This window comes from Pelobates fuscus, chromosome 8 (genome assembly GCF_036172605.1).
Source record: "Pelobates fuscus isolate aPelFus1 chromosome 8, aPelFus1.pri, whole genome shotgun sequence".
NCBI classification, from domain to species: domain Eukaryota; kingdom Metazoa; phylum Chordata; class Amphibia; order Anura; family Pelobatidae; genus Pelobates; species Pelobates fuscus.
The window spans coordinates 149840255-150993687 of NC_086324.1; the positions used below are offsets into that span (position 1 = coordinate 149840255).

Genomic DNA, 1153433 nt, shown 5'->3' on the forward strand with positions numbered 1-1153433 from the left:
GGCTTTAACCCCTTAAGGACACATGACATGCGTGACATGTCATGATTCCCTTTTATTCCAGAAGCTTGGTCCTTAAGGGGTTAATGCCATATTAGCCCCAGGGGCCATCTTTGTTTGTCAATTTCAATCGTGATAATATGAGCATTGAGATGATTAATGGAAGAAACAATAGAAGATAGATCGCCCTACCCCTCTCCTGTCGGTCCCAATTCTTAAAGAATCCTGAGAACAGGTCAGACCAGGCTATGCTGTATGTTCCCTTTGATTTATCAGAACAGAATTTTCCTATAGAATCATGTGGTAGATAATCCGTGTCACTGTATAAAAATCACAATGAACACTGTAATTTTATATGGATGGATTGAAATAGATTAGGTTCGCTAGTGTTGCACCAAGGCTGATCGGGTTAATCAGTGTGCAGAGAACAAAAACAGATGGTTAAAAAGGCTTTTAACACTTCGAATTATGCCACAGGTACAATGCAATGGGGAACAATCTTTGTTTTTTTATCTTTAAATGTCCTTGAAACTATTTTTAAATGAGACTTTTAATCCTAGTTTACTGTATATGTGTGTTCTTTTATTTATTCTGTTTACCTTTCTAGAGTGACTGTAGACTGGTGGAACAACTTTGGGATAAGCCGTTCAAAAATGGTTTAACCTTAGAAGTTAAGACAGCGCCCAGTGATTCCAGTTCCCTTAATAAGTATCCCTTTAAAAGGGGTTTGAATCTCTCAAAGTAATAATTAAAATATATTCTATGTTGGGCCATGTGTTGAGAGTGTGGTGGAATCTCAGTAAAAATAAATTTACTAGGACAAGATTGCCATGTGGCATATGTGTAAATGGTGTATCAGTTAGTTAGTTTCACGTAGCTAAGATACAATCAACACCGTATTGAGCAAATGCAGGAATGCAGAAACTGAAAACACTTCCCCCCTCCTCCATTGTTCTGGGTGAGCCATGTGGTCTAATAAGTAAGGGAAGTTAGGCTTTGTTCAGCTGATTGTGTAAAGAGTATATGGGGGTAGAGTTAACTATAGGAGGAGCTATATGTCTATATCATGCATTTACACAGTTAGTTCTGGGCTCAGATCTTGTTGTATTTTGGTGACATAAGTCCCTCTGAGCCCCGGTCGGTGAATCGAATAAAGAATCTCTTCCTTCCTGAAGAAACCTGTGTCCATCTCTCTGTGCTTGGCTTCCGTCAGTTTCTCCGGTATCAAGAGGACCTTAAAATTTTTGTTTTGTTTTTGATGGCAGCCCAGGTAGCCCAGGAATCCCCCTGGACAATTAGGGATGATGTTGGGCTGGGCATAGGATAAAGATACTATGTTGTAAGAGGGTTTATAAGAAGAGGTGACAGGGTGTGGCTTACCAGTTGGCAGCACAGTTTAGAAGACTTACCTCTGTCCCTGTCTTGTGTTCTCCATCCCTTGTCCTTTTGCAGGCTGACTCTGTCTGCTTGGCTTAGTTAGCTAGGGTTAGAAGAGAGTTATAGTTTACAGTTATACTTACCCTGCACATAGTTTATAGGGAGACATCTAAGACCATGTTGGTGGCTTACCAACAGCTGAATCAGCCCTGTTCTCTGCAGGATCTGTTTTTCAGTCCTATGGGTCTGAAGAGTCTCCTAGGGGCTGGGTGAAGCAGCATATGAGTTCCAGGCACAGCAGGCATGTGTCACGCATTTCTCTAAGTCCAATGGGCTGGGATAGCAAAGGTTCCACTGTCTCTCCTGGTCGAGATGTGCAGGAGGATCCAGACAGCATTTTATCTGTGGTGGGAGCTGGAGGAAGTCAGCTCAGAAGTAGTGGGCCTAATGGAGTGCAGGCCCAAGATGGCAGCAGTCGCCATCATTCCCACATTTCTCAGCTTCCTGGTGAAAACAGGGCTTATCTTCCAGTGATGCCGGAAGAGTCATTACACTGGCCTCTGGATGGCACTGCTTAAAGGAGATGTCGTGGCATGTATGTGAAGTCGCCACTCGTTTAAATGGCTGATGGCCAGGTGCAGGTGAAGTCTGTGAAGTTATTTGCCTGTTGGGTATCACCCAACAGCGGACAGGTTTAATGTATTGATGGTATTGTTTAATAAAGCTCTGGCCACTGCCCTATCCACAATGGTAAAAAGATGTCTGTGACAAACCCTGTAATTTCCCTTTCCCCAGTAATTTTTTCCTGCATCTGTAGTTAGATCTACCGAACACCGACCACCCCCTTGGTTCTTTTAAAGGGACACTCCAGGCACCCAGACCACTTCTGCTCATTGGAGTGGTCTGGGTGCCAACTCCCACTACCCTTAACCCTGCAAGTGTAATTATTGCAGTTTTTCATAAACTGCAATATTTACATTGCAGGGTTAACTCCACCTCTAGTGGCTGTCTATTAGACAGCCACTAGAGGTCACTTCCTGGGTTCTAGCACAGGTTTCCTGTGCTAGAGCGTCGCTGGACGTCCTCACGCTCAAAACCCCATAGGAAAGCATTGAAATGATTTTTCAATGGTTTCCTATGGGGAGACGTAATGCGCATGCGCGGAATTTCCGCGCATGCGCATTAGGTCTCCTCGGCCGGTGAGCGAGATTAGTCTCGCCCACCGGCCAACGTAATCACTAGGAGGAGCGTCGCGGAGGCGGAGACAGCGGCGAGGGACATCGCTGCTGTCCCAGGTAAGTCACTGAAGGGGTTTTCACCCCTTCAGTAAACGGGAATTGGTGGGTGGGAGGGAGAGGGACCCTCCAGTGCCAGAAAAACGGATCGTTTTTCTGGCACTGGAGTTTCCCTTTAACTTCAAAGTAACAAAAAAATGAAGTGCTCTCTTTGGGCAGGCAGCGTTACTTGGTCATCGAATGTCTGGAACTCTTCAATCTCGCATACACCGGTAACAAACACCTGCTTCTAATTCCCAACAAGGCAGGAGAGCGTTATTCAGTTTAAAGGTACGCACGAACTAGAGGAACAATCGCTACCTATGAGCCAGGGGAACCGTTCAATATTTTGTTTGTTTTGGGACCCCTGAAAGTGACTGACTTAATCCGGTGTCAATTCGGCTGTATTTGTGGCATCTGATCGCTATTTGGACACTTTGTGCGCTCAGATCAAGGCTATCTATGGATATAATATTATGTATGTTTTGGGGTGTTTTATGTTTTATTCTCTGTACCTCTAGTGCCTGGGAGATAATTATTTTAAGTAAAGTACACTCAATTATCTCCCAGACACAGAGACTCCTGGATGTGTTTTACTATACTTGTGCTGGAGACCCCATGCTGGGGGTCGGTGCATAAAAGTGGGCCATCTGGCCATATTAAAACATTCCAGTTGACTTAATCAAGTCTTGACTGATGTTTGGGTATGCGAACAACGAAAGGGCTTGATTTTTCCCACGACCTGCTTGGATTTCGGAAGAGTACAAATTAGCGTCCTATGCAAACGGACTATAATCACTTAACCCTCTAGTAGTTCGGAATGTGCAAACAAACGTTCTATATGAAGTGCAAGGGGTTCGTTACAGTGTCAGTGTTGTTTGTGGGCAGGGGGTGGTTTTGGATCAGGCTGGGATTGTGGTAAGCAGCCCAGATTATCAGTCTATCCCTCCCTGTGGTCTCTTTATTCCCCTTCCCTCCCTGTGGTCTCTTTAATCCCCCTCCCCCCTGTGGTCTCTTTACTCCTCCTCCTTCCCTCCCTGTGGTCTATTTACCCCCCTCCCCCCTTCCTTCCATGTGGTCTCTTTACTCCCCCTCCCCCTGTGACGAGAGCAATCTCGCCACATTGCATTGGAGAAGCCTGGTTGCCCGCCTGCTGCCTTTGGACTATGGCCCTGGGAGATTGGGCCCTTTAAAAACCGTATTCGGCCCTAACAGAGTGCATGTCACTCATTCTGGCCCTTTAAATACAGTGGGGTCATTCGGTACTTGCCCTGTGTGAGCGGTGATACCCCAGATAGCTATGCCATGGAGCCCATTCATATAATGAAAGACTATGGGAAAGACTTTAGCTCCATGGCAATTGAACTGTATGTGTGTGGTCTGAGCACCATTCGATAATGTGCGCTCAGACCTAAGCTATCTGGGGATATGTTGCATGTATATGTTTTATGTAGTAATTGTGGCATTGTGTAGTTTTATGTCTTTTTGAAACCATGTGCATAATGGAGTCTGGTCTCTGTCCTGGGAGGTAATTGGATTACTTCTCCATTGTCTCCAGGAGAGAGGGCTCTGTAAAACCGGTCTGAGCAGGAAAGCCATGCTGGCAGGGGTTTTTAAAAGATACTTTGCTAACTTTTGAACCCCTGGTCTGATTCATGTCATTTTTTAATATGTTGTTCCCCTGAATGGATTGATTGGGAATATGTAATTTTTATGTGAATTTGATGTATGGTTTTAGAGTTGAGTTTCCTCTCAGGATAAGGGGAGGGAATATGTGGGATGTAACTGTGATGTGATTGGTTGTTTTATACCTCCCTGTGGGCGGTCCTGTATTTGAAAAGACTGTAATAAAAACCAGGCTGGGTGTGCCAGCACCTGAGACCACTGCTTGACCCTCAACACGGAGCCTTGTCTCGTTCTTGGGGGGATTCACTGTATGCTGTTGGAGACTGATTGCCAGGAGTGTAAGCTGATGTATGCTTTTCCTGTTCGTCTGCTAGCAGCTATTCGTGAGGTTCCAGTTTGGAGTGCTATTTTGTATCCAGTTCGGGAGTAGCTGTGCCTGTCTCTCAGAAAGGGGATTATCGCCTAAACGGATTTTAACCCCTTGTCTGCTGAAACGGTCCGTTACACACACCCCTTTCCATCCCTATGGTCTCTTTACTCCCCTTCCCCCCTTCCCTCCCTGTGGTCTCTTTACTCCCCCTCCCCCCTTCCCTCCCTGTGGTCTCTTTACTCCCCCTCCCTTCCCTCCCTGTGGTCTCTTTACTCCCCCTACCCCTACCTCCCTGTGGTCTCTTTACTTCCCCTCCCCCCTTCCCTCCCTGTGGTCTCTTTACTCCCCTCCCTTCCCTCCCTGTAGTCTCTTTACTCATCTTCCGCCCTCCTCCCCCTCCCTGCCCCCCTCCATGTGGTCTCCCTACTCACCCCCCCTTCCCTGTAGTGTGGCCGAGCTCACCTTCGGTCCACGGTACAGGAGTTTCTGTTTCCTGTACCCGGCCGGTCAGTCCTGTCAGTCCGGCCGGGTCGCGGACCGGCGAGGAGCTCGGCCATGCTACAGGGAAGGGGGGGTGAGGAGAGAGGCAGTAAGGGAGCCACCTGAGCGCTCTATATACAGCGCTCAGGCAGCTGCGGTATTTAAAGGGACGGTGATGGGGGCGCAGGGTGCCCCCTCCTACATGGCACCCTAGGCGGCTGCCTAGTTCGCCTTATAGGAAGTGCCGGCTCTGATCACCACACGCATCTGCTAGTGTCTCTCCTAGTGTCCTACAGTAGCAGAGAAGGAACACAGATGCTGCATGCAGATAGGTGGGTTCTCTACTCAACTCTTTCCACATTGCTCTGTGATCGGCTGCAGAACGCACTATAATTAGCATGAGCTAAGCAGTTACTCAGAGGCAGCAAGTAGTATTTACTGGGATTAGCGCAGTATTGTAAACACTCTTCCTGATACCGTGAGAAAGTGCGGTTCTGTCAGGTGACCAGGAGGAGTGTTAGCACATTGTGTGTCGCCATTGTGTGTAGACCATGCTGTCCCCGAGTCTCACAGTAGTCTGCAGCAAGAGTGCTGCTCATCCATAGCCCGTGGACAGCGGCGGCTTGTCAGGAAAATTTTAAAGCGTGGAGAAATTGCCTTTCTATAAACTTATGAAATAAAAAGAAGAAGAAAAAAAACTGAAGACAATAAAAGTTCTACTAATAAGTCACATTTCAAAAATTTATAAAAATCCAATAATCAATAGGTAAAACATAATTGTTTTCCTGTTAAGTCTTAAGTAGGTTTAAAATAGATATGGACTGCTATATTTTCTATTTTGTTAAGGATTCCCTTTACTATTAACGGGACACTTAAAGCACCATAATCACCACAGCCAATGGTGGTGATAGCGCAAGCCTAAGGCAGCGGTTCCCATCCCAAGATGGAATATAACAGGAAAATGCCTAAATCCGGGATTGTTGCTGTGCTTTGTTATTATTATTATTATTTTTATTATTATTATTTATAAAGCGCCAACAAATTCCGCAGCGTTGTACAATGGGTGGACTAACAGATTGGGATGGTGCTATTGTTGATTGTGCTATTGGCATAGACCAGGTTTGACTGAGTTGTTATGTATAACAAAATACATAATTGTTTGTAAGACAAGAGGAAGTCTTCGGGGCAATATATTCTCTATTTAAGGGAAATATTCTATATTCATTTTTTAAATTATTTTTTTATCACTGTGGGCACACAAGTTTTGTGATTGTTACAAAATTGCTGCATGATCATAAAACAGATTAGACCACGATTACGTGTTCTGGTGGCAGAGAATACGCGCTGATTTGCTGGTGGTTGAGAATATGTTTGTGAATGTGTCTGTCACTTGTTGTTGGCTGTAGAAATGGGTCACGTGTGATGATTGGTGACAGAGTGGTCCAACGTAGGTGTTTCTTGCGTTAGGGGGTTTGGGTGTCTTAGCGTATATGTGAGGCAGAGTACACTTTTGTTTGAAAGCCTCAGAGAGCAGACCTTTATCGTATACTCAGCCTCGTTAGGCTTTGTTTCGTATAAAATGCACAAGTTTCAGTGTTTGCTAGCTCACTCTCACTAAATGAAAACGTTATTTCTGTAAAAACATAAACTTGTAATCTCCCAGGAACAAACGCACATATTTATATATTTGTTTTTGATGGACCCATGAAAGTGGCGTGGAATTATTCTGCATAAGTGATCGTGTCCGCCAGCACCTGGTTCCGTAACTTATGCACAAAAATTTCACACTCGTCATTCGATCCTACATAGGCCGCACTTCAAACCCAGGCACGTGTCATAGGAAGACACATACTTAGCATAACTTGTAATTAGGTGAAAACCTACATTTTAATAATGCATGACCTCACATGCAAGATGGAATTCTAAAAAAAGGTTTTGATTGAGATTTATTTATTTATTTTTATTAACAAGAATAAGTATATAAGATTTATTCATGCAGACCAGTTTATTTATGAAATCCATCTACTGTGCATTAAGACTTCCACCATGCCGAGGCCCCCTGTCTTGTTGTATGTGTCTTGTTGATGTGCCAGAAGCTGTCAATCTCTGTTTTAATGTTCTGTTACAGTTAATTGTATGAACGTATTATAGCCCTAGCACAAGGCTTTTCAGATAGCTGGCTCTGCTCTTTGTCCAGACAGGCTAATTCTGCAGCTGCAAGAGGTCGAGACAGGATAGAAGCTTGCATATGTAGTCATCTTCGAAAGTCCAAAGTTGTTGGGTTTTTTTTTTGGGGTTAATTATGCTGAACTTGCAACCGTACCAAAGAAAAGCACATTTAACAAAATACTGAAAACAATGTTCCACTTTACGTCACTAAATCTATCACTCTCTTCCTTTACCCTGAAAGAGTGCATGGATCCTGGCTCGTCAGAAATGTTGTTTCCTTGTCACTATTACTGGAGCTTGACAACTAAAGGTTTCTTTTTTTTTTTTTTTTTTGTGTATATATACTTTGTTCTTCTGTCAATGATGGGTATAATTTAAAAGGAAGTTGGTTTATATACTGCTAGGAAATGCACTGGTCAAACGTTCTTAATTAACCAACCTATGCCTTTAGATCATTTAAACCAGGTCATCTGTTAAAAATGGTACTAAACTAGAGTAACCAAGACCATTGCTTCTTAGCACTATCCCACCAGACTATCCCAAGCAATGGTTTATGGCCGGCCTGTCCAACCTGCGGCCCCTCAGATGTTGCTGAAGTACAACTTCCATCATTCTTTCAATGAAACAGATAGCCAGGGAATCATGGGAGTTGTAGTTCAGCAACATCTGGGGGGCCGCAGGTTGGACAGCCCTGATTTATGGGTTCAGGGAATGTCTAACTGGCCTGCTCACAAATCCACAATTATTATAATGTTAAAGAGCAATATATATATATATATATATATATATATATATATATATATATAAATTATATATATTTTTTTTACAAAATAAGATAATTAAAAAAAATTTTTTTTTGCTTATTTCTTTATTAAGTCTATTCAGTAGTTTAAGCTACGTTTCTCTAAATGTATTTATTTCTTTATTTATTGTTCAGCAGCAAAGAAAGTATATTTAAATATTAATAGAAGAAAAAAACAAGTACCCTCAAAGGGTTAACCATATAACACATTTAGCCAATGAACACAGTCCACGTTCCACCCTAAGCCACTCCTCTTTCTTAATGATGCCAAAGCCAAAAATCAACAAAACTGTATCAAGGAAAACAGAAATTAACAACACAACCAAATAGTCGAACGTCTGGTGCCGGTGAGAGGACATCCTCCGAGGGGGACGGATCCAATTAAACACATCCGTTGCCACTGTGGAAGGAACCAATCCAGATTAAGCCAAAGTGATGTATCAAGCTGAAAAATGAACACAAAAAGAAGTGGTCAAATATATTCTTAATTAGTATCACCCAAGTTATAAGATTAAATATGTAAAATGTAATACAGTTTAATGTAAAAAAAAAAAGAAATCTTAAGTATAACTTGGAAAAAAACAATACTCCTTTATTTCTTCTTACAGTCTCTAAAGTAGTTTAAGCTAAGTTTCTGCAACTGTTAGAGACAAAAGGTAATCTATATAATGTCAAGTTTGTTATATCTCCCAAGTGTCTGAAATCTAGCATAGTAGCCACAATTTAGAGGATTAGACAAATAGCCGGCCCCACCTGAGTTAAATTTTTGCACAGAGTGCCGCGACTCCAGGTTTCATCAGTTTCACCAAGTAGGAGGGTTGATGAAACCAATCAAAGGATTTGACCGAATTATTGAAATCTTAGTTTTCCCAAATTGCAGTTTGGCATTACATTCTGTACACAAGCCTTTAATATATATAGATCATCTCTGTTTATGCTAAAAAAAAAAAAAAAAAAAACATTCCAAACATTACACAATTCTAATGAAATTAAAGAATTATACATCATAAATTGTAGGCATGTGCTTGGGGAAAATTTCCTGTTCGGTTCTGCATTCCGAAATTCGGGATTTTCGCAATTCGGGACTTCGCAATTCGGCACTTCAAGACTTCGGAACTTTGGAAACTTCCGCACTTAAGCACTTCGGAACTTCAGGACTTCTATTGCAGACGCTTAGTAGATAACTCCCTAATTCCCACGGTATTAGGGAGTTATCTACCAAAAGGCTGAAAGACCTAAATTGGTCTTTCAGACAAATTTACTAATACTAAATAAAAATGACTTAGTATTAGTAAATTTTGCCCCTACTCGCTATACCGCGAGTAGGGGCATGTCTAGTAAACAGTGAGCAGCCTGTGGCTGCTCACTGTTTAAAAAATAAAAAATAAAAAATAGGGTCCCCCCTCCCGAGCCCCTGCCGCTTTTAAACTAAACCTAATGTCCTCCCCCCTGGCCCCCACCCCTGAGCGGTGGGTGGGGGCCCTAAATACTAATGGGGGGACCTAATTTCCTCCCCCCCGGCCCCCACCCCTGTGCGGCCGGTGGGGGCCCTAAAAAAAAATGTCCCCTCCAGGTGACTAGGGGTCCCCAAACCCCTAGTCACCCCCTCCTCCCCCCCAAAAAAATTATCCCCCTACCTACCCCCTCACCCTAAAAATAATGAGGGGGGACCTTTAACTAAGAACCTGTAAAGAAAAACAAAAAAAAACTTACCATTCAGTGTTTTCTTTCTTCTAAAATCTTATTTTTTCAGCCCCAAAAAAGGCCAAATAAAAAACCATAATGACCGACGCAAAAAAACGAGCGCAACAAAAAATTAATCCATCTTCACCCGGCGAGCGCTCTGCCCAGACTGAGCTCTGCAGGGCGGGGGAAGGCTTATAAAGCCTTGCTCAGCCCTGCAATTAGGCTCAGAGCACTCTGATTGGTGGGTTTAAGCCATCCAATCAGAGTGCTCTGACAGGTAAATGAAGAGACTGACAGGTAAGTCTCTACATTTACCTGTCACAGCACTCTGATTGGTTGGATTGAAATCCACCAATCAGAGTGCTCTGTGTCATTTTACACAGCGTGGGAAAGTTCTTTGGAATTTTCCCACGCTGTGTAATTTGACTCATAACTCTCTGATTGGTTACTTAATCCACCAATTAATTCAATTTCATGGGGTGGGGGGCAACGTAATTAGCAGTGTGAGGGTTAAAAAATTGTATCTTGTAAGAGAGCAGCATATTGATTTGTATTTAATTTTAACCCAACAGGGCAATTTTATTTCTAAAATTCAACATGAGAATTTACTTCCAAGCAAATCTTGAGCTAATCGGCCCCATCTCTGAGTCATTCATTTCGGATTAGCTTAGAGAGGCTCCAATTCGGGCTCATTCAGATGAACGTGAAGGTTGGTTTGCAAAATGTGGAGTATCATACATTCAGCATCTTTGGAACTTGAAGCGAATAACCAAACATGTACTCGGTACATTGCTTTACAGTATATTATAACAAGAACAATGTAGTTCTATAAAAATTCTAGTTGGTGTCATTGTTTATGCCGTTTGGGCAACCATGATTCTATTGACCACAATTGAAGATGAAGAAAAGATATTTACGAAATCATTACTTAAATTTATCAAAGGGATTTAAAGTAACACTTGAAACACCATAACCACTACAGCAAGTCTAGTACCAAGGGTGCCCTGACACCCCCGATTGCAAGTAGTCAAGCCATCTACTGAGCACTTCTTTCCACCTTTGGTACTCACACCAGAGAGCTGGATTCTCCTAAGCTTAGCTGATCACCCTAAACCATGGAACACAATTCTGCAATGCATGACATCTTGGAAGATAACAGAAACTACAGATTAGGAGCTTCCAGCATTCCAGTGTTAGTAGTAGATCAGCTGAGTATTTAGTGTTCACTGTTTTTAGAATAGTGTAACTGTGAGTGTAACTGTGAGTGAGTTTGTATGTCTGTGAATGTGTATGTTTCAGTGAAAGTGTGTTGGTTAAACAATGTGTGTGACAATGACTGTGTATCTGTGAGTGCGTGTCAGTGCATGTATCAGTGAGGGTGTGTGTGTGTGTGTCTGTCAGGAAGAGAAATTTGGAAGGGGTGAAGGGTGGGGGCGTTCCTGAGTTTTGTCATGCCTAGGACAGTACAAAACCAGAATACACCACTGTAGTAGATGTGAAGAATAATGCTTGGCTGACCCCAGATAAGAAATCAATATGTTCAAATCTAGTGGACTACCTAAAATAGGAATAGGGTACGGGGTTCCGGAGAACTGTAGTGGTTGTGGTATTTCTTTAATCACTGCACACCAAACTGCAGTGAGTTGAAATCTGAACTGCAAGATTTAGGGGAAAATAACCAAACTGTGACGTGAAGCAGAATCTTAATTCTTCCAAATCAGCTTTTTTTTCAGTTAGTTTTAATTGGTTTTAATTAAATTGTTTCGGTGCAGCTAGAAAAAGTTAAAGCTGAAAATAAAATCACAAGTTCCATTTTAGATTTCAGCTGAGTAAATTAATTTTTTGGAACGTTTGTAATATCGATCATAATCAAGGATAGTATTCAAATTGAATGTAGCCATGAGACCACTAAGCGTCTTCAACAAGTCTTTACAAATAGTTTGAAACACAGCACTTATTCTCAATGTATAATTTAGCATTCCTCGATTTAAAATCGTAAGGGAAAAATAACAAAACAAAATAGAAAGACTTTTTTTCTGCGGTGCACTGCTGAGCCATCAAGCACGAGATAGGTCAATATTAAATATGCTGACCACTAGCCTCCTAGAGTCCAGGTGAAGATAATGAGATGCAGCGAGAAGGACCCCAGGGAGATGGTCTTAAGAGCAGGTGTCACATGCAAACATAGGGATAGCATTTGCTGCAGACGAGAATAAGGCTGAATATTCTCCGGTGGAAGGTGTGGAAGGTTAAAACAAGGCATATTATACAGTGCAGAGTCTTGCCGCTGGCACAATGCCAGGAGTACACACTGCTATTCCCTTCTGTGAGTCTTTAGAATTATACTCAATAACGTTAGCCGCAGGCAGTGAGACATAAACCTTTGCTTTCTGTAGCACATCATCCCATTTAACCTGAATTTAAGGTTCTCAAAAGGTTCTAGAATCATTAGTATCACACCAATTCTATCCAAGAAGTGTCCGAGAGATTGTCAGATTGTAAAAATAAAACGGGGTGATGTGCAATGCCCAAGAATGAGGATAACAGGAATGTACTATGATGGTCATTATGTAGACATGAAGGTTTATTTACTAAAGTGGGAATTCAGAGTGAATTTAAAGTGAATTTCCAATTTCCGGTAAGAGTAGCAGAACCGAAAGCAAAGATGACTTGAGAAATTTTCCAAGTTCGGCTATTTTTTACCATGAATTTGAAATTTCATTTGCATGCATTGTAGGGCCAATGCATAACACACACACACACACATACACACACACACACCCATTACAGACACACACTCTGCATTACAGACACACACTCTGCATTACATTACATACACAGAAACACACATAGCATCCCTTACACATGCAAACACAGATTCAAACAATGCATCCCTTACACACACACACACACACACACTACATCCCTTACACAAACTGGTATCCCTATACACTACATTCCATAAGAACACACACGCATTACATCCTCTACAATAACACATAACACATCCCCTACACACATACACTCTACTCCCTGTGACAGAACTCATGTGCAAAGGGCCCCCAAAAATGGAGCTGCTTCCTGTTCGTTGATGTTTGTGAACACTGCCTCCAGAGAGCCTGTTTTAATACCAGACCAGTAGAACCAGACTGCAGCCTAAGCCCATCATCATCATCTTGTCCTCATCTGCTGGTAAGTAGGCAATCCAATATATTATTAGTGGCACTAATCTCTAATTTACCTCACATTAAAGGGACACTACAGTCACCAGAACCCTCTAAAGTTTGATGTAGTGGTTCTGGTGGCTATAGCCTGTCCCTGCAGGCATTTCTAATGTAAATACACTGCCTTTTCAGAGAAAAGACACTGTGTGCAGCACCGGCGTTGGCTCACATGGCAGATCATATGGGTGGGACATTGTGATGTCATATGGGGGGGCAAAAATCCTTGCACCGGCCCTGCTCTTACACGATGTACAAGTTAAACTCTTAATGGTGTTAGATGGAGAAACATATTTTTTTTCCTAAGAGGAAAACGATGGTGACTCTCTTTCTTCAGATATTCTTCAGAATATTCTGTTTATCAGTTCTACTTAAGCTTGCCTGTATTGAGCCAGAGCAGAATATCACACTGTTCGGCAAATTGCTAGGAGGTGAATAAACACTCAGGAGACGCATTGTATCACAATTTGCATCACAAATGGAGTGTAAGAAATTGAAATCACGTCTGGACCACTTTACAATTTAGCATTTCTGTAGCTAGCACCATTATACAAATCCTGGCATACAAACAAAGATGAAGACTGGAGAGGGAATGGAAATAATTATGACATAATTAAATTATTTAATAATAACAATTATGCCCATTTACAGCAACAATAATAATTATTTACATTTTCAAATATTTTAATTAGAGAACATGATTAACTTTTCCCATTACTGCGACTTTTTCAAGATAAGGTGCTATTTCATGACGGTTCTGGCAAATCATCTACAATGATTAAGAAAATAAAATATATATATATATATTAAAGTCAAAATCGTCATGGTTAGATATGGAACAAATCTGCAAACATCAGACCGTGTTTACAGATAGCTGCCCTGGACCAACAGCTTCCTGTACTAAATTTAATTCATCTTTTGCACAGCCTTATCTCTCTTGTAAGTTATCCAGTTTATCGGACACACATTGCACATGTGTAAGGAGTGAAATTTTGTGCACCCACGCAAGTGCTGAATCATTAGCATATTGAGTTTCTAATCGTAATTAATTATTTTATCAATTACCTTGAATAATTGTATTATCACTAGATTCAAATCATTAAACTTTGAGTCTTAATTATTCTTTTTATGGAGCTAATACCAGGCATAGATTTATTAATAGAGGCTGAGTTCTGCTGCATAATTCTGCTTACAGAAATCTACTACTGCAAGTAATTCTATAATATATGTATATATGTACTGAACAACTCTGCATACTGGCTAACAGCATCCATAATACTAAAAACGTGGGAGACTCTAATCTCAGTGTGATGGACAGGACACTTTGCCAAGCCTGGACAGTGGGGAAGATGTGGGTAAGGGAAGGACCCTACAGGACATAAAGCAAAACCACATTAAGCCCCAAATCCTACCACCTCAAGTTCTAGTAAATCTGCTGACATCAACAAGACTTTATTTAGACGTCTTCGATGACCCTCTTAAATTTATAATTCTCCAACCCAGGCTGCATTATATACATTTTTATAACCGTTAACAATTTGGTAATGTACATGACCGATTTTACTGTAAGGGGAAATCTGAATCTGCATACACTAGGGCCAAGCCAGATCTTAAATAATTCATATTTTAATAAAAGAAAGTAATCAACATTGCTATATAAAAATAACATTATATTTACTATAACAAACAGTTAGACATTAGAAAACATGTAAACAAAAATAATACTATAGAGTGCATTCACAATTCAGAAACAAAAAAACTAGTTGAATCACAACACATAAAACATTTCTCTGTAGGAATCTCTGGTAAAGTCTTTGCCAGAATAATATCCAAAGATGATTCATAGAGGTGTTGATTGTATCTCAATGAATAGCAAGTGTTGTGTTGTCTGTCTCAAGCACTCCCTTTCCAGGTCAAATCACAGGATCCTGTCCAGATCCATCAATCAGCTCGTGTGCCACATATCTAATTTCTGATATAATTCTTTAGAAGCTTCTAGTTCTGTGGACACCAAACATGGACGACTATGAAACTTCTCACCTGGTCTAAGATGACGAGGAGAAGGTCATTGTCAGAATGTTAGCAAACGAAGAGAGATGGTAGATGAGATGGATATGGACAGGTAGGGAAGGATCCTCTAATTTTGGTTATTTTGCTTGAGAAATGCAGCGCAAGCTCTAAAACATTAAGAAGAGAAGGGAAATAGGTGAAAGAAGGGGGCATTTTTAGAAGATTGTTTAGAGGGCTTTACTTTGCCGTTAATGTGGAGAGAGTGGGATAATGAGGGATTTGTAGTAAGAACGTTTGCTGGCTACTTGCTGCGGGTGTAACAGACAGCACCAGGACTAACGTGTTTTTCCAAAACTAGAGGGGTTTATGCTGTCTTTGCCGTTTTAATTCAGCCCTCTCTTGCTAGTAAAATGTTTGTCATATGACGTTGTAAAAAAAAAATGGGCAAAAGCTTAGAGAAACTCAGTAGCTTTCCCTTTGGTTACTCACCACTCAGGTGTCAAAAATCCTCTTGCTCACTTGTGCCAGTACAAAGAGAACCTATACCATTTGTATATCAGACTGATCCCACCCATAAGGGCAGTTGAGAACCAAAATGCTGGCAAGTTCTCTCTGAGAGATACAGCAACCCTCGATGATAGTTTTGGCCTTGTTTGGGCATCGTCAGCGAGATGTTCATCAGATTAGTTGTGGAAATTTTTATTTGTCTTGTCCTTACATCTGCAGCCTCCAAATGCCTAGGTATAGTTAGTCCAGCAGCTGTAGCCTAGCAGCAATGTGCTCTAACTCAATATGTGCAACATTTCAAATTGAACCACTGTACATACAGACTCCATGCGTCTTAAACTTAGATTGCTGGTTTCAGGAAGTGAGGTTATATCCCACCGCACACTGTCTATTTAAATTGCGATGTGTTATGAAGGAGGGAAGGTTGTGCTCATCTGTAGAAATCTACTTGCTACTACCTTAAAATACCCACGGGAGATGTCAGCGGCAGAAACGTCAACGAGAAATAAATAAATAAAATATGGTTTAATATCTATTTTTTTTTGCATATATTGATTTAATTAATCAGTTACAAATATCATTTCTGAATTATATTAAGAACATGAATATGTAAATCTGTACATTTTATTCCTGCTGATTTGAGCAGCCTTTTGAGTTACCTTGATTATTCCATGCATGTCAACATTCTGTTGAAAGGATATAAAATTTAAATTTTCCAGTTTCGAAACCGTCTACTGTTTCACCATACCATACCAAACTGGAATGACGATATGGAGTATGGAGGATACATAATTAAGAAACATGTATTGTGAGAAAATATTGCCAACGAAGGGGTCTAAAGACATCATAACAAACCATGAGAGCGAAGGTCAAGCATTATTTTCCTATAATGCACACTTTACCACTATACATGGCATTTTTAGGTTACATAGTTACATAGTTACATAGTTACATAGCTGAAAAGAGACTTGCGTCCATCAAGTTCAGCCTTCCTCACATATGTTTTTGCTGTTGATCCAAAAGAAGGCAAAAAACCCAGTCTGAAGCGCTTCCAATTTTGCAACAAACTAGGAAAAAGTTCCTTCTTGAGGCCAAAATAACAGTCAGATGTCTCCTTGGATCAAGCAGCTATTACCCCACTAATTAGAAATTATATCCCTGTATGTTGTGTTTTTGCAAGTATTTATCCAATTGCAGTTTAAACATCTGTAATGACTCTGACAAAACCACCTCTTCAGGCAGAGAATTCCACATCCTTATTGCTCTTACTGTAAAAAAAACCCTTTTCTTTGCCTTAGATGAAATCTCCTTTCTTCCACCCTAAATGTGTGACCTCGTGTCCTATGTATAGCCCTGTTTATGAATAGAATTCCAGATAATGGTTTGTACTGGCCCCGAATATATTTGTATAATGTTATCATATCCCCTCTCAGGTGCCGTTTTTCCAAAATAAACAGATTTAATTATTTTAACCATTCTTCATAACTAAAATTCTCCATTCCTTTTATCAATTTTGTAGCGCATCTCTGCACTTTTTCTAGTGCCATGATATCGTTCTTTAGAACAGGTGCCCAAAATTGCACAGCATATTCAAGGTGTGGTCTTACCAGCGATTTATAAAGAGGCAAAATTATATTTTCATATAAGTTTAATGTATTAGGATAGTTACAGTCCAGGGCAGCAGCTATCTCCGCTGCCATCTTTAAAATAACAGAAGATGTCAACCTGGAGTTTAACTCCCATTAATTAAGGCAGACCAGACATCCTGAGAGGAGGGCCCCAGGCGAAGTTGTGGACTGTGCATTATCACATGTTTATTACAAGGAGGGGAAGGAGCAGTAAGTAGGGTGATATTGATGCATACCTCCTAACTCCGGCATCCTGAGAAGCACAAGGGACGCTGGTGGAAGAGGGGTAAAGGATCAAACCTGCTGGAATGAGGATGTGTCCACCCTGCTAATCAGTCAAGCCATCCAATTGGGGGAAGGACTTGCAGGCAGCACTGCTCCAATGCTTTCTGCTGTGTCCTAATGCCATGAGCGTAGCGCAAGTGAATCTAATGATGTGCTTGTGGTATGCATGTTGGAGACAGTTTCATGGGATGGCAGGACAGGACCTAAAAACAGGACTGTCCCACTGAAATTGCGACTATTGGGAGGCCTGCTGATGATGTGGTGTTGGGTATGTCAACTTGTGGTGCATGTTTATGACCAACAGCCCTACTGGCAAGTTCCTCAGTATATCTCATTTGCAGAGTGGTACTGGAGTTCTCATAAATGTGCAGGAGAATCTTAAGTTTGCTTTCATGACGTGCTTTTGCTGCGCTGGTAGCATTCTAATTTCTGGTGTCCTCAGAAGCCGGACAACAGAGAAAAAATGATGGCTTAATAAGTGTCTGAAACTAGAACTGTCCATCAGAGTGTGCAAAAGGAGTGAGACAAAGAACAACTTCGACCAGTCGGGACAAGCTTATTTTAACCATAGAAACTTCTACAAAGGGACAGTTATAATAATGAAACAAGAGATGAATTGCTATCACACAAACATATAAGAAAACAGCTATTTTGTGTACCAATAACTTTCCAGACAAGCATGCAAATATAACTTTTAAAAAATTAAAACATTTTGAAAAAAAATGTTTAGCAGCATTCTTCATTTTAACCCTTTCTCATTTGTCCAAACTCCATCATTCTAAAAAAACATAATTCTTGCTGGTTTACGTTGAATTCTCTTTGAATTCCTGATTATTTTGGGAATGATCCTGGCAGTGATATTCAGGACAAAGTTAAAATATTTTTTTATCGAAAATTATACGATTTTTTTTCCATTTTGAATCCTTCTTTTTCTGCCCAGCTCAGTACAATATTCTCCTGCTTAAACATTACACTATGACATTTTACTCATTTAAAGATTATTCTGACAGTAATGTTTTGGAGATGTACCTTGACTTTTATTCTTCTGCCTGATAGCGTGTTTTACCTACTTTTCCAGTCTTTGATCTGTGTTCAGTAACTTTCGAAAAAGTGCAAATTGTGTTATATCTCAAAATGGAGTAGTATTTATGATAGAATGTGGTCATAAAACCAAATGTATTGGTATCACGGGTGACATGAGCAATCACGATATAGGTTTTAGAATATCGGTTTGAATATTTGGAATATGCAATATTGATTAGCAACATGTCATAATTGTGTACAGTAAGATTAAATTATGCTGAGTTTGCTCATAATAGCAGGTTCTCCAGCCAAGTTAAAATAAAATAAAAAGATGTTACAATGCCAAGCTCTGCCAGTCGTGCATCTTTAGTAGCTTTTAAAGCACTGATGACATTATAAGTCTTCAGCAAATTCTGAGTCTCAAAAGGACACTCGATGTCATAGTTGAACACTTTCCTTTTGTCCATAGATGTGGCATTTATGCATTTCAAAGACCATAAAGTGGCTGTTGTTTATTAGCCTGTCCTGTTTTCACAGACATGCCAAACATAAGTAAGGGGTAATGATAATGAATGGATGCAGAGAGAATGGAAAATGGTGTCCTTACACCATAACTTTTCAAGTAAGTGGTTAGGATTCTTGGAGTGTCCCTTGAAAGATGCTATGAATTTATTTACTATGATCTGCAGAGTTGCTATTATGCAATATGTAGTTGGTACAGCTATCCTGGTTTATGCATAAAAGGCCACCACTGGGTGTGGGGGCGACAACCAGTGCTCCCTTAAGGACAGTGGCGTACCTACCACACTCCAGAGGACCCAGCCGTCCGTGGGCCGCCGGCATACCTTTTGGGATGTGGGAATGAGGGAGGAAATGGACACATGGAGGGGAGGGGAGAGAGAGGGAGGAAAGAGACACATGGAGGGGAGGGGGGAATGAGGGAGGAAATGGGCACATGGAGGGGAGGGGGGAGAGGGAAGAAAGAGACACATGGAGGGGAGGGAGAGAGACAGAGGAAAGGGACTCATGGAGGGGAGGGGGAGAGGGAGGAAAGGGACACATGGAGGGGAGGGAAATGAGGGAGGAAATGGACACATGGAGGGGGGGAGAGAGGGAAGAAAGAGACAAATCGAGGGGAGGGGAGTGAGAGAGGAAAGGGACATATGTGGGGGAGGGGGATGAGGGAGGAAAGGGACAGATGCAGGGGAGGGGGGGAAGGGAGGAAAGGGACACATGGAGGGGAGGGGGAGAGACGGAGGAAAGGGATGCATGGAGGGGAGGGAGAGAGACAGAGGAAAGGGAAATGTGGAGGGGGAGAGAGGAATTGGACACATGGCGGGGAGGGGAATGAGGGAGGAAATGGACACATGGAGTGGAGGGGGGAGAGAGGGAAGAAAGGGACACATGGAGGGGAGGGAGGAGAGAGGGAAGAAAGGGACACATGGAGGGGAGGGAGGAATGGGATACATGGGGGGTCTGGGAGGAGGGTATGAGACACATGGGGTGCCTAGGGGAGGAATGAGATACATGGGGGACCTGGGGGGATAAGACACATGGAGGGGCTGGGGGGGGATGAGATACATGGAGGTATTGGGGGCGAGGGAATGAGACACATAGGGGGGAAGAGGTGCAGGGCAATTTTTGCACCTGGGCCCCGTGGTTTGTAGTTACACCTCTGCTTAAGGATCCAGGTCAAGGAATGGAGCTCCAGTGGACCAGCCCCTTAACAAACTGCATTGAGTGTTAGATGTAAGAGGCAGGGCCGGCGCTACCATTAAGGCGGACTAGGCAGCCGCCTAGGGCGCCCCTTGGGAAGGGGCGCCGCCAGGAGCGCCGGCCCCCCTAATGCTGCAGCCGCCCGAGCGCTCTGTAGAGCGCCTCAGGCGGCTGCAGCTTCGCCCGGGCTGGTGCGTCCATGAGGGCGCACCGCCCGGGCGCAGCATGAGGAGAGGGGCTGACAGGAGGGAAGCGCTCATCGCTCCCTCCTGTCACTCCCTCACTGTAGCGTGGCCGAGCCCTGTATAGTCCGCCGGTACAGGGAGCATTTGTCTCCTGTACCCGGACGGACTAACCGGAAGTGAACACTGAGTGTTCACTTCCTTTTAGTCCGGCCGGGTACAGGAAACAAAAGCTCCCTGTACCCGCGGACAGTACAGAGCTCGGCCACGCTACAACACAGGTAGGGGGGGGGGGGAGAAATAAATGGGGAGGGGAGGAGGGAGAAATAGAGGGGGGGGGGAGAAATAGAGGGGGGGAGAAATAAATGGAGGGGGGTGGAATAAATGGAGAGGGAGGGGGGAGGGGGGAGAAATAAATGGAGGGGGGTGGAATAAATGGAGAGGGAGAGGGAGGGGGAGGGGAGGGGGGCAGGAGAAATAAAGGGAGGGGGAGGGGAGGGGGGGCAGGAGAAATAAAGGGAGGGGGAGGGGAGGGGGGGCAGGAGAAATAAATGGAGAGGGAGGGAGGGAGGGAGGGAGGGGGGAAATAAATGGAGAGGGAGTGGGGGAGGAGAAATAAATGGAGAGAGGGGGGGGGAGAAATAAATGGAGAGGGGGGGGGAATAAATGGACAGGGAGGGGGGGAATAAATGGACAGGGAGAATAAATGGACAGGGAGGGGGGGGATAAATGGAGAGGGAGGGGGAGGGGAGGGGGGGCAGGAGAAATAAATGGAGAGGGAGGGGGGAAATAAATGGAGAGGGAGTGGGGGAGGAGAAATAAATGGAGAGGGGGGGGAGAAATAAATGGAGAGGGGGGGGAATAAATGGACAGGGAGGGGGGGAATAAATGGACAGGGAGAATAAATGGACAGGGAGAATAAATGGACAGGGAGGGGGGGATAAATGGACAGGGAGGGGGGGATAAATGGTCAGGGGGGGGGAATAAGTGGACAGGGAGGGGGGTAAATGGACAGGGAGGGTGGGGGAATAAATGGACAGGCAGGGTGGGGGGAATAAATTGAAAGGGTGGGGGGAATAAATTGACAAGGTGGGGGGGAAGTAATTGACAGGGAGTGGAATTGACGGGGTTAGGAGGGGGAATGAGAGTGGGGAGGGGAGAAGAGAGTGACAAGGGAGGGGGGAGAAGAGAGGGACACGCAGGGGAGAAGAGAGTGACAAGGGAGGGGGGAGAAGAGAGGGACAAGAGGGGGGAGAAGAGAGGGACAAGAGGGGGGAGAAGAGAGGGACAAGAGGGGGGAGAAGAGAGGGACAAGAGGGGGAGAAGAGAGGGACAAGAGGGAAGAGAAGAGAGGGACAAGAGGGAAGAGAAGAGAGGGACAAGAGGGGGAGAAGAGAGGGACAAGGGGGGGAGAGAAGAGAGGGACAAGGGGGGGAGAGAAGAGAGGGACAAGGGGGGGAGAGAAGAGAGTGACGAGGGAGGGAGAGGGGGAGAAGAGAGTGACAAGGGAGGAGGGAGAGATTGACATCCATCACACACACACAATGCACCCCTTGCACACAGAAAAACACACAATGCATTACACACACAGACACACACACACACAAGCAATTCAACCCTTACATACAATGCATCCCTTACACACACAGAAACACAATGCATTCCTTACACACACTCAATACACCCCTTACACACACTCAATGCACCCCTTACAGACGCACACACTGCATCCCGTACATACACAGAAACACACATTGCAGCCCTTACACATACAAACACAGATTCACACAATGCATTCCTTACACACATATCAGGACATCCCCTACTCCTGTGAACAAACTATTTGGTGGAACATGAAGGTGGACCCTGGGGCCCAGACCATGAGCTGTGTAAAGGGCCTTTAAAAAAATGGAGCTGCTTTCCGTTCTCCCAGAACACAAACAGCCTCCAGAGAGCCTGTTCTACACCAGACGAGTGGAGCCAGACTGCAGCTAGAGCCCATCACCATCCTCATCTGATTGTAAGTAGGCAATCTAGTATATTATTCGTGGCACTAATCTCTAATTTACCTCACATTAAAGGGACACTTTAGTCCCCAGAACCACTGCAGCTTAATGTAGTGGTTCTGGTGTCTATAGCCTGTCCCTGCAGGCCTTTTAATGTAAACACAGCGGCACTGCAGCACTTGCGTTAGTTAACATGGGGCATTGTGATGTCATAGGGGGGGGGGGGGGGGCGGCAAACTTTACTTTTGCCTAGGGCGGCAAAAATCCTTGCACCGGCCCTGGTAAGAGGTATCTCTATGAGTGTGAATCTCAGTGTGTTAGCCTGAGTGTGTCCAGGAGTGTGTGTTGCAGGGCCCCAAGAGATGGTTTGTAAGAGGCCCTAAGAATCGTGATAGTCCTTGTCTGCAGGTAGATATCAGATAAATATAAGGAACAATTGTTTTGCAAGCAAAATCCATGCGAAGAGTTAAACCTTAGGGGTCAGATATCCATTCATCAGATGACTATACAGAGCAGCAAAATCTCAGACCTCTATGGAGCTGTGATAATTTTGAGTGCTGTAAGTAGATGCTAAATGTCTCATATATATTTGCTACATGGTGTATCCTGGATCCCACTGCCTTTAGTTTCTACAAAGCCTGCCCTTGGACAGATACATCTCTACCTTCTTTACCCATGATACAGCCCCACTACAGAGAACATTAGGCAACAAGATTTAGTTTTGTATTGTTTCACACCTGGTAAAGCCATTTTTGACCCTCGTTTGATCTATTCTTTCATTAAGCAAACACCACCATTTCTGTGTTTGCAGTGCGGGGGAAGGGGGGAGGGTTTTCCACTAACTAAACGAAAAAAACTTTCCATTAGTTATATCTAAAAACAGTTCATCTTGTCTGTAGCCTTTGCTGCCTCTTGAGTTTAGCTTCACTGTACTAAGCAAACCAGGAAGTAACAAGAACTGATTATCTGAGTGACAGCCAGAGGGGTGTAACAAGGTGCAGCTTTAAATGTTGGAATGCACCAGTGTGCAACAGCTAACTTAAAAATGTCACATTATAATATAAGGTAAAAAGTAGACAGAATGATTAAACGCCAAGCAGGATTGTATTCTGTTTCATTAAAATCAGCATTTTTTGTAAAATGAAAAAAGGAACACACTCTGCACACAGAAATCACTTCCGCAAGCTTGAATGCTTTAGGAGTCCGGTGTGTTAATTTAAAACCGAACAGCTTTTAACACAAGTAAAACATAGTATATAAATAAATGCACAATATCAGCAATGCATTTTTTTAGGATAGTCCGCCTTTAAGCCATAAGCTTATGTTGCGACTGACAGCATAAGCCGAGATTGGATAACACGATACCCAAATATTCGCTTACCATGTCAAACAGGTTGCCTGATCATGGCAAGAAAAAATCTCCAGCCTTATGCGGGCATCCTGCTGTGTTTAGAAATATTATGCCTCCCGACTCCTCTAAAGTACAATTAAAGTAGAGAGTGCTGTTGGAAACTGTTAATTATGGTGTAAAACGGCAGTAATCCCCTCAAATCAGTCATTAGCCGTAATTTTGTACATCAAACAATTAAATGAGTCGGCATACTTAACGATTGTTTAGCCAACGCCATAATCCTCTCAACGTCACATTGCAACTGTTAACTAGCCACTGGTATACATAATTACGCAGTGATAAGCGTGGACGTGTTTTACGGGAAAACGAACAGCATTAAGCCAAATACCTAAGGCCAGGCATTGAAGTGTAAACGGCGCAAAAAAAGGCAGTTTGTCAGCATTAGGGAGGCTACAGACAAGCTTATGTTTATCAGCATCAAGTTGAAACACTTGTGACATTTAAATCAAGTCATTGTTATACAAACGAGCGACTCCCTCCCCCTTCCATCTCTCTTCCAGGCCTTCCTTAAATGGTTTTATTTCCATTCTGCTTGGCAGTAAGAACGAAGGGGATTTGACAAACTATAACGGCAGGTTTATTAAATCAAGCCAGAAGAGAGATGCTATCTGGGGAACTTTTTATCAGCTTTCCCTTCTACAACATTTCCGTCATTTTCCCTTCTCTCTTAAGCTGGAAAAAAAATCTCAAGATAAAGAACGTGGAAGGCTGTCACTTATACTGCTGCCAGTGAAAGTCATCACAGAACTGTGTAAGAGCAAGATCAGAGCACGGAGCAATCTGTGGCGCCAAGAAGATGGATGATAGGAATTACAGTCCGCAATAGACACTAGTAGATATAGAGTGTGTTGTTAGGAGGGTAGAACATAAACCAGGAATTAAAGGGACACTCCAGCTACGCACATAGGATAGGTGATTTGTGCAGTTTAAAAATAAGGGCTCAGTTTTAATATTTTTGAATAAGCTGTTCAATTGATTTAATATTATGAAAACTATTTCATTTTGCAATATTTTTGTATTTTTGATGTATTGATATAGTTTTATATATATATAATGTCTTTTTTGAAATTGTAATATTTTGAAAAATTTTTCTTTTTTTTTTTTAAAGTTTAAAGCTTATCCAACAATATTAAAACGAGTTTATAGTCAGGCCTGTTTTTTAATAAATACTTTTGCACAATAGGCCTGTTTTTTAAGTCCCCCCTGCCAAGGTGGTGAATAACCTGATCCCAGCGCCGATGTTCGTCAGCGCTGGGTCGCAGCTCCGCCTCCTCCGACGATTCTCCTTGAGGTGACACTAATGCGCATTGGACCTCCCCATAAAAAAAGCATTGAATCGATGCTCAAATCGCTGCCATTTAAGAGTGAAATCACTTTTGTTTCTGTTTATTCAGCCCTAGCCACACCTCCCCTGGCTGTGACTCACACACATCACACACAGTAGGATGCTGCAGGCTCTAGCAGGCAATTAACAGAGCAGCAGATAAAACCACACTGCGCAATAATGAAAGTTTAAAAATTAGATATTTTTTTCAGGTATGTATGGAGCCTATATTAGTCACATCTAGGAGGGGTGTGGCCAGAGACAGCTTTCGGGTGTGTGAATTATGTGGCTGCACAAGGTGCTATGGCAACAGAGGCACTAGGTGGCCCAACACAACTTGCAACAGCAGTCTGTCTGAGCTGTCGCCCTCACTGACAACCCTTAAAGCGGCTCTGTCACTTTGCAGGTTTTGCGTTTATATTCATGATTTTTAGCCCCTCTTTTGCTCCTTGTTCTTATTTTTTTTTATTATATATTTTTTAATTAATTTTTTTTTATCCAACCTTTTTAGCTATACATAAGAAAAATCTCTTTTGCGGATTTAGGCAAAGAGCAGAGATTATGCAAAATTCCATTTCAGTCGCTAAGCTGATTTACCCACAATCCATCAGTCAAAAAAATCCGACAGAAGGACAGACTGCAGACATTACGGACAGAGAACAAAATGGTGGCTCCCAGGTATTAAGATTCGGCGCAAGGAGGAAAAGATAATAAATATAAATAAAGTCAAATGGCAAAGAATGGCAATGACATTAAGATGCAAGGGGCATAAGGAAAGGAAAACTGAAAGAAAAAATAACAAGACAGAGATGCTTTAAGCCAGGCCCCCCACTACAGACAGAGGGGACTCTCCATGCAGAGAGTCATTGGCACATTAGATAGAAACCCTGTCTCATTTATATTTATAATTTGAAAAGGAAGACTGACTGGAAGAAAAAAATAACCTAGATCCACCTTTAACTGGAATCAGCCTGGGATCTGATAAAACTCAGACAACTGAACTCCCCGTCCGTGTCGGACCGTTACATAGAACTCCCTTATGTACCAGAGATACAGGTAAATGGACTTGCACTACCAGCAAAAAGCAGAAGGAACATGGGTCAGTATTTCTGAAGAATTGGTAAGCACACACTACTAAATAAGCCAATTGTAGATTATGCTAGCTTTAGTGTACCTATAATCTTAATTTTATTAATGACAGGAGGTGAATATTTGCTTAAGTCTCTCTTTACTAAAACTCCACAGCAGCACATTACCACAGAGAGAGAAGAGCAAACTTAGCCAAAAGCTGTCGGAGGGACAGGTCGTGATTGTCCGGCCAATCCTGTAGAAACAATAAGGCCATGTGTACGTCCCAGAGTGAGGAGTACTTAGGTGTTGGAGGACGTGTAAGGCCGATGCCCCTGAGAAGTCAGCAAACCAATGGGTCTTGGCCAATGGAGAACCTTGGAGAGGCACATGATTCGCTGAGATCGCCGACTTGACAACGTTAACCGAACAATACGACCATCCCTGGTTGAAAAGGTGAGAGGTTCAAAACACTGGATACAGGGGCTGTAAATAGATCGGTATTCCGCTCCAGGCACCAACGACACCAAGAGTTCCATGCGGATAAGAACCATCTCCTAGTCCCAGGAGTTCCAGAGGAGGGTCCTAGCTGACTGCGATAGGTCGGTAACATTCCAGGTTCCCCTGAAAGAGTCCAGGTCACTAAGGAGATGCGGCAGTCCACCACGAGGGGATGAGGGTTGCCTCGCGGGTCCAAGAGGAGAGTCTGTAGGGATGGCAGGAGGAGTGGGTCCTGATGCGAGAGTTCCAGAAGCTCCGGGAACCAGGCCTGGCCTTGCCAAAGGGGAGTCAGTAACACTAATGACACACGTTAACAACGTACTTGCAGCAGGACTCTGGAGATCATAGCAAACAGAGTCGGGTCCAGAAGCCAACTGAAGTAAGTTGAAACCTGGAAGTTCTAACTGGAGTTGAAAAGATCCACTGTGAACGGGCCCCTTCGGTCCGCGACCTTAAGGAAAACCGAGCGATGGAGCCGCCAATTGCTTGCGTCCCTCCAATCAGGGCCAGCGCTTCCTATAAGGCGAACTAGGCAGCCGCCTAGGGCGCCATATAGGAGGGGACACCCTGCGCCCCTATCGCCGGCACTTTAAATGCTGCAGCCGCCTGAGCGCTCTATAGAGCGTGCTCAGGTGGCTGCCGCACTGCCTCACCTCCCCTTCCCTGTAGTGTGGCCGAGCTCTTCTCCGGTCCGCGACCCGGCCGGATTGACAGGAAGTGCACTCTGAGTGTGCACTTCCTGTCAGTCCGGCCGGGTACAGGAAACAGAAACTCCTGTACCGCGGACCGGAGAGGAGCTCGGCCACGCTACAGGGAAGGGGAGGTTAGGAGGAGAACTGGGAGAGGGGGGTAAGAAGATCTGGGGGAAGGAAGGGGGTAAGAAGAAGAGGGAAGGTGGGGGAGTAAGAAGAAAACAAGGGGAGGGGGAGTAAGAAGAAGACAAGTGGAGGGGGGGAGTAAGAAGAGGGGTGGGGGGAGTAAGAAGAAGGGGGAGGGGGAAGTAAGAAGAAAGGGGGAGTAAGAAGAAAGGGGGGGAGTAAGAAGAAGACAAGTGGAGGGAGAATAAGAAGAAAGGGGGAAGTGGGAGTAAGAAGAAGACAAGTGGGAGGGATAAGAAGAAAGTGGGAAGGGGGAGTAAGAAGAAGACAAGTGGAGGGGGAGTAAGAAGAGGGGTGGGGGGAGTAGGAAGAGGGGTGGGGGGGAATAAGAAGTAGAGGGGTGGGGGGAGTAAGAAGAAGAGGGGGGAGTAATAAGAAAGGGGTGGGAGTAAGAAGAAAGGGGAGAGGGGAGTAAGAAGAAGAGGGGAGGGGGGAGTAAGAATAAGAGGGGAGGGGGAGTAAGAAGAAGAGGGGAGAGAGGAGTAAGAAGAAAGGGGGAGGGGGGAGTAAGGAGAAAGGGGAGATGGGGAGTAAGAAGAAGAGGGGAGGGGGAGTAAGAAGAAGAGGGGAGGGGGAGTAAGAAGAAGAGGGGAGAGAGGAGTAAGAATAAAGGGGGGAGGTGGGAGTAAGAAGAAAGGGGGGAATGGGAGTAAGAAGAAGAGGGGAGGGGGGAGTAAGAAGAACACTGGGAGGGGGGAGTAAGAAGAACACCGGGGGGGTGAGGAGAGGGGGAGGTGAGAATAACACAGGGAGGGGGGAGTGAGAACAACACAGGGAGAGGGGAGTGAGACGAACACAGGGAGAGGGGGGTGAGGAGAAGGGGAGGTGAGGAGAACACGGGGGGAGGTGCGAAGACACGAGGATGGGAGGTGAGAAGAACACAGGAGAGGGGGTGAGGAGAAGGGGAGATGAGGAGAAGGGGAGGTGAGGAGAACACAGGGAGGGTGGGTGGGTGTGAGAAGAGACCCCTAGGGGAGGGTGGGGGGAGAGGAGAGACCACTAAGGGGCAGGGGAGAGCTCTAAGGGACAGAAGGGAGAGCTCTTTCACACTACGTGCACACACACACACAATGCATCCCTATACATACACAGAAACACACAATGCATCCCTTACACACACACGTGCAAACACACACACATACTGCGTCTCTTACATACACTCAGAAACACAATGCATTTCTTACACACAACCACAAACACACACTGCTTCCACTACACACAAACACACTGCATCACCTACACAAACTGGTATGCCTATACACTACATTCCATAAGCACACACATTAGATCCTCTGCAATAACACAGAACACATCCCCTACACACTACACTCCCTGTGAGCGAATTTAATGGGTGGAACATATAGGTGGACTTATGGGTGGGCCTTATGGGCATACTCACCGTCAGGCCTTGGGGCCCAGACCTTGAGCTGTGTAAGGGGCCTCAAAAAATGGAGCTGCTTCCTGTTCTCCCAGAACATTGAATTTTGTGACCGCAGTTACAAACAGCCTCCAGAGATCCGGTTCTACACCAGACCAGTGGAGCCAAACTGCAGCCAGTGCCCATCACCATCTTCATCTGGTTGTAAGTAGGCAATCTAGTATATTATTAGTGACACTAATCTCTAATTAACCTCACATTAAAGGGACACTATAGTCCCCAGAACCACTACAGCTTAATGAAGTGGTTCCGGTGTCTATAGCTTGTCCCTACAGGCTTTTTAATGTAAACACAGTGTGCAGCACTGGCGTTAGTTCATATGGCAGATCATATGGGTGGGGCATTATGATGTCACATGGGGGGGCAAATTTTTCTTTTGCTTAGGGCGGCAAAAATCCTTGCACCGGCCCTGCCTCCAATGTCTGGGGAACCAGTCTGCCATCAGGTTCGACACTCCCAGGAGATACTCCACCTGGAAAGTGATGTTGCATTGGAAACAAAAGCTGTAGATCTCCTTAGTTACCTCAGAAAGTATGCGAGAGCGGACCCCTCCTAGGCGGCTGATGTATTGCACTGCTGAGATGTTGAGTAGAATGCAACAATCTGATAGGTGGTTCGCAAGGCTCCATATTGCAAACAAGCCCACAATCAATTCTAGGCAATTTATGTGGTATTCCATCTCCATTTCCAACCAGGGGCCTCCCGTGGAGCCGTTTACACAAGTGGCTTCCCAACCCCAGAGACTCGCGTCCGACTCCAGTATGAAATCCAGGGTCGGGTGAAAATCGCTTTGCTGTTCTAGGCTGACATGTGCAGTAGTCACCAGCGAAGCTCGATCTTGACCTCCAGTGTGAGAGGGATCACTTGATTGTAGGAGGGCCTCCTGCACAGGAAACTGGCCTTCAGGTGTTGCATGGCCCTGTGGTGAAGTGGTCTCGGATAGATCGCCTGGATCGATGCGGAGAGGAGACCCACTATGCAAGCCAGCATTCGGAGTGGGATCCAGTCCTGCCTCAGAATCCTTAGAGTTTCCTTCCGAATGGTGGAGATCTTTGACTGAGGAAAGCGTAGGAGGCACTCTGTCGTATCTATTTCAAAACCCAAGAAGTCAATTATCTGTGTCGGTGCGAGGATCAATTTCTCTCGGCTGATCACGAAACCCAGCGACTCAAACAAGGAGATTGCAGAAAGTATCTGAGATTTCAGTCTGGAGGGTTCCTCGCAAAATATCAGTAGATCGTCCAGGTAGATGATACAACAGACACCCCTGGACTGAAGTCGTGCCGTCACCGGTTTTAGCAGTTTGGTGAAACACCAAGGTGCCGAGCTGAGGCTGAAGGGTAGGCAGGTGAACTGGCAAGGTCTGCCCCTCCAGAAAAATCGGAGGAATCGTCAGCACATTGGATCCACCAGTACGGACAGATAGGCGTCCTTCAGGTCCAGTCGTGTGAACCAATCCCTGGAGCGGAGGAGGTCCCGCAGTAGATGGATGCCTTCCATTTTGAATCTCGGTAAGTGATGAAGGCATTCAGGTTCCTCACCGGGCGGAAGTCCATGGATTTTTTCATTACCAAGAATATCGAGCTGAATAAACCCTCATTGTCTGGTGCCCACTGGACTGCGCCCTTTTTGAAGACGGCCTAGATTTCAGCATCTATTTGAGACTGACGTTCCCTTTACAACATGGGGATTGAGGGAAGGTGAACCTGTGTCAGTGTGGAATAAAAGTCTATTACGTAGCCCTGAGCCGTCTGAAGCTCCCACGTGTCTGAGAAGACTTCCTGCCTGTCAGGGTACCTGTGGTCTCTACCTCCGAAAGAGGTAGAGACTTAGCCGTTCCTCCATCCAGACGGTCTGATGGCTTCCTTCCTCGCGGTCTATCCGGTCATGTTAAGCCGGCCGCGAGGGAGTGACTGCCTTTTACTGCATCACGACCGGAAGTCGACGGCAGGACGCTACCCGGAACGACCTGTCAGTCAATTGCTGCAGGACCAATCAGGACGCCTCGGAGGCGTGGTTACTTTCCTGAACAGGGTATTTAACGGAGCATCTTTCTTTAGCTCATTGCCCTGTCGTGGTTCTAGCTTGTTCTAGTCACTCAGTGCTTGTTTTCTGCTTATTTCCTTTTGGTTTTGACCCGGCTCGTTTATCCTACTCTGCTTACCTCTGTACCCTTGATTCGGCTTGTCTCTCGCTCACCTGTCTTCTGTTACCCTCGACCTCGCCTTGTCTTTGACTATTCTCTACAGTACTACTTACGTTAGTCCGGCCATTCTAAGGTCCGGTATACGTATCTGGCTACTGTTTGTACGCTGCGTGTTGGATCCCTGTCCCGATTCTGACACTGCCACCTGTCTATGCAGTGATACAACCTGCCCGCATGTAACAGAGTGGAAAAAAAAATAAGCTTTTCATCGATGTTTGGGCTTTGCTCAGAGTAGTGTAGAGGTTCACGTGCTTGTGAAACTCCTTGATGAAGGGTTCTCCGAAGAGCAGACCCTTGACCAGGGGTCCTAGTTTTTTCGATCCCAAGTCCGATAGTTTTGCATCCATGCGTAAGAGGACCGCCTTTCTCCGCTCTGTGCAGAGCACCACATTGTTGTTGATAAGCAGGCAAATGGAGCACAGGGCCCAGTCTCGTATGGTAGCTGGGTTCAGGGTGGCACCCTGAGAGAAAGCCTCATCTGCCAGCATGAGGATTCTGGCCAGCGGGCCCAGCATATCCAATAGCTTATCCTGCACCACTCGGAGGCTGCACTCGAATCCCTTTCTTATGGTCACACCCGGTACGAGTCATGTAAGTGGAGAACATGGCTTTAAATTCCAGGGTCATGGCGACCTTATCCGGCAAAGTGGGTCTGGGGCATTCTGCCCGTAACTTCTTTCATACCTCCCAATCTAGAGGTTTGCGGACCCAATAGTGCACGAACTGTGCCAGGTGGTTGGTTATTGACCATTCAGAGGATCTGGGATGCCTGATGGACCACTGGTCAAACAGGGGCTCGACCATAGCGTCCAGGAACACATCTATGTCCAGCAGAGAAGTGGGTGCCATTTGCGTAGAAGGGACTCCGGAGTCTCTGGGCCACATGGGGTTGTCTATTTCATAATCTGAGGGTAACTGGCCTGCCCGCCATTTATCTAAGACGGCTAGGGGTGGGGGCGGTAAGGAGTCCTCCTCCTTGTCCGAGAGGCGCCTATGACGGGTGGGCGAGTCTGGGACCACTGGTCTCGGACGCTTCGCTGGAGCCTTGCCCTTTTGAGTGCGTGGCTCAGGGCCTTTAACCTTCCAATAGCACTTGCCTGTTCTCTCCTGGGAGAGTCCTACTATGCAGAGTCTTCTGTCGTGTGGGGGGGTCCCCCTAGAGCCCCTATCCTGTGGGGCTTGTGGGAGGGCCCTAGCCAGGGCTTTCTCCACAGAGGCGGCCACTGCCGCATTAATCAAGGCCTGCAGGCTTTGTTCTTGGGCCGAGGGGTCCATAGTAGGGGAGGACGTGCTTGTAGCATGACACCTAGTGTAAAACAGGGCAAGTGTCACAAGCAGAATAACCGGGGCGGCACCCCAAATACTGCGGCAGAGGCAAGATGGTTAGTGTATGTAAACTATATATGTACATATAGGAATAGCCAAACCGGGGGTCACCCAGTGGCAATGGCCAGAGGCGGCTCTCTAATTAGGCGATTTAGGCGGCCGCCTAAGGCCTCGCGCTTATGGGGGCCTCGCGGCCGCCTAAATCGCCTTAGGGCAGTGTGACAGGTCGGGTCCTCGGTCAGAGACCGAGGACCCGACACAGGAGGGGGCCCGGCGGCTTGCCCTTAATGCCGCCGGGTGCGAGGCCCCTCCTATGCCTGCCTGGGAGAGAGCCAGCCTGTCTGCAGCTCCGCCGAGCGCAGAGCTGCAGACTGAGTGGCTCTCGCGATCTCAGCCAATCAGAGCGTTGCCGCGGGTTACCACGGCAACGCTCTGACTGGCTGAGATCGCGAGACTAAACTTACCACGTGGTCTGCAGCTCTGCACCCGGCGGAGCTGCAGACCGTAAAGGGAGCCCACCGGACCACCAGGGAAACAGCCTGGCCGCCCACTGGACCACCAGGGATCCTAAGGTATGCCTCCGCTCCCCACCCTGCCCTCCTACCACCCTCCGTCCCAGCCCCCACACCACCATTGCTCCAGCCACCCCACCACCACTGCCCCAGCCACCCCACCACCATTGCCCCAGCCACCCTCTGCCCCAGCAAGCCCACCACCACTGCCACCCCACCACCACTGCCCCAGCCACCCACTGCCCCAGCCACCCCACCACCACTGCCCCAGCCACCCTCTGCCCCAGCCACCCCACCACCAATGACCCAGCCAACCCATCACCACTGCCCCAGCCACCCCACCACCACTGTCCCAGCCACCCTCTGCCCAGCCAGCCCACCACCACTGCCACCCCACCACCACTGTCCCAGCCACCCTCTGCCCCAGCCACCCCACCACCCTCTGCCCCAGCCACCCCACCACCCTCTGCCCCAGCCACCCTACCACCACTGCCCCAGCCACCCCACCACTACCCTGTCACTGTCCTCCTACCACCCCCTGCCCTGTCATAGTCCCACCTACCGCCCCAGCCACCCTCTTCCCTCTGCCCCAGCCACCCTCTGCCCCAGCCACCCTCTGCCCCAGCCACCCTCTGCCCCAGCCACCCACTGCCCCAGCCACCTCAGCCACCCACTGCCCCAGCCACCCCAGCCACCCACTGCCCCAGCCACCCCACCACCACTGCCCCAGCCACCCTACCACCACTGCCCCAGCCACCCTCTGCCCTCCTACTACCCTGTCACTGTCCTCCTAGCACCCCCTGCCCTGTCATAGCCCCCCCTACCATCCCAGCCACCCTCTGTCCTCCTACCAACCCCTGGCCCAGCCACCCTCTGCCCTCTTACCACCCCCTGCCCCAGCCACCCTACCACCCTCTGCCGTCCTACTATCCTATGCCCCCTACCATCCCCTGCCCTGTCACAGCCACCATACCAACCTCTGCTCCCTACTACCTGTACCCTGTCACTGCCCTCCTACCACCCCCTGCCCAAGCCACCCTCTGCCCTCCTACCTCCCCACTACCCTGTCACTGTCCTCCTACCACCCTCTGCCCCAGCCACCCTCTGCCCTCCTACCACCCCACTACCCTGTCACTGTACTCCTACCACCCTCTGCCCTCCTACCATCCTATGCCCCCTACCATCCCCTGCCCTGTCACAGCCACCCTACCACCTTCTGCTCCCTACCACCCCGTACCCTGTCACTGCCCTCCTACCACCCCCTGCCCAAGCCACCCTCTGCCCTCCTACCTCCCCACTACCCTGTCACTGTCCTCCTACCACCCTCTGCCCCAGCCACCCTCTGCCCCCCTACCACCCCACTACCCTGTCACTGTACTCCTACCACCCTCTGCCCTCCTACCATCCTATGCCCCCTACCATCCCCTGCCCTGTCACAGCCACCCTACCACCTTCTGCTCCCTACCACCCCGTACCCTGTCACTGCCCTCCTACCACCCCCTGCCCAAGCCACCCTCTGCCCTCCTACCTCCCCACTACCCTGTCACTGTCCTCCTACCACCCTCTGCCCCAGCCACCCTCTGCCCTCCTACCACCCCACTACCCTGTCACTGTACTCCTACCACCCTCTGCCCTCCTACCATCCTATGCCCCCTACCATCCCCTGCCCTGTCACAGCCACCCTACCACCTTCTGCTCCCTACCACCCCGTACCCTGTCACTGCCCTCCTGCAACCCCCTGTCACAGCCACCCTACCACCCCGTACCCTGTCACTGCCGTCCTACCACCCCGTGCTTTGTCATAACCCCCCTGCCCCAGGGGAACCCTACCACCCTCTGCCCCAGCCACCCTCTGCCCTCCTACTGTCCTCCTACCACCTCACTACCTTGTCACAGCCCCCCTACCACCACCTGCCCCACCACCTCCTGCTCCAGCCCCCCCACTACCCCTTGTCCTGTCAAAGTCTCCTACCCTCTCACAGCTCCTCTACCCTGTCACCCCACACCCACCCAATCACAGCCTTCCCACACACACGCACTGTCACAACTTTCCACCGCACACCTTGTCATTCCCCAACTGGACCCTATCATTACCACACACACTGACATCCCCTTCACATACACTATCACCATTCCCAAACAGTTCAGACCCCACACAATGCCGCCCCCTACACCCAGCCAAACTTACATAACCCCTCCTAATCCTGTCACTCTCACCCACTGCAACCATACAATACTCCTTGCTTTGCCACACCTACCCTATTGCATTAACCCCCCCCATCAACCCTGTCAGACTCACCTTCTCTTGCACTGTCACACTCACCCCCCGACCCTGTCACTCATCCTCTATCAGTCTGTCCCACTCACCCCCTTCACCCTGCCACACTCACCCTATTACATAAACCCTTACAATCCTGTACTCCAACTGTGCAACACTCACCCCAAACCCTGTCACACATAGGTAGACAATGCCAGATACACTCATATATACATATTCCGGCACTTATGTATACACGACTGCAAGGCTATGTAACCATACCCCTCAGTCATGTATAAACGATTGGCATAATTGGTAATTAAATTTGTTTATTGCAAATTAAGTTAGTTTGCATATTATGCCATAACTACAGTCAGAGAGATCATAATGCGGCGGCACAGGGAGCCGCTACACTGCAAGCCTCTGAACGATGAATACAGAGACTAGCTCTCTGTATCCAGCGCTGCAAGCTCGTCCTTAAATACAACAACAGCTCCTTATACACACAATGCAACCCCTATTTTTAACTTTAGGTGTTAGTGGGGGCCTCAAGTTTGAGTTTCGCCTAAGGCCTCACAAAGTCTAGAGCCGCCACTGGCAATGGCACAGACAGTGCAGGCCAATCCTGCGTCACAGACAAAGCAGTCCAATCACGGGGCACAGACAGAGCAGGCCAATCCTGGGGCACAGTTAAAGGCAGGCCAAACCTGTGTGTTGGAAAGAACTGAGCTGTAGATCTGTGCACCAATAACTGCAGTTGGGGATAAGCAAAATTAAAGTCTTGCAGGGATAAATTAGGACTTAGTGTCCGAAATTCAGGCTATAGTCAACTATTGTGCTGCCATTGCTGAAATATGGATTCATGTCACAGTCCTCCTCTTTGCAGCAGAAATTACCAGACAGTGTGCCTGTAAGCGCACTAGATCCCCCCAGCACCAGAAAAACCTAAAACTCCCCGACCGAGGTAATCTCCTGGGCCGGGGGGGGGGGGGGGTGGTCACAAGGTAGACCGTTTTACAGTGGCCCGGCGATGGGAGAAAGGAGGCAGTAAAGGGAGAGAGGTCCCAGCAAACGGGTCTTGACTAATAAGCTGCGGGATCCAAACACGTGGGGCGCTGGAGACGTACTCCGTGGCCCCGGCGCTCGGGAGATCAGTGGAGGCGGCTAAATAGCTGTCTCCCACGATGTCCGAGTTGAGACCAACATGGATGGCCATAAAATAAAGGAATAAAAAGTAAAAAAAAATGAGCAAACGAAAAGAGGAGGGAAAGGGATGAAACAAGTAAAAAGGAGATATAAGTAAAGCCTAGTTACAGAGAACAGGCACAATATGAGATACAATCTAGGTACTTAGCAAATTAGCTAAAACAATAAAGACAGAAATATAAACTATATATATATCTACTTAATCCCACAGCCACCCACAAAGTAATAGGAGGCAGTGGTACTCCGACCTGTGCTTGATGCGGAGCAGCAAAGAAAGAGGAAGTAGTTGGTCGGGAGGGGACTTTGATTGTGCATTACCTTGTTTTCTGATTGGTTGTTCTCTCTCTATGTTAATGTACTGCTGTGGAGTTCTAGTAAAGAGAGACTTAAGCAAATATGAAGCCTCCTGTCATGTTAGAAAATCACAGTGTCATTAGAAAAAAAGAGAACACTGTATACCAGGCTTGCAATGTAATGTTGACATGAAGAGAAATATTCTGTTCATACCACCTTTGTCATAAATGCATTTGAAATTACAAAATTGGTAGAAATTTGAGCCACAACAGCTCCATAAGCACACGTATCAAAAGACCTCTGATTATTTTTACCAAATCGGCTCATTTTGGTAATCTCCGATAGATTTGGATGTTAATTCAAGACACATACAAGGCATGTAAATGTTGCTAGTTTGGTATATACTTCTTTAAAAATATATATATATATATATTTTTTTTTTTTAAAAGTGCACAGCCTATATACACCTTTTAAGAGAAGCTTTATGTCAAAACTGTATGTTTATTAGTGTATAGGGCTTGACATTTGCACAGACGTTATTCGGCATGTGCTAAAACTTTATATAAACCTTTGCACAGACGTTATTCGTCATGCACTATAACCTTATACTAAATAAGACACGGACACAGTTAATTCTGTTGGAGTACAAAGTCCACAGCTTTTATTAATTAAATTATTAATTACATTATCATAAATTAGCATAATGAACATAATTTAGGGTCATTGTCCAACTATACATTAAATTACTATACCCCCCACACAGTACCCCTGACAATGACCCTACCAATTGAACAATATATAACCAAATAACAATTAACTTGAAACACGGCCTACCAAAGAGGCCCCACATCATATTGATAACTGTAGGGGTGTACCTCAGACACCCCTACACCCCCAGGTTCGTCGCCACCGAAGAGCTAGAACCAACCAGTCCTTAATTCCATCAGGCCTACACCTCGGCCTGTCCAGTTCAAACTCCACGCCAAATTCCAATTTTTACTATGCCCTGTTCCGCCGCTGTGACTTAAACGGAACTGCTAAACCTAGGGAGGGTGGGTGGGACAATTTACAGGTAAGAGAGGCTCTGGTTAAAATGGCCCCTATTCTAAAATGGCTGCTCTTTATACTCCCTGTCTCTGCCCCCAAGCACCATTAAACTAATCCAACCCCCAAACACTAGCACCTGCCCACTCCCTGGCTCTGTCAAGGCCCACTCCTCCTACTGCGTTGTTCCATGGGCTTCATGACATTTGCACAGACGTTATTCGGCATGTGCTAAAACTTTATATAAACCTTTGCACAGACGTTATTCGTCATGCACTATAACCTTATACTAAATAAGACACGGACACAGTTAATTCTGTTGGAGTACAAAGTCCACAGCTTTTATAATTAAATTATTAATTAAATTATCATAAATTAGCATAATTAACATAATTTAGGGTCATTGTCCAACTATGAAAGAGAAAAATTACCCAACCCGGGTGTCTTATAGTAAGGCAACCAGATGGGTAAAGGCCCAGTCCAATCTTAAACTAAACGTAGCAAAAAAACAAAAAAACTTTATTGAAGTCTATTAAAAGACTGGGTCCGCTTAGTGATGGACAAAAGTCCTATAAGGAGAGCGATAGCTGCATAGGTAGTCAGCTTGCAATAAGCCGATTCAATTACATAAGCCCCTTGTAGATCGAGGCAGTATACTAAACCATGCAGCAAAATCTGGACTTTTGACCCCCCATTTCACTAGTGAAACGTAGATTGAACTCGTTATTATTCAACAGGTGTACGAATTCCTTGAATCTATCTGGTGTGTCTAACCATATCAGAAACACATCATCGATGTATCTTTTCCAGTAAAAAATCTGATCGATGTATGGTTTCAAAAAAGCGTGTTAACTGGGGCTTATGTGTATGGACTTAGTTGAGTCTTAGATTAGAACACCCACGAAGGTGTTATTTAGGAGAATTAGGGCTAGCACAGGACTTTAGGGGTTTTGTGGGGATTATTCACTTTATTTTTTCTCTCCCCCCTCCTGTCCTTACTGCTGTCTTGTTTCCCAGATTGCTGCATGGTTTAGTATACTGCCTCGATCTACAAGGGGCTTATGTAATTGAATCGGCTTATTGCAAGCTGACTACCTATGCAGCTATCGCTCTCCTTATAGGACTTTTGTCCATCACTAAGCGGACCCAGTCTTTTAATAGACTTCAATAAAGTTTTTTTGTTTTTTTGCTACGTTTAGTTTAAGATTGGACTGGGCCTTTACCCATCTGGTTGCCTTACTATAAGACACCCGGGTTGGGTAATTTTTCTCTTTCATGTTTATAAATTCAGGGTTATGCCCTACTACCCAGTCTAGGTGACCATCTCTCCTGGGGTACGGAAGTTGGGTTTGGATTTTTCTTCCCAGTCTTCTGGCCCTTAGAGGCCTTTCATTTTTTCTCTATTTCATTGTCCAACTATACATTAAATTACTATACCCCCCACACAGTACCCCTGACAATGACCCTACCAATTGAACAATATATAACCAAATAACAATTAACTTGAAACACGGCCTACCAAAGAGGCCCCACATCATATTGATAACTGTAGGGGTGTACCTCAGACACCCCTACACCCCCAGGTTCGTCGCCACCGAAGAGCTAGAACCAACCAGTCCTTAATTCCATCAGGCCTACACCTCGGCCTGTCCAGTTCAAACTCCACGCCAAATTCCAATTTTTACTATGCCCTGTTCCGCCACAGCACATGGCTTGACCTCCTTAAGCGCATGTGCGACCCCCACCACACCTAAACAGGGCCTGCTCAATACCTTCGTGGAAGCCAAGGTTCAACAAATCATTCCCCACATCTGACAGGTGTACCCCGTCCCTCCTAAAATACCCAGGCAACATGCCCTCCAACTCCCTGTGCCGCACCACTATGCCCCCAGAACGTCTGATAAAAACTGCCATCATCTTATTAATTTTACCCCTTGATCGAGCTATTGCAGCCGGATCCCTGGCGTGTCTCCACGCAAAGCGCGGAACCATCTCGGACCACACCACCACCACGCCAGGAACCAGCTCCCTCAGCCGATCCACATCCCTTTTCATCCTCCTCACCAACTCCCTTTGGGGAATCCCACCTAAGTCGTTCCCCCCTCCGTGAACCAACACTACATCCGGGACCGACCCACCAACCACTTTTCGAAACAAGAAACTACATAAACTCTGCCAACTAGCGCCCCTAAAACCAAACCAAGATAGAGTCACTCGTTCCAATGGAAAGCTCAGCTGTGATCCGCTTCTGCGAACTGCGGCTCTCTTCTCCGCCCAGTACACATACGAGTGGCCCAGCAACCAAACTTCCAAACCTGAAAAGAGACAAAATTAGTGGCAGAAAAAAGGCAACGTCCCCATCCCAAATTCTTGCACCCAAGCAATTACACCAACTTATCCGGCCTTACATACGAGCGGAATCGCACGGATTCCCACCTCCCTATTTGTTTGATCCTCTCGTCCCCCAAACCTAAACGCGCAGCCTCCGTCGCTGCCCCAATGCGAAAAGAGTGCGTCCCAAATTGACTCGGTTCCAGGCCCATCTTCTGCAATCCCATCCTAAAGACCCGCAGAAACTGAAATCGTGACAATGCCGAGCCAACGGCGTGTAAAAAGAAACAACCCTTCCGTTCCGGCCGAACCTCACAGTACCTTGTGCCGCAAGCCACCGGGCAAGCCCCTGATCCTGGCAACTCATACAGCACCACCGCACATCCCTTGCCGTCAACGTCCGTTTTAGACCGGCGCAGCCATATCTGCACCCGATCACTACCTATGACCACGTCCTCGAACATCAAACCGCCGTTCCCCAACTTGTTGGCACTCACCAGCTCACTAATGCGAAAAGCACCAAAAAACGCCCAGACAAACGCCCCAGAAAATAGTGCTACTTCGGAAGGGGAATTACACAGATCGATCAACACCCCTAACAGGTTTTGCAAGACCGAAAACGACACTGGCCGCCTCGGGTCCGCGAGCTTCTTACCCCTCTTAAAGCCCTTCAAAGCCTGGCGTATTAGAAAATTCTTCGTAATGTCCTCCCACCCGTTGAACTTGAACAAAAACGCCATGGCAGACATGCACCTATCTATCACGGCCGGTGACGCCTGTTTAGCAAACAAGCGACACAGTACCCACAACAGCACGTCCACCCTCTGCCCCTGCGAACTGTCACCCCCTACCTGCTGTACCGCCTCGTCCCATTCTTTCCAAACCTTGACGTAACCCGACCAAGTGCTCGGCGCCAGAGAATTCTTTATACACTCCCCAAGCATGCGGTCCCGAGCTGCCACATCTCGCCAGGGCAAGCCTGCCCCTGCGCCATAGCTTCTGGCGCCGCTTCCCGAAATCATTCCCACTGAAAACGAGAAAGCGCATCAGCTACCACATTCAACATACCAGGGATGTGCCTAGCCCTAAACACCAAATTGAAAGACATACAGAGAAGGACAAAACGCCGCAGCAAACACAAAACAGGGGGAGACGACGCAGACAAACTATTGATCGCCTGTACTACAGCCATGTTATCTGAGTGAAATACAATATGCTTGTTGGACAACACCTGTCCCCACAAACTCACCGCTACCACCACCGGGAATAGCTCCAGAAACGCCAGGTTTTTAATCAGCGAGCTCTGCCTCCAGGCCTCAGGCCATGGCTCGGCGCACCAGTGACCCCCCAGGTAAGCCCCAAAGCCTATGCTACCAGAAGCGTCGGTGTATAGACCAACAACCTCCCCTGATGCCGCCGGCTCTCGAAAAATCACCGTCCCATTAAAAGCCTGCAAGAACCGGTCCCACACCATTAAATCCGCCTTCACATCCGCCGAAACCCTGATGTAATGCGACGGCAGTCGCACCTTGCTCGTAGCTTGCGCAAGGCGCCTACAGAAAACCCTCCCCATGGGTATGACCCGGCACGCGAAATTAAGGCTCCCCACCAGCGATTGGAGCCCACGCAGTGTCACCTTCTTGGCCCTCCCTACCGTTGCCACCAGCTCGCGCAGCCGTGATAATTTGTCCCCCGGTAGCCTGCATTCCCATTTACCGGAGTCAATTTCTAAACCCAAAAAACTAAGGCACGTCGTAGGCCCCACCGTCTTGTCCTCTGCCAGGGGAACCCCTACTTTGTGCGCCACCCATTGAAACACGTCCAATATCTGTTTACAACGGTCCGAGTCCCGCGGGCCCACGCAAAGAAAGTCGTCGAGGTAATGCACCACCGCGCCCCCTGCCGACTCCGTCCGCACAACCCACTCCAAGAAGGTACTAAACCTCTCGAAATAGGCGCATGAGATCGAACACCCCATTGGCAGGCACAGGTCAACGAAAAATTCCCCCTCAAAACAGCAACCGAGCAGATGATGGCAGTCCGGGTGTATCGGGAGCAGTCGAAATGCTGCTTCCACATCTACCTTTGCCATCAGCGCACCATGCCCCAGCCTCCGAACCAACTCGACTGCCTTGTCAAATGACGTATAAGAGACGGAGCTAAGGGCCGTGTCGATGTCATCATTCACCGAAGCTCCTTTCGGGTACGATAAATGATGGATCAACCTGAATTTGCCTGCCTCTTTCTTGGGGACCACGCCCAGAGGGGATATTCGCAAATCGGGCAATGGCGGTGACGAGAACGGTCCCGCCATCCTCCCCAGTTGTACTTCCTTACCTAGCTTTTCCCGCACTACCTCTGGGTGCTCCCGAACTGACTTGAGATTCCCACATAACGTACCAGGTCCCCTAACTACGTAGGGAATAAAGAACCCCTCCCGAAAACCCCGCCACAAGAAAACAGCATCTTCCCTGTTAAAGTATCGCCTTAGCCAAGGCAACATCACGTCTATTTTCACCGGAGACACTCCCAACGGAAGCCGGGGTAGCCGCCGCCCCTGCGGTCCCACCTCCCCCGCCAGACTTACCCTTTTTAAAGCAACGGTTGACACCGTGGGTTCCCCCGCAGCCTGAACATTTCTTCCTGGAACCTGCAAGTATTACCCCATTTGCAATGTCCCTCGTTGAACATCCAACAGAAACCTTTCTTTTGCCCAGCCGACCCGGCCCCTGAGGCCGCGCCGGCTGCCCCGGGAAAGGGCGCCGTCTTCTGGGCCATCATAAGGCGCATCCATAACGGTAGGTCCATTTGGTCCAACCGCATGCTCGCATTCGCTGCCAGCCGTTGACGAAATTGTTCGTCGTACCTCCACCAAGCCAAACCTCCGTAGGTTCGGTACGCATCTCCTATCCCATCCAAATAACAAAATAGTTCTGAGCAACGCCCTGGAGCCTTCTCCCCGATTACACTAGCTAGAATGCAGAAGGCCCTCAACCAATTCCCAAAGGTCTTAGGTATCTTGCGATACCTCCGCCTTTTTTTTTCCTCCTCCTTTTTGGCATCCTTCTTATCCTCCTCCTTCAAGTCTAAGAACTCCTCTAGGGGAAGGAGGGAAAATATCTCCACAAACTCACCTTTCCATATCTTCTCCTTCACTTCCACTTTTAAATGACATCCGAGGGGGCCCGCGAAGGACACGTGCACATTCTACCGCGCCGCATCAGGGACATCACCCACCTCACGCTCCTCGCCCCCTCCTTCCAACCCAGACAACTCAGCCCCCGCTCCTGACTCACCTCCGCCGGGCGCGGACAACCGTGTCCCCCCGAGCCCCGCCGCCGTGTCCCGACTACTCTCTCGCGCCCACACCTTCCCGAATTGCGCAGGCGACCCCTCCGTCCCAGACCAAGAATCTAAAAATGTTCTTAAATCATTTAACAACTGTCCCGGGTGTCGTGTGTGTGGGAACTCACCACTCGAACCTCTGGCCGCAGCTGGCTGCAGAGGCGCCGTCCTTCCGTCCACCTTTTCAGGCACCGGAGAATCCCGTTGTCGCCGACTCCCATCTGCCTGGACTCGCCTCGAGACCGTAGGGGTATTGCTCCGAGACCTGTAGGGAGAAGGAAATCTGGGTAGTCTGTCCTGAACCGTCCTCACCCGCCTTTCCTCCCTACGTTCCTCCCAATCCTCCTTAGCAACGCTTCGTCTCGCAGGGCGACTGCCCTCACGAGGTGGTCCCCTCCACCGATCACTGAGCCTCCTTCCAGGTGAACCTGATCTTCTCCGCTGACTCCTCCTCCCGCTATCCCTGGAATCCTGCCTCCTGCAACAGGATCCTGCTACGCTGCACCTGCTCCGCGCAGGTGATCTTTCCCTGCTCCCTGAACTCCTTGTTCTGCTCCTCGAGACGCTGCGCCTGACGCCAGAGAAGCGTCGTTCTGCTCTCCACCCGCTCCCTGCGGCCTCCATGTCATGAAGCTGACCCTGAGAGCGGCCAGATGGGCCCTCTCACCTACCGCTGACATCCTGAACTAACATAACAGGAGAAGCACCCTGCCCCCCAACTGTCAGTGCCGAGCCTGGCCTCTCCTCGGCCGTCTGCCCCAAGCCAGATTCAGCATCACTATCCTGGCAGACTGCCGTGCGCCCAGACCCACTCGCTTCCTGTGAGGTCCCCTTGTCCCTGCATCTGTCTCCCTGCCCTGCCTCAGCCTGAGACGTCCCTGCCATGACTCCGCTGTCCTGGCTTCCCCCCAAGGCCTGAGGGGCCGTCATATATCCGCCATCACCATCACTCCCCTGCCCTCCAGCACTCGCACTAGTGGCTGACTCACCGGGACGTGTCTGCTTCGTGCCGCCGCTCACATGACCCCCAGCCAGCCTGGCCTCCGTCCCGGCCGTCTTCCGAGATCCGCCCGGACCGTTCCTCCTGCCAGCCGCGGAACCGCGTGGCTTGGATCCTTCCGCCACCGTGCGCTGTATGGCCGTCCTCGCCAGGCCGCTGCCGCGCCCACCGGAGCGAGCCGTGCGCCTGCCTGGCTCTGTTGACCGGGCCTCACCCGGACCGTCGGTCACACCACATCCCGCCGAAGGGCTCCTCCTCCGCCGCGCTGCGGGCCCAGCGCCCGGGCTCAAACGCTGAGGTGGTCTCGTCCTCCTCGCCGGTCGACGGGCCGGTACCGCAGGAGCAGGCCCGGCAGTCCCCAACTGCTGATGAAGCCAATCCAGTCCTCTGTCCTTCACAGCTGCCCGAACACCGTCCAGGATCTCATCGAGCGACGCCATAATCCTGCAGAAACGACAAAGAAAAAGAACCTCGCCCGCTGACACAATTTACAGGTAAGAGAGGCTCTGGTTAAAATGGCCCCTATTCTAAAATGGCTGCTCTTTATACTCCCTGTCTCCGCCCCCAAGCACCATTAAACTAATCCAACCCCCAAACACTAGCACCTGCCCACTCCCTGGCTCTGTCAAGGCCCACTCCTCCTACTGCGTTGTTCCATGGGCTTCAGTATTTTTGTCACCACTCCACTTAACAAAAATAAAGAATTATAAAATTTTAAAAAATCACAATGAACTGGGTGCACATCATATATATTAAATCACAGTGAACTGGGTGCACATCAAATATATTAAAGGGACAGTATAGTCACCTGAACAACTTTAGCTTAATGAAGCAGTTTTGGTGTATAGAACATGCCCCTGCAGCCTCACTGCTCAATTCTCTGCCATTTAGGAGTTAAATCCCGTTGTTTATGAACCCTAGTCACACCTCCCTGCATGTGACTTGCACAGCCTTCCATAAACACTTCCTGTAAAGAGAGCCCTATTTAGGCTTTCTTTATTGCAAGTTCTGTTTAATTAAGATTTTCTTATCCCCTGCTATGTGAATGGCTTGCTAGACCCTGCAAGAGCCTCCTGGGGAGGTGTGGCTAGGGCTGCATAAACAGAAACAAAGTAATTTAACTCCTAAATGACAGTGAAATGAGCAGTCTAATTGCATGGGGAATGATCTATACACTAAAACTGCTTTATTTAGCTAAAGTAATTTAGGTGACTATAGTGTTCCTTTAACCCCTTGAGGACCAAACTTCTGGAATAAAAGGGAATCATGACATGTCACACATGTCATGTGTCCTTAAGGTGTTAACGTTGAAGTTTTATTTGTAAACATCCTTTGTCTATTTAGGTATCAATGTGTGTTTAGTTTTACTGTTATTACTATTATTGAGCAAATTAAAGTATTTTTATTTTATGTTTTTCAAGGATGACAGCTGACAAAGTAACTCAACCTAGACTTCTGTTGTATCTGGCACCAAAACATAAGCATCAGATCCTTTAAGTCCTGCAAGTTGTGAGGTGGGGCCTCCATGCATCAGGTTTATTGTTCCAGCATATCCCACAGATGCTCAATACGTTTGTGATCGGGTGAATCTGGAGGCCAAGTCAACACTTTGAACTCTTTCTCATGTCTCTTCAAACATTCCAGAGCATGTTTTTGCAGTGTGACAGGTCGCATTGCCTTGCTGAAAGAGGTCACTGTCATCAGGGAACACCATTGGAATAAACATGATCTGCAACAATCTCTGGTTAGGTGGTACGTGTCAAAGTAACATCCACATGAATGCCAGGACCCAGGGTTTCCCAGCAGAACATTGTCCAGAGCATAATACGGCCTCCACCAGCCTACCTCCTTCCCATAGTGCATCCTGTCACCATCTCTTCCCCAAGTAAACAATGCACAAGCACCATGGTACAGTCCTGACGCTCACATCCCCATTGAAGGCACTTTCGGCAGTGGAAATTTGTCATCATGGGCACTCTGATCGGCCTGCTACAAAGCCACATAAGCAGCAAACTGCGATACACTGTGTGTTGTGACACCTTTCTACCATGGCCAACATTACATTTTACAGCAATATAAGTTACAGGATAGCCGTCGCTCCCCATTTGCATCAATGATCCTTGGGCTCCCATGACCCTCCCGTCAGTTTACTGGATGTCCTTCCTTGCACCATTTATGGAGGTAGGTTGTACCACTGCATACTAGGAACACCCCACAAGACTTACCATTTGGGATATTTTCCAGTCATCTAGCCATCACTATTTGGCCCTTGTCAAAGTAATTCTGATCTTTTCGCCTGCCCATTTTTCCTGCTTTCAACACACGAAATTCAAGATTGTTCACTTGCTGCCTAATATATCCCACCCCTTGACAGGGGCCATTGTAATGTTTTAATCAATGCAATTCACTTCACCTGTCAGTGGTTTTAATGTTGTAGCTGATCATTGTATAATGGAGAATCAGGGATGTTTTGCATTATATTTAAATGGGGCACAGTGCCAGTGGCATTTTGTATTATTTTCCTTCGACTTGGTTAAGTTTGCCAACAATCAGAGCTTACATTGGCAGTGCCAGCCAGGCAGGATAAATCTACTAAAAGAAATGCTCTCTGCTGATGACTAGGGAGCATTAGTCTTTCCCAAGAAGAAACAAACTAAGTCCAGTCTGCATCGTACAACTCACTGGGGTGAATGCACATTTATGCTATCTGTTGAAACACTGCCACATAAGCTTTGATAGCTGACAAACTGATCAAAATGTTACCCTTAAGGACCAGTGATGGTATTATTCTGTCATAATCTGGTCTTTGAAGATTTCTTATATCAAAATGGAAAGTTCCGCTTATTTTATCGACTGCAGGACTGCACAGAGATTACGAAGATATACAAGCAATACATGCCACGCTGGCACAGTGTCTCAAGAGAACAGATGATGGCATGAAATGTCAAGGCCCCCGAGGGGTTACCAACCATAGGATTAAGATGTTTGATTTAAGAAAAAATCACTGTGAATAAGATATCAAGCATAGTATAATCTAGCTTCTCAGTTCTATATTAACCATTTATAGTCTAGGTGTATGATCTACATATGTAATACCTCTGCGCAAGGAGTACAGACAGGCAATATTCTCTGATCGTGTGTTCTAGATATTCAATTTTGTTTGAGCAAACAATCTAGATATTCAGTCATCTTCACGCATATAGGGGGAGATTTATCAAAGCCAGGGCCGGCCTTAGGCCTTTAGGCGCCCTGTGCGAAACATCTTTGCAGCGCCCCTCCTCCCCTGTCATCCATGTATAGTGTGTGTATAGAAGTGTAGTGAGTGTATAGGGGATTCATTCAATTAATATTGATTTAAAAATAAATATTCAATACACACACACAGAGTTATAGGCAGACAGTCACACACACACACACACACAGAGTTAAAGGCAGACAATTACAAACACACACAGGTACAGATGGACAGTCACGTACATGCAGCCACATATAGACTGTCACACACACCGTTACATGCAGACAGTCACACACACACAGGCAGACAGTCACACACACAGGCAGACTGCCACACACACACACACACACAAGCAGTCAGCCACACACACAGGCAGAGAGCCACACACACACACACACACACACAGGCAGGCAGTCACACACACACACAGGGGCAGACGGTCACACACACAGTCAGACAGTCACACACACAGGCAGACAGTCACACAGACACAGGCAGACAGTCACACAGAGGTAGACAGTCACTCACACACACAGACACACACATAGGCAGACAGTCACACACACAGGCAGACTGCCACAAACACACAGGCAGACAGCCACAAACACACAGGCAGACAGCCACACACACACATGCAGACAGTCACACACACACAGAGGAAGACAGTCACACACACAGGCAGACGGTCAAACACACAGGCAGACAGTCATACACACACACACAGGCAGACAGTCACACACACACACAGAGGCAGACAGTCACTCACACACAGTCACTCACACAGACACACACACACACAGGCAGACAGTCACACACAGGCAGACAATCATGCATAGTTACCTCTATTCATTATGGAGGTGGAAGTAGTGCAGCTCCTGGATTCTGGTTGTTGGGGAAACAGGGACTCCTTCCTGCTTCCCATGCAGCAATTACCCGGCACTTCTAGCCCCACCCCCACTGTAATTTAGCCCCGCCACCGACACACGCTAAGCCCCGCTGCAGTTTTTTTTTTAATCCCGGTTGGAGAATAATGAAATCCTCTACCCGGGTAGCCGGCAATGTGTGAGCTGTGTTGGCCGCGGGGCGCCCCCTGCTCCATGGCACCCTGTTCGCACACCCCTAAGGCCGGCCCTGATCAAAGCTTTGCAGTATTGCTACTTTTTGGTGCAGTTTATTAAATCTGCAAGGTGTTTTGTTTTCTTAAAAATGTTTTGCCTCGTTGATGCCCTAACTATTTTTAATAGACATCGTTTTGGGGAAGTGCAGCATTTTTATCAATCTTTCGGGCAAATTTGTTGGGTTTTTTTTTGTATGTGTGTTCTATTTCACTTTTCTTTTTCTCTCAGCTTGCGTTTTGATTCATTTAATCAGAGCCAGACCAGAAGAAACATTTACAGTAGCCTGCACCAGACATTGCCTAACATTACCAACAGGATCAATCATTAACCCCCACTGGACCACCAGGGATCAAAGCCAATTGCAGAAAGATAAGCATGAGGAGGACAAAACAAACTTTTCTCTATATAAAAGGTCAGCGCCGTAGGTATAACCTGTAGTTGTGAGAGGGTTTAACCGGCCTATAAATTCTCAGCCCACCCCTGCCTGATTCAACCCACCGCTCCCTTTATTAAACCATTCACTTGGTGTACCTTCTTTTTACAGGCCTACCCGGAACACCACAACCGACTTACACCACCACGAGTATAACTTGGCTTATTGTTCCCGACCACAAATAATAATTATGAAAATTAAATAAATATTTGGGAAAGCAGAAGTCATAACACATAGCCTCCCCAGACATATCAAAAACAGCCATGTGCATTCAGTCACATCACTCACAGCACTGTGAGCCTTTGTAACTGTGCAGTCTGGTGAAACACTCATGCAATTTGAAGATTACTGTGAGTTCTGTTGCCGTAGAGTTCTTTGATACACTTACACACAGCTACATATTTTAAGGGCCATGGTGCTCTGTGATATTTCTATATCACTCAACACATTACTGTGAGTTGTATGGCTAAAGAGCTCTGTGATCAGTTCATACATTCAGCACGTTACTGCATGCTGAATGTATTGCTGAGGAGCTCTGTGATACATCCATAAACTTTGCCAATAATGGAGTTTTATTGCTCATGAGCTCTGAGATTTATGGCCACTGAGGCCTGTGTTTATACTATACTTCTAGTCCACAACTAAAAATCTCAATAAGCCATGCATGTGATAGGAAAACCGAGAGCTCTAAATAAGGAAAACTCACAGTATAGTGAGTATCAAGGAGCTCCAAAGTAATAATAATAATGTGTTTGTATGTGCTGTGTCTGCGTAAATATACCGTGTGTGTCTGCCACTATTTCAGTAGAGCTTAATGCCCCCCCATTCTTGTTTTTGTCTTTATCTGAGCCTCCCCTTAGTATGATTTCTCGAGATGCCACTGTTTCCTGCCAGTATACATATTATTTGAGATCTCCTGATCTCCACAACCAGGTCCTAAGCCAAAGAACATTGTAGCCCACAAAGAATTTGCCCAGTTAGCCCGAATGGCTGTCTGGGAATGATACCAGAGGTTATATTATTACTACACAATACACCCACTTTTCTCCTTATACAATCCGGTAACAGTCATGTCACTATAAAGTTGCAAGAAAAAGTATGTGAACCCTTTGGAATGATATGGATTTATGCACAAATTGGTCATAAAATGTGATCTGATCATCATTTAAGTCACAACAATAGACAATCACAGTCTGCTTAAACTAATAACACACAAAGAATGAAATGTTGCCATGTTTTTATTGAACACACCATGTAAACATTCACAGTGCAGGTGGAAAAAGTATGTGAACCATTGGATTTAATAAGTGGTTGAACCTCCTTTGGCAGCAATAACTTCAACCAAACGTTTCCTGTAGTTGCAGATCAGACGTGCACAAAGGTCAGGAGTAATTCTTGCCCATTCCTCTTTACAGAACTGTTTCAGTTCAACAATATTCTTGGGATGTCTGGTGTGAATCACTTTCTTGAGGTCATGCCACAGCATCTCAATCGGGTTGAGGTCAGGACTCTGACTGGGCCACTTCAGAAGGTGTATTTTCTTCTATTTAAGCCATTCTGTTGTTGATTTACTTCCATGCTTTGGGTCATTGTCCTGTTGCAACACTCATCTTCTGTTGAGCTTCAGCTGGTAGACGACAGATGGCCTTAAGTTCTCCTGCAAAATGTCTTGATAAACTTGGGAATTCATTTTTCCTTCGATGATAGCAATCCGTGCAGGCCCTGACGCAGCAAAGCAGCCCCAAACCATGATGCCCCCACCACCATACTTCACAGTTGGGATGAGGTTTTGATGTTGGTGTGCTGTGCCTCTTTTTCGCCACACATAGTGTTGTGTGTTTCTTACAAACAACTCAACTTTGGTTTCATCTGTCCACAGAATATTTTGCCAGTTCTGGAACATCCAGGTGCTCTTGTGCAAACTGTAAACGTGCAGCAATGTTTTGTTTGGACAGTAGTGGCTTCCTTTCAATTTTTTTTTTTATTATAGATAAAATTGTTTTCATAACAGTAAGAATAATGATATAATATCAATATATACAGAAATAATATTAATTTTAAAAAAGAGCCAAAAAAATGTCTTTAAAAAAATAACCGGGGAATATAATTTACACATATCATCCAATATAATAATTAATGTTTTTTCAGTATAGTCAGTACTAAATAAATAAATAAAAATGACAAATGTGTTACGTGCAACATGGTGCTTCAAATAAGATCATATAAATAATGGTAATCTGGTCAGGTCCAGTTATAATTTATATCGATTCTTGACGTCCCATTCTCAGAGTTCCCATTCATATTTTAGTACTTCAACTGTATTGGAAGGTGGTCTAAAAGCTAATTCACATATCTTGCCTTCTAGAGTATTATGCCATTATCTGCAATGCTGATTTTCAAACTAGAATTTAGGGCAATGAAGAGCTTAGACGTCCAAAATCAGTTCCTAAGTAGAAACCATTTTTGCAAAACAATTTTAAACAGATAAACAATTACGATTAGAGAGTTAGGCAAAATTCCTTGTTAATCTGACAGTCCTGGCATTTAATTGCTTCAGAATTGTTTAAAATAGGGAGCCAGAACCGCATATAAAGAAAAGGAAAAAAATAAAAAGACAACTGATTATGAGTACATGAGTCATATTTTCCTTTATTGATCTTTTTTTAAAACCTTTACTGAACCAGACATATAATTAGATCTCGGTGTTTGAGAGAATGCATAGAGAGCTTACAGGATTAGTTAGGGGGCAAGTACAAAAGAGAAATACAACACAGAGGGAAAGATAATGTTTTGCTAAACACACAATTAAAAAGTTTAAAGAGACACTGTCATCATTATTTATTTTTTTTATGTGGTAAAGGTAAACAATTCCAATCCCTTAAAAAAGTGTTAGAATTGGTGGAGTATGGCGACAACATAACCAGAGTCCCTGATAGTATGATCCACTTAAAGGGTCACTCCGACCACCATGACCACATCAGTGATTTGAAATGGTTATGGTGGTAGGGGGTCAGTAAGTGCAGTGTTTCAGATTAAAACACTGCACATACTGAGTTATTGGCAATTATGTACAAGGGGCAATTTTCACCCCCAGCACGTTTGACTTAGGCATGCCAGAATTCTGTCTCGGCTGCCTAATGTTAATTCTGTGCAAGAATTACGTCTGTAATCACTGCAAGCTGACAACACACATTAAAATCTTCCCCCTAAAGCCGCTCTCTCCTCCCATCCTCCCTCCCTGAGAGTGTTCTCTCCCACCTCACCTTTCGTCTCTTATATTATTATTATTTTTTTAAAACCCTCCCTCCTCTCCACTCCCTCCTTCTACCTCTCTCTCTCCCCTTGCCATCCCGCAGAGCACAAATTCACTCTGAGCCTGCACATTTTTCCAATCACAGGCATATCTATTAGAAGCCTGTGATTGGACCGCACACGGCCCAGTGATTTCACAAGTGGGTGCGGAAAAGCAGGGCACGGAGCTTTGCCAGGAGCTGTATTTCAGGTAAGTAAAACATTTTATTTTCAGGTTTTACAACGAATTGAGAAAGGCAACCTTCTCCACAATGCCCAATAAGGAATATTACATCAGGAAATGTGCCCCCTCTCAAAGGGTTATAGTAACCCTTTAATTACAAGAAAAAAATTAAATTGTCATTAAAAGCATTTGATTTGAACACATTAAATACATTATATAAAATAAATTATTAACAAATATCTATTATGTTGTATAGTTTTGCTTGTTGAGAAGTAGGTCTCCCATTTCCATCCACTATAAGACAAAGCAGAATTTAAGCTACCTCTGACAAACTATTTCAGTGTTGAATAACCTAGGTAAATGACCTTTAGTCAACTTTGGCCAGCTCCTGCTCTGCAGCAGTGAGCCGCATAACAATTTAAGGAGCCTAACAACAATTTAGGATTTCAATTCCCGTGACTCAATGAGGCCGCGTCTTCATTTTCCGCCATGTTGATAATGTTGTGTGTGCGGAGAATACTGATGCATTGTTTCGCACAGCGCTGCTGTCCTTTCAAACCTGAGGTCATAAAAAGTTAAACGTTACTTCAAAGAATATATAAAAGTGATGGAAAAAGGAGAAATAAAAATTGGAAAGCTCCGTCTACCTGCTGCCACCAAACTCACCCACATACTATGATAGAGAAAGTATATATTAAATAGATTCCTGTTGTAGTTCGTTTATTGTAGAAATAAAACATTAACAGGGTTTATCTACTAAATTGTGAATTGCTTGGAACTCAAAGTAAATTCAGAATGGATTTCATATTTCATATTTACAAAATAGCCCAACTAACAACATAGCTGACTTGGATAATTTTTACACTTTTGCTATTTTAACCAATTTCTCTATGGATCACTTGGAGGTCGCCCATTCTATGCTTTACTTTGGAATTTTAAAGTATGTTTGATTTTTTTTTTTTTTTTACCATTTATAGATCAGATCTGGCATAATGAGAGTATGAAACAGCTTTCTCGAATGATCCCGGGTATATAGTGACATAACGAATGTAGAGAAGGCCCTGGTAAAATATATTTTTTGGTCCCCTCCCACCCAACATTCGGCTTTTAATGTGTTCCCCTGGTTGTTTATTTAAGAGTACAAAAGCACGGCAATATATTGTATATACTAAACTATTTCTTCACAGTTATGGACTGTATTTAATTTTTTAGAGTCTTGGATTGTACCACTGGAGTACAATTCACAAATGTTTCCATAGCAACAAGAGTCAATTGTATATCAAAGACGTTGTTTGGAATTATGTCTTTTTGCCTTGGTAACTACACGTAATCCTTTGTGAAACACATACTGACCTCAATTTAATAAACTTTCTAGATGATTTAATACTGTTAGAAAAAAACTTTCTGAATTTTTAATCTACAAAAGTCACAATTAAATTCTATGGGAATTCTTGTCAATCACAGTTTTTATGGAGGTGCAGTATACTACACTTAGCATACAGTACCAATATACAACATGGACCATTTAAGGTGAGATCACAAGCAATACACGTGTATAAAGTGGGGAACTAGGGCACCTCATTATTAAAATAGAGACAGGTGATTAAAAGGCAGGATAAACAGTGTACAAATAACAACAAGAAATAATTAAACAGCACACGCATTAAGAACAAAAGGAAACGTAGAAAAATATCTCCAAAATGAAACACAAATAAGCTTTTAGGCTCATATTAAATGTTAGTATAGTGACCTTACTAAAATAATCATATTGCGGAATGAGAATTAACTAAAACACACCTCTGCTCCACGAAAATGTGGTGCCTCAATAATCCAACCAACTCCTTGGTGTAGGGTGATCAGATTTTGTAATAGCACATCATCGTACAGGCTTGAGCTGCCCACATGTTCAGGGCCCAGGATCGAGAAGAACTGAGAGCAGTCACCAATCAGCCCCCAGGCTATTAGGAGAGCGGTGACACAAAACCTCCCAGCCAAGATGCACTAGGCATCAGGGTCTGTCCCAGTATTGGAGCCAAAACATTGTCGAGAAGGATAGGATGACCTGGGGCGCTATCATGCTCCTTTTGTGGGACCTTGCCCTTTTGTATCCTTTTGCAATTATAAAGGTGTAAGGTGACTGGGCCTCGGGTGCCCGCTGCCCACAAAAAATTGGAGAATCCTGCATAGATTCACCATTCGGATTATGTGTAGGGGTTGCAAGCAGGGCCGGATTTCCCTATAGGCTAACTAGGCTTCAGCCTTGGGCCTCAAGATCAAGAGGGGCCTACATTCAAATTGTTAGCAAAATTAAAATTACACTATTCTAAAAACAGTGAACACTAAAACACTGAACCGAAAATAAGGAGAAATTCGTCCTAATTATTTTTCAGTTCCTGTACATGGAACATGGTGTCCTTGCAATTACATGACTCTAATTGACGAGATTGGCTGCAGGGGGACTGCCTCTTATGTCAGAAAGTCCCCCCCATTCAGATCCAACGAGGAATTTGAGTGTGCGAACCAGAAGGAAGGCCCAATCATTAAGGTGTGCTATGCAGCCCTAACGGCGTTAAAACCCTTCCTTTCTTTGCAGAACAGCACAGCACGCCCTAATGTCAGGATATTTTACTAATTTACTAATTCTAGCAAATAAGGGCAAATAATGTATAAAAGTCTTGTTAGCAATGATAGTGATGTAGAATTATTAAAAAACCTTTATTGATCCTGTATTGAATTTTTGTACTAACTCCATTTTAACTACATTACATGACAGATTTTCCTAACAGCATTTAGAATATTGAATAGAGAATGTATTTTCTAGAAGGACATGACTAACACCGGAATTATCAAGTTCCTGTAATATGAAACAAAGTATACTATAGCTAGGCCATGTGAAAACTGCTCTAATGAAATGTTCTTTCATAAAAAAGACCCTGAACCTGACCCCGAGTCTGACATCACTGACTACCCAAAATGACGCCCAAGCCCCCCTTCCCACCGAGTAAGCCTCGTGCTGGGTAAGATGGCGCTTGAGCCATCTGTCCACACCCGTGTCCAGAATGACGCCACCTCCCGGTGGGAGGACACCTAGCCAGCCACTTAGTACTTGAGCCAATAAATAATATTGATGGGTGGACATTGACATAGCCACTTAACACCTAATCCAATTAATGATGTTTATTTGTTGTTATCTTGATATTCAATGATGATGTAATTTTGCTCTTATAAGGGTCTGCAAGCCCGCTTTTAACCAGATGCCATTCAATTTTCTCGAAGTGCTTTTAACCTGAACTCCGTGTGTCAGTGTGAATTTACTTCTGCGTATACGCAATTTAATCATCTCAGATTTGGACAGGAACAGATAGACATTTGAACATATTTGTTTATTTTTAAATTAATCTACATCAATTTGGCGCCCAACGTGGGGCATCGGGCTATGGCCTCTGGCCGGTAAGCCGTCCTAAGGAAGACGCTGCTGGACGGAGGAATCCTGGGGGAAGGAAAGGAGACTGATCACCTCCCAGTACACGGTAGAGACTACTGCAGAGCCTATCCGGTATGTTCCAGACCCTTTGATTGACCCGTCCCAGTGTCTGTTACTGCTACCGGGAGGACATCAAAGATAGGTAATATCTTGCCCGGTGCCTTCTTGTTACCCATCTGTTTACCTGCATTTAGTCTATCTGTTGCCTGGGTGTGTTTGCATTGGTCTGTCTCTAGCTTAAGTGCCCGGGTGGAGTGTTTGTCTGTGTGCCCCTTTGGGATAAAGGGGGGTGGACCTGTGGTGTTTGCCTGGGGGTCCTCTGTTGCCTGTTTACCCCTTTTAGGAGCCACGCGGCTGTGGCTGTAGGGAAAAAGGGGGGTGGACCTGTGGAAGTTTTCCTGGGGGTCTTCTTTGCCTGTTTACCTCTTTTAGGTGCTGGGTAGCTGCAGCAGTTAGGAAAAAGAGGAGGGGGAATCTGTGGAGGGGTGTAGACTCATTGCTTCCTGGGGATTCCCCATGGTGTCACTTTGATAGCCTAGCTAGCCTCATTGTGCACATAACTCTGCTTGCAGAGAGGTGGTACCCTCCAGCTTCGAGCGCTGAGGCTGGTGGCATTCCAATTTTATTTGTGGCGGGTGGATTCAAGCAGGCATTGCTGTCTCCAGCACCACGTGGTAGTGAGACTTACGGGTGGGTTCGTAGGGGCGCTACGGGGGTGAGGATAGTGGTGGCCACACTTAGTGGACCGCTGTAACGTGGGAGGCTATACAGGATTTGGGTCGGAGATGGTTGCTGTTTCCTGTGGCCGCTGGTAGTGAGACTTACGAAAGTCGTTCTCCGAGCGGGGACACTACGAGGTTGAGGGAGGTGGCTTTGGTCACATGAGTAAAGGAAAGGGATTACTGTTGAATTTATTTGAACTGTGATGCATGCACTGTATTTCAATTGAATTGTTGTTTTAATTGTGAGTCATTCAAACTCCTGTGTCTGTCTCTACTTTCACTTTACTTTTACCTTTTACTCTACTTCCTGTGTTATTTACACTTTCCACTCCTATTTCTCTTGTGAGAGAAGTGATTGGTCACACACTTCTCACCTCGCTCCAATCCGTGGCTACCTCGGGTAGGCGGAATTAGTGACTAGTCTACGTTTTGGGAAGACGCACTTGGGGGGACCCACCCTTCCAAGTGGCAGTCGAGCATTGTAGACACTCTGTTTAATTTTCCTTCCTCTATATCTGGGACGCCTTTTATAGGGGGGATGGGACAGGAATTAGGGAAGCCCAGTAAGGGCTGGTTAGCGTGTGATCTAGTTGAAGACAGAGAGGGAGAAGAGATGGTTAAGGGAATTGAAAAGATTGCTAAAGTGTGTAAAATTGCTGTGCCTTCATGTGGTAGATTGCAGCCAGAAAGCTGGCGTAGATTACTGACAGAGAAGAAAGGCAAGCTTGCAGATAATGATTTACTACGTACTTGTCAGGATCGGGACAGGGATCCAACACGCAAAGTACAAACAGGTACAGGATACGTATACCGGTCCTTAGAATGGCCGGGCTAACGTACAGAGAGTATAGAGAATGGTCAGAGACAAGCCGAGGTCGAGGGAACGAGAAGACAGGTAAGCGAGGAACAAGCCGGGTCAAGGATAACGGAGGTAAACAGAGTAAGGAAACAAGCCGGGTCGAAACCAAAAGGATAACTGAGAAACACCAGAGCACTGTGTGACTAGACAGGCTAGAACCACGACAGGGCAATGAGCAACAGGGCGAAGTATGTTTAAATACCCAGGCTAGAGAGGATAGACACGCCTCCGACGAAACCTGATTAGTCTGTCTCGGACTGAGTGACAGGTCGTTCCGGATTGGCGTGATGACGTCGGCCTCCGGGCACCATGCTACAAAAGGAAGAGACTCCCTCGCGGCCGGCGTTTGTGTGACCGGGTCGACCGCGAGGAACAGAGGAAACATGGCGTCCGGACGGATGAACGTCTAAGTCTCTACCTCTCTCGGAGGTAGAGACTTCAGGTACCCTGACAGTACCCCCCCCCTCAGATACGCCCACCGGGCGGAAAGAACCGGGACGAGATGGAAAGCGAGAGTGATACGCCCTGCGGAGACGAGGAGCATGAACATCCTCCTGAGGTACCCAACTCCTCTCCTCAGGACCGTATCCCTTCCAATCGACCAGATATTGTACTTTCCCCCGGGAGATACGAGAATCAATAATAGAGTTAACCTCATACTCCTCCTGACCCTCCACCTGAACAGGACAAGGAGGGGCTGTTGTGGAGGAGAACCTGTTACAAATAAGAGGTTTCAGCAACGACACATGAAACGAGTTAGGGATGCGTAAGGTATCAGGAAGAGCTAGACGATACGCAACTGGATTGATACGAGACAACACCCTGTAAGGTCCAATATAACGGGGAGCGAACTTCATGGAGGGCACCTTTAAACGGATGTTCCTCGTGCTCAACCATACCCTATCACCCGGAACAAAGAGCGGAGCCGCCCTTCTACGTTTATCAGCATGTTTCTTAACCAGCATAGAATTGTGCGTAAGGATTTGCCGAGTTTGATCCCACAACTTCCTCAAATTAGCAACATGAACATCAACCGACGGCACCCCCTGGGAAGGAGAAGCCGAAGGAAGAATAGACGGGTGAAAGCCATAATTCATGAAGAAGGGGCTTGAATGAGTAGAATCGCAAACGAGATTGTTGTGTGCAAACTCTGCCCAAGGAATCAAACCGACCCAATCATCCTGGTGTTCGGAAACAAAACATCGCAAATATTGTTCAATTTTCTGGTTGGTACGTTCAGCAGCTCCATTAGACTGAGGGTGATAGGCAGAAGAAAAGTTCAATTTGATACCAAGTTGCGAACAGAAGGACCTCCAAAAACGGGAAATAAATTGGGAACCTCTGTCAGACACAATTTGAGAGGGTATCCCATGTAGGCGAAAAATCTCCCTAGCGAATATCTCGGCCAATTCGGGAGAAGATGGAAGTTTAGGCAGAGGAATGAAGTGTGCCATCTTAGTGAATCTGTCAACCACGGTGAGGATAACAGTCTGTTTTTTAGAGATAGGTAGATCGACAATAAAGTCCATGGCCAAGCAGGACCACGGCTTCTCTGGAACTTCTAAGGGGTGCAGGAATCCACAAGGAAGCGTATGAGGTTGTTTGGTCTTAGTACAAACCTCACATGCAGCGATGAAATCTTTAGTATCCCTACGTAAAGCAGGCCACCAGAAATCCTTAGAGATCAACGCAAAAGTCTTGCGAATACCAGGATGTCCCGCCATCTTGCTGTTATGGAAACACTGCAACAGTTCCAGTTGAAGAGCAGGAGGAACGAAATGTCGACCCACAGGAGTCTGTCTAGGTGCTAAATGTTGTAGCTTAACGATCTCGGCCAGTAACGGAGAATGAATCCTGAGATTCGTATTAGCAACAATATTGCATTTCGGAACTATAGAGGAAAGGACCGGCTCAGGTACAGTAGAAGGTTCATACTGGCGAGATAAGGCATCGGCTTTAGAATTTTTTGAACCAGGTCTATAAGTCAGCACATAGTTGAAGTGAGTCAGGAATAAGGACCAACGAGCCTGCCTAGAGGACAGGCGCTTAGCCTCCCCAATGTAGGACAAGTTCTTGTGGTCCGTCAGGATAGTAATAGGATGTAAGGTTCCCTCTAATAAATGTCTCCATTCCTTTAAGGCTTTAATGACTGCTAAGAGTTCTCTGTCGCCGATGTCATATCTGCTCTCAGGACCCGAAAGTTTCTTAGAAAAAAAACCACATGGGTGCAATGGTTTATCTACCCCCAATCTTTGTGAGAGAACCGCCCCTACTCCTGTCTCAGAGGCATCGACCTCGAGCAGGAACGGTAAGGTCGTATCCGGATGGACTAGTATTGGAGCAGAAGCAAAAAGTTCTTTGAGACTCTTGAAAGCAGCTAGAGCATCAGTAGACCATGTCTTAGTATCCGCCCCTTGTTTGGTCATATTGGTGATGGGCGCAATAATAGACGAGTAGCCCTTAATGAAGCGTCTATAATAATTAGAGAAGCCAATAAATCTCTGAATAGCTTTGAGTCCCTGAGGCAATGGCCAATCTAAAATAGACTGGAGTTTGTCAGGATCCATCTTAAAGCCCTCCCCAGAAATCACGTATCCAAGAAAGTCTATCTGGGTCTGGTCAAAACTGCATTTCTCAAGTTTACAGTACAAACCATGTTGTAAAAGTTTGTGTAATACCTGTCTGACTTGTCGATGGTGTGTCTCAATCTCTTTAGAGTGTATGAGTATGTCATCCAGGTAGACAATAACACAATCATGTTGAAATTCCCTAAGAACTTCGTTAATCAAATCTTGGAAAACTGCAGGTGCGTTACAGAGGCCAAAAGGCATGACCGTATACTCATAATGACCATAGCGGGTATTAAACGCTGTCTTCCACTCATGGCCTTGCTGAATTCTCACCAAGTTGTACGCCCCTCTGAGGTCCAACTTGGTGAAAATCTTAGAGCCCTTTAACCGATCAAAGAGTTCTGTAATCAAGGGGATAGGATAGGCATTCCTGATGGTTATTTTATTCAACCCTCGATAATCGATACAAGGTCTGAGTGACCCATCCTTCTTCTTAACAAAAAAGAACCCAGCCCCGGCAGGAGATGAGGATCTCCTGATAAATCCCTTGTCTAAATTCTCCTGAATATACTCCTCTAAAACAGCATTCTCTTTAGTGGATAGAGGGTATACATTGCCCCTAGGAGGCATGGTACCAGGTAATAGGTTAATTTTACAATCAAAGGACCTGTGTGGAGGTAGAGTATCAGCGTTCTTTTTATCGAATACTGCCTTTAAGTCCATGTACAAAGGAGGTATCTGTCTCTCTTTAGGCTGGGTAGTAGTGTCAGGTGTGTAAATTACAGCCAAAGGGGATACCTTCTGTAAACACCTCTCCTGACAACCCTGACCCCACGAGAGTATCTCCCCTAACTCCCAATCGATAGTAGGGTTATGTCTCTTTAACCATGGATACCCCAGGACTATGGGAACGGAAGGGGACGAAATAAGCATAAGAGATATACTCTCCTCGTGTAAGATACCAACAGACAGGCTCATGGATATAGTCTCACGAGTAATAACAGGCTCGAGTAGTGGTCTACCATCAATGGCCTCAACGGCCAAGGGGGTCTCTCTTAACTGGGAAGGAATAGTGTGCTTAGTGGCAAAGGCTTGATCGATAAAATTCTCAGCAGCGCCGGAATCTATCAATGCCACGGTCTTAAGTACTTCCCTCTTCCATGTTAAAGAAACTGGTAGTAAAAGCCTGTGATTTTTGTAATTATGCGTAGAGGACAAAATAGAAACACCCAAGGCCTGTCCTCTAGAGAAACTTAGGTGCGGGCGTTTCCCGAGCGAACAGGACAATTCAGGCGTAAATGACCTCTGACTCCACAATACATACACAATCCCTCCCTTCTCCTGTACAGTCTCTCCTCTTCTGAGAGATGAGTATTGCCTATCTGCATAGGTTCAGGAATTAGTGAGGTATTGGACTCAGGACTTAGAAATGCGGGTGCTAATTTAAAGGCAGGTCTTAGGTTCCTCTCTCGAGTGTTCTGTCTTTCTCTTATACGTTCATCAATACGAGAAATGAACGAAATTAAGTCTTCTAAATTCTCTGGTAGCTCCCTAGTAGCAATTTCGTCAAGGATAACATCTGATAACCCGTTCAAGAATACATCCATATAAGCCTGTTCATTCCACTTAACTTCTGACGCCAGAGACCTGAACTCTAGTGCATAATCCACTAATGTTCGGTTCTCCTGTCTCAGGCGCAACAGTAATCTGGCTGCATTGACCTTTCTACCAGGGGGGTCAAAAGTTCTTCTAAAAGCAGCTACAAAGGCAGTATAATTGTATACCAACGGGTTATCGTTCTCCCATAATGGGTTAGCCCATCTCAGAGCTTTCTCAATGAGTAAGGTGATAATAAACCCAACCTTTGCCCTATCAGTAGGATAGGAGCGAGGTTGCAATTCAAAGTGAATGCTGATCTGGTTTAAAAAACCACGACACTTCTCAGGTGACCCACCATAACGTACAGGTGGAGTAACACGGGAAGAGGCACCTACAGTAGCTACCTCTAGGCCTGAACCTACAGGGGAAATAGGAGTAGGACGCGTCTCCTCTGGAGGATTATTAGCACGAGACAACAATGCCTGTAGTGCTAAGGCCATTTGGTCCATTCTGTGTTCCATGGCGTCAAACCTGGAATCAGAGGAACCAACCTGACTGTTTGTACCTGCAGGATCCATTGGCCCTGTCGTAATGTCAGGATCGGGACAGGGATCCAACACGCAAAGTACAAACAGGTACAGGATACGTATACCGGTCCTTAGAATGGCCGGGCTAACGTACAGAGAGTATAGAGAATGGTCAGAGACAAGCCGAGGTCGAGGGAACGAGAAGACAGGTAAGCGAGGAACAAGCCGGGTCAAGGATAACGGAGGTAAACAGAGTAAGGAAACAAGCCGGGTCGAAACCAAAAGGATAACTGAGAAACACCAGAGCACTGTGTGACTAGACAGGCTAGAACCACGACAGGGCAATGAGCAACAGGGCGAAGTATGTTTAAATACCCAGGCTAGAGAGGATAGACACGCCTCCGACGAAACCTGATTAGTCTGTCTCGGACTGAGTGACAGGTCGTTCCGGATTGGCGTGATGACGTCGGCCTCCGGGCACCATGCTACAAAAGGAAGAGACTCCCTCGCGGCCGGCGTTTGTGTGACCGGGTCGACCGCGAGGAACAGAGGAAACATGGCGTCCGGACGGATGAACGTCTAAGTCTCTACCTCTCTCGGAGGTAGAGACTTCAGGTACCCTGACAGTACTGCAGAAGCCTGGTACAAAGTAGCAAGAGCTATTCAACAGGAAGGTTGGGTTGAGGAAGAAATAGATCACAAAGGTGTAAAATTGTATGTATATGATAATAATTATGTTGCTGGGGCATTCCCTCAGCCAGCGCCCCAAAATGGCGCCCAGGGGATGTTTATCCCCAAGGTTCAGTCAGCAATGAGTGACAGCCAGCTGACCATGTTCCCCACTCCCAATCCTCCCATCACCCACCCCGTCATTGCCCCTGTTTGTCCGGTCCTGAATTCTGATGGATCTTTATTCTCCCCACCATCATCCCTAACACTCCCATCATCCTCATCCATCCCTACACTACCTTCTCTGTCTAAACCAAATATTTCATCCGCCATTCCTTCTCTACGCTCTTTCTCCGGCAATAACCCTACCCTCCCACTTGCAACCACCCAGTTCCCTAACCCCTCCTCACCCGCTACTGTCAATCCCACTACACCCACTCCGGCTCCTCCTACTACACCCGCCTCTGCTAATCTCTCTCCGTCCTCTCTCCTGCCTATTCCTCCCACAGCCCAAGTTCCCTCCCCTTCAGCTTCATTTCCATACCCCGGATATTCCTCCTCCTTTCCTAATCCCTGCCCAACTAACCCGCCCTCCCCAGGTTCCACCTCAGCCCCTGCCCAGATGACCTGGCCATACCCCTTCCCTTACCACATGGCCCTGCCTTATCCAAACCAAGCCTACTTCCTTTCCCAAGCCACTCCCCAGACCCCGTTCATGCCCAATCCGGTACAGTCTACCCCGGATGTGCCCACATCCAACATGGCCGCCACTACCTCCCTTAACCCTAATGCAGCTTCCTTTACGCCTCCAATATGGCGGCCCCCAGTTATCCAGCACCCCTAATGCCGGTACTTCCCGGTGACTACTCACCCCAAGCTCATAATCCACTGGCCACCCCGGCATCCGGGATTCCCGCATTTCCCCCGGTTCTGACACCTCAAGCGGCCCCACTACTCAGAGGGGTCCAGGTCACAGACGAAGATGAGTATGAGGAGGCATCCCAGGGCTCACAGGATGCCACGGGGCCTCCGCCTCGCCGTTCCCTCGATGATCCTTTCGGACATACGGGCCGAGGGGATCAGGCCCCTCCTAAATATGTAGCTTTTAATCCTACTCAGGCTAGTGCTCTGATGAAATCACTCCCTGACCCAGAAAAGCAACCTATTCCTTTTTACCGAGGGATAGTTCAAATTCAAAAGACTTATTCCGCCGCATGGCGTGATTTACTGAGCATTTGTGCAATCAAAGCCGGAGATGCATACTGGCCCAGCATTGCCCGCCACCTCAACACAGATTTGCTTATAAGTGACATTGATTACCCCTCCGGAGTAGCATTCTGCAACCAGCTAAAGGAATGGGCTAAGGACAAACTTGTAGATCAGGCTGCTGGCCTTACTGATATTGTACAGGAAAAAGGAGAATCAGTGGAAAAGTTTCATGCAAGACTGTTTCAACTGTTTACAGATTTGGGATTTGATCTCACAGACAAGATCCATTCTCAAATGCTGTCTGGTTCATTTGTCCAAGGTGTCAAAGACTCCATACGCAAGGGAATCATTGCTGCACGCCCTGAATATAAAGTAGTCCCTCTGGATACCTTACTCTTAGTTGCTAGGGGTCTGGAATCTGCCCAGACTCCTAGGAGGCCCAATTAAGCTCCTCTCATGGTGTCCCGCCCTGGACCTGTTCCAAAAGGTACCAAACCCGAGGATGGACATTGCTTTAATTGTGGTGCTAAAGGTCACTTCAGGGGTGAATGTCCAGAACCCAAGAAAGTGACAAAGGCTGCACATGTCCCCAAGGCCTCAAAGACAGTTCCAATTGTAGAGGAACCAGAAGATTAGGAAATTGGCAAGCCTGTGTCATTAACCCCTGTCATGGCAGTGTCTGCAGGGGATAAGGGGGGGCCACTTGCCACTGTGACTCTACCCATTGAAGGACAACCTACTACATTTCTTGTTGACACAGGTGCAGCCGAAGTGTTCTACGAGAACAAGATCTGCCAGACCCATCATTTCTGTCAAATATTGATGTCTCTTGTGTAGGAATGGATGGCCTACCAAGACACAGTCCTTTAACAACTCCATTACGAGTTGGCAACTATCCTAGCTTGCTTGCTCGTTTTGTGGTATCCTCCACATGCCCCATTAACCTGTTAGGCACTGATGTCCTCTCACGCCTGCAGGCATCCATCATCTTCACTCCAGATGGACAGGTAGAGCTATCTACCCCTCTATCTGTGTCAGACACCTCAGCCTTGTGCTCCCTGCCTCTGATGCTCAATTTAGAAAATCCCCATGAGGATGCAAAGGAACTGAGGTCCAATTTCCCGGATTCACTAGACACAAGTACCTGCAAAACTGTGGTCCTCAGGCCCAGAGGACATAGGTCACCTAAAGGTTCCACCTGTGGTGGTAAAACTCATTCCAGGAGCAAAGCTACCAAGGAAACCACAATACCCTTTAAAACCAGCTCAAGCTGCAGCTATCTCAATTCAAATCAAAGCACTCTTGGAGAAGGGTGCTCTTGTCAAGTGTGAATCAAAATGCAACACCCCTTTGTTTCCTGTGAAGAAAAAGACTCCAAAAGGTGAACCAGAGAAGTATAGAATGGTCCAAGATCTCCGTGCAGTGAATGAAGCAACAGTCCTGGACACCCCTATTGTACCAAACCCACACACTCTGCTCTCTGGGGTCCCACCTTCTGAAAAATACTTCACAGTCATTGATCTGGCCAATGCCTTCTTCAGTGTACCCCTGGATCCAATTTGCCAATACCTGTTTGCCTTCACACATGAAAAGCAACAGTATACATGGACTGTCATGCCCCAAGGGGCACAAAACTCTCCAAGTCAATTTGCAAAGGCCATGTGCTCTATCCTTGATCCATGGCAATCAGACCATCCAAAAGTTGTCCTACTCCAGTATGTGGATGATTTGCTGCTCTGTGGAGATGATATACCCACAACAGAAGAATGTTCAATTAGTCTCCTTTGCTATTTAGCAGACCAAGGATGCAAAGCTTCACTTCTCAAGCTTCAATTCTGTCAACCAACTGTCATCTTCCTTGGCCATTGTCTATCCCAGGGTACTAGACATCTCATTCGTGACCGAGTTAGAGCAGTACTGGAAATTCCACCTCCAAGGACTTCAAAATCTCTACATGCCTTCATAGGCCTCATTTCCTACTGCCGAGCATGGATCCCAGAAGCCTCTCTGCTCATGCAACCACTCTATGATGCACTCAAGTCAGACCCATTCTGCCTGACCAATGAAGCACAAGACAACTTCTGTACACTAAAACGTGCCATTGCATCTGCTCCTGCTCTAGGCCTACCAGACTATACCAAACCCTTCAAGTTGTTTGTCTCTGAAAGACAAGGCCACGCCACAGGAGTCCTTACTCAAACAAATGAATTGAGAGGCCGTCAAAGGCCTATTGGATTTTTCTCCTGCCAGCTGGATATTGTGGCCAGAGGGACCCCTCTTGCCTACGGGCCATTTTTGCAGCAAGAGAACTTATTGAAAGAACTGCAGACCTGGTCCTTTGCCACCCTCTAGTTGTCTTGGCCCCTCATGACATTTCTGCCATCATCAACCAAGTACAACTCAAGCATGTGTCTCCTGCAAGACACCTACGTCTTCAATGTCATCTCCTGTTACCTGACAACATTACCATACAAAGGTGTCAAGTTCTCAATCCGTCCACTCTTCTCCCACTACCTGAGGGAGGTATCCACTATGGGTTTATCATGGATGAAACCTACATCTACCTTCTTACTGGTACCATCAAGAAAATGCATCCTGATTTATCCTTTCATGATGGACAAACACCTCTCTGCGAGGGAGCAGGATATGCCTTATGTACTATGTGGTACAAGTCAAACATCACTCCTGAACCTTGCTATGAAGATGAGCTCTATCATCTGGTGGAGGTGAAACTCACTGCACAAGACTTCTACTGTGACTCTGAAGGCAACAGCATGGTCCTGATTCTTCAGAACTCAAATACTTGTATCGTCATTGGGACATTGCCGTCCCACATGTCCCTGTCACCAAGCTGAAAACAAGATCATGGAATGATCTTGGACCCATGGCAAAATTATGGGCCACCATGGATGAATCACAGCTACAGGAAATTGGCATTGTCAGATACCCAACAATTGACCATCTTGAAGCATGGCCACGCCACTTCCTGGAAAATGAATTTCAAGATCTGGTCATAGTGAATGACTATGACCCAGAGACACCTCATGACTGTTTTGAACAGATGAAAATGGAGACAATACACTTACCAACTGTACATGAGGATCCATTAACAGATCCTGATCTCACTCTGTTTGTGGACAGTTCAAGGTATGCTGATGAAGAAGGAAAATACCACACAGGATATGCCGTAACCACAACAGATGAAGTTATCAAGTCATCATCTTTACCACCAACAATGTCTGCACAAGAAGCTGAATTGCAAGCCCTGACTTCAGCATGCAAGATCTTCGAAGGAAAACGTGCCAACATCTACACAGATTCAAGATACGCTCTGGGTGTGGCACATGACTTCGGACTAATTTGGAAAACAAGAGGATTTCTTACCACTGCCGGTACGCCAGTCAAACACAGTTCTGCAATCAAGGAACTAATGGATGCCCTCCTACTCCCGGAAGAAGTGGCCATTTTGAAAGTAAAGGCACATGGGAAATTGGATACAGATGAAGCAAAGGGCAACCACTTAGCTGATCAGGCTGCTAAGCAAGCAGCAAGGAAATTGCAGGAAGTGGATGAAGAGGTGTCCGGACACGAAGAAACTCCTATTTTTACCTTGCAGACTCTTCCTACTGACCTAAGAATTCTACGGGAACAGCAAGCTACAACTGCCCCTGAAGAATTACAGAAATGGAAGAAGAAAGGAGCAGTCCTAAAGGATGGAGTATATTACAACAACTTTAGATTCTGCCTTCCTAAAAATCTTTATCCAGCAGTTGTCCAATGGGCACATGGACCTGCACATCTGTCAAAAGACTTAATGGCTGCCCTCATACAGAAGTATTATGAAACACCTGGAATTACAACATTGATCAACAGCTTCTGTAGAGCCTGTGTCATTTGCGCAAAATGCAACCCAGGAAAACCAATCAAAGTGCCCTTGAAACACCTGGCTAAGCCTATCTACCCATTCCAGAGAATTCAGATTGACCACATACAAATGCCCAAGAGTGGGCCTCATGAATATGCGCTAGTAATAGTGGACATGTTTTTAGGCTGGCCAGAAGCCTATCCAGTGGTCAATATCACTGCCAAGACAACAGCAAAACGTCTACTTGCAGATATTGTATGTAGATTTGGACTTCCAGAAGTCATTGAAAGTGACCAGGGCCCAGCCTTTACAGCAACAGTGACTAAAGAGATTTGGACTGCTCTGGGGGTGACCCTAGCTTTTCACACCCCTTACCACCCACAAAGTAGTGGTAAAGTGGAACGCATGAATGGCACCCTAAAAGCCAGAATGTTAAAAATGTCACAAGAAACAAAGATGCCCTGGCCAGAAAGCTTGTCAATAGCTTTATTCAGCGTTAGGCACACACCTAGAGGGAAGCACTCACTATCCCCATATGAGATTCTATTTGGGACTGCACCCAGGTTAGGTTGTTACTACCCTCAACAGTTACAGCTTCAAACTGATGTTTTAGTAGATTATGTAACTGAACTTGCAAGTGCCTTGAACAAAATACATGCCCAAGTTTTCTCTTCAATTCCAGATCCCGAATTTGATACGGGTACCCACAACCTGCTTTCCGGAGATTGGGTTCTTGTCAAGAAATTTGTGCGGAAACATACCCTGGAACCAAGATTTGACGGACCATTCCAAGTTCTTCTGATCACTTCAACCTCCGTCAAGTTGGCCGGCAGGCCACATTGGATCCACGCTTCCCATTGCAAGAAGACTCCTGCCCCAGAGGAAGCAGATACCGCACAACCATGTACCCCTGGTACATCATCTCCTTAATTAGCCTAATTAAGGCTCAACAAGTAGCCATTACTAAAGATGCCAGTGGGTATACCTTCTGGTACAATTCCTCATGTACCCGTGTGGCTACATATACTTTTGATTACTGTGACATTGTAGACTGCCCATTTCCTACGTCACAAATTCAAACTATCTATAGAGATATCCCACATGTAAAGGACCCCTATGTTTGTGTAGTTGACAAACAATGGGGGCATAACTGTAACCATTGGGGGGCTGCAGGGTGGAATGCTGGGCCTGCCTGGGGTTACAAACCCAAAAGTGCCTTATCTAAGGTAGATGACCATGGTAGATCCCTCCTCCAAAGAATGACCCTAAGGAAGTCTGGAGGAGGTACACCCATGAAATTAATTCTAAACATAGAGCATCCCAGTCCAACGGATGCAGACCAGTACGTAATGGGAATGCATTGGAAGAAAGGTTCCTATAACAAATTGGGGCACTTCTACCTAAAAGATATGTGCCACTCTCCAGAGTGGTAAGGGGCCACCCACATGGTCCCAAATCCATTAAAACCACACATCCAGTCCTTTAAAGACATGATGGCCATCGCTAACCCTACCTTTGAAGATACTATGGCCGCTGAAACAGGTTTTAATGATGTTAATTTATGGTTAGAATGGATGAAATATAATGCCAACAAACATAACAGAACCGCATGCTATGTGTGTGGTGGTGCCCGGCCTCACCTTGGCACCGTACCTTTGACTTTGCCAGTAGATATAGAAGAATGTGTTTTGAGTCTTTTTGCCTACCACTATAACTTTAATAGGTCCCTCTGTGAAGCATGGGCAGTAGAATACCCTCTCCTAACCAAGGATGTCAAACCCCCAGATGGTGTTACAGTTTACAAAGGAAACTACACCTGTTATGCCAATTATGATGGAATTGGTAAGTTCTTCGGTAATTTCTCCAAAGGGTATTGTGCCACTTACAGAACTGTCCCTATGTACCTGTTGCAATTTCATACTAGGTCATTAGGGGATATTTACTGGTTGTGTGGGGATTTACAGCTAAGATCCAGGATGGACAAGGAATGGTGGGGGGAGTGTACTCTGGCTAAAGCCATCATGCCTATACATATTATCTCTGACACACACCCTGACATACATGAGTCCATACACACACCAGCCAAGGTTAAGCGTGAAGCCCCAGTAAAAGGCAGTTTTGACCCCCACATTTACATTGATGCCATTGGGGTGCCCAGGGGGGGTGCCTAATGAATTTAAAGCAAGAGATGAAGTTGCTGCGGGGTTTGAATCACTTTTTACCATAGTTACTGCAAACAAGAATTTAAATTGGATAAATTAAATTTATTACAACCAACAACGCTTTGTTAACTACACCAGAGATGCCCTCCAAGGTTTAGCCGAACAGCTGCAGGCTACATCTCAAATGTCCTTCCAGAATAGAATGGCCTTAGACATGATTCTAGCTGAAAAAGGGGGCGTATGTAAAATATTGCCCGACACCATGACCTGTTGTACGTACATCCCAGAAAACACAGGTCCCAATGGTAAAGTCACCATGGCCATAGAGAAATTAAATAAACTCTCTGAAGAATTAAAAAGGAACTCTGGGATAAAAGATCCCTGGGAAAGATGGTTTGGTTGGATGACAGGATGGCAAAAAGCTTTAATGCATATTGGTATGGCAATACTAATTTCTCTTTTTATTTTCGCTCTTGTCGTTTGTTGTGTCCTCCCCTGTCTGAGAAAATTCCTACAGAAGACTGTAGACCAAGCGGCACCAACTTTTGCACATCTGACAGTTGATGACCAAGATTTCCAAGATTTCAACTCACCCTGTATACCACTGCAAACTATCCCTTTTACTGATAAAGTGCAAGAGTTCTAGGTAGGGAACTAGCTTAGGGACAGCGTCCGTCTCTATGGAACTGACTGCCGTGCGGAGATGTGGTGGATAAGCCACCGCAGGTTACCAGTGGAGTGAAGAGATTTCCTGACCGTACTGACGGATGTGCTGCAGCCTGTTAGGGAAAGGAAGGGACAGAATTGCACTTTGCAATAACACCTAGCTAGCGGTCACTGGGTTTCTGTGCCTTTGGGCTAACATGTCTTCTGGTATTAACAAATAAAGTTTATCTTTTTTAGAATCTAACATTTCATAGGGGGGACTGATGTAGAATTATTAAAAAACCTTTATTGATCCTGTACTCCATTTTAACTACATTACATGACATATTTTCCTAACAGCATTTAGAATATTGAATAGAGAATGTATTTTCTAGAAGGACATGACTAACAGTGGAATTATCAAGTTCCTGTAATATGAAACAAAGTATACTATAGCTAGGCCATGTGAAAACTGCTCTAATGAAATGTTCTTTCATAAAAAAGACCCTGAAACTGACCCCGAGTCTGACATCACTGACTACCCAAAATGACGCCCAAGCCCCCCTTCCCACCAAGTAAGCCTCGTGCTGGGTAAGATGGCGCTTGAGCCATCTGTCCACACCCGTGTCCAGAATGACGCCACCTCCCGGTGGGAGGACACCTAGCCAGCCACTTAGTACTTGAGCCAATAAATAATATTGATGGGTGGACATTGACATAGCCACTTAACACCTAATCCAATTAATGATGTTTATTTGTTGTTATCTTGATATTCAATGATGATGTAATTTTGCTCTTATAAGGGTCTGTGAGCCCGCTTTTGACCAGATGCCATTAAATTTTCTCGAAGTGCTTTTAACCTGAACTCCGTGTGTCAGTGTGAATTTACTTCTGCGTATACGCAATTTAATGATCTCAGATTTGGACAGGAACAGATAGACATTTGAACATATTTGTTTATTTTTAAATTAATCTACATCAATAGGATAACAAGTTGTGTGTGCACACAAAAATTTGAAATATATGTATATATTTATACACAAACATATGTATGAACATACATACATAGAAATAGGCAGAAAATATAAATATACAGGTGGCGAGTAGTGATGTACCGAACTATTCGCTGGCGAATAGTTCCTGGCGAACATAGCGTGTTCGCGTTCGCCACGGCGGGCGAACACATGCGCGGTTTGATCCGCCCCCTATTCATCATCATTGAGTAAACTTTGACCCTGTACCTCACAGTCAGCAGACACATTCCAGCCAATCAGCAGCACACCCTCCCTAGCAGACCCTCCCACCCCTGGACAGCATCCATTTTAGATTCATTTGGAAGCTGCATAAATTTTTTTGTTATTTTTTTTTTTTATTTTTTTATTTTTGTATTTATTTATTTATTTATTTTTTAATTCTTTATTTTTGCAGTGCATGGAGGTATAACAAATGAGCATGTGGTACCCCAACTGCATTCCTCATGCTTTTCAAGTAACAATTGTAACAATAGGGTATATGTTCATGGGTGAAGATGGATTCATTTTTTTTTGTACTCTGGTTTTTTTTTTTTTTTTTTAAGTTCGACGGGTATGATGGCTTTCTATTTGGCCTTTTTTGGGGCTGAAAAATGAAGATTTTAGAAAAAAGAAAACGTTGAATAGTAAGTTGAATTTTACTTTACAGGGTAGTAATTCTATTCCTCCCTCACTATATTTTAGGGTGAGGGGGGTAGGTAGGGGCTTTTTTATTTGGGTGTGTGACTAGGGGCTTGGGGACAGGGGGGATTTTCATTTAGGGCCCCCACCCGCCGCTCAGGGGTGGGGGCCGGGGGGGACAGTAGGCTCCCCCCCCCCCTTATTGTTGTTTAGGGCCCCCACCCGCAGCTCAGGGGTGGGGGCCGAGCGGAGGACAGTAGGTCCCCCCTCTTATTGTAACTTAGGACCCCCACCCACTGCTCAGGCGTGGGGGCGGGGGGGAGGACAGTAGGTCCCCCAGTAGGTCCCCCCCATTATTCTTTTATAGGGCCCCCACCCGCAGCTCAGGAGCCATGTTACTCTGTATATAGAGGGAGCCATGTTTACACTGTATATAGAGGGAGCCATGTTACTCTGTATATAGAGGCAGTGGCGTACTAAGGGGGGGGCGGCGGGGGCGATCCGCCCTGGGTACCACTCACTAGGGGGGTGCCCGGGGCAAACTTTCGCAGGGGCGGCGAAATGCCGCCCTGTGTCTTGTGTAAAGGGACCGGCCGCTAATAAGACTATCTACCCGAGTTTCCCATCCAGCAGCAGCAGGGTCCTCTGTTCTCGCGATCCGCCGTGGGTTGCCATAGCAACGCTCTCGCAGATCGCGAGAACAGAGGACCCTGCTGCTGCTGGATGGGAATCTCGGGTAGATAGTCTTATTAACGAGCATGGAGAATACTGGGCCCCTCTAAACTGCCCAGTGATGCTGTGCCACCGGACCACCAGTCGAGGAGGACGGGAGGGACAGGTAAGTGGCAGCACTTATTCCACACAACATACACACTGCATCTGCATACACTCTAAACACACTCTCCACACTCTGCATACACTGCATACACTCTACACACACTCTACATACACTGCATACACTCTACACACACTGCATACACACTACACACACTGCATACACTCTACACACACTGCATACACTCTGCACACACTCTACATACACTGCATACACTCTACACACACTGCATACACACTACACACACACTGCATACACTCTACACACACTGCATCCACTCTACACACACTCTACATACACTGCATACACTCTACACACACTGCATACACACTACACACACTGCATACACACTACACACACTATACACACACTACATACACTCTACACACACTATACACACACTGCATACACTCTACACACACTATACACACACACTATACACACTCTACAGACACTGCATACACTGCACACACACTGCATACACTGCACACACACTGCATACACACTATACAGACACTGCATACACTCTTCACACACTGCAAACACTGCACACACACTAGGCACACACTGCACACACTCTACACACACTGTACACACTATACACACACTGTATACACTATACACACACATTACACACACTGCACACAATATACACACACTACATACACACTGCACACACACTATACACACTACACACACACTATACACACACTGCACTAACTATACACACACTATACACACTGCTTACACACTATACACACACTGCATACACACTATACACACACTGCACACACCCTATACACACACTGCATACACACTATATACACACTATACACACACTGCACACAATATACACACACTACATACACACTGCACACAATATACACACACTACACACACTGCACACAATATACACACACTACACACACACTATACACACTCTACATGCACTACACACACTGCATACACACTATACACACACTGCATACACTATGCACACACTATGCACACACTATACACACACTGCATACACATACATTTAAAAAAAATTGCAGTTGTTTTTTAGATTTCAAAGTTGGGTAGGGGGGTGCCAAATAAAGGATCCGCCCCGGGTGCCAAATGCTCCAGGTACGCCCCTGTATAGAGGGGAGCCATGTTACTCTGTATATAGAGAGGAGCCATGTTTACACTGTATATAGAGGGAGCCATGTTACTCTGTATATAGAGAGGAGCCATGTTTACACTGTAGATAGAGGGGAGCCATGTTACTCTGTATATAGAGGGAGCCATGTTTACTCTGTATATAGAGGTAGCCATGTTACTATCTGAGGTGGTTGACTATGATTGGCCCTGGCATGTTTGTTAGTCTGGCCTGCATGGTTGTCTGGCATGAATAAAAGTAGCATGTTTCAACTATATTAGTAGTTAGACTAGTTTGCACTAAAACATGTGCAAATGGGGAGTTTGCGGTTGTGCAAATGGACTGTTTGCGTTTGTTTGCGGTGCGTTAAACGGGGAGTTTGGTCTGTCACTGTGAAGCGGGCGTAACCCTTACACTACCTGATCATACCTGATGTTTTAAAGCATGTTATTCCAAACAATTTAGGAATGCTAGGTGATTTATGCCCTTTATGGATTAAAACCAGACTCTGCATCAACTATGTAATTTTCCATGGGAATTTTGCCATGGATCCCCCTCCGGCATGCCACAGTCCAGGTGTTAGTCCCCTTGAAACCACTTTTCCATCACTATTGTGGCCAGAAAGAGTCCCTGTGGGTTTTAAAATTCACCCGTTCGCAAACATTTGCGGAGGTTCGCGTTCGCCGTTCGCCAACCGAAAATTTTATGTTTGTGACATCACTAGTGGCGAGTTTAATCTTTCAGAATTGAATAAGCCTTCCAGAAAAAGCATACACGGAGCTCTCAGATCATTTTGCTAGGTGATTAGTTGATACCTGTAGTGAATTTTGTACAGATTACAAGGAAAGGAGAATTAAACTGCAATAGGATTAGTCATTTTATTTTTATTATTGTGGCTAAACCCATGAGATAACGTAAGAAAACATACTTATATGACATGTCTGCTGGAGACGGTGATTTCTGAATGTTATTATTTCTGAAGGGTCTACTTAAACTATGCGATACATGTAATTCTATAATGAGATTTAAAATCTATATATAAACTACACAAGACCTGTAATATTATTGGCGTTTATTGACTGCTTAAAGGGGAAGCATTAAATTTCAGGATTTTATTTTTATTTAATAGTGCTTGGCAATAATATCAGATATAATGTTACAATATCAAGAATGAACAAAGCAAGCTTGGCAAAAAATTAAGCAACCTATATATGCCGATCTACTCCTGCCGTAGATAAAGATACTCACCTAGTGGGATTTGGCAACTGATTTAAAGCTTACTATTAAATAAACACTGATGTAATATTTCTAATATTTTAGTATAATCTTTATGTTACCATAAACCATCTCAATACTTTTTTTTTTTTTTTTTTTTACTATTTTGCTGCAGGCAGAAAGTGAATGCTCACACAATTATAAAAGGAAGAAGGTAGAGAAATGTTGAGCACTGGGTCAGATAAGTGACAATCCGGCCACAGGTGTATAAAGATGGCTGTCAGAAAGGAATGTGAAAGGTAGGCGAGATATTTCTTTAAAAGTCTCAAAATACATATAGTATATGTACAGACACAGATATAACATAAGTTTTATATTATCATACATTTAAAATGTTGTTGGTGTGGGGGCGGGGCCGGACCGCCGAGCTGGACGGTCGCACTCGACACCAGCTCCTGCAAACTAGGCCCGAAAAGGCACCAAAACTGCAACTTTGGGCAAAAAACAACGTCCAGCACTGGTGGCCCTCAGCGGGTTAAGAGCCCTGGATCTAGGGAGAGGCTGGCCAAACGGGCTTCAGTCCCCAGGAGGAGGGTTCCTCATCGGCACCTTACGGCCTACTCAGGCGGTGCGAGGGGTGGACGGCCGCTGCCCCACTGCCCGCCGAACAGCGCTTAGCCGGGAGTCGGACCTGCGGGGAACTGGCCCCTAACCCCCCCCCCCTGGACCGGGGGGTGAACCCGGTCCTCACCCTCAGGACCCGAGCAACACGATGCGCAGTAACTGGGCCGTCAAGATCCGCAACCCAAGCAAAATGGCGGAGGCCACATGCGATGGCACAAAGAACACAAGCAGACCGAAACCACCTGCATACACCAGCGAACCCAAACATGCTACTCACCTCCGCAAAGGCTGGAAACTCGGTGGCCTTCTTCTTCTTCTTCCTCTGGGCAAAATACAGGAAGACTTACTGATCCGCCGGCTGCCCGCAACCGCTACCACGCCACGGGGCCTACCGACACGTGGTGAAGCAGCAGTCAGGCAATCACCCAAACCCCTGCTGCCAAGGAGTGTATCACAGGCTGCTAACACCCAGCAGACTACCAGCATAGAGAACGGCACCCAGCGACTGGAAGCAGACCGGCACCCTGGTGCGCCAAACCGATGGCTGACAGAGATCTACTCACCACAGGCTCCAAACGGCACCGGCTACAGGTGGCACCTCTTGAACAGAGACTTTCCATCAGCAGTGGACTCTAAATCGTGAGAAGCGCACATCTACCCCCAAAAAAGCATTGGATGTGTCAACTCAAGAAGGGGACTTAATGTCTGTTTCTCTTTCCTTGTTTTTATAGGACTCAAACCTGTGTATTATAAATCGCATTGGGGGCCTCCCATAAGTCCGCACAGTCTCTACTCACAATTCAGTGCTACTATAGGTACCAACCATAAGCTAACTAAAGGCTAAAGCATGTTATAATCCACTCACAGGAGTCTGACATATATGGTTTACTTGAATATGACATATACACATAGTTAAGCGGGGAACCTGCATATAACTACATCTTTATCAGTAGCCAACACTGTACACCCTGTCATACCCTGAAGTAAAGTGACCTAGACATAGCCTGAATATAGCGTTATGCATTAGAAGCACTAGCCTGTTACTATAACTAGCGATGTGTTCCTGCTCCATTATGGTTTTTTTTATTGTCTATTTGCAAAGCTTTAGTTTACCTTCCTGATGTATATGTTGCACCAGCATAATTTAGAGCATTTAAAGCTAAGTCATCGCATTGACCCAGCCTGAATTTACTATGTAGCTGCATTTACAATCGATTGTTTATACCTGTTATTGATTTTAAAAAATGTGCTTCAACTGTCACGTTGATTTCACCCCTGATGAAACTATGCTTTGTAAGTTTACAAAATGTGCACTGTTTAGTTTTGATCACTAATTTCTATATGCATGCTTTGTCCTTAAGCTTGCTCTTTATATACAGTACAGCTTTGCTAGCATAATGTCTCGTTCGCTTGTTAATCCTCGGGATATGATGGATGTACAACTGTTATTACTACTATGCGACCGTACTATATAGCAACGTAACAACCCACTAGTTTTGTTTAACGCGAAAATGTCTAGTCAGTTATGTTTTAATCTATACAGACACTCACGCCACTATTAAGCATGAATACGCATATAGGGACGCATCTATGGCGTAAGGATAAGCCTGTACCTAAAAATCTAAAAATGCGCATGTATCGCTGCCACTGTTTAATTTGTTAATATGCACATATATGCTGTTGTGGCGTTCGTCAATAATTCTGTACCCACCTGCGCAACAAAAATAAAGAATTAAAAAAAAAAAAAAAGAGGACAAGCTGAGCCACATCTTATTTGGGCTATAAAAGTCAAGCCTAGCTATTTCTTACATCACACGGGAGTCTCTCTCTGAAAAAAAGATAAATAGGCAATACCTTGACTTGGAAACTAGCAAAAAGAGCTTGCAAACACAATACAAAAAAGAAAAAATTAACACGAATCACACATGCTGTATAGAAATGCTTAGAATATGGGTTAAGCAAACATAATTTAACTTGTTGCTTATAAGAGATGTGGTTGTATAGCTGTACAATTTTTTTTTTTTACTGTAAATTCAAGATGAAAACTGCTTATACTATTTTTTTTAATACAGGATTCAATTGTTTTAGATTATTGTTTAGATAGAATGTTGCTTTTAACATGATGATTAATAAGGTCATACAAGGATCTTTGTACTATGATGCCAATTGACAGTTTTTCCTCCCCCCAAACATTAAATAACCAGTCAGACTAAATGAAAAGACAAGTCTCCCCAGCATAGTTTGGCACATTAACCAATTAGTCCTCCACGGTGTAAAAAAATCAATCAATTATTACCAATGATTGCAGGGTCAAGGGTTAAAGCAACATACTGCACTTCAGAGACCATGCAAAAGTTCTGATTTGTCAATTGCATCTATGTAACCGTGGCATGTTTTTGCATTTTTACGATTTTCTGGAGTAATAAAATTTAAATAATGGAAAATGTTGTTGGTGTTCCTTTAAGAACTCGTAGGCTACATCGTATATATGAACGGATAATCAAAATTAAGGATTATATTAAAGCTAGTTCATAACTTCGGGATGTGTATACAGATCCTCTATTTTAAGACATTAGTTAAAACCATACACAGCAGGCCATACACAAGGTTGGTAAACCAAAACGGCACAAACTGTTTCAACCCCTGTTTTACTTTGAACGTTAGGATCTGTGCCAATTCCTTCAGCAAACTCATTCAGCTGGGTGGGTGAGCAGCTGCTCTACCAAATTATTCATATCCATTTAGAGTTAGTAGTATGACACTGGGTTGGGCATAACAGCTCAATGGGAAAATCCCAGTTTTAAGGTGATCGTGTGTCGTGGGCCTGTGTTTTGGTGTTGGTTTGGTTCTAGCAGTTCTTGGTAACTGCGAAGAAAAGGCTGGTACTCATCTAGAATCAGCTTGCTTCTTGTAAAATTCTGGAAATCTACATGTAATGACAACTCTCTGAACTCTGTCTGTAGCTAATGTTCTATCCAAGAACAAGAAATTGTATCCAGACCAATTTCTTTTAGTTTGAGCACTAACCTATTGTGAGGAACCGTATCAAACGCCTTGGCAAAATCCAAGTAGATCAGATCCACTGCAACACCCTAATCTATACTTATACTTCTTTGTAGAATGCAATTAGGTTAGTTTGATATGACCAAGGTTGTTCCCAATAAATTTCTGAATATTATTCCTTAATAACCAAATGCACCTAGTTGATTGCAAGCATTAGCTTTCAATTAACATGGTAACTGGCGGCAACGCTTGTTAATACCGGCTCTCGCAGGAGGAAGAAGCATGGTCTATACCCTGCCGAGGTACAGACCAAGTAACCAGTCCACAGGACCACCAGGGACGGTCATCAGCATGCTCCCCTCGACCCCAGGAAGGTAATAAGAGAGACTGGAGTGCGTTATATATATTTTAATGAGCAAATTAATTAAGCAGCCATATTACCCCTATTAACCCACTAAACCCCCTGCCATCATACACCCTATTTACCCACTACACCACCTGCCATGTATCCCTATTAACCCACTACACCTCCTGCCCTCATATATCCTATTAACCCACTACACCTCCTGCCATCATACCCCCTCTGTTAACCCACTACACCCGCTGCCATATTACCCCCTCTGTTAACCCAGTACACCCCCTGCCATATTACCCCCTCTATTAACCCTCTACACCCCCTGCCATATTACCCCCTCTATTAACCCTCTACACCCCCTGCCATATTACCCCCTCTATTAACCCACTACACCCCCTGCCATATTACCCCCTCTATTAACCCACTACACCCCCTGCCATATTACCCCCTCTATTAACCCTCTACACCCCCTGCCATATTACCCCCTCTATTAACCCTCTACACCCCCTGCCATATTACCCCCTCTATTAACCCACTACACCCCCTGCCATATTACCCCCTCTATTAACCCACTACACCCCCTGCCATATTACCCCCTCTATTAACCCTCTACACCCCCTGCCATATTACCCCCTCTATTAACCCTCTACGCCCCCTGCCATATTACCCCCTCTATTAACCCTCTACACCCCCTGCCATATTACCCCCTCTATTAACCCTCTACACCCCCTGCCATATTACCCCCTCTATTAACCCTCTACGCCCCCTGCCATATTACCCCCTCTATTAACCCTCTACGCCCCCTGCCATATTACCCCCTCTATTAACCCTCTACGCCCCCTGCCATATTACCCCCTCTATTAACCCACTACACCCCCTGCCATATTACCCCCTCTATTAACCCACTACACCCCCTGCCATATTACCCCCTCTATTAACCCACTACACCCCCTGCCATCATACCCCAATTAACCCACTACACTCCCTTCCAGGTTACCCCTATTAACCCACTAGACCCCCTGCCATATTACCCCTATTTACACAGTACACCCCCTGCTATCATACCCCAATTAACCCACTACACTCCCTTCCAGGTTACCCCTATTAACCCACTAGACCCCCTGACATATTACCCCTATTTACACAGTACACCCCTGCTATCATACCCCATATTAACCCACTACACTCCCTTCCAGGTTACCCCTATTAACCCACTAGACCCCCTGCCATATTACCCCTATTTACACAGTACACCCCCTGCTATCATACCCCAATTAACCCACTACACTCCCTTCCAGGTTACCCCTATTAACCCACTAGACCCCCTGCCATATTACCCCTATTTACACAGTACACCCCCTGCTATCATACCCCAATTAACCCACTACACTCCCTTCCAGGTTACCCCTATTAACCCACTAGACCCCCTGCCATATTACCCCTATTTACACAGTACACCCCTGCTATCATACCCCAATTAACCCACTACACTCCCTTCCAGGTTACCCCTATTAACCCACTAGACCCCCTGCCATATTACCCCTATTTACACAGTACACCCCTGCTATCATACCCCATATTAACCCACTACATTTTTATTCAGTAGGATGATTTCCAGAAAAGCAATGATTTTCTGTACTTGTCATTTTTTTAATTTTATTTTTAGAATAACAAAATCATTCATAGGCTTCTAGGTAAAGCCTAAATCCTATTTAGAAAGCTAAACGCTAACATTCTATTTATATTGTGAGAACGGACAGCTGTACTAATACTCCATTAACCTATGGGATACCAAGAGCAATTCCAGCCATTTCCTGGTTTTTGAAGATGTCACTGAAGAATGAACAGATCTTGAGGAGTTGCATCTTGGTCATCTGGAGACAAGCCATTTATTTAAAGTCTGTATTTATCCTTTAAATGTCAGCTTTGTGGAGGAGAAAAGTGTTAAATAAGCGATTTGTTTATCGAAAAATAGACATAAAAAAAACAAAAAACACTGGCATTATTCCAGATTTCTCTGTGATTTGGTGTTTTATCTTATTGCTGTTATTGCAAAAATTTTGATAGAAAAATATCCCGCATCTGCCAACTTTTAATTAGCAGTTTAATTAGCGATAAGTTACTGTAAGGGAAATAAAGACGTACTTTTTCGTACTTTAAACTTTAAACATCAACAAATGTCTTCAAATCTCCTATTTAAAGTGAGAATTCAAAGTGAATTCAAAGTGAATTTGAAATTTAACATCAAAATAGCTGAACAGCATTAATTCTCTAAGTCAGCTGTGCTTTAAGTTTGCCAACTTTGGCCTTAACTTCAAATGACCCCTTCAGAAAATAACCCTGTGAACATGTAAGGTTGTCCCATCGGGCTGATTAAGGGCTTTATTTAAGAAGTGTTACAAAACACTCACACACCAGGGATATTCACTATAATGTGGATTGTTGGTCATGTGCAAATTGTACGTCAAAATGTGGAAACCAGAGAGAGGAGTTTTGCATGGTGTTGACTTATAATAAAAGTATTGCCTAATTTGATGGATGATGGGATGTGGGGTGGGGGAGCTGAAGTACTAAATTAAAGGGACACTATAGTCAGCAGAATAACTACTGGTGAGTATAATAGCTCCCTTCAGACATTTTCATGTAAACAATGCCTTTTCAGAGATGGCCACTGGAGGCACTTCCTGGCTCAGGGCTGCACAGTAAGCAGCCTTGCCATTCAGCGTCCATACGCTCTGCATGGGGACGCTGAATTTTGCTCAAAGAGATGCATTGATTCAATGCATCTCTATGAGGAGGTCCTGATTGGCCAAAACAACATTGGCCTCGCCCCGTGCTGATTTTAGCTGATCCAATGCTTTCCCTACGGCCATTTTGATAATGTCACAAAGGGGGCTGAGCCAGCGCCGGCGAACCCACGTTGCGCTGGGAATAAGGGGAGTTTTAAACTTTTATAGGGGGGCAAGCCACCTAAATGGTGGGGTTAGCACTATAGGGTCAGGAATACATGTTTGTGTTCCTGACCATATAGTGATCCTTTAAAGTAAAACACTATTTATAAAAGGTTGACGTAAACCTTTAATAGCTGCATTTTGATGACAAACATAGAAACAAGTTGTTAGAGATTTTTACCTGAAGCGGAAAGAGGCAAGATGAATAGTTAGTGTAGGACTCACCTAAGAGGTTTACCTTGATGTGACAGGTGAGCTTACACTTAAATGGCCACTGAAGTGATACTAAAAACCTCCAGGTATTTAAATGTGCGTGGGGATTTGGGATAGTCCACAAGTAACTCTTTTCTTTGGTTTTCATTGAAACAAGCTGCGCCGGGATCGAAATGTCCTTTGCTAAATGTTTATAAATGTAAAAGAAAAAGGAGCATGACACAAAAACTTTATATAGTGATTTTTAATGATTTATTCATTAGTATAATTTCTATAAAATGTACTGGTCCCCTTTAAGAAATCTTTACGACTTCATCATGACAAAAAGGTCACAACATCCACTAAACATGTGAGGCAGTGTGATGCTCAGCGATGTTCATTTGTAGGTAGTCTGATATGTCCACAAAAGGCCAAGGCATCATTCATGCTGGAAAATAAGAACACTTTGATTAATTGAGAGACAGAACGACGGCTTTGATATAACTTACAATTCTCATGTATTCGTTCATATTTAATGGTATCTAGGAGAAGATAATTACAATGGCACACTTACCTTCGCAAACGAGCTAGAACCAGGAAATGAGCCTTGGGACTCCAAGAGATTGTGTTGGCCTGCTCTCTGTCATAGACATCAGCTGTGGGGGGGAAAAACTTACTTAGAACCTCAATCTTGCTGTTGCTCTTGACATGGTAGAAAGAAAGTGATATCCTGTGGGTTGCTCCATGTAATACTACAAGCCTCTTTAGTTGGGTTTCCAAGTAAAGGCAGTGATATCATCTAACAAGACAAAGCATTTATTAAACAAATGAGCAAGTGCTGTGCTGCTAGGTGCAGAAAACAATCTAGGGTTAAACTCACACAGAAAAAACATAATAATAAAACCTGTTATTAATCTGTAGTCACATTGGAACTAAAGTATATCAGGCCCTGGGGAGATAGCGCAGCTAAGCGGACAAGGGCACATGTATGAGAGTGGGGATAGATGTGTGTGATTAATTTTGTGTAGGAATGTGTGGGTGGGATTATGTTCTGTGTGAGTTAGTAGGGGGGTGGTCTTACCTCAGTGCTACTTGGGATTCGGGCCAGCAAATAGCTTCCCTTCCGCCCGCCCCATTGGTATATTTAGTCGCAGCTAGCCAGGGGTATGACCTTGCCAATTAAGTTTGAGGCGGTTATGTCAATATGTGGAATGAGGTGGTCAAGTTTCAGGTCTCAACCTCCCCTGCTCTAAAAGGTTAACCTTAGGTTGCCTGTTTTGACATGCCCATCGAGCGAGGAAAAGGTCGGCTGGTGGTAAGCACTGGAAGGAAAAGGAATTTATGCCGAGGAGGGAGGTGAGAGGAAGTGGTACGTAGGCTCATGGTCAGTATATTGGCAAGGATGCTTGGGTTATACTGTATGACACTATGTGTTAAGTTATATGCTAAGTTATGGTTATTTATGTTTGACGTTTTGGTTATATATAAAAAAAGAATATTAAAATTAATTATGGATGTGTTATACAGTATTTGTCATATGTTGTAATAAATGCTGTGACCTGTTTCATCTATACTACGTTGTCTGTCATTATTGAGTGGTGATTGGGTTGGTTCTATGTTGGTATGCTCCATCACGATTCCCCACTACGTACATACATGTAATAAGCAGAATGAAGATCTCAATGATTCACTACTGTGAGAGATTAAACAGAATCAGTGCATGTAGGTAAATTATAGACAGCACTGCTGAGCATTCTATTTAAATATGGATTCTATACTTCTCCGAAACAAGAGGACAAGTTTCTAACCCGAAGATGAACTTGTTAAAAAGAGTGACTGAGTTCCATAAAGTTCATCCTTTCATAGTACAGATGGGCCGTGTAGGCATCACTAACTCAAAAGAATCCCAGAGGTCATAAGATCATGCTTCAACAGGTCCACAGAGGTGATGATGTCTGATTACGTTGAGCATATCACATCTGGATGAATAGGGACAAAATGGACCACTAGGAATAAATCAGAAACGTGATCAGATCAGCCACAGAAAAAGACCAGGGAAGTTCTCTCAGCATTTTGGGTAAATGTCACGGTACCCAAGTTAGTTACTCGCCTTTCATTTCATTGACAGAATCTATTTCTTCTCATTTGGAACTTGGAAGATTTAGAATTTGGTTTTCATACCCTGTTAATGAAAATATGTCATCAGGAAATAATCTTTTAAACAGATTCCATATAAGCATTTTTTATTATGCACATTAATTTACCCAGAAGATTTGGGCATTTTCCCTTAGGTGTTTTGTCGATCCTGACATAATACACATTGAGTAATGGGCAGAGGGGGATAGTTTGGTAATACATAGAAGAGTGATGTGCAGTGGGATAATGCATAGATGGGGTGATGACCAGTCAGGTAATACACAGAGAGTTGATGGACAGTAAAGTAACATATAGAGGGGTAAAAGGCAGTGGAATAATATACACTGTTGGTAATGAACAGAGGGATAGTTAGCAGTGTTAAAATAAACAGAGAGATTGTGGGCAGTGAGCAATACAGAGAGGGGTTACCGGCAGTGAGTACTGCAAAGAAAGATAATGGGCAGTGGGTAATACACAGAGAAGGAAAATAGACATTGGGTAATACACAGAGCGATAATGGGCAGTGGGAAAGAAGAAACGTAATAACCTGGTAAAGGCAAGGGTGACGGGGGAGGGGGTTGAGATGCTGCTTCACCAGATTGGGTTCCATGTTGGCACGCTCAGGCTTGTTCCTTCAGTTATGGTTACCCATGCAGAGTTGAGTTTTTGCTTGCCCTGCTCATCTGGGGTCGGGTGGTCTGCGGGTCTAAGAGCGCTGTGGGGCTCTGTTCACCAGTCCTGACCATTTGGACCAAATCAGGTCATACCGTGCTAAAGTGCCCTGGATCGTGTGTGCTATTTTCTCGAGTTGCTGCGCGTGGTTCACTCTACTAACTATTACCGCTATTTCCGGAGCTGAGGCTGATTTCCAGAGGAAGGCAATGCAGTGCTTGGCTGCTAATGTAATGTGGGTAGCAAGCACCACCTCAGGATGCGAAAGTGATTTGGGCAGCATGTGCAGCAAGTAGGCCTCCAGTGTGAGTGGGACCTCTTTCAGTATAGTACTTTGTATTAGCGACCTGCCCCCAGAAGGTGTGTAATACACGGCATTGCCAGAATATATGACTCAGAGTACCCGCTTGCTTGCAGCAGCGCCAGCATATCTGTTGTGCACCTGAGTATTTGAGGGCCAGTCTCTGGGGGGTGAGGTACCACCTCATCCAGAGTTTATAAGCCGCTTCTACATGATCTAGGCAGTGCGTGGCTCTTTTTACGAGTGCCATTGCTGCTAACCATCTGCCCTCACCCAGTGTGCAGTTGAGTTCAGTTTAACAGTGTACCATGTAGCTTAACCTATCTGGTTTTTCCACCTCTCTGAGTTTGCAGTAGCATAGGAAAGTTTGCTGAAGTTCTGGGAACTGCCTAATCTCCTTACCCTCCATGAGTTGGGATACCCTCACTATCCCACTCTCTTTTCAGTTGTCTAGAGCCAGGTCGTGCGTGAGGTACTGTAGGCTAGTCGTGGGGGCATACGTCATCAGAGGTGAGGCTAACAGTTTTTTGGGGCCCACTTGTGCCAAGTGCGGAGAGATGTGTTGGTGGTCATAAGCAGGTCAGATTTATGGGGCTGTGACTTGGGTGGGACCCATAGTAGGTCCAGTAAGCTGTGTGGCGCAATAATTGCGGTTTCTAGATGGTACTACAGGGGGCGTCTTGGGGTCAGCAACAACCGTGCTGTTTGGGATAGGTTTGTGGCTATATGGTATTTGGTGATGTTGGGAACACCCACTCCCCAGGGTTATGCTTGCTGTAGAAACCCATGGTGGCTTCTTCTTCCATATATACGCGTTTAGCAGGTGCTGGAATCGTTACAGTAGCGACTTTGGAAGCTCAATAGGGAGTGCCCTGAAGAGGAATAGTATTTGTGGGAGTATGATCATTTTGATGGAATTTATCCATCCCAGCCAAGAAGAGTTTTTGGCCCCCCAGCCCTCCAGCAGCGCCTCTGTCTTAGTCAGTAAGGTGTTGTGGTTGTTTCAGAGTAGGAGGCGTCGCGAGGGTGCTAAACGTGTGCCTAAGTAGGAGAGAGTGTCTTTCCTCCAGTCAAAGGGGTGTTGGGCTCAGAGTGGGTCATGTCCAGAGGCAGCACCTGGGTTTTTGCCCCATTGTTTTTATAGTAGGGTTCTTGGGCATAGTTTTGTAGTAGGCTTAGGAGGTGCTTTAAGGAGTCTGTTGAGTTAGTCAAGAATAGGAGGATTTTGTCAGCAAAGGCGGCTATTTTTTGGGGTCCCAGTGGTGAAGGTACGTCTGTGATGCACTGTTTGTTTAATTCTGCATCCCTGTCATGTGCCATTCGTCAGAGCAAAACGTCGGGAGGTGAAACCAGAGTTCATGACCGTGGCCGCCGGGGAGGAATATTGTGATAGCAGGCCACTGAGAAATTTGTTGGGGAATTTAAATCTGCGGAGGACTTCCGTCATGTAGCCCCAGTGTAGCCGGTCAAAATCCTTTTCCGCATCAAGAGCCATTAACAGTCCCTGCGTCTTGTGTTCTGTCATGAGCTCCATTATGTCCAGTGCCTGCCTGATGTTGTCCTCCACCTGACACTCCGGGACAAAACCCGATTGTTCCGGGGAGACAAGCATACACATGCGGGGGCGTATCCTGTCGGCTAGGACTTCCGAATCAGCATACATTTTCTTACATTTTCCGAATCAGCATACTCCAAATACAAACATATGTCAAAATCATCCAAATTGGTCCATCGGTTCAAAAGATAGACTGAAGTCCTTTGTGACCAAATGAAGCATGGCTTTTCTGCCCAAAACCAGTTCCACAGAGTCTTCTATCCTGGAGATAATTGAGAAGTAATCCAATTATCTCCAAGGACAGAGGCAAAACTCCATTAAGCACATGGCAGTAAAAAGACAGTAAAATACAATACAATATACAAGGTTACATTTATTACATAAAATACAGACATTCTACCTATCCCCAGATAGCTTAGATCTGAGCGCACATTATTACCGGCGCTCAGATCACATACATACAGTTCAATCGCCATGGAGCCAAAGTCTTTCATACAGTCTTTCAGTATACGGCTGGGCTCCATGGCATAGCTATCTGGGGTAGCATGGCTTTAACAGTCCGCAGAAAGGCACAAACCAGCCTCTCTGCAGGGAAAAAGAACAGGGGCCATAGTCTAAAGGCAAGAGGTGGGCAAGCAACCCCCTCCAAGGACACGTGGCAAGGTCGGTTTTGCCACAGTGAGTTTCTAAGTCAGCCCTGATCTTATTGACTTCCCGTCTGGTCGCGTCAGTGGGTGATGATTTGTGGAGGTCCTCAGCTAGTTTCAGGTCCCTGAGCAATGCATTGCTAGTCTCCGCTAGTTTGCGTTTTAGTGTCGCTCCAGTACCCCCCGTACCACGGCCTTATGGGCCAGCCACGTCGCGGCCACGGTTGTATCTTGGGGCTGGTTGTCTGCGAAGTAATTTGCTATGGTTTTCCTCACCTCTACAACCTGTTCAGTGCGGTCTATAAGCGACTCATTGAGGCGCCATGTGCCCCGTCTCCTCACCGGGTGTAGTGTGGTGGATGAGGACAGCAAGGGAGCGTGGTCTGACCAGGTGATAGGGTCAATGGTGACTTAGCCAGAGTGACCAGGGTCTTCACATCCACAGGGCACATGTCTATGCGGGAATATTGGTTGTGGACGTTCGAGTAGAAAGTATAGTCCCTGGTGGCTGGGTATAGGGAGCACCACGTATCATGAAGGCCATGGGAGTGTAAGAGGGCAGAGAGCTTGTCACTAATAGAAGCAGAGTGGAGATGGGAGCTTGGGGTGCCTCATCTGTCAAGGTCTGGGTCAAGTACGCAGTTGAAGTCCCCGCATACAAATGTTTGGCCCTGTCTTAATCTGTCAAGCGTTTTCAGGGATTTCCTAATGAAGTCATATTGGTTGGTGTTGGGGGAGTATAGGTTTGCTAACATTACGGGGACATCATTAAGCCTACCCACCAGAATCAGTTGCCTGCCGTCGGCACATTTATACTCTGTTGAACAGTTAAAGGTCCAATCCGAGTGGAATAATATACTGACTCCCCTGGATTTGTTGGGCGCTAGGGTGTGGTAGGAGGCAGGGTATCTGGTCGAGAGGAATTTTGGCGGGGTTAGTGACCGAGAAATGGGTCTCCTGTATGCAGGCCACTGAGGCGTGCAGCATGCGGAGGTGGGAGAAGGTGAGCCTGCGCTTTTGCAGGGTGTTTAGGCCATGGGCGTTTAGGGATAGGAGATTAAATTAATGCGGGGGAGTCATCTGTTAAGGCCAGGGGGACCCTAAGTATTACCTAGGCGACAACACCCTTCCCGACTACCTTTCTGTAGTAGTGGCTTCAGGAGGTTGGGGGGGTGTCCATAGGTTCCCAGTACGTCCATGGCCCAGGGTGATCAGCATCTTTAGTGGGGTAAATAACCAGGGATAGAGCATAACATGGGGAAGAAAACAATGAACATAACAAAAGTATATACAAGTCAATGAGCTTGACAGCAAATTGGGTATAGGTTCTTATAGCGGGCACAGCGGGGACACCAGGCGGCGCTTCCCACCCCACCGCAGCGAGTGTAGAAACCACTGCTTTTTGGCAGGGGTATAGCTGGTATCGCGGCTAGGTGGGACGCGCCGCCAGGCACTCCAGCAGGCAGCCCCGGGTCACATGGGGATTCTTTTGTTCCAGACAGCCGGGAATTAAGGCCAGCCTAGTGGCTGGAGGAGGTTGCCTATGGCAAAGGCTGTAATGTGCACCATGTGGGGCAGTGGTGTCCCGGCCATGGGGTGCATGTGGGTCATCTCTTATCATACGTACTCACGTGGGGTTCATTGTGCATGTGCATAACCTCTTTTAAGCTTTTCCCCGAAAAGGGGGCAAGTCCATCTAGAGTCTTTTACCCCTTGGTAGGAGGGGGTGAGTTCACCACACAGGGCAACAGGAGGCCTGGTATCTCAAACCGGACAGTCCGTTGTAGTGGGGAGGATCACGGCAGTTCAGTCATTTCTTCTTTTGGACCTTGGTCCACTCTTGGGCCACATGTCCCGGGGATGCAGGGGTGCTGCTTGTCACTTGGTCCGGGAAGAGTCCCAAGGCTTTCAGCTTGTTCATGCCTTGGTCCGGGTCATCCAGCTTTGTTAGGGATCCGTTGCGCCAAATGAGCAGTTTTGTGGGGAAGCCCCAGCTGTAGGGAATCTTGTGGTTGCAGAGGCATTTTGTGACATTGATAAAGTCTCTTCTTCATGTCATTGTCACAGGGGACAGATCAGCAAACAGGAAAATCCCGCCATAGCTGGATGGCATCGCCGTGGATTGGCGTTGCACTGTGAGTATGACCCTTCTTGGCGCTGAAGTAATGGAGTCTTGTGACAATGTCTCTTGGTATATCATGTGCTAGGGAAGCAGGTTTGGGTACTCTGTGCGCCCTGTCTAAGCGCAAGTCTGTCAGTTCCAGGGTAGGCTGGATAGCTTTGAAGAGCTGTTGGATATACCCTGGGATGTCCGCTCCCAAGATAGACTCCGGGATGTTGTTTCGGCACGATCGGTCTTCTGGGTCCGCTAGTTTGGTTGTTAGGCGCACTTGCTCTGCTTCCAATGTGCGCATCTTCTCCAAAATGCCGTAGTTGGCATGGCATAGATCATCCATTTTCTCCTCGAGGGCGTTTAGGTGGCCCCCCACCTCGTGTACCTCTCTACGGATGTCGTTTACCACCAGTTGGATGTTCTCCTTCATGGAGCATTGCCGCCATTTTTTTCTCCGACATGGAGATATCCCCAGGGGAAGGCTGCGGGGCTTCTGTATCCAATCCCGGATCTGAGGCAGACGTTGGGGAGTGTGAGCCGCCGCCATCTTGTTTCGCCCGCGTTTTGTCTCGCCGACCTTAGCGGAAGTAGTCCGATGCTCGCTGTGCTTTTGGTGGCGCCATCTGGCAGGGTGAGATCCCCTCAGGCCCGGGCCCCTGTTCGGTCAGTTTTAGGTCCCAAAGCCGCTGTAATTTGTCGCTTTAGGCTGTTCCGGTCTCGGAGCTCTCACTCCATGCGACTGTTCCGTGAGACCGGAAGTCCTGCCCCTTTCCTGTTTCTTTATTGCTTTTTTTGCATTTCTTTCCTTTCTTGTTTTTCATTTTATTCTCTCTCTTTTTTTCTTTCTTTTCTCTTACTTTTCTGCTTTCTTCACCGTTTCCTTCATTACTCCTTCTCACATTCCAAATCCATCCAAATATGCAATTAAAATGGCAAATTACAACTTCCTCCATCTCTTCATCTTCAAAATGTTCAGTTACAATTGGTGGTTTTCCTGTAACCTTTTCTTTTTTGTTATTTATGTCTTTGCTCTTTTTATTTTCTTTGATTTCTGGTTCTTCTGGAATTTGTCCAGTGAAGAATTGATATGACTCACTAGGGGTTACGATTCCTCTCTGCCTTCTTATTGCAATCTTTTTTTGCAGAGCTTCTGTAAACCTCTTTATTCTGGCCTCCACAAGAGCTTCTTGCTCCACCTCCATCACAGCCTCCATTTCACCGCCTGGACTCATCATCTCACAGTCACAAACATATATTCACAGTGATACCTGCCAGTGTATGAAATGTTAGGCTGCTAGGCAACAGCATCAACAGAAGAACAAAAGTAACCATGGCAACATAACAATGGAATCTCTCACCTAACCTCTGCATGTATTGCCCAGTGAACTGGACTAGCCATTAAGAACATTAATAATAGTCAGTGACAAAAAATTATAATTGTATTAATAGTTTCAATTATTGGAGGTGCAGAACAGCCATTACTGGGAACGGTAGAAGGAAACCCCTACTCATTTCTGCTTTGTATTTTGCCAATGTAATGTTGAAATATTGATATATCATCTGAAAAGCCTACTCAGTTTCCAAATATGAGATATAACACATTAAATAAAACATTTATTTTACATTAGTATTTTGTTCTTTTTTTTTGTTTTTTATAAAATGGGTAATTGTGGAGAATCAACATTTGTTAGAGCACCATTTCAGTAATGCTAAATTAAAGCAATTTGCAGCGACATTAGCCTAGAAAAGGAGGTTACTAATTCAGAACAGGCAAGTAGAGGAGAACAGGTTTTGAACTTCACTTGTCCTTACTCATAGACATCAATATAGTTATGGCTTCAGTATATGGGAGGTGTACCGTTACCTGTGTATCTTACTAAATAATAACCACTTGTGGTTATATCATGAACATCAGCAAATGGAAAACTGAGAAAGGAAATTTGCAAAATACTCTTATTGGAAATATAACTAAATTGGAGAATAATTCTAGTGGAGGTATTTCTACCTACTGTTGGCCAATTTCTGGTCAAGGCTCCATAATGGAGAAGCTAGACAGGATTATAATGGTATGCTTTTTTTATTACCTGCTCCAGGGTTTTGGTTTCGGTGCAAACTTCCCCGTATAGTGACATCTGATAAAGGTTTTGTTGCGTCCTCTCCACTTTATGTTTTGGTTCAATATTCTGCCAGACAGCAGGCACTATATGTATTTATTTTTGTCCCTTATACGTGTGATTATTATTTGAAGGATGAAGTCGATATTATAGAAGGGATACAGTGTCACCTGCCTTGTAGGACCCTGAAGGTCTGCGATATTTTAATGTGGATAAGTGCAAGATAATGCATCTAGGACATAAAAACCCAACGGCAGAGTATAAAATATTTGATAGAGTCCTAACCTCAATATCTGAGGAAGGGGATTTAGGGGTGATTATTTCTGATGACCTAAAGGTAGGCAGACAATGTAATAGAGCAGCAGGAAATGCTAGCAGAATGATTGGTTGTATAGGGAGAGGTATTAGCAGTAGAAAGAGAGAAGTGCTCATGCCATTGTACAGAACACTGGTGAGACCTCACTTGGAGTATTGTACGCAGTACTGGAGACCGTATCTTCAGAAGGATATTGATACTTTAGAGAGATTTCAGAGAAGGGCTACTAAACTGGTTCATGGATTGCAGGATAAAACTTACCAGGAAAGGTTAAAGGAACTTAACATGTAAAGCTTGGAGGAAAGACGAGACAGGGGGGATATGATAGAAACATTTAACCCCTTAAGGACACATGACATGTGTGACATGTCATGATTCCCTTTTATTCTAGAAGTTTGGTCCTTAAGGGGTTAAATACATAAAGGGAATCAACACAGTAAATGAGGAGACTATATTTAAAAGAAGAAAAACTACCACAACAAGCGGACATAGTCTTAAATTAGAGGGGCAAAGTTTTAAAAATAATATCAGGAAGTATTACTTTACTGAGAGGGTAGTGGATGCATGGAATAGCCTTCCAGCTGAAGTGGTAGAGGTTAACACAGTAAAGGAGTTAGAGCATGCGTGGGATAGGCATAAGGCTATCCTAACTATATGATAAGGCCAGAGACTAATTAGAGTATTTAGGAAATTGGACAGACTAGATTGGCCCAATGGTTCTTATCTGCCGTCACATTCTATGTTTCTTTACTTGAGACAATGTAGGAGGATTATTTATCCAAAGGCTACAGTTACATTCTGTCATTATTTTTTCCAAATCATTCTATTGCAGTTTATATTAAGTATTATTGGTGCCAACGTTCCATAACTAAATTTAGTGACTATTTTGATCATATTTTTTTGAAGTGCTCTAAAAGTGACAATTTCTTCATAGTAAATTCTGACCATTTCCCCATACATTTCCATTTTAAAAGACTGGTGGTAAAAAGAGAAGTGAAACAAAACACTTTTCTTCACATTTCTTTCAAATGTTGGCAATTCTGCAGGTCTCAGAACGGCAAGTCATATTCTACTAGCCAGCCCTAAAATGTAATCGTCATCTCATAACATCGCATTTTAGTTTCCATGCAAGAGCAGCGGTGCCGTCTAACATGACAAGGCATTTATTAATCAAATGAGTAAGTGCCGTACTGCTAGGTGCAAAAATCCATACAGGGTGAAGCTGACTCAAAAAAAAACTTGCTCATAACCTGTAGTCATATTGGAGCTAAAGGAAACAAATCAAATGTAAATGACTTGCAGAGCGAAGATCTGGATGATTCATTCATTACTGTGGGAGATTAAAGAGAAACATGTGCATATGCACAGACAGTACTGGTTAGAATTTAATTGAAATATGGACTATGTATGAGTTAACACAAGTACATCCTTTTATGGTACAGATGGACCATATAGGCAACATTAAGCTCAAAAGAACTCCAGAGATCATAGGATATCACGTTTCAACAGGTCCAACGAGGTGATGATGGTCTAGTTATGTTAAGCATGTAACATCTGGATGAATAGTGGCAAAATTGGCCACTAGGAAGATATCAGAAAACTGATCAGATCAACCACAGAAATAGGCCAGGCCAGGGAAGTTCTATCAGCATCTAGGGTACATGTTGCAGTGACCGCGAGGCACCCAAGTGGGTTACTTGACCTTCATTCCATCGACAGAGACTTGACTGCCGACCAGATTACAGTCCCATTACCCCCCAATAATGACATGACGCCTGCTTAGTATTGGATAAGGGCAACGGCCACAGTTTTATTTGATTTAAGTTTAAACACCGCCAGCATTATCACCACCTGTCGGCTGTTGGGGTGACTACCTAACAGACAGATAAAACCGTATATTTCCAGAGTCCGTACAGCCTGCCTTCTGCCAATCAGCCCTAGCAGGCTGCGACCCCTCAAAGCCTTGTCTCGTGAATTACTTGCGCTGGCCAGGAACTCCGCCAGAGCTGTGACAAAAAGAGAACAGAAAAAACCAACACCACAGAAAAAACACCAACATCCATAACCATAGGGAAGGGAGGGAGGGAAAAACCTGTTCCAGCCTATTCTTCTGCAAATATTGAGTACCCTCCCCTCTACACCCCTTCTTATACAGTCCCCTCTCTGAAACATTGTCTCCCTCTATATCCCACCTCTTACTGTAGGGCAGCAGTCATCCTTACACTTCAATACAGTCCAGAGGATCCCTTTATTTTCTCTCATTTGGAAGATTTCTAATTTGGTTATGAAATCCTGTTAATGAAAAGATGCCATCTAAAAATATTCCTTCAAACGAATGCCAAAAAAAACATTTCTATTACACACATCAATGAACCCAGAATAACTTGGCGGCTTTTTACCTGTGTTCTTTTAGGTGTTCTGTTGATCGTGACATAATACACAGGAAGTAACAGACAGTGGGGTAATGCATTGAGGTGTAATTCATAGCGGGGTAAACAGCAGTGAGATAATACGCAAAAGGGTGGTGAGCAGGGGAAAATACACATATTAGGGATGTGCACGGGCAAAAAATTAGGTCCGGTGCTTCCGAAATTCGGGACTTCGGCAATTCCCTAACCCTGCCCCCTACAGTGTTGCCTGCCTTGTAGTACTCTGAAGGTCTGCCCTACTAGAGCCAGTATAGCTCTAGGCTCATAAAAGCATACCTCCAACATTGGGAGGTTGGAGATAAGGATGGGTGGGCCATGGGGGCGTCAGCAGTGATGGAAATTGCATAATTGGTGATGCCTATAATGGTCAGGCTGGCCTGGACACTCCTGACCACTGAAGAGATATTTCAGTCTCATGGGAGACATTAGGGAAGAAAATCAGAACTGCGGATAGGACCCTAAAATAGGGATTGTCTGCCTGAAATCAGGACAGGTGAGAGGCCTGGAAGTGTGTGAATTTGCTACTATTCTCATATATAAAATATGATTGGGGCAATATTATTTGTGTGTGTTTTTATATGTTGCAGGGTTTCTATGAAAAGATAATATAAAGTGTTATAAGTTATGAAAATAACTTATACGCATATTGCACTTTATTGGTTACATTTATTCAATTTGTGGCACAGTTTTCCATGTTGATATATAGAGTGTTACACTTTTATTTTAATAACAGAGTTATTCACTAAAGTGAGAACTGCTGGGAAATCACAGTGAATTTCAGATTTAAGGTCAACATAAACGAACTGGAAACATTCTCACAGTTAGCCTTGCTTCCAGGTCTGCTACTTTTGCCTTTAATGTTAAATTCCAAACATGTCTTACTTTAGTAAATAATCCTGCTCAGCTATTCTGGCCTGGCATTTGCAGTTCCCACGGGGTTCAATACCTCATTCAGTAAATTATCCGAAAGCTTTAGAATAATCTGGTTTTGCTTCAAAGCAGTGGTAAGGAAATCCTTCATATATTAAAAAGTGAATCAGGTATCTTTATAATGGACAGCTATTTTATTATGGTCATTATGCACTGTTACTGTCACTTTAACTTCCTATAACCACCACAAATAGCACAAGCATGCAGGCCTGGGTTAAAAAGTGAGGGGATAGGAGGGTTAATAAATTTTTTGTTAGAATCCAGAGCCTGTCAGTAACCTCCATCCCTGCAATTCTCACTCCTTGGGGACTGTGAGCTCACTGACTGAGAACTGAAATCTGTAAATCAGGGATGTCCGAAAAGCATCTTTGGAGTCGTAGTTCCAGAACAGTTGGAGGTCAACTTTTCTCGTAACCCAGCATAAAGCATATCCTTTAACTGAACAGGTTATCAGAGATAAACAGAGCAGGATTAACCATGTGATGAACCTAGGGACCAGGGATTAGACAGGGGCCACAAGACCAGGAATTTGCTTGGTCCCATTAGCCATCCCTATGTGACGAAGGGAGGGTCCCCAAACTGGTGACCTGCCTAGGGCCCGCGGGATTAAGGCATGCCACAAGAAGCAATATCTGCCATTAGTCAAACTAAGTCCAGCGCCAGAACTGTATGAGAATCTGTATGTGTTTAGGTCCATTGACATCTATAACACCTTCTCTATGCTCTCTAACCTTTTTCTATTCGCTCCTTCTTCGCCATCTTTGTTAATCTTTCATATGCTCTTTTCCTCCAGATTAAACCTGGCAATGTATTTTTAATACATTTCAACACAAAGGATACTGTCACAGTCCATTTAATTACATGACTTATTCAAGTACTGTGAGAAACCAGATGAGGGTTGAGAGTATAGCGGAATCTCAATTTGTATTTTCTACTTAAAACTTCTCTACCTGATTAAAAAAAAGGAACAATATGATGGTACAACTGCCTTTGGGAGCTTTACACGGCTTCTGCAGCAGAATCTGCTACTGCATTGTAACCGAAGGATTATTTAACATACACGATCTACAGCTACCATTTACACACAATACATAATCGTGTAGTTATTGCACTTGTTTTCTTCATTCTGGGCCTCTCATTAGTTAGGAATCACAGTTACAGAGATTCAATAGTGTAAGGAATACAAATCTTACACTATAACTCCCTCCACTCCCCCCCCCCCCCCGGTATTGAAAGGGGGGACAATTGCGCATGCCCTCCACATAGGAAAGCTTTGCTTCAATGCCTATAGGGGATTTACTGGTGCTAGATATCCTCATGCAGGGCGATCAAACGTCACCTAGACACCAGGAAGTGCCTCTAATGGCTGTTTGATTGACAGCCACTGGAGGCAGTATTAGTCATGCAACGTAATCATTGCAGTTTCTCTAAAACTGCAATGATTTACATTGCATGACCAAGAGGGACAGGGGGGGTGGTGATTGACTTTGGGACTTCACAGACTATAGTCTGTAAACTATTAATGAGTAGGCCAGTCATTATAATTTACCACAAATTAGTTACTAAAATTGTGGAATGGTGGAACATCAGCTGGTTAGATCAGTCAGACCACTTTACCAGCAGGGCCGTCTTTAATATTGATAGGACCCTGGGCAAGCATTTGCTTGGGCCCCCTGGACCCTGCCGCCCTCCCACTCCCTGGTATGCAATCACGCCCTACACTCCAACCCAGTGGCGGAACTAATGTAGAGAGGGCCCTGGTGCAAGAAAGTTGTTTGGTCCTCAACCTCTAAACCTCTAATGCAAGAGTGGCGAAAAGATAGATCCTCATCTGTCATACAACTCCCAGAATGCTATGCCAGAAGTTGGTGTTTGCATATAATTTGGGCGTTTTAACACTGGGTTTTGTTTGTATGTAATATTTGCCTTCAGGGTTGTGATTGGATGTAGTGTTGCCTTTTAAACGTGTTTATATATAAATTTGGAGTTTAAAATCAGGGGCGTGTTTGTATGTAATGTTTGTGTTTGCAGGGATGTGTTTGCATGTTGTTTTTGATTGCTGGGATGTATACACATACACAGATACATACACATTAACACACATATAAACATACTAACACATGGACATACTTTGACACACAGATACACACACTGGCCCTAGGCAGCACAAAACCTGCCCCCCCTTCCAAATTTCTTCTTCCTGACAGACACACGCTCAGGGGTGGGGGCCAGGGGGGAGGACATTAGGTCCCCCCCCCTATTAGCATTTAGGGCCCCCACCCACTGCTCAGGGATGGGGGCCAGGGGGGAGTACATTAGGTTCCCCCCACTTATTAGCATTTAGAGCCCCCACCCACCGCTCAGGAGTGGTGGCCAGGGGGGAGGACATTAGGTTCCCCCCACTTATTAGCATTTAGGGCCCCCACCCACCGCTCAGGGATGGGGGCCAGGGGAGAGTACATTAGGTTCCCCCCACTTATTAGCATTTAGGGCCCCCACCCACCGCTCAGGAGTGGGGGCCAGGGGGGAGGACATTAGGTTCCCCCATTAGCATTTAGGGCCCCCACCCACCGCTCAGGGGTGGGTGCCAGGGGGGAGGACATTAGGTCCCTCCCTTAGTAGTAATTAGGGCCCCCACCCACCGTTCAGGGGTGGGGGCCAGGGGGAGGACATTAGGCAACTTCGGCACTTCAGCACTTCGGAAATTCTGTAATTTCGGAACTTCGACAATTCGGTCACATGGCAGAAGCATAGGTTGGGGGGCACACAGCGGGGGCTCTGCAATGTAGGGCAGAAGGAGTGAGTGGGGGCACAGAGTAAAATTATGTGAATGGGGCACATAGTAGAAAGGCAGTGAGTGGGGGAACAGAGTAGAGAAGCAGTGCGTGGGTGAAGGCAGGAGCAGTGAGTGGGGGCACAGAGTAGAAAAGAGGTGAGTGGGGGAAGGCAGGAGCAGTGAGTGGGGGCACAGAATAGAAAAGCAGTGAGTGGGGGCACAGAGTGGAAAAGCAGTGAGTGGGGGCACAGAGTGGAAAAGCAGTGAGTGGGGGCACAGAGTAGAAAAGCAGTGAGTGGGGGCCACGGAGTAGAGGAGCAGTGAGTGGGGGTACGGAGTAGAGGAGCAGTGAGTGGGGGCACAGAGTAGAGGAGCAGTGAGTGGGGGCACAGAGTAGAGGAGCAGTGAGTGGGGGCACAGAGTAGAGGAGCAGTGAGTGGGGGCACAGAGTAGAGAAGCAGTGAGTGGAGGCACAGAGTAGAGGAGCAGTGAGTGGGGGCACAGAGTAGAGGAGCAGTGAGTGGGGGCACAGAGTAGAGGAGCAGTGAGTGGGGGCACAGAGTAGAGGAGCAGTGAGTGGGGGCACAGAGTAGAGGAGCAGTGAGTGGGGGCACAGAGTAGAGGAGCAGTGAGTGGGAGCACAGAGTAGAGAAGCAGTGAGTGGAGGCACAGAGTAGAGAAGCAGTGAGTGGAGGCACAGAGTAGAGGAGCAGTGAGTGGGGGCACAGAGTAGAGGAGCAGTGAGTGGGGGCACAGAGTAGAGGAGCAGTGAGTGGGGGCACAGAGTAGAGAAGCGGTGTGTGGGGGCACAGAGTAGAGAAGCGGTGCGTGGGGGCACAGAGTAGAGAAGCGGTGCGTGGGGGCACAGAGTAGAGAAGCGGTGCGTCGGGGCACAGAGTAGAAAAGAGGTGAGTGGGGTAAGGCAGGAGCAGTGAGTGAGGGCATGGAATGGAGGAGCAGTGAGTGGGGGCACAGAGTAGAGGAGCAGTGAGTGGGGGCACAGAATAGAGGAGCAGTGAGTGGGGGCACAGAGTAGAGAAGCAGTGAGTGGGGACAGGCAGGAGCAGTGAGTGAGGGCATGGAATGGAGGAGCAGTGAGTGGGGGCACAGAGTAGAGGAGCAGTGAGTGGGGTAACAAAGTAGAGAAGCAGTGAGTGGGGGCACAATAGAGGAGCAGTGAGTGGGGGCACAGAGTAGAGAAGCAGTGAGTGGGGGCACAGAATAGAGGAGCAGTGAGTGGGGGCACAGAGTAGAGAAGCATTGAGTGGGGGAAGGCAGGGCAGGGGCAGTAAGTGGGGGGATTCCTAACTAAGCTTCTCTTAAAACTATCACAGCTGCAGCCATTTAGCCAGAAGGAAAGGATCAGGGACTGGACACACTTACCTTCATCTAAACTTGGTGCTGGCTGAGGCTGATGGGATTGGGAATGAGTGTGTATCTGACTGTGTGTGTGTATCTGACTGTGTGTGTGTATCTCACTGTGTGTACATCTGACTGTGCGTGTGTGTATCTCACTGTGTGTGTGTGTGTGTGTGTTTGTGTGTATCTCACTGTGTGTGTGTATCTGCTGTGTGTGTATCTGGATGTGTGTGTATCTGGCTGTGTGTGTATCTGACACTGTGTGTGTAAGTGTGTATCTGGCTGTGTGTCAGTGTGTTTTTATCTGGCTGTGTTTGTGTCAGTGTACATGTACCTTTGTGTCAGTGTGTATATGTACCTGTGTGTGTATGAGTGTCAGTATGTGTAAGTGTGTATCTGTGCGTGTGGCAATGCATACATCCCATCTAACATTGCACACAAATACAACCCTGCATTACAACATTAACAATGCACACAAATACACCACTGCATGTGTATCTGTGTTCCTGTGTGTATCACTGTTTGTGTGAGAGTGCATATGTGTGACAATGCATACATCTCAGCATTCCTACGCCAACACTGCACACAAATTCATATGTATTTGTGTATATATCTGTGTAAGTGTGTATCTGTGTGTGGATGTGCCAGTGTCTTTATCTCTGTGTGTGCACGTGTATTTATGTATATGGCTGTGTGTGTATACGCCAGTCGTTGTCAGTGTGTGCATGTGTCCAGATGTTTGCATGTATCAGTGTGCTAATGTGTATGTATATCTGTGAATGTATATCATTCATCAAGGCAATCAAACACAACATGCAACCACACCCCTGCAAACATTACATACAAACACACCCCTGAATTCAAACTCAAAAAGTATATAGAAACACATCCCTACACTTAAACACAAATACTACAACCTACATGCACACACATACTGTATACAACAACATGCTCACATTCAAATGCACAAACACTGCTCACAAATACAGCCCTGCAAGAATGGTCAAATGGTAGATCCCCAGCTGGCATAGCATCGTGGGAATTGTACAACAGATGAGGATCTATCTTTTCTCTGCTCTTGCGCTAGAGGGAAGGCTCAAAACAATGTCTTGCACCAGTGCCCTGTCTACATTAGTTCTGCCACTGTGTTGGGGTGGAGGGTGTGATTGCATGCCAGAGAGTGAAAGTTTCGGGGGAGGGCGAGGGATGGCAGGATCCAGGGGGCCCAAACAAATGCTTGCCCAGGGTCCAATCAATGTTAAAGACGACCCTGCTCCACATGCTGCCTCCTTCCTCCTGCGGTGCTTTCTTCTGAAGCTGGGAAGAAATGATCTCTGATCTCCCCTCCGGTCCGTGAAGGAACATTGCACGGCTGGCGCATGGACAGTGTCAGCCCTGCATTAGCCGGCAGGGGAGAACCTCGGAGGGGGGAATGCCCCCCTTGGATCCGCCAGTGACCCGACCAGGCCCCTGTTCAGCGATACCCATCAGGTGGCCCTAAATGTATGGACCACCTGATGAGCCTCTCCAAACTGTTGTGAACAGTGGGCCCATGGAGCAACTGAGTGACCTGATTGCTCTTCAGATGGAAGTTCTGAGTGAAAGCCCCGGTATTAATCCAAATCTGACTTTGAGAAACCAAGTTGGATTGTGGGAGTCCTTTCTGTGTTCACAGTGTTTGATTAGCGTGCATTTAAACATTTCAGGCCATCTAGGAAGTTTATATGAGATTCAACCTTTTGTATATTGGATAAAAGGGGATATTAAACTAAACAGTGATTTATTAACAAGTGAGTGAAAATAATGATGGGTTTAATGTCTCCTTGAATAAGTTAAATATTTGACTGAGGCTCTTTAGGAGAATTTAATTATTGATGTAAATAGCAAGTTGATTATTTAAAAAAAAAATATTTTAAACAGTGAAATACATTTATTTATAATTGTAATACAAGTTGCACATCTTCTTGTCTTTTTTTTTGTAAACGGTTTAAAATCAGGACTGTCCCACCAGATTTGGGACTCCTCGCAACTGTGGATTTAGTGTGAGCTCATTAGATGCCAAGATAGAAAGGAAGAAAACAAGAAAAAACTAATAAAATACATATTTCCTTAAAAAAAATCGAAGTCTGAATAATGATCTGGAATTTGGAACAAGTAGGGGCCTGAGACCATATAACAGAACCCCCCCCCCCCCCCCCCAAAAAAAAAAACAGGTGCAGTGTTTGAGCTCAGCAAAAAAATAAATAAAAAAACAACAAAAAAAACATGGTATAACTGGTGCAATTTGTGTTCCTGTTTCTAGTTTAACCATAGTTCTTTTTTATGAAGGGATTAATTAATAATCCATACCTTTCGTTGAGATTCCCTTGTATGTATGTATTGCCCTTTACCACGCTTTGATGTGTCTCAGAATGTGGGGATTTTGAATTGCAAAGCTCTGAATACAGCCTTAGCTAAGCACCTGCTTTAATTCAGAGGCAGTTTTTTTTCCTTTTTTTACATTTCCACCACTTTCCATCTCTGCCTAACACATCGCTCTGTTCGTCTTAGATAGGGGCCTCATTATAAACCTATTAATTACTTAATTTATCCTTCATAGCGGAGTGGGAGAGATTTGCAGTGTCAGTCAGACTTGCGCTTTTGTGCTGGCTCGAAAACAGGCCAATGCCTACGTCACAGTTTTCATTCATGGCTGATGGAGCCAGCTAATAATGCTGCTCGTCCAAATATGAATCACAGCCTTTTCCTCTGGTGGCAAAGAGTGGGCGATCCATCTTTCAAAAGGACGTGAGTTACTGTACACAGGAAAACGAATGTGGCTTTGTTTCTTGACGACAAAATGGCTCTGAAATGCAGATTTCATCCGATACTAAACAGTACATTAGCAAAGTTCAAATACAGAGAGAGAAGTTACGGAACGTTTCGGATTTTAATGCCACCCATGAAATCTACCATCAGTTTTGCATCATTTGCTAAACATTTGGCCACAATTTGCATTCACAGCTTTATCCCGAATAATTTTCTAGTGCATACTATGCCAATCAGGATATTGCTGTGGATTAAAATGTATCATTTGGTCCTGTGCATTTCTTTTAATAAGAAAAAGTTTCATACTTTTTACCTATGCATCTGACCTGGGCAGTGGCGTACATACCGGGGTCGCGGCTGCGACCGGGCCCGGCCCACCAGGGGGCCCGGCCACCCTGCGACCCCGGTATGTATGTCACTGGGCCAGCCTCTTCTCCTGGGGGGCCCAAGAGCCGGCCACCTCAGGGCCCCCCGAGGCTGGCCCTGCTGTCACCCGGCTGGCCGGTCCTGCAGGCGCGCGAGGGAGCACTGTCTCCTAGGTGCTTCCTCTTCAGCTCCCTCGCGCACCGCACTGATACCGGAGCCGGAAGATGACGTCATCTTCCGGCTCCGGTATCAGTGCGGCGCGCGAGGGAGCTGAAGAGGAAGCACACAGGAGACAGTGCTCCCTCGCGCGCCCGCAGGACCGGCCAGCCTGACTGCTCGCCGGGTGACCGGCCCCCCAGGAGCCCAGCAGCACCACTGGACCCCAGGGAATCCCCTCAGCTCTCCCACAGGTAAGGAGGCTGGGGGGATTTAAAAAAAAATGTGTTTGTGAGTGTTAGTGTATGTTAGTGTTAGTGAGTGTGTGTGTATGTTAGTGTGTGTTTGTGAGTGTGAGTGTATGTTAGTGAGTGTGAGTGTATGTTAGTGTGTGTGAGTGTATGTTAGTGTGTGTGTGAGTGTGTGTTTGTGAGTGTATGTTAGTGTGTGTGAGTGTATGTTAGTGTGTGTTTGTGAGTGTGAGTGTATGTTTGTGAGTGTGTGTGAGTGTATGTTAGTGTGTGTTTGTATGTTAGTGTGTGTTTGTGAGTGTTAGTGTGTGTGAGTGTATGTTAGTGTGTGTGAGTGTGTTAGTGTGTGTTATAGTGTGAGTGTGTTAGTGTGTGAGTGTATGTTAGTGTGTGAGTGTGAGTGTGTGTTAGTGTTAGATTGTGTGTGTTAGTGTTAGTCTTAGAGTGTGTGTGTGAGTGTATGTTAATGTGTGTGTGTGTGTGTGTGTTAGAGTGTGTGTTAGTGTGTGTGTCTGTTACTGAGTATGTTTGTGTGCATCTGTTAGTGAGTGTGTATGTATGTCTGTCACTGAGTGTGTGTCTGTCAGTAAATGCGTGCGTCTGTTCATGAGAGTGTGTGTGTCTTAAGCACTTACCTTTCTCCAGCGCCGGACTCCCTTGGCGCTGGGAATCTCTCCGCCTCTCAGCTCCGAATGCGCATGCGTGGCAAGAGCCACGCGCGCATTCAAACCGCCCATAGGAAAGCCGAACCGCCCATAGGAATCCACAGAATCGCAGAAAATCCTCTAGCGGCTGTCAATGAGACAGCCGCTAGAGGCTGGATTAACCCTCAGTGAAACATAGCCGTTTCTCTGAAACGGCTATGTTTTCAGCTGCAGGGTTAAAACTAGAGACCTGGCACCCAGACCACTTCATTGAGCTGATGTGATCTGGGTGTCTGTAGTGGTCCTTTAAGTGTATGTGTTTATGCATGCACTGGCGTACATACCGCGGTCACACAGGTCGCAGCCCTGCGACCCGGTGCCCGCCGCCATGTGTTGCGGCCCCAGCCCGCACAGAGTAAGCGCGCGGGGGGGCCCACGGATCAGTTTTCGCACCGGGGCCCCATGGGTTGTGTGTACGCCACTGGACCTGGGTTTATATAGAGAAACAAAATATCACCTGATATCCCTATAGACAGGGGGGGAAGGGCGATCTCAAGTCCTGGTATTTAGAAAGTGGTCTACTTGGATGGAATATAGTATTCCTGGCACTACTGATCCCTCTGCCTCCACACTTTCTTGTGCCCCCTCCTACCCAGCAAAAAAAGGGTTACAAACCCTTTATTTACTTACCTGAACCCAACGTGGCCCCCTCCTCCGTCACACGACGAGTGGGGTCTAATACACATGCGCTCGCATTAGACCTCCCCATAGGAAAGCATTATTTAATGCTTTCCTATGGGGAAACATCTGACGCTGGAGGTAACGGACCAAAAGTCTGATGGACAGCCACTGAGGGCAGATTTAGAGCTGCAATGTAAACTTTAGAGTTTCTCTGGAACTGCAATGTTTAATATTGCAGCACTATGTGCAAAAGGGACACAGCACCCAGACCACTTCAATGAGCTAAAGTGGTCTGGGTGCCTACATTGTCCCTTTAAGTCCAGTAGGGAAAGACAGTTACGGATTAGCTGTATAAAATAACCATTTATGAGAGACTCATCCAGGCTTTATTGTGCATTGCCTAAGAGGTTACAACATTCATTAACTGCTAATTAAATTGAGGGATAATGTTTAGATCAAAAAGTTAGCAGCCTCCCTATCCATGATTGTAACCAAAAGTCAAAGTAGACACCTACCAATTAGATATTCAATGCTAAAGAGAGCATAGTTATAACTATATAATTGGGTGTGCTTTAAATGGTATCAACACTCATGGACAGAGAAAAAAAGGAATATCCACTAAGCTATCAATTAGACTAAGGAGTGCATATATAGAAGGATATAATTATTAGATACGGAATATATGATAAGAAGCTTAGAGCCAATTATTTGGAAAAAAGTACCTGGGAACGTAATAGACATAATGGCTCAAACCTTGTGAGAAAACATGTAGAAGTATTCAATTAGAGGTTCATTCTACATATAAGAAAGTATGAGCCCAGAGCATAATAATCAGTCTAATTCCCTTCACTCCTAAGTTCCTACAAAGTAGGAGGATGAACAAAGGATAGTATAGTGAAGAGGAGGCTAGATTTAAGATAGCTTGTAGTAGTAATATGCTTATACGCACTCTGAATATACTAAAATCTAGTCACCTATAATCTAGGTTCACTGTGTATTATAACTATCCTACGCTCCTATTAGCCTCAATCACTATGCTTAGTGCACTTAAAGGGACACTATAGTCACCAGAACAACTACAGCTTATTGAATTTGTTCTGGTGAGTAGAATCATTACCTTCGGGCTTTTTGCTGTAAACACTGTCTTTTCAGAGAAAATGCTATGTTTACATTACAGACTAGTGATAACTTCACTGGCCACTCCTCAGATGGCTGTTAGAGATCCTTCCTGGGTCATGGCTGCCTAAAATGCATCCAAACATTCAGTATCTCCTCCCTCTGCATGCAGACACTGAACTTTCCTCATAGAGATTAAAGGACCACTCTAGTGCCAGGAAAGCATACTCGTTTTCCTGGCACTAGAGTGCCCTGAGGGTGCCCCCACCCTCAGGGACCCCCTCCCGCCCGGCTCTGGAAAGGGGAAAAGGGTTAAAACTTACCTTTTTCCAGCGCTGGGCGGAGAGCTCTCCTCCTCCTCTCCGCCTCCGTTCCTCCCCGTCGGCTGAATGCGCACGCGCGGCAAGAGCTGCGCGCGCGTTCAGCCGGTCGCATAGGAAAGCATTCATAATGCTTTCCTATGGACGCTTGCGTGCTCTCACTGTGATTTTCACAGTGAGAATCACGCAAGCGCCTCTAGCGGCTGTCAGTGAGACAGCCACTAGAGGAAAAAGGGGAAGGCTTAACTAATTGATAAACATAGCAGTTTCTCTGAAACTGCTATGTTTATAAAAAAATTAGTTAACCCTAGCTGGACCTGGCACCCATACCACTTCATTAAGCTGAAGTGGTCTGGGTGCCTAGAGTGGTCCTTTAATTGATTCAATTCATCTCTATGAGGATATGCTGATTGGCCAGGGCTGTGTTTAAATCATGCTGGCTCTGCCCCTGATCTGCCTCTTTGTCAGTCTCAGCCAATCCTATGGGGAAGCATTGTGATTGGATCAGGCTACCACTACTGATGATGTCAGCAGACTGCTCGTTTTTATGAGTTTAGAAGTATGCAGAGTTACAGCTTCTGGCTTGAATACAGTAAGATTTTGCTATATTTAGGGAGGCATGAGGCCCAGGGGGGCTAGATGGTGGTTTTAACACTATGGGGTCAGGAATACATGTTTGTGTTTCCGACCCTATAGTGATCCTTTAATCAATTTGTATCCCTCAATACCCTTCCATTCCCAAACTACAGGTAAATGTGAACAAACTAGTAAGTCATTGCCTAAAAATGAAGTAAAAAGGATGCCAGAAGCAATTCTGGTAAAATGCTCTAGATCAGAGATAGGCAACACTTGGCACTCCAGACATTGTGGACTACACCTCCCCTGAAGTTTCGCCTGCTTAATGGCTGTTAGAGCATTATGGGAGTTGTAGCCCACGACATTTGGAGTGCCAAAGGTTGCCTGCTCCTGCTCTAAAGATATCACCATGGAAACTGTTGGAATGTTATTGCTGATTACGCCATTTTAACTAAAGAAAAGTTCTTCATACAACACCCCTGAGTGCTTTGACACACATTACAAGTATATGTTAAGGCATTACTTTTCCTTTAAACATTTTAGCATTATTTACAGTTTCATAGGGGGTAAAATGTAACTACTCCGAGCATTTATTTCAAACTCATGACCACAATGATCTGTAGAAAGATGATCAGTGTCCCATTACCTGCTTTATTTAAAGCTTCCAGAGAATATTATACCGTAACGGTCTGTCACGTCTTCTAGAGAACATCAAAGGGAAATCAGTTGTTAACGTTGATTGTGTAGGACTTGGATTTTCTAAAAATTGTGTTGGCAGACAGCTACTGCTATAAGGCAATACAGAGCGGATGGAACAAAGTAACACATCCTGCCTTCCTCCACACTACGAGAGCCATGAAAGCCTTTATATGGAGCTCTAAGAAGTACTACGGGTCACTAGAGGCACTTCTGACGAAATAGTAGAGTAAAATGCAACTATTTCAATCAGACAGTCTCACAGAGACCATCTGATTGGAGCAGCGTACCTTTTGCTATACACGCACACTGGTCTCCCAATGCTTTAATGTGTGAAATTATTGGATCATCATAGTTGGGGTGACCATGAAAAGAGCAGCACAGCGTGGGAGTAAAGCTATAGAACAGATCATTATAACCCTGGGGGTGGGGGGCAGTCACCACGTTTCCATTCCTAAAGCTGTAGTGGTCCTTTAATGCAGGGGCACATTTCACTGGTTGCCATGCAAAGTATACCTGCATAATATTGTAATAACTTCACCTGTCTCAGAATTCATGGGGAGTTTTAACGTTTGTAGAAAAGATAACTACAATGCACTGCAGTGGTTATGGTGCTTATAGTATCCCTTTAAATATAGAATCCATCCAAGTTAGAGTTCAATGAAGACACAAAACATTTACCAATGTAGAAAATTGTGTTTTTTTTTATTATTAAGAAAAATTAGTCACATAAAAGTCATTACAGCTCAGGCCGAAGTATTACTGTAAATGCACTGAGGTGTGTGTGTGGGCAGTATTTAATGGGAAGGACAAGGGAAACATTTCCTACTAAACTATTAAAGAGAATAGATACAAAGCTATGTTAAGGACAGGTGTTACAAGCATAAAATGTTCTTTACATGGAGCTACGAGAAGGCTAGAAAATACGAGGCTTTCGGCTTTATCGTATCCTTTACTGATCAGCTTCACTATGTAGCCAAATGTAACAGTTCGGCAACGCCACTTAAATATCTAATACATTGTTACTTTCCCAATACAGTTAAATATTTGTATCTCGTTTTGATGCAGAACGTAGAATTCAGTGAAAATATACAAAAAACACCTCTTTCATTCTGATTACCAATGCAATGAGAATGTGTGTGTTTGGGGGGGGGGGGGGGGGGGCAGAGGGGGCAAAGCATCATGGTAGTTTGAGTTTCACAAAAGATTATTAGCTGCTTTAAAGCTATTACTTTATTGTGGAATGCTTCACAACCATTTCAGAGATATATTTCAGAATACTCATTTAATGGGGTCAATTAGGAGGAATGTTGAAAAGCAGGTTTATACTCCGCAGTAGACTTTTGCTTGCGTTGAGATATGTAAAGAACATTAGATGTACAATGTAATTCATGATGAGATCTAAAGTTACCTTTTTATTTAATTTTTTTCTGGGAAAGAAAAAAGAGCAAATGGCACTTTTCATATTATAGATATGTTAAAACTTTACAAGCAAACCGTTTTGTTATATAGATTTTTTATTCCATAGCGCTTGGAATTCTGGGTAAAGAGTTTAAGATGACCAAACGGATGCATCAGATTGTTCGTGGTGACCTTTGTGTTTAAGGGTTATTTATTAAATACTAAAAACCAAATTGGAACATATAGGTAAAACTAGTTGAAGAGGGAATGTCTCCAACCCAGCTACAGTTATCATGCGATTACTTTAGCCTGAATGTTGTAATTCATTTTCTAGTTCATCACAATTCCTAATCATTGAAGAATTGTTTGAATGCTTTTCTTTGCTCATCAGTGTGTGATTTGGTGACTTTAACAAGCAAACATTTTATTCTCTAAATGGTTAACTGCCAACAAAATAGTTTTAAATAAAAAAAATAAATCCAATCTGGCAATTCGTTTGTCATTCAGAAATCTACTTTTCAAACATTTAAATACTAACACTGCAAAATAAATTCCCTATTTTTATTAATATCTAGGTAGGATACAAAAAAAACTAACAGAAAGTCTGATGTGGCACACTATTATTTGCAACAGGTGATGTATCAAATGGTGCAAAAACACATGTTATAGAGATATTACTAGTTATTTCTACAGGGCGAGATCTATGAAAAATACTAAAAAAATGTAAGGTCACCTTTCAGTAGAATGCAGTAGGCTCATGCATTTAGTATAAATGTAATATTGTAAGCCACAATTTAGTTTCACATGTTGTGTAGTAACACAATAAATGGACATATTTATGGTGGCAAACGTGATCTAGGTCTGTGGTGGCCAGCAGCTGTTGGGGACCTTTACGTCACAGGAAGCCTTAATTCCAAGAGCAGGCGTAGCAAAGGGTTAACAGTCATTGAATGAAGTTAAGAAGTAAAACTCGGCATGGCCACACAAGGAGGGAAAAGACACTACCCACTACCTCAATATCACAACGCCAGGCAGGCAATAACATTCAATGCATATATTGTGCTACTGAATGTAATAGCAAATGTATCACTCCAATTCTGTTTTGACCTAGAATTGTCTTCTCAGCCACTATATTGTGCCATGTATGTTTAAATAATGCCCCTGGGTCAGTCTCTAGGGCAAAGTGTTCACAAATCAATTTAATTATTTTGAGGGCAAAAGATATAAGCTGTGAAATGCTGTACTAAGTGATGTTTGATCTATACATTTGCTAGCACAATGCAGAAATAAAATGCATCATCTTTCAAGAACGACCATGTCTGTTTTGCATGACAGATAAACTTTAAAGAATTCATTTTCAAAGAAGTTACCCCTCCCTACATATTTACTGATGTTGGAGTGATTGTCCATCATCAAAAAGTCATGTGACTTCTAAAAACGCTCCATTCGATCCACATTGCCTGTACAGAAATCCAGTGTGTTTAACAGTCAGAATAGGTTAGAACTAATTGAGTGGTATATGGCCATGTGCCCCATTAGTCATGGGCTGAATGACACAAAATCTGGGATATTTCTATGCAAAGGTCTGGCGACTGAAGAGGTCCAACGTGACGGCGCTGAGGAAAGCCGGAATACTGTTCTGGTGGTGAAGGTGGAGATCAATAAAGTCACGCAGGGTCAAAGAGAAGTCTGTTTCTAGTAATTGCAGTTTCCCTCCTGAGGTGGCCGCCTGTTAAGAAAAAATAAACATTAAAAGGATTTTTGATCAGCACGATAAATTGAGTTCTCAGATTGGAAGTCATTCAGTGGTTGTCAGTTGCTCGGCCTGATAATGGGATCCACAAAACACTTTGTAAACAGTTACTTCCTTAGCACATATCCTACACATATATAATAAGATCCCAGTTAGACCTTTGGCCGTGTAATAATGAAATGTTACACAAACCTTTCTGAGAATTTGAATATGACAATCTAGATTTTCTTACTCATATGATGTTTCAGTTTCCTTAGTGGTTTTGTATGTACAGACAGGATTTGGTTACAGAATTATAGAATATAGAATTCTCAGAGTTTATCACACCGTACACCTAACATCGGTAAGGCAGGATAAGCCGAATGTACGTGAAAGAATTAACAGTTTGATTCCACCTTATTCAGTAAGTAATTTCCTACAGGCGCTTGTCTATTATCATCCGACCGGGAAGTGGGAGAGCTAATGCGCATGAGCTGCGTCAGGCCTTCCCCTATGGAAAGCATTGCTGCAATATTTTCCCATGAGGTTTTAATTGATGCTGGATGTCCTCAAGCAGAGCGTGAGGACCTCCAGCGTCAGTTAGGAGACCAAAAACCCTTAACAAACAGAAAGTGCCTCTAGCGGCTGTCTGAATGATCGTATTAGTCCTGCAATGTAATCATTGCAGTTTCTCAAAAAATGCAATACTTACCATTGCAGGGTTAAGGGGACAGGGACACTGCACCCAGACCACTTCAGCTGAAGTGGTTTGGGTGCCTAAAGTGTCCCTTTATTAGAAATTGCCTGGCACTATAGATTTCCCCTCTGTCAAGGACCCCTCCCGGGGCGCTAAAGGGGTTAATAACATTGGACATCGGCGCAGGCGAGCCGTGCTCGCATTAGATTTTCCCCATAGGAAAGCATTATTCAATGCTTTCCTATGGGGATTCCGGTGATTCTGGAGGTCCTCATGCATAGCGTGAGGACGTCCAGTGTCGTTTAGACGACCAAATGTTGTCTAAGAAGCTGGAAGTCCCTCTAGAGCAGGGGTGGGGAACCTTCGGCCCTCCAGATGTGTTGGACTACATCTCCCATAATGGTCTTACAGCCATAATGCTCGCAAAGCATCAAGGTAGATGTAGTCCAAAACATCTGAAAGGCCAAAGGTTCCCCACCCCTGCTCTAGAGGCTGTCTGGTAGACAACCACTAGAGGAGGAGTTAACCCTATCAGGTAATTATTGCAGCTTATAAAAAACGCAATAATTACCACTCTAGAGTTAAGGGTGATGGGAGTTTGCACCCAGACCACGTCAATGAGCTGAAGTGGTCTGGGTGCCTAAAGTGTCCCTTTAACCCCTTAAGGAATAAACTTCTGGAATAAAAGGGAATAATGACATGTCACACATGTCATGTGTCCTTAAGGGGTTAAGATGCCTATGGGTGCAATGATTTATCCTATTGCGTTTAATTGGGATTTCTGTAAACATCTTGACTTCTGAGGCTTAGTTTAGAAACATAGAAACATAGAATGTGACGGCAGATAAGAACCATTCGGCCCATCTAGTCTGCCCAGTTTTCTAAATACTTTCATTAGTCCCTGGCCTTATCTTATAGTTAGGATAGCCTTATGCCTATCCCACGCATGCTTAAACTCCTTTACTGTGTTAACCTCTACCACTTCAGCTGGAAGGCTATTCCATGCATCCACTACCCTCTCAGTAAAGTAATACTTCCTGATATTATTTTTAAACCTTTGTCCCTCTAATTTAAGACTATGTCCTCTTGTTGTGGTAGTTTTTCTTCTTTTAAATATAGTCTCCTCCTTTACTGTGTTGATTCCCTTTATGTATTTAAATGTTTCTATCATATCCCCCCTGTCTCGTCTTTCCTCCATGCTATACATGTTAAGATCCTTTAACCTTTCTTGGTAAGTTTTATCCTGCAATCCATGAACCAGTTTAGTAGCCCTTCTTTGAACTCTCTCTAAGGTATCAATATCCTTCTGAAGATAGGGTCTCCAGTACTGTGTACAGTACTCCAAGTGAGGTCTCACCAGTGTTCTGTACAATGGCATGAGCACTTCCCTCTTTCTACTGCTAATACCTCTCCCTATACAACCAAGCATTCTGCTAGCATTTCCTGCTGCTCTATTACATTGTCTGCCTACCTTTAAGTCATCAGAAATAATCACCCCTAAATCCCTTTCCTCAGATGTTGAGGTTAGGACTCTATCAAATATTCTGTACTCTGCCCTTGGGTTTTTACGTCCAAGATGCATTATCTTGCACTTATCCACATTAAATGTCAGTTGCCACAACTCTGACCATTTTTCTAGTCTACCTAAATCATTTTCCATTTGGCTTATCCCTCCTGGAACATCAACCCTGTTACATATCTTAGTATCATCCGCAAAAAGACACACCTTACCATCAAGACCTTCTGCAATATCACTAATAAAAATATTAAAGAGAATGGGTCCAAGTACAGATCCCTGAGGTACCCCACTGGTGACAAGCCCAAGCTTTGAATATACTCCATTGACTACAACCCTCTGTTTCCTGTCACTCAGCCACTGCCTTACCCATTCAACAATATTGGAATCCAAACTCAAAGATTGTAGTTTGTTGATAAGCCTTCTATGTGCAACAGTGTCAAAAGCCTTACTGAAATCGAGGTAAGCAATGTCTACTGCACCACCCTGATCTATAATTTTAGTTACCCAATCAAAAAAATCAATAAGATTAGTTTGGCATGATCTCCCTGAAGTAAACCCATGTTGTCTCTGATCTTGAAATCCGTGTGTTTTTAGATGTTCAACAATCCTATCCTTTAACATGGTTTCCATCACTTTCCCCACTACTGAAGTTAGGCTTACTGGCCTATAGTTGCCCGACTCCTCCCTATTACCTTTCTTGTGAATGGGCACAACATTCGCTAACTTCCAATCTTCTGGGACTACTCCTGTTATCAATGATTGGTTAAATAAATCTGTTAATGGTTTTGCTAGTACACCACTAAGCTCTTTTAATAGCTTTGGGTGTATTCCATCAGGTCCCATTGACTTATTTGTCTTTACTTTTGACAGTTGAAATAGAACCTCTTCCTCTGTAAACTCACGTGTAATAAATGACTCATTTATCCTTTTTCTTAACTGAGGTCCCTTTCCTTCATTTTCATCTGTAAATACCGAACAAAAATATTCATTGAGGCAGTCAGCTAGACCTTTATCCTCATCTACATACCTTCCTTCTTTTGTTTTTAATCTAACTAATCCTTGTTTTACTTTTCTTTTCTCATTTATGTATCTAAAAAAGGTTTTGTCCCCCTTTTTTACTGACTGTGCTATTTTCTCTTCTGTGTGTGATTTGGAAGCTCTTATAACTTGCTTAGCCTCTTTCTGCCTAATCTTATAGGTCATTCTGTCTTCCTCACTCTGGTTTTTTTTATAATTACTAAATGCTAACTTTTTGTTTTTTACTATCTTGGCTACATCTGTGGAGTACCACAGTGGTTTCTTGAATTTTTTGCTTTTACTGACAAGCCTAATGCAATTTTCTGTTGCCTTCAGTAGTGCAACTTTTAAATAATCCCATTTCTTTTGGACTCCATTTAAATTGCTCCAGTCTGATAATGACTCCTTTACACATATTCTAATTTTGGAAAAGTCTGTTTTTCTAAAGTCTAAAACTTTTGTTTTTGTGTGGTGTGACTCAGTCACTGTTCTTATATTAAACCACACTGACTGATGATCACTGGATCCTAAACTTTCACCTACAGTAATATCTGATACCAAATCTCCATTTGTTAACACTAAATCTAGTATGGCCTCTTTACGAGTTGGCTCCTCAACGACTTGTTTTAGAGACAATCCCAGTAGGGAGTTTAGAATATGTGTGCTCCTGGCACAAGTAGCTATTTTTGTTTTCCAATTTATATCAGGAAGATTAAAGTCACCCATGATGATAACTTCCCCCTTCATTGTCATTTTAGCTATTTCTTCAACTAGTAGATTATCTAACTCTTCAATTTGTCCTGGGGGCCTATAAATCACACCTACACGAGTTACTGTGTGATTACCAAATTCTAACGTAACCCAAACTGACTCTATGTTCGCCTCACTAACCTTTATTAGACTAGATTTTATGCTATTCTTTACATACAGGGCCACCCCTCCCCCTTTCTTGCCTTCCCTGTCTTTTCTATATAAAGAGTACCCTGGTATTGCTATGTCCCAGTCATTTTTCTCATTATACCATGTCTCAGTAACAGCGACTAAATCTACACTATCAGTTGCCATTATTGCCACAAGTTCATGGATCTTATTCCCTAAACTGCGAGCATTTGTAGACATGACTCTAAGCTTATCATTTTTTAACACACTTGCTACAGGCACCTTCTGTCCTTGTTTTGGGGGACAATTGGATTGATGTTTTATCACCCTTTTGCCCCCCCCTCCTAGTTTAAATACATCCTAGCAAAACCTCTGAACTGCTCACTGAGAACATTTGTTCCCTTTTGAGAAAGATGCAAACCATCTTTTTTGTACAGTTTATTTCCATTCCAAACAGAGCTACCATGAGCAATAAAGCCAAATCCTTGCTCCCGACACCATTCACCAAGCCACAAGTTAAAGTCCCTAATACGCATCCGCCTGTCATTCTGAGTGTTATGCACAGGCAGAACTTCAGAGAATGACAATGTGGAAGCAACCTGCCGTATATCATTGGCAAAAACACTAAAAACTTCCTTAACCTCTGAAACCTCATTGCAAGCCAAGTCATTTGTCCCTAAATGGACAAGTACATCCAATTCCCCTTCCTGCTTTGCTTGCTTAACAATATTACCGATACGTCTCCTGTCTCTGTGAGCAGTAGCTCCGGGAGCAGTAGTTTGAGACCTGTGACGCACATCATAGATTTTCAAAGTCTGTCTGAAGGCCTGCCAATAAAGCGTACATTTTCACAACTGCATGTGGACAAATTGGTGCTTCATTTACTCTAAAACAACTCTAAACTTTCTTTCATCATTACGAGAAACTATATTTAATTATATATAATGCGTATGCCGGGTAAGATACCCCAGCCATACTAATTTAGCTCCATTGATATTTTCCTCAAGGCCAGATTGATCAGCTAATAAAAGGTTACCATAGCAGCAGTAAAAAAAAAAAAAAAAATAATAGGTGCTGGTGCTATTTTAATGTGCTCAGCATTATTAAATAATGAGTAAAGAGAACAGAACTGCTTTAAAATGCCCGGTTAATGTGTCTTCAATGTATAAACATGTTGGCTTCCATATCATATGGTTTATGTAATTAAAGAAACTTGGACTCTCATATCTTTTTGCGATGTTTAATAGCCTCCTCCGAAACATCAGACCTACAATTGGCTAATATTACACTCAATCCAAAACAGGGCCAACCTGGATCCATGACAGTTTTGCCTGGTTTTCCCGCTAAATGTAGATATTAAAACCCTGTCTAGGTTTATAGCAAACAGACTTAATCCATACCTAGGGGGTGGAATACAAGGACCAGGTGGGTCTCATATCAAACTGACAAACCATTGGTAACCCTGATTCCTGTTTGACTTGATTCAGCATGCCAGACATAGTCCCAGAAAACAAATTAGCTTCTAAGATGGCCTTAGTGGTATGGAGGACAATGAGAGAGAAGTGAGTAGATAGCCAGGCCACTCTGTTGGACATGGTCTGCAAGAAAGCGATGGAAAGGGATAAGATGAAGGCCTAATTGCGTAGTACACCATAAGTGTTTCACAAAATTGTCAATCTGTTGTGGTTGTAGTTGGCACATTACCTTTTATCAAATACACTATTTTTTTTTTATTGTTGGTATTTGCTTTTTCAAAAAATCGGCCCTAATTATTGCAGACATGTTCTCTTTTAAAATAACCCTTTCTGTGTTTCTTCTGTTCAGTTCAATACTATCTTCCCTTTCTCTATAAATATGATTATATCCACTTCCTCCTCCTTTCTGTTGATTTAACCCCTAATCATTGCCTTTACACAATCAATTAGGCATAGTGGTTCACCTTAAGCTTGGTATATTGATAAATTCCAATTTATCAAGAACTACCATTGAAGGAACACTCCAAGCACCATAACCTGATGTTGTGGTTATGGTGCAATGAGTACTCTGGTGCCTTCTCAAGGCAAGCAGGTAAACAGTTTCTAAACAGTTTGACAACTAACCTGGGGTCACCGGGCGCCAGTAACAAAGTCGGAAGCTGTCGCATTAAGCTATGCCTGTGAGTGCAGGACTTAACTCATAACAATTTGATTATTTACCCAGGGAAGGCACCAGAGAGTTCATAGCAGCATTACCAATACAGTGGGCTATAGTGATTATGGTACTTGGAGTGTTTGTTAATTCCCATCCCATGTTCCTGCTGGGCTGCATAAACTCACTACAAAATGATCTCCTTCCCTTTCCTGTTTAAAGTTTAGCCCTTTGTTTGAGGCACAAATTACATATTTAACACTGAATACAGCTCTAAGGTTTGTTTGTTTTTTCCACCGGTACTTGTTGGTAATGTCAAAACATATTATTCTGTTTTGTTTGATATACGTAAATCTGTATTAAAGAAAATAATTTTCACAAAAAGAAGCACGTCCTCTATAGTTATTTTTTTTTCTTCCTCTTACACAAAAACATAATTAAAGTACAATTTGTGTTTGTATGATGGATGACTTCCGACTCTGCAACGAGAATAGTAATCAGATAGCGGCTTTATTTGTGTTATCAAGTTATCCACAGTTTGAATTAGCAACTTTTGACTGCGTGCGTAAAACTAAATACGGCTCATAAACAAATATTTACAAACCGACTGGAGCAATGCATCGATGAATAAATAAAATAAATGCCATAGTAAGATTTCGCTAGAAATAAATATAAGAAAAGAAAAAAAAAAATATATATTCAATATTCTAATGGTCTGCTGGCAAAAGATTATGATGTGAAATTAAGAGTATGAAAATAATATTTGAATTAAAGAAGAAATTTTACTAGTGAGATTTGTGCAAGATATATATATATATATACAAAATAGAAAAGCTTGGCACTCTCCTTACTTAAAAGTTTGAAAAATATATAATCTTGCCTAGGTGCTACCCGCGTTCAGAAAAACATTAGTACATCAAGATCTTGAAAAAGACCCTTAGGGGTCGAAAATGTCGATTTTGTTCACAGATGTACTAATGTTTTTTTTCACCCAATAAACCAGTTTTTCACTTCATTGAAGACCTGTGAGTGCACCCCTTACTTTATATTTTATATATACACACACATACACACATATATATATATATATATATATATATATATATATAGCTATATACTCCTTAGCATTTCGTAATTTACATGCCCTGTGTAGCTGTTTCGCCAGGACATGTAAATTAAATTAACTCCTGCAATACCATTCATACTCTTTAAAGAACGTGCCCAGAGCATCACCAGCCAGCACATATGGCTTGACTATGGACTAAGGTAAGTGTGTTTTTACTTACCGTTGCTGCATTATACACTCCAGTAAAAGCATTCACTAGTATATGGGAACAATAACCTTCTACTTCTGCTTTAAAAGGACACACCGGGTTGATGAATCCAAAGAAAGGTGGCACAATATTAAAGGACCACTCTAGGCACCCAGACCACTTCAGCTTAATGAAGTGGTCTGGGTGCCAGGTCCTACTGGGTGCCAGGACCTTTTTGCTGTAAACATAGCAGTTTCAGAGAAACTGCTCTGTTTACCTATGTGTTAATCCAGCCTCTATTGGCTGTCTCATTGAGCGTCCCTAGGGAAGCATTGAGAATGCTTTCCTATGGACTGGCTGAATGCGCGTGCGGCTCTTGCCGCGCATGCGCATTAAGCCGATGTCAGCGAAAAGGAGGAGGAGAGTTCCCCGTGCCGAGGGAGCCCGGCGGGGGGAAAAAAAAGGTAAGATTTAACCCCTTCAACCCCCTAGAGCCCGGCGGGAGAGGGGCCCAGAGGGTGGGGGGAACTAGAGACCCTATAGTGCCAGGAAAACGAGTATGATTTCCTGGCACTATAGTGGTCCTTTAACAACCAGTTTGCCATGTTTACATAGCTTTATCTTAATGCAAAGTTTGTATCTGCTATTTTGCAAGTAGTCTGATTATTATTGAACGTCAACAAGTCGGTTTTATTTCACATTGTGGCTTCACGAACCTCTTATTTATTTCCCTCTAATTCTTTAATATCTCTGGAGCATACTGAAAATAAAATACAATTTCAATTATCTTTTTTTTTTTTTTTTTCCTGATGAATTAGGTCACTGCATTCATAGAGTGTGGCAGAATATTGCCGATCTCCACTCGAAGTGTAAAAACAAAACAAGCTGTAGGATTAGAACAATAGCAGAGCCTTATTTAACTGATGTAGTACATTTAGCTTTAATTAAAAGTTTCTTGATGAGCTGAAAGTTTATTGAAAGGACTTGAAATGAGAGCATCACACATTCAATCTAACTAATCTCAGAGCTACTACAGATTGCATCTCGCTATTCATCGTTATCCTTCGAATGAAAACACAAAGAAAATCATTTTCCGGTTTCATTTTTTGCAAGGTCATAGATGAACTCGACAAGACAATATAGAAAACATCTTACAGCAAGCACAAAAGACGTTGGAATACGAAAGCAATGCAGTATAGAAAGGAATAAAAACAATATTTCTTAAAGAATCAGCATTTTATCTAGATCACAGTACAGACCCATTATCGGTCCATTCACAAAACTAATATCGAAGAAAATGACATACAACGGATTTTTATTGTACAGCGACAAAAAGGGAACGCTAAAAATCGAATAGATGGCCCAGCCTAAAAATTGCATCTATAAGACTAGCTATGTGTCCCCCCCCAAAAAACAAGAAAATACAAACGATAGATTAAGTCAGTTTAGTGACATTGCAAACATAAAATTAATCTAAAAAATATATCCAAATTTGGACTGCTGTATGTATTTATGTATGTGCATATTCTTGCTTGGAATGTATTGTCTGAGTACAGGGAGTGTATGCAGCTGTGTAAATGTATACAGGAATAAGTATAATGTTGGAAGTGGTTATGGTACAAGAGGGTAAAGTTCTATAAAGGTTAAAGGGAAACTATAGTTTGATTTCCTGACACTATAGCTGCCCCCTCCCTCTAATGTCCAGAATGTGCGGTATGCACTCTCAAATAAAGGTAAGTAACTCATTTGAGATATTTTTTTCATTAAGAAATTAGTTGTCATAACTCTAGAATATATATTAGAGACAAAGGACTTGTTTCAAAATAATTGTACTAACACAGTTAGTTAAACTAAGGATTGTGGGAAAAAATTATTGTTTAGGGTACAGGCATGAAGGATTATTTGCAAAGTACTTGGCCTCTAATGATTGATTGATAGAACTGCAATCGCTATTATACAGTGTGCATCACTCAATGCTGTCCCTGCTGCTTCGCAAGGCATTCATTGTTAGTGGGCAGATGGGAAGTGATACCTTCTACCTCCTGTCCAGCCTCATACGCAGACTCTGGAGGAGCTAGGACCACACTGAGTGTTACACCCTCTATAAATGTTCCTTTTAAGACAGACCTACTCTGTCTAATGGAAACCCCGGCTCTGGCTATGCATCATCCTATCTATTAATCCACCAACCTATCCATTCACCTATCTCCCATTCAGTTAACAAAGAAGGACATTTTAACTTTAGGGGTGTGAGTGGATGTGTGACCAGGGACGGGGCAGTTCTGAGAAATTTTAGGCGACTTACTTACAATTTATGCAACTAAAATGTAATTTAGAAGAAGAACAATTCATCTTATTTACACAGACTGATTTATAAACACATTTATTAAATTTTAAGGAGACATTACTGGGAGTATTATTACTGTGGAGCTCTGTTATACACTCAGACACACCAACAATATGGGGCTTCTAGAAAAGACATTAGGATAAAAAAAAAAAAAGAGGGACGATGGGATTTAAGCCCAAATTAGGGACTCCCCCCTCGTACATATGAACACTTGTGAGGTATGCGCTAGCACAGACCTCTGTAACCGGTACCTTAATAATAATAGAAAAGAGGGACATTAGGACAGCAGAGGGGCACCTGGGAGGTATGCATCTGAGAACCACAGATTTAGCTCAGTGGAGCACACACTAAAAGATTAATAGCAAACCTAACTGAATATGGTTTTGTATTTCATAACTTGACAATATAAGAATATGTCTCTCACTGTCCACTTACATCCATAAACCTATTTTCTCCTCAATCTCTGTAGATTCTCAATACAAGAAATTTCAAGCGGATGTACAAACCACCCGCAGAGAGCTATATAACCTTAGATATATAAACAATTACTGAATTATTTATGGGCAGTTATTGCTTAAGTCTCTTTCCAAAGCTTTACACATTTGTAATCACTCCAGAACCTAAAAAAAAACTGAGCATTTAATCAGTGGGAAGGAACACGCATAGATTTTTACATAAAAATCTACAACAAGAGCACTTATTCAGTAAGCGCTTTTATTGCCTACCAACTAAATTAAGCCATTGTTGATAAAGTGAGATTGAAGGAAATGGAGAGGAATGCTACTTAGAGGAGTTGCTTTGGGAAACAGGGTAAAAAAACGTGAATATCTATCGAGAATTAGAAAAAAAGGGACTTTTACACATATGCGGCACAAATCACAGGGTATGGCATATTTAAAGAGGCACTTCATGCACCATAACCACTACCACTCAGTGTAGTGATTATGGTGCAAACAACCTAAGAGTGCCGTCTAATGTTTCAATGAGGCTTCACCCAGAGACCATCCCCCCAGCTGCATTAATAATGGATTTAGCACATTAAAAATATAAATTTCGTCCATGCAGGGCGACTTTTAAAGCCTACGAGTGCTGGGTGATTTGTTCTTGTAATGGTGCTGTGATTTGCTGTATTTTTAAGACTGTGGTCAGTGTAAGTGAAGAATCTTACGGATTTGTAAAAAAAAAACCATTTTTTAAAGCTATAGATCCTTCCAGATCTTAGGAATATTTGCCGATGTTCCTGCCAGTCTGTCCTGAAAATCATATATCACAGTTCTCTGCTTAGCTGCCAGTCAACCAACAACAACTTAAAGGATCACTATAAGGTCAGGAACACAAATATGTATTCCTGACCCTATAGTGTTAAACCCACCATACACTATACCCACTATAAAAGTTTAAAACTCACCTTATTTCCAGCTCCACGAGGGTCTGCCTGCGCTGACTCCGTCCCTTTGTGACATCAAAATGGGCGATTTTTTGCCAATCCAATGCTTTCCCATATGGTAAATTTAGTTGTAGTTAAATCAATGCATCTCTATGAGGAAAATTCAGCATCTCCATGCAGAACTTGGGGACGCTGAATGTCAGGGCTGCTTACTGTGCAGCCCAGAGTCAGGAAGCCCCTCCAGTGGCCATCTAAGGAGTGGCCACTTGAAAAGGCAGTGTTTACATGAAAATGCCTGAAGGGAACCATTATACTCACCAGAACAATTACATTAAGCTGTAGTTGTTCTGGTGACTATAGTGTCCCTTTAAGACATGGTTCATCTGTTTGGAAGTAAAAAAAAATAAAAAAAAAAATATATATATATATATATATTCTTTATAAGACTGTAGTATGGAGCTGGTATTCAGTTACCATATGCAATCCACCATCATTTTGACACTATAAGGGTCATTGTCAAACAAAAGGCAAGACAGCCTTAACAAAGGCCGTCACATAGCGGAAACGTTTCTTGCTCATTCATGGTAATTTTATAAAAGAAACAACTCCATACTCTTCTGAGATGCATATGCACCACAGAAGAAAAGAAAGTAAAAAACAAAAAAAAACAAAAAAAAAACATCTCCACACTATGGTAGTGTATGTAGTGTTTTTGTTATATATATTAATATTGAGGACCGAGATTGTTGCATCACAATCTGCACCCATCTTTGACAGAAGGTGTGCACTAACCTTCATATTGGGGGTCAATTTTATTTTTGAAGCTGGAGACCAGGATTGGGGCTATTTGTTTTAATTCATTTGCAAGAACTCATCTACTCTGAGCTCAGGTGAGTTATTATGCCACGACCTTGCAATAAAGTTGTCCTGGTATCAGGAGTGCCTTTTGTTTGAGCTATCCCTTATATATATATAAAACCTACATGTAAAACTACATTACCAAACACAACATATCCCTTCTCCTCCCATCACAAATCCCATTTATTTTGTGCATTTTAAATAAATCTTGTCATACATAATACCGGTGTCTTTTTCCTGGCTTCCACTATAAATTTACCCTGTTTATGGCATATTGCTCTCGTATCTCAAAATACAACATGATCACATTTAATTTCAAAACTCAAAAAAATACAGAAAAATAAAGAATATGACCTTTAAACTAGACATTTCCTTTATTTCTGCATTATGCCTTTCATTTCTTTTTTTTCTCTGAGATTTTTCTAAATGTCAAAAGTCCATTTCCACAAACACGCGGCAGTAAAGAAGTCGAGACAGACAGACGCGGGGAGAAGCAAGCAAGGAATAATGAGCGTAGAACACGGGCATTTACATAATACGCAGTGTGTGTGAGTTGCAAGAGCAGGTGTGAAATATGCAGGAGAGCGATAGATCTTTGTACAATCTAGCTCGGAAGACATTACTGTAAATACTGCAAATGTTCCAAATACAAATAATTACAAGCTTGCTACGTGACAGCTTCATACTTGAAATGCGTTAGGCGCAATTTGGGAAACAGTTCTTGAAAAACTTTCAGACTCTTCCCCCTTTTGTAATCATAACATTGACTTAAAAGAGGTTTGTTGCAGAAGTCAAACTTGTTAGCCAAAACAGGGGATAATTCATTTAACAGTGAATAGAAAAAAATCAAACATTAACATGCTAAGCAAAATAGTGGTTTTTGGAAAATAGCACTGCAATTTAAACCTACATTCCAAATGCATTTTTCAATCATAGTGCACTGCTAATTCATTTATAAAAGGCAAAAGAGGAAATCTGAGTTTAAATGTGTGTAATTACCTCTCCCTCTCTCTATTGAACAGTATAAATGAAGACCACAGATTCAACATTTTACTTTTTTCAAATGGTCACTCAAAGCAGCATCTTAAATTGTAAAGGTGATGGTGCACAGAGCAATCTGCAACTAGTCTTAGTTCTGACAGTGGCTTAAAACTTCAGGGACTCAATGCCAGCCCATCAGACCTGTCAATCAGACAGACAGAACACTTAATTCCAGCTGCCTAATACTAATTTTGTATCAGTGATCTATTTCATTTATGTAGCTGGAGGGAGAACTTAAATACAGACATCTCTTCACCAGGGCCCTATGATACCAGTGTATGAGGTCATAGCTCGGCTCTATTAGTGATTGATTGCTTTAAAGTTCTGGAGCGTCAATGATCAGGGATTACAATGTTCTCCTATGTGTCCAATAAAAAGCTTTTAAGGCAGGTTAAAACGGTTATTTAATAGGCATTATTTTTCTTTTAACGATTCCTTTCCTCTTTTTAATGTGGGGCATCGTTTTTCTTCTGTGGATGCGGATTGTCAGAAACTGCTGGTTTAATGCAGTGCTGTTATGTATGTAATCAACAGGATCATACTGTGCTAATATCAGAGACTTGGAATTTTAGTATGCTAGTAGTCAAACTTGCATTAAAAATAGTCACCTGAATTAAGTCTTGAAGAGGAACGATCATGAACAATTGGATTTTGATCCGCTGCAAAAGCACTTTTAAAAAATGTTTGATTTTTTTTTATTTTAGTTGTTCATAGGTTAGACATGTACGTTTGCAAAGCCACAACAGCTATTGCGAACTTGTTCAAGAGACATAGGAATACAGTTGTTAGCATTTGATGACACTGCACATTTTCTATCAAGAGAGTACAAACTTGTCATTAACTTACTGCAATACACATATATATTAAAATTCATCAGAGTATATGGCTAAGCTTAGTTATTATGGGAGGCCTCATATGTGGGACTGACACATGCTATATGCACTTTATTCTTTATTCCATAAGCTCATACAATGAAGACGTTACAAGAGTTACGAGCTCAACTACCTAGACAGGGGGTTAGCCAAGTTTAAATACACGTCTGTGTTATCTAGCCATGTTGAGATATGGGTAAGGGTATGACAAAAGCTTTTAAACAAAATAATCTACAGTAACCGGCAAGTTGCAAATTAATAGTAAATAAAGACAACTGGGTATGAGAATACATCTTAGAAGAGCAGGTATTTCACCCCTCTTAACAGGGGGAGCTGCTTTTGATTATCGACTAGCCCAGCCTATACCTATCGTATAATGCACTGTGACCTGGTAGTTATGGTCATCGGGGCCTGGCCTTACTGCAAACCCCATACCCTGAGCCAAAAGACAGTCCATGGCACTCGCATCCCCGGTCCCTTGTCGTTCAGCAGTGTTGGGTCTGAGTAGCAGGCTTCTGCAATGCTCGCTGAGGAAGAGCCTACCAAGGGTGCGAGCTACGGGCGTCTCATTTTGAGTTGTGGCCCATAAGCCGCCCGGCTCACAGCCAGATCATGTTGCCAAGATTGGCGCTGTTGTAGAGGCCTTTGTCTCCTCACCCTCCACGCTGCGCCTCGTGGTGGGTCTGGCTGGGGTAATGCTGCTGCCCGTTGTCGTCGCTGGGGTCGTACCCCTATAAGCCAGGGGCAAAAGCACTTTTAAAAGGAGATACTTTGCACACTTGTAATGGTCATCAATATTAATAGTTTGAATGAGATTGAGACTCATGTTGGGTTGAGGTGTTGGGTGATTGTCCTTCGTCCATCAGGAGCTGCTAGTTCTGGCTTGTTCTCCAAATGGTAATCATTTTGTCTCTTTGGTACAGAAGCCTAAATTTCACTGCTTAGAGGAGGGGCGCTGGCCAGAATTGTTGGGTATTAACCGAGGAATTGTAAATTTAAAGGACAAGATAATGTATAATTTTACCAGGTAATTTAATTATTTATCTCCACATAGTCAAGATAAATGTATTTTGTTAATATAGAGTGTTACATTCACTGGTTAGTCACTTGCAATTCCCAGCTCAATTATGTTTTCAAGGAGGTTGGGAAATAAAATCGTAATATTTCTGAATTGAAAGGGCTATGGCCATTAAAAAAAGCAGAGTTTATCAATAGATTGCTACAATATAGCAAAAGTTAACTTTTCATGATAGCTTCCCTTTAAATGGAGACCCTAGGCAGCATAACCACTTTATCTCTCTGAAGTGGTGATGGTGCCGTAAGTACCTCGGTACCCTCCCACTGGTCAGTATTAAACAGTATGCAAATGTCATACATACTGGCAAGGCGCTAAGGAGCCCAAAGCATCCTGGGGCTTTCATTCATCACAGAACAGTGGCATGGTGCTAGGGTGACTCCAAGCACCATAACCAGTTCAATGAGATGGGGTGGTTATGGTGCATATAGTGCCACATTAATGTAAATTTTCTCTAAACTCTCTTAGAATTTGTGTAGTAAGGGCATAAAATATCTGTTTTTTTTAGTGACCGTTTGAAAGAACCAGATTCCAGAAGTTGGGAAATTGAATAAGAGGCTCTCAGCTCTGACTGCACGCTTGATTGAGAAAAAAAATTATTTGTGCAATAATGAAAACTACTGTATAATTTTCATTGCCAAGTGCTGCTTATATAGTCTTCCCTGCCAAATAGATGCTTTATTGACCACAAGGCATATAATTCAATTTATACACTGGAAAGGAAAGAAAAAATGCAGAGAGTTCGCTCACTGTCAGTGAACAAAATCACAGACGGAATCTCTCAATTTAATTATATTTGATCAATAAAACTGTTACAATAATCTCATTAAATCTGCTGGATTATGCATCAAAATCATTGAAATGAAAGAGTTTGTCACATGGAAAAAGGCAGTTTGAGCTATAAATAACGAGGCATAAAGAAGTTGAGAGTTAAATAAGGAGTAATGGATCCATTGGGTGCATATGAAGCAATCTGCCTCTAAATCACCCACACAGCATCTCACCATGCATGCAGCGCGCATGCTGCACAACATCCATGTCAGCCATCTTTGTATTTCTCGGAATTCAGCATGTAAACATTATTAAGCATAATTTGTATATAAAACACTTGTTGTGTCAGTGTTCATGTTAATTAATCCTCTGGTTAAAGGGACACTATAGTCACCAGAATAACTACAGCTTAATGTAGTTGTTCTGGTGAGTCATCAGCCCCTACAACTTTTTTTTGCAGTAAACACTGCCTTTTCAGATAAAACACTGTTTTCATTGCTCCGCAGTGTCACCTCTAGTGGCCAATCCTCAGAGGGCCACTGGAGGTGCTTCCTGGGGCAGTGCTGCACATGCTCTGCATGGAGACGCTGAACTTTCCTCATAGAGATGCATTGATTAAATGCATCTCTATGATGAGATGCTGATTGGCCAAGCCGGAGTATGGCCCCGCCCCTCCCCTGCCGACAGAAATCATCAATTCTGATGATGACAGCCCAGGGGGTGGATCAGGGCGGAGCCAGCGCTGGCAGACCCGTGTGGCGCTGGAAATAAGGTAATTATATGAACTGTTAAGGAGGGTAAGGGGGAGGGGTAAGCCAACTAAATGGTGGTTTTAACACTAGAGGGTCAGGAATACGTGTTTGTGTTCCTGACCCTACAGAGTTCCTTTCATTCCTCCTTTAATGTGCATTGCAGAGATAAGAAAAAAAAAACACCCTTTTGAAAATCCATCATCTGCTACAACTCCATAGAAACTGCAGCTTTCTCAATGTGGCCTCCTTAATCCAGCACCCTCTGCCAGCACTAACCTGTACATCTCTTAGGCCTGACTAATGTAGGAAAAACATAAATGGATGAAGAATCTCGGTGTGTGGCAGACACAAGTCAACTTCCGTTAATATTCAGTGTAGCTTCTGGCAATGGTTTTTCATTTTAATGAAAATACTTACAGCTGACCTGTTGTGCAGCACACATCACACAAACACACAAACACACACATACACACACTCTGTGCAAGATCAGACACCATCCGTCTGAGGTATCAGAAGTACTAGGGTTGGGAGATATCTGTAAATTGTCAAGATGAAGACAGCGATAGAAAGGAGACAGAATCATGTACTGTACGAGCTAGATTTTGTTTTGGCGAGGTGCTCTTTATGATCTATCAATGTGAAAAACCCTATGTGTGTGTTCGCATTACATCAGTGTTATACCCCTTTTGCTGCTCAGTGATTTAAGGACCTCTTCGTCAAGACGTGGTATAACAATGATCTAGATTAGTCATCAAACCATACATATCCACATTTTCTATCACACTTTTTTTTCTTCCACGTCAGCACATGAAAGTAAATTTATGAAGCATACAGAGCAGAAACACGGACTGCTTCTACTAAGATTGGAGAATAGCGGTGGAAGTAATCCGATATTGGAAAAGCAGTTTTCAGTCGAAGCCCCTACTGAGTGATTTATACATTTTCTCATTCTTCTGACACTCCGATTCATTTGCTTTACTTTTCAGTTTTAATGGGAGAGAAACGTAGGAAAACAGCGCAGTTGAAGACAATATTTGAATGTATTATAAGGCCAATATGTCAATTTACTGAAGACGTCGATTTCTCTGGAAGGACAGAGCCGCGAGAGATATCAAAGTGAATTCATACATGTCTCAGAGGCTTATGTGTGGACATATTAATTCACAAGAGATTATGTGACCACGTTGCTGCTTAAACATGGATGTTTATAGTCATTTTTTTTAAATGTATTTATTTATGAAGTGGATATTTTCATACCCTCAGCGGATTCATATTCACAATTCTTTCTTACTACCTAAACAAAAAAACAATAGAATATCAATCTAAAAAACAAACAAACTGTGCTTCCCATTCAAAATCACTTGTGGAATATCGATGTGGAGAGTGTCTCGAAATCATGCCTATTTTTAAAGTATACAGCGATTTAAAACATATATACAGATTAGAACATCTAGCTATTTTAAAACTACAATACCCATAACACTTTGTCAACAAAAACTTTTTTTTTTTTTAACAATAACGCATTTGTAAATTGTTTGTATTTGTATTTACCTCTATATCGGAACTGGACCTCTCCATCATGGCTCATTGTTAGAAATGCAGCCCCCTTCTGACATTAAACATAGTTAAAGTGGAGAAACAGATACAATGTTTCTATTTTTCTCCTCATTTGCATTATGTGCCCTGACTGTACATGGACTAAACTGGATTTTGATGTCCTTTGCTAAATCTTTTAATCAAATTGAAAAATGGATAATGAGAGTTATAGGTGATTTTCAATATTTTATTCAAAGATGTGATTTCCAATGAAGTATCAGTTCCCCTTTAAAGCGGTCATAGTATCAATATTCCAAATATTCAATTGTATCTGATTATGCCGACACCTAAGCACACCATAAGAGAATACAATATTGTTAGACAAATGGTTACTGACTGGGTATATGTAGTTTACTCCCAGCCACTAGAGTTCATCTTTGTCTATTAATCTTAGGGAAGTCATCCAAAGACGTAACGTAAGGATCAGCAGCATACATATTCAGACACTGCCACAGCTTAGCTTCCCTGATGGAGGTCTATGATTAACCCCTTAAGGACACATGACATGTCTGACATGTCACGATTCCCTTTTATTCCAGAAGTTTGGTCCTTAAGGGGTTAATGGACTCAAATCCCCTAAACAAATATGTATTTAGAATTTTATTAAAAGGTACAACAGTGCAAGAGCAGCCCTATAGATATGTGGGGATGAGGATAAGAGAAGAGGAACATCAAAGGCTATCAGCAGAAGAGAGAAACCTTGTTGTGTTAAACTTGGTTGTCACCTACACAAGATCCACCAACCTATCACAAACTATATCTTGCTCCTAAATAGCAAGATTTGAAATCTAAACAGGTATAGGTAGACAATGTAAAGATCAACAGAGTATCAAGTCTGCCCAGTTTTCTAAATACTTTCATTAGTCCCTGGCCTTATCTTATAGTTAGGATAGCCTTATGCCTATCCCACGCATGCTTAAACTCCTTTACTGTGTTAACCTTTACCACTTCAGCTGGAAGGCTATTCCATGCATCCACTACCCTCTCAGTAAAGTAATACTTCCTGGTATTATTTTTAAATCTTTCCCCCTCTAATTTAAGACTACGTCCTCTTGTTGTGCTAGTTTTCCTTTTTTTTTTTTTAAATATACAGGAAAGATTCACCTAAATCACAATAAAGTGGATGAGGTAAAAACTGGAAAAATGTAATCAGTATCCTGAGGTAAATGGGATCACAGTCCATTCTGCATGCAGCAATACATACACAAACCACATGTATCCCCAGTGCAAGTGAAATATACTAGCCGTGTAAGGCTACTCCTCTACCTAGTATAGATAATGGATAACCATTGGATTATCCAGTCAGGTGCTTAACATGCTAATATACCAGCTTTATTAATGAGGCTTATTTGTAGCACTTTTGATAACCCTTTGTAGGTAAGTAGTGCCCTGGAAAATAAACCAGTGTACCAAGGTAGACAAGGGGTTAAACCATAGTATTAGTGTTAAAAACAGGGATTAACTAGAGGTCAACCCATAGTTCTGTCTGTATAAGGCAGCAAGTTAATAGTACCTTTGTTAACCCTTGGTAGGTAAATAGTGCACTGGAAAATTATACCAGTGTACCCAGGTATATAAGGGGTTAAACCATGGTCTCAGTGTTAAGTAACAGAGATTGACTAAAGGTTAGACCATTGTACTATCCAAGTGAAGCATGAATAAACATAGATTGGGTAATAGAGTACTATAGTATATTCAGCTGCAACCTAAAATATCAAAAAAAATAAAAAAAAATAAAGTACAATGTACAGGAAAGTGATATAGGAAATAGGTCGAGCATAAGACAGTAAAGTGTAGTAAAGCCTCTCTCCCTGTTAAACTGACTGGGATAGGCAGAGGAGTAAAAGAATAAAGGAGTGAGAAAAAAAACAAAAAAACTAGTGAGAGTGAGGCATGTTTATAAATCAGATAGACATCATACAGTGCTTGTGATAAGTGCCCTAAAAAAACGCCCGAAACACGTTTCGGTGCAGTACAATGTGCACCTTCGTCATAGTCTCCTCCTTTACTGTGTTGATTCCCTTTATGTATTTAAATGTTTCTATCATATCCCCCCTGTCTCGTTTTTCCTCCAAGCTATACATGTTAAGTTCCTTTAACCTTTCCTTGTAAGTTTTATCCTGCAATCCATGAACCAGTTTAGTAGCCCTTCTCTGAACTCTCTCTAAAGTATCAATATCCTTCTGAAGATACGGTCTCCAGTACTGCGTACAATACTCCAAGTGAGGTCTCACCAGTGTTCTGTACAATGGCATGAGCACTTCCCTCTTTCTACTGCAAATACCTTTCCCTATACAAACAAGCATTATGCTAGCATTTCCTGCTGCTCTATTACATTGTCTGCCTACCTTTAAGTCATCAGAAATAATCACCCCTAAATCCCTTTCCTCAGATGTTGAGGTTAGGACTCTATAAAATATCCTATACTCTGCCCTTGGGTTTTTACGTCCAAGGTGCATTATCTTGCACTTATCCACATTAAATGTCAGTTGCCACAACTCTGACCATTTTTCTAGTTTACCTAAATCATTTGCCATTTGGCTTATCCATCCTGGAACATCAACCCTGTTACATATCTTAGTATCATCAGCAAAAAGACATACCTTACCATCAAGACCTTCTGCAATATCACTAATAAAAATATTAAAGAGAATGGGTCCAAGTACAGCTCCCGGAGGTACCCCACTGGTAACAAGCCCAAGCTCTGAATATACTCCATTGACTACAACACTCTGTTGCCGGTCACTCAGCCACTGCCTCACCCATTCAACAATATTGGAATCCAAACTTAAAGATTGCAGTTTATGATGAGCCTTCTATGTGCAACAGTGTCAAAAGCCTTACTGAAATTAAGGTATGGTAAGCAATGTCTACTGCACCACCCTGATCTATAATTTTAGTTACCAATCAAAAAACATCAATAAGATTAGTTTGGCATGATCTCCCTGAAGTAAACACACATTGTCTTTGACCTTGAAATCCATGTGATTTTAGATGTCAATATCCAGTGTCAATATTTAATATGGGACTATACAGCATAAAGTAAATGGAAAACTAAGCATGCACTTTAATAGTTACGGAGGGAGAGCATGAGTATGTGAGGTACAAGTCAATAATTAGAATAGTACTATGAATGTAAATGGCAGGACGGCCTGTTGCATCTGCCTGTAAAGTAGACTGACTTGGTTGACTTGTGCTGACACAGGTAGGTAAGAGAAGAAGCTCGGTCTAGGAGTTCAGGTGCTAAAAATGGGCAGACACGAACTATCGAAGGACATAGGCCATGACAAGACAGGCAGATCTCTGTATAAATGGCATAGCGGAGGCAGCGGATGCTAAATGTAGACTGAAATTTGAAAAGGAATACTAGACTTCAATCTCTGATGTAGAGGGCAATGTAAAGTGTCAAAAGAAACAGCATTTGGGACAATATTAAAAAAAAAATGAGAAAGAAGAGTATCACAGGTCAAATGTACAAAGTAGCGGGTGGCACAAAGTATGTTAGAACGAACAAAAAAAATAGCATGATGTATATACACAGATATGAGGTAGACAGACAGACAGATATGAGTGTACTTGCGGATGTATTTAGACGACGGTATGTATTTTAGTAAGCTTAGAAAACTATCAGATTAACTATATTCACAGATATTTCTATCTTGATGTCATGATCTCCTGTCTGTAGAAGCATTGTTGCGGATTCTGTTGTAAGGTGACCCGGACAATACCGTGTACTAGAGAAACACTCTGAAAAGGCTTTGTGTGAAAATAGAACCATCGACAGAGACTACTTGGGATATTATAGAAGGTACAATTGAAACTGTGAGAATGTGGAGAACAGTAGACCACACAAGAACTTTTTTTTTTTTTAAGAATTTGTTAAAGATAGGAAGACGCATATTCTCTGTTGAAAAGGAAGAGCTGAGTGGAATGTCATCACTCGCTTTGTGGAGAGAGACAACAAAAAGAAGATAAAAAATCCTACATTTGAGAAAAGTACTTTATGTCATTGTTAAAATGAATTCTGCTTCCATATTTTTTTTCCCCCCTGTCATGGAGCCACTGACATCAGAACAAGGACTTTTAAAAAGATCTAAGTAGGGAACACTCGGCTCTGACACTGAAGCTTCTTTCTTTAGCCAATTTACGCATTAAAAATCTCTGAAGGACTTAATTGGCCTCTCATTGTTAGTCGTCCTTATTTTATCTGAGCATGGCAGAAAGCTGCAAGCCTTGAACAGCAAGGGAAGGTGACACCCAATTTCTTTTTCCACTAATAAATACTCGTTGCAGTAAAATAATTAAAATCATAGATATGTCAAAACAAGAAGAAAATAGGATTTCAGAATTAGCTATAGTCTCCGCTAATAATTTAGAAATGTCTATACCGATATGTCAGCATTCCAGTCTATATCCACATGTAAGGCTTCCAGGACACATCTAAACTTTAAAATACTTGGGGTAGGTTTTCAGTCTGAATATTCACATAAGCGTTCAGTGTTAATCTTTAAGAAAACATTAAAGTCTATGACAGCATATAAGTCCTCCTGTCTGCATCTATATGTAGGTATTCCAATCTCTATTTCTCTGTAAGCGTCCCACATTATAACTAGATACTAGCCTTTCGATGCTGTATCTGCAAGTAAGCATTGCACTCTATCTCGATGTAAGAATTCCAGCATGAAATCTCATGTAGGAATTTTTGTCTGCACCTGCATGTAAGAATTCCCCCCCCCCCCCCCAAAAAAATAAAAACAGTAAATGTGGACCATAAACAATACTTATAAAGTATAAACAGTATGTAGTATACCTATACAAGTATGAACACAATTGCCAATGGGATGATTTGAGTATAAATTATCCTAAAATACTCATTATATATCCAGAAACAGAATATCTGAAAAAGAATAAAGAGAAAATATACATAGTGTAATCTGTAAAGGAATATTAATTGTTAATCTGTTTTCAAATGACTCACATTTAGAAGAGCCATATCAAGCCCTATATAATGTGTCCAACGGTTAAAAAAGCCAATCTCAGGAATATCCATCCCACTATTTCATTCAAGGCCTTTAGTCTGAGCCAGCTTTTTTGAGTGGCTCAGCAGCATGTGAGTGAGACTAATTATATACTGGGGTTTACTATTAAAAATATATAACCCTATGGTTCTTTTTCTGTTGTTACGGGTCTACATTCTGTGTAAAAGTTGTGGTAATATTCTGTATCTAAATTGTGTGCTCTCACCAATTTATATTTATAAATGTGTCCAAGGGTGCCCATCCAGACCTCAATATTTCCTCCGGATAGAAGGGATAGAGAGCGTAAAACTCAAGTATATATCTTAAAAGATCGAGGAGTTGCATTAAAGAAGTTAAATGTACTAAACTGGGAATTATTTTAATCGAGAAAATGGATTTTATCCATTTAGATATTGTTTAGCCTGTCAATTTTTTTTATTTTTTTTTAAAGAAACCAACCATTTTCATTTCATTCAATTAATTAAAATGTACAAAATTAATAAGTGTTTTATCTTCTCCTCTATACATCCCATCCATGTGATCTACAGTATATAGGGAGGATCTCTAGGAGTCTAGAACTTCATGTGGAGAAACATGTGAGCAACATCCACAGAACATTACATGAAACACGGTGTTCCTCCAATGATGTATTTAGTATCTGTGCCGCCCTAGGCATGATGGAACTTGGGCACCCCCTAATTTACATTTGCCCCACCCCTTCCTGACAATGCCACACCTCTTCCTGTTAAACAACTAACACAAACTTTGACTGCCAGACACACACTCAGATTTGACACAAACAATCACTGACACACACAATCACTGACGTACACACAATGACGCAGGCACACATTCACTGACAGACACACAATCACTCAGAAACAAACACATTCACTGACAGCCACACAATCACTCAGATACACACTGACAGACATACACACACTGACAGACATACACACACTGACAGCAAGGCACACACAATCACTCAGGCACACACTGACAGCCAGACACACACTGGCAACCCCCCCCCCCCAAACATTAATTAATAAAGATTACTTTTTCTATATTAGTTTAAATCCACCCAGCCTCCCTACCTTTGGAAGAGCTGGGTGTATTTATTTTACCTGGGGACCAGTGGGTCTTCTTGCAGGGAGGGAGGCACTGGTGAGGGAGCACTGATTTGTGAGCTATCTGCTCAGCTCCCTCGCCAGCGCCTCCTGCCTGGATTTTTAGTTAGCCGAATGCCACCAGGATAACAAGGTATTTGCTTGGGCGTTTGGGGGCAGGGTGTTTTGCCGCCCCATGGAAAATGCCGCCCAAGGCAAATGCCTTGTTTGCCTTGCGGCAAATACATCCCTGTGTTCCTGCCTACGTTTCCTATAATCATAATGGAGATCCTTCCTTTCTGAGTTGTATGGTGATATATAAAAATAAATAAATTGTAAGGGGGGAGAGGAGGGGGACGAGACAAATTTTGGGAATTAATGAAAATTTAAACATTTCCCTAGGTTTTGAATTACCGTACATTAAAAGAGCAGGAAATTTGGGTATAAAAGGAAGTGAAGTTTCTGTTGAAGTGATCAAAGAGAAGAAGACTGAAGTAGAAACGTGCATGCTTTCTTCATTGTATCAGCGTATACTGCGAAATGCCAGTAGTAAGACCTTTCTTGTGGCACTTTGATATTTATCACAGAAGGGAATATGGTGCCTAGAGACTGTAGCGCTCTAACAACTCCATTGAGTGAGAGTTATTATAGGAGATGGAGTCATGTGCAGATTTGAGAAGATAAGAACTACCGGTACTTTTAGTCCAAAACAGCCAAATTTGGAAAAATATGAACTCGGTCCATCTAGCTTGGTGTATTCACTGTGTCCTCCACTCCCCCTTCCCAGCAAGGACATAACATGTTTTATTTTAACTTGGAAGGAAAAAAAGGTGGTGAATATTATTAAAGAAGATTTATTTTCCTGCCTTTCAGTTGCTAAAAGATGCGCACGTTAAGTCATGGTGACGGAGTGCACAGTGCAGTCATTGAAAATCTAGTTAACTTCTTCCCGGTATAAGGTTTGAGAAGGCTTTCATCAGCGCCTTAGCTTGGAGTAAAGACTGCCGTACTACAAGTCCCATTACAATGACCCGCTCACATATAAGTCAGAATATAGGTACCTTTCTTATTTTCTTCTTAGTTTTTTGAGACAATCAGGATGTAGGATGTTAAGTTGTGACACAACAAGGATCCCAAATCAAGATTGTTCTTCCAAAATACATTTTACATTTCATTAAGATGGATATTATTTTGAAGCTGGAATACAATACTCTAATAAGTAATACTTCAAGGGATACTCATTGAAGTGGTCTGGCTGTAATGTCCCTAACCCTTTTGTCCTGCAATGTAAAACATTGCAGTTTTTGAGAAACTGCAATGTTTTCATTGAAGTGTTAAGACTGCCTCTAGAAGCCGTCTACCACACAGCCACTAGAGGAGCTTCCAGCAGTTTGACTCTGTGAAACGACGCTAGACGTCCTCACTCTGTGTACGAGTACGTCCAGTGTCTCGCAAATCCCCATAGGAAAGCAGAAAGTCGATGGTCTCCTATGAGGAAAGCCTGATGTGCATTACACCAACTGATGTCGGAGGAGAAGGAACATGACCCAGCGTCAGAGCACCTTGGCACTGGAAATGGGTAATTGTTTAAAAGTTTTTTGTTTTTTTTACATTTCATTGATGGGATATTCCTAACACTAAAGTGTTCCTTTAACCAACTCTTTAACCAAAAACATCCATGTGTCTGTCACATTTACAAGCAAATAGACGACGAGAGACTGTACAGATATCTCAGACATGCTCACTGCTTGAAGGCACTGATAATGTGCCTGCAATCTCCCATCACACCTCTGGTCTACTTATTCCTTTGGGCCCGCAGTGCCTTTAGTTAATTTTTTAATGAGTCTGCTATTGTGATATAAATCCCTCATGTTATCTTGTAAAGAGTTCTACTTGAGCCTGCTGCTATATCAAGACAGTTATACCCAGATACAATTTTCCAGGGGGAAGAAAGTCATATTCTCCATTAAATCGAACATACTGAGGATTTGCCTTTTAAGCTGCATATAAAAAAAAAAAAAGTCAACTTGATGGCAGTGCGATCTTTTACTCATGCACCCAGACCTGCTTCTGACCTTGCCTTCTTGATTGGCTGCTCAAATTAGTTTATTAACCCCTTTATGACAAGAGGTGACTTGGTATATCTTATTTCATCATTGCACGCATTGTGCACCATTGGTCATGAAGGGGTTACTGTTTTGCAATCGGTTTTAGAACAAGCTTTATCTTTATTTAATCTGTTACATTAAACCTATTATAATGCCCCCAAATGCCCAAGCAAATACCTTGTTAGCCTGGCGGCATTTGGCTAACTAAAAATCCAGGCAGGCGGTGCTGGCGAGGGAGCTGAGCAGAGAGCTCACAAATCAGTGTACCCTCACCAGTGCCTCCCGTCTGGATTACAATTAGCCGCCCAAGTGCCTGCATGCCTGCCTCCCTCCCTGCAAGAAGACCCACTGGTCCCCAGGTAAAAAAAAAATCCACCTGATATATTAAAAATAATTTTAATAAAAAATAACCTGACACTATGGGGGTTATAAAGAAAGAACATGCCCAGCACTCCTTTTCAATTCAAGTGATATCCCTTTACTTTTTACCCGTAAGTAAAAGCAATGTTTACATTTAGTGTCTTTAAGTTTATTGATTCATTTGCTTGAAAAGGATAATTAGTCAATGGGGCGTAGAAATGGACCTGAGTGGACGCATGCAGTTTGAGCTCTGCTATGCTCTTGTGAAAAAAGGTAGATTACCCCAAGAAAACTACTCTGAGCAAGAAACACTTCCACTGGCCATCAAGACGCCCAACCGTCACGATGTAATCGATGTCCTCAGACAGGCGCACCAGGCCACTTAGCCTAATATGATGCCGTATGAGGAAGTAGCATCCTACTCGTCAGAGGACTTTCCTACAGACATGGGTGCAGGAGCTTTATTTATCTATATGTTGACAATGTTCTTTTTTTTTTAACCTTGTTTTTCTACTCTACTCATGTGGCTCATTCTTCCAGCCCCTCCGCCCCCATGTATCTTATTCCCCCAGCCCTCCCAATGCGTCTCAATCCCCCACTCACCCGTGTGTTGCATTCCCTCCGCCCCCCATGTGTCTCATTTCCTCTCCTCCCTGGCCCATGTGTGTTTCTTGCCAGGGTTAATTTTGGCGACAAATTTCAATTTAGTTTTAGTCATAGTCTTTTGACTAAAAAGCCATTTTAGTTTTAGTCGTATTTTAGTCATCTGAATTGTTGTAGTCTAGTTTAAAGGGACACTATAGTCACCTGAACAACTTTAGCTTAATGAAGCAGTTTTGGTGTATAGAACATGCCCCTGTAGCCTCACTGCTCAATCCTCTGCCAGTTAGGAGTTAAATCCCTTTGTTTATGAACCCTAGTCACACCTCCCTGCATGTGACTTGCACAGCCTTCCATAAACACTTCCTGTAAAGAGAGCCCTATTTAGGCTTTCTTTATTGCAAGTTCTGTTTAATTAAGATTTTCTTATCCCCTGCTATGTTAATAGCTTGCTAGATCCTGCAAGAGCCTCCTGTATGTGATTCAAGTTCAATTTAGAGATTGAGATACAATTATTTAAGGTAAATTACATCTGTTTGAAAGTGAAACCAGGTTTTTTTTTCATGCAGGCTCTGTCAATCATAGCCAGGGGAGGTGTGGCTATGGCTGCATAAACAGAAACAAAGTGATTTAACTCCTAAATGACAGTGAATTGAGCAGTGAAATTGCAGGGGAATGATCTATACACTAACACTGCTTTATTTAGCTAAAGTAATTTAGGTGACTATAGTGTTCCTTTAAGTCAACTAAATCTCCAAAATGTTAGTTGACGAAGTTAACACAGAGTCTTATTTGATTCTATGCCAGGGGTGGCAGAGTCTGAGACCTTGCACCCTTATTTTCACATCTGATGTGGGTGGTTGCTCTTCCTGAATTTACTATATAGCAGACTATGGAGGCTGTGTCTAAGTAGCACCTTGTGGCAGCACTCAGAGTGGAGCAATTGGCAGAACCATTTCATGGTTTCCCATGGTGACTGACCCACTATTTGTCTTAGAATTGCACATTACAGATATCATATAAACAATAACAATCAGTGACTGTATAATAATGTAAAAGTTTTTTTGGGGGGAGGGGATACCAACTATAATTGTTATTGGTGCTCTAATTTTGTTTGTTTCCAATTGTTGTTGTTGTTGTTTTTTTTTTTTTAATAGAGCAAAATAAAACAAAATACCACATTTTATGACAGATATAAATTTGTATTTAAATAATTGTATTTATTAGTACAACATTTTGAATTCTAATAAAAAGAAATTTGCTTTGTGGAATTACTAAATGAATGCTTCAGAACACCATAACCTTTATGGTACCAGGAATGCCCTCGGCACTCTCCCAGAGTATAGCAGGATTTGGGAACGAGCTACAACGATGTTTCAGACATATAAGAATACACTTTATCTGGGCATTTAGCCTATTAAAAGAAAATGGCTTTTTGTTCACAGGTCTTAATCAGGAGTTAACGACTAAGGCTTGCGGTCTGAAATGACATTTTCTTTTAACGGGCTACATGCCAAATAAATCACTTTGTGCCTCAGACATCGTAGCCCACTCCTTATTCTTATTGTCTTATAGTAGATTCTTGGCAGAACCCTCCCGCCCTTTCCCCAATGCAGAGCTCCGTTGTGGTTTAGACATCCTTAAGTGCTGTGTCCGTGCTACATTTTAGTCTTCTAGAATAGTCAAACTCTTTAAGAAAAGTTTGATAACTTACGTGGGTCCTTCTAAGCACGTCATGTCCCAATTCCATCCCACCCAATGACAGGAGCTGCACTGCAGCTGCTTGAGACAAATATACGTAGACATTAGGTGGCCTACAGTACCTGTTATACATTTTGCTGCTGCAAAAATCCTGCATGTCACAAAAAAAATCATCAGCGATGCATTAGTAATAAAAAAAAAAAAAAAAAAAAAAAAAAAGTGCACTCATTTAAACTCAAATCTGCGTTCTGATGGTTTGGCTGGTGTTTCTAGCCATACATGCTATTTCTAGACTTCAAATCACTGTCAACCACATGGGGCAATCAGATGAGATCTAATTACTGTTCGCGTCTTTTAGAAAAATTAGGGGAAATAGAAAATTCCATATACCGGTATACTAAAAAATATATATATATATTTTTTCAATAAATGTAACTCAATTCAATGCGTTTCTGTGCCTTTAATAGATCCCACGATTCCCATTCTATCATTGCTATTTTTTTTTTTTTTTTATGTGGAATGATATTCAATTTGCAGGGAAGGGATATTCGTATTCGCTGGCAGCGTGGGAAGGCGGTGGGTGAACGGAATGTGCTGAAATGAACAGATTAAAACAAAAAACCCACAAGCCATATCTCCATGAAAATGACTGTGTACAGACACTAGCTTTTGATTAATCCTATCTTTCTGGATCTATTTTATTCTCGCTAAAATGTGTTTTTCTCGTTAAAACGTGTTGACAATATGAAACTGATTTCACATATTAAAATAGGAGTGCAGGCTTTCTAGGTCAGAAATATATACGTAACCAATAGGGATCTTACAAAAAATATATATATAATAGTGCTGCACAGCGCTTCTGCCAAGCCTGCAAATCCCATTTATCTCACTTAAAATTTCTTATTTTCTCCATCCACTTTACATTCAAAGAAAGTGTGAGACTCAAGGTCAAGAACACAGAGGCGCGAAGAAGGGCAAAATAACAGAAAAGACGGGATGAATTTCTTTCCTTTCCTTGTTTTCAGCAAAAAAACCCAGAAGTGACAAGTGGAACAGTGAATTGTTACCGGTTTGACACATAAGGAGTTTGTTTGAGCAAAGTGTTACTTTTTCAAACTTAGTTTACTTTCTCAATTTGTTTTAATGGCCTACAAACGGCACCGAGATACTGCAGCTGAAACCCGTTTCAGAACACAAAATGATTTGAATGAAAAATGAGGAGATTGGCATCAACGTTCTAAAATATGTAATAGAACACTTCAAGCACCATAACCGAATCACCTTGTGTTGTTTATGATGCAAACACGTCTCTCCCTCCTGTCTGCTGTCTCAGAGTCACTAATAACTGCATCAATTTGCACATTGCAGCAACGACATGCCCACCTACTCCATCTGATTTGTCAAGGCTTCTACTTGTCCTGAACATACAATCCAAGTCTCAAAGACTAAGAGTGGCTCCTTCATAGCTTTCTGTGAAATACCTGGTAATGCAGTCGCACACATGTGCCATTGTGTATGTAATTTCATTCATGAAAAAGCTGTTAGTAGCTTGGGCAGCAGTTTCTCTCATCCCTCCCGATAAATGGACCTGCCGGGAAGTGTTGAACTATAGATCATAGACAGGGATGCACAGGTAGAAAATTATATACAGCATACCATAACCATATAGGGATACTAAAGGTAACACAACAACTTTCAAATCATTTTTGCATATGCAGCCATTTTCTGTGACCTCTGCGTAGGGTCTGTTAATTTAGAATTTCCGATCTCCTGCTTTGGTAATAGCCTGATAGACCCTGCAAGAGCCTCTTGTGTGTGGTTAATGTTCAACTAACAAAGCAGGACATAAAAAAACAACAACAACCTAAAGTAAGTTAGATCTAAAATGTTTTTTTCATGGAGGTTGTGTGAGTCACAGCCGGGGGAGGTGTAGCTAGGTCTGCATAAACAGAAACAAAAGTGATTAACTCCTTAATGGTAAATAATTGAGCAGTGAGACTACAGAGGAATGATCGTTACACCAAAACATTGTAATTAAGCAAAATGTGACAAAACTAGACATTAGCATCACCTGATGCAACCATAACAAAACACAGACATTAAAGCAGTGGCGTACACACAACCCATGGGGCCCCGGTGCGAAAACTGATCCGTGGCTAACTAACACACTCACTAACACTAACATACTCACTAACACACTCACACACTCTCACTAACACACTCACTAACACTCTCACTAACACACTCACTAACACACTCACTAACACACTCACTAACACTAACACTCTCACTAACACACTCACTAACACACTCACTAACACACTCACTAACACACTCACTAACACTCTCACTAACACTCTCACTAACACTCTCACTAACACTCTCACTAACACTCTCACTAACACTCTCACTAACACTCTCACTAACACACTCACACACACACTCACTAACACACTCACTAACACACTCACTAACACTCTCACTAACACTCTCACTAACACTCTCACTAACACTCTCACTAACACTCTCACTAACACTCTCACTAACACTAACACTCTCACTAACACTCTCACTAACACTCTCACTAACACACTCACTAACACACTCACTAACACACTCACTAACACACTCACTAACACACTCACTAACACACTCACTAACACACTCACTAACACACTCACTAACGCTCTCACTAACGCTCTCACTAACACTCTCACTAACACTCTCACTAACACTCTCACTAACACTCTCACTAACACTCTCACTAACACACTCACTAACACACTCACTAACACACTCACTAACACTCTCACTAACACTCTCACTAACACTCTCACTAACACTCTCACTAACACTCTCACTAACACTCTCACTAACACTCTCACTAACACTCTCACTAACACTCTCACTAACACTCTCACTAACACTCTCACTAACACACTCACTAACACACTCACTAACACACTCACTAACACACTCACTAACACACTCACTAACACACTCACTAACACACTCACTAACACACTCACTAACACACTTTTTTTTTATTTAATCCCCCCAGCCTCCTTACCTGTGGGAGAGCTGAGGGGATTCCCTGGGGTCCAGTGGTGTTGCTGGCCCTGCTGTCACCCGGTTGGCTGGCCCTCCTGTCACCCGGCTGGACGGTCCTGCGGGTGCGCGAGGGAGCACTGTCCCCTGAGTGACATCTTCCGGCTCCGGTTTCAGTGCGGTGCGCAAGGGAGCTGAAGAGGGAGCACTCAGGGGACAGTGCTCCCTCGCGCGCCCGCCAGCCGGGTGACAGCAGGGCCAGCCTCGGGGGGCCCGGAGGTGGCCAGCTCCTGGGCCCCCCAGCAGAAGAGGCTGGCCCTGTGGGTACATACCTGGGTCGCAGGGCGGCCGGGCCCCCTGGTGGGCCGGGCCCGGTCGCAGCCGCGACCCCTGCGACCCTGGTATGTACGCCACTGCATTAAAGGAACACTATAGGCTCAGGAATACAAACATAGAGCTCAATACTGTACTCTCGCTACAGCAGTGACATTGGTGCTAAAGCACCAGGAGCTGGAGAGGGCCTACCAGGAGAAGATGGTGGTGTCTGCGAGTACAGGTTAAGGTAAGTAGAACTCACCTTTCCTCCACCCACCCTCGCCCATTGGACCCCCTGGGGTGATGTCACCATCGGGGGCATCTTGGCAAATTCTGTAAATTCCCCATATGGTTACAGTGCAGCTTTAAATTAGTCTTGACAGGAGAAATCCCCACCCCCACATCCTTAGTACTGATATTGTATTTAGCTCTCCTCTTTTGTGGACAGTTATAATCATCCAAAAGGTTAAGGATAAGTTCGTGATTGTTACATGACCCTATAGTGTTACAGTCACTATTTAGGTGGACGACCCCCGTGTCTCCCTTAAAAAGGTATATAAAAAAAAAAAAGTATCTTTTTTCTAGCATTGTGTGGGTCCGATGGTGCTGGCTCCACGCCTTCCCCTTTGGCTCAGCTCATCAGAATAGACAATCTTAGCCAATCCACTGTGCAGCACCGACTCAGGAAGCACTTTTAGTGGCTGTCTGAGTGTCTGCAGGCAGTAATGTAAAGGCAGTGTTTACATTAAAAAGCCTGCAAGGACAGACATTAGGCACCAGAACAACTACATTAAGCTGCAGCTGTTCTGGTGATTATAGTGTACCTTTAATTTATGCTATGACACCTTATTACACCTGATTAACCACACTATTTCTTTTCATCCTGCAAAATTATACGGAGAAGCGAACATCACACAAAAATATAGTATAAATATCTAGACCAATTATTCTGTAAAAATAGAATAGTAGAATTGAATTTGTGAATTTTAGTTACAAAGAAAAAAAATATATATTTTTGTCGTTCTAGCTCATATACAACATCAGCGTCTTTGATATAAAGTTTAATCAGCATGACGTTTCATGGTCTTCTTAAATATGGGATTACAGAGCTCCTCAGAGACGCACTTTCTCCGTTCATGGTGTTATAGTCCACTTTAATCTTAAAATTGATTTCACGGTAATCAATAGAGCATTCAAAACTGTATGTATTGTGTGTTCTCACACAAAAGCTCAGCAGTTTCAAATGTGTTTTCTGATCGGTCTCTACTTCATGGTCTTCTTAAATACCAGGGAATCTACAATTAAAGGGACAATTACACCAGCTAGGGGAAATATGCAAATTATTTTCTATATATTATGGCTAATATTGGACTACTAGAAATTAGATAGGGGAAAACTGAATGTGCCTCTTCAGTCATATTTTATCCCCTCAATTACAGTGCTGTGGATGATAATCATCTAATAACACGATTCATACTCTGAAAGACATGATCAATTAATAGATCCATGTAGCAATAAGCAATTCTTTAGATGGCTGTAATATTGTGTGACAATGTCCGTAACACTCTCTGTCATCGTGTTTGGTTTTACACATCTTTTTCACCTACCCTTGGTTGGTATTTCACCAAATCCCGTCTATCATACACAGGAGATCTGTATTCCACATTCCAGTTCCATGGTTCCAAGTACCATAACCACTTCCATGGTGGTTAGAGCCTGTAACTGCATCATTTCACTATTAAACACTTAACAGAGTTAAACCTCTTGGGCTTAGAGTTAAACACATTGGCCAACCAGAACACGAGTTGCAGACTGCTTAATTCTGACAGGCTATTGTTAATTCTGTGCATAGTTAGGTGCACGAAATCCCATTCATTGGCTAAGAGCGACCAGCTGACACTCTTAACCAATGGACTGCCGGTGGTACAAAAAAAGGTTTGCCCCACCACCAGGGAACAGTGCCAAGGTTATAATACCTTCATAAACGCTACAGCTGGTTTCAGTGGTTATGGTGGCTGAAGTAACTCTTTAAATCATTTATTTGAATTTCTACTTTAGCCTTTAATCCTACACTGACGTAATGGAGGTAATTAACATAAATAGGGTCATCCACCCCCAACAGCTTAGTGTGTGCTATCCAATTGTTCCTAGTGAGAGGTGGAACGAGGAAACAACCTTCAGGTAAACTTAAGTCAGGGATGCCAAATCTCAGAGTCACAAGTTCAATTCCAAGCAAGGTCAACTAACCCTTAAAAGATAACACCAAGATTAGAAATAAATATTTATCACAATGATTTCACTGGAAAAAAGAAAGAAAAAAAAAAAATTAAAACATCTGCTAATTTCCAGTGCCAGGAGAGGAGCTCTCTGAAGCTCCAATCTTCCTACCTTTAAGTAATAAATACTGATGGCTTGCGCCCAATCAGGTGCTCCTCATAGAGAAGCACTGGAACACGTGGTCAACCGTAGATCGCATTGCCTGAAACCATTGATTTTCTAAGAGAAACTCCCACTTCCAGCTGCATTTCACAGTGAGCGAGGCAGGAGACTCTCTTGGCTGCCTGTTTGACAGCTGGGAAGCGTTAATACGGTGTTCTATAAAAGTGTTACAGGGGATGCATTTCCATCAAAAACATTTTAAATTTCAGTATTTTGCTTAGTCTTTATTCTCTAAACTTTTTATATAAAAAAAAAAAAAAAAAAGTTTTGCTCTTAAGAAGAGCAAACAACGCACTTAGTTAATGACACTTGGAAGCACAAGCATGCACTCCATTTTGAACAATCTTAAAAGAACACATATACAGAATCAAAGTTTATTTGGAACACAAGGATTAATGCCTCATCTGCCATCATCAATAACCTTTAGCCCACAATATTGGCTTTTTTTTTCGTCATTTTCACCGTATAAATCTTGAAATGGCCCGATTAGCAACTTAATAAGAACGTCTAACCACCAGGACATAGATGACAAAAAATGTAGAGAGCTAAATGTATGTTTCTGGATTTAAATACTTTGTTGTTATTTCCTTTTTTTAAAATTTTTTTTAATTTTTAAATTTTTTTTTTTTTTTACCAATTTCGCCAGTGCAATGGGATTGATCAATATACCTACTGCCTTACCATTCATGCATTTGTTAGATGACGGATCCATGTTAAGTTTTACATTAGTGACAACATATCTAACTGTTAGCATAAGAAACGACTCTTAAATGACAGGTACTCAAGGTCAGTTTGTCACTGTCAAACAAGGTCAGGGCTACCCTGTCAAGGATAAAAAGTAGATTTATGGCTCTGGAAAATCATGGTATTGAAAATCTTACAGCTAGAGGTATGTGTTTAATTACTGTATCTCGAAGACAGATGTGAGACTAGGGTCACAAACAAATATAGATAAACATATTTGTTTTACACGGTCAATTGTCTCATCGACAGAGAGTTCTTTAAGATGAAGTAATGTTTTCTTTTGCAGAGTTGGTTTTAAAACATTAGTTAGATGAGCCCCGCAAAAACAAAGATCAATCACATGTAAAGGGAAATTGGTGCATAAAAAATGATCACCTATTCTTTTTAAATACAATACAAAGACAACGCATAAAATAAACTAAAATCAAAAAAGATCCATGCCTTTAAAAAGTAATTTGGTGCACTGTTAGTGGATCAGAAGGATGACCACCCCACACCAAGAAGAGTTTATGTGTTTTATTTCCAAAGAGTATTTAGAAAAAGTGGAACCGCTCTGTATACTGATATTTAGCCATACTCCAGCTGTTATCAGTTTACCATAGCCTGGATCACTGTTTAGTGATGTATGAAGCATTGCTATGGTAGCTCGTCTCGAGATGAAAGATCTGCCCAAGTTGTGTGTGGAGGCAACATGCAAAACTTGGATAACATTAATATAGTCAACTTTGCAGCTGGCTGATTGACAGCAGCCAGAGGTGGAGTTATAACCCAGCAACGTTTTTCTTTACTGAATTTAAATTTAGCCCTGTTTTAGTTTATTAACAAGATCACAAATTCTGTTTTCATTTTGGTGGCATTCCCATAAAGCGGTTGCTGTTAGGTGTCATTATATTTGACACCAAAAGTATGAGAAATAAAAGCAAACACTGAAAAAGACACATTAGTCTATCTGCAAAATAAAAAAGCAAAAAATAAAACATTGCGGTATCTTGTAATGCAGAGCAGATAATAACATACAAGATATTCACAGTTTCGATAACTGAATGTGGGGGGAGAGATTGGCTGAAAGAGATAGCAATTAATAGAGTAGAGAAATAAATGTCAGCTCAAATATGTGTGTGTATTATTTATACATACCTCCGCCCACACATGCTTATGTGTATAAAAACATAAGAACAGATGGTTCAATAGATTCTTTTGCCAATACACAAGACTGGTAGTGAATCTCTTTATAAGGGATCATCAAATCAATTAAAGGGGCAGGAATTGCAATGCTATAATTATATGAAGGTCTGAAAACTGTCACCAATGGCTAACCGTTAGCTTTCCAGCTGTTGTGGACTCTAGTGAGACACTAATCTGTCTCGGTACCTGGTCTACAGCAGCTGGAGAGCCAAAGGTTACCCCCATCCCTTACCTGTATCATAACACATCCACTCAGCTGTAGTACACAGCCCGGGGGAACTAACAGGGCTAACATACAGTAAATCCTTTCCAAGAAAGAATGCATTGAGATATTGTCAGAATACCCTATGGGTTATATCCTGCAATGAACTTTGAGGGGCACATCATTCACATTTTAGCGGAATGGTTCTTTGTTAGCCACCAATTCTCTGCAGGATTGCATGGCAGACCATGGGAGGGCAACATTTTTAGGAGAGTTATCATAATTTGTTATATTTAAAGATATAAAAAAAAAAAAAAAAAAAAAAAAAAAAAGGTCATTGCCTTAGATGATATGATATATAGTTGGCAACATGTTGACTGCTCCAATGGTCATGATCAATGAAAGGTCCAGCCACTAAGCCAAGGTCACTTATAATAAGGATTACTTAATTTAAAACAGCAGTCCAGGCACCATAACTACTATATGCTGATGTAGTCAATATGGTACAGTTAGGTTTCAAGCACAATCCCTGGTTCTTGGTAAAACCATTTTCAAGTGGTTTGGCTAGAACCAAAGGTCACTAAGGCACTTGTGCCTATCTTCCATTCATATTAGCATTATACATATCATCCAAATGATAGCACTCCATTGCCTGAGCCCATCAGGTGACACACTAAGTTAATAAATAGTATTAAAGGGACACCCCACTGTCAACAAATAAAAACACACACATTCACACAATCTCTGTTCAATAGATATGCATTTTTTCACTGGGGATATATCTAAAAACAGCTTATAGGTCTCATCTAAAGCCTATGCAAGCCCTCAACCTTTATCCCCAGCTCAGACTTTCTGTGGCTATCTAATCACAGACTTTCCAATGCAGTCTATGCAGGGCAGGTGCCCTGGGCAATTTCCTGCTCTTGAGTTTAGTTCCACTGAGCTAACCAAACCAGCAACAGGACCTGTTGTTTGACTGACAACCAGGGAGGTGTCAAGGTAAAATTACAATGTGCGAATTTCTAATAAAATCTGCTTTTTTTGCAAAAGGAAAAATAGTGGACACACTTTAACCACATAAAGCATTTCAGCAAGTTAAAGTGTTGTAGGTGCGTGGAGTGTTAATTCGAAATAAGGGTGAAACTGGTACTGCTGTAAAAAGTACTTCTTGCATTACCAATTCTGGCAGGTCAGGGCAGTGCTGCATGTGCCATGGGGACCCCGTTTGACCAAAAAACTAGGTAGTGGTGCCTGCAGCCTGTTACTACAATAACTACTACATCAGCATATAGTAATTATAGTGTCAATACTACTTCTTCAATGCATTCATATTCCTTAATGTGCACTCAGGCAACATATAAACTTCAGAATAACTCTGCTTTATCAAGATTAACCTATTTGCGTTCTTTAATTTGTAAGTGGGAACATTGTCCTTTTTTTCAGTAAGACAAACCTAATTGCTATTATGACTTCATGAATTTATCATCATGTGCACGTCAACTTTTCACGATGTAACGCATTGAAATGTGAAAGTTCTGATAAAAAAAAAAAAGGATATATATATATATAAACACATTTTCCTGGAGGAGGAAGAAGAGATGTGTTTTCTTTTTGTGTTGACTACGTGTCAATCTTTTGACAGGATGGGGAAAGAAACGAAGCCCTTTTAGTCCGTGCTATTTTGACATCCTTTCTTTTGGCATGTCGTGTCTCCCATCAGACAGTCTCTGCTTGCCTGTGCTCTTCAGTTTTTGCCGGAGGTGCATCGGGGAGAAGATTTATGCAGACACCATCTCTACAATTATGAAACCAGAGGAGGATACTCCCATATATGATACAAATTGATGCATTTTGCCACTAGGCCTGTGTGCCCAGTCTAGTAACAGCTGTCATACTGCAGTCTCACAAACAATCTTGGTTTTCTCAAAGCTACATGGAGATTTGCTTTCTTCAATATTCTCCTGGTTTGCAACCAATTTATCTTTCCAGATGCTACAGAAAAAAAAATCATCCAATATCATCCAACATTCTCACTCTGGATAAAACTAGCAAGGCCGCTTTGCACTGGATTAAAATACAGCTAGCTATCTCAGATAACAGATAATTAGAAACAACCTCAGATTGGCCCCCGCAGCTGCTGTCGTGCTCGCGAGGACTATGTGGTCCCTCAGTAGTTTTTCCCAGCAAGTCACATTTGTCACAGACCATCGATAAAGATGGGTAAAACATGTCATGTGAAATTCTTGTCTAGCCCTATTAATCTCAATTGTCCCAATTACCATATAGAGCTCTTTTTTATAGTGTTTTCTTTGTGCAAAGACCTATCCAGGTAACATGTCTTTTGAATTGTTTCAAAATTTTGATTTTGCCCCACTTAGTCAATTGTTTATGGATTGTAGTATATAAGTCTTCATAGTTTCGGTGCAATATATTCTGGATAGTAAAAGAAAGTTTGATACCCAAATATTCAATATAGTACTCCAAATTCCAATTAAATTGGAATTTAGGCTTGAGTAAAGATAATTCTGCCTCAGATATATTTAGCACCAGAATTTGCATTTTTTTAATGTTTATTTTATCATTTGAAAAATTTACATGTTTCTCAATAGTTTTTTTAACCTCTGGAATAGAGATTGAGGACTTTACTAGGGACAAAAGCACATCATCAGCAAATAGGGAGATTTTGTATTCACGATCAGCTGATTTAATCCCATGTATTTCTTTGTTCTCCCATATAACAATAACCAGTGGCTCAATAGATAAGATATAAAGTAATGGAGCCAATGGACAATCTTGCTTTGTGCCGTTAATTAATGGAAATATGGATGATTCAAAGAAAGGATTTATAATTTTTGCCTCTGGCTCCGTCTATAGTGACATAATTTGCTTAAAACAAATAAACAAAGTGATTTAACTCTACGCATGATATATGCACCAAAATGGCATCATTAGTTTTCCTGGCACTGCAGGACCATGTAGTGCCCCTCTCCCTCCCACCCCCATCCCAAAAAAAACCTTCAGTGACTTACCGGAGTCCAGCACCGATGTCTCTCTGCGCTGGTCAGGCTCCCCCTACTCTCCTCCCCTGCTGACGTCAGCCGGCGGGGGAGACCTAATGTGCATGCTTTCCAATGGGGATTTCACCAACGCTGGAGGTCCTCACATAGCGTGAGGACGTCCAGCGTTGCTTAAAATACTTTTCGTGTTCTAAGAACACGGAAGTCCCTCTAGTGGCTGTCTGATAGACAGCCACTAGAGGATGACTTAACCATGCAAGGTAAATATTGCAGTTTATAAAAACTGCAATAATTACACTTGCAGGGTTAAGGGTAGTGGGAGTTGGCACCCAGACCACTCCAATGGGCAGAAGTGGTGTGGGTGCCTGGAGTATCCCTTTAAGCTAAATTATTTTGGTGACTACAGTGTCCCTTTAATGTTATATCTATCTCCATGCAGTTTGTCAATTTACAACAAATTTACATAACCTTTACTTTGTTACAGAATCTTATGTAATCATACAATGATGAGTGTCAAGGTAGGACTTTCTTTTTAAATGCTGTTGTTCATATTTATACGAAATTTTGAGCATTAGTATCTGTGTGATCAGCATTCAAACGGACATCGTTTTTAATAATTATATGGGGATTTCTGCTGTAAAACAGTAACAGAGTATAAAACTACATTAATTTTATTGGCTCAACAGTCATATATCATGGTAGAGTCTGCCATGATCTATAAATCTTCTTCAGCCCATTTATTTTATTGAAGATGATATTTAAATATCCAATTTAAAAAATGTTCTCCTGATTGTTTTCCAAAATTCCAGGCCAGCTCAGATGACTACGTTTCATAAACGTAAGTCTCCCAAAACTGAAGTGTGAAGTAGCTTGCGTCTTTGAACCCATGCTCTAATCCAATGCAATATTTACATTTAAATAATGACCTGCAAAAGATTCATCATAGGTAGCCCATGGCATAAATAATTCTATCCACAGCCATTATTACTGCTCTGAACGATTGGTCAGATATTATTGTTTTAAGCTCACAAGTAGTGATTTATTTAGTGGGTAACAGCAGGGCAGGTGCAAGGATTTTTGGGTACACAGGAGAAGATGATTTTAGATATCCCCCCACCCCATTAAAAAAAAGCATCTTCACCTGTGTCCCTCTTAACCTGCTTTTTGTTTCATATCCCCTTTTTAAAATGTCTTACCCCCTATTTTTTCCCCATTGTGTGTCTTACACCTCCCTTGTGTATCCCCCTTTGTGTTTCTTACTCCCCCCAGCCTCTGTGTCTCCTCCTCTCCCAGACCCTTTGTGTCTTTTACTCTTACCAGCCCCTTTGTGTTTCTCTTTCACCACCAGGCCCGTCTATTTCTCCCAGCCCGTCTGTGCCTCTTTTTCCTATTCTCCAGCCCCTCTGTGTCTTTCCACTGTGGACTTTCTCACCCCCAGGCCCATCTATGTGTCTTTCTCCTCCCTCATGTCCCTCTGTGTGTCTTTCTCCCCACTCCGGCCCCTCTGTGTGCAGTTTCACTCTCCCCTCCATGTCCATTAGTGTTCCTCTCTCCTCCCCTCCATGTCCATTAGTGGTCCTCTCCTCTCCCCGTCCCTAAGTGTTCCTCTCCCCTCCCTTCCCTGTCCCTTAGTGTCCCTCTCCCCTCCCTCCTCTGTCCCTTAGTGTTCCTCTCCCCTCCCTCCTCTGTCCCTTAGTGTTCCTCTCCCCTCCCTCCTCTGTCCCTTAGTGTTCCTCTCCCCTCCCTCCTCTGTCCCTTAGTGTTCCTCTCCCCTCCCTCCTCTGTCCCTTAGTGTTCCCCTCCCCTCCCCCTTACCTGTCTCTTAGTGCCCCCCCATTCTCCTTAATGATCCTCCCACCCCCCCATCTTAGTGTTCCTCTACCTTCTCTTTTAGTGGTCCCCCCACTACCCCAGTGTTCATTTTCCCTTTCCCTGTACCTTAATGCCCCCCTTAATGTTCCTCTCTCCACCCCTAGTGTTCCTCAACCCTTCCTCTTTTTTAGTGTTCTCCCCCCCGTACCATAGCATTATTTCCCTCCCTCCCTCCCCTGTCCCATAGCGTTCTTTCCCCCACTCCCATAGTGTTCCTTCCCCTCCTCCCATAGTTTTCCTTCCCCCACTCCCATAGTTTTCCTTCCCCCATAGTGTTTATTCTCCCCCCTCCCATAGTTTTCCTTCCTCCCCTTAGTATTCCACTCTCTCCCTCCTTTGTGTCTCCTACCTTTCTTGTAGCGTTGGCGAGCGGAGCTCTCAGTGAGCACTTCCTTTCAGTCCAGCCGGATACAGGAAACATAAATTCCTGTACCGTGCCGCTCTACACAGAGTGCCTGGCAAAGGGGAGCGCTGTGCGCCCACCTCCTGCCGGTCACATCAAATCTAGCACCCGCCCCTCCCCCCCGGGCCGGTGCGCCCTAAGGAGACCGCTTGTGCCGCCCTATGGATGCACCGGCCCTGAGTGATAGTTCAATAAACTTTTTATACCACAGCTAGAATTTATTTATCATTTGAATACTGCCTTTCAACCCTTTGCCCCTCATAATGTACCTGTGCAATCAGACAGTCGATGACTTTAAACCATTGACCAGAATCACACAGTAAACTGATTTTACAATGAGAATTAGGCAGAACTTCCATTAAAAAATAGGTGGGGGGCTAGGGGTGGGTATAGGAATACATTCTTGTATGGCGGACCATTGATTCTGCTTTCTCTTCTTTTTCTTCTAACCTTCTCTCCTTGGTATCTTCTAAACTTAATAGCTCTTCAGTCCAACTACTGATTAGTCGCCTAATGATTCCTTTCTTAATATTACAGAGGACAGCAGTTTATCCCTTATATCCTTAATATTGTGTGATGGTGTCTCCTGCTTTGGGTTAGTGTTTGTAGGTACCACATTTTGTACTGCTAAAATATCAATAAAATGTTAATTACAAAAAAATATAAACTTATTCTGCAGTCTGTAACTTCTCTGAGATTAACGTAGCATCTAAAAACGCAGACTTTACTGGAGATGACATCTTACAAAGGTGACATTTCAAGACACTTTATAATAAAAATATGCACGTTCTTAACCTCATTTACAAAACTATACTTGAATCTACCTGGTACTATTACCCTAGTTAAATGAAACAGGTTTAAAATGTAGAATGAAGTACACATTTAAAACGATAGTTTGGGAATTGACGTAGACATAATGCAGCACTTTCAGCATTCCCTGGAATGCTTATACATGCGCAGGCACCCACTAAGAAATGGCGACCATCAGGTTTGTTCACTTATACCTTCTCCAGTCACATACAGGTCAGGAGGTGCTTCTGTGCCAGCTCAGAATGCATATATACCAGGTTAATATAATCCTTTTAGGTACATTGATACATATGTGTTTTTTTTTTTTTGTTTTTTTTTTTAACAATTTTGCCATCATTAAAACTAGGACACTCATGCTCCTCTCGTATGCACATGAAGATAGATCTGAATTATCACTCTAAATATAAAATAATTTTTGAATCTAGCACGAAATAATAGCTCTATTTTCCACTTAAATTTTAAAGTGGTTTTATTCTTGTTGATAATTTGAGATTGATATATTACTCGGATATCACAATTGTCTCTATAAAGAACAGTCAGAGCATTTCATGCCAGAATGTACTTATTTTTTTCCACGATTCGCTCTTACTATCTGATAGTGTCACTGCACAGAGCACTGAGCTGGCAAACCTTTGAGGGGATTATGGGGTCTTCTTTTCTGTGCCAAACTCGCAGGACACATTACTGGCAAACACACAAAGACAAGCGAAACATGAAATACAATCTCACTGCACCAGAAAATACGTTACTGTGCGAGATATGACCTGTGTGTGCCTCTCAGATGCAATGTCACACTACGGATGATGGACACGGATGAACAGAGATGGGTGGGTGGACGGACATACAAACAGAATGAACACCACAAATAGCAGCTTCCTTTATATGCCCAGATTTAAAATTGTTTTGCCATGGAGCTTCTACGCAGTTTTAGTGGAACCTACCACATCTACATGGCTTCTAAGATAAACCTATATAATCACTAGTTTGTAACAGATTGTAACTTGACTTGGTCATCACCCTTCTTAGATCCCTCACAGAGAAAAACTCAAATACATTATTTCATGCAGTGAGTTGTTCTTTTCGGATAATCAGACATATTACCTATGGGTCAATAGATCAAATTCTGTGATGGCACAGGAGACAGAGAGAAAGAATTGAGGCCCCGTTATATATTTCTAAGCAGAACCTGCAATCTTTCCTGTTTGTATTTCAGGGCTAGCATATTTATTATCACGCGGCTAGTTCTCTAGGCTGACACACTGCTGCCGATATATATTTTTTTTTGTGCTAGACCTGGTAAGAATCAATATTTCTCTCGAGTTGATTATAATGATGGCTGTTTTGAAAGCTATACTGCTGACAATTAAGCCTACTAAAAGCCAGTATCATGAAAACAGAGAAACTCTGAGGGGGAAAAGAAAATCTATTCTGGTGATAGCCAACTAAAAGGAAGGATATATTAATGACGGCATCAAAGCATGAATAGCTGGAAATCACAGAAATAATAGGTTTTACACGTTGTATAAATACGATTCACCTATTAGGAACACATGATGGTTTAATCCTGGTGTTGAACGGATGATGTTGGAATACATTTGCCCTTTAATTCCCTACCAAGCAAGGATTATGGGATATGTAGTCTAATAGCTCTTGAGAGCGAGCTTGCTTTAAGTCACCGTAAAAAGGTTATTCCTAATTTCATTCTGAAGTTCTATTCAAGCAGTCTCAACCAATGAGTGCAGTGCTGTATCGGGCTGTGTTTAGCTCAGAGGAGAGATCCAGTTTCTCCTGCAGGAGAAGTAAGACACAGAACTGACAATCGGGGTCCTAGGTTCTTAAACAGTTTGACTACGTAGCCTGAGAGAGCGCTAGGGCACTGATGGCATCATAAACCACCAAAGCTGGATGTAGTGGTTATTGTGCGTTAAGTGTCCCTACCGCACCCTTTTTTTTTAGATCACAAGTCATAATTTTGCAATAGGTGAAATATAGCTCTCAACTACCCTGTATCTGCAGAGTCAGTCCTGATATAGCCTGTCCGTGACATCCAAGTGTCAGATCTAGATGCCTTCTCCAGTGCCCCCCAAAAAGCTCTCACTGTGCCGTCTACCTGTCAGATGTTAATGTTAGAAGATATGCATAAAAAGATGCCTGGTTATAGGTTTGTAAATTCGAAGCTCCGGAAACAATCCGAGTGAGGTTTCTATCACGAATGAAACTAATGTTCTGTATGCTGTGAAAGAATCTGACAATCTAAATAAATAATATAAAGATGTTAAATAGAGCTCTCAGCAGGCGTGCCTGTGGGTGGGAAGCACTGTAAATGTAAATTGCAGTTTGCTACAAACTAATCCAACTAATATTTGTAACCCCCCTCCCCCCTTATTTGTATTTTTAAATAAAACCCAGAGGTTTCAGAAGACTTTCTTTAAAAATCAATTCTTTTTACTTCCATTCCATTTCCCATTTGCGCTACAAGCGTCATTTGGCAAATAAGCCTTTCAAATGTTAAATCAAACGAATGCGCTACACTATTAATTAAGAATAGCGTGATCAAATATCAAGTTAATAAGAAGTAGGAATCTTGATCACATATTTAATTCTTAATGGGATAAGTTCCCTTTTCTATATATTTTGCATTTTACGGCCACGCAGAAGAGGAAAAATCCTTATAAATGAAGTTTAAAATATTTTTCATTAAGTGCAATTAGCAAACGTGTATCCTAATTAATACTCCACGCATTATGCCATTTAGGAAAGTAACTTATTTTTACTTTTGTTTCTGTTGATGGGGCACATACCTCAAATAAATGAAATGGCCCATTTGCTTTGAAATTAGAATCATCATTAAAATATAATTAAATGCACACTTAGATACCCAGTTTAATGCTTTAAAAGCTTAATTTTCGAAATACTAAGCTACGGTATGTTAGAGAACAGAATTCATATGTTTTTATTGCGTTATTTACTGCTAGCTGAAGGTACGCTACAGTATATTCCAAATAATACGCGGAGAGGTAGTTCCTCATCGTGTCGGACGGTTTTATCTTTAACTTAAATTCCCAAGTAATAGAGGGAGCGAATTCTAATGATTTTAACTAATGCTATTAAGCATTTATTAGACACCAAAAGTAGACCTTGCAAGGTCTCTGCCCCTGTGGATATTTGACACGTTTTAAGCATCACAAATAGTTTTGGCTTATATATCATGTCAGTTTTGGACCTAAATTTTAGACTTCACTTTATAAAATGAGGCAAAAAAATAGAAAGTGGTCTAGTCAATCCAGAGAGAGAGAGAAAAAAAAAGGCAACATTTATTGAACCCACCGCCACTCACAACGTTTCGACCTGAATGGTCTTTGTCAAGCTTGTGAGTGGCGGTGGGTTCAATAAATTTTGCTTTTATTTATACTCTTGGTGCTGGGACCGGCCTGGTTGCACCCAGATTCATATTACCATGATGATTGAGTGCAGTTTCACTTTATAAAAGACATAGGTGAGGCCTAACTTGAACCAGTTGGGTTTGCTATGTGCAATACAGTTAGTTTTATAGAGAATCTGAAATACATACATTTTACGGGTGTGCGTTAGAGCTATGAAAGCTCAGTGAAATTCCTACGCAAAATATAATCAGATTTCCCCACTGATTCTACAGTTATGAAAAGCTGAGAAGTGAAAGGTCCTCTTTAAGTGGGTAATTATACTGTGGAATGATTTGAAGCAGCGGCGGATTGAAATAGAGTCAGAAAATTAATTACCTGATCTGGATTGTATGTAGTAATCATGTGAGGCTTGCATACAAAGTACCATACATACAGAGGCTGAAATTGGAAAACAACTCACATTCTGCGAACTCAAATATTTTTGCTAGTACTCGCTAAAATGTAAATGTGTTAAAACTGAGATAATTAAGGGACAATGTAAATTTGCACGTGTATCGTTATTTTAATTGTTGTACTACATGCAGTTTCTCATATTTTTCAGAAAAAAACTGGAGGAAAATGCAAAAGCAGTAGAAAATCACATTAATTTTAGTGGCACCTAGTGTAGCAGCCATTGACCTGGGAATTAAATAATTGAAATTTATTTTGTGTGTTTTGCTGGCCCTTACTGGAACAGTTATTACACTGGGAATTTGTATTGGTTGTGGGGTGAATCATGTCACTAGGGTCTCTATTTGAAATTGCTGTAAATATTGTTTACGTGAAATTAGCTTCCGATGTGAGTAATGTATGTTTTGTTGCTATGAAGCTATCTGCAGCACACACATATTAAAGGGATTCTCAAGTGCCAGATAAACAATGCCATTTTCCTGGCGCTGTAGAATCTTGGAGGGCTCCCTTCCCGCCCTCCATGCCACATCGCTGAAGGAGTTAAAACCCCTTCAGTCACTTACCTGAATCCAGCACTGATGTCCCTCGGCGCTGGGTCAGGCTCTGCCCATGCTCCTCCCCCGCCGACATCTTCCGGCCGGGGAGACCTAATGCGCATGCGCGGCAATGGCCGGGTGCGCGCACGCCTCACTCCTTCCCAATAGGAAAGCAGGCGACACTGGAGGTCCTCATGCATAGTGTGAGGATGTCCAGTATCAAGTAGTCTAAGAAACTGGAAGTCCCTCTAGTGGCTATCTGGTAGACAGCCACTAGAGGAGGACTTAACCCTGCAAGGTTATTATTGCAGATTATAAAAACTGCAATAATTACACTTGCAGGGTTAAGGGTGATAAGAGTTGGCACCCAGACCACTTCAATGGGCTGAAGTTGTCTGGATTCCTACAGTGTCCCTTTAATATGAGTTTAATATGTTCTGTGATACAATCTTTTACATTACAAAAATATTGCTGTGGAACTCTGCGATACACACACTGTACATTTCTGTGAATTTTTATTTTTATTTTGCTGTGCAGCTTGTGACACACATTGCATATTGTTGTATTACTTACTGCTGTAGAGCTCTGCCATTAGCTTATACAGAAGGGTGACACAGTCACACATTGTACTTTACAGTGAGTTTTATTGCTGTGGAGATATATACCATACTCACAACAAATTACTGTGGGGCTTTGTGATACACAAGAACATACCGCACTGTGTCAACCTTTACGTATGCTAATTATTACTCCTTCCAGTTGATGGAGAAGCTAATAATTGACTCAGATATGCATTGTTATTGCCATTTATGTAGCGCTTTACAATATTATAAGAGGGGGGGATTTACTATAAATAGGACAATTACAAGAAAACTTACAGGAAATCTATTTTGAAGAGGACACTGCTCAAACAAGCGCGTACAGTCTATATGCATGCGTTCTTATAAAATAATTAAAGAAACACTAGGGTCAGGAACACAAACATGTATTCCTGGCCCTTATATGATAGGTGGCCAGTCCACCTTGCCCTCCTTAAATAGGGCTAAATCTTACCTTTATCCGTCAGACGCCGCTTGTTCCGCCCCACCTCCTTGGCTGAGAACATCAGAATTGACAATCTCAGACAATCCAATAATTTCCAATTCTGATGATCTCAGGCAAGACGGTGTCTCCTTATAGAAATGCATTGAATCAATGGGAAAAGTTCAGCTTGGAGACGCTAATCATCAGAGCTGCACGTTGTGCAGTACTGACACAGGAAGCACCTCCGTCAAGGCCGTCTGGGTGACTACCACAAGAGGTGTTCTCTGAAACATTAACATGCCTACAGGGACATACTATACACACTAGAAAAACTACATTAAGCTGTAGTTGTTCTGGCGACTATAGCGTCCCTTTAATTATTTCAGCCAATTTCTTCTTTGCTGTGAGCTCTCAGGATATGCTGCAAATCTTGGAGACGTGCTGCTAACATGGGAACTTCAAAAACATGGGAACTTCAAGTCCTTTAAAAAAAAGAAATTCCATATATATAAAAAAAACACAACCTAAAAACACACATTAGGAAAGTCTGGGCGATTAGGAACAAGCATAACGGCAAGGTAATTTACAATGTATAGATTAAATGTAGCACTTCATTAAATCTATAGTGCAATAAAACATACAGCATATTCAGAGCGATGTATCCACCTGTAGTGTCAAGCCCATGGTCACACGCCTGGGGTTCTTTTTGTCCTGCATTAGTGAAACAAGAGGAGGCAGCTCACAGACAGTGTGTCATTGCTGCATACTGCTGATCAAAGACAAGGGGCCTTGCCAGCCAGCCTCGGGAGACTTAATGTTCCCACGTTAGCATCTGTCTCTAGGTGTACATATTCTATGGATACTGTATTAACGTACAAAATTTCTTTCTTTTTTTAATTCCAAATTCTTATGTGCAGCTTACCTAAAGTTCAATGTCGTTAATCAACGGCAAAGTTCTCTACACCACAGCTGAGAATTTAAAGTGTTAATGTCTTAAGGTTAAGACATATAAGGATAATTCCATTACTTATTTATTTCAAGAAACAGCAAGCTGCAGTCTTTTGGTAGTTCGGATGCCAAGTAAAAACGACACTCTATATAAATGTATATGTATTGTCTTTATGACATATAGAAAATACATTATGAAGAAGGCTGTTACTTGGCATAAGAATAGATACAGGGGCACGGAGCTAGGTTTATGAAGCACAATTCTAGGGTACGCTAATTGTGTAACGATCACAGTGGAAGCCAGTACAAATGATTGCGACTGTTTTAGTAGTATGAAACAGAATTACTCTTTATTCACATATCTCCCCAAATTCACAGTTTTACAAGACGCCCATGTTCCACTGTCCCAGGGTTCTTCTCTTCCAGACAGATACCAGAGACAGGTCTCCAATAAGTTCAGCACAAGTCCATCATCAGACACGTTGGTACTGTGCAAACTATCGTCCGCGTATTCAGCCGATGCACAGAACACTTCAATAATGCCCTGAACGCTAGCTACTCTGAGATGGGCAGTCCAGCATGACCATTAGTCAGCAGTCATGCCCTTGTTTTGTACAGGACTGCCCAGTTTCCTATGTGGTCACGCTCACTGCTGCATCAATTTTGGGAGTTATATGTACATATGACCCATTGTTCTCTGGACACACACACGCAGAAGGTTTGACTGTATGTCACAGAGAAAAGCAATCCACCTATGGTTTAAGAGTTCAGATTTTTGAAAAACATTTCTAAACAGGTGACTGTCTCTGATGGTGAAAAAGGCTGCATGGGTTGACTGAATAAAAAAAAAAAAAAAACAATTATGGACTGCAATATTTATATACACATATATATGAACAAGTATCACGCAGAATAATTATTATAAAAGTACATTTTCTACATAGACATTAATGTTAAAGTATTTCCACTAGAGGCACTTCAGCTGTTCTGACAGAGTTAAACTCCGTCATGTGACGTGGAAGCCACCACAGGAAAGCACTGATTCAATGATTTCCTATAGGGAGGCCTGGATGCTTGCTAAACATGCGCTTTAGACCAGAATGCTCTTCTTTGAGGAACAGGCTCGACGCAGGAAAAAGGTCAGCAAAAACCTTCCTTTAATTATTTTTATTGGGCACATGAGGGGGGCTATATAATTAGGGATAAGAACACTTAAGTGTTAGGAATACCATTTTGTGTTCCTAATGCATTAGTGTTCCTTTATAAAGCAAACATTAGCAGCAGGCGTGGGATGCTCCATACTTAGAGCAGCACACATGACTGATACTGTAGGAGGCTTTGTACAATGGAATTATGTTAAAACTGGGAACTTCAGATATTGCTGACACTCAAGGGCTATGCCTATGTAAGAGGACTAACTCTCTTAACGATTGTGGCCTAATACCTTATCGCTCTAGTGCCACATGGGGAATGATCACTTTAGCTAGCGAAGCAAGGGAAATCAAAGCTAATTATGTATTTTATGTTTCATAAATTAGATTGTTTAGTTTTTGTTTTTGTTCCTTGCTATTAAAGCAATTAAACGAAAATACCAATCCACAAAACATGCATTTGGTGTTTAATAAACATTTTTGGGCAAAATGCTAGCTACCCCTTACATGGCCGCTCATTTCTAATGGTGAGGTAGTGATACCTTTGCATCTGTTTAACAGAAATTTGTGTCATAGAGGTTAAACTTGTAATTTAGCTACGGAGCAGAAAAACAAAAAAGGGCAATTATGTCTCAAATATGTTATTTTCTTGCACAGGTTTTCCAAGACTAAACAAACAATGTCTTTTCTTGAATTTGTGAGAGACGCTGTAACGCTCACGGCCAGTCTCAGAGCTAAGGTCAAAATAACAGCTACATTTATTGAATTCAATTTTCTGTAAACTAAGTTCAATCATACAATGTTATAAAGGGAGGGGGGAAACGGAAAAAAAGAACAAAAAGTGTGCATTCAGTGAATTTGTAATTCCTCGCACCCTTTGCAACCCTTACTTCCATCAACTGTGCAATCAGGGTTATTTTTAGGTAATTCAAATCTCTCCATTTAAAAGGCTGGGATGTGCATTTAGAAGTTCTATCAGCCAAACACTGCCAAGGTAACCGACAGGTTCCCTCTGTTCATCTGTTTTCCTAGCTTTTTTTACTATAGCAGATATGCCACTAAAAAAAGTGCCTGCCTTCGAGTTTAGCTCCATGGAGCTAAGCTACTCTGAATAAACAAGGTCTAACAAGGCTCCTGTTGAAATCAGCACTTTGACAAGCTGAAGTGCTTTATGGGCTTGGAATTTTGCTTCAAGGCCCCTGATTTGTAGTCCTTTCTTTCACTAGCCAAAGCCCCTAACACTCCTTATGAACAAAAAGGGACACTTTGATTTTTGGGGTATTAGTAGAAGTGTGGCCAGAAGGAAAGGAAGTCGTTTTGAGAAATTTAGGTGACTTACTAATAACAATTTATGTAATTAAAATGGAATTTAGAACAAGTACAAGGTATGTTATTTACACAGAGTGATTTCTAAACACATTTATTGTAGTTTAAAGACACATTATTGTGAGTATTATTGCTGTGGAGTTCTGTTATAAACTCTGTTATAAACTCAGACACTCCAATAATATGGAACTCCTAGAAACGTGAGACATTAGGATAGAAAAGAGGGACAGAGGGATTAAAGCCCAAATTAGGGATTGTTCTTCCTAAATAGGGACAGTTGAGAGGTATGCACTAGCACAGACCTCTGTCATGGCTACCTTGCAGTTTAACTATGTACGTATGTTTTAGTAATGGAGAGTGTTGTGGTGCGCATTTCACAATGGGTTACATAGGAAAAGTCTGCAAATGTCTGTTTCAGCACAAGCAGAGACCAGCACAGTTCAAAACTAAAACCAATTTCACATCGATTAAACAACTGCCTTTTAAAATGGCACCAGCAGGGTATTACATGCAAATTAATGTACACTTCCCACAATTCCTATCTGACCTAGAGCACAATATTAATATCCATGTGGTTTCCTCTGCCTGTTCAGACCACTATAGCTCAATGAAGTGGTCTGGGTGCCAGGTCCATCTAGGGTTACCCCTGCCTGCTGTAAACATAGCAGTTTTAGAGAAACTGCTATGTTTACATAGGGGTAAATCCAGTCTCTAGTGGCTGTCTCATTGACAGCCGCTAGAGGCGCTTCCGCGCTTCTCACTGTGATTTTCACAGTGAGACGACGCCAGCATCCATAGGAAAGCATTGAGAATGCTTTCCTATGGACCGACTGAATGCGCGCACGGCTCTTGCCACGCATGTGCATTCAAAAGAAGAGGGAGGAGAGTCCCCAGCACCGGTGGTGGAGAAAGGTAAGTAATTAACCTCTTCCTACCCCTAGACCCTGCGGGAGGGGGGGACCTAACGACCCTATGGTGCCAGGAAAACAAGTTTGTTTTCCTGGCACTATAGTGGTCCTTTAAAAACAAAGGTAGTTCAGGGAAGAAGGCTTGCATAAAGAGAAGACATGTTAAAATGAATCAAAACAGAACCACACCGTATGCAAATTAGCACACGAAGGTGAGTATTTTATACATCGGTGTTTGACATTTGCAGTAAATAGATCACCCATATACAAGCGCAACAACTTCTGCAGGTATGTGTGCAGTACTTTCAGTCTAAACTCGCTCCCAGAGCCAACTGGCCTTGGAATAAAATGACAACAAATTCCTCCGCACGGAGTCAATATACTTTCACTGGGAGCTACTTGTAACAAAACTTCATTTTTACTGCTTTCAGACTAGGCTGGTTGGACAAATGATTTGTGGTGAGAGCCTTGTCTTGAAGATCGCAAATCTGCATTTATTACTTTTACCAGAAAGCTTATTTAAAGAAGTCTCTTACAACACCTTTATCTTCCCTTCAGCCCATAAATCCACTTGGTGTCCTGCCACAGGCAGCAAAACCTGACACAGTGATTGCAATGAAGCCGGAGTTATCACATGCTGTGGGTGCCAAGCGACTCTTGTTATGTTGTCTGATATATTGTGTACTCTTCGGAGTGCTAACTGCCGGGTACCAGCAAAATTAAATACATTATGAACCCGCGGCATCACCAGCCGCTGGAGACAATAGGATATGTGAATCTGCCATAACAGGACCCAAGGTATGAATAATACAAATTCACATAATAAACTGGAGCGGAACAGATAAATCAATTACAAATCACAAGATGGATAAGACCATTCCTCGCCATTAGGCTTTTTTTTCACATTTGAGAATGCTGGGGTTCACAGAACATTAAAAAGGAGATAACGCTGGGTCAGGTAATACAGTATTTTACCCAAAATGCTACAGGGCGCAGCTATCCAGAGGTAAAATACTCCTTTGATTATTTCACAAAAACTATTTAGCGATAAGTGAGGACAACAAAAAACGGACAGTTTAGGCTGTGACCGTTTTACACAAACATAAAAGTGGATACGGAATTTTGCAGAGCATATTTAAAAAAATAAATTTTCCCTTCCCTGGGTTTGTACCCCGGGGTCTCACATATGAGAACAAAAGGGAAATGTGTCTAATAAGTACAGGGCAAGAGCTTAGATGGAGAATATTGCAAAGTGTAGCCTTGGGGCACAGAACCCTGCTTGGGATTAGCCAGAGAGCCTGCCAGCTCTCTCACGGTGGCATCTGCCCTCACCGCCTTTTTTGCTTGTGGCCGGCTGAACGGTTCTACACTTTCAGTGTTGGTAGGCATGACAGATCCACATTAAATAATGTACAGTATTTTTAATTTTTGTGAACTTGTGTATTCAACTCAGAGTTCAACTCAATTTCACCAGACTTGTTCCAGGATTACCGGGGTACCTCCTTCTCCATGGTGGTATAAGTAATTACCAACGCAGTCTACCTGTCAATAGTCATTATAAATATTAACAAGATCTACACTGGGAACAGTTTTATTGCATTACAGTGAAAAACGATCAACATGTCATCTGGTGGTTAATCACAAATCCCCCTTTGACCAGCAGCACAGACAATACATTTAGACTCAAAATGTATCTCATATACAAGAAAAAAAAAAGCTGAACTACATATTTTAAACAATTACTAGACATGTAAGATTACATTGTATTTTGAAATGTATAAAAGGATTGCAAAATAATATAAAATTTGGAAAGTATGCGTTACAATCATCATGAACAAGTGTCAGACAAGCCAAGGAGAGGTGGGATGGGGTGATACCACCATGTAGAGGTCAGGGTACAGATGCCCAATTTAACAATATCTATTTGAGATGTGCTAATGCAGACTAAGTTAACCGTGGGGAACGTTCTTCATCTCGTCTCATGTTATTTGCTAATTGAAGTTCTGCTTAATGGCGTTGAAGGCTGTTCACTAAATCATAACCCCAATCAGTTGTCTGTCCCAGCTGAGCATTCGATGTCCTCAATTCTCAGCATCTTTTGAACAGGCATACTGACATCGTAAATTAAGAATAAACGCACTTAAAAGGACAGAACGCTGCTTATTTTTGTAGGTTTTTTTGTTTTAAGTAAATATAGAAAGCATTGAAATATAAGGAATTTGTTCATGCAGATATGTCATGAAAGAATATACCAGAGAAACATAAATATACAGTGTTCAAATACAAAGTATAATGTTGCCAGTCAACCATATACGATCATACTGTAAGGGAACAATACCGCATGAAACCTTGCAGTAAAATAAAACAAAAACAATTAAGCACAGAAAAAAAAAAAAAAATGAAGATGCAACCAGAGTCTACCAACCACCATGGACAATCATACCAGTCAGAAATGAAAAATACTCCGGTGTAAGACCACATGACGATTGTGCAAACTGCTCATGGACAGACCCATATTTAAGGAACTAGTAGTAATATACCGTATATACTCGAGTATAAGCCGACCCGAATATAAGCCGAGGCCCCTAATTTTACCACAAAAAACTGGGAAAACTTATTGACTTGAGTATAAGACTAGGGTGGGAAATGCAGCAGCTACTGGTAAATTTCTAAATAAAATTAGATCCTAAAAAAAATATATTAATTGAATATTTATTTACAGTGTGTGTATAATGAATGCAGTGTGTGTATATTGAATGCAGTGTGTGTATAATGAATGCAGCGTGTGTATAATGAATGCAGCGTGTGTATGAGTGCAGCGTGTGTGCGAGTGCAGCGTGTGTGCGAGTGCAGCGTGTGTGCGAGTGCAGCGTGTGTGCGAGTGCAGCGTGTGTGCGAGTGCAACGTGTGTGCGAGTGCAACGTGTGTGCGAGTGCAGCGTGTGTGCGAGTGCAGCGTGTGTGCGAGTGCAGCGTGTGTGCGAGTGCAGCGTGTGTGCGAGTGCAGCGTGTGTGCGAGTGCAGCGTGTGTGCGAGTGCAGCGTGTGTGCGAGTGCAGCGTGTGTGCGAGTGCAGCGTGTGTGTGCGAGTGCAGTGTGTGTGTGTGCGAGTGCAGTGTGTGTGTATGAATGCAGTGTGTGTATGAGTGCAGTGTGTGTGTATGAGTGCAGTGTGTGTGTATGAGTGCAGTGTGTGTGTATGAGTGCAGTGTGTGTATGAGTGCATGAGTGCAGTGTGTATGAGTGCATGAGTGCAGTGTGTATGAGTGCATGAGTGCAGTGTGTATGAGTGCATGAGTGCAGTGTGTATGAGTGCAGTGTGTGTGTATGAGTGCAGTGTGTGTATGAGTGCAGTGTGTGTATGAGTGCAGTGTGTGTATGAGTGCAGTGTGTGTATGAGTGCAGTGTGTGTATGAGTGCAGTGTGTGTGTATGAGTGCAGTGTGTGTGTATGAGTGCAGTGTGTGTGTATGAGTGCAGTGTGTGTATGAGTGCAGTGTGTGTATGAGTGCAGTGTGTGTGTATGAGTGCAGTGTGTGTGTATGAATGCAGTGTGTGTGTGTGTGTGTGTGTGTTGCAGAGCCTTGGTGGGGGGTGGGCAATATTTTTTTTTATTTTATTTTTATTATTAAAAAATTTTTTATTATTATTTATTATTATTATTTTTTATTTAGTTTAATTATTATAATTTTTTTATTATTATTTAATTTAATTATTTTTTTATTATTATTAATATATAATTTATTCGTCCCCCCTCCCTGCTTGATATATGGCAGGGAGGAAGGCTCTCCTTCCCTTGTGGTCCAGCATTGGTAGTTCAGTGGGGGCTGTGGGGGCTGCAGAGAGCGTTACTTACCTGTCCTGCAGCTCCCTCCTCCTCCGCGCCGTCCATTCAGCTCTTCTGTCAGCTCACACTGTAAGTCGCTGACCGAGGTGCTGAACGGACGGCGCGGAGGAGGAGGGAGCTGACAGGAGCTGCAGGACAGGTAAGTAAACGCACACAGCCCCCACAGCCCCCAGTCTGTATTATGGCAATGCAAATTGCCATAATACAGACTATTGACTCGAGTATAAGCCGAGTTGGGGTTTTTCAGCACAAAAAATGTGCTGAAAAACTCGGCTTATACTCGAGTATATACGGTACTAGGGCCATGGCCCCCAGGATAACTTATGGAAGGCCAAGGAGGCAGAGATATAAGAGGACATAATGTTCCAGTCCTACTGTCATTACCCTTGTAAAGCACATTCATTAGAAAAGGATGATGGGTCTGGAGATTTCCAGGCCTGAGTATACACAGTTGGGCTACTATGCAATAAATGATTATTAAGAGTAAAAAATGGGTCGCAAGAGAATACTGAGAACGGGCAGCAACTGAAATAGCCTGCCCTTCGGTCGGTCACCGCTCAGTTCTCAAGCTGTTTTTTGCTCATCTTGTGCCATTACAGAGAGAACTTCTCTGAAACATATCAGACTGGTCCCACCCATACGGGCAGTCCAGATCCAAAATGCCAGCAAGCTCCCTCTGCACGAGAGACACAGCAACCCCAGACGATCGTTTCAGCCTTGTAAGGCATCATCAGTGAGGCATAGCTGATATCTCCCTAGGCACCGTGAGCAAGGGGTCCACGTCTGGATTACCCCTTAAACTTGTGAAGAGTAAAAAATGGGTCGCAAGAGAATACTGAGAACGGGCAGCAACTGAAATAGCCTGCCCTTCGGTCGGTCACCGCTCAGTTCTCAAGCTGTTTTTTGCTCATCTTGTGCCATTACAGAGAGAACTTCTCTGAAACATATCAGACTGGTCCCACCCATACGGGCAGTCCAGATCCAAAATGCCAGCAAGCTCCCTCTGCACGAGAGACACAGCAACCCCAGACGATCGTTTCAGCCTTGTAAGGCATCATCAGTGAGGCATAGCTGATATCTCCCTAGGCACCGTGAGCAAGGGGTCCACGTCTGGATTACCCCTTAAACTTGTGAAGAGTAAAAAATGGGTCGCAAGAGAATACTGAGAACGGGCAGCAACTGAAATAGCCTGCCCTTCGGTCGGTCACCGCTCAGTTCTCAAGCTGTTTTTTGCTCATCTTGTGCCATTACAGAGAGAACTTCTCTGAAACATATCAGACTGGTCCCACCCATACGGGCAGTCCAGATCCAAAATGCCAGCAAGCTCCCTCTGCACGAGAGACACAGCAACCCCAGACGATCGTTTCAGCCTTGTAAGGCATCATCAGTGAGGCATAGCTGATATCTCCCTAGGCACCGTGAGCAAGGGGTCCACGTCTGGATTACCCCTTAAACTTGTGAAGAGTAAAAAATGGGTCGCAAGAGAATACTGAGAACGGGCAGCAACTGAAATAGCCTGCCCTTCGGTCGGTCACCGCTCAGTTCTCAAGCTGTTTTTTGCTCATCTTGTGCCATTACAGAGAGAACTTCTCTGAAACATATCAGACTGGTCCCACCCATACGGGCAGTCCAGATCCAAAATGCCAGCAAGCTCCCTCTGCACGAGAGACACAGCAACCCCAGACGATCGTTTCAGCCTTGTAAGGCATCATCAGTGAGGCATAGCTGATATCTCCCTAGGCACCGTGAGCAAGGGGTCCACGTCTGGATTACCCCTTAAACTTGTGAAGAGTAAAAAATGGGTCGCAAGAGAATACTGAGAACGGGCAGCAACTGAAATAGCCTGCCCTTCGGTCGGTCACCGCTCAGTTCTCAAGCTGTTTTTTGCTCATCTTGTGCCATTACAGAGAGAACTTCTCTGAAACATATCAGACTGGTCCCACCCATACGGGCAGTCCAGATCCAAAATGCCAGCAAGCTCCCTCTGCACGAGAGACACAGCAACCCCAGACGATCGTTTCAGCCTTGTAAGGCATCATCAGTGAGGCATAGCTGATATCTCCCTAGGCACCGTGAGCAAGGGGTCCACGTCTGGATTACCCCTTAAACTTGTGAAGAGTAAAAAATGGGTCGCAAGAGAATACTGAGAACGGGCAGCAACTGAAATAGCCTGCCCTTCGGTCGGTCACCGCTCAGTTCTCAAGCTGTTTTTTGCTCATCTTGTGCCATTACAGAGAGAACTTCTCTGAAACATATCAGACTGGTCCCACCCATACGGGCAGTCCAGATCCAAAATGCCAGCAAGCTCCCTCTGCACGAGAGACACAGCAACCCCAGACGATCGTTTCAGCCTTGTAAGGCATCATCAGTGAGGCATAGCTGATATCTCCCTAGGCACCGTGAGCAAGGGGTCCACGTCTGGATTACCCCTTAAACTTGTGAAGAGTAAAAAATGGGTCGCAAGAGAATACTGAGAACGGGCAGCAACTGAAATAGCCTGCCCTTCGGTCGGTCACCGCTCAGTTCTCAAGCTGTTTTTTGCTCATCTTGTGCCATTACAGAGAGAACTTCTCTGAAACATATCAGACTGGTCCCACCCATACGGGCAGTCCAGATCCAAAATGCCAGCAAGCTCCCTCTGCACGAGAGACACAGCAACCCCAGACGATCGTTTCAGCCTTGTAAGGCATCATCAGTGAGGCATAGCTGATATCTCCCTAGGCACCGTGAGCAAGGGGTCCACGTCTGGATTACCCCTTAAACTTGTGAAGAGTAAAAAATGGGTCGCAAGAGAATACTGAGAACGGGCAGCAACTGAAATAGCCTGCCCTTCGGTCGGTCACCGCTCAGTTCTCAAGCTGTTTTTTGCTCATCTTGTGCCATTACAGAGAGAACTTCTCTGAAACATATCAGACTGGTCCCACCCATACGGGCAGTCCAGATCCAAAATGCCAGCAAGCTCCCTCTGCACGAGAGACACAGCAACCCCAGACGATCGTTTCAGCCTTGTAAGGCATCATCAGTGAGGCATAGCTGATATCTCCCTAGGCACCGTGAGCAAGGGGTCCACGTCTGGATTACCCCTTAAACTTGTGAAGAGTAAAAAATGGGTCGCAAGAGAATACTGAGAACGGGCAGCAACTGAAATAGCCTGCCCTTCGGTCGGTCACCGCTCAGTTCTCAAGCTGTTTTTTGCTCATCTTGTGCCATTACAGAGAGAACTTCTCTGAAACATATCAGACTGGTCCCACCCATACGGGCAGTCCAGATCCAAAATGCCAGCAAGCTCCCTCTGCACGAGAGACACAGCAACCCCAGACGATCGTTTCAGCCTTGTAAGGCATCATCAGTGAGGCATAGCTGATATCTCCCTAGGCACCGTGAGCAAGGGGTCCACGTCTGGATTACCCCTTAAACTTGTGAAGAGTAAAAAATGGGTCGCAAGAGAATACTGAGAACGGGCAGCAACTGAAATAGCCTGCCCTTCGGTCGGTCACCGCTCAGTTCTCAAGCTGTTTTTTGCTCATCTTGTGCCATTACAGAGAGAACTTCTCTGAAACATATCAGACTGGTCCCACCCATACGGGCAGTCCAGATCCAAAATGCCAGCAAGCTCCCTCTGCACGAGAGACACAGCAACCCCAGACGATCGTTTCAGCCTTGTAAGGCATCATCAGTGAGGCATAGCTGATATCTCCCTAGGCACCGTGAGCAAGGGGTCCACGTCTGGATTACCCCTTAAACTTGTGAAGAGTAAAAAATGGGTCGCAAGAGAATACTGAGAACGGGCAGCAACTGAAATAGCCTGCCCTTCGGTCGGTCACCGCTCAGTTCTCAAGCTGTTTTTTGCTCATCTTGTGCCATTACAGAGAGAACTTCTCTGAAACATATCAGACTGGTCCCACCCATACGGGCAGTCCAGATCCAAAATGCCAGCAAGCTCCCTCTGCACGAGAGACACAGCAACCCCAGACGATCGTTTCAGCCTTGTAAGGCATCATCAGTGAGGCATAGCTGATATCTCCCTAGGCACCGTGAGCAAGGGGTCCACGTCTGGATTACCCCTTAAACTTGTGAAGAGTAAAAAATGGGTCGCAAGAGAATACTGAGAACGGGCAGCAACTGAAATAGCCTGCCCTTCGGTCGGTCACCGCTCAGTTCTCAAGCTGTTTTTTGCTCATCTTGTGCCATTACAGAGAGAACTTCTCTGAAACATATCAGACTGGTCCCACCCATACGGGCAGTCCAGATCCAAAATGCCAGCAAGCTCCCTCTGCACGAGAGACACAGCAACCCCAGACGATCGTTTCAGCCTTGTAAGGCATCATCAGTGAGGCATAGCTGATATCTCCCTAGGCACCGTGAGCAAGGGGTCCACGTCTGGATTACCCCTTAAACTTGTGAAGAGTAAAAAATGGGTCGCAAGAGAATACTGAGAACGGGCAGCAACTGAAATAGCCTGCCCTTCGGTCGGTCACCGCTCAGTTCTCAAGCTGTTTTTTGCTCATCTTGTGCCATTACAGAGAGAACTTCTCTGAAACATATCAGACTGGTCCCACCCATACGGGCAGTCCAGATCCAAAATGCCAGCAAGCTCCCTCTGCACGAGAGACACAGCAACCCCAGACGATCGTTTCAGCCTTGTAAGGCATCATCAGTGAGGCATAGCTGATATCTCCCTAGGCACCGTGAGCAAGGGGTCCACGTCTGGATTACCCCTTAAACTTGTGAAGAGTAAAAAATGGGTCGCAAGAGAATACTGAGAACGGGCAGCAACTGAAATAGCCTGCCCTTCGGTCGGTCACCGCTCAGTTCTCAAGCTGTTTTTTGCTCATCTTGTGCCATTACAGAGAGAACTTCTCTGAAACATATCAGACTGGTCCCACCCATACGGGCAGTCCAGATCCAAAATGCCAGCAAGCTCCCTCTGCACGAGAGACACAGCAACCCCAGACGATCGTTTCAGCCTTGTAAGGCATCATCAGTGAGGCATAGCTGATATCTCCCTAGGCACCGTGAGCAAGGGGTCCACGTCTGGATTACCCCTTAAACTTGTGAAGAGTAAAAAATGGGTCGCAAGAGAATACTGAGAACGGGCAGCAACTGAAATAGCCTGCCCTTCGGTCGGTCACCGCTCAGTTCTCAAGCTGTTTTTTGCTCATCTTGTGCCATTACAGAGAGAACTTCTCTGAAACATATCAGACTGGTCCCACCCATACGGGCAGTCCAGATCCAAAATGCCAGCAAGCTCCCTCTGCACGAGAGACACAGCAACCCCAGACGATCGTTTCAGCCTTGTAAGGCATCATCAGTGAGGCATAGCTGATATCTCCCTAGGCACCGTGAGCAAGGGGTCCACGTCTGGATTACCCCTTAAACTTGTGAAGAGTAAAAAATGGGTCGCAAGAGAATACTGAGAACGGGCAGCAACTGAAATAGCCTGCCCTTCGGTCGGTCACCGCTCAGTTCTCAAGCTGTTTTTTGCTCATCTTGTGCCATTACAGAGAGAACTTCTCTGAAACATATCAGACTGGTCCCACCCATACGGGCAGTCCAGATCCAAAATGCCAGCAAGCTCCCTCTGCACGAGAGACACAGCAACCCCAGACGATCGTTTCAGCCTTGTAAGGCATCATCAGTGAGGCATAGCTGATATCTCCCTAGGCACCGTGAGCAAGGGGTCCACGTCTGGATTACCCCTTAAACTTGTGAAGAGTAAAAAATGGGTCGCAAGAGAATACTGAGAACGGGCAGCAACTGAAATAGCCTGCCCTTCGGTCGGTCACCGCTCAGTTCTCAAGCTGTTTTTTGCTCATCTTGTGCCATTACAGAGAGAACTTCTCTGAAACATATCAGACTGGTCCCACCCATACGGGCAGTCCAGATCCAAAATGCCAGCAAGCTCCCTCTGCACGAGAGACACAGCAACCCCAGACGATCGTTTCAGCCTTGTAAGGCATCATCAGTGAGGCATAGCTGATATCTCCCTAGGCACCGTGAGCAAGGGGTCCACGTCTGGATTACCCCTTAAACTTGTGAAGAGTAAAAAATGGGTCGCAAGAGAATACTGAGAACGGGCAGCAACTGAAATAGCCTGCCCTTCGGTCGGTCACCGCTCAGTTCTCAAGCTGTTTTTTGCTCATCTTGTGCCATTACAGAGAGAACTTCTCTGAAACATATCAGACTGGTCCCACCCATACGGGCAGTCCAGATCCAAAATGCCAGCAAGCTCCCTCTGCACGAGAGACACAGCAACCCCAGACGATCGTTTCAGCCTTGTAAGGCATCATCAGTGAGGCATAGCTGATATCTCCCTAGGCACCGTGAGCAAGGGGTCCACGTCTGGATTACCCCTTAAACTTGTGAAGAGTAAAAAATGGGTCGCAAGAGAATACTGAGAACGGGCAGCAACTGAAATAGCCTGCCCTTCGGTCGGTCACCGCTCAGTTCTCAAGCTGTTTTTTGCTCATCTTGTGCCATTACAGAGAGAACTTCTCTGAAACATATCAGACTGGTCCCACCCATACGGGCAGTCCAGATCCAAAATGCCAGCAAGCTCCCTCTGCACGAGAGACACAGCAACCCCAGACGATCGTTTCAGCCTTGTAAGGCATCATCAGTGAGGCATAGCTGATATCTCCCTAGGCACCGTGAGCAAGGGGTCCACGTCTGGATTACCCCTTAAACTTGTGAAGAGTAAAAAATGGGTCGCAAGAGAATACTGAGAACGGGCAGCAACTGAAATAGCCTGCCCTTCGGTCGGTCACCGCTCAGTTCTCAAGCTGTTTTTTGCTCATCTTGTGCCATTACAGAGAGAACTTCTCTGAAACATATCAGACTGGTCCCACCCATACGGGCAGTCCAGATCCAAAATGCCAGCAAGCTCCCTCTGCACGAGAGACACAGCAACCCCAGACGATCGTTTCAGCCTTGTAAGGCATCATCAGTGAGGCATAGCTGATATCTCCCTAGGCACCGTGAGCAAGGGGTCCACGTCTGGATTACCCCTTAAACTTGTGAAGAGTAAAAAATGGGTCGCAAGAGAATACTGAGAACGGGCAGCAACTGAAATAGCCTGCCCTTCGGTCGGTCACCGCTCAGTTCTCAAGCTGTTTTTTGCTCATCTTGTGCCATTACAGAGAGAACTTCTCTGAAACATATCAGACTGGTCCCACCCATACGGGCAGTCCAGATCCAAAATGCCAGCAAGCTCCCTCTGCACGAGAGACACAGCAACCCCAGACGATCGTTTCAGCCTTGTAAGGCATCATCAGTGAGGCATAGCTGATATCTCCCTAGGCACCGTGAGCAAGGGGTCCACGTCTGGATTACCCCTTAAACTTGTGAAGAGTAAAAAATGGGTCGCAAGAGAATACTGAGAACGGGCAGCAACTGAAATAGCCTGCCCTTCGGTCGGTCACCGCTCAGTTCTCAAGCTGTTTTTTGCTCATCTTGTGCCATTACAGAGAGAACTTCTCTGAAACATATCAGACTGGTCCCACCCATACGGGCAGTCCAGATCCAAAATGCCAGCAAGCTCCCTCTGCACGAGAGACACAGCAACCCCAGACGATCGTTTCAGCCTTGTAAGGCATCATCAGTGAGGCATAGCTGATATCTCCCTAGGCACCGTGAGCAAGGGGTCCACGTCTGGATTACCCCTTAAACTTGTGAAGAGTAAAAAATGGGTCGCAAGAGAATACTGAGAACGGGCAGCAACTGAAATAGCCTGCCCTTCGGTCGGTCACCGCTCAGTTCTCAAGCTGTTTTTTGCTCATCTTGTGCCATTACAGAGAGAACTTCTCTGAAACATATCAGACTGGTCCCACCCATACGGGCAGTCCAGATCCAAAATGCCAGCAAGCTCCCTCTGCACGAGAGACACAGCAACCCCAGACGATCGTTTCAGCCTTGTAAGGCATCATCAGTGAGGCATAGCTGATATCTCCCTAGGCACCGTGAGCAAGGGGTCCACGTCTGGATTACCCCTTAAACTTGTGAAGAGTAAAAAATGGGTCGCAAGAGAATACTGAGAACGGGCAGCAACTGAAATAGCCTGCCCTTCGGTCGGTCACCGCTCAGTTCTCAAGCTGTTTTTTGCTCATCTTGTGCCATTACAGAGAGAACTTCTCTGAAACATATCAGACTGGTCCCACCCATACGGGCAGTCCAGATCCAAAATGCCAGCAAGCTCCCTCTGCACGAGAGACACAGCAACCCCAGACGATCGTTTCAGCCTTGTAAGGCATCATCAGTGAGGCATAGCTGATATCTCCCTAGGCACCGTGAGCAAGGGGTCCACGTCTGGATTACCCCTTAAACTTGTGAAGAGTAAAAAATGGGTCGCAAGAGAATACTGAGAACGGGCAGCAACTGAAATAGCCTGCCCTTCGGTCGGTCACCGCTCAGTTCTCAAGCTGTTTTTTGCTCATCTTGTGCCATTACAGAGAGAACTTCTCTGAAACATATCAGACTGGTCCCACCCATACGGGCAGTCCAGATCCAAAATGCCAGCAAGCTCCCTCTGCACGAGAGACACAGCAACCCCAGACGATCGTTTCAGCCTTGTAAGGCATCATCAGTGAGGCATAGCTGATATCTCCCTAGGCACCGTGAGCAAGGGGTCCACGTCTGGATTACCCCTTAAACTTGTGAAGAGTAAAAAATGGGTCGCAAGAGAATACTGAGAACGGGCAGCAACTGAAATAGCCTGCCCTTCGGTCGGTCACCGCTCAGTTCTCAAGCTGTTTTTTGCTCATCTTGTGCCATTACAGAGAGAACTTCTCTGAAACATATCAGACTGGTCCCACCCATACGGGCAGTCCAGATCCAAAATGCCAGCAAGCTCCCTCTGCACGAGAGACACAGCAACCCCAGACGATCGTTTCAGCCTTGTAAGGCATCATCAGTGAGGCATAGCTGATATCTCCCTAGGCACCGTGAGCAAGGGGTCCACGTCTGGATTACCCCTTAAACTTGTGAAGAGTAAAAAATGGGTCGCAAGAGAATACTGAGAACGGGCAGCAACTGAAATAGCCTGCCCTTCGGTCGGTCACCGCTCAGTTCTCAAGCTGTTTTTTGCTCATCTTGTGCCATTACAGAGAGAACTTCTCTGAAACATATCAGACTGGTCCCACCCATACGGGCAGTCCAGATCCAAAATGCCAGCAAGCTCCCTCTGCACGAGAGACACAGCAACCCCAGACGATCGTTTCAGCCTTGTAAGGCATCATCAGTGAGGCATAGCTGATATCTCCCTAGGCACCGTGAGCAAGGGGTCCACGTCTGGATTACCCCTTAAACTTGTGAAGAGTAAAAAATGGGTCGCAAGAGAATACTGAGAACGGGCAGCAACTGAAATAGCCTGCCCTTCGGTCGGTCACCGCTCAGTTCTCAAGCTGTTTTTTGCTCATCTTGTGCCATTACAGAGAGAACTTCTCTGAAACATATCAGACTGGTCCCACCCATACGGGCAGTCCAGATCCAAAATGCCAGCAAGCTCCCTCTGCACGAGAGACACAGCAACCCCAGACGATCGTTTCAGCCTTGTAAGGCCTCATCAGTGAGGCATAGCTGATATCTCCCTAGGCACCGTGAGCAAGGGGTCCACGTCTGGATTACCCCTTAAACTTGTGAAGAGTAAAAAATGGGTCGCAAGAGAATACTGAGAACGGGCAGCAACTGAAATAGCCTGCCCTTCGGTCGGTCACCGCTCAGTTCTCAAGCTGTTTTTTGCTCATCTTGTGCCATTACAGAGAGAACTTCTCTGAAACATATCAGACTGGTCCCACCCATACGGGCAGTCCAGATCCAAAATGCCAGCAAGCTCCCTCTGCACGAGAGACACAGCAACCCCAGACGATCGTTTCAGCCTTGTAAGGCATCATCAGTGAGGCATAGCTGATATCTCCCTAGGCACCGTGAGCAAGGGGTCCACGTCTGGATTACCCCTTAAACTTGTGAAGAGTAAAAAATGGGTCGCAAGAGAATACTGAGAACGGGCAGCAACTGAAATAGCCTGCCCTTCGGTCGGTCACCGCTCAGTTCTCAAGCTGTTTTTTGCTCATCTTGTGCCATTACAGAGAGAACTTCTCTGAAACATATCAGACTGGTCCCACCCATACGGGCAGTCCAGATCCAAAATGCCAGCAAGCTCCCTCTGCACGAGAGACACAGCAACCCCAGACGATCGTTTCAGCCTTGTAAGGCATCATCAGTGAGGCATAGCTGATATCTCCCTAGGCACCGTGAGCAAGGGGTCCACGTCTGGATTACCCCTTAAACTTGTGAAGAGTAAAAAATGGGTCGCAAGAGAATACTGAGAACGGGCAGCAACTGAAATAGCCTGCCCTTCGGTCGGTCACCGCTCAGTTCTCAAGCTGTTTTTTGCTCATCTTGTGCCATTACAGAGAGAACTTCTCTGAAACATATCAGACTGGTCCCACCCATACGGGCAGTCCAGATCCAAAATGCCAGCAAGCTCCCTCTGCACGAGAGACACAGCAACCCCAGACGATCGTTTCAGCCTTGTAAGGCATCATCAGTGAGGCATAAGCTGATATCTCCCTAGGCACCGTGAGCAAGGGGTCCACGTCTGGATTACCCCTTAAACTTGTGAAGAGTAAAAAATGGGTCGCAAGAGAATACTGAGAACGGGCAGCAACTGAAATAGCCTGCCCTTCGGTCGGTCACCGCTCAGTTCTCAAGCTGTTTTTTGCTCATCTTGTGCCATTACAGAGAGAACTTCTCTGAAACATATCAGACTGGTCCCACCCATACGGGCAGTCCAGATCCAAAATGCCAGCAAGCTCCCTCTGCACGAGAGACACAGCAACCCCAGACGATCGTTTCAGCCTTGTAAGGCATCATCAGTGAGGCATAAGCTGATATCTCCCTAGGCACCGTGAGCAAGGGGTCCACGTCTGGATTACCCCTTAAACTTGTGAAGAGTAAAAAATGGGTCGCAAGAGAATACTGAGAACGGGCAGCAACTGAAATAGCCTGCCCTTCGGTCGGTCACCGCTCAGTTCTCAAGCTGTTTTTTGCTCATCTTGTGCCATTACAGAGAGAACTTCTCTGAAACATATCAGACTGGTCCCACCCATACGGGCAGTCCAGATCCAAAATGCCAGCAAGCTCCCTCTGCACGAGAGACACAGCAACCCCAGACGATCGTTTCAGCCTTGTAAGGCATCATCAGTGAGGCATAGCTGATATCTCCCTAGGCACCGTGAGCAAGGGGTCCACGTCTGGATTACCCCTTAAACTTGTGAAGAGTAAAAAATGGGTCGCAAGAGAATACTGAGAACGGGCAGCAACTGAAATAGCCTGCCCTTCGGTCGGTCACCGCTCAGTTCTCAAGCTGTTTTTTGCTCATCTTGTGCCATTACAGAGAGAACTTCTCTGAAACATATCAGACTGGTCCCACCCATACGGGCAGTCCAGATCCAAAATGCCAGCAAGCTCCCTCTGCACGAGAGACACAGCAACCCCAGACGATCGTTTCAGCCTTGTAAGGCATCATCAGTGAGGCATAGCTGATATCTCCCTAGGCACCGTGAGCAAGGGGTCCACGTCTGGATTACCCCTTAAACTTGTGAAGAGTAAAAAATGGGTCGCAAGAGAATACTGAGAACGGGCAGCAACTGAAATAGCCTGCCCTTCGGTCGGTCACCGCTCAGTTCTCAAGCTGTTTTTTGCTCATCTTGTGCCATTACAGAGAGAACTTCTCTGAAACATATCAGACTGGTCCCACCCATACGGGCAGTCCAGATCCAAAATGCCAGCAAGCTCCCTCTGCACGAGAGACACAGCAACCCCAGACGATCGTTTCAGCCTTGTAAGGCATCATCAGTGAGGCATAGCTGATATCTCCCTAGGCACCGTGAGCAAGGGGTCCACGTCTGGATTACCCCTTAAACTTGTGAAGAGTAAAAAATGGGTCGCAAGAGAATACTGAGAACGGGCAGCAACTGAAATAGCCTGCCCTTCGGTCGGTCACCGCTCAGTTCTCAAGCTGTTTTTTGCTCATCTTGTGCCATTACAGAGAGAACTTCTCTGAAACATATCAGACTGGTCCCACCCATACGGGCAGTCCAGATCCAAAATGCCAGCAAGCTCCCTCTGCACGAGAGACACAGCAACCCCAGACGATCGTTTCAGCCTTGTAAGGCATCATCAGTGAGGCATAGCTGATATCTCCCTAGGCACCGTGAGCAAGGGGTCCACGTCTGGATTACCCCTTAAACTTGTGAAGAGTAAAAAATGGGTCGCAAGAGAATACTGAGAACGGGCAGCAACTGAAATAGCCTGCCCTTCGGTCGGTCACCGCTCAGTTCTCAAGCTGTTTATTGCTCATCTTGTGCCATTACAGAGAGAACTTCTCTGAAACATATCAGACTGGTCCCACCCATACGGGCAGTCCAGATCCAAAATGCCAGCAAGCTCCCTCTGCACGAGAGACACAGCAACCCCAGACGATCGTTTCAGCCTTGTAAGGCATCATCAGTGAGGCATAGCTGATATCTCCCTAGGCACCGTGAGCAAGGGGTCCACGTCTGGATTACCCCTTAAACTTGTGAAGAGTAAAAAATGGGTCGCAAGAGAATACTGAGAACGGGCAGCAACTGAAATAGCCTGCCCTTCGGTCGGTCACCGCTCAGTTCTCAAGCTGCTGGCATTTCGGATCTGGACTACCCGTATGGGTGGGACCAGTCTGATATGCTTCAGATATGTTCTCTCTGTAATGGCACAAGATGAGCTAAAACCAGCTTGAGTTCTGAGCGGGGACCTACCGAAGGGCAGGCTATTTCAGTTGCTGTCCGTTCTCAGAATACTCTTGCGACCCGTTTTTTCTCTCCATAAGTTTAAAGGGTAATCCAGACGTGGACCCCTTGCTCATGGTGCCTAGAGAGATATTAGCTATGCCTCATTGATGATGCCTAACAAGGCTGAAACGATCGTCTGGGGTTGCTGTATCTCTCGTGCAGAGAGAACTTGCTGGCATTTCGGATCTGGACTACCCGTATGGGTGGGACCAGTCTGATATGCTTCAGATATGTTCTCTCTGTAATGGCACAAGATGAGCTAAAACCAGCTTGAGTTCTGAGCGGGGACCTACCGAAGGGCAGGCTATTTCAGTTGCTGTCCGTTCTCAGAATACTCTTGCGACCCGTTTTTTCTCTCCATAAGTTTAAAGGGTAATCCAGACGTGGACCCCTTGCTCATGGTGCCTAGAGAGATATTAGCTATGCCTCATTGATGATGCCTAACAAGGCTGAAACGATCGTCTGGGGTTGCTGTATCTCTCGTGCAGAGAGAACTTGCTGGCATTTCGGATCTGGACTACCCGTATGGGTGGGACCAGTCTGATATGCTTCAGATATGTTCTCTCTGTAATGGCACAAGATGAGCTAAAACCAGCTTGAGTTCTGAGCGGGGACCTACCGAAGGGCAGGCTATTTCAGTTGCTGTCCGTTCTCAGAATACTCTTGCGACCCGTTTTTTCTCTCCATAAGTTTAAAGGGTAATCCAGACGTGGACCCCTTGCTCATGGTGCCTAGAGAGATATTAGCTATGCCTCATTGATGATGCCTAACAAGGCTGAAACGATCGTCTGGGGTTGCTGTATCTCTCGTGCAGAGAGAACTTGCTGGCATTTCGGATCTGGACTACCCGTATGGGTGGGACCAGTCTGATATGCTTCAGATATGTTCTCTCTGTAATGGCACAAGATGAGCTAAAACCAGCTTGAGTTCTGAGCGGGGACCTACCGAAGGGCAGGCTATTTCAGTTGCTGTCCGTTCTCAGAATACTCTTGCGACCCGTTTTTTCTCTCCATAAGTTTAAAGGGTAATCCAGACGTGGACCCCTTGCTCATGGTGCCTAGAGAGATATTAGCTATGCCTCATTGATGATGCCTAACAAGGCTGAAACGATCGTCTGGGGTTGCTGTATCTCTCGTGCAGAGAAAACTTGCTGGCATTTCGGATCTGGACTACCCGTATGGGTGGGACCAGTCTGATATGCTTCAGATATGTTCTCTCTGTAATGGCACAAGATGAGCTAAAACCAGCTTGAGTTCTGAGCGGGGACCTACCGAAGGGCAGGCTATTTCAGTTGCTGTCCGTTCTCAGAATACTCTTGCGACCCGTTTTTTCTCTCCATAAGTTTAAAGGGTAATCCAGACGTGGACCCCTTGCTCATGGTGCCTAGAGAGATATTAGCTATGCCTCATTGATGATGCCTAACAAGGCTGAAACGATCGTCTGGGGTTGCTGTATCTCTCGTGCAGAGAGAACTTGCTGGCATTTCGGATCTGGACTACCCGTATGGGTGGGACCAGTCTGATATGCTTCAGATATGTTCTCTCTGTAATGGCACAAGATGAGCTAAAACCAGCTTGAGTTCTGAGCGGGGACCTACCGAAGGGCAGGCTATTTCAGTTGCTGTCCGTTCTCAGAATACTCTTGCGACCCGTTTTTTCTCTCCATAAGTTTAAAGGGTAATCCAGACGTGGACCCCTTGCTCATGGTGCCTAGAGAGATATTAGCTATGCCTCATTGATGATGCCTAACAAGGCTGAAACGATCGTCTGGGGTTGCTGTATCTCTCGTGCAGAGAGAACTTGCTGGCATTTCGGATCTGGACTACCCGTATGGGTGGGACCAGTCTGATATGCTTCAGATATGTTCTCTCTGTAATGGCACAAGATGAGCTAAAACCAGCTTGAGTTCTGAGCGGGGACCTACCGAAGGGCAGGCTATTTCAGTTGCTGTCCGTTCTCAGAATACTCTTGCGACCCGTTTTTTCTCTCCATAAGTTTAAAGGGTAATCCAGACGTGGACCCCTTGCTCATGGTGCCTAGAGAGATATTAGCTATGCCTCATTGATGATGCCTAACAAGGCTGAAACGATCGTCTGGGGTTGCTGTATCTCTCGTGCAGAGAGAACTTGCTGGCATTTCGGATCTGGACTACCCGTATGGGTGGGACCAGTCTGATATGCTTCAGATATGTTCTCTCTGTAATGGCACAAGATGAGCTAAAACCAGCTTGAGTTCTGAGCGGGGACCTACCGAAGGGCAGGCTATTTCAGTTGCTGTCCGTTCTCAGAATACTCTTGCGACCCGTTTTTTCTCTCCATAAGTTTAAAGGGTAATCCAGACGTGGACCCCTTGCTCATGGTGCCTAGAGAGATATTAGCTATGCCTCATTGATGATGCCTAACAAGGCTGAAACGATCGTCTGGGGTTGCTGTATCTCTCGTGCAGAGAGAACTTGCTGGCATTTCGGATCTGGACTACCCGTATGGGTGGGACCAGTCTGATATGCTTCAGATATGTTCTCTCTGTAATGGCACAAGATGAGCTAAAACCAGCTTGAGTTCTGAGCGGGGACCTACCGAAGGGCAGGCTATTTCAGTTGCTGTCCGTTCTCAGAATACTCTTGCGACCCGTTTTTTCTCTCCATAAGTTTAAAGGGTAATCCAGACGTGGACCCCTTGCTCATGGTGCCTAGAGAGATATTAGCTATGCCTCATTGATGATGCCTAACAAGGCTGAAACGATCGTCTGGGGTTGCTGTATCTCTCGTGCAGAGAGAACTTGCTGGCATTTCGGATCTGGACTACCCGTATGGGTGGGACCAGTCTGATATGCTTCAGATATGTTCTCTCTGTAATGGCACAAGATGAGCTAAAACCAGCTTGAGTTCTGAGCGGGGACCTACCGAAGGGCAGGCTATTTCAGTTGCTGTCCGTTCTCAGAATACTCTTGCGACCCGTTTTTTCTCTCCATAAGTTTAAAGGGTAATCCAGACGTGGACCCCTTGCTCATGGTGCCTAGAGAGATATTAGCTATGCCTCATTGATGATGCCTAACAAGGCTGAAACGATCGTCTGGGGTTGCTGTATCTCTCGTGCAGAGAGAACTTGCTGGCATTTCGGATCTGGACTACCCGTATGGGTGGGACCAGTCTGATATGCTTCAGATATGTTCTCTCTGTAATGGCACAAGATGAGCTAAAACCAGCTTGAGTTCTGAGCGGGGACCTACCGAAGGGCAGGCTATTTCAGTTGCTGTCCGTTCTCAGAATACTCTTGCGACCCGTTTTTTCTCTCCATAAGTTTAAAGGGTAATCCAGACGTGGACCCCTTGCTCATGGTGCCTAGAGAGATATTAGCTATGCCTCATTGATGATGCCTAACAAGGCTGAAACGATCGTCTGGGGTTGCTGTATCTCTCGTGCAGAGAGAACTTGCTGGCATTTCGGATCTGGACTACCCGTATGGGTGGGACCAGTCTGATATGCTTCAGATATGTTCTCTCTGTAATGGCACAAGATGAGCTAAAACCAGCTTGAGTTCTGAGCGGGGACCTACCGAAGGGCAGGCTATTTCAGTTGCTGTCCGTTCTCAGAATACTCTTGCGACCCGTTTTTTCTCTCCATAAGTTTAAAGGGTAATCCAGACGTGGACCCCTTGCTCATGGTGCCTAGAGAGATATTAGCTATGCCTCATTGATGATGCCTAACAAGGCTGAAACGATCGTCTGGGGTTGCTGTATCTCTCGTGCAGAGAGAACTTGCTGGCATTTCGGATCTGGACTACCCGTATGGGTGGGACCAGTCTGATATGCTTCAGATATGTTCTCTCTGTAATGGCACAAGATGAGCTAAAACCAGCTTGAGTTCTGAGCGGGGACCTACCGAAGGGCAGGCTATTTCAGTTGCTGTCCGTTCTCAGAATACTCTTGCGACCCGTTTTTTCTCTCCATAAGTTTAAAGGGTAATCCAGACGTGGACCCCTTGCTCATGGTGCCTAGAGAGATACTAGCTATGCCTCATTGATGATGCCTAACAAGGCTGAAACGATCGTCTGGGGTTGCTGTATCTCTCGTGCAGAGAGAACTTGCTGGCATTTCGGATCTGGACTACCCGTATGGGTGGGACCAGTCTGATATGCTTCAGATATGTTCTCTCTGTAATGGCACAAGATGAGCTAAAACCAGCTTGAGTTCTGAGCGGGGACCTACCGAAGGGCAGGCTATTTCAGTTGCTGTCCGTTCTCAGAATACTCTTGCGACCCGTTTTTTCTCTCCATAAGTTTAAAGGGTAATCCAGACGTGGACCCCTTGCTCATGGTGCCTAGAGAGATATTAGCTATGCCTCATTGATGATGCCTAACAAGGCTGAAACGATCGTCTGGGGTTGCTGTATCTCTCGTGCAGAGAGAACTTGCTGGCATTTCGGATCTGGACTACCCGTATGGGTGGGACCAGTCTGATATGCTTCAGATATGTTCTCTCTGTAATGGCACAAGATGAGCTAAAACCAGCTTGAGTTCTGAGCGGGGACCTACCGAAGGGCAGGCTATTTCAGTTGCTGTCCGTTCTCAGAATACTCTTGCGACCCGTTTTTTCTCTCCATAAGTTTAAAGGGTAATCCAGACGTGGACCCCTTGCTCATGGTGCCTAGAGAGATATTAGCTATGCCTCATTGATGATGCCTAACAAGGCTGAAACGATCGTCTGGGGTTGCTGTATCTCTCGTGCAGAGAGAACTTGCTGGCATTTCGGATCTGGACTACCCGTATGGGTGGGACCAGTCTGATATGCTTCAGATATGTTCTCTCTGTAATGGCACAAGATGAGCTAAAACCAGCTTGAGTTCTGAGCGGGGACCTACCGAAGGGCAGGCTATTTCAGTTGCTGTCCGTTCTCAGAATACTCTTGCGACCCGTTTTTTCTCTCCATAAGTTTAAAGGGTAATCCAGACGTGGACCCCTTGCTCATGGTGCCTAGAGAGATATTAGCTATGCCTCATTGATGATGCCTAACAAGGCTGAAACGATCGTCTGGGGTTGCTGTATCTCTCGTGCAGAGAGAACTTGCTGGCATTTCGGATCTGGACTACCCGTATGGGTGGGACCAGTCTGATATGCTTCAGATATGTTCTCTCTGTAATGGCACAAGATGAGCTAAAACCAGCTTGAGTTCTGAGCGGGGACCTACCGAAGGGCAGGCTATTTCAGTTGCTGTCCGTTCTCAGAATACTCTTGCGACCCGTTTTTTCTCTCCATAAGTTTAAAGGGTAATCCAGACGTGGACCCCTTGCTCATGGTGCCTAGAGAGATATTAGCTATGCCTCATTGATGATGCCTAACAAGGCTGAAACGATCGTCTGGGGTTGCTGTATCTCTCGTGCAGAGAGAACTTGCTGGCATTTCGGATCTGGACTACCCGTATGGGTGGGACCAGTCTGATATGCTTCAGATATGTTCTCTCTGTAATGGCACAAGATGAGCTAAAACCAGCTTGAGTTCTGAGCGGGGACCTACCGAAGGGCAGGCTATTTCAGTTGCTGTCCGTTCTCAGAATACTCTTGCGACCCGTTTTTTCTCTCCATAAGTTTAAAGGGTAATCCAGACGTGGACCCCTTGCTCATGGTGCCTAGAGAGATATTAGCTATGCCTCATTGATGATGCCTAACAAGGCTGAAACGATCGTCTGGGGTTGCTGTATCTCTCGTGCAGAGAGAACTTGCTGGCATTTCGGATCTGGACTACCCGTATGGGTGGGACCAGTCTGATATGCTTCAGATATGTTCTCTCTGTAATGGCACAAGATGAGCTAAAACCAGCTTGAGTTCTGAGCGGGGACCTACCGAAGGGCAGGCTATTTCAGTTGCTGTCCGTTCTCAGAATACTCTTGCGACCCGTTTTTTCTCTCCATAAATGATTATTAGCTTCATGTGGGTTAGGCAGAGACACGATAAATAACAAGAAATACTCTTGTTATGAATTTATGGGATCAGAATAGTTGAAAAATGGGACAGAGCCACCAGGTATAAAACAAAGTTCTTTCCACATTTTGACATCTCCAACAAGCTGAAGGAACATTGATATACATTTTATGCAAGTGGGATGGTGGTAAGTACCAGCATCAGAATAGTTTCTAATGCATATTTAGGAAGGTGATATACTTCAGTATTCTCGAGAGAGAACTGAAAGAGTTTCACCACTTTTTTTGGAAAATGACATCCCAGGTTGGTCTCCCATATCTGCAGTCATAGACGTTCTATTCATGGAAGTAGATGCCAATTATGGAGTAACAAATGGGAAGAAGTTTAGTCTTAGTAGAAGGAGGATATCTGATATCTAGCTACTAAAGAGGAAAGAACCTCTGAAGCACGCGGACTGTACATAGGCAAAACTTACTTATTCAGAATACCTACCAGATATAGAAACACGTCTTGTGAGTGTAGCCCACATTTTTAGGCTAAAGAAGGATCTCCTTAGCAAATTATTATGTTGGCTATAGTCCCGGACCACCAACATTTAAAAAACAGGTTAGGAGCTAAAAAGAAATCCTTTAACCCCACAAGAAGACAAATATTGATCCTCTATGGTGACTGCATAGTCGCAGAGAGAGAAAAAAAAATATTTTGTTTTTCTAAAACTTTTAGGTAACCACATACAGCACACAACGAGGTATGAGATAAATAGCTCCTCTCCATGTGGCTCCATTTTGCGGTATTGTCTACAGTGTGCAATCGAAGAGTGAGATAAGTGTGAAAAAATTAAATGACATTCTCGGATGTTTGGTACCATCAATCCACACATGAAGGATTGACCCCAAATGAATCTTGTAAATAATTGTTGGATAGACTGAAATATAGACTTAAAACCAATTTAAGTAATATAACCATTTTCAAAGTGCTAAATCAGCCCAGACATGGCAATGTAACAGTTCCAAGAGTGCAAATCCCTCTCCGTATGATGGGTAAGTGGGAGATAATTATACATGTCTGCAATCATTATCCACATGGCCAGACTGGTAGACACATATTATTTATACAAATGAATGGGCACAATACAGAAACTGCTTCCCTTCAGTATATAGAAGTCACATGGTGCAAGTAGTAAATCAGGTGAAAAATCAATCTGGAATCCTGCAGCATATACGTTATCCATTATACAGGGCAGAATTGTCATGTGCTGCCAATAAACATGACGGAATTATGTGGGTCAAAAAAAACATGGTGGATATGGCAACCCTATATATAGGCATCTTTCACGGATTACAAATACCTATTTATTGTGGTTGTAATGTGTTAAGAATCTATATATTGTAGCGAAAAAGTTCACCTTAGAGTCTGATGAGATACTGTATTAGAAGCTACAATTAAGCACAATGAGAGGGTACTTCATGATATGCAGTTATTAAATCTAAACAATTAAGTTACAATGCTTGGCAGATACATCTTTTAAATGCCACCCTTGAGATGATTGCGAGTGTTAGGTCACAGCAGGCACACCGAGTCAACCAGCCTGTAAGAACACAGTGAAAAACCAAATGCCGAATACCCCAGAAAAGTGAATCCGCAATGGCCAGGCACGTCCAACCGAGAGAGTATAATCTCAAAAAAGGAAAATGATCTTGCACTCTTACAAAGCCTTCATATTACGGTTTACAGAGGTTAAATGTTCGTGTGACCCCTGTCAGCTATCTCCAGTCTTAAACTCTTATCAGACAGTCGCTATTCTGGGATTAATAGGTTGCTGTCATTGACAGAAATACTCCCTAAAAGTTTTAAATTTTTAACCTAAACAATAGGAATGTAAATATACCCAACTTGATATTTTCTGATTGAAAGGGGAAATGGCACTACCCAGGATTTTTAATATTACGTTTACTTATCCTTGTGTTTAAAGGGACACTATAGTCAACAGAACAACTGCAGCTTAATGTAGTTGTTCTGGTGAGTAGAATGGCTCCCTTCATGCATTTTTATACAAACACTGTCTTTTCAGAGAAAATACAGTGTTTACATTGCCTCTAGGGACACCTCCAAGTGGCCACTCCTCAGATGGCTACTGTAGGGGCTTCCTGGGTCAGTGCTGCACGTTCTGCATGGGGACACTGAATTATCCTCATAAAGATGCATTGATGCAATGCATCTCTATGAGGAGGTGCTGATTGGCCAAAACAGTGTTTGGCCCCGCCCCGTGCCGATTTTAGCCAATTCAACGCTTTCCCCACGGGGCTGGGTTAGCACCGGTGCAACCGCACAGCGCTGGAAATAAGGGGAGTTTTATTAACTTTTAAAGGGGCTAAGGGGGGCAAGTCACCTAAATGGTGGGTTTAGCAGTAGTACATGGTTGTGTTCCTTTCAGAAATATGCATTTGTGAGGTGTGAAAAATACAATTAATTGCAGAAATCCACACACCTTTATCCTGCACCTGAGCACCTCCATCTTGGCTCCTTGTGAACCACAGCTATTTTGCATCTGGGAGTTAGCAAAGAGAAAGAATGAAACAATGTTTCTATTTATCCTTCTCATTTGCAATGTGTGCCCTGGCAGTGCCTTATCTTATCAAGATTATGATGCCATTTGCTAAACTTGTTCAATAAATGTAAAAGAAAACCAAGCATTTAATGAAAAAAGATTAACACAAGTTATGTGTGATTGTAAGTGTTGTATTTAATGGTGTAAATTGCAGGGAAGTGACAGCTCATCTTTAAGATGTCCAGCAAATGGTAAAAATATTTAAAATATGGGAATTTTAATTCATAAATTATTTTATTTCTCGACATTAAACATAACAGAGCTGCTTTTACTAAAAGATGTTTGCTAATCATTCGGAGGAGTAAATGTTCACCTGGCCAGGGGGGGCAAAAGTCCTTTTCATGGTATTCACAAAAATCTTTACATTCGATGACAGAAAAGGTTTAGTGAATATAAATTGTGTCTGAAAAATAAGTGTTACAAAATAAATAAATAAATCATAAAATTGAATCTGCTAAATTAAATCTCTTGCAGCAAAGGGCAGTTTCTGAATAAATAGATTTCCAAACTACCTGTACGGATAAAAATAATTATTGGTAAAAGTCAGACATGTATAAGTTACAAAAGTAAAGTTAAACCTCATATCTGCATTTGCCATGGAGACTTGTACATTTTTGGATGGATGCCTCATCTACAGACCGATTCCACAAATTCCCAACCTAGACCTACTTGCTACTGTCTAAGCAGGCCAACTTTATACGTATTATAATTTAACTGCTCACCAAGATATACCTCTTTGCCACTAAAGCTATTTATTCTTCATCTACCTCTGAATATTTTCCCAATTAAGACCAGTACATTTATCCCTGTGATAAATACAGATAATTCCCCTTATTTGACAGCTGACGATGCAAAAAACAGCATACATATCTCCGGGGCTCCATTCATACCGATTCTGGGCTTTTACATACATCATCTTAATTTCCAAGTTGCACTCCATGTGTGCTTTAATTCTCTTTCTAATTACCAGTGTAATCTATGACAGTCACGTTGGTGGTATGTTTTAGGTTTTCCCTCTAAAAAAAGCCTTTCACGAGAACAATCAGGTCCTAGAAACTCATGAAATCTTTCCTACGGACTGGTTAAAAACAAAACACACTTTTATATATGGAACGGAGTAATTGGCACAAATGGATATGCTGTAGACTATACAGTGTTGTGAAGTCATGTTTCTTGCCAAGGTTTAGTGTGCTATATACAGGTCAATTCCACAAGGTATTCGACTTCTTGCGCTTACAAGGGTATTTTTTAATATTGCTGGTTACACTGGAATTCAGCACAAGTCAAAGTGTCCTTAGAGAGCATAATGGCTGGAAAGTGCCAAATGCCTTTTGACAGCTTAGCAGCTAATCACGTCCCTGTTAAAAAAATATATATATATATATATATATATGTATAGTCTTCAGCCCTTTTAAAGACGCAGGTCGGCTTTGCTTCACCAATACCAGCACTATTAACAATAGTATTGTCATTCTTCTAGATTCTAAATAATATGCTTCCTTAGCTACAGATTATATTTACAGATACTAGATAATGCCACTATCCTGTCCAGATCTTATTAAGGAATTTGATTAAATTCCCTGATGTGTTTGTTTGAGATTCCTGTCTGTCCAGACTACTTCCCACTCAGTCAGGAAGCTGGCTATTAGGAACAATACAAGAACATTATATTGTCTGCATCTTAATTATGTACATTATATGGCTAAACGTCATTACTCGCATATTCATCTGCTGGGACCAACAACAAAATGACTTTGTATATACATATCCTGCTCTTTATCTTTATTTATTTGATCAGTTAATAATGTGTCAAGACCGCAAAATCTCACGCATTTTGTGAAAAAAAAAAGGCTGTTTTTACCCAATTTCCATTGAATAGATTTTCCAGTAATATTGCTCTCTCTTGTATGCCAACTAATGTCTATAACCTCAATGGGTTGGTATAACGTTTTCTATAAAATAAGCCAAGTAAAAAGGTTGATGAACAGTTGCTCGGTTATCCTAATCGTAAATTCAACCCTACAAAACAAGAATATTGTCTGATATGAAAGTAATGCCCTTTAAAGGGGGCATTACTTTAAAAAGTTTGACTCCCTTTCAAAAGTTTGACGTTTAAAGAGTGAGTGTTGTCACAGTGACACAATAACAGTGTGGCGTAAAAAATGTGAAGTCCTATTTTAACATTTAGAATGGTTTATTTCACTATATGCCTGTATGAATTCCATGGCACCTCTAAAAAATATCAATATTAGTCACTGGCCTAACCAGCCTTAAGTGAAAACTGCCTCAAGAGTCATATTGAATAAACAAAAGAAATAAAAACACCGCCGCTATTATTTTTCAGTGGAACTAAGAATCTATAAAATATTCTGAATTATACAATATGTTGGTCTCAACCCACTTCCAGTTGGTTATATGAATATTGTCTGGCTGGCAGGACCTTCCCTCAAACTCCTGTTTTACCATGGACAGTCTTCCCCCATTCTATCTGATCTCATGGGGCACTTAGCTGAAGTTAGTTCAGGCTATGGTAGTTCTAACTGTACTTCTGGTTCAGCCTAGAAAATGGCTGCTTGGTATTCTCAACTCATTTTTGTCTATAGGGAAGACGTTCTAAGCATTGCTAATTATCTTAGGTTGCAGCTAGCGAACATCATCTATTACGGAGATAGAATTATTTCATTTTCATTGTAAGCAGCAATATTCAGCAATGAATCTCCTGCTACATATTTATATTAAAAAAATAAAGGTCAGGGGGCTTTAGCAGATTTAATAGCTGCATTAAGAAACGCTTTGGGCAACAGTTAGAGAACGCAGGGTGAGCCAAGGGATACAAATGCTTCCCATTGCAACCAGGGACCACCACAGTAGAAGCACATATCCCTAATGATTGTAGCATGGGAATTCTGCGTGAGAAGGTGATCTAAATTAGCCAATGGCTGGTCAATGTACATCATTCGCCCTCCCATCCCCATTCCATCCCCTGGCATGCTTATTATCCCTGTTGGATATATAGTCCACTTTACACAAAATAGGTGTAATTTAAATTTTCTGCTTATATGCCCTGTCCACGTTTATATTTAATAGAGTGAAAATGAAGCTTAAACCACTGACGAGTTAACATACACATATTATGACACTCTGCTGATTAATATACAGTTACATCTATTTAAATTGTCCCTAATGACCCTATGTTGTAGATATGGGAGCTTAATGTAAGTCTGATATTTTGATTTTAACATGGTAACCAAGCAGATGAAGACTAAGAAAAAAAAAACAAAAAAAAAACATTAATCGTGCCATGAAAACGACCAGCAAATTCCAGTGCTGAGAGTATTCATGCAAACAGGAGCAATTTTATTATGATTAAAAAGGCAATTAACTTTAAAAAAAGTGCAGCAATTTATTTAATGCGCCTTGGTGTCACCGAGCCCTCCACGCAGCAACTTGGTGACATTTTGCAAGCGTTGTTATTTATCAATGAGAAATGGGGGCTCCGATACAGTCCAGCGTAGGTACTAAAACACATCAGAAATTGATTGTAAAAAATTGAGTTTGCATTGACCAAAATTCTATCAGGAGAAAGATCCTGCTAGTTTTAATTATCAACAGGTGAGCAGTCACAGGTTTGACTAACACTGCTCAAAAGATTTGCAGTGAATTCCAGATCAGATAAATTTAGAAAAGAATTAAAGGCCAGAATAATGTATTTTTTTTTCCTTTAAGAAATAGCCATGTTATATTACAGACGCCTACCTTTTCCTACAGACTAGCAGCTATAGCCTATTCCTGCATGAGCGAGAGCTGAAACTGCACATTTTCTGTTCTCGCTGCAATCAGCTGAACACACCGCATTCTAGCGTACCTTATTGAGGAATATTTTGTATTGGCAGCAGAATCAAATCAGGACTATAAACAATATCTTCAACTGTTCTTGTTGAATGACGCAAAAGAACAAAATAACCAAAATGATTCAAATATGCCGAAATTCATAAAAAGCACAGTGTCCAGAATAACGTAGCCAATAAAGGGGAACCTTGACCAAAGCTTGACTTTAAGATGAAAACGTAGGTGAGGAAAGTCATGAATAAGGATGTTTGCACTAAACACATTTGCTAACAAATTGAAAAGTTATGTAAACATTCACACCTCCCAGCTTTGGGACGTATGAGACCAGGATGTGGTGCGTGGCCCCTAAAGGGGGTCTCGTTGTAGTGTCTGCTTATAGTGCAAGCGTGTCTAATGATCCACTCTCGCTGTGACCTGGGACAGAAGGGAACTAAACCAGGATTGCAAGACAGGACCCCAAAATCGAGACTGTCCTGCCAAAATCGGGACTGTTGAGCGGATTGAACAGTATATTAAAAATCCTGAGAAGTTTCCCTTTAATCTAAACTAGTGAGGACAAAAAAAAGATTCACTCAATAAATACATCTGAACATTCATTTATTTTTTTATTTTTGCTAGAAGCTCTTCATAAACCTTAAGACAAAGTCTTGATGATACTCAAACTGAGATATGCTGTCATGAATTTAAAACTGATTGATGTATATTTCAAGGTTACAAAGATGTATGTAGGGAATTATAATGCGGGAATAAGAAGCACATCATCTCATTTTCCTCAATTAAACGAGCACTAAAATAACCTTCGGTCACCAACAGAGCTAGAAAGGGGGACAAAACTCAGCATAATTGCTCTCGGGTCAGACAATGCTCGCCTCCACCTATCGATTCTCTTTCCCGACCTGCAGAAACTTGAAGTAAAAGTTTCTTGATACTTCTACCCAGCAAGGGCACATCAGTGTCAATTCATCTGTGGTAAGTGACATGCAAACAGGATTTAGTTTCTTGAGAATTAAGCACCGAAGTCAGGTTCACAGAAAGCAGACAGATGTTCAACATTTATCTAGAAGAACATCAATGTATCTGCAGGTCCGGAGTAAATCGGGTTCATTATAATGAATCGTCACATTCTCTGACAATGTAGACTATATCAGAGAAGGACTAACACAAATGCAGGACTAAAATTAAAGAGACAGTTCTACCCCAATCTACAACGAGTTTATATAAAAACTTCAAACATATGGTTAAAATGATGTAACATGGCTATTTTTTTTTTAAAAAAATCTTTTTTGGTTCAAGGTGTGTTCTTTTAAAAAGCAAGTGATGGCTTCCATTAGAATATTCTCACAGACCATTCTGAGAGTTCTAGCTATATTCTGATTGGAAGAACTCACCAAGCAGCCAAGCACAAATTAACTCTGATTTAATGTAGGACACTTCTTCCAAAACCTAAGAATGCTTTTTATTTAAAATCGGTATATGATAGCCACTTGCCACTTACGAAGTCTGTCCGGAAAGTATCCAGCCATGTAATATAAAAAGTAGAGACATTTAAGATACATGATACAAGCAACATAGGACAATGATGCCTCAGTCCACTTCAAAGCGGGCACCTTGGGACCTTACACAGTTCTTCCAGCGTCTCTTCCACTATTCAAAACACTCTGCTAAATCTTTTATTTAAATCGCCATTAGCTGCCTTGTCGTATTTACCTGAATCTCATTGACGGTCTGAAAACTCTGCCCTTTCAAAGGTGATTTTAGCTTTTGGGAAAAGTCAGAAGTCACAGGTTGAGAAATCTGGGCTGTATAGGGGCCGAGTCACATGGGTAATTCTATTTGCGCTGCACTCATTGCATCGTCCTTAAAAGTCTTCGGAATAATCCAAATAATTTCCACAGAGTAATGTTCAAGTTTAACACAAAATTTAATACAGATTCATTGCTCTTTTTAAATGCGACAGCCACACAGTACACATGCTCACTCAAGACCTCTGGCACCCCCACTGACTAGTACAGTAAAGTCCTATTGTTCACGCATGCGCATTCCGGTCCACTCTCCTTGGCTGCCAGGTTACATCGATGTCGCGCAAGCCATTCTCGTTATATTAACAGTGGCTGGATGCTTTCCGTACAGACCTCGCATTTTAGGACATTCATCTCCTTTTGAAGGCCAGGTGTGTGCAATGCATTGGTGGACAGGTTGAAAGCACTGCCTCTTCTCCTTTCTGTGGCTTCTCTACAGAATCCACTTAGTGACACTGAATGTGAATTGGCTGATCTAACATATTTAACCTAAAGTGGACTGGAAAGCAGATATGTAATGGCACCTTAACTCCATTTTTGGAACCACGACTGTTCACCATCACTGTAAGGAAAGGAAAGAGGGACAGTTGGGAGAGCATTAGGTAGTCAATGCAATCAAGATAACGTAAGGGTGCACAGTGATTGCCCCCCCCTCCAAAAAATAAAACCACAATCTCCCCCCAAAAAGGAGGATGTTTCAGCAACTGAAACTTCCCGTTGGTTATCTGGAATGCTGTATGTTAAGTTGAAAAAAATTGTGGGAAGTCCTCTATAGGTGACCAGGAGCAATTTGAAGAGAAGGTAAACTAGTTGTCATCTGAAAATGTATACATACTGCCTTTAGAGCCAACACATGTACCACTTTATAGCCATCAGGGCAAAACAGGAGGGTTGACCCCAGGGAGGATCCAACTCAGTAATATTCAAAGGCTAAATAAGGCACTGTCCGTGCCAATAGCAATTGTGGTCTCAAATAGGTGCAACTCTGCCCAAATTGTGTTGATTTTGGATGCTTTGCTTACTCCTTAAAGGTGAATATATATATATATATATATATATATATATATATATATATATATATATTTTTTTTTTATCACTGCAGATTGTAAACTTTGTTAAGCAATTTCGTTATGCAATTAATCTTTATTTAACCTATTCTGAATAAGAGGAAACAAAATAAAATAAACAAAAAAAAAAAAAGGAAAACACTGGTAAATTGTTTAACCAAGAAGCAGATGTTTGAAATCAATCTAAATATATTTGTCTTTTTGACATCTGGATACTTTTCTATAAAGGAGAACTGTCACTTCCCAGGAATTTTAAACATTATACTTAACAAATATGTAAACAAGTAAAATTAAATGTAAAAATCCACATCTCAGTATCTTGCAACTGGGGGCATCCATATTGGCTCCCTGTCAATCACTGTTATAAACTCAGTCCTTGCACCTGGTGACTAGCACAGAGAAAGGATACAAAAGGAAGAGATTAAACAATGTTTCTATTTCTCCTCTTCATTTGCATTGTGTGCCCTGGCTGTGCCTGGGCAGACCTGTATTGTGATGTTATATCCAACACCTTCAGTATAAATCTAAGAGAAGTAGAAACTGAAAAAAGAAAATACAAAGAAAGTAACAAGTCATAGGAGCTATTATTGAACTGTGTGAATGCCTTTTAACATAAAGGTAACGAAGTATCCAGTGGAGCCCAGAACAGCCTGAAAATCTTTATATTTAATTACATTGGTGGCATGCTGTTGATGCTTATGTCTCTAATGGGCAACTATAAGGACAAGAAAACTTGAGGAAATGCACTCACTTCACCACCTTACAGACTGTGGAAGTGACCTATCCTCGATACTCCCATCGGATGCTGGCTTGTCAACGTAAAATGTTGTTGAACAAACATATGGCGCATGTAAAACTTGCCGGCTGACCTTGGCATTAGATATAATAAACTGAATAAAGAAACTACCCAATGAAAAGGAACACACACCGCTGTTCTTACAATGCCTGCAATTCACACAGTACTGGAAATTGAAGACATTAGCAAAGTATATATTTTTTTTTTATCAGCCACACTTATTTGAAAATCATTTTCATGAATATTCTAGTAGCGGAATCAAATAATAGCTGGCATATCATTATTTGTAATGGTTATACTGTAAGAAAATATTCACTCTCAGTGGTGAAACGACATTGAAAATGACCAATTTCAGATAGTTACGGTTATACCTAATAAAATTTATACAAGAAAAAATTGTAGTGTGTGTCAATGAATGTGGAACCCATAAATGGACATGAATGGCAAATATTACCCTATTTATCATTAAACATATGCCTTAACGTTCTAAAGGAAAATAAGCCAGTCTGCATAAAATTGTTCTCCTTTCACTGTGCTAAGGCAGGGATTCCTAAATGGTAAGACCTGGCTACCATGCTAATGGATCTTATCATGGTCAGGTTTTTCACTAAAGTGTGCATTGTTGTGAATCCATAGAGAATTAGATAATTTTCCAATATGTGTATTTTATTCTTTTTTTAGAGGTAAATGCCAGGTAAGGCCATTGTCCATTCCAGATATTTGTATAGTGTAGGTTTGAACATGCTACATGGGGGAGCTCAGTTCAAGCCCCCAATTCTCTTGCTCTATGATAGAAACCAAGCCATGGTCGCACATTTAATGACTCAATCAGCACAGCTACACTCACAAAACACTGAAAGGCTCTTTCAATAGACTGATAGCAGCTACTAGCAGCTTGTTGGGTAGTTCCACTTCTCTTATCTAATGAATATAAATGCTGCCAGAGGGCTGAACTGCATATCCCATAAACACCTACTGGATATATTTCCCGATCACATAGATAAGAATGAAATCCGGATCTACCATGTCCTGGTTTATGGATAAGCAATGCTACTGCTGCATGAGAAATGGTAGCAATAGAGAAACTTTAAAGAGAGTATCTTTTTATTTAAAAGTATTCTGTGTATATTTAATACATGGGTAATGGAAATCACTTGAAGCCTGGCTTATTAATACATGGGTAATGGAAATCACTTGAAGCCTGGCTTATTTAAAGTGTACAATGTAACCTTAAAGGGACACTATAGTCACCAAAACAATTTCAGCTTAATGAAGCAGTTTTAGTGTATAGATCATGCCCCTGCTGTTTACTGCTCAGTTCTCTGCCATTTAGAAGTTAAATCACTTTGTTTATAAAGTCCTAGCAACACCTCACCCGGCATGTGACTTACACAGCCTTCCTAAACACTTCCTATAAATAGTCATCTAATTTTTACACTTCCTTTATTGCACATTAGGTTTAATTTAGATTTTTCTTATCTCATTCTCTGTTAATAGTTTGCTAGACCCTGCAGGAGCCTCTTATGTGTGATTAAAGTTCAATTTACAAAAGCAGAAGATATACAATTAACATCTAATTGAAAATTAAACCATTAAACAATTTTTTTCAAGCAGGCTGTGTGAGTAACAGCCAGGGGTCTGGTCTGTGTGCCAACTCCCACCACCCTTAACCCTGCAAGTGCAATTATTGCAGTTTTTATAAACTGCAATAATTAACTTGCAGGGTTAAGTCCTCCTCTAGTGGCTGACAGACAGCCACTAGAGGGACTTCTCTGTTCTTAGACCACAAAAAGTGTTTTAAATGATGCTGGACGTCCTCACGCTATACATGAGGACCTACAGCGTCGCCGGAATCCCCATAGGAAAGCATTGAATAATGCTTAAAGGGACACTCCAGGCACCAAAACCACTTCTGCCCATTGGAGTGGTTTGGGTGCCAACTCCCACTACCCTTAACCCTGCAGGTGTAATTATTTATAAAAACTGCAATAATTACCTTGCAGGGTTAATGCCTCATTTAGTGACTGTCTACTAGACAGCCACTAGAGGGCACTTCCGGGATTATAGTACAGATTGCTATAGAGTTGCTGGTCCTATGTGAGGACCTCCAGCGTCGCTAAAATCCCCATAGGAAAGCATTGAAAAGCATTTTCAATGCTTTCCTATGGGGAGGTCAAATGCGCGTGCGCGGCATTGCCCGACATGCACACTAGGTCTCCCCCGCCGGCTGACGTGATGAAGAGGAGGAGCGTGGGTGAAGGAAGAAGCAGTGACAAGGGACATCGTAGCTGCTTCTGGTAAGTCACTGAAGGGGTTTTCACCCCTTCAGCAACCGGGGATGGGAGGTGGGAGGGAGAGGGGACCTGCAGTGCCAGGAAAACAGATTGTAGAAACCCCTTCAGTTACTTACCTGAGGCAGTGGCGATGTCCCTCGTCGCTGCCTCCTCCTCCGCGCCGCTCCTCCCTGTGATTCCGTCGGCCGGTGGGCGAGACTGATCCCGCCCACCGGCCGAGGAGACCTAATGCGCATGCGAGGCAATGCCGCGCATGCGCATTAGCACTCCCCATAGGAAAGCATTGAAAAAGGTTTTCAATGCCTTCCTATGGGGAAATGAGCGACGCTGGAGGTCCTCACACAGCGTGAGGACGTCCACCGACGCTCTAGCAAGGAAAATCCTTGCTATAAATCAGGAAGTGACCTCTAGTGGCCTAGTGGTAGACAGCCACTAGAGGTGGAGTTAACCCTGCCAGGTAATTATTGCAGTTTATAAAAAACTGCAATAATTACACTTGCAGGGTTAGGAGTAGTGGGAGTTGGCACCCAGACCACTCCAATAAGCAGAAGTGGTCTGGGTGCCTGGAGTGTCCCTTTAATCTTTGTTGTTGTTTAGATATACACAGAAAATACACAGTTAAATCTTCCGAACGTAAGCCCTATTGGCCACTGAACAAAATATGCTTGCTTCTGTCTTTTGTCTACTACATTCTACATGTGCAAATATGCTGGCACAGTATAAACACAAGAGTATTATAATAACAGAGTGACATCCTGGGGAATATTGGGAATTGCTAAACATATGTATAATTCAAAAGATAAATGTCTGCCAGAATAACGTTCAAATGCACATATTGGGTGATAAAATGAGATGTGGGGAAAAAACGACTTTGAAACAAATAATCAATTTGAGCTTTTATGAAGGACAGTATACGCCAAATAAAGGAAGAAAAAGCAATTTCAGTAGGAAAAAAGGCTCCCTGGTTTCACAGATAATGTAGTGCTATTCATTTTGATCAAATTTCTTACCTGGTAATTCTCATTCTCATTACGAGACCATCCCAGTATAACCTTTACCCTGGGACGCAGATGAGTATATGCATTCACATATCCACAAACATTTCCCCTGATTACTACTCAGCTTTTCTTTATTCCTTTTGATTATGGCACTAAAGTCCACTACTCCTAAATCTACAAATATTCACGCGGGATATTGGTTAGTCCTTGATGGCGTTGCGTTAAGCTTGCTGAAGTTATAACATGGTAATTTTCAAAGAATATCATTTAAAGGTATTTCATATTTCAAGGGGAAAATTGCTCGCTAAACTCACCAAGGCAGCCATCAGGAATTGCGGATTTCCCTTACAAACAATTTTGAGGAACCCTTGGCAAACACTGCAAGATATACACATAGATATACATTCTGAGAAATATACACTCAAGGCACACAACATAACAAACAAGTACACAATACCAAACACACAGACTCACACAGGGTGTGAATTGGGTGAATTTCTAATTAATGTGCTCAATAGCCAAACTGAAAACAGAAAGAACCTGGAAAATGTTCTAAATGTGTCAATTCTGGCCTATATTTTGCACTTTGAATTTTCCAGTAATTTGCACTTTAGTGAATAAACTGATACACTGCTACACAGTCCCACAAACATAACAAACTGACACACACACACACACACACACAGACACAGACAAGAATAGAATCAATCGATTTTTAGACACCATAAAGTTTTCCTATCTTCTGGTTGCAGGACGGTGCTATCCCCACAGACTGTAGCAGTTTGTTGGCTCCTGTCTCCAAATGTGGAATCCTGTATGTTCTGGGAGGAAGTTATGTTAACCATTTCCTCCTAGAACTGTCCATTGAGGGAACGTTTAACTTGTTCTGGTCTGTTCAGCAGCCAAGGTCAATGCGGCTGATAAATTAGGTCTGGTTTGGGAATATATTTTTATTTCCCTCAATAAACTGCAAAGCATTAAAAAGTCCCAGGGTTTGTATGGGCATCTGAACGAGTATGTGCTCGAATGCCCTCATGACAATCTTGAAACTCACTAGGTTTCTTTTTCAAATAGGCAGATTGAATGCAAAGTGCACTAAAATATTATTTGAGTTGCTGGACTTTGGGGGAGGGGGGCATATCAGCTGTTAAAGATGTGTTTCTCCCCAAGGTGTGCTCCTCATAAGGGTTTGGGGTTTGCACTCAGCTTGAGAATCCTGCATGGTCTCTGAAGATGTGACCAAAATTCTATGTCGTTAGAGCTGACTTAATGTTATAAGAATCAGCACATTTTCTTCAGAAGATGTGGAATTTATTTTTAGGTGTCTACTGTCCTTCTCAACTGTTAAAGGAGGTCACGCTATAATTTTCTACAGAATGCATCATGAGAAGGACTTTTATATAACACCAGTAGCACTGACCTACATGATGGTGATGGTCATTAATGGTCATAGTCCAAGAAAAGATGTAGCCAAAAGAGGTAGCTCTCGAGCTGTTGATTAGTTTCACCTACCATGATTTTCAGCTAGTAATTGGATGGATTCCAGTACTGGATTGCCAAATGATGAGCTAGCTGGTGGCTATGCAACAAATATGATTTGTATCAGGAACATCTACGGTACATCTCAACATAAACAACATCAATAATGATGAGGCGGCATCAAATGTGAAGTTGAGTGATACAAATTGCATCACCACATAGTATTTATAATTGACTAACATGAGCCCAATGGCACGTAAATACCTGATAATTTATGAAACACTCTATAAGGCTGTTCGTGTTATAAATAAATTAAAAAGGACATCACTAATATTTAAACAGGAAAGTGGCTTTTACGAGATTGGTAGCAGCGCTTTCTTACTTGAATTGTTTTTGGTTTGGTTTTTGAGTGCATTGTCTTACTAATTGACCCTTTTTGCGTTGGGTTTTATCGCTCTGAAAATCTCACACGTCTTACTAGAACAAATTTAAATTTAGATCCGCAAAAAAATGTGAAAGCAAATAAATTAACACCTTTCAGCGAGATACAATGTCAGCAGGCTGTGAAGAATATCTTTAAAGTATCAAAATAATCACATGACAAATAAGTTAATTACTACACTCTGTGCGCTCGCTGCCAACCAAATCTGAATCCATTCACAAAATTCCTCCATTAATGTCATTGTTATTAGTTATGACAGATTTCATAGCAATTTTACACGGCCAAGGGGAACAACACAGAGAAGCTGAAGAATAGAGAACGGGAGATTGCTCCCTAGAGAATAAGTTGGTGCAAAGTGTACCCTTAGAAAACCAGAGAATTCATAGGGGCTGCTAAAAAAAAAAAAAAAAAAGCTTATTATGGCTCAGTGCTTAGCGTTAAAGGGATCTTAGATAACATTAGATGATTTAAAAGTTAATTAAACTGAGTGATATAGAGTATTACAGCCCCAGGTGTTTATTTCAAAAGCGCTTGCGTCTACAATGTTCAGAAAGAATGAGGAAAGAGTGAAAGAAAGAAAAAAAATATCTTGTGAAGTGTTACATTAAGCAGTAATCCTGCTGTTAAATCATTCCAGTTCGGGGGCCCTCGTACTAATAACCACAAATCTCCCTGCCTCTCAACAGACCTGACTCATTTACATTGTTCTGTTTTCTTCCCCTTTTCTCATGAAGCAGATTAATTCTTTCAAGAATCTCAAAAGAGGAGACATACTTCTTGAAAGAGGCTGCCTGCGGAGACCTGGCTGTAAAAGAGCCTTCACTTTTAGTTTATAAGCCTCAAACCACCACCACCAGCCCACAAGCAACATGAATAAAAGGAAGGTAAAAAATGTAAACAAATCTATTAAAAGCAGGGAATGCACTGCGAATTCTAGAATAAAGTTTGGAACATAAGGGGGAATGCATAACAGATTTCAGACAACAAATGTGAAAGAAACCGACAGGAGAAGATTGAATGGAGCAAAGGCTCACATGAGGTAACGCGCAGTCAGATGACGGATGGTTAAAGGAGTGATACATCACATGATGTATGATCAAAGGAGTGAGATACATCATTGGAAGGTAGCAGAATATGAGAGGTGCATTTAGCACCAAAAGCTGTACATGTTTTGTCTTGTGCAATCTTTGCAGGTTGGCAATATCCATTGGTGAGCGAAAGGCAACAAACGCAACAGAACCAGGAATGGGCCCAAGTTGTCTATCAGATGAAAACCCTCTAGATGATGTAGTTAACAGAGGTAGGAAACTGTGGCAACATCAGATGTTATGGATTACATCTCCCATAATGCTCTTTATATCCATAATGCTGGCAAAGCATCAGGGGAGATGTAGTCCATAACATCTGGAATGCTGAAGGTTGCCTGACCCTGGTGTAAAAGAAGGGAAAAGATGATCACCACATTTTGAGGGACAAGTCTCTTTCCTGTTGTTGTTTTTCCACTAATAAAACTGTATGTGCCTAGATTGAATACCCTTTACCTGTAAAAACATATAATTAAAGAAAGGTATTTGGACCCCATTAGGTGGCTTGGTGTGTCTGTTTGTTCTCCACTCTTCCTCTTCAACATACGATGGATATATAAGGATTAAAATCTGTGTTATTAAAGCAAAATATCTGCTGGGGATTGTGTTTGGGGCATTCCCTGTAGTGAGGTTCAAACATCTTTTACTTAATTGATACTCCTGGCTGTGAATCAGTCAGCTCCGGCCTAACAGACATAAGACTCCAGCTGGGGTAGGACTTGCTTTGTGCTAACTTTTGATTTGGTCTGCTGACATACTTAACTGGTTCATTTATCAAGGGAAAGGCTCAGACTACATGTGTACAAGAAAGACTGTCTTTGCCTTTAAAGTTACACAAGAGAGCGAAGGGGGAGAGTATATGCTAAAATGGTACTTATTCTGCAATATCGGTACGAAGAGAAAAATAGGCTTGTCTGCAACCCTAAAGGCTTTTTGTTGGACTCATGCCACCCAAGATGGAAATGCAAACCTCCCGCTTGTTGCTGGGTACCCTTAGTAAGCTATCTATGGCAGTGGGCAAATACTAAAGGAAGTTTTGAACAATTCTAATCTGCTCTGAAGATATATGTGAAACGTCAGAATTCTGACAAATGATATCATCTAGAGAGAGAGAGAAAAAAATACATTTTATTGTTTTTCTTTGTAGATTTCCTTTACACAATAGCAAAATCTGCCATTCAACAGATGTTCCACGTGGTATTCTGTTAAACAAAAAAATAATGGCATGATCCATCTGGGATGAGCAAGAGACTTAATGAGAATTATGCAAATCAGTCTTGCAAAGCATTGAAAGAAATATAAAATATATGAATCCATATTTACAACTATTGTGTTTTATAACTTTAAAATACGGAGAGAGAGAAAAAAACATTTCTAACATACACATTTTATGAGGAAAAACAATACTCTTAAATTGCAGGATTAGATGATTATTAATTGCAATGTGAAATATAATGATATTTTGGAGCCTGCTTTTCTTATCAATCTTAGAAACAATAGCTTTTTTTTTGTTAATACGACAAGTTCAGGGCACACAATTCGATATAGGAGCCTGTGTACTGTTGTGTTGTTGTTTTGTTAACGTTCGTATAACAATTTTGCAACCCTGTTAAAGTGACAGAAGGCTTGTGCACAAATCCTTCTCAGGTTACCTGAAAAAAATCAAATGCTTGTCAATCTATGGACGAACAAATCAATTTGTCAGGCAGATATGAAGGAATCGTTTTGTTCGTCCGTAGATTGACAGGCATTTCATTCATTAACACACCTGAAAGGGATGTGTGCACAAGTGTAGAAAGTAGCATAGTCAATTATGGCCAGTTTGGGTAGAGAACCTACCACCATCTTTTCCTTTCCTGAGACATATCAAGGTAAAAACTTCATTAAAAAACAAAACAAACAAACAAACAAAAAAAAAAACAGTTTTTAACAGGTTTAAAATTATAAAAAACATGACTCATTTACTAAAGTGAGAATTTAAAGTCAATTTCTATTTTAAGGCCAGAGTAGTTGAAATGAAAGCATAGCTGCATTAGAGAAATTTTCCAGTTTGGGTATTTTATTCTTAAATGTGAATTTCACTTTCAATTAGTTTTAGTTTCTCACCTAAGCAAATAACCCTGTTTTAGCTTGTGTTTGTTTGTCTTGTCCAAGTAGTGTAACAGTTTGCCCTGGCAGAGTTGAGCACAGAGGCAATCATTTTAAAACATTCTACACAAGTCAAATATTACAAATGTGACCGTTCTAACAGGTAAAAGGTCCGTGCACTAATAGAAATAGTAACATGTTTAATCATTTAAATGAGTAGGATAAAACTAATGGTAAGACATAATATTGCAGTAATAAGTAACTATACAACCAGACAGACAATCGTTAAGTGTATAGAAGTCCCCGAGGAGTATTAAAGCCTGGATATAGTATTATATATGTAGTTTATAGCCACTGCTGGAGGTGTCCAGCAATTACCAGAGAAGCAAAAAGAGAAAAAAACGAACCGCACTCCAATTAAGTGAAGATCCGGGTGCTAAACTGGACCAAGGGCCAGCACCAGCCCCAAGGAGTAGATATCAGTGGTAGAAAGAGGATCCAGTCACTCCAAGTATCTTCAGTTTGATTTATTTGGAAAAGTGAGAGACGGAAACGTTTCAACCCCTGAAAAGGTATTTGTCAAGCTTGATGATTTGATATGTTTGGATAAACATTTAAAACGAGGCTTTTCATTCACATTATTAAAATATCAGAAAATATATCATATACAAAATATATTAATATTTTAAACATATATTAAAAGTGTTATTTTTAAAAAAATCTTAAATAAATGTAAACATTTATTGAAACATTAAAGAAATTGGAAGCTTATCCAATTAAAACTGCCTCTTGCTCTCTCCTAAAGGGCAGCACTCTACTCTCTCCTCCAGCTCTGCTCCACTCCCACCTTATTTGACTTCTTTCCCCTGTCCTAATGTGTTTTATACCCCACCTCCTATAGACTGTAAGCTCGTTTGAGCAGGGCCCTCTTCAACCCTTCGTTCAAGGAAGTTTTCTTGTAATTGTCCTATTTATAGTCAAATCCCACCTCTAAAAATATTGTAAAGCGCTACGGAATCTGTTGGCGCTATATAAATCGCAATAATAATAATAAATGTGTTAAATGAAGGCAAAAGTTAGTTTTAGGTAGTTTCCTCATACTAATCGAAAGAGCCATCAAGTCCCAGAGGAATACTTGGTCTTGGAGACAGTCCTAACTGGAGATAGCGAGATTTATAGCTGCATATAGATATGTAGTTCTTGCCACAAAGTAGCCAGGAAGTAGTCATTCCCTTTGTTCTCGTCTCCTGACCATAATAGTTTTCACAAAACATCTCTCAAAAACCTCCCATATGTGACAAATTAAGCTTTGATAATTAGTTAATGGAACTGTTACTGTGTGATATAAAAATATGATGCAATAATATATAAATATCAGTCAGGTATCAGCATTAATATTATCTAACGGTCTGCTTGAAATAGAGGGAAACATTTACTTAGTATAGGTTTGCTCTGCTGAGTTCACAGAAGAGTTAAACAAAATGAATAAATGACAATAAAACACGTTTTGTTGCCCACCAACAATTACCTCCACTTTAACTAAAAAAAAAAAGAACTTGAAAAAATATATAAAATTATATACGCACATATTGCAAACTGCTAAACAAAGAATACTGGCTGATGCTCTCAGGGAATGAGCTGGTCCTGCATAGAAGATTTTGGCTTTCCTTCCGACAGAGAGGTGTGTGACGGTCCCTAGCGGAACGCAGGTAGAAGTTCAACCTACTAAATGGTATAAGTACTTATATAAGAAGGGGTGCCAGGCACTTCTGCATTCTGTTGTAGGTATAGTGCCTGGAGTGTAGATTTCATTAAATATAAGCCCGTTATATCAAACATTAGACCAGGACTTCTGGTCTAGTTTAAAAGACTTGGCATTAAAATCTAGCTGCAGAGAGATGACCTATTTAGAATTTAAAAAAACGCTGTATGTATCATAATTAAACATTTCTATTTGACTAAGGTTCTGTTTTTAAGACTTTTTGGGGAAAATCACTCTTTCCCTTGATAAATGTGAAGTCATGCTCTTTGCTATACTATGAAACACTCCATTATTTATATTTCTTTGTTCAACAAACCAAAACATGTCAGTGATTGGGTTTTTTCCCACAGATTTATCACAATTAGGTAAATGAATTCACAATAAGATCAGTTATAATTTACTGGAAACTTGAATGCTTACAAACTGGCAAGGACGAGGGAAGCAACAGGCTCTCTGCCCACCAAGCAAGCCCACCCCTAGTAGCTAACAATTCTGGAGTCTGCCAGATCTCTTCTTGTAGCTGATAACTTGAAAGCCTACATATTGATTGCAGGTGGCTACATAATATAAGCTGTGAGATCTGGAAGGATGGATTCACGCGTTTGCCATTGTGCAGTGATGAGCTATTGAAACCCGTCTGAAGTAGCTAATGATTCTTGGTTGAATTGTATGCAGTCTGTCCTACTCTGTCTTCTAGATTAAATTTGGTGGGAACAAAAATGTTGTACAAGTGTACCATACTCTTGTAAAGATATATAATGCTGCTTCTCGCTTGGGTCATAAAATAGACAGGAATGTATGAATTTAAGGAGTACTTTTGACACCAATTTAAGCAAATCCATTAACAGTGTGTGAATCAGAGGGGCGATATATCGGGCTTCATGTGGCGTATTCACTCTGTGATATACTTATAAAGGAAGCAACACGCAAGAACTTTTATTAATTTGTTAGTGATATTTTGTAGGAAGGGGTTGTCATAAGAGGTCATTGATATTAGTTATCAACGTGCTAGAATTCATTTACTCTATAAATTGCACTCCAACATCACCAGCAACCTTTACTCAAGCAGAACAACTAATATCCACCTAATGACGGATATAATATGGAGCCTAGCTTTGCCATGTTACCAATTCACTTTGTAAAAATTGTTAGTGTAGAGCTCACCTGAAAAGTTGGCGTTGGCAGGGTAGGCGAGCTTACAATTTAATGGCCATTGGAGTGGACCTAAAAACGTGGGTAGGGGTTTGGGATAGTGCACAAGGAACTTTTTTTCTCTCTATGTATTAGGGTTGATGAACACTATAGCCACCCCCAAGAGCAGGGTGAGTTTGATCACAGGGGTTACTTTAGGGTGTCCTATTAAGTGTTAATAAACATGTAGGGGCTCAGAGAAATACCTCTGTCTCATTAAGGGGTCTGCCTTGAGGGGGTAGGTGAGCGTAAACTTTAATGGGCATTGGAGTGATACTAAAAACTTCTGTAATTTAAATGTACATAGTGATTTGGGATATCACACAGGTAACTTTTTTGCTTTTGTTTTTAAATAATGACTTTTGTCCCTCTTCCCTCCCACCTAAGATAATGTTTTATCCTTGTTGTTGTTGTTGTTTGGCACCAAAGTTTCTGAGATGAAAATAAGGAATATACAAAATGCACACAGGTCCCCAAGTGGAAATCACACATCAAGCCGGCCACGGAACAACTGGAGTGACCGGTCCAGATTTTCTGGAACCCAAAGAATTAAAATGGGTGTCCCCAACAACATGCCTGTTCTCCGTTCTAAATTCCATTCTACTGCATCTTGCATAATTTATTCTAACTTTGAAAACACAACTTGTCTTAATTCTTCTGAACTGGACTAGCAGTAGGCAGCAGAGTTTTACACAATAATTCTCCCAGCATAATAATAACATCAACAAACAGTGAAACAAAGATTTCGTATTTGGTTAATTCTTTCACTTTAACTATAGTAATCTGATTAATAAGGAGTGTTAAGATCAGTACCCTATAGGCATAAGTACATCAGGTATTTTCCATAAAGACTTAATTACTGCAGCGCAAGTTCAAGGTTTAAGACAACATTTAAGCAAACTTTATAAAAAAAACAAACAACAAAGTAGCAAGAAACTCGATTTTAATATTTATGTGTTTAAGATGACCCTGGACAAGCTGCTCATTTATTCAGTTTTACAATGTAATCCATCATGAGGCAGGAATACCTGGCATTGTGGTAGACCGCTCGCAAGTAATAAATTGAATGCAATTAGCATCTAAAATGAAGCTACTTGGAGATGTAGAAGACAATTATGCTATTTAACAGTGGAGGAGCATGAAAGATCTAGGGAGCCAATGCATATTGGTGTATTTAGCGGAAATCCACAGGAAAATTATTCGTAAGTGACTGTATGTATGTTTATGGCATTATTGTGACATGAATCAGTGACTGCTTAAATGCCCAAGAGGATATTGTGTAAGCTGTATTAGCAAGCTATTAAATGAAAATAACTGGAGGTTCGTTCGTTTCAGAATGTCCGCACTCCAGGTAACAGACACAGAAAGTCTCAGTCATTCAGAATGATCTGCCACAGATTCATCACAACTCGTACCAAAGATGAACTTTCCTTTGTGTATGCATTTGATTTTGTCTGGTGTGTAGGAAGAGACATTATTATGTATTTTACTGTACAGAGATTCTGTTCCATTTTTTAGGACAGGGGTAGGCAAAGGTTATCTACTTCTGTTCTAGAATATCTGCAGCTCTCAAAACATGAAATATATTCTACAGATCAGAAGTCCTTGAGCACTGGTTTTGCATTAGACTTGGGAGCCACCCATGTTTTTTGTTTATTAGATAAGAAGCTACTAAGACGCTGAAAGACAAAATGTATGACGAAAAAAAACCAAAAAAGGTAATGCTTAATATTAGTAAATAAGGGAGGTTAAACCCTCCCTCCTGCCCCTACCCGCCATGCTACGAGTAAGGACATGCCGACAAAACAGCGATCAGTCAATGGCTGCTCACTGTTATAAAAAAAGACTAGCGACTGGGTAGCTATTGCTGCCTAGTAACTAATCCAATATAGGGGGACCTGAAAAGGTCCACGAGAGTGGGGCATCTATTTAAAAAATTAACTGGGATGGACATAGTGTCCCACGAATGGGGCTTTTTAAACTAAACGGGGGACCTAGAGTCCTTTACAGCCAGCATGGGTGGGGAATTTAAATAAATGGAAAGGGTGTACATAGTAATTGTATTAGTCCTCACCTCCCTCCAATACAGGGGGCTGCGGAGGACAATAGGTCTATCCTCCATTATTATTTAGGCCCACACCGCCAATAGGTGATGACTAGGTGGGACACTAGGTCCACACCATATTATTATTTCGGGCCCCCTGCCAATGGGTGGGGGTAGGATTGGCACAATAAGAATCCCCGCAGGTTCCTCTTTATTGGATTAGCGCCTGCTGCTTTTGAGCTGGTAGCTCCCTCCTTGTTATAAACTAAACGAACAAAAGAACGAATTGCAGGGCGATATTTTGTCCAACAAGCAATTCGGTCTTCCGTTAATTTGTTGTAAATTCAATCGTCTTTCGCAAGAATGGATGAACAACTGAAATTCGGACCAAAATGAATGCCTAAGTCTAGTTCATGGTATGTCAAACATCAGCAGGGATAATGAATGCAAATCCAATGAATGCAAAGAACGTCATCTACAAATTGTAATATCAAATACAATTTTTTTGTACGAATGATACTTACAAAGAAGCTATACCAAACAAGAGGCTGCTGTCAATTTAATGTCCCTATATAACTATAGTACCTGCTAGAAATTTATAGATTACTTGACTATTGGCCTTTTATACTGGTTATTAGAAAACAAGTGGCTAGGAATCAAGAACTTGCTAGGGTTTCAACTTGCTCTTGTTAGTTTGGCCAGTGCATTTCCTCTGTTGATATATTCTGTCATCTATAGACAGAATGAGAAAGTCCACACTAAATTCTACAAATAAACACTTTCTCAAAGCAGGCTGACACCTCTGGCAGAAAAAAGGGGTAATCCGGCATTTTTTGCAGTCTTCAGACTTTCACGTCTAAGGTGCAGCACCGATGTTGGCTCTTGCTATTAATATGATTCTTTGTGAAATGTAATTACAGTATCAAAGTGCGTCAGGCACATTTATCCACGCAGAACATTTGCTGACATAAAACTCCATCATTTAACATGCTACCAGCATTGTAACGATCACTATAGACTCGGAAGGTTTTTATTTTTTATTTTTATTTTCATGATTAGAAATAAAGAAATATGGAAATACAGACAGAGTAGCGGAATATGATGCCTCGGGTTACAAGGTATAATGTAATGCATAGAGCACAGAACAGTGTGGCTAAAAAGGGCGCTTTAAAATCTTTAGTTTATATTTTAGTTTAGCTGCTGGATACACTCTGGGCGTACTCCCAGAATCCCACCACAATATCAATCACCAAAAAAACACAAAACTTCCCAGCTGGAGTGCAGCGCTATACAGGTGTATTTAAAGGTGTATTATACAGGAATACTTACCCCTTTAAGAATGTTTTAGGGGGTATTCATGAAAAATAAGAGACAGAAAATAGTACAATATTGTTTGATACAAGTGGACTAATTCGTATTTGGCAATGAGTGGAAATAAACTCACATTTTTAAGAGCCTTTTTTTATGAATTTAGGCTCTAAACTCAAGCACTTGTGTATTTAAGGTAGACAAACAGTACCCCTCTTATAGCTGGGTTTCTCTCTGCTCCTCTCAACGATGTATATAGAAGGGAAAAACAAATAGAAAATCTCTGGGTGCAGTACTTCCAATTATAAAGTGGATTTACCCAAAATATAATAAAGGATAGGTGCTCACCTTTTATAGAGCATTTTGGTAACTGGGTCTAAGTATGCTGGCTTTGTGTCAATTTATAGGGTGACACTACCCTTACCGGAACCAGGTACAGGATGCAAATAGAGGTAAAAGATGAATTTATTGTAGATTTATTAAAATTAAAACATAAAATAATACCATTAGAAAATTATAAAAAGTATGCAATGTAAATAAATAGTCCTCTTTACGCCAAGACACGCTTCGCCTTGTTTTTCGGCTTCTTCAGTTGGCATAGTCTCCATTGTACTTCGTCCGGTTTTTGTAGCGTTCGTAGTTCCCGCCTTCCTTCTAATGATCGCATCGAGTCATTTCCGGTTTGCTTTCGGTACTACAGTTCCCGAAATGCTCTTCAACTTCCAACCAGTCCCTCAGAATTGTTAATATCCTAAACTACCAGACCCATAATCCATTGGGTAAAAGTTTGTAAAGGGGCCTCAGATATAATAAATATCCCTCATTTGATAAAGGGGAGGAGGAATTCATGGAAGAATGGCAAGAAATGCTAGAATCGTTTTCCTTCACTACAATGAATGTGATCATTAAAAGAAGGAAATTTACGTTACAAAAAGAAATAAATGAAATACAGAACCAACTTTTAATTCATACAACGGAAGAGTATGAAACAATAACCAAAAATATCCAAAAACAAACAGAAAGAACAGAAACAGAGACCATAGAAATAAAAAGAAGAAAGTACAAAAAAGATAGATATGACTATCACAACAATCAATACACAAGATCCAGCGCACTCACTTATCCACTAAACAGCAACTTCAATGTTGACAGATTTTATTAGGTTTTTTTTTTTTTTTTTTTAAAAACACCTAATCTAGGCAAATATAATGGGGGTCTAGTTACATTATATGATCATACATTGCATAAACCTGTTTTATATAAATGACAACAATCAAGTCAGGTCCTACGGCAATTTATATCATCTAGATTTTATTAAAGACACGGAGGCTCATATTATGCATAACTCTTTCTTTATTTCCTCAGCAGCAAAGATAGAGGAATATAAATATTATCAAAAATGAAAGAAAAACTGTACAGGCACAACAGGCAGCCAATCACATAATAGAGGAAGTAGATATATAAGTCCTGTGTCTCCCACAATCCCCCTCTTTCTTTGCTGCTTCCTCAGACAGCTAAGTATTTTACTTGAGCTCTCCTACTCATTGCATTTTGTTTTGTGATGTTTACTTGTGGTTCATGTTTTCTGACTATGCTTATTACTATTATTGTTGTATTTATTCACTGTTGATATTTTCTGGTACCTACATCGTTGGTGTATTTAGGGGTTCCCCTGGGATTTTGCCCGCCGCCGCGGGCTGTTTCTTCCCCTCCCTCCCACCCCTGTTTTCTTTTCTCAGCGCTATCACACTGCCGCGTGGGTCCTTCTCTGTGACCGCGGCTGAGTGTGCTCGTTTTCCCCTCTCGCGGGCTGCCCGCGCGGGTAGGTGCACGCGCCCCTTCCCCCGCCGGGAGCCGGTCCGCGAGCGCACTATGACACGTGCGGCGGCCATTTTGGGCGGTCACTCGCATCACCCTGTTCTGCCGTGCGGTCGGTCCCTGTTCTTCTCCGGGTTCCCCTGCTACACCAACGATCAGGTTTTAGCTTGTATTCTGTTCTGCTGGGTTAATCAACCCAATTTTCTAGTGTTTTCCTTTTCGGCTTATATTAGTGCCCGTTTTTTCTATAGTGCATCATTATGCAGGATAGTAAGGATGGGCCTACTGACCCCTCTGGGGATTTCCCAATAGATAACCCTGAGGGTGCTATGGCCTCTCAGGAGCTCCAGGCCTTATTAGAGGCTACTATGGCCTCCTCCCTTCAAAAGGCTATTGCCTCCGCTATGGGGGCTGTCTCATCCTCCTTTACCCAGTCACTTCACTCTGTGTTTTTGCCTTCCATGGCTACCCCTATCCCCCTGGGTGTGGGGTCCCCTTCCCCTGCCCAAACTGTGGGCAGGGTGCCCGTAAGGCGAAGGCAAAGTCTCGACATATCGGCTCCCACTCCTCGATGCAGGCTTTGCCTGCCATGACTGACACGCCTCTGGCGGTCGCAGATAGCGCGCATCCCACGCGCACAAGAGCCCCTGGCCGGGCTAAAAAGGCTAGATTGTGGAAACGGGCTAGAGCCCTGGATGATGGGTCGGATACCGACCGGAGTGTGGAAGATGATTCCGATATGATGGAGTATGACTCCTATGTTGAGGGCGAGTCAGTCGAGGATCAACCCCCTACGGGTGTAACCCCTTCTGGGTCCTCTGCCAACCCCCGAGGGAAAGTGCCAGGCCCCGCTGGGGACGATAATAAAGGGCTTTTAGACCCACAGGGTAACCCCCTGTTTGACCCGGACGACCTACGTCACCGGACGACCTGCTGAATGGGTCCCTCCGGACCATATCGCCCAATATGTGGCTAAACGGATACGCACACCTCTGTCCAAGGAAGGCCGCAATAAATTGTGCGCCGAATGCCCACGACCTTCCCTCCCTGGCGCTGCCTGTAAGACCCCAGACGTTGACCCTCAAATTGCCCAATTTTTAAATAAGTCTGGGTGGAAACCTAAAAAGGGTCTTGATCACTCCCTGAAAGGGTGCCAAGACAAGATCCTAGATACTTTGGGCCCCCTGTCAAAACTATACGAGCTTCTCGATGCCGCTCGTACTGGTGACTCTGTTTTGGATGTCGATGTGGCCATCGGGTGGGTCCAGCGGGCTATTTGCCTTATAGGGAATGCTAACACGGCCATGTCTTCCGAGAGACGCAAGGCAATTCTCTTGAAAATAGACCCTAAACTGGCCGCTATGACTGTAGCTGAACCTGATTCAGCCGATGAGGGGATGTTGTTCGGCACATCCTTCGTAAAGGACATGGGATCCTATGTCAAAACATTTACAGTGATCGACAAGGCGCAGGCAAATATGAAGCGCGTATTCGCGCCCAAGGCTTTCGGAGGGGCCGGGCGTAGCAGGAACCGTCCACCCGGCCGTGGTTTCCGAGGCTCGTTCCGTGCCACCAGAGGTTCCTTTTTCCCCTCCCGAGGGTTCCAGGATCCGAAAACGCCTCCCTTCTTTCCGGCAAGAGGGAGATCGTGGGGCTCCAGATACCCCCGTGGTGGGTCTTCGGGCAGACGCCCTTATGGTGAGTACCCTTTCTTCCCCTCTCGATCAGGTTCGGGTGGCGGGGAGGCTGGCTTTATTCTACCTAAGGTGGGCAGATATAACCTCAGATGCTTGGGTTCTGCAATGCGTAAAGGGTTATCAACTAGATTTTGTCTCCCTGCCTGTTCAAATGTATGCCCCCAGGGAATTGTCTCTCCCACAGGAGCAGGACGCGATGATCTCCGCGGAAGTCGAGGAGATGTTCTCGAAAGGCGCCATCGAAGAATTGCCGTTCGCCACTCCAGGCTTTACGAGCAATCTCTTCCTAGTGCCCAAGAAAGGGGGCGGAGTCTGCCCAGTGATAAATCTGCGCCCTCTCAACGCCTTCCTACGCTACCAACATTTTCAGATGGAAGGCATTCATTGTCTCAGAGACCTTCTGAGACAGTCGGATTGGATGACCAAGTTGGACCTGAAGGACGCGTACTTCACGGTTCCAATAGCAGTAGAGTCAAGGGACTACTTACACTTCACCTGGCACGGACGGCGTTGGCGTTTTACATGCCTGCCGTTCGGTCTCTCCTCGGCCCCTTGGTGTTTCACCAAGGTAATGAAGCCGGTGGTGTCGTACCTCCGTACCCGAGGGGTTCGACTGATTATTTACCTGGACGACATCCTAATCATGTCCCAATCGTTGGAATGCCTGAGACTGCATTTGGACTGGACAGTCAATCTCTTACAGAACCTAGATTTTCTGATCAACTGGGACAAGTCGGTCCTGACCCCCGCCCAGTCTATGGAGTTTCTGGGTTTCCAGGTGGATTCCGTACGGCAGTTCCTGTACTTGCCGGAATCCAAGATAAAAGCCATCCAGAAGGAGCTTCGTCGAGCTCTTCGTGCGTCGGACTTATCGGTTCGACAGTTGGCAAGGATTATCGGTCTACTGGCCTCCTCCATTCAGGCGATATTCCCAGGCCCTTTGCATTACCGGGCTCTCCAGCGGCTCAAGGGGTCGCACCTACGTTCGGGTCACTCCTACGAATCTCGGATATGTCTGGACGAGGAATCCAGAGACGAGCTGGTATGGTGGCTAGCACACATGGAAGCCTGGAACGGAAGGGCGATTTTTGGTTCCATTCCGGACGTGATCATAGAATCAGATGCCAGCTTTCACGGCTGGGGGGCTCGTTGTGGCAACGTTTCCACAGGAGGCAGATGGTCCGACACAGAGAAGTCGTTGCACATCAACTGCCTAGAACTTCTGGCAGGAGCCTTTGCAATTCGCAGCCTTACCCCTGGAAGGGCGAACTGTTGCGTTCTCCTCAAGCTAGACAACGTATCGGCGGTCCGATACATAAATCACCTGGGCGGCACCAAGTCCAGGATGTTAGCTCTCTTGGCGAAGGATTTTTGGCAGTTCTGCCTTTTCAACAACGTTTCGGTGACGGCGGAACATATTCCGGGTCTGGAAAATTCAGGTGCGGATTGGAACTCCAGACATTTAAGAGACTCGGGAGACTGGCGCTTGCACGCCTCGGTCTTCCAAAGCCTAAACGAGTTGTGGGGGCGAATCGAGATGGACCTATTCGCCTCTCGCCTGAATACTCAATTACCGAAGTACTACAGTTGGAGACCGGACCCGGCGGCCGTGGCGACGGATGCCTTTCTTCAGGAATGGCCGCCTGTATGACTTCCCTCCATTCAACATGATTGCTCGTACGATCTCGAAGCTGGTTCGTCACGACTGCTGTCTGGCTCTGATCACCCCTCTGTGGAGATCCCGTCCGTGGTTCCCTCGACTGATGGAGTTGTCCATAGGCTTCCCTCGTCTATTACCGAACTTTCAGAACCTCCTTCTGGATCCGGATGGGAACTCGCACGAATTGGTACTACGGCACCAGTTGCCCCTGGTAGCGTGGTTCCTTTCAGGGGACGCTGGGTTGTCCCTGACGTTCCACAGACAACTCTCTTGCTCCTCGATAACGCCTGGGCTCCGGGCATGCGATCAGCTTACCGAGCGGCATGGAAGTCTTGGTCTGATTGGTGCATGGAACGGGCAATGGATCCCGTATCTGCCCCTCTTCATTTGATCCTGGAGTTTCTCACTGCCCTGTTCGACTCGGGCAAGGCGTACAGAACTATCAATGTTTTTCGCTCGGCCATATCTGCCGGTCACGGGGGTTTGGAAGGTGTACCCGTCGGCAAACATCCTTTTGTATGCCGTCTTCTCAAGGGTATTCCCCTCATCCGTCCACCTAGGTCGCGTTTTTCGGCCTTTTGGGACGTCAACATTATGTTGCGGTTCCTGTCGGCGTGGTATCCTAACCATGACTTGACCCTTAAGAAGCTATCCTCCAAGATGGTTATGCTGCTTTGCCTGATCTCTTGTAAGAGAGTCTCCGATGTCAGGGCTCTTGACTGGGGTGCCTTTGTGTTTACTCCTGAAGGCGTTACTTTCAACATATCTAGGAGGACTAAGTCGGCATCCAAATCCTTCGTATATCCTAGATTCTCGTTATGTCCAGCACTCTGTCCGGTGGATTGTTTGAAGGCTTATCTGGATGCTACGCGAACGTTGCGTTCGTCTGACCGACATCCCCTATTCATTTCATTTAAGGCTCCTCATCGTCCAGTCTCGACACCGACGCTAGCGCGTTGGATTTGTTGGCTTTTATCAGTAGCGGGTATAGACACGTCTATCTTTACACCTCATTCTGTACGAGGTGCTATGGCCTCGAAGGCATCCACAGTTGGTTGCCGGCTGGAAGACATCATGCGCGCAGCGGACTGGTCCCGAGAATCAACCTTCAGGGACTTCTATTTCAGACCAATTGAACACATCGCATCTCAGGTGATAGCACAGCTTTGAACTTGCATAATATGAGCCTCCGTGTCTTTAATAAAATTCCCAGATTTTACTAGTAACATGACGTAAAGTCATGATTTTATTAAAGACACGGAGGCGAGTATTATTCCCTCCCACCCTCCCGGTGTGGATTTGGGATAGGAGATGCTTCGATACTATGCAGGTATGTTCTCAATTAGGTCTGTATTTGGATCATGTATTTATATCATGTAATTTTATCATGTTTGGATGATTTTGACCGTTTTATACTGGTTTCTAATTTTATATATTTTTCTATTCCAGAATCCAGTTTCATGTATGACTCCTCACGGTTATGTTTGGTAAGTCTACAGTTTTGAGTTTGGAAATTACCATATTTTTCTATCTTTTTTAGCTTGAAGTTATCGCATTGTTTCCCGTTTCCTGTTTGGATCAAGTGGGACATCGTTCATCTTACCTGGTCTTCGGTTTTCGCAAGAAAGAGGGGGATTGTGGGAGACACAGGACTTATATAGCTACATCCTCTATTATGTGATTGGCTGCCTGTTGTGCCTGTACAGTTTTTCTTTCATTTTTGATAATATTTATATTCCTCTATCTTTGCTGCTGAGGAAATAAAGAAAGAGTTATGACTTTACGTCATGTTACTAGTAAAATCTGGGAATTCTCAACCGAATAGATATTGAGTTCATCAATAGAAAAAAACTTCAACACTCAACATGAGGAAACATATTCAGACGTAGTAAGAAACGGAAGAACATCCTCAAGGGGTAGGATATACTCCACTAATAGGAGAATCCCCTTGAGAGGAAGACATAATATTTCCAACACTAAATCACCTAATAAACACAACCATCATCAAAATTACCAACCCAGACCAATTAAACCAGTTTTTGAGAAAAGCAAAGGAGATAATGGTAGACTAAGAAGGAGTGATAGATCCCTAATAATAACTAGAAACAGAAAATAAATCCAAGCGAAACACATTTTACCACAACAGATTTGAAGCCCTTTTGGATTCACATAGAGATGATGATTTTTTTCAGGAAGGACAACAGAAAAGGAAATTCAAAGCTATCCAATTCCCTCAATCCCCTCAAGATATAACCCCGCCCCAGAAACGACCCTCCAAAAGACAAAGGAATATAAGAGAAGGGGAAATAGAGGAGGTCAGAAATGTAAAAAGATAAAGAAACAATCCCTAGAAAAATCTGTAATTTTCTATTTAACAGAAACCCCCCTAACCTATGCACAACATGTTTTTAATAAGGGATTCAAATTTGTTCCCACAAAACCTCTAGATAAATTTGAACTATTCATAGTTTTAAATAGATTTGAACGCCAATTATGTTTAAAAAAAAAATGCTTTATGAGAACAGATAGATATCTAGACCAAACACCAACCTCAAAGTATGTCCGCACCAACCTTAAATAAAAATCAACTTTCTTTCCAAATTATTTTATTTCTAAAGAAATTACATCTTTTGAACAGTCAGTGATGCAAGAAACTAATAAACTTAAACCCCCCCAATAGAAAAACATATGAATCTGAGCAAGAAGGAATGGTTAGCCCTCAAACAATTACAAAGAGATCGGAATATGGTAATCAAACCGGAAGATAAAGTGGGGGGTATTGTCATAATGGACACAAATAAGTATATACAAGAAGGACCTAGATCGGTCAAGGACCCTAATACATACCAAAAACGTTGAGGAGATCCTACTAATGTAACAGCAAATAAATTTGATACCTTGTTTCCACAAGGGAAAGAGGCAGACATACTAAATTAAAATGAATTTAGATATCTGAATATTAGAAAACCAAAATCACAGGTTTTCTTTTTTTTTTTATTACCTCCCAAAAATTCACAAAAGTCAGATTAACCCTCCAGGTAGACAGATAGTCCCGGGAATAGATTCAATTTCAAGTAGACTATCAGAATACCTGCATAGGTGCTTACAACCAATAGTTCAAAACAAACAAAGTTATTTAAAAGATACTTTTAACATCATCCAATCTTTACAAGAGATACAATGGGAATCACATTTCCTCTTGGTGACTGCAGATGTCAGTTCTCTATATACCCTCATTTCCCACAGAAAAGGTATAGAAGCAGTTGAATTATTTTTGAAAAAGCAAATATTTACCCCGAAGAACAAATACGTTTTATACTATAAGGCATAGAACTCATCCTCTTAAATAATTATTTGTGGCTTAATAACTAATTTTACTTACAAAAAGACGGTATCGCTATGGGGACCAGGTTTGCACCTAGCTATGCAAATTTATTCATGGCATTCTGGAAACAAAAACGTAGATTACAAAATGATGCCTGGAGTGCAAACCTGGTTTCCTATAAGCGGTACATAGACAATATCTTTTTTATTTGGAGAGGCACAATAGAAAATCTGGAGACATTTTAAAACTTTTTAAACATAAATGAATGGGGGATAACTCTTACCACAGAGTATAGCAAGGATAATGTACATTAACCATTTACATAGAAGACAACCATATAAAAACAAACTTATTTTAAAAAGGTGGCTGTGAATAATTACATTTATTTAAACAGCTGTCATTTCTCCCCCTGGCTTAAGAATGTACCAAGGTCACAATTTCTCAGGATCCGCAGGAATTGCACAGACACAAGCACTTTTCAATCACAAGCTATGAGAATAAAAAAAATCAATTCACTGAAAAAGGCTATGAGGAAAATACACTAGTAAGCACTTTAAAAGAAGTAGAAGAGATAGATAGATCCTCCCTTCTAAGGTATAAACCTAAAAAAGAAAATGAGATGAGGACTATACCTTGTATTTGTAATTTTAATCAATATAGTAATAAAGTAAGAATAGTGAACAAATACTGGCCAATTCTGAGAAACGATCCAATGCTACACACAATATTGCCAGAAAGACCAAATATCCCATATAGAGGAGCTCCAAGTTTGAAACAGAAACTGACACCTAATCATATTAAAGAGAAAAAACAAACAAAAAAAAACCAAACTTTTTTTTCAAAAATATTTTTTTTTGGTTGTGGACAATGTTTGGCATGTAGAAGTGCAAAAAGGAACAAAATACACATAACTAAATTTTTAATCCACATAAAAAAGAATATAAAATAAAATATATGATTACATGTTTTACAAAAATAGTAATCTATGTATTAAAATGTCCATGTAACTTACACAATGTTGGAAGAACAAAACGCCCCTTGCACATTAGGATAAACGAACACATACGGAATATTAAAAAATGGATATGACAGACATAGTGTTTCTGAGCATAAAAGTGACCCACAACGTTTTTAATTTTTTGCCATCCAAAAAGTGGAAATGAACTGGCGAGGAGAGGATGAGATAAAAAAATAAATAAAATAAAAAAATAGGGAAAATAAAAACAAAGTGGATTTTTAATTTGAATACCCTCACTCCGTTTGGTCTTAATGCAGATTTTGAACTATGCCATTTTTTCTAAATATGTTTTTCATCTAAACACCTACATTTTTAAGTATGTGCACATGTATCCTATATATACATAGTGCAATATCCCAAATAGATATTATGTTTCTAATTTTGTTTTTTATTTAATTATGTTCATATATTATACAATATGAATGGTTCAAAGCTTTCATGGTGAGCACACACTCTCAAACTAAAAAAATATTTCCCTTTTTGATACAGAAAATATTTATATATATTTATATAATAATATAGGATATATAATCTATTATATTATAAATATGTGGAATTTTTTTGATACCAACTGTTTAAATACATTTCGCAAATGTTATTTATTACTATGTATTTAACATCTGTTTTTTGTATATACATGTTTTCTTTGGGTCTTTTTATATAGATATGAATAAATAACACGTAAATATAGATTCCGTTATGGACTGCTAAACAGAACGCAAATCAGACTTCTACCCAATGGATTATGTGTCTGGTATTTTAGGAAATCAACAATGCTGAGGGACTGGTTGGAAGTTGAAGAGCATTTCGGGAACTGTAGTTCTGAAAGTAAACCGTAAATGACGCGAGGCGAACGTCATTAAGAACTACTGGAAGCTCTGGATTGGATAATTAGAACCGGAATAAGTACAATGGAGACTAGGCCAACTGAGGAAGTCGAAAAACGAGGCGAAATACGTCTGGGCGTAAAGAGGACTATTTATTTACATTGCATTCTTTTTATTATTTTCTAATGGTATATTTTATGTTTTAATTTTAATAAATCTACAATAAATTCATCTTTTACCTCTATTTGCATCCTGTACCTGGTTCCGGTAAGGGTAGTGTCACCCTATAAATTGACACAAAGCCAGCATACTTAGACCCAGTTACCAAAAGGCTCTATAAAAGGTGAGCACCTATCTTTTATTATATTTTGGGTAAATCCACTTTATAATTGGAAATACTGCACCCAGATATTTTCTATTTGTTTTTCCCTTCTATATACATCGTTGAGAGGAACAGAGAGGAACCCCACTATAAGAGAGGTACTGTTTGTCTACCTTAAAGACACAGAAGTGCTTGAGTTTAGAGCCATAGAAAAGGCTCTTAAAAATGTGAGTTTATTTCCACTCACTGGACAAATACAAATTAGTCCACTTGTATCAAACAATATTGTACTATTTTCTGTCTCTTTTTATTTTTCATGTATGCCCCCTAAACCATTCTTAAAGGGGTAAGTGTTCATGTACCTATTCCTGTATAATACACCTTTAAATACACCTGTATAGCACTGCACTCCAGCTGGGAGCTTTGAAGGTGGCAACACCAACCAGACTTAGTTTTGTGTTTTTTGGGGGGTGATTTATAATGTAATGCAGTTGGACAGTAATCAAAGGGTTAAGAAGTTACCTATAGATGCCTGTTTAAGACATTTGAATATCCAGATTGCTAAACAGCATATATCAATATACACACAGACCTATCAAAAAGTTTTTATTTTTAATGCTATTTTTCCGTTAATTACACCCATTTATCTTGCACACTCATTTTCTCATTTGACTTCTCTCTGTGACATGAATTTCCTTGACAGTCGCGTAAATACTAGAACTACACTTACTACAAAACAAAGACGTATGTAAAGCTAGAGACAAGAAGGTATGTTATGTTTTTCCTAATGTAACCCAGAAATAAGAGTTTGTTTAACATGCTGACATGTTTTTGTAGCCCCATGTAGCCAAAGCGCAGCTCAGCGGAAAAGGGCCTTGACAGGGGTTAGGAGGCGGGCTTAGGAGGAAGCGGCCAGGACTGATGGGTTGTGGGTAAGGGGTTTGGCTATTTAAATAAGCAGCCATTTTGGAATCAGCACTTTTAATTACCTACCTGGCTGAGTTTGTGTGCACCTTCGGTGTGCGCTTGCTGAGTCGGGTAGGTGTCTCTCTCTTTTGTTTTTCTGCAGGTTGGACGAGTCGGAGTGGATGCTGGGGTCCAGGACAGCAGTGGGTCGTCTGTCCGGCTGGTGGCAAGAGAATCTCGAGTGCACGCGGGCGGCGGCGAAGATGGCGGCAGATGGGGGCATCCAGCACAAGCCAGGAGGCTCACTCATCGGCCGTACACGGGCTGAGGCTCTGGTGCAAGTGACTGGAGGGCACGAGGTGGCCGAAGCTAGCTGCGAACCAGGAGGCAGGCTTGGATGGCGCATGGTCGAGGCTCTGCCTCCCGGCGCATGGTCGGAGCCCCCGGGGGGGTCGGCGTTCGCGGGCGGCAGCCCGGTGATCTGGCAGCATGGGGGGGCCAAGCTTGGAGCGGGAGTGCCGCGGGCGGCGGTGAACCCTCAGGAGCTGGGTAAGTGACGGGGCCGTTCGGGAGGGCGGCCCCAGGCGGGAGCACTGTACGTTGCAGTCTGTCCGGCTCCAGGGCCCCACCCACGGAGCCGGGGGTATACAGCTCTGTGTGTGCGGGGGTTTGGGCTGTGGGTCCCCTTCGGGGGGGTGTAGAGGAGGTTTCCTGGGACTGGTCAGGGGGCAAGGGGCCACCCTTCCCCCCCCCCCTTTTTTGGCTGGCTGCACATCACCCCCCCCCCACACACCCCCCACACCCCCGTTCGGCAGGAGGGATTTTCTGCAGCCAGGCATCGGCCTGGTTTGGTGCAGGGGACTGGCATACCTCTCCCCCCCCCCTTTTTCTGATGAGTGGCGGGCGGGGGTCCTGTGGCGCTACGTGGATGGCAGGCGGGTTATTCGGACCGCGCCTGGCCGCCCCCCCCCCCCTATATGCATGGCAGCGCCGGTCCGGCTCCGGTAGCTCGGCGGGGGGATCGTTCTGTGCGCCCCGTGGTCATCCGGGGGGGCGGCATTGGCTACCGCGCTGGTATCAGGCTCTACCCCCCCCCCTTTTCGGATGATTTGCAGGCGGGGACCCGTGGCGCTACGTGGTTGGCAGGCAGGTTATTCGGACCGTGCCTCGGGGGGTTGGCGTCCAGCTGGAACTGCAGCGGCGGCAGGTGCCCCCTAAGGGTCGCACTTTGGCGAGGGACGGGTCGTCTGGGGGACGGGCCCCTCCTCTATATGCATGGCAGCGCCGGTCCGGCTCCGGTAGCTAGGCGAGGGATCGTTCTGTGCGTACCCGGGCACGTGGAGGGGGGCTGGCCATCCGGGGCGGCGGCAGGGGGTACCGCGCTGGTGTCAATCTCTGACTGACTCCCCCCCCCCCCCCCCCACACCCACCCCCCACCCCCTCCGGGTCGCAGCGGGAGGCCCTGGTTTTCTCATTCTCGTTTCAGGTCTCGGAGCCGCTTCTGGTCATTTTCGGCATCGGCTGGGCTCCCCGGTTGGCGGGCAGGCAGCGGAGGTCGAGCTTCCTGGAGCCCATGGACTGGGCGGAGCAGCCCCGTTGAAGGGGCTTGGCCGGTGAGTCCCACATGGCACTACTCTTTCGCACGTACTTAGCAAGTTGCAGTTATTTCTTACCTTTAAGGGCCGGGGGTGTGCGGGGGCGAGCGCGGGCGCTTTGGATGCATGGGATTGGTGTTGAGGCACACGCGGGGTCGGGTGCAGGTATAGCGGCGGGGATTAGCAGAGGCAAGGGACGAGAGGATGGGCTGACGAGGGGCGTCCTGGAAGGGAGGTACATCCCGGGTTGGGGCAGGACCGGGTGCTTGGGGGTGGTGAATTTTGCAAAATTTTCGGCGTTCTCCGTCGGTGGGGCTTTATAGTCCTCAAGGCGGGCGGGGGGCGAGACAGATGTGGTGGAGAGTATGGTCACCGGAGGAGTTATCGTGAGATACTGACATCGTTCGGCGACTGGGGGCGGGCGTTGTTTGTCCTGCGTGTCCTCGGTGAGGACTCGCCGGGATTGTGTATATCGTGGCGTTGCACTCTGGAGGGGATATGGGATTCTTCTGTTGAGGCCATAGTATGACGAACTTGCGGGGTGGGGGGTACTGGGCAGTTTTGGCACGGGGTGGCAATTCCAGGTGGGCGGTGGTTCCATCGAACCCACCCCGCCGTAGGCGGCTGATGAGGGCATCGGAGGCGAAGCCTCCGCCTCGTTTGCTTCCTTTTTCAGGCTGGGTCAGCGTACTCTGGGGGCCTGCGGTTGGGGTCAGCATGGGCGGTTGGGTGGAAGAGGCCCCTACAGCCCGCGTAGGGGGTTTCTAAGGGGGTAAGTCGGGGAGTCGGCATCGACAGGTGTTGCGCCTGCTGTCGCAGGCTTCGCCTCAGTGAGGTTGCAGGGGACAGGGCCAGGGCTGCGCCGATACGTTGTTGGGGCGGTTGCGCAGTTGAGGCGCGAGGACTTCAAGCGGGTTTCCTTCTTTTCCCTGCTGGATAGGGTGGGGTCACGGGGGTCCCCTGCGGTGGTTCGGGTACGGTTGGACGAGTGGAACTGTTGGGCAGGAGGGCGGGCCGCTTTCGGCGTGCCATCTCTGGAGGATGTGCGGGGTTATCAATTGGGTGGCCCCAAGAGTGTAGGCGCCGGGGGCATTCGGCTCCTGCGCCGTCTCTATTACCCAAGGGGCGTCATCGCATGATGCCATCCCTATGGAGCTTTGCTCGGTCTCTTGCGCATCATTTGACCAGGCGGTCGAGCTGGTTGAGTAGGCCGGGCCCTGGGGGGGCTTTTTTGATGGCTGCATATATCTGGCTAACCGTTCGCTCGGTTAGCAATCCCTTGCTGGACTGTCTCTGGGGAGGGGGGGTCAGACTCCTCTGCCTGCCCCCGCAGGTTGTGCGACCGCGATTGGTGGCGGGGCAGTTTGGTGGTCGCTGGCAGCAGGGGAGTGAGTGGCCGGAATAGAGTGTACCCATTCTGGGCCGGGGTGTTGGTTCTGACTCTGGGGGGCGTTGGCTGCCTCCGGGTATGCTGGTAGGGTGGCAGGGTGTGGTGGTTGAGGTTCAGCGGAAGCCGGATTGGGGCTTCGGCGAGGGTGCGGGAGTGCGGTTGCCGCACAATTTCGTTGTTGGGTCGTCACCGGTGCTAGCTGATCTGCTGGTGCGCGGGGCGGTGGTCAACGGTTTCGGAGGGAGGCTCCTCCTTGAGACCCGGGTGTTTGGAGGTTCTGCCCTATAGGGGTGGCGCTGGCATGTAGGGGGTAACGGGCTTTAGGCCCCCTACAGCGGTTCTTCTGGGCGGACTGCGTGGCAGTGGTGCACATGGTCGACGACCGTTTGTGTTGTTGATTCGGTGGTGCGTTTTCTCATGGTGCCTCACTCAGCGATGTGGGGCCCCCCAGGTGGTTGTCACGTACAATGGGTGCTCGTTTTTTTCGGGAACGTGGTGGTTGGTGCTTTCTCTCGGTAGGTACGGTCCTGGTTTTGGCGGGTGGCACGTGGAGGTTCTGCTTTTAGGACGTGCGGTTCTCAATGGCACTCGGGCTGCGGGAAGCGTCCTGCTAAGAGAATGCGTGAGAGCTTCGTGGCTCCAAGGGCCACGCATGCACAAGGCTGGGGAGCGCGGGACTGCGCATGGGTTGGATTGGTTCTGTCTCTGGTGGGTGGCTTGCGGTGCGATGCCGTACGATGGTTTACGCTCAGGTGGTTAGCCGGGACTTTTACGGCGGTGGTGGGCAGGTTTTCAAGGGGCGCTTCTCCTTGGGTCTGGATCGCACGGTTGGGACGAACTTCGGTGGACCTTCTTGATGTTCCGGTGCCCCAGAGGTCAGATAGGGCGCGGTGCTCTTGACGCTAGGAGGCCGGGGTCCGTGGGGTGTCGGGGAATCTCATTTGGGGTTACCTGATGTTGGCTTGGACAGTTGACCGGGGGGCTGCTGTTTTGTGTGGCATTTCTACTTTCGGATTGGGGGAGCGGGAGTGCTCCAGTCGGGGTTGATGGGGGGAGTTGGGGCGTCTGACGCACGCTCGTCGTCCGGTCCGCGACCAATATCGGGGGGTTAGGGCTTGGACGTGCTGCGGGGTGAACTCCCTGGTTCAGCGCTGGGTGCGGCTGCCTCGGCGCCGCCGTTTTGGCAGGGGGTCCATTAATTGGCAACGGGGTTTTTTCTGGTGTTGCAGGATGGTTCTTCCCAGTCTAGCTTTTGGTTATGACGGTTTTGCGTTAGGCTTGGCAAGCCAGGGGTTATGAACGGGTGTGTTGGGGTTGCTATCCTTCCGCGTTGAGGCGGTTTTCGGAAACAACACGGGATGGCCTAAAAGGGGGGCCTTGGCCTAGGGTACATGGAGCTCCCGCTTGCGCGTATGTCTGGGAACGGTTGAAGTGAGTTGGGGGGTCCCTAGGGGTCCGAAGGGCCAGGGTTACAGTTGGCTTGTCTCACTAGGATATGGTGATTTGGTTATTCGTCGTTCCCCGGGCCAAGAGGAGGGCTGCAGCTAGAGGTGAGGGTCAGCAGCTGGGCTTTCCGGTGGGTCGGGTGGTGACTCGGTGATTGGTTGCGGGGTATTGATGGGGGATGTGTGTCCCGCGGTGTTTCGGAGACTCTGGCGTGGTGTAGGCCTGATTTTCTTGTCCCACATGTGGGGGTGAAATCTGTATCCGGTACTGCAGCGTCGGCCAGCAAGATGGAGGGGGTAAAGGGGTTTCAGGATTGGGAGGCCTGCTTCCCGTGACTTTGGTGGTGGTCGGGGACGGTTCCCTGAATGGCGGGGAGCTAATGTCGTACGGGAAGCGGGCGGCATGGTGGCAGAGGCATGGTCATAGGGACGGGGGTTGCCCCGTTGTTTTCACGAGGATGGAGTTCTCCTTTTAAACAGGGGTGGGTCCTTCGGGCTCTGGATTGGCAGGGATGGCTGCAGAAGGCGCTGTTTCCTCGGGGTGGGGAGCTCAGACGGCTTAAGGGTTCAAGGTCTGAGCTTGTGGCGGGATAGGGAGCTGAATGAGAGGAAATAGGCTCCCCATGAGGAAGATTGATGGAAATGGAAAAATTGTGGTGATTGGTAAGTTGGTAGGTTTCGAGTCCTGTCGGTGGCTCAGAACCTGGTGGGGTAGGGGTATCCGGGTATACCCCTGCCATGGTTAAATTATGTTTGGTGTGGGTAAGGGTATCCGGGTATACCCCTGCCATGGTTAATTATGTTTGGTGTGGGTAGGGGTATCCGGGTATACCCCTGCCATGGTTAATTATGTTTGGCACTTTAAGTTATGTTCATGTTGAAATGATGTTGGAAGAATGTTATATGTATATATATATTATGTGTTATTTATATGGGGGTCATTGCCTTGTATATTAACTGAAGGATACGGATGAGAGGGCGGGGCATGGGGCAATGACCCATGTTTTTTCTATGTTAAGTTATTATCATTATTATAGTAGTATGGTTATTATCATTACATATATATATATATCATAATTATTTAATAAAAGCTGTGGACAATTTGACCCATATACCCTAGTGTCAGCGTTTTATTGGGGAAGGTATGTGGGGGGCTTTTGTCCAAGGTTCCGACTGCCCATATGGCGACTATACACCGGTCATGTGCTTGCATATTTGTGCTTCTTTTTATGCAAAAATACATGGCCTTATGTGCAGACATTTGAACATGTCATATTGGATGTCACACTTAAAACGGTGAGTTTTAAAAGCCCAGGGATGCCATGGGATTGGGGCAGCCTTAGCACCAGTATGTTGTCATTACAGCGTAATTAGAAACAGCACTGTTTAAAAAAAATGCCTGCAAGAGGCCATGGGCTATAAGATCTACAATTCTCAGCTTGGCTAAGAGTGAGGCTTGTTATAGTCCACAGCACTTTTAAGCTAGATCCACCTTTAAGTTCCCATCTTGCATTGAGCCCCTCAAACCTAATCAAATGCCCTAAGAATCAATGCAGCCCAGGTACGCCAGTGTACCCCATGCTGTACCAATGCTGCTGGGGTACCTACAGAATATTTCCATAACGATGTAGACATGGTAACATTGTCAACCTCAAAATATCAAGTGAATTTTGTGTACGAAGCAAAGTGGCAACATATTTAGGCCTAGCATTTCAACGTTTAAAGCTTATGTACAAATCCAAAATATTTCACATCACAAAATGAACTTCCTGCAGGTTCTTCCATTAAAATCTTAGCATGATGGCCTTTTCTAAAATACGCGAGTACAGACGGGAGCCGGGACTTGTGCAAATGCTTCAAAAATAAATAAACCCACTGGGGAATCAATTAGATACTACACTGTGAGCAAAATGAACGGATTAAAGTGGCTCTGTCATCAGAAATGTTCTGTGCGTCATCACATAGCACTTTAAAAACGGAATGTATACCTTGCTTTGTTCCTTCTTTAAAAAGGATTAGAATTTTATTTATATTATATACACACACACACACACACACACACACACACAACCACCTGTTTTCTAGCTCGTCTTTTTGTGTTCTCTGAACAAGGGAATGCTGGGAGCTACTCGTCACAACACAGATTCTGATTGGTTGCGGACAACACATGCTCCCTGTATTTCTTTTTTTTACCTGTATTCGTCTTTATGGGTACCAGATCTCCAGCGGCAATTACAGCTATATATACTACAGATGACAATAACGTTCATGTATTGCCAATGCTTATTTAAGGAAAGAAGTTTCAAAGAGTAAACACTGCTTTCATTTTAACAGAATCAAACAAATAATGCACTAGTGGGAAATAAAGTGTAACTGACATGATAATAGCTCACAAAAATAAGGCTTACCCATAACAACAGTGCTGGGAGCTCCCCTTCACTACATTATTTAGAATGCAAGTTATGAATTGACGCTAAAATTAAAGAAACTTAAAGAATGTTTAGCCAGCTATGGCCAATAGGCTGAGAAGATCAGCAGATGACATTCACTGGTCTCCCACTGAGAGACCATTGAGTTGAAGTTGCTATAGGATTAAGGATGTTCCTTTAATGCATATCTTCATACATTCAAATGAATTAAAGCAGGTCTGGGATGAGTAGGGCTGGAGTGGCCTGCCAGTGACACATAGAATCCTGCTGGCCAAATTCGTCTGAAACGCATACTTGGCTGGCTTACTGGAAGCCAAAATGCACAGAGCTTTCCCAGGGCTGCGCATGCGTAGAGGGCTCTTCTAGATTCTCCACTTTTGGAAAAAATGCTTAAGGAGATCATAACTGAATGTGAGAGCTTGAAAAATTAAAATGTGCATGTATTTAATAATGCATTTTCCCATTAGGGATATATCTAAAAGCAGCTTGCAAAAACTGTAGATCTCTTCTTTACAGCTTTTCCAAGCCCTACCCTGACTTTCTGTCCAATCACACACGTCCAAATGCAGCTCAATGGAAAGTCTTTGCAAGACAAGTGCTCTAAGCAATTGTTACCTCTTGAGTTTAGCTCCACTGAGCCAACCAAACCAGGAAGTAGCGGGGCAGGGTATCTGATTGAAAACCAGTGGTGTAACACTGCTAATTTATAAGAGTGTCAATTTCTATTGAAATCTGCACTTTTTGTAAAATGAAAAAAAGAGGACACACTCTTCACACATAAAACACTATAGCAAGCTGAATGTTTTCAATTTAATTTAAAGAAACAAATGGTGGAAAGATTCAATATATCAACTCAAAATATAGGTGGGCTTTTAGAATTTGATGATGCAAAGGAACAGAGCCACTTTAAATAGGCCAGTTGTAATTAATCACCATTCATGTCCACTTGTGCAGCTGTACAACTGTTACCCCATAGTGACTCATACAAATCCTTCTGCTATACCAGAGTAATATATATATATAATTCAGCACTGTTTGCACTAAGTCATTCGCCAGACAGCTCCGAAGTCTGCAAACATGGCCTGCTTCCACGGGACATCCAGCAGGGAATACTGTGACGTTTACAAAATGGAAAATGATAGACGTCTACTTAAAATATATAGAGAAATTTGTTTTGGCTCCATCTGTTGAGGCTAATTTGTTAATTATTAAGTAGATAATTTATCATCTCTGCCTGCTTGATCTGTTTTATTACCCTGCTGTCTGCGGAATCTGCGAATGTTGATATAATAAAGGCTGAATTAATTAAAAGTGGAAAGTCCAGAAAATAGCTGTGCTTTCATAGATTAGGAATGCTTCCCGGCACCTAGTTTGCTTTAAATACAGCATAATGCAGCATATCAGCTATTGTGGTACACGGCACGAATGTATCCTTGGCGGTTTGGGTAAACAGGCAAATTCTGGCTCTACAGATTAGATGAGGAGTGAGCAAAGGATAGGCCACATGTCGATGCAGAACTAAAACTCTCAGCATGCTTTAACAGTCTTAAAATGGAATCTTCATGTTTAAAGAAATCTCACCAATGGATAAAACAAAACAAAAAACATATCTACAGATTGCTTTTTTACTTCGTGACAAGATTTCGTTTAAATGTATATTAAAGATTTATCGAATTACCTCAAAATCTAGTTCAGTTCAATCATAGTCAGGGCACACTATGCATTGGAAGAAAAAGAAATACATGTTTTGTCCTCTCTTTCAGTTTTCCCTATACTGACTGGCATGTGTAAAGGTGTTTATAACAATGATTTACAGGAAACTAAGATTGAGACGCCCACCTATAGGACAAACTGGTCTGGATTTCAAGATTTAAAGAAACACTATAGGGTCAGGAACACAAACATTTATTCCTGACCCTACAGTGTTAAAAAAAAAATACACTAGTTCTCCTTAAATAACTAGAAAACTCACCCTATTTTCAGCACCATGCCCTGGCCAATCAGCATCTCCTCATAGAGATGCATTGAATCAACGTATCTCTATGAGGAACGTTCAGTGTCTCAATGCAGAGGGTGGAGACACTGAATGTCAGTCACACTGTGCAGCAATGCCCCAGGAAGCACCTCTAGCAGCCATCTGAGGAGTGGCCAGTGGAGGTATCAGTAGGCTGTAATGTAAACACTGCATTTTCTCTGAAAAGACCGTGTTTACAGCAAAAAGCCTGAAGGTAATGATTCTACTCACCAGAACAAATTCAATAAGCTGTATTTCTGGTGACTATAGTGTTCCTTCAAATATATTTTTGCACAACACACATAAATTTGTTAAATATAGAGAATTAAAAAAACATATTAAAAAAAAGGGAAGTAATAGTTCTCTTTTTAAGAAGGATAACTCTAGATTACCTTTTGACCAATGGGACTCCAGATTACTGCAATAGAATACCTAAAGTGATAGAGGGACCTGATTGTGAATTTTAATGCATAAAAAAATAAAATAAACATGTCTTGGTTTATAAAACCAATTAGTCTTGATTACGAATTTCAAACACAAATCATGTTTACTTATGGCTAACATACTGGTTAACATTGCTGCATGACTCTCCTGTGCCATGAGCTAAGAAGACATTTAACATATCTCTATACAATTCAAATGGTTAAAGGAGCACTATAGTACTCCTGGTACTATAGGGTACTCTAGGGTTATTAGGTCCCCCCTCCCTCATGGGCACCCCTCCCGCTGGGCTGAAGGGGTTAAAAGCCCTTCAGCCACTTACCTTAATCCAGCGCTGGGCTCCGTTTGCGCTGGTGACCTCTTCTTCCCCTGCCGACGTTACCTCCGAAAGCGCATGCGCGGCAAGAGTAGCTTGCACATTCAAACAGCCCATAGAAAAGCATTACTCAATGCTTTTCTATGGACGTCAGAGTCATCTCAGTGTGATTTTCACAGTGAGAATCATAGAAGCGGCCTCTAGTGGCTGTCAAGCAGACAGCCACTAGATGCTGGATTAACCCTCAATGAAAACAAAGCAGTTTCTCTGAAATGGCTATGTTTACAGCTGCAGGGTTAAAACCAGGGGGACCTGGCACCCAGACCACTTCATTGAGCTGAAGTGGTCTGGGTGCCTATAGTGGTCCTTTGAGGGCAATTTTGCTTTCGCTGAAGTGGTTAGGGGCTGGGCTAGGAAGTGAATTGGGTTTTAGAGGACTTCATGACCTTGTGATACTTATTTAATTAAAGTGTTTTCAAAAAGCACACAAAAAGCACAAACCAATGTATATGAATATTAGTGCTTAGCATACACTCCTGAGTTTTTATCTATACTTAGTTCACAAGAAAAGTTGGACAATTGGACTGTGAAATCACTCAAATCTTTCATCAAGTCAGACAATGAGAAGAACAAGACATAGAGAAATGGCCCTTCATTAAGTCATGAAACCATGACTAAAACCATGATTTGATGTAAGGGAACAGGAAAGGTGAAGAAGAAGAAGGCCAATAATTATATAGAGGATTTCAAGGTAATGAATAATATACCCAACAATGGGAGTGAATGTCTAGGCATTTACTTACAGGTCTTTGTACTCGATTTAGGTAGTCTGGCGGGATCATACCATCACCAGGTGGGACCACTCCCATTGTAGGGAGTAAGTTCTTCTGTTTTCTTTTTCCTTGTAATTTGACATTTAGAGTAAACCTAGGACAGCCCTGGTCTGTCCAACTGGTGAGTTGGATCTGTAGCTGCGGAAGTAACATTTGTTTTCTGTCCTTGAGTGATAAATAATGCCACTTCTAACATCAGGAAAGGACCAATGTTTCTGTTTTGGCTAAGAGAGTCTCTCTGATATCATTGTACCTTCTAAATTTTATGGCAAGTTTGAAAAGTGTTTTCATTGAAGACTTAATTCTACCTTAAAGTAGTACAAAGCAAAAGATAGAACCTAAAGTAGTCATAAAGATAGAATGTTGGTGGAGGCTTTAAAGGGATCCTAATGGCACCCAGACCACTCCATCTCAAGTACGTGGTCTGGGTGCAGTGCCCTTGCCATTTAAACCTGCAGCGTAAATCACTGCAATTCTGTAGTAACACCAATATTTAAACTGCAGAGTTAACACACCTCCTTCAGACAGATAACCAAAATAGGCAAATCTTCTGCTATAACGGAGGAAAACTTTGATGATCTGAGCCAAGGAGGAGACAGAAGCGGTGAGGGGTGAAAGGTAACAAACTCTTCATTTTTTATTGCAACTGGGGGGAAGGGAGGCATACCCTAAACAGCAAGAAAAACACTATTGCGGTAGGAATACATGTTTGTTTTTGCTAATGTTATAATGTTCCTTTAACTTCATACTTAGGTTGGCAATCTGAACTAATGGTGGTTACGGAGATTGGGCTGATGAAGGATATACCCACCAGGTGAGGCCAATGTACAATGGTCATGAGATACGAACACTAAGAGTCAATTTCAAGCCAGGTTAGCAACATGATATCAGGAGATAGACATATCAACTTATTGTAAGGAACAATGTGTTATCTGGAGACAGGACTCTCTGTAGGGACAGGTGAAGTCAACGACTCTAAGTCAGAATAATGGATAATACTTGTGACGAGACTAGGCATGAGATTAGCAAACAGGACAGGATATTAGAAGTGCTACAAAACGTAGCTATAAAGAAGAAACCTGGACACAAAAGCATCGTCCCCTTAAAATTCTTAATTTGCCTTGTGTTAAATGCAGTGAATGGCCCGACCAGCATGCAAGTGGCTGCCTCTGTACTCATACAAGGCATTCCAGAAGGAAGAAGAAGAAGTGGCCACCAAGACCTGATCTGGACCTGGAGAGGGACCTTGCTGTTGTAATATTAGTATTAGATGGACCCATCATTACAGTGGTCAGTAATTCTAGCAAACATCTGAGGCTGAAAAAGGTCTATCCAAGTAAGAAAATGGCTGGAGAGATATTACAATCTAATAAACACTAGGGTAATTTTGTAGTTAACTGTAATTAATAATTTGTTAAGTAGGATTTAAATTTGTCTAGTTAATTAATTAAACCATGTATTAGTTTAATTTGATAAAATATGTTAAAAGCTAAAATTACCGATGAGATTAGCTGCATTGATTATTTCAGTAATTTTCTATGCTCTCTGTGCAATGCAAGAAAAAAAAAAAAAAGGTGTAGGGGTTAAGGCAGAATCCGTAAAATCTTAAAATCAGAGTAGGATGCATATTCTTCTGAAGCTTCAATGCTTAGAAGGAATTCAACAACTACTCTGAATAAACAAAAGACTCTAGGCTGAATAAATTAATTATGACAAATTAAACAAAACCTTTTTAAAAATGCACGTTTCAAATGTGATTGCTTTTTTTTAATGGGTTAGTTTAACATTTAAAATTTGATTCAATTCATACTTGATTTTCCTCACCATAGGGTCATGCTGACAGTAAACAAGAATCGGTAACAAGAGATTAGTGCAGATGGCAAACTCTCTAAGGGTTTCTGCTTTTTTTGGTCTCCCAGATTTCCGCTATAGTGAATCTTATTCCCCTTGATCATTTGTTTTAAATTAGCCACTGATCAAATCTTTGACAGTTTATCATCCGTAGAATACTGTGCAATGATATTTTCTGAGTTGCATGTAGTCATTCCTTCCAGTGGAACAGTAATCAGGATAAAGCAGGAAGGAGGAACACACTGATAGATATTTCTTATTAAAACTCACCATAGCAGGATTTAGAGAAGCAGTAAAGAAATATTCTCATGATTTGATTTACCATACAGGTATTATTTTCATAGGAACTCAGTTGACTCCTCATATCACGAGTTCCATGAAGGATTCTGACCAGGGAGGACACTGCTTAGCACCCATGCATTATAAGTTTGCAAGAACATGGTCTCAGTATTATCCTTTAATTAGCAGGGTTTAGGACTGAGAGCCCAGGATAAATCCCATGAAAACCAACCTATTTGAATGTCCATGCAGTCATGTAATACCGGATGTCTTTCTTATTGGTACAATAAGTACATTTTAAAATGGCACTATAAGCACCAAACAACTTTAACTTCATAAACCAGTTTTAGTGTATAGGTCATCCCTACCAGTCTCACTGTTTGATTTTCTGCCATTTGGGAGTGCCATCCGTTTGTTTATGCAGCCCTAGCTACACCTCCCCTGGACATGACTGACATGGTTCCATCTTTAATCAGATCTTACAGCACAGTGTGTTTACTTTAGACAGGCATATCTCCTGCTCTGTTAATTGAACTTTGAACACAGAGGAGGCTCACGCAGGCTGTAGCTGGCAATTAATAGAGCAGGAGATAAGAGATTCTAAAGTAAATGCACAGTGCAAAAAGGGAAGCTAAAAAATGTAGACGTTTTAGGAAGGGTGTAGGGAGGCTATGTGAGTCACAGACAGGGGATGTGGGACTTGGGTGGCATAAACAAAGTGATTTAACTCACATGGCAGGGAACTGAGTAGGGCTCACAGTTACTCTACTTAACCCCTTAAGGACCAAACTTCTGTCATGTGTCCTTAAGGGGTTAAAGCCAGTGAGAGTTCAATGAGTGTTCAATGGGCAAACAGGTTTCCCATAAAGCCCTCCAAGGTTGGTAGCCCGATTCAAGTTAAAGTACCTCTCCTAACTACTTCACTCATAAATCCCCAAACCCACACCTATTTTATGCTGCTTTCATGCATTCTCTTTCAATTTGTCAAGAACCACCACCTTTCTGTATCTATGGGTGGAATTCTCTGAGTAAATGGACCAGAAGGACGCACATGACCCACATTTGGCAATAGTGTGGGGGATTTTTCCAAGATAGCTTGTGACCTCGGGTACCACGTAAGATAAGCATTGCTCATCTGTGATTTTTTTTTTCTTCTAAAATGCAGGGTGCAATAAGCCATTATTATTTATTTCTATAAGATCTTTGCCATGAATATTCATTCCATTTCACACACTGCAAAAATAAAATAAAATTCAATTGTAGAGGGATTAAATACATGGCTTCTGACCTGTATCCTAACATGTAATTCAATGAATGTATACACTTATATAATCATAACTTGTTATGATTTATGGAGGGCAGCTTTCAATTTACACCTCTATAAAAAGTGGGCTTGTAAATTCATTCCAAACATTCTAAATAAAATGAGTGTAATTTATGATTTGTTATACGTCCGTAGCTTTTTTTTCCTCCATATATTGTACCTAAAACGGTCTCTTCAATATTTTTCTTTTGCTTTTTGAATGGATCTGGGGGCCAGTCCTCTATGCTCTTAAATTTCAAAGCTCTCGCTGTTATGTCAAAACTTTGTCAATCCCAGTCTACAGATAAAGGGGAGTGAACATAAAAAACAGAATGCCGAGACTCACTCTGACAGGGACGTTATTATTTTCAACCTTGAACAGAAGGACTAACACGTCGCTTTTGGATGTTGGTTCTCCCCCCTCCCTTCGTTGCTACCCCTTCTCAGCTGCCTTGCAGATTGTGTGCGCTGCCTACCCAAGCAGTCAATTCCTCGCCCCAGCTTCATTTACCATTAATCATCTCTTTTCACTAGACGATCGGAGTGCAATTGCAGGCATATTTTGATTTGCTCTAAATTGACTAGTAATGGTGGGTCCAGACATCAAAAATGATTGTAATTACGTTCGTGTCATCTTAGTACACTTGGCGCGCTGGATTTGACAGCAAAGAGACAGCGAGAAAGTGTCCCAAGGTAGAGATTATTGGAAGAGGAGAAAAAATAAATAAAATAGCCGTTCAAAGATATGGGCGATTTAAGCTTATAAATTCATCTGGTTTCTACAATTATAATATCAAGTGTCCAGGCCCCAGATTTATAGATGAGAGAGAGTGGGTGATCGAGACAAAGGCAATTACATTGGAAGAATTATTTGCACTGACTTGTGATTGTTTATTTACAGGCTATCAATTCATATTCAGAGGAGCTTCACCTAAAAATTACGTTAATGCGTACTGCTGCAGTATAATAATCTCAAACTATCCGACACAATTTTCTGCGTGCATTTAAATTAATAGAGCTTGCTGGTAGCAGAACATTTATGCTGCTAGCTTACATATTAAAAAAAAAGAAAATATTGCATATTGAATGAATGGAAAAATAAATCTAAATAAATTGCCACTCTTTGATTGGTGGAGAAAATGTTGAGAGATAGAGGTATGGTCACAACAAAGCAACAGGCATAAGACAACCTGATAGGTGGCTGATAGAGAAGTAATGGGTAGGATTGTCAAGAACCCCATGAGTAGAGGTCTTCCTTGTTCAGTCTCTTTGGTGCCTCCTAGTGAAACGTACGTGTAATCTCAAACTGATCCTTGGGCTCTGATTGTTCATATGTGAGGCCAACTTTCAAAATACATAAAGCATAGTGAGAACTTAGAATTGGAGGTTAAATAGAGTAGCAAATCACACAGTCTTAAATACAGGAGAACAACATTTCTGACCAAAGCACCTCTATTTAGTCTGGAGACATCTCTTTTTTGCCTTGGACATCATCTTCTTTCTCCCATAGGAGGAGAACTGGGACGATCTGAGGACAGGCAGGACAAGTAAGTTACCCATTAGTTTTTGTTCTATTTTTAGTTCTGCTACGTGGCCTCTGCTTGTGGACTGGATACAGACAATTAGTCTTTTGATTTGCTAAAAAGTATTTAGAACCTAGCTAAAGTGCTCGCGAGCACCCACCCAAGAGGATGTAATCTCATATATATGAAAATCTTGCCATTAGACAGGGACTATGTGCTACACAGATAACTGACACACAGTGCATTTAGAGTATTTAGAACAGGGTGATAGTAGTGAGCTCATAACGGTTCCGCCGTTCTGATTTTGTTCTTAGCTGTGCCTCTCTGTGGTCACCAGGGAACTGTCTATGGACAGCACAGCACACTCACTTTCCATGCAATCCACCCATTGTGGGTGTTGCCAGTGACGCAATTTGCATTACTGGTGAAGTCCCCTTGATCACCCATCCCGATTTCATAACTCCTAATGTAAGGAGTATGTCGGTGATCAGCAGCAGTTTATGCAAGAGTGCAAATATAGATAAAACCTATTTCCACACCACCTATCATAGCACCAAAAACATACACCATAGCAAACAATACGTGTTCACGACAAATAATAAAAAAAAAATAAGGTTGATGGTGTGACGGACTGCCTGGCACACTGACTGGGTGCCTCCGTCAATCGCTGCTTCCTAGTCGCCTTGAGTACTATAAGCACCGAACCGGACACCATAAGCACCGTAGCCCCTTAGCCACCGCAGCGTGGCTGGAGTCTCGCCGTCTTCCACCCACCCTGGACCTAAGACAAGGATCAAGCTTCCAGTGGGTTAACCTCTCCTCCTCCAAAGAGTATTGCAGGTATAGCTGTGTAGTTCTAACAAGAGCTAGTGATTATAGCCAGTATAGTAATCCGAAGCAGGTATAACTGTTGCCAACATGGTAAATACACACAAAATACAGTTAACTGTTTCTTAAGTCTACAAAAAGGTATAAAGTGTACACCAATGCATGCAACATAATGCACACTATCCCTTTAAATGTGCAACCATTAAAACTCCAGGAAGTAATCCTCCATGTTAGTACATACAAAATTATAAAAGCCCATTCACCATAAGATAAATAAATGGAATTTACTTAAGCCTTTTATCAGGGCTGGTGCAAGGAATTCGGCAAAGATCCATTTTGCTGCCCCTCATGAGATAGATGCATTGTGTCGCAGGTTTATTCACTAAACTCCAACAGGAAACATTCACTGATTTATTTTAACAATTTAGTAGATTTATCCCCCCCCAGAAGCTTTTTTGTTGTCAGAAGCCTCTGCACTGGAGCCGCAATTGTGTGCATGCACACCCAATCACAGCTATGTTTCTTATTGAGCTTTACTACAGCTCGTTGATAAAGGGGTAAGGCAGGCGCACGCTATTATGGCATGTCTGACTCCACTGTTGGCTCTGTGGAGCTAAAGGAAGGGGAATAAAACCTTCCTAGCTGTGTGATAGACAGAGGGGAGGTTTATACCCCCAATTATAAAAGGTCTGATTTCTATGCAAGCTAACAAACTTTGTGTGTGTAGCATTCCTCTCTTTTAGCAAACTGCGTTATACATATAAATACACACACTGCCTAATACATACATACAAATATGTACACTGTCAAATACATATATAGTGAAAGTGCCTTATATATACATGCACATAAACTGCTAAAACATGCACACAGCAACTGCTGAATACATACAAACACCAACACACACACAAACTGCCTCATACTCACACACTCTTCCTAATATATACACTCAGACCATATCTAATGCATACATACACACACACTGCCTCATACTCACATACACAAACTACTTTGTAGATACATACTCACAAACTGCCTAATACATACAAACACACACTGCTTTATAAAAAACATACATGGGTATAAAATTTAAGACAAAAAATAAATAAATCTACGTACTTGTCCAAGAGACTAAAGAGGATCCTTACAGAAACACACTGCCCTATCCAGAAACACACTGCCATTAACACTGACCCATACACAAATACACTGACACACACACTGCCCCATACACACCACACTGACTCACACTGCCCCAAATACAAACACACTGCCATTAACACTGCCCCATACACAAACACACTGACTCACACTGCCCCATACACAAACACACTGACATACACTACCCCATACACACACAAACTACACATTCTCTGACACTTACATACAGCACAGATTACCAGCAGCAGCCTGTCCTATGCTTACTCTGCCCTATACAGGTTGTTGGCTGCCGGGTATGAATGCCACGCTAAATCCCAGAGGCCATGAGTCCTGAGCATTGTGAGAGGCGGTTGGATGCTACCGCTCCTCACACCCCACTGTGACCAGTTACAGCGTCCCTGTATGCCTACTCCCCCCATACCAGCCCTAAAAGAAGAAAAACATATTCCTGCCCAATGTCTGGAGCAGAATGTCCCAGGCGATAAAAAATATCCACATCCCTGATACTCACACACTGCCTAATACATACACACACAGTCTAATAGACACACACACACAGTCTAATAGACACACACTTCCTAATACATACACACACAGCAAACTGCACTCCTCTGTTGTCATGCTTGCAGTCTGTCTATGCTCCCTCTCGCATGCAGTCCAGGAACAGGACATGTGGAGCAGCACATATATGCTGTACCCTTGCGCTGCTCTCTTCTTCTAAGTCATTGCTGTCTGGAGGCAGGATCTTGGGAGGAGGGGCCGAGGCGGGTTGGGTTACATGTTTGGGTTGTGGCAAGGCAAAGTTAGCCGCAGGAGGGATGGGATTAATGTTTTGTGGGTAGAGGTGGAGTTACTATCGTAAGAGCAATGCTCTCTTGAAAGCATTTTAAAAAGCCAAAGGCAAGAGCAGTGAGGGCAGGGCACTGCTGGCAGTTCTATCACAGGGGGAGGCAGCACATGGCAGCACCTTCTCATGAGGGATCCAGACAAGCATTATAGTCCCTGCGGGGTCCCCTCTTACAGAGTGTCCTAGAGTACAGAGTGTCTTGCATGCTCTCCCTCTGTTCACGGTAATGTATTCTCCCCTACTTTCCTTGGGGCAACCAAGAGCCGTGTAGGACAGTGTTGCGGGGCACCAATAACATGCGGCTCACATGCTAAGTAACGCGTTTCGCCCCTCCCAGTGGGCTTTATGGAACTGCGGCTACTTGTTACTGAGAAGGAAGTAGGGGTAAATAACTTAAACAGAGGGGAGAGAATTCTAGAGACTGAGTGGAGTGAACTTTATACAAAAATAAAAGTGCATATTGTAAGTTTAAAACCTAGTGCAGGTCCCACAAACTCTAATGCAAGGCCTTTAAAATGTTTTTAACCAATATATATATAATATATATATTGGTATACAAAATACCCATTTTGTCTTGAGTGCCAACATTTGCTGTCGTACGTATTTACCATCCACTTTACTTTTTATTAAGAGTGCAGATATGGATGCAAACACATAATTACCAACAGTCTGGAGTTTAGTGGAACAGACCCAATTGCAGGGTCCTCCTCCGCTGTCCTGGTTTGGTTTGCAGAAGTGTGTCAACAGGAAAATGTATGGGTTGGTTAGTTGAAGATATATTTGGAGTTGGACATTTTCTTCATTCAGCAATGACCTTTTGTCAGTTCAGCGCGGGCTGCAACTTTTGTCCAAAAAAATATACATGTACTCAAATGATGCATAATTAACTGTCATTACCAATTCTTTTTGCCTGCTCCGTTCCATTTTAACCACCTCATTAGTTATTTAATTACTTCTTGCTAATCAGACGTTATTCCAGGACATGATGAGGAGGGGAGAACGACTCAATATTATATCAGGCAAACTAACATGCACTTCCATGATCATCTCTACAAAATAATTAAATAAAATTATGTTTTCTCCTTGTTAAGGTCCTAGACAAGCGCGTTCTGCGCTGTAAGATGTAAGTAGACAAGACAAGGAAAGGCCATCAGAAGTACCCCGGGGGCTTCGAGTTAAAGAGGGAGGGAGAGACTGCTCAGCACAGTGGATTTCTGGTGGGTGGATATTTTTGACGAAGAGACATAACAAACCTGAGGACCAAACAGCAATTCCTGTGGGTGATGCCCCTGCCTCACTTAGTGCTGCCTGCTTTCAACACTTTTTCGTCTGCTGCCTGTCAGACTGAAGCAGTGAGACTTGGCGTCGATACCACAACGATTTCAAAACATGGAATATACATTTATAGACACTGGGATCTTGATGTAAAATAGATCTACAATCTAAAACATCCAGTATGAGAAATGTTAGTGGGTGGTGGATGGCAAGAGAATGACCATGGTATGTTGAGTAGTAGATCGATGCTTACTTTCCTTTATCAGGAGAATGTAGCCAGCAGTTATTGATCTTGTGGATGATTTGCCTTTTGAGATTGATTATCCACGAAAAGGCAGACTACGTATTATGTGGTTGCACCTCTGATAGACGGATGATCAGTAAGAGGGCTAATTTGAATACTAATCGATCTTTTAGGGTATAAGGAATATGTATAGTGTTATGCATTACATATGCATTTCTTCCTATGAGTAAAGATAGCTGCATCATTACACTCACATCTTTTGTGACACAGATAGCCACATTCCTCAAGCAATGCTGCACTAACACTAGCGTTTGATACAGTTAAAGTTGCTTTATGGAGTGTATTTCTGATTTACAAATCTGTGTTTCAACAAGTCAAATATCGTAGCCATACTTCTTCAATCCATTCAGACCCCATCTTCCACCTAATCTACGGGGAGACATGCATCACAAAGCCCCCTTGGGCTATTTTGAGGTTCGATCCACATTTTGTTTTTTTTTGATCCACTGTTCAATGCTTGCCAACTGAAGGTCATCTGGATTAGCAAACTTCTTAAGTATCTCTCTTGAGAAGGGACATTCCTTGACTTTGTGAGTCAATACTGCTGTCCCTCTTTTTTACACGCGAGTCCCTCTTTTCTATGATTTTCTCTGTACAATCAGATGTGCTTAAAAACTGCCTTTCTTTCTATAGAAGAAAATAGGGGCCGTTCAGTAACATAGACATCCCTATGAACCAAGAACTAACTGAGTTTTGAAAGGAAAAATAAAAACAACAAAATACCTTTAAATGTTATGTCTCCTGGTATTTTGAAGCATCAGACTAAACAAAGTGACAGCACAGAGCTGTCCTCACTTCCTACTCGCTGCGTGCTCGGTGTGAAATTCCACGCAAATGGCATTACTTCTGCAACTTCACGATAAGTTCTCCCCACAGAACACTTAACATTGTATCCCTGACAAGACAGCCAGTCAAGTGAGCAGAAAGGATTCCTGCAGCAGATGGGGTGGAGTAAAGCAGGGATCAGAGGACTGTGCATGACAATTTATTTCGGTTTTAACACTGTTTTATCAGGCAGATCCTTCATCCCATTCTGAACACAGGGGTGACTCCCATTTTAACACATGATCTTCATTTTTTATTTATTTTTTTAAAGGTTTCTTTTAAGAGAATGAGTAACGTGAAAGGTAAATGAGGATGACACGTATGTACACTTACAAAACGAATACTGACAAGTTGTTTCTCCAAGTATTTACTAAATAGTGCGTTACGGATAGTGGATCTTCCAAGTTGCGAAATTTTAGCCAAAAGAGCCAAACTAAAAATCAAGCAGAGCCTGCAAATGTTATTAACCTATTAAAATAAACAATATACCCTTAAAATATTTTTAATAACACACAAAAATACAGGCTGTTTCCATGTTATTCATTATAAAATTAATGCCGCTGCTTAAATGGACACACCAGGCACCCAGACCACTTCTGCCCATTGGAGTGGTCTGGGTGCCAACCCCCATCACCCTTAACCCTGCAAGTGTAATTATTGTAGTTTTTATAAACTGCAATAATCACCTTGCAGGGTTAAGTCCTCCTCTGGTGACTGTCTACCAGACAACCACTAGAGGAATTTCCGGCTTCTTAGACGACTTTTGGTTGTCTAAATGACGCCAGCGTCGCCGGAATCCCCATAGGAAAGCATTGAATAATGCTTTCCTATGGGGAGGTCTAATGCATGCACGTGGCCATTGCTGTGCATGCACATTAGGTCTCCCCCACGCTGGATTCAGGTAAGTGACTGAAGGGGTTTTAACCCCGTCAGTAACATGGGATGGGGGGGGGGGGGGGGGGGGGGTGGAAGGGAGAGGGGTACTGCAGGGTCCTGCAGTGCCAGGAAAATTGACATGTTTTTAATAAACATGGGCTAATCCAAGCACTAAAAACTACAAATTAAATTCCACAGTCACTGAAACAGTATATTGCACCTGCACATGATGACGACATGGAATGTCACTTAGCAATAATGAAGTCTAGCTATTTCACTACTGGTTGATTTCTACAGTAATAAAAAAAAAAATTCTTAATCATACGGTGAGTCCAGTCAGTTTTATTGGTGGATTTGGACTCCACACACTGAGTCCCTAGTGGATTAAGTTCACCTAGTACCACATACTGCCCATGTTTGCATCTACAACATCTGGAATTCGTTTATAGATTCAGCAAGATGCTGATAGCATTCTTAGTAGTTCTGGTCCATTCTGACCAACTGAAGCTGCACGGTTCACACAGGATTTTTAGCCACACATAGTGGGATGCGTGCCTCCATATTACACCACCATCTGAACCAGTGATATAGAACAGGATGGACCCATATATTAAAGCATTTTATTTTAAATTCTGATCTTTCCATCTGCAGGTTAGGTCAATCAGATCAGGATATTTCCAATCTGTATAGTGTTGGTAATTAGATGCCAGCAGTATCTTAAGTGTAGATCCTAACCTGTTATATCCCATTCACTTATAAGTACAAAATATTTGGATAAAATTGACGTGGCAGTTGGGCGTACACTTTTATAGCCATAGGAGTGATACTAAAAACCTCCAGTTATTTAAATGTTCATAGGGACTTGGAATAGAGTACAGGTAACTTTTCATTCTAGGCTCTAGAGATGGTTTAACATGATTATACTAGAATTTCAGATGGTTCTGCAATGTTGGAACTATCAAGTCTGTTACCAAAAACCAGACAACGGTGTTAGACAACACATGTTATACCTCCCAAAAAATGAGAGGTATGAATTCAGGATGTCCTGTGATGTTGTGTTTGTTGATGAATGCCAAAAAAGTGGTGGTGCCAGGCCACCAATCCAAGCAAATGGTGCTGTATGTGTGCAGAGCATTAGAATATCCGGTTGGGTAGAAATCTTTCTGGCACGGTTCTTCTTGGCAATTTTTTATCTGATGTCCCCTGAAGCTGACACCAGAGAATAAAAAAACCTAGAAGGCGGCAGAGGTGTCCCAAATTAGGAGTGTAATCCCCTGAAACCAGGACAGTTGCAAGGTGTACTTAATTATGTGCACCAAATAAAGTGCCCACATGGTATAGGTCTATTAATACACAACCATGCATCAGTAGCATCTATACCAATTCAAAATGAAACCGCGTATATAGTGGATATGTTTCTAAAATCAAAGGAAAATCAATCCATTTATTTGCAGCTACTCCCGATACGGCTCTTGCAGGTGTCTACATCCCTTCCTCCATGATATGCAGATCACGCAGTCAAAACAAAATCATACTTTTAACACAGCAATAACAGAAAATAACCTGTCATTTTCAATGAGCTAATGGGAATCAGCATTTCCACCTGCCTTTTCCATCATAAGAAAAAGGTTGCATAAAAAAAAATAAAAAAAAAATGAAATCATAACGTTTATATTTTTCTAATGAAAGGTCAACCCATTAGTTGGCCGTATATTTTGAAATCTGAAGAGCCAATGTGTCTGTACGTGAATCGCTGTGTTTTTATTTTTTTAATTCTGGAATTACTGTAATTAAAGGCGTTTTGCGCTTGGATCGATGCCAATCACGACGAAGCCTTAGGCACGACCCACCATGCCGGCAAGTGGGCAGTGCCGCTCCATTAACTCTGGGGGAAATTAACTGTCATTAACAAGGGTATGTGCTCTCGTTGGTGTTGTCAGACTGCAATCAGGCAGGGTCGCAGGTGAGGCGTAAGTACTTTCCAAACGAGCACAATTACAGCATTTACATTTCATTACGGAACCTGCCTTCCACGAAGGTGGATCGTCTGCATTCTTTCGCTTGATAGATGGCGTTTCACATAATTTAATAGGCCCAGAGACTGAGCTAATTGCAACTTCCTGCCAGAGAAAGAGGTTTTTAACACTTTATTGTAAAGATTTCCCAAAGTAACACAGAATATTCAATCGTGTATGAGAGTCTATATTACATCCGGTTCGCTTCAGATCATTTTGTGCAGTGTGTTTTCATTTAGAAACCACAAAAGTGTGCGACCAGTGAAAGCAAAGATTTAAAAGGTTCCTATTTCTAAAAAACAAAACAAACAAAAAAAAAAAACTGTGGATTTGATAACACAAGGTAAGCAATGCAATAAATGTAAAACAACTTTTTATATTTTAGAATAGTACAAAAAATACAGAAATGAACAGTAAGTGTAACGCTAAGTACTGAGAAGACCCTTGTTGTCAAAGGGAGCCCTTACAAGAAAAATGTGGTTAATTATTTTGTTATTTAAACTGTTTGCATCGCAAGAAGTAATGTAAAAAGCAATATAAAAAAAGCGTCCAACTTAAAAAAAAAAAAAAAAAAACACCTAACCTTTTCAGTGTTCCTTAGGCAACTGAAGCAGAACAGTAGGATCGCATCGACCAGAAGAGACTGGCGTAACTTTTGTCGGTACCCCTTTACGCAGCAGAAGGTATAACATTAGGAAACACCAGTTGTTTCTGGAAAATGCCTTACAAAGAAGAGTATGAGTGTCTTCAAATGTATTCTAAAAACAAAATTATTCGTCAAAACAAAACAATAATTATTCCTTAGATTGGTTCCCAGCTCGTTACTAGAAGTCAGGAAATGGGGCAGTTGTAGTTGACTGCCCTATGTGTAAGTTTATATATTTACTCCCATTTGAGTTTTTAGAGGATCCAAAATGCTTTGTAGGTATATTACAAACAGAATATGCATTCCCCAGCATCTATACTTAATGTTTTTGGATTTATTTTTTTTGGGTGGTTTTGAATATTGTACATAGTGTCCTAAGTCAGTATCTTCAGAGTAGCAGTATTGACCCAAGTGAAATAGTCAATTTGCGCATGAATAATTTCACAGAGTTTCTGAATGGTGAAATAACTTGAATCCCCCGCCTACAACAACACTCCAAAAATCATTCAATCCTGGTCTTCTAAGTGGATCTGCCTATGGGATTGACAAAGACCAGGTTTTGTTGAAACGTTGCCAGTTCATGGTGGGAAGGAGAAAAGATTACCAGTCATATAATCTAAGCTGGCAGCTGATACAGAAATGCTTTGTACACACACTGTAAAAATAGTTACACTATCCCTTTAACAAAAACATTTGACGAAGCAAAGTAGTCCAGAGGATTGAAGGCTCTTTTTAAACATTATTATTATTCTCGAGTGGCTGTATGGGTTCAGCACCTTTAGAAAGCTTTACCGGTTTGAACGGATCATTATCTGACAGAAGCGAAAAGTCCTGCATTACCTTGTAGTTCAGAGGGTAATGTATGCACTGGGGAGAAAGGTTACCTAGTTACGAAATATAAGCGGAAGTCTGGTAAAGGAGTATCCCATAATAATGACAGTTTATAAAAGTGTCGATATCGATTAGAAATCATTACTTTTATAAATAAACACTCCCTGGCTGTCAAACAGGGGTGGGGGGGGGGGGGGGGGGGGGGGTGGGGGGTGGGGGGAGGTCTTTGTGCTTCCATTAGCTCCCTTGAGATAATAGAAGTGGCAGGTGCGTTCTCCTGCCTCCCCCTCTGGATTCCTCACATCAGTATGCTGCTTGTGTGTGCATGGGTACAAGCTGACGCAGAGGGAGACCTTCATAGACTTCTCAATGAGTAGCCTCTGAATGGCTATTTCCCAGTCTTCCCGGGTAAAAGAGGAGGGCCTGCAAAAGCATACATGTTTTTATTGAGGGTGTATCTACTAAAGAGTGAGATGTATTTTTTGTCCTAACATGGGCAGTGGAGTGTTCTTTTAAACTGTGATTAGAGAGGAAATAGCCAAAAGCATTAGTAAATAATAATTTTATTTAGTGTGGGATACAATTGCCAATAACTGTCTAACTAATGAACTGTGATTCTATCTACATCTACTACCGTTCTGCTAGCAAATATATAGATGAGGAGGAAAACCTATTTAAAATAGGTTTTCCTCCTAGCTGTCCGTCAATGCCCCTGCGTTTGTGAAGACACTGATTGACAAGGGAGAGCTGAAAAGATCTCCCACAGGAGGTCCCTCTGCTCTCCACCCATAGCAACCACAGGTAATGTGCTGTGGTTGCTATGGAAACTTCCTAGGTGGCGCTTTTATCAGGGATTATATAAACTGGGTGATATGTCAGTTCCGATGCTGGCACAATGGCAACGAAACCAGCGTGCCATGTCACTTTTGATATTAGCCCTGCTTGGGGTTTCATCTCAAGCAGGGCAAGTCAAAGAAGAATAGAGGCAGAGCGTAGGCAGAGCGGAGGACGACCCGGAGGTGGGTGTTACATGAAGAGTAACACCCACGAATTGGTGCTAGAACAGAGGAAAAGTGAGTAAATCTTTCTAATTTACATTGAATACACCATGTATCTTTGTGATATATGGTGTATTCAATTGATATGGGTGCGATTTCAGACAAGTTAATTTTTCCATAACATGTTCACCTAAAAGGGAAACCATAGTCCCAAAACGGACAATGTTATTTGGGGACTATAGGTTTCCCTTCTGTCCACCCTCCTTTGCGGTGTAAAATAACGTAAAATAAAATTAAGTTTACTCACCTTGTTACCAGCACTGGATCTCGAAGCTGCAGGCTCCAGCTTCTCCATTGGTGTTCTTAGCATCACCTGAGAACTCCTTCAAAACAAAACTAGGCATGCATGGCAAAATACTGAGCTCCACCAATCACATGCTCTTATCAGATGACTGCCACTAGAGGTGGATTTAACTCTGCAATGTTTTATATCGCAGGGTTAAAATGACAGGACCACTGCACCCAGACCACTTCACTGAGATAAAGTGGTCTTGGTGCCTATACTGTTCCTTTAAGCTAATTTATCTTACCCTGTTTTTGTATATCTAGCTTTATCACCAGAAACATGCAAATAATATGAATGGAGCAAGTCTTAAAATTACTTGGTTTTTCTCGCAAACTTCCATTCAGCACATTGTAGAAGAAAAGTGGGAAATCTCAAAGGCATCGATCTTAGAGACAAACGATAAAAAAATGCAAAGTATCTTTTCCCGAGAGCAGTTCCAGCATTATTACTTAAAAGGCCGGTGATTCAACAAGTGTTAGTGTCTGGTATTTATTGCATCTGCTTACATAATTTAATCATTTATAAAACGCCACGCAGCCGCGACAGGGCCGTACAGAACAGCCGTGAAAATGCTAGGGCTTTTAGTATGGTAGACAGAAAGCAAAAAAGGTACAGACTGAGCTGTGCATATATATATATATATATATATATATATATATATATATATATATACACGTTAATCTAAAAATGATCACGACTGCAACTCCCATTCCCAATCCCTGTTATTGAATAGGTCTACCAGGTTTCAAAATATTGAAAACATTCCAAAGAACGAACTATGGAGATAAAAATCCATGGAAGAGAAAGTCGGATAACTGGGTAATATGGGATAAGAGTTAATATAGATAGCTAAGAGTTCCTTGTTAAATATAAATTACGGTTTAGGAGTATCTTAACTGCTTAAAGGACCACTCTAGTGCCAGGAAAACATACTCGTTTTCCTGGCACTAGAGTGCCCTGAGGGTGCCCCCACCCTCAGGTCCCCCTCCCGCCCGGCTCTGGAAAGGGGAAAAGGGGTAAAACTTACCTTTTTCCAGCGCTGGGCGGGGAGATCTCTGCCTCCGATCCTCCTCCGTTCCACCCCGTCGGCTGAATGCGCACGCGCGGCAAGAGATGCCCGCGCATTCAGCCGGTCGCATAGGAAAGCATTGCTCTCACTGTGATTTTCACAGTGAGAATCACGCAAGCGCCTCTAGCGGCTGTCAATGAGACAGCCACTAGAGGATTTGGGGGAAGGCTTAACCCATTAATAAACATAGCAGTTTCTCTGAAACTGCTATGTTTATAAAAAAAAAATGGGTTAACCCTAGCTGGACCTGGCACCCAGACCACTTCATTAAGCTGAAGTGGTCTGGGTGCCTAGAGTGATCCTTTAACAACAATAATTTATTTTCGTTAACACTATAAAAAAATTATATTTTGTTGTTTTAACTTTTTTTTTTTTTTTTTTTTTTTTTTAAGTAGAGGGGTGATAACATTTAAGGAGCATTGATAATTTAGGTAGGCCATGGAGAAACATTGATTATATTGAAGATTTTAATTTTTTTTTTTGTTTTATGTACTGCAGCATACTACTCTACATGGGGAAGTATGCATTCAGGAAATGAATGCTTACCGGGGATGATGAGGCATTACTGGGGATGAACTGTTCAGAAGAGAGGTGATACTACCCAAAAAGAGGCAAATGTAAATCTGACATGCATGTAAGCCTAACTGGCAGCTGAGCTGGTCAGCCTCACACAGGGCAGTCCTTACTCAAATTGCTAAAGAAGCATTCTTTAGGAGGTTTGCAAATCATTAAGAGAGTGTAAGGATTAGTTACCCATATACTTATTGGGAAAAAAAATTCTGATCTCCCCAGATGTAGGGCATGAGAAAACACAAGCAAAATATGAGCCTTAAAGGAACACTATAGTCACCTAAATTACTTTAGCTAAATAAAGCAGTTTTAGTGTATAGATCATTTCCCTGCAATTTCACTGCTCAATTCACTGTCATTTAGGAGTTAATTCACTTTGTTTCTGTTTATGCAGCCCTAGCCACACCTCCCCTGGCTATGATTGACAGAGCCTGAATGAAAAAAAAAACTGGTTTCACTTTCAAACAGATGTAATTTACCTTAAATAATTGTATCTCAATCTCTAAATTGAACTTTAATCACATACAGGAGGCTCTTGCAGGGTCTAGCAAGCTATTAACATAGAAGGGGATAAGAAAATCTTAATTAAACAGAACTTGCAATAAAGAAAGCCTAAATAGGGCTCTCTTTACAGGAAGTGTTTATGGAAGGCTGTGCAAGTCACATGTAGGGAGGTGTGACTAGGGTTCATAAACAAAGTGATTTAACTCCTAAATGGCAGAGGATTGAGCAGTGAGGCTGCAGGGGGCATGTTCTATACACCAAAACTGCTTCATTAAGCTAAAGTTATTCAGGTGACTATAGTGTCCCTTTAAACCAGGGCTGTCCCTCTGCGTGGGACACTGCCAGAAGATCCGTAAAACTATGCTCATGAAACCAAACTATAAATACTTAATCCTCCAAATCTAGTTGTAATAAAGAAACATTATCACAGAGTACAGCACACCTTCCACCGCCATGATGGACCATCAATATAAATCATGCTATAATGGCACGGAGAGGATAAAACTGGTCAAGTGAGACAGGAGCCCCAAACTGGAAACGTCATTCCAAGCCTGGCACTATTGGGAGGAATGCTGCAGTATCATGAGTACTTATCCACCGATTCATTATTCTGGCAGAGGGTGCTAAGCTACAGCTGGATAAATTAACGAGTGAATATGACACAGGACTGTGACACTGCAGTAAATTAGAAAACCTACAGCTAATCATGAATACCAGATATTTTGCTTGCAATTCCATCCAAGGCACTGCTTTAATATCATGCATATTTGCTCATTAAATCACTGCATAGGTGAATATTACAACCGACCGAGGAGGAATTAAGAGTGGAATTGTGTCAAGCAGCTGCTACCATCATCGTGAGTGCTTTGACATTTAGTCTTAGCAGGTGAATTTTCCTTTAAAGTCTAATGCTTCTTTCTAGTCCTTCGTGAAAGTTCAGACGTGTGTGCCCTGGACACAGTGCCGTGGGCTTGTCTCTCCCACTCGTTTCCATAAACGACACAGACAAAGCCTAACTGATGAATCAGACTATTTATTTAAAAAAAAAAAAAAAATTAATGACAGCTGTTAACTGGTTGGAAAGTTTTCAAATTCTACACTGCTAATGTGTTGCGATCTTTAGAACAGTATATATCCTGTCTTGTGGCATTAACCATCTCTAGAGCCCACCTCCGATTGCAAATTACCTTTCCAGCCACAGATCACTCTGACTCCATCCCTGTTGCAGGTCTCCCCCTACAGCTATCGGCCACAAGCATCAAGCCATGTGGCATTGGGGTTCGGAAAGCTTGAATGCATAAAACTGCAGTATTCAATAATAATATCATCTGGTTTCTGTAAAAGGCCCGTATCTGGAGGCAATCACGTGCAGTTCTGAGACAATCCGTAGAGATGTTTTTTTCTGAGAAACTTTGGTGTAAACTAATTAAGTGTGCATAGATAATTAGTTCAGTTTGCCTAAAACAGCCTAGAGAAAACAAAGTTACGATAAAAGAGTGGGTCTCCTTTGAATTTCTGGTTGCTACATCTGTTACAATCCTACACCTAAATCCCATCCCAACCACTCCTTCAGTACGCTATTCTCATAACAGCATGGATGCGGAGATCATTAAATAGTACACAAACTGTTTTCCAAGTGGAATATTTTTGAAAAGGTTTGTTCCACCTAAACAAATTATTAGTGTTATGAATGGTAGCATAGAAGACTAAAAATATTAAATAAAAAGAATCATGTATTTGTATTTACTTCGGGACTTAGTAATTCTAGCCAAGAGTCATGTGACCAGTGCAGAGGGAACTCAAAGACTTTGTTGACAGAGCAACAGGGAAAGGCATCATTACATCTTAAAGGAAAAGTCCACTACCAAAACTACAATCTCTATGAAGTTGTTTTGAGAGCTGGGGTCCGAGGGCAAGTAACAGTTCAAGCGATAGACAGAGTCAGCTGATACCCGAAGCATCAATTCCTCTGCTGTGCATCAGTTGAGCAGCGCTGAAGGACGCACAAGGACTCGACAAACAGTTTAACACTTTAACGTAAGACGGCACACGCATGGATTCATTTAGATAAAGTTCTTTGGAGGGTTTAGAGACCCTTTAACACAGCTCTATCACCAAATGTGACATACCTGGTTTATTGCAGCAACCAGGGGCTGAATATCATCTGACCTGAATCTCTGGTTTGCAGGCACTGCTATCTTGATCTCAGTGACGCGCATCTACCAGGAGCCGGGTCAATATCGTACTATAGATCAAGCATAAGCATGCAACATCCACGGTGGATCCTGTTAGTCCAGATCAAACACTGAAAGCATGAGAACATGCCCGTCGCTAGTGACGGCTGGGGGAATTGACAAGATTTGGTGGTTACTTAAAGGACCACTATAGGCACCCAGACCACTTCAGCTCAATGAAGTGGTCTGGGTGCCAGGTCCATCTGGGATTAACCCTTTCTGCTGTAAACATAGCAGTTTCAGAGAAACTGCTATGTTTACACTAGGGTTAATCCAGCCTCTAGTGGCTGTCTCATTGACAGCCGCTAGAGGCGCTTCTCACTGTGATTTTCACAGTGAGAAGACGCCAACGTCCAAAGGAAAGCATTGAGAAATGCTTTCCTATGGACTGACTGAATGCGCACGCAGCTCTTGCTGCGCATGCGCATTCAGCGGATGATGTCGGAAGAGGGAGGAGAGTCCCCAGCGCCGAGGGAGCCCGGCACTGGAGAAAGGTAAGTGATTAACCCCTTCCTCCCCCTTCAGCCCGGCGGGAGGGGGACCTAGAGGGTGGGGGGACCCAAAGACCCTATAGAGCCAGGAAAACAAGTTTGTTTTCCTGGCACTATAGTGGTCCTTTAATTGTGACAGGGTGATGACAGAGCTGTTTTTAGTTTTCTTAGGAAGTGAAAACAAAACAATTTATAGAGAAGAGAATATGAAACAAATACCAATGCATAATTACCAAAGCATGTTGCTTCAATTTGCCTTGTGCGCAATTTTGGTGGGCACAATGCTTAAAGCAAAACTTGAATGACATAATGAATGCAATAGGCATCGATACAAACTGTGATTATCTTGGCTCTAAATGCTATTATATTCATGATGGCCCCACATTCTGATCATATTGGACATATCGATTGTTGTGAGCATAAACAATAGATAGAAGTAAGTGTTGTGATTACAATCTTGCAATAGAGCTCATGGAGGTGTAATGTACACAGCTTTACTGATTATTAAAGGACCACTAAAAGCACCCAGGCCACTTCATCTCATCAGCAAAGTTCACATTGTAGGATTAATGTGCCTCTGTAAGCTGCACTCCAGACAGCCACCAAAGGTGCTTCCACTTCTACAACTTAGTGAAACTTGGTTATGAGGTCAAATGACTCTCCTAATGCACTAGTGTTCCGATAAGCATTAGACAGGAGCCAAAATCAGGCCCTCCATTCTATCTCTGTGGGTCACACTGGCTGGGATAGACTAGCAACAGCCACATCATGTTCATCGATCCTCTGGAATCTTACTATAATAAATGGATTATTGTAGTGCTAGTGGTGATACATGGAAACACAGAATGTGACGGCAAATAAGAACCATTCAGCCCATCTAGTCTGCCCAATTTTCTAAATACTTTCATTAGTCCCTGGCCTTATCTTATAGTTAGGATAGCCTTATGCCTATCCCACGCATGCTTGAACTCCTTTACTGTGTTAACCTCTACCACTTCAGCTGGAAGGCTATTCCATGCATCCACTACCCTCTCAGTAAAGTAATACTTCCTGATATTATTTTTAAACCTTTGTCCCTCTAATTTAAGACTATGTCCTCTTGTTGTGGTAGTTTTTCTTCTTTTAAATATAGTCTCCTCCTTTACTGTGTTTATTCCCTGTAGAATTTATCTTCAGTAAATGTAGTATATGAAATGCCATGTACATAAATGCACCTCTATTAAAAAAAAAAAATAATAATAGGTACAGAATTGTTCAATTGATGTTCCTTTAACATATATTTATATTTATATGTGTGTGTGAATGAAAAAAAATATATCATATTAAAAAATATATCACATTTAAGTTTTCACATAGAGCATAGAAAATAATCCATTATAATGATGCAAATTTCGTGTAAACAAATGAACAATAATAAATGAAAAATGCTATGTATTGCCTTTTTCATTAACACATAAAATGTGTAAAAGGCCCAATTTGCTGATAATATTATCTAATAGATACTGCCATCTTTAAAATGTGAGAATTAAACACTGGTGAATTAATTAGCATTAACTTTAACCACTGCATTGCTCCAAGAGTTTGACAGTAGAATGTGTCCACCCTTTTATGGTTTTTGAGATTGCTGCCACCAGCCCAAGAACAATAAGGATGCATATTACCCTACAAAATGGTGGTTTGGCAAAAAGGGACAACCCAATGTACCTTTCGCAGCAGTTAGTCAGTAGCAGAATTCTTCTATGATGCTTCTAAAGTAAATTGTCCCCCGCTAGACTTCCCCTGCGCGCTTATACTTACATAAATTCGCCTTCTCAGGCGAATAACCCAAGCAGAATCAAAGCTTCGCCCCAGACGTTCGTCTTTGCTGGAATGCATTGTTAATTCCAAATGTTGCTATCTCATTCCTACACACAGGTAGCATTAGGTATCAGGTCATTCAAACTATGTTTGACATCAGGAAGGCACAATTAGCTTTTTTTGAGATTGCACTCACCCCCTGCTAGTTTAAGAGAAAGGAACATATTATTTGCCCTTATCTAGAAGAACAGGCTCCAGAATTCCGCTGTGTAAAATTCTTGCCTACAGGGCAGATAAATGGAATAGACATTTCTTAATGTCTAACAGTTTGGGTGTCCACCCGCTACGAAGGCAGATCAAACATTGTGCCCTGATGCTCCAACGCAGCAGATATCCATGGCACAGTTACTTATCGGAGACTTTAAAAAAAAAAATATTTGGCGATTTGTGGTTCATAGTATTTATTAAGGATTACCGAGGATTAAGGACAAATATTAAAATAAAATGATATAGACCGGAATCACAGACATGGGTATGGATATTTGAAGGTATCAGAAAATGAAAGATTGTGTGCCCAAGTACATGTGATATCTTGCTACACATTGAATTGCAAATATATTGCAGCTGGTTTGGTCCTTTTACAATGTGAGTACCTTGAAGAATAGTCAAAAGAATTATAGTAGTACAAATGATTTTTTTATGTTTTTTTTATTTTTATTTTTACATTAAGTTAAAGTAACTAATTTTACTACTTCCAGTTCACAGGATATTATATTATTTTTGTTTGAAGATAACGCACGCAGGAAGCGCGTCTCCACAGGCAGAATGATAATGAGGTTTGGAAGACACATGCGCAAGATGCGCATCATGACGGACATTAAGGGATAACTGATGTGATCCGGAAGTAATACCCTGGACACTAGAAATTTTGAGGATTTAATTACTAGACTATTCTTCATGAATATTATACACTTGACAAGGACTATGTCGAAACGCGTTGTGCTTTTATTTTGTTAACTGTTCATGTACTTCTATGTTTTATTTTATTTTTATGTGGCATTTTGTAGTTAGATTTGTTTGGTGATTAATTATTAAAGTATCTTTATTCCATTTACCTGGTGTGGGACTGTGGTGAGACTGCTAAACCAAACTCCATGATTACAATACCAGAGCCTGCTAGATGATATTATATATTTGGTAAATGGTTCTATAAAAGGCTTTTTATATTCAAATGATACATTTAATAATATTACACAACAGGAGTGTTTTTTCTTAGGTCTTTGTACAGATTCAAGACTTCTACTTGTAACATTTAAAAAAACATGTATTTATTGAAGACCTTACTAAGTTTTATTAATCGATTTATTGTGCGCCCCCAACGTGTGTTAATTTCAATGTCAGACCTAGACGACTGACTGAGAATAGAACGAGCTACATTCCATAGTATTACGAAGGCAGGAGGAGCAAGGGACTGTCATTTTCTGAGAAGTAACCGTTCCACATTTAATCAATGGTTCAGATTATTGTTCTGCAATAAAAACCTAAGGGAAAAGCGACATTTTAGGAAGACATGGGAGGAAATCAAGATGATGAATTTGTAGCATTCAAGTAACTGCAGAACCTATTTTGCTCCCATGATTAAATAGGGAGCTTAAAGGTTTATCCAAGTGGTGTCACTCTTACAATGTCCCAAGCAGTATTTCCTTTCCGATGGATGTATCTGACGTGTAAAACTATATTTTAAATAAATGTCTCTGCAAGACACGTTTTTCTCTCACAAAGTTAAATAATTTAAAAGTTTGCACATACTTGATCAGCTGAAAACTATGCTATTGTGCCCTAGTATACAAAAATAAAGGGTCATATTGATCCCTGGAGGAAAAATTATTTTGTTTATACTGTGTGACGCAGCGCTGTAAGATTGTGGGTTCAAAGACTTTGCAATCAATATTTTCAATTCTTCCTGCTTAAAATCATCTCTCGCTGTAAGATTCTGTGCAGTCTAGTCACTATTTGATTGCAAAATGTAGGCAAAAATTGCCAGTTTGGATAAATTCTCCAACTCGGCTAAAATGAAAGTTTGGCAATTTTAGCCTGAATTTTGCAATTCTGCTTCAAATTCACTATAATGTTGCATGGATGGGGATTTTTTTTATCGCCCAATGCCAAGAGCTGGACAGGCAGGTTTTTTTCTGCTTTAAGCCTTTCCGCAGGCAAGTGGCAAGGCTGCTCCTGGGGAGGGCATGTATCGAGCAGGGAGCGTAGCTGCCTGTACCTCCTGTAGATTGCAGACCTCAGTAATTGCTCCCTTGTGGTCTGGAGCTCACTGCTGAGTCAAAGCGCAGCCGTTGGGATTCCCACCATGCACTCTTACTGTGACACACACAATACAGATAGCAAGTACACATCACACACGACTACACATGGCTGGAGCACACCACACACAGAGATTACACATAGCCGGCACACGGACACACAGTACGCACAGCCAGCAAAACATGAATATATTTCTCTGTGTGGTGAATAAACATGGGAATATGGGACGTGATGGCAAGAGAAGCAGTGATCAAAGTCTGTATTCTCTTGTATTTGTTTCCAGAGTGATGATTGGGACCACTTTTTATGGCAACCGAAATCCAGGATCCCTGGGTGATTGCCATATGCTCAGATCCGGATATTCAGACCAAACAGAAAAATTATCCTAGCAGGGATAGCCAACGTCGGAACCCTAGATATTTATAAACCACATTGCCACAATACTTATTTATCCAGACAAAAGACTTGATGAGCATCGTAGGAATAGTGGAGTGCCAGGATTTGCCATACCAGATCTACAGTAGGTGGCAGTCCACAGCAACCTCACTAGTTGTTCCTATTTATCAGCTATCATTATATGGTGTCCACAACCACAGCCAAAGTCTGGATAGTAGGACTTGAAGCCCGCTCTTTGCAATTGTCAACAGGTTACATAATGACTAACATGTTATTTCGAAAGACAGAAGCAGAGCTAAAACCTAATCAAATGCAACTAATTATGGGAGGTTCACGAGAGATGCAACCTTTAGCAATTTAAGCAATATTATTGTCACTGCAGGAGGCTCTGTGTGTTGCAGCCATGGAAGACCGCAGCCTATAGGGAGTAATAATCCAACCTCCTTACATCATAACTAACAGCCGTTAAACCTTGGAGCAGTCACAAATCGATGGGCCGCACAGTGATTTATCTACTGCTGAACCACATGGAAGCGGTTCAGCATTATGAATTTATGACTTCAGAACAGTGAAGCATGAGGTTAGGTATACATTGTTCACCCTCCTCCGAATTCAAGGGTTAGAATTTGATCAGGAAAAGGATGCAAACTACTCATGAATAATGCAACCTAATTTTTGCAGCCTTTTTATTTGCTTATGAAAACACAAGCTTGGTAGATTTCACTGAGTTGTTTTTTTTTGTTTTTTTTTAGCATCTATGGCACCAATTTCATAGGCCTACCTCTAGAGGAATTTCAAATAGATTTTTGTTTTGTTTTGTGGTTTTGCAAAAAAAGACTCCTAGATCTTTGTGTGGATGGTGGTACCAACGTAACACGTGTGTTTGGCAGATGGAGGCTGTTGGAATTTTGAGGTATGGCATCATATTCCTGCAACCTCCATCAGTATGACCTGTAGAGAATGATGAAGCAATCACAGACATCACACAGCTGGTTTCCTGCGACTCTACTGCCACCAATGACAACCTTTGTGTCTAATGAATCTCTCACAAACTGTCTCATCTCACCCTGCAGTCACTTGTAAACACATATATACCCACCACAGTCAAGCAGGGAGATAGGCCCCCAGAAACTGCAGTCCAACGAGCCAGTACAGCCATGAAAAACACTGAGATTCACTTTGGAGATATACTTATCGGTCACCTACCCACACGTTGTCCAGCTTGCAATAGCAATGGACAGTCCTGCCTGCTGCTTCTCTCCTGGAGTACCTTTCCAGTAGGCATCCCAACACACCACCTGCTATTCTAATCCGTAAAAGAGTGGTATGATTCTGAAGCCAACAACCCCTGTGTGCTAGTGTCCAAGAGAGGGCGCAGTTGCCCAACATGCTCTCCTTGAGAGTCATCCTATGACAACCTCCTTCGTATCATACGGCTTTATTCTAGGAGCTCCGTATTTTCAGTATTAATTGCAGCATCTAACAGGGCTGAAAAACATAATCGTGTACATTTAAAGACACGGTAGGGAACCTTCAGCCCTCCAGATGTTCTGCACTACATTTCCTATAATGATCTTACAGCCATAATGTTGGCAAAATCAGGAGGGCCGAATGTTCCCCACCCCTGATTTAAAGGATTAGTAAGCCACTAAAAATACTCCCCTTTATGAAAGGGTCCAGGTTTATGTCTAGTAGGCATTGACCAGCACTGGCAAGCATGCAATCCAGTATTTCCATATGTTAGTTCCACGGGGTAGACAAGAACGTTACTGTGTTTGTGCGGATTACTGCTGCTTTAAACCATCCTGTGTTTATTAAGGGTGAGCAGCATTGAAATACTGTTATCTACAATAAGTCGTCTAATTAAAGCAAATAATAGGAAGATGCAACACAAAAGAGGTTTACCGCTCGCACGCTCATTTAGCTCATAAAATTAAAGTCTCTCATATTGATAGAGGACGCCTCCATTGATCTCTGCAATCAGACTAAACTGCTGAGCATTCACAAGTAACTAAAATGAATCAAGCGCCAAGTATTCAACATACAAATGAACGCCCGCGCCCCCCCCCACCGGATTTGCAGGTTTCTCATGCCCTTGATTGGCACATTATGAGGATTACCAAATTGGATAAAGCAACAAAGAATTTGAGTGAAGCTTCTATTTAGATTTTATCATTTTCAGCATGAAATGACAAAAGTAAATCTTTTCAATATTGGATAATTAGAACAATTGTGTCATTTCTGTTCCTAATACAGGATGCAAGCACGACCTGCTGGCTGGATTAAACAGAGGGACAGTGAGTAAAAGCGCACCTACCTCCACTGCATTTTGGCCAATACAATGTGCACACAGTTGGCCAATACAACTTACGATCATGTGCTATACTTAAGGAGCCATTGATCATAACAAAAAAATAATAATAATAAAAATCTCTCACAGACACATACGAGATCAAATCTCAGTAAAATGAACATTTTGTAAATGGAAAAAAAAAAAAAACTTTTTTGAATGCCTATATGCACATATTACAGTCCTCTTTTAGGTTTAATAACAAAATTGTGCTTAAAGGGACACTGTAGTCACCAGAACAACTGCAGCTTAATGTAATTGTTCTGGTGAGTATAATGGCTCCCTTCAGGCATTTTCATGTAAACACTGCCCTTAGGGACACCTCCAAGTGGTCACTCCTTAGATGGTCACTGGAGGGGCTTCCTGGGTCAGTGCTGCACAGTAAGCAGCCCTGCCGTTCAGCGTCTCCACACTTTGCATGGAGACACTGAATTATCCTCATAGAGATGTAGTGATTCAGATACATTGATTGGCGGAGTCAGCACCATCTGACCTGTGTGGCTCTGGAATTAAGGTGAGTTTTCAATTTTTATAGGGGGGGGGGCGGGGCAAACCACCTTTATAGTGGGTTAAACACTATAGGGTCAGGAATACATGTTTGTGTTCCGGACCCTATAGTGTTCCTTTAAGATTTGAGGATATATCGGTCGTGTCTCATGCCCCCAAACTGTCAATTTAGAACTCCTGTCTTGCCACCCAAATTTCGTTCCCTGGCGTCCCGCATACAGGGGACAGGGAATAGAACCATCCGTACAGCGACACATCAGAAGCGATCACACAATGCTGAGGGCTGTAGGACCATGCAGAGATGCACATATTTGACTTGAGTGGGGCCAGCTTGGAGGCCGTTAGTTTGGCATTCATGCCAGGCTGACACACCCTTTATTTGGGTAACTCATTTTGGGCCTGCCACTTCCAGTCCTGATTTAACACCTCACAATGTTGATAGCTATGCTTTCCTTGCTAATCACGGCACCATCTACTCATCATAGGATTGCAGTATCTGCACTGCAACATGATACCTGCTCTGCATAGCACTGTGGCATTCATCCTGCATAGCTTTGTTGTATTTATTATCGATATGTGGCATTGGGCTATATCCGCCCTGCAAAACAACAGGGTATCTGCCCTGCAAAGCAGAATTTGGAAAACACTTTCTGTTAACTTCTAATTCCCAGCTTCGTTATAAATTGAGATGTGCAAATTAACAAAATATTGCTGACATGTTCACCCTTTTCTGATGGTAATTAGTCACCTGCCCCATCTAAATTAGTACAACACAAAGCATATAAAAATATATCACTCCTGTATCGGTTTAAGAATGATGTGACATAAAGCAGACACAAGATGTGTAGCAATAAAATATACGATAAAACAAACTAACTAATCCTAGACATCATGCTGGATAGAGTTTAATCCTCCCAAGGACCTGCAGAAAAGAAGGGCTAATAAAAATAGCCCTGCTAAATATCTGTGCATTGTGTCAAGGGCAAGTGAGTTATGAGTTAATCTGCTGTCCAGTGAGTGGCCCAGGAGAGCCGTAAAACGGCAGGCCAGTGTCAACGGGAGGAGGAGAAAGACGGAACAAGGGCACCACTTCCAAATTAATATGGTTTTAATTCCATCTACCCGGCGGCCACTTGTAAGGAACGAGTTGCTCTATCTTGCATATTATTAAATAGCCAGGTCAGGGCCTGTGTGATTCACACTATGCAGAGGGAGAATGAAGATTTGAAGTGGCCAGATAGAGAGGTGAAATACTGCAGCACTTGGTTGCAAGAAAAACGTCAATGTAAGTCTACCAGTACGGGCTGGGAAATGGTCGCCTGCCAATACTGGACTTCAACTCTCATCACTGTCAGAGTGTTTCGGTTAAATCCCAATAAGAAGCATTATTGAGATACATGTCATCATAAAACTACTAGACAACAACTCCCTTCTATACCAGAGCATTTGTTTAATGCCACTTGCTTTGAAATTGTTTACCCTGGGCATTTTAGCCCTTAAACACTTTAGCAGGAATTCAGACTATTATCCTGGCGTTTTGGTATGGTACGTCGTCAGTTGCATTGCTACCCTAACCAATCACTTTCCTATTTTCAGACCGAGCAATCCTGGCAAAAAAAATAAAAAATCCTGGAGAAGAGAATTGATTTAATGCTGATAAAAGGTTGCATGGCATGAAAGTGCACTTTAAATAGGCTCCGGGGCTTCAGACTAAAATATCCACCAACCAACCATTGCTACCGCAAGTGAGCTGTGACGATGTGTACTTGTGCGGACAGCAGGGCTGTTGTAGCCTACCTGGAGCCAAACCAGGTCCTGTACATCACGGGATGGCAATGTGATAAACATTGATATACTCGCTAATCAGAATGATTTTTTTCATGCATGGTACCTGGTGAGAATTGAGTGCTTTGTACTAAATGGCCGTGGATGTTCAAGCACAGATTTGTAAACCACCACGGGAGAGGGACCCTCCAGTGCCAGGAAAACTGATTGTTTTCCTGGCACTGGAGTTTCCATTTAATAATAATAAAAAAATAACAACAACATAATCCTGTGCTATCACAGCAGTGCAAGTATGTTAAAAATATTTAATAGGGAAAATAACGAGCTAAAAAAATAGAATAGAATAGAAAGAAAGGTGAAAAAGAGAAAATACAAAGAAACAAAATAACAAGTATCAAAGAAATGTATAACATATAAAATAGGTACTAAAATCATTTGTGTAAAAAAAGCAAAAACAAAAAAAAAACCTTTGTCACTTTCTGTTTAGATGTGCTAATGCATGCGTATGACTAATGTTGCTTCTTCCTGATATCTACAATCACAGATGGCATAGAAAGTCTTTAAATTCATGTTATAAATATAAAACCCTCCTATCATTTGGGATTAGTGACATGCATTATAAATACATTTACAATATGTGAAAATCACTTTCTCTGATCTCTGTAGATTTAATTCTTTCCTTCCATATGGCATCTAAACGTAATTTTTTTTTTTTTTTTTTTAAAAAGCACATTTGCTTTATTACAAATTTTGCTCAATTTATCCATCCTGTATCAATCATTTTCAAATTGCAGTTCTGAATGCGCATGAATATTGCACAGATAGTTTAATTAGAGCTGGTGGCATGCCAGTGCCATATATATTCACTAGTGTTAGAAGATTTTCAATCTAACAGAGCATGGTAGCAATAAAAATCACTTTCAAAATATTTCAATTAGAACACAGCTCGCCATAATGATTATTATATATTATATTTATAATCTGCAACCCACTGGACTTCCCGAACAGAGGCACATCATGGTACACTCCTAATTCTTGTGGACACTAGAATTGCTGAGGGCTGCCTCCCATTATTCTTGCATGCATCCCAACAGTCTCGCTTTTATCAATACAGTCCCAATTTTGCATCCTCTAACCATGTCCCTGGGGAAACCAATGATGCTGTAATAATACTCCACTGTTACTTATTCAGCACCATTACAATATCTCACAAATAACTATCTATATTTCAAACTCGCTGAATTTGGATAACACCATTTTCAATGGATGCATGAAAAAATCCCTGGTGAAGGGCAGCAATGATTTTTGCGCAGCACCCCTCAATCATACGCAAAATCCTTTCTTGCCCATATTTTGCTAAGATAGGTGGAATTGAAGTAGCCTTGTAGAATTTAAAACTGAATTTTGGTTTCCGTGTGTTTGCACTGTTCCCTAATCTGTATTTTTTAAATATATTTTTGGTCTTTTTTTAAAGGCGACACCACTACTCAGAAATGCCTGTTACAGGTGTGCCCCCAATTCCCTTTTTTTCTGTTTAAATCAGTAAGCAATATTTTTTTTTTAGATTTGGAGTTTATAAGCTTGGAAGGGAGAGATACTTAACAGCACACAGACATATAATGTTTCCATCGAGGGTCTAAACCTTTAGGAGACTAAAGTCTAAGAGATAAAGGAGACTGCAGGATGCTTTAACCAGCCCCAAGGTGTGTGTCACGGAGCACTGAGTGCAGCCTGATCATATTCATTATTCCCTACATGCAGACTCCCCTTCCTTGCTTTGGGTGCTGATAGAATGGGTAATCGAGAAGCTGCAACTAATTTGTGACCAAAATGAAGGTTTCGACCCCTCCACAGCTGTACGGTCTCACGATAGGCTGCAGCTAAATGAAGCAGCAGTCAGGAGACTGAATCACAGGTGTCTGGATAGAGGGATCGCTGACCTTGAATCACTCTGCAACAGATGCTTTTCTCTATATTTTATTTTCATACTTTTGTTTTTTTTCCATAAACCCCCCCCCCCCCCCAAAAAAAAACCTCAAATGTGTCCCCGTATCCGCCCAAAAAACACTAACAACAAAATAAAGAAATTAGCCATGTGTTCAAACTTCCAGTACTCTTGGGAGGCAGCAATGCCTAGAATATGCAATTGCATGAATGCACAAAACCATCTCAAATCCCCATTAATATTTAAATAATTACTGTAATGGTCATTAGTGTAAGCTCATCTGCCAATGTCAAGGGAAACCAGCTAGGTGACAGTCCTAGGCTAACAATTCAACTTGCTGCTTTCAGCTAAAGGACAAACGTCCCTAATGAGACATAAAGGGGTATTCATATGAATTCCTACAAATTACAACACTCTAAATAGGGGAACCATGGAGGTGGTGGTGGGAACAGGGAGGTGGGGGTGGGGGTGGGGGGGGGGACAGTGCAATAACATTACATGGATGCTAAATACAAAAGCTAATAAAACACACAGAAACGAGCAGTGTTCAAACTCCCACAATGCAATGGCTATAGTAATCAGTATATAGGGGCAATGGCTATAGTATTCATCAGTCCAAATGCATAACCAATACAAACCCATACAAAGGTTAGATGTGCACTGCCCCAAATCCCTACGCACATTTAAATAAAACAATACACCCTCCTCAATCTAATTAGAAATGTTTTTTTTTGCTGAAAGCATCAAGGTTAATTGTTACTAAAAGAAAAAAACTATTTGAGCATTGGAGGCACCAATCTTACTATCGGAAAGAAGGGGATATTTGCACAGTTGACACTTGGGAAGAGCAACCATACCCTTAAAACAAAACAATAAAAAGAATTGTTGGCGGTGGTGTCAAATTGTTTTTTCCCCAAGAGTAATTATTAAGAGCAATCTCCTCCAACAGTTTTCAATGTTCCAATGTGTTTGACATGAAGCTTAAAATTCTACAGTGCGGCCTGTATATCAATAAGATAAATGCGGACAGGCCATACTTGGTATTAAAGCTCGGGGTGCTATGAAAAGGTTTGTAGTATCCCCAGGCCTACAATTTTACGAGTCTTATTACTCTTGCATGTCCCTTAGTGATAGGAGTGTGCTAATGTGCCATGAGTTATATCTGAGGTCGAGCACAGATAATTGAAAATAAAGAGTAAGGGACCAACCAACAGAGGAAAAGAAAATGTAATGAAAAACGTGAAGCTTTGGGATCGTATTACGCAAACAAGGGTCTTATGAGTTAGGTATACAAGAAGGGTCAAAGTTCCAAATTATTATACAGTCTTCAAGCAGATGAAAACGAGGAAAATAGTGGATTTGAAGATCTCTGAATATTACTGTACAACTACCTTAATGATGACCATGTGCATGATTATTCTGAGTCATCAGTTGAAGGTTAGGCAACATTGAGTCAGTTTTAGTCTATCTACAGTCTATTTATGATATTAAATGCAAATACATTTAAAGCAAAGCACAAAAATTACTTCCAGGAGACAACTTGATGGCTGACTTTTGAAGTTCTCTGCAAAACTGGGTGTTCAACTTTACCGGTGTCTTAACCAGTGATTTAGATCAAAGCAAACTTTGATTCATTGTCTATCTACTCCTTTCTAAATTGATTGTGCGCATGTCTTCTGGAAGTAAATCACACCGGACACTTTGCAGGTTTATGAAGAACTCCAGAGTGGCCTTTATTGCAAGGGGTGCAATTCCCTTTTAAAGCAGAAATACGTCGTGTACAGTGTCACAGTTAACATAAAGTATACATTCATCAATTGGTTAACAGTCTAAGGGGTCTTGTCTTTTACCCATAACACCAGGACCGGAAGGACCTGGTGGTCTAGTTTACAACACTCTGAAGTTAAGCAAATGGACACATTAGGTATGATCTAATTCTGCATTTACTAATAAAACTAAACATGTGAACTTCATGGATCCACTGTGATCTAGGGAGCAGTGTTACGTGCCGCCACAACCCTCCCCATTCATTACATACCCTTTATCCTACCTATACCTCCTATCCATACTTTAGCAGATGTCCAAAGTCAAAAGGTGGGATTATTGAAGCCACTGATCGATTGATGTTTCCAGATACACTTATGTAACAGAAAGTGAACGAACAATGTAAAGAAGATTCTTGAATCAAGACTTCTGTGTCAGCCCCATTATGACTTATTATTACTCCACCGTTGAGGCCCTAAAAATTCAGTAGAGAAGGACGGATCTGAAGCCATCATCTCACTCTTCTAGATAACAGGTCACAGTGCTTGTACTACAATATTATTTATTTAATGAGACGCCTACCCTTCCAGTCCCAATTTGCTTCGCTTCAACCTCTATAAGCTGTGAATTATTTACTAGTGACTTAACAACATTTCTGTACATTCTGCAAATGTAAAATATTTAATTTTAACCAGCTTAACAACATTCCTCCGTCTTTCTAAAAGTCTGCCCAAAAAACCATTTGCTAACCTTTCTCTCTCCCTGCAATGTTATTATTCCCTGCATTAATTATTAATACCAGCTGGCAGTAAAAAATTGTGGCGCCTGTAAAATTAATTCAATGATTAAAATTTAAGTCCCTCGGAGACAGAGGGAGCTCCTGCAATCTGTGGATGTCCTTATGGTTTGGGGGGGACTTTGGCAATCTGACAGCATTTTCTCTTTTTTGAAAACAAGGTAACTCCCATTTAAGACCATCTGAAGTTACTTGTGAAGTCAATAGACAGGCAACAGTTTAAAGGGTCTTTGAACTTGTCGCAGCCCAATACAGGAACGAAACTTCCTCACATCTGTTAAATAATCCGAGGCTGCATGATTTGCATGTAGATATGACTAGATTCTTTTGTGCCACTCCGCATTAACCGCCTTTACTCCTGGACATGTATCATCGTACCTGAGGCTTTTAATAATGAGATGATCTGAAGAATCACACCAATATTAACCCTACTATTTACCAACTTGGCACATTGTACTAAAATACATGGGCCTGTGACTCTAGAAGTAATAATTTAGGGTGATTGTTCCATCAATTAAAATAGTTCAGCATTAGCCTTTCTATAGAAGATGAGTGGTTAAAATTAGATTTTTAAAAACACTGCACAAAACACCAAAATGCACTTATTGCATACCTTGTCCACAGTGTGACATCAAATTATATTTTTGAAAATGGAATTTAGATGGCTGTAATCTACTTGATTAAGCTTGGCATTAGACAATTGAGACAACTAGTCTTGTTGTGTTGTTATTTTTTATGAAAAACAGATTCAAATGAGCTGTCATGAATTCAATCTCACAAGTTGTGGGACTCATGGTCTCACGAGTCATGTAGCTTGTTCTGATGGCCGCCATGTTGTCACTTAGATTAAATGTTTGGAGTCAATCTGTAGTAATTTCTGCTGCCAGACATTGCCCCTTCACATAGTTTTCTCCACTCAGTTCCAAGCATCAATCAACGATTCGGATGAGTCATCTGAAAGCCCACATTCGCATGCATTCTGGGGATCCATGAATGGACCTGGCCAATGTAACTTCAATACGAATAATATAAATTTTGTGAACAGACTAGATATCATTTATTAATCCAATAACGAGCTGTGCCCCTAGGTATCCTCTATTTGGCTTGTTTACTTGATTATATGATTTCTGACCTGTTGTAGGTAAGATATTTGACCTTGATGTTGTACACTACATCTTTTATAATGCTCTCACATCCATAATGCTGGAAAAGCAACAATACAAAAAACAAGGGGAAGGAAGATAGTACAATAATCTTACTCCTGAGTGGGGGTTAACCCCTAGTGCAACGAAATACACTATAAACTAAACAATAAGGAAGGGAGACAGGAGAAGGGACAGGATAAATGATAGAGTGTCCTGCAGAGTGGTAGTTGCCTCGTTATAGAGCGGTGACCTTAGGAAAGGTTGGGCTCGGGGAGATCACAAAAGAGGAAAGATAATTAAAACTTCACTTTTAATGTAAATAGTTAAAAGGGGGGTATGCAAACAAATTTTAGTTCAAATAGCTGTTGTAAGAAATCCTCAAGTGATACAGTTACACTTCATTCAAATGACTGTTGTAAGAAATCCTCAAGTGATACAGTTACACTGCCTGTTAACAGAGCGAAATGCCACTGTGGGAACGACAGCTACAAATTAGTAGTGTCAATAATGTATCGATATACCAGTATCCGGGCTCAAGGAAAAATAGCCAAGTCTCAGTGAGCTGCACTGAAGCTGTTAACAAAGCTGATAATATTTAACGAAACTGCGGTGTCTGGACTCCAAAACAAGCTTGGGAGTGCCATTATACTGCAGAAAATAGCCTCTCAGAAATGATGACAGGGTCCTGTGTTAAATATCGTGAGAAATGGCATCTAGAGGTATGTGCTGGCGGGAGTATCTGCAATATAGTAACTAGGAGGTGCAAACTGCAAAATGTTGCCTGGTAGATTCTGCAGGGACTGGCTTAATGGCCAACAGGCTATGGGTAGAGAGGGGTTAACTACAAAAACACTGGAAATCCTAGTGTTATGGTATGTGCTGGCCGGAGTATCTGCAGTATAGTAACCAGGAGGTGCAGACTGCAAAGATGTTGCCTGGTATATTCTGCCATAAAACTACAAAAACACTGGAAATTCTAGTGTTATGGTATGTGCAGGCGGGAGTACCTGCAGTATAGTAACTAGGAGGTGCAGACTGCAAAGATATTGTCTGGTAGATTCTGCAGGAACTGGCTTAATAACCAACAAGCTATGGGTAGAGAGGGGTTAACTACAAAAACACTATGAATCCTCCTATGCTTGTGGTCCCTAAGTACTTGTGCCTTCGAGGGCACCCCCTTGGCCAAAAGCCTACAATCTCCTATGAAAATACAAACATAAAATTTCCCACCAACACTGCTACAATGAAAGAAGTGTGCTGGAAATGCCTAGACTTTGTAGGCTGCTTCAAGTGCTGCTGGGTATCGGCCGAGCCGGTGCCGATAGAAAGCTCTAATTGGTATGGTAAGTAAAGAGGTCACTCTTAGTGCAGTGACAGGTCACTCTTAGTAAAGTGACTGGTGGATAGCGCCAGTGATGTTTCCCCTGACGCGCGTTTCACCTCACAGGTCCATCAGTTGGCAAAGCAACAACACCTAGACTGACAATGGCTGCCTACCGCTGGTATAAACAGTGTGTTAAGCCAGTTACATTAGATACATGTGTTATATGTAAACACATATTATCCAACATTCTATGCAATGTTCTGGCTTCTACCTTGAGATAACAACTTAGGTGTAGATACTGCATATTTGTGACTAGTGTCAATTTTGGCGGCAAACTTTAATTTAGTTTTAGCCATAGTCTTTTGACTAAAAAGCCATTTTAGTTTTAGTCTAGCTTTAGTCATCTGAATTGTTTTAGTTTTAGTCGATTAAATCTCCAGTAGACTTTAGTCAACACGACTAAAATCTAATGACGGAGTCCCTCTGTGTCTCTTTGTGTCCTCCCAGCTCCTCTAGGTGTCTCTCTCCCAAGCCCTGGTCTGTCTCTTTTGCCCCTTTGGGAAGTGTTCATTTTGGCGGCAAACTTTAATTTAGTTTTAGCCACAGTCTTTTGACTAAAAAGCCATTTTAGTTTTAGTCATATTTTAGTCATCTGAATTGTTTTAGTTTTAGTCAACTAAAATTTACACTGTTTGTGACAAGACACACATTATTAGTATTTATGTAAATCCAATATATTCAAAAGGGCTGTACATCTGACAACTAACTCAATCCAGCCGAGGCTGCTTTAACCTAATTTTTTTAATTTTGTCTTCAGCTCACCCAATTCACGGTTCAGTGAAGATGACCTTCTTGTATATTATGATATTAAGATGTATTTCATAAAGGGATTCATTTAACCCTGTCAGTTACGTTTGTCTCCCTACCTCTGAAAAGGTTATTTTTTTTATAAACCGATTTACCAATATGGGATGCCAGTGGTGCAACAACAAACCTCTCAACGGTTAAACGAGGGATCTTAAACAGGACCATCTAAATAAATGATCCAATGTCTGTTGAATGGTATTTCAGATAGAGAAAAAAAAACAAAAAAAAAAGCAAAACATACCTTTCAGAAATATATTGCTCGTCCCCGAAGAGAGTACATTTTCCACCCCCGCATTATGGGCAGACTTTACTATTCAGCTGTCATTATCGGAGGGAAAAACAAAGACGTTATGCATGGATTTGGCATATTAGATTCGAAATGACAGCTGTTTACATGTGCTATACCTTACTCTGCTTTAAGCAAGTTCTCCCTTATTGGAGTTTCATTTTTTTTTTTTTATTTCCACATCACTAAGCGGCATAGTACTGACTTTTAACATTTAGAAAGTTGTTGTTTTTTATTAGCAAAATAAAAGAATCAAACAAGTCCTTTTTCAGCCATTCATGAACGCTTGTGTATTCCAGCTTATGTTGCAATGTTTTCTTACATAGGATGCACATGTAGGATGTACTAAAAGCCTAATTGAATGTACATCATCCTATACAGCCCTAAAACATGCAATCTGCAGTCACTAATGTGCTCGATAAAAGCAATTCATTGAGAATCTGAATAGATGGGGCAGAGGAGGGAACACTCTACCCGGCTCATCTCTGATTGGCTACAATTGGTTCACACGCAGAACACTGATCGGTAGATACAGTTGCTTTATAACAAATATCCATAAAAGAGATGGTGATTGCTACAAAGATTTCGTTTTTATTCCCCAAACACCATATTGTGTGAAAGCTTTCATAATCAAAGGATTTTGTTTTTGCATTCTTTGCCAGAGGAAATAAAAGTAATATATATAAAATAATATATATATATATATACATATATATTTTTTTTTAAAGTCACGGTCTGTGTAGTGTTACGTTAAAACAGTATTTTTTTGTGGGTTTTTTTTTTGTTTCTTTTAACACGTTTCAAAGGAATGGTGAAACAGGTAGAACTGTATGGCAGAAAGAAAAAGTGCCCTCCAGAAAGCATTTTTCAATTTTACCACTTTGAACCTGTCAGTCATAACTCTTGTAAACACCCAATAAAACCTTTTGATCTGTCACTACAGTATTTCAGGCCACATCATCTAATGTGTTGAAGTCTGGGGGGAAATAAATTGCTATATTTCATCCATTTTCTGTTTAATCTTCACACCACTGATCTGACGACGGAATAAACCTTGTCTTTAGGGTTACAAACCCCTATTTCACGGATCGTTAAAGAGATATCATGATTTCCAAAATACGTGGTTCCATTGTATGATGAATACCTGGAGCAACGTGCAACCACGGCAGCAGGTCTCTGAGCTCAGAACGACTGGCTTTGGAATATCATTGAAAGATGAACTGGCCAACATGCACCATGATACCTGATGTATCAGACTCACATGAGTCTTTCCTAAATCCACTCACCACCTTGTCTCTCTTGACACCTTTGTGTCTGTCCTTTTTCCCTTTAGTTCCTTGTGTGTCTTTCCTTACTCGTCTTACCCCATTCTGACTCTCCTTACCCCTCTTATCCCTTGTGTTCTTAATTACCTCCTTGTGTGTTTCCTTTCCCCAATACCTACCCCATTCTTTCCTCACCCCTCCAAGTCCTTACGTGTCTTTCCTCAATCACCATACCTTTTTTTGTCTCTTCTAACTCCATAACACACTTATGTCTCCTTCCCTCCCCCCCCCCCCCCCCCCATCGATTTGCACATCTCACCTTACCCTCCTACCTCTTTATGTGTGTCTCCTAACCCCTTCACACTCCTTGTGTGCTTCTTCCAACCCTCATTGTGTGTTGCCAACTGTCCGGATTACAGTACAGTTGAACAGGAACAAGTCAGAGGTTATTCACGATCCCCTGCCCAGTCTGTCAGTGCAGCTCAGAGCACACGGCGATCAAGTTGAGTAGAGAGATTAGGTCAGCAATGTACAAAGGAGTAGAGTTAGAGAATGGCTTGTGAATTAAGGTGAGGAGTTTAAACTGTTTTCTTGATGATATGATAAACAAAGACAAATGATGAGTGGGGACGATCAGCTGGGGAGCAACATTATGTTGTAGATTGATGATGAGTCATTTGTTTGTTACGATGGCCATGGTTAATAAAAAGAAGGTCACAGTATTTAAGACGGGATGATAGATGAATGAATTTTGCATATTCACTCTGTAAAAGGATTGAGTCACTCTGAAGAATATGAATTAAAACCATTGAGCTGTTTATTTAGTTGAAAAACAGCAACAAAACAAAAAAAAAATACAAAATCCTAGCAGTGAGATCAACCAGACAAGGAAGTGATCAACCAATAAAGATGTTCAAATTACCTTCTACGGAATTTTCTAAATTTATACCATAAACGGAGTTTCATGGGCTACTAAAAGTTGGAGGAGAGCTACAGACTAATTCAGTTTTTTTTTTTTTTTACTTTTGGAAACTGCTAAGCTGACCTACAATCCAAAAAAAAAACGTTTGTTGTGCTTCATGATGACAAATAACTAAAGTGCATATCAGTGGTAGAGAGAGGATCCAGGCACTCCAAGTATCTTCAATTGTATTTATTAGGACAAGTGAGACAGTGCTCGAAACGTTACGGTGTCTCAGTTATCCAAATAAATAAAATCGAAGATACTTGGATTGGCTGGATCCTCTTTCTACCACTGATATCTACTCTTTGGGACTGGTGCTGGCCCTTGGTCCAGTTTAGCACCCAGATTTTCACGTGATTGGACTGCAGTTCATTTTTTTCTCTTCGCATTAACTAAAGTGCAAGCAGAAAAACACTGAAGGAGGCAGAATTAAGTATTTTATAAATGGAGATGTGGAACACATGAGGCATGGTTAAAGGGATACTCCTGACCCCTAAAGTACTTTAGCTCGCTGAAAAGAGTGTCCTATTTTTAACTTGTACAAAAAGTGTAGATTTCAATAGAAATTGGTACTTTTATAAGTCAACTTTGTAACACCCCACTGGCTGTCAATCAGATAACCAGTCATGTTACTTCCTGGTATGATTAGAGCACCTGCCCTGTAAGTACTCCTCATAGTGCTACAGTAGACAGTCTGTGATTGGATAGTGACAGAAAGTCCGGGCGGGGTTAGAAAGGGAGGACTTGTAAGGGCAGCAGACAAGAGATCTGCAGCTTGTGCAAACTGTTTTTAGATCTACCCCTAATAAAAAAAATGCATGCAAGTTTTCATTTGGGGTATTTATCCTAAACAGTGATTTTTTATTATTTTGGCAGTGAAGTGTCCCTTTGTGGCACATACACACATTGACACATACACACATTAACACAGACACACACACATACTGAAATACACACACACACTCTTTGACAAACACATACACTCTCACTGACAAGCACACATACAAACACATATACACTCACTGACAAGCACACATAAATTCTCACTGACAAACGCATATACTCTTTGACAGACACAAACACATACAAACTCCCTAACAGACACACATATAATTGTTTTTATTTAATTTTACTCCACCCAGCCTCCCAACTTTCGGGAGTGCTGGGATGGAGCCTCTATGACCCTGTCATCCAGTAGGGCTGCAGAGCGGCTGGCATGCGGGCAGCGAGGGAGCAGTGATCCGCCTGCTCAGCTCCCTCGCACGCCTCTTGGTGATGCCGGAGAGACATCATATTCCGGCTCCTGCATCACTGCTGTGCACGCGGTTATTTTGTTTTTAGAAATTTTGTCGGAACACCAATTGCGAAACGCTGCCTTAAATCACTGACATGAAGACATAGAAGAGGCATCAATACAAGTAAAACAAGTCTGTATTTTGTGAGGATCCACTTTGAAAGCAAATTTATATAAATTGTGTGAATAAAGAGAGAAAACACAGCAAGAGACCCAATAACCTTTAAGCAACGACTGAAAAGTACTTACAGGACACTACCTTGAGGGACAGAAGTAAATCCAAAGAAGTTCTTGTTACGCATCCAAAGATTCAGTCAACCAGAAAGTGAAAATCTGTACTCATCTTCCTAAGGTTTTCTGTCGCATATTGTCACATATATTGTATAATCTTTTGTCTAGAAATGGCACATTAATGGCTTCTTAGAGTCATTGCTCTCCACGAGACTATTGTTTGTAAGACTTCTGAAGTGTAAAGCACCACCTTAGATGCCAGTATATTATGTCATATTTACAAAGGATACTTTACCTGGAAATATACTTACAGTGTATATGTGTAGGGCCAAAGGCTGAATTGTATTTGCTACAAAACAACCAGAAGTTTAAAGGGATACTATAGTGCCAGGATTCAAAGCTGTATTCCTGGCACTGTAGCTCCCTCTGCCTCCCCTCTCCTTCGCACCTCTCCCTCCTGATGTCCTTGGTGCTGGGATCACAGCAAAGCTCCATTAGAGCAACATCTCACGGCACTCATCCTAACACCTCGCTTACACCTCTTACAAGCTAGATGTGATACTTTACTAAGCTTTGCGCTAATCTGCCACAGCTATGTAAGCATATGATAGATGGCTCACGATAAAGCGTTACTACTGCTTCTCTCACCACTCACAATATAAACACTGTAGCCACACACTCCAAACATCACTCACCCATGTCACGTTATATTTTCGTAGGCTTCAGCTAAAGGTATGCTTCAGCGTGCTAACCTACTATGAAAATAAGCACACTCATGTTACTTAGAAAATGTTGTGCTAATATACCAATGTTGCACTGTTAACCATTTCAAACATGTTACATTTTTTTAAATTTTATTATTATGCTGTTGTGGCATTGACGACTTGAATGTGCAATCACAGCGCTACAAAAAATAAAGCATTTAAAAAAAAATAAAAATCTGAGTTCAGTGAGTGAGTATACTACTGATAAGTATCCACTTTTTTTAATTACACTTTATTGCACTTTGTTTCATTGTTTTTCAAAGGCAATTATTATTAATGATGCTACAAGCTGCTTTGTAACCTGACACTACCTTTAGGTTCCGAAGGACGCTCTGTTCATTGAATAATTTGTATGGTAAATTCTAACAGAGATGGTATGTTTTGTTTTCGACATCAGAAACACTTTCATTTGACACTTTGTCTTTTATGAAGAGGATTGAAGTGCTTGTGCTTTACTGTAATTGTCATTTTCTGTAACAAAATAGGAGGCATTGTTTTGCATGATTGCGGAGTCTGTCTGCAGTGTAAGAGCTGATGCAAGGTGTTGGCTCTCCGACAGGTACAAGTGTATCTGATTGTGCTATATGTGTTGACAGAACCAATTAAGTACCATGGAGTCTTTTGCTAAAACATATATTCAGGTGTTAATTCTTCAACTTTTATTTCACTCCTCCAGGAACGTGTTAAAAAACAAAACTAAATTTAGGAACATTACTGGTTAAATGATTTTATATTGTTTGTCTTTTAACTCACTATTTTGTTTATTTATTTTAAATTCTTTGTTTTTGTAGTGCTTCGCGTGAAACAAGGTATACGGAAGGCCGTCATGTCATAATAAACAGGAATAAGGGTTATATATGGCACAGACACAGCACAATTTTATATTTCAAAATGTGTGCATGCAAGGTACCACTGTGCGGTCAATGTTATGGCTAGCGCCGTGTATGAGGGACAGAGCCCAGGAGTCCCCTAGATAGGAGAGAGAATATGCTTGTGTCACTGATGTAAGGGAACAGGGGCGAATTAACATGTAGATAAGAGTATGTACATTATGAGTCAACCCAGTGTGTTGCGTTTGAGTGGCTATGAGAAGCAGATTTGAGATGTGTGATTAGATTTAGCTAGGAAAAATTTGTAAACTCAATGTCATCCCTTATAGGTATGAGAGAAAAGAGCTTGCTACTTTGATAGCAAATGTTACCCCTAACCAATGGTGCAGCGGAGAGGAGGGGTGAGGGGGAGGGGGGAGATGCGAAAGTGTCGTCTGTCACCTGTCAGACACGGCCTGGGTGAAGTCTCCTTTTGGCCACTCCAAATATATGTGTATCCAGCCTTATGGACAGGTTTCAGTGAAAACACAAATCAAGAGCAAAAACAAGTACAGAGAAAAAGGAAAGTAAGGTTGTAAAAGAAAACATTTGCCCAACATGTAAGCACACCAAAACTATGAATTGACACTGAGCATATGCGGAGGCTTTACCGCGATCTGAACGCTATTTGGACAACTTGGGCGCTCAGATCCAGGCTATCTGGGGATATAAGACTTGTGGGGGTTCCTATTAAAATTGTGTGTGTTCTATGGTGTTTTATGTTTTGCTTATTATACCTCTAGTGCCTGGGAAATAATTAGTTTAAGCAAAGCAAATTCGCTTAACTCCTAGACACAGAGACGCCTGGGCAGGTTTTACCTATGTTTTTGCTGAAGACGCCATGCTGGGTATCTGTGTATATAAACAGGCCACTTGGCCATAATAAAACATTCCTTTGTACCCATCATCAAGTCTCAACTGATGTTTGGGTATGCAACGTTTAGAGCTAGCTAATCACACGACCTTGAACGAACATATAACTCAGGATACAGGAGGTTCGTTACACTCTGCCGTCAAGGTGAGTGTGTGGGTGGTCCCATTGCGGGAGGACTAAAGCAGGGCTTGACAAATATCAGATGCAAGGTCTAATAATCAGATGCATGGCGTCTAATAATTTTCTCCTGGCGCCTGAGATTTGCCAGCCTGTTCCCTCCTTTTGTCTCTTCATCTCTTTGTGCCGGGAGGAAGTGAAGTGAACTGTAATTACTTCCTCCTGGTGTTGAAACCATATAATTGAATGGCAAGCTGGCAGGATACCAGGTATAGACACCTCTGCTAACTGCCCGCCCCCATTCCACCGAGCCGGCTGCTCGCCCATCCCCGTGTTCCTTTCACTTCCTCCCACGCGCACAGAGAGAGCTGCGTGGAGATATAGAGACAGGTGGGAAGAGAGCCTTAGCCTCTCCCATCAGACGCAGCCAGCCCCACTTTTACTGCACAGTCCCACTGGACCCCAGGTACCAACAAATTCCATCCAAAGAAACAGAAGGGTGATCTTAGGATGCTGTGGACTCAGAGATACCTAAGTATGATTACAAAACTACCCCCCCCCCCCACTCTGCACCCCCCGACAGCACAGCACACGAGGACGACACTTCTTCACAATGCCATCATGTGTCAGATACTTCTCCAACTTAATTTAAACTGGAAAAAAAAAAGTGCCGCTATTATATAAAACACCATCTAACAGAATTCAGTGTAAAAGTTCAGATATAAAATTGTGGTGTTCTGTTAATTTAACAAACTAGAAGCACAAAATAAATAAATAAATCCTTGTGCTTTTATTATTCTGCAAAGTGTTGGCTGGCTGGACACAAGCGAGGTTTGATTATTGTTAAAAGGCAGATTGCCAAAATCCTGCAGACTGGCCGTGTGATGATGGATGCACTGCTGCCTCATCTTTTATATTCTGGCTAAATTCCCGAGGAGGAGGATCAAAGCATCACACTGCAGCATTTGTATGGGAAGAATAAAAAATAATCTATTAAAATAAAAATAAAGTATGAAAAGTTACCAGTTTTCTGTCTCGCAATTATGCAAACCATCCATAAATTATAAATGAGCCAGTCAGAAGGAAATTAATTCTGAACAGGATGCGTCACGATGGAAAAAGGAAATTTAGAGGGAATAAAGACTTGTGTTGCAGCCCCACGGGGATCTATCAGCAAATGCTTGGAGACTATTACCACAGTGGGTCGCATTCCCGTGAATACGTTTATTTGCTATCACATCTCTTAGAGGGACAAAAAAGTACCCCAAAAACGTTTTGGGCCATATAACATATCTGTTACACTTCAGATTTCGTCTTTTAAAATTAAAGGGGAGCTGTCACTTTCCAGAATTTTAAACATTATGTTTAGTTATCCCTATATCTAACAATATGCATTTGTGAGTTGCGAAAAAAAAACAATTAAATAAAGAAATCTATATCCCTTTCTCCTGCGACCGGGTGCCTCCATCTTAGCTTTCTGTCAATCATTGTTATAAGCTCTGTCCTTTACACCCGACAGTCATCATGTAGAAAGCACATGGGGAAGGGAGGGGGGAAACAACAAAGCAATAGTGAAACAATGTTTGCTCAGACTTTGCATTGTATGAACTGGTTTATGAGGTTATTTGCTAAATAACTGTTTTTTTTTTTTTTTTTTTATTTAAGTTTTTATTTTATTTTTGCAGGTATGAAAAGGAGTGTTACAACATGTCACATGAAACAACTACAAATGATAAGCAAATATCATATTATGACAGGGTAATTGAGTCACATGATATAAAAGTTAGTTGAGTATTCTGACTTAGAATTCAGCAAGTTAGAATCTGTGAGTCCGGTTGAATAAACAGAAATGCAATTTTTACATTCAATGTAAGCGACATGAAATAACAATAACATAACAAGAAAGTGAAGCGTAGTTGATGCAATGATACTGGTCAAGGAATTAAGTGCTGAGGTATGTTCCTCAATGAGCTGGTGTGGACAGGGTCGACTGTTTTATGCGGGGAAAATCGTTATCCGTGTATACGGGGTCCTTTTTCTGGACTGAGCGGCTAAATACATTTTTGTTTTTCCAAATCAGCACTTTTCGACAAAACTTTGCAATCCAGTTTTACGTTCTCTACAATTTGATGTTTAACATATAAATACCAAATGTTTCTAACAAGCTTACTGTTTTTGGTAAAAAAAACAAAAACATTCACTTTAAACTTCAAGGTGCATTTTTTAATTACTTACCGTATTTTTTAAAAATAAATGCTTGGTTATCACCTCACCCAAACGGACCTTCCCTCCTTTCTACCTAATACTCCTCACGGTGCCAGGGAATATTGGCATCCAACAAAAAGATGAGATAAAATAATGTGAAGGAATATTAAAGCAATATGAACCTAGATTGCTGTCCCTATTAGCAGGGGCGGACTGACAACTCGGGCACATCGGTCATGGACCGAGGGCACAAGACAGTCAGGGGTCCGGCCGCACAGCCATGCTCCAGCTGGAGAAATCAGAGATCTCTCCAACTGGAACCAAAAAAATAATAAAATAAAACTATTTCATTGGTAGGTTGTGGGGCCCCTGATGGAGTGCAGGGCCCCTGATGGAGCGCAGGGCCCCACAACCTACCGCTCTGCAAGTCACCCCCATCCTCAAAGGAGACCTGGCAGCTTCACCAGTTCTCTCTGCCAGGTCTTCTTCCTGTCCCACGCGGCTCTGTGTGATGGGGAGAGGCGGGGCCAGGACGTGACATCACTTCCTGTTTACTCCTCTCACACAGAGCCGATCAACGAGGTGAAGGAGCAGCAGCCAGGGAGAGAAGAGGAAGCAGAGAGAAAGGTAGGCACTAGTCATCCCCAAACTGTGTCACTAGTCATCCCCCAACTGTGTCACTAGTCATCCCCCCCACTGTGTCACTAGTCATCCCCCCACTGTGTCACTAGTCACCCCCTAACTGTGTCACTAGTCACCCCCTCACTGTGTCACTAGTCATCCCCCTCACTGTGTAACTAGTCACCCCCCTTGTCACTAGTCACCCCCCCTCACTGTGTCACTAGTCACCCCCCCTCACTGTGTCACTCGTCACCCCTCCTCACTGTGTCACTCGTCACCCCTCCTCACTGTGTCACTCGTCACCCCTCCTCACTGTGTCACTCGTCACCCCTCCTCACTGTGTCACTCGTCACCCCTCCTCACTGTCACTCGTCACCCCTCCTCACTGTGTCACTCGTCACCCCTCCTCACTGTGTCACTAGTCACCCCCCTCACTGTGTCACTAGTCACCCCCTCACTGTGTCACTAGTCACCCCCCACTGTGTCACTAGTCACCCCCCACTGTGTCACTAGTCACCCCCCACTGTGTCACTAGTCACCCCCCCCACTGTGTCACTAGTCACCCCCCCTCACTGTGTCACTAGTCACCCCCCTCACTGTGTCACTAGTCACCCCCCTTGTCACTAGTCACCCCCCTCACTGTGTCACTAGTCACCCCCCACTGTGTCACTAGTCACCCCCCCACTGTGTCACGAGTCACCCCCTCACTGTGTCACGAGTCACCCCCTCACTGTGTCACGAGTCACCCCCCACTGTGTCACTAGTCACCCCCCACTGTGTCACTAGACACCCACCCCACTGTGTCACTAGTCACCCCCCCACTGTGTCACTAGTCACCCTCCCCACTGTGTCACTAGTCACCCCCCCACTGTGTCACTAGTCACCCCCTCACTGTGTCACTAGTCACCCCCTCACTGTGTCACTAGTCACCCCCCACTGTGTCACTAGTCACCCCCCACTGTGTCACTAGTCACCCCCCCTTACCGTGTCACTAGTCACCCCCCCTTACCGTGTCACTAGTCACCCCCCCTTACCGTGTCACTAGTCACCCCCTCACTGTGTCACTAGTCACCCCCTCACTGTGTCACTAGTCACCCCCTCACTGTGTCACTAGTCACCCCCTCACTGTGTCACTAGTCACCATCTTACTGTGTCACTAGTCACCATCTCACTGTGTCACTAGTCACCCCCCCTTACCGTGTCACTAGTCACCCCCCCTTACCGTGTCACTAGTCACCCCCCCTTACCGTGTCACTAGTCACCCCCTCACTGTGTCACTAGTCACCCCCTCACTGTGTCACTAGTCACCATCTCACTGTGTCACTAGTCACCATCTCACTGTGTCACTAGTCACCATCTCACTGTGTCACTAGTCACCCCCACTGTGTCACTAGTCACCCCCTCACTGTGTCACTAGTCACTCCCCCCACTGTGTCACTAGTCACTCCCCCCACTGTGTCACTAGTCACCCCCCCACTGTCACTAGTCACCCCCCTGACTGTGTCACTAGTCACCCCCTCACTGTGTCACTAGTCACCCCCTGACTGTGTCACTAGTCACCCCCCGACTGTGTCACTAGTCACCCCCCACTGTGTCACTAGTCACCCCCTCACTGTGTCACTAGTCACCCTCCCTCACTGTGTCACTAGTCACCCCCTCCCTCACTTTGTCACTACTCACACCCTCCCTCTGTGTCACTAGTCACCTCAGTCACTAGTCACCCTCCCTCCCTCTGTTACTAGTCACCCCTCCCTCACGCTGTCACTAGTCACCCCTCCCTCATTCTGTCACTAGTCACCCCTCCCTCATTCTGTCACTAGTCATCCTCCCTCACTGTGTCACTAGTCACCCCCTCCCTCACTTTGTCACTACTCACACCCTCCCTCTGTGTCACTAGTCACCTCAGTCACTAGTCACCCTCCCTCCCTCTGTTACTAGTCACCCCTCCCTCACGCTGTCACTAGTCACCCCTCCCTCACGCTGTCACTAGTCACCCCTCCCTCACGCTGTCTGTAACGGATCACCTGGCACCCTGACTTGGTACCTCCGTTAATGGATGCTCCTAGCGCTTCCTGAGGACTCCAAGCACTCTGGCAGACACCATAATCACCGAATCCGAGAAACCTTTAAATTCTCCCAAGCGTATGAATGCTGTAGACCATTGAATAGGAACCATACGAATCGGCTTGTACTCCTAGCAGTCAACTGGAACAGCATACATTAAATCCTTCCCCCAATAATGAGACGACACATCACTTTGAGGGTAAAACAGGAACTCTGGACTGGCTCATCCAGCCTGGCTTTTATTACACTAATCCACATACAGGCCACACCCAGGGGGAGGCATAAAATAACCAATCACATACATGGTTCAGCCCACACATCCCCTCCCCTCAGATAACATTAAACTCAATTATCCGGTACACTTTTTCAGCCAAGTTCTGTATGTACCCCAAAACCCGGGGGTACACCTTTAAATCCAGCATCGCTGGATAGCCCTTATTCAGGGGGACAACATATCCAAAATTCAAGTAATTCGGATGAATGGTTCGTGAGATATGGGGTTCCAAAGATTTGACCGACCGCATGGGTAAAGTATCCGAAAACAGTTCCATGCATTTTGGCCCTGCGGTCGGTCACAAACAAGGGAATGAAAACAGGCGAATTGCCTGTGTTATAGAGCCTGGAGAGGGTTTGAATGAATTCCCTTGTTTATGGGGCTCTTTCTACCGAACGGCGGGTCATTCGGTAGTTTCCATACGAATTTCTGGAAGTATGGAGGTCTCAGCGGTGTTTGCCTAGTCAAGTGTCCGATTTTAGTTCCAGACACTCGACGGCAAAACACCGCTGTTCGGTAGTTTAAGATGGCCGCCGCCACGTGTTTGTTTCCCGAATGGCGGCCACCCAGAGGACAAAGACCACACTGCACTGATTGCCAATTACCTGTTTGCAACATTGTTGCAAACGGTAATTGGAGGCACACTCATTCCTGGGTGGTCTGGTTGTTCGGTAGTTTCACTCAATATACTGAATGGAGTGATTCTACCGAACAATCAGATGAATGTTGCATACAAATCACCCAGGATACACTTAACACATCTATAAATACATATATAATATTACAGGCAGTACACTCGAATATGCTTCACAGTCTTAAAGGGACAGTAGTCCCAAAAGTCCCAATATGTCCATAGATGCTGTTAAAAGGGCCAGTAGCAGCAATATACAGTACAATATGCCCCAAATAACCCAGGGGCCATAGTCAGTAGGTAGGAGGCTAGCAAACAGGCTTCTCCAGGGCCCAGTGGCGAGGTTGGTTTCGCCACATTTCTCCCCTTTTCCAAACAGACTAACAGGGTACCTGACCTCTTGCCGGTCAGTGCCCTTGTTAGTCCAGCAGCCCACCCACAAAACAGAAACAGCAGTACAGCCCACCCACAATAAATGGTTACTACACCTGAGTAATGGAAAAACTTGTCCAGGTCCAGGTGCCTCACCCCGGCTGTGTGGGGGACTGGTAGGCTGTTTTGGTGGGTTGCTGAGTGGGCAGAGACCAGCGGTACTCTGCCCTGGTGCCAGCACTACTACAGGAGTAGTCTGGTTGGAGCCTGGTTGCTGGAGACCGACTGTCTCCCCTTTAGCTGCGCAGCTCTGCTGCTGGAGACAGACTGTCTCCCCTTTGGCTAAACAGCCCTGTTGTGGGGGGGCAGGACCGACCGTCCCTACCCCCTGTGCTGGAAGTGCAGAGACCACGGTCCCATCTGCACAGGTGTGGGGCTTACAGTCTCCCCCTGGTACATTAAGCTGCCGCTGGGGAGAGGTGGTAACCAGCTCCTCTCCCATTAGAACACTCTGCCCATTGATGATCCGCCGCTGGGGAGAGGTGGTAACAATCTCCTCTCCCATGCCTACTTTCAGTCTTTGTGGAGGGAGACCGACTGTCTCTCCTCCCAATTCAGTGTCCTGCTGCTGGGGAATAGAGACTGGGCTCTCTATTCCCAAAAAATCACGCTGCTGCTGGGGGGTAGGACCAACTACCTCTGCCCCCTGTAACTCAGCCTTCCGCTGGGGAGGGAGGACGCTGCTCTCCTCTCCCTGCACTTCACACTGCCTTCCCGGCATATCACTCTGCTGCTGGGGGATAGGACCAACTACCTCTGCCCCCTGTAACTCAGCCTGCCGCTGGGGAATGGAGACTGGGCTCCCAATTCCCTGCAATTCACACTGCCGCTGGGCAATGGAGACTGGGCTCCCAATTCCCAACAAATCACTCTGCCGCTGGGGAGGGAGGACGGCCCCTTCAGCTCCCTGTAACTTGGGCGCAGAGACCACGGTCCCATCTGCGCTGGTGTGGGGCTTACGGTCTCCCCTTGGTGGGTTAGGCTGCCGCTGGAGAGAGGGTGTAACAAGCTCCTCTCTCTGAACTGTGACCTGCCACTGGGGAGCAAGGATGGCCCCTTCAGCTCCCTGTAACTTGGGCACAGAGACCACGGTCCCATCTGCGCTGGTGAGGGGTTTACTGTCTCCCCTTCGTGGGTTAGGTTGTCGGTGGGGAGAGGGGGTAACAAACTCCTCTCCCTTACACACCTTCAACCGCTGGGGAGAGGGGATAACAGGCTCCTCTCCCTGCACCGTAGACTGCCGCTGGGGAGCAAGAACGGCACTTTCAGCTCCCTGTAACGCACACTGCCGCTGGGGATCTGGGCCGACTGCCCAGCATCCCTGTAGGGCCGGTAGAGAGACCGCAGTCCCATCTCCACCTGCCATCTGTGGGTCTTCCCAGGACCAATCCGTGAGGCCCCTCAACATTTGTGAGTAAGGGCCACCTGCTTCCCCACCTGGCAACTCTGGCTGCTGCTGGGGATCTGGGCCGGCTGCCCAGCATCCCGGTGGGCCCGGTGGAGAGACCTTGGTCCCATCTCTACCTGCCTGTTGTGGTTCCTCACAGGACCAGTCTATGAGGACCCCCACTTCGGGTTCCTCCCGCCGCCTCAGGGAAAGACGGCTAACCTCCTCGGATGCAGCCTCTACTCGGCTGCTGTAACGCTCCTGCTGCTGAGCATACTTCCTCTCTTTCGCCAACCGGAATTCTCGGTCCAGCCTTGTGTTTCGCTCAGCCATGACCTGGTTCCAGATCACCCGGCGTGTCTCCATGGGTATATCATCCCCATACTCGGCCACTCGCTGCCTCACCTCGGCCAGCCAATCATCTCCAGAGCCAGAACCTTCCATACTAGTCTGCTCCCAGGGGCGCTGCACGACTGCTAGCGTTGCCCTCAATTTGTAAATCCAAACGTACTGTGTCTCCGAGCTGCTTTACCTCGCACTAGGACGCCATCCCACCGCTGCCACCAATGTAACGGATCACCTGGCACCCTGACTTGGTACCTCCGTTAATGGATGCTCCTAGCGCTTCCTGAGGACTCCAAGCACTCTGGCAGTCACCATAATCACCGAATCCGAGAAACCTTTAAATTCTCCCAAGCGTATGAATGCTGTAGACCATTGAATAGGAACCATACGAATCGGCTTGTACTCCTAGCAGTCAACTGGAACAGCATACATTAAATCCTTCCCCCAATAATGAGACGACACATCACTTTGAGGGTAAAACAGGAACTCTGGACTGGCTCATCCAGCCTGGCTTTTATTACACTAATCCACATACAGGCCACACCCAGGGGGAGGCATAAAATAACCAATCACATACATGGTTCAGCCCACACATCCCCTCCCCTCAGATAACATTAAACTCAATTATCCGGTACACTTTTTCAGCCAAGTTCTGTATGTACCCCAAAACCCGGGGGTACACCTTTAAATCCAGCATCGCTGGATAGCCCTTATTCAGGGGGACAACATATCCAAAATTCAAGTAATTCGGATGAATGGTTCGTGAGATATGGGGTTCCAAAGATTTGACCGACCGCATGGGTAAAGTATCCGAAAACAGTTCCATGCATTTTGGCCCTGCGGTCGGTCACAAACAAGGGAATGAAAACAGGCGAATTGCCTGTGTTATAGAGCCTGGAGAGGGTTTGAATGAATTCCCTTGTTTATGGGGCTCTTTCTACCGAACGGCGGGTCATTCGGTAGTTTCCATACGAATTTCTGGAAGTATGGAGGTCTCAGCGGTGTTTGCCTAGTCAAGTGTCCGATTTTAGTTCCAGACACTCGACGGCAAAACACCGCTGTTCGGTAGTTTAAGATGGCCGCCGCCACGTGTTTGTTTCCCGAATGGCGGCCACCCAGAGGACAAAGACCACACTGCACTGATTGCCAATTACCTGTTTGCAACATTGTTGCAAACGGTAATTGGAGGCACACTCATTCCTGGGTGGTCTGGTTGTTCGGTAGTTTCACTCAATATACTGAATGGAGTGATTCTACCGAACAATCAGATGAATGTTGCATACAAATCACCCAGGATACACTTAACACATCTATAAATACATATATAATATTACAGGCAGTACACTCGAATATGCTTCACAGTCTTAAAGGGACAGTAGTCCCAAAAGTCCCAATATGTCCATAGATGCTGTTAAAAGGGCCAGTAGCAGCAATATACAGTACAATATGCCCCAAATAACCCAGGGGCCATAGTCAGTAGGTAGGAGGCTAGCAAACAGGCTTCTCCAGGGCCCAGTGGCGAGGTTGGTTTCGCCACATTTCTCCCCTTTTCCAAACAGACTAACAGGGTACCTGACCTCTTGCCGGTCAGTGCCCTTGTTAGTCCAGCAGCCCACCCACAAAACAGAAACAGCAGTACAGCCCACCCACAATAAATGGTTACTACACCTGAGTAATGGAAAAACTTGTCCAGGTCCAGGTGCCTCACCCCGGCTGTGTGGGGGACTGGTAGGCTGTTTTGGTGGGTTGCTGAGTGGGCAGAGACCAGCGGTACTCTGCCCTGGTGCCAGCACTACTACAGGAGTAGTCTGGTTGGAGCCTGGTTGCTGGAGACCGACTGTCTCCCCTTTAGCTGCGCAGCTCTGCTGCTGGAGACAGACTGTCTCCCCTTTGGCTAAACAGCCCTGTTGTGGGGGGGCAGGACCGACCGTCCCTACCCCCTGTGCTGGAAGTGCAGAGACCACGGTCCCATCTGCACAGGTGTGGGGCTTACAGTCTCCCCCTGGTACATTAAGCTGCCGCTGGGGAGAGGTGGTAACCAGCTCCTCTCCCATTAGAACACTCTGCCCATTGATGATCCGCCGCTGGGGAGAGGTGGTAACAATCTCCTCTCCCATGCCTACTTTCAGTCTTTGTGGAGGGAGACCGACTGTCTCTCCTCCCAATTCAGTGTCCTGCTGCTGGGGAATAGAGACTGGGCTCTCTATTCCCAAAAAATCACGCTGCTGCTGGGGGGTAGGACCAACTACCTCTGCCCCCTGTAACTCAGCCTTCCGCTGGGGAGGGAGGACGCTGCTCTCCTCTCCCTGCACTTCACACTGCCTTCCCGGCATATCACTCTGCTGCTGGGGGATAGGACCAACTACCTCTGCCCCCTGTAACTCAGCCTGCCGCTGGGGAATGGAGACTGGGCTCCCAATTCCCTGCAATTCACACTGCCGCTGGGGAATGGAGACTGGGCTCCCAATTCCCAACAAATCACTCTGCCGCTGGGGAGGGAGGACGGCCCCTTCAGCTCCCTGTAACTTGGGCGCAGAGACCACGGTCCCATCTGCGCTGGTGTGGGGCTTACGGTCTCCCCTTGGTGGGTTAGGCTGCCGCTGGAGAGAGGGTGTAACAAGCTCCTCTCTCTGAACTGTGACCTGCCACTGGGGAGCAAGGATGGCCCCTTCAGCTCCCTGTAACTTGGGCACAGAGACCACGGTCCCATCTGCGCTGGTGAGGGGTTTACTGTCTCCCCTTGGTGGGTTAGGTTGTCGGTGGGGAGAGGGGGTAACAAACTCCTCTCCCTTACACACCTTCAACCGCTGGGGAGAGGGGATAACAGGCTCCTCTCCCTGCACCGTAGACTGCCGCTGGGGAGCAAGAACGGCACTTTCAGCTCCCTGTAACGCACACTGCCGCTGGGGATCTGGGCCGACTGCCCAGCATCCCTGTAGGGCCGGTAGAGAGACCGCAGTCCCATCTCCACCTGCCATCTGTGGGTCTTCCCAGGACCAATCCGTGAGGCCCCTCAACATTTGTGAGTAAGGGCCACCTGCTTCCCCACCTGGCAACTCTGGCTGCTGCTGGGGATCTGGGCCGGCTGCCCAGCATCCCGGTGGGCCCGGTGGAGAGACCTTAGTCCCATCTCTACCTGCCTGTTGTGGTTCCTCACAGGACCAGTCTATGAGGACCCCCACTTCGGGTTCCTCCCGCCGCCTCAGGGAAAGACGGCTAACCTCCTCGGATGCAGCCTCTACTCGGCTGCTGTAACGCTCCTGCTGCTGAGCATACTTCCTCTCTTTCGCCAACCGGAATTCTCGGTCCAGCCTTGTGTTTCGCTCAGCCATGACCTGGTTCCAGATCACCCGGCGTGTCTCCATGGGTATATCATCCCCATACTCGGCCACTCGCTGCCTCACCTCGGCCAGCCAATCATCTCCAGAGCCAGAACCTTCCATACTAGTCTGCTCCCAGGGGCGCTGCACGACTGCTAGCGTTGCCCTCAATTTGTAAATCCAAACGTACTGTGTCTCCGAGCTGCTTTACCTCGCACTAGGACGCCATCCCACCGCTGCCACCAATGTAACGGATCACCTGGCACCCTGACTTGGTACCTCCGTTAATGGATGCTCCTAGCGCTTCCTGAGGACTCCAAGCACTCTGGCAGTCACCATAATCACCGAATCCGAGAAACCTTTAAATTCTCCCAAGCGTATGAATGCTGTAGACCATTGAATAGGAACCATACGAATCGGCTTGTACTCCTAGCAGTCAACTGGAACAGCATACATTAAATCCTTCCCCCAATAATGAGACGACACATCACTTTGAGGGTAAAACAGGAACTCTGGACTGGCTCATCCAGCCTGGCTTTTATTACACTAATCCACATACAGGCCACACCCAGGGGGAGGCATAAAATAACCAATCACATACATGGTTCAGCCCACACATCCCCTCCCCTCAGATAACATTAAACTCAATTATCCGGTACACTTTTTCAGCCAAGTTCTGTATGTACCCCAAAACCCGGGGGTACACCTTTAAATCCAGCATCGCTGGATAGCCCTTATTCAGGGGGACAACATATCCAAAATTCAAGTAATTCGGATGAATGGTTCGTGAGATATGGGGTTCCAAAGATTTGACCGACCGCATGGGTAAAGTATCCGAAAACAGTTCCATGCATTTTGGCCCTGCGGTCGGTCACAAACAAGGGAATGAAAACAGGCGAATTGCCTGTGTTATAGAGCCTGGAGAGGGTTTGAATGAATTCCCTTGTTTATGGGGCTCTTTCTACCGAACGGCGGGTCATTCGGTAGTTTCCATACGAATTTCTGGAAGTATGGAGGTCTCAGCGGTGTTTGCCTAGTCAAGTGTCCGATTTTAGTTCCAGACACTCGACGGCAAAACACCGCTGTTCGGTAGTTTAAGATGGCCGCCGCCACGTGTTTGTTTCCCGAATGGCGGCCACCCAGAGGACAAAGACCACACTGCACTGATTGCCAATTACCTGTTTGCAACATTGTTGCAAACGGTAATTGGAGGCACACTCATTCCTGGGTGGTCTGGTTGTTCGGTAGTTTCACTCAATATACTGAATGGAGTGATTCTACCGAACAATCAGATGAATGTTGCATACAAATCACCCAGGATACACTTAACACATCTATAAATACATATATAATATTACAGGCAGTACACTCGAATATGCTTCACAGTCTTAAAGGGACAGTAGTCCCAAAAGTCCCAATATGTCCATAGATGCTGTTAAAAGGGCCAGTAGCAGCAATATACAGTACAATATGCCCCAAATAACCCAGGGGCCATAGTCAGTAGGTAGGAGGCTAGCAAACAGGCTTCTCCAGGGCCCAGTGGCGAGGTTGGTTTCGCCACACTGTCACTAGTCACCCCTCCCTCATTCTGTCACTAGTCACCCCTCCCTCATTCTGTCACTAGTCACCCCTCCCTCAGTGAAAGAGTGAGGGAGGGAGTGACTAGTGACAGAGAGAGGGAAGGGGTGACTAGTGACAGAGTGAGGGAGGGGTGACTAGTAACAGAGGGAGGGAGGGTGACTAGTGACTGAGGTGACTAGTGACACAGAGGGAGGGGGTGAGTAGTGACAGAGTGAGGGAGGGGGTGAGTAGTGACACAGTCACCCCTTCCCTCCCTCACGTTGCCACTAGTCACCCATTCTCTCACTCTGTCACTAGTCACTCCCTCTCCCTCCCTCTGTCACTAGTCACCCACTCCCTCCCTCTGTCACTAGTCACCCACTCCCTCCCTCTGCCACCACCCCTCACTGTGTCTCCCCCTCACTCTGCCACCACTCAACCCCTCCCTCCCTCCCTCACTCTGCCACCAGGTACCCCCTCACTCTGCCACCTGTCAACCCCCCGCACTCTTCCACCTGTCACCTGTCACGTATGCATTCACACAGACTCAAATACAAACATGCATTGATACACAGGTCTTTACAATATACACATCCAAAGGAATGCCGTATTATAAGTCATATTTAACATTTATTTAATGCACATATATTTGGCCTTCAAAGGGCCTGGGATCTAATTTTGCCTGGGGGCCCCAAATGCTCTCAGTCCGCCCCTGCCTATTAGGATGCTGTGTGATGTATGGAGCCAGCTATTACTTTAAAATCACACTCTTGAAAGCATTTTAAGGAAGAAGTTTGCAACCTGTTTACATAAGAGAAACCGTCTTCCTTGGAGATTGAGATATATATATTCTAACGCTTAGGACAAGAAATGGTGAAAGAATACATATGTTTACGTTATTATAGATTATTTTTAAAGGATCACTATAGTGTCAGGAAAACAAACTTGTTTTCCTGACACTATAGCATCCTTAGGACCCCCCCTGCCCTCCCCCCCCCCCCCCCTGAGGGTTCAACTCCCTTGGTGCTGAAGGGGTTCAAACTCCTTCAGTTACCCCCTCCCTTGGTGCTAAAGGGGTTAAAACCCCTTCAGTTACTTACCTTAATCCAGCGCCGGGCTCACTCGGCGCTGGTGACCACTCTGACGTCCGCTCCCGAGTGGAGCGGAATGCACGTGCGCGGCAAGAGCCGCGCACGCGCATTCAAACAGTCTATAGGAAAGCATTTCTCAATGCTTTCCTATGGACGTTCTGCACGCTGGATGCAAATTTCACATCCAGCGTCGGGGGAAGCGCCTCTAGCAGCTGTCAGGAAGACAGCCACTAGAGGCTGGATTAACTCTGCAATGTAAACATAGCAGTTTCTCTGAAACTGCTATGTTTACAGCTGCAGGGTTAAAACCTGGGGGACCTGGCACCCAGACCACTTCATGGAGCTGAAGTGGTCTGGGTGACTATCGTGTCCCTTTAACTAAAAGGATGCAATAATGCTATAGGCAGCACACCAAGGGTTATTGTCTAAAACAAAAAGGGATGGTCAGGACTGCACGTTTTAGTTCAGGGAGGACCATGTCTACATGATAATATCACCCTATGTATAAGATATTTTCCTCAATGAGTCGGGTCCCGCAGTCTGTGTTAATGCCGATTTTTCGCGTTGAATATTTGTTGCGATATGCAACCACCTGATCGAGTGCCAAATTTCTTGGAAAAAATATGTCTGCCTCATACTAACTTTTTGTATGTGAATTTGTATGAATACCTGCTGCAAACTGCTTCAGCTCAGACCTACTGAAAATTTGTGATTTGAAGACCAGACCACCATGCTGTCAGATAGGGTAAAATGTCAGAGAACCCTGTACAAAATCCTGGTTCGGAAGATGATGCACAGATGACACAGGAGGATGACGAGAGCATACATCTACTACACGAGGTTCACAAGTACTGCCATACAACGACATGTTCTACGTTTCATAGGGAGTCCAGGAATTGACTGATCCTAGTTTCTGTTTCGGAAGACACAACTTTATGAGGATATTTTTTAACATTGATTTGTTTAAAAAATTTGATTTGTTCTTCCTTTAAGGGAGAACATTTCTGCTTGAAAATAAAAAGATAAACATTACTCCGGAGTCCAAAAGACTGAAGAACATTGTTGAGCACAAAAGAAAATAAGCGCCACATTTTAGTGGATAAACGCTAGTGCAGTTGTAGAGTTTAAATTAAAGTGCATGTGTTTGTTGCCTGTCGACGTTTGCCAACTTTCTAGCCAGTCTTTTTTTTTTCTTTTACATGGACAGAAGTTAAAATGTATTTATTGTGTAAAAAAAAAATAAAAAAAAATTGTGATCATGCATAACCTTAAAACGCTCTATTTTTTTCTACAATAGGCACTTTATCTTTGGATTTTGCTCCCCCCATGGACATTACAAATATTGCCTTGCTGAAACAGTTGCAGAAATCAAACGGCTTGGCTCTATTAAATGTGATGATGCATTTACTCAGAAACATCTCTGAGATCAAGGGTGTTCTGAACATGATGTACAGTACAGTAACAGCGTTACTTAAAGTTACACATTTTTAATACGCAATGGGGGTCGCTATAGGGATTCAAAAACTACAAACTGCAAAAAAGATGAAGGCGGCACTGCTCAAAATGAGCTTAATACCTCAATGAAGTGGGTTAAAACACAAAATGAGCAAGGCATCAGAGAGAAACAAGAAGAAGGTTTAGAAGAAAATTATCCATTAAGTTGCTGAAGATGAGCCTTTTAGGGACCATTTAAAGGAGTGGAGAGAAGATGCAAGAATGAGTTAGTGATGAAGGTATGAACAGATGACAATGAACAAGGTTGCGGGCAGAGTGGAGTAAGTGAGAACAGGTGGTATTGTGAATTAAAGAAGAAATTTAGTTTGGCTTAGGGTTTTTGAGAACTTTGAAAGCTGGTGTGAGTGGTTTATGTTTGACACATGCATTACGGAAGCCAGTGGGAAAGACAATGAAGTGGGTGAGGATTAGAAGGTAAGATTATGAGACTGGAAGCAGCAACCATTACAGATGATAGCGGGGTAATGTGGCATTCTGTGGTGAGATATTTAGGAGAAATAACTCTGAATAAAGTGTAATATGATTTGTTATTTTTTTTTTTAAGAATTTTAATGTAAAACTAGAAATTGTTTAAGTAATTGATGCTTTATTCCAAATATGGAGACATTAATATAAACAACACATATTGTGATTAGCCGCTTAACGTGTTGCAAAAATTAGAGCATAACAGAGGAAATATTGAGTATATGTGTACACGTCTCGGGTGCTGTTTGGTGCTGAAGAATTGCATGGCCTTTAGATGGCCTGGTGAACCAGGCAGTAGGGCTAATAAATCAACTGGGACAAGCAATGGACAAATACGTAACAATCTTGACATATATCCATGATGGATCTGTGAGGAACAACGTGGAGTGAGTGTCCAGAGATTGGCGACAATATTTGATTTTGCTCATTACAATGTTGGCATTATAGAGGGAATAACTTTTATTTTTTTTATAAATTCTTTATTTATGTCAAGGAAGAACATTACAATAATTGCATATCAAAACGATCCGATACAGGATATTGTTACATTATATATGCATGGTTCACATCGTATTTGGAATGACCTTAAACTATCCCTCCTAGTAAACCTTCACTTCACCAACGTATCCTGGAATGCGGCTATCAGCTTTTAACCAGTCCTTCCCAGTTTTTTATTTTTAAAATTTTTAAACTTATAACATAGATGAGAGATAAGCAAAGGCAGTAATAAGACAAAAACAGAAACCAATAAGGCAGGTCAAACAGCACCATATATGTCATACTAGTATGTTCGCATGTTAAATATGTTTAGGACATGCCCTATTTTCCATCCTGTGTTTCCATGATAATCTAACAACTCGTTTGCTGTTTTATATTTTTTGTTAAACTCTTACAAAGTTCTATCCAATTGCACCAGTAAGCCCATGTCCCAATCCTTTCGTGGTACTAGTTATTTAGTCTGCCTGGCTTTCGTGAAATAATTAAGAAGATCTCACAAGATAGAAGGAAAGGAACAGAGAGATGAAAGTAGATATCAGAGTGTGAAAAAAGGAAAAACTAGGGAAAGAAAAAAAAAAAAAAGGGGGGGGGGGGAGGAGGGTGACGTCAGGAGGGTCCGGCCATCCCATGTCGTGTGAGCTAAACTCACGTATTGGCTGCGCTGGCCTCCCAAGGGCCCCAAATTTTTTCAAACTTTTTCGTCGTACCCCTAACTCGAGCTGTGAGGTCATCCATGAGGTAATTATCTTTAATTTTCCTGATCACCATATCAATCCCTGGGGCCTCCTGTTTCAACCATCCCTGTGCCAGAGCTCTCCTAGCTGCCAGAGTCACCTTATTCAATAGGGTTAGTTGCGCTTTGGTCCAGTTATCTATAGGTCTGGCTAACAGGAACACCCATGGGTCTAGTTTAACCTCCCTCTCAAATATGTCTCGTAGCAATTGCGCAATTTGTCGCCAAAACACTTGTGCTATTGGGCATTCCCACCACATGTGGACATATGTGCCCTTGAGACCACATCCTCGCCAGCATAGGTCTGTAGTAATTTGATTCATACGGCTCAACTTTACCGGTGTGGTATACCACCTAAATAGCGTCTTATAGGACTGTTCCTGCAGGGAGACACACATAGAAGCCTGCGCGGCCGCCTCCCACATCTCCTGCCACTCCACTCCCTCTAATGTCTCTCCTAATTCCGCTTCCCATTGGGCTATGTATGTTAGTCCTCCCCATTCTGAAGTGTTGTGGCATAAATGTAAGTAGATAAGTGAAATCATTTTTCCTGGGAATCGTTCTTTTGCGCACATTCTCTCAAAGAACGTCATGTGCCTCTGCGGCTTGTTTAACCTGGATGTTACGGGCATAATCCCTGATCTGAAGGTACCTGAAATAGTCAAAGGGTCGCAGAGGTGTTTTATTTTGCAGATTGTCAAAAGTCACGATCGAGCCCCCCTCGTATAGCTGAAATAACCTTTGCAGTCCTGCCCTTTCCATGCCTCTAAACTCCCGGGCCGACATCCCTGGTAAGAATGCTTTGTTCCTCAATAGAGGGGTCATCGGTGAGGGGGAGGACGCCAAGCCATACTTAGGTGCAGCCGTGTCCCATATTTTCAGCGAGTTAGAGATCGCTGGACAAGTCACTGTTATGTTCGGTCTGTGCTCCTTCGGGGTCCACATATAGAACTGAGGCATATCCATCCCCATAAGGGATGCTTCCAGGTCAACCCATCTTCTTTCCTCAGGCGGGGAGTGCCACAGCGCCACCTGTGCCAGTTGGGCGGCAATGTAATAAAAGTGTAAATGTGGAAGGCCAAGTCCTCCTCTGCCCTTAGCTCGATAAAGAATGTTGCGTGATACCCTGTGTTTCCTGTTTTGCCATATAAATTTGCCTATGGCTTGCTGTAGCGGTCCTAGGTCTGATCTGGATACCCTTATCGGAAGTGCCTGGAACAAAAACAATATTCTGGGTAGCACATTCATCTTTACGGAGTGTATCCTGCCGATCCAAGAAATTGCCTTTTCCATCCATTTCTCCATATCCGTCATCAAGGTCTTAATCAGCGGAGTGTAATTCTGTTGGAATAATTTAGATGGGTCCGCTGTCAATCGTATGCCTAGATATTTTATGTGATCTCTCGATATTCTTAACTTGTAGGTTCTCCCTATGTAGTCTGTGTCCAGCTCCGGCATCCCTATGGGTAACACACTGGATTTATCCATATTCACCTTGTATCCGGCCAATTCTCCAAATTCTCCCAAAACGTCTGCCAGTGCCGCCATAGATCCCCTCGGTTCAGTTAGCGTCAGTAACACGTCGTCGGCAAATGCCGACACCACGTATCGTTTCCCTCCGACATCTACCCCTTTGATATTCGGGGCTGTGCGTATTGCCTGAAGGAGCGGCTCTAAAGACAGGGCGAATAATAAGGGCGACAATGGGCATCCTTGTCTCGTGCCATTGCTAAGACCAAACGGTTTTATCTTTGCACCCGAAATGCGGATTTGGGCTCTGACGTTGGTATACATTGCTCGAACCGCAGTCGTGAACTGAACCGGGAATCCAAGGTGATCCAGCATTGTAAATAAGTAAGGCCATTGAACCCTGTCGAAAGCCTTTTCGGCATCCAACGATAGTAATATCGTCGGTATCTTCCTCGTGGTTTGTCTCCATATGAGGTCCACGTTACGTCGAGTATTCTCGAATAGTTGTCTAGTTGGTATAAACCCCACCTGGTCAGGGTGAATCAGCTGAGGTAGGATCAGATTTATCCTGGTAGCCAGGATCTTCGCTAGTATTTTTGAGTCGTGATTGATAAGGGAAATCGGGCGAAAGTCTTCTGGGGTCGACAAATCTCTGCCTGGTTTCGGCAGTAAAACGATGTCTGCTAGTGACATATCCCTATCAGGCGTTCCTCCATCTAATAATTCGTTAAGCCAATCAACCAGGTGTGGAACCAGTTCTTCCCTAAAGGTTTTATAATAAGAGCCATCGAATCCATCCGGTCCCGGAGCCTTATTACTTTTCAGGGTATAGATTGCCACTTCTACTTCCCCCTCTGTAATCGGTTTCCTCAAGGACTCCACTTCCGCCCCATTTAGTTTTGGTAGATCCAGCCCGGCAAGGAAGGCTTGTATCTTGTCCCTTTCGTCGCTGATTCTGGCGGGGTCTGTTGTGGAGTGGTTGTATAGTTTAGCGAAGAATTCCGTAAATACTGTAGCTATATCTGTGGGGTCTGTGCGGTATTGACCTAAGGCATCTCTGATTTTAGTAATGTGGGGTCGATGCTGTCGTGGCCGTAACGTTCTCGCCAGTAGGGTATCCATCTTGTTGCCCTTTTCAAAATAGGTCCGTTTAGATCTTACGATAGCCCGTGCTGTTTCGTCTATCATCGTTCCTTTAATCGAGGCTCTCAGTTCCCGCACCACCTGCAAGTTAGCAGGTGTAGCGTCGATCTTATGTTTCAGTTCGGCCTCACGCAAGGACTCCAGAAGGGAAGATAGCAGTTGGGTTTTGCGTTTTTTCTTCAGCGTTGCTGCACGAATCAAAACGCCCCTGATCACCGTTTTATGAGCCGACCACACCGTCACCTTTGATAAATCCGTGCCAGTTTCTCTAGCGAAGTAGTCAAGCAATTCCTTCCTAACCTCCTCAACTATTGCCGGATCACGCAGCAAAGAAGTGTTCAATTTCCATGACCATGGGGACATAGCACTTAGTTTATCCAATGTTATGGAAATGTCGGCGTGATCAGACCAGGTTATGGATCCTACAGTCGATATCGATACTTTGGGCACTGAGTGAGTATTAACCAAAAACAAGTCAATTCTCGAGTAAGTATCATGGGGTGCAGAGTAGAATGTAAAATCGTTGTCGTCCGGGTGTTGCGCCCTCCAGATATCTACTAAGCCTGTGTCCTGCATGAAGATATGTAATAATTTGTCCTGTCCGCCCCTATTATGCGATCTAGGAATACCTTTACCTGATCCCCTATCTCTCGCCGGGCATGGCGCTGCATTGAAATCGCCTCCTACTATTATCATGCCATGTGGTAGAGTGTTAATCATCAGTGTCAATTCCGCCCAAAACTCCTTAGAGGGGTCATTGGGGCCATAAAGATTAATAATATGTATGCTATGGGAGTACAACGTTCCTGACAGGAGCACAAAGCGGCCCCCCGAGTCCGCATGTACCCTAGTAACATTAAGCGGGCATCTGTGGTGTACCAGGATTGCAACGCCATTCCTCTTATTGAGCGCTCTCGACTCATACGTGGTTCGGTACGTACGGTCTCTGAGTGCAAATTTCGCCGAGGCCTGAATGTGTGTCTCCTGCAGGAAAGCTATATCGGGGTTCAAACGGTTGAGATCCCTAAACATGAGGCGCCTTTTTTTGGGTGCATTAAGACCTTTAACATTCATGGACAATATCTTCACCGGCATGGGTCTATCCCGTGTGAATCGCTATGATAAAACCCATTGTGAAGCCTGCGCACTAAATGTATTTCGTCTAACTTTCTCTCGGTAGGAATAGATAATCTTCGCCGGCGCGATCTAGCTTGCATAGTAAGCGCTGCTCCTGTCATTGAAGTCTCACCAGTTACGTTCCGGCCGTTCCTAAGGTGCATTCCCCCAACGTCACCCTCCAGGGCTGGGTAAGGGAAGGTATAAGAAGGGATAGAAAGGGGACAAAATAAAGAGGAAAAAAAAAGAACAGTAAGTAGAAAACATATTATGTACAGTAAATGCCTGGTCTTATCTAAAGCCAGGCTCTTATGGGGTATGAGTCCCTGTCCCTCCAGTGATCCTAAAAGGCTCAACAGGGCCAGGGATTCAGACCAACCTAAAAATAATTAAAACCGCAGCCGAATAGAAACGATTGGTGGCGGTCATTACAAATACATTCACCTAGGTAGGACGCCCCACCCCAGGCTCCCCTTGGGTATCATACCCGTACTCCTTCTCGGGCATCCCTTGCAACTCGACTTTACACTCGCCCTGTGATCCCCTCGCTGCTCCCTGCATCCTATGGGTGGAAAGAGTTTGCCTTGCGTGTTATTTAAATCAAATGGGAAGACATTTATATAGGCCCGACCGGGGTATCCAGGGTTCGTGCGACTAAATATGGGCTATAGCCCTGGGGATATCCCACAGCTAATGGAGCGTGAGCCGGGGGCGGGAAGAAATAAGGCCTAAACCGACGTCCCCCCTCCCCCGTAAAGAACAAGCAGTATGCCCTTTGCCTCAATTGTTGGGGACCCCCCTCATCCCTAGCTCCCCGAGTCAGCCGGAGTGGAGCATACGGGTGCCAAAAATTGGTCTTGGTGGATTTCAACTATCCACCTCTATGCAGCCCAACATGTGGCCGCATCTAGTACCTGGTTGTGGGTACTCAAGAGTGAAAGAGGAAGCATAAATACATAGAGGGGGATACGAAGAAAAAACTAAAAACTGTTTAAACATGCCTATAACCGAACAATAGGTGTGCATAGTACAAATACAAATAACCCCTCCGTCGGTGCCTACCCCACCGTCCACCCCGCTCCCGCCGGACATATTAAAAGTCAGGGTCCAGACCTCTCAACAATAGCGAAAACGTTAACCCATAAGCAGGCAACCACACCGTGCCTCGATTGTATGCTGGGCGCCGCCTTGCAGATGCGTCAGAATCATGTCCCCAATATGAGTATATAATCCCACACCTTTCCAGAAGGAGAAGCCCTAACCCTCCCCAAAACACAATGGAGCCCCCCCCCGGATATCAACCCCAGGCCGAGCAAAAATCACTCGCTCCTGACGGGTACAAAAACCTTTAAATTAAAATAGATATAAGTGCCCGCAGAAAAAAGACCCCCTCCCAAAAAAAACAGGATGCAAAATACCCCCCACAAGCCGTCCCCAATGGGGCACTTCTTCAAGGGGCTGGCACCAGAAAAGGAACGTAAGGGAGCCCCCCGCGGACCTCACTCACCCGCCGTGTACCATTCCCGAGGGAGGGGATGTACCGTCGCTGTCGCAGCTCCAGGCATTGCAATGTCGCCTGTGTCTTGTACCCCTAGGTCGTGCAGGAATGCCGCCGGATCGCCCCCAGGGTGTAGGATCTTAGAGCGCCCATCCTTAAAGGCCATCAGGCGGAACAGATGGCCCCACGCGTATTTAATAGAGTGCTGTTGGAGCAATTCAGTTATAGGCCTCCATTCCCTCCTCTGTCTCAGGGTGTCTGGTGTCAGGTCCTGAAATAGGGCCAATTAAGCTCCTCTATACTTGATTTGGTTTTCCCTTCCATATCTCATCAAAGCTTCCTTTGTTTGAAAAAACTGAAATTTGATGATGATATCCCTGGGTCTGGTATCATTTGGCCGTCTGACCCTGAGAGCCCTATGAGCCCTCTCAACATGCCAGAGGTTTTCCGGTATGTTTGGTAGCAATGGTTTAAATATGGCGAGTACCACCTCAATCAGGGAGCCTTCCCCCTCTCTCTCTGGCAAACCCCGCAGTCTGATATTGTTCCTACGCGAGCGGTTGCCCAAATCTTCTAGCGCATGTTCAGCCACCGCTAACCTGGATGTTAACAGGTTAATTTGCGCAGCGGCTGCATTGTGAGCTTCCACTGTGGACTCCACTCTTTGCTCTAGCACTGCTGTTCTATTGCCGAATGCCTGTATCTCCGCCTTAACTTCGGCGGTATTTCTAGCTATCTCTGTCGCTAGGTAGGATCTTACCTCCGCCAAGGTAGCCAGTATCTGTTTGGCGTCAGGCTCTTGGGATCCTGAAGTCCCGCTGGATGCCGGGCTGGAAGGAGATCGCGGCCCTCCAAGGCTTTCCCGTCCGCCATCTTGGGTGTTCCTCATGGCGCGGGAGGCCGCAAAGAGATCTGCCACCGTCGCTCCTTGTTCAGCCTGTTTTTTGGTCGGCTTCTTAGGGGCCCGCTTTTCCATCTCGGGTCTCCCTTCAGTTTGATCCGCAATCGGTCACGGAATGCCGCTTCTGTTAGCCGTTGATCCAATGGTCCCGGCGGAGCTCACACGGACACGTCCAGCTCGCTCCCACCTCAGACCACGCCCCCAAGGGAATAACTTTTAAAGTACACAATTTATAGCAAATATAATAAAAATAGAATTTTTGTTTTCTGCTATGTTGCCTTTTTCTGTAGATCACCTTAGCTCTCATTATTGACACCCAAAAAGGCCTTTGAATGCCTCTGGTGTTGTTAAAGGTTGGCGTGTTCTAAGGTGATCTACAGAAAAAAAAATGTACAGGCCATTAAATATGCTATAGTTTGATGGATTAAGCAATTTTTAGTCTATAAGTATTGTACGCACAATGCATAGGGGTAATGTTCAATGACCTAAAGTTAGACTTGGCACCTACACATTTGTTCGATGACACTTTAAAAGACACTCATTGTAGCCAAGTGTACATGGCACTCTGCTCATCAGTGGGGAAAAGTCTGCAAAGTTCTCCTTTCATCTGGCAGCCACACTACAGACCAGGATAAGTGGAGAGAATGGTTCGGAAGCAGCAAATGGAAATGACTAAGAATAGGCTGAGATATATATATATATATATATATATATATATTCACACACACACACGACTATCCGTGGCTGAGAACTTGATAGCGCCCCAGATTCCCATGAAAGAAGGCCATGGAGAGTTCCTCTCACTGCAGTAGGCAATTTAAATAACAGCATTATTATTTTATACTATGCCATCTATCTGCCTCTACAAAGTATTAATATTTAAGCGATTTATACAGGTCTGATTTTTGTCTTTTCTTATTTTGATGCTTGAAATCTAAATTATGAATATTTTTTTTTTTTAAAGTCGTAAAAATACTTCACACTGCAAAGCATTCCAGCCTGGCAGTCAAACATGGTGGGGAGGAAAGAGTCAGTGGGAGCAGCCGCCTTGTACTAAGTGATGAAGGTCTCGGCCAGAATGGACAGAAGGTTAGTGCAGTTTACAGCCTTAGCCATTATCTGCTCATCATATATTTGCAGGGTGCCTAAAACAGTGCCAACGAAGACAATTAGCAAAGTAACACTCAGACAGATCATGGAGGCTGTAAATATACCCTTGGTACCAATATTCTTTCACAATCTGAGAATTCATTATTACATGCTCATATAGCAATGTATCATACACCCAAAACACTAATGTTAATACATATATCTTCTGTGGATGAATCGGAAAAAATGTCTTCAAATGTCCTGCACCATCGATAATTCACAAGTATATACCTATATTTTTTTGTGTTTTTTTATTTAATAATTAATTTTATGTCTAAATTTGAACTGTTCCTTTCCAGGATTTTAACACTAAACTTACTATCCCCTATAGAAACATATTTATTTGTGAGGTATGAAAAATTTAAGGAAATCTAGTAATCCACAACTCTTTATTTGTTAACTTGGTGCCTTTAATGTGGCTTCCTGTCCATCACGTTATAAGTTCTTGCTGCAACAGGAAGGAATAGAAAAAAAAAAAACACATAGAAGGAGAAATAAACCATCCAACATGTGCCATCACAATGCATGGACTAAACTGGATTGTGCTGGTATTTGTTAAAACTTCAATATAGGGGGCGGGGCCTGACCGCAGAGCTGGGAAGAAGCAACCTTTAACAGCTCCTATCACACGCGGTGAAAAAGCGAGATTACTAAGCCCACAAGGCGCTAAATCACAGCGAAAAGGTGCCCACGAGAGAGGTGACCTTGCCCTGAGCACAGTGATACTGCTTAAGTGCCACCTCAAGCCACACTCACCCGACGGACATATGGGGCCTACAAACTTACCAGGCGCGGGAGAGACGGCCGCTCTCCCGATGCCGCGACAACTCGAGCCGCTGCTACAGGGCCCTCGTTCCCCCCCCCCCCTGGACCGGTGGGGGTCACCCCGGTCTACCAAGGCGGAGAAAACCCTCACCCTCTAACAACTCCAGGGCGCGCACCCAAACACTGGGAGACACGAGGCCTGACAAAGATGGCCAACGGCCCCACTACACACGAGGAGCGACCAACATTCTGTGACTGGGCAAAAGCTTTCCAGAAAAAAATTTGATGACCTCTGCAAGCATTTCTGGGAATGCCTGGTGGAAAATCAACAACCACCAGCACTGCCAACGGTTAGTACCAGGGTCAGACCACCCAAAGCCAGACAACTAGCCAAAGCCCCGGTCCCTACAATTGGTACAGCCGGGGAACAGCCGAAGAGGCCCCACTCAGGCATTTATAACCTTAAACCTGCTTCCCACAGCACTACTGGCCCACATGGGAAAAGAGCCGCAAGGGCCATAGCCCCTACACCCCACTCACACCTGCGAAGGAAAAATAGACACATGCACAAGCCCGGGAAAACAGCCCTCCGCAGCTCCACACAAAGGATGGACTTAACCCCAGGACGGCGGCAGGTCCGTGACACGGCAGAAAAGGCTCCAAGGAAGCCCCAGAGCAGAGTGGGCGCCTCATCCAGACTGCGCTGGGATACGCACGCAGACAAATTGGGTGCCGATAAGAAGCTAAGCAGTCCCACCAGCGACACCTCCAGACAAGCACCCGCCACTTGCAGACTGGGGGTCGGCTGACCCCCCAGAGACTGACCTGGTATACCTCTCACGGTTCGTGCATGGGCACCTAATGTGAGAACTCTCCAAATGTCTTCCACTTATGCATATCACATTGACCTTTGCCTTCTAACACAAAAGTCTAGCACCTCTAGCAAGCAGAGACTATAAGCGCTGAATTAATTTAACCTGTTAATTTTCACTGTCAAGCTAACAATCTGCTTAACAAGTACTACTAACGTTGACCTTTAACTTTTTGTAAACACAGATTGACATGCAGAAGTAAGTTTCTTGAATAGCCTGGCTAGCATATACCTTATTTTTTCTGTTCATTGATACTTCTCACTCATGTAGTCAGCCAGCGGAACGTATGTTTCATTAACTGCAATGTTAACTAAGTGAATGTACCCTATTGTTGTTAATAATCAGACATGCCTGTGCACTACCCCGCTCACCCTCAAGCAGGTCTCACAGATTAGCCCTCCGAGTGACTTAACTTGTATACCTTATCATGAACCATATATGTTTAACAAGCCGACTACTCATTATTCAGAACACTCAATGGTTATACTCAAACTACGTATTAATCTTGATCCATAAAACAAAAATGTGCAGCTATCTCAAATGTCACATATGTTTCACTCTGTGTTATTAAGCTTGTTGATGCTGTTGTGGCATTGCATGCACGTATGTTAATTATTGCACAATAAAATAAAGAATAAAAAAAAAAAAGAAAACTTCAATATAATAAAATAAAATAAAAAAAAAAGGGAAAAAAAAGTGTTGAAAGACATTACCATTACGAGTTCCCTTTACTACCTATCTGTTCCATCTCATTTAAGCCACATGTTCACGGTTCCATCTTTCAGACCGTTCTACATAGCAAGCTCTTTATATTTAGTTGGATTACTGAAGCAAACCATGATATTCTTCACTTTACAGTCTTACCAGATCGTATACAAAAGATGCACTTTGAATCATTTTCTGGAACAACATGTGCGTAGCTGGGGAAGCCAGCTCAAACAGCAGGAATGCCTGCACATAAAACTAGAACTTGCCCGAATGTACCCGAATATACGCCCCCTTCATTACCTATGAATATTGTACAGTTGTGGCATGGGCGTCTTTTAGTCAGATTAGAATGCAAGCTTCAAAGAAAGACGTGAGTCATGCCTATACGTCTTATCACAGATATATTCTGGATCATTGGTGAAATAAACACAAATCCCTCATTAGACCTTGGCTGGAATATGTTGACCTGAGGAGGTCATGGACATGATAAAAAGTCACAAACACTTCAAGGAGGCACTTTTTGTATTAGAGGATAGAATCTGAAGTTGAAAGACAGGCATTTTGGGATAAAGGCAGTGGGGAAGAGCTCATGAAATCCTGGGATGGATCTGTCACTGTGCTGAGCAAGAAAATGAGAAAAATAAAAAAAAAATGTAAGAGAAATATTGGCAAGCTAATTAAATTCCTTGTGGCATTTGACTTTTAACAGTACATATGTGGCTGCTTACCAGGACTTCAGGACAAATAACAGCTGGTGGAGTACATGCTCGGAGACTGATTAGACTAATGCCATATATGGTTTCAAAACAGCTCATACAATTTTTGCTCCCCAACTTAGTGGATTAGATGAGCCAGAATACGGAAGGGCTCTGCTAGTCTGAGTGAGGTTGGTTTGATATGGATGGTTAGCAGTCCGAGATTAATTGTACAGATGCAGATACTACTTTGTTTCCAGAACTCTAGAGAGAGCAAGCGAGATGATAGCAAGGTACCTTCCAATGCAGTTTTGAATAGTTGCAACATATGCAACATGGAAGCTTTCTTGCGGTCCTAAAGATAAATTTAAGCGGGGGGAGGGAGGCACTAGCTTATAACTCCCTAAAATAAAACCAATACTCCTCCCACAATAATAAAATATATAAATGTACTATCTCTGCTTTTATCATCCGCTATCACTTAGTGCTTAACAGATCCCATAATGAGCAATATTACAGTGGACCTTTAAGAGAAAGTTTAAAATGGATGGCTTTTCCGTCATATCTTAAACATAAAGCCAGCCTTGTGAGTCTGCAGTATAAAGCAAGCTCTATTATACAGTCCCTGGTAAACAAGTCCCCATGCATGGCTCCCTTGAGCTTTGCACAAAGCAAGGATGATTTAAGTACTAATTGAACCTGCCTTGCCAAGGAGGTGGAGTGCTCCCGCATGGACAGTTAACGTCAGATACTTCTCTGGCAGCACAAGGCGAGGGTGTTATCACTCAGCACTTTCTGTAACCATCTGGGACATTAGAGCCGCAGTCTGTATTAATCCATACATATTTAATGAAATCAGTTTAGAGGGTAAAACAGAGAACGTAAGGCCCCACCAAGCCATCAGTCTGGAAAAAGGGACAGGCGTGAGTTCAAGAGACGTAATTCATAAACCAGGAAACCGTAGATGCCGTCAGTAAACATATACGATGGCAGAAGTGGCTTGGTAAAATGTAACAACACAAACAAAATACAGCCTATTAAATGCAACAGCTGATATAAAGGGATATAAAGGGATAGAACAAGCTGTGCTCTTGTTTCCATTAGTGCGTAAATCCAATTTTCCTAAAGTAAGTGCCACAGTAGCACATTTCTGTAGTAGAGTGGCATTATTCCGGAATGAAGATGGAACTCTCAAAGAGGAATTTATGTTTAAGGAAAAGTCCCATCATTTTTTTATCATTACAATAATAATAATAATAATAATAATATGGTAGGTAATTATATAATATTTCATATTATGTAGTAATCAATGAACAGCATACAAAGAAAGTGTCCTGGTGCTTCCCATTGTAAAGATCAGAAAATCAAGTAAAATAGTCAGCACACAAATAGTGGGTTTTTAGGAGTGGAGCATGCAATTGTAAATTGTAAAAAAAACAAAGAAAAAAAAAAAAACTTTTGCAGTTAGCAAAAAAGGTCAAACACACTTATTATTTAGATGACTATTTAAAGAGGAAGATGTGTGCGGAGATATGTGTTTTTTTTTTGCTATCTGCCGGGTGCTGCTCCCTGTCTCCCCCACTGATAATGGAGAGCTGGAAGCTTTCTGCCTTAGCTAAGCAGTCAAAATGGACGATAACCTGCATTTGCAAATGACAGAAAAATGTGTAAATGCACACTAGCTCTTTATTATCTACACAGTTTTGTCTAATAAACTGAGCTTCCATCCAAAAATTGGCTCCCCAAGAGTGCAAGAGTAAACCTGGAAATGCACTGAAAAGGGCACATTCAGTTTTCAAGCAAATAATTGGACTTATAGATATTCTATCCAAGTACCCAACGTAAAAATACTGATTCTGCGCTTTACAATATTGAGAACTATCCACTGAGAATTTAATGGTGAGTCACTTGGCCTCTGAAAAAAGGCACAGCCTGGGCACTTCATTTAAATCAACCTATATTTCCTATGATTTCTGTCTCATGTTTTACCAAGCTTCTACAGTTACCAAAAGGAGCCTACAAATCTCTAGGTACCTTTGGGCTCTTCTCCCCAGTGTGAATACCCAGAGAGCTACACTTTAAATCTCTTGTCCCTGCATCCATGTAGATGTTTTAGGCTAGTTGGAGACCATGACATCCCATCATGGTTGGTATTAAACTTTATGGTGGAGGTTCTTCCCAAACTCTGTCTATAAGGCCTCTGAATGCCTTGCTACATGTTGGTTATATTGCAGCAAAGGGGAAAAAAAAACTTGAAACTGTACCTAACATATTTTCTACATTTGTGTGTTACAAACATGATGGCCAGATTATGTTCATATATCATATATTTACTATAAATATTCAGGGGTTTCATAAAACACTCCCGCCTCTCTGAGTACGGATCAGTGCTGGAACAATCTGTGATTGAAATGTGGCCTGCTGTGACAATCAAAAATTCATTTTACCTCTGATAATCTATATTACGTGGAAAGTGGAGAAACAATTGTAGAGGATTTGGAAACATACTGACATCTAATGTGACAATGAGACATTTAAATCACTGCCCTGCTTACCTATTTAGCCTCTCACTGTGCGTGCATTAGGCAAGCTGCTGTATAAAACATGTGGATAGCAGAGTCAGCTTCAGGTAAATATGCATGATATATTTATTGAGTCAGTGAGATAGCCTGTACGTGTAAAAACCTGAATTATGCAAGCCTCCAAGATGTCTTCCTGAAACGGATGCAAGTAGATTCCCAGGCAGCATTTACACAATGCATGATGAGCAAGTCAAGTCAGAAGCGTTGGGGCAACCTCTTGTAAGTGAGAGACAACAAGATGGAGTTTGAGGGCCTCTTGGTTCCACATTAAAATATATGCTTTTGTCATAGCTCACAATACTTCATTGACCATCGCTGACATTTAAAGAGGAAGCGGATCTCTTTCTTCCATCCATTCAAATGTTTGTACGGGCTACAAATGCTCATTTCCCCTGACCACTAACGCTAACTCACAATTGTTTGATTTAAAGAACATTACTAGGTGGTTGGTGTCTAGTGAGACCACTGTGGGAAATAAAATGTTTTTTGTTTTTTTTAAATGGAACCTTGGCACAGCTCAGCCAGCTCTAAGACCCTACAGGCCATTGCTCCAACAAAGTTACAGTAACACAGACTGTAGAGTAGTCCCATGCTGTTATCCATCATTGTGCTGGAAGGAATGAGATATCACCGCAAGGATCGTGGAGAGTCAGACGTCTGCACTGTACTATCTCCAGGGTGGCCAAAAGAAAGACCCCCAGCTGTTGTAGAACGGCAAAGCATCTTGAGAGTGCTACTTTTTCACACCTGGAAATTCGAATATTTCTTTAAACACGAGTAGCACCCTTTCTTCCTACTAATTCAGATAGAAGTGGGGTGAATAATTCACAATATTATGGCAGAACATAGAGTATAGACAGAGCGTGTTTTTTTTTTTTTTTGCCAATTTTTCTTTTGATGTACATTCTGTAAAAAAAAACAAAAAAAAACCTGTCGTTCTTTTGAAGGAACAGAATTGTGTTTCAGGTTGAGGTATTCAGACATTTCCATTCAATAAGTGATGTTACTGTTGAGATTTGATGTAAAATACGTATTTTCCCATGCAGCAGGCTTCCTCCCTGTCTTTATTAGACAAATTCTCCTTCGGGTTTGAAAAGGGCAGGTTTTGTTGCTTTTACGACTTATTCATTTTGTTCCCTACTGTGCTACGTTCAAAAGAAAAGTCATAAAAGCTCTAGAAAAGTGATTTTGAATTTTGACAACATTTCCAGTGAATCAAGCAGCACCTCGCCGGATCCAAAGTTATTTAGAGAGAAAGAGAACAGACCGGTTAGAAAAGAACTCTGTTCAATGAGTTGCAGATTTGGGGTCTCTTTGAAGACAGCGAGAGCTGGCTGGGGACTCAATAGAAGAGTCTGGTTCTCTGTGTAACTGAGATTAATTTTTTTTTAAATGTGCACAATAGAGCACTTCAAAGTACAGTTTATGGCTTCATATCTTGCTATCAAATCATTCCATTGTCTGAAACAAATGTATCTGATTTATAATTGTCATCTATTGCGAACGAACATTTTTAACAATTGAGGAGCCAGTGAGTTGAGTCGTTTTACTATATTCCAGAAAGTGTTGTTATCAAGAGAAGGCTTCCGCAGGACACATGAGGGTTTTGAGACTGTTTGAGATGCGTTAAGGACAAATACATAAAGTCTCTAATGCAAAGACATTCAGTTATTCACTAAACTCTTTAGCAAATTAATCAGAAAGGCAAAAGAAGGGTAAAATAGCATATAGGGACACTATAGGTACCCAGACAACTTCATCTCATTTCAGCGGTCTGGGTGCAGTGTCCCTGTTGCCCTTAGTCCTGCAATGTAAACCATTTCAATTTTAAAGAAACTGCAATGTTTACATTGCAATACTAAGACAGCCTCTAATGGCACTTCCGGGATCTTATCGGACTTTAGGTTCCGTAAATTAAACTGGGCTTCTTCATGCTCTGCATGAGGACATCCCACATAAGCACTTGCCCCCCCCCTATCGGATGATGCTGGAGGAGGCTTAGCGCTGTCTTCAGGTAAGTAAATAAAGGATTTTTAACCCTTAATTGGCTGGGGGAGCGCAGGGGAAGAGGTAGGCAGAGAGAACTATAGTATTAGGAGCACAATTTAAAACTATAGATTCATTTTAAATGTTACTATAGCTGTATTGGTGTTTTCTTACTACTGTATACCTTGGTATCTTGGTTCAAGGGGCAAGGACTGGTATCTGTACAGAACCTTTGGCAGCAGTATTTGAGAGTGCTTGGAGAAGGTAGTAAAAAACACAAAGTGGGAGCGGATTTGGGGCGAGAAGAATAGAATTATTACTATTTAAGAACAATATTCTATTGGATAAGTAGCATGTCTGTCTCTCAATAAGTAGCGTGTCTGTTATTTAAATAATTCTTATGATACAATTATAATCTGACAATTATCATTGTAATAAAGTTGTCATGCTGCAAGAAGGTCTCAGGCACCGGCTTGGCCCTTGAGTCCCAACCGCACCGCATGTTTACTATGGAATAAAGGTTATTTATCATTACATATGAATCGAGGAGGCCTCTCTTCATGGCGGTGGAGATCTGGCAATCCATTTCAGTCCAGCGTCTTTTTGCTGTTGCAGAACCTGCATGTTTCTCCTCGGATTTAGGTAGTTCTGCAATATAATTTACTGAGCTTCTTGTTATCTCCAGCAATATATTGTTTTCAATCTTCAGTCTTGGACCCGGCACCACTGAAAGGCTGAGACGGTCAGCTGATGTTCTTAGACTATTTGTAGCTTCCGATTGACAAAAGGGAGTCAAAACCTAGAATGGTATATTTTGGATGATTTATGCTGGACCAAGCAGCAGGCACCAACGTTCAAGTCTTTTCTATAGATAATTACCTAGATATTTGTATTTTTTTTTGTCTTTGTATTTCCTTAGACCAAAGAGATTTTTGTATTAGACTTATTAAGGCCTAACATGATATTTAGAAACGAACATATAGCTATATTAATTTTCTGGATGGAATGTTTGTAAACAACCTTTTTTTCCTGTGTGGTAGACATGGAATCTTTCTGAATTTGTAAAATAATCAGCATCACTTATGTCCCTATCTTCTGTTTCAGGTCACAAGAACGTTTAACAAGTGTCGAGCTCTGATCAGGCTCCTGTTTCAGAAGTGAAACAATAAAGGCTAATTCAGGAAAGGAAGGTAACTGTGTTTTATAACAGGTGAGTTAAATGAGATAAATGGGAAGTGTTGAAATCACCATAAAAACCGATGCATTGCCCCTTTTTTTACTGTTACATTTTTTATAATAACTTTCTATAAAAAGACTTGCTCTTTTCATAGAACCCACATTGTGAGGATGGCAGCTCACAAAAAAACCCTGGGGAATCGAGCCTTGGTGGCATATTGAGTAACAAACTGTATGTATACATAAACACGTAATGAACATATCATGCTTTACATACTGTTGAATTATTTTATAGCATGTGATACACATGACTGAACGCACTCTCATAGTCAAAAACAAACAGCCAATAAGTTGGAGTGTTAAAAGTTTTCCAGCTGTAGATTACAGACTGGACACCCACATTTATTTTACATCCAAGTGTACACAATAAAAGAACAGTGAAACTCAAAGCATATATATATATATATATATGCAACCCAAAGCTAAATCTTTTTGCTGCTGACTTAACACAAAAAGAGCCCCAGGCAGACACTCATACTCCTTAACACAGTGTGTGGCAGTCACTAATATGAACATCTGTCACAGGCATTACCAGTAATATAGTGACACCCATTGCGATGCCTCTTTCAGTCCTTGTTTAAAAAATAAAAAAACCTTAAAATTTTAGGCAGAGCACAATCTAATCCTGCTGAATAGGGTCTGGTATGTTTATGACTAACCACGAGACTCACACAATTTCCTGTAAGTATATCATAAAACATGCAAATTTCAGTAGGGCATTTAAATGTAGCAAGCACGCAAAATGTAATTGGCATTTTCAATTACCATGATGGAGTCCATTTTATCCAAAGACAAGCCATAGCAATATGAAACTGCATACACAGCCCTTTATTCCATTGCACTGCAGTTATGGGGCTACTTTATAAAACATAAATAGTGGCGATAGCAGTTTCTGCTGTTTTTACACTCTTTACAAGGTTAATGTACTGATGCGAGGGGAAGCAAAACATCTTTGTACAGTCTGTTTCACCCCATGGGTTACAGAACCCTGCAGAGTGATAAGCATTACAGTTGTGTGTGTGTTAAAGAATTCATGCTTTTACAGGTGTGGAGAACATAACGTGTTTACGGCACCGCACGCTAGTAGGTGAAAGCCTACGCTACAATGGAGTGACAAAGTGCTTGTCTGCAATAAGTCTGTAAATTCTTATTTACCCCTCTCTGGAGCCAGCTCCCATGCTGTGTCCTCTGGTATACTACAGCTTATGTAAGTAATGCAAAACCTTTGCTTTACTCTGCTTGAGTAGAACATGGTGTTTTCATGAGAGTTCTGATTTATTCCATTAAAGGCGCTTCAATCATCAGCCTGAGGTCCATTTTCCACAATAAGGGTCACAATTTGCTGATACTAAATGATGGTGTGCTTGAAGTGCACGTAACAAGTTTTCCTGAACGTGTCAAGAGATAGTTTCTGCAAATCTACGCTGGTCACACGGCTGCCCTCTCTCCTATCCTTTGACCCTGCGAGAGAGGTCTGCATAGGACAGGATGTTAATGTTTCAAACCAGACTTAAACAGTGGTTTGTGTAGCTGCAATGTATCTTTATCAGTGAAATCTTAATGTGTTTTCTCTTTTTCCAAGTAAGATTTACAAAAAAAAAAAAAAAAAAACATTAAAACACGTTCTCAAATATCAGATATGTTAAAGTTATCCAGATCTCTACTTTTAAATGAAATCAGAACTAACATGGATTTAGTGACCATATCAATCTATTGAGAAAAGTACTATGCAAATTGAACACATGGGCATCCAAGGTTGATGTCCTCTATCATTGATGGTCAGTATAGAGACCACCACACTTACCTCTTACAAATAATCAGTGTTTTAAGATAATGCAAAAACTGGTAACAACACTGAGTGGACTCTACCTAGAAGAGACAGCCACTAGACACAGCCCAAATGACACTGGGTTGAAATGTAACACTTCAGAAACAAAGTCAAACTGGTCAAGACATCTAACACACATCAGAAGTGTCCAAAAAGTAGACCTGTACCTGTTGCAGAACTACATATGTCCTTAAGTTGGATCAGGAAAGAACATGTAATTCGATAATTGTTGTTGGTCTACCTTTTGGTCACCCCATCCAACATATTTGACAACTGGAAATATGGTCAGAAGTCGTATTCAAATCTGCAGACTACCCAACTGAGAAACAGTTATTAAAAACTTTAACACTAACCTTTATAAATTCTTATTTTAAAAACATATTTCCATACCTTAAAAAGCAAGTTGTCTTCTTTGTGCTCTGCGTACATGGATGTGAGACGATACTGGTTCTCGGTGGTTATATCGATGCGGTAACCAGTCAGCATGTAGCACACAGTTCGGAATTCATGGATTTTTGTCTGGAACACCTCTCGCAGTCGTTGATTCTTCAATTCTGCACTCTCGACTTGCTTCTTCAACTCTGTATCCAAAACGACAAAAGGATATCATCATAATCGACAAACTCTTACAAAATAAAGGGACTTAAATATAAATGTTTTGTTGACAAGTTCTAAAAGGATATGTCTAATTTATGGCATTTAATCCATCAATAAATATCTAAGTCCATGATCATTCTGAAAGAGACATGATCTTTAAAGGCCCTATTATTCTGAGTAGGCCGTAATACTCATTTTTAAAAGCTACATATTACAGACGGCAATTATGTTAAATGTTGCACATAGATTATTTGGCGGGAAAACAAATACAAAATGATTTATTGAACAAAAAGAATATGTTCAATGCCTAGTGAAGTAGAAATCTGATGGATGGAGTGGAAGATCTGATGTCGAACCATAACATGCTCAGTAAATACTGACCGTTGTTGCAAATAATTAATTGATACTGAGAGCTTGCTACACCTCTTATCACTAATTTAGTCTCTCACTACATAAGAGAAAGAAAGAGCGAGAGAGACAATAGATATAAAATATAGAGACAATGAAACTTCCACATTGCTTTATATTCTGCAAACAACCCAGTCTAACAATTTTGTTTGAATTTTGCTTGAAAGCAGAACCACGAATTGGTGAACATATCCATATCTTTTACAGGGCAACGTTTGTAATGAAAAGGGGAAGAGATGATTTGTTTTACACTGAATTTAGGGAACTTGCTTTCTCCACAAGTTGCAGTTCGGCGTGAATAGTGAATTAGCTTCAAGATTCCACAACATACTGTCTTGACGTGAGTTTCCATTGACCTCACTAGAGATTTGGTTCAGGAGCTCAGCTTCAAGGAAACGTTCCAAACCTTTGTAGGGTAACTTAATGAAGTTGATATGCTCCATTTAATAAACAAACCTGCCCCCGTGAATAGCAACATTTCAACCGTTACACTGGTCATTGTCGAGATCTTTGAGAAAGACCAGGGTACTGATGAAAAAACATGGCAGCCACACATGTGCCACAATAAAGAGGTATTGATTTAAACTGGAGCTAGGCAATTTTCTTTATTATCTGATAGAATCCAGGTCATTGTTCACCCTCCCGAATGATATCTTAACTAAAATAGTGCTCACCACATTTATTTATTTGTTATGCCTTACTAAAATATGAAGCCCAGAATCCTTAAATGGTAAATCCTGCAGCACATTAAATGGTCTTTGGTGACAGATTAATTTTTTAAGGGTCCTCATGTATGTGACATTATATTATACTTAAATCTGTTTCACATATCTTTCCTCTCCACCAACACCAACTGGTTTCTAAAGTCCAGCAATGTGGGGCGTGGCCAACAACCGCATGGAGTAGTCGCAAGCCGTGCGAGCTCCGTGTACCGCCGAGCCGTCAGCGACAATTTAAGAGCCTGACAAGCACAAATCTTACCCCCACAAGGGGCATCCACTGCCTTCGCCCTCATGGCACCCTCCAAACAGCTTAAACTGACGGATTCGATCCGCTCCGGTAAAAAAGACCGCCCGCGGCAAAAACAAGATGGCGACGATACAGCCACGCAATCCCCAGACCCGAGCAGCCTCACAGACGAAGACAGCTCACAGATACCACAAGGGGATGATTTGGTTACCAACCAAAGCCTGCATGCTATGCTACAAGTCCTAAAGGAATCCCTGAGATCAGACTTTAAACAAATATCTAAGGAACTAAGGAAGGACATACACGATCTGGGTGAGCGCACCAATCGATTGGAATCCAGGACGGATGACATATGCTTGGTCCACAATGATATGGTAGACCAACTGCAGAAATTAGAAGAAGAACAGGCCGCACTAAAACTGAAAGTGGCGGATATGGAAGATCGATCCCGTAGAAACAATCTGCGCTTTCGAGGTATCCTGGACTCAATATCCGCGGAGGCCCTCCCGCAGTATCTGCAAACCATGTGCGCCATTCTTGTTCCTCATCTCGAGGCTGCCTCTTGGACGATGGACAGGGTACACAGGCTACCTAGGCCGGCCAGACTCTCCGCCGACACGCCACGCGATGTGATCGTGCGCTTCCACTACTACAAGTCTAAAGAAGCATTAATATCCGCGACAAGAAAACTGGATCAATTGCCTGACCCATACCAAAATATCAGCGTGTTTGCCGACTTGTCTGCAGCGACCATGGCGAGAAGGAGGGAGTTTATTAATGTGACCAAGACCCTGCGTAATCACCAAATCTCTTACAGATGGGGATACCCGACTAAACTTTTGATCTGGCACAATGGAAAGTCGGTAACAATCCTCGAACCAGAAGTGGGAATGGCGAAACTCAAGGAATGGGGCCTGCATCACAACATGGGACATAACTCACCGCAAAACTCGCTTCCTAAGAAACTGAGAACAGACTGGACTATGGCGGGCTCGCCTTCCAGACCGCCAGCGCAGCATGAGACCTGATAAACGGACACTAATTTGCAGTACCAGAGTGACTCCAAGCACTTAAGTATTAATAGGGCTGTAATGTAATGTAATGAGAAATGTTTTTGATTGCCAACCGGGCATTATTGAGGCGAGGTAACAACGCCATTTACTCCCCTGATTCAGTTATCAACTGTCCTCTGCCCGTTATATACAGGAAAACTCAGTGATTTTCTGTTAGAGTACCAAAGTAACTGCTTTCACTCTGAGCAGTGAGATATCCTTTGCCGCACGCAGTTAACACTGTCTTTTGCTAAATGCTTTACAATAATTGTTTACATGCCATGCGAGTGAGCGCCTGAGTGCTCTGGTACCCCCAATGGCACTGAGAAACCCTTTGGTCACCACGTCCAACACACCAATGCTCCGTCCTCTTGAGTGCTTGCTAGGCTACTCAGATATTAGAGGCTATATTTCGGCGGGGACTCCCACCCCCCACTGCCCAATCTAGAGAGATGACAGTCTCCTACACGTGGCAGACACTGTCCCTGCGCATCGAGCAGGATGATTATACCCCCTTACCCCCAAGTTCAACCTTATTTCTGCAGTTTGCACTGATATGTTTTATATGTTTTATATGTTATATGTTGTTTTTTGAAGGTATACACGCCCTCAGTCTACATACACATGAGGCTCACTTGTCCCGAGGTCCCCATGGCCTATCACATACCCGGCACTCGAGAAATCTTGTACAACGCCAACCAGCATTCCAAGAAACGAGACGGCACTATGTGCCAACTCATGACACAATCATACCCACACTCATTCCCTGTGCAGAACCAGACCGCAACACCCCACTCTGGCCTTGCGCTTCTACAAGGTACGAAATGAGGGAGCAACAACCCCCCCAAGTAATATTATGGCGTTAGCCACATTCAAAATATATTTCCTTAATGTAAAAGGCCTTAACAGCCCACACAAAAGACGCCTGGTTGTCCAAACTATGCACAAATCCAAAGCTGCTATCATTTGTCTCCAGGAAACACACTTATGCTGCCGTAACCCCCCACAAATACGCTCATCTCAATACCCCCAGGTTTTTCATGCATACTCGCCCCACAAATCTAAAGGAGTAGCCATCCTGTTCCACAAGGATTGGGTATTTCAGGAAACAAATGGACACATAGACGCAAACGGTAGACTGCTAGTTCTCACAGGTAACCTTAATGGCATGTTAATCACAATAGCATCGCTATACGCCCCGAATGAGGCCCAGGTCGCGTTCATTCGCAAATCCTTAAAATTAATAGACAAAATCAGGACAGGCCACATAATTGTTTGCGGTGACTTCAATAGCACCTTAGACCCGACCCTGGACATAAAAAGGGAACAGGACAAATCCCCAACCTCACACACAGTCTCCACCTGCAACGAATTAAGTAAAACAATCAATAATAACAACCTTTATGATGCTTGGAGATCCACATACCCGCGAGAGAGAGACTATACTTATTTCTCGCAGGTGCATGGTACATACTCCAGAATTGACCTATGTCTGGTAGATAAGGCCACACTGATGAACATCGAAGATGTGCAAATTGGCCAGAGGACCTGGTCAGATCACGCCCCACTGACAGTCACATTCCGCTCCCTGTACCAAGCCAGAGGCAGAGGGACGTGGCGTCTCAATGAGAGCCTACTAGACGACCCACAAATACTCACTAACGTCACTAAGGAAGCTTCTGACTATTTCACACACAACATGACCGACTCCGTCCCAATTCAAACCGTATGGGTCGCGCACAAGGCCGTCATGAGAGGGATATTCATTAGAGAAGGCTCAAAACGCAAAAAACACACTAATGACTCCCATAGTGCCCTACTCCAAGAACTGACAAACTTGGAAACACAAAACAAAACACACCCTCGCAAAGCCTTAGCTGCACGCATCACCGAGATACAGAGGGAACTGAACGCCCTCGAACTCCTCACTACCGAAAGGTGGATGAGATCACTCAAACTCAGATATTACACGCAGGGTAACAAAGCAGGTAAACTGCTAGCCAACAAACTGAAAGCAAAGCAACTACAATCCAAAATCCCGTACATTATATCTCCCTCAAAGGGCAAACTCTACAACCCACTAGACATAGTCAATGAATTAGCGGAATACTATGACAAACTTTACAACCTACACAATGACCGCCAGACGCCACAACCGACTCCTACCAATGTAGCTGACTTCCTGGATGGCATACCCCTTCCACATCTGTCCCCTCCAGCCATTGCATCACTAGACGCCCCATTCACACAAGACGAAATCCGTAAGACCATCCTCTCCCTACCCAAACACAAAGCCCCAGGCCCGGATGGACTATCTAATTACTATTACCACAAAATGGAACCGACTCTCACACCACACCTCACCACCCTATTTAATGCTATCAAAATATCAGGCACCCTCCCTACGGAAATGCTGGAAGCAAACGTTGTCACCCTTCCCAAACCGGGCAAACCGCCCACATACTGCGAAAACCTACGCCCTATATCGTTACTAAATGCAGACATCAAGCTTTACGCAAAACTCTGGGCGATGAGACTTAAACCACATCTCAGAGACTTAGTATCAATTGAACAAGCGGGTTTCGTCCCCGGGAGGCAGGCAGGTGATAACACCAGACACTTTATAAACTTAATAAATTGGGCGCAAACAAGCCAACAAGCAGGGGTAGTTCTGGCGCTAGACGCCGAGAAGGCATTCGACCGCCTGAACTGGACTTACATGGAGGCTACACTGTCCAAAATGGGCCTCTCAATACAAACCCTGCGGGGCATTATGGCTCTGTACCAATCCCCATCAGCAAGAATCTTCAACTCCGGTTTCATTTCAAATAAATTCCAAATAAGCAATGGCACACGCCAAGGCTGCCCGCTTTCCCCGCTCCTGTTTATACTTTGTCTGGAACCACTCATAATGCATATCAAAAAACATCAAGACATAGCTGGTCTATCCACACCCGTAGGCACCCACAAAATAGCACTGTTTGCAGACGACATCCTCCTTTACCTCACCAAACCTACCTCCTCAATCCCACACCTGATGGCACTCCTCCTACAATACGGACAAGCATCATATTATAAAAATAATCTTAAAAAAACTCAAGCACTTCCCATAAATATCACCTCAACAGAGCTACAGACACTCAAGTTGCATCACCCCTTTGATTGGAGGAAAACCTCCTTAAAGTACCTGGGAATCAACCTCACTAAATCACATCATCAGCTGACCCATGAAAACCATATCCCCCTAACCTACAAACTCCAAGCACAATTAGACACTTGGCAAAACCTTGAAATCTCATGGCTAGGGAGAATCAACACGATTAAAATGATGGCCCTGCCACATGTCCTTTACTTATTTCGCACCATACCCATACCTCTAAGTGATAAAATAATCCAAAGATTCCAAAACATGTTTAATGCATATATTTGGAAAAAGAAACCCCCGAGACTAGCCAGACGACTCACGTGGCTGTCCCCGAACAAGGGCGGTCTAGGATCCCCAAATGTGAAAGCCTACTATAGGGCGGCAGTGCTAGCCCAAGGGTTAGAAGTGTTGTCAAGTTCCACCCCTCGTATCTGGTCCCCCCTAGAGAATGTATGCATTAGACCATACACGGTGCATTCTATGTTGAGATCATTCCATGCATGGGACCCACACGAGCGTAAGCCCCTGGCCAGTACGAAGTTTCTAATAGACAGTTGGAAAAAATGGGCCCACAAGCTCACAGGCGTGGACAACATTCTGCACTTTGCCCCAATACACACGATTTCAGAACTGGCAGACGATATCAATGTAAATCATTGGATGCAAAAAGGTATAAGGTCAATATCCCAACTATTTTCGAGAGAAGGCATCAAGCCATTTCCAGTCCTTCAGGAAGAATTCGAGCTCCCCCATAAGGACGTTTTCACATACCTTAGGACCAAACACCTTCTCCAATCCCTTCACACGCAACATAGTGACGAGTTACAATTGACGGCTTTTGGCCTATACTGTATAGGGAAAAAACCACACCTGAAGCCATTATCTTTATGCTACTCGGCACTAAACGATGCAGACCCCCTACATAAACACAAATACATGGAACAATGGGAAGCAGAACTCAATATCAATATACCTACCCCACTATGGTTACAGGCGATCCAGACAACAAAAAAGGTATCCCGTAGTCTAAATCTTTGGGAGGCTTACTACAAGATACTGATGAGGTGGTACTTCGTGCCTACCAGGTTAGCAAACATTTACCCTTCTGTGCCCGACTTGTGTTGGAGGTGTCAGCTTCATAAGGGAAACATGAGACACATATTCTGGGAGTGCCCCTCCTTAAAGGGAATCTGGCTAGCGATAGCCCAAGCTGTTGAACTGCTAACAGCACGCAAACTGCCGTTTACACCGGAATGCTACTTGCTCCACCTCTCTCCTACATTACTTGTAGATAACAATAGATGGGTGATCATACATTTGTTAACAGCAACTAAGATAAGCATAGCCAGCCACTGGAAGAGTACACAGGTTCCTTCCCTCCTGGAAATATGGAACAGATTAGACGCTATTGCTGACTATGAAGGGATGGCATACAGATTGAATGGCCAAATAGAGTTATATACCAAAAGGTGGACAAACTGGCAGGCACATCGTAAACAAGTGATAAAGCTCAAAGTCTCACCGTTATAACCGCCACGTCCATACGATTTTAAGATAACTGCGCTACGCCAATTTGCTAGGCCTCACAATACCTCGATAACCAACCTCAAACAACACCGTCATTATGCCAGAACATAACTGGGTCTATAACACTCAGGGACTAATTCTTTGTATACCTTCCCCCCCCCTCCTCCTGTATTTATCATCCCACCTCCTTGTCTCCCCATCCCCTGGTGTAAAGGTACATACGTTTCTATCTGAAACATCGCAATAAGCTTGAATAATGTCTAGAGAAATCGCCAACACCTTAGCCAGCGCAAGATCCACCATGGTTGGCATTTCAGACACTCACCATACCACTGTACGTACATAATGATTCTGATATAGCATAAATCTAAACGTATACATGTTTATTTGATTGTATAAATCCATCGATATGACTGTACATGTAATGCCATCATACTGTATTGTACCGTATACCCTCCCCATTCTTCTTTCTGTATCCCATGTTATTTTTGTTTTTTATTATTTCGGAAAATTTTCAATAAACACAAACATTGAAAAAAAAAAAAAAAAAAGTCCAGCAATGTTCCCTGTAAGTATGCGTCTAATTTCACAAGTGCAAAATACAGGGGTGTCCCGAATCATTCACTTCTAGCCTTAATTAAACTACAAATCCCAGAATTATATGGTAGCTTGAATTCAAAAGATATGAGAAGGTCAATTCTGGACTTGTGGTATTATCATACTGCTGGACCAACACAACAATAGCATTTACAATAGACATTGCAGAAAAGCGGCATTTACATTTCCACTGCTAAGAAATAAATCCTGCAACAAAAAAAAACAACAACTTATATTTCCATTCACATCACATTTTATTAGCTTTGTTGTACAAATGAATACATGATCATCGCAAATAGCCTTTTTATCAAAAGAGCCTTTGCAGCAATTAAATGTCTATTTATTCATTCATTAATTACAAGAAGAGGGTTTCTTTAGACACAAAATTTTCTCAGAGATCTTTAATGGGTTGGATAGAGGGAAAAAAAAGGATAGTGGTTTTCTGCAATGACAAGATTTCGCAGAATTGAAGGAAGCTACCCACATCTAGGATTATATATGTATTGTTTTTTTCTTCTCGGTTTTTCATTGTAAAGATATTGTCTGTATCTACAATGCATACTTTTAGACGTAAGCTGACCCTTTGCACCTCTTCTTAACACTTCCTGGTTTTGTCCACCCTCAATATGGACAAAAAAGGATTCTTGTTCCATAAGGCTTTGGCCATTGGGGGATAATCTTGCTGAAATGATAAGGTGGCTACACCAATTTCTAGTTCACCAAATATATTAATCCGAAGGACAACGCATTTTATGAGCAAAAATGAATATGCCTTTATTGGTATTAAAACACCCTGCAACGTGTTTTTTCTGTGATGCATTCAGACAACAAATATTCTAATTCAGAATTCGGAAAAGAGGGACCACATTGTCAAAAAGGAGGAAAGCCCATGTTTAATGTAGAGAGAACCCTAAAAATCACTGTAGTTATAAGTCTGTCCATTTGATCACCAATTTGAAGGAGGACATTTTTACTGTCGATCTGCGTGTGTAAAGTACAAGTGTCTACTTAGTCTGAAAATCGCATTTGAATCAAGATATGGTTGGCGGATTATGAGATCATAGTACAAGACCATGAATAAAATGGAGCAGTACTGATAGGCGGCTTTCCTATATGGTGAATAGAACTGCAAATGGAGCTGAACTATTGTTCCCTTACATCTCTGCTGCATAGGGATTATAATTTGAATTTCCTTGCAAAGACAAGTCTGAAATGACTATGGGATGAAGATTCTGTGGAACGGTCACCGTGTTGATTCTGCTTTGCAATTAGTATAAAATTCAGGAACTTTTAGGATTTTTTCAATGTACCGGTATTTTCTATGTAACACATAAAACAGGATCACTTCGACCCCTACATTGTCCCTTTAACAAGCCATTTTCCCTGTCTCCATATACCTAATTTTATTTTAGAAGAAGAAGAAAAAAACAGATGTTTCCTCCCCAGCAATAGCATGTCTAATTGGTATTTACACATGTACATCCACAAAAAAATTAAAGCGTTATTAAAATTCAAATGTGCTAAAAATGCAGCTCAAAATGACCTATAATTACTACGTTGAAATAAAGTTACTGCAAATGTATTGACGATGGTAGAGAAATAATAATATATGCAAATAATAACTGAAGAACGTGCCCAGATGTGAAGACTGAAAACATCTATTATAATGGAGTCAGGAGATGTAAGTAGTTACATTAATTAAGAACGCTCTGCTGTGCCAAATACGACTACGTTGAAAGACTGGGCTAGGATAAAGTATGAGCTGGCTTTGGGGGGGGGAGATCAATGGACATTATCACTCCAGACTTGCCGTTTCTAATACTCCGAAAACATACTATCGTTAGCAATATTAATCAACGTTCTGTTTGTTTTCAAGGAGAATAATAACAAAATGAAGACCTTCACTCGTGACATTAAAACAGTGTTCTAGAACAGTAGACAGAAATAAGTAAGAAGGTCAACTGAAATTGCAGAGGGTCGAAGAGAGTTTATTCTCGCTAGGCTAAGTTGTTGAGTGCAGGCAATCATAGGAGTAAGTCCACAGAAAAAAAGATAACATTTCTAGGTGGCAGTATTACTATTGGCAGGACAGTATTGATGACCAGCTCTCCACGCTATCTGCACGAAGGTTATGCGGTGCAGCTTAAATGGACACTCAAATGCCAGGAAAACTAATCGTTTTCCTGGCACTGCAGGTCCCCTCTCCCTCCCACCACCCATCCCATGTTGCTTAAGGGGTGAAAACCCCTTCAGTGACTTACCTGAGATCCCCGCCGATGTCCCTCGGCGGTGGTTTGGGGTCTGCCCACGCTCCTCCCTCACCAACGTCATCCGGTGGGGGAGACCGATCACGCATGTGCGGCCGCCGGCGGGGGAAACCTAATGCGCATGAGCGGCAATGCCGCACGCACGCATTAGACCTCTCCATAGGAAAGCATTGAAAATGCTTTTCAATGCTTTCCTATGGGGGAATTAAGCGACGCTGGAGGTCCTCACATAGTGCGAGGACGTCCAGCGACGCTCTAGCACAGAAAACCTGTACTAGAAACCAGGAAGTGCCCTCTAGTGGCTGTCTAGTAGACAGCCACTAGAGGAGGAGTTAACCCTGCAATGTAATTATTGCAGTTTCTGAAAACTGCAATAATTACAGCTGCAGGGTTAAGGGTAGTGGGAGTTGGCACCCAGACCACTTCAATGGGCAGAAGTGGTCTGGGTGCCTGGAGTGTCCTTTTAATCTTTTCAAGATTTCACACGGACAACCTTCCTGTTGCTAAAATATCCACTTTCATAGGGAGAATCCACCACACCTGTTTTAGCCATGGACATAAGTCCCCTAACTCATAACAGTCTATGGAAATTTGGCCTCAGGAATATGAAGATCTATAGGAATTAAAGTGAAAGATTCAACAAAAACAAGCACTCAAATGGTTACCAAAATAGAAAAATACATGACTGTATTAGATGTGATACTGTCATAGGGACAGCCGGAAAACAAGACTTCAGTCTATTTAGATGTTGATAAGAATTTTGGTTCTTATTTATATGTTACAAGCAAATGTTCGTAGTCCAGACCGGTTATCACCCATCCCTAGTCCCATCTGATTATTCTCCATTTTTAGCAAATTCATGCAAGCCAAGTAGTATCATAATGAAGCTGTCTTTATAACTACATACCCATCACGGACATTTTATGTAGGTATGTATGGACATTTTATGATGATAATACCGCAGCAGACCAAACTATAGTGTGTCCTTCAAACACGAATATTGTGAAGTAGGAAATAAGAGTTATATTTCAAAGCAGTTGCTATTTAGGATGAAACTTCCCTTCCTTCCATCTGTTAACTTATTTTGATGATTGCAGTATGCATTGAATTGTATCTTTTTTTTTTTTTTTTTACTGTGACAGATACATTTGCCCTTTGTCATATTTCTATATCCCTCTCTCTTACCTGTGGGGCAGGTAATATATTTGGTATTCAAAGCTGAGCACCTAGAAATCACCAATATTGTTGACTAGCATTACTCCCCTCTCTATTCATCCCATGCACTCTACATATACCTTTCCAGCCTATCTCCACCAACTCCTCCCAAATCCTCTATTTACATACCTTCTTACAAAACTTTTAACCTTCATTTCCTTTCTATCCTTCTGCTCCTAGCAGCTGGTGATGTCTCTCCAAACCCTGGTCCCACCTCAGCAAACCCACCACATACTAAGGCAAGGAACTACACCAATCTCATACCCATCTCATGTTACTCTTCCTCTAAATCCTCCTTCAATACTGCCCTCTGAAATGCACATTCTGTTTGCAATACTACAAAATCCACTGTTGTCCACGGCCTCTTAATTTCTCGTTCCCTAGACTTACTAGCTTTAAGAGAAACGTGGCTCTCCCCCTCTGACACTGCTACCCCTGCATCTCTATCTTTTGGTGACCTTCAACTTACCCACAAACCAAGACACTCTGAATGTAAAGGTGGTGGTGTAGAGTTTCTACTCTTGCCTCACTGCTCATTCAAGCGCCGCCCGACCGCCCAGCAGCCACTTTTATTTATCTTCACAGATCCATAGGTATGCCCCTTCTCGGTCTCTCTGCTCTGCCAGTGACCTTCTTCTGTCCTATGGAATAGCTTGCCTACCACCATCAGACTCTCCCCTAGTCTTCAATCGTTTAAGAAGTGCCTTAAAACTCATCTCTTTAGGAAAGCTTATGGCCTCCCAGAGTAACCTCTACCTCACATACCTGTCTCTTGCTCTCTCCTAAAAGGCAGCACTCTACTCTCTCCTCCAGCTCTGCTTCACTCCCACCTCGTTTGATTGCTATTTCCTACTGTGTTTTACACCCCAACTCCTATAGACTGTAAGTTTTTTTGTAATTGTCCTATTTATAGTTAAATTCCTTCTCTTAAAATAGTGTAAAGCGCTAGAGAATCTGTTGGCGCTATATAAATGGCAAGAATAATAATAGCATATGCTAGTTAGAAAATATACAATAATTAAGGACTAAAGGAAATGTACAACAGTTATTAAAGATTAAAGAAAATTACCCATTGTTCTTAGTATTAGATCCATACCACCCAATGGACTAAAAGGAACTCCCACCCCATTGCCCGACTAAATATAGTCAAATCTTGCTTGTATTCAAGTTTGCAGCTTCTGGTTCTACCCCTGATCTATCTACTTGGCTGACATAAATCAGAAATGATTCTTTGAGCCAATCACAATGCTTTCCCATATGATTGGCTGAGACTGTCAAGGAGGCAGATGAGCCCCAGGAAGCACCTTTAGTAGCTGATGAGTGGCCAGTAGAGTTAGCACTAGGCTGTACTGTATACACGGCATTTTCTATGAAAAGCCAGTGTTTACTGCAAAAAGACGAAAGGAAATGATTCTACTCACCAGAACAAATACAATAAGCTGTAGGTGTTCTGGTGACTATATGTCCCTTTAATTCGAACAAGAACATATTATAAAATATGGTGATGGCCCATGCATGTCCGATACTGTACAATAAAATCATGATTGTCCAGTTTTAAGGATGGAGATCTGATAAACCTAGCCGCGCCTTCCAAATAATCTCAGGTGATCTTGGATATATTGAAGAGTAATTCATTACAAATACTGTACTGAGGGGAAAATTAATTGTTCATTAGATAGACTGTTGGATGCACATGATTTTTAACCTCTGGCATAATTCTTGAAATCAATCTCTGGTAACAATGGACAGAAAATCATTGCCATTTGAAAGCGCTTTATTGGCGTTTGTGAAATAGGAGGTGGTCTCGTTCAAGCTATTTAGGCGAACAGGTGTACAGATCTAGAAAACAGATGCACAGCAAGGAGCTAGTCTTCAGCAATATACAAGACACTGAAGATTAACCAGACAATGGAGGTCTGATTGCGGAATATAAAATGCAACATTCTGTAGCTTTTGTGAAGATAGCAAGCGTTTACTGCAATTGCCAATAACAAGCTTGTTTTGGAAGATAAAGCCTACTTACTTCTGTAATTGATTCCCTAGCATATATAAAATTAACTGAATATGTCAATAATATGTTAAAATCCAGCACTATAAACGAGAAACAAATACTAATGTTAAAGGGACATGCTTTAAAGCACGGGTCAGCAATCTTTTTCCGCATGAGAACCGAATATATGGATGGTGGGCCAAATGAATGCATATAGCTAAACATTTAATACAGTAATGATAATAATATGGTGATAACATACACAGGAAAGGAGCCCATTTCTTATTTTTGATCTTTAAGCAGTTTAGTAGGTGGCTAATTTGTAATCAAACATTTTAATAACACTCACAGCAATGTGCAGTATGTATAAATATATAACAGAGCTCCAGAGCAATACAACTCACAGCTATGCACAGTTTGTAGGAGAATCACAAAGCTCCTCAATAATGCATTCACTGAGTTTATTGTTTAAGTGTATCACAGAGCTCCACACCAATAAAACTAAAATGATGTGCAGAGTATATGAATGTATTAAAGAGCTCCGATGTGTTTGAGTGGGATGTGCGGTTTTGTGTGGGGGTTGAGGAGTGGGATGTGCGTGGGATGTGATTTGAGTGGGGTTGGCGGTGTGTGATTGTGTGTGTGCATTGGCTAAATGTTATTGTGTGGTGGCCGCAGAACACATTGAGTAGGGTTTGGCTTACTGTTTGAATGAGTGTGATTGTGTGTAAGAGTTATATGTTTGTAATTAAAAAAATGTTGCAGGGTCACTCCAACCAACATGACCACTTCAGTGATTTGAAGTGACCATGGTGGCAGCAGTCTATACGTACAGTGTTTCTGCTTGACACACCGCAAATAAAGAGCAATCTGCACATGTGTGCTGGGGGCTAGTTACACCCCCAGCAAACGTGACTTTTGAAGCACGGAACTCCTAATTTCAATTCTGTACATAAAGCAGAGCCTGTTAGGGGACACACACACACATACACACAGGTAAGGTAAGTAGGAGGACTCTCAACGAACATCATGATGTGGGAGTTACCATTTACCTTCTAGAATGGCCTAATCTTTTGGGTCTGATGGCGCAAGAAAGCAACAAGAAACAGCTCATATTAGTTCTACACACAGACCCCTCACAGCCCGTTGTGTACTGACGTCACCCATCACTACATTCCGTTCTGCCTGGAGTGTTGTGTAGAACTCTAAGAGACTTGGCTGTCTGGGGTGGCAGGGAGCGTGCTGGATCCCAATTAGCTGACAGGCCGGTGTAGGGCAGGGATCGAGCTAGGCAGGGACGTTTAAGCCGCGAGGCAAACAAGGCATTTGCCTTGGGCGGCATTTTCCAGGGGGCGGCAAAAAAAGCCGCCCCCAAATGTCTTGTTAGCCTTGCGGCTAACATACATGCCGGCGGGCTGCTGGGCGGCGCTGGCGGCCCTGGCTAGGGAGCACTTCCTCTGAGCTGTCTGCTCAGCTCCCTCGCGCGCCGCACAGTGAGGCTGGGAGCCAGAATATGACGTCATATTCCGGCTTCGCCTCCCAGCCTCACTCAGCGGCACGCGAGGGAGCTGAGCAGACAGCTCAGAGGAAGTGCTCCCTCGCCAGGGCCGCCAGCGCCGCCTGTCCGCCCAGCAGCCACTGGATCACCAGGGAGAAAGATGACCCCCCCAGCATTCCCAAAGGTAAGGAGGCTGGGGGGGTTAAAGTAAAAAAAAAGTGTTAATGTGAGTGTGTGTCTGTTAGTGAGAGTGTGTCTGTTAGTGAGAGTGTGTGTGTGTCTGTTAGTGAGTGTGAGTGTGTGTGTGAGTGTGTGTCTGTTAGTGTGTGTGTCTGTTAGTGTGTGTGTGTTAGTGTGTGTGTGTGTCTGTTAGTGTGTGTCTGTTAGTGAGTGTGTGTTTCTGTTAGTGTATGCGTATCTGTCAGTGAATGTGTGTGTGTGTATTTAGAAGGCGGGGCGGGGGGAAGGGGTGGCGTGGGGGGGTAGGGCAGCACAAAACCAGGATACACCACTGGAGCTAGGTGCGTCACACATTTTGCCGACCCCTGCTAGATCCAGATAAAAAAAAAAAAAAAAAGCCGAGTGTTGGTACTGTTGATAATTTGGGGATTCTGTGAGGGCAATTAGCAGTAACACCCATTTAAAATATAAACAGACCTTATTTCTTACTTCCTGATATTTTACAAGACTGGATAACTGGCAACGCAACTCTGCAGTTTTCCGTCTGTCGCTAAACTAAGTAAAGATCAATACATTCATTCACTTTTCCAACTTCCATGCAACTTTTTATTTTTATTTTTACTGACCATGCTAAAACAATGCGATTTTCACAAAAAAATAAACTAACAAAAAAAAAAAAAAAGCAACAAAACCTGTAATTAAAAGTCGGAGATGGATGTAAAAAATACAATGGCCCTACTGGAGAGCAAGTCATTTTTCACAGCTGTCACGGAGTGCACTGGATTTAATAGATCTCAAATGTCTGAATGGTTAAAGTTACATTTCATGTAAAAATGCAGAACATTTACTGCAGTAGGAAAAAAAATTATTTTCTTTACCGGTTTCTTACTTGCTCCTGGCAAAATGCTGGTGATTCTGAGGTCACAGCCACTTGTGGCACTGGCTACAAACAGCCTCGAGTGTCTGCAGTGAGAGACTGAGATTGGGATTGGTCCTCCTCCAATTGTTTCTTAAAAGTGCCCGCACTCAGAGTCTCAAAGAAAGGGTTGTCAGGGAAACCCACAACAAGAATCTCCACCTGTTATGAAAATGTGCACTCATACACCAAGGGTATGATAAGCCCGATAGTATTTACAGCATGTAATAGTAATAAACTGGTGTGAAGCCCAACAGTAATAACACAATGAACAAAATTAGAAAATGCTGTGCCACGTAATGAAGAAATCTCAAAGAAGAAGGGAGAATTTATTTTTCACAAATATATTTATAGTATTCAGCAGAGTGAAATTCAACATAGTAGGAGTAATGCACTTATTCAAGTAAAAGCCAGTGGCGGGGGGAGAAATCACTGGAGCATAATCGTTTGGGTCAGGAATGAGTGAAGCAGGACCCGTTAATGCAAGGGCTTGTATCGCCAGCTTGGATGTGTCAGCATGGATGATACACAAGTTATTTAAAGACACAGTGGTCTTCTACATAAAGAGAAACAGTGGTGAGATGTGCAATATCCTTTTTCCTGGTATGTTTGCAATCAGACTCAGTAGGATTACCAGGTTTATGGTGGAGTTTTCTGAATGGACTGTAATATAAACGTTAAAGGGACACTATAAAGGCACCTAAACCACTTCATTTCAATGACATGGTCTTGATGCTAAGCCCAAACACCCACCCACCTCCATTTTACCGTTGCAGCTTTAAACATTGCCTTTCTGCAGAACAGCAATGTTTTTATTGCAGGGATTAAACGTCTCATTTGCAGTCACTCATACAGCCACTAGAAGCGCTTCCTCTGAAATGAAGTCAAACTTTGCTATCTCTATCGGATTGTCTCAGAGAGACAGACTGGCACAGCATTGGATTTTGCCACGCATGTGCACTAGCCTCCCAATATTTCCCTATGGAAAAGCATTGGATTGGCTGAGATTATCGATGTCAACGATCTCAGTCAAGCAATCTGGGCCAGCCACAGAGACTGGTGATGCAAGTGAGAGAAGATAAGTAAAATACCCTTCCCCTACCCCCCTGCAGGTGGAGGACGGTAATCTAAACAGCCACCAGGGCACTAAAGTAATGTGAATTCCTATTTGTATTCCTAACACTTTAGTGTTCCTTTAAGGTTGGAAGGGGAAAGAGGTGCTTAATTTGATGTATGAATAGAGAGAAGGCATCTTCGAATGGTGTCATGTAGGATGTTAAGGGAGTTGGGCATACATGAGGGTGGATGAAGATGATGTTTACCAAGAAGTTACCTTTTTTTGTTCTGTGACTTGGCTATATTGAAATGGGAAGTAGATGGATAAGTACTTATATAACTATTTATCTAATTGTATATCTAGTAGTACAAAGCATACAAAAAATAAGGAGTACAGCAAAACAATTGTCTGACGTTATGGAGAGCTCCTTAAAATGATCCAGAATAACCCATGGAAGAAACACAGAGGGAGGATCAAGTAGAAAACAGTTCACATCATTTTGGATAACTAACATCTTAAAGAGGATCTTCTTATGACACATTGCCGTAATAGCGTGTGTAGTGTGGAGTCCGATGACTTGGCTGGTCAACATTGTGAGCCAACAAAGTGAAGACAGCTGGGAAACTATGTCAGATGAAACACAAACATAGAGACGTGTAGTATTCAGTACACTCAGAGTGGGGACACAATAAAAAAAAAAAGAAAGGAGGGAGAGAGAGAGGGTGAAAGCCAGTATTTACACTTGTTAGCTTATGAGATACCAAATCCAATCCAAATGTTGCTAAAATTGAAAATTACAATCTCATGCATGTAGTTTGATTAGAGGAATCAAATCAAGAAGATATACACAGTGCATTGCAACAGCCTGCAATATAGAGGCAGGTAAACTTCAAGAAAGGGCTTATTTATAATTGAATGCCCCATTCTCTTAATTAGAAAGATCCGTCAATACAAAGCCCTGTACTCTGCCCTTTGGCAGTACATTTGTGTTTTATCTATGATGTTGCATCCCACACTTTCCGTAGAACCCGGGGTTATATTTTGCACAAGCAGATGTTTGCAGATCACATAATAACATGTTGGTTACCCAGTGTTTGAAAACTGAGTGCCTTGTATATATACACACACACCAACCACGCAAGCAAAATGCCACCTGTAATGTGTGCAATTAAGCAAATCAACATTTTATTAACCATTTCAGGGTTGTAAAGTAACTCATTACAACTACGTACTTTGCCATAATAGTATCTGTCAAATAAAAACAACTTTAAACAAGCATTAAGACATGACCTAAATAAGGGGTAGAAAATCTTGCTATTTTAAAACTATACATTCAAGAATTTTCTGCCTGATAATCCTCAAAATTCCATACCTTCGACCCCCAACTGTTGGTGGACTAACATTCACCAAAGTTTGAGTTACTAAAACAGGCTTTGCATAGATTTACAAAGATCTCCCTCCCCCCCCCCCAAAAAAAAAATTCAAGGAACATTATAGGGTCAGGAACACAAACGTGTATTCCTGAACCTAAACTGTTTTACTATGCAGTTCCCATGGCCCCCCTTACAACTAGTAAACACTCACCGTATTTCCAGCCCCATGCTTTTTTGTAGGAACGCATTGGATTGGCTGAGATCGTCAATTCTGATGATGATAGTCAAGGGGGCGGGACCAAACACTGCCCTGGCCAATCAGCATCTTCTCATAGAGATGCATTGAATCAAAGTACAGTGTCTCCATGCAGAGCATAGAGATGCAGAGTGTGTGCTGCACGGACCCAGAAAGCACAGTTATTGGCCGTCTTGAGGAGTGGCCACTAGAGGTGTTTCTAGACAGCAATTTAAACACTGTATTTTCTCTGAAAAGGCAGTGTTTATAGCAAAAGGCCTGCCAGGACTGACTATAGACATCAGGACAACTTCAATAAGCTGCCTAAACCTGGTTGCAATTATTTTAAATACATATATAAATCTAGCTAGATTTGCATGTGGTGCATACAAAGTATAATCAAAGAACCATTTTGTGTTTTTTGCACATTGTAATACTATGAGCTACTCTGCAAATCACATACTCCGATTGGCTGTCAACATCACAAGCTTTCTGCAGCCTTGTTCGTGATCAGTAAATGTTAGGGGTTTTTTATGCTAAACCTATTACAGCATACATATATTTAAGATTTGTTTATTATTATTATGTAATTATTTTTAAAATAAATATTATCATTATTTTATACTGAATTATAGAGAAGAAAAAAAAAAATCACACAACAGTGGAAGTATTACAATCAAAGGCCAAATATAAGAAAGTGTATCTTAGTGTCACATCAAACTTACATGGCATCACTTGAATCTGGCAACCAACCCACAAGGATCCCAGTGCCTTGTTTTACATACAGTAAAGGTAAGTCAGTGACACCATCAGCCAGCAGAAAGCTCCGTTAGACTGTTAACTTGTAAGAGTGACAGAAAAGCCTTATATATATATATTTTAACTCGGGGTGACACAATATAATAGAATGCATATACCAAAGAAAAGATTTCAAATAAAATAACACAAATAAACCTCAGTATAGTCACTGCTAATGCTTGGCAAGAAAGGCTCATCCCCCTTTTATTCTAAGCATACATGATCTGAAATCTAAAATGTTTCCCAATTACTGGTTATTTCTTCTTTTTACTTGTTAGATGCAAGATCTTTAGGTGGAAGAGAAATATCATGTCAATTCACAGCAGTTTCAGAAGAAGTCAAGAGGTCACTACAAAGGGCTTTAATTAGTGGGGAAGACGGGGATCAATTTTCTTTGCCAAAAGCCTTTCTTACATATGAAGTTTTTGACTATATAAAGTAAAAGCACAGAATACTAACAATGTGTATTTCATTGCTTGACTGGCGTGGTTACAGAACCTTATTACACTTTGTTTCCAGAGTAACGAGGCCAAGAAAAAAAGAAGATGACAAAAACGGCAGCGCCATGCATGTGATTGGGAGAACAAAATGGACATCCATTATTCTTTTTTTTTTTTTATATTAATCAGCCGTTACTATTTTACGGTGCTATGTGGCTTTTGAATCATAATTAGTGAACTTTCTGTTACCTTAGTCTGAAGCTCTCCCATTATAAGGACAGAATTAGGGTAGTTTAGGAACTAGGGTACCCTTTTTCATGTCCCTCTTTTTACACTTACCGATTTACAGAACCAAAATCGGTTTCCTTCTCCAATGAACACTCTGCTAGCGCATTAGAGCTTCCGTGAAGGAAAGCATTAAATCAATGCCTTCCTATGGGAAAGACGCTGGATGTTCTCATGCAAAGCGCAAGGATGTCCACAGTTGTTTCACAGAGTTACACTTTGTTACAATGCAGGAAGCGCACATCCTTAACCATGCAGAGTAAAACATTGCATTTTTCTCTGAAACTGAAATAGTTTACATTGCAGGGTTAAGGAAACAGGGGCACTTCTGCTCCTAGTGTCCCTTTAATGCTAAAGTAAATGCTCAGCATTGTTATATTGGGAGCTAAGGACGCCAGAAAAGATGCACTCTCTTTGTCAAACCACCTTCATTGTTCTGGAGCGAATGGAGAGGACAGTACCCATGGACTCCTTGCACCATAACCACTACTAAAAAACTGTAGTGTTCACGGTGCTATGAGTGACTCAATATAAATAAATAAAACATGACCACTCATTTAGAAGGAAGGGGGGGTGGGGACATGAAATATTAACTCTCAGCTTTGTCCAATACATATGCATGCCTCCGAAGTGTCCCTATTTTGACAGGACAGTCCCTATTCTGGGCCCAAATCACTCGGTCTTTCTTTTCTATCCTAATGTCCATTTTCTGGAGCTCTGTATTGTTGGTGTGTCTGAGTGTATAACAGAGCTTCACAGCAATAATACTCTCATGTAATGTGTCTTTAAACTACAATAAATGTGTTTAGAAATCAGTCTGTGCACATAAGAGACATTGTTCTTGTTCTAAATTACATTTAAGCTTCATAAATTGTTATTTGAAAATTACTAGTAAGTCACCTAACGTTTCTCAGATCAGCCCTGTTCCTGGCCACCCTCCCCCCCCCCCCCCACTCACCATCCTAAATTTAAAGTTGTCCATTTGAAATGTTGAGGGGTATGCAGATGGAAATGTAATTCTGTAACAAAAATTTGGATTTTAAACAGGTATATTGACTTTTAGAAATGATTGCATTTGAGGTATAATGAATATCCCAGTCAAATGTATTGTTTTAAAAGTTAGAAAGAAAAAGGCTGCAGTTTTCTGTAACAGAATGCAAAAAAAAGAATAAAAAAAAAAAAGAATGAAAGTGCTATTACAAAGAGCTTTAATTTGGCCTACAGATAGATTGCGATAAATATCATTACAAAGTCCCATTATGAAAAATGTAATTCATAAAACATGCTTTTTATTTTCTAGTGAGATGGAAACAAATAAAATATAAAATAACTTTTGATCTCAGTCAAAACTAGACAATAATGGAAAAATGAAAAATATTCACATTCTTACTGTACGATATATGGTAACGAACTTGAAAAACTCACAAAATATATATTTATATATATATATATATATATATATATAAAAAGCTAAAAGGTGAAGTAGGGGGTGGGAGGAGGAGGGAAAAAAAACAGGAACAAAAATAATCACGGGCTGTTACTTTGAAGCCTCAAACGAATGAATTATATGCGCGAACCTTCGCTTCCAGGAAGAAAATTTGGGTAGCGACGTTCACTGAAAAATGACTGTGTCAAAAATCAATATCTGTGCAATATGTGGTCTTTAAAACAAGACAAAAAAATTAAATAAAAAATATATCCCCACAAGCTGGTAATTTGAAACACTTACTGTACATTAACTTCAATGAATAATTCACACTATTTTAGATAAATAAAATATAGAACAAGCTCTGTTTGCGTGTGAATAATGTGCCAGTGTTTTTTCCCGCTGTGTTTCTGCTCCTTCTGTTTATAGTGAGGGGGAAAGAGATTTATCAAGGCTGTCTGTGTTGCCTCAGCCTATTCTATGAAGCCTGGGATCTCAATCATGTCAGATGCAGAAGGCAGTTTTGAGCCATAAGGAGATATTGATCGTTCCGATGCAAGGGGGAAAAAGTGCAGTGTTTGCAGTCTGTCAGCTGTATAAAGAGTGCAAGAGAGTAGAATGCCGGTAAGCTGCAGCAGAGGAATGCATACACAATATACGAGGAAAAGATTGCTGCTACAGAATGCGTTAATGCAGGACGCCTATAACAAATGCATGCAGTGCTAGAGCTTCTGGGAAATTCTAAAGAAAAATGGAAGCCAGATTGGATTGTTATGTGATTTGGGCAGGAAAACAATTTTAACACACCATTAGTATATTAGGAAACGTTCTACTCTTAAATCATAGATAACATCTCTGGAGAAAGAAACAGGTAGTTCTATTACATAGGAGTGGGATCACCCGGTAAACTCATTGGGCCTGAATGGGCAGCTTCACCTCAAGGAATAAGAAATGTTTTCTGTTTAGGGTAGTACTGGGTATGGGAAGAACTATATAGCTTTAATCAATCATCTCAATTCAATCAGTTTATAAACCAGATATCCAGACTAATCACCCAGAGAAACCTGAGACTACGGCCATTCACACAGAGAACCTGAGAATGGTCCCATTAACCCCAAGACCAGAATATTCTGTCCCATCACCCTAATCCTCTGCCTGATAAAGTTATACCCATTCAACCTGAGAATGTGCTTATTTTTAATGAAAGCTCCGGAACCTTACCACTCACTCCATGAACCTGAATATCTGCCAAGCAACCAACCCAGGGGCCCCGGGAATCTGCTTATTCACTTTATCTATAAAGGGAGTGTCTTAATGGCAGCATTAGATTACATTTTTACACCTAAGGAGCTGTTTAATACATTCACACGTACTGCACTTTACTGGCAGTGAAATTGCTAAGGAGCTCTGTAATACAATCGGGTAACGGACCCAGGGTGCCCTTCCGATACAGAAAGTGTCCTTTTATTTCACTAGTACAATCATTTCTTGTATGTGCACAGAACACAGATTGAGGTATTATCACTGTGATGCAGTTCTATATTATTGGGTCCGGGCATCAAGCCAATGGCAAGCTTTACAATCCCACTGTGTACATAGCACAGGGCTTAAAATCCCACTAAGTACCACGCAAAGGACAAGTGGAAAATTGGGGGTGATTTGCAAGGCTTAAAGATCTTATGTTGCCATGGAAACTTTAGGGGTGCGCTGTCAGGAATTGTTCTGCTTGATAAAGTTTTGCCCTTTGAAGAAGAGAGGCGATTGACAGTTCTGCTTTACGGATGTGAATGCTGCATGCTATTTTTTGCACTGGACCCTTTGGAAGAAAGGCGTCCTTGCAATAGTGGTACAAAACACTAAAATCCTAGCCTGTCTATCACCCATTCAAGCAACGGTCCCCCAGCCACCCTGTAAATTGGCTATATGCAGCTCGTCAGTGCCAAGATATACCAGTGACGCACCCTACATTAAAAATTCACCTCTGCATCATCAGTGGCCCATGAAATAGTAAATCAGCTGCAGATTAGGATATTCTTGATTGAACAGGCATCAGACGTGGAAGACATGTCCTCATCTGCACGATTTGCATTATGCAAAAAGGTTTCTTCTTCTGAGAATTTTTAAGGCTGTTATGGAAATATCCTGCCTCTATAAACATCTGTTTGCTGCCTGGATCAAAAAATAAAGATTATACGCTTGCATTCTAAAAAGCTCACACTAACAAATGGCAGGGAATTCAATTAAAATATGGAAGAAGCCTTGTAAATAAATAGAAAACATAGTGCCATAAAGCTGCACAGTGTTTTGGTCACAGCCATTGTCTCTATGCATATGACAACCAAACGTATCTCTCCTAACCCTTGCTGTCACTCGAGACACAGCGTGACGTTTTAGAACAGCCTACTGATGCGTGTTCCAGAATCACACAATGAAGGCTAAAACATATGTTATTCCAGCCTGATCTGTCCGTCAACCATCTAAATTATTCCCTAAAACTCAGTTTACTTTAACAGGGAATAGCGTCACAATTTATGCTGAGGCAATAGCATGTTCACCATGGGTAGCCCCCAATTTCTCTCCTTAAATACCTTCATTAACAAGCTTTTAAAAACACGTCATTCACATATGTAATCTGTTTGTATATATACATTTCTCTATGTGCTACAGCTTATACATTTCTGTAGAGACTACTTCTTGACCACGTGATCCACTGAAATGCTTTATTTATTATACGGTTACCATTTATGAGGGTCTGTGGAACAACCATTTACTTTGCTGTAAAACACAGATTGGGAGTATGTATGTATAAAAAAAAAGTGCCTGGGTAAATGTATAAATCAATCAGGGTGAGCTGTACTAAAATAATTAATAAATACAAATTAAACATAATAGAAGCCAACATTAAAAATCAAGCTAAAATTAAAAAAGGAGACCACTGTTGCTTTACATGTATATCCAATTTCCAGCATGTGAAATTTAACTCTGCAATCTAGGTTCCAAAATAAAAAAAAATAAAAAAGCTCGGTCACAGCAATTGGCCAAAGCAGGTTCGGTTGACATTTGCTTTGCATTCAAAGTGTGGACTGCTAATGGCGTCACCCCCACCGTGAGCTCAAGGAAGCTTGTGAAATAAAAGGACAAGTTCTGCTGCTTGTGTGTGCAAACAGTGATTGCACAGTGGGACCTGGCTTTTCCTTTCTGACTTCTGACGATGCCAAGTCTCATCAATAGCTTTTGCCACATCCAGAGGGAAGGCCTGCTGTTGTTACAGAACTGAAGTGTGAACAGGGAGCACAATATCATTTAGAACTTGTGTCCCTCTGAAGCCACCCTGGCGAACCCACGATTTGCTCTCCCATTAGGACGCTAAGCATTACGGTGAAAACATCTTCACAGGCTGCTGTAAAGTCACCGCGTCTTGCTTCCCGACAAGGTTTGAATGCTTTCTTCGACTTTCATCCGCTGCGGTGCAAACTCCTTTTGTTAAACAGATATTACAAATATAACATGTTATTTTCAATTCTAAAACACAATAATACAACTTGAGGGGGGAATAAAAAAATAAATAAAATAAAAATAATAAAAAATAAATTACTTTGATATTAATATAAGATACTTTGCAGACGTGGGTCAGAGACATATAGTTTAAAAAAAAAAATAATAATTAGGTCTTTATCATTTACTAAACTCCAAAAACTAGTTAACTATTTCCAAACAAAAGCAAAACGAGAATCTAAATTAGCCAAACTGAGGCAATAGTTGGGTTGTACTATTTCCAGAACTTTAGTCAAAATGTTGCCAATTCTGACCAAATTTGTTACAATTTGGAGGTTAGTGAATAATCTTTAAAGGAACACTATAGTCACCTAAATTATTTTAGCTAAATAAAGCCGTTTTAGTGTATAGATCATTCCCCTGCAATTTCACTGCTCAATTCACTGTCATTTAGGAGTTAAATCACTTTGTTTCTGTTTATGCAGCCCTAGCCACACCTCCCCTGGCTATGATTGGCAGAGCCTGCATGAAAAAAAAACTGGTTTCACTTTCAAACATGTAATTTACCTTAAATAATTGTATCTAAATCTCTAAATTGAACTTTAATCACATACAGGAGGCTCTTGCAGGGTCTAGCAAGCTATTAACATAGCAGGGGATAAGAAAATCTTAATTAAACAGAACTTGCAATAAAGAAAGCCTAAATAGGGCTCTCTTTACAGGAAGTGTTTATGGAAGGCTGTGCAAGTCACATGCAGGGAGGTGTGACTAGGGTTCATAAACCAAGGGATTTAACTCCTAAATGGCAGAGGATTGAGCAATGAGGCTGCAGGGGCATGTTCTATACACCAAACCCGCTTCATTAAGCTAAAGTTGTTCAGGTGACTATAGTGTCCCTTTAACCCCTTAAGGACCAAACTTCTGTAATAAAAGGGAATCATGACATGTTACACATGTCATGTGTCCTTAAGGGGTTAATAATCCTCAGTGTGTGGAGATCGGAGCCCCTCTTCTTCGCAGTATCTATCAGCTTGCAGCCAGATATCCAAACTTACAAAGCCGACTGCTGTTAGTATAATGCTCCGGAAACACCGTAGCTCAGACCTTAAAGACTTATTCGCTCTACTGTCACAAACTGAAGTAGAAATAAGCATGTGCTTTACTGCTTATTCTAAAAAGCACTGCTTCCCCCTGCTACATATTTCAGGGAAGGGGTGTGATTATAGCTGCTGTGCTTTTTTTCCCGCTAATCACATACACTACGTATATAACAAAAATCAACACAAATGACATAACTCGAATGACATGACCAGGTACTTATAGTTAGCATTGTGGGTATTAAATGCAGTTTTTACGCATCACTCTCCATGATCTAACCAGATTATAGGCAACTCTTAATGTGGACCCTGAAGACATAGAATGTGATGGCATATAAGAACCATTCGACCCATCTAGTCTGCCCAATTTTCTAAATACTTTCATTCGTCCCTGGCCTTATCTTATAGTTAGGATAGCCTTATGCCTATCCCACACATGCTTAAACTCCCTGACTGTGTTAACCTCTACCACTTCAGCTGGAAGGCTATTCCATGCATCCACTACCTTCTCAGTAAGGTAATACTTCCTAATATTTTGCCCCTCTAATTTAAAGATGGTAAAAGAGTTTTGTGATGAGTGAAATTTGCTACACATTTTTAACAGTGATTTTCTTGAAACCATGGTAGTCTATGCAGCATCTTAGATCCCATTCCTTATGAAAACAAAAAAAAACAAACACACCTGTGGGTAAATAAAACCATTTAACTATTCATGTTAGTAGTGACTCCTGGATGTATTCTTCTATGACTAGATTCTCTTTCAGAGAGAGTGGATAATTCCTACCCCTAGGTCAGGGGTAGGCAACCTTCGGCTCTACAGATGTTGTGGACTACATCTCCCTTGATGCTTTGCCAGCAATATGGCTGTAAAAGCATTATGGGAGATGTAGTCCAAAACATCTGTAGAGCCGAAGGTTGCCTACCCCTGCCCTAGGTGGTATACTACCAGGCAGTAAGTTTATGGTACAATCATAAGGTCTATGAGGTGGAAGCCTGTCTGCTTCACTCTAATCAAATACCTTTTCCAAACAGCAGTACTGAGAAGGTACAACCGTAGATAGGAGAGGAGCAGTGGGGATGTTTATACTTCTTACAAGTTTGACCATTGGTAGACGTTTGACCAAGGCATTTATATACAGGTAGTCCTCGTTTTGTGTATGCATGACTCCAATCAATATTTACATTACATTGTAGAATATATTGAGTTGGGGTTTAGCATATGCCTATCTATTTTGAAAATCATTTTTTTTTTTTTACTATGAATTTCCCAATATATGTTTTTGACTATTCTGTCATATCCTCTTGTGAATTTGAGTGAGTTCTAAGTTTCCACGGCTTCAGGATGCATGCGCAGTCTGGTTGCGCATAGAGGATACTGGCAGCCATCTTCATGGTTGCTATTTAGTAACCAGCTGTTCCGAGTAATGGAACGGTTGAGGCGGAATTTCTAGATGGGGAATAGAGGACGCAACCACGCAGCTTTCCTTGATAAAGTCCCGCTGGAGACTAAACCAGTTGGATTAATAACTGCATTTCTCTCAATCTTTGGACACCTTCCTGGACATTAGTGATAAACCCATTTACAGATCCAGAACTGCTACATATCACAATATTGGGACTCTTGTGCAGACTATATTGGAGTGACTCCAGAGCAACATCAATGCAATTTTAGCGTTGGTTCCATGTATCAGCACTTCATGTTTGTAAGTGTGTGTAATACACAATACTTACCTATGTTTGTGTGTTTTTACACTATGTATGTTTGTCTTTTTTAACACTTATTAAAGATTCTCCAGTATATATTCACCATTATCAAATCCTATAGATTTTTTTTGTCACAGGTATGAATTTCAAGCTGTGCATGAAATCTAAAACACAAGGTTTTTCTGGTGTGTTGGGGGTAGCTGAACTTAACTACTGTGGTTTTCATGTCATAAGACAGGGGTAGGGGACATTGTGTCCCCAAGCAACACAAAATATCTATTTAATGGTGACCAGAGCGATTTGTGCCATTATGAAGGCACTGTTACTAATATCTAACTTTTACTGTGATGCTTCCAAGAACTATATATTAGACTCAGACTTAGGCATATGTCAAATCCCAAGATGTAAGTTTCTGACTATAAACTAAAAAAAAAATCCCAGATCAATAAAAGTATGGAGAAGGAAAAAAAGACGCCAGCTTCCTATATTAGATCTGAGCCATTAAACTTATAAACTGATTGACTAAAGCCATTTTCTCATTCCACATGGTTGGTTATAGCCTGACTTAAAGAGAAATAGACTTGGGATTTACAATTTAAATAGTTCAAATGGCAGATTGCAAAATTGACAGATCTGACAAGAACCAGACCCTATTTTAAGTGTTTAAACATTTAAAAAAAAAAAAAAAATATCTGAATAATGAGAAGACGGGAAACCACGCACAACAAGAAAATACGGTTCTATCATTTGCTAAATTTAATTAAAGCAATGCCGGTGAAAAGTGACAATAAAAAAAAAAAGAAAAAAAGAGGTTTACACTGATCAGCCACAACATTAAAATCACTCACAAGTGAAGTGAATAACATTATTATTATTGCCATTTATATAGCGCCAACAGATTCCGTAGCGCTTTACAATATTATGAGAGGGGGGATTTAGCAATAAATAGGACCATTACAAGAAAACTTACAGGAACGATAGGTTGAAGAGGACCCTGCTCAAACAAGCTTACAGTCTATAGGAGGTGAGGTATAAAACACATTAGGACAGGGAATAGAAGTCAAATAAGGTGGGAGTGAAGCACAGCTGGAGGAAAGAGTAGAGTGCTGCCCTTTAGGCGAAAGCAACAGACAGGTATGTGAGGTAGAGTTTAATCTGAGAGGCCATATGATTCCCTAAAGAGATGGGTTTCAAGGCACTTCTTAAACGATTGAAGACTAGGGGAGAGTCTGATGGTGGTAGGTAGGCTATTCCACAGGAAGGGAGCCGCCCGCGAAAAGTCCTGCAAGGGTGAGGACAGGAGAAGGTCACGGGCAGAGCGGAGGGACCAAGAAGGGGCATACCTATGAATCTGTGAAGAGATATAAGAGGGGCTAGAATTGTTCAGTGCTTTATAGGTATGGGTTGACACTTTGAATTGACTCCTATAGGATAAAGGAAGCCAATGTAAGGACTGACAGAGGGGTGAGGCATGAGAGGACTGACTAGAGAGGAAAATCAGTCTAGCGGCAGCATTCATTACAGACTGTAGCGGGGCAATACGGCTTTTGGGAAGACCAATTAGGAGAGGGTTACAATAATCCATGCGGGAAAACACTAGAGCATGGACAAGCTCCTTGGTAGCATCTTGCTTAAGAAAAGGGTAGATGTGGGCTATGTTTTTAAGATGGAATCTACAGGATTTGGCAACATACTGGATGTGAGGCTCAAAGATGAGGTCAGAATCAAGTATGACGCCAAGACAGCGTGCTTGCAAGGATGGACTTATGTGGATACCACTAACTTGAAGGGAGAGTGAAAGAGGAGAATCAGTATTAGGAGGAGGAAAGACTAGAAGCTAAGTTTTAGAGAGATTAAGTTTCAGAAAGCAGGAGGACATCCAGTCAGAGATGGAAGAAATGCAATCAGTGACACGTTGCAGGATGGCAGGGGAAAGGTCCAGGGATGAGAGATATATCTGGGTGTCATCGGCGTACAGGTGGTAGTGGAATCCAAATGAGATAATAAGTTTGCCAAGAGAGGCAGCATAAAGAGAAAATAGAAGGGGACCAAGGACAGCGATTTGGGGGAATCCAACCGAGACAGGATGAGGGGAGGAGGTATCATTACAAAAAGGAGACACTGAATGAGCGTTGGGAGAGATAAGGAAAACCACGAGAGAACAGAGTCACAGAGACATGGTGGGGAGAATTATTATCTTAGCTGTTCATTATTGTCGGTAAAGTAGCATGAAAAGCTATCGTCTGTAAGGTTAGTTTGGGGGGTGGCCACAGGAGGGCGAAGGAGTTAAATGTGTCAAAGAGATGCCTGGGATTGCGGGAGCATGAACTAATGAGAGAGGAAAAGTATGACTGTTTAGCAAGGGCAAGGGCTGCGTATGAACACAATTGTTACAATGGCACCTATCCTGAGAGATATAGTCAATTCTTGAGTTCCATGTGTTGGAAGCAGGAAACATGGGCATGCGAAAAGAGCGACTTTGACAAGGGCCAAATAGTGATGGCTAGATGATTGGGTCAAAGCATCTCCAAAATGGCAAGTTTTGTGGAGTGTTCTTGGAATGCAGTGATTAGTACCTACTAAAAGTGATGCAAGGAAGAACCAGCGTCTGGATCATGGACGCTCAAGACTCATTGATGCACGTGGGAAGCAAAGGCAAGCCTGTTGATTTGATCACACAGAAGTAGGTACTGTAGCTCAAATTGATGAAAAACAGAATGCTGGCCATGAGAAAAAGGAGTCAGAACAAACAGTGCATTTCAGTTTGCTGCATATGGAAATGCGTAGCTGCAGGCCGGTCAGTGTTCTCATGATGACGTCTGTCCACTGCCAAAAGCATCTTCAGTGGAGACGTGAGCATCACAACTAGAACTTGGAGCAATGAAAGAAGGTTACTTGGTCTGATGAATTAAGTATTCTTTTAGATCAGGTGGATTGCAAGATGCATGTGTGTCATTTACCCAGGGCCGGTGCAAGGATTTTTGGCGCCCTAGGCAAAAAAAATGTTGCCGCCCCCCCATATGTCCTGCCCACCATGTGACATCACAATGCCCCGCCCATATGCTCTGCCATATGGGCCAACGCCAGTCTTCACAAAGGGTCTTTTATCTGAAAAGACAGTGTGTTTACATTAAAAAGCCTAGTGGTCCCCTAGTGGTCCATATCCCCCCCTCTCCCTCCCTCCCCTAGTGGTCCTTATCCCCCCTCTCCCTCCCTCCCCTAGTGGTCCTTATCCCCCCCTTTCCCTCCCTCCCCTAGTGGTCCTTATCCCCCCCTTTCCCTCCCTCCCCTAGTGGTCCTTATCCCCCCCTCTCCCTCCCTCCCCTAAAGGTCCATATCCTCCCTCCCCTCCGCTAGTGGTCCTTACCGCCCCCTAATGGTCCTTACCCCCCCCAGTGGTCCTTACCCACCCCAGTGGTCCTTATCCACCCCCGCCCTCCCCTAGTGGTCCTTATCCCCCCCCTCTCCCTCCCTCCCCTAGTGGTCCTTATCCTCCCTCCCCTCCCCTAGTGGTCCTTACCCCCCTCATGATCCTTACCCCCCAGTGGTCCTTACCCACCCCCAGTGGTCCTTATCCCCCCTCTCCCTCCCTCCCCTAGTGGTCCTTATCCTCCCTCCCCTCCCCTAGTGGTCCTTATCCTCCCTCCCCTCCCCTAGTGGTCCGTTATTCCCCCCAACCCCCCCTCCCCTAGTAGTCCGTTATTCCCCCCCACCCCCCTCCCCTAGTGGTCCGTTATTCCCCCCCACCCCCCTCCCCTAGTGGTCCGTTATTCCCCCCCCCACCCCCCTCCCCTAGTGGTCCGTTATTCCCCCCCCACCCCCCCTCCCCTAGTGGTCCGTTATTCCCCCCCACCCCCCCCTCCCCTAGTGGTCCGTTATTCCCCCCCACCCCCCTTCCCCTAGTGGTCCGTTATTCCCCCCCACCCCTAGTGGTCCGTTATTCCCCCCCCACCCCTAGTGGTCCGTTATTCCCCCCCCCCCCCCTAGTGGTCCGTTATTCCCCCCCCCCCCCCTAGTGGTCCGTTATTCCCCCCCCCACCCCTAGTGGTCCGTTATTCCCCCCCCCACCCCTAGTGGTCCGTTATTCCCCCCACCCCCCCTCCCCTAGTGGTCCGTTATTCCCCCCACCCCCCTCCCCTAGTGGTCCGTTATTCCCCCCACCCCCCCTCCCCTAGTGGTCCTTACCCCCCCCGGTCCTTACCCACCCCCAGTGGTCCTTATCCCCCCCTCTCCCTCACCCACCCCTAGTGGTCCGTTATTCCCCCCAACCCCCCCTCCCCTAGTGGTCCGTTATTCCCCCCAACCCCCCCTCCCCTAGTGGTCCGTTATTCCCCCCAACCCCCCCTCCCCTAGTGGTCCGTTATTCCCCCCAACCCCCCCTCCCCTAGTGGTCCGTTATTCCCCCCCAACCCCCCCTCCCCTAGTGGTCCGTTATTCCCCCCCAACCCCCCCTCCCCTAGTGGTCCGTTATTCCCCCCCACCCCCTCTCCCCTAGTGGTCCGTTATTCCCCCCCCACCCCCCCTCCCCTAGTGGTCCGTTATTCCCCCCCACCCCTAGTGGTCCGTTATTCCCCCCCACCCCTAGTGGTCCGTTATTCCACCCCCCCTAGTGGTCCGTTATTCCCCCCCCTCCCCTAGTGGTCCGTTATTCCCCCCCCCTCCCCTAGTGGTCCGTTATTCCCCCCCCCTCCCCTAGTGGTCCGTTATTCCCCCCCCACCCCCCCCTCCCCTAGTGGTCCGTTATTCCCCCCCACCCCCCCCTCCCCTAGTGGTCCGTTATCCCCCCTCCCATAGTGGTCCTTACCCTCCCCTCCTGCCCATGTAGCGTGGCCGGGCGGCGCGGAACCCGGGACAGGAACCTCTGTTTCCTGTACCCGGCCGCCGGCGGACTGACAGGAAGTGCTCACTCAGTGAGCGCTTCCCTTCAGTCCGCCGGCGGTCGGGTACAGGAAACAGAGGTTCCTGTCCCTGGTTCCGCGCCGCCCGGCCACGCTACATGGAGAGACCGGCAGGAGGGAGTGATCTGCGCTTCCCTCCTGCCGGTCACTGAAACCCGGCCGCCCGCCATGCAGCAGTGCTGCGCCGCCTGGGGCTTGTTAAAGCGCTCAGGCGGCGCAGCATGAGGAGGCGCAGCGGGGACAGGGATCCGGCGCCCCCTGGTAAGTTGCGCCCTAGGCGGCTGCCTAGGTCGCCTTACAGGTGGCGCCTGCCCTGCATTTACCTGGGGTAGAGATGGCAGAATAATGCACTATGGGAAGAAGGCTCTGGGTAATGTTCTGCTGGAAAACCTTGGGTCCTGGCATTCAGGTAGATGTTACTTTGACATGTACCACTTACCTAGAGATTCTGGCAGATCATGTACACCTCTTCTTGGCAATGGTGTTCCCTGGTGATAGTGGATGCTTTCAGCAGGATAATGTACCCTTGCCAACGATGTTAACAGTACATACTCTCAGAAAAGGCAGACTTTATACTGCTGAGCCTGCAAGGACAGGCTATTTGCCCCAGCACCACTACATTAATCTGTAGTGCCTTTAATACCTATAGTGTTCCCCTAAAGTCCAAAGCCATACATAAGCAGATTTTACAAAGCTTATATCATTTAAAAAAAAAAAAAAAAAAGAGGTGAAGTGACAGGTTCACTTTAAATATTTATGTTATTCTGCAGGGCAGAGTGCATTCTACTTCATCCCAATTACATGTTAAAAAAATAATAAAACAAAATACACAAAATGTGCTTATTATCCCCTAGCTTTAGAGGCTACTAAATTCAAGAAATTTTCTTCCGCTCTGATACACAAATGATATCTCCTTGCTCCGCCCACAGTTGTCAATACTTATCAAGTCTGTTTCCTCCTGGTTCTCAAGTGTATTATTCGTATTGTTGATTGAACAATTACTGCTCTGTGTAAAGTGTCTTCGAAAAGTGATGTGATGTAAATGTTACCAAATGTACCATAAAGATGATCTACCGGCAGCACAAAACAAAGTGGTGGATTTTTTTTTTTTTTTTTTTAATCTCCACGAAGATCCACAGGTAATGAGGCTTCTCAAACAACCCCAGTGGAAATGGAAGGGTGTGCTGCAAACCCCCGCTGAATTTGAGCTGCGTTATGCTTCCACAAGAGTAATACAGTACAACGATGATTCACTGAGGGAGAACACTTTTCTTTGCCTTTACAGAATGGCTGAGAGGAAAAAAAAATACTCAAATCTGCTGGAAATGGATTCATATTCTGATTTTGCTTGCACAAGACAAATCAAGACAAAACATTTTTTGAACAAGAATGGATTTCAATTAATACACAGTACATTTCTTAAGGAACACTCAAAGCATATTTTAAGGTAGAGGTTGATGCATAGATGCTGATGCATATGCCTCTATTGGCTGCCAGACAGACAGCCTCTAGAGACCCTTTTTCCTTATAAAAAAAAAAAAAATCTGATTTTAGGTGTTTACATTCATTGTCATCACGTCAACGACAGACATATCCAAAGCATTAGTTACGGAAATGTCACAAAAAGGCAAAAAGGGGTGCTGCAAACAGTCTCTCGCAGCACTAGATTGTAGGGGAAAGTTTCAAGGTGATTTCTAACTTTTTTAATAGCAAGGAGTCTTAAAGGAAAAAATGCATTATTTTGGGGGAGCATTCAGCGTCTCCACGCTCTGCACAAAGATACAATACACTTTCCATAAAGATGCAGAAGCTAACCCAGGAAGTCCCTCTAGTGGCCGTCAGAGTGACAACCACTAGAGGTGTTACTAAGCAGCATTGTAAACACTGCCTTTCCCCTGAAAAGGCAGCGTTTACACTGCTAAGCTTGCAGAGACAGGCTACAAACACCAGAACCACTGCATTAAGCTATAGTTGTCCTGGTGACTGTAGTATACATGTAATCTAAACAAAATAAGCACTGTATTTTTAATATTAGAGTGTTACTTTAACTAAAGACTTCATAATAATCCTAAGTGTATAAAGAAAATCTTTACAAAAATTACAGCCGATCGGTTTAACCCTAGGTCTATGCCATCATGCAGCACATTGCTGTGATGCGTAGACCATCAGGTAATAAAGCTCGCGACACATTCTCAGCAGTTCCACAGATTAGTGAGTTTTCGCTGTTGTCGATTGCCTAGAAAGTTCAGTAAAAAATGATCGCCAGCGTTACTGGGCATGTGACCGCTGTGATAACCAATCACAGTGATCGGAATGGTCAAATGGCTAAGTCAATGTTATTAAAGATTCGCTTTGTATCGATCCCTGCCTTTCTGTTCTTCACTTGTCACCGAGAGACCTATTTCAAAGGGAAGCTGCGAGTTCTACATATCGTTATATGCAGAACTGTGAAACAAATGCTTTTATCAGTGCAAAGTGATGAGATATGAATGGCGATTGAACACGAAAATGTGGGTAAGGCATAGCAAAATTGCTGTGGTCTTTAACCCACGGTCACGCTAAAAGGCTTGATCATACAGGTTTATAAACTTTGATTTATAAACTAGGTTTGCTCGTATTTCTTACACATAAAATTGATTAGACCCTTAATGTCAATGATAAAATGATTTTATTGTATCAATCCAGTCTTTAAAGATCCTATATCAAAATGAAATGTCTCAATGATTTAATGACAGTAGAGCTATAAAGACCCACTGATGCAGAGACCGGATTGCGATGACGGCAAGCAATGTCATTTGACAGGAACAGTCAAGATTTCCACCACTAAGAGCACTGGGAAAGGAAGACTGTCATCCCTTGGTATCTAGTTCCATATGCAAAAATTAAAAAAAACACTACAGCACACAGTCACGTTGAGATAAATCGACTGTATGCAGATTAAATAGTTACGGAAGAAGTGATACGTCAGGCCTAGAATGGACCAAGCTCAGGCTATGAACCACATCTAGACTGAAAACTAATTTAAAGAGCAAAACATGTTGTTGTAAGAGGAGACATTCCTTGTACTGTCAAGAATACTCTGTGACAATGTACAGATAAAATATACGGTATATGTGTGAGGTATTCAAGTGATACCGTATTAAGAAGAACATAAATATTGGCACATACAATACAAAATAGAGATATGATATAATATGATAAATCCACCAAGGAGACAGACACTAGAGGTGGATTTAACTCTGCAATGTAAACTTTGTTTCCATTCTCTTCTCTGTATTTTTTTATTTATGCTGACAAGTCCTACCAAAAGACAGACTGTATAGCAGTGATTGACAGGGATCCAACAAGGAGGTGCAAAGTCGCAGAATAAACACCAATACAAAGTGTTAAATATCAGGATAAGTAAACATACTATTCGAAATATCTAGGAAGGGTCAGTACTCCTTTAAGAATAAAACATAAAGGTAGAATTTAAAAAGTAATATCTTAAGTTTTTGGTGTTAATGCACTACTGTCTTTTCTAGACAGGCATATCTTTTTACACTATATTAAAATTCAATTTAGCATTGCCACTTACAAACATAATATTAAACTAATAAAAAAAATAGTTTATGATATCATCAATAATAAAACTAAATTAAAATCAATTCATTTATATACCTCGCATTTTTTTTATGCCACGTTTAATTCACATGTTCAGACTGACTGCAATCACATACATTTGGAGTCCAGTTAAAAGGAATTATTTTTATTGTTCTCAAACAAGTGGTTTATGGCTTGAGAAAGGTCTACTCAATGTCTTTAATAACATCTATTCTGTGGCTGTTTGATTAAATACACCTTATCGCATCATTGTTAAATGAACATTTAAAAGCCCGGTGCAGTCATAGTAACACTAACTTTCAGCACCACAAAGAGATTTTTAGACCTCTTTATACATAATAAAGGGATGTAATAATATTAAAAAATATGGACAGGCAGCAACGCATAAAGCCCAAGCAAGAGAAACGTTAAAAATGGGCTAAAAAGACTTAAACAAATGATTACAATGGACCTGTCAATAAAAAAGGTTCTTTCTATAAATCAGTTTCAGAGAATATTTCCTGCAGATTAACCCCTTAAGGACAGACGCCGGATATATTCCGTCATGATTCCCTTTTATTCCAGAAGTTGTGTCATTAAGGGGTTAATATTGTTCTGAACTAACCAAGCAAAAGTGACTTTGGTAATTATCATTTGTTCATCTTTTTTGTTAAGTTTTCACTGTTAGAAGAGTAGAGGTGGTCACAAGGAATTTGATTTTGGTGTAATCAGTTTTTATCGATATTTACAAGGGATTCCTTAGCCTGCATTCTCCACAATACGGATCATAGCCGCCGGCGTATTCCCTATCTGATTGACACTTACTGTAGAGCGTCCCCGGGATTTATAGGGACCTTTTCACATCCAAGCATTAGTGATTCTCATTAGGCGTCCCAGATTTTCGTTAATAGCTAGTATCAGGGACACTATTAGACAATACTTTAGCTCGTGCTCTATATACCAGTACATTCTGAATCTGTATCAGTAGATTTCATACCGGAGTTATATCCGGCTATTCCTTAGGTTCACTAAATGGATATTATCGGGTTCGTTTTTTGTTTTTTTTTTATAATAAAATTTATTTATATTTTTGTTTTTATCAGTCAAGTACTTTGTCTGACAGTTATCCAGCTGCAAACCTAGATACTTATCTGTAAATTTAGAGTTTATAACCCAGACTACCCATGTACACCACTTTTGCTTCTTTACATTACAGTTGGGGTTACCCCCCCGTCCTTCTAGTGTACCTAGCATTTGGCTCTATTGTTGTTCTCGATCGTCACAGGGAATTGTGTCATAATTTCCTATCCCTCAGGAGCAGTTACAAATAAAATTATGAAAATCCTACAAAGAGCCAATCAATATTTGGGATTTGTTGGTCAGCTCCCAACATTTCCTGTGCAGGAAGAGGACATTTCTTTCAGCCGCCCAATGATGTGCCCAAGATGCCCAATGAAAGGCAAACAGATAGCTGAATATCTTTTATTGGGCTTTTCATTTTTTTTTTTTTTTTAAATAACCATTGTAAAGCAGAAATAAACAGAAAATCAAAAGAAGAATTAAACAACAATGAGAACATGAAGGCTCAGCCTCTATCTAGGAGGCGGACACGCTCTCAAACAATAAATTATTCATTGCATGTTAATTTCCAAACTATTTCAGTTTTGAATGTATGAAATATTGATGCACAACATTAAATATTAATTTCATTTTATTAGAAAATTTGGAAGCTGGGCAGTAATGCTTAATTGCGAGGGTTTATCACAGAAACCTAATTAGGGTTTTAGGAGAGAATCCTACTAATTTGTTGAGAAGCCAGGCCAAGGCTCTATGGTCCATACCACAGAGACACAGTCATTAAGAGTACTGATGTGCTGACGAATACCGAATGTACACATAATTAAACCAATGTGGCCGTCTTCTGCATCAGTTCAATTAAATCCACAATGGGAAAAAATAATGCTGCATTTTAAGAGCTACCAAAGTTTAACATGGAATTAAATGTATATAAAAAGGAAAAGGCATCATGTAAAGAACCATTTATTGCAGTTTGAAGACACGATACTCGGAGTATTATTGCTGTGGAGCTCTGGTACACACTCAGACACACTAACAATATGGAGTTCCTAGAAAAGAGGGATAGATGGATTGAAACGATGGACAGAGGGATTTACAAACCAAAATAGGGACTGTCCCTCCTAAGTAGGGACACTTGGAATCAGACCCCATTTCGATACTGAGGTTACCTAAGATTCTGCTCAATCATCGCCATGTGTTTTAACGGCAAACCCGACATTGGTGGTGAACAATATGTCAAACTATCGTCTCCCAAATTAGCAACAATTTTCACTTAAAGGGACAATCACAGAATTATTTCAAATCATATCAATGCATACTAAGGAACTTGAAAAAATATTAAAGTGAGATCTAGTGTGGTCCAAAAAAAATAAATAAAGTAGCTGCATGGCAAACCTGCTGCACCTATCTCCTCTTACAGCAGAGTTTTCGTCGATGGAAGGACAATAAAGTACTCACCATGACTGACTCCGCAAATCAGTCTATGCCGCAGTACTGCCCCAAGCACTTTACTGTGCACATGCAGTGAAAGCTCAGTTTAATGTGTGTGTGCAACATAAACATTACATGCTTATTTGAATAGCAGATTACGCTAATTATAGTTTATTTAACCAGAACACTTATTAAAGTATGTACTTGTGGATGAGATCTTCAGCATTCAAAATGTAACCGACCATACTAAATCTCTCTGTTATATGTGCAAGTGTGTGATTCAATCAAGTCACTTCGGGCACATTGTGGGTGGGAGAGAAGTCGTTACTAATATCTGGGTAAATTCTACAATGTGCTTTTCTTTTATGTATTAATATTTACATAGTGCTTTTTAATGAATTATCTCTATAAAGCATTTAAAATGGTGTGGTCGCTGTGTGCGTATTGTGTCCTTTAAAGGCAGTGTCGCGACAGAACGTGGTTATACGTTTTGAGGAAACAATATTTTATGCGGAAATTGCATCCCTCTTGTAAGGTCAGAGGCAACACATTCACATCACCCCGTATGAAAGGGTACGCCTTGTAGTAGCATCACTGTCTGTCTTATATGAAACTGTGTTCCATGCTGCTTTACAAATTGCAGGGTTTAATCAAAAGATGACAAGACAGGCCTAGCATTACATGGAAATTAGCAGATTTTCCTTATGTTTTACGATTAGAATGTGGACTTCTCAATAAGTCAAGTGGGTAGCTTCGATGCCATCTCAAACAGAAGGCATTCATGCATAATTACCATTTCACTACGGCAAGCATGTTGGCGTTTAGTTTTTAAATACATATATTGTTTAGGAGATACCAGCATTTATAACACAGCGAATTATCAGTTAGAAATGCTCTTACTGATGCTACAACAAATGGAAATGACAAATAAATTCTAATAAAGAGACAGAAAAACTATGTTATATTATATAATATAAATATATATATATATATATATATATATATATATATATATATATATATATATAGATCTTTAAAAATTTTGATTGCTGTAAACCTGAAAATACTACTAGATTCCCAAACGGAGCGATAGATAGACAGACAGACAGACAGACAGACAGATAGAGACAGACAGACAGACAGACAAATAGATAGATAGATACAAAAAATAAATATACAGGCACTCTTTTATCCGTATTGGTGTAAAGTATCAAGGTGGCCCATTAACCTCCTAATAATAGAATACAAAAAATTATACTGCACTCAAAATAAAGTAGAAAAATAGTGTTGTATTTAATTATTGATAATGAATCAATTTCATAGATATTTAAATATGTACAAAAAAACATGAAAAAATAGATACTGTAAATCACATGTATCCTATAGCAACCAATGTAATATGTAAAAAAACACATAATCCTTACACGAGTTGATTCATAAAAAGGATAGTAAACGTTATAGTGTCATGAAGAATTCCCAATCTGGAATATTGACCGAGGTCAATATTACAGATAGATAGATAGATGGATAGATAGTTAGATAGATAGATAGATCAATAGATGGATGGATGGATGGATGGATGGATGGATGGATGGATGGATGGATGGATGGATGGATGGATGGATGGATGGATAGATAGATAGATAGATAGACGGATAGATAGATAGACAGATAGATTGGTGGATTAGATTAGATAGACAGATAGATCGATTGATTAGATTAGATAGACAGATAGATCGATTGATTAGATTAGATAGACAGATAGATCGATGGATTGGATTAGATAGATCGGTGGATTAGATTAGACAGACAGACAGACGGACAGACAGACGGACAGAAAGATATAAAAGCATGACATTTTTCTAGCATTAGGGTACTGTTTAATTAAGCCCCTTGCCATACATACAGCCAGTATTAGAGGGTCATTCCATAATATATATTTGCATACTTGCAAAGAGTATCCTGCTTCCTTTCTCTCCTTCCCAAGAGTGACTTATAAGTGTATGCAACTAATTTATGTTTATATTTTATTTTGGATATTTTTAAGGTATTTTATTGAATGCGGTTTTTCATTTAAAATCCATCAATCACTGCTAAACTGGTAAAATGATAAAATGTTGCAACATGTCCAACAACACAATGTGCGAAGTACTGCAGCATCCCAATTCCCCCAGACTGAATGAGATACATTTGGAAATTAATTTTGGCACCTAGAGCCACAAGGAAAACCTGAAATAGAGGGAAGCGAATAGTAACTACACATCTGTGTGTTTCCCTAGAAACCTTATAAGAAATTGATCACAGGCAGAGTGGGTTATCATAATTGTACAGTTTTAAAAAAATAAAAATAAAAAAAATAGCGGCAACTATTTGGGCAAGTTAATGAGACCTTCTGGTGGTTTCCATTAAAGTGTCCTTACCATGTCTACAAATAATGCGGTGTCACTTTAAAGAGACTTAAAATTCATCTGTTATGCTAGCAGAACTGCTGGGAATTGTATGGATTTGAAGAAAAAGCAAGCATTTCTCCTCTCGCTGGGCTATGCTATTTAGCCTATAAGCAGAGGAATGAATGGCAGTTGAAGAGCAGGAGAACCTTCCTTCAGGTGATTCTATTTCTCTCCTTCACATCAAAAACACTGCAAATGTGGCTCTGTGCTGCAGGTTTGTGAAAATACCCTGGTGAGTGTGAGACTGCCAGTGTCTTGCAGTTCACCAATGGAATACGGAGAGTAGTGACAAACATCAGTCTTTCCACATGCCGATGCACTGTCAATAAAGGTGGTGTGTATTGGCAAAGTACGACAGGAGTCTACAGCTTTGGGAAGTACAGGTGTGAGTTGGACAAAGCGGAAAACAGGAATGTGTGTTGTAATTAGTGCAACACTTTGATTTGATAATATGGAGGCCTAGATTTCACTGACGAACAGGTAAATATTTAAAAGCATCTTATGCAATGTAATATATCATTCATATAATAAACTTGTCCATTGCATAAGGAACTGTTAGCCAAATAACACTTTAAAGGATTACTTCAAACACAGTGATCAATTCAGAGATTTGAAGTGGTTATGGTGCCTGGAGTCTGTATCTGCAGCATTTCGCTGCACATACCAAGTTTATCTCCACCTATGGCAGCATCATTGGGTCATCATTAGCCAGCCATGACAAAACTTCAGAAGTGCTTCCTGGGGCAGTGCTGCACAGTGTGACTGACATTCAGTGTCTCTTCCCTCTGCATGCAGACACTGAACTTTCCTCATAGAGATGCACTGATTCAATGCATCCCTATGAGGAGATGCTGATTGGCCAGGGCTGTGCTTGGCTCGTGTTGGCTCTGCTACTGTTCTGCCTCCTTGACAGTCTAAGCCAATCTTATGGGTTTGCATTGTGATTGGCTCAGAGAATCACTGCTGAAGAGGTCAGCCAAGCAGGCAGATCAGAGGCAGAGCCAGCAGCAGGAGTTTTGAATTAAAGTAAGATTTTACTATATTTAGGGAGTAAAGGGGGGGGGGGGAGGGGGGCTGGAAGGCTAGATGGTTTAACACTATAGGGTCAAGAATACAGGTTTGTGTTCCTGACCCTATAGTGTTATTTTAATGTTAGTCCCTAATTAAATGTTTTAAATAAAAGTTAAACAAAAATAAAAAAAAATGATTATACAAATCTGGACTGCAGTTTTGCACACACAGACAAAAATAAATAGCCAAACAAGCTATTTTTTTTTGCTGATCTGCATCCATCAGTCGCAGATGACGGGGGGGGGCTATGGATGTAGGGGAGTGCCCAAGGACTTAAAGCACCATAACAACTACAGTGAGCTGAAGAAGTTATGGTGCTTAGAGCGCCACTTTAAGTAATAGGGAACCATGCAACAGTGCATTGCCATAAACCACTGTTCTGTGCCTTGTCATTCACATCAGTGAGAAACACACAGCAGGGAACATTACCAGCATGGTTCCAAGTCAGGACTATCCTGCTTGACATAGGTGGGAGGTAGGTATGTAGCCAGAAGAAGCTTGTGTTGGAATTCTCTTAATTTGTGTAAGATGATTTATTCTACTGCAGCTGATATGGAAAGCAAAGGTATCAAACTCCCAAACAGCATATATATTTTTATTGTTTCATAAATCTGCACAATTCTTTTTAGAACAAAAGAAACGGAGGATAGAGGAAAGCAAGTTCTTTTTTTTTTTTTTTTTTGACAATCTTCAGTTGCAATAAAGTGCTTCTTTCAAATACAATTAAAGGGTTACATCAACCACCATGGCAATTTCAGTGATTTGAAGTGGTCATGGTGGTAGGAGTCTCGGTGTGCAATGTTTCAGCTTCAAATACTCCACATTCAGAGATATTTGCACTTGTGTGTCAGGGGGCTGCTAAATGTCAATTCTGTGCATATTTTACATATGTTGTCAGCTCACTGGGAACAGATGTAATAATCTTCTCCCGTGCAAGTGATGAACCCCCCAACAATGTGCAGCCCCCTCCCACCCTCTCTACACTATTTATATTGCAGGTTTTTTTTTTTTTTTTTATGGATTCCGCTCTCTCCTGTCCCTTCGACATCTCTATGAGAAGCCTGTGATTGGACCACGCAAGGCCCTTGCTGATGTTAGATAGCAATGGAGATTAGCGCAGGGAACTTTGCTATCATATTATCCCATATGTGATTAAATTGTAATGCTGGTGATACAGCAGTAAAACTATTAAGGGGGATTAACTACACTTCTCTCGTGACAGCACATTTCGTAAGATCTGTGTAACGCATACATTAATCAGCCAATCTGCACACATTCTCAGAAAAGTTAAAGTAGACAATGCAGCTGGTATAAAATCCAGTGTGTATGTCTATAATGGCAAAATATATATCCTCTTACCTATGCACTACCCTCAAGTATTCTGGAGACATTTAGAAACATTTGGACATTCGAATTTGTAGTTGTTATGGTGTCTCCATAATCTCTTGATGGCATTAATTGAAAATAATGCATGGTTTACTGTTATGTACTCGTGTAAAACTAAATATTTTAAATATTCGAAGAAGAACTACAGATATTATACATGCAATATATTGTCATATTGATTATAAAACAGACACCGTAAAATGCTGTCAAACAGGTTATTACTCTGCCACATAGGGTAAAAGCACTGTTTGGAAAAGTACATTGTATTGTTACAATAACTAAAAAGTCGGCATTCACATACAAATTCTCAGATTTCTCAATGTACTGCATGACACCACTGATATATCAAAGTTCATTAAAACAAATTAAAACAAGCCTACTCCACACACATAAGCTCTCAATGAATGTGTTTCTCAAACTCCCCAGCATGGTGTGCAAAATGCGTGGGTTGGAAGCCTGAAAATCAGTTTGTGTCATTACACAGGAAACCTTCCACTAGCTACCATACTGATCCCTCTTACAGGTTCTTACAGATTCAAAATACCAGGTCGATCTCTACATGAGAATCCCCCACAATCGTTTTAACTACAGCCCTCGTCACACAAGCAAAACATTTAAAAAAAAAAATTATAACGTGCCTTTCAACAGATATTTATGTGTTTAAAACATAATAGCCAACCCAGATCTTGGACTACTGATTAAAATGAATCATTAAATGCTTCATATCCATGGTTATAGCAATGTTCACACAAGTATTAAATTTCATCTGGCATTTTATTTAATAATGTTGGTATATATCTTTTTCACTTTGTATAGCATCCTAATGGATTGTCCTCGGCATAGCACGGTCATGTCATAACACTTGACGATAGTCTGCTGTTTATCTTCATTTACATCAGTGTTGTTACAAGTGATCATGTGTATCAGTCATTTTCTTTAATACGGCAGTACGTTTCTACTGCTTTCTCTGTGTCAGTCCAAACACTCCCACAATGTTACTGTATGATTCATTCGCGCACACAAAGCTTTGACAGCCACGTCTTACATATAAATGACAATAATAAAATAATGGCAATGAGTTTCTTTTGAAATGCTGTGCCTCCAACAAGCAAGTATTTACATCACACTAAACAATTATAATCATTACGCATGTGGAATAAATGTCGTCTTGTTGTTGAAATGTGAATGCGTTTCTATTAAGCCTGCCTGTCAATCGTTCGGATCTTGGTGGGATTAACTCTGGTAAGATTAGTTATAACACCATGATATAACATATGGGGGGGAGGGAGAGGGAAGACAAGTCCACCATCTTAAAATTTCACACAACCCTGTATCTTTTGTATTTAGGCATTTTTTCCTCTATTAGGTCATAACCACGTGATGGAAAATGGGCACTCTTAGTGTTTTTTAAGATGGAAACTGTGGTATTAGTATAGAACATCATTGCCACCTTTGAACATCATTCAACTTACGGTACATCAAATGGTAAAAACAGCGGTCCTGCAACACATTGCACACATACAAAACACAGACATCTCTCTTGGGAGACTTGGATCATTGATTTTAATACTGGAGACTGTCAAAAGTAATGAATGTTGGACAGGTTATAATTAAATGCATTTTACAAGTGTGTAAATAAATAACAAATAAAAAAAAATAAATAAATAAAAAAAAAAAATTAAAGCAACTCTGCATCCAGATCTTGCGTAACCGGTAACTACAATAAATAATTAAGAAAAGCCCACACTGACAAAAAAAAAAAAAAACCTAAAAACAAAAACACTTCTGACCACGTCTACATTGAGGTGACTAGTTCTAACCTACAACAGATATTCCCTGTATGGAAAGCGGAATGGTTCAGAGAGAATATTCCTTGTGAAGACCTGCAATAAAAGAATTTGCTTCAGGCACTTAAAGTGGACAAGTAAAATTTGAAAAGAAGAGCTTGATAAACTTTTGGCTTCGGGCAAATGCAAACACTGGGGAGCTCTCCAGCAAAACCACAGATGCATGTTTTGTCAAATGCGTCTGGGCACCAAACACTCAAAGAGAAAGTATGTCAAAGAATAGGGAGGGGGAGTTACTGGATCTTCATCAAAATGTATTAAACCGCATTTTACCCGTGTGTTCACAAAGCGAGGTAGCACATTTAAATGTTTAAACGATAAGCCCACGCGTTCAGTGGTATCAGAAGACGGAATGTCAAGGGGAATGACCCTTTGACCAATAAACATACACAAAACAGTGTCGTTTGCAAAATGGCAAAGCATAACACAGGCAAATAAACGGACATAAGAATAAAGCAGTTGTGGATTTTACGGAGATATGACAATTTATATAGTTCAAAGGTTATTTCGCTGTGAAACTCAACGAAGCAAATATTTGAGAAAAAGCCTTAGAAACCCTACAAGTTGTGTCATATTTAACAAGTCAAAATGCATGTTTGCACAAAAGCTATGGAGGGCCAAATCTATTTCACATGCTGCATGCATTATTAATTTCTGACAGTGGGCTCAGAGAAACCTAATTCCCAAGGAATATGCGCTCAATCTGACAGTAGAAAAACCTTTTTTTTTTCCTCCATCCTGAAACTCATGATTTATTGACTTAGTCATTTCTGAGTCAAATCTGTCAGTTTTCAAGACAAATCTTTCACCCATTTTCTGCCCCATCTTTTTGTTTTGCATCAGCCTATTAAAAAGCTGCTAATCTATTCGGCACGAAAGCCACAGCTCGACCATAATGAATGTTTCTAATGGAAGTATGTTAGCGGAGGAAAATTAAAGTTTTAGAAGTTGGAGCTTTAAAAAGAAACTTGTTTGGTAACCATCACAGTTTAACTTGGTTTATCTGGCCTTTTTTTTTTTTTAAAGAACAAAGCCCAATAGTTGTTGATAAAGGGATCAATATGGAACCTTCTTAAATCAACGCTATATAAACACCAAGTTGTTTGGCTCATCTTAAAGCGGCACTGTCATGCCGAACTTACCTTTCCTCAATCTCTTCCTCTTCTCCCCCTCTCTCGGGATCGGTTATTCTTTTCTTCCTGTCTTCTTTAGTTTTCTTTAAAATCATAAGACAAAGTAGGGACTCTGTCTTATGGAGGATTCCTCCGCTTGACCAGCTCTGACCAGCGGAGGAGCAAAGTGTGCTTCATTTCCGCTGGTCAGAGCAATTTTCCCATGATCCCTAGCTTTCCTCCTAGTTCCCACAATGCTTCCTGTCAGTATTGCCGAACGTCCTGTCACTTAGACAGAACGCAGGCAAAACTGCCGAATTGCATCCTAACAGAATGAGCACTGTTTCTCCATTGGTGTTAGGATGCAATTCGGTACTTTGTTCGGATCGGAATTTCATTCAAATGAATGAAACCCCGATCCTATTCATTGCTGTAATTCCCACGATATTAGGGAGCTATCTACTAAAAGGCTGAAAGACCTAAACTGGTCTTTCAGCCAACTTTACTAATACTAAGTAAAAATGACTTGGTATTAGTAAATAATATGCCCCTACTCGCTATACCGCGAGTAGGGGCATGTCTAGTAAGCAGTGAGCAGCCTGTGGCTGCTCACTGTAAAAAAAATAAAAATAAAAAATATTGCCCCCCACCCCTAAACGACGGGTGGGGGCTGTAAAGTAAAATAAGGGAGGGAGACCTATTGTCCCCCCCCCCCGGCCCCCACCCCTGAGCGGTGGGTGGGGGCCATAATGGTAATAAAGGGGGGGAGGACAGTAGGCCCTGGGCGGCGGGTGGGGGCCATGATAGTAATAGGGAGGGGGGGACCTACTGTCCTCCCCCCCGGCCCCCACCCCTGGCCGGCGGGTGGGGGCCATAATGGTAATAAGAGGGGGGGGACCTACTGTCCTCCCCCCCCCCCCGGCCCCCACCCCTGGGCGGCGGGTGGGGGCCATAATGGTAATAAGAGGGGGGGGACCTGCTGTCCTCCCCCCCCCGGCCCCCACCCCTGGGCGGCGGCCATAATAGTAGTAGGGGGGGGACCTACTGTCCTCCCCCCCCGGCCCCCACCCCTGGCCGGCGGGTGGGGGCCATAATGGTAATAAGAGGGGGGGGGACCTACTGTCCTCCCCCCCCCGGCCCCCACCCCTGGGCGGCGGGTGGGAGCCATAATAGTAGTAGGGGGGGGACCTACTGTCCTCCCCCCCCGGTCCCCACCCCTGGGCGGCGGGTGGGGGCCATCATAGTAATAAGGAGGGGGCCTACTGCCCCCCCGGCCCCCACCCCTGGGCGGCGGGTGGGGGCACTAAGTAAATTCCCCCCCCCCCATCAAGGTGACTAGGGGTGCCCAAGCCCCTAGTCACCCACCCCCCACCCAAATAAAAAATGCCCCTACCTACCCCCCTCACCCGAAAAAATAGTGAGGGGGGAATAAAATTGCTAACCTGTAAAGTAAAATTAAACTTACCATTCGACGTCTTCTTTTTTCTAAAATCTTCATTTTTCAGCCCCAAAAAAGGCCAAATAAAAAACCATCATAGCCGTCGAACTAAAAATAAAATAAAAAACCCGAGCGCCAAAAAAAAAAAACCCGACGAAAAAGAAAAAACCCGAGCGCACATAAAAATAATCCATCTTCACCCATGGAGGGCTCCGCGCAGACTGAGCTCCGCAGGGCGGGGCAAGGCTTATAAAGCCTTGCCCCGCCCTGCAATTAGCCTAAGAACACTCTGATTGGTGGGTTTAAGCCAATCAGAGTGCTCTTTGTCATTTTACAAGCGTGGGAAAGTTCTTTGGAATTTTCCCACGCTTGTAAAATGACACAGAGCACTGTGATTGGATGGCTTGAATTTTCCCACGCTTGTAAAATGACACAGAGCACTGTGATTGGATGGCTTGAAATCCATCCAATCACAGTGCTCTGTGTCATTTTACAAGCGTGGGAAAGTTCTTTGGAATTTTCCCACGCTTGTAAAATGACACAGAGCACTGTGATTGGATGGCTTGATTGGATGGATTTCAAGCCATCCAATCACAGTGCTCTGTCATTTTACAAGCGTGGGAAAATTCCAAAGAACTTTCCCACGCTTGTAAAATGACAAAGAGCACTCTGATTGGCTTAAACCCACCAATCAGAGTGTTCTTAGGCTAATTGCAGGGCGGGGCAAGGCTTTATAAGCCTTGCCCCGCCCTGCGGAGCTCAGTCTGCGCGGAGCCCTCCATGGGTGAAGATGGATAATTTTTTTGTGCGCTAGGGTTTTTTCTTTTTCGTCGGGTTTTTTTTTTGCGCTCGGGTTTTTTATTTTATTTTTAGTTTGACGGCTATGATGGTTTTTTATTTGGCCTTTTTTGGGGCTGAAAATGAAGATTTTAGAAAAAAGAAGACGTCGAATGGTAAGTTTAATTTTACTTTACAGGTTAGCAATTTTATTCCCCCCTCACTATTTTTTCGGGTGAGGGGGGTAGGTAGGGGCATTTTTTATTTGGGTGGGGGGTGGGTGACTAGGGGCTTGGGCACCCCTAGTCACCTTGATGGGGGGGGGAATTTACTTAGTGCCCCCACCCGCCGCCCAGGGGTGGGGGCGGGGGGAGGACAGTAGGTCCCCCCCCATTATCGTTATGGCCCCCACCCGCCGCCCAGGGGTGGGGGCTGGGGGGGAGGACAGTAGGTCCCCCCCCTATTACTATTATGGCCCCCACCCGCCACCCAGGAGTGGGGGCCGGGGGGTGGAGGACAGTAGGTCCCCCCCCTACTACTATTATGGCCGCCGCCCAGGGGTGGGGGCCGGGGGGGGAGGACAGTAGGTCCCCCCCCTATTACTATTATGGCCCCCACCCGCCGCCCAGGAGTGGGGGCCGGGGGGTGGAGGACAGTAGGTCCCCCCCCTTATTACTATTATGGCCCCCACCCGCCGCCCAGGGGTGGGGGCCGTGGGGGGGAGGACAGTAGGTCCCCCCCCACCTATTACTATTATGGCCCCCACCCGCCGCCCAGGGGTGGGGGCCGGGGGGGTGGAGGACAGTAGGTCCCCCCCTTATTACTATTATGGCCCCCACCCGCCGCCCAGGGGTGGGGGCCTGAGGGGAGGACAGTAGGTCCCCCCTCATTCCCATTATGGCCCCCACCCGCCGTCCAGGGGTGGGGGCCAGCGGGGGAGGACAGTAGGTCCCCCGTCCCCCCCTTATTACCCTTTTTTTTTTACAGTGAGCAGCCACAGGCTGCTCACTGTTTAGTGGACATGCCCCTACTCGCGGTATAGCGAGTAGGGGCATTGGGGAGATTTTAATCTCCCTTGTGCTATTATGGGGGTCATATTGACCCCCATAGAGTGAGGAGGGGACCTGGGGGGCTTATGAAGTGGTGGGGAGCACTGCTCCCTGCCGCTTCTGTCTTTACATATTACAAGGAGGGAGCTGCACGCCGGTAGCTCCCTCCTTGTAATAAACCGAACAAACAAACGAACACTGATACACAGTGTTAGTTTGTTCGTCTGATTTTTTCTATTCATTCATTCGTCTGTCTGTCTGATGAATGAATAGGTGAAATTCATTCATTCGTCTGTCTGATGAATGAATGAATAGGTGAAATTCACGTTCGCATGTCCAGATGTTTCAATGGGCATGTGCGGGAATCTCAGGGCTATCTAGTGTGGGTAGATGACGTGTCCCACAGGGACTTCACCTACCCACACAAAGATGGCGGCGTCCTGAATATAGATCGGGGGGCAGAAAATAAAGAATAAAAAATAGGTAATGTGGGGGGCATAGGGGCATTTGGGGGTGACTGGATGTAGTTGAGGCGGGAGGGGGGCGGGAGGGGGTTAAAAAAAAACGGAATTCGGCATGACAGTGCCGCTTTAAAGGAAAATTGTGATATTTTGTTATTAAAGGGGCAGTTCAGGCACCATAACAACTTATTCAAAATGGAGTTATGGTGCCAGGATGTTCTTGTCACTGGCTCACCTTAAGGGGTCAAACAGTTCTTGAATGGTTTAACAAAGGAATGCCTTTGTTCCAGCACCAAATATCCCAGCAAATACGTGCAAATAATAAGAATGTCTATAATATCTTGGCAGGTTGGAAGTAAATCAATATGAAAACAAAGTCCAGCATAGAAAGAAAGCAGGTTCGTATTGGAGATCAGGTTGGAATGAATCAGGAGGGTTGAAGGTAAGCAAGGATGGAGCAGGTTTCCTTTAGAAAGAGTCAGGAGCAGAAGACTTGTCAGGTTTCAGAACAAAACTTCTCTCAATGTAAAGGCCATGTGATGAGTTGGGTGTAGCCTTTTGTAGCAGACTTGGATTATCATGTTATGCAGGTGAGAGAGACTGAGGTGACTAGTGAGGCCACTAGTGGTGAATTAGTAGTGGAACTGTAATTAAATAAAACAGAAGAAATAAAACATTTTTTTTAATTGTTAGGATAGGATGTACCAAAATATCCGCTTAGAATATGTGCTGGGAAACACCACAAAGGGCAGTTGACAATGAAAGGGCTAAGAGATCCTGTGGGACTTCAGATTCAGACAGACAACAAGAAGTGGCCAACTAATCTGACATCGTGGTGGTAGACAAGGAACAGAAGACTCCAGTGGGGGTGGATATAGCAACACCCAGTGACCATAACATCAGGAAGAAGGAACATGAGAAGGTGGACAATTACCAAGGACTGAAAGAGGTGCTAGAATGGATGTGGAAAGTGAAGGCAATAGTAATCCGAGTTGTGATAGGAGCACTCGGGGCTGTGACTCCCGAGGTGGGGGAGTGGCTTCAACAGATTCCAGGTGGGACATCTGAGATCGCTGTCCAGAAGAATACTGCACAGAACCCTCAGACACCTAGGTGTCTGGTAAAAGATCATATAATGAGGAATACAGAAAAAATATATACCACCTTTGGGGAGGGAGAGAAAATATATATATATAGTTTTTTAATTCTATATAAAGAAACACACATTTATATGTAGTGAAAGGTACCTTTCAAAAAAATCTCAACACTGCTTGGGAACTGGAAGATTATAGTAAGTGGTGATTAAAAGAAAGAAAATCAGACATAAATAAGGATATGGAAGTGGGCACAGAGATACATAAAGACAAAAAGAAACATATTTTCCTAACATTACAGAATAACTATATTTTGACATTTGTAATGTAAACTCCAGTAAATGGTATGAGTTATCATCCTAATAGATTGATGGGTTTATTCATCAAAAAGTTGGCACACGTTAGAGACTTGTTATTGCATCAAATACTACTTGTTGCTTATTCTTTTTGATCTGCCGCTTTCATCACTGTTGACCATCCACTTGTCCTTCTCATCCCGCCTGCAGCTTTGGCCTCGGTGACACTACTCATTCCAGCTTCACTTTCCACCTCTCTGAACTCTTCTTTATCTCCTCCTCTAGTTCTTCCACTCCTCCTGCAGGTTCCGTACTGGGATCTCTTATTTTCTCAACAGATAAAGCCTTATTTTTTTTTTTTCCACTAGTTTTAATCTATTTGTTGAAAATAAAGTCTTTTTTTTTTAATTCACATCCAGTTCCAGCATATTTTATTTTACATCATCTGGCTTCCTGCTTCTGTAGCATATCCTAGCTGGGCATTATGCCACCAAACGCTCCATATCACTAGAGCAGGTAATTGCTCTGGTTTGTGTAAGTAGGAATATTTATATTGCTTTTACACTTCTCCCTTGCACTATTTGGTTTTCACTACCTTTGCTGCTAAGAGCATTGACCCTTACTGCCTTCAGCACATATCCATAGATGGGGATTGTACCATCCACGCTAACACTAGCAGAGCTCTTTGCAGCTCTCTGAATTGTGAGTGTTCCTTTGTCATTTGCTTTCAATTTGTGCTTATTGTAGGTTTCATATTGCACTATTATTTGTCTATTTCTCTATTTTGTCGAGATCCATTCCCTCTACCTGCTGATATTACTATATGTATGTGTATATTTCTATATGCTTACATTTTAATACAACACTCCCCAGTTTCTTAACCCCTTAAGGACACATGACATGTGTGACATGTCATGATTCCCTTTTATTCCAGAAGTTTGGTCCTTAAGGGGTTAAAGGCGCATTTTTTTTTCTTTGCACATTCCCTTACTACAAGATTGTTGTAATCCTGGTGAGGAGAATTTCTGCCCAGCCCTTAATATTGTGATCAGTGAGTGCGTCAAACTTTTTCTTACACAGAAATACATGCACTCAGACATTTACACACACAAGTACACATGCGTGCACACACACACAATCACTCTATACTTGATTGCTAACAGAACTATTTTTATCATATTTAAACAGTTTTTATTGTATTAGTTTGGAAGAGGGTGGGGATTGGGGGGAGAACTTGTTCATGCTGTGCCTATTAGTGCTAACTAGATGCTTGTGAAGCAAATTTGATCATGTATATATCGCTTCTATGGTTACAATTGTGCTGGGTATTAAGGAAACACACTGATCACTGCTACGCAATGCCAATTGATTAAATAAATCAACAGAAGCTTGTATACAAAATACTGATCACTGAAAATAAAAAATAACAGTCTTAGAAAACAAATACAACTGCAAAGTATTAAATAATAATAAAGTCGCTTACCGAGATTACGATTAAAGAGACCAGAAGAACTACAGTTAAATATAGTAATTCTGGTGCAAACAGACTGTCCCATGCAGTCTTTCAATAGGAAACCCCACCTTTCCTGGATTTGTGTTTACACTGAGCTGCAAGAACACCTCTAGTGGTTGTCACTCAGTACTACATCATTACTGATGATCTTAGCATGGCACACCAAGGGCTAAAAGGCAATTATGCAATTTTAAAGGGGGGGGGGGGGGGGGGCATGAATCTAAATAGCCCATGCATCACTCTAACATTAGAAATACAGCTTTGTATGTTTAAAGATAGAGTATTCCTTTAATTAATGTAAATTATAAGATAGTGGTATTGGTTATAATATTAAACAATGGTAAAACATTAATTCCAAGAGTACCAGATGAGTTTGTATTCCCGTAATCGGGGCAGACTTGCTTAATTAAAATAAAATTATTTAAACCTAAATCACCCTAATCACCGTCACTTATATTTTTGTCAGATGGTGCTTATGTCATTTGCTCCGACTGCTCAAAATCTGATTAGTTTTAAAGAACATTTTATTTCTGCATGTGTGCCCTCGTTTTTGATTGTTCTTTTGTAACTTAAAGAGTCTCAAGCGGATTCTGTGACCTCTCTAATTTCTCTGAAGTTCGCAGGTGAAATTAATATCTTGGGAGCGTTATGAGGTGAATCATGTACTCACCACTTACAAGGTAGTGCTTCAATGACTTTAATTTCATACCCTGGTACTGTATCAGTGTACGGTATCAGTGTTCTGACCCTACATTGACGTTTCCTGGCCCAGATGGTTTCATTTCTTACAGTCTGTTTCTCTCTCGCTCTGTCTGAGCCTCAAATAATAAAAAAAATATAAATGATGTTCTACATCTACATTTATGAAGCTATTAGCTAGCTTTCAGGATTTTGAAATGCATCTTCCGCTGCTACAACGAAAAAAAAAAAAAAAAAAACGGTCAGTTGGAGAATTGAGCTACCTCTACAGCTGTATTGTGCAACTCAGATGTAAAAACACAAAACTTCTATGCAGGTAAGCCCATAACCAAATTGTATTTTAAACAGCTTTTTGTATATACTATAAACAGTTTCTGTCTTATTATTATTATTATTATTATTATTTATATAGCGCCATCATATCCCGTAGCACTGTACAATGGGTGGACTAACAGACAAGTAATTGTGTAACCAGACAACTGGACGTACAGGAACAGGGAGGTGGAGGGCCCTGCTCCAATTTCATGTTTTATTTATGAGTAGTAAGAAATAGAAAAAAAAATAAAAATAAAACAACAACTTTGACCTCCGTTATAAAGTAGGTTTAGGGCAATTCGGCCATTAACCAGTGTGAAAAGACAGAAACTAGCACAATAATTAGAAAATAATTCATCTTGTTGTAGAATGCAGCTAACTGACTGAGTAAATATATCTGATTTATTTTAGCACTTGGCAGTTCCTTACATCTTGCGGATTTTATTTTTTCTATACGTTTGGTTTGTTTTGTTTTTTTTTTTTTTATGTAATTTCTTTTTATTAGGTTTTACATATATAATGAACAGTTTCACATTTCGGTATTAATATATATAATAAAGGTGAAGCAGTGTACAATCAAGATTCTTAGATGTGAGAATAGTACAAAAAGTTTTGCAATGTAACATACTGGTGATGTGTTACAGTTTTCTACATTTGTCAATGAACGTACAGAATAAAACTGTCATCAACATAACAAGGCATTTCCAATCGACATGTGTATATGTGTGTTTTCTGGGGGGGGGGGGGGGGGGGAGCGCAGTTAAGCTATTCTTGATCAATCGGAACCCAGGAATGAGCCATTTTTCACTACTGGCTGTATTCTGTGATTGGAGTACTTTACATTAAGTTTAGTGTAATTAACTGGGGTTCCTTAGATAGGAGTTCCATGGGTCCCAAATTGTGTAGTAGGTTAGGTATTTGTCTAGTGCTGACAATCTCAATTCCTCCATTTTATGAATGTGTTCAATTTTTTGAAACCACTCCCGTCTCGAGGGTCTAACATCAGTTTTCCATAGCCCTGCTATTACCAGTTTGGCCGCGGTTAAAAGGTAGAGTATTATTGAGTTTTTAAATTGTTTCAAGGATAGTGGGGTGTGGAAGAAAAGGAGTGCCTCTGGAGTGAGTGGTAGTGGGGTTTTGCTTACTAGATCTGTGATTCTTTGTACTTCTTTCCAGAATCCCTTTATTCTGCTACAATCCCACCATAAGTGGCGGTACGTGCCTAGTGCCTTCAAACATCTCCAGCAGGTTGTTGGTGCATTGGCATCGTATTTATTGACGTCTATTGGGGTGGTGTACCACTGGGATAGAAATTTATAATTAATTTCTTGAATTGTTACGCTGGGGTGGGCTTTTAGCATTTTCATAAAGATCCCCCTCCAAGTCTTTTCCTCCACTGGGGAGGGAAACCATGAGTTGTTTCTGATCGTGTACCAAGGGAGTGCGCCATTTGTGTTATCTTGTAGTAGCTTGTAACATATGGAAATAGTTTTAGTTTTTGGCGGGCGTGTGAACAGTTTCTCAAATCTAGAGGTCTCTCTGGGTTGCCAGTGTAACAAGCCTTCCTTGGATAGGAAGTGAGTAAGTTGGTGATATTGGAACGATTGTGATAGCGTAGGCTTGTGTACTCCAGTAATGTCAGTTAGTGATAGGAGTCCTTCTGGTGTGATTATGTCTTTTAACATAACTTCCCTGTTTGCTGGTCTGAGTTGGAGTTTATTTAATAGAGTGTTATTTTTGCCTGGGGGGAATCTGTGATTGTGGGATATTGGGAAGAGGGGAGAAGGTGTCGGGACAAAGTCTTCGTTCGTGCAAATGTTTTTCCAGACTTGAAGGGTGGTTGAAATGGTTGGTAGGTCTTTTGTTGGGGTCTCTTTGTCTATGGGTAGAGACCATGGGAGTGATCGTAATGGGGTTTGTACTTGTGCTTGTTCAATGTGCACCCAGGCCTTCCTAGATTTCCCCTCTCGTGACCACTCCAAAATCCTTCCCAGGTGTATTGCTTTGTGGTATCTGTGTATATTGGGGCATCCCAGCCCACCTCCTTCTTTAGGTTTGGTCAGTAGGTTGAAGGCAATTCTCGGCCGTTTGTGGGCCCATATGAATTTGGTGAGCATCGATTGTATATTTCTGAAGAATATCCCTGGGATGTGTATAGGGATGGCGTTCAGGAGGTAAAGGATGCGTGGGAGGACATTCATCGATATAATGCTAATCCTGCCCATCCATCTGAAATGTGGTTTGTCCCATCTATGTAAATCTTTTTGGATTGCTGTTAATAGGTCTGGGAAATTCGTTTTATATAGGGTTTTATGCGTATTGGTGACTTTGATCCCTAGGTATTTGATAGAGTGGTTGGCCCATTGGAAGGGGAATTTTTGTTTTAGTTTCTTTGTTTGTTCTAGAGGTGTGTTGATATTGAGGATTTCGCACTTGTCTGTGTTGATTTTGAAATTAGAGTGTGTACTGTAGTCTTCTATAACTTGGATTAATTTGGGTAGGCTGCTGACGGGGTGTTCAATGGTGAAGAGTAGGTCATCTGCAAACGCAGATACTTTATATTCAGTTTGTTGAACTGTGATGCCTTTAATGTCGGGGTGGTTTCTTACCGCTTGTAGGAGAGGTTCTAATGTCAGGATGAATAGTAATGGGGATAATGGGCATCCCTGGCGAGTGCCATTGCTTATCGTGAATGGTCTGGAAAGCTGTCCATTCACCTTTAGTCTGGCTGTTGGGACGGAATAGATTGCCTTAATCCATTTTATCCATCTTTGTCCGAAGCCCAGCATTTCTAGAGTATTGAACATGAAGGACCAATCAACTCTATCAAATGCTTTTTCAGCATCAATTGCTAGGAGCAGTGTTGGGTTTTTGGTGTATTTCGTGTTATGTATTAAGTTTATGATTTTCGATGTATTATCTTTTGCTTCTCTAGTTGGGACGAAGCCTGCTTGGTCTGGGTGGATGAGGTTTTGTAGGAATGGTTTGAGTCTAGTCGCTAGCATTTTGGTGAATATTTTTATGTCCACATTGATTAGGGAGATTGGTCTATAGCTGGTGCATTTCTCACTGTCTTTCCCTGGTTTGGGTATGAGGGTTATTGTCGCTTCTAAGGCCTGTCTTGGAATATGTTCTTTTTGTGGGATGGAGTTAATTGCTTCTAATAGGTGTGGGGTTAGGTCCGTTTGGAACAGTTTATAATAAGAGGCTGAGAACCCATCTGGGCCTGGGCTTTTATTATGTGGGGTCTGTTTTATAGCTATGTTAATTTCGTCTATGGTGAATGGTTCTTCTAGGGACCTCGTGGCAGCTGTTGGGAGGATAGTGTCGAATTTGGTTTCTAGGTATGATTTGATCTCTTCTGTATTACCTTCCTTGTCTTTTAGGTTATATAGAGATGTATAATAGCTATGGAAAGTGTCAGCTATGTCTTCTGTAGTGTGTGCGTAGGTCTCATCTGGGCGTTTGACTTTAGGGATGTATGTGAGCATTTGTTTTTGTTTTAAGGCTTGTGCTAGAAATTTACCACTTCTGTCTCCTTGAGCGTAGTGGAGCTGTTTTGTCCACAGAATCGCTTTTTTCGCTTTGTCTTGGAGGAGTGATTTTAGGTCGGCTCTAAGGGCTAGAAGTTTGCAGTAGGCTTTGTCTGTCATGTATAGTTTGTGTTCTTCCTCTAGATGTGAGATTTCTTTATGTAGGTCATTGATTTTTTGGTTTTTTTCCCTTTTGAGTTGGGCTCCCCACTTGATCAGTTCCCCTCTGATTACTGCTTTGTGGGCTTCCCATTGTGTGAAGGCGGAGGTGTCTGGGGTTTTATTTTCGTGGAAGTATTGTTTTATCGATTTTTCTATTGAGTCCTTCACTTTTGGTGCCTGTAGTAGAAAGGGGTTTAAGTTCCATGTTCCTTTAGGGCGTGGGAGTGAGGGGATGGATATAGTAAGGTATATTGGCGAGTGGTCAGACCATGTCATTGGGCCTATCGAAGTGTCTGATATCAGCCCTAAGTCTCTGTGTTCTATGAGGAAGAAGTCTATTCTGGAGTATGATTTGTTTGGGATGGAATAGTGAGTAAAATCTTTTGTTGTCGGGTGGAATATTCTCCAGCAGTCTGATAGTTGGTGTGTTTTGATGATGTGTTGCATTTGGACTCTGGTGGCGTTGAGGTGGGTGCTATGTGTTGAGGTGCTGTCTCTAGTGGCATCTAGTGATACATTAAAATCCCCTCCTATTATGAGAATGCCATTAGTATTTTGCTTTATTTTTGCCATTATCTTCCTCATTGCCCCGCATTGATGTTTATTGGGTAAGTAGATCGCTACTAGGGTAATTGGTTCTGACCCCACTGTGCCCTGCAGGATAATGAATCTGCCTGATTCGTCTGTGAGATGTGTCGAGTACGTGAATGGGACTTGTTTCCCAATTAATATTGCTACTCCTCGTGATTTGCTTTGGTTATAGTTATTGTAATATACATGAGGGAATTGGTGATGTTTGAGTTTTGGGGCTTCTGCACCTTTCAGATGTGTTTCTTCTAAGAATACTATGTCTGCTTTGTTTTTTGCTAAGTCCGTTAGGACCATCTTCCTTTTCTCTGGTGTCTTCAGCCCCCTTACATTAATGGAGCATACTTTCAGTGAGCCCATTGCGGAGTGTAGTATTGGTATTTTATCTGTTTGATAGGTGGGATGACTTTTTGGGAGTTTAGTACTATTTAAGTACGTTGGGTGTGATCGGGAGGTGAATTGATTGGTTGTGGATGCTTGTGTGTGAATGTAACACTGCTAGTATACAGGCATACAAATCAAGTAAATAAACAAACAATTAAACAGTATAACATTAACTATTTACAGGTATCTTGCGAAAAAGTTGTAGGTAAAGAGTATCACGAAGGGGGGGGGTTCTGGACGAACTTTGGACCCTTCGTGTGGGTATAGAAATCTCCCTTTCGGTAGTTTGCGTACAATTGAGAGAAATTGCTATGGGTAGATTTCTAAATAGGAGTCGGTACTTTCCTCTGGGTTCGTCTAGCGCTAGGGGCTAGCCCAGATGCCGTTTAAGTTTGCGGTTGAGTAATGAGGTAGGTGTTTGTACCGCTCTTGGCCGTTAAGGCCGTGGGTTGTGTCCTAAGTGAACTGGAGCACTATTTTACTGTGTACAGTGCTTCTATTTCTTTGCCTCCGTATCTGAGTAAACTCTCCGGTAGGCGGCCATTTGACGCTTGTCGTCTGTTACTGGCTATGTATGTGTGTAGTATGGGTGGGCATCTTAAATAAGTATGTCTGTGGCAAGTACTAAAAATAGTATGGTGTTTTGAACCTTCTGTTTGATAGCATTCAACATTTCTTTAACGTAATAACATCTTGTCTAATGTATGCTTTTTAATCTACGTACTCGTGAGTTATCAGATATTAATTTGATCATAATGTCGTTACATATACAATCATGTGTAGCAGGTAAGCGTAGATATTATATACATTGATTTATCACAATACTATTCGGCATTTACAGAGTATAGTTACCCTTCCCTTATTTGGTGATTAGGCGAGTGAGTTAGTTCAATATTGCTTTAGTCAGTGGTATGTCTCTTTAAGCGTTAGAGGTTTTGTCTCCTTCGCTTTTTGGAGTTGTTTCAGTTTATTTTCCTCGGAGTCATTGGATTTTTCCTTGATCTTAAGAAAGGTGAGGCTGGCGGGGTCTTCCATGACGTTCTCTTTCGCGTGTCCATCGTTTGTCCCATCTGTCTCGTGGTTTGTGGTTTGGGCTTTTCAGGTTCTGAGATGTCGTACCAGTCCGGTATCTCCATGTTTGGAATGCCTAGGCGTTGGGTGAAGGCTTCTACTTCATCTGCTGAGGTTAAGGTGGCTTGTATTCCTTGGTGGGAGGCCGTGAGGGCGAAGGGGAATCCCCATCTATATTTTATATTGGCTTGTTGCAGGGCTAATGTTAGTGGTCTTAGCGCCCGTCTGCCCCTCAGGGTCAGCCATGCCAGGTCAGGGAGGATTAGTATTTTCGCGTTGTTAAACAGTATGTCAGAAGAATCTCTGGTGTTTCTCATAATGTCCTCTTTTTCAGTATAATAGTGAACTCTGCATATAATGTCTCTGGGGGAGTCTTGTGGGAGGCCTTTGGGTCTTAAAGCCCTGTGTGCTCTATCTAATAGAATTGGGGTGTCTTCTGGCCTCTGTAGGATCTTGTTAAACAAAGATTGTAGGGTATTATGGAGATTTTCAGGGTTTCCCTGTGATTCTGGGATCCCTCTTATCCTAATGTTGTTTCGTCTGCCTCTATTGTCGAGGTCTTCAGTGTTTCTCATAATGTAGTGGGTTCTGTTGTCTCTGTTTTTTTGTTGATGTTCTAGGGTGAGGAGTCTGTCTAAAATTTGGTCTCTGTCCTCTTCCAGGTCCCCCACCCTCGTGTTTACTTGCCTGATGTCTGCAGAAATGGCGGAGACTTGGTCTTGTACTGAGGATTCTAGCTTCGCTATCATGTTAGCCAGCTCGTCCCTGGAAGGTAAATGTGCAAGGGTTTCCCTTATGTTTGCTAGCCCATCTGCAATGCTGGTAGTTGGGGAGATCTCTTCTCCTGTCGTGCTGGGGTCGGGCGTTTTGCGCGGGCAAGATGGCGTCGCCATGTTGTCAGTTAGGCCTCCTCCGAGCGCTTTCACTGTATCTCGGAAATATTTATCGAGACCGTTCGAGTTTCTTGGCGTGCCTGATTCTTGGGTGTATGAGAGCTGAGTCTGTTTCCTTTTGTTGCCCATTAAGTAGATATTTTCTGTTGTTTATGCCAGTTTTACTGCCGCCGGCCGGGAGCTCTCAGTATTTGCGACCGCTCACATCGGATGTCAGGCCACGCCCCCTTGTTTTGTTTTTTTAACCTGTATCACAAATTCGGTGAACGCCTCGGGTGAATCACCTGCCACCAAATTGAGTCTCTCTGTCCTTTTGACAAACACAATAAAAACTCACTCACTGCAAATTCTGTTGCAGGATTCCAAATCAAGTAACAACAAAGGAAGGTATCTCGGAGCTGTGTGTGAGCAGGAGATACAGCTGTTTATCTAAAAGCAAGGTTATTCGGGTCGCTGGTAGGATGCTGATTTTTTTTTTTCTAATTATATACAGCTTTCTCTCACCCAGTCACATTCGTCTCTGATATTACATTTGATAAGTGACTTTTTACATTGGTAAGTCCTTTTCATAAGAGCTTTACAAGATCATTTCTTGGGGAGTTTTTGTGTAAAAAAAATAAATAAATACAAATCTGTGATGTTTACAAACTCAAATATGAACTGCTATGGATTTTTCTGTGTGTGTGTATATAATTATATATCAGAGAATGTAATACTTTATTAACACTTACTTTCTAAAGTAAAGATTTGCATTTTGTGTATAGAAAATGTAGACATTGGCTTGTTATCGTTTCTGAAAATTTCGAGGGCGTCATCATGTGACAGGGCTAAAACAGGTTAACGTTAAATGGGCCATTACGGTCTTAGAGCCCCCAGATCATATAAAGTTATCAAAATTATTCAACCACCATTGAAAATCAGGTTTATTGCCAAAATGTACAGACTTTCAGCTGTTTTCAATTAACAAATCAAACAAAAGCTATTGAAATGGCTCAACACAACAAATGTTTCAAGTGGTTATCCCAAATTCAATTGCAAATGCAACTTATAATGACTTTTCCAGTCTCAAAACTATTCAACCCCTTCATGACAAGCATCTTTAGTACGTCGTAGAGCACCCTTTTGCTGTTATGACCTGCTGCTAATGAGATGCATAGCCAGACACCAGCTTCTAACAGCGATCCTGAGGAATCTTAGCCCATCGTTCTTAAGCAATGACCTTGGGTTTGCGCGCTGCAACCGCCTTCTTCAAATCCCACCAGAGATTTTCTATGGTGTTCAGCTGAAAGTTTGTACATTTTGACAAGAACCCTAATTTTCAATTGGGTTAAACAATTTTGATTACAACTGTATAATTGAGCTCACCGTCGTCAGGGTTATTCACTGAAGTGTCAATTCATTGGAATTCAATAAATTGGAACGATGGAAGTTTACATTTTAGGTCAAAGTGAAAGCTTCCATGGTTTCTATTTTTGGCCTAAAAGTTGAAATTCCCTTTGAATTCCTGACAATTCACACTTTAGTGAATAACACTCGTGTTGTTCTGCTTGCCATAAAGAAAATATCTAAGCACCAAAACAACTGTCGCTCAAGGAAGTGGTTTTGGTTTAAAGATAAAGCCCCTACAGTCTCACTGCACAATTCTCTACCGTTTAGGAGTTAAATAGAGTTCTGTTCATGCAGCTCTAGCCACACCTCTCCTTGATGTAACTCGCACAGCCTGCATGGGGAAAAAATGGTTTTATTTTCAAAAAGTTTTTTTTCTCCTGCTTTGTTAATTAAACTTTAATCACGCATAAAATGTTCCTGCAGGGGTGTAGCGAGTTATTAACAGAGCAGGAGATATGAAATACTAAAATACTAAATTAAACTTAATGTGCAATAAAGGAAGTTTAAACATTAGATCTCTACAGCAGTGGTTCTCAAACCAGTCCTCATGGCCCGCCAACAGTCCAGGATTTATGTATTTTCCTGTTTTATTCCAATGGAGATACTAACAAAACCTGGAATGTTGGTGTGTCTTGAGGACTGGTTTGAGAACCACTGCTTTACAGGAAGTGTTTAGGAAGGCCATGTAAGTCACATGCAGGGAGGTGTGGTTAGGGCTGTATAAACAGAGGGATTTAACTCCTAAATGGCATGTGAGTGGTACAGGGAGGCAAACTGATCCAAAAGCGTTCTTCTTGCATAGTACCTCATCACAGGAAGCTGAAAACCATTGACTGGGTTATTTTCTTCTTTTGTAGCAGTGTGTCTTATTATATCCCCCCAGGGGCGTACCATGGGGTTGGCGAAACAGACGCCTGCCGGGGGCGCAGTTCGAGGGCACAAAAATCAGTAGTCACTGTGACTAGTGAGTTTTGCGCCCCCCCTCTCTGCCTGTGCCGGCTGTGAGCCCAGGTTGCGTGTGGCTCCATGAGGGAGCTGCAAGCACGGTACACTAACAGGGAAGGGCTTTCCCCTTGCGCTCTGCGTAGGAGCGCCAGGTGTCACGTGACTACCCGGTGCTCACTCTGATGCAAGCACAGCACGCTGCGCCGGACACCGCGGGGGCTCCTTCCACTGCAATGACAGATAAAACAGCAAGGAGGGGGACTCAGTGTAGCGGCACCCCGGTGTAGTAGGGGTTTACGCCGCTGAGAAGGTGTCCTTTCCCCCAAGCACGAAGTTAGCTACAGCATAACAGGTTCCCCCTAATTACGATATCCAAGTAATAGTCATCCCCTCCAAGCACGAGACGAGACTCTGTGTTGAGGGTCAAAGTAGGAATAATGTTTATTCGGTAACTCGGGCTTTTATGCCGTACAACAACTCCTCCCCGTATCCGGAGGAGATAATACATTTACAGTGGGAGTCACTCCCACTGTACCGAGCAGAATATTATACCATTATTACAAGTTTATATAACACACACAATATGCAACGAAAATACATTGTGCTACGTGTATTAGGGAACGGAGATCTAGGGGAACAATATACGTGAAAATCCCCTAGATCGGTTGGGCCGTTCGCCAGATACACGTTTGCACCAATTACTCAAAAACTATACAAGATAAACGAAAACTCTCTGTTGGACCGGGTGTCTTTAGTTCGGTACTTTGGATCCGTCGACTAGCATGGGCGTACGTCGTTGGTAAGGTCGGAATTCGTCGTGTGGAAAGTTCGGTCATTGGTCCACGCGGTCAAAATGGCCGCGACCCATTGTTCTCTCCACGTGGCGATGTATACCGTACGGATCCACAAGTACCCGAAATCCACAATAATCCATCTGCAACGGCAATTCTCCGAGATGGTATCTGTTACACCAGAAAGGGGTCTGTCACACGGCTCCCTCCTAGTGGTACACTCCGGCAGACCTGGATTGATCCTTTCGGATTAACTTAGGGATGACCGGAATTCATTTGTCCGGAGAATTGTCCAGTTGTCGAGACAACCCATCGGCGTTGCCATTTAGCTTACCGGGTCGATAGCTGATGGTGAAATTGTACGTTTGCAGGGCCAAGCTCCATCTTAGCAATCTGCCATTGTCTCCTGCGACCCGGTTAAGCCATACCAATGGATTGTGATCTGTTACCAAAGAGAATTCCTGTCCATACAAATAAGGTGTTAGTTTTTTCAATGCCCATACCAGGGCCAGGCATTCTTTCTCTACGGCCGCATAACTCACTTCCCTCGGTAACAGCTTTCGGCTGAGGTATGCGACCGGATGCTCTTTTCCATCTTCCCCGATTTGGCTCAGCACAGCCCCCAGTCCATACATGGAAGCGTCTGTATGTACAAGGAAACGTTTGTTAGGTACTGGGGCAGCCAAGACAGGAGCATTAACAAGAGCATGTTTGAGAGATTGAAATGCGGCTTCGCAAGCGGGAGACCACAGGACCTGTCTGGGTAAATTCTTTTTGGTCAAGTCAGTCAAAGGTTTGGCTACCGTGCTATAATCAGGGACAAAGCGTCTATAGTACCCGGCGGTCCCTAAGAAGGCCAATACCTGGGTCTTGGTATTCGGTGTGGGCCAGTTTGCTACTGCCTCAACCTTGGCAGGCTCCGGTCTCTGGTTTCCACACCCCACCCGATGTCCCAGGTATTGGACCTCGGCCATTCCTAGATGGCATTTCTCGGGTTTTAGTGTCAGGCCCGCGGCCCGAATCTTATCTAGGACTACCCCTACGTGGACTAAATGTTCTTCCCAAGACTCACTGTAGATCGCAATGTCATCCAGGTATGCACACGCAAACTCCTGGAAGCCATCGAGAAGCCGATCCACCATTCGCTGGAACGTAGCCGGGGCATTTTTCATCCCGAATGGCATGACCTTAAATTGGTATAAGCCAAACGGGGTGACAAAGGCCGACTTGGGGACGGCATCCTCGGCCAGGGGGATCTGCCAATAACCCTTGCAGAGGTCTATGGTAGAGAGGTAGTTACCCCTGGCTATGCGATCTAATAATTCGTCTACCCGAGGCATGGGGTAAGCGTCAGTGGTAGTCTTTTCATTTAGCCGCCTGTAGTCGACGCAGAACCGAGTGGTTCCGTCTTTCTTGGGGACTAAGACTACGGGAGAGGCCCAGGGACTGTCGGATGGCTCAATGACCCCCAGCTGTGTCATTTCCCGTATTTCCTTCAGCATTCCGTCCCGGACGGCTTCCGGAATACGGTACGGGGGTTGTCGGAGGGGGGGCCTGCCCTGGGGTCTCTACTTTGTGTATGGCCAGGGTTGTGTATCCTGGCTCCTGGGAGAAGGTACTCTGCTTCTCCCATAGGAGCTGTCTAGCCTGCTCTAGCTCCGTAGGGTTCAGTCGTTCTCCCAGCTTCACTAGGCTAACTGGGTCGGGGTGAGTCTCCTTTTCCAGCAGGTCAGGTAGGGGTAAATTTTCGGGGTCATCAGTAGCTGGGGCACAAACAGCGTTAACATCTTCCTGTCGCTCTTGGTACTCTTTCAACATGTTCACATGAAAGGAGCGTTGGATCCTTTCATCTGCACAGCTGGCAATAAGGTAGGTGGTATCACAGAGTTGGGCTAAAACCTTGTAAGGACCCTGCCACGCAGCCTGCAGTTTGTTGTCCTTCACCGGTTTTAGCACCAACACCTTCTGCCCTATATGGAACAGTCGTTGCCGGGCACCCCTATCGTACCATCGTTTCTGTCGCCCCTGGGCCGCCTGGAGATTCTCCCTTACCAATAGGGAGAGTTGCTCCATGCGGTCCCGGAGCTCCAGGACATATGGCACAATAGGTGTCCCTGCCTGTTCGGTTTCCCCTTCCCAGTGGTCCCGAATGAGATCGAGGGGTCCTCGCACCCTCCTCCCATACAATAACTCAAAGGGAGAAAAACCCGTAGATTCTTGGGGGACCTCCCTATAGGCAAATAACAGGTGGGGTAAGAATCTCTCCCAGTCTCTGCAACCGTCCGTAAAGGTCCTCAACATTTGTTTGAGAGTCCCATTAAAGCGCTCACAGAGACCGTTAGTTTGGGGATGGTACGGGGAACTGAGCAGGGGTTTAATGTGGCACACTTTCCATAACTGTTGTGTGAGTACGGCAGTGAACTGGGTTCCCTGGTCGGATAGGATTTCTTTAGGGAACCCCACCCGAGTGAATATCTTAACCAAGGCATCGGCTACCGTCTCTGCTTCAATATTCGGCAGGGGTACCGCCTCGGGGTACCGGGTCCCATAGTCCACCACGGTAAGAATGTACTTCTTACCGGACGGGCTATGTCGCGCTAGGGGGCCTACAATGTCGACGGCGACCCTATAGAAGGGTTCCCCAATGATCGGCATCGACATTAATTTGGCCTTCGGGCGATCTCCCCTCTTACCCACCCGTTGGCAAGTGTCACAGGTTCTGCAATATTGTCGCACGTCCCGGTTAAACCCTGGCCAGAAGAAATTCTGGGTAATCCTATGGGCCGTGCGACGTACTCCTGAATGGCCAGCTAAGGGTATATCGTGAGCGATCCTCATGATCTCTCGCCTGTATTTTTCCGGTAGCACTAGTTGCTTCTGTGGGACGGGGTTTTTACCGGCTGCGGGCTCCTGGGGGATCCTATACAGTCTATCCCCCACCCACTCGTAGCTTTCCCCATCTGTCCCCGGTTCCCCTTTCTCTGCCTTATCCCTATATTTCCGGAGAGTGACGTCTTCCCGCGTCTCCCTCCCAAAAGTCTCAGGGGTATCCCAGTCTAAGGGGGTCTGTCCTAAGGTCACAGTCGGAGGATCAGATCTTACCTGGGTCTCCGCGACTGGCGGGCCGATTCCAATAGCACGAGCCTGAGCCCGGGTGGTGACAGGGCAGGCTCCAGCAGGGCCTTGAGGGGCAAAAGCGGACAACAGCGGGGCTAAGTCATTTCCCAAAAGTACTTCCGCGGGTAGCCCTTTCATCAGGCCCACATTCACTTGGCCAGCTCCCACCCCCCAATCCAAATGCACTCGGGCCGTGGGGAGGCGATGTACTGCACCCCCGGCCACTCTAACGGCCACCGTTTGGCCAGTATGTTCTTTTTCTGGGACCAGGTCGTGTTGAATCAAGGTTAAGGTGGCCCCAGTGTCTCGTAACCCACTGACAACTTGTCCATTCACTCGGACTGTTTGTCGGTGATGTTGCCGGTTGTCTACAGCAGCCGCATATAGGGGATTGGCCTCGTGTAAAATCTCCCATTGCTCTTCCCCCAGGGGTTGGGCTTCAATGCAATGGGCCCCTGAGGTAAAAGGTCGGGGGTTCCCTTCAGCAGGCTTCCTCCAGGACGTTTGTCGAGCGGGATCAAGTGGGCATTTGTCCCTCAGGTGACCCACTTGCTGACACCTATGGCACCGCCGGCGGTCCGGGACACTTGACTGGGTGAAGCGGGAGGGAGTGTTGTAGCTAGGTTGGATAGTGGGGGTGGTTGGAGTAGGGCCGACAGGGCGGCTTTCTACTCGGGCAGCTGTCTTTTGGACCGAGAGATCGGGTTTGCGGGCGTCTGCATACTCGTCGGCCAACCGGGCGGCTTCGGGTAGGGTAAGTGGTCTCCTATCCCGAATCCACTCTCTGAGCTCCTTGTCCACCTTTTCAAAAAAATGTTCCAACAAAAACAACTGTAAAACCTCCTCCGCGGTGGTAGCTTGGCACCCATCCATCCAGTGGCCAGCCGTGCGTTGTAATCGGCAGGCCCATTCGGTGTAGGAGTCACCGGTTTGCTTTCGGGATTCCCGGAAGCGTCTCCGATATGCTTCGGGGGTTACCGCATATCGGGACAATAGAGCTTCTTTTACCAATCGGTAGCTTCCCACCTCATGGTCCGGGATCGCCCGGAAAGCATCGCTGGCTCGTCCGGATAATTTGCCAGACAAAATTTTGACCCACTCCTCGGAGGGTACTTTATGCAGGGCACATTGACGTTCAAAGTCCGCTAGGTATTGGTCAATCTCCCCCTCTGCTTCCACAAAATTTTTAAAAGCGGCAAAGTGTACTTTCCTCTTTTCCTCGGGAGTTTGGAAAGTCCCCGCAATTGGACTGGTGCCTGTGGAAGTCTGGCGCCGGTTGGCATCGACTGCCGCAATGACTTGGGTTACAATCCTAGGTGAGGGGTTTGGTCCGTAGTGAGCCAGCCTTACCCTCACTTCGTGGTCGAATTGTTCATCTGCTGGCGTTCGGACCAAAGCGATCTCCGGTTCTGGGTTTGGTTCGACATCCAGTCCGTCATTCTGTTCAGCTAAGTCCAATGCGACCAACTCTGCCAAAATGTCTCTTTTCTTTTTGTTGCTAGCCGAACGACCACGGCTCTCCAACAAGTCTTTTAGGGTAGATCGTTTCAACCTTCCGTAGTAGGCCTCCATCCTGATTGCTCTCGGTAGCTGTCCTTCTGGGGTGAAAGAACGATCCCGCCGCTGCCACCAATTGTAGCGGCACCCCGGTGTAGTAGGGGTTTACGCCGCTGAGAAGGTGTCCTTTCCCCCAAGCACGAAGTTAGCTACAGCATAACAGGTTCCCCCTAATTACGATATCCAAGTAATAGTCATCCCCTCCAAGCACGAGACGAGACTCTGTGTTGAGGGTCAAAGTAGGAATAATGTTTATTCGGTAACTCGGGCTTTTATGCCGTACAACAACTCCTCCCCGTATCCGGAGGAGATAATACATTTACAGTGGGAGTCACTCCCACTGTACCGAGCAGAATATTATACCATTATTACAAGTTTATATAACACACACAATATGCAACGAAAATACATTGTGCTACGTGTATTAGGGAACGGAGATCTAGGGGAACAATATACGTGAAAATCCCCTAGATCGGTTGGGCCGTTCGCCAGATACACGTTTGCACCAATTACTCAAAAACTATACAAGATAAACGAAAACTCTCTGTTGGACCGGGTGTCTTTAGTTCGGTACTTTGGATCCGTCGACTAGCATGGGCGTACGTCGTTGGTAAGGTCGGAATTCGTCGTGTGGAAAGTTCGGTCATTGGTCCACGCGGTCAAAATGGCCGCGACCCATTGTTCTCTCCACGTGGCGATGTATACCGTACGGATCCACAAGTACCCGAAATCCACAATAATCCATCTGCAACGGCAATTCTCCGAGATGGTATCTGTTACACCAGAAAGGGGTCTGTCACACTCAGTAAGTGAGGAGAGATGGCGCTGCATTCAAATAGAGCGCCGGCTCTGTGAGGGAAGCAGCTGAGTGCTGCCTGGGAGGGAGGCAGGTATTGTGGAAGGGGGAGGTTTCCATGGGGAAAGTTAGGGGTGAAAGAGGGAGGTTGGCATGTGTGGACATATGTTGGGGGGGGGAGAATATTTAAGGATGGGGGAAATATGGAAGGATGGGGGGGATGTGGTAGGTAGGGGGAAGGAGACATGGGGGAGAGATATGGATGGTAGGGGGAAGGAGACATGGGGGAGAGATATGGATGGAAGGGGGGTTGACATGGAGGGGAGAGATATAGATGGAAGGGGGGTTGACATGGAGGGGAGAGATATGGATGGAAGGGGGGGATGACATGGGGAGAGATATGGATGGAAGGGGGGATGACATTGTGGGAGCGATATGGATGGAAGGGAGGGTTGACATTGTTGGAGCGATATGGATGGAATTGGGGTTGACATGGGGGAGAGATATGGATGGAAGGTGGGGGTGACATGGGTGGATAGATATGGATGGAAGGGATGTTGACATGGGGGAGAGATATGGATGGAAGGGATGTTGACATGGGGGGAGAGATATGGATGGAAGGTGGGGTTGATATGGATGGAAGGGGTGGTTGACATGGGGAGGGATATGGATGGAAGCAGGAAGGGGAACAGAGCCGTGGAAGAGAGGGCAGAAAAACATGGAAAGGAGGGGAACAGAGCCATGGAAGAGAGGGGAAACAGAGACATGGATGGAGGGGAAGGAAGAAGAGGCATGGATGGAAGGAGGGTAGAAGCGAGCGGAGAGTGCAGTCACACCTTACCCTGCCTGGAGATCGCAGAGGGACTAGGGAGCTAGCGGAGCAGATAGTGCAGCTACACCAAAGGTGTGACACCTTACCTACCTGGCTGAGACTGCAGTTTGCTGAGGGAGTGAGCAGAGCAGACATCCAGACAGTGCGTAACTTGAAGTGAAGCTTTTGAGTAAATGATATGTATGTATTCAGGATGACCTATTGTGTGCATGAGAATTAAACAAGTAATTTTAGTTTGTTTAAGATTCCCTAACTTTTATACAGGTCACAGGCAGCACAGATGACTAGTTAGATGATGATATCTACTCATCAGTGGTTCTTACTATCATTCAAAGACAAACACAATCCCACCATACAAAGCCAGCCCCAAATCATCACACACACAAGCAGTCCCCATCCCACATTGACAGCACAAAATGATCACACACATTCTCATAACACACAGCCAACCCAATCCGAACACGCAATCTCCATCACATGTACACAGCTCAATAACACCACACACAAATACATCAGACAGCCTGAGTTCATCGGTCACAACCAAGGTATTTGTTAGTTATAAAAAAAAAAATGTAAAGTAAACAACAGTACTCCTGTTTGTAATAGTGTGCAGGGCCAGACTGCCCTGGGGCCGCTGTGGGATGCAGCCTTAAAGAATTTGGCCGTGGTGAGATGCAGATATGGTCGCAGGAGTGTGATAGAGCAACCCAGGACATACTTGAAAACGAGAGAAATCTCAATGTATCTTTCCTGGTAAAATATTTTATAAATAATAATGTGATGATGCCGCCCGAAATCTCATATCCGGCATCTTTTTCTTCTGCATGGTGCATGCAGGAGGCTGTTTGAAGTCCTAGGGCAAGTCCTGTGAGTGCAATCTCTGTGCTGGAGTAAGTCCTGGGTGCTGGGGTAAGTCCTTGGTGCTGGGACAAGCCATGTGAGTGCGTTGTCGGTGTTGGGGTGGCTGCTGGGGCAGGTCCTGTGAGTGCAATCTAAGTGTTAGGTGGGTTCTTGGACAGGTGCTGTGAGTGCAATCTTAGTGCTGGGGTAAGTAATGGGAACTAGGGCAAGTCCTGTGAGTTCAATATCTGTGCTGGGTAAGTCCTGGGTCAAGTCTTGTGAGTGCAATCTCACTGCTGCGATAAGTCGTTGTTACTAAGACAAATCATGTGAGTGCAAACTCTGTGCTGGGGGGTAAGTCCTGAGTGCTGGGGTCAAGTCCTGTGAGTGCAATCTGCATGCTGGGGTAAGGCAGTATATGCCCCCAGTATATACACAAGGTTATGTCTCACACACTGCCCTGGTATATAACTTTGTGTACATACTGGGGCCTATATATTGTCCTATGCATGGTATATATTTTAGGGCAGTGTGTGAGATGTAACCTCGTGTACATACTGGGGGTATATATTGCCCTTTGCAGGGGTAAAGATCAGTCTTATCGACAAAAAATACACTTTTCAAATGTGCTATAAAATGCATGGTTTTCCCTTTTGTGAACAAGAATATAATTTAATAAAATGGGGCTGGTATAATGACGCAATGCTGTCTGGTATAAAAAAGATTCCAGGACTGGTTTTAATCCCCAGTCCGGCACTGATATGGTGTGATGTCTCAGTGTTATGATTGTGAAAAGGTGTGATTTGCATATGTTGTATTTGCAATAAGGTGTAATGGCCTGTGTTATGCTTGTCATTAGCTGTGATGTGCCTGTATTATGCTTGTGATAAGGTGTGATGTGTCTGTACTAGTCTTGCAATCTGGTGACAAGCATTCCTCTGGCACATCACCATCACCACACAAGTATAAATATGTGTGTGTAACCATATACTTATGATTTGAGGTTGATTACACAGATTATCACTGGCATTATTGGGAAAGCATTGAATATGGAACTTTGATATTTCATGTCTTGTGAATGTGATACCACATGTTTAGGCTAAATCCCATTTGAATACTATGCTCAAATTAGAGTACTGTGCTCATTATGGAAATGCAGACAAAAGGAAATAATTTAAATTGATATAAAGAAAAATAAACCCGGAAATGTTTACTTTTTCATGCTAGGGAGCATTCGCGCGTGGAAGGGAAGTAGGGGTGGGGACGCAGATACAGCTCCTCGCAAAGGGCGCTGGAGACCCTAGGTACGCCTCTGATTCTCCCCCCAACTATATAATTACCAGTGTTCTTTATGCATATATTGTACGAGAGGTAAATCTGCACAATATATAAACTAACAAAAAATAGCTGGGTTTAAATAGGGCACGGTAGGTAAAGTTGCAGAACATTTATTGTACACACACATTAACAATGACAGTATTTGCATTTGGAACAGTAACGCACATGTCATGGGTCTTGGCCCTGGTTCAATCTGCACTTGAGATTCTTTGACCATTTCATCTTTACGTGTCACAGAACATAGAGGAGACAGCAGTAGGAATGAGAGTGCAAGGGCAGACATGTCAGGACTGGGACACAGAATGCAAAGCAAGGCCACAAGTAGTCATTTGGTTATAGGCTGCAATGTTGGATACTGATATAGTTCATTAGGAAGGAGGGTGGTAATGAGCAGCCATAAATGATATTATAATTACCAGAGATTAATAAGCATGGACATGCCATGCCAAGTGTGATACCCATATAGACTAACAGCATGGGCACATCTATATGTAGCTGGGCATGATACACAGAAACAAGCAGGCAGCACTGAGAATTTTAAGGACTCCATATATAACAGACACACCGTACAGCTGCTATTACTTTATTGAATAGCTTTGTAAATATATTTGACAACTCAGGCTAGGTGCATTGATACGGATGCATGCATAAGTTCAATCACAGAATGGAGTCTGCAAGAAGAGAGAGAATTTATAATGTGTCCATGCCACATGTGCATACAAGGACTTGTACTGACAGGAGAACTGGCGCTCCTACTAGTGTCATCATCAAGATAAGGTTGGAATCGGGGCGTGGCCAACTGCCGACCGGAGCAGCCGCATGTAACGCTCGCTCCGTGTACCACCGTGCCTAAAGCATCGATTAGCCGTCTGGCGAGCGACATAAAACTATCCCCCGGGAGCGGACACTGCTGTGGACACACATGGCACCTTCAAAACAGACCAAATTGACCGATCCGGTGCGGCAAACTGGAAAAAGCCGCGTGCGGCAAATCCAAGATGGCGGCGGGTCCGCGCCACAATCACCGTGCTCGGAGGGAATACCTGATCCAGAAGACTGCACTAACACTCCAGAAGACACCCCAGTGACTAATAAAAGCCTGCACACCATGATGCAAGATCTGAAAGGGTCCCTGAGAGCGGATCTCCGCCAAATAGCGGCAGACCTGCGCAGCGACATCCAGGAACTGGGGGGACGAACAAATCAACTAGAAGCTAAAACTGATGAACTTTGTCTAGCACATAACGACATTGTAGATAAACTACAGAAAATGGAAGAAGAACAGACCACCATGCGCCTTAAACTCGCAGATATGGAGGATAGGGCGAGACGGAACAACCTGCGCTTCAGGGGAGTAGCTGACAACATTCCACAAGAGGCCCTGGCGCACTATATACAGACCATGTGCACGGCTCTAGTTCCCCACCTGAAAGGAGAAGCCTGGATGCTCGACAGGGTACACCGCCTCCCACGGCCCGCTAGATTTACAGCTGACACTCCCAAAGATATTGTAGCCCGATTTCATTACTATGGCTCCAAAGAAGAACTCCTCAAAACAACAAGAAAACTCACAAATCTACCAGAGCCATACCAGGGGATCAGTGTGTATGCTGACCTCTCGGCAACTACCATGGCGCGCAGAAGGGAATTCGTTGATGTTACTAAAACACTGAGGAACCACAATATACCATACAGATGGGGATACCCGACGAAGCTTCTTATGTGGCATGGAGGGAAGTCGGTGGTAGTCCTGGAACTTGAAGTGGGTTTGGCCAAGCTAAAGGAATGGGGACTACATCACGCCATGGGACAATCACCTAAACAAAAAGCACTGCCAAAAAGAACGAGGCCTGAATGGACTCTCGCAGGCTCCCCGCCGAAATTGAATACTACAACTACCACGGACTGACGCATATCTTTGGCTACACACGTCTTCAAAGATCACTTGAGTATCGCAATGCTCTTATTGTTGCTAGAATGTTAAATACTAATTCCCTGTTTCTTATATAATGTAGCTATTAGGTCTTTAATGGCTCAATAACTGTTAGAGATGATGTATCGGATAGGGACCCCAGGGATACTGTTAAACCGATGGGACCCATATGACCCTCAGGAGTCATGTTCTCAAGGCCCAACACACTAATTCAGGGGTATACCCACAAACTACCAGTCACGTACGCTTTACCCGAATATGGCCTCGACACAGACGGGTAGGCCGCAAGCATAGGCGACTCAATTTAATGCCCCTTCAGACTTAATCTAGGTGGAGGTATCCAGTGTAAGGTTAGGGTGTACATCCCTGTTGAACCAAACAGCAACCGAGGGGCCTATAAAGTAATATATATTGCAATAGTGATATGAGTCACCTAATACAGAGGATCTTCTCTAGAGTATATCCCCTTGTACAATTAGGCCCTCACGACAAGAGCCCATCAAAGGTCACCGACTAGGCCCCACGAATAACTGGGTTTCCAGACCCAGATACCCCACGCTACAGATTATCATACCCCAGGGTCATCTCTGTCAAGTTCACCAGTCACTCTATTGCGTTTCAATATAGGAATAGGGTACAATGCATATATGTTTACATTGCGTAATCTTATATCTGGTATATGGTTAAATGTCGCTACTTTCAATGTCCAGACAACCCAAACGGTCAAAGATGACGTATAACGGTGGAATACTCACCACCCCACCCAGACCAGATAATGTGTAGTGTGTTTAGACACGCACACCCTGGTCTCTTTCTTTGCACTAGCGGCAAAGGAGTTATGTATAAATGTTATTGTATATATTGTTTGTTATGTTTAGTATGTTTATCTTTTTCTCGTATGCTAAACCGTACTATGCACCGAATGATTGACGATAGATTTCCGAATAGGTACTTGGAGACAAAATACACATACAGCAGACAGGTACCCGGAAGCCACCTAAAGCCCCGCACTATAGGTACTCACCGAATAGGGACACAACCCTCTCAGCTGGGATCTGTTAGCAGACTATATCTACTATACACGCATAAGGCGATTAACCCTACCCATACAAATGGCATCATTTAAAGTCTTTTCTCTTAATGCAAAGGGCCTAAACAGTCCCCACAAAAGGCGTCTCGCAATTCAAGAAATATCAAAATCTAATGCAGCGATTGCATGTTTGCAAGAAACCCACTTCTGCTCACGTAAACCACCGACACTATACTCGAGGCAGTATCCTCAAATATTCCATGCATACTCCCCGAGTAAATCTAAAGGAGTATCCATATTATTCCACACAGATTGGGTTTTCCAGGTAATTAAGCAATATACTGACCCCTTGGGCAGATTATTAATTCTGGTGGGGTCATTAAATGGCTTTCTGGTTACAGTAGTGTCCCTATATGCACCAAACGACAACCAAATTGCCTTCACTCGCAAAGCTTTGAAAAAAATAGCGTCACTAAAACAAGGTCACGTTATTATTTGTGGTGACTTTAATTGCGCACCGAACCCTGAATTAGATATAAAGAGAGATCAAAATAAACCCCCCACAACGATATCTCGTACTAATGGTAACCTTTTCTCCAATTTGCTTTTTGAACACAATTTGTATGACACATGGCGCTCCACATATCCCACAGAAAAAGACTATACATATTTTTCCCCCGTTCATGTGACATATTCACGCATAGACCTTTGCCTCGTAGATGCCAGAACCCTACCGAATATATTAGAGGTCTCCATAGGAATGCGAACATGGTAGGACCATGCCCCAGTTGTGGTGACATTTGCGGCACTATATCCAGCTAGAGGAAGAGGGAAGTGGAGGCTTAATGAAGGGTTATTGGATAGGGCTCAAGTGTTGAAAGTAATCACTAGGGAGGCATCCGACTATTTTAAGGAAAATACCTCAGACGAGATACAGGTCAGCACATTGTGGGTCGCCCACAAGGCGGTGATTAGAGGGGTGCTAATCAGGGAGGGAGCAAAACACAAAAGACACCAGACAGAAGCACACCTTTCACTCATGAAAGAATACACAGAGTTAGAAGCACAGAATAAATTAAAACCGTCCAAATCCCTCTCCAGACGTTTAGGGGATCTGCAGAAAGAACTATGCTCTCTCTCTTTAAACACAACAGAACGATGGATGAGGTCCCTGAAGCTGAAATATTACACCCAGGGAAATAAAGCGGGCAGGCTCTTAGCAAACAAAATTAAAACCAAACAGCTCCAATCTAAAATCCCCTTTATCAACTCACCCTCCAAAGGTAAATTATACAATCCAGAGGATATTGTCAATGAACTAGCGCAGTATTACCATAACCTCTACAACCTAAAAAATGACCATAACTCGCCCCACCCATCCCTAAATGATATACATGACTTTTTAGAAGCCACCACTCTGCCCCACCTGGATCCCCGACAGAGCAGAGCATTAGATTCCCCTTTCACAGAAGACGAAATTAGACGGGCAATACACTCTTTACCAAAACATAAGGCCCCTGGTCCGGACGGACTGTCAAACTATTATTACCATAAACTAGAATCGATCCTAACGCCAGTCCTAACTTTGCTCTACAACGAAATAAAAAACACGGGCTCTATGCCTAAAGAGATGCTAGAGGCACATGTTGTAACTCTTCCCAAACCAGGCAAACCGCCCACGGTGAGCGAAAACCTCAGACCAATATCTCTGCTAAATGCAGACACGAAATTGTATGCCAAACTTTGGGCAACAAGGATCAAACCTCTCCTGGTGGAGCTGGTATCGGAAGAACAGGCTGGTTTTGTACCAGGTAGACAGGCGGGGGATAATACAAGACACTTTATAAATCTGATTCATTGGGCTAGGACTAGCAAACAGGGGGGTACCGTTCTGGCGCTCGACGCTGAAAAAGCGTTCGACCGCCTGAACTGGGACTATATGACACTAACACTCACGAAAATGGGGTTCTCTACCTCCACCCTGGGGGGTATTATGGCCCTATATCAGGCCCCATCGTCAAGAGTCTTCAACTCTGGCTTTCTATCCAAGCCGTTTGATATAAGCAATGGCACCCGTCAGGGTTGCCCACTTTCACCCCTCTTGTTCATCCTGAGCCTCGAACCGGTCATAAACCGCATTAAAACTCATCCAGGGATCAAGGGCCTAGACACACCAGCTGGAGTTCAGAAAATTGCACTATTTGCGGACGATGTCCTACTTTATTTAACACACCCACACACCTCCATCCCGAACTTGATGGACCTTCTGTCTCAATATGGGGAGGTCTCCTACTATAAAAACAACCTCAAGAAAACTCAGGCATTACCCATAGGCCTGCCCCCACAGATGGTACAAACATTAAAAGACTCACACCCCTTTGATTGGAGATCAACCTCTCTCAAATACCTAGGCATAAAATTGGCGAAATCTGCCTCACAACTAGTGCAGGAAAATTATGTAGCTATGATCCACAAACTGCACGCACAATTAGATACCTGGCAGAAATTGGAGGTGTCATGGTTGGGTAGAATACACACCACAAAAATGATGGCATTACCACATGTATTATACCTCTTTCGAACACTACCGATAGAAATACCAGATAAAATCCTGAAAAGATTCCAGTCGATCTTTAATGCATACATCTGGAAGAAAAAACCCCCAAAATAGCAAGACGCCTCACATGGCAATCCCCGCTAAAGGGAGGCTTGGGCATTCCAGACGTGAAAGCCTACTATAAAGCAGCGCTACTAGCGCAGGGACTGGAGGTCCTATCTAATTCCAAACCCCCGGTATGGCTACGCCTAGAAAATGCATGTTTACATCCACACAACCTTGCACAGATGCTCAAAACGCACACAACATGGGACACAAAACAAAACAACCCTTTGACAAGCACACGCCTTTTAATACGCAGCTGGCTAAGATGGGCCCACACCCTCACGGGTGCAGAGAATCTTATATTTTACGCCCCTACGAGTGCTCTCACAGCACTGTCACATAATATACCAGTAACATCCTGGATCCAAAGAGGAATCTCCCATATCCATCAATTATTCACTCCACAGGGCCTTAAGACCTTCCCAGAACTACAAACAGAATTTAACTTACCGGCTAAAGACCTTTTCACCTACATAAGAGTTAAACATATATCGCATACACACAAAATACAGCCTTCAGACGAATCTCAACTCACTCTCTTCGGACGACACTGTATAGGCAAGGGCACAAAGATTAAACCACTATCCCTGTGCTACACCGCCATAAACGGAGCAGACCCATTGTCCAAACACAAGTACATGGACCAATGGGAAACAGAACTTAATATCTCTATTCCCATCCCGTTATGGCTACAAGCTATCCAAACAACCAAAGCTTCCTCACACAGTCTCTCCCACTGGGAGGCATACTGCAAGCTCATGATGAGATGGTACTTGGTCCTAAGTTGGTTAGCACATATGTATCGAGATGTATCAAATAAGTGCTGGCGATGCGGCCTTCATGCGGGCACTCTCAAACATATTTTTTGGGACTGTCCTACATTGGGACCGTATTGGCAACAAATAAGGAAGGCCCTTAACAAGCTCATGCCGATACCAATCCCTTTTACACCAGACTGCTATTTACTCCATCTCTCCCCGACTGTCTTCTCACAACCACAAAGGGTAGTTGCCATACACGTCTTGATGGCGGCTAAGACCAGTATAGCCAGCCACTGGAAAGGAACTAACGCACCTTCCTTCACAGAAGTGTGGAACAGGGTAGACGCCACATATGAATATGAACTTCTGGCACATAGGCTTAACGGCCGAGAGGAGCTACACACAACAAAATGGGCCAGCTGGATTGCTAACAGAGCAATCCTAAAACCAATATCCCAGACTTAAGGACAATAGATGGGAACCACATACTCTCTTGGACCCTCCAGACCAACTGAACCTAGCACTTTACCTGCAGGTAACATATCCCTGATGATGACATATGTCAACTCTTTGACATGTGTCGTTCCACTGACCTGTCGACCTGTAGGATGCTGCTTCCGAGGACATATATAGCTCTCCTATGCATAGTACAAATAGCGTTGTTTCTTTCTTTCCCTGGTTACTCTCTCCCACATAACCTTCCCGTTCCACCCAATCCAGTTACACTATATCCAAATTTCAGAGTCATAACACAGGTATAGATAGTAGGGAATAAGGGGGATGTTCAGTCCCAGGCACCATGCGGGTGTTCGCTGAGAATCGTGCGCAGGGGAATCGGGACAGGGGCATTCCCCTAGAATGACGTTAGCTTCAAAGAAGAGGCCTGACGGTTTTCGCCCAGCAATTATTATACACTTGGCAAGCATTGAGAAATATAAAAATAAAATAAACCCCTCTCTTAAAATGACTTGGAACTGACCTTTTATACACTCAAATAGAGTAAAAAATACATTTATTGAAAAAATACAGACAAATATATCACAGAAAAGAAAATAACTTTTGCGGATGAAAAATATGTCTATGAAAAAATATAGCTAAAAAAAACAGCCACATAAAAAATATAAAATTAAAGTCCAGACCTTATTTGAATGCTCGGCGTCCCGAGTTAGCAAAGATGAATACTGCTGAAAAAAATATCAAATAACGGTCCTCTTTATAATCCAGATGCTGGCTGATATCCGACCTCTCCAAACGCGTTTCTCCGCTTCGGCGGCTTTTTCAATGGATGAGGTCTGTGTCTCTGTGTTCTCTTTATATAGCAGTTTTTGCCGACAATCATTTGCACACGGCAAATCCAAAACTCCGATGTGTAATGCAAAGTTGACTTCTATGTAACTAGTTAGTTACTAAGTGTTCATGCCTAATTGCTCAAAAAATAGATACTTATTATAGGCAGCATATAACCATTTCTATTTTCTATTTACTTCTGTTGCCATAGTAACCCCGCCTGATCGGGTTTAAATGCAACTGCCGTTTCTAATATTAACAAGCATGAAAAAGAAAGTAGAATAACGTAAGATTTTCTGAATTAAACAGAAAGTCAATGATTATAAATATAACTCCTCCATAATCTGGTGGTTACAGTGTATCCCAATTTCATAACTGGAGATTTCGGCACATAAGATTACTTAACTTTATTTACTCATGTTACCAAGGTAACACTTGACTCGGTAAGCGAAGAGAACCTTTCCATTAACACCTTAAGGTTTTTTTATTGTTATGTATCAGAGAAGTGAGTATCATTGGTCCCCCATAATCTATTCTCTAAATATACAGAGACATGATGTCTTGGAACTTATACTATTAATTTTAAACGGTATAATGGATGCTTTTTTGCTATATAAACAATCCCTAAGTGAATAAAAGCATAACTCCCCTTATCAACTTATAAAAATATATAAAAGAAAAATTAAAAAAGGTGCCCTATAAAAGTAGAAATCTCTATTTATATGTATAAAAATAAGGATGATTCTATATAGCAGACTAATGTAGAAAATAAAAATAAAAATAAATAAAAACAAAAATAAAAATAAAATAAAAATTATCTAAATAGACGCAAAAAATCCTATATTTGCGCTTCTGCTACCACTTCTAGATATAAATGCATGTGGGATTAAAGATGTTATATGCCATTAATTTTAATAAAAAATGGAGATTTAAAGGACGATTCATCCCAAAAAATGACACAGCTCAAATTCGGCATTCAGACCCTTAGGCTGCAGCGTATCAAGTTGATATATCCATTTCATCTCAGTGATGCCCAGTTGTTTGGTATGGTCTCCTCCTCTCCAGTTTTTATTTACTCTACATATCCCCTTAAAATTCAAAAGGCTCATATCCGAATTGTGTGTTTGTTTAAAGTGGGCCGATACTGAATGTTGCATATATCCCTTCTTTATATTCAGCATATGTTCCCTAATTCTAATGTACAGTTGCCTCTTTGTTCTTCCTACGTACTGGAGCCCACATGGGCACTCCAGTACATATATCACGTTAGTGCTTTGACAGGTAATATGTTCTTTTATTTTAAAGGATTCCGTTTTGCTAGTGACTTCAAATACTCCTTTTGTGTGTTTGTGCTTTCTTTCTTTACACGCTATACAGTCCAAACAATAGAAGAATCCATTTTTCTTTGTTGTAGTTATGGTATTCTTTCTTTTTACATGTATATTAGTCATTTTCCTTCGTAAGTTCGGTGCACCCCTAAAGATGATCCTTGGTCTTTCCGGTAACATACTAGCCAGAATTTTATCTTTTTTCAATAGATGCCAGTGTCTTGTGAGTATCTTTTTTAGTTGTAAATTTTCTTTGTTGTAGTTCAGAATTATTGCTGGAAATACTTCTCCTGATTCTGTTGCGTTTGATTTATCCTTAATTTTCAATAGGTTAGTTCGGTCTAAATGATCCACTCTACTTAATGCCTCATCTATTTCAATCTCTTGGTACTTTTTCGACATAAACTTTTTCTTTACTGCTTCCGCTTGTTCCATGTAGACTTCAGAGTCTGTACAGTTCCGTCTTAAGCGTCTAAATTCATTGTAAGGTAGATTCCCGCAAGAGTAAATAGCGTTACAGTACAAGCAGAGGTACATAATAGCACAAGAGAGGCGGTTTTTTTAGGAAGGAACACAAGAGAGATAACTACATGGTTCCATCCGTTGACACCAAGAAGAACAAAAAGAAAAGAACCACATCTAGAAGAAATAGAGGAGGAAGAAGAGCTATGGACAAACAAGAAAAAGAACAGGAAGGACATCCAGTAGGGATATTTAACCTTGCAGGAATACCACTATTACCCCACCATATCACAGCACTGAATAAAGGATTAAAATTTGCACCTACAGCGCATGTGAACAAATTTGAAGCAACCATTGATGTAAAAAGGTTTGTAAGAAAACTAAGCATCAAAAAGCATTTTAAACAGCTGCCGGATTTTCCAGCGAAAGAAGAGTCTGTGAGCAAGTTTCAACACAGCCAATTAAAACCCAACTCTACATTTTATCCTGTGAATCAGGTTTCTGCCGCAATGGAAATTTATGAAGAATTAGTGACTGATGACATAAGGAAAATGAAAAAGAAGCACTATCCAAAGAACAACTTGACAAAGAAAGAGAGAGAAGGGATAAAGGATTTGACTAATAATGAAAAAATCTGCATCAAACCAGCAGACAAAGGTGGGGGGATAGTCATCATGTCAAGTGAATACTACACAAAAGAAGCCACTAGGTTACTAGAAGAACCCGATACCTACGGGAAATTATCTAGTGATCCATTGAATGGAATAAAGGACAGACTCAAAATTATGCTGGACAATGCCAGAGATATCGGTATTCTGAAAGAGTCCGAATATAGATTCCTCTCCATTCCCTTTCCAAGAACCCCCATTTTTTATTTCTTACCTAAGATCCATAAAGATCTCCAAGCACCACCTGGCCGGCCAATAATATCAGGGATCAACTCGATTACATCTAATTTGTCTCAGTACATAGACTCATTCTTGCAACCATATGTGTCCAAAGTAAGGTCACACCTTAAGGACACTACACAGATGATTAGGGAACTAGATTCCATCTCCTGGCAAGACAATTACATCCTTGTATCTACGGATGTAACTTCCCTATATACGATCATTGATCACAAACAAGGCTGCGATTCCGTGAGTAATTCACTAAGAAAATATGGAGAACTGGAGGATAATCAAATCTCATTTATAATAGAGGGCATCACTTTTATTTTGAAGAACAATTATTTTCTGTTTGAAGATCAGTTTTACCTCCAAAAGAAGGGCACAGCCATGGGGACGAAATTTGCCCCCAGTTTCGCTAACTTATTCATGGGAAACTGGGAAGACAATTACATCTGGAATGAACATCCCTGGAATAACAATGTACACAAGTATAAAAGATACATCGATGATGTTTTCTTTATATGGGAAGGAGAAATGGAAGACCTACAAAAGTTTTTAGAATATATTAATAAGAACACATGGGGAGTTAAACTAAACACCACTTACAGTAAGACAGAGGTAGTATTCCTTGATCTTGTTATCTATGTTGATTCTGGTACACTTAAAACGAAAACGCACTTCAAAGAAGTTGACGTGAACAGCTTCATTCTGAAAGAGAGTTGTCATCTACCGTTATGGCTTAAGAATGTACCTTACAATGAATTTAGACGCTTAAGACGGAACTGTACAGACTCTGAAGTCTACATGGAACAAGCGGAAGCAGTAAAGAAAAAGTTTATGTCGAAAAAGTACCAAGAGATTGAAATAGATGAGGCATTAAGTAGAGTGGATCATTTAGACCGAACTAACCTATTGAAAATTAAGGATAAATCAAACGCAACAGAATCAGGAGAAGTATTTCCAGCAATAATTCTGAACTACAACAAAGAAAATTTACAACTAAAAAAGATACTCACAAGACACTGGCATCTATTGAAAAAAGATAAAATTCTGGCTAGTATGTTACCGGAAAGACCAAGGATCATCTTTAGGGGTGCACCGAACTTACGAAGGAAAATGACTAATATACATGTAAAAAGAAAGAATACCATAACTACAACAAAGAAAAATGGATTCTTCTATTGTTTGGACTGTATAGCGTGTAAAGAAAGAAAGCACAAACACACAAAAGGAGTATTTGAAGTCACTAGCAAAACGGAATCCTTTAAAATAAAAGAACATATTACCTGTCAAAGCACTAACGTGATATATGTACTGGAGTGCCCATGTGGGCTCCAGTACGTAGGAAGAACAAAGAGGCAACTGTACATTAGAATTAGGGAACATATGCTGAATATAAAGAAGGGATATATGCAACATTCAGTATCGGCCCACTTTAAACAAACACACAATTCGGATATGAGCCTTTTGAATTTTAAGGGGATATGTAGAGTAAATAAAAACTGGAGAGGAGGAGACCATACCAAACAACTGGGCATCACTGAGATGAAATGGATATATCAACTTGATACGCTGCAGCCTAAGGGTCTGAATGCCGAATTTGAGCTGTGTCATTTTTTGGGATGAATCGTCCTTTAAATCTCCATTTTTTATTAAAATTAATGGCATATAACATCTTTAATCCCACATGCATTTATATCTAGAAGTGGTAGCAGAAGCGCAAATATAGGATTTTTTGCGTCTATTTAGATAATTTTTATTTTATTTTTATTTTTGTTTTTATTTATTTTTATTTTTATTTTCTACATTAGTCTGCTATATAGAATCATCCTTATTTTTATACATATAAATAGAGATTTCTACTTTTATAGGGCACCTTTTTTAATTTTTCTTTTATATATTTTTATAAGTTGATAAGGGGAGTTATGCTTTTATTCACTTAGGGATTGTTTATATAGCAAAAAAGCATCCATTATACCGTTTAAAATTAATAGTATAAGTTCCAAGACATCATGTCTCTGTATATTTAGAGAATAGATTATGGGGGACCAATGATACTCACTTCTCTGATACATAACAATAAAAAAACCTTAAGGTGTTAATGGAAAGGTTCTCTTCGCTTACCGAGTCAAGTGTTACCTTGGTAACATGAGTAAATAAAGTTAAGTAATCTTATGTGCCGAAATCTCCAGTTATGAAATTGGGATACACTGTAACCACCAGATTATGGAGGAGTTATATTTATAATCATTGACTTTCTGTTTAATTCAGAAAATCTTACGTTATTCTACTTTCTTTTTCATGCTTGTTAATATTAGAAACGGCAGTTGCATTTAAACCCGATCAGGCGGGGTTACTATGGCAACAGAAGTAAATAGAAAATAGAAATGGTTATATGCTGCCTATAATAAGTATCTATTTTTTGAGCAATTAGGCATGAACACTTAGTAACTAACTAGTTACATAGAAGTCAACTTTGCATTACACATCGGAGTTTTGGATTTGCCGTGTGCAAATGATTGTCGGCAAAAACTGCTATATAAAGAGAACACAGAGACACAGACCTCATCCATTGAAAAAGCCGCCGAAGCGGAGAAACGCGTTTGGAGAGGTCGGATATCAGCCAGCATCTGGATTATAAAGAGGACCGTTATTTGATATTTTTTTCAGCAGTATTCATCTTTGCTAACTCGGGACGCCGAGCATTCAAATAAGGTCTGGACTTTAATTTTATATTTTTTATGTGGCTGTTTTTTTTAGCTATATTTTTTCATAGACATATTTTTCATCCGCAAAAGTTATTTTCTTTTCTGTGATATATTTGTCTGTATTTTTTCAATAAATGTATTTTTTACTCTATTTGAGTGTATAAAAGGTCAGTTCCAAGTCATTTTAAGAGAGGGGTTTATTTTATTTTTATGCATCTGCCGTTTATTATATAGGTTGTTAGGTCTCCTATTTATTTACCCCAATCTCTTTTATCTACATTGAATCAGCGCTCCACTAAAATTATTTTTTACATGTCTATCACTTTAACCTAACCAGTGTTGAGCAGCAGATTGTACTTTTTGAGGATAGGAGTTCTTATAGTAATTTAGGACATTAATTACATTTTTTTGTGTTATTATGGATATTAACACACTTAGACAGAAGGTAGATACTAATGCTACCCGCTGTTTTGGAATTGATATACTTAAGGAATATTCCACAAAACATAATAGGAGTTTCCTATTTTTGAAACTGGAAAGATTATTAAAACAGGAATTGAAACTAAAATGGGAAGTGGCCACACTTCAACAATACATTATCGACAATATAACCCCCCGAGGTCTAAGGTTATTTAAAGATCCAGCGTTTCCTATTGAGTACATAGAACTCAAAGAGAGATGGTACGAAACAATGGAAGATTGCTCATTTGTTTTTATGGATATTATCATTGAATGTAGAAAAAAGAAGCTGGTAGAATTAGACCAGGAAATTAAAGAAATACAAGCTGTTTTGGAATCCATGGAAGGAGGGGACAATTCAAGGGAGAGGGTGACAAGAATAGCTGAAAGTGTGGACAGACTGGAGGAAGATATAAAGAAGACTAAGAAGAAAAAATTCCTACGAGATATGGATGATTATAAGAACGATAGAGTCAGAAATTTCCAGAAGAAATATGACTTACAATTTGAGAAAAAGAACTATCAGGAAAGGAGTACATACCAACAATTCAAAACAACAGAATATAAGAATCCAATTCACCATGCCTACGAGAGAGGAAATTATAAGGACAACAGAAGATCCAACCAGGATACAAGAAGAAAATATGATAGAGAAAATCCCAACTATATACCAATTAATGGTAAAAGACGGGAGAATGGGAAGTGGAGAAAGCCCAAAGATATGATAGAAGAGGACCGCCAAATGAGGGGAAGAGATCTACAAAGAGGCAAGAACATGACAGAAGAGGACCACCAAGTGAAGGGAAGAGAACAACAAAGAGTTAAAAAGACATCGGAGATGAAGGATACACAGAATATAGAATGTGAAGACCTGAGAGGTCCAACAGGTCATGATAGGAGAAACTACAGAATGTCACACAACGTCAATCCTGTTAAGAGAAAAACACCATATGGTAATAACAGATATAAAGAAAATGAGAAGATGATTGATAGTAGAAGACGCACAGATAATATGGAAAACTCTGCAAGAGGGAATATTGGTAGAGAAACTGACAAAACTTCCGACAGAAGACAATTGGAAACGGCGGAGATTCCCGCAAGAGTAAATAACGTTACAGTACAAGCAGAGGTACATAATAGCACAAGAGAGGCGGTTTTTTTAGGAAGGAACACAAGAGAGATAACTACATGGTTCCATCCGTTGACACCAAGAAGAACAAAAAGAAAAGAACCACATCTAGAAGAAATAGAGGAGGAAGAAGAGCTATGGACAAACAAGAAAAAGAACAGGAAGGACATCCAGTAGGGATATTTAACCTTGCAGGAATACCACTATTACCCCACCATATCACAGCACTGAATAAAGGATTAAAATTTGCACCTACAGCGCATGTGAACAAATTTGAAGCAACCATTGATGTAAAAAGGTTTGTAAGAAAACTAAGCATCAAAAAGCATTTTAAACAGCTGCCGGATTTTCCAGCGAAAGAAGAGTCTGTGAGCAAGTTTCAACACAGCCAATTAAAACCCAACTCTACATTTTATCCTGTGAATCAGGTTTCTGCCGCAATGGAAATTTATGAAGAATTAGTGACTGATGACATAAGGAAAATGAAAAAGAAGCACTATCCAAAGAACAACTTGACAAAGAAAGAGAGAGAAGGGATAAAGGATTTGACTAATAATGAAAAAATCTGCATCAAACCAGCAGACAAAGGTGGGGGGATAGTCATCATGTCAAGTGAATACTACACAAAAGAAGCCACTAGGTTACTAGAAGAACCCGATACCTACGGGAAATTATCTAGTGATCCATTGAATGGAATAAAGGACAGACTCAAAATTATGCTGGACAATGCCAGAGATATCGGTATTCTGAAAGAGTCCGAATATAGATTCCTCTCCATTCCCTTTCCAAGAACCCCCATTTTTTATTTCTTACCTAAGATCCATAAAGATCTCCAAGCACCACCTGGCCGGCCAATAATATCAGGGATCAACTCGATTACATCTAATTTGTCTCAGTACATAGACTCATTCTTGCAACCATATGTGTCCAAAGTAAGGTCACACCTTAAGGACACTACACAGATGATTAGGGAACTAGATTCCATCTCCTGGCAAGACAATTACATCCTTGTATCTACGGATGTAACTTCACTATATACGATCATTGATCACAAACAAGGCTGCGATTCCGTGAGTAATTCACTAAGAAAATATGGAGAACTGGAGGATAATCAAATCTCATTTATAATAGAGGGCATCACTTTTATTTTGAAGAACAATTATTTTCTGTTTGAAGATCAGTTTTACCTCCAAAAGAAGGGCACAGCCATGGGGACGAAATTTGCCCCCAGTTTCGCTAACTTATTCATGGGAAACTGGGAAGACAATTACATCTGGAATGAACATCCCTGGAATAACAATGTACACAAGTATAAAAGATACATCGATGATGTTTTCTTTATATGGGAAGGAGAAATGGAAGACCTACAAAAGTTTTTAGAATATATTAATAAGAACACATGGGGAGTTAAACTAAACACCACTTACAGTAAGACAGAGGTAGTATTCCTTGATCTTGTTATCTATGTTGATTCTGGTACACTTAAAACGAAAACGCACTTCAAAGAAGTTGACGTGAACAGCTTCATTCTGAAAGAGAGTTGTCATCTACCGTTATGGCTTAAGAATGTACCTTACAATGAATTTAGACGCTTAAGACGGAACTGTACAGACTCTGAAGTCTACATGGAACAAGCGGAAGCAGTAAAGAAAAAGTTTATGTCGAAAAAGTACCAAGAGATTGAAATAGATGAGGCATTAAGTAGAGTGGATCATTTAGACCGAACTAACCTATTGAAAATTAAGGATAAATCAAACGCAACAGAATCAGGAGAAGTATTTCCAGCAATAATTCTGAACTACAACAAAGAAAATTTACAACTAAAAAAGATACTCACAAGACACTGGCATCTATTGAAAAAAGATAAAATTCTGGCTAGTATGTTACCGGAAAGACCAAGGATCATCTTTAGGGGTGCACCGAACTTACGAAGGAAAATGACTAATATACATGTAAAAAGAAAGAATACCATAACTACAACAAAGAAAAATGGATTCTTCTATTGTTTGGACTGTATAGCGTGTAAAGAAAGAAAGCACAAACACACAAAAGGAGTATTTGAAGTCACTAGCAAAACGGAATCCTTTAAAATAAAAGAACATATTACCTGTCAAAGCACTAACGTGATATATGTACTGGAGTGCCCATGTGGGCTCCAGTACGTAGGAAGAACAAAGAGGCAACTGTACATTAGAATTAGGGAACATATGCTGAATATAAAGAAGGGATATATGCAACATTCAGTATCGGCCCACTTTAAACAAACACACAATTCGGATATGAGCCTTTTGAATTTTAAGGGGATATGTAGAGTAAATAAAAACTGGAGAGGAGGAGACCATACCAAACAACTGGGCATCACTGAGATGAAATGGATATATCAACTTGATACGCTGCAGCCTAAGGGTCTGAATGCCGAATTTGAGCTGTGTCATTTTTTGGGATGAATCGTCCTTTAAATCTCCATTTTTTATTAAAATTAATGGCATATAACATCTTTAATCCCACATGCATTTATATCTAGAAGTGGTAGCAGAAGCGCAAATATAGGATTTTTTGCGTCTATTTAGATAATTTTTATTTTATTTTTATTTTTGTTTTTATTTATTTTTATTTTTATTTTCTACATTAGTCTGCTATATAGAATCATCCTTATTTTTATACATATAAATAGAGATTTCTACTTTTATAGGGCACCTTTTTTAATTTTTCTTTTATATATTTTTATAAGTTGATAAGGGGAGTTATGCTTTTATTCACTTAGGGATTGTTTATATAGCAAAAAAGCATCCATTATACCGTTTAAAATTAATAGTATAAGTTCCAAGACATCATGTCTCTGTATATTTAGAGAATAGATTATGGGGGACCAATGATACTCACTTCTCTGATACATAACAATAAAAAAACCTTAAGGTGTTAATGGAAAGGTTCTCTTCGCTTACCGAGTCAAGTGTTACCTTGGTAACATGAGTAAATAAAGTTAAGTAATCTTATGTGCCGAAATCTCCAGTTATGAAATTGGGATACACTGTAACCACCAGATTATGGAGGAGTTATATTTATAATCATTGACTTTCTGTTTAATTCAGAAAATCTTACGTTATTCTACTTTCTTTTTCATGCTTGTTAATATTAGAAACGGCAGTTGCATTTAAACCCGATCAGGCGGGGTTACTATGGCAACAGAAGTAAATAGAAAATAGAAATGGTTATATGCTGCCTATAATAAGTATCTATTTTTTGAGCAATTAGGCATGAACACTTAGTAACTAACTAGTTACATAGAAGTCAACTTTGCATTACACATCGGAGTTTTGGATTTGCCGTGTGCAAATGATTGTCGGCAAAAACTGCTATATAAAGAGAACACAGAGACACAGACCTCATCCATTGAAAAAGCCGCCGAAGCGGAGAAACGCGTTTGGAGAGGTCGGATATCAGCCAGCATCTGGATTATAAAGAGGACCGTTATTTGATATTTTTTTCAGCAGTATTCATCTTTGCTAACTCGGGACGCCGAGCATTCAAATAAGGTCTGGACTTTAATTTTATATTTTTTATGTGGCTGTTTTTTTTAGCTATATTTTTTCATAGACATATTTTTCATCCGCAAAAGTTATTTTCTTTTCTGTGATATATTTGTCTGTATTTTTTCAATAAATGTATTTTTTACTCTATTTGAGTGTATAAAAGGTCAGTTCCAAGTCATTTTAAGAGAGGGGTTTATTTTATTTTTATGCATCTGCCGTTTATTATATAGGTTGTTAGGTCTCCTATTTATTTACCCCAATCTCTTTTATCTACATTGAATCAGCGCTCCACTAAAATTATTTTTTACATGTCTATCACTTTAACCTAACCAGTGTTGAGCAGCAGATTGTACTTTTTGAGGATAGGAGTTCTTATAGTAATTTAGGACATTAATTACATTTTTTTGTGTTATTATGGATATTAACACACTTAGACAGAAGGTAGATACTAATGCTACCCGCTGTTTTGGAATTGATATACTTAAGGAATATTCCACAAAACATAATAGGAGTTTCCTATTTTTGAAACTGGAAAGATTATTAAAACAGGAATTGAAACTAAAATGGGAAGTGGCCACACTTCAACAATACATTATCGACAATATAACCCCCCGAGGTCTAAGGTTATTTAAAGATCCAGCGTTTCCTATTGAGTACATAGAACTCAAAGAGAGATGGTACGAAACAATGGAAGATTGCTCATTTGTTTTTATGGATATTATCATTGAATGTAGAAAAAAGAAGCTGGTAGAATTAGACCAGGAAATTAAAGAAATACAAGCTGTTTTGGAATCCATGGAAGGAGGGGACAATTCAAGGGAGAGGGTGACAAGAATAGCTGAAAGTGTGGACAGACTGGAGGAAGATATAAAGAAGACTAAGAAGAAAAAATTCCTACGAGATATGGATGATTATAAGAACGATAGAGTCAGAAATTTCCAGAAGAAATATGACTTACAATTTGAGAAAAAGAACTATCAGGAAAGGAGTACATACCAACAATTCAAAACAACAGAATATAAGAATCCAATTCACCATGCCTACGAGAGAGGAAATTATAAGGACAACAGAAGATCCAACCAGGATACAAGAAGAAAATATGATAGAGAAAATCCCAACTATATACCAATTAATGGTAAAAGACGGGAGAATGGGAAGTGGAGAAAGCCCAAAGATATGATAGAAGAGGACCGCCAAATGAGGGGAAGAGATCTACAAAGAGGCAAGAACATGACAGAAGAGGACCACCAAGTGAAGGGAAGAGAACAACAAAGAGTTAAAAAGACATCGGAGATGAAGGATACACAGAATATAGAATGTGAAGACCTGAGAGGTCCAACAGGTCATGATAGGAGAAACTACAGAATGTCACACAACGTCAATCCTGTTAAGAGAAAAACACCATATGGTAATAACAGATATAAAGAAAATGAGAAGATGATTGATAGTAGAAGACGCACAGATAATATGGAAAACTCTGCAAGAGGGAATATTGGTAGAGAAACTGACAAAACTTCCGACAGAAGACAATTGGAAACGGCGGAGATTCCCGCAAGAGTAAATAACGTTACAGTACAAGCAGAGGTACATAATAGCACAAGAGAGGCGGTTTTTTTAGGAAGGAACACAAGAGAGATAACTACATGGTTCCATCCGTTGACACCAAGAAGAACAAAAAGAAAAGAACCACATCTAGAAGAAATAGAGGAGGAAGAAGAGCTATGGACAAACAAGAAAAAGAACAGGAAGGACATCCAGTAGGGATATTTAACCTTGCAGGAATACCACTATTACCCCACCATATCACAGCACTGAATAAAGGATTAAAATTTGCACCTACAGCGCATGTGAACAAATTTGAAGCAACCATTGATGTAAAAAGGTTTGTAAGAAAACTAAGCATCAAAAAGCATTTTAAACAGCTGCCGGATTTTCCAGCGAAAGAAGAGTCTGTGAGCAAGTTTCAACACAGCCAATTAAAACCCAACTCTACATTTTATCCTGTGAATCAGGTTTCTGCCGCAATGGAAATTTATGAAGAATTAGTGACTGATGACATAAGGAAAATGAAAAAGAAGCACTATCCAAAGAACAACTTGACAAAGAAAGAGAGAGAAGGGATAAAGGATTTGACTAATAATGAAAAAATCTGCATCAAACCAGCAGACAAAGGTGGGGGGATAGTCATCATGTCAAGTGAATACTACACAAAAGAAGCCACTAGGTTACTAGAAGAACCCGATACCTACGGGAAATTATCTAGTGATCCATTGAATGGAATAAAGGACAGACTCAAAATTATGCTGGACAATGCCAGAGATATCGGTATTCTGAAAGAGTCCGAATATAGATTCCTCTCCATTCCCTTTCCAAGAACCCCCATTTTTTATTTCTTACCTAAGATCCATAAAGATCTCCAAGCACCACCTGGCCGGCCAATAATATCAGGGATCAACTCGATTACATCTAATTTGTCTCAGTACATAGACTCATTCTTGCAACCATATGTGTCCAAAGTAAGGTCACACCTTAAGGACACTACACAGATGATTAGGGAACTAGATTCCATCTCCTGGCAAGACAATTACATCCTTGTATCTACGGATGTAACTTCACTATATACGATCATTGATCACAAACAAGGCTGCGATTCCGTGAGTAATTCACTAAGAAAATATGGAGAACTGGAGGATAATCAAATCTCATTTATAATAGAGGGCATCACTTTTATTTTGAAGAACAATTATTTTCTGTTTGAAGATCAGTTTTACCTCCAAAAGAAGGGCACAGCCATGGGGACGAAATTTGCCCCCAGTTTCGCTAACTTATTCATGGGAAACTGGGAAGACAATTACATCTGGAATGAACATCCCTGGAATAACAATGTACACAAGTATAAAAGATACATCGATGATGTTTTCTTTATATGGGAAGGAGAAATGGAAGACCTACAAAAGTTTTTAGAATATATTAATAAGAACACATGGGGAGTTAAACTAAACACCACTTACAGTAAGACAGAGGTAGTATTCCTTGATCTTGTTATCTATGTTGATTCTGGTACACTTAAAACGAAAACGCACTTCAAAGAAGTTGACGTGAACAGCTTCATTCTGAAAGAGAGTTGTCATCTACCGTTATGGCTTAAGAATGTACCTTACAATGAATTTAGACGCTTAAGACGGAACTGTACAGACTCTGAAGTCTACATGGAACAAGCGGAAGCAGTAAAGAAAAAGTTTATGTCGAAAAAGTACCAAGAGATTGAAATAGATGAGGCATTAAGTAGAGTGGATCATTTAGACCGAACTAACCTATTGAAAATTAAGGATAAATCAAACGCAACAGAATCAGGAGAAGTATTTCCAGCAATAATTCTGAACTACAACAAAGAAAATTTACAACTAAAAAAGATACTCACAAGACACTGGCATCTATTGAAAAAAGATAAAATTCTGGCTAGTATGTTACCGGAAAGACCAAGGATCATCTTTAGGGGTGCACCGAACTTACGAAGGAAAATGACTAATATACATGTAAAAAGAAAGAATACCATAACTACAACAAAGAAAAATGGATTCTTCTATTGTTTGGACTGTATAGCGTGTAAAGAAAGAAAGCACAAACACACAAAAGGAGTATTTGAAGTCACTAGCAAAACGGAATCCTTTAAAATAAAAGAACATATTACCTGTCAAAGCACTAACGTGATATATGTACTGGAGTGCCCATGTGGGCTCCAGTACGTAGGAAGAACAAAGAGGCAACTGTACATTAGAATTAGGGAACATATGCTGAATATAAAGAAGGGATATATGCAACATTCAGTATCGGCCCACTTTAAACAAACACACAATTCGGATATGAGCCTTTTGAATTTTAAGGGGATATGTAGAGTAAATAAAAACTGGAGAGGAGGAGACCATACCAAACAACTGGGCATCACTGAGATGAAATGGATATATCAACTTGATACGCTGCAGCCTAAGGGTCTGAATGCCGAATTTGAGCTGTGTCATTTTTTGGGATGAATCGTCCTTTAAATCTCCATTTTTTATTAAAATTAATGGCATATAACATCTTTAATCCCACATGCATTTATATCTAGAAGTGGTAGCAGAAGCGCAAATATAGGATTTTTTGCGTCTATTTAGATAATTTTTATTTTATTTTTATTTTTGTTTTTATTTATTTTTATTTTTATTTTCTACATTAGTCTGCTATATAGAATCATCCTTATTTTTATACATATAAATAGAGATTTCTACTTTTATAGGGCACCTTTTTTAATTTTTCTTTTATATATTTTTATAAGTTGATAAGGGGAGTTATGCTTTTATTCACTTAGGGATTGTTTATATAGCAAAAAAGCATCCATTATACCGTTTAAAATTAATAGTATAAGTTCCAAGACATCATGTCTCTGTATATTTAGAGAATAGATTATGGGGGACCAATGATACTCACTTCTCTGATACATAACAATAAAAAAACCTTAAGGTGTTAATGGAAAGGTTCTCTTCGCTTACCGAGTCAAGTGTTACCTTGGTAACATGAGTAAATAAAGTTAAGTAATCTTATGTGCCGAAATCTCCAGTTATGAAATTGGGATACACTGTAACCACCAGATTATGGAGGAGTTATATTTATAATCATTGACTTTCTGTTTAATTCAGAAAATCTTACGTTATTCTACTTTCTTTTTCATGCTTGTTAATATTAGAAACGGCAGTTGCATTTAAACCCGATCAGGCGGGGTTACTATGGCAACAGAAGTAAATAGAAAATAGAAATGGTTATATGCTGCCTATAATAAGTATCTATTTTTTGAGCAATTAGGCATGAACACTTAGTAACTAACTAGTTACATAGAAGTCAACTTTGCATTACACATCGGAGTTTTGGATTTGCCGTGTGCAAATGATTGTCGGCAAAAACTGCTATATAAAGAGAACACAGAGACACAGACCTCATCCATTGAAAAAGCCGCCGAAGCGGAGAAACGCGTTTGGAGAGGTCGGATATCAGCCAGCATCTGGATTATAAAGAGGACCGTTATTTGATATTTTTTTCAGCAGTATTCATCTTTGCTAACTCGGGACGCCGAGCATTCAAATAAGGTCTGGACTTTAATTTTATATTTTTTATGTGGCTGTTTTTTTTAGCTATATTTTTTCATAGACATATTTTTCATCCGCAAAAGTTATTTTCTTTTCTGTGATATATTTGTCTGTATTTTTTCAATAAATGTATTTTTTACTCTATTTGAGTGTATAAAAGGTCAGTTCCAAGTCATTTTAAGAGAGGGGTTTATTTTATTTTTATGCATCTGCCGTTTATTATATAGGTTGTTAGGTCTCCTATTTATTTACCCCAATCTCTTTTATCTACATTGAATCAGCGCTCCACTAAAATTATTTTTTACAAGCATTGAGAAATACCCAACATTTGAATAATATATAGAAACTACAACTCAAAGTTAACACATAGAGGAGATCACCCAGCATAGTTGAGCCTGGGGTAATAAGTGGAATAGGCCGGATCAAACCGGGCACAGGCCCAGGGGGGAATGAGCAGGACACCAGAATAAGTCATAACAACTCTACAACTCTGGAGGTATTTAACATGCCGTCCTACAAGCTGTTTGAGATAGGATGTAGTTGTTGTAGTTCTCCCTACAAAAATAAGCGAACTACGGATAAATGTTCCACTTACTCTTGGTTGAAACAGATGAAATGTGGTTGACCGCATTGTAAATTACAACGGTAGCAGCACATGGGTCCATCAGACCAAATTGTTACAATATTTAACTGTCGATCCATTTACTGTATATACTCTATAAACTGACAGATGCCGACCAAATGTAATCCTGTTCGCATGTGTATACCTGTTCGCAAACTAACAAATAACCTGAGTGTATTGGATATTCCCCTCCCTTACTCTTCTCTTCTGTATCCCATATGTTTCTTTGATTTATATGAAAACTTGAATAAAAAGTATACATTGAAGATAAGGTTGGAATCAAAGCCAAAGAAAATTGTTACACGAGTATTTTCTTAACAATTTAGCACATGTACAGGGATGTATTTACCACAAGGCAAACAAGGCATTGGCCTAGGGCGATGCCACCCCAAGCTCCCAGACAAATGCCTTGCTTGCCTTGTGTTCTGGGGCTTTCCACCTTACTGTGATTGAGTGAGTGAGTGTAGCTGTCAGTGTGTGTCTGTGAGTAAGAGAAAGTGTGTGTCTTTCAGTGAGAATGGATGTGCCTGTGAGTGTGCGTCAGTGTATGTATGTCATTTTATGTGTATCTGAGAGTGTGTGCCTGTCAGTGAGTGGGTGTGTCAGTGTGTGTCGGTCAATGAAAGTTTGTGTAAGTTAAACAGTGTGTGCTTATTACTGCATGTGTGTGCCAATAACTGTGTATTTGTCAGTGAGTGTATATCAGTGCATGTATCAATGAGGGCATGTGTCTGTCAGTCCAAAAAGTGACCCTGACACGAATTGGGGGGTAGAAATTTAGATTTTGGGGGTGCCCGAATTTAGTGGTGCCTAGGGCAGCACAAATCCAAAATACACCATTGCACATGTACCCCAAAATAAAATATCCATGCATTTTTTCCTCTTTTTAAAAAAAAAAAAAAAAATGGTATATGATGAAACCATCTGGAAAAGCAGTTCCAGACAGTCAGCGCTGTGGAATTTACCAAATCAGGGGCTTCTCATTGAGCTTTCCAATGTTTCTCAAAAAACGTTCCCTGGCTGCCTGATTGACAGGTGTTTATGCCCCCAATTCTATTGGAATCAGCACCTTAATAAACTGTCAAAACAAGTGACAGACTCCCGACACACAAAGCACTCCAGCAAGTTGAAGTGCTTTATGAGTGTGGAGTGTTCATTTAATAGTGTAGCCTAAAAAATTTGGATTTTAGCACAGAGTGGGAAAAAAAAATCATACATTTTAGAAGAGAAAAACAATGAAGCCTATTTGGGATAGTAACTTGACTCTTCTAGGTAGGGAACAAGATAAAAAGTGAGACAATTTGAATTGGATACTAAATGACTGTGTAGGTCTGACGTGAGTTTCATACATCTGGGGTTTAGTGAATATCTCTGCAAAAAGGATGATTAGATTCTCAATGGGAAAAAAAATGCAGTGCCAAGCAGCAGAGCTCAGATTAAAACTGCTTTTTCTTTGCATCTTATTCTCTGACGAGCTGCTGGTAACATTTTTTTCTTTCTTAAATTTTTATATGTCAAAGAAATTGCCTCTGCCCAAATCTGAGACATCAGCACGAGCCTTTCTTCTTATCCATGCTGATGAAAGAAATGACATTCTCAATTGGTTACAATCTGGGGGCTGGCATATGATTCCTAATCAAAGCCTGCTGCCTAAAACTAACTACCTTGACATCTCCAGGTGAGCTTTTCAATGGAGGAACGATCTAGTGATTGTACAATTCGCAGTGGGGGGTTAAAAATTGAGTTGATAAGGGACACATCATTGTAATGTAATAGGGGGAAAAAACACACACACACACTTTTTTTTGTAAAAAAATATTTTCCTGGCTGCAAACCTATGTGAGCTGTTTCCCTTTTCCCCTTAGCTTCTTTATTACAAACATTTTTTTTAAAGCTATATGTTTATAATGGCATATATAAATAAATGCCATTTTTCTTTTTTTCAGGAAAATAAAACTTTATCCCATTCCAGGAGCCTCTGTTTTCCTGCTATCAAAATAGTATCAACAGGCGAAATATGGGCAATAGTGATTTTTATTTACAGGTATATTGCCACTTATCTAACAGAAAGACATTGTTTTTTACTCTGTACAGTGTTAAAGAAGTCACGTTAACTCCTTAAGCAAATGCACTAGAATCTTAAAATGTTGTCTGGACAGCACTCACAAGATCCTGAGCCAATGATGCTCAATCCGTTGAGTGTATAATCTCCCACTCGGATAAAAAGGATTCCCACATTATTTTATTGATTGGTTAGCACTCCCTTTCTAACTCACTCCTACCAGCAGTCCGCCTCTTAATAGTTCCCTTGTACAAATTATATTTAAAAACGCACTAGCAGTGAGAGAATGGAACGGCTCCACGGCAGCCATTGATTGGCTGTGTAGTTTACCGATGCAATCTGATAGGCTGTGAAGTAGCATTTCTATCAATTAATTAATTAAAGAATACTGTAAATATTTAATGTCACTTCAAGTACCTCTGTAAGGTGTCACTGATCCGTAGGGGCACCACCTGAGGATGCAAGTGTTAAAATATGATGGATTTTTCTTGCTCTTACCTCTTTACGCTATGACATTCCTTATGTGTTATTCACAAATCATTTAACCAATGAAGAAAAGAAATGGTAAAATAAAATAGTTATCATTGCTGTAGAGACTATGGTGCCAGAGAGTCCTGGGTGCCCCCCTCCCAGTCCACATCGTAAGAAGTCAAACTGCTCTCTGCGTGCACTGCTAATGCTGGAAAGACACAGATTTCTCCTGAGCTAGCTCAACGGCTGAGAGTGATCGGCAGTTTATTCTTTACTATGAGAGGGCAGGCACGCTGCAGTGGTTATGGTGTTTGGAGTGTTCCTGTCAAACCTTAATTTATTAGTAGGGTGCATGGAGGAAGAAGATCACGCAAATCTTATTTTGATTAATGTAACTAATGCAAAAATAAATGCTTTCCCACTCTGCATACAGAAAAAGAAATAATTCAAATTAAAAACAAAGATTAAATAGTTGTAGTCACACATATGTTAGATCAAGGTTTTAAGAAGTATAGAATTATTCTATGTCTCAGATGGGTGATCATTCACACAAAAAACAACAAAACAAAACATGTTTTGAATAGTTCATTAGTACGGAAAATAAAGAAATCCTGAGAAAATTGAATAAATCACAGAATGCCGTCTTACTAAAAAGAATGAGATGATTACAATCCAGTCAACCCATTCCTATTAGAAGAGTGTTCGAAAAAATGTGTGTGGAATCTGAGATTCAGGAACACATACACATCAGCTAACCTGCATTTTGAGAATCTAGAGATGATACATACACTGATTAGCCACAACATTAAAACCACCTACTTAATATTGTGTAGGCCTACCTTGTGCTGTCAAAGCAGCTTTGATGCATTGAGACATGGACTCTACAAGACCTGGGGTATCTAGCACCGAGATATGAGCAGCAGATCCTTTCTGCCAGTTGCGAGGTGAGGCCTCGTATATGGATCGTATTTGTTGTTCCAGCACATCCCATAGATGATTAATTGGATTGAGATCTGCGGAACCTGGAGGCCAAGGCCACACCTTGAACTCGGTCATTAGTGGTGTACTAAGGGGAGGCAGGGTCTGCCCCGGGTGCCACAAGGTAGGGGGGTGCCACCAGGGCTGGCCAGGCTTAGTGTTGTGAGAGCTGTGTGGCTGTGCAGGGCACCATAGCAGCAGGGGCCAGGTATACAGCAGGAGTACAGCACAGCGAGTTGGGGCAGAGCCAAACCGGATGCGGGGGAGGACCCAAAGGCAGCCTCTACTCGCTGCTCTTACTGCAGCACACTAAGGGGAAGCAGAAAGGAGTCCCCGCTTCCCCAACTACAACACACCACTCCTCCACCAGTAAGTGAGATAGAGTGTGTGTAACTGTGATTGTGTCTACCTGTGACTGCGTCTGTGAGTGACTGTCTGCCTGTGTGTGTGTGTGTGACTGTCTGCCTGTGCCGGTCTACCTGGGACTGTGTGTGTGTGACTGTCTGCCTGTAACTGTGTGTGTGACTGTCTACCTGTGACGGTGTATGGCTGTCTGCCTGTAACTGTGTGTATGACTGCCTATGACTGTCTACCTATGCTGCGTCTGTGACGGTCTGCTTGTGACTGTGTGTGAATGTCTGTGTGAATGTATGCCTGTGCCAGTCTACCTGGGACTGTGTGTGACTGTCTGCCTGTAACTGTGTGTATGACTGCCTGTGACTGTCTGCATGTCACTGAGTGTGTGTGACTGTGTGATACTGCCTGTAACCGTGTTACAGCATGTCTGTAATTGTGTATGTGACTGCCTGTAGCTGTGTGCGTGTGACTGTCTGTAACTGTGTGTGTAACTCTCTGCCTGCAACTGTGTGTGACCAGGGCCGGATTAAGAGCCCAGTGGGCTTGGTGCTGACAATTATGAGGGGCCTAAGTACAGAATCTTATTGACCAAAAACACTAAAACAGACATACCTCTCAAGCATTATGTATCTGGTGGAGATGTTGCCAGAGGGAAACTCATAGGATGCAGCTATAAAAAAAACCTCAGATTCTCTTAAAATATGCCAATCTCTCTGTAAATTATGCTTTCATCTTTCAAGTAAATCCATACTCCCTAACAGCAGTGTCCAGAGAAGCAGTAAGTCAATGGGCGGTGGTGTAAAAGGGCGGGGCAGTGACGCGGATCATGTAACCAGAACTTCCGAAAGGGCCGAACATGCCCAAAAAGGAGTCTTGCCAAAGAATTGGAAGGCTAGTCTAGCATGAATGCATGTCAGGCTGCCTGCCAATCATGCATGCTGGCCAACAGCTTCCTGAGCTTGGCATAAATGCATCTAATGATGCGCTATCTCTATGCTTTCTAAGGACTGTCCCCTAGTATTCGCTGGTACCCCTTCTATCCTAACCTTCTTACTAGAAGGAAGAAGCTCGTGGTATACAGTCTGAGACAGAGAAGAGGTGGATGTAGTGAGTGTAGAAGAAAGGGAACATGGCACAGTTTCATTTCAGTTAGTCCACACAAGATTTGTTCCTCTACATCCCTCTTAAGTTTCCATATTTAAGCAAGAGTATGTGCATCCTTTCCTGGAAAAAAATTACAGGCCTTACTAATTTGCATAACTAATTATGTATGCATGACATCACATGATGTAAATCACAAGGAGTGACAGAGAAAATTCTGTGAAAACCTCAAAAAACTACTTAGTTTGATACTGCTGTATAGATGGATTGCTCCCAGTGTCTCCCTGTCTCCCAGTGTCTCCATGTCGCCCAGTGTCCCCATGTCACGAGGTGACATCACAATGTCTCTCTATCCCCATGTCTCCCAGGGACACTGAGAGACATGGGGACACTGGGAGACATGGGGACACTGGGAGACATTGGGACACTGGGAGACATTGGGACACGGAGACACTAGGGACACGGAGACACTAGGGACACGGAGACACTAGGGACACTGGGAGACATGGACATACAGACACTAGGGACACTGGGAGACATGGGAACACTCAGAAACTAGGGACACTGAGACACCAGGGACACTAGCTGGGAGACATGGGGACACAGACACTTGGGGACATTGTGTTCCTAGTGTCTGTGTCCCCATGTCTCCCAGTGTCTCAGTGTCCCCATGTGTGTCTGTTTCCCCATGTCTCAGTGTACCCATGTGTGTCTGTGTCCCCATGTCCCCTAGTGTCTCAGTGTCCCCTAGTGTTTCAGTGTCCCCGTGTGTGTGTCCTTGTCTCAGTGTCCCTATGTGTGTCTGTGTCCCCATGTCTCCAAGTGTCCCCAAGTGTCTCAGCATCCCTGGAGGGCTCCATGTGTCCCCATATCTCATAGTGTCCCCTAGTGTCTTAGTGTCCCCATGTCTCCCTGCAGCCTTTACCCCATCCCTCACTTCTCTGAGCTGTAGGCTGTCTCTGCAGGCTGGAAGCTGCTGTCTGGACTCTTTGTGCTGTGTAGCTGCTCCCCCAGGGGATCAGTAAGTAGAGCAATGCAGGTATATGCTGTAACTTCCTATCCTTGCCTCTCTCCACACACAGTGACCCCTACTGGCCGGTAATGGTATTGTAAAGTAATTTATGTTTATACTGAGAAAAATACTGGCATTTGTATTGCCGGTATTATTGCAATACCAGCACTGGCCAGGCAGCCTCAAATAAATAAATACCGGCCAGGTGAACAACCCTAAGAGTAGTGTGTAAAAAGAAAATTAAAAAAAGTAAAAAAAAAAAATATATATATTTTTTTTTTAAATCAATGGGCCTATTCCATGGGCCTGGGCCTGGAGCTGCAGCTCCATCAGCCCCTATGTTAATCCGGCCCTGTGTGTGACTGTCTGCGAGTGACTATGTGTCTGGGACTGTGTGCATGTGGCTGTATTTGACAGTATATGTGTATAACTGTGTGCATCTGACTGTATCTGTCTTCGCCCTACGCCCTGCAGTGAGACGGCATATATCATCATCCTGGCATCAGCGTCATTACAGGGTGCGCAAGGGACCTTTGCAGGAAGAGCACAGAGATCCCAGCAGCAACCACTGACCACCAGGGACTGAGGATCGACTCCAGCCCTCCCAGAGCAAGGTAGGGAGGCTGGGTGGACCTCTTAATTATTAAATGTGTGTATGTATGTGATGTTTGTGTGTGTATATCTAATTATGTGTGTGGGTCTGTGATTGTGTTTGTGTATGTCTGTGTTTATGAGTGTGATTGTGTGTATCTCTGTGGTTAAATGTGTGTGTATATATACACACACACAACCACAGATATACATACACCTGTTGTGTTGTGTGTGTATATATAAATGTGTATGTGTTTTATTTATTATTTATTATTGCCATTTATATAGCGCCAACAGATTCCGTAGCGCTGTTTGGCAGATAGCTCCCATATGTGGTATCCTTAAATATTGCAACACCAAGTAAGCATAACAAATAAGGGAGTTATCTACTAAACAACTGAAATTAAGAAAAGGGTTTAAGAAAATAAATATATATATTAGCTGTTTAGTACATAATTCCCTTAATTGGTGCCCTTATGTTAGACTACTAAATTAGGGTGCTGTTTAGCGGATTGCTCCCTTATTTGGTGTCCTTAAAAATGGCAATCCTGCATAAGGATAGCAAATAGGGGAGTTATCTGATGAACAAAGATCGAAGTTAAGAGGTGTCAGCCTGCCCACAAAATAAATCTGGGTGAATTATATGCAAAGAAATGTGAATTATATGCAAATTCGTTGACTCCTGCCAACGTGCACTGCATGCTGGCATCAGGCAGCATATTACCTCATCCCCTAGTGAAAAGTATTAGTGCTTTCTCCCACACCCCCCATTTTTATTGTGGTATCTTATGTGCCCCCCCATGCATTGTTCCACTGTGTCTGCATGTGTGTCTGCGTACCTGTGTGTCAGTGTGTCTATGTATCTGCATGTGTGTCAGTGTGTATATATGTGGATACATCTCAAAATCTGGCCAACACTACACCCAAATACACCCCTGCATTTCAACGTCAACACTACATACAAACCCCACCATTATATATATATATACATATATATATAACCACAGCACTGCATTCAAAAACCGCACTACATAAAAAATGCATGCCTGCATTCAAACGTCAACACCACATACAAACACACACTTACACATACTCAATACTAAAACATGCTTACATTCAAAAACATAAACATTGCTTAGTGCCGAATGCATTTAAAAAAACTTGCAGTTGTTTTTTACATTTTAAAGTTGGGGGAGTGACAAAAATAGGACCACCCGCCCCGGGTGCCATATGCTCTAATTACGCCCCTGTCTGTCATGTTCCTTAATCCATTTCTGAACAATTTTTGCAGTTTGGCAGGGTGCATTATCCTGCTGAAAAAAAGCAACTGCCACCTGGGAACACTATTGCCATGAAGTTGTGTACATGATCTGCAACAATCTCCAGGTAGGTGGTACGTATCAAAGTAACATCCACATGAATGCCAGAACCCAAGGTTCCCAGAAGAACATTGTCCAGAGCATAACACTGTCTCCGCTGGCCTGCCATCTTCCCAGCATCTCAATGCACACAGCCATCCACCTGATCTAAACAAAAACATGATTCACTAGACCAGGCGACCTTCTTCCTTTGCTCAATAGTCCAGTTATGATGCTCACGGTCCCATTGAAAATGCTTTCTGCGGTCTTCAGAGGTCACCATAGGCACTCTTACTGATCTGTGGCTTCACAGCCCCATACCCAGCAAACTGAGCTGCACTGTGTATTCTAAGTGGCAGCTGGTTCTTTCCTATGTGGTTTACTATATGCTGGAAGGAACTGCTCTGATGTCCCAGCCCTGCCAGAGTGAATTAGGGGGCCCTGACATGCATTTTTTTTTGCCGTATGTGTCTTTTATTATTAATGTATATAACAATTTATGAAATTGTCTTCAATAAAAAATAAGATATTCAAAAAAAGAGGGGGTGCACTCTACAGGGTATCTTCAATGCAGTCCAAATGGCAATAGTATTCAATCTGCCCAACAAGATTCTTCTGGGCCCCTTACTGGGATAATGCCTGTACTCCCCTGATGGTGGCTCCTTGGTCCACATAAAAGTCCATCTGTTCTATAAGACCACTAATGGATGGCTAGTCCTTGACGAGTTATGTATAATAATTACAGACTATGAGAAAAATTACTCAGGCTGCTATGCTGCATGGTGGTTATTAAGAGTGACACGATTGTGTTCTAATAGAATGCTGTGCATAACCGACAAGAACCGTGTTCAAACATCTGTCAAATAAACCTCAACACGTATAGAGGATGAAGCATTTGCTTACTGCGTATTAAAAGCAGTAGCTTTATTACACGTTAACACATCCAAGGGTCTTATTTCTCGCCGGACGGAAACAATATACCTTTATGATATATTACCAGTTTTATGTATGGTGAAGTCTTCATTCCTTCCTAATTTTACTGGCTTTTACACATTCATAGAGAAGCGGCATTTACTTACTGCACATTAAAAGCAGATATAAACTGCAGCTCATTAACTAGCAATTAGACGAAAAAGTACTTAAAGAAGGATTGCAAAGTGTATAAATTGCTTTGCGATAAAAGATCAAATTTTATTTATAGCTTATCACGCTAGGATACTTAATACTACTTGCCTGATTTTTTTTATTTTCAAAGCAAACCTCAACAAACCAGCAGAAACTACTATCTGCATATGGTCTGGGTCAAGGACACTGAGCATTGGCAAGAGGAACGTGGACAGAGTCCAAAAGTCGATCAGTGAGTGACGACTGGAATGTATTAATAATTTAAGGCCAGTGCCCGTGGGCGATCATACCATAATCAGCATGTACAGCAGCTAGTATTGTTTTCAACGTCTAAAGACAAAATCAGCATTCTGTTTTGTTTTTTTCTTTTCTTCGAGGGAGATAGGCAGAGGACGTTGTCAAGTTTATAAGCAGTTCCACACTGGAGGGCATGACTATGTACTGCTTCTACGGGGACAGCAAAAAAAAAACACATGTACAGAAAGCATTATAACTGCCAGGTAAACAATGCATACACACCGCCACTGAGGTGTTACAATCGCAATGCACATCAATAAAAGCTTTCATCAAAATCAATAACACCTGAAGATGAATGTGGAACAGCTTGTTCATCCTAAGACCACGAATGTTAAAGTGCTACTATCACGTAAAAATGTCTTTCCAGAAATCAGTTGAAAACAATAACGCGAACAGATTAACATCATTTTCATTCAACCACACGACAGTAGGCTTAGCTGGAATTATCACAAAGATCTGTCAGTGATTCTGCATGGAGCAGCCCATCATGGAATGCATCACAGTTTTCAAACCCTTACTAAGAGTTACAGATTAAAAAAATCTAAGTTGTAGAGAACATGTGATGTGAGCAGCCAATCGGATCCTGTGATTTGTAAAGGAGCGAACAGTTTGTTATAGTGTCAGAAAGAGGAAATGAACTGTATGGTAAGGCTTTGCGGTGCAAAAGCTCAAAGTTAGTTTAAAATAGATCACTTTGATAAAAAAAAAAAAAAAAAATGTAATAATAATCAAAACGATCAGTACAAGGTATGGTCCACTTCTAACATGATATTGCATAATTAATATCTGATAGACACTTTAACAAGAAGCACATTTACCACAACACAAAAGGATTTGGGATATTTTTTCAAATATATATGCAAGAGTTTCCATACTTTTATAGAATTCCATGTGATGTTAGTAATAGCAGACTAGAAAATATGAACAATTTGTACAGATAGGTCCAAATACTGTATGGCAAGATCTGGAAATATGCTTAAATACATTTCTAAAGTTTACTGAATCCTATTCCATTATATATATAAAAAAAAGAAAGAAAAAAAAGAGATTTGATGTCTGAAGTTGATGGAGGGAGTCCTATATAATTTTTTTATTTTGCCTTTGAAAATTGAAGATGGTATAGTATACAGAAGTTTTGTTAAGTTCCGCTATTCTCGGAGGACCTTGGTTACTATACTACTGCAACATCCATTCTGCCACCATGCTCTGCCCCTCTGTAAATTGATTGGCCCTGTTTGGGGGCACATCCCTAAGAAGGGCAATCTTCCTCCATGTTGCCGAGATGCCGAACATCACAGAAATGAAATAGATCAGTCGGTTTCTATATCCCCCAGCAACCTCGATACAAAATGACTTGAGGGAAAGCATTGAGATGGAGTGTTCAGTCTGTCAGACCTCTATGTCACTGAAACCAAATGTTTAAATATAAACATCTCAAAATCCATACATTTGCTGGCACACTATATAGACTGTTTTTTTGTTGTTATGACTGGTACACTTTAAGAGAGAATTCATGTTAACGTATTCGTTGTAATGTGACTTCTGGATACACTCCAATGGGTTTTCTAGAATTGGAATACTAAAACTAGGACAGCAATATAAATCAAAACAAAACATCTGAATAGACTAAAGGTCAACTGCCCAAGGTAAGCAACCCAAGTCAAATGGGATTATCAGCAAGCCATCACTTAGAGGCCAGACTATCAGATAATATGGAGCTGACATAACGAGACTTATGAATGTCCTTTTTTTATTTTTTAAATATAAAAAATATCTGTAACCTTGTTTTCCTGTAAATAATGTTAATGGGTGAGTAATACTGCCAATAACTCCCGTCCCTATAATGTATTACTTGTCTAAATGATGTATTCAATGTTATATGTTATTTTGTGTATCGTCCCCAGTGTCAAACCCTACACTGTATCCAAAGCAGTCACTGACAATGTTATTCACTAACGTGAGAATTCGAGGGGGATTCAGAGTGAATTTCAGACCAATCGAGCCAGAAAAATTCTCTAAGTCAACATTACTTTTAGTTCGGCTACTCTGACCTTAAATTTTAAATCCACTTTAGTAAATAACCCCGTAAGTTTGGGATGGATCATTTTTCTGTTAGGGCCTAGGTTTGTAGTCAATTCTCCATTTAGTTAATAACTCATATACAGTACATGTGTGTGTGCCTGTACAGATACATAGAACAATGTAACTACTGGAAAGGAATGGGGCATAAAATGAGATGTGAGCAATTTTCCGCTATATATTTTCATTTTTTTTTATTTTTTTTATATATGCATCTGTTACTAAACAGATGCACTTTTAATATCACCTTCAACAGGATTTTAAATCCAAAAATGTGGAGATGACAAACCATTTAGCAATCTGTACATCACCCTGGTTAAACAGACCACAAATGTTATGTGCCTGAAGTTTATTTGTATTTTTGTGCTGTGAGAACCCCAGGCTGTGCCATACTTTCCACATTGCAATGGCACAGTTTCGGGATTCAATGCTCACACATTCAGGAATACACTTAATGGGACACTAAATCATTAAGAATACAAACCTGTATTCCTAACACTTTAGTGTACCTGTCCCTATGATTATTTAGGTCTCCCATACCGTGTGCACTATAAATACGGGATTAGCTTGCACCTCCTCCTCTTGCAACATCACAGAGGAAGCATAGCCTTCTCTATATCTCATAGAGGACCATTGAGGACCTGATGTGCATGAACGGCGAGTGCTGCATGAGCACCCAAGCTTTCTAATCGTAAAGCATTGAATCAGTGCTTTTCTATGGAGGCTTCCGCGCTACGTGACCGAGTTTTACTTAGTCTGTGCAGCAAAAGTGCCTCTAGTGGTTGTCCATATGACGGCACCTAGAGGTGGTCTTAACCCTCCAATGTAAACGTTGCAGTTTTTAAAAAGCTGCATGTTTTACATTTTGGGGTCAAAAGGACAGGGACACGGCACCCAGGTCACTTTTTCGAGATGAAAAAGCCTGGTGACTTTAGTGGTCCTGCCACCTGATGTAGATGTGTCATTACACAGTATGGATACCGTCTCCATATACTGAGTAAAATGATGCAGGTACACTATCGAGCATCAAAGTGCCTGTTTTACAGAAAGGGATAAAAAGAAAAAAAAATAATATATATTAACAAGCTGTGAGTTTTTTTTTTTTTTTTCTTTCTTTCTTTTTCTTGGAAGTAGTTACAGGGCATCTCCAAGAAAAAATAAATAAATAAATAAATAAACATGATGTATGCTTCGCTGGTAAGCTATTGATTGCCGTGACACTGAAGTAATTATAAAGGCATGTCATATTTCAAGCCCGATGCGGTTTATGTACAGTAATCCTATTGTAGAGTGTGTTCAGAAAACCCAGCAACATTTGAAATCTACCAAACGATAAAGGCTTACGATTTCACAGGGAAACAAGCTTGGAGGTGTAATGATAGCGTTGCTTTAGTCTCCTGCTGTAGCAATGTGATGTTTCCTATGCTGGGAAGATATCTCCAGGCCATGTTTAATGTGGGAAGACAGGCACTTATGCATATACTTAGAACACACCAAGCCCCATTGTAAAGGTTACCGCTGCCGACTTCTGCAGACAGAGATAGTCAGATGCTGGCTTTAAGGGCCCAGAAAGGGTTAACCAGAAAGAAAATCAAGTATTTGAAAGAATATGATCCTTTCACAGCTATGCATGTTTACACAGGAGCGAAAGTATAATCACAAACAAAGACAGAGATGTAAAACTCTATACAATATAATTTTTATAGTAAGAGCCATTATTTCATTAATTGTATACAGGAGAATGGATAATTCCCTGTAACGGTATTTATAGAGGTATCGATAACGATCCCAACTATCGGTATATATTAACATGCGGTTAAGGATGATAATGCATTTATGTATGTTGATATATGGATAATGAATATCCTTTCTCAGTATATAAAGATATAGATCATGAATATAGTGTATCAGTATACAGTGATATGGATAATACTGTATCGGTAGATGGAGATATACGGATAATGATAATAATGTATCTGTATATAATGATCTGGATGATGATACTGTATCGGTAGATGGAGATATATGGATAATGATAATATTGTATCTGTATATAATGATCTGGATGATGATACTGTATCGGTATATGGAGATATACGGATAATGATAATATTGTATCTGTATATAATGATATGGATGATGATATTGTATCGGTATATGGAGATATATGGATAATGATAATATTGTATCTGTATATAATGATATGGATGATGATACTGTATCGGTAGATGTAGATATATGGGTAATGATAATATTGTATCTGTATATAATGATATGGATGATGATACTGTATCGGTATATGGAGATATATGAATAATGATAATATTGTATCTGTATATAATGATATGGATGATGATACTGTATCGGTATATGGAGATATATGAATAATGATAATATTGTATCTGTATATAATGATATGGATGATGATACTGTATCGGTAGATGGAGATATATGGATAATGATAATATTGTATCTGTATATAATGATATGGATGATGATACTGTATCGGTAGATGGAGATATATGGATAATGATAATATTTTTTTTTTTTTTTTAGTAAATCTGTTTATTGAGATGATATAATCAACATAAGTGGCTCGCAGGCCAAGCAAAAATGTAACATTTTCAAAACAAGATAAGGCAAGCATAGAATATTCTAGTATCAGAACAGTCTGAGTAAAACAATCTTAGTACAGTTAAACTTCTCAAAATCAGGCAAACAGAGTATTGACCTAGGTTGACAAATTCCGTGGTTACTTCCCTTTATCTGTGGGAGCAGAGAGCAGGAATCAGTTTTGAGCGCCTTCATGTTGTATTTGTGTGTATATGAGTATTTATTCACGGCGTGATGTTATTCTGGCTAGACATGGGTTACAGTTGGCACTTGCCTATGGTGAACAGGGGGTAAATATGTCAAATAAGCAGTTACTACCTTAGATAGTTGAGGCCGGTTCGGGGTGTAATATTTCAGGGGAGGGAGACCAGTGAGTCTCGAGTTTAGAGCTATGTGGGGTCGGGTCAGCAAAGGTCGGAAGATAGAGTATGGGCAATGACACCATCAAGTCTTCCACATATGTGGGATTGTTGGTGGTAGGGTCCCAGGTGTAGTCCGGGGTACATCCGGGGAGAGATATAATCTGTTCAGTGATGTTGAAGTACCCCCTGCTAGGTAAGGTATGTGAAAGACCTATCCTACAGCACCTCCACGTCCCGACGCCCCCATCCTAAGTGGCTAAATGCTCGGACTTAAGGTAGAAAACTAAGTCCCAATGCAAGTGCTGACTCTTCCCATGCGATACCCATCCAAAGCGGAGCCCAAAACATGTTCACCGGTCACCCCTACCTCAACATCGCTGAGTCACCTATTGGTTCTAAGAGCCTCTGATCGCTCCTGTCATGGGCGGTGTTCTCTGTTGCGTGTGCATGTGTAGGGTTTCTGTCAGTCCATGTGTCAAGATGCCAGTGAGTTGAAGTAGAGCGTATTCAGATTAGTGGAATGTCCAGTACAGTAAATGTCCCTGAAGGCGATTTCTACCTTCAGAGTCTTCCGTCCAACGTCAGGTCCTAACTCGTATGTTTCTAGTCAGTGATTCCTATTCTGTCAGTTGTCACGGAGCTTCACCTATCTGTTTAAGTCCAGTCTGTCCAGCTTCGATCTCAGACCCCTCGAGACCCTGCGACCAGAGGAAGAAAAAGAAAGGAAAGGAGGTTAGGAGGAGGGGAGCATTGGTGCATGCGCCGTGCGTCTCTGATTGTCTCCATCTTGTCGGTAATAAGCAATATAGAAAAACCAGGGCATCCACATGTCGGTGTGCCTGGTTCTTCGACCTGTGATGGTGGCATGTGCCTCCTCCGCCCCCTGAATATCTTCGACCCGGTGAATCCATTCTTGTTTAGTTGGCACCGTATCCGTTTTCCAATGTGCTGGAATGTTGGCCTTAGCGGCGTTAAGCATGTGCCGCAGTATCGACTTTTTATACACTGGTATGGGCTGTGTAGAGGCGTGTAGCAGGGCCAGTTCCGCATTCCAATTGGGTATGTCTCTCAGGATGAGCGTCACCTCGTCCCTGATCATGATCCAATATGGGGTGATGAGTTTGCACTCCCACCAGATATGTAGTACCGTGCCGCGTTCTTCCTGGCATCTCCAGCACACTGGTGGGATTGATGGGAAAATTCGGTGAAGTAGTGCCGGCGTCCGGTACCACAGGGATATCAGCTTATAATTCATTTCCTGGTAATAAGAGCTCATTGAGCTCTTATGTTGCCAGAGCAACGCGGATTCCCATTGTTGGGTGGTAAGTTCCTTCCCCAGCTGATAATGATAATATTGTATCTGTATATAATGATATGGATGATGATACTGTATCGGTATATGGAGATATACGGATAATGATAATATTGTATCTGTATATAATGATATGGATGATGATACTGTATCGGTATATGGAGATATACGGATAATGATAATATTGTATCTGTATATAATGATATGGATGATGATATTGTATCGGTATATGGAGATATACGGATAATGATAATATTGTATCTGTATATAATGATATGGATGATGATACTGTATCGGTATATGGAGATATATGGATAATGATAATATTGTATCTGTATATAATGATATGGATGATGATATTGTATCGGTATATGGAGATATACGGATAATGATAATATTGTATCTGTATATAATGATATGGATGATGATATTGTATCGGTATATGGAGATATATGGATAATGATAATATTGTATCTGTATATAATGATATGGATGATGATACTGTATCGGTAGATGTAGATATATGGGTAATGATAATATTGTATCTGTATATAATGATATGGATGATGATACTGTATCGGTATATGGAGATATACGGATAATGATAATATTGTATCTGTATATAATGATATGGATGATGATACTGTATCGGTATATGGAGATATACGGATAATGATAATATTGTATCTGTATATAATGATATGGATGATGATACTGTATCGGTATATGGAGATATATGGATAATGATAATATTGTATCTGTATATAATGATATGGATGATGATATTGTATCGGTATATGGATAATGATAATATTGTATCTGTATATAATGATATGGATGATGATATTGTATCGGTATATGGAGATATATGGATAATGATAATATTGTATCTGTATATAATGATATGGATGATGATGAAACTGTAAGACTATATAGATATATATGAATTATGATTCTGTATCTGAATATAGAGATAGGGATAATTGAGGATAAGGATAATTAAGAATGCCTCTGTCTACCCTGTTTCCCCAAAAATAAGACATCCCCCGAAAATAAGGCCTAGATTATTTTGGGGGGATAGTCGTAATATAAGCCCTACCCTGAAAATAAGTCCTATTCACTAGTACACAAATCTGTGTTTGGAGAATTTTCCACGATCATAGATTCATGGGATTCCATTCGCGAGTAAACAAATCTATGTTCAGGACAGTGTCCCGAAACAAATTTGCGGGATTCCATTTGCGAGGAAGCTAATCTATGTTCAGAAAAGTGTCCCCGAACATAGATTTGTGGGATTCCATGCCTTAGTGAACTAGTGTATGTTCGGGTGGATTCCCTCGAATGTAGACCTGCTTCCTAGCACATGCTTGCTAACATTTTTTCCCGAAATAAGACATCCCCCTGAAAATAAGCTCTAGTGCATTTTTTGGGGAAACTAATATAAGACCCGGTCTTATTTTCAGGGAAAGAGATATAAAGAGATATGGATATTGATTGTATCTGTCGGAACATAGTGATAATAATGGTGATTCAATTTATCAATAAAGACATATATATGGATACCAATTATCTGTACCTGTATGTATCTGCATAAGCATACAGTGACTTTGATAATGAATATCTGTATATCTATATATATAATAATGTGGTTAATGAATCTCTGTAGCTGTATATCTATATACAGTGACATGTTAATAATTCTCCATAGCTGTATCTATCTATATATCATGATACAGATAATTATTCTCGGTATCTGTATGTATGTATATATATATATATATATATATATATATATATATATAATGATATGGATAGAGATTCTCTGTATCTACATATCTATATAGTGACATGGCTAATGATTCCCTTATATTTGCATATAGTGATACTGTTAACAGTCTACTGTATCTATACACAGATGTATGGAGACAGTATCTATGTATCTACATACACAGATATATGGATGAACATAAATATCTACCTTACATTAACACTAGGAGATGGGTACAAATGGATGACTTTGAGTACAATAACACATAGGGGGACATACAGGGCTATACCTACATGAGGAGTGGGAGAGGACCTCAAAGATCACACTTAAATGCACTTTTTGTTATTTTAAACATCATTTTAATTGCTCTCTTATTGGTACAGGATCTCTCACCTTCTCTACGGAAGACTCCCAGGTAATATGAGATTGATAGTGTTGCTAAAGAGAAGGACAATTATGCATGTCTAGTGGTACTGAAAAGTAATTGTCCAATTTTAGAAAGGGAACACATAGGGAACTATAATATTGACTAATAGCCCACACTCATGTGTGCCGGCTGCCATGCTACTATGTACTATCAGATGCCAAACCGGGGGGCAGTTTATTTGTTAAATTCCGCTAAATGCCTGCTCCCTCAATATTCAAATTAGTATATTGTATCACAACTGGGGGTGAGGGTAAACACTGTAGATAACACACACATACACCGTGTGACCTACTGTCACAGTGCCACCAAACACAAGCTAATTCCATTGAGTTAAATCCCTCCATTATGGAAGCTATGAGCTGTAAACCCATCATCAGGCAGCACACTGATCATTTTTTTCTATTTCCAAACAGACCTTTCCTTTCTTTTTTTCCCCCACAAATTCTTGTTATTAGGCCATCTTTGGCTTGTTACGTTGACTGATGCTGAAGACACATTATGGTTTGAGGTTTTTTTTTGTTTGCATGCTTTGTGATACATGCAACTATGTTTGCGATAAATTTAATTTTCTCTAATTGTGTCCAGAACTGCACAGTTTACTCAAAACATAATTCCAAAAGAAAAACTGAAAGCGCTACACACAGTACCAAAATAAATCTTACAGTTTATACTAATATAATAAATGCCTAACGCCTGCAAGATATCGTCTTAATATCCCATGTTTTTCGCAGGGTACGAAGACAATTTTCAAAGATGTAAATGCTTTCTTTTCCTCTACCGCTATCATGGAACCAGTCCAGTGACAACGTTTTAACTAGTACCAACAAATTCCGATGATAAAGAATAGCTACCTGTAGAAAGTACAAGTCAGTGGTACAGGAATATGGATAACAAAATAAACAAATCATGTAAACAATATCTAGTCCCCGTGGGGCTCCTTGCCCATTTTTCATCAATATTGCACAGCTATCACTTCTACTTCTTATCTGCAGGACAAGAACATTATGAGCTCAGATTTGCCTTCATAGCCATATCTTTGTGGGCACTGACTTAATAGGTCATTATTATTAAACAAAACGAGGACAGGATCCCACCTCCCTTAGCGGCAAGAGGCCAAGATCTTATCACATCTTCTGTGGTTATGCTCAAACAGATTTAAAGCTCAGCATAACCTTGATATTTTTTTTTCTTCTTTTTTAATAGAGTCGAATTTAATGATCTTTAGTGCACAGAGTTATCGTTCCTTTATTATAGCATCTAACAAGATATTAGGAGAGGAGCAACATTATGTGCAGAGAAGATGAACAGTCTAGGAGCGCAATTTATTAATCACCGCGTTTTAATACAAATTCCATCTGAATCAAACACTTTAATGTCATTCTGAGCCATTTGAGAAGTAAGGATTATAGCGGAACATTAAGGGCTTTCGTATCGGAGGTGACAGCTGTCGTACACAAAGCAAGAGCATACTGTGTGTCTCACCTGCTCCAATTCTATTACCAGTAATCCCCTGGGAACTTGTAACAGAGTGCTGGTACTCACATGGTTAAAGACTACTGATATCTCCCATAATACTAGCATCAATTGAATCTTAATATTCAGCAGACGACCTCATGGAGGTAAGGATCTGTACCTCAAAAACACAATACTTGGCAAAAATTGAGGCCACTGAAGTTGATGTAAAGTTATTGTGAAACTTTAACCTTGCACAATATAAACACGGAGTCCTGCAATAAGAAATGGGCACTCCAGTCTATCCGTAAAAGCTGTAGGGTGGTAGCTGCTCATACAGCGAAAAAGCTAATACAAGACAGATAGAATTTCAGGTTTCCAGGAAGAACAAGGGGCGGGATAATCAACTCATTTCACCGAGCAACATTTGCTGAACTGCAATTCCCATTATCCTTTGCCACCTATTAAACAATGGATAGACCACCTCACAATATACTTTTTTTTTGAGTTTTGAAAGCATTACATGTATTTGGTGTGAGCACACCAGTGGAACGGTTTGTTACAGAAATAGAATAAACAAACAAAGAGGGATTATGACAATGTCTCGGTATATAACAGCATGGTATGGTTGCGTGAGCTGTTCATCGTTATACTACAAACAATTGCTGTGATATGCAAATTCTGGCTTAATTGGTGGGTTACAGCATCTATATAATACAGTTCAACTTAATTAAACAATTGAGCAGAGTATGTTACATCTAGGTTTAGCGGCCTGTTTGTACGTTCATTGTCCACCTAGGACGGTAGTGTACGATCTTTCGTTCACCTGGAATGTGGCTTTTCTGCTCTGGGCTGTGGTTTAGGTTTATAGGTGGGCTGCTCCAGTTTGCTGCTTTCATTCTGGCTATGTCTGCAACCATGGTTGGTGGTTAAGGGAGCTTATTGGGTGTTTGGAACCAGTGTAATAATGTGAGGTGGATGGTGTCTTGGGAGACCAAGGGAGGTCCAGATCACTTGGTGTGCAGTTGGTGTTTTGCCTCAAAAAAAAAAAAAAAAAAAAAGCATGTTTGCTTAACCCCTTAAGGACACATGACATGTGTGACATGTGTGACATGTCATGATTCCCTTTTATTCCAGAAGTTTGGTCCTTAAGGGGTTAAAAAGATGTTTGAGAGTGGGAACTAACCAGAGAACCATCTTTAGTCAGATATTACTGTCCGCTCTTGCCTAAAGAGTAACCCAAACACAGAGTCTTTGCTCACCTGTGCTAGTGATGGATAATGTATAATTCCCCAACAAGGCCAATGGAGGCCACACATGATTGATGTTATTGTTCTCTTGTGCAAAGGGACCTGGTTTTCAGACTGTCCCTGTGGGTGGCATCCGTCTGATTAGTAAATAGTATCTGTTCCCTGTGTAAAGGAACAAGTGACTAAGAACTTGTTGGAGACCTGAAGAGGGGGCTTACCGAGGGGTAACCCATTACATTTTTGCCTGCTTTCCTCGTTCACATTCTGCTTTGGCTTGTTGGAAAATACCTTTTCAGATAAATGTTGCACATTTATTTTTACACAACTTGTTAATATTGCTGCTGATATTCCTGTCTCTTCAAACATTAGTTAAAGGGACACTAGAGTCACCAAAACAACCTTAAAGGGACACTATAGTCACCTGAACAACTACAGCTTAATGTATTTGTTCAGGTGAGATCTATAGCTCCCTGCAGGCAATCTAATGTAAACACTGTATTTTCAGAGAAAATGCAGTGTTTACATTGATTGATAGGAATACCTCCAGTGGCCGTCACTCAGACGGCCACCAGAGGGACTTCCTATCACGCAGGGCCCTAAAAACACTGCGTGCATGCGCGGTAGTGTGCTCAGGACTTCAGAGGGCGGCATGAATGCTTAAGTAAAACAAGAGATTAAAAATAAGAAAAGGGCATTTAAAGCATTTAAATCAGACAAATCAGATGCATCTTATAAAATATATAAGAAAGCAAATAATGCGTGCAAAAAGGCAATTAAACTTGCTAAACTTCAAAATGAAAAAATGATAGCTAAAGAGAGCAAAACCAACCCCAAAGCATTTTTTAAGTACATAAATTCCAAAAAACCCAAAAATGAAAGTATAGGTACACTTAAAACTGAAACGGGGGTGTTAGTTAATGAAGACCAAGAAAAGGCAGGAATTCTAAATAACTATTTCTCCTCCGTATATATTAATGAAGAACCCATGGCAATAGATGTGCAAATGATTGCTACTAAAAACTTGCAGAATAATTGTAATTGGTTAACTCAAGACAATGTGCTGCAGCAACTAAAGAAAGTTAATATAAACAAAGCTCCAGGGCCTGACGGTATCCATCCACGTGTACTTAAGGAACTAAGTGTAGAAATAAGTGAACCTCTGTTTTTAATCTTTCAAGATTCTTTTCTTTCAGGAAGTGTTCCGGAGGATTGGAGGAAGGCAGATGTGGTTCCTATATTCAAAAAGGGTTCAAAATCCTTGCCTGGAAATTATAGACCTGTGAGCTTAACTTCTGTGGCTGGTAAAATATTTGAAAGGTTATTAAGGGATAATATTCAAGAATTCCTTGAGAAGAATATGGTTATCAGCAAAAATCAGCACGGTTTTATGAAGCACAGGTCATGTCAAACTAACTTGATTGCGTTCTACGAAGAAGTAAGTAGAAGTATAGATCAGGGTGTTGCAGTGGATGTGATCTATTTGGATTTTGCCAAGGCATTTGATACAGTTCCACACAAAAGATTAGTGTTCAAACTCAAGGAAATCGGTCTCGATGAAAATGCTTGTTCTTTGGTAGAACATTGGCTTAAAAAACAGAATACAAAGAGTTGTCGTTAATGGTAAATTTTCAAGCTGGACAGAGGTGGCAAGTGGTGTCCCTCAGGGGTCTGTTCTGGGACCCCTTCTATTTAACATTTTTATAAATGATCTTGAAGACAGCATTGAAAGTCATGTTTCAGTGTTTGCAGATGACACAAAACTTTGTAAAATAATACAATGTGAGCAAGATATTACTTTGCTGCAGAAGGATTTAGATAGACTGGAGGACTGGGCACTCAAATGGCAGATGAAATTTAATGTTGAAAAATGCAAAGTTATGCACTTCGGCGTAAAGAATACACAAGCAACGTATACCCTTAATGGAAGTGAATTAGGGATAACAACACACGAAAAGGACTTGGGAATTGTTATAGACAACAAACTATGCAACGATGTGCAATGTCAATCAGCAGTGGCCAAGGCCAGTAAGGTATTGTCATGCATGAAAAAGGGCATTCATTCTCGGGACGAGAATATCATTTTGCCTCTCTATAAATCACTGGTAAGACCACATATTGAATATGCTGTGCAATTTTGGGCACCTGTTCTAAAGAAGGATATCATGGCACTAGAAAAAGTGCAGAGGCGGGCTACAAAATTAATAAAAGGAATGGAACATATCAGCTATGAAGAAAGGTTAACAAATTTAAACCTATTTAGTTTAGAAAAACGTCGCCTGAGAGGGGATATGATAACATTATACAAATATATTCGGGGCCAATACAAACCATTGTGTGGAAATCTATTCACAAACCGGACTTTACATAGGACACGAGGCCATGCATTTAGACTGGAAGAAAGAAGATTTCGTCTAAGGCAAAGGAAAGGTTTTTTTACTGTAAGAACAATCAGGATGTGGAATTCTCTGCCTGAAGAAGTGGTTTTATCAGAGTCCATACAGATGTTCAAACAGCTACTAGATGCATACTTGCAAAGACAGAATATTCAAGGATATAATCTTTCAATGTAGGGTAATAACTGCTTGATTCAAGGATAAATATGACTGCCATTCTGGGGTCAAGAAGGAATTTTTTGTCCTAGCTTGTTGCAAAATTGTGCTTCAAACTGGGTTTTTTTGTGTGAGGAAGGCTGAACTTGATGGACGCAAGTCTCTTTTCAGCTATCTAACTATGTAACTATGTAACTATGTGCGGCGAAGCCGCGCATGCGCACAAGGGAGCAATGACGCTTCCAAATAGAAGCGTCTGATTGCTCCCTGCTCGCGCCCGCCTATTTCGTCATTTTGACTAAATAGGGGCCGCGGCTTAACGAGGCTCCCGGCGCTGGAATGAGGTGAGTCAAATATTCTCCCTGGAGAGTCCCTTTAACTTAATGAAGCAGTTTTAGTGTATAGATCATGACTCTGAAGTTTCACTGCTCAATTCTCTGCCATTTAGGATTTAAATCATGTTTCTTTCTGTTTATATAGCCAGTGTCACACTTCCCCTGGCTAAGACTGACACAGCCTTCATGAAAACAAAATGGATTCATTTTGTATCAGATGTAGCTTAATTAAACAGCTTTTATCTCCTGCTGTGTAAATGTAACTTTATTTACATACAGGAGACTGTGGGGACTAGCAAGCTATTAACAGAGCAGGAGATATGAAATTCAAAAATATACAGAATTTGCAATAAAGGAAGTGTAAACATTAGATGACTCTTTTCAGGAAGTGTAAGTAAGGCTGTGTAAGTCACATGCAGGGAGGTGTGCCTGGGGCTGCATAAACAAAGTGACAAGCCTAAATGGAATCAAGCAGTAAAAATTCAGATCTATACACCAAAACTGTTTAAAGTTGTTTTGGTGACAATAGTGTCCCTTTAACCAAAGTATGCATTGAGGATGAGTAACAAAATAACGCAAAAGCAACAGCAACAAAATCCTGTCAGAATACAAGCAAACAGCCTGATCCAAAAATCATGTAATTTACTGTATCCTCCATTCTTTTAAAAGCAGTCATTAATTGCCAGCATGAAAATATACCAAACTATTTTATTTTTAAACATAATAAATAAATAAAAATAAAAATGCAACTAATTCTGCAGAACGTAGAGATGTAACAGGCTATTAGGTACTGTGCCTGGAGCAAAAAACGAAAAAAGTACATTAAATAACTCTTTAGACAAGTTTTCAAAGTAAATAGGGGGACTAAAATTGACTCTGCTGTTTTAAGCAACACAAATTGCTGGCTGCAGCAAAAGCAATATGGCAAATAGGACTTTTATGGCTGATTCTGACCGTGTTCAAATCACAATCCACAAATAAATGGCTCACAGCCACATGTTTTCATTTCCCTTACATTTCGTGACTCTCTGACCCAGAAGGGAATAAAGAAACATTCCTGAACCAAAACATTTTAATTAATGCCATGTTGTAACGAGCGGGCATTTCTTCTGATTACTGTGATGTAGTCCGGAACACGGCTCTATGGCTTTTGCATATCAACGACCTCTATTTGTGTAAGGCTGCAGTCTTCTCTTTGTGACTTTGATAAATGAAAGCACGTGGGCCTGGACACGCTTTCGTAGCACATGACTGTGCAGGCTGCGTCAGTTGATGCACACACAGCAAGCTGGCGTCCTAATCCCTTGACATTACAGGATGCAAGAGTAAAAACGTGAAAAAAAGGAAAGCAAGGTTTGGGTAGATTATTTTAGGATGAACAATTCGAATCATGCATAGCCTGCTGCCGAACGCAGTGACGCTCCCGTCCCACATGCTATCAATGTCACTTTGTGCTAAAGGTGGTACTGTAAATAATGAAACCTGACGATCTCTACAAACAACCCTAAGCACGATGACAAAGAGGAATACTTGGTATGAACAGAATGATGAAAAAGGAGCAGACTAAAAGATCATGACAAGCATTCAAAAAAGGGAGAAATAAATATGTTCACAGAGGGTCACAGCTCTATATAACTTTGTTCACTGTTCTGTCCAAAGTTGTGTTTCTACTGCAATGTGAGAATCTTCCAACACTCATTATTGACACTTACAAAGACTCCAGTCTCACAAACCTCTGCTTTTCCTAATTTGAAGATGTATAAAGGGCCAGGTACACCAATTCAATTTATCTCGAGAGAGTAACTTATTAGGAATGGTACTGCATCATTTTGACTGTATAAAACAACCTCTCTAAAGCCATATGTAATAGTGACATTTTTTGTTTGTTTCTGTTATCTGCATTTTTGGCATGGTACCTTCCATGCTGCCAGTTCTGTTATTTGATCTATTAACTCTGCTGGATTGTACCCCCAAATGCTGATCATTGTGAGCAGCTGTAGTGCTCCAAAAAAATGTGAATTAATTTCCATCTTTTTATCGGTACAGATACATTGCGGAGAAAACATTTCCTTATGTGAGCATTGTACCACCTTACACCTTAAAATATGGAGCGTTATATGAACATTCTCTATTTGTGAGTGCATTTCCTCTCCACATTAATACTAGCAATTTTGCACTAATGCATTTTATTTGTTTATCTTTTCATACACATCGTTGAGAGCCACTGAATTCACCATATGAATTGAATACAAGCTCCATACCATGTGAATAAACACTTACGCATTTATAACATTTAAGATCCACTCACTGATAAACGTACTAAACTATCTCTTCATCTCTTTTCTTTCCTTGTTCTTTTACGTGCAACTATTGAGAAAGGTCTACACCAGGGCTGTCCAACCTGCGTCCCCCCAGATGCTGCTGAACTACAACTCCCATGATTCCCTGGCTATCTGTTTCATTGAAAGAATCATGGGAGTTGTAGTTCAGCAACATCTGGGGGGCCACAGGTTGGACAGGCCTGGTCTACACCATGTTAGAACCCTGCCTTTGAAGAGTCCTCTATGAACTCTACACATTTCTATGTACATTGTATCCATCCTATCATACTCATACTCCATTTTATGTACTATTAAAATACTTAGCTCAACCTGTTTTCCTTATAACACCTTCAATTGTGTGGGGTCTAGAGGGGCCCCTATACCCAGTGTTTGCTGCCTAAGGTGACATTCTGCTGAACTTACAGCCCTATCCATTCTTGTTGTATTACCCCCATCTATGCTTCATAATGGCTCCAACAGGCAAGTCTTGCCATCGATGACACTCTGTATAATAGGTAGAAATCTGAGTGTGTTTTAGATACAAACAAAAAACTAAATACATTTAGTGACCTAAAGGAACACGCATGCAGGTAAACAGGAATCCCATTAGGCAGCATTAATGGGCATTAGACATACAGACAATTTAACAGCAATTATGAAGCAATGTAATTATTTGGACGCAAATACTTTAACAAAATACACAGCACCTGGCTTTAGGCTGTTGATGTGACCCTTTCTAACTGTTTTATTGTAGGTAAATGGAGCAGAAGCATTAACACAATTATTAATCAGATTTAAGTTGTAATAATTGCTTATATAGCTTAGTACACGGCTTACACGCTCCCATCCATTCACCGAATGCAAGTATGTATCACGGACCTTCCATGCCGATGCTGTTCTTGCAAAGAAGCAGACCTCGCATTCTTTAAGTGGAGTGGAGTGACGGGTCATTATGTTCTGTCCTAGCTAACCTGTGCACACAACTCTGCTGAGCCGACAAAGTGTCTGTTTAGACACATAACGCAAAAATAAATAATAAAATAAGTGGAGGAAAGCACTCATAGAATAATATAGCAAATAATACCGCATACCAAATGGGGTGCTTTTTTTTTTTATGAGCCCAAACATTTTCATTTCTAAATACACATAGGAGGAAAAACAGTGTCTAATTTTGTCTGTTATTTGTCTGCTTCAACCACTTTTCCATATATCAATGGTACTGGATATAAGTAGTGCCTTTGCACTATAATCAATATTAAATAAGGTGGAGCTTTTTTAATGTAATGCACATGGAAATTATTCGTGGCCTCGAACATTAAGTGTGAAGGTCTTAGAATGAAGTATAAACACGTCTGCCCCCTTACTAACCTTAGAAGAAAGGTAAATAAAAGGTGGGTGAGCACAAAATACAGATGAGAAGTACCACCAGGAACAAGCATTTCTTAATATACAGTCTACTGAAAATTAAAAATGTAAAAATTTTTTATATATATAGATATATATAGATATATATATATATATATAGATATATATATATATATATATATATAAAACTATAAAAAATTGGCCCAGACTCCAGGGTTAATTTTTGTTGTTGTTGTATTTTGTATATTATCACCTTTCAGCAACAAGCAACACATTGTCCAGCTTATACTTCCCATCACTGTTTTATTAAATGAGATACTTACTAACATCAGTTACATTTCTCATTTTGCTAAAAAGATTTATCCTAGAATAAAAAATGTTGATGTCAATATTGTTTGTTACTGGGTTTTGATCTTCATATTTTGTATGTAAATATTTATTAGTGTTCGGTAAGGTAATCTCAACAACCTTCATGTTAATTTGGGGGGAAAAAAAATAATAAAATATATATTTTTTTGGAGGGGGGTGGAAAAAATAAAAATCTTCCCTAGAAAATTCACAATGACTGTGAGTGACATAACTCCCCAGCTTAGTTTTCGGACACTGTGTAGAATTACACCTGCACCAATTAGAAAGGTCACAACAAAAATATTTTGATGTTTTTCATACAGTTGTTTTTATTACACGTAAGTTTAAACATTTGGCGTACCATGCGTGCTCAATGCACACCCCTAGCACTAAAAGGGTTCAAAATATGTTTTCTTTTTTAACAAAATCAAAAACAAAAAACCTGCTGGGGAATTATGCATTGCAAAACATAGTAAAGGTATTTAAATGTCGGGAAAGAGCTGCTGATTATCGAATATTAAATTGGCAATAATTAGATATTTTCATTTACGTGGATGCTGCTGCAAGCAGAGGACCCCAAGGCGCAGAGAGAGCCACATGGTGAAAGTATAAATCATGACTAGCTTTGATTGCATGTGAAGATGTAATGGGATATATGTGTTCAATAAAAATGCAGTACCGGTAATTACACACAAATATGCCTCGCTTGCATATTTAATATTTGGATTGGCACAGAAAAATGTCCCATGCTCGCTGTATGATTATTTCATCAGGTGTTTATAAAGATGGATTAACACTGAGTTCCAATGGCAGTGAAGGATCACAGTATTTTTGCTCTAACCTGTGGTTTGGAATATGAGGGAAGCTCAGACTAAATATCTATTGACAATCTGAGTCACAGTGAATTGCCATTTAAAAAAATTGAGGCCTCGGGGGGTGGAGCCTGGCTGCCGAGCGGATCAGACGTGCATTGTTCGAGCTCAACTGTCCGGGACTGGAAAACGACAATTAAACCGGGCCGCTTGCTATACCGGACAGATACTATAGATCACCCAGATAACGGGACGATGGTGACTTACTGAACATACCCCTGTCAGCTACGAGCAACTGTCCAGACAAGAGCTCAAACTGCTGCAGTGCCAGTTACTCTTAAAATGGTGGCTGACCTTACTCATCAAGTGCCTGGATCGACACAAACTGCCATTACCCTCCATGATGCATTTAAGCGACTACTCCACAATATCGATATGCTCTTTGCAAGCTTCTGGGCAAAACTGGAGGCCTATGCGCCGGTCACACCGTGTCAAAACTAGGAGGAGGAGCACAGCCGAGAGCAACGGGAGGCTAACGGACCCCCTCCGGGCGCTAACCCTCACCAAGCACCTGGATCGACTATCTCTCCTTGTTCGGTCATGGCTGTTTGCTATAATTCTAACTTCCTCTTCCTGTATTCATCTCAAATACATTTTACCTTCATCTTGATATCTCTTACTGCCCTAGGGTTCTAATCTTCCCTACTTCTCAAGGTTCCATTCCCTTTGTTTTCTCTCCTTTTTTTCTTTTGTTACAAAATTATCATCTTTCTGTGCATTTTTTCCCATCAAGATCCTTTCTTTTATCTTTCAGACCCCCATTCCCAAAATGGAACATTGTCAACCCTTCCCACCCAGTCTGACATTTTGACTGCCTCTTCAACCACTCCACCTTTTGGACTGGCTTCCCAACATAATCTCCTCCTACGACACCTCATTTGGCCATCCTCCCCAACACATTCAGCCTCCCTTCTCTTACCAGTATCTCCCAATTTGGCATGCCTCTCGAACCTGTGTTTCCTTATTTGGTATGTCTTCACAAGCCTCCACAATCTCGGTCTCCTCATTTGACATGCCTCTCACACCTCTGTCTTCTCATTCTGCATGTCTCTAACACCTCTGTCTCATCATTTGCCCCAACAACCTATTATTTCTTTCCCAAGTCCCTTTCTCCGTCTGTCTATAAGAACTTGGAATATCAAACCATCCCTGCAAATGAATATACCTAATGAAGATAAATCTGATCAGGTCTCCAGGGCTTTCATAGGGTGTTCATGACATTTATGTTCCTTAAATGTGGCACATTTTAGTGTATTTATGAACATAGATATCTTCTACATACCTGCAATTTCTTGTGATGATTGGAAAACCGCAGTAGTCTCTAACTTGTCTGGGATTTGCACTCCACCTTCCAAAATCCTCACAATTTCTCGAAGCTTGTCACATTCCTCCTGGAGATGCTGCATGCTGTCCTTACGCTGCTGTTTGGCTTTAGAGGCAGGATTCAGACTCAAATGGATCACTTTTGTCTTGCTTGGGTCATAGCAACCCTAAAGTAAGATAACACATAGGACATTTATCACTGCTTACAGTCTGTAAACACAGTGTCGTTTTATTACACTTTTCTCCCAAACATATATAATATACAACAGAAATAGACTATTAGAACCGCAGATCTTCTGTGACTGCTCTATGTGCTCTGTCGGAGCAGCAGCATGCAAGTTGGTCAGACAACAGAAGAATCTGATCCAACATGGCTGCTGCAGTGGACTAAAAAAAAAATTAAAAAAATTAAATTTTTGAAAAAAAATAAAAATTAAATGTAATAAACTTAAAAAAAAAAAAAAAGAGAAATGACAATTTGACAAAAGTTGTTCCATTTATGCTCAGGCACGAATGCTTTTACAATATGATATAAATCAGAGTCTCTATTTGGGCCCTTGGCATGGCCTGACAGGTAATTAAAAGAAAGATATGGGTTGTGCTATAATTTTATTTTTTGATTCCATGTGAAACTTCCATTGTATGCCTGAATGTCGTGGTAGAAATGTGCATTCAGCACTTTGGGGGAAAAAAAAGGGTACACTTGGAGCATACGGGGGCAATAACATTGCCCTGGACACAAAGCTACTGCCGAAGTGAGTTCAATGCAGTTTACGGAGATGACAAATTGCAGAATTATCACTTTCGAGAAGTGACTGCTCTGCTTTAAGTAGAAGTGACAACAATCAGAACAAAATGAAGTGGTAGAAAAATGTGTATGTATTCTAAAAACTATTTTATATCAATACAGACTAAAAAGAATAGTGGGAACAATAATCTGGATATAAAATGTTCTTGTCGGAAACAGATCACAAATACATCCCACTTATTTCAGAAAAAAGTCACAATGACCAAGAATCGAGCCTTGTTAGTACGAATGGCAGAGGATATTTGCTGCTCAAGTATGTAGAGAAGAACGTGAACTAAATAAATAAAACACACAGTGGAGCTTAAGAGGCAGCAAGTTCTTATAAATTAATCTTCTCACACCAAGAGAGCACTAAGCACTTAAAGAGACTTACAAATTGTAACCATTTAACATTGTCATCTAAACTACATCCCGGAGTTTCTTCAAACATCTATAGATCATAACCCAGTTAATCTTTCTCACTGTTTTAAGATCAGCTAGGGTGAATTGTTACCTATACTTTGCTAAAACAAAATTTATCGCAATGTGTTAATAGACCACATAAAAATGGCACCAAAACCCCAGCCTAGTAATAAGTCAAACAAAACAAATAATGTCCCCGTTCTCGAACACGGTCTTTCTTTCGTATAAGTCTTTTCGTATAGTTAAGATATAGCACAGGGAGGGAGATGGGGGGTCCAATGATCAGTGCCAGTAAGCAAGGGAAGTGTAACGAGTATATACCCCTACACGCAGGATCCAGCCTAACAGAAGACAGTACAGAGGAGAGATACGTCTACCGGACCTTAGAGTGGCCGGACTCGACGTAATAGGATAAGACAGAGTCAGGAACGATCCGAGGTCAAGGGCACAAAGAGACAGCGTAAACGAAAACTAGCCGGGGACTGGTACACAGGAATCAGCAAGCCGGCAAACAGTACAGAATAGGATAAAGCGAAAACGAAGTCAGAATACAAAGCCAAGGTCAAATACGGAGAAACACAACTGAACACAACAAGCACTAAAGGGAACTGTAGCAGAAACCACGATAGGGCAAGGAACTAAGGGAAAAGGGTAAGTATAAGTAGCCTTCAAACTAATGTGATTGGCTCCTGTCACTTCCACTCCCCCAACAGGTAAGTGTATGGGGTGATTGGCATGACAGGAGCCAATGGGAGCCTTTTTGCAATTTAGGCTCCCACTGTCTCTTTAAGAGCGCGCCCGAGATTCGCGGCGCGCTCTTAGCTGCAGACGGGACACGTGACCGCTTCTCGCGGTCACTGCCCGCCTTCCTGTCTGAACAGTCAGACGAGCCGCGCGCGGCTCGTGCAGCCGCAGGACCGCGCGCGGCTTGAAGAGAGGACCGCGTCCGGCCCCCGGATAAGGTAAGTACCGCTACAGGAAGTGACATGTGAATCAAGAAAGCTGATCTGGACAACTGAAGTTCCTTCTTTACGAGAGCATAGAGGCTGGGGTGGGGAAGTGTTATCACAACCAAATTATAATTATGCTTTCAAAATTAAAGGGCAGGCGATAGGGAACCTTTTCATGGTGGAAGTCCGCACACAAGTCACAAAAATGTATCAATACAAATAAAAAGGATTTGTTTTGTAAAATGTGGATTTACTCAAAAGAGTCACACGTAAGGACCTAGAATGCCACATGTGGCTTTAAGGCCGCAGGTTCCCCACCCCTGAAATAGGCTGCGCAGGATTTAGTTACAGGATATAAATCTATGATGTTGTTCTAGGGACTTCTAATAAAGCATCGAGTAGAAATGTGTGTCCGGTAATACATATTATACATGAGAGAAAATTCAAAGAAATATGTTTATTTTATTTGGGATAAGGGAGATTCTTGTGACTCTAATGTCAGAGTGTTCCACCTCATTGTAACAATTTACATATATAGGGAGGAATTTTAAAGGGTTACTTTAACCACTTGGACCCCTTCTGCTTTTTGAAGTGGTCATGGTAGTAGGAGTCTGGATGCGCAGTATTTCTCCTTAAAACACTGCACATTCCAGACTGCCTAATGTCAATTCTGTGCGAAATTTATGTCTGTCGTCAGCATGCACTGCACGCTGGAAACAGATGTAACTGAGCCTGCAAGAGGGAAGCTCTTGTCTCTACTCCCTCCCTCCCTCCCTCCTTCATCCCTAACCCTCTTTTTTTTCCCCCTTCCTTACTTCTCCTTCTTTACCTCCCTCCCACTCCCTCCGCCGGGTAAGAGCACACACATCCACCCTGAGCCAGTAAAATGGTCCAATCAAATCACAGCAGGGCAAGCATGCACAGCGCTGGATTAGGGTAAGTTAAAGTTTAATTAAAAAACACATTAGAGCATCATTCTATCATAAAAAAAAAAAAAAAAAAAAGGGTTGGAGGAAGTATTTAAGTGTGGTGGAAAGAAATGTAAGCATCAGGTAGAGGGTTGTAGATGCATGGTACAGTCTTCCAGTTGAGGAATTCAATAAAAAGAAAAACATAAAAATAAAAATACAATCATTAAATTTTTTTAAAAAAAACAGATTGCTATTCTGGAAGCAAATCAATAATAAAGCTTTTGTTTTTGTTTTTATTTTTAGATTTGAGATACTTAATTATCAGAGTAGAGAGGCCAACTGACTTTTAGTTGGAATCAAAATAATCAATGTTACTATGTTTAACACTTAATAGGAATGTAATCTGTCCTGTCACATGCACATCTGCATTCACAAAAAAGTATATTCTATTTACCCTACACAAAAAGGAACATTGTTCAAAACAATCACACACCAAGAGTAGGATAACACTGTCTCCTACCTGTGAATGTGGATTTATATATTCTGAGTACAATTGAAACATGCTAGTGACACTCTCTTGTTACATTGTGTGTGCTCTGCTGTGTTCCTTATCCTTTTAGTGATAAAGTACTCCCCTGTCCATGGTACTGAAAGAGTGATGGGCAACGGAAAGAGCATAAAATTAAATAGAACATGTAACCTCATAGACAATAACTTGAGACCAAGTGGGAAACAGCAAAATGTAACCAACAGCAGCAGCTTGTGCTTCCACATTTTTCCAAGAGTCAGCTCTTGCATTAAATTGTTTTGTGATTTCTTTTGAATTCTATGAAACATTGAATGAGCTTCCAAATCAGTCTATCTATATGAGCTTTTAAAAAACCAATATTTATAAAAAAAATAAAAAATAAAATACAAAAAAAAACATGACAGTGCCACCTTAAATCCTCCAACTCAAACTGCCGGTGGATAAATATTAATCAATTAAAATAAAATGCCAGACAAAGTGGGGGTCCTTTGGATCCCCTATCAACCCGATGGGACTGTTTTCAGCATAAACAGTCTACTGAAGGTAAAATCTAGACAATGCAGAGAAGATATACATTTTTTATTTTTTTGTTTTACTACATTTTATAACATGGGGCTCCGTCTATCCAATTCCCTATGATCTTCACCTGGTATGGATCCTGAGCTTGCTCTGTTTATTCAGTTCATAGATAGATTGACAGCTAAATAGGCAGACTGAATCGAAAAAAAGATAACAATAGAAATAGCCAAACAGATGTACAAATAGAGACACGTAGACCAAAAGATAGATGCTGCTACAACAAAATATTGGTATTTAATTTTGTACCCCTAGCTTTCTGTAAACATACATTAAAAAGAAAAAAAAAACAATCCCTATAGCTATAGAGCTATATCTGAAATGAGAGAGGAGATTAATCAAGGCAAAATACTATTGGTTCCCACTGTGATTTTTCCTTATTTAGTCTTTGCTGAAGAATAACTGCTGTTCTTGTCTTAAATCTCCCCAAGTTCATTTTTTGAAAAATCAAAAACCATGTCACCTATTTGTCTCTGTACACAGGATTATCTCTTGTGGAATGGAATTCCCGGTGTCCACAGAAAGCCGTTCTACTTCTAAATATACTCAAGGTGAAATATAACACAAACAACATTAAATGTTATTACTTTAGTCTCAAGGTTTCGAGTCTGAGACCATCAGCTGGTAAAGTAAATTGTTTTTACGACTGCAGAGCCACCTCGTAGAGCAACTGACACGGGCCTTTTTTATAATACTGTGCCCTGCACTTATTGGGAGAGTACATCAAGATTTATGGGGAACAACTGGCCAGGAGACCTGACATCAGCCTTCAAAATTAAACTGTAAAGTGTTCTAACAAGCTGTGCTACCTTGTATACTTCAGAAAAGACAGGCTCCCAGCAGAGCCGCCATTCAATTGTAAGTGGAACAGAGCCAAGAGTAATGGGGGTCCAGGAATTTAAAGGTGGGGGGGCAAATAGTGAGAGGTTTTGTTTTGAGTCCTTTCTGCTAATATAACTTCTGCTCATAACGCAGTGAATAAAGGTCACCCAAGGCATTAATAAGACACAGGGCTTTGTCTAGGTATAAGCCTCTATTTTCACACTGCCCTCAGCTTTATTTTATAAAAGCAGAACGTTGCGATAAGGCTCCGAAAGCTACGGGCAGGAGCAGTGAACAGGATATTGTTAGTGTATTTGCTATATTGGTATGGATATAGGTTGCCTTTACACATATGGTGATTAAAAAAACTATACGTCAATAGAATGTAAGTTCACACGGCATAAACATTTCAGAATTATTCTTTTTTGTTGCAGGTATGTAACCATAGGCGTGCGCATGGGGTGTGCCGGGTGTGCCTGGGCACACCCTAATCCCCGCGGCACGCCTATGGAGTGAGACCGGCAGGGGAGATCTCAGGATCCCCCCTGTCGGCTCATGCAGAGCCAGCGCTATCCGAGTGCCGGCTCTGCTCTCAGCCTCCCTCCCCACCGACCCACAGGCAGTGAGGGAGGCAGTGAGGGAGGCAGGAGAGGACCCGGGGAGCTCTTGCCAGCAGCTCCGCCGGGTTCCTCTCGCGAGATCTGAGCGTTGCCGTGGCAACGCTCAGATCTCGCGAGAGTGAACTCTAGCCCCGCAGGCTAGAGTTCACTCACCACTGGGCCACCAGGGAAGGAAGGCAGCAGCAAGGATCCCCACCCCCTTCCTACATAAGGTAACAAGGGAGGGGGGGGTATTAACTGCCCCCACCTCCACTGGACCACCAGCAAAGGCAGCAAGGAACAATAATCCCCCCTCCCTACATAAAGTAAGAAGGCCACCTCCACCCCCCACAATCACCCACACATGGCACCTACACACATACAGCACCCACAGACATACACAGCACCATCACACATGCAGCACCCACATACACAGCACCCTCACACATACATCACCCACACACATACAGCACCCATAGACATACACAGCACCAACCCACATACAGCACCCACACACACAGCACCCTCACAAACACACAAGGCACACTAACAGTACCCTCACAAACGCACACACAGCACACTACCAGTACTCTCACACACAAACAGCACCCTCACACACAGTACATTAACAGCACCCTCACAAGCGCGCACACACACAAACACCCTCACCCACATAGCACACTACCAGCACCCTCACACACACATCACACTAACAGCACACACATACATATATATATATATACACGCGGCGTGTGCTTGTGCTTTATGGTGCACACCCTAATACAATAGGTTGCGCACGCCTATGTATGTAACAGTTTACTTAACACACATATAAATGTATTATTAACCCCTCACAGTCTGCACATTATCTTAGGGTGCTCACAAGTCTATCTGGTTCATATTATAAGAAGCCCTGAGGACAAGGGAACAACCAATATCATATTTCCAGAGCCGATGAAAATAGATTATTGGTCGTCTTTTGGGCAAATTGAAGATAACGGTGCCAATGTTCTGTATTAACAAATTACATTAACCAAACATGCTGGCAGCAACCCCACTAGGGATCGACCGATTATCGGTTTTACCGATATAATCGGCCGATATTCGGTATTTTCAGCAATATCGGTATCGACCAATTCAGATACCGATATTGCCGATAATACCTCCTAGGACCGCCAGGCTCATTACAAGCCCGGCGGTCCTGGGGGGGCGGGCAGCAAGCGTTTATTCACCTCCCAGCAGCTCCTCCAGCTCCCCAGTGTAAATCTCGCGAGACGCGCGGCCGCAGAGCGTTGCCACGGGTTACCATGGCAACGCTCCGCGCGGCACGCTGGCCGAGATACTTACACTGGGGATCTGCTGGGAGGTGAGTAAACGCATGCAGCTCAGCCACTGAAGGTGCTGCTGGGAGGTGAGTAAACGCTTGCAGCTCAGCCAATGCCACTGGACCACCAAGGACTGCTATATCCCCCCTCCCTGGCCAGGCAACAAGCAGGGAGAAGGGGCAACAAAAATAAAAAACATATAAAAAAAAATAATAATTTAATAAAAAAATGCCCCCTAACACACACACACACTCAATTATATACACATACACTACACAAACACACTGTGTATATAATGGAGTGTGTGTGTTTGTATAGTGTGTGTATATAATGCAGTGTTTGTATAGTGTGTGTATATAAAGCAGTGTGTGTGTGTATATAATGCAGTGTGTTTGTGTAGTGTGTTTATATAATGCACACTGCACAAACACACTGCATTATATACACACACTCCATTATATACACATACACTACACAAACACACTGTGTATATAATGGAGTGTGTGTGTTTGTATAGTGTGTGTATATAATGCAGTGTGTGTTTGTGTAGTGTGTTTATATAATGCAGTGTGTTTGCATAGTGCGTGTTTATATAATGCAGTGTGTAGTGTGTGTGTGTATATAATGCAGTGTGTTTGTGTAGTGTGTTTATATAATGCACACTACACACACATGCTGCATTATATACACACACTCTGCATTATATACACACTACACAAACACACACACACTCTGCATTCATTATATACACACACTACACAAACACACACACTTTGCATTTAGTATATACAGCATTCCCTTCAGGCACACTACCCACACACACTGCTTTCACTATATACACACTAGACAAACACACATTGCATCCACTACACACACTAGACAAACACACATTGCATCCACTACACACACACTACACAAACACACAAAGCATCCACTACACACACACACTACACAAACACACAAAGCATCCACTACACACACACACTACACAAACACACACTGCATCCACTACACACACACTACACAAACACACACTGCATCCACTACACACACACTACACAAACACACACACACACACTACACAAACACATATAGCTCCCCTGTCTAAACACACTGCATCCACTACACGTGGCATGTATATTTTGTGCATTTACCTTTAGAAATAGTTTTTATTTTCCAAAATGGTAAATGTACAGAATATTGGCAAATTAAATCGGCTGAAAGTTCACAGAATATCGGTATCAGTATCGGCTCTAAAAAATCAATATCGGTTGATCCCTAAACCACACTCATATCGCTCTCAGGCAGCCTCCTATCACTCTCAGTCAGCCAATACATGCTGGGATCTCCGATATCTCAGCATATACAGCTCTGTTACTCATAGGAGTGTGATTGCTGACTGCGATCACTTTCTTATAACTCTCAGGCAGCCAGCCCAGTACATTAAAGTACATTATTCACTGTCTCACTAAACTCCCTGTTAAACCCCACTGTGCTGCCCAATACGTAAAGGAAAAAAAGCCAATTGCTCCAGCCTGCCCCAGTTTACCAGAATATATATATATGTAATGTATTTTTTACATGGCTTTCCCTTCCCTGACATACATGGGAGACTACTCTTACTGTGACTCTCTCCGGATGGAACACGAGTCAAAGAGTCTCCCTTCTTTTTGAAAGGTGATTCCATTTCCGTCCTTTTAGCTACCCTTGCTTTTTACTTAATGTCATTTAACAGATTGTCTGCTGGCAGCAACTATTGACCCAGAGATGATTTATTTGGGAATTAAAATAATTAACTCAAAGAATTCACAGCTTCACATTCGAGGTTTAGTGATTTTATAAATAGTCAAATTCCAACTAATGTCAAAGAAATGCAGTTCACTGTTTTTTTTTTAGAGAAATACAAAATCTGAGTACAATACCTAACTTTGAACATAAATAGTAAATAAGCAATATGTTTTTCATCCAATTTGGCAATTCTATATGGATTTTTTCGATTCAGACCTTCGCATATCATATCCCTAGTCATTCGAAACGTATGTCCTCGAGTAAGAATTCAAAAATTGAGAACGTTTGTCAGCAAACACAGTAACGTATGCATACACTCCTGTACTTACCACTAGATGTCACTGTACTGTCCAAACCTGACAGACTGTGCAATTAGAAAAATGAATAAAACCGAGGAACAGTGTTCAAGAAAAAAGACAGGGTCTAAGAGCTGCTGTACTTACATATACATTAGCCTTCTGTTACCATTTGGATGGATCACCCCTTCTAGAATGGCACAAGCTACGGTACAATCATGAACATCTATGTTTCAGTGGAACTGAAGTTTGGGTCCAGTTTGGTACACGTTACCTATACTGAATTTTGAAAGAGGACATACCATTTTCAAAATTGCACTTTTGGAATATATTCTGTCAATTCTCTGTATCGCTTTCTACTCCCAGTAGCTTCAATATCTCCTATTCCAGTCACATTCATACTCACCACCATACCAGCTGTTAAAGATATGTTATTTAGACAAGTCCGCTAACCAGCCAGGAATATATTTTATAAATACCAAGAAACCTTTAGTTTTGCTACTTGTCTCAAAAAAAACTAAACAAAAAAAAAAACTATAGATTGTGCAATAAAGTAAAAAAAAAAAAAAAAAAAAATACTTTAATAAATCCACTAAGTAGATTCTGCAAGTTCTCTTGTCAAGCTTGAAGAGTGAAAAAGGATCGTCTTGGTTTGGGCAACCCTCAGAAAGGATAGAGAACATTCTGTGGTTAAAAAACTGGAGAAGATGTTATACACTAAAACAAGTATCTCGTAAAGACTACATTAGTGGTTTCCAAACCAGTCCTCAAGGCAAGCCTACCAGTCCAGGAATTAGGGATTACCTAGAACTGTCAAGGTGTTTGTTGATTTTTTTTTTTCTAAAAACATCTTTGACACAACTGGGTAATCCTTTAATCCCGGACTGGTAGGCGTGCCTTAAGGACTGTTTGGAAACCAGTGGACTACGTTATATTCCAAATTAGAAGAATGGGTTAGATTGTGTCCAAACCTTCATCATCAATGGATCAAAGACATCTTGGCTAAAAAAAAAAAAAAAAAAAAAAAAAAAGTAATTTTTTTTTTTTTTATATACATGTTCTTGTGGACACAAGAACAGTGTACATCTCTTTAATAGACGACTCTTGCAGTGCTTCAAAATATTTTATCACTTGAAAAAAACAAATATTTTTGCTGAAATATTATGTCACTCGTAACTTCGGTTTTCTGTTCCAGCAAATTTGGAATTAATGGAAAGCGAAATTTCTAGCTAGCAGTAGCAAACTGCCCTGCATATCAAATTCATTACCCAGATGAATTTGCAGCGTTAGATAAAAAAAAAAAAAAAAAAGTAAAAAAAAAAAAAAAAGTTACAGATAAGCCCACATCCTAATGCATATTTATAAACTACACAGCGTAGAAAATAAATCAATATTCTCTCGTTAAATGCATAAGGCTTGAATAACTATGAGTTAGGAACTTACAATTGGTTCACCAGCATCTTTCTGAAACATTAAAAGTCTTGCACAGCATGCGACAATGCCACTTCGATGCTTGAGAGGAAAAAGTCTAGACTCCAAGTTAACAGCTTAAATTTGTCACAGTTTCATGCTTAAAATTAAACAGGAGGATGACAAATATATTTCTCAAAAAGGGTATCTTGTAGACATGCATGCATGTCTAATAAGAAATGGAAAGAGTTGCATTGTCCTAGTCAATCTGAAGGCATACATTTGTGTTGTAATGGACTTAAGTCATATTCTAGGCTTCTGTGTTATGTTCTGAAAAGCAGAAGACAGGGACCTTAAAAGTTGGATCAATGATGCTTTTGGTTACCCCAATATCAAAATAGAGTAGTGGATTAAAGAGTCAATCAAGGACATAATGCATTTATCGTGTTGTGTATGGCATATTTGTTTGCCATCTATGTCTGTCTATCCAAACACTTAGAAGTAGTCATCTGTCACTATGTGCCTGGGCTTACAACATTTTTTATAAATTGCTACAGAGTCACGCTAATAAGTTCAGGGTGACCAGTAGTCAAGGGGCATACTTTCACTCTAACCTATGCAAGAAACATATGTTATGAAGCTAATAGTGTCCCTTTAATAATCAAAAGCACCAGAATTAGAAATTTAACATGTCTTAAAGGACCACTATAGTGCCCTGAGGGTGCCCCCACCCTCAGGGTCCCACTCTCCCCAGGCTGAAGGGGGAGGAAGGGTGTTAAACACTCACCTTTCTCCAGCGCCGGGCTCCCTTGGCGCTAGGGACTCTCCTCCCTCTTCTGACGCCACCGGCTGAATGCGCATATGCGGCAAGAGCCGCACGTGCATTCAGGCAGTCCATAGGAAAGCATTCTCAATGCTTTCCTATGGACGCTGGCGTCTTCTCACTGTGAAAATCACAGTGAGAAGCGTGGAAACGCCTCTAGCGGCTGTCAATGAGACAGCTACTAGAGGCTGGATTAACCCTATGTTTACAGCAGGCAGGGTTAATCCTAGATGGACCTGGCACCCAGACCACTTCATTAAGCTGAAGTGGTATGGGTGCCTATACACTGCGTGCAGAATTATTAGGCAAATGAGTATTTTGACCACATCATCCTCTTTATGCATGTTGTCTTACTCCAAGCTGTATAGGCTCGAAAGCCTACTACCAATTAAGCATATTAGGTGATGTGCATCTCTGTAATGAGAAGGGGTGTGGTCTAATGACATCAACACCCTATATCAGGTGTGCATAATTATTAGGCAACCTCCTTTCCTTTGGCAAAATGGGTCAAAAGAAGGACTTGACAGGCTCAGAAAAGTTAAAAATAGTGAGATATCTTGCAGAGGGATGCAGCACTCTTAAAATTGCAAAGCTTATGAAGCGTGATCATCGAACAATCAAGCGTTTCATTCAAAATAGTCAACAGGGTCGCAAGAAGCGTGTGGAGAAACCAAGGCGCAAAATAACTGCCCATGAACTGAGAAAAGTCAAGCGTGCAGCTGCCAAGATGCCACTTGCCACCAGTTTGGCCATATTTCAGAGCTGCAACATCACTGGAGTGCCCGAAAGCACAAGGTGTGCAATACTCAGAGACATGGCCAAGGTAAGAAAGGCTGAAAGACGACCACCACTGAACAAGATACACAAGCTGAAACGTCAAGACTGGGCCAAGAAATATCTCAAGACTGATTTTTCTAAGGTTTTATGGACTGATGAAATGAGAGTGAGTCTTGATGGGCCAGATGGATGGATTGGTAAAGGGCAGAGAGCTCCAGTCCGACTCAGACGCCAGCAAGGTGGAGGTGGAGTACTGGTTTGGGCTGGTATCATCAAAGATGAGCTTATGGGGCCTTTTCGGGTTGAGGATGGAGTCAAGCTCAACTCCCAGTTTCTGGAAGACACCTTCTTCAAGCAGTGGTACAGGAAGAAGTCTGCATCCTTCAAGAAAAACATGATTTTCATGCAGGACAATGCTCCATCACACGCATCCAAGTACTCCACAGCGTGGCTGGCAAGAAAGGGTATAAAAGAAGAAAATCTAATGACATGGCCTCCTTGTTCACCTGATCTGAACCCCATTGAGAACCTGTGGGCCATCATCAAATGTGAGATTTACAAGGAGGGAAAACAGTACACCTCTCTGAACAGTGTCTGGGAGGCTGTGGTTGCTTCTGCACGCAATGTTGATGGTGAACAGATCAAAACACTGACAGAATCCATGGATGGCAGGCTTTTGAGTGTCCTTGCAAAGAAAGGTGGCTATATTGGTCACTGATTTGTTTTTGTTATGTTTTTGAATGTCAGAAATGTATATTTGTGAATGTTGAGATGTTATATTGGTTTCACTGGTAAAAATAAATAATTGAAATGGGTATATATTTGTTTTTTGTTAAGTTGCCTAATAATTATGCACAGTAATAGTCACCTGCACACACAGATATCCCCCTAAAATAGCTATAACTAAAAACAAACTAAAAACTACTTCCAAAAATATTCAGCTTTGATATTAATGAGTTTTTAGGGTTCATTGAGAACATGGTTGTTGTTCAATAATAAAATTAATCCTCAAAAATACAACTTGCCTAATAATTCTGCACTCCCTGTAGTGGTCCTTTAACAAGAGACAGGAAACTAAATTAAGGGGTTTACTCAAGCAGTTACTTGGGGTGACATTGTCTTACTTGGAAAAAATTAGGCAGTCAGACATGTTTCAAAGAAAAAAAAACAAGAAAAAAAGTTAAACTGAATCAAGTTTGTTTGTTTGACTCACAAATTATTTTCTATTCTGTTAAGAAAAAAAAACTATTTCAAATGATTCCTCTAAAATACCTCCCGTAGACTTTAACAGTGACTTCTGTAGACAAATCATTTGAAGTTTATTTTCCAAAAGAATGGAATAATTTTTGAATCTTATTTAACCCCTTAAGGACACATGACATGTGTGACACGTCATGATTCCCTTTTATTCCAGAAGTTTGGTCCTTAAGGGGTTAAACAAATTAAATCAAGGTCCAAATTGTGCATCATTTCCTGAGAAAATATTCAAGCATAAATAATCAAAGTCGTTTTCAATCGCCTACTATTCATTGTTGCATCAATCATTACTTGAGAAGAAATTAAATGGGGAAAAAAAAAATCTGTATATTATTCAAATTCATATATAAATGTGTATTTTTATCTGGTATTTCAAAAAACAGCAAGGTCTCCCCTGCGCAGATCTGACCAATGAGTATCCAAGGTAGGTATGAATGTCACTTTCACGTTGTCTGGGTGTAATTAAAGCCCCCGACTGCTTAATTGAGTGACCTGAAATCATGTTAATCAAATCTCTCTGCTTTTATAATTGTCCACTGTGCAAATCAACAGCGTGCCTAAAATAAGTAACAGATACAAAAGTGGTAACTGCTGTAACTAATACTGAAATCCAAAGAGCTGTCATAGCACAGATTATTATGGTTGAACAAGCATCAAAACAAATTGCAGGGGAATACTTTCTATTTCATAAAGTTTCAGATATCAGACACTAACTGCTTTAAAAAATACAACTCCTGCAAATCGTCAGGTAAAAAAAAAAAAAAAAAAAAAAAACAGGAGCCGTATGTTAGATTTTCAATGCACAAAATAAATAAACAGAATAATTATCTATTACTATTTGTAAAATGAATGCACTGCAAAATTAGTGTTTTAAATAAAATGATATACGAAATATACATACACTCAAAGGGCATAACATTTGAAGTTGTATGCTACTAGATAGGCCTTCAATATCGACTTGACACAGCAAAATTGCCACTGGCCAATGGCTTGTGTCGAGTTGAAATTTTGAGACGTGGATGAGATATGACAAGAAAGTGATAAACGGATACCAAACTTTTATTGCTGTGGATTCCTATAATACACACCACATCGTATCTAATGCTGCCTGACATACATAAATACCTAAATTATAAGTACATAAATACTAAAAACACAAATAATGAAAGTGTAGCTGCACTGAAAACAGAGATGGATAGGTTAGTTAATTTAGACCAGGAAAAGGCAAAAAGTTTTAATAACTATTTTTCCTCAGTATATGTGACCATACTATCACGGTTCTCATCCGTGACATCCAGACGTGGTCGCCCCAGAAGTGCCTAACAGGGGATTTGAACCTGGGTCCCTTGCTGTCCTGGGCCTGTTATACTGCATTTCAGCCACAGCAGTTGCTATTCTTTGGAATATTTCTAGCCCTGTTCTACCTTGATTGTCTGCAGCACTGGGGGCTGGACTTCGTCTATTGCTGTGCTTCAACTGATATTGATCAGTCATCCGCTGGGTATATAAGCACTGCCTCGCCCTGGGAACATTATCAAGTATTTGATCCTATTGTTGTGTTCAGTTCCAGTCTCTTGATCTCCATATTGACCCCGGCTTCTGTCTTTGTTTATCCTGATCTCTGGCATCCCTTGACTTTGTTTATCCTAACCTCTAGAATCCTTTGACTTCGGCTATCCCTTGACTATCCTGCTGTTTGTGTCCTTGTTGGTACTGCATTGGAATCACCTTTCCTGCACAGTCCCCATGCACAGATTCACAGTCCAGGTGGCTTCCTATCTGGTCACCTTGGACTGTGTCTATCTGCAAGGGTGAGCAAACATATCTGCGCTACAGACTCCCACCACAGGTAAGATCCTGACAAAAGACTTGATCATCATGGAGTCTGCAGAAATGTGCAAGTAGCGTACCCAGCGAGTGTCTAGCCGGGCCCATACTGTTTTGGAGTTGCGAGAAGTCATGATTCTTAAAGGTGCAGTACGCCCAGCCCCAGAAACTGCTTATCCTGAGCCGTTTGTAATTTTGCCTGAGAAATTTGATGGTAGCCGCACATCCTTCAAGTATTTTAAGGTGGACTGCAAATTGGAATTTGCCTTGAATCCGACTTATGCTACTGACTACTATAATGGTCCGAATGGCTATCAACCTGCTGTCTGGAAAGATCGAAACATGGGCACACCAGATGTTGCAGTCTAAGAGTTCTGTCCTTGAAAGTTGGGAATCCTTTATGACTGCTATGGACTTGCAATGCATGACCTCTAGCAAAACCACTGTGCCAAGGCCTGCTCGAGAGGATCCCAGGTTCCCAGAAACAGGGAGACTAAGTACCAACAACACACCTCCTTGCTGCCTCATTATGATTCTGTTCCTAGGAAGACTCCAGAGGTAACCAATATTCCTCTCGACCCTGAGGAACCTATGGAAATAGGACTTGTCCAATTCAGAGTGACGCATGAAGAAAGAGACCGGAGGATATGCAGGATATACTGCAGAGTTGACTCTGTATACTACAGGATATTCTACCATTATGGGCCACTGGAAATCACTGAACTAGTAATAATCTACCCAGGAGCACACTGGCCCACCCTGTCCTATCCTATTAATCAATTACATATATCACTCCTAGTAGCCACATGCCCCTGTGCACCCCAAAAAACTATTAAATCGACCAAAGCAGGCAAATTTACCTCCCTACCCACCAACCAACCATTTCCCCCATACATTATGCTCAAGCTCACACACAAACATTATACACAGGTGGACATACACAAATAACACATGCAGCCACATTATTACTAATGATTACTAATGCCCATATTTTCCTAGTTTATTGAGGACTGTGAGGGTATAAAAAGTGTCCTGAAAAACGGATCAAAGTACTAAAAGAAAGGGAGTCCACCAGCAGATACATTCCATTGGTGTAGGTTTCCTATGCTGCCTGTATTGTAAAAGGAGCAGACATATAAAGGGAGGGCAATGAGCTGTGGAAAGGGAAGAGCAAATCAGCTACATCTAAATACAGCACTAAAAAGCCCTTCATCCATCTGTTGGTGACTTTTGGCTCACTTGTGTACAATACTCGAAAACACAAGGGTGCACAAAAGGTGAATTACCAGATGTTGTAGAACTACATCTCTAGTGATGCTTTGCGTGTCTTTAGAATGACAAGGCATCATGGAAGTTGTAATTCTAAAACATCCGGGGATCTACCTTTTAGGCACCCCTGCTCTAACCTCTCACGGCTATGTATGTCAACTTTTCAGATGACCAGTAATTTACATAAAAGTAGTCTCACAGCCATGCTAAAGAAAAGCATTCAACACATCATCTTAGGCAGCGAAAATTACATCACATTAGTATTGACAAGGGAGGAAGCAGACAAAGGTATCAGTCATTCTGGAACTGCACGATAAGGATTCTATCAATGATCAGTAGCATAATAATGAGTCTGTGCATAATAATTCTTTGTAGCAAGTTGGCTTTATTCATTTACATTCCGCCTCCATCAGTCTATGGAACTGGAGCATGGAGAGAAGAATTCATTCATGGAGTGACAGTAGGAAAGGGGTTTCTAACAAAGAGTTAATGGACTACAAAAAAAAGGGATCTTCTATTTTACCTGACAATCGTCACACACACAGACACACACACAGACACGCACACACACACTTTACATTAGGGTTGCCCAAAATGTAATTCACAGATATTGTATTACTACACATTCCATTTCTTTACATAAATCAACATCTGTGCATATAGGTTTTGGCGCCCACTGTGTATACCTGTACTTAGTATAGGTATCTCTACACTGTCTGGGCAGCTTTTATTAATGTATGTCTGCTTACCGGGCACCTGTGTAAGAAACAGCTTTTGGTGTACTTCTATCCTATTTTAAATTATAACTGGTACAGGACTCCCTGTATACAACATTATTTCAGATTTGAAAGAGAGGGATCGTTGGACATACTTATATAGATATCTCAAGTCAGATTTTATAGGAACACTCCAGGCACATAATGTACTCTAGCTGGCTGAAGTGCATCATGTGTCGAGTCTGTAGTTTTTGATAGTTTCTAAAAATGCCGACTTCAAAAGATATCAGGGCCAAAAACACACCGCCGTCTGTCTCTCACACAAGTGGAAAGGTTGTCTTCTGGGCTAGATGGTGCCTGCCTTCAAGCATTGGAATGCCACACTTCCATGTGCTCAGGCACACACAGCTCCACCACAAAGATTACTCAACAGAAAGCCTCTGATGGTAGAGACCGAAAGCGTATGTTGGGAAAAGACGGGGAGGGGGAGGGGGGGGGGAGCTTGCAAAGACCGGTTGTCTGCAGCTTTTGCAAGCATTTTTCTCCCCATAGAACCCTAAAGAAAACATGCAGAAAAAATGCATCCATGTTTTCCTCGGTGGTATATATACTAAACAGTTAATATGTGATAAAAATGTCAATGGAGTGTTCCTTTAATTCATGCTTAGTGACATAGCTCTTCGGCCTCTTGTCAGCTCTGGTTACATGTAAAATGCAGGCTGACTACAGCCACCAGCCAAGTACATACCAAGGAAGCCATTATAAGCAAAAATTAAATATTTTAAATAGTCCCAAAAGGTACGCATTATAGTGGCACTGTCACCAACGTCACTCTTGTGCACTTGCCCATGTGCAAGAATAGAGCATTGAGGTCTACGGGGGACTGCGGGATCCTCCTCAGACACAGTCAATTCCCTGCAGCTGTCACTGGTGACGGCTGTCGGCATTGACTCTGCCCTAAGATTCTATCTTTCTGAAATACTAATTTTTTGGGGGGGGGAGGTGGGGGGGGAGAAGACGACAATGCCATTTTAAATGTAAAACAGACCATATTAGGGGAAAAATGCACACCACTGAATTAAACATAATATATTTGCATAAATTAAGTGCATATTGGATGGGGATATTGGGAACTGTGCTTAGACAAGAGCTGGATGGCTGCCTGTAAGGATTTCCTATTTTAGAAACATCAGTCTGCATAACGTGCATTTCAGATCCGAATAGCATAAGCAATAGAAACCGATCAATGATAGGAAGATTTTTTTTCCATAATCATGTCTTGAGGCAAATGAAAGCTTGCTTCTGATACAGCGTTACAGGTCGCGAGGCAGGTACATTCTGTATCTTAAACCCTCAGGTGGTGCTACATTAAGAAAAGCCTTTCCTAAATCAATCCCTAGTTGCAATCTGCATACTGCAAAGGTCTTACCACATCCTGTTGGGTCCATTCACTTAATGTCTAATCCTTTTGCGCCTTAGGACTCTGCCAATCAAGCTTGACACAGATCAGCTGCTCAAGTACACCAACATCAATGGAAATGCAAGCTACTTGTATAGAATGTTATCTCCTATTCTCTGAATGGCAAACAACGGCCTCAAGTCAAAGCTGGGGATATTCAGGTCTGAACTGCAGGACGATCTCTAAGGGGGTTAGACCTACCTGGGAGCAATTAGCAAAGGACATACCTCAGGTAGCTAGTAAAAGAATGTTTCAGACAAACGATTGGTAAGCAACTGTTTGTTACCGATCAGACTTGCAATTTCAAGAGTGATACTATGATTAATGCAGACACTGCTGGCTGATCAGACATCCTCTGGGGACAAACACCATTACTGGTTCAGAGCAGAGCAGGGAAAATACTCATATTGCTACTCTAATTAAGGAATGCAGTGCCAAGATCACTAAATGAAACATACTAACATCATACACGTAGGTAAATGTAAGCACCAATACTGTGCCTTGCAAGTCTTTATAAATAAGATAGATCTACATTAACTCATTCTTGCATTAGGAACTAGAATGTTTCTCAAGCAGGGTACGCACACCAAAGGCAGGAGGATATGCCAAGAGCTGGCCACCTTATCACGTCCCAAAAGGCGGCCAGCGGTTCGTTAAGGCCTAGTAGGCACCTGCTTACCCAGACGGGGGAGAATGGAGGTGGAGAAGTAGCTGTAATCTTAAGGATCTTTTATACTTCGGATAATAAAATAATACTTTTTGAGTGTGTGTGAGAAAATATGTGTTTGTCAGTGAGTGTGTCCTGTGTGTGTGTGTCAGTTTCCTCTGTTTGTAAATGTGTGTGTCCGTGTCCTCTGTCATAATTATGTGTGTATTATATTTTGAGTATATTGTGACTTCAGAAACAATATTCACATTGTGTCATATTTATTTTACAAAATATTCGTTACTACCTTTAATCAGGTATGTTCTCCAATATGGGATTAACTTGGATATCAGTGTCTAGACCTTTCATTAGGAATTACCTTCTCTTGGCAAGGGTACTTGGGATATTTATTTTTTTTAGTTTAGACCTGCAGGGGCACGTCTACATAAATGGTTGAAAAACACTGAACCAAAGTACTCCTGGTACTGTAACCACTACAGTGCATTGTAGTGGGTATGGTGTTTAGAGTGTGCTTTGCTTGCAGTTGGTTATTAAAATAAACAGAATATGCTTCAACCTCTACAAGATAATTATGACATCATCAATCTAGTTCAAAGATCTGTGCAATCTTCATTTAACGCTTTTCTCTACAACTACTGAATGTCTTATAATTTCAATATAAGGCATATTAGAAGACCTAGAAACCATTCATCCATATAGATACTTTGCACTGTTTGTTAATTGCAATTTAATTGTACCTACTCTTCAAATAAGGATAATGGGCATTGAAGTTCTGCAATAGCTGGGCGTCTACCTTTGGACACACCTGTCGTTAAGGAACGCACAGCTGCATTCTGTTTAAAGGAAAATCTACAAAATGTATGTAAATAGTTAAGCTATTCTTCTTGCCAGATAATATGTTGCATAACGCAGTTTATTTTTCTTTCGCCCCCGCTGGTCCAACATTGTACATTTTCCATCAAATAAAACTGTAATTTTGCAATTAACTCAAATGCTGGAAGCAGTAAATAAATACAAATATACACATTCTGTGCCAACTTTGGAAATAGAACACACAATCTTAATTACTTTAAATATCTATATCTGTAAAGATGCCCCCACTGGGATACAAAACCGTACAGTCTGAACTTTGAAAACTTTTTAAGTCCCTTCATTTTTCCAATTTATATTTATTCATATATTAAATTACCAGGCAGTAGTAACTGAAAATCATTTATGATCATTTTATTCTGCCTTGGAACTCCAAAGAAGGATCTTATCTAACATTGGCTCGGAGCCAAATCGCCTTTGCTATACTGATCAGGGATGGTAAAGAGAGACAATTCAGGGGATATTAAAGAAAAATTTTTGCATTTTTTTAAATGAGACGCTTTTCAGAAAATGAAAACGTAGTGCTTTTGCACTAAGTTCAAAAAGAATGGGGACTTTAAAGGGATGTTGATTTACACAGCAGTATTCTTAACGCGGAATTGTCACGAAAATATATATATTTTTTTTAACGATAATAAAATCTTTATTCAAAAATGCTTATGTTTCACTGAAATACCTTTAAAATTCCTCCATATTCAAGAAATCCTAAACAAGAACAAGGAAGGCAAACAGACAGGGTAATTAGAAGGTAAGTCCTCCCCATTGCTGTCAGTTCTCAATCAAAATGTCAACAAGATCGGCAATTAATTTATGGAGCAGTTGAAGACAAAGATAAGATCTCTAAATATATGTAGAGCTATGTGTCACAATGGGTATGCGCCTTGCCTGGTAAGTAATTCTGTATAAATATGTTTATAAAATGTGCATCTAGTGCTGGTACAAGGTATGGGCACAACTGATGGTAATCCTCATTTTGTGCCAATGGGGATGAGATCCAAAGAAAGCTACTGTTAAAACAGTGGTTCTTCAGTATAGCAGGCTAGTTGGGAAGAGTTCTGGTGGTATTGGCAAAACTTGTAAAGATTATGGACGATAATAGTGATAAAAAGAATACCTTGAGGGCTCATTCTAGTAAGAATTATCTGTGTTGTTATAAGAAGAAGGGTATTCCAGAAGATGGGTTTTCCCAAAGAAGGTCTGTATTGGATAGCTAATTGTTGAGCCTCCATAGCAGAGTTGAGTGAAACCATGCATATTCTTATCAAACTTCACCGTTTATCACTCATATCTCCATCCTATTTACTTCCTCGGCCAAAAGTTATGTAACTAAAAGCTGTGATTTGAGAGAGTGCATTGTTACTAACACAATGCTCAATGCTGGAGACTGGGCCATATTTATTTTCCATGCATAGATTGAAGAAGAACATTTTTCATGGATTCCTGCTTCTCAAATGGATAGAAGCGAGGGAATAAACAGAAAGTTAGGTTTTGAAATTACATTTACTAAAGGGATGGGGAATGTGAATGTCAAGTGAGGGAAATCATGAGCATTCATTAAAAATGGTGACTTCTGCCCCAGCAAATAAGACTTTTGATCCAGCATTAAACTGCAATAATATAAATAAATATTATGGCGTGTACAAGAAAAAACATTTAATATGAACCAGCTATTACGGTAATACAAAAAAGGATACTTGCATTGAAAAATGGAGACAGAGTTTAAATATGTGTCTGTATTGAAATTACATAAAACATTGACTCACAATATTTCCAAAACTATACTTAAGGCATGGTGAAACTGAGTAAATTAACCACTAATCTCGGGAACATACAGGACAAGCACATGCCATCAACAGATGACGCATTCCGCGCCTAAAGATGATGAAAAAAAAGTTTTCATTTGTTTTGCTACAACTTTAATGTTTTTGAGTGTAAGGAAACGTTTTGTGTGTATATTCACTATTTTAGTTGATCAGTCTTAAAACAAAAATAAAAACAAATGTCACAACAAAGACCATCAAATGGCGTAGCATATTTATTAAATTACAATTAAACTACAATTGAAACTAAAAACATGTCATTCAAATTGTCCATTTTGCAAATAATACAGATGTTTCAAACGGGTGTTGAATGTTGATGGACGCCGTGACAGAAATATGCTTCAGGAAAGCCTTTCCATTGACCAGTATCTTGAAGGACATGGTTTGATATGGATCTGAAGAGGGCCAGTTCAATTCAAAGGACATTCTCTTAATGCTTCTATTCATCTTCCCATAATTTCATGTTCATCCACCAGCCAAGTGACTAAACGCAATTTTTCGAGGCAATTTGAGAAATGCACAGTCTGCTGTTATACTTATAGTCTTCAGCAAATGGAGAAACGCATATTGCTTGTTCATATCATCATGTCCCTAACAGCTCTTTTGTTGCATCTTTGAGTTATGATTGCAACAAATGGTATATTAAATAAGCAATCATTCCAAAAATTCAGCATCAATGTGCTAATTAAATCTCATTGGCCATAGATCTAAGACTACGCAGTATAATCAGTAAACATGAAAATAAAAATCACACAATTTATCCAAAAGATAGAAGCGGAAAAAAGTATTTTTAAATCTTAAACTAAAGATAACCTTTTGCTCAATTTCTCATGCAATCCATTTTAATTCAGGAAACCGAAACATGTATTTTAACTAAATTATGTATTGTTTCCCTCTTGCAACAAGCTATAAATGTGTCCTTTTAATAAATGTAATTTCGTTCTTTATTCCGGAAGGAATTGCCAGCACTAACTCCGACATTTATATAAGTGACATTAAATATTATATAGGTTTGGTTTTTCTTAAGCAGCAAACCTTATATTAAATTCGGCCTGTTAATAATCATAACAGGACAATTGGATAGAAATCTTTGCAGATCCATGCTCTCACTCTGATCACAAAGTCACATTGATCAGCACAGAAGAGTGTGTGTCATCAACATGCACAGACAATTATCTTTGTTTTCAGACAACAATGATAAACCTGAGAGTTTCTACTTTTAGGAGAACGATTTATGAACATGTGCAAATCTGATTGTTTTTTCTCTCATATCATGAAAATCACCAGCACTTGCTGAAAAACATCAGATTTCTGCAATTGACGCACAGGAGAAGTTCCATAGTTAGGAATGAGGAGTCTGGAAAGGAACGACAAAGAGAAAAAGATATTGGTGTGAAGACCCTTCTTATGAACAAATGCACACACAAAAAAATATTTAAAAAAAATATTGCGGTGCACACATTTTCTTTAAACCACCCCAAGAAATCTGGCTATAGCACTTGTCATCGTAAAATGTTTTTTTTTTTCTATAAGGCAAGTGTTGTTTTGGTAAGTCATGCTGGTTCTGGCAAAAATGGTGGTCACACACGAAAGGTCAGCCACTGGCTGTTCTCCAGATGTAAGGAAAAAATACAATAGCTACAAGAGTGGAGATAAATTACAAAATACAAAGCAACCTAAGTAGGTTGTGTAACTTTCTTTCTTTCTTTTGTTTTTTCTTTAAATTAGAAATATAATTGAAGGTGCCAACATTTTCCCCGTCTTTCCCAATCATAGAAAGATCTTCTGAGTCACCAAATCCAGATGATGCTTTACCCTGAAGGATGATGCAGTGGAGAAAGAAGCAGACTTGAGATTTTTACCCTTTTTATAAATATGTTTTCATTCACTATTGTGTGTGTTTAGGTAGACATGACAAGCCAAAATGCTTAATTTACTACCGACACAGGCAGAGTTTACACATTGCTAAGAAACAGCGAAGAAGCTGGAAAAGAAAGTCGTGAATTTCCTTACTTAACACAGAACCAGACTGAACATCTGCTGTTGAAATATTACTGAACCTTGAAGAGCAAACAATGGATTATTTTAATAATGCAGTGTTTTCAGCTTAGGCTGACCTCATGATTCACTCGCTGGTTGCTGAGAGATTTCCTACAATTGAGCGAAAAAAGCACAGCTTGGGTTTTACGAAGTCACCTCCGCGCCTGCAGAACTCAGACAGTTATCGCAGTGCCAGCCATAGCATGGAGAGACACATCTCTCTGTTTAAGGAGTAGGTTTCATAACTACCAGAGAGGGCTGCAAAGTATTTAATAACGGGTTAGCGCGAGAATGAATACAGACATCAGAGCAATAGAGTGGGAGAAAAAGACCTAAGGTGAATGTGAATGGCTAGGCATCCCCTTTAAAAGAGACATGTTAGTCACACCAATTATAACACATTTAATCCAAAGAGAAATTGACTACATTTTGTTCATTTTTCCTTTTTTTTTTTTTTTTTTTCCCCTTTAGCTTTGAAAGCTTGCCAATCTTGCCACATCAGTAACAGAATGCAGATTACAGATTATAGCCCTGCTTTGACGACCACAGAAGCATAGATAAGGAAGACCTAGAGCAGTGGTCCCAAACCCAATCCTCATGGACCACAAACCGTCAAGGATTTATGTGTTTACCTTTTTTTATTCAAATGGATATACTGACAAACCCTGTACTATTGGTGGTCCATGAGGACTGGGTTGGGGAACACTGACCTAAAGTACTAAAGTAATATGGGGGGGAGGGGGAGGTGGGGTGGAATCAAAACTGGTGGATACCAAGTAGGTCAGGAAGGCTGATTTCTCCTTTGTGTAGCCTCCTCTGTCTTGTACACATTCTCAAATTTAATCGGGTCAACATGTGGATGGCAGTGCTAAAAGCAGGGGTACACTGATATTTGCTAGAGTTGTCTTTCTCATGTGACTGAATGCTAGCAGTTGTAAGTAGTTGTGTATTTAAAATGGTCTGATGAGACTGGAGTCAGCTCCACAAATGTCTGGAACAATTTTTTCCCCCCCCCAACTGCATATTTTCCTGCATATCCCAAGCCACAAGGAGGTGCTATTTTAATTAAAATGTCAGACCCAGTCAGGTACACTTCAACTGTGTGCTACTGTATCCTATTTTGTACAACAGATGTGTTTGGGGGTTTTACTTCCATAATATTCTCCTTGTACCTCCCAGATTGTTTTTCCCAGGTCTGATGCAAGAGTGTTCATATAAAAATAAAAAATTAAATTACTACTGTGAAATATATTCTTGTATAGTGAATTTAACAGAGCACCAGTTCTACATTTTCCAGGTAGACAGGTTTATTTAGAGAAGTGGAATTTACCTGTATATGTACCATTATGTTATATAAATACAAACATCAAAGACTTTGGCAATAAAAATGTAAATGGGGCCCCTAACAGTAACTAATCCTAACAAGGCCTGTTACTTACTCTCGTACTCCCCTCTCCTTTTTATCCTTCCTGCCCACCTATTGATGTACTCTCTAGTCTTCCCATAATCTTTACACCTCTCCTATATTGGCAATTTGATTCTGGATGTGTGTAATATTTTATAGACATTACTTGTCGTCTACTATGATTATATTAAATTTTATTAAAGACACGGAGGCTCATATTATGCATAACTCTTTCTTTATTTCCTCAGCAGCAAAGATAGAGGAATATAAATATTGTCAAAAAATGAAAGAAAAACTGTATAGGCATAACGGGTAGCCAATCACATGGTAGAGGAAGTGGCTATATAAGTCCTGTGTCTCCCACAATCCCCCTCTTTCTTTGCTGCTTCCTCAGACAGATAAGTACTTTTTGTTTCTCTCTGACTCAAATTTGATGATCGTTTATTTGTCTGATATTTCATTGTATACTATTTATGGTTGTTTAGTTACCTGTTACCACTAGCGTTCCCCCTGGGACCCCCTTGGTGCTTTTCCCCCCTACCCGGGGATTTCTGTAACCTGCCTTTTTCTAGCCCCCTCGTGCTCCCGCACGACTCCCGGCTCTGTGCTTTTGCCGCTACCGCTCTGTTGTCGGCCACGGCTGCGCACGCATCCCTCCCCGCTCGCGGGCGGGCTCGGCGGATCGGGTGCACGAGCCCCTTCCCCCGCCGGGTGCCCAGTCGCGTGCGCCTTCCCTCACGTGCGGCGGCCATCTTGGGCGGACCTCGATCCTTCCCCTGTGCTGCCGTGCGGTCACCTTTGCTTTGCCGGGTCCCCTGGGAACGCTAGACGGTCTGTGTGTTTCGTTTTCTGTGGGTTACTCAACCCTTTGCTCTTCTTCATCCACCTTGGTGTCATTTAACAAACTTTAATTGCCCACTGCAACTTTGCAGCATGCAGGATAGGGAGGATGGGCCTGTGGGTCCCCCTGGGGACTTCCACTCAGACAGCGCTGAGGGCGCTATGGCCTCCCAGGAATTTCAGGCCATGCTGGAAGCCACTATGGCCTCCTCCATTCAGAAGGCTATTGCCTCGGCCATGGGAGCTGTTACTACTTCCTTTTCACAATCAATGCACTCCCTGGTTTTGCCTACTCTGGCCTCCCCCGCCCCTACGGGCGTGGGGTCCCCCTCCCCTGCTCAGACTGTGCCTGGAGCCCGTAAGGCGAAGGCCAAGTCCAAACACGTCGGCTCCCACTCCTCGATGCAGGTTCTACCTGCCATGACTGACACGCTTGAGGCGGTCACAGATGGCGCGCACCCCACGCGCAAAAGAGCCCCTGGCCGGGCTAAAAAGGCTAGATTATGGAAACGGGCTAGAGCCCTTGATGATGGGTCGGATACCGACCGGAGTGTGGAGGAGGAATCCGACTATATGGAGTATGACTCCTTTGGTGATGATGATGTGTCTGGCGAGGATTTGCCCTTTACGGGCGTTAACCCATCAGAGTCCTCCGCCAAGACCCGGGGTCCAGTCTTAGGCCCCTCCGGGGTTGACAACACTATTCTTGATCCTCAGGGTAACCCCCTGTTCGACCCAGACGACCTACGTCACCCCCGGTCCGCTGAATGGGTCCCCCCGGATCATATTGCCCAGTATGTGGCCAAACGTATCCGCACACCCCTTTCCAAAGAAGGCCGCAATAAGCTGCGGGCCGAATGCCCTCGCCCTTCTCTCCCGGGCGCTGCGGGTAAAACACCAGATATTGACCCACAGATTGCCCAGTTCCTGGGTAAGTCGGGCTGGAAGCCCAAAAAGGGCCTTGACAATTCCCTGAAGGGATGCCAGGACAAGATCCTGGACACACTGGGGCCCCTCTCGAAGCTCTATGAGCTTCTAGATACTGCTAAAACTGGGGATTCAGTTTTGGACGTGGACGTGGCCATTGGTTGGGTCCAACGGGCCATATGCTTGCTGGGGAACGCCAATACGGCGATATCTGCGGAGAGACGTAAGGCGATATTATTAAAAATCGACCCTAAACTGGCCACTATGACTGTGGCGGAGCCTGACCCGACTGAAGAGGGTTTACTATTCGGTACCTCCTTCGTTAAAGACATGGGGTCGTATGTCAAGACCTTCACGGCGATTGACAAGGCGCAGGCGAACATGAAACGTGTGTTCGCGCCTAAGGTTTTTGGAGGGGCCGGGCGTAGCAGGAACCGTCCACCCGGCCGGGGTTTCCGAGGCGCATTTCGCGCTACCAGAGGTTCCTTTTTTCCCTCCCGGGGATTTCAAGACCAAAGAACCCCTCCTTTCTTCCCAGCCAGAGGCCGGGCTTGGGGCTCCAGATACCCCCGCAGCGGTGCCACCAGCAGACGTCCTTACGGTGAGTACCCTTTCTTTCCCTCCCGTTCAGGTAGCAGGGAGACTGGCCTTATTTTACCGAGAGTGGGCGGAGCTCACCTCGGATGCCTGGGTTCTGCAGTGTGTAAAGGGGTATCGCCTAGATTTTGTTTCAGTGCCTGTCCAGTTTTATTCCCCCAGAGAACTGTCCCTTCCACGGGAACAAGACGAGATGATCTCCGCGGAGGTCGGAGAGATGCTCTCCAAAGGCGCTATAGAGGAACTGCCGTTCGCCGCCAAAGGCTTTACGAGCAATCTGTTCCTAGTGCCCAAGAAAGGAGGCGGAGTTCGCCCTGTAATAAATCTTCGTCCCCTCAACGCCTTCCTGCGTTACCAACACTTCCAGATGGAAGGTATACACTGCCTCAGGGACCTTCTGCGCCAGTCGGACTGGCTTGCCAAACTAGACCTGAAGGACGCTTACTTCACGGTCCCCATTGCTCTAGAATTCAGAGATTATCTCCATTTCACATGGCACGGACGGCATTGGCGTTTCACCTGCCTGCCTTTTGGGCTCTCTTCGGCCCCCTGGTGCTTCACCAAGCTTCTGAAGCCTGTGGTGGCGTTCCTCCGTACCCGAGGGGTTCGCCTCATTGTTTACCTGGACGACATTCTGATTTTGTCCCAATCGAAGGAGGATCTCCTTCTACACCTGGAATGGACTACCACCCTGCTACAGAAATTGGGTTTCCTGATCAACTGGGACAAATCGGTCCTAGATCCCGCACAGTCCATAGAGTTCCTGGGGTTCAGAGTGGATTCCGTCCAACAGTTCCTGTTCCTACCAGGTTCCAAAGTGAAAGCCATTCAGAAGGAGATTCGAAGAGCTCTGCGCGTCGCAGATTTGTCCATCAGACAGCTGGCGAGAGTAATTGGCCTTCTCGCGGCCTCTATTCAGGCGATCTTCCCGGGCCCACTACACTACCGGGCCCTCCAGCGACTCAAAGGGTCACACCTTCGGTCAGGTCACTCCTACGAGTCTCGGATACGCTTGGACGCAGAGTCCAGAGACGAGTTGGTGTGGTGGTTAGCACACATGGAGGCGTGGAATGGGAGAGCCATCTTCGGCTCCATCCCGGACGTGGTGATCGAATCAGATGCCAGCTTACACGGCTGGGGTGCTCGTTGTGGCGACGTTTCCACAGGAGGCAGATGGTCCGACGTGGAGAAATCGTTGCACATCAACTGCCTGGAGCTCCTGGCTGGAGCTTTCGCGATCCGCAGCCTTACCCCAGGACGGGCGAATTGCTGCGTTCTCCTCAAGATGGACAACGTATCAGCGGTCCGCTACATAAACCACCTGGGGGGTACAAAGTCCAAGATGTTGGCAATTCTGGCGAAAGATTTCTGGCAATACTGCCTCTTCAACAACGTCTCGGTGACAGCGGAACACATCCCGGGACTAGACAATTCGGGAGCGGATTGGAATTCCAGACACTTAAGAGACTCTGGAGATTGGCGTCTACACACTTCGGTGTTCCGAAGCCTGGACATGTTGTGGGGAAGGTTCCAGATGGATCTGTTCGCATCTCGTCTGAACACTCAGCTACCGAAGTTCTTCAGCTGGAGGCCGGATCCGGCAGCGGTGGCGACCGATGCCTTCCTTCAAGACTGGCCACGGGGCCTGCTATACGCATTCCCTCCGTTCAACATGATAGCGCGCACGATCTCGAAACTGGTTCGCCACGACTGTTGTGTAGCGCTAATCACCCCGCTTTGGAGATCTCGACCATGGTTTCCCCGCTTGATGGAGTTGTCGATCGATTATCCTCGGTTGATCCCAATCTTCCAGGACCTCCTTCTAGACCCGGATGGGAACCCACACGAACTAGTATTACAACGCCAGCTACCCCTGATAGCATGGTTCCTTTCAGGGGACCTTGGATTGTCCCAGGCGTTCCGCAGACAACTCTCCTACTCCTCGATAACGCTTGGGCCCCAGGCACTCGAACTGCCTATCGGGCTTCATGGAGATCGTGGTCTGGTTGGTGCTTGGAACGGGCAGTGGATCCCGTATCTGCCCCTTTGCCTTTGATCCTAGAGTTCCTCACGTCCCTGTTTGACTCAGGCAAGGCGTACCGCACGATTAACCTCTCCCGCTCGGCTATCTCGGCCGGACACAGGGGTTTGGATGGTTCCCCTGTCGGCAGGCATCCTTTTGTATGTCGTCTTCTCAAGGGTATCCGCCTTGCTCGTCCTCCTCGGCCTCGCTTCTCTGCCTTTTGGGACGTTAACATGATGTTGCAGTTCCTCTCCTCATGGTACCTTAATCAGGAGCTGTCTTTGAAGCACCTGTCATCCAAGTTGGTGATGTTACTCTGTTTGATCTCTTGCAAGAGGGTCTCTGACGTCAGGGCCATGGATTGGGACGCCATTGCATTCACCGCAGAAGGTGTTACTTTCGATATATCCAGGAGGACTAAATCTGCATCCAAGTCCTTTTCGTATCCCAGGTTTCCTGGCTGTCCGGCGCTCTGCCCGGTGGATTGCCTCAGAGTTTATCTGGATGTCACGAGTTCCCTTCGCTCTGCTGATCTACACGATTTGTTCATATCTTTCAAGTCACCTTATCGACCGGTTTCTACACCTACCCTGGCACGTTGGATACGTGAACTATTATCCTCTGCGGGTATAGACACCTCTGTGTTTACGCCCCATTCTGTACGGGGAGCGATGGCTTCTAAAGCCTCCTCGGTCGGATGTCGTCTGGAGGATATCATGCGGGCGGCAGATTGGTCCAGAGAATCGACTTTTAGAGATTTCTATTTCAGACCTATTGAACACATCGCATCTCGAATAGTTGCACAGCTTTGAACTTGCATAATATGAGCCTCCGTGTCTTTAATAAAATTCCCAGATTTTACTAGTAACATGACGTAAAGTCATGATTTTATTAAAGACACGGAGGCGAGTATTATTCCCTCCCGCCCTCCCGGTGTGGAATGGGGATACGAGATGCTTGAGACTCTACGGATTTTTTCCTGTTCAATAGGTATGTATTGATTATGTATTGATTATGTATTGATTATGTATGTTTATTGATATGATTGGATGGTTTGATACGTCTTTTAGGTTCACTAATTATATATCCTTTGTATTTCAGAATCCGGTTTCTTGTTTGTGACTACTTATGATGCTGTTTGGTAAGTCTACAGTTTTGAGTCTGGAAATTACCATATTTCTCTGTCTTTTTTAGCTTGATGTTGTCGCATTGTTCCTGTTTCCTGTGCTGATCAAGTGGGACATCGTTTCTTCTTACCTGGTCTTCGGTTTTCGCAAGAAAGAGGGGGATTGTGGGAGACACAGGACTTATATAGCCACTTCCTCTACCATGTGATTGGCTACCCGTTATGCCTATACAGTTTTTCTTTCATTTTTTGACAATATTTATATTCCTCTATCTTTGCTGCTGAGGAAATAAAGAAAGAGTTATGCATAATACTCGCCTCCGTGTCTTTAATAAAATCATGACTTTACGTCATGTTACTAGTAAAATCTGGGAATTGTCCTACAATGAAAAATAATGCAAAAAAAAAAATATATGGAAAAAACTGAAAGTCGAAATAGTATAAAAATTATAGGTGACTGGTCCACAGTGTACATCAATTTAAAATCAGAATAATAGAGTTGCAGTAAAAATGTTGTGTCAAAGCATAATACAAACTTTGCAGTCAGGGATTCTAGTGGAAATCTATACGCTTTGGAACACGGTAGCTTCAGATCTGTAGGCAAAAACAGAGCGCTTTCTTTAAAGATTCCACTCTCTGAACTGTAAATGCAGTTCTGCTTTTCCCACCAACCAGCTGTGAACTAATTAGAAGAACTTGCAACTAGTCAAGCTTCCTCTCCAAACATATGGATCCAATTAACTCAAACTGTTGCTGATTCTAATCAATCTTTCTTCAAGCAGCTAAACTTGAACACTCTACTCTGACAAAGTAGAACACAGTGTAGAAATAACACAATATTTAGAATCACTTGGGGAAAAAAATCCAAAAAAAAATAATCTGAATTGTATATACTTAAAGAGCCTCAATATCTTCCCGTATAATAAATACGCCAGTAATTATTACTATTCACATTGTATCACTTGGAATAGCTCTAATATTAATACATCAGTACAGATGGTAGGCGGACAGACATACAGACATAGATAATTAAAGCCAGAGTCAATTAATCAAATTATTAATCATAAAAATAGACATACTGGTGGTCCTCGTTTTGCGACCTACCTGTTTTACGATGGCTCGCACTTACGGCCAGCTCTCTTGCAGGATGGTAGGTGCGACCTGTCGTGGCAATTAGAGGGAATCCCTCTAATCTATGTACGGGGATATTTCCCCGAACATAGACAAACGCAACAGAGCAGGGGATCCCTCTAATCTATGTACGGGGATATTTCCCCGAACATAGACGAAAGCAACAGAGCAGGGAATCCCTCTAATCTATGTACGGGGATATTTCCTCGAACATAGACGAAAGCAACAGAGCACGGAATCCCTCTAATCTATGTTCGGGGATATTTCCCCGAACATAGACGAAAGCAACAGAGCAGGGAATCCCTCTAATCTATGTACGGGGATATTTCCCCGAACATAGACAAAAGCAACAGAGCAGGGAATCCCTCTAATCTATGTACGGGGATATTTCATTTTAAAGCCCATCTGCTGAAATATACAACCCAAACAAAACTTGTGTCACAGCCCTAATATAATTCTTTACCTGGTCAGATGTTAAAGATACATCTTTAAGTGAAGGGTCGAAGCTGCAATATCTCAGACAAACACTGGCCAAGTCACAATGTTTTTACTGGTAATAAGGTTGAATTGCTGGCCACTGGGCACAGAAAATTACAGACAAGACAAAACAAAACGCCAGTGATTTGCAAATTAGCCAATATTTTGTTATTGAATTAATTCTTCATTAGGTCTCTTCCTCCAGTGAGCACCTTTTTTTTGTTACTCCTCAATTTAGCTTACAACGTTGTTTATTAGAGGCCAAGAGGTTTTTCAAGTGTTGAAGAACAATGTACACTTTTTATGGCACAAACATAAAAACCAAACCACAATTTTAGTGTATCAAAAGCTAATCAGTAAATATAACCTCAAAACTATTGCTTAGCGGGGGCACAAATACGGCAGCGAATTTATTGCTGCAATTGGGTTCCAATTCAGAAACGTCAGGAGCACCGTTACCCTGGATATTGAGCTGTCTGTAGTACTGAATGCAGGATTTGGATGTGAAATTACAATTTGCACCTTTATCAACAATATCTAAAAAAAATAAAAAAAAAAACTCCCCACCAGGCAGAATGGGAAGAAAGGGCTACAGGACACCCACAGGACACAGGTATTGAGATGGGAAGCAATATTTCCATATTTTACAAAGGTGGAAGGAAAGAAATTGAGATGAGACGGATAGCAACTAGTAATCTGTGGTGGCAGGTACAGTCTAAGAAAAGAAAAACAAACTCTACAACACATTGGTGAAACCATGCCTTTTCTGCCTTCAGAGAGGTAGACTTGGAACAGTTTAAATTATTTGTTGGTTTCCACTGTTAATGGGGACAGCACTCATTCACTAATTATAGTTACCAGTAAGCTAGATTAGAAGGGATCTCAATGCACAGAGCGATACCAAAATAGAAAGCAATATCCTGTAGTGATGTTCCACAAGAGAGGCACAATTAAAGGAACACTCCACACTTAAAATGCACCCTTCTGACTGTCAATCAGAAAGCCAGGGAAGTTATCTTTCCAAATGCACAGAGTCAATGGAAGTGGCGGGCATGCTATGCTAGAGTGTGTCTGTCTTCTTCCCCAGACCGCAATAAGCCTGGAAAAGTGCACGTGTTCAAAGGGCTCAGTTTACCTTTGCATCCATGGGTGGTCCTTGTGTCATCCCTGGAAGTTGTCAATGAGAAGCCAGACTTTTAGGCTGTGCTGGGAAAAAGGGGAGGGCCTGAAAGGTTACAGACAAGAGATCTGCAGCTTTTTGCAAGCTGTTTAGAAATACCCAATTGTAGCGGAACTCCAATACCTAGCATAGGTATTTCCGCTGTATAATCCTTGTAAGCTGAAGAAGCAGTAAAATATCCAAGACAAAATCCCCCAGTAACTGGACGACACACAGGATCCAGAATCCAGAACAAATATACAATATTCTAAAACACCCCAAAATACATTTTCAAAAGGGGTTAATTTGATTGTATGGGAGGTCAGAATTGTATAGCCTTAATTCCTCTTTGAAGCTGGGACCCCAACTTCAAGTCTGGTTTAAATATAAACTAACTCTCTAGCTTGCCATATGTCTAGATTCCCTCTTAGATACCTACCCACAGATTAATCATTAAGCCTCATTTCTATTATATTTAGAATGGAACAAGCACCATCATCTAATCAAGCCCAAACATGATCTGCGAACAAGGGAACCACACAAAGTTGGTTCGGTAAATGAACAAGGAGGGTACGGACATCTAAACAAAGGGAATAAAACGTATATAACAAGTGTCCATTCCACTACATACCCCCCAATGACAAAATGCATAAAATAATAATAAAGACGTGCATGTTTTCATTGGAGTATATCTACTAAACCTCCCCTGGCTGTGACTCTCACAGCCAGCATGGAGAAAAAAAAATATTTTTCAATCAGATGTTAACTTACTTTACAAAAATGGTATCTCCTGATTTGTAAAATGAGCTTTAATCACACACAGGAGGCTCCTGCAGTCTAGCAAGCTATTGACAATGCATGAGATCAGAAATACTCAACTAAACATAATTTGCAATAAAGGAAGTATAAACAACATTTGATGACTCTTTACAGAAAGTGTTTAGGAAGGCTGTGTAAGTCACATGCAGGGAGGTATGACAGTAAAACTGTATTGGCATGATCTATAAACCAAAACTGTTTATTAAACTAAAGTTAAGTTGGTGACTGTAAAGTCCCTTTGATGACCCTTTGGCACTGGCGTATCCAAAAAAGCATTATAGCCAAAAAAGGAGGGCACTGGCCACAAATGTGGACTGCCTCTCCTAATGCATGGGGCTCCCTGCTACGGACTTTTGCTTAAAACCACTTTCTGAAGATTTTTTAGTTATTTTATTGGAACATTCATTCAACACGTGATTAGTTTAATAGTACAATGAAGACACAAATGAACAATTGAATATGCTGAAATTTCAGACACAAGCCATGAAACTAAATGTTTACAGAATAGCGGATAATAAAGAGGTTTTTCTCCAAGATGTTTGGGGACCTGACTACAATTCTAAATACATAGATATGGAGATATAAATGACACAACATCTCACAGGCTGTATGAGTTAATAAATGCACACCGAGATGTGCAACATCAAGGTTTTATTTATGTATGACCTTCCTCACCATCTGCCAGCCAGTGTTACAGCTTTATTTGAGAGTAATGACTGCACGTGATGGCCAAAGACCTCGGTGTCAAGGGGATCTGATTACTAAGTACTAAAATCTCTTCTTCACTTACCTGAAGACTCACTCTTTCCAACCTCATCTCAAGGATTCGGTTCTGCTCTTCCAACTTACTACGCTCAGCTTCCAGCTCCTCGATTTTCATCCTGCAGAGACAGTGCATTGAAATTATCACAAAGAATTCCACCAAGAGCAAGCTGCAAACCCACATGGCTGGAATTATAATACAACATGAAGCCGCTGGTTTTAAAGAACATGCAGGGCTATCTGGTTCGATGCTGTCTGATCGATCAAACAAATGGCTGCAAAACATCATCGTGAGAACAAGCAAAGTCCATCTAGAATGTACCTGACTAATGTATTGAGATACATACCGCTTAACCCTTCGAGAAAGAACACCGTGCATATAACCTCCTGTTTGTCTTGGAGTAGCATTAAAAGCAACATTTAAAGGTTTAACATTTTTTTCAACATATAACACTGACATATTATCCTCACTGCAAAGATATAATAGTTATTGTACTTTTTTGCTTTTCTGCACCAATATCCAGGGCTTAATAGAGACCTAGCATTTTCCTGTTGTACTCACCATGGCAGGTGGAAGAGAATCTTTAACGTAGTTCAGTCTAAAGTCATTGTTCTTGGTAAATTTGTCTTTAACAACCCGTAGCTTACAAATAGGTCAGTGCCACTTTTTTCGATATTGAGAAAAATAAGAACAGGGTTCATGGCCTCTTAAATGGGCACTTGAAACACCATAACAACTACGGTATGTTGCAGTGGTTATGTTGATAGGAGTCTGTAGGTGCCATGCTCTAATTCTGTGTCAAACCATTATCATGTTGGCAAAAAAAACAAGGGGCCGAGCTACAATGTCAGCTGACGCTCTTCAGGTACAACGCCATCCAAATTCAGGGGGGGGGGGGGGGGAGAATAAACACTGCTAATACTAATGGATTTTCAAAGTTAGCCATCTAGCAAGTGAGAGGCCATTTCTAAACTGCCTAAAGGACCCTTGTAAGGACCCTTGTGTCAGCCCTTTTGAAAACCGAACCAATGGATGGAAGCTGCTGTCTCCAAGGACCATAACAGGCTGCACGAGTTATGGTGCTAAGAATCCCTTTTAAGCTAAACATTGAAGTATAAATGCTAAGCTTCAGAAATGCATCTGCAGACTTCCTAAGTAGGACAATCATGCATAGTACGACAAATTGCTTGAGTGTGAAATCACTACCCCACACTGTGAAAATACCTTGAATTACACAGGTGCTCCACATTCACAGACATTTCATACTCTGTTCTATAATTAATGCATAAACGAATAAACCAGCATCGTAGTGGACACCATGTGTGGTAAATATGTGTTTTATATAATTAATATATTGCCGTAAATAAACGGTAATGTTTTAATGTTATGGGAAAAAGTGAATTTTGAACAGAATATTCAAAACACCAGATGGGGTTGATCTATTTTAGTTTGCCAAAAGCCATCTGCAGCAGCAAATATTTCTTCTCAGTGTAAGTGTTAAGTGCTGCTCAGTTTTAAAGCATATGGCAAAAAGATGTACAATGCTGGCTATGGAATGAGTTAGTTAAAAGACAAACACTCTGAACGTATACCTGTAAATGTATATCTTTCTGTATACAGTATCATATCTTGCATGTGAGACAATCTGGAATTAAGTCCCACACCTGGCTTACAGCAATCCAATTCGCTCAAAAGCACAAACCATTGACGAAGACTGTGTAACCCTATTCAAGGACCCCTAACTTGGCATGTAATCTTAGCTGTACAAAGGAATGACTCTGGCATCCCTTCGTCAATACACCACAAATGCACATTGCATTTCCCATGCCAAGAAACATGAATAACTATATTGCTTTGCCCTGATCTTCTTAAAGGACCACTATAGGCACCCAGACCACTTCAGCTTAATGAAGTGGTCTGGGTGCCAGGTCCAGCTAGGGTTAACCCTTGTTTCTATAAACATAGCAGTTTCAGAGAAACTGCTATGTTTATATTTGGGTTAATCCAGCCTCTAGTGGCTGTCTCATTGACAGCCGCTAGAGGGCTTCCGCGCTTCTCACTGTGAAAATCACAGTGAGAAGTCGCCAGCGTCCAAAGGAAAGCATTGTAAATGCTTTCCTATGAGACTGACTGAATGCGCGCGCGGCTCTTGCCGCGCATGCGCATTCAGCCGAAGAGGAGGAGAGGAGGAGGAGAGCTCCCCGCCTGGCGCTGGAGAAAGAGGTAAGTTTAACCCCTTCCTCTCCATCCAGCCCGGCGGGAGGGGGGCCCTGAGGGTGGGGGCACCCTCAGGGCACTATAGTGCCTGGAAAACGAGTATGTTTTCCTGGCACTATAGTGGTCCTTTAATGCTTAGCTTAATAAAGCCAGGGATACTTTAAACAAACATCCAAGCCAGTGCTGTGTTGTCCTAAATGAGCAACCGAGCAATACAAAGCTAATTGCTGGTCCATTTAGATCATAGTGCGACAACAACAAAAATGTTGCTGCTAAGAAACCTACAGAAATGTGTCTTGAAAATCTAAAATGTAAAATGATGGCTGGTTTTATTAATTTACACTGCATTCAGTACATTAATAGTACCTTGTTTTTTGTTTAAGATCAGCAGATTGTGCAGTGCTTAATAATATAAGAGAATTAAGGGACAGGTTAATGTTTAACTCTTTCCTGATGTTAGGGCATGCTATGCCTTCCTACAAAAGGAGAGTTTTAATGCTGTTAGGGCGACAAAGCACACCCTAACGAACGTGCTCTCCCTCCGGACAGCATATTTACCATCTGCAGTGAACGTATTGGGGAGCCTGTCTGACAACCAAGGCACTCAGACAGTCCCCCTGGAGTCAATCCAGCTGATCAGAGTCATGTGATCACATGACTCAGACCGGCTGGATTGCTAGATTGGCTGCAGGTGATTGCCTGGGTTATCAGGCAAATCCCGATATATAATTAATAAAATAACATTAATATACATAAATAATAAATAAGTACACTTAGAATTTAAAAACACAAAAAATATATATTTCTTTTCATTCTGCGTATTTATATATTATTTGTGCATTTATATATTTTTTCAAATATAATTATATCTTGATAATTATATAGTGGGGGGACTGCCTGACAACCCCTTGCAGAAAGTCCAGAAAATTTAGTTAGCAAGCCCTATATCTGACCCTGTAACTTTCCTAAACCCCATAAAATCTGTACATATGGAGTAATGTTGCACTCGTGAGACATCACTGAACACAAAAAGGAGTGTTTTAGAGCACTTAAATGTATTATGACAATGATATAACCAGCGAAAGGGCAGTTTTAATGTGAAAAATGCAAAAAAAAAAAAAACTAATATGAATGCCAGCTTTGGCCAGTGTGTGTGACTAAGTGGCTATGAAAAAAAAGAGACTGGACATACCCCATTTTGAATACCCTGGGTTGTCCAACTTTACAAATTGTATGATTTTATGGTGGTGACTCATCTCTAGCCTACCCCGCGGTCTCAAAGGCTAAATATGCCCTGCAAACCAAACTGGCAAATTTCGATGTGTAAAAACTGAAATGGGCAAGCTCTGTATCTTTCCAAAACACCGTGAAACATGCAAATGGGGGCATCGTTGTACTTACTAGACATCACAGTATACAAATATATGTATTTTATTGCAGTAACAGCTAATAGTATTATGACATTCACAATTAACATTCAATGCAAAACTTGGAAAATAATTTCTTAAATTCTTACACTTTAAGATTGTATTCACCAAATTATGTTTCATATACAAATATTTGATGTGAAATGAAAGCCCTGTTTCTCCTGAACAAAATTATATATACGTGTGGGTGCACTTAATATAAAAGAGGTAGATTTTGGTTGAAAAACATATAGCGCAAATTCTAGACTTTGTTTTAGTTCGGAACTTGGACAATTGTCACCGTCCTTCAGACAATATGCAAAAGAATACCATAAAACACATATAAGTACACAAAGGTACACAAAGATAGTGGGTTCTGCTTGTGTTGATGTCTATTACTAATTATTCATTTTTAATATACCATTAATATACGTCATCAGACATCAAAAAACAGTTTGTAATCTACAATGTATCCAGTGTGCAAGGTCTATAAGTACATTTGATAAAAATAGCAATTTAAAAATACTAACACGTTTTTCACTTTTGTAGTAATTTTTCTGTGATTTATCGTTCTGTCCATCACAGCCCAGAAGCCATTGAGCTCCTTATGTTCTTGAAAAAATGTGCAGAAAGTTTTGTGCCAAATTTAAGAGAGATTTGTTTGAAATATAAGGCTAGCTTTCACCCTGGATCAGTTGCTGTTGGAGTAGTCAGCAAACTGTGTTTCTGGATTACTTATTGCTGTTTTTATCTTGAGATACCTTTCTTTCTCTATCCCTTTTTGTGTCTCCAGGATATTCAATTTCCAGGCTTTGGTTGTATTTTATGAAGGGGTTGTCACCTTTAGAGTCATGATTCTATTATTTCTAATACTTTTTCCTTAAGAGACTTGGTGAGCCATAAAATATGTGAATGAGTAAGCTTCTAGTAGATAAAGGCAGACATTTTTGCCAGTCTGTTAAAATTGATATTCCTAGTAATTAAGGCGAGAGAGCAGAGAATTTTCAGGATTGACCTACAATCCTAGGAATCCACTAAAATGAGAACAGTTTTGAATTTAAACTGAAAACAAAATAGTTAAAATTTCCCTTTGAATTCCTGACAATTAATGTTTTAGTAAATAATCCTGATAATCTAAGCTTCGAAATAGCAAAATTGAAAACAAGAAGAGAATTAGCCTAAAGTCACAATTAGAACACTTGAATAGAGTAGTAACCCCAAAAAGAAACTAAAATGAATAAACAAAAAATTGTGTACCTAAGGGGGAGGAGGGGAAAACTGGGAAAAGATAAACTCTAATAAGAGTGTCAGCTTATCACCATATGTTGGGAAATAAAATTAAAAAAAAATAAATTGTATTAATATATATCACAAACGTGCTTCTGTACAACAGATGAGTGGTCTGATCGGCAAAACAGTTAATAGAAAGTCATAGAGAAAAGGTATTTTGATCGTAGTTGCCGATGTGGAATATCATACTACTGGTTGCTGTAGGGTAGCAAAGCAACCTGCTAGGGAATTCTGTAAACCGAAACAAATACTGGTGTAGATATAACCCTGCACACATCGTAAGAGACGGCACAGAGAAGCACTGACAGTAAATAACATGAGGAAGGGAGAAGTAACCTAAACAGTTGGTTTTCAGTGTATTTGATACAGTATTTTAAACTGGTGAGTTCTCGATAAGATAGAAGAAATAACCAAGATCCATATGCTAACTGTAATAGTAGATGTAGTAAGGGTTAACCGGGCAGTATATTGCAGATATCAGGTCTAGACTATTAAAATTATAACAGTAAATATCCTTTGGTGCTAAAGCGGCACCTAAAGCCTAGGTCTGAACTATTAGAGTAATAACTGTAGATTAACTTGGTGCTAAGATGTCATCCAATGTCTAGACCAACAACTCTTAATTAAAAAGGTAAAGAGATTTGTTCATTTAATATTTAGACAAAATTGCCTGAGTCAGCTGTACATACAATTGCGGTACAAGATTGCCGCACTAGTAATGAGATACTAGGTCAAAAGGTCTCAGAGTTTCGACCTAAACCCTTACGCAGTGAGCAAACGACAATGCTCCAAAGATGATTGAAAAAAGTTTAGTTAGCAGTGATGCAAGTTGATAGCGAGTAAATGCCTAAATTCCATGATGATAAAAGGAACTAATGGCTATAAGTTCTAACACTTCCCTCGCAAGCATTCGAGGGCACCTATATCTAGTCCCACTGAGATGTTAAAGTACAGAACCCTAAAGTAATAAGCATGATCGCTTAATAAAGATCAAGGTGAACATGAACAAAATAAAGTGAAAAAAAAAGCACGGTAGTGAATCTGTGTGCTGTTAAAAAAGATTGGCACTAACAAGACCCCTGATGCGTGTGTTTCGCTCGACCTGGCTCATCAGAGGAGAACCGTCCGGTACAGAAAGTTGCGTTATCATATTTTAACAGGTTGCATTTATTGGAGGACTCTTTAATTTAAAGGAAATGAAGAGTGGGAAAGCGAACAAAAGGGAATATTGAACTTGGAATATTGTACTTGACCTTATGGGTAATGGCACAATTTGCATGGTCAGTGCTCCTGTAACTAGTTAGGCTGTGTACTGTCTACTGTCTACATTGCTTGGATGTCTGCTATACTGGACCTTGAACCTGAACGTTTGTTACCTGGATACTGACCCTTAGCCTGACTTTAGACTATACCCTTGGACCCACCAATACACATCTCTTGTTGTCTTCCTGGTGTCTCTATGTTGAGCTCCTATATTCCACCCTGACAATGCGATGGCTGTACCAGCCACCCCCTTTTTGTTACTGTTCCTTAAGAAACTGGCTGACCATATCTGTCCCCAAACAGTGGAATAAATTAAAGGGTAGGTCTAATCGTACTAGCCAAGCTAAGACAGTATGATGACAGATTTCATCAAAAAGTGTAGGGACATACTCATCCACACCTTGCTAGTCAGGTACTTTGTACTATGAACAAACTGCCTAAAGAGTTTTAAAGAAAGGATCATCAGAATCACGGAAGCATTATAAGCCAAAGGCAAGAAGGAATCCGGTAAGCCACCACTCTGCAGGAAGTATATGCGACATGCGGTGAAATGATAAAGCAAGGAAGTAGTTAAATCTCTCTAAAACACAGTGAGATGGCATTAGAGGTACAAAGAAAAAGATATAGAGCACGTCTAATAACCACTGACATGTACTTCGATTCCTTTTGAAATACTTAACATTTTCCCGGCTACCAAACCTAGCAACATCATTTAAAATTTACCAGAGTTGCTGTGTGACATTAAAAAGGAAAAAAATAAATAAACGTGAAAAATAAAAAGAGAAAATAAGATGAAAGATCATGTTATTTCCACTTAAAATGGTATCTAAGACCGTGCTCTTTTAAAATGTTTTATTTTTATTGTTTTATATATACACGTGTAAAAAAAAAAAAAAAAAAAAAAAAAATACATACCCTCCCATTTTAGATAAGAGTATTTTAGTTTAGATAAATGTACATATTTTTGGTGGTCCCTTTTCTTTTTATCTTTTTATAAATATTGCTCCTTGTCTATCTATAGTCCACCAAATTAAACTACACTCTGGCATCAAACCTGCCTTGTAACAATTGCATTTCAAGCAAGTGAACGTTCTTGTAACATTTTATCAATAAAATTTTCGGCATGTGACAATTATTGACAGAGTTCCCCAAATTTCAGGAGCTGAGTCTATGAGCTCAACCTGCAAAAAACACAAAACATTAATGCCAATATATTTAACTGTTCTGTAACTGTTTTTTGTTTGTTTTGTTTTCCTTTTTCAGAAGACCGTAATTAGGTTAGTATACGTACACACAAAATAAAAACTATAGAATTGTGTGTGTACATATATACATCCACTAAATAAAATATATTGGGTGTTTTTTTTGTTTTGTTTTTTAAATTTAGATTCTTTAAGAGAAGTGGTTAAATTGACCCATTAATCACAATTACAGTAAAAACCGCTGTTTTCCTCAAAATGCTTTGTGGAATTCTACCCCCGCGGTCACAAAGCAAACTGTCTCTCTGCACTTTCTATTACTGCAAGCACTGAATGGAGGAAATCCAATTTGTGCGTACGGAGGTGGTGTGACAAATGTACGACCAGGACAATGATAATATCAAGTTCCATTCGTTCCTTGGAAGTAGCAATCAAATTTTAAGAAAAAGACGGATTTAAAAGGCACTACTAAGAAATTTAGGTTTTTAAATTGAATAGTTGTAGACCATATAAATCTCAGGAGTCTAACGGATCTGGTATTAACCTGCCCATTTATTTTTGCAATATATGTATCAACTCTACACCGGACATGATTTGTCAAAAAAGGGATTGTTCTTACATTTTAGTAAATATTATATTTATAAATTATTCTCTTTATAATTTAACGATTGTTGCGTTTTTCAAGAAATAAAAGTATATCCAGCAGAAACACGTGCAACAATCGTGGTAAAATAATAATTTAAGCCTGGATTCCATTAAAGTAGAATTCTAAAGCTTTACACAATAAATACTGTGTGTCTGGTACGATGTCCTTACTTAGATCATTTTTAAATATTCTACAATGCAATCTAAGCAGGTCTTCTATAGTTATTGGGACTCCTGATGCCATATACAAGAACACTTTAACTCAGTATGTAGACCCCCTCAACCCCACTACTTTTTTCATAAAAACAGCCTGAATTCTACTTAACACAGATTCAACAGGGTGTTGTAAAAATCTCTTACAGTTTCTAGTCCATTATCTACATGAAAGCTTCACGGAGTTGCTTCACATTTGTCACCTGCACATTCAATCCGTGAATCTCCTGCTCAACCATATCCTAAATGTTCCCTATTAGACTGACATCTGATGACTGTAGAGGCTGTAGGATTATGCAGAACCCATCACCTTTATGGAACCATCTTGAAATGGTGTGTGTTTGGAACGTGGCAAGTATTCCTGCTGAAAGTAGTGATATAGAGAATATGCAGGCGTCTAAACTCAGAATAAGAATCCAAACCAAAGCTTATTTTGGAATGGACTGATTATTCACAAGAACATTCACTAAATAGTGAATACTGAATTTAAAATGAATTTTAAATTTTTAGGTCAAAACAGTCAAAATGAAAATTAAAGGGACACTATAGTCACCAGAACAACTAGAGCTTATTGTATTTGTGCTGGTGAGTAGAAACATCCCCTTTTGGTAAACACTGTGTTTTCAGAGAAAATGCAGTGTTTACATTACAGCCTAGAGATACCTCCACTGGCCACTCCTCAGATGGCTGCTAGAGTTGCTTCCTGGGGCAGTGCTGCACAGTGTGACTGACATTCAGTGTCACCACCCTCTGCATGCAGACACTGAACCTTCCTCATAGACATGCATTGATTCAATGCATCTCTATGAGGAGATGCTGATCGGCCAGGGCTGTGTTTGGCTTGTGCTGGCTCTGCCACTGACCTGCCTCATTGGCAGTCTCAGCCAACCCTATGGGAAAGCATTGTGATTGGCTCAGAAAATCACTTCTGATGATGTCAGCCAAGCAGGCAGATCAGGGCAGAGGCAATGGCTGCAGACTTAAATACAAGTAAGATCTTACTATATTTAGTGGGGAAAGGGGGACAGGGGAGCTTTATGGTGGTTTTAACACTATAGGGTCAGGAATACTGTTTTGTGTTCCTGACCATATATTGTTCCTTTAACTATAACTCTTTTGAAAGGGGGGAACCTTGACAGTGTAATATGCTCTATTGGAAATTGGGAGGTCCTCCCTCTCAATTTGCAATAGAACTAGAAGAAAAAAAAAAAAACATTAAAAAAAGTTTTTACATACCTGATATCCAGAACCGGGCGATACTAATGGAGAGAGTGGGTGGGAGAAGAGATGTACTTTCCCCTTGCAGGGGCTAATTCTTACGTCAGTTGTCAGAGTGCAGTGCACGCGGACAACAGACTTATTCTATGCACAAAATTTACATTGCTAGCCCATAACAAAGTCACTTGTGCTGGCGGTGCAACAAGACCCCAACACACAATTACAAATATCTGAAAGCGTATTTGAAGCTCAAACACTTCACTCCTATTACCACAACCACTTCAAATCACCTAGGTGGTCATGGTGTTTGGCGTAACCCTTTAAAGAATGTGTCCAAAATGAAAATTTCAGTTCACATTATCAATGGATAACCCTGATCACTGATGTCATACATTTTCACCACCTACCTGAGTGAGTTTAGAGTCTCGCTTGTAATTGAATTGCTTGGGTCGGATATCCCCATCTGGGACTTGATGAGTTTGAGTTCTGCAGTTAGCTAGAGGGAGAAAAAAAAAAACCAAAACATGGAGATATCACTCTATAAATATATCGACATATATTGCCTGAGCAGAAAACAAGTTCATACAAAATGTGAGCTACACTGGCACTGCTCACCACATGGAGGTCACTAAAACATTTAGAGAATGTTAATCCATTTCTGTGTTTATGAATGTCGAGTGCAGAAATAAAATAACGATACGGGACATAAAGAGAGAGCTTTAAAGGAAAAAGGTAAACGTAGAATGGTCTATTGTGTTTTGTATAGACAGGAAATACATACTCGATACAGAAATAGAAAAGCCATTGCTTTTCATATTAGCCATTAATGCTTCACACAAATGTCAACTTCCTACTTTTAGGCTGGAGTGATAGGTTTATCTATATTTTCACAATAGTGTCATGTTAACTTGGCTGTAGATATCCAAGATACGGTGTATTAAAAACATGCACACTATATCTACCAGGACAACAATGAGGTCACATTTACTATTTTACACATTTTATATGTTTCTGATATTAACACACTACCTTACCAGTTCCTCGACAAAGAAAAACAAGGGTTTGGCTATTAAGAACACTGCCTTGAGAATCAGATCACCTGCTAATGCAGTATAAAGGCCAGTGGGATAGGGGTTAACGGCAAAGTACGGTAATGGGCAGGTAAGGGAGATACCATAATGAACCAGCAAGATGTTTATGTGTAAGGGGCATTTTACAGTGAGGCAAGCTGCCAGACAGATTTCAATCAGAGCTTTCTCATTGGTTGGTGCAAGTTGAATGAAGGTTAAGCGTGATTCACATAGGAACATATTGGTCCACGAATAATGGAGTTTGTGCCTCCTGACACATGAACAGCATGTCTGCTACAGATTTAAATACAAGTATGGTGAGCGATGAAGAAAGATTCTAAGAAGAATGGGAGGCATCTGGTTCGTGTGTGACTGGAGGATAAAAAAAAAAAGGCAATTAAAGTATGTGCTATTCGGAAAAAAATATGGCAGGTGAGCGGAGTTATACTGCATGGGAAGTGACTTCAGGCAAGTGAGAGGCTGATAAAGGGTTTCAAAGTAACTAATCAAATGTGAAATATGGAAAGGTATTAAAGTGACACCAATGTTATAATTCATATTCACTTAATTAATGAACTAAAAGTAAGAAAACATTGGCTGATTGACACCATGTCTTGTATTGATTTGCTGACTGACTGCTATCGTTTTTTTTTTGAGCGATCCTCACTTTGATTTGAAATCTTGAATCGGAGAAACAATTAATTCCATATCATCAGGCCCAGAATGGCGATTGAGGAAACCAGGCAAATGCCCAAAGTGTTGTGATGACTATATAATAAAAGTTTGTTTGGTAAAACAGTGCCTGGAGCCCTATTTTGATAGTGACTCAAGCTGTGTGACTGACAACGCCCCTAGGGACTCATCGACTGCATCCTGAATCTGTATCTCCCAAAGTTGGGAGGTATGCCTATACACACACTACAGTCTCCTGTAACACACAGTGCACCACGACAGACCCTTTGCGCACAAACTACACCCCCAACATACCCTTCTACACCTCCTCCAAACAACCTTTCCCAGCCCTGTCTTTTGTCCTCTGGTGTCCCACTTATAGAGACACCAGACAATCCGCCAGCAAACACAGCGCATGCATTTAATGACAAGCACAGAGCATTTTTCCTATTCGTAGGCACTTCAGCAGAGCTGTGCGCATGGGATGTACTGGAGGACAACAACACATACACATCAATTTTAGGAGGCGTGCCTACCAAACCATTCCCTCAGGCTATTATTGACTCTGACCGCACTTATATAGAGACACTCTACAACACTGACAGAAAGGACACGCACAGCTGTAGTGAACTGTAGTGGTTATGGTCTTTAGCTTGTCCCTTCAATCTGTCTATTGTTGCTCACTGGCTGTATTGTGACTGGCTGCGGCGTGCTTCTTGCTCCCTACCAAAGGAAACAGTCTGCTGCAGCAGGATTGGAGCTGTGAGCTTCCTGCAGTCCAGGTGTTAAATACTCAAAAATAATGCAAACATTCCGCAGATAAGCTTTTTCTTGTACAAAAGTCCATAGGGAAATGTTTAGCCTTTTCCTGCTGAGAGAAGCCTGCATTCCATTGATTCCTCCGACTCTAGAATACATAATGTGTCTGTTCTGCATAGGTTTGACACAAAGGTAGGCTGTAAATCTGAAAAAAAATCATCATAATGCCCTTAGCAAAATATGGTGGCAGATTTCTCTATATATGCTGGCGCTATATAAATACCAGTAATAATAATAATAATAATAATAATAATAAATAGAGCGATCAGTGAAAAGCTATATGTTTTTGCGGATTATTGCTAAGCAGTTCCACAGAAAATGTAGTAAAATTAGGATTGGCTAGTGGGTTTAGCTACTTCCTAGTCTGGCCTACACGTGCTGAAGAAACCTTCATATGTAACTTTTTTTTTTTTTATTCTGTAATGCAATGCCTTATCTTTAGCCATCATTTTTTTTTTTTTTTAACTGTGGTAATTCATTTTAAGCAGAAAACTACTGCTACGGAAAAAAAAAAAAGGAAATAAAACTACTTTCCAAATGCTAGGTATTAATAAAGTTTATACAAAATCATCATCATTGAGGAACCTAGAGAATATTTGCCTATCTTTCTATCTATCATTCGGAAGGGAATTTCGACTATTCATTCATTAGAAAGACAAATTAATAGAAATTTCAAGCGAGCAAAGACCGAAAGTTGGTGTTCATTTGTTTGTTCGTTTATTACAAGGAGGGAGCTGCTGGCTCGCAGCTCCCTCCTTGTAATATGTAAAAATAGAAGAGTGAGGGAGCTGTAACCCCCCACATGTCCTCCCTCACTCTATGGGGGTCAATTGGTTGGAATCCCCACGCTGTGTAAAATGACCCCACGCTGTGTAAAATGACTCAGAACACTCTGATTTGTTGGATTCCAAGCCAACCAATCAGAGTGCTCTGATAGGGGCATGTCTACTAAAACAGCCTTTCCTGATTGGCTTACTATTTACCTACTCGCGGAATAGCGAGTAGGGCAGATTAATTACTAATACAAAGTAAATTTGGCAGATAGCTTCCTAATACCATGGGAATTAGAGAGCTATTTACTATGCAGATGCAAGATGCAGCCGCGACACTAATAGGATCGGAGTTTCATTCATTCAAATGAAGTCCAATATGAACAGAAACTACCGAACGCCATTCTAACACGAATTAACAAACTGTTCATTCTGTTAGGACGCCGGCGAAACTACCAAATTCCGTCATAGGACGCTGGGGAATAGTGAAAGGAAGCATTGCGAGATCAGGTGAGAATTGTGGGACAATTCCTTTAGCCACAAGAAGTGGGCCAAGCTTAGAAAACCATGGAGGTTTTCTAAGCTTGGCCCACTTCTTGTGGCTAAAGGTCCCTACTTTGTCTTATGTTTAAAAGAAAACTAGAGCAGACAGGAAGGAAAGAAGAACAGATCCTGAGAGACGGAGAGAAGTGGAAGCGACTGGGGAAAGGTAAGTTTGGCATGACAGATGACAGTGCCGCTTTAAGGGACTGAAACACATACAAAGATATTTGTACAACTTTGTATATGTAGTTATGTATTCTAACAGATGTGGCGTTCTATTGCTCTGGAGCTTTGTGATCAATTAATGTAACAAGTATTTAGTGATATCCAGATCACAGTGCATTTCTTCTCGATTCTAAAAATTAGACGTGGTATTCACTCGCACAACGCACATCACTTTTATTGGCGTTTTATTGGTGTTGAACTCTGGAATATATTCACACCGCACACACTTGCTTTGTTTATTTTTTTGTTTTTCTTGTGTGGCTCCATGACACACACAAACACATACTAACGCTTACTAAAAATGAAATGAATGTGGAATTTGCTGCTGTGGAGTTCTGCGATACACCCATATATACAATTTTGTGGTCTTAGCAGAAGCTAATAATTTCTGGACGGCACCCATGCAAAAATGCAAGAAAACAGAACGATGTCAATGGCCTTGATCTTGATTAATTTATATAGCATAAATGGGATGATAGGGATTAAAGAGGAACCCAATTTAACAAAATGCAAACAATTCATTACAGATTAATGCTGTAGATTATTTAGATATATACAACCACTATATACTAACAAGATATACAAATATATATCTCATTAGTATGAAAATGAAGTTCCTTGCACTGTAAACATTGGAAGAAATATTTACTACAATTCTTAGAGGAATTAGTGGCACTATCCCAGTCAGATAACTAGAAATATTATAGGCAAATTAGATGCCTATCCAGGCGTACAATAACATGTCAAAAAATGATGCCTACTGTACGTAACAGTCCAGCTCTTGACTAACATTCAACGTGTGCTGTAATTTTCCAAGGTAAAGTCAGAAAATGGTTTTGAGTCGACATCATGGTATCACGTCAATCTACATGCCACGTCGGCTTGTCATACAAGTTACAGTGTAACAACGTAGTGGTTATCAAAGATGAAGTGTTTGTCAGAAAAAAACACTGACGTTTATTGTTCATGGCTTGTTTGTTGTAAGAAAAATAGTAGTTTGTGTGACTGGTGTCCTTGTATTTTCTGTAGTGATATTTAGAGTAATATTCTAGGTAATGTGTAGAAAGCCGAGGCAGGCAGAATTACTGTCCTTAACAGGTTTCATGGACATAGATGTAAACCACATGCTGACATAACATAACATTTGCACATGTAAACACGATTTAGTAATCGTAACAGCACTTTACTAAGTTTAGAACAAAGCCCAGCACTTACCATATTCTATAAATATATACCATATATATTGCTGCAATGTGACTATAAGATGCGAACTACAGTTTTAACGAATGCTTTTGCAGATTGTTAATGATTTATAATATTATGCCTTTTTATTCCATAGACTTAACAAATCTATGTGAAATAAAAATTAAATGTAGAAATTCACACTATGCTGTATTCAGTTCTGCTGTTGAACAGAGTGCATCCATTTTGGCTCCCTGTCAATCATGGTTATAAACTCTTCCCTTTGACCCTGGCTGTCATCATAGAAAGAGCGAAGAGTGAAGAAGAGTATTTATGTTACCTTCCCCACCGCAACGTGTGACTGGACTGCAGTGTTCATTTTTTTTAAATACATTTTTTTAAATTTCAATTTAGTTTTAGTCATAGTCTTTTGACTAAAAAGCCATTTTAGTTTTAGTCGTCTTAATTGTTTTAGTCCACTAAATCTCCAGTAGATTTTAGTCGACATGACTAGAATCTACTGGGTTTAGTTAAAGCCTCCATCAGTATTTTTTGCCCCTCCATCTGTCTCTTTGTGTGTCCCCAGCCCCTCTAGGTGTCTCTCTCCCAAGTCCTGGTCAGTCTCTTTTGCCCCTTCCACAGCCCCTCTGTGCAGTGTTAATTTTGGCGGCAAATTTTTATTTAGTTTTAGTCAGTCTTTTGACTAAAAAGCCATTTTAGTTTTGGTCATGGCTTAGTCATCTGGATTGTTTTAGTTTTAGTCAACTAAATCTCAAAAATTTTAGTTGACTAAAATTTGGCTAAAATTGTTAGTTGACAAAATTGACACTGCTGGACTGAACTGGAGACCTCCCAATCATCCCGAATTTCAGGTCCTCTCCCACAATCTCAGCTGTTCCTTGGTGTCTGGCTTTTGGGGACACCAGGGAACGCTCCCCAAAAAGTGTAGCGCAACAGAATCATTAGATGTGCTTGTGTTACACTTAGGGCAGTAAGACCCTGTAGACAGCATGGAAGAAGAATGATGACTACATGATCTGCACTCAATGGGCTGGTCTGCTTGATTAACAAGCATCCTGGGGTGAATGTATGCACGCCAGGCTGACCTGCCAGTAGTTTGGGTGGTCCCGCTCCCTGTCTGGGTGGGAAGGAATACACACACATTGTTGGCCTGCTCCTTTTATACCCTCCCACCTGTGTCCTACTTCTCGGGACGCAGATGTTGGGGACTTGGGATTAGATTGAAATGCGTTTTAGGATTTGATAGGCTTGGGCCTCATATTATACATGTCCTTTTTATTTCCATATTTACATATATTTAGTTTTGAGAAGTAAAGTAATAAAAATAACCTTGCTTTCTTCTCCAGTACACTAGGTTTGGGTTAACATCTTCCTGATTGCTCTAAACATCAAAATATACACAGCTCTGTGTGCTGAACTCCTTTCTACAGTGTAAATCTGCCCCCTTGTACACATCTGCTTTTCTTACAAAGTAACTTCCTAATTTGACATATTCAGCTCAGCCAATGAGAGATAAATGTGAGCTGAGTTGCAGACATGATTCTACCACACAGCCAATCACTATTCCAAACCAAATACAGGTCAAACGCTGACCACGCTGACGTTCTGAAGGTGACCAGAATATTCCTTCAATGCACTTACGTTGTGCTGGTGCCTGGGATATCCCTCTAAAGTGTGAATATATCACACATTTAAACAATTATGGAAGGTTTACAGCCACAATTTTTTGAGGCACAGAACTAATATTCAAATAATCAAGCTATCAATAGGAAAATTGCTCTGCAGGATATACTGTCATCTGTGACTGAGCTCATATTGGTTTGTGATTCTGCCTCTGTTGTGTCTATTAGATTAGAATTTTTCAAGCAGACACCCTGGAGAGATTGGAAATGAGCCTGTTCCATTTTTATTTTTTTTCCAATGGGATCAGTCTTTTAAACAAATGATGGAAGACAGGCTGTCCAGTATCACCCAGGCAAGGAAAAAACTTCTGCATTCATTGCACTCAGTTCAATACTAAACTATGGGTATATCCATGGAGGAATCATAATATCTCACCTTTGAGCATGCGCATATATATATATATTTTTTTTTTAAAAAAAACACAAAATGTTTTTGTAGCAGAGATAGCTCTGTGTTTTAATGTTTTATCTGTATTAAAAAGAGAGGAATTTGATATGTATATAGACTATATATGTAGTCACATACTAACATTTTACATATGATTGAAATCTATTTCGAGTGGGGTCCTCATCAACCTATTGTTCCTGTGAAATTTTGTAATTGTCTCATTTATTGTTAAGTTTCCCCCTCTATAATATTGTCACGCGCTGCGGAATATATTGGCACCATGTAAATGCTAATAATAATATAATAATAATATAAATATTAACAAACTCATGAGCATTAAAGCACAGTCACATAATACACGCATATTTGAAGTCCTGCAGAATAATTCTGGCAAAGGGGATTCGATCAGGGATACCTACATGGCCGGGACATAGGCAGAAAAGTAGCAACGTGGCAATTTATTTCGCCAATGTTTGTCTATACTTATTTTTATGTATTGAAGCTTTTAACCCCTTAAGGACCAAACTTCTGTTATAAAAGGGAATCATGACATGTCACACATGTCATGTGTCCTTAAGGGGTTAAAGAGAGTACGCACAATGGGGTTCCAAGTAGCTTCCTTCAGAATTTCTCTGTCCACCGTACAGCGAAAGGCACATGAATTAAACCATAAGGTGCAATGTTTTTTACAAAGTAAAAGGAAGCTCCGAGGGCTTACTGTGACAAGAAGGATAAGGAATATTGCATTATTCCCAGCTTGGTTGCTCCATGAATTAATCAAACCTGATTCTTGTCACAAAGAAATTCCTAAAAATACACAAACATTCAGTTGCGGAGAAGACAATCTATAATTTATTGATATGTGCATCCAATAATGGTTGGATGTAAAATGCGACTAAGAGGGGTGCTGCTATAGCATGACTTATTCACATAAGACTCTTAACGTGAAAGAAAAAAAAGACCTTGTTCTATGGCAGAGAATGCTGAAGAAAATTACGAAAATAATGCTACTTTATAACTTACATCCCAAATCCTAGCGCCTAAAGGTGATGCAGTGAGATGACACGTCAAGTTAACAGCATTTCTCTAAAGAGAACATGGGTGCCTACATTTTGGGAAAACAGCAGAGTAATGTGCATGCGCTGCAATGGCATTAAGACAACCCCATAGGAAAGCATAGAATCAATGCTTTCCTATGGGGTTTTAGCTGATGCTGGATGTGTAACGATCCAGAAGACTCTAGTGGCTGTCTGGTAGACAGGAAGTCCCTCTAGTGGCTGTCTGGTAGACAGGAAGTCCCTCTAGTGGCTGTCTGGTAGACAGGAAGTCCCTCTAGTGGCTCTCTGGAGAGAAGTTGTATTAATTAAATGGGGATATTGGGAAGAAAAACAAATTATGCATTGCCTGAGACGTGTTTACAGAAGAAAGGATGGGTAAAGCATCCCACTGCGAATACCAGTAAGGTTTTTATTACGTGTGCATTGCAACCAAAACAACGACACTGATGAAGGCTAGACACACTATAGACCGCCAATATCTGCTCAATATAATAATTGATGAGCCTCAAGATGTATGGTTACATCACATCACCTATGGAGGATCCACAATTATAGTACTGTCCTGTATTACCTTTTGGTCAAGGATTCTACATTACATCACATTACAGTTTGTTATGAAGCAGACTAACCCCTTAGTGACCAGACCGCTTTTCAATTTTCTTACCGTTTGGAAACAGGGCTGTGTTTAAATTTCTGCGGTGTTTGTGTTTAGCTGTAATTTTCCTCTTACTCATTTATGTACCCACACATATTATATACCGTTTTTCTCACCATTAAATGGTCTTTTTTAAAGATACCATTATTTTCATCATATCATATAATTTACTATAACATAAATTATAAAATATGATGAAAAAATTTAAAAACACACAATTTGTTTTTAACTTTGACCCCCACATCTGTTACGCATCTACAACTGCCAAAAAAAAAACCCCTGTGCTAATTAGTTTGTACATTTTGTCCTAAGTTTAGAAATCCCCAATGTTAACATGTTCTTAGTTTTTTTTTGGGAAAATTATAGGGCTATAAGTACAAGTAGCACTTTGTCATTTCCAAACCATTTTTATTTTTCAAAATTAACCAAAGTTACATTGTAACACCGATATCTACCAGGAACCCTTCACATGTATATATTTATTTTAAAAAAAAAATAATTGGTGATTTTTTTGACACATATAGCAATTCAAGGATACATGCACTGAGAACTTTATGGGTTACTGCCAAAGAACACCCCAATATGTGTTCAGCAACATCTCCTGGGTACAGTGATATCACCCATGTATAGGTGTGTCGGGTTCTCTGGGGGCTAAACTACCTTATTTGCGCAGTCCAGTTTACCAACTTGAAATTTTCAAAGCTGGTCATCATGCACCCATGTCCTATTTGGGACATTTTTGAAGCTGGCCAATGTAATTTATCCCCATCAAATCATATTTTTTTTTTTTAAAGTAGCCAACCCACTTTATTCAAAATGGGGAATGTCCACTCTTTTTAATAGCCACTTAGTCACAAACCCTGGCCAAAATTAGCATTTATATTAGTTGTTTTTGTTTTTTTTTGCATTTCTTACACAAACTTCCATTTCACCGATGATATTATCAGTATAATATATTTTACTGCTCTAAAACACTCATATTTGTGTAGAGTAATGTCTCACAAGTACAACACTACCCCTCAAGTACAGATGTTATTGTGATTTGGAAAGTTACAGGGTCAAACATGAGATTTGCCAATTTCTGTTTTTGTAAATAGCTATTTGCCAGATTGGCTATGTTGCCTTTGAGACGGTATGGCACCCAAAAATGAAAATAAACCCCACCACGACATACCATATGAAAAAGTAGACAGCCCGGGGTATTCAAAATGGGGTATGTCCAGTCTTTTGTAGTAGCCACTTAGTCACAAACACTGGCCACTGATGTCACTCAAATTTACTCACAGTCTGCATGTGGACATAAACCTGGCTAGCCCAGTTCTCCACTGCCCCTTGGTGGTTAAAATACGACACGTATTTGCAAGTTTATTCACACATCTCATGTTTGCAGTCCTGTATACTTAGTTATATAGGCAGCAAGCCACAAGATTCGCCACATACAACCTGCTTCAGCTCACCAACCTATCCACTAGACAGGACTGCCAAGCTTGTTTATTTTTCGTATTATTCTCATAAAAGAATGTGCATGATTACTGTATATGCCATACCAATGTTACATCTTGCACACTAATATTAAGCTTGCTTCAGTCGTCGTGGCATCGCAAGCCTGTTTGTAAAACCTTGCACAATAAAAAAAACTAAAATAATATATAAAAAATTAAAGCTTGCTTAAAGTACATTTCATATAGGTGGGAAGCAGGGAAAACGCCACTTATAATTACACAATAGCAGATATCACTTTCATTTTCAATGCGCAATTTTATAAAACTATGTATGATCTATCTCCAGCCTCACTTGTTGCTCAAATCAGTCACGTTAACACTTCCAAAATGTGCGGAATTGACGTGCTCAAGGTGTGGGGAGGTGGGCCTTTTGATAATATTCCGGCACAGAGCTATAGCACAGGCTGGCTGCTTCGTCGGAGAACATCTAAAAGAATTCCCGAGCTTGGCTTTAGTCAGACAGAGGGAAGCAGAGGTACACTCCGGCACTGCAATGCTTTTAAACATTATTGTTTATTCAGAGGCCGATAAGATTATCATAGCAAAAAAATGTTTCCCTCAATTTTCTGATTAAGTGGCTTATCGGCGTCCCTGCTCAGTCTATCAAAGCTAGCACGGAGGAAAGAGGAGATGGGCTATTCACACGAGAGCAGAAGGGAAAATGGAAGAGAAGGCGCCTGTAGCTGATTTCAGAGAGCAGATTCATTACCTCTTCTCTTCATTTTAGATCCGCTCCAGACACTGACTCAGGGGAGGGAGGAGGAGAGACGCAGCACTTCATTATGAGAAACACGGTCAGGAACATATCAAATCCCTTATTTTATTCACCATTTTAAACTTCTGAGCTGTTCTATTTCTTGTTTTTACAAAGTACCATTCAACCAACTGGTGTTCTATAACAAAATAGGGAGACGTTATATGTCTGAAAATATCAACAAGCAATGCGAGTTAAATAATCTCCATACTTTTGACAAAATAAAAATAATTGCTCAACATGTAGTTGATCAGAGATTCCTATCTTAAAGATGATGAATTTTAGATCTGCGGAATTATGTCTAACTTCACATTCCCCTCACTGCGACTATTATGTGTATTAGAACCTAACACCAGACATTACAGGCATTGAATGACCATTTTAAACCTGTGACATACAGTCATGGGAAAAAGAAAGTACAGCCTCTTTGAATTCTATGACTTTACACATCAGGGCATAATCATTTGTCCCTTAGGAGGTCTAAAAATTAGGTAAATACAAATCAGATGAACAACAACACAACATATTACAACGTGTCATGATTTATTTAACAAACAGAAAGCCAAAATGAAGAAGCTGTGTGTGAAAAACTAAGTACACCCTTGCTGCTTCCATAGGAATTCAGACGCTAAGTAGCAGACATGTGTTACTAATCAAATGCCCTTTTTTAACTGATCATCAGCAAACAATTTCAAGTCTGTCATTCTACAGTGAGAAATATTATTCAAACATGGAAAATATTCAATACAGTTGTCAATATTCCAAGGAGTGGAGGTCCGAGCAAATTCACCCCAAGGTCAGACCGTGCAATGCTCAGAGAAACAGTAACTCAAAAACTTAGTTACATCTCAGACTCTGCAGGCCTCAGTTAGCATATTAAATGTTAAAGTTCACAACAGTACAATTAGAAAAATACTGAGCAAGTATGGTTTGTTTGGTGGGGTTGCCTGGAGAAAGCCTCTTCTCTCTAAAGAGAACACGGCAACACGGCTTGGTTTTGCAAAGTTGCATCTGAACAAACCACAAGACTTCTGGAACAATGTCATTTGGACAGACAAGACCAAAGTGGAGACATTTGGCCATTATGCACAGTGCTACATTTGGTGAAAACCAAACACAGTATATCACCTCAAACCAACAATCAAGCACGGTGGTGGAGGGGTGATGATTTGGGCTTGTTTTGCAGCAACAGGACCCATTACTCTAAGTTAAGCAGGCTTCTCTGGCATGCAAACATATGTTACATGCCTTCCAAATGTCCCACTTTCGGTGGGAGAGTCACGATTTTGGAGTCAGGTACGGACATCCCAATTTTGCTCCCTGATGTCCCGCATCCATGTGTGAGCACTTATTAGACGCACTTGTGCTATTCATTGAGTGGACATGCCTACTTACGGGGCATTGTCAGTGTCACTGGCCATGGACCCTAGGAACCCTATCCCCCGTCTTGATACAGCAAGGGGTAAGACGTATGATGTTATAAAACAGATAAACTATTTTAAACAGAAAATACCCCCAGATCACATCTCGAAACATATAGATAAGGAGGTTTTTTCTTCTTAATTTTTTTTTTTTAATGCAAAATGGCTGCTGGAACACATTATGTGTTGAGCTTAAAAACAAGACAAAAGAGGCAAGAAGTTCTTCTACTTGGATATGTTTCCTAAATTCTGTAAAGTCTTACCTCCCAACTATGGCTTCAATTTAATAAGTTTTACAAATTATTCAATACTGTTAGAAGCTTTTCTAAGTGATTTATCTACGGGAGCCACCATTAAACTCTATGGGATTTTTTCTAAATAAATAATTTGGAAACTTTTTCTAACATCATTCAATCACTTGAAAAGCTTATTAAAGTCTATGTTGGGGGGCATAACGGCATCAGCTAATATGAATTTAGAGCACATATGGTTATTAGGGACACAAGTGTACCTACAACTAAATGTGTATCTTACCCAACAACTTAATTTACTTATTGAGGATGAGACCCTATGAATTGTGATATATGTGAGAAAGTCCCTCCCAAGCAGAGGAGGAAGAAATATAAATAATGTAACCTTTCAGGATGTTCCTTCATTTCCCGCCTATCCACTAGAATCCTGAATGCTACTTACCGCCAAGCAGAGGAGGAAGAAATATAAATAATGTAACGTTTCAGGATGTTCCTTCATTTCCCGCCTATCCACTAGAACCCTGAATGCTACTTACCGCCAAGCAGAGGAGGAAGAAATATAAATAATGTAACGTTTCAGGATGTTCCTTCATTTCCCGCCTATCCACTAGAATCCTGAATGCTACTTACCGCCAAGCAGAGGAGGAGGAAAACAGCAAGAAGGCAAGGAGGGCAGTTAAAATGGACTCATGGGCAATCACAATCTGGAAGGAAATTCATTTTCTTCTTGGGTGTCAATAGCCTGCGAGTCCTGGCATATGTGATCTTATACCCAAACAGAGCATGGCATTAGACCACCTTAAATTGTAGGGGGGGGGAGTTATAAATAACTATTGAACGTATACAGCAAATGAGGTTAACAGGGCTCAACACGCCTCTACTATTTACTATACCGCGTTAAAGCAGATTTGCCACTTTTCAGTATTTCATAAAGACAATCTGCAATTTCAATGAAATTCAAACGCAATGAAAATATATTCTACGGCAAACTAGGGACTCTTGTCTTTTGGTAAAAAAGGTGGACAAAAATTGACAAAAAGCTGAGCTCCGCCATCAACTTTTTTCAAATCCCAGCAGCGCTACTAATGACAACTGTGGGTTTCAGGCTGTCTATGCAGGAGCCTGCGGTCTTCAGGGAAACTCAGTAGACCTTAGTGTTGTACTCTCGTGCACACAAATGTGGATCCTGGCAAAAAAGACCTGCAGCATGAAGATGAAGACACCCTTAGGCCACGGGGACGGACCACACCAGATCTGTCTTTCTTGGGGTATTTGCTAATTATGTAAAGACCCCCAAAATTGACAGATTCACTGTTGGATTACGGCTGAAGAAAGTCGGATCATCTCAATTCAGGACTGTCTCACAGCAAGAAGGACTGTTTGGACTGATGCAACTAACTGTTTAGTGAATGACTTTAAACGTCTTACTTTCATACAAGCATTTATAGAAATGTAATGTAATGAAAATAAATTAGCTTGAAGCCGAATACTGCTTCTTCATTGATTGCATTTGTAGATTCCTTAATCAAGTGTTGGAACACTTGCTAAGTGGCAAAATGCTGAAACAAGACCCAGGTTTGTGTTGAGAACTCTTAATACTTTCTGTATTGTTCCCTACATTATAGAGTGTTTGCCACCTACTGGATGATATCAGCTGAAACCGTCTACGCATTATGAGTTTGAGTACAGCATGATTAATACATGAGCGATACCATCAGGGGCCCTTATTAAATTATGCAAAGCCTCACTGGAAGTCAATGTAATTTGCAGAGTTTATGGGAAGTGTAAAGTTGGTGTGTCGTGTCTGTTTTATATAATCATTTACCAAGGGCTTATAAATGAATAAAGCACTGCAACAAAACAGGTACAGGAAGGAAAAGAAAAAAAAAAAAGTTTTTTTAATAGAAATAAATTGGTATTTCATCTCCCAGGAATATCCCTAAAATCTACTTTTAGAACTTGAGTTCACAAATAATTCACGTATAATTAACCACCAGAGAATTTTAACAGTTAACAGAAGAAGAATGGACTAAATGGCTGCTCCAAGAAATTACACTGACCGGGCCATATTTAGTGACTATACAGTGGAGACAAATTTATACTTCTATCTTCCTCCTACACTCGCTGAGTTTGTCAATACCAGCTAACATCAGTGTGGAAAAAAAAATGTTTCCTTAAAGGAACACTGTCAAAGATACAGAATAACCACAACACACAGAAGATATGTCAAAGTAAGAAAACCAGGACAGCCATGGATTACCGACCTTGGAGTGGCCGGACGGTGCGAGAGAGAGAGGCGAGAAATGGCGAATCTGCTAACAAAGTAGTTAGTAGAAAACTAACAAAGTTCAAGCACAACAGAAATCAGGAAATATATAGAGCCAAACAGAGGGTACCAAAAATAAGGTATGACAAGACAAGTATTAATGAAACAGGAAAACAAATTACTACTGACTAAATAAAAATCAAAGAAGCAAGACAGGGCACTGGGCTAGCAGAGGTGGAGGTTGTATTGCTGAATGTATTGCTGCAGAAGGCAGCCAGAGGCATGGCACACATGTTGTGGTTAAGGTACAAGAATATCCTAGTCCTCTCTCATTTAACTGCCATAAACACCCTCTCACTCAGTACATCTCTGTGGTAATCTAAGCTTCTCCAAATTAGTAAAAATACGTGGAAGGCATGTGCACGCCATGCAAGTCTAATTTCTCTGAGAGGCTTCTTCACAACTTTCTTAGAAAGTCAAGAGGTCACAAATTCGGCCTTTCTTGATCATAGCTTCATAGGTATTACCCCGGTCAGCAGCTTTATTTATATGTTATGATGCATGTTCATACTTCACATCCCTGCTGGGCGAGGGTTCTGGATATCCTCAAAGCTCTCATGGTAACCTAGCAGGAAGGCTAAGATCATCTGACTGCTGTAAGGCACAGCTCACTGTAGAAGCAGCAAATAATGAAGATAAGCTGCAAAAGTTCATTTCAAAAGTGGTTTTTTTTTTTCCCCTACTTCCACATTTTTGTTTCTTTTTTTTTTATTATGTTTTTATTTAGGTATTTTTAGATCACATATAAAGAATCACGAGAATATACATTTTACAATCGTTCATGTATAATAACAAATACATTTAACAGGTAAACATAATGTGCAATTTAATACATTTGAAGGGCAAGATTACATTCTGGTTGGTCTGGAAAACGTTTTTATGAGGTTTGCATGAATCCCCTCAACCTAATGTGTGTATGCCAGCGAGATTATCCGACTCTCCATTGACTCAGCATGTGTGTACCTAAGTATTGAGCACTTTATAGAGCCGCTCCATTCATACAGGACTTTAATTCTGACAATGGGTGTGCATCCTTCTGTCGGGATGTCTCAATTTGTGGCGATACACCTCTGTGTACTCTCATATTGTGCGTCTTTCCTACCCTGTGTGAATGACACCCAAGGGTGCCACATCGATTGAAACAAATGATATTTGCCTAAGTTCGACATTCTCAGTTCCTCCATCTTGTGTACATTATCTATTTTGAGGAACCATTCTCTCCTTGAGGGTCTGATCTGGGATTTCCAATTCCCTGCCACCACAGCCTTTTCTGTTGTCAAAAGATAGTATAGGAGGGAATGTTTAAATTTGTTTTGTGAGATTGGAATGTGAAAGAAAAGTATTGTCTCGGGTTCGAATACTAGGGGCACCTTGCTAAGTTGTTCCGTTATTCGTGCTACTTCCCTCCAGAAATCCACTACCCTTTTGCAGTGCCACCAGATATGATGATATGTACCTTGTTCTTTCCCACACCTCCAGCATAAAGGTGAGTATTGGGTACCATATTTGCTTGCATCTACTGGCGTGTTTTGTTTCCTTTTTTACGCATTATCTATAAAATGCATTACAAAATGAAGGTTGCCTACTGCCTGGTAGCGTCCCTTTAATAAGGTGCAAAAAGATCTGAATATGTGTCAAAAAAAGCTAATCAGGTTTCAATAGACTTAAAACAATGTTTGTATTTTCCCAGTCAGCTGCGTTCAGACATTGCTCTTGGATATTTTATTATTTCAAACAGTATACAGCTTTGGACACAAAGTATGCATTAAATAAATATATGAATACAAATCACAGGTGAATGTGATGCATAGTGTCCCTGCATGCTTAAACAGGTTTCCTTCCCAGTTAAAGTCCTGTTTCTCACTTTTATGCTTAATTTGGCTTACGGGATTAATTTTATTGTGAAAAGAAGTTAGTTGAAGTTTAATTAGAGCTGTGCTGAGAACAGCAGAAAACATCTCTTAAGCCAGTGGACTGGAGCTGTATCTAAATAATATGAGATTCCTCTCTTTCCCCTAGAAGGTATGAACCTGTGGACAACCCCACACACACACACCCATATGTTCCTCTACGTCTGCATTGTCTCTAGCATAGAATGATGGCAACTTTTAAATTTGCATCCTGACTTAATTAAGCTGTTTTCCCCGTCTCACTGTTTTTAAATACTGAGTCATGGTAAGCCAAATACAATGTATTTGGATAATTAGGAATTCCGTCTTTATAACTATAAATCTGCTTTCTTCACAAGATACATATTTTCGAGAGTTAAGAGGTCGGTTGTAGGTCTTGCTCTTCCTACTTGTCTTTATGCTGCTTGATTCCTTCAGAGCTGCCTTTTTTCTAATCCCTTTAAATATTTATGTATTTAAATAGCTTTCTTGAATTGCACTGAGATTTGTGCTCATTTTCTACCTCTGAATCCAGCCTTTTATGTCACCTACTTGCAATTCACATTTTTATTTATTGTCCCGTCTTTTATTCCTGTCGCGCTGTGTGAAGGAGCATTGAGGGGGGACCTGACACAGGTCCCTTGTTCGATAAGCTTCTTGCAAATGTGCCGTTTGATAACCCCAACTACTGAAAAGACACTATGGTTCAGCTGTGACATCAAGTAGCTAATGGTCCCAGGTCTTCACAATAATGTGACAGCCATTCACATTGCCCTGTCCGTATATCTCGGAAGCTCTTCTTTGCTGTAAAAATGTTTGCAGAGTAGAGTGAAGCAGTCCTACTCTACATCTCAAGTGATGATCGAGTTTAAGAGAACGGATTTTTTTTTTTTTTTTATTAGACTTCTGTTTGACTAGACCTATAACTCTTCATCTAGTTGGTCATGCTGCAGGTCTATTGGTCTATCTGAGAAACTCTAATTACGTGTATAAACACCCATCCACATAACACAAGCTTTTGACCTTACAAACCTGAGCACAAAGACCAGCATTGGCATTTAAAAAGCGGTACGTTTAAAGGAGTACTATTAGTACCAGAGCACGATGTAGTGGTTATGGTGCCAGAAGAGTCCTGATGTCCTCACCCACATTCCTGTCAATGTAAAAAGGCAAACTGCACGGCACTCTTCAAAGCATAACCATGTCAGAGAACTGAATGTGTAGAAAATATTTGGCTTCCCTTCAGCTGTGTGTGTACACTTGGTTATTATGAAAAAATATATATAGATTTTTTTTCAGGGTTATCCCTTAACGTGTGCATGGTCAAGAATTCAAAGTGAAATTCCAAAAATAGCCAAATTGAAATTGTACCTACCTTGGAGAATGTTTTGCCATTCAGCTATTTAGTCCTAAAATGTGACATTCACTTTAATTTCCTTAGACTCACGAGTTAGTGAATAACCCGGTACATACTAAAGATTGATCTGAGCTTCTTTCGCGCTTGTTTTTGTACTCCGAACACGCAGCTCATCTCCTCGCTGTTAGCAAAGTTTCATTTTAATGAGCCAGTAAAAGACCTTGCTTAGCCACAGTTAAACTAGAGTTCAAATCACCTCAAGCTCACCGGGAGATTCAGAGGCTGCACGTTTTAAGTGTTTGACTCTCGGTTAGGAACCCCCGACCTCTGCGTTTTTAACACGTTGCTTTAATGGCTTCTCATCCTTTTAAAACGATATTGTGTACTGGCCACCAAGATATCCTATAGTAGCTTTTGGCTGCTAATCCACTCAGTTGGTGCTAGGGCGCCGTGCTGCTATTCTCTTGACGTTCTGCGAAAGTAACTATTTTCTGATAAATTAGCAGTCATCGCACAGTGCACCAGTGGTTTCACATACTCAGCAAGGAGATGGATGAGTCTGTAAATATCTGCTTTCCGGAGCATTTATAACCATCTCAAAGTCCTCTCATCCATATATATATATGGGAGCTGTGAAATAACGTTTGTACAAAACGTATATACTCAAGTTCATAATGGCAAGCCCCAATCAGTCTAACTTTGAACCGGTGAGTGTTGATTTAGGGGTGTGCTATACTTAAGGTGCTAATCTTTTAAATGCTGTCAATCTTTTTTTCTATATCTATTGGACAGAAAGCAGGCTATTGGGATCTTAATTTTTTGTTACAGTACACGTTAATATATCTGCTATAATAATTGATTAAGAGAATCACAATCTCAGGGATATCATTCAAAAATAATTCATACGTTAAATACTCCCTTTCTGAAACTGGCATTTTATTTAGTGAGATCAATTTGGTTCAGGTTTTTTTCTTCTTAAAATATTAATGCCTAATAAGGTAGAGATGTATGAACATATTTTATAATAGTGATCTGATCCCAATCATGACATAAGTTTGTTTGGGGGATTTAGAATTTACAATGCGTTTTGTTATAATGTAAGACAGTTTTCTTTCTGTAGTAAAGCTTGTCATCTTCTGTAATTTATTTTCTAACACCAGTCATTCCTGTTCCTGCTCACATAACTTCCAGACTAAACTCGATATCCTCATCTTCTCGCAACATCTCTCCCACGCATCACTTTAATGCTTCACAAGTTTAACAAGACATAGGTGCTACATTACACCCATCAACCTTTCTTCCCCGCTTTGCATTGACCTTGCTTTTGTCTTCTTTAACACTAATTCCTCGCATTACAAGATTGTTTGAGCAAGGCTTACACTTTCACGCAAATATATCTACAATGTTACACCATCCAACTCTTCCCATTCATCTTTTGCTATAACCCTAACTCTTTACCTCATTTTGTTTTCCATGTGGTCTTTAGTTCCACTCATTCCCCCTCATCACAGTCAACCAGACATCTCTTCCATGACTTCTGAATCTCTTAAAGTCCTACCTATTTAAATGAGCACTCTAAGGACAATAACCATTACAGTGTGCCTCCCTCTTCCGTAAGTACTCAAACCAATTTAGATCATAGAAACATAGAATGTGAAGGCAAATAAGAACCATTCGGCCGATCTAGTCTGCCCAATATTTCAAAATACTTTTAATTAGTCCCTGTCCTTATCTTAAGTCTAGGATAACCTTATGCCTATCCAAAGCATTCTTAAACTCCCTCACTGTGTTAACCTCTACCACTTCAGCTGGAAGGCTATTCCATGCATCCACTATCCTCTCAGGAAAGTACTACTTCCTTAAATAATTTTTAAACCTTCACCCCTCTAATTTAAGACTATGTCCTCTTGTTGTGGTAGTTCTCCTTTTAAATATAGACTCCTCCTATAGAAACATAGAATGTGATGCTGGTGGTTTAACTTCTGTCGGTTTAACTTTTTGGCAGGTGGTTGCCCATGCCACTCCCTGCCCCTCTGCAGCCTAAATGAGGTCCAGACACTTTTACTAGGAGCTTCAGTTAGTTCTGATGAGCTAAGCCTTGTAGTGCAGAGCCAGCTCATTGGCTGAGAGTGCCAAGTGCCAGTTGATCGCTTAAAGCCAACGAGCCAAGATATGCACCACCGGGTTTAGAGCTTGGTTGCTTCATCTAAGTGTTGCTTCTAAGTGTGTGTGTGGTTGGAGATATTCTGGAGAGTTTTACAGAAGCTTCAACTGTCTAAGAGTTGTGCTAAGAGTTCTTTTTTACTGTTACAGGTAAGATTCATCTGTAGGAAAAGGTTACTGACTGCACAAGGTAAGATTCATCTGTAGGAAAAGGTTACTGACTGCACAAGGTTTGATTTCCTGTTGGTAATTATAAGGCATTTGATTGGATTAGGTAGCTACTTGCTATTGATTGCTATTTAAATTAGCTATTGTTTGCTAATAAGCAGAGGCCTACCCAGGTGTTAAACATTCCTAGTGGGAGGTGATTTTAGGAGTATATAAGGGTAGTTGTCATTAGCTTGGCTAATAGAGCTTGGTTGCTTCATCTAAGTGTTGCTTCTAAGTGTGTGTGTGGTTGGAGATATTCTGGAGAGTGTTGCTTCTAAGTGTGTGTGTGGTTGGAGATATTCTGGAGATAACCTGGAGGTAATCCGAGGTATTCAGGAGGATAAATAAAAAGTTAAGGTTTGTTTGATTTAAATTATTCACCTCATTGGAATGGCAGACTTAGTTCAGTGTAATAGTTGCTTTGCATTTGTTTCACGTTCCACTTTTTGGAGGTTTGGTTGTTGTCTAATCTGTAGACAGTTCTCTATTTTGCGGCAGGAGATTGTATTTTTGAAGTCTGAGATTTGTAAATTATCTGGTAAACAAACTCAGGCTGGAACTGCTGCAAAGCCACTGCCGCAGAGACATACTAGGAATGGCAGATGGATTACTGTAGGATCTGGTAGACTTGGAGTTGTGGATAAAAGGCATATTGCACAGTCTGTCGCTCTACATAATTCATTTTCTGCACTTTCAGAGTGTAGTGGTGTCGTGGAGAGAGGCACTGAGGCGAGTGGTGTTGTGCAGAGAGGCACTGAGGCTAGTGGTGTTGTGCAGAGAGGCACTGAGGCTAGTGGTATTGTGCAGAGAGGCACTGAGGCTAGTGGTGTTGTGCAGAGAGGCACTGAGGCTAGTGGTGTTGTGCAGATAGGCACTGAGGCTAGTGGTGTTGTGCCGAGAGGCACTGAGGTTAGTGGTTTTGTGCAGAGAGGCACTGAGGCTAGTGGTGTTGTGCAGAGAGGCACTGAGGCTAGTGGTGTTGTGCAGAGAGGCACTGAGGCTAGTGATGTTGTGCAGAGAGGCACTGAGGCTAGTGGTGTTGTGCAGAGAGGCACTGAGGCTAGTGGTGTTGTGCAGAGAGGCACTGAGGCTAGTGGTGTTGTGCAGAGAGGCACTGAGGCTAGTGGTGTTGTGCAGAGAGGCACTGAGGCTAGTTGTGTTGTGCAGAGAGGCACTGAGGCTAGTGGTGTTGTGCAGAGAGGCACTGAGGCTAGTGGTGTTGTGCAGAGAGGCACTGAGGCTAGTGGTGTTGTGCAGAGAGGCACTGAGGCTAGTGGTGTTGTGCAGAGAGGCACTGAGGCTAGTGGTGTTGTGCAGAGAGGCACTGAGGCTAGTGGTGTTGTGCAGAGAGGCACTGAGGCTAGTGGTGTTGTGCAGAGAGGCACTGAGGCTAGTGGTGTTGTGAAGAGAGGCACTGAGGCTAGTGGTGTTGTGAAGAGAGGCATTGAGGCTAGTGGTGTTGTGAAGAGAGGCATTGAGGCTAGTGGTGTTGTGAAGAGAGGCATTGAGGCTAGTGGTGTTGTGCAGAGAGGCACTGAGGCTAGTGGTGTTGTGCAGAGAGGCTTGAAGACTATGGTGAGGCCTAATAGAAAGCAGTTGTTGGTGGGGGATTCCATCATAAGAGGTGTGGAGATGGACAATGGTGGTCTTGTGAGGTGTCTTCCCGGAGCTACTGCTCACAGAGACAGGAGACGTATCGGTAATATTGTTAAGCAAGCAAAGCAGGAAGGGGAATTGCATGTACTTGTCCATTTAGGGACAAATGACTTGGCTTGCAATGAGGTTTCAGAGGTTAAGGAAGTTTTTAGTGTTTTTGCCAATGATATACGGCAGGTTGCTTCCACATTGTCATTCTCTGAAGTTCTGCCTGTGCATAACACTCAGAATGACAGGCGGATGCGTATTAGGGACTTTAACTTGTGGCTTGGTGAATGGTGTCGGGAGCAAGGATTTGGCTTTATTGCTCATGGTAGCTCTGTTTGGAATGGAAATAAACTGTACAAAAAAGATGGTTTGCATCTTTCTCAAAAGGGAACAAATGTTCTCAGTGAGCAGTTCAGAGGTTTTGCTAGGATGTATTTAAACTAGGAGGGGGGGGCAAAAGGGTGATAAAACATCAATCCAATTGTCCCCCAAAACAAGGACAGAAGGTGCCTGTAGCAAGTGTGTTAAAAAATGATAAGCTTAGAGTCATGTCTACAAATGCTCGCAGTTTAGGGAATAAGATCCATGAACTTGTGGCAATAATGGCAACTGATAGTGTAGATTTAGTCGCTGTTACTGAGACATGGTATAATGAGAAAAATGACTGGGACATAGCAATACCAGGGTACTCTTTATATAGAAAAGACAGGGAAGGCAAGAAAGGTGGAGGGGTGGCCCTGTATGTAAAGAATAGCATAAAATCTAGCCTAATAAAGGTTAGTGAGGCGAACATAGAGTCAGTTTGGGTTACATTAGAATTTGGTAATCACACAGTAACTCGTGTAGGTGTGATTTATAGGCCCCCAGGACAAATTGAAGAGTTAGATAATCTACTAGTTGAAGAAATAGCTAAAATGACAATGAAGGGGGAAGTTATCATCATGGGTGACTTTAATCTTCCTGATATAAATTGGAAAACAAAAATAGCTACTTGTGCCAGGAGCACACATATTCTAAACTCCCTACTGGGATTGTCTCTAAAACAAGTCGTTGAGGAGCCAACTCGTAAAGAGGCCATACTAGATTTAGTGTTAACAAATGGAGATTTGGTATCAGATATTACTGTAGGTGAAAGTTTAGGATCCAGTGATCATCAGTCAGTGTGGTTTAATATAAGAACAGTGACTGAGTCACACCACACAAAAACAAAAAAGTTTTAGACTTTAGAAAAACAGACTTTTCCAAAATTAGAATATGTGTAAAGGAGTCATTATCAGACTGGAGCAATTTAAATGGAGTCCAAAAGAAATGGGATTATTTAAAAGTTGCACTACTGAAGGCAACAGAAAATTGCATTAGGCTTGTCAGTAAAAGCAAAAAATTCAAGAAACCACTGTGGTACTCCACAGATGTAGCCAAAATAGTAAAAAACAAAAAGTTAGCATTTAGTAATTATAAAAAAAACCAGAGTGAGGAAGACAGAATGACCTATAAGATTAGGCAGAAAGAGGCTAAGCAAGTTATAAGAGCTTCCAAATCACACACAGAAGAGAAAATAGCACAGTCAGTAAAAAAGGGGGATAAAACCTTTTTTAGATACATAAATGAGAAAAGAAAAGTAAAACAAGGATTAGTTAGATTAAAAACAAAAGAAGGAAGGTATGTAGACGAGGATAAAGGTCTAGCTGACTGCCTCAATGAATATTTTTGTTCGGTATTTACAGATGAAAATGAAGGAAAGGGACCTCAGTTAAGAAAAAGGATAAATGAGTCATTATTACACGTGAGTTTACAGAGGAAGAGGTTCTATTTCAACTGTCAAAAGTAAAGACAAATAAGTCAATGGGACCTGATGGAATACACCCAAAGCTATTAAAAGAGCTTAGTGGTGTACTAGCAAAACCATTAACAGATTTATTTAACCAATCATTGATAACAGGAGTAGTCCCAGAAGATTGGAAGTTAGCGAATGTTGTGCCCATTCACAAGAAAGGTAATAGGGAGGAGTCAGGCAACTATAGGCCAGTAAGCCTAACTTCAGTAGTGGGGAAAGTGATGGAAACCATGTTAAAGGATAGGATTGTTGAACATCTAAAAACACATGGATTTCAAGATCAGAGACAACATGGGTTTACTTCAGGGAGATCATGCCAAACTAATCTTATTGATTTTTTTGATTGGGTAACTAAAATTATAGATCAGGGTGGTGCAGTAGACATTGCTTACCTAGATTTCAGTAAGGCTTTTGACACTGTTGCACATAGAAGGCTTATCAACAAACTACAATCTTTGAGTTTGGATTCCAATATTGTTGAATGGGTAAGGCAGTGGCTGAGTGACAGGCAACAGAGGGTTGTAGTCAATGGAGTATATTCGAAGCTTGGGCTTGTCACCAGTGGGGTACCTCAGGGATCTGTACTTGGACCCATTCTCTTTAATATTTTTATTAGTGATATTGCAGAAGGTCTTGATGGTAAGGTGTGTCTTTTTGCGGATGATACTAAGCTATGTAACAGGGTTGATGTTCCAGGAGGGATAAGCCAAATGGAAAATGATTTAGGTAAACTAGAAAAATGGTCAGAGTTGTGGCAACTGACATTTAATGTGGATAAGTGCAAGATAATGCATCTTGGACGTAAAAACCCAAGGGCAGAGTACAGAATATTTGATAGAGTCCTAACCTCAACATCTGAGGAAAGGGATTTAGGGGTGATTATTTCTGATGACTTAAAGGTAGGCAGACAATGTAATAGAGCAGCAGGAAATGCTAGCAGAATGCTTGGTTGTATAGGGAGAGGTATTAGCAGTAGAAAGAGGGAAGTGCTCATGCCATTGTACAGAACACTGGTGAGACCTCACTTGGAGTACTGTACACAGTACTGGAGATCCTATCTTCAGAAGGATATTGATACCTTAGAGAGAGTTCAAAGAAGGGCTACTAAACTGGTTCATGGATTGCAGGATAAAACTTACCAGGAAAGGTTAAAGGATCTTAACATGTATAGCATGGAGGAAAGACGAGACAGAGGGGATATGATAGAAACATTTAAATACATAAAGGGAATCAACACAGTAAAGGAGGAGACTATATTTAAAAGAAGAAAAACTACCACAACAAGAGGACAGTCTTAAATTAGAGGGACAAAGGTTTAAAAATAATATCAGGAAGTATTACTTTACTGAGAGGGTAGTGGATGCATGGAATAGCCTTCCAGCTGAAGTGGTAGAGGTTAACACAGTAAAGGAGTTTAAGCATGCGTGGGATAGGCATAAGGCTATCCTAACTATAAGATAAGGCCAGGGACTAATGAAAGTATTTAGAAAACTGGGCAGACTAGATGGGCCGAATGGTTCTTATCTGCCGTCACATTCTATGTTTCTATGTTTCTATGTTTAGCACAGACCGGGAGCTTCTGGCTCTCTTGGAGGCTGCAGATTGGAAGACGTGGAACCTTGTGGACCATAAATTAAAGCCTTCTAAAATGTGCATGGAGGGAGCACCATGACCACTGCAGCTCACTGTTGTGGTTATGGTTTTTAGAGTGTTCCTCCAAAAACATTTACACCTTATTATCACATCAGTTTATCAGTCAAACCTATCTAGCTTACATTCTACTTTTCATAACCATTATCGCGAGTTCTACTTGTCCTTCCCAGTTGTCAAAATTCAAGTAATCTAAAATGAATTCTAATGTGCCCTTTAATAACCACGATTACTCACCTATGGAAAAAAAAATCACGGGTTCTATTCAAGATGTTCAATTAATATATATCATTATGGGATGCTAGATGGCATGAATGCAGTACAACCAACACCAGGTGAGTTATGTTCAAGCTATACATTCCTGGCTTTTTCTGTATGATGTCTACATTATAAATTATGGCTAGGACAGGGGTAGGCAACCTTTTAGCAGTGTTGTGGACAGAAGAATTAAACCAAAATAGCTATTTACTAATGTCTATTTATTCTGTGTTCACTATGTTAAAACTGGCTGCTAGAGTAAATATTCCCTTCCCCCTTTATGGTTCAGTCATTATTTCCTCTGCAAGTTTCTTGTTACACATTCTTGTGTTAATAGGTAGCCTCCTTTGCTAACTCCTCCCCCACTTCCTTTGTGCCAATTCCACGTGCAACAAAATGGAGAATCACTGTTAAAGTAACAAAGAAACTACTCACTTCCCCTTTCTTCATGTATCCAAGCCAGAGCTGGAATATGGGGGGAAGAGCTCTGTAATGATGACATCACATCCTGTAGGGTGGGACCCTTTTTGAATGTTAACCAATTGTTGAATTGATATTGTATGTTTAAACTGTGACGTATTTTTGCTTTAAGAAGGAGACCCCCCTCTGGGGAATAAAGCATTCCTTAGTATTTCACTGATCAGAAACTTTGTCTCCGGTGTGAATTACTTCTAGGGAAAGCGTGCACGCATTCATCAATCAATTTGGAAGGTGTAGATAGACAAATAATCAAAGTTTTCTTTGATCCAAAACAATTTGGCGCCCAAACAGGGACATTAAGGGTAGTTAATTCACTTCAAAGCCGTATATACATTACAAGACGGGAGAACAAAAGGACTACCAGAGATTGGAAAAGGAGACTGATCAACTCTGGCTATGGTAAATGAGTTAATTACCTACCTATATTTTCCTTTCTTTGGATTTCGTTTATTCTCCGTGGCTTCACTACGGCTTCGTGTGAATGACGTCTTCAGACAGGTATATATATACCCATATGTCCCCTTATAGAACTGTATAAACCCTGTCACTTGTCTATCTACAGCCTAACTAAATCCAGAGTTTGAGTTTTTATGTGTGAAAGTGTCTGTTTGAGAATCTGTTTTGCTTTCTTTTGATTATTTGAGGTCGGGGTGTTGAAACCTGGCGGTTGTGGCCGGATTATATTAATTGTAAATCCTGGCGTAGTTTTTATTTTGAGATCAGGGGGTGTTGAACCCTGGCGGTTTTTGGCCGGATTATATTAATATTTTAATATTAAATCCTGGCGTTTCTCTATTGTTTTTATTTTAAGTTCGGTTTTGGGAAATACCAAACTGGCGTAATTGGTTTTAGTTTGTTGAAATAATAAAAACAACAAACAAAGAGTTAAGTTGTTGTATGTGTGCTTGAGTGTGAGTTTCTATGTGTGTATGTACTGAGTTTATTTTAAGGAGTCTATTTTCAGCTGGCATTAATTTTAAAGAATTTGTGTGCTTTGGCATATATATATTGTGCTTTTGCATGTATACTGTTTTTTTGTTTGGTTTTTTTGGGGGGTATATGTTACTTGTTATATATTCTGTGTCCTGTAGTTCTCCTATTCTATCTTTTGTCTTCAGGAGAGCTGTGCTTAGGCACTCACATGGTTAAAAACTTTGTGCTTGCAACTAACTTGTCCCCCCCCTTCCACCCCTCCCTCTTTCCTTTGACTCGCTCCTTCCTCTGAGTGAGGTTTGTCCAGTTGGAATTCCTTTGTTAGTGATATGATTGCAAGTGTATGTGTAGCTTGATGTATCCTTGATTTATGTTTGTGTCCTTACTTATTTATGTAATGTAACTCCTTGTGTTTTTGTTTGCAATGAATGTAGAGTTATTTCCTGTTCTTTTGTATTCTTTATGTTTCTGTACAGCACTCATATAGTTGAATGGGTGATATGCTTGTGAGCCTCAGTGAGGACTGTGTGTGCTGGACAAATATTCTAGTTAAGAACTTTATGTAATCACAGGGACTGATTCTAATTTCCCTGAAGCTCAGTTAAGTAATGAATTGTAATTGCTAGAGAAAAAAAAAAAAAAAAAAAGTACTTTGATGGAAGTTGGTTTTATTCTTAGATATCAAGAAATGAAGGGGTTACACTAACTTGTGAAGAGGCAGAGAGAGGAGTGCAGATTCGACCCCCTCCTTTTTTTCCTTTAGGACTATAACTACTTAACTATTACAGTTATTTGTGTTTGGTGCAATAACCAACATTATTTAAACCAACATTATTTAAGATCTTGCAGATATTTGATTCCAGAGTTAAAAACCAGCACAAGAATAGTGATCTATGTGTGTTTGTTTGTTTGACTACGTTGTTAGTCTGTACTGTCTTTTTTTTTGGTTTTTGTGTTTTTTTTTTTTTTTTTTTTTTTTTTTCCCATTGTTTTTATGTATGTTATTTTGGTGTATGCAATTATACAGTAAACTCCATTCCTTTTTACGGAAGGAAAACCTTGTTACTTCTGGGGTTGAATTAAAATCTTTGATTTAATTCATGAGAATGAGATTTTAATATCATGACCAAAATGGATTACTGTATATTGTATACTGGACATACATGTGTTTTGGATATACAGAAGACAATGGAATAGTATATGAGAATGGATGAGGCAGATTTACTACTATCCACAGCCACGCCTACTCCTAACTTAACATTACTTCAACTCTTACTATGCCCTTTTACTGTAGAATTGCCCGAATCCTAATGACCCATTCCACTTCATGGAGTGACTTGTTTAAGCCTAAGATAAATTGGCTGATTAGGCTACCTGTATTACCAATGTCCTCCACGATGAGTTAGCATCTGTGGAAAGTATCACTTCAAGTTGTCCCAAATTTTCCTCTGACTTAGATTTCAGTACATTATAAGGCCCGTACCCATCGGCTATATGTGGCCTTGTATAGCAGGCCACATGGAATCTATTTGTAGCCTGCCTGACTCCTCATTCCTGTCTAATATTGTTCTCTCCTGCATACATGTAGATGGCTCTCCTTGGAGTAGCCTGTTAACTAAGTCTTGCTTTGTAGTTACCTGTCCAATCAATCTGCTAGGTGCAGATGTCCTTCCCCCATTTGCAGGCCTCTAACACCTTTCTGCCTGATGGCCAAATTCATATGTCTGAACCAATCTCTGCTGCTGACAAAACAGCCCTCTGCTTATTATTTCTTCTGCTCCACATAGTGAAACCTGACCAGGAGGCAAGGGTCCTAGCTAGCTGCCCCAATACCCTTACCTGAATTAGACAGGCCCTGAAGATTTGCACACCTCAATGTTTTCCCCACTCCAAGTTCCTGTGAAGTTGCTCCCAGGGGCCAGCCTGTCCCTTAAGCCATACTACCCCCTCTCTATCCTCCGCCCCGAAGCCTGTCCAAGCTCTTGCTATTCCCTAACAGGTTAAGGCTCTGGTGTCAAACGGTGCCTTGGTTCCCTGAGACTCTCCCTGCAATATCCCACTTCTCCCTGTAATAGGCTAATCCTGTGCTGGACACTGTCACCATGCAGAGATGACACTCTATTACCTGGCCACTCTTCTACCACTTCCCAGGGGGGGAAATGAGATGACACTGACTCTATTATTTTCAGCCTTCTTCCTCATTACATCTTGTGGTTCAGAAGACCTGTTCCTGTTGGAGATGAAACTCACCATAACAGATCTGTTCCAGATTTACTGTCACTACAGTGGACCAAGTATCTCACCTCAACAATGTCTGCACAAGAAGCTGAGCTATAGGCTCTCACCACAGCATGCAAGACCTCTGAAGGAACTAAGAAGATTTCTTACAGCAACTGGCACACCAGTTAAGTACAGCACGGCTAAAAAGAGCTGATGGATGCCCTACACCTTCCTGAAGAAGTGGCCGTACTGAAGATAAAGGCTCACGGAAGATTGAACTCAGAGGAAGCATGTGGCAACTATTTGGCTGGCCAAGCTGTCCAATAAGTTGTAAGTGCACTAAGGGAAGTGGACAGAAGAGTGTCTGCTGAAGAAACTCCCATATTCACCATGTAAGATCCTACCCACAGACCTCAAGCTCCTGAAGGAAACACAAGCAGCTACTGACCCTGAAGAAACACAAGCTGGAAACAGAAAAGGGCAACCCTTGCAGACGGACTGTACCCCAACAATTTAAAGTTCTGCTTACCCAAGAACATATACTCAGCAGTGGTCCAGTGGGCCTACGGAGCATCATATCTGTCCAGAACCTTCATGAACTCTTTTGATCAGCAAATACTCTGAAATACTAGGAATTGCCTCTCTGACCAACGCTTACTGTAGATCTTGTGCCATTTGTACCAACAGTTACTGTAGATCTTGTGCCATTTGTGCCAAGGGCAACTCAGGAAGAATGGAGGAAAGCCCCAAGCATCTAGCCAAACTTCAGTATCTCTTCCAGAGGAGTCAAGTTGACTACACCCAGAATGCCAAAGAGTGGCTGGTTCAAATATGCATTAGTTATAGTAGACATGTTTTCAGGATGGCTAGAGGCCTACCCAGCCACCAAAGTGATAACCAAGACAACATGCTGAGTAGTGCACCTTGAAAGATACAGGGATCACCACCCCGTGGATTCATCATTCCAGAATAAAGCCTGCCTCTGCTTCATGGGAAGTAGAATTTGTTGATCTTGACAATTTTTGAAACTCCATTCTTAAAGAGCAAAGATACTTGCTGAAGAAAATATCAACAAGTGGGTGTTTTGATGGCCATAATAATGCCTGACCACCTGTCATCGATGGAAAGCCGAAAACCCTAAAAGGGGACCTCGTGAAACTAAAGAGAAACAGACGTACTCCTTACTCTGCAGCCCTCACGCCTGAGGTGCCTACGCACAGTCGAAGCTTCTTCAGAATGATCTGCTTATCATGAGTTTGTGGTGATATTAATATTGAATTTTTAAATGATCTGAGTCTGCTAGTATTAGGGTAGCATGAGACAAGATTTATAAGATTAAGAATAAGTAAATGTGCCCTAGCCAATATTATGTCCATACACATAATACATGACAATCATCAAGGTACTCTTGACATACCACATTCATGCTCCAGGACAAAAAGGAACACTCCTATAAAGGGCGGTGTTACCCACACATATATATTAATGCCATAGGGGTGTTAAGGGGGGTACCAACTGATTTTAAGGTAATAAACTAAGTTTGAATCTATTCTCCCAAGCATTACAGCTAATAAAATCTGAATTGGAAGGGAGGAGGTTCATACAATAAACAGGAGACCTTTTACTTATGGGACATGAAGGACTCACCTGAATGGGTAAGTGCCACGTACATGACTGTTAATCCCCTCAAGCCATACATTAGGACTTTAAAAGACATGGTAGTCATCCCATATTTGAGGATACTATGACTGTAGAGACAGATTTCTCTGACACTAACTTGTGACTTGAATGGATGAAATACAATGCTACTACACATAACAAGTCTACTGCTATGTCTGCGGAGGAGCGAGGCCTCACCCAGGTACTGTATCCCTGAACCTTCCTCCGGATATGAGGTATGCTTTTTAATTCTCTACACTATATGTAAACCTAAGCGGTCAGCATGCGAGTCATGGAAAATGAATACCCAATCATTACTAAAAATATTAACCCAGACGAAGGTATCACCATATATCCAGGGAACTACACTTGTTATGGTATATATGATGGGGTAGGCCAATTCTTTGGTAATTTCACTGGTAAGTACTGTGCCACATATAGCCCAATTCCAGTTGCCTTTATCCAACAACACATAAGATCCCTTGGAGATATATATTGGATTTGTGGGGATATGCAGATTAGAACCAGATTGGAAGGCGTATGGTGGGGAGAATGTGCTCTAGCTAAGGTAATTATGCCTATACACATAATCTCTGACGGACACCAAGATACCCCAGGTACGTTACACCAATACTCTAGAATAAAGAGAGATACTCCTGTAAAAGGCAGTTTTGATCCCCATATTTATATAGATACCATAGGAGTGCCAAGGGGGGTGCCAAATGAATTTAAAGCAAGAGATGAAGTGTCCGCAGGGTTTGAATCTATTTTTCCAATCATCACGGCCAATAAAAATTTAAATTGGATTAATTACATCTATTATAACCAACAACGTTTTGTAAATTATACAAGAGATGCCCTCCAGGGTTTGGCGGAACAATTACAAGCTACTTCCCAGATGACCTTCCAGAATAGACTGGCCTTAGACATGATTCTGGCAGAGAAAGGGGGAGTATGTAAAATACTCCCAGACACCATGACATGCTGTACCTATATCCCAGATAATACAGGCCCTAATGGTAAGGTAACGTTGGCAATAGAAAAGTTAAAAAGTTTATCCAACGAACTGAAAAGGAATTCTGGGGCCACAGATCCATGGGAAAGATGGTTTGGATGGATGTCTGGATGGCAAGGTGCTCTGGCCCAAATAGGTGTTGCCATTTTAATAACGATAATCATCCTCGCTCTTCTTGTTTGTTGTGTATTACCTTGTCTTAAGAAATGCCTACAAAAGACAGTTGATCAGACAGTCGACCAGACCACCCCGACCTTCCTTCACCAAGAGATTGATGACATAGACCGTGATACACCACATACACCCTTACAGTCCCACCGCACTAAATCAATAGCTACTTCTTCTTAAGGACATTCAGGGATAGCGTCTGTCTCTACGGGCAGAAGTCTGGCGCGGAAGAAGTAGTGGACAAGCTGCTATGGGTAACCCGCACAGTGAAGCGTTCGAGGCCTGTTCAGACAGATGTGCAAGATAGCCTTTTGTTATTTTTCTATAGGGACAGTATTAGAGTTAGAGATAGTAGTTATTAGTAAAATAGCCATTTTAAGGGGGGACTGTTGTGGACAGAAGAATTAAACCAAAATAGCTATTTACTAATGTCTATTTATTCTGTGTTCACTATGTTAAAACTGGCTGCTAGAGTAAATATTCCCTTCCCCCTTTATGGTTCAGTCATTATTTCCTCTGCAAGTTTCTTGTTACACATTCTTGTGTTAATAGGTAGCCTCCTTTGCTAACTCCTCCCCCACTTCCTTTGTGCCAATTCCACGTGCAACAAAATGGAGAATCACTGTTAAAGTAACAAAGAAACTACTCACTTCCCCTTTCTTCATGTATCCAAGCCAGAGCTGGAATATGGGGGGAAGAGCTCTGTAATGATGACATCACATCCTGTAGGGTGGGACCCTTTTTGAATGTTAACCAATTGTTGAATTGATATTGTATGTTTAAACTGTGACGTATTTTTGCTTTAAGAAGGAGACCCCCCTCTGGGGAATAAAGCATTCCTTAGTATTTCACTGATCAGAAACTTTGTCTCCGGTGTGAATTACTTCTAGGGAAAGCGTGCACGCATTCATCAATCAATTTGGAAGGTGTAGATAGACAAATAATCAAAGTTTTCTTTGATCCAAAACAGCAGCACTGTGCCGATATAGGATTGTGATGTCACGTAGCGTGCCGGTCCTATTTTTTTTTTTAAATTGAGGTGTGTATGCTGCTGTTTTCTGCTTGTGTTATTTATACTGTAATAACTTTGTATCTTTATATTTGTGCGTATATGAGCTATTATATTGTATATGTTCAGGAGTAGTCTGTGGTATCGTGTATGATACATATGAATGTGGGCTGTGTATGGGGGCTGCTTGTGGAATTGTGTGTGTGGATGGATAAGTCACATTGTGTGTTTTGTAGTGTGTGTATGTGTGGGGGCTGTTTGGGGTATTGCATGTATGTGGATTGTTAGCGGGTTACGCTTGTGCGTATTGTGTGCATGTTTGTTTGTGGGCTGTTCGTATTATTTGTATGAGGGGAGGGTTATTGTGCATTTCTGTGTATATGTAGCAGTGTGGGTGGCTTCCCTGGGTTCCAGTGGGGACCAGGCTGACCAGGTACAGGTCAAGGACAGGAGCTGCAACAGCAGCTGCAGGCTGCTCTACTACAGTGTGGATTCCCATTTACAAGTGCTGGGAGGAAGTGATCTGAGATAGTTATCTAAGATCACTTCCTCTACATGCTGCAATGCATAAATTGAGGATTGTCCTTCACCACCTTTTCGTATTAGCAGATATCTGAAGTTTCACTGGGACTCCTGATAGGCCAGAGCCTGTTTGGCTCTAGCAGCCTTGAGTGCCGTGCAAAGACACCTTGAGTGTCGTGCATGGCACTAGTGCCGTGGGTTGCCTACCCCTGGGCTAGGATATTGTATATTTGAATTTTCTTACTGTCTGCAAGATAGTATTGCCATCACGTTTGAGAACAAGTTAACTTTAAATCCTTTGATACTCAAATGTTAAGAGGTGGATTTTACAGGATCTTTTAATTTTAGTGCTCTTACAATAAAGTTCTGGTCATAATTTCTGAAAAAAAATCCAGTGTGCAGTGGATAACTGAAATAAAATTGGTAGCATTCCTTGGCCATAGCACTTCTTCGCAACTGATTAAATGCAAGGAAAACAACATTTTAAAGTTAGAGACATAAAATGTATATGGGCATTGCTGCAAAGAAAAAGCCTATTAAACTGGACAAATTACATCTCAGGGCCCATTATACTGAATTGATACACTGTGATGTATTAAATGTGGCTGCCAAATAATAAGAAAATCTGTCTGAATAACAGACAAATTTATACTTAACAAAAAAGTGGGGAATTGCATAAGCCAGGGCAGATTAATGGCAATTGGTTAGAACGTAGAAATATTTATTAGATTTTGTTTCAAGGAAAGGAGATTTCCATATCCCCGTTTTGCTTCTTTTTATTCGTGGACGTTTGCAAATTTAAGAAAGAATATAGCAAACAAGCTACAGGCACTTCAATAGCGTTGATAATCTAAATACAGATTACTTTTTAGGAGCATTTTACATTAACAACTTGGTTATTGAATACATACCAATTAAAAAGAAAAGGTGTCTTCTGTTAAACTCACGTTTTACAGAGTGTGCATCGTCACACTTTTTGATTGTTATACATACACACAAACAAATAAATACCAGACAGCCACTAGAGGCGCTTCTAGGCTTTTCACAGAGTTTAACTCCGCGTGATGCCGCTGGAGGACCTCCCACCTTGCATGACGACACCAAGCGTCTTGCATAACGATATAGGAACAAACTGATTCTATGTTTTTCTGTAGGGAAGGTCTAATGCGTGTGCGGCACTCACCACGCATGCAAATTAAGTTCCATCTTGAGCTGATGTCAGAAGAGACAGAAATAGAGCCATCACCGAGGGACCTCAATGCTAGAATGAGAAGGATTTAAAACAGTGGTCCTCAAGCCAGTCCTCATGCCCCCTACCAGTCCAGTATTTAACTTATTGCCTGGGGGGGCAAATACAAATGCATTGTCTTTTTGCTCACAGATCTCAGAATGGATGATTCTTCTATTTAGAGCATGGAATATATAGATTTGACAGATGGAGACAGGTAGAGATGCAAGGGATGCCATCATATATCACTCCAACCTCCATCAGTATGACCTGCACAGTATGAAGGACCATTCACAGAGACAACTGTGTGTCTTGGAGACACAGATCCAGTTTCCCACCAGTTCCACTGCCAACAACTGGCATGTAATATGAATAGCATGAATCCGTATTATTTCACCTTGTAGTCACTGGCACATGCATCCAATGTCATTGGCTGTGATTTAATTTCACTGAAATTCAAATCCAGTCAAAAGATATACCAAAACAAAATAGGGACAATTTTAGCTTGGTGTTTTTACTACGTCTGACAAAATGCAAAGCTATCTTTTGTCGAACACTCAGCTGTCACTTGTGATGGCTGAGGGGGAAAAAGGCTCTGTCTATATAGGATCTCAGAGTCTCACAGGATCCTCCACAGATCAGTGTTGCATTTTCAAGCATGTGCAGAAGTACAACGCTGATGTCGGCTCCTAACTATGAGCTGAAGACGTCCGTCAGGAAGAATATAGTGGTGGCCGCGAGGGACTCACCTTACTGTGCACCACTCGGCTACTGCTCTGCCAGAGGAAATAGTCCCCAACATACCAAAAACACCTACCTGTCACAATGCGATCTTTAAACATCCCTATGAAAAAGACCCCAAAAAATAAAGAGGAACCAAACAGCAAAAGAAAAAGTTCTGAAAAACACACAGCTGTTAAAAATGCAAGAGCTAACTAGGTCAAATATTTAGAGAATCCAAAATTCAACCTTTGCTAATTGGTTTCCGACAACAAAGCTTTCTATTTTTATCATTAAAAAAAAAAAAAAGAATGGTGTGTTTTACACTTCACAAATAAACCTCCATTGCCAAGGTCAGGTAAATAAAGGATTAAACAGCTCTGGTTTCCTGACTTTTTTTTTAAAACCATTTCCTATTTTTCGGCAAAGAGATCAATTTTTCAAGTTTATATGGAATGTCACAATTTCATTCTAAAATATAATCTTCAAGAGAGAAAGCTCGCTGTCCCCATTTTCAATCTCTGAAGTTAATACAGAAATTTATATTCCTCGCTCCCACCATGCTCTCTTAAATTAAGAGGTGTAATTACCAATAGCGCTTGCTGAAAAGGGATAAAACACCAAGGGAGAAGACGCTGTCAATTCTAGATGCTGCACGAATACACCAATCCCCTTCCCCAGATATCCCAATCGCTGGAGGTGTCTGCTTAAGACACAGCTGCTCTCTCTCCCATTAGGAAACAATTGTATGCAAGTAAAAATCTGAACCTAGGCATCTATGAAAGATACAGACACAGAAATTCATTTTTAGCATGAGATGACTTGTAACGAAGCCACACATTATCTTCCAACTATTTTGCTTTTCTGTCCTCAAAAATATGCTCTGTTTATTTCAGCAGAAAGGACTGAAAACTGCCAATATTTAATTCATTTAAAAAAAAATAAAAAAAATACAAAGAATAAGAAAGGAAAACAATGGGAACTCTTTAGTTCTGACGATCCGTAGCAGGATACAAAGACAGGCGCCGAGAATGATCCTCAAAAACAAAATGATTTGTGGTTAATATGGCTTATCCATGGTAGGCAGGGTGACGACACCAATAAGCAAATTTTACTCCTTGCAGTGGAGCACGAAATTAACTCTACAAATGACTCAAATTCAACGAATTCCAAAGAAGAGATACAAGTTTTAAAAAAGGATGAGCGAGAGAGAACGAACCATGGATCTAAATAGTAACTGTTGCGGCAGCAAACACATAGCAAGCAGACTAGCAAAATGTCTTCCATGAGAAACAAGCAACCAGTGGCATGGTAACGGTCTGAGTCACTACTCCTATCATCCTAATTGGGCCATTGTCGAGGCTGGTGCAATAAGCGTTTTATCATAAACTATGCAACCTGTGCCCGGGTGAGTATTCTGGGAGTTGTGCTCTGGCTACGCATTCATGCCATTGACCGACTGATGATTTACCATCTGCAGTACGGAACAAGGTTGTATTTTTCATAATGCTTTGCTCACGCTGTTTGCATTCCAATCGACTTACACTCGGCGCACTGTTCCCCAGTTGGGAAATCTAGATTTATGAAAATGCTACATGGAACATAATTAACACAAACAAATAATCATAAACGTCTGACTGCAAAAACTAAAAAGCGCTCATTTATCCTAGAATATTATTACTCCCAAAAAGCTACCTTTAGGCTTCCCTAAACATTTAAAACAGCGACGTGGCGGTATTCACACATTGCATTAACCAATGCGCATGATATATAGGTAGGTAAAAGCTACCAACTTCAAAAAAACAACTAGAATGACTTCCAAACTGACCATGTCTTCTTTAGAGAGAACAGATTGGCATTGGTTCCAGAGGAAGGAGAGTGGTGAAAGGAGCAGGTGAGGAACTAGTTATGGTATATATATATGTAATGGTACATTTTCTAAAGCTTACATTCCGTGCTATTTCCATAGAGGTTGCTTGGCTCTCAACTATGTCAATAGCTAGGAAATAGTATAAAGTATATACAAAATTTAATCATCTGCAGTAAACTTATAGTAGAAAACATAAAAGCATCAATAAAGCTGTGAAGAAGAAAAAAAAAAGTTAAGGAAAAAGTAAAACTACATTTTATAGAAATCTTCATCAGAAAGTAAATATACTTTTTTTTTTAAATCTGCCCCCTTGTTTATTGTAGATTTTCACTTGTGTATTTCTTCAAAAGAGTCAATATCGTGCAGGTATTCCTACACAGCTAGCTAGGCCTTAGATTTAGTTATCATATCAAACAGATCATGCTGCCATTGTAAAATTGGAAAAATAGAAATATTGGATTCTAGAATGTGTTTTTTTCACGTGCATGGTACTCCATGAAACTCCTGTGGTCAGATCCATAAAGAGTTAGGATGTACCGAAAAACATTCAATATTGGTTATTACACATTTTCTGGGAAACAAGAACAATCTTTTCATCAGTATCGTGGCATTCCTGTGCCCTCATGTGATCCTGTGCCCCATATCTCTAGATTCTCTGTCCAGGCACAATAAATTAAAAGTGTTTTCTCAGGCATATATACATGGAAAAAAGTAAACGTGACTGTTATATACAGCCATATATACAATTTGATATTGGAGAGCAGCCTTAAGACATTGAGGGCATTGGAGCGGATAAAAACCAGGTCAGTCCCTTGGATATTAACACACAATTCAACACTGACAGTCAGTTTTAACACTTCTAGGAGAGAACAGATTCCCATGAGCAATTACCAGCATGCATAATATAAAAAACTTACTAATGTTGTAATCTGGTCAACAAGGCTACACGCGACCTGTTAGGTGTCAGTGAAGCTTTGTAAAATGCTCTGTTATTTCTCATCATTTAGAAGGTTTTATGGCCACCACCAGTATTACATATAAAGTTTTGGAGTTCGAAGGACACAGTTCACCACAGCTCTCTTCATGACGGTCCTAGGGCCTGCTGGACTACACCAACCATAAAGAGAGTGATGGGAGTTGTAGTCTATCAAGACACCAATGTCTCTGACCTAGTCAAGACAATGAAGATACAAAAAAAAAACAAAAAAAAACACTTTTTGAAACTGAACTACAGTTGTAAACAAATACATAAAAATTGTATGTATTAGCAAAAGGGTCATAGGCTTTCAGAATTTCATTCAGAAAGAAAATCCTGCAGAGAGAGACAGGGGTCTTTTCTGATCGTGATGTCACCCCCAACTCATTGGTGACACTTCATTGCCATCGGTGGGCTGAAGAATTCCAAGGAAGCAATCGCCATAATGTGAACAATACAGTTCTAACAGCCGAGGCTCAATATCCCTGGGAGAGAGTGTGACAGATTGCCGTGCTATGAACCCCCCAAACAGACTGCAAGGACAGATTTGCCTCCTGTTATGTGAAAGAAACTTTAATCAGAAGCGGAATGTGTCACATTGCTGCACTCGTGAAAGAGAAATAACGGCACAACATGGCGCAAACAAGGGATCATTCGCTGTAACGTGAAGGCCCTGCGGTGGTAAGCATTTATACTACAATTTCTGACTTTTTTTTTACTCAAAGCAGCAAACTGCTAAAAACCCTGTTATTCCATGTTATGGCATAGGTGTGCTCAAACTGCTATGGCATTCATGGTATTAAGGAATTATGGTAAACAAACTATAGACACACAAACGTTATATAGAGTATACATTCATAAACATGCACATACATATTCATAAAAATTGCTTGGATGCTTGTCAATTAAAAGAAAAAAAGGGGGGGGGGGTGTGCAATCTTAAGTATCGATGTTTCAATCCTCTTGTGGGTCTCTATCTTAAAAGCACTTCAATCATTTCATAGAGTACAAGTATTTTAATTAATTTATTTTCGTTGTGTAATTTGCTGCCACTCTCTCAAAAAGTGATCACAATAAAATATTTTAGGTGGTAAGCTCGTTAACATTTAAAGGGACACTATAGTCACCCAGACCACTTCAGCTCAATGAAGTGGTCTGGGTGCAATGTCCCTCAGGTTTTAACCCTTCAGGTGCAAACATAGCAGTTTCAGAGAAACTGCTATGTTTACATTTGGGGATAAGCCAGCCTCTAGTGGCTGTCTTCCGGACAGCCACCAGAGGCGCATCTGCGACGCTGGAGGCATATTATGCCTCAATCACGCAGAGCCTCCATAGGAAAGCATTGAAATGCACGCTGGGCACGAAATGACAGCTTGAATGCACGCTGGGCACTTGCCCCGCATGCGCATTCGGCTCCGCTGACGTCGGCAGAGGGAGCTGACGTCGGCGGGGAAGGAGAGGTCACCAGCGCCGAGGGAGCCCGGCGCTGGAAAAAGGTAAGCTGCTGAAGGGATTTTAACCCTTTCAGCCCAGCGGGAGAGGGACAGTAAGGGTGGGGACACCCTCAGGGCACTATAGTGTCAGGAAAGCCACTTAGTTTTCCTGACACTATAGTGATCCTTTAAGTGATCATGGACAGTCAAACTGGTTCTGTATGTAAAACTAATTTTAAAGGAACACTATAGTGTTAGGAATGCAGACCTGTTTTTTGTAAAAATATAGTGTCCTAGAGTCAGTATAGGATTAGGTCAATCCCCTCCCAGGTTGCTGTAAAAAGCTAAAACAAAGCTATTTACTCTCAGAGCAGGTGCCTGCACCACCTCCTGTGACATCATCCATCTCTCTCGCTGATGGCCAATCCATTTGATTCAATGCATCTCCATGAGGAGGTGCTGATTGGCCAAGCCGGTGTTTGACGCCGCCCCATCCCACCTCCATGAAGATTTCAGCCAATCCAATGCTTTTTCTACAGCAAAGCATTGGATTGGCAGAAATCATAAATTATGAGGACGTCACCAAATAGCGCAGCGCTGCAAAAATTTTACATTTTATTACCTCTCAAGGGGGGAAGGGCAAGCCACCTACATTGTAGGTTTAACACTATAAGGTCAGGGATACATGTTTATGTTCCTGACTCTATAGTGTTCCTTTAAATTCCATGTCCTTTCTGGAGACTAGGGCTTCAAGGTTGCTGTGTTCAGGCATCACACTTAAATGTATCATTATATGTTTGGCATTGCTTGGCCTAGTAAACACGAGGAAATCATGCACTGGCATTGAGAAATTAACACATTTATTTCACAACACGGGCTCATGAATTCCACATTCAGAAAGGCCCCAATTTCAAGCCCTGTCCGACAGAATGCATAGAATGGCAAATTGACAACCCAACCTCACACTCTCTCACCAAAAGACCTGTGGGTTTGTTTCTTTCTGCTTTACATAGTTACATAGCTGAAAAGAGACTTGCGTCCATCAAGTTCAGCCTTCCTCACATATGTTTTTTGCTGTTGATCCAAAAGAAGGCAAAAAAACCCAGTTTGAAGCACTTCCAATTTTGCAACAAGCTAGGAAAAAAATCCTTCTTGACCCCAGAATGGCAGTCAGATTTATCCTTGGATCAAGCAGTTATTACCCTACATTGAAAGACTATATCCTTGAATATTCTGTTTTTGCAAGTATGCATCTAGTAGCTGTTTGAACATCTGTATGGGCTCTGATAAAACCACTTCTTCAGGCAGAGCATTCCACATCCTGATTGTTCTTACAGTAAAAAAACATTTCCTTTGCCTTAGACAGAATCTTCTTTCTTCTAGTCTAAACGCATGACCTCGTGTCCTATGTAAAGTCCGGTTTGTGAATAGATTTCCACACAATGGTTTGTATTGGCCTCGAATATATTTGTATAATGTTATCATATCCCCTCTCAGGCGATGTTTTTCCAAACTAAATAGGTTTAAATTTGTTAACCTTTCTTCATAGCTGATATGTTCCATTCCTTTTATTAATTTTGTAGCCCGCCTCTGCACTTTTTCTAGTGCCATAATATCCTTCTTTAGAACAGGTGCCCAAAATTGCACAGCATATTCAATGTGTGGTCTTACCAGTGATTTATAAAGAGGCAAAATGATATTCTCGTCCCGAGAATGAATGCCCTTTTTCATGCATGACAATACCCTACTGGCCTTGGCCACTGCTGATTGACATTGCACATTGTTGCATAGTTTGTTGTCTATAACAATTCCCAAGTCCTTTTCGTGTGTTGTTATCCCTAATTCGCTTCCATTAAGGGTATACGTTGTTTGTGTATTCTTTACGCCGAAGTGCATAACTTTGCATTTTTCAACATTAAATTTCATCTGCCATTTGAGTGCCCAGTCCTCCAGTCTATCTAAATCCCTCTGCAGCAAAGTAATATCCTGCTCACATTGTATTATTTTACAAATAATTATTTTAGAATGTTACAAGATTTTCCCCTGACATCATTGGTTCTGGTAACACTATTTAAACATCCTTGTGGATGTGAGACCTTCTGGATGTCCCCCACTCTTGAGGGATACACCGTTCTGCATTTCTGGGCTTGGGTGGCAAAAATGTGTCAGCACACTACACACGTGATTGGCGTAATATGTCCCTTTCTGCCTATTTATAAAGTGTTTTAGTAGATTTCTCATCGAGTCTTTGATCAATACAATTCCTATATAATATATTTACTGCTTCTCATTCCGAGTCCAGAACTTCTACACGTTTATCCATTCAAAATACCTTTCAATTTCAAATGCATATTGTCTTTGTTAGTTTCAGCTTGCTATGTATCAACGGGGTTGTGGTCCAAAGCTGGTGGAATAAGAACCCAATGCAAATTAGAGTCCAGCATAATTATGAAAATTTGAGGCTGCCATTTCAAAAACAGAAAAAATAAAGCTATTAAGAGCAATAATGTGGACAACTACAGAAGTCACTTTTCCCTTAAAATGAAATAAAACAAAAAATATAGCAAATCTTTAGATAAAATCCCTCAAATCCGGTGTTTTCTTATCCATGGCTTTTCACAACATTATTTTTAGCTCCCATTCCTCAAACAAGATATGACACCATATGTTCTTGATGTCGGGGAACATGCTGGCTTCTGAATGATGAAATCCTGTCAAGATATTGCTTCAGACGCCAAACTTCTAATTGACAAACAATTTGCATTTCGAATGAATGAGGAGTAGAACATGCGACTATCAATCAGTTGTTTGGCCGTTCTACATTGTGAAATTGTGAATGAGTAAAAGAATGAATGTTGGTTTCCTGATGGTGAGGGGAGGCGGTGGGGGAACAGATTACGTTACCAGTCTTGGGACGGGCTAGCTCTATTCAAATGCAAATATGGAGGGGACTGCTCGCTAAGATTAATCTTAAACTACATTCATAATTTGTCAAGTGCGTCTATAACTCAGTAGTTACCAGATTGTAAGTCCATTACAATAATGTTGATTTATATCTCTGTGCTCTTTCTTTGAAGTAAAATACAGATTTAATTGCAGCAACATTTAATATTTTTCCCCTTATTTTTATAATATATATATATATATTTTTTTCATTTTTTTTTTAAACACCAACAGGGTAGATATGCTGTGGCAATATATTAAGGCTCTATTAAACATGGATGATGCTGTATTTTCCAAGTACTGAATCCATCCATAATCTCTACAGCCACACTACCTTAATTTCAGATGAAAGCTTATGGAACTTAGCTAAGGAGACTGAAAGGCCATCAGAAGCTATTTATGCCCCCTTTAAAACAGGAACAGTGTGCATTATTTACACGTTTTAATTTGTAATACACATTTACTGGAATGTAAACACTTTTTTTATTGCTGTAGAGTCCTGTGATTATTGTTACACACTGCACAATGCAGTGCGTGTTTTTGCTGGGAGATCTGTGACACATCCATAATGCACTTACTGTGCGTTATATTGCTGTGCAGCTTTATGATACATTCCTAAACCAGGTGCCTTACTCAGAGTTTTACTGCACTGGAGTTCTGATAATCTTGTCCACACTGCACATTACAGTGGTTTACACTGCTGTGAAGATCTGCCATGCTCTCACATACATTATTGTGAGTAGACAACCCAACATTCCCGATTTAGGTAGGACAGTCTTTATTTCAGAGTCCTGTCCTTTTTCCTGCTGTCTCAATTTTGTAATTAGCTAGAATGAGGAAGACAGAGCAGAAAAGAAAATCACTCTGCACAGTTTGCCGTTGGGGTAGGCAACATGGAAAGGGTTTTTAGGCCAGACTGACCTGCCTAATCTTTGGACAGACAGGCCCATTTTCTATTTTTTTTTTTTAAAGTTGCATTGCTGGTTCGTCCCCTTTTACCTTACCCACCACCATCCCAATTTATGGGATGTTCGTGGGACGGCAATGTTGAGGAATACATTGAGAGTCTTACTGCTGTGGAACTCTGAGATACACTATTGCACAATAATAATTCAACCCTTAACAAAAGTCGCACACAGGAAAAAACAGAAGTGACAAAAACAAAACAAAAACAAAAATCTGTTGCTGTGGATTGCAACTGCACCAGCACAAACCTCACAAATATCGGTGTTTATTTTGCATATTCTTTTGCTAGTTTATTTTTTATTTTCATCGACGCACACAACAAATGGGAAATTGGTGTTGCATTTGTAGACACTGTGACAGGTTGAAAGCTGGAGAACTATCAAAACGTAACTAGATTATACTTCAATGTACAAACAGCAAGAGAATGAGGGGGAATAATACCTAATCTTGCATTGCAGCAGAGTACTTAAGAAATGGAAATCAAAAACAAGAAAATCATGGGATTCGGGAAAAACCTCTTAATATATTATCATGGGACAATTCACATCTTCTCAAACGCCAGCTGAGCATGTCGACTTTTGGCACTTGAATAGATTTTGCCTCTTCAAAATAAATCTTGTTTTGGGAGCTAAATGTTGTTTTTCTCGAACAACGGCATGTTGCAATGATTACATTTACAGGCCATTTCCGCTGTTAAAAAAATAAATAAATTGGCGTTTCTTTCAGGAGCTGACAAAAACGTGTAATGCCACAAATATAAAAGCCACAAATTGTCAACTGTGGTTGTTAAAGTTCTTGTTTTGCCCACTGCAATATCTTGATAATTATCATTTTGCACCTGTCAACCGCATGCCGTTGATGTCACTTACATAGCTTTTAACATCGGTAAATGTATTTTATTACGGTTTCATATTAACCCACTGCTCGCACTTTAAGTTGGAGCAATTGCTTTCAAATTTAGAGTTCATATTAGCTCAGTATAACTCAGTTTAGTGGTATGTAATGAACAACCTACATAACTAAATATGAATTTTTGCTCCTCCTCCTAAGGGTAGACAACTACATTGATGGACAATCATACAGGTTGCAAAGTTGGCTGTCCTCACTGGATTTAAAATACAAATTCAAACATGATTTAAACCACTAAACTCCATTTACTAAATGGTTTACTAAAGGAAACTTAAAGTGGCACTGTCAATGTCGAGGGACTTTTCAGAATTTGCAAAGTCCTTTGATGTTGACATCGCCGCTGATGGTCCAGTGGCCACAGGGGAGGGGGGCAGGTAAGGGTGAGATTACTTACCTGAACCTGTCCCTCGCAGGCGCCACCATCTTGCCCATGAGATTACTTACCTGAACCTGCACCTCGGGGATGCCACCATCTTGACCACGCTGTTCCTCTTCAACTCATGGTGCTGCAGTGCCAGGATATGACATCACTGCTGTACTCTCATGCATGCGTGAGAGCACAGCATTGAGGCCTCTGGGGTATCCTGCGAGACCACGGGATCCACTATAGACCCAGCCAATACCCTGCAGCCATCACTGATGACGGCTGCAGGTCTTGACACATAGGCTCTGCTTGTGTCAGGAAAAGCGGCGGAGGAGAAATACAGAGACAAAGTAGTCCCTACTTTGTCTCAGTATATTTCTTAAATGGCTTAGAATTTCTGTGAAATTCCAACACCGTCATGATGATTATTTATTAATAAAGATTTAAAGGCATTTTGAGGAAATTTCAGTTTATGGACATTATTTCTCACAAAAGTTCTCTCTGACATCAAAGTCTAATAAGTTTCCATGCTACAGGTGTGGACAGGATAGTTCCCATAAAGACAGCCGGGGTACATTGATGGCAGAGGACACTGCACAGTAAGTGTTCTGGAATCATTACAGGTTATAAAAGTAAAGGCCATGCGTTTTTCTTTAAGAAACATTAAAAAAAAAAAAAAAAAATACATCTCAGTTTGATTCATTTTTCTAAAAAAGTTTAATTTTTAAGTCTCAGTGTCCAGGGCTAATTGCAGTCCGGGTGTTTAGTAAAGTCCCACTAGTTTTGTACCTGTGAAGTTTAGTCTTTTAAATGCATTGCATTTTGCATTTATTAGCTGTTTTGATATCAGCAGACTTCATAATAAAAATAAAAAAATTACAATTAAAATGAAGCCAAGTCTTTGGTTCTAATGTTGGCAGGTTTGAGAAGCAAGGCAAATTGAAATTCTATGGGGTTGGCCCCATAGATCGTAATGCAGACATCTGTAATTTTATAGAGATGGATGGCAAAGTGTGCCAATAGGGGCACGTACCTGCCAATCATTTTGACATAATTACCAGAATTAATTTCAAACTAACACCCCGGTTAATTGCTGGCCTGTTGTATGTTAGTGAATAGACCAATAGGATTCTGAGACTGCATTTGTGAAGTTATGTCCCATATGTCAAATGATAATCAGCCAATTGGTACAAATGTCCACAGTAAAGGCATTTACAAGGTTAAAGAAGGCTATGAATCACCAGTGAATCCTTAGGCAAACCTTAGCTGATAGGAAATGTATCTAAAGTTTGTAGGCTTTTAGGAGATGGCCAGTGAATTTAAAGCTAATTGCAATCTCTTTAGAACAGGATGATAAATCTAATGAAGACTGCAAACCCTTTTAGAGCAAGGGATTTACAACAGAATGCACGTTTTTCAAAAGAGTTAACTATCTAAAGCAGGCTGCATGCTCTTTAAAGGGATACTTTTTTTATTAAAGTGGTTATGGTGTCTGGATTCCCCTTGTGCTGGTCTTCTATTCGATATTAAACCCTGTCCCCAGTAACACATACTCACTTTGTTGCCAGGACGGTACAAGGAGGCACCAGGCACTATAACCACATCAAAGACATGCAATGATTACAGTGCCTATAGTGTTCCTTTAACAGAGGCCTGCAACTAAAACAGATGGCAAACTCTTCAAAGGAGGCAACTGAATCTAGAATAGGCTGTAAGCTCTGTAAAAGAGGCTTCTGAGTGTACTGCAACCTACAGTATGCTTATAGTAGGGATTTTAGTCTGCTATTTTTTGTAAAGAGAAAATCCCACTTTATTTTAAAGAGCCTCACATATGCATACTGTGACACACTGTCACAGGCACGAGTGGCCAATGTGAAGCACTCTGTGAGGTTAGACTCCATCCAGATTTTCTCTACGCTCTCTACAAAGAGACATCCCTGAATGCTTGCCAATTGTCTACACTAGGAACTGGCAAATTACGTTCACGCAGGACAATTCTCTGGGCAGAACAAAGTCTAACGAGATCATGCGATTTAACTGTCAGGAAAACAATATAAATGAAAGGATAGCATCTAATGTGATAAACGAATAGCAAAACACTGAAGCAGAATAATGCTTTATGTTATTATTTAGCATTGTGTTCATGCACAGACCCCAAGGTGTACTAAAACCAGTTACCTTTTAAAGAGAAGGGCCAAAAAGAAATGGGAGGTCGGGTGGGACTAAATGTTCTACGCAAAATCATAAAATTAAACAAGAAAAACCCAGCGGATTGCATAAATATCCTGCTGTCCGAATTAACCAACATAAGAATATTAATAAGACTCTCCTGGATATAAAAAGAAGTATTGGGCAGCAAGAAAAATGGATTTAGAAATCAAATGGAGTACTGGAGGTTTACAAACTCAGGAGAACTTTAAGGGTCACAATAGCTACAGGTCAATGAATAGAAACAGTCTGAAAAAAATAAATTAAAAAAAGCATGCTGAGATAGCATCCTAGAAAAAACTTTAGTAGGCACTTTAAAGAAGAGAAACAAAATTAAGAACAATTACAATTAAGTAGAGCAAAAAAAAAAAAAAGTGTCTGTCTCTATAATGAATGCGGTGGCGAGGCTCAGTTTCCTGTCCAACCGCGCCTCCCACGCCTCCCTCCTCTGCCAGTCCCTGCATTGGCTTCCAGTTAGATATAGGGCTCAATTTAATATTCGGGTGCTTGCTTACAAGTCCCTTCATAATGCTGCTCCAACCTACCTGTCCTCTCTAATACACAAATATGTCCCGTCGAGGCCCCTGTACTCTGTCAAAGCCCTACGTCTATCCTCTGTCCGTACTCCCACATCTGATGCTCGCCTCCAAGACTTCTCCAGGGCTGCAACTTTTCTGTGGAACTCCCTTCCCTTCTCCGTTAGCCTTTCACCCAGTCTCTACTCCTTCAAAAAATCTTTGAAAACACACTTCTGTTAGCAGGTTTTCATTCTCCCTACCCCTCCCATGACTCCTCTCCTACAGAAATAAAGTTCTCAGTGAATACTTTTCTAGCAACCCATTTCATTACCCCCTACTTATACCCTTTGTGTTACTATAACTCACTCTCTCTAGCGTGTAAGCTCATTGAGCAGGGCCCTCAACCCCTCTGTTCCTGTGCGTCCGTTTTTCTGGTTGCAATTACGTGTCTGTTAGTCCACCTATTGTACAGCGCTACAAAATTAGCTGGAGCTATATAAATAATAAAATAATAATAATAATGTGTTTTGGACGTACGCTCTTAGTCATAGGAATTATGCAGAGGTCACACATTTTCCCAGACATAACCAAATTCATAGGTCTACTAACACATGCAAAAAGTATGAGGAACCAACTAAAACATTCTCATAAGGCTTTTCTTTTTAAAGCGTCTCTGTTTCTTTGCATATTTTGGAAAGATCCCAGATGGTAACGGATACATTTGGGGGCTGGTGGCTGCAGGGTTGTACGGGAAAAGGAAAGTTTTAGTCACCTAATCATGTACCTTGTGGTCACCGCCATCTTCATCCGGTCAGTAATCTTCAGTTTCTGGTGGTTTGTATGCCAAGTGCCCATGAAAGAACAACACTGAGGTCTGGCCATCACCAATGAGAGAAAATGTCAAAACTTGACTGCGGTAGCTCTGCCTTTTGTCATGTTAAGGATATGAAATAGACTGAGATAAAGCAGTCCCTACTTTGTCTTACATCTTCTGACTGCATTGAAACGTTATCTTTCTGAGATATAAGGCCTTTTTCAGCACTTATTGGGGTGATGTGTGCAGTGGAGGTAAAAATACACTAGGTACTACAGCACTTCTGTGCACATCAGAATATGCAAGACTGTGGACCATGGTAGGAATAGTAACTTTACCAGTGAATATATATGACGCATCATCAAAAATAAACACATTTACTAATTAACCACGGATCTACATACAGGACTACGTAATCAAATACCTACTTGTACTTCTACAACACCTGGAGATCTACTTTTTGGGCACCCCTGACCTATTAAATGACACTATCAATAGTCTGCTTATACTCATTATGCTCATGTATAGGTGGCTAAGGGAGGTCTCATTTTAAAACACAAAGGGGGTAAAAAGAGGCAAATTGAGAGAGGCTCCAGGAAAACGTGACAATCTCAGAGATATGCAAACATAGCACTGTAGCATGTATGACACACAAACTTCAGCAAGAGCCCCTATGGCTTTTATCAAATGATATAGCTGTGTTAGATTGATTTAGAGGTCAGTGAAGCTCAGCACTCAGTGGATGCAATCAGGAGGAAAAATACTGCTGACCGCAAGCTGTGTAGACCTTCTTTTTAAAAATAAAGTGGAAAACAATGAACTTGTAACTTAACAAAATGGAGAGAGAAAACACGTCTTTCGTTTAATGGTGAGCTTTGGATATTTATAACAGATTGTGGTTTCCTATAAATTCCTCTGGAAGCATCAAGATCACAGGAAAAATGGACGCGTTGAGAGGCATTATGGCTGTGCGCACCGGCTCGCAAACAGTAAATTGACATTTCTGAGCATTATTGTCTCCCTTGTTCATTAAGTTATTTGCTGGCGCTAATGACCATTTCAGGAGTTGTTTGTGAAAAACAATTATTTAGAACAGCAATCATTGGCATAAGCAGTTTCAGGCAATGCATTTGTTACTGAAGTTCCAAAGCACATATCGGTGTTAGAAGCCAACTCTTGTTCTTTTGCCAAAAATACGTAAATCAGGAACTGCTGCAAAGTGACCTTTACAGAAGCAGGGCATCTTAACCAATTCAGCAAATACATTTAAATATATCATCCTTCCTGAAAAGGGGGTTTGTGTGTGGTGTGTGTGTGTGTACGAGAATATGTATATTTCGAGGGGTTTTAGAGACTAAATGAAACAGTGCCTCCAGCACCGTTAACGTGAGAGTTGTATTTAGGACTAGCTTTAGAGTAGTGTAGGGTTAAGTGTGCTGGGGTTAAAAATAATTGTTTACTGTTAGGGACTCACTGAGACATACATGTTCCAGTGCTGCCTGGGATTAGTCAGAGTTTTAGTCCCAGGAGACGTTAACTTAGTTATATCGCAGTGGGATTCCCAGTTTCCCACTAATCTTGGCCCCTGTACTTGTTCATTTTGGGGAATAATTGTACAGATGATGTCACCATACGTGCTCTATACCCATTCTATGAGATTTCCTTATAATACCCGATTTATAATGTTGCATTCTCTCTCTTTCTCACATTATCACTCTTTCCTGTGAGCCCCCATATATTACTGACCAATTCAGTCTACGGTGTGTATATACTACATAGCAGTATGAATTTCTATTTAAGTGGCCACTGGGTGAGTGCCTGTACATACAAACACAAATAAAAAAAAATAAAAATAAAAAGCTTGTAGGTTATTCCCAGAACCCTTTCTCTGAACCCTGCTGCTAAATTAATGGTTATCGGTCATGTACTATCAAGATCATCCAATTAACCATCTGACAGAACCTAATTCATCACACTGATTAACTGCCCACAGACCCCAAGGGCTCTGTAACAATCCAGTGGTTGCATGGAATACCGGTATATAAATAAAAAAAAAAATGCGTCATAAGAAGCCTAGACCATTTAACTTTACTACTCTATGGTGTCTAAATGCAGATCCCACCAAGCATAACTGGTTTATTAATTAAGCTGGTAAGCACAAAAGAACATACAACCTTATTTATTTCCACTAGATAGGTCTTTTACAACAGGTGAAAAATTCTAAATAAATTACTAGACCTAGCAAATAGCAACAAGGTTATACGTGCTTCTGCACACAACACACAGAGTGTGCAAATATACGGTAATTATACAGGTTCCAGCTGTCAACAAAGGTTATACATTAATTCTGCTTTCTATCTAAATAATACAACTATCTGGAGAAACTAGAGATACATACATATAAGGGTTATTTCGGACCTTTTCCCTCATATATTACAGCTTAGAGACCGGGAGCACAATTACTGAGAGAGTTAAGAATAAGGACTTCTGGGTCCTACTAAATCTGTGACAGTTGAAAGGTCACATACATTAAGGTAATAATCAAACATTGGAGAGTAGAGGGCATAATAAGTGCAAAAAATTCTGAATTTGCTGGGACAGTCCCACATTTTTGGGAACTCTTTCAGCAAAAGCAAGTCATGCCAGTACTATGAAATCTGCCAGCACAGAGAACTTCAGTAGCATGGAACAGACTGACAGTCAGCCTGGCCACCTTTTTTAGGTGCATATCCCGACCCAATTGATGGGTGTGCCACCCCTTGCACAGTGCTCAATGCAAACTGTCCATCTCGGTTAAGGAAAGCAGTCAGGGAAGAGTGGCAGGTATTAGGGCATCATTATAGCAAGCTGGGATTGTTCATATGAAGAAGAATTCATGTTGGGGGTGCGGGTGGTACTCCATACAACCAAGGGTATGATTCCATGGATCCAGAAAAGATCTGAACAAAGCAAAGTGAATGTAGCGAAAGCCTCTTACCCTGTGACTACGGTCCCTGGGCGGTTTGGCCCTTTATGCACGGTATTTGGGCATACTGTGGGTTATTGGGCTGCCCCAGGATTATGGGCCCTCTCATCAGCCCATACGAAACTTAAACCCCATGGCGTTTGAACTGTGGTTGTGGCATCTGAGCGCTGTTTGGATATGTTGAGCGCTCAGATCCAAGCCATCTGAGGATGGGTTGAATGTGGGGGTTCTGTTTAGTATAACAGGAGTTATGTATTTTTATGTCTTTTGGTGGTTGCTGGTAACATGTGCTTAATGGAGGCTGTGTTTGTCCCTGGATATAATTAAATCAGCTTCTCCATTGTCTCCAGGATAGAGGATTCTGTGGAACTAGTTTGAGCTGGAAAAACCATGCTTCCAGAAGGTCAAATGCACATTTGTACTAACTTTTGAACCCCTGGTCCAATTCGTATGATTTTTGAGTATGTTGTTCCCCTGAATGGATTGATTGTGAATATGTATTTTTATGCGAATGTGATGTATATTTTGGGAGTTATGAATGTTGTGTAAAAACTGTATTTTCCCTACCTATGATAATTGTATTTTCCTGTGTGTACAGATAATTAGTTTACAGGTAGAGGGGAGGGCTATGTGTGGGATGTAACTATTGTGTGATTGGTTAATGTATGTTACTGTGTGTGTCCCTCCCCTTCATGGGAGCACCTAATAAAAAGGGCTGCAAGCTAGCAGCCAGAGAGTTCTATTTTTACCCTCAACTTGAGTCCTGTCTCTTATTGGGGGAATCTGCTACAAGGGATTGCGCTATGCTAGGCATATTCCCTTGCTATAATCACTGAGCTCTTGTAAGAGCTCGTTCCTGATTCGTTCTAAAGGGAGATAGCTGCAGCCTGCGGTGCTTATGGGGTCTGGTGGAGTGCTTGGAGTCCTCTGGAAGCGCTAGGAGCATCTTGCCAGGCGGTCCGTTACAGTGAATATCAATCCTGGAGACTTTGGGTCAAACCCAACAACTCCCCAGTTGATGCCTGGTAACAACATACAAAAGAGCTTTTAAACTGTAGTAGATGGTTTTATGAATTATTCTAAACACATTTTGTTTTAGAACACATTTCCCATATGCCAAGCAGTAAATATTTTTTGTATGGCAAAAATAGATGCTATTCGGGAGCAAAGAGCTAAATGAGGAGCAATTACCATGGAAACCAATATAGTACTTTGCACACAAAGAAATGTCCAGTTTTGCCTTGGTAAATTCACACAAAGTTCGCTCATCTGATACAGTAGACAGTTCCATTCGAAGTAGGATTTCCTTTAAGGGAAATTATGAGTGTGTTCTCAAGATGCATAAGCGAATGACTAAAGTAGAGAGAGAGTCCAGCAATTACAACAAAATGTACGGTAATTTAAGCGTGTCTACAGACTGACCACAGACCATGGAATGGAATGTCATAGTTAAAAAGTGTGTGGAACTTTAAAAAAAAAAAAAAAACCTTATGGTTGAAGACAAATTGTGCTACCAAAAAAAAAAAAAAAAACAGAAGAAAATGTAAGTAGATTTTAAATGTCTTTGATTAATGCATCATCGATTCTCGTTAGAGAAAGTAAGGCTGATGTGCCTTAGTTGGACAGTATTGGATTGAGAAAGCTCATTGGTTCTAATGGCCAGAAATAGGAAATACGAAAAAGAAGAAGAAAAAAAAACACTCATCACTAAACCATGAGCATCAGAAATATGCATAAAACATAGTCTAGAATGAAATAATTAAAATAAAAAAGAGGTCTGAATAAAATGCCGTGATGGCCTAGATACAAATGATGCGGTGCACAATTGTAAAATATGACATTGATGTCTGTGGACAGGTTCTGTATTTTAAATAGAAAGGCCATCATAGTGGGCAATCTGTCACCCAAAATATTAACTTTGACAAAACACCCTCTAAAAACCTTCAACATGCAGAATCTCATTACAAGCACTGCTTATCAGAAGAACATAAGGACTGTTGTATCTCACAAATCTTTTTTTGTAGGTCAAGTCTCCACATTTTCTAATTTTTATGAAAACAGACACACAGCTACACAGACAGACACACACACACACTAAGTGGATAGTTTATAAGGCATTTATTAGGTATGCTTGCTCGTTAATGCCAATCATGAGACAGTAATGTCATGTATAAAAGCATGCAGATATGGTCAAGAAGTCCTGTTCCTGTGAGTCCAGCTGGTCTGGTTACAACTACATGTCTGTTCGTCCACCCACTGTAAAGCGCTACGGAATTTGTTGGTTCTATATAAATAATAACATAATAATAATAATAATAAAATATCTGAATGGGGAATAAGTTGTATCTAAGTGATATTGCCTATGGAATGATTTCTGGTGAAGGATGTGTGTGGTTAGAGAATCACAGAAATTGCTGATTCCCTGTGCTTTTCACGAACTGTCACTAGTATTTACAAAGAATGGAGTGAAAAAATATCAGAAAAAAGCACATGCTAGTTAAATATGTATTTTAGAGGATGACATTATTGCGGCAGTTGGTAAACACAGTCCCACTGCTAAGTTATTTAGCCTCACCAGGCTGGTCAGAGGGTAATGTGCATGTTCTGCATGTTATGGATAGTTCCAAGCACCATGACCACTTTAGTAATCTGAAGTGGTCATGGTGCTTGGAGTATGTTTGTGCACAATTTCAGTTTGAGACACTTGACATTCAGAGTTAAAACACTTGTTCCGGGGGTCGGAGCCTAGCATCTGAGCTGAGCGGTTGTGCTGAGCCTCGGCTCCCGCTTAACTTGGCGATTATCTGAGAAATTCCACGACAAGCACGGCACAGCCACACACCGGAGATGTATCACCGAGACGGGGACACCCGGGGGAAACGCCAGATACCTGAATCAAGCCTGTACTCCCCCGGGACCCGGCAACACACCACGAGGCCTACCGGAGATCGAGTAGTGGGGAGGAGGCCGCTCCCCACGCTGTCTGACCTGGATACGGGCATCACCTCCAACCCCCCCCCTATGGACCAAAGGGGGTTATCTCGGTCCACACCAAGCGAGAGAAGAAGCGACCGCAGGCTGAACACACAGCCCGGCGACCCGCAGCATTGGAACAGCCGAGCGCGTGGCCTACCTAAAATGGCGGCGACACACGCACCAGATGAGAAGACAGGATGCCACACGACAAAGCTGGATTACACGACCAGGCTCAATGCAATCTTTGCAGCCTTCTGGGCAAAGCTGAAGCATCGGGCATGGCAACCCACTCCAAGCACACACATGAGTACTGAGACACCCAAACGACCTGGTCGCAAGCAGATCATCACACAAGCACACAGCGCCCCAAGATGGCGCCGCAGCAATAGAGATCCCAGACTCGCACGAAAATACCCGAAAGGGAAAAGACCGCTGGAGCGTAGCCGCAAGGCGATGCGAACCCTCCACAAACCTAGTAAACTGCCTCATTCTTCTTCCGAGCTGGGAGCTCACCAGGAGGTAGCTCTCCACCACCACCCATACACCCAGGGAGATAGCCGAGTCTCGGTGAAACCCTGGGCCCACGGCCCTGACGATGGGGCCAATGGACTTGTGGTGCGGGCCCCCGCCAAAGCCTCGGGCCGAAGACAAAAGGCATTCGACCAGCCTGGACTCAGGAGGGAAATTGCAGCGCAGCTGGCTAAGCATTCGGATGGCTGGAACAGGCAAACGGGAAAAGCTGGACGGTACCCCAATCAAGCGCAAAAACAAGGAAATCTCCCCATCCATCGGGGCTACTGAGGACTTTCCCCCGCAACCTAATGGACTGACTCTCACTCCTAGCGACGCCATCCCACCCGGAGGGGTAGGATGAAGATCCCATATGGCAACTGCAATGCACATCACCCTGGACTCATACAGACCGATGCAAGTGTAACGACCCTTCTATACTAATGTTAGCTATACAAAGGACTTGTTTTACCCTTACCACATAATGTTTAACTCAGCCTTAATAACTGCATGTTTCCTGTTAAATGCCTGTTATAACCTGGTCATTGACTTGCCTTTAACACACTCACCGTTATCTTACTGGACCAGCTAGCACCGTTGCTCACAATGGATCTGTAAAGCCTAAATCATACCTGGACTCTCTTAAACACACTAGTACCCAGCTCCTTGTTCATAACCGTTGCCAAGGGCCTTATAATCTGTTTTTTTGTGTGCTATTTAACGATTTAATTTGTACAATGTTCTTCTGACACACAATAGACACATAAACAATATACAATGTACTGCATAGCCTGGATTACATTAGACGTGTACATTTCAGGGTTTTCCTCTGTATCACTCCCCTGCTACTACTACCTGTCGTGCTCATCTTGTTAAACTACTCATATCACCAGAGAACATCCGCTGTCGAAACATCGTTTTCCCTACTTTATACATAATCGTGACAAGCTCTGCTAAGCATCATTTCTTCTCTTTCCTGTATTTTACTCTGCCTCACTTTAATTTACCAAGCCTGTACCATTCTGTTGTTCAAAAGACGCTTATAAAACAAAAAATATGTCAGTCTTTCTTAGGAGTGTACTATAAATCATTGTGTTATCGTTTACCTGTGTTACCCCACATTGCCTCCTCTCCTTATTCTGTACCCCATAACGCACATGCCATAATAAAAGAAAGATTTACAAAAAAACACTTGTTCCATGCTGGCTAACGTTAATTATGTGCATACTGGGGGTCTGTTGTCAGCATGATGACAGGTGACTAATGGCAGCAGGCCTCCAAGTTCATCCCTCAACCCAACCTCCAGGATATCTCTCTCCCTTCAATGAGAGGGAGAGGCATCATGGGATGATGGTTTTTTATTTATTCATTTTTTTTTATTTAGGGAAGGGAGGGGGAGTGATCATTCAAGAAAGGTTAACTTGTGTGTGCCTGAGTATTGCAGTATGCAATGATACCTTTTTAATGGACCAACATAATATTTAAAAGTCAAGCTTTCGAGAGTTTTCCTTAGGATGCTTGTATTTAAGTATTGTGTTAGTCAAACAAAAAATGTATCATTGCATATTGCTATACTGAGATGTTTTGACATTATATATATCTTGAGTAAAATCTATTGCTTGATATTTATCGACCTGCTATAAATTGGACTTTGACAATGTGCCATTAACAAAGCAAACCACTCCAATGTTCTACTACTTGACATCGGTACTACCACTATCAGTTTAGTGAAAAGGGGTCTGTATATCTTCAATTCAACAGGCAATGTTAAAAGAATGCTCCCACAAGCATAACTTCATAGAACTAATAACATATAACAAGAGTGTCTGGCAATACCTTACAAAAGTTGTTCCTCTGGAGCCTGACACCACTGCCACCTAATGTCACTTCTTGCAGCCATTATAGCATGAGGAAGGTTTGCCGAGTGGCAAGAGGCAAGTTTAGCACATGATCTCTGAAGCCCTGACACTCCTGCCCCCATAACCATGTAAATTAATTAATTGAAATTGTTACGGGAATGGAATGGTCCTTTAAGCAAACACAATCAAAGAAAAGTAATTGATACATTAACGGAACCTAGCGAAAAAAAAGGACTTGTTAAATCACTGAAACTAACTAACCAATACCTCAAACGTGTTTGTATATCTACTACCACAAACACCTCCCCTGAGTTTATGGGCAACATCACTTAAGTTTTTTTTTGTATTTACTTATTTTTATATATATATATATATATATATATATATATATATTATGATATTTATAGAGCGCCGTCAAATTCCGCAGCGCTTTACAATGGGTGGACGAACAGACATGTAGTTGTAACCAGACAAGTTGGACACACAGGAACAGAGGGGTTGAGGGCCCTGCTCAATGAGCTTACATGCCAGAGGGAGTGGGGTAAAATGACACAAAAAGGTTAGGATAGTATTAGACTATTGACAGTTGCAGAAGAGGAATCAGTTGGGAGCTATTAACAGTTTAATTGATACGCTTTTATGAAGAAGTGGGTTTTTAACGATTTTTTGAAGGAGTGGAGACTGGGTGAGCATCTAACGGAGGAGGGAAGCGAGTTCCACAGGAACGGTGCAGCCCTCGAGAAATCTTGAAGGCGAGCATCAGAGGTGGGAGTACGGACAGAAGATAGACGTAAGTCTTCAGCAGATCGAAAGGGCCTAGACAGGACATCCTTGTGTATAAGGGAGGGTAGATAGATGGGAGCAGCATTATGTAGAGATTTGAAAGCAAGAACCAGAATTTTGAATTAAGCTCTATATTTTATAGGAAGCCAATGTAGGGACTGACAGAAGGGTGAGGCATGGGAGGTGCGGGCGGAGAGGAAGATGAGCCTCGCCGCCGCATTCATTATGAACTGTAACAGCGCAAGTTGGGAGCACGTAAGACTACTGAGAAGCGGATTACAGTAGTCAAGGCAAGAAAGGACAGTGGAATGGATAAACACCTTAGTCGCATCTGGCGTTAAGTAGGGGCGGATGCACGCAATGTTTTTTAGATGGAAATGACAGGATTTGGCGATAGATTGAACATGAGGCTTGAAGGAGAGGTCGGAGTCAAAGAACACCTAGGCAGCGAGCCTGCGTGGTGGAGCTGATGGTAGCACCGTTGACTTGGAGGGAGACAGACACAGGAGTAACAACACTTGAGGAGGAAAGACTAGAATTTCAGATTTGGTCAAGTTTAGTTTAAGGAAGTGGGCAGCCATCCAGTTAGAAACATCAGAGAGGCAGTCAGAGACACTAGTCAAGAGGGACGGGGAGAGATCAGGAGAGGACAGGTAGATTTGCGTGTCATCTGCATAGAAATTATATTGGAAGCCAAAGGAGCTAATGAGTTTACCAAGGGAGGCAGTATAGATGGAGAACATTAGGGGACCAAGGACTGAACCTGAGGGGACACCAGCAGAGAGGGGTTGGGGAGAAGAGGCAGAGCCAGAGAAAGAAACACTGAAAGAGTGCTGGGAGAGGTAGGAGGAGCACCAGGAGAGAGCAATATCTTGTAGACCGATATTGCGGAGGATGAGAAGAAGCTGTTGATGATCAACAGTGTCAAAAGCCACAGACAGGTCAAGGAGAATTAGGATAGAGTAGTGACCACGATATTTTGCAGTGAGTAGCTCATTGGATACTTTGGTCAGTGCCGTTTCCACAGAGTGCTTAGCGCGGAAACTATATATATATATAATTATTATTATTTTTTTTTTTTTACGATTGCTAGAAAATCATTTAAACTAAATAAAGGACAAGTAAGCATTGTAACAACAAAACAACATTGCGAAATTGATAACATAACAAATATGTATATTGTACACAAATAGTCAGTTTTACGTGCCTATCAATGTCAAACTGGAACACAACAGGTTAATGACACACGTCACCTATTAGCATCATCACTGCACTTTAAAAGGGGTCAAACAGGCAGGTCAGAGCATTTCAGGAGGGATTCATTTCATTTGTCGTTAACCTTGCGATCTTTGAGTATTGATCTTGAGATTGTATGTTTAATGATGATGACTGAATTTAAGCCTTGTTTCCATGCAAGATTTTATATATATATATACACACACACATACACACACACACACAGAGATTCAAGACTGCTTGGGGGTTCACAGGACAGAAAGACATCCTGCACTGGAAGAAGTAGAAAAAGCCAGAGTTCAATGGAACTTTAATGAGCATGGTTACAGCAGCAGGCTCATTTCTGTAATTGAACTTTTAAACAGACAGTTTATTTCTTTTTAATTTGAGTAGAATGTAGTGTCGGATCCCATGAGTCTAACTAGAATTTAAAAATAGAAGTAACAGTGCCATGTGAATGCAGGGCCTTCCTTTCCTAAGATAATTATAACCGTGCATTGTCACTGGCAGTGGCACTACAACTGTACCCCAAATAGCCCCAAGCGGTAACATTCCTTGTTCCCCAGTAACAAAATACAATATTTCTTTTTCACCCACCTCTTCCAATTCAGAATGAAGTTTGTGAGTTTTGTCATTTCATACAAAAGACTATTTTCAAATTCTTATCGAAAATAGAAGACAGTAGATGGGTCGGGAACCAAGGAGGTGATGGTGAAAGAAATATATATCAGATGGCAATTAGGTGCCACCTTAAAGGGACACTATAGTCACCCAGTCCACTTCAGCTCAATGAAGTGGTCTGGGTGCCAGGTCCCTCAGGTTTTAACCCTTCAGATGCAAACATAGCAGTTTCAGAGAAATTGCTAGGTTTACATTTGGGGTTAAACCAGCCTCTAGTGGCTGTCTTCCGGACAGTCACTATAGGCGCATCTGCGACGCTGGAGGCACATTTCACCTCTATCACGGAGAGCGTCCATAGGAAAGCATTGAGAAATGCTTTCCTATGGACACTTTGAATGCGCGCGCGCCACTTGCCCCATTCGGCTCCGCTGACATCGGATGGGGGAGCTGACGTCGGCGGGGGAGGAGAGGTCACCAGCGCTGAGAGAGCCCTGCGCTGGATTAAGGTAAGCTCCTGAAGGGGTTTTAACCCCTTTCAGCGCCACGGGAGGGGGACCCTGAGGGTGGGGGCACCCTCAGGGCACTATAGTGTCAGGAAAACCGCTTTGTTTTCCTGACACTATAGTGATCCTTTAAGTTTCATAGCAAGCTCCATACAACCCCTCCACCTTAACTTACAGCAATCACATAGGGATTTGGGCACTGGGGTAAAATAAATGTTTGGTCCATATTGTGGATTTATACCCACCATTACTGCTAAAGTGCCAGTATATTATACAGCTTGTACAATTCAAACAAGGAAAAAAAACCAAAATAAACACCACCAATTAAAAATAAGGCACCGTGGAATAAGAGAGCTCTGAATATAGAATAATAAGAGAGCAATTGATATAAATACTGGAATGTCCTTATCTGGTTTCTACCTCCCAACAAACTGTGAAACTCCATTTTCATCTTAATGAAGTTGTTATGGTGTCTTGTAGTCCTGGGCACCATCTTGCACCAAAATGCTCTACAGAGCCCGCATCTTCCAGATACTGTAACCCAAGAGTGCATTCCAAGTTATCATGCTACTGAGCAATGATATCTGCTGCCAAAATGCTGTCATGCACTGACCCCGTCACAGACAGTAGGAATTACTGGGTGCACGGTGACTGGGGCACTCAGATTCCTGATCTCAGCCTGCGAGGTACAGGAGACAATGGGGGCTCACTACAGAACATAGCAAGCCAATATTTCGCTTATCCCCAAACATGAAGAAAAAAAAAAATATATATATATATATATATTAACTGTGATATAATCACAAAACATTGGTCATTTTATCGGTCTATATACCAACACATCCAAAATGTCTTCGAACTCATAGAAAGGACGGACAACATGTATTACACAAGAGGAGTGGGTGAGGGGAGACAAACCAGAAGAGGGCCATTTAATGTTTTACTAGATTTATCCATCTATTTGTTTTTAGGACTCTGTTAGCAGATATGGCATATTTTATTCACCGGGGATGTTAAGGTTTCTCGTACCTAAAGTATGCTCCACAGGATAAGATAGCTGGGTGTACAATTGCCAACGCATTTGTACGTAGAATACAACATAAGTGTTCGTTTCCTGCTGATACCACGTATAATTAAATCTCAAGTGGAAAACTTTAAAATCCTTCCTGCTAATGCACTAGAGATGCCCACAGCTACACAAAATTACAGCCAAAATCACGGCTTCACACAACAGATGATCCGGCATCTTACTAACTTGCACATTCACACACACACAAGAAGCACATACTTAATAATGCAAACTATTATATTCGTATTAACCCATATATCAAAGCACTTGCACTGAGCTGTGCAACGTACAATGCTAACATTCTGCTGCTGAAACCTGATGCATTTAATCCATCCAATAGTCCCAGCGGGAGCTTTTCTGGAACAGACAAAACAGTGTGGGTGTTAGAGCTAAATATTTAGGAAACATTCTTTAAAGGCGATTCCTCATCAACATGTTTTGCAGTTCTATTTACATTTAGACGGCTTTACGAGCTGTGATATTCTGTCTAATAGAAGTAAAAAAAAAAGCCAACAAGCAATGACAAAACAAAACACCTGTATTTTTGGTACTATTAGTTTTTTGGCTTTTATAAGGGAACACGCCAATTAAATCCTTCTCTTCTGTCGGGTTGATGACCCGAAATCATTATCTGATTATCTACTGTGACAAATCAATGAAAAAAGCTTTCTTAACAAATCTCCAGTTTATCCGGCGCTCTCATCGGTCCATACTACCAGTGAATGAACCCAGCAGGATATAGCACATCAGTCATGGCAGCAGAGGCAGAGAAGATTATATTGCCTTCTAACCTCCCTTTCCCTCGGGGAAGAAAGTCCCACTTTTCGTACACTACTGCCAGTGTGCCGAGTGCCTGATGCAGCTTATTGTGAGCCACCAGTGAAGGCACAGAGAACTGCATACAGGCTGCATGAAGGCCAATAAGGAACTATACCATGGGCTGCCGAACTGTAGAATTTGTTTGACAATATGCCACTAAAGTGGCTCTGTCATTGTTTGGGGTCTTTAAATTTTCAGAATGACCCTTAATAGTGACCGCTCCGCTGGGTGTCTGATTGCCACAGGATGCAAGGGGAGTTTTACTTAGTTGAACCTGTTCCTTCGTGGCCACCGTTACAGTCTTCTTGTCAGTCCTCTATAGCTCCCGGCGCTTTACCTGCCAGGACCCAGGTCATTGCTTTACTATCTCGCATATGCAAGAGTACATAACTCACATCTAAGGAGGATCCCACGATACCGCAGGAGCCTCCACAGATAATGCCTGTTTTCAATTACAGAGATTTTGCAAAGACAGAGTAGGCCATCCTTAGCCTTTGTATATCTTTTGACTGCATTGCTATTCAACACAGTCAGTATGAGTATTTCATAAATGTTTAGCTTTATAAAATACTCATTTGGGGGGAGGGGGGGGAATGAAAGCTTCTGTAACATAAAACAAAAGTTTAATACAAAACACTACAAAAGTTTAATACAAAACACTACAAAAAGGCAGCAGCTGGCAGTGGCAAAACCAGACCCTTGGCTGGTTATATATATATATATATATATATATATATCTCAATGTAGCACAAAAATATCAAAATATTAAATCATTTGAAAAGCTAATGCAAAAATATTAAATTGAGACCTTAGTATAGTGCTACCACATCCTATGTGATTCAGGGTCAGTTACAGCACCCATGTGGTGTTATACTGCTAAAAGTGTTTCAACGACCACTTTAGGCACTATAACAACTTCATTGAAATTAAGTTGTTATGGTGCTGGTTCATTTTTAGGGGATAAACTGTTCTCAAATGGTTTAACCCCAAAGCTGTGTTTCAGGTGCCTTCGGCTATCTCAAATTATAGATAACATTCGGTTCAGGCAGCATAGTCAGGCTAGGTAAATAGGGAGATACCTATTGTAATAAAGCGTCAGCTGACCACTCTAAACCAATCATCGGCACCCCTGCCCAAGCCATCAATGATGTTGGATATCTGATAGCAGAAAGACGGGGGGCTGAGTTGGAAAACAGACTACGGGGTAAAAAGGTTCATTTATTTTCCACACATTGGTTCCGCCATTTATTTATTTATTTTTGACACACTCTCCGTATAATTCGGCCTCTCTGCATTACACTGGCCAAAGGGAACGGTCTAAACCTTAATACATGTATGCACCATCTCTCCAATGGGGATTTACAAAACAAATTTCAGTAAAACGGATCACCCCACTTAAGGCTGTGTGTCAAGGTAAACTTGATTAAATAGAATTAACAACAGTCTCTTAACCCCTTAAGACCGCAGGACGTACCATGCCGTCCTTATTTGGGCGGCTCTAAACACCGCAGGACGGCATGGTACGTCCTGGGCGGTCTTACCCCCCACGTGGCCGGCGGAACATGGCCGCTGCAGATCGCGGTCGGGGGGCATGCCTGGCCCCCCAGGCAGCCCCCCTGTGCCTGGGGACCGCGGTCTGCAGCTTCCGATCGCAGTGACAGGCTGTCACTGCGATCGGTATTTACCATGTGTCAGCCGATTTTAAAATTGGCTGACACATGGAGCCAGCGGAATTCTCTGCAGCAGATCGCGGTCGGGGGACATGCCTGGCCCCCCAGGCAGTCCCCCTGTGGTCAGTGACCGCGATCTGCAGAGTATGATCGCAGGGAGAGGCTGTCTCTGCGATCTGAATGCAGAGACAGCCTCTCCCTGCGATCTGATCGCAGTGACAGCCTGTCACTGCGATCAGAGTTACTATGTGTCAGCCTATTGGCTGACCCATAGTAACTGCAGGCAGGATCCCCCTGCAGATCGCGGTGGGGGGCATGCCTGGCCACCCAGGCACTCCCCCTGTGGCCAATTACCGCGATCTGCAGGAGGTGATCACAGTGACAGCCTGTCACTGTGATCACTGATCCTGTGTGTCAGCCAGTGATGTAAAATCACTGGCTGACACTGTCTCTGCCCCTCTCCTCCCCTATTAACCCCTTAATGTAAAAAAAAAAAAAAAATTAAAGTTAAAAATAAAATACACTTACATCATTTATATATATATTATATATATGATCTATATATAATATATATATATATATATATATATACGCACACATTTACACATACACTAAGTGTATTTTAATATTTATATATATAATTATATATATATATTAATATCAAAATACACGTAGAAGGATATTGATTAAATATATACATAATTATAATTATATATATATATATATATATATATATATATATATATATATATATAAATAATAATAAATATGTAAATACGTAAAAAAAATTAAAATAAAAAAATAAATAATTAAAAATATATATGTGTGTAATTTCATTCTAACTGTATTTTGATAATATATATATATATATATATCTATATATATATATATATATATAGATATAGATATCAAAATACACGTAGAACGAAATAATATATATATGTATATACCCAAGTATATACGTATACATCACTATATGTATACCTAAAAATAATAGTAAAAAAATTATATACATATATATATATACACACACGTGTATATATAATAATTTTACATATATATTTATGTAATAATTTTACATAATTAGGTATCCAAATTAATTACAATTAGCGGGACCTGCCTAACAACCCAGGCCGAAAGTATAGGGAATTTAATTTGCTAGCACTATATTTAACCCTATAACTTTCCAAGACACTATAAAACCTGTACATGGGGGGTACTGTTTTACTCGGGAGACATCGCTGAATACAAATATTTGTGTTTCAAAACCGTAAAATTTATTACAACAATGATATCGTCAGGGAAAGTGAAATTTATTGCCTTTTTCGCACACAAACGGCACTTACACGGACGATATTTTTGCTGTCATACTTTTTACTGTTTTGAAACACAAATATTTGTGTTCAGCAAAGTCTCCTGAGTATAACAGTACCCCTCATGTGCAGGTTTTATGGTGTTTTCAAAAGTTACAGAATCAAATATAAGGCTTGCGTTTCAGTTTTTTCACAATGAAATTCGCCAGATTGGTTACGTTGGCTTTGAGACCGTATAGTAGCCCAGAAATAAGAATTACCTCCATAATGGCACACCATTTGCAAAAGTAGACAACCCAAGGTATTGCAAATGGGGTATGTTCAGTCTTTTTTAGTAGCCACTTAGTCACAAACACTGGCCAAAATTGGCTTTCAAATTAGTTTTTTGCATTTTTCACACACAAACAAATATTAACGTTAACTTTGGCTAGTGTTTGTGACCAAGTGGCTACTAAAAAAGACTGGACATATCCCATTTGCAATACCTTGGGTTGTCTACTTTTGCAAATGGTATGCCATCATGGGGGTAATTTTCATTCCTGGGCTACCATACAGTCTCAAAGGCAACATAACCAAACTGGCAAATCTCAATGTGAAAAAACTGAAAAGTGTAACATGCTCTATTTGACCCTGTAACTTCCCAAAACACCATAAAACCTGTACATAGGGGGTACTGTTTTACACGTGAGACATCGCTGAATACAAATATGTGTATTTTATTGCAGTAAAAGCAAACAGTATTATGACATTCACAGTTAGAATGTCACATAGAACTAAGAAAATTTTTAAAAAAATCATATTTTCTCTCATTTTTTTATATTTTATTCATATTACGTTATGTTCCATACCTAAATATTTGATGTTAAATGAAAGCCCTGTTTCCCCTGAACAAAATGATATATAATAAGTGTGGGTGCATTTAATATGAAAGAGGTAAATTATTGTTGAACAGACATATAGTCAAAATCTGTGGTTTGTTTACATTTTTTTTGGTTCACAACTTGTACATTTGGCTGCGGTCTTAAGGGGTTAACATATCCATCACACACACACAAAAGGTTTGTTATAGGAGTAGATTGATATATTTTCTACTATTTGTATATGAAAGCCCAGGATGCTTCGAAAAAGTCACTTTAAAACCCTCGACAAATAAATAAAAATATGCACAAGAAATCACCAAGAAATGACCTGAGCGTCACCCTGCAAGAGGCCACTTTATTGTCGTTTTGACAATTTCTCTGTAATTGCGGTTGTAATCAGTACATACAATGCGTCTTGCTATTCTCTTATTCTCCTAAGGATTCTGGATAGATGGTGATTTTTTGCTGAACTGGGCTCCCAAACTTATATCTGCAGCCACTCCTGTTTGCATCTAATTAGGGTAAAGTATGTTAATGATACAGCCGTATGGCCTGCAGTAGCAGAGTGTTACCATATTAATTGTGTTCAGGGAAAGAACCATGCATTGTGATTATCCAAGGTAATTAGAGATGGATTTGTTAATTAATACCAGAAAGTCAAGCTGCCTTTGTCTTGTCTAGTGCAATTAACTAAGGATGTAAGGATGTAACTTTTTTTTCTTTCTAATAGTAAACTGGCTTATCGGAAGAGAAGCAATCATGACGAGGAACGCAATATACTAATTAGCAGAACTCGCTAACGCTCTTGTGGAGGCTTAGGGGACCAAAGTCTGATTCTTCAAAATCAAACTCAGCTGGAGTCTTCAACTCAATTCTGGTTTAGTAGATGTAATGTCGTGTAAGCTACCGCCAGTATATTTTGTAAATGTAGGAAATAACATACACTGGACAGTATTGGTGTTCTGCCGTGCCGCTGATTAGACAAGATTGCTAGTACTATACAATTACTGAGCAAAAGTACGAAAGACTGGGGCCAAATCAGATTTTCAAAACCGCAGAAAAACACTGTCAGGTAGGCGCAAATATACGTACAGTTAGAGGTACACGGTTTGACTATTTCATTAGTTGAATATTCTAGAGATTTATTAAACTACGGTAATTTAAATGCTCATATTTACAGAGATGGGAGAAGGCTGAAAATAACACAATACGGTGTTGGATTAAAGAGATACTTATTGGGATTTGCAGCTGTACTTGTAATGGTCTGTGTTAAAGCAGCACGTATAATATCAGGCTCTTTCTGTACTTAGTGCCACAATAAAAACAAACACGTGGGAGAGCCAGCAGTCAAAATACAAAATGACTGCTCATTACTCAACCTGCTGCCTGTCACGTGCTGTATGTATGGACTACGATATGGGATAGTGACTGAAGCTGCAAACATCCTCAGTCTATTCATATACTGGGTTTGTTACGTGATGAGCATGGATGCTGCAGTCTACAAAATGTCTTTCAATCCAAGACTTATCAGATAATGCAGATAGAAGCAGCTGTCTACAGTGAGTCTCCTCAAAAAAAAAAAAAAAAAAAATCTACCCACCCACTTGTCACATGACACAAATGAGCCAATACAAGCATATATTGTATAATGAATATATAATGTAAGGTAAATGGATACGCTAAGCACCAAAACAACTTTAACTTAATGAAGCAGTTTTGGTGTATAAAACGTGCCCTGTAGTCTCACTGCTCGATTCTCACCCATTTAGGAGTTAAATTGCTTTTGTATCTGTTTATGCAACCCAGCCATATCTCCCCCGACTGTGACTGAAACGGCCTGCATGAAACAAAATGGTTTCATCTTCAATCAGAAGGCAGTATAGTTTAGAAGTTTTTATCTCCTGCTCTATTAATTGAACTTTAATCACACACAGAGGGCTCATGAAGGATAAAATAAATTTTAAATGAAACAGACTGTGCAAAAAAAAGAAGTTTAAACATTAGATCTCTCTTTACAGGAAGTGTTTAGGAAGGTCGTGTGAGTCACATGCAGGGAGGTGTGACTACGGCTGCACAGATTAAATAATTTAACTCCTAGATGGCAGAGTATTGAGCAGTGAGACTGCAGGGGTATGATCTAACACACATCAGTACATTGGGTTTAAGTTGTTTATGGTTATTAGAGTATCTCTTTAAACCAGTGGATAGTTTATGAGTAACTGGCTGCAGTGCTGATAAACAAGGTCACATTATTTTTGGGAGATTGTGGCACTATGCATATTCACATTGTGGATCCATACTTTTAAGCAAGAAGTTTAATCTTCCAGTGATGAAATCGCCATAACATAGTATAGCAACACACCGATGAAAAACCTTACAAGTGCAAAAGGACCACAAAATGGATAGAAAGCCATGGATTTAGTAATTATATGTCTAGACTGATCCTGCAATGAAAGTCGGTGGGCTTACCATCAGTAAACTATCAAGGCTGCCCACCATCCCCAATTAGATTTTCCTCTCCAGTAGCTACTGGCTCACTATCAGGTTAGGCCATCTTATCAAGGACTATAGAAACTCTCTGGATATGTACTTACAAAGTCTCAAGAATAAAAGCATACCACACTATTTTTTTTTTTAATACAAGTAAGGTCAGTTACACTTGGCATCGTCACTGCCTTTTTTTTTTTTTAAATTCTTTATTTTGTTAGTGCATAAGGTAAACATTCGTAACTGCGCTGCCACAACAACATGTGCAGTCAGGTAATCAAACATAGTATAACAAATGTGTGAACATGACAGCATTACATCTTGTATGGTGCGGGTTTAGAGTGGTGAAAGCTAGCGTTTTCCATGTAGTGCGAAGTGGAGTTTGCATCTGCCATACGTGTTGGACAGTGAGCACTCTTTTTTTTTTAATGTTGTTTATCAGGGTTGTCAGTCACATAGGGCAACCAGGTGACCTGGGGTTTAGGTTGCAGTATTAGCAGGCATATATTTGTCACTGGTGAGGTGGTCCTATGGTGGGTGTTTTCGGATGGTCAATGAGGGATGTGTAAGTGTATGGGTGTCAGGTCAAGCGGTCCTTGATCCATGCCAGTGTGTGGGTTATATTCGTTTCCAGGGTTTAGTCGTATCGTGTAAAGGATCTACCAGGTGAGCAATGTTAACAAAACAAAGCAAAACTTTTAGGGAGAGGGAATAGAGGGTAAAGAAAACACAAAAAGGAAGATTGGTGTGAGCCAGTCTCGTATGGTTTTATCAGAGTCCCTGTTATTTTGCCGGAGGGAGGATCTTCACTATCCGGGCATTCTCAGTTCGGCTCTTTATGTGTCCGGTGGTGGCGTTTCTCTGGTGCGTGGGACAAAAGGTGTTACCGTGGCTGGGTCCCAGGGTCTTGCAGTTGGCCCCGGAGCTGATGTTAAGGTAGGTATGCCCAGTTGTTGTATGAAGGGTTCGGCTTCGTCCATGGTGTGAAAGACATGTGTGGTACCAGCTCTCACGACCACAATGGAGTTGCCCGTCCCCCACCTATATGGCAGGCCTGCCGCACGTAGTTGGGTGGTGACAGGTCCACAGGATTTTCTCCACAGCAGGGTAGCCCTTGACAAGTCCTGGAAGAAGGACAGTGTTGAGTTTTCAAAGTCAAGTGGTGTTTTACCCTTTATGGCTTGCATTATCTGTATCTTTTCTTGGACCGTGATGCAGCGTAGAATAACGTCTCGAGTCACGTTAGATTTTGTGTGAGCTGTTTTAGGAATGCGGTATATGCTATCAACTGTCAGCTTGCGTGCTGCGGTTGGCTGTAGTAGTGTAGCTAAGAGGCGCCTCATGTAGTGAGGCAGATCCTCTGCAGTTACTGCTGCGGGGACCCCCCTGATTTTTATATGCGTGCGGCGTTGTCGGTCTTCCATGACCGCAAGCCTTCCCATAAGGGTTCTCTGGTCCTGTTGCAGTTGGTGGACGGTGCCCTGCAGAACATTAAGTGTAGTGTGTGCCGCTGCCACGCCGTCCTCCACCGTTCCCAATTTCTCTCTGACCTCTTGCAGCTCTGTTTTGAGCTTAGCAGAGTCTGCCTCCAGAAATTTGTGGATGTTGGCAAGGACAATTTTCAAGTCGCCCTTTGTGGTTGGTGCGGAGTCATCGGTGGTGTCCGCGGGTGGGAGCGGCTGTGTCAGAGGGGCTGGTGCGGCCTCCGGTTCCTGTCTGTCCGGCCCGATGTCGGACTCGCTCTGTTGGTCCTCCGGTGGTAGTTTAGGTGGTGCCGTCCGCTGCAGCATAGTCCCTATGTCTCTATTACCAGACCCTGCAGCGGGTTTCTGCAATCTGCGGCCCATACCCGGTTCGTGGGTCGGCAACTCCGCTCCTGGGTGGTCTGTGAAGTTTCTCCACAGGAGGGCCTCGAGGTCTGTAGCCGCCAGCAGGCGGTAGGCCTCAACTCGGCGGCGCCGCTTAGTTTGCTTTTGAGGCTGAAAAAAGGCATCAGCCGACTCAGCTTTGCGTGCTGGTTTCGTTGCTGTGGGTTTTCAGGCTGGATTGGGGTAAGTTTTGCTATTCTCAGGCGGGTTAAGGGTAACAACGGAGGAGCTCAATATTATGGCGTCTGATCAGGTCTGCATTCAGCGTTACTGCCTTTTATATCCATATTAGTTACCATTTACTTTCTTGCTCTGCTGTATAATGACATATTATCGGCCATGGATCTGCAGTCTATAACAGATCACAGGATATATATAGGGGCTGCCCACTTCATAATCCTAAACCTCTCTAACAAGGGACAAAGCACGTATTTGCTCTCCACTCCATGAGGTCACAAAAGCTCATCGGATGTGCACTACTCTCTCATGAAAAGCATATCTTTCAACATGTCAAATGTATATGTCAAGGTGATTTGGGATTTATTACATGCATTCTCCCATTTTTAGTTCCTTAACACATGCCTTAAACATCAGTTTTGTACTTCTGGGCATTAAATCAATTAAACACTCCACACCTAAATCACTTCAGCTTGCTGAGCTGCTTTATGTGTGAAGAGCGTGTCCTCTTTTTTTTTTTGCAGATTCCAATAGAAATTGGCATGTTGTGCAGCACTGACCCAGGAAGCACCTCTAGTGGCTGTTGAGTGACTGCCCTAGGGAGCAATGTAAACACTGCCTAAACTCTGAAAAGGCAGTGTTCACATTAAAAAGCCCGCAGGGACGGACTATACTCACCAGAACAATCACATTAAGCTGTAGTTGTTCTGGTGAATATAGTGTCACTTTGAGCTGGTTTTGCCCTTTATTTTGCAAGTACCCCAGGACATTTAGACAGAAATAAATATATAATCAACATACTCCAGAAAATGAATAAGGTTTAAGGATGTTAATTAGTGTTAAGTATTTGTCATTCTGGCTAAATGCTGGGCAATTAATTATTCACAAAGAAAAGAGATATGTAATATTTTTTCATCTCATAGTGACAATGTGCTCCTATACTGTTATTGTGAAATCGAGGCTAGCAATCCAGAGATACTCAATAGTAAATTAAGTGCTTCTCTGAGAATAAATTGTTGGAACATTGCTAATCCAGACCGTTTTCCAATTTCTCTTCTGTCCTACATCCCTCAGCATCATGTCGCTATCTGTGCCATTTTCACAAATTAGGCTTTGTTCCGTTTCCCTTTGAGTATTTACAGTCTAAATATTCTATTATGATTATACTTTTTTAAAAATGTAGTAGTGTAATTAAATTTAAAAAAATATATATATATTTAATTTTATAATAAATTATTAAATATAAAAAAAAATTAAATCAGCTTTGTGTTCCTGAAAATTACCTCTTCTCAAACCAGGAAATAGCCAAAGCCTCTCAGCCCATCATGGTGCTGATACCGGAGAAACTGACGGAAGCCAAGCACAGAGAGATGGACACAGGTTTCTTCAGGAAGGAAGAGATTCTTTATTGGATCACCGATCGGGACTCAGAGGGACTAATGTCACCAAAATACAGCAAATTCTGAGCCCCGGACAATAGTGCAGGCTCCTTATATAGGCATATAACTCCTCCCATATTAAGCTCCACCCGCACATTCCCTTGACCAATCAACACAAATAAGAATTAACTTCCTGTTTGACCGCATGGCTTGTCCAGCACAATGGAGGAGGGGGAATACTATATCCTGTATTCTTGCACATGCTCCGTACACTACTGATCGTATCTTGCCTCGTGCAACCAACTGATCGATACGTCAGCATATGCACGTACACATGCCACGTGGTAATCTCGGCCTACTAAATTTATTTTTACCGAGATTCCACCACATTCCCCCCTTTGATGCCTCTTGATATTTTACAATTACTTGAGGCATCACATAACCTTAGTTTTGCTTACACCGCAAGTTACCTTGAACCAGACCAGACTTATCTTATGATGTGAATCTTCAACATTCATCTTCTTGCATTGGTTCTCCCTGATCTAGAGCCCTATATTTATATATCGCCATTATCTGTGCAGCAGCCTTCCTCTCTGCTATACTTCCTATCAGGCTTTGCACAGATCTAACTACTAAGGGGATAAGACACGGTAGGAGTAGACACAACAGTAAAATCAGTAGGACTCCACCTACCACTGCCTTAAGCCCTCCAAACCACTCATACCAGCTACCAAACCAACTACTTGGATTATACCCTTTCCATACCTGAGTAGGCACATGCGCTAGTTTAACCATATGGCTAGTAAGCTCAGCTATTGCTTGCCCTTCGTCATCTATTTGAAGACAGCAATTGCTTAGGTTAAACTTCCCACATACACCTCCCTCTACTGCCAAAAGGTAATCCAAGGCTAATCTATTCTGGTATACTGCTGTCCTCATCCTGGTATTATGTTTCACTAGGAGATTGAGCGCTTGTGATGTTTCATTGGTGATAATCTCAACCACCGCCTGTAATCTTATAATACGGTTGAGCATATAAATAGGGGTTCTATAACCAAAGGTACCATCCTCAGCCCACGTGGCTGGCCCATAATAATCTATAATACGCTGGGGAGGCCATTCATTATCTTCCCAGGTACCTATCTCTAAGGGTCCCCTTTTCTTCCTATGATTCACATCATACACTTTAACACCTAAAGTCTCACCTGTTTCAATCGGTAACAAGAAGAAGGATGGTTTGAGCATACCCAACACACATGCCCCTTCCCAGTCCTGTGGCAGCTCCGAATAGGCTTTCTTACCACAGATCCAGTACAAATTTGCTGGGGCTCTCCAGGTAGATGTGATGGATAGATCAAACCACACATCCTTTAAATTGGCGTATCTAGCAAACGGGTTAGATGGTTCTGAGACATTTGAAGCCGACCACCAAGTTGTATTCTTTGTATCATCATCATAAGCTTTTTGCCCTAGACAAGTTAATTCTCCTACAGAAGTATTATACATTATTCCTTTCCTTGCTATGCAAACATAACCTATGATGGAGGTCTTTAATCTCCACTCAGATTTACCTCTAACACTCAAATGATAATCGGCTGGTGCAGATATTAGTTGGTCAACTGCCTCAGAACTGGACATTACCTCCTTTGCTTCCCAAGGCCATTGGTCTCCCATGTTAGTACCTCCACACACATAGCAGTTGGTAACATTAAGACTACCGGCAATACTTTCAGCTAGGTCAATGAACAGGTTCTTAGCGCTATGGGGGATCTTATTATCTATACTCATCTCTTCATAAAAGGAATGGTATACTTGATGAGTCTGGGAGGATACCGTATCAGTCTCTATCCCTATAAACAATAATGTCCCAGGATCTAAACCCGTCCCGTATATCTGAAACCCAAATAAATTGCCATACTTATCTAAGAACTTGTCGGGGTTATTAATAAGTATATGGACTGGGTTGCATTCCATAGACTTACAATATGGGCTAGTCGGCAACTTAGTCACTATCATGTCTTTATCTACTGTCTGTCCCCAAGTCGCCCACCCCACACAAGACCAATATGGGCAAAAGTTATAGTCTTTATTTGGGCATCTAGGACTCACATATTTATTTTTGCTACTGGGACAAATGTATTTATCGTTAGACCCATACGTCCTCTCCCATCTAAGATCCCCACATACATTCCACGGCTTTCTACCACTTGATATCGCCTTACATGCATCAAATAGCAGAACACCCGAAGAATGTACGGATTCTAACACCGTCTTATTAATTAGGGTCCCCTGAGGATCTCCATTCCTGAGAGTCAACCAAATTGTACGAGGCTGATACTCCGGACTGAAGCACTTAGGTTCTCCTACTCCTAAATGGCATACACTATAGTCTATATTTAAGTATCTACATCTTGATACATCTCCTTTACATTCGTATTGTGAATGCCAAATTAGGGTTTGGGAAATATGGTTACCTGTTCTCGTAGTCTTAATGCATACCTCACAGCTAGGAGTGTCGGTACCTCTACCTTCCTGAATATAAAAACACATGTAAATAAACACAATCAAAAGCACATCTTTCGCCGTCATCCTCAGTCTTCGTCCGTGCGATGGAACCTCAGCTTCCAGGATGTGAGGGCTGCAGGGAATGGAGTTCTGCTCGTCTTCACAGGTGTCCCTTCGGGACTTTCCTGGCTTATACACTATGTGATGGTAAGAGGACAGGCTTTATTATGGCCTTCTCACTTACACCTGTAACAATAAAATTTGTAATCCACAATAATTCCTCGTTACTCCGACTGAGTAGTGCGTTTCAACCGGATCTTGCAGGGATTCTCTGGATCTGCTGTAACTTGCCAAGAATCGACTGCTGCTGGTTTAACCCTGGAGTGATGTATCCACGGAGTCACTTCTGCTACTTTTATTGCTGTAGGGGTAGACAAAAGAACAACATAAGGACCTCTCCACTTGGGCCCTAACGGTACATTATTCCACTCTTTAATCCACACTTGGTCTCCTGGATGATAATTATGAACAGGGGGATAAATATTCACAGGTAATCTATCTTGTACCCATTTCTGTACCTCCTCCATAGTCTTACCCAACTCTACAACCTGCTGCCGGGTAATTCCTTCTCCCAACTGACTCAAATCCCCCCTTAAGTTACCAAGTACGGGAGGTGGTCGCCCATACATAATTTCAAAAGGAGAGAGACCCATCCTTCTGGTAGGGGTACTGCGGATTCGCAATAGAGCTATAGGTAAGAGAACGTTCCACTTAAGTTGGGTTTCCTGACACATTTTAGCCAACTGGTTCTTTATAGTTCTATTCATTCTCTCTACCTTACCAGAACTCTGGGGTCTATATGCAGTATGAAGCCTCCACTTTATACCAAGCATATGAGTCAGTTGTTGTAGGCACTGGTGAACAAAAGCTGGACCATTGTCCGATCCTATAGAACAGGGTAGTCCATATCGGGGTATTATTTCTCGTAGCAGGAATCTCACAACTTCTCCTGCTTTCTCTGTACGAGTAGGACATGCTTCTACCCAGCCTGAATAGGTGCACACAATTACCAGCAGGTAACGATGTCCACCCGATTTAGGCATCACTGTAAAGTCTATTTGTAGATCGGACATGGGGAGTCCCCCCATAAACTGGACTCCTGGTGGCTTTACTGGTCCTTGCCTTGCATTATTCTTAGCACACGTTACACATCTGCGTACAATGGCCTGAGTCAAATTGGACAATCTTGGTATGTAGAAATGTTTCCGGAGAGATTCTTCAGTACTGTCTCTCCCAGAATGTGTCCCGTTATGATAATTTTGGACAATTTCTACCGCTAGCGATGCTGGTATAACTATTCTTCCATCTTCTAGCTGATACCACTTGTTCTCCAAATACTTTCCCGGTTCAGTCTTTAACCACTCCTCTTCTTGAGCTGTATAAACTGGAGTCCATTGGGACAGTGGAGTTGGTATTAGAGCAGCTATATGCCCCACATACTCCTGTCTTCCTGATTCAGCAGCACGCTTAGCTGCACTATCTGCCATCCGGTTTCCCTTAGTTACATCACCATCTCCTCTCAGATGCGCTCGACAATGTATAATACCGACTTCTTTCGGCTCCCACACTGCTTCCAATAGTTGTAGGATTTCAGCTGCGTACTTGATTTCTTTGCCTTCTGAATTCAGTAGTCCTCTTTCTTTATACAGAGCTCCGTGGGCATGAGTGGTTAAAAACGCATACTTAGAGTCCGTATAGATATTTACTCTTAAACCTTCAGCCAATTGTAACGCTCGTGTTAGTGCTATTAATTCTGCCTTTTGTGCTGATGTTCCTTTCGCCAGTGGCCGAGCTTCTATCACCTTGTCTATTGTTGTCACTGCATATCCTGCATAGCGGATCCCTTCTTTCACATAACTACTGCCGTCGGTGTAATATTGAACATCGGGGTTTTGGATGGGAAAATCACGAAGATCTGGTCTACTTGAGAATACTTCATCCATTACTTCCAAACAATCATGTTGACTTTCAGTAGGTTGTGGCAAAAGGGTAGCTGGATTTAAGGTGTTTACAGTCTCTAAATGCACTCTTGGGTTTTCACACAACATTGCTTGATACTTGGTCATACGGCTGTTACTAAACCAATGATTTCCTTTGTAATCCAACAACGTCTGTACTGCATGTGGGACTCGTACATAAAGTTCTTGACCCAGAGTGAGTTTATCGGCTTCAGCTACTAGCAGGGCGGCTGCAGCTACGGCTCTTAGACAAGGTGGAAGTCCGCTGGCCACTGCATCCAGTTGCTTAGACATGTAGGCAACAGGTCTTTGCCATGATCCCAAGTACTGTGTCAATACTCCCACAGCCATTCTTCTTTGCTCGTGTACATATAAGTAGAAGGGTCGTGTGTGATCAGGTAGACCTAATGCTGGGGCACTCATCAAAGCCTTCTTCACATCTTCAAATGCCGTTTGCTGTTCTTGGGTCCATAAGAAGGGGTCGTGCTCTGTACCTTTGATGGCTGCGTACAGAGGTTTTGCTAGTATCGCATAGCTGGGAATCCATATCCTACAGAAGCCTGCTGCCCCCAAGAATTCTCGCACTTGTCTTCTATTCTTGGGTATTGGTATTTGGCAGACAGCTTCTTTTCTCTCTGGCCCCATAATCCTTTGACCTTCAGAGATATGGAATCCCAGATACTTGACAGTTGGCAAACACAACTGAGCCTTCTTTCTAGACACCTTGTATCCTGCCTTCCAGAGAATGTGTAGTAGATCGTGCGTTGCTTGCTGACATTTTTCTTTTGTAACTGCTGCTATCAACAAGTCATCTACATATTGTAACAAGACACACTCTCCTGGGATGGACTCGAAATCCAATAGATCTTGACTTAGGGCTGAACCAAATAGGGTAGGTGAATTTTTAAACCCTTGGGGCAGTCTTGTCCAAGTCATTTGGCGTTTTGAGCCCGTTACAGCATTCTCCCATTGGAAAGCGAAAATACATTGACTTTCTGCGGCAATTCGGAGGCAAAAGAAGGCATCTTTGAGATCTAAGACTGTGAAGTAAGTAGCCCCGCCCGGAATTAAAGCAAGCAGGTTATATGGATTGGGTACAACTGGATGTATACTAACAACCGCATCATTGACTGCTCTTAAGTCCTGTACAGGTCGATACTCATCTGTACCGGGCTTTTGAACAGGCAGCAATGGGGTATTCCAGGGGGAAGTACAGAATTTTAGGATACCATACCGTATGAACTTATCCAGATAGGATTGGATGTTCTTCTTAGCCTTCTGTGGGATGTGGTATTGTCTTAGGCTCACTGGATAAACCCCAAGTTTCAGTTCAATTTTTATAGGTGGAATATTGCGGGCCAGTCCTGGTGGGTTGTTCTCTGCCCAAACTCCTGGTATGTTAAACAATGTCTCATCACTCCTAGGGTTTTGGCTAGTCAACACTGTATAAAGTCGCCACTCTTCTTCCTTTGGTACGGATAAAGTCATAATACCTGAAGGTCCATTAAACTTTAAAGATGTTGTTCCATTTGGTAGGAACGTAATCTGCGCTTGTAATTTGGATAGCATATCACGTCCCAGCAATTGGACTGGACATTCAGGCATATAAAGGAATTGGTGTTTTACTACGTGGCCTCCCAATGTACAGAGTCGACTTTTAAGAACCGGTTTTTCAGCACTTCTTCCAGTTGCTCCTATCACAGTAATAGTCCTTCCAGATGGAGGAGCAACTAGATTAGTCACCACTGAATGTTCGGCACCAGTGTCGATCATGAACGCACTCCTTTTTCCCCCTATTGATACATCGACCATAGGCTCCGCTCGACCAAGGGGGATGGAGCCCGGTCGGTATCAATAGTCCTCCATGACCGTGTCAGCCAATCCTACAAAGTCCCTACCTTCTCTATCGCGAGACCTTTGCGCTGCTGGAATATACCTGTCTTCCCTAACACTTCCTCTATTCCCATTACTCCCTCTATAACCATTACTCCCTCCGGGGCCTCCTCTACCTCTCGCTCTGCCTCTAAAATTTCCATAACCTGTCCTAGGTCTGTCTTTCTCAGACTGTTCTCTTCGCGGACACTCATTTCTCCAATGCCCTTCTTCCCTACAGTAAGCGCACTGATTTCTACTTAGAGGTTCCTCATTCCATCTACTATCGCCTCTATCTGGGCCCCGTCTATCTACGCCTGCGATCGCTACCGCTAGCATATCAGCCTTTTTACGCATCTTACGCTCTTCCTCTTTCTTATTTTCTGTATCCCTGTTCATGTAAACCTTATTTGCTACCTCCATTAGTTGGGTGATGGACATACCTGCAAACCCTTCTAACTTTTGTAGCTTGCGCTTAATATCTCCGTAAGCTTGGCTGACAAAGGCGGAGTTAACCATTCGGGAATTGTCTGCGTCTTCCGGATTAAAGGGGGTGTACAAGCGGTACGCCTCCAATAATCGGTCATAAAAGACACTGGGCGCTTCATCGCTTTTCTGAATCACCTCAACTGTCTTCGACATGTTAATGGCTTTCTTTCCTCCGGCTTTCATGCCAGCAATTATAGCGTCTCTATAGGCTCTGAGTTGAACCATATCAGCACCATTTACGTTCCAATCGGGATCAGTGTTGGGATAATGTGTTGCGGCCCATGCTGCTGGATTAGCTTGGTTCAAAGCACGGGCTCTATCTTCTAATGCTTTAATGGCTGCTTGATTTATTCTTGTCCTTTCCTCATTGTTAAATAAAGTCATTAGTAACTGCTGGCAATCAGCCCATGTCGGATTATGCGTCTGTACTATTGAGGTGAACAGATCAGTCATGGCTTGTGGTTTCTCAGTATACGAGGAATTATGGGTCTTCCAGTTTAAAAGGTCGGTAGTGGTAAATGGGACATATACGAAGACTGGGTCAGCGTGTGCCATTTGTCCTGCGGCATCGATATAAGCTGACCCGGGATTTAAGCGAAGAGGCATCTGATAGTGCTTTAATTGTTGGGCACCAGTCAACTGTCGGGTTTGGATGGGGCTACGTAGGGAAGCGTCAGTCATGGTTTCCGGTCGGGGAGAGATAGGGTATGGGGATGTGGGAGGTTGGTTTTGGGAAAAAGTCGTAAATAGAACACTTCGAGCCGAGCTAGATGAAGCTTGACCGGAAGTCTGAAGTGGCGCCAAATCAGGATATTCGTTTCTAATGGGGGTGGGTTCTGGTTCCGGAAGGGGAGATTTAGTACGAGGGGGGGTGGATCCTGTACTAGAGGAGGAAGCGGAAGTGGATGAGGGTAATGAGGGGAGGGGTGCAGGGCTTCCTGCGTTTGCGTCACTTCTTCTTAACGGAAAGTAAGGGGGCGGCAAAGGGATCTCGGACTCAGGGGGCGTGTCCAAAATGGGCCTAACACCGGTCCTAGTGGACGAACAAGTCCTAGCTACCATGAGGCGACACTGCTCCTCGTGGCATGTCTGGAGCCATTTTGGCGAGTCATTTACGGCCTGTCTCCAACAATCAATATAAGGAAACTGGCCGTAAAGTTCTGGCCTACCTGATACAGCCACGTGTAAGCGCTGTACCAGAGTTAGATCCAAACTGCCACGTGGCGGCCATGCCGCAACCAAAGTAGGCCACTCCCTAGTGCACAAAGTAACTAAACGCACAGAAGACATCTTAACCCCAAAATCACAGGTTTTGAATCCCTTTTTAAAATTCTTAACCATACATTCTAAGGGATCCGGAATCGTTGACTGCGACGCACCCATTTTTAACAATGGAACGTCGTCGACAACGAATACTATACACGCGTACTTATTCAACAGTCACACCCGTTTCCTCTGGCAACAGCACCACGTGGTACGGTTACCAAGTGAAACGTACACAATAACACAATAAACACTCAGGGAATTCCCGTACACACACAGCTGCTACACCAGTCACTATATAATCAATATTATGCCCTTTGGCGTAACTATACAGTCACCCACGCTATAATTCTCTATATACGAATTACCCGTCTATAACACACCCCAGTAACATCGTCTTTTACAAATAGCGGTTACAGTACGGTTAGCATAGGTCAAAGCACAAGTTAAGGTCACAATACAATTATTAGTGGTTATGGTGTTAAACATGCAATGGACGACAATGATTAGTACTTATTATACAATGTCAGTAAATATACAGGGTTATGGTACCGTGCACTATAATACAGCAACACACTATTAACACTCTCGCTAGACGGCTGAGCTCGCGCTATCTAACAAGATATACACTTTACTAAAACAATCGTTAACACATTTACAATTCCCAACTAAACTATTGGCCAGTACCTTGAATGGACTACCTAAAAACAATCTACATACGTTTTGGTTAGCCACACTGCCCAATCACCACATATATAGCGAGCTAGAGGACCGAATTTACACAGACGCCTCTTAGTCGCACTATACAACGAGCTAGAGGACCGAATTTACACAGACGCCTCTTAGTCGTACTATCAAAAGTCTAGTGGGTTCCAAATTTACACGCCTTCCCACTTAGCCCAGATAGGATGAGAACTAGCGAACCGAATTTACACAGACGCCGCTTAGTCTCCCGGTCCCTCCGACCTAGCGAACAAAATATACACCCTAGAACGCTAGTCTAGACAAGACACCGGTGTCCGGCTAGGGCTTATTTTACACCAGAGCGCCCTGCCTGACTAACAGAATCAAACGGTCTGACTAAAGAGCGTTCGATCGAGCGGTGCGCCTTCGCTCCTTCCCTCCGACAGAGGGGGCAGATACAGATTCAAAAACCCCTTTGGGCCTACCGCACAATCGGTATACCCCTAGCGGGTCCTGCCGTCTAAAACAGCAGTTGTCTTACCTCCTCGTTCCTGAACCTGAGTTCACACTCATCGACGGGGACACCCCAGCACTTCTTACGTAGAGGCCGATGATCTCCTGGACAACAGACCAGTGGCGCCGAGACGAAAGGAGGTCCACGCAGAAGTTCAGGGGTGCAGCCGTAGAGAACGTGGGCAAAGATAGACCGTCTCACGCCTCTGCCTCTCAGCTACCGTTGAACGATGAGCTTCCCGGCCAATGCACCAAATGATACCGGAGAAACTGACGGAAGCCAAGCACAGAGAGATGGACACAGGTTTCTTCAGGAAGGAAGAGATTCTTTATTGGATCACCGATCGGGACTCAGAGGGACTAATGTCACCAAAATACAGCAAATTCTGAGCCCCGGACAATAGTGCAGGCTCCTTATATAGGCATATAACTCCTCCCATATTAAGCTCCACCCGCACATTCCCTTGACCAATCAACACAAATAAGAATTAACTTCCTGTTTGACCGCATGGCTTGTCCAGCACAATGGAGGAGGGGGAATACTATATCCTGTATTCTTGCACATGCTCCGTACACTACTGATCGTATCTTGCCTCGTGCAACCAACTGATCGATACGTCAGCATATGCACGTACACATGCCACGTGGTAATCTCGGCCTACTAAATTTATTTTTACCGAGATTCCACCACAGTGCTCCTACTATTTTATAGAAAGGTAGAGCGACTGGGATATGTATGCCTTAGTGTGGATCTGAGACTTTGACTCGTGTCAGTCAAGCAGTGCAGTACGCTTTTTATGCACACTGTATTTTCACCAGCTGTGCAGTGCAAAACAATGTGCAAGAAAAACAAATAATGTATGAAAATACAGTAAAATATATACACATAAACTGTATTGATGAGAACAGTAGAGTAATACCTGTAAGCTCAGTAATGATCATTGTGAACCAGGTGGCAATATGAAGCCATACTACGGTGGTGATATTTGAAAATTATAAAGTGGTAGCAAGATTAGCAAAGGATACCGAAAATCACGATATAAACATCAGACACTGCATACATTGGCAGCCATTTATGTGAAGGCTACTATAATATCCTTGTCACTAAGGAAGAATGCTGAAGCAGTGAAATTCGTGCCGAGTACTATTTAGAGATGACAGTGAAGAATATTACCAGGGAAGTGACTACATTTGTAGTGATACTAGTGCACACTTCGGTGAATGGGACACTGCGCAACATTCTGTTAACGCTAGCATACAGTGAATCATGAATGGTATTAGCGAACAATGTGGTGATTAGAATTACAGAGCAGTCAAACAACTGGTAAACAGCATGCCAATGATTATGGAAAATTTAGAGTAAATGCACTGGGTTTTTTATATCTTACTGTCAGTCATAAAATGCATTCATTTATATAATGTCTGTCTACTCGTATGCCAAGATCGTTTCTATATAAAGCAGACAGGTCTGATGTGCATAATTTCTAGCACAGATACAGCTACCCCTGTGGGTGTGCCTGCGACTGATCTTATTACCCAGCAACTCGCCTGCAAAAAGTGTCATTAATACACTGGCATTATGGCCGAACCCCCCCAGGACTCAGTGGACCGTGTGATTGAGCCTGACAGGTGTTTATTTAATTTCACTTGCAGCTATACATGGATGTAGTCTCCAGTGTGGCAGCTGAAAAGCAATCTCCAAACTTGTCACAGAGCACGGGGGCAAGGAAACCATCTCATCACATCTCTGACCACAGCAAGAGAACCAACTTAAAAGCGATGCAGATGCGGACAATGTCCAGCACTACGGAAATTCAGTAAACAGGACAATCATTCCAAAAAAAAAAAATCTGAACTGAGCTTTCCGTCGATATCTTACAAGAGAACTGCTGGTGTTTCAAAACGTAGCTGAAGTCAATAGTAGATTATAGAATGGTTTGGTGGGATCAGTTATACTCCTGAAACAGTAGAGCACACACCGCTCTATAAACACTGAAGGTGTAATGGTAATTGGGAAGAAATAAATAAGTAACAACAACAAGCAGATAGGACACTAACACCTCTTAAGAAAAACCTGTTATGAAGAGCAGGGGTTCCCAACCCAGTCCTCAAGTAGCCCCTAACAGTCCAGGATTTAGGGATTACCAAGTTGTGTCTAAGGTGTTTTTAGAAAGAAAAAAAACAACAACAAAAAAAAAAACACTTAAGACAACAGGGTAATCCCTAAATCCTGGACTGGTAGGGGGGGGGAGGGTACTTGGTGACTGGATTGGGAACCCCTGATGTAGAGGAAAGAAACCAGTCTTATTTAGCCCAAGTGTTATGTCATGAAAGATACCCAAAAACACACCTGAGACAATTCCTCATACTCTTTGGTCTTAGTTAGTCTAGTTAGATGTAGTTGGACAGACGGGGAGTCAGGGGTCTTCCATAAGAAAGCAATATTCAGTTTTGCTGCTATCAATATGTGCAGTTTGATTCTTTTTGTAGTCCCCTTAACAAAAAGTAGGGGAATGTTGATAAATGCATTTCCAGTGCAGAGGGGCAATTATAGCCTGTGAGACCGAAAGGGGTCGTAATGTCACATATATTGGAGCTGTTCACACTTTAATCATTTTTGGGGCACAGGTGCTACAGCGCTTTTAAAGTGACACAGTTTGTTCCATCAAACCTATTTATCTCTAAATATGCCTTTAAAATACGTCCCAAGTCTCTTTAGGAGGGACAGTTCCTATTTTGGGGCCAGATCTCTCCGAACCTCTTTTTTTATCCAAATGTCTCTCTTATCAGGAAGCTCCATATTGTTGGTGTGTCTGAGTGTATAACAGAGCTCCACAGCAATAATACTCCCAGTAATGTGTCTTTAAACTACAATAAATGTGTTTATAAATCAGTCTGTGTAAACAAGATACATTGTTCTTGTTATAAATTACAATTTATTTGCATAAATTGTTATTAGTAAGTCACCTAAAATTTCCCCAAACGGCCCCCGTCCCTGTCCTCCCCACTCACACCCCTAAAATTAAAAAGTCCCTGTTTACGCACTGGAAACGTTGGGAGGTATGCAACTAAAAATAAATGAATATGTATATTCGGGGGGTATCTGCTTTGCAAACATAACATGCATTGTGTAGGAGATAGATAGACCGACTGATCATAGAGAGACCGGTAGATTTATTGTGACAATGTTTCTATGAGTGCATAATCTAAGAGCTGTAAATACACAAACTATTAAACTAATATACACTGTGTGTGTGCAGATTGAGGAATACTGGCAAATATATGAGCTGAATGTAGATTAATCCCATAACATACCCCCATCCCCTGCAGGAAAATGCACCCTCACTTTGTAACAACTGTAAAGTTATGGCATTCCTTAAATCAGAAACACAGCTTACTGAAATACACTCACTCTCTTAACTCCACACCCATTTATTTTTAACATTCTGCAGCCCATGGTCCCATTACAATTAAAGGGACACTATAGTCACCAGAACAATTACAGCTTAATGTAGTTGTTCTGATGAGTATAATCATTACCTTTAGGCATTTTTATGTAAACACAGTATTTTCAGAGAAAAGGCAGTGTTTACATTGCCCCTAGGAACACCTTCAAGTGTCCACTCCTTAGATGGTCACTGGAGGGGCTTCCTGGCTCAGGGCTGTACAGTAAGCAGCCCTGCCACTCAGCGTCCCCACGCTCTGCATGGAGACGCTGAATTTTCCTCATAGAGATACATTGATTTCGCCCTGCCCCGTGCCGATTTTACCCAATCCAATGCTTTCCCTATGGCCATTTTGATGATGTCACAAAGGGAGCGGAGTCAGCGGACCCGTGCAGCGCTGGAAATAAGCTGAGTTTTAAACTTTTATAGGGGAGCTAGTATGCATGTCCGTGAGGACTTTATTTCTTGTTTTGTTGCTATTATGAACCATGAATCAAATATCTCTAACAATACCCATGCACCTTTAGTATTGTTTCTGTGCACGATATTTCTCGATTAAATTGGATATGAAAAGAAAAACAAAAAAAACACACAACTCAATATTTCATGGAAATGTGCGCGGTTTGTAAAGGAAAACGTATGAAACCTGGCTAAAGACGCAGTTTATAAAGAAGTATCGAGCAAAGAATATGATGATTACTTCTCCCTTTAATTTGAGCACCATTAAATTGGATAATAGTAACAACTCCTGGATGTTGGGCTAAGGTAACATCCCCAGAACGTACGTGAAAACCAGAGTAATCTGAATGTGCCTTTCCTGGTTAAATACTTTGTTATTAATATTATTTAATAATCAGAACATGGGAAGAAACAACAAATGTTAATGGAACATAAATGTGTGCAATACATTCCTATGCTTCATGTATAAAGATGGGGAGTTGGGTGGGTTGTTTCCCTTGACATTTAACAATTCTGCCAAATACTAATAGCAATTTTTGAAGTCAAACTGAACGCAAAATTGGAAGGAGAGAGGCGTAAACCATATATCTAAAAAGGGTTGCACAAGTCATTATCATGACACTGACAAAAGATAAGTCATTTCCTAATCTGAAAGGCTAATTGTCGAACGCAATTCGTATGCCAGCTAGATTGGGTTATAAAGACAGATTTTTTTATTTTTTTTTTCCGTTTTCCCCGTTGTGACAAATTAAAGCTATATTTCAGGAAAATGAATCCTGACTTCCTCCCTGGGGCCCAGGAACCATTAACGAACATGCATTTCCTGGAGGAAAACTGTGGACCTAAAGCTAAATGAGAGACAATGAAAACATGACAGCCCGAACAATCTATAACAGTCTGGATCTCAATCTCTTCCCCCGCATTGTTAGAAAGCTCCAGGGGCAGGCCTTGATCAAGCCGCAGTGAATTCCAGCGAGCCAGCTGCACTTTTGTTAATTTGCCAAAAAAGAAATAACCAATGTTACTGTATGCATCTCAGATAATATTTTTTTTTTAAACTAGTTAACTCTGCACGGGAGATACTCTGCGGTTTTATATTACCAGCAAGCTTTTAAAATCTGACTCAAAGACGCCAACAAAAAAAAGAAAATTAAGTCAATTATATGATAAGAGGGATTGCTATTGAGAATGATAAATGTATTTTTTTTGAGAATACATGCACTATTTTTTGTTTAAGAAAGAAGTATAGGTAGATTACCACAATAGAAGTCATTCAAAGAGCACATTGCTATATATATTACAGTAGACTAGATTCTCGTCTAGATAGGTTGCAGGCTTTTCTACTCTGTGTAATACAAGTATGCTTGTGGTTAGTGCTAATGGTTAGTGCTAAGCTTGACTGCTAAACAAATGAGCTTATATCAGATAAATGAGAGTCCCAACATGTGAGTGTGTGAGGCTTATGTGCTAGTCCTCCGACCTGCCTGTGTCTCATGGTTGAGGGCCAGTGTGTCGCTGGTGTGGCGGTTTCAGCCAATTCCCTGCTTGCATGGGAGTGTAATGGCCGGAGAAAGCACCTGACTGGGATCCGCTTTGGTCGTCGTCGTGTGGGGCGGTTCGGTCTCTTGGGCATGAGCTCTCAGGGGCGCGGTGGGTGGTCGGTGGGGTTCCGCTTTGAGTCTCCGCAGTCTCTTGTGTGCATTCCCCGCCCGGGGAGTGCTGACCTTCCTGAGGGTTGCAGAGCTGCAAAGGGGTAGGCCCTGCTGGGGGGTAGGACGACTCACCGCTGGTCTAGGTCTGTGGTTTAAAGGTTTGTGTCGGGTCGTCCGCCTCCTCCTTCCTGCCCTCCGAGCTTCACCAGAGCCCCGGTCGGGAGCCGCAGGTCTCAGCACGTCCTCTCTTTGGGTCGCTGCTGGTGGGGTCTCCTCGTTGGTGCTCCCCTGGTGATAGATTTTTGCCCAAAAGGCGGCGAATAGGCGATCCAGCCTTTCTTCAAGGGGCGGCAGTGGGTTACACGTGGTAACTTCCATGGTATTCAGTGCTGTGCCAGTAGTGTGAGACAGGCACTGTTGTCGTTTTGCGCTTTGTCACAGGCTTCGGTTACCGGGATATCCCTCACCGGCAAGGGGGGGGGAGAGAGTGAACCGGGGAGACCTCCAGGTTAGTGGGCTGCAGTCAGCGTAGGTATCGGCTGCCTCCCCTGCTGTAGCTGAGTAGGCCTCTTGTAGGCCCCAGGTCTATCCCCGGGTAGGAGCCTCTGATTTCGGTCGGGGTGCTTGGCGTATGTCTCCGCAGTCTTGTGCTTCCTTCTCCAGATCGCTTAGCTGTCGACTTGGGAGGATTGTGCCCAGATTTTGGCTGGATTTGTGCGATTTGGTACAGAGCTCTTTGAGTGTGCGACCGCTCAGTATGGCTGCTAGGCACCGCCCCCCGATAAATTTATTTTTGTTACTATTAATATTTCTAAGTTTGTTTTTAAATTTAACAAGGGTTCTCAAATCAGACAACATGCTTAAAGAGTGAAGCAGGGTCCAAGGGCTGTGGAGGCCCTAGGACAGGGACAATATTGGTGGTGAAGAGTAAGGCAGGGCCAAGGGAAGTGAGAGACAAGACAAGGGGTGTGTGCGGTGATGGGAAAAGCCAAGGGTGGTGGGTTAGGCAAGGCCAGAGGGAGTTATAGGCAAAACAAGGGCCATAGGGCAACAAAGGAGCTGTGACTAGAGGTGATTCAAGACAGGGGAAAATGACCTAAGGTAATTGAGATGGGAAATGATACGTGCACAGCGGCTGGTTTGGTAATACAAATATATACACTGATTAGGGTGAGAAAGGTAATACGATAAATAGAAAAGTAGTTTAAGTTTAAGGTAAGATAAGTTTATGTACAGGAGGAGGAGGATGTGACTGGCTGTACAATAAAAGGTTAGGTGGCCCCACTGCTTACTATCAGTTACCTACCAAGGTTTAAAACGTCATCATTTAAAACATCAAGCTTCATTGTAAAAACTCACCATTTCAGCCCTCTGTTTCTGATTCCCACTTTCTTGCAAGGCCTGGGATAACTGTGCCTGGAACACACAAAAATAAAAAAAAATAAACAACTAGGTTATATCAACAAGACCATCAATGCCTCGACACTCAATGAAAACAACATTTTGATATTAAATTCAACACAAAAGCTTGTGAACAAAGCAAATTTGAATGCAGTTTTAAATAAATGTTTTCAAACCATAAGAAACCCTTTAATTACCCTTATAAGTTAAGGGGAAAAATGGACCAAGTCCAGCTTATTCGTTATAAAGTGTCAGGTTCTGTCTCACCAGTGCGCTGCAGAGTTGGGTCTAATAAGACTAGAAGAGGTGTGAGTATTTTTACAGGTATGCATGCCGAGTCCTATTCTTAAAGATCTCTATGAGAAGTCAAAACTAAAGTGCCCTGTTAGACCTTTTGGTGCCTGGACCCCATGACCAGAAAAAAAAAAAAATATATATATATATATATATATACGTATAATAGTAAGCGTGACAGTAGAAGGAGTGGTCAGTTGGTAGTGTTGTGCCGATACCAGGATATGGGTCAGCCTGTATAAAGAGGGTCTACTAAGGAAAAGGGGTGTAATAGTTGAGTTAAATTAAGGGAACGGTGGGTGGGGTCACTCGAACGAAAAAAACTGCGCAGGTAAGTGGGGGAGATTGCGTTTTACAGCAGAAACTCCTCCCACAAATTCAGGACCATGGCCTTCTACTTGTGGTCGGAAGTTAATAGTAAGCGTTACAGTAGGAGTAGTAGTAAGTTGGTAGTGTTGTGCCGATACTAACATACGGGCAGGACATTCCGTACCTCCACTTCCATGGCTGAGATCAAGACTCAGCCAATCCAATACTCCCCCCTATGAAGGCATTGTAAGGTTAGTGTGCATATGCACAAAATGCAATATCTAAGACCACCTGATAGAAATAAGCAGAGTTTTGTTCGGCTATTTTGTATAGATCAGGCGCCTGCAGTTTCACTGCTCAGCCTGCAGTCTCACTGCCATTTAAGAGTTAAATCAATGTTGTTTCTGTTCATGCAGTCCTAGCCACAACTCCCCCCCCTGGCTGTGACTGACACAGCCTGCATTAAAAGAAAAAATGATTAAAGTGTCAGTTTACTGACACTATAGTGCCCTAAGGGTGCCTCCACCCTCAGGGTCCCCCTCCTGTGGCGCTGAAGGGGTTAAAGCCCATTCAGCAGCTTACCTTAATCCAGCGCCAGGGCTCCCTCGGCGCTGGTGACCTCTCCTCCACCGTCAGCTCCCAAATGGAGCGGAATGCGCATGTGCGGCAAGTGCCGCACGCGCATTCAAACAGTCCATAGCTATGGACGTTCTGCACGCTGGATGCAAATTTCATTGAGCTGAAGTGGTCTGGGTGACTATAGTGTAATAATAATAATAATATTTAATCAGAAGTTTTTATCTCGCATAGAGGAGGCTCCTGCAAGGTTTAGCAGGTTATGTATAGTAAATTCTAAATTAAACAGATTGTGCAGTAAAGGAAATGTAAACACTAGATCTCACTTTAGGAAGGCTGTGTAAATCACATGCAGGAAGGTGTAACTAGGGCTGCATACACAAAGTGATTTGACTCTTAAATGGTTGAGAACTGAGCAGTGAGACTGAAGGGACGTGTTCTATACACCAAAACTGCTTCATTAAGCTAAAGTTGTGTTGATGACTATACTGTCCCTAAAGAATTGTTTAATATTCTCAGTGCATTATTTGCACATTTTCAATATAAACTTTATAACGCTGTTCTCTACTTCCATCACCATCTCTTATTTCACTTCTCTTGAGGGGTAAACAATATCTGGGATTTCAAGTAAGTAAATACCAAAATGTTTGTCACAGTGGTATGCTCTATACATCTCGAGTTAAAAATAAACCACATCACTACAATTCCCAGAAAAAAATATTTACATATACATCAAGATGCATGATGATATTTCGAGGATATCAGAAAGCATTTTAATTTTGGAAGAGCTGACAAATAAGATATGAATCTGAGCAAATTAATTATCATTATCACGCATTTAACAGACAATTCATCGTTTATGAAGAACTGGTAATACAGGAAAATCTCTCGTACTAACAAGGATTTCAAATGGCACATTAAAAAATCAAAAAAAAAAATCACAAAATGTAAAGATTGTGGAACAATTACCATCTCTCGGAAATCCACACAAATATATTCAGAGTCTTGCTTTGTTTGAATGTTAATTTCTGGCACTTGACAATAGGAGCTAATAGAGCGTTGTCATCAGTTTCAGATGCATTTTTTTTTTTTTGCCATTCCCTATTTAACAAAACATACCGCAGAAAATGAAACTCCAAAATTACCTCCAGAACGTGCACCAACACACTCATACACAGAAATAAAGAAGACCGTTTATTTCTCTGGGGCCGGACTGGGGATACAAAGCAGCCCTGGAAAAAAAATTATGCCAGGCTCAGAAGTCATTGTGCCATGTAATATGTAAGGCTATGTCTTGCCACCCCAGATGATTGAGTAATATATATACCGTATTTTTCGCTCCATAAGACGCACTTTTTTTCCCCTCAAAAGTGAGGGGAAATGTCTGTGCGTCTTATGGAGCGAATATGAAGCTTTACTTACCTGTCTTGCAGCGTTGGCCGGCAGCACAGGGCGCACCACGGTAGTGGAACTTGAATTTCATGTTCCGGTTTCCGGCGGGACTGAAAGGAAGTGTGCACAAGCTGAGTGCGCACTTCCTTTCAGTCCCGCCGGAAACCGGAACATGAAATTCAAGTTCCACTACCGCGGTGCGCCCTGTGCTGCCGGCCAACGCTGCAAGACAGGTAAGTAATTATGGGACATGGGGAGGGGGACAGTATGGGAGAGAAGAATATGGGGAGGGGGGGGGGATGAAGTCTATGGGGAGGGGGGGGATGAAGTCTATGGGGAGGGGGGGGATGAAGTCTATGGGGAGGGGGGGATGAAGTCTATGGGGAGGGGGGGATGAAGTCTAATGGGAGGGGGTGGATGAAGTCTATGGGGGGGATGAAGTCTATGGGTAGGGGGTGGATGAAGACTATGGGGAGGGGGGAGATGAAGTCTATGGGGAGGGGGGGAGATGAAGTCTATGGGGAGGGGGGGAGATGAAGTCTATGAGGAGGGGGGGAGATGAAGTCTATGAGGAGGGGGGGAGATGAAGTCTATGAGGAGGGGGGGAGATGAAGTCTATGAGGAGGGGGGGAGATGAAGTCTATGAGGAGGGGGGGAGATGAAGTCTATGAGGAGGGGGGGAGATGAAGTCTATGAGGAGGGGGGGAGATGAAGTCTATGAGGAGGGGGGAGATGAAGTCTATGAGGAGGGGGGGAGATGAAGTCTATGAGGAGGGGGGGAGATGAAGTCTATGAGGAGGGGGGGAGATGAAGTCTATGAGGAGGGGGGGAGATGAAGTCTATGGGGAGGGGGGGAGAATAAGTCTATGGGGAGGGGGGGAGATGAAGTCTATGGGGAGGGGGGAGATGAAGTCTATGGGGAGGGGGTGGATGAAGTCTATGGGGAGGGGGTGGATGAAGTCTATGGGGAGGGGGTGGATGAAGACTATGGGGAGGGGGTGAGTGAAGACTATGGGAAGGGGGTGAGTGAAGACTATGGGAGAGAGGAGAAAAAAAATATTCTGTACAAACTGTCCCATAGTAAGAAACACTATGGGACAGTTTGTTCAGAATATTTTTTTTCTGGGTTTCTTCCTCTAAAAACTAGGTGCGTCTTATGGTGAGGTGCGTCTTATGGAGCGAAAAATACGGTATATTGCTTTTTCTAATATCGAATTTTGGTCCTTTCAGAATAAAATGTTTAATTATACAGTAAGCATACTCACATGCAGACACAGACAAGCTCACTGACACACACAAGCTCACTGATACACAGCCTCATAGACAAAATCTCACTGATATACATAAGCTCACTGACATAAAAACACAAGCTCACTCAGTAGCAGGCACACACACACATGCAAGCAAGCTCACTCACTAGCAGGAACACACACACACACACACGCTTAATGTAGTGGTTCTGGGGTCTATAGCCTGTCCCTGCAGGCTTTTCAATGTAAACACTGATTTTTCAGAGAAATGGCAGTGTTTACATTGCTTCCTAGTGACACCTCTAGTGACAGACACGCAGACGGTCAGTGCAGATTGGCGGAGATCATCAAGCTTGATGATCTCAGCCATAGAGACAGGGCCAGTCAAGGGAAGACTGGCACAACGTGGGGGTGGGGGGGGGAAGGTGAGTAAAAACACTATTTTTAAACACACACACCATGACAGACACACACACCATGACACAGACACACACACACCATGACAGACACAAACACACACACACACACACACACACACACCATGACAGACACAAACACACACACACACACCATGACACAGACACAAACACACACACCATGACACAGACACAAACACACACATCATGACACAGACACAAACACACACACACACACACACACCATGACACAGACACAAACACACACACACACACCATGACACAGACACAAACACACACACACACACCATGACACAGACACAAACACACACACACCATGACACACACACACATACACTTACACTGACACACATAATTGCTACCTGTGTGCAGACAGCAGTCTGTGCTTGGCGGCCAAAGGGGGAGCTCTGACGGCGGCCGCAGGGGGAGCTCTGATGGAGGCCGCAGGGGGAGCTGACTGTTCTGTCTCTGCTCCCCAGCGTGTAGCTTAATGAGACCAGGGCCGGAATATGACATCTCATTAAGTAGCGCGCAAGGGCGGGGGAGCAGAGACAGAACAGCCAGCTCACCCTGCGGCCGCCAAGCACAGACAGCTGTCTGCTCGGCCCCAGGTGCCGACGGCCCACCGGGAAATTTCCCAGTATTCCGGTGGGCCAGTCCAGCCCTGCTGTTATGTCAAAAACAAAAGAAAATTTGTTTAAAAAAAAAAAAAAAGGGTGTGATTAACCCCTTAAGGACACAGCTTCAAAAGCTTGTCTTACTCTTAAGGACACAAGCCATTTTTGCATTTTTTGCGGTTACCCCAAAAATGTAGGGGGGGGGGACACAACACATTTTTTCACAGTTTTGGCAATAATAGCATGTGCATAATATGTCCAGCTTATGAAAAGTAATTCAAAATAAATTCATTTATGTGTCTTGATTTATAGAGTACATAATATGTGTAGGATTTCAGCTTATTTTGAAAGTTACAGGACACAAAATACAAGGACTAAAATAAAATTTAAATGTGAAACAATTTTAGAAGTTGGTATGTTTGTCTTGTAGGTTAGTAGCCATCACAGAAATGTATATATTTATATAAGGTAGCCTGAAGTGGACAGATGCAGACAAAAGGAGGAGCTCCTCTGTGAAGGCTGGTGGGATTGACCAAAAGTTGACTAATGACGACTGTGGGATTCAGTCTTTATTTAGGTCTTGTCGGATCTGCCATAGACCTCCATGTTTAACTCTCACGCATGTGCAAGGTTACAGATCTGACATGGCTTCTGGCAGCTGAAGCTCATGGAGCCTAAGATGACATTCATCATGAAGATGGCGCGACCATGAGGGACAGCCTGAGTTAAGTGAAAATCACTCCCTTGCAAACCGCAGCTATGGACCCTTACTGAACAAGTCTGCTTCAAGGGTCTTTTGCGAAATATGCGAAGACCTCTAAAATTGACAGACTCGCTTTAAAGATTTAGCATCTGACAACACAATCCAGTTTAGCCCTGGCAAGACCAGGGCACACATAGAATTGAATGATTAATATAAACATTGTTCCTGTTTCGCCTCCTCTCTCTCGCTCGGTCTATGATGACTGACAATTGTAAACGCTGTTTTTTGTTTGTTTTTTTTAAATAACGAGCAAGGTTGGAAGTTCTCAGTTCTAGGATAGAGGTTCGATTTCTACTTTAAATTTTATTTGTCAGACCTCACACACATATTTGTTAAATCCAGTTGATAAGAAAACTTAAAGGATCACTATAGGGTCAGGAACACAAACATGTATTCCTGACCCTATAGTGCTAAACCCACCATTTTTGGTGGCTTGCCCCCCCTTAGCACCCCTATGAAAGTTTAAAACTCACCTTAATGCCAGCGCTGCGTGGGTATGCCGTGCTGGCTCCGCCCCCTTTGTGAGATCAAAATTGCCTATTTTTTGCCAATCCTAAAATGGCTGATTTTTTTGCCACTGGCTAAAATCGGCACGGGGCAGGGCCAAATGTCGTTTTGGCCAATCAGGACCTCCTAATAGAGATGCATTAAATCAATGCATCTCTATAAGGAAAATTCAGCATCTCCATGCAGAGCGTGGGGACGCTGAACGGCAGGGCGGCCTACTGTGCAGGACTGAGCCAGGAAGTCCGTCCAGTGGCCATCTAAGGAGTGGACACTTGGAGGTGTCCCTAGGGGCAATGCAAACACTGCCTTTTCTCTGAAAATGCCTGAAGAGAGCTATTATACTCACCAGAAAAAACTACATTAAGCTGTAGTTGTTCTAGTGACCATAAGCCTGGGAACTGATGGTAGCCCTTTTTATTGTATAAATACGAAGCAACCTTAATATATTTTGTTTTTAAATTAAATGACATCCATCAAACGATACTGCCCAAAAACCTCCAAAGTGAAAAAGTAGTCCATCCATAGATCTAAGATTCAGACTTAAGATTTTTACATATTTCTGGGCGGCTTCGACCCTTTGAAAGCAAGCAGTAGCCAGTGCAGCAACTTGGCACTTGAAGCTTAATTGATTGTCATCAAACAGAAAATGCACGCAGGCTTAGGAAGCAAATCTACCATTACATGCTTTGCAAACTTAAAAAGGAAACGTTTTAATCTGCAATGATGGTTTATTGAGAGAAATACACTAGTTCTAAAGCGAATCTTCTGGCTTTTTTTTTTTTTTTCCCTTTCTTTCCACAATAAAAATAAATGTAAAAAAAAAATGTAATTGTCTGGGAGCCATTTTAATGTGGATGCAAATTGCAATTAGTAAGCAATCAGATGAAAGCAGGGTCTGCCATGCCAGACTAACAATATACACGAGGATGTGTGTCTGAGGATACAATCCTATGTGTTACAAAAGATCATTAACATGCAGAGATACATTATCGTGCTAATAGAGCAGTCTAAAAATAGCTAATCAATGTTGATTGACCTGAAAATCAAAAAGGAAAAAAAAAAAACATAAATGGCACAAATATATATGGTTTATTTAAGTGATACAGTGACATTTCTCAACTAAAAGCTTAACTTTTCTTTATTTTTTATTTTTATTAAAGCCCCACAGATATTAGACATACCGTAGCTGTTATAGGGTTCTGTTTGTTTGACACTGTATCCTAGAGTGTCACTTCTCTAATATTTGCACAACTCAATAATGGGTCGATGGTGGTGTAATATCCACTTAAAGCAATCTATTTAGAAGAAGAGTGATTGCACTGTGACTGCACTATCCTAATACATTACGAATAACACATAAAAAGCACATAGAACATCATCGAATGATGATGTTACATTCACCTGGAAGGACTGCAGAGGTAGGTGCTTTTTATACTTACCTCTGCTGCAAAATCCATCCCTGTAAACCATTCAGAAATATACTGAGGAATGGCACGTTTCAGAAAAGTCCTTGTTGACCTCAAATTGGCATTCAGTTCACAGTGTCTTCTCCTGCCTACTGGATGTGGAGTACAGATGCTGGTCCTCACTGGTCCTGTGATTGCTGGTGCTGGGCACATCCCTGAACATTAGCACGCTATTTGTAGCTCTCGGATTACAAGCTCCAGTTTAAAGCCTTATTTTGCAAGTTTTACAAATGACCAGAAATACTTCAGAGATGGCACTCCGACACCATAACCACTTTAACAAATCGAATTTCTTATGGTGCCTAGAGCCCTATTGCAACCCTATAAGAGTTGTTTTTGTACAGGAGCCAGGGGGTCTACCTTTCGGCACACCCTGCATGAAGCACTATAACTGATACAGTTCAATATAACGGCTATGTTAAGTAAGTCTTTGAGCATCATCCCGCTGTTTTCTGTCACACCATTTTGTTGCAGTATTACAAAAAAAGTGGATCTCCTGTCGCCCAATGCCTCTGCAATCGCACCGATCATTTGGAAATGTACCTCCATATTAAATGCAAATCAGTTCAACATTAGAGCTGCATATAAAGGCCAACCCATTCCCTGTGCCTTCCTATGGGGCAATCAGGGGCTCCTGCTTTCCCGCTCTGCCAAACCGACCTATCCATCCATCTCTTTTTCTGAAATTATTTTCAATCCTATTTCTGCTTGCACACAGGTTACTTCACCTTGTTTCTTCATTTGACATTCACTGCTTTATCAGTGATAACTTCAACAACCCATTTATACATGATATCAATTTGTAAGCCTTGAGATTCCTCTTAATTACTTTCTCCTTTGGTCTCACTAAGTGGTCACATTCTCTAACCCATACGTATAGCCATTAATACCTACAGGATTATTCACTAAAGGGAGAATTTAAAGTGAACTTAAAACTTAAGTGCATACTAGATTACTGGACAAACTATCCTAGTCAGTTATGTTTCCAATTTGGCTATTTTTGCCTTAAATTTGAAATTCACTTTGAAATTAATGTGACTTCTACCTTTAGTGAAGGACCATAGAAGACATTGTGACCTCTGCTCCAGTTTCTCCAACGGTCCTTTTCCTCTGCATTCTCAATGTTCCCCCTTAACCCCTTAAGGACACATGACATGTGTGACATGTCATGATTCCCTTTTATTCCAGAAGTTTGATCCTTAAGGGGTTAAGCACGGTAATAAACCAAATCCACTTCAACCTAGAAGAAGACTTTCCATCACCCTGAAAGAACTTGCCCTTTGTGGGAGTCACAATCATGGCACATAAAATAAAGCCATTGCCTCCAAAAATAGTCCCATACAAGCAGGTGTTATTTGAAGACATCTAACAGACAGTAAAGTGGTACAAGACCTAGCCTGCACATTCCACCTAACATAGAAAGAGGGTTCTTTTAAACATACTATATTAGGGATTTTGTGTATGGCAAGAAGCTATGACATTAATAAAGTAGAGGATCTAAGACATAATACGTTTTAATAATGGATATTTTCAGAGACGGGTTAAAAGGCAGTAAAAAATGTAGAGTATTAATTTAACCATAAAGAGCACATTATGATAATACGTTCTAGAATAAGTCATGGCTATTTGACCAAATTCTCATTAAGCAGTCTACAAATCAGGTTCCAGAGGAATACTTGCATATATGGTTTATTATATAAAAAGAAGTCAAGTCCTTGTTAATTAGAAAATTTCCAAATCTCAAGCAACATAATAGCCCTGAAATACTGTCTCGGACAGCCCTGGTTAGTTCTGGGGCATTAAGAATGTGTAATCTTGTTTGGTGGCGTAGATGATCAAAGAAGATCGCTGTTTTCAAAGGGCTTCCTTCACTTATTTTAAAAGAAAAATGGGGAAAAATATGTATGCTTTAAAGAGAATATATAATAGAAATTGAGGATTAAAGCACTGATTTTCATTTATAATAGATGACTCTGTCATTACTCACAGGGACACATCTAAAATTCAGATCTGGGAAAGATGAAGCCGTCATCATCACACTGAATTCCCAATTAGCGTTTCTAATTAGGGTTTGGGATTCTAAAAACCTACACGGCCTGCAAGTTTACAAACGGATTAGTAACTGGCATTTAACCCGAAGGGGGTTGATAACGACATGTTATTCAGGAGATAGCTGGTGAAGGAGGCACGTGAAATTTGCACACAGCGAAGCACAATAAAGATCTGAAAAACCCTGATGTCGTGTTAAAAAGAGAGAAACGTTTATCAACTGTGCACTAATGACTGCATGAAGATTTATTAGGATGCACAGCGCTCTTATATTCTCATTAACTCGGTGCTCGTCATCTGCCACTTTTCACTGTGAAAGTCCCTTCGTAGGCTTCCCAAATAAGATTCTAATTTCTCAATCTCTTAAGCACATTTCTGCATCAAGTTGTCCAGCCATAACCTATAAACAAGTCCAAGACTGGAAGCTCTCTTACTCTCTGGTGACCAGGGCCAAATACAAAATAAATCTTAAGCACCATGGCCCTGGAACTTCTGACCGATACCACCTTCTCTTGGAACATCTGGCTCCTGCCCTCCCCTATAGGATGACAATTCTGGAAAACAAGGCTCACGCCATTACATTTAGCCCATTATCCCGAGAACATCTGGTTTAAACAGTTTCCACTACGACCACATCCCTACAACATCTGGCATAAGCAATGCCCTTTAAGCTCTTACCTCCAGGAAATCTTGCTGACAACATCTCACTCCCCAAGTCTTTTCAACAATTTTCTAATTTACATTTTAAACAGTACTGTTCACATTCATTAAAATCAAAACCGCAAACAAGCTCTTTAAACTGTATAACCTTGAAAGAAATGAGCAAATTGAAGATCATACATTTCATAGATCAGGATGCAGCAAAGGGTAATAATAAGCCAGGCATGAGTTAGCGGCAAGTTTCAAGCAAACTTCAAACCTTAAGTCATGATGTTATTTTTAAATGTAGCCAAATATTGGAGGACTGATAAAGTTTAGATGTATGATTGGACACTGTACATTCTAATCAGTTCTACTTAGTCCTTTGAAGAAAAGAAAAAAAAAAAACCCAAGTAATTCAGAGCTTTTTTTTCATTAAAACAGGTCATAAGGGTTTTAAGCGAACAAGTTTTATTAACCAATAACTGGGAATCTGGAGGTTTTGATCCATCTGAGTATATATCAATGGTGGACCACTAGAAGTTTTTCTAAATCATGACATTTGGATTATTTAAAAAAAATCATATCTGCAACCTGCAATAAGTCAAGCCAACTCGAGCAGGTACCTCAGATAAGTCAAGCCAACTCGAGCAGGTACCTCAGATAAGTCAAGCCAACTCGAGCAGGTACCTCAGATAAGTCAAGCCAACTCGAGCAGGTACCTCAGATAAGTCAAGCCAACTCGAGCAGGTACCTCAGATAAGTCAAGCCAACTCGAGCAGGTACCTCAGATAAGTCAAGCCAACTCGAGCAGGTACCTCAGATAAAGTTTGGATAACAACTGTCCCCCCTCACCAAAACTAATTTATATCACAACGTCTAGTAAATAAATCCAAACGTAAAGCATACTTTTTAGTATATCTATGCTGCTTTTGCAATTAAACTTAAAAACAAAAATATTAAAGGAACACTAAAGCATTAGGGATACAAACCTGTATTCTTCACACTCTGGTGCCCCTACTCCTCTTTACATACTCTCTGTAACGGATCCCTTATACTCCAGCTGAGTAAATCCGTGCAGCATCTCCCGAAATCCAAGTGTAACAGAAGGTGTAGTGAATTATAGCTCCCAACTGTCAGGGTACCTGAGGTCTCTACCTCTAAGGGAGGTAGAGACTTGATGGTTTATCCGTCCAGGCGAGCTGTTTCCTCCGTTCCTCGCGGTTCATCCAGTCACTTAAACACCGGCCGCGAGGAATCCACGTCCTTTTCTAGCAGGACGCTCAATACGTGACGTCATGACGCTATCACGAGCAATCTGTCACTCAAGTGTCCGATATCCAATCGGTACTTGTCAGAGGCGTGATTTCCATCCAGAGCCAGGGTATTTAAGCTTACTCCTTACTTCAGCTCATTGCCCTGTCGTGGTTCTAGCTTGTCTAGTCACTCAGTGCTCTGGTATTCTAGTTTGCTCTATTGGTTTTGACTCGGCTCGTTGTACTACCCTGCTTCTCTGTTATCCTTTGACCCGGCTTGTCTCTCGCTTATCTGTCTTCTCGTTCCCTCGACCTCGGCTTGTCTCTGACTATTCTTTACTCTCGGTACGTTAGTCCGGCCATTCTAAGGCCCGGTATACGTACCTTTCCACTCTTTGTACTCTGCGTGTTGGATCCCTGTCCCGATCCTGACATTACGACAGGGCCAATGGATCCTGCAGGTACAAACAGTCAGCTTGGTTCTTCGGATCCCAGGTTTGACGCCATGGAACATAGGATGGATCAGATGGCTTTGGCACTACAGGCACTTTTGTCTCGTGCTAGTAATCCACCTGAGGAGACACGTACTCCTTCTATCTCTCCTGCAGTCTCAGGTCTAGAGGTAGCCACTGTAGGTGCTTCTTCCCGTATTACCCCACCAGTACGTTATGGCGGGTCACCGGAGAAGTGTCGTGGCTTTCTAAACCAGATTAGCATCCATTTCGAATTACAACCCCGCTCTTATCCTACAGATAGAGCAAAGGTTGGATTTATTATTACTCTACTCATTGAAAAAGCTTTGAGATGGGCCAATCCTTTATGGGAGAATGATAATCCACTAGTCTATAATTATAATGCCTTTGTAGCTGCGTTTAGAAGAACTTTTGACCCTCCTGGCAGAAAGGTCAATGCAGCTAGATTAATGTTGCGCCTTAAACAGGACAATCGAACACTTGTGGATTATGCACTAGAGTTCAGATCCTTGGCGGCAGAAGTTAAGTGGAACGAACAGGCTTATATAGATGTGTTTCTGAATGGGTTATCAGATGTAATTCTTGACGAGGTCGCTACTAGAGAACTCCCTGAAAATTTGGAGGATTTAATTTCTTTTATTTCTCGTATTGATGAACGCTTAAGAGAGAGGCAGAACACTCGAGATAGGACCCGTAGACCCTCCTTTAAACTAGCGCCTACCTTTCAAATCTCTGAGTTCGAAGACTTACGTATTCCTGAACCTATGCAGATAGGCAGTACTCATCTCACTGAAAGGGAGAGACAGTACAGGAGAAGGGAGGGTTTATGTATGTATTGTGGAGTCAGGGGTCATTTACGCCTAAATTGTCCCAATCGTTCGGGAAACGCTCGCACCTAAGTTCCTCTAGAGGACAGGCCTTGGGTGTTTCTACTTTGTCCTCTATTCACAACTACAAGGAGCTCAGGCTTGTGTTACCCGTTTCTTTAAAATGGGAGAAGGGAGTAGTTAAGACTATGGCACTAATCGATTCTGGAGCTGCTGAGAGCTTTATAGATCAGGGTTTTGCTGCCAAGCATGCTATTCCATCCCAGTTAAAAGAGACACCTCTGGCTGTCGAGGCCATCGATGGTAGACCGTTACTTGAGCCTGTTATTTTCCATGAGACCATACCGATTAACTTGACTGTTGGCATCCTGCATAAAGAGGATATATCCTTAATGCTCATTTCTTCTCCGTCTATTCCCATAGTCCTGGGGTACTCCTGGCTGAGGAGACACAACCCTATTATTAATTGGGAATCAGGGGAGATAGTTTCGTGGGGAGAGATTTGTCAAGAAAAATGCTTACGGAAGGTCTTACCTCTTGGATTAACTAATACATCGAATACCTCTGACAATCCTACAGAGACACAAATTCCGCCTCAGTATCTAGATTTAAAGGCAGTATTTGACAAAAAGAAAGCCGATACCTTACCCCCACACAGGTCCTTTGATTGCAAAATTAACCTACTCCCTGGTACCATGCCTCCCAGAGGTCATGTATACCCATTATCTATAAAGGAGAACTCAGTCCTAGAGGAATATATTCACGAGAATTTAGACAAGGGATTCATCAGGAGGTCCTCCTCCCCTGCCGGGGCTGGATTTTTTTTTGTTAAAAAGAAAGATGGTTCTTTGAGACCTTGTATTGATTATCGAGGCTTGAATAAGATAACCATTAAAAATGCCTACCCGATTCCCTTGATCACCGAACTCTTCGATCGTTTGAAGGGCTCTACAATTTTCACCAAGTTAGACCTCAGAGGGGCATATAACTTGGTGAGAATCCAGCAGGGACATGAGTGGATGACGGCATTCAATACTCGATATGGTCACTATGAATATACTGTTATGCCTTTTGGGTTATGCAATGCGCCAGCTGTGTTCCAGGATCTGATAAATGAGGTTCTTAGGGAATTTCAGCAAGATTGCGTCATTGTATACCTAGATGATATACTCATTCATTCTAGTGAGATTGAGATTCATCACAAGCAAGTCAGGAGGGTTTTGCACAAACTTCTCCAGCATGGCTTGTACTGCAAGTTGGAGAAATGTAGCTTTGATCAAACCCAGGTAACCTTTCTCGGCTATGTGATCTCTGGGGAGGGATTTAAGATGGATCCGGATAAGCTCCAATCCATTCTAGAGTGGCCTTTACCCACAGGTCTTAAAGCCATACAGAGATTTATTGGTTTTTCCAATTATTATAGGCGCTTTATTAAGGGCTATTCTTCCATTATTGCACCTATCACTAACATGACCAAACAGGGGGCTGATACTAAGAATTGGACTACTGAAGCTCTCCTTGCGTTCAAGACTCTCAAGGAGCTTTTCGCTTCCGCTCCAATTTTAGTTCACCCTGACACTTCTCTGCCTTTTTTGCTTTAGGTAGACGCATCAGAGACTGGTTTAGGTGCTGTTCTATCTCAAAGGTTGGGTGTTGATAAACCATTACATCCATGTGGATTTTTCTCTAAAAAATTGACCGGTACTGAAAGCAGGTATGACATTGGTGACAGAGAATTACTAGCGGTTATCAAGGCTTTGAAAGAATGGAGACATTTATTGGAAGGTACATTACATCCTGTTACCATTCTGACAGACTACAAAAACTTGTCCTATATCGGAGAGGCCAAGCGTCTGTCCTCCAGGCAGGCTCGTTGGTCGTTGTTTCTTACCCATTTCAATTACGTTCTGACTTACAGACCTGGGTCAAAGAATTCTAAAGCCGATGCGCTATCTCGCCAATATGAACCCTCTGCTTCAGTTGAACCACTTTTGTCCTCCATTGTACCCAAATGCAATATTATTGCTAATACCAGTCTCAAAATTCATTCTCCGCTACTTGACCAGATCTTGAAGTCACAACATCTAGCTCCCGGAAACACTCCTGAGGGAAGAAACTTTGTTCCTCCTGAACTTCAACTGGAGCTCTTACAATGTTTTCATGAAAGTAAAATAGCTGGTCATCCTGGTATTCGCAAGACATACTCTCTGATATCCAAGGATTTCTGGTGGCCTTCACTTCGAAAAGATATTGAGGAGTTCGTCGCAGCTTGTGAGACTTGTGCCAAGACTAAACTACCTCATGCATCTCCATGTGGCCTGTTACACCCCTTGGACATTCCTGAGAAACCTTGGTCCTGTTTGTCCATAGACTTTATCGTTGATTTGCCTGCTTCCAAGAGACAGACTGTTATTCTCACGGTGGTGGATAGATTTACTAAGATGGCCCATTTCGTGCCATTACCTAAACTTCCGACTTCTCCTGAATTGGCGGAGATTTTTGCGAGAGAGGTTTTTCGCCTACATGGGATTCCTTCAGAGATTGTTTCTGATAGAGGTTCTCAATTTGTCTCACGTTTCTGGAGATCCTTTTGTTCTCAAATGGGCATCAAATTGAACTTCTCCTCTGCCTATCACCCTCAGTCTAACGGAGCTGCTGAACGTACTAATCAAAAGATCGAACAGTATCTGCGTTGCTTTGTTTCCGAACACCAGGACGATTGGGTCGGTCTGATTCCTTGGGCGGAGTTCGCACACAATAACCTTGTTTGCGATTCAACTCGCTCTAGCCCTTTCTTCATGAACTATGGCTTTCATCCTTCGATTTTTCCTTCGGTTTCCTCTTCTCAGGGGATACCGTCGGTTGATGATCATGTCGCCAACCTGAAGAAATTATGGGATCAGACTCGGCAAATTCTATTACATAGTTCCTCGCTGTTCAAGAAACACGCTGACAAACATAGAAGAGCGGCTCCTGTTTTTGTTCCTGGGGATAGGGTATGGTTGAGTACTAAGAATATTCGCCTAAAAGTTCCATCTATGAAATTTGCTCCTCGCTACATAGGCCCTTACAGGGTTCTCACTCGTATCAATCCGGTTGCGTATCGCCTTGCTCTGCCACCTGCCTTACGCATTCCTAACTCTTTTCATGTCTCCTTGTTGAAACCCCTCATTTGCAACAAATTCTCCTCTAAGGTCCCCTCGCCTCGTCCTGTTCAGGTGGAGGGTCGGGAGGAGTACGAGGTCAGCTCCATCATTGACTCCAGAATTTCAAGGGGAAAATTGCAATATCTGGTCAACTGGAGGGGATATGGTCCTGAGGAGAGGAGTTGGGTACCTCAGGAGGACGTCCATGCTTCTCGCCTTCGCAGAGCATTTCACCTCCGCTTCCCATCTCGCCCCGGTTCATTCCGCCCGGTGGGCGTATCTGAGAGGGGGGGTACTGTCAGGGTACCTGAGGTCTCTACCTCTAAGGGAGGTAGAGACTTGATGGTTTATCCGTCCAGGCGAGCTGTTTCCTCCGTTCCTCGCGGTTCATCCAGTCACTTAAACACCGGCCGCGAGGAATCCACGTCCTTTTCTAGCAGGACGCTCAATACGTGACGTCATGACGCTATCACGAGCAATCTGTCACTCAAGTGTCCGATATCCAATCGGTACTTGTCAGAGGCGTGATTTCCATCCAGAGCCAGGGTATTTAAGCTTACTCCTTACTTCAGCTCATTGCCCTGTCGTGGTTCTAGCTTGTCTAGTCACTCAGTGCTCTGGTATTCTAGTTTGCTCTATTGGTTTTGACTCGGCTCGTTGTACTACCCTGCTTCTCTGTTATCCTTTGACCCGGCTTGTCTCTCGCTTATCTGTCTTCTCGTTCCCTCGACCTCGGCTTGTCTCTGACTATTCTTTACTCTCGGTACGTTAGTCCGGCCATTCTAAGGCCCGGTATACGTACCTTTCCACTCTTTGTACTCTGCGTGTTGGATCCCTGTCCCGATCCTGACACCAACCCCCCAAACATGAGCCAAGACTTCACGAACTGTAGAACGATCTGTTTAATGACGGCCACAACTTGGCCTTTTATGCAGGTCCTCCAGCAAGGGATACTCCCACAGGGAACTTGTGGAGGACTGAAACACAAGTTACAGTAACCGATCATCATTCAGTACAATATAAAACACTCCCACATAAACAGTAAAATCCCTCCTCTCTATCCTGGAGATAATTGGGTTACGTGGCTGTAGTAAATCAATTATCTCCAAGTAGAGAAAATATTTCCATTTTACAACTGTAACAAAATAAATTAAAATCCATAACTTATATTTTACCGAACGGAACCCCCACATTCGACATATCCCCAGATAGCTTGGCTCAATATAGCCGAACAGCGCTCAGATCCCACAAACACAGTCAAATCACCATGGAGCCAAAGTGTTTTTCCCCGACTGTTTGTTAGAAAATCTGTCCAGAAGTAGCTCCATGGATTTAGCAATCTGGGTCGGTCCTGTTCGTGAGTTGTGAATGTGCCGAACAACACGGTGTTCGTGTAAGTGGAGACGAAGGGCTGGAAGGTTGGAAGTCCCAGCAGTTTTCGTGAGAAACAGTGGCCAAAAATGGTTCCACGCGGTCAACGACCAAACACCGCTGGGCGTTCGTCAGTTTAAGATGGCCGCCGCCACGTGTTCATTCATACAAACGGCGACCACCCAGCCGTTCGTCAAATAGCTGTGGTTAACCACAGCTTCTGAGAGGTTAATCAGCTGCACACTCCCATTGCGTGTGGTCTGTCTGTTTGGTAGTTTGTCCGGTTTTTAATAAAAGGGAATAAAATAGTGCTAAACGCACAAACAGCATACAAAACAAAGGGCCTTGGTATTCACAAAAACAGGGGTTTTGTCACACTCTCCTTTAATGTAGAAAGAGGAACTAATGCATATGCGCGTCAAGCGCAACACAGGAATCAAGGAAAGCATCACGTGATGGGGTTTTACTCAGTCAGTGCAGCAAAAGTGCATCTAGTGGTTGTCAATATGCCAGCCACTAGAGGAGGACTTAACCTACAAAGTAAACAACAATTAAAACTAAAGGACCACTGCATCCAGACCACGTCATTTAGATAAAGAAGCCTGGTCAACTTTGATGGTCCTTTAACCATGGCAAAAAACGGGTTTGGGTACTTTGAGATTCATAGCAGTTTTGACTATTTACAACTGCCTCAGTGACTGGGATAACGTTTGTTTTATGAAACAGTGTAGTTTGATGTATGCTTTATTGATAAAGAGGAATCAGACATTATCACTAAAAAGCTTTCTCTGCCACCATCAGGTTCTTGCTGGGTTCCTACGTCGATCACTTTCCCTACAACCTGTTTCACTTCAATAGCTCATCAGGAAGACCGCACTCTTTCTGCAAAATACATCCATAACATTGATATTCTCCCCTCCTCAATAACAGCATTCTTAACCCCTTAAGGACACATGACATGTGTGACATGTCATGATCCCCTTTTATTCAAGAAGTTTGGTCCTTAAGGGGTTAAACAAAGGAATGACATGGAAATGCATTGCATATTAAAGTTCTGGGTATTTCGATTATCTGTCATACTGTACACCTCATCAGTCTGAGGACCTAGAGAACTGCAATTGGATAGTTTGTGTGGCCCTTATATATAGTGGGATTCCACTAAAGGCAATACGAAAAACGTATCATATTAGTGGTACGGAGAAGCTGTTTGTTATTGCAGTTGTACACACAAAAAAAATCTTGAGATCCACCATGTTGATGTATTATTAGCAGCCGTATGCATACATAAAATGGAGACAGAACTGTCAAATGCCTCTATTAATTGACCAAGGATTATTATTTTTATTATTATTAGTGTGACAAACCATTAGCAAACAGTGTAATTAACTTCATAATTAAGAATTTATTTCATTTCAAGAACCAAGCTAATCTGTCTCGTTTTCCACTGATGTCATTTCCTGAATGCTCAGTTACGCTGCTCAGGTTAACCGCGATTGTTGTATCATTCCCAGCCCGTCGCGTGCTCCATCAACAAATTACAAATAAAAAATTGCTTAATGACTACACTATCCTCTATGAAATCAATTAAATGGTTGACTGTTAGTTCCTCCAAAAAAAATGAATATGGATTCAATTACACATTCTGCTAATGCACTGTAATGTGGAATTTATTACTGCTACCAAATCACTCTGGTGCAGTTTCTTGTCATGGTCAAATTAGTATTGAGAGATCGCGGTGGTTTAACATCGTTAATCACGCCTTCACTTGTTTTGATATAATTTTTATGTTATTCTTTCTCCATGGTACCACCCACTCTACCTGATCGCAAGGGTCAGCCTGGCTACATTCCGAGCAAATTGTTAAACTCGAATTTTGTGCGTATATATCATAGACTTATATTGCATTTAAAGTATAAATAATAAAAACTTAAAAGGTCAGACACCAGTATGAAAGCTGCTTCGTGGTCTGCAGGGAAAACAATGGAGAGACATACTTATTCATTTCAGTGCACTATACCCATGATGTTAAAAAAGAAAATGCTTCTATATATACACTGATCAGCCACAACATTAAAACCACTGACAGATGAAGTGAATGACATTGATTATATTGTTACAATGGCGCCTGTCAAGGGGTAGGATATATTGGGCAGCAAGTGAACAGCCAGTTCTTGGAATTCATATGTTGTAGGCCCCAAAAAATTGGGCAAAAAAACGATGAGTGACTTTGACAAGAGCCAAATAGTGATGGCTAGATGACTGGGTCAGAGCATCTCCAAAACAGCAAGTCTTGTGTGGTCTTCCCATTTTGCATTGGTTAGTACCTACCACAAGTAGTGCAACGAAGGACAACTGGTTAGCAGGTGCCAGGGTCATGGGCACCCAAGGATGATTGATGCACGTAGGTATTGAAGGTTAGCCCATCTGTTCCGAACACACAGAAGAGTTACTGTAGCTCAAACTGCTAAAAACTATAATGATGGCCATGATAGAAAGGTGTCAGAACGCTGTGTAGTCACATACACTATGAGAAGAAGGCAGCCCGGTGGAGGCAGTGTTACACTCTAGGCAATGTTCTGCTTGGGTCCTTGCATTCATGTGGACGTAACTTTGACACATATCACCTTGTACACTCATTCTTGGCAATGGTGTTCCCCGATAGCACTGGCCTCTTTCAGCAGGATAATGCACTCTGCTACACTGCAAAACTTGTTTAGGAATGGTTTGAGGAACATGACAGAGTTCAAGGAGTTGCCTTGGCCTCCGAATTCCGATAGAGCATATGTGGGGTGTGCTGGAACAAATCCAGGACACACCTCACAACTTACAGGACATAAAGGATCTATTGCTAGATGCCACAGGACATGTTCAGAAGTCTTGTGGAGCCATGCGTTTACAACTCAGATCTGTTTTGGCATGAGAGGGATGTACACAATATTAGGCACGTGGTTTTAATATTGTGGATGATCAGTGTAAATGTTGCAGTAATTTGTAATACTGAATAAATATGTAATCCAAATCGCTCTTATGAGGTTTGTCAGTATGATAATTGCATACCTTCCAAGTGTTCCTATTTAAGAGGGACAGTTCCAATTCTGGGCCCGAGACCCATATTTTCTAGGAGCTCCATACTGTCGGTGTGCGTGTGTGTTCAACAGAGCCCCACAGCAATAAATCTCACAGTACCGAGCCTTTAAACTACAATAACTGTGTTTAGAAATCAGTCTGTGTAAATACGGTACATTGTTCTTGTTCTAAATTACATTACACTACATACATTTTTATTAGTAGGCCACATGACATTTCTCAGCACGGCTCCGCCTTGGACCACTGTTCCTCTTTCTCTATTTGACATGTTGGGAGGTATGAAATTATATTTGCAAAGGTTTTAACCTAAAAGGTCATACAGCTATATGAATATAACATTCCTTTCTTGATTCATCATCTAAAGCAGAAGATACCAAAGGAGGAAAAAGAAGTAAATAAAATATGTAATAGACTGCATATATACGCCTTACAGCCTCTCAGCAATATGTCATTTGGCTGCATTATCAGTTATAACTGTTTTACGTAAACAGAGTTATTCTCTAAACAGGGAACAGTCAGAAAGTGATCAGTGGATTTAACATGAAGGCCAAAATATTAGAATTGGCTTGGCAATTGTGGCAAAAAAAATAATTAATTCACTGGTTAGTTTTCAGAAACGCTCCCCCCCTCCCATAGTATTCCCCCCCCCCTCATCCCATAGTGCCCCCCCCCCCCTTTGCATAGTATTCTCCACCCCCTCCCATAGTGTGTCCCCCCCCTTTCCATAGTATTCTCCCCCCCTTTCCATAGTATTCTCCCCCACCTCCCATAGTGCCCCCTCCCATAGTGTCCCCTAGTGCACTTTCCCTCCCCTTGTCCCATAATTACTTACCTGACTTGAAGCGTGGGCCGGCTTCACAGCGCGCACCGCAGTACTGGAACTTCAATTCCAGGTTCCGGTTTCCGGCGGGACTGAAAGGAAGTGTGTACACTTCCTTTCAGTCCTGCCGGAAACCGGAACCTGAAATTGAAGTTCCAGTACCGCGGTGCGCGCTGAACACCGGCCCACGCTTCAAGACAGGTAAGTAAATATGGTATATCGGCGTATAACACGCACACATCATTTCCCCCCTATTTTCAGGGAGAAAAAGTGCGTGTTATACGCCGATAAATACGGTAATCCCAGAAATTAAAGTAATTAAAGAGAATTGAAAATGAAATTGCAAATTTTAGGAAAGAATAGAACTGGAAAAATTTGTAAAATCTGAAGGCGTATAAATTCCTGCAGTGTGTCTAAAGTCCACTGGAGCGATGATTAAAGTAAGCTTCAGAAAGGTTTAAAAATATTATCTGTACACTGCTCTCTCACTTGCACATGTATATACAGTATACACACACACACACACACTTCTAAATGAGTATCTCAACGATCGTTAAATAAAATGGAAGAAAGATCAACTAAATTGCAGTCCTGGGTCGTAGCATAAAATGCACTGTGCAGTTCCCAGGCAAACATAGCAATTATAGCCGGCCAGCCTGAGTCGCAGCAACCTTCGCAAGGGAAGCGCTTCCAAGTAACAAGTTATAGCTGTGCTGGTCTGTAATGATGCGACATTATTAACGAATATCTGGCTCTGGTCAAATAAAGGACATTTTTATTTTATTTTTTCTTTCATTTTATTTTCTATTTATTTGGTTGGTTTTTAAATAGAAACAAGGGAATTCTTAGATTCAGAGCACAGGCACTCATTAAACAAGTCTTGCTAAAACTGGCTGGAAACAGTGTAGGAGTGAGAAGAAGGTTTACAAGCAGGCAGAGAAATTGACTGAAAACATAAGGATTCCAATTTGAAACCGCTCATTAACCCCTTAACGACACATGACATGTCATGATTCCCTTTTATTCCAGAAGTTTGGTCCTTAAGGGGCTAAGCAAAAAAAAAAAGAAAGAAAGAAATAAGAAAAAAAATAATTGTCAATAACAACCCCCCCCCCCCCCCAAAAAAACTGCAAAATGCTTTACACAAAAGAAAAAAATATAATTAAAAAAAAAAAAACTAATTGAAAGAAGCAGACAATTTGAAACCTGTGCTCTTATGATAAAGACAGGTGTTATTACCCATTTATCTATATCTATCTATATAAATAAGCCTTCCAACAGTCCTAAGGACATCAAAGAACTGGACCCGGGCAGCATAGCAAGAATATCATTAGACGTTCTCGGGGCATGCATCGGACACAAGGACCATACAGAGAGCGCTTCAGCATGGTCCTGAGGGCTAGGGATGGCCAGATAGCCTGTGAGTGGATCAAACTGCCCATAATGGGCATCACACTACAAGGCTCCACCCATCACATCCGGATTCTGTCTGTCTGCTGGGGACAGCAACATTAGACTTGTGGCAGCATAATCATTACATTACAACTGCTCTGCTTATGTTGTTTACAATGCTCCTTTAATAACATAAACATAGACCAAAAGTGCAGAAAAAGGTTGCACTAATTAAAGATAAAATATTTTAAAAAATTAAATTACTGTGTAAAAGGGGAAGAAACGAAAATAAATAGCTTACAAAATATAGTCTAAATTTTCTTCTAGTTGCCTGGGTTCTTTTGTAGTTTATTTTGTCCTCATTGGTTGCATGTGTGGATAAAAAAAGAGAGCGAAAAATACTGATAGTGAAGTATTTGGTACACTAACAGACAACAAAGTGCTTAAATGTCCACTCACATATTATAGAGCTTTCAAACAAGCTCTAGATGTAGCACCGTGCAGTGGTATTATCCCCGCTAGTGGGTATAGGCATTGTCATTCTTGAAAATCACAAGGGCACTGGTAATGACGGAATAATTTCTAATAGTGCAATACTGTAAGTACAGGGTACATAAAGTGCCAAAAAATAAAGGCGATGCACTCACAACTGTATAGCATTTTATTAAGGCTCAAATGTTCAGGTTTAAGGTGGTATCTACCCTCCCAGAGATATGGTTGACTCACTTATTCTCCATTGAGATGTACATATATTAAAAAGAGGAAGCAGTATATGGTGTATAATATCATATGAGAAAAAAGTTGAAAACGTAAAGTTGAAAACGTACCACCAAGGATCTGATGGTATTATTCTGGAGGAATGTGCTTCAAGTTGTGCCAGGAAAAATAAATAAAAGAAAAATAAAATGCTTTATTGGTAAATACACTTAATAACAAAGAATAAAACAAGTCTAACAACGCTTTCCACAAGTAAAGGCTGTAGAAGCGGCCGATCTATCTCCTAAGCCATCGACTAACCTTACAGGGTTCGAAGGGGCGAGAGCGGACCACCCTCGGGCCTAGCTAGCACTCAAAGAGTCTGTCCAGATTAAAGATGGCCCATTTAGGCTGAGGGCCGCCAGGGGCTTGACCCCCAAGCATCAACTACTCCAATGGTGGATCACTCGCCACCGCCGGCGATTCACCACCAAGGCCTTCTGTCCCCCACATCGTGGGAGGGACTTCGACACTATTAGCCGTCAGGTACGTGGAAAGAGGATGCTGGCTCTCGTATCAGCCTGGAGCTGGAGGGTTGGTCTAACTTACCCTCAACGTGCTGTTGCCTTTGCCGACCACCCTATCGCTGTGGTGGCAAGCTTTCCAAGCAAAAGTATCGGCTAGTGCTGGACTGTAATGCGATCCCTTTTATACGCGGAGACGGATCTCAAATAACCAATCTTGTGGACCTCTCGCAGCTGTCCTAATTGACTCCGAACCTTTTGTGTTACTTAGCTAATTTTATTTTATTTAGTTAGTACTGGTACATTATAGTTAAATTTGTCTGTTTTCTTAAAGTAATAGCCCAATGGTGGGGTATGGAATATCAAATAGTCTTTTACTTTAAAAGCATCATGTAATCTCGATATCGATTGCCCACGTCTCACTAGATTTATACTTCTGATAAGGCCTCACTATTTAACAGTGGGACATGCCTTCATAGCCTGCTATTTTTGCTTCAATCTATAAAAAAATTGTGCAATCTCTCTCTATGTCAAGACTCTCCCACAAACAAAAATGTGCATGATCACTATATATGCCTTTAGCATTTTAAACGCAGTTTAGCTAATAGGACATCCATATCTAGCCTGCATTACTCTTATTATACTAAAAATGTGAAAGTTTATCAAAGCTATGATAACGTTACATATGTGACATTGCAGGCTTGTAAAGGCCGTTGTGGCCAAGTAAGTCTTGCTGTATATCTATGCACACAAAAATAAAGAATTAAAAAAAAAAAAAAGAAAAATGGCATATCTATGGACACTTTTATTAAATTGAACCTCAAAATTAAACCATGGATTCCCAAACGGGGAACAAAATAAACAAATGTAATGGAAAGTCCACAATGGTGACAAGCATTATTAAAGATGTAAAATAATTGTCTTTTTGATATTTAGCAAATTGGTGAATTTTCTGCTCACATAAACCTCCTGAAGCCTATTTCAAGGCAAATACAGAGAGTCATACATTTGGATGAATCAGGATATTCGAAAGCAACGACAAACCTGGGACAGTAAAAACAAACAAGCAACTTGTCTGATTAGGAAAAAATCATGTATTTATCCGGGACAGGTGATTAAGTCCAAATGACAGCTAAGAACTAAAATAAAAGAAAATATATATATATATATATATATATATATATATATATATATATACACATACATACACACACACTCACTCACTCACAATACAAGCAGACAAGTCTATGGATGGTGGGGGAAAAATTCCCAGAACAAGTCCATGGCCCATTCTGTCTTCTCTTCTTCTCTAACAGAGTGATTAGTCAGAATAATGTCCTCTAGAAAATTGTTCGATAATAGCAATCAGAAACCCTTTGAGGTTTCTTTAATAAACAACTGACTGTAGCAAAAATAAATTTGCTTTTCAAAGTTAGGCTGCAATAGCGGAGCTTTGACTACAGAATTGCAGGATTTTTCCTAAATCTGAAATATCTACCTAAATATTTAACTTTTCAATTCTCTGCAAATTAATAAACTCCTCGTGTGTGTGCAGTCATTTTGTATTGTAACTTATAATTCCCTCCAGAAACATTTCTTCACATAAATTCTATCTGTAGCACTACATAACATATGGAATTAAATTATATCAATATTTAGAGATGCAAGGCACGCTGTCCCATTTGTAATGTTATCTTTTTAGTGTGCAGATTTAGTGTTCAGACATTTTTACTGCAATTCTCAGCTTCCATGCAACTTTTTTTTCCCCCCTTACTTTTTTATATTTCTATAGACCGCAGATCCTGAGTCAAGTCGGTGTCAAATATTTATTGTTCTATGTTGAAAGGCAGCATTCAGTAATATTTTAGTGGATGTCCACTAGAGCTAAATAAAGACTTAACTGAGCTGAGGGGTCTTACGAAGAAAAGGGACTACCCTACGGGAAAATAAATAAATACATAAAAAAGGATAAGGGTGGTATTTGCACAATTAAGCATCTTGTTTGCGACTGCAATTATAGGACTTGCACCAAAAAAAATAATAATATTACAATTAAGCTAAACACTATATATATTTATTTATATTATACAACCTTTGTTTAAATCACTAGACTTTATATGTAAATATCTATGAAACCTTATAAATATTGAAAGCACTTTCATAAGAAAGCATCACACCAACATATGGTTCATCTCATCAACATATACAATCAGGAGATAATACATAATTACTGTTTAGTAAATATACCCCGGACTAAAACATGCATGCACTTAATTATGCATTTTTTCATTGTGTGTATATCTAAAAACAGCTTGCAATAGCTGAAGATCCATTGTATGGAGCCTTTGCAAGCCCAATCACAGACTTCCCAGTGCAGCTACACTATTTGCAAGGCAGGTACACTGGGTAATTGCTGCCTCTTGAGTTTAGCTTCACCGAGCTAATAAAGAAGTCACATGATTTATTGCCTGCTTAACACCCATGGGGTATTTACATTGGTCCAAGAACATGCCTCTAGTGGCTTTCAGGTCATCGTATTTGGCATCATCATGCACAGCATGCTGATCTTAATTATAGGTCCTGAATTGGCCTGATTTCATTGACCATGATGATCTCACAGAAGGATGAGCAATTGCTGCAAACACAATGTCAACATTGGATTCAAAGTCACTTTCATATTTAGTTAAGTATTTATTTTTAATGTTAGAGTGTTCTTTTAACACTACGCAAAGGACCACAATATATAAATACACACGCATACATATATGGCTAGAACATGTAACCGAATGTCTGCAGAACCTTCTACGTTCCACCTTAAACACAACGCAAAACAAAAAAGCAAATGGCAGAACAAATCAGTCAATCAGAAAATACAGAAGTCATAGAATGCATTCTATGAAGCTATGGATAATATAAAAATGCAGCCGACTGATAAAGCAAGCTCCTAGCACTCCCCATCCTTGTGATTCCCAGAATTAATTCCCTCTGCCAAAAAAGGAATAATTTCCTAGAGAGCAAGTTCTCATGCCTTTGAAGTATCTTTCAACACATCAGCAATCATCTCTTCCATTCAGGCACAATTCCGTTGGAGTATTAGATCAGAGCGTTTTGTTGCTGGGTGTTGAATCAAGGATAGCTGTAGATGGACTTAGCTCTCAGTTCATTGGCCCATTATAGTGCTCATCAAAACTGCATTATTTTGCTATTATTTATACCAGTTTCCTTCTTTCACTGGTTTACAAAGAAAACAATCAGTCCCATACACCACTACGGCTTATTACTTAACACCTTTACAGCCCTGTTAAATGGAACAGTGTTCTAAACCATCCAGTGCAATCATGTTATCAAATAAAAAAGGTTACCTAGGCAACCATACCACCTATTTTCTTTCTTTAAAAAAAAATAAAAAAATATTTAGACAAACCGTCACACGTTCTGTCGAAAATGTCCCATAATAATTTTATGAGATCTGATGAGGAAGATGAAATGAAAGATATTGGTGGTGACAGGAATGTTATTATGGATGGATTTGATCAGAGATTCAATAACTGTAAACTTCATGTTATATTCTTCCATATATCTAGGAGCTGTCCCAGGACATCCAGTGCCTTCCAAAAGTATTCACCCCCTTGACTTTTTACCTATTTCCTTACATTACAGCCTGAAGTTCAATGTTTTATTAATCTGAATTGTATGTGAAGGATCAGAACACAAAAGTCTAAGTTGGTGAAGTGAAATGAGAAAAATCTGTACATAAAACTATTTTTTAAAAATAGAAAACAGAAAATTGGCATGTGCATATGTATTCACCCCCTTTGTTATGAAGCCCATAAAAAGCTCTGGTGCAACCAATTACCTTCAGAAGTCGCATAATTAGTGAAATGATGTCCACCTGTGTGCAATCTAAGTGTCACATGATCTGTCATTACATATACACACACCTTTTTTGAAAGGCCCCAGAGGCTGCAACACCTAAGCAAGAGGCACCACTAACCAAACACTGCCATGAAGACCAAGGAACTATCCAAACAAGTAAGGGACAATGTTGTTGAGAAGTACAAGTCAGGGTTTGGTTATAAAAAAATATCCAAATCTTTGATGTTCCCCAGGAGCACCATCAAATCTATCATAACCAAATGGAAAGAACATGGCACAACAGCAAACCTGCCAAGAGATGGCCGCCCACCAAAACTCACGGACTGGGCAAGGAGGGCATTCATCAGAGAGGCAGCACAGAGACCTAAGGTAACCCTGGAGGAGCTGCAGAGTTCCACAGCAGAGACTGGAGTATCTGTACATAGGACGACGATAAGTCGTACGCTCCATAGAGTTAAGCTTTATGGCAGAGTGGCCAGAAGAAAGCCATTACTTTCAGCAAAAAACAAAATAGCACATTTTGAGTTTGCGAAAAGGCATGTGGGAGACTCCCAAAATGTATGGAGGAAGGCGCTCTGGTCTGATGAGACTAAAATTGAACTTTTCGGCCATCAAAGAAAACACTATGTCTGGTGCAAACCAAACACATCACATCACCCAAAGAACACCATCCCCACAGTGAAACATGGTGTTGGCAGCATCATGCTGTGGGGATGTTTTTTCAGCAGCCAGAACTGGGAAACTGGTCAGAGTTGAGGGAAAGATGGATGGTGCTAAACACAGGGATATTCTTGAGCACAACCTGTACCACTCTGTGCGTGATTTGAGGCTAGGACGGAGGTTCACCTTCCAGCAGGACATAATGCTAAAGCCCCCAAACACACTGCTAAAGCAACACTTAAGTGGTTTAAGGGGAAACATGTAAATGTGTCGGAATGGCCTAGTAAAAGCCCAGACCTCAATCCAATAGAAAATATGTGGCCAGACTTAAAGATTGCTGTTCACAAGCGCAAACCATCCAACTTGAAGGAGCTGGAGCAGTTTTGCAAGGAGGAATGGGCAAAAATCCCAGTGGTAAGATGTGGCAAGCTCAGAGACTTATCCAAAGCAAAAAGGTGGCTCTACAAAGTATTGACTTTAGGGGGGTTATGCACATTTACTTTTTATGTTATGTTGTCCTTTTTGATGTTTGCTTCACAATAAAAAATACAAAAAAAATCTTCAAAGTTGTAGGCATGTTCTGTAAATTAAATGATGCAAATCCTCAAACAATCCATGTTAATTCCAGGTTGTGAGGCAACAAAACACGAAAAATGCCAAGGGGTGGTAAATACTTTTGCGAGGCACTGTATGCAGGGCCGGATTTAGATGAAAAGAGGCCCTAGGCTATTCCACTTATGAGGCCCTTTCACCTCCCATTTTTAAGTTTGTAAATTACATGAGAGACAATAAAATACATAATTACTGTGATATATATCAATATGTTAAATGAAACATGTTGTGATTGGTATAAACCTTTATAAAAAATGTGGCACGGATAATAAATAAAAAAAAAGTTGAGATGAGGAGGGGGGTGATTGTGAGAGGGAGGGGGGTGAGAGGGAGGGGGTGAGAAGAGGGGGGGTGATTGTGAGAGGGAGGAAGGTGGTGAGAGGGAGGAAGGTGGTGAGAGGGAGGAAGGTGGTGAGGAGAGGGGGGGTGATTGTGAGAGGGAGGAAGGTGGTGAGGAGAGGGGGGTGGTGAGGAGAGGGGGGTGGTGAGGAGAGGGGGGTGGTGAGGAGAGGGGGGTGGTGAGGAGAGGGGGGTGGTGAGGAGAGGGGGGTGGTGAGGAGAGGGGGGTGGTGAGGAGAGGGGGGGGTGACTAAAAAAATTACCTTAAATCCCGGGTGGTCCAGTGGGGGCTGCCTGGTGTGGTCCCTGGTGGTCCGGTGGCCCTCATTTCCGGTCTGCAGCTCCGCAGAGCTGCAGACCATGGATCTCGCGAGACCCAATCAGAACGTTGGTAACCCGCGGCAACGCTCTGATTGGGCAGTGCACGCGAGATCCATGGTCTGCAGCTCTGCACATTGCGGAGCTGCAGACCGACGGTCTCGGCACGAGGGGCATTGCAGTCTGCCCCGGGCACCCCCCTAGTAAGTGGCACCCGGGGCGGACTGCCCCCCCCCTGGTCATATCATATGCGTAGAATTTCTCCTTATTTTCGGTTCAGTGTTTTAGTGTTCACTGTTTTTAGAATAGTGTAATTTTAATTTTGCTAACAATTTTAATGTAGGCCCCTCTTGCTCTTGGGGCCCTAGGCTGAAGCCTAGTTAGCCTATAGGAAAATCTGGCCCTGACTGTATGTGTCCCGATTTGCCGGATTTATGCTTTCAGGCAGCAACAGCTATTCGGCCCCTCTCTCTTTAATGGTATACCAGGAAAAGACATATATGGGATTAGGGGGGCATCACGCTGCAACATAATTATCATAGTGGCATATGTGTAAAAACAAATAATTTAAACAAACACACACATATATATATATATATATATATATATATATATATACATGCACACACTCGCTTTTCTTTTTTGGGGGTTGTGTGAGTAGAAAGTAGGAAAATACAAAGATGAATTCTATAAAAATATGAATGAGCATTTTTAGATTTTAGAGTAGAGTGGAAGAATGCATCAGATATGTCTGAAGTGCACTTTCATATATATTAGATTTCTTTGTTGTGCTTTACAGAGTTCTTCATGCAAACGTAACGGCATTAATGACTTCTGCTCATCGCCAGCAATCTGGAGGATACAATATACTAGAAGCAAGACTGTACGACTAATATGAAGTGCTCAGATTCAAAATCATGTGGATGATTTTTATTGCAATCACTATGCTGTTTACATAATATTTCCTGGATAACAGTCTAGGACTGCCCATGCCTCGTGATTTATAATAATCCCTTTAAGCCACTGTTTTATCAATACAATCGGTTAAGGCCAATGTCACGATTGAGGATTCCTCTAATTAACAGGTAATCAATTAAATTTCCTGCATTGATCACTAATTATTATAGTACGTGTTGTCCTGAAAGTCAGGCCCTCTGGATAAGAGATTAGACAGCCCTCTCTTTAACCGCTGATTAACCAATTCAGTACGATCCATCTCCAAACCTACTGCAGCTTATCCTGCTTGGTTCACTGACTACTCTGGTACTTTGCAATGATGGTTCAAGGGACTCTGTAGGCACCGAGACCAGGTCTTGTCTTAAATGGTGTAGCCTGGATGAAGTGCCCCTAGGGTTTTAGTCCTGCATTTTTAAACATTGCAGTTTTGTAGAGATGCAATGTTTTCATTGCAGGGCTAAACACACCCATAGAGGCTGTCTCCTTGACAGCCACTAGAAAGTGCTTCTGTCGCTATAACAGAGTCAGACTCGGTTCTTAAAGGGACACTCCAGGCACCCAGACAACGTCTGCCCATTGGAGTGGTCTGGGTGCCAACTCCCACTACCCTTAACCCTGCAACTGTAATTATTGCAGTTTTCATAAACTGCAATAATTACCTTGCAGGGTTAAGTCCTCCCCTAGTGGCTGTCTACTTCCTGCTTCATAGCACAGGTTTTCTGTGCTAGAGCGTTGCAGGACGTGCTCACGCTGTGTGGGGACCTCCAGCGTCGCTCAAATTCCCATAGGAAAGCATTGAAAAGCATTTTCAATGCTTTCCTATGGAGAGCTCTAATGCGCATGCGCATTAGGTCTCCCCAGCCGGCGGGCGGGATCAGTTTCCCCCGCCGGCTGTCGTAATGAAGGGGAGGAGCGGCGGCGACCCGAAACCACTGCCGAGGGACATCGGCGGGGGTCTCAGGTAAGTCACTGAAGGTGTTTTTACCCCTTCAGCAACTGGGGATGGGTGGTGGGAGGGAGAGGGGACCTGCAGTGCCAGGAAAACGGATTGTTTTCCGGGCACTGGAGAGTCCCTTTAAATCAATGCTTCTCATAGAAAGGATTGTTCTGGAAAACCACTGTGTTTTGAAGGTGCATGCACTTCTCGTCCCCAAAGGTTTTCTCTGAGAAGCATTAGATTGTACGAGCAGAGGAAAAGAAGTCAATGTGAAGCCGCAGGAGGACTGGCCAGCCCCAGGCAATGGATCTCTGCACTGGAAAAAAGCAGAGTAAAGCAGAGTAGTTCTTTTATTGCATTTAAGGGGGCCCAAAAATCAAAACAGTGGTTACAACACAGCATTAGGAATCAATGTTTGTATTCTTAACGCTATAGTGTAACTTTAATCTTCAGTACTCCCACGATTCTACAAACATTGGCCTTTACTAATCTACAGCTATATTGGCTTAGTGCTTAATGGACAGAGCCAGTAATGAGACACACATTATAATCCTTAAAAAAAAAAAAAGTGCAATGGACACTCGCGAGAAAAAAAAGTGCAATGGACATCTCGCGAGAGTGAACTCTAGCCCTGCAGGCTAGAGTTCACTCACCACTGGACCACCAGGGATGGCAGCAGCACGGTCCCCCCTCCCTACAAAAGGTCAGAAGGGAGGGGGGCTATTTCCTAAACGGTCCCCCCCCACCCCCACAGTCCCTCCAAGCAAATACACACAAACAGCACCTTCGCACAAACAGCACCTTCGCACAAACAGCGCCTTCGCACAAACAGCGCCTTCGCACAAACAGCGCCTTCGCACAAACAGCGCCTTCGCACAAACAGCGCCTTCGCACAAACAGCGCCTTCGCACAAACAGCGCCTTCGCACAAACAGCGCCTTCGCACAAACAGCACCTTCGCACAAACAGCACCTTCGCACAAACAGCACCTTCGCACAAACAGCACCTTCGCACAAACAGCACCTTCGCACAAACAGCACCTTCGCACAAACAGCACCTTCGCACAAACAGCACCTTCGCACAAACAGCACCTTCGCACAAACAGCACCTTCGCACAAACAGCACCTTCGCACAAACAGCACCTTCGCACAAACAGCACCTTCGCACAAACAGCACCTTCGCACAAACAGCACCTTCGCACAAACAGCACCTTCGCACAAACAGCACCTTCGCACAAACGGCACCTTCGCACAAACGGCACCTTCGCACAAACAGCACTTTCGCACAAACAGCACCTTCACACAAACAGCACCTTCACACAAACAGCACCTTCACACAAACAGCACCTTCACACATAAATCACCCTTACACACACACACACACACACACCAGCATTCTTACACATACAGCAGCCTTACACATACAGCAGCCTTACACATACAGCAGCCTTACACATACACACACAGCACCATCACACATGCACACACACAGCACCCTCACACATGCGCGCACACACAGCACCCTAACACATGCACACACACACACAGCACCCTTACACACAGAGACACTAACAGCAACCCCCACACACACAGCACACATACACACTAACAGCACCCTCACACAAACACATCACCCTTACACAAACACACACACAGCACCCATACACAAACACACACACACACACACAGCACCCATACACAAACACACACACAGCACCCATACACAGACACACACACAGCACCCATACACAAACACACACAGCAACCTTAAACACACACAGCACCCACGATGCTGTGTGTGTGTGTGTGTATATATATATATATATATATATATATATATACGCGGCATGTGTGTTTGTGCTTTAGGGTGCACACCCTTATGCAATAGGCTGTGCACGCCTATGACCAAGAGCAAGGGAGGGGGGCACTATAGGTCACTATAGTGCCAGAAAAACAACTTTGTTTTCCCAGCACTATAGTGTCCCTTTAATTGTGTTACAAGGAGATGGGCCCTGAAGACAATACTCTCTTTGAGGTCCTATAAAATCTGCATTTAACAGAACTGATATTTTACAATAGCCATGCAAAGGCTTCACCAAATTGTGCTGTAAAAAGGAAGCATGATGATGCTTTGGAGATTTAAATCTTAAAGAAAAATCAGCAGAGGTAGGGGTTAAAAACCAACCTTTCTTTAATGTTCCATGAATAAATTAAGACATTGTGCTATGTGTACCTGAATTATAAGCGAATGCTCAATCAGGAGCATCGTAATGACAAGAGCGGTATGTAAAGCTGTATAATATAACTACGCAATTTAAACAGCCATTCATGGTGGCAACCTTTGGAGAGCGTAGCTTTGGATGATGGACAGTTCTGCATAAGCATAGCAAATACTCAGGAGACCTCACAAACCTTTACTTAGGCTCAAGTTTTTAATACTTGTGTTTGCCTGGCTAAACGTCCTTTTAAACATTTCACCAACTAGAATTGGGAAAACAAGTGTTGTCTGATTTAACACTGGAGAGGAATGTTTAAATTAAACATTTTCTTAAATGCATTCCCTTTGCTTCAATAATTCTTTTTCAGCAGCCGTACAGATCTTAAACTAATATTTGCCCATGGAAATGTCCTCATAGCTTTGTTTCGGTTTTAAAAGTAAAATAATTCACTGGCTAAATAGATATTCATTCGCAATGCTCTCTAGAGTTTAACTTCAAGAACAACTTTTATTTATATATACATATATATCTTTTAGGTTAACTAAGCCGAACAGAATGTATTTAAATGAGCAGAATTATAACGTAGTTTGTGTAGCTAAGCCTCGGCTCAGCAACGAAGATGTCCTTAAAGAAAAACTATAGTGTTAGGAATATAAATAAGTATTATTAATGTTACTAGTTATATAGTCAATTATAGTTATATAGTCAATTTGGCTAATGAAGGTTTAAAACCCCTTTTTTCCAGTACTGAAGCTCATTTAGTGCGGCTTATACAGCTATCTTCCCCCAGTGATGTCACAGAGAAGTCATGACCTTCCCCATTCATGGCCCAATCCAATGATCATCATAGAGGAGCACTGGGGACCATTCTCCACCGATGGTCCAATAAAATGATCATCATAGAGGAGCACTGGGGACCATTCTCCACCGATGGTCCAATCCAATGATCATCATAGAGGAGCACTGGGGACCATTCTCCACCGATGGTCCAATCCAATGATCATCATAGAGGAGCACTGGGAACCATATGCACGTGTGCCATCAATGCTTTCCAATGAGCTTCTGTGTCACGTGACCGGGTTTTATCGAGTTTTATGGATGTACGACATCACTGGTATCACAAATTCCAGGTGCTTGGACTAATTTATCCAAACCATCCACAAAAGGAAACATTGAAATGACCCATATGTGTAGAGCCTTTCACATACAGCATTTTCTAAGAATGCTGTAAATTGTGTTGAATGGCTTGAATGCTCGGTTCTTCTTTCAGTGTATTCTATAGTCAAATGCACATTGTATCATCCTTTGTTCTATTGTATGGTTTATATGGTTCAGTACAAATTAAACATAACACAGGCTCCTTCCCTCTGCACACTGTAATATGAAGCTAGCATGGGGGCACCTCAGGAACAGGGCTGGACGGGCATGCTGTATCATAACCCGAGCGGGCATCAAGCAGCGAGATTTGAACCCACCTAAAATAAAACGAGAGGACGTGGAGGGGTTGTTTCAGGTGTGGCTCTTTTTGCTTATACTGTCGTGCTCAAGTTTTAAGTAATGCATTCATATAGGACATGCGCATCCTCTGACAAGTTCTAGTCTAATATCACAATCTCATGTTCTGGTTACTAAGGCCTGCGAGTCTCAATGTTTCCATGAATAGATTACGTCGCTAGGAGAGAGGGGTAGAAAGTAAAAGACAGTGTGGTAGGGGTCATGCCTCTTAATCTATACTTCTTTACTGATTTTTCTAATAGCCCTATCCCTAAATACATTCTCATTTACCTGCCCCATGCACTTAGTTTCAGGCTGTATAGTCTATCAATGTCTATATTCACATGGTAATGTATGCTTCAGCTACAATTTAAACCCTGAGGAGGTCCATTCTTAGAGCAAAACTGTCCATAATAACAAACTACCTGGTAGAAACTACTATAACTACATTGTAAGAGCCAGATCACTGTAATTTCCCTTCAGGAACAACCCTGAGTAGCCACTGTTTGCATAATTATCCTTTTTGTGCACATTTTGATTACAAGTTTTAACTGGTTGCACATCATTCGGTTGTGCGTTATACTTGATGGTGTTACACTATGATATTTTAATCTCTTTTTTGTTTGTGCAATAAAAAATAAACTATTTGAATTTTAAGCTATATAAACTCACTATTTTAAGGCAAGGCTGGCTGTGGGAATATAAGAGAGAGAATATTATAAATACATATAAGTATTTATATGCTAAAAAGAAAAAGCTAAAAAATAAGTAATTTTGTAAATATATATATATATATATATATTTTGTAAAACATATATTACTTATATGTTAAAAAAAATTTTATTTATAAGCTGAATTATAACTAGGCTTACAATCATTCTCCACTGAGCAGTCACATCACGCATGTGATCCGAATTTAATTATCTGTTTGATTTCTCCAGTGATTTACAAGTAATAAATAAAAAAAAACATGAAGGCTGCTTAATATGTATTTGAAGGGAACACAACTGTAAGTGATCATATTCAATACTGTTAGATATCAGTAATGCACTCCATGGAGTTAAACATGCCAGGACTGATGAAGGCGTGAAAGAGGTAACATTTACCGTATATACTCGTGTATAAGTCGATCTCATGTATAAGTCGAGTGCAGTTTTGTGACCAACAATTGTGAAATATGCTATGCCTCGTGGATAAGTCGAGGGTAAAACTTGGGGCTATGAAATTCTGTGATTTTTATAATTATATACATACACACTCATACAAACACACACTCTGCATTATATACACACACACTCATACAAACACACACACACTCTGCATTATATATACACACACTCATACAAACACACACTCTGCATTATATAAGCACACTCTGTGTGTTTGTGTGAATGCAGAGTGTGTGTTTGTATGAGTGTGTGTGTATATAATGCAGAGAGTGTGTGTGTGTAGTGTGTGGGGGGAGGGCATTTTTATTATTTTAATTTTTTTTATTTAAATATTCTAATTTTTTATTTTAATATTATAATTATTTTTTATTTTAATATTTTTTTATTACATTTTTCCATTTTATTTTATTATTATTTTTTTATTATTTTTTTATTTTTGTCCCTGGTGGTCCAGTGGTGTGTACTGTGCAGGAGGGGGGCTGGCAGGAAGCGTTTACTTATCTTTCCTGCAGCTCCTGTCAGCTCCCTTCTCCTGCGTTCCGGTCAGCTCCCCTGTAAGTCTCGCGGTCTGCGTGCCGCGCGGAGCGTTGCCACGGTAACCCGTGGGAACGCTCTGACTCCGCGGCTCTTGCGAGATTTACAGGGGAGCTGACCAGAATGCAGGAGAATGGAGCTGCAGGAAAGGTTGTAAATGCTTCCTGCCAGCCCCCAACAGGACCGCCGGGCTTGTAATGAGCCCGGCGGTCCTAGTCTGTATTATGGCAATGTAAGTTGCCATAATACAGACATTGACTCAAGTATAAGTCGAGTGGGGTTTTTTCAGCACAAAAAATGTGCGGAAAAACTAGACTTATACTCGAGTATATATGGTAAGCGGTTACAATACAATCTTAAGTCAAGTGGTTCACCTTCAAGCAGAAGAAGCTATAGCTGTTCCTTGCCACCCTTGTGTTGCCTTCAGGGATGGATTTACATCACAAGCGGCCTTAGGCAATGCATTCTAATGTACCCCACACACACCAAATCCCCCTACACACACACACACACACACTACATCCCCCACACGCGCACACAGTACAGAAAACACTACAAAAGCCCCAAAGAGAGCAAATACAGAACTTGAAAGTTGTAGTTAACGTTTATAATAGCGGTTACCAAACTGGATGCTGCAAGATATTTCCCTGGTGCTATAATCAAAGCACCAGGAACCGTGCCTTACTCTCCCCTGCCAGCTCTGGAGGAGAGTAGAGAGGACCCAGGGGAGCACGAATCTGCAGCTCTCCTGGGTTCGCCTCACGCGAGGGCGGAGTGTTTCAATGGTTACCACAGTAACGCTCCGAGTCTCGCATGGGTTAACTCTCTATTTTGAGCCCAAAGTCTTTGTAGGTTTTACTGCAAAATGTAGGGGTGATGGCTAATTAACTGCGCAGTGTAGGGCATATTAAATAGAAACACTTTGAAAAAAAGGGGGGTTGGAATAACCTTCACATTTCTCAGAACAGCCCTATCTCTGCCAACACCCCCACCCACACTACAAAAATAATTTAAAATGTTTGAAGAAATACATTAAAGACACAGATGGATACATTAGCCATAAAGCATCCCTTTAAATAAATGCTCTAGTAACTGAATAGTTTAGCAAAGTTTGTGTAAAATACAAAGAAAAAAAAGCAATGCTCTGGAAATCAAATTATGTTACAGAAGAAAAAAAATGTTGAGTTGACCTAATATTGGGCATTATCAGTTCATTTTTTCTAGCAGCAACCTATTACAACTGCACCATTAAACATTATCATTTGATAGATCCTTCCAAGGTTCCATTTCAAGCTGCCAAAGAACGTGCAGATAAGACCCCATCTTGTCTGCAAGTGCTTCTGGGAATTTCGATGCGCCAGCACCAAAAGGTTTGACAAACGTCTGCAACAATGTTGAGATCCGTATAGCGTAACAAATAATTAAAATGAGTTTCACTGTGCATACTATTAAAACGTAAAAGCTACTAATCAAGCAACCTCTCCTTCTGCACAAGCAGGATGTATTTTAACTGAACAAAGTCCAAATGAGCTATTAGCTTAATTACAAGTATGCAGTAGGCATGATTACTAGAACTTAGATTATAAACGTCAGTCAAGAAACCAGGGGGAAAAAAACATATCATCAAAATGTTACCGTTGTATTTAACATTTCGATATAAGCTAGCTTTTAATATGTTTTTTAAATATGCGTGTCTTCCTTAGGTAATATCGGATTTTAATAACTGCGCATTTGTAAGCATACCGTGCTACTGGGAACTGCCTCTATAATTCGCCTTATAAATCAAGCTCGGTAATTTAACAGATATGATGGGAGAATATTGCAGTGTTAACGCAAATAAGGCAGCAAGGCGAGGGGGAAAAAAAAGAACAGAAAAAATATATATATTTTGCAGCAATTTGTGCTATTTGCAAAGTAATGTAACATCCCTGCCAGAATTATAAAAGTAGCACTTAATGCAGCATTACGAATATAATCCGTACTAGTGCTGAATGCCCATATCTTGTCTAGCAACTGGTCATTTAAGCTTTGCTTTATTCATATTTTCAACGGGAATTATTAATTCTAGCCTGTAGTCACATGACACGAGGAAGAGGCACTGATAGGCCGAAAAGATTTGTTACTTAAGTAGCAGTAAATATCTCCTTGTTTCTTAATAATATATATATATATATATATATATATATATATATATATATATATATATATATATATATATATATATATAAAAGCAAGGAGGTCTACAGAGACAATGTAAAAATCGCAAGTTGGAAATATTTATATATATATAAATATATATATATATATATATATATATATATGTTTGTATAACCTTTTCCACCCTGTAGGGGTCACATATTCGACGCCTCAGTCAGTCCGTAGAGGAGCCCTACTAGTTGGGTGTGAGAAGGACCCACAAGGGTTCTGACATCTTGGAAATAAATACTAGTGGATCAGTGTGGAAGGGTACCCAAACTATGTTTTACATTGATCAGTTACTTTCAGCAAGTAAAATTGAGAGGTGCAATAAAACTTGAGGGAATGGCCATAGTAGTGGTTATGTTAGGTACTATGTCATTGTGGCCACGTTCCCAAACTGTTCAATGCAGCTACAGTATGATAGGTGTTGACACAGTTAGGATAAGGGTTAGTTTAGGATTAGAGTATCTAGGCATGTGCTTTGGGTTAGTTGAGAGTTATGGCTTGAGGTATGAGGTAGGTTACAGTTAGGGGATGCTAGAATCAGGGTTACATTTTTCGGTGAAGCAGTAGCTGTGAGCAGATGAATATTTTCAGTTCTAAAGGGACAAAGAGGAACATAGGGGTGATATCAGAGAAACACATTATAGTGATACGAGGAGAAAGCGGAAAGAGATGGAAGAGACGTTTAGGGTAATATGGAGATAAACCTGGGGTTAATGAGGAGAAACACAAGTGAAGAGGGAAGGTAGGACTAAATTGTCACTGTTTGTGGAAGATGATCTCAGCAACCATTGTCTCAAGTGTATATTCATTCAAGGGTTACTCCAAGTATCATAATCATCACAGTGCGATGTAGTAGTTATGACGTGAGGAGTATCCTGGCCCCATTTCCTGGTAATCAGGCAAACCGTGGGCACAGTGTGTTCTTCCTGCTCCAATTACGCTCATCCGCGTTCTGCAGATCGCGGTCAGCCAATTAATTCTATATTGTGCATACAAACATGCAGAGAATTGATATTGGCTAGCCTGGAACTCTTTCTGGGCAGGTTGTTGACACCCCAATGGCACTGCCGGAGGTGGAGTTACACATACGGCAGCAGAGAGATTAAACTCATTTCAAAACACTGCACATACAGACTGCAGGCACCATGATCACTACAAATCACTGAAGTGGTCATGGTGCTTTGAGTAATCTTTTAAGTGAATTAAACATTGGATTACAAAATTAAGGATAAAGTAGCCAAATAGGCTATTTTGGCCTAATATTTAGCAATTCAGTTTCCAATCATATTTTGATTTATGTCTACTCAAAATCTCATCAATGAGATTTTCCCATAATACACACTGCAACACTATATATACACAAAGATGAAGAACAGTCTCTCCCTGCCAGAATAATGCCTAGAAATACAGACAAAAACACATGGGTCTCATTGTAGCTTTGTGTATAAGGCGGGGATTGATAAATCTTCAACTTAACACCTTCGTGTGATTCGTTTGCAATATTAATATCTGATCAGCCTGCCAAAAAAAAAAATGCTTTTAACATTCTATCTTTAGCATGTGTTGAAACAAACAGGAGGGTCTGATAAACTGCAATTATCTGACAGTGCTGAGGATGCATTATTGTATTGATCTCCGTCCGGGTCTCTGAAATCCACCAAAACATTCAGATGTAAAGTTAGATGTACACAGGCAGAATCTCTGACACGTCTCTGATGGAAAGGGGGATTTTTACTGCAACAAGACGTAAGCCCTCGCAGGAAACAAACCTAGATCCAGGGCCGGATTAACATAGGGGCTGATGGAGCTGCAGCTCCAGGCCCAGGCCCATGGAATAGGCCCATTGATTTAAAAAAAAAAAAAAAAAAATCTTTTTTTTTTTTTTCACACACACTACTCTTAGGGATTCCACCTTTCTTTTATTTTATTGGCACAGCCAGTATTTGAGGCTGCCTGGCTGGTGTCAATATTGCAGTGATACTGGCAATACAAATGCTGGTATTTTTCTCAGTATAGACAAGAGATTACTCTGCAATACCAGCACTGGCCAGTAGGGGTCGCTGTATGTGGAGACAGGGAGGGATAGGAAGTTCCAGCATATCCCTCCCTGCCTATCTATACTCACTGATCTGCAGGGGTGCAGCTACAGAGAGTCCAGACAGCAACTCCCACCCTGCAGAGACAGCCTACAGCTCAGCGAAGTAAGGAATGGGGGCAGAAAGACTGCAAGGAGACATACACAGGCACTAAGGGACACTGGGAGACATTATGGCAGACACTGAGACACTAAGGGACATTGGGAGACATTATGACAGACACATGGGGACACAGTGCCCCTAGTCTCCCAGTGACCCCTAGTCTCCCAGTGCCCCCAGTCTGCCAGTGTCTCACTGTTCCCATGTCTCCTAGTGCATCCATGTCTCCCACTGCCTCAAGTGACTCAATGTCTCCAAGCTAGTGTCCCTGGTGTCTCAGTGCCCCCTAGTCTCCCAGTGACCCCAGTCTGCCAGTGTTTCACTGTTCCCATGTCTCCTAGTGCCTCCATGTCTCTCAGTGCCTCAAGTGTCACAATGTCCCCATGTATCCAAGCTAGTGTCCCTAGTGTCTGTGGCCCTGGTGTCTCAGTGTCCCCATGTCTCCCAGTGCCCGATTTCTCAATGTCCCCATGTCCCCCAGCCAGTGTCTCTAGTGTCTGTGTCCCTGGTGTCTGTGTCCCCATGTCTTCAAGTGTCCCCTATTTTCCCAGTGTCCCCATGTGTCCCAGCCAGAGTCCCCTAGTCTCCCAGTGTCACTGGTGTCTCCGTGTCCCTAGGTCTCCCCGTGCCCCAAGGTCTCCCCATCTTCCTAGTGTCCTAGTGACATGGGGACCCTGGGATACATGGGGACAAAGGGAGACATGGGGCATTGAGACACTGTGATACATAGGATCACTGGGAGACCTGGGGACACGACACTAGGGGACACTGGGGACATGGGGCACTGAGACACTGATACATAGGAACACTGAGACCTGGAGTAATCGACACATGGGGGCGCTGAGTCATGCAGGCAATGGGAGGAATCCATCTATACAGCAGAATCAAACAAAGTAGTTTTTTGGTGATTTTACAGCATTTTCTCTTATGTCACTCCTTGTGATTTACATCATGTGATGTCACCCATACATATTTCATTATGAAAATTAGTAAGGCCGGTATGTTTTTCCAAGAAAGGTGGCAACCCTAACTACTTTTTACATACTCTTACTTAAGTATGGAAACTTAAGAGGGATGTATGGGAACAAAACTTGTGTGGACTGGCTGACAATGAATATAGTTAAAGGGACATTATAGTCACCAGAACAAATGCAGCTTATTGAATTTGTTCTGGTGAGTAGAATCATTACCTTCAGGCTTTTTGCTGTAAACACTGTCTTTTCAGAGAAAATGCAGTGTTTACATTACAGCCTAGTGATAACTTCACTGGCCACTCCTCAGATGGCTGTTAGAGATCCTTCCTGGGTCATGGCTGCCTAAAATGCATCCAAACATTCAGTATCTCCTCCCTCTGCGTGCAGACACTGAACTTTCCTCATAGAGATTCATTGATTCAATTCATCTCTCTAAGGAGATGCTGATTGGCCAGGGCTGTGTTTGAATCATGCTGGATCAGGCCACCACTTCTAATGATGTCAGCAGACTGCTTTTTTCTGAGGCAAACAGCATGCAGAGTTACAGCTTCAGGCTTGAATATAGTAAGATCTTGCTATATTTATGGAGGCATGAGGGGCCCAGGGGGGCTAGATGGTGGTGTTAACACTATAGGGTCAGGAATACATGTTTTTGTTCCTGACCCTATAGTGATCCTTTAAGGTAATGCTGACTTTGGTCTCTCTAACACTATGGCATGTTCCCTTTCTTCTGCACTCACTACATACAGCGTTTCTCTGTCCCAGATTATATACCAGGAGCTTCTGCCTGCTAGTAAGAAGGTAAGGAGACAAGTGGACCAGCGAGTGCTAGGGGACAGTCCTTAGAAAGCGTTGAGCGAGCGCATTATTAGACGCATTTATGTCAAGCTCAGGGTGCTGCCTGCATAGTATGCCCTTAGTTGGCCAGCTGCATGATTGGCAGGCAGCCTGACATGCATTCATGCCAGGCTGGCCTTCTAATTCTTTGGGCAGACATGTCCTCTTTTTGGGCATGTTCGCCCCTTTTGGCAGGTTACGTGATTTGTGTCAGTGGCACACCCTTTTATCGTGCCCATTGACTTCCTGCTTCACTGGACACTGCTGTTAGGGGTTATGGATTTACTTGAAAGATGAAAACATAAATTAGAGAGAGATTAGCCTAGGGCAGTGATGGCGAACCTTTTTGAGCCCGAGTGCCCAAACCGCAATACATGCCAACTTTTTTTCCTTAAAGTGCCAACACGACAATTAAACCCAAATACTGAGGTTTAAGTTTAGAAAAAACAACTCATACTGTTGTCTGAACTAATAACTTTTGTTTTAAAAGTACACAGAGTTCAATGATACAAATTTTAAATAATGATATATATAGATAAAATTAAGCTTATATTTATTAGTATATCCAACAAATGCAATACATACACACACACACACACACACGACTGCTGAATACAGAGACTGATGAATACACGCACACAGTCCGCTGAATACACGCACACAGTCCGCTGAATACACGCACACAGTCCGCTGAATACACGCACACAGTCCGCTGAATACACGCACACAGTCCGCTGAATACACTCACACAGTCCGCTGAATACACTCACACACACAGACTGCTGAATACACACACATACTGCATTGAGGTGTGAAGTGCTGTGTGTGTGTGTGTAGGGGGGGTGCTGTATGTGTGTGTGTATGAAGGGTAATGTGTGGGGGGTAGGGGTGCTGGGCAGGGGTAAGGTTGCTGTGGGGGGGTAGAGGTACTGCTTGTGGGGGTAGTGGTACTGCTGTGGGGGTAGGGGTACTGCTGGGGGGGTACGGGTACTTTGTGTCAGTATCCCCCCCCCCTCCCTTCTTCTTACCTTTAATAAAGTAGGGGGGGACACAGCCATCCCTGGTGGTCTCGTGGTGGTAAGCATTGCAGGGGGAGGGATCTGTAAGGCAGCTCCCCTGTCCTCCCGCGCGATGCTGTGTGGAGCGCTGCCACGATAACGCTCGGCAACGCTCCACACAGCATCGTGCAGGAGGACAGGGGAGCTGCTTCACAGATCCCTCCCCCTGCCTCCTGACACGGAAGCAGAGTAGGCGCCTGCCCAAAACAGGCAGGCAGGTGCCTACTCTGCATTGATGGTGAACCTATGGCCGCGTGCCCACAGAGAGGGCCCGGCGTGCCACCTGTGGCATGCGTGCCATAGGTTCACCATCACTGGCCTAGGGTATGTGTTTTCTTATAGCTGCTTTTTTCTTTCTCTCCAGCACCATCTCCATCAGATACATGACGCTTAGGAGTGTTTTACTGTTTTTGGTCGATATGATTCTGTAATTAAGCCAGTCATAATTGTCAGCACCAGGCCCACTGGGCTCTTAATCTGGCCCTGCCTAGATCAATGCAACTTCCTAAAAAGTAAGAATCTGACACACATGTTTATATATGCTACAAAACAGTTGACACTAGCAATAAAGTGATAACAGGCAGCAAAGCTACTACATCTTAATGTAGTGGTTTTGGAGCACAGATGCCGCCCATTGACAGTGTAAAACATAGTCATGTCTGAAAAACGGCAATGTTTACTTTTAGCCTCTTCCAGACAGAGACGAGAGCAACTTCCTACATCAGATCATTTGTTTTTTCGATAGAATTCATACGTGGACATCATCCCACACACAATATGCACACAGCTAATGAGTATTACAACAAATGCTGCGCATGCAATCTACTGCTCACAATCCTACTCCATGAGAAGCATCTATTATACAAACATCGTCATGGTTGATGAATTGAGGTAGGTGAGATTAGGTTGCTGAGAAGAAGCTGCTTCAGGTGACAGAATGAAGTCAAAGTTTGATAAGATTGTAAAAATGATACAAAAGGGGGTTGGGCATGAGTTTGAAGATGGACTAATACATAGAAAGTTGCTTTACAGATACAAACAGCAAGTGATTGCATTCAGCTTTAATGGGAACAATTCAATGTCCAATCACGCATTCAGATGATATCTCGGAAATATGGCTACATTTGAACACATCCCCCATTTAAGACTTCCGATCACTCTGTACCACGATCATGTCCTGGATTCCATTTACAGCTAACAATCTAACAGCAATATGTCATGGCTGCAAGTATAACAGCGTTCCATGGCAATAAATACATATTTACCTAAATTCCCAGTATAGACGTTTACTAACAGCAATGAAAATGCAGTGAATCCTCACAATAATGCATATTATAAGATTTAGGGGCCATACAGGTAGCCTGAAAATAAGCAGATACAATTTCACATACAAAGATCACTACAATCATTCACACAATCAGACAAACTTGCCTCGCACTGGCAAGCCGGAGAGTTTGGCTGAATGGGTGGCTTGCCCCAGCAGATGGACACACACAAACACACAAACCCTCATTAGCTCACATATACACACAGCTCTAACATGCATACATGACAGACTGCTCGCAAAGAAGAAAGGCGTTGTTTGCAGTTACACAATCGCAATAGGTGAAGCACACACTAGAAGACTTGTAGATAGGAAACAAAAGGTTTACCGAGTTTCCGTAAGCCAGCATGAGGTAACTGTAATGCGGAAATGCACTAAAATAATAATGTAATCTCACACAGAGACTACATGACTAACAGAAATCAAGATACATGTTGCTCCAGGACAAAGAACTTGTCGAAGCAGTCATTCAGCAATACACGATGTAGAATGTTATATGTATGTAGTCCCATCACTGCATCATATTGTCAGTGTCAAATTAGGTATAGAATGGTCCTATCATAGCATAACAAAAATTCCAAGAATTACTCCTGAAAATTGGAGCTACGTGCCAAACGAAGGCGGAAGGGGTCTGACTGAAAGGTGTCAGTTACCTCCTAGCTTGGGCAAATCTCCCCAGTGGATTTTGCGTTCCACGGTGGGATATATGTATTGTATGGACCAGACCTTGTGGAAGAACTACAGATAAAACCCCACCACAGTCAAGGTGGGAGGGGTGATACCTTCATGTGGATTCGAAAGAGATAGTGAACTTTGTGGTCCATAATTGGGATATTTTCAGTGGGAGAGGCAGGATGTGTCTTCAAGATTTTTTAGGAGTGGCAAAACTAGAGATGTGATATCACATAAATAGTAAATTCTCATGGAGCATGACTACATTACCACTAGAGGTAAGATATTATATACATGGATTTTTGTATTTTTTTTTTAATTCTTTATTTTGTAATGACAGAGGAAATCACATATCACAGTTGTATGGCTTGTGCAAAAGCCTATGCATAGTTTGAGCATGGAAACGTGGTTTTAAGTTGAACAGTGTATGCGTAGCTTATTTCACATCATGAATAACATTTGTCCTTATTTTCCACCTGTCGGTTGTTTTATAGGTAATACAATTAGTAGTAACAGTAGAGAAGAAATTGTAACTGAAAACATAGTTAACTCCTTGTAACAGTTCGCTTAGATTGCCATCTGGTCTTGGTGGCTGTAGTGTGTTGCACTATAGGCCAGGATACCGGTTGTCCCGGCCCAGGTGCAAACACCAAGAGAAAGATGGGGGTGGGGGGGGTGGAGAGGGAGGAGGTAGTAGACAGAAAAGGGGGGGGGGTGGTCGCCTTGTTCGTCTTTTGAGTATCATGTCCTTTGGTCAGTGCTCGGATTTATGTTTTGTCGATGTAATTTTCACATGGTTCCCATGTCTTAGTGAATTTTTTTTGGTGCCTCTGATTTGCGCCGTCAATTTGTCCATGAGGTGACGTTCTTTGAATTTGTTGAGTACCGTGGTCATTTGGGGAATGATGGGTTGTAGCCAGGATTGGGCCAGGGCCCTTCTGTCTGCCAGCGCTATTTTGTTAAGTAATTGTTGTTCTGGTCTAGACCAAGGGGCTTGGCTAGCAGGAATGTCCATGGGTTTAGGTCTGCCGGTCTGCTAAGTATTTGGGCTATCAGTGTTTGGATGTCTGTCCAAAAAAGCTTAATTGTGGGGCAGTGCCACCACATGTGGGTGTAGGTCCCTTTTTCTCTGCAGTTACGCCAGCAGAGATCGGAAGGTGTTTTTTTCATGTGAACATGAAATATTTGTAATGGTTATATTTCCCCCATAGTTTAATACATTTTATAAATGGTGTGTTAAGATATGAGGTCTGGAGTGACCTTTTATTATTGAGATTGCAGGAATTATTTATCATACTCTTAGAGGACAGTCATATGTATTAAAATAAAAGGTTTCAGAACTCTAGACACACTAAACATCTTTAACAAACTGATATATGAAAGTAACAAAACCTGGGGCCAGTCTTATTAGCTCAGCGATGAGTGCTGTGATCTGCCCATTTAAACATATGTTCCCACCACAATTAACAAAAGAATCATAGGCCGTAGAAGACAATAGCTGTTTATTTGCTAGTTTATTTTCCTTAATCATATTAGCTACAAGGCTTTAGTCTCATTAGGAGCCACAAAAACTACAAGAAATAAAAACTGAGCTGCAAAACGGTGCTGTATAATCAACAAGAAAACAGTAATATCACCTTCAAAATAGCAACATACCCAGATACAACTAGTACAATTCTCAATTATTGCAAATGCATCACTAGAATTCTGGTCTCTGCAAAATTATAAATAAAGTACATCTTATCAATTAAAATAAAGTAAACTAGTCTCACACCTTGTGTATCCAACCATAAAGAGGAAGTGCCTTCACAGCATAATGACAGACTGCCTGGCAGGGCAGTCAATCAGGACTGCCAATATACTAAGTTTTGCTGAAATGCTGACATATGGGCTTCAATGTCCTAAAGGTCATCCTTTGAATATGCATTTGTTCTGCACACCATGTTTTTCATGTGATTGGGAGGACAGATCATTTGTTACCAGGATAATATCATGTGAGTTCATAAGTCCTGTGAACCTAATGTCACGTCGTAGACTTGGGTTTCTGAAACACATAGTTCCTATGTTGGCTTTCTACAGCCGAAAGCTGACAAATTATGTACTACTCCCATACAGCACCACTTTCGGGAAAGGTTCAGCAGTACAACAGAAAGAAAAGCAAGCACCAGTCACAGCCTGGTTTGGTGAGTTCTTTGCCAATCCTGCAATGATAGTGATATTGTAGGTAATCCAGGAACTTGAAATATGAGGTTTGTTTAACCCCTTAGCGACCACGGACGTACCAGGTACGTCCAACAAAAAACGGTCGTTAACAACCTTGGACGTACCTGGTATGTCCTTGGCAAATGTGAGCGCTGGAAGCAATCGTGATCGCTTCCAGCCGCTTTAATGATATTGCAGCGATGCCTCTATGTTGAGGCATCCTGCAATACCTCTGACTGCCGGGCGATCGCTCCCTAGGAGCGATGATTTCCGGGTTGCCCCACGTGGCGCCCGGCAGTATAGCATAGCACGTAGTCGAGGCACTCAGTGATGATAAAATAATTTTAAAAAAATAAATGTTTTTTAAATAAATAAAAAAAAAAATATATATATATATGTATTAAACCCCTCCCCCAGGACCGTGGACGTACCTAGTACGCCCGCGGTATTCCTATTCACATACCCAATCGCCGCCGTTCCACCACTGACGATCGGTGTTCCTGTGTGTGTAAATAAACAGAGCACTCCATGGAAAAATTTTCAAACTGTATTAAATTATGTTTCGACCCTCAAGGGTCTTTATCAAGATAAAGTGCTCCGTTTACTTACTCTTTACATATGCGCTGGATTCACCCGGGTGGTCCCTGTGGAACCTTTAATACATTTTTGGGTGAGTGCATGAGCCGTGGGTTTGTTATATATATATATATATATATATATCGTCAAACTAAGTGCCAGGAAAACATTAGCACTGCTGATTAGTGGACTGCTTCTTTAGGGATTCCTATCACAACATTCTGCTTTTATTTCTAGTAATGGGACTTTTAGGACCACCAAAATAATTTTCTTAAATGACCTAAATGTTCAATATATTTCTGCCCACATAAGAATGCTTCTTCAGCATTTTGTCCATCGACAACCCAGGTTAGATGCCTGGCAAGCAGACACACAAAAGCTGACATGTCGCCTACTCGTCTCCAATTGGGATAGTGCTATACACTCTGGGCTGTGTTTTAAATGTCCACTTCACTTACTAGAATTTGTGGAGCTCCGTCTATTTGAACACATTTAACAACCATGTGCAATCTGTGATGACTATTGTGTCACTGGTGGCTGCTGCTTCATACCCTTCCATTTTAAGAGATAAAACAGTGTGAACTTTAGACTTCTGTATTTGTTTTTGGTCGAATTTGGCCAATTTGCCTGATTAGTTGTTTGTTCAAATTCCCTATCTCAGAAGCACCACGTGGAATATAACTGAACAAATGACACCCACAGATTGGACAAATAATCTTGACTCGTGATTCTGTATTCCATCCATGGCAGCACGAATAGAGATTATTAATGGAAAAGAGGAGATTAGGGGACAGCCACTAAACGTTGATTTCATCCACAGATCAACTGAGAAGTGTTGAAGTATTTTGGCCAAACCACATTTTTCCACCAGTAAAAGTATACTGAATGTATCCCCTTTAGTTCCTATTTGAAATTTAAATAAAAAGGAAATAACATACCGTAATTAAACCATAGTAGCCTAAGTCAGAAATCTCCAGTTTTCTAGAGGTACCTTCACTATAAGTATATATACCACAAAAGTACATCTTTCCTCTTTTTTAATAAACATCACTTGGACTGTGTAGGTCATTTCTTTGGATGAGGCACATGCGTTCCTCTTTATCGGTTTCTGTCACACAGTTAATGTGCCATTTGAACACATCCTTAAACATAGATACAGAGCTTCCTCTGTGCTGCCCAATGCTTGTAAGACTAATCACCAGGCATTTAACAGACTTCAGACATCATAACCTGTTCAATATCAAATCAATGCCAAGAAGCATTACTTCAAGGCATCAGTAAAGAACACATTGCCGAATAAATATTATGATTTCCTAGCAGTCATATCGTAGTGGTATCACACATCAAATGATCAATACAGGTGTAATTCCAATTTACGTTCACGCCAATCACCATGCTTGCAGAAACGGAAAATAATAAGAAAATACAAGTATAATTACTTTATATAGAATATATATATGTTTACTCCGCAAATGTTTTAGGCAGGTGTGAAAAAAATGCTGTAAAGTAAGAATGATTTTAAAATATAAAAATATTAAAAGTTTATTTTTATGAAGGTGAATTAACAGAAGAAAAATCTAAATCAAATCAGTATTTGATGTGACCACCCTTATCCTTCAAAACAGAATCAATTAGTCTAGGTACACTTGCAGAGAGTTTTTTAATAAACTCGGCAGGTAGGTTATTCCAAACATGTTGGACAAATAACAGTTCGTCTGTGGATTTAGGCAGAATCAGTTGCTGGTCTATTCGGGTAATCCTAGACAGATTTGATGTTAAGATCAGAGGCTGTGTGGGGGGATACCATCACTTCCAGAATTCATTGTTCTTCTTTATGCTAAAGATAGTTCCTAACAACTTTGGCTGTATGCGTGGGGTCATTCCCATGATGCAGAATACATTTGGGACCAAACCAGATGCAAGCTTGATGTTATTGCATGATGGATTAGTATTTAACTGTACTTATTATCTTAGCAGTGAGGAGACCATTCATTCTGGCCAAACCTCAAGCCCCATTTTTGTACCCCGATCCAGCCTTTCAGCAAATTGCCTTGTGTTTCATCAAAATGTTAAAAAATTTGACTCATTAGTAGAGAGCACCTGCTGCTATTTTTATGCACCCAGTTGCTTGTTTTTTGTGCAGTTGATTGGCCATGTTTCCACATCAGAGATCGGACTTTTTGGCAACATGTCTTCCATGAAGACCACTTTTGACCAGAATTCTCCATAAAAAAAGGTTAGTAACCATAGTGTGTCTTTCATCTGCTGGACGTGGCCAACCACTGCATCTACGGTCCTCAACATTGCCTATTTCTTTGTGCTTCTTCAGAACAGCTTGGACAGCACATCCAAAACCCACGCTTGCCTTGAAATTACTTCCTGGGTGAGACCTTGCTGATAGAGTTTAACTACATTGTGTCGTGTTCCTATGCTCAGTCTTGGCATAGTGTACGACTGGTGACATTAAATGGTCTTCAGCAACCTCAAATTATTCGCAAAGTTTGACTGCTTTCTTTCTCCTGATTCTGTTTCCCTTAATGATTGTGTTTCAACCTACATATTAAGTTGATAATTAGCACCTGTTTGTTCTAATTGTTTAATCATATGCCAACAAAATCCTTAATTTAGTGCAAGAGCAACTAGAAGAATTGATGCCGTTTTTAAGGCAACGGGTGGTCACATCAAATATTGATTTGATTGAGATTTTAATTCAGTTCATTCACTTTGCATTTTGTTAATTGATGAAAAAAAAAAAAACTATTAACTTTTTATTTTACTTTTTTAAAGCATTACTCATACTTTACTGCAACATGTGTGTGGTAGTGTATTGTTTACACACATGCATACACACATTGATTTACTCCCAAGGGCACTTAAACACACTTTCTTCTGGAAATCACTCTAATCCTCCCAATTTATGGGTTAAAGCTGACCAGTTACTTTTTTTTTATGTTTAAACGTAACTACCACATAATAAATAGAAGCAGCTGATCTCAAGCAGTTTCAAGTGACTATTTTTTATTATATATGCAGAAGGTGCAAAAAAAACAAAAATAAAAAAAATATTCATGCATGACTAACACGCAAACCACAAGAAAAGCTAAGGGCTTCTAATCTTTTAATATAAATGTAAGGAAGGCAAGATCCAATGGAATCTGAGCAAACTGCATGTTTCCTTTTCTTTTTTTTTTTAAAGAAAAAAAAAAGGACAAAAAGCCAAAACAGCTTATCCAAAAGAAGCACATTTCGTCCAATGGGGCACAAAGAATACACCCTGCCTGGGGAATGTAAAGTACTCCCTAAAATAAACTCTGATTCAGCTGGTTTAACATGCTGATTCCACCTTTCAATGTCTCCTGTTATCCTGTGGGCAATGAAAATGTTTAGATGGTAGAATTAACCAGACAAGAGGAAGAAATGAATGGGGGATATATAAAATAAAAATAAAGCTACTCTGAAACTGTTAACTTTAGCAGTTTCTGTAATGTTCAGCTTTGATACTATTAAAGGTTGGATAGATAGCTAGACACGAACATAAAGTACACATACTTCATATATCGGTTTATTGTTTTCACTCTATATAGGTATCTCTATAGAGATGTATATAGATATCTATATATATACATAAATGTAAAGGTTTTCTGCAACAGATGTGACACAAATCCTAATTCCCTTGTAGAGAAAAGCATGGTGATGCTTGGAAAGGGAGAAATTGAGGGGCACAAATATTAACCATTATGCTGGCTCATAGGAGACCCTGCCGGGTTCAGACATAAAGCTTTCAGATGTCTGCTGTGTAAGACTCAATATGTCCAGTGGCTGGCCTATTAGTCCATAGTGATAATCTGAAGTTGAGTCAGGACAGCACATCATTGGACAGTTGAGGTTTAATAGATATGGCAGTACGTCAGTAGGATAGTAACGATGGGACTTCAAAGTATGAGGCAATGGATTGTCCCTTTAAAGAGACATCTCTAATTTCCATATTTTTGGGGTATGCTGGTTTTCAATCCTGAAGGTTCATAAAACGAGTTTCAAATCAAAAGCAATTGCCCACAGAATGAAACAAATAAGGAAATGACACCCAGACACGCTTATTCACTTAAGTGTCAATTGTTTGGAATTCAAACTTTTAGACCAAAATAGCGGAATTTGAAAAATTCACCAAGTTATTTATGATTTCAGTTCCACTATTTGGTCTCAAATTTGAAAATGTACTTTCAATTGACCTTGATTTCCTGACAATTCTCACTTTAGTGAAAAACTCAGAAAATAAGATAATCATCGGGCACTTGTAAAGGAATATGGAGCTGCCCTCTACCCATAATCAGGAGGGAAAATGATGATTAGACTCATGATTCTTTCTAAATACATCATTGTATTCATGTAAGAGTTTAATGAATTTTCAGAGCAGAGTAACAGATAGACAATCTACACACTGCATCGTGCATACCAAACATTCCATCCTAGAGGTGGCTGAAGCGCAGATCCCCAGCTTAATCCCGGCAAAACATTATTGGAACTGAACTGCTACGGCAACTAGGGAATCTACAATTTCATGAAATGGGCAATACGTATCCACAATAAAATATTTTATGGCAGAGTGGGCTAGTGTGGGCCAGTTTCGGCTGCCCGGATGTCGAAAAGCTAGCTAGGTGGAGAGTTATTCACCAAGGTGAGAATGCAAGTTCAAAGCAAAAGGTCAAAATAGCCTAAACTAAGTGAGCTGTGCTTTCAATTCGGCAATTCTGACCTTAACTTTGACATTCACTTTGAATTCTCACTGTCGGATATTATTTCACTCAAAGTAATAATGTGAAAACAAAACAAAAGAAAAAACAAGCAAACAAAACAAAAGAGAAACAACAGACATGCATTTCAAAAACAGAAAAATCAAATATTGGTCACTTCAACACTGTCACCAGTCGCCTATCCAACAAAAGCGAGACCTGGGCCAAGTAAGGATCCCGTGATTTACTGTCAAAGCTTACGCTCTCACTGTAGCACCAACACTTACTGATCATATTGGAAACTATAAAGAACCGCGCTGGCCATGCTTGACAAAGCTTTGCATGTGCATTTTAAAGTTGTGAAGGGATTCTGCTTAATATATTGCAAACTTTCTTTGGTGCAGTGCAAAACCGGTGATTAGTCCCTAGGAGAGTCTTATCAACTACTTGATTTTAAAGGTTATTTAATTTGACAGGGTTCACATAAGCAGCTGTAAACTTCCACTCGGGAGACTTAAGGTAGTCAACATACAGGGGAAACCCAATATCTGCTGCCATCTAGTGGGGAAAATGAGAATGAAACAGGTAATTTTAGGTCCACATAAATATTGTATCAATTGCCAATATTATTAGTATTTTATTATTCATATAGCGCCAGCAAATTCCGTAGCTCTGTACAATATCCCAATGACATTAAAGATTTCAATTTCTTTTTTGTTCCTCCTTCCTATCTGCATACTAATGTCGTTTTCCTTCTGATTAGGCTCCACGTGTCTAAGGCAAACAAGTTTGACAAGGTCAAAAAAAATGTAAGTAATCACCCCCTTGCCTTAGAAATGAATGCCTTCTAGCGTCTGGTTTTGGAGATTTTGGATTTTGTGTGCATTAATTCGCAGTTAATCCAGTGATATAGTAAAATGGTATCAGATGCATGCATTTAATTTATTTTAACACTTGGGAATTAACATGGTGGGATATATGATGGGGAAAGTGCTGAACGGTGCACAAAATTAACACAGGAAAGGCTGTTTGCTCATCAATGCAGTGTAAATATTAACACATTTGCCTTGTTAAGGGAAGGTACAGTAAGTGCAGTAGGTATACAGTATATGCATATTTAATTATATTGAGCTAACAGGTGTACACAGGTTGCAGAGGGAGGTACAGTAAGTGCAGTAGGTATACAGTGTATGTATATTTTATGTATATAGCACTAACAGGTGTACTCAGCACTTTACGGGTTGCCTTACAGTAGAGGGAGGTACAGTAAGTGCAGAAGGTATACAGCGTTTGTATAATTTATTTATATTGCGCTAACAGGTGTACTTGATGCTTTGCAGGTTACATTACAATAGGGGAAGGTTCAGTAAGTATACCGTGAATGCATATGATATATATATATATTCATATATAGCTTAACAACAAAATATGAAATTACAGTGACATTTTTTTTGTCAAAATACAAAAACAAAAAAGCCCTCAGTATTAAAGAGAAAAGCCAAGAGGTTAATCTCACCAAATACTGAAAAGGTCTACCAAATCGCTGCTTAACATTTTAGCCAGCATCAAAAAAAAAAACAATGGTCATAAAAATAAATAAAAGAAAAACGAAACTGTGTAATTGGTGAAATTATGCACAAACGCTCCCTAACTGCTGTTCATATCAATCAGTACATACTATTACACAGTTCAGGTAGAAGACATGGATGGCTAAATGGATGGCTAGATTCAACTATACAGTCTGAAGATACAAGGTACACCCATAAAACGGTGGTAGGTTTTTAAATGAAACAGAATTTCCGCTTCAGTCCCTGATCTTATAAAATAATTAAAGCCAGAACATATGGATTTTGAGATGCTAAAACCATCCGGCAGCTAATTCATTGATTAGGGTGCATATGTTGCTTCTTAGCGACACTAAGTATATAAATATATATATATATATATATAAAATGGAACATTGGCATTGAATTACATGTGTTGCTGACATACTGACATTGTCTGTGTGTGTGTATATATATATATACAACACATATAATTCATTGCCAATGTTCCATTTAGAGCTAAATAAAATAGTGATAGTATAACTACAGATGTAGCTGTGTTTAAAGGAAGGTTTTTCTTTATTGGAATTGAAGGGAATCTTAAACGAAACCTCAGTTTACAAATGACGATCTTTGATTCTGGGCACTGGCAAGGAAATGGTAGCAGTGTGTGTTCTGAAATCACCATCTCTCTATATTTCCTTCCGTCTGCTTTAGAAGTCAGAGAGATGTCAGGAAAACACAGGGGAAGATCCGTCTGTCATGTTTAGGAAACCTACACCAAGCCCCGGTGAATTTGTTGACATTGTTTGTGTGAAAAAGAAAAACTGAATAAGATTCTTTCTGCCAAGGAGAGACGCTCGTTCTACAAAGTGGATCAGGGCACGACTCCATTGGAAAGGCTGCTTCCCACACACCACTCTTTAGAGAAGTGATGACTAATCTTGGCACCCATGGCTTTTGAGAACTACACCTCCAGTGATGCTCAACCAGCCACAGGCATCAAGAGATATGTAGTTGCCAGACATCCGGTTCGATATGGAATTTCAGTGGAAGGGAAGCATGTCAGAGAGACTACGGTGGATACTTCTTTAAAGAGTAATATCTGAATATGACTAAAACATATAGTAAATAGTATCATGAAATTCACGGGGGAGGTGGAGGGATAGGAAATTAAAGCTTTAGCTGATTGAAGGAATACAGTGGGCATTGAAAGGAATAAGAGAGAACAAACATGGCGTGAGAAGGACTGCGGATATGGGGGAGATAGACGGAGAAAAGAGAGAACCGTATACATGAGAGGGAGAAACAGGAAGCATATTAGGCAGAGACACAAAATACATGAGATGGACATAGGCGAGCGCAGCCTAAAGCACAAACACATGCCGCGTGTAAATGTGTGCATATATACATATATAAACTCATCCATACATTCATTTCGTTTGCTGATGAATGCCCTATGTGGGGGCTGAAACTTTGACTTTTATATGGATTAAATCAAAGTTACATTTTATTTGAAAACGATCACAAAGACCTTGGAGTGCGGTCCTTTCTACTATATCTAAATACATTCATTATGTATATATTTGTATGCATGTGCCCATATTTCATATTCCCCTTTAGTTAGGGGGAGATACAGCAGATATGGCGATGGACTTATGGAGAGATACAGCAGATATGGCGAGGGTGTTAGGGAGAGATACAGCAGATATGGCGAGGGAGTTAGGGAGAGATACAGCAGATATGGCGAGGGAGTTAGGGAGAGATACAGCAGATATGGCGAGGGTGTTAGGGAGAGATACAGCAGATATGGCGAGGGTGTTAGGGAGAGATACAGCAGATATGGCGAGGGTGTTAGGGAGAGATACAGCAGATATGGCGAGGGTGTTAGGGAGAGATACAGCAGATATGGCGAGGGTGTTAGGGAGAGATACAGCAGATATGGCGAGGGTGTTAGGGAGAGATACAGCAGATATGGCGAGGGTGTTAGGGAGAGATACAGCAGATATGGCGAGGGTGTTAGGGAGATACAGCAGATATGGCGAGGGTGTTAGGGAGAGATACAGCAGATATGGCGAGGGTGTTAGGGAGAGATACAGCAGATATGGCAAGGGTGTTAGGGAGAGATACAGCAGATATGGCGAGGGTGTTAGGGAGAGATACAGCAGATATGGGGATCGAGTTAGGGAGAGATACAGCAGATATGGCAATCGAGTTAGGGAGAGATACAGCAGATATTGTGAGGGAGTTAGAGAGAAATACAGCAGATATGGCAAGGGAGTTAGGGAGAGATACAGCAGATATGGCGAGGGAGTTAGGAAGAGAGATACAGCAGATATGGCGAGGGTGTTAGGGAGAGATACAGCAGACATGGCGAGGTAGTTAGGGAGAGATACAGCAGACATGGCGAGGGAGTTAGGGAGAGATACATGGCGAGGTAGTTAGGGAGAGATACAGCAGATATGGCGAGGGAGTTAGGGAGAGATACAGCAGATATTGCGAAGGAGTTAGGGAGAGATACAGCAGATATGGTGAGGGAGTTAGGGAGAGATACAGCAGATATGGTGAGGGAGTTAGGGAGAGATACAGCAGACATGGCGAGGGAGTTAGGGAGAGATACAGCAGATATGGCGAGGGAGTTAGGGAGAGATACAGCAGATATTGCGAAGGAGTAAGGGAGAGATACAGCAGATATTGCGAGGGAGTTAGGGAGAGATACAGCAGATATTGCGAGGGAGTTAGGGAGAGATATAGCAGATATGGCGAGGGAGTTAGGGAGAGATACAGCAGATATGGTGAGGGAGTTAGGGAGAGATACAGCAGATATGGCGAGGGAGTTAGGGAGAGATACAGCAGACATGGCGAGGGAGTTAGGGAGAGATACAGCAGATATTGCGAAGGAGTTAGGGAGAGATACAGCAGATATGGTGAGGGAGTTAGGGAGAGATACAGCAGATATTGCGAAGGAGTTAGGGAGAGATACAGCAGATATTGCGAGGGAGTTAGGGAGAGATACAGCAGATATTGCGAGGGAGTTAGGGAGAGATACAGCAGATATGGCGATGGAGTTAGGGAGAGATACAGCAGATATTGCGATGGAGTTAGGGAGAGATACAGCAGATATTGCGAGGGAGTTAGGGAGAGATACAGCAGACATGGCGAGGGAGTTAGGGAGAGATACAGCAGATATGGCGAGGGAGTTAGGGAGAGATACAGCAGATATGGTGAGGGAGTTAGGGAGAGATACCGCAGATATGGCGAGGGAGTTAGGGAGAGATACAGCAGATATGGCGAGGGAGTTAGGGAGAGATACAGCAGATATGGCGAGGGAGTTAGGGAGAAATACAGCAGACTTTAAAAGCAACACTATAGAGTTAAGAATACAAATGTGTATTCCTAACGCTGTAGTGCACTGGTTTCTGTTTAGGCAACAAAGCCCCCTCTGCAAGAGTTAAATAGGTGACTTTATTTACCTATTTTTCACCTAGCAGAGCTGGTCTCCAGGGTACCACTCCACCTCTTTAAGAAAGCATTGGGAGGCTAGTGCACATGCGCAGCAAAATGCCACATTGCTCCAATCAGATGGTTTTACCCCGCTATTTCAGCAGAAGTGACTCTAGAGTCAGGGTAACCCTACAATGAAAACATTGCCATTCCAGCAGAACAGCAAAAAAATTTCAGCCGCAAGGTTAAAACAGGGGGGACATAACACTGAGACCACTTCATTGAGATGATGTGGTCTGGGTGCCTAGAGTGTCCCTTTAATGGATGGAAGGAGAGTGACGGAAGATGGGATGGGGCAAAAGAAAACATGAAAAATAATGACAAGGAAAGAATGGGGAGAGACAGCAGACATGGGAAGGAAGAGGATAATATAGATAATGTAGACACCAGTAGCCAATATATTAACTATCCTGTGAGTCGTTTTTTGTTTTGCTTTGGAGAATTACCTAGATCAGGCACAGGCAACCTTTGGCACTACACTCCCCGTGATGCTTTGCCAGCATTATGGGTGTAAGAGCATTATGGGGGATGTAGTCCACAACAACTGGAGTGCCGAAGGTTGCTTATCCCTGACCTAGATAGTAACTTCGGGACATACTTATGATGCTTAAAAATTGCTTATTATTGGAGGAGGGTGGATTTTCTTTTAATAATATACTATTTCATGTATGTAATCTAATCATTTTTATATTTAAATGAGAAGCTGTTGCTTAGATTAGTAAGATTCAAACAATAGGAGGCAGGGACAGGAGTGTGAAAGATATAGATTGCAACAGGCATTAAGAAGATCAATGTGGGGCCTGAATGCAAAGGTGCATTTTCTAATGTGTAGCAATGAATGTGACTGATTATTATCACTTGACATGTATTAATGAAATTGTGATTATTAAAGCTCCTTTAGACAAAGATGTACCTCCATCTCAGAATTCTGAGCTTGGACCCTCTGCGAGATCTCTTCAGCTTCACGTAGCCGGCGGTTGAGCTGTGGAGAGTGTTCCGATGTGGTGAATTCACTGTCATAGGAATCTAGGATTGCCCTCATTCCATCCCGTTCCTGTTCCGATAGCATGACATGCAGAGAGAAAAAGAGGAGAGAGAGAAAAAATTGGGTTAGCTAATTAAGGAAAATTGATTTTGAAATTATAAGCGCCCCCAAAATGAATAATGTCGTTTTTTTTCTCATTAAAGAGAACCTGTAGTCATAAAAAATTTTTTTTAAAAATAATCATAATTCCTGGAGCATAGGTTCCATTCAGTCCACCACCGATTGGCATGAAAAAATTAAAGTTAGCTAATGATTACTTACCTCATTCTCTGCTGCAGCCACCATCTCCGCCTCCAGTGATGTCAGGTGACGTCATCTGAGATCTCCTCCAATCCATTGCTTCTTATAAAGAAGCAATACATTGGAATTAGGCATGCACAGCCAAACACCATGCTCCCCCAATCACATGTTGCTATCAGCAGCATTTGATTGCTGGACAGAGCACAGCATTTGAATGCAGGACAGAGCAATGCATTTAACTCTTCAATGTAAACATTGCAGTTTCTACAAAAAAAATGCAGTGTTAAAAGGATAAGACCACTGCACCCAGATTACTTTAGTCGTCCTTTAAATAAGGGAACTATAAAAAAGTTGACTGATCCAAGACTTACCCAAACAAAAAGCCCCAGGGCCAGACGGCTTTACCAACCTCTATTACCAGACCTACACAAACCTACTTACACCCCACCTAACAAACCTATACAATTCCTGCTACATCTCAGGAAGCATACCATCGGATATGCTCGTAGCCCATATATTGACTTTACCCAAGCCTGGGAAACCCCCAACCCACTGCCAAAACTTTAGGCCGATTTCCCTTATCAATGCGGATGTTAAAGTATATGCCAAACTCCTAGGCAATAGACTATCCCAATTTCTACCCACGCTGATACATAACGACCAATCTGGGTTTATCAAACGCAGGCAGGGTTTAGATAACACACGGAAGGTCCTGAATATACTGGCACACATGCATGAAACACACGCTCAAGGACTACTCCTGGCCTTGGATGCGGAAAAAGCCTTTGACAGGGTTAAAGGGAAACTCCAGTGCCAGAAAAACTATCAGTTTTTCTGGCACTGGAAGGTCCCTCTCCCTCCCACCCACCCACCAATCCCCGGTTACTGAAGGGGTGAAAACCCCTTCAGTGACTTACCTGAGGCAGCGGTGATGTCCCTCGCCGCTGTCTCCGCCTCCGCGACGCTCCTCCTTGTGATTGCGTCGGCCGGTGGGCGAGACTGATCTCGCTCACCGGCCGAGGAGACCTAATGCGCATGCGCGGAAATGCCGCGCATGCGCATTACGTCTCCCCATAGGAAAGCATTGAAAAATAATTTCAATGCTTTCCTGTGGGGGTTTGAGCGATGCTGGAGGTCCTCACACAGCGTGAGGACGTCCAGCGACGCTCTAGCACAGGTTTCCTGTGCTAGAAACTAGGAAGTGACCTCTAGTGGCTGTCTAGTAGACAGCCACTAGAGGTGGAGTTAACCCTGCAATGTAATTATTGCAGTTTATGAAAAACTGCAATAATTACACTTGCAGGGTTAAGGGTAGTGGGAGTTGGCACCCAGACCACTCCAATGAGCAGAAGTTGTCTGGGTGCCTGGAGTGTCACTTTAACTGGGAATATATGCGGCAAGTCCTACACAAATTCGGTTTCCCAGCTGGCCTTGTCTCGGGCATCATGGCCCTATACAATAGCCCGCAGGCGAGAGTATCCAATTCTGGCTTTCTCTCCACACCTTTTCGTATCACCAATGGTACCAGGCAAGGTTGCCCTCTGTCACCATTACTGCATATCCTATCCCTAGAACCCCTGGCAGCTACAATTAGGCAACATGATATGATCACAGGCGTAAACATAGGAAACCACACATTCTGCCTCTCCATGTTCGCAGATGATATCCTGCTCACGGTTCATCTTTCAGTACCTCCAACTTAAAAGCATTTCCACCTATAAAATACTTACAAAATCGGAAATGGCACCCACTAACCTACAACACCTAGACCCGTTACATGACCAATGCTGGCTCTCACCCACAAAACCCAAGACATTGTCTCTATGCTACAACATACTGCTGAGCACCATTGACACAAAAGCCCCCACTTATGAACAACAATGGCAAACGGAATACATCTCCTCGCCATCGGGTAACGCCTGGTTACAATCACTCAATGCACTCAAAGGTATCACCAACTGCTACTCACACATAGAAGCTCATAAGAAGCTGGTTTATAGATGGTACTTAACACCAAGTAAATTACACAAAATTTACCCAACAGTCCCTGCAGAATGCTGGAGGTGCGGGGAGGCAAAAGGCACAATGTTTCACATCTGGTGGGAATGCCCAATCCTAGCTCCTATCTGGGGTCACGTTAAAGGCATTCTCGAATTGCTCAATATTAATGTCACAGTGGATCCTTTAACCTGTTTATTCCTGCTATTCCCTCCCTCCATGACCAGACCCCTTAAACAAGTGGCGATGCTAATAATCCTAGCTGCTAGAAACCTCATAGCGAACGGATGGAAACACACCTACTGCCCCACTAGACAACAACTGATGGACAAAATCCACCAATACCATATTTATGAACAAATGTCCACTACCTCCACCACACAATCACAGAAATTCCAAGAAGCATGGAAAGCGTGGGCTGACATATACACCACATAAGAAAACCGACAAGGACCACACGGAATACCCTAGTAGTACTCACCACCTCGAATCATAAACACGCGCAATCGCACAAACACTATAATAAAGAAGGATACCCAATCACCTCATACAAGGCATACCACACCCACAGACAGTTTAGGTGACACCACGTACGTTGGCACACGTATGATGTTACACATAGGATGTTATAGACCAGCGGAAAACTTTATTAACCCCCTGGTTACCCCTTCCTACCCCTCTAACAACCGCCACAAATACACAACCTATAATACCGTATTCACTATGTACGGAGAGAGTGATCACCCAGTTAGCCCCACGCGAGACCTCGCTACTAGCACGTACTATAGACATACTATGTATATGTGATCTAAACAATAACGTACTATGGTATGGAATGTTAACTGGTCGTATGTCGTGATCTATTACCCCCTCCTCCCTTTTTCTGTTTCTGTATCCCACATCCCTGTTGCTTTATCAAAAAACAATAAAAAACTATGATTTAAAAAAAAAAAGTTGACTGATGTAGAACGTCGTCTTGCAGAAGAAGCATTAAAGGACCACTATAGTGCCAGGAAAACATACTCGCTTTCCTGGAATTATAGTGCCCTCAGGGTCCTACTCCCACCGGGCTGGATGGAGAGGAAGGGGTTTACCACTTGCCTTTCTCCAGCGCCGGGATCCCTCGGTGCTGGAGACTCTCCCGCTCCTTTCCCTGTCATCGGCTGAATGCGCATGCGCGGCAAGCATTCTCAATGCTTTCCTATGGACGCTGGCGTCTTCTCACTGTGAAAATCACAGTGAGAAGCGCGGAAGAGCCTCTAGCGGCTGTCAATGAGACAGCCACCAGAGGCTGGATTAACCCTAAAGTAAACATAGCAGTTTCTCTGAAACTGCTTTGTTTACAGGAGGCAGGGTTAACCCTAGGTGGACCAGGCACCCAGACCACTTCATTAAGCTGAAGTGGTCTGGGTGCCTATAGTGGTCCTTTAAGCAGTCACTCCAACCACCATGACCGCATTAGTGATTTGAAATGGTCATGGTGGTAGCAGTCAGTATGTCTAGTATTTCAGCCTGAAACACTGCACATACTAATTTATTAGTAATTATGTGCCAATGGCAAATTGCACACCCCAGCACACGTGACATAGGCAACCTAGAATCTCCCCTACCACCTCTCCTTGATACGTGCATATTGGTGGTTTAAAAAAATAAATTACCTTGCCGACCCTGAGCGTGCACATGCTCTCCAAGCCGGCAATTAGTCTAATGACAGGCTTCTCTATGCAGGCGGCCCCAGTGTCATCAGAGGTGGGCACAGCAAAGCAGCACCTGGACCTTCACCTGCTGTGGGAGTGAAGGTGAGTGAAACCTTTTGTTTTTTCAGCAGGAATGACCTTCCCCACAGTGCCCAATGGGGCAAAATATGCCTGAAAGGCCTCCCCTCTCAATAGGGTTACAGTTACCCTTTAAGATGTCTTAAATATCACAGGAATATTTGCACGTTTTTCACTGAATACCCTCAGAGCGCTAAGGTTTAATAATATCCAACATTTTCCCGTTAACATTTCTGCCCATTGGAATAAAATAAATAAAACTCTTAAATGTTGATGTATATTAAAATGTTAATAAATTATTGAGATCGGTCTATAAAATTAAAGATCTGCCTCATAGCAATTGAACAGGTCATAAAACTCCACTAGAAATATCTCACTGGATAATATGACAGCTCTCCCGTTTAATATGCAGGTAATTTCACCGTTTATTATGGTATTTGACATCCAGTTCCAGCACTGAGTGTAGATGAACATAAGCTTCATACATGACTTTGCCACAACATGCAGGTGAGGTGCAGATATACAGGTGACTACTTCTACAATCATCTTTATTTGTGATACAATGTAGACATAACACTATTGATATGCTGGGCAGGGTTCCGTAACGTTTTTGTCTAGTTGGCCTACAAGGAAGAATCGGTTTACTTGCACATTTTTACCCATCGGGGCAGTAAACGGGTCTGAACGCGAGCACGGGATAAACTCAAAATGGCTGGCTACACCACACTCCGATTAATAGCTTGCCACTTTACCCATCCCTGAAATTATTGTGCACAGGAAGCCCATATCACTCAGGAGATGAATTCAACTAATCACATGATTAACATGGGAATTGTGCAGTGATCCACTATAGTATATAAGAATAGAGTATCCACTGAAATAAGTAATGGAGTAAAAATGTTGAATTCCGGAAGCCCTCTAGTGGCTGTAGGTTAGAGAGCCACAGAGGGCAGACTTAGAGCTGCAATGTAGGGTCAAAGCACCCAGACTACTTCAATTAGCTGAAGTGGTCTGGGTGCCTGCAGTGTCCCTTTAAATATTCAGAAACTTCATCACTTAACAGTGGGATTTAGGATTATTTTTTTTTTTTAGTTGTTTTTGAATGATGAAGCTTTATACAAAAAGTGACAAGTCAATTTTGAAACAATGCCCATAAGATAAGGATTTAAAAAAAAAAAATAGAAAAGGAAATAAGAAAGGTGTTTTTTTTTTTTTTTTAAATATACATTAAAAAATGACATTTCAGAAAGCCTACTTCGGATTCTTTTGTTTTCATAGTTTATTTATTATGTTTGATTTATTTGCAGCTCAATTTTCAGACATTACTTTTCCGAACCCTTCTGGGTAGTCGTTTTGTCTCATTTCTCAACCTTTGAGCTGACCATAGAGACTCTGGCTCTAGTTAATGATATGAAGCCTCCCTTGGCTTTGATACTGCAAGTAGATTCCAATCTGTCCATACTCTGCAGGTGATATAGGCACGCCATTAACCCTCATTAACCCTTGTAAAGAAAAACACACATCCCTTCCTCTGCAAGCCTCTTCCAAACAGCTCTCCAATGAATCTTCTTCAAAACACACATTTGCCCCGCTCTAGAAATGTGTCTCATTCGACATACCCACCATGCATTTACTGCTTTTGAAAATAACAGTACAGACATAAAAGTATTGCATGGATTATAGAGTCACTGCCAACAAAATAGAATCAGAGAATTTTATATAATTTGCAATTACATGAAAAACTAAATTACACAGCAAGATAAAGCGGAGCAGTCATGAAGAATCACGCAGTGGATCCGTGGCTTCTCGGGAAATGAATAAAACATTGAAAATTGCCTATAACGTTTGTTAACCTTTTCTTTGGTCGATGTTCTTTTTTTTCTTTTTAAAAGTACATTAAAGAGTTCTCAAATAACATCACAATCCAATTCGGACTTGCACTGCCTAGGTACACATTAGCTTCTGTGTGCTCTATCTAGGCCATGGGTCCTCATACTCCAGCCCCCCAGATGTTGCTGAACTACAACTCCCATGATTCTCTGGCTATCTATGTAATTCAAGTAATTCAAGGAATCATGGGAGTTGTAGTTCAGCAACATCGGGGGGGAGGGGGGTGGGCAGAGTTTGAGCACCCATGATCTAGGCTGACTAACAGGGATCCAATATGGAAGTTCTAGGATAGAAGTAAATATAAGTGCTGTGAAATTCTACATTAAATTTAAAATTTCAGACCATACAAACAAATGTTAGTAAGAAAATATATTTACAACAAAAAACAAAAAGCATAACATTTAATTTAAACAATGTATTGATTAAAAAACAACAACAACATTTAATATTCAAAAGATTTACACTTTTAGCAGCATGCTGTGCGGACTACAGCAATGTTGATGCATGTCGATCAGTCGAGTCCCACAAGGACTAGCACAGAATACTAAAACACGGTATGGAATTGTAGCATGTTACATGTGTAGCGTGTTACACATACCCCCCAAATGTAGATGATTAACGTAATAACGCATGAGTATATTATCAAAACTATACATTAAAAAAGCAACATAACACAATGGATAGATTTAACTGTAGCTCTTACCACAAAGAGACCATACCATTCTTTAAAACATTTGAAGACGACAGGAACACTTTAATTAATACACCTCTCAAACAGTTTATTGGATTCAAAGGCATCTCATGGACATAAAACTACCCTGTGTATATTTCACACAGACAGGCATGTAAGCTTCAAGAGTGCATAAAAAGAAAAAGTATGTTTGGCCATCACACACATACTGAAAAAGTATTTAATCATTAGTGTACAAAAAAATCACGTGTGGTGCATTCTGACAAGTTTTAAAATACAGCAGCAATATTTTCACACTGCATAGAGCTAAGCTATTGGGTACGAACACGGCAAAACTCCAACGTGGACATTACATCAGGGATCCAGTGGGTTAAAATGACACGGCTTCCTTAACCACGGTTCTCCAAAATAATAGGCTTTCAAATCCTAGTATTCTAACCTTTCAGCATATTAGTAAACATCTCTAATCTTTTAAATATGAATAAATTGTGAAACACGTCATCATTTGTTAAACCATTAACGGATAAATCAGAGGAATTTAAATGTAGGGTGCTTGTACCCTTTTTAATTGGACTACAAGCCAGCAGTGTAGGGTGGAGAACAACACGGGGGGGAGCTTCACTTGGTGTTGTATTCCTGGTAAGTGTATATTCATATAATAGTGCATCTTCATATTAAAGGGAAACTATAGTGCCAGGAAAACAAAGTTAAATCCACGATTCGTGTGCGCCCCTCGGTCATTACCTCCGGCGTTAATAACAAGGGTAATTACGCCTGACACAAACCTACTCAAAATCACGCACTCAGGATAATCCCAATTCCACGTAAGCCCTCTATAATACCACTCCATCTAATCCGAGCTACCTCGAAGGACAAACTCAAATTTCGTCTGTTAGGAATGACCCAAAATCCACATTTAATGGGGAACTGAACCTATAGAAACTATTATAACAGAGTTGGTCTAACATACAACTGGAACTGGCCCAATTTTCACCTGCCCAATCACTTAACCACAGTCTCCGAAAAAACCCAAAGTGGCGCCCCAATGCAAAAGGAATGCGCCAAGTAGTTACTGGGGTCCATGCCACTAGCCAACAGGGAGGCCCTCAACATAGCAGAAAACAGTGCGATAGAGATGACCCATCCCTATAAACCAGCAGGGACCCTACCACACCCGATCGAAGACCCAGATATTTAAAGAAAAACTAGACGGAACAGAACTTTGACAAGTATATCACTGGGTCTAATTCTGTGTCTCTTTCTCTCTCCAAACCCTAACTTGGGAAGCAGTCATGTTCTCCCTTCCTTTTACTTCCAGGGAGACTCTATAGATCCATATATTTTAGGTGATGCTGGATGTCCTCATGCATAGTGGGAGGATGCCCAGCGTCTGGCGACCAAAATTTGCCTAACCACCCGGAAGTCTCTCTAGTGGTTGTCTGGTAGACAGCTACTAAAGGTGGAGTTAACCCTCAAAGGTAATTATTGCAGTTTATTAAAAAAACTGCAATAATTATCACTGCAGGGTAAAGGGACCTGAGAATATGAACCCCAGACCACTTCAATGGTGCCTATAGTGCCCTTTAAATTAATTTAAACGGTTGCAGTAACCCTTTAACTCTGCTCAAGTTATGACGTAAAGACATCTCTCTGCAATACATTTTAACAGCTCTCCCACTGTACAAGTTTTGCAAAATACTTTGGGGCTCGGCACAAAGAAAAGAAAAGAAAGTTAAATAAAATGTTTTAAAAATCTACCATTTTGTAATGCATGTCCATTCAATTACCTCCTTTTGTAACGCGATTCTAACCACTTCCAAATCTTGATTGGTCCATTGTCAGATTTTACACGAGAGAATGCTTATGTTGCAAAGTGCTGCATGAAGTGTCAGTTCTATTTAAGCGAGACATACAGCTCTGTATGTCTAAGCTTGCTGATCATATTCAGCATGGAGTAAGCGACATCACATATTCTTCTTTTGGAGCCCGTGTCCAACATTATGAGCTTCTGGATTGTAGCCAGCACAGCCTGTTTACAGCTGCAGAATATCACGCTGGCAATAGATTAGATGTAGATAGGGCCTATTTAATAAATGAGCCCTACTAACATTTTAGAGTTACTTAGCATCACAATCTGTCATTTTCTGAGCAGCAGATCTGGATTCCCACCAAGGTAATTCTGCATTCTTTCAATCTGCAATGCATCACATCAAATGCCAGACAAGATTTCCGCAACGTAATCTGTGAGAAAAGAGCCAACCCGTGTTGCTTGCGAAAGGTGCCCTGACATTAAGAACCCATCAACCATTCTAGAACAGTGGGTTAGTGAAGGTACACATTCATAACAACCAAGTCATCATAATGATAAATAACTTCGTTTGTGCTGAGTCAACACAATGGCACAGATCATACACGTGTTGCCAACAGCAGGCGCCTGCCAAAAACTCCTGCAGCCGGCCCATTGGTAGGGACTATAGATGACTTTGGTGATAGAGGCATTGAGGAAGCTGTCAAATAAGAGACATTATCTAATTTGTTTAGACTTTGTTGTCGTGTTAACACGCCTGTACAATAAAATAGAAGTCCAAGGCATCGCACTCCTTCATTCACTGGATTTTAAAAGCTGTGGGGAACTGCGGACAAAGTTTGAATTCTGGGGTCTGGTTGATACGGCCATTACAGGTAACCGAGATGGACAGGGGTTGACGTATGCGGTTATAGAGAAATTACATTGTGAAACTGAATTGTCTCTTGTCACTAAAATTAAATATTTACCATTACCCAAGTTAATAGATTTCACCTTACCAGTCTCATATGAGTGCTGCCAGGATTCTAACAAACTGCAGTGTTACAGAGTGTTTATCTACTGAGCTGTTTTAGAAGCATATTATTACTAAAATTCCTACAGTGTGCTAAACTGTGTAAAAACAAAAAATTATAATTTTACAAGAAAATGGGGGGGGTGGGGGGGGGGGGGGAAGACACATGAAGCATTTTGGTACAGAATACACAAAATGAATATAAACATCTCCAATAAATCTTGGCATGAAAGTGGCCATATTGGTTCATTATCTCATATTTGGTTGTACAGTCCCAAACATTTGAGATTTTGGTGAGATATTACATTTAGTTAGTTAAGGAAATTGAGTTTATTAAAAAAAGAAAAAAAAAATTACTAACACCACCAACAAAATCAATAAGATTACTATAGGCCACATTCTCATAGCCGCTACATCAACTATACTTAGGCCCAGGAGGTCACCTACTATTTCATCTATTAAAGGGACACTATAGTCACCACAACAACTACAGCTTAATGTAGTTGTTCTGGAGAGAATAATCATTGCCTTCAGGCATTTTCATGCAAACTGCCTTTTTAGAAAAAAAGGCAGTTTTTACATTGCCCCTAGGGACTCCTCCAAGTGGCTACTGGAGAGGTTTCCTAGAGCAGTGCTGCAGAGTAGGCAGCAGTTCCGTTCAGCATCTCCACGCTCTGCATGGGGACGTTGAATTTTCCTCACAGAGATGCATTGATTCAATGCATCTCTATGAAGAAGTGCTGATTGGCCAAAACTGTGTTTGGCCCTGCCCCTATCCCGCCTCCTTTCCGATTTTAGCCAATCCAATGCTTTCCCTATGGTAAAGCATTGGATTGGCTATAAATCGGCAATTATGATGATGTCATCAAGGAGGCGGATCGGGGGCGGGACCAGCACCAGCAGACCTGCACGGCGCTGGAAAGAAAGTGAGTTCATTCCTTTTAAGGGGGCAAGCCACCTAAATGGTGGGTTTAACACTATAGGGTCAGGAATACATGTTTGGGTTATGACCCTATAGTGTTCCTTTAAGGAAGTCTGTACCTAGCTTTAGAGAATAAGAATAAGTGCTATGACGTGGCCCTTAGACAGCCATATAGTGGACCAACTAAAATACCATTGGAACACATGAGAAGATAATGTCAAAAATATATTGCCTGTAAACTAGACCTACAATTGACTTATAATTCGAAACAGGTTAATAACTATGTAATTGGCTAATTACTGCATGCATACTTAATTTGTTTGTATCGTTATTAAATTATGTAAAACAATTGTATTTCTTGATTATATATTTAATTCATGGAATTTCCCCCTTTTACCTCCTCCCCGCCCCCTTTTTTTTATTTTTCCCGCTTTTGTTTTTTTGTTAAATATTTATTGTAAAAAATATTTAGATTTTTTTGTTTTGTTTTATTAAATAAACCCATGGTTACTATGATAACGTAGGGTATTTAAATCAGAATCTACTTTATCAACCCATTTAAATACACTCCGTTGACCTACAATGCTTTGTAGGTCAAAGGATTGTATTTAAAAATCAGAACACACAATCCTATATCAATATTTTGTATCCTTAACCTTCTTAAACAACACAGGAAACACTAGCGTAGAATTAAACGGATTGCTGTTTCCTTAGGCTGAAAAAAAGAAGAAAACAAAGTAGTACGAGTCCAAGAACACTCTTAATAATGCATCGAGGGGCCAATCCATCTCTACAAGTTAGTGAAGGCTTTAAAATAAATACGAATCATAAAATGCTCAAACTACCAGTTTCCGCTGTTGTGTCTATCATTAATACATTCAAGGGCAGTGGAACCGTTCTTTCCTTTCCAAGGAGAGGACGGAAAGAATTAATGCCACCACACGCTGTGAAATAAATGGTTTGGGAGGCAAACAAAAGATTAAGAGGAATAGCCGATTATTTCCATCCATTGCAGGCTGGCACCATCATTAGATAAAACCTGAGAACCCTCTATTTCCCATGGACTGCATACAGGTATACATCAAATAATGGACAGTTGGTGTTGCTGATTAGGAGGAGGATAGAATGTGGTCTGAGCTTTGCTCGTCATAGAAACAAAACAAAATTTCAATGGAGAGTAAAGTAATGTGTCAGCAGAAATCCATAGCAATCTCAGTTTTTATTGGGGTCTTCAAGTTGGTGGCCTCGTTTTAAGTAAAATTAATCAATCTAACCTTAATGAAGAAAATGTTATTCTAGAGGGATGTAGCGGGGTAAGGGGGAAGAAAATCCATGGTGATAATTATTAAAACCACAGCTTTAAATATAAAATGTTGTGTCTAATGAAGAAAGAAAGGGGAGAAGAGAAGCTGTGTCAACGTCGGGGTGCAAAAAGCATAAACGGTCATCTTTTACCCATATCAAATGTCTGGACTGGGGAGCTTCAAGTGCTGAGGATTCCTCTGGTTTTCATAAAATCAGTTGCGGTAGAGGTTAACACAGTGAAGGAGTTTAAGCATGCGTGGGATAGGCATAAGGCTATCCTAACTATAAGATAAGGCCAGGGGCTAATGAAAGTATTTAGAAAATTGGGCAGACTAGATGGGCCGAATGGTTCTTATCTGCCGTCACATTCTATGTTTCTATGTTTCCATTGAAAACTGATTTTTAAAAAGCAACCATAGACTTATAGCACCAGTATTACTACAATAAGTGGTAGAGGTCAGGTTTCTTAGAGGGCTTCTTCAAGAGCTCATGGGAACAGCTGTCTTTCACATGAAAGTCAATCTCTAAATCCAGTTGACTAAATCAGAGGATGAATTTATTTTGAAGTTGTACATTAGGCAGAATAGAATATCTCCCAAAGCCACCAATACTGTATTGTTTAAAAATATACTCATTTCACAAATAAAGTATATGTTTTGGTCTGTAAAAAGTAAAGTACAGATTTCCACTTTTTCACAGTCAATCACACACGGAAATTAAGGTACTTAACATTAACCTAAAAATTGTGTTGTGTCCACCAATACTTATACATTGATTTGTTTTATTTTATTTATTATTTTAACAGAAATGGCTTTGTTTTAATTTCCTATATGTATCCCTAACACAACATTATATATGAACAAAATTTAAAAAAATGAATATTAACACATCAAGGGAAACTAAAGAAAAATAACTCAAAATAGTGCTTATAAGACCTAGATTAATTTTTGGTAGTTTAGTAACCCAAACTCATTTTTTTTTGCTTAAACTAACCGTACATCTACCCTAACCTACACTATCTCTGAATCAGCACTAGCCGTGACGCTTTGCCATCATTATATCTGAAAGAGCATTATGGGAGATGTAGTCCATCATCATCATCTGGAGTGCTGAGGGGGCATGTAAGGACTGGTGAGTGTAGACAAGCTGAGAATCATTGATTTGCCACTCAGCTGCAGTGATTTGAAAGGCTATGCAGATGATACAGCTCATCTGCCAGAGTGGGGCCACTAAATACAGCCCCGGCTGACAGAGAGCAACCCCATAATCTATTGTTGACGATGTCTCCCTGGTTTGAGCAGGGATTCATCCCTGCTAAAACCAAAACTACAGGATCAGTGGCACATAAAGAGCCATTTCCTTCACCAGAATGTAACACAATCACCGTCACCATTTTAAAGGACCAGTTTGAGCACCGTAACAACTTCATCAGTTATTTTATGAACGGGGAACTAATGACTGGTTTAGAGTGTCACTGACCACTCACAGCCAATAAGCAGCGCCTCTGGTTAATGCTGCCATTTTCAGACAGCGGAAGGACAGGGGGGCATTGCGATCCAGTTCCAGAAGGGGCGGTTAATGATTTAACCCCCTAAAGGTCAGCCAGCTCCAGATACCTGACACCATAACAACTTCATTTCAATTAAGTTGACATGGTGTGTAGAGTGTTCCTTTAAGTATTAGGCGGTTATACTGACAACGATGTTCTGGGGAAAAGCATGCCTTGTCAATCAGCTCTCTGATTAAAATAAGGGGTTAATATTCCATGTGACCATCCTGAATGGCTCTGTGAACTTCTGTGCCTTCTGTTGTCTATTTTTTAACCTAGTTACCTTCTGATTCAGCTGAAAATTCAGATGAACAAAATCTACTGTTTATAAGCTATGCGGAGGAACATTAATGATTTCTCAACATGACCTACAAACTATCAGATCTAATTTCTGTCATTTTATTAACCCCTTAAGGACACATGACATGTGTGACATGTCATGATTCCCTTTTATTCCAGAAATTTGGTCCTTAAGGGGTTAAGGGACTCCTCTTTGACATACTGAATAAGTGTACTGCATGACTCTGAGAAATATACCATATAAAGATATATACATAACATGGACACTGCTGGGCACCAATAAGGACATTTAAATATAAACCGAAAACAAACAAAAAAAAAAAAACACACACACACGATCAAGCAGTCAAGGAGGAGGAAAATAAAAAATAAAAAAACAAGTCTTCACTGCAGACATCTTACAAGAATACACATAGGTGGTGGTTTCATTGTAAAACTCCCTTGTTTTACAAAAACAAATGCTACACCACCGCAATTGCAAACTACACACTATAAAAGTAATTGTTCCCAGGCCAGCGAAAAGGTCAAGTAGACAAATTTATATGAAAGCTAACCTATGCAAAAGGCCCTAACCCGGTTATTGCAGTCCAACTTCTAGCAGGTTTTGACCTCTCCAGCAGGCAGCTGGGCCCAGCTTGTTATAGAGCAAGCTCACTGTGTAAACCATTACTCATTGTTTACTGTTCATGAATTGTACCTCACAGGCAGAAGGAAAGGGAGAAAAAAAAAAAAAAGTTTATTAAGGAAACAGAGTTAAGGCAAAAAAAGTTTAACTTCTTTAATGCAAACACCTTGGGATCTATGAAAAATGTTAATTGAAGGTAATTACTTCTAAATGAAAATTCACTGCCGCTAGGGTAAGGCCTGTAATGTCTTTATCGCAATACGTATAAAGTTTGGGCAAAATAAATAAATAAATAAATAAATACAAGTATTATTAAGTAATTTCCTTCAAGTTAAAAATATAATTGCTCTCCCTAGAGTTAACATTCATTAAACAAATGAGTCTGTGAGGCATGGACAGCACTTTCCTCGCTGATTTTTATAAAATAAAGCTAAACAACACTCACGATGTAATGATATCAGAACGCTGGTAATAAATGTTAATTTAAAGATGGAAGGGTGCGAAATTTCTTACTAGCGAAACATGTCTCAAATCGTCCTGAAGGTTAGGTATACAAACTCTGGTTTAAATTCAAGATTAAATTTAAAATATGTATTTTTTTTTTTTTAAGTCAGGGAAAATTCACTCTGGAGAAATCCCTCTAAGTTAACAAAAAAAATAATAATAATAATTGGTTGAAAAATTAAGCTAACAACATATAATCATAGACGAGGATAACTATATATTCACTAGTAATTGGTAATAGGTATGTTTGCGATAGATAAACTAATTGGCTTTATTGATTTTACCAAAATGTATTAAACATACCTAGTGCCATTTTTAAAAGCTTAGACAAATCTATTGCTATTATCCTATAGTAAAGCATATAGTCTCACAAGTTACCAATGTCTATATAACGTGGGTCCGTTTACTGAAAAGAGCCCCTTATAATATAGTCACAGTTAGACCTTAAATAGGTGGGCTCTTTATATGTGTGTGTGTGTGTGTGTGTGTGTGTGTGTGTGTGTGTGTCTGTGTGTGTGTGTCTGTGTGTGTGTGTCTGTGTGTGTGTGTGTCTGTGTGTGTGTGAATGTGTGTGTGTGAATGTGTGTGTGTGAATGTGTGTGTGTGAATGTGTGTGTGTGAATGTGTGTGTGTGACTGTGTGTGTGTGACTGTGTGTGTGTGACTGTGTGTGTGTGACTGTGTGTGTGTGACTGTGTGTGTGTGACTGTGTGTGTGTGACTGTGTGTGTGTGACTGTGTGTGTGTGACTGTGTGTGTGTGACTGTGTGTGTGTGACTGTGTGTGTGTGACTGTGTGTGTGTGACTGTGTGTGTGTGTGACTGTGTGTGGGTGTGACTGTGTGTGTGTGTGACTGTGTGTGTGTGACTGTGTGTGTGTGTGTGTGTGTGTGTGTGTGTGTATATATATATATATTCCATTTTTTTTTTTTTTTTTTTTACTATTATTATTACTGGCATTTGTTGAGATATAAACTATAAGTGCTCTCATAGTGCTTAGTGCTGTAACCTATGTTATACATTGTATGGTTAAAAGCATAGACATAGAATACCTAGACGCCGCATTCTGTGCTGAGCGGCGAGAAATGAGGCGGCCATCTTGGACCGGTCGCCGATCTACTGAAGCAATTGAAGATCACTTGGAAAGTCCATCTCACTAAAGGTAAGTGAAGGACTTGGGGCCCTTAATGCCTCTACCCCTTAATACCCCTACCCCATGTCATTAATGCCCCTACCCCTAATCCTTAATACCCCTACCCCATGTCATTAATGGCCCTACCCCTAATCCTTAATACCCCTACACACACAGTGTTAATACCCCTATCCATGCACACATAGTCCTTAATACCCCTACCCCTATGGTGTTAATACCCCTACCCTTACAGTGTTAATACCCCTGTGCTGGGGTAGGGGTATTAAGGACTATGTGTGCTGGGATAGGGGTATTAAAACACTGTGTGTGTAGGGGTATTAAGGATTAGGGGTAGGGCCATTAATGACATGGGGTAGGGGTATTAAGGGATAGGGGCATTAAGGGCTATAAGTGCCCCCAAGTCCTTCACTTACCTTTAGTGAGATGGGCTTTCCAAGTGTTCTTCAATTGCTTCAGTAGCGCGGCGACCGGTCCAAGATGGCCGCCGCATTTCTCGCCGCTCAGCACAGAATGCCATAGACGTGCGGCGCCTAGGTATTCTATGTCTATGGTTAAAAGGAGTGTAAATAAAGTTTGTTGTTACTCCTTCCTTTTCCTCCTGAAACAGGATGCAGAAGCTGAGTTGTTGTTACAATAAAGACACAGAAGCAAGAAGTACCTGTGTGATTTTTCCCCTCCATCTTTCTACAACGTTATTCTTATATACCCGGTTACCCTACCCTAATAATCAAAATGGCAACAGCACTTATAAAGTGTCAATATATTTAGCAGAGCTGTACAGGTGTGGGAGGGGAATAGTAAAATATAGACAGACCAATATAAAAGTTAAAGAGGGCCTTGTCCATGAGCTCTAGCCATTACAGCTCTTTTATACAAATGGGATTAGATTAACCTGTGAGCTTGGCTTAAAACTATACACAGAGAACAAATTTTAAACATGGACCTGAGGGCCCTGTTCGCTCTTGGGTTCTGGTGCAAAAAAAATAGTTAAAGGCACACTCAATTTGTGTATTTATTGGGGTATATTAACAAAACAGCTCACAAAAAAATGCAGACATGCTATCTGCAGCATTTGCAAGTCCTCTCTTCTTTACCTAGCAACAGAGAATACACTAATCACAGGCTTCTTATTGACAAGCCTACGTGCTGGAGCTAATGGAAACGGGGGTACATTTCTGCCTCCAATTATTAAATTGCTGATTTCTATTAATAGCCTGTCACAAATAGAACGGTCTTCGGCTGAAGTGCTATATGTGTTCCTTTAAATGGGCATTCTAAGCACCATAGCAGGGAACTTATATCAGAGCTAGAAGTTCTCGAAGTCTGCAAAAGTAGAAATCTATTGGTCAAACTAGATTCAAGAAGAAAAAAAAAAAAGCTGAGCTAAGAGCAAAGGTACAGGATATAATGTGAGGGAAATGGAGGCGTCAATATTGACAGGAAAACTTAATTTTAATTGAAGGGACATTACAATAGGATGGTAGCAAAAATATTGGTCTATGAAGAATACAGCATGGACTGTCATGAATATTATTAGTATCAGCAACACAATACAATTTTACAGGGGCTGCTGTGCACTGATCCATTTGCCTCACCTGTAATGTACAGATATATTTATTAAAGAAGCACTATACGGTCAGAAACATAAACATGTATTCCTGACACAACTGACAATATAGCGTAGTGATTTTGCTCACTTTTTCCCCTCCACACTACGCCAGTCTCGCAGCGGTTGGCTCTGCCTCCATGATTGAGATCAGACTTGGCAATCTCAGCCAATCCAATGCTATCCCATAGGAAAGCAATGCGAGGCTATTCCGCATGCACAGCAAAATTCTGTGATGCACCAATCAGCATCTCCTCATAGAGATGCTCTGCATGGAGACGCTAAACGTAGGTGCTGCACACTGTCCAGCAAAGATACAGAAAGAACTTCTAGTGGCCGTTTGAGTGACTGCCATGTGAGGTGTAAGCAGCCAGCGATGTACAGTTTCATTGAAATTATTCAACCACTATTAAAAATCTGGTTTATTTTCAAAATGTACACACGTTCAGCTGCTTGCAATGAACAAATCAAACAAGCAATTGAAATAGCTCAACATAATGAATGATTCAAGTCGTTTCTCCAAATTCAACAGAAAATGCAACCTATTATTGGTATTTATAGAGCGCCAACAAGTTCCGCAGTGCTATACAATGGGTGGACTAACAGACATGTATTTGTAACTAGACAAGTTTGACACACAGGAACAGAGAGGTTGAGGGCCCTGCTCCATGATCTTACATTCTAGAGGGAGTGGGGTAATGTGACACAAAAGGTAAGGGTAGGGTAGAAAAGTAAGTTACTAGGATAGTGTTGATTGAGGGCTTATAGTTTTGTTTTGATGACAGTTTCAGGAGAAAATTCAGGATGCGGGGAGGAAAGTTGTTCACAGTTTAATTGATATGCTTTCCTAAAGAAGTAAGTTTTCAAAGATTTTTTGAAGTAGTGGAGATTGGGTGAGAGTCTAACAGAGAAGGGAAGGGCATTCCATAAGAACGGTGCAGCCCTAGAGTAGTCTTTAAGGCGAGCATAAGAGGTAGGAGTATGAACAGAGGTTAGACGTAGGTATCCGTCAGAGCGTAGGTGAATAGACAGGACATATGTTTTTTATTAGTGGGGACAAATAGGTGGGAGCAGCATTGTGTAGAGATTTGTAAGCAAGTATCATGATCTTAAATTGAGTCATATACCTTACAGGAAGCCAATGTAGGGTCTGACAGAGGGGGGATACGTGTGAGGTGCGGGCAGAGTGGAAGATGAGCCTCGCTGCCGCATTCATTATAGACTGTAACGGGGCAAGTTGGGAACACGTAGGACCACTGAGCAGCGGATTATAGTAGTCAAGGCCAGAGAAGACAGCAGCATTGACAAGCACCTTAGCCGTATCAGCCGTTAAATAGGGTCGGATGCACGTTATGTTTTTGAGATGGAAGCGGCAGGATTTGGCAATTGATTGGACATGAGGGGTGAAGGAGAGGTCTGAGTCAAAGAGAACACCAAGGCAGCGAGCCTTAGAGGTAGAGCGGATAGTAGTGCCGTAGACTTGGAGGGAAACAGACAAGGTAGTAGCAACACTTGAGGGAGGGAAGACGAGAAGTTCTGTTTTGGACAGGTACAGTTTAAGGAAATGAGCAGCCATCCAGTTAGAAAGAGCAGTGAGGCAATCAGAAACACAAGCCAAAACAGGTGGTGAGAAATCAGGGGAGGACAGATAAATTTGAGTGTCATCCACATACAAATGATACTGGAAGCCAAATTAGCTAATGAGTTTACCAAGGGAGGCAGTGTATATTGAGAACAGTAGAGAACCAATGACAGAACCTTGGGGAAAACCAACAGAAAGGAATTGGGGAGAAGAGGCAGAGCCAGAGAAAGAAGCACTGAAAGAACATTGGCAGAGGTAGGAAGAGCCCCAGGAGAGAGCGGTATCTCGTAGAGAAGAAGCTGTTGATGATCAACAGTGTCAAAAGCAGCAAAAAGGTCAAGGAGAATTAGGATATAGTAGTGGCCATGGAATTTTACAATGATAAGATCATTAGATACTTTGGTCACAGCTGTTTCAACAGAGTGGCAAGCACGGAATCCAGATTGAAGCGGGTCAAGCAGAGAGTTGGCTTTAAGGAAAAGTCTGTTAATCTTGCATACACATCTCTCTCAAGGACCTTGGAGGCTGTGGCGGACTGCCAGTATATTGCGGCCACAGATTCCCTTTCCCAATGTGAAATAGCTCTATCCAGTAGTGAAGGTGAATTTTGCTGGTATAGCTTTCCACCCATACATTAGTCGAGACTGAATTCTGGGAGTAGATCTCTATTTAAGCAAAGCACTCTCAGTTGATACATACAGTAAACTCCTCCCTGTGCCTGAGAGATAATTGAGTCAGTAAACTTACAACCTTAATAATCTCTCAGGTACAGAAAAAGTATTTTACAACACCCCAAAAGTATCCCCAAAATACATGAAAACCCCTCGAGAGTCATATTCCTGGATAGTCCAGATCTTAGTGCCCAAAATATTGAAAAGCACTTAGATCGGTTCAGTGGTTTGGAATTGCCATCGAAGTAAAGTTTTGACCGGCAGGCTACGATGTAGAAGCCCAAAATAGTTCCAGAGAAATCGTGACAATGGTCGGACTCAGTTCGAGGATATCAATACAAAAACTACACAAAATATCCGAATGCTTTCAAGTGTCGAATGCTCCCCCTAGTCGGTAGTTCATATCTCCCTAACGCTGTTCTATAGGTGGTCGGGAACTTGAACAGCCAGCAGTTCCACCTTCACCGGTGTTCGGGGGAGTGCCTAGCCAAAATGAGTTTGAGGCATTCGATGACCAGGCCTGCGTTCAGGAGACAAAGTGTCCGCCATCCATTCTGTCGACCACATGCGTTCAGTTGCAAGAAATGGCGGCCACCCAGGGGAGCATTTTACTAATAGTTTCCGTTGTGGTTTAGCACTGGATACTTGATATTGCACATTCTAATTAGGGGTTGGGGTGGTCCTCGTTCAGGAACCGACTAGGTGATTTCAAACGAGCAAACTAACAGGGAAAATAAATAATATTACCGAACCAAGTGGGCATTCCTTCACAGCGGCAAATGGCAGTAGTGAGAAAGGGCGGTAGTTGGATGGGGAATTAGGAACAAGGTTGGGCTTTTTTAGAATCAGGGTAATGGTTGCATGTTTGAAGGGTAGGGAAAATGTGCCAGAGGAGAGGGAGAGATTGAACATTTTAGTGAAAGGTAGAGCAAGAGAAGGAGACAAAGTGCAGCTGAGATATAATACACTGTCAAAATGTACACACTTTCAGCTGTTTGCAATGAACAAATAAAACACAAGTAATTGAAATAGCTTAACAAAATAAATGTTTCAAGTGGTTTCTCCAAATTCAACTGAAAATGCAACTTATGCCTTTCCCAGTCTTGAAATTATTCAACCCCCTGAATAGAATCCCTCACAACTGTATAAATATGCAAAACACATGTCTAATGCACATCTGATGTAACTAATAAAGCATTTTTAAGCAGTTTCTCAAAAAAAAACTGAAAATTGTCTGGAACCCAATGTCTATCCACTCAGCCTAGGAGTGAATCAATATTTCAATGAATCAATATTTTATGCAAAATATTTGTACGGCTAAGCAAGATCTGAATATGCTGAATCACTTTTAAACTGTTTGGATCCATATATATGGCAAAGGTACCCTACCCTGCATCTAGAACCTAGGGGTCTATAACTGACCAGGTAATTGTATTAACAACCTAATAATATTACACAATATCTCACATAATATTACACAATATGCCCACATCTCCAAACCAATGCCATCTCCGGAAACCTCTGTTCTGAGTGCCTATTCTGTCCATAAAGCGCTCAGTTCGGAGGTGTCTAGCCATAGTTTGCTAGATGTTAAGTTTTGATCGGCTGCAATCATCCTCTGACCCGGCGCAGTGTTCCACAGTGCTGGGTGGGAAATCCCAGTTACCTAAAATGAGCCCCACCGATACATGGAGCTCCCTCTAGTCCATGGTATCGTTCAATGTCTCATCGCCTCCTCAGCCATCCCGCCAAATAGCGCCCTGATTGGTGGCTCTGGGGCCGAGAGCTCTCTCGATAAAGTTTCAATGTACCGTGGCAACTCTGCAATCCAATTAATAGTTCCAGAGAGTTTGTGAGCTGCTCCCAGTCAGGTGCAACGTGCCCCCAGTCCTTGGTGACTGGTCTGTTACACCACTACAATAAGATATAGTCATTTTGTTGTTTGAAGTGCTTGCTTAATAGTAACAAAAAATTAAAAAGCAACGGCAAACATAAAGCAGGGAGATTACACTTCGCTGATCCAAAACATGTTTAATCTTTCTGTGGACTATCCAGACAGCAGGAGGGTTTGGAGAATAGAATTAGTTTGCTAGACGCCAGGAAAAGGCTGTGTGATGGTATTAAATTATATGGAGATAAACCATGTTCGGAGCTTATTTTTTTATTCTGGGGGAGGCCTAGACCTTTGAGTTTGAGTGAAGGAACATCCTTAAGAATAGAGTTACATTCTACACAATTTACCAGCAGTTTGGAGGAAGATCTTTCTATTCATATACAAACAATCCCACCATGAAAGTCCATAGAGAAATGCCTTGTTGATGTCATGGTTTGATAATTTTGCCATCATTTTGGAATGAAATGTTTGAAGACAAGGTGTCAAACAATGATGATGATATAATTTTGCTAAACCGCAAAGACTTTTAAATTTACATCTTGACAACTTTTGTGTGTGTGGGGGTTCACCGAGCCTAAAAACAAAACTACAATCAATCAGCACCTCCGAAGCTGCACACTGAGCCGTGCTAGCACCAGGTGGCTAAAATTGCATAGGCAACTATAACCGGAATTAAAGGGAAGCTACGGTGCCTATATCTTCCTACAGTGCCCCGGTTCTGTCACTTAACTGATTCCAGCGTCAATATCCCTCAGCGCTGTTTCAGGCTCCGCTTCGACCGTCAGCCAGCAGAGGAGACCTAATGCGCATGCGCAGCGAGTGCTGCGCTTACATTAGGACTTTCCCAATAGGAAAGCACTGTATAATACTTTCCTATGGGGTTTTGGGTGATGCTGAATGTCCTCGTACATAGCATGAGGACATCCAGCGTCAGGAGACCGAAAGTCGCCTAACCACCTGAAAGTCCCTTCAGTGGCTATCTGGTAGACAGCTACTGGAAGTGGAGTTAACCCTGGCAGGTGATTATTCTCAGAAAATGCAATAATTACCATTGCAGGGTTAAGGGACCTGGGACACTGCACCAAGACCACTTCAATGAGCTAAAGTGTCCCTTTAAAGAAGAAATGTTATAAGACCTATCCAAACAAGCATGTCTTAGTTGGTTGGTCCTGCCTCTCTATCAAGCAGGATAAGGTTAAAAAAAAATGCCTGAGCTGTTAAACAGAATAAGAAAATAGACAGAAAATGGTACCTTGTTATAAGGAAAAAACTTTAAAAAGAGAAAAAAAAAATACATACATGCGTAAACTTGAGGACATAGCCAAGAAAGTAATTTAATAAAAAAAAATAAAAACTATGTTCAGGGACCCAAATAAGAAAATTCAGACGATACTTATTTTCCTGGCTTTCCGACACCAAAAATGCAGAGAGATAAGAGTACTTTAAATTGGGCATTTAATCGTTGTGCAAGTGTTTCCTTGGGATGCACAACTCTTTTCTTTGCTTAAAGAATCCACCTAATTAGCAGCAAAGCGAGGAAAAGACTACAAAATCAATAAGGAAAAATTAAAGTTACAAATCTAAGTGATGCAAGGCATGATCCCTTGCGAAAATCTGTTCCTGGGGTAAAGTTTATATACTGTCATAATCTTATTGAAATCCTATATCTTCCTATTGACTTTTATGGCTTACAGCAAGATTCCAGGGTTAGCATTATTGGACTTTCAATGCTGCTCTAAGGGACAGGAAGAGGGCTTGTTTTTTTACCCTATTTTCTAAACAAGCTGTAATTGCCTGCATTATTGATCCATAAATCTCAAAACTGCCTCCATTCACAGACGCCGTGTTCCATTCAGTCCAGGGCTTTCGTCTTCTGCAATCGTGAAAATGATTTTAAAAAAATTAAAATTAAAAAAAGGATCAGAGAGAAGAGAAGCGAGAAAAGAGAAGGAAGAAATTCAAGAAACAAATATGTGTTTTATCATTAGCAGAGAGAAAACGATAAGACCCCAATCCAGTAATGGCTTTTTGTATAAAAAGAAATCCAGTTTGTATCAGAAAGCAGATACATGCAGACAAAAGTGAAACATTTGTGTCAAAGCAGTTTCCACTGTTGAAATGCAACACATTCAAGATAAGCACAAGACGTAAGCTTGGTGGTAGTCATTTTTCTCCCGACTATGTTCTGGCCAAAGATGTGCAAAGATATTAGGGATGCAAGAGGCTATTTCTCTCAGAGCTATTGACTGTAGCGCAGTGAGGCAAACCTAGCCTTTGCTCGCGAACACCCAGCGGTGTTTGGTCGTCGAGTGCATGGAACCAAAATTGTCTACTCGACCTCGCGAACACCGCTGGACTTCCATGCTGTTCGTATGGACAGATCCATTCGTCAAAAGAGAGCGGCATTCGGTGAAAGCAACTCCAGGAACATCTTATACCACACTAGCCAGTAAATTAGTGTATTTGTTCATCTGTTCGTTCACAGGAACTCCCTAAAGGAGTCCGGTAAAAGCAGCCAACTACCAGGAACTATTTTGGGGCTTGCGCCTCGTGGCTGGCTGGTCCATAACTTAATTTGAATGGCTTTTCTAACGAATGGATCTGAGCGGTATTTCTCCAGATTGTTCGCTCAGATCCCAGCCATTCAATGAGGGGTCTTTCGGGAAGTTCAGATGTATATTTCGTGAGTAATGTATTTTAATGTTATATTGTATATTTTTCTGTACGGAGAGATAATGTAATTAAAGGTGTACTCTTAAGCAATTATCTCTCCAGTACAGAAAAGCATGATGGGAGACATTATTGCATGTTAAGTTTTCCACAGAGTCCACCAGGGAAAAGCCCCTGGAATGTCAGTAAGGAAAAACCTTGCATGGGGATTTTTTATATAAACTGTTGTGGTGCAATAAAAGCTCAGTTGACTCCCAAACTGTGTGTCGTCCAGTTTTTGGGGAAAAGGGATTGTACTTATGCTACCTGTATTTTGTATGCTGACTAAAGACTACCAGCGGAGATATCGGGGATAATACTACTACTCCGCTACTCTCTGTTTCATTTATAATTGTGAAAAGTGATTATTTTGGATTGACACCCAGGAACACAGTTAGTGGCTGATCCACTGTCACTGGCCAATGGTGGTCTTTACTAGTATGCCTAGACAAAACATTTTTTTCTAGATGTGCCCATTAAGTCCAGAACAACAAATATGTCACATTCACAAGCAACTGGCTGCGGGAGTGTTTTTTTTAAAGGGAAACTATGGGCACCAATACAACACAATACAATACAATACCAATACAACTTTAACGCATTTGATAGGTTTTGGCATCTTTAAATTCTGTAATTTTTTTATTCTTTATTTTTTGTGCGCAATCAGGTATACAAAAGCTTGTCTTGCCACAACAGCCAGAACGAGCACTGTCATTATAATGCAGAGTAAAAAGAGTAAGACAGTAAGTGATAGGCATGACATGACATTAAGCATTACGCACAATTTATTTTTGTATGTGTATCAAGGGTGTAACCCCCGTTTCTGCTTGGCCAGCTTTAGGGTGTACTGAAAGCTGAAAAGGCATCTATCGATGCCGCGGGACGCCCCCAATCCGTGCCTGCTATTTTCAGGGTTGGATGGGTCCTGTGAGTGGTAGAATTTCGGCAGATTTTGCTGAAGGGGTGAGAGCACTCAGAAATGGCATCTAGCCCATCTCGCTGTCAGGTTCCGCCCCAATATTCTGTATTTTTTAATGCTCAAATCTTTACAGCTTTGCAAAATAAATATTTATTTTGCAAAATGCTGCACCATAAGCCTGCCTCCTTTGCCACACCTCCTCACATCAGTAAAAGACTTCCTTATCAAAAGTATGCACAGTTCAACCACAGACAGTACTGAATGATCTGAACTACAAAGCATTAGAAGGAGAGGACACCCAGGAAGACATATAGTGAGGATATTCCTACCTGTTTGTAGTCTGAAGCTAAGTTGTGGACTAAAAGCAGCCCACTAAGGGCTGTTGGGGCTGAGACTGTATGCATACATTCTATTAAACTAAATAAATACAATTAAGAGATTTAAAGAATACAGTACGGTATCGTTATATGCTGGAATGCTCATGTTGATATATTACTGCAAATTGTGAAATGTTCAACTTTTTATTCCAAGGTATTCCATGTACTGTATTGTATCATGATCCCCCTCCTCCCTTTTTCTTTTTTTCTGTATCCCAATAGGCCTTTCTAAAAAAAAAAAAAAAAAAATAGTGCTCACTGTATATCTTATATAGCAGGTTAGTATAGAAAAGTAAAGTGAGTATGCTACCTGTGAGTCCTTTACTTTTCTATACTAACCTGCTATATAAGATATACAGTGAGCACTATATTTGGGTTTTATTTTTTCTCTATCCCGAGGACCTCCTTCGCCTACCAACCTTTATCCTACCAGAGGGGGATCGATGCCACTGAATGCCAGTTATACCTGAGCTAGTTCTAGCTCTCTAATAGGTGAGTGAGAATACCACCCTGATGTGAAGTTTACCTTTTCCGTTTTATTATCAGTCGCAGTTTTCACTATTGGAGTCTTTCTTTCTGTATTCACATATTTTAACCTGAACCAAGAGAAATCGACCATTTCAAGATCTACAACCCATACAGACTTACATCAAACCCGAGCTCCTGCAAGTCTACCTGGTTTTCTACCTGACCATTTAATATCAGGACTATTGTAAATTTTGCTCTTTCTGCTATATGTGAGTAGATTACTGTATTTCATATTACTCTACAGTTTATTGTGGCACGACCTATCTTCATTTTTATCGTTTACTAATCTTTTTTGATGGTGTTTGAGGGAACCTCATACCCATAGCTTCTAGTTGATCATTTAGCACTGATCCAACATCTATTCACATACTAAAGAATTCTGCAAAACATTTGTTTTTAATTTTGTTTTGTTTTTTTGGTGCGAAAACTATTAAGATATGAGCATGCAAAAAAAATAAAAATAAAGCCTACAAATATAGCCTAATAAAGCATTAAAGTTGTATTGGTGCCTGAAGTGTCCCTTAAAGATCTTAGGATTGCTTCAGCACACTTAAGAAAGGATGGAGGTACCCTATCATTAAGTAATGAAGAGCGTGTCATGGCTCTGATAGTTTTGGAGTGTGAATTAATTAACCCTAGCTACTCTAAATTCTGGTGGTGCAAGAGCTATTGGTGGAGAATGATCTATCCCCCCATTTCGTCTGCCTTACAGTTGACATGAAAGAGGCCCTGTTAATCAATGCCGACAGTGAGTTTTAATGATTTCTCTGCAGCAGTTGAAATATCAACTGTTTTCCTCTCATTAGGCTCAGAAGCTCGAATAATTAATAAAACCGTGAACAGAAGCACAGACAACAAGATGAAGGGGGGGAAAATAGGAACATGTTAGATGCCAGATGCGATTTTTATATCAATCAGCTACCGGCGTTACGTCTTCTCCCCTTGAAATGATCATTTCAAAATGCACAATAACAAATACAAAACTATGGTTTTACAAAATCAAAAAGTTGCTTAGAAATCTTTAGAAAAAGCACCACTGAGGATAACTCGGCTTAATGTGGCATTTTTTTTTTTTTTTTTTATATTCTTTATTTTTGTTGTGCACAAAAGTTACAAATAGCCTTGGTGCGCCACGACAGCGACATCAGGGTACGTTAGAAATACATTTGCAATACAGGTTGTGGCATATGTTAGTCAGGCACATTTTTAAGTTATTGAGATCGTTATTACAGTAGTGTAGATTCTCGTTTATGTAGCTATGAAGTTAAGTTATTAAAACATTACTGAGACAACGCTTTGAACAATACTATGAATGTTGTAACACAATGCTAGTTCATAGATCAAGCTAGTGCGGTGAGACTATTTAACAGCTGAGTATGTAGTAACATGCTAACCAAAGGTCATGCTAATTTATGATAATCAAACAATAGTAATAATAACATGCTTATAGGAGGTGGATATGTTAGTAGAGAGCTTTGGTACTAGAGATAGGGAAATGGTATGCTGGGCAATTTTTAAATACACAGAAGGGACTAGCTTAATACTGCATTCAGAGTCCCGCACGTGTGGATCACCCTACTCCCATTCTCTCCACTATAGTCACACTGCTTAACCAAAGTCCAGCTATTCGCTGATGCCCCCTCCGCTGGGTCCAGGTCTCCGTTTGAGCTGGAGCGCATTGCGCGCTTCCATTGTTTTCCCCATTGCCGCATGCACAGTCCTGGTAGGGGATGGTGTAGTGGCCCCTCTGAAGCCGTGTGACAGATGCCTGAGCTCCTCTCCTTGAGGCTCTCCGAGCGAGTGTGTGGCGGTTGCCGGTCTGCAGCGTTTTGGCTGGGGTCACTGGCGCCGGTGTGTTTACTCTGCTTGTGTTTACTCTGCTTGTGGGGCTGCGCTTCGTCGGATAGGGACCAGCTTGGGGGGTACTCCATCTCTGTGCTTTCCTCTGTCGACGTTGGGGGCGATCCCGCAAGGGGGCCTCCAACCTCCGTCTCCGGGATTTGCTTCGCCTCTGCTCACGGCCCACAGGGCCTTTGGCGGCCATCTTCCTCCGAACGGACCCCTTTTTGTGTCGGGCCTCGCCCGCCAGCGAGAGCGCTGGAGTGGTTTGCACATTGGACGGGGGAGGATGCATCCGTTGGTAGAGCTTAGTCCAGAAATCAGCAAAGATCCGGTCTATGCGACCTGGGTCTAGCGCCTGGGATGTCGGGGATTCATCATGAGGGAGTTTGGCGTCCGCCATTTTGTGCCTGTGTCTAGGGTGATTGCTCCGTCAGGGGGACTGTTGTCTCCGATGTCAGAGGTGAGTGCCCTGCTTGTGCCGGGATATCCCTCACCGGCGGGGGGGGGGCCCAGATGGTCAGTGACCGTTGCAGGCTCTAGATTTGTGCGGACGTGGGGCCGAGAGAACGGCCGCTTCCCCCGTATCCACGCCGCTGCTTAGGCCGCTACGCCTTCCAGTCGCCCCACCCGGGGCCTCAGTGATTCCGGTTGCTTGCTTTATGTTCCCGCGGGTGCCATAGTGCAATTGGTGAGTTGCAAACCGGGGTAGCTCCGATATTTCCCGATTTTAGTGACTTAAAGTCCGTTATCATGCGGGAGCCCCGGGTAGATGCGGCTGTTCAGCGCGGCGGCCAGGCTCCGCCCCCCTTAACGTGGCATTTTGTGTGCGTGTTGCAATACTAATGCAAATTGCATAGCATATCGGGCTCACGCTATTCTTTTCAGACCCTATATGTCAGACTCTGCTCTAATACTTTCTGGATATTAACCCCTTAAGGACAGAGCTTCGGAAGCGTGTCTTTCACTTAATGACAACGGCATTTTTTGCTGTTTGCGTTCAACTGCAATAGGCATTTAAAAGGACTTTATAATCATTTGCAACATCTCCTAAAGTTTTACAGGAGTAAGTGTTTCCATTTTATTTACAAGCGCTCCACCATTTACACCGTTTTTGCATGTAATTGCTCAACAGTGTTTTTTTTGTGCAATAGGCATTTGACTAATTTATTGCACCGACGCATATTATATACCGTTTTTTTAAAGGACAGAAAGGGATTTAATTTGATGTAACATATATATATATATACATGCTTATTTATTATAAAAAATATACAGAAAAATGCAAAGAAAATGAAAAAATTTGTGTTTTTTTTTTTTTTCCAGTTTTTGCTATAATAATGTGTGCACAATTAGTGCAGTTTAAGGAAAGTAATTAAAAATAAATTCATTTAGTTGTTCTGATTTACAGAATATATAATGTGTCTGTGATTTTAAGTTGTTTTGGTAGTTACAGGTCACAAAGCACAAGGAGTAAAATAAACTTTTAATGTGGAGCAATTTTAGAATTTGGTATGTTTGTCTTGTAAGCTTAATAGCCATAAAAGAAAACAAAATTGCAACACAAAAGTATATATTTATATAAAGTAGACATCACAGGCTATTTACCTAAGGTTGTTTTGACACTTTCTACGTAGCCTTTTCACCGCCAATCTCTGCTAAATATTGGAGTAAAATTGTGTTTTTTGGGGGCTTTGGCACACAAACTTATAACAAAGAACTTCTCATGTGTATTTTGTAAAGTCGGTGTGTGCTATTCCTGTACAAAGTTTTATTTTGTGTTCAGTTACATCTGCTGAGTAAAAGGACACCCCCATTGTATGTCTTTGGCGCTATTTCGTGAAGCTACAGTGCCATACAGGAGACCTGTCCTTTTCAGTATTCACAGTAGAATTTTGAGAGACGGATTTAATGAGCCTATGCTTCCATTTGGGGTATTATAACAGTTTGACTGTTCAAAAAAACCCCACAAAGGCCTACCATTTGTAAAAGTAGACACTCCAGGGTATATCATAAGGTGCATGTTGAGCCTTAGCATGCCCCCATTTTTTCACCAATATATGCCAAAGTACCGTATATACTCGAGTATAAGCCGAGTTTTTCAGCACATTTTTTGTGCTGAAAAACCGGAACTCGGCTTATACTCGAGTCAATAGTCTGTATTATGGCAATTTGCATTGCCATAATACAGACTGGGGGAGAGGGGGCTGGCAGAGATCTTACTTACCCGTCCTGCAGCTCCTGTCAGCTCTCACCTCCTCCGCGCCGTCCGTTAAGCACCTCGGTCAGCTCCCAGTGTAAATCTCGCGAGAGCCGCGGCTCTCGCGAGATTTACACTGTGAGCTGACAGAAGAACTGACCGGACGCCGCGGAGGAGGAGAGAGCTGACAGGAGCTGCAGGACGGGTATGTAAGATCTCTGCCAGCCCCCTCTCCCTCCCACTGAACTGCCAATGCTGGACCACCAGGGAAGGAGCCCCCCTCCCTGCCATGTATCAAGCAGGGAGGGGGGGACGAAAATAAAAATAATCATTAAATAAAAAATAAAAATAAGAAATAATAATGAAAAAAAATTAAAATAAAATAATAAAATTGCCCACCCCCCCACCACTGCAACACACACACACAGCACACATACACACACTGCACACACACACTCTGCAGTCATACACATACACACACACACTGCACTCATACACACACACACTGCACACACACACTGCACACACACACTGCACACATACACACACACACACACTGCACTCATACACACGCTGCACTCATACACACGCTGCACTCATACACACGCTGCACTCATACACACGCTGCATTCATACACACACACTGCATTCATTATACACACACTGTAAATAAATATTCAATTAATATATTTTTTTTAGGATCTAATTTTATTTAGAAATGTACCAGTAGCTGCTGCATTTCCCACCCTAGTCTTATACTCGAGTCAATACGTTTTCCCAGTTTTTTGGGGTAAAATTAGGGGCCTCGGCTTATATTCGGGTCGGCTTATACTCGAGTATATACGGTATGTGGTAAAAAATAATGTTGGGCATTTTTTTACATACGGATTGCATTTTTGCTGGCCATTTTGTATATTTCAAAACCCCCAAATTATGCTCAGATAAGTCTTCTGAGTGAAAAGACATCCCCAATGAATGTATTTGGCACTATTTTGTGAAGCTACAGTGCCATATAGGAGACCAAGCCATATCAGTTTTTACAGAACTTTGAATTTTGACGCTGGGCCTATGTGCAATTTCCAAGCATCTTCGCAGGTTTTAAATTCAAACTACCCCACAAACGCCTACCATTTCTTAAAGTAGACACCCCAGGGTATTTCAAAAGGCATATTTTGAACCTTAGCGTGGGATAATTTTTCCGCTAGCTTGTACCAAGTGTAGTGGTAATAAGCGTTTTTTCTGCCTTTTTGACACACAAAGTGAGTTTGCACAGTATATTTTGCAAACCTTATGTGTACTACCACTGTATAATACTTCATATGTTGCTCAGCTATGTCAGCGGAGTACAAAAATACACCCGTATGTACCTTTGCCAGGTATATGCGGACATCGGAGGGGCACATTTGGGACATAGCCATTCCGGTTTTTTTCAAACTTTAATTTTTTACGCTGTGCCCATGTCCCATTTTAGAGTATTTTACCAGGCTATATAATTCAAACTACCCCACAAAGGCATACCATTTCTTAAAGAAGACATCCCAGGGTATTCCAAAAGGCATATTTTGAACCTTAGCGTGGGATCATTTTTCCGCTAGCTTGTACCAGGTGTAGTGGTAATAAGCGTTTTTTCTGCCTTTTTGACACACAAAGTGAGTTTGCACAGTATATTTTGCAAACCTTATGTGTGCTACGACTGTATAATACGTCATATGTTGCTCAGCTATGTGGTCTGCGTACAGCAATACCCCCGTATGTACCTTTGCCAGGTATATGTGGGGATGTTGAAGGGGCACATTTGAGACGCAGCCATTCAGTTTTTTTCTAACTTTGAAGTTTTACGCTGTGTCCATGTTCCAATTTGGAGTAGTTTAGATGGTTGGTTATTAAACTTCCCCACAAACACATACTATTTATTAAAGAATACACCCTGGGGTAATTCAAAAGGCATATTTTTTTTTTTTGTGTGTGTCAATCATTTTTATTGAAGAAACGTTTTCCAGAAATTCCATAAGCATATGGCACGTAAGACAATAAAAGGGTACAATACATAAATGGGCAACAATACATTGTCAGACGTTGACACTGCCTGAGAAGTATGCGTTCCGCCTGTTAGCTAACTAGCACCCTTGGAGGTGGCAGTTTGGTAGTCGTGTGGATTGGTATGTATGGTCAGTTGTGACCAGCCGGCATTCCCTGTTAGGTTCAACAGTCCGTCTGGGGCGGTTATTGTTGTATGTTGGCCTACCCTGCATCAATGCATAGTGCCCTGGTGTACTCTCCATGTGCTTTACTGTCAACTCTTAGGGTCTGTCTATGGTAGGAGTTGTGTTAGGCTCCTGGGCCCTCTTAGTAAGTTTTGTGTCGGCTCCCTTAGCTAAGCGTGGGTAAGTATAGTTGTCCAGCCCCTAGTTGGCTTTATTTTGTCTTGTATTTGTTCGCCGTCCATCTGCTTGTGTGCCGGGGAGGGCGGAGGTCTGCCCAGCTGTGCTAGATTTGTCTGCTTAGGTCGGGTTCGTCGTACGTGTGCTTCAGAGTGGTGCAACTGTCTATATGTGGTTCGGCTGAAGCCGGTTTAACCTAGAATTCCCGTACTAGGTACGGGTATTGAAAAAACGGTGCAGAAAAGAGCCGGGAGAAAGAAAAAAGGGGGGGGGGGATAGGGGGGAGGTACGGAGGGGTGGGGGGGACAGGGTGTGTAAGCCGCGTGGGCCGGTTGGGTCCGCCGCTCCTACGGAGGCTCATCCTCCCTTCAGTAGCGTGGGATCCGTTTGGTTATTACGCATCGAAGCGGTTCAATCACCTCGGGCGGGGTTCAGAGCTCTGGTGTCTCAAGCTACCCTCTGGAGACGTATAGTCTCCACGGGTACCATGTCAAGGCGCATTTATCTTAGACAGAATCAGTCTGATACACGCCAAATGTTATACTTTATAAAGAAAAGATATTAACCATTTCATGCTCCTCATACTGTTTTCCTACACATGAAATGGTTAATATCTTTTCTTTATAAAGTATAACATTTGGCGTGTATCAGACTGATTCTGTCTATAGCAGATTTAAAGGTATACATACCATATATACAAGCGTTGTCATCCATCCTAGATTTTTTGAAATATATGCCCAAAATTTAATTTAAGCCTTTCTAATGGACCAGCTCCTGGATTCATCACACTGACCTCACGGTGTTAACTACATACATCAGAGAAAGTCTAAAGAAACTAACTTTTTATAAAACCTCAGCCAAGCCAGGCTTCTGTCATCTCTTTTCCTCATGAGGTTTATGGTCAGCCAGCTGCAAGGGACACTAAGTACCACAATTATTTAATGTCATGGTTAGCCCAGTTATCTCTTTGCCAAACAATGCTATTCAGGTTGAGTAACTGGGAAAATGTCCCCCTTTACCACCGTACCAAGATGGGGGCACTCCAGGGCCATCAGGAAGAGGCCCAGTTTCTATTAAATTATTACTAAACAGTTTTAGGTGACACCAGGTGACAGCACACAGGTACTTAGTCAACAAAACCACTAGAGGGAGCTGTAGAGCTGAGAGCAACCATTTAAATGGTTATTCCAAGCACCACAACCCTTCAGTGATTTAAAGTGGTAACAGTGTCTGGAGTCTCGATATGCACCGTTTCAGTATGATAGAGTGTGCATAAAGAGATTAACCTCTCTGCAGTCGGAGGTGTGACTTGGGCACCATTAGCCAGCCCAGAAAAAGAGATCCGGGTTGGATAAAATAAATTCTGTGAAAAACTGGTGTCTGACGCACAACGACGCCAGACAGCCAATGGCAGCACGGCCTGCACTTCACGCTGCCCATATCCTCCCTTACTTTCCTCCCCCTCCAGCAAAGGGGAAGTGATGTCCATGGAAGAAAACTTGTCCATGGAACTGGAAAGTATGGAGAGATTTAGCATTTAATGTGGTGGGGGACAAAGCTAGGAATTGTTACTCCAACCAAAACTGTGGTTTCTTTTTCACAACACCTGGAGTACCAAAAGTTGCCTACCCCATGTTTCGTTTCAGTGCAGGATGGTTATCAAATTAGCTTTCAAAAGAGAAGAGTGTTGAGTAACACAGAAATCATGGCTAATTTCTTTGCCTACTAAACACAGGTAGACAATTATAAAGTTCATAATGATAGCATTAACCAACAGAAAGCTGTATCCATGGCTCTGTGGTTAGCTTGTGCAAGTTAAAAGCAGGCATCTGCCCTGACTCTCTTTACTGACTCTCTAAATCGAATGCACTCTCCATTCAATCAAGCTGCTTGGTTAACTTTTCTAAAACAAGCGCCCTTGCATATAATACATATTTATTAGTATTTATGGCAACGTTCTGCTTCAACAATAATTGCTTCATTATGGACAGCAGCAGAAATCTTTGTGATGAACAGCATTCTGCTCTGGAATGCACAAACAGGTCGGTATCTCATCTCCCTGCACACACAAAAAAAATAGGTAGTACAATGAGCACTTAAACATCATGAAATGTTACAGGATTCATCCCTTCTGACAGCTATAGGAAATGTCCATAGCTCGTCACCTATAGACATGATTCGATTATAGAATATATCATTGTTTCAATGGAAACCCTAAAACAGGTGTTTGGCAGATAATTCTGGGAGGCTAAGGTTTGCCTCTTCCCAATTACCCCCCTCTTTCATCATGCTAATCTAATGGGTCCCTGGAGAATCACCCATAATAAATTTTTACTGTAGGTAACCTGCTTTGGGATGTATTGAAGACATCCTGTAGCACGGGAATAACACTAATGAAGGTACTTGCAATAAATACATATTGTTTTACAGTTACAGTATGGGTCTTTAAGCTAATTTTTCAACTGATGAATGGGTTACCCAGCTATTGCAGTGTGCATTGTTTGGGTCCTTGACAGAACAGATTAAGAAACACTGCTCCGAATTAACAAAACAAGGTAACCTCTGTTCATAAAATCCGCGTATCTTACAGGAAATAATGAGGATTACTAGCAAGGCTGCATCTCACGATACAACCCACACAACAAGAAGATACATGAATGTAATCTATAATATTGGCTAACACGAAGATGTAGTATTGCTATATCATCAGCACCACGTTAGCCATGCAGTTTGGCTCCAGATTGTAACAAAGTCTAGCAAGGTTCCATAGCATCAGCTAAAAGCTTATGGTGTTAATGAAAACTTTTTAAAGGGCCCCAGGAAACTGTCGCAAGCACGAGAGGATGGTTAATCCAAGAAGTGGTTTAGTCTGCCCCAGCAGGGGTATATGGGTGTGTATTGGCAGGCTTTTCTTTATGTTGACCAAGGAGGACTGATCAAATACTTTACACCACAGGAGGCTTCTTACAGAGACTCAGAGGATTGATGGAATTTGGAACGGGTTTACAGCAGCCATTATGTCACGATAAAATATAAACTGTCAAAAATGGGGTACATGTTGCAAGCTTACGCAACATATCATATCTACTAAACCTCTATTTTACGCACAGTGGGGTTTTTAAGAACTTTAGAAGCTTGGAATTGGCATTTTGAATTTGTAGAATGTTTGTGTCATCTGTTTAACTTTAAGATTATAGAAAAAACATTCACCAGTTTAGATTTATATTCTAAACAGTAAATACAACCAAACGGAAAAAAGAAGCCCATATGTGATCAAAATAACATCTGTACATCTGGGAATCGGTTTGCAAATTTGCATCTGACATATTCAAATATTCCTTCCTACACACACTTGTGGATGAGACATCGACAACATTTCTCCCAGTAAGAGATCATTTTCTACAGCCACAAAGCTAGAAAAACTCAAATGCTTTTAAATTAGTCTATTACCAATCCTTTGTCCTTCAAAACGCCTCTTCTCAGTAATGGGATTCTAGAACACCCACCCTAATTGCCTCATAAAAGCCTCCACAGTCGACACGAGTCTGTTAAACACAACAGGACACACACAGAAAGCAAGAAGAAAGAATTAGGCGAATTTGAATTTAGGGCTTGTCCGCAGTGATGTGTCAGTGATGCTTCAGAGCATTCCTTTGCTGAGTTATGGTTCCCTAAGATGTTCCAAATTGACCACACACAATGGGAAGTGCATACAGTATTCAATGGCACACTCCCAGGAAGGCCATGATGCCTCAACACAAAAGATTCTCACACCTGCATCACAGAGGAGTCTTAATTTACTAAATTATCTTTTCCTTTTTTTTCAGTTTTAAACTAGCTTTCCTTTCATGCTGCTGCAATGGACAGTTTTCTGGGCTTAAACAAAATGAGGTGGGATGGAGATAGGTGGTAGATAGCTACCTACCAAGTACACATTACTTTCCTAAAAAATGTGAAAAGTGTGCACTGCAACAAGATCAGGGCTGGTGCAACCATTAGATGAACTAGGCATTTGCATAGAACGCCGGCCTGCTGTTTCCTGGTGGGCTCCCCCTGTCTTAAGCTGCAGCGCTGGGCGAGCGGCTCTTGAGCCATCTTGAGCCTCATCCTCCCCCCGACTCTACCCCCACTCCTGCCAACAAATCCCAGTGACCGGAGGAGAGGGGGAGAAGAAGCCAGGTGGCGAGGGAGGCTGTTCTTGCAGCTTCCCACTCCTCCATCGCGCACCCTCTGTGATGCCGGGAGCCGGAATATGACGTCTTTCCGTCCCTGGCATACTAAAATGCGGGCGGGAGGAGTGAGAAGATACCCCACACTGGACTCCAAGGATGTAGGGAGGCTAGATGGGCCTCAAAAAATAAAATTGTGTGAGTCTGTGTGTCAGTGAATATGTGTTTGAATGTGTGTCTGTCAGTGGGTGTCTGTCAGTGAGTGTGTGTGTGTCTGTCAGTCAGTGAGTGTGTGTGTGTCTGTCAGTCAGTGAGTGTGTGTATGTCTGTCAGTCAGTGAGTGTGTATGTATGTCTGTCAGTCAGTGAGTGTGTATGTATGTCTGTCAGTCAGTGAGTGTGTATGTATGTCTGTCAGTCAGTGAGTGTGTATGTATGTCTGTCAGTCAGTGAGTGAGTGTGTATGTCTGTCAGTGAGTGAGTGTGTATGTCTGTCAGTGAGTGAGTGTGTATGTCTGTCAGTGAGTGTGTATGTCTGTCTGTCAGTGAGTGTGTATGTCTGTCTGTCAGTGAGTGTGTATGTCTGTCTGTCAGTGAGTGTGTATGTCTGTCTGTCAGTGAGTGTGTATGTCTGTCTGTCAGTGAGTGTGTATGTCTGTCTGTCAGTGAGTGTGTATGTCTGTCTGTCAGTGAGTGTGTATGTCTGTCTGTCAGTGAGTGTGTATGTCTGTCTGTCAGTGAGTGTGTATGTCTGTCTGTCAGTGAGTGTGTATGTCTGTCTGTCAGTGAGTGTGTATGTCTGTCTGTCAGTGTGTATGTATGTCTGTCAGTCAGTGAGTGAGTGTGTATGTCTGTCAGTGAGTGAGTGTGTATGTCTGTCAGTGAGTGAGTGTGTATGTCTGTCAGTGAGTGTGTATGTCTGTCTGTCAGTGAGTGTGTATGTCTGTCTGTCAGTGAGTGTGTATGTCTGTCTGTCAGTGAGTGTGTATGTCTGTCTGTCAGTGAGTGTGTATGTCTGTCTGTCAGTGAGTGTGTATGTCTGTCTGTCAGTGAGTGTGTATGTCTGTCTGTCAGTGAGTGTGTATGTCTGTCTGTCAGTGAGTGTGTATGTCTGTCTGTCAGTGAGTGTGTATGTCTGTCTGTCAGTGAGTGTGTATGTCTGTCTGTCAGTGAGTGTGTATGTCTGTCTGTCAGTGAGTGTGTATGTCTGTCTGTCAGTGAGTGTGTATGTCTGTCTGTCAGTGAGTGAGTATGTCTGTCTGTCAGTGAGTGTGTATGTCTGTCTGTCAGTGAGTGTGTATGTCTGTCTGTCAGTGAGTGTGTATGTCTGTCTGTCAGTGAGTGTGTATGTCTGTCTGTCAGTGAGTGTGTATGTCTGTCTGTCAGTGAGTGTGTATGTCTGTCTGTCAGTGAGTGTGTATGTCTGTCTGTCAGTGAGTGTGTATGTCTGTCTGTCAGTGAGTGTGTATGTCTGTCTGTCAGTGAGTGTGTATGTCTGTCTGTCAGTGAGTGTGTATGTCTGTCTGTCAGTGAGTGTGTATGTCTGTCTGTCAGTGAGTGTGTATGTCTGTCTGTCAGTGAGTGTGTATGTCTGTCTGTCAGTGAGTGTGTGTGTCTGTCTGTCAGTGAGTGTGTGTGTCTGTCTGTCAGTGAGTGTGTGTGTCTGTCTGTCAGTGAGTGTGTGTGTCTGTCTGTCAGTGAGTGTGTGTGTCTGTCTGTCAGTGAGTGTGTGTGTCTGTCTGTCAGTGAGTGTATGTGTGTGTCTGTCAGTGAGTGTATGTGTGTGTCTGTCAGTGAGTGTGTATGTCTGTCTGTCAGTGAGTGTGTATGTCTGTCTGTCAGTGAGTGTGTATGTCTGTCTGTCAGTGAGTGTGTATGTCTGTCTGTCAGTGAGTGTGTATGTCTGTCTGTCAGTGAGTGTGTATGTCTGTCTGTCAGTGAGTGTGTATGTCTGTCTGTCAGTGAGTGTGTATGTCTGTCTGTCAGTGAGTGTGTATGTCTGTCTGTCAGTGAGTGTGTGTGTCTGTCTGTCAGTGAGTGTGTGTGTCTGTCTGTCAGTGAGTGTGTGTGTCTGTCTGTCAGTGAGTGTGTGTGTCTGTCTGTCAGTGAGTGTATGTGTGTGTCTGTCAGTGAGTGTATGTGTCTGTCAGTGAGTGAGTGTATGTCTGTCAGTGAGTGAGCGTATGTCTGTCAGTGAGTGAGTGTATGTCTGTCAGTGAGTGAGTGTATGTCTGTCAGTGAGTGAGTGTATGTCTGTCAGTGAGTGAGTGTATGTCTGTCAGTGAGTGAGTGTATGTCTGTCAGTGAGTGAGTGTATGTCTGTCAGTGAGTGAGTGTATGTCTGTCAGTGAGTGAGTGTATGTCTGTCAGTGAGTGAGTGTATGTCTGTCAGTGAGTGAGTGTATGTCTGTCAGTGAGTGAGTGTATGTCTGTCAGTGAGTGAGTGTATGTCTGTCAGTGAGTGAGTGTATGTCTGTCAGTGAGTGAGTGTATGTCTGTCAGTGAGTGAGTGTATGTCTGTCAGTGAGTGAGTGTATGTCTGTCAGTGAGTGAGTGTATGTCTGTCAGTGAGTGAGTGTATGTGTGCCAGTGAGTGAGTGTATGTGTGTCAGTGAGTGAGTGTATGTGTGTCAGTGAGTGAGTGTATGTGTGTCAGTGAGTGAGTGTATGTGTGTCAGTGAGTGAGTGTATGTGTGTCAGTGAGTGAGTGTATGTGTGTCAGTGAGTGAGTGTATGTCTGTCAGTGAGTGAGTGTGTGTCTGTCAGTGAGTGAGTGTGTGTCTGTCAGTGAGTGTATGTCTGTCAGTGAGTGTATGCCTGTCAGTGAGTGTATGTCTGTCAGTGAGTGAGTGTATGTCTGTCAGTGAGTGAGTGTATGTCTGTCAGTGAGTGAGTGTGTGTCTGTCAGTGAGTGAGTGTGTGTCTGTCAGTGAGTGAGTGTGTGTCTGTCAGTGAGTGAGTGTATGTCTGTCAGTGAGTGTATGCCTGTCAGTGAGTGAGTGTATGCCTGTCAGTGAGTGAGTGTATGCCTGTCAGTGAGTGAGTGTATGTCTGTCAGTGAGTGAGTGTATGTCTGTCAGTGAGTGAGTGTATGTCTGTCAGTGAGTGAGTGTATGTCTGTCAGTGAGTGAGTGTATGTCTGTCAGTGAGTGAGTGTATGTCTGTCAGTGAGTGAGTGCATGTCTGTCAGTGAGTGAGTGCATGTCTGTCAGTGAGTGAGTGTATGTGTGCCAGTGAGTGAGTGTATGACTGCCAGTGAGTGAGTGTATGACTGCCAGTGAGTAAGTATGTGTGCCAGTGAGTGAGTGTGTGTGCCAGTGAGTGAGTGTGTGTGCCAGTGAGTGAGTGTATGTGTGCCAGTGAGTGAGTGTATGTGTGCCAGTGAGTGAGTGTATGTGTGCCAGTGAGTGAGTGTATGTGTGCCAGTGAGTGAGTGTATGTGTGCCAGTGAGTGAGTGTATGTGTGCCAGTGAGTGTGTGTGTGTCTGTCAGTGAGTGAGTGACATGAGGGGGCGGCAAAATGGATCTTTGCCTAGGGCAGCAGAAATCTTTGCACCGGCCCTGAACAAGATAGTACATTAAAAGGGTGGTGTAAAGGAGCTCCTCGACTGAGTACCTCTACCAGGTAAGCTTCCTCGCTGCTATCAAGGGACTCTGGAGCACTTCAGACCCAGTCGTTGAAGCTTAACTGGGGTTTCTGAGGACCTTTTACACCAAACCAGGCTGCAGAAAATATAGCTCTCCTTCCTCTGGACTTCCCATCTGCATCTTCACTCTCAGGAATGGTATCAACACTTCTGCCTGAGGTGCCTCCAACTACTGCCTTGTGGCTCTCAAGCCTAGCTCTTTCTTCACATGTCACCATGAACAGAGACCAGTGCAGCCAGCAAACGGTTTAAAAACGGTTACTAGCATCCCCAAACCAACCAGACAGGTTCCCATTAGGAACTAGCACACAATATTTTATGTACACTCAGGACTTGTCCCTATCCACATTACACTTATGGTGACACACTCAATTCAATACATAAAGCATAATCATATACAATACAATACTATAAAAAGGTAGGGAAGACTAACACTGGCAAGAAATGCATCCTCTGCCTACATAAACCATAATATGCAACTCTATCTAAACATGCAAATTGATGAGCCTTGCTATTCAGGTAGTGCACGTAGCGGTTTCAAAATCTTCACAACCAATAGATAGCACTGTAGAGGCTTGCAAGATCTTCACAACTAACAGGTGGCACTGCACAGCTACAAAGCCAAATCCAAAATTTGGCAGAGAGCATCAGCAAGACAGGAGAGCATACAAGACATTTAACAAATAACAATGATACACACTGTATCTATAATGGGTACAGGGTGACTTAGACATAAGAAACATCACATGAGGTCTCAGAAATACACGTTCCATAACTCCCAACAGCAAACCCAGTCTTACACAGTTCAAGCCAAAGGTGGAGCAACTCTAGGGAAAATGGAGGCCAACAGTTACTAAAATAGCTACCAGAAGGAAGGGCAGAGTTTATATGGCCCCAGTGTGATCTACTCTAAAAAAAAAATCTAAACTTAGTGATCTCACTAATGTAATTGAAAAGATTGTCCAACCTTCTCTTTACAATATTATTGTATGTATTACGATCATTTGCTATACTTTTGTATTTGAAGAAAGAAAAAAAAATCTAAACTCTTCTTGCATATGATTAACAAACAGAAAAGGCTTTATTGTATAATACATTCCTAAGTAACACATCCTAAATAAACAAGTTAGGGAAAGGTATTTCCAGACCCAACGTACAGACCCACACATGTTTTTTTTTTCTAACTTTTTTTATCTTTATATTTACCGTAGGTATCTCTGAATTCTAAACTGACAGAAACCGAACTCCTATGCTCTGTTTCACCTTGTTAGAACACCAATGTTCGGACTTTGCTTTTTATTTGACCGATTATCAATGTACCCTGAATATTTTACACTCAAGCAATGTCCAACCCATATGATGACAGTAATATGATTCTAGATTAGGCTTGGCCAGAATTTTAATATGCACATTAATGATAGCGTGAGAAAGACACACAAAGGGTCTGGGGGAGAAACATACACACAAAGGGGCTGAGAGAAGTAAGACACACACACAAAGGGGCCAGGGGAGTATGATACACATTAAGAGAAAGATGGGGAGAAGGTAAACTGAAAGACATGTTAAAAGAGAGGATAACAAACAAAAATGGTTGCTCTGCATACAACAGACCTAATAATGCAGCAATTTATCCACATGGCAGGGGAACTTTGAGAGAACCCTGTAAATATAAAGCATACAAATGTATCCCATAATAATTGAAATATATTACCTTAAATGTTATCTTTCTTGTGGAAATATGTGAATATTAAAGGGTTAACTCCCTAACTTCTGCTTTTAAAAGTGGTTCGTGGGGGTATTGGTCGGGAAACACTGCACATCCAGAGTTATTGGCACTTGTGCGCATGGGGAAAGTTACACTTATTTTTTATTTATATTTTTTAACTCCCCTATTTTCCCTCCCTCTGCATGTGCCATGAGCTGGTAAAATGGTTTAGAGAAGCGTTTGATCGGACCTCAGTACAGCTCCCGTGATGCTGAATTACGGTAAGTAGACCTTAGAGGAGTGGGGGCCGACATATAGAATAATACCAACAGGGCATTTGTCATGGTTCTCATCGTGACATCCAGACGGCCAGACGTGGTTGTCCCAGAAGTGCCCAACAGGGAATCTGAACCTGCGTCCTTCATGTCCTGGGTCTGCTATACTGCCTCTAAGCCACAGCAGATTCTGTTCTTCTGAATATGTTCTATTTTTGTTATTCCTGGCTTTGTCTGCAGCACTAGGGGGCTGGACTCCATCTGTGGCTGATACCTGTGCTTCACCTGAGGCAGATAATCAACCGGGTATTTAAATACGGCCTTGCCCTGGGAACCTGGTCAATTCTTTGATTCTGGTGATCGTGAGTTGTTCCTGTTTTGTCTCCGGATACTTGTTCTCCAGACTGACCCCGGCTCCTGACTTTGGCTTCCCTCCTTGTTGATCCTGATCTCTGGCATCCTCTGACTTTGGCTTATCCTCGACGATCCTTCTGCTTGTGTCCTTGTCTGTACTGCGAATTGGAGCACCTTTCATGCCCTGCCTCCGTGCACAGATTCACAGTCCTGGTGGTTTCTAACCTCATCACCTTTGACTGTATAGATCTGCAAGGGTGAGCACAAATCTCTGCTTACCAGACTCCCACCTCAGGTAAGACCCTGACAGCATTATTCTAATAACCACAAAAAAGGTTTGGAGAAACCCTTTAAGTAGCTTACATTGCTTAACAGACGTCTGCCACAAATAGTGTGAACGAGAACAAAACATTTAGATGGGTATAGAAATATAAACTGTACAATGAGCTGGAGAAGTATACTTTACTGTACAATCTAGAGCCCCACCACCTCACCAGCCGCCACTGACTTTTAAATCAAATAATCTGAAGTAATATGAATACATTTCTTATGTGCGTAAGTAATAGATTATATTTCTTGCAATAATTAAAGGGGTAGAACAAAGCTGAGAAAATAAAGATTAAAAAAATAATTGAGAAATATAAAAATAATTCTCTATCCTTACTCACTTCTTTGGGCTACGCACAGAGGAGTTTTACTATGCCAATTATTCCTCATGCAGAAAACATTCTGCTCTTTCAGTCTATCAGCAGGGTAGAAATCTTAAGTTTAATATTTAAAAAGAACATGAAGTACATGGAGCACAAAATATTACGGTCAAATTACAAAAAAAATTACAGAGCAAAACAGAACAGCAGAAATACTACCATTTAAAAGGACTTTTCGTTTAAGAGTACAGAATAGAATGGGGGAGAGGGGAGAGAATTATATTCAAAAGTAATAACGGTTATTTTGGTAATTAAGCGATTGTCGCTGCTGAAAACATTCTACACCAAACCATTCTGAATCCCCAAAAATGTAATTTTTAATGCGCAGAGTGTTGAATATAAGTTGTAAGTTATACTTAGAGAGTGGGGTTCCTGTATGTTTCAGGGAGAATCAGATAGTTTCTGTACGTATCAGACAGAATGAGTAAGTTTCTGTACATGTCAGAATCCCTGAATCTGAGGGTGTTCTGTATGTGTTAGATGCAGGGGTTCTCAACCCAGTCCTCAAGGACCCCCTACCAGTCCAGGATTTAGGGATTACCCAGTTGTGTCTAAAGTGTTTGTTCCCCCCCACCCTAAAAACACATTAGACACAGCAGGGTAATCCCTAAATCCTGGACAGTTCGAGGGTCATTGAGGATTGGGTTGAGAGCCCCTGTGTTAGAGAGTGTGGCTATTTGTAAGAGAGTGTGGATCCTGTGTGTCAGAGAGTGTGGATCCTGTGTGTGTCAGAGAGTGTGGATCCTGTGTGTGTCAGAGAGTGTGGATCCTGTGTGTGTCAGAGAGTGTGGATCCTGTATGTGTCAGAGTGTGGATCCTGTATGTGTCAGAGTGTGTGGATCCTGTATGTGTCAGAGTGTGTGGATCCTGTGTGTCAGAGAGTGTGGATCCTGTGTGTGTCAGAGAGTGTGGATCCTGTGTGTGTCAGAGAGTGTGGATCCTGTGTGTGTCAGAGAGTGTGGATCCTGTGTGTGTCAGAGAGTGTGGATCCTGTGTGTGTCAGAGAGTGTGGATCCTGTGTGTGTCAGAGTGTGGATCCTGTGTGTGTCAGAGAGTGTGGATCCTGTGTGTGTCAGAGAGTGTGGATCCTGTATGTGTCATAGAGTGTGGATCATGTGTGTGTCAGAGAGTGTGGATCCTGTATGTGTCAGAGTGTGTGGATCCTGTATGTGTCAGAGTGTGTGGATCCTGTATGTGTCAGAGTGTGTGGATCCTGTATGTGTCAGAGTGTGTGGATCCTGTATGTGTCAGAGAGTGTGGATCCTGTGTGTGTCAGAGAGTGTGGATCCTGTGTGTGTCAGAGAGTGTGGATCCTGTGTGTGTCAGAGAGTGTGGATCCTGTGTGTGTCAGAGAGTGTGGATCCTGTATGTGTCAGAGTGTGTGGATCCTGTATGTGTCAGAGTGTGTGGATCCTGTGTGTGTCAGAGAGTGTGGATCCTGTGTGTGTCATAGAGTGTGGATCATGTGTGTGTCAGAGAGTGTGGATCCTGTATGTGTCAGAGTGTGTGGATCCTGTATGTGTCAGAGAGTGTGGATCATGTGTGTGTCAGAGTGTGGATCCTGTGTGTGTCAGAGAGTGTGGATCCTGTGTGTGTCAGAGAGTGTGGATCCTGTGTGTGTCAGAGAGTGTGGATCATGTGTGTGTCAGAGAGTGTGGATCATGTTTGTGTCAGAGAGTGTGGATCCTGTGTGTGTCAGAGAGTGTGGATCCTGTGTGTGTCAGAGAGTGTGGATCCTGTATGTGTCAGAGAGTGTGGATCCTGTGTGTGTCGAGGATGTGGGGTTCCTGTATGTGTCAGAGAGTGGGGTTCCTGTATGTGTCAGAGTATAACTATCTGTATGAGTCAATGAGAGCCCGAGTGATGCTGTATGTGTCAGTGATAACTAACTTACAGGGACAGATAAGAACTTGTATGTGAGAGAACGTAGGCACGCATTGACGTTCAACCTTGTATGGCCTGTTAAAGACTGCAGATATATTGCTTTTGTCATGGGAGAGGTTGTACGTAGACCACTATCCATACATATACAAAGAATCGTCAACTAGACACCAACTAGAACTTTTCATTCAAACTATCTAGCATGTGTTAGACAAGTGGAAGTTCTATAAGTGGAAAGCAGCAACAATTTGATCGTGTGATAATGGCTGTGTTGTTGGCCGAAACTTTCACTTGTGGGACTTCGTAAAGGAACATTGAAACTTGTATTTCCATGGCCTATACTGGCATTTGGGCAAGGCTGGCTTTCCTTGTACCCTCTGTGGTAGGTGCTATCTGGATTTAACCTTGATTGTTTTCATGATCACCAATTCTAGTTTAACTGAAAACCACCTCCATTTGTTGATTGATTTTGCATTTAGGGTTCCATCATTGTTTACCCCAAAACAGACTGCTGCCCAGCACCAATTTGTGATACACTTATTCTTCATGGATTCCTAATCTAGTCATCATCCAACTCTTAATCCATCTAAGGTCTATGCTGGCACTCCTTATATTTAAAGGGGGCAGCTAAAAAAAAATAAAAAAATTTGGCTTTTGGTTTTCTCCGAATTCACCACAGAAATAAATGCCCATAACTCTTTCTTTTACAAGAACACACAACACTCACATCATTTTAGATCTGGAAAGTAAACTTTTATTTTGTCTACAGAAAATGAAATGCCCCAGGGGAACTATCCACCAGATCAGGATTCAGCAAAAAGAAATACAGAGAGCAAGAAAATGTGGGGGGAGTAGACAGATGGCTCGCTTAAATCAAAATATGCAATGAAATGATGAAAGCCTGTGTGCTTCTACAAAGATACAATAGAATGCAAATAGCATCATTATTTGACTAATGATGCAAGCGCTTTATACCGAAAGCAGTCCAGGTTCAAAATAATAGAGATGAGAAATATCATTGCAAAAAATGTTTAGAGAGTTCTATCAGGATCAAGAAAATTGGCACTTGCAATCATTGTGACAACAAAATGTTAAAAGAAAGTACAAACAAAAGAAAGGTATGCAAAAACCCATAACATAACCAATAAAAGAGGAGCATTTAATATACAGAAAACAATTACAAGTGAACGGAGCAGATGGGACAGTCTCTACAGTATAACACTACAACATAGAAGGTCCAGTCCAATGCACTTAATATCCTTAAATCCCTGTGATACACATACCGGTCAGAGTCCATATATGGGCTCCATCAAAAGTCAATCCTTCAAATGATTGTTTATGCAATAGCGATATATTCAACTGAACTTATCGTGTCTGTATGTCTCTGTAGGATTATTTCTGTGTTTGCATGGCAGTGTACCTGTATGACTGACTATGTGCCTGAAAAACTGTGCCTGTGGCTTGGGAGAAAAGACACACAAAGGGATTTGAAGGGGAGGGAAACAAAATGGACTGAGGGGAAAAAGAGCCACACAGAGAGACTGTGGTAGAGAAGGAGACACCGAAAGGGGCTGGGGTACGAAAGAGACACCGAAAGGGGCTGGGGTACGAAAGAGACACCGAAAGGGGCTGGGGTACGAAAGAGACACCGAAAGGGGCTGGGGTACGAAAGAGACACCGAAAGGGGCTGGGGTACGAAAGAGACACCGAAAGGGGCTGGGGTACGAAAGAGACACCGAAAGGGGCTGGGGTACGAAAGAGACACCGAAAGGGGCTGGGGTACGAAAGAGACACCGAAAGGGGCTGGGGTACGAAAGAGACACCGAAAGGGGCTGGGGTACGAAAGAGACACCGAAAGGGGCTGGGGTACGAAAGAGACACCGAAAGGGGCTGGGGTACGAAAGAGACACCGAAAGGGGCTGGGGTACGAAAGAGACACCGAAAGGGGCTGGGGTACGAAAGAGACACCGAAAGGGGCTGGGGTACGAAAGAGACACCGAAAGGGGCTGGGGTACGAAAGAGACACCGAAAGGGGCTGGGGTACGAAAGAGACACCGAAAGGGGCTGGGGTACGAAAGAGACACCGAAAGGGGCTGGGGTACGAAAGAGACACCGAAAGGGGCTGGGGTACGAAAGAGACACCGAAAGGGGCTGGGGTACGAAAGAGACACCGAAAGGGGCTGGGGTACGAAAGAGACACCGAAAGGGGCTGGGGTACGAAAGAGACACCGAAAGGGGCTGGGGTACGAAAGAGACACCGAAAGGGGCTGGGGTACGAAAGAGACACCGAAAGGGGCTGGGGTACGAAAGAGACACCGAAAGGGGCTGGGGTACGAAAGAGACACCGAAAGGGGCTGGGGTACGAAAGAGACACCGAAAGGGGCTGGGGTACGAAAGAGACACCGAAAGGGGCTGGGGTACGAAAGAGACACCGAAAGGGGCTGGGGTACGAAAGAGACACCGAAAGGGGCTGGGGTACGAAAGAGACACCGAAAGGGGCTGGGGTACGAAAGAGACACCGAAAGGGGCTGGGGTACGAAAGAGACACCGAAAGGGGCTGGGGTACGAAAGAGACACCGAAAGGGGCTGGGGTACGAAAGAGACACCGAAAGGGGCTGGGGTACGAAAGAGACACCGAAAGGGGCTGGGGTAAGAAAGACACCGAAAGAGGCTGGGGTAAGAAAGACACCGAAAGGGGCTGGGGTAAGAACGAGACACCGAAAGGGGCTGAGGTAAGAATGAGACACACGAAGGGTTTGGGGGGGGACGCAAGACACAAAGGGGTTGTAAGGCATGTTAAAAAGTGGAATAAAATACACTAGAGCCCAAAAGGGGCAAGAAATTCAAAAGGGGGGGGGGGTTACAACAAGACACACAGGTGAAGATGCATTTTTTAAAGGGGGGTGGGGGGCGGCAAAATGCACCTTCGCCTGTGTAGCTAAAAATCCTTGCACTGGCCCTGCCTACTCTGTGTGATTAAAGTTCAATTTACAGAGCAGAAGATTAAAAATTTCTAGAGTAAGTTACCATCTGGTTGAAAGTGAAACCATGTGTTGACCTCCTAGGAGACAACAGCTCCAGACAACAGCTGATTATGCTTGAAAAGCGTTGGTATCAATTCTATAACAGTTCACATGACACCACTCCATGCATGACAGAGCAACATTGGGTGTATACCTGAAGCTCAAAAGGTATGTCAATCGATGGTTCATCAGTTGACTATACACAGTAGCTAAACTCAAAGAGGTTTCTATAGTCCAACCTGCCAGAAAAGGTCCTCTTAGAGAAACCAACCCACACTGAAGTAATAAGGGCTTAACGTCTGTAGGTCACCAATAAATAACACTGTTGCACACTCACAGCAGGGTAAAGCTAACAACAAAGTTGGACTTCAGCTTGATAAAGGCTTTGTAGCTTGGTTTGGTAAAGAAGACAAGTCCTCGCTGTGAAAAAACCCCATTAAAATTCACTGCAATGCCATTACAGACAATTTCTAATCCATCAATTCAAATCACAAAGAAATCAAAAACCGCATTCATTTCCTAAAACAGCAGTCATTCGTCATTAGTTGTTTTGTTGTGCAGGTCAACGAAAATTTTTGTCTCCCTCGAAGTAGCAGACATTAAGAAAAAAAAGAACCCCCTAAAGCAGTGTACCTTAGCAGTCAAACCAGAAGACTTTTCTAAGTAAGTCTTAAAGAGTTCCAGTGGAGGTAGTTAAGACTAATTATTGGACAACATACATTTTGCCATGAAAAAAAAAATTAAATAGGTTATGTGCGTGGAAAGGATGCTTTCCAAATACAAATTGTTGTTGGCAGGAGGGAAGCCTTTGAATACACAAATAAGGTCTAAATGGATGTAGAATAAATGGACAGGATTTCCAACCGAGACTAAGTATTGCATTCTCACTGAAAGAGTAGGGGTTTTTTTTCGTAACATTTTTCTTCTGAGCACAGCAGTCATACTGTACCGTTAAAGAGACACATTTATATTACTGATGTCACTTCAACAGCAATAGAACACCATCAATAATATCTGGCAAAGAAAAGAATATTCTGTATATTTGACCCAAAGCCAAATTGTGTGCTAAAGAAGGAGTGCTGATAAATCACAGTTCCCCTATGGCTTATTGTTTTTAACATTTCATACCTTGATTAGTAAATGATTATACAGTCAGGAATAGCATGTATTTAGGCAAAATGTCAGATCGATTTCGGGGAAAGGACAATTAGAGGTCTGGGAGATGGGTACTATGATGGGAATACAGAATGTAAACGAATGAGATAGCAGAAGGTGAGTGGGTTGAGAGATGATAGATCGTAGAGCGATTGACATGAATTTTGCAGTAAAGGGGGCATACCTCCCAAAAGTCCCAGATCAAGGGAAAAGTCCCAGATCAAGGGATAAGTCTGCCAAAAAAAAAGGCAGCATGTCAAAAAAAAGATGTCCGTTATGTAAATCCACTCTAGGGCATTTCTGTAGATCTCCCACAAAGATCAACACCAGAGTGTCATTGATCGAACGAGAAGAGAAAAAAGTTTGTCCACAGACCCGCTGGTAAAAATATTAGTAAGCCTGATAGATCATTCCATAATAATTGTGAAGGAAGGCAATAAACACAAACTGGCTATAAAATATTAAATGACCATGCTCTGACTGGGTGGCTGACAAAGCAGCTCCTTCGCCTGACACGTTTTCGCCATGATAAAATTCACCCTTCTCAGAAGCTACGGACAGAGCAGGATCCCCTTCCTGTTTCACATTAGTTTGAACTTAATGAGAGCGAACGAAAGAGGTAAATTAATGTGGATACAATCTTGGAAAACCCTATACCGATCTAAAGCCTGTAGCACTTCAAGTGCACATTCTAAAGACGAAGCTGCAAATTGAAATTCCCAAAACACAGACATGATCGTGGACTTAAAGACACACAAAAAAAAAAAAAACATTTGGCATAATTGGGATTAAAGCTAAGAAATGATCAATGCACTTGCAGGCAGTGCGAGTCATGTTCCTCTAAAATAGGTATTAAATACTAATGTTAGAAGGCTGTATGCTCGTCTAGAATAGCAAGATCTGCCGATATGAACCTTGGATGTAGAATTAAAGAGCCGTTTACATTAGCACATGTTAGATGCCAGGGGAAATATGCTATTAGACAAGGTTCACACCAGTAAAGAAAGGAATAATTTGAATTCATAAAGGTTGAGATCAGGAAAATTTGCATTACATTAAAGTACAATAGTCTTACCATTACTGCATATCTCCCAAATTTCAAGAGGACATAGACCAATAAAGGACAAACAGGGACACTTTAATTTTGGGGGTCAGAATAGGGGTGTGGACAGGGACAGGGCGGTTCTGAGAAATTGTAGGTGATTTAATAATAATTTATGGAATTAAAAAGTAATTTAGATCATGTATTTAATTTATCATAATCACAGAGTGATTTCTGAACACATTTATTGTAGTTTAAAAACACATTGCTTTGAGCATGATTGCTGAGGAGCTTGGTTATACACTCAGACGCTCCAACAATATGGAACTGCTAGAAAAAAGGGACAGAGTGATTTTGGCAAAAAATAAGAACTGTCCATCCTAAATAGGGAGAGGTATGTTACTCCATGGAGCTGCAACAAGTTCCAGAAACTCAATGGATGGAGGTTGAATCGTTATACTTGGGTATGGGTAATTTATGCAAGGCTTTGCAACATATGGTCGTTTTCATGTGTGGGAAACAGAGTCACGAATGTTTACTAACAGACAAAGGTTGATTAATGAAGACTCCTACTGCATCTTCGAGATGATGAAAAGGCTTATCAGAGTAAGAATGAAGACACACATCTGCAAATTCTCACAACTCTGCAAACCTAGCCACAGCATTGAGATGTGCAATGAGCGTGCTATGCCTGTGTTGTCCTGTCACAGGCAATCAACTCTTCCATTCCTCTAAGCTGCTTTATCCTATCTACCTCATCTTTGAAACTAGGGGGTCCATAAGAGTTAAAGAGAAAACTGCTTTGATTTTGCTGAATGGGTTTTGCCAAGTTAAAACGTTTGGTGGGAGATGCCAACAACCCAAATTAATAACATCTCAACCTAAACATTCCGTATCAACACTATCTGCAGTTAACCTGCACAGAACATGAGTGTCCATACTCAGCCCAGAATCAATGGCAATCAGTCCCACAATGCTATGTTCTCAGGACCAAAATTACAGAAGCTGCTGCTGGAGGTGCAGGTATTTAAACACCAAGGGGACCAGAGTGCAGCTACCATCCAGGATGAGTATATGGCAATGCTAGATAGCCTATATTTCTGCAAGCACAACGTGTAGATATAATTCTTTCATTAAAACTGATTTTATTCTGTAATCAAGGAAAGAGTCCCACTAAACATAAAAAGAAGGGAAAGAGCAGAATTTTTTTTATTTTTTTTTTTTTTTAAAAGGTTTGGGGAGATTATTAACAATACTTTAAATTGTGGTAATGTGCAATTACCGGTATGCTACAGTAGAAAAACAGGAATTAAAAATCTCCAACTGGTCTCAAACTGGTTATTTTTCTCCCAAAATAAGCAATTTTAGCCAAGATTTTGGAAGTCGGCTCTCATGACTCTACAGTGAGCTGTTAGGAAGTAGACTTTGAAGGAAAAACAGAGAACAGGGTTTGTTTGATCACACCACTTATATCTTCTGTTACATGTTTGCATCTACCTAGTAGACATGTGCAATTCGTTTCGGTCCGAATATTAATTTGGACGAATTTCGGGCAATTCAGACATTCGGGTACTTCCGAATGTCCGAATTACTTAAGTTCCGAAGTGCTGAAGAGCCGAAGATGCCGAATTTCCGAAGTGTCGAAGTTCCGAAGTCCCTTTTTAGGATTTAGGGCCCCCACCCACTGCTCAGGGGTGGTGGCCAGGGGGAAGGACATTAGCCCCGCCTTTATTAGTATTTAGGGCCCCCACCCACCGCTCAGGGGTGGGGGCCCGGGGGAGGACAATAGGTCCCCCCCATCGTTTTACTTTAGGGCCCACACCCGGCTGCTCACTGTTTACTAGACATGCCCCTACTCGCGGTATAGCGAGTAGGGGCAAAATTTACTAATACTAAGTCATTTTTACTTAGTATTAGTAAATTTGTCTGAAAGACCAATTTAGGTCTTTCAGCCTTTTGGTAGATAACCCCCTAATACCGTGGGAATTAGGGAGTTATCTACTAAGCGGCTGCACTACAAGTGCCGAAGTCCCGAAATATAGAAGTGCCGAAGTGCCGAAGATGCCGAAGTGCCGAAGTTCCGAAGATGCCGAAGTTCCGAAGATGCCGAAGTTCCGAAGATGCCGAAGTTCCGAAGATGCCGAAGTTCCGAAGATGCCGAATTCCCGAATTGCGAAAATTCCGAATTTCGGAATGCCGAACCGAAAATTTTCCCCATGCACATGCCTACTACCTAGTATATCCCATCCACCCCCCACTCCTAATCTAATCTGCTGAAAAGTTAATAATGGAATAAAATGTTACAATCAAATCGGAACGGATTGAGATGCCTTTCTGTTTTCCATTTTTAATATGGCCCAGTTTGGTCTGTTGGTTTATGTAGGAATAGCACCTGCAATTTTTCTTAATTTCTAAGAACAAGACTGTGTTGTAACTGGTTATTTTGGTAGAGCTCAATTTACGATTATTAGCAAATGATTTAACAAAAACGGTACACAGATAGTGTTTGTATCGCAATTCTGGTAATTACATGCCCATGCTCAATGTGCCCTTTAACTGGCAGAAAAACAAGTCCATTTGCGTTGTGTGTTTGTCTTCAGTGTTTACATAAATATCCAGTCCAATCATTTCTGCCCTTTTTTGGCAACAGCACAAAGGGGATCTTAAAATGCAAACTGCTAATTCTATTCTCGAATAAATGCTGTTATGGTGACAAGTCAAGCAGAAATATCCCATTTCCAGCAACTCATTTGAGCTTTATTTTACATTAGTTCACCATGGAGTTTTGTTTTTTTAAATCTGCCCAGTGAGATAAGACGCAAATCCTACTTGGGTAAAGTTTATTAAAAATTTAAATTTGATCAAGAGTAAAAAGGCCTTCATTACATACATTAAAAAACCAAAAATTGAAGGGATAAGAAAAAAGACCTCTAGATTAATGTCTATCAATACTGTCTGATGAAAAACCATGGTCAGATTATACATTCTGTATCCTATTGCTCAAAAAGAAATATTCAAAACTGTATAAATAAAAGTTACAAAGTTAAAATTAAAATGTTACTCCAAGCACCATAGCCACAACAACAATGGTGATGTTCCGCTAAGACATACATAGTAACTGTACATTTTATACAGTAAGAGATTTTATAACCAGTAGATTATATACTAGGTCATTTAAAGTGTTAAACCATTAAGTGTCCAGATTGTCAAACGATTGTCAATTTATCTTCGAAAAGAGTATACCAAACTCCGTAATGAGAGATCCAACAATAAAAAGTGCAAAAAAAAAAAATGTAAAAAAAATTGAAAGACAGCAGCAATATAGTATAGGGGTAAATACAGTGATACAGACTTCTAGAGAACCCACCAATTAGGCATCAATTACCGTATATACTCGAGTATAAGCCGAGTTTTTCAGCCCATTTTTTGGGCTGAAAAACCCCAACTCGGCTTATACTCGAGTCAGAGTCTGTATTATGGCAATTTGCATTGCCATAATACAGACCGGGGGAGAGGGGGGCTGGCAGAGCTGTACTTACCTTTCCTGCAGCTCCTGTCAGCTCTCTCCTCCTCCGCGCCGTCCGTTCAGCACCTCGGTCAGCTCCCAGTGTAAGTCTCGCGAGAGCCGCGGCCCTCGCGAGACTTACAGTGTAAGCTGACAGAAGAGCAGAACGGACGGCGCAGAGGAGGAGAGAGCTGACAGGAGCTGCAGGACAGGTAAGTACAGCTCTGCCAGCCCCCCTCTCCCCCCCACTGAACTGCCACTGGACCACCAGGAAAGGAGAGCCCCCCTCCCTGCCATATATCAAGCAGGGAGGGGGGACGAAAAAAAAAATATAAATAAAATAAGAAAAAAAAAATTAATAATAAAAAAAGGGGTATAAGGACCACTATGGGAGGGGGGGGGTATAAGGACCACTATGGGAGGGGGGGGTGGGTTAAGGACCACTATGGGAGGGAGGGGGGTATAAGGACCGCTATGGGAGGGAGGGGGGGTATAAGGACCACTATGGGAGGGAGGGGGGGGGTAAGGACCACTATGGGAGGGAGGGGGGGGGTAAGGACCACTATGGGAGGGAGGGGGGGGGTAAGGACCACTATGGGAGGGAGGGGGGGATAAGGACCACTATGGGAGGGAGGGGGCGTATAAGGACCACTATGGGAGGGAGGGGGGTATAAGGACCACTATGGGAGGGAGGGGGGTATAAGGACCACTATGGGAGGGAGGGGGGGTATAAGGACCACTATGGGAGGGAGGGGGGGATAAGGACCACTATGGGAGGGAGGGGGGTATAAGGACCACTATGGGAGGGAGGGGGGATAAGGACCACTATGGGAGGGAGGGGGGATAAGGACCACTATGGGAGGAGGGGGGGGGATAAGGACCACTATTGGAGGGAGGGGGGTATAAGGACCACTATGGGAGGGAGGGGGGTATAAGGACCACTATGGGAGGGAGAGGGGGTATAAGGACCATTATGGGAGGGAGGGGGGGGTATATGGACCACTATGGGAGGGATGGGGGGGTATATGGACCACTATGGGAGGGATGGGGGGGGATAAGGAACACTATGGGAGGGAGAAGGGGGATAAGGACCACTATGAGAGGGAGGGGGTGGGATAAGGACCACTATGGGAGGGGAGGGGGAAGTAAGGACCACTAGGGGAGGGGAGGGTAAGGACCACTAGGGGAGGGGTGAGTCAGGACCACTGGGGGGGGGAGTGAAGGAAGACAGGGGTGGGGAGGTAAGGACCACTGAGGGAGGAGGAGGGGAAGTCAGGACATATGGGGGGGGAGGGGGCGGCAAATTTTTTTTTGCCTACGGCGGCAAATATCCTTGCACCGGCCCTGCACACACTGCATTCACACACTGCATTCATGCACACACACACACTGCATTCATGCACACACACACTGCACTCATACACACACTGCATTTATACACACACGCTGCACTCATACACACACACATACGCACACACTGCATTCATTATACACACACTGTAAATAAATATTCAATTAATATATTTTTTTAGGATCTAATTTTATTTAGAAATGTACCAGTAGCTGCTGCATTTCCCACCCTAGTCTTATACTCGAGTATAAGTTTTCCCAGTTTTTTGGGATAAAATTAGGGGCCTCGGCTTATATTCGGGTCGGCTTATACTCGAGTATATACGGTACATAAATGTGATGTAGGGAAGCAGTGCCTTCAGTAATGTACTCAAATCCAATTGAGTATAGGGTGATATGAAATGATGAGAAGACAAAACGAAATCTAGTGCAGTATTTCATTGCTGGTGATATTAGATGAAAAGAAAGAAATACACTAACAATTTTCAAGAGCTTAAAATCAGCTCCAGATGTATTTGCTTGGACAGTATGATCCCCGTCTATGGATATGCTGGTATAGGTCTGTTAGGCCTGTCAGCGGTGGGCAGCAGATACCAGTTGCTGGGGATGTTTTCTTTCAGTACGTTTTATTTCTGCTGCAAAGGTACATCAGCAGAGAAATAAAAAAAACGAAAACAGTGCTCTCTATATGGATAAATAGTAAATAAAAAGGATAAAAGGAGGTATACTCACAAAAGGAGAGCAAAGTGAAGTGTTGCTCAATCCTATAAAGCTTAGGTGGTATCTTCCCCACCTAGGAAATTGAGGTATGGGACCCTCCAGGTAAAATATTCTGAGATACAATCAGGAAGGCCCAAATAAAGTAAAAACTAGTTTTATTAGTAAACAAAATAATAAAATCAGTAAAATAATGTAAAAAAACAACACTAACACATTTTGCCCACTACTAGGCTTTCTCAATGTTACACGGATAAGGACCTATCCTTTTTAAGTAGCCAAAAAAATAATATATCATCACCAGAACAACAGGAGCTTCCTACATCAAGGACTTCAAGATATAACCACACATGGCAACTTTCACTTTGAGAAAAGCTTAGAGATGTCCAAAACAACCAGTCCACTGCTGTTAGGGAATGGCACAGGGAAATCAGAGGGGGCTTGGTAGCCTAAATTTAAGAACTGGCAGCCACGCTCGATAAAGAATTATTTTCAACAGGCTTCTTGTCCATAGCTGAGCATAGGCAAACCGTAGTCTCTCAAGATTCTGTTCTGTACATTGTGCAAGCAGTTTTGCTAACAAATGTATAGATGAGGAGAAAAACCTATTTAAAAATAGGTTTTCTCAAGGCTGTCAGTCAATGCCAAGACATTGACTGACAAGGGAGAGCAGAAAAGACCTCCCCACAGGAGGTCCATCTACTCTCCACCCATAGCAACAACAGCACATGGGCTAGGAAATATATGTCCTTTCATTCTGATGCCATTGTACCTACATCACCAACAAGATTCGCCCTGCTAGGAGATGCGTCCTAAGAATGGCAAATTAAAGAAGAGTCCAGGTGGAACGGAGGAGGTGCAGAGGACGTGCAGAGGACGGCCCGGGGCGGGTGTTACACGAAACGAAAACTGAGAAAATCAATATATTTTACATTGATTACACCAAGCGATTTCAGGTAAGTGAAAGTTTGCATGATAGGTTCACTTTAAAGAGTTTTATTTTTTTCTCTCTTAGAATTTGGCTTCAATATTACAAGTAGACTGTAAGCTCACTACAACTCACTATTAAATGAAAAAAACTCAACAGGCTTATAATGAATACTCAAAAAAACATGAAACAAGATACCCATGCAACCCATGTAGTAATAAATGGAAATGTTTAGGGTTTTGCACATGACTCTAAATATGTAATAAAAATGAATATGTCATATAATTATGAATATACAGTAAGCCAGACAGAGGACAGCAATATAGTAGTACTACTGTGATGTAATTCCAGTAAAATACAAGTTTAGCAGGCTAAGATTGCCACAAGGCATATGTATGTATATGTGTTTGTAGTATCAGCTAGTTAATTATACGTAGCTAAGATACTGTTATCACTGTACTGACCAGGTGCAGGAATGTAAGAACTGGAATTACGCGTCCCTCTCCTTTGTATCAGATGAGCCACGTGGTTAGACCGGATGGATGAGTTTAGACTCTATTTAGTAAATAGGTTAAGGGTATGTGTGGGTGTAGTTAATTGTGGGAGGAGCTACAGTGCTATATAAGGAATGTACTCTATGTATTCAGTACTCAGACTTTGCTGTATTTTGGTGACGCTAGTCCCTCTGAGTCCCGATCGGTGATCCAATAAAGAATCTCTTCCTTCCTGAAGAAACCTGTGTCCATCTCTCTGTGCTTGGCTTCCGTCAGTTTCTCCGGTATCATTTGGTGCATTGGCCGGGAAGCTCATCGTTCAACGGTAGCTGAGAGGCAGAGGCGTGAGACGGTCTATCTTTGCCCACGTTCTCTACGGCTGCACCCCTGAACTTCTGCGTGGACCTCCCTTCGTCTCGGCGCCACTGGTCTGTTGTCCAGGAGATCATCGGCCTCTACGTGAGAAGTGCTGGGGTGTCCCCGTCGATGAGTGTGAACTCAGGTTCAGGAACGAGGAGGTAAGACAACTGCTGTTTTAGACGGCAGGACCCACTAGGGGTATACCGATTGTGCGGTAGGCCCAAAGGGGTTTTGAATCTGTGTATCTGCCCCCTCTGTCGGAGGGAAGGAGCGAAGGCGCACCGCTCGATCGAACGCTCTTTAGTCAGACCGTTTGATTTGGTTAGTCAGGCGGGGTCCTGGTGTAAGATAGCCCTAGCCGGACACCGGTGTCTTGTCTAGACTAGCGTTCTAGGGTGTATATTACGTTCGCTAGGTCGGAGGGACCGGGAGACTAAGCGGCGCCTGTGTAAATTCGGTTCGCTAGTTCTCATCCTATCTGGGCTAAGTGGGAAGGCGTGTAAATTTGGAACCCACTAGACTTTTGATAGTGCGACTAAGAGGCGCCTGTGTAAATTCGGTTCTCTAGCTCGCTATATATGTGGTGATTGGGCAGTGTGGCTAACCAAAACGGGTGTATATAGTTTTAGGTAGTCCATTCAAGGTACTGGCCAATAGTTTAGTTGGGAATTGTAAATGTGTTAACGATTGTTTTAGTAAAGTGTATATCTTGTTAGATAGCGCGAGCTCAGCCGTCTAGCGAGAGTGTTAATAGTGTGTTGCTGTATTATAGTGCACGGTACCATAACCCTGTATATTTACTGACATTATATAATAAGTACTAATCATTGTCGTCCATTGCATGTTTAACACCATAACCACTAATAATTGTATTGTGACCTTAACTTGTGCTTTGACCTATGCTAACCGTACTGTAACCGCTATTTGTAAAAGACGATGTTACTGGGGTGTGTTATAGACGGGTAATTCGTATATAGAGAATTATAGCGTGGGTGACTGTATAGTTACGCCAAAGGGCATAATATTGATTATATAGTGACTGGTGTAACAGCTGTGTGTGTACGGGAATTCCCTGAGTGTTTATTGTTATTGTGTACGTTTCACTTGGTAACCGTACCACGTGGTGCTGTTGCCAGAGGAAACGGGTGTGACTGTTGAATAGTACGCGTGTATAGTATTCGTTGTCGACGACGTTCCATTGTTAAGTATGGGTGCGTCGCAGTCAACGATTCCGGATCCCTTAGGATGTATGGTTAAGAATTTTAAAAAGGGATTCAAAGTTTGTGATTTTGGGGTTAAGATGTCCCCTGTACGTTTGGTCACTTTGTGCACTAGGGAGTGGCCTACTTTGGTTGCGGCATGGCCGCCACGTGGCAGTTTGGATCCAACTCTGGTACAGCGCTTACACGTGGCTGTATCGGGTAGGCCTGAACTTTACGGCCAGTTTCCTTATATTGACTGTTGGAGACAGGCCGTAAATGACTCGCCAAAATGGCTCCAGACATGCCACGAGGAGCAGTGTCGCCTCATGGTAGCTAGGACTTGCTCGTCCACTAGGACTGGTGTTAGGCCCATTTTGGACACGCCCCCTGAGTCCGAGATCCCTTTGCCGCCCCCTTACTTTCCGTTAAGAAGAAGTGACGCAAACGCAGGAAGTCCTGCACCCCTCCCCTCATTACCCTCATCCACTTCCGCTTCCTCCTCCAGTACAGGATCCACCCCCCCTCGTACTAAATCTCCCCTTCCGGAACCAGAATCCACCCCCATTAGAAACGAATATCCTGATTTGGCGCCACTTCAGACTTCCGGTCAAGCTTCATCTAGCTCGGCTCGAAGTGTTTTATTTACGACCTTTTCCCAAAACCGACCTCCCACATCCCCATACCCTATCTCTCCCCGACCGGAACCCATGACTGACGCCTCTCTACGTAGCCCCATCCAAACCCGACAGTTGACTGGTGCCCAACAATTAAAGCACTATCAGATGCCTCTTCGTCTGAATCCCGGGTCAGCTTATATCGATGCCGCAGGTCAAATGGCACACGCTGACCCAGTCTTCGTATATGTCCCATTTACCACAACCGATCTTTTAAACTGGAAGACCCATAATTCCTCGTATACTGAGAAACCACAAGCTATGACTGATCTGTTCACCTCAATAGTACAGACGCATAATCCGACATGGGCTGATTGCCAGCAGTTACTAATGACTTTATTTAACAATGAGGAAAGGACAAGAATAAATCAAGCAGCCATTAAAGCATTAGAGGATAGAGCCCGTGCTTTGAACCAAGCCAATCCAGCAGCATGGGCCGCGACACACTATCCCAACACCGATCCCGATTGGAACGTAAATGGTGCTGATATGGTTCAACTCAGAGCCTATAGAGACGCTATAATTGCTGGCATGAAAGCCGGAGGAAAGAAAGCTATTAATATGTCAAAGACAGTTGAGGTGATCCAGAAAAGCGATGAAGCGCCCAGTGTCTTTTATGACCGATTATTGGAGGCATACCGCTTGTATACCCCCTTTAATCCGGAAGACGCAGACAATTCCCGAATGGTTAACTCCGCCTTTGTCAGCCAAGCTTACGGAGATATTAAGCGCAAGCTACAAAAGTTAGAAGGGTTTGCAGGTATGTCAATCTCCCAACTAATGGAGGTAGCTAATAAGGTCTATATGAATAGGGAAACAGAAAGCAAGAAAGAGGAGGAGCGCAAGATGCGTAAAAAGGCTGATATGCTAGCGGTAGCGATCGCAGGCGTAGATAAACGGGGCCCAGATAGAGGCAATAATAGATGGAGTAGGGAGCCTTTGAGTAGGGATCAATGCGCGTATTGCAAGGAAGAAGGGCATTGGAGGAACGAATGTCCGCAAAGAGAGCAGTACGAGAGAGACCAACCCAGGGCAGGCTACGGAAACTTTAGAGGTAGAGCGAGAGGTAGAGGAGGCCCCGGAGGGAGTAATGGTTATAGAGGGAGTAATGGGAACAGAGGAAGTGTTAGGGAAGACAGGTATATTCCAGCAGCGCAAAGGTCCCGCGATAGAGAAGGTAGGGACTTTGTAGGATTGGCTGACACTGTCATGGAGGACTATTGATACCGACCGGGCTCCATCCCCCTTGGTCGAGCGGAGCCTATGGTCGATGTATCAATAGGGGGGAAAAGGAGTGCGTTCATGATCGACACTGGTGCTGAACATTCAGTGGTGACTAATCTAGTTGCTCCTCCATCTGGAAGGACTATTACTGTGATAGGAGCAACTGGAAGAAGTGCTGAAAAACCGGTTCTTAAAAGTCGACTCTGTACATTGGGAGGCCACGTAGTAAAACACCAATTCCTTTATATGCCTGAATGTCCAGTCCAATTGCTGGGACGTGATATGCTATCAAAATTACAAGCGCAGATTACGTTCCTACCAAATGGAACAACATCCTTAAAGTTTAATGGACCTTCAGGTATTATGACTTTATCCGTACCAAAGGAAGAAGAGTGGCGACTTTATACAGTGTTGACTAGCCAAAACCCTAGGAGTGATGAGACATTGTTTAACATACCAGGAGTTTGGGCAGAGAACAACCCACCAGGACTGGCCCGCAATATTCCACCAATAAAAATTGAACTGAAACATGGGGTTTATCCAGTGAGCCTAAGACAATATCACATTCCGCAGAAGGCTAAGAAGAACATCCAATCCTATCTGGATAAGTTCATACGGTATGGTATCCTAAAATTCTGTACTTCCCCCTGGAACACCCCATTGCTGCCTGTTCAAAAGCCCGGTACAGATGAGTATCGACCTGTACAGGACTTAAGAGCAGTCAATGATGCGGTTGTTAGCATACATCCAGTTGTACCCAATCCATATAACCTGCTTGCTTTAATTCCGGGCGGGGCTACTTACTTCACAGTCTTAGATCTCAAAGATGCCTTCTTTTGCCTCCGAATTGCCGCAGAAAGCCAATGTATTTTCGCTTTCCAATGGGAGAACGCTGTAACGGGCTCAAAACGCCAAATGACTTGGACAAGACTGCCCCAAGGGTTTAAAAATTCACCTACCCTATTTGGTTCAGCTCTAAGTCAAGATCTACTGGATTTCGAGTCTATCCCAGGAGAATGTGTATTGTTACAATATGTAGATGACTTGTTGATAGCAGCAGTTACAAAAGAAAAATGTCAGCAAGCAACGCACGATCTACTACATATTCTCTGGAAGGCAGGATACAAGGTGTCCAGGAAGAAGGCTCAGTTGTGTTTGCCAACTGTCAAGTATCTGGGATTCCATATCTCTGAAGGTCAAAGGATTATGGGGCCAGAGAGAAAAGAAGCTGTCTGCCAAATACCAATACCCAAGAATAGAAGACAAGTGCGAGAATTCTTGGGGGCAGCAGGCTTCTGTAGGATATGGATTCCCAGCTATGCGATACTGGCAAAACCTCTGTACGCAGCTATCAAAGGTACAGAGCACGACCCCTTCCTATGGACCCAAGAACAGCAAACGGCATTTGAAGATGTGAAGAAGGCTTTGATGAGTGCCCCAGCATTAGGTCTACCTGATCACACACGACCATTCTACTTATATGTACACGAGCAAAGAAGAATGGCTGTGGGAGTATTGACACAGTACTTGGGATCATGGCAAAGACCTGTTGCCTACATGTCTAAGCAACTGGATGCAGTGGCCAGCGGACTTCCACCTTGTCTAAGAGCCGTAGCTGCAGCCGCCCTGCTAGTAGCTGAAGCCGATAAACTCACTCTGGGTCAAGAACTTTATGTACGAGTCCCACATGCAGTACAGACGTTGTTGGATTACAAAGGAAATCATTGGTTTAGTAATAGCCGTATGACCAAGTATCAAGCAATGTTGTGTGAAAACCCAAGAGTGCATTTAGAGACTGTAAACACCTTAAATCCAGCTACCCTTTTGCCACAACCTACTGAAAGTCAACATGATTGTTTGGAAGTAATGGATGAAGTATTCTCAAGGAGACCAGATCTTCGTGATTTTCCCATCCAGAACCCCGATGTTCAATATTACACCGACGGCAGTAGTTATGTGAAAGAAGGGATCCGCTATGCAGGATATGCAGTGACAACAATAGACAAGGTGATAGAAGCTCGGCCACTGGCGAAAGGAACATCAGCACAAAAGGCAGAATTAATAGCACTAACACGAGCGTTACAATTGGCTGAAGGTTTAAGAGTAAATATCTATACGGACTCTAAGTATGCGTTTTTAACCACTCATGCCCACGGAGCTTTGTATAAAGAAAGAGGACTACTGAATTCAGAAGGCAAAGAAATCAAGTACGCAGCTGAAATCCTACAACTATTGGAAGCAGTGTGGGAGCCGAAAGAAGTCGGTATCATACATTGTCGAGCGCATCTGAGAGGAGATGGTGATGTAACCAAGGGAAATCGGATGGCAGATAGTGCAGCTAAGCGTGCTGCTGAATCAGGAAGACAGGAGTATGTAGGGCATATAGCTGCTCTTATACCAACTCCACTGTCCCAATGGACTCCAGTTTATACAGCTCAAGAAGAGGAGTGGTTAAAGACTGAACCGGGAAAGTATCTGGAGAACAAGTGGTATCAGCTAGAAGATGGAAGAATAGTTATACCAGCATCGCTAGCGGTAGAAATTGTCCAAAATTATCATAACGGGACACATTCTGGGAGAGACAGTACTGAAGAATCTCTTAGAAAACATTTCTACATACCAAGATTGTCCAACTTGACTCAGGCCATTGTACGTAGATGTGTAACGTGTGCTAAAAATAATGCAAGACAAGGACCAGTAAAGCCACCAGGAGTCCAGTTTATGGGGGGACTCCCCATGTCCGATCTACAAATAGACTTTACAGTGATGCCTAAATCGGGTGGACATCGTTACCTGCTGGTAATTGTGTGCACCTATTCAGGCTGGGTAGAAGCATGTCCTACTCGTACAGAGAAAGCAGGAGAAGTTGTGAGATTCCTGCTACGAGAAATAATACCCCGATATGGACTACCCTGTTCTATAGGATCGGACAATGGTCCAGCTTTTGTTCACCAGTGCCTACAACAACTGACTCATATGCTTGGTATAAAGTGGAGGCTTCATACTGCATATAGACCCCAGAGTTCTGGTAAGGTAGAGAGAATGAATAGAACTATAAAGAACCAGTTGGCTAAAATGTGTCAGGAAACCCAACTTAAGTGGAACGTTCTCTTACCCATAGCTTTATTGCGAATCCGCAGTACCCCTACCAGAAGGATGGGCCTCTCTCCTTTTGAAATCATGTATGGGCGACCACCTCCCGTACTTGGTAACTTAAGGGGGGACTTGAGTCAGTTGGGAGAAGGAATTACTCGGCAGCAGGTTGTAGAGTTGGGTAAGACTATGGAGGAGGTACAGAAATGGGTACAAGATAGATTACCTGTGAATATTTATCCCCCTGTTCATAGTTACCATCCAGGAGACCAAGTGTGGATTAAAGAGTGGAATACTGTACCGTTAGGGCCCAAGTGGAGAGGTCCTTATGTTGTTCTTTTGTCTACCCCTACAGCGATAAAAGTAGCCGAAGTAACTCCGTGGATACATCACTCCAGGGTTAAACCAGCAGCAGTCGATTCTTGGCAAATTACAGCAGATCCAGAGAATCCCTGCAAGATCCGGTTGAAACGCACTACTCAGTCGGAGTAACGAGGAATTATTGTGGATTACAAATTTTATTGTTACAGGTGTGAGTGAGAAGGCCATAATAAAGCCTGTCCGCTTACCAACACATAGTGTATAAGCCAGGAAAGTCTCGAAGGGACACCTGTGAAGACGAGCAGAACTCCATTCCCTGCAGCCCTCACATCCTGGAAGCTGAGGTTCCATCGCACGGACGAAGACTGAGGATGACGGCGAAAGATGTGCTTTTGATTGTGTTTATTTACATGTGTTTTTATATTCAGGAAGGTAGAGGTACCGACACTCCTAGCTGTGAGGTATGCATTAAGACTACGAGAACAGGTAACCATATTTCCCAAACCCTAATCTGGCATTCACAATACGAGTGTAAAGGAGATGTATCGAGATGTAGATACTTAAATATAGATTATAGTGTGTGCCATTTAGGAGTAGGAGAACCTAAGTGCTTCAGTCCGGAGTATCAGCCTCGTACAATTTGGTTGACTCTCAGGAATGGAGATCCTCAGGGGACCCTAATTAATAAAACGGTGTTAGAATCCGTACATTCTTCGGGTGTTCTGCTATTTGATGCGTGTAAAGCGATATCGAGTGGTAGAAAGCCGTGGAATGTATGTGGGGATCTTAGATGGGAGAGGACGTATGGGTCTAACGATAAATATATTTGTCCCAGTAGCAAAAATAAATATGTGAGTCCTAGATGCCCAAATAAAGACTATAACTTTTGTCCATATTGGTCTTGTGTGGGGTGGGCAACTTGGGGACAGACAGTAGACAAAGACATGATAGTGACTAAGTTGCCGACTAGCCCTTATTGTAAGTCTATGGAATGCAATCCAGTCCATATTCTTATAAATAACCCCGACAAGTTCTTAGATAAATATGGTAATTTATTTGGGTTTCAGATATACGGGACGGGTTTAGATCCTGGGACATTATTGTTTATAGGAATAGAGACTGATACGGTATCCTCCCAGACTCATCAAGTATACCATTCCTTTTATGAAGAGATGAGTATAGATAATAAGATCCCCCATAATGCTAAAAACCTGTTCATCGATTTAGCTGAAAGTATTGCCGGTAGTCTTAATGTTACCAACTGCTATGTGTGTGGAGGTACTAACATGGGAGACCAATGGCCTTGGGAAGCAAAGGAGGTAATGTCCGGTTCTGAGGCAGTTGACCAACTAATATCTACACAAGCCGATTATCATTTGAGTGTTAGAGGTAAATCTGAGTGGAGATTAAAGACCTCCATCATAGGTTATGTTTGCATAGCAAGGAAAGGAATAATGTATAATACTTCTGTAGGAGAATTAACTTGTCTAGGGCAAAAAGCTTATGATGATGATACTAAAAATACAACTTGGTGGTCGGCTTCAAATGTCTCAGAACCATCTAACCCGTTTGCTAGATATGCCAGTTTAAAGGATGTGTGGTTTGATTTATCCATCACATCTACCTGGAGAGCCCCAGCAAATTTGTACTGGATCTGTGGTAAGAAAGCCTATTCGGAGCTGCCACAGGACTGGGAAGGGGCATGTGTGTTGGGTATGCTCAAACCATCCTTCTTCTTGTTACCGATTGAAACAGGTGAGACTTTAGGTGTTAAAGTGTATGATGTGAATCATAGGAAGAAAAGGGGACCCATAGAGATAGGCACCTGGGAAGATAATGAATGGCCTCCCCAGCGTATCATAGATTATTATGGGCCAGCCACGTGGGCAGAAGATGGTACCTTTGGTTATAGAACCCCAATTTATATGCTCAACCGTATTATAAGATTACAGGCGGTGGTTGAGATTATTACTAATGAGACCTCACAAGCACTCAATCTTCTAGCGAAGCATAATACCAGGATGAGGACAGCAGTGTACCAAAATAGATTAGCCTTGGATTACCTTTTGGCAGTAGAGGGAGGTGTATGTGGGAAGTTTAACCTGAGCAATTGCTGTCTTCAAATAGATGACGAAGGGCAAGCAATAGCTGAGCTTACTAGCCATATGGTTAAACTAGTGCATGTGCCTACTCAGGTATGGAAAGGGTACAATCCAAGTAGTTGGTTTGGTAGCTGGTATGAGTGGTTTGGAGGGCTTAAGGCAGTGGTAGGTGGAGTCCTACTGATTTTACTGTTGTGTCTACTCCTACCGTGTCTTATACCCTTAGTAGTTAGGTCTGTGCAAAGCCTGATAGGAAGTATAGCAGAGAGGAAGGCTGCTGCACAGATAATGGCGATATATAAGTATAAGGCTCTAGATCAAGGAGAACCAATGCAGGAAGATGAGTGTTAAAAGATTCACATCATAAGATAAGTCTGGTCTGGTTCATGGTAACCTGAGGTATATGCAAACCAAGGTTAAGTGATGCCTCAAGTAATTGTGAAATATCAGAGGCATCAAAGGGGGGAATGTGATGTAATTCCAGTAAAATACAAGTTTAGCAGGCTAAGATTGCCACAAGGCATATGTATGTATATGTGTTTGTAGTATCAGCTAGTTAATTATACGTAGCTAAGATACTGTTATCACTGTACTGACCAGGTGCAGGAATGTAAGAACTGGAATTACGCGTCCCTCTCCTTTGTATCAGATGAGCCACGTGGTTAGACCGGATGGATGAGTTTAGACTCTATTTAGTAAATAGGTTAAGGGTATGTGTGGGTGTAGTTAATTGTGGGAGGAGCTACAGTGCTATATAAGGAATGTACTCTATGTATTCAGTACTCAGACTTTGCTGTATTTTGGTGACGCTAGTCCCTCTGAGTCCCGATCGGTGATCCAATAAAGAATCTCTTCCTTCCTGAAGAAACCTGTGTCCATCTCTCTGTGCTTGGCTTCCGTCAGTTTCTCCGGTATCACTACAAATGTGTTTTATGAAACGGAACATTAGAGATTATAGGGATTTCAAACGGTATTTATTTATTTTTATTTATTTTTTTATTTTTTTAAATTCTTTATTTTTGCACACGATAGGTAAGGCAAGAAGAATACAACTGTGAGGCTTGCGCAGAAGCCAAAATACAAAGAACAATTGTGTAAACATAATAATTGACATCAGAACACATGACAAGCCACTTTATAAATTTTGTACCACTTGCCTCCCATCGACAAACGGTAGGTTTTAAAGTAAAACTAGTTAAAATGCGTTAATAAAGCATGCACCAAGAGCTGCTGGACTGGTCTTGAAATGAGAACATGACAAGCTGTCAGTTTTTGTGCTGTAGTAATTAATGTAACATTTTCAGGTGACCGGACGGCTTTATACCAAACAGGACAGCACCTGAGTGTCATACAGTAGCACATCTGCATAACTTTAGCCTTGTAAAGGAAGAATAGAATACGGTATGATGTAATATTCTGTAATTATTAAAAATGATAAATAAATATCACTTGGATATAGTAATTACAATCTAGATACGAGATGCTTAATAGATTTACTTTTTGGGGAATCTGAGTTTTCAAGTGCTTTTAGAAGAAGGGCAAGATAGATCTAGAGAGTGTTTTTTTTTTTTTGGTTGTTTTTTTTTTAGCCATGATTGGATTGCAAGAAAACCCATGAAGGTCATATTAATCTACAATGGCAATGATGGGTCATTTGACCTTGACAGCAAAGTTAGGAGAACAATTAGAGCTATGATTATAATTCATACAAGGCCAACTGAAAAAAAAAAGCAACTGTAATGTACAATAATGTACAAGTAACCTGGTGGAAAGACAGGCAACCTGCTTAAATAATTATTAGGTTTTCTGACTTATTTTTTTTTTGCTTTTTAAAGGAACACTCCAAGCACCATAGCTACTACAGGGCACATTAGTGGTTATTGTGCCAGGAGTGCCCTGACGCTACCAGGGTAAATTATCAAACCGTGCAAATAGTGTGAGAACTTACCTGGGGTCAACAAGGCATCAGCTTCAGGAGAACAAGAAGCTCTCTTCAATGTGCTAAGCCTGGCCTTGCAGGGTTTCGCCCAGGGAAGCTGACATTAAGTTGTCAAACCATTAACATGTAGTATTTATTACTTGCCCTGAGATGGCACCTGGGCACTCCTAGCACCATAATCCCTACATCACACTGTATGGATTATGGAGTTTGGGGTATTACTTTAAGAAAGAACAGTAACCCATAGTCCTCAACCTCCGCTCTCCCCCCCCCCCCCCCCCTCCACACCACTCCCTCACCACCCCCTCAAAAAATTTTTTAAAAAAGAACCAAGTCTCTTGTGATAGTGTTTCTGTCACAGATAAACTATCTCAATCTGGAGTGAAGAATATACAGCACATTTTCTTAATTCCATTAATTTAAAATCACAATTTTAACAGCTAATTTACTACACTGGCAAACAATGCAATATTGAAGCTTTGATTGAAATAAGATTACACCGACCTCAACACATCTCGGATGCTAAGAAAAAAGAAAATATTAAAGTGAAATTAATGTTCCAGGGCAGTCATTTTTTTGTTTGCAAAGTTTAGGAAGCAAGCCCAAAACGTTTAGGAGCCAAATTGGTTTCACTGGGAGCCAACGATATAATGAAGTTATACTACGTTCAAATCGTATAAATCAGGGGGCGGAGTCTAGCTGTACAACGGAGCAGACGTGTGTTGCCTGAGCTGAATTTGGGGCATAAACCCAAACTATAAAGCTGCGCAACCCACTCACAGATGCCCATCAAGTTGAGGGTGCACGTCTGAACAATTTCTTTCTGCCGGGAACCAGGGTGCCCTGCTGCGGCCTACTACAACGGGAGCTGGGGAGAGGCGGCTGATCTCCTTGTGCTCCAGTTTCCCAACTCACTCGGGCTGTGCTCCTACCCCCACTCCCCCTCTGGACCGGCGGAGGTTATCCCAGTTTCACTGTGCTGTCGGGGACCACCTACTCTTCCGATTGCCGTGTGCTTCGGCCCACTACTTATCACTGGGTTCAGCTTTCAAGATGGCGACTACCCTTAAGAGGAACGAGCAGAGCACATGCCCATCCCAAGATACTCACAGCAGCTCTCTAGCAAATACCCTCCTGCGTCTGGATGCCATCTTCGAGATTTTCTGGAGGAGGATCCAAGAGCGGACACAAGCGGCACTGAAGGAGCAGCAGAAAGACCGTCGGTCTAAAGCGTCCAAACAGCCTCACAGCAAGCCAGCCACTACACCCCACCATCGTGATCTTGCATGGCGTTTAGGAGAGAGACGGATCAGCAGGCAATCTCCGCAATATCAGAGGGCTCCCGCTTGGCAAAGCCTACCATGTGCTTCAAGGCGGTCCTTCGATCCTGCTAATGAGGCTGCACTTCCGGACCCACTGAGGCATAAAACAACGCATCAGCCATCCGATCTCGGGGGAGCTTCTCCAAGTCCAGTTGGACTCTTGATCCTGAATGAGAGTGTCCTCCCATCCATGGGCATTGGCTCCACAAAAGGACTGCAGCTATGAGGGACTGTCTGATTTATATGATGTCCTGATCAATTGGTGGTTCCTAATGGCACTTTACTTAATCTGTTGTAAACATGTTTATTCTCACTGGCACAATGCCAGTACCATACCCTGGCACGGCATTACTCAATTTATTTCTACAAATTTATACTAATTCTGTTGTGTCCTACGTGCATTGGTCTCGCCTGGCAGCCCAGTGGGTAATCACTTATTGAAACCCAAGGGCAGAGATGTACCTAGTCTGTTTTCCCCTCATCACTTGCCAATCTCTGCTCTATATATTGTCCATATTACCAATAATAAAAATGTGCAGACTCTCTGAATGCCATGTTAATATATCATACTGTATGTCACCAATATGCTTGATTTTTTTTCTGTCATGGCATCTCACGCCTATTTGTTGTCATATGCACATCAAAAAATAAAGATTAATATATATATATATATATATATATATATATATATATATAGTATAATTCAAATAGTATTTCAAATAAAAATGTCTATTAAATCCCCCCTTCCCAAAAAAAAAAAAAAAAAAAAATAGATGTGAGACAGAAGTATAGGAAGCATTTCTACGAACCTCCAGCAATTTACCCTGCTTTGTCCAGAGTCTTTAAGAGAGTCTGATATGTTCTTTTCATTCAATCCACCAGTTATCATCCATCACTAGAAGAGATGAATTCATTCCACGGGTTGGGATTCAAAGGGGTTGGGATTCAAAAGCTACATTATGTAATCCTTTTTACAGAATTTATAACAAGTGTATCCAAGGAGTGCGACAAATGATTTTCTTGATAAATATCAGTGGGGGTGGGGGGGAAGGACAGAGAGTTTAATAAAGCGATGATTGAAAGTATCATTAATTACAAAATGTTGGCACGGAGATACAAGGTGCCACTCCAAGTCTGTCAGGGAAAGATAAAGCCAAGGGGTTACTCGAGAACAGACAATATGCAGTTGTTGGGAGTTTTAAGGGTTCTATTTTCGATTCCTACGAGCTATTGAAAAAGGTGATGGAATTCAATCAGGCACTTCCCTCTTCATCTCACAGCCCTCTCAGACAACATATTGTCATATGCAGCTGATGGATAGAAACGTCTGACAAACTGTCCAGTTCACCTACCATAATAACGAGAGAATCCTGATAGGTATCAACAGTGCAAAATTGGATCCAACACTGGAACAATTAAGACTTGACAAGGCAGCTTCCCCTCAGCAGGACCATTATCCCCACTCCATGACCATTAGACAGAAGGCGAGGGAGCACAATGAGGTCAATTGAGCAGAGATCTCAAAGTTGAGAAGAACTTTGTTGCAGGCTGTAATCTAACTCGCAAACACTGCCGAACAAAGTGATATGACTGATTCCAGGGGAAAATGCACAGAAAATGATAGTTATATATATATATATATATATATATATATATATATATATATATATATATATATATATATATATATTTATATTAAGTGCTAAAGCAAGATAAGTGTGTCTTCCTATTTTGGAATACTAAGAAATGAGTGCAGTATATGTACTCACTGCGGAATAAGCCAAGCTTAGAGTTTTGGATGGGTACATTAAAAATGGGTAATAATGGGTGTTTCCAGGTGCACCAGGTCTTTAGACATTATTTATAAAACCATGAAATTGGATAATTATTTTTTAGTGGGATGGATGGGTGGATGAATGGATAACTAACTGTAACCTAACGTACACATTGCACCTAATTCAGAGAGCACCTATTTAAGGATAAGGGTGCCTTTGCCTTTGCTGCACTCACAGACATGCACCAGACAAATTAGCTGCACCCAGTTTCATTTGCATCTCCATGGCAACTGTGATTGACAAAAACTGTCATCAAGGCAAAGCTAAGTACTGTCCACTGAGGACAAAAAAAAACATGATGTACTATGTAAGCACTAAGCAATGCTTTTAATTTAATTACACACCGGCAGCATGAAAGACCCAGAATTAGCATTTTCGATAAAACATACCTATATGTATAAAACATATATTATACAAAAAGCAAAAAAAAAACAAGATACAAACTTTTACATAAGTTCCAATCACATCAGATTCAAACACAAAGAGTTGTGATCTACCCCCTTGCGCCTCCAAATGGCCAGTTTCATGCATACACTGCTACAAATTCAAATCGGAACATTACTTTATTCATTCATTCATTACTGGCATTTATAAAGCGCCAACATATTCCACAGCGCTGTACAATTAGGCTAGAACATACAATATGTACAGACCAATACAAAAGGTAAAGAGGGCTCTGCCCGTGAGCTAAGATCTAGCCATTGAAGGTCTTTTACACAAAGTGCTCAGTTAAACAGCCTGTGAGCTTACAATCTAAAGGATATAATGGAGATTTGAGACAAGAGGTCGAAGGGGCAAATGGGAAGTGATGACCTGAGGAAATTAACAGAGAGTCTTAGGTCTACTTGGCTAAGATGCTCTTCAATAAGTTGCCCAATGTCCCTATATCTTTTAGTTCTAGTTACTCAGTGGCTAATGCTCCGTGTATAAACTTGTTCCATAAGTAACCGGTTCCATAAAATAAAAAAAAGGAATACTTGAGCAAATATTATATAAAACATTCTAAATCACTAAAACGGCTACGGGGATTCTCTCCATTCTTAACTACAGCTTTTTCCTCAAATGATTCTAACACTTATCATTGCGCCAAGAACCCATTGCTAAAGACCTTCAATCAAATTCGCGTTCAGTCGTACAAGGAGGATGGCTATGCCTGAAATAGGGAGCAGAACATGAATTTATTCAAGTAAATAATGCACAACGCACACAGCTTAATTAAAAGCAATCACCATTACAAATGGGCATAACATGCCCATATGTTGTTCACGCGCGTCTTAATTACCATTTCATATTAATGGTACGAGGTGGCAGCTTCTTCTGGCACTTGCGTCTGGGAGCGCAAAAGGTTTTCCAGCCTTGTTATGACCTGTTATAAAACTGACAAACTCTTACCGACATAAAAGACTTGGAGGTTTAATTTACGAAGGTCCCCTAGGGGTAACAAAAGCAAGCTCGAGCTCAAATAGTCATTTAAGTTGACGGCAATTAATGTAGAACAACAATGACAATTAATACTGCAATGGAGTATATTATCTGCAGTAATGTCTGCTGAAGAAGTTGGGCTCCTACAACAATATGAAAAAATAATTTGCACGTTAAGAGCAGGTTAGGCATGCGGCATGACAAAAAGTGGTGGGGGATTAACCCTTTGTGGATTTTTTAAAAGGTTTCAAAAGCAAATACAAATAAACAAAAATGTGTCAAATGTGTAACAAAAAACAAAAACGGTAATGGGGGGGGTACCCAACAGATATTGGTCAAATTGATTATATTACTATGTAGCACTGCAGAGCATGCAGCAGCTATAGACTTAACGGATGTTTCTGAGAGGTGAACGTAGAATGTACGAGGTTGGGAGGTTGCACGGGTGATTACCTTGCTTTCAGCAGGATCAGGGTGTTACCATGTATAAATGTAGCAAGAAGGACAAGTTGTGAAGGTTCGCACAATGTCCAGCAGTTAACACTGGAAGAGGTTTTCTCAGCCCTTGGGAAAGTGTCTGCACCGTGTTACCTACAGAATAATGACAAGGTCGGAAAAGAACGCTGCGGGCCACTCACATATAAGTATGCAAGGAGACAGCGGCAATCGCTTGATCACATCTTTGGGGAGACAAGCAGCACAGGGAATATTAAAAGAAGAAAAAAATAGAAAATAAATAACAAGGTAGATATGTTTTCAGGATAATCAACACAAATTGTAAAAGTTTTTTTATTCTGCTGTGCCTAAAGTGTCATATTGCTGCATATACGTTAACTCCATGGCACACACCTTTAATAGGCTTGTTCACTGAAATTTGTATATACATAAAGCAAATATATTGTTCAAATATTTGACTTTTTGAGCAGATTTCCCTGTTTTTATTTTGTATTATTTTTTTGTCTTTTTTTTTTGTTTTGTTTTGTTACTGGGCCCCAAGACAAGTTCAGATCACTGGCACTAACCAGAAATTGCTGAGACCAGGTAAAAAAAATATAATGGCAGTTAACAGTCTGTTGCAAAATACAAACCTTTCTTTTATAATAATAGTAAAAATATTAGTAAAAATAGCAATAATTGCATCAAGCCGCAATCTGGAAGAAGTAACAGGGCTCAACCAAACTAAACTTTCACAGAACCAAATTAAGATTCACTGTAGAGCACGAAGGCACTGTCCTGTAACACACCATAATAAATTAATTTCTCAATATGAACGTTTTGTGGGTAGACATTGCTATATATAGATGCATCTCATTTCTAACAAGTTCTATTTAAAATAGATATTTTAACACAATCAGATTACTTTTTAAATGTATTTACCGGTAATATCCTCTTCTTATACAAACTGAACCAAAAACAAGTCTATAATATAGTATAGAGAGTAAAAATCTACGTATTCTACTCAAATTGGTTGCAAATGTATAAATCCGGGGGGCGGAGCTTGACCGCTGAGCCGGGTGGACGCAACTAACATGGGCTCCGGCCGAGCGGGCACGATCCGGGGCCAAAGCGGCGATCACCTCACCCAAAGCCACTCGGGGGTGCGCCACCCACGCTGGGGGTGCCCCCCTGAACCCAGCGACACCACTCCGGGGTCCGTAGAGGCCGGGAAAGCGGTGAAACGAACGCGGCCTACTGAGGCCGAAACCGGGGAGAGGCGGCCGCTCTCTCCGACGCAAAAGCCACCCAGCGACATCTCTGTAACCTACCCCCCCCCCCTTTGGACCGGCGGGGGATATCCCGGTCCACACTGGGAGCAAGCAGGCGACCTAGCCACGAGCCAAACCGGGGACACTGCCCCACAGGGTAAACCCTTAATGGCGGCTCGGCGCAAACGGGGCAAGCGGAGCACACACACCCAGCCACCCAGGTCACCACTGGAGACCTTCGACCACCTCTGCACAAGCTTCAGATATGCCCTGCAGAAAAGGGGTGTCACACACCGGCAAGCAGAGAGAATGGTGACCTCGTGGATGCGACCTGCTGCACGAAGGAGCTATTACAGACAGGCACCACGAGGTCCCAAAATGGCCGCCCGACAATGCAGACACAAGCGGGCTCAGCGACGGAAAACGGCGGAAGGCCCACCGGGCGCATCCCCACACACACAACGGAAACAGCCCGGACCGGCGAAACAACCGCTGCAAGCAAGCGACTCACCAGATCCTACTCCCAGCACACAGAGCAACCTACGCCGATACCACAAGCACATCACGAAGACCCAAGCGACGGTACCGCTGAAGATCCCACGACACACCGCCAGAGCCAACTACTGCAGCAGCCTCAACAAGTTGGGGGGCAACAGCGGAGGCAGGACCCGGCGACCCACCCGTCCAATCTCCCACCCAGCAAAGCAATCAACACCAACTCAGCACAGAGGTAACCCTCAAGGCACTGATCAGCCTCACAGACTACATCCCTGGGACGCATGGGACCAGCGCTTTGCAGCACCATCGGCAGCCCCGATGGCACTGGCCTCACCCGACCATAAGATGACCTGTCCTCGATGGCTGGTAAGGGGTATTGGCTGAAGAACTCTGACTCCCTCGCGCCTCCCCTGCTGCCTGGTACACGGACTGATCTGTGACAAACCTTAAGTAAACTTTACCAGTATCGATCCAGCCTGTGGTTATAATTGTTACCTCATACCATAGATAGTACTCTTAACTTGTTAACTACTTGGATGTGTTCAGACCACCTTTACTATGCATGACTCCGCGATACCTAAAGTTTTGATCATTAATCCTGTCAGCGTAGTACTCGTTTTAATTGCAAATGTTAGCAATGCAGTTTTAGGTGTTGTGTTTTATATATTTCTACGATATCTCATGCTACACTTGAACACCCACCCTGCACGACATACGCATGCGCCTAGCACTTCCATAGCGCTATGTTTAGCGGTACAACCATCCTAGCAAGTACCATGCAATACAGCGACACAGACCACAATGGCCTATGCGGTACCCTGGTACCCATTGCAGCGATCACACGCCACCCCACGCCACTCCTGCACTATTCTTTAGACCACGTGACTGGCCAAGCAAAGCACTAGAGCAAACTCACGAGATTTATATGTGAAGACGATAAAACAATTGTTATATGTTTATACCTTTCTTACTTGTCTAGATCTTCTCCTAGGCTAGCTAAGCATTATATGCTCATTCACTCTAGACATGACTAAACAGCATGTCATATTTAGCGTTTACTTAATTAATAAGCTACTGTACCAATAGTCTATACTTTTATTTTGTGACTTAAGCCTCAGTCCATATCCTGTGTGCAAAGCATGTCATTCTTATTCATTGCTATTAAGTGTACCACAAGACCTGCAAATCACATTATAAGCATTAATGTACTTTTTATAACATTTAATCTAATGTTTAACCCCTGTTTCTTTAAACTGTAAGCTTATTGTCCACACACGTGAAATCACCTGTAGGACCTCTAATATTTTAGCATGTTAATTACCGGATCTTATGATCCTTAGCCTGTATTTTCTAACTACTGTTTTAACGACAAAAAAATTTAAAAATTGAGGCACCGTAATTCAGGAAATGTCATTTAATCTTGCTGTACCGATCCTATAATGTAATTCATTTGCACGTTTCCCCCAATTTCTCTTATGTATCCCATCTTATTTGCCTCTAATAAAAGAAAGATTGACAAAAAAAAAAAATGTATAAATCCAATTATATTCTAAATGCATGCAAATATATAGTCATATGTTTCTTTGTTCAATTCGACTATGGATACCTTATTCGTAAGGTTACCAAAGGAAAAAGCTAAACACTATAAACACTGAATCTAAACAAAGATGCAAACAAGGGGCTTTGAAAAATATATACAGAGCATTAATTAGGTAACAAAAGGTCCACGTTATATGCCTGCCCCTGCCTAAACACAGCTATTTAAGTTCTTTACCAATACTACCTAACTTTTTTACATTTCAGAAAAAAAGTTTTGTTTCTCCTAAGCTCCCAAACTGTTTCGCTTTTGGTAGGATAGTGCTGACATTGGGGTCCTGTCCTGCAGACCCAATTTAGTTCCCCTGGTATATCGCATCCAGACACAGCAAGTATCTGAGCAGCACAGCGCAAGGGCAAGGTACTAGCACTTCAGCATTGCTCTCTACATGGTGTTAAAGACTGGGAGACGGGCAGAAGGCTGTCTGTTAATTTGGCAGCGGTCAGGCCCGCCATGTATGCGTGTCATAAGAGTTGCAGGTTGCGTAAATAGTGTTTTGCGTAAGTGTCGACGCTCTGGTCAAGGTCTGCTCATCCAATTTTGAAAAGTATGCATGCTCTGTCTAGGTAGAACATGCTCTTAATGTCTAGTACACACAACACAAATCTCTATTGAAAGTATATTTGTAAAGCTATAGAGTGAAGTTGTGATTACTGAAACAAAAGAAATGTTATTGTACATGTGAAAAGAAGAGCACTATTGTCAACAAGACTAGCAGGAGAACACCATGAGCGAGGCTGGAGCATGGCTGACAATTCAGTGCAATGGTTAGTTGTGAACTTGTGCGTTTTGAAAGAATCGTGACGATTTTGGGCAATCGGCAAGTTGTCTAAATTTCGAAAATCTGAATCGCCATATGACAGAATCACGAACAAGGAATGAGAGAAACATTTTGTTTTCTAATTTTGTCCAAAGCAAAAGGAAAAAAAAAAAAAAAAAACAATAGATGATTAGGCGACAGGCATTAAATGTTGATTTTAGTCACAATTCAAGTGAAAAGTGCCCAGCGGAGTGAAAACAAGAGGGAGCAATAAAAAAAGAAATCTATACTTATATTTTGTTTAAATCAAATATATAATATGCACATTTATAAAAATAGATTTTTTTTTCCCCTTAACCTCTGTTGGTTACTTCTCTCGTAATCTGAACCAAATGGGATTGAAATGCCCCTGGAGATACAAAAATTAACAGTATTCAAACAAGTTTTCCAATAGAACAGGCTATGAGAATCAATTATTTTAAATTAACCCTGTTTAGACACCATCCTTTTAGAAATGCTGGAATAAGCCACGTACTATAATATTGTAAAGCACTGTGGAACAAGTTGGCGCCATTTAAATGGCAAAAATAATAATAATAAAAATAATAATAATATGACTATGAGCACGCACACACATGCGCACTGGGCATCCCGGAATGCGGGCGGCAGCAGAAAATGAGTATACACCTGGGGTAAGCTAATTTTCTAATAATCTTTCTCTTATATATATATGTTTCTTTGTCTTGTACATGGTTAGTATTCCTGATGAAAGTCCCAGAAGAGGACTGAAACGTCGAGCTGCTACTTTTAAATATGTTTAAATAAAATCTACAGATTTTAACCTTCAACTAAACCGTGAGTGCTGGTCATACCTTGTATGTTGAGATATATATATATATATACGCACACACTAATGGGCAATGTTGATATCTACGTAAGACTTATCAATATTACAAGACAAAATTCTCATGATAGAGTTTTCAAAATAAATTAAGTCGGCATGACAAGTGAATAACATATTATCAAAGTTAAATTGAATGCGGTTGCTTAAATATTTTTCTTTAAGGAAAAAAAAAAAAAAACTAATTTTGATTTTACAAATGTATAAAATATTCCTCTGCATATTTTATGCAATATAAATAGAGTCAATGTCAATTATTTTCAGCAAGATCCTATTGTCAAATAAAAAAAATAACTCCTACATACTAGAACAACTGTACAATACATATTCTATATTTTATAACAAGAAAATCCAATTGTTCTCTGTCGCTGATAATGTAAGCGTTGTCGACACCTCTCTCCTCCATGGAACAACATTAGCATGTAAATAGCTTGACAGAAAGTGGGAAACAAAAACTGCGACCAATCCTTAATTAACTTTAATCTTCTGTAAATCCATGCGGCAATCTGTTCTGACTGGGTCTTCTTAGGAGGTCCGTAAATAAGGCATTCGGATCTTGATCAGCTCAGTAGAGGAGGTGGGAATTATGCAAGCCTTTTAGGGACAGCATTGCTGGGAAATATTGCAGAAGGAATCGGGACAAAAACATAAAAGTTCTGCATAGTGATTGATCGTTTTTTTGTTTTTTTGTTTTGTTTTTTTATTTGAGTTAAAAAAATGTAGTTTGTGATATATACAGGTAGGTTAATAAGTCACAGGTGAGTGTTTCGGTAACTTATCCAGTAATTTATAATACGTATTCCTTGAACTAGCCACCTGTTATCAGACGAACATTAATGAAAATTTTCTTATTTAAAGAAAAATTAATTTCTAAATCAGATCACATCCACGACGGATAAGCAGAGGAATTCAAACATATATCCTAGGCTTTTTCACCAATAGACAGTGTGCCATCTTTAATACTTGATATTTATAGAGCGGGTGTAGGGTATGTAAAAGGTGGTTGTGCTAAAGAAAGAGAGGTAGTATAGAGGCCGTCACGTATAAAAAAAACGAGAGGATCTGAAATGAAGGACGGGTTTGCAGTCCTAGATACAAAGTGCACACCATGTTTGAGGACATTTTTATCTTGGTTTGCCTATTTTCAAGCAAGCACCACTGAGAGCCAAACTTCAAAAGGGCTATTTAACAAAAATAATCCAGAGTACATGGTGGAACCTACATCTTAAAGACGTGTTCTCACCATTCATGAAGATTCTGGAGCAGTAGTCTGACTGGGTCGGGTTGTATTGTAATATCTTTTTATTTTCACCTGTTAATGATGTTTGAATGGGCAGATTACGCTATGGGATGCCTGATGAGAAAGATCAGCGGAAATCTTCAACTAGCAGTTACAAACTGCATAACTGAAAAAGTTATTTACAGTAAGTGCTAGGAAGTCAATCCAATGCATGGATTCCAGAGTACATGTGGCAGAAAGGATATCTTGGGTGGAGTGATGGACCTGCCCGAATGGTCACTACATATTCGTTCAGAAATTCAGAATTTGTGTATTTGGTTACAAATGTAATTCACTGATATCAATTCCCTATATCATCCCTTAGCTTCATGGACTCAACTGTGTAAATCAAAAGAAATGAAGCCTATGCAATCGTCAGTCCGTGATATGGCAGACGTCAAGAATTACTTTATAAATACATACATAAAAACATTTTTACATGGAAAAAATTTTTGAAGTCTCATAGCCACGTATAGTCGATTTCTTATTAGAACAAAAAAGGCCTAATGGTATCAGACAAGATGCATACAAATAAAAGTACATGCTATAAATAGGAAGAAATTTTAAGATCTATAACTACATAAATAATGAAAAATTTAATTTCTGCTTTTTGCCACAGCTGTGTTTTTTCTTATGCTTAGCGGGGTGGACTCCTGTACTTTCATCTTGTTTAACTAATTATATTGATGTCCAGCATGTTCTTTTTTTATTTTATCAGCAAGCATGTTTATATTTTCCTAACACTCACTATGTCTAGCCTATTTCTGAGTCTGAAAGTTGTGCCTATATCACTCACCTAGACATGCTGCCTAGCTTGACTCTTCCTGCTCTTGTATAATGCATGTTTTTGTGTTATTTTCAGATAAAAGAGGCTGGTTTATTCTGATCGTGGAATATTCAAAACCACTATAGTGTAGAATTGTGCACTTTTTGTTGCTGTTGCTACTGTGATCAAACTGAAATTACCATACGGTCTTACTACATGCATTCCTGCTTATTAAGTAATTATTATTGCGATCTAATAAAATTTGCCATGTCGTCATACTGTGCAAATTCTTATTTTGACTGTTGGTGTCACGCCTGTACTATTGTAACTTATGCAGAATCGAAGCCTTAATAAAAACAAAGATTGACAAATCTAAATAATGGAAAAATCTTTAAATGTAGACTGGATTTCATATTAAAACCACAAGGATTTTAATGTAATCAAACATTAAATTGGGAGAAATTTCAAAATGTCACAGAAAAGGAGAGATTTCAAGTAAAAAAAAATAAAAAATATTAGTAATCAATAATACATATGCAAATTAAATGAAATATTAATCATCTCATATAAAACCTAGTGTCAATTGTAAAATTAAAAAATATCTATTTAAAATTCCTATTGTCTGTAAATGGGGTGGGGCCTGACAGGTGACCGAGACAGTGGCAGGGTGCTAGAGCTCCTCAGGGAAATCCTCACACTGAGCCTAAATTGGACTTTATAGTTCTGTTTACTGGGCAATACTTGCCTAAGCCCTGAGGAATACTCTGTCAATCTTTTCAGCCCTGCTCTGCATGTCACTGGCTGACCCAGCTCGAGACTACTTTGTCTGCGGTCTACAGTAGCACCTGAAGACAGAGAAGGTGGCAGATTCCCAACCTTGAGCTACAACCGGCAAGCTCAAAGCCCTGTCCACCCAACCCTTTGGACTGGTGGGGGATATCCCGGTCCTCGCTAGTGTTCTGATACATCTACCTCACCAGGCTCTGCTACTTTACCGCCAGTTAAGGAGTTGAGGCCTATAACCCAAAATGGCCACTACCCCGGATTTGCCATGAGCACACAACCCACATTTGTGGAACCAATACTCCTGGCAGTTGACCACATCTGCAATCTATTTTGTGTGAAGCTCTATAGCAGGGAACTTGCCTACCTTCCTGTTGACGAACCAGTGGTACCCCCTGAGCTGTCCTGCGAACCATCGCCAAGTACATATATCTCTACCACGTGTCTCCACACCTAAGCAATACAGGCTTCTCTGCTCACTACCGCTTACCTTGCCTGCAGAGGAACAAGCCCCTTTACTCCCAGCGGGACTGGCCCGAACTGGAGGCTTCCACTTCGTGCGGCCAGGCGCATGGGGGAACAACACCGCAGACAAGCTATTTCTGCAGACATGATAACTGTTCTGGAGCTGATCGCAGCGGACCATCTGGCAGATGGGGCTCCTTGTAGGGGCTTCTCTGAGAACGCTGTAAAGAGGGGGGGCTGTGACTCTCAATCTTCGGGCATTAGCTGAAGGGCATAGGGGCATTCACGGCAGTTTGGCTGATATCTCAGTGTAGTTAATACTGTGACTTAACTGCTATAACCTTGCCTATCAACATCGTGGTATTTACATGTTTTAGCTACTGGAACTAGCCTGTTTTTACTTAACTCTAGTATGTTCAGCATGTTGCTACATTTGTTTTTTTACACAAAAAAGATATGAGACTGTTTGCTCAGGATTATATACATCCTTTGCATTATTTATGTCTGTATATTTGCACGATACTGCTCTCTTTATTCTGTATTGCCTAATAAAATGTCTCAGTACAATAAACACACAAACAAAATCATATTGTCTGAACAGTTAGGACCTGCTAAAATCTAAAATTTAAGAAAAAAAGAAAATGACAAAAATAACTATCACTCAGTGAATTTACAATCATGTCTACGTTAAGACTTGTGTGTTCTCTATTTGACAGACGTATATTTAGTCATTCACAGGCGGAATATACTACACTCACACTTAGGAATACAGGTGCTCATCAGGGTCAGGGTTGGCAAAACCCAGTTTAGAAGATAAAATAAAATCGGGTCCAGTCACTCAGGATTGTACAGAAAGGCAGGTTTATTGGATCAAAAAGGCCTACACAGATGCCTTTATCAAGTACGTGTATTTAGGACATGCAAGCCCCTTGCTGTTTTATTGACAGGTTCAAAAAAGTATTTTTATGTTTGAATAAAAATATATAAAAAAAATAATAATTCTAAAATAAGAACCCTTTAAAACATTATGACTATTCCATAAATGCCAAAATATCTAAATCCAAAATGTAAAGGTACTAACGTTTTGATCTGTGGGTCCATTCCGTTTCTTTTTTTAGTGAGGATGTTTTCAGTATCCCCCCTTTCCCCCTCCTCCCTCTCCAATGTGGGACTACTAAGCCTGAACATAAAGGTTGAAACAGAACTCTTTACATTCATTTCAATGTTTAGGTACACTGTGCTTCGATTTATACAGCTAAAATGCTCTATTAGCCTAACGTAATTTTCTAGTAGTTCTACCTGTGTGTCGGATACTGCATTTACATTGTATCAGATAGATTACAGTCTTACTCTTACAGCTGACAAAATGCTTGATTTTAAAAGTTTCAACCAACAGCACTTTTTATAAAAGCGTTTAGGTTTTACTATATATTAAAAACAAATCTTTGGATTATGATTTGTGTTATCTACGGTATTTAAGATTTTCAGTCCTTATAAATTATTTTAGGTTTGTTTGTTTTTTAAATACCTTTTAACGTGTCCCATTTTAAAATGTTTATTAATTGCTTTTTAATGAAAATCGCTTTACTATAATATTTGGTTAAAAAAAAGCGGCCTGTGCCCCCAATAACCAGTTTATTTAGTGCAACAAAGTGTGAGGGGAACAGGAGAGAAAGGATATTTGTAGAGTATCCTATGGAGTGGAATACCCTACTAGTTACAGGAAACAGTAAGGGTACAGTAGAGAACGTAACGTGCAACCTTAAAACATGGATATTAAAACTTAACTTTTCACCAACCTGCCCACACCAGATGACAAAATAATCCTGACCATTACACCACACAGGGATCCAGGCACACTTATCGCAGAATCCGCAAAACAGTGGAGCAACAAACAAGACCCAAACCAACAACGCTGTCAACACGGGCAGTGACTTTAGAACAAGGGAACTACATCCTGCCTAAACAGAGACAACATGAACACCCACAGTATGATAACACGAACAACCCAACAACGCCCTAATTAAAACGCACTCACTTACACAGCAACCCGACCAGGGACCCACGCGAAGACCCTATGAAAGGAGACATACGCTACTCAAACATAATAGCAAATCCCCAAAGGAATAGACACACGGTGTGCCCAAGACCCGGCATACAATCCCACACGATGAAGGGTCATCACACAAAACAAATGAACCTCTATCCTCATAAGACACCCAGCCCCCCCCCCTCTCCGCTGCCAGAACCCAGCTTTCCCGACCCCCAAGCCTTCCCAAGAAAACGGATGTGAACTAGGCACGACAGCTCAACGAAAATATCAATACCTGAATTGTTAAAACTGTTACAAAATGTTATATGTAAAACTCATGCTTCATCCCAATTTATTTTTTCTGTAATCCCTTCCCCACACTATACAAAAACCAATAAAATAAAGAATTCATAATAAAAAAAAACTACTTTTAATGATAAATTTCTAACATGTAAAAACTGGTGAGAGTCAACACCCAAAAACAGTGTGTAAAACAAAATCGTTGTCTTCACTATATGTGTTCCTAATAAAAGACTGCCTTTCAGAAGAAACCTCAGGTGTGCCTGGATAATATTCCTTTCTTCCCTCTCTTTCTGGAGCACCATGCAGGAAGTACTCTTGTTTCATTGTCACTACAAAGTTAAACCATTTTATTGGATCTAGAAATGGACCAAAGGTTACCAATGTGTCCCCTATATTTTAGTCTAGATCTTCCAACTTGTTGTTTCAATGTATTACAATTCACGGTTTAATGAATGGACCTCTGAAGGTTATATAATAATATAGTATATCCATATTTAAACATAGATACTTCAATAATCAGATTAGATAGATTGTGTATTATGACACGCTGGTGAGGTGTGGACCTGTACCCGTGTAACATCATAGTGACATCATTGTAGCATCATCCCTGATGACCACAGTTTACATTATTCACTAGACATTGCTTAGACAGTCGACACTGCTTAGCTTTTGTAGTGATCAACTAACTAAAAATGGCAATGAGAAATATTTTCTCATGTTTCCGATGCTTGTGCTGTAGAAAAGTAAGTAGATTACTTTGTTTCTTATACTTACCATTAACCGGGAGCTCTAAAATTTTATCCCAAATGTTATGTTCAAATTCCCATGGCAGCCTATGGACTCTCCCCCTTTTTTTTTTTTTGTTCTTTAAAGTTATTATTATTGGCATTTATATAGTGCCAACTTATTCCGCAGCAGTTTACAATATTACAAAAGGAGGAAGTTAAATGTATTTTCAAAACGTGTTTCAGCCATAAGCCCACCATTTCACCTTAAAAAAAAACTGGCTAATGACGTACTAATAATGTACACCAACAGCAGCCTTATTATTAAATATTTCTACCGAAATGCTGCGCATACAGTCTTCAAGCACCATGACCACTTCATATAACTGAAGTGGTAAGGTGCTTGAAGGAACTTTTTTAAATACATTTTGGTGGGAGCTACCTTTCCTACAGCTATTTGTACATGTGATTAGAATTAGAATGCTTCAAATTCTATTATATTAGTATATGGTGCATGTGCACTGAAGTTTTGGCATATATACTACGTATATACTACGAAGGAAACTAAAAAATATTATAATGCTATAAGACAACGGTAGCCTAAAGCACGGAGACGTTTATTCACCGAACAACAAGTGGATGTAAATTTTAAAATAAATTGCAAAGCGCTTGGAAATAGTCTCTCTGTATTAGTTAGCCTCTAGAAATGGACCAAAGGGTACCAATGTGTCCCCTAATAAATCAATGGAACAATAGTATATCTGTTATTAAACACCTATGGTGTGTAGTCTAATGTGGCATATATGTTAAAAAATGAAATGTAAACAAAGAGTATAACGGAAAAACCCAGGCTATTTTAGTCTAGATCTTCCAACTTGTTTTTTTCAATGTATTACAATTCACGGTTTACTGAATGGACCTCTGAAGGTTATATAATAATACAGTATATCCATATTTAAACAGATATGTCAATATTCAGATTAGATAGATTGTGTATTATGACACGCTGGTGAGGTGTGGACCCGTGTAACATCATAGTGACATCATTGTAGCATCATCCCTGATGACCACAGTTTACAGTATTCACTAGACATTGCTTGGACAGTCGACACTGCTTAGCTTTTGTAGTGATCAAGTAACTAAAAATGGCAGCGAGAAATATTTTCTCATGTTTCCGATGCTTGTGCTGTAGAAAAGTAAGTAAATTACTTAGTTTCTTATACTTACCATTAACTGGGAGCTCGAAAATGTTAACCCAGACAACACTAGTTCTATGAACCCCTTAACTTGTTATATTATGTTCAAATTCCCATGACAGCCTATGGACTCCCCATTTTATTTAGTTCTTTATAGTTAAATACATTAGCAAAAAGTGTTGCAGCCATAAGCCCACCATTTCATCTAAAGGTACTGGCTAATGACGTACTAATAACGTACACAGCATTACTATTAAATAGTTCTGTATTTATACCGAAATGCTGCGCATACAGACTTCAAACACCATGACCACTTCATACAACTCAAGTGGTAGGGTGTATGAAGAAACTCTTTAAATACATTTTGGTGGGAGCTACCTTTTCTCGGTCTCTACGGCTAATTGTATATTCGATTACAATTTAATAATTATAATACTAGTATATGGTGCATGTGCATTGTAGGTTTGGGATATATATTGACAAGGAAACTAAAAATATTAAATTGCTGTAAGACAGTACTAGTCTAAAGCTGAGCGGAGTTGTGGGACAGTGAATTGAGAACCCCGGAGAATAACCATTAGAATATGGTTTGGATGGGTGCCATAATGACTACGGTATCTTAGTGGTATCTTGCTTTAAGTAAACTAATTTCTGTATTTGAGGTCACTTATAATAATTTAAACTGTATCACAGAACCATGTGGCAGCAAGGGAATGGACTCTACATATGTTGAGTTTGTTTCATCAAAGTGCTTGCTGCGTTCTTGCAAAGTGGCTTTGGTTTTCTAATTTTGTTTCTGTCTTTCCAGGGCAAGAGACGCAAAAAATCTGATGATGTTGAGCAAAGAGCAGAGGAACGTTCAGGTACATTATAAAATGTGGTTGTGGTTGATTTATATATGGAGGTGTATATCTACCTCCATGGTGATTGAACCAGTTTTTAACTTGCCGTGTTACCCTCCTGCAGTCTGATAAGAGCCAACATGTTCAGTTCCCGATCGGTGTTACATTCTCCGCAACACTGCCTTTGCTACATGTCTACTATCTCTTCTCCTCTATTTTAGAAGCACTGTAACTGTTCCTCTAAAATGTATGAGTGGCGTAACTCGTGATACAACTCTGTTCCTCTCTTACATAATTAATAGCGCTCACTGAGAAGGGGGGAGGCAGGTTAACACCCATGCAGGTATTAGCTGCACACCTGCCAATTTTGATAGCTAATGGATGCAGGAGAAAATCTTCCTGGCTCTCTCAGTGTTAGTGTAGGGTGAGGGTAAAGGGTGGGTTAGGGGTAGTATAGGTTTAAGGCTAGGGTAGTGTACTGTTAGAATGAATGTAGAGTTAACAGGGTTGGTGTAGGATAAGGGGTGCTATAGGCAGTGGCATAGCATGGATTGTCAGCACCTGTGGCAAGGCACGTATTGCACCTTCTAACCCTAGTCTATACACATTACTTTAGGCGTGAGGTGGATTTAAAAAATGACGCCACACATACATCATGGAGACGAGGCGGGCAGGGAAGAGGAGCGAGGCTATCTAGGAGCCCGTTACTGGCATACTTGTATGGTAACATGTTATGGGCATTTATATAATGCCTATTAAAGAGTGATTTCTTGTGTTATCTTTAAACAGGAAATCACGTTATTAATATGCATTATGTAATAAACCGATAAGAATTACAGAAGGATAGTATGGCTGTAATTAGCAAGCAAACTACTGTAAAATGTGATGTTTATTTGCCTGTCATGCTGAAAAATTGTAGAATGTTTGAACATTGGGAGACTTTGTGTGTGATGGGGAGGGCGCACTATTTTTTAATTACTACTACTTTTTTTTCTTTTGAAATTTTGGGCCCCAAAGAATTTTGTGCCCAGGGGAAGCGGCCCTGTGGCCCAACCCACACTACACCACTGACTTTAGGGTTTGTGTTAAATAAAACTACTTTAGATCCTAGATTGATGATTTTTGTGTCTTACCTACATTTTTAAAAGTTCCTGTCTCTTTAATTTAACTTGGGCAGAATAGTACCAGCTGCCAGCATTTCTAATTTAAGCTTTGTCTTATTACTAATTTTTCAGTATGTTCCAAGACCTCAGTTGCTCTTGAAGGTGACCTAAGTGCCCATGCAGACAATGGGAATTTAACTGCACTGCAAAAACAGCTCGAACTTGAGCTTAAGGTGAAGCGAGGTGCAGAGAATATGTTCCTGGCATATTCCAAAGGCCCTCCAGAAAACCTTAAATATCTTGAGGCAGTGCATGAAAAGCTTGAAAACATCGAGAATGAGATAGAACGTTTGCAGGCACTAATTGACCAAGAAAAATGTAAAAATAAAAATGAAACAACTGTTCCAGAAACTGATGTCACCAATGTAACGTTGGAGACACCTCCTATTCCATCTCCAACACCTTCACATGGTGATCAACATCAGTCTTCAGGACTCACAGAGAGAACGTATATACTGGCTCAGGTAAAGCTATATGCTTTATTTTCTTTTGTTCTTTTCTCCACACATTCACGCTAACCTCGTCATTAAAGAAAATTTAGATAACTGAAGTCCTGATAATTCCTGGCAAACGATTTTTGCGATATTGTGAAAAACGTAAACACACTTATTCGTCCACTATCACAACTCTTGTTTTTGTTTTTAATTCTTCATTTCCCACTTGTAAATAATGTCGACTTAAAATAATCTGGAGTCAAACGTACAATCAGTACAGCCAGAGCCCAATATGTAAAATGTAAATTTTATTTTGTAGGTAGTTTAATTCTTCAATTTGTCCTGAAGCATCAGATACGGGAGTTTTAATGACTTTAGTCGTTGCCTCTAAAATCACCACCACTTTATCACTCCAACTGTTTCCTCTTCATAATTCTCCCACACCCATTGCTTCTCCACTTATTTTCCAACATACCCTGCTTTCTCTTCGTTTGTCTGCTATTCCCGACTTCATTTATTTACTAATATATATGGTTTAGACCCACCATTACAATCTCATGGACCAAAGGCCACAATTTTCATTGGGGGGGGGGGGGGGGAGGAGAGGGGGAACTTTATTTTATGGTCTATGTCTTGTTCTTTTCTAGGATGAAACAAATGTACCAGTTCCAGAAACTGATGTCACTGAAGTAACGTTGGAGATACCTCCTATTCCATCTCCAACACCTTCACATGGTGATCAACATCAGTCTTCAGGACACACCGAGAGAACGGATATACCGGCTCAGGTAAAGCTATATGCTTTATTTTCTTTTGTTCTTTTCTCCACACATTCACGCAAACCTCGTCATTAAAGAAAATTTAAATAACTGAAGTCCTGATAATTCCTGGCAAATGATTTGTGCGATATTGTTTAAAAAATGTAAACACACTCACTTCTTCGTCCACTATCACACCCATTGTTTTTAATTCCTCATTTGCCGCTCGTAAACAATGACGACTCATAATGATCTGGCGTCAACTGTACAATCAGTACAGCCAGAGCCCAATATGTAAAATGTACATTTTATTTTGTAGGTAGTTTAATTCTTCAATTTGTCCTGAAGTATCAGATACGGGAGTTTTAATGACTTTAGTCGTTGCCTCTAAAATCACCACCACTTTATCACTCCAACTGTTTCCTCTTCATAATTCTCCCACACCCATTGCTTCTCCACTTATTTTCCAACATACCCTGCTTTCTCTTCGTTTGTCTGCTATTCCCGACTTCATTTATTTACTAATAAATATGGTTTAGACCCACCATTACAATCTCATGGACCAAAGGCCACAATTTTCATTGGGGGGGGGGGGGGGAGGAGAGGGGGAACTTTATTTTATGGTCTATGTCTTGTTCTTTTCTAGGATGAAACAAATGTACCAGTTCCAGAAACTGATGTCACTGAAGTAACGTTGGAGATACCTCCTATTCCATCTCCAACACCTTCACATGGTGATCAACATCAGTCTTCAGGACACACCGAGAGAACGGATATACCGGCTCAGGTAAAGCTATATGCTTTATTTTCTTTTGTTCTTTTCTCCACACATTCACGCAAACCTCGTCATTAAAGAAAATTTAAATAACTGAAGTCCTGATAATTCCTGGCAAATGATTTGTGCGATATTGTTTAAAAAATGTAAACACACTCACTTCTTCGTCCACTATCACACCCATTGTTTTTAATTCCTCATTTGCCGCTCGTAAACAATGACGACTCATAATGATCTGGCGTCAACTGTACAATCAGTACAGCCAGAGCCCAATATGTAAAATGTACATTTTATTTTGTAGGTAGTTTAATTCTTCAATTTGTCCTGAAGCATCAGATACGGGAGTTTTAATAACTTTAGTCGTTGCCTCTAAAATCACCACCACTTTATCACTCCAACTGTTTCCTCTTCATAATTCTCCCACACCCATTGCTTCTCCACTTATTTTCCAACATACCCTGCTTTCTCTTCGTTTGTCTGCTATTCCCGACTTCATTTATTTACTAATAAATATGGTTTAGACCCACCATTACAATCTCATGGACCAAAGGCCACAATTTTCATTGGGGGGGGGGGGGGGGGAGGAGGAGAGGGGGAACTTTATTTTATGGTCTATGTCTTGTTCTTTTCTAGGATGAAACAAATGTACCAGTTCCAGAAACTGATGTCACTGAAGTAACGTTGGAGATACCTCCTATTCCATCTCCAACACCTTCACATGGTGATCAACATCAGTCTTCAGGACACACCGAGAGAACGGATATACCGGCTCAGGTAAAGCTATATGCTTTATTTTCTTTTGTTCTTTTCTCCACACATTCACGCAAACCTCGTCATTAAAGAAAATTTAAATAACTGAAGTCCTGATAATTCCTGGCAAATGATTTGTGCGATATTGTTTAAAAAATGTAAACACACTCACTTCTTCGTCCACTATCACACCCATTGTTTTTAATTCCTCATTTGCCGCTCGTAAACAATGACGACTCATAATGATCTGGCGTCAACTGTACAATCAGTACAGCCAGAGCCCAATATGTAAAATGTACATTTTATTTTGTAGGTAGTTTAATTCTTCAACTTGTCCTGAAGCATCAGATACAGGAGTTTTAATGACTATAGTTGTTGCCTCTAAAATCACTACCACTTTATCACTCCATCCACTGTTTCTTCTTCATAATTCTCCCACACCCATTGCGTCTCCATTTATTTTCAAACATACCCTGCTTCCTCTTCGTTTGTCTGCTATTCCCGACTTCATTTATTTATCAATGTTTCAGACCCACCATTACAATCCCATGGACCAAAGGCCACAATTGTCATGGGGTAAAAAAAAAAAACAACAACTTTAATTTATGGTGTATGTCTTTTTTCCTAGGATTCTGGAGCCGGCAATGAATATCCATGCTCTAATAAAATAACTTCTCCAAGCATAATCTCAGAAACAACAAAAGAACCAGATAACAGCGTGCTTCCAGCATCTGGCAATATTGAGCCAGAATGTCAACTCAGCCTGGAAGACTTTGATCTTCGCTGTGTGCTGGGTAGGGGGAAATTCGGGAAAGTAAGTTTAAGCATGAATACGAATACTATATAAGTGTCTTAGCAAATGTATTACAACTCAAGAAGTTTTTTGCGTTTAGTTTATGTATCAAAGTGTTTAACAAATCTACATTTAACGAATGTGCTACATTTATATGTATAAGCCGGTACATTTTTCTAAAGATGTCTATTTTTTACATTTTATTTTTAAGCACAAAATTTGTCAGTTGGATACTATATTTTTGTCAGACAAAAAATCCACCACAATGATATAGTTGGAAACTTTTGTAGGAAAGAAAGGTGCAGATTTGCAAAATGTATTTTTTATATACAGACTACCCCCCCACAAAAAAAAATTGTGATCTAACCACAAAATAAGTATTCAAATGAAAGAAGCAAAATAAAAATGACAGGGCAAAAAAAAAAATGCAATTCTGCCATACCAAACTCGAAAGAATTGGTGCAAAATAAGAACACAGGCATACATACCTTTGTTTTTAATTTTAGGTGTTCCTTGCTGAACACAAGGACACTGAGAAAATCTATGCCCTAAAAGCCCTGAAAAAAGGAGAAATTGTTTCAACAAAAAAGGTCCACCGGTCAGTAAAACAGAACTAATCATACCTTATACTGTTTTATTTTATTTGTTATGAGTTTTTGGAGAGCAGGGAAATAATTGACGTATTGTTCCTTTTCCAGTCTTATGAGTGAGAAGCACATTTTCCAATCTGTAAGCAGCATGCGCCATCCATTTCTGGTAAACCTGTTTGGTTGTTTCCAGACCACACATCATGCCTGCTTTGTCATGGAATACACTCCTGGCGGGGACCTGGTTACAAACGTTTACAACAGCAACGGTGCACTAACAGAGCCCAGAGCGACGTAAGTATAGGCAGCATTCTGCCCATATTTCTAAACCTGAAATGCAGTGTGTAGCAGCTGCTGGCATTGAGGTGGGCAATACATTCCATAAAGTCTAGTTAATTCATTGGGAAAGATAATCGTTGTTTCACACTTGCATGACGGTCCAGGTCCCACGGTCTTTCCATCCTAACAGAGGAATTTTGTACTTCTGCAGTTGCATAACCAACTTTTCTTCTTCTTTTTTTTTTCCCATAGATTTTATGCCGCTTGTGTTGTGCTTGGCTTGGAATATTTGCATTCCCAAAAGATTATCCACAGGTAAGTGTAAAGCGTGCAAAAAAAAAGTGGGGTGTGCAGTTCTATTTGTTATATTTACAGCACTGCCTATGCTTGAACCTATTTGTTTGTCTAAGTCATGGTTTTAAATGTAACCTTTTTAAAAGCCTAAACAAGGAAACCCATTAATATCTGCATCCAAGTGTCCTCTAGAATTATGTAAAAAATATTTTAAAACTTTTTTCTGCATTTTAATCTAGGGATCTTAAATTAGAGAATATACTTGTGGATAAGGAAGGATTTGCAAAAATAACTGACTTCGGTATTAGTAAGGAAGGTAGATATAACTTTACATTTATACATAGATATTTGATAAATTAATGAATGCCTCTGTAAAATCAGTGCTGGCTTTACACATATAAAATGATATCCTTACAATTCAGCATAAAAGCAAATTTGCGCTTGTTTCCTAAACAAGCATTAAGACTTTAAAAATGTAAAAATAGCTTTTTTTGGCCCTTTTATCTAGTACAACATGCAATATTAATGTAGATAAAATAGCCAAAATGCTCTAAGGCAGCGGTTCCCAAAGTGTGGGTCGCGACCCACTGGTGGGTCGCAGGGCGATTCCCAGTGGGTCGCGCTGACCCACACATCCAGGGCAGCCGGGTACTCAGAAAGGCAGACTGATTAGTCGGGCTCTCGGTCCGTGACCGCGGGCCCGACAACAGGAGGGAGCCTGGCGGCTTGCCCTGTATGCCGCCGGGCTCCCTCGAGTCAGTCTGCCCAGCAGCTCCGGTCTGCAGCTCCGCCGGGTGCAGAGCTGCAGACCGTGTGATAGAAGTCTCGTGAGCTCCCAGAGCGTTCTCATGGTAACACTCTGGGAGCTCGCGAGACTTTTATTACACGGTCTGCAGCTCTGCACCCGGCGGAGCTGCAGACCGGAAAGGAACCCCCACTGGACCACCAGGGAATTCAGTGAAGGTAGGACACAGCCCCCTGACACTCCCTGCCCTCCCTAAGTAACCCCTTCACTCCCTGCCCTCCCCCAAGTAACCCCTTCACTCCCTGCCCTCCCCCAAGTAACCCCTTCACTCCCTGCCCTCCCCCAAGTAACCCCTTCACTCCCTGCCCTCCCCCAAGTAACCCCTTCACTCCCTGCCCTCCCCCAAGTAACCCCTTCACTCCCTGCCCTCCCCAAGTAACCCCTTCACTCCCTGCCCTCCCCAAGTAACCCCTTCACTCCCTGCCCTCCCCAAGTAACCCCTTCACTCCCTGTCCTACCCCATTTAACCCCTTCACCCCCTGCCCTCCCCCCATTTAACCTCTTCACTCCCTGCCCTCCCCAATGTAACCCCTTCACTCCCTGCCCTCCCCCCATGTAACCCCTTCACTCCCAGCCCTCCCCCCATGTAACCCCTTCACTCCCTGCCCTCCCCCCATGTAACCCCTTCACTCCCTGCCCTCCCCCCATGTAACCCCTTCACTCCCTGCCCTCCCCCCATGTAACCCCTTCACTCCCTGCCCTCCCCCAATGTAACCCCTTCACTCCCTGCCCTCCCCCAATGTAACCCCTTCACTCCCTGCCCTCCCCCAATGTAACCCCTTCACTCCCTGCCCTCCCCACACTGTGTAATCCCTTCACTCCCAGCCCTCCCCACACTGTGTAATCCCTTCACTCCCTGCCCTCCCCAATGTAACCCCTTCACTCCCTGCCCTCCCCACACGGTAACCCTTTCACTCCCTGCCCCCTCCCCACACTGTAACCCATTCACTCCCGCCCACCCCCCACTGTAGCCTTTTCTCCCCCTGCCCCCCACACTGTAGCCTTTTCTCCCCCTGCCCCCCACACTGTAGCCTTTTCTCCCCCTGCCCCCCACACTGTAGCCTTTTCTCCCCCTGCCCCCCACACTGTAGCCTTTTCTCCCCCTGCCCCCCACACTGTAGCCTTTTCTCCCCCTGCCCCCCACACTGTAGCCTTTTCTCCCCCTGCCCCCCACACTGTAGCCTTTTCTCCCCCTGCCCCCACACTGTAGCCTTTTCTCCCCCTGCCCCCACACTGTAGCCTTTTCTCCCCCTGCCCCCACACTGTAGCCTTTTCTCCCCCTGCCCCCACACTGTAACCCTTTACCCCCCTGCCTGCCGACCCCTTCTCCCCCTGCCTGCCCACCCCTTCTCCCCCTGCCTGCCCACCCCTTCTCCCCCTGCCTGCCCACCCCTTCTCCCCCTGCCTGCCCACCCCTTCTCCCCCTGCCTGCCCACCCCTTCTCCCCCTGCCTGCCCACCCCTTCTCCCCCTGCCTGCCCACCCCTTCTCCCCCTGCCTGCCCACCCCTTCTCCCCCTGCCTGCCCACCCCTTCTCCCCCTGCCTGCCCACCCCTTCTCCCCCTGCCTGCCCACCCCTTCTCCCCCTGCCTGCCCACCCCTTCTCCCCCTGCCTGCCCACCCCTTCTCCCCTTGCCTGCCCACCCCTTCTCCCCTTGCCTGCCCACCCCTTCTCCCCTTGCCTGCATCTAAAGAGGATTGCTATGGTGTTCACTTTTTAAAATATGCATTAAAAGCAAGTGGGTCTCGAAAAATTACCGTTTTGAAAAGTGGGTCTCGGCCCATAAAAGTTTGGGAAGCTCTGCTCTAAGGGAAATAGATCTAGACAATGATTATACGGAACTGTTAACTCCACATTACCAATGTGGCTGTGGAGGATAGAGAGAGCAAAAATTGGTTTCAAACCAATTCTAAAAGGTTTGACATAAAACTGGGATATGGCGCCAACAGACTTTAGACCACATGAAAGGACCTGAACTGTAGTGGTTATACTGCATAGTGGGCTTTTTAAAGTGAATTTATATAGTGTGCCCTAGCTGTGCCAGGATAGCCAGGCATAGAAAGGTTTTAAAAAATAAATTACAATTGTGAATAAATCCCACATTAAAACAATCTAATTATGTGCATAATAAAAGGAAACAAACAAAAAGATATCAAAAGCACAAAGGAATATACTTTGTAACAAGGGATCATTGAACAAACCAATATGTGGATTAGATCCCAGGGAATGATTTAAAAAAAAATGTAATAAGTAAAAAAATATACAAAAATATTCAGCGGCTCTACTGCACAAATGTCTAACTGACAGATGTATGGGAATGTAACTTTTAAAGGGACACTATAATCACCAAAACAACTACAGCTCATTGTAGTTGTTCAGTCCCTGCAGGTATTTTCATGCAAATATTTACTTTTCAGAGAAAAGGCGGTGTTTACATTTAAGCCTAGGGACACCTCCAGTTGCCACTTCTCAGTGTGCAGCACTGCCGTTCAGCATCTCCAACTTCTTAATAGAGATGCATTGATTCAATGCATCTCTATGAGGAGATGGGGATTGGCCAGGTCGACTTTTGACCCCGCCCCTGGCCCGCCTCCTTGGTTGAGATAATCAAATCGGATGTCAGCCAGAGGCGGATTGTGGTGGGGTCAGCTCCGGCAGACCCTCGGGGCGCTGGGTAGAGGTTTTAACCTAAATGGTGGTTTTAACACTATTGGATCAGGAATACCCCATAGTGTTACTTTAAAGGCAGGGAATGTATATCTTCAATTTAAATATAATTAACTTTTGTCTCTCTCTGAGGAATCGGATATGGAGAACGAACCACAAGTCACTGTGGAACACTAGATTACATGGCTCCCGAAATCCTCAAGCACGAAAGTTACACCAAAGCTGTGGATTGGTGGAGTCTGGGAGTGGTAATATATACAATGCTGGCAGGAGTGGTAAGAATAGTTTATTAAGAATTAATAGACGGAATCCTGACTAGACAAGCAAAACACTATCTACCAATGTGTGTTTATCAACAATATAATTTGTCAGATTTACAAAACTGAGCTTTTTATTTTTTTTACTTTAGACTCCTTTTGACGGCGAAGATGAATTTGAAACGATAAATAACATAATCAATCGCAGATTCAGCTGTCCGGAGTTCATGTCTGTCCTGTCTGTAGAAACCATTGATGTAATCGAAGATGTATGTTGCCAATGCATGTTTAGTGTTTTTAACTTGGATTTTAGAGAGCTATTTGCTCCAACAGTAGTAGTTTGGCTTTATAGGGGATGAGCTGGAAGGGACTTTCTACATTTTGAAGGTTCCAGGACTAGAGACTTTCCAATCCAGTTCATGCAGTAATATCTGACATCCCACCATCTTGTATCAGTACTGATGGTCAGCAATATAATTGTCAGAGAGACATAATGATGTGAAATATGTGAAATAGACCTGGAGGAGGGGACAGAATTTGGAAGAAGGGAATGTAATAGTTTTGACGTACTTTAAGAATTGTAATCTCATTAGTTAGGGCAGGTTTGAGAGGAAATAATTTCTATTTGGTGATGATGTGCGTAAAGGTAGTGTGAACGTTTTTGTGAATGCTCTGGCACTGTGTTAATACACGGTGTGGTTGACTATAACAGAGTGGGACAGGCAGTTACAGGCACGTATGGATCTAGCTGCAAAAAGATACAGAATAATATTATGTTTGGAGATTAATTTTGATTTTAAAAAAAACAGCAACGAGTAATCATAGTAATCAGGACAGAACATTATCTGGATAAACTGCTTGCAATTTTGTTTTAATTTATTTATTTATTTTAAACGAAATACCAAGCGCCATTTTAAGAAAAAAAAATGTCTTTTACAGTTTCTCAACATAAATCCAGAGGACCGTCTAGGGGCAAGTGAATATGACGCAGAAGATGTAAAGTGGAATCCATTCTTTCAAGTAAGTCCATTTTGTGCACCTACCAGCCATAGGTATGTACAGAGGAATGGTATATTCTACCTCAATCTTGTTTTTAGCTCCAAGTGAAATTGTCACATCACTTCTAACACCTAAATAAACATTAATTAATTTGGATGCTTATTTAAATTTATGTACTTGTGTATATTTGCATTGAATTCATGCCTGTGAAGGCATTAAACGGCCAATGTAAAATGTCCCCTGTATTTGCATGTGTAAGAGCAAAGTGAAACAAAGGACATTTATCTTTGTCGAAACTAATTTCTTCCACTAAAACCATTTGCAGGTCACATTTAAAGATTATACTGTATATTTGAATGCACGTGTAATCCTATCCGGTGACTTTAATAATGGATTTGTGAATTACATTGTAACTTGTGAAGAATTTAGTTTTCAAGATTTTTGCCAGTCTATAGGTTATTTTAATTTTAGGACTTAAACAATGGTGCATATTCGTTATCTTTGTCGAATCCACGGTCTTCCACTAAAACATTTAATTTGTTAACAGGAGATAGACTGGGATGAATTATTCGCTAAGAATGTGAAGCCCCCCTTTATACCAACCATTGATGGAATCGAAGATGTTAGGAATTTCGATGAGTATACCGCAGAAGATCCCATCTTAACACCTCCACAAGGGACAAAGGAACTATCAGAAAAAGAGCAGGAAGCGTTCAGGGAATTTGACTGGATTGCTAATTGGTGCTAAACAAATTAATATCTATGTAACAAAATCAAAATAAAATCTATTTGTTTTTTATCACTTAAAGGCTCCTGCCATGCACCCTGTAGTATTAATAGTGCCAGTTATGCCTAGGCATTAGATTTGGGAACAGCTGGTTAAAAGGGGAAAATCTTTGGTTCTTCCAAAGCAATAAGGCAGAAAATACTAATATTTTGGGGGTCAAGAGAGTTTAGTTCATGTTGCTCTTTGAAAACCATGTGGACAGCCATAAAAGCATTAAACATGGTGCTTATAACTGGCTGACATGCAAACAATGGCTATGCAATATTAGCCAATTCTACAATGCCAATTCTGAGTTGCCAAAATTATATTATTCTATACCTATAAAGAAATAAAAATAAGAGGTGAAAGAGTTTTAGAATAACAGATTGTAATATTTTCCTTTTCTATCTTGTACTACATAAAATGGGGAGTAAGAGTCATTTCACGTTCAGAATAGGGGAATTATTCACAAAAAGGAAACCAATAAGTCAGGACACCGCACAACTCAGCTAGGTAGATCAAAACCACCACGATGAAAAAAAAGCAAGAGACATGTTTGAAGAGAAAGGTGAGTGGCCAGTTGGATCTCCGCTAATAGAAGACGATGCCTCAAGTATTAAAGTGTGGTGTGAATCCAATCACCATAGGTTTGTTCCAGGCGGAGACCAAAATGAAGCCAGACCAAGTATTGCAAACAAAGTTTAACTCTTTATGATCTGATCGGTTTAGTAATATAGCAATACGACTCATCCAAAGTAAAACCAAAAATCAGCATGGAAGAGGCGGCTCTTAGCATTGTGAAAATACTTAGAAATCCACTAAATATACAGAATTACGGATAATAATTATTAAAACAATTGATCCTAATTGCCGGCTGTGTCGGATGGTCTTAGATATCAGAAATCATCCATTACATAATAAAGTAGATAAGAAAATGAAATAAAGTTAGCTAGAACAAGGCCAGAACACAGAGTTATTACAATGGATTATCTGACTTCTGACGCACATTTTGACTCAGCATTGCACTTGTGACAGGCCCATCTTCCAGAAATGGAGTTTCTTGTTAGTGTACTGGAGTTTGCATTGCTAGTTAGTAAAACTTCGAAGGAATACTAGAACATCAGAGACTTACTATTACATTACTACCTTTGAAAGCTCTCTTCATCAGAGAGAAGAGTTCACAATAGACTGAAAGCACTAGTTATGGGAGATACATTAGAGGGAAACAGCGTAATCAGATTGCAACAGGTTAGGCCAACAAAGTAGTGGGTGAACCCACTCGTAGTGAGTCCTGTTGGTGACCATATTCATTAGAAGGTTCTGGGCCAGAAATACAACCTGGGTATGGAAAGGTTAGTGTTGATAGGAAAACATGGAAATGACAGAATTGTTATACAATCTGATTTAGAAAGGTTGGCACACTCATTGAATTACATCAAAATATCTCAGCAAAAACTTAGATAGGGTGCTCACTCGAACCAAAACAACTTACAAACTATGCAGAATGAGGAGCACTACCATTAAAATCAATACATTTTATTAATTAGGTCAAATGTACAAGGTATCCCTGAACGGTACCAAAAAACAGTAACAATGATATCAAAGTAATAGTCCAAGCATTCAAAGAGCAAAGTATACATAAATCACATGTATTCATGTAAACAAAAACAAAGATACAACAATGCTATTTGTGGTGTAAAGTTCACAATGAAACATTAAAGGAAACCTAGCCAACATCAAAATACATACCATAAAGTGAGCATGCTCCCTTGATAAAGGCTATTTTGCCGAAACGTTGGGGGCATTTTTAATTATCTCCCTCTTTTCACTATTTCTGTTGTCATATTTCTTTATGGTATGGTACCTACATTAGACCTAATGCAAAAACATTGCAGTTTAAAAATAAACTGCAATAATTACCTTGCAGAACTTAGACTGCCTCTAGTGGGTCTATCAGACATCCAATAGAGGAGCTTCTGGGAATTTACTGGTCCCTGAGTCCCTTAAGCGCCATTGGAGGTCATTGAGGCAATGCTTTCCTAAGGAGGGAGAAAGTAAATCAGAAGAGGCGGACAGCCAACCCAGCGCCAAGTGAAATTAGCACTGGAATCGGGTGAGTAAATAAAGGTTTTGTTTTTTTTTAACCCTTTATCTGCTACAAGAAGGGGTGACCAGAGGGCACTATTGTGTTAGGAATACAGATTTGTATTCCTAACACTAGAGATTCCATTTTAGCTTGATGTACATTGTATGCCAAAACAAGGCAATACAAAGCATACTATAGCACCAACATAGTATAACACCAACAATACCAACACTAGGGAGCCAGTCCAACCGGTGGTTAAAGAGATTACCAAACCGGTACCTGCCATCAATAAAATTTTGAGTGAAGTGTTAACCAGATACCAGGTTCCACAATTTCCATAAACAAGTTGCAGGCAAAGCCTGCTTTGTGACTGCAAATCCAATACAGGCCGAGGAGACAACAATTAAGGAACTGCAGTTGGCCCTGTGGAAAATGGACAGCAGGGCAGTCATATTGGTACTGGAGTATACACTTTCCACAGACATACTGGAATACTAAATCACATACATCAGATACAAAAGAATTTGGAATGAGATTGAGCTAGTCTTCATCCAAAATGCATTTGCCACAGTTATTTAGACACAGAGTTATTTAGATTCTTACAAAACTAAAAACAACACTGCATCAAGCAGTCCTTTTAACTTTACTTGAAGTAAAAAAGGGACATGGAAAAAAAATAACTTATTATACCGTGTACATTATATGTGCTGCTTATTATTATTATTGCCATTTATATAGCGCCAACAGATTCCGTAGCGCTTTACAATATTATACGGGGGTGGGGGATTTAATTATAAATAGGACAATTACAAGAAAACTTACAGTAACGATAGGACCCTCCTCAAACGAGCTTACAGTCTATTATTCTTCTTTACAAAGTTGCAACCGCTCTTTTCAAGAACATTTCTGGTTTTAGTGCTGGTTAATTCTCCCAACAAAGTTAGATGAGGTATCTTGATGATTCCACACATAGCATTTGGCCTGTCTAATTGTTTAGAATATTAAGAACATCCATTAATGCACTGCTTGGAGAAGGTCCATTGGCCTTTGATCAATTAAAATACAGAGGCTATAAAACAATATATTTTAATGTAAAGGGATATACACATTACAACTTAGCTATATAGCTACAACATATCAAAAGTTAAATTTTTCACGACAGTTGTCCTTTAAGGAATTGCAGAAAGGCCACAGCCGTTCGCTATACATACACACTTACATAGAGCGTATCTTAATAAACATCTTCCTGTCAGAAATAAAGGCATTTTTGTTTTGTTTTGATTTCATTACAGCGCCTGAAATTGCTTTTTCTCAATGTTGTTTCTCACACGTCCAATCCGCTCGCTTCCAACGCTTCCGTTAATGTACGGATATCCCTGACAAGGTCGGCGCACTAATAATTTAACAAAAGGTCATTTCCCTACCCAGTGCACGAAAATCTGAGCTTGGGAACATGACACAAAATAATGTCAGCTCACAGAGGTAAGCGGCAAAGGGCGATACGTTACACTGAGATATGTCATTTAACTTCCTTAAGGAAACATGACCAGCATTTAAATACTTGACAAGTTTTAACTGTGTCACTTTGGGGAATAAATAAAAATGAACAGAAAAAAAAAATAAACATACAAAAAAAGGGTTAAAGTATGAGAATTGATATTCTTGCTGGTATTCGTTCACCTCTAACCCCTTGCAGGGAAAGGATTGCTGTAGGTTATTTGGGGTACTAAGTGAAAAGATTGACGAGGGCACAAACCTAACAAAAGAAACATACTTAATTATGAAGGACTGTAATGGCTATGCCCGCCTTGTAAGAAAGAAAAAATATATATATAATATGTTACGCATTCCTTCGTACCGCAGCACTCGTGTTTTATAGATCGGACACTCCTACCATCTGGTTAAGGCACTTCTCAATGCTTCCTAAAGAGACAGAATCCTTACGAGAAACTGCCTACATATTGCATTGGAACTTCACTGAAATTGTGAATGTTTCAGAATAGCTGAAGAGGATGAAACTCCTGGTAGCCTCAACAATGTTTAAAGAGCGGAAATGAGCGGAATGATTACAATAGACCGAGCGTTGCAACAGACCGAAAGGATTGGACCATAGAGGACTGGAGTAAGGTCATCTTCTCTGATAAGCCCAATTATGAACTTTGCTAAACACTTGGTCATATAATGGTTAGATTGAGACCTGGAGAGGCCTACTAGCCATAAAGTCTAACACCTGTGAAACTTGGTGGAGGATGAGTGATGATCTGGGGGTGCTTCAGTAAGACTACAATATGGCAGATTCGTTTTTTGTGAAGGACGCATGAATCAAGCCGCATACCAGTTTGTCTTGGAAGAAAACTTGATTGCCCTCTGACAATGTATCCCAATGCTGAGGATTGTTTGTTTCCAACAGACTCCATGACAAACAGCCAGGTCAATCAAGGTGTGGATGTAGCACCAATAGATCAAGACACAGTCATGGCAAGCCCAATTTCCAGATCTGAACCCCATAGGAAAACCTAACCAAGTTAAAACGTTAGTATTGTGTTTACTGATGAATATGAATTTGTTTTCTTTGCATTGACGTTTGAAAACCATGCATCTTGTTTGTTATGGTGACCAGTTATATTATCTGCAAATAAAGGCTCAAATTTACTATATTTCTATTTGAATTTTGGGAGAAATATTTCATAAACTAAAACACAAATTTTCACTGCACACAAACACTTACCCAGAAAGAGTAAAAACCGAGAAAAGATATATATTATATAAACAAACCAGCGTTAAGCATTTTAATATCTAAGGGATGCTGTGGTCACTTGATATTTGGTGATGTGAATTCAATTTACTCATGATGAATAAGCTTAGACTCTTATCAAGCAGTTTTAAGTCATTGCTTAGTTTTGAGATAAGACAGCCTAGAGTTTGATGTGGTTTGTTTTAAATTGGTTCTATAGCTAAAGCTAATTTGCAGTCAAACAAGTCAAACAAGTGTTGGTTACAGCGAATGCAAGAAGACATACGGACTGTTTCTAACCACCAATACCATTGGCCCTTAATTTAAGAGAGAATTGACGCAAACCACTTTTTTATCCCTTTCTTTTTAAGTTTTAAGCAGTTTTAATTATTTGGGAAATATCACTTAAGTGCTCACTATATCCTCATTGGATCACAGCACTATAATATGATAAATTGCATTGGCCCCTTCAAGAATCTCATTGTTGAGCTGGCTAGGGCCCTATGAAGATTTCATTGGTCAGAGCAGGTATACAGTCAGGTGTTGTTCTAGGAGCAATGGCTCACACTGCTTGCACTCTACTGTGCAAATGCCAAAGGTGATGGTCACTTCAGGCTTCACACATTACTATAGGTGCAGAAAATGGCAATCACGGATGGTCATGTGGTAAACCAGATGGATTGATATAAATATAGAGATGAGAAGGGCTGAATTCTCAGTGGCAAAATGTATAAGGTTTCATAGCGGACAGTACTGTTCATGTAGTAAGCTGCCTTACGTCATTAACATCATGCTTTATATCTACTTCCTTTCCACTCGAGAAACTACATGTTCTCTGAATTCATTCATGTGTGATTCAGTTGTTTGACAAAGGGCTGACCAATAAACTGAATCTGTAATATAATTATTATTATTATTATTATTTTATTATTTATATAGCGCCAACAAATTCCGTAGCGCTGTACAATGGGTGGACTAACAGACACATAATTGAGATCAGACCACTGGACGTACAGGAACAGAGGGGGTTGAGGGCCCTGCTCAATGAGCTTACATGCTAGAGGGAGTGGGGTATAGTGACACAAACGGGTTAAAGTAGGGGAATTAAATAGTTTGTTAGAGAAGGGTTTATTGAGTGCTTGGTAGGTCATTTTTGACAGTTGCAGGAAAGGAGTCATGGGGTGGGGGATGAGAAGCCTGCTGACAGTTTAATTGATACGCTTTAACGAAGAAGTGAGTTTTCAAAGATTTTTTGAAGGCGTGGAGGCTGGGTGAAAGTCTGATTGAGGAGGGAAGGGAGTTCCACAGAATAGGTGCAGCCCTAGAGAAGTCTTGAAGGCGAGCGACTAACTTGCTGACTCAGCAGGCCCATGATGTCACGCACAGCAGACTCAGCGGGCCAGTATTAATTTTGGCGGCAAATTTCAATTTAGTTTTAGTCATAGTCTTTTGACTAAAAATACATTTTTGTCATCTTAATTGTTTAAGTCTAGTTTTAGTCAACTAAATAGCCAATAGATTTTATTTGACAAATAAAATGTAATGGTTTTAGTTAAAGATTCTGTCTCTTTTGCCCTTTCCCCAGCCTCTCTAGGCATCTCTCATACACAAGCCCTGGTCTGTCTCTTTTGCCCCCTCCACAGGCCCTCTGTGCTGTGTTAATTTTGGCTGAAATTTTAAATTTAGTTTTAGTCATTTTGACTAAAATGCCATTTTAGTTTTAGTGGTATTTTAGTCATCTGCATCGTTTTAGTTTTAGTCGACCAAAATTTGACTAAAATTGTTCGTTGACAAAATTAACACTGCGAGCAGACCCACGAGGTCACGCATGGCTGACTCAGCGAGCGTGTGATGTAACAATGAATTGAAATAACAAGCAAGTCTGGACACATGTAAAGGTATTCCTGACGCATTCACATGCATTATTGCATTCAATATCAACTATTTTGTAAGTCGGTGACAGACATTTAAGAAGTATGTTTATAATAGAACTTTTTTTGTGTGGTGGGGAGAGCGTGTGGTGCTCGGGAGATGTATGTGAACCAAATAAAAACCATCATCCAGAGAACAGACAGACTGAGCTATGTTCATTTAATGCCAAACATTGATGCTCCAGGGTGTAGGTCTCCTATTTCGCACGCTGAGGAATTTCTAGAAATGAAGACGTGTACTTGGCTTGTCAAATCTAAATTCAAAACTGGGAACGTGCTCCTCCATGTCTGTCCCTCCGGCATATAACAAAACCAATGCAAAGCTCTGACAAATGTCTGAGTACCAAATCAACTCCAGCTCAAAAACATTTTATTATAGACCAAATTATACCAAAGGGTACATGAGCTGCACCTGTCATTTAAAATGATGTTCCAATGCATAGAAAAACAAAACAAAAAAACTTTTACTTTAGAAGTTGTGCAAGTCCAAGGTCTAGCAGGGGGGACAGTGCAGATCTAGTTTAGTTGGCGTATGGTGATACAATATCCTTACATTGCACAAAGCTTATAAATGTCAACGCTTGCAGTTCTAGAATACTATGATTAGCATAACATTCTGTGACGCAGCCAAGTGCATTATGGGATGTGTGCCCAAATGAAATCACAATGAGACGCAATGAGACTATAATAACCATTCACATAAAAGTGTTAGAGATACAAACACTAATTCCACACAACCAATCAAACAAAAAAATTATATATTTTATTTCTAACTTACACTTTTATTAAGAATAAAAAAAAAAGCTAACACACCTGTGGTATAAACACCCCTTCAAAACCAATGCCACATGAAAGACTAAAACTATGTAAAAATGAGGTCCAATTTAGATATTCAGGATGCCTGCGGGGTCAAAACTTGCCAAAGATGCTTTAAAACAATGCATACAAGTATGTATGCTTCTAAAGTGTCTCTCCTTGTATTTTGAAACACGTGGTATTCATTATGTGCTGCCCCATCCCAATATCACTGATTACTGAAAAGAAAAAAAATCTACATGTGCAGAAAATCTGGCCAGTGTGCTTGCATGTGCTCTGCAAATACATGAAAGCATTTTAAAATGTAATCACAACAGAGGCTAGTTTCAGAATTGAACCTGTGTCAGTGGCACTGACCCCTCTGTTACACAGGCTTGGGGAAATACGTCTTTAGCACAAAAGAAAACTAGGCTCTGATCCATGCATAAATGGAACAGGGGAAAAAAAGAGGAGATAATATTAGGTACACATATACAGAAATGAATATATTGTTTGCAGAGCTGTGTGTTTAATGCTGACTTAGCACAAGGAAATCCTCTTAATCAGAGATTCTAAAATGTGTATTTGTACAAATGAAACTTAAAGCAGCTTTATCAACCAAAAAGGAAAAAAATTAAATAAAATTTGGCATTTTAGAACGTTCAAATCTTTATGATATGCTCATAAAAACTGTTTGAATATCACAGAAATTCCAATGCAGTCAAAATATATCATCAGACAAAGTAGGGACTGCTTTGTCTAATGGTAAATCCCTAATTTGACAAAATGTAACGAAATATGCAGCGGCCGCCATCAAGTTCCATCACTTGCCCCAGCTGTAAGCTCCCACGGCCCTACGGGATTCTCTGTATACACCAGTGTTGTCTAGTACAGCACAGAAGAAGGTTCTTGGCGAAGGAAATGCCTGGAGGAGAAGATTGCAAAAGGCGCCTGTGGGGGGAGTGGGGGCATTAAACATAACTCACCTCTACTATATCCCCGGCCACAGCACCTCAAGGAGCAATCTCACTTTCGGGAGCCTTTACAAACTCTGCAAAGACCCCATAATGTGACAGAGCTGCTTTAACATATGAAAGTAGCGAACAAAACATGACAGCAGCTTCACTCATGCATACAAAAAATTGCCGCTATACTTCAAAAAGAATGCCGCGTGTAAATGGCAGGTATTTTGTAACTACGTATATCACAATAAATCGACACAATATACCGTATTTTTCGCTCCATAAGACGCACCACACCATAAGACGCACCTAGTTTTTAGAGGAGGAACCCCAGAAAAAAAAATATTCTGAACAAACTGTCCCATAGTGTTTCTTACTATGGGAAAGTGTGTTCAGAATATTTTTTTTCTCCCCTGTCCCATAGTATTCCTTACCACCACTCCCCTCTCCTGTTCCATAATGATCTTTAACCCCCCTCCCCTGTCCCATAGTGATCTTTAAACCCCTCCCCTGTCCCAAAGTGATTTTTAACCCCCCTTCCTCTGTCCCATAGTGATTTTTAACCCCCCCCTTCCTCTGTCCCATAGTGATTTCTAACCCCTCCTCCCTTGTCCCATAGTGATTTTTAGCCCCCCCCCTCCTCTGTCCCATAGTGATTTCAACCCCTCCTCCCCTGTCCCATAGTGTTCTTTAACCCCCTCCTCCCCTTGTCCAATAGTGTTCTCATCCCATAGTGTTCCCCCTCCCCTCATCCCATAGTGTTCTCCCCCCTTTCCCATAGTGTCCCCTTCCCCTCCCCTTGTCCCATAGTGTCCCCCTCCCCTCGTCCCATAGTGCTTCCCTCATAGTGCCTCCCTCCCCTCGTCCCATAGTTCCCCCTCCCCTCATAGTGCCCCCCTCCCCTCGTCCCATAGTTCCCCCTCCCCTCATAGTGCCCCATAGTGTCCCCCTCCCCTTGTCCCATAGTGTCCCCCAATTACTTACTTGTCTTGTAGCGTGGGCCAGCTTCACAGCGCGCACCACGGTACAGGAATGTCAATTTCAGGTTCCGGTTTCCGGCGGGACTGAAAGGAAGTGTGCACACTGAGTGCGCACTTCCTTTCTGTCCCGCCGGAAACCAGAACCTGAAATTGAAGTTCCAGTACTGCGGTGCGCGCTGTTAAGCCGGCCCACGCTACAAGACAGGTAAGTAAAGCTTCACATTCGCTCCATAAGACGCACAGACATTTCCCCTCACTTTTGAGGGGAAAAAAAATGCGTCTTATGGAGCGAAAAATACGGTACCTGATGAGTCAAAAGTCAGGCACTGCCCATATACCTGTAAGAAGGTAATATACCATATATGACCTCTTCTCCTTGGAACCGAGGAAAAAGATCGTCTTCCAATTAATTTTTGTTTTTTTTTGTGATTTCCTACCTATTTAGTTCCCAGCATCCCAGCCCATCACATGATATATCACTGGAAAGCCCGGGATGTCCTCTTTACAATACAGCAGGGATTGACAGAGTAGCTCAAATGAATAAAAGGAGATGCATGTAAACAAAATGTCCAGTACAGAGGACAAAGGTTAATGGGATGGGTCTCAGGAGGATATAACATGTTACTGTGCATCACCTTTCCTCGAGAGGCTCCCTTATATAGAATTAAAGAAATTGTTCTGATGGGGGGCAAGTTATGTAGGACAATTGATCACAGGCATTTAAATATAGAGCTAAATGGCAACAAAGATTTTAACAGAATGTAATTGAATAAGCAAGTGTCAAGAAACATGTGAAGGTTTACAAGTAACAAGAGAGTAGAAATGGTGGGCATGGAAGCCTTTATACCATATGGGGGGGCTTTAGGGAGAATAACATGGCGGACAATTGTCTCGAATTTAATAGGACAGTTTCAGGACCCCTCCTCAATGACCTAGGTTAGTTGTCCGCTGTCTTGCTTTCATGCCTGCCAGTACTGGAAGTTATATGACGAGCAGAGATTTGCAGTAATAAGGTGTGAAATAATCACCATTTGTAAAGAAAGGTGCGAACATTTGTAATTTAAAGTATCTGAAATGGAAACAGATTTGTTTCAGAAGGAGCGAGTGAGCACTGGAAGAAAGGAGAGAGAGAGAGAAAAGGAGCGGTTTCCATTTGACTAACACAGCTATGATATTTTAATTATCCTTTTCATTTAGATCAGAGACAATGAAATTGAATGTGCAGTTAAAGATCCTCTATGTTGATTGTAAAGTGAACGGAAATGCAATGTGTAAAGGTCGGGCAATTAAGTAGAGAGAGAGCAGTTTAAGCAAACAAACCCAGTGGCTGATTTGTGTTAATATAAAGATGGTTAGCAGTGACAAAGTGGTTCATATGTGGAACTCTCTTTAGCATTTATTACAGCACATACATTTGCCAAGCCTGGTCGCCTGTAAGGAATAATATAATGTAAAAATTAAACAATAGGAGACAGAAGCAAGGAGGGGAAAAAATTAACAAAAATTGATGTGGACATCATCTGCAGTTTGGAATGGAATATGGCCATCAGATGATTTGAGGCCTATGGGCAATGAGTACAGGGAGCCCTTTTTATGACAGAGTGTAAAACAATCATTTAAAAGAAACGTTTTAACCCCTTAAGGACCAGACTTCTGGAATAAAAGGGAATCATGACATGTCACACATGTCATGTGTCCTTAAGGGGTTAATCTTGATTTAACCCTTTATATTCAATAGTGTAATTAACTAAATAAGTACAACAACCATTACTCAACTCAGATTTTGTTTTCCTATTTAGCAAACCAATCTCATGCTGATCAAAGATACTTAAACTTACCTGCATTAATCCATAATAGTGCCTAGTCCCTCTGAGGCCTACCTGCATTAATCCATAATAGTGCCTAGTCCCTCTGAGGCCTACCTGCATTAATCCATAATAGTGCCTAGTCCCTCTGAGGCCTACCTGCATTAATCCATAATAGTGCCTAGTCCCTCTGAGGCCTGCCTGCATTAAATCCATAATAGTGCCTAGTCCCTCTGAGGCCTACCTGCATTAAATCCATAATAGTGCCTAGTCCCTCTGAGGCCTACCTGCATTAAATCCATAATAGTACCTAGTCCCTCTGAGGCCTACCTGCATTAATCCATAATAGTGCCTAGTCCCTCTGAGGCCTACCTGCATTAATCCATAATAGTACCTAGTCCCTCTGAGGCCTACCTGCATTAATCCATAATAGTGCCTAGTCCCTCTGAGGCCTACCTGCATTAATCAATAATAGTACCTAGTCCCTCTGAGGCCTACCTGCATTAAATCCATAATAGTACCTAGTCCCTCTGAGGCCTACCTGCATTAATCCATAATAGTGCCTAGTCCCTCTGAGGCCTACCTGCATTAATCCATAATAGTGCCTAGTCCCTCTGAGGCCTACCTGCATTAAATCCATAATAGTGCCTAGTCCCTCTGAGGCCTACCTGCATTAAATCCATAATAGTGCCTAGTCCCTCTGAGGCCTGCCTGCATTAATCCATAATAGTGCCTAGTCCCTCTGAGGCCTACCTGCATTAATCCATAATAGTGCCTAGTCCCTCTGAGGCCTACCTGCATTAATCCATAATAGTGCCTAGTCCCTCTGAGGCCTACCTGCATTAATCCATAATAGTGCCTAGTCCCTCTGAGGCCTACCTGCATTAAATCCATAATAGTACCTAGTCCCTCTGAGGCCTGCCTGCATTAATCCATAATAGTGCCTAGTCCCTCTGAGGCCTACCTGCATTAAATCCATAATAGTGCCTAGTCCCTCTGAGGCCTACCTGCATTAATCCATAATAGTGCCTAGTCCCTCTGAGGCCTACCTGCATTAAATCCATAATAGTGCCTAGTCCCTCTGAGGCCTACCTGCATTAATCCATAATAGTGCCTAGTCCCTCTGAGGCCTACCTGCATTAAATCCATAATAGTGCCTAGTCCCTCTGAAGCCTACTTGCTTCAATCCAAAATAGTGCCTAGTCCCTCTGAGGCCTACCTGCATTAATCCATAATAGTGCCTAGTCCCTCTGAGGCCTACCTGCATTAAATCCATAATAGTGCCTAGTCCCTCTGAGGCCTACCTGCATTAATCCATAATAGTGCCTAGTCCCTCTGAGGCCTACCTGCATTAATCCATAATAGTGCCTAGTCCCTCTGAGGCCTACCTGCATTAAATCCATAATAGTGCCTAGTCCCTCTGAGGCCTACCTGCATTAAATCCATAATAGTACCTAGTCCCTCTGAGGCCTGCCTGCATTAATCCATAATAGTGCCTAGTCCCTCTGAGGCCTACCTGCATTAAATCCATAATAGTGCCTAGTCCCTCTGAGGCCTACCTGCATTAATCCATAATAGTGCCTAGTCCCTCTGAGGCCTACCTGCATTAAATCCATAATAGTGCCTAGTCCCTCTGAGGCCTACCTGCATTAATCCATAATAGTGCCTAGTCCCTCTGAGGCCTACCTGCATTAAATCCATAATAGTGCCTAGTCCCTCTGAAGCCTACTTGCTTCAATCCAAAATAGTGCCTAGCCTATGGTATAAGTGCTAATTACAGTTAATGATTAAATACATTATAGTTTGCATCTGGAGTATATTTACTAAAAAGTGATTTTTATTTAAAAAACAAAACAAAACAAAAAAAAACATTCCTATTTGGGCAGTCGAGTGTCCCTTTAAAGAACCATTCCCTGGTTCCTGCATAATAGGAAGCTGGGGGCTTACTCTGCAAATCAGACACTGACAGCTTGATGATATCACATGATCTCTGTAGCTCTTTTCCCCTTTTTTTAGTAGTAATGGTCACTAAGTGTTTCAAAACGTTAATGTAATTAACAGACAACCAACTGTGTGATTGAGGTAATTATTACAGATTAATGTGAGGTAAGGTGTAGCACTGAACAATAGGGGTAACCTTTATATGCTTTTAAAATGGTAGTAACAGAGCTATGTGGCAGAAAGAGTATAAAAATGTATTAAAAAAAAACAAAAAAAACTTGCAAATGACTCTGCATCAGTGTCACACATATACATAATAAATCTAAAACGGTCCCAATAATACAGCCATTTGATGTTTAGGTGACAGAACCATAATTACTTTGCTAAACAACAATATTCCCTCTAGACCAGGGGTGGGGAACCTTCGGCTCTCCAGATGTTTTGGACTACACCTCCCATCAGGCTTTGCCAGCATTATGTGTTTAAGAGCATTATGGGGGATGTAGTCCACAACATCTGGAGAGCCGAAGGTTGCCTATCCCTGCTCTAGACCATCAACATTCTATGCTAAACAGTTTTCATTAGCACAAAATTGTGAAGAGAGAATGTGTCTAAAATAGGGGGTAGAGTTCTTAAATTGCCATTTTAAGTTTAAGCAATTATAAAGGAAAATTTTAAAATGTGGCCAATAACATATTCACAAACTCTCTGCTGTGCAAAATAGCATCGGGCCGCAAGGATTAAAAAAAATGTATAAATCTAAGAGGTGAACAAACAATCAGATACAAGACTCGTTACATCTAGACAAGACATTCAACAGAGAATTAGAACCAGTAGACAAAACATTCTAAACGCAGACTGGCCACTTGGGTTATTTCAATTAAAGGACCACTCTAGGCACCCAGACCACTTCAGCTTAATTAAGTGGTCTGGGTGCCAGGTCCTTCTAGGGTTAACCCATTTTTTCATAAACATAGCAGTTTCAGAGAAACTGCTATGTTTATGAATGGGTTAAGCCTTCCCCCTATGTCCTCTAGTGGCTGTCTCATTGACAGCCGCTAGAGGCGCTTGCGTGCTTCTCACTGTGATTTTCACAGTGAGAGCACGCCAGCGTCCATAGGAAAGCATTATGAATGCTTTCCTATGTGACCGGCTGAATGCGCGCGCAGCTATTGCCGCGCGTGCGCATTCAGCCGACGGGGAGGAGAAGAGGAGGAGAGCAGGAGGAGATCTCTCCGCCCAGCGCTGGAAAAAGGTAAGATTTAACCCCTTTCCCCTTTCCAGAGCCGGGCGGGAGGGGGTCCCTGAGGGTGGGGGCACCCTCAGGGCACTCTAGTGCCAGGAAAACGAGTATGCTTTCCTGGCACTAGAGAATTTAAAAGCGAAAGCAAGGGAAGAATACTAAAACCGTTATTTAGAGGAAGTTGGTCTTAAGGAAGACTTTCTTTAAAGGACCACTCTAGTGCCAGGAAAGCATACTCGCTTTTAACAAATATCTTGTCGTCCATTATTAACACATAAGACCATTATTTAAAAAAAAAAAAAGAAAGAAAAAGCAATCCATGCCATAAATACAGTAGACTTAAATACAGAATGCCTTTCCCACAACTATCAATGTGCCATGTAAAGTTACAAATAAGCAAGCAGAGGTATATTAAAAGGGCCACGCTAGTCACCCAGACCACTTCAGCTCAATGAAGTGGTCTGGGTGCCAGGTCCTCCAGGGTTGCAGGGTTAATCAAGCATCTAGTAGTTGTCTTCCTGACAGCCGCTAGAGGCGCTTCCGCGATGCTCAATGTCAAAATCGCATTGAGCACATAGAACGTCCATAGGAAAGCATTCAGTAATGCTTTCCTATGGGCGGTTTGAATGCGCGCACGGCTCTTGTCGCGCGTGCGCATTTGGCTCCACTTGGGACGTCGGAGGGGTAGGAGAAGTCACCAGCGCCGAGGGAGCCCGGCGCTGGATTAAGGTAAGTGGCTGAAGGGGTTTAACCCCTCCAGCCCAGCGGGAGGGGGGCCCTGAGGACTATATAGTGCCAGGAAAACGAGTGTTTTAATTGTATTTATTTTTAAGAAAACCCAAGCAATTAAAGCTAACGTGTATGGAAAGCAGACATCAATGTATTTTGCAAAAATTACAACAACCAGTAAACAAGTTTGCCACTTTATGTCCTAATCGCAACAAAAGTAAACACATAGATTTCATTTTTCACTCTGTCAAGAAAACAAAGATCAAAGTGGAATAGAGTTAAACAAATAGCCTTAGGATTACAAAACAAATGTACAATTGCTCATTAAACAGTTTTTTTTTTCCTTTAAGGCACATCAATCAGACCATTTCCTTTAACAATCTTCTGCTGCATAAAAAAACACTCCAAAACTAAGACTTCACAGAAACAAATGCTAATTCAAAACTTGTTGAAAGTAGACACTGCATTAACTCAGAGGTCAGCGTAGATATACAATGATTTGAGATTCCTATTACAGAAAAAAAATTGCTTTTGCAAATGTATGATTCCAACTGTCAGTAGAAGAAAAGTCATATTACAAGTGTGAGACGACTGTACTTTGTTTCTGCTTTTAACGAAAACGCTAAAAATTCATGATCAAAATACGATTAAAGAGGGAATGTCACTTTCTGCACATTCAGTAGCTAAACGATTACTCCAACCAAAACACAGTGTTTAAAGGAAGCACAGATTTTGGTCAGAGTAACCCTTCCTAACGTGGTCCCCCCAATTCAAAACTAAAAAGGAAAATAGCTAAAACTCAACTCTGTTCCAGCACGAGGCCAAGTTCTCCACCAGACCGATCCTTAATTAAGAAGAAGATGGCTGATTGAAGATGCCAAATTGGTGAAACTTTCGCCAGTGCTAGAGGAGACCCTGACATTTAACACTCCTGTTGATTGTTTTATATATTGTCCTTTATATTAAAATGTATAGATCATCATTTGATTGAGGACATCTCTCACAGTAGCACCAAAGGATAGCGTCGCCCTAATAGAGACGCTTGCTCATAAAACGGAGCCTGCTAGGAAAGGCTCCAGTACATGTGAGTGCAACTAAATTGCTACCACTTTTAATATTTCTATTTCTTGGATGTAGTACACCATATGTTTCTTTTTCTATTTTCTATAAATTGGCATCACATAAGGAAAAAGAGTTCGGGAGGGGGGGGGGGGGGAGGCGTCTCCTATTTAAGACACCAAAGCTGCAAAAGTAGAGCCATTATATAGGCTCTATTGACGTGAGTTGGCTTTTTGGCGAGTGCTAAAAATAAAGCACGTTCTTTCTAGCACAGATTGTCTGCACTATTGTATGTTTTGTTTTATTTTGTCTTTGAGGTTCCACAACGACTTCAAGAAGACTGATTTTGTAGCCAAGTAACACGGTGTGACATAAGTTTTTAAATTAATACACAGTGACACATTTTGCATTGTTAATATTTTCTACTCTGTTTTTTTTAGTGCACTTTATGCCACATGAGAATCTAAACAAATGTAACTTTTTTTTTCATATACACAATGTATGCACTTAGCGAAAAAAAATGTTGGTGAATATACACTAAACATAGACTATTTGCACTTTTCAAACAGTTTCCTCCAAACACTTTATATTTAATTTTTTTTTTTTTATGAGTAAACCTTTTTTGTTAACGAATCCACTATTAAAAAATACATATATCATCGTTCAAGGGTACTAAAGGATACACCTATAGTGTTTGAATAGATAACTTAATTTAACATCTAAAATAGTTCACTTAAATTGAGTTTATTTAAGTGACTTTACAAGTATAGCCTTATTCCAATATTACTCTGTAATTTCAGTTCTTTATCAAGCTGGATACATGCATTTTTATTTTTCAGTGTATGAACATATATTGTATTGATCACGTATTGAACGAAGATACTCTGCAGCCATAATATTTGTTAAGTTGCCTTACTTAAAGAAGAACCAATACAAGTCTTAAAGATCTGCGTGATGAGTAATGGTCTCGATGGCTGACATTCAGAAAACTGTTTAAATCATAAAGCTGCTAGTTGCAGGCAGATCGGCCGTTATGGGGACACTGCAAGCCACTTATATGATTAGTATTGATTGATTCAGAGACACCATAGTAACACAATCTTTTCAAACAGTCGACTTTAATCAATGCGCACCTAATTCACCCTTTAAACCCTCTACAAGAAAATGAAAATCCCGCTGAAAGTCCAATCTCTCGACAACTTTTCAAACTGTGAAAAAGACAGTGTTCGCATTAATTAGAATTGGCGAGAGATAGTAAATATATACAGGCCTTAAAATTTGTCTACTATGCAGGCTTTAAACGTTACTCGCCACTGCAAGCCATAGTATACCGTCCAAGCGTTAATTACTACTTGCAGGGCAAAATTTTCACTTGCCAATGGCTAGTGGCACTTTTGAGGCTGGATAGATAGCTAGATAGTTTTTTATATATATGATTTTTTTTAATTTAAGGTAATGTTGAATACACACACACACACGATATTAATTCTGGAATTTGTAAACACACACACAGAAAGCATTTGTTTCACTGTAGTGTCGTGCCATCTCAATGACATTCACAATTCCACCGTTTAAAGAATTTGTGGAAAACATTTGCTCCATATGTAATTCCATGCAAAAGGGGAAAAGAAGAAAATCACAGACACCCGACAAAGTAATGACATGATTTTAAATATTTATTTTAAAGAATTCCCTTTTCAATTGCCCAGCATCAATTGCAAAGGGGGAAAACAATGTTTTATGGATCTAATATGCAAGTTTTTCAAAGCAATCCTCAGCGAGTTATGGGAGAAATACAGCTAGCCTTTCTGCTTAACAATGTCTATCAAACTGCAATTCAAACACTCAATTTCCAATGAGACAAATGCTCAAGCGGCGAAATGCGCAGACGGACTGTAACCCCTCCTTTTTCCAATGCTTCATAAAGAAGCCAATGATTACATAATTAACCTTCACCCTAGGTTGTATTTCCTTTCAAAGCAAAACTTTTTTATTATGTGAGATTTGTTCAATTTGATATAAAAGACAACGGGAGATGATATAAATCAACTGCATTTCAATTATTTTCCTCTCCACTTGTTTCTAAGCCCTGATATGACACCACGCTGCAATATAACAAGCAATTTCGCTCTTCATTTCCATACACAAGCGCTCAGGCAGTTTATATATTTCTATCACACTAAAAAAAGTTGAGATATAAGAAACAAAAGTGTTATATTTTTTTTTTTCCATCTCCTTTTGCTTTTTGATAGTTCTGGATGAAGTTTGTCATTCTGCACATCTTTTTATCTTTTGACACAAAGTCCATCTTTTCAACTTACAGAGAACAGGAGATTTGTTGCCTGTTAAGGTTTACAGTTTGAAAAAAATAAAAAATAAAAAAATGGGGGTTTTCTAATATGACTTCTAGATTAGAGTGGATGAATATTTTCCAACAGACAATAAATAAAAATAAATAGAACATATTAAAATGAACACTCCATTATTAAAAACAAAACATATATTTATTTCTAATGTTGAAACGGCCCTTTATTAATTTTGATTCCCTCCCCCACCCTCGACTGTTTCCAAATAAAAGTTGGCTACCTCTAAAATATAACTTGGTAGCCTTTTACCATTGCAGCTCTGTCTCAATCCAGTGAGATCTTCCTGGTCAATCCAATTTTTTTTTTATACAAGCGTGTATAAAAACCTAACATATGAATGGCCTACCATCGGAAAAACAATCTAACATATTTGGGCTCAACAAGTAGACTGTGGTTCAGATGTTGAGCTTGACAGTTTCTGTATGCCAATTATAACCTACAACAGCATTATTTTCCTATAATACATGTTCATATATGTATACATAAACCCACACAATATCCAACACATAGATGCACACATACTATTCCAATATTAAAGGAGGTGTCATTTTCTATCCAGCTGTAAACAAAATAGTATGCAATATAAAAGACGAAAGGGACGCCCACAAATGCATGTCTGAGACAATTAAAGTTTTCCTCCCCACTTATGTAATAGTTGACCTAATCTAGAAGTGACTCTCAGAACAATTATGTTTTTCTCTAGTCATTACTATAATTAGGAGGAGCACAGAAAATTTGCTAAGCTTTCAACTAGTTCAGCAAACCATGATAATATAAAATATACAAACACACACTGTCATTTATTCCCAAGATCGTACATTTTAATACATATTTGACAGGAAAAACTGACAAGTAGAAGACGAAGGATCAAGATGAGCCGAAAGCATAAGTATTATTGGGACCTAGAAGCACACTTGGATAACAAGATAAATGAATTCAGGTCTGTCGTATCTAGCAGTTACCAGATAGGCCGGCTTAACCCCAAGGCTACATTTATGGTGAAGATTCTACCGTAAAACCTTAGAGTTTATTCACCTTGAGTATTGATCTTAAAACGGTTTCTGAGAAGGGTTGCAAAACTCCACCTTCCCCTAATGGTTATGAATTACAACTCCGAAAGTTATTTGAAAGCAACAGACTGGCAGAGTATCATGGGATTTGCAGGACTGGGGTTTGACAACCCTGGTCTAAAGTGTGATACAATCGGAGTATAACTAAAAAGCCTCTGGCTTCTACTGCAACTGTCAGATTCTGTGAGTGTGCCCAAGGGAGGCCCTATTGTGAACTTCCTGTAAATTGTCACATTTTAGATGGATCCAGTGTACATGCAATACTGCCTCTGGCCAATTTGCTTGATATTTAAATATCATTTTTGGAATTAAAAAGTTACTTAGTGACAGCAATAAATAGAAAATATGTTTATATATATATATATATATATATATATATATATATATATACACACACACACTTTGATAGGCAATGACAAGAAGTAAAAGGTATGTGTTATGTCTAGGTACCTGCCATTAAAGAGATACTACAGGCGCCAGAACCACTACAGCTTAATGTAGTGGTTCTGAGGAACATAGGCTCAGCACTGGCAGCTGAGGCAGTGTTTACAGTCTTGCCTAAGGACACTTCTAGTGGCCGTCACTTTGTCATCCACTAGAAGGTGTTCCTGGACGAGGTCCTTTACAGATTGCAAGACCACCGTTCAGCATGTATCAATTCTTTTTTTTAATTTTATTTCCTATAGCGGATATTTGTATTCCTAGCGCTATCATTTATTTTCGCATTTCAAGGTGCAAGGAATACAAAACCTTTACCAATCAAACAAATTAATAGAAATAAAGGTATTATATTAAATTACCTGCGGAATTTTGCCGGAAAATATTAACCTTAAACTCTACAACAGCACATTTGTGATTGTCAAAGACAAAATGTGATATTTAACATAGCCAGATATCATGGCTTACAAATATTCTACAAAAATATACTTTTCTATTTCCCCAACACAGTGCGGTGAAACACGATGGCACTCTAGAACGATATATGAAAATTACCTTACTAAGCAGCAGAACCCGTTTTTGGAGACGTCGCACTAGCGAGTCTTGTTGTTCCCTCTTCTTCTTTTCTTCCAGGAAGTTGTTCTGGACTTTCAGAAGCTCTTCTTGCAAGGTCTTCCATGCAGTTTCCAATTTCTGTGCACTAGAAAAATAAATAAATAAAATAAAATACAAAAATTAGGGAAATACAGATCACATTTAAAAAACAAACAAAAAAAAAAAAACTATGCAGAACAAGAGATTGGGAAAAAAGAGGCTGCGGAGGGAGAGAACAAAAAATAGCTACGAACCGGGAGCCAAACAGGCTTACTCCACCCATAGCCAGGAATGTTACCGAGTAGTATAGATGGAGATGAGAAAAGAGAACACCGGTTATACCAAAAACGACTTATGTTCTTTTTAAAGATCATCAAATTTTATCTATACATATCACTACTAGTTTTGCTAGCAAACGTACAAATAGGGAGAAAAACCCATTTAAAATATTGATTGACAGGGAGAGCACAAGAGACCTTCCACAGGAGAACCATCTGCTCTGTATGCAAAGCAACAACATGATTACTAAGAAAACTCCCTAGTCGACGATGCTAGCGCTGGGGAGTATAGGAATAGTCACTCCTTTCAAACGCTGGCATGCTTTGCCACTAAAAGAGAAAAATGTAAAAAAAGAAAAAGATACAGGGTGCACCAATATGAAAAAATATATTAGAACATTACTGCTGGTCCCCCTCCTCTCTGTGTTTATGCTTTGCCATTAGCCCACCATTGTCTTAGGGTTTCCATTTACCTGTAAGAAACATGAGGGGAAAAAACAAGCTCAAAGGCTGTGAACTACAATTGCATGATCTATTTTCTTTATGGAAGTAAAAATAGGTTTAAGTGTTTCTTAGAATTACAAAAAGAAATCCTGTCCGTTAGAAGTTAGTTTCTTTTTTTTTTTTTATCCCTTTCTATTTCCCAACCTGCACTGTCATCTTACAAATAAAAGCAGACAGCGAATCTGGTTGGCGGCAGCTTTCAATGCGGTCACAGACCTAATCCCTCGCTCATGCCTGTTCTTAGTCTAATTCACTTTAGGATATTTTGGAGAAGCACTAAGAGAAGACGCTGAATACTGTCAGACTTGAAAGCAGATGCAGCCAAAGCTGATCCCTGCGCTGTCAGGAGGCGCCTCCGTACGGCTGAGAGACAATCGGTCTTATTTAAAATGCAAGCCAAGTATTTATAACACATTCAAAGAAACTATTTATATAACAGAACAAACTACAGTTGGAGAACCACAAAGTGTAGTCATCAATTTTAAAAGTGAATCTATTAGTTGTTTTTTTTTTTTCTTGGAAGCTGCAATGTGCAGGTCCTCAATAACCCTCTATGACTGGACAATCACAGAGGAGGCCCTGCTTCCTCGATGATGTCACAGGAGGCGGAGAGGTAAGAAGCGTCAAGGAAGCCTTGACGCTGAAAAAGAGTTACCGTAAGTAAAACTTATTGTATTTGAGAAAGGGGGTGGTATCTATCAAACTAGGACTGGGGCACTTGGGAATACAGGTGCACTATAGCGTTCCTTTAATTGTATTTTTCAGACGTCACACATGTCATTTTTTGGAGATAATTCACAAACACATAATATTACAAATCCTGGTAGTGACAATTCCTGTTCAGGGTAGAAACAGTTATAAATTGGTGGTCTCAAAGGATAAAGAGGAAGGCAGGTGAGATTAAATTAACAAGAGAACAACTGTGCTGCATTTTAAAGAACAGGTACGGCAAAGAATGTTCCCAAAGATACCTAGTTCTACAATATAATCTGTTATATCACCATAACTGTTACATTGCTTTAAAAAAAATAAATGCACAAAGTACATGTCGTTTCGAGAGGGAAAATTAATAAGAGTTACATCTCAAGGGCGGGCGACACAGGATCCCTAATTAATACAGTACAATTATCTGTTAAACACGGTCATGTTTGCATACAAATGCAGCAACAGGTCTCCAGATGCCAGAAGAATGTGTTATTATAATCTTATTTTGTGATTAAGGTAATATATTCGATTATAAACTCCTGTTGCTTTCTTAGCCCTGTTTTTGCATTTCCTAAATGTTGCCATCATTCTGTTTGCTGTCCATGACTTGCCCTGATAGTGTCACCAAATCACCGCATATATTTTAAGTGTTGTCATAGAGGGGACTATTCAATACAGTCACATACTTTAGATGTTCTTATCTATTTCTACAGACAAAATGGTAGCCACACTAACAAATAGGAGTAATGTTCTAAAAGAGATTTTAAATATCAAAAAATTAGATGAGAATTTACCTACTGATTCGCCCACTTAACATCACTGCTCCAGAACATATCCTTGATACATAACCCTAAAGACGTCTTTATGTAGAAATCACTGGGTCGTAATCTATGCATACATAGCGTGAGTCTCACTATCTGGGGGTACTTTAGCACTGTACAGAAAGTCATATGATAATAATATTACATAATAGGTACATATTACATATACCTCACAAAGATAGAAGGCTGAATTTTAACCTATGGCCTCCAGATTTTTATAGTAGGTATATTGGTGTATCTTTGCCAGACCACAATTCCAGAACACACACACAAAAAAATGTAAAATATATTTTTACATTTTTTTTACAAAAATTTCTTTAAATCACAAAATACAAAATCAAGGATGCACACCCTTCTTTTTAAAATGCTTGTCCATTAAAATAGAACATAATAGATCTTAACAATAAAAACTGACGCATTCAGAGGATGAAACCAAGACAGTTGAAAAACAATGATCTATTTGGCAACACATGCAATTATCACTCTCCCCCGTCTAATAGTGTATTTAAAAGAGACTATTACCACCTTGGATTCATCTTTTTGGTCATAAGTGATTAAAACATACAATACAAAACCAACAATGTGTTACAGTTGATAAATTAAAAAAGCAATTTTAAGATACAGTTTAATTCCAAACTCTTTATAGTTCAATGTTACAACCACCAGCTGTGAAATCGAGTCTTTTCAACTGCGGCTTCAGGTAGAAAGGTTCGGTGTTCAGGTTTTAAATCACGCCATGAAAACAGATAATTTAATTGCATAAACTCCATCATGGCTCCTGCACAGTGTTTTAATTAGTTAAAAGGAGAAAAAAACCTCCAGCAAACTGTCATGTTATGCAAAGGAGAAGTAACTCAAGGGAGCCGGCTTGGCAGTATCCTGTGAACCTTTTTATACATCGTATCTCTCAAATGAATGTGTGGGGAAAGTGTTTTTTGCTGATAACGTGGATGCTCTTAGGGAATAGGTTGGATAAGTAGTGTATTCACGGGTACACGATTTTAAATTAGAGGGAAGATTCCGCTGATAAAGCCAAGGTAAAGCTTTATCACAATTAAAGAAACACCATAGAATACAAACATGTATTCCTGGCACTATATTGCTGGGGTGGCGGTTTAGCACCCTATCCCCTCTGTCAAGGCAATGAAACGTAAGTTTAGTTACCTTTTCTTGGACCCACTTTGCTCCGACTCTGTGGCTGAGATCATCAGTCTTGATGATCTAAGCCAATACAATGCATTCCCATAGGAAAGCATTGGTAGGGTATTGCGCATGCACAGCAAAACATCAATGCATCTCGATGGGGAATGTTCAAGTGTCTATATGCAAAGTGTGAAGACACTGCAGCACTGACATAGGAAGCACCTCTAGTGGTCGTCTGAGTGACTGCCACTAGAGGTGTTCTTAGGCTGTAATGTAAACACGCTCTTTCCTCTGAAAAGACAGCATTGAAAAGACAGCAGGAACGAGCTATAGACAAGTGAACCACTATATTAAGCTGTATAGTGTCCCTTGAAAGTTATACTGTTTAAAGTTATAAAGCTTAAATGAACGGTTGCTTCTGCTCAGTTACATGTTCGTTAAACGACCTGTTGCTTCTGCTCTGTTACATGTTCGTTAAAGGACCTGTTGCTTCTGCTCCGTTACATGTTCGTTAAAGGACCTGTTGCTTCTGCTCTGTTACATGTTCGTTAAAGGATCTGTTGCTTCTGCTCTGTTACATGTTCGTTAAAGGACCTGTTGCTTCTGCTCTGTTACATGTTCGTTAAAGGACCTGTTGCTTCTGCTCTGTTACATGTTCGTTAAAGGATCTGTTGCTTCTGCTCTGTTACATGTTCGTTAAATGACCTGTGGCTTCTGCTCTGTTACATGTTCGTTAAAGGACCTGTTGCTTCTGCTCTGTTACATGTTCGTTAAATGGCCTGTGGCTTCTGCTCTGTTACATGTTCGTTAAATGACCTGTGGCTTTTGCTCTGTTACATGTTCGTTAAAGGACCTGTGGCTTCTGCTCTGTTACATGTTCGTTAAAGGACCTGTTGCTTCTGCTCTGTTGCATGTTCGTTAAATGGCCTGTGGCTTCTGCTGTTACATGTTCGTTAAATGACCTGTTGCTTCTGCTCTGTTGCATGTTCGTTAAATGACTTGTCGCTTCTGCACTACTATATGTTCGTTATAGCACTGTCTGAGCAGTTCTTTCACAAGATAGTCACCAACCTAAAACTACTATCACTACAATAGTATTTAAATACTATTGCTGTATATGACTGTATAACAGTCTCAAGTTTACATGAGGTATAGGGCAAATGTAACCTTTAAACCTTAGAGCTGGATGACCCAAGGCTGTGCAGTGTGCACATATAGTGTAACATATATTTAAGCAATTTTAAAGACTAGATCTACTAAACAGCAAAAATACACCGCCTAAATTGAGGTCACCCACAAAATAATTCACTGCTTGCTCAATTGTACAACTATTGCAACTTCAAAAGTAAATTATCTTGATAAGTCAAAGATTAGTTCTATCTTTAAGATCATCACCTGCTCCCCAAGCAAATTGTCTGAGATTTGACATCTAGAAATATGCATTTTACATTCTATTTATCTAATTTATTAAAAGAGAAAAAAAAAAAAAAAGATCATGGATATTTACAATACATAGTTTACTTGATTGAATTAAATACAAATGAAAAGGGGGCAGAGAGAGCGAGAGCAACGAAAAAAAAAAAGTCTAAATAATTCAATTTTGTTATCCACACTATCTGTCCCACCTGGACTCCCTCCAGCCCACCTCCAATTCATCATAGTCTATTAGGCTTTCCTTGTCATTCAAGTGATGACGTTTTGAAACATTCCATAATGACCATATGCCTACAAGCTGTCCCATTTCTTCCCTTGAGCAGTCATTACCAGTGTGTGCTCAACACTATTGACTCGGTCCCTAAGTGGCAGACAGTCAACCTTCCAATGGCCTAGAATTGAAGATTGTGCTGCATTTAAAAGACATTCAGTGTTTCTTAGGTCTTGATTGTTTCTTAATGTACTCATAGGGAATTATAAGCAACCCAGCAAGGTCCTTATTGTGCTATGGTTCATCCATCAATTCTCCGATGCATTGCGATTAAATTGGTGTATTTGGCATTGTATATACACATTAAATATATGCCTCAAATGAAATGCAGATGACAGACACCTTGTTATCTAGATGAGAACAAGTCTGGTCTGGTCTTTTCTGGGTGCACAGGCTTTATCACAGAAGAAATGTGTAACCATTGTGGCATTGGTTCATTTTATTTTGGTTTTCAGGCCTGGTCTCATATCATAAATGTAGAGCCCATTGTCAATCCTAATTTGTGTACAACAAATCAACTTTAAACTCATTTGCACACGTTGTTTAATCCACCCACATACACAAACTCCGCTAAATTTGCCAGGTAAAGCACAAATTGTGACAGATGGATGCAAAGGACATAAATCGTTATTTATTTTTCTGACTGACTGCACAGGGTGAAAGCAGTATTAACTGCAAACTGCAACTGCAAGTGGAGTGAATTTTTCTCTTACAACTAGACAAGAGGTGATTGTGTAAAACTAGAGGGTTCAAGGCTTGCAATGTTTAACAAGAAGGATAGTGGATTCAGGGAATCATAAAAAAAATGGTATTTAGATTAAAAACCTGGGATATCATGTATCACAGGGCCTTCCCGAACACGTTTTTTATTGTGCCGGGATCAGGGATAGGTCCAAAGGACATCTGAGAGGTTTCTACTCACTAAGAGTATCTCAAAATAATCTGGAGAGATGTCATTCTGCGTATACAAGACTGTTTAGTGATATAATATTGTCCGAAATTTAATCTAATGTCTTCTAGTTTTATACTACAACCTATCTACTAGAATCTATCCTTCTTGCTCAATTTCTTCAAAAAAAATAAATGTTTTACCATATCCAGTTCTAGATAATTCTCTCATTTGTGCATCTCAAATGAAAAATAGGATTTCTGTAAAACCAAATTTAGTCGAAGGATATTTAGACCATTAAAGGGACACTATAGTCCCCAAACAACTTTAGCTTAATTAAGCCGTATTGGTGTATAGATCATGTCCCTGCAGTCTCACTGCTCAATTATCTGCCATTTATGAGTTAAATCCCTTTGTTTATGAACCCTAGTCACACCTCCCTGCATGTGACTTGCACAGCTTTCCTAAACACTTCCTGTAAAGTATCATCTCAAAGTTTATCCTTCCTTTATTGCAAGTTCTGTGTAATTTAGATTTGATTATCCCCTGCTATGTTAATAGCTTGCTAGACCCTGCAAGAGCCTATTGTATGTGATTAAAGTTAAATTTACAGAGAAAGAGATACAATTGTTTAAAGGACCACTCTAGTGCCAGGAAAACACACTCGTTTTCCTGGCACTAGAGTGCCCTGAGGGTGCCCCCACCCTCAGGGACCCACTCCCGCCCGGCTCTGGAAAGGGGAAAGGGGTAAAAACTTACCTTTTTCCAGCGCTGGGCGGGGAGCTCTCCTCCTCCTCTCCGCCTCCGATCCTCCCCGACGGCTGAATGCGCACGCGCGGCAAGAGCTGCGCGCGCATTCAGCCGGTCACATAGGAAAGCATTCATAATGCTTTCCTATGGACGCTTGCGTGCTCTCACTGTGATTTTCACAGTGAGAATCACGCAAGCGCCTCTAGCGGCTGTCAGTGAGACAGCCACTAGAGGATTAGGGGGAAGGCTTAACTAATTGATAAACATAGCAGTTTCTCTGAAACTGCTATGTTTATAAAACAATTAGTTAACCCTAGCTGGACCTGGCACCCAGACCACTTCATTAAGCTGAAGTGGTCTGGGTGCCTAGAGTGGTCCTTTAAGGTAAAACTAGTTTTTTTCATGCAGGTTGTGTCAATCAGAGCCAGGGGAGGTGTGACAAGGGCTACATAAACAGAAACAAAGTGATTTAACTCATAAATGGCAGTGAAACCTGAGAGGCATGATCTACACACCAAAACTGCTTCATTAAGCCAAAGTTGTTTAGGTGACTACAGTGTTCCTTTAATAACAGCTGTGGGTGGGGGGCAATAAACCGAGGAGCGACTAAAAGCAACAGACGTTCTAGGTATTGCAAGAAAAATATTAATCAGCACAAAATTCTGGGATTCTTCTTGCTCTTCAAATAAAGATGAAACATGTTTATTGCTCTCATTTTATTTTTTTTACTGCAATTAACTTTTTTATAATGTTACCTTAAAATCATATCTTGTTATCTTCTCCAAACAATTCCAAAATCGTCAGAAGCACGAATATGTTTGAAGAACCTGCTGTTTGCAAATAATCAACGTTATTTGCATAGCTTTGTGCTGAATAACCATATTACAAAAAAAAAATAATATTTCCTGTATGAATCTGAATAAATGCTCTACGTAGTTTTACATTTTCTGACATCGATTCATATCCTATGTCTTGCTCGACATTCTACGATGGCAAGGGGTGGGGGGAGGAAAAAAAAAAAGTTCAATCAAAGATTGGAATCGAAAACATTAAACAATTTTCACCAACGCTTTGGGCCCTTAATCTTGCTGATAGCTGTCATTTATCAGGTTCCAATGAAGACTATTCTCCAGTAAGCATCACTTTGAACAGCCTGAGGCAAAAAAATGGGGCAACGGCATTGATTAGATACTGTATGAACAAAGGAGATTGGCGTGCATAATTTGTCTTTTTGCTACATTTCTTTATAAGCCTCGGGGGACATATATCCATTCCAGTAAAAACATTTCAGATTTGATTAACTCTAAAAGTATAAACACTAAATTTGAAATTCAGCGGAGGAAAAGACCTAGAATAAAGTAATGATGTTGTTTGGGCCCAATATGGATTTACCAGCAACTGCTTGCATTAAATGTGCACATACATTGTATAAATGCACAACCATTCCTCATGCGACAGAGTTGAGGGATTTGCACCCATCATATTTTGGAGCAAGAGAAGAAAGAGTCTGTGTGCTTTATATCTATGGCTCCAATTTTAGGCACAACCATGAGGGCAACAAGCAAAAGAACATGGGGTTGGTGCATGCAAACGTTAATAACAGTTAGAAGACCCTTTGACATCCTGGAAGTTCCGTTTGAGTTTGTCTGCATGTATATAACCCAATATCTCCCAGCAATGTAGAATTCTTACAATCCAACTATTTATTGGAGCAAGGATTCAGAGTGGCCTTTACTGAGCCACTAGCGGAGCTAAAATTGCTAGACTTTTATTGAGGCACTGCTTCCTCCCCATTCTTAACTAGATTGCTAAATGTTACAAAACTATTTAATATGTTATGTGAGGCCAGGGGGACGATTCTGCTTTGTTGTAGATGTGCGAAGTGTGGGAGAAGACCCAGTGGACAATTGGAACAGAAACGCACCTATAGTTCACAACAAATTGCTGTTTTAGTGTAATGCCTTTCCTACAAGAGGGCAAAACATTTACCCTAAAGTATCACAAACAAAATAGAACTTCTCTGAAACATTTTAATAACATATTAACCTAATAGTGTATTAAAGAAAAAAAATGGTAAAAAAAATTAAAAATATAAATTGTCTGCACTCAAGGACCTAGTCAAAACAAATACATCAAATAATACTCATCTTGTAATAATAAATACATTACTTAAAAAGTGGATGTTTAGGGTATATATAGTTGAGAGGTGGAGGGTTTGTACTTGTTTATACATGCCCTGGTAAAAGTTCCAATGCAGGAACTGAAAGGTCAACTTTTGAAATAATGTATTACTAAAAGTTAAGTATTATTTGATGTATTTGTTTTGACTAGGTCCTTGAGTGCAGACAATTTTTCATTTTGTATTGTTTGTGTGGCTTCTTGCACCGGGCATAAATTTATACACTAGGAGTGCAAGCTTTTTGTGTATATATATATATATATATATATATATACACACACAGACACACGCACACACACACACACACACACACACATAGATACACTTTTTATTTATTTTTTAATTATCCAATTACACACAAGGACATTTATATCAAACTTCATAATTGTTTGAAATAAAAGGGGGAAAAAATTTAAGCATCCCATTTTCTGTGGATTTATTGCTCATTTATTCTTCAGCTATCATCAAAAAATGATAATAGATTGAGTAATGCAAATTGGGGGGGGGGGGGGGGAAGCAAAAATAATTAGGAGGCTGGTGAGAAATGTTGGTGCATCCTGAACATAAACACAGGCAACGGAGAGCCTGTAATCTGTTTCCGTGTCGCTTTTGATGAATTTTAGATTTCAAACATTCCTTCAATTTGAATCACCAAAATTCAATTTGCATTCACAAATAAACAGAAGGCAAACCGTAAAACGCTGCGCTCTGACCTTGAAGAAAATTACACTCAAGTTTAATTCGATGGGAGTAGCAATGAAGAGTCACATTTACCCTTATGGTTACAAACCTGCCACGAAAACTCAGCGTGAAACGCAGGCAACCTTGGGCTTCAGGGAAAAAAAAAGCTAGAAACAGAATATTCTTTCCTGAGTGAATAACGAGTACCTGAAAATCTGCTCCAACGTTCAAGGTTTGGAACTCAGGGAAACCTTTAGCTTTTAAATCGACTGGTGCTTTCTGGGTTTTACTGGAGAAATGTATTCTCATTTGTGACCCAGCCAGCAACTGTTTGCTGCAACTCCCTGTATTCGACTGCTAGATGGATATTGAGGATTTAAAATTTCCTGGTAACACGAGAAAAACGTACAACACAAATATTACACTTTGTAATTCTTCCGATAAACTGATGACAAGATCTTCACTAAGCCTTTAAATCAGAGCAAAATAAACATTTTTAAAAAACAGTACAGAGAAAAGACAAGTTATACGCAGCCTAAAGATTTAACACATTTCCAATACATAAAATGAAACGGCAGTAAAATCAGGAAATGATAAGGATAGAGGCCTCAAGACACAGAAATGCCATGCATGTAAAGCCAGCTGAGAAAAGCTGAAACTCTTCTGATGGAATCTCACAGAAGTGTGAGGCGAGCAATGGACTTTGTTGTCCTGCATTGCACGAAACCACCAAAATATACATACTTGCCTGACATACCTCCAAAGTGTCCTGATTTAGGAGGGACAGTCCCTATTCTGGGCCCATATCCCTCTATTCCTCTTTTCTAGGAGCTCCATATTGTTGGTGTGTCTGAGTGTATAACAGGGCTCCACCGCAATAATACTCCCAGTAACGTGACTTTTAACTGCAATAAATGTCTAGAAATCAGTCTGCATAAATTAGAGATACATTCTTCTTCTTCTTCTAAATGATATTTTAGTTGCACTATATGCTCCCAGACCACATAATCTCATGAAGTGGTTTGGGTGCAGTGTCTCTGTCTATTTACCCCTGCAATGTAAAAAGTTACGGTTTTAGGGAAACACTAAAGGCGCTTCATGGAGTTTAGCTCTGTGAAACAATGCTGGACGGCCTAATGCTTTGCATGAGGAGGTCCAGTGTCTTCAAAATCCCCTTAGGAAAAATTTGATTTATGGGAAAGGCCTAACGCATGTGCAGCGTGTGCCAGCATGCGCATTAGGTTCCCCACATTGCCGATGTAGGAGGAGGAGGATTAGTCAGTTTCATCTAAATCTTGAACTATTGGCTGGGCGTGATTGCTTGGGAACAGAAACAAATTCTAGTAATGTATTGTGTCAGTATAAAGTGATCAAAAATGGAAACCAAGTGGTTTGAGAAGAGAACCTGTTGCAGATCTGTTAAACCTAAACTTTGCAGCTGCATGACTAACAAATAAACAACTTTGTTTTTCATTATTCTATTGAAGTAGCGAAGAGGTATGAAAAGAAACATTAAACAATTATTGAATATGTAGTTATTTTTTATTGGAAAAAAAAATTCAATAAAAAAAAATCAATAAAATAAAATCAATGTCGCTAAACAATCTCTTTAAATCTATTACAGAATACCAAAAAAGGTCACTGCAAAAAAAATGTTTTAGTCGTATTGTCCAACATAAACTAAAAAAATAAATAAAATAAAAAAAATAAAAAAATTACGGGATAAAAATGTAATAAAATCAAATGTAAAGAATTTTCCTGCTGACCTTTTCAAAACGACAAAATAAATGGAAGGCAGTAGTTTTGTTGTGGCACATAGAGGCCTTGTTATGACATTACCCACAATGCCATGTAATGTTACCAAATGGAAACACCTTAAATTGTGTATTCATGGGATACATGCTGCCAAACACCACAGTTATTGTTTTGTATGCTATTTTACATTGTTGTCCCCCACCCCCACCCCTCCCCTCAAGACACTAAACATTTGTTTGGTGAGAAAAGCAGCGCAAGATATAGAAATTTTGCTATTAATAAAAACATGGAATTGGGAGCTGTATAAAAAAAAAAAAAAAAAGCAGCAGACACCAAGCTTCTTGAAATTCAATGTGCTGGAAGCAAAGAATAATAGGTAATTTTAATAACATAAAAGAGAGGGTCAGAGACCATGTTTGTGTGATGAAAAAGAAACTGTACGCAGGAGGGGAGGGTGAAACCAACATCCCAATTTAATGAAGAAGAGAGAGGGGTAAAAAAAAAAAAAAAATGGTATGATTTTGTGATTTATTACAATTCCATGACAACTTTACCATTTGCACCAGAATTGCCTTTTACAATCAGACTTCATTTCCAAAGCTGCATTAATGTATCGCCGCATGAGATGAGTATTTTATAAATTCTTTCCCCGCCATTCTCCGAGCAGAAAGCGTTTCTCCTGCCGGCCAAACGCTTTCTTATACAAAGAAGCGATGCTGTTCTTCTGTGAAATAGTACTGATAAGAAATAGCTAAATACAAAACATTAGCGGAGACGTGGAAAGAAAAAAAAAATGCTTACCTGAAGCCTTGAAAGGTAGGAGGGTAAAGAAATCGAAAGGGATTTAATACAAATTGCAAATGCGCGATCGCAAGTAGCAAACATATTGCATCCTTAACCCTCTCAGAACCAGGGTTTGGCAATGTTCCCAATTATGACAGTATAATCTGGCACTAATGTAAAGATTGTTTTTTTTCATTAAAATAAATGAATAAAAATCAGGTTTGCATGTATGTGGTGGTGGTGGGGATGGTGTGTCAGGTCAAGAGGGCTCCCGTTGTCTTTCAACACTCTGCTTTGAGTGGAGAGCATTCCAAGATATACTATGTTTAGGTTGGAATATAAAGAATAATGATTAAGCGTTCTACATAATGTAGCCAGTTTTTACATAGGTATTGTGGTGTAGATGTTATTGGCCAACTCAATAAGGCTCTTTTTACTGTCCTAGGAAGGACAAAGAGCTAAGTAGACTCTGGATAAAATGACTTGCCAGACGTATACCTACAGTGGAAGTGTAGCAGAACTCTATTGAACTACCCATTTGTGCCTCCCTTATTTCAAACCAACGTTGTGACCCTTATGTATGGTATAACAACCTCATGGGACAGGTGTGAGAGAGATGGGAAGGATCGAAATTCATTAACTACTTTAGAAATGATTTAAATTTAAAATCATATTTAACAAAATAACTTGTGATCTAACGAATGCATGTCTAAACACCGAGAGATACACTGCAGGTTCATGTAAATTAATTTAACCAACACAGTTCCATTGACTGCATGCAGCACTACTGAAGAACTGCTGAGCCACCCAGAGCATCATAGAGAACGATTTGCGCTGTGGATGTGTTTTTTTGTTGTTTTTTTTAAATATACCACTGCTGCACGGTTTACCCCAGTAAGTGCTTAGGGTTTCCTGCAGCTAGGGAATGAGAAAGTGTCACTATCAGAGAAGAACCCACTTTGAGGAAGCCTAGATAAAGAAATGGAAAAAAACTGAAAATATGTTTATTGGCAGCATTACATTGAAAGCTGTATATTGCTACATAAGTCACGAAGCAAACTGCAATGCTCTGTCATCCAAACGGTTAAAAAGAAAAGATGAGTTTGGATTAATTGCTTACATTAAGAACTAACTTTATATGCTGACAATTGACATACCACTATGACATTAAAAGCGCTGACGCTTACAAAAAAAATAAAATAATTAAAAACATACTTTTAGTTGTGCGAGGTTAATGGTTATGTTAATTAATATGCTACATAAGAGACACCTACAATAGAAAAGCATTGTCATTAAAACAGTCATCGTGTTAGAGTGCCTGTTTAGCCCAGGGTTCTATAACGTTGGCATGTGAATTGAGAAAATGTCATTTTTACAGTAGTTTATTTATTTTAGAACTGTAAGTGCTAGCTGCACCAGGATTGGCCTTGACAATAGCAGGTCTAGGGAATCTATAATCACAGAATGGCAAATTATACTTAATTTAGTTATTTCCAATATCAAACAGCAGAGCTATCCAATAAAATGACTCTTTCTCCTATGCCTAATTTGTCCTATGCCCAATTTCAAAAAACCCAAATGCTGCTATCTTGGCTGAGACTCAGGTGATGCTGTTTTGGGTTATAATGCTGTTTCATCAGAGCCCTGAGTTCTACATCACTTGCCCAGCTTATACACGGTCTAAAATAATGTTTCGCTATTTTGGCTTGTAGCTTCATACATGGTTTTTCATGAATGGAACTTTGCAAAATTGCTTATAGGATCTATCGTACATAGCTATGGGGGGTTTTAAGGCATGCACATAGCGTATAGCTTGTGATAACATCAATGAGTGGTGGGGGTGGGGGGGGAGAGGGGTTTTAAGAATTCACACCACGTGTAAATATACAAGTGTCACAAAAATGAAAAGCCAGTATTTTTGTTGTTCAGATTTCGATTTACAATGACTTGAAGGAAAGAATTGAGAGGAGCAAAACAACTATCCGTCACTGCAGAATCATCTATTAAATGGATAAAACCAGAATCTGCTTAAAAGTTCAAACAGCATCCAGAGTGGAATACGGAAAGGTGACTTGGGTCAAATGAAATAAGGCAAAAGCTCCCGTAACCTTGTTGAGGTGGTAAATCTTCATATAAATCCTTTGTTAGATAAAACCGAAGGAAGAAAAAAAAAAATGTGTTGGACAGTCTAATCCACTCAACCGTCAGCCCAAACGGAGATTTTCTTTCATGATTCTCCCAGGTGGGTCTTTTTGGTGAATACAAAAATCAATTCTGCAGTCTTTAATTGTAGATGTTCCCACCAGCAATTGTAAAAACAAAACATGTGATCAGAAGACTGAAGGGCACAAAGAAACTAAAAAAAAACTCAAAGAAAAAAAAAAGTAAAAAATATCTTAAGGTTTAAATTATAAATTTCACAGTTCGTTTTATTTATTAGAAAAAAAATATTTATATAATAAAAAAAACAAGTATATACAGCAGCCGCTGCTATCTATGGATTTATGCAGCACAGGCCCTGAGAACACACAATAAATACTAAAGCTCGCGTTGTATGAAGAGCATATGAAATAAGATTATTTGGGAGTTGGAGTGAGAGAAAGCTATAAACTTGCAATAAAATGGTAAAGTGATTTTAAGAGCAGTGCATCCTGGGATATTGTAGCATATGATGCACATAGGTTTCATAAATCTGTACCACTCACATGTAACCTCGCTCTCGCTGTGTACAAAAAAGGGGCATAACTTCTGAGTCTCTGATCTAGCGTAATTAATAAGGTTTTAAGTTTGGAGGGGGTAGCGATAGATTGGGGTTCATTTTGCCGCACTTTACACCTGGTTTTTGGCACATCCACTAAAGTCTGCCAGAATGGATGGATTCGACAATTTGCAGAAGAAAGCCCTCTACCTACAAGTGAATACGGACTGAATGTAAGACAGTTGGGAGCAGTTCGGCGGTGAGCGAGCTCTATCACCATTCACAGTCCAGAACGCTTTTCTTAGGCTGTACTCAGGATGACTGGTTTGGCAGCAGGCTTAGAGCAAGGTGGCCTGGGATTGCGTTTGAGAAATTAGTAGTAAAAGATACATTATTATTTGTATAGCGCCAACTAATTCCGCAGCGCTTTATAAATTATGAAAGGGGGGGAATTTACAATAAATGAGACAATTACACAAGAACAATAGGTAGATGAGTGCCCTGCTCAAACGAGCTTACAGTCTAGAGATTAAAGGATCACTATAAACATGTATTCCTGTCCCTATAGTGTTAAACCCACCATCTAGGTGGCTTGCCCCCCTTTACTCCACCTAGAAAAATATAAATATATGCTGGCTCTGCCCCTTTTGTGACAATTGAAATTGCCAATTTCTAGCCAATACAAAGCTTTCCCATAGGCTAAATCTGCACGGGGCGGGGACAAATGATGTTTTGGCCAATCAGCCCCTTCTCAAAGAGATGCATGGAATCAATTCATCTCTATGAGGAAAATTCAGCGTCTCCATGCAGAGCGTGGGGACGCTGAACGGCAGGGCTGCTTACTGTGCAGCCCTGAGCCAGGAAGCACCTCCAGTGACCATCTAAGGAGCTGCCACTTGGAGGTGTCCCCAGGAGTAATGTAAATACTGCCTTTTCTTTGAAAAGGCAGTGTTTACATAAAAATGCCTGAAGGGAGCCATTATACTCACCAGAACAATTACATTGAGCTGTTGTTGTTCTGGTGACTATAGTGTCCCTTTAATAGTGGAATGCTTTAAGTCAAGGAATTACAAACCGATTATCAAATGTACACTTTATTCAGTCAGGCAACACTTGAAAACTAAAACTTCTTAACAGGTAAATGTTTACACAAAGAGGCAGAATGAGCATTGAGAGAAATACCTATTAAACGTTTATTGGAAAGTCGCACATCTCAATATTACTGAGATGCATTCGCGGCCAACAAACGTTGACTAATAATAGGTATTTCTCTCGCTGACAAAATTATAATAAATCCAGTTTAAATAAACATGGTCCCAAACTGTTGTTCCAAAATAATCAAAACCGGCGTATAGAAAGAGATCCAGACAACCGTGAAAATATAAGAAAAACAATTGGCATATATAGTTGGACACTTTCCCATTTAAAAACACAGGCTGTGTTCTTGTTTTCCTCAACTCTTATGCACGTCAACTCTGCATGGACAGACTGTTCCACTGAATCTACTACACTTTACATCAGGCTTCCCCAAATTCCGGCCCTCCTGATGTTGCTGAACTACAACTCCAATGATTCCCAGCCTATTTAATTCATAGAATCATGGGAGTTGTAGTTCAGCAACATCCTGAGGGCCGGAGTTTGGGGAAACCTGCTTTACATGAATAAGAACCACGTCTAGGTTTTTGCCCTCTTTATACAGATATAGCAACCAGTAAAAGTAGAACGCGTTTCCATAAACCAGTTAATGCTATTGAAGTATTTACTACATTGAGCTGTGCAGTATAGGAAAGTATAAAATCCACTTACCTCCACAGCAATTCCGCTGTAAGGGTGGATACACTGCGCCCATGATGGTTCAAACATGATGCATCTGGGCGCACATGCATTCGTGTGATATGACCAGTCAGACATCACTTTCTAAGTGATGTACACGCACTGTCATGAGCACACATCAAACGTTTAAATGAATGTGCATGGTGTGCCCTGGTTGTGCCAGAACAGACTTGTATACAACTATAAAATAAAAAAATAAAAAACATTCACAATTTCAAAATAAATAAATAAAATGAAAACCCCACAATATATATTTTAGTTCGCCATTAGGTTGCTCCAAAAACCCCATAGGAACACCCAAACTGTCTACGTGCAAGTTTCCATTTCCAAAGAGCCACCAATCCTGAATAGTCTACAAAAGGATGCTGGGTAAGCTGTTTAGAACTTTGGGCAATCCACACAAAGTAGGGATGAAATCAGTACCGTAAAACGGGACTCTGTGGCTAACGGGGCTTTAATGTATATATCGCATGTATAAAAAATAAATAATTTCTTACTGAAGTTTAATCCGAAAAATCTATATAGATACCTAGAGGAGGAGCACTTTAAGGGGTGTAAAATTGTATAGCACATTTAAAGCTTCCCCCTCCATCCAGGTAGTTGTCGATTGAGCTACATTTCTTTAGTTTAAGGGAAGAAAGGTTCTCATTTGACTGAAGAAGTTCCATGAAAATTTAAGCAACGTCAGGTCCAAAACATCAAGAATACTGGAAACAAATGGTTTAACCAAACTGTTAGGAGCATCAAACAGGAGCCAGGAGAGACGGCTACGAGACTTATGGAGAAAATGAAGGTGACAAAACGTGTGACTGTGCACAGGTTAGCTTGTCAGTTTCATTTTATTTCAAACAAGAAAGTGTGAAGCTCTATTTGAGTTATGGTAAGTTGTTATATGATTAAGGGCTTTGGAGTCCGTAACACGTTAAAGGACCACTATAGGCACCCAGACCACTTCCGCTTAATGAAGTGGTCTGGGTGCCAGGTCCCTCTAGGTGTAACCCTTTCTGCTGTAAACATAGCGGTTTCAGAGATACTGCTATGTTTATATTTGGGTTAATCCAGCCTCTAGTGGCTGTCTCATTGACAGCCGCTAGAGGCGCTTCCGCACTGAAAATCACAGTGAGAAGACGCCAGCGTCCATAGGAAAGCATTGAGAATGCTTTCCTATGGACTGGCTGAATGCGCGCGCGGCACTTGCCGCGCATGCGCATTCAGCCGATGACGGCGAAAAGGAGGAGGAGAGTTCCCCGCACCAAGGGAGCCCGGCGGGGGAAAACAGGTAAGATTTAACCCCTTTCACCTCCCTAGAGCTCGGCAGGAGGGGGGCCCTGAGGGGGGGGGGGGGGGACTTAGAGACCCTATAGTGCCAGGAAAACAAGTTTGTTTTCCTGGCACTATAGTGGTCCTTTAAATTAGAAATAACTTACACTCACTCCTTTAGTTCCCTTCCGGATTAGTGTTCAAGATATTTTCTTATTTTATTATTTTTGTACGGTTTAAGTATATAAAGGTTACATTGAAAATTAGAAAAGGACACCGTGATAAATTTGAGTACCGCAATCACCCAATGTATATAAAGTAAATACATAAAGTGAAGGTGGACAAGATCTCAACCTCTCAAAATACTATATATTTTATTTATTTTTAAAAAAAGGGGCTTTCCCCATTGTAAAACAGTGTCACATTAAAATTATTTTGAAATAAGTCTCAATACTCTGCAAATCACTGGATACTTTTTATTGTGACGTATATTAGCAGTAAGACCGGCTTTAAGAAATTAATTCTTTATTGTGCTGTTTTAACAGATACTTCAAAGGAACACTCGTTTTCTCTCTGGCAATCCCAGGGTTAATGGTAGCTAAACCAGAGAGTTCATTAAATGAAGACACCCTGTACGCTCAATAAGAGGACAGTACATAACTGACACAGACATTTCATCTGACATTATTAAAAAACGCTACCACGGACATCAAAAAAAGAGCTTTCTGTTCTAAATTGAGGAGGCCTGCTGAGTTGATGTAGGGCATAACAGTGTAAGGTTGGCTGCTCGCTTCTATTGGCTATTTAACACCACAAAAAGGGTTTGCCGTTATTAAACCATCGCTAGCTATCTCCAGGGCACACAAATCACTCTACTCCTGCAGATAGTCAGCCACACGCTTGGATATCTCCTTGATGGTGAATAAAAGACAGAGTAAGAAGATCTATTAGACAATCATCCCTTTATTGGAATCTTTAAAATGCAGTCTTATAGGGGCGGGGTCGGACCGCCGAGCTGGACGGTCGCAAGGTTGATCAGCTCCGGCAAATCCCTCTACTTTAAGCCTATAAACCTACGAATTTCAGCCTGAAAGCTAACCGACAGCACTGGTCCTTGGCCCAAAGGAGGCACTGGGTCCAGGGAGAGGCTGGCTCCTTGAGCTTCAGTCCCCTGGAGGAGGAATCTTTGAAACCCCAGATGGGGCCTACTCCGGCGGTGAGTGGGGCAGACGGCCGCTGCCCCACTATCCCGCCCAACGATGCCTGACCTGAAGGCCCGGAGCAGAGTGGATCTGGCCCTGTTTCCCCCCTCTGGACCGGGGGGGGGGGTGATCCCAGTCCTTGCCCTGGGACCCCGACTGCTGCAGTACAATCAGGGCCCAAGAACAAGACCACCCTGATCAGCGACCCCGGCATCTCGCCCAAAATGGCGGATGCCATGCGCGCAGAAGAAAGAGAAAATTAATTCTCTTCCCTCAAGCTACAGCCTGGCAGCAGAGACCTTGGACAGAAACTCACTTGCAATGCCTCAACAGAAGCCAGAAGCCGGTGAAGGGAGCACAACGAGACAACACTCACCCCACGGAAGAGGCAAGCGACTCTGAGAAACCCTACCTTTCAGCCGGCTGGTCTCCACTGTAACGAGACGCACACCTCTGCCGCAAAGCCGGACATCCTTCCCCAGCAGCCCATGAAAGAGCCGCGATGAACACCTGACAGCCGGCATGCAGCAGTGGCTGGAGAGGCGCACGGAGGACACCCCCGAGTAGAGACACACATGGAAGTCCTGCCTGAGTGTCCCGCCGAACTACACCTGCATACTATGGGGACTACACAGGCAAGATCCAGCACCCATGATGAACTGACCACAGGTCCCCGAGGTGACCATGTCACTTCCCACTGCAAAGTAGCAGCTCTGTCCTTAAATCTTTTACTCCCACTAGCCACTTGACAGGATGGAATGGTGGCCTGGTGCCATTAGTATTAAATCATAATGTGCTGCAAAAAGTTAGACACCTGCAGAATATTGTGCCCTTAGTTTAACTCAGCTAGACCGGTGAGCCTCGGTTAGCTACACCATGCTAAATTGTTTTAAAGTATTCTATGAAAAGCGCCTCACTACTCTCTGCAGCAGGGCCTGGTCTCCCAGTGGCAATAACAGTTTGTACCTTTCTAAGCCTTTTTCACTAGCCTATTATAATTACCTGTAACAACGCAAGCTCCTAGCAAACCATGTCTTAGACCAGATCTTAGTGATGCTAAACACTTGGCCATCTCGACAAGGTATAAAAAGCATGTCTGTATACGCTTGCGCTGCGACTAATTCTTGTTTTACGTTTTGTGATAAGGGAATGGGTTGGCCCATACAATTATCTTAATATAACTGGACAGAGAGGGGGTAACCCTCAAAAGTTGAAAGTGAAAAAGGAGAGAAAAAACTGTCCTGAAGGATGAAACACACTACTAAATATTGGTATCACAAAAGACGTTCCTAACATAAAGTGTCACAATCGTCAAAGTGTAGTATGCTCTAGAAAACAAAACGTTTAAAAATCAATGCTTTAATGAGTAACAAAAAACGTTCCTAAAGTAAACTGTCCCTAGTACTTAAATCCAGTATGTCATGGCCAACTGTTAGCTAGCAGCCAGAGTAGTGGATATAAAGACTATAGAGGCGTGTACATAGGGGGTAACGAGGGGGGGGGGGGGGGGGAGGAGGGGGAGGGGCAAAGAGACAAGAGGTGTAACCAAAAATTGTATTACCACAATTGGTTTAATCCACCAAAATAGTATTACCAAAATGGTTTAATAATCACTAAATTGGTCAGTTATAGTGAATAAACGAAAAAAGTCTAATCATTCATTGGATTCGTCGGTTCCAGTGAAAGTATTCTGGACCAACCGGGGTGAGGGTGTTCCTCTGAAAATCCCCGTGGTCCAGACAATGTAGCCAATCTATTTGCCAGTATTCAAAACTCAGTGGAAAATCACTTGGTGAGTCTTTGACACAGTATATAGTGTGATGATTGAAAAGATCTAGCGGACACAAGGTATCTGTTGTGCTTACAAGTATTAATAAAGTTATCCTTTAAATGGTAACTGTTATTATGTATCGCTTATAGATTCTATGTTACAATGGAGATGATCCGTATGAATGGATCTAATGGTCTCAGCAGTCTCGTTACGTTTTAAACCAAAACATGTGTGCAGCTTCTCATGACATACTGAGTTTATACTTGAAGCCTGTAACCATTCATAATGCAACTTAAATCTATGTCAATTTTACGCAATGTTTGTTTTCACTGCACGTTTTCAAATGCAGTCCTATGAAACGATGACAGTTCGGAGCATAAACCATGAACACACTGCATCCACTTTGATCTAACATTTTGTAGATCTGGTAATTAAAGGGAGACTTTGGGCATCTTTAAAACGGCAGACTAACGTTTGTTATTGTGGTTATGGTGCTAGTAAGCTGTCCCTGAATACTTACCTTTTAAATCCTTGCCAGTTGTTTGCCAAGATTTTAAGATTCTTCCATTCTGTCTGGCTTCTACCCCCATTCGAACAGATGTCATCTCTCATTTGGATATATATAGATATAGATATATATATATATATATATATATATATATATATATATATATATATATATATACACACACACACACACACAAACACATATATATTTTTTATCCACTGAGCTCTTTACTTGGACGGTGCGAGTTTTCAGATAACTCTGTGGGAGCAAAATAGGGACTGTCCTTTCTTAACAGGGGCACTTGGGAGGTATATACTTATCATTAGTGCTTATCAACCCAATACACTGACACTTTCTCCCCACAAACAAACTGAGGGTGCCACCTGCCCCAATGGACCAGCCTCCATGGTTTTGAATAAAAGTAGCACCTTATCTGCCTTGTTAAATCTCCACCTTAGTGACTTATTCATTTTCAGTGTCAACAGTATGAAGATGAATTAGCAGAAACATACATAATAAAATAAAAATCTATTAATAAAAAGAAATTGGTGGCAGAGTTGTCTTTCATGGTTTTTATGAGATGGTTTACTTTACATTACACGGATAGCCTTGTTTACATTTTAAATAGCTCGCCATTGATTTCCCTTTCGCAGCTTGGAACGGCAACGAACTGTTTCAGATCTGTAAATCCAACTCATGAGCTGAAGCAACAAATGGAATTTACACTTCACTGCTTCTTCCAGCGGCACGAAGGACCCCGTGTAATGGAGGTAAAATAGAGTACGGAGCCCAAGGAAAGCAGAGGAGGGGAACGAATAGAAAAACAAAAATGCCAAGATGCACACATTATCTCTGCAGCATGACTCAGGAACGGCTGGCGCATCATGCTGAAAGCCAGAGATGTTCTGACTCAGACTCTTACTGAATGCAGGCTTTAGGCAGTAGTTAGCTGGCCTGGACACCAAGCAGAGATGGTACAGCCAAGATTTACTTACACACGCCGATTATAAAAAGTGCAATCTGTTTCCTTTAAGGGACCAGTAGTTTTAAGCCTGCAATATCAAACATTACCGTTTTTTGAAAGTTCAATGTTTACATCGCAGGGCAAAGACTACTTGCACCGTAAACACTATAAACATTCTAGTGGCTATGATGCTCAGAGTGCTCCTGTAACTGACAGTCTGATTAAACTCTGAACTGCATTAATAACAAGCTAGTTGTAAATAGACTAATCTCCTTTGCAATATTCAGCAGTCCATAAAAGATATGTCTACTGTAAAAATCCCAGCTAGCTAGCATCTGAACTTATATATAAAATGCTTTACTACGACTGATGCATCGAGATTACTCTCAATTCATGTCACACTTGGAATATAGTCAAGCAATTTATTACACAGTTACCCGTAACAGATGTAAACCCCAAAGAAAACAAATAGTTCACACAGCAGCGGTTTGACTAGAGAAACAAAGATGCAAATATTTTCCTTCTGGAACCCAGACCCTTAACAAGTGGACTGGAATTTATTGGGGTGTCAGAAGGTTGAGTTAGCACCCGGCTGGACTCAATGAAGAAGTGAATGTGAAGATGTGTCAGGATTTGAGTAATATTTATTTATTTTTATATTTCTCTGATGTTCTGAAATCTAAAAAAAAAAAAAAAAAGAGTCAGACAATGTGATAAATGAGATTAACAGGGTAAAAGAAGCAGTTGAGGCATTATAAACATTACATGATGATGTAGTGGTTATGGTGCCATAAGGCCGCAGGAATTTTTTTTCTTTGCTCTGATTTTAAGCAGTTTGACCAAAACGGGTGATATGGAAGGTCACGCAGCCCGGACCCGGTACTCGTCTATTGCTAATGTGGAAGTTCCACCACCAAATTTGCAGTACCAATTCCATCATATTTTACAGCCATTCATTGCCTGAGCAGGTCAGCCGGTGCCTGCAACCATGCTAACTGTGCCATGTTGATGAACATACTACATCCACATAAACAAGGTCACCCATTATTACTTTTCACAGTTTCATTCTTTGCAACATCATTTGACATCACTGCTATTATATAGTGTCAATAATAACATATGCCGGACGCTTGCTAATCCAACTGACGCCACTAGTTAGAACTAGAAAAGCTACGATTTCTGGGGAAATTGTGTGAAGTGTTCTTGCCTCCACCAGTAGTCTACAACTGGAGTGGGTGGAGTAACTGTTATTATTTATTTATATAGCACATTTAATTGCAACGTTGTTGCCCAAAGTGCTTCACAGTTACATTAACCCCTTAAGGACCAAACTTCTGGAATAAAAGGGAATCATGACATGTCACACATGTCATGTGTCCTTAAGGGGTTAAAACATACAGTTATAAAAACATTAGCAGGTGCAAAAGGCCCTGTCTATGACATCACTTGCTGCTGCAGCCTGGCACAGGTCAGAGTATTTTGGCGGTTGCCATATTCAAACAGTCGTAGTTTAAAAACTATACATCCTACAGTGAAGAGCTTTATATTGTGAGAATCACAAGACCCAGATCTACAATGAAGGCACAGTCGCAGTTTAGAAATTGCCCTTCAAATTTGAACTGGCTAGAGTGGAGTTTCAATGAATGTCAATGGAAGGAGTGACTTGCAAACAAATGGTCATATTGTGAAAACTATCAGGACTATGGCTTAGCCGTGGACATTTTTAGTGGCAGCAGGGATAGCTGAACGTTTTGATATAAGTTTTGTGTAGGTGGGCCTGAAAATGAGGGAGTGGTGGCAGTTTAGAAATCATGTCATGATTTTTCTGCTTTTGCCAGCTCCCACTCTAGTTTTGAACATTTTGCCATTCATTCCAATGGGACCAATTTCGCCACAAGAACGACGATATTCCGTGAACCATTCGGCAAATCGTTCCACAAAGTAATAGCAATCCAATCGGGAACAATCCGCACGTTTTGGTTTATTACTGTCTATGTAGTGTAAAAACTGTGGGAGGAGTTAGGGTGGCAAATTTGGCTATAATAATAATAATAACTAGAAAAGCTGTTCTTGCCTCCACCAGTAGTCTACAACTGGAGTGAGCGGAGTAACTGTTATCATTTATATAGCACATTTAATTGCAATGTTGTTGCACAGTTACATTAAAACATACATTTATAAAAAATATTAGCAGGTGCAAAAGGCCCTGTCTATGACATCACTTGCTGCTGCAGCCTGGCACAGGTCAGAGTATTTTGGCGGTTGCCATCTTCAAACGGTCGTATTTTAAAAACTATACATCCTACATCAAAGAGCTTTATATTGTGAGAATCACAAGACCCAGACTTACATTTTGATGTATAGTATGTCTCTGAGATATTAACAATGAAGGCACAGTCGCAGTTTAGAAATTGCCCTTCAAATTTGAACTGGCTAGAGTGGAGTTTCAATGAATGTCAATGGAAGGAGTGACTTGCAAACAAATGGTCATATTGTGAAAACTATCAGGACTATGGCTTAGCCGTGGACATTTTTAGTGGCAGCAGGGATAGCTGAACGTTTTGATATAAGTTTTGTGTAGGTGGGCCTGAAAATGAGGGAGTGGTGGCAGTTTAGAAATCATGTCATGATTTTTCTGCTTTTGCCAGCTCCCACTCTAGTTTTGAACATTTTGCCATTCATTCCAATGGGACCAATTTCGCCACAAGAACGACGATATTCCGTGAACCATTCGGCAAATCGTTCCACAAAGTAATAGCAATCCAATCGGGAACAATCCGCACGTTTTGGTTTATTACTGTCTATGTAGTGTAAAAACTGTGGGAGGAGTTAGGGTGGCAAATTTGGCTATAATAATAATAATAACTAGAAAAGCTGTTCTTGCCTCCACCAGTAGTCTACAACTGGAGTGAGCGGAGTAACTGTTATCATTTATATAGCACATTTAATTGCAATGTTGTTGCACAGTTACATTAAAACATACATTTATAAAAATATTAGCAGGTGCAAAAGGCCCTGTCTATGACATCACTTGCTGCTGCAGCCTGGCACAGGTCAGAGTATTTTGGCGGTTGCCATCTTCAAACGGTCGTATTTTAAAAACTATACATCCTACATCAAAGAGCTTTATATTGTGAGAATCACAAGACCCAGACTTACATTTTGATGTATAGTATGTCTCTGAAGTATTAAAAATGAAGGCACAGTCGCAGTTTAGAAATTTGCCCTTCAAGTTTGAGCTGGCTTGAGTGAAGTTTCAATGAATGTCAATGGAAGGCGTGAGTTGCAAACAAATGGTCATATTGTGAAAACTATCAGGACTATGGCTTAGCTGTGGACAATTTTATCACATGACAGGAGGCTTCGTATTTTGCATAACTTTCTTTACTTTATGCCTCCAGCAGCACAAGTCAATCAGAAAACTTTAAACCAATCAGTAACCAGCATCACATCTATATATAAAGCCCTGACAGTCACATGATTTCCTCTTTCTTTGCTGCTTCCAGCCAAGGCACAGGTCAGAGTATTAAGCTCTCAACTGTTTTATATATATAATGCAAATTTATTTTGTGGTCCCTTTAAATTGTTTTGGCATTGTACCTTTTAATTTTCCCCCTGTCTGGGGCCCCCCTCTTTCATCTGCCTCCTCTACTTCTCTCTGCTGTACCCATCCTTCTCCCTGGACTGTAAGGTGTTTTTTTCCCCACTGTTTTTTCCCCTGCTGGGATCTGTTGCTGTCTGCCTGCTTGCCTGTTTGTCCCTCGCGATTCGCGGCATTTTACCGCGATCGCGCGGGACCACCAGGCTTCTCCAAGAGTCCCAGGGTACCGAGGGGTGGGTAGGGGGGCGCGAGGGGGTACCGACCGATACCGTCGGACCGCAATCGCGGGCCGCGATCGCGGACTGCGCGGCAATTTTGCGCGCGAACGGCGGCCATCTTGGATCTCGCGATACCGCAAGATCCTCGGCGGCCATCTTAGTTTCGACAGTTCGTGATTCCCACGAACTGGCACTTAGTTTTTCTGCTTCTATAAATGTTTTATGTGCCATTAAGAGTTACCTGAATAAATTGGTCCTACCCACAGGACACCTCACCTAGTTTTAAAGGTGAAGTGTCAACATGCTGGACATTGTCGGAAATAAAGTTTTGCCACATAATATAGGTGTAAAAACTAAACACACTCCCCACATCAGGCTTAACACACTTCTCACTGCAGTTAACCCCTGCAACTCTGTGCTAAAGGGCCACTGCAGATAACTTACAATTAGGATTGTATTGCACCAAACCAGGAACAACTCCCATCAGGCTAAGCACACTTCTCACTGCAGTTAACCCCTGCAACTCTGTGCTAAATAGCCACTGCAGGTAACTTACCATTGGGATTGTATTACACCAAGCCAGGAACAACTCCCATCAGGCTTAACACACTTCTAACTGCAGTTAACCCCTGCAACTCTATGCTAAAGGGCCACTGCAGATAACTTACCATTAGAATTGTATTGCACCAAACCAGGAACAACTCCCATCAGGCTAAGCACACTTCTCACTGCAATTAACCCCTGCAACTCTGTGCTAAAGGGCCACTGCAGGTAACTTACCATTGGGATTGTATTGCACCAAACCAGGAACAACTCCCATCAGGCTCAGGCTGCACTGCCCAATCGGGTGAACACTCACAGAAGGCAATGAGGATTGGTACAAACCACTGAAGAACTACCCAGAAATCATTACAAACAAACAAACAACAACAACAAAAAATCTGGCATTATCCGAAATGACAATTTTGTTTTACAAAGGGTGACCACCACGCCCAATCTAGGGCTTATAACGAAGTACGCACAATCCACAATGGCAAAATTTCCACAAAATTCCATACACAAGGGTGAAAGCGTACTGAGGTCTTCGATACCTCCCATTACCGGGCTTACGTACGACCATTACCGGGCCCCGTCCCGACCATTACCGGGCTCCGTCCCGACCATTACCGGGCTCCGTCCCGACCATTACCGGGCTCCGTCCCGACCATTACCGGGCTCCGTCCCGACCATTACCGGGCTCCGTCCCGACCATTACCGGGCTCCGTCCCGACCATTACCGGGCTCCGGCCCAACATTTAAGACCGTTCACCCCGGTCGATAAGAGGGTGACCCCTCTTCAGACCACTAGTCAAATTCCTAGTGGTACTGATTACATGATACCTGGGTGTCCCCCAGTTGTACGTGGAAGCCACTGTGTAGCTACATACGCACTGACGTATACTCTGTCTCCCCACAGACGGGAAGAATCATACTACCTTTGTGTCAGACACTCCACAAGACCCCCATCAGGGGATGAGGAACCATTATCTCCACTGTCCTTAGAAATCATAGACGAATGGAGGGCAGAGGACTCGCCCTCGGAGGAGGAGGACTGGTAAGACATACCTCAGGAAGTCTGAGAACCCAGCCTAGACCCGGAATGGCTAGGGACATATAGATATTGGGGTCTAATCCCCACGCCCTAGGACGGGCTGATAACCACGGAGTACGATCTGTTACACAATGGATACAGGTATGTCGACAGCACCAAGAAGGAGAGCTCACGGTGCTGCCAAAGCTCCACAGTACTATATCCAATAAGGGTGACCCATTGGATAATTTGGAGACTACCGTACCCCCATACGGGCTTACGTCCCGACATTTCTGACCGTTCATCCCGGTCTTATTGAGGGCAACCCCCTCCTCAGGCCACTCCAGGAAATCTCTAAGTGGTATTGATGGAAACAGTTCTGGTTGAACCCCAGCTGTAGGTGGAGACCCACTAGTGACATTAAGTGTATTACCATACCTGACACCTGTCTCGGTACCCCACAGACCGGAAGAGGGTCCCAACAAGACTACAGGCATGTGTGCCGACACCTCTATGTTTCAATTGGAGGACCCGTACGCCCTTCCCTTAACCGAGAAGGAGAACCCACTATACCGCCAAACTCCACAATTCTAGGACATATAAGGATGAACCATTGGATTATACATAGGGAGACTTTCACGTCTCCCATACCCGGGTACGTCCCGGTCCTACGGAGAGTGTCCTCATGCTCAGACAACTGCCCAGATCCTGCGAAAGTGGTACCAATTAATCGAAATGCTGGGTGACCCCGGTTATACACAGAGGCACACTGAGTGGCAATAAGCGTACTGTTATACGATCCTGACTCCACAAACCAAAAGGGTGTGAACCAACAGGTCGGATTTCCCTCAATTCACCGAACAATTTCCAAGTGAAGAAGCCCTCTCCAGGGGGCTGACTAACAAGTCGGGCATCCTACCACCTAAGCACCATGGGAATGGCCCAACGCGACTTCCCCAATGGGGAAAGAGAAAACCACGACTTAGCGGAACCGTCTCTCAGAACATCCTACACATTGAACATCTCAGACTCCATCATCAGGGGACGAGGACTCCATCCCCCCCCCCTTCTCTGGAGATCATAAGAGAAGGGAGAGTCTCCATCGGAAGAGGAAAAGTGACAGAATCCGCCTGGCAAGAAAAGTTTCCTTTGGCACACTGGAAAACCTTGGTTGACTCGCGTACCACCAGACACCCAGGATCATCCGAAAGGGGTTTGCCGAAGCACCGGGCACACCTTGCCAACCTCCGGCTTCGGGGAAAAGAAGTACGAAACAAGCTCAGGATGGAATGCCCATGTCATCTAGGAACGTACAAGATAGTCCTCAACAGGGAGCTCGGTGTCCCTACAGGGATATCTATGCCCCGATCAGACCGAGGTCCACATAAAAGTAGTAAAGAAGAAGACAGGAGACTCTCACCTAGTCATCAACATAGGCCAACCCAATGGCTTTGGGACGTACTGACATCTCAAGAAGGAAGGTATACACCTGTTAGGAGACCTGCTCCTCCAAAGGGTTTTGCAAGGTAAGATTTGAAAGGACACTTACCTATTGGCTCACATAGTACCTCAATAAGTTTTGGAAGCTGGTCAGGACGCACTGAAGAGCAAAGGGTATCCGCTGTAGCATACCTAGTCAACTTGCTGACCCTTGCAAGCCCAATTCCTAACTGCGTATCCAAACGAGATTTATTGTTACAGTTTCTGGAATTGTTGGGATTCATAATGAACAGAGCGGAGTCGGTTCGATTCCAGCTCCGAGTAACTACGTACCTCTACTTCGGAATAGATTCCACCTTGGACGGATTGCACTTTTTCCACATCAGCGATAGCGATTTTTCGTAAGGAAATGCGACGGATATGGCGGAAAGGCTCCATAGTACCTTGACTATTTCCCATGACCACTTCACGGACAGGCTACACATCGACTGAAAGCTCGCTGCCTGAGATCCGGGCACACCTATGAAATTGGGATCAGAATGGCAAGGACTTCGATAGTACTCGTTACAGAGGTGAAGGAGCTAAGCGTGACACCTAGAATGATTTGTCTTTAATTGGGATCAGCCTCTGCTTCTTCAGTTCTAACTTGCCTTCGGGCAGATCAAAAGGGAGAACATCATCATCGATTGTTAATGCAGGAGCGGCTAGAGTTGGTGAATTGGTGTCCTTCAAGGGAGACTGGTATGTCAAGGGACTATCGCAACCAACTAGAGTCATGGGACTCATGGACAACAGGTATTCCCCGAAATAACTTATCCACATGGAACACTTGGAAGTCACTGGGGTATGGAAAGGGACTACGGTCTTTTTTACTACCCCTATCTACCTCGATGTTGAATCTTGCTCATAATTTTCACGACGGGCCGATCGGCACGATCCGACCGCTCCATTAACGGGTTCCGCTCCGTTAGTTCGACAGCGCATAGTACGATTCACGACACTTCGGTCGATCAAGAACTTTTTCATAGGTCGTTTTTCCACGGGGTAACATACGGTCCAGAACCATGAGTTAAAGTATCACTGTTGTGAGACTTTGATTGGGGTTTTCGGAACTAGTCTGATAACACGAACCTATCCCTCCGTCAACCGTCAGTCATAATCACGTTACGTTAGATTTTTTCGTCGGGTATCAGATACTCTGGAGGTCGACGTAAATGGTTTTTCGGTATCACCAGAAGGGAGGACCTCTACGATGTTTCGTAGAACTAATCCCTTTCGCGTCCGCATTTTACCCGGTTCCCGGCGGTCTCCCAGTCTTTGTGCAGTTATAGCGGTGTTTGGTTATATGGAGATCCCGACATCACTTAGATTGACACAGTAAGACATCTGCGGGATTTATAACAACCATACAAGCCAGTTTCCATGAACACTCTGTCTGGATGGGTTCACTGGTGGTTATCGTTAACGGGAGTGGAGACGTGCTTTAGGTACTCATTCGGTACGAGGCACGGCCGCTTCTCAGGCCTTCAGGGGGGCCTCTATAATTTTTACGGGCGGCGAATTGGACGCGGCGAGACAACTTCCGTATATTTTCGTCAACCACACACGCATCCCTTTCGCTCATACCACAGCTTTAAAAATGCAAAATACGAAGCCTCCTGTCATGTGATAAAATTGTAGATTATGCTAACGTAGTGTACCTATAATCTTAATTTTAATAATGACAGGAGGCGAGTATTTTCCCTCCCTGTTTCCCTCCCTATACTCTGGGAAATTCTATTTTCTGGTTGTCATCTTCAGTCTAATTATAAGATTTTGGATATTTCAGTATATTTATGGGATGCTTATTTGGTTGACGGGTGTTTCAGCCGTGGCGATTATTAAAGTATTCTACGGTTGTTTAATGTTTTAGTATATTAACGTAATATAAATATAGATACATATAATACTGGATTTAATGTGGACATCAGTTGGGTTCCATCACCTTTCACGTATTTCTGTTCTTTTCAGAGTAACCATCATAAAGATAAAGATCAAGATAAAGCTGGAAGGTTTCAAGCCTCGTTACAAGTTATGTTCTACACGTTACTCAGGACTGTTATTTGAATTCCCTGACGTTATAATGGACTGTTTTCGCATCAAAGAAAGAGGAAATCATGTGACTGTCAGGGCTTTATATATAGATGTGATGCTGGTTACTGATTGGTTTAAAGTTTTCTGATTGACTTGTGCTGCTGGAGGCATAAAGTAAAGAAAGTTATGCAAAATACTCGCCTCCTGTCATTATTAAAATTAAGATTATAGGTACACTACGTTAGCATAATCTACAATTCTAGTGGCAGCAGGGATAGCTGAACGTTTTGATATAAGATTTGTGTAGGTGGGCTTGAAAATGAGGGAGTGGTGGCAGTTTAAAAATCATGTACTCAAAAGTTAATAAGGCTGTGTTGTTAATCCCACTTCACCTTAGCTGAATCTCCTCCACTCCACACGTAACTTTCTCCATTTGCCATACCAGATCCTACGTGATTTCTTTATACATGCTCAACACACTATATACAAGCGCAGTACCAGCTTCACTATGTTGACTCACTTATTTTGTGTCATGGCATTACTGGACAGTAAGGCGATAGCAATCGAACCATTTTTCTTAACCTTCCCCACATAGTCAGCCAATATGACCGACAAGTAATCCACAACTCGACTGAACGAGACGCTACCGTCGACCAACACATAAAAATAAAAAAAAATAGGCATTGTTTAACAGGAAATGTGATTGATGCTGTATACACCCTAACCAATGTGCCACTATTGCATTTCCCCTCTCTTCGTTCTGTACCCCATTACTCATGCCTTAATAAAAGAAAGATTGACAAGAAAAAAAAAAAAAATCATGTACTGATTTTTCAGCTTTTGCCAGCTCCCACTCTAGCTTTGCCATTCATTCCTATGGGACAAATTTTGCCACAAGAACGACAATATTCCGTGAACCATTCAGCGAAACGTTCCACAAAGTAATAGCACACCAATCGGGAACAATCCGCACGTTTCGGTATATTTCTGTCTATGTAGTATAAAAACTGTGGGAGGAGTTAGGGTGGTAAATTTGGCTATAATAAGAATAATAAGAACTAGAAAAGCTACAATTTCTGGGGAAATTGTGAAGTGTTCTTGCCTCCACCAGTAGTCTACAACTGGAGTGGGCGGAGTAACTGTTATTATGTATTTATATAACACATTGAATTGCAATGTTGTTGCCCAAAGTGCTTCACAGTTACATTAAAACATCCAGTTATAAAAACATTAGCAGGTGTAAAAGGCTTTGTCTATGACATCACTTGCTGCTGCAGCCTTGCACAGGTCAGAGTATTTTTGCGGTTGCCATCTTCAAACGGTCATATTTTTAAAACTATACATTCTACAGCGAAGAGCTTTATATTGTGAGAATCACAAGACCCATACCTACATTTTGATGTATAGTATGTCTCTGAGATATTAACAATGAAGGCACAGTCGCAGTTTAGAAATTGCCCTTCAAATGTGAGCTTTGCAGAGTGGAGTTTCAATGAATGTCAATGGACGGCATGAGTTGCAACAAATGATCATATTGTGAAAACTATTCGGACTATGGCTTAGCCGTGGACATTTTTAGTGACACCGCAGATAGCTGAACGTTTTGATATAAGATTTGTGTAGGTGGGCCTGAAAATGAGGGAGTGGTGGCAGTTTAGAAATCATGTACTGATTTTTCAGCTTTTGCCAGTTCCCACTCTAGCTTTGCCATTCATTCCTATGGGACAAATTTCGCCACAAGAATGACGATATTCCAAGAACCATTCGGCGAAACGTTCCACAAAGTAATAGCAATCCGATCGGGAACAATCTGCACATTTTGGTATATTTTTGTCTATGTAGTGTAAAAACTGTGGGAGGAGTTAGGGTGGCAAATTTGGCTATAATAATAATAATATATATGTGAGATAACAGTAAGTGGTCTTGCTATGCAAGAACACTTAATATATATGTGAGATAACATTAAGTGGTCTTGCTATGCAAGAACACAACTAGAAAAGCTACAATTTCTGGGGAAATTGTGTGAAGTGTTCTTGCCTCCACCAGTAGTCTACAACTGGAGTGGGCGGAGTAACTTATCATTTATATAGCACATTTAATTGCAATGATGTTGCACAGTTACATTAAACCATACATTTATAAAAACATTAGCAGGTGTAGAAAAGGCTTTGTCTATGACATAACTTGCTGCTCCAGCCTGGCACAGGGCAGAGTATTTTGGCGGTTGCCATCTTCAAACGGTCGTATTTTAAAAACTATACATCCTACATCGAAGAGCTTTATATTGTGGGAATCACAAGACCCAGACCTACATTGATGCATAGTATGTCTCTGAGATATTAACAATGAAGGCACAGTCGCAGTTTAGAAATTGCCCTTCAAATGTGAGCTTTGCAGAGTGGAGTTTCAATGAATGTCAATGGACGGCGTGAGTTGCAACAAATGGTCATATTGTGAAAACTATAAGGACTATGGCTTAGCTGTGGACACCGCGGATAGCTGAACGTTTTGATATAAGATTTGTGTAGGTGTGCTCTAAAATGAGGGAGATGTGGCAGTTTAGAAATCATGTCCTGATTTTTCAGCTTTTGCCAGCTCCCACTCTAGCTTTGCCATTCATTCCTATGGGACAAATTTTGCCACAAGAACGACGATATTCCGAGAACCATTCGGCGAAACGTTCCACAAAGTAATAGCAATCCGATCGGGAACAATCCGCACGTTTCGGTTTATTACTGTCTATGTAGTGTAAAAACTGTGGGAGGAGTTAGGGTGGCACATTTGGCTATAATAAGAATAATAATAATATATATGTGAGATAACATTAAGTGTTCTTGCTATGCAAGAACACTTAATTAGCGATGGGACCAATTGGCACATATCTGATACAGTGAATCAATCACAATCAAGTTTGTAAATTCTAAAAATCACAGTACAACATCAGTGTTATAGAATAATAGCGGGTATACCGTCAGACATTTTGTAATAGACATTTTTATTATTTTCAATTAAAGTTTTAATTGCTTTGTTTTGAGCTCCTTCCGGTTTCTGAACTCTAAGAAGCTAGGTCAATAGTCAGATGAAGAGAAACTCAATGGAAAATGCTTTGAATTATGGTAAATTCTACCTGGCCAAGTAAGGCCCTAAATAAACTATGGCGGTCCACCCTGTATGCATCCCCATCAACTATCCGCCAGAACAAAGTGTCTGAAGACACAATCCATTCATGTACAGCTACAGGTAATGACATTTACCCTATTAATTAGGAAAAATGAACTAAAACATCAAAACATTTACAAGAAAATAAGGACGTGGGGTTTGTTGATATCCATTAAAGGTTTCTATTGTTTGCAAGTGTTTCGTCAATGTGCCAAACACACATTTCGTTTTTTGTTGTTGTTTTCGATTCATTCCAATTATATTGCCCACATAATCCTCATTTGACGTGTAAGGTTAGTGAAAGATCACCTAATTAACGCATGTAAGGCAACAGATAGATTGGGAAAGGGGGATGGTTTTAGAGATCATTTATTCTCAACTAATTCCTCTCCAGAGAGATGACCAATTCCCCGCCAGATCAATGCTAGAATAACCATTTCCTAATTATCCAGAATTAAACTCAGACATAGGAGACCTGTCCAATAATTGTTTACAATATCAGCGATCACAGTCTCTCTTTATGAACAGAAATAGCTTAAAGGTATACTAACAACTCAATACAAATTCCCAGGTCAGTTTTCATTTGGTTTAATGTGTTATCCAAGTGAAAGACAATTGGCCACACAGACCAGCACATGTTATCATATGGAGAGGGAAAAAAGTCTTCTTTCCCAATATATATACGGTATCATATACCATATTAATAGGACACTGCAAGCACCAAAACCAATATACTTTTTGTGCACTGGCTATCTTACATATATCCCAATCAATAACGAGAGAACTCGCTGGATTTCAAAATTCAAAAAAGCGGGGGGGGGGGGGGGAAAAGTGAAGTTGCAAAGATACTCAGCAGTTCCACTCATCAAATTAAAACCAAAAGCAGTCAGTCATTCTCAAGCCACTACCATTCTACAGACAGTCATATTTATAGCTTATTTTTATTGGCATTTATATAGCGCGAACAGATTCTGTAGCGCATTACAATATTATAATTGGGGGAGATGTAACAATAAATAAGACATTTACAAAAAACTTACAGGAACGATAGTTTGAAGAGGACCCTGCTCAAACGAGCTTACAGTCTATAGGAGGTGGGGTATAAAAACACAATAGGACAGGAGATAGCAATCAAATAAGGTGGGAGTGAAGCAGAGCTGGAGAAGAGAGTAAAGTGCTGCCTTTTAGGAGAGAGCAAGAGCCAGCCAGGTATGTAAGGTAGAGGTTACTCTGGGAGGCCATAAGCCAAGCATGTCAAACTCGCGGCCTACAATGAATAGGTTTTTCGGGCCGCAAGCTTGACATGCTTACTAAAGCAGAGTAGGCACCTGCTCTCCCCACATTGCAGGTGACTACTCTGATCATTTACCCGGCCGGGGGAGAGGTCGCTGGCGGCAGCGGGGGAGCTCACTCTTCTTGCTCCTCACTGCTCCCTCGCACGCGCCGTCTGAAGTGAACCCGGGCACGGAGAGGAAAATTAGTCTGGCAGCAGCATTCATTACAGACTTTTCAATGAGTCTGTGCAAAGCACCTCCACCATAATCTATGCAACAAGTTTAGATTACTATGGAACATGTTTATTTAAAACTGTGTAGCAATTTTTGTAATGGGTGCCTCCATCCCAAAATGGGTGGTTATTAGGTTAGTGTCTTTTTTTGTTTCTCAGAAGAATAATATCCTTGATATTACGGATTGATAAAAAAAAAACATGCAAATTAGAGTTAATTTTTGTTCAACAAGCATCCCAAAATTAATAAACAAAATAAAAGAAGAAAACAATTAGAAAAATAAACAACTGTGATAAAAAAAAAATACAGACACAGCACATTAACACAATGCAGGGATTCTAGAGTATAGATTTGTCTGTGTTTTCTCTTTTTCCTGCTATCATTTAATTTTGCATTCTTGCCCTAAAGCTATTCATTTTTCATTTGTTACAAAACAATGAACATTTAAAATAACCATATTTAATTTAACATCAAATCATGCTACAGACAAGGAATTTGCGCAGAGTTGTAACTTTCGGACATACAAAAACAGACACTTGCAAAAAAAAAAAAAAAAAAAGAAATAATAGACACCTATTCAATAGGACATGTCAAGGGGGAACGGTTACTGGATAGGATAGGCAAGAAACTAGTGAACAATCGAGAAACATACAGAGACAAACAAATGAGAGGGATAAAAGGTGACTATCTGGCATGTCTTTGAATAATGGATGTTGTAAGACGAGATAATTATAACTATTAACCTATGACTACTAACCCCCAAACATAATGACTAACCTTAACTAGTAACCTCTGACCAGCGGCTATTAACTTAGCTGAACTTGAATGCATTATGGTCCAGGCTTGTTCACAGTAGGCTCTGAAGAAGCCGCTCAGCGGGGATGGGGATGTCTATAGCAGGGACACACCATGTAATATTCGGATGAGCAGAGGTAGCACTATAATGTCACCAGGAATTGAAGCCAGACTTGTCAACACCATGCCTTCACCATACCACTTCCACCTGGATTTCAGACCTCCAAAACTTTACGAGTCTGGGAAGGGGTAGCACGAGTCACAAGGTTTTGCAAATCGTCACAGTTATAAGCAATTAGAAGCATTTTACTCAAAGAACAATCAACAATTTACATGGTTACTTTCACTATAGATACTGACAAAACTATTAATACAGGAATTACTTCTGATGCCCCCCATCACCTAAAACAAAGAACATCCACCAACCACACTCCTGAAGACTGGGTTTACAGATAAGTAAATATGAAGCCGGCATCTTGAAGCAAAGAGATAAAGATGGGTATTTATCTTGCTGGCTGCCTCTAGCAGTTCGCTTATAGCAACATAAATAATGATCAGAGCTTTGCAGCACAAATGCACTGCTCAGCAGGCAATGTGTGTTATTAGAGTGCCTGGTGTTTGAAAATCACAGGGTCTATTATACTACTAAAAGAACTTTGCTGTAGGAGAGTTGGAATCAAACATGACTCTGAAATAGCCTAACGTTCCTTGTGCTGGAGCCAGTAAGGCAGCATGAAAGGAGCCCGTTGACAGCCATGGCCGTTGGAATCTAAAGCCCATGGGGAGAGACGAGTGGCAGCATATGATCAGAGAGACATGGAAAATCTAAAACGTAGGTCTTATGGTTGAACCCAATGGGTGTAATACCTGGGGCTCGTAGGATCTCAAACTTAACAACGTAAACAGCAAAACATGCACTCCAAATGTCTATACAGAAGCAATAATGCAAATAGTCACAGATAATGCAAGCCCTCTCATTACTAAGGCTCTAGAAGCAAGGCTCCATATGCATTGCAAGTCTTTTTTTATTTAAGATAAAATTTACATAATATTACGAACGTTCAGGAGTGTAACCTTAAACTCTAGTGATTACAGGAGGTTGCTATTCTGTTCATTCCTAATGGAGAGAGGAGTCTGTATATTGCAAATGTGTTTTACAAGGAAGGATACATTGACGTGTCTTCTCGCTACCCAACTGAATGGTATTAAAAGGACACTATAGTCACCAAAACAACGTTAGCTTAATGAAGCAGTTTTGGTGTATAGAACATGCCCCTGCAGCCTCACTGCTCAATCCTCTGCCATTTAGGAGTTAAATCACTTTGTTTATGAACCCTAGTCACAACTCCCTGCATGTGACTTGCACAGCCTTCCTAAACACTTCCTGTAAAGAGTCATCTAAAGTTTATCCTTCCTTTATTGCAAATTCTGTTTAATTTAGATTGTCTTATCCCGTGCTATGTTAATAGCTTGCAAGACCCTGCAAGATTAAAGTTAAATTTACAGAGCAAGAGATACGAATTTTAAGATAAATTACATCTGTTTGAAAGTGAAACCAGTTTTTATGATGCAGGTTGTGTCAATCAGAGCCAGGGGAGGTGTGGCAAGGACTGCATCAACAGAAACAAAGTGATTTAACTCCTAAATGGCAGAGAATTGAGCAGTGAAACCTGAGAGGCATGATCTATACACTTAACCCCTTAAGGACCAAACTTCTGGAATAAAAGGGAATCATGACATGTCACACATGTCGTATGTCCTTAAGGGGTTAAACTGCTTCATTAAGCTAAAGTTGATTGGGTGATTATAATGTTCCTTCACAAGAGCCATCAAACTGGCAGAGAACTGAAACTGCAACAGTGGAAGGTCAACTGTCATTACTACTATTTTTTTTATTTTAATTCTTGAAAGTCTAATACATTTATGAAACTTTAGAATATAATTTAAATTATGCATAAAAAAAAAACACTTTTTTTTTTTTAATCGTGCTGAGTCAAATTCTACTGTTATCTGACCAAATCCTACTCAACCCAGCTTGCCTGATTTTGTATTTGTGAAATAGCAACAACAGGCTTGTTAAGTTGAGCACCAGTTGGTCAGATAGTAGTGACTGACCTAATATGGCTGCTCAGCCTTTTTTTTTTTTTTTTACAAAAAAAATCAATACATCATCATACATCATTAAAGGGATGCTATAGTCACCAGAACCACCGGCTTAATTATAGTCACCAGAACCACCAGCTTAATATAGTCTTATAGTCTAATGTCTATAGCATAGTAAAAATAGAAATCCAGCGCACTCACTTATCAACTAAACAGCTACTTTGATGCGGACAGATTTGACTAGTTTTATTAAAAACACCTAATCTAGGCAAAAAATAATGGGGGTTTAGTTACACTATATGATCATACATTGCATAAGCCTGCCACAAACGTCAATGTACACCATCTTTGGCAGGTCCTACTCTCACTGCCAACTGTCTACTAAATGAGCTACTCACTTGGGGAAATCCTTCCATCTCGAGTTCTCTGCAGTACAAGGCTTAAATAGGGTCCTAAGATGAGACACCTGTGACAGGGGGCGGTGCAAAACCAAGGAGCTGGCTAGACTCCCAAGACATCTAATGTCTATAGCATCTTTGTGCAGGTCTTTTCATGTAAACACTGCCTCGGTGAAAAGGCAGGGTTCACATTGCTGGCAAGTTACACCTATAGTGTGATGATATCAGCCACGGAGGCGAAACCACCACGGCGATGGATAAACCGTCAATACACCTTTTCAGCGCAATGAGAATGGGGCCGGTCACCAAAACAGCCACACCAGCACTATAGTATCAGGAATACATGTTGGTATTCCTAAGACTATTAAATGTAATAAACTTTATTTAAAAAAAAACAAAAAAACAAGAAGGGAAAATGTTATGACCGCTGTCCTTTAAGTACATGTTCTGGTAAGCATATGTTTAAACCTAAACACAAGCTTGCAGTTTGTAAGATTTGCAGTTGACCGCATTTAAAGCAAAGGCTTAAAAGCAGAACAATTTAAATATTTAATATATTTATTTGCTAGCAATTTGGGTAGCGTGAATTTTACAGTATCCTGTAGATGTGGAATTACATTATATTAAGTGCCACTGTGCCTTTTTTACTTAGCAAACGCACTTTTTAGTCCATCAGCCCCCACTGAGATCTTTGTCTCATACAGTATTCCTTCAGAAACCAGATGTAAAATAAGAGATGAAATAAGTATCTTTTAATAACTTTTTTTATTGCATCAACTAAATTTTGGAAAGACAAGATTTTGAAAGATCCTCCCTTTTTTCCAGTCTGAATTGTATAATTCATAAACTAATTGAGATTTTTTTTGGTTTTATTTTTGAAACCATCTAATCATTGTGGAGAGATTACAAATATTAGACTGGTTCTCCTTTAAATGCTACCATACTCTGCCTCATGGATAGGATAATGCTACTCGGTGTCATCATCCAGAAGAAAAAAAAAGGCCCACGTTTAGACTGCAAACTATCTACTATACTATCCCCAGAGTTTTTTAGGAAGTCTCCCAGATGATACCAACACTGTCTCAACCTTGTAAGTGCCTTTGTAATAGCGCAGAAAAGTCTAAAAAGACAGGATAAAATGCATGTCTATTTGACTATTGCTAATAGTTCTATAGACAAAAACATCATCCGTGGAACCTATAAAAATGTTAAGTTGTCTCGAGTTGCCAATTAATTTTTTTTTTTTAAATTCAAAAAAAGTTTTAGAACATCTTGACTTACTGACTTACACATTCTAAAAAGATTTAGTCTCATGTCTTATTCTCTGTCAATGCTAGGAACGCTTTATTACTTCAGAAGGGGGCTGTCACTCAACCAAAGCAGTACTTTCAGCTGGCTGCCTATCACAGTGTAAAGATCGATAAGGTTTTGTTGTATAAAAATGATATGTGTCATCAAGTACTTTATAGTAGCTAAATCTGCGAGATATCAAAACACACTTTAAGTGAGACCCAAAACGTGTATTTAGCCAGGCAAAGAAAGATGTTCTTGTGTTTTAAACACACAAAAGACAGTGTATATTTGAGGTGTGGTCTGTTCGTGTGAAATGCGTCAGTCTTACCTTCTCACTAAGGCGCTTACATGTACTTTTGGTTAGGTAGTTTAATTTTCGAATTAAAATACTTGATTCAGGGGGGGGCGGAGGCGAACCACCTAGCTGTGCAGACGTGTGTGGCACGAGCTCCTGCCTGGAGGGCAGAAATTGGGGCAAAAGCCACAGAAATATCTGTCAAATCTCTTATACCAGATGCCCATATAAGCAAGCTTAATTTTAAGTAACCATGGGTTATATTTGTGTGACCTACAGTATTCAGCATGTGTTCAGTCATTATAGATATAACAAGCAGAAAATGTCTAGATAATAAAGCGGCGACACTCGCCATAAATAATACCCTTAAGCTTCTGTTTCTACTCAACTAAGTAGCCCACTGTGACAGATAGTTGTAGCATGTGCCTGGCTTGTAAATGTCTCATTACCTAAATAAAGTCTTATAACCTCTTTTGTAGCTACATGCCTAGGAACTTACCTGCATAACACAGAAGCCTAATCTCATCACTCCTACTAGACACACTAGGCCAAACTAGTACTTTATTATCAAAGTGTGATGTCTTTTCTTTTGTTTAAGCCTGCTCAATACTCGACTGCTAACGTGTCAACTCTCAGCGTACAAAGCAACTCACACTAAAGTTGTTGTTCTAACGTTAACAATTCTATGTTATATTATGACAATACCTAAGCAACGTAAATCCATACTGTTTATAGCCAAAAATAAAATAAAAAAAATGTGCTTGTTCTATCATGTACCTCTGTGTTTAACGGTTATGATGAACTGGAGGATTGCCTTTAGGGTACCTCACATGTAACTGTTACAAACTTACGCACAACAAAAATAAAGAATAAAAAAAAATATATATAAAAAAATACTTGATTCAACTTTCGAATTAGAGAAAAACATTCTATAGTAACAGGGGCGTAAGAGCCACTCACCCTTTACAGAATCATTCGCTCTGCGATTCCAAATTTGCTACATTCAAACAACAACATAAAAACATGGAAAAAAATTAAAATAAATCACACAATGAAAAGGATACTAGATGCTTTATTCTTTAGGCTTGTATAGATAATTTTGTCTTACTCGATGTAAGCAAACAGCGTCTCAAGCTATCTAAAGCATCTCATTCTATCATATACCTAAAAGTCTGAATTAATATGCCCCGCAAGAAATATAAACAGGACAACATGTGATATGAGTAAAGGGCTATTTCTAAGCAGACTTTGGGCAGCCACAATGTATAGGCGTGATTTTCGTCTTCCTATGATTAGTTATAAAAGATAGCAGTGTTTATATTAATCACAATATGTGTAACAACAGGTCTAAGGGCTTTCCCTATTTATGTACTAATTTCCATTGCCCAGTCCACAGTGCTGTACACTAAGCTGACAAAGTGGTAACAATGAAGTGATGGTTTTAAAGGGAAAGCCACTTGTCTGGAAATTACACGATTGAATAACATATTGAAAATGGCTTCTATTAGATGTGACTCGTGTGTTCCTCCATTTTCTCTTAAATTTTAAGGATTTAAACATGCATCGCAATCCAGTTCAATCCAGGCATGGGGAAGGCACAACATGCAAATGAGGAGAAACATTGTTTCATGTCTCCACTTCACAGTGGCTTTCTCTATGCTGATACCAGGTGAAAAGGACTGAAACTTATAGTAATATTTGGCAGGTACCCAAGATGGAGGCACCCAGATGCAAAATAATAATAGGTGTGCATTTCTACATTTTCAGCATCTCCCGAAAAAACCAAACATGTTTATTAAACATACAGACTAAGTAAGCATGCAATTAAAAAACGTGGTGATAATTAAAGAAGAAAGACATACACAGATCGGCACAAAAGTGCAGACAGGTACACACAGATGATATATCAATACTAGATATATAGAATCAACATCAATAATAATTTAAAGGGGTGATAATTGCGGAGGAAGCAGATCTGATGCTTTGCCAAATATTAGTATATAAGACTGTACTGGGTGGTAGAGGCTCAGTATTAGGACAGAGGGTCCCTACAAAGAGCGGTCACATCTGCAGAATACCTCACATACCTTCACTGCAGCAACCAAAGGAAGACATGCCACCAGATCGCCCAAGGCCCGGGACTGGAGTAAGGTGAGCAGGCAGCACTCTGGTGAGGGTATTCAGTGGGCAGAGAGAGCAAGAAGTCATGTTCTGGGCAAGCTTACCAGGCCACCCTTTCGCTGCTGCATCCCAATACTATGGTAATCCGCAACTCCTAAAGAGATGCGGTCTCAAAGATTTGGGGCTACACATTCAGAACTTGAGACCCCCCCTATCCTTCGCCATACTCATTTTAGAATTGAGCTATACAGATCTACTCAGGTCTAGCAGCATGTTTTATGTTCTCAGATAAATAAAATCTATGAATAAATCTATACATCATCATATTCAACATGACTTATAAACTGATCTACTAAAAGTCTTCACAACCTAAACAATGTGCCCTACTTTCCATAAATGAAACAAACACCACTAAAAGCATCTCTGTAGAACACAAAACAAAAACAAACATAAAAAGCACAACAAACTTTGTGGATTACATCAAATCCGTTCCGAAGAGATTTATGGCCACTTTAATCCGTTCCATTCAAAAGCATACTCATTAACATAGCTATCTAATTGGCATTTCATCCATGCATTGTGTCTCTCAAGCTAACAAGGTATAATTATGTTAAAGAGAGCGCTTTTCAAGCCTCGCGTTTCAATACGTTTCATTCACATCCACCAGAAAAGGCGCAGATGTTTTCTTGCGCTAAAAAGAAAACAGCGCTTCATATCTTTGACAAATAATAATCCCACTTCCCCCACCAAAAAAAAAAAAAAATGCACACAAAAATCCACCAAACAAATAGTATATTTTATTTTACAGAGCGTTTGCTTGCTTTGTTTTGATCAGATGACAATATTTAAGATCTCGAAAACCGTAGCAACTCACTATTTTTTTCCCCCCAACTCTTTCAAATGAACAGCTGTGTTGAAGCTCCCAATCTGTTTTGTTTAAACATACAGAGCCCGGAAGGAGACGGAACAAAGCGCCACTTTGTAAACACTTGATTACCAAAAAAACGACTGTTTCTAAAAAGAAGAAATGTGGGGGGCAACGGAGTCTAGTTTATTTCCTATTTATATAGCAGGAGAGAAGAAAAGGAATAAAAAAAAAACTGCATCTCATTCTGATCAAAGGGTACTTATTTATTTGGCTGAATACGATTTAACTTTTGTGCTTGCTTGTTTCGAATGAACTGTAAAAGCAAAAGTACAATTTGTGAATTAAAAGACAGAGCAGGTTGTTTGGAATGAAGGCTGTTTCCACTAAGTACTCTCATTGACGGAAGAAGAGGGGAAAAAAAGAAAACCGTAAAAAACTAATTTAGTTAAGCAGCTAATAACTTATTGCAACTTACTGTCCAATTTTAAGTGTACAGAGAGAAGAGAGGTGATAAGCATTTGAGCACTTAAAAGCTGGATGAATTGATGTTTTCATTTTATTCTTTTATACCACAATGTTTGATCCCCTTTTAGTATATCTGCAGCTGGAAAGGAACACTGTAAAGCAGATAAAAAACGGTCAAAAAGACTGTTTTATAAAATGGACTACACACTTTATTTTATTTTTTTAACCGGGACCCAAATTATGTACTTTACGCTAAGCAGGGCCAGACCACTGGGATACCGGGAAATTTCCCGGTGGGCTGGCAAACTATCGGCCGGTGTGCGGCCACTTTGTGCACACCGACCCGCACGGCGTAATTACACAATAACTGGCAGGAGGGGATGCCAGTGTGGCTGAGCAGGCAGACCGCGGAATGTAGTGTGGCCGAGCAGGCAGACCGCGGTAGAGGAGCTTCTGTTCCCTACCCGGTCTAACAGGAAGTGCTCACAGAGAGCACGACTGCTTTTTGTCAGACCGGGTAGGGGAAAAGAAAATCCTCTACTGCGGTCTGCCTGCTTGGCCACACTACAGCAAGAGCATGGGGGGGTTAGTGCTATAATGGGACACATGGGGGCTGAGGAGGGGGATATAATGGGATACATGGGGGCTGGGGAGGGGGATATAATGGGACACATGGGGGCTGGGGAGGGGGATATAACGGGACACATGGGGGCTGGGGAGGGGGTTATAACGGGACACATGGGGGCTGGGGAGGGAGTTATAACGGGACACATGGGGGCTGGGGAGGGGGCTATAACGGGACACATGAGGGCTGGGATTGGTCTATAACGGGACACATGGGAGCTGGGGATGGTGCTATAGGGACACATGAAGGGCTGGGGATGGGGCTATAGGGACACATGAAGGGCTGGGGATGGGGCTATAGGGACACATGAAGGGCTGGGAGGGGGTATAGGGACACATGAAGGGCTGGGAGGGGGTATAGGGACACATGAAGGGCTGGGAGAGAGGGGTAATAGGACACGTGGAGATGCTGCTGAGACACATGGGAGGGCTAATAAGTCATACAGGGCTGGGAGGAGGCTAATGGGATGCATAGAGGGCTGGGAGGGGATATATGGACACATGGAGGGCTGGGAGGGGATATATGGACACATGGAGGGCTGGGAGGTAGGGCTAATAGGATACATGGAGGGCTAATAGGACAGATTGAGGCGCTGATACATATACATTGCTGGGAGGGCGCTAATGAGACAAATGGGGGGTTAATGAGCTGCATGGAGGGGCTGGGGGGCTAATAAGACACATGGAGGGGCTGGGGGAAAATGAGACACGTGGAAGGGCAGGGGAGTAAAAAGACATGGAGAGTCTGTGGAGAAAAAAAAAAAGACAGGGGGGTCTGGTGAGAAAGACAGAGGGGCTGAGAAAGACTAACAAAAGACACAGAGGGACTGGGGAAGGGGAGAATGAGACACACACAAGAGCTGTGGAGAAAGACACACAGAGGTTCTGGGGTCTAGGAAAGAGACTCACAGAAGGGCTGGTGAAGGGGAGAATGAGACACACAGAGGTGCTGTGGCCTGGGAAAGAGACACACAGAGGTGCTGTGGCCTGGGAAAGAGACACACAGAGGTGCTGTGGCCTGGGAAAGAGACACACAGAGGTGCTGTGGCCTGGGAAAGAGACACACAGAGGTGCTGTGGCCTGGGAAAGAGACACACAGAGGTGCTGTGGCCTGGGAAAGAGACACACAGAGGTGCTGTGGCCTGGGAAAGAGACACACAGAGGTGCTGTGGCCTGGGAAAGAGACACACAGAGGTGCTGTGGCCTGGGAAAGAGACACACAGAGGTGCTGTGGCCTGGGAAAGAGACACACAGAGGTGCTGTGGCCTGGGAAAGAGACACACAGAGGTGCTGTGGCCTGGGAAAGAGACACACAGAGGTGCTGTGGCCTGGGAAAGAGACACACAGAGGTGCTGTGGCCTGGGAAAGAGACACACAGAGGTGCTGTGGCCTGGGAAAGAGACACACAGAGGTGCTGTGGCCTGGGAAAGAGACACACAGAGGTGCTGTGGCCTGGGAAAGAGACACACAGAGGTGCTGTGGCCTGGGAAAGAGACACACAGAGGTGCTGTGGCCTGGGAAAGAGACATACAGAGGTGCTGTGGCCTGGGAAAGAGACATACAGAGGTGCTGTGGCCTGGGAAAGAGACACAGAGGTGCTGTGGCCTGGGGAAGAGAGACACATATGTGCTGTGGCCTGGGAAAGAGAGACACAGAGGTGCTGTGGCCTGGGAAAGAGACATACAGAGGTGCTGTGGCCTGGGAAAGAGAGACACAGGGGTACTGTGGCCTGGGAAAGAGAGACACAGGGGTGCTGTGGCCTGGGAAAGAGAGACACAGGGGTGCTGTGGCCTGGGAAAGAGAGACACAGGGGTGCTGTGGCCTGGGAAAGAGAGACACAGGGGTGCTGTGGCCTGGGAAAGAGAGACACAGGGGTGCTGTGGCCTGGGAAAGAGAGACACAGGGGTGCTGTGGCCTGGGAAAGAGACATACAGAGGTGATGTGGCCTGGGAAAGAGAGACACAGAGGTGCTGTGGCCTGGGAAAGAGAGACACAGGGGTGCTGTGGCCTGGGAAAGAGAGACACAGGGGTGCTGTGGCCTGGGAAAGAGAGACACAGGGGTGCTGTGGCCTGGGAAAGAGACATACAGAGGTGATGTGGCCTGGGAAAGAGAGACACAGAAGTGCTGTGGCCTGGGAAAGAGAGACACAGAAGTGCTGTGGCCTGGGAAAGAGAGACACAGAAGTGCTGTGGCCTGGGAAAGAGAGACACAGAGGTGCTGTGGCCTGGGAAAGACATACAGAGGTGTTGTGGCCTGGGAAAGACATACAGAGGTGTTGTGGCCTGGGAAAGAGACACAGAGGTGCTGTGGCCTGGGAAAGAGAGACACAGGGGTGCTGTGGCCTGGGAAAGAGAGACACAGGGGTGCTGTGGCCTGGGAAAGAGAGACACAGGGGTGCTGTGGCCTGGGAAAGAGACATACAGAGGTGATGTGGCCTGGGAAAGAGAGACACAGAGGTGCTGTGGCCTGGGAAAGAGACACAGAAGTGCTGTGGCCTGGGAAAGAGAGACACAGAGGTGCTGTGGCCTGGGAAAGACATACAGAGGTGTTGTGGCCTGGGAAAGAGACACAGAGGTGCTGTGGCCTGGGAAAGAGACTAACAGAAGGGCTGGGGAAGGTGAGAAAGACACAAAGGGCTGGGGCTAAGAGACCCATGAAAGGGGCTTGGAGGAGAAAGACACAAACAAAGTATCTTCACTTGTGTCTTTTGCTCTCCCTGTAATTAAGAATTGACCGGTGAGAGAAAGACTTTGTATTAAACAGTTTAATGTAGTGGTTCTGGGGTCTATAGCCTGTCCCTGTAGGCTGAGCACTGTAAATGCTACCCTTTCAGAGAAAAGGCAGTGTTTACATTGCTGCCTAGGAACATTTCTAGTGACAGACCCTCAGACGGTCACTAGAGCTGCTTCCTAGTCCAGTGCTGAACGTGTGCAGCACCAATCTCCACTCTCTGTATGGAGGCGCTAAACTCTCCCCATAGAGATGCATTGATACATTGAAAATAAATATATCCAATACAATGCATCTCTATGAGGAGATGCTGATTGGTGTGATGAAGCGTTTTGCCACACATGCGCAATAGCCTCCCAATGCTTTCCTATGGGAATTGAATTGGCGTTGACGGAGATCATCCAGTTGTCATCCAAAGTGAAGAGCACACTCTTGTTACTTCAAAATTAGCAAGATAACGTCATTTTTACTGCTGTGTAATAACATACATTCACAATTTCAGTCCAATTCCGAAACTTTCCTTAATATGTCAAGGTAGTTGGACTGAAACATTGATTATATGCAAATGCACGTCGGCTTACAACAAACCCGCTCTTGTTTATTTTGAAGCCCTATGAGTGCTTTCTTTCACGTTTGAGTGATAGTTTTTAATTTTAAGGTTTTTTTTACCCGCTTTTTTTATATCTGCACACTATGCTGGGGCGATGCATTATGGGGCTGGTATAAAAAAAAATGTCAGGCCTGCTTTTCATTCCCAGTCAAGCCCTGACGCTATGTTAGTGTCCTATTCTTCAACTTGAAAATTAGCGACACATTTTTAGTTGCAAAATAACCTAAAGTAAATAAAATTAAATAAATAAATAAAAATTCCAATCATTGAGGACACACTGACATAGCCTGGGGCAAAAAAATTGGATCTTGACTCCTGACCCAGAAGTTAAGAACCACTGCACTAATCAGTCAGTTGTAAATCAACCCAGCTGAATTGGATATATTTATTTTCAATGTGTCTATACAAACATTAAAGCGGCACTGTCATGGCCGAATCAAGGTTTTTTATTTAAGGCTCCCCCCCGACTCACCTACATCTAAATTGTCTACCTAGTCACCCCCAAATGCCCCTAAGCCCCCCCATACAGGGAGTGCAGAATTATTAGGCAAATGAGTATTTTGACCACATCATCCTCTTTATGCATGTTGTCCTACTCCAAGCTGTATAGGCTCGAAAGCCTACTACCAATTAAGCATATTAGGTGATGTGCATCTCTGTAATGAGAAGGGGTGTGGTCTAATGACATCAACACCCTATATCAGGTGTGCATAATTATTAGGCAACTTCCTTTCCTTTGGCAAAATGGGTCAAAAGAAGGACTTGACAGGCTCAGAAAAGTCAAAAATAGCGAGATATCTTGCAGAGGGATGCAGCAATCTTAAAATTGCAAAGCTTCTGAAGCGTGATCATCGAACAATCAAGCGTTTCATTCAAAATAGTCAACAGGGTCGCAAGAAGCGTGTGGAAAAACCAAGGTGCAAAATAACTGCCCATGAACTGAGAAAAGTCAAGCGTGCAGCTGCCAAGATGCCACTTGCCACCAGTTTGGCCATATTTCAGAGCTGCAACATCACTGGAGTGCCCAAAAGCACAAGGTGTGCAATACTCAGAGACATGGCCAAGGTAAGAAAGGCTGAAAGACGACCACCACTGAACAAGACACACAAGCTGAAACGTCAAGACTGGGCCAAGAAATATCTCAAGACTGATTTTTCTAAGGTTTTATGGACTGATGAAATGAGAGTGAGTCTTGATGGGCCAGATGGATGGGCCCGTGGCTGGATTGGTAAAGGGCAGAGAGCTCCAGTCCGACTCAGACGTCAGCAAGGTGGAGGTGGAGTACTGGTTTGGGCTGGTATCATCAAAGATGAGCTTGTGGGGCCTTTTCGGGTTGAAAATGGAGTCAAGCTCAACTCCCAGTCCTACTGCCAGTTTCTGGAAGACACCTTCTTCAAGCAGTGGTACAGGAAGAAGTCTGCATCCTTCAAGAAAAACATGATTTTCATGCAGGACAATGCTCCATCACACGCGTCCAATTACTCCACAGCGTGGCTGGCAAGAAAGGGTATAAAAGAAGAAAATCTAATGACATGGCCTCCTTGTTCACCTGATCTGAACCCCATTGAGAACCTGTGGTCCATCTTCAAATGTGAGATTTACAAGGAGGAAAAACAGTACACCTCTCTGAACAGTGTCCTGGAGGCTGTGGTTGCTTCTGCACGCAATGTTGATGATGAACAGATCAAAACACTGACAGAATCCATGGATGGCAGGCTTTTGAGTGTCCTTGCAAAGAAAGGTGGCTATATTGGTCACTGATTTGTTTTTGTTTTGTTTTTGAATGTCAGAAATGTATATTTGTGAATGTTGAGATGTTATATTGGTTTCACTGGTAAAAATAAATAATTGAAATGGGTATATATTTGTTTTTTGTTAAGTTGCCTAATAATTATGCACAGTAATAGTCACCTGCACACACAGATATCCCCCTAAAATAGCTATAACTAAAAACAAACTAAAAACTACTTCCAAAAATATTCAGCTTTGATATTAATGAGTTTTTTGGGTTCATTGAGAACATGGTTGTTGTTCAATAATAAAATGAATCCTCAAAAATACAACTTGCCTAATAATTCTGCACTCCCTGTATTACCTATAGTTTTTATCTTTATTTTGTGCCTGGGCCTAGGTCCTGGGTGTCACCATATTTGTGTGGGCAGATGAAGTCCCCATGGGACACGTAATCTGCCCACACTAGATAGCGTTGTGAAATTCTGGGCATTCACTACGGGAATTTTGTCCATTCATTCGTCAGAAAGGCGAAGGAATGAATAGACATTTTAGACAAAACAAACACGGAATATCGGTGTTCGTTTGTGCTGTATATTACAAGGAGGGAGATACTGGGCGCATATAAGTAGCAGGGAGCAGTGCTCCCTGCCACTTCATAAGCCCCTCCCATGTCTTCCCTCAGTCAAAGGGGGTCAATATGTCACCTCCAAGCCTCGCTGCACCCGCTGTGCCCCGGTAGGACGTTCGGGAGTAGTAGACATGACATGACGTTCAGGAATAGTGAAAGGAGGCATCGCTAGATCACGGAGGAAAGGTGAGCATTGTGGGAAATTGATCTGACCACAGGAAATGGACTTTGCTCCTCCGCTGGTCAAGCATAGGAAAAATACATAAGACAAATAGCCCCTACTAGATCAGACAGGAAGAAACGGGGAACAGATCCTGAGAGAGGGAGAGAAGAGGAAGCGATTAAAGAAAGGTAAGTTCGGCATGACAGTGCCGCTTTAAATTTTAAAAATCAGAAGAAGAAAAAAAAAAAAGTTTCTGATTTCAGGAGTAGTCATTTTGCTCTAAATGCATCTTCGCTAGATTTCAACCCCTAACTGAGCTGAGAAATATATAAAACTTGTTAAAAGCTCATTGTGGGACTCGTTAAATATCCCCTTCCTAATTTTGCATGGACTGAATACGTGGCAAGGAAACATTAACTGCAAATTCAATGAGAGATATATTGGGTGGGGGGTGGGATGCTGCACACTTCGTAAAGTGCCGCGATACAGCAGGCTACTCCAGATCATCTGCTAAAAGGCAATTAAGAGTATTAGAAATTGGGTCCAAGGATCAATGAGAAAACCCCTTGTTCGATAACTCTGCGAGAGGCCAATCAATCAGCCAATCCATTTCCACTATGCAATAAACCTTGTTTACAACCCGAGCAAAATAAAATAGATGTTCTGTCCGCAATGCATGTACTCTGCTTTCCTCGCAGTCAGCTTGATATTACTTGAAGAAATTAGAGGGTTGTGTTTTTTTGTTACAAGAATACAGGTAAATGCAAAAAATAAATTAAAAAAAAAGTGTCTGGGAGAACATATTCATGAATGCCTTACTTTTGTCTATACGGACACCTTTCAAAATATTAACCTTTCAAAAAGCAGATCTGTCAAATTAAAATACTTTGCATAATCATACGGCAATTTAAAGGGGAGCAGTGACTGTCACCTCCTCAGGGAAGCCATAATTATACCATATTCCCGTTTACATTTTTAGGCTTTTGGCAGAGGCAAAATAATCTCTAGTTAAAGGGAAACTCCAGTGCCAGGAGAAAATATCAGTTTTCCTGGCACTGCAGGTCCCCTCTCCCTCCCACAACCCATCCCCCGGTAGCTGAAGGGGTGAAAACCCCTTTAGGTCACTTACCTGAGACCCCGCCAATGTCTCTCGGAGGTGGTTTCTGCTCGCTGCCGCTCCTCCCAGTGATTACGTCAGCCGGTGGGCGAGACTGATCCCGCCCGCCGGCTGAGGAAACCTAATGCGCATGCGCATCAGAGCTCTCCATAGGAAAGCATTGAAAATGCTTTGTAATGCTTTCCTATGGGGAATTGAGCGACGCTGGAGGTCCTCACACAGCGTGAGGACGTCCAGCGACGCTCTAGCACAAGTTTCCTGTGCTAGGGACACGGAAGTGACCTCTAGTGGCTGCCTAGTAGACAGCCACTAGAGGAGGAGTTAACCCTGCAAGCTAATTATTGCAGTTTATAAAAAAACTGCAATACTTACACTTGCAGGGTTAAGAGTAGTGGGAGTTGGCACCCAGACCACTCCAATGGGCAGAAGTGGTCTGGGTGCCTGGAGTGTCCCTTTAACAGTAATATTGTCAAAACTAGTACCGTTTAGAAAAAAAATTATAATAATAATAATAAATCTGATTAAATGAGACTGTTGGAAATAATAAATGTTTTGTGAGTGAACTCTTAGTCACCAAGTCTAAAGGAGCAACGTGCCAATGTATTTCATTTGTTTGTATCTTAAAAATGTAATTCTCTGTGATTATAGTCAAACATTAGCTGGAAAGCCGCAAGTTGCTCAAAGATTCTTTCATCCACCTAGGCTGTGCGATTAGTGAATAAGGCAAAAATGTTAAACACTCCAAAAACCATATCCACTGCAAGTCGGATAGTAATCTGTCAAACGGGGCACTGCTCACTGGCTAAGAACGTTAGATGAGCACTATCGGCCAATGAGAATGGTATTCTATCACGCGAGTTTTGTTCAGTAAAGAAATCTGGTTTCTCCTGCAGATGTTCTAAAATGGTTTGACAGATTACGCTTGACACTATTTGCACCATAAACACAATCAGACGCACCAATAGCCAACAGACTGATCCTGATATATTCGAGAAACTTCTCTCCACCAAATAAAGAAAATGGATAAACCACAGAACAAATTTGTGCGGTTCAAAAATTTAATCACTTATCAGTGGACTATCACCATTCATTACTCCTGCTGGTTAACATGGTCTACAGGAGTGCTCTTATTCAATCCCATTGGCCCAAGCTAACACTATCTTTACAGACACTTTGTTGTCTTTTTGTTTCCTTTTTTCCCCTCCGTGATTCTCTCCTTGTCATACTTAATGATGTGGTTTTCTCTGCTTCTTTTCTATTTATGTCATAGCTGAATAAAAAACTATTTACATTAAAAACAAGAATTAAAAGCTTGTATAAATTGTCAGCAGCTGGTCTAAGCCAAGTCATGAAATTTCAAAGGAACGTTCTAATATCCAACAGCCATGTTTAATCCCATAAGGACCAATGACAGTCTGTGCCATCAAAACAATCTCTTTATAGATCCTGTTTTAAAATGGAATGACCCTTTCGCTTACTGTAGTATTGGTTAAGCCCCAACTTAAAAAACAAAAACAGCTAAAATGTACCTTACACTCCAACGCCAAGCCAAGTTCTCCCTCAGCCCAACTTTTCTCCACTGACGTCACTCTCCATTGTTGGAGTGGTAGGGAAGTCAGGGAGGAAGGGCTTAGGAAAAGGCAAGGGTGGCACGGTAGTGTCAATTATGAGGCTGCCCTGGTGCTTTCTGCATTTAAGGCAAATTGCACAAAGACCCACAACTTCTTGAGGGAATAAGCATGTGCTTGCAAAGCGGCATGGAAAGAAGAAGGTATGAAATCGTGGGGAGATGGTGGTACTGGCAAATCAGAACTGCAGCGGAAGGAATTGTATTCTTACTCCTGACATATTCTACACAGCAGTAAATGTATCAATAGCATTCACTACAATGATATAAAAACCAAACATTTACAAACTAAAAGCTGAGAGCTGCCCTTTAAGTGGTGTAGACCACCTCATCACGACACTAACACGGCAAAGCAAGGTAATTGGGCTCGTTTCTGTGCAGTACTTTTCAGAATTTGCTTCCCTGCCAGAGGGGTGCGAGAGAAAAAGGGTGACAATCCCTTTTATTTCATATTTTCCATCTCATTGTAAAAATATCTGATTAACCTGGCCTGTTTTGGATAAAAGCAAAAACATGTACCTCTCAATCACACAGCAGAGTGAAAAACAAAACAGTGTCGACATCAAAAGAAAACACAAAAAAAACTGCGCAAATGAAAAATATATTTTAATACGGTGAGAAGTAACATCAAAAGCAGCTGACGTGCCGCAAGTCTATGATCTTCACATCTTTACAATGGAAACCTCCATAATTAGCACACAGATAAAGCCGCATGGGCCGTGGAATCAATACAAGCATCTCAGGAAAAGAGAGAAAGAAAGATGGTCAGTCAGAGCCGGTAGATTCGACAGGCAGAGTGCGTCTCCGGCATCAGGATTCAAGGATTCATCTAAACCGTGGGCAACACCCTCGTACGCAGTAAATATTTCCAGTACAATGCTGGATAATTTGTGTCCGTCTTATTCTAAAGTTTAATTTATAAGTTATTAGAATTGATTATGAGTGTTGAACGGAGGCCTGAAGCCTTCCTTTTGTTATTTTCTGCATTTACTTGTCTAAAATGTTTAGATACATTTTGATTAATTGATATATTTTGAAGAGTAGGCACTATGTACTGGGAGAGGGTATCCTTTGTTGCAGCAGACTCAACATTTTCGAAATCACGTGGAGGTAAAAGATATGGGATCCATAATGTGGGCTTTTAATAAACATGACAATTTCACCATAAACCAGTGGGGAACAAATATCTGCTAAGTTGAGTATGGCATTGGACAAATAAGCAAGCAGGTCTAACAACATTTATCTCTAGCGTGAGGCATAACAAATATTCGTTGGCTCCGAGAGAGAAAAAAGGAAAAAAATAGCATTTAGGAACAGAAGACAGAGGAAGCTGGAGATTGTATATATACTTTTAATGCATTCTGTTACATTGAGTTTCCCCAGTTACTGGCCTCAGACACCGAAATGGAAGAGATATTAGAAAGACAAATGTCTTCCCCCCCGTGGGTGCTACGAAAACTGGAGTGTGGATAATTCCTGGCTCCCGAGATTACTAGAACCAAAACGGACAGTAACCTCGGTGATTACGCAGTTGAAGAGAGGGTAAGGTATGGACCCAGAATAAAGTAATTGAGAAGGGGAAATGGTCAGACAGAGCAGCCAAAAAAGGCAAGGCGTAAAGGACAAGAAAGGCAAGACGCATTAAAGGTAGATAATGGAACAAGGATAGAGCCAAAAAAAGGGGAAGTTCAAATAGACAGGAAAGAAAAAGATAAACCACAAAGTGAAAGGAGGAAGAAAAGTGAATAGAAAATGGATAGAAAGAAAAGATGACTAAAGAGAGAGAATGTTAGATTGAGGCTTTAACACTTTTACATAAAAGAAATCCAGAGCCAGTTTTATTTATGGAACATTTTCTGGTAGAAAGCAATTACTGTGAAAAATGCCACTGGTTACCAGAGGCTCCCTTTTACCTTGCCGTCACACCTTGATTCATTAAACGAACAATAAGCCACAAATTGCTTCTTGGAAAGTGAAATCATTCAGATGGCTGCCAATGCCTGCATTTATTAGGATTAGCCAGGTAAAAAAAAAAAAGAATATGGATCGCACACAATTCTTTATTGGACAAGTTGCACTACCATTTTTACTTTGTAAATGAATGCAGTAAAATGTGACAATTAAAATAAAAATATGAACTTTGGAAGCAATAAAGCCTTATAAAATGTTTTTACAAAAAATAAAAAAGCTTTGCTTTTGGCCATGCGCGTTCTACACTTCTACAGTTAATTTACAGCATGGTTTGGGTTAGGTTACGCCAAGAGGCCAGGTTTCAGGCTGGTGGGGAACAAGAATCTCTACCAAACAGAGTAAACCGTTTAGCCAACATGGTGAGCTCGGCACCCATTGACTACAAGAATCATAATAACGTAAATCTTTTGAAGTGGTTATGGTGCTTAGAGTGTTCCTTTATAAAGCTGTATATGCGATGATCTATAATCAGTTTTATAAAAAGACCTCTTACATTCATGACAGCTGGGAGAAACAAAATAACTTTTTCCAAGATTACAGGACTCAGAATGATATAATTGCATGCAAAGTGATCAATATCAATCAACGCAGAACCGTTTAGGAGTGAAGGTGATATTTCCACAAAAAAAAAAAAAACGCTAAAATTTTTCAATGGCAGCACACGTTTAATAGGAACTCGTGCGTGCCTATAAAAGCGTCAAGCATGTTGTTGCATTTAAATGTAATTACGTTTGAAAGACCAAATCATCCTTTCGAGCGAATATTTAATAATAATTACACACCCTTGTAGGAAACAGCAAACAGAACAAGGTCAGGTATAAGAGTGTTAAATGGGTGTTTGCCATAAATCTATTGCAGGAATAAGCCCACAGCCTGAATTAATGATAGCGTACGTTGAGTTTCTTTATTTAAACAAAACGGTAGATAATTAAGAAGTGAGCACTGTGGTGAGAGAGCTCTGAATGTCTCCATATCAGCTGGAAGCATGTCACTGGCTCTCTGTCTTGCTGGGCTGCAGACAGGGAAGATGTTCTGTGCTGCCTATTCCTTCAGCTGGAAGTCAGCAGGAGATCAATAAGCAGCTACCGTGGGCTGTCTGTGGGACATGCTTTTTATTTAACCTCTTCATGACTGAAGTTTTCCCAGACCCCGAGTTTCTGCATGAGAATAACTGAAGTTATTTTGGCTTTTCAGTTTTTCCTTTCATCAATGTAGTTTTTTTTTTTTTTTGTTTGTTTTTTTAAAAGGTCAGTTCGCTGTAGTGGTTATGGTGCCAGGACTGCCCTGGCACCATCCAATAGTAAGGTGTTAAACCACTTTAGCAACTTGCATAGGTCCATCCCCGGTCACTCGCGCCACATCCTCTGCCTCTCTGCAGCTCTTACAGGAGAAGCCAGATGTTGATGTAGAAAAAAGCACAGCTGATGCAAGGTATTGTCTGACAGGCCTCAGCTCACTCTCTAGGCCAAGGGTAGGTAACCTTCGCACTCCAGATGTTGTGGATTACATCTCCTCTGATCCTTTGGCAACATTATGACTGTGAGCATCATGGGATATGTAGTCCACAACATCGTGAGTGGCAAAATTTGCCTGCCCCTGGCTCTAGACAATGAGAATGGTCCAGATTTGCTGTACGTATGTGGGAGTAAAATCTAAGCAAGCTAGGACAATGAAGAGAATAAAAAAAAAAAAACTCCTTCCTCCCCCACAAAAAATGGATCATATTGTATTCTAGGACTTCAACAAATGTTTGGACAGTAAAGGGCAAATACTACAAGGAGCATGCCAAGGTTTTAAAGCGTGAGTTTGCAAGTTATGAATGTGAGAACATTTCTAATATAAATAATATCCATGTAATATCCGTCATCAAATCCCAATATATATATATATATATATATATATATATATATATATATATATATATATATATATATATAAAAATCGAAAAAATGAGAGCACTCACTGGTTTTGCAAAAGCTGTGTATTCAAGTTCTAGGCAAACAAATCAACGTTTCGACCGTCAAGTGGTCTTTATCAAGATGCCAAATCATTACAAACATAGACAATATATAGCCTGTGTAAAGATAAACTTACCCTATCACCGTGTGAAACCCATTACCCCGACCTGCCCCTGTGACCGGCGCCAAAAATCGCGTCCTGACGTGCGTGATGACGTCATGTCATGTGATCGCGATACTACCAATTGCTTTGTTACGGACACACCATGTGACCTACAGTCATGTGATCGCAACCAGTGTCAGTTGCTTAGAAACGGATAAATAACGTGGACTATAGTGCAAAGTAAATCGGAGAGAAATAAAAACATGCATGGAGGATACATATATTGTTCAAGTGGCTGGATTGAAAGCTCTAATGTATATGGGAACCTATAATGTAGGCATCTGAATGGCAATATTGAAGAAGCAAGAAGATAGCTGAAAGATGTGCTAAAATGTGGAAAACGTATGAATGTAGCAAATAAGTAAATAAATAGAGATAGAAATACAAATAAAAATAAAAATAAACATAAACATAAACATAAAAATAAGAATAATAAAAATAAAAATAAAAAAACCACCGGGTAGACCCATAGTATCCGCCCGGGGAGGAATATTGGAGCCAGTAGCGAAGTTTGTAGATTTCTTTTGCAAACCCACAGTGGCACAATTATCAACATGCTTAAAGGACACTCAAGATTTCCTTAACAAAATTAAAAATTGTAAACTTCCAGAGTCTCAGTACATTTTTGCAACGGCGGACGTTAAGAATTTGTACACTGTGATTCCACACACAATGGGCATTGAAGCAATGCGCGCTCTCCTGACAAGATCCGAAGTTTATGAAGGACCTCCGATTGAATTTCTTCTTGAAGGTTTATCTCTTACGCTGTCTAATAATTATTTTCGTTTTGAAAAGAATTTTTATATCCAGGAAACCGGCACAGCAATGGGATCAGCAATAGCGCCAACATATGCCAACAGCTTCATGTTCGCATATGAAAATACACATATAATCTCTAAGTATCAGGAGAAATTGATACAATACCACAGATTTGTGGACGATATTTTCATATTATGGAAAGGGACGATAAATGAGCTGGAAATCATGGTGGAGGAACTTAATACTCTCGATTCACCAATTAAACTTACTCTCACATGTGACAATGAAAAGATTCAATTTCTGGATGTTGAAGTGTATCGAAAGGATCAAGGTATAGCACATCGGTTATACAGAAAACCATCGGATCGTAATACTTTATTGCATGCAAATAGTTCCCATCCCAACGCCTTAAAAAACTCCTTGCCTATCTCGCAATTTATTAGAGTGTTAAGAAACAACTCAGAAGAAACTACTTGCAACACTCAACTTCAGGATATGACCAATTCCTTCTTGGAACGGGGATATAAAAGAAAAGTCCTACAAAATTGCCTTGTAAAGGCTAAAAAAATCTTTGAAGGAAGAGAAAGTAAACAACAGAACACTGTTCCAAGGATCACGATTCCGTTACTGTTTCATTCTGAGGGCCAAAGATTCTCACAAAGAATTAAAAAAAGATGGGACATTTTATCCTCGGACAGAACATTGAATCCCATCTTCACACAACAACCACGCATTGCATTTGCACGCAACAAAAACTTAAAAGACATTTTAGTTAGAACTGACACACCAAGTCGCTATATTTCTCAAAAGGAGAATACAAAGAAAGGTTGCTTTAAATGTTTAGGTTGTGTTACCTGCGGCTACATGCTCACAGGATCTTCATTTGCACATCCACATACAGGCAGACGGATACAAATCAAACACCGTTTGACCTGCCTAAGTGATCATGTGGTATACCTAATCTCCTGCCCTTGTGGCAAATATTATGTGGGCAAGACAGACATGACAGTACGAGATCGTATTAGAGGCCATAGATCGGGGATTATGACGGCATTCTGAGACGGCAAAACAGATAAATAGGTGGCGAAACACTTCCTTGAATTGCAACATCATTTACCAACTCTCAAATTCACCATCATTGATCACATTCCTCCTTTGGGTAGAGGTGGCGACAGATCAAAAACTCTTCTTCAAAGAGAGACATTTTGGATTGATTACCTTGACACGGTTCAACCCAAGGGACTGAACGAATACAACAGCTTCAGTTGTTTTTTAAACACTCGTTAAGACATATCTATATTTTTTCAGGGTCCCCAGCAAATTTACAGCCCTATTCTTGGTTGGAATATCTTTGGGTTATATGCAATTTTTGTTCCTTAATTCTCTTGGAAGTCCAACAAAAAGATGGTTTATTGTATAAGTAGTATCTTATTCGATTCCCAAGCATATATAATTTACCTTTTGTCAGATAGGTTCTATATGCAATATTGTAAACTGGATTGTCAATTTATAAGTTGGGACAGCAGTGTGGTGTCGGCACCTATGGCATGTTTAGTTTCTTTTAGTTTCTTTTAGGAGGTGCTCTTCGCACTTTGTTCAAATTTCACCAGCTTTGCACTTCTTGGGTCACTCTGTTGGTCACCATGTCTGTGACAGGGTCTCATCTCATAGATGGTTTCACATACCCACAGTTTTTCACACTCACAGTATAGGGGCAGTCTTGTTTTCAATAACATTACATATCAGATTACTCTGGTCGATATATTATTCACGTAGTCCCCATTCACATACAGTTAGCTGTTCACATATATTGAGATACTATTTCACCAGTATTATTATCAGGTTGCTTCATTCATATCACTGTATTTCATGTATGTCGCTTCACTTGTATTGTATTTTATTTTTATTTTTATTCTTATGTTTATTTTTATTTTTATTTTGATCTTTATTAATTTTTATTTTGTAATTTTTTATCTTTTTATCTTTTTATTTTTATATTTATTTTTATTTTTATTTTTATTATTCTTATTTTTATTTTTATGTTTATGTTTATTTTTATTTTTATTTGTATTTCTATCTCTATTTATTTACTTATTTGCTACATTCATACGTTTTCCACATTTTAGCACATCTTTCAGCTATCTTCTTGCTTCTTCAATATTGCCATTCAGATGCCTACATTATAGGTTCCCATATACATTAGAGCTTTCAATCCAGCCACTTGAACAATATATGTATCCTCCATGCATGTTTTTATTTCTCTCCGATTTACTTTGCACTATAGTCCACGTTATTTATCTGTTTCTAAGCAACTGACACTGGTTGCGATCACATGACTGTAGGTCACATGGTGTGTCCGTAACTAAGCAATTGGTAGTATCACGATCACATGACATGACGTCATCACGCACGTCAGGACGCGATTTTTGGCGCCGGTCACAGGGTAATGGGTTTCACACGGTGATAGGGTAAGTTTATCTTTACACAGGCTATATATTGTCTATGTTTGTAATGATTTGGCATCTTGATAAAGACCACTTGACGGTCGAAACGTTGATTTGTTTGCCTAGAACTTGAATACACAGCTTTTGCAAAACCAGTGAGTGCTCTCATTTTTTCGATTTTTATATATTTAGCACTGTGAAGCACCTTGGTCTGAAATTTTCTAAGTGCTTATTTGTGGGAAGAGTGCCAGAATTTGTAAATATTTGTGTATATATATATATATATATATATATATATATATATATATATATATATATATATATATATATCAAAGCCTCAAAGATGTTTAGGAACATCTTTATCGACGATCTCTTTAAAAAATCTGCTTACAGACGTAGAATTAGATTACAATGTGTAAAGGAAAAATAATGAAGCAGAAATGGCAACATTGCCCAAGCGAAGAACAAGACAGTAATGCAATAAAACACATAAAATAGACTGAATTAAAAATAAAATAAATGATGATTGTAAGAGGAGATTAATGGATGTAGGCATCTTCCCAAGTAGTAAAGTAGCAATATCACTGGTAAAAGGAAAAATTATTTACTCCTCTATATTTCAGCCTGAGAGACCAGGACTTGTGAAAAACAGTTTTGTAATAACTAAAATGGATTTTTGCCGTGATAGCATTGCAATCCTGATTTTTGCATAGGTAGAGTAAAAACAGAAATTGTGTTCAACTATATGTCCGGAGCACAGCTATATTCTTGTAATTTCATTTGGCAGTTTTTTTGGAAGCTACAGGTCCAAACGTACCATGTCAATGATTGGCTGAGAATTTCAGCCAACCACTCTCAGCCAATCAATCAGCCCCCCCCCCCCCCCCCCCCCCCCCGCCCAGCATCACTCTGCGCTTCCTGAATCTGAAAATTCAGAAGCTGGATGCTGCTAGAGGAGGAGTGGACATCGCCGCTTGAGGCAACTTTGGAGTTAAACCATTCGAGAACAGATTTGAGAAGGTAAGAGAGCCTCCAGGGGCCGCCTTGCACCATAACAATATTTTAATAAAATTGTTTTTGGTGCCTTTAACATTTTGAGTTTGAGTTGGATCTATGAATCTGTAAGGAACCAATGGAGGAAAATGTTACAAATTAAATTGAGTAACAACTATTATGCTGTGTGCTTTTAAACGACAAGATCAGACAATGCAATAATAATCCTAAAAACCACAACACTGACACTTAATTACAAACCCAAACTGCATGACAACCATAAAAAGCAGAAAAAAAGTCATGATGGATTCTCTTTAACATGACGGACTGAGTCTTCATGAAAACCATTTATCCCAATCAGCTCAAGTTCACCACAAAGCCCTCAATTTGTCTGTTAGAGATTATTACCTTTTCTGTGTCCAATGGAATTCCTTCATACGTGTGCCGTCTCAGGCTCTCACAAGAGTACAAAACAAAGAATGTTATCAGTGCAAAGAACGTGCCTTCATTTAACGAGTGTTCCAATGAGAATGGTACACAAAAACACAAAAATCAAACGGTCAGCTGTGAACACGGTTTAGTACGTGTAGTACACCAGTGCTATATAAGATGATTGAAATGAAAGTTTTACACTTTTTTCCAGCATGTTGGTGGGTCTAGCAGGTTATCTTGTTACATATGTATATCTAAAATATATCTGTCCGACATTTTCTATGCATATTTACATAAAACAATAGATCCTAATTTTTAGGATTCGTAGTTCGGTAATTGGCTTTTTTTACAATAAAAAGCAGACAACTGAACTTCCACAAACCCTTTCTGAGTCCACAAAGCTTATAAATAGAAACCCGAGTATGGTTGGGTGTCACATTCCAGCTTTGTCAGAGATCACTGCAGATGCGGCACAGCACAGACATTTGCAGCAAATCCAGTCATTTTAATTGTGAGCATCTCTTTGATTGTTTTTGTAGATTTTCAAATGCATCATCCCATGCATTGAAAGGGAACTGTACCGTCTTTGGAAATTACAGCATTGCATATAAAATTGAAGAAGCCTATAACTTACATTAAAGGGACACTCCAGGCACCCAGACTACTTCAGCCCATTGGAGTGGTCTGGGTGCCAGCTCCCATCACCCTTAACCCTGCACGTGTAATTAGTTTTTATAAACTGCAATAATTACCTTGCAGGGTTAAGTCCTCCTCTAGTGGCGGTCTACCAGACATGCGCATTAGGTCCCCCCCTGCCAGCAGACTTTAGCAGGGGAGGAGCATGACCCAGCGGTGAGGGACATTGGTGCTGGATTCAGGGGATGGGGGGTGGGAGGGAGGGACTCCAGGATTCTGCAGTGCCAGGAAAACGGGTTTGATTTCCTGGCACTGGAGAATCCCTTCAACCTCTTTTTCATGTTTTTAAATGTATATTAACAATTCAGCAAATGATGTCACCATACAGGTCAGGCCAGGCACAGCAATGGCATACATTGCCAATGAGGATAAAAAGTGAGCATAATTTACATTTCTCCTATTCTCAATATAACATTAAATATCCCAGGAAATGACAATTTCCCTTACATAAAAAAAACACCTTTCCAGCCTGCAATGTGCCGATACCGTCTCACCCTATTTCCCCACCCTGCTCCCCAGTTCTGTCCTAGTCATTTGTTCATTTGCGGATTGCAGCAATTTGACAACGAACAAAAGGTCTGCAGTATAACTGACCACAATCAACTTGACAACCACCACTCTACATACTATGTATAATCAAAGTGCGTGCCAGTATTAGGAGACTGCCAAACAAAAAGCGTTACCGTAAATTTACTAGACTACAGTTACACTAAGCCAGCAGAAACTGCAGCAGAAAATCTACATGTAGAATAATAATTACATCGATTAGAAATAAAGAAGATAAAAAGATCTGATTTCTTTTTAATGCAGAACTGTCATTATAGGGTTTTACCCAATTTCCTGTGTCTTACCGCAGATTTAACAGAATCTAGTTTTAAGCATGAATTTAAATTAGTTTTAACATATGACAAAGTAGGAGGTAGAAGCAGAGTGCTCTTTGTCGGCCTTATTTTTATATTCGCTTTAACTTCTTCCAGCCTTCATTAGTACGATTTTAATTCACCCACAAATTATTCTGCATAATGCTTTAACATCACGTGAAGCAAACGGCAATCTCTTAGGATTAAAACGGAGCTGCGTCTGTGTCTGTTTAGTTACTCCACATGCACATTTCAATTACCGACGATCACATGAGATTCTATTAGAAGCGCACTATTAGCCATCATTCAAATGCTATAGAGCAGGCATAGGCACTCCAGATGTTTTGAACTACACCTCCCATGATGCTTTGCCAGCATTATGGGTGTAAGAGTATTATGGGGGATATAGTCCACAACATCTGGAGTGCCAAAGGTTGCCTATCCCTGCTATAGAGTGACGGCTGACAAAAACAAGACAGTTTTCTTTAATGGATGCTGATAAAGTAAGCCTTTCGGTCATGGAGGAGACAAAGTATTTCTTACTTTACCTTGGATATACCATAACTTAAAGGGACACTATAGTTACCAGACCAACTACAGCTTATTGAATTTGTTCTGGTGAGTAGAATTATTCCGTTCAGACCTTTTGCTGTAAATACCGTCTTTTCAGAGGAAAGGTAGTGTTTACATTACAGCCTAAGGATACCTCCACTGGCCACTCCTCAGATGGCTACTAGAGGTGCTTCCTGGGGCAGTGCTGCACAGTGTGCAGCACTGGCATTCAGTGTCTCCACCCTCTGAATGCAGACACTGAAATTTCCTCATAGAGATGCATTGATTCAATTCAACTCTATGAGGAGATGCGGATATATTTAGGAAGGCAAGGCAAAGGGGGGGGGGGGGGGGGCAGAGGGGCTAGATGGTGCTTTTAACACTATAGGGTCAGGAATACATGTCTGTGTTCCTGACCCTATAGTGTTCCTTTAATGGTACACATGTATATATATATATAAAAAAAATTTTTTTTAGAAAGTTACATAGGCATTATTTGGTGAAAGATGTGTTAATGCAATTAATCTAATAACAGATTACCTTTACATTAACATATTTAGAGGCTCTCTTACCCACTGACATAAATAGCGCTGAACATGTAAGTGTGAAAAACCCAAGCTCGTAATGGATAGCTAAAGAGGCTGCAAGCTTTGATGTGCATAGTGGGCAATTCTATTGGATCACCCCACTAACATGGCATTCTATAAAGAACCCTGCACTGCTATTCACCCAGATGGTGCCAGTCTAAGACTTATATTTTTGGAATTAGGAAGACTTTAATCAGCCTCTGCAAAAGTAAAATTATATTTATATATTCATGTTGGAATGAATAGTTAGAGATAGTTAAAGAACAGATTTTTTTACTCCTTGTCTAATGTACTTCTTATGATGTCCATTAACATCTGGCGTGGAGAGTGGTGATCACCATATATACCATATGTAAGTTAAAGTACCTTTTTTCCGTTATGTACAGATTTGACAAGATTTAAAGAGACACTGAACTTTATATTTGCACGACAGAACATATGATTACGGATTTATTTTTGTTTCAATTGATTTTTGGAAAAAAACAAAAGATTTTGGAAAAAAACAACGTAGCTTTTGCGATACAAGTAGTTTGCAGGAACAGGCTAAGCACCATAACCACTCCAGCTTAATTTAAAGAGAATGATGCTGTGAATGACAATTTCCTGTATTTGTCAAACCAAGGCTGCGCTAAAAGCTTATTAAGCTCGCCCCTACCACCTACATAATATCACACCTTCATTATCCATCCAGATATGGATAAAAAAACAATAGACCATTGAGTTCGGGGGACAGTCCATCAATGCCTTCCAAATTGGGATGGATAAAAAGGAAGTGAAATAGAGAAAACCGGCCTTGAGCATGGGAAGAGACCCGTTTAGGTCAGTGTGCTTTAAAACAATTTAACAAAACCCATGGGACTGTACGGTGCCCAAAGACACAGTGCACCATAAGAACAAGAATTTGTGTCAGTGATGTTGCTTCGTGTCCCTTAAATCGTGCCTGTAGGGGGTGATCACAAGAGCTCTTAAATTGAGTAAACCCAATGTTACGATCCCCAATGACAAACGAGAACCAACCAGAACCTCCATGTCAATTCAGAAAGAAATTGAGTGTCACGTACTGAATTATCAATAATGGAAGCCGGTAGCCATACGAGACGTCTTGGCCTATAAGATTAAATTGTGTGCTGAAAGCCAGGCCGAATTAAACAGCCATTTTTATTGATTGAAAATGCTGCACAACCCTAGATTGCATAACATATTCTGCATTCATTTACAGCAGGGTTATTAGACTTTGTCCCTCTGGCGGATGTTGGGCTACACTTCCCCATAATTCTCTGCCCATCACTGCCATGCTATTGAATTATGGGAAATAAAATCTGTTGTGCTGTTGATGGAAACACATATCAGATTAATAAAGATGTCACTCACGCCAATAGCTGTTCGCCTTATTGTTACAATTTGAAAACCAACAGACTCAGTCGATGCGTGTTTGATGGGCTTAGTGGAGTTACACAGGAACCAGATGCTGGAAAACTGTCAGTACAGATGACTGCTTCATTACTCCATTACCCAACTTTACAGAAGAATGCCCGCTTCCTCGCATGGTTCTTTAGGAAGCCAGTAAACTGATTGAGTAATAAAGAAATTATAAACAACAAAAATTTACAAAAATGTGAAAAAAAATTAAATAAAAAAAATCTCTGCCTAAAGATTAATTTGCTTTAGACATTTTCAATGTCTACTTCAGGAAAACATTGAAGTTTTGTAAGGCAAATTTACATGGGCCGTATCGTACATCAAATCGGACCTTAACATACAACAAGGCATTCTATTCTAAAAGTCAAAGGCAGCAATTTCGAGACTTGCATTACCCGTCTCAGGGCCTTAACTGTGTATGGGTTGTACTCCCCATGATGGTGACCTTGATCCTAATATTTGTAGTTTTAATAACAGAGAATTACAGGCCAATATTTAGAATTAAAGAGACACAATAGACAACAAAGCAACTTTAGCTTAATTAAGTTGTTTTTGAACAGCTTGCTGAAGTGTTTTATGTGTCTTGAGTCTAATTCTTTCGATGGTTTATTAAAAAAAATAAAAAAATAAAAATTGCTGATTTTAATAGAAATCGGCACGTTCAAAATTGGGGACAGTAACAACCCCATAGCTTTCACTCCATAGGTCTTCTCCGTCTTCCGTTAGCACCACAGAGCTAAAAGAAATGGCAGACGCTGGGCTAGAGCATGCCCCCACCCCTCACAATAAACTGTACAGCACCTTATTAAAAAGCATCGGAAGACAGCGAAGGCGTTCTTGCAAGTTGCTCAAGCACTGCCTCTAACTGGTCATTTCCCCCTCCTTTGAGTAGAGCACTATCATTTTCTAATGGTATTTAAATTGGCAACAGATATATACTAAAAAAATAAAATATGAAGTTCCGCTCTTGTCTAGCCAAAGCTGGTCAATGAACTGTGATCTTTTATAGTGCATTATGGGTATGCATAGTCAATGGTCTAATCATGACAGGCACATTTTAAAAAGTGGAAAAATACAGTCAATTTAGCCAAAAAGGAATGAATCGCAAAGCGAGTCCAACTTAAAGTGAGTATGTTATCTAGAACGCACGAAGACGACAAGGTCACCTTTAGCTGAATATACAGTGAACCTATACATTGGGCTGGCAGGAAAAAGTTAAACGTCTCCTGGATCCTCTGTGTTCCACATCTTGAGTCTCTCTTATTTGGGAAAAGGCAAGTCACGGTGTCTTTGGACTGATTGATGGAATGAGAAGCCAACTACCCATACATTCTTCAGGAGTTGAATACTATCAGGTAAATGCAGAGAGCTACTGTAACACAGGAACCGTGACAGACTAATTAGTTTTCAACCATACAGAACTACTGGGAGCAGATTAGGGTATAAATCAAAAGTACCAGGAACAAGTAAACAGAAGTAAAATTGCAAATGAACAGTCCTGCAGGTGGGCCCCAGTTGCAGCAAGTGAAGAGGCCATACAAGGCTGATCGTGATGTGTATGTCAAACATGAAATAAAATAGCCGTCTGACAGTAAGTGACTGTATAAAGGGCCAAGTCGGTTAATTTCTTCTGCAAGTAGTATCAAGTTTAAAGCACAATTTTCCCATCTGTGATCAGAGAAGGTTTGAAACCAACATCTAAAAGAAAGCAATGCTTTTCTGCTGCAGATGTGGCCCTGGTTTGTATTCTCCTATTCAAAACGGAGTTTTTCCCATCATTCAAACCTCATATCGGGTAAAAGCCTTGCACAATAGCTCACCACAGACTTCAGAGCGTCTTGTGTGTTAAGTGCCAGAGTTCTTAAAATTTCCAGAAACAAAAATCATGATAAAATAAGCAGTAATATTTTAAAATGACAGACTGTTATTGCACTAATCCGGCTAATTTGACTGTAGAAATACTTATTTTATTACCCACTCATCCTTATATATATATATATGCAGACCTGGATAAGGGAGAGGGGTGACCAAACTACCAAGAACAATTTCACCTTTCTAATTTCTACAATGCAGGTAGGGTACCAGAAGGTGTCCAAATTCACTACCTGTTTCCTAAGGAATTATAATATCTGGCCCCAATTTGGGAATAATGTGTGTGAATTCTGTGACAGATCCCTATAATTTACATTTTAGTCACCTTTGTACCTATGACATTCTACCGGTGAAGAAAAGCAAAAAGAGCTAAAGGATGTGAACTTTAAGTGTTTCTTGAATACTTTACCCATAATGCGTAAACGATATTCAGAAATATCTACTGGAATGACAAAGCTAAGCTTCACTTTAGGATTCTTTTCAAGACCAAATTTTATGAAGACTAGAAAGGTTACTGGTTCTTAAGATGTAAAAAAAAAACAAAAAAAAAACAAAAAAAACAACGTGTTCTTTGTTATAAGAGTTCTATGAGGTCCAAGCTGGAATAGAAGAAAATGCAGTGTCTGTTTTGGGTAGTCTAATCTAAATGCAAGAAAAAAACAGAATGATCAAATAGAGAAGGCAGCTGGCGCCATCTAGTGATAAAAATCAAATACTGCAGAGAGCAGATCTGTCATTTAAAAGTCAGATTGTGGTTTAAAAATAATATAATTGCATTTTATTTTTTTATTTTTTTTCTATAAGCCAATAACGAGAGGAGAGCCTTCAACCCTCTGTATGCCCGTTTTCTAACAATATACATATATTTGTGTTTTGCAGCTTTATGCCCATTACAAGCATTCTTCGGTTCCTTCATAATTGCTATTTCTACCTAAAGGCTGTTTGAGATGTCTACCACTCTTTCGATATAAGAGGAACATTTGTATATTACACTTTGTTCATTTAATTTAAAAACCATGTTAAATAACTACTGGGGGGTTGTTTATTTTAACCCTTTTGCAGAAATCTTTTTTTTTTTTTTTTTTTTTTTTTTAAAGGAACACTATAGTCACCTAAATTACTTTAGCTAAATAAAGCAGTTTTAGTGTATAGATCATTCCCCTGCAATTTCACTGCTCAATTCACTGTCATTTAGGAGTTAAATTACTTTGTTTCTGTTTATGCAGCCCTAGCCACACCTCCCCTGGCTATGATTGACAGAGCCTGCATAAAAAAAACTGGTTTCACTTTCAAACAGATGTAATTTACCTTAAATAATTGTATATCAATCTCTAAATTGAACTTTAATCACATACAGGAGGCTCTTGCAGAGTCTAGCAAGCTATTAACATAGCAGGGGATAAGAAAATCTTAATTAAACAGAACTTGCAATAAAGAAAGCCTAAATAGGGCTCTCTTTACAGGAAGTGTTTATGGAAGGCTGTGCAAGTCACATGCAGGGAGGTGTGACTAGGGTTCATAAACAAAGGGATTTAACTGCTAAATGGCAGAGGATTGAGCAGTGAGGCTGCAGGGGCATGTTCTATACACCAAAACTGCTTCATTAAGATAAAGTTGTTCAGGTGACTATAGTGTCCCTTTAAGTTAGAATGTCCTATTGGGCACTAATATTTTCATCAAAACTCTGCAATAGAACGTAAACCTTAAACAGAGCGCCTGAGCAAAGTTCTCCTTGCTCACGCATAGAGAAGCATTTGATTGGTCCATTCTCACACGGTCGGAGATACGACCCTCAAAGCAGAGGAAGGGAGGATATAGGCTTCTCCTTATAGGCACTAAAAGCATAAGTGATCACGTGGGTTTGAGTAAAAAAAAATAAAAAAAAAATTCTGAACTATATTAACCGTTTAAAAAGGCTTTGTCATCTGTGGTGGTCTTTGCACACTTGGCAAAGTCCCACTATAGTGACATTGCAGTTGGGGCGCCATGGCCCAGAGGGTACACCCATGGTGTGCCATATTGGTCTTCAACTCCTGGCGATTCATCTGCCAGGAACCCACATAAGTGCTGTAGAGAGCGCAACATACATGAAACTGTAAAAACCTCCATAGATTTTGTCTTGTGATAAGCGTGATTAAACAACAAAAAGGACAGATGTGGTCAGATTCAAGAAATCAAATGAAACTAACCGCATCTCTGGAAATAACTATAGCGGCAGTGTCTAGGATTATAATGCTGGCTGTCGGTAACAGGTGTAGCTGTGAACCGCTAAGGGTGTCACTATAGACCCATAAGCAGAAAAAATGCTATTAAATACCAAAATGAAGTATATACAAAAAGTTACTGCTAAATGCAAAAAATAAATAAAGTATATACAGTGGTACTAGGATTCCACGCCTGTCAATAGAAGGATATGTATAGGTAGGGATATAATGAGCCAAATGGCAACAGCAACTCACCCCTAATTATCAGCTTTAATATAGTGCACTATAAGGAGATGAGAAAAATCCCCAAGTCCCAACCATAAATACCTCCTATAGAGATAGTAGTAGATACAGGGTAAACAGAGGCTCCAAATGGGGCTAGTACAGGGGTGAAGGGAGATTGAGGAGGGTATGCAGTGTTAATAGCAGTCAAATTCGGACTGCTAGTTTTAAATTTAAACAACCTCTCTCCCTGTAAATCCTGTACAAAAAGGATTATAGGTCCCCAAATCACAACCATAAATACCTCTTACAAAAAAATACTAATGATAGGTAACAGGTGTAGCTGTGAACCGCTAAGGGTGTCACTATAGACCCATGAGCAGAAAAAATGCTACTAAATACCAAAATGAAGTATATACAAAAAGTTACTGCTAAATGCAAAAAATAATAAATAAAGTATATACAGTGGTACTAGGATTCCACGCCTGTCAATAGAAGGATATGTATAGGTAGGGATATAATGAGCCAAATGGCAACAGCAACTCACCCCTAATTATCAGCTTTAATATAGTGCACTATAAGGAGATGAGAAAAATCCCCAAGTCCCAACCATAAATACCTCCTATAGAGATAGTAGTAGATACAGGGTAAACAGAGGCTCCAAATAAGGCTAGTACAGGGGTGAAGGGAGATTGAGGAGGGTATGCAGTGTTAATAGCAGTCAAATTCGGACTGCTAGTTTTAAATTTAAACAACCTCTCTCCCTGTAAATCCTGTACAAAAAGGATTATAGGTCCCCAAATCACAACCATAAATACCTCTTACAAAAAAATACTAATGATAGATACAGAGTAGACAGAGGCTCCAATTGGAGCTAGTACAGAGGTAAAGGGAGATTGAGGACGGTAGACAGTCATAATAACAGTCAAATTCGGACTGCTGGTTTAATTTATAAAGCCTCTCTCCCTGTTAATCTAGCTAGACAGGCATAGAAAAGAAAGAGTAAATCAAATATACATTAAGTGATTAACATGGTGCTAAAACCACCAGTGCCCAGTGCTCATATCCGTGATATGAGGAAAAAACAAATTGCCCAACGTACGTTTCGGTGCTAGAAAAGAGCACCTTCGTCAGGGGCTAACATTAGACTGTTAATGAGTCTCTTTTATATGTGATGTGCCAGGAGGCATGAGTACCTTTGACCAATAGGAGCAGGGGGAGTGTGATATCAGCTGTACTACATTCACTCTAATCTCCAGGGTAACATGAGATGTTATTGGGGGCGGGGCTTGATGCCGGTCACATGGTCCGACGTGTCAGACCCTATCCATCTGAAGTTAGTGGGCGGGTCGTGAGATGAGATGGGCCGGCCAAACCCCCATTTAACCCCATATATACTGTGACAGCTCTAAAAACTCACAAACCCTGGATGTAAAACACTGCAGAAATGCAGAAAATGAATGTTCCGATATATCCGGACCTGGTACAGTCAATTCTGCATCCCTATGGTCCTATGTAAGGTATTCATGACAAAAAATTAATAATAAAGATGAAAAACATGACAGAGTAAAAAATAAAAAATAAATAAGTAAAGAAATATATACAAATCTACACTAAACACTACACGCTATATTACAAAATGTACAAGTGTATCAGGCAAAAATAAGCTTAATTAGATATAAATTGCAAATATGTCAGAGATCAATGGGGGTGTGGGGACATAGTATCCAGTCTGTTGCACTCAATCTTCGATGAAGGGTGTGTATGAAAAACCCTCGTTGAGTCCAGATGGTGACAATGTTTTAAGTTTATAAATCCAAAAACTCTCCCTTTGGAGTAGTTTTTTGTCTAAATCTCCCCTTCTTGGACCCAGGGTGACACTTTCAATTCCGCAAAATCGTATCCCCTCAGAAGACCCCCCATGATGGAGTTTCAAATGTTTTGAAACTGGGGTGTCAATTAATCTTTTTGGGTTAATAGAGGTCACGTGCTCCCTTATCCTCAGTTTAAACATACGGGAAGTTTTTCCCACGTATAATTTGTTGCATGAGCATGAGAGTAGGTATACAAGACCTTTAGATTGGCAATTGAAAAAGTGGCGAACTTTAAATTCTTGTGTCCCTAGGGAGTCTGGAAAGGTTTTCGAAGGACGGCGTATGAATTTGCACGCCTTACACTTTCCACATTGATATGTGCCTAGGACTGGAGACTTTAACCAAGAAATTTTCTGGGTGTTCGATTTCAGGTGACTTGGGACTAGGATGTCCCTAATGTTTCGTCCTCTGCGTGCTGTTACAGACGCCTTAGTTGTGATCACCTTCTGTAGGTGTGGGTCTTGGTGCAATAGGGGCCAGTATCTATCCAGGATACTCATAATTTGATGCCAGCCTGCATCATAATTCCCTATGCATCTTATGGTTTCTTGATTAGACTGGACGTTTTTATCAGTTAGGAGGTCTTTACGGTCTACCAACAGTGCACGTTTATATGCGGATTTAAGGCATCTGTTTGGGTATCCTTTTTGTTTAAATTGAAGCTGTAAGGTTTTGGCCTTCAATTTAAAATCTTCTATAGTGGTGCAGTTGCGTCTTAAACGCAAATACTGCCCTATTGGGATACCTTTTTTAAGGGAGGGTGGATGGTGACTTGTCCACTCCAATAAGCTGTTGGTTGACGTGGGTTTCCGGAAGAGGGTAGATGTGAGTACCCCCTTGTCTGACAGACAGATAGTTAAATCAAGAAAATTGATTTGGTTACCACCTAACTCACTTGTCAGTCTCAGATTGATGGAGTTAGAGTTCAGAATGTTTACAAATTCTAGAAAGAGGTCAGGGGTGTCTGTCCATATGATCAACACATCGTCGATGTAGCGTTTCCATATTTTTATACACTTAGTGTATTTTGTCATGTGTTCATTAAATACCATTGTACTCTCCCACCACCCCAGGTGGAGGTTAGCATATGAGGGGGCACAAGCCGTCCCCATAGCAGTGCCTCTCACCTGGTGGTAGTGTTTACCCTGGAAGATAAAATAGTTATGTGTCAGAATGAAGGACATCAAGTCTTGGACCAGTTCATTATGTCTAAGTGAGACAGGAGGTTTGCTATCAAGTATTGCTCTAAGATGTCTTAGACCCACCTCGTGTGGTATTGAGCTGTAAAGGCTCTCCACGTCGAGACTACACAAAATAGCGTGGCCATTGATCTTAATTCCTTCGATGGTATTTAAAGTATGCTTGGTGTCCCTTAGATGTGAGGGGAGTTCAAACACTACTTTTCTTAATATCTGATCCACATATAAACTTATATTCTGGGTCAGATTACCTCTGCCAGAGACAATGGGTCGTCCCTTTAATATTGGTTGTTGCTTATGTACCTTCGGGAGTGCGTAAAAAGTGGCAGTAACCGGCCTTTTAACAAACATAAAGTTGTATTCGTCCTTAGATATGAGTGATAGTGACAGTGCCGAATCCAAGATTGTTTTTAATTCGGTTAGATACTTCTGTGTAGGGTCACATGTCAATACCTCATATGTCTCGCTGTCATCGATTAATCTATATACCATGGATATGTAATCAGATTTATTTAGGATGACAGTGTTGCCTCCCTTATCGGAAGGTTTAAAGATCACCTCATCCATTTCCCTTAGTTTACCCAATGCGATGTTTTCTTGTGGGGAAATATTGCTATTAGGTTGACTAGGGAGTTCTTTCGGATTGATCTTATCGATTTCTTTGCATGTTAGCTCCACGAATAAGTCTATATATTTAAAATCAGCCATATGTGGAGTGAACCGGCTCTTCTTTTTCAGATGTGTGAAAGGGGGTTGTTTTTGTATAGACTCATCATTGCATACAAGGAGATCCACTAGAGTATCCAGTGCATCTATATCAGAAACTTGTAGCCCTAAGTCTTTTGCCCTTTTTTCATCTTTAATGCGGTGGATTTTGTGAAGGGCCAGTTTCCTTGCAAAGAGGTGTATGTCCTTTGTCCAGTTGAACTTATCAAAGTTAGACACTGGAACAAAGGACATACCCCGCCTCAAGATTTGTATTTCATTTTTGGTGGGAGTGTAAGAGGATAAGTTGATTATTTGGTTATCTGGGGTTTGTGTTAATACCTTCTCCTTCTGAACTGTTGAGGGGGTCTGCCTCTGTTCCTTGTCCGAGGGGCTAGGCTTTCCTCCATATTGGGTTGCCCTAAAAAAGAGACCCCACCTTTTTTCAATATACTTCTGGTATTACGTTCAACCGGAACCGACATTCCCCCTTTAGAGGAATTTTCATGGTCTGAACCACTCGTCTCATACTCTGATGTTGAAATTGGTTCAGAGAAACTCCTCCTAAAATTTCTGCTTCTCTTGTATACATTCCCACTCTTGAAATCATTATTATCCCTAATGAACTTGGAATGCTTACGAATTTTTATGTTCTGTTGGAATTTATCCAAGTTATTCTTGAGTTTTGTTTCTAAAGATTCAAAATTAGGTTCATCTTTAAAAGCTGCAATCCTGTCAATCTGTTCATCCACCTCTTTATTAACTCTTTCTAATCTTTTTGTCTCGAATTTGCAGAGTATCTCCATAAATCTTTTGGAGCATATACCTGCGGCTTCCTCCCACTCTTTAGTAAATTCCTCCTCCTCTATGTGTGATGCTGGTATGTTTTGTACCCTTAGGCCCCTTGGAATGAGGTCTTTCTTTAAATAGTTGTCAAGTGACGCGATTTCCCATCCTGTTTTGATTTGTTGTTGGAAGAGATTAGTCAAACGGTTAAAGGATGAGATAATGTTGTCATTTACTGAGAGGTTAGTTAGGTCCTGTTCAGAAAAAACCTGATCTGTGTCCCTGCACCAAACGTCTCTCTTAGATTTATCAAATAAAAAGCTAGCCATGATACACAAGGTTGGTACTTGGTATTAAAACCCAATTGTAAACAGGAAAACAGAGAACAAAAAGTTCAGTGTCTCTGGGTGTACACCTGTGCCGACAACCCCGGATAACCCGAGGAAGTAATGCCGAGTGTCTACTCAGAGACTGGTGTACCAATTAGAGACTCCAGATGTCTCAAGAAGGGGCATAACCCCATATATACAAAATCAAACAACAAAAAGGACAGATGTGGTCAGATTCAAGAAATCAAATGAAACTAACCGCATCTCTGGAAATAACTATAGCGGCAGTGTCTAGGATTATAATGCTGGCTGTCGGTAACAGGTGTAGCTGTGAACCGCTAAGGGTGTCACTATAGACCCATAAGCAGAAAAAATGCTATTAAATATCAAAATGAAGTATATACAAAAAGTTACTGCTAAATGCAAAAATAAATAAAGTATATACAGTGGTACTAGGATTCCACGCCTGTCAATAGAAGGATATGTATAGGTAGGGATATAATGAGCCAAATGGCAACAGCAACTCACCCCTAATTATCAGCTTTAATATAGTGCACTATAAGGAGATGAGAAAAATCCCCAAGTCCCAACCATAAATACCTCCTATAGAGATAGTAGTAGATACAGGGTAAACAGAGGCTCCAAATGGGGCTAGTACAGGGGTGAAGGGAGATTGAGGAGGGTTGTGATAAGCGTGGCAATGTCTGATTCTCACGGCTATCGCTAGCGACAGTTGTGAAAAAAAAAAACTCCAATAGATAAAACATTTAATTTGCCATATCTTTTGACTGCGTTGGAATGTATATTTCATAAAAGGTTTTATCTTACGAGATGCTCAGAAATAATTTTGGGGTGGCAGGGCAGCTTTAAAATGTAACTGTTGGCTCCTCTTGCCCTTCTCTAACAGCAAGTTTAAATATAACGCTTTAGGAGTTCATTCTAGTACAGTTTGTAAACATACAACTCAAAGTTGATGACCATGAGTAATTTATATAAATGAACAAAAATAAAAGGTTGCGCCAACCCGGGGTGCACAAGAACCTCCATTGAATGGAATTGCCACTACTAGACAAGTCAGAGAATGGGAGGACATTACAACCATATACTATGCCCAGCCTAAAGTTAAGCGGCTGGGAGAATAAAATGAAAAAGAATGGATTTGCGGTAATGATATATTTGAGAGAAACCTTATATGCACAGAGACTCACATATATATATCTTGCAGGCAACAACAACAGCAAAAAATGATTTACTTGGAATTCAAAACGATTTGCAGACAGTTCACACTTAAGTGAATGACGAGCACTAAATCCGGTTTCCCCCTTAAATTAGCGCAAATATAAAGTGTAGGGGTTGCTCTACTAGGGAAAATAAATATGGCACAACATAGTGCAAAACTGTATAGTGAAAAAAATGGTATAATATATAACGCCAATTGGTCACTCACACTTTTGAGCCAAATTAAGAGCCTTCAAATCTTAACTACTAGAGATCTTAAATCTCGAATTTCCCCTTAAATTCCATGTCTTCATTATAAACCAAGGATATAGCAAGGTAGATGTAGGCAGATATTACATGTGTTACCTTTAATTTGAAACATGTATATTACATAGATAACCTGCATTAACACTAAACGAGTAGTACAATGATTGAATTAAGTTTGACAGGAAATATATCTAAGCTAACACAGAAATCATTATGTAAATCACAAAGCGTCCCCAAAGGGATGTGTTATAGCTTGGCTTAGAATTAATATTTGTAGTGGATTGGCTCTTGGGTCAAGGGGCCTCAATAATAGCGCAGAAACGCTCACCTCCTATAATTTAAGTACCTTATAAATTGGATTTAATACATTGTTTTGAGACAAGTGACTGAACAAGCATTTAGGGCTCAAATCCCAGTATGTCTGAGCCCCCTACAGAGAAAGCGGTTCACTTCAATGAAACGAGCCAAAGCAGGAATCAATTTACTCATAATTAATAGATTTAATATGCATTTACTAGATGAATCACTAATGGCAATCTTAGATCGTCAGTTGCATTCACAAATTAAAAACATCCTCCGACAAATAACTTAAGACACCAAGCCATGCATGCATTTTTATTTGACAGACCCAAAATGTTTGTGAACCGATAGCGAATTTAAATGAGACACATAGAAATACAGAAGTACCTTTGTACACATAGCACATACAGTCATGTGGGAAAAAGTACACCCTCTTTGATTTATACACCCTCTTTACACATCAGGATATAATTACAATCACCTGTTCCTTAGCAGGTCTTAAATTAGGTAAATACAACCTCAGATGAACAATAACACATGACATATTACAGTGTGTCATCATTTATTTAACCCCTTAACCCCTTCAGGACCGGCCTGTTTTTGCGATGTTTGTACGTTAACCCCTTAACGCCGTTACGGCGTTCTATGCCGTCGCGGCTTTAAAGGGCTTTAAAGCCGTTGCGGCGGCATAGAACGCCGTAACGGCTGAAGCCCCCAGGAGGTAAGCTATACTTACCTCCGCCGCGATCCTCTTCTGGGGGTCTGCCTGAGAGCCCAGGCAGCCCCCCTCCGGCAAATGAGGCCCCCGGGGGCCATGTGATCGCTCTCAAAGAGCGATCACATGGCCCCCTATAGCTGGCTATGGATCTGCCAGCAGGGGGACTGTCTAAAATATTAGAGCGTCCCCCTGCTGGTAGGTAGTGTAAAAAAAAAATTAAATACACATGTTAAAATAAAATACAAGTATTTATATATATATATATATATATATAATATATGTATATATATTATATATATAATATATATACATATTATATATATGTAACGTCATACGTAATGTATTTTAATATTAATATTAGTATATATATTAGTATTAAAATACACTTAGAATGACGTTACATATATAATATGTATATATATATTATATATATAATAGATCTACATATATATATTATATATATATACGTATAATTACAATAATAAATAAATAAAATAATAAAATAAATAAATAAAATATTTAAACAAAATTTAAAATAAATTATATATTCATATGTAATTTCATTCTAACTGTATTTTGTTATTAATATATATATATATTGGAAACAGAATACACTTAGAATGACATTCTATATATATCTATCTATATATAAAATACAAATAACCGCAAATATATATAGATAGATAAATACATATAATTACATGAAAGATTACATTAGTATACACGTAGAATTTAAATACCTATAAATGCATATATATTAAAATTCTACGTGTATATTTAAGTAATTGTTTAACATAATTATGTCATTTAATTAATTAAAATTTGATTGACATGCCTGACAACACAGGGAAAAAGTGCAGAGAATTTAATTCGCAAGCACTATATTTGACCCTGTAACTCTCCAAGACACCATAAAACCTGTATATAGGGGGTACTGTTTTACTCGGGAGACTTCGCTGAACTCAAATATTAGTGTTTAAAACTGGTAAATTGTATTACAATGATGATATTTTAAGTAAAAGTGACGTTTTTTGCATTTTTTACAAACAAACAGCACTTTTATGGACTATATTATTGTTGTAATATGTTTTACTGTTTTAAAACACTAATATTTGTGTTAAGTGAAATCTCCCGAGAATAACAGTACCCCCCATGTACAGGTTTTATGGTTTTTTGGAAAGTTAGAGAGTCACATATAAGGCTCGCATTTCATTTTTTTGACATTGAAATTTGCCAGATTAGTTATGTTGCCTTTGAGACCGTATGGTAGCCCAGGAATAAGAATTACCCCCATGATGGCATACCATTTGCAAAAGTAGACAACCCAAGGTATTGCAAATGGGGTATGTCCAGTCATTTTTAGTAGCCACTTAGTCACAAACACTGGCCAAATATTAGTTTTTTGCTTTTTTCACACAAAAACAAATATGAACGCTAACTTTGGCCAGTGTTTGTGACTAAGTGGCTACTAAAAAAGACTAAACATACCCCACGTTCAATACCTTGGGTTGTCTACTTTTTCAAATGGTATGCCATTATGGGGGTAATTATCATTCCTGGGCTACCACACCGTCTCAAAGGTAACATTACTAATCTGGCAAATTTCAATTTGAAAATGGAACGTTCTATATTTGACCCTGTAACTTTCCAAAACACCATAAAACCTGTTAATGGGGGGTACTGTTGTACTCGTGAGACATCGCTGATTACAAATATGTGCATTTTGTTGCAGTAAAACCTAACAGTATTATGACATTTACAGCTAAAATGTGAGGCGGAACTACAAATTAAAAAAAAAAATTCTAATTTCTTACAGTTTTTTTTTTATTTTATTCATAATAAATTGTTTCATATATAAATATTTTATATGAAATGAAAGCCCTGTTTCTCCTGCACAAAATGATATATAATAAGTGTGGGTGCATTTAATATGAAAGAGGTGAATTACGGTTGAACAGACATATAGCGCAAATTCCAGTTTTTGTTTACGTTTTGTTTTGATCAGAACGTGCACTATTGACTCCGTCCTGAAGGGGTTAAGGACCAGAGCAGTTTTAACACTTTTGTGGTGTTTGTGTTTAGCTGTAATTTTCCGCTCTCTCATTTACGGTTCCCATACAAGTTATATATTGTTTTTTTCAGGACAAAAGGGGCTTTCTTTACATACCATTATTTGTATTATGTCCAATATTGTATTTAAAAAAAATAATAAAATATGGTGAAAAATTTAAAAAAAAAACATGTTTTTGGACTTTTACTTGAAAAATCTTTTACTTATCTACAAAAGCTAATGAAAAAAACAGCTAAATAGATTCAAAATTTTGTCCCGAGTTTAAAAACACCCAGTGTTTACATGCTTTATTGCTTTTTTTTTGCAAGTTATAGGCCTATAAATACAAGTAGGAAATTGCTGTTTCAATATATATATATTTTAAATGTATCAATAGTGACCTTGTAACACCGTTATCTGTCATAAATCCCCGAAACACACCTAACATGTACATATTTTTTTTAAAGTAGACAACCCAGGGTATTCAAAATTGGGTATGTCCAGTTTTTTTTAGTAGCCACTTAGTCACAAACACTGGCCAAAGTTAGCATTTATATTTGTTTGTGTGTTAAAAATGCAAGAAACGCTAACTTTGGCCGGTGTTTGTGACTAAGTGGCTACTAAAAAAGGCTGAACATACCCCATTTGCAATACCTTGGGTTGTCTTCTTTTGCAAATGGTATGCCATCATGGGGCTAATTCTCATTCCTTGGCTACCATACGCTCTCAAAGGCAACCTAACCAATCCGACAAATTTCAATAAAAAAAAAAAGTAAAATCAAGCCTTATATTTGACCCTGTAACTTTCACAAACACTATAAAACCTCTACATGTGGGGTACTGTTATACTCAGGAGACTTCGCTGAACACAAATATTAGTGTATCAGAACAGTAAAATGTATCACAGCAATAATATCCTCAGTGAAAGTGCTGTTTGTGTGTGAAAAATGCAAAAAAATTCACTTTCACTGACAATATCATCGCTGTGATATGTTTTACTGTTTTGAAACACTAATATTTGTGTTCAGCGAAGTCTCCCGAGTAAAACAGTACCCCCATGTACAGGTTTTAGGGTGTCATAGAAAGTTACAGGGTTAAACACAGTGCTAGCAAATTAAATTATCTGGACTTTCGGCCTGGGTTGGCAGGCAGGTCCCTCAAATTGCAATCATTAAAATTACTTAATTAGGTAAAAATATTACATAAATACACATGTAGAATTTTAATATATATACATATTTATATATTTGACGTCTACGTGTATATTTATGAAATTATTTATGTAATTATGTATATGGACATATGTATATTTCGTATTGTTTTTATTTATTTATTTATACATAGATATATATATCATTACATTCTAAGTATATTTTGATATAAATATATATATATATATATATATCAAAATACTGTTAGAATAAAATTGCATATATAAATATTTTTTTATAATTATTAAAAATTATTTTTATTTTTTGTTATTTATTTTTATTAACATATTATTTGTATTTTATAATAATATATATATACCATATATATAGCAATTATATATATATTGTATATATTCGTGTGTAATTTAAATATAAGTGTATTTTTATATTAATATACGTATATATAAATATAAAAATACACTTAATATGACATTATATATATATATGATACATATACATATATTATATATAGATATAATACATGTATATATATCATATATATATACACATATTATTTATTTATTTTTACACTGATTTTACACTGGTTTTTTTTTTACTTTATTTTTTGGATTTTTTACTTGCAGGGAGACTGCCTGTCAGCACAGACAGTCCCCCTGCAGGCAGATACAAAGACCCCTATTGCGGTCATGTGATCGAGTGATCACATGGCCGTGGGGTCCTGATCTGCCGAGGGGGGACTGCCCGGGCAGACAGGCAGTCCCCCTGGACCGGGTGGAGCACTGATCGCCGCCGTGGGACCGACGGCGATCAGGTAAGTAGCCCCAGACCGTTATGACGGTTCAGGACCGTCAGCGGTCCAAACGCACGTTTTACCGCTGACGGTCCTGAACCGTCAGCGGTCCTGAAGGGGTTAAGGACCAAACTTCTGGAATAAAAGGGAATCATGACATGTCACACATGTCATGTGTCCTTAAGGGGTTAAAGAATCACTATAGGGTCAGTCACACAAACATGAATTCCTGACTCTATAGTGTTAAAAGCACCATCTAGCCCCCCTACCCCCTCACCACCTAAATATAGTAAAAATCTTACTTTTATTCCAGTCTGCTGCTGCTGGCTCTACCCCTGATCTGCCTTCTTGGCTGACATCATCAGAAGTTATGAGCTGAGCCAATCGCAATGCTTTCCCATATGAAATCATTGGATTGGCTGAGATTGTCATGGAAGCAGATCAGTGGCCGAGCCAGTATAAGCAAAACACAGCCCTGGCCAATCAGCATTGCCTCACAGAAATGCATTGAATTAATGCATCTCTATGAGGAAAGTTCAGTGTCACCATGCAGAGAGTGGAGACACTTGACTGCTGACCCGGACCAAAACTCCCACCACCCGTTGCCCAATAAATACACAACACCTTTTGTATGGGTAAGGGCAACGGCCACAGCTTTATTAACAAAATTCACATAAATCACCAGCGTCCACAACCTGTCAGCTGTTGGGGGATTACCAACAGACAGCTCTATCAAATGAATCCCACGAGTCCGATGCAGCCTGCCCCCGCCATCAGCTCTCAGCAGGCTGCGACTCTCCAAGCCGCTTGGGCACTTTCCTCCGAACCTCTTCGCTGGCCAGGACTACCGCCACCGCGGTTCCTCCCTACCTGCTCCCCTGGAAGGAACCGCGCCCCCCGCAGCCAGCGCCTCCTCAATACCCGCCTGCAGACCCGCATTCAGGATATCTAACCCTATGAGGGAGAGGTGAACCCCATCCTTTCGCATCAGGTTGGAATTGTCCCCTTCCAACTCCCTGTGCCTAATTACAAAACCGCCCAGCCGGCGGACAAACTTACCAATGGCCACGTTCAGCTTCCGTCTACTACGCTCAACACCCTTGGCATGAGGCAGCGAACGCCAACACGGCCTGGACACTATGTCCGACCAAATAAGGGTCACATCGGGGAACAGAGCCATACACCTAGCCAGATCGTGTCTAATCGCATGCAGGAGGTCCACTGACCTACTGCGCCCTAGGTCATTTCCCCCTGCATGAAGCACCAGAGTCACTGGCCCGGACACGTACCTCCGAAGGGATACGCATTCGGCATACAGCTGCTGCCACAACATACCCCTAATACCCCTCCACCTTACCCTGGCCATCTCATAGGAAACCCCCAAATTTCTCCCGTAGGGCCGCTCCTCAGCTCGCCGCGCTGCCCAATATACGTAGGAATGTCCCAGAATCCAAATGCAGCGGGGCCGAGGACCTACGGAGAAAATGCATTATAGTAAATGAGGTCTGACATAGGACCTATAGCGCCGTGAACCCCATCTACCCAAGCGCTGGATCGCTGCGTCTGAGAAACCCCACAAACTAGCCTGGGTGGCCGCCCCTATACGGAAAGAGTGAGCAGAGTAATAACGAGGATCCACCCCGCATGCCACCAAGGCAGCACGGAACCTGGCTGAGAATTGATAACGAGTGAGGGGGGACCCATCCCTATGAATCAAAAAGGAAAGACACCCCATCGGCCTAATCTGCAAATAGACTGAGCAAAGACGGACTGGACAGAACCTGCCGCCCGTAGCCCCGATCCGGGACCCTCCGAAGTCTCCAACCCCGGATAACTCGCTGAATTCCGAACCACCGAGAAACATCTTGCCAACCCATAAACCTGCACAGAAAGGACAGGGCGGTTAATGCCTTCTCGGCCGCCGAGCAAGACTTACCCTGCGCCAACATAGACTCCAACATTATTAAAGTCGCCTCCAATCGCCCGGACTCCGACCCCAACACCAGGCTCTGCGAAAATGAGGAGAGCCATGTCCGCCAGACGGCTTGATATGCCTTCCAGGAAGAGTCAGCTAAGGAGTCCGACACCAAGCCTCTCAATCCTCCAAATCGATCTCCCATAAGGAAACCGGGCATCGGATACCCACTGCCTCCGCGGCTGGAGCCGACTCCCGAAAACGGTCCCACTGAAACCGAGAAAGAGAGTCAGCTACCACGTTATGAACACCCGGAACATGACAAGCTTTTATCCAAACATTAAACTTTAATGAAAGAAGTACCAACCGTCGCAGGAGCGCAAGAACAGGAGGGGAACTGGCGGTTGAACGATTAATCACATGGACAACACTCATGTTGTCCGTGTGAAAAACCACTGTCCGGTTGCCTAGATCCTCCCCCCAGAGCTCCAAAGATACCACGATGGGAAACAGCTCTAAAAACGTCAGGTTGCGCATAACATCCAAGCCCAGCCAGTGTGCCGGCCATGCCTCTGCGCACCACTGACCCTGAAAGTATGCCCCAAACCCCACGGAACTGGACGCATCCGTGAAAAGGTTCAACTCTGCGTTAGACGCCGCCTCCAGCAACCAACAGGAGCGTCCATTGTATCGCTCCAAAAAGGAGCTCCACACCTGGAGGTCCGTGCGCAGCCACCTCGTGACTCGGATAAAATGAAAAGGCTCCCGAACCCCTACCGTGGACAGAGAAAGGCGCCTGCAGAACGCACGTCCCATGGGAAGAACTCGGCACGCGAAAGCCAAGTGCCCCAGGAGCACCTGCATTTGTCGCAACTGAACCTTCCTCGCCCCACGAACCAGGTCAATCAGCCTCAAGAGGAACGACAACTTTTCATCTGGCAGCCGGAAAACCATACCGACAGAGTCGATCTCAATCCCCAAAAACGACAGGACCTGAACCGGACCCACCGTCTTAGCCTCCGCGACGGGGACCCCGAAGTATCCCATGACTGCCCTAAATGTGTTTAACAGCCGCTCACACTCACCCGAACCCGGAGGGCCAACGAAAAGAAAATCATCCAAGTAATGAGTAACCGATTCCAGACCCGCCTCCTGCCTCGTTACCCAATCCAGAAAACAGGAAAACATTTCAAAATAAAAACAAGAAATAGAACAACCCATGGGTAAACACATGTCGTAGTAAAAAACCCCTTGAAAAAAACATCCTAATAGGTGAAAACAGGAGGGATGAACCGGCAAAAGACGGAAAGCTGACGCTATGTCAGACTTCGCCAACAAAGCACCGGGACCGGCCCGGCGAACCAACTGCAAAGCCCTATCAAACGAGGCATATCGCACTCGACAAATGTCCTTGCCAATGGCATCATTTACCGATTGACCGGACGGATAGGACAGGTGTTGGATCAACCGAAAGGAACCTGGGTCCTTTTTGGGAACCAAGCCCAGAGGGGAAACACGTAAGTTAGGAAAGGGAGGCGCAAGAAATGGGCCAGCCATGCGACCCGCCTGCACCTCAACCTGCAATTTTTCCTGTAAAATATCTTCCTTGCCCTTAACCGAGCGGAGATTGTCCGCAAACAGAGGCGAGGAAGAGGGAACAAAAGGGATCCAGAAACCTACCTGAAACCCGTCAAACAATGTCTGCGCATCGCGACCCCTATGATACCGGGCGAGCCACGGGCGCATCCTTCGGGCGTCCACCGGCGTCCTCTCCCCTAGATATGTCGTCTCGAGATGGACCCTTTCCAGACCCTGGCTTCCCCTTCCTGAAGCAGCGCACAGCTGGGTGAGCTCCCCCGCAGTGTGCACATTCATGGCGGAACCTACAGGAGCTGAACCAGCGGCAGTGGCTCTCGTTAAAGAGCCAACATACGCCTTTTCTTTGCCCCGCAGAGGAGCCGGAGGTCCCTCCGGCAGGCCCGGGAAAGGGGGATGGTCTACTGGGAGTCATAATTAACAGCCAGAGACTGCCATCCTGAACGCCGAAATCCATCCCCGGGCACACCGCCAATTTTTGTCGGAATTGCTGGTCATACCGATACCAGCATTGACCGCCATAGATTTTATACGCTCCCCAAATTAGGTCCAAATACCCAAACAGGGCAGGAGCCTTATCTGGGAAACGGCGCACCAGGATACTGGCAAATATGTTAAACCCTTGCAACCAATTGCCAAAGGTTCTGGGTATCTGCTTACCTTTTTCCGCCTCTGGAACCTCTCCACGGCGCGGTCTGTCCACGGAATCCTTGTCAGGAGAGACCAAGGACAGCAGATCCACATACTCACCTCTACATATTTTGTCTTGCGTGTCCATAGGGACATGCAAACCTAACGGAGCAAGATCACATCCCACCGAACCCGCACGAAAAGCCCCAGAAGGCTGACCCCTAGGGGTTTGTGAACATCCCTGCACCTGAACCTCAGCCTGCCCTGGGAATCCCTGTACCCCAGTAAGGTGTGAAGGAAAACTGGCCACTAGGGTCCTAAGCAGGCGCAAACACTCACTAGACTGATCTTGGGCCCCAGTCCCTGGCACGCTAGCGCAATGCAACCACTCACCAGACCGCTGGGGAACTGCTGGCACCGAAACCTCCTCTGCTTCCGAATCAGAATCAGACCAAGACCTCCTGGGGACATCTGCAGCAGGACCTGAGCTGTGCTCCAGGTGAAATTCGCCGAAACCGGCTGCCTCAGGGTGATGGGGGTTGCTTCCGGCTGTCTGTGCGCTCCTGATGTCTCCTCTCCTCCCTGCCGACCGTCCTCTGCGTCCGGCGCCCTGTGAACTCCGTGTTCCGGACAGGGCGCCGACGTTACGTGTAATTTCCGGGTCCTGTGCGCCGCCGGGGCGCGTCACTTCCGGTTGCGCCTGGTGATGACGTCCGGCGCCTTGACGCACGCCGACGCGTGCACTCACTTCCGGTGACCTCTCTCTTCCCGCCGTTGGGACCGGAAGAGACGGCGGGCTACGAGATCTTCCCGCCACGCCGCCATCTTGTCCACCAACGATGATGGCCTCCACCGATCTCCGACCAGCTCTCACCGGGGAAGACCTCGCGGTGCCGATCCGCTCACCCCGCTGACGACCTCTTCTTGTGGATACCGGACTGGGGGACAGGCGCGTAGGAGGCTTTGAACGCCTGGCTCTCCTACCGCCATCAGCCTGGAGCGAAGTCCCTGAAGCAGCAGCAGGAGCCGGGCGGTTATCCACCCCGGCTAACACCTCCTTCAACGCACCGGAGCCATGGGATTCAAGGTACGCCTGTAATAAGGCTACCACATCGTCCTTGGAAACAGCTGCAGCCATTCTCTCGATGCCAGATGAGGGAAAGATAAGTAAACAGAAGTAGAGGATAAGTATTCCAAACTCCTGTAAATTATTATTATTTTTTTTTTTTTGGTAAAATTTGTGTAATAATTTTTTTTTTTTTTAAACAGTCCCAGGGGAAGCTAGTAGCACTACACCTCTGCCCGGGGAACTGGTGAGTACCCTCCCATTTTTCCCCATTTTTATGCCCCCCATGTGCCACAATGTATCCCCTATAACCCAACCCCTTATCCCTGCCAGCAGTCATGTCCTCCCTTCCTTAAGATTTCCAGGGAGGTACTGAATGTCAGTCACACTGTGCAGCATTGCCCTTTGGTAGCACCTCTAACAGCCATCTGAGGAGTGGCCAGTGCAGGTATCCCTAGGCTGTAATGTAAACACTGCATTTTCTCTGAAAACACAGAGTTTACACCAAAAAGCCTGAAGTTAATGATTCTACTCACCAGAACAAATTCAATAGGTTGTAGTTGTTCTGGTAACTATAGTGTCCCTTTAACAAAAATAAAGATGAAATGGAGAGGCCATTGCACCTTACGATTCAATAGCTTGAAGAACCACCTTTAGCAACAATAACTTGAAGTAACAGTTTTCTGATAACAAATTATGCAATTAAAATGTAATTTAGAATAAGAACAATGTATGTTATTTACACAGACTGATTTCTAAACACATTTATTGCAGATTAAAGACACATTACTGGGAGTATTATTGCTGTGGAGTTCTGTTATACACTCAGACACACCAACAATATGGAGATCCTAGAAAAGAGGGGACATTAGGATAGAAAATAGGGACACTTGGGAGGCATGATAACCTATAACGTATTACTAACAAAATTAAATTGGCTAATTAATAATAACATTTTTGTTTTCTGTGCACATATTTGATTAAAGGAGAATTATTTTCCTTTTCCAAAGCAGATAAGCTAAGATAAGCAAATAAGCTATTTTCTTCATTTTTCAGCTTTTTATGTTGAACATTTTTATTAGAAAACACTTCTGATCATGGGGGGTGGAGTCAGTAATGACCCGACACTCGCTGTTCCTGCAAGAGATATTGGTTTTACATGAAGTTGATGGTCCTAATTGATCTCCACTAAAGAGTTCAAGAAAAAACAAACACGCACAAGCCTGAGCTCGATTAGCTGGGCCAAGCAAGGTAAACATTTCACTTAAAATGTATGTGCATTGAATTAGAAATGTCTTAACCTAAAACAGAATTTATATATTTCTAACAAAGCTATTAGTTTTGTTTCACTTTTAGCACAAATGGGTTACAGTCAAGTTAAAAAAAAAGAAAATAAATCTTAAAAATACCATCAACTGAAAAAGAGGTTGTGTTGTTTTTTTGTTTTTGTTTTTTTTGTTAGTTTGTTTACTGCCAAAATCCTTCATGTTATGGCACGCATGAGGCTTAATATCGGAAAAAGTACTTTGTTTGAAACATTGGTCAAATTGCAAATAGAGCTAGGAATTTTGGGGAGATAAGTCCCTTCCCTCCCACACAGAGTGCATTTGGTGCCACAGATTCCCAGACCACTTCAGCTAGGAACCCAGACCACTTCAGCTAATTGAAGTGGTCTGGGTGCAGTGTCCCTATTGCACTTAGTGCTGCCATGTTAAACATTGCAGTTCCAGAGAAATTGCAATGTTTACATTGCAGCTTTAAGTCTGCCTTCAGTGGCTGTCTCCCAGACAGCCACTGGAGGCTCTTCTTGCATCGTAGCGGACTTTTGGTCATGTATCGGACGCTGGACATCCGTCAGATTTTTCCAAATAGGAAAGCATTGATTCAATGGGGAGGTCTAATGTGCGCGCGGTATTTACCGCACATGTGCATTAGTTTTGTGATGTGCAGGGAGGGGGGAGGCAGAGGGAGCGATAGTGCCAGGAATACAGCTCAGTATCCCTTTAACCCCTTAAGGACCAAACTTCTGGAATAAAAGGGAATCATGACATGTCACACATGTCATGTGTCCTTAAGGGGTTAAAGAGAAAGTGTTATTACAGTAACGATGTGGTAACTTGACATCAAGTCTTGTAAGCGTATGAGTGAAATCAGTCATGATCAAATTCCCAGAAAATTGTTAGAGTGATTTGAAATTACACCTGATGAGGTCTTCCAGAAACACCCTCTGGCTACAGCAGAAGATTGGACAGGAATGATAGACATGTGTCTGATGCAATAAGGCCAGCATAACCCATGTGCTTCTGGTATGGATGGAAAAACATTGGCACACATAGTAAAATTCCAGGCTTAGGATGAAAGCATTAAGAGGCAAAATTTGTTGTGCAAAAAAAGTGAGCGTGTGTATAAATGTTTAAGTGCATATCTGTGTCTGAATGAGTTTCTATTTGTGTCGGTGGGTTTGTGCAGAGGGTGTGCAAAATGTTGCAAGCAGCGTGTGTGTGTGTGTGTGAGTAATAATGTTGGAAGCAGCATGTTGTAGTAGTTGGTGTAGCAGTGTGCAAGGCTAATGGTGTGATTAGTAGCAGTATGTGTTGTTGTGTGTGCATGGACAGTGTGGCAGCAATATGAGGTGTGTGTGAGTGTGGCAGCAATATGAGGTGTGTGTGCGTGTGGCAGCAATATGAGGTGTGTGTGCGTGTATCTGCTAGTTCTGAAGTGTCCATTCTGGCCCTGGCTCTCCCTCCAAGGGATTACCATGGGAGGAGCGGGGCCATGCACAGATCACGGTGTTCTGTCTGAGGGGGCGGGGCCATGCACAGATCACTGTGTTCTGTCTGAGGGGGCGGGGCCATGCACAGATCACTGTGTTCTGTCTGAGGGGGCGGGGCCATGCACAGATCACTGTGTTCTGTCTGAGGGGGCGGGGCCATGCACAGATCACTGTGTTCTGTCTGAGGGGGCGGGGCCATGCACAGATCACTGTGTTCTGTCTGAGGGGGCGGGGCCATGCACAGATCACTGTGTTCTGTCTGAGGGGGCGGGGCCATGCACAGATCACTGTGTTCAGTCTGAGGGGGCGGGGCCATGCACAGATCACTGTTCTGTCTGAGGGGGCGGGGCCATGCACAGATCACTGTTCTGTCTGAGGGGGCGGGGCCATGCACAGATCACTGTTCTGTCTGAGGGGGCGGGGGGCATGCACAGATCACTGTGTTCTGTCTGAGGGGGCGGGGCCATGCACAGATCACTGTTCAGTCTGAGGGGGCGGGGCCATGCACAGATCACTGTTCAGTCTGAGGGGGCGGGGCCATGCACAGATCACTGTTCAGTCTGAGGTGGCGGGGCCATGCACAGATCACTGTTCAGTCTGAGGTGGCGGGGCCATGCACAGATCACTGTTCAGTCTGAGGAGGCGGGGCCATGCACAGGTCACTGTGTTCAGTCAGAGGGGGCGGGGCCAGACAGATAATGTATAATTTTTCAGCATCTGTAAGTCTCCATCTATAAGTGTAAGCATCTGTAATTGGTCTTTCATTACTAGTTTAGAACCACAACAAATACCATAACCACTGCAGATCCCCCACCCCACCCCCCACACACACTCACACACACACACTGTTAGAAATCAAATATTTTTCAAACTGTTTGACTTCTTACCCGAGATCGCTCGGTGCAAATCCCGCCTTCATCACCAGAGAGCCGGAAGTCCTTCAGCATGAACTTCCATTGGCTTTCGTGAGCTAAGCCCTTCTATCTGTGGATGGTAGAGGGGCAGGGAGCAATGCCCGCTGGATTCCAGGTAAGAAGTCAAACCGTTCAAAAACAGCCTGACTGCTTCATTGGAGCTTAACCCAGGGCACTCCTGGAACCATAATCGTTATAGTGTTTATGGTGCTTGTCGTGTTTCTTGAAAAGATGACACACAGATACTTTTAATGCATTGAATAGATAATGAACAAAAAAATAAATAAAAAAACATTAAATCTGGGGGTAAAAAACTTTAATTCACTCTCTGCAAATTGCCAGCTTCTACAGAAACCAAGGAGAGAACGTTTTGAGGTAATCCTTCCATTTTCACCTCCTAAACTCACACTAAATGTCATAATGTGTCCTTCCATTTAGAAACTAGTGATAGGATGAGGGGTTAACAGATGCAGGTTGTACAAAAAAAAAAAGGTGTATAGGAGCTCATAGTTCCATGACAGGCATAAAAAAAATGGGTAGTTATGGTGCATGGAACAACAATGGCTACACGGAAGAACAATGGCGTGTCGACAGAACTTTCTATGTTCCTTTTCATTAATAGATAAAAATAGCCATTAAACTAGCACAATCTGCCTTGTGTGCGCCCGATAGGATTCGACTTTGCTGAATGCAGCAGCCGGATCTCCATTTGGAATATGAAATGAACACCCAGGACCACAAAATGGGATTACAGAAAATGAATTCAGTATTCCGAGAGAAGATAAAAAAACAGGCATGGAACTAATCACAGCAGTTAAATAGGACTGGTAATTAACTTCATCCTTTCATTACCTAAACGCAGCTCCTAAGTGTAGCCAATTGCTTGTGGACTGCAGTGCAGGAAGGTCCCAGGCCCATAAAAGTGATCATGAAACAACCTTCATTATAGCAGCTGTTTGTATGATTCCAGATCATTATCACCAGTCTCCACACCTAGGCACTCCAACTCCCGATACGGAGCATGTCACTTATATTTAGTTCCATTTAATTGCAAGATTCCAATGTTGTTCTGCGCAGTCAGTAGTTTGTCAGGAATAAAAGCAATCTCAAGGAAATTAATTTGGGGTTTCGAGGCAACCTCACTAAACTTTACAATGGGATTAAAAAGGTGGATAGAAATGACAGTCAATTGCTGTTCAGTGATTGTTTAATATGGAAGTGTAGAAAATAGAATACAAATTTCATACCGTTAACCCCTTCCTTATTAACAAAGTGTATCAAAGACTGATAGAATCTGTAATTTGCCCCCAAACTTGGGTACATGGGGCATGGTTACTTTTAAATTTAAAATCCTTAATTGCCTTTCCCATCAACATAGTGCTGAACCTCAACTAATGAAGAAGCCCACGTGGTACGTATCATACAATAGGAGCCATGTGAAGATCACACTGCAGCTTTAAGCCCCGAGCCCCGCTCCCCTATGTGTGATACACTCTCTTCTGTCCATCAAAGTACTTTTAAAATCTTGAGATGCTGTGAATTACAGAATTCAGGGAGTTGATTTAGGTGTCAGATTTTTCCATTATAAAGCTAACAGCTAAACTAGAGAGCCATAAACTTACAGGAGTATCGTGGCTGGGTGGGCCACTTCCTGGTTTGGTCAGCACTTGCTGCAAAGTCTGGGGATTTACAGAAATGCAGTCTATTGCTTTTATGCATGTTAATTATAAAGTGTTTATAACGTATAAACCTAATGCATAACAAATAGGGTAAACTCCTGTCCATATACTTAAAGGGACACTATAGTCACATGAACAACTACAGCTTATTGCATTTGTTCTGGTGAGTAGAATTATTACCTTCAGGCTTTTTGCAGTAAACACAGTCTTTTCAGAGAATATTGAGTGTTTACATTACAGCCTAGTGATAACTCCACTGGCCACTCCTCAGATGGCTGTGAGAGGTGCTTCCTGGGGCATTGCTGCCTAAAATGCATCCAAACATTCAGTGTTTCCTCCCTCTGCATGCAGACACTGAACTTTCCTCATAGAGATTCATTGATTCAATTCATCTCTATGAGGAGATGCTGATTGGCCAGGGCTGTGTTTGAATCATGCTGGCTCTGCCCCTGATCTGCCTCCTTGTCAGTCTCAGCCAATCCATTGTGATTGGATCAGTCTACCACTTCTAATGATGTCAGCAGGCAGTGGGCAGGTCTAAAGGAAACATGGACAAACTATGCAGCTGCAGGCTTGAATTCAAGTAAGAGTTTACTTCATTTTTAGAGGCATGAAAGAACCAGGGTGGCTACATGGTGGTTTTAACACTATAGGGTCAGGAATACGTTTGTGTTCCTGACCCTATAGTGCTCATTTAATAGACTACATCTCTACGGCTTACCATTTTTTGTTTTTTTCATCTGACAAAATCTTTATCTACCCGAGTAAAACTTACCTCCAGCTACAGCGATCAGAAAAGATAAGTAACCACCAATTGATCTATACACTTTTGGAATGCACTCAAAATTGAGAATTTTCTTAAAGATACAATATTTTTCAAATACTCACTTTGACCGTGTTGGAATTTCACTGAACTTTGAAGGCAGTCAAAAGTTATGAAACAAAACAGGGACTACTTTGTCATTTGTTTATCCCCTACACTTGAACATGGCGGAGTCAGGTTTTGTTGGTTCCTACAGCTGTCCATTGTGAGGAATGTGTGAAAAATAGCATTGTCTATGAAGGCTCCAGCGGGATCCTCCACAGATATCAGTGCTGTACTCTTGAAAGATAAAAATGTGGTGAGAGCACTCAGAACATGCAAAAATAAAAAATATATATTACCAGACTTGATTAAAAATGGGAATATCTAGAACAATAAAGCACAAATACATAGAGTAATATTGTCATAAAAGAGATAAAATTAAAAAAATGAGACTGGTTACACTCACATATTGCTGAGTCACTTTAAAAGCTGACTCAGACTTAGGGCTTTAGTGGAGATGAGACTTCTTCAGCTTTAGACGTCCTGTACCGGTTATGTTTGGTCTGCACTGGGAAGTGATTCTTCAGATTACTCCAGGAAGCAAGATCCAATATAAAATTTCTTTATTGTAAAATAACTGGGTATTAAAAAATAGTAACATCTATCTTTATCCAATACAGATAAAAAACGTCCTTGAAAGCACAATACCACGACGCGTTTCGGCACTCTCAGCCTTTCTCAAGCGGACCACTTGAGAAAGGCTGAGAGTGCCGAAACGCGTCGTGGTATTGTGCTTTCAAGGACGTTTTTTATCTGTATTGGATAAAGATAGATGTTACTATTTTTTAATACCCAGTTATTTTACAATAAAGAAATTTTATATTGGATCTTGCTTCCTGGAGTAATCTGAAGAATCACTTCCCAGTGCAGACCAAACATAACCGGTACAGGACGTCTAAAGCTGAAGAAGTCTCATCTCCACTAAAGCCCTAAGTCTGAGTCAGCTTTTAAAGTGACTCAGCAATATGTGAGTGTAACCAGTCTCCTTTTTTTAATTTTATCTCTTTTATGACAATATTACTCTATGTATTTGTGCTTTATTGTTCTAGATATTCCCATTTTTAATCAAGTCTGGTAATATATTTTTTATTTTTGCATGTTCTGAGTGCTCTCACCACATTTTTATCTTTCACTGTATTGTTCTTTGTGTGTTGGAGTGATTCACACTTGGTGATAGCAGCACCAAATTATACTCTGTTCCCCAAATACTATTTACTTATATATAGTGCTGTACTCTTGCTCATGCACAAGAGTACAGCACTGACGTGGGCTCCTAGCAAATTAAGCACCAAGAGCTGAAATGGGTCTCCCAGATGGAAATAGGGATGGCTGTGGCCGCGAGGGACAAGATTAAGTAAAGCCTACCTTCCCTGCACATCTGGGCAACAAAACACCAAGCAGCGATGTCACCATCAGGGTTCTTTGTAAAATATGCAAAGACCCCAAAAGTTGATAGAGTTGCATTAAGATGATATGTATATATCCATTTACTTTCCCTTTAAATATTTGCAACCCTAACATTTTAAACTCATAGAGCAAAGGTTTCATTCTCCAATAATAAAAAAAAAAAAACATCGTATGGAATCCTCAAGGGACCTTCCAATAAGCTAGAAAGACACAAAATCCTACTAACCGGAGACTTTAGAGCGGAGAAGAACATGAACTTCCAGCACAGCAGGGAGATTAAAGAGAAAATTAAATCATATTTCAACATTTCAAATCCTGCTTAACTGTAAACACCCTTTGAATCTAGCAATCTTGGCGACGTAATTGTTGCAGAATATAATTCCACTACCGCACACAAAGTTCCATTTCTATAATATCCACATATATTATCTATATCTTTTAATTAGCGGCGTATTGTTGGCGGTTCAATGAAACGGCAGAGTTAACGCTGCCATGTCGAACAGACGTGCCTTTTCATCTTCCGATGCATTCATCAAACCAGGATGCTATTCTGCCGACGAGTTCTGCCATAAACATTGATGCATTAATAAATGAAGTCTTTCAACATATGATCACCGCAGTAAATATATACACTCCTACACATTTGCAGAAATGAACATATTTGCACTGCAGTGTTAATGAAGCAGCCAAATGATTTAACTTAACACTAAAGCATACAACTGACAATAAATGGAAATAGATAGATTGATAGATCATTTGGAATACTTATTTAATCATATTCATTGCAGCATCTAATATTTAAATGATCTTTTGAACATATATTTTTATTTAAATATATATATTTCTAAGAATACATTTTATATATTTTTTTACAATATTACATTATTTTTAAAGTTTATCAAAAATGTAATTAATAGATATAGACAGAACGAATAAATTATGGCGATAACATAATAAAATGCTTTTGTCTGTCCGATAGAAAAATTCTCTGAAGTTTATTTTCTAGAAAAAAAATGCTGCCCGTCGAGATGTCAGGCTTTCAAACCACAACTACAGAAAGGGGCGATTCCTTCATCCTCAAGATGTGCTAAACAGACCAGAGATTTTTCAGTGCGCTTTCAGTGTAATTTAGGAGATTATCTCTGCTGTGTGGCTCAGCCAATGCAAAGTGGGTGGCGTGTGAAGTCGGAATAAATTACTGGAAAATCTAGTTAAAGGGACACTAAAGGCACTCAGACCACTGCATTGCAATGGTCTGGGCAGGGTGTCGGTATTGCCCTTAAACATTGCAGCACCCAAACAGCCACTGGAGGCACTTCCTGCATCCAAACAGACCTTTGGTCTGGTAACGGACGCTGGACATCCTCACGCTATGCTTGAGGACATCCAGTGTCAGATATTTCACCATAGGAAAGCATTAATACAATGCAATCCTATGAAGAGGTCTAATGCACGTGCAGAATTTGCTGCGCTTACGCATTAGCGCCTGCTCGCCGAGGGATGTCGGAGTAGGCAGAGCCACGGGACATCGGCGCTGGGTTAAAGGTAAGTAAATAAATGTTTTTTAACCCTTTATTTACATTGGTGAGGGGAAGGGGGAAATACAGCTTTGTATTCCCTGGCACTTATAGTACCTCTTCAAGTCAGGTGCAAGGGTCTTGCTAGGGGCACGGACCTAAAATCATTTCTGGGTCTGATTTTGGTATCCTTTCATGGTTAGTCCTGAAGGCTGGAATATTGGAAGAGAAATAATACATCCAATAACATAATTGGCAACATTATCACTTTAGTGCACCATTTTTAGTATTCTACAGCAGTGTGAGGGTTAATTCTTCATGGTGTGGGGTTAATACAGCAGGTTTGGAGTTTATAAACATACTTTTATATAATACACATGTTTATAGGGGGGTTTATAGGGGTCAATAACAGCTAGCATCACATGCCAAAGGGTTGGGTCCATCTGAAAAGGTGGCTGGTTTGCCTAAAAAGAGGCAAGGCAGCATAGCAAAAGTGCACAAAAAGGCTAATAGCCCCCACATCATCAGTAAGCCTCTAATGATGCTCTCATACTACCCGGATCGTGGCATTTTCTGGGAATCTGCAGATGTAGCACACCAGGAAACAAACCCTGGACAGTGGGACAGGATCACTGAATTCAGATTGTGCCATTAAACAGTGACGGATGAAAAATATGCTAACACCGTAAAAATACAGCCGTTTAACAGTGGCATCAACCTCTCCACAAAATTCCTACTAGTATCACTCATCAATAGAACACCAGAATTCTACAGCATTCCTAAACACAGTACCAGCCAGGAAGGTAATCTAAAGTCTCTAGACAAAAAAAAAAAAAGGTAACACGAAAGACTGAATAAAATCCAATCTTTCTTATTTGAACAGCATGATGAATTATTCAATTCTAAGTCCTAAAATTGGAAAGTATGCATATAAATAACTCTGACAACCCCCCACACGCCCCTCATCCCCCTCCCTTATCCCCCCCCTCCTTTCCCCCCAGGAGGAAGAAGCAGTTTAACTCTTTAATCTCAAAGAGTTAAACTTTGGCTTTTAAATTTAGAATATGTCCTCTGTAAAAACTGAGCCCAATGAAAAGGTCTCCTTCCCCCACCCAAATCCATCTTACTGTGACCTACAAAAAAAGACAAACTTCTTTGAGGGCATTTATTTATGCGTCGAATAGGCTCACTTGACATTTAAAAATCAAACAAATATAGTCATCAACTATTTTAACCAAGCATTAAAGATGACTTGAGTATGTAAAGCATCAGTCAATTCGGTAATAGAGTGTACTTTAGCCCTGGCTGTTGGCGTTGCCAAATGACAGCTCTGATGTTCGAGGGCTGCAAACACATTGAAATGTCAAGAAAATGAGCAAGTGTTTAACCAACTGTGCGCCCCTCTTCCCAGAAGCAAAAGCCAAGGATCTTAACACTTTAAGATCAGTGAATTAAAAACAACTTGTGACCTAAGAAAGGGATATAATACAGTAACAAAAAATGCTGAAAAGAAATATCAATAGTCTTTTGCTTTAGGAAAGTGAGGGAATCAAATTAGGATGCTTGGATGTTTTGTAACAGTTGAAACTCCTACTTTGCATTGTTTTTATTATTATTACTATTATTCTTAAAGGAAGATATGGCGGAACCTACCGCCAATTTCGAATGGTTTGCCTTTTTCCGTTCAGGAGCTAGAGGATACAAACACCATCCATTCGTCTCCTGAACGAGGACCACCCCTATACCCCATTAGATCGTTCACACCAGCAACTTAATCGCAAAACCGCAAGGGAAGTAATTAATGAATGCTTCCCCTGGGTGGCCGCCATTTTGTATAACCAAATGAACGTGGTCGACAGAGGAATGGCGGGCATTTTGTCTCCGGAAAATGGGCAGTGGCACATGGTCGTCGAGTGCAAGGAGCTCTTTTCAGCTAGGCACTTGCACGAACCACGGTAAAGATTAGACCGCTACCTGTTCTACTTCCCGCCCAACTATAGAAAAAACGCTCGGGAGATGGGAACTACCGAACAGGGGGAGCGTGTGTGCCCTAAAATTAAGAGAATTGCTTGCATGGTGTTCGCACAGGACCCCAAACTGTACCCCAGTGGCATTCCAGTTTCACCAAAATGATCAATGTGATATTTTAATATGTTATACACTCAGATTAGGGCTATCCGAGGATATAACTTTTGTGGGGTTCCTAGTTATGGTGGGGGTACTGTATATTTTGTATAGATATTTTGTACCTGAGAGAGAAATGAATTATAGGTTTTTCCTCACACAACCATCTCTCAGGCACAAAGGATCCTATGAATGAAAACCCTGTATTATTGTGTTGGAGACCCCATGTAGGGGTCTGTGCATAAAAGCCGTGTGAGGCCTGAAATAAATCAGTTGACTCCCAGAACTATGTTTCGTCTGGTAACTGGGGGAATGGATGTCTGTACACTTTAATGGTTCCAGTCTGGCTGAGAGAAGGAATTAGCGGAGGTAACCAGTTGGGTTACCCATGGTCCGCTACAGAAGACTCTGCTGCCCAAATACAAAAAATAAATGTCATTATTTAGTAAATATTTAATTATGCTTTTTTTCACAGGGGGTATCTAAAAACAACTTGCAAAAGCTGGAGATCTTCTCTGCAGCCTTTACAAGCCCTCCCATTCTAACCACACCCAGACTTCCTGTGGCTGTCCAATCACAGACTCCCCAATGCAGCTCAATGAGAAGTCTTTGCAAGGCAGGTGCTCTGAGCAATTGCGGTCTCTTGAGTTTAGTTCCTCTGAGCTAAACAACCAGGAAGTAGCAGGACCGGTTGATTGACAGCCGGGTGGGTGTAACAAGGTTTATTTATAAAAGTGCCAATTTCAAATAAAAATTTGCACTTTTCATAAAATACAAAAGTTGACACACTCTTCACATATAAAGCACTTTAGAAAGGTTAAATCGTTTAGATGTTGGGAGTGTTCTTTTAATGTAGTGCTATAGTTTCGTAGACATTACATCAATCTGTTATTGACCATTTCACCATATCTGCCTCTGCCTTGCATGATCTAGTATAGTGTAGTGTGGAATTACACATCATGGAATTCTGGTTGTGTGGCTTAACCTGGGTTTTAGAATAACTGTCCATCTTACCTAAAAACCTTATGAATACTGTGCTTTCTTTCAGCTGTAAAACACTAGAGGGCAGTGAAACTAGCACAAAGGTTTTGTCTGCAATCAATGTGCAACTCAATAGAAAAGTTTACATATTAGGGATCGCCCCAGCAAAACCATGATGCCGTGCTTTTAGGAGTAACAGCAACACATTGCATATTATCAAGATCAGCTTTATCCATCCTAATCATTAGCTTGCATGGCTGGTAAAAACATTTGAAAGACATTAAAAAGAAAACCGTAAACCGTGGATGTTGAACAATATCTGTTCAAAAAGGAATATTGAAAGTCCAATCGTTTTCTTTTGCTACAGGGCTCACGAGATGTCAAGAAGGAAATTCTGACCCAAATATTGACCAACTTACACAAATCTCTGAGTTCAGAGAAGTTGGAGTCCCTTTAGAATACAAAGATATCTCCAGGAGAAACCCTGTCACATAGAAATGCAAACAATGTAATACAGTTATATTCCTACCTGCTCATGATTTTCAAGTTCTCCTCCTTTAACTTGATCTCGCGTTCCTGCACGGCAAGAATTTGTTTGGAGAGGTCATCTGGAGTTCTAGCAAGACAAAGACACAGAACATGCATTATAAAAAAGGATAATATATGAACAGAATCACATCAATTTATGAATGCTTCTGGGGCGCAGTGACCTAATTACCGCCCATCCTGGACGTGTCACTATAAAACAAATTCACACTTTTGCTGGACAAATAGCACAATGGTTGTCCCAATACCACCATGGTTCATCAAGAAGCAAGAGCTTCTGGAAGTTGTAGTTCAGCTAACTACTTTTCAAATGTAAAAATCAGATAACCAAAGCTACAGTTTACAGAAACCCATGCTATGCCCCTAAAGTTTGGCAGCGCATTCATTTGTGGGCTAAAACCAGCATTTCGAAAAGAGAATTTAAAGAGCATAATGATTGGCTGATCACTTCCTGGTCTTGGCAGTGCTAACCTGCAGTCTATGTTAAGTATTAGAGCAACGCAAATTGTAGGTACTTTAATATTCATTCTGAATACAGTTCGATTATCTTCTGCTAAAGAGTTCATTTCACATAGAAGACATTTGGAATAAAATATACATGGTAGCAGAAGTCACATGGGGGTCATATATTATTACTGGCATTTATGAAGCGCCAACATGTTCTGCAGCGCTGTACAATTGGGCTTGGGTGGTTCAGTAGTATATACACAGACCAATACAAAAGTTAAAGAGAGCCTGCCAGTGAGCTGAGACCTAACCACGGAAGGGCTTTGTCAGATAGCCTGTGAGCTTACAACCTAAAGGATCTATACATATGAACTCTATATGAAAAATTAAGAAATTTGGGGTTAATTAAAAAGAGGGTGGTATGGGCTGCAACATACAGTAGGTAGAGGGAGCCAAGAGGAACAAGGCCGGAAGCTCTGGATCAAAGTGCAGAACAATACTAGAAGCTTCAATCCCCCCACCTCTCTTAACCCCCCACTAGACAACTTCATCCTTCCTGTTCCTTCACTTCAATAACCCATGTCAGATCGCCATATCCATGCACTCCTTCCTAAATCCGTTCATCCTCACCACTAGTAAATAGCTACTGGAACACATACAGTCAGCCACCTCATCTTATCTCGTTAAACACAACTCCAGAAAATGCATCTCTTCACAAAAGCATAATTCCATCCACTTGCCTGTCTCTTGTTGCACTTCATCAAAAGTAATTTCGCCTCTGCACATTCCACTTAATTGTAAGGGTTCGCTAGTGCTTTGATGACTGAATGATATTGCATATTTTAGGTGCTACTAAAGATTTCATGAACAATATTCACTGTATTAAATTCAGTAAGTTACAAGTGAAGAAAGAGTTGCAGAGCTCATTTTAAATTTGAGTAATATAAGGCCAAGCAAACATATTGATACATGTGGGCCCCCATCAAAGAATTCGTGAAAATTGCATATATTAATAGCAGCAAACGTTTATGATAGCTGGGGATATTATAAGACACAGTCCGTCCCTGATACTCAAAAGGTGGTAGTAAACCTTCCCAATACTAAATGATGACATGTTACATAGAGAGACTGGAAAATTAGATAATATACTATCATGTGGGCTCATTGGTCCAATCATGTGTGGAGGCTGCTCCAATAAATACAATACGTGTACATTGTAAGGGTAAATGCTCCTTTTGTAATGTCGGCGTTAATGTTATGTACGTTGTATTGTGTATAAACATATATACACGGTGGCTCACCACCGGGGCCGTGAACGAGACTTTATTTCACACCGTTAGCATTGTAAGTGTGTTTCAGATACTGTATGACTTATTAAAAATTTCAATAAACGTACGAAAAAAATATTTAATCAATACATCAATTGCAACAGTCTAATTTTTTTTTTTTTTTACTATTTATTTCATATAATAGAACTTAGTAAAAAAAAAAAGTAGCAAGTTTCATTAAATGTAACAAACATTTAAAAATGAAAAGTGAAAATGATATGACATCGTGAATAATACATCCTGCGGCTTGCTTACCCAATGTTCCATATTTCCTGACAGTGCACCGATAAGCAACTCGGCTTATCAGTTTAAGGGAAATCAACAGCGTGTCTTCAAAATACATCCAAATAAAAATACATGTTAGAAACCGAATTCAAATTGAACTTTAAATTTTTCAGGAATTTCCACCACTAAATAAAACATTTAAAGTGATACTTGTGGTAACTTTTTTTTTTTCCTTTTAAAATTTATATTAAAGATTTAGCAAATGGCATAATAAGCCAGTTCAGACGAGGCAAAGCCAGGACAACCATTAAAAACAATGAGGAGAAATAAACTTTGTTTTTTATTTCGCCTCTTCGCTCTGTGCTGACTGCCAGGTGCAAAGGATAGAGTTTTTTTGAATACTTTATTTTTGAGAAAAGCATTTGACGTTTTGCATAGCATACAGTAAACAGTGCCAATATTGCGTAATGTTGATCATAATACACCGTGTTTAGTCATAGTTTGTTTTTTGTCTTATGAATAGGTCGGCATTCCGGTATATGCTCGCTCTTTTCTTTATATAAAGTTTATACAACGTGTCATTCAACTTTGGAACTGTTGCCAAGTCCCAATAACCAGAGAAAGATGAATGGAGATATAGGATAGGATAAGAGAGCGGTATAAGTATTGGAGTAAGTTCATCAGGGTAGAGGGTGTTGGTGTCTGTCGGCTTATGTTATACTGTCTCTTTCCCCAGGGGGACCCGTCAGGGGGTTAGCTGGTCAGGGGGTGGTGACTGTGCTGGTCCTGTCCTGTCCGTGCTTGCGTCTTAGGCCAGGTCACTGGTGGTCCATGGTTCCCACATTTTCTCGAATCTTGACGTGGATCCACGGACCTTAGCCGTCAGGCTGTCCGTGAGGTATACGTCTTTTATGTTTGATGTAACGGTGCTCTGTGGGGCGTTTCTGCCCTTAACCACGTTTGAGCTAGTGCTCTCCTTGCCGGCAGGGTCACCTTGTGTATGAGTTTTTGCTCTCGTTTTGTCCGGTTATCTAGGGGAGAGTTTATAACAATGACAGAGCTAAAATGGAGGCACCCAGCGGCAGAATAAAGAGGTCTGGGTTTCTACATTTAATTTTATTCTTCACACCACACAAACATATTTGATAAATACAGGTATAAGTACCGTATTTATCGGCGTATAACACGCACTTTTTTCCCCTGAAAATAGGGGGAAAATCGTGGGTGCGTGTTATACGCCGATATCCCATAATTACTTACCTGTCCTGAAGCGTGGGCCGGCTTCACAGCTTGCACCGCGGTACAGGAACTTTAATTTCATGTTCCGGTTTCCGGCGGGACTGAAAGGAAGTGTGCACAATAGTGTGCACACTTCCTTTCAGTCCCGCCGGAAACCGGAACATGAAATTAAAGTTCCTGTACCGCGGTGCAAGCTGTGAAGCCGGCCCACGCTTCAGGACAGGTAAGTAATTATGGGAGGGGAAGTACACTATGGGAGGGGAGGGGGGGGGGAAGTACACTATGGGAGGGGAGGGGGGGGGGGAAGTACACTATGGGGGGGGAAGTACACTATGGGAGGGGAGGGGGGGGAAGTACACTATGGGAGGGGAGGGGGGGGGAAGTACACTATGGGAGGGGAGGGGGGGGGAAGTACACTATGGGAGGGGAGGGGGGGAAGTACACTATGGGTGGGGAGGGGAGGGGGGGAAGTACACTATGGGTGGGGAGGGGAGGGGGGGGAAGTACACTATGGGAGGGGGGGAGAATACTATGGGAGGGGAGGGGAGAATGGGAGGGGGAGAATACTATGGGAGGGGAGGGGGAAAATACTATGGGAGGGGGGAGAATACTATGGGAGGGGAGGGGGGGAGAATACTATGGGAGGGGAGGGGGGGAGAATACTATGGGAGGGGAGGGGGAGAATACTATGGGAGGGGAGGGGGAGAATACTATGGGAGGGGAGGGGGGGAGAATACTATGGGATGGGAGGGGGGGGAGAATACTATGGGAGGGGAGGGGGGGAGAATACTATGGGAGGGGAGGGGGGGAGAATACTATGGGAGGGGAGGGGGAGAATACTATGGGAGAGGAGGGGGGGAGAATACTATGGCAGGGGAGGGGGAGAATACTATGGGAGGGGAGGGGGGGGAATACTATGGAAAGGGGGGGACACTATGGGATGAGGGGGGAACACTATGGGATGAGGGGGGAATACTATGGGACGAGGGGGGGGGAATACTATGGGAGGGGGGGAAATTTCCTGGAATTTCTTTCTAAAAATGAGGTGCGTGTTATACGCCGGTGCGTGTTATACGCCGATAAATACGGTAAACATTCTATCAAAATTCCTGGTAAGTGACAGATCCCCTTTAAGAATCCATTTTGAGATTAAATTGGGTTAAAGTACTTCAAGGGATTCAAAGCACCAAATCAAGAAATCTGACAAACCTTATCGTACGAATGTAATAAAGAATATATTCTACTTTAACTGCTCAGCTAAAATATAGACAGCATTGAATTAATAAAAACAAACATTATGATCGTTTAAAACAAATCTGATTAATTTTTTTTTACCTCTAATAAGAACTCATCCTAAAATCTCTCACGATGGAGAACTATCCAACATCCCCACAAGACATGTAGAGCTAATTATTTTCTTTAATGTCCCATAAAGTAAAAATCTACTTCAGCGCACAGCAGTTGTGAATTTACTATTTCCGTCATCGAGTATTATGATGGTGTTCATCGGGTACAGCAGAAAAAAAAATGTGTTTCTGTTTGAATTGAGAGTTGTTTGCTTATAGCGTTACTGACAATTACTGTGAGAGATGGTAGTGACACTCCAGCAAATGGCTGAGGAGGGTGATCTACAACACAGTATAGTTATGACACACCAGAACACATCAACAAAGAGGAGATATTTAAGTCTGCGCGTTAAGGTGACACATCAGGTTGAGACAAAATCTTTTGTAATGATGTTGTTATGTATCAAAAATATCTCTTGATCACAACTTACGATGCAACTGAAGAATTGGGTTTTAATATTATTCTTTCCGATATTACCTTGTCGTTTTACCCTGCCTGACAAATATGCTGTACCTTGTATTTATTGCTGTAATCTCCAATAAAAACGAAACATATCGGGGGGGGAGGGGGGGGGGGAATACACATACTGAAGTACCCACATTTCTACATCTCAAACTGCATTTTGTACCAGACCAGGAAGTCACTGAGCTAATCATGAAGCCCCCCCTTGACATTCAGTACTACAGCTGAACTGATCCCACAAGTGGTGCTTTATAGGCTTATAACTGGCTTTCTAGAAGAATTTGTTCGGTTAACGTTCTATTATACAAAGTCAATAGCTAAAATATAACTCCCAGGAACCTGATGATATTGCGTACAGTTGTATCATTGCAGTAAAAATAAAAACACTGCAGATCACGAGGGAGGAGAGAGTAAAAAAAAAAAAAAAAAAATGTGCTCGTGGAGAAAAACAATAAAAGAAACATAATAATAAAGAGTAATAAAAACCCACCAAATATAATTAAACCTGCACATTATACCCAAGACGTGAGTGCTTGAAGTATCTCTTTAGGTATTTTTATGGTATGAGAACATAAATGTATTTCTAAAAATGTGCCGTGCGTATGTGATTGGGCGTCAAAGATGGGACCAGCATAGCAAACAATACAGGACGAATCTCAAATAAATAAATAAAAAATATATATTTTGTTTGCTCAGATATTTGCTCTAAAATAATTTTAGGACAAAAAACAGGACTACTCTCTGCTTCAGCAGACTTTAATCATCTTGTTTGTGTGTTACGATAATGCTATAATTTTTAATACAAAAGCAGCATAATGTCATCCTTGCAAGCGCTTATAGAGGCCATTTCTACTTTTGTTTTCATGTGCAGTTTATATCAAAGTAAAGGTTATTAGCTGCAAAAAAAAAAAAAAGATTGTATTATTGTAACTGTTAGAAAATAGCTTTAAAATGTCACATAAGAGTGAATCTATATGCAATGCGCGTGCATGCCAACGTTTGGAAATCTAGGTGGTGGGGTGGTCGTAACGGATTTAAATACATGTGATGACATGAGAGATAACCGCAGTAAGGGTTATGGTACCAGGAGTGTCCTGGCACCATCCCAGAGTAATTTCTCAAATCATTTTAGAACAATTGAACAACAGCAAGGAGAATCCGGCTCTTATTGGCTAAGCAACTTCAACCAATGAGCATGTTCCTGTATCAGACCTGCTTAGTTCAGGGAAAACACCTGGGAGGAGACGGACCTGGTGACCCAGGTAAGTTGTAAAACCATTCCAAAAACAGGCATTAGTGGTTATGGTGACTGGAGTGTTCCTTTAATGCGAACGTAAAAAAAAAAAAAAAAAAGTTAAAACCTTTGTGAAAGTGACATTTAAGAATTATTATTTCTTTTTTTAAATCCATTTAACCTTGGTCAAGGGAACAGTTTCCTTACACTTTCTTCAACATCTAATCCTACTCATTTTTCTACAGATGTCCATGTGTTTTTTAAGAAGCAGGATCTCTTGATTACACGCTTGGAGCTATTGCGAATACAGATGCAGCAAACAGTCTGTGATACGGACTCATTTCTCCCTTCTGACCATTAGAGACAATACCTGTTGCTATAGATTTTCCGGATGCACTGCGCTAGCTGATGATTTTGTAAAGTTGTCCCCAGTGTGTGTTTTTCTTCCTTAATGATTTCTTCAAAGTGCAATTCAATAATATGTTTTCACCTCTGCTTTATGGTTTTCCCAACACACCAATTTAGTAAACTGCTCTTTTCATTTCTAAAAAAACGCACTAAAAGGCCCACTTTTACACTCAGGTAGGTGGAAAACAATACATTTCCTAAACTTTAGGCACCAAGCACAAACCTACATATTAGAGACGGCAAAAAAGACTGCTTATCCTGATAACTCAAAATAAATCGTTTATAATTACCTACGTTTTCAAGGTACAATATTTTTCAATAATTTGATGTGTTAAATAAAATAATTGTAGAAAGAGCAATATTTACAATATTTACTTTTTTTTTTATTTTATTTGTTCTATTGCCCAAAGCCATTATAGGACACTAGAACATTCCTTGAATTTATAACTTTTTTCTTTAAAAATAAGAAAAATTGTGAGAGCTGCCACCTTAACTCCTGCAACATGTCAATACATGGTAATTAAAGCAGCATTACGAGGTCCTTTTTCTCCACCGTAATGAGATATTCCATGTAATGCCAAATTAAATACATTTACATCAAAAATCCTAACTATAAAAAAAATGGGATGTTATCATTTGATTTTAAGGTCCCTGAGGCAGTTCCAAGTCTCGAACGAAACGCGTAGGACCATCTATTGCTGCTGTTATAGCATTATTTAGGTGTTTATTCACCTTTTTAATTTACAATAAAGCTGCTGATTTTTTTTACTTTCATCAATTGGAGTCCTGGTCCTTCGCGGCATATACAAATTGAAAAGCGGGATTTACAGCCCCCCCCCCCCCTCCCCAGCAACATCGGGGGAGGCACCCTTGAGCGCATGACATATCTTCATCTAGTGAGTGCATTCATTTACAGCGCACACTTCTAATTTAAAATTGTATTACACTATATTTTGTTTTTTTGTTGTTGTTTTTTTTTTAGATTTAACAGCCATATCCCATATGTTTTTTCTGGTTTGTACATTAGTCCATGCATGCATTTATGTTCTGATGTCATTGGGAAACACGTTGTTTTAGAGTAAGTTTTCACACTAGCGTTTAATAACAAAACACGGAATTTCTGTTAACTGAAACAAATGTGAAAAACTTATTTCAAGGGGGCGGGGCCTGAGCTTCATGGCGGCTGGACGCGTTTCAAGGGAGCTCCGCAGCCAAACGGAGAAGCTAAAGAAAGGCGTTCCAGCAAGCCAAAACGACTGACGATGCAGCGCACCTTAAGCAGGAGCCAGCCGGGGCACCCTGACCCTCTTGCCTCCCTCCCGGATCAATCTCTGGTCGAGGGTTTCGTCGGGGCCTGGAACGTTGCCCGGGCGGGCGGGACGGCCGCTCTCCCGCTCGGCATGCGACACAGCTCCGGCAGGGGGCAATTGCAGACCCGCTACCCCCCCTTGGTCCGGTGGGGGTTATCCCGGTCCCCGCTGGCCAGTCACAAGATGCACAGAGTGGCAGGGCCCCTGGGTCTGCACCTACTCGAAACGCAACTCTCCCTGCCAAGATTGCGGCTGCACTCCCACCTCATGGCGATGAACCCAAAACAGGAGCCTATCCTGATATCGTCCAACAATCTTTGAAGAGGCTAGATGCCCTGTTCGACCGTTTCTGGGCCTCTCTGGAGCGGAGAACAGCTGCACGACCACCTCAGCCCCAGAAGGGGAACGGAACAACGAAAAGACGGGAGGAGTGTAGGCCTAAGCAGAGACCGGTCGCACAAAAGCTCTAACAACTCCCAAGACGGGCTCCACGGGGCAGAGAGTCAAAACCCCGCAAAGACGCACTCACCAATCAAACGGAAACCGCAGGAAACATTATGGCAGCACCAACACTCCGGGTCGCTCTCCTCCCCGAAAAGTCACAGGCACCATTAGCCAGGGTCGTCCCACGATGACAGCAACGGCAATGGATTGGAGAGAAACTCCAGACTGCACCCTACCTGCGGCGGCACTGCGATGCCTCATCCCCTGTACAAAGGGACCCCAGCGGACACCTCAGCAACAACCCACACGGCTCCAGGAGACAAAAAGACACGGCACCGGGACTATCATGGCGAGAGACTCACCCCCTGAGCCTCCTAGCTGACAGCCAACAATAGACGCTATGATACCTGCTCTCAGGCACCAGAGAGCCCTGTTAAATCCTGTATGCATTTACTAACCTGTTTATCTACCCAGCGGTACACTCAAGCATTTCAACATAAACTCTGTAAAGCGTGATACTCTTATACTCACTAACCAGCTATTACCTTGCATTTCTTTTACGTACTATATTTGGCTGATGCGCATCAACCCTGGTTTGTTGGTACAATGTTCTCGTTTCAGTTAAATATCCATGCAACGCTGATGGCACCGAATGGTCAGGGCACTCTGTCCTAGTATAAATAATGAAATCTAGCCTGCATACGTCTCCTGCCTATCTAAGATAAAACTGTCTTTACTCGGTATAGATTTCCTGCAGCACCATACCACACTGAATAGACTAATGCTACAGAGAGCCTCAGGTCTTACCCTAAGTTGCAGCACTGACCTCAGGCTTATATCTCAGACCCTAGCGGTATTAACTCCCCAGATGCCATTGCAGAACGTGCCAACTGTTAATTTACTCTAGCCTCAATGTACTGTTTAATTTATATTATTTACTGTAACGTGCTAGATTGTTTAAGCTCAATAATACTATAAAAATGTGCATTGCCTTGCATGCCACTGTTCTTACTACAATGTCAAAGTTTACGCTGTTGTGGCGTCATTAAATCGATATGTAAACACCTGCACAACAAAATAAAGAATAAAAAAAAATGGATTTCAAAGTAGCCAAAGTGGAACTGTAACCAAGATGGTGAATTTTTCCAAATCAGCACTTCTCTCCTCAATTTTACTATTAGTAATTGCTAGTCTACAGAACAAACAACATGCTGTAGAAGATGTATTACTAGTCTACAGAACAAACAAATTTACTAAAGTGGGTATTTTTAAGGCACATTTTTAGTTTGCTTAATGCCAATGTGGGGGATGATGAAATGCAACTTATATTTCTCCTGTACAAGCCTTTTTACTTTTCTTTATTCGGTCTAAGTGTGAATTCCCCCTGCTCTGATCATAGGTGAAGGATCTGCAAGCCTTTGCAGGAGAGCAATTTCTCATTGTCTCAAAAGCCTATGAATGAACCGAAACAGGCTTATTAAATGAATGCATTTTGTATCGGTTATGGGAAAGTGGATAACGAAAAAGTCGTGCCACACTATTTGCGTCCAAATTCTTTTCATACTCCGTTTTGCTAACAATCTATTAATTCCTGCCTGTTTCCTAAAGGAACGGAGATATACGTGCAAAAACTGAGAATGCAGAAGGAAAGCTTCATTGTATACTACCACCATATGAAAAACCATCAATTATCCAAATTGATTCTGTAGCAAAGCAAAGAAAGGGGTACGTGAGATGGTACAGACCTAATTTAGAGCTTAATTCTTGAATGAATAAAAAGCAATGCACACTGGGAGAAGGTGGGAAGAACGGCAAAAGGTGTGCACAGTCTAGGAATATAAATGCATTGTAGATGGTGATTTGTCTTTCTGTTCTAAGCTCCCACAAGGAGGATGTGCAAAAAGGTTTCATTAATAAAAAAAAAAATATTTCAACGTTCCGTTGAATGGCGATGCAAAAAAAAAAAATGCAAATCTGCTCTTGATTAGGTTTAAAAATTCCATTTCACGGGATAATCAGACTTCAAAAAACCCAATTTTCATTTTAATCAGATTTTAATAAGGATATTAAGTTCATTCCGTTCGGAATGAGAGGAAACTGAGAATTTAACACAAAATGTATTCAAGTTTAGCCCTGGGAGATAATTAAATAAAATTAATTTGGTAAAGGGTTGTTCTTTAAATGGAATTGCTCCAGTCGGAGCGGCACATTGCTCAAAGAAACAAAAGCAAGCTTCCTGTTCCAAAGACTGATACAAGGGCTTATTCTCTGGTGGGCAGGGATTTGAAGTGGTAGAGGATTCGCCAAACACAGGAGCACAGAGTCAGAGAGTAGGACATGCAGCTTATGAATGGATTGGAGGCACAGACAGGAGCACAGTGCCAGGATACAATGGGTTTAATAACAAAACAGCAGCGAATCTGGCAGATGTGGACCGATGTTAACTCTCTTGCTACCAGAAACCTATTTTGTAGCTTCGGTGTGTCCATCCTGTGCCTTTCAGATGTTTCTGGAGTACAATTCCGAGCTGGGAAATATGTTGGCATCATATAATTAGTGAACTGAAACAGGTAAATCATACAGACTATAATGAACTGGTTTACTGTTCTGGCACCGTCTGACAGAGACTCCTCTGCAACTGGGACAGTAAAACCTATTTTTGCATCTCTAAAGGTGACCTGCTCACTTTGTATGTTGCAACTGGGACGAGACTTTGTACGAAGGTTGTAGAAAGGAAACTGATCAAACTTGCCAGGAGATGCTTTGTCTTTTGCCAAGTTTTTGTCTTGTGATATATCTTTTATTTACTACAGGAAACATGTTCCTAAAAGTTCTCCTATTTCCTAAAAATGGTTGTCATTATAGTTAATTTTATACAAATATATCTGTGAAATCGATTTCAAATCGCCCATCCAGCTTCAGAACGCAAATTTGTCATTGTCAAGTTGCACAACACAAACTTGCAAGCCGCAACCTTCAACCGCCATCCAATTAAATGTGAATATATCATTGCAAGACATAGGAAAACGTATACCCATGGCTACAATTACGCACTTAAAGCACTTACACGCATGCGGTTGATTGTAAAAGCCCCTGTGCTTAGCCATAAACAAACAAAACGAACAAAATAAGCAGAAATAAACCCACGCTTTGAACAGATCTGCATCCCCTTGGGAAATAAAGTATATAGTGTAAGAAACAGGCATTAAACGCCCTGTAGGGGACAAATCTGAAAACCAAACATTCAGCCATACAAAAGCTAATATGAGGACAAGACTGGAATTTATAGCAAACGCCAATATCCCCAAAGGAAAGACACAGGCAACTGTTGCATTGAAGACTGCGCAAGTATAAAGATGCTTAAATATTCTTCCTTAATGAATGGAAGGTACTCAACTAGCCAAATTGGCTGCAATACGAAAGTCTAACCTATCAGCATGTCTAGCTGTTTCTGCTCCAGTGCACACAAAGTCTGTACTTTCGATGTAATTGGCATTTCAAAGAAGAAGAAAAAAAATAAAAAATACGAGAAATAAAAACAGAAAACATAAAAAAAAAATCTACATATAATTCTTTTCTCCACTAAAACCCAATAGCAGACAAAGAGAAATGTATAAAGAGAGAGGGCTAAATGTAAGGAATACCTAAACTGTAAAACGCAACAATATGTCTTTGAAAGCTGCTAACATTCGTTATTAGTTTTTCAGAATGTTGTGTTTGTTTTGAGGTTTGTTGTTTTTTTTATTAATCTTAACAATCTTGTCAAGCACTTGGTGTCCTTATTTGAAAAGGCGGATAGCTCATTAAAGCACAGTTCACAGAGGAGGCAATTATTCTGAAACTTAACCCCTTATATCTGGGTTCAACGGCCGTGCAGAGGCTTGGATTTAACACAATCCCTACTTAAATACAGGGGGATCAGCCGGAATAAATGAAACGGATTATGAAAAACTCACCTGTGCTTAAGCAGGGATTTCCAGAAATCCAGACAAGAGGGCAGCTGCCAAAAAGCATATAATTAAAAGAAAAAGAAAAATGAAACATAAAAAAAAAAAAAAAAATTATTAAAGATTGTGAACCGCTCACACAAGTTAATGCAAGCAGCAGGCAACCTCAATTAATTTACGCAAGTGCATTTGCTTATTTTATTTACTTGCTTATTTTTTTTATTTGCATTTAATATAATGCCACCTGCGGATTTGGATTTTTCATTCTTCGGCGATTCTTAGCGTAGTTAACATCTTTCCAATTTAAAATGAGTTAGTCATTTTTAAACCACGGTTTTCTTTTTGTCCTCCAGTTTCTCTCCCCGTTGCAGCACCCCAAGACTCCGTATGGAGTCAACAGCATTTATTCCATTCCTTTTGCAACCTAGTAAAAGCTTGTTTAGGTAGGTTCCTCATTGCCAAAATTTGTAATAGTTTATATAAATTTGCTGTTAGATCCTCAGCTTGTTAAAATCGTAAAGTCTTGCAGAAGTACGGTATTCTATGTAAATGCCATTAATAACAGCAACCACCCAAGGTTCTTAACCTCTGGGTCCGGTCCCTAAATTGTGTCCCTGTTTCATTGCAGGGGATTCTCAATAGGTAGCACATTATATTTGTCGGGGCTCAGGAAACTTTCTTAAAAGGAAAATGGTTATTTTGCACGATTTTTTAATACTATATTTATTTACTTATCTTGAAAAAAACATGTATTAGTGAAGTGCGAAATATAAAACCAAACCTAAATCTACACCGCTTGTTTTTATTTTATTTTTTGTCAATTATGTTTTTATTGAGGCATAAAATATAACCTAGTCAAGCACTGGTGACATGCATGCAGAGACAAAGTAATTGTGTGATAACCTACAGTGTCTTGAGATTAAGCTATGGTCACACAGAGAACAGTATAACATATCACACGTGGGATTAAGAGACCTAATTTTAAATTAAATTTGAACAAGAAAAGAAAAAAGAAAACATAACTGAGTATCAAGGCTTATAAGCATAATGTAGATAGCTATATAGGACGATTACGTAGATGAATAAAGACCAATCGCCCCAGCTAATACCCCACTGTTAGAGTTCATACCCACTAGCGGTCTGTTACATAGTCAGACTGAACTAAGCATTACAACAGTGAAAATAGATAAACAATAGTGGTATAAACGGCGGTAGGCAATAATGAACACAATATGCCCCATGATAGGCATGTAGGCGGTTAAATTGGCTCGGTAGTTGTGTACCACTGCGAGAAATATATATGCTTTTTTCAGGAATTGGGTTACTAGACGACACTACAGCGATGGGTCTAGGATTCCCCCCTTTGGGCCAGGACTCGACAGCAGCCCAGAAAGTAAAATCCCCCTAAGGGGATTATGAGGTCTCTAGAACACACACAAACACATCCATTTGTACGTTATAATGCAATAAATATCAAGAAGATTTTTTGCTACAAAGTGTCGTGATTGCTGACATTTTTGTTAGGTGTGATTTGGTACCTGGTTGAGCACCTGGCCAAGACACATTATTATTAATCCTGTTGAGTGCAAGGAATATTTTATGTATATATCTATACATACATACATACACATACACAAACACACACACACACACAAACGAAAAAGAATCTGTGCTGATTAGCTGTCTAGAAATTGAACGTATAGAATAAGATAGTGAGGCAAACATGCATCCTCGTAGGATTCTTTAAAGAAGTTGCAGATGAAGGTACACAAAGAGCCGCCTGGGGTAATAAGAGGAAGGTAACTTGGACAGAACGGGGCCAAGCAGAGAATTGTTGCTATGATAGATTTTCTTTTATCTGAAAGGAACGATGACAGCTGATGTGACTCTAGTGATTCACTACATGTTAAGCCAAACACAAGACCGCAGTTATCTACCAATTGTCATAACGGAATTTGCTGAACTAGACTTTGGTAAAAGATTATTACTAGAATGCATTTGTATGGCGGTCATTTAAATGGCACACACCATTTTATACTTTAGCCGTTGGCTTTTAAATGATAAAGTACACCTGTTAGAACAATCACTTGGCATAAAATTACATCTATGCACCAAGCTACCTAAATAGACAGAAAATATATGGATGAAAATTAAATACTTAATTATGACCTATCCAATTAAAGATTTCTAGGGTTATTCAATAAATCATGCGCTCTCAGGAATTCAAAGACAATCTCAGATTTTAAGCCAGAGTAGTCTTGAAACCCTCATTATTAAGTACTTCAATATCGTGATTCATCATCTATTTTCTAGCACACTCTCCCATATGTTTATCGGTTCCTTTTATTCATTAGGCTCCTTTATGTCACACCATGGCTCTGCAAGCAGGTCTAGACACTGCTAGCAAACTGCTTTGATACCAGCTATTGATAAAATGTTAGCAGAGCACAATGCCTAGAATACCAGAGGCTGGATGGAGCGGTTCAGGTTCCAACTGCATTTCCTGCATTAGCAGATAGCAGGCCCCACACAATGTTGCAGTGCCCATGCCCTGATGCTGCTGGACATTCTATGGAATGCCTATTCATTGTGTAGAGAGTTTGACACACGACACATGCACAGATACATTTATAGGATGGTGGGTTCTTTATTTTCATAGCGAATGTGGAAATAATATCAGGAAGTGTTAAAGGATCACTATAGGGTCAGGAACACAAACGTGTATTCCTGACCCTATAGTGTTAACACCCCCCATCTAGCCCCTTGGGCCCCTCATGCCTCCATAAATATAGCAAAATCTTACTGTATTCAAGCCTGAAGCTGTAACTCTGCATGCTGTTTGTCTCAGAAAAACAAGCAGTCTGCTGACATCATCAGAAGTGGTAGCCTGATCCAATCACAGTGCTTCTCCATAGCTCTGGTGACTATAGTGTCCCTTTAATTTACTGAAAGGGTAGTGGATGCATGGAATAGCCTTCCAGATAAAGTGGTAGAGGTTAACACAGTGAAGGAGTTTAAGCATGCGTAGGATAGGGATAAGGCTATCTTAGCTATAAGATAAGGCCAGGGACTAATGAAAGTATTTCGAAAATTGAGCAGACTAGATGGCCCAACGGTTCTTATCTGCCGTCACATTCTATGTTTCTATATCTTCATTGAAGTGAGGGCTTTTAGCAAAATGCTCTCTCGGTTAATTTAAAGGAGTCTTTTAGTGAACACTCCTTTGTACTATATGGACATGTTTCTGATGCAGACAGTTCACTTTATTAGACAAAAGGATCTTTTAAAAAAAAAAAAAGTCAAAAATTCTAATTCTTGACCAAAGCAGAAAGTTCCAAAGTGGCAAATGCGCTAACAAATAAATAAAATCACATCTACGTTGAATTAATAGTAATTCACTATTTAGCGAATAACGGTAATGGTAATTACCATTCTGTTTTTGCATTATATAGCCTTCAGGTTGGGAGGCCATTCAGGTTAAATAGTCACAACATTAAAAAAATAACTTGAAAATGGGACAACACAATTTAATTAATTTTTTTTTTTTTTTTTTTTTTTTTTAAAAGAGCACAAGAGACTATATAAAGAAGACAAAAGCATATTAAGTCTGGGCTCCGAGTATCATACAATATTCTGTCCCCATTTAACCTTTTCAACATTGTGCTACATCAGCAGGCACATTTTTCATCTATTTAGCCTCAAGTTGTAGGGCAGTCACTTATCCTCATCTGGCTGTAACAAACAGGGATTTGAGAAGACATGGGAAAATCTTTCAGATGTGGCCGTCGTGTCTGCGTGCCAAACACCTGCTTCCTTAAAATGAAAACTCATCAGACAGAAGGAACAAGAGACAAACACTACAGGGTAACTACAAAAAGATACTACACACACACACATCCTTCGGGACAGCAACCTACGTTAGTCGTATTTTTTTCTGGCTAACCAATTTGTGAATCTGCTATACTAATTTGTCCATAATAGACCTAATTTGCCTTTAATGGGACTCATTAGTACAAGACTATCATGCACTAAGCAGCTATATGAAGTACCATAAAGGAAACATAGGGACACTAATCACAAAAACAAAAACTAAAATATCTTAATGTCGTGGTTTTTGTGCATAGATGCTGTCCCTTTTATTAGAAGATGTAAAACATTGCCACTTCTTCCTTAAATCCGTAGATTTCCAAAGAACTGCAAGTGTGGCATCATCAAGTACAGCGTGAGGATGCCGAACGTGGCTAATGCCTCTCATAGAGAAGCATGGGAAGCATTGGCTTGGGGGATTTAAGCGATTACATCGCATCGGATTTAGGGTCATCAGGATTGAAGACTTCACGAGAGGATTCAATGTAGCGACACATTAACTTCGACATTAGTCCATACAAGAGTCATTTTGTCAGCTTAATCGGGTCCCACTGGGCATACCATCTATTACTTCTGGTCTTCTCAACCAGGAGAAGATGGGTGTCTCTAAAATAAAGTACACTCAAATTGTGCTCCCTGGCTGCAGAGGTTTTATAAAAAAAAAAAAGTATCATTTGTATCTGTTTAATGCATAAACCTTATTGGTAGAAAATCGAAGACTCTTTTACATCTAGTTTTTTAAGAAGGTAGGGAGGAGACAGAAGAAATGAAATAAAACATTACTCTTCTAGGTCAGAAGGCTTTTAAAATGCAATCCCAAAAGCTCAAAGGTTAAAAAAATTTAAGAAATAAACCCTCAGGGCTCACTACCAAATGAGGAAATTTGCCTTTCCATTAGTCTTTTAAGTAGCACAATTCAATTTTGCTAAGGCTTGTAATGAGCTGCGTCCCAATTATTAGCGAAAGACCCATCTCCGAGAAATTGGCAGTAAACTAGTGTTAGTCCACGCTAGACAGTTGGAGACTATCCATGCTTTTTATTTAGGAAGCCAGATGCCTCTGTTAGTAGCAGCCCTCTACACATACTGCAAGCCAATTTATACACATTCTCGATCTGTTCAGGCAGATGGCAAGGGTTAAACAAACGCAAGCATTTCCCTGGTCTCCACAACAGAACAATCATCGGTGGGTAGAAGACAGTAGGCCAAAATTTGGTAAATCGGCATCAGGTGGGCCGTTGGATGGTTCAGAAACATTGCCAGCGCTACAATGAAACCGTAAATTGAATTAATGGATCTCTCTCGCTGACTCACGGCACTTCCTGCTTATAATGAAAAGTATCCAAGAAGGACACAAATAAAAATATATAAATATAGTAAGGGTAGCAACAAGCCACAAAATACATTATTTTTGTACTTTGACATTTTTAGAGAAAGTTCTCCTAAAAACATAAAACAAATTGGTAAAATGAAATGTTCTGTGCGTAAGGGCTTTCCAGATTGTATACGAGTAGGAGCACCTACGGGCTTCTTATATAACCAGCGAGGGCAAATGTAGATTTGTGTTTTGCAACCAATGTTTTCAGTTTCAATATGGATGGCCATTTCCACAAGAGGTTTGTTTTCTTTTGCTACTACCTTCATCCTTACTGTACAAACCAATTCAAATGCCTAACACCCTAATCGAACGTAGGTAGCACATATTTACAACGGGGCTATCAGATCTTAATCAAAACGCCCTCATATGCTTACTGAAACGATCTCAGAGCACTCCATGGAAAATAAGTATACATTGATTTAAATAGTAAAAGAGAAAAATAAAATATACACCTCAAACACGCTTATTTAACAATGAGGCCGACAATTTTCATTTTAGGAGCTATTTCGGAAACATTGTCATTATCTTATTAAGGGTTAGATAAAAGCGTCATGTCCTAAATTAATCAAAGAGCCAAGCTAGGAAAAAACTATTTTAAGCAATCATAACGGTAAACAAGAGTTCCAGTGTCATCCTTTTGAGGACATGCTGGGAACAGAGTAGAGGAGCAGTATTTGGGATTCATTTTCCCCAAACACTGCTATTTTGGGCATATTAATGCAAACATGTTTATTCACTAAACAGTGAGCTACGCTGTGATGAACAACTCTCCACAATGTAGCCCTTAAATTGGTGCTTGAAAAATAAATACAAATTCTTCCGTTTTGATGTTACAGGGAAATACGCGAATTAGGGGTCATTCAATAAAACTTGAAAAATGGAAATGTTAAGACAAAAAAGATCAAAACTGGAAAAATTCTCCAACTGTTTTTTTTTCTTGGCTGTTCTACCCTAAACGTTGATAATACAATGTCACATATCTCACATTTGCTCGTCTTGGGAATAATCACAGTATGCAACAGATAAATCCTCCTTCACTTAATTCCCTTTCAAAATGATAACAAAAGTTTTCATTATAGGTGGACTTCAGTTTTTAAAATCAATATGTAGGCTAAATAAAATGCCAAGTAAACTGCACTCATGAAGTTATGTATCAGATTAAACTCTGAATTCCCTGTAAAAAAAAAAAAAAAAATTTTAAAAAGAAAAGTGTGGACTTTTAAATATCAGAATGTGAAAGATTCAAGGAAATAGAACACAGTGCCATCTAGTGGTTAGATGCAGGCAGAAGAAAAGCAAAAAAAAACCACACAACTAATATCCACTCACATTTAGGGAAGATTTTTTTTTTTTGTCAACATTTTTTTTTCTGCATGTTTCCCGTAACGAAGAAGCAACTCTGCTTTAGTTTATTTAAATTGCAGATTTTGCTACCTACTTAAAATACTGAATCAAACCCAGTCCTTAAACCTGCACTCTGACCGGATTAATCTGACATTTCCACAACAAACACTTTAAAATACACGTCATCTCATACATTAAGAGGATGCTTTCCTTGTACTGACTTTTACTTTGGTAGTCGCACAACCCAAGCTATATACCCCCAAATAAGGGGTACAAATATCATACAGGTTTATTATCATATTTATCCAGTAGCTTTGTTCTAGCAGAACACATCTAGATATTTTTTCATAGCCTGTCGTCTTTATTTCACAAGAATGGAGATAAAATGTTTCAAACCCGACCAAAGAGAAACTGTAGGATACAGCACACAGCATTACTCCAGATGTGTACGCTAGTAGTGATTTATACAATCAAAAATATACCATTGACGTCACCTTTGAAGTCAATGCAGGCACACCTTAGGGGAAATTTAACGTTACCAGAAACAACTACGTACAAGCAGTTTTCATTTTAGGGAGTGCAGCTGTGAAGGTGACAAAAAGGGTCTGAAAGAGTCTGGAAGTAAAATAAAGTGATTATATGCAAATTCCAAAACTTGTATTTGATAGTTAACACCTCTAATATAATGAATGTTTAACACCAGTAAATCAGTCTTACGGTATCCACACCTCTCCCGTGCCCGAAAGCAAATTATAATGAGAATTTACATTAGTCTCAAACATGATCCTTTTTCTTGAAAACAATGTGAAATCTACCTGATGCAAATTATTAAAACACGGTCACAAATTTGTTCCTTGGGTGCAATTAACTTTTTTTTTTTTTTTTTTTAAACACATTCTATCTAAAAGATTGTTCAACACTACATGGCTTAATCAAAATTTCGCTGCCTGCTTCAACTGAATAGCCTAATTTCAAATGAAGATGTTATTAGACGGAAGGAAAAACGTGTCATTCATTTCCATTTCTCTCCTGCTGCTAAATTACTTCATTAAACATGAACAGCTTGAGGTAAGTAAATGCTTAAAACACCAGACTTTACAAGAGAGAAGGATAAAAAAAAACTGAAAAAAAAACTCATGTACATAAAAAAAAATATATACATACGCACATACACACATATAAACACAGACACACACACACACATTCCATTTTGATATTTTGGGGGTACTTTTGGATTTAACAGAATAGGCAACTGATTACTTGTAGTTACCATTTAATGGTCCGAAATATTAACTTCATATAAAAAAAAATAAAAAAAAAATGATGATGCAACTAATGAACCAATAGGACCTGGGCACATCATGAGGTTTGGACAGATACGCAGATGAGTTATCGTTTGACATATCGTACTGGGACATACAACAAAAATAGTACAGAGTTATTCAATAATCTGTGAATGGCAGAACTAATGAATTTAGGGGGGAAAAAGCAGAAGTGTAAGAATTCGCTAACTCATTTTGGATGGTAACTTGCAATCCCCTTCTCCATTCTCCCAAGATCCCCAAATATAGCATATCAACCCCAACCAAAAGTGGTTAAATGGCAAACCTCTCTATTTAAGCGCCCAATACTATATAAAAACTTGCGCCGTAGGTATTGACAGGAGGAGAGACAGATGTCGGTGATTATGAGGAAGATCGTAAACACATATGGTACTAATATAATTGGATTTCATTATGAGCTCAGTACAGGCAAAAGTAATTTGCTGTTAAATCACCAGCTCTTCATATTCCAGTTTAGTAGTAAATAAACATTTTTACCATTAAAATAAGAAAACTGGGGGAGGGGGGGGGGGAGAAAGACAACAACGAAATACCTTTCAAAATCTTTTTTCCTTATGAAATCAGTTTCATAAATATATATATTTTTTAAAATAGATATTTGGAAAAGCAAATATTCTACAACTTTTCTTACTTTAGGTACGGTTCGTTTTAATATAGCCAGTAGAATTACCAGAGATTAAACTTTCACTCTCAGTAGCATAGAGAGATGCTCTATATATTTATATACAAACATAAAACAATATAGATTTACAGCGTTCCTTCCATGTAAAATTTATTATTTTCTTTTGTCTCAGGGCGGGGGGGGAGTTTTCATAGAGGCAAAGAATGTTTATTTTAATGGAGGCAGTCAAAAAAAATTAATTCATATTAGGTGTGAGGTAATGACTCGTGAAACAAACTTAAAATGAGATGCACGTTAACAGAGTATTTTCCCTTCCTGGTCTCAGAGACATTGCATGTGTTTTGATGACATCATTGGTTCAGACTCTAAACAAGAATGGCCAGAGCCCCCATATCATAAGATCCACAGAGGACAGAGACCCCCTATTTCATCTAATCCACAGAGGACAGAGACCCCCCATTTCATCTGCTCCATAGAGTTCATCACCCCCACGTTTCATCTGGTCCACAGAGGACAGAGCCTCTCCGCTTCATCTTCTCCACAGAGGACAGAGGCCCCTAACCCCACCCTGTTTCATCTGCTCCACAGAGGACAAACCACCCATTCCTCATTTCATCTGGTCCAGAGAGGACATAGTGCCACGCCTCCATTTCATCTGCTCCACAGAGGACATATCGCCCTCCCTTTCATTTCATCCGCTCCACAGAGGACATAGTGCCTAACCCCCCCCCCCACCCATTTCATCTGCTCCACAGAGGACATAGCACCCGCCTCCTCCTCCCCCTCCATTTCATCTGCTCCACAGAGGACATAGCACCCGCCTCCTCCTCCTCCCCCTCCATTTTATCTGCTCCACAGAGGACATAGCACCCGCCTCCTCCTCCCCCTCCATTTTATCTGCTCCACAGAGGACATAGCACCCGCCTCCTCCTCCCCCTCCATTTCATCTGCTCCACAGAGGACATATCGCCCTCCTTTCATTTCATCCGCTCCACAGAGGACATAGTGCCTAACCCCCCCCCACCCATTTCATCTGCTCCACAGAGGACATAGCACCCGCCTCCTCCTCCCCCTCCATTTCATCTGCTCCACAGAGGACATAGCGCCTGCCTGGCCCCTCCCTCCATTTCATCTGCTCCACAGAGGACATAGCACCCGCCTCCTCCTCCCCCTCCATTTCATCTGCTCCACGGAGGACATAGCACCCGCCTCCTCCTCCCCCTCCATTTCATCTGCTCCACAGAGGACATAGCACCCACCTCCTCCTCCCCCTCCATTTCATCTGCTCCACAGAGGACATAGCACCCGCCTCCTCCTCCCCCTCCATTTCATCTGCTCCACAGAGGACATAGCACCCACCTCCTCCTCCCCCTCCATTTCATCTGCTCCACAGAGGACATAGCACCTGCCTGCCCCTCCCTCCATTTCATCTGCTCCACAGAGGACATAGCACCCGCCTCCTCCTCCCCCTCCATTTCATCTGCTCCACGGAGGACATAGCACCCGCCTCCTCCTCCCCCTCCATTTCATCTGCTCCACAGAGGACATAGCACCTGCCTCCCCCTCCCTCCATTTCATCTGCTCCACAGAGGACAGGACATAGCGCCCGCCTCCCTCCTCCCTCCCTCCATTTCATCTGTTCCACAGAGGACATGGCGCCCGCCTCCCCCTTCCCTCCATTTCATCTGCTCCACAGAGGACAGGACATAGCGCCCGCCTCCCTCCTTTTCATCTGTTCCACAGAGGACATGGCGCCCGCCTCCCCCTTCCCTCCATTTCATCTGCTCCACAGAGGACATAGCATCTCCCACCCCACCCCCCCACCTCCATTTAATCTGCTCCACTGAGGACATAGCTCCCAGCCCCTCTCTTCCCCCCCCCCCCCCCCCCGCCTGCGCGTCCATTCCATCTGCTCCACAGAGGACATAGCTCTCTCCCTTTCATTTCCACCGCTCCACAGAGGACAGAGACTCCACCCCATTTAATCTGCTCCAAGAGGACAGGGCCTCGTTTTTATGAAGACTTAAACAGATTAGAACTAATAGTATGCTAGGTGGTTGTTACTGGTCTCGTAGAAAATACCGACAATATACACTTACTTTATGTTTAAACCAGTTAGCTCCAGACTCTCCCAGTCTTTCAGCTTCTTCAAAAGTTTCTAAAAAGAAACAAAAACCTAGAATTAGTATTTTTAGGCAGTACAAATGGGCAACTATATCTGCTCTATGATCAAATTCCTTTTGGGTTGAGCACTCCGCCCAGTCCCCCCGCCCCCCTTCGGAGGCCCCTTTGGAGGTGACCACAAGCAGGTATATATTTGAGGAGGTTTTGGATAGCAATTTGACTTTAATAAATCATATTTATTTGATATAAAGTAGATATATTATATGCACTGTTTATATACATCAAAGCACTATCACTTTAATTGTTTAGTTTTGACAACGCATTTTTTTGAATTGCGCTTCTCACATTAATTCTGTAGATTATATATATTCACAATGCTCTGAAAACAGATTAAAATAGACTTTAGCTTATTTAGCACTAGCATGATTTGATTGGTCTCCCACGTTGGAATTAGTGTAGGACCCACCGATATTGGGTTACTGTGAAGTACTGGTGGGCTTAACACAATATGGCCACATGGTGGGATGGAATCTCCATATTTGTTTGCGGACATAGGTGAGATTGGGTAGCCTTATACAATGTAAAAATTTATTTTAGGAGTGCGCTGTTCCTTAATCTGTATAATGTGTATGCACCATTCATGCAAAATGTTCTGGGTGTGCCCCCAATTCCTTTTTGTCTTTACTATTAAATTTACATAAGGCAGCAAGAAAATTTTTGTATATACATACATATATATATACACACACACACGTAAAGTCCCTTCCTCCACTCGCTCACAATCATTTCATTGTATGAAACCTTAAGACACAAAGGGGCTTATTCGCAAACCAGTTGAACCGAAAAGTATTTTGCAGTATTTAGATCAAAATAGTTCATCTGGGAAAATTATTTACCTATTAAGACCTGACTTACACTTCCTGTAAAAAGATCTAATTTTTAATCTTTACTTTATTGCACATTGTGTTTAATTTATAATGAAATTATCTTGGCCTGTTAATAGTCTGCTAGGGCTTGCAGGAGTCGTGTGTGATTACACTACAATTAACAGAGCTGGAGAGATACATTTTTCTAAAGTAAACATTGTGCTGTAACATCGGATTGACATCGGACATCGGATTGAAAATGAAACCGATTGTTTCATGCAGGCTGTGTGAGTGACAGCCAGGGGAGGTTTGGCTGAGGTTACATATAAAAAACCATAAGTGATGTAACTCCTAAATTGCAGAGAATTTAGCAGTGAGACTGCAGGGGCATGATCTATACACCACAACTGCTTCATTAAGCCAAAGTTGTTTTGGTGCTTATAGTGGGTTTCTTCTGTTTGTTTTTTACGACTTAGTAGATATACTTTTAAAAGAAAACAATGTATTTTTGGCTGCCCACAATTATAAACCTGATTTCTATTGAATCGGTCACAAATACTCCAGACACATAAATCACTTCAGCAAGTAATTAACAAGGTAATAACTTGAGATTTAAAAAACAGAGGGGCTCAAAGAGAAATAGTCAATGAAATTAGGGATTGGATATTTAAAAGTGAAGCTATCACTCTTACATCTTTTTCGATCTCTAAAGCCACCAGCTCCTCCTTCATTCGGTCGTATCGTTCCAATTTTCTGTGCAAACTCTCAACTTCTTCCTTCAGTAATGCATTATTTTCCTTCATTTCTCTAATCACAAGAAAAATATGTTTTTTTTAAAAATAAGAACAGTTAGCAGCTTTCTGGATTCTCTTATAACTGTATGTTCTCCGGATAGAATCACATTATTCAATGTCTATTATACAAATGGAATGGATCAAGTGACAACTCAAAGAAATAGAAAGATGCACACTCTTGCCAAAATACATCACAAATCTTAACAAAAAGCTTTGATTAATGACAAGGAAAAAAAACTAAAGAAAAAAATAAATAAATATATAAAAAGGAAATTCGTTAAGAATTTAAAGAGAATAAAATGTTAGGCCGCAATAGCAGAGCTATATATATTATGTTAAATGGCTACTACTGCTATTTAAAGTGGTTATGGTGCTTGGAGTCTGTAGTTTGCAGCGTGTCACTTGAAAAAGAAGTTCTCCAGGCTGGCTAATGTCCGTTCTGTGTATATTATATGCACTCAAGTTCATTCAAGGGCTGAGGGAGCTATGTTGACACTCCCAGCCAAAGAATGAACATCATCTGGCTCCTGCAGCTCTGCAAAGGCCTTGCTCACATCAACAGGGATACTAAGAGGCTCGATAAAAGAAGGTAAACCATTGCAAATCGATTTGTACCATAACCAGAGCATGGTGCCAGGGTACTCATACTTCAAAACCACTACAGTGATCAAAACCAATCTACCCGGTATCCTGAACGGATCGATTGGTTCAGGTATTGATTAAAAGTAATTGGATTGGAACAAAACCACCCAAAACAAATTTTGCACAAGTCTACAAAAATGACACTTCTTCACAAAACAATAGATTGACAAGATACAGAAGAATGGTCAGTGAGGAGACACATTATCAAACACGATCCAGGAGTCACAGCCAAGAAACATCATCCAGTCGTCATGTCGACAGACGGATGCACGCGCGCACGCACGCACTATTTGGTGCGCTACAAATGATTCCACTTTATCACTGCCCGATATTGCTGGGGCCACAAACTGCAGGTTTCAAATCTGAGGAGCGTATATGAGAGAATGAGGAAAAGTAATTAATTTGGTTTCCACAAGGGGTAGGATGTTCCAATGAAGAGTCTCCGCGTGACGCACTTAGTGTAACCAACATAGCTGATTTATGGAGTGAAAACATGCCATAGCAAACATGGCTATAACACAATACCAATAAAGTTAGCTACTGGATGTGATTCATTTAATCTTATCTATGGACCATGTGAGTCAGAAGATTCCATTTCCACAAACGTCTAATTTTCACAATGTGAAATGTGCAGAAAATCGAACCATAGGGAAAATATATATTGGGCATGCTGAATTAGTTAATTGAAGTGCCCCAACAGGCATGAAACATTTTTTTTACTGGTACTGTGCTATATTCTTGATTGTTATGCCGTGATTTAACTCCAAAAAGCAGCGATTTTTTGTTACACTAAGTGTATTCCATCCTTTTCTCTCACAACAGATATTTCCGGGAATTTTTCCTACTGGGTAATCTAAATGATTGACTTTAAAAACATATGCCTTGGGGCGGGGCCTGACTGCAGAGCGGAGCAGTCGCATGTCGCTGCTGCTCCAGCTTTTAATCGTGCACACCGCCGATTATCGACAAACTGAGGCTGTAAACCACATCCTAGTGACTCCCAAGCGACTGGGGCTACCGAGACCTACGTGTAGACACCAAGCAGGTTGATCTCTGCACCGGTCCCGATCCACACGAGGTTGCGGCCTACGAGCTTGGCGGCGGTGAGGGAGACGGCCGCTCTCTCGCCGCTGAATCAAGCTACGAGACAAAGTCTGTGCCTCCGTTCCCCCCCCTATGGACCGGCGGGGGTTATCCCGGTGCCCACCAACTGGACAAACATAAATTCAATAACTGCAGCTACCCACTCAAGACTGGACTCCGGATGCTCCGGGCCCAGCCACATGGCGGGAACATCACAGTCTGCAGAACCTAATCCCTCACAACCGCAACACACAAGCCTGGACCTTATATTCCAGCGATTCTGGGATAAGCTGGAACGACTCCTCACAAGGCCCTCTTTTGCATCTGGAGGCATGACACAGGGGTCGGGGAAGCGGAGACGGAACAGGCCCGTCCCGGGCACTACACGCCCGCCTGTACCAGCGCAACGCACCGCCTGCCCACCCAAGCAGAGGGTCGTCAGGAGACCAACTCCACAGCATCGACCACACCGCCTGAGGCCCAACCGCCGCGGGCGGCAGCAGCACGCCAGGGCCCATCGCGGCACCCCAGCAGGGAAAAGCTCGGCCCCCATGAGTGAGTACTGGGAGAAGATGGCGGCTAAAGAGCGAAGAGCGGAGGCCCACAGTCAAGCCACACGCTCACCCAAGGTACTGCCAACACACTCACTAAGCAGGCGCAGACTCCCTCCCCCAGATGGGCGCAAAACCAGACGGAGCTCCCGGCGGGCCCGTAAACCCAAACGACTGACCTTGCCACAGACAGGGCACCGCCGAGGTAGCCACCCTGAACATTACAGCTCACAATCCCGACAAGCAAAGGGAACCCTCCGGGCCCCACACTCGGCCCAGCAACGGAAACCCACACCATTGAAGGGACCCGGGTGGCGCCCTACAAGCCTCCCCTGCTTACCACGCAAAGACACCACTCCGCACTTGGACACGCTGGACTCGCTCAGCTGGGGCATAGAAACTGTACCCACATCAGGCTCATACCCCCTGGAAACTTGGGGCCGAGACGACAACACGCTTCACCAGGCTACCAATCCCAGCGACACAGCTACCTTGCCTCCTGACGGAATCGGTTAAGCTACCTTGAAAGGACTGGCACCGGGCTGGACTTCCCCACCTAACGGTCTGAGCAGCTGCTCTTGCCTTAAACGCCATGCACCGTATTTTGAGTTTTATGTCCTTTTCTTTTATAAATTGTCTTTCATTTCTGCATATGTGACCCACGTATGCTTACTAATGCACTACTAGGTTATGCTACCTTAGGTAATCATTGCCTAACGTGGTTTAGCGCTGAATTTTAACCGATTTACTCTCTTCATTTATAAGCAAAATATACTAACCTGTCCGCACAGTCACCAATACACGCATGTAATGATGTCAGAACTGTATTAAGTTTAACTGATATTACTCATACGACTAGTCTCCTGTTCTGGCTGTCTAGACATACGGCACATCAGGCTCACATTTTGCAGTCACACTGGCTTAACTAACCGAGCATCGTAGCATTTTGTGCACCTAACTAGCTTGGATGTAGGCTGTGTCATTTTTGTTAACCCTTATTTGTCACGGTTTTGCATATGTTCAAATACATAATCATTTACAATCGCTATTGAATTTAGATCGATTTAGACTCTGTGTTATACTCTCACTTTATAATAGCGATAACAAGCATGTACCTACTCTTGTCTTTGTAACTTTAAAAAAAAAAAAAAAAAAGCGACGACATCCAACATATATATTACCTTTAAGCTACTGTACCTAATCAATTGAAATACTCACTATTGCTGACCAGCTTGCACCCAACTTGATTTTGCTGATATTATTTTATGTTTCGTTTACTTGTCGACGTTAAACCATTATGTATAAAAAAAAAAAAAAAAAAGAGGCACGAATACTATGGAAATGTTAGTTACCATTGTTATCGAACCCTGTACTGTATTCTAAATGCACATTTCCCCCTTTTTATTCTGTATCCCAACTATTATGCCTCAATAAAATACAGATTGACAAAAAAAAAAAAAAAAAACATATGCCTTGCACAATTTCCTTATATTTAACACCTGTATTTTGTAATACCTGTGATATGCATTTTCCTCCCGAAGTTGCTTTACCTCCCGTTCCAATTTTGGGAGTTTGGACAGCTCCGATTTCATGCTCTTCACAATTGCTGCGTCCTGTTCCTGCGCAAACAGTTTCTGTTCCAAGTCCTACATCAAACGATACAAAAATGATTGCATTTCAAATGTGACTATTCACCCTCATGTTAAGCAAAGAAAACTAATTTGTTTCTCTCCACATAGGTTTCCACGAGATTAGGTTTGGATATTCGAATCTATTTGATTCCCTGCAGGTAGCTAATGTTCATAGAATCATGAAAACATGACATGGGCACCGGGCATAGTTGAAGTTTCTTTCTAACAGGTCACCTGAGATGATGAAGACTGGATTCATACAGTTACATATACTAAACTGTACACAATATAATCTCAATATAACAATCAATTTAAAATCAATATAATCTCATTATAACAGTATAATATTTTTTTTAAAGTATGCTTTTCACATATGGCTCAGAATTCATTTAATTCTGTTTGAGGAGTGCAACGTTAACCTTCACAAATCATTCATGAAAAAGGTATGGAAAATCTGCTTATATACGGCAAAGTGGCGATTTTCACTTCATCTTTGACTGCAGCTCGGTAGGAATTTTACTAATTATGCGTAACTCACCTTGATTTTCTGTTCCAAATCCATATTCAGTACCTCGAGCTCCTGAAACGCTCGCGCTTTCTGGATACCTTCTTGTAATTTCCTGTGAAGACAGAGGATAAAAAAAATAATTAAAGCAGTAACTTGAAAAATAATTACAACGGACAAAAAGGGAAAATATAAGCACAGAAAGACAGAAAAGAAAGCCACTTATTGTACTTCATCCGGCTTTTATAATTCCAGGTGGATCACCTGAACCCAGTATGGGATTTTTTTCCATTAAAGACAGAGTACAAATGGCCCAGAGGATGATACAAACAAAAACAAACCGTAAAGACACTTTAACATGTTTGTATTTGTGTATCAGTTTGCATTAAATTTATCATTCAATTTAGAGACTTACATGGCATCTGCAAAGACGATAGTAAGATGCACCAACTTTCTAAAGTGATTCACAGTCAATTTTCAAACCCTTTGGTTTCATATATTTCATACACCACGATGTGGGATGATGGCCTTGCTCAATAGCTAAGAAGGCATTACATCACATTTGTAATATAATTATGTATCATATATATTCACTGTAGTGAGTTGAGATGAAGTGATAAGAGACAGGTAAAATATAAGACTATTTAGCAAATCTAAAAATCACTTTCCACCCATTGATGTCTGACTTTTTGCATATGTATCATGGATATACATACAGCTGTTAATGGTAAATCATATGATTTTCAGGAAAACAAAATAATAGTCAACATGCATCGCTCCAGTTGGAGTGAAACTGCAACCCTAGTAATGCTCAGACTATCAAAGACATTTAATTAAATGACACTTGCAGTTTCATTACAGCTTGAATACTACCCGCAGACATTATAAAGGGACTATAAAAAAAAAATGGATAATAAAGATTTTTTTCCATTTTACAAAAAGCGCAGATATCAATAGAAATTGGCACTTTTATAAGTTAACCTGGTTACACCCCCTGGCTGACATTTAGACAACAGGTCCGGTTACTTCCTGCTTTGGTTAGCTCAGCTAAACTCAAGAAACAGCAATTGTCCAGAGCGCCTGCCTTGCAAAATACTTCTACTTGACCTGCATTGGGAAGTCTGTGGTTGGACAGCCACAGAAAGTCTGGGAGTGGTTAGAAGCGGAGTGCTTGCAAAGGCTGCAGATGAGATCTGCAGCTTTTGCAAGTTGTTTTTATATAAACTCCCAATCAAAAGAAAAATGCATATTTGAATGCAAGCATTTTTTTTTATTACCGGTATGATTTTTCTTTGTTTTATTTTTTGTATTTGGGCAGTCTAGTGTCCCTTGAATCTAACAGCCCTGCATATGGTCGGTACTGTAAGCGCAAACACAGGGGTTCCTCACATTTGAGAGGCAGGTTTCACTGCTGTTAAGAGGACTACAAGAAATATAAGTCCGTCATTGAAATCCCTGTTGTGAAAATTAATTCAGCATGCCCAATATATATTTTATATATGGCTAGATTTTCCTCACATTCCACATTGAGTAAAATGAGTGAGGAATTAGAATATTCTGATTCACATGGTCTATAGATAAGATTATATGACAGACATTTCTAGGACATGTGGGTGGCATAGAGAATTGCATATTCAGTGTTGACAGACTTGCAGCAGCAACTAAAATGTATTATAAAATGGCCAGTAAGTAATACTCACACCCAAAATAAGTAGAATGTGTTTAAAAACGGGTTCTTTGGTTTTCCGTAGGGTTTTTTTTTTTTTAAATATATTTATTGGAATAAAATGTTTTGGTTATAGAAAAAAAAAATATATATATATATACAATAAACAGAGGGCCTTTCAGGACCCGTGTAGAGGATGTAACTTACGGTTCACTGACATTAAACATAACACAGTTGACAGGGTTACTTTACAAAACCATGACATTGTCAAAGCTAAAGTCAGGTCGATAAGCACCTACAGTTTTCTGCACTAATTGTTTCTGAAGTTTGCCAATACGTTATTCTGTGGATCATGAGATCCAGGTACCGCAACAGCATAAGGCATCATCCGTACTAATCGCAAAGATATCGTGGTATATTACATGAGCGAGTCGGCTCAAGGTATCTAGGGTATTGCCTATTAATTAATTTAAAGGCATAATTAAGTGATTGGGACATCCAAGCTACAGTAAACTGGTTGTTATATTAGCGTACCAATGTTGATCATTTAACGATATGAGTGCAAAATTAAGTCCACTGGGTGTTTTATAGCTCTAGGAACAATTATTTACTGGTGATCTAGAAGGGGGTTCTGTCTTCCACTTTCTTTTTGAAGGACTGGTGCAAAACATCCGGTCTCTACGCGAGCAGGACAGAGGTCTGTGGAGCTGAGGACAGACCACCGGCTCACCCTTCTAAACTGCACACATCTGAGAAGGTGGCTAAAACATATACATAAAGCTACATTCATTATTGCCTAAAACCTCTACCTGCCCTTTAATAAGTAAAAAGGAAAAATGTGATACTTATATTTAATCCGAGTGCTATGCTAAGTGCTGGGGAAAAAAAAACAACGCATCAGAATTGTTAACATTCAAAACAATAATCATTTAAATACGAAGAATCAAAAATCCCCAGAAGGCTGTCACGGGATAAAAAAAAAAAAAAAAATGAAAATTAGTTGTGTCCAGAAAGCCATGCTGAGATCTAATACACTGTTTCTTCTACAGTTCTAAGAACCTTCATAGACTGGCTTCCAGCAGCTACTACATCAAATGAGACTTGTAGAGCTGTTCACAGAAGAGATAACCACCTGTGGACCCATTCAAGTGCCCATTCTTTATTCCCACCGCTAGAACGATGGATTTTCACAAGATACAAAAAACAAAGCAAAAGTATTTTCCCTACATTCAATAGAAGAATTATACTGCCAATTACTAGTGCTTGTCTAGTTATAAATAATTCATATCAAAGCTGTGTTTTCAAAACGACAACAGAAGATATATCATTAAGGATGTGTTCTAGTGCAGACAGTAGGAGTTGTGCCCGCGATATCTTTGTTGCGATGATACTTATTGACTCACTTGCTCTGAACTTCCAGCTGTTCGGAAAATTCCTGCTTCTCCATCTCCAGTGTCTTTATTTGGATTTCTTGGTTCTTTACGGTCCACTGAAGATCAGTCACTTTCCCTTTTAAAATAGTTATGGTCTGGAAAAACAAAATAGTGGCTTTTAAATCTTAAAAAAAAAAATCAAAGTAAAATACACGGAGGCATGGCCTGACCATCAAGCAAGCAGGACGTGAGCCAGGGGAGCTCCTCTGTTCAGACCACAATTTAAGCCTTAAAAGCATAGACTTCTGCAAACCTGGTGACTACAAATATATAAGGTTATACAAAGATAAATTATGCACCCACTGGACTGACTCACTTATCAGTACCACATACTTACCGGGCCCAGAGGATCCCTGTGGCCTGCTGTCTGTACCGAAGCGAGGGACGCGGCCGATCACTCGCTTTGAAGACGTGTATACTGTTTGGGCCGCACTTCCCCCGCCTTTGGACCGGTGGGGGTTATACCAGTCTACGCTTGGCCAGATCTGTGCAGTTCAACATATTAAAGCTGCCTGTGTTACCACATCGCAGGTGCAAAGCTGAACTTCGCATAAAACAAGATGGCTGACGCTCATGAATGGGTGGCCCGGGTCTTGGCACCAAAAACCACCTAATCCAATAAGGCTCCCCTCTATCCTCTGCTGAAAAACTGGAGGCACTCTTCTATTTTGGGCAAAGCTGAATTGTCGTCTGACTCTCGGTCTGCTGTGAAGGAGGGAAGGGGCGGCGGAGTAAAGCCAGAGAGGCCCAAACCGGGCAAAGCAGAAATCGTCTCTACTCCATCCACTACTGATAGTCCAACCAGGCCGAGAGCCACTTGGGGTCTGACCCCAATACACAAACCACACGAGCAGAGGAGCACCCAACACTTCCAAAAGCGGCGTAGGGCCTTACGTAGTCCCCCAAAGGGGGAGGGACTTGGAATTGAGAAGATACCGGGTCAGTGGAAAAGTGGTACCGGTTCTCGAACGGGTCTGGGGCTGCAGGGGTGCCTCACCCGGGCTCCGCTGTGCGGCCCTCTTTGACAGACTGTGCCACATGTTTAGCATGAATATTCTTTTTTTTCCCCTTTTCCTTTTATTTTCCTGATAGTTTAGCATCTGTTACGGTATCTGTCACTTACCCAGTAGCAGCTTACTTACCCTACTAGAAGCCTGTTACTCTTATCTTAGTGTTTAATTCCGGTTATCTCACAAGTCTCTCACCACTCACTAATCATCATTCTAAGACACGACATGTGAGTCTAGCTGGGGTACACTCCTTAGGAGCAGACTTGGCAGCACTTGGTTCATCTAATGCCTAGACACTGAACCAAGGTTGGTGTTTAAATTTATATTAAGATGGGGTGAAGGAAGAAGAATTCAGACTTCAAGATTCTAAAGACAATTAGGGTTTTAGGGTTAGTCGCAAAACAGTGAACTGTGGTGTAGTAAAAACCAAATGGCAAAATTTAGGCTAAAGTAGTCAAGCTGTGAAACGATTGTTGTAAAAATACAATTTAGGTCCCTGGGCCCCCTTGCCTCTTGTTGATAAGCTATTTTACTCACCATTTTTCCAGTTCGCGCTGGTCTTGTCGCAGCTGGCTGTGCCCTGCTCCGCCTCCATGGCTGAGGTCATCAAATTTGACAATTAGGAAAGCATTGGGATGCTATTGCGCATGCGCGGCAAAACGCTGCACCAATCTGCATCTCCTCATAGAGATGCATCAAATCAATGCATCTCTATGGGGGACGATCAGCATCTCTATGCAGAGCGTGCAGATGCTGAACATCAGTGCAACACTGACCCAGGAAGGGGTCAACTATGAAAGTATTCAGACTCCAGATCTTATTACCTCATTGGCCTCAGACAGTTTGTTTTCCCTCTCCAGCGTCTTCTTGCTCTGTGATTCAAAGCTTTTCTTAAAAGATTTCATCATTTCGTTCTGCTCCTGCAGTCGGTTCTGGAAATCCGTCTCCTTTTCCTCCAGTGCCTTGATGCGGCTTAGGAGCTTGTGATTTCGATCAGCCTCACGCTTTACACAAACGAAACGTAAACACGGACATTAGAACTTAAAAGGAAGTCAACAGCCAAATTACAGAATGTTCTACATGAAAGCGGATTGTAAACACACATTTATATTTCATTTTTCTTATTCTAACAAAACTTTTTTAATGATTTCTCCAGAATTTAATTTTAATAGAATTTACCAAACTTATGCCATTCTTTAGATTGCATCATTCATTGCAAACTTGGCATTTGTTTTGTGCAGAAATAAGCGGAAGCAAGCATTGCTGCATTAAAGGACAATGGCACTTCTCTGGAACAGACACCGGTGAATAAAAAGTGAAAATTCCGTATGTAGCAAATTAGATCTCATTCCAGTTTGCTCCTGGCACAACTAGGGCACGCATCAACTGGAGGAGAAACAAATGTTTCAGTTTCTCATCCTCCTCTTAATGTTGAGCTAAAATGGAGGCTCTCATTTCAAGGAAATAACAGAGAGAAATGTAGATTGGTTAGCTCCCCCTTAAAAAGGAAAAGGGGAGAGCTCGCCAGTCAACCTGGTATTTAGGAAAGAACACTGATTGCTACAAAATTATATCAATAGGTATATCCAAAGATAACACACATATCTACAGGGAAAGCATATACTGGAGACACTCGATACACATGTATCCTAACATAGACAGTGAGACACTGTAACTTTATTAGACAGACTGTAGAGAGGATACAATGTGTCAGTGTCCAAAAAATGCTTTAAACCCTAGACATCCTCAGTGAATATATTTAAATACCCACTCAATAATAGGTTAAATGCTAGCGTGTAGCGATATATTCCTATTGGGTACTCCACTGGGGAATGAAAGAGTGAATGTGATATCTCGAAATCTTTTAGAAGTTGGACAGATGTATCAATGGAGACAGTGTAGCATAGTATGCAGAAGGACACAAATGTCCGTCGTCCAGTGGCTTGCAAGTAATTTATTGAATGTCTAGGAGTGATAGGATGAAGTGTATATAGTGGTATAGATAGTCATATAAAGGACAAAAAATGCCTAGTAAGCACCACTATTAGGTACTCCTATCGACTCCCCCACGCCTACGTGGGTGTTCTAGCTCTAGTGGATCGCTCTGCTCTGTCCCCTTAGACTGTTATCAGTTTGCTAGTTCAGCTTGAAAAAGAAAAATAAACAATCATTTAAACTAACGAAAAAAGAAAAAAAGCGGGTGTCAGAAAAGGATTCCCTCGTGCATCGTGATGTGCTCGGTGAGTGAGGGAAATCCACAAACAGAAAAACCCGACGCGCGTTTCGGAGTGCAAGACTCTTTCGTCAGGGGCTGAAATTTGCCGCCCGATCCCCCCCGGTATTTAAATGTGAACTAGCCAATCAAGTGGGTGGAAATAAAATTCGTCATCCATCACGTGTTACTGTGCGGCCACGTGGGATTGCTGTGGGCGGAGTGTATGCCGCTGCATCAGAATGATTGGCATCACAATCACTTCCCTCTGTACCCGAACTGACAACGATCTATAAGTAGTTTTAAAGATCGCAAAACAGTGCCGTAGATTAGGATAGGAGCATTAGTAGTCTATCTTGCTATTTATAATATTTAAATAGCAAGATAGACTACTAATGCTCCTATCCTAATCTACGGCACTGTTTTGCGATCTTTAAAACTACTTATAGATCGTTGTCAGTTCGGGTACAGAGGGAAGTGATTGTGATGCCAATCATTCTGATGCAGCGGCATACACTCCGCCCACAGCAATCCCACGTGGCCGCACAGTAACACGTGATGGATGACGAATTTTATTTCCACCCACTTGATTGGCTAGTTCACATTTAAATACCGGGGGGGATCGGGCGGCAAATTTCAGCCCCTGACGAAGGAGTCTTGCACTCCGAAACGCGCGTCGGGTTTTTCTGTTTGTGGATTTCCCTCACTCACCGAGCACATCACGATGCACGAGGGAATCCTTTTCTGACACCCACTTTTTTTCTTTTTTCGTTAGTTTAAATGATTGTTTATTTTTCTTTTTCAAGCTGAACTAGCAAACTGATAACAGTCTAAGGGGACAGAGCAGAGCGATCCACTAGAGCTAGAACACCCACGTAGGCGTGGGGGAGTCGATAGGAGTACCTAATAGTGGTGCTTACTAGGCATTTTTTGTCCTTTATATGACTATCTATACCACTATATACACTTCATCCTATCACTCCTAGACATTCAATAAATTACTTGCAAGCCACTGGACGACGGACATTTGTGTCCTTCTGCATACTATGCTACACTGTCTCCATTGATACATCTGTCCAACTTCTAAAAGATTTCGAGATATCACATTCACTCTTTCATTCCCCAGTGGAGTACCCAATAGGAATATATCGCTACACGCTAGCATTTAACCTATTATTGAGTGGGTATTTAAATATATTCACTGAGGATGTCTAGGGCTTAAAGCATTTTTTGGACACTGACACATTGTATCCTCTCTACAGTCTGTTTAATAAAGTTACAGTGTCTCACTGTCTATGTTAGGATACATGTGCACTGAGTGTCTCCAGTATATGCTTTCCCTGTAGATATGTGTGTTATCTTTGGATATACCTATTGATATAATTTTGTAGCAATCAGTGTTCTTTCCTAAATACCAGGTTGACTGGCGAGCTCTCCCCTTTTCCTTTTTAAGGGGGAGCTAACCAATCTACATTTCTCTCTGTTATTTTTATGTATACACTAGGGTTCAAGCCCACATCTAGGTGGAACTGGTACCACCACCCTGACCTCTTACCCTACTCTCTGATCCACTAGTTCACGGACCAGAGACGACGGGATCCATAGCTTTACTACTCTCATTTCAAGGATATGTAAATACCATAGGGTTAATTTCTACATTCTATTGAAGATTTAACCTCACAAAGGTTATATTTGTAAAATAAAAGGTATACGCAGATAGAACATAAAAATATTCTGGATTTACATGTACCCTGCAAATAAAATCAGAAAGTATTTGTGTGTGCCTCCCTAGCACCCAGAAAGCTACCATGAAACTGAACTCATTCTATAGACTTTAATCAGCAGGTTGAAACTTCAGACCGATTCCTGGCGGAATGATGTAAACGGAAATTTTTACTACCCAGGATTTTAATATTATGTGGACTTATCGCCTTTATTTAATAAATACAGGGGAGGTCTAAAAAAAAATTCGAAATTGACGCTGCTGTATTGACCTGCTGCAATGGGTGTCTGTCATTGACAGAGATTGTCAGCTGACCATTTTCAGCCAATCAACCACCTACTGCAGGTATGCATTGGTATGGCTAATGAAGAATGTAATGGAAACCAGACTTCCAGTGGGGACTGGACTGTGGGCAGCCAGTGACATTTAGTATCAAAAGAAGAATTTTTATTAATTTAGACAATCTTTATTAGCAGTTTTTCAAAAGAAGAAGTATATTTAATTAAGTATATTCAGATAGCTGCTAGAGATCCTTCCTGGGTCATGGCTGCCTAAAATGCATCCAAACATTCAGTGTCTCCTCCCTCTGCATGCAGACACTGAACTTTCCTCATAGAGATTCATTGATTCAATTCAGCTCTATGAGGAGATGCTGATTGGCCAGGGCTGTGTTTGAATCATGCTGGCTCTGCCCCTGATCTGCCTCCTTGTCAGTCTCAGCCAATCCTATGGGGAAGCACTGTGATTGGATCAGGCTACCACTTCTGATGTCAACAGACTGCTTGTTTTTCTGAGTCAAACAGCATGCAGATTTACAGCTTCAGGCTTAAATACAGTAAGATTTGTGTTCCTGAACCTATAGTAATCCTTTAATTATTTTTAACACTGCATTTACTGGAGCAAACAGTTGTGCTGGTAGTTGGTAGCAAGTCTCTCTCCAACTATGGCATCCAGTATGAAAAATATATATATAGTAAAACATCATCTGCTACTTTCCATGCTTTGCCCAGCCGAATGTCCTAATCAGCCAGTAAGGTTTTTTTGACATTTTAATGCTGGTAAGGGCAGGAGAACTATTTCTCTATTTGTTCACCCTCATTCAGTGACAAAATGCTTGAAAATGGTTTAAACAATGAACGTAGGGATAGCGCCAAGGGACTCCAGGCACTATAACCAACTCAATGAGATGTAATCGTTACAGTGTCTACAGTGTCCCTTAAACATAAATGACAGGTGATTTGCCATGTTTTATTCAATACTGTAAATTCTAAAGAAGTAACGGCTTCCATCTAGTTTACACCTACATTAAACACAACGTACCAAAACACATCATAGCTTTTCCCAGTACCAAACCTATTTGAAATCTATTTGCACTTGATCCCAATATTCCTGCAATGCAGTGACTGAGAACGTTCACAGACCATGAAATCCCAAGATAAAATATACATGATGCTGCAATACAAACCTCAAAATTCTTGGCATTAGTACAGGCCTCTTTCTCAAGTTCAATACGAGCCCGCTTGTGGCTCAGATCCATCTGCATCTTCTCGCGCTCCACTTGAATTAACTGTGTTTTTGTACGGATCTGAGCTGCCTGGTCTTCAAGCTACAGAATACAAGATAAACCATAATGTAATCAAATAGTTTTAGAATAATACATGCAATTTTTTTATTTTTTTTAAAGGGTAAAAGCACAAGACAACACTTAAACAGATTTTTTGTACATTGTGAATAAAACACAGGTTTATATCCTTTAAAGGGATACTATAGTGCCAGGAATACAAAGCTATATTCCGGGCACTATCGCTCCCCCCTCCTAGCAAATCCTATTATTTGGAGATATCCTGCAATCAGAAGGGTACATTACCAAAAATTTCTGCTGAAACTGCATCTGTAGCGAAGACCCGGCAGAGGAGGATGCACTGAGATTATGTGGAGGAGTATCCAGTGGTTGCGAAAGAAATTTATTGAAAGATCGCAAAGTAGAAATAACAGTTGTATTATCATCCATGCTGTCCATCTTGAAGGTTTTATTATCAGATCTGGAAGACAATAAACACCTTTTTATAGAATGCTGTAAGTTTATTAACATGCATTATTTGTTAGAGAGAACCTGAATTACATTGTGTATGTGTTAAATACACTGTGGTTTTGTTTTGGTAATCTAAAACTGCACTGCTGTTATGAGATTCCTTTTTCGGTTAGTGAACACAGTAGAATCCGGATGAACAGTTTATAAATTGTTTGTGCTTTTGTTGGCTGTATGTGTACTATTCTACCAGTCTTGGCAAAAGGAGAATACCTCACTCCAGACCACCATGATGACCTGGCTTCTACCTTGGTGGACTTCCTCTAGATCTACAAGATAACCTCCAAGTACACTACTGCGGTTTGTATATCCATGTCTTCTCGCCTAACCGGATTGAATGTACCAAAAGGGGAGCAGAAGGCTAGTAGGAAAATGTTTTGTGTGATTAGTGCGTTTATACAGGTCTCACAAAGATTTGATGCCTAATTAAGGACAGATTAACACGTATATAAGTTACTTTTACAGGCGCGTAACGATAAACACATAATGACTTACATTGGAATGGGAGATATCAGGATGTAGCACATCTGTGGCTCAAGCACCCAGTTCAACAGACAATGTGCCGGTAATTCATGTAGACCAGGGGTGCCAAAAAGATAGATCCCCAGATGTTGGAGAACTACAACTCCCATGATGCTTTGCATGCCTCTGGAATGCCTTTAGAATGGCAAAGGATCATGGAAGCTGTAGTTTTCCAATATCTGGGTCTACCTTTTTGGGCACCCCTGATGTATACCCCTGTATACAAACAAGTAACATGACTGAACTTCAAAGTTGACACTCCAAGAACCACCACCGCTTATGGTTGTGGTGTAAAAAGATTAAACCTACAGATTTTCAGGTGTAAACCATGCCTTTACTGTTACAGCCACTAGAGGTGTTTACTATTGCAATCCTAAAATCCTTGCAGGACCAAAGTCAGACACATATCGCTCCCCACAGAGATAAACTGGAATAATATATCTCTAGGGGGACATGCTGATTGGCACAGCTTGGATATTCTTTGCACATGTGAAGTGACCCCCAATGATCTCAGCTAGGAGAGGAGCACCATCTGCTGAGAGAGACTAAATGTAATTAAACTTCTTTATTTAACTGTTACGTCTGAAAAGGTACAGGAGCCAGGCTCCGTTCTGCTAGTTTGTCATCCTTACATATGACATTCCTGCATAAGGATGCCAAATTATGGAGTTAACCACTAACCTTACAGATCACATTTAAGAATAGGGTATTTCTTAAATTTCATCTTTCAGCTGTTTAGTAGTTAGCTCCCAAGCTGTGTATCCATATATATGGCAATCTCACATAAGGGTATCAAATTATGGAGCAAGCAACAGCCTGAGCTGCAATGAGTGGCTGTGATTGGTTGACAGGTTTTTTTTTTTTTACCAAAATGAGAACTGGCAGGAATTGAAAATTAATTTTATAATCTATCAAGCACTCACTGCTGGTATGAATCGGTACGGCTAATCTCTGCTCTAGCCATACTTCTACTAGGGGCAAGGCTGGGGTGGCCAGCGACACTTATTTTGTGTTAAATAGCTGTAAAATTGTTTAATACTAAATAGAGGAACAGTGCCAGGAGACCGCAGGCACTATAAACAATTCACGGAGATAAAATGGTTATAGTGCCTAGAGTTGTCCTTTAAGTAGGTATATGCAGCGCTGTCGGCATCACTAAGAGGCACACGAGGGAGCTGAGCAGGGAAATCCCTCGCCGCATTGACCAGCCGCGAGGTAGTGAAAGGATCCCTACTGGACCCCAGGGAAATAGAGAATTCACTGCAGCACTCCCAACGGTAGGGAGTCTGGCTGGATTGAAATGGAAAATAAAATGGAAAAAAATTGTTAGTGAGTGCGTACGCGTGTCAGTGAAAGTGAGTGTGTAGGCGTGTCGGTCAGTGAGTGAGTGTGTGTTAGTTAAACAGTGTATCTGTCAGTAAGTGTATGCATCAGTGAGGGCGTGTGTCTGTCAAGCAAAGAGTGTGTTGGTTTTAAAGTGAGAAATTTAGAGCCAGAGTTGTGTCATGCCTAGGGCAGCACAAAACCAAAATACACCACTGGGCATATGAACATATAAAGCAGCGACTTCATGAGATACATGTGACATGGTAGAATTAGATATGTATATATTAAGCATCACGTGATACAAATAGATGTATGCATATACAAAGCAGTCACATGTGATTAAAATGTGTTTATGTATAATGCAGAGACATGGCATAAGCAGGGCTCAACATTTGACAAAGTTTGTTTACACTACAAGACAGGCCTAAACATTACTCACTGCCACAAGTCTTAAGGGTCCATAACACACACAATTAATGGGGGGGATTTTATTCTAACCAATGCCTAGTGGGCGAGTGGAAATTTCGAGCCCTGATAAGCACACAAAGCTTATATACAAATCAGTGTCACAGCTTACGCAGTGTCTGTAGGAAGCAGTTACGTGATATATGTATATATAAAGCATTGACATGGTACAAACATATATGGTATGTGTAAATACATCAGTCACATGGTGTAAGCACAGAGGATGTGTGTCTCTCTCTACAGACACACACAGTGAAATGTTATAAATAGATACCTATATAGTGTTATATAAAGGGAGTGTGTGTGTATATTATATATATATCTCAACACACAGTGAAATTGTATAAATAGATACCTATATAGTGTTTTATTAAGTGAGAGAGTGTGTGTGTGTGTGTATATATATCAACATACAGTGAAATGGTATAAGTAGGAGCTCTATATAAAGCTGTGCTACGGTATAAATACACTGAATTGCTCTATATAAAAGGTGTGATCTGGTATATGTGTATATATGACAGTCACACAGTATATGTAGATACCTATATGGTGCTATATAAAGTGAGAGTGTGTGTGTATATATATATATATATCTATATATCAACATACAGTGAAATGGTATAAGTAGATACCTATATAGTGTTATATAAAGGGAGTGTATATGTATCAACATACAGTGAAATGGTATAAGTAGGAGCTCTATATAAAGCTGTGCTACGGTATAAATACACTGAATTGCTCTATATAAAGCTGTGATCTGGTATATGTGTATATATGACAGTCACATGGTATAAGTAGATACCTATATAGTGTTATATAAAGTGAGAGTGTGTGTGTGTGTGTGTGTATATATATATATATATATATATATATATCTCAACATACAGTGAAATGGTATAAGTAGATACCTATATAGTGTTATATAAAGGGAGTGTGTGTGTGTGTGTGTGTGTGTGTGTGTGTGTGTGTGTGTATATATATATCAACATACAGTGAAATGGTATAAGTAGGAGCTCTATATAAAGCTGTGCTATGGTATAAATACACTGAATTGCTCTATATAAAGCTGGGATCTGGTATATGTGTGTGTATATGACAGTCACACGGTATATGTAGATAGTGTGTATGTAGATAACTCCCTGACATGCTACATACAACATGTACGCATGTACATATAAAGCATATTATTGAATATGATGCCTGTATCAGTCACGTGGTACAGTCAGACAGAATGTAGATAAAACTGTTACAATGTTGCAGCCAGCGCACTCACCGCTCTGTACAAAGCCCCCCAAGTCTAAACTGAACGATCCCGCTCCCAGCTCCTTCCTAGCCAATCTCGCGAGAAAAACGGTTTACCGTATATACCGCAAACCAGGAGCTTTACCGTACTGCCTGTAGAGCAAGCCCCCGCTTTCCAATGCATGGTGATACCATTCCAATAATAAAACATGTCTTGGAACATCTCATGATCTGATAATGTTAATCATTATAGTTTGCTTTATGTAGTGAGTGAGCATTTTATGGCTACTGGTGACACGCAGAGCTGCACTATTTTCTGGCACTTTAATCATTTTTATTTTATATAAATTAAATTTATAAAGTATATAATTAACAAATAAAAATACTCAATAATGAAATATAATTAGCATTAGGCATTACCATCAATTTAAAAATGGAGTATCTTACTTCTGTTAATTATACTGAAATCCATACAGCATTTCTTTATTTTTTTAATTAAAAAAAAAAAAAACATGTTATAATTTTTGTTTTTGCAGTCACCCTCCTGTTAGCTTACCTTTTGTGTCCAGGAGGGTGGCATGCTTGAGGTCCTGGTGATGGTGGCTGATGGGAGTGAGCCTCCATGCTGCCGGGTGCATCGCCGGCTCCAGCCAACTCCTGCGCAGCGCTCTGTGACTCTGGAAGGAAGTGACAACTGGGGCAGATTCAGTGTTTAGCTTCTCCACTACCCACACTTTAAAATGTAACAAAAACACCCCCAATTTTTCATTGCATATATATATATATATATATATATATATATATATATCATACAAAATACAAAATGCAGCGCACATGCACATTCACTAAACAGTGATTTTAAGCCTCGCAGAATGTAATAGTTTGAGTACATTGACGTTATGGTAGGCCTATGCAAAGTATGATCATATAATGTAACTACTTTTTTTTCTTTTGCCTAGGTGAGGTGTTTTTAAATAAAATTATTACATTCTGTAAGGATTTTGTATATTGTATATATTGGCCCCAGCAGCACCCTATAATGTATGCATGTTCAGGTGAGTGCAGCCCTAGCCACCCTTGGTTTCATTTATTTATATATTTGCACCCCTCCCTGTCACAGGTGCCTCATTCCAGGACCCTATTTAGCCTTGACCCGCAGAGAGTCCCAGGAGGAAGTATTTCCCAAGTCAGTGGGTTAGACTCTTAAGAGGAGGCTGCTAGAGTAGGACCTGCCAAGAATGGGGTACCTTGACGTTGTGGCATCAATTTCATCCTAAGTGTATTTTTTTCATCAATATTCTTTATTAGCAATTTTAACAAATGAAAAAAAAAACCATAAAAATAAAAAAATGACAAGACACAATGTCATAGATTCATATTATTATCAGTGTCCCCATTAGTCCCTTCCTTTAGTTTTGGTTCAACATTCAGGGATATTTTCTCTGATATTCTATTCCAAGAGAACTAATAGGGAGAGTGGGCATCCCTGTCTTGTCCCATTTTCCCAGATCGAACCAGTCAGCATGTATGTTTTGCCCGATGGTTGTGGCAGTGAGGATGCTATATAAAGCTTTTATTGCGCTCCAGAAAAAGAATCTAAAGACGAACAATTCCAAGCTCTGCATCATGAACCCCCAATCCACCCGGTCAAAAGCTTTCTCCGCATCTAAAGCAATAATGACTAATTATTTTTGTTGGGTTTTTTTTGCCAAATCCAATATGTCAATTATTCTTCGGATATTAATCCTAGTTGATCCCTGGGGACCTGGGGCTTTCTTGTTTTTAAGTGCTTCAATAACTTCACTAGTCTGAATAGTTTTATCTAACATTTCTTTCTGCTCTTTAGTAATTTTACGTATTTGTAGTGCTTCCAGGCTAAGATGATCTAAACTCCCCTCTTTAATATTATTAGAACTATTTTACAGTGATTTATAATACTTATTGAAACTTAAGCCGATATCTTTAGGAGCTCTGTATATCTTATCTTTGTGTATTATTTTATCTATCCTTTTTGCAGCCTGTTGTTTTTTTTAATCTGTTAGTAAGCATCTTGTCCACTCTATTGCTTTTTATATACCAGTTTTGTTTTAGTCGTTCTAAGTTGTTAGAAATTCTTATCATGTTTAATTCTGTAATTTTATCTTTTATACTAATCTAATTCTATCTGCCCCTTCTCTCGTTGTTTTTTCCTTATTTGTTTGTTCCAGCTTGTAAAGAGTGATGTACATATCTACAAGGGATCTTCCTCGTTCTTTATTTTCTTGTATCCCTAATTTAATCAAATGCCCTCTGATCACCGAGTTATATGCAATCCATCTAATTCCCAGAGTTCCGTCCCGATTCTCCAGAAAGTAACTGTTTGTCATTTGATTAATATATTCCCTGTTTTTTTTTAACTGCTCAGGAGGATCTCATTCAATCACCACTGTCTTGTTTCCTTCTTTAAGTCATCCTGTATATCCCAAATCACTGCATTATTGGGAGGGGTCGGACTGCCATGCTGGACGGTCGCAAGAGAGATCAGCTCCTGCAATCTATAATTCTTTAAGCTTATAACCTATGGTTTTCTACCAATTTGTCAACCAGCAGCTGTGGCCCTCAGTGTGCAGGGGGTACTGGATCCGAGTCGAAGCTAGCTCCTGGAGTTTTAGTCCCTTGGAGGAGAAATCTTCATTGTCCCAGGTGGGGCCTACTTCCTACTTCGGCGGTGAGTGAAGCGGACGGCCGCTGCTCCACTATCCTGCCTGAAAGTGCCCTACGAGCAGTCACAATTTAGGTGGAACCGGCCCTGTTCCCTTTAAAATTACTGCATTATGATCTGACCAATAAATAGTTTTTTATAAAAAAAATCTTAATACAATTTAGTAGCGTGATGTTACCAGCTAATATATCTATCCTAGCATAAGAGCAATGCCTATGTGAAAAAAGGGTAAAATCATAATCTTGTGGGTAGAGTACTCTCCGAACATCATATAATGCAGCCTTTTTTTAAAAAGTGGCGAGCCCTTGCCCTCCTGAGCAGTGCTGTATTGATATGTTCTCCCAATGCAATGGTATCCTCGTGTCCCATGCAGTATCCAGGACGCAATTATAGTCTCCTGCGACGATTAGTCTGCCCTTGGATATCCTAAGTGTATTTTGATATTAATATATATATATATATTATTATTATTATTTATATAGTGCCAACAAATTCCGCAGCGCTGTTATATTTATATCAAAATTAAGAATGAAATTATATATAAGTATATGTATTTATTTAGTTCTAATTAGGACTGATACCTTCCTAGGCACATTCACAATCTGCCGGCCCCCCTTCTACAAAACCCCTGCCCTCCTCCCTACAAACCCCTCCCCCCCTCTAAAAACCCATGCCCACCCTCTACAAACCCTCTCCCCATTTATAACAACAATAACAAAAAAAAACAATACTAGCAAGCAGACGGTGATGGATTGCCTGCTTTCTGCCTACTGCTGTTGAGGAACTGCCGCCATGGTGTTCCCCGCACCCAGTGTCTGAGTCTCTGAGTGAAGCAGGAGGCAGACCACATGGAGTATGTTGGAGCAGCGTTGAGCACCTCCGTGCTCCTCCTCCACACGAGTAAGTTGTGCTGCTCGGCCGCGGATGTATGGTACCCTCCTTGCGAGTGGCACCCGGAGTGGACCGCCCACCCACTCCCCAGTTAGTACACCGCTGGTGACAGACTGTCACTTCCTCCCTGCTGGCCAATACTACAGGGCCGCGGCACCCGACTGGGCCCTTGTATAGCGAGTATTATCAGGTGGACGCACATTATATACAATATCCGGTAAATCACACACACACATTCTGATATACATTGTAAATCAGATTGTGTGTGCACTTTTATGATGCCAGGAGTTCCATGGTAAAGAAAGTCAAATTGTTTAAGAACAGTTTGGCAACTTTTCCAGGGACCACAGCGCTGGATCCAGGTAATTAAATTAAGGTTTTTTTAACCCTTTGTGCGCTCTGGGAAGGCCCCAAGCGAAGGGGGGCACTATAAGATACTATATGCTAGGAATTATAATTTTTTTTTATTCCTAGCCTATAGCTTCCCTTTATGGCCTGGCTACTAGCATACGACATGGCATTTTAAAGTAACACTTTAAGCACCATAACCACTACAGATATCTGCAGCTATTATGGTGCCAGGAGTGCCCCATCCCATTATAAGTAGTAAAACATTGTGGTATGGGTTTGTCTTTGTGGCGGAACCCACCTCGCCACTGGACATTGGAGGGGCCTGGCTGCCTGCCTCTTACCTGCTGACTATGGCCCCTGGAAAATTGGTACACTTAAAGATTTATATTTGGGCATATTGTACTGTATATTGCTGCTACTGGCCCTTTTAACAGCATCTATGGACACATTGGGACTTTTGGGACTACTGTCCCTTTAAGACTGTGAAGCATGTTCTAGTGTGCTGCCTGTAATATTGTATATGTATTCATGTGTTAAGTTTAGCCTGGGTGATATGTATGCAGCATTCAACTGATTGTTCGGTAGAATCACTCCATTCAGTATATTGAGTGAAACTACCGAACAACCAGACCACCCAGGAATAAGTGTGCCTCCAATTACAGTTTGCAACAATGTTGCAAACGGGTAATTGGCAATCAGTGCAGTGTGGTCTTTGTCCTCTGGGTGGCCGCCATTCGGGAAACAAACACGTGGCGGCGGCCATCTTAAACTACCGAACAGCGGTGTTTTGCCGTCGAGTGTCTGGAACTAAAATCGGACACTTGACTAGGCAAACACCGCTGAGACCTCCATACTTCCAGAAATTCGTATGGAAACTACCGAATGACCCACCGTTCGGTAGAAAGAACCCCACAAACAAGGGAATTCATTCAAACCCTCTCCAGGCTCTATAACACAGGCAATTCGTCTGTTTTCATTCCCTTGTTTGTGACCGACCGCAGGGCCAAAATGCATGGAACTGTTTTCGGATACTTTACCCATGCGGTCGGTCAAATCTTTGGAACCCCATATCTCACGAACCATTCATCCGAATGACTTGAATTTTGGATATGTTGTCCCCCTGAATAAGGGCTATCCAGCGATGCTGGATTTAAAGGTGTACCTCCTGTTTTTGGGGTACATCCAGGAATTGGGGAAAAGTGTGTACTGTATAATTGGGTTAAGTGGTAATCTAAGGGGAGGAAATGTGTGGGAGGTGCATCCATGTGATTGGTCAATATCATCCTCCCCCTGGGAGTGTCCTGTATGTACCTGTTTGTGAATAAAAGCCAGGCTGGATGAGCCAGTCCAGAGTTCCTGTTTTACCCTCAAAGTGATGTGTCGTCTCATTATTGGGGGAAGGATTTATTGCATGCTGTTCCAGTTGACTGCTAGGAGTACAAGCCTATTCGTATGGTTCCTATTCAATGGTCTACAGCATTCATACGCTTGGGAGAATTTAAAGGTTTCTCGGATTCGGTGATTGTGGTGTCTGCCAGAGTGCTTGGAGTCCTCAGGAAGCACTAGGAGCATCCATTAACGGAGGTACCAAGTCTGGGTGCCAGGCGATCCGTTACATTGGTGGCAGCGGTGGGATGGCGTCCTAGTGTGAGGTAAAGCAGCTCAGAGACACTGTTTGGATTTACAAATTGAGGGCAACGCTAGCAGTCGTGCAGCGCCCCTGGGAGCAGACAAGTATGGAAGGTTCTGGCTCTGGAGATGATTGGCTGGCCGAGGTGAGGCAGCGAGTGGCCGAGTATGGGGATGATATACCCATGGAGACACGCCGGGTGATCTGGAACCAGGTCATGGCTGAGCGAAACACAAGGCTGGACCGAGAATTCCGGTTGGCGAAAGAGAGGAAGTATGCTCAGCAGCAGGAGCGTTACAGCAGCCGAGTAGAGGCTGCATCCGAGGAGGTTAGCCGTCTTTCCCTGAGGCGGCGGGAGGAACCCGAAGTGGGGGTCCTCATAGACTGGTCCTGTGAGGAACCACAACAGGCAGGTAGAGATGGGACCAAGGTCTCTCCACCGGGATGCTGGGCAACCGGCCCAGATCCCCAGCAGCAGCCAGAGTTGCCAGGTGGGGAAGCAGGTGGCCCTTACTCACAAATGTTGAGGGGCCTCACGGGTTGGTCCTGGGAAGACCCACAGATGGCAGGTGGAGATGGGACTGCAGTCTCTCTACCGGCCCTACAGGGATGCTGGGCAGTCGGCCCAGATCCCCAGCGGCAGTGTGAAGTGCAGGGAGAGGAGAGCAGCGTCCTCCCTCCCCAGCGGCAGGCTGAGTTACAGGGGGCAGAGGTAGTTGGTCCTACCCCCCAGCAGCAGCGTGATTCTTTGGGAATAGAGAGCCCAGTCTCCGTTCCCCAGCAGCAGGACACTGAATTGGGAGGAGAGACAGTCGGTCTCCCTCCACAAAGACTGAAAGTAGGCATGGGAGAGGAGATTGTTACCACCTCTCCCCAGCGGCGGATCATCAATGGGCAGAGTGTTCTAATGGGAGAGGAGCTGGTTACCACCTCTCCCCAGCGGCAGCTTAATGTACCAGGGGGAGACTGTAAGCCCCACACCAGCACAGATGGGACCGTGGTCTCTGTGCCCAAGTTACAGGGAGCTGAAGGGGCCGTCCTCCCTCCCCAGTGGCAGTGTGATTTGTTGGGAATTGGGAGCCCAGTCTCCATTCCCCGGCAGCAGAGTGTCCAGCAGGGAAGAGAGAGCCCAGTCTCCTTTCCCCAGCAGCAGGACACTGTATTGGGAGTAGAGACAGTCGGTCTCCCTCCACAGAGTATAGAAGTATGTAGGGGAGAGGAGCTTGCTACCACCTCTCCCCAGCGGCGGATCAGTAAAGTGCAGGGAGAGGAGAGCAGCGTCCTCCCTCCCCAGCGGCAGCCTAACACACCAAGGGGAGACAGTAAGCCCCACACCAGCACAGATGGGACCGTGGTCTCTGTGCCCAAGCTACAGGGAACTGAAGGAGATGTCCTTGCTCCCCAGCGGCAGTCTACGGTTCAGGGAGAGGAGTTTGTCATCCCCTCTCCCCAGCGGCAGCTTAGCACACCAAGGGGAGACAGTAAACCCCACAACCGTGCAGATGGGACCGTAGTCTCTGCACCTACACCACTGGGGATAGGGACAGTCGGTCCTAGTCCACAACAGCCAGACAAAATATCGGAAGGGGAGACAGTCGTTTTTCCCCAACAACAGCTGTGTTCAACCAGGGGAGAGGACACCCTGGTTACTTTTTCCCCAAGCCTTGGACTTACAACTGGACACGAGTGGCAGGGGGCCATCTGGACAACTACCCCCTGTAAGGACAGCCAGCCGACTATCAGAGCCCCAGACCGACTGGAGGTCTGGAGTCTGGATAGTCTAAATGGGAAAGGGGAGAAATGTGGCGGAACCCACCTCGCCACTGGACATTGGAGGGGCCTGGCTGCCTGCCTCTTACCTGCTGACTATGGCCCCTGGAAAATTGGTACACTTAAAGATTTATATTTGGGCATATTGTACTGTATATTGCTGCTACTGGCCCTTTTAACAGCATCTATGGACACATTGGGACTTTTGGGACTACTGTCCCTTTAAGACTGTGAAGCATGTTCTAGTGTGCTGCCTGTAATATTGTATATGTATTCATGTGTTAAGTTTAGCCTGGGTGATATGTATGCAGCATTCAACTGATTGTTCGGTAGAATCACTCCATTCAGTATATTGAGTGAAACTACCGAACAACCAGACCACCCAGGAATAAGTGTGCCTCCAATTACAGTTTGCAACAATGTTGCAAACGGGTAATTGGCAATCAGTGCAGTGTGGTCTTTGTCCTCTGGGTGGCCGCCATTCGGGAAACAAACACGTGGCGGCGGCCATCTTAAACTACCGAACAGCGGTGTTTTGCCGTCGAGTGTCTGGAACTAAAATCGGACACTTGACTAGGCAAACACCGCTGAGACCTCCATACTTCCAGAAATTCGTATGGAAACTACCGAATGACCCACCGTTCGGTAGAAAGAACCCCACAAACAAGGGAATTCATTCAAACCCTCTCCAGGCTCTATAACACAGGCAATTCGTCTGTTTTCATTCCCTTGTTTGTGACCGACCGCAGGGCCAAAATGCATGGAACTGTTTTCGGATACTTTACCCATGCGGTCGGTCAAATCTTTGGAACCCCATATCTCACGAACCATTCATCCGAATGACTTGAATTTTGGATATGTTGTCCCCCTGAATAAGGGCTATCCAGCGATGCTGGATTTAAAGGTGTACCTCCTGTTTTTGGGGTACATCCAGGAATTGGGGAAAAGTGTGTACTGTATAATTGGGTTAAGTGGTAATCTAAGGGGAGGAAATGTGTGGGAGGTGCATCCATGTGATTGGTCAATATCATCCTCCCCCTGGGAGTGTCCTGTATGTACCTGTTTGTGAATAAAAGCCAGGCTGGATGAGCCAGTCCAGAGTTCCTGTTTTACCCTCAAAGTGATGTGTCGTCTCATTATTGGGGGAAGGATTTATTGCATGCTGTTCCAGTTGACTGCTAGGAGTACAAGCCTATTCGTATGGTTCCTATTCAATGGTCTACAGCATTCATACGCTTGGGAGAATTTAAAGGTTTCTCGGATTCGGTGATTGTGGTGTCTGCCAGAGTGCTTGGAGTCCTCAGGAAGCACTAGGAGCATCCATTAACGGAGGTACCAAGTCTGGGTGCCAGGCGATCCGTTACATTGGTGGCAGCGGTGGGATGGCGTCCTAGTGTGAGGTAAAGCAGCTCAGAGACACTGTTTGGATTTACAAATTGAGGGCAACGCTAGCAGTCGTGCAGCGCCCCTGGGAGCAGACAAGTATGGAAGGTTCTGGCTCTGGAGATGATTGGCTGGCCGAGGTGAGGCAGCGAGTGGCCGAGTATGGGGATGATATACCCATGGAGACACGCCGGGTGATCTGGAACCAGGTCATGGCTGAGCGAAACACAAGGCTGGACCGAGAATTCCGGTTGGCGAAAGAGAGGAAGTATGCTCAGCAGCAGGAGCGTTACAGCAGCCGAGTAGAGGCTGCATCCGAGGAGGTTAGCCGTCTTTCCCTGAGGCGGCGGGAGGAACCCGAAGTGGGGGTCCTCATAGACTGGTCCTGTGAGGAACCACAACAGGCAGGTAGAGATGGGACCAAGGTCTCTCCACCGGGATGCTGGGCAACCGGCCCAGATCCCCAGCAGCAGCCAGAGTTGCCAGGTGGGGAAGCAGGTGGCCCTTACTCACAAATGTTGAGGGGCCTCACGGGTTGGTCCTGGGAAGACCCACAGATGGCAGGTGGAGATGGGACTGCAGTCTCTCTACCGGCCCTACAGGGATGCTGGGCAGTCGGCCCAGATCCCCAGCGGCAGTGTGAAGTGCAGGGAGAGGAGAGCAGCGTCCTCCCTCCCCAGCGGCAGGCTGAGTTACAGGGGGCAGAGGTAGTTGGTCCTACCCCCCAGCAGCAGCGTGATTCTTTGGGAATAGAGAGCCCAGTCTCCGTTCCCCAGCAGCAGGACACTGAATTGGGAGGAGAGACAGTCGGTCTCCCTCCACAAAGACTGAAAGTAGGCATGGGAGAGGAGATTGTTACCACCTCTCCCCAGCGGCGGATCATCAATGGGCAGAGTGTTCTAATGGGAGAGGAGCTGGTTACCACCTCTCCCCAGCGGCAGCTTAATGTACCAGGGGGAGACTGTAAGCCCCACACCAGCACAGATGGGACCGTGGTCTCTGTGCCCAAGTTACAGGGAGCTGAAGGGGCCGTCCTCCCTCCCCAGTGGCAGTGTGATTTGTTGGGAATTGGGAGCCCAGTCTCCATTCCCCGGCAGCAGAGTGTCCAGCAGGGAAGAGAGAGCCCAGTCTCCTTTCCCCAGCAGCAGGACACTGTATTGGGAGTAGAGACAGTCGGTCTCCCTCCACAGAGTATAGAAGTATGTAGGGGAGAGGAGCTTGCTACCACCTCTCCCCAGCGGCGGATCAGTAAAGTGCAGGGAGAGGAGAGCAGCGTCCTCCCTCCCCAGCGGCAGCCTAACACACCAAGGGGAGACAGTAAGCCCCACACCAGCACAGATGGGACCGTGGTCTCTGTGCCCAAGCTACAGGGAACTGAAGGAGATGTCCTTGCTCCCCAGCGGCAGTCTACGGTTCAGGGAGAGGAGTTTGTCATCCCCTCTCCCCAGCGGCAGCTTAGCACACCAAGGGGAGACAGTAAACCCCACAACCGTGCAGATGGGACCGTAGTCTCTGCACCTACACCACTGGGGATAGGGACAGTCGGTCCTAGTCCACAACAGCCAGACAAAATATCGGAAGGGGAGACAGTCGTTTTTCCCCAACAACAGCTGTGTTCAACCAGGGGAGAGGACACCCTGGTTACTTTTTCCCCAAGCCTTGGACTTACAACTGGACACGAGTGGCAGGGGGCCATCTGGACAACTACCCCCTGTAAGGACAGCCAGCCGACTATCAGAGCCCCAGACCGACTGGAGGTCTGGAGTCTGGATAGTCTAAATGGGAAAGGGGAGAAATGTGGCGGAACCCACCTCGCCACTGGACATTGGAGGGGCCTGGCTGCCTGCCTCTTACCTGCTGACTATGGCCCCTGGAAAATTGGTACACTTAAAGATTTATATTTGGGCATATTGTACTGTATATTGCTGCTACTGGCCCTTTTAACAGCATCTATGGACACATTGGGACTTTTGGGACTACTGTCCCTTTAAGACTGTGAAGCATGTTCTAGTGTGCTGCCTGTAATATTGTATATGTATTCATGTGTTAAGTTTAGCCTGGGTGATATGTATGCAGCATTCAACTGATTGTTCGGTAGAATCACTCCATTCAGTATATTGAGTGAAACTACCGAACAACCAGACCACCCAGGAATAAGTGTGCCTCCAATTACAGTTTGCAACAATGTTGCAAACGGGTAATTGGCAATCAGTGCAGTGTGGTCTTTGTCCTCTGGGTGGCCGCCATTCGGGAAACAAACACGTGGCGGCGGCCATCTTAAACTACCGAACAGCGGTGTTTTGCCGTCGAGTGTCTGGAACTAAAATCGGACACTTGACTAGGCAAACACCGCTGAGACCTCCATACTTCCAGAAATTCGTATGGAAACTACCGAATGACCCACCGTTCGGTAGAAAGAACCCCACAAACAAGGGAATTCATTCAAACCCTCTCCAGGCTCTATAACACAGGCAATTCGTCTGTTTTCATTCCCTTGTTTGTGACCGACCGCAGGGCCAAAATGCATGGAACTGTTTTCGGATACTTTACCCATGCGGTCGGTCAAATCTTTGGAACCCCATATCTCACGAACCATTCATCCGAATGACTTGAATTTTGGATATGTTGTCCCCCTGAATAAGGGCTATCCAGCGATGCTGGATTTAAAGGTGTACCTCCTGTTTTTGGGGTACATCCAGGAATTGGGGAAAAGTGTGTACTGTATAATTGGGTTAAGTGGTAATCTAAGGGGAGGAAATGTGTGGGAGGTGCATCCATGTGATTGGTCAATATCATCCTCCCCCTGGGAGTGTCCTGTATGTACCTGTTTGTGAATAAAAGCCAGGCTGGATGAGCCAGTCCAGAGTTCCTGTTTTACCCTCAAAGTGATGTGTCGTCTCATTATTGGGGGAAGGATTTATTGCATGCTGTTCCAGTTGACTGCTAGGAGTACAAGCCTATTCGTATGGTTCCTATTCAATGGTCTACAGCATTCATACGCTTGGGAGAATTTAAAGGTTTCTCGGATTCGGTGATTGTGGTGTCTGCCAGAGTGCTTGGAGTCCTCAGGAAGCACTAGGAGCATCCATTAACGGAGGTACCAAGTCTGGGTGCCAGGCGATCCGTTACAGTCTTCTTACCCAGGATGCACCTATAGTCCTAATTTTGCAAGAAGACTCCTGCATTTTGGAGTACAATCCCAGCAAATGTATGACGTGCCTCATTTTGAAATCTGCCTGCAGATTTCAAATGCAGGAGGGACTGGGTACTAAGAGAGGCAGGTTATTAGTCAGCCTGGCCACCCTCTTTAGGAGCGAACACCTACCCCTTTGGTAGGCTGATCAGCCCTTTTTACCTATAACAAGCCCTCTGGACCCCTGCACTCTTCTCTGAAATGTTGCCAAGTATAGGTTAGGGGCACTGGGCACCAGTTCCTGCATCTCTGCGGCTGCCAGAGCTAAGCCCGGCAGTAAAGGGGTTAGCACAATAGCTCATAGTGAGCATCTGAAGGCCTCAGCCAAAGAGCTGGTTCTGCATGGTCTAGGTCCGGAATGCTAACAGAAGCTCGTAGTAGGAGATTCCAACTCTCATATGAGAATAGGAAAGGACCAACTGAACCCAGGTAATTGAAACTACTATTAAATGGTATGGGTACTTAAATTGGAGGGGTGCCAGAGTACTCCTGGTACCATAATCTCTAGAGTACACTGTAGTGGCTATGGTGCTTGGAGTGTTCCTTTAAACCATGTTCAAGAATATCGTAAAATATTAACATAAGGGTTATTCACTAAAGCGCGAATTATTAGGAATTTAAAATGAGTTTAAAGTGGATTTTAAATTTAAGGCTGAAATAGTCAAACTTGAAGCATTGCTGACTTGGAGAATTTTTCCAGCTTGGCTAAAGTGGCTTGAAATGGGAAATTCACTTTGAAATGACAGAATTCTGGACAATTCACATTTAAGGGGGTTATCAGGATTTGGGGTACAGTGTGGGTCAAGATCAGCTGGGATACCCCATTGTAGAGTATTACGGAATTTGCTGGCATTATATAAATAAAACAATAATATCAGGGTTTAGTGACCAGTGTGGCTATAGCAAACTATGAGAATATCAGGGTTTGAGGAGCAGTATTGTTATACCAAAATATATCAACGAATATCTGGATTTGGGTAGTAATGTAATAGGCTTTGGAAGCAAAGCCTACTTCTAACTCTGATAACCACACATCAATAGATTTAAGAGATATATTAATAAAGTCACTAGACTACTGACTGTGCAACAAATATCGTGATCCGTTGCATTATCAGTACAACGCAGGACAGCAATGTTATAGTGTGTTATAACTGCAGTATAAATATAAAGGTCCAGAAAAAAGGCAGTGTTTACATTGCTGCCTAGGGTCACCTCCATTGGCTGTCAATCAGAAGGCCACTAGAGGTGCATCTGGGTCAGTGCTGTACAGTGTGCAGCACTAACATTGAGCATCTTTACTCTCTGCATGGAGGCGTTGAACTTTCCCCATAGAGATGCATTGATTCCATGCATTTCTATGAGAAAATTCTGATTGGCCAGGGTGGTGTTTTGAATTGAGTGATTAGCAGAGATCATCAATTCTGATTATGTCAGCCAAGGAGGCAGATCGGGGGTGCTAGCAGATTACTATATTTAAGGGTGACAAGAGGGGGGGGGTCAGGAATACACGTTTGTGTTCCTGACCCTACAGTGTTCCTTTAAGGTATGGGTTTTATCTATTAATGTACATATTTAATTATAGAGACTACTCGTCCACCTGTAGGTAGAACATCCCTCTTGTATTGATGCTAAACTTCCATTAGAGTGTTCCTTTAAATATTTGAATATTACCTTGAACAGCTTGCTGCCTTCCACGTATGAGAATGCTACATACTACAGCTCAGCACTTTTCATGTACCAGTCAGAAAGGTGAAAAAAAAATTATATTTGCCTAAAAAAAACATGGTGGAACAGCAACCCTGTACATATTTGCGACTATATTTTGAACAAAACTATAGTAAAATTTCGAAAAAAAAAATTCCAATAAAAAAAACAAACATATACTTCTCAACAATTTAGTAGATATACCCCCAATAAAAATATATTTACAAACCAAACCAATGGCAGCGTCTTGGGACGTCACCAGCCAGCCTAGAACAAGAGTCCAGGCCTGACTTATGCCAATTCTCTGCAAATTTAGATGCAGACACTCCGTCACTGGCTGAGAGTGGTCAGCTGACACCCTCAGCCAATGCATTTGCAGCAGAAGACGGATTTCATAAACCTTGCTTCACAGGATCCAAGCACCTGGTAAGAGGGTAAACCGCTGTAAATGGCACCTGGGTAGTCCTACCATCACACTGTAGTGGTTATGGTGCTTGCCATATTTCTTTACCTAAATGTATTTAGCATTGCAGAACTGATGAGAATGATGCAATACATTTAATTTTTCGTTTTGCAATGATTTCCTATAATATATTTACAAACCAAATCATTGAAGTAAATCTAAAGTTAAGCCTTGATGAAATGATTCAGCTACATCATTAGCCAGAGCGGTCTTCAAGCGTTCTTACGTTATTATACCCATCCATTGTTGTATCAGTGGTTTCTCTTGCTGCAACAGCAATGAATAAAAACAGTCAAAAAGGAAAAAATATATAATTATAGACAAACATATATAATATGGTTAGAAAATATATTTTATATTGAGAGAGCTGGTGTGAACGGTTTGTTTATATAGGATTACTTTAATAAAATAAATGTATATAGCTTTATGATAAACTGAGTTCCAGTTTTAGGGGGCTGAAGAAGGGTTCTTCTTGTGTAATCTTGCTAATAAAAATGTCTCCGCAGAATCTGTCCTGCTGGCTTTGGGTTTTACGTTTCTCACATCCTGAAACCTCTGGCGCAGTTTGTCTCGTATTAAATTGCTTTCACTACCATCCCACAGTTTGCAGAGGAAGCTGCCTCCGGGGCGCAGAACTCTGTCAGACAAGTCCAGAAGGGAAATACACATGCTGACAAGCCTTTGATGATCCAGTTCTCGTATTCCGCTGGCATTAGGTGCCATATCACTCAGGATGACATCTGCTTTTCCTGAAGGGAGAAGGCCAATTACTTGATTTTGGGTTACTGGGTCGGTTACATCAGAATGAGAGAGTAATACTGCTCCTTCCAGCGGTGAGATGTGAAGAAGGTCAAGTCCGATCACAAAGCCAACACTTGCTTTAAGATCTAGAACAACAAATAAAATTAAATGCAAACATGAGTTACGGATAGAAGATTCACTTCTAAAGCAGTGATAAAAAAAATACATACAAATCTCTATTTTATATTTTCTCAGAACTTTGGTGTTTTAAATGATCTTGCATAATCCAAAAGGTGGTGGTTTTACCAATCCCCCATCCCTATAGGGGGATGGTGCCACAAATGCCCTGGTGCTTCCTCATTTTAAATAGTCAAACAGTATTAGAACAGCTGCCAATCCCCACCATCTCTACAGCTGCAGTAGCGATAAAAGCTCCAGTCTAGTAGCTTTTGTTAGCTCTATTGTGCAAAGCCCATTGCCTGAGAGTTTCATCTGAATGAGTTAAAGGCATCCTATAGTGCCAGGAAAACAAAGCTGTTTTCCTGGCACTATAGGGTTAAAAGGTCCCGCCCCTCCCTCGCGCTCCCGTGGGGCTGAAGACAATGGCCGTGCGCACATTTGAGCTGGAGGTCCGTGAGGACGTCCAGCGTCAGATAACGGACCAAAAGTCTGTTAGGATTCCGGAAGCCCTCTTTGTGGCGGTCTGTTAGACAGACACAAAGGGCAGGCTTTGAGCTGAAATGTAAACATTGAAGTTCTCTGGAACTGCAATGTTTACCATAGCAGCACTAAGTGCAGTAGGGTCACAGCACCCAGACCACTTCAATGAGCTGCAGTGGTCTGGGTGCCTACAGTGTCCCTTTAAGCTATACATCGTCAGGCTTAGCGCAGACAGATCTTCTGAACGGACCGATTTGCCATTCTAAAACAGTTTAACTACTTACAATAGGGGAGCACCAGGGAACTTGCACAATAACTATTACAAAGCACTGTAGTGGTTATGGTGCTTGAAGTTTTCCATTAGCATTTTTCTGATAGCCAGTGCAGGACAAGAGATGGTTTTATAAGCACACCTCTAATCTTGCAATCAGTAATAATTTCTCAGAGGGAATTAACCGTTGCCAGGTTGAGAGTGAAACCTTATTTCAAAGCACCCAGTGTTTTGTAGAATGGATCTCACCTCTTTTGTTCAGAATCCCTATCCTAAAATATGCTTAATGAGGTCCATGGTAAATATGTTTAAATCTAGGATAAATTACTTAAAAACAGCGCAACACAAAGTGAACCTGTAAGTGGAAAAACAAACAATATGTAGTTGGCAGGTGTGGCGGAACCAACCTCGCCACTGTGCACTGGAGGAGCCTGGTTGCCTGCCTGCTGCCTTTTGACTATGGACCGGCATTAAAATACTTTATTTTCCTATGCAGTAAGGACTATTCATGTATTTCTGCCCTGGCGTTTGGTAGATTCTCGGATTTACTGAATGAACTCATTTAACCCAGATAGCTATGCCATGGAGCCTATTCGTGTAATAAAAGACTTTGGCTCCATGGCAATTGAACTGTATGTGTGTGGTCTGAGCGCCATTCAGTAATTATGTGCGCTCAGACCTAAGCTATCTGGGGATATGTTGCATTTCTGTATTTTATGTAATAAATGTACCTTGTGTATTTTACTGTCTTTTTACTGCCATGTGCTTAATGGAGTTCTGCCTCTGTCCTTGGAGATAATTGGATTACTTCTCAATTATCTCCAGGATAGAATACTCTGTGGAACTGGTTTTGGGCAGAAAAGCCATGCTTCATTTGGTCACAAAGGACTACGATCTATCTTTTGAACCAATGGACCAATTTGTGTTAAATATGTTTATTGGTTTCATAACATATTCCATTGCATACGTATTATTCTTAAAGCGGGTTAGTGCCTGCGCAGAGGCCTGGTTATCTTTGCATGAATGGATACAGAAGTTGTTGCCTGCGCAGAGGCTTTTCAGTCATGTCAATTGTTATAAAGCTTTTAATATAGTATCATATTCGAGCGTGCTCCCTTTAGGAGCCGGTAGGCAGTAATAAGACAAGCGGGTAAACGAGAGCAGACAAACTACGAATCAGCGCCAGTAAATAGAACTATCTATGTGCATTATCCCTTACCATTTTTGCTCTATTAACAGCATGAGCGTAGTTAACACCCTGTGTCGCGCTGGTGCCTTATGGCCATGTTAAGACTTAGTTGTTTGTCATGCAAAACGGCTCCTAAACAGTCGTGGTGTAGGCATGCAATAATCCTTATAATTGCAATGTGTTAGTCGGTTTATGCAAGTGTTTCATGTTAGCTGGTTTGTGCGAGTGTTTTGTGCTAGCTGGTTTGAGCGAGTGCTTTATGTTAGCTGGTTTGAGCGAGTGCTTTATGTTAGCTGGTTTGAGCGAGTGCTGTGTGTTAGCTGGTTGGAGCGAGTGCTGTGTGTTAGCTGGTTGGAGCGAGTGCTGTGTGTTAGCTGGTTGGAGCGAGTGCTGTGTGTTAGCTGGTTTGAGCGAGTGCTGTGTGTTAGCTGGTTTGAGCGAGTGCTGTGTGTTAGCTGGTTTGTGCGAGTGCTTTATGTGCTGATTTGTGTATGTGTTTTGCATTGGTTGGTCCGTGCACGTGCGGTTTCTTAGGCATAGCATAGCATATACAATGTAGTATTCAGGCAGGTAAATAGGCAATAGGAAACATGTGGAGCTTATGGTAGTCATTTAAAAACATAACGTCATGTCCTCGCTGCACTACCCTGCGCAAGTTCAACTAGAGGTAGTAAGTATATAAACACTTCAGGTTAGATGTGTTAATATCACTTAGTCTATTAAAACTCTGATATGCTGGGTAACATATGCTTATATATTATTAATCGCTAATACTATGGGTATACTATGAATTCCTTTGGCATTGTGAGCTAGCTTGACAATAACCAGCTGATATCAAATAAGCAAAGCAAGTAAAAACTAAAAAACAAAAATTGCAGAGAGAACGGGTTCACGAACGGAGTATCAGGAAACAGTCCCATTAGCCTTGTCTGTCCTTCGTTGATTTATTTATCCTTTGCTTGGGACAGTGCTCAGGTGAAGTAGAGCTGTATAGCGGCATTAATTGAGCCTCTCCGCTGGAGGTGGCAGAGCAGTGCCTGGCAGGATAGGTTGTAGCGGTGCGGGCTGCTCTCTACTGTGGCCTCTGGAATGCTGATGTCAAGTGTGCCCCTATTTATCCAGTTGGCCGGTCAGTGCAAGGTCTCTCTAGCACCCCCGGTGCATCTGTCCCCCTCTTTTCCCCCTCCAGGCCTGCTCCGGCCGTGCAATCGGGTGCACTGCAGTGCTGTGGGCACTCAGGGATGTCGGTAGTCCGGCAGACTCCCACCCCTGAAAAGTCCTCGGCCCCTCGTCCCCAACTCCCACAGTTCCCCGTCGGAGCTCCAGCCCCTAGGTGCCTCACCCTTCTCCGGTCTCACACTTGTCGCCGGTGTTCGCCTCCCCGGCTACCGGTCCGCCGGGGGTCCAGCTCGCCCCAACGACACAGGGCTCGCAAAGTTGGGGGCATCCCTCCCTGGACCACCACCAAATCCTGGGGTACAGGCCGGCTCCGCGCCGTCCATTCAGCCGCCTGGAGGGGTCCAGCCGTGGGATTCGTCACACCGGGGGTCCAGGCGACCTCGCTTACCTCCTTGCGGCGTGTGCTTTCAGTGGCCATCTTGGTGTGGGGGTGAGCTCCCCGCTCTGCAGCACTCCTGCCTCCAGTCTCCGGAGATTTGACTCGTGGGCCGGGATCACCCCCGCCGGCCCAAGGGGGGGGAAGCGGGGCCGGGTCCGGTTTCCCCTCTCTCTCTCTCAGCCATCTGGTCTCGTGGCTCCTGCCGTTGCCGTGTGCGTGTAGGCCTCATGGGCTCAGCTTGCTCCAGGTAAATCGGGTTGCGCGGCTGTGGCTTAGCAGGTGTCCCTGCGTTTTGCTCCTGTGCCTCTCCCTTACCCCAGGTAGGCTTTTGGTGCCTTATTTTTGAATGTTTTGGTATATTTAAGCAACTCAGAGCCGGCATGGATGGCTGCCGCTCGGCTCGGCGGCCCGGCCCCGCCCCCCCCATTGGACCAATTTGGATGATTTTGGCATATGTTTGTAAATGGAGTATGCTGATTCGGAAAATGTGAATGAATTATGTGAATGTGATGCATACTTCTAAAGTTATGAATAATGTGGGAAAACTGTATTTCTCTGCCTGTGCTAATTACATTACCCATTGTGTAAGGTAATTGTATCACAGGCAGAGGGGAGGATTTTGTGTGGGAGTGTCCGTGTGTATTGTACGGATTGATTGGTTGTTCTGTAAAACCCTGTGGGCTGTACTATGTTTGAGGATTGGGAATAAAAGAGACTGTATGTGCCAGTACAGTCAGTTCTGCTTGACCCTCACAACAAAGTGTCGTCTCGTTATTGGGGGAATTGGATTGTATGCTGATTGCCAGGAGTGTAAGCTGATTGTATGCTTTTCCTGTTCAGCTGCTTACAGCATTCATATGCTTGAGAGCATTCGTATGCTTCTCCGGTTCGGCTATTTCCAGTGTTCGTGTGTTTCCTGTTCGGGAGTTGGAGGATTCGTGTAGTTTGCAGTTCGGGAGATTGGTGCTTGCAATAGCTGCCGGTGCATCTGAAAGGGGAATATCGCCTAAACGTTTTTTAACCTCTTGTGTGCAAATCGGTCCGTTACAGCAGGTTAACACTTTGTATGAATAAATGCACAAGGATGGTCAAGAGAATATGTGCACATTTTTCTGAGGTGTCAAATAAGGGTTTTTCCGCCCACTCCCCCACCCATGTTAATAACATAAAGCAAAGAGCTGATGGGGTACAGCACAGGTATTAATCAGATGTTAGAACAGGGCGGTACAGGAGCCGTTTACCGACAACGCCTTACGTACAGCCATTATGTAAATGTTTTTTGTAAGCTCGTTTGTGCAGGGCCTTCTCCATCTTTGTCTATGCTAATACTCTGTATGTCAATTTGCAGTTAATTATCCCCATTCTATGATTGTAAAGTGCTGCGGAATATGTTGGCGCTATAATAATAATAATAACAATAACACACACACACACACATATATATATATATATATATATATATATATATATATATATATATATATATATATATATATATATATATATATATACACACACACATACACACACATACTAGCAATTTAGGTCCCATTATTGTACAGCGCTAAGGAATTTGCTGGCGCTATATAATTAATATTAATAATAATAATTATTCAATAATCTATCACCTTAACACATGGTAGTTAAAGGATCAGTATAGTGCCAGGAAAACAAACTAGTTTTCCTGACACTATCTAATCCTTATGTTAAAACCCCTTCAGTTACTTACTTTAATCCAGTGCCGGGCTCCCTCGGCGCTGGTGACCTCTCCTCCCCCGCCGACGACATCCCCCGAGTGGCAAGAGCCGTGCGTGCATTCAAACAGTCCATAGGACTCAATGCTTTCCTATGGACGTTCTGCAAATGCTAAATGCGATTTTTTCGCATCCAGCATCGCAGAAGCGCCTCTAGCGGCTGTCAGGAAGACAGCCACTAGAGTACGAAGGAGTAACCCCAGGATAGGAAAACCCAGCCACTGGGTTAGATAAGGGTTTTAGAGGTAAAAGAGGGCATAACCCTAAACATTAAACAATAAAGAAGAGTAGTGAGGATTGGTAGCTTTGGACTAAGAAAACCACCGTGACTCACTAAGGTTACCTCTAAAAGTAGAAATCAATATAAGATATTAAACTTTATTAAGTCAAAAAATATATACATAACTCACTGAATAACGTGTGTATGTGCAAACAAAGAGGCTGGATTAACCCTGCAATGTAAACATAGCAGTTTCTCTGAAACTGCTATGTTTACATCCGAAGGGTTAAAACCTGGGGGACCTGGCACCCAGACCACTTCATTGAGCGGAAGTGATCTGGGTGACTATAGTGTCCCTTTAAAAACTTTAGAACTCACTAACACAGGATTTTTATAATCATTCAGTACCTTCAGCACTCACCTTCACCCAACGAATTTACTTTCTCAACAGCCACCTGACTCCAGGCTCCGGGTGCAGCCCCGCAGTCAATAACATGATGTCCTGGGAGCAGTATTTTATACTTCTCATCAATCTCAAGGAGTTTGAAGGCGCTCCGGCAACGATAGTTATTTCGATGTGCAGCCTTTACGTAAGGATCACTGTTCTGTCTTGCTAACCACCTGTGCTCTGCCCCTGTTTTTGCCTTTTCTAAAACAGGCGTGACATGCAGTCTGCGGTGTTGGACCAGTGACTTTGTGCCCTGTAAAACACTAAATACACACACGTTCTGAATATTTCTTCATTTGTTTCAAATATGGACAACATGTATTCAAATTCTAACATGCAAGGAATTTGCTTATTCTGTAAATAACCGGGTTTAATTTCTGCATATTCTTATCTTTACTACCAGAGAGGAACTCATTTTAATTACACTGGCATATTGTAGGAATGATTAACTATTCCATTAGGTCCCAGGATGGGCTTTCTTTGTTAAAATGCTATTGTAGCTTATATCGTAGAAGGAACAGCTTTGTAAATTGCATGACTAATGTCCCCAAAGGAGCCATACTTTCAAGACATCCATAACTTGTCTACTATATCATTTGTTCATATTTTGCCCAGTAAATATGTTTGAAAATTATACACAAAAGCATCATCCCCATACATTAAGGTTGATAACAATGGTCATCATTTTGATGTCCATAACTAACAACAGTCCTGAGTTTTTAGGGACAGTCCTAAGTTGTGATTCATTGTCTCTAAATCGGGTTCTATGACTTGTTATAGTAGGTTTTACTACTTTACCATTACCTAAATTCAAACTTACCTTCCAGTATGCTCCAATTCAGTGAGCGAGTCTTTGAATTAAATATGCAAACACCCCAGAAGTGGCACTTTAAATTCCCTTAAACTGAACTGTTGCTCCTTCCTTGTTTCTTAACCCCTTAAGGACCAAACTTCTCGAATAAAAGGGAATCATGACATGTCACACGTCATGTGTCCTTAACCCCTTAAGGACACATGACATGTGTGACATGTCATGATTCCCTTTTATTCCAGAAGTTTGGTCCTTAAGGGGTTAAGGGGTTAAACTCAGTAAACACTACTGAAATGTTTACTGGGTTAAACAGTGCTGAGTAAAACAATGTTTTATTTTATTCTTTGTATAAGTAAAACATACTTACCTCTGGAGCATAACCTACCGCTGGGGACCCAGGTATAAGCTATAAACCATTCTAAAGCAGTTTGACAACCAATCATGGAACAGCCGCAGGCAGGACACGTCAAGTACTATAACCACTACCACAGCTGTGGTACTTAAAATGTTTCTTTAACCCCTTAAGGACCAAACTTCTGGAATAAAAGGGAATCATGACATGTCACACATGTCATGTGTCCTTAAAGGAACACAAACATGTATCCCTGACACTATAATGTTTAACTATTTAGGTCTCCAACCCCCCTTGTTGGCATGGGAAAGGTGTATTTACTTCTCTTTTTTCCCCATGCAGCGCCGGTCACTACATTAAGCTGTAGTGGTTTTGGTGACTATAGTGTCCCCTTAATCATTACAATACACATTTTACATTATTGCAGGAAGCACTATTCATGCACCTCTCAACATAATACCAGACTGACAGCATCCCTCATGGGGGTCATTCGCTACTCCAAAAAAAAAAAACTGGGAATTAAACATTTTGTTCCAAAATAGCTGAGTTTGACAGTGTGTTCTGGTTCTGATACTCCAGCCTACACTGTTCACTTCCTGCTCAATTCTCAGCAGTCCCCTTTATTAGATACACCTTCACCCAATCATCGATTCACCAACCTGCTCAGCACAGCCGCCATCAACCCACAGTCTCTCCCCATCAGACACAATGTAGCAAGAAACAGGCTTAGGACATGAACTCTTTGACATTAGGCAGCATTACCAGCCGCCGCCATTTTAGTTATGGGCAACATGAATCTATGTTGTTTATCTTCCCTTATCTACACGAATCCAGTTTGCCCTTCTTCAAGATGGCGGATTGAGTTCACTTCTCACTGTCATGTGACATCTTGCTCTGCCTGGTGAGCTACACGTGTGTATGGAGAGGAGAGTGGGCATTTCTTCATAGTCTCTCTGGGACACTATAAGGGTAAGAATGGATAGGGTGCTTGGGGGAAATGATGTGAGATATTTTGCTAATTAATAATAATAATACTTGGTACTTTCATTAACAGATATTTGAGGAATTCATAGCCATATTTTTGTATAAAGTATCCTCACATGTTTCAGGCTGGTAACAATGGGATTTGTAGTCCACAATATCTAAAATGTAAATGCAAGAATGACTGCTTTGTTACCTTAATTCCTTTGCTAAGGCTGACCTAAATTAATGTGCGTAGTCCCCAAACTCTTAAAGAGTTATTCACAAAAGTGAGAATTTAAAGGGAATTTCAAATTAAACACCAAAATAGCCAAATTGGAAAAATTCCAGTTTTACTACGTTGGTCTAAAATTTTGGATTTACTTTGAATTCTCACCTTAAATAACCCTGTTAGAATTCCTACCCCCCAGTTTTAAGCTTTACAGTATAATTATGACTGCACTGGTTGTATAAAACATTATAATAACCACACTAGGTAGGTAGTGTATTATCCACAACCCGTTACCGCAACACACCCAGTACTACTCCGCAACAATCATACAAATTATATGAAAAAAAAATACCGGTACTCCAGGATTTGGTAAAAAAAAAGAGAGGTTAGTTCATCTTTATTCTTACAGTTCCAGGACTGGAACTGTAAAAATAAAGATGAACTAACCTCTCTTTTTTACCAAATCCTGGAGTGCCGGTATTTTTTTCATTATTTATACTTTATGTGACCAGAGCACCAGGTATTTATTTTGTTAAAGTTGGAGTGCAGGAGCCTTGGATTTTTATATATATATATATATATACACACCAAACAGCAATAGCGTTGAAGAGTATATTTAAAATAGTGAGTGGTGTTTATAAAATAGCGCCATGTGTTTTAGATTTCATGCACAACCATAAATACATACCAATGACATAAAATCCCATAGGATTTGCTAATGTTAAACATTTACTGGAGAATCTTTAATGTTGGAAAATAAAAATATACATAGTGTAAAATCATACAAACATAGGTAAGAAATTGTGTATACTACACACATACAAACCTGAATCGTTGACACGTGGAACAGTGCTAAAATCGGATTGCTGTCCCTCTAAACCCACTCCGATATAGTCTGCACAGGAGTCCCGATATTCTAAACTGTATCAGGTCCAGATCCCGCTAGCTCCAATGGGTTTCTCAGAGATATCGCTGGTGTCCATGAATCTTCTAGAGATGTCCAGAGATCGAGTGAGAGGAATGCAGGTATCACAGCGACCGGTTTCTTTCCCAGCAGTACTTTGTCAAGGAGAGCTACGTGGTCCAATTTTTGGGGACGAAATGGGTCGGAGTGATTTCTCTCACTTGAGGGGGAGCGAAGGAGCAGAGGGACACTATAGGAATACAGTTTTGTTTTCATAGATGCATATCTGTGAACACTCACCTTCCTCTATGTGGCTGATGGGAGTTGACTAATAATACTTAGAACACAACTTATTCCAGTCTGTTCTTGCTGACGTCTCTCCTCCCAACCTCGCTGCAGAAGAACCATGTTTACATCTAAGCTGCTAACCCTGGTCTTGGTTGTCCAGCCTCCGAGAATTCTATTGGGCATGAAAAAGCGTGGGTTCGGTGTTGGTCTGTGGAATGGCTTTGGTGGTAAAGTGCAAACAGGAGAAACAATAGAAGAAGCTGCAAAGAGGTGAGGAAGACAGTGATGTTATCCATTTTTGGCAAACATTTCCTGTTCCTATAAACAGGTTAATGTTTTTGGCAAACATTAACCTGTTTATAGGAACACTCCAAGTACCATAACCAGCGCAGGATTTTGGTAGGGTTTGTCTTCTTACCTGGGTTGCGTCAGGCATGTAAATAGACAGTTTCCTTACAATTTGACTTCTTAACTGGGGTCCACCTAGACCTACTCTCTGCAACTGCAATTGAAAGCTTCCCTTGGCCCTCCTGAGGTCGGCCCTGCACTGCCAGGCTTAGTTCGGTGGAAAGAGCTTCTGGCTGCCATGAGCCAGGGAGTGGTGCCCAGAGGAATTCAGTTAAAAAATCAGACAGGTAGCAAATGGTTTGACTACATATATTCGGCAGAGGCAACAGCCCTACTGGCACCATACAGTGTACTATAGTGGTTTTGGTGCTTGGAGTGCTAGTTAGGGGCTAGAAAAGTTTTATAAATGACAGGAACTGTATAGGCACCATAACACCTTCATTGAAATAAAGCGGTTATGGTGCCCAGAGTCTCAGGTGCATTATCACCTGAAGGGGTTAAACTGTGAATGTTGATTTAGTTTTAGGACCAGCAACTAAAATGTCTAAAGTAATAGTTATTCCCCTTTTTTTTGAGCAGCGAGATTATCTCTTAACTGCAGCTCTCTTTAGGACACCCTGGGAGATCCTCAATAATGAGTCCTATGACGCAATTGACGTGCTGAGCTAATAGAATGCTCCTAATAAAAAAAGTATTGAATAAAACGCTTCTCTATGAGAGCCGTTACCCTTTTTTTTTTTTCTTTTTTTTGCGTGAGCACTCAAATCGTGTCTTGAAAAGGACCCTCTCGGATGTCTGACTGAAAGCCAGGAGGTTGCAACTTAAGATATTTTGAAATTTTAAATTTTTTTTTCGTGAAATCAACACTTTCTTTTTATAAAATAATAAAGAGGGGACAGCCAGTTACCCACTAAACCACATCAAAAAACTGAAGTGGTTTAGGGGTCTGAAGTGTTCTTTTAATGTTTTACATGTTACACACTATAATCACCCGTACAATGACATCAGATTGCAGAGAAAGGGGTTTTAGATACATATGGAGTCTGACATATATTCCTAATATATATTTATTTTTAAATCACTTTGTGTTGTTAGGGAGCTTTGGGAAGAAAGCGGTCTTACAGTGAAGACTCTCGAGAAAATTGGTGAAATTAAGTTTGAATTTGTTGGCAGCACTGAACTCCTGGATGTACATGTGTTCCGCGCAGATAACTTTACTGGTGAACCTACCGAGAGCGATGGTAAATACTTATATAGGTATTTGTGGCTGTGTATATAATGAAATATTCTCTTTAATGTATACTGATGGGAACAAAAAAGTTAATGCATATTGGAGGAAAAATATTAAAGGGATACTGTAGGCACTTTAGAGAAAAACTCATCCCTAACTTTAGTATGTGACCGAATCTACAGCCATGTACGTGCACCTTGGGTCAGATAGTGTTTGAAAACCTATTTAGTCTCTATGGTGTTCCCTGCTTCACTACTTGTGCAGTGACATCATCAGACCAACTAATTGTCCCATTTGGCTGAAGGATCTTGTCATATGCTAAAGGTAAGGATGCATTTTTCCATTTATATTTAATTTTTTACATATACTTAAATCAACAAAGAATCCACTTCCTTTCAAAAACGTGATGAAAGGACCGTTATATTAAAAATCGTGTTGAGGTCACAGTTGTCATAATAAATCTCAAAAACATATCTCATATGTAGCTTTATAATACAACAACTCTTGGGATTGAGTGCAAGGAGCAGTTCTGGAGCAAAGTTCTTGAAGTCGAAAAGCCACTATCAAATTAGAACGTTCCTACTGATTGCACTTACTTTGTAGAACTTTGTCTCAGAATCTGAATTGAAACACACCACTTCCCTCCGTAGTATCAATTAAGCTCATTTATTCCATTAAGAATATGTTTTGACTTTGTGTTTAATTCACAGAAATGCGGCCTCAGTGGTTTGACTTAGAGAAAATACCATTCGATGGGATGTGGCCAGATGACATCTATTGGTTTCCTCTTCTTCTCCAGAAAAAGAAATTCCTTGGCTATTTCAAGTTTGAAGGCCATGACAAAATTCTCAACTACACCTTGGAAGAAGTTGAAGATGTTTGACAACAAATTCAAGGATAATTATACTTTTCCATACAACCCATCCATTCAAATGAAGATCATCTTGTATGTGGAGCACCTTAATAGTTTTTAGAGTTAAAATTTTAGTTTAGTTTTATTTTACATAAAATTTGACTTAGTCTGTAAGCTCTTGTTGGACCTGGATGGTATCCCAGACTATATGCACCCTGTACATACTGTTATCGAGCAATTTGACAATAGTTCAATTGAATACATCAGCTAAACGGTTTCAATGTCCCCAGTGTGTTACTACTAGAGATACCGAATACCCTTTTTATTTCACTTGTGGTCATTTTGTTAGTCAGCGACGACATGCCTTCTACTATTACTACTGAGGGTTTTGGTGACATGACAATTTTCACAGTAGAACCTGGGTTTCTTCAGAACCAGAAGTTGACTTCATACATTTAATTCAGCGAATCCATTGTCAATTTCTTGTTTTATATTTGTGTTTGAAGGTTTAGGTTTTAATCTAATTAAATACAAAATGGACAAATAAAAGGAAGGTTTGAACATTTTTTTTCAAATGTTCCCCAATGGATCGTGACACAGAAAAGACCCTTTACACTTGATAAATCTAAAAAATATATAAAACTGTTAATGGTACCATGAGAAACATAATTTGTTACATTGTCAGTCAGTTTGGCTTTGTTTTAACCCAGGTATTGGGTGAGTGTCCTAGAATATCTTCCAGGCCTGTACATTGTAGTAAACTTTATACTTTTCTAAAATTTCTTGTGTGTTTTTTTTTTTTATTTAAGATATGTTAAAACAGATACTGAGGGCTTCTTTCATTCAGTTTGTTTTAGTTGCATTGTAATCTTCATTGAAACAAAAGCAACTATGTTAAATGCAGCCTTTAAAACCCATTCCTTTATGCTGTTTTTATATAAACACATAGAAATACTATTTTTTGATTAGTATTCCTGATGCCACAACTAATGCAGTTGGCACATAGTTGTTTTTACTGACTCTGTATAGAATTTGTATAGTGCCATTACATTAAAAAAAAAATGCAGTTTTTCTATACTTTCCATAAAGCTAATGTTTTCCATCCCCCTTACTAGTTTTTCTTCTCTGTACAGTTTCTAGTTCTGCAATATCCTTCTTTAAAACTAGTGCCCAAAATTACCCCACATATTCAAGGTGGGGGTCTTATTAATTTATAAAGAGGGAAAATTATATATATATATTTTTATACACAAAAGCAACTTAATAGCATTTGCCATGGCAGACCAACATAGCATAATGTTGCATTGTTTGTCATCTAGGATTGTTCAAGTCCTTTTCATTTAATGTATTAATGGCTTGTAAATTTCCCAATTCCAAAATGCACGGTTTTGCATTTATCTGTATTGCATCTCATCTGCCACCTGCCTGCCTAGTCCCCCAATTTATCCAGGTCCCTCTGTAGAGAAATTATATCAAATTCAGACTATTTTCTTACACGTGTCATCTGTAAACAGACACATGACTTTCAATGCTCACGCCAAGAAAATGTATAAACCGATTAAAGAAGTGAACCCACTCCATTTTTGTCCAATTTAAACATTTTCCATTTACAACTACTCTCTATCTTTAAGCTAATTTACTGTCCAATAACTTTTTAACTAAATCAACTAATTTCAGTTAATAGTACTTTTTTGTGTGTGTAATTGTATCAAATGCTTTAGCATAATCCAAGTAGATCATTCACTGGTGTGTGTATTATATATATGTATTTATTATGAAAGGGTATAGTCTTTAATGGCATATGTTAAAGAATGCAGTGTGTGTGGATACAGTGTATACATGCCAAGCCAACTGCATTGGTTGTGGCATCAGGAGTACTCCTGTGCTGCCCGACAAGTAATCAAACCATTTTCTACCAATTTGGCACTTACCTCGGTATCCTAGAAAATTCTGATCTGGCTTAGTGCAGTATCTTCAGAGAGGAAGTTACTACTTCATTAGTGCCATCACTTACATGTGTTTTTGGACAGGACACATTTGTAGGATAGTGCCACTGACTCGTGATACTATAACCAGTAAAACGGTAGTGGTTTTGATGTTTTCTCTGTAGTATTGCTGAGTGGGTTTGTGGCAAAGAGCAACCATTTTCTGTACCATTCAAAAACCTTTTAACTCTGAATGGAGTGACTGCCCCGGAGGACTCCAGGTACTATAGCTACTTCAATCAAATGAAGCTATCAGTGTTTCGGAGTGTCCCTTTAAATCAGTGCCATGTGCATCTGTAAAAGTATTATCACTGCATGGCACATTGGTGGGTCCTGGGACAGGGCTAACTAATGAGTTGTGGAGGCTATGTAGCTGTACCACTTTCAAAAATATACTTACTGTATTTTTATATTAAACTTTGACAACGCATCTAATGTCAGATACTGACCAAACAACCAGCATTGAGGATCAGTAAAAAAAACTGTTTGCGCACACGGATTATTCTTTCATATATTTTATTAAATACTTTATGCATGTATTACTAATAGATTTACATAAACACATAGAAATACTATTTTTAGGATTATCATACCATGGCAGCATTTTCTCTTTGGAATTTGAACTGTGTCTCTATGCAATTTGCCCATTAACCAGTGCTAAGGTGTGTCAAAAGTCAGATCTCATCCATATACCTGTAAGAAGGTCAATATTAGATATATTTCTTAGTTATGTAATAAACCAATACGTGCACCTATAATACTTGTTACACTAACCTTCACCCATGTTAAGGCGGTACGGTCACTTAGTTTTGTTTTTAATAAAAATAGAATCTTGAAGAAAAAAATATATATATTACTACCCACCCCAGGCACCCGCATACAAGCAGAGAGATCATTGTCACAAAGAAAGGGGTGGCTAAAAAAAAAAAGTAATGACTGTCACTTTAAACATCTTGCAGGTATTTGAGTGGTTCTTGACTTGTGATTTACCCTGTATCATATGACCAGGGCAATTTCCAGTTTAAGTTTCTATGGCTAATTTTAAGAAAAATGTCAGTAAATAATTGTTCCCTTCAGCAGCAATACAAATTGCTCTTTGTAATAAAATGTTCATCATTGTATAGTACTTGCTTATAGACATTCAATTTTAGTGATTATTACATAATACCGACAGAATAGCTTTTATTGCTGGAATATATTAAATATGTTCTCTCAATATTGTATATTTAAAGAAAGACAAACATACTTTGATACAATGACCTATTGAGGTCTAAAAGAAGAAATATATATATATATAATTTAATTTTTTTTAGATATTGTGCAATATTTATAGCTTGCAGAGACAGCCCAACAAATGTCATCTAGAGCTTTATAGGTCCACTATAGGTAGTACTGAGCAACAATAAATCAGGCTATTAGATTGCAGCAGACTTTTTTGTGAACACCACTTTAGAAGGCTCCTAGGAAAAAGTCTAAGATCCAAACATGGCATTGCTCCTGTCTGGCCAAAAGTGACGCAAGCTGTGATTTCAACCGCTCTTAAAGAGTGTAAGAAAATAAAAGCCACACATTTTATAAGCTAAAGTTTTCTAAATTCTCAAGCAAAGAAGATACTTTGCAAATGTTGGGCCTGTCCGGTGTCAATCACCACCATACACCGTTGAATGCCGATTAATTACTTGAAGTTAGCTCATAGATTTTTCCAGTGAATTCCAGGAAAATTATCCACAACTCTGAATAGACATAACACTTTTGATCACAAATATGCTGCAAATGTTAATATGAATCAGTGTTTTCCATCGTCCCTTTAAGGACCGTGTACCGATTGTGCAGCACTCCCATGGAAAGAATAGGTTCCACAAACTAGGGAGAAGGGTTACAAAATCTTCCTATTGGCCAAACCTGCAGCCAATGGGAGATAGAAATCCCTATCCATACCTTTCATTGGCTGCCAGTGGTTTAACTCGAAGAACATACACACTCTTCCAGTTTTATAGTTTGCACTTAACACTTCAGCGGTTCTAAAAGTTCTTAAACTCATTAGCATTTCCAGACAACGTCCAGCACAGGATCCCTTGAATCTTAACTGATCAATCTCTGGAGATGTAAAAAATGTTTTAGACCAGATGTAGATTATATGTAGCCTTATTCTAGTGGAGAGATTAAATCATGATTCTGGTTTTAAGCAGTTGATATAACAGCCTAGTAAGCAGCGAAGCCCTTAATTTTTTTTTTTTATAGTTATGTATGGTGTGTTAGGTGGGCATAAACTATTTGAAAAGAACTACAATTTATATGTTTCCCATTAATATTGCTGGCCATTGGCAACTCACAGAAGACGACACGGCTAAATTCAGCTTAACACTGATCTTCTTAGTCTGGGCTGAGGTTCCAGGCTAATTACTTCCTACTGAACCGGTCAGTGTAATAAAGGGAGACTGTTGCTGGCACATGGTTGCATCAAAGATCTGGTGGTCGTGATTTAACATGCATCCTGGCCCCATAGCAGATGGGATTTTTAATGTAATCATCCAAGCCGCTCTATGATCCTCTTTGCAACTGTTCGATTGCTGGGTTCTCCTTGTTGCTCAGACTTCAGAATTAGAACAAACAAAAGGTTTTTTCAATATGGCACTAATGTACACATATGAAATCCAAAAATGTGCAAACAGACCTGGTTGAAGGCAGCACTGAATGTACTTACCCAAAGAATTGTGCAGAGTACAGTTTTATCTAAAGAAATGCAAGAGTGCAAAATACCAGGCTCTCTCCCAAAAGCACATGAATGCCAAGGCTTTAGTGTCATTAATTCCAGCATTACAAAAAGAATGGTCCTGTGATAACACAGATCTGTGTATTAAATGTCCCAGGTTTAGTTTTAGCAACCACCTCAATCAGCTCCTACGGTGTGAAAAACCGACTTTCCTCTGGGGAAAGGGGAGGAGTGGGTAGGCAGTCCATTCCCACATAGAGGCAGTTCAGCTTGGGCTTCAGTTCATTCCAAACATTAGTCATCTACAAAAGAGAATAACAGCCACAATAAACCAATCACCACAATTAGATGTAAAACAGTGTGCTTATTACATCATAAACTATGTAAAGTTTACAGTAGCATGCACACAGAACACCCTATTACCAGCAATGAAGGTCAGAATCCTGACATTCTCAGTATATGATATATTTTTGATTAGAGGCTCAGTTGTGAAAATCTTTAGCAGAATCTTAAATTAAAAGGAAGAGCTGAAAAGCATGCCACTTATTTGTTAAACTATACTCACTTCCCAACAGTACTAGCAAACTGCTAGTAACCCCCCTAACCTCAGACTAGTATGCCACCAACTGATTACCTGACCTTTTCCTCCAGAAGGTCATTTCATTTGGACACGGGTATGCTGAAGAAGCAAATGTATCAGCATCATGGGGGGGGGGGGGGGGGGGGGGAGGGAGGGGGCTGCTTCTGTGTTCTCCCAGGCAGAGACAGTTTTGTCAGAGGTGGTCAGCAGCCCAGGACTGAAGTCAACTTAAGAAATCTACATCTACAAACCTCAAATTATTGTGGAGCTGGACCAGAGGTAAGCATTTGCTAAATAATGGAAATGGCTATGTTCACTTTTAAAAGAACACTCCAAGTACCATAACCACTACAGCACTCTGTAGTGGTTATGATGCCAAGAGTGCACTGGCACCATCACCCAAGTCACTCGGCCGTGTAAATGGAAGGATTTAGCAGGTGCATCGCAGGCTACACACTTCTGCTATGTAAAAATCACATAAAACCCACCTCTTTGTGACCCTGGATCTGTGAATTCACAAAAGCTCCAAGTATGTGGGAGGTCAGCGGCAGGTAGATATGCATAAGCTGGGTTTCTTGGTGCAGACAGTACAATGAGAAGTAATTTCGAAGCTCCATAACCATGAGGGCATTTTCTTGCTAAAGTAATAGAAAAAAAAATTATATATGAAATGAAAAGATGTTTAGATTAACAAAATTAATGCATATCTTCCACAGGGTGAGAAAAAAAAAAAAAAAAAAAAAAACAAGATATGAATTAGGAAGATAATTGAAAACAAAAACCTCTGCAATGCGGGATTCCAACTGCTCCACAGACTCTCCTTCCTTATTCTGCACAGTCGCACTGATCATCTGCTTTTTCATAAGGCTGTACTTGTGCAAAGCCTTCTGGTGTTTGTGCAATACACCCTTTTCATGTCTTTCACACAGGTCCTTCGGAGACGAAATAAGAATATATATATGAATAATCATTATTCTAACAAATACGAACTGTGTCCTAATTCTACAGTTTCAATCACTTGATACTTTTCAAGAGGCATACTTCACCATTATTGCAGTTAAAGAAACACTCCAAGCACCATAACCACTACAGCTCACTATGGTGGTTATGGTATCAAAAGGTCCAATATCATTAATTCTATTGCATATCTAATGAAAATACACACAAACAAAGCACAGCTTACTTTGTAGGACTGGAGAAGGTCTAGGAAAAGATTTAGCTTCTCAACCACATCGATTTCTTCAAGTTTACCCTGTAATACCACGTAAAAACTGTTAAAGTAAGCATACAAATGTGTAAAATTAACCAAGTTAACCATTTTGTTTTGTTGCATAACTTTAGAGTATATATATATATATATATATATATATATATATATATATATATATATATATATATATATATATATATATATAAGGAAGGCTCCTCTCCGGGTTTAAAACAAAAATGTATTGATACAGTGTAAAATAACCCTTTAACCCCTGTATCACAACTGAACTTTGAATTCTAGGTGTCGTCTTGCTTAGAAATGCTTCAGACTTGAGAAAGGGAGGTTCTCCTGAAAGCTTGTCATTAAAAAAAAATCTGTTAGTCCAATAAAAAAGGTATTACAAGATATTCATTTTACCTGCTTATTTTACTTTTTTTTTTCCTCTTCTAATAATGGCTAGCTATTACTGAGCCAAATCCATTTGTTTAGAAGGCTAAGGTACACTCTATGAAGGCCCACTAAAGTCACCCAGACCATTTCATATCAATGAACTGGTCTGGGTGCAGCAGCCCTGCAATGTTAAACATTGCCGTTTAATAGAAATGGCAATGTTTAGATTGCAGGGTTAATTCCGCCTCTTGAAACTCTGTCCTCTTGGAGGAGATCACGGAAGAGGTAAGCAGGCATGCTGACATCTTCAGAGGCAGAGTAGGTGGTAAAGGAGTCAATAGGCACTGGAAAGGAGGTAAGCAATCTTTATTTTAACTTTAGTTTTTAGCAGCAAAGTGGGGTGGACAGTGCTCACAACAATATACAGGAAATCTCTAGTCAGTCCCCCCCCTCCCCCCCAAAAAAGTAGTTTTTGGCACCGTAGGTTCCCTTTAAAGGGATTCTCCCAGATGGAGATGGACCATTATCTCATATAGTTAAATGACTCAGCCAAATGTGGTGCTCAATCAAACTTTCTATAGAACTACTGGTCTTGAGCCCATAGGTTTTGTATCATAGGGATTTCTGGGAGAGGTCACTCATCTGTTCCTTTCTAAAGTAGAAAGCTGATATGTCTGTGGAGTTGTTGCTCAGTTATGTACAGCAGTATTTTGTAGCAAAACTAATACGTTAGTGAGTAGGAGGAACAAGCAACATAGGTGGGCTAATGGACCCAAACAAACCAACTTAAATAAATAAATTACCCAAGACTGGGAGACCTCCTCGTACCATAACAAGTTAGTCTTGATGAATTAAAATGCCCAGAGTTTTCCTTTAAAATGCCCTGCCTACTAAAGCCTCAGACCTAATTATAACATATGTACCATCAATTAGAGTGTACAGGAAGGGAACCAAGCATATAGAACATAAACTGCACAGAACAATCTTACCTGCTGTGCTGCCTTGTCAGCAAGGACAGCAAACTCTACAGATAATCCCTTTAGTGCTTGCTTCAAAGCACCCCATGTGCTCTTATCGAGAGCTGCCCAGGATGGCAGTGGAGTGGTATCTGAGCCAAGAGCACTAGATAGAATTCATGGAAAGAAAAAGACATTAAAAAGGTGAAGCTAGTCATTGCAACTCCCTAACAGAGCTCATTCATGTGATTTACAAAAGTTACCTTCTGGGCTTACCACTCCCATGTTGTACCTTAAAAATAAAGCCTTAATGCAGTGAGAGGTTTAGACACATCAAGACTTGCAGATGTCCCATGGTTAGTCATTGATGTACATTATTTACAAAACTGGGATTCACTGAGAAATTAAAGGAGCTGCTAACTGTAGCCCATAATACTTGCACTTCAAATTACAGAGCTGGACAGTTTTTCCAGACAGACTATTTTGTCCATAAAACTTAAAGTCAATTCTTTGACTAGTTCTCTAGATAATGGAAAAAGCACTCATGCCTTGGATGTACTTGTATGATGAAAGCAGAACTGAATCCATGTTGCTTGCTTAAAGGGACACTATAGTCACCAAAACAACGTTAGCTTAATGAAGCAGTTGTGGTGTATAGATCATGCCCCTGCAGTCTCAATGCTCAGTTATCTGACATTTAGGAGTTAAATCACTTTGTTTATGAACTCTAGTCACACCTCCATGCATGTGACTTACATAGCCTTCCTAAACACTTCCTGTAAAGAGTTATCTAAAGTTTATCCTTCCCTTATTGCAAGTTCTATTTAATTTAGATTTTCTTATCCCCTGCTATATTAATAGCTTGCTAGACGCTGCAAGAGCCTCCTGTATGTGATTAAAGTTCAATTTACAGAGAAAGCCATACGATTTTTTTTTTTAATTAATTACGTCTGATTGAAAGTGAAACCATTTTGATTTAATGCAGGCTGTGTCAATCATAGCCAGGGGAGGTGTGGCAAGGGCTGCATTAACTCCTAAATGGCAGTGAATTGAGCAGTGAAACAGGAGAAGCATGATCTACGCACTAAAACTGCCTCATTAAGCTAAAGTTGTTTAGATGACTGTAGTGTCCCTTTAACAGAAGCCTTTTAGGCACAGCAAATTAGAATGAGAACATTTGGTAAAGGGGGATGTTATATCCTGGAAGGTGGAGGGTGTCATTGGTACACAGATACAGAGCGATAAGACTATTAAAAAGAAATTAAAACCATTAAGAAATTGTCATGACGTGCGTGTGACACAGTAGACAATGTCAGACATCTCAGGGTGGTACCCTTCAATATCTACTGATATGTATGCTATTGCAGTAACAAACTAACTCATCTTATTTCCAGCACCGCACTGGTCTCATTGTGGCTGGCTCTGGCTCGTCGGCGAGATCATCAACTGTGATTTTAGTCAATCAAATGCTTTCTTATAGGAAAGCATTGGGAGGCTACCGTGCACGTGCGTCAAAACGCAGCGCTGCGCCAGTCAGCATCTCCTCATAGAGATGCATTAATTCAATCATCTCTATGAGGAATGTTCATCGTCTACATGCAGTGCGTGGAGATGCTGAATGTAGGAAGTGACAGCCACTAGAGAGCATTTTAAACAATACCTTCTCTCTGAAAAGGCAGGGCTTCACATTACAAAGCCTATAGAGACATTCTATACTCACCAGAACAACTGCAAGCTGTAATTGTTTTGGTGACTCTAGTGTCCCTCTAAAGTACAGCTGACTATCCGGTTCAGAAACGCATATATATTGTTTAAGGAGAACGCTGGTTCAATTTACAACACAATTATACTCTCCAAGTCAAGATAGTGTATTGTAATAGTTGTTTATCAAGTGTCCAAAAGGTGATGTTCTGTGAATTCCCAGCCCTATTGAATTTATGCAAAGTCTAATTCTTATGCGTGTCTGTAGTAAGATGTAGCCCCCTCTGTTTCCCCCACCCTCAATCCCTTGTAACACGCAAGGCATCAACACTACAGCTGCTGCATATTCCACCTCAGATGCATACGGTCTGAAAGGTGTACATCTAAAAGTTATCATATAACCCGGTGTGTTAGCCTTGCTATTAGACAGTAATTATCTCTTCATTTAAAATAAAGAAACAAGTTCTCCTTAATGTCTGCAAAGAACGGATATAAAGATTTAACCACAAGACCAGGGGACAGCAACCTATGGCACGTGTGCCTTGAATGGGACTCAAGGTTGCCAAAGCCAAACAGTCCCAATTGGACTTCAGATCTCTGCTATTGCAGACAGAGTGGCGATTGCAGGTGGTGAGGGGCGATCCTCAATTTACGCATTGCAAAATCTAGCACAGCTCCTGCACTTGATCTGTACCTGGCCACCCCGATCCCCGCAAGACCCCAAGGGAAGCCAACCACACTGTTAGATATACACAGAATAAGCCTCCCCCTCATACAAATAATACAAACAGCCCACACAAACAAAACACACAGTCCCCACAAACACAACACCACTGACAATCAACATACATGCACACAATATTTCACACAAGCAGCCCCCATACACAACCCACATTCATAGGTATAAAACCCACAAACTTCTCATGAACGTATACTGTACAATATAGCAGACAACATATGCACAGATACAACAATAACATCAATAACATCTTGACTCCAACACAGTGTATATAATAAATGTTAATGAGGGGGTTGTCTCTGTCTATAATTGACCATATAGGTCTATGGAACATATAAATGTAAGGGAGGGAAGTTTATTAATTCAGAAAATATACTGCTTTGGGACCAAAATGATATGATTTCTTTGTAACATGCTATTGATGAAAACTCGAGTTAAAAATACAAAGTTGAAATTAATTTATTTTAGTGCATAAAAAAAAAATGATCTGTAATAAATATTACTACCTTCCAATCACCTCTCGTTTATGCAATGAGTATTCTTAGATTGGAGAAACTTTGCAGGAGTATTTGGGATTCAGGAATCTATTCCATCTTTGTAAATAATTAAATCACGTTCTTTGATGATACAACGATACTTTATGTACAATCGCCTATCTCACAAATAAAAAAATAAATAAAAAACAGACAATTTCTGAACTAGTGGTGATATATGTATACAACTGTAGAACACACAAATTGTGTATTTTTTCCCATCCTCCCAGACAGACTAGACCAAAACATGTGGATGAAAGGCAATTTGTGAAACATCTGTCTCCTTTTAATGAAGCAAGATCAAGCTCATGGGGATAGTGGCCTATTTGTGCGGTTAGAAAAATCCCATATTATATCAACAACTATAGGTCAGAGGTCGTGTATCTTTTTTTTAATATCCATATTTAACCCCTTAAGGACCAAACTTCAGGAATAAAAGGGAATCATAACATGTCATGTGTCCTTACGGGGTTAAGCAAAATCTTCCTTCCAAAAAGCAATAATAGTAATTCAATCATTATACCTTAGCTCTTTTCCGAAGCCCAGGAGGTCAGTAGCATTGTCTATGGCCCGTGCCGCCATCCTCTCAGCTCGATCTCGCAGTTTATAAAAGCTGTTATAGATGTTCCGTATGAGCTCTCTGCTGGCGGCAAACTGAACTTGGATGTCGCTCGGAAGGAAATCCTGACAGCACCCCAGCAGACGACAGAAAACCATGAGAAAGTGTTTTGGCTAGTTCATTAAAAGTACATATAGCAAATTGCTAAACCACACACAGTCAAAAATTTTTATATAAATTGGTTTTATAAAGAACAATTGAGGGATAAGGTTTTGAACATCAGCAGGATAATTCCATAGCATTCCATGGTGACTGCTCAACTGCATTTCATATACAATTTCCGTAAATGTTACATGTGTAGTTTGTCTTTGCAGACTTATCAGGGCACAATTATTTTGATAAAAGGGTTACCGTAAGCACCATAACAACATCACATCACAAAAGGTAACAGTGTAGAGAGCACCCTGCACCTGGTCTCTCTATAACTAAAATAACCCATTTAGAATATAGATCCAAAATAACTAAAATATGGGAGGAATGGGCAAATCAATTGGAAACAGAAAATGGTAAACCCTAAACGTTGAAAACCTAGAAAGTATCACATGATGGTATGATGGAATATGATGGCCATGATTTGGATTGTAATGATATTGGAAAAGGATTTTATAATGTTTATTCATACACAAAGTATGTAATATTTCATTCCTGAATAAGTGGAAAAGAAAACAATACAAATATTAATAAAAACTAGAATAACCTAGAAGTGCAAGGGCTTTGTAAAAACATTTCTGCAATTATAAACCAGCCCCCCTGGCTCTCAGATGTCAATGAAGGAATGCAATCCACCCGGCTTGTTTTTATACAACTTTCTTTGTCTTGAGTAGTATTTTTTTCATGCAAATAATGGTGTATGATCTGGGGAGTGGGGCTTAAGTCAATTCCTGCAAAATTTACATATCTAGAACTTCATGACACTGGCATTCCCTTATAACTATTGTGAAAGGGGGTCTCAGGTCTCCATTAGAAAACAGTATTCAGGACCAAGATTAGTAAATCTTATTTCTTCCAATCAGTAAATGCTTCAAAATCCGAATTTAACAATAGAAGAAGTACCTTGGCTTGAGCAGAAATTTTAGAAGTCATGTATTCATCTCCCACTCCACGAATGGACTCACGCATTCGGTTCTGTATATCCTAAAACAAAAACCTTTATTAGAATATTGTAAAGCGCTACGGAATCTGTTGGAGCTATATAAATGGCAATAATAATAATAATAATAATATCCCATATTGCTTCACTTATTATACAAATGAGCAACAAATAGATATAACCAACAAAGGATTTCATCTAGACTTAGAAGCATGCTGCTGCTCGGTTTTGTGGTGGAAATCGGTCTGGCTGTATAGAACTAAGCATTATCACAGCATTAAATAATTATGCTAAAAATTTCTCAGTGATTTCAAGGAACCTTCTACACAGAAAACAGCTTTAAACTCAATTTTTCAACGATTTAACACCAAATTAAAACCAATCTACCAGCTGCCCATTGCAAGTACAGTACATACAAAATTTAGCTCCTTGTGCTCAGCTGTAGCATACTATACAATTCTTAAGGAAAAGTATTAAAAAAAAAAAAAAAATTGTATGAAAAAACAGACTAACCTGCCCATTATATGAAAGAAATATATTCACTAGTACATCGTCCCAGAAAGAAGGGTGTCTGGCAACAAGGTTAACAAATCGTTTCAACGCTCGCCTGCGTGATTCAATAAACTCACGGTCAGCTGAAAATATATACATGGCTTTACTTAGAGGGAGATAAGAAGAATTGTCACACATTTAAAAATCCTTTGTTAAGCACTTGTCAACAAAAAACAAAGGCTACGTGGGGGCAAATCACATGCATATTATGGAATCTTATGCATTTTGCTAATTTTTTTTCCTAAGAACCAAGACCCATATACACTGAATATATAAATAAAATAAGAATTACCAACCTATCACAATATTTTACGGTAAAAATTGCAGGAAGTGGAAAAAAATAATACAAAAACATCTTATGTAATAAAGTAAAATGTAGACAGATTTAAAGCATCTTTGACAATTAAAAAGTTCTATGATCTTCAAAAATGACGTTATTCTCCCTCACGCGAAATGTTGAAAAATGCAGTTGTCTCTTTTGAGCCGCTTCTCTCCTAGAATTATTACAGTTGCTCTCGGAGTTCCCATCAACAGTGATCAAAGTGTGGCATATGCCGGAGATGACAGTACTGTCAAGAAGTTCACACACATTAACGTATTTATATCCTTTTCTAATGACTGCAAGGAATAAAATAACTACCAGTCTTCGTAAAGGGTTTCATCTCAATGACGGACACAGAAATCCTTATAGTTTTGATATGTCAATTTAGGAAACGCTTTGAAAAGTATTTTTAAGGTTCTCTTTACATGTTTTTTAATGGAAGTTTTTTTTTGTGCTACATGCCCTTCTTTTGCAGATCGCAGCCCAACCTGCCCTGTAAAGTCCAACGACACATCAGGCCTAGGAACACGCAGGCCATAACCAGACACGCCAGACTGTTTAAAGCCTGGAGGAAATACTCACCTCCCTACATAAACGCTCCTCCGATTGTGGAGATGTGTCGGAAGAATAATAAATTGCAGGTGATAACTCCACAGGAGCCTAGAGATATCAGCAGGCTCCTCAAGTAGGCAGATGGGTTCCGTGGCAATGGCAGCTTCCAACGCCGCTTCTGATGCAGAGAGCAACCTAATGGAGGCAAACACTGGCTACATTCACACTCAGCTCTCAACCTCTGACACAGGTGATAACCCCAGGCTGACGCCTTCAACTAAACAAGACATCACTGACTTGTATGACAGAATTAGATAACTATTCAATGCTGATATAGTAGTGGTGAAAATTCAAAATCGAAATCTAGGCGGTCACGGCCCAGGTCAAAGCCACCAAAAAGGACGTGATCGACCTCAAACAGGGTCTTACAGCCTTGGGGGAAACCGTTCAGCACTTACAAACAGCACACTCATCTCTATCACTCCGAGTTGACACCATGGAGGATAGGAGTCGCAGACAAAACATCAAAATAAGGGGAGTAGTGGACGCAGAGTTCCCAGAGGAACTACCACACTTCCTAAAAAGGCTGATTGCATCAGTGCTACCCACCAAACAAGCAAAGCTTATACAACCAGATGGGGCCTACAGGATCACCAAGTCCCCCAGGGCTCCAGCTGGCACCCCAAGGGACATTATAATTAGATGTCAAACCTTCACAGACAAGCAACGTCTTGGAATCGCATTTACTCACTTTCTTCCAGGATATAAACCGATCCATGCTATTGTGGTGCAAAACCATGCAGCACATCACCAAAAAGCTGCAAGAAGCTGGCCAGGCATATAAATGGTCCGCACCCCGCATGCTGCAATTGCAGAAGGAGTGAAAAGCATATAAAGCAACAACTCCAACTGAGGCCTCAGTATTCCTCTCAGCCCTCGGCCTGGCAGAGACAGACATCACACTAATGAGGTCCAAGGTCATGCATACCTGGGACGTCCCCAATGTGATACCCTTTGTACCTACAAGAGGCCGTGAATCGGGGACATAAGCAGGACTGTAATAACTTACCCAAGCGCACATGCCCCGGGTTACCCCCCCTAACTTCCGCTTATCGCTGAATCACTAAGTGGTATTACGTTGTCTGAGCTATAGTTTTACTTATGTTTTCATAGTTTAAGATTTACTTATCTAAAAGTTTATCTTGGGCCACACACGAGAACAAACATTCGCCTCCCATCCCTCCCCCCCCCCCCCACCCCCTTGGTCAGGGGTATTACAATGCATAGGTGGCACCATCTACCCTCTTTTCGGCCACAATATATTTGCTTTTTCACCACACTCACTTGATCAGATATCTTGACCTCATATATATGGCCTGAAATATACACCTCTAACACCCTGCCGGGTGGCTTACCTGTATTGTGCTAACAAAAAAATTACAAAAGGGTTCAATTGGTGCCCCGAACAAAGTACGTACCCAAGGTGGTTGACATTCGACTAACCGCAATGATAGGGTATCGCATCTTATACAAAACCATCTTTCACCTATACTAATTACCGAGATTGTTTTATTTTCATTTAAGTATTTACTCTTTATGTTGTGACCAAGCTGAATATTCACGTTAATCACATTCCTGTATATGAATTTTTTTTTTAATGAGTGGTATAGGCAACTAGGATACATGCTCTCCGTTACAGTCCTGATAATACAAACAGATCGCAATGATTGCAAGCTTTTCTGTTAATGTCACTTGTATCTACGTTATTGTTGACTGAATGAACACTGATGTATACTTTAAGTCACGTAAACCTTGCTCCACTCAAAAAAATAATTATTTTTTTTAACCCCTTAAGGACCAAACTTCTGGAATAAAAGGGAATCATGACATGTCACACATGTCATGTGTCCTTAAGGGGTTAAAAGAATTAAAAAGTGTTTTTGTTTTTTTTTAACCCCTTAAGGACACATGACGTGTGTGACACGTCATGATTCCATTTTATTCCAGAAGTTTGGTCCTTAAGGGGTTAAAGTGTATATTTTCATAAAAATGTTGACTAAATTCATGTATTAACAGAATGTATTTACTAAGAATTATAATTGAAATATCTATTGCAGAAGGGAATCTTTTGCTTTAGCTTGACCTAATGGTTGCCAGATTATAAATGCCCATAGGGACACAGGTATGTATCAAAAAAAGATTTACTCTTACCCGGAGGACTCCTACCACTACTGCTGCAGTGGTTATGGTGTGTACACAAATGTACCAACAATTACTTCACTGTACATAACTCTCCTTCCTCCCCACACAGTTTCTGCATGGGTTGCCAGAACAACCAGTCAGCTTCCAATAAAGGGTAGGGTCAGAGAAACAATCCCGCAAATCCTATGACAAATTGTTACGGTGGCCGCTCCCATTGTCATATAGATAAGGGTTATTTTTTTATTAATAATAATAATCCGAATTGGCGATTTGATATGTAAATATCCTTTCATAGTTTCAATAAGTTTAGAAAAGTTATAGGTTCACTTTGAACACTTTAACGTGACATATGCACATAAACCCACAGCAGCATAACCCCGCCCCCTTTGCACATTCTGCTACTTTTTTAAACCATCTCCTTGGCAGGACATATGCATTTCAGCCAATGAGAGAGCGCTGTGAGCCGAGCTGAGGATATGACTCCGTCCCACAGCCAATCACTGCTCTCTTATTATCTGTAGCATTTCATGTTACGGGTAGCAAAACCAAGTAACTTGTACAGAGAGAAAACACATCATGAATACGAGATCAATATCTATCAAACGCCCTTAAGATGCGTTAGTGCCAAGTGTGCAGGTAATATTTAGAGAGCAGCAGATTTTCGACTGGCACAGCTATCAGTAGTTCATCCTGAGAGCCAAATCTACATACCGTACCTTAACAAAAAAAAGGGAAATGTGGGGGATGTGGGAGGGGTTATACATAACTTTACAGAGTCTAGCTAGATAATATACAGACCATAAGAACACAACTAACACAGGTACGAAAATGCAAGACAATACCTCCAAGCATTCTTTTCGGTGGCAGAGACGGCACCATACGGTATGGATATTTCTGCAACAGCATCTCCTGGAATACCACAAAGTCATTATACCGTCTGTACACGGAAGACTTGAAGTGCTAAAGAAAAAAGACCAAGATTGGGAAGGTTGGGAAGGTTAAAAAAAAATTATAAAAAGACTCGAGAAAATATATATAGGCCTCTTGATATGGTTCTATAGAATAAGATTTTTATTCTTTCACTGCTGTAAAGGAAATAAAGCACATAAATAAAAGAATCTTAAAATAATTAGATTTGGCTTACAATGGACACTACAAATACCATAACAACTTGTGCTCCTTGAGTGACAATCTAGTTTACAGTTTTATTCACAAAACTGAAGGACCTGTAACTAAGGTGACAGCAGCTGAGGAGGCAGATCGATTAATGTTATGTAATGGATGGAACTGCTGCTGAGTATGAACTACATATCCCATAAACATCTTTAAAAGGTGTGGTTACCGGTATTTGTTTTTCCCCATATATTTAAAAGGAACACTTTGGGCACCATAAGAACTTAATTGAGATTAAATTGTTATGGTGCATGGAAGGCAGGCCCTGGGCTCCTTCTTACATTCAAGGAATTAAATCGGTTTACGAATGGTTTAACTCCAACGTTGTTCAAACATTGTCCGTCAGCTCTGCCTCTCATTCCCACGTTCAACGAGGAAGCCTCATTAAATAAACATTTTTCTCATGCCGTTGTATCAAAGGATCGCTAGTGGTAGAGATAGATAGCTGAAGCTCTCAGCCTATCACTGGCACACTGTCTCAGGATTCCTTGTTGTAAAATTAAAGGACACTATAGTCACCAGAACAACTACAGCTTAATGTAGTTGTTCTGGTGAGTATAATCATGATATGCAGTCATTTTCATGCAAACACTGCCTTTTCAGAGAAAAGGTGTTGTTTAGATTGCCCCTGGGGACACCTCCAAGTGGCCACTGGAGGCACATCCTGGCTAAGAGCTGCACAGTAGGCAGCAGTTCCGTTCAGCATCTCCACACTCTGCATGGGGACGCTGAATTTTCCTCATAGAGATGCATTGACTCATCGATTGGCCAAAACTGTCTGGCCCGCCCCTCGCCGATTTTTGGGGGAAAGCATTGGCTTGGCTAAAAATCGGCAATTCTGATGATGTTACTAAGGGGGCGGAGACAGCACCAGAAGACCTGCGCGGCCCTGGAAATAAGGTGAGTTTTATTAACATTTAAGGGACTTAAGGGGGGGGGGAGGGGGTAAAGCCACCTAAACGTATGTCATTTTAATAATATTTATAAAAATGACAATTTATTCCTCAGCTTTATAGGGCAAGAAGCGTCTGTAGGGGTCCTTTATTCAAGTTACAAAAGTGATGCTATAGACATCTATTTATAATAAATGTAAGGCGGGCATTTTCAAAACTAGTCTTCATAAAAAAATTTTTTTTTTAAATTATCATTTCCACGCCAACTCCAGTTGCCTTCATTTCCCTGGAGGGGTGCCAGGGGCCCTGAATGATCTAGAGGAAGACAAGGCCAGTACGTTTATCTCGATCTATTCCACTGCAACATATCCAAGGCTCTTGGTATCCCGTTCCTAAAGAAGGTACGTAAGCAATTCAAAGGGAATACAATTGCACGTGGAAAAAATAAAAATGGAGCCAATATAGTTCAGCTGCTGTTGTACAACAACCCCGTTTTGCTTTCAAGAAAGGGGCAAGCTGGGATTGGTGGAAAATAACATCAAATTATTTAACCAAGAAAGGTGCATTTGTGCACCAGTTTTCAAGCGCATACTAGGTTGCAGATGTTAATACCCAACTTAATGGTGCTCATTTCATTGATCTCAGATGGATAGAAAGAAGAGCAAGCCTTGCCTGGAATTGAAATTACAACTCTGGTATGCTGCTTTATTAACCACTTAGCTATCTCTCTGGCAAACTAGTCAATAAATGAGTCACCCGTAAACTGGATGCTTCCCCACCCAGCACATAACACATGATTCGTCCAATGGGTCAAACTCACCGAGCTTGAAACCTCATACTCCACATGCTTCAAGAACAAGCCTTTCTTTTCTGGAATAAGCTCCACTTGCACAGTATCATGCCCAAAGAGCTCCTGCAAGGTATAGTTTAGTATCATAGGGTTCCGTTCCGTCCCCTGCATTCTGGAACAGTCTGGAAGTTTCTGCTCATTCAAAGGACGCTTTGGCAAATCTGCAAGAAGGAAGCATTGCTGGATGTGAGAAGGGAGCGATCAACAGACAATAAATGGGAGCTGGAATGCAGCCATTGTTATAGGAAATGAAGATTAGAAAACACACTCCTGAATTATCTCCCTAACAGTGTGTTGGCAGCAAGCTACTGTTGATGTTTAACAGGAAAATTAGTGAAGCATTCAAACACAGGTCAAAGTTTGCATTTACATACATTCAACTGCAGCTAATAGCTCCTTCCAAAATGCTGCCTAATCAGATTTTTATTTTAGACAGCTTAAAAAAATATATTTTATATAAATTTAAAAGAGAGCCTACTGTTTATTAAAATTGTGTTTTTGGCAGATGTATTTCCTGGAATCAACGTCATTTCGGGGCTGACTTTGCAATTTCGACTTTAGTTTTCCCCTCAGGGGCTCATCACAATAAATTTCTCTGCAAGCTTTTGCAAAAGAAGAATACCACCTCTTAGCATAGCAATATAGCCTCAGGTTGATCAATATGTACGAGCTAGGCAGCAATGGCAATGTGACTTTCATTACAGAGTTCCATCTCTACGATAAATTCCAGGAGCACTGAACATGGGCTTGTGCCATGGAATCTGTACAGGATATGCTGCTCAAGTGGAAAAATAGCTTGAGTTCACCAGAGTCCAGATAAATCAAGCTGACAAGACAGTAGTGATGACGCGACACTTCCATGACTTTCCTGTTTTGTGATTCCCCCCCCATTTTTCCCTTTTCTGCTCGACTGTATTTTAAATTACAGTATAATAATTCAAATAAACAAATGTATATATAAAAAAACAAACAAAAAAAACCCGAGATTTTAAAACACATTTTTTTAAAATTGCATGCCTGAATAAAAAACACCCAGCAGAGCACGCAAATCTAACTTTGCATTCACCATTAGCAATAGTGGCATATTAGGGGGTTTGAATAAGAAACCAAGATAAAGCATTTTAAAACGGACTGAATATTATAGAATTTGGGAACATTACAATTCCTCTTTAATTTGAAGGCTTTCCGCCATGTTGGAAGGCTTAATTTAACGCTCTTCGCTTTTACGAAGCACACAGTATTCCTTTAACCTTTAACTACAGCTTGTTGTAGTGGTTGTGGTGCAAGGAGTCGATGGGTGCCATCCTCGTTTGTTTGTTTTTGTAAAATGATTCTCACACAGGTGGAGAGAAAACACAGCTTCCTTGGCACCCACATGCCACCCCTTTGGCATCCAGAGATTGTTTTTCCCCTTTAAAGGTTTACAATTGTATTTTGTAGTGGTGCAAAATAGGAAAAAGGATAAAGGGTACATGTCTGCCCCGAGTTACTCAATAAAATTGTGTATTTAAAGCGAGTTTCACATTTTAGATGAACTAAAAACACATTTTCACAATCTGGCTATTAGGACCTCAAATTTGAAATCCATTTGAAAATCCTTGTAATTTAATAGCTGTAATGTACAACCGTAAAATACTACTACTATCTAATTCAACCATTCCAAACATCACATTTGTATGTGTGTCCAAAGAAGAAAACACAAAGCAAATTATTTATTATTGTTGTCAAAAATATTTTATAATCTTCTTAATAAAAAAATAAAACGTAAACCCATAACTGTATGTATAAGGCCACTTGCCCCTTTACTGAAGTCTTATGATCTAATTTAGGTGAGAATTCTATTAATATATTGTATGACAGTTCCTCTGGAAAGTCCAGTGCTGTACAGAACATACTTTCATTTTTTGTTGTACACTACTCCTTTTTGTACATCTGTACACAGTCTACTTAAGTAAATGCTAAAGCTATAACAAATACTGACCTTCCATATGTTCATAGATCCTGACCAAATGGTGGATGTTTACACCAATAAACCTGTGTGCTGGACTACCGTGCCTAAGTGACTTAAAGGTGAAATGCTTAACCACAAGAGAGAGCGATCCTGAAATCTGTGCTTGTTTCACGCACAACCAGTTCTGCATTTCGAGTTAAGCAACAGAGTGAAGCTGTCCGATTGGATAACAATCAGCCAGCAAAAACACTGCGTCTATTATAATCATCCTCTTTTGTAGATGAGTGGGTGTTATCCACAAATTATACATAATCTTATGACTCTTCTTTACTCACGAAAAGTCACTGGCTTCCTAAAAGAAACCAGCAGCTAATATTTAACGTGCTGCTGGTAAAAATGACACCGCAATTAAACAATGTGAAAATTCATTAAAAAAATAAAAGAGAGAGAGAGAATTTTTTTTTTTTTTTTTTTTTAAATGTCAAAACACATGCCAACCTTTCTCCACAGCACTGTACAATGAGTTCACAAGAGGAGCTTACAGACAGCAAATTTGTGGAGCTACATCACTTAAATGCTGCATGATTTAACAGAAGCAGCAACAATGTTTTTATTATCATATTGATAACTTCCATTTTTTTTTATGACTCGAGAAAGTCCACCCATGCTCTCAAATAAAGAAGTGAGAGAGCCTTTCAGATGAAGCAGGTACCTGTATGACAGGCAAATATCATACAAGTACTTGTACAATCAAAAGGAGGAATATCAGCCTCAAGGGATGCATTAATAGTATGTTTTACAGAGAGTTGACGTTATAAGAAATTGAATGCAGGGAGGGTACACAAAGGACCTCTTTGCACCATAACCTATGCTAAAAAAAATAAAGTACCGGTATTACTTTTTTAAATTTATCAATTAATTTATCCATTAAATTTGCTTGTAAGACTTGTGAAATAGCCAATATATAGACTTCTAGCAGGCATAATATATATATATATCCCATCCCTTTCCACGCAGACAGAATGTCTCATATTACATCCTATCTAATCCGTATAAAAATACTTTAGATCACAGATGCATATGCAATAAAACCTTATTGATTCTATTATTTAGACTAGTTTTATAAAGAACGCTAAACCTTTTTTTCTCCCCAAATCGCTCTTTTTTGGGGGGGGTTTAATCAATAACTATAATAGCAACCACATATAGTTTTCCAGTAACTTAAAGAGCTGGTTCAGAGTTTAGCAACAGCATGTTGCAAACACAGCGTAAAGATGTCTAAAATGATTTATAAAAGCAGTTGAGGTGAATGTCTAATGCCTAAAAGATAAGGCAATGATTGTTAATGTCTGGTACCCACTATTCTATGCAAATCAGTGATTGGTAAAGTCTGATGCCAAATAGTATGTTAGATGGTGATTGTCAGTACTTGGTGCCTAGAATTAATTACAAAATCAGAGATTAGCAGTGTTTGGTGCCCATGATTATATGCACAATAGTGAATGGCAATAATTGGTACCTTGGTATCAATAAAAGCAGTGGTTGGCAACAACTGGTGACTACAATTTCATATAAAGAAGGGAATATTTATGAAATCAGTGACTGCCAGTATTAGGAGCTTGAATATATCTATATAAAAACAGGTAATGACAGTATCTGGAATATAATCTATATAAAGCAGATAATGATGATGTTTGGAATATAGCCTATATAAAGCAGATAATGACAGGGGGATATGATAGAAACATATAAATACATAAAGGGAATCAACACAGTAAAGAAGGAGACTATATTTAAAAAAAGAAAAACTAACACAACAAGAGGACATAGTCTTAGAGGGCGAAAGGTTTCAAAATAATATCAGGAAGTATTACTTTACTGAGAGGGGAGTGGATGCATGGAATAGCCTTCCAGCTGAAGTGGTAGAGGTAAAATGACCACTACACGCACCCAGTCCACTTCAGCTCAATGAAGTGGTCTGTGTGCCAGGTTCATCTAGGGTTAACCCTGCCTGCTGTAAACATAGCAGTTTCACAGAAACTGCTATGTTTACGAATGGATTAATCCAGCCCCCAATTTAGTTAATGTCAGGTCCTGGCTGACACACAGTGTCTCTGTCTGGGGGTTCTGGCTGACACACAGTGTCTCTGTCTGGGGGTCCTGGCTGACACACAGTGTCTCTGTCTGGGGGTCCTGGCTGACACACAGTGTCTCTGTCTGGGGGTCCTGGCTGACACACAGTGTCTCTGTCTGGGGGTCCTGGCTGACACACAGTGTCTCTGTCTGGGGGTCCTGGCTGTATCTCTGTGTGGGGGTCCTGGCTGACACACAGTGTCTCTGTCTGGGGTCCTGGCTGACACACAGTGTCTCTGTCTGGGGTCCTGGCTGTGTCTCTGTGTGGGGGTCCTGGCTGTGTCTCTGTGTGGGGGTCCTGGCTGTGTCTCTGTGTGGGGGTCCTGGCTGACACACAGTGTCTCTGTCTGGGGTCCTGGCTGACACACAGTGTCTCTGTCTGGGGTCTGGATACTGAGAGCAGGTATAGTGCAGACACAGGCTCCCCATGACGCTGCCCTACGTCACTCCAGTACACAGCGCTACCTCTGGGAGCCCACGTGACTCCCCAGCACTCACCTGCACTCGCTCCGCTTTACACGCAGTCAGCATTGCATTCAAGGCCCCGTCATGTGACTGGCCACGCCCCCTTGCAGCAACGTGACTTCCTTCACTTAGTAACGACCCAAACATGCCTGGGAGACACAGCAAAATGGCGCGCTCGCAGCACCGGACGTGCCTGGCACGTCCATGTGTTTGCGCATGCGCATTTATTGGCAATAAGTGGCACCATGTTTTCCTGGGAACATACCTTATTACTGCCATAATGTTATAGTTAAACCTGGGGCCAGCTATGCATGGCTGTCAGTGCTACACATACACACATAGTGACACAGACTGACACATACACACATATAGAAACACAGACTGACACATACACACATAGTGACACAGACTGACACATACACACATAGTGACACAGACTGACACAGATAGACAGAGTGACACATACACACATAGTGACACAGACTGACACAGATAGACAGACTGACACATACACACATAGTGACACAGACTGACACAGATAGACAGAGTGACACATACACACATAGTGACACAGACTGACACATACACACATAGTGACACAGACTGACACAGATAGACAGACTCACACATACACACATAGTGACACAGACTGACATACACACACAGTGACACAGACTGACACACACACAGACTGACATACACACACAGTGACACAGATAGACACAGTGACACAGACTGACACATACACACACAGATAGACACAGTGACACAGACTGACACATACACACACAGATAGACACAGTGACACAGACTGACACATACACACACAGATAGACACAGTGACACAGACTGACACATACACACACAGATAGACACAGTGACACATACACACACAGATAGACACAGTGACACATACACACATAGTGACGCAGACTGACACATACACACATAGTGACACAGACTGACACATACACACACAGACACAGTGACACATACACACACAGACACAGTGACACATACACACACAGACAGAGTGACACATACACACATAGTGATGATGTAGATTAATTTAGAAATAAACAAATATGTTTAAATGTCTATCTGTTCCTGTCCAAATCTGAGATGATTAAATTGCGTATACGCAGAAGTAAGTTCACACTGACACATGGAGTTCAGGTTAAAAGCACTTCAGAAAATTTAATGGCATCTGGTTAGAAAACGGGTATGCAGACCCTTTTAAAGGCAAAATGACATCATCATTGAATATCAGATAACAAATAAACATCATTAATTGGATTAAATGTTAAGTGGCTATGTCAATGTCCACCCATCAATATTATTAATTGGCTCAGGGATTTGAGTGACTAGCTAGGTGTCCTCCCACCGGGAGGTGGTATTGTTCTGGACACGGGTGTGGACAGATGGCTCAAGCGCCATCTTTCCCAGCATGAGGCTTACTCGGTGGAAAGGGGGGCTTGGGCGTCATTTTGCGTAGTTAGTGATGTCAGTCTCGTGGCCAGGTGCAAGGTTCTTTTATGAATAGAACATTTCATTAGTACAGTGTTCTCATGGCCTTCAGATTATACTATGTTGCAAATTACAGGAGATTCAGCAATTCCGGGGTTAGTCATGTCTTTATAGAAAATACAGTCTCTATTCATTATACTAAATGCTGTTAGGAAATTCTGTCATGTAATGTAGACAAAATGGAGGGTCTGTCATAATGTGAGGTTATGTGAGATTAAAATGGAGTTAGTACAATAATTCAATACAGGTTTAATAAAGATTTTTAATAATTCTACATCAGTGACGCAGACTGACACATACACACATAGTGACACAGACTGACACATACACACACAGACTGACACATACACACAGACACATACACACAGATAGAAAGAGTGACACATACACACATAGTGACGCAGACTGACACATACACACATAGTGACACAGACTGACACATACACACACAGACACAGTGACACAGACTGACACATACACACACACAGACACAGTGACACATACACACACAGACAGAGTGACACATACACACATAGTGACCCAGACTGACACATACACACATAGTGACACATACACACACAGACTGACACATACACACAGACACATACACACAGATAGAAAGAGTGACACATACACACATAGTGACGCAGACTGACACATACACACATAGTGACACAGACTGACACATACACACACAAATAGACACAGACTGACACATACACACAGATAGACACAGTGACACAGACTGACACATACACACAGATAGACACAGTGACAGAGAGTGACACATACACACATAGTGACACAGACTGACACATACACACATAGTGGCACAGACTGACACATAGACACATAGTGGCACAGAGATACATACACATTGTAAAAACTAAACTCAGAGTGTATTTAAATGCACACAGGGGTACTTAAAGGGACACTATAGCCACCATAACAACTACAGCTTAATGTAGTGGTTTTGGTGTCTTTTGTCTGTCCCTGCTGGCTTTTTAATGTAAACACTGCCTTTTCAGAGAAAATACCGTGTTTAGATCTCAGTCAGCAGGGCAGCGTGTAGGGTATACAGGCAGATAAAGTGCCTAGGGACACCACCACTGGCCACTCTCCAGACTCAGTCACACTTCAAACGTGCAGCACTGACATTCAGCGTCTCTACGCTCTGCATGGAGGAGCTGAACTTTCCTCATAGAAGTGCCTTGATTCAAGGGAATAGGTGTGAAGCACTACAGGGAGAACGTTTGGCCCCCTGGGAGACGGAGGTCTTCTAAATGGCTGCCCTATATGGGCAAAGACCGGGGGCAGCTGAAAGGAAAGGTAATAGCCAGTGTGACACACACCTACGATTGATCATTTATTTTTCTGTGGTACCGGTTTTATTTTCAGTTTATTGTTATTTTTCTAAATAAAACTTGAAAAACTATATTGACATAAGGTAACCCAATCTCTATGTAGAATGGAAAGGGAGCAGAGTGCCTGACAGGGAGCGTTAGCTCGGAGCATTAGGATAGGGGTCAAAGTGAGAGGAAGCACTGAATGTGTTGTATATTTGTTGTATACCATGTATGTGGCATCTTGTAATGTAAACACTACTGCATTTGTGCTGTACCATAAAACCTTTGTCAATAAAAATAAAGAATTAAAAAAAAAAAAAAAGAAGAAGTGCATTGATTCAATGCACTGCTATGAAGAGATGCCGACTGCGTTTGGTGCACTTGCGCAATAGCATTGGATTAGCTGAGATCATTAAGTTTGATGATCTTAGCCAAGGAAGCAGAGGGTGAGCGGGCCAGCCTGGACCCGCGCGGAGCTTGAAAAAGGTGAGTTAATTACCTTTTTAACTAGAGGTAACGGGGGTGGGGACCGCATTTTTATTATTATTATTGGTATTTATATAGCGCCAACTAATTCTGCAACTCTTTACAATATTAGAGCTATAGTGTCAGGAATACACATTTGTATTCCTGACACTATAGTGTTCCTTTACCTTAATGCAAAAGATGCAGCTTCCCAAGTGTTTTTTTCCTATTCATCACCCCTCTTAGACAGCAAAGTATACACAGTATGTGGGATTCAGCTCTGCTTCTACAGATGGATAAAATAAACCATACATAGGCAAGTACAGCAAAATATAATAAAATCTGCGCTCTGGAAATGCACTCACAGAAAATATGAAAGTTTGGCGTCTTGTGGTGCCTCCCTTGCTTTAGGCTTGGGGACTATCACCTTTTTGGTCTCCTACCAGTGATGTGGCCCAGAGCTGATAAATCAATGGAATACTCTCCGCTGCAATTTATTATGTGCAATAGCCTACAACAACAAATGTAACAAAATAAAACTTTTAAAATATGTCCAATGCTTTTCCTCCACCACTGTGGACTTCCTCTGGGATACAGTTAAAATATAAATGCATAAATAAATAAAAGTCCCTTAGGTGAGAATGCACACAGACATACACACATGACATACTCACACAAACACACTGTCAGATACACACATACACATACAGTGGCAAAGATAGACATACACACACATACTAACACATATACACACTGATAATACACAAGTCATTATTTCCAAACTTTTAACCATCCTCCTGTTTCCTTGTTTTTCATACCCTTTGAGTGCAGAAAGGACCCCCGGTGGTCCCCAACAGTATGCAGGCCCTGGCAGACGCTGGGGCAGTATTACCAGCCGGTCGAGACGTTAGGATAGCACTTTAAAACTGACAATTTGGGTCAAATTGGGAGGTCTGGTAACCCTACCCATCAACATGGAGAATTAATTTGAGCGCCCAGTAGTCCTGCCTTCAGAGTCCTGTTCCGCTATCCTTATTTAGTTATCTGGTGTGACGAATGAGGGACACCAGGTAACTGTCTTTGGGCAGCATGAGTGCGTCATTAGATATGCAGATGCTAGGACAATTCAGACTGTGCCTCAACAGTACTCTCTGCATGGTCCTCCATGTAGAGGGCTAGCAGAGAGTCTGTTTGGCGTGCTTGACACCAGACATACACTTCCTGTAGTGGGCAGACATGCCTATTTTGGGTCTTACTATTGACGCAGGTTGTGTCAGTGGTGACAACTCCTAGAATGCCCGCCCACTCGTCCCGATTACAAGCCTGCCAATGTTGGAAGTTATGTCTGAAAAATACAGTGAATCTGACATCCTTTACCCCAGCAATGATTTTAAAGGGACACTGTAGGCAACAAATCTGCTAGAGCTTAATGTAGTGGTTCTGGGGCAAAGAGCCTATCCCTACAGGCTGAGCAGTGTAAATGCTGCCTTTCATGAGAAAAGTCAGTGTTTACTAGACTTGTGCATTCGGATTTAGTCGAATGTGAGCTCATGGACTGTTTGGCCGAATTCCATATTTCTGAAGCGCAATATGGAAATAAAATCGAGGAAACGACAATATCTGACTGTGTGTCACGACTAGTAATGTGGTCCAGCACGCAGAAACTATGTAAACATATACATAGGTAAGAAAAGGAAAATAACAGGATAGAGCGTAAACCGGACCTTAGAATGGCCGGACTAATACGCTAGAGACAGAGAATGGTCAAAGGGAAAGCCGAGGTCAAGGAAGCCAGAAAATACTCAATACCGATTAAACAAGCCAAGTCAGGGAAACCAGAGATCAGAATAACCAGGGAAACGCCAAGGATCAAGATACCAGGAAATCAGAATCACGGAAATAGCACTCTCAGGAAATCAGGAAACTGAAACCACGACATGGCAAAGTAATGGGAAAAGCTAGGGGTTTAAATACCCCTCTCTAGGCTATGATTGGTCAGAGGGCGACCTCTGACCCCAAAACATGCGTGTGCGTTGGCGTCGTGACGTCACGCACACGTTGGTATAATTTTCGGGGGCGGAGCTACTCTTAGGCGCGACCACGTGGTCGGCGCCATGTTTGATTCGGGAGTGATGCCCGGAAGAACGGAAGGAGCGGTTCCCGGCTCGCCGACGAGCAGGTAAGCTCGTGTTGTCGGCGTGGCCGTGCCGATCGGGCACGGCCGTGAGGCTCGGCGGGCCGGTGACCGCAACACTGTGGCGCCAAAGAAAAAAAAGATGATTAATGGCTAGGGGACAACCACTTCATCTTAATTTTATTCACATATCAAATGAGAAGTCACCAATATAGTGAAAAAAAGAGCAGTACAAAAATCTATATATAAAAATATTTGTGTTTTTTTTTAGTGGATCGGGGGGGAAGGGACAATAATCCAGATACTATACCACTTACGTGTTAGGAATGCATGTTTGTATTTCTTTTTTTTTTTTTAAATTCTTTATTTATAAACAAGGTGAGGTAACCACAGGCACGTGGAAGCAGTATAAAGAGATACATAGTGCAGTAACATTGTCCCACATATATAAAACCGTTAGTCCATGAACATGCAGTTGGATTGAAAACATTACGTTAAGGAAAGCAAAAATAATAATCAGTCCACAGTTTTCATAGCTCGTGAGAGTTCCATTGTTATAGATGCAAGAACATGTGTGGAGTTACACCTTGTTGTTTTTTATTTTAGTAATATAAGAAAATAACAGTCCTCCTCTGTACACCGCTCAGGTCTACATACATCCTTAGCGTGTTAGAGCAGTAGGCCTCGGTTTTCCGTCTAAAAAGCCACAGAATCCCAGTTTTATATACAAGGCTAGTTGGTTTACATGAGATCTTTGACCTCGTATCATTTATGGGCGTCGCCTTAGGCATTGGATCTGGAATGCATGTTTGTATTTCTAACACTAGAGTATTTCTATAAAGTTCATTAGTCATACAAATATTACACTACAACATGCACACAAAGGTGTATTTACTAAAGCCTGAATTCTAGAAAATTTAAATCCAGCCATCCAAGCTATGGGTAAAATTTGGCTAGATTATTGTGATTGTGATTTGACCATTTTGATTTTAATTCATTACCAATCTTAGTTTAGTGAACTATTAAAAACCTAGATTATTCACTTAAAAGGACAATATGGTCACAATACAACTTTAGCTTACTTATTATTATTTATATAGTGTCAACAAATTCTGAAGAGCCTAATGAAGCCTCCATGCAGTCTCACTGCTTAATTCTTTGCCATTTAGGAGTTAAATCATGTTTATGCAGCTCTAGCCACACCTCCCCTACCTGTGAATGACACAGCCTGCATGAAAACAAAATGGTTTCATTTTCAAACAGATGTTAATTTACTTTAGAAGTTTTGATCTCCTGCTCTGTAACTTGAAGTTTAAACACATACATATTATAGCAAGCTATTAATTCTAGATTCGACAACCAGCGCAATAAAGGAAGTGTAAACATTAGATCTCCCTTTACAGGAAGTATTTAGGAAGGCTGTGTAAATCACATGCAGGAAGGTGTGACTAAGGCTGTATAATCAAAGTGATTTAATTCCGAAAGGGAAGAGAATTGAACAGAGAGACTGTGGGGACATGATCTATACACCCAAATTGATTCATTAAGCTAAAGTTGTTTTGGTGACTATAGTATCCCTTATATTTGAATATAGTCCGTATTAGCAAAATGTTGTTGAAATAAACGAATTTCAATCAAATTTGCAATGTAAAAGGATAGGATTAGCATATGTATCAAACAATGAAGTTAAAGCAATTCACACTGAAAAGACCTGGTAGCTTTCACTGCACAAATGAAGCTACATTTTTTTAATCAAACCTACATAAATTCACGATATTTCCCTAATGGCAGCAAAAGCTACCAGAGGACAAATTGTTATAATAATAAATGTTTAAAAATAATATAAACAACACACCACCAACACTAGTCATATCCCACCACACAACACCGCACATACCCATCAACATGCTGCCTTACTGATGCACTACCCAACCCACAACTAGGCACATAAAAGTTAAAAGTAAAACAAAGTAATTGCTAAAACAATATTAAGTGTGTTTTAATTGTTTGGGCATATTTGATCACTCTATGGAGTTAACCCTTAACCCTTTCTTTTATGATATGCTATTATCAACTAGTCTGGCAAGTCAGGTTTTTGTTAATGTAATTGGTGCACAGTGATAGTAACTTCTGAAAGGGTTGATTACAGTTTTTTTAGGTTTTTCTTTCCCTTATCTTGGGCAAACAAAAGTCATGTGGAAAAAAAATCAATTTTCGGATAGTTGCTACTTTATTTTGAAACACGGATGACAGTCAGAAATGGTTACTTAACAAGCTCCTCGTTAGCAAAATAATTGTAGAATTCCTATGTAAACGCTGACAATACGTAATTAAAAACTTCATTTGATATTAACTTACGTCAATTGATTTTATTCATGAAACCGAAAAACTGAATAGTTAAAGTTAAAAGTAGTAAAGCTGTGGTAGTAGCAGAAGAATTTGCCCAAATCAACAAAATTTTAACCTAAATTTGCAAATTGCATTTCAAGACACTAAAATTCAGTGTTTAATCAATAAACCCCAAAATGTAAGGATTGACTATTGTCCTAAATGTTATTATTTAAAGCGAGATTATTTGGATATGAAGCAAAATAAAATGTATTTTCCAGAGAATTGGAGCAATCTGGTTATTTATCAACAATATCAAATTCTCCTGAATTTCTTTGAGCAAGAAAATTCATGGCCAGGTTTGGTGATTTCAGTTTGATACTATTTAGCCTTTAAAACGTGGGTTGTCTTGATGGTACAGTAGATCACAGCTAAATATTTCCACTCACTACTAGCCATTGTCAAGTGAAAATTTAGCCCTAATGAATAGAAATACCCCTCTGGTGAGTGTGCCATGGCGAATAAAAAATCAGGGTTATTGCTGGGCCAAAAACAATACTATCACCACAATCACGTGTGAAATAAGTATGTAATATACTTATAAAATAATTCAGGTGAGCAGCCTCCCAAGGATCACTTCCCAGGTAGTGATCTTCTAAACCAAGATACAAGCAAAACACAAATGGGATATGGCTGCAAAATCTAAAAAAAAAAAAGATTATTTTGGTCTAAAATTTGAAATTAATTTGGAATTCTCAAGAACCAAAACTTTAATGAATAACCCAATCAAAATTGTAAAATTAAAGTAATGATACCGGAGAAACTGACGGAAGCCAAGCACAGAGAGATGGACACAGGTTTCTTCAGGAAGGAAGAGATTCTTTATTGGATCACCGATCGGGACTCAGAGGGACTAGCGTCACCAAAATACAGCAAAGTCTGAGTACTGAATACATAGAGTACATTCCTTATATAGCACTGTAGCTCCTCCCACAATTAACTACACCCACACATACCCTTAACCTATTTAATAAATAGAGTCTAAACTCATCCATCCGGTCTAACCACGTGGCTCATCTGATACAAAGGAGAGGGACGCGTAATTCCAGTTCTTACATTCCTGCACCTGGTCAGTACAGTGATAACAGTATCTTAGCTACGTGTAATTAACTAACTGATACTACAAACACATATACATACATATGCCTTGTGGCAATCTTAGCCTGCTAAACTTGTATTTTACTGGAATTACATCGCATTCCCCCCTTTGATGCCTCTGATATTTCACAATTACTTGAGGCATCACTTAACCTTGGTTTGCATATACCTCAGGTTACCATGAACCAGACCAGACTTATCTTATGATGTGAATCTTTTAACACTCATCTTCCTGCATTGGTTCTCCTTGATCTAGAGCCTTATACTTATATATCGCCATTATCTGTGCAGCAGCCTTCCTCTCTGCTATACTTCCTATCAGGCTTTGCACAGACCTAACTACTAAGGGTATAAGACACGGTAGGAGTAGACACAACAGTAAAATCAGTAGGACTCCACCTACCACTGCCTTAAGCCCTCCAAACCACTCATACCAGCTACCAAACCAACTACTTGGATTGTACCCTTTCCATACCTGAGTAGGCACATGCACTAGTTTAACCATATGGCTAGTAAGCTCAGCTATTGCTTGCCCTTCGTCATCTATTTGAAGACAGCAATTGCTCAGGTTAAACTTCCCACATACACCTCCCTCTACTGCCAAAAGGTAATCCAAGGCTAATCTATTTTGGTACACTGCTGTCCTCATCCTGGTATTATGCTTCGCTAGAAGATTGAGTGCTTGTGAGGTCTCATTAGTAATAATCTCAACCACCGCCTGTAATCTTATAATACGGTTGAGCATATAAATTGGGGTTCTATAACCAAAGGTACCATCTTCTGCCCACGTGGCTGGCCCATAATAATCTATGATACGCTGGGGAGGCCATTCATTATCTTCCCAGGTGCCTATCTCTAAGGGTCCCCTTTTCTTCCTATGATTCACATCATACACTTTAACACCTAAAGTCTCACCTGTTTCAATCGGTAACAAGAAGAAGGATGGTTTGAGCATACCCAACACACATGCCCCTTCCCAGTCCTGTGGCAACTCCGAATAGGCTTTCTTACCACAGATCCAGTACAAATTTGCTGGGGCTCTCCAGGTAGATGTGATGGATAAATCAAACCACACATCCTTTAAACTGGCATATCTAGCAAACGGGTTAGATGGTTCTGAGACATTTGAAGCCGACCACCAAGTTGTATTTTTAGTATCATCATCATAAGCTTTTTGCCCTAGACAAGTTAATTCTCCTACAGAAGTATTATACATTATTCCTTTCCTTGCTATGCAAACATAACCTATGATGGAGGTCTTTAATCTCCACTCAGATTTACCTCTAACACTCAAATGATAATCGGCTTGTGTAGATATTAGTTGGTCAACTGCCTCAGAACCGGACATTACCTCCTTTGCTTCCCAAGGCCATTGGTCTCCCATGTTAGTACCTCCACACACATAGCAGTTGGTAACATTAAGACTACCGGCAATACTTTCAGCTAGGTCAATGAACAGGTTTTTAGCGTTATGGGGGATCTTATTATCTATACTCATCTCTTCATAAAAGGAATGGTATACTTGATGAGTCTGGGAGGATACCGTATCAGTCTCTATTCCTATAAACAATAATGTCCCAGGATCTAAACCCGTCCCGTATATCTGAAACCCAAATAAATTTCCATACTTATCTAGGAACTTGTCGGGGTTATTAATAAGTATATGGACTGGGTTGCATTCCATAGACTTACAATAAGGGCTAGTCGGCAACTTAGTCACTATCATGTCTTTATCTACTGTCTGTCCCCAAGTCGCCCACCCCACACAAGACCAATATGGACAAAAGTTATAGTCTTTATTTGGGCATCTAGGACTCACATATTTATTTTTACTACTGGGACAAATATATTTATCATTAGACCCATACGTCCTCTCCCATCTAAGATCCCCACATACATTCCACGGTTTTCTACCACTTGATATCGCCTTACATGCATCAAATAGCAGAACACCCGAAGAATGTACGGATTCTAACACCGTCTTATTAATTAGGGTCCCCTGAGGATCTCCATTCCTGGGAGTCAACCAAATTGTACGAGGTTGATACTCTGGACTGAAGCACTTAGGTTCTCCTACTCCTAAATGGCACACACTATAGTCTATATTTAGGTATCTACATCTTGATACCTCTCCTTTACATTCGTATTGTGAATGCCAAATTAGGGTTTGGGAAATATGGTTACCTGTTCTCGTAGTCTTAATGCATACCTCACAGCTAGGAGTGTCGGTACCTCTACCTTCCTGAATATAAAAACACATATAAATAAACACAATCAAAAGCACATCTTTCGCCGTCATCCTCAGTCTTCGTCCGTGCGATGGAACCTCAGCTTCCAGGATGTGAGGGCTGCAGGGAATGGAGTTCTGCTCGTCTTCACAGGTGTCCCTTCGAGACTTTCCTGGCTTATACACTATGTGTTGGTAAGCGGACAGGCTTTATTATGGCCTTCTCACTCACACCTGTAACAATAAAATTTGTAATCCACAATAATTCCTCGTTACTCCGACTGAGTAGTGCGTTTCAACCGGATCTTGCAGGGATTCTCTGGATCTGCTGTAATTTGCCAAGAATCGACTGCTGCTGGTTTAACCCTGGAGTGATGTATCCACGGAGTTACTTCGGCTACTTTTATCGCTGTAGGGGTAGACAAAAGAACAACATAAGGACCTCTCCACTTGGGCCCTAACGGTACATTATTCCACTCTTTAATCCACACTTGGTCTCCTGGATGATAACTATGAACAGGGGGATAAATATTCACAGGTAATCTATCTTGTACCCATTTCTGTACCTCCTCCATAGTCTTACCCAACTCTACAACCTGCTGCCGGGTAATTCCTTCTCCCAACTGACTCAAGTCCCCCCTTAAGTTACCAAGTACGGGAGGTGGTCGCCCATACATGATTTCAAAAGGAGAGAGGCCCATCCTTCTGGTAGGGGTACTGCGGATTCGCAATAAAGCTATGGGTAAGAGAACGTTCCACTTAAGTTGGGTTTCCTGACACATTTTAGCCAACTGGTTCTTTATAGTTCTATTCATTCTCTCTACCTTACCAGAACTCTGGGGTCTATATGCAGTATGAAGCCTCCACTTTATACCAAGCATATGAGTCAGTTGTTGTAGGCACTGATGAACAAAAGCTGGACCATTGTCCGATCCTATAGAACAGGGTAGTCCATATCGGGGTATTATTTCTCGTAGCAGGAATCTTACAACTTCTCCTGCTTTCTCTGTACGAGTAGGACATGCTTCTACCCAGCCTGAATAGGTGCACACAATTACCAACAGGTAACGATGTCCACCCGATTTAGGCATTACTGTAAAGTCTATTTGTAGATCGGACATGGGGAGTCCCCCCATAAACTGGACTCCTGGTGGCTTTACTGGTCCTTGTCTTGCATTATTCTTAGCACACGTTACACATCTGCGTACAATGGCCTGAGTCAAGTTGGACAATCTTGGTATATAGAAATGTTTCCTGAGAGATTCTTCAGTACTGTCTCTCCCAGAATGTGTCCCGTTGTGATAATTTTGGACAATTTCTACCGCTAGTGATGCTGGTATGACTATTCTTCCATCTTCTAGCTGATACCACTTGTTCTCCAAATACTTTCCCGGTTCAGTCTTTAACCACTCCTCTTCTTGAGCTGTATAAACTGGAGTCCATTGGGACAGTGGAGTTGGTATAAGAGCAGCTATATGCCCCACATACTCCTGTCTTCCTGATTCAGCAGCACGCTTAGCTGCACTATCTGCCATCCGATTTCCCTTGGTTACATCACCATCTCCTCTCAGATGCGCTCGACAATGTATGATACCGACTTCTTTCGGCTCCCACACTGCTTCCAATAGTTGTAGGATTTCAGCTGCGTACTTGATTTCTTTGCCTTCTGAATTCAGTAGTCCTCTTTCTTTATACAAAGCTCCGTGGGCATGAGTGGTTAAAAACGCATACTTAGAGTCCGTATAGATATTTACTCTTAAACCTTCAGCCAATTGTAACGCTCGTGTTAGTGCTATTAATTCTGCCTTTTGTGCTGATGTTCCTTTCGCCAGTGGCCGAGCTTCTATCACCTTGTCTATTGTTGTCACTGCATATCCTGCATAGCGGATCCCTTCTTTCACATAACTACTGCCGTCGGTGTAATATTGAACATCGGGGTTCTGGATGGGAAAATCACGAAGATCTGGTCTACTTGAAAATACTTCATCCATTACTTCCAAACAATCATGTTGACTTTCAGTAGGTTGCGGCAAAAGGGTAGCTGGATTTAAGGTGTTTACAGTCTCTAAATGCACTCTTGGGTTTTCACACAACATTGCTTGATACTTGGTCATACGGCTGTTACTAAACCAATGATTTCCTTTGTAATCCAACAACGTCTGTACTGCATGTGGGACTCGTACATAAAGTTCTTGACCCAGAGTGAGTTTATCGGCTTCAGCTACTAGCAGGGCGGCTGCAGCTACGGCTCTTAGACAAGGTGGAAGTCCGCTGGCCACTGCATCCAGTTGCTTAGACATGTAGGCAACAGGTCTTTGCCATGATCCCAAGTACTGTGTCAATACTCCCACAGCCATTCTTCTTTGCTCGTGTACATATAAGTAGAATGGTCGTGTGTGATCAGGTAGACCTAATGCTGGGGCACTCATCAAAGCCTTCTTCACATCTTCAAATGCCGTTTGCTGTTCTTGGGTCCATAAGAAGGGGTCGTGCTCTGTACCTTTGATGGCTGCGTACAGAGGTTTTGCCAGTATCGCATAGCTGGGAATCCATATCCTACAGAAGCCTGCTGCCCCCAAGAATTCTCGCACTTGTCTTCTATTCTTGGGTATTGGTATTTGGCAGACAGCTTCTTTTCTCTCTGGTCCCATAATCCTTTGACCTTCAGAGATATGGAATCCCAGATACTTGACAGTTGGCAAACACAACTGAGCCTTCTTCCTGGACACCTTGTATCCTGCCTTCCAGAGAATATGTAGTAGATCGTGCGTTGCTTGCTGACATTTTTCTTTTGTAACTGCTGGTATCAACAAGTCATCTACATATTGTAACAATACACATTCTCCTGGGATAGACTCGAAATCCAGTAGATCTTGACTTAGAGCTGAACCAAATAGGGTAGGTGAATTTTTAAACCCTTGGGGCAGTCTTGTCCAAGTCATTTGGCGTTTTGAGCCCGTTACAGCGTTCTCCCATTGGAAAGCGAAAATACATTGGCTTTCTGCGGCAATTCGGAGGCAAAAGAAGGCATCTTTGAGATCTAAGACTGTGAAGTAAGTAGCCCCGCCCGGAATTAAAGCAAGCAGGTTATATGGATTGGGTACAACTGGATGTATGCTAACAACCGCATCATTGACTGCTCTTAAGTCCTGTACAGGTCGATACTCATCTGTACCGGGCTTTTGAACAGGCAGCAATGGGGTGTTCCAGGGGGAAGTACAGAATTTTAGGATACCATACCGTATGAACTTATCCAGATAGGATTGGATGTTCTTCTTAGCCTTCTGCGGAATGTGATATTGTCTTAGGCTCACTGGATAAACCCCATGTTTCAGTTCAATTTTTATTGGTGGAATATTGCGGGCCAGTCCTGGTGGGTTGTTCTCTGCCCAAACTCCTGGTATGTTAAACAATGTCTCATCACTCCTAGGGTTTTGGCTAGTCAACACTGTATAAAGTCGCCACTCTTCTTCCTTTGGTACGGATAAAGTCATAATACCTGAAGGTCCATTAAACTTTAAGGATGTTGTTCCATTTGGTAGGAACGTAATCTGCGCTTGTAATTTTGATAGCATATCACGTCCCAGCAATTGGACTGGACATTCAGGCATATAAAGGAATTGGTGTTTTACTACGTGGCCTCCCAATGTACAGAGTCGACTTTTAAGAACCGGTTTTTCAGCACTTCTTCCAGTTGCTCCTATCACAGTAATAGTCCTTCCAGATGGAGGAGCAACTAGATTAGTCACCACTGAATGTTCAGCACCAGTGTCGATCATGAACGCACTCCTTTTCCCCCCTATTGATACATTGACCATAGGCTCCGCTCGACCAAGGGGGATGGAGCCCGGTCGGTATCAATAGTCCTCCATGACAGTGTCAGCCAATCCTACAAAGTCCCTACCTTCTCTATCGCGGGACCTTTGCGCTGCTGGAATATACCTGTCTTCCCTAACACTTCCTCTGTTCCCATTACTCCCTCTATAACCATTACTCCCTCCGGGGCCTCCTCTACCTCTCGCTCTACCTCTAAAGTTTCCGTAGCCTGCCCTGGGTTGGTCTCTCTCGTACTGCTCTCTTTGCGGACATTCGTTCCTCCAATGCCCTTCTTCCTTGCAATACGCGCATTGATCCCTACTCAAAGGCTCCCTACTCCATCTATTATTGCCTCTATCTGGGCCCCGTTTATCTACGCCTGCGATCGCTACCGCTAGCATATCAGCCTTTTTACGCATCTTGCGCTCTTCCTCTTTCTTACTTTCTGTATCCCTGTTCATATAGACCTTATTTGCTACCTCCATTAGTTGGGTGATGGACATACCTGCAAACCCTTCTAACTTTTGTAGCTTGCGCTTAATATCTCCGTATGCTTGGCTGACAAAGGCGGAGTTAACCATTCGGGAATTGTCTGCGTCTTCCGGATTAAAGGGGGTATACAAGCGGTATGCCTCCAATAATCGGTCATAAAAGACACTGGGCGCTTCATCGCTTTTCTGGATCACCTCAACTGTCTTCGACATGTTAATGGCTTTCTTTCCTCCGGCTTTCATGCCAGCAATTATAGCGTCTCTATAGGCTCTGAGTTGAACCATATCAGCACCATTTACGTTCCAATCGGGATCGGTGTTGGGATAGTGTGTCGCGGCCCATGCTGCTGGATTGGCTTGGTTCAAAGCACGGGCTCTATCCTCTAATGCTTTAATGGCTGCTTGATTTATTCTTGTCCTTTCCTCATTGTTAAATAAAGTCATTAGTAACTGCTGGCAATCAGCCCATGTCGGATTATGCGTCTGTACTATTGAGGTGAACAGATCAGTCATAGCTTGTGGTTTCTCAGTATACGAGGAATTATGGGTCTTCCAGTTTAAAAGATCGGTTGTGGTAAATGGGACATATACGAAGACTGGGTCAGCGTGTGCCATTTGACCTGCGGCATCGATATAAGCTGACCCGGGATTCAGACGAAGAGGCATCTGATAGTGCTTTAATTGTTGGGCACCAGTCAACTGTCGGGTTTGGATGGGGCTACGTAGAGAGGCGTCAGTCATGGGTTCCGGTCGGGGAGAGATAGGGTATGGGGATGTGGGAGGTCGGTTTTGGGAAAAGGTCGTAAATAAAACACTTCGAGCCGAGCTAGATGAAGCTTGACCGGAAGTCTGAAGTGGCGCCAAATCAGGATATTCGTTTCTAATGGGGGTGGATTCTGGTTCCGGAAGGGGAGATTTAGTACGAGGGGGGGTGGATCCTGTACTGGAGGAGGAAGCGGAAGTGGATGAGGGTAATGAGGGGAGGGGTGCAGGACTTCCTGCGTTTGCGTCACTTCTTCTTAACGGAAAGTAAGGGGGCGGCAAAGGGATCTCGGACTCAGGGGGCGTGTCCAAAATGGGCCTAACACCAGTCCTAGTGGACGAGCAAGTCCTAGCTACCATGAGGCGACACTGCTCCTCGTGGCATGTCTGGAGCCATTTTGGCGAGTCATTTACGGCCTGTCTCCAACAGTCAATATAAGGAAACTGGCCGTAAAGTTCAGGCCTACCCGATACAGCCACGTGTAAGCGCTGTACCAGAGTTGGATCCAAACTGCCACGTGGCGGCCATGCCGCAACCAAAGTAGGCCACTCCCTAGTACACAAAGTGACCAAACGTACAGGAGACATCTTTACCCCAAAATCACAAACTTTGAATCCCTTTTTAAAATTCTTAACCATACATCCTAAGGGATCCGGAATCGTTGACTGCGACGCACCCATACTTAACAATGGAACGTCGTCGACAACGAATACTATACACGCGTACTATTCAACAGTCACACCCGTTTCCTCTGGCAACAGCACCACGTGGTACGGTTACCAAGTGAAACGTACACAATAACAATAAACACTCAGGGAATTCCCGTACACACACAGCTGTTACACCAGTCACTATATAATCAATATTATGCCCTTTGGCGTAACTATACAGTCACCCACGCTATAATTCTCTATATACGAATTACCCGTCTATAACACACCCCAGTAACATCGTCTTTTACAAATAGCGGTTACAGTACGGTTAGCATAGGTCAAAGCACAAGTTAAGGTCACAATACAATTATTAGTGGTTATGGTGTTAAACATGCAATGGACGACAATGATTAGTACTTATTATATAATGTCAGTAAATATACAGGGTTATGGTACCGTGCACTATAATACAGCAACACACTATTAACACTCTCGCTAGACGGCTGAGCTCGCGCTATCTAACAAGATATACACTTTACTAAAACAATCGTTAACACATTTACAATTCCCAACTAAACTATTGGCCAGTACCTTGAATGGACTACCTAAAACTATATACACCCGTTTTGGTTAGCCACACTGCCCAATCACCACATATATAGCGAGCTAGAGAACCGAATTTACACAGGCGCCTCTTAGTCGCACTATCAAAAGTCTAGTGGGTTCCAAATTTACACGCCTTCCCACTTAGCCCAGATAGGATGAGAACTAGCGAACCGAATTTACACAGGCGCCGCTTAGTCTCCCGGTCCCTCCGACCTAGCGAACGTAATATACACCCTAGAACGCTAGTCTAGACAAGACACCGGTGTCCGGCTAGGGCTATTTACACCAGGACCCCGCCTGACTAACCAAATCAAACGGTCTGACTAAAGAGCGTTCGATCGAGCGGTGCGCCTTCGCTCCTTCCCTCCGACAGAGGGGGCAGATACACAGATTCAAAACCCCTTTGGGCCTACCGCACAATCGGTATACCCCTAGTGGGTCCTGCCGTCTAAAACAGCAGTTGTCTTACCTCCTCGTTCCTGAACCTGAGTTCACACTCATCGACGGGGACACCCCAGCACTTCTCACGTAGAGGCCGATGATCTCCTGGACAACAGACCAGTGGCGCCGAGACGAAGGGAGGTCCACGCAGAAGTTCAGGGGTGCAGCCGTAGAGAACGTGGGCAAAGATAGACCGTCTCACGCCTCTGCCTCTCAGCTACCGTTGAACGATGAGCTTCCCGGCCAATGCACCAAATGATACCGGAGAAACTGACGGAAGCCAAGCACAGAGAGATGGACACAGGTTTCTTCAGGAAGGAAGAGATTCTTTATTGGATCACCGATCGGGACTCAGAGGGACTAGCGTCACCAAAATACAGCAAAGTCTGAGTACTGAATACATAGAGTACATTCCTTATATAGCACTGTAGCTCCTCCCACAATTAACTACACCCACACATACCCTTAACCTATTTAATAAATAGAGTCTAAACTCATCCATCCGGTCTAACCACGTGGCTCATCTGATACAAAGGAGAGGGACGCGTAATTCCAGTTCTTACATTCCTGCACCTGGTCAGTACAGTGATAACAGTATCTTAGCTACGTGTAATTAACTAACTGATACTACAAACACATATACATACATATGCCTTGTGGCAATCTTAGCCTGCTAAACTTGTATTTTACTGGAATTACATCACAGTAACACTGTAGCATTAGGAATACAAAACTGTATTCCTCATGCCGTAGTGTCCACTTGTCTATTTCGTTAGACCACCCCTCCCGCCCCCCCCCCCCCGCCCCCTTTAGTGGCTGTCTGCAAGAGGTTGTCTTAACCACGCAATGTAAACATTGCAGTTTACATAGCTGGATTAAGAGGACAGGGACACTTCACTCAGACCACATGAATAAGATGAAGTAGTCTGAATGCCTATACTGTCCCTTTAACACCACACTCAACCCAAAATTAAGTGTAGGGGTGCTGGTTCCACTCCTGGATTGCATAAACAAAATTAAACTTTGACAGCGTTATTTACTAAAGAGAAAAATGTCAGGAATTCAAAGTGAATTCAAAATAAATTTTACATTTGAAGGATTACTCAAATCATCATAACCACTACAGCTCGCTGCAGGCCCGGACTGGCCATCGGGCATTCCGGGCAATGCCGAGCGCCGGCCCTGCTGTATGCCTTCATGGGCCGGTGGGGAGATCAAAGATCCCCCTCACCGGCCCACAGCACTGCTATGCCGGCTGGCGAGGAAGGGAGGGAGGAGAGGACCCGGGGAGCTCTAGCCAGTAGCTCCGCCGGGTTCCTCTCGCGAGGTCTGAGCTAGGACCACCAAGGAACGCAGCATGTCTCCCTACTCCATGGCAGAACGGCTCCCCCCCCCAGGCTAAAGGTAAGAAGGGAGGGGTGGATATAACTTCTTTTTTTTTTTATTAATAAAAAAATATAAATCTAGATAAAAAATAAATTCACACTCACACTAACAGCCTCCTCACACACACAGCACCCAGACACACACAGCACCCTCAGACACACACAGCACCCCCAGACACACACAGCACCCTCAGACACACACAGCACCCAGACACACACAGCACCCTCAGACACACACAGCACCCACACACACACAGCACCCACACAGCACCCAGACACACACAGCACCCAGACACACACAGCACCCCCAGACACACACAGCACCCGTACACACACAGCACCCTCAGACGCACACAGCACCCTCAGACAGACAGCACCCTCAGACACACAGCACCCTCACTCACACAGCACCCTTACACACACAGCACCCCCAGACACACACAGCACCCACAGACACACACAGTACCCTCAGAGGCACACAGCACCCTCAGACGCACAGCACCCTCACTCACACAGCACCCTTACACACACAGCACCCTCACACACACACAGCACACTCCCACACATATACAGCACACACACATATATATAATATATAAAATAACCCTCAGTGAGTTAACAGACAAAGAAAATTAGAAACATAGAATGTGACGGCAGATAAAAACACCCTGACACACAGCACCTCTCTTACACACACTGCACCCCTCACACACACACTGCGCCCCTCACACATACAATACGTCCATATATACATATATATATATATACACACTACAGCACCCCTCACACTGCACCACTACACACATTACGCTCCAGATACACGCTAGATCCCTTACCCTATTTGCACTCTTAATCCTCTACACACACACAATCTCCTATACACACTCTGGGTTCTTTACACACTAGATCTCCTACACACACACACACTGCACCACCTACACACACTACATTCCTCGTAAGCAAACGCATACAACATTCTCTAAACACACCCTCTCTACAACCCCTACACACACTACGTCACCTATACACACACACACACGCTACAGCCCGTATGCACACACTCGCTACATCCCCTTACACACTATGCCCCCTATACACACACACTCTCTCTACAGCCCCTAGCCACACATATTACACCACAAACACGAATGAAATTGACCTATTTACACAATACCACACCACAATAAGCTCACTCAACACACACAGAATCCCACAAGCAGGCTCTTAACACATGCACCATACGCTTTCCTGGCCCTTTTGTCCTCTGTTATCCCACTTATGGAGACACCAGAGACAAGTTACAAGCAAACACAGCGCATGCATGTTATTAAATTTGCTTGCGCTGCGCAGAACAAATACAGGGCCTTTTTCTAATGCTAGAGCTCTTCAGCGGGGCTCTGCGCATTGAACCAACATGCTCACTTTGAGAGGGGGCGTGCTTGTCATTAGTAATGACAAAACACACCCTTTCTGGCCCTGCCCCCTTCTTAGGGGGCCGCTCTGATTGAAAAATGCCAGGGCCGAATTTTTTTCCCAGTCCGGCCTTGGCTCGCTGTAGTGGTTATGATGTCTGGAGTACCGTGGCCTGAGTACCTGGTAAACCGGTAAACCATTTAGCAATGATTTGTATTCTGATCTCAGTCCCCGCTGGACTCTGTGGCTCCCTGGTGGTCTCGTGACAATTCCTGACAATTCATACTTGAGTGAATACTCTTGAGAATCTACTATCAGGAACCAGACAGGAAGTACCTGTACACAGCCAAGAGGGAGTCGCTTCAGTGACTGCAATGTGAAATAAATGCGTAGGGGCATTCTTTCAACAGGTTTTTTTTTTTTTTTTTTTTTTTTATAATTCTTGTTTTTATTATGGCATTTGTGTTATGGGATACAGAAGAAAAAAAAGAGGAGGCACTGTGGGGTACAATACAAGTCGATGAAAACAAGATGAGATGTAGTACACTCCTACTAAAGACTGCCATTTTTTAAATTGTTTTTAGTCAAGTAAAACGTAGCAATACAAATTGTTTAAGAAATGGGTGCACGGGTTAGTTAGCGATTGCTCAAATGATATGTTTCATGTGCACGACATACAAGCTACGGATCATAGGATCCGGTTGGTAATTGTACATAGATTAAACATATAAGCTTAACTCTCATTTATAACATTCCCTGTCACTAGCTGTTCACAGGCACAGGAACATGCATTACATACAAAAAACAGTCATGCAAGGCCAGGTTGGAGCTGGTTATGTAGTAGGCTATAGCATATGGAAACTAGACATAGTCAAAACAAACAGGTTTAACTATAAGGTGCATGGTATTAGTGACCGATGCCCACCAGTTATGTAGTTAACAAAACATTTGTTTCTAGTAGTGCGTATACTTTACGCTTCTGAAGCATGCTTATCTAGGAAATTCTGGCTACTGCCACCCCACAACAGGTTTTTTTTTTAATTATCCCACTGTTTTTGCTTTTTTTTAATTCTTTACTAGATTTTTTTCTTTTATGTATACGTAAGAAAAACGACTACTTTCTCTAATTGTGTTTGTGGCGGACTATAAACTGTTGCAAAGCTAATATAACGTACAAAGATATTGTAGTCTATTGCTGCCCATCATTTCCACTTATGTTCACAGGGAAGTGTTAGCCAGAGCAGTGTGGGTACTAGCCATGGGTGGCCATGCTTCCTAGTTTGCCGTTAAACCATACCGAAACAGTAAAACAGAAAACCGAGGGACGTCACCAGAGTCCTCCTGCCATCAAAACCAATTTAAAGAGACGTAGTGGTTACGATGCCCAAGGTGTAACGTTTACACTAACTTGTAGTGAATATTTTGGGGATTTCTAACGTATTAAAATGCAAATTGCGAAACTGGTGCGTAAATAGCCATCCCGTGACTATTGCAGAGTTTGAAATATATCTTTTTCCAGATCAACTATTTGAAGCCTTTAACAAAGCCATTTTAGATTTTATTTTTCTACAAATCAAGCGTGAACGGTTTAGCAACATTAACAAATAAAACCCGAATATCCTAGTTTAAAAAATAAAATTAAAATAAAGAAATATTAAGAAATATTATAATATATATAAAAAAACAATTTTTAAAGTCACCCATGTTAGACTATGAGTAATGTAGATGTGCACAATAATTTACACAGATGGGGGTCAAACACACCAACTTTAACATATATTTTTATTTTATTTTCTACATTAAAAACCCAGACACTGCCCCTTTAAGGAGATAAAGTCTACTCTAACACTCAGCAAAATGGAAGGGGGAACTTCCTCCATGTTGGATCACTCCATTATCTCCCAGAGGGGGGGGAGGGTTTCACATTCATGTTAAGGTGCTTATAAACATGATAATATAGGAAATCAGAGTCCGCGGGCCGTGGGGCTATTGTTTTATTGACTATGTTAATATGTGGCGGTTGCTGTGAAGCGCTGGGAGTTAAAGACGCCGAGCTGAAGGTGTGACCTCCCCCCCTGGGCGGAGGTGGTTCGCTCCTTTTCCGCCAGCCGCCGGTTCCATGCACATGGCCTGCTAGAGCGTCCGAGCCTCGAGTTGCACTCCGTGTCGGGCTGTGAGCAGAGCTGGCTGCGCTAACATCGGACGGTACCCCCAGGAACACACGCACATCCACTCACAGGAGCCCAGAGGCGGCCTGAGCCGTGCTGGGTCATGCAGGACACCGACAACATGGTGGCCGACGGCGAGCTGGAGCTGGACGAGGAGGACATCTCCTTCAGCGACCCGGAGGACTTCGTGGATGATGTGGACGATGATGGTGAGAGCAGTGGGGGAGTGGGGGTAATGGGTACCCAAAAGGGGGGGCGGACTATAACTCCCATCACGCTGGAGGATAATGGGGATTGGAGTTCTGCTGGGGGGAGTGGGGGTAATGGGTACCCAAAGGGGGGGGGGCGGACTATAACTCCCATCATGCTGGAGGATAATGGGGCTTGGGGTCCTGCTGAGGGGGGTGGGGGTAATGGGTACCCTAAAAAGGGGGTCGTGGGCTATAACTCCCATCATGCTGGGGATAATGTGGTTTGTAGTCTAGCTGAGAGCCCATTTCCCAGCTCTGGGCTCATGTTAGGCAACTGATGGCTAGCTGGAGGCTAGTGGATCAACTCTCATCACGCTTTTTCTTAATGGGCGTTGTAACCCTGTCGGAAATGGTTGGGGCTCTCTCTGGGCCCCTGGGAAACATGAGGCCTCTAATGGCTGATATGGGAATTGGAAGGACTACAATCAGCACTGTTTGAAAGCCTGCAGTGCCTGAGCAGGGGTGTCCTGAAATACAGGCGCCTTGCTGTTGTAGAACTGCAACTCCTAAGATGCCCAGCCAGCTTTCATAATTACAAAACACAAAAGGATTTTCAGTTCTGCATGCTTTTGAGCTGCTACAGCATGCTGGGGCTATGCTATAGCAAAGTCTCAGGCTGTGAATGAGTGGCTTAGGCCTAGGTGTAGTCCATAGAGCACCACCCACATGTAGTAGCAGCTGTAATTAGGTGTGACGATCACAATAGTGAATAATCATATGGTTATTACACAATGACAAGGGCTTGCAGACCCCACAAGAAAGGAATATGGCTGCTAACAAAATACCAGGAACTGAATATTGTGAGTGTTTCCCTAGAAAGTCAATGGATACATATTTTCCATAGTCCTATAAAAAAAAATATATTTTTCATATTCATGTTAGTGACTTTTTGTGTGTTTTTTTTTTTTTTTTTTTTAAAGTTGCACTGGAAGTACCATCATCATTACAGACCAGCATGTGTTGGGAGGTTGTGAGTTACAAGCATAGGGGGTTGTGGTTAGGACTGCATAAAGCAAGCGAGAAGTCCTAGTTATCAGAGAACTGAGCAGTGAGATTGCAAGAGCATGTTGTATACATCAAAATTGTTTTATTGTGCTAATGTTGCTTTGGTTCTTAGATTATACCTTTTTGAAGAGTTAAATCATGCACCTTTATGGTGATATGCCATTTGTGTAATACTGTCTGCTTTGTTTAATTATTGTACAGCCCAGTGGTATGCATGTGTAAGTAGTCAAATTATTTGAGAACAGTTTGGCTTCTTACTTGGGATGCTCAGGGAGCTACGTTCCATCTCTCTTCAGTTTCCAGGAGAGCTGGCCAGAAGCTTCTGTTTTGGTTCTTACATGATCTCTTCTGAGCTAAGCCCTATAATGCAGGTCCACCTCATTGACTGATGGCTACTGGGCATTAAGTGATAATGTGCTCTGTGTAATGTTGGTTGCCTTTGGAGTGAATAAGTGATGACTGGTGTCTGATAGCTTCTGTGGTTTAGACAGAGAAGATGCGTGGTGATAGTGTGAATGAAGTGAGTGCAGATGAGGTGTGGACCAATTCAGCTAGTTAAATCTAAGGCAGGGCATCCTTCAGCACTCCAGATGTTGTAGACTGCATATCACCGATGCTTTGTCAGCATTACAACTATAAGAGCATTATGGGAGATGTAGTCTCCAGTTGCCTACCACTGCACTAGTGTAAAGTGTGGGTACCTCAAGAATTAAATCTATTTTTTTCTTTATCCAAGTTTTTCTTTGATAATGTACGCTTTTAACTCTGCCTGGTTTGTAAACACTACAAGGAATTGTCAGCCCCTGAGCTCTGTGCAATGCTTCCATGTGTCTGTACAAAATAGAGTATTTGATACCAACATTGTCTATTAAAATCTTCAGTGGTAATTTCAGAAAATGAGATGTGTATTCCATGGTGACTTGGCAAGGTGTCTTTTTTTTTTTTCCCTTCCCTTCCTTTCTTGAACTGGTATATTATGTTATATTAATGTGTCCTAACCCCTCTCTTTTTCCAGAGCTGCTTTCTGATATTGTGGCCGAGCGCCCACAAGAAACCGATGGCATAGACTCTGTAGTCGTGGTGGATAATGTACCGCAGGTTGGTCCTGATCGCTTGGAGAAACTCAAGAATGTCATCAATAAGATCTTTTCCAAGTTTGGGAAAATTACAAATGAATTCTATCCCGATAGTGATGGGCTTACTAAGGGGTAAGATATGTTGCTTTACATGTTTCTACCGTATATACTGGAGTATAAGCTGAGGCCCCTAATTTTACCCCCAAAAAATGGGAAAACTTATTGACTCGAGAATAAGACTAGGGTGGGAAATGCAGCAGCTACTGGTAAATTTCTAAATAAAATTAGATCCTAAAAAAATTATATTAATTGAATTTTTATTTACAGTGTGTGTATATAATGAATGCAGTGTGTGTGTGATGGAGAGTGTGATGCAGAGCCTTGATGGGGGGGTGGGCATTTTTATTATATTTTTTAATTATAATAATTGTAATTTTTTTTGTTATATTAATTTCTTTTTATTATTTTTAATATTTTATTTTATTTTTTTTTCGTCCCCCCTCCCTGCTTGATACATGGCAGGAAGGGGGGCTCTCACTCCCTGGTGGTCCAGTGGCAGTTCAGTGGGGTGGCTGTCAGAGAGCACTTACCTCTCCTGTCAGCTCCCTTTTCCTCCCCGCCGGTCCGTGCAGCTCCTCTGTCAGCTCACAATGTAAGTCTCGCGAGAGCCGCACTATGACCCTGCGGCTCTCGCGAGATTTACACTGGGAGCTGACAGAGGTGCTGAACAGACCGGCGCGGAGGAGAAGGGAGCTGACAGGAGCTGCAGGAGAGGTAAGCGCTCGCTGCCAACCCCCAGTCTGTATTATGGCAATGTAAATTGACTCGTATAAGCCGAGTTGGGGTTTTTCAGCACAAAAAATGTGCTGAAAAACTCCGCTTATACTCGAGTATATACGGTATTTATTTTTTCTGTTCGTTACACTACTGACATCCTTTATCTTTCTTTAAAGGGGTATTCTACCATAACCTTGCATATGTTAAATCATGTATTTTTGTTTTGTTAGGTATATTTTTCTTGAGTACTCTTTGCCAACTCAAGCGCAGGAAGCCGTAAAGGGAGCCGATGGCTACAAACTTGACAAGCAACACACATTTCGCGTGAATCTCTTCACTGACTTTGATAAGTGAGTGAATCCTCCTTCACCTCTATTTAAAAAATAAAATAAAATAAAAAAAAGCATATTATTCTGACTGTATTAATAATTTCAATATTTTTTAAAACATTTTTACTTTTCTCTTACAGATATATGGTCATTGGTGATGAGTGGGATGTTCCTGAGAAGCAGCCTTTTAAAGACTTTGTAAGTGTACAAGTATGAAAGCTTGGTTCATACTAGAGTTTCAGGGATAAAATTACTGCGGTTTACATATCACAGAGGAAGCGTTGACTTGCTGAGTGTTGTACGCTTATGGTCCTATAAATTATGGCTGTCCAGAAGGTAGAACACAAGACCCATGATTTGCCTGCCTGATAGTCTGATAAAGCATAATGGGAGGTGTAGATAGACAAAATTGATTGCTGAACGGCCTTATTGGCCTTCCCTTTTTGTTTTTTGTTTTTTTTGTTTAACTCTGTGTGTGTGTGTGTGTGTATGTATATATAAAATATATATATATTTTTATAGTTTGATACATGTCATGCCAAGTATACTGCACATTATTGTTGGCTTGAAATATTTTTTTTTTTTGTAGTTTTAATTTCTTTGCTGCGTGTATGACGTAGGTCAAATTTCTATGGAATTTTGGCACACTACTATGTCATTGTGTGCCTGCTCCCAACCTGATATCCTTTCTGATCTGTCCTAATATAAATTTAGCCCAGATCTTAGTGTGTTAGAAGAGGCATATGCACAACTGAGACCTTAAAGGGGACACTTGTCTGAAAATATCTAAACATTTCTACCAATTCAGTCTGTACAATATGCAGAAATGTCTTTTAAAATGTAAAACACCAGCTTTATCTGTGATATACTTGAGTAAATTGACAGTTGTAATCTGTTTGCTAGGGCAACCTTCGTTCATGGCTTGAAGATGCAGACTGTAGAGATCAATTCAGTGTTATATTCGAATCAGGAGACCGAACTACCATCTTCTGGAATGATGTGAAAGAGCCTGTTCCAGTTGAGGAGAGAGCGGTAAGTAATTTATTATATAAGCGGAACATTTCAGGAAACTTTGTAACCTGGTTTTTATAGTATACTATATGTGATATATGGTGAAAATCCACGTGCTATATTGGTGAGACCAGCCATCATAAAGTCTTGTAATAAGATTTCTATGATTGCAACTACCTTCAATAGGCATCTAAATTCACAATGCAGTAGTTCAGCTACCTAGTCACATCTTAAAGGAATAAAAACACTGCAAGGGTTACCAGGGAAATTTAATGAATAATAGGCTTATAAGTTGGTAAACCTGTCATTCGGGGTGCCAGATTGTCAGGGATATATGTCTGGTATATTTTACTTTGCTTGTGAGGGTTGCAATCATCCAGTCTCACTATTTTAAGTCAAATTTCCCTAAAGCAATCGGTTAATAAGTAGAGGGCACCAGCATTGTATTTACATGTAATATAATTTTAATGGTTTTAAAAAGCTACATATGAGACAATCATTTGAAGTGTAACTGCCCTAACCTGCAAGCTTATAAGGTATATTTACAGTTGCTTTGCGTAATAACACTAGAATGGACTCTGGGTCTAGCAAAATGTCTATTTACTGTTAACAAATATCTGCTGCTGACAAGCGCCGCTACAAACTAAGGAATTGTCTTTTGAGTAGTTGAATTAACTGTAACCAATTCACTTGTCTACAGCGTTGGACAGAAACATACGTTCGTTGGTCTCCCAGAGGCAACTACCTGGCCACGTTTCACCAGAGAGGGATTGCCTTGTGGGGAGGGGAGAAATTCAAGCAAATACAGAGGTTCAGCCATCAAGGGGTCCAACTCATTGACTTCTCACCATGTGAAAGGTTTGTACGCTGTTCTAGGAGAGCTCTGTGTGTTTTATATTTAGATATATGTATAATACCTTGTGTAGAGATGTCTCCCTATGCTACTTGTTCATCTTCCTGTCTAACACCTGCCTTGCCACCAGAGGTCTTGGCTAAACAGTATTCCAACTGTTTATCTGGGTGCTGAAATCGTATAATCTTTTTGTCCTTCAGATATCTGGTTACATTTAGCCCTCTAATGGACACCGAAGATGACCCCCAAGCCATCATTATTTGGGACACACTCACAGGGCAAAAGAAGAGAGGATTCCATTGTGAAAGCTCTGCACATTGGCCTATATTTAAGTATGTTACAATATTAACAAATTTCATGTTTGTTTGTTTTTGTTTTTCCATTTTTTGTTTTTAAACAAACTGTTCATCTTTCTTCAGGTGGAGTCACGATGGCAAATTCTTTGCCCGAATGACACTAGATACACTCAGTATCTATGAAACTCCAGTGAGTATATAGTGTTAAGTATCTTTACCGTCCTCTGTGGAAATTATTTGCGCTCTCCCTTTTGTACATGCAATAACATCTGGTTTGCAAAATTGAGGATAAAATAGCCAATCTGTGAATATTTGATTTGGGGAAAAATGTTTCCAGATTAGCTGTCGTGGCCTTATTTCTGCCATTCAGATGTTAATTTGCTACAGTTCGGTGTTAAGTGAGTAACCTAGTTTGAGTCCATTCATCCCACAAAGTTATCTCTTGAGTAGCTGTCACCACCCTATATCGTTTGTCTTCTTAATATTTAATTTTACCTGTATGTAGAGAAGTATCCCAGTTTTGAAATCATGCAAAGTCATCAGATGGTGATAGATCTGCTTTAAGCCTCATCTCAACTTCTTTCAAGATCTGACACTCGTAGCCACCATTTTTTTTTCCCTTCATATTTTAAGCATATTGTTGTTAAATGATAACTTTGCTATGAATAAATCTAGTTCTCAGTTTTTGGATGCTTCTTTGACGTGATACAGTATTTATTAGCCATCTTATGGATTTTTTTTTTCTTCCTCCAGTCTATGGGTCTTCTGGATAAGAAGAGTTTGAAAATCACTGGAATAAAGTAAGCAGCTATTATGAGTTCTAACTAACGTTTTGTACAGTTGTGTTCACATTTCTTATTATCTGACACTTTGGCATGCTTTTTGTTTTATTAGGGACTTCTCGTGGTCTCCTGGTGGTAATATCATTGCCTTCTGGGTACCTGAAGATAAAGATATACCTGCCAGAGTGACATTGATGCAGCTTCCTTCCAGACAAGAGATCAGAGTCAGGAATCTCTTTAACGTTGTTGATTGTAAGCTCCACTGGCAAAAGAACGGAGATTATCTCTGCGTCAAGGTCGACAGAACACCCAAAGGCACACAGGTAAAAAGCAGCCTGTTTTGTTTGTTTGTTCTCCTTGGTACAATAATGTAGTTAATAAAACTTGTTTTTGTATGGAACATTTTTAGAGAAATATTTACTGATTCCATCTTTTTGTGAACAGGGCGTAGTAACAAATTTTGAAATCTTCAGAATGAGAGAGAAGCAGGTCCCTGTCGATGTGGTAGAAATGAAAGGCAAGTACCTAACTTGGTTGTCTTTGACTGCAATATCCAACCAAATGCTTAAATAATTTAATTGGCTTATTTCTTTGGTATATTTGAGTATTCTTTATCTGTCAAAATGCCTTTGGATCTTTTCTACCAGAGTTTGGAACAGTTGTTTGCTCTGCAACCTAGAGAGATTTGACTTCATTGTGCCTTAATGTAGCTAGAAGCTTAAATATACTTTTTGCTTATTTTCTCTGAGTGAACTTAACCTTGCATGATTTTCAGCAGTTTAGCTTTCGTTTCGTAAATGGTTTGTCTTCTTAGATTGCATCATCGCTTTTGCGTGGGAACCAAATGGAAGCAAGTTTGCTGTACTGCATGGAGAGGTCCCAAGAATATCAGTGTCTTTCTATTATGTGAAAAACAACGGCAAAATTGATCTTATTAGTAAGGCTTTTTTTTTTAACATTTTATTATTAATCCTGTTTATATACCAAACTTTTTTTTCCCTTTTTGGGGTGCAGAATGTATTTTTTTTAAATTATTTTTTTTTCCACACCAGAAACCTATGACAAGCAGCAGGCTAATTCAATATTTTGGAGTCCCCAGGGTCAGTTCTTAGTTTTGGCTGGTTTGCGAAGGTAAGCACACTATTATAATTGTGTACAGTTGGATTTGAAATAAAACCTAGGAAGTGTGAAAGCTTTTATGTTGCACAATTAATCAAAGTGTTCTTAAATTCCAGCATGAATGGTGCATTAGCCTTTGTGGACACCTCCGACTGCACCATAATGAACGTTGCCGAGCACTATACAGCTTCCGATGTGGAATGGGATCCAACGGGCCGTTACGTAGTGACATCTGTGTCATGGTGGAGCCACAAAGTAAGACCTACAAAACTTTGCTTTCTAAATCTTCTTTCAACTTCCTCTATTGTGTTTTACCTAGTCTCAGAACGTACATTGATCCCAGATTGCTTTGCGTGATGGTTAGTACTGTCAATGTGCAAATTCACAGCCTGTTTGCTGAAGAAGTACGGAAATAAGGAAATCAAAAATTTCTATTACAGTTCATAGGTTGTGCTCTGCTAATTTATTACGATTAATTTTCATGGACTGCTGTGTCTGATAGGGGAGAGTTAAATGTCATTCTAATTGGATATTTTAGAGTTCTGTTATTACGAGCTTTGTTAAAATACAATGGCTGGAAATGAAAGCCAACTCATTCTTGAGATGGAAAATTCTCCTGGATAATCCCCTCTTTTTAGCTAAGCATTGCAGAACCCAGCTCTTACTACTTGCGGTTGTAAAATTTGCAACTAATGCAATTGTTCCATCACCTTTACCTTAATTGGTTTCCATTGCCCATCCCCAAATTGAACCTGCCTCCTTGTTTGGTGGGAGGCCAGTGAGATACAGCGTTTTTTTTTTTTTTATTACAAGGTTATTCACTAAAGTGAAAATTCAAAGTGATTATCAAATTTAAGGTAAAAGTATTTGAAATGCTGAAATTATTTAAGTCAGTTTGGCCACTCTGGCCTTAAACTTGAAATTCTCTTTGAATTCTTATTTTAGCCAATAGCCCTGATAAATTGACATTTAGACTTTGGTAGTGTCCTATAAGTTGAAGTTCTAATCTGTAGAGTAAGTGATTAGTAGCCCATGATGTCACCCTTACTCTTGCTATTTGATGTCATTAAACCCGGGGTGGGGGGGTGGTGGTTACCTGGCTTTATAACCACTTAGTATGCATGAATGCTTATATGTACGGTTTCTGTTATGCAGGCCTGAGGTTTGTACTGAATAACATTTTGATTTCTCTCTGTTTAGGTGGATAATGCTTACTGGCTATGGACCTTCCAGGGCCGTCTGCTTCAGAAGAACAGCAAGGATAGGTTCTGCCAACTTCTCTGGAGGCCAAGACCCCCGACTTTGCTTAGCCCAGATGAAATAAAAGTATGCAGTGCTTCTAATTTTTATTCAGTCTAGTTTCTTCTGGTTTGAATATCATCCAGCTAGAGGTTGCATTAATTTTTGTGTAAACATTTTTTTTTTCCAGACAATCAAAAAGGATTTGAAGAAATACTCAAAGATATTTGAGCAGAAGGATCGTTTAAGTCAGTCCAAGGCCTCAAAGGTAAGCAATCGGTAGTTTTGCACATTTTTCCCTATTCCATTTACTTCTTCTCAGTTAGGTGTTGTGAGGGCAGAAAATTGTTTTTTTGGGGTATACTGCCCTCTAGTGACCTATGCGACATGAATAGTATGCTTGTTTTGTTTTCCTAACCGTTTTAACATTTTGTATTCTTTGCCTTCTAAAGGAACTTGTGGAACGTAGAAAGACCATGATGGATGAGTATAAGAGTTATCGGGAGATGGCGCAGAAGCTTTACCTGGATCAGAAAGAAGCACGTCTGGAGCTACGAGGTAACATTTAATCTGTGCTTCACTCAATAAAGAGGTTATTCCTATGATGGGAATTGGTACTGATATTCTAATGATGCAGCTTTCTTGCATTTCTATATTGTTTAAATGTTTTTCTGTAGTTATGAACACTTTATTTGCTGCAGAAATAGACCTGTAGCAGTCTAAAATCAGTGGAAATTTTAATTACGATCCATGTACTTTGTCAAAATAACTTGATTTATGAAAGCCTTCTAATATGTGTCCTAATGGAGCAGTGCTAATGCTAAACTGATGTCTTGCTTTTTGATTCAGGCTATACATATGGCTGAAGTTTGAGCCCTTTGATTTAATTTCCTTAAAGAATCATTCTCTGTGTTAATTATTCTCTTTCCACACTACTAGGTGTGGATACAGACGAGCTGGACAGCAACATAGAAGACTGGGAGGAGGAGACGATTGAGTTCTTTTGTACTGAAGAAATTTTCCCCCTGGAGGAGTAGTCCCGTAAATTCTGCGGTGAGTTCCATATGGACAGTATTTTGAGTGTGTATGTATTTTTTTTTGGTGGTGGGGGGGGGCGGTCGAAGTGGTTTTTATTCTTATTTAAAGAAAAACTGGAAGAAAGCATGGTGTGAGTGTTTTGTTTTTTAACCCACCCTTCCAAATGCCAAGTGTGCCAACAGTCCAAGTATTGGCATGTTTTGTCAGCAATAGGTAAAAGCGTTGGGGAGTAACTAAAATCTAAATAAAGGATTGCTGGGTGCTGTGTCCCATGTTTCGTTAGTGACAAAAACGCACAATACAGTTGTAACACCAGATTTAACCAGAGTTTTTCAGTGGCTTTTTCAAGCCTTTTAAATAGAACTGCAAATTCAGCCATTTTGTAACCACAAATAAGCTTGGCCTCTGCGAGAGGATCAAATGGTTTCCGTAAGGTTCTCGATAGTAAAGCTGTGTGTTTTTGGAATCTATAATTCTAGTTCCAGGGATAGCTGTGGTGCTTTGTCTGTGTTTTATAGCTGTAAAAGGATCAAGGGCACAGTAGTTGGAGATTGTTTATTCTTGTATGTCCACAATGATCTTGTTGAGCTGGAAGGTTTATGAATAAATCTGTTTATTTTTGTTGACTTATATTTTTATTTGCATCATTTTACAGCCTTGTCTCATCTAGCAGTGACCGTTCTTCTGAGTCCAAAAAAACCCGCCAAAGGTTCTATTTTATTCCTTCATCTGCGACCTTGAATGGACGTTGCGTGTCTCCTTAATGAAGTTGTGCCTTTTTAGTCTTCTTTTGAAGAGTTTACAAAAGAGCACTTCTTTTTATTAATTATTAACTCTTGTTCAAAGTATCGCAACCTGATCATCATTGGCTTCAAAACCATGAAATCTACACACTCCCCATCGCTGGTTTTTACCCGGCCAGTCCGTGATGCCCTGGATTGGTGTTTAGCAGCTCAAGGTGCTCTGGTTCAACTAATGAAGAATAGCTTTTTGTACTTCCACACAAAACAGAGAGTGAACTGTTCTGGCTGGCGGAAAAATATTAAACCAACAAGTCGACTTTATGCACATTTTAGTGTACTGAACCAGCATTATAGCGGACTGTATCCACCTCCATTCAGATTGCAACTTTGTGGGATTAATATGGAATTTAAAGTAAAAAAGAATGAAAAACAGAAATGATGGGTTTGTTTTGTTTTTTTTACACTAATACACGTGTTTGACCACTTACATCTCCACTACAGGTTTATTCACTCGAGTATAAACGGTCAGGAAATAAAAGTGCATTTTGAATTTTAGGCCCCATAGTATTAAATTTTGGCTATTGTGACCTAACATCAAATTCACTTTGCGTTCCTGACTATTCACACTTTATCGAATAACCCAGTATATATTAATTTTAATGGACCCACTCTAATTGTGCTATTCAGGTTTTGCCTGATATTTTAGAATGTGATGTTGGGAGCAGTATCCATCATACAGGAAGTCAGAGGGCTTGACACTGACCATTTTAAGTTGAGCTGCTTATACCTTCTAATCTTTACATTATGATAGTGGAATCTCCAGCTAGTGTGTAGGTTAACATATGGTTGAAAAAAAGAAAATGGCCTCCACTTCCAATAAGGCTACCACACTGGATGTGAGTGGCTACACATACGTGTGCCTGTGCCAAAAATGCAGCTGTAGCATCCTAGTTGCATGGAATTGTGGGATGTCACACAGCTGTGTGTAATGTTCAGCGCAGTTATTTGCACTTTCTGGTAGTAGTTTTTTGGTTCTATGACCGTTTTTGGCAGTTTCAGGTTCTAAATAAACTAGATACATTAGTTATAAAGTTTATTTACCTGGAAGCCAGCTCTGTGTGAAGCTCCGTACCCCATCCTGACATCACAGGGGCATTTTGCTGTCCAGTCACAGGCTATTCATAGAGTAGCCTGTAATTGGACGTTGTTCCGGCTTAGAGCACATGCGCAATCTGACCTGGCGAGAGTAGTGAAGGTTATGAAACCAGGGGGCTGGCTGCACTCACCTAAGCATGCATAAATGGGGGTGCTGCTGGGGGTCAATTTATACAATGCACAAGATACAGCGCACTCACTTACTTGACAGCAACTTCAATGTTGACAGATTTAATTTTTTTTATTATTATTATTAAAACACTAAATCTAGGCAAAATAATGGGGGTTGAGTTACATTATATGATCATACATTGCATAAGCCTGCTACGTCAATGTACCCTATCTTTGGCAGGTCCTACTGAGTTTTACCCACTTGTAGATCAATTATTAGCTGCCAACCCACTGCTGACAATGGAAACACCAAAAAAAAAAAACCTATATATTAAGTGATCTAATTTTTTTTTTTTTTAAATTCTTTATTTTTGTTGAGGCATGTGATTATAGGGGTACAGAAAAAAGAGAGGGAGACTTTCAAGGGTTGTACAGGATAGGGTCGTCATAACATATTGTCAAAGTCTCCTGTGATTATCAACCTCATTTTATGTATATATAGTAACATGCTATAGCCAATTACTGTTATCTCTCGCTTTAGTACCGTAATCTCTCGCTTTAGTACCGTAATCTCTCGCTTTAGTACCGTAATCTCTCGCTTTAGTACCGTAATCTCTCGCTTTAGTACCGTAATCTCTCGCTTTAGTACCGTAATCTCTCGCTTTAGTACCGTAATCTCTCGCTTTAGTACCGTAATCTCTCGCTTTAGTACCGTAATCTCTCGCTTTAGTACCGTAATCTCTCGCTTTAACACTGCTATCTCTCACTTTAATCTTGTTGCTTCGTTAAGCAGGTTTAGCTAAGTGTATGTGGAGTACGTATGATAGGTTAGATTATAAAGAACTGCACATTTTTCTTGCTATTTTTTGTCGTTTGGTACAAGCAGTAAACATTTTTCATGTAATATCTGTAGTATAACCGTCTTGTTGCGCGTTAGGTTTAAGTAATCTTCTAGTGCTTCTCCTTAACTTCACAGCAGATTATTTCACTTTTAACAAATAGAGATCATGTTTGCTCTATGCTATGCTTTATAGCCACTATGCCTGCTAAGACTTAACTAAGTTACATGCTATAACATTGTTATGGTACTTTTTCAGTAAACCAAAATGTTTAAGTGTCTATCTGTTCCTGTCCAAATTAACGAGAATTGAATTGCGTATATACGCTGAAGTAATTCAGTCTGACACACGGAGTTCAGGTTAAAATAACTTCGAGGAAATTTATTGGCAAGTGCAAAATCAAAGGGCGCGCAGGCCCTTTTAAGAGACATTTTCGTCATCATTGATTATCAAGATATCAGTGAATAAACATCATTAATTGGATTAATTGTTAAGTGTATGGGTTAGTGTCCACCTATCAATATAATTAATTGGATCAAAAACTAAGTGGTTAGTTCCGTGTCCACCCACCAAGAGGTGGTACTTTTTCGGACACGGGTGGGGGACAAGGGGTCTTGAGCGTCATTTTACTCGGTCGGTGATGTCAAATCTCGTGGTTAGGTGCAAGGTCTCTTATGAATAGAACATTTCATTACTACTGTGTTCTCATGGCCTTTAAATTATACTATGTTGCGAGTTAGGGGAAATTCAACAGTTCCTGGGTTAGTCATATCCTTATGGAGAATACAGTCTTTGTCTATTGTATTAGATGTGCTGAGAAATACTGTCATGTAATGTAGTTTTCATATGGAGAAGTCAGGTTATGAGGACAAAATGGAGGATTTGTCACAGTATCAGGTTAATACAGAGTTAGAGCAGCAATTCAATATAAATACAATAAGATTTTTTTTAATAATTCTACATCAGTCCCCCCTATGAAATGTTAGATTCTAAGAGATAAAAACTTTATTTGTTAATACCAGAAGACGTGTTAGCCCAAAGGCACAGAAACCCCGTGGCCGCTAGCTAGGTGTTAATGCAAAGTGCAAGTCTGTCCCTATTTTCTGACCCTACTAGGCTAACTCATCTGTCAGTATGGCTCTCGAACACTTCACACCCATGGGTGTCCCACGGCAGCTAACCCACCGCTTCTCCACACGGGGCCTTTACCATTCACTGACAGATGCTGTCCCTAAGGTGGTCCCTTCCTAGAACTCTCGCACTTTATCATCAAAAGGGATAGATTGCAGCGGCAAACAGGGTGAGTTGAGATCCTGGAAATCTTGGTCATCAACATCAAGAAGTGTGAAAGTGGGTGCCGCTTGGTCAATAGTCTTCGTGAGAGCTTTCCTCAGACAGGGGAAGACACAACAAAAGAGAAGAGCAAAGATAAAAAGAGAAATTAGTATTGCCATACCAATATGCATTAAAGCCTTTTTCCAACCCGTCATCCAACCAAACCATCTGTCCCAGGGATCTTTTATCCCAGAATTCCTTTTTAATTCCCCTGAGAGGTCATTTAATTTTGCTATGGCTAATGTAACTTTACCATTAGGACCTGTGTTTTCTGGGATGTAGGTACAACATGTCATGGTGTCGGGCAAAATTTTACATACCCCTCCTTTTTCGGCTAGGATCATATCCAGGGCTATTCTATTTTGGAAGGCCATTTGGGATGTTGCCTGCAATTGTTCGGCTAATCCCTGGAGGGCATCTCTGGTGTAATTAACGAAACGCTGTTGATTGTAATAAATGTAGTTTATCCAATTTAAGTTCTTGTTTGCAGTAACTATGGTAAAAATTGATTCAAATCCTGCAGCAACTTCATCTCTTGCTTTAAATTCATTGGGTACCCCCCTAGGCACCCCAATGGCATCAATGTAAATGTGAGGGTCAAAACTTCCTTTTACTGGGGCTTCACGCTTAGCCTTAGTGTGGCTGGACTCATGGGTGTTGGTGTGTGTGTCAGAAATAATGTGTATAGGCATAATGGCCTTGGCCAATGTACACTCCCCCCACCACTCTGTGTCCATTCTGGATCTTAGCTGTAAATCCCCACACAACCAGTAAATATCTCCCAGTGACCTAATGTGCTGCTGCAGCAAACGTACAGGAACAGTTCTATATGTAGTACAATAACCTGCGGGAAAGTTACCCACAAATTTACCAATCCCATCATGTTTGACATAGCAAGTGTAATTACCTTTATATACGGTAACACCATGAGGAGGTCTTACATTTTTGGCTATAAGAGGATACTCCGCTGTCCATGCTTGACATAGAGACCTGTTGAAATTATATTGGTAGGCAAAAAGACTTAAAATGCAATTTTCTTGAGAGGCGGAGCCTAACCCTTAATGGAGACGGACGCGTGAGCCCTTAGCTCTCCGACCCCGGGATTACAATCCGCGACCATCAGCGACAAAAACGAGCATCCGACTACCATACCCCTACCCACGGACACCCTACACCCCCCTCCACTACCTACCCCATGGGAGGCAACAGAAAGAGACGGGACACCACTCCGTCCGTGGCGACGATGTTCCGCAGCAAAAACGACGGGCGGCCATCTTTATCACAAGGCCCCACGGATTCAGGCTCCGAATCCGACGGGTACGACCCGACAGAGGGGCAAACAACACCCCTCACAAAGGCAGACCTGAGGAGTATGCTCAGGGAGACCTCGGACGACATAAAGGCCTACACCACAGCCGCACTGGAGAAACAAATTGCAGGCCTCAAAGAGGATATGGAGGCCTTGGCTTCACGCACCAGCCGCACAGAGAAACAACTAACTGAAACACAGGCCACAACTAAAACACACTCCAGAGTGATTGAAACACTACAAGACAGGGTGACATACCTGGAAGATGGACTCGAAGACCTCAATAACAGATCACGGAGACAAAACATCAGAATCAGGGGCCTACCTGAATCAGTCCAGCCTGAGGCAATATTAACCACAGTCCACACAATCTTCCAATCCATCCTCCCGGAAGCAACAGAACAGGAGCTCTACATAGAACGCGCACACAGGGCCCTGCGCCCCCCAGCCTTCAACCTAAATGCGCCCAGGGACATCATCACCAAGCTCCTGCACTTCCCAGTGAAAGAACTACTCATGAAAACAGCGAGAGATAACCCCCCAACCTACCAGGGGCACACACTACACTTTTACCAAGACCTGGCACCGACTACCTTGAAGAAACGCAGAGAACTCAAACCCCTTACGACCGCACTCACGGAGAAGGGCTGGCGATACATGTGGGGTCATCCCTTTAAGCTTCTCGTCAAAAAGGGCGACCAAACATATACCCTTCATCAAGTCTCGGACATGCAAGACTTTGCCGCCCATATCGGCATCTCACTTCGCCACCCAACACCGACCACCGACCTACCTGCGGAGAACGGCAAACACAGCGACCCGAGACCCCGCCTGCCCAGATACCAGACCAAGCCGAGAACCTACAGTGCACCCAAAGGCCTACCCCAAACGGACACATGAACTGACCGGCACCGAAAGGTTCAACCTTGTCCAAAGGGCTTTTCCTAAATTGCCACAACTCTAAAACCTTAAGTACCAAGTTTATTATTGTTATTAATATCTGTTGCTCAGTTATCAAACTTATCACTAACTGTTGTTTATAAAAATGTTTAATGTGTAGGATTTAGCCTAAGAGAACTGCATAACAAACATGTAACAATAGACATAGGCACAGACACCACTGGGACCCCCTTCCTACCCCTGAGCCCAGCTGCAGCCCACACACTTGTAGCTGAGCTCACCAAGCGAGAGCCAGACCCCCGAGAACTAGGCCTATAAGCCTTCCCATATCTAACCTGTAACAGAAAGCAACCCGGCAGCCTCTACACGGGCACGCTACTCCCGCCAAACAAAGCTCCATACACAATGGCACACCTCTAGGCCGGTCATGTAGATACACAATATAAAGGGGCGAACATAATCGCAAACCAAAAACCCCCTTCAGCTACATAACCCGGGGGGAAAACAGCCCCTAACCATAGAAGAAAGAAGGGACCATTAGGGCCACCCAACAAAGGCCCGGATACACTCATATAAAAACCGCGCTACCAAAGAACCTAACATACTTAAGCAACACATAACTAGAGAGCATAGGACCACGGACACTCTAATTCCCAGAGACAATGTGGCATACAAACACAGAGGCGGAAGGCCACGGGACCGGCTGGCAGCTACACTAGAGTATCCCTTATATGCTATAACCCATGTCTGATCCAGGAGGATCCCACCGTTACACACCACGCTCCCATAAGCCTACACCTGGTCACACAATATTGTTATCACTAACATACACACCGAAGGGGCATACTGAGGAGAGGAGGGCGGGACGTAACACGAGAATTTAGGCAGTGAGCGGTCGATCTCACCCCTGCCCCTTACTTGGTAAGTGAGGCACGACAAAGACCCCGCCGGCTGAGCTGTAAACCCCAAAAACTGGAAGACTTTAGAACCCCAAGCCCGAACAATACAACGACCCCCCCACTACTATCGCAGGCGACCGGAGAAGCATAAAGAATTCACCCCCCACCACACCAACACCTCAGAGAACCAGCACAACAGGGGGACTGAATGCTGGCTAAAGTCTACGACACCAGGTTTATAATATAAGATGTAATGCACACCCAACTTAATGCACTACTGTTATGGAAATTACCGCAATTCACTGCTTTTTGTTACATATCGACCTCCAAATGTATCTGCTGCACTATACTAAATGTTTTATTGTTATGTACTTGATTACAGTTTAATGCACATTGTTACAGGTTAACTACCTGCTGTGTCCCCTACAACCTACTACGGGCCCATTGACACAGTTAACCCGATCACTGACGCCACCCACGCTCAACGACCCCCAAGACCACGACCTGACACCTGACCAACCCTTCAACGGGACCCATAACAGAGACACACCTGAATCCCCCGCCCAGACAACCCACGGATGGAGCCACTACATTCCCGCTCATTACGACCCCAGACGAATAACCTAGAAAAACGACCTCCGACCCATTTCAGTAAGCAGACAGACAACCCCACAGCCCCCTACCTGACCACCCCCGAAACACGCCATACAGCAAACCCACCTCAGGTGGACCAACAAGACGGTATGGAGAACCACCCCCACCACGACACAGAAAACAGCAAATCAAAATAGCTGAAGAATCCCGGGGAGGACAGCGCCTGGTACTCCAGCCGCCTTCCCCCCACGTCCCCACACAGACGAAATACCACCGGACCTCGCTTCAACCTAAACGAAGACAGAGGCCGCGGCACACACACTCAACAAATCAGCAAACACAAGCCCACAGACGTAACTCCCTCCGCCCACAAGACACCTGGCAGCTGTCAAGTAAGACCAGGTACGCTCACCCCAGCACCCCCATTTAACCTCTAACCTCTCTCCCCCCCTCTTCTCTTCCTCCCCATATCTCTTGATAGTCACTACCCCCCCCTCCCCCCCCCCCACACACACACACACACCCACACACCCACACACCCGACAAACAGAAGATGCCGGCCACTCTGACCTGCCTATCGATCAACTGCAAAGGCCTCAACAACCCCTCCAAAAGGCACCAACTCATGAGGTGGGCCAATAACACTAAGGCAGACATACTCCTACTCCAGGAAACGCATTTCACCCGAGCCAAACAGTTCCCTCTCCTGAGCCGACACTATCGGGTGAACCACTTCGCCAGCTCCCCAGCAGGCAAACAAAACGGAGTCGCCATCGTAGTACGGAAGTCATGCCCTCTCTCAGTCACTACCACCATAGCCGACCCACAGGGCAGATACCTTACAATAGCGGGCAAAATCGGCCCACAACAATATGCGTTTACCTCAGTATATGCACCCAACTCGCCTACCAGCTCATTCTGGAACATTCTCAGAGCACACCTGGCATTATTCCCCTCCCACCATAAGATAATCGGAGGCGACTTTAATGCCACCCCATCACCCGCGGTAGATAGAAGACGAGCCAGAACCCACTCACAACGCCGAATTCCAACGGCAAAAGCCGACAAACTCTTTGCGACCTTCCTAGACCAGACCCACCTAATAGACGCCTGGAGATCTCAACACCCCACGACACTAGATTACACCTTCTTTTCCCACCCACATCTATCACATTCCCGCATAGACCTTATTTTAATTTCCCCGGCAATGGCACCCTCACTCAAGAACACCTCCATCGGACAGATTACCTGGTCTGACCACGCGGAGACCACATTAACATTCACCACCCCAGGCACGAGTCGACCATGGACATGGAGACTTAACCCCACTCTCCTCCATAATCCACAGATACGGTCCACAATCTCCAAGGCCCTAACAGAATATTTTGACATAAACAAAGACTCGGTGGACTCCAAATGCACTCTATGGGCAGCCCACAAAGCGGTCCTAAGAGGGACAATAATAAACCAAGCAACTATACACAAAAGAAAACAGCTCTCACACCTAGAACAAACCTTGGCGACACTTAGAACCCTGGAGACCAAACTAAAACTCGAACCCACACCAGAATTGACGGCTAAAATCACAAAATGCCAAACCGACATAAAGGAGTACATGAAAAAAGACTCGACAAAAGCCTTACTGTGGTCCAAACAACTATTTTATGACAAGGCGAACAAAGCAGACACCCTACTAGCGAGAAAACTCAGACAACGCACAACCCAGAAACAGATAAATAAAATGGCCATGCCAAATGGGACCATAACGGAGGACCCCAATAAGATTGCAGAAGTCTTCCAAAGCTACTTCACGTCCCTATACGATCATAGCCCTGAAATACGGCAAAACCCACACGCCACCAAAACACTCATTGACCACTACTTAACTGAAACCCCGCTACCGTCCCTGTCAATCGACGCGGCGCAAAAACTAGTAGAACCGATAACCCCGGAGGAACTCGCGGGCACCATGAAAACGCTCAAACCAAACAAAAGCCCAGGCCCGGACGGGTTCACAGGTCTATATTATAAAACTTTCGCCCCCATACTTTCCCCCCACATATGCAACTTATTCAACGCCATCCTACAAGGCAACCCATTACCACAAGAAATGCTCCAGGCCACAGTCTGCCTCCTCCCCAAACCCAACAAAACGCACTTGGACCCAGGTCACTACAGGCCCATCTCCTTACTTAACGTGGATATAAAATTATTCACTAAACTCATGGCAGATCGGATATGCCCCTACTTACCTCAACTCATCCATCCCGACCAAGTGGGCTTTATACCCACAAGACAGGCCAGCGATAACACCAGAAGAACATACGACCTCATCTGGGCCGCAACCTCAAAACAGATTCCCACACTAATACTATCACTAGACGCGGAAAAAGCCTTTGATAGGCTACTATGGCCTTACCTATTCGCGACCCTCCAAAAATTTGGATTCCCCACGAGCTTCCTAGAAGCCCTACAAACACTCTATGCCTCACCAAGGGCCAACCTCCTTTTACCCCTCACACAATCACCCATGTTCACTATACACAACGGAACACGCCAGGGATGTCCCTTATCCCCAATTCTATTCGCCCTATCCTTGGAGCCGCTCCTGCAGAACCTCAGACAGAACGCAGCCATAAAAGGCCTCAAAATCCGTGAAGACGAATACAAGACCGCAGCCTATGCGGACGACCTGCTCATCACCATCACAGACCCAACAGTCTCCCTGCCGCTACTGATCCAAGCCCTAGAGCAGTACGCCACAATATCCGGTTACAAACTCAACATAGACAAAACCGAAGCCTTACCCATACACATTGACTCCCCCACATTGGAGCACCTACAGAAGGCTTATCCCTTCAAAATAAACTCCACCCAAATACAATACCTGGGCGTCACCTTAACAACAGACCTTACCCAAATCTACTCCAAGAACTACACCCCAATCATACAAAAAATCACACACGACCTCGCCAGATGGCAGAACATGTCAATATCTTGGCTCGGCAGACTGGCTTCAGTAAAGATGAACCTTATGCCCAGACTACTTTATTTGTTTCAAACCCTCCCAATCCCTCTACACACCCCAGACTTTAAACAGCTACAATCACGAATAGACAAGTTCATATGGTCCAATCGACGTATACGTATAAAGAGGCAGACCCTATACGTCCCGAATAGGGCGGGAGGCCTCGGCCTCCCCCACCTTATTCATTACTACCAAGCAGCACAGATAGCACAAGCTCAAAACCTGCACGCCCCCTACGGAGTCAAACGATGGGTGGATCTTGAGCACGACATGTTCGGCAGGGACCACCCATCCCTGTATATATGGCTCCCAAAACAAGCCAGACCTCCCACACCAAGAACTACCCCAGCACTGATCAATACAATCAAAATTTGGGACAAAGTCACACATAAAAGTGGCTTAACCACCTCCCTATCCCCTCTCACACCAATACTCCGCAACACAAAATTTCCCCCAGGCATGTCACCTAAAGACTTCACGCGCTACGAGGACAACAACCTCACACGCCTGTACCACTTCTTTCAGGGCCAACATATCACCCCATTCCCCGATCTGCAGCAAACGACACCGTTCCGGACATTTGACCTGTTTAGATATATACAGATCAAAAGCTTCCTCGCACAACCAGAATACACAAAGGCGGGCACAACGGCACTAACTCCCTTTGAGAAACAATGCATGCAAGCCCCAACTCAGAAGGGGCAAATCTCAGCACTTTACACCCGTATTATTCAAAATGTCCGGGGCGGAGCTCTCACATACGTGTCGGCTTGGGAGAGGGACTTAGGCCCAGCAGAAGACCCCACCGACTGGGTGGAAATTTGGGAGGCCATAGCAACGGTCTCCATCTGCGTAAATCACAAAGAACAGGCCTATAAAACCCTCATGAGATGGTACACCACCCCCCTTAAGCTAAAACAGATGGGCAGGTCAGACACCGACTTGTGCTGGAAGGGATGCGGCCACAAGGGAACCTACCTCCACCAGTGGTGGGAATGCCCCCCGATCAAACAAGTCTGGCAACAGGTTGCAACCATGGTCTCTAGAATCCTGCACATAGACATCCCACTAAACCCGTGGATCTGGCTGCTATCAAAACCACACACTGATATGCCTAGAGCCCAAAACAAAATGATAGCAAAGATCGCATTAGCAGCCAGACGGGCGATAGCCGAAAAATGGGGCAGCAACGAAATACCGACCATGGAAGCAATTAAACGAAAGATTACAGACACAGTTAAAATGGATGAATTATCCGCATTACTTCACGATAATACCAAACACTACCACAAAATCTGGGACCCATGGTTATACGAATACCCGAACATCACCGGCACACACTGAATAAAAACCATACACCCGACACACCCCGAACCAAGACACACTAAATCGCCCAACTGGACACCCTACCACCCCAACAATTCCCCCCATCCTCCGTCTACACGCTCCCTATTCTCCCCCTCTTATCCCAATCATCCCCTCCTAAACTTACAAGGCCATCCGACGCCAAAACCACGCAAAACCTACCAAACCCCACACACCCAAGACCAACGACAACAAGAAAACCTGATACCACAAACAACTCACCTACGCCAACGACAAAAGGGAAAATCCCAATAACAAACCAAAGAAACCACATGTAGACCCCTACGCCCCACCAAAACCCTCCACACTAAACCCCCAAAGCCAAGACCTGACAAACTCGACCCAAACCTCAACAACCGACACCCGCAACACAGAGGTACCGAACAAACGGAATACATGACGAGTTCAAAGTACAGACATACCTCTAGACACAAGCGATACACCGTCAAGACAGGGCATCCTTCCCCCAACCCCTTTTTACTTCTGTACCCCATACCAACCCTTAGCAGAAACAGGATTGCAAGCTAATAGGAAAACGACAGACTAAAACAGTCACGCACAATTACTAAAGATGTTTTGGCAGAATCCCCACTTGCATGTGGACAGCCAACGCACAGCTTATGTAACCTGATGATGCCGCAACTCTGTACTGTTAACTAATCCCCTCTACTTTCTTTCTGTACCCCTACCCTGAAAAAATATATATCAAAAACTCAAAAATAAAGAATTTAAAAAAAAAAAAAAAAAAAAATGCAATTTTCTTCATCTACTGGCAGGGTTAAAGGTACAGTGCCCAGATGAGGCCGGGCACCACCACACACATAGCATGCGGTTCGGTTATGTTTGTTGGCATTATATTTCATCCATTCTAACCATAGGTTAACATCATTAAAACCTGTTTCAGCGGCCATGGTATCTTCAAAGGTGGGGTTAGCAATGGCCATCATGTCCTTAAAGGACTGGATGTGTGGTTTTAATGGGTTTGTGACCATGTGAGTAGCTCCTTGCCACTCAGGGGAATTACACATATCTTTAAGGTAGAAATGCCCTAATTTAGTATAGGAACCCTTTTTCCAGTACATTCCCAATACATACTGGTCTGCATCTGTTGGGCTTGGATGCTCAACATTAAGAATTAATTTCATTGGTGTGCCTCCTCCAGGCTTTCTCAGAGTCATTCTTTGAAGGAGGGACCTACCATGATCATCTACTTTAGATAAGGCACTTTTTGGCTTGTAGCCCCAGGAAGGCCCGGCATTCCATCCCGCCGCCCCCCAATGGCCACAATTGTGCCCCCATTGTTTGTCAACTACACAAACATATGGATCTTTTACATGAGGGATATCTCTATAGATATTCTGGATTTGTGTTGTAGTGAATGGGCATTCTACGATGTCACAATAATCAAAGGTATAGGTAGCCACACGGGTACATGATGAATTATACCAGAAGGTGTACCCACTAGCATCTTTAGTGATGGCTACTTGCTGGGCCTTAATTAAACTAATTAAGGAGACAATGTACCAGAGGTACATGGTTGTGCGGTATCTGCTTCCTCTGGGGCAGGAGACTTCTTGCAGTGGGAAGCGTGGATCCAATGTGGCCTGCCGGCCAATTTGACGGAAGTTGCGGTGATCAGGAGAACTTGGAATGGCCCGTCAAATCTTGGTTCCAGGGTGCTTTTCCGCACGAACTTCTTAACCAGAACCCAATCTCCGGGAAGCAGGTTATGGGTACCTGTGTTCAGATCAGGATCTGGAATTGAAGAGAGAACTTGGGCATGTATTTTGTTCAAGGCACTTGCAAGTTCAGTTACATAGTCTACTAAAACATCTGATTGAAGCTGTAACTGCTGTGGATAATAACAACCTAGCCTGGGTGCTGTCCCAAATAGAATTTCATATGGGGATAACGAGTGTTTCCCTCTAGGTGTGTGCCTAACGCTGAACAAAGCTATTGACAGACTTTCTGGCCAGGGCATTTTTGTTTCTTGTGACATTTTTAACATTCTGGCTTTTAGAGTGCCATTCATGCGCTCTACTTTACCACTACTTTGTGGGTGGTAAGGGGTGTGGAAGGCTAGGGTCACTCCCAGAGCAGTCCAAATTTCTTTAGTCACTGTTGCTGTAAAGGCCTTGATCACTCAGGGCCTTGATCACTTTCAATGACTTCTGGAAGTCCAAATCTACATACAATGTCTGTAAGTAGGCGTCTTGCGGTTTATTTTGCAGTGATATTGGCTACAGGGTAGGCTTCTGGCCAGCCTGAGAACATATCCACCATTACTAGTGCATATTCATGAGACCTACTCTTGGGCATTTGGATATGATCAATTTGAATTCTCTGGAATGGGTACATGGGTTTTGCTAGGTGCTTTGCAGGCACCTTGATTGGTCTTCCTGGATTACATTTTGCACAAATGACACAGGCCCTGCAGAAGCTGTTGATCAGGGTTGTGATTCCAGGTGCTTCATAATATTTTTGAATGAGGGCGGCCATTAGGTCTTTTGACAGATGTGCAGGCCCATGGGCCCATTGGACAACTGCTGGGTATAAGTTTCTTGGAAGGCAAAATTTAGAATTGTTGTAGTAAATTCCGTCCTTTAGGACAGCTCCTTTCTTCTTCCATTTCTGGATTTCTTCAGGGGTAATTATAGCTTGTTGTTCTCGTAGAATTCTTAGGTCAGTAGGAAGAGTTTGTAAGGTAAAGATAGGAACTTCTTCTTCTTGACCGGACACTTCTTCATCCAGTTCCTGCAAATCTCTGGCTGCTTGCTTAGCAGCCTGATCAGCCAAATGGTTGCCCTTTGCTTCATCTGAATCCAATTTCCCATGTGCCTTTACTTTCAAAACGGCCACTTCTTCAGGGAGTAGGAGGGCATCCATTAGTTCCTTGATTGCAGAGCTGTGTTTGACTGGTGTACCGGCAGTGGTAAGAAATCCTCTTGTCTTCCAAATGAGGCCGAAGTCATGTGCCACACCCAGAGCATATCTTGAATCTGTATAGATGTTGGCACGCTTTCCCTCAGTCAGGGCTTGCAATTCAGCTTCTTGCGCAGACATTGCTGGCGGTAGAGGTGATGACTTGAGAACTTCCTCTGTTGTGGTTACGGCATATCCTGTATGGTATTTTCCTTCTTCATCAGCATACCTTGAACCGTCCACAAACAGAGTAAAATCCGGATCCGGTAATGGATTCTCATGCACAGTTGGTAAGTGTACTGTTTCCATTTTCATCTGTTCGAAACAGTCATGAGGAGTTTCTGGGTCATAGTCATTTGTTATAACTAGGTCTTTAAATTCCTTTTCCAGGAAATGTCGTGGCCATGCTTCAAGAAGGTCAGTTGCTGGGTATTTGGCAATGCCATTTTCCTGTAGTTGTGATTCATCCATGGTGGCCCATAATTTTGCCATGGGCCCAAGGTCATTCCATGATCTTGTCTTCAACTTGGTAACAGGAATATGTGGAATAGCAGTATCCCAATGATGGTATAGGTAATTGAGTTCTGGGGGCAGTTGGATCAGGACCATGCTGTTGCCTTCCGAGTCACAATAGAAATCTTGGGCAGTGAGCTTTACTTCAAACCAGTGGTAGAGCTCATCTTCATAGCAAGGTTCAGGAGTAATGTCTGGCTTGTACCACATGGTACAGAAGGCGTAATCTGGACCTTCACAGAGAGGTGTCTTGTCCTCGTGAAAAGTTAAATGTGGATGCATTTTCTTGATACATCCACAGAGAAGGTAGGTGTAGGTTTCATCTGTGACAAACCCATAGTAGATACCCCCCTCAGGGAGTGGAAGAAGAGTGGATGGGTTAAGAACTTGACACCTTTGTATAGAAATGTTGTCAGGCAGAAGAAGATGACATTGCAGACGTAGGTGTCTAGCGGGAGACACGTGCTTGAGCTGGACTTGGTTGATAATGGCAGAGATGTCATGAGGGGCCAAAACAACCAACGGGTGGCCAAGGACCAGGTCTGAAGTTCTTTCAATGAGTTCTCTTGCAGCAAAAACAGCCCTAAGGCAGGAAGGGGTCCCTCTAGCCACAATGTCCAGTTGGCATGAAAAGTATCCAATAGGCCTCTGGCGGCCTTTTAAGTCATTAGTTTGGGTAAGAACTCCTGTAGCATGACCTAGTCTTTCAGAGACAAATAATTTGAAAGGCTTGGTATAGTCTGGTAGGCCCAAGGCAGGAGCAGAGACAATGGCACGTTTAAGAGATTTGAAATTGTCCAGAGCTTCGTTGGTCAGGCCGAATGGATCTGACTTGAGTGCATCGTAGAGAGGTTGCATGAGCAGAGAGGCCTCTGGGATCCATGCTCTGCAGTAGGAAATGAGGCCTAAGAAGGCATGAAGAGATTTTGAAGTCCTTGGGGGTTGAATGTCCAGAATTGTTCTGACTCGGTCCCGAGTGAGATGTCTGGTACCTTGAGATAGGCAATGTCCAAGGAAAATCACAGAAGGTTGACAGAATTGCAGCTTGAGAAGCGAAGCTTTACATCCTTGTTCTGCCAAATAGCAAAGCAGACTAATTGAACACTTTTCAGTAGTGGGTATATCATCTCCACAGAGCAACAAATCATCCACATACTGGAGTAAAACAACTTCTGGGTGTTCAGCTTGCCATGGGTCAAGAATAGTACACATGGCTTTGGCAAATTGACTTGGAGAATTTTGTGCCCCTTGGGGCATGACAGTCCATGTATATTGTTGCATTTCATGGGTGAAAGCGAACAGGTATTGACAGGATGGATCTAGTGGAACACTGAAAAAGGCATTAGCTAGATCAATGACTGTGAAATACTTTGCAGAAGGTGGGACGCCAGAGAGCAGGGTATGGGGGTTTGGTACAAGAGGGGTGTCCAGGACAGTGGCTTCATTGACCGCACGGAGATCCTGAACCATCCTGTACTTTACTGGCTCACCTTTTAGAGTCTTCTTCTTCACAGGAAATAATGGAGTATTACATTCTGATTTACACTCCACTAAAGCACCCTTTTCCAGGAGCGCTTTGATGTGAATAGAAATGGCTGCAGCCTGTGCTGGTTTTAGAGGATATTGTGGTTTCCTTGGTAACTTAGCTCCTGGGATAAGCTTAACCACCACAGGTGGGACATTTAGATGACCTATATCCTCTGGGCCTGAGGACCATAACTTAGCAGGCACCTGAGTTTTTAACTCATCTGGGAAATTGGACCTAGGTTCTGCTGCTTGCTCATTGGGTATATCTAATTGCAGCATCAAAGGTAAGGAGCACAGGGCTGAAGTGTCAGAAACAGATAGAGGTGTAAACATTTCTACCTGTCCATCTGGAGTGAAGGTTATAGACGCCTGCAGGCGTGAAAGGACATCAGCGCCTAACAGGTTAATTGGGCATGTGGAGGAAACTACAAAACGAGCAAGTAAGCTTGTGCCAACCCGCAGAGGGGTTGTTAGAGGACTGTGTCTCGGTTGGCCATCCACTCCAACACAGGAGACATCAATACTTGACAAGAAAGATGGGTCTGGCAGGTCTTGTTCTCTGAGAACACTTCGGGCTGCGCCTGTGTCGATAAGAAATGTGGTAGGTTGGCCTTCAATGGGTAAAGTCACTGTGGCAAGTGGCCCCCCCCCTTATCCCCTGTAAACACTGCCATGACAGGGGTTAATGACACAGGTTTGCCAATTTCCTAATCATCATCTGGTTCCTCAACAATTGGAACCGTTTTCACGGCCTTAGGGGCCGGGGCAGGCTTGGGAAACTTTTTGGGCTCCCCTGTGGGAAACTTTTTGGGCTCCCCCGGTTCCCTTTTGGGTTCTGGACAGTCACTTCTGTAGTGTCCCTTAGCCCCACAATTAAAACATGTTACGTCCTCTAACTTGACACCCTTGGTGCCAGGGGTGATGGGGGTGGCATGGGCCACCATGAGAGGAGCTGAATTGGGTCTTCTGGGGGTTTGGGCAGATTCCAAACCTCTAGCAACTAGGAGTAACGTATCTAGGGGAACAACCTTGTATTCAGGGCGTGCAGCAATGATTCCCTTGCGTATGGAATCTTTAACACCTTGGACAAACGCACCTGATAGCATTTGTGAATGAATTTTGTCAGTGAGATCAAATCCCAAATCTGTAAACATTTGATATAATCTTGCATGAAACCTTTCCACTGATTCTCCTTTGTCTTGCACAACATCAGTAAGGCCAGCAGCTTGATCTGCAAGTTTATCCTTAGCCCAATCTCTTAATTGATTGCAAAAGGTTACTCCGGAGGGGTAATCAACATCACTTGTAAGCAGATCTGTACTGAGGTGGCGGGCCATGCTGGGCCAATATGCATCCCCTGCTTTAATAGCACAAATGCTCAGTAGGTCACGCCAGGCGGCGGAATAAGTCTTTTGTATCTGAACTATCCCTCGGTAAAAAGGCATAGGCTGCTTCTCTGGGTCAGGGAGAGATTTCATTAAAGCACTAGCTTGTGTGGGGTTAAAAGCGACATATTTAGGAGGGGCCTGTTCTCCCCGACCCTGATGGCCGAAGGGATCTTCAATCGAACGGTGGGCTCTCGCAGCCTCCATTGAACCCTGGGACAGCCTGTCATCCTCTTCCTCATCTAGCTCTATTATCTGGGACCTTCTGCGTGAGGGGAACACCTGAGGAGACAGGGCCGGGGGATAGGAGGGAGCTCCGGAGGCGGGAGTTGCCATTGGGTCATAACCTTGGGACCGGTAATCACCGGGAAGCACCGGCATCAGGGGTGCTGAATGGCTGGGGGCCGCCATATTGGAGGCGGGGAAGGAAGTTGCATTGGGGTTAAGGGAAGACGTGGCGGCCATGTTGGATGTGGGCACATCCGGGGCAGACTGAACCGGACTGGGCATGACCGGAACCTGGGGAGTGACTTGGGGAAAGGGGTATGGCCAGTGAGGATAGGGGTATGGGAAGGGGTATGGCCAGGCCATTTGGGTGGGAGTTGGGGCGGAACCTGGAGTGGGCAGTGAGGTTGGGGAGGGATTAGCAGAGGGGGTGGGAAACTGGGCTGTGGTTGGGGCGGGCGAGGGAGAGGGTGGGGAAGAGTCAGTAAAGGTGCCTGAAGGAGGAGGAGCCGGAGTGGGATCAGCAAGATTGACAGTGGCAGGAGAGGAGGGGTTAGTGAACTGGGCAGATGCAGATGGGAGGGTAGGATTATCTACGGAGACAAAGTGTGAGGAAGGAATGGCAGATGAGATGTTAGCATTAGACTCAGAAGGTGGCTTGGGGATGGATGAGGATGATGGGAATGTTAGGGAGGGAGAAGGGGAAAAGTAGGATCCATCAGAATTTAGGACCGGGCAAACGGGAGAGGTGACGGGATGGGGATTGGGAGGATTGGGAGTGGGATACATAGTCAGCTGGCAATCTCCCATTACTGACTGGATCTTTGGGATAGACATCCCCCGGGCGCCATTTTGGGGCGCTGGCTGAGGAAGAGCCCCAGCAACACAATTATTATGGTACACAAACATTTTCACACCCTTGTGAATTATTTCTTCTTCAACCCAACCTTCTTGCTGAATAGCCTTTGCTACTCTGTACCATGCTTCAGCTGTTTTTAATAAATCATAATTTGCAAGCTTGCCTTTCTTTTCCATCAACAATCTACGCCAACTTTCTGGTTGTAATCTACCACATGTCGGCACAGCTATTTTACAAACTTTTGCAATCTTTTCAACACCTTTAACCATCTCCTCACCCTCTCTGTCATCAACTAAATCACATGCTAACCAGCCCTTACTGGGCTTACTTAAATCCTGCCCCATAATCCCTTTTCCCCTACACCAGCGTCCCAGATATAGGGAAAGATAAGGAAAATTGAACCGGAACGTCTACAATGCTCGACTGCCACCTGAGAATCGTGGGTCTTTCTCAAGTGCGTCTTCCCAAAACGTAGACTAGTCACTGAATCCGCCTACCCGGGGTGGTAGACACGGATTGGAGCGAGGTGAGAAGTGTGTGACCAATCACTTCTCTATTAAGAGGAATGGGAGTGGATAGTATAATAGTACAGGAAGTGTAGAAAAGGTAAAGAGTAAGGAAAAAATCCTTAGAGACAGATACAGGAGTTTAAATGACTCCACATTAAACAAACAAGACAACAGTACAGTTGAAATACAGTGCATGCATCACAGTTCAAATGAAATCAACAGTAATCCCTTTCCTTCTACATGTGCTTACTCCAAAGTCACCTTTCTCAACCTCGTAGTGTCCCCGCTCGGAGAATGACTTCCTCAAGTCTCACTACCAGCGGCCAAGGATAACAGCTAACACCGGTCCGAAATCCTTTCTAGCCTCCCTCGTTACAGCAGTCCACTTAAAGTGGCCACGCCACCCTCACTCCCGTAGTGCCCTTATAAAACCCACTCTATAAGTCTCACTACCACGTGATGCGGAAAACAAGCAATGCCTGCCTGAATCCCCCCAGGAAACTGAGTCCCCTGCCACAAGGCTAAGTCTCCTACCACAATTAAAATAATCAGTGGACCTTCAACTCAACTAGAGCCGAAGGGTCCGGGTCAGGACGTCCCCAACTCAACTAGAGCTGGATGGTCCGGGTCAGGACGTCCCCAACTCAACTAGAGCTGGATGGTCCGAAAGCGCACAGTGAAGCTAGCTAGGCTATCAAAGTGACACAAAATTGGATCACAGGAAACTATGATTCTACACAGATCCCACAATTCCACAAACTTCTTTTTCCTTACAGCCACAGCCACGAGGCTCCTAAAAGAAGTAAACAGGCAAAGAAGACCCCCAGGAACTTCCACAGGTCAACCCCCCTTTTTCCCTACAGCCACAAACACGTGGCTCCTAAAAGGAGTAAAACAGGCAACAGGACTCCAGGCAAATCCCCCGGGTCCACCCCCCCTTTATCCCAAAAAGGGGAAAACAGACAAACACAGGACCCTCAAGCAAACTACCACTGGTCCACCCCCCCCCCTTTATCCCAAAAAGGGGAAACAAATAAACATTCAGCCCGGGCAACCAAACTAGACACACCCAGGCAACAGATAGACTAAATGCAGGTAACAAATGGGTAATAAGACTCCGGGCAAGATATTACCTGTCTTTGATGTCCTCCCGGGAAGCAGTCACAGACACGTGGACGGGTCAATCAAAGGGGCCGGAACATACCGGTGGCTCTGCAGAAGTCTCTACCGTGTACCTGGAGGTGATCAGTCTCCTTTCCTTCCCCCTGGATTCCTCCGTCCACCCTTGTCTTCCTTAGGACGGCTCACCGGCCAGACATAGCCCGGAGTCCCTGTTCGGGCGCCAAAGTTGTTATGGTACTTTTTCAGTAAACCAAAATGTTTAAGTGTCTATCTGTTCCTGTCCAAATTAACGAGAATTGAATTGCGTATATACGCTGAAGTAATTCAGTCTGACACACGGAGTTCAGGTTAAAATAACTTCAAGGAAATTTATTGGCAAGTGCAAAATCAAAGGGCGCGCAGGCCCTTTTAAGAGACATTTTCGTCATCATTGATTATCAAGATATCAGTGAATAAACATCATTAATTGGATTAATTGTTAAGTGTCTGGGTTAGTGTCCACCTATCAATATAATTAATTGGATCAAAAACTAAGTGGTTAGTTCCGTGTCCACCCACCAAGAGGTGGTACTTTTTCGGACACGGGTGGGGGACAAGGGGTCTTGAGCGTCATTTTACTCGGTCGGTGATGTCAAATCTCGTGGTTAGGTGCAAGGTCTCTTATGAATAGAACATTTCATTACTACTGTGTTCTCATGGCCTTTAAATTATACTATGTTGCGAGTTAGGGGAAATTCAACAGTTCCTGGGTTAGTCATATCCTTATGGAGAATACAGTCTTTGTCTATTGTATTAGATGTGCTGAGAAATACTGTCATGTAATGTAGTTTTCATATGGAGAAGTCAGGTTATGAGGACAAAATGGAGGATTTGTCACAGTATCAGGTTAATACAGAGTTAGAGCAGCAATTCAATATAAATACAATAAGATTTTTTTAATAATTCTACATCAACATGCTAGTGTATATTTAGTAGGCTAAGGTCATCAGGTAAAAAAGTGACATCTAAAATATAATCCTGACAGAGTAGAACAATGGGAGAAGCAGGCTAATTTAAAATTGATGAAACAAATAAAACAAATAAACAAAAAACAGGAGCATTACACTTTTTACATAATAGAACGCTGTGCAAAGTCATGTGAGGGGAGCATATCAGGCGATACCCGATCCACGGTGTCTCTATGAGGGAGTCCCAGCGTGCGAGTGAGTGGGGTCTATAAGCTGATCTTCCGACCTGTCTGCTGCTCGCTGTGTGGGGCTGGTGCCTCGATGGTGTGGTCATTTCAGCCGATGCCCCGCTTGATCAGGGGTGTTGTAGCTGGAGAGGGTGACTGACTGGGAGCCACTTTAGTCATCAGCGTGTGCGGCAGGTCAGTCTCTTGGGTAGGAGGTCTCAGGAGTGTTGGGAGGCCTCCCTGTGGGGGCACTGCTGTAGATCCTGGTGGCAGTCGCCGCCAGCGGCCTCGGTTATCCGGCGTGTGCGGCTAGTGCTCCGGGAGGCCTTCCACCGTGGCCCTCGGCCCAGGTGGGCCCATTGCGTGTGGTATCGGTGTCATCCGATGTGCGCTCTGGGGGGGCCCGCTCTTTCTCGCTCCCCCTCCGCCTCCACACACCCTTATCCTGCAGGCGTGATGCGGGCATGAGGCTTGTCGCGGGGGCTGCTGCAGGGCTCCAAGTTGCTTGGTGTCGGCGGAGTTTCCCGCTCAGGAGAGGTGGCTGTCGGCCATCTTGGAGCACATCGCTCCAATCTCGATGTTTAGCAGGGCCTGGTTGAAGGCTCTGCGGCATGCTGCGGTGGCAACCTGTGGGGACCGGGATGACCCCCCCGGTCCAGAGGGGGGGGGGGGGTGGCAGAGCGCTGGTTGGAGAACCGGGCGAGCGGCCGTCTCACCCAGGCTCAAGCTCTTAGGCCTCAGACTCTTGTCGGGTTACTGTGGCGCCGCTGGGGTTCTTGTTAGGTGTCCCCGGAATCACCGTCGCCTGAGTGGTGCTTTGGTCACAATTCCAGGTCGGTGTTAGCTTTTGGTCCGCAGTTAGCAACGTTTTCCAAGTTCAGAAGCCGGAGCTCAGACAAAACGTGTCTGATCCGACCGGCGGTCAGGCCCCGCCCCCATTAAGTGATCTAATTTAAGTGATCTGTTGAATGTGAAATAATTCTACTTTTGTACCTTTTTGGTATAGTGTAAGCATTTTTTTCAAATCTCCCATTGTCTTTAGAGTAGGAGAAACTGGATAGTGTAAAACCTTTTATCAATTGGGTATATAAAAAAAAAACTATAAACACAAATGGAAACTCACATATTTAAGAGCTGATACACCTAGCTCTTGTATAGTTTGCTGTAGGGTCCGTAAAGGCTAGGTGTATTAGCCCTTAAACATGTTTTCCCCCCCTCCTCCCCCCCCTTTTTTATTTTAAATATACATTATTGATAAAGGTTTTACACTATCCAGTTTGTAATCTTTCCTACTCTAAGAACAATTGGGAGATTTGAAAAATCCTTACACTATACTAATAAGGCATAAAATAAGTGCTCCACTATATATTTTTTTGTGTTCCTTAATGATTGCGCAAATGGCAATCTTTTGAGGTCATACTGATTGTGGTCTTCAAACTGAACTTAAACCAATTATGTATGTAGGGATTTCATTAACGCTTGCTTTTACCCAGCTGTACAAGGCAAAACATATATCCCTCGCATGCCCCCTCAAGTGGTATATGAAGAGTAAACTGGTCCATGGATTGCAGGATAAAACTTACCAGGAAAGGTTAAAGGATCTTAACATGTATAGCTTGGAGGAAAGACAAGATGGATATGATAGAAACATTTAAATACATAAAGGGAATCAACACAGTAAAGGAGACTATATTTAAAAGAAGAAAAACTACCACAACAAGAGGACAGTCTTAAATTAGAGGGACAAAGGTTTAAAAATAATACCAGGAAGTATTACTTTACTGAGAGGGTAGTGGATGCATGGAATAGCCTTCCAGCTGAAGTGGTAGAGGTTAACACAGTAAAGGCGTTTAAGCATGCGTGGGATAGGCATAAGGCTATCCTAACTATAAGATAAAGCCAGGGACTAATGAAAGTATTTAGAAAACTGGGCAGACTAGATGGGCCGAATGGTTCTTATCTGCCGTCACATTCTATGTTTCTATGTAAGAGTTAGGACAGGTACGCTACATTATGGATAGGGCTGATCCACTGTATCAAGATGACCCTTCCCAAGTGCTCTCAACAGCAGTTTCTCTCTTATACATAAACACTGCAGCAAGATATGGATTAGTTGATATGGTGGTGAGGCTCATGCTCATCCGACTGAAGTGCAGGACCGAGGCTTACCCTCTTTAAAACTATATTACTAGGCAGCAAGACTAGCCCAATTCCACACTTGGCATATTCCTAATAGAATTCAAGATTATGTGACTACCTGGAATCTGATCTTATGCGATCAACCTATCTTAAATGTTGATTTACAGCTGTGTAGAGTATTATGTAGCACTATAAGACAGCATGGCAGCGATCATACTGTGACCTTTAATCCCTTTACCATGGCTCTTGTCCTGTGTAACATTTATTTTCCCTCACGTTTAAAGACTGTAATCTTAAGGGTTTGTGGGAAGTAGGAATTCAGAGATCCCGAGATCTACATGAACTGGGTATGACTTCCTTTGACTCTGCTGGAAAGGGGACTTCTTATGCCAAGAAATTACTTTTGTCTTTAGACCTGGTTTGAATTCATATACTTAGAGGGAGCCAACGAAAAAGGTTTCAAAACCTGCTTAAACAAGTATGATCTTTGGGACTATCCCCTTCTTCATGTTCTTTGGTAATGGGATATTAATATTAAAGTTTTAGACTGGAATGGATGGGAGAATATTTGGAAGGTAGAATATACTCCACGTGGAGGCTTGTTACATCCATTAAAAACACATGGGGGCTCTATTCCTTATGTCTTGGGCAAGGCATCTTTTACCACATGTTAGAAAATGCTACAAAGTAAAGAAAGTCTGGGCTAAAAATGTATTAAGTGCTTTCTGAGTTAATACTCAATGCAACAGATTTGTCTCTTTTGAATTTTACCCTATCCAAACCCGTAGATGCCCTTACAATAAATGGAAACTCGTTAATAAGGAAAGCAAGGAGGGCCTTGGCAGAGTCCTGGAGAGACATTGACCCTGGCCAGTGGTTAAAGGGACACTCCAGGCATCTTTTGTCCATTGGAGTGGTCTGGGTGCCAACTCCCGGTACTCCTAACCCTGCGAGTGTAATTATTGCAGTTTTATATAAACTGCAATAATTACCTTGCAGGGTTAACTCCACCTCTAGTGGCTGTCTACTAGACAGCCACTAGAGGGCACTTCCTGGATTATAGCACAGATTATCTGCGCTAGAGTGTTGCTGGACGTCCTCACGCTGTGTGAGGACCTCCAGCGTTGCTCATTTCCCCATAGGAAAGCATTGAAAATCTTTTTCAATGCTTTCCTATGGGGAGCGCTAATGCGCATGCGCATTAGGTCTCCCTGGCCGGTGGGCGGGATCAGTCTTGCCCACCGGCCGACGCAATCAGTAGGAGGAGCGGCACGGAGGAGGAGACAGTGACGAGGGACATCGTCGCTGCCTCAGGTAAGTGACTGAAGGGGTTTTCACCGTGTATTCGGCACAATAAAACAAAAAGCATATATAGGCACAAGAGACAAATGGTAACACAGGATTAGGTAGGCAAAGGCGAACATACTACCAAAGATGTCGAAAAGTAATACAGCATAGTATAGGAAATTTCAAACTAAAAAATTGTTTTGAACAGCAAAGCACTACGTAAAGTTAGAAAGATAAGCAGATTTCCGGACACTGATTAAAAAAAAAAAAAAAAAAAAAAAGACGTGGAGAACAGGTAACTAACATTTCAGCCATGATGTGAGCTCTGGGGAAAAAAGATAAGAATATTGTGTTGCAGGACTTAGGAGCTGAAATACCCATAGAGGCCTACGTGAATTACCCCTCCTGAGCATCAGTGTGAACAGAAAATATATCCCGGTAGCCCCACAGGCCTTGTACCAAGCATACACAGCCATGCAGTACTAAACATTCCTCCAGAAAAAGGGAAATGGCAAGAGTATCCCTCCCCCACCCCAAATGGTGGCGCCTGGGTATTAAGATCTGGCGCAAGGAGGAAAAGATAATAAATATAAATAAGCGCAAGTGTCAATGGAGGAAGAATAATCATTAAAATAGAAAGGGCACAAAGAAAGGAAACATATACAAAATTAATGAGAGCTGTGAAGAAAAGAGACCTCAGCTAACCTTTTCTTCTATGTTTTGTGTATTTAATTTCCCTTTTCTGCCTATAGTAGTTTATCCGTTCGGCAGTTTGCATCTACCGAACCACGACCTCCCTCCTTGCTTGTTGTGATCTGAAGCACCGACAATTAAGTGTTCCCTGGGTGGCCGTTGTTCGTATAGCCGAACGCCACGAGGAAAAGAAAACGGCGGCCATCTTGTTCGCACGAGGCGAGTCAGCGGGACTTGGTCGTCGAGTGTCTGGAACTAAAATCGGACACTCGACCGTGCGAAGTACCGCTGAAAACTACCGAACGGCCGGTTCTCCCACTTGCCAAACACCCAGAAGAGCAGCATTCGGTAGTTATATTCGTATGAACCAGGGGAACAATCGCTCCTATGAGCCAGGAGGGTATTTTCGGTACTTTTGACCGCTTTCGCCTTTTTCCCCAATTGACCGACCCCACACACTGAATTCGTGGAACTGTTTTGGGCAGGAGCCTCGTGTGTGGTCGGTAAACTAAGACTTCCACACTTTTTAAGAACCCCTGAACCGATCTGGGTGAAATTTGGATATGTTTGCCTCCCAGATCGGGGCTATCAGGGGATATGTATTTTGTGGGGATACCTTGTGGGGAAAGGGGTGTTCCAATGTTTGGGTAAAATGTGTGTCCTCTGCCTGGAGATAATTGATTTAACCTTTAACTTATCTCACTATCTTCCAGGCAGAGGAGGGGCGTGTAGTAAGAAAATACTGTACAGTGATTGGTGATATGTTTGTTTGTTTTGGGAGGTCCTCTTGCATGAGGATCCCCATAAAAGCCAGCCTGTTTCAATAAAGCTTTAGTTCTGTTACACCCTTCATGAAGTCTTGGCTCATGTTTGGGGAAAGGATACTCTAACTACTGGGAAGGATTGTCGTGAAGCTGTATATATCTCTACCCCCTGCTGGAGCTATGATCACTTATACTCAGCAGCTGAAAAAGGAACAAGGGACCGCAGCACCATCACCCCTGCAGGTCTTAACAACTTTACTCCCCCTTAGTTCCATGGGTCGGCATACCCGCCTAGACCCTGCCGGGTTGGCTAGGGGATGTCCGGGTGGTAGCATTAAGAGTCCAAGTCTGTCTGACGGGAAAGTCCATCCGCATTACCGTTCTGTTTGCCCGGACGGTACTGCAGTGTAAAATTGTATGGTTGCAACGCTAAACTCCAGCGTAACAAGCGGGGATTGTCTCCAGAGACTCGGTTGAGCCAAATGAGGGGGTTGTGATCCGTTAGTAACGTAAAGGCTCGGCCGTAGAGGTATGGTTGAAGCTTCTTTAAGGCCCATACCAACGCCAAGCATTCCTTTTTCTACGGTGGCATAGCTGACCTCCCGAGGTAGTAACTTCCGACTGAGGTATGCCACCGGGTGTTCCATGCCATCTTCCCCCACCTGGCTCAGCACGGCTCCCAGCCCAAACATAGAGGCATCTGTGTGAACGAGAAATGTCTTATTAGGGTCTAGGGCCGCCAATACTGGAGCTTTGCTCAGAGCTGCTTTAAGACTTTGAAACGCTGCTGCACACTCCGGGGACCACAATACCTGCTTGGGTAGGGCTGTTTTGGTTAGATCGGTGAGGGGCTTGGCTAGAGTGCTATACTCGGGGACAAACTTGCGATAGTACCCTGCTGTGCCTAAGAAAGCTAGGACCTGAGTCTTAGTGCGGGGTTGGGGCCAATTTGCTATGGCCTCTATTTTGGCGGGCTCGGGCCGCTGCTTACCCGAACCTACCCGATGCCCCAAATACTGGACTTCTGCCATGCCCACATGGCACTTCTCGGGTTTCAGGGTAAGGCCGGCTTCCTGTAATTTGTTAAATACCAAAGCCAAGTGTCCCAGGTGAGCTTCCCATGTGCCGCTGTAGATGGCGATGTCATCCAAGTAAGCACATGCGAAGTCCTGCATTCCTTCCAGAAGTCGGTCCGCCATCCGTTGAAATGTAGCCGGGGCATTCTTCATCCCAAACGGCATAACCTTAAATTGGTATAGCCCGAATGGGGTGACGAAGGCTGACTTAGGGATGGCAGCCGGGTCTAGGGGAATTTGCCAATAGCCTTTACACAGATCTAGGGTAGTCAGGAAGTGTCCACTAGCCATGCGATCGAGCAATTCGTCGATCCGCGGCATAGGGTAGGCATCCGTGATTGTCCTGTCGTTTAGTTTCCGGTAGTCAATACAGAAGCGAGTGGTGCCGTCTCGCTTCGGTACTAACACTACCGGAGACGCCCAGGGACTTTGGGAAGCCTCAATAACCCCTAGTTCGAGCATTTCCTGGAGTTCCTTCCACATGCTCGTGCGTACTGCTGCTGGTATACGATAGGGCTGTTGTCTCAAGGGGTTTTCCCCCTGGGTCTCTACCCGGTGTACTGCGGCGGACGTGTATCCGGGTAGAGAGGAGAATAGCCCACCGTACTCCTGGAGCAGGTGCTTAGCGTCTGCCTGCTGAGGGGGGTCTAGCTTGTCTCCTAACCCAACTTGTTCTACCGTCCCGGGGTTAGCTGCTAGTAGGTCTGGTAAGGGGAGTCCCTCACTGTCGTCCGTGGATGGGGCGCATATGGCAGCCACATCTTCCGAGCGTCCGTGATAGGGCTTCAACTTGTTTACATGAAAGGCCCGTCTCACCCTTTCATCCGAACATTTGGCCACGATATACGTGGTGTCACTAATCTTCTCTACTATTTTAAATAGCCCCTGCCAGGCTGCCTGAAGCTTGTTCTTTTTGGATGGTCTGAGGGCTAACACCCTTTGCCCTATTTCCAGGTTCCTATCTCTTGCCCCGTGGTCATACCATTGTTTCTGGCGCTTCTGGGCCGCCCGCAAGTTCTCCCGAACGGACTCGGTGAGAGCTTGCAGGCGGTCCCGAAACTCCAGCACGTATGGCAGGACTGGGACTCCCTCCTCTCCTGTGTTGCCCTCCCAGTGCTCTCGTATGAGGTCCAGGGGTCCCCGAACTTTTCTCCCGTAGAGGAGTTCGAAGGGGGAGAACCCAGTGGACGCCTGAGGCACTTCCCGGTAGGCAAACAGGAGGTGAGGTAGAAACTTCTCCCATTGACCGTAGGACTCTGTGAACGCTGTGAGCATTTGCTTAAGCGTGCCGTTAAATCGTTCACAGAGACCATTGGTCTGTGGGTGATAGGGGGAGCTGAATAAGGGTTTAACCCCGCAGCTCTGCCACAACTGTTGCGTTACAGTTGCCGTGAACTGGGTCCCTTGGTCGGAAAGTATTTCCCGGGGGAACCCTACTCGGGAAAAGATCTTAACTAGGGCCTCTGCCACCGTCTCCGCCTCAATGTTGGAGAGCGCCACCGCCTCAGGGTATCTGGTGGCATAGTCCACCACCGTGAGTATGTAGCGCTTCCCGGAGGAGCTGGGTTTGCTGAGAGGCCCCACCAGGTCTACTGCTACCCGGTAGAATGGCTCGTCAATTATAGGTAGGGGTCTTAATTTGGCCCTAGGGTGATCCTCCCTTTTCCCTATTCGTTGACAGGTATCACAGGTTCTACAGTAAGACTGCACATCGGTGGATATCCCTGGCCAGAAGAACGTCTGGGTAAGGCGGTCCTTAGTCTTCTTGATACCCAGATGTCCGGCTAGCGGGATATCATGGCTGAGCCTTAGAAGCTCCGCCCTGTATTTCCGGGGTACTACCAGCTGCCTTTTTATCACTTGTGCTGCCCCCCTCCCCACTCCCCCGGTAACCCTATACAGCAACCCCTTATCCCATTGGAATCCCTCGTGGTTATTCCCTTCTCTGGGTGTCCCTACTGCCTTCCTGTAACCGGCTAAGGTGGGGTCTGTTTGTTGGGTTTGGCCAAAGTCTTGGGGGGTACCCCAGAAGGGGATAGGGTTAGGGGCGACTACAGGGTTTTCAGTTCCTACCTGTGGTTCCTCGGAGTGTGTTGGTCCAGCTCGGCGGGCTTGTGCCCTAGTGGTCACTGCGCAGGCTCCAGCAGGTTCGGATTGTACCAGCTTTGAAGTTAGGCACCCTAAATCATTCCCCAACAAAACGTCTGCTGGTAGTCCCGCCATAATGCCTACTTCCATCGGCCTGTCACCATGGCCCCAATTTAGCTGTACCCGAGCAGTGGGTATCTTGTGGATGGCACCCCCGGCCACTCGTACTGCTACAGTCTTGTTGGTGCGGGCCTTGGCGGCTACGGTGTGTGGTTGTACCAGTGTAAGGGTGGCGCCCGTGTCTCGGAGCCCCTCTGCTTCTTGACCGTCTACGGTGACCAACTGTCGGTGGTGGACTCGATTGTCTATTTCAGCTTGGGCTAGGTCTACCTCATGTAGGACAGCCCACTGTTCGGAGTCGGGTGCTGGCTCGCCCACCTGGGTGTGCTGATAGTGGTGAGCGGCCGCCCTCGGGGTTTGTGGGGGCCGTTCCCAGCTGGTTCGGCTCCGCTGAGGGCAATGGATCTTGTAGTGCCCGGGCTGATTGCACTGGTGACATACCGGTGGAGGTTTCCGGACAAAACCAGGCTGGGGTGTGGGTGGTCTGGGGTTGGTCACAGGTCCTGGTGGTGGAGCACTGGACCTTACCAGAGGACGGTTCCCACCAGCTTCCCCCTTTCGGCCTTCATGATGCTCGTCCGCCAGCTTGGCTGCGGCTTCGATGGTAGCCGGCTTTCGGTCTCTGACCCAATCCCTGGTGTCTGTCGGGGTGTGCTCAAAAAAATGTTCAAGTAAGAAGAGTTGTAGTACCTCTTCCAATGTGGTGGCTAGGCAGCCTTGTATCCAGTTTTGGGCTGCTCGATACAGCCTAAAAGCCCACTCAGTGTAGGAGTCTCGGCCCCCTTTCCGTAAGGCCCGAAATTTCTTTCTGTAAGTCTCTGGGGTCACGGCATATCTAGCTAGCAGAATTTCCTTTACCTTGGCATAGTCATGTATGGCTGTGTCAGGAACTGCTCTGTAGGCCTCGGCTGCACGGCCCGTGAGCTTGCTGCTTAAGATCGATGCCCATTGCTCTGATTCCAGACCCTCCAAAGCGCATTGACGTTCGAAATCCTGTAGATATGCGTCAATCTCTGTTTCTCCGTCCGCAAAGCTTTTAAATGCAGCATAGTTAATTTTTCTCCGCTGCCCTCCATTTATAGATCCTGTTAGTGATGCATTGTCTGCTTGGTTCAAGCTGGCCTGTAGGGCACTGCGTTCTGCATTCACTTGTGCCAGGATTTGCGTTATCGCCTCCGGTGGTGGGTTCGGCCCATATAAATTTAGCCTCCACATCACCTTCCGCTGGAACTCCGCTTCCTCTCGGCTGACGTCCGTCACGCTGCTGGTTTGGTCGCCCTCCATTAGTTCTGCTATGAGGGTAGCTTTTCTCTTGTTGCTTGCCACCTGGCCTCGGGCTTCCAGTAGATCTTGTAGCGTCGTCTTTTTTAGTTTCTCGTACTGCTGGGCCATTCATCAGTTGTCTTTCTGCGTTCCATTCAATCCCGTCGCTTGCCACCAGTTGTTAAGACCTGCAGGGGAGATGGTGCTGCGGTCCCTTGTTCCTTTTTCAGCTGCTGAGTATAAGTGATCATAGCTCCAGCAGGGGGTAGAGATGAATACAGCTTCACGACAATCCTTCCCAGTAGTTAGAGTATCCTTTCCCCAAACATGAGCCAAGACTTCATGAAGGGTGTAACAGAACTAAAGCTTTATTGAAACAGGCTGGCTTTTATGGGGATCCTCATGCAAGAGGACCTCCCAAAACAAACAAACATATCACCAATCACTGTACAGTATTTTCTTACTACACGCCCCTCCTCTGCCTGGAAGATAGTGAGATAAGTTAAAGGTTAAATCAATTATCTCCAGGCAGAGGACACACATTTTACCCAAACATTGGAACACCCCTTTCCCCACAAGGTATCCCCACAAAATACATATCCCCTGATAGCCCCGATCTGGGAGGCAAACATATCCAAATTTCACCCAGATCGGTTCAGGGGTTCTTAAAAAGTGTGGAAGTCTTAGTTTACCGACCACACACGAGGCTCCTGCCCAAAACAGTTCCACGAATTCAGTGTGTGGGGTCGGTCAATTGGGGAAAAAGGCGAAAGCGGTCAAAAGTACCGAAAATACCCTCCTGGCTCATAGGAGCGATTGTTCCCCTGGTTCATACGAATATAACTACCGAATGCCGCTCTTCTGGGTGTTTGGCAAGTGGGAGAACCGGCCGTTCGGTAGTTTTCAGCGGTACTTCGCACGGTCGAGTGTCCGATTTTAGTTCCAGACACTCGACGACCAAGTCCCGCTGACTCGCCTCGTGCGAACAAGATGGCCGCCGTTTTCTTTTCCTCGTGGCGTTCGGCTATACGAACAACGGCCACCCAGGGAACACTTAATTGTCGGTGCTTCAGATCACAACAAGCAAGGAGGGAGGTCGTGGTTCGGTAGATGCAAACTGCCGAACGGATAAACTACTATAGGCAGAAAAGGGAAATTAAATACACAAAACATAGAAGAAAAGGTTAGCTGAGGTCTCTTTTCTTCACAAGAGCCGCTTTACATAATCCTCCAGGTAAACACAACTCCCCGAAAACTGTTGAAACAGTAAAGACTCGTTCAGAGGGGGCACTATGGGCAGCCGCTCAGCAGTTCTGTGATTTAATTAATTCAGGGTCCGTCACCGACTCATCTAGCAGTGTGCAGGGTTAGAGGGCTGGAGACCATTTCGAAATTAGCATCAATAGAAACAGCAGCCATTTTCCTGGCAGCAGGTCCTGCTCCCAAGGTCAGTTTTTTTTTTTTTTTTTTATACACAGGCTTACTGTTTCTGAGTGAAGTCTCTACATTCATTGTGAGGGCATTATTAGGGTTTTACCACAGCTTACCCGCTCTTAGGATCAGCTAGTAAGTATTGTACTTTATAAAATTTATTATGTGCAGCCGTGGGAGGCAAATTATTGAAAGAGGGAGCAGAATGGTCGAGACAATGAATTTTGCATGAATCTTTATTAATATTGATTATCATTTTCTTACATATTTCATAGCTTCCTACATAGTTCAGAAACACAAACTGTAAGTATGTAGTGCAGTGTATGGGCTGGGTCTGATGAGCTGATATAATCTTATTTTTATTCTCATTTATTCACTGCGCATTGTTTTACCAAATACAATGTATACTCCTATCAGTGCCTGATACAACCGTTTTTCACAAGCACTATTCAATATTAGATAATCATCATGGTGAGATTGCATGTTTTATTTGAAAACCTATAAATATATATGGACAAAGAGCCTAGATAGCCATTGATAGCATCTCATGCAAGAGGCGAAACGCGTCTGGTTGATAGGATACCACAACCAGAGGAAATTCTAGATGTACCAGACGACAAGGAAAGAATATGAAGTCCACACGACATTCCAACCTCACTGGTTCACAGATTGCTACAGTGGTAATTGGTGTGTTTTCATTGTTATATATTACATGTTTTTTTATTTTACAAAAAGAAACTGAATTGTGACATTAACGGCACAATCAGTGCACCAGATGGATACACCAGGGGAGTTCGAGGACTTAACCCTAAATGAATTAGACAAACACCAAAAAAGCACTCTCTTGAAAGGTCCGAGGGTGTGCTGTCTGGTAGAAGTAAACGGATAAGTAAGGAAAAATTTTAACACAAAAACACCAAAGTGACTAAATATACTCAACATATATGTATAAATACACTACAAATCCTAGCTCTATAAAGGTAAAAAGTGCTGTCTTATTACACTGCAGCCACTAGATGGAGCCTAACACGTGGCTTTATCGAGACTGGCCTAGGTTCCAAATTTCCTGTACTGTAGTGAATATCAGATGAGGGTATCTGTGTAATCCTTAATTTTTTAAAAAAAAAAGTACATCCAGATAGGAACGTGATAATTAATGTGGCAATATGGAATGACCACACAGTATAAACCAAATTGATGAATATGACACTCACACAATGTTAATCTAATACCAGTGATTCACATTAAATTAAATACACTTCCATACTCATGTATTCTGGATTCTATGTCTAACACAGATCATCCAGAAATGGGAGGTAAGTGTACTAAGCAGTGACACCTATATGGTAGCATTTTTTTTTTACTTTTTATTGAGACTGTTTAATCCAAGTCAAAGGTAAGTATGGTATAGAACCATACAAGTGCTAGGTGGATCAGGTGGACTATGGGATCAGAGATAGATAAAGTGCATAGATAAAGGAAAAGAAAAATCCCTCTCTCCCTAGTAATCTGACGTGACAGCAGAAGTAGAACGTGGGGGGAGGGGGGGCGTAGTGTAAGTAGATTAAAATCAATGAATGTGCACCCAAAGCGGCATTTGTTCACTTAAACTCAGCACACATATTTTGTTGAAGAGACTAAAAATACAACTTTGTTCAGCTGTATGAGCTTGCACGTGAAGTTTACAGAGGTATAATAACCAGTAATACAAAAAGTAAAAAGGGAGAGGTTGTGCCAGGGAAAAATATACTGAGAGAAATATATATATATATATAAATATAAAAAGAGTCCAATAACAGTGGTAGGTAGTCACAAATAAAAATAAAAAACAATAGTGAAAAGGAGTCCTAATTTAAAACTTGCCAGGGAGACAACCAACAGTCTATTTGAGAGGAATAGTCTCTAAAGGAGCAGGATGTGAACATTACAATTCTTGGAATCTGTATGTGGGAGCAAACAAAAGAAAATAGTGCAATAAGTCCTATAAACGTTGGTATTCTAAAACACAGGGTTTAATGTAGACCTACTCACGTGTGGTAGAGCTAAAACCAGCTCTAGTATGAATGGCATACAGCGGTACAATGCCCACTTATAGGACACGTGAAGAGGTGTGAATATCACAGCAGTGTGTAGACCATAAAAGGGTTAAAACAGAGACAACAAATAGTGCTCACTGTATGAAAAGATAATAGAAGTATAAAATATAAAAATGTTTACTCACATTTAATTGAGCAGGCGGACTGCTCAATGAATGAGGCGTAAGTGGTATAATCCCCACCTTGGATTTCTTTGGAGTAATACTCAACTTTAGGGCTTTCTTTTTTTTTAGGATCCAGTGATCATCAGTCAGTGTGGTTTAATATAAGAACAGTGACTGAGTCACACCACACAAAAACAAAAGTTTTAGACTTTAGAAAAACAGACTTTTCCAAAATTAGAATATGTGTAAAGGAGTCATTATCAGACTGGAGCAATTTAAATGGAGTCCAAAAGAAATGGGATTATTTAAAAGTTGCACTACTGAAGGCAACAGAAAATTGCATTAGGCTTGTCAGTAAAAGCAAAAAATTCAAGAAACCACTGTGGTACTCCACAGATGTAGCCAAGATAGTAAAAAACAAAAAGTTAGCATTTAGTAATTATAAAAAAACCCAGAGTGAGGAAGACAGAATGACCTATAAGATTAGGCAGAAAGAGGCTAAGCAAGTTATAAGAGCTTCCAAATCACACACAGAAGAGAAAATAGCACAGTCAGTAAAAAAGGGGGACAAAACCTTTTTTAGATACATAAATGAGAAAAGAAAAGTAAAACAAGGATTAGTTAGATTAAAAACAAAAGAAGGAAGGTATGTAGATGAGGATAAAGGTCTAGCTGACTGCCTCAATGAATATTTTTGTTCGGTATTTACAGATGAAAATGAAGGAAAGGGACCTCAGTTAAGAAAAAGGATAAATGAGTCATTTATTACACGTGAGTTTACAGAGGAAGAGGTTCTATTTCAACTGTCAAAAGTAAAGACAAATAAGTCAATGGGACCTGATGGAATACACCCAAAGCTATTAAAAGAGCTTAGTGGTGTACTAGCAAAACCATTAACAGATTTATTTAACCAATCATTGATAACAGGAGTAGTCCCAGAAGATTGGAAGTTAGCGAATGTTGTGCCCATTCACAAGAAAGGTAATAGGGAGGAGTCGGGCAACTATAGGCCAGTAAGCCTAACTTCAGTAGTGGGGAAAGTGATGGAAACGATGTTAAAGGATAGGATTGTTGAACATCTAAAAACACACGGATTTCAAGATCAGAGACAACATGGGTTTACTTCAGGGAGATCATGCCAAACTAATCTTATTGATTTTTTTGATTGGGTAACTAAAATTATAGATCAGGGTGGTGCAGTAGACATTGCTTACCTCGATTTCAGTAAGGCTTTTGACACTGTTGCACATAGAAGGCTTATCAACAAACTACAATCTTTGAGTTTGGATTCCAATATTGTTGAATGGGTAAGGCAGTGGCTGAGTGACAGGAAACAGAGGGTTGTAGTCAATGGAGTATATTCAAAGCTTGGGCTTGTCACCAGTGGGGTACCTCAGGGATCTGTACTTGGACCCATTCTCTTTAATATTTTTATTAGTGATATTGCAGAAGGTCTTGATGGTAAGGTGTGTCTTTTTGCGGATGATACTAAGATATGTAACAGGGTTGATGTTCCAGGAGGGATAAGCCAAATGGAAAATGATTTAGGTAGACTAGAAAAATGGTCAGAGTTGTGGCAACTGACATTTAATGTGGATAAGTGCAAGATAATGCATCTTGGACGTAAAAACCCAAGGGCAGAGTACAGAATATTTGATAGAGTCCTAACCTCAACATCTGAGGAAAGGGATTTAGGGGTGATTATTTCTGATGACTTAAAGGTAGGCAGACAATGTAATAGAGCAGCAGGAAATGCTAGCAGAATGCTTGGTTGTATAGGGAGAGGTATTAGCAGTAGAAAGAGGGAAGTGCTCATGCCATTGTACAGAACACTGGTGAGACCTCACTTGGAGTACTGTACACAGTACTGGAGACCCTATCTTCAGAAGGATATTGATACCTTAGAGAGAGTTCAAAGAAGGGCTACTAAACTGGTTCATGGATTGCAGGATAAAACTTACCAGGAAAGGTTAAAGGATCTTAACATGTATAGCATGGAGGAAAGACGAGACAGGGGGGATATGATAGAAACATTTAAATACATAAAGGGAATCAACACAGTAAAGGAGGAGACTATATTTAAAAGAAGAAAAACTACCACAACAAGAGGACATAGTCTTAAATTAGAGGGACAAAGGTTTAAAAATAATATCAGGAAGTATTACTTTACTGAGAGGGTAGTGGATGCATGGAATAGCCTTCCAGCTGAAGTGGTAGAGGTTAACACAGTAAAGGAGTTTAAGCATGCGTGGGATAGGCATAAGGCTATCCTAACTATAAGATAAGGCCAGGGACTAATGAAAGTATTTAGAAAACTGGGCAGACTAGATGGGCCGAATGGTTCTTATCTGCCGTCACATTCTATGTTTCTATGTTTCTATGTTTCTCAAGTGAAGATACTTTGTTTTTTAATCTTTACTCTCCCACCTCTATTCTGTGGGTGTCCACCCACATAAGGCAGATAATTTCCACAAGAGCCTTCCTGTGACTCCTCTGGGGAGGAGCCTGTCTCCCATAGTGACGTCTTGACAGGACAACCCAGGGTTCCCCTGCTAGTCCAAGACAGGGGAAACTCCGTAGAAGCATGAGACCACCTCCATTTGGAAAAACCAACAGGGAGAGGGGAGGAAGAGGGGTCGAGGGGAGACAAGAGGAACAAAGTGTCTGGAGATTGGAGTGTCTATATTGCGAGAAGGTTTGAATTAATTCACATGTTCCAAGATTGTTCGTTTAAAAGGGCGAAATGTCTTACCCACATGTTTCAAGGAACAGCTGCACGTTAGGAGGTATACTATTCCTAAGGTCGTACAGCTAAAAAATGGCTCAGTAGTGAAAAATTCCCTGTTGTTGATACTTTCGAGCGTTTGAGGATATATCTGCAAGCCTTGCATTTTCCACATTGATATGTGCCTACTACAGGAGACTTTAGCCAACTCATTCCAGGTCTGTCGATGGCTAGGGACCGAGATGTATTTGAGATTTCTGCCTTTCCTGGCAGTGATTGACACCCTAGGGGTTAGGACTGGATATAGATGCTTGTCTTGGTGTAATAGGGGCCAAAATATCTCCATGATACACTTTACCATGTGCCACCCTATATCAAACGTTCCTACGCACCTAATTTGTTCATTGGGTAACCGTGTTTTAATTTTACACATTTTCTTGAGCTTTTAATGCCAACTTTGCAAGGTAAGTTTCAGGTTTCACAACAAAATTAATAAATTTTCCATAAGGAGAGATAATAAAGTGGATTATACCCTGTGAATTGAATAATCCAGGTGTACATTTTCATTGTTTTATTCCTTTTTAAAGAATTTGAGTTTTATGTATACCACCTATATACATATCTGTCCAATCAATCAGTAAGTTTTAAACTTACTGTTATAGATAGTTTTACTGATTTATAAAGGAGTCCCAGTTTCTAGAGCAGTCCACCATATGTGTTTAGAATTTGTGATGAGAACCTTCAATTTACAGTATCGAAGTTTTCATGAAGTGGAAGCTATGAGAGTTTTCCATCCTGAACCAGACTTATTGTGTGCTATGTAAAATATTAATAATATTAATTTATAGTTGTCACGACATGTCAGGGTCCTCAGCAAGATATAAGGCAGCAATTCTACCAAAGGCAAAAGCAAGAAGTGATAGATAGGCATATTACCGGACCTTAGAGTGACCGGTCTTAACGCTAAGAAGGAATTAGGAAATATTGGGACTATGGCAAAGAATATACAAATTTGAAATAATAAACAATGACAATGTATAAACTGAATAGGATCAGATAAAGGAACACTGGAACAACTCAAGGTCAGGAACAAGCCAGCTCCGGTACACAATACAGGAATAGATAAAAAATGTTCAGGAGCATTGCTGGGTCTGATACACAACACAGTGATGTAAAAAGCTTGGTCAAATACATAGCCAAGTCTAGATACAGGAGTCAGAACAGAATTCAACAGGGTCAATAAACACAGCGGGTCAGTAACGAGAAAGAACAGTATAACGTGATTAAGGGCTCAGAAAATACAAAAATGCAAGTGTATATATACACATCCAAGCCCTAGCATTACATTTGCTTAATTGAAGTGCAGGGTATCAGTCAGGACACCATCCAATTAATGTATAAAAAGGAGCTAAGGTCGTGGCTTGTGCTATTTAGGTTTGGTTTAGTTTAGAACGGCTCGAGTGTGACCTAGTGAATTTAATGCTGTATCCAGAATGACGTGGCTGCGTATTAGAGTTTGACATGACTGAGTCTATATGTAATCCTTTGTGTTGGAATTTACGTGGTTGAACCCACATTGAATTTAGAGCCAGTGGACATTGACGCAGCTGCATCATTTTTTAATGCAGGGCTTTGGCAGCTGGGGCAGAGCATCGAGGATCAAAAACCTTTTTGATTAACTCAAGTAACGATTTGGTTGCAAAAGGTAGTGACATAGCATTAAATGTCGAATGTACTGCACATTTGTTTTTAGTTTTTTTTTAGTAAATGAGAAGAAATATTGAACTAACAGATCAGAAACAGGCTTGAGTGTGTCTAGCTATTAGTTGGGATTGAGGATAAGCTTAGTCTGGCCAGAGAGGTCCACTTAAGCAAAAAACTAGTACATCTGTTAGAAGTATGTTAGGTTTGTTAGACATGTGAAGCATAGTTCAGTAAAATTATGACAAGCTTTTCATGTAGGTCAAAGATTGTATGAACAAGAGGTAAAAGGAAAGACATGTAGATTGATTCTGACCATCACAAGTAGTACTCAAGCTTAAACAACATGCGTATACCACTAGGACTAAACACCATTTAAGGATAAACAAAGCGAATCCACATGTAAGAGGCCTATAGCAGGATATGTATGAGGTACATCATGCGATAGCGATGCCTCAGGAGGTTCCCCCTATTAATAAAGCAATGAATACAGGCAGGGTAGATCAGAATTCAAGAAAAGAAAGTAATGAAAAGCAAATAACGGATAACAACTGCTCGTAACAGTGCACCATTGTGGGTAATGACCCATAGTATCACATAACAGCGTGGTCCCCTCACTTGAAGGTGCTTAAAATTTTAAAATGAGGGAGCAGGAGCGCTGTACAGCTCAGTCCATATGACCCAGTTCACCTGATGCCAGTCATGGGTAGAACCTGGATCAGCATTGCAGAGGAATTCTTCAGGCCAACAAGCTGATGTGGAAAGTAGTGGAACATGACATACACCTGGATCAGGGCTTCTTGTAATGCCCCCTTCTGTTCTGGAGGCCAAGCTGTGGTTTGTTGCTGAGGTGTAATGCGTTTAGGTGAGCTTCCCAGTTTGACCTGCCACGTATTTGGGCCTTGTGCACAGGGAGCCCGGATGACTGCTGACATGCAAGTGGTGCTGGCAGGGGCATTCTGTAGCTGTGGGGGCATTCTGGCGCATTCTTCTTTCTAGCTTATGCCAAAAAGCTTCAAAGTGTCTTTCCAGCCTGTGTTGAAAATCAAGCATATCTTCGCTTGAGGTAGGGAGGCATGTGACCTCCACCATATTTGGTGAGTTGCGGTGGACACCGCCAGTGTGTAAGGTGTTACCCCACGCTCTTGCTTGGTCAGGATTGCCCTCCAGGGGTGGACTGGGATCACCCCCGCCGGTCCAAAAGGGGGGTTAACGGGGCATGTGCTCTGTGGTGGCTCCTTCAGGGGCGTATTAGCCGCGAGGCTAACAAGACATTTGCCTTGGGCATTTGCCTTGGGCGGCATTTTCCAGGGGGCGGCAAAAAAAGCCGCCCCCCAAATGCCCAAGGCAAATGTCTTGTTAGCCTTGCGGCTAACAGACATGCTGGGCTGATGGGAGGTCGGGCGGCGCTGGTGTGTGGCCGGCGAGGGAGCACTTCCTCTGAGCTGTCTGCTCAGCTCCCTCGCGCGCCGCACGCCGCCAGGGATTCCAGACAGATATCAGTGTTACAATGTAACTTTAATTAACTTTAATTTAAAGTAAATTTTGAAAAAATGGTTTGGAAATAGCCTACTTGTACTTATGGCCCTATAAATTTCCAAAAAAAGCGAAGAACATGTTAACATTGGGTATTTCTAAACTCAGGTCAAAATTTAGAAACTATTTAGCACGGGTGTTTTTTGTAGGTTGTAGATGAGTAACAGATTTTTGGGGTCAGAGTTAAAAAAAAGTGTGTTTTGTTACATTTATTTTCTTCATATTTTATCATTTTTATTATAGTAAATTATATGATATGATAAAAATAATGGTATCTCTAGAAAGGGGTTAACGGTATATAATATGTGTGGGTACAATAAATAATTAAGAGGTACAGCTAAACACAAACTCCGCAGAAATGTAAAAACAGCTCTGGTCCCAAACGGTAAGAAAATTGAAAAGCGGTCTGGTCACTAAGGGGTTAAACTACCACTATCAGTAAAAATCAGTTCAAAATAACCAACATAATGTTATTTTGACATGACCATACTATTGTAAGTTTAGATTTAACCATCATGGTTTTCTCTTTGGAGTCATCCATTTTGGAATTGCCTTCCATTTTTCAATCTCTCAGTGACCATTAGTGATGTCGCGAACATTAAATTTTCCGTTCGCGAACGGCGAACGCGAACTTCCGCAAATGTTCGCGAACCGCCATAGACTTCAATAGGCAGGCAAATTTTAAAACCCACAGGGACTCTTTCTGCCCACAATAGTGATGGAAAAGTTGTTTCAAGGGGACTAACACCTGGACTGTGGCATGCCGGAGGGGGATCCATGGCAAAACTCCCATGGAAAATTACATGATGCAGAGTCTGGTTTTAATCCATAAAGGGCATAAATCACCTAACATTCCTAAATTGTTTGGAATAACATGCTATAAAACATCAGGTATGATGTTGTATCGATCAGGTAGTGTAAGGGTTACGCCCGCTTCACAGTGACAGACCAAACTCCCCATTAAACGCACCGCAAACAACCGCAAACAGTCCATTTGCACAACCGCAAACCCCCCATTTGCACAAGGTTGGATACCAAGCTAGCCAAGTGCCGTTCCTTGACCTCACTGATGTCATTGAAGGTCTCTTCCTCCACCCAGCCACGCACAATACCAAGGGTCCCCGAAAGGTGACAACAAGCCCCCTGTATTTTTTTTTTTAAATGTACACTACTGTTACACCAGATATGAGTTGCACTGGTGTGACACTGTGCCCTGGCAGGCCCTGAAACACACACGTGTGAAGGAAACTGACTGCTATTATATTACAGTCAAAAAAGTTTTTTTTTTTTTTTTTTTAAATGCAAGCTATTGTGACACCAGATATGAGTGGTGGCACTGGGACCACCTTAAAAATATTGGATATCGCTAAAAATCATGATCACTATATACTTTCTCTACAAACCTCTAAAACGAACCAAACTACTCATCCATCCGCTATACCACTTTATCCCACCTAGAACTAGTGCCCAGTTAAAATACTTGACTCTTACTTACCCACACTCAGTCATGCCACACACATTTCACCACTACTCTCACTGAATCCCTCTGACTACGGCTAAATTCATCTTCTACATCAGAACACTACTCCTAAGATTGGGTTGTATCCAAGTCTCGGGTCTTTCATTTAGAATAGGGGCAGCTTCGGTCTCCTTCAACACTGACACTCCAGTGCATATTATTAAAAGATTGGGCAGATGGAAATCCTCAGTCTACAACCAATATATTCCTCATCCCGAGAAAGAAATTAGGAAAGCTTTTAAAAGTTTGGCTTTGTACATTTGATGCAATAAGTGTGTTTTTCTTTAATACCTTTTCACCCTCTTTGCATGAACCCGATTTACATATATTACTAATATGTTTCTGAACATATATATTATATTATTCACTCACTCACTCTCTGGGCCGGCCTAAGACATCATGCTGCCTAGGTCCAATGATAAATGACTATGGGGATAATGTATAATCAACACAGGTTACTGGCAATGGAGGGGGGGGGGGGGGGGATAATGTATAATGAACACAGGTTACTGGCTATGGGGGGGATAATGTATAATAAACACAGGTTACTGGCTATGGGGGGGATAATGTATAATAAACACAGGTTACTGGCTATGGGAGGATAATGTATAATAAACACAGGTTACTGGCTATGGGAGGATAATGTATAATAAACACAGGTTACTGGCTATGGGGGGGGGGGATAATGTATAATAAACACAGGTTACTGGCTATGGGAGGGATAATGTATAATAAACACAGGTTACTGGCTATGGGAGGATAATGTATAATAAACACAGGTTACTGGCTATGGGAGGATAATGTATAATAAACACAGGTTACTGGCTATGGGAGGATAATGTATAATAAACACAGGTTACTGGCTATGGGAGGATAATGTATAATAAACACAGGTTACTGGCTATGGGGGGGATAATGTATAATAAACACAGGTTACTGGCTATGGGAGGGATAATGTATAATAAACACAGGTTACTGGCTATGGGAGGATAATGTATAATAAACACAGGTTACTGGCTATGGGAGGATAATGTATAATAAACACAGGTTACTGGCTATGGGAGGATAATGTATAATAAACACAGGTTACTGGCTATGGGGGGGGGATAATGTATAATAAACACAGGCTACTGGCTATGGGAGGGATAATGTATAATAAACACAGGTTACTGGCTTTGGAGGGATAATGTATAATAAACACAGGTTACTGGCTATGTGAGGATAATGTATAATAAACACAGGTTACTGGCAATGGGGGGGATAATGTATAATGAACACAGGTTACTGGCTATGGGGGGGATAATGTATAATAAACACAGGTTACTGGCTATGGGAGGGATAATGTATAATAAACACAGGTTACTGGCTATGGGAGGATAATGTATAATAAACACAGGTTACTGGCTATGGGAGGATAATGTATAATAAACACAGGTTACTGGCTATGGGAGGATAATGTATAATAAACACAGGTTACTGGCTATGGGAGGATAATGTATAATAAACACAGGTTACTGGCTATGGGGGGGGGGGATAATGTATAATAAACACAGGTTACTGGCTATGGGAGGGATAATGTATAATAAACACAGGCTACTGGCTATGGGAGGATAATGTATAATAAACACAGGTTACTGGCTATGGGACGATAATGTATAATAAACACAGGTTACTGGCTATGGGAGGATAATGTATAATAAACACAGGTTACTGGCTATGGGAGGATAATGTATAATAAACACAGGTTACTGGCTATGGGAGGATAATGTATAATAAACACAGGTTACTGGCTATGGGGGGGGATAATGTATAATAAACACAGGTTACTGGCTATGGGAGGATAATGTATAATAAACACAGGTTACTGGCTATGGGAGGATAATGTATAATAAACACAGGTTACTGGCTATGGGAGGATAATGTATAATAAACACAGGTTACTGGCTATGGGGGGGATAATGTATAATAAACACAGGCTACTGGCTATGGGAGGGATAATGTATAATAAACACAGGTTACTGGCTTTGGAGGGATAATGTATAATAAACACAGGTTACTGGCTATGGGGGAGATAATGTATAATAAACACAGGTTACTGGCTATGGGAGGGATAATGTATAATAAACACAGGTTACTGGCTATGGGAGGATAATGTATAATAAACACAGGTTACTGGCTTTGGAGGGATAATGTATAATAAACACAGGTTACTGGCTATAGGGGGATAGTGTATAATAAACACAGGTTACTGGCTATGGGAGGATAATGTATAATAAACACAGGTTACTGGCTTTGGAGGGATAATGTATAATAAACACAGGTTACTGGCTATGGGAGGATAATGTATAATAAACACAGGTTACTGGCTATGGGGGATAATGTATAATAAACACAGGTTACTGGCTATGGGAGGATAATGTATAATAAACACAGGTTACTGGCTTTGGAGGGATAATGTATAATAAACACAGGTTACTGGCTATGGGAGGATAATGTATAATAAACACAGGTTACTGGCTATGGGGAGATAATGTATAATAAACACAGGTTACTGGCTATGGGAGGATAATGTATAATAAACACAGGTTACTGGCTATGGGAGGATAATGTATAATAAACACAGGTTACTGGCTATGGGAGGATAATGTATAATAAACACAGGTTACTGGCTATGGGGGATAATGTATAATAAACACAGGTTACTGGCTATAGGGGGATAATGTATAATAAACACAGGTTACTGGCTATGGGGAGGATAATGTATAATAAACACAGGTTACTGGCTATAGGGGGATAATGTATAATAAACACAGGTTACTGGTTGGGGGGATAATCTATAATAAACACAGGTTACTGGTTGCGGGGGGATAATGTATAATAAACACAGGTTACTGGCTATGGGAGGATAATGTATAATAAACACAGGTTACTGGCTATGGGGGGATAATGTATAATAAACACAGGTTACTGGCTATGGGGGAGATAATGTATAATAAGCACAGGTTACTGGCTATGGGAGGATAATGTATAATAAACACAGGTTACTGGCTATGGGGGGATAATGTATAATAAACACAGGTTACTGGCTATGGGGGAGATAATGTATAATAAGCACAGGTTACTGGCTATGGGAGGATAATGTATAATAAACACAGGTTACTGGCTATGGGAGGGATAATGTATAATAAACACAGGTTACTTGCTATGGGAGGAAAATGTATAATAAACACAGGTTACTGGCTATGGGGGGATAATGTAACATAAACACAGATTACTGGGTATGGGGAGGATAATGTATAATAAACACAGGTTACTGGCTATGGGGGGATAATGTATAATAAACACAGGTTACTGGCTATGGGAGGATAATGTATAATAAACACAGGTTACTGGCTATGGGAGGATAATGTATAATAAACACAGGTTACTGGCTATGGGAGGATAATGTATAATAAACACAGGTTACTGGCTATGGGGGGGGGATAATGTATAATAAACACAGGCTACTGGCTATGGGAGGGATAATGTATAATAAACACAGGTTACTGGCTTTGGAGGGATAATGTATAATAAACACAGGTTACTGGCTATGTGAGGATAATGTATAATAAACACAGGTTACTGGCAATGGGGGGGGGGATAATGTATAATGAACACAGGTTACTGGCTATGGGGGGGATAATGTATAATAAACACAGGTTACTGGCTATGGGGGGATAATGTATAATAAACACAGGTTACTGGCTATGGGGGGGATAATGTATAATAAACACAGGTTACTGGCTATGGGAGGGATAATGTATAATAAACACAGGTTACTGGCTATGGGAGGATAATGTATAATAAACACAGGTTACTGGCTATGGGAGGATAATGTATAATAAACACAGGTTACTGGCTATGGGGGGGGGATAATGTATAATAAACACAGGTTACTGGCTATGGGAGGGATAATGTATAATAAACACAGGCTACTGGCTATGGGAGGATAATGTATAATAAACACAGGTTACTGGCTATGGGACGATAATGTATAATAAACACAGGTTACTGGCTATGGGAGGATAATGTATAATAAACACAGGTTACTGGCTATGGGAGGATAATGTATAAAAAACACAGGTTACTGGCTATGGGAGGATAATGTATAATAAACACAGGTTACTGGCTATGGGGGGGGGGGATAATGTATAATAAACACAGGTTACTGGCTATGGGAGGATAATGTATAATAAACACAGGTTACTGGCTATGGGAGGATAATGTATAATAAACACAGGTTACTGGCTATGGGAGGATAATGTATAATAAACACAGGTTACTGGCTATGGGAGGATAATGTATAATAAACACAGGTTACTGGCTATGGGGGGATAATGTAACATAAACACAGATTACTGGGTATGGGGAGGATAATGTATAATAAACACAGGTTACTGGCTATGGGGGGATAATGTATAATAAACACAGGTTACTGGCTATGGGAGGATAATGTATAATAAACACAGGTTACTGGCTATGGGAGGATAATGTATAATAAACACAGGTTACTGGCTATGGGAGGATAATGTATAATAAACACAGGTTACTGGCTATGGGGGGGGGATAATGTATAATAAACACAGGCTACTGGCTATGGGAGGGATAATGTATAATAAACACAGGTTACTGGCTTTGGAGGGATAATGTATAATAAACACAGGTTACTGGCTATGTGAGGATAATGTATAATAAACACAGGTTACTGGCAATGGGGGGGGGATAATGTATAATGAACACAGGTTACTGGCTATGGGGGGGATAATGTATAATAAACACAGGTTACTGGCTATGGGGGGATAATGTATAATCAACACAGGTTACTGGCTATGGGGGGGATAATGTATAATAAACACAGGTTACTGGCTATGGGAGGGATAATGTATAATAAACACAGGTTACTGGCTATGGGAGGATAATGTATAATAAACACAGGTTACTGGCTATGGGAGGATAATGTATAATAAACACAGGTTACTGGCTATGGGGGGGGGATAATGTATAATAAACACAGGTTACTGGCTATGGGAGGGATAATGTATAATAAACACAGGCTACTGGCTATGGGAGGATAATGTATAATAAACACAGGTTACTGGCTATGGGACGATAATGTATAATAAACACAGGTTACTGGCTATGGGAGGATAATGTATAATAAACACAGGTTACTGGCTATGGGAGGATAATGTATAAAAAACACAGGTTACTGGCTATGGGAGGATAATGTATAATAAACACAGGTTACTGGCTATGGGGGGGGATAATGTATAATAAACACAGGTTACTGGCTATGGGAGGATAATGTATAATAAACACAGGTTACTGGCTATGGGAGGATAATGTATAATAAACACAGGTTACTGGCTATGGGAGGATAATGTATAATAAACACAGGTTACTGGCTATGGGAGGATAATGTATAATAAACACAGGTTACTGGCTATGGGGGGGATAATGTATAATAAACACAGGCTACTGGCTATGGGAGGGATAATGTATAATAAACACAGGTTACTGGCTTTGGAGGGATAATGTATAATAAACACAGGTTACTGGCTATGGGGGAGATAATGTATAATAAACACAGGTTACTGGCTATGGGAGGGATAATGTATAATAAACACAGGTTACTGGCTATGGGAGGATAATGTATAATAAACACAGGTTACTGGCTTTGGAGGGATAATGTATAATAAACACAGGTTACTGGCTATAGGGGGATAGTGTATAATAAACACAGGTTACTGGCTATGGGAGGATAATGTATAATAAACACAGGTTACTGGCTTTGGAGGGATAATGTATAATAAACACAGGTTACTGGCTATGGGAGGATAATGTATAATAAACACAGGTTACTGGCTATGGGGGATAATGTATAATAAACACAGGTTACTGGCTATGGGAGGATAATGTATAATAAACACAGGTTACTGGCTTTGGAGGGATAATGTATAATAAACACAGGTTACTGGCTATGGGAGGATAATGTATAATAAACACAGGTTACTGGCTATGGGGAGATAATGTATAATAAACACAGGTTACTGGCTATGGGAGGATAATGTATAATAAACACAGGTTACTGGCTATGGGAGGATAATGTATAATAAACACAGGTTACTGGCTATGGGAGGATAATGTATAATAAACACAGGTTACTGGCTATGGGAGGATAATGTATAATAAACACAGGTTACTGGCTATGGGGGGGGGATAATGTATAATAAACACAGGCTACTGGCTACGGGGGAGATAATGTATAATAAACACAGGTTACTGGCTATGGGAGGGATAATGTATAATAAACACAGGTTACTGGCTATGGGAGGATAATGTATAATAAACACAGGTTACTGGCTATGGGGGATAATGTATAATAAACACAGGTTACTGGCTATAGGGGGATAATGTATAATAAACACAGGTTACTGGCTATGGGGAGGATAATGTATAATAAACACAGGTTACTGGCTATAGGGGGATAATGTATAATAAACACAGGTTACTGGTTGGGGGGATAATCTATAATAAACACAGGTTACTGGTTGCGGGGGGATAATGTATAATAAACACAGGTTACTGGCTATGGGAGGATAATGTATAATAAACACAGGTTACTGGCTATGGGGGGATAATGTATAATAAACACAGGTTACTGGCTATGGGGGAGATAATGTATAATAAGCACAGGTTACTGGCTATGGGAGGATAATGTATAATAAACACAGGTTACTGGCTATGGGGGGATAATGTATAATAAACACAGGTTACTGGCTATGGGGGAGATAATGTATAATAAGCACAGGTTACTGGCTATGGGAGGATAATGTATAATAAACACAGGTTACTGGCTATGGGAGGGATAATGTATAATAAACACAGGTTACTGGCTATGGGAGGAAAATGTATAATAAACACAGGTTACTGGCTATGGGGGGATAATGTAACATAAACACAGATTACTGGGTATGGGGAGGATAATGTATAATAAACACAGGTTACTGGCTATGGGGGGATAATGTATAATAAACACAGGTTACTGGCTATGGGAGGGATAATGTATAATAAACACATGTTACTGGCTATGGGGGGATAATGTATAATAAACACAGGTTACTGGCTATGGGGGGATAATGTATAATAAACACAGGTTACTGGCTATGGGAGGGATAATGTATAATAAACACAGGTTACTGGCTATGGGGGGGATAATATATAATAAACACAGGTTACTGGCTATGGAGGGATAATGTATAATAAACACATTTTACTGGTTGTGGGGGAATAATGTATAATAAACACAGGTTACTGGCTATGGGGGGATAATGTATAATAAACACAGGTTACTGGCTATGGGAGGGATAATGTATAATAAACACAGGTTACTGGCTATGGGGGGATAATGTATAATAAACACAGGTTACTGGCTATGGGAGGGATAATGTATAATAAACACAGGTTACTGGCTATGGGGGGGATAATATATAATAAACACAGGTTACTGGCTATGGAGGGATAATGTATAATAAACACATTTTACTGGTTGTGGGGGAATAATGTATAATAAACACAGGTTACTGGCTATGGGGGAGATAATGTATAATAAGCACATGTTACTGGCTATGGGGGGGATAATGTATAATAAACACAGGTTACTGGCTATGGGAGGATAATGTATAATAAACACAGGTTACTGGCTATGGGAGGATAATGTATAATAAACACAGGTTACTGGCTATGGGAGGATAATGTATAATAAACACAGGTTACTGGCTATGGGGGGATAATGTATAATAAACTCAGGTTACTGGCTATGGGTGGATAACGTATAATAAACACAGGTTACTGGCTATTGGGGATAATGTATAATAAACACAGGTTACTGGCTATGGAGGATAATGTATAATAAACACAAACACAAAACAAATAATAATAAAAAAAAAAATTAATGCAGCTTCAGAATTAATCTAAACTGTATGCTGTCTAGGAGGTGGGAGGGTCTGGGAGGGAGGGTCTGCTGCCGATTGGCTGGAATGTGTCTGCTGACTGTGAGGTACAGGGTCAAAGTTTACTCAATGATGACGAATAGGGGGCGAACCGAACATCGCATATGTTCGCCATCCGTGGCGAATGGGAACATGCTATGTTCGCCAGGAACTATTCGCCAGCGAACCGTTCGGGACATCACTAGTGACCATTACTGAAGCCTCACTAGAAACAAGGTCTTCTTCTAGCTGTGGAACAGTGACCACAAACATCAGGGCCGGATTTACCCTCTCTGTAGCCCCAAGGTCAGTTTCCTCAATGCTAGTCATACATACGAACTTTGGTGTATGTGATTGGATGGATGAATGTAAGTTATTCACTAACGTGAGAACCAAAGGGGAATTTAAAGTTTATTTGAAAATAGCCCAACTGGAAAATTCTCTGTCAGCTTTGCTTTCAGTTTGGCTCCGCTGGACATAAATTTGGAATTCACTTTGAATTCACTTTAAATTCTCACTTTATTAAAAACCCTGTATATTTCCCTTTATGGGAATTCACTAGTAGAAATCCTGGTGATACTTATGGCCAAACAAAATCAAAAGAAAAGAAGCAGTAGATGCCAATAATCTGGACTTTCAATGTAAAATGGAATTGGGAATTACCAAAAATAATTCTTATGGATTGACCAAAGTCAATAAATGGATAAGAATTGTGGGGAAAAAAAATCCTAAAAACACATTGATTTCTTTCTAGAAATAGTATTCTGCCTCCACAAAGGGTTTAAAGCAGAGTAAATGTTTTCTAAAAAAATATTATTTCCTATGGAATTTCTAATTTTTTTTTCTCAGCTGGAATAATAAAAAAAAAGATTCCATTTTCAGTTTAATTTGTGAAATTGTACCATGAAATGTTAAAACTATGAATTATTCATTACTGGTATAGTGGAAAATAATAGCCTCCAGGCTAAAGTAAATGCATACCACTTGCGAGGTGTTAAAACCCTCTCGTCAATATGAAATGTGTAGTCTCACTTTGCAGTATAGGGAAATGTAATGTTCAATATGTAATAAAAGTATTTAGAAAATTGGGCAGACTAGATGGGCCGAATGGTTCTTATCTGCCGTCACATTCTATGTTTCTATGTTTCTATAACATGCTTTAATATTCTCAGTTAACGTTAATGACTTTTATCGCTTTACGGAATCAGTGTTTGCATAGAGTTATAGAGAAACAATTTCCTGTAATGTATATTTTAATCTCATTATTTAAACACCATAGGGGATATTCACTAAACTCTGATTCGGAATGGCAAATTTGAGGATAAAATAGTCAAGTTGTCAACATTCATTTTTCCGGATTGCAATTTTTTATTTTTTTTTTATATTCTTTATTTTTGTTGTGCAGATGAATACAATGATGCCTGTAATGCCACATCAACAGAAATAGGCTCGGTTATTTCAACATAGTAAAACAGATGTATGGCATTAGAAAATCAGCACAATTTTTAAAAGGTAGTATTAAACAAGAGAACGTGCATGTTAAAGCTTTAAATATAACATAGGAGAGTAAGTAGTGAGAGATGTGTAGTCTTGGAATTGCTGTCATATGTTGCAGGATTATAAAGAAGGTCTGCTTGGTAGGCTGGTTGGCACTAATGTGCTATGTTAAGTTAGAGCACTGCGTACAGGGAGCAGTGCTGGGTAAGTGCCCGGTGTGCTCGTGTAATATCCTGCATTAGAGAGTGATGCCACCGGTAGCAGCTGATTGTAAACTAAGACCTGTGTGTAAATAGGCTAGAAACCGTGAGTATAACCAAAGATCATGCATGACGGGGACTATCTAATAAATTATAAAAAGTTGGCTTAAGGTGTTGCTGCATTTTGTCTAGGCAAGGCGACATGCGACCGTGAGTAGGTGAGCAACCGTTGTGAGGCAACCTGTTGCATGTTCTGACCCAGGGTATAACCGTGAGGGGCTAAGTGCGCTGCAAAGAGGTACTACGGTTTGTTAGTGGAGACTAATAATAAGATTAAAAGGAGTTACATGTCTGGGTGTCTAAAGCGGGTGGAAGCGCCCTGGTGCTCGCTAGTATAGGATACTGGATGGTATGCTGCACAATATGCGAGGTGTAGGTTTATCGATTATAGAATGATTGATTGAGATTGGTGCTAGCCACCCTACCAGGTTATCCTTATGGAAGGATGCGGGATGATTATGTCAAAGCGCTTTTAAGTGTTGAGCATAGGTAGGGGCTTGTATGGGGCTAAGTGATAGAAAAATTGATCATAAACTTAGGTACATGAGAGCAGGATTATAGCAGGAGTCCAACAGGTTAAATAAGGTCTGTAGTGTCATCAGCATAGCTGCATTATACGAGTATTCCATGAAACCCACAGAGAGAGATTTTGAAAAATTTAAGTGAAATAAAACAGTGAAGGGAACATAAAATACTCTGAGTCCTGTAATCTGGGATGTGGTTGGCGGAAGGGCGGCATGGTCAGGGAGTCCAGCGTCAGCCTATGCCCTTGATCGGGTAGGGATAACGGCTGTCTATGGGTTGTTCAGTGCTGGAGCTGAGCGTGGCTGTCTGGTGGAGCTGTAGCTCAGTCTCGGGGGTGTTGTGATCCAGATCCGGGGCAAGGAGCGCTGTCATGTGCTGTGAGCCAAGCGCTTTGTTAAGCCTGTGTATGAGTCGCTTGGTGATGTTCAGGGTGGTCTGGTTGCCTGTTGGTCGGCTGTACCTCTGCGTACCTCTCTTCACGTGAGCTTGGGTATAGCAGCAGCTTTGAGCCGGCAAGCACTGGAGTAGTGTGTCGTAGGGATCCCTCCTGTCAGGCTGCCTCATGTAGGTATGTAGCATCCGCCTTGCAGTGTCAGGGCCTTAGCCAATGAATGAGAAAATATGGTGTTGTTCCCGTTGCGAGCTGGTGGGTTCGCGTTTGCCGCCATTTTGGTCGGGCCCCGTGGTTTGATTAGCTTGGTTTCTAGTGCAGTTCGGGCTGCAGGGTGTGGGCTTGGATCACCCCCACCGGCCCAGGGGGGTGGGGGGGGAACGGGGCCCTGGCTGCACGTCCATGGGAGTCTAGCACGATACCGTCGGGGAGTATAGCGGGGCAGTGGCCGTCCACCCCGCTCACCGCCTGAGTAGGCCTCATCCTGTGGGGACGACTGTTATTGTTTCGAGGGACTAAAACAGTAAATTGCAAGCCTCTCCTCTGAGCCAGTGCTTCCCTGTGCATCGGACCACGGCTGCTGGTCGTTAATCAGGTGTAAAAGTTTCTTTATTTAAGGCTTAAAGTCTGAAGATTGCAGGAGCTGTTGGTTTATGCGACCGTTCAGTATGGCGGTCAGGCCCCGCCCCCCTCCGGATTGCAATTTTAAAACTCAGTTTTGCCATTTGCAAAACTTGATGCAATTCGGAGTTTAGAGAATAATCAACATTTTACATAATGGGGTTGGTCACTGAACAGTGAATTGTTGTGACTCCCAGCTGACACACTGTAAGCCGGGTGGAAGGAAGGGGGTGACCCGAGATGTAGGTGTCAGGAGTTGGGGTTTCTGCAGCGCAGATATGTTTGCTCAGCCTTGCAAATAGACACAGTTCAAGGTGACCAGATAATAAACCACCTGGATTGTGAATCTGTGCACGGGGGGCTGTGCAGGATACTACAGCAGGATAGTCAAGAGATAGCCGAAGTCAAGGGATGCCAGAGAACGTTAAAAAAACACACACACACACTCCGCTGGGCTCTAGGGGGAGGAAGGGGTTAAACTTACCTCTTTCTCCAGCGCCGGGCGGGGAACTCTCCTCCTTCTCTCCTCCTCCATAGCAACCAGGGCCATCTTTAATATGGATTGGACCCTGGGCAAACATTTGCTTGGGCCCCCTGAACCCTGTCGTCAGGGGCGGGCTGGGCCGGGGGGCAGGGAGGCAATTGCCCCCCAGGCCGCCCGAAATTCTTTTAGGACCGGCCGCGGCGGGCCGGCCCTTTAAATGCTGCAGCCGCCGAGCGCTCTGTAAAGAGCGCTCAGACGGCTGCAGCTGCTTTTCCCTCCCTCCCCTCCCCTGTAGGTGGCCGAGCTGCACTCCGGTCCGCGGTCCCGGCCGGAGTGATGGGAAGGTGCACACTGAGTGTGCACTTCCTGTCAGTCCGGCCGGGTACAGGAAACAGAAACTCCTGTTCCGCACGGAACAGGAGTTTCTGTTTCCTGTACCCGGCCGGACTGACAGGAAGGTGCACACTGAGCACCTTCCTATCACTCCGGCCGGGACCGCGGACCGGAGTGCAGCTCGGCCACCTACAGGGGAGGGGGTAAGAAGAAGGGAGGGGGGGAAGAGTAAAAAGAGGGGAGGGGGAGAGTAAAAAGAGGGGAGGGGGGAGAGTAAAAAGAGGGGAGGGGGGGAGAGTAAAAAGAGGGGAGGGGGGGAGAGTAAAAAGAGGGGAGGGGGGGAGAGTAAAAAGAGGGGAGGGGGGGAGAGTAAAAAGAGGGGAGAGGGGGGAGAGTAAAAAGAGGGGAGGGGGGAGAGTAAAAAGAGGGGAGAGGGGGGAGAGTAAAAAGAGGGGAGGGAGGGGGGGAGAGTAAGAAGAGAAGAGGGGGGGAGAGTAAGAAGAGGGGAGGTGGGGGGAGAGTAAGAAGAGGGGGGGGGAGAGTAAGAAGAGGGGAGGGAGGGGGGGAGAGTAAGAAGAGGGGAGGGGAGGGAGGGGGAGAGTAAGAAGAGGGGAGGGAGGGGGGAGAGTAAGAAGAGGGGAGGGGAGGGAGGGGGGAGAGTAAGAAGAGGGAGGGGGGGAGAGTAAGAAGAGGGGAGGGGGGAGAGTAAGAAGAAGGGGGGAGTAAGAAGAGGGGAGGGGGAGTAAGAAGAGGGGAGGGGGAGTAAGAAGAGGGGAGGGGGGAATAAGAAGAGGGGAGGGGGGAGTAAGAGGGGCGGGGGGAGTAAGAGGGGCGGGGGGAGTAAGAAGAGGGAAGAGAGGGAGTAAGAAGAGGGGAGATAAGAAAAAGAGGGGGTAAGAAGAAGAAGGGGGGAGTAAGAACAAGAGTGGGGAGTAATTAGAAGAAGGGGGTAAGAAGAAGAGGGGGTAAGAAGAAGAAGGGGAGTAAGAAGAGGGGGGGTAAGAAGAAGAGGGGGGAGTAAGAAGAAGAGGGGGGAGTAAGAAGAAGAGGGGGGAGTAAAAAGAAGAAGGGGTAAGAAGAAGAAGGGGGTAAGAAGAAGAAGGAGGGTAAGAAGAGGGGCGAGTAATAAGAAGAAGGGGGTAAGAAGAACAAGGGGGGGAGTAAGAAGAACACAGGGAGGAGGGAGGGTAAGAAGAACACGGGGGGGTGAGAACACACAGAGGGAGGAGTGAGAAGAACACAGGGAGGGTGGAGGGGGGATGAGAAGAGCACAGGGAGGGTGGGTGAGTGTGAGAAGAGACCGCTAGGGGAGGGTGGGGGAGAGGAGAGACCACTAAGGGGCAGGGGAGAGCTCTAAGGGACAGAAGGGACAGCTCTATAGGACAGGGGGCAAGACAGGGAGCTCTTTAACACTACGCGCACACACACACACACACACAATGCATCCCTATACATACACAGAAACACACAATGCATCCCTATACATACACAGAAACACACAATGCATCCCTATACATACACAGAAACAGAACATGCTTCCCTTACACACAGAGAAACACACAATGCATCCATTACACACACACACACACACAATGCAACCCTTACACACAAAGACAATGCATCATTTGCACACATACACAGAAACATACACTGCAAACCCTTACACACACATGCAAACACACACACTGTTTTTCTTACATACACACAGAAACACAATGCATCTCTTACACTCAATGCACACACATACAGACACACACACACCTTGCATCCCTTATGCATACAAACACAGATTCACACAATGCATCCCTCACACACAACCAGAAACACATAATACATCCCTTATACACAAATACACACTGCTTCCACTACACACAAACACACTGCATCACCTGCACAAACTGGTATCCCTATACACTACATACCATAAGCACACATATTAGATAACACATAACACATCCCCTACACACTCCACTCCCTGTCAGCGAGCTCATGGGTGGGTGGAACATATAAGTGGACTTATGAGTGGGCCTTATGGGCATACTCACCGTCAGGCCCTGGGGCCCAGACCTTGAGCTGTGTAAGAGGCCCCCCAAAAATGGAGCTGCTTCCAATTCTCCCAGAACGTTGAATTTTGTGACCACAGTTGCAAACAGCCTCCAGAGATCCTGATCTACACCAGACCAGTGGAGCCAAACTGCAGCCCATCATCATCCTCATCTGGTTGTAAGTAGGCAATCTAGTATATTATTAGTGACACTAATCTATAATTTACCTCACATTAAAGGGACACTATAGCTTAATGAAGTGGTTCTGGTGTCTATAGCTGGTCCCTGCAGGCTTTTTAATGTAAACACACACTGTGTGCAGCACTGGCGTTAGTTCATATGGCAGATCATATGGGTGGGGCATTGTGATGTCACATGGGGGGGGGTGGCGCAATGGGCCACTTGACTGGTTTTGCCCCCCAGGCCTAAGGCTGCCAGCCCTCCCCTGCCTGTCGTCCCCTCCCTGGCATGCAATCATGCCCCCACCCCAACGCAGAGGCGGACGTAAAGTAGAGAGGGCTCTGGTGCATGAATTATTTTGGGCAAGAGGGGGCAAAAGGTAGATCCCCATCTGTCATGCAACTCCAACAATGCTTTGACAGCTGGGGCGCTAACATTTTACCATGCATGCAGGGTTGTATTTAGCACTGAGCAGTATTTGTGTGTTTGAGTGTAAGCATGTTTTTGTATGGAGTATGTTTGTGTGAATGTAGGGGTGTGTTTGTATGTGGAGATGGCATTTAAATGCAAGTATGCATTTATGTGTAGTGTTGGTTTATGAATACACTGGTGTGTTTATATATAATTTTGTTGTTTAAAAAAAAGAGGTGTGTTTATATGTAGTGTTGAAGTTTGAATGCAGGTGTGTATTTGCGTGTAGTGTTGAATGCTGAGATGTATGCACAAATACACATGCACTGTCACAAACACACACACACACACACACACTGTGATACACATACACACACAGAAACACTTGCAGATACACAGATATACATAATCATACAGATGCAGCTATACAGACACATTTACACACAATTAAAACACACACATACAGACACACAACCTGGCACACATGCAGACACTCAGATGCACACACTGACACACACGCAGATACACTGACAACATACAGATACGCAGACACATACAATGACAACATACAGACACACAGATACATAACCTGACAAATGCAGATACAAACACTGACACACATGCAGATACACACATTGGCTACATACAGATACATGCACAGGTATACACACTGGCACACACACAGATACATACATACTGACAACATACAGACATACATACTGACACACACACAGACATACAAACTGACTGACACATACATACTGACACATACATACATACAGACATACATACTGTCACACACACAGACATACTGACACACACAAAGACATGCATACTGACACACTCAATTATGTAACTGAGATATATAATTTTTATCGGTCTGGGTATTTCAAGGGCCCGATCGCGCTGTTAAAGGGCCACAGTGCCGACCGGACCCCTGCTGGAACATGCTCACTGGGTGGCCCTAAGTGTATGGACCACCCGGTGGGCCCCCTTAGTGTGTGGGCCCCGGTGCAGCCGCAATACTAGCACCGCGGGCCCATTAGGTAGGGAAATTTTAATTTTAAAGACGGCCCTGATAGCAACGTCATCGGCTGAATGCACATGCGCGGCAGGAGCCACGCGCGCATTCAGCCAGTCCATAGGAAAGCTTTCTCAATGAAAATCACAGTGAGAAGCGCGGAAGCGCCTCTAGCGGCTCTCACTGAGACAGCCACTAGAGGCTGGATTAACCCTAACATAAACCTAGCTGGACCTGGCACCCAGACCACTTCTTTAAGCTGAAGTGGTCTGGGTGCCTATAGTGGTCCTTTAAACTATTCGTTACAACCCCTTATAGTGGCCCTTTAAACTATTCGTTACAAGCCTTTCCCAGTCTGCATGGAGATTGGATTATTTTTTATCGTTGGGATTTTTTATTCCGACTTTTTTTTTATTAGTTTGACGGACTTTATGGATTTTTGTTTAGCTGTTCACTGTTTAGTATACATGCCTCAACTCGGTGCACAGTGAGTAGGGGCAGGAGGGAGATGTTAACTTCCCTTATTTACTAATACTCAGTAATTTTTTACTTAGTAAATTTTACTTAGTTTTATAAAAGTTGGCTGAAAGACCAAGGTGGGATTTTGGGGGCTCTCTACTAAATGGCTGCAAGATGCAGCCACATACTGGTTCGGAATTTAAATCCCCTTAATGAAATTCTGAACAAAAAAGAAGGCTAGAAATTTGTTCGAATGCGAATAGACAAACTGTCGACTGTCTGTTTAGACAAAATTTGCTCATTTCGCCAGCGCCCTAGTCTACAAGACAGTAATTGAAAAGAAAATAGAATTGTAACATTTTGGCAAAAAAAGTGCTTGATAAGGTTTTAGAAATTAGGTACAATTTCCAGATTGATCAAATCTTAATTCACTAATTGGTAAATTAAGTTGAATTTGAGCCAAATTGTACAATTGAAAACAAAGTATCCAAACTGTGACTATTGCGCAGTTTATATATTTTTTCCAAATAAACTGTTTTGTCAAGTCAATGTTTAGTGAATAAGCCCCTTACTGTCTTGAATTTTAATTGGCTTCCCTGTTGTGTAGTATTGATTGAAGCAGTACAGTCTCACTTTGCTGTGAATAGAGTTTGTCACCTACCTAAACTCCTATCTCTAGTTTAACCACAGGACAAATATTTTCTTTTATGATAGCATTAGGAGGAAATGTGATTAGCAAGACCTTATCTTATGTGAAACACAATTACTGTGTTTTTTTTTTTATAATCAATATGATGTCAAAACATATACGTTTTTTTCCTTCTTATCTTTTTACATGAAAATAAATGCTGGAATACTAAAGCATGCTAGAAACTTAAAAATAATAATAATAAAAGCTCTGTGCTATAGCGTCGCTGGACGTCCTCGCGCTGTGTGAGGACCTCCAGCGTCGCTAAAATCCCCATAGGAAAGCATTGAAAGCATTTTCAATAGTTTCCTACGGAGAGGTCTAATGCGTGAGCGCCGTGCATGCGCATTAGGTCTCCCCCACCGAATGACGTGGTGACGGGGAGGAGCGTAGGCGGACCCAGAAGCAGCTCCGAGGGACATCAGCGGAAGTCTCAGGTAGGTCACTGAAGGGGTTTTGACCCCTTCAGCAACCGGGGGTGGGAGGTGGGAGGGAGAGGCGACCTGCAGTGCCAGGAAAACGATTTGTTTTCTTGGCACTGGAGAGTCCCTTTAATTTACCTGTTTTTCACCTAAGGTGTTTTCAATTGCAATTTTAAATTTGTCTTTGTCCTGCTTTACAGTGTACATCATATGTTTAGGATTTCAGTTTATTTTTGGTAGTTACAGATCACAAAATAAAGCAGTAAAATAACATTTCAATGTGGATGGTTTTTAGAATTTGTTATGTTTGTCTTGTAAGCTTAATATCCATCACAGAAAATAAAACTGCCACACAAAAGTATATAAGTATATAAAATATACATCGCAGGCTATTTACCTAAGGGCAATATAATAAAATCAGAAATAAGTTGGTGAGAGCACACTGAAAACATGCATATTACCATCCATGTATACATACTTAAGGCCATCTGTCTACCAGCTGAAGCTCATCAGAAGATGGGTGTTGCAACAGGACGATGACCCAAAGCGTAGAAGTAAATCAACAACAGAATGGCTTAAACAGAAGAAAATACGCCTTCTGAAGTGGCCCAGTCCTGACCTCAACCCGATTGAGATGCTGTGGCATGACCTCAAGAAAGCGATTCAAACCAGACATCCCAAGAATATTGCTGAACTGAAACAGTTCTGTAAAGAGGAATGGTCAAGAATTACTCCTGACCGTTGTGCACGTCTGATCTGCAACTACAGGAAATGTTTGGTTGAAGTTATTGCTGCCAAAGGAGGTTCAACCAGCTATTAAATCCAAGGGTTCACATACTTTCCCCACCTGCACTGTGAATGTTTACATGGTGTGTTCAATAAAAACATGGCAACATTTCATTCTTTGTGTGTTATTAGTTTAAGCAGACTGTGATTGTCTATTGTTGTGACTTAGATGATGATCAGATCACATTTTATGACCAATTTGTGCAGAAATCCATATCATTCCAAAGGGTTCACATACTTTTTCTTGCAACTGTAACTCAGTCCTGTAGATAAAATAAAACAGAAAATCCAACATAGGGTAATAACATTCAGGCCCGGACTGGCCATCGGGCAAACCGGGCAAATGCCCGGTGGGCCGCGATGGCCACAGGCCGAGGCCGGGTAAATCCAGACGGTCCATGCAGAGCCGGCGCTATCTGAGCGCCGGCCCCGCTGTGTTCCATGAAGGGCCGGTGAGGGAGATCAGAGATCTCCCTCACCGGCCCACATGCTGTCAAACGCGGCCGCCGGCGGGGAGAGTTGGAGGGAGACAGCCAGCCTGGAGAGAGGACCCGGCGGAGCTCTAACTTGCAGCTCCGCCAGGTTTCTTTCGCGAGATCCGGACCATTCCCATGGCAACCGGCCCGGTCTCGCGAGAGTGAACTCTAGCCCCAAAGGGCTAGAGTTGCACGACCCCCCCCTTTCCAGGCTACAGGTAAGAAGGTGGGGGGGAGGTTAATAATGTATTTATTTTTATAATAAAAATTAAAAAATAAAAAGACATCAATATTGGCATTTACCTGCCTCCCCCAATACACAATCCTTGCAGACACACACATCACCCTCACCCAGCACCCTAACACTCACACATCACCCTAACACATACACAGCACCCTAACAAACACAGCACCCTAACACACACACATCACCCTAACACACACACAGCACCCTAACACACATCACCCTAACACATATACAGCACCCTAACACACACAGCACTCTAACACACACAGCACCCCAACACACACAGCACCCCAACACACACACAGCACCCTGACACACACACAGTACCCTAACACACAGCACCCTCACTCACACATACTGCACCCTCACTCACTCACACATCACCCTCACACACACATCACCCTAACATACACAGCATCCTCACTCACACAGCACCCTCACACACACAGAACCCTCACACAGCACCCTAACACACACATCACCCTCGCACAGCACTCTAACACAAAGCACCCACACACACAGCGCCCACATACACAGCGCCCTCACACACAGTACCCTCACACACAGCACCCTCACACACACACATACTGCACCCTCACACACACATACTGCACCCCCCCCCACACACAGCACCCTACCACACACACAGCACCCTCCCACACACACTATACTCCTCTCAAATGCACACTACACCCCTCACACACACAGCAGCCCCCAAACACTCTGCACCACTCACACACACACTCACTAGATCTCCTATACACACTCCTGAGTCCTTCAAACACACACTAGATCCCCTACACACCGACGCTGCACCACCTACACACACTCTACCAGGGCCGGACTGGGAACAAAATTAGGCCCGGGCATTTTTCAATCAGCGCGGCCCCCTAAGAAGGGGGCGGGGCCAGAGAGGGTGTGTTTTGCCATCACTAATGACAAGCACGCCCCCTCTCAAAGTGAGCATGTTAGTTCAATGCGCATAGCCCCCCTGAAGAGCTCTAGCATTAGAAAAAGGCCCTGTATTTGTTCTGCGCAGCGCAAGCAAATTTAATAACATGCTTGCGCTGTGTTTGCTTTTAAATTGTCTCTGGTGTCTCCACAAGTGGGATACCAGAGGACAAAAGGGCCAGGAAAGTGTATGGTGCATGTGTTTGGAGCCTGCTTGTGGGATTGCGTGTGTGTAGAGTGTGGTGTGGTATTGTGTAAATAGGTCAATTTAATTTGTGTTTGTGGTGTAATATGTGTGGCTAGGGGCTGTAGAGAGTGTGTGTATAGGGGGCATAGTATTATTGGGGATGTAGCGAGTGTGTGCATACGGGCTGTAGTGTGTGTGTACAGGGTTGTAGAGAGGGTGTGTTTAGAGAATGTTGTATGTGTTTGCTGACAAGGAATGTAGTGTGTGTGTAGGTGGGGCAGTGTGTGTGTGTAGGAGATCGAGTGTGTAAAGGACCCAGAGTGTGTATAGGAGAGTGTGTGTGTGTGTGTGTATAGAGGATTAAGAGTGCATATAGGGTAAGGGATCTATCGTGTATCTGGAGCGTAATGTGTGTAGTGGTGCAGTGTGAGGGGTGCTGTAGTGTGTGTGTGTGTGTGTGTGTGTGTATATATATATATATTTGGATGTTTTGTATGTGTGAGGGGCGCAGTGTGTGTGTATGTAAGAGGGGTGCTGTGTGTGAGGGTGTTTTTATCTGCCGTCACATTCTAGGTTTCTAATTTTCTTTGTCTGTTAACTCACTGAGGGTTATTATATAGATATATATGTGTGTGTATATATATATATGTGTGTGTGTCTGGGTGCTGTGTGTCTCTGAGGGTGCTGTGTATCTCTGAGGGTGCTGTGTGTGTCTGGGTGCTGTGTGTGTCTGGGTGCTGTGTGTCTCTGGGTGCTGTGTGTCTCTGGGTGCTGTGTGTCTCTGAGGGTGCTGTGTGTGCCTGGTGGTGCTGTGTGTGCCTGGGGGTGCTGTGTGTGTGTGCCTGGGGGTGCTGTGTGTGTGTGTGTGTCTGGGGGTGCTGTGTGTGTGTGTGTGTGTGTGTCTGGGGGTGCTGTGTGTGTGTGTGTCTGGGGGTGCTGTGTGTGTGTCTGGGGGTGATGTGTGTGTGTCTGGGGGTGATGTGTGTGTGTGTGTTTGGGGGTGATGTGTGTGTGTGTGTGTGTTTGGGGGTGATGTGATGTGTGTGTGTGTGTTTGGGGGTGGTGTGTATGTGTGTGTGTGTTTGGGGGTGATGTGTGTGTGTGTGTTTGGGGGTGATGTGTGTGTGTTTGGGGGTGATGTGTGTGTGTGTTTTGGGGTGATGTGTGTGTGTGTTTGGGGGTGATGTGTGTGTGTGTTTGGGGGTGATGTGTGTGTGTGAGGGGGCTGTTAGTGTGATTTTTTAAAATTTAAATTTAAATATATTTTTTTGTTAATAATTAAAAAAAATAAAAAAAATTATATCCCCCCCTCCCCTTCTTACCTTTAGCCTGGGAGGGAGGGGAGGGGGTGCCGTTGAAGCAGCCATGCTGGAGGTGGGGCAGTTGCTTAATATCCCCCCTCCCTTCTTACATCATGCCTGGGAGGGGGGATTCTTTCTGCAGCTTCCTTCCCTGGTGGTCCAGTGGTGAGAGTGAACTCTAACCTGCAGGCTAGAGTTCACTCTCGCGAGATCTGAGCGTTGCCGCGGTTGTGGCAACGCTCAGACCTCGCGAGAGGACCCGGTGGAGCTGCTGGATAGAGCTCCGCCGGTTCTCTCTCCTGCTTCCCTCACTCCTCAGCCCCGGGCGGCCGCCTTTAACAGTGTCTCTGGGCCAGTGAGGGAGATCTTTGATCTCCCCACCGGCCCATGGAGACACACAGCAGGGCCGGCGCTCGGATAGCGCTGGCCCTGCAGCGGCCGGCCGGGGAGATCCTGTGATCTCCCCTGCCGGCCTCGGCCCCACGGCCATCGCGGCCCACCGGGCATTTGCCGGTGTGCCCGATGGCCAGTCCGGGCCTGCACTCTACATTTCTACATCCCCTATGCACACACTAGATTCCATTTAAGCAAACACATAGTGTCTCCATAAATGGGATACAGTGAGTATCCCAATTATGGAAACCCCTGAGACAAGTTTCAAGCAAACACAACGCAAGCATGTTATTAAATTTGCTTGCGCTGTGCAGAACAAATACAGGGCCCTTTTCTCACGCCCTGGAAGAGCATTGAACCAACATGCTCACTTTGAGATGAGGATGACAAAGCACACCCTATCTGGCCCCGCCCTTTTCAGTGGGCCGCTGTGAATAAAAAATGCCCGGGCAGAAATGTTTCCCCAGTCTGGCCTAGATAACGTTTAAAAATAAGTAAAACCAGTATTAAAATTAGTCTCACTCACATGGTCATGAGCCACTTTATAAGCTGGCTCAGACTAAGGGTATTGAAATCAGTACAGATGGTCTCAAGGTGCCAGTCTGCCTTCTCCGTGTTGTCCTTATGGTATTTTACCAGATATTCCAGGATTCAGGAAATCAGCAAAAAATTCTTGACGCGTTTCGACGTTAGCTTTTTTCAAAAGTCCATTCTCCATTCTCTCCGTTCAGATCTTTAAATACGCCGGTATTGACGTCTTTTTTCCTACTTCCGTTTTCAGCACCAGGAATGCATCCTTCGTCCTGGTGCCCTTTCCATCCAGTTCCGCTTTCGTCAATAACGTCGTCATGACGTTGTCCCACACCTCTGCGTCATGACGTCTGTTGGGCGGGGTATAGTTATCCAGGGCCGGATTAAGAGCACACTGGGCCTGGTGCTGACAATTATGATGGGCCTAATTACGGAATCTTATCGACCAAAAACATTAAAACAATCATACCTCCCAAGCGTCATGTATCTGATGGAGATGGTGCTGGAGGGTAACTCATAGTATGCAGCTATAAGAAAACACATACTCTATGCTAATCTCTCTCTAATTTATATCTTTCATCTTTCAATTAAATCCATAACCCTAACAGCAGTGTCCAGTGAAGCAGGCAGTCAATGGGCGGGGTAAAAGGGTGGCCACTGGTGCGAATCATGTGACCAGACCTGCCAAAAGGGGAGAACATGCCCAAAAAGGGGGCATGCCTGTCCAAAGAATTTGAAGGACAGCCTGGCATGAATGCATGGCAGGCTGCCCACCAATCATGCAGGCTGTCCAACTAAGGGCATACTATGCAGGCAGCACCCTGAGCTTGACATAAATGCATCTAATGATGCGCTCACTCAATGCTTTCTAAGGACTGTCCCCTAGCACTCGCTGGTCCACTTGTCTTCTTACCTTCTTACTAGCAGGCAGAAGTTCCTGGTATATAGTCTGAGACAGATAAAAGGTGTATGTAGTGAGTGTAGATGAATAGGGACATGCCACAGTGTTAGAGAGACCAGCATCTGCATTACCTAAACTAATTTTATTGTCAGCCAGTCCACACAAGTTTTGTTCCGATACATCCCTCTTAAGCTTCCAAACTTAAAGGGACACTATAGTCACCAGAACAGCTACAGCTTATTGTATTTGTTCTGGTAAGTAGAATCATTCCATTCAGGCCTTTTGCAGTAAACACTGTCTTTTCAGAGAAAATAACTCCACTGACCACTCCTTAGATGGCTGCTAGAGGTGCTTCCTGGGGCAGTACTGCCTAGTGTGCAGCACTGCCATTCAGTGTCTCCACCCTCGGCATGCAGACACTGAACTTTCCTCATAGAGATGCATTGATTCAATTTATCTTCATGTGGAGATGCTGATTGGCCAGGCCTTTGACTTGTGCTGGCTCTGCCCCTGACCTGCCTAGTTGACAGTCTCAGACAATCCTATGGGGAAGTATTGTAATTTGCTCAGACCACCACTTCTGATGATGTCAGCAGACAGTCAGTTCAGAGGCAGAGCCAGCAGCTGCAGACTTGAATACAAGTTATATTTTACTATACTTAGGGAGGCAAGAAGGGGGCAGGGTGGTGGTTTTAACATAATAGGGTCAGAAATACATGATTGTGTTCCTGACCCTATAGTGCTACTTTAAGCAAGAGTATGTGAAGAGTAGTTAAGGTTGCCACCTTTCTTGGAACAAAATACCAGCCTTAATCCTTTGTATAATCACAAGGAGTGACATCAGAGAAAATTCTGTAAAATCACCAACAAACTACTCACAGTTTGATTCTGCTGTATAGATGGATTGCTCCCAGTGTCTCAGTCTCGCAAGTCACCCAGTGTGTCAGTGTCCCCATGTGTCCCTGCTGCCTTCCCCCCCCCCCCCCCCCATCCCTCACTTATCTGAGCTGTAGAGCTGCTGTTTGGACTCTGTGCTGTGTTGCTGGTCCCCACGGATCAGTGAGTAGTACAGAGAGGCATGGATATGCATAGACATAAAATACTAGACGCCGCATTGACTGCTACTTCCTGTTGGCGCTGATGAGCCGCGGGGCCGCCATCTTGGATCGGTCACAGTGTGATCTGCAGCATAGACATATATATAATATATATGTCTATGATCTGCAGAGCAAGGTCCTCAAAGTAAACATGGTTAGTCTTAAAATCCACCTGGAGGGTGTATAGATCCAGTAGCATGATGTTTAATCCTGGGATATTAAATAAAATTAACTGACATTTGCTGCTTTAAGACCTCTGTGGTTATTTACGTTATCGACTAAGTTTACTCAATACATTGAAATTATTTGAATTTCCAGATTGAAACTATGCGTTGCATTTGGATTTAGGTTTGCTAAAATTAAAAGTTTAGTGAACTAACCCCACAATCTATCATCTTAATATACATGTTTTAAACTGGGACTGGATCTTTGCCTGATTTGTAATGTATTTACTTTTCACCTATTTTTAACTAATATGGATTTTGGAACTGTGCAGAATAAAATTTAGATATTTACAACTCTTTATTATTGTGAGCTCTGTCTTTTGCACTTTGAAGTCCGCATGGAGATAGCATAAAGAGAATAGGAGAACAAACAATCACATCACTATTTACTAAAGTGAGATTTGTCACTAAGGCAAAGTAAATTAAAAAAATTAGGGACAGAAGTCCTAATACATAGACATATAATACCACACCGGGTGACCGGCCCAAAATGGCGCCCGCATTTCATGGCCCTCCGAGGTCAATGCGGCGTCTAGGTATTATATGTCTATGGGGATATGCTGTAACTTCCTATCCCTGTAGGGGTCCACACACAGTGACCCCTACTGGCCGGTGCTGGTATTGCAGAGTAATCTCCACTTATTCTGAGAAAAATACCTGCATTTGTATTGCTAGTATTACTGCAATACCGGCACGGTCAGGCAGTCTCAAATACCGGCTGTACCAGTAAAATACCAGTCAGGTGGCAAACCTAAGAGTAGTGTGTGTGTAAAAAAAACAAAAACAAAAAAATGTAAAAAAAAAAAAAAAAAAATTTTTTTTTTCAATGGGCCTATTCCATGGGCCTGGGCCTGGAGCTGCAGCTCCATCAGCCCCTATGTTAATCCGGCCCTGTAGTTATCGTCTGTTCCTTGACGGTTTTTCCCTTATCAATTATGAAAGTTCTATATGTTTGTGGGCACACTTAACAATTACATTTCAAAAGAAATTTATTTGTACAAATATATGTCTTTACTTATTATTTTTAATTTAATTTTAGTCGGGACTAGAGCACACATCACTTGCAGATACTCGGGACGCTGAGTGTATCATGCAAGGTGTGCACTTTAACGGCTATTTGTTTTTATATGTAAACCCAGAGAGTCACATCTACGGTATTTTAAAACGATTGTTCAATAAAAGGAATTTTTTATCAGCCAAAACCCTCTTAACACCTTAAGGACCAAACTTCTGGAATAAAAGGGAATCATGACATGTCACACATGTCATGTGTCCTTAAGGGGTTAAACACTGTTTTTATTGGATATACCGGACTCGACTGGAATTATTGAATATTAAGCCAGAACTGTGGATTTAATTAACTATTTTAACCCCTTAAGGACCAAACTTCTTGAATAAAAGGGAATCATGACATGTCACACATGTCGTGTGTCCTTAAGGGGTTAACGGCTTTTTTGAAAACTATTTTGTGGTCTTAGAAACCCACTATTTTCAACTCTTGATACATTTTCAAACTATTACAAAAAACTTTTTTCATGTATTTTTGGCAAACTGTTTTATTGTTACATTGATAAAGCATACTAATTTGTGTGTGCATTACATGTACTGAGAGTAGGGTGTACTTTTATTTATCTATATTTTTTTCTATACCAGTAGGTTAATAGGTCACCTACTAATTCACTTCCCTCTCTTTTTTAGCTTTAATTAAAAATTAAGCTGTGGTATTCAGCCATCAGTCTGTCGCAGTATCCTCCATAGACCCCAGTTTTGTACTATTGCGCATGCGCGAGAATACAGACCGATGTGGCTACTGGCAAACAGGAGCGGAAGAAGGCCACCATAAAGAAGATGGCCCTGGCTGGGAGGGACAGCTTTTGGTAAGTAAAACCTACCTTCCCGTGCAGCCACCTGACCCATACTAAATCTATCATTTTCCTGGGTATTGGCAAAATATGCAAATAGCACCAAAGGTGACAGATCCGCTTTAACAAACGTTATAGGTGATCTTTAATTAATGTTTTATTAAAAGATGTATATTCCAGAGAAGTGATAATTCCCCATCTACCACTTGTAGACTTGATGTTCTTTCACCAAATCCTTTGTGCTCACCCCCAGTGTTCGTGTCCTTTTTAGTGTCATCCAGATTTGATGAAATTGGCATTATAAGCAGAGTTTAGACAAAGGTGGCATTGACAAAGTGGATGTTTTAATTCCACATTATCACTGCTGCTGAAATGGGCTGATGGGAGCTCCAATCTATATCATAGAATGTGACGTAGAAACATAGAATGTGACGGCAGTTAAGAACCATTCAGCCCATCTAGTCTGTCCATCATCCCGCTCTTAAATGTTTTAATATCAAACCACTGGGCAGCAAGCGGGGAAGCCAGACAAAAGAGATATTTTTTTTTTTTTACCCGTTTAGCTGAAGACCGCAAGGTGAATTGTTAGTGTAGGGTTCACCCAAGAGATTCTACCTTGACGTGACAGGTGAGCTTACACTTAAATGGCCATTGGAGTGATACTAAAAACATCCAGTTATTTAAATTTGCATAGTGATTTCGGACGGTGTGCAAGTAACTTTATTTTTTATTTTCTTTGTTACCGTATGTATTGGCGCTGATGTGCACTATGGTTGTTGCTTCCGCCTAGGAGTAGTGGGAGTTTGAGAGTAGGGCTAGTTTTGTATGGGGGGGGGGGGGATCTAGACAGCCTGAACTCTACAAATTGGTTGTTTCGGCTTGAATTTATAAACTGTCAGTGGCCCCTGTGGCATTTAGGGCTAGCTGCCCCCCCTCTCTCCATGTAATATGAATTGATGGCCAGTGTTTGCTGGTGTTTCTCGGTTGCTATGCCCGTTGCTATGCGGTCACCATGTCTCTGTGGTCCCCTCTGCCCTCAGTAAAGATGGCGACCCCCGTCTCGCTGTGTGGGTAGACCCTCCTTGTCCGGACCATCGCTGGGCGGTGCTGCGGTCCCTGTGTCAGCTAACGGCGGCTGTGCGATCGTGTGACTCCATCCCGGGGACCTACATGCCGGCCAGAAGGGAGGGAGTAGGCGCAAATCGCGATGGAGCCGGTGTCGCGATAGTGCCCGGAGCTTGCCTGCCGCAGAGGTAAAATATCGCTTCCCAGCTCGGGCAATGATACATAGCGATCCAGGCGGGCTCCAAAGGGCCCCTGTGTGTGCAGAACATTATGGCTGGCAGATATGTCCTAGATCACAGCCATGGCTAACATGGGGCTCCCCATGGGGGCTGAGCATCATGGGATTTGTAGTGCTCCTGCATCTGGAGTGCTAACGTCAGCCATCACTGCCCTACCAAGGGGTTAACTCTTTGGGGGTCACTTTTTATACATGCATACTCCCAGCACTGCCAGGGTTAATGTGCCACAAAGCAAGGTATGTGCAGTGTGGGTAAAATGGCTGCACTTTATTAGCATTTTTTTTATTGAGTATATTCTCTATATTAATCTAATTAATCTATTAGCTGCACCCTGAAAAAAACAAACTTATTGCAACACTTCGGTATCATGGATCAGTCAGATATTATTAGCAAGAGAGAGCAGCATATAGTGTGTAATTTATGTCTCTATTTGTAGATGGATGCTATTTTACTAGTATTTTAGAGTTAGTCCCACAGAGGGGTGGAAGGGGGGCAGGCAATTCTCCTGCTTCCTTCTAAAATTCTCAAACACTATACACAGAAATACATATAAGCAATCAGCTGCTGCTGTGGATTGATAGATTTTCGCCAATCAGGTTTAGCATGATGGGAGTGATGGTTCACAGTAGATGTAGTCACATAGTTTTGCTTATTCCTATATGGATAGAGGCACCCAACATTTTAGGTCCTCAGTCTAGTTCGTAGATGACTTAAGTTCAGTTGTTTAGACTTGAACTTTCTTTTTTTTTTTAATTCTTTATTTTTGTTGTGCATATGTTAACAGATCTTCCTGCACTGTCGCAGTGAGCAGATGCAGGAATGCATAAAAGACATAATGAAACATGTTACATGTTATATAAAACTCTTTTTAAACTATTGATTTGTTCCATTTCGATGAATCGGCACATTTTTAGTAAGGTTTGAATACGAGTGAGATAGTTGCACACATGGTTAGTGAAGTAGCTTGAACATCGATTAATCAAGTTTGACCTATGGGTACAGTTATACATGGTGGTCATTGTGTGCTATTACTATGTGTGTGGCTATGCGAGAACGTTTGTGTGATGTATGCTTGTAAGTCTCGAGTGTCTGAGGAAAAATAATCATGAAATTTGCCAGGCTTGTCATTTTAAAGTTAATAGGCAACAGGTAAAAAGTGGGGATGCCTGATGCGTGTAGTGAGGCACAATACATATCTGATAAACTTATTAACAGGATGTTAAACAGGTGAAAGCGATCAAACAGAATAGAATAAAACGTTTGGGAGCTATGTCGTTGGTTAGTCTCTGTTGGGGAGGCTGTAGTGTGGTATGGATAGCGTCCATTATAACAGAGGCTTTGGGCATGTACCCCCGCTGTTTCCCGTGAGTTGTCCTTCATCCTATGCCCAGCGCATAGAAGGGTGTCTGGTATATTTGGAAGTCCTGCCGGGGCACAGCAAGGCGCAGAGTAAGGAGCTCCAGTGACCGTCTCGCCCGCCTGTTACTGTAGGGGCCCGTTCCGATGAAGAAGGTAAGTAGAGTTTCTCTCTGGTATTCTGGGGCTCCCCGTGTTGTTGAGCGGGTTCGGAGCTTTGAAGCAGGCTTGTCTGTTGTTGTCTGCTTTGCAGGTCGCGGCTTCATGCCGGGTCTGGGGGGTGTTTGTCGGCCACTTCGAGCTGGCTTTAGTGCGTGGCGCTTTCCCGCCTGTTTGTGTGCCAGCAGGGGGAGTCTTCGCTTTCGGCGCCATCTTTTAGGTCCCTTTGGGTGGAGGCCCGTGCGTCTGTTGTGGAGAGATGCTGGTTTTTCATCAGGTGAGTGCACTGGGGCTTTGGTATGCCGCTCTTTATTAGCCAGGTGCGCCCAGAATGGCGTTGAATATGGCATCCAGCTTGGTCAGAGTGGGGTGCCATTCGAGACAATAGTCGTTTCTGCATGCGGCATCCTCCATTGTATGGGCCCGCTTGGCTAGGGGTTGCCTGTGAGGTTGCGCTGCCTGGAGAGGTTGGACCAGGATCACCCCACCGGTCCTGAGGGGGGGAGCGGGTAGTCCGTGGTTTGGTGCCTCCGGCGTAGGGGCGAGGGGAGCGGCCGTCCTCCCCCAGCTCTGTCCACCGCAGGCCGCGGCCTGCCACCATGGGTTCTCGATTGCGGGAAACACTTGAGTTTGGCATCGAGTGATTCACCAGGGTGCCCCCATCATGGGTAGCGTACCCCGGTATTGTTTTAGGCATGAAGTCTGCAAGCATTTCCCTATAAACAGTCTGTGTGGCAGGAGCTCTTCCACCATGCGACCGTTAAGCTTGCAGGTCAAGCCCCGCCCCCCGACTTGAACTTTAAAAAAAAAAAAAAAATTATTTAGGCTGTTTAATATGTAATTTTCTTTTTTTTTACCCTGCAATAATCATTTAACCTCCCCGTGCCACTGACCGGGTTATTCACTAAACATGGGATTTTAGTGAACTGAATTAACACTTCGGGCACTAAATGGCTGCCCAAGGATTTGAGAGAGTGCCTAACTAACTTAGCCTATCAGTAGATCCCTATTCATAAAATGGCTAAAGAAAAGTAACTTTTTTTTTTTTTTTTTTTTAAAAAGCTGTTAGGGGGCTACAGATAGGTTGACACGCTGATTATATTGGTGGCTCCCAGTACACAACTTCCTGACTTAACCCTCAGACTGAGGAAGTAGTAGCTGTCAGATCTATCGGATTGAAGACTTTCTGGTTAGACCGTTCATTAGCAGTTGAGGTAAGCCAGTTCCTGAGGACTTCCTCGCACCATAGTTTCATTGTGATGAAGTGTTATGGTGCCTAGAGTGTTCCTTTAAATCAAAATGGTAAACATTAGGCTAGAATCCCATTGCACAGCGCTACGGAATTTGCTGGCGCTATATACATAATAAAAGAATAGCGGAGTTGGAATTTTTTTTCAAATCGGCTGATTTAGTCTAAATGTTGCCATTTGGCTTTAATCTACTAACATCCTGTGCATTTTTAATAAACCTTTTTGCATGATAGGTCATGTGCAAGTGTGCTTTATGCTTTAGCAATCTCTGATGTATTGACTTAAATGTTTGTTGTAGTTGTAGTTATTTTATTGTATTATGTTAGTAACGGTTTGTAAAGCACTATCCTAATCCACAGCTTTCTTCAAGACCCGCTGTGAGAAATCTATCTTTCAGCCATCTGTCATATCAACTGTGACTGATACCGAGAAGATTATCTGGTATTTAAAGGGGAAATGTTGCCTAAAAATAACTTTCCTGAGCTTTGCGCTCATTGTAGTGGGTATGGAAAAAGAGACTTTGGGTGTTGTACCATCAATTTGTGTCAAACTGTTTGGGAGGCGTTTGATAAAAAAATGATACTCTTCTGACACCTTAAATCCTGCCCCACTGCAGCGGCCTATTTAGTTGGTACCTAAATCTCCTCGTTGGCTGCCCATCTTTGGATGGTAGTGATGCACTGCAAGGGCAGTTGTTGGAGAGCCCTGTACTTTTTTTTTTATTAATTGAGTTTATTGTTTTCAATCATAAAATAGAAAGGGTGGGGGTACAGAAAAAAAAAAGGGGTAGGGTGGGGGATTCAGGGTTACAGTACAAAGGATTAGATACAACACAGTGACATTCATATTTCATATTAATCACCACCTATCTATGTACGCAGTGGTTTGGGCGTAGTGTAGTCTCTGCTCGTCCCAATTTAGAACGGGCGTTACCTATACCCCTCTTTTCCACCTTCAAGTGTAACTCGTCATTGAGACAGTGTAGCTATCAGCCTTTTATAGGCATGCAGGGGCGATGCTCTGGTTATCTTGTGTCTGTTCGTCATGTGATACGTGTACCTGCTATATACCTTAACCTTGTTGGGCATTCAGGGGGGTCAAGAAGTCTCAAGTGTCGGCTATCTACTCGACGAGGCTCTCCACCTACACGATTAATGCCTCCTATATATCCCCCTAAGTGTGGCACTCTGTGATGTATTACGCAAGTGTCAAGGCATTGCTCCGCCTGAACCTCCCAAATTAAAGCATAATAACGGAAAAAACAAATAGAATACATTTAAAAAGCAATCTAACATAAATCTAACATGAGGGAGAACCATAACTGCTTGCTATCCAGCAGCTATTCGGATTTCTATGGCTGTCGTCTTAGGCGATGGCATCGACCAGGATGGGGGGGGGGGGGGGGGGGGAGGAATAAGAAGCTCCCTGCCCTAAAGTTCTCTTTTTTTTTTTTTTTTTTTTTTTTTTATAGTTAGTAACAGGTGTGTGCATGATCTGGCTCTGAGGCCTATTGAAGGTTTTATGGAGGCTGGAACTGAAAGCGGCTACACCAAGGTTCCCAGTTTTGAGATATTTTATGTTTTTGGTCGGCAGTTATCGCCGATGAGATGTCATATACATAATTTAGTCGGATTTTGTCCATGAGGTTCTTTTCAAAGGGGCAGTTGGTTGATTTCCAATTGAGCGCTATAAGAGCTCTAGCTGCTAGTATCACCTGTGCGGCCAATGCTTTCTCCTGCTTCGTCCAGCTGGCGGGAAGGTCCAACCATAGGCAGGCCCCAAACTCCAGCGGGAGAATGATATCTACTTTGCTAAGCAACCTAGAAACCTCCAACCACAGTGGCCGAATAAGGTCGCATCCCCACCATATGTGGAGCGTCGTGCCTTTTTGTGCTCGGCATCTCCAACATCGGTCAGAAGTGTTTGGGTATATTTTGCTAAGTTTATCCGGCGTCAGATACCATCGGTACATTAGCTTTCTGTGAGCTTCAATATGTGAGTAGCACGCGGTATACCCAGTCAGTGCATTGACTAGTGCTAGCCATTTGTGGGGAAGAAGAGTTGTCCCACTTTCTTTTTCCCATTGGGACATAAATGATAGGTTTGGGGACAGTGGGAAGTTCGATATTGCTTTGTAGCACCTGGAGAGCAATTTAGGCCTAAGGGGGTATTTCCAACATGTCATAAGGAGATCGCATTGCTGAGTAGATTCCCCAGCCTTGCCCTCTGTGGTCCTATCTACATGCTCCAATAGTGCACTTTTAATTTGGAGGTAAGGGAACACATATCTAGGAGCTAGGTTGTACTTCTGTTGGAGCTCAGCAAAGGGAGTGATTTCCGTACCAGTAAACAATTGGGAGACACTAGTGATGCCCGCTTCTGCCCATGTGGATAGTGAGAGCCATGGTAGCACTGTGGACATGGCGTTTAATGGCGCCAATCTGTGAAATCTAGGAGTCTTAGTCTGAATTGCTCTAAACTTATCCCATATGTGTACCGTCAGTTTTGTTGTGGAAAGGAGCGTGCGCGCCTTCCCCCTTTTAGCTGGTGGGGACCACATGTGCTCTAGGAGTGTCTCCTTAGGCCATTGTTTGCGTTCCATGTCGACCCAAAGTAGTTGTCCCTTGTCTGCATGGAGATTTACTGCCTGGGATAGTATGGCTGCCAAGTGATACATGGCCACCTGCGGCACCCCCATCCCTCCCATCTGGAACGGTCTATACAAGGTGTGACTCGCTACTCTCGCACGTTTGTTCCCCCATATAAAGCTATTAATGATGGACTGGGCTTTTTTACAAAAACTTTGTGGAATAGTTACAGGCAACATACGAAATAAGTACAGTAGTTTAGGTAGGGCCATCATTTTCACTGCATTAACTCTCCCTGCCCATGAGAGCATCACGTCTTTCCAGGAGTTCAGTTCTTTGCGGATGGTTTCCAAGAGAGGAATATGGTTTAGTTTGTATATAGTATGTATCGATTTGGCAACTCGTACTCCCAAATAGGTTACCGACTCCGTCCTCCAATCGAAATCGAAGGTCTTTCTTAACACCTCAGCATTCTCCAAAGGGAGGTTAATTGGCAAGGCTTGTGTCTTAGCCGTATTAAGTTTGTAATAGGAGATAGAGCCGAAAGATTGTAGGATGGGCATAAGGTTTGGGAGTGACACCTCTGGCCTTGTCAGTGTCAGCAGAATATCATCTGCGAACAATGAGAGTTTGTATTGATGTTCGTCGATATTGACTCCGTGGATGTTCGGGTTCTGCCTAATGATCTGAGCTAAAGGTTCTAGACATATTATGAAAAGCAGGGGAGACAAAGGACAACCCTGTCTCGTTCCATTCGAAATTGGGAAGGGTGGGGAAATGAATCCTGCGTTAGTGACACTAGCTTCTGGGAAGGTGTATAAGGCCATAATCGCTTTTATGAATGCGGAAGGAAAGCCAAATTTGTCTAGTGCCGATTTCATGTATAGCCAATTGAGCCTATCGAAGGCTTTTTCCGCATCCAACGCAAGCAGCAATCCTCCCAGTTTGTTAGTGTTGAGACCCTCCAAGACGTTAAGAAGAAGCCTAGAATTGTCTGAGCCCTGCCTGCCCTTGACAAAGCCAGATTGGTTATAGTGGATTAGATTGGGGAGTAAGTGTTTGAGTCTAGTTGCCAGGATTTTTGCATATAGTTTGGTGTCAATATTCAATAGGGATATTGGGCGGAAGTTAGCGCATGCTGTGGGTTTTTTACCCGGTTTAGGTAGTGTAACTATATGAGCTCGTAGCATTTCGCCAGGTAATTTACCTTGTGTGAAGCCTTGGTTAAACAGAGACACTAAATGTGGGGTAAGAGCAGTTTGGAAGGTTTTATAGTATATGGAGGAGAGTCCATCGGGCCCTGGTGATTTCGCGTTGGGTAAGTCTGTGATCATTTGTGTAACTTCCTCAACTGAGATTGGTTTAATCAGGTCAGGGATCTTATCAGTGGACAGCGAAGGTAAATGGATTGTTTCTAGAAATTTATTTATCTGTTCTTGTGTTGGTTGGGATGTCAGATTATCATCTTTAAGATTATAGAGTGTGCGGTAGAACTGAGCAAATTCCTGTACTATTTTATCTGGGTTTACAACTTTCTGACCCAGGGGATTGTGAACGTAAGCTATTTTGGTTGCTAGGCTACGCTTTTTAAGTCTAGATGCAAGTACTTTCCCTGCTCTGTTTCCCTGCTCATAGAATTTTGCTTTAAGTCTTCGTAGAAAGAAATTTGTTTTAGCCACTTCCAGTTCTTGTAGTTGCGTTCGTATGTCTGTAATCTCTCTAAGATGCGTCTTTGAGGGTGTTTGTTTATTGAGTGTATTCAGTTTTGTGAGGCGGCTAGTGAGGGTTATATACTTGGCTATACGCACGGCTTTGGCCCTACTCCCATGCTTAATTAGTACTCCCCTGATATATGCCTTATGGGCTAACCACAAACTTTCTGTGGATGTGTTTGGTTGAGAGTTGGTCAGAAAATAGACTTCCAGTTCTCTATGGAGGTCTTCTAATACTTGGGGGTCACTGAGCAGGCTTTCGTTAAGCCGCCAAGTTCCTCTCCCTTTAGCAGGGAATTGTTCGTTCAGGTGGAGAATGATCGGCGCATGGTCCGACCACGATATCAGGCCTATACTCGTATTGACAACGTTGCCAATCAAGGAGGTAGGTATCAAAAAGCGGTCTATTCGGGAGTACGAGTTATGAGCCACTGAGTGAAATGTGAAATCCTTTTCTTGCGGATGTGTCACCCTCCATGGGTCTATAAAGTTCTGCTCTAATAGAAGTTGATTGAGGTGCCCCGAGGTTGTTTTCCTGCCTATCTCAGTAGATGCCTTCACTGTGTGTGAAGAGGATGTATCCAGTTGAGTATCTAAGATGAAATTCGTGTCCCCTCCTATTACTACATCCCCTAGTCTGCCTTCGTCCAGTGCATTGAAAATATTAAGGAGAAATGTGGTTTGTGCTGTATGAGGGCCATAAACGTTAATTAAGGTGTATGGGGCGTTATTCAGCAAACATTGTATAATTAAATATCTTCCCTGTTTGTCTGTGCGTTTTTTTACTAGTTCAAACGCCACATCTTTCCCGATAAGGATCGACACCCCCCGCTTCTTTTTAGAGAAGCAGGAGTGAAAGTCTAGGGGATATAGAGGGGAATTAAATTTGGGTCTTTTACCCCACTGGAAATGGGTTTCTTGGAAGAATACAATTTGGGCTTTAGCCCTTTTCGCTTCCAATAGTGCCAGTCTCCTTTTATTTGGGGAGTTGAGTCCTTTAGTGTTCAATGACAGAAACGTCAGCACCATTATATTACATACAACCTAATATGCTGTCCAGTATTGCTGAATGGCAATTCATACTCCTTTAACTTAGTCCCCCTGTCAGTTACCATCTCCCTAGGGCTCTGAGTGCAAGCCTCTTTATGTGTCCGTACTATGATTCCCTCAATCAAGACAAAGAAAAAAACAGTAAGATTTAAGAACTGAAGAACAAAATAACAGAACAAACATATATACAGTTGCCTGAAAACCACGTGTCAAGCACACGGTAGGCAATCAGAATTGGTGACGTATACTGTATACGTCTGAGTGACCTGGCTTGGGCCACTGGGGGGTGAAGTATCGGGTGGTACCATCTGTTGGATACAACATGTCATAGGGGACCTTCCCTATCCATGGATTTAACCTTAGACCGAGTCAGAGAGGGTAAGTCTCCAAGTCGAGATAATGAAAGGACATGACTTATGTATCGCTGACTTGCTCCCTACATTTTTCGGATTACCTTCCATGTCCATTTATACTTATATATTTTTAACCGTGTTAACTTATGGGAATATGTCAAACATGCCCGGTTATTTTCCCGTGTATTTTTTTTTCTTTTTTTTTTTTTTTTATTATTATTTTTACCTTTATTTATTATTTTTTTTTTTTTTTTTATTATAGTTTTTTTTTTCTTTTTCTTTTTAGTGTGTTTAGTTTAACGTCTCATCCCATTATGTGATTTCTACCTGCATCCCATTTTACATTTACGGGATCCGGCCTCCAAAACACCTTCCCTCTCATTTAAAAGAGATGGAAAGAACTAATGACAATATAAGTGTCTATGCCGTGACAATATAAGTGTGCCGTTCACTTAGCTGCGTCAATCCTGTGCCAGTCTCCAGCTACTCGGGATGGATGGGCTTGGGTGTTCTTTTCCGCCGACTCTGGTTGCGGCAAAGGAATGTTCCACTGTGTTAGCCCGTTCCTCCCGTCTTCTGGGTTGAGAAACACCCTCTCCACTCCGTTTCTCCGTGCGATGAGGCGTGTCGGGAAGCCCCATTTATACTGTATGGACGCCTCTCTGAGTGCCTTGGTGATAGGGCCAAAAGCTCTTCGTTTAGCCATCGTCGCTGGTGACAAGTCGGTGTATAGCTGTATGTCCTTGAAGCGTTCTCCTAGGTTCCGCGCGTCTCGCGCCGCCATCATCAGCCTCTCTTTTGTCGTATAGAAATGCACCCTTACAATGATGTCTCTGGGCACTGCCGCTGGCAGGCCCCTGGGCTTCATCAGCCTGTGTACTCTATCTAGCTGTAACTCCTGCTCAGAAGCCTCTGGTAGCAGTGCCTGAAAGAGTTGGGTGACATAACCTCTTAAATCCGGTTGTTTAACCTCCTCAGAAATGCCGCGCAGGCGGATGTTGTTTCTGCGGGCTCTATCTTCTAAATCCACCACTTTTGTCTCCAACTGTTGGATTTGAGACTGAAATGTGGAGTAGGCGTCAGCCAGGGAATTATGTGCTTCTATGACCTCCTCCATCTTGTTTTCCAAATGGGCCGTGCGGTCCCCAATAGCCTGCACATCTCTTTTAATATCAGCAGCTAATTTTTGGAAGTCAGCTCTCATAGTGTGTTTGAGGTCTGACAACAGGTTCCTAATGTCCCCTTCAGCTTGGGGAATGTGTTGGAGGCGAGATACCGAAGTGACATCACTTGCCTCTGATTCAGATGCTGGTGAGTGCGCCACGTCGGCGCCATCTTGGAGCAGCTTGCTCGATGATGAGAGGGCCGAGATCTGCAGATTCGCGGCTTTCTGCCTCTGCTTTCTGGCTGGTTTGGACGACATCGCGGTCTGCCGGTGTTTAGCCGTGGAGGCAGCCGTTTTTCCCGGTCTAATGCTGTGGATACAAGCTGTTAAGGTACCCGGTCCGACGGAGCTAGTCTCTCACACGTCCAGCTTCGTCCGTGCCTTAGCCACGCCGCCCCGAGAGCCCTGTACTTTTATGCATATGTGCCCTAAAGCCGTTTGACACAAACTGAGGGGTGTCATCAAAAGATATTTTATCCCATAATCACTGTAGTGTGCTGTGGTGCTTAGACTGCCCATTAATGTTTTATTAAAATAAATTAATAATGATAATTAAAGGGACACTATAGTCACCACAAGAACTACAGTTTAATGTACTGTGTGTACTGTATGTAGCCTGTCCCTGCAGGCTTTTGAATGTAAACAATGCCTTTTTGGAGAAAAGGTTGTGTTTATATTGTTAACTAGGAACACCTCATGCACAGCATGAAGACACTGAATATTCCCAAAGAGACGCGTTCATTCGGTGCATCTCTGTGAAAGCCATGGATTGACTGACATCAGAATTGATTAATTCACCTGTGGAGTCAGGCGGTGCCAGTCGTGACGAGACTAGCATGGGAGAAAAGCTGAATCACCTTAAGACCGATCTAAGTGGGGCTGGGAACCTAAATAGCCACACAGGCTCAGGCTTGTTTGTTTGGTAAATCATGATGTGGTGTAATATGTCATGTGTTGTTCATCTGAGGATGATTGTTATGGCCTGATATGTAAAACCATAGAATTCGAGATATGTAAAACCATAGAATTCGAGATATGTAAAACCATAGAATTCGAGAATATATATACCGTATATACTCGAGTATAAGCCGACCCGAATATAAGCCGAGGCCCCTAATTTTACCCCAAAAAACTGGGAAAACTTATTGACTCGAATATAAGACTAGGGTGGGAAATGCAGCAGCTACTGGTAAATTTCTAAATAAAATTAGATCCTAAAAAAGTTATATTAACTGAATATTTATTTACAGTGTGTGTATATAATGAATGCAGTGTGTGTGTGTGTGTATGAATGTAGTGTGTATATGAATGCTGTGTGTGTATGCAGTGTGTGTATGAATGCAGTGTGTATATAATGAATGGAGTGCAGTGTGTGTATATGAGTGCAGTGTGTGTATATGAGTGCAGTGTGTGTATAATGAATGCAGTGCAGTGTGTGTATGAGTGCAGTGTGTATGCAGTGTGTAAATAATGAATGCAGTGTGAGTGCAGTGTGTATATAATGAATGCAGTGTGTGTATGTATGAATGCAGTGTGTGTATGCAGTGTGTGTATGCAGTGTGTGTATGAATGCAGTGTGTATGAATGCAGTGTGTATGAGTGCAGTGTGTGTGTATGAGTGCAGTGTGTGTGTATGAGTGCAGTGTGTGTGTATGAGTGCAGTGTGTGTGTATGAGTGCAGTGTGTGTGTATGAGTGCAGTGTGTGTGTATGAGTGCAGTGTGTGTGTATGAGTGCAGTGTGTATATAATGAGTGCAGTGTGTGAGTGCAGTGTGTATATAATGAATGCAGTGCAGTGTGTATGTATGAATGCAGTGTGTATGTATGAATGCAGTGTGTGTGTATGAATGGAGTGCAGTGTGTGTGTATGAGTGCAGTGTGTGTGTATGAGTGCAGTGTGTGTGTATGAGTGCAGTGTGTGTGTATGAGTGCAGTGTGTGTGAATGAATGCAGTGTGTGTATGAGTGCAGTGTGTGTATATGAGTGCAGTGTGTGAGTGCAGTGTGTATATAATGAATGCAGTGCAGTGTGTATGTATGAATGCAGTGTGTGAATGAATGCAGTGTGTATGCAGTGTGTGTATGAATGCAGTGTGTATGCAGTGTGTGTATGAATGCAGTGTGTGTATATAATGAATGCAGTGCAGTGTGTGTATGAGTGTGTGTATGAATGCAGTGTGTGTGTGTGTGTGAGTGCAGAGCATTGGTGGGGGTGGGCATTTTATTAATTATTATTATTTAATTATTATTGTAATATATATTTTTTTAATGTTATTATTTTTTTTATTATTATTATTATTATTTTTTTCGTCCCCCCTCCCTGCTTGTTAGCTGGCCAGGGAGGGGGGCTCTCACTCCCTGGTGGTCCAGTGGATGGGCTGTAGGAGGGGGGCTGTCAGGAAGCTGTAACTTACCTTCACCGCAGCTCCTGTCAGCTCCCTTCTCTCTCCTCCGTCCGTGCAGCTCCCAGGTCAGCTTCCTATGCAACTCTCGCGACCGCGCGGAGCGTTGCCACGGTAACCCGTGGCAATGCTCTGACTGCGCGGCTCTCGCGAGAGTTGCAGAGGAAGCTGACCTGGGAGCTGCACGGACGGAGGAGAGAGAAAGGAGCTGCGGTGAAGGTAAGTTACAGCTTCCTGACAGCCCCCGGTCCTTGTCTGTATTATGGCAATGAAAATTGCCATAATACAGACAACTGACTCGAGTATAAGACGAGTGAGTGTTTTTCAGCACAAAAAATGTGCTGAAAAACTCGTCTTATACTCGAGTATATACGGTATATATATATATATATATATATATATATATATATATATATATATATATATATATATATATATAAAAAATATATCCAAGATAGCACTCCAGGGACTTGTATAAAAATTAACTTTTATTACCTTCCAGTAAAAACAGCGAAAATCAACGTTTCAGCTTGATCTCCTCAAGCTTTCGTCAGGAGGAGATCAAGCTGAAACGTTGATTTTCGCTGTTTTTACTGGAAGGTAATAAAAGTTAATTTTTATACAAGTCCCTGGAGTGCTATCTTGGATATATTTTTTGAATTTTGGCTGACAAGCACCGGGCACCTACTATTTACACAGGAGGAGTGCAAGATTATCTTTTGTTTTATATATATATATATATTTTAATTTTATTTATCTCAGTGGGTTACTCAGGAAGAATGTTCAAACTAATCTGTTTTGGGAAAGTGAAGAAACCAGACACTTCCACATTTTCTTAAAGGGACACTATAGGCACCCAGGCCACTTTATCTCATTGAAGGCGGCCTGGGTGCAGTAACCCTGCCACATAAAACATTGCGTTTTTGTTAGGACCACCTCTAATGGCTGTCTTCCAGACAACCATTAGACGAGATTCTTGCTCCCTAACAGAAGTCCGGCGTCTTTGAATTTCCAGTAGGAAAGCACTGATTCAGTGCTTTTGCATGGGTAAGCTTTAACACGCCTGCAGCGAGCACACTCATTATGTCAGTCCAGCTCTGTGACGCCTTGGCGCTGGAATTAAGGTAAGAAAAAAAGTTCTCTCTTTAATCATTCACAGGCCGGACACACACGATCTAATAAGTTAAGGAAAGGAACACTATAGAGTTACATAGTTACATAGTTAGATAGCTGAAAAGAGACTTGCGTCCATCAAGTTCAGCCTTAAAGTTAAGAGTTAGAAATACAGATTCATGGCAGTTCATCATAAATGCATTCAAGTTCATACAAAAATTCTATTTAATAATCAGTTGCAAGGTCCAGTACTACATTTGGATCGTCCAGCGGAAACCAACACCTTGTTTCTTAAAGAGATATACATTTGCTTTATGAAATAAAATCATTGCAGTATTTGCATGCTTTAAAACTTTGTGAGATTTTCCCATCAGAATAGCATAACCTGTTCTTTATTATGAACTGGATGGAGACCTCATTGGTTTAGATTAAAGGAACACCATAGTGTTAGGAATACAAGACTTTATTCCCATTACTGTAGTGTGCTTCTGTAGTCCCTCCAGGACAGGAACGGCCAGCTTCCTCCTCCCGTGATGTCACGGTGATAGGAGAACTATGATTTTTTTTTTTTTTTCTTCTTCAACTGAAGAGGTTAAAAAATAAAATAAGAATCAAAAAAGTGAAAAACCAAACAAACTATATTCCTCTCTGGTCGTGGGGAATCTGCCTTCTTGTAATCAACCAGCGGATATATTCTTCCTCGTTACTTACGGTATCTACATTTGGTTTTAGTTAAATGGACTTTGGCAGTCAAAACTCAAGCAATCTGTTTCATGTACTGTGCAGATGTGTAACAAAACATTTCAACACCAATGCTTGAAATCTCATAGAGGAAGCACAACTTTCACATAATGGGCATGGTAAGAATGCATCTTAGCAGAGTATCCTTCATGTCATCTGTGGTTCTTAAAGTGCCATAGCAATGTATCTTGGCTCTCTGTCGGTCATTATTACCGTATTTATCGGCGTATAACACGCACTTTTTTCCCCTGAAAATAGGGGGAAAATCGTGGGTGCGTGTTATACGTCGATATCCCATAATTACTTACCTGTCCTGAAGCGTGAGCCGGCTTCACAGCTTGCACCGCGGTACAGGAACTTTAATTTCATGTTCCAGTTTCCGGCGGGACTGAAAGGAAGTGTGCACAATAGTGTGCACACTTCCTTTCAGTCCCGCCGGAAACCGGAACATGAAATGAAAGTTCCTGTACCGCGGTGCAAGCTGTGAAGCCGGCCCACGCTTCAGGACAGGTAAGTAATTATGGGAGGGGAAGTACACTATGGGAGGGGAGGGGAGGGGGAGGGGGAAGTACACTATGGGAGGGGAGGGGAGGGGGAGGGGGAAGTACACTATGGGAGGGGAGGGGGGGGGAAGTACACTATGGGAGGGGAGGGGGGGAAAGTACACTATGGGAGGGGAGGGGGGGAAAGTACACTATGGGAGGGGAGGGGGGGAAGTACACTATGGGAGGGGAGGGGAGGGGAGGGGGGGGGAAGTACACTATGGGAGGGGAGGGGAGGGGAGGGGGGGGGGAAGTACACTATGGGAGGGGAGGGGAGGGGGGGGAAGTACACTATGGGAGGGGAGGGGGGGAGAATACTATGGGAGGGGAGGGGGGGAGAATACTATGGGAGGGGAGAATACTATGGGAGGGGAGGGGGGAGAATACTATGGGAGGGGAGGGGGGAGAATACTATGGGAGGGGAGGGGGGAGAATACTATGGGAGGGGAGGGGGAAAATACTATGGGAGGGGAGGGGGGGAGAATACTATGGGAGGGGAGGGGGGGAGAATACTATGGGAGGGGAGGGGGGGAGAATACTATGGGAGGGGAGGGGGGGAGAATACTATGGGAGGGGAGGGGGGGAGAATACTATGGGAGGGGAGGGGTGGAGAATACTATGGGAGGGGAGGGGGAGAATACTATGGGAGGGGAGGGGGGGGAATACTATGGGGGGGGGGAAATTTCCTGGAATTTCTTTCTAAAAATGAGGTGCGTGTTATACGCCGGTGCGTGTTATACGCCGATAAATACGGTATTTATTATTTATTATTGCCATTTATATAGCGCCAACAGATTCCGTAGCGCTTTACAATATTATGAGAGGGGATTATACTATAAATAGGACCATTACAAATAAACTTACAGGAACAATAGGTTGAAGAGGACCCTGCTCAATCGAGCTTACATTCTATAGGAGGTGGGGTGTAAAACACATTAGGACAGGAATTTGCAATCAAATAAGGTGGGCTGCCCTTTAGGAGAGGGCAAGAGACAGGTATGTGAGGTAGGGTTAGTCTTGGAGGCCATAAGCTTTCCTAAAGAGATGGGTTTTAAGGCACTTCTTAAAAGATGCAAGACTAGGGGAGAGTCTGATGGCGGTAGACAGGCTATTCCATAGGAAGGGAGCCGCCCGCGAGAAGTCCTGCAAGTGCGAGTTGGCCGTACGGGTGCGGACAACGGACAGGAGGTGGTCACGGGCAGAGATGATACCTCTGCTCAGAAAATTCTGCAGGACTTGGTTGCTTGGGAGTGCTAGGTGTTAATGCTGTTTTATGGGGCCCAGTCTCTGCTCAGAATATTCTGCAGGACTTGGTTGCTTGGGAGTGCTGGGTGTTAATGCTGTTTTAAGGGGCCCAGTCTCTGCTCAGAAGATTCTGCAAGACTTGGTTGCTTGGGAGTGCTGGGTGTTAATGCTGTTTTAAGGGGCCCAGTCTCTGCTCAGAAGATTCTGCAGGACTTGGTTGCTTGGGACTGCTGGGTGTTAATGCTGTTTTAAGGGGCCCAGTCTCTGCTCAGAAGATTCTGCAAGACTTGGTTGCTTGGGAGTGCTGGGTGTTAATGTTGTTTTAAGGGGCCCAGTCTGAAATATAAGGTCTCTGTTCAGAAGATTCTGCAGGACTTGGTTGCTTGGGAGTGCTGGGTGTTAATGCTGTTTTAAGGGGCCCAGTCTTTGCTCAGAAGATTCTGCAGGACTTGGTTGCTTGGGAGGGCTGGGTGTTAATGCTGTTTCAAGGGGCCCAGTCTCTACTCAGAAGATTCTGCAGGGCTTGGTTGCTTGGGAGTGCTGGGTGTTAATGCTGTTTTAAGGGGCCCAGTCTCTACTCAGAAGATTCTGGAGGACTTGGTTGCTTGGGAGTGCTGGGTCTCTCTGTACTTTGCATCTGGCAGTCGTCCCACGGAGAAGAGGAGAAATAAAAGATGTTTCTATTTCTCCTGCTCATCTGCAATGTTTGCTCTGGCTTTGCCATGTCTGATCTTGATGATATTGTTTGCTATATCTTTAATATTAATTTAAACTAAATTAGAGCTGTGGTATTCAGCCATCAGCCATCGCGGTTTCTTCCATAGATCTGTTGTACTATTGCGCATGCACGAGAGTACAGCACTGATGTGGCTCCTGGCAAATGAAGCGTCATTTTTAGAGAAAACTGAGGATTACATGGGGGGGAAAAAAATCTCAAGTTATAGGTTATTTTCTTTCTCAAACTCAGATGTTCCTGAACTACAACTCCAGTTACTCCAGTTCTGAGTCAGATTTTCCTGCCACCTCTTCCTTTTTTTTTTTTTTTTTTTATGAATCTAAAGGTACTTTATGTTGGGATCATAAACTAAAAACTGTGTGTGTGTGTATGTAAAATGATGTCTGCTTATATAAACAGAGAAAGATGTATAATAAACAAAAATACAGAGCCTCATGTATAAGGAGTAAGAAGAGAGGTAGTCTTAGTTACACTTCCAGTGTCCATCGGCGGAACAGCATTCCTGTACGCAATGTAACAGAAAGAGACTGTCACACGGAACTTCGCAAATGATTCATAAAACCGTAGCTGAACCGGAATCTCTGTTCATACATTGGTGTTTCAGACAGTTTGGGTCTTTAATGAAATACATTTTGTTTCTCTTAAAGAGACACTGTAAGCACCATAAGCACTACTTACCCTTGTAGTCGTGATGGTGCTGAAAGGCTGTCCGCGTTACTCCAGTTCTGAGTCAGATTGTTTTCAAGTGGTTTCGACCAAAACTCAGGGTGCCTCTTGTGCATGAGTCCCGGCACCTCGCACTAGTATGACCATTTACTGTAACTAAACCCCCACTATTTTTGCATGGGTGAGGTTTTTAAATAAAACTATTGCATTATCTGAGACTTGAAATTGGTGCTTGGTGAATGATCAGAGTTTTTTGACCAAAATATGGGGTCGCCCAGCTATTGAGTCCCGGCCCCTTTCTCTATAAATTGATAATATCAGCAGTTCAACTGTCGACTTATTTCAAATGTGGCAGTATTGATTGTCTGAAATATTAAACTGATCATGTGGTCAGGTGAAACTCCGCAACCCGTGATACTGAGCTGAAGTGATCTGGGTGCCTATAAAATTCCCTAAAATACAGCCACTAGAGGCACTTCCGCGGGACTGACAGAATAAAACTGTGCCATGTGGCACGGAAGCCCCAATAGGAGAACATTGATTCAATGATTTTCTTTGGGGTAACTTGGATGCGTGTTCAGCACTTGCTGAACTCACCAATGCTCCTCTTTAAGGAGCTTTGCATTGGACATCAGAGGAGGTCATGCCTTCTCCGTGACATTGCGGGAAGCGGAGCGGTAAGCATTATATTATTTTATATGGCAAACTGGGGGACAGCGACCTGTTTTTAAATAGGGACACTAAAGCGTTTGGAATACAGGTTTGTATTTCTAACACTTTAGTGTTTCTTTAATACGCAAACATGATATATTGGTGTTAAAAGGGAAATTGTCATGGCTCAGGATTTCTAATATGTCATTTAATGTCATTAACTCTGTCCTTTTTCCTGGCAATCAGCATAGAGAAAGCATGCAGAGAATACATTCTATTTTCCCCTCTTCATTTTCATTGTGTGTCTGTACGGAACTGGATTATCTAATTTTTAGAGAAAACTGGGGATTACATGGGGGGGAAAAAAATCTCAAGTTATAGGTTATTTTCTTTCTCAAACTCAATGTTGCTGAACTGCAACTCCCATGATTCTCAGCCTATCTATTGCATTCATAGAATCATGGGAGTTGTAGTTCAGCAACATCTGGAGGGCCGGAGTTTGGGGAAGCCTGCTCTAAAGGAACACTATAGCGTTAATAATGTAAATCTGTGTTCCTAACGCAACACTGTTCCAACTTATAAGCATGTACCCCGAGGTGTGAATTAAAAAAAAAAAAAGTTTTATTCCCCTGGCGCTGCTTGGCCTCCTCCACGATGGTAAAATCCAATGCTCCTCATAAAGGACCTAACGTGCATGCATGCAAGCGCCTCCCATGCATTCAAACCTTCCCGTAGGGAAGCATTGAATTAATGCTTCCTGTGGTGCTTCCAAGTCATGTGACCAGGTTTGGCTCCATCAGTGTGGCAGAAGTGCCTCTAGTGGTTGTCATACTGACATCTACTAGAGGAGTAATTGCCCAAAACCCGTAATGTTTTACATTGCTGGGTTAAAGGACCACTATAGGTACCCAGGCCACTTCAGCTCAATTAAGTGGTCTGGGTGCCAGGTCCCTCTAGTTTTAACCCTGCAACTGAAAACATAGCAGTTTCAGAAAAACTGCTATGTTTCACTGAGGGTTAATCCAGCCTCTAGTGGCTGTCTCACTGACAGCCGCTAGAGGCGCTTCTGCGATTCTCACTGTGAAAATCACAGTGAGAAGGCGCTCGACGTCCATAGGAAAGCATTATGCTTTCCTATGGTCGGTTTGAATGCTCTTGCCGTGCATGCTCATTCGGATCTGAGGTTGGCAGGGGGAGGAGAGGTCACCAGCTCCGAGGGAGCCTGGCGCTGGAGAAAGGCAAGTGGCTGAAGGAGTTTTAACCCCTTCAACCCAGCGGGAGGGGGGCCCTGAGGGTGGGGGGCACCTAATGACCCTATAGTGCCAGGAAAACGAGTTTGTTTTCCTGGCACTATAGTGCTCCTTTAAGCATGTGGCTAAAGGGATTTAGTAAATAAACCATAACATTTATTGCTCTCTTTTCCTTTTTTTTTTTCTTCTCTCCTTCAAGTTTAATTTGTAACTAACCAGCCAGCCAACCAACCAGCCTTCTTCATTCTTCAAACAGAACAAGTCTGAACAAGATTTAAAAGCCAGGTATGTCAGGATTTGTCCAAATCCTAGCATTTTCAGTAAACTGGTGAAATGTAAGCCTGACCACAACCGTTTACAAACCTTTTTATTGCATTCGTACCAAGAGGTATAACCAAGCATTGAAGCTGGCACTGTAGGAGTTAATCTTACTGTGACCATTGTCTGTTCTTTAGCTTTGTGGGTGTGTAATATATAAATATGTGCTAAAATATTCATGCCTCAAAGTTCTGAACTCAAAGACTGTTCAGCAGCAGCAACAACAACAAAACAGTACTATTGTGTACACCGCGTATACATTTTATAGCCGCTGGTAATAATTTCTTATAGGAAGCATATAAAAGTAAGTGTATTGTGTGCGTGTGTGTGCATGCATACATTTATACTCCATTAAAAGGGACACTATAGACATGATAACCACTTCAACATGAAGTAATTATGATCTTTGGAGCCTCTGTGTCCTTCCATTTAGGTTTAACCCCTTAAGGACACATGACATGTGTGACATGTCATGATTCCCTTTTATTCCAGAAGTTTGGTCCTTAAGGGGTTAAACCATTTGAAAACAAATTAATCATGAAAGTATAGTGTCACGGTACTTCAGTCACTATAACCACTTCAATAGGATTAAGCGCTTAGAGGGCCCTTTGGCAAGGCAAGGGGGACCTTGCTGTGGTCCTAGTGGTGAGTGAACTGTAGCCTGCGGCTAGTGGGGCTAGAGTTTACTCTCACGAGATCGGAGCGTTGCCATAGTAATCGTGGCAACGCTCCAACCTCGCAAGAGGAGGAACTCGGCTGAGCTGTTAGCTGGAGCTCCTGGGTCCTCCTCTCACTCTTTTCTCCCTCGCCGGAAACTGCAGGAAAATGCCTTTGGGCTGGTCAAGGCACACAGAGCAGGGCCAGCCCTGCATGCCCCGGCAGGGGAGATCCTCTGACTTTTCCCTGCCGGGTCAGCCCATGACCATCGCGGCCCTCCGGGCATTTGCCGATAGCCAGTCTGGGCCTGTAGAGGGGTAGCCGTTAGCTGATCTCGAAAAATTTAGTAATACAACTAAACCATAATCGCAATTTGCCAATTTCCCCCCCTCAGTTTTTCCAATCTGATTTTAATTTGCAAAAATTCCAGTTTCATGAATAACCATGCTGGTTGCTCAACTAACATAACACTTTCAATGAGGGAAAATGAAATAAATATTACAAACAAAATCACATTACTCAGAGCTATTTGTATTCAACCATTGCTTTGTTTCATAAGGCTGTGTGATGCTTTGTAACCCTGATATTTTTATTTCATTTTTTTTAATGAAAATATTTCAGTATGTTATAGTATTTGCCTGCTATGCATTTTGTTTCTCAAAAACATGTTTTATTGAAAAGCTTCAATGAAAGACGGGAGAAAACAGACCCAATTGAAATGAAAGATGTATTCAGATTTTCTGCCTGGTGATTTCAGTCCGTCAGATTACAATGCAGAGAAGGCACAAAGCGAATGGCATCTAGAACCCACCCATATTGAAAAGTTGTACTTAATTTAGCCATTTGGTTTGTAATGTGCTGTATTGCGTGTGTGTCCTGCAATCCCCACTGAGTACTAACCTGTGGATAGCTAGCATAATCCTGCAAAGCTAGCCCAGTGGAAGTGAAACGTAGTGACGTGGTCTTCTTCACCACCAAAGTACATGACCATCGAGGAAGTCAATAAATAGTTGACCGACATGGAGGTGTCACACCTACTGCTTGCAGCCTACCACTCAATTTTCTATTGCTAATGTGTAAATTCTGCATTATGAATGTGGCTAAATTGAACACATCTTGTCCTGAAGGGAACTAGAGAGATACGGTTTTTGTCAAGTCTCACTCGAAAAGCACAGGCAAGGTGCCCATAGTCTCACTCTAAGCAACATAACCCATAATCATTATGACTTCGTTGCTTAGAGTTTATCTTTACTATATCTATAGAAAACAACGCATTTTTTGCACCATACCTGACTCTTCTTTCCATATTCCATAAGTTCCATATTGTATTATCATTGTATTTTTCTTCATAACTTGCACCACTTAATGAAATAATCAATGTTATCCTCATTTATGGAAGTCAAAATCTTATGACAAACACGTTTAAAATAAACATGGTAATACAAATTCCCTTTGAACAAAACAAACCTTGCATTAGAAAATGTATGTTCTGTTTTGTAAAATAACAGAGAAATCATGTAAAATAAAATGATAATAAACATTTAAAAACATCTGAAAATGTTTTAAATTGAAACATATGAGAAAGGCCAGATACATGTATGGCGATGTGTTTGCTGATGGCATAGGGGAGGTCTTGAAAAATACTGAGTCAGTACCGTGGTATGTAGAACAATAAAAAGGAACATCCCATATATATGTAAAAAAAAATGTTTTTAAATATTAAATTTATTGCTTTACAAGAGGCGAAGAAGTTACAACCAAGTGCCCTTTCACAATACTCGAGGTCAGGAAGTTATGAACACATGGTTCCAACTGTGTGTTAAATTGCATGCATGGCTGTGTATGTGACAGAAAAATGCTTGTTCGCCAATGTGAACACATACCCCTTTTAATTATTAAGCCTTGAGCCTCCTTAAACCCATAGGGAATTCACTTGTCTTAAGAAGCAGTAGCTCTCTCCTTACTAATGAAAAGTATCAGAGTTTTGACAATAGATATAAAGCGTGTATCTCTGAAACAATTATGCTAATTGGACAAGTACCCTAGACAAAGGGATTGTGCCTAAAGCTCTAAAGCAATTATCCAAACTGAAATTTTACATTTACGTTCCCTTGTAACATAACTCGCTGTGGTTCAAAGGATTTGGCAAGGATATTCGTTTGGCTCATTTCTAACCCAGCCCTCCAGATGAGATGCTTCTCAATGTGAAGAAAATTATACCAACCATGATACGGATGCTGTAAAGTCTTAATTGAGGAATGAAATGCAACCCCCTTATTCCGGCAGGAAATATAGATCTTGGCATAGCTTCTAACTGTGCCAAGTTACAGAATTCAGTGTTTACTGTTGACTTTATGGGCGAGAATATTTAAAGGAGAACCGTCACTTTTCTGGATATTACAACACTGAAAATCATCTATATATTGTGTTAAACTTTTCTTTAAGTGATGCTCACTTTACATTGCCATTACAGATGTGACTCCTGCCTAATAAAGAATAATACTTTTCTACAGTATCACAAGAATGTAATAATTTAAGCTTATATGCTCATAGACCTAATGACTACAAAGTAAATTGTCCTTACTGGAACAAACATAAAATAAATAACACATTGTAGGAGAAATAAACAGATAAATAACTAAAGAACAACTCTGCCGTACAAGAGAACGTAATGTCCCAACGAGCTAACGGACAATTCCTTGACGAAAGATAGGCAAATACTGCGTCTGAATAACTGTGGAGTCCCAGCCTCATAGTCTATAGGCCCAAAACTGTGTATGTCGCGCCGAGAGAAACATTGCTTTATTTACCACCTTCTCTGTATGCTGATTAGCAGGTGCAAGAGACTAGGCGTGTAACAGTGATTGACAGGAAGCCAAGATGGAGGCACCCAGGTGCAGGATGAAGAGGTGTGGATTCATGCATTTAATTATATTTTTCCACATCTCACAGAAATATGTATGTGTGTGCTAAAAATAGGGGATAAGTAAAAAAATAATTTTAAAAATCCAGGCGAGTGACTGTCTCCTTTCAACACTCTAGATATACTGACATGCAAGGTGTGTATAATAGCTATTCGCGTTTACACTTAAATTCTAAATATTCTACATGGATTTCTTTTTTAGCTATAGGAGACCGGTATTGCCATAGACATACAATGGCAATGGTTATGGATGTGAAAGGACTCCATGTTCTATTGAAAGACATATTAAAGGGACACTAAAGTCACCAGAACAACTACGGTACAGCTTATTGAATTTGTTCTGGTGAGTAGAATCATTACCTTCAGGCTTTTTGCTGTAAACACTGTATTTTCAGAGAAAATGCAGTGTTTACATTACAGCCTAGTGATAACTTCACTGGCCACTCCTCAGATAGCTGTTAGAGATCCTTCCTGGGTCATGGCTGCCTAAAATGCATCCAAACATTCAGTGTCTCCCCCCTCTGCATGCAGACACTGAACTTTCATCATAGAGATTCAATTCATCTCTATGAGGAGATGCTGATTGGCCAGGGCTGTGTTTGAATCATGCTGGCTCTGCCTCTTTGTCAGACTCAGCCAATCCTATGGGGAAGCATTGTAATTGGATCAGGCTACCACTTCTGGTGATGTCAGCAGACTGCTTGTTTTTTTCTGAGTCTAACAGCATGCAGAGTTACAGCTTCAGGCTTGAATACAGTAAGATTTTTACTATATTTATGGAGGCATGAGGGGTCCAGGGGGGCTAGATGGTGGTTTTAACACTAGGGTCAGGAATGCATGTTTGTGTTCCTGACCCTATAGTGATCCTTTAATATTAACACTACAGCATGCAGTTAGAGTTCATATTTTTATTTTAAATTGAATTCCAAGTTTGTGGAAACAATTTTAGGATGGCCTTCTCTGAATGATAATGCCCCAGGCACAAAGCTCAGTCCATAAAGAAATGGTTTGACAAAGATCAGTGTGAGAACATATCTTTCGCAGAGTCCTGACCTCAAAACATTTGGACATTTTTCTAGGATGATTGCTGAATATTGATGGGAAGCCAGGCCTCGAAGCATTCTAACATGGAACATTGTGTTCAGCCAATAGCAGATAACATATTTCTCCCATGCTGCATTGTTCTCATAATTTGCATTATTTCTCTATGAAATCTAGTCAACAGTTATTGTTGGATTATTTTTTTCGTTTCATTAGTCATATTAATGCTCAGAGGTCAGAATTGTGGCCTTGGACCGTAATGTACATTAACTTTTGTGCTATCATAATACATTTTTTACTTTTTGGCAACACACCGATTACGGTCTAATTTCATGTATCATTAACTAGTATTCGATTTGATAACCGATAAATGAGGAAAAATACAGATTTGTATTTTAGCTGTGTTACCACTTTGCGCAAATGTCATTATGTACAGTTAATACTTGAGAATATTTTGGTTAAAAATCCCTCTTGTCCTCTTGCAAAGGGTGAGGTGGAATTAAAGGGACACTATAGTCCCCAGAACAACTATAACATATTGTATTTAGTCTGGTAAGTATCACCATTCCCTTTGGGCTTTTTGCTATAAACACTGTGTTTTCGGAGAAAAGGCAGTATGTACATTACAGCCTAGGTATACCTACACTGGCCACTCTTCAGATGGCTACTAAAGTTGCTTCCATTGGGGAGCACTCCCATTCAGTGTGTTCACCCTCTGAATGTAGCCACAGAACTTTCCTAATAGAGATGCATTGATTCAATGCTAGATGTTGGTTGTTAACACTATAGGGTCTGTGTTCCCGACCCTATAATATTCCTTTATCCCCTTAAGGACACATGACATGTGTGACATGTCATGATTCCCTTTTATTCCAGAAGTTTGGCCCTTAAGGGGTTAAGAGGTGCCAGAATTTTATACTACGGCAGCAGAGGCCACATGCGGTTGCCGGGCAGGAGAGAAGCCGGCTGGTGGTTTGGAGGCTCTGCTAGCAAGCTGAAGTTCAGCCGGACAAGCGCAGCTTTATTACATCTGCTGCTGAAGTAATGTATGATGTCACTCCCAGGATCCTGTGTTGTTACAGTGTCAACCTCTCTGGAACTGTTTTTAGATGTATTACAAGCCCAGCTTCATGTGGCTTACATTAGATGCACGCAATGAAACATCCTGCTTCTTTTAAAGATAAGAAAAGGGGGGTGGGGCTCATGAACACACTCCCCCCAAAAAAGCAGAAGAACCCCCCCCCCCCCCTCTTCCCCCAAAACAAACCTTCTATCACTTTCCATTAGGAGAAAAGGGACCAGGGGCAGGCCAATCACCAAACACGCTCGCTCACTATTCCCACATTTCATGCAGTCACACTGAATTTACTCCACCTTCCTCCACATATACAATCATTTTCCATGCATATACCGCTTGCATTCTTATACAAACTAAAATTTTATGCTTTGGGGAAAAAAAAATATTAAAATGTGTGTTGTGTACTTGTTTGTAGCAGGTCCATTTTAAGCTTGGCTAGTAAATGACGCTTTAAATGCTTTTGTAGTGGTTATGGAGTAAGTAGGCTGCGGGTGCTATCCACTGATTCTGTTTCAACCCGATTTTTGGAGACTTGAACAAACTGGGGTCCTTGTGGCCTGGCCTGTGCCTTTGGGACCCCATATTTTTAATTTTTTAGCCTTGGTGTTATCAAGCATTTTGTCCAGTGATATTAGCTCTGTTTTGTTAAAGATGCTACAGCATTCTGGAACATATATTAGATAAACATAATATATTGGAGGCATATTAAGCTTCTTCTAGCCCTTCTACAAATGCCAGGATTCTCTTATCAGCAAAGACTTGCTTATTCTGGTGTAAGCCTCATACCACAAGTTTAATCATGCACCCATACATTTTAAGTTTTCTGACTCTTTCTTCTTAACCATGATATCACAATCAAAACAGTGCAAGCTTCCTTATCAGCCCTTACCAACTTCCTTCTCCATTTTGATGTCTCTACGACATACTCCCGTTAAGAAAAGTGACAAATTGCTCCTCCTATTTCAAACATCCTGCTTCCCATCTCTCAGGAATACATAATGCTTCAACTTGTACAAACCTCACGTGCAGTAACTATCACTATGCTCACTTTAGTGCCAGCTTTCTCAGCCCTCCGTTCACTTCTTAGACAGTACATTATTTTTAAGCAAGTTTGCTTGGTCATTAGTCATTCAATTGGAATGTCAGAAATTGTTAAAGTACTGTGTAACTGAAGGGCTCCACTCTACAATTTTTCATCTCTTCGTAAATCTGCCCAAAATGATCTGGGCATTCTAAAAGCAAATACCCGACCGTATGGGCCACATTTATAATATACTTGCTTTATGTGAGGTTTATAGCGAAAAAAGCCACATGTAACATACAGGAATTACACATAACAAATTGGAATCCAGAATGTTGTCATTTTTAAACTGCATTGGGGCAAGCAGGTCAAGGTCGTAGAACCAAGGTGATGGATAATAAATCTTTCTGGTAATCTGCCATAGATTGATAATCCTCTCTTTCATCAGACAAACTATAAATGCTGGATTTATATGTGGCTTTGCCATTTAATTAACCTTAAAATGCTTATAATCTGCCTTTAGGGAACAATTTTCCTTTGAATAATGTAGGTGTTACCCAGCTGCAGACATGATTGCTAACTGCAAGCTCTTAACCTGCTCTGAAATTAGTGTTTCAGATTAAAGTGAACTGTTGAGAAAGCTTGCATTGAGTGTGAAATGCGTCCAGCTAGGATTACCACCTAGCCGATTTAGTTGAGGCTGCATGGCCGGTTATGTTAATGCACAAATAGCAGCAATACAAATGCCGGTAGTTTTCTAGGCAAAGACCTTGTAGCAGGTCAAAACGTTGCCGCTCCTCCTTCACATTTGTTTGACCCAATAAATTTGCCTTTGGTTTGAACACACTGAGTGCCTGGAAACTACTCTTCTGTTTACCTGAGCGTTGTGGGATTGCTGGTCCTGCTCAGTGCACCTGGTGTCCACTGGGATTTAGTGCGGCTCCTCTCTTCATTTGTGTAACACAGTATTTTTCTCACACACCGACTACCCCCCCACACACAGAGACTGATATACACACACCTGCACACACTCACCCCTACATACACTACACACACAGACAGACCCATACACACACACACACACAGACTGACACATACACACTACACACTACACACAGACTGCCCCCCCCCCCCCAAACACACACAGACAAAACCACATACACTGACTCCCACTTACCAGTAGGCAGCTGCCTGGATGCCCTTTTGCAGAGCTGAGCTCCCTCTCCCTGCGCTGCTCTCTGTGACCCAGGAGGAAGTCCTCCCAGCACAGTGCCCCCTCTGGCCGTTCGTGGGAAAAGGATGGAACACAGTTCCATAGTGACAGTGCTGCTGCAGCTTGTGAAGGGAGAGACGCAGTACTCCCGACTTCAATTTGACACCTTTGGTTGGACCCATTCTCTTTAAAGGGACACTATAGTCACCTGAACAACTTTAGCTTAATGAAGCAGTTTTGGTGTATAGAACATGCCCCTGCAGCCTCACTGCTCAATCCTCTGCCATTTAGGAGTTAAATCCCTTTGTTTATGAACCCTAGTCACACCTCCCTGCATGTGACTTGCACAGCCTTCCATAAACACTTCCTGTAAAGAGAGCCCTATTTAGGCTTTCTTTATTGCAAGTTCTGTTTAATTAAGATTTTCTTATCCCCTGCTATGTAAATAGCTTGCTAGACCCTGCAAGAGCCTCCTGTATGTGATTAAAGTTCAATTTAGAGATTGAGATACAATTATTTAAGGTAAACTAGAAAGCTACAATTTCTGGGGAAATTGTGTGAAGTGTTCTTGCCTCCACCAGTAGTCTACAACTGGAGTGGGCGGAGTAACTGTTATTATTTATTTATATAGCACATTTAATTGCAACATTGTTGCCCAAAGTGCTTCACAGTTACATTAAAACATACAGTTATAAAAACATTAGCAGGTGTACAAAAGGCCCTGTCTATGACATCACTTGCTGCTCCAGCCTGGCACAGGTCAGAGTATTTTGGCGGTTGCCATCTTCAAACGGTCGTATTTTAAAAACTATACATCCTACAGTGAAGAGCTTTATATTGTGGGAATCACAAGACCCAAACCTACATTTTGATGCATAGTGTGTCTCTGAAGTATTACAAATGAAGGCACAGTCGCAGTTTAAAAATTGCCCTTCAAGTTTGAGCTGGCTAGAGTGGAGTTTCAATGAATGTCAATGGACTGCGTGAGTTGCAAACAAATGGTCATATTGTGAAAACTATCAGGACTATGGATTAGCCGTGGACATTTTTAGTGGCAGGAGGGATAACTGAACGTTTTGATATAAGATTTGTGTAGGTGGGCTTGAAAATGAGGGAGTGGTGGCAGTTTAGAAATCATGTCCTGATTTTTCAGCTTTTGCCAGCTCCCAGTGTAAAAACTGTGGGCGGAGTTAGGGTGGTAAATTTGGCTATAATAAGAATAATATATATGTGCGATAACAGTAAGTGGTCTTGCTATGCAAGAACACTTAATTACATCTGTTTGAAAGTAAAACCAGTTTTTTTGGTTTTTTTCATGCAGGCTCTGTCAATCATAGCCAGGGGAGGTGTGGCTAGGGCTGCATAAACAGAAACAAAGTGATTTAACTCCTAAATGACAGTGAATTGAGCAGTGAAATTGCAGGGGAATGATCTATACACTAAAACTGCTTTATTTAGCTAAAATAATTTAGGTGACTATAGTGTTCCTTTAATATTTTGATTAGTGATGTTGCAGAAGGTCTTGATGGTAAAGTATTTCTTTTTGCTGATGATACTAAGATATATAACAGGGTTAATGTTCCAGGAGGGATAAGCCAAATGGCTAATGATTTAGGTAAACTAGAAAAATGGTCAGAGCTGTGGCAACTGACATTTAATGTGAATAAGTGCAAGATAATGCATCTTGGACATAAAAACCCAAGGGCAGAGTATAGAGTATTTGATACCCTACTATCCTCAACCTTGAAAAAATGGGATTTAGGGGTGATTATTTCAGATGACTTAAAGGTAGGCAGACAATGTAACAGAGCAGCAGGAAATGCTAGCAGAATGCTTGGTTGTATAAGGAGAGGTATTCGCAGTAGAAAGAGGGAAGTGCTCATGCCATTGTACAGAACACTGGTGAGACCTCACTTGGAGTATTGTACGCAGTACTGGAGACCCTATCTTCAGAAGGATATTGATACTTTAGAGAGAGTTCAGAGAAGGGCTACTAAACTGGTTCATGGATTGCAGGATAAAACTTACCAGGAAAGGTTAAAGGACCTTAACATGTATAGCTTGGAGGAAAGACGAGACAGGGGGGATATGATAGAAACATTTAAATACATAAAGGGAATCACAGTAAAGGAGGAGACTATATTTAAAAGAAGAAAAACTACCACAACAAGAGGACATACTCTTAAATTAGAGGTGCAAAGGTTTAAAAATATCAGGAAGTATTACTTTACTAAGAGGGTAGTGGATGCATGGAATAGCCTTCCAGCCCGGCGGGAGGGGGTCCCTGAGGGTGGGGGCACCCTCAGGGCACTATAGTGCCAGGAAAACAAGTGTTTTCCTGGCACTATCGTGGTCCTTTAATGACTGTACCTCGAAACCACTCTGTCACTATATTACTGAATAATTCCTCCGTATTTCAGCTTTAAAAAGCCCCAATTGTAGAGAGCATAGTAAATAAAGAAATAGAAAATTGTTTGTTTTCTAATATCTGAAAATACCAGACTTGGAGAATGGGAGCTTAAGTCATATTTTGAGAAGTTAATATTTTGGTCAAAACACAATTCACAGCAAATTAGTTCACATTTTTTTATTTATTTTTCTTGTTCTTGATTTGCTTTTGAGTTCTGTTTAAAATATAGCAGTACAATGAATGAGTAATTAACTACCTCATCTCACTGAAATGATAGTGATGAATGGAGTCCTGTATTGTTCATTCTTAAACTGCTCAGTACATTTATTTTGTTATAGTGCCAAGGTGTCTTTTTTAATTGTTAATATAGAATGACAAATTACAATTTCTATTTAATTGGTAACTATTCTTTTTTTTTTTTTTTTTTTCTAGGTTTATATTAGAAGAGACGAGATGAATCCCAGGAGCCAGTGTGTGAGGTTGAAGTGAAGAGCGGAGGGGATAAGTAGAAGATCTGATCCATAATGACCAGGTCACGGCTATTTTGTTTGTTGGTCATTTTGGTTTCAGTTTTCATGATCCTTTTCATCATTGTTTATTGGGATAATGTCGGAACTACAAACTTTAACGTTCACACTTCCTTCTCAAAGTCTCTACTGGCACAGTCAAGTGAAGAACGTCCAACGACTGCACCAACCGTAGAGAACAATGTTGCATCAGATGTAGATGAATTTTTAGATATTTTTCTCAATTTTGGATCTACAAAAGGTTTCTTTCAAAGCACAAAAACAGAAAACTTGCAGCTACAGGGCTCGAACAGCCAAGAGGAAATTGTGAGGGGATATGACTGGTCCACCAAAGGTAAATTAGATGATGGAATTCTTGATCAGGAAATACAAGAGGAAAGGAAATTGAATCTACGCAAATTTTGTGCAAATTCTAGCTTTGATTTTCCAACCAAGGAACGTTCATTTGATGATATTCCTAACCGTGAATTAGATCACTTAATTGTCGATGATAGACATGGAATTATTTACTGCTACGTTCCAAAGGTTGCGTGCACTAATTGGAAGAGGGTGATGATCGTGTTAAGTGAAAGCCTCTTGGATAAAAAGGGAGTCCCATACCAAGACCCTCTACAGATCCCTCGTGAAGATGTTCACAATACTAGCAGTCATTTAACCTTCAACAAATTTTGGCGTCGATATGGGAAATTCTCTAGGCACATGATGAAAATCAAGTTGAAGAAATACACCAAATTTCTGTTTGTCCGTGATCCTTTTGTGCGTCTTATCTCTGCCTTCCGTAGCAAGTTTGAGTTGGAGAATGAGAACTTCTACCGCAGCTTTGCTGTACCTATATTGACACGCTATTCCAATCGAACCAACGTGCCCACTTCTGTAGGTGAAGCATTCTCTTCAGGTATGAAGCCATCTTTTTCTCAGTTTATACAGTATCTTTTAGATGAGAAAACAGAAGAACAGAAACCATTCAATGAGCACTGGCGACAAATATACCGCTTATGTCACCCGTGTCAAATTGAATATGATTTTGTTGGAAAGTTGGAATCTCTGGATGAAGATGCAGCCTTGCTTCTAAGACAATTAAATATAGATTCGTTCTTCCACTTCCCTCCCAGTTATAGAAACAAGACTGCAAGTAGTTGGGAAGAAGATTGGTTTTCTAAAATTCCTCTCTCTTGGCGTCAGAAACTGTATAAGTTATACGAGGCAGACTTTGTGCTTTTTGGGTACCCAAAGCCGGACAATTTATTGAGGGTGTAAAATCATGAAATCCGTTTCCTTGAAATACCAAAAATGAACAATATTTTATTGCCTTCCATCAGAATTTCTTGGGATTTTACCGTTTTGTAAGTCTGTATTTTCCATATTATGCAAAAACAAGGATTATTTGTCATACGCTAAAGTGAATAATTCTTGAGATGGCTAAGCTTTCAAGAATTTACAACCTTTTTTTACATGTTTGCAAAAAAATTGAAAAGGGAAAAAAAAATCCTTCAAATTATGCCTTCTCAGGAGGAGATCTCTTAAATGAGTTTTACTATTATTTTATAAATTAATATATAATTTAAACTATTTAATACAGAGAGTTTCATGAAGCCTGTTGAGTAAATACTTTGCTGTAAAACGAGAAGTGTTATTACACACAGGATGTTCTTAAAAGGGAAATGATGACAAGTAAAACATTTTTAACAAATTGTACATGTACAGAAAGTTTAATTGCTCGTGTGCGTGTGCGTGTGCGGGAATGAAGGTACATACACAAATATCCATGTTTTATATAGTTATGAAATATGAAACACATTTTAAATACTTAATTTAAATTTAAGCACTTAAAACATTTTAATGTCCTCTATTGACTATATAGCTAACTTATTGCAGCTTCTAAAAAATGTTCTAAATGGAAATGATTTATATTTAATAGAAATCTTAATGAGATTCAGAATAAATGAAAACGTTTTAGAAAAGGAAAATAATGGAGCAAGTACAAATGAAAGCTGTACATATTTGTTACTTTTTAATATTTAATAGCATTTGCAATGTATTTCCCTTAGTTTAAACCTTTTATGGGCGATCACTGTCCCATAATAAATGGTTTTTACCCCTTCTCCCTGTGTAATAGCTAGGTATTGCTTATATTTAGCAAGTTATTACTTTTTGCATTGCATACAAAAATTGTGAGTAAACCTTAAAGGGACACTATGGTCACCTGAACAACTTTAGCAGTGTTGGTGTATAGAACATGCCCCTGCAGCCTCGCTGCTCAATCCTCTGCCATTTAGGAGTTAAATCCCTTTGTTTATGAACCCTAGTCACACCCCACTGCATGTGACTTGCACAGCCTTCCATAAACACTTCCTGTAAAGAGAGCCCTATTTAGGCTTTCTTTATTGCAAGTTCTGTTTAATTAAGATGTTCTTATCCCCTGCTATGTTAATAGCTTGCTAGACCCTGCAAGAGCCTCCTGTATGTGATTACAGTTCAATTTAGAGATTGAGATACAACTATTTAAGGTAAATTACATCTGTTTGAAAGTGAAACCAGTTTTTTTTCATGCAGGCTCTGTCAATCATAGCCAGGGGAGGTGTGGCTAGGGCTGCATAAACAGAAACAAAGTGATTTAACTCCTAAATGACAGTGAATTGAGCAGTGAAATTGCAGGGGAATGATCTATACACTAAAACTGCTTTATTTAGCTAAAGTAATTTAGGTGACTACAGTGTTCCTTTAATTGCAAAAAAATATATAATATATATATTATATATATTATACATTGTTAAACACATCTGCACACTTCTGCAAGGGATTCTGGGTGGACGTATGTAAATGAGCTCAACAAAGAACCACATTTTTGCCTCATAATTCCAGTTTATATATGGATTCTTTGGAGTATGTGACTGCTGTATACAACAGTTTTGAAACAACTCAGGAAGAGGAGCAAAGCCAGTGAACCACTCATGGCCAGCAGTTTCGTTGTTAATGCAACTCATCAGCATGAGGTTGGTTACTGGCTTGCTATGGAGGCTTGGCGTTACTTGTGAAGTACATATATATGTTTTATGTATTTTTCTCAATAGTTCTAGAAAAATCCTGTAAATATTCTACTAATCTAATCCACATACCATGCACATTATTTGTAATTCATACAAATTAAAAAAAAGTGCCAGGATAATGTATATTTAAAAAAAATAATAATAATAATAATAAAATATATATATATATATATATATATATATATATATATATATATATATATAAAAAATCAATTTTTATATAGTTATTGCATACCAATACTTCACCTAAATCTTTTTGCACAGGTAAGTTAATTGAAACTAACTCAGTTAGCAATCACTTTAAATAAACACTGCATTTATGAGCTGGTGCTCCATAAGTGCTCTGAGAAATTAAAACAATATCAATTTCATTTTCCTAGAATATTACATTTAGCGTGTTCTGGTTTTCAGTTATGGCAATAATGTTCTACCTCATCAGTACTCATGACAGCCTCGGAGTCATTGATAAGTTACATTGACCCTGGCAGGAAACCAGAGGTTTTCACATGTACTTAAAAATGTGAAAATACAGCTCTAGGTTACTGAACTCTCATCCCTTAGTCTGTACTGAAAATATATAGATATAATTTGTAGCCAGAAGATTTTCTTTTTCATCTTGTAGCACTATGTTTGTTAACACGTTTTATAACAAAATATATTAACAAAAAAACACCAAACCGCAAAACATGTTGAAGAATGAGGCAATGCCTCGGTTTCGCTCGTGGAAAAAACTTGGAAGAATTGTGCGAGAAGATTGGAACCCTTCGAGTAGAATGCAAAGAATAAAAAAAATCCACAAGGAAGGCCAGCATCAACAGACGAGTAAGCCAAAATCTAGATCCCGCGCAGATGGAAAGAATCAGGAAGCTTATGTTAGGAAAAGCAGCTATAAAGGATTTTTATTTTTTTTGCAGCAAGGAAATCAGGCCGAATTTTTATTTTTTTCCCAAAAATATATTTAGATTTACTATATTTGTTACAATAACATTTCAGCTGCTCGTATTTGTTATTTAAACGATAAATGCACAGTTCGCTAACATTCTTGACTGTGGGTTACTATTAAATAAGTGTGTGTTAATGCTAGTGGCAGAGAGTTGTCATTTTTTTCTTTTCTTTTTTCAAAAAACTATTTTTTAAAATCTGTTCTGTTTTGGGAGATAGTAATTAGTAAATAGCATCGTGGCTCCAAGATTTTGGAAAGGAAATGGTTAATCCTTTCAGTTTCACGTTTAAATACTGATATCCGTTTTTGCGAATGTATTCATTTTACGTGGCATATTGTCGAAGAGACAATTTTAATTCATGCTGCGGTTATTGTATCTCCAGCTGTTCGTACAATATCTCCCTAAATAGCATAATATCACTCTAGAATGTTGAAAGTTTCATTCCTGCCCTGGACATTATTTCATCATGCTCAATTTTTTTGTTTTTGTTTATTTGACTATTTAGTCTTCCAAAACGGGGCTTTAATTACTCATTTTATACATGATGCTGTGCTATCAAGTAGGATAATGGGCACTCCAGACCCTTAAACACTTTAGCTTGCTAAAGTGCTGTATGTTTGAAGAATGTGTCCACTTTTTTCATTTTACAAAAAGTAAGGATTTCAATAGAAATCTGCACTTTTCTAAATTCATCTTGTTTACACCCCCTGGCTGTCAATCAAATGAACAGTTTTTTTTTCTCAGCTCCTGCCTTGCATTGAGCTGCATTGGGAAGTCTGTGATTGGATAGCCACAGAAAGTGTGGGCGGGGTTAGTAGAAGAGGGCTTGCAAAGGCTTCAGACAAGAGATTTGCAACGTTTCCATTTTTTTTTTTTTTTTTTTAAAACCTCGAAAATTAATAATTAATTTCATGCATGTAGTTTTCATTTTGGGGTATATATATATATATATAAACAGTGATTTTTATTTGGGTAGTGGAGTGTACCTTTAACCCCTTAAGGACCAAACTTCTGGAATAAAATGGAATCATGACGTGTCACACACGTCATGTGTCCTTAAGGGGTTAAAGGATATCCATTATAAAATTAGCTGTGAGTTGTGCTATTTTTTTTATTTTATTTATTTTTTTTGTTTTGGCACAGGCTTGCCTACAGTGTAAAATATTGTTACCCCTGTGATGCTCTATATGCAAATACATATGTGCATACAGCATCGTAAAAGCAGTGCCAGAACAGGCATACGTTCGTATAGCAATCTAGAAGAAGAGACCTGGGCATGCTCATGGCAGATTATTGGGAGATGACTGCACCAGCATCTCATAGTAATGCAGAGGTAAATGTGTTTCATATCTATTTTCCACAGTACGGCTCATCCTGTTAAACACTCCAGTTGTGTAGATGAGGGAAAGCGGAGCTTTCACTGAAATGTGACAAATCTTATTGAACAAATAAAGTTTAAATGGCTTAATGTAGGCTGGGCAAAGGGTAAATCCCCAGATGGTGTAAAACGACAACTTCCATGATGCTTTGCCTACCCCTGGCTTAGTGTATGCATGCTTATTATACCTGCACAAACGTTGTATAAAAATTAAGTATATGTTTAGGTATGTTCTGCCGAAGAAATCTTTTATATTTTAAGGCCAAGTCGGAGGGACCGGCTTACTGATACTGTTGTATCAAATAGGCAAATTACAAAACAGGTAGACCTTGTTTTTTGGTCATGGACCAGAAAATGCATATGGCAGCCTCTGTCTGCTACAAGTCGCAACCGTCTTGAATTAATGTAAACACAGATACTATATTGTTTAGTATAAACTGTCAGGCTGTAACATTACTGGCGCTTTAATTGCACAAGTTGCTGTCCGAAAAAAACCCAAAACCCTGGGTGCGTCTGCAAAAAATAGTCAGCCATTCATTAAAAAAAAAAAAAATTGCACTGCAGCATAGTTTGTTTTAATGAGTGTCTGCTGTGTTTGCGTTATTGGTTGTTAACTGGCTATTTCTATCGTAACTGGCATACTTTGTAAAGGGGGCGATGTAACTTCTCTGTGTGACTTGTGAGAAAAACCTCCCTGAATGGGGCCTTGTATTTACATCCTCAGAAAGCCCTGGGCTGCACATTGCACGCAGGAATTTATGGAAAAGTACAGTCAGGTTGAATGAGTTATAGTCAGGAAGAGTAGGTACACTTTAACTGTTTATAGTATTTTTCTTTACCGCTGCAAAGCATATCTGGACATAAATCACTCCCACTACCAGTTGTAGTGTTGGCACTTCTGGCCTGTGACCCCTGTTACCTCGTGTAGTGTTTGCTTAACATAAAAGGCACGATTTGCCTTGCCACCTAAACTTTATCTAATTGGTAATATAGCAGACCACAGAGGACACCCCCCTTAACTTTATGTAAATTAGCCCCTGTATATTTTCCCCTTCAAAATATGCCCTATGCCAGTCCTAAATTATCATTTATTACAAGTGCCACGTCATACCTTGGCAATGAATGCCTTATGAAACATGCTTAAACTTAATGCACAGGGGGGGGGGGGAGAGGGGAACGGAGGGGGGTGATAGATTATAATGTGCAAATTTAGCAAGTAAGAATTGACTGGGTTATTCACCGACAGGAATCCAAACACAATGTAACATTGTAGACCAAGAGTAGCTGGTTTAGAAATATTCTCTTGGCCATCTATGGTTACAGTAATTTTGGGCTAAATTTTTAAATTCATGTTGTTTTCCAACAAATCACAATTTACTATTTAATAAGGCAGTTTCAAATGATTGACATTTAGGTGCAGTATTTTACCCGGGGCTCCTGCACTTTTTGATGTTGCCCTTGGCAAAATGTAAAATGTCCGCTAACCTCTTCCTGAATGAGGCCAATAGTCTGACAGAAACGAGCGCCGTTAATTCAAGAATAGCTGCAGCAAATCGAAGGAAAATGCCGCATGATAGTTTTTTTTCCCTTCAAAAACAGATTTGAGCGCCATATCCACCTGTGTTCTCCTGTTCAAGGTGAAGATACATTATGTTGCTGTAGTGAGCTGTCTGTTTAGCACTTATTCCCTCCCCCTGTCTCCCTTTTCCCTTCCCCTCATTCTTGCCTTTTTTTGTTCCACAGCATCTGAAATTGATCATTCTTAAAAACACATGACCAGCATTGTCATGACGGACTTGTTTCTTGTATGTTTTGTTTTATTTTACTCTTCATGTTACTCCTTTCTGCATGTGTTCCAAAAAACAATCAAAAACATTTCCAAATTAAGCGTATTTTTTTTAAATTTTTTTTTTTTTTTAAATAAAAATTCAACAAGCAGGTAAAGCACAAAGGAGCGGAAAAAGCGACTCCAGCAAGGTCATGTGGCAAAAATAAAAGTGTGAGGTAAGTAAATTTCACGATTCAAGGGCATTCTGGGATATGATGTCATGTTCATTACTAAAACCTTCTTCTGTTTTAATTTTGAGTGTATCGGACCACGGGTAACCCGACTGGTTACCTCCGCTAATTCCTTCCTTCAGCCGCTCAGGAACCACTCTAGGATATAAAGAGACCCATTTCCCTCCCCCCCCCCCTTCCCCAGTGAATGGACGACACACAGCTCTGGAGGTACAACACAATTTTATTGCAACACCCGGCTTTTATGCATAGCCCCATGCAAGAGGTCTTCAACACACATAAACAGGGGTTATCCCAGGATACTCTATGCTTGGGGGGGTCACTGTTCCTTTGTCTCCTAAATATGGAAAGCCCACCACTCAGGCGAGAGGGTCTCCCGCCCAGGACGACGGGGGTCTTCATCCCATGAGTCTCTGTGCCTGGGAGCCAATGCGCGGGAAAAGAGAACGTCCCTTTGTCTCGCCAAACTATCCAGTGCCCCAAAAGTGTCTCCTCCAACCTCCGGTAACCTCACATTGGCACATTCTCCAAGCAATTTCCGTTTGCAAGATTCCTGTGCTGAAACCTGCAAGGGAAGCGTCTCCTTTCGGGGTACAAATGCGTTCGTCTAACAAAAATAATCTACTTAAACTTTCTAACTAGTGTTCTAAAAGGGATATCGGGGTGGTCCCCGTTCGGGAGACGAGTGGGTTTCTTTCGTATGAACTCTCCCAGGGAACAGGGCGCAATAAACGAAAGGCATAGGAAAAAAAACCAATACAAGTGGAAGGCACCTGAACCAGCAGTGGTTCTGCCACATTTGGGCAAACAGGACGACACTAATGTAATATGCAAGCCGGTGAAGCTATTCTGCTTAGGGCCTCCTTTCCATGGCTTGAGTTTTTAATGTATTCTAAGATAAATGGAGAGGTGACAGTATTGCTTTAAGGGTTTCCATCAATCTATGCTACACTGAAATCCTGCCATTTATTGATGTTCCCATGCACTCAAATTGTGACCAATTTGCAGTAGAGCATCAATCAGATGTTTTGCATTTGATTAGAGACCTAGCTTCCATTTCATTCTAAGAAGACACCATGCACAGCAGCTAAATCCTTTTAGGCATTTATTTCCACACTTACAAGTTGACATTTTGGCTCAGATCGAGCATTTCTCAAAGCATCCTTTTGGTCTATACTGTTGAATTTAGAAGTATATGTCCATCCACATTGTGCGACATTGTGCCATCTAGTTATTTACCTATTCAAGTAGAGACTACAGGGAAAATAATTCTAACAGACTATTTTTGGATTTGTCACACATTTATTTCATTGTTCTTCTCAAAGAAGATGACGAGGGTTCTAGACAGATGGACATGTTATTAGGGCCTGTCAAGTTTTTTGACTCTTGAATATACTGGAACGACCACAGGCTTCAGGCCTCGTAAATTCAACTCTCCTAACCTTCCTTTGCCTCTCAATGGTTATCCTGCAGCAAATACTTCCGCAACATCTTGAATTAACAGCCTCCTGTTTTCAGTTAATGCTTCAGGGGTTTTAAGTAGGAATCACATCGTAATTATCAACACTTCCTGTATTCCATGAGACTGTTGTCCTTTTCAGCTCAGTCCTGGAGGCAAGCCAGCTAACACTTGAGATAAATACTTGACTGAATGTGTAATTAGGACTCCCAGATATCGCTTTTACTAGAAAGTTTTTTTTTTTTTTTTTATTCTTTATTTTTGTCGTGCAGGTGATTACAAAGCATACATATACGCCACAACAGCGTGCTTGGATGGTTAAACGTAGGATTAGCAGTGGCATGAGAGGTTTGCACATTTTTGTTTTAAAATGAAAAAAAAAAAAAAAAAAACAGGCTGTTTAACAATATTAGGTAAGATTTCAAATGTTGGGCTAGACAAGCTTGGGTTCGTAGCGCAGTACAAGCAAAAAATAACAATAAAAGATTAGAGTAAACAATAATAGAGAAACTGAGCTTAATAAACGTGTCCTGCTGGTGAAATATAACAGAATACATTGCGCTGGTTATTTAGGCAGGCTAGTGCGGGTGGTTCAGTTAAACTAGGCACCGGGGAGATGCTATATAAAAGGCAAGTAAGACACCGTGGAAACTAGTAAGTAATGCTGGGGTACGTACTAGGCAGCCAAATAATATTATGTCTAGGCGCATCACTTCTAGGGGCACAATAACCATAATTTAAAACCGTTAGCTGGAAGCTAAGAACATAGAGAGCAATACAGAGTCCTCTGAGTATGCAGCTGCCGCCTCTCTCTGAGCGAGGCTCGGAATATAGGTGCAGTTCCAGGATCATCCGGTACCTGCCAGCGGCATGAATAATGCGAGTGCATGCACCGTTGGTTGCACAGCTAGACATTCGTTGCATTCAAAAAGGTGTAGCAAAATTATAATGTCAAATCGATATTGTAAAACAAAGTGGGCACAAAGTGATGCCAGCTGGTGTCAACTTGGATAACGCGAGATGATGCAGGGGAAGTCCAGGAGCCAGGCACATGTCGCCAGGGAAAGTTTGGCTGTTAAGCCCGTGGGGTGCCCATGAAGGTTCAGCCTATGCCCTTAGAGTGCCGGATACCACCCAGGTACGAATGAGTAAGAAACTGGGTTTCCTCGAAGCAACCCCACCAGGCCCAGTCTCTATCACAGTCCCGCACTTTTCCGGATCCTTCCCCGGCCGGTCGTAGATGAGCTCTTTGCCTTGCCAGTTCCCTGGTCTGTAACCTTGCTGTGTCGCGACGGTCTGATCCGTGCGTTCCCCCATGCAGGTTAGTGCCTTGCCGTTGAACATTTGCTGGGGTTGCCGTGTGGGCGGCAAGTCGCGTGCAGCGGTGGGTCTGGCTCTGAGGCCCAGAAACCGGACTAGTGCTGCCTGGGGAGCATGGCGCCTTTTCCTGTCTTGTATGGCTCAGTTTCGGTCGGGATGCTGCCCCATAGTTGCGGGTGAGATTTTCCCGCAGTCTACGCCTTGTAGCTGGGCGGATCCATGCCTCCACATCCCTTATTGCCTGTCTGAAGAGTTGTCTCCATGCACTCAGCTTCTTCCAGAGGTAGGTACAGATCTGGTTATAAAATTCCGGGATATGCCTGGGCGGCTTGGTGAGTGCGTGTCTTGTCTGAGTCTGCCGCTGAGCCGCCATTTTGGGTAGGCCCTGACGTTTCTGGGTGCCTGCGGTTTTCGTCGCTTGGGTTCTCTGTGATATGGGGGTATTCGCCCCCGGCGAGGACCAGGATATCCCCCGCCGGTCCATAGGGGGGGATGGTAGGGCTGCCATGCTGTCTCGCTGGTGAGCGTGTCTCGGGTCGTGGGATCGGCCGCTTCCCCCGGACCACAGGTCCCGCTCTGGCTTAGGCCGCATGGCCGGTTTCAGCCTTTCTTCTGCGCTCCGGTGCCGGGTTGGCATCGTTGTGAAGCTTATGTCGTTCCGTGCCCTTTGCTGGTTGCCGTGTGTCGGTAGCGCTGTCGGATCGCTAAGTATCTCTGCTCTTCGATCTAATGTAGCAGGAGCTCTGAGATTATGCGGCCGGCCATCTTGGCTAGCAGGCCCCGCCTTTACTAGAAAGTTAACTATTATTACTATTATTTGCAGTTTATAGTGCCGACTTATTCCTTACTGCTTTACAATATTTTAAAAGGTGAAAATTAACAATAAATTAGAAAACTACAAATTGTTACTGAAAGAATAAGTTGATGTGGACCCTGCTCGAATGAGCTTGCAAACAGCCATGTTACAGTGCTACCTATTAATGCTTAATGTATATGTTCACTATGGTATATGTTACGTCGTTAATCGTGCATAAAACTATGGGGAATCTTCCTTGACTATCCGTAATTAGTTTAAGTAGTTTGAAGGAGAGGGATTTGTGGATGAGTAGAGAAACGCCTCTGGCTTTAGAGGTATGTGCAGCGTGGAATTGTGTGGGGTAGTCATTGAGGCCAAATTTGGGGATGCGATTCTTTACAAAATGTGTCTCTTGTATACATACTAAATCCGCGGAGGTCCGCTTGATGTCTTCTAATAATTTGCGGCGCTTGTGTGGGGTGTTGAGACCCATTGCATTTTGAGAGTAAATTTTCATGTTGGGAGGGGCTTGCGCAGGGGATGGTGTCTTCACAGCCATTGGTATGGGTTTTGGAGATCAAGCTTCCCACCGAAGGGTGGATGTATTGGTATAGTCAAATCTGCGGGGTTAGGAAAGCGATAGGGCTCTGGTCTTGTGCTCTCTGTGGTAGAGGGAGGTAGTTTTATGGTTAAGAATTGGAAGGGCGGATATAACCAGGAGGGGGGGGGAATAGGAACAATATGTACACAGTTCCCCACCAAGGGGAAGTGGTGCGTGAGGGGTGCACCTCGGGGTTGTCCGTATAACCTATACGGATCACGTGGCTACCTGGGCATAGTGGTAGCATACCAGTACAACTTAGAGAAGCTGTACCAGTTAGTATGAATTAAACTAGTAAACATAATATATAAAACATAAAACCGACAATTTCAACGTTGTTAGCATACATTATATATACTTTGTCGTATAATTGTGTGAGCCTTGCCTCCCTCCCTCCTCAATGTAGCCGTGGTTAGTAGACTAAGCTGGCTACCTCCTCAAGGTTGCAAGAGTCCTGTGTTATGGCTGTTCGTGGGACTCTGATAGTTTCCCCTCATGGGGGCTTGAGCTTGTGCTGGAGCCCCTTAAAGGAGATATCATTTATTTAATGTTTTTATTTATTTGTTTTTTCTTTTATTTTTTTTCTTTACCCATGAACTAGGATTACCCTCATGTATTGTAGGCTCTACTGCACCTGGCCAAATGTTGTGTGCCAAACTCCTCTGATGTGAGTGGGGTTCCTGATCTGTGTATCGTGCGCGGCATATTAGTGAGTTGTTAATCTCCTACGGGGGGGCTGGAACCGGGGTGTGTAGGGGTTTTGGGGATGCTACGGTTGCAATACTTGCATGCCTGGCAACCTGGTTAGTTCAAGTCAGAGGTAGAGAAGGTGCAACGCTCAGTCCTGGTTTTCAGGCTATTGTCCAGTCTTTGGTCAGCCTAGTGGGCGAAGATGAGGATGGTGGTGGTTTTGCTTGGGAGAGTTGTAGGCCCCATGTTTGTATAGCGTTCATTCCATCCGTTTGGCGTGGGTAGGGGGTTGAATTCACCATTTCTCCACATGAGGAGTTTGGTGGGGTAGCCCCATCTGTACCTGATGTTGTGGTCTCGGAGAGTAGCAGTTACTTGCTGGAAGGCCTTCCGTTTCTTCAAAGTCGCTGTAGATAGGTCCACGAATATCTTGACGGTTGCAAAGTCGGATGGCAGTCGGGTTGTGCGGCTGTTTTTCAGGATTAGGTCATTCACGTGGAAGTAGTGAGCTCGTAGCATCACATCCCTAGGTATGGTGGCAGCGAGGTGTTTTGGTTTCGGGATCCTGTGGACCCGGTCGAGGAGCAACATATCGGAGGGGATGTCTGGTGCTATTACGTTGAAGAGGTCCCGGACGTATCTAGGTAAGTTATCCTGTGTGACGGTCTACGGGATTCCTCTCAGGCGGAGATTGTTCCGTCTGGACCTATCCTCAGCATCCATTAGCTTTGTTTCTATGCTTTCTATGGTTTGTTGCAGGTGGGAAACTTGATCCTCAAGCTCATTATGAGCAGTAGCGTATTCCGCCATTTTTGTTTCTGTATGGGCAGTTCTGGCGCCTAGGTCAAGGATGTCTTTGCGGAGTGTATCCACGCTGGCGGTCCACGACTGGATCAGTGGATAAGGCGTCCATGGCCTCTTGTAGGTGTTGCTTCGTCAGTGCTGTGCCTGGGTTTAGATCCCCTGACTCAGAGGGTGAACCGCCTTCATCCGAGGAGCCACCGTTATCCTGGGCCGCGGCCCGTACAGGTTGATGTTAATGCTTAATTAACGTGTAGGTGTTTATGAAAATACCCCTTCTGTCTCATTAGAGATTTTGGCTAAAACGTGCTAGGTGAATTTATAGAGTAGGACTCCTTAAGAGGTTTGCTTTGATGTTGGCATATAAGCTTACCCTTGAATGGCCAGTGGATACCTCCGCTGGTCACTCCTCAGATGGCTACTAGAGGTGCTTCCTGGGGCAGTGCTGCACAGTGTGACTGATATTCAGTGTCTCCACCCTCTACATGGAGACATTGAACTTTCCTCATAGAGATGCATTGATTCAATGCATCTCTGTAAGGAGATCCAACTGATTCAATGCATCTCTTTGAGGAGATACTGATTGGCCAGGGCTGTGTTTGGCTTGTGCTGGCTGTGGCCCTGATCTGCCTCCTTGACGGTCTCAGTCAATCCAATGCTTTCATTCCTATTGGCTCAGATCAACACTTCTGATGATGTCAGCCAAGGAGGCAGATCAGGTGGCAGAGCCTGCAGCAGCAGATTGAAATAAAGGTAAGATTTTACTATACTTAGAGAGACAGAGGTTTTAACATTATAGGGTCAGGAATACATGTTTATGTTCCTGATCCTATAATGTTTCTTTAAATTTAAAATTCACTTTGAATTCTGACTTGCTTTAAGAATCCTAATTGAGTTTTTCTTGATTTTCTATAATGGGATCTAGAACGTCACCACCTAGCACTCTCAGCATTGATAGGAGGTACACATCATTTTACCTGATGTTTATTTGCAGACTGTAAGCCCAGTCTTTATTTTACTGTAGTTTTAAAAATATTGAAGGTATATTTGTGTGAACACGGAGTTAAGAGCCAGATTGCAAAAGTCTATTGACAATCCACCACAGCTGAGTGTTAAGTGGAAAAAAAAGTAAAATATTTAGAAAATTGTCCATATATAATTAGAAAATGTCTGCCTTCACAATGTGGACGTGTCATGTTGACCGGGGTATGATCTTAATATCAGCCTGTCTGAAACGTGTTGTGCAGAGAGATTGGAATTTCATTGTTTCCTGCAGCCAAATCCTTTCTATTCTCCGCAGTGTGTATTTCATCCAAAACATGTGTCCGATTCTTGTGCCAGCAACCTTTCGAAAAGCTGGATTTTTTTAAGCAGTGTTGGCTTAAGAAATATTTCTCTATAGCAGATTGTGCCTTTATATTTTATGTCTCCCAAAATTTAAAATGGACAAATTCATGTGAATTTATTTTAGAATACCACACTATGTGAGTAAAATAATATAGAAATATTTGAAATGGGCAATCTTTAACACTGTATTTTGTTATGGTGGATCTGCTTGTTACACTCGTACTCACAAAACACATTACTGTGAGTTTAATTGCCGTGGAGCTCTGTGATACAGTTGTGTAAACCACATATTACTGTATGTTTAACACCGGAACATTCCAAACACAACACAACACTTCTGAAGTGTGTCTTCTTTATTTTCTTCTTTTTTTCTTCTTATAAAAGTGCTGATTTCAGTATAAACTGTCACTTTTATTAATGAACCTTGTTAAACAACTCCGTCTGTCAATCAGACCCCAAGTCGTTTTCTTCCTGGTTTGTCTAGCTAAACTCAAGACATGGGAAGTAGGCTAGAACACCTGCCTTGCAAAGACTTCTCTGTAATATAGCTCATTGAAAAGTCTGTGTTTGGATAGCCCCAAGGAAAAAGAGGAAGGTTTGCAACAGCTACAGATATGCAGCTATTATAAGGCAAGATTTCATATACCACTAAAGAATACACGCAAAACAAATGTCATGCATAATTTATGGGGGACATATACCTACTCAATAGTTGTATTTTTTTTTGTATTGAGTATGTATTTGCTACAAATCACTGTGTTACTCAATACCACACATTAGTGTGGAGATATGTTATAAGAGCTGCTCACACACCACCCAGCACAGAGTTTAATTGCTGTGGAAGTTCTATATGGTTTACTAACACACCACCCAGCATAGAGAGTTTAATTGATGTGGAAGTTCTAAATGGTATACTGACACACCACCCAGCATAGAGAGTTTAATTGATGTGGAAGTTCTATATGGTATAATAACACACCACCCAGCACAGAGAGTTTAATTGCTGTGGAAGTTCTATATGGTTTACTAACACACCACCCAGCACCATGAGCACCAATTCTGTGGCCGCTCTAATGCACGCATGCACAAATACAAGGGATGGACCGCAAACTACGATTATCATCACGTCTCCCGGGCAACACAAGACATGCACGCTTAAACCATGCTGAAGGACAGCCCCGTGGGAGCAACAATTAAAAGGAACATCCACCCAGGGGCGGGCTGGGAAGGGGGGCAGGGAGGCAATTGCCCCCCAGGCTGCCCTAAACCCAGGGGCCAGGGCTGCCCACATCCAGCAAAAAAAGGAAAATCTGAATCCCCTGCCTCTGGCTGAGGACTCAGATTTTTCAACTTACCTCACTCTTCCTGTAGCCTGCAGTCAGTGGAGTCGGCTGGCCTCTCCTGATGATGTCCGCTGAGGACCGCTGGGGAGTCTGGGAGAAGAGCAGAGGAAGCCACGCCCCCTCCTCCTGACATCATCAGGAGAGGCCGCCGACTCCACTGACTGCAGGCTCCAGTTTTTCACTGACTGTTGCTGTATGCTGGCTGCTGCCCACCCCTCCCCGGCTTAAGGTAAGACTCAGGGAGGGGGAAATACACTAGTTTTTTTTTTTATTCCCCTCCTCAGCCCTGCCCCCCCTTTCCTCCCTTCTCAGCCCTCCCTCCCCCCTCCTTAGCCCTACCTCCCCCTTCCTCAGCCCTACCTCCCCCTTCCTCAGCCCTACCTCCCCCCTCCTCAGCGCCTGTCCCCTCCTCAGCCCTGCCCCCTCTCTTCCCCCCTCCTCAGCCCCTGTCCCCTCCTCAGCCCCTGTCCCCTCCTCAGCCCTGCCCCCCTCCTCAGCCCTGCCCCCTCTCTTCCCCCCTCCTCAGCCCTGCCCCCCCTCCTCGCCCCGTCCCCTCCTCGCCCCTGTCCCCTCCTCAGCCCCTGTCCCCTCCTCAGCCCCTGTCCCCTCCTCAGCCCCTGTCCCCTCCTCAGCCCCTGTCCCCTCCTCAGCCCTGCCCCCCCTCCTCAGCCCTGCCCCCCCCTCCTCAGCCCTGCCCCCCCCTCCTCAGCCCCTGCCCCCCTCCTCAGCCCCTGTCCTTCTCCTCAATCCCTGTCCCCCTCCTCAGCCATCCCCTGTCCCTTAGTCAGGCTCTGGTCCCTTAGTAAGGCTCTGTCCCACCCTTTCCCTGCTCCTTTTTTCCCCCCTCTCAGCTCCTGCCCCCTTTCTCAGCCCCATGCCTCCCACCACAGCCCCATAACATCCCCACTACAGCTCCTCTTCCCCCAATTGCAACCCATATCACCCACACCACAACCCCTTTCCCAAATTGTAGCCATCAACCTACTTAAGCCCCATCCCCCCTACATTTCCTAAACCCCCCCAATTACAGTTTATACCCTCCACTACAGCCCCTGCCCCCCCCCCCCCCACTACAGCCCTGTCCCTTTACTCAGCCACTGTCTACTGGTTTTAAAAGTGTAAAGTTTGGGTGTATGTGTGTGTCAGTATGTCAGTGTGGGTGTGCGCCAGTATGTCTGTGTGTGCGTGCAAGTATGTCTCTGTGTGTGCCAGTTTGTGTGTGTGTGTATGTCAGCCAGTATGCCTGTGTGTGTGTGTGTGTGTGTCAGTATGTCTGTCTGTCTGAGTCAGTATGCCTGTAACAGTGTGTCTTTCTGTGTGTGTCTGTGTGCCTGTCAGTGAGTGTGTGCGTGTGCCTGTCAGTGAGTTTGTGTTTTTTAGTGTGCGCCAAATCAGCAAGTGTGTGTGTGTGCTTGTCAGTAAGTGTCTGTTGAGGTGACTGCTCCCCCCGCACCACCCCCCTTTCAATCACATGGGAAAGGTGTTTTTACTCCCCTCTTGGTGCAATGGGCCACTTGACTGGATTTGCCCCCCAGGCCAAAGTCTGCCAGCCCTCCCCTGCATCCACCCCTGATTCCCATGGCAACAGTCAGGGCATGAATGTGTGCTGATATAAATTCTGCCATACAAATGTGCTAGCAGATGCATGGCAATCCTTTAAATACCAATCAAATTGTAACAGATAAAACGGTCAACCTTTAGTCTCACAGTTTATATCTACAGTTCTTGGTTGCATTACGTTCTCATAACTCTCACTTCAACACTGCATCCTATATCCTCTATGCATTTTTTTGTGCAGACTTTTAGAACGTTGAAATAGGAATATTAGGCATTTAATATAGATGCATAAAACACTGTCAAAACGACCTGATCTGCAAATATCTCATTTTAAATATGCAAGGATTAACTCCTCCACTCCCAATAATGTTTATACAGGGGTGGGCGAGTTGTGAATCATGCTGTTTCTCGGCACTTTAGTAACTTGCAAATCAAAATTATTAATATTCTTTTCTGCAATTCTTTCGTTATTTGTTCATATGTTTATTAAAGGGACACTATAGTCACCAGAACAACTACAGCTTATTGCATTTGTTCTGGTGAGTAGAATCATTACCTTCAGGCTTTTTGCTGTAAACACTGTCTTTTCAGAGAAAATGCAGTGTTTACATTACAGCCTAGTGATAACTTCACTGGCCACTCCTCAGATGGCTGTTAGAGATCCTTCCTAGGTCATGGCTGCCTAAAATGCATCCAAACATTCAGTGTCTCCTCCCTCTGCATGCAGACACTGAACTTTCATCATAGAGATTCATTGATTCAATTCATCTCTATGAGGAGATGCTGATTGGCCAGGGCTGTGTTTGAATCATGCTGGCTCTGCCTCCTTGTCAGTCTCAGCCAATCCTATGGGGAAGCACTGTGATTGGATCACGCCACCACTTCTAATGATGTCAGCAGACTGCTTGTTTTTCTGAGTTTAACAGCATGCAGAGTTACAGCTTCAGGTTTGAATACAGTAAGATTTTGCTATATTTATGGCGGCATAAGGGATCCAGGGGGGCTAGATGGGGGTGTTAACACTATAGTGTCAGGAATACATGTTTGTGTTCCTGACCCTATAGTGATCCTTTATAGAAACCTACTATCATTAAATAAATGCTATTTAACCTCCTGGAATAAAATTACAGTGACAATTATTTATATGGTGCCAGTATATTCAGCAGCGCTGTACAATAAGTAAATAAGACTTTTTTTTAATAAGACTTAAAAAAAAAAAAAAAAAAGAAATGATTGGAACAGCAGTGCCGTGAGCTTAGATTCTAAAATAAATGGCTAATATGCAGTGTGTCCCTTGACTTTTTTGTTTTGCTTCTTTTTTTTCTATTTTGCATTTTTTTTGTGTGCGTTGTCCTCATATGCATGGCCTTGCACAATAAAATGACAATATTAATATATGGCAATTTCCTAAAGCTGTGCACATGAGCTGTAATTACTTATTAATGGTGATATATTTCTATAAATGCATAGATGCCAATAAGTTAAACACCGAGAGAGATGAAGTGTGTGGTTTTGATACATAAATCATTGAGTGCCTGATATTTAAGGAACGTTGGTTGGATGGTTTATGTACCTTTTTAGACGGTGCTGCGAAGCTCAGAAATAGGCCACAGGGAAAGCATCTGGGAAGCCGTCACAATTATCTGAATTATGAAAGAAGTCCAGGAATAGGACAGTTAGCATTGCATGGGTGAATGCTTGCAACACATTAGAGATTCAATATGTGGTGCTAATGGAAGACTATACCTTTAAATACATTTAAGATGAGTGATTTAAACATAGACCTGTCTTGGCAAGGGACTGGAATAAATCAGCTGTGTCTCTTTATGGCCCTGAGCTCCATTTATGTATAGTGACTTAAAAACACAGAGTGACGGGCTTATATGTTATAAGATGAATGTCATTGCTCCAAGTGATTGAGCCCCATGTAGTATATTTTATAACTCAAGTCTGGTTATTCCACAAGTGGGGATTTAATTAGAGGCAGTCTATTACTAAAACTAAGATTCTATTTAAATAAATAAAATTATAATAATACAAGCAAACCAGAAAGAAATACATTTAAGGAACACTCCAAGCACCATAACCACTTCAGCCTGCTGTGGCGCTTTTTGAGGCATTACTAACCTGGTTTGGCAACTTACTTGGGGTCTTTCCGGTGCTGTTTGGCTCATCTTGGGCCTCCAGATGTTGTAGTATAGAGCTAAGCCCAGTAGTGTATGGCTTACCTCATTGGCTGAGTGATACTCCCAGCTAATGAGTCGACACTACATTTCAGTGCTTAGCTCAGTGGAGCTAATGGAAGCTCCGTACAGAAAATTCTGAATCTAGTGACAGTGGATGTGACAGTGAGCACCTGGTGAACCCCAAGTAAGTTGTCAAAATGTATGAGTATTTATGGAATACTCATATTGACTGCGTTGAAATGTCACTGAAATTCCAACTCTGTCAACATATATACTGAGACAAAGTAGGGACTACTTTCTCAGCATTTCTCCTACGCGTGCGTGAGAGTACAGAGAGGGACAGATTCAGGTAAGTTAAACACACCTTGATGCTACCATCGGGGGTCTTTGCAAATTATGTGACAGTTCCACTTTAAAGCAATAGCAGGCTTATTTTATAAAATACAATAAAGTGTAAGCTCACCTTCCTTGTCAAGGCAATTCTCTTAGTTGGTCCTACACTAGCAACTCACATTGCTGATTTCAGCTAAAAGGCAAAGCTCTAGCTCATTGATAAGTATACAGTATAATTGGCCGGTTGAGCGCATGTGCAATTTGTCTGAAAACTTTTTCAGTGATAAGCCTCTAACACAGGGGTGCCCAAAAGTTAGATCCCCAGATGTTGTAGAACTACAGCTCACAGGAAGGTTTGCATGTCTATGCATGCTTTTAGAATGACAAAGAATCATCATAGAATCATCAATCATAGAAGCTGTAGTTTTTAAACATCTGGGGATCACCACTTCTACCCCTGCCTCTCCACCGTTCCTATAGCCTGCACTCACAACAGCACAAAACACTATGAGACCACTGGATATCCGAGCCAACGTACTATGCCGGAGGTTATATGCCTGCCACCCAGGAGAGACCTTACTTCTCACCATGCACTTCTCGACCGGACCCACTGGAGACCGGTGCGCTACCTACAAGGGGGAGGACAGGCCACTTACAACACCAGGGCATATCTAAAACCGCACCCAGACACCTTCATGGGGCAAAAAGGGAACTTCTCAGAAAATGACCCACACCAATCTACCAGTGGTATTGCAACGTATTACAAAACTTGTGCATTGTCGTATGATGTATGGCTTCTTCCTTTTTCTGTAAAACCAAAAAACTTTACTAAATAAAGAATTTATAAAATAAAATAAAAAATCTGTGGATCTACTTTTTGAACACACCTGCTCTAAAAACCCAAAAACTTTACTAAATAAAGAATTTATAAAATAAAATAAAAAAATCTGGGGATCTACTTTTTGAACACACCTGCTCTAAAAACCAAACAACTTTACTAAATAAAGAATTGATAAAATAAAATAAAAAATCTGGGGATCTACTTTTTGAACACACCTGCTCTAAAAACCAAAAAACTTTACTAAATAAAGAATTTATAAAATAAAATAAAAAATCTGGGGATCTACTTTTTGAACACACCTGCTCTAAAAACCAAACAACTTTACTAAATAAAGAATTGATAAAATAAAATAAAAAATCTGGGGATCTACTTTTTGAACACACCTGCTCTAAAAACCAAAAAACTTTACTAAATAAAGAATTTATAAAATAAAATAAAAAATCTGGGGATCTACTTTTTGAACACACCTCTAAAGTCTAATAAGACTAAGTCTAATAAGATGTGGGCGTATAGTAGTGTCATAAACCGGTTTTGCAGCTAATGTAAGCTAGAGTTTTCATCTTAAAAATGCCAAAAATTTCGTTTGCTTGTTTTTTATGGGTGTATCCACTAAATATTTGTTTATCTTTGTATGGAGTGTACCTTGTATCTTTCCTGGTAAAATATTTTATAAATAAATAAAAAAATGTTTTACATTCATGTATTCTTATTTTGTTAAGCGTATGGATTTGTTTTATTTGTTTAGATTTTGTAACATTGCATATGCATTATAAACCTCAATACAGCTTCAATAAAACAAAAAAACACAAAAAACCTGCACGTTATGAAATAACAAAAATCCCCAAAACTTCTAAGATGCCAACAGAGGGCAGTGTATCCTTAGAAAAACTACAAGGAAGGATTCCTTTTTTTTTTTTTTTTTCCCATTTTCTAGAATATTTTAAAACACAAATATGCGTCTGGGATACGTAGGATTTGATTTAATCGTTCTGCGTTATACAAATGTAAGAATCTAAATCATTCTTATGTTTTAAACTAATTCTCTATCCATCCCAGGATTCTAAGAGATTCACAAGGAACATAGAATCCTCTCCGGTATTTCTTCTTGTAGAGATGCTTTTAACACATTTCTGTGCATTAACCCATTCATGAATAAGGAGTTAATAAACACCTTGATTTATGAGTTATAGGGTTTGGTAAGCACTGTAGTAAAGAGAAAATGCCTAGCCTATACATTTGTTAAAATGCCTTGTGTCTGGTATAACAAGGCTTACTGCATGATTCCACTGGCAGCTATTTTATTTATCCTTGTTCTGTCCAGATCTCTCTATCTTGACCAAAGGTTCATGGGTGTTGCACCCAGGGGCCACAGTTTGGCACTATAATTTCGGTAGGTAAGGGGTCACTGGGTGACCCCTTACCCCCTGGCTTAGCATGTTCTGAAGGTTAACTATTTGCAGAGCAGTTTTCAAAGACTTCTCTTGGGATATGGCCCAGACCCAAGTTGGTTTTCACCAATTTGAACTTTTGAATTCTAAGCAAACTGCAATGTTCGCTGCTTGAAAGAGGCTCTGTAGTGTTATGTGTCTCTGTGGTGTTTATGGTGTCAGATGTGCTGTGGCGCCCTCCAAGAGTAAGTGGTCAAACTACTTAAGAACAGTTTTACAACTTACCTGGATAGGATAGGGCCTGTAGGAGGGAATAGGGGCAGTAAAGTGTGGCAGTATATTGTGTGTGTGAGGGGTACAGTGTGTGTATGTGTTTGGAAGGATGTGTGTGTGTGTGTGTGATGGTGTAGTGTGTGTGTGTGTGAGGGTTGCAGTGCGTATGAAAATAGTGTGTGTGAGAGGCAATGTGTGTATGGGGGTGCAGTGGGGCAGTGTGTGTATGTGGGGCAGTGTGTGTGAGGTGGGTGCAGTGTATGAATGTGTAGGAAGTTATTGTGTGTGTTGGGGGAGGCTGATTCAAACAAATATAAGGTTTTTTTTTTTAATTAAAATAAATATGTTTTAAATCCCCCGTCCCTCCTTACCTTTTCCCTGGGAGGGGGAACATGGTGGTGAAGCCCTGGTGGTCCCACGGGGAGTGGACTCTAGCTTGCAGCTCCTGAGGCTAGAGGTCACTCTTGCGAGATCCGGAGAGTTGCCAGTCTAACCGAAGCAACCCTCCGAGCTCGCAAGAGGATAACCCGGCGGAGCTGTAGGTTAGAGCTCTTGATTGCATCAGGTCCTTTTTAATAAGCAGCATGAAGTGACAATGTATGAGTGTATGTGTGTATTTGTGTGCTACTGAGCTCATCTGTAGTTAGCTTGTGTATGTCAGTAAGCTTGTGTCTGTATGTGTTCATCAGTGAACTAGTCTGTAGTAAGCTTGTGTGTGTTTGTGTTTTTCAGTGAGCTTGGGTTTGTAGAGAGCTTGTGCGTGCGCGTAAGTGAGCTTGTCTCTAGCGAGCTTTTGTGTGTCTGTGAAGTACATGGGTGTGTCAATAAATTTGTGCATGTGTTGAGATCTTGTGTGTATGTGCCAGTGAGCTTGTGTGTCAGTGAGCTATTTGTGTGTGCAGGTGTGTTAGATCATATGGGTGGAACATTGTGATGTCATGCCACGGTGGAGCACACAGGAGCGTGGTTCAAGTGATGTCATATCATGTGTGGTGCGTATGGGGCACAACAATTCTTTGCCTAGGGTGGGAAAAATCCTTGCACACTACCAAAAATACCCTATATGTGTGTGACCCATCTCTCCATTTCACTGCTTGTTGGAATATGGAAACACTAATTTAATGTTTTAAAAGGCGGACAGGATGGATAGGGTCACTTTATCTAGAAGATATCTCTACCAAAGGCCACTCTAGAGTCAGCAAGTGCTTGCACAAAACTCGAAAATAAGACGACACAATCTTCATATACAACAGCCCAAAAATCTTCTCATATCCTCCTTCTCCACACCCACTCAGTCACATTCTAATGGTTCCATAATCCCCTCATAACCCTCGCCCGATAGTCCTCATTACATTGCCCCATCTCCAATCACATTACAGCGATACTCACTCAGAATATCCCCAGTGTCACTAACTTCCCCCCGAGAACCGTAATATCCTTATCAAATTACCCCACTAGGCCATTTAAGATGGCCACTAATCTCAATTCCACCTGTTTCAATCTATTACCAATCTGTATTCTCCACATGTTTTATGTTGAGGCTGTAGCTAAGTCAGACAGACATTGAACTGTTCAATGTCACATGTAGGCTGAATAAAACCTGCTTTGTTGTCTTAATCAGTAACTGAAGCTAACTGAAGCATTCTTTTATGTTCGCTTCTGGCGGGGTCAATCATGAGAACAATCTAAAGAAATCAGTTAATGGATAGGAAATGATCAGATCTATTTATAGATTTAATAGCAATCTACAGCCCATCTGTTGGCCAGAGCAGAGACAATAGGCTTAGATTTGTATAAATACAGAACAATTGGCCATGAAGAAACTGTGTAAATGATATGGAATAGAGAATGCAATCAGGCTTGGAAGCATCTACAGTACGATTTATCATACCTCCTACATGTCTTCTGGAAACAGTATTTCTTTGGGATCCACATTCCTCTGTCCTTCGGTATATAGGACTGAAACACAGAGTTCCACATAACAAAAATCATAACAGATGGAACTTACGCTCTAGATTCAGGACAGGAAGGATAGCATGCCCCTTACATTACATTCAACCTTGTGGGGTTTATTCATTTAAACAGTAAAATAAATACAATACAAAAAATAAAACAAAATTGAAAAATTCAGGCTGAAATAGCCAAGCTGGAACTGTAGTAGAATTGAAGAACCTTTCCAAATCAATTGCTTTAGAATAATTTATAGCCACCACCAATGCTTTTTCTTCTTCCTAAAATGCTACTTTTCCATACAAATGCACGCTGGGCATGACCATACACTTGGTCACTTCTCTGCCTAGGGTCCGAAAGTTATACAGAGGTTCCTGAACCTTGATTTTGCTTGGCTCCCTAAACCACTGGGCACTGAACAGCATCATGCATAGGAGTCTAAAAGCTCTCTCTGAAGCCCTAATCCCGGATCATGTATGTCAAGACTTGCCCATTAGTCTCCTTATGGAATACCCATGGTTGCCTTAGATTTGTGACATGGACTCCCTTTAACCCCTTAAGGACACATGACATGTCTGACATGTCATGATTCCCTTTTATTCCAGAAGTTTGGTCCTTAAGGGGTTAAACATGTATATTCAGACTTGAATATACCCTTCCCTGTATCTTGAATATACCCTTCCCTGTATCTTGAATATACCCTTCCCTGTATCTTGGACTTGGGAAACAAATACCTGCCCATTTTCCTGGTGTATGTATTATAGAAGGACTATAGTGAGACCAAACACTATGAAATTCCCCATATAGCTAGGTACCAGGCAGATTGTGGTGAGACCAACGACGATAAAACAAACAATGCAAATAGGCAAATTATTGTTATGTATCACCTGCATATGACAAGTTGCACTTTGATAAGCCCTTCTTGGGCACAGAACCCCAAGAAATCTTATTTCCAGAACTATCCCAGAATTCACAGCTTGACATGCAAATGAGCACAGCCAGGCATTAAGTTTTAGACCGTATTCTGTATTTCTGCAGATACACTTAGCAATGGACACTGTGGTAAAAACAGCTATTTTTTTTAAAGCAATGCATAGGCTGTGATCCAATAGGATCAGTAACCACAAACCAGCCCTGGACTTGCAATTTTTTTTTTTTTGGTGGTGCTTTCTCAGTGATGACCAAGTGAAGAACACACTATTTTTAAGTGAATGCTTAACATGATACTGTTGAATGACAAATTGGAATAATGCAAGATGTCCTATCCTTCCCGAGCTGTCACTTTGTGAGATGTCTAGGGCTGGCATAAGTTGCCTGCTGCTTGCCCAAGTCCTGCAGCTGTTTTGTTGTTGTTTTTTGTTTTGTTTTTGTTTGTGCAGCCAATTTTCATGCTTTCTGGCAACCTTAAGAGATTCAGACTGAGTACAGCAGACACATCATGGAAAAATGTAAAATTAATTCAAATGGCGTGTATGGATCAGTGAAACAGCTTATTTATCAACAACAAACCTGCGACTGGCTCCCATCATTGCCAGAATATTATTGTATTTTAGAGATCCAAAGTATTTTAACTTGTTTTTGTGTGCTGAACTCTACACAATTAGGGTCTCTTGTAACCTTTGCTTCATGAACTGCTTTATGTGTGAAGAGTGTATCTTTATTTGCTTAACCTTCTTTACTGTACACCTCCCAGCAGCAATTAGAATGCATATAGGAGTAATATGGAATTTTTTTTTTCACAAATCCTCGTTCTTTGCTGCTTGTATTTTATTAATATTTTCCCTATATATTATTGTTAAAACTTCTTTGTTTTCTCAAGCTGACAGCACAGGTCAGGGGGACAATGAAGACATTTGATAAGATCTGGAGCCCCTGGACAAATAGCACTGTAAGCGATTAAGAAAGACAGACTGAATTAGAACATCCAAACATATCTCTCGGGGCATCTGAGAAAGGGGGTAAACCGCATTACTTGGACCCGGCTCACAGGGAGGGATATTATGGACCCCTGCGGGGGACAGTGCTGAAAGGGAAGCACATTCCCCAAGACGCCTCCTCGGATTCCCCCCCCCCCCCCCCCTTCTGCCCCCTTCTCTGTGACCTCGGACTTTCGAGGCACTTCCTCTATTTTTTCTTTTTCTTTCATCTCTTAGTTCCTTATTCTTATTGTCCGACCGTACATAGTGGAAATACATGTGTGTGACGATAGAGACATGGGAACAAAAGTACGCTCGTATACTACTCCCTGTCATTTTTTATTTATTTTTTTCTCTGCAAACATGTGTGCGGTCATCATATATCATATGTTATCTGTTTAATGTTTTATATACTATTAAAAACCAGACGGGATATCCAAGCATACATAGAGTTGAGACCTACCTTGAAAATTAGAGACGTAAATACAACTAGTGGTCTCTAGTTGTGGGATTTATGCAACCTTGATTGTTCACCCATCTTGCTAATGTAAAATGCCATGATCACAGTGTACATGCTTGTTTATGCATAATCCTATGTTGCTGTACATATACCACTTGTGATGTCTTGTCTTGGAATAAATCAAGAATTAAAAAAAAAAAAAAAAAAAACGTCTTTGTTTTCTCTCATTTGTCTCCTTTATTTAACGTTTGGCCGACGATCCTGTGGCCTGAGGAGTTTATTTACTCTTTTAGGAGGTAATTTTGCTGTTTCCTCGGCCTCGGCCAATGCAGTTTGAACTCTGCAATCTCAGGAACGAGAGAGCAACTAAATGATCTCCCTTTCACCTGAGGTTTTGTCAGCAATCTCTTCCTGGTCCAAAAAAATCAGGTTGACCAAAACTATCTGCACTTCAAAATGGAGGGCATCCAGCCATTTTTCGACCTTCTCTGCGAGGGAAACCGGTTCTCTTCAAGGACGCATACCTCACGGTTCCAGTGGCACATTCCCATCGGCATTTTCTCCAAATTCTTTTGGCAGCAGGACCTCTGACAAGTCCCTTGCTTTCCTTTTGGTCTCTCATCTACCCCTTGGTGTTTCACCAAACTGACCTGATGGCTCAAGATCCAGAAACTCTTTGTCAACATGACCAAATCACTTCTTTAGAACCTCGGGTTTGTGATAAAATCTGAGAAATTTTAATTTCTCCCTTCACAAACTGTTCAATTTCTGGGATTCCAGATAGACTTTGTTACAAAAAAATACTCCTACTCCCCTCCTCAAAGATACTATCAAGAAGAACATCAAAAACTGCTGTCCTCTCCTTATATTCACTTTTGTGACATAGCACAAGTTATTGGTCTCTTTTCAACTTTCATTCAGGCCATCTTTCCAGGTCCATTACACTATAGGGCGATGCAAAGCTTCAAGACGTATTATCTTCACAAATCCACATTGTACAAGCAACTGATTACTCTGAAGCTTCCACAATATGGAAGCTTGGAATGGGAAAGCAATTTTTGGTTCCCAACTGGATTTTATCATAGCATCGGACAGCAGTCTCCTAGGTTGAGGCACGATCACTCCACGGGAGGCATTTGGACCCTATCAGCACACGCCTTGCATATTTAATTGCCTCAAATTGGTTGCCGGCTCCTTTGCAATTTGCAGTTTCGCCAAGGATGCTTACAATTGTTCATTAGTTCTTCAGATGGACAATGTTTTGGCTGTTCTTTTATGTGGCTCCCACTCTAAACTCCTCTCAGACCTTAAGAGAGAACTTTTTTACCTGGACAGTAACCTCTCCCTTCAGGCAGAGTATCTCCTAGGTTCAGACAACCTTGTGGCAGACTGGTGCTCCCATCACTGGAGAGACATGAGCAATCGGCTGTTTGCTCCATGCTTGAATCGCCAGACTGATGCATTCTTCAGCTGGCTGTCAGTCCCGATGTGTGATGCCGTCTTTACTGTCCTGCAGTCATGACTGATGACTAAAGCAAATGTCTTTCCTCTGTTTTCCATGATTCCTCGAACTCTTTACTGTCTCAGAACTCTGGGTATCAACATTCTTGTGATAACCTCTTTTTGGAGGGCCAATCCTTGGAAATGTCTGTGGATTACTCTCTGCTTCTACCCTCTCGCCCCCTTTAAGGTCATCTTTGGCTTATGGCCTGGACCATTTCAGGGGATCCAGGAATATCTCAGAACTTTTGTTTAATATTATTATTTATTTTTTGTCTTCACTTTTTGATCAAGTTAAATCTTATCGATTCCTCAATGATTTTGTTTCGCAATTTCCACAGCTTATGTCCCTATTGACAACTCGTCGGTGAGCAGACATCCATCTGTCTGCAGACTCTTACATGGTACTCATATCACCAGGCCCATGGTGCCTTGATATACCCATGCCTGGGGCATAGCACAAGTATTATCGAAACTCTCCTTACAACAGCTGTCGGCTAAATTAACATTGCTATTTTGTTTGATTTAATTTCAGAGAGTCTCTGATATTAGGGAATTCGACCTCCATACTATCATTTTTATACTTGCGGGTGTGTGTTTCTCCATTACCCGTCACACAAAAAATATTTCCTCCTCCGTTTTCTATCCCTGTTTTCCCATAAAGACACTCTGTGTGTCTTGTTGTTTACAACGATATATTGCCTTTACTAATCCCCTTTGTGCTGCCTCTCTTTGTATCATATGTGTGCTTCCTCCGCCCTTCTAGTGGGTAGCTCCCTTTTTGATACCTTATCGTCGGCAGATTGGTCTAGGTCTTTCTGTACTTTCTACTTCCAACCTTCGTCCTACGCATCTTTTCCTTTAAGTTCCAAGTGTTAAAATGGCAAATATGACGCCTCCTGTCTTACCATAAAATCAGGGATTATTCTAGCTTCAGTGACCTAATAACGTAAATTTTATTAAAGACAGGAGGCAAATATTTTCCCACCCTTTGTGTTTTTTTTGATGGCTGCTACTATTTATTCTGGCTATGTTGTAGTTTATATTATAGTCCATACGCGTGTGTTTTTAAGTTTACATATTTTTCTCTATTCATTCTATAGTGATTCGTTATTCTACACATTTTTTCTCTATAATTTATGCACTGGTTCGTTTTTCTACTGTAAGTTTATGCATGACTATCAGTCTTATCAAAAGACCATACTTTCATGAAATTTTCTCTTCCTTTTAGTGTGAACAATCTTCTCGATCAAGTATTTTCGGTTTACATGGTTGACTACATATCATCTCGACTGGGCTGTTTCTGGTTTAATGGTTGACTACATATTTTCGACTGCATCAAGAAACAGGAATTGTGAGGAGCCTCACAGCCCTATATTACCCCTATATTCTGATTGGTTGATTCTGTTTCCATTTTTTTCTCGCAGTTTCTTTGCAGCTGGGAAGTGTAAAGTAAAGAAGGTTAAGCAAATATTAGCCCCCTGTCTTTAATAAAATATAGATTATTCGGTCACTGAAGCTAGAATTATCCCTGATTGCTCAGAGCAAAGCCTTCTCATTGAGCTGCATGGGGAAGTCTGTGATTGGATAGCCACAGAACGTTTGGGCGGGGTTAGAAGGGGAGGGCTTGCAAAGGCTGCTGACAAGAGATCTACAACTTTTGCTAGTAGTTTTCCTATATTCCCCCAATGAGAGAGGGGATAAGTCAATTTAAAAATCCAGTAAAGTGACAGTTTCCCTTCAAATTCGTTTCCAGTAAATACGTACACAATGAGATTTTCTACATCCCCACGATCCATTAGATCATCCTCCTAAATATCATTATGGGCACTCAGATTTTGGATTCTAGCTCAGGGGTAACAATCCACTGCCTTGGCTCATATATAATCTCCCTAAACACAGACAGGCTCTTCTTTGCATGCAGTGACAGTGTGGCACCTTACATCTAATTACAAAAAATGACATTTTATTTTAGCAAATTTACTATTCCAGCGGGGCAAGGAAGTTTTGAACTTTTAATAAAAATAATAAATGCTTCCTCTAGTTTTATGCCATAGCATATGAGCTTATTGCCAAATAACTGGCTTAACCCGATGAGAGTGGTAGTCCATAGAAGATAAAGCTATGAAAATGGCTATCCTTGTGCTGGTGCTTGTAATAACTTGGTGATTTGTTCTGTGCTTTAGCATTAATGGTCAGAAAGCATAGTTGATCGTTCATTGTTGCTGAGAAAGATCATCACTATTTATTAAAATAATTTGTCTAAAAATGCATGCTCCTGGGCTGGGGTGACCCTGAAACTTGCAGACTACTGTCTGCACTTTATTCCTGACAGCTCTGATGAACGTGCTTCTTTTAAAAGCATCCCCAAACACCTAGATGCCATGGTCACTCTACTGTGCTACCGTCATTGCCTTGGGGCTATAAAAATCTTTATAGGAGGGGTGATGGTACTGCAACGCTGTCTTGTCGTTGATAAAGAGGCTAGTTAAGGAGATACAGCAAACAGGACAAGTGTGCAATTATAGGCGCTTAGTAATGAAAACAGACTGTTAAGTAATCAGCTGCTGAAAACACTCTGTGGATATCCCAATTCCACTATATGCAAAGTGTACCAAACAAACTCAATGTTTAGGTGATGTGCCCCACCACCTAAACACAAAAGTGCGAGTGCAGCGCTATTTTAAACGTTACTTACCCTTTTAGCTTGTATGGGGTATATAGACATGTAATAAAAAAGAAGAAAATATACAAAAATTGTGCAATATGTTTTAACAAACTCTAGAGAGTGAAAGATACATATATAGTCTCACTCACATCTTATAGAGCCTTTTGGATATAGGCTCTAAAATCTGAGCATTTAGGGCCCTTTAAGGTGGCTTCCAGACCTTCTTCTATAGTAATTTTTTCTTTCCTCAGGATTTTATGGAAAACACAAACAGTACAGCCATCTAGGTGCAAGTAGTTCAGCTTAAATTACATAGTTGAAATTGAAATTTTGCAAGAAAATTGCTCACCTTCTTAGGAGCCTGTTTAGTATAACTGGCTCCAAACTTTGTGCGTAGTGTCAATTTTCCGGGTGACACTTCCCTGTAGGAACCTTGGAATCTCGATGTGAACGAATGGAGCTGAAGAAATGAATAAATACATTTTTCTAAGAATTTATTTACCAATTAAATTAAAACAGAGTGTCAGAACTCCAAAAAATAAAACAGTAATGCAGTTAAAAAAGGTCCTTGTAGAAAAGTTTAACCAAGACTCGTTTCACCGTGCGGGCTTTTTCAATCGGTATGGATAGTCAAAGAGATACGCTGTAATAGGTCTTTAATATTAAAATGTCAAAATTATCATGTAAACCTTATTTTTGAAATTATCCTTTGCTGTTTCTCTAAACGTCTGTTATCGAGTTTGGTAATCATGTGCTATAATGGGTTATTACGAAAGCAGTTGAAAAAATCCCACAAAGTAACTTCAAATATAATTAGCTATATGCTACGTTGTCTAATTGCATGCTCTGAATTCCATTAGGTGGTAATTAAAGAAGCCAATTAACTTTCATCTCATATAGACACTATACTTGTGCTCCTAATACTCTAGTTTGATGTGACATGATTTAAATATGGAAAAATTAGTTATCTACTTAGATTGCTTGTAGTGATAACTGTTATACATTAACATTTACCATGGAAACATTTATATTTTCCTTGGTTTTGTGTGTGTTCTGGAGCATTGCTGTCTAACCGGCTCAATGGTACTTATTTTATTGATATTATAAAAAAAAATCCAAATTGACCCTGCCAGTAACCAAACATATATGTGCCCCTGAGGACTGAATATATTCTAGCAGTCTAGCAGTGCTGTTTAGATTTGATAATAGTAATTTACTTGCATAAATTCATTGTGATTTAGGTTTCAATTAAGGTTGAATTTTGTAAAAATGTCTGTGACGTTACCATAAGAAAATACTTGGATATATTTGTCTAAGACTTTTCTGTGAAAAATGCTTGGTTTTTGCTCATCGCAGCAGTGTAGCAAAGGTATACAAATAGGATTTTCTAAAAAGAAGCTAGTAAAGGTTTTCTATAATTAGTAAGGTGTTACTGACTGCAGCACATTCAAAGTCTGTGTCACGGTTCTGGAACCAGACACACGGACAGATCACATGGCCGGGCTATGCAAAAGGAGAGAGGTCAGTGTACAAGCCAAAGTCAAAGGAGTATAGAGATACGGAACAACGATAGGACTAGCCGAGGTCAAGTATCCGAGAAGACAGAGTAAACGAGAGACAGAGTCAAAATTCGGTAACCAACGCTCAGACAGAGTAAACAAGCTATTGGGCTATCAGAAGACCATAACAGGGCAACAAGGCAAAGAGGAGGTAAGTTTTTTTTTCTTTTTTCAATTCTTTATTTAAACGTCGACCGGCACATTGCATCACAGTACTTTTGGCCTACGCAGAGGCCCAATCACAAGAAGTATCTTAATAGGTGTATTACAGAAAGGAAGGGTATGTTAGTGCATATAATGATACTTTACATATGGCTTGCGCAGAAGCCTTTCAGGTATACCTTTGTGTTGTGCCAAGTCCACGTGTATTTAAGCTTTGTCTCAATACGCTGGTTCCATGCATACATCGGTGACAATTGAGCATCGAGACATAGATAAGTAAAAATAATAAACAAAATATAATATAATATAATATATATACAGTATAAAACATAATACTTAAAACCTGTAACAGTGGGTATGTCATGCTGTTTATTTTTACTTCTGAACTATCGGAGTTGGGACTATGCTCAGTATGTTATATGTCATATTGTTCCCAGAGTGCCCAAGTTTTTTGGAAGGTGGCACTAGAATCGCGAACCTGTGCAGTTAACTTGTCCATCAGGTAATTATCTCTGATTTTGGAGAGAACTAGGGAGATCGGGGGTACTTCGTGTTTAATCCAATATTGTGCTAACGCTCTACGAGCTGCCAAGTTAAGCATGTTTAGTAGTTTTTGGTCGTGTTTATTTAGTCCCTCTGTTGGCCGTGATAGTAGGCACGCCCAAGGGTCTGGTGTTATCCTGCGTTGTAGGATATTCGAGGTTAGGTCTGCAATATTCCCCCAGTACACTTTAACCTTGGCACAGTGCCACCACATATGAATGTACGTGCCCTTTTCTCCGCAGAGCCTCCAGCAGGTGTCTGTGGGGCTTAATTGCATGTGGCACTGTTTGACAGGGGTCGTGTACCACCAAAGTAGTATTTTGTATGCTTGTTCCTGGAGGGCCGTGCATATGGAAACTTTTGCATTAGCCTCCCAGATATCCTGCCAATCTGTCCCCTCTAATGTCTCCCCCAGGTCCGCCTCCCATTTGTCGGTGTATGTCTGAGTGCCCCAGGTCCCTGATTCTAGGCATATATGATTGTATAGTAGTGAGATTAGTTTGGTTGGCATACGCTCTTGCAAGCATATTTTCTCAAAGAAAGTGATCGGCTTGGCTATTGCCGTTCTGACTTCTCTAGTCTGTGCAAAGTCCCGTATCTGGACATATCTGAAGAAGTCGATTGTTTTTAGTGAGGCCAGAGTTTGCAGATGTTGGTAGGATACTAATTGGTTGTTTATGAACAGATGTGTGTAACGTTGTAGGCCTGTGGCTTCTATGCCGTGAAAATCTTGTGCCCTCAGTCCGGGTGGGAATGCCCTGTTGCGCAAGACCGGAGTCATTAAGGACGGTAAATCTGTTAATTTAAGTTTCTTTGCGACTCGGTCCCATAAGCTAAGGGAGTTAAGGATTGCCGGGCATTCTGTCCGTAAGAGTACCCTGTGTTCTCTGGGCACCCACATGAGGAATTGTGGTAGGTCTGCCCCAGTCATGAGGGATTCTATGTCCACCCATCTACGTTGGTTAGTCGGGCAGTGCCAGTGAGCTATTTGAGCCATTTGTGCGGCAGTGTAGTAATGGTGCAGATGGGGCATACCCAATCCTCCCCTCCATTTGGGGTTATATAATGTTGCCCCAATGAACTGGTAGTGCACCGCATGCTGGGGTACTCTAACGGAGGCAAATGTGGTAGGCCTTATTTTCCCCAGTGATCGTTTTGCCTCCGTGTGGGGGTCATCATATCTACAACATACAGTACACAAGCACACCCCACCTCCGGTAATTGCCCCCTCAGAGCTGGGTGCAAGAAATTAAGTCCCTTGTAAAAGAACTTATCTAGGTAAGGGCTACATACGATACCGATTAGCTGTCAGCGACAGAGTATTAGACAGTTCAAGTGAGTCCTTCTCTCCTGTGGAACCGGGTTCCGCCAGGTTGGGAGAGTGAACCAAAAGTGGTCGTGAGGTGTCCGCTGAGGGTCTCAGGTGTGGCGGTCCGTGGAGGCTTTAGCTGCTTTGGTAACTGTCCAATCCTCGGGTAGATCTTTAAGTTCGGGTAGTGATTCTCCGGATAGGGCAAAACTTCTTGGTGGTTCTATCTGGAGGCTCCTTAGGAATCTTAGTGGATCTCCTCCCGGTTGCAGGGTGTAGGTAGTCCCGGCCTTGAAAGCCACCAACTTGAAGGGGTGCCCCCATGTATACTTGATTTCTTGCTCTTGAAGCAGTGTTGTGAGGGGTCTCCAATTTCGCCTGCGTTGCAGTGTGGATGGGGAAAAGTCCTGGTATAAGGTAATGATGGCGTTCTGATAATTTAGCTAGTTGGTCCTAGCAAATTTCATCACCGCTTCTTTTGTGGAATAGTAATGAAAACGGATGATGATGTCTCTCGGTGCCTGTCCCTCCGCTCTACGGGCTCGGAGCGCTCTGTGTGCCCGATCGATTGCCCAGTAGGCATCCGGGATGTCTGGGAGTAAGTGCTTGAAATAGTGCTCCATTTTGCTCACCAGATTTCCTTCCGTGGCTGTTTCGGGGAGGCCCCTAAGCCTCACATTATTGCGTCTGGAGCGGTTGGCGAGGTCTTCCACCGTGAGTTCCAGGTCACATATCCGTTGTTCCATTGCTCTGGAATGTGATACGGTGCTGTTATGGGCCTGTGTGACCTGATCCATCTTCTCCTCTAGGGCCGCTGTCCGGGCGCCCAACGCCTGGATTTCTGCCTTGACCTCTCTCGTGCTGTTGGAGATTTCTTTGGCTAGAAAGCTTTTCACCTCCTGTAGTTTAGCCAGGATTTGTGCGGGGACCCCTGGTTGCGTTTCTGGCAGGTCGCTGCCCGTTGTGGAGGCCGGGGAGAGGGATCCACGCGGGCTGTGCTGGCGGCCATCTTGTGAGGCCTGTCTGCCTCGCGGAGTTGTCAGCATGTCCGCCACCGATCTGCCGATTTCTCTCCTGTCGCCTCTTTTTTTTGTGCTCTGCTTCATGCCGGAGTGCATGCCTGGCATAGTAGAGGGTGTTGAGCCAGTTATTTGGCCTCGATGCTGATGGCTAGTGCCGGATTAAGAGTGGATTTAGCGGAGCTCCGGAATTATGCGGCCATCTCGGTCGGTGTCCAGGCCACCAAGAGGAGGTAAGTTTAACTATGCTTAGACTACTTCTGATTGGATAGTTTCCACTTAATTACAACACTTGGAAGGTATTTGAGCCTTCCAATTTGAGCCCTGACATCATCATTATGCTCCGTGTCAGGTGGCTGACTCGGGTGCATATTTAAGCTCACAAGCGTCAGAAGGAATGCTAACGGGAGCCGCTATGAGCGGCGAGCATGTAAGAGGCCTGACGGGAAGAGTGGCGCCGGGAGGCGCATCAAGGGAAGCCACCGTGAGCTGCAAGCGGGCAGGGGGCCTGACAGAACAAGTCTGATTTAGAATATATAGAAAAAAGTTCAAATTGAGCAAAAAAAGTACATTATCTGAACTAACCAAAGAAATTACTTACATGTCTAAGCTTATTTTCCGTATTTACCTACTACTTTAATGGAGTTACCACTGAACTAAGAAATTGATCTTTGTGAACATGACCCATTTACTAACGAAAAAAAAAAAATCAAAAAAGTTTATACATACAAACACCATGTGTACATATATAAAAGTATAATGCATTTTACATGTTGGTGCTTGTAGCAGCCTACCAGGTAGTAGCTCGGTTGTCACCGTCAAGGTCCCCTTTCCCCTTTGTGAATATAGCCCGAGTGAATCTAACTGGGTATAAGATTATACCTCGTATCGCTGTTTCACTTAAACAGGTTTATTGGGACAAGGGACATACATTCTTTTATACCCAACAAACGGTCATTAGGGAAACAACAGACATTGCTTAACATCTGGCACCTAAGTGTCTGTTTGCAAAAAAAAAATATTTGGGAATCAGCTAAACATCTACAACCCCCCCCCCCTTCCAAAACCATAGTAAAGTACAGTTGGATACAATATAACTGTGCTTCTTTAGAATGCACTCACAATGTGTTGGAATAAATTGTGCCTTGGGGTGCCTCTCCTGGTATAGAGCGCAGCAACGCCGCAATACGATCAGGAGTGCCAGGGGGTTTGTGTGTTGTCTCTATGACTTTGCTGCTGGTTTGTGAGGACTCCTGCGTCCCGGAAAGGGGCAGTGGGCTGGGAAGCACAGGCTGGAGGGGTAAATGTGGTGAGTATAGTTCTTTTAGAGGGAGTTGGTGTTTGGGAGACATGTGCCAGTCCTGGGTGACCGGGTGGTCTGTCACAGTGCTCTGTAGTGTGCACGCTCACTCCCTTCTAACATGGAGTCTTCTGTATTTTCCTATTTATGGTTTCTGCATTCCACATTGCGTTTCACCTAATGACGCATCAGTACCACATCAGAATCCTTCCCAAACTATTGAGAAAAAAAGGAAACAAACGCCACCAACTGGCCCAAGATGATCCATGGGGTCGAAGAACCATAGATTTAAGGTGGGATTTGGCGGGGAGGGTTATGGCTATTGTTATTGTACATGGTCTTAATTCTTGGTCACTGAGGAAGTCCTTTGTTGGAAGGATCATTTAGGACCTTATTTTGCTTTTAATTTCCTTCAAAATAAATCCATTTTTCTATTTTTAATCACTGTTGGAGTCCGTGGTTCCTATTACGCATAACAGCTGCTGCAACAAGTTCAAAAAAGTACTTTTTGTTTGGATATTGTCCCCCATAATTTTTGGGAAGGCGCATATTGAGCGCATATTATCAAGGAAACGTGCATATATTACCAAGGAATATTGTAAGTATACACTGTGATGTGATGAATAGGTTTTACCTGATTCCCTATGCTTTGTATATACTAAACTATCATCACTATCACGTTATGATTTTTTTGTTTAAAGGAACACTATAGTCACCTAAATTACTTTAGCACGCAAATGTACACGTTGTGAACAGAACAAAACGTAAACAAAACCTGTCATTTGTGCTATATGTCTGTCCAACCGTAATTCACCTTTTTCATATTAAATGCACCCCCCCTTATTATATATCATTTTATTCAGGGGGAAAAGGGCTTTCATTTAATATCAAATATTTAGCTATGAAACATAATTTTGTTATTTTTTTAGTTCTACATGACATTTTAACTGTCAATGTCATAATACTGTTGGCTTTTACTGCAATAAAATACACATATTTGTATTCAGCAAAGTCTCACTTGTAAAACAGTACCCCTTATGTACAGGTTTTATGGTGTTTTGGGAAGTTACAGGGTCAAATATAGTGTGTTACAAGGTATTGCAAATGGGGTATGTCCAGTCTTTTTTAGTAGCCATTTGGTCACAAACACTGGCCAAAGTTAGCGTTAGTATTTGTTTGTGTGTGAAAAATGCAAAAAACGCCAATTTTGGCCAGTGTTTGTGACTAAGTGGCTACTAAAAAAGACTGGACATACCCCATTTGCAATACCTTGGGTTGTCTACTATTGCAAATGGTATGATATCATAGGGGTAATTTTCATTCTTGGGCTACCATAGGGTCACAAAGGCAACGTAAGCAATCTGGCGAATTTTAATGTGAAAAAAATGAAACACAAGCCTTATATTTGACGCTGTAACTTTTGAAAACACCATAAAACCTGTACATAAGGGGTACTGTTGTACTCGGGAGGCTTCGCTGAACACAAATATTTGTGTTTCAAAACAGTAAAAAGTATCACAGCAATAATATCTAATAAGTGCTGTTTGTGCGTGAAAAATGCAAAAAACTTCACTTTTACTGGCGATATCATCATTGTAATATATTTTACTGTTTTGAAACACTAATATTTATGTTCAGCGAAGTCTCCCGAGTAAAACAGTACCCCCCATGTACAGGTTTTATGGTGTCTTGGAAAGTTATAGGGTTAAATATAGTGCTAGCAAATTAAATTCCCTATACTTTCGGCATGGGTTGTCAGGCAGGTCCCGCTAATTGTAATTAATTAGGATACCTAATTATGTAAAAATATTACATAAATATATGTGTAGAATTAATATATGTATGTATGTATGGTCTTGATAAAAGTCCGTTTGGACTGAAACGTTGACTTGATCCGCATATTTTGTATATATTTGCTGAATAAAAGCACTTATTTGAAATCTACACAAGTCCTTTGAGTGCACTCTTTCGGGAATATATATATACACATATGTATATATATATATATACATATATTAATTCTACACATATATTTATATATATATATATATATATATAATTTTTTTTAAATATTTTTATTTATATATAGGTATATATATATAGTGATATATACGTATATATTTATGTATATAGATATATATATTATTTCGTTCTACATGTATTTTGATATAAATATATATATATATTAATATCACAATACAGTTAGAACGAAATAACACACATCTATATATTTTTTACATTTTTATTTGTAATAATTTTTTTGATTTAAGTTTTTTACGTATTTAAATTTTTTATATTATATATAAATATATATATAACAAAAAATATATATATTTAATCAGTATCAGTCTACGTGTAATTTGATATTAATATCCCAGCTATCCCGGCCATGTGATTGTGAGGTCCTCGCAAGGACCTCACTCTCACATGGCTGGGGGAGGGGTCGGAAGAGGACGGATGTGCCGCGGGGGGCTCCCTGGGTAAGTAAGAAAAGACCGGAGGGCGTACAACTATACCCGGCGGCGTTTAGAGCCGCTTAAAATAGGGCGTAATTGTACGCCCTCCGGTCTTAAAGGACCACTCTAGGCAACCAGACCACTTCAGCTTAATGAAGTGGTCTGGGTGCCAGGTCCAGCTAGGGTTAACCCATTTTTTTATAAACATAGCAGTTTCAGAGAAACTGATATGTTTATAAATGGGTTAACCCTTCCCCCAAAGCCTCTAGTGGCTGTCTCACTGACAGCCGCTAGAGGCGCTTGCGTGATTCTCACTGTGAAAGTCACAGTGAGAGCACGCAAGCGTCCATAGGACCGGCTGAATGCGCGCGCAGCTCTTGCCGCGCGTGCGCATTCAGCCGACGGGGCGGAACGGAGGAGGATCGGAGGCAGAGTGCTCCCCGCCCAGCGCTGGAAAGAGGTAAGTTTTACCCCTTTTCCCCTTTCCAGAGCCAGGCGGGAGGGGGACCCTGAAGGTGGGGGCACCCTCAGGGCACTAAAGTGCCAGGAAAACGAGTATGTTTTCCTGGCACTATAGTGGTCCTTTAAGGGTTTAAATAATTGTATCCCAATCTCTAAATTGAACTTTAATCACATATAGAAGGCTCTTGCAGGGTCTAGCAAGCTATTAACATAGCAGGGGATAAGAAAATCTTAATTAAACAGAACTTGCAATAAAGAAAGCCTAAATAGGGCTCTCTTTACAGGAAGTGTTTATAGGAGGCTGTGCAAGTCACATGCAGGGAGGTGTGACTAGGGTTCATAAACAAAGGGATTTAACTCCTAAATGGCAGAGGATTGAGCAGTGAGGCTGCAGGGACATGTTCTATACACCAAAACTGCTTCATTAAGCTAAAGTTGTTCAGGTGACAACAGTGTCCCTTTAAGTGACAGATATTTCAAAGAGAAAACTACTATTCATACATACTAAATAGGGTCAGTCTGCCACCTTTATGAATTCCATCAAAGCAATCTCGCTAGACCATATGAACCGTCTCTCTCCATATCCGAAAATCAAATTACTGCTGCGGAGGCATTGACAGACGAGAACGCCACCCCCACAAACGGGTGTAAAGGTGACACCATCAATCATATTAGTCATTATTACCCTATTTACCTTTTACAGGGGAATTCTGCCCAAGCTACGAACCTATTTCTATTCAGCAGTTACTTTACTATGTGAAAATATTACCTTAATTTGTTTCTGCCAGAAGCCTCAGCACCTCAGTAAATGTATAGAACAAAAGATAAAAAGATGAGAGCCTTAACATTTATTAAAATAATCTTCTACAGACCTTGAGCCATTGATCTCTCAAGTCCACGTGCACTTTGCGCAAATATAAAAATTCTCAGCCTCATTTAGAGATTTAATGATCACCCATTTTCGGGGAAACCATCTGCTATCATGAGCTGGACCTCCCTCTTATAAAAGATTAATTTCTGCAAGCCAAACATTCATTTCTGTTACAGGTCATTTTCAAGTAAGCTTTTTCATCTATGCGGCAATGATAAACTGGATCAGGAATTTATAAATCTGCTGGGCAGTGGTGTCAAAACAAGAGAAATATAGACTTGCTGCCGGCTACGTTGAAAAAATAAATAAGCTAGAGAAAGTTTGGTTTCGTTCCCACTAATAAATCTGTCCACAGCACACAAAAAAAGCAAGAGTTTCTATTTTATTTGAGCTAAACAAAATCAAAAAGTTCTAATAATATAAAGGGATGCAATATATCTCAATAAAGTGGTCTGGGTGTCATGCCCTCCTTCCCCAAATTTCTACATGGTGATTCTGCAGAACGGCAATGTTTTCATAGCAGGGTTTAAATGCCTCTAGTGCATTCCACTCAGACAGCCACTAGAGGCGTTTTCTCCAAAGTAGCAGGGTAAACATCGGCTATTTCAATGTAGACCATCAGACTGGCGCAACGCGGGGCTTTGCTGCACATGCACAATAGCCTCACAATGCTTTCCTATGTGAAAGCGTTGGATTGGCTGAGATCACCAACCTCTCTGATGTCAGCCAAGGAGGTGGGATGGCAGTGCAGAGACTGGTGCTGTATGGGAAAAAAGGTAAGTATAAATCAACTTACAATTTTTTTTTTATTCCCTAAAGGTGGGTGGCCAGATGGGAGGGAGGGGGATTTATGCTCAAAACCCACTGATCCAAACAAAATCGAAACACTTGACCATTGTTCTAGTATCCCATACCAACATTGAATATAATCCCATACACGTCCCATCAGTGACACGTGGTCAAGGGTCCTAAACCCCTGGTTTCTATCCCATAATAAAAGATCTTTCCTCCCTGCCCAACTGCCCCTTTAATAAAAAATTGCGTTAATCGTTACACTAGGGTCAGTCTATCAAAATTATAATGCCCCATATAAAGGATGAAACAGGGGATTATACACAGAGTACTCGCAATTTAAAGGCTGTAAAATATTGAACAAAAGTAGAGATCTTTTTACTTGCTGCTCTTCACAATGAGAAGTTTGGGAACTCCGTTCACTTTGCAAATATTGTTCTCAATTTAAAATCGTTTGATACATTTGTCAAGTGATTAAATATTTATGGATGAACTTTTAAAATGATTTAATATTATGTAAAATATAAATAAATTGTAATATTTAGACATAATTTTTTACTTTTTAATATTTTTAAGAAAAAAATAGATTTTAAACATTTATCCAAAAATATTAAATCATTTGAAAAGCTTATTCAACATTATTAAATTGTGGCCATAGTACGGGAACTGAATTCCTATGTGCTACCACTGGACTACACCGCTGACCAAAACATTTTCCACTGATATAAGTGGATCTAAAAAGGTCCCAATAAAAAAATGAATTGCCAAAATCAGACAGGACATAGGCATTGTTTTCCCCCTCCATACCACTTTCTGCCTTAGTTTTTCCAATCCATAGGGTTTGGCCAACATATTGCAAATTAGGGCTCATCTACTTACAGTTACTAGAGAAAGACCAACAAACCTTAAAGATTAAGGGAAAAAAAAAAACATTTTTAAATATAGGGGCTCCAATGAATAACAGTGAGTTGTGATGGTTTAAAACTGATTTAAGATGTTTAGGACACAGTATGAAATTTGAAAGGAAAAAAAATCTCAAGCTTGTCTGAATTGAAGAGTTAACCCAACATGACATTGTTATTTAGTGTATAACTTTAACTTTAACCTTAATGTTTACTTATTTGAGAATGACAAACGAGAGCACCCCTATGAAAAATTAAAACCTTGCTATAAATTTATCAAATCAGAACCTCCATTAGCAGTAACTGCTGGTAAAAGCCATCTAAATATTAACTGGCATTCATAATTATCATCAAAGGCACATGTCACAGTAACTGCTTTTATTTATGTCAGATGTAATTATCATAACTTCTAACAAAGGTCTAACTTTCATTTGGATAAAGAATTTATACTGCAAGTATAATTCAACCAGATGACTTTAACTGCCCTATATCAACTTTACATCAACAATTTCAATGCCTTGAAGGGTCTACACTCCTAGTTGTGGGTAACATAAATGTTCCGACCTGACAGCTTCAACGATATTAACTGTTATTAGATCACTGGGCAAAAACATAATCTTTCCTGTTTAGAAATCAATGGTAATACCCCCACGTGGAATGCAGGAGTGCAATATTGGGTGCCCGTTTAAAAAAAAAAAGAAGGAACGTATGGACCTAGAAAGAGTGTAGAGGTGGGCTTGAAAATTATTTAGGGGAGTGGAAGATTTTAATTATGAAAAAAGAATGTGAAAAGTGATTTTGTTTACTTTAGAAAAAAGTGCCTTAGGGGATATAAGATGTACAAAGCCAATACAAACAGTTCTATGGCAATATGCTCATTAATAAAATCATCTAATGTGCAAGGGGACTTCCATTTATGCTTGAAGAAAGATTTCATCAGGTACAGGAATGGGCTCTTTGTGGTATGAGCAATAAAGGTGTGGGATTCTCTGCCTAAAATGGTTGTTTTATTAGAATCTGTATAAAATATTTAAACAAAATCTGGATGTTTGTTTAGGAAAATAGAATATTCAAGGGTTTAATAACTGAAATGAGGGGTACCACCATGTTGGCAGGAGAAATCGGACTGCTATTTGGAGCCAAGAAGTATTTTTTCCCAAAACTGTAGCAAAATTGTTTCAAACTAGGTTTTCGTTTTCTTTTGGATCAAATGCAGAAATGCAGATACAGTATATGAAAGGCTGAACTTGACAGATTTGAGCCTATATTACTATGCTATTTTGAAAATGCAACATAGGGGTTTATGACACTAACAATTTAGCCACAGTGCTGCAGAGTCATGTCCTTGCGATGCAAGGTCAAACCACCCACCAAAGAAGGCTAACATGGCATGATGTATTGTATGTATATTGTATGTATAATGTGACTTCAAGAAAGTCAGGAACACCTCTTATAATTTTTAGGACATAGAGGGTACCCAGAGTAATAACAACATAGTACTCATTTCTCTCCTAAGAAATTCTTTATAGTGGCATTTCCTTGGGAGTCTCCAATGGCTCGGAATCAATGCTCAAACACAGAGAGTAGGTTCAGGGAAGGTCCGTAGGCTATTAATACTTGTGACCCTATGATATTGTCTACTCTCAGAAAAGTTCTGCAAATGCCCATGCATTCCACACTAAATCAATCTAAAAGATTAAGTTTGAGATCTGAGAAGATACACTGTAGATACATGGAGGTTAAACAGACAGACAGAAATCTGACCTTGTACTAATCTTACCATAGAGATTCATAGCTCATCGGCAATTCCGAATCAGTCAGTTGGAATATTTCAGAAACAAAGTGTTGGACTTTGCCATTAGAAATAAATGAAGCTGTATAATATAGAGAATCTAATGTTTCATTTTCATGCACTAATGCACCAAATGACAGAAACTTTTTTTTAATTGCATAGAGCTCGTGCTGCTCGGTGACCTACTTTTGATTAAAAGTAACCAAAGTATGCCCTCGATGACCAAGACGATGTAGAGAAAAATCAGACTTTTGAAAGTGAGCAGACCACCCTTTGCAGTGCTACAGGTGAGGGGGGCTACTGACTGAGTCGTGGTACATGCCCATCAGTGTATGGAAGGGTAAAATATTGTATTGCTTTACTAGCAACTTATAACATAATGACCAGGATGACCAGAATGGCAAGAATGTTGTCTTTGAAATACAACTGAATTTATTGCAGTACTGTTTTTATTGGCACACTTGGGATACATACTGTGAATGTACCTGTCATCATTCTTAGACAAACTTTGCTTTGCTGTGAATGATGGTAGCTGCAGTCCAAAGGTTGAGGGGTGTGCAGTTAAAATTAGACTACAGATTATGTGAGGTAGGGTTTCATATTAAAGGGAAACAATAGTCACCAGAACCATTACAGCTTAATGCAGTGGTCCTGTGTCTATAGCATTTCTCTGTAGGCGTTTTAGTGTAAATGCTACCTTTTCAGAGCAACAGCAGTCACTCAGATGGCCACTAGAGGTGCTTCCTATTTCAGTGCTGCACTATGTGCAGCACTTACGTTAAAGGGACACTATAGGTGCCATAGGGTGCATATTCCCAGGCCCCTTAATCCTGCAAAGGACATTATTGCAGTTTTTAATAAACTGCTATAATTATCTTTCTGGGTTAACTCCACCTCTAGTGGCTGTCTACCAGGGCGAGACCAGTACGACAATGGAAAAAAGGTAATTTTGAAACCTTTTATCTTAAATCTGAAGGTGCCTGGGCCTAAACATTTGCTCCAACATTATAGTGTTAGGAATACATGTTTGTATCCCTAACACTTTAGGGTTCCTTTAAGTTTAGGTAATGGATGACTTAGGCAAAGTCAGGGGATTTTGGAGTTAGGGTTGGATATTGAGCTTGGCATTGTAGTGTTTAGGGGAAGGGTAGCATTTTAGGAGTTACGGTTAGATATTATGCTTGGCATTATGGGGTTTAGAGGAAGGGTAGCATTTTAGGAGTGATGGTTATATATTGGGCTTGGCATTATGGGGTTTAGGGTATAGATAGAGTTTATATTAGTTAGGGCTAGAGATATAGAGTTAGGCTAGGGCTTGTTATACATTTTTTATATGTTATACATTTTTCTTGTGCTTAAACTTATGTGGCTGCAATTTCCATAATTCTTACTCAGACAAATGGATGTATAGAATAGGCAACTGATTTTGGTAGGTAGGCAATGGATAAATGTGACTGTGTGGACCCAGTATGATTGTCTATATGAGTGAAATGGGCAAATATGGAGGTACAGTGTGGGCTACTGCTGCAACATTTAATCCAGGAACCAATCCATTAGTAAAACGAAGAGGACGAACTTTGAGCCATTGCACCATTAAACATAACTGGCCTATTTGCCACTAGCACAATGTTAGTTATATGAATGACTAAGAAGGACACTATTAACAAAGTAACCTTCACCAACTGATTCAACAGAATGCATTTATCATTCCTCTGAATGTGATAAATTATAAGAAAATTTTCACATTTCTTTGAGCTTGACGTTATTTTTGTAATCATCATCATTCTTTGCATAATTGATCTAAAACAGTAAGCACACCTGGGAACCTTTGCTTCTTCCGTATTAGGAGGTCTACCCTTTGGCTTGAGCACTAAAATGGCAGAGCTGTATGTAGGTGGGAATTATCAATGCAGGGAGCAACGATAATCTGTAAAGATTTGTGGAGTGGGCTGATCAGGTCAGTAGCGGGTAGGATATAGATCCAGTAATTTGTCCCAGAGTCCTAGTGGTTCCAGACCCAATCTGAAGAGATCCTAGGTGTGACAATAACATTCTGTTTTTTCCAACACCACAAATCATTACCTGGAAAACGCAACTCAACTGAAAACGGCACATCATGTGTCACAATACGGCTGTTATAAAATGTTCTGAAAGTAATTAATTATTGAAGAGGAAGTTGGACGTGTTAGATATTTGCTGTGATAGTACGAAAACTGCCAGCAGATTCGATACATTTAGAACTATAAATTGCAGTTGGATGCGCTGACACAGGACATAATAAATTACGAACAATTACTTTCATTAGCGCAATTCTGGCAGAGGCCTTTACTAGCTATTTTTGCTGCGTCCAATAAAATGTATTTTCTGTACAGTATATGCTGGATTAAAATTGACCACATTAGCACTTTACTTTTGGGCAAGAAAAAAAAAAAAAAGCTAAAATAAACAATTCATGTTGATGGTAGAAAATCGTAAATATGGTATGGATGGTAGAAAATAAATATGATACCAGTTGTCCGAGATGTTGGTAACATTTTGGAAAAATGGATTGTAGCCTTTGTCCATGGCAGATCATAAATAAAGGAGAAGAAAATAAGCTAAAGAAAATGACTAAAATGACCACTGTTGCTGCAAAATATATTTATTTGTAAATCCCCAAATACTGACATCCAACAGGGTAACGCAATGATGCGTCCTCTGTAACGTGTTATTTATTTGTGATATTGTAGGGTAGATAAATCAGTGCAGTTTGAGACATACGTAACAATCAGAAGCTGTTTGCTGGAGTCAGAAGAGAATTGATGTTCCAGGCCTCTATTCTCCACCGCGAGGGAAGATAAATTAGCAGAGGTTAAATTATCTTCTATATTCAGTGATAAAGGATAAACAAGCGGCTGTATATTATCAAAACAAAGGTCCGACTCCCCCCAAATAAATTCTAGAAATAGTGATTTAATGAAAAAAACTGAAAATGAAATGTTTAAAGATAAAACGTGAACCACTAAATAGCATTTTTTTTTAATTCTTTATTTTTGATGTGCAGGTAATTACAGTGTAGTAACAGACGCCACAACAGCGTAGTTCAAAATACAAAACAGATTGTCAGTGGCATGAGAGTATGCACAATTTTATGTTTTCTAGGCATGCTTAACTAGTCAGGTTAGTGTAGTAAGATTATCCAACATATAAACTAACGTTTAGGTATCAGTTGTAATTTTGCTATGCTGTTGCAGTCATAATGCATAATCACGGTTTGCAGTATAGCAGTCGCTAAGTGAGATGACACATATAAAAGTAAAACTATCATAGAAATAGAGGGTCTAACAAGCTAGATTAAAGCGCAATCACCTTGCTAAAAAAAAACAAAAAAAAAGGCAATGCATACATAAGACTGCTGAAGTGGGTCAGCGATTAGACTAAACAGGGTATCAGGGAACCACAAGTGTCCAGGCAGCAGTCCCAGAGGCTGAGTAAAGATGGTGGCATGTGAGAGGCACATAAGAAAGCAGAATCACAGCGGGGATTCGCCTGGGGAAACCTGTACCGTGAGACAGTCCTGGGATTTCTGCCCATTTAGCCAATGCCCAGTCTGTGGGGATGTCGTTGGTAGCTATGCTGTGGGTCTGCTCGTGAGTGGTGTTCCCTTGTCTCATTGGTTTCATATGGTGGTCGGGAGGAAGGCGATTCGCGTAGGTGAGGCAAGTGCAGGGCCCTCTGCCGCCGTCCGCCATCATTATGCTCTGTCGGAGTGTCAGGCTGTTGCTGAGAGCCGCATGAAGGCAGTCGGGGTGAGTAAGTGCCCGCTGTCAGCAGTGTCCCCTGTTGCCGCTAGTGCTGAGGGGGTGTACGAAGCGGGGGTAGCCCCGGGGCCAGCCCTCGTTGAGGTTTTGGGTGCCTCACCCGTGACCGGGAGTTGTAGTGCTGGGTCTCGTGTCGGGTTCCCCGCCTCCGTCTTCCCGCCTTCCACGTCCCCCTCCGGGTCTGTGTCAGCATTGTGGGCTTCAGAGTGGAGTCCTTTGGAATAGGTGTCGATGGGGTCCCTTCCTGGGCACCCCCTCGGCTGTCTAATTTGGCCCAGAAGTCCGCAAGAAGTCGGTCTATCCTCTCCGATAACGGCAAGAGGTGGGATTCAGGCGCTAGGGCCCTCGTGGCTTCCGCCATTGTGGGTGTTGATGGCCCTGCGGCTTCTGCGCCCTGGTTTCTCTGCTTTAAGCTGCTTGTTGCGATTGCCGGGATGACCCCCACCGGCGTGGGGGGGGGGGAGAAGATGCTTTGAATAATCGGCCGCTTCCCCCATGCCGCTCGCATAGGCCGCATGCAGGCCTCGGGTCCGTTTTCTGGATGCAGTCGCCATTGCTGCTCAGTGGAGCGAGATAGCGGTTTCGCCATCGCCTACCACCGTTGCTGAAGCTGGAAAACCATCTGTGTGTGGGTAATTTCAATGTTTTTTAGTTGTTTTCGGGTTTTTGAGCCAGGAGCTCCTCTGCTGTGCGACCGCTTAGTTTGGCTGTCAGGCTCCGCCCCCCTAAATAGCATTTTTTTTAAATGGAAAATTAGCAAGGAATCTTGAAATAACTTATTATCCTTTTATTAACATTATGTATAGAAAACATATTCGGTGCTATTATTGTATAACTCATGAGAGATGGATAAAATGGAATGTGAGAAGCACATTTAATGTGATTATACCTAAACTTGTTTCTACAAATTCAAATACCCACGATAACGAACAAACAATTATATCGGCAGCCATCATCTTGGAACAAACCTAGTATTGGGGGCATGTACTCCCTTAGTAATGCCAAGATGCCAAGAAGGGGGAATTCCCCGATGATATACGAGCTGATTTAAATTAACACCCTGTTCTGAAATTTAAAGTTAAACATAACTCTACATCCATACATGCACACCTACATTCATGCGCACTGCGCACCACATGCACGAACAAACAGTAATATGCATTCTTAAATAGCGCACATGTACATTCATTCGCACTCCACACAATTGCAAAGTCTCCAACCATCATCTACAATGCATGCAAACTCTTAACCCCTTAAGGACCAAACTTCTGGAATAAAAGGGAATCATGACATGTCACACATGTCATGGGTCCTTAAGGGGTTAAATTACCTTTTTTAGTTGCTTATCAAAACACTGTCAAACTTACTCATTAATACACTGTCGTTTATTAAAACATCTAGGGATTGAGAAATTGCAACACTTTGGAAGCTTGACATAATCTACGGGTGTGAACTGTTATACCTGTGTTTAACCCCTTAAGGACCAAACTTTTGGAATAAAAGGGAATCATGACGTGTCACACACGTCATGTGTCCTAAAGGGGTTAAACCGTGTTTGAAAAATTTCAATTCAAAAGGAGAAAGGAATTGAAAATATTCTTGGACCCATGAAAGTTCTCTAAGGTCAGCAATGGATCCAACATCATCATTCACTATATGGGACGCAGGGTTCACTTGTAAGATGTAGAAAATGATGTTTAAAAGTATAAACACTTGTTTTATAATATTTACATTTTAATCATAGTGCTACCTTCCCTGCCCCAGAAGATTTAGCATTTAGGCGATTCCAGCTAATATGTATTTAATGCTCCTATAATGTTCTCCTTTTGGAGCTGGCCAGTTGAATTGTGCTGGCTACTCTTGAGAAATTCCAGGGCTTTCTGAAGAAACCGTTTAAAAAAAAAAAAAAAATGTAATCCATAGCTAATGACTTTTGCAAATTATTAACTTTTTTCCAGTATATTTATTTTAGCCTAAACTTTAAAATACTCTTTAATTTCCCGACCAATCTTACTTTAATGGACCAAACTGTTTGACTTGAATGGCTTGTGCGAGAACAGCATTGTTCTTAGTTAAAGGAGACTCTGCACATCTGAGTTAGCCGTGTGTAGAAAGTGAGGAGATGTGTCCTCAGCTAGCAGGTCTCTAAGATTGTATGGGTGGGTACCCAACCGGCCCAAAGAAACCGTAAGATTTAGAACCCGGAGTAAAATAAGCTGCATATCTCCTGATCACACAACTACATGATATGGGTGATGAAAGGTACTATTAGAAAAATATAATAACTTTAAAATAGGTTCAGGGGAATTCTAGAGCAGAGAGCGAAAATTGATCGTTTCCAATAAAATTTTAAAAAGCTGCAGAGAAATTCTTCAACTAAGCTGGCAGGAGAAATTGTCTCATATACTATGTACTCCTAAAATACATTGACAATCTGCTGCACATTAATATGCAGATAATTAGCTAAAAGACTGACACAGGTACAAATGTACTATTGAATTAAACATCACCATATGTTCGAAATAAGTAACAGCCCCTAACAACACATGGATATCAGGAATAAACTACGCATCAAATTGCACCATGAAATAAATTCATAAAAAGTTCCTTACAGTCCTGGCGATGTCTTTTATAGTGTGCTATAAATGATTCACGCAGGAAATAAGACTATGTGCTCCCGGACCTCATGTAGGCAAATAGCTTATATATTTCGATTATATATATTTTCCTATAACTTCAGAGATTTCTCCCGGCTCTTTATTTTATATAAGCCATTCCGTGGGAAGCTAAGATATCATTAATACGTACGTCACACTGTGTACATTTGATCAAATGGCATGATGGTGACAGCAGTAATTTTCACCTTAAATTGCTACATTTAATAAAACGAGGCACTCATGGTATATTGTGAAACAGTTGGAGATTCTCTCATGCAAAACTATCTGCTGTTAGATATACAGACATGTAATCATTTCAAATGGGGTTGATGATTATCCAGATTTCTCCGTCTTTTCCTGTTTTTCTTTGCATACCAAGGAAAGTGCTGCTTGCTTACAATTGATCCATGAAAAATGCAAATACGGAAACTATAATCAAGATTTATCCCCTTAAAGGACCACTATAGGCACCCAGACCCCTTCAGCTTAATGAAGTAGTCTAGGTGCCTGGTCCCTCTAGGATTAACCCTTTTTTAAAATAAACATAGCAGTTTCAGAGAAACTGCTATGTTTATACTGAGGGTTAATCCAGCCTCCAGAGCCTCTAGTGGCTGTCTCATTGACAGCGGCTAGAGGCGCTTGCGTGCTTCTCACTGTGAAAATCACAGTGACAAGACGCCAGCGTCCATAGGAAAGCATTGTAAATGCTTTCCTATGCGACCGGCTGAATGCGCGCGCAGCTCCTGACGCGCATGCGCATTCAGCTGATGACGTCGCGAGGAAGGAGGAGAGGAGGAGGAAAGCTCCCCGCCCGGCGCTGGAGAAAGGTAAGTGTTTATTCCCTTCCTCTCTCCAGAGCCCGGCAGGAGGGGGTCCCTGAGGGTGGGGGCACCCTCAGGGCACTATAATGCCAGGAAAAACGAGTATGTTTTCCTGGCACTATAGTGGTCCTTTAAGGACACATGACGGAACTATTCCGTCCTGATTCCCTTTTATTGTAGAAGTTGTGTCCTTAAGGGGTTAAAGGAGCAATACCAATTAATGGATATCGAGAGCAACATAATAAAACTGATTGAAAAAATTCATGACTCTCCCCGGAAACCTTTGCCTAAGTGGTTTTTGGATGAACTGATAATGCACTAATGGCTATACTAATGGCTGTAGTGGTTATGGTGTTTAAAGTGCTTCTCTTTATCAGGATCCTCTGGTATTATTTCTCATACATGTTGACTTGTGCAGACAGACGTTTTGAAAGGCAGAGAAGTTCTGTCAATGTAAAAATGTGATACTTAGAAACCTTGCTATGATACGGAATGCCCTACTCTTTAGCTTTAACTGGTTTAAAAAGCTGCTGATTTTATCAAAGCAGATCCCTCTATGATGCCACAGTTATGATGAGGGTGTGTTGCAATAGCAGAATGCAAAGGACCAAACTTCTGGAATAAGTGGTTAAAGGGACACTCCAGGCACCCAGACCACTTCTGCCCATTGGACTGGTCTGGGTGCCAACTTCCACTACCCTTAACCCTGGAAGTGTAATTATTGCAGTTTTCATAAACTGCAATATTTACCTTGCAGGGTTAACTCCTCCTCTAGTGACTGTCTACTAGAGGGATATCGGCGCTGGATACAGGTAAGTCACCGAAGGGATTTTAACCCCTTCAGCAACTTGAGATGGGAGGTGGGAGAGGGGACTTGCAGTGTCAGGAAAACGGTATGTTTTCCTGGCACTGGAGAGTCCCTTTAAGTTAAGACTACACCTATGACCTCCAGCACCATTGAGATGAACTTGTTATGGAGCCTAGAGTGTTCATTTAAGGGGTTAAACTGTTTGTAAAGATTTTAACACCAAAGTTAAGTAGACAGTGCCAATCAGCTCAGCCATCAAACACTCTCAGTCGATCAGTGGCACCCATTCCTAGGCTTCCCCAGTGTAGCCTCGGACATTGCCGTAACGGGAGGAGCCAAGCTGACATTTGCCGTCTACTCTTCTTAGCAGTTAAACCGTAAACGTTTGGTGTCCATTACCTCCAGGCACTATAACAGCTTGATTGAGATGGTTCCTGAAGTGTTCCTTTAAGAGTTGAAGAGGTTAATGCTTCTAATAACATCATTATAAGCAGTCAATTTATGCGGTATGACTGCTGAAAAATCCGCTATAATGTGAGACTGTGCATTGTCATTCAAACAATCCAATAACTCAACAAAGAAAATTAGCATCAGATAGTGAATAGGAAATACTGATGCATAGTCATTCATAACACAGTAATTTGATTTTCAGAAGATTACAGCCCATCAAGTCCTACGTACCAATATACCTGTTATGTAGAATGCTAGTCAGGCTGCTTGGCACATTCGAGGAAGGTCTAACAGTCTGTTTTAAAGTCAGGAATTATGCTTTCTGAATCACTAAAATAAATATTTTTTTAATAACTTACTTCATAGAGAATCTGACAATGGCCAGGATAAAATCCTGTTTTAAAAATGGAAGACTTACCGACCGACGTCAATGTGTGAACTTTAAACTCCACATTATCCTCTTTTATTTCTGCCAAGCCTGAATGCAGATAATTAATCTAATTTATTTTCATAACTCGCATGCTACAGTTCAGACCATTTAATTCCATTTTGGATAGCCTGTTTCCCTGCTCTTTTCTCTTTCCTACACAGATTTATCTGAACATAACATCAAACACTCCGATCATCATAGCCATATAAAAGCTAAAAAAATAAATAAAAATAAACCTTCACTCCTTTTACACTGGGTCTGCATATATTACATTATATGCAAGCTTCAGTCTCTGCCTGTGAATATTAGTGGAAGGTATTCATGCATGAAATGGTAATTTGAAAATGCCACTCGTATTTTAATATTATTTCTAAAATATTTCATTTTAAGTAGTCGGAATGTGCTGCTGTCTGAACAAAGACTTTTTTAGGAGTTCAGAGGCTGAACGTATTACTGGTGCTTCAGAGAACAGATGTCGTTTCTTTTTTATCCTCAGTACACCCTTGTGAAAACTGAAATGTAATTCTCTGCAAAACTTAATTTGTTCTCGGCTGGATCTGATCGAGGGAATAGGTTTGACAAATCTATTCAAAATAGGCAAAGCGTTTCTGATATACCACCAAGACAGAATGCTAGTCTTAAGACAGTCTTTATATTGTAGCATATAAAATGCAATAATATTCACATTTATCTAGCACTTTATATGTGATTAATATACATTCCCTCTCTTTCCCTCCTATACCTATATATCCTTGTTCTATTTGGCCTTCGTTAATATGGATGATATTGTATGCACGAAGTGAAACCGAAAGTGACATGACACTGGACCCGTCCCGGCATTTCCATCCATCTCTACACTATATGATTGCCAGGACTTTTGCCCATAAACAAGATGAAGTTCAGAGACAAGTTACGCGGCCGAAACTATGCCGCACCACTTTCGTCTATTTGGGAAGAAAAGAAGAATCAGCTGGCATAATGAACTCCCACAGAATCGGACGTCCATGATTGGATTGTAAGAGATAGAACGGGCTAATAAGATCACGTCTGGACGATTTAAAAACATCCAGACACAGGAAGTAGATTCCACTGATTGAGAAAGCCACAGAAAACTGCGAAACGCGTCTCAGGAAGATCCAGCACTTTAGACTTATATTAAATATTGTTTTTTATGTACTATTTGTCTTAATAAATATTTATTTACTTTTCTGCTAATATTGTCTGGTGCCATCTTCAGAATCTACTTTAACTTCAAAGAAAGGTCAGTGTCCCCTCTAAGTGACACAAGGCTATTGTACTTGGAGCCAAGTTTGAGGCTCCTAAAGAAGGTGAGCAGTTTATCTATATGATTATGCACTAAGTCACTTTATATTGCCTGACATACTTTACTAGAGGCTGCCGCTTCACTCTGTTTTATTGTCTCCCTTTTGAGTGTATCCAACTTAAAGACAGAAGAGGGACATTGTCACCATAGAACACATCTGCCAGAATGATTTGAGCCTATCCTATTGGCTCTACACTTGTGAGTGTGTTACCATTTATCAATTTTCCACACTTTTTGATTTAAGACTTTATGGCGCCATATAGTGCTCTCTTTTGTATTGTAGTTTTCATATGGCATCCCTTATTGTATAAGGGTAAGTGTACTGTTTTTCATATCCTTTTAGTGCTTCCCTGTATGCACTGGTGGTAGTATCACCACCACGTTTGTACATAATATTACATTTAGTCCTTACAGTTAGAAATCAATGACAAGAATACATGACTGCGTCGTGATAGGTACAACAATCAAGTGTACACATTTACTCCCAATATTTATACGCTTTCAGGTCATGATTGTGTCTTCCACCTCCCCGCACTTCCCAACAGTCAGGCTCAAGGCATTTAATGACAGTCTATCAAGCAAAAGAAAATTGGCCTTAAAGCTGAGCAAGTCTAGCAGAGCAAAAAAGACTCCATCTTGTAATGCTTATCATAGGCGTCCATTTTAGACAATGTGTAAAGCTGTTGTTAGGGAGTGTCTTTAATGGCTAACGCCCCAGATCTTTTCAGTTGCCAGGATACTAGTGTTTTTTATCAATTTATACAAGGCAGTAGCTAATCACAAAATATTTATTTTATGTTTAAAAATATGGTAAATGTAGTGAAAGGGAGAATGAAAATCAAGCATAAAACAATTTCCTGTTCATCTTGCTCATGTGTTTTCTTTAAGAGTAACGTCATTGTAAAATTTGTCAAAAATGACAAAATAAATGTGTAATGTATTGGTGGTGACCTTGTATGCATTTACTCACTGTTTCCTGATAATGTCCATATTTCTTTCATCTACCAAAACCTTTATGAACTATTTACTTGTACATTACTTATTACTGATATTCTCATCAAAGCCTGCGGCAATTCATATTTCTGTTGGTTTTGACACCACGGGCTCCCACAAGTTCTTGATCCTATTTGTCTTTACAAACTAGAAGCTAAAAAAAAAAAAAAAGACTGGTATAAAAAAAAAAAACAAAGAAAGGAAAAAACAGCAACAACAAAAAAAGTCCTGTAGCAAAAAAACATGAATGGACAGCTGTCAGAAGATGCCGTAATCTTTTTACTAGTAAATTTTGTCGACAGTCAGATTTTTTTTATCTGAGAGCTCTGGATTTTCATTCACTATGAAAAAAAGGTCTAAACCACTAAGTCTTTTTGAAACCTTTTTTTCCGATTAGCCTCACTGATTAGTGGTTTTCTTAAGACTACACAGCTGTTCAGTCCCAATCCCTTGAGTTCCCTTCGCATTGTGCATGTGGAAATGCTCTTACTGTCACTACTAAACATAGCCACGAGTTCTACTGTTGATTTTCTACGATTTGATTTCACCAAATGTTTAAGTGATCTCCGATCACGTTCATTCATGATTTTTTCTGACCACATTTCTTCCTCGAAGACTATGGTTCCCCACTATCTTTCCAGTTTTTAATAATGCGTTGGACAGTTCTTAACCAAATTTTAGTAGTTTCTGCTCTCCTTAGATGTTTTCTCTGCTTGATGCATGCTAATGATTTGACCCTTCTCAAACAGACTAACATCTTTCTCCACGACCACAGGATGTGTCTTTCGACATGGTTGTTTAAGAAATGAGAAACTACTCATTGCATCAGTTGAGGTTAAATAACTTGTTGTCAGCTGAAAGATAATCACCCATGCTGTAACCATCCAATAGGACGCTCTTACCTATTTGCTTAGTTAAATCCAGGTTGTCACGAACACCACCTACTTCAATAGTATGCATTATGTAGTTGTGGTGGTGAAAGGGTTAAACTTCACCATTTGTCTGCACTAGACGAGAAATAATGATAAAAATCCCACTTAACACCACCTACTCTTAACCATAATAATAGAAATATTACTATTTTAATGCTGCCACCACCAAGACAATTTATAAATGGGGGTGCCTTGGTCCCCCAGGTAACTTAATAATAAAAACCCACCAAATACAAGAAGTCCTAATCACTTACTCAGGTTTTCAAAGTAAAACTTCTGCCCAGGGGGTCTTTGGCAAAGAAGGATGGTAACTCACTCAAAATTAGATTTTGGCCCCAACAAGTAGAATACACAATTCAGTATCATTAGATATATACCCTGTGGATTACCAAGCCTCAGCCAGAGGTGGAGGCATACCTATAATAACTATAAGTGACTGCCCCCTCGTGTTCCGGACCAGCATCAATCCAAATAGAAACATTTGGTTCTAGCTTCTCTTATGTACTTGCCACAGAAATAATAATCGCATCTATGAATTTGTTACCATTTTTCCATTCCATATATATGTCACACTCCTTACTTATGACCCAATATAGCGGACATCACAATCCCTTCCCCTATGGTTAAGTTCTGCAAATCATGTTTAGGCTTGATTAGAATATTGTGCTTGTCCCATTCTAAATATAATACAAATGAGGCTTAAGTATTAATCTGTGGGTAAGTGTTAATGTTTCTTTTAGAAATGATACTGGAACACAAGGCTAATGACCATTTTACATATCAAAGGACCTCCTAACTAAGAGAGAATCTAGACATATGGCAAATTAGAAAGCTAGTTTATATTTAAACCAGATTTCCAGGTCACTTATGTGTGACTTCTCACACCTTACAGAGTAGCTCTTTTGGTGTCCTAGCTTCAAAGAGGAATTAAGGCTATAAACCATCTGACTTCCTATACAATCAAATTAACCCTTTTTGACATTGACAATACCACCTCTACCAGGCAGCCAGTTCATCTATGCACTACACAAATTACATTAAAGGACAATATTCCATAGTGCAACAATTAATTATGCACCCTTGCCGTGACACAGGTGGCAATCTTTTTTTTTTGGCCAGGCAGTGTATTTGGAAGTTATGGTAGTAGTGACATTTTAATTTAGATTTTTGGGATACATTGACCTCACCAAACAAACTAAAAAAGCAGTTGCACCCAAGAGTAAAAATAGAGTTCAATATTCTCGCAATAAGAGAAAACGTATAACATACAAGAATGTGTAATGTAGTTGTACGTTTTTATTATGAAAATGCTCTCCTATGGGGTTTTAGCTGACACTTGATATCCTCATGCCACTAGTGGCTGTCTGGTAGTCAGCCACTAGTGGTGGAAGTAACCCTTCAATAACTGCAATAATTACCATTGCAGGGATAACTGACTGTGACACTGCAACCAGACCATTTCAATGAGCTGAAGTGGTCTAGGTGCCTACAGTGTCCCTTAAAAAACACAGAAAGACAAGTGTCAAATGCAATGTGTAATGCATTCTATTCACTAACATGTTAGCCATATGTTTGACCTCACCAAATAATGTTTAGTAAAGTACGTTCTTTTATAGTAACTGGGGAATTTTAAAGTTTTATGGCTTCTATACATATATATGTAAATCTGCTATTATGGTAGTATGATGTTGCTCTGTAGATGTGTTCCTCTACTTTTGAAAACTTTCTTTTACAATAGCTTTTATATTATTTTATCATGCATTTAATCCCTCAAGGACAGAGGCAGTTGAACAAGTTTAGATCAAAACAAAACGTTAACAAAACCTGGAATTTGCATTACATGTTGTTTAATCATAATTCACCTCTTTCATATTAAATGCACCCACACTTATTATATATCTTTTTATTCAGGAGAAACAGGGCTTTCATTTCTCATCAAATATTTATATATTAAACATAATTTAATATGGAAAAATATAAAAAATGTGAGAAATTAAAACATTGAAACATTTTTCTAATTCTGCATTTTAACTGTTAATGTCATTATACTGTTTACTGTTACTGCAATAGAGCACACATATTTGTATTCAGCTATGTCTCCCGAGTATGTCTCCCGAGTACAAAAGTACCCACCATGTACAGGTTTTATGGTGTTTTGGAAAGTTACAGGGTCAAATATAGCATGGTAAATTTTTCAGTTTATACGCATTAAAATTTACAGACTGGTCATGTTGTCTTTGAGACCGTATGGTCGCACAGGAATGAAAATTACCCCCATGATGGCATACCATTTGCAAACGTAGACAACCCAAGGTATTACAATTAGGGTATGCCCAGTCTTTTCTAGTAGCCACTTAGTCACAAACACTGGCCAGAGTTAGCATTCATATTTGTTTGTGTGTGAAAAATGCAAAAAACTAACTTGAATGCTAATTTTGGCCAGTGTTACTAAGTGTGACTAAGTAGCTACTAAAAAAGACTGGACATACCCCATTTGCAATACTTTGGTTTGTCTACTTTTGCAAATGGTATATCATCATGGGGGTAAATCTTTTTCCTGGGCTCAAAGGCAACATAACCAATCTGGCAAATTTCAATGTGAAAAAAGAAAATGCAAGCCTTATATTTGACTCTGTAACTTTTGAAAACACCCCAAAACTTGTCCATGGTGGGTACGGTTATACTCAGAAGACTTCACTGAACACAAATATTAGTGTTTCAAAACAGTAAAACGTGTCACAACTATTATATCGTCAGTGAAAGTGCCGTTGTGTGTAAAAAAAATGCAAAAATGGCACTTTCACTAACAATAACATCATTGTGATATGTTTTACTGTTTTGAAATACTAATATTTGTGTTCAGCGAAGTCTCCTGAGTAAAACAGTTCCCCCCATGTACAGGTTTTATGATGTCCTGGAAAGTTTCAAGGTTAAATATAGGGCTTGCGAACCAAATTCTCTAGACTTTGTGCAGTGTCAGGTTGTCAGGCAGGTCCCTCATATTGTAATTAATAAAATGACTTAATTATGTAAAAATATTATATAAATATATATATTTGTATTTTTATTATTTAGATTTTTACATATATATATATATATATATATATATATAGAGAGAGAGAGAGAGAGAGAGTAATGTATACATATAAATAAATATATGAATTTATAATGTCATTCTAAATGTATTTTGATTTAAATATATATGTATATTAATCTCAAAATACAGTTAGAGGGGGGCGGGGCCTGACTGTCATGGAGGGAAGACGTGCCTGACTGAAGCTCTCTACAAATTTCTGAGAAAACGATTCTAAAGGCACCCTTAAACTACAATAAACAACAGAAAATGACCCCACACGACTTACTGGCAATCAGCCCCCCATGGTAAACCGGTAATGCGGACCGTGGGTGGACGACAGACGGCAGGCAGAACCTGCGAGGGCATGAGGCCTGGAGCGCACTGGATGGGAGCGGCGGCCGAGCTCCCAGCCTGGAGCAGCCCGGGGACTGACTGCTGCAAGTGGGTTCCCCTCAACCCCCCCTTTGGGACCTGTGAGGGAGATCACGGTCCACCCCTGGGAGTCCTCCCAGATAGGGCAGCAGAGGAAGGGAAATCGGGCGGAGAGTCGAGAGACCCGCCAAAGATGGCAGAGACCATGCGGCCTGACGGCTGCCAAGCAATATGGCAGGGCTCCTTGATTAGCCTGGAGCAAATACTCACAGACTTCTGGCGCAGAATGGAGCTCAAACTTCAGCAGAGGACACCGATGAGGCATGCCTCAAGCTGCACACCCTGCCGCCCACCGCCTGACCCACAGCAAAGACCAACAGCCCTGCAACAACCCAGAAAAGCGGGAAGTCGACGGAGAACCAAACCGCCATCTTACCGGCACAGAACGGCAAAACTGAAAATGCCGCCGAAACCAAGCGCACCCTCCAACTTGAGAGCAGCCATACCCTGGCCCAAAGACCCACCTCAACAACTCCAATCACGTCCAGAGAACCGTCGCACCGAAACACCACCGCATGGGAACACATGGCGGGCCGCTGCACAGCCCCAACGAGGCGTCGGATGATCTGAAGAGACGCACCGCACCCCTGGCACTCTGATCCGGAGACCTGACACGGCACACCGCAACTGGATACCGCGAAACACGTCCCTCCAACCTGCCCAGAGACGGACTTCATCCTAGGGGATCCCAGGGGACTATACAGTATTGTAATAGCCTACTATATAGCACAATCCTGACAGTGGTAGATATCAGATGCCTTAACAACAAAATGTTCTAAATGTTGTGGTATGAATGTATAGACTATAATAGACCTTGTAAGAATAACCTCAGCTTCTAGAGCTTGAATGCACTTATCACTGCTAGGCTGTCCCATAACATGGTAGATATGGTCCTATACCAGCCTGTAACCTAACTGACAGACCTACCCCACTTCAACAGGTATACTAAATATAGCTCAACTATACCAAATGCAGGAATGTCTTACGATCACTAACACATATACTAGCAACCCATGCCTGTTCTGTTCATGCTTTACCAGCAGAGTAGTCAAATCAGACTTCAAAAACCATCGAGACCTGTCTGACACCTCTTGTTCACCTATACTTTCTCTTGTACTCTTACTAATCTCATAACCACTTAACTAAGCATGCATAACTCAGTTATCAAGTTTTATTCACTTGTACCAAGCCTGCTATATCTTAAAAAATTGAAATGTGCTGTTTAACCTGCCATGACATTGTTTGATTGTATGACACTGAAAAGCTTGTACATGCTGTTGTGGCGCTACAAGCATGTTGTAATCACACGCACAAGAAAAATAAAGAATTAAAAAAAAAAAAATACAGTTAGAATGAATTTAAACAGTTAAATAATTTGTTTTGAATTTTGTAATTATTTTTTTATTTTATATTTTTCATTTTTTTCAATGTATTTATGGATTATTTTTAATATATATATATATATATATATATATATATATATATATTGTGATAAATATATATTGTGATAAAGTGAAGGCAGAGAAGCCATTTAACCCCAGGGGGAGTATATGTAGTTTGTGTGTTGCACAACACAAAGCTTTGTTTAGTTATGGGCCCCTGGGGTGGAGCATATGGAGAGAAGGGTGGGCCAATGCTCCACTTCACAGTTTAGTGGTTTTCTTGGGAGCAAAGATCCAGGCCAGGGTTTTTTGGACTGTCTCCAACCCACTGCTCAGCTGCAGATAATCAGCTGTAGCAGTGGGAATAAACCACTCCCTGCTAGGCAGGTAGGGGGGATTGCTGGCTTCCTCTCAGGAAGCAGGTAGGAGAGAGGCTGTTCTCTCCAGTAAGAGAGTCAAGGAGACTAGGCACTGGGAGTGCTGGCTTGGAGCACTGGGAGTGCAGAAAGGGAAGCAGTTAAGGCTGGATTGGAGCACTAGGAGTGCAAAAGAAAAGCAGTCAAGGCTGGCTTGGAGCACTGGAGTGCTGAGAGTGGACAAAGACACTAGGTTGGGGAAACCAATAATTTTGTTCTAGTTTAACCCCTGAGAGATGGGGAACCTGAAGTGAGTCAGTGCTCAGACGAGCTAGGTTTTTGTTTAAAGGGGAAACCTGTTGCATTTATGTTTTCATTTGCTGCTGCCTCATGTGTAAATGTACAAATAAAGCTGCCGGGATTATAAGAAAATAAAAGGACTGTGCATGTTTTTGCACTAGAGGACCGTGCTACCTGCAAACAAGGATCACAATATATATAATTAACATTATTCTAATTGTATTTTAATATATATATATATATATATATATATATATGGAACTTTTAATAATGATGTATGTATGTGGATGTATATATAAAAGTACTTAGATCACACACATTTTTATAGATATATAGATATATAGATATATAGATAGATATATACATAATCTAAGTACTTTTTATGTAGTTTAAAAACTGTTTATATCTTAAGCTGGCTATTCCAGATATGTGATCACAGGGTCTGGGTCCTCGTGATCACATGGCCCGGAAGGGCTGGTTCGGGCAGAGGAGGGCTCCCTGAGCTCTCAGGCAGACCCATGGATTACGACCGTCGACGTGGGATTGCCCGGTAAGTGCCCTGGACCGTGGGACGTTCTAAGCCGCCCTCCGGTGTTTTGAGCCACCCCGAAAAGTACGGCATAGAATGGCCGGCGTCCTTAAGGGGTTAAAACAAGTCTGTGCTTGGCCACCTATTGCTGTTATCTTTTAATGTTATAGTTTGGGGACACTGAGGTTCTAGATCAGGGGTGCTCAAGAGGTAGATCCCTAGATTTTTGTAAACTACAGTTTCCATGATGATTTATCATTCTAAAGACTTTCTATCTGCATGCAAAGCATCATTGGAGTTGTAGTTCAACAACAGCTGGGGATCTACCTTTTCGGAACGCCTGTTCTAGGTAATATGTTTCAATTAATTATTCGTAATTTAAAAAAAGACACGTTTGGCAAAGGTTTATCAGTCTTAGAGTAAACATGACAATCTTTAAGTAGTTTTCACGCTGGAAGATTGTCATGTTTATTCCGAGTTACATTTAACATCCTTCTTGCTATTTTGCCCCTGGGCAGATGTAAATTTTTATTGTACGTGGTCGAGTCCTCTTAATGTTTACATTTATTATGCAGAGCTGTATGGAAATGCTGGCGATACGTCCAACGGCATAAAGGTTTGCATTTCTTTTCAAAAAGGGATTACTTCGGGAGTTAATAATTCAGTGAATTGAGAAGTGAAAATCAGTAGTAGATGTAAACGATATCACTTATTTAACAACTTGTGCTTGTGGCATTTTATATTTGTTAAGGATATTTGTTGATACACACATGACTGCTGACCCTCTCCCTTTTTATCTTCCGTTACCCTTCCCCCCAATAAAACACAGACAACCAAATTGTGGGTAAGGGCAACGGCCACAGCTTTTATTATTAAGCCAGCATAATTTAAACCAACTGTCAGCTGCTGGGTTTTCCCAGCAGACAGCTAACACAACAAATCTTCCAGAGCCTCTTCAGCCTGAAGTCCGTCCTCAACCAGACCAGGCTGCGACTCCCCAAGCCCGTCCGGGCACTGCTCTCAGTTCCACTTGCTGGCGAGGGACAAACCGCAGCTGTGACAAAAGAAACAGAAAAGAAACCACACCAAACACAACACATATAACCATAACATATCCCGTGTTTACACCAACCCAGGGAGGGTGGGCGGGAAACAGCACTGCTAGGTTCCCTCAGCGTGCTCTCCAGTGGTCTGGTAAGTATTTCCCAGTGACCCCTGTCCAGGTTCATCCCAAACATTGTATAAATTTTTGTCGCCATGGCAACCTCTCCGGGCTGCAGTCATGCTCCCCCCTCCTTATCCACTCCGGGGGTTGGCCTGGGTTATCCACTAAAGGGAGAATTGCAGGGAATTCACATTTAAGGTCAAAATAACTTAACCGGAAAATTTCTCATACTTTGGCCTTTAATTAAAAATTGACTTTGAATTCCCTGCAATCCTCCGTTTAGTGAATAATCAATTCCAGAGCTGCACCGTTCCTGTGGAACTCCCTTCCTCTCTCCGTTAGACTTTCACCCAGTCTCCACTCCTTCACAAAATCATTGAAAACTCACTTCTTCAGGAAAGTATATCAATTAAACCGTTAACAGCTTTCTCTGACTCCTCTCCTGCAGCTGTCAAAAAAAAACTGCTAAGCCCTCAGTGAATACTTTTCTACCAACCTACATTTACCCTTTGTGTCACTATACCCCACTCCCTCTAGCATGTAAGCTTATTGAGCAAAGCCCTTAACCCCTCTCTTCCTGTGCGTCCAACTTGTCTGGTTACAAATACATGTCTGGCCAAGCCAACTCAGTACAGGCAATACAGACAGAGAATGCTTCAGCAACAGGGTCCTAGAGCCATCATCACTGCTTGAGAATATCATTGGGGGTGACAGGCAACAAAATAGTGGGACAGAACCTCAAATGGTGACTGTCCCACCAAAATTGGCATTGTTCAGAGACCTATATACACGGCATAGGCTAATTTCATTTTACACACTATATTATTGGTTTGTTAATAATATAATAATATCATGTAATATTCAAGATATTCCTTAACGTAATGCTTTTAGGTGAGGAAATGGCCTTAGAGTCTGAATAAGGTTTTGATACTTGGAACGGACGTGCACTCCGGATGCGAAGTAAAACGGTTCCTCACAGAAACGAGTACGCAATGGTTATTTTACACAGTGTCCAATTAACCTTTTCATCTCATTAGCAGAGAATGTGATGGGAGAAAGTCTGGCTGCATTATGGCATTGAGCATAATATAATGAAATTCCAATTTCTTATTATATTGCGCAGCTGAAAATAAACATTGAAAATAAATTATGTTGTGATCTACTGCAGTTACTGTGACTCTTTAGCAGTTATGTTTTGCATTATATTGATTTACATGTTTGCTTGGTTGCTTAATTAGAGTATGTTGTATGCATGGGATTTAAATAGAACCAGTAAATGATTAATTGGGACATTGGTTAAAAAAGCACAAACTACTGAAGGAGAATAGGCTCAAAGGAGCACTACAATCACCGTAAGCACAACAGTCCATTGCAGTGGTTATGGTGGCAGGAGTCTCCCCCCAATCTAAGGGGTCACACCATCTTACCTCCCAACCTTCTCTAAAGTCCAGTGAGAACTGGTAGCTCCTGTTAGAAGCTTTAGTTAGGTTTCATGAGCTAAGCCTTAAAGCAGGCATAGGCAACCTTCGGCACTCCAGATGTTTTGGACTACACCTCCCATGATGCTTTGCCAGCAATATGGGTGTAAAAGCATTATGGGGGGATGTAGGGTGCCGAAGGTTGCCTACCCCTGCCTTAAAGCATTGGCTGCGGACCTTAGCTTATTGCTCTCAGCCAATGAACTAAGCTATGCAGTGCCGGGCTCAGCTGTAGTGGAGGCACTGATCAGCACCCATCAATTTCCAGATAAGGAAGCAAAGCATTCTAAAACAGTGTCATTCTTTACAATTGGGGCACCAGGACATTCTCGACAACATAACAGCTACTGGTCAAAGTGTTTGGAGTGTTCCTTTAAATAGGTAAGTTGATATATGCATCTCTGGTTTGCCATATAATTCTATGTTAGACTAAAATTGGTGAACCAAAATATCTTATTTTAAGCCTAATTCACCAAAGTCAAAAGGGTTTATTTGCTAACCAACTGAATTAAACAGCACAGGACACTGGGTTTAATAATGAACTCAAGCTGCAGAAAAAAAGGTAAATAGATACTCACATATGAAGTTGTTGTTTTTACAAGAAATATCCATGGCTATACATATCCTGAAATATACTGCCCACACAAGGTGCTGACTTGCCAATCAGGATGCTCTAATAACTTTGTATAACACTTTTCAAACATTCTGCAGGACATTATGGGAAGAGTAGGGGATTCTGGAACTCTCAGAAACTTTTACTTTGGGATGACATGAATAACTGTGTTGGGAAAACACTGAATGTTAGAAAAGAAGGAGAGAAAGGTTCAGCTTAAATACCCGTGCCATTATATACCCAGACAATGCAAGAATGCAAGAGGTAGAACAAATGATTTAACATTGAGATGCAAAATTCGGCAAAACATTTTTTGCTGCCAAAAGTGTGAAAAAAAATATGGCTCATTATTGCCTGGAGTGTCCCTTTAATTTTCCTCTGGCAACATATGAATACTTTATACTGAAGGACAGCACTTGTATGTGCAGTCCAGGTCTGGAATGGCAGACGAAATAATCAGGTTGAGCAGGTTAATTAATCACAGAGGGTATCCTGAAGGAACCATAGAGGACAATTAATAATTTCACTTTTAAAAGTATGCATTCTACGTACTGCAAGGATTCGGAAGAACATTTAATGTTCTGCACAACCACATGTCGAAATTATAGCTGTCTGGTGATAAATGGTGGATCCGTCAACCATAGCAACGTGAGAGCTTTCGGCTTATTGGATCGTCAGCAAAACGAGAAGTCTTTTAAAAGTCATCGCTCAGCTAAGGCACTGTCACTATGGCCATTATCATTGCTCCACCAGAGACTTTTGTTACTGGGAATGAACTATATCATCAAGTCTGCTTTCCAAAGCACATTTTGGCAACAAGTAATTGACCTGTCAGCTCTTGCTGAGAGTCAATCGATTGCGAAGAAGTAACTGCGGTGGGTGAGCTTTTACAACGAACAATATCCATGTGGTTGTGTGGGGTGGACTGGATGCTGGTGATATAATAATTACCTCCTCAAGGCTGTTGGTTTTTGGATGTATTGATTGTTGTGTGAGTTCTACAAGGCATGAACATTGAATGGAATGTGCTAATTGTGCGTAGAATTTTTTGCCAGAAGAACAACATAATTTAATCTGTTCTACTTCTGCATGGTGTGTATTACATTTGCCTGGCACTTACATAGTTAAAATTAAGACATAGTAAATCGGGCAACAAAAATAAAAACGTGCAAAGAACAGACAAACAGACATAAAACTGAAATGTGCAAACAACAACAAAATTTAGATTGATTATGAAAAGTCCACAATAAGCATCGGAAATAAAATCACACTCACTGTTTGGGAAATTAGCAATACAAACAATCCGCAGGATATAGAAGACAGAGGCAAACCATAGAGAAGACTATTACTTTACATAATTGCTTAGGACAATTGCTTTAACCTTTAAAACACCTAAAGGTGAACATATATATAATGCATTAGTCTCAACATTGTCACATTTGCATAATAACCTTTCGTGGGCAGTTTTGAATACAAACAACACAAAAACAAGAAACACAAGCAGTTTTCTTTTTGTGACAACTAGAATTTTGTATTTCGGAAGCTGGGGTACTATTACCCTATTTAGAGACAGTCTATGCCTTTAATACAAGCTTCATGCAGTGTAAGCACATGCCACTATAACCAGTAACTTAGCTGTTAAAAGGAACTCCTAATTACGCTTGTTCACGCTTTCACACAGCATTGTCTATTTACTTTCTTTTTTTTTTTGTTACAGATCCACTTTAACTGAACACTCCAGGTCAATAACAACTTTATCTCATCTCAATCAAGTTATTATTGGACTCGGAGTCGCTGGGCCCATCCTACCTTGCAATTAGAAATTGTTATTAACTGTCTAACAGGTTCTGTCCGTGGGTTCCATCCTTTATGTTGCCTCCTCTGTCTTCTCCTAGATCACTCAGCTAACAGGGAAGCATTCATTCTGGTGGCCAATGATGGGCTGAGAACATCACCTGACACCCTCATCTTTTTACTGTACATCCAAGCCTATTCTTCCAAATTAGCTGAGCAGCCAGAGATAAGAGTCAACAGGCAATGTAACAGTCATCAGGGGACAGAACCACCATGTTAAACCATTTAAAACCGTTTTAACACTGTGAGGTGAAACCATTCTTCTGGACTCCAGGCTCCATGATAACTTCACGAAGATTAAATTGTTATGATACCAGAGTGGCCCTTTAAGAAAAAAATGTTAAAGGGCCACTACACACACCTAAAGCACTTTAGTGTGTGTCCTCTTTTTCCATTTGACAAAAAGTGCGGAATTCAATAGAAATTGGTACTATTATAAATTAACCTTGTTTCTCCTGCTGGCAAATTCATGGTCCTGGGGCCCCTGTCAAACCCGTGGCCCATGTGGCCATCTATGGTCACCCTATGGGTAATCCTGCTCTGTTCACTCGATGGAACTTAAATGTTGCCCATTAATCAAGTTATAACTGGACGCCAATTAATGTTTAATCTTCTAATACTGCTACATTAATTGGCTTCCAGTTATAACTTGATTAATCGCCAGCATTTAAGTTCCATTGAGTGAACAGAGCAGGATTGCCCATAAGGTGACCATAGATGGCCACATGGGCCAGGGGTTTGACATGGGCCCCAGGACCATGAATTTGTCGGCAGGAGATACATGGTTAATTTAGAATAGTACCAAATTCCCATATTTACACAGCTATTATTCGAAAACTGGACACATTATAAATAAAATAAAACATCCATTTATAATTTCATTAAACAAGTAAACCCCCTCCCCAAAATAGCATTTTCCTAAATTTTTAATATAAAACAGAAATAATTTTTAAATACAATCTTATGTTATCGAAGGTTATGCAACAGCAGCGTTAAAACCACAATTAGTGCGGGTATTTGTGAAGAAATAAAAGTCGAACGATCCATGGAAGACCATTTCAATTCTGCAATTAAAGTTTCCATGCTTCAGTTACAATTGTATTGTACTTGAGAAGGAAAAGGTTGAATTATGCCTTTACCAAATTCTTTTTTGCAAATTAATTTTTTTTTCCGCTCTACTGAAAAGACGAAGGTGGGACGGTGAGGAACATGAGTTGATAGAATATAATGTATTTTCTTTATATCTATTTTTTTTATGGATGGTTGTCTTTTTCAATTTATTAACAAAAGAATATATTTAGCTTTTTCAACTGGGTCTCTATTCACTATCCAAACTTTTTATTATAGACCGCAAAGGGTAATCTGAAAACGAAAAGTATTTCAAATAGGACATTTTCTTTCACAAAATAGAATTTTGCTAAATTCTTATAATTAGTCACCGTAAGACCCAACTTTAGAATCATTACATACTTTGATGGTCCAAATACTATAAAGCACTTTCATAATGTCATTTACAAGGATTTAATATATGAAAGGCATATTATTCACAATATTTACAAAGATTTCAGACAGTCAAACGTGTAAAGGAGAAGGAGACTACGATAAACATACTGTCTCCTGTATCTCTGATTTGGTATAATTAGCACAAACTCTGTCCTTTACCTTTTTGTTTAACTTTAGGGGTGAAATCAGATTTAGCCTAGTCTTGATAGGGATGACCCCTAAGTTGGTAACTGATTCATTTTACGATGTTGCTGCTTGACGTTCTCATGATGCTTCAACGGGCTTTGCAGCAATTGGGGAGGCATCATTCTATTAAAGTATTGTTTAATTGGTTTTAGAAGAGGGTAAAATGAGCCAATAATGAAATATCACCAGCCAGTCCACCAACAGCTGTGAACAGTTGAAATCCATCTCTTCCCAACTGACATGGATTAAGACCACGCCAACTGCTGTTGGAATGACAAAAAAAAAACACAATAAAAAAATCTGCCAGCACCCAAGTTACCAAAATGTAGTTCTTCAGATGAACAGCTATATAATTTGGGTACATTCCACCACCAATCTGATATCTTGCAACAGTAGACAATTGCAGAAGGCTAACGATTTACGTGTCTCGTTGACGTTTTCCCTTTGATTTCTCTGTTGCTTAGATGTTTGTTGGCATCTCACAGTGAAATAAATGATCTTTCTGGCAGCATTTTGTGTATCTGCATTCCAGACATTTCAGACATGGGTGATTCACTGGCACATTTTGATGAATTTTAACACATCTACTGAGAATGGTGGTTTAAGTGTCAGTCACCCCATTGGAACATCCAACCACTTCACATTTTCATTACAATGTTCTAAACAAACAATATGACCATAAAGTGTTTTAGTGTCTCTATAATTAGCTATTCCAATTTATTTTCCGCAGTTACCCTTTCGTATCAGTTCTACCTACAAACTATAATGTATTAACGTGGACATGCAGTAATTATGGGTCAAAATTCTAAATTCATCAAGTGTCAACAATTTCACTCTTTTCCATAGTAATGTCACCATATTTTGCACTTCTGTTGCAGAATTGGGCCTACTGTTCTTTGTTGTTATATTTCCCAATTATTATAAATACTTAAATGAAACATTTGTTAAAATAACAAGATACAAGTAATAAACAAAAATCCCAAATAGGACCATGCAGTTTATAAAATCTAAAGAAGAAAGAAGAAAAAACAATTATTGTAATGATTGTTACTTCTCAAGTATTGAATACCATAGACATTGCATGAGATAAGGGTTAGGAGACAAGTATGGGGTATCTGATTTGCTGACTAATAAAATACTGATTGACTAGCTGCAGTCGTTATGCAATGTTAGGACTAAAGTCTGCTGTCACAGCTGTGCTGGTGGAGTTTGAAATGGGCTGATTGGTAAAGATGGCTACTATCTCTCAACTCCAAGGCAATAACGAGGTTTTACATTTTTAGGGTGCACGGGATCCATTACCACATACTTTGAGAATGCCACTTGAAATATGCAATTATTGTTTTATTAAGGTTAGGCGTTCCAAAATGGAACCAGATATTTTCTTTAAAGTGTTTATGATGGACTGTTCCAGTCATCCACCTGTCCGTCCGTCCGTCCATCCGTCTATCTATCTATCTATCCATCCATCCATCCATCCATCCATCCATATGTGTGTGCATATCTCTGATTTAAAGAAAGACTCCTTGTACAACAAATTTTAACTCTACTCATATCAGTCACAGTATTGTCCTCCTGCCTGTGAGATTCTAAAATGTACGCGATACAGCTGTTGTACATGTCAGCGACACACAAACTGTCATCGTCAATACAATCTAACAATCTTGGAGATGTACACTGGTAATAGTAGCTGCCATTGAGAACCTGACCTTTTCGTACGTGCAATCACCATCATTTATATGACATCAGAGAACATAACATAATATCATTGTGTCCAATCAAATGACTGCATGTTCCAATGATTCTGCTAAAAACAAGTGTTCCTTGTACCGAGCCGCATAAAGAACATGCCCATAAATAACTATAAATATATATAAATAGCAAGAAAAGGACATTTTACAAGTGGACAGTCAGTGATGCATTGCCTGTTTAATATAATTCCGAAAAACAAGAGTACATACTCTAATAATAGAAAACTCCTCTACCAGCAGAAGCAAATTAATGTTTTTTTGTCTCCTTGAAACAGTTATAGCATTCTTTCCTTTCACAGGTGGTGGGTTTTATTTTATTTCCATTTCACTACTTTTCTAAGACTATATTTTTTTTTTCGGACATGACTGAGGCAACAACAAAAAAATTTGAATTTGGATCTTTATTTATTTCCTCATAACATTCTAACTGTTTAGATGCCCATGCCTGGATGTGTTCCTCTTTTAAGGAATGAGAGGAGTAGCATGTTGTGGCAGGTAGAGGTCTGATTTCGTATTTAGGAGCAGTAAGTAGTAGGAAATATAGGCCACTTTCCCGGCCCCTACCAGAAAAGTCACAAAACTACAGGGGTAATTGAGGAGTTTATAAGTATAATAAAACTTAATTCTCCACATCTCATGGGAGGCAATATTTCAACTGGATTTTTTTTCCCACTAGGGTAAGCATTGTCAGGAATTCAAAGTGAGTTTCAAATTTAATGAATGCCAAAGTAGCCAAACTGGAAGCATAGATGACTTGGAGAATTTTTCCAATTTACACTAATCAGCCACAAAATTAAACCACTGACAGGTGAAGTCGATTACATTGATTATATTGTTACAATGGCACCTGTCTAGGGGTGGCATATATTAGCAAGTGAACAGTCATGACAAATGGGCAAGTGAAAAGATCTGAGTGACTGACAATGGCAAAATAGCGATGGCTCGGCAACTGAGTCAGATGTTCTTCAAAACGGCAAGTCTTGTGGGGTGTTGCTTCTGTGCAGTCGTTAGCACCTACCAAAAGTGGTGCAAGGAAGGACAACGGGTAAACTGGTGTCAGGGTCATGGTCACACAAGGCTCATTGATGCATGTGTGGAGTGACGGCTACCCAGTCTAGTCCGATCACACAGAAGAACTACTGTAGCTCAAATGGCTGGAAAACGTAATGCTGGCCATGATAGAAAGGAGTCAGATTGCTGCAAATGGGGTTGCATAGCTTCAGACTGGTCAGGGTGCCCATGATGACACTTGCCACCACCAAACACGCCTTCAAAGGGGACTTGAGCATCAGAACTGGGCCATGGAGCAATGAAAGAAGGTTGCCTGGTCTCATAAATCACGTTTCCTTTAAGATCAGGTGAATGGCCGGTTACCTGTGCATTATTTACCTGGGGAAGAGATGACAGCTGATGCACTTTGGAAAGAAGGCAGACCGCTGGAGGCAAAGTTATGCTCTGGAAAATTTTCTGCTGAGAAATCTTGGGTTCTGGCATTTATGTGGATGTTACTTTGACATGTACCCAGTGGTGTATCCTGGTTTTGTGCTGCCCTAGGCAGGACAAAACTCAGGCGCCCCTCTAATCCCCCCGCCACCCATACCCAACCCTTCCAAATACACACACACACATTCACAGACAGATACGCATACATTAGCTAACAGACACACACACACACACACTAACAGACACACTCACACTCACTAACAGACACACACTGACTCACTAACAGACACACACAGTCAGACACACACAGTCAGACACACACACTAACAGACACACTCACTAACAGATACACACTCACTAACAAACACACAGTCAGACACACACACACACACACACACACACACTAACAGACACACTCACTAACAGACATACACAGTCAGACACACAGTCAGACACACACACACACACTAACAGACACACTCACACTAACAGACACACACTCACTAACAGACATACACACTCACTCACATTAACACTTTTTTTTATTTATTTACCCCCCCAGCCTCCTTACCTTTGGGATTCTCTATCTCCCTGGGGTCTAGTGGGGCTGCCGGTCGGGCTGCTGGGCTGGTTGCTGGCGGGCGGCTGGCGAGGGAGCACTTCCTCTGAGCTGTCTGCTCAGCTCCCTCGCGCGCTGCAGAGTGAGGCTGGGAGCCGGAATATGATGTCATATTCCGGCTCCCAGCCTCACTCTGCGGCGAGAGGGAGCTGAGCAGACAGTTCAGAGGAAGTGCTCCCTCGCCAGCCGCCCGCCAGCAACCAGCATGTCAGTTAGCCGCAAGGCTAACAAGGCATTTGCCCTGGGCATTTGGGGGCGGCTTTTTTTGCCGCCCCCTGGAAAATGCCGCCCAAGGCAAATGCCTTGTTTGCCTCGTGGCTAAAACGTCCCTGCATGTACCACCTACCTAGAGATCGTTACAGACCACATACACCCTTCATGGCAACATTGTTCCCTAATGGCAGTGGCTTCTTTCACCAGGATAATGCATCTTGCCACACTTCAAAAATTGTTGAGGAATAGTTTGAGGAACATGAAAATTAGTTCAAGGTGTTGCCTTGGTCTCCAAATTCCCCAGATCTTAAACTGATTGATCTCAAACCAACATGATCCATGGAGGCTCCACCTCACAACTTGCAGGACTGATCTGTTGCTAATAACTTGGTGTCTGGTATCACAGGATACGTTTAGAGGTCTTTTGAACTGTTTTGGCAGCATGACGGGAACCAACACAATATTAGTCAGGGGGTTTTAATATTGTGGCTGATCAGTGTATATATCATGAAAAAAAGATTGTCTGAATGATGGGGTCCAATCTGCTTTTCCAAACTAATCTTTTATAAAGTTTACACATCATCGGTTTGATGTTTTTTATGTTCTATCTATTAAAATTAGTAATTTGAAGCTTGTGTAGGAAGGGAAAAGAAAATGCCACGTGTGTAAAATGAACTTGGAAAGTAACAATGCACTCTTGAATTTCTCTTGATTTTGTTTATCTTAGCAGAAACAAAATGCTAATAAAAGTAAAAATGATTTTTTTGAAAATCATATGAAATATTTTGTACATTTTTTTTTCTAAATAAAATCCTGCCAAATGCATTTCATTCTTGAACTCCATTCAGCTTAAAAAAAAGAACATTTTGTTTTCCTGTCTTTGTATAGTTACACTGTAATTGTTTTATTAATACACCAACTAGACTTTTGCATAGTGTAAATGTTCAATTTGTCTGAATGAATTCATTCTGTTTCATCAAAACTAATTTCATCCATTAGACGATTCGTTCGGGTTAAAATTTATATACTTTGGTTTCGGAATTTCTTCTTCAGTGAGTGGAATCCCACGATCTTTAAGTGGTTTAGAAAGATACACATCTTTAATTTGGTAACCCTATGTTGAATTGCCATATTTAAGGGCTGTAAAATATCTAGTAGATAACTCCTTATTTTGGTATCCTTATATATAGCAATCCCACATAAGGACATCAAATTAGGTAGTTATTTACTAAGCAGCTGAAAGATTAAAATTTTTAAAAATGGCTTTTTAAATGATCTTTATGACCTGTGCCAGTACTGGACGGCTAACATAATGCTTTGAAGGCTCTCTTCTAGAGATCTCTTGTTCATAAACAACTATAAGTGTAGTTACAGGGCAACAATGTTATTGGAGAGACAGCTGTGAATTATTATATCAAGAGATAAAGGGAATGACCATGGTACAAACACGGTACTCAGGTTTCCAGGAAATGTTTGTTAATTTAATTTTTCGAAGATAAATCTCTAAGTTATAAGGAGGCACTTGTGATTACACTGACTCTTCTGTTCCTAATACCGAGCTGCAAATGGGGATATTTATCACCAGTTAAGCCTTCTAGACACTTACCTATTAAACCAACGTCACTACATGTTCTATAGGAGAGAACAATCCCACCACTGTGTTGACAAATGGCATGAAA

At 41.9% G+C, this 1153433-nt stretch overlaps 6 protein-coding genes across 12 annotated transcripts; 3 read left to right on the forward strand and 3 right to left on the reverse strand.

The window, feature by feature from the left end:
* Positions 1 to 110143: 110143 nt before the first annotated feature.
* Positions 110144 to 894695, reverse strand: MAD1L1 (mitotic arrest deficient 1 like 1). The gene is made up of 18 exons (XM_063430429.1): positions 894626 to 894695; positions 890818 to 890992; positions 890416 to 890556; positions 885840 to 886019; positions 883976 to 884100; positions 880940 to 881021; positions 880286 to 880416; positions 876393 to 876507; positions 874810 to 874868; positions 851750 to 851836; positions 751605 to 751749; positions 632680 to 632820; positions 572900 to 572956; positions 484653 to 484741; positions 474822 to 474912; positions 439546 to 439753; positions 313322 to 313512; positions 110144 to 111132 (listed from the first exon to the last, which is right to left on the reverse strand). The coding sequence occupies exons 2-18, from the start codon at positions 890968 to 890970 to the stop codon at positions 110977 to 110979; spliced, it is 2151 nt and encodes a 716-aa protein (XP_063286499.1). The 5' UTR covers positions 890971 to 890992; positions 894626 to 894695; the 3' UTR covers positions 110144 to 110976.
* A 14093-nt stretch (positions 894696 to 908788) lies between these two features.
* Positions 908789 to 917513, reverse strand: MRM2 (mitochondrial rRNA methyltransferase 2). The gene is made up of 3 exons (XM_063428923.1): positions 917344 to 917513; positions 915495 to 915784; positions 908789 to 909567 (listed from the first exon to the last, which is right to left on the reverse strand). Exons 1-3 carry the CDS (start codon positions 917382 to 917384, stop codon positions 909128 to 909130), a joined length of 771 nt encoding a protein of 256 aa, XP_063284993.1. The 5' UTR covers positions 917385 to 917513; the 3' UTR covers positions 908789 to 909127.
* An 11-nt stretch (positions 917514 to 917524) lies between these two features.
* Positions 917525 to 921781, forward strand: NUDT1 (nudix hydrolase 1). 3 transcript variants are annotated; one of them, XM_063428925.1, is made up of 4 exons: positions 917525 to 917585; positions 919180 to 919338; positions 920512 to 920657; positions 921358 to 921781. In XM_063428925.1, the coding sequence occupies exons 2-4, from the start codon at positions 919187 to 919189 to the stop codon at positions 921528 to 921530; spliced, it is 471 nt and encodes a 156-aa protein (XP_063284995.1). In that variant the 5' UTR covers positions 917525 to 917585; positions 919180 to 919186; the 3' UTR covers positions 921531 to 921781. The 3 variants fall into 3 exon arrangements, with proteins under 3 accessions (XP_063284995.1, XP_063284994.1, XP_063284996.1); XM_063428924.1 differs by having other exon boundaries at positions 917530 to 917653; XM_063428926.1 differs by having other exon boundaries at positions 917530 to 917653; positions 920590 to 920657.
* A 651-nt stretch (positions 921782 to 922432) lies between these two features.
* SNX8 (sorting nexin 8) lies at positions 922433 to 945242 on the reverse strand. 3 transcript variants are annotated; one of them, XM_063430430.1, is made up of 12 exons: positions 945143 to 945242; positions 940531 to 940721; positions 938487 to 938604; positions 934530 to 934651; positions 933980 to 934060; positions 932831 to 932991; positions 929368 to 929500; positions 927962 to 928030; positions 927561 to 927710; positions 927267 to 927416; positions 924079 to 926500; positions 922433 to 922474 (listed from the first exon to the last, which is right to left on the reverse strand). In XM_063430430.1, the coding sequence occupies exons 2-11, from the start codon at positions 940669 to 940671 to the stop codon at positions 926387 to 926389; spliced, it is 1239 nt and encodes a 412-aa protein (XP_063286500.1). In that variant the 5' UTR covers positions 940672 to 940721; positions 945143 to 945242; the 3' UTR covers positions 922433 to 922474; positions 924079 to 926386. The 3 variants fall into 3 exon arrangements, with proteins under 3 accessions (XP_063286500.1, XP_063286503.1, XP_063286502.1); XM_063430433.1 differs by lacking the exon at positions 945143 to 945242 and adding an exon at positions 941228 to 941420; XM_063430432.1 differs by lacking the exon at positions 945143 to 945242 and having other exon boundaries at positions 940531 to 940804.
* Positions 945243 to 967941: 22699 nt separating this feature from the next.
* On the forward strand, positions 967942 to 978985 carry EIF3B (eukaryotic translation initiation factor 3 subunit B). Its single transcript, XM_063430434.1, has 19 exons — positions 967942 to 968239; positions 970302 to 970494; positions 971370 to 971489; positions 971609 to 971666; positions 972372 to 972500; positions 973180 to 973337; positions 973533 to 973664; positions 973752 to 973818; positions 974382 to 974428; positions 974523 to 974733; positions 974855 to 974927; positions 975225 to 975347; positions 975463 to 975541; positions 975646 to 975784; positions 976730 to 976855; positions 976959 to 977036; positions 977221 to 977326; positions 977708 to 977821; positions 978462 to 978985. Exons 1-18 carry the CDS (start codon positions 968134 to 968136, stop codon positions 977803 to 977805), a joined length of 2043 nt encoding a protein of 680 aa, XP_063286504.1. The 5' UTR covers positions 967942 to 968133; the 3' UTR covers positions 977806 to 977821; positions 978462 to 978985.
* A 69291-nt stretch (positions 978986 to 1048276) lies between these two features.
* Positions 1048277 to 1080330, forward strand: CHST12 (carbohydrate sulfotransferase 12). 3 transcript variants are annotated; one of them, XM_063428927.1, is made up of 2 exons: positions 1048277 to 1048438; positions 1078561 to 1080330. In XM_063428927.1, exon 2 carries the CDS (start codon positions 1078653 to 1078655, stop codon positions 1079910 to 1079912), a length of 1260 nt encoding a protein of 419 aa, XP_063284997.1. In that variant the 5' UTR covers positions 1048277 to 1048438; positions 1078561 to 1078652; the 3' UTR covers positions 1079913 to 1080330. The 3 variants fall into 3 exon arrangements, with proteins under 3 accessions (XP_063284997.1, XP_063284999.1, XP_063284998.1); XM_063428929.1 differs by lacking the exon at positions 1048277 to 1048438 and adding an exon at positions 1051170 to 1051218; XM_063428928.1 differs by lacking the exon at positions 1048277 to 1048438 and adding an exon at positions 1067687 to 1067752.
* Positions 1080331 to 1153433: the final 73103 nt, after the last annotated feature.

Coding starts and splice junctions, on each gene's coding strand:
- MAD1L1 (XM_063430429.1), bottom strand. CDS start 890,970: ATGGACAGCATGGATGATAATACAACTGTTATTTCTACTTTGCGATCT. Junction 632,821..751,604: donor GGGTTCTGCTGCTTAGTAAG/GTAATTTTCATA, acceptor CTATCGGAACAG/GAACGGGATGGAATGAGGGC. Junction 484,742..572,899: donor AGAAACAGAGGGCTGAAATG/GTGAGTTTTTAC, acceptor TTCTCCCTCTAG/CTAACTGCAGAACTCAAACT.
- MRM2 (XM_063428923.1), bottom strand. CDS start 917,384: ATGGGGAGAGACTGTGGGTTGATGGCGGCTGTGCTGAGCAG. Junction 915,785..917,343: donor ATGGCGGCTGTGCTGAGCAG/GTTGGTGAATCG, acceptor GTGTGTATTTAG/TGTTTTACAGGGCACAAAGT. Junction 909,568..915,494: donor AGTAAATTCGTTGGGTGAAG/GTGAGTGCTGAA, acceptor TTGTTGTTCTAG/ATCTTAAAGCAAGTGTTGGC.
- NUDT1 (XM_063428925.1), top strand. CDS start 919,187: ATGTTTACATCTAAGCTGCTAACCCTGGTCTTGGTTGTCCAGCCTCCG. Junction 919,339..920,511: donor ATAGAAGAAGCTGCAAAGAG/GTGAGGAAGACA, acceptor TTGTGTTGTTAG/GGAGCTTTGGGAAGAAAGCG. Junction 920,658..921,357: donor TGAACCTACCGAGAGCGATG/GTAAATACTTAT, acceptor TTTAATTCACAG/AAATGCGGCCTCAGTGGTTT.
- SNX8 (XM_063430430.1), bottom strand. CDS start 940,671: ATGCAGGGGACGGAACGGAACCCTATGATACTAAACTATACCTTGCAG. Junction 934,061..934,529: donor TTCTTTCATATAATGGGCAG/GTTAGTCTGTTT, acceptor TTTTTGTTTTAG/GATATACAGAACCGAATGCG. Junction 929,501..932,830: donor GGCTTCGGAAAAGAGCTAAG/GTATAATGATTG, acceptor AATTCTATCTAG/TGCTCTTGGCTCAGATACCA.
- EIF3B (XM_063430434.1), top strand. CDS start 968,134: ATGCAGGACACCGACAACATGGTGGCCGACGGCGAGCTGGAGCTGGAC. Junction 973,665..973,751: donor GCACATTGGCCTATATTTAA/GTATGTTACAAT, acceptor ATCTTTCTTCAG/GTGGAGTCACGATGGCAAAT. Junction 974,928..975,224: donor CGATGTGGTAGAAATGAAAG/GCAAGTACCTAA, acceptor TTGTCTTCTTAG/ATTGCATCATCGCTTTTGCG.
- CHST12 (XM_063428927.1), top strand. CDS start 1,078,653: ATGACCAGGTCACGGCTATTTTGTTTGTTGGTCATTTTGGTTTCAGTT.